The 1153433-nt window shown below is 42.3% G+C and overlaps 13 protein-coding genes and 2 pseudogenes across 22 annotated transcripts; 8 read left to right on the top strand and 7 right to left on the bottom strand.

Moving 5' to 3' along the window:
• Positions 1-177565: 177565 nt before the first annotated feature.
• Positions 177566-181341, bottom strand: HINT1 (histidine triad nucleotide binding protein 1). Its single transcript, XM_054568510.1, has 3 exons — positions 181147-181341; positions 179129-179233; positions 177566-177878 (listed from the first exon to the last, which is right to left on the bottom strand). The coding sequence occupies exons 1-3, from the start codon at positions 181255-181257 to the stop codon at positions 177714-177716; spliced, it is 381 nt and encodes a 126-aa protein (XP_054424485.1). The 5' UTR covers positions 181258-181341; the 3' UTR covers positions 177566-177713.
• Positions 181342-185126: 3785 nt separating this feature from the next.
• Positions 185127-212796, top strand: LYRM7 (LYR motif containing 7). The gene is made up of 5 exons (XM_054568509.1): positions 185127-185376; positions 194160-194232; positions 195681-195751; positions 198350-198431; positions 211451-212796. Exons 1-5 carry the CDS (start codon positions 185359-185361, stop codon positions 211519-211521), a joined length of 315 nt encoding a protein of 104 aa, XP_054424484.1. The 5' UTR covers positions 185127-185358; the 3' UTR covers positions 211522-212796.
• LOC129066704 (heat shock protein HSP 90-alpha-like) lies at positions 189073-191218 on the top strand (annotated as a pseudogene).
• A 43907-nt stretch (positions 212797-256703) lies between the features above and the next one.
• On the top strand, positions 256704-344060 carry CDC42SE2 (CDC42 small effector 2). 4 transcript variants are annotated; one of them, XM_054568508.1, is made up of 6 exons: positions 256704-256802; positions 286967-287048; positions 311377-311701; positions 337975-338076; positions 340778-340887; positions 341661-344060. In XM_054568508.1, exons 3-5 carry the CDS (start codon positions 311648-311650, stop codon positions 340874-340876), a joined length of 255 nt encoding a protein of 84 aa, XP_054424483.1. In that variant the 5' UTR covers positions 256704-256802; positions 286967-287048; positions 311377-311647; the 3' UTR covers positions 340877-340887; positions 341661-344060. The 4 variants fall into 4 exon arrangements, with proteins under 4 accessions (XP_054424483.1, XP_054424480.1, XP_054424482.1 ...); XM_054568505.1 differs by having other exon boundaries at positions 341658-344060; XM_054568507.1 differs by having other exon boundaries at positions 341581-344060.
• An 18573-nt stretch (positions 344061-362633) lies between these two features.
• Positions 362634-546173, bottom strand: RAPGEF6 (Rap guanine nucleotide exchange factor 6). 2 transcript variants are annotated; one of them, XM_054568500.1, is made up of 30 exons: positions 545924-546173; positions 520109-520179; positions 518810-518866; positions 514093-514176; positions 490325-490394; positions 473123-473266; positions 445361-445492; positions 435080-435257; positions 432864-433000; positions 430594-430752; positions 429882-430034; positions 427383-427547; positions 425370-425477; positions 423100-423303; positions 420124-420232; positions 415437-415677; positions 408780-408937; positions 406035-406049; positions 403267-403507; positions 402342-402725; positions 395217-395428; positions 388819-388942; positions 386414-386437; positions 382805-383025; positions 377089-377280; positions 374562-374696; positions 369052-369280; positions 367043-367545; positions 364449-364763; positions 362634-363764 (listed from the first exon to the last, which is right to left on the bottom strand). In XM_054568500.1, exons 1-30 carry the CDS (start codon positions 545990-545992, stop codon positions 363739-363741), a joined length of 4860 nt encoding a protein of 1619 aa, XP_054424475.1. In that variant the 5' UTR covers positions 545993-546173; the 3' UTR covers positions 362634-363738. The 2 variants fall into 2 exon arrangements, with proteins under 2 accessions (XP_054424475.1, XP_054424477.1); XM_054568502.1 differs by lacking the exon at positions 406035-406049.
• Positions 546174-551652: 5479 nt separating this feature from the next.
• Positions 551653-665422, bottom strand: FNIP1 (folliculin interacting protein 1). Of its 2 annotated transcripts, XM_054568503.1 has the most exons (18): positions 665241-665422; positions 626780-626906; positions 612621-612755; positions 608338-608438; positions 607988-608062; positions 602331-602422; positions 593930-594013; positions 592692-592763; positions 589970-590105; positions 587896-588097; positions 584172-584257; positions 580024-580170; positions 579093-579262; positions 574526-575945; positions 573539-573707; positions 561276-561473; positions 557125-557240; positions 551653-554397 (listed from the first exon to the last, which is right to left on the bottom strand). In XM_054568503.1, the coding sequence occupies exons 1-18, from the start codon at positions 665330-665332 to the stop codon at positions 554319-554321; spliced, it is 3501 nt and encodes a 1166-aa protein (XP_054424478.1). In that variant the 5' UTR covers positions 665333-665422; the 3' UTR covers positions 551653-554318. The 2 variants fall into 2 exon arrangements, with proteins under 2 accessions (XP_054424478.1, XP_054424479.1); XM_054568504.1 differs by lacking the exon at positions 593930-594013.
• A 12406-nt stretch (positions 665423-677828) lies between these two features.
• On the bottom strand, positions 677829-733185 carry MEIKIN (meiotic kinetochore factor). Its single transcript, XM_054567864.1, has 14 exons — positions 733053-733185; positions 732800-732893; positions 732308-732398; positions 730485-730542; positions 722917-723051; positions 716631-716750; positions 714479-714518; positions 709733-709797; positions 707854-707921; positions 693331-693492; positions 690679-690759; positions 689929-690048; positions 686983-687106; positions 677829-677860 (listed from the first exon to the last, which is right to left on the bottom strand). The coding sequence occupies exons 1-14, from the start codon at positions 733183-733185 to the stop codon at positions 677829-677831; spliced, it is 1323 nt and encodes a 440-aa protein (XP_054423839.1).
• Positions 733186-737173: 3988 nt separating this feature from the next.
• Positions 737174-796227, bottom strand: ACSL6 (acyl-CoA synthetase long chain family member 6). The gene is made up of 21 exons (XM_054568499.1): positions 796122-796227; positions 777495-777715; positions 774437-774551; positions 773692-773756; positions 773330-773431; positions 772746-772845; positions 772039-772217; positions 771045-771077; positions 769780-769831; positions 766396-766469; positions 764798-764875; positions 763209-763343; positions 762696-762830; positions 761533-761628; positions 760489-760561; positions 757871-757959; positions 757040-757156; positions 754092-754235; positions 752518-752619; positions 751497-751568; positions 737174-740621 (listed from the first exon to the last, which is right to left on the bottom strand). Exons 1-21 carry the CDS (start codon positions 796168-796170, stop codon positions 740484-740486), a joined length of 2169 nt encoding a protein of 722 aa, XP_054424474.1. The 5' UTR covers positions 796171-796227; the 3' UTR covers positions 737174-740483.
• A 60464-nt stretch (positions 796228-856691) lies between these two features.
• On the top strand, positions 856692-858380 carry LOC129066330 (interleukin-3-like). The gene is made up of 5 exons (XM_054567863.1): positions 856692-856835; positions 856934-856969; positions 857886-857978; positions 858089-858124; positions 858243-858380. The coding sequence occupies exons 1-5, from the start codon at positions 856692-856694 to the stop codon at positions 858378-858380; spliced, it is 447 nt and encodes a 148-aa protein (XP_054423838.1).
• Positions 858381-868804: 10424 nt separating this feature from the next.
• On the top strand, positions 868805-870791 carry CSF2 (colony stimulating factor 2). Its single transcript, XM_054567999.1, has 4 exons — positions 868805-868960; positions 869074-869115; positions 869770-869895; positions 870684-870791. The coding sequence occupies exons 1-4, from the start codon at positions 868805-868807 to the stop codon at positions 870789-870791; spliced, it is 432 nt and encodes a 143-aa protein (XP_054423974.1).
• Positions 870792-977384: 106593 nt separating this feature from the next.
• On the bottom strand, positions 977385-1009168 carry P4HA2 (prolyl 4-hydroxylase subunit alpha 2). 4 transcript variants are annotated; one of them, XM_054568497.1, is made up of 17 exons: positions 1009110-1009168; positions 1008409-1008582; positions 1005572-1005737; positions 1000433-1000532; positions 999642-999738; positions 999112-999263; positions 996417-996554; positions 992466-992705; positions 991102-991295; positions 990126-990302; positions 986942-987012; positions 986601-986700; positions 982769-982822; positions 982138-982203; positions 980082-980150; positions 979603-979699; positions 977385-977826 (listed from the first exon to the last, which is right to left on the bottom strand). In XM_054568497.1, the coding sequence occupies exons 4-17, from the start codon at positions 1000530-1000532 to the stop codon at positions 977756-977758; spliced, it is 1626 nt and encodes a 541-aa protein (XP_054424472.1). In that variant the 5' UTR covers positions 1005572-1005737; positions 1008409-1008582; positions 1009110-1009168; the 3' UTR covers positions 977385-977755. The 4 variants fall into 4 exon arrangements, with proteins under 4 accessions (XP_054424472.1, XP_054424471.1, XP_054424473.1 ...); XM_054568496.1 differs by lacking the exon at positions 1005572-1005737 and adding an exon at positions 1002095-1002213; XM_054568498.1 differs by lacking the exons at positions 982138-982203; positions 1005572-1005737 and adding an exon at positions 982252-982311.
• A 36576-nt stretch (positions 1009169-1045744) lies between these two features.
• PDLIM4 (PDZ and LIM domain 4) lies at positions 1045745-1059929 on the top strand. 2 transcript variants are annotated; one of them, XM_054567997.1, is made up of 7 exons: positions 1045745-1045905; positions 1050593-1050744; positions 1054386-1054467; positions 1058518-1058699; positions 1058913-1059079; positions 1059412-1059529; positions 1059653-1059929. In XM_054567997.1, exons 1-7 carry the CDS (start codon positions 1045813-1045815, stop codon positions 1059855-1059857), a joined length of 999 nt encoding a protein of 332 aa, XP_054423972.1. In that variant the 5' UTR covers positions 1045745-1045812; the 3' UTR covers positions 1059858-1059929. The 2 variants fall into 2 exon arrangements, with proteins under 2 accessions (XP_054423972.1, XP_054423973.1); XM_054567998.1 differs by lacking the exon at positions 1059412-1059529 and having other exon boundaries at positions 1059653-1059723.
• Positions 1059930-1075690: 15761 nt separating this feature from the next.
• SLC22A4 (solute carrier family 22 member 4) lies at positions 1075691-1114965 on the top strand. Its single transcript, XM_054568494.1, has 10 exons — positions 1075691-1076118; positions 1089387-1089490; positions 1090755-1090909; positions 1097143-1097314; positions 1101044-1101170; positions 1104253-1104353; positions 1106447-1106661; positions 1107529-1107711; positions 1110081-1110216; positions 1112401-1114965. Exons 1-10 carry the CDS (start codon positions 1075726-1075728, stop codon positions 1112474-1112476), a joined length of 1662 nt encoding a protein of 553 aa, XP_054424469.1. The 5' UTR covers positions 1075691-1075725; the 3' UTR covers positions 1112477-1114965.
• Positions 1114966-1126056: 11091 nt separating this feature from the next.
• On the bottom strand, positions 1126057-1126748 carry LOC129066329 (E2F-associated phosphoprotein-like; annotated as a pseudogene).
• Positions 1126749-1127390: 642 nt separating this feature from the next.
• On the top strand, positions 1127391-1150618 carry SLC22A5 (solute carrier family 22 member 5). Its single transcript, XM_054568493.1, has 10 exons — positions 1127391-1128021; positions 1134159-1134262; positions 1139949-1140103; positions 1141093-1141264; positions 1142410-1142536; positions 1144219-1144319; positions 1145933-1146147; positions 1147584-1147766; positions 1148772-1148907; positions 1149260-1150618. The coding sequence occupies exons 1-10, from the start codon at positions 1127629-1127631 to the stop codon at positions 1149345-1149347; spliced, it is 1674 nt and encodes a 557-aa protein (XP_054424468.1). The 5' UTR covers positions 1127391-1127628; the 3' UTR covers positions 1149348-1150618.
• Positions 1150619-1153433: the final 2815 nt, after the last annotated feature.

Here is a 1153433-nt window from a genome sequence, read left to right as displayed (position 1 = left end):
AGATTCCAGGCATCAAAAAGAAAAGAGACCCCCAAAAAGTAGAAAAATGGGGAAAAGGCGAGAGCATGGTACTTAGGGGGTAGAGTAGCGGTTGTTTCTTAGGACGAAACCGTTTTTGGAGTGATAATAAAAGAAATTTAGTTTTGTTTATATGTTTGGGTATTGTATGTTTGTCTTTATATATGGAGCAAATAATTTTTTTAGCCATACTTTCCATTGAGGGCAATTAATTTCCAAATGAATATCCTTTATATATCTCCTTAAGAATATGAGGGAGGCCCTGGCTGGTGTGGCTCAGTGGATTGAGTACCAACCTGTGAACCAAAGGGTTGCCAGTTTCATTCCCATTCAGGGCACATGCCTGGCTTATGGGACAGGTCCCCAGTGGGGGGCGCTCAAGAGGCAACCACACATTGATGTTTCTTTCCCTCTCTTTCTCCCTCCTTTCCCCTCTATCTAAAAAGAAATTTTAAAAAATAAAAAATGCAAAAATTTTTTAAAAAGAAGAAAAAAAAGAATATGAGGGAGAGTCTTCCTTAAGGTAAATTCTGAAAGTAGAATTGCTGGCTCATAGCATACCCTCATGGGTTGACTTTAGCAGGTGCAACCGAATTGCTTTCTAAAATGTCTGTGACAATTTAACATCAATGCATGTCCTAGTTTTTCTACACTCTTGCCAACAATTGATGTACTCCTTCAAAATAAGAAATATGACAGCTCAATAGGAATAGAAATATAGGCAAAAGGAAGAGATTGAGATTTTAAATGTTATAATTCCCAGGAGGGCTGCTGAGACAAGGTCCCTCTGGGCTGTCTAAAACATCTGATCACCTGCGAGGCTCCAGGGCCCTTGACCCTGACAGTGGGAGCTCTTTCCTACTCCCACTTGGGTATATTTACCATAAAATCAGCTAGACCAGCCAGCTGACAGCTTCTACAGGAGGCCGAGAGGAGTGGGGTTTTGGGAGCAGAGAGAAGCAGGGGGAGAATTACCCTGTGGGAAGCATTTGTTTCTCGGGGTGCTATCAAAGACCTGGGTGCTCCTGTGCAAGCTTCCGAGCCGGGTCTGAGGGACTCGGCCTCACCGGAGGGCCTGAATCTGGGTTGAACAGCTTAAGGAGTCCCGCTGCACACCTGCGATGCCAGTGTGGTTTGGGAGAACGTTTAAGATATGCTGAAACCTGAATTCAAGAACTCTTTTGTAAATTCTTATGTGTACTCGGGGTGAATACACAGTTGTTTTATAGGTTATCTGTTATGGATATCTCACTCCTTTCCCGTTTAAGCCTATGGATCTGGGGCTTTCTTCGTATGAGCAATACTATTTGGTATTGACTGAGAACTGGGAGCTCTTCTAAAGACTTCACATACTTTATCTCATATAAGTCCCACTCCATAGTAGCCCAGCTTCTACAAAGAAAACTAAAACTCCACCTCAGAGGAGTAAGTAACGGATTAATCCAAGGTCACACACAATGCGAGTGAAAAACAGAGTTTTAGTTGCCGCTCTGCCTGCCCCACAGTTCCATGTTCTTCCCGCACTGTCTCTTCTGAACCAAGTGCAAGCGCGGCGGCTCGCGCCGCTCACTGGCAGGACCCTCCTCCTCCAGCAGGGGCTGTAAGTGCCTTGGCATGGAGCGGAGTGCCCAGGTGCACCGGGTTTGCGGCAGAGCTCACAACAGTGCCCTCTTTGTTCTGCAGCATTACATTTCCGAGGCTAACGTGAGTGTCTCAGGAAATCCTTCCCAAGAAGCTATTTCCAGCCGGCAGCCAGTGATTTATTCCAAATGTCTGAACGAGCTGCAGAGAGTTTCCCCTGGTCTGAAGTTGCTTGTCCTGGCAGACAGATGTCTGCTCTGCTTCTCGCTTTTTAACAACACCTGCCTCTGCTGCACAAGCTTAAGAGTCTCCCTCACCTTTGTGCTGTTTACCTGGAGACAGCAAAATAAAGCATTTGAATAGGGAGCAGTCCTATCACAACTAGTTTACTACGTATTTTTCCTGACACAGCGATTTTCTCTTCCTCTGTGTCCCGCACTGTGGATGGTTCTTTTATTTCATGCACAGCTTTTGCCCTTGGCAGCGCCCCCCCTACTGTTTGAAAAGCTCCTGGAATTTGAAGCAAAACCATGGAGTTGACATTGGCAGCCGTGTGTCTCAGACAGGCAGGTGTCTCCAGTTTCCTACAAGGTGTCTAGGGCTCTGAGGTGAGACCGCGCCCGGACAGCACAAAGACCTCTCGATGGGTGGGAGGCACGCTCACTGCAGTCTAACACGACTTTTTTGAAGGGAAGAAAGTGAAGGATCTAAAGTGGTTTTCTAATAACTAGTCATTGCCTCCCAGCTTCTGGGATTTGCCAAGCAAAACTGCAGTGCCTGTCTGGAACAGGGCATGTTGGCACACTCTGGTAATTTCTCATGCTTCTGAGATAGAATGGCGCCGTTATTTCATCAGGAAAGATTCCAGGCTTTTATTGGGATGCTCTAGAAGGGGACTTACCGGGCGAGTATTATTGAATACACTGGGTTACTAATTAGCATTTGAATGTCCTCCAATCAAATTTCTTTTTAAACTGTGTGTTTCTGTCCCTGATTTATGCTTTTCTTTCTTTCTTTTTTTTCCTTTTCAAACCTGACAGCACAAAGTCTAACTGAGTCTTTCCGAAAGGTCTCTTGGCAGGGTTACAGGTGACCTGAGGCTGCTGTAGGTCCCGTAGGTCCCGTAGGTCCCGTTTGTCCTATATGTCCCGCGGGGTCACGTAGGTCCTGCGGGGTCCTTCAGAGAACTGCTCATGGACACCACTGCTCAGGGCCCTTCCCAACCCCTGTGCTTCTCCCCCACAGGGCTTTCCAGGGGCCCCCGGTGCTTTTCTCCACAGTAAGGACTTCCTACTACACGCCTCCCGCGTCCCAGGACAATGAATGGCCTGTTACCACTTCTTTAACTGAGGCCTGGTTCCCCCTGAGAGCCTGGCCTCTTGCATCTTTTTCAAGTGAGCGCCGCTCGCCTCCCCCAGCCGCCTGCCTGGACACTCACTGGGTGCTGAAGCTCACACCTCCTGCTCCCCAGTGTCACTGCTGAGCTCCCCTTTGTCCTGAAAAAAGCACCCCAGCTCACGGATACTCAGACTGCTCTCCCACGTGATCATTGCTGACTGCCTGGTCCCTCCCTGTTGGCCAAGACAGGGTGGGGCAAAAGTAGGTTTACAGTTTGTATGAAAAATATAATCATTAATAAATAATAATGCAAGAATAAACTCTGTTTCGTGTACTCACAGCTGTAAACCTACCTTAGCCCCGCCCTGTGTGCACTTTGGCACCCAGCTCTCAGCATTTCTCTCCGCCCTGGGGCATGCCACCGTGCGGTGTGACCTCCGAGCTTAATTACCTGAACTCCCACCCAGCACAGCATTCTTGACCTCCTCAGGGCCAACGTCTTAAGGCGCCCTCCCTCCTCCGCCACACACGCCCTGGTCCACACTGTGGGCGCGGTGTCACTTTGAATCTCATGACAGTAATTACTTCACCAGTTATAATAGCTACCACAGGTTAAGCACTTACCACTTGCTGGGGCACTGAGCTCTCGCCATTCGATTTATTGTTTCATTTAATTCTGAATTCAACACTGTGAGGTGTTATATTGACCTCGCTTTTCTGAGAGGGAAGCCAGGGCTCCGAATAGTTAATTGCTCAAAGTCATACAGTGAGTACGTGGTAGATCTTGGGTTGAAAGCGAAGGTGTCTGCCCCAAGCTCAAGCTTTTAACTCGCGCAGTATGAACGTCCTGCTGCACCGCCTCCTTGCGCCCCAGCTCAGCGCGTCACTCCGGGCCCGCGGCGAGCTCTGCCGGCTCCCGGGCCGCCTGCCTCTTCCAGCCGGGCTGGCCTCTCTCTGTCCGGCTTTCCCTCCTATGAAGTCTAGAGTCCAGGGACTGTCATCAAACGGGACTCTTTGCTAGGTCCTCCCACTTTCTTTCCTGCTGTCCTTCCTTCGCTCCTGCCTAGAGAATCTCTACCCCGCTCTACAAATGGGTTGCCAAACAATTTGCAGAAAAACTATTCAAATTGTAGAAGATGCAAGTCTTACTCCCCTAACTCTGTATGCAGGACAAGCAGCTCCTTGTTCTGCCCTAATGAATCAGCTTCTAATTTAAACTTCCAGTCCACGGGGTCACAGACCTGCATCTCAATTGAGACACTCTCCTCTTTTCCTGAAGTTGTATCTAATTTTCAAGGGATTTGCACTTGTGAAAGTTTAAGTCAGTGGGGTGGGGGTAGGGGGTGTGCGGGGGTGGGGCAGGGAAAGAGGCCCTTTCCTCGGAATTGTCAGAAAGCTGCACCGGAATCCACTGAGATGTCCTCTTTCAGGGGGTCTTTGGCTGATGAGGGAGGTACCTGCTCCATCCACCTCATTGTGATCTCGGAAAGCGTCTGCCTCTCTGCCACCATCTGGACCATTTGTCCATGCCAGGCTGTCGCATCTGGGGAACCAGCAGTATCCATGTGACGTGGCTGCAGAAACGATGGGTAGGTGACATGTCTGTGCACACAAGCGTTGAGCAGTCTTACAAAGTGTCTCCCACGGTGCTGCCAACAATATCGCCACATCTCCAGGACGTGTGATCTTAGCTACACTTCCAATGCCCCAAGGCTCCATCTTCTTTATTTCACTTATGACAGCCCCTCGGGGGTGGGGGGGCGGTGGTGACAATATGCCTTTTTATTATACAAGCAGTTACCTTTGCTTTTAATTCCCTGATCCCCACTTGTTCATCTGTCTAGAGCTTACTCACCCTTTTTGTCTAAGCTCAGCGCTCCATTCCCAGAGACCCTGGAACGGGATCGGTGCCACCTCTCCTGCTTCCTCACCACGCCACGGCCTTATTCACCTGTCTCCAGGTTCCCCAGCCTGGGCGGGATGAGGCCCAGGCAGCGTGCAGGGCTCGGTTATGATTAAATCCATACAGAGAGCAGCACAGGGAAACCAGTAGTTAACATTTCTTTTTTATTTTTTAATTACAAAAAAATGTAAGAAAGAAGTCATCTTAATTTTTACATAGGCATCCATATATTTAATGAAAAATTTGTCTATGATAGTTATTTGAAGTTGAAACATGGTTTTCAGGAAATTGGTATATTAGCTTCTTTCACAGAACTTATATACAAAATATTCTTAAAATAGCAACAAGATACCAAAGAATACCTAAAAATAAAATTGACAATACTAAGTACTATCAAGGATTGCTAAGGACATGAACCGTTGTAACTCTCACACGTTGCTGGCGGTCACAGAAATTGGTACAACTTTAGAAAACTGTTTGACCTCATCTACTGAAATCAAGTGTTTGCATATTGATTAATTAGCAGGATGACAATGTTACAGGAACATTATTTGTAATGGCCCCAAACTGGAATAAGTCCAGTCGTACAGCCACAGTAGAATGCATAAATAAAATGTGGCGTAGCAAACAATAGTGCTGCACTGCATTGACAATGAATGGGCTGTAGCTACCCACATAAACCAGGCTGAATCCTATAGCTGTTTTTATTTATATAAAATTCACTAACAGGCAAAACTAACTTATGGTTTTGGAAGTCAAGAGTATGGAGCAGTTTAGTGATTGGGAAGCAACAAGAAGGGAAATTCTGGGGTGCGAGAATTTCCGTTCGGTTCTATTTCTTCACCTGGATGGAAGTGAAATGGCACGTTCACTTTGTGATCATTTATACTCACGATGTGTGCCCATGTCTGTGTGTGTGTTATGCTGCAGTGAGAAGGTTCTTCAACCATCATCTACACGCAGGCCGACAATCGGGCACCTGCGTGCCACAGACATGGGTATGTAGGAGAAGGGGCGCCTTCGCCACATTCTTTACACAAGCCTGCAGGTGTCGCAGTACGCAGCTGCTGCCCTCCTCTGGAAGCTCTGGAAGGGCTCCATCCCGCGTCACAGATGCAATGTAACCAGGAGAGCATTACGCTAACACGGGATTCTTATCCTTTTTTATTTCTTGGCCACTTTGGTATGACCTATATATTCCTCATACAAATGTTCTTAAATGCACAAAATAAGAATAATACACCTAGTATTACAAAAGAAACCCATTATAGTATACTTATCAAAATGTTAAAAATGAATTTATATTAACCTATTAAATAACCAGACAGTACATTTAAAAAGTAGACAAGTTAAAATTTATTTTCAAAAGATGTATCAGCATGAAGGCTCTTTGCACACTCTATGCCGTATTACAAATAGATATGAGGCTTGGCGGGGGTTAAGAAATCTCGTTCGAACGACCCAGTTTTGTAAAACCCTAACAAACAGTGAGGATGACTTAGCTCTGTCTGTGTGTTAAGGAATAAACAATTGTAGATACAGGCCTCCAGGAGTCAGCCTGGTGCCTGGGTCACTGGAACAGGAACCTGCCGCCGCAGGGGCTGCGGCTGCTGGTGGGTGCGGGGCAGGGGCCCCGAGTCGCTTCACGAGCCGCTGCAGGGAGGAAAGTCACCGTCACGTGACCTAGTGGTTGGCCTAAGAGCCACTGTAATTTCTAATTAGTGGTAAAAAAAAGAAAACCCATATTTGAAGTATATGTAACAACTATAAAAGTGTGTGTATATATATAAAGATATAAAAATATCTCTGGTTTCTGTTGCTCTGTAAAGTCACAGCGATGCCAATACTTCCATGGCCTGTTGCCTATAATGGAGATGCTACATTTCAGTTAGAGGTTAGGAAAGTAAAATAAAGATTAACATAAAAATGTCATTTTTTCCATCCAAATTTTGAGTTCCCTGAATTGCATTCTGGGTTAAGATGTGCTGTCCCCTAGTGAAGGCATGAATTTCCGGGTTGACTTCACTTATTGAAGAGAGAGGTAGTAGGAGAGAGGTGATACAAAAAGTTCTCAATAATCACAAGTGATGCTGGAGGTTTTGGGGAGACAGAGTGAAGAGCGGAGGTTGAGCTGGAAGGGAAAACAAGTATTTCAAGTGCCCCCCGCCGTCGGGAGAGCTAAACCTCTGAGGAAACCGCTGACCTGTTCCTTTGTTGTTTGTGCTAAGGCCCCTTTGTGGGTTGGGGCACTTGGAAGCGTGAATTGGCAAATAGGAACATTTAATTTTTTTCCTAGATAAGTTCTCTTCTCAGAAACGCAGACTGTTGGATAAGGCAATTTAATTGTGTTTGCTTACCCTGCAGGTTCCTGCTGGGCCCCCCCTCGGCCTCCAGGGAGCCCTGCCGGCCCCCAGAGCCTGGCCCTTTCTCTGAGCGGTGCTCGCTGCCCTCGAAGTGCGGGGCTGAGGGTTCGTCCTCCTGCGTTACTAGATTCTAAGCTCCATGCAGACAAAGACAAATCTCCGTCTATTGTCGTTTCATCCCCAGCAAATAGCACAGTGTCTCATAATAGCAGGTATTCACCAAATATCTGTGGAACAGACAATAAACAAGCAAGTTTCCAAAAGCTTTCTGAAACTATTTTGTCCCTGTTTGTTAGTCAGATGGAAAGAATCGTGGGGGAAGGAATGCACCCAGGCCTGAGCTCAGAGCACAGGGGGAGTTCTGGTTCACATGGAATCCTGCCTTCCAAAAAAAATTAGACGCCGGAATATCAACATAGCAACAGAGACAGCAACTTCGCTGACCGATGGGAACTCCACAAAGCTGAAGGAGAGCGTGCCTCCATTTTTATGTGAGCAAACCTCTTACATCCTGTGTGTTTCCTCCATTTTATCTAACAGATCATTTTTATTATCCTTTTAAGTTAAGTAACTAAGTTAATAAAATATAGAACTGCATTTTGATGAAAATGGCTATTTTCAAAGGGTTACTAAGAATTACATTGCTGAGTAAATTAAATTCACTGTAGAGAGAAAGCAACTGTGACTAATTTAGGTCTTTTTTTTCCCCCACATTATTCTTTGATTTATTTTTCCCAAGTCCACCAAAGTCAGCTTTCCTTTTGAGTGATTGTGATGATCTATGTTTTAAAGCAAAATGATTTCTTTATATTACAAATGAGTAGCTCATGTAAATAATAGGTTAATTTTTTCACCCACTTTAGCTGTGCTGGTATTAACTACAAAAGGGATAAGATTTGTAGCCTTAATTATATCCTTGATTATTGTTGCATGTTGTAAAATATGTATTTTTATAACACCACAAGAAGTAAGGTAGAGAAGAATAACCCTCAACACTATTCTCGCCCTTTTATTTTATAGCTTTATTATTTGGTACTCCTTTTAGATGAACTACACCTTTACCCTCAATCCATAAAGAAGAGAAGACATTCACTGCTATGGACTAGCAATGTTATTCACTATCATGAGCCAGAATTAAAGTCAAAAGATCATTGGCCTTGCCATCCAATTACTGCCACAAAGAATTCACAACATGAATTAAGCATTTTCTGTCGTGGGTATTCTTCAAAATATGAAGAGCCAATAATGAATAACTCTACCATGTAAGGAAACTAGTTTTCTGATCAGAGAACACATTTATAGCTAATATATTCCGACGTGCACAACCACAAGTCACAGAGATTAGAAATATGTACCAAAGGCGAGGAACAACTGAAGTTTGCCCTGTCTATGGGCTGTGACTACTGGCACTCCACATCAAATCATTTCTTGGTTTAAGCCAAGAATAAATGAAGTAGACACAAAGACAGGGAACAGAAAACTAGAACACTGAGTGAAGCATGTTCGTTACCAGTGACATGTATCGCGTACCTAGCTGCCTTCCCAGGATCACAGAGCAGTGAAACGGAAAACAGTGGTCCCTGAGGAGGAGTATCAGCCAATTTTGAGTGGCGGAGAACAGGACAACAGACTGGATATGGAGGGGTATGTGTGCAATTGCATGTTCTCATACAAGTGCATGTTTTCAGAAGATAAGAGGCCATTCAGAGAAAAAGCAAGCATGTAAAATACAACCGTTTTATGATCTCTATTAAGAGTGAAGGATTACAAAAACCCCTACCCCTGCCACATAAGAATTTGACTCCCTGTTAAATTTTGGTTTTTACTCACTGGAAACCTGATAAAAATAAAATGTCAACTGAGTATTGGGAAGCATTGTCCATTGTAAAAATGACCCTTGATTGGTAAATTGTTTCTGGACTGGGAGAATTAGTGTACAGAGCAAGAGCAGAGCGGACTTTGTGGTCACCTTTGATAACCCAATATGGAGTCACTGTCAGCCACGACATTATGTCAAGTGCTGTGTCGAAACTGAGGAAAGGGGTGTAATAGGAACACCCTTGGGAGGGGCCCTGAAGACCCAAACCACAAGCCTGAGCACTGGGACAAGGACTCCATCCGGACACGGGTAGAAGTGGGAACTCCTGCCCCATGGACTCGAAGGACTCAGGGCTCCGGCCACCCAGCACTCAAGCTGTGCTGCACCCCAGCTCATGCTGGGAGCCCTGCCGTGGATGCATGACACCACTGCAGCCACCTGGCTTGAGACTGTCGCCTACCGTCTACCTGCGGGGACACCGCCGTGACCGGGACTTCGCGCCCACCGCTTGCTCTACTTGCTTCTATCGCATAAGCTCCCTCTGTTTGTGTCGCCTGTGTGTGACACCGCTGGCTCACTCGGGGAGGTCTCCCCTCACAAACCTGGCATTGTGGAAAGACACAGATACGTGTGAGCGACTCCTGTCCGGGAAGTTCCCTTGTTCATGACAATGATAAGGATCCAATAGGGAGCTGTAGCTCTGGGCCTTCCTGAATGCGGGGGCTTTTGCAGTTGGGTATGCCGCTTGTGGGGACTTACATCTCTAGAAACCCAGGATCCTGCAGAGCAGAAAGCTTTCAAGCCCATGTAGTTAACTCCCTTGCACTTGAATTCTCACCTGGGAGTGACTAAGGTGGCCTTAACACTCCCTCAGCTTGACGAAATTTTGGACAGATTTCTTCCTGACTATGGGTCCCTGACCTCCCTTTTCTTTAGGTGTTAACTTGAGAAAACTCACAATTGTACATTCCTTTTTGCCCCCTTTGAAATGTAAATTTCTACAACCTGAGAATGCCTTTCTTAAGGAACCAAGAGCCCTCCTTTTGAAATGTAATCATCCATAAAGATAGGATGGCTGTCCCCAGTCCTGTGGGAAGGGAGGAGCCTAACTTCAATAAGCCCTAAGTGACAGAAGTCAGCCAACAGAGAGATGGCCTGGTCACATGGACTAACCTCCCCACTCACGTCCTTCAGTATTTCCCGTTAGCTCACTTTGGTGCTCAAAAGTCTTACTGTTTTTGCAGGGGAATTAACTTTAATCTTTGTCCCATATTGCAACAGTCTTAGAGAAAGTCTTCCTTGTTGTTTTTAACAAGTGACCAGTGCAATTTTTTGCAGGGGTGAGGTGAGGGGGCAACGAGAAGAGCTGCTGGGAGACCAGGTGGGTGGCTGGCAGGACCCCTCATGGAGAAGGCGCCGGAGGCTTCTGTTCCCTGCTCACCCACCAGCCGGGGCTCGGTCCTCGTCCTTCAGAGCTGAAGGAGCCAGAGGGCCTCAGCAGGCCATGTGAGCCTGAATGTTCCATGGAACGCGGGCAGATTCCTCTGGCGGACGTGGCATTACGATGGCCCTGTTCTACTACCTCACTACCGTTTTTCTTTTTACCTTCTAGTGGAACTACACTCAACCAAAAAGGCAAGTAAAACCAGAAAGGGAAACGATGAGTCCTTCTTAACGTGCTTCCTAGCTCTCAGCAACCCATTTTGTTTTGTCATCTGAGATCCTGAGTTTCTGTTCCATGGCTTTTGAGAAAATCCTCACCAAGTTACCTGCTTCCTTGCGTTGGGACTTTGGGAGAATTACCCAGGCCCTGACTGGTGTGGCGCAGTGGGTCGGGTGTCCTTCCACAAACCCAAAGGTCTCTGGTTTGATTCCCCATCCGGGCACGCGCCCGGGTGGCAGGCCAGGTCCGGGCTGATTGATGTTTCTGTCCCTCTCTTCCTCCCTCCCTTCCCCTCTCAGTAAAATAAATTAAAACTTTTAAAAGAAAAAGCACTCGGGCATTTTAGTTAGTTTGCTACAAGCAAAATAGCAGCTTATTCATATGTAAAAGAGATCACCATCTTACTGTCTTGAAAGAACAGGGATTTATAAGAAAGCAAGCTGAGCGGGGAAGAAAATCTCCAGACATTCTAGGATCGGTGAGGCTTGTGTCTGCATCTGAAGACACGGGGACAGGAATAAAACTGGCCGCCTGATGGCCAGTGAGGACGCTGCCCTGGACACCCTGCTCTTGAGCAGGATGGCTGGGTCCTCTCATTTAAAAAAAAAAAAAAAGTGCCAACTGAGCTGTTTATGAATTGGAAACTTTCGGGGATTAACATGGAGAATGCAGGACAGACCGGCTGTCCGCTGGCTCTCCGGGGTGCTTTCACTGGCACTGAGCCCTCGGTTATTAGCCCAGGTCTGCACCATCTCCTCAGAATTCCTCAGCACCTCCAAACGGCCTGGGCTGGGGCAGGAGGATGTAGACGATTCTTCCTGAGCGCCGAAGGAACGTAATTTTTCAAAACAATTACGGAGATTCGACTGATCATGCCAGAAACACTGTTCAAAGACCTATTAGAGAGAATGGAGAAGAACCTGGACAGGAAAAGAGAAACTTTTTGACTCATTTTAATCCTTTTAATGATCCTTAAATGTAGGTCATATATTTGAAGGGAAGTATATTTAGAACTTGGGAAAATTATTTCAAACATACTCTAAAATTAAAGTGCACACAGGCAGATAATGGATTGCTACACAATTATTATACACACTTTATCTAAAGAGCTGTCAAGAATTGATAAATGAGTACCACATTGTCTGAAGTACTTAGAGAATATAGACAGCTTCCTTGGACTCATGCTAGCTGTCGGCTGTTAATGCATAATAATTATGTCTTCACTGATAATTCTTCCAAGAACTTGTTTTCTGTATCTCATTGTAATTCTCTTCCTCTTCCACCCCTCCTGCTTTTAACTTTTGCATTTTGATTTTTATTATTTAGTCTATGCAAAGATAGATTCTCTAGAATGTGAAAGGATTTAATAGCTGATACGATTTGTAGAGACATAGACGGTACATTTAAATCTAGTAAAATGGCATTAGCTGAAATGAGAATAATCAGAAAAGTAACTCTGGAATTATCCCAGACATCTTTGCATGTCACACATGAAGGATTGTGTGATATTGTAAAAACATTTGGACTTAAGCTCTGGGGACATGAGACCCTGAAATTCAATTTAATTCAGTAACACTCCCAGACTTGGCAGGTGTTGTGCCAAGTGCCAGAGGAGTTGCCAGGGCGAGGAAGACGCACGGGTCTTACGTGGTTTACGATCAGACCGAGTTCCTAACTACCCAGCAGTCCTCTGCTTGAGAGCAGGGCTTGACTTCTAGCCATTTTAAATTCATAGAACTTAGTACAGGGCCAGTCAATGTTCAGGAAATAGTTATTGACCTGAGGCACACAGAATAAACAGTTTACGGGAATAAGCTGTGAATTAGCCTAACGCAATGAGTGATTCATAAGAAAACTGTCACATTCATTAATCAAGAAATCCTTCTCTGCAGCATGAATAGCCCTTTAAAAGTGTATCTCAGCTCCTTCCCTTTGGGTTAATGGAAGCTTCATCTTGATCTGGCAGATGAGGAAAGCAAACAGAAATAACAACCTCTTATCAAATTGAGTCCTTGCATTGCGCTGAGTACTGCAGGGTATGTTGTATGTTTTATGGGACTTTTTTCTTACATCACTCTGTGAGGATACAATAAAGCAACTGAAGCCTGGAGGGGTAAATGGTGTTTTAAGAAGATAAACTAGGGTTGCAACTCTGTGGGTTTTTTGTGTTTTTTTTTAATTCCAAAGCCCATGCTTCTTCCATTGGTTTCCAGTATTTCTGAATCATGAGAAAATTACCTGTAGCCACTAGATAAGGTATATGCCTCCAATAAGCCAGAAATTGTGACAAGTGCTCTTAATCAAAGTTTAATGCATCCAAGACTTACTGGGAATGAATAGCTAAGGAGAGGTGAGATAAACTTTGATTTTCCTAAGTGCATGACCTGAAGCTGATCATTAAGACAGCTTCTTCTCTCATTTCTAAGTTCCATTTGCAGTGTATGTTATGGCAAAGATATATGTGAATTTTGACTATGCCTTCCAAATAACACATGAATTTTTATTCTTCATCTCTTTCTTTGTTTATACTCTAACACAGATAGGAGGAATGGAAGACAGAAGGGAAATTAATGTTTTAGGTGTTTACCGTATACCAGATAGTAGTAGGAACAGCAGGATTTAATCCCCAAAAGGCCATTTTCTGACCCCAAAGCCATTTTCCCCAGTCCACCACCCCAGTTCCCCAGAAGTTACTAATAGATGTGACAATTCTTGACGTGTGCTGGCCCTGCCAGAACCTAGCTGCAAATCTGGGGGTAAATCTATGTAAGCATCCATTTGCTCATCTATAAAATGGGGATAGTGAGGCTGATTATCTCAAATAATTCAATTTGCTGAGCACTAATCTGACAAATAGAAAGTCAGCCAATCTTTTCACGACACGGGAGGTACAAGGTATGTCACCCTTTACATTTGTCTGAATGAAATTAAATCTTGATTTCACAGCTACAGGCAAAGGTCCGCTATCTGCAATAGCGGTACCATTTGTGGCATCAGTCCTCCAATACAGGGAAATAAGTTCCAGTGTTTATTCAGTTTATAATAATAATTTTTAAAAAAAAACCCTCGGGGGCACGGTGTTCAGCTTCTGGGGCCACGACCTGGCCTCCGCGCTTGGCAATGCCCTGCACCGCTCAGGCGGCACAAGCCAGTTCTCAGCCTCCAGTGTGGGGATGTCACTGCAGCGGGCAGTCCCTCCCGAGACCATCCCTGTCGGAGTTCCTGAGAGCTCCGGGCTCCCGGAGCCAGAGGGCCCGACGTGATGGAGGGGGTCCTCGAAGGGGCAGGAGCGCCGGCTGACCTGAGAGCTGGACCCGGGCCAATCAGAGGGCCCTGACCCTCCCGGTCCTTGGAATGTGCACGCCGCCCACCCTTCCCGCAGTGGGAGCCGTTTCAAAGGTGCATCCCTGAGAGAGCAACGCGATGTTGAGACCATCTGCTCTGCCCACCACGGGGGCCCCAACCTCCGCAACGCCCTCTAACCCCCCTAACCCCCCGCGCCCGCGGACCTGTAACGGTTGGTGGCCTGTTAGGAACGAGCCACCGCGAGGCAAGCTCCCCTGAGCTCCGCCACCAGTGGAAAACCGGTCCCTGGGCCCAAAAAGGCTGGGGGCCGCAGGTGTACAGGACTGAAGCAAGTCGCGGCCTCTGCACTGTAAACGTTCAAGATTCTAACAGGAGAGGCCACCTACTCACCTTGTGGCCACCCAAGACAAGCCTTGCCTGTGAGTTCCTTTGGCTATTAAACCTGCCCCCTACCCATCCGGGTGGTCCGCGTTGCTCTCCGGTGTCTCCTCGCCTCCCAGGTTCAGGGTTCAGATTTCACCCGAGCAGCTCCCAAGTTTAAGAGCCAGCACCAGGCCGCAGCCTTCCCGTCCCTGCCTCCCAGCTCCCGGGCCGAGGCCCTGCGGCTCCGGCGCGGCCTCCGCGCCCTCCGCGCCCTCCGCGCCCTCCGCGGCCTCCGCGCCCTCCGCCCTCAGCCGAACTGGCTGCTGCTCCCACAGCCCAGACGTGGTCAAACGGACGGGGCGGGGGCGGCGCGGGGGCGACGTAGTTCTCTGCAGGGCCGTTTAATATGGATCTTTCATTTCAGGCTTGAAACCCTGAGAGATTGTTCATAAACTTCCCTCCTTCCAACCGCCCACTCAAGTCCGCACGTACCCCATCGCGGACGAGTAATGGTGGCCGACAGCCACAGCGGCGTTATCTATGCTTCTTCGTCACGCACATCTGCCCTCTCTATATTTTGGGTCTTTGTCCATTTAACATTATATCTTGGAGATCGAAGTCTGACTTGGAGCAATCTGTAGATCACATGAAACAGTAAAAAAAAAAAAAGGAAATTACTGAATGGAAACAACTGTATTTGAACAATAAAAAATACATTTTAAAAAAGTAAAATAAATTACTGAGATGTTTGGAGTTCTTTTAACACAGTAAAAGATGATGGATACACATATTTCTTCTTGTGTTTTGCTGTCATCATCTAGAATTAATCAGTGTCGATTATTTTTTTCTTAAAACAAGAGAATTAACACTCTTGCTATTTTACTGCTTTATTGGTTCAGCATTGTTTCTTATATCCCAATTTTTCCTGCTAACTTCTCTTCTTATGAAACACATCGTGAGGGAATTCTTGAAGAGGAAGTGCCCTTCTCCTGTGGGTAGCGAACTGGGTTTTTACGTATCTCAGATTGCCAAGATTTTGCCTCAGAGACGTGGTAGTTCCTTTGCGCACAGGTGTCTGGGTTCAGAGTTACTGCTCCCCTGAGCTTCGGAGCTATGTCTCTGCCTTCTTGCGTCTGGCAATGTCAGTGAGAAATCTGATGTCAGTCTTATTATGTGCATTCCTTATCCCTGTATTTTGATTCAGTACTTACATGGATGGATTTCATTTGCAGGTATTTGTTTATTCCCCTGAGGATTTTATGGAGGTTGCATTCTTGTACGTTTGGTTAACATATGTCAGTTGCTGTTACATTTGAAGGATTAACTTGGCTGTTTTAAATAATTAAGAGGTACTTTATTTTCTTTTAATCTTATAGATATGTCTTCTTTAACTCCTGGCTTGAGGACCAGCTACAGAGAAGACAGAGTCACCTGACTTTTCCCTCTGAACAGGGCTTCTTTTTTCTATGTGGATGACAATGTACTTCTTTCTTCAGGTAAATTCTTCCTCAGCTAAGTTCACAAACTGGTTACTGCTTAATGTCTGTCATTTTTCAAACAATTTTCTTCTGAGACATCTGGGAAAGAGAGTGTTCTTTAGAGATACACATTAAAATTTTTCTGTAATTTGAAATTTAAAAAGAGCTTTTTGGTCCTTGCGTGGATTTTCAGTCACATTCACTTTAATAAATTAGTACCTCACAAGCACTAATTATTCATGTGATGGATCTCTATGTGGCCTTCGGTCTACTACCTTCTCCATAAGTATGCCTATGTATTTATTCTTTCCCAGTATTCTTTATTTATCATTTCATCCAGACTGTCAAACATGTACCTGAATGTGATTTCAGTCATCTTTATCCTATTTAGTTGTTCTTAATGTCTTTTTTACTTTCTCTTTATTTTTTCATCTTATTGCTATATTCACCCAGCTCACCATTTTTCTTCTGCTCTCTTAGAAAATCATTTGTTTCTTTTGTGAGCTTTTCTTTCATGAACAGGTAATGTCTGAAATGTATTTGGGACCATGGAGGATTATCTAGCTGAACTCCTGATCTGTTGGGCAGTTGTTCTTGCAATGTATTTTCTTCACCTGCCTGCTTTTCACTTTCCATCACAATCTTTTTGTGTCTATACATATTTTTAAATTTCTTTGTTCTTTTAATGGATCAAATCATTTGAAGAACATAGTTGGAGAACTGCTTAACTATGTGCCTGTTGTTGCTGTCCTCCCTGTTTTGGTGTAGATTGCCCAGCATGGCAAACATACCTCATATTTTATCATTTAATTGAAAATGAAGATTTTTTCAATTGCGTGGAGGTGAGGTGATATGAGTTGGAACACTGAGATTTAGGTTTCCCTTCTTAAAGTCCCTCTTTGCAAACCTGAGCTTCCTCTGCCTGGGACACGTCTGACCTCAGCTCTCAGGGCCCTCCAGCCTGCAGGCCACGCCCAGTTCTTTACGTCACAGCTCGGTGGCCGCGATCTGATGGGCCGGATAATGGTCTCCCCCTTGCCTTCACCCCGTGTTATTCATCTATGAACAGTCCAGGCTGTAGACCAGAAAAATGAAATATCAGTGTGGTCACTCATTCTGTGTCCCTGTCAAGTTTCTAGCCCTGTTACCTTGTTGACCTTCTCCTTCCAGATCTTGTTGCTCGTTGAAGGCCGAATCATTTGCTTTTAAGCAAGCATTTCTTAGTTCACCACTTAACTATGTGCCTGTTGTTGCTGTCCTCCCTGTTTTGGTGTAGATTGCCCAACATGGCAAACATACCTCATATTTTATCATTTAATTGAAAATGAAGATTTTTTTTTCTTTTTGTATTCTTTGGTTGTGTTTAGTGGATTTCATGGGGCTGGGAGTACAATACGAAGAGCCTTTTCTCCATCATCTTTAACTGAAAAACCAAAACAGCTTTTAGAAGATTGAATTAACATGGTGAAGCTCTCTTCTAATAATTTTCATTGATATGAATTACAAAAATGTTTAAGAGAGAGAATCAACAGAACTTGCGGATACACGAAATATAGGAGCCAAGGAAAAGAAAGAAGCAAAAGGCAACCATCGCATGTCCATGGCTTGAGATGCTAGGATGACCGTGGGGAAGACAGGAAGAGGAGGCGGCCGTGGAGGGGGGTGAAAGGTTTCACCTCAGACTTGCAAACACGGAGGAAGAATCTCAGAGATGTCCCAGCGGGGATTTCACATATGCTCTTGCATTTGAGTCTGCAGCCCGGGGAAGAGGTCTAGGCTAATGAGAATTGGAGATGATTAGCCTAAACACAGTTATTAGATTCCTGGGTGTGGGCAAAATGGTCTTGGTGGTTGTAGAGACAGAAAAGAGTGAAAGGCGTATCTTTTGCTGGCACAAGAGGGAGGATGAGAATATGCGTGCTAATGAAGGAAGGTGGTTGAGTTTAGGGGTGGGGAGAGAATGGAATTTCCTTCTGATGGCCTCTATTTCTTCTGTGAAATTTGAGGGGAAGTTGTCCGGCCGCTGAGGGGGGACTGTTCTTTGGAGCACGAAATGATAAAGATATTAGAAACCCTCTCATTGTTGTGAAGAACTAAAAATATCTGCCATTATGTACTTGATATATTTAAGTTATTATTTTATATTCAAGGATTCTTTCTCTAGAAAATAGTTAATGAAACTATAAACCAAGGCTAACTGTCAACAGGCACATTACTATATGAGTTAGTGCCTATTGTATATCCATTCTACATATTTAAAAACTTGAGCTCTGAAGATGTTAAATAATTTGCTCTATGTAACACAGCTGGGAGATGAAGGAATTGGAATTCAGTCCAAACTGTCTGTCTGGTCTTAAAGACTGTGCTGTTTATCACTACACTATATTCCCTCTACTCACCATAACATTTAAATCTCTCTCTCTCTCTCTCTCTCTCTCTCTCTCACACACACACACACACACACACACACACACACACACACTGAAAGGGTGTTCTCATTACTATATCGCTGTTTCAAAATTTCTGTAATGGACCCAACAGTATTTTTTTAGGATTCTTGATAAAATAAACACCTCATTTCAACATTACTGAAGTTAAGAGTAAGAAATAAAACTATATATTCTCACTTTAGTCTTTTCTGTACACATCAAGGGTTTTTAATCTTTAATAAAAAAGTAGTGATAAAATAATGAGAAATTTGACAGAACTCTGTAACTTACAGTATGTGTGTGTCTTCATAACTAATCTTTTCTCCAACCTGCTGTTAACATTTGCTTTTATGAACATGCTAATTTTCCTCACAATGATTTCCTTTTGCTTTTCTTTTTTAATAAGACAAAAACAAGAATTCAGAGATTTGACAGAGTATCTATGTAAAGCGGAGAAGAACAAAAAGATGCTGTCTTGGCACTGAGTTAATGAATTATATTTAAAAGAACCATAAAAGATGATGAAGTAATGTGGGTGTGTTATTCATGAATCCTGTTTTTTTTTTCTCTTGTTTTTCTTGGCTTGAGGGGGGCTATGTGCAATTTTGATGCAAAGGGTTGACTTGACACTTCAATTATTAAAGGTAATTTGAATGGAGAGCAGATCCTTAGCTAGAAAGGAGAAATGCAATAAAAAGAATGAAATCATTAACATGGGAAGGATATGAAAAGGAAACACAAAAATTTCTATGATTCCTGAATTTTCTAACATATTTTTCATTTATTACAAAAGCCTGTAAGAAAAGCTCGAATTATTACCATATTTTATGGAAGAAGAAAGTGAGACATCGTAAATATGTATAAATCATTTGGGGGTAAATGGTATAAATAATGAATAGCACATAAAATTTATGTCCCTCTCTTTTTGTGAGATTCTTCTTGCTCAGCATACTGTTGACTAAAATTAATACTTGAAATTCATACCTATTTGGAAAAAATTGAAAGATAATAATTAAAATGCAAATGCAACTGGAACAAGTTAACCATGGAATTAAATTCATCCTGAGATTTCAATGGTATTTTGCTGTATTGCCCAATTTTTGAGACCACCTTTTTTATTTCAGAGAGGAGAGAGTGAGCATTGAGTCAGACAATTTGGAGGAAAGAACACAAGATGGAATGCTTGGCTAAAGGTCAAAGTGCCAAATAGGCTTATTTTGTTTTTCTTCTGGGTAGAATGGCTCTGCCTTAGAGCCTAGACACCAAGACCCAATACAAATGGCTTCAGAACAAAGCGCCTGGACAAACAGAAGAGCACCACACAGCTCATATTTCCTGGAATGAGGCGAGAGTCCCAAGCAGCTATGCCCTTGCTGAACGGGACCTCCTGAGACTGCAGTAGGGAATTCTTTTTTCTTTCAATGGAGAAAACCACATCTTAATCACATAATTTCGCTTGATATTATAGGCATTCTTAAAGACAAACTAAGGGTTATATTACTTATATTTTTAAAAAGCCCTCATGCTGTGTGCTATGTTGTAAGGTCAGTTAATTAATTAGCTCTTGCAACTTAGTAAAATGAGATTGGAATTTGCTTCCCAACCATAATTTCAAAAACAAGAGGAAAATTCTAATAACATACCTAGAACTATATACAAATCTTTATTTTATGGAGTTTGGCCTCACCGAAATGTCAAGCATGGCAGGCATGTGCTTTGCTTCAGTCTTGTAGTCATGGAAACACCTTATCAAGAGAAATGTTTTTAAAAAAAACTGTGTTTTTCCCTTTTAAAGAATGGATACCAGAAAAATCAAAAGATTAAAGTTTTAGTTATTTTACCCTTAACCCTTAACACTATTTTTGAACTTGAAATGTGCTGCTTAAAGCTGAATGCTGCTTCTAAGAGTCAAAATTTTAGGCAATCACCTAGCCAACAGAATGAAGAAGACTTCTTCACGTTGTGAACGAAAGTAATTTTCCTGAATCAATAATGTATATTTCTAACAGATCCTTCAGGTTAGGGAAGTTGATGACCCAGAATATAGGAAACTCTTTAGAATGTGATATAAATTAAGAGAATTACAAATATTCTCTAGAATTCCTGCATATTCTAGAAGTAGGATTGGCTCCTGCCTCTTGTAGACAAATATTATTAGGAAAAAAGACTATTGTTTTCATTTGGGTTCATACTCTAATATTTGAAAATTCTTTCAATTTAAACTATTTCACTTTTTTCATAACAATTCAGTAAAATAAATATGAATTGACATAATCACAGATAAAGAAATCAAATTCCTCCAAAACGTACTGTTCTGAGGTAAATCGCCCTGAGGAGGCAGTAGGAATTAGAGGGAAGCTCTAGAACATCAAAGGTTTGATGCGCTTTCCACGGCCTCAGTTCACATACTTCCTTACCTCTGATTTATTTAGGAATAAACTGAAGATCAAACAAGCAGCACTGAAAATGAAGGGTCCTGAAGAACTGATACATCCTAGAAGGTAAGCCCTGGGAGGAAATGGATTGATTAGATTTCATTTTCCACCCCTGGATTGGGCCCCTGCTTCTTTGGTGATTAAACTGCAGGTTAAGAAAGTGGGTGTGGAGGAGGGGAAAAAAACACCCACATAGTAGCATCTGTGATTTTAAATATTAACTTAAAGCAATTGTTTAAAAAAAAAAAAGTGTTAGCTTTAGGTAACAAATCAGCTTTCTCCAGGAAAGGGCGCCGGCTTCCTGTGCCTGGGCAGATGATAATCAAGCTGGCACGCTGGCGACCCCAAATTCATTACACAGCACAGGAAGTAAACAGGTGTCTTCAAAATTCTACCTCTATTCATAAATACTTTGAATATGAAATAGTTTCAATGTTGAAATTGATAAACAAATAAATGAAACAAGGCAAGCAAACAAATGGAAAAGTCCTGAAGGAAATAATCAGGTTTTCCACCAGGGTGTACTTTGTCCTCTAAAATGATTCTGCCTCTCCAAGATAGATTGAACTCCTCTTAGCTAGTGCCATTCTTTAAACATGTCCATGTGCTACTTTTCTCTTGATTGCAAAATAAACATGCTGAGTGCAGAAAAATGGAAAAAATACAGAAATATTTGAAACCTATTTATATTCTCTCCTCTCAGATATAACCAACCTTGGTATTATGTTTTGTAGGATATTCTTCTGTGTTTTTACCTGGTTATTTGTTTTCCCAAATTGCAATGAAATGCAATATCTTCGTGTGTACATTTTCATGAGTATACACACAGAAACACACATAAAAGCAAAAATATATTTCAAGGGTTTTTTTTTTCATTTTACATACAATACAATGATATCATGCTTTTGTTTCTGTGACAGCAGTATATTGTGTTAATATGGGTTGATTATTATTCTTTTGTACAGTTTGCAGCAACTGTTAGAAGCCTACTTAATACCCAAAAGCCTTTTCTAAAAGAATCCCAGTTAATGGAGAGCAGCAATGTGCCCCATTAAAGAGTAAAAGCAACCAAATTTATCAGCATTCTTTGTTGCTTTCAAGGTAGCCATTTAACACAATCCTGGCCTACGAGGCAGATAGGGATCGCAGAGAAAGTTTTGCCTGCTTAGTACGGATGCTACCCCTACTTTCTTTGTCCTTTTCCTTCTTCCTGTTGCCTGGAATGAGGATACAGTAGTGACTGGAGCTGCACAACCCGCAACTGCCCCGTGAGGGGAAGCCTCGGTGAGCTGCCAGCACCTCGCCCCTGACCCCCTGGACCACGCCTGCGACCTGCTCCCTGTAGACCCAAACCCTTAGTCTGCCGAGAATAAACCCGGGCTCTTATCTCACACCATACCCAAGAGTCAATTCAAAATGGACTCATTACTTAAGTATAAGACCTGAGCCCATAAAACAACTAGGAAAAAAGCGTAAGATAAAAGCTCCTTAACATTGGTCTTGGCAGTGAGTTTCTGGAATTAACACCAAAAGCAAAGGCACCAAAGCAAAAATAAACAAGCAGGTCTACATAAAACTAAAAAGCTTCTGCACTGTAAAGGAAGCCATCAACAGATGAAAAGGCAACCTATGAAAGGGGAGGAAATATTTGCAAATCATATATATCTGGTAAGGGGTTACTATCCAAAATATATAAAGAACCCTCATAACTCAATAGCAAAAAATAAAAATCTCACTAAAAAGTAGACAAAGAACCTTAAGAGACATTTTCCCAAAGAAGACATGCAAACACAGTGCGATAGCGCATCAGGCTTGTTAGGATGACTATAATTAAAAAGTTAAGGGACAGCAAGTGTTGATGAGAAGGTGGAGGAGAAAAGGCAACCCTTGTGCACTGTTGGTGGGAATGTCAATTGATGCAGCCACTGTGGAAAACAGTATGGAGGCTGCTCAAAAATATAAAAATGGAACTACCATATGATATAGCAGTCCCACTCCTGGGATTTCATCCAAAAGGAACAAAATCACTGTCTTGAAGAGGTATTTGCATTCTCATGTTAGTTGCAGTGTTATTCACAATAGCCAAGATGTGGAAACAGATAGGTGTCCGTCGATGGTTGAATGGATAAAAAATACACACACAAGCACACACGCCCCACAACGGAGCATTATTAAGCCATGAAAAATGAAATCCTGCCATTTGCACCCCATGAATGAACCTGGAGATCATTATGATAAGTGAAATAAGCCAGACACCGAAAGGCAAATACTGCATGATCTCGCTTCTGTGTGAAATCTAAAAAAGTTGAACTTAAAGTAACAGAAAGTAGAATGGAAGTTACCAGAAGTTGGGGTGGGAGAAAAGGGGAGATGTTGGTCAAAGGGTACAAATATGAAGTTATGAGGAAGTTCTAGACACCTATAGTATATCATGGTGACTATAATTAAGGTATTGAACACTTGAAATTTGTTGAGAGTCAATCTCAAGTGTTCTCACACATAGAAAAAGGTAACTTTGGAGATGATGGATGTTCTAATGAGCTTGATTTTGGTAATCATTTCACAACATATGTGTATGTCAAAATGTCACAATGTACACCTTAAATACATACAACTTCTATTTTTCAGTTATACCTCAATAAAGGAAACAACAACAAAACCGTAATTTTCTTAAGCTACTGCTTACTTATAATTGTTACAACTGAAATGAAACTCTTGTGATATATGTAATAGTTAATAAAAATGGAAGCACCATATTTTAACATAAGGTGCAATGTATGTAATGTTTAATAGATATTAGGATGCCCTATTTCATAAATATGAATGCATCATAAATTACTTAACCATTCAACAAGTAAAGGACATTTAGAATTTTTTTTTTATCTTTCATTATTACAACAATGATAACATGGGCATATTTGTACATATTCATGCCAGTCAACTTTTATACATATGTTTCATTTCTTTGACATTTTGTGCTGTTTGGTTTTGGGGTTTGGGGTTTTTTATTGTTTATGCTATTGCAGTCTTTCCCACTTTCCCTTTCTCCACCTCCACCACCACCCTCTCCCCTCCCGAAATGCTTTCTCCTAGTAACCATTTTGTTCAATCTACCATCTCACTAATTCATATTTTCTTTAGGTTTCTTCTTACATTTAGCTCATTATCATGTGTTTTTAAATGTTAGCATTTACTTATGAACCTGTATGTATGTGTGCATCTGCATACATCATATATTTTATATATTACATAAATATTGAAATAGATAATACACTAAATGTGTATTTCTAAAAATTACATATGTATATTTAATATGTAATTTACATATTTATATTTATATAAATTAAAATTTATTAATATAAAATAAAAATCACATATTTATATTAAATGTATTTATAATACATTAAATGTGTATTACTAAAAATTACATATTTATATCTAAGCACCAAAGTAGTTATTTTACAGAAGCATCTTTCTTTTACTGTGGATAGGACTCCTTGAAGATATTAATTATATTTATTTAAAGTTTATTCTATTTTTCTCTATTTAATCACAATGCTAACATTCTTATAGGCTTGGCCGTTTTAACCCCTGACTCCCAGCAGGCTTTGTCTTTTTCTTTTCCTAAACGTCTGAAAATTCTCAGGAGACCCTAGACTGCAGTTTGGAAGGCAGGGAGCGCTCGTTTGGGGTGTGGGAAGGTCTCGGATGGCTTGGCAGCGAAGGCAGGCTCTGAGCCCTGTCGGCGGTCGCCGCCGCCGCGGGTCTGCGGTCAGGGCTCCCGGGCCCGCCGGGCCCCTGCGGCGCTTGTCTTCAGGATATGGGCTCCACGGAGCTTCTCTGTGGATCTAAGGTGCCTGGGACAATATCCAGATTCATTGGCCCAGTCCAGTGTGAAACCGTCCCCCTCATAGAGTGGAGCTTGTTAGTTTATAGGGGAGAGGAGTGGAGGCGGGGGGTGGGGGAGGGGTGTCCCACAGTCCAGCGGTCATACAGTGGAGAAATCAGTTCGGCCTAAACGTGCATTTCCCTCATTGTCCCTGGGCTCTCTCGCTTTGTAATCCTTTTTACATGTTATTTTTCCCTGCCTTCCTTAACGAACTGGGACTGCCGGTGCCGCGACAGCCACGAAAGCACCGGGCTTCCTTCTCTCATTCCCAGCCTCGGAGGGGAAGCTTTCGACATCTGCTATTTTGAATGGAGTTTTCTATAGATCTATTAGTGGATATCTTTTATCTGACCAAAGAACTGTCTCTCTTTTTTAGTTTACTGAATATATATATTTGAATGGATATTGAGAAAATGTTTTTTTCTGCATCTACTGAGATAACGTGATATATTTCCTTGATTCTGGTAACGCGTGAATATACCGATTGACCTTAGGGCAGTGAGTCAACCTTGCGTTCTTTGAATGATCCCGACTTTGTCATTGGGTCTTGGCAGGAAAGCAATGACCCCATGAAACTGGTATCTTGAAGTTAGTTTAGCAAAAGGACCGTTTAAACGGCTGTGGACTAGAAAATAAAGAAACCGTAAGAGAGGAAGTAGGGGGCCTCTCGGTGCCCGCATCGTGCAGGCGCGGGAGTCGGTCGTGGCTGGCAGACCTGGAACAGAGCTGGGCGAAGACGGCTGCCTCGTGGGAGCCGCAGGAGCTGACAGCAGCTTCGCGTCCTCCGTTCTCCGGGTCCCTGCCTGGGGCTTCCCCTTGGCCAAGCCCCGGTGAGAGCCTGGGGAAGAGAAATTCACAGACGCAGTCCCTGCAGATTATTCTCTCGTTGTACCAAGCAGGTGCAGTCACATATTGACCTTGTCATTTATTTCTAGATTCAGTTCTTGCCTTTACATTCAGGAGTGAAACTGGTTTTGAGATTTCCTTTCTTTTAATTGCCTTCATGCTGACCTTATAAAGTAGGTTGAGATTTTAAATATTTTCCATTCTCTCCAAAAGTGTTTTTAAGATTGGCATGATTTTTCCCTTAAAGAATTCGTTAGAATTGACTGGTAGAGACATCTGATATCAGTTGTACCTTTTTTTCATATTAGTCTAAAGGAGGACTTGCCATTTTTATTAGTCTATCAAAGAACCAACTTTAACCTTAGCTAACTCTATTTTTACTTACTTTTGTATTTTATTAATCTCTGCTCATTATATTGTGTACTTTATCAAGATTTAATATTCTGTTCATTTTCCGTTGTGTTGAAATAGATGCTTCGCTCACTGAGTCTGAGTTTTATTCCTTTTCTAATTTGCATATCAGTATGTAAGTTTCCTGCTCTACCTGTATCCTCTAGTTTTGATATATAAGATTGTTATTACATGCTCCATACCATTTGGTTTGAAATATTTTTTATTTTAGTTTTTTAACTTACATGTTATTTAAGTCAATTTCTTCTTAGTTTCCAAACATATGGACTTTTCATTTTCTTTCTCTTAAATACCTTTTCTGGGGTTTTTTTTTTTTTCATTCCTAGCTTAACTGCACTTTGGTCAGAGAGCATATGTATAAAATTTGTATGATTTCAGTCTCTTGAAATTTGTTGAGCTATGCATTCTAATCTGGCATACAACAGTTTTTTCTAAATATTCTATGTATGCTTGGGGAAATAGCCTTATTGTACAATTTCTGTTTGCAAGATCCTATATATATCCACTCAGTCAATTTTGTTTGATATTCATGTTTTCTGTGTTGTTAATTTTTTTAATCCATCAGTGACTGAGAAAAGTATGCTTTATTTTCAGGAATGAGAAATATCCCATTGTGACTGGGTTTATTTCTTCTTAGAGTGAGGGCAAAAAAAAATGTGTGATTTTCTTTAGTTTTTCTTAACTTATTAGTATAAAGTTGTATATATTCTATCATTTCCATGAATTAAATGGAACAGCTAAGATATAGTTTTATTTAAAAACCCAAGACCAAAATTGCATGTGCTCGTAACTGCTTTTCTTTCGGTGCTTTTAAGATTCTCTCTTTATCTTTAACCTTTGGCATTTTAATGATGTGTCTTGGAGTTGGCCTCTTTGCATCCATTTTGTTTGGGACTCTCTCTGCTTCTTGAATTTGCATGTCTATTTCATTCACCAAATTAGGGAAGTTTTCTTTCATTATTTTTTCAAGTGGATTTCCAATCTATTGCTCTTTCTCTTCTCCTTCTGGCACCCTTATGATGCAAATGTTGGATCTCTTGAAGTTTTCCCAGAGGCTCCTTACACTACCCTTGATTTTGGATTCTCTTTTCTTCTGGTTGTTCTAGTTATTTGTTTTTTGCTTCGTTATGTTCCAGATCATTGATATGAATCTTAGCTTCATCTACTCTACTGTTGATTCCTTGCATATTGTTCTTTATTTCAGTTAGTGTATATTTCATTTCTACTGGATTTATTTTATGCTGTTGAAGTCCTCACTAAGTGCCCTGAGCATCCTTATAACCAGTGTTTCGAACTCTGCATCTGATAGATTGCTTATCTCCATTTTTTTTTTTTTTTTTAGTTCTTTTCCTTTCATTTGGGCCCTGTTTCTTTTTCTCCTGATTTTGGCAGCCTCTCTGCATTTGTTTCCATGTATTAGGTAGCACTGCTATGACTCCCTTTCTTGGTAGCATGGCCTAATATAGCAAGTATACTGTAGGGTCCAGTGGCACAGCCTCCCCTGTCACCCAAGCTGGGTACTTGAGGTGTGCCCTTCATGTGGGCTGTGTACAACCTCCTCTTGTAGTTGAGCCTTGATTGCTGTTGGAAGGTCAATGGGGAGGATTTATCAAGTCCAGTCAGCTGCAAGGACTGGCTGTGACCCCTGACCACCAACTTCCACACTCCATGGAGGATCAGCTGTGCAGGGACCCACTCTATACAGCAGGACTTACTTCAGCAGGGCTTGGAGTCTGCTGAGTCTGCCCCTTGAGTGTCTCCCTTGTGGAGGTGGTTGGGTGGTGGTGCTCTGACATGGTCTGTAGCTGTCCACTGGGTGCGCAGGCTCTGGAGTTTCCTGGGTGGTGCAGGCCAAGGTAGCCATCACCTATGTTCTACCCAGGGATACCCTGCCTGAGCTACAAAGCGACCTGCAGATGGCTGCTGCTCGTGCTGGGCGTGGAGGTTCCCAAGCGAAGCCAAGCTGTGAACCAAGGCCGGCTGCTGCTATTGCCAGGCCTGGGGTCACTAGCAAGAGGTACAGAGGCCTGGGGGCTCACTGAGGCTGGCTGTTGCTTGTTTGAGAGGATTTTGGAAGATCTGAAACATGAGCCCAGATAGTCCTCTCTTATGGAAAAGCCTCTGCTAGCAGCTTGGGTGGGCCTGTAAGTTGGGTGGGGCAAAGCCTCAGAGAATCACGAACGCAGGGCAAACTGTGTGAACCAGGTTGATGGAGTTTCAGATATGGCACACACCTGCCAGCTCTGTGGCTGTGTCGGGGAGGGCTCAGAAGAGGAGCAGTGGCCTCTGCTAGCAGTTCTGTCTTGGAGAAAGCTGTCCCCTGGCTCTCGCCTTGATGACAGACACTTCATCTCCTCCCTCTATGCTACTGGTGCCTTTCAAGCTGCTTCCTCAGTGCTGGAGCTCAGAGGGAGTGAGTCTGAGTAAGTCCGTGTGTGGATTCTTTAAGAGGAACTGCTTGGAAATCTAGCAGTTTGTCCTACTGACTCACTTCCCAATGGTTTTTGCAGCCAGGAATTACGGGGGCTTATCTTCCTTTCATTGGAACCCTGGGCTTGGGGGCCTGGTGTGGGGCGGGGTCTCCTCACTTCCGAGATATCCCTCCCATTTTTATCCACCACACGTGGCTGAGGGGCCAGCCTGTTTCATGTCTGCTCCGCTCCTATCAGTCTTGATGGATGCGGTTTCTTTAATTCCATAGTCATTGGACTTCCATTCAACTGGATGTCTGATGGTTCTGAGTGATGGTTGTTCTATAGTTTAGTTGTAATTTTGAGGTGGCTGTGCGAGGAGGCGAGCTGTGTTTACCTGCGCCTCCATCTTAACCAGATGTTGACACCTAAAATGGCAGCCTTGTTCTTTTAAAGGAAGAGGAATTGATATAGTCATTATTAGTGTGACTTTTACTGAAATGTTGCCAGAATTGTTCCATCCCACTACATATCCTGTGGCAAATGATTAAACAATTAATTAGTCTCCCTTAACTTCTCTGCTAAGCTACATCGATTGAAAGGCTTTGAATTGGTTTATGCTACTTTCTCCATCAGATCCTATGTGGTTCTTAAAAAACAGTACAATATGTTCCTCTTGGCTTTATACTCACCAATTAGAAATGTCCTAAAGGTGGAAACAAATGGTGGGGTTTGAGGCTTCTTGGTTCATTGTATCTTTGCTTTTCATGGAACTAGAGCATGATTAATGTTGCCTGTGACTTATGATTTCCACTGCTAGGACCTACAAGAAGCTATTTGTACCCTAGCCCTCTCTTTTCTCTGTCTGTAGATATGTTGTAAAGGAAATGAAGCTTTTGTTCATAAATTTTGTCTTTTGAGATTGCAGTGTTTCAGTTGCTGCATAACAAAACACGTTACACTCCTGAGACTGTACCAGTTTGACACTAAAGCTAAATTTGAACACCTGCTGTCTCGCACATTTGGTGGGGCATCAAAATGGGACAGTTCCACCTTTCAAAAAGAGACCTTCATGAAAATAGCCTTGAGAGGACCTGGGCTCATCACAGTGAAGCAAGAGACCAAGAAGCCAAAAATAGAGGGCGCTCGGACATACCAACCTAAAAGAGATGGCTTTGGCATTGAGAGGACATTGCCGAGCATGGGAATGACAGATCAAGGGGAAAGCCATTGATAAAGCCATAATCATCATCTTTGAACTATGTAATCCACCAGAACAATTTTATGGTTTTTCAGTCCTTAATCATTTTAAATGACTCATAAACCTGTTGAATAGAAGTAAGATCATCTGGCTGTTATAAACTTATATAAAAATACTTTACTCAAAGGCAACCGACCAGATTGCATATCAAACAGGACTATGTGATAATGCCATTCAAAAACCTTCTGTGAGAGTACAGTGTAATATTTAGGTGCCCTTCAGGAAATGAATAATGAACATATTGTCATTAGGGAAATTTAGCCTCCCATGAGAGAACTTTTAAGAAATTCTTCATCCTGGATATTGCCATCAGAATTATCTTCCTAATGTATTAGGTTATAACATATTCCTACAGATGCATTCAGTTGCCTAAAAATTAAAGTCAAAGCTTTTAACTCGGCGTTCAAGGCTCTTTATGACATGGCTGCAAACTACCTCTCCAGTCCGATTTCTCATTTCTCCACTGTGTACTCCGAGCCAGGCTTCCGTTGTGTTTTCTGCTTCCCAATGGTGTCAGATAAGTCCACATCTTATGTTGGCTGCACCGATCTCTCACTCTGCGGTGCTTTTGCCCTGTTCCCATACAGTGAAAAGTGAAGGCGTTGCTCAGCTGAAACACTTCCTCTTAAACCTTCCTGGATTCTCCCAATTAGAATATATACATTTTTTTGTGCTCTAGCTTCTCACAGCACAATGCTTGTGTTTCACTGGTACTTATTTCACGGTCTCTCCCAAAGGTTTGCAGATCTTGTGCTCCCAAAGTTCAGTAACAACTAGCTTTTTTGGCCATTCTGTGCAAGACGCTATTTGCTTCAGATACAAATGTGAAAAGACACTGTCCTTTGCATGTGTCAGATGATTACTAAGTATATGTTAAGTGACTGAATGGCAAGGAGCGTTCTTAGTTTTCTGTTGTTGATAATGAGTTGCCATAATCTGAAACGGTATGTGGTTCTAGACAATCTGATAAACAGAATGAGGGAAGATATTGTAAGAAATCCCATTTGGGAGTTCTTGTGAACAAACTAAGTACAGTTGGGATATTTCAAGATGAAAGAGCCTTGGGTCACTAATTTAGAGATTCTCTATGGCTGCTTTAGAACATAATTTAAATAGTAAAATCATCTCCTCATCTGGCAAGGACAGAACCTTCAAGACTTCGTGGGTGGCTGGGTCCTACCAGTCCCCTGCATAGTGTGCGGGAGGATTTATAGATAGCAGCATTTACAGAATTTTTTTTTTAAAAAACTGAGATTGTGGTCGCTATTCACATTTTCCTGAAAACTGAATCCTCCACTGAAAGAGCTGCCTGAAATGTGTGACATTATAAATCTGAGTACTAAATACGACTGAGAAGTTAGTTATTGTGTTGGCCACAAAATTCATTTGTTTTTTTCCATATAATAGCTCTAGTAGTTCTTAGTTGTGTTTGACATCATTCAAAATAATTTTGTTAGATTGTATTTGACAGCTGTCATCAGCGTGCATTAAAAAAACTTATCTTTATCAAAATTTGGAAATTTTTGTGTTTCCATTTTAATATTGAGGATGGAAGAAAATATGCAACATTTCAGCACATTATGCTTTAGTATTTCAAGAAAGGTAAAAATGCAACTGAAACACAAAAAAGATTTGTGCAATGTATGGGGAAGGTGCTGTGACTGATCAAACATGTGAAAAGTGGTTTGCAAATTTTCCTGCTGAAGATTTCTTGCTGCGCAATGCTCCACAGCCAGGTAAACCAGGTTAAGTTGTCAGTGATCAAATCGAGACATTACTTGAGAACAATGAACATTAAACAAGCAGAAGATAGCAGACATACTCAAAATATCCAAATCAATAAAGTTATTGGTGAAAATGAAAAATGTGTCTTTTATTTTATGGAAAACTAAACAGACTTTTTGGCCAACCCAATATTTGGGTGCTATAGTATTGAAAGCTTCACTTCCAATAAGGAATTTGGATTTTTAATCAGTTGTAGAAAAATACTAGAAGTTCCAAGTAGTTGAATGACTTAATGTCCGTTTGTGCAGGGCGTGTTAATGTGCCAAAAGAAAACTTAGCTGCACAAGTAAGTGAATGGAGGGTCAGAAGCCAGATATGAATATCATTCTATAGGTGACAGTAGATGGAATAAAAAATGACAGTGAGAGCTGCTTAGAGATGAAAAAGACAACACAGAGTTATTGGGACTGTTCTGGATGATAAATCAGTAGAACCTGTAATTGGTGAGAGACGTGAGGGAAGGAATATAATCAAAGTCACAGGCAGGGAGCGGAACAAGGGAGGAGGAAGGTAATTAGAGAATAGGAGCTTCTCAGTGAGGATGACCTATGTTATGTCACGTTGATGTTAACCTTCAAATCTCAGTGGATTAAAATAGCAAAGGTTTATTTCTTGCTATTGCTGCAGGCCCACGTTGGCCTGGCTGGGATATTCTGCCGCTTAAAGTAACTCCAGTTCTTGAGAGGACCTGCAAGTGACCTTCCGGGCCTGTCTGACTTTAAGAACAGGGTAAGAACTAGCCCCACTGAACAAATTTTACACTAACGTTGAGACACAAAACTAAACTTGTCTTCTAATTACATCTTATTAGTTCTGCTTATTTTATAAATCTGTTAAATAAGACCTGCTGATTCTGGCAGCCATGATTGAAATTGTCTTAATTTTACAAGAAGGCAAAGTGTCTCAAATGCTTATTTCCAAGCAAGGAGATAGTGAGCATAGGTGATTTTTTTTTCCAGATTAAATAGTTGACTGTTACCATATGTTATTGTTTAAGTGGAAGGTTTTTCTTAATTGAATTTCATGAACTCTAGACCAGTGATCTTCAACGTATTTCATCTCATAGCACACATAAACTAATTACTAACATTCTGTGGCACACCAAAAAATGTCATTATTGCTGATCTGACAAAAAATAGGTATGATTTTGACTCATTCACAGCAAACAGCTATTGTTGTATTGGCTGTTGTCATTTTTTTACTAGACACTCAAAGGAAAGGAGTCAGTGCCCCCGACTAAATTGCCAGGGGTTGCACATTTTAAAAATTCTTGCAGCGCACAGGTGGGAAATCGCTGCTCTGGACCATGCCCATACTGACCTGTATTCTGATGAAGCTGAAACGAAGAGCCCCATCTCCCTTCCTTTTGTCAGAAGTCACTGACTCGGCTATAGCCTTTGGCTGAAAAGAATAACCAGATACTGAGAATATAATTGTGCCTGAGCGGATCAGTTAAGCACTGGATTTGGCTGGTTTTTTGTTTGTTTGTTTGTTTGTTTGTTTTTAAGTTAGAGCCTGTTTTGCCATTGTGGGGAATTTTTTGTGTTTTACTAACTCTTTAGAATCCTCCAAAAAATCACACATATTACAAACTGATGTAACCGAATCTAAGGTCTACAGCTCGAAAAGAACAGCGACTCACGCCAGAGGTTGGCCTCAGCATCAGCTCTCGGAGGGATTTCTGGTTCTGTCCCGTCATCCGGGGCTCCTCTGGCTGAAGCGGAGCAGTGTAAGCGTTTAGGCTGATAAACTACACTGAACAACAAGATTGCAAATAACTCGAGATAAAAATAGAACAGAGACTAAATTGTCAGCATTAGTTCCTAAGTAGCTCTGGAATTGATTTAATTAATGTGCAGTTCTAGGACAAGTCAGTGTTTTCTGAGAGCAAAATTTATACTGTTCAACTGTGGTCCAAAGGGGATGAACAAATGGTTTTACGAAAGTGAGCGTACACAATTTTATTTATTTTTCTATTTTTAATTTTTGTTGAATTTATTGGGGTGACATTAGTTAATAAAATTATATAGGTTTCAAGTGTACAACTCTATATAATGCGTCATCTGTATATTGTATTGTGTGTTCACCACCCAAAGTCAAATCTCCTTCCATCACCATTTCGTCCCCTTTACCCGCTTCTACCTCCCCCCAACCCCTTTTCCTCTGGTGGTCATCGTGCTGTCGTCTGTGTCTACGAGGGTTTTTTGGGGGGCGGGGGAGGGGGCTTAATTTATTCACCTTTTTCACCCAGCCCCACCACCACCCTCCCCTCTGACAGCTGTTGGTCTGTTCTCTGTGTCTGAGTCTGTTTCTATTCTGTCTGTTAGTTTATTTTGTTCATTAAATTCCACATATGGTAATTGTCTTTCTCTGACTGGCTTATTTCACATAATGTAATAATTTTCATATCCGTCCATGCTGTCACAAAAGGTTAAACATTTCTTTTTTAGGGCCAGGTAGTGTTCCATTGTGTAAATGTACCACGGCTTTTTTATCCACTCATCTGCTGATGGACACGGGCTGTTTCCAGATCTTGGCTATTGCAAATAACACTGCAGTGAACATAGAGGTGCATATATTCTTCTGAATTAGTGGTTCAGGTTTCTTCAGATATATTCCCAGAGGTGGAGCCACTGGGGCATAGGGCAGTTCCATTTTTATTTTTTGAAGAAACTCCATACTGTTTTCCAAAGTGGCTGCACCAGTTTGCATGCCCAACAGTGCACTAGGGTTCCCTTTTCTCCACATTCTGGCCAACACTTTTTGTTCATTGATTTCTTGATGATAGCCGTCCTAACAGGTATGAGGTGATATTGTGGTGTTAATTTGCATTTCTCTGATGATTAGCAATGTGGAGCATCTTTTCATATGTCCATCGGCCATCTGTACATCCTCTTTGGAGAAGTGTCTATTCAGAACTTTGCCCATTTTTGAATTGGATTGTTAAGTTTGTTTGTTTGTTTGTTTGTTTTGGTGTTGAGTTTTATAAGTTCTTTATATATTTTGACTATTAACCCCCTATCAGATGTATCATTGGTGAATATGTTCTCCCATTCAGTAGGTTGTCTTTTCATTTTTTTGATGGTTTTCTTGTCTGTACCAAAACTTTTTAGTTTGATGTAGTCTCATTTGTTTATTTTTTTCTTTTGTTTCTTTTTCAAAGAGATATATCAGAAAAAAAAATATTGCTGCAAAACTGTCCAAAATATTACTGCCTATGTTTTCTTCTAGAATTTTTATGGTTTTGAGTCTTACATTTAAGTCTGTAATCCATTTAGTGTTTACTGTCATGTATGGTATAAGAAGATGGCCTAGTTTCATTTTTTGCATGTATCTGTCCAATATTCCCAAAACCACTTATTGAATAGACTATCTTTACCCCATTGTATGTTCTTGCCACCTTTGCCAAATATTAATTGATTGTAAAGGCATGGGTTTATTTCTGAGCTCTCTATTCTGTTCCATTGAACTGTATGTTTGTTTTCATGCCAGTACCATTTTTTAGGTTACTTTAGGCTTGCAGTATAGTTTGATATCAGGTAGAGTGATTACTCCAGCTTTGTCATTCTTTCTCAAGATTGCTGTGGCTATTTGGGGTCTTTGTGATTCCACATAAACTTTTGGAATATTGTTCTAGTTCTGTGAAATATGCCATTGGTCTTGTTAGGAATTGCATTGGATCTGTAGATCGCTTTAGGTAATATGGACATTTAATGGTGTTCATTCTTCCTGTCCATGAACAGGGTATACGCTTCCACTTATTTGGATCTTCTTCAATTTCTTTCTTCAGCATCTTATAATTTTTTGACTACGTCTTTTACATCCTTGGTTACATTTATCCCAAGGTATTTTTTTGATGCAATTGTAAGTGGGATTTTTTTTATTAGTTTTCCTTTCTGGTAGTTCATTGCTGGTATATAAAAATGCAACTGGTTTCTGGGTGTTTATTTTGTATTCCGCTACTTAACTGAATTCACTTATTCATTCTAGTAGTTTTTTGGTGGAATCCTTAGGGTTCTCCATATACAATATCATGTCATCTACAAATAATGGCTGTTTTACTCCTTCCTTTCCAATTTAGATATTTATTTCTTCTTCTTGTTTTATCATTGTGGCTAGGACTTCCAGTACTGTCTTGAATAAGAGAGGTGAAAGCAGACATCCCTGTCTTCTTCCTGGAAGTGCTTTCAGTTTCTGCCCATTGAGTATGATGTTGGTTGTGTGTCTGTCATATATGGCCTTTATTATGGTAAAGTATGTTCTCTTTATTCCCACTTTGCTGAGAGTTTTTATTAAATTCTTTTTCTGCATCTGTTGATATGATCATGTGGTTTCATCTTTCATTTTGTTTATATGGTATATCACATTTATTGATTTGAGGATATTGTAGCTCTTGCACCCCCGGAATATCTCACTGATCATGGTGTATGATTGTATTACTATATTGCTGGATCCAGTTTCCTAATATTTTGTTAAGGATTTTAGCATTTATCTTCATCAGAGATATCAGCCTATAATTTTCTTTTTCTGTAGTGTCTTTTTCGGGTTTTAAAATTAGAATAATGCTGGCCTTGTAAAATGAGACTGGAAGTCTTCTCTCCTCTTGAAATTTTTGGAATAGTTTGAGAAAGACAGGTATTAGTTCTTTGAATGTTTGGTAAAATTCACCTGTGAAGCTATCTAGTCCAAGACTTCTGTTTGCTGGGAGTTTTTCAATTATTGTTTCAATTTCATTAGTTGTAATCAGTCTATGCAGATTTTCTGACTCTTCCTGATTCAGTCTTGGATGATAGTATGTTTCCAAGAATTTATCCAGTTCTTCCAGATTGTCCATTTTGTTGGCATACAGTTTTTCATAATATTTTCCTACAATCTTTTGTATTTCTTTGGTGTCAGTTTTTACTCCTTTCAGGTCTGATTTTGTTTATTTGGGCTCTCTCTTTATCTTGATGAGTCTTGTTAAAAGTTTGTCAATTTTGTTTATCTTTTCAAATAACAAATTCTTGGTTTCAGTAGTCTTTATATTTTTTAGACTCTATTTCATTTACTTCTGCTCTGATATTTTTTGTTTTATTCCTTCTACTTACTTTGGGCTTTGTTTGTTGTTCTTTTTCAAATTCATTTAAGTATAAAGTTAGACTTTATTTGGGATTTTTCTTGTTTCTTGATGTATGACTATGCTATAAATTTTCTTCTTTGGACTGCTTTAACTGTCCCATAGGTCTTGGGTTGTTGTGTTCTCATTTTCATATGTTCCAAGGCATCTTTTGATTTCTTTCTTGATTTCATTGTTAACCCATTCATTGTTTAGTAACATGTTGTTTAGCCTCCATGCCTTTGTGTGTTTTTCAAGTTTTTTTTCCTCGTGATTTATTTCTAGCTTCATAGGACTATGGTCAGAGATGATGCTTTATATTATTTCAGTCTTCTTAAATTTACTGAGACTTATATTGTGTCGTAGCGTGTGGTCCATCCTAGAAAAAATTCCACGTGCTCTTGAAAGAATGTATAATCTTCCACTTTGGGACAAAAATGCTCTGAATATTAATTAAATCCATCTGATCTGCTGCATCATTTACAGCCTCTGTTTCCTTGTTGATTTTTTGTCTGGAAGATCTACCCACTGATGTCAATGGGATGTTAAAGTCCCCAACTATGACTGTATCAATGTGAGTCTATCTCATTATGTCCATCAAGATTTGCTCTATATGTTTAGATGTTCCTGTGTTGGCTACATAAATGTTTACAAGGGTTTTATCCTCTAGTTGAAATGATCCCTTTATCCCTATCTAGTGTCCTTAATTGTCTCTGGCTGACTCCTGTCTCTCCCTGGTAGACAGAAGCCCCACAGATTTTCACAGCCAGATGTTATGGGGAGCCTCTTCCCAGCTTTGGGGCTCCAGGGCTCCGGGGCTGAGATCCCAGGCTGAGAGTAGACAACGTTAGTAGACTCTTGGTCTCCTCCCTGGAGGGGCATGTTCCCGTCCATGGTTATGCAAAGGCTCATTGGTTAAGCCTAAAATGTAAAGAAGAAAGAAAAGATTATTCCCCATTCCTGAGGTCACTTGATGTGGAAGGACATCCTTCCCCTTTGTGCCCCTTGCTTCTCCTCATGAGAAGAGAATGGACTATCCTTACTGGTGAGTTTGGACCAAGGAAAAAGGGATACTTGGCCTATCTTTTTCCTCCTTGGGACGTGTCCCTCTGTAGGGAGATCAGGTGTGCTCTTGGTTGTGTGGAGGAAGGGCTGTCGTTGTTCAGTGCCATTCGTGGCTGGTTGGTAAGTATCTAATTCTGGACAAGGATGTTTCAGGAAACTCTTTGTGTTCCAAAGCCATCTTCTCCAATCCAGTTTCATCTACACTAAACTCTGCCTAATACTTGGGATCTTGATTAGCTTATATCTGCCAGGAAAGAGGAGTATCATTTGTTAGCCTCCTTCAAACCTCAGCCAAATTATTCTGAATAGTGATACAATTAATTTCTAAGCAAACTGGTCAGTCAGTGCTGTGATGCTTAGGTTAAATTGATTAGCAAATGTTTAATTCTGGAACTTTTTCAGATACTGTTTACTATTTTCAGAGGTTTCTAAAGGCATTCAAATTCTTTGGTTGGACAAATCATAACTAACCTCTAGAGAAAATGAAGTCAGAAAGCAGTGGAGTTCTCCTGGATCTGTTTCTCAGGCAGGAGGATGTTTCTGGAGAGAGCAGCTTGTTAGAAAGGAAACATGTTCTATGAAGAGTTTGGCTTGTGATGGTGCAGTGTCTGTGAGTAGGAGGAGGAATCTGTGGCTACAGGAAGAATTTGTATGAGGCTATGTGTATGTTTGTGGATATTCTTATAGGAGTGGGGGGAACATATGTGGGGGAGGCTAGGAATGTGGGTGACTTTGTATGGGTGTGAGCAAGTGTGGTATAATTTGGGATGCATGTGGTTATCTGTGTGCCTGGGTAAGTGTGTGTTTGTATGCATGTCTGTGCATGCACGTGTGTGTGTGGCTATGGCTACACATACGGGTGTGAGTGTGACTAAGTGTGTGTGCATGTGTTGGTATGAGAGTTATAAAGTGTGCAGCAGAAAGCAGATGAAACCAAAGTCATTTACAGAATAATAAAAAACATCCATTTTCTCATTGAATTTCAACATACCTTATAGGGAAATTTTATACATTAACTTTTTAGAAATTTGCACTTAGAATTTTTTAAAGCATGTATGTGTGTTTTAAAGATTTTATTCATTTTTAGAGAAAAGGGATGAAAGGAAAGAAACATCTATGTGTGAGAGAAACATTAATTGTTGCCTCTCCCACATCCTTAACTGAGGACCTGGCGCACAACCCAGGCATTTGCCCTGACTGGGAATCGAACCAGCAACCTTTTGGTTCACAGGCCAGCGCTCAACCCACGAGCCACACCAGCCAGGGTTGCACTTAGAATTTAACCAGAAAGATTAGAATTTTAGTTAATGACTAGAGCTAGACAAAGCCCAGTCAGAGCCTGGGAAGCTTTTTGTAAACTGAGAGCAGCAGCCCTCACCTATGGCTGTGCCGTTCCCATGTGTACAACGCAGTTGCTCCTGGCCAGCTATTGCCCTGTTTGCTAATACCTGCACCCTCGGTCCAGAAAGGGTGCCTTTTTCTAATTCGCACACGACTGCCCCGAGATCCTAAGTGGAACAGCAGGATGCGTTTCTCACAATTCATTTTCCCATGTGTTTCTTCTGTGCATCCCTACCTCCCTCTGGAGCAGTTCCTGTCGGTGGGCACCATTTCTTCCAGCCTGGAGGAGCAAGTCCATTCTCAAGAAAACGAAAGTCTTACCCGGGATCTGAGGTAGCCGGAAAACTACTGACAAGGACCCTAGAAGCCTGAGAGGACATTTATCGTGGGACCAGGAAAGGTACAGGTTAACCTTTGAATTCCTTTTACAGAGCCTTTCGCTTCTTTGCCTTTCCCTCGCTTCTCCCAGATACATTTTGTTTAATAACAGTTCGGGATATTTGCATTTTAGGAAGCATCTCTTGAAAAATGAGAACTCTAAGAATATAGAAACGAACTTCTGGTGTTGCCAAGGAGTTTCCGGGAGCTTGATGCTGGGGGGCGGGCTCGGGGGGTGGGCTGGGCTCCCGGGCTGGCGAGCCCCGGGGGCAGCCTGGGAGGGAGAAAACAGGTGCCTCCCCATCTGCCGAAGCCCGCGCCCGCCACCTGGGTGTGTGCCTCTCAGGAGAGCTGACTGAGCTGAGGGACGAGTGGAGGGTTTGTGGGGTGGATAAATGAGCATGATAACTTATCTGAGTATTTTGATATGTGTCAAAGTGAGACTAAGCATTTTGAAACTGAGAACATGGAGCATTAATACCTGTAGGAAATCTCAAGGGAAGATTACATCTGAAAAACTTAGCAGGAGGTGCAGGGGATCATCCCGCAGAGCTGAGTCTAGGGCGAAGGAAGTCTCTCAAGCTTCACCTACCCCCCTCCAGCACATTAATAAAGTGGTTTACCTGTTTGTCAGCGCTTTTTACTCTGTAAAGCCTCAAACTGGCATCCATCACACATGCTGAGGTTTGTCAGCACTTTTTACACTGTAAAGCCTCGAACTGACATCCATCACACATGCGAAGGTGTTCAGAATAATAAACGCGCCTTCCTCCAAATCGAACTGCTCTTGACTCATCCAGCCTTTTTAAATGATCCAAAACTGCTTCTTTCACCTGCCTCCGTCTTTCAGCCTTTCTTTCACTGGTATGTCACTTGGGCATTAACTTCTGTCATGAGTGTGTGTTCGTCGGGGCTGAGGAGCTGCAGGCAGCTATGTGACGGAGTATAAAAAGGCAAAGACACGGGATATACACAGGCCAGGCCTGAGGCCTCCCTCTGCCAATTGTCAGCTGTTTATTAACCTTGAGCAACTGACGTAAATCCACTGAACCTCACTTTCCTCATCTTTAAGGGTGTTACAGTGATTCCTAGCTTTCAGGGTCATTGTGACGATCAGCTCATATATCAGAATTAAATTTACTATCTAGCTCAGTATCTGACACTATGGTAGGAGCATTCATGTAATTAAATTTGTAGACACTTTACCCCTTTTTGTAAATCTGAAAATTATAAAGCCATCTTATAACGAACTTTCAGTTGTGATGTGTATAATAGAAGTGGCCCATTCTTGTAAAAGTATATTTTTTCCCCTGAAATTTCATTTAAAGTTGAGAATGCTGGTTAAAGTCCTCTGTTCTGCGTTCGCTGTTGATTTTACTAATCCTGTCACTTTAACCGCTCCCCTTCATCGTAAACACGAAAACAGCCTTGCTTTAAAGGTTAACATTTTTGGAATCTACTGTGTTCAAATACTGTGATAAATGCTTTCCTATTTAAAAAAAAAAAAAAAAAAAGGTTTAGTCCCAAGGTTTTAGGAGTCATTTACTGGTAACCTAAAAAATTAGAATAGATGGCCTATTTGTCACCAGCAAATAGTTCATTAGTATATGGTAGCATGAGATTCATGCATACTTACGAATTGAAACTTGGTAAAAGGCCTTTTTACTAGCTTAGAAGTTGCTAAGAACTCTAACTAAAATTTCTTCTAAATGAAAATTGATTACATGTAATATTGGCACTATCTGATTTTAATGATTATTAATGGTTAGTAAGCAGGTGTCTTTTATGTAGGATAAATAACGTTAATTCAAGTGTTAAATTTGTTACTTTCAAATAAATTACCTTTTTGAATGATGCTGGTTTATAAAAAATACTCAAGCATTTTTTACAGTTTACTTCCATTGTATTTTTTCCATCACCATTTTCCTCTTTATAAAGTATCTGCTTTAAAAGAACTATATAATGTTTGTTGATGTTTACTAGCCAAAGGTTTTTAACTGATTATTATAAGCAAATGTTAGTACCAACATATGTTATTAAGATACTTGACCTAACCTTTTCTCTAAATTATCTCCTTCTAATATCTAAGTGCTACTTTTCAAACAAGGAACTGCACGGGTAATTTTAGGAGTGTGTCTAGAACTTGTCTACTTTCTAAGGGCTTAGTCCAGCTTAATCTGTCCAGTTGTCTCTGTCTCCTTAGTGACTGAGTCAGTCTACTGGGAATGGCAGGAGGCCACATTCCTTGGATAACTCTTCAGGTGTTGTCTCTTATTCTTCTTTCCACTGACAGCATCTAAAATATTCCCTTTTGTAAATTCTGGCCCCTACTTTTCCTCTTGTTTTGAAATAAATTGAGCACGCCTACTCTGAGGTAACGTTGTGATCAAAAGTCAGTCCTGACACCCATTTTTTGAAAGAAAGAATTTCACTCACACACACACACTTTTTCCCTCAAGACACTCTCACGAACTCCTTATTCCAAATAGGTACACTGTGGAGATAATTTTTTTCTTTTTAGTGATGCTTTTATATGTTAAACCTGTCCCTATACGTGTTCTATGGATAACACATGCCATGTTGATGGGGATTCGTTGGTGTTTGCATGGGAACATGAATGTTGGGGCTGGAATTTCCTCATCTGTAAAACCAGGATGTTGAATTAGATTAAATACAAGGACACTTCTAGTGCTGACCGTGACCCTGTGGTTCCTTCTTTGTACATACACCCATCTATATGAAAACAATACACTTCTTATAAGATAGTGCTTTACAAATTATAGAAGTGACGTATTATCTAGTTTTCTCCTCCTTTGTGATGTGAAACCTTTTTTAAAGTTTTTTTCCCTTGTAATGACATATAGCAAGGATAGCAAAAATAATGACAACTTTTCTGTATGTAAGAAAAAACAAACAACTTCTAGACTGAAGTATATCACTTAGAAAACCTAATTTTAGTGCTGAAATTTAGAGGACAGTTTCAAAGTATGTAAAATACATTATTTTCTGCTTAATTTAAAAGATTCTCTAAAGATTCTGCTCTGTATTTTTGCCACCATGGCAATTTAATCAAGTAATTACTTTGATAATTTTTAAACTGATATTGAGCCATGGCCGTATATTTAACTTAAGTAGTTTGAGGTGCAAGGTATGTTTCTTAAATCATTAATAACCAAAATCTGAGGTTTAATTTTAAAGCTATGCAATCTACAGTTCCCCAGTACAGTAATCCCAAGCCTGAGAAACCAAAGACTTTTTAAATTTACTTTCTTATTATTTCTGAAATATAACTGGCCTACCTTAAACCTTATCTCATTAGGGATATACAGAGGATTAGTTTTCACAGTTTACTTTGGTTTCCCCACAGTAAGTGATTGAAAACCTTTTTAGTCTCTTGCAACCTTCGCATGGATCTACTCAGTTGAGTGGAATGTCAAAGAATAATTAAACAAAATGGAAGCTTAAACCTACAAGCTAAACAAATCCATCCCAATCAAGTTATATATAACAAGGTTACATTTTGTATGGGATCTGCCAGAATGCTGGCACCTTCCGGCGTTCGTCTTCATTTAGTAACACAGACATATGGACACTTCCAGAAATGCCTGATTCACTCTTTTCTGCATTTAATTTGCACGGTCAGCTCTCCTGGCCCTGTGCACACCGATGACGCGTGTGCCTCCCTTTCCTGCCAGAGCAGGGCTAAGTGTGGGCCGCGGGGCGGGCTGAGAGCCACTGCCCCCACAGCCGGGCAGCTGGTGGTGTCCGTCCGGGGGGCGCTCTCTTCCCTCGGAGCTTCCCGGTGGGATGGGCCTCAGCTGCCCGCCCTGGTCACCTGTACACTGGTCTTACTCCATACTAGTTACCTTTCCTTTCCCTGTTTCCCTTCACCACTCCTCTACAGCCCTGCTGAGTTCCGCTCCCTAGTAAACCACGTACACTCCAATCCTTATCTCAGGGTCTGTTTTGGGGGGGGAATCTCAACTTAAGTCACTGGTTTTAAAAGGTTACTTTTGAGATTCTCTGCACATTTTAGTCAAGATCTACTGGATTGAAAGCAAATGCTCATTTTAGGTGAATAGTGTTGGGTTTGAAACAGGTCCATGTTTTGGCTGTGCCAGCCTGAGTGACTTTAAGGACCCTGTTGCTGGAGCGCCCGCAATGTGGAATATAAAGTAGCCCTGCCCTGCCGTGCTGTTTTGGGGCTGTCGATGTCAGGCTGATTATGTTTAGGGTTTCTGCATGTTCATGCCTCTAGGCTCTGTTGGACAAAATGAGTGATGAATTCGATTTGACCCCTCTACTAATTGAAGCCCCAAAACACAGGAGTCACACTATACATACACACAGACTCATTTTAAATGAATCCATAGAGCCATACTCAGCAGCATTTAATAAAGTTAACTGAAGAAGCTGAAGACTGTTTACTGTTTTTAAAAATTCTGATGCTCTGTATAATCGTGTAGTGTGAGGCAAATGATGTTTCCAATTGCTAATTCATACAGTTCAAAATCCAGAGCTTTGGGCAAACCAGAAATTTTTAATTGAATTTAGTGGGGTGACATTGGTTCCCAAAACATACATAATTTCTGGATTGGCCCTCCAAAGGACAGCAGAAAGATACAACTCAGACGAAGACAATTAATGAGTTCACATGACTTATCTCATCTTGCTCGTTAGCTCCCATTTCCTTTCAGTAGCAAACACTAAACACCCTCCACCACAGAATAGCTCTGCGAAGATTCCTCAGTTTTTTAAATGTAAAGTACTTTTATTTGTGGAGGGTGGTTAGTTTTTCAGGACATCTCGACAACCTCCTCTTTCCCCTTGTCTCTGAGAAGCTTCTTGACACAAGGTCAAGGTCAGCGAACACTGTGATGCCAGGAGGGGAAATGTCTAGTCTCACGTGGCTCTCCCACTGTGGATGGCGTGTGGCCGAGTGGTGTGTGCTTCTTGCTGTTCACCTGAGCCTGGTGCATTTGGTCACCTGCCCTCCAGCTGCTCTCAAATGACTCCCTCTCCCCTTCTTGCCCTGTGGAAGGCAAGTTGCTTCTGAATCCTCAGCTACTGTCAAATTCCCCATCTCTCGCCAAGTGCCCCCACCTGCCCAGAGAGCCTTTTAGGTCCGAATCCCTCCTGTGCCGCACAGAAGCAGGGGTGTAGGGGCCACCTCTGTCTAAATACATTACATCTGTGTCTGCTCTGCTGTGGCCAATCCAGTGGCTACAGAACACCTCTGAGGTATCCTCTAGCTCCAGGCAAAATGGGAAAGAGGCGTGGGCTTCCACTGCTTTTCACTCCCTGCTCTCCTGCTCCCTCCCTCCCCACAGGTCCAGTGAGGTGGGAGCATCTGGCTCCCCTGGGGACCCAGGCAATGTTACCCTAATTTCGTTTCTTCAAGAGCACTCAACGTCTTCTCCACCGGAAGTGTTTCCTCCTCCTGGAGGTCAGAGCCTCCCTTCAGATCCTTCTCTGTGCCCTGAGGCTGAGAGAAAATAATGAAAATTAAAAAAAAAAAAAAAATTCCAGGCGCTGCCCCCCATGTTTGGCTTGCTCAAGGTAACAAGAAGATTTGAGAATTCAGAAAACACATTCCTTCCTGCAAAGCTTGGTTCTCAGCACTTTCATCTAACTGTGAACTCAGGAATAATTTAATTTTGAAACTCAAAGTTGAATAATGACTTATTTGTCCTGGGAAATATCCAACAACGCCCTGAAGTAATGAATATTACTCCTTTAATGGGTGGGGAGTTGTAGAAAAGTAGATTTATGATAAACAAAAAATACATTGGTTTAATATTTTCAAAAGTATTATTTCCTTTAAAACATTATTTCAAGCAGTGTGTCTTAAAATAGACTCTTACTCACATAGCCATTGATGAGTAAACCCAAATAAAGCCGAGTATGTGAGGCTGGTGATGCTTAAATTTACACAGCATATAAATTTTCTGAATAAGAGATGAAAAATTACATTCCTTTCTGCTAATCTAAGCTTTATTACCGCCGAAAGTGCAATACTCAGATTCATTCAAGTACGGCCTTGAAAAATTAAAAGAACATCATTTTTTATGAGCCCGACCTTCACCCACAGTTATATTGGTGACTCTCTAGTTTTGTCTCAAGTGAGAGGCTTAACAAAAAACAAGAGGGCACACATTCTAAAATGTCATCCTTTCTAATATAGATATATCCGTATCCATTCTTTCCTGTTCATCTACCCCAGACACGGGTGTTGTTTAAAGCAGATTTCCACATGTTCATGCACCCCACTGTTTATTTCAGCCTGACTCCCTGCTGCTGGCATGAGGAATGGGGAGATGGGACTGGTCTGCTTCACGGTGGCCGTGCGGGCGTAGTCCGGTGATGTAGGAGAGGGGTCATGTCCCAGCGGTGCCTGCAGTCTGGTGAGGGCCTCAAAAATGTGACAGGGAGTGCCTGTTCACGGAGCCCCTCCTAGCTTCCAAATGCCTTCAGACAAGAGGGAGAAACATTGCTCCTGTCCTAAACGACCAAGTGTCATTTTCATCTGTGGGTTGAACGTTTAATGGAATGGAAGGTGAGAGCTATCGCTTCTCAAGCATCTACTACACAGGTGCTGTGCATACCTTGTCTTATTTGTTCCTGAAAGCAATGCCACAACTATCTCATTTCTCAGATGAGAAAACCGAGACCCGTAGGAGTTCACAGACTTTCTCAGGACCACGTTGCTAGTAACTGACGGAGATGGGAGTGGAACCACATCCGTTTGGTTCTAGATCTCAGGCCTTTTATACTACAACAAAATGAGTATAAACACGCATTTGCCTTTTCTCACCTTGGCTATGTTGGGATTTTTTTTCCCCAAGAGGTCAGTTAATCAAGATGATTCCCAAGTTCAAGAAGAGGCCAAGATGGTTTGTTGACACAATGTGTAGAAACTCCCTGAGAATAGGAACTTAATATCCCAGAATAAAGTCCTGGAAAATTGCTTCTAAAAACTAATTGGGAAACCTTAGAGGCTTTAACAGCAGTACATGGATTTACTTTTTACCCCAGATTATCATGGCACATCTTAAAATTTTGATATTTTACTTGGCGCATTATCTATTTTTTGTTAATTAATAGCTATATCCAAAGCTTATTATGCCTGGACCATTACTAGCACAAACTTGGTTTATTTTATATGGCCTGGCAGTGCCAAAATTATGGACATGGCTTAAAGGTACTCATAGAAATGATCATTTCCACATTTCAATATTATTTTCAATTTCTAATAGGTTATAAAATATTCATAACCCATTAATTAAAAAAGCACTTAATAAACCATTCATCCATAAATGGTACATTATCTGATTAGAGCAGAGAGATGCCATATGCCTTAGGAAGTAAGATCTGAGTCTTCTCTGTAACTCTTCTATGAGCTAATTTAGAAATGTAAACGGAAGAGGGTTTTAAAAAAGATTTTTCCTAATCATTTTACATTTAGTTGGAAATGGTGTATTTAGGCAGATAGGCTTCACGTCAGATGATGGGAGCAAAAATAGTAAGTAGATTGCCCTAGCCGGGTGGCTCAGTTGGAGCATTGTCACATACACTGAAAGTTTATGGGTTCCATCCCGGTCAGGGCACACACCTAGGTTGTGGGTTCGATCCCTGATTGGGCACCTACAAGAGGCACCCAATTGATGTTTCCTTCTCACATTTATGTCTCTCTCTCTCTCTCTCCCCTCCTACCCTCCCCCCCTCTCTCCCTCTTTCCCCTCCCTCCCTCTCTTCCTTCCTCTCTAAAATCTATAAAAATCAATAAAAATATCCTTCTCAGGTGAGAGTTTAAAGAAAAGAATAGAAAGTAGAGAAAGGAAATGAGAAGAGTAATATAAAAACGGAAAACACCTCACAATCAATCCTACCACAGACTAAGTAAAAACACTTTACATGGAACCGACATTATCGGACTTCCCTCCACCTCCTTCACCCCAGTAAAAAAAAGAGAGAGAGAGAGAGAGAGAAATCCAGAAAAAATTATAATGCACTCCACTTTTCCTTGCCCTTCAAAAGGGCTGTTTTAGGATAGTTGATTACACCTGCAGCTGTGTGATTTGCCCCTCAGCCAATCACATCAGCAGACCCTGAAAGGCCATGCTTCCCTCTGAAAACGTCCCTGTGTGGATGGCATCTGGAAGGCGAATTACACTTCAGATTTATAGCTTCACTTGGCATCTTTTCTGGGAAGTAACTGAGCTTTATTTACACCTGCCTTCAAAAATAAACACTCAAGCACCCATGATGGCAGTAAACCAGATGGAATCAATAATTTACATATCTCCAGGGAGTCTATCAAGTAGCAAAAGCAGAAGAAACGATTGACTGTTTTACAGAGATTACCTTATTTTAACATGTATGAGACACCTATACTTTGAATTTAACGGATTCTCTATTTGTCTTCAATTGCGTTTTACTAAGGACCAGTATAGTATTTCTTAAACAGGGAGAGGAGAGAACAAAGAAAGAGAGAAAGTGGGAGAGGGGTGAAAAAAAGGAAAGGAAAAAGAAATCTGAAAGAAAAACTTAACAGAGTGAAAGGAATTCACTCATGCTGAGTCCTTTTCTTGCCAGAAATTTTCCAATGCCTGTCACTTACTTTCTCTGTTCTATTCCCTATAAACAGCCAGATAAAGTAACAATTTCCCACCCTATAAGAGTATCAATATGGCCACTTAACTTCTCCCGGTTGTTCTCTAAATAATGGACTATATTATAAACATGCCTGCAACTGAGCTATTTAGATAAGTAGCTGTAGACGTGCTATGGTCAGTGTTGGGAAAATAGTGCCTGCTTTGCAGCCCTGGTCCTTCAGCAGACTCGCCGTTTCCTTTTTTCCTTTTCTCATTTCCTAGGTTTCACCGGGTTCACTTTCAAACCTTAATTACTATTTCCCCAACCGGAAAGCGGCCCGTCTCAGCCTGAGAGGCCGTGTCTCCGCCCACCGCCGTCTGCCTCCCCCTGCACGTGGGCGTTCCCGCTGCGGGGCCGGGTGCGGCTCCGCGGGCCTAGCTCCCTGCTCCGTGGTGCTCTGCCCTTGATGCCTGACTCTCGCCGTATTTTACGAAGACTTGGGACCCCATTCTCTGTATCTAGGTGTTTTATTCTATTTAAATATTGTTTCCTTTTGCCAACTCTTAATATAATTTATCACGTCAGTGGAGAATATACTTGAAAATAATATTCATTTTTTTCTTTCCTTTTCCTGCCTAATTGGTTTTCGGAAAGGGAGACAGCTTGAAGACTGTGCAAGTGGTGGCAGGAAAATGGAGACAACTGTACTTGAACAATAATTTTAAAAAAACAAACAGCTGAATTTTCAGGAGCTTTGTTTGCACATCTGTGCTCCCCCCACCCTGCTCCACTGGTCCTTACTCTCTCTAATCGAATTCCAGCCTCTCCTCTTTAAATTCTCAGGTCCGTGCACGTTAGGACGGTGAGTCGTGAAATAATCCGAGTTCCCACTGACTGAATCAAGTCTCTAGAGTCAAAAGCCATTGGCCTTGACCAGAGGTAATTTGAGAGATATCACAAACAATAATCAATAAAGTCAAGAGAAGGCAGAAACAGAGGGGAAAGGGAACAGAAAAACTGGGACAAATAAAGAGCGAATAGTAAGATGGTAGGTGCAAACCCACAGTGAGATGCCACTGCACACCCACTGGAATGCTTAACATTGAAAGGACTGACAACACCAAACAGCGACAGGGACGTGGGACAATTACAACTCATACGTTGCCGTAGACGTGTAAAATGGTACAGCCGCTCGGAGCAGTTTGACAGTTTGAAACTCTAAATCCAGCCAACATGCTTTGAGATTAACAGTTCTCCTCCTAGGGAAAGAGCAAAGGAAAGTAAGAAAGACCTTATTAAGCAGCAGAAAAAACCCACACTAGCTATTCTCAGACTCTAGTTGTTCTTTCTTAAATAAAACTATATACCCAAGGTCATTGGCAAATAAGGAGAAGGAACACCAACTCTCTGAGTTTAAAAACTAACCACAGGAAAAACAAGAATACTTTAGGGAACAGAGAAAAAAATAACTTTTTAAAGCACTCTCTAAAAGAGATCTGAGACGAACCCAGGAAGGGGAGGGGAGAAGAGAACAGAAGGAAGAACCAAAGAAAAAGGAGGAGATCTTAGAAATTAGAATAATATTGCTGAAATAAAACATCAAGGAGCTGGAAAACAAAGTTAAGAGAACTTTCAAGAATATAGAATAAAATGAACCAAACCTATATAGCAATGTGTGAGTTTACCATATTAAAGTTTGAAAATCCTCACTGGGCATAAAAAAAAATGGAAATTAGTTTGTACCTCATGATTAATGAATGCCCACATTCTTTTTAAATGGAACCATTTTTGGATGCCAAGGTAAGGCTCACAGCACTTTCTCTGATTAGTGGAAAGATACTGCCTAGTTCCACAGGGCATATCCCCTGGGAACGTGGCTATTGCTTTTGGACTTAAAATGAAGTGAGCTTTGAAATAATTTTGAAACATATGCTTCATGCTGCCAGAAACATGTTAGGCTGCATATAACTGGAAACCTAACCAATGAGGTCTTCAACAAATAGGGGTTTGTTTTGTTCCCTAAGCCAGAAGTCAGCTGTAGGTGTTCGAAGGTATTGATTCAACTGCTAAAAGATACCACCAAGACGCCCAGGCCATTGTTGGCCTTTCATTCTTCCATCCTTGGTTGTTGCCTTCAGCGCCTGCTCTTGCCATAATGAAGACACCCTCACACCCGTATTCTAAGAGAGAGGACAGCCAATGCTTCCGGTCCAGGGCCCAGAGTCTGCAGGCCGTTAGCTTAAAGTGGCCTCTCATGGTGCATGACAACAAAGCAAAACATGGCCCCAGTTTTAGGTTTGTTCTTTCCCTGCCCATTCATATATCAGTTTACTCTGAGCTTCTTGAGGCCAGAACCAATGTCTCACTCTGTTTTCCACCGTGTCTGCTAGAGTCCCTGGCACATGGTAGATAATACATATTGACTGGGTAGCCTACCCTCCATGAGCTCCTTCTGTTGTCTCCATTGATGCTGGATCGGCACTCTCAAAACATTTCTGTTTAAGGCAATTCCACCAACAAAACTCTTTAAGTTCCAATTTGAAAGACTATCTCAAATACAGGGTGTCTTTGGCTCCATGGATCCCTTTATACTTTCTCAAGTTTTGGGACAAGTGATCGCTGTTGTGGTTGAAGGAAAACAAAACACAACTATTAAGAAATTGTTTGAGTGTAGATAAAAACAATGATCTTAGTTCCAAAAGTAATGGCACTTGAATATCCAGACTGTTTTATCAGGTATAATGAAAAGTAATAATTTAAGCTCTTAAATTTCTAGTAACTTTACTTAACATTTTTTATTTATATATTCACTGACATTTATTAAATTCTTTCCAGGTGAGCTATTCCTCCCATATCCCACTGTGGCACCGGATAAGCGCTCTAGTGTGGCACGTACCACACATTACTGAAAAATTTTTTCATGTCTATTTCTCATAGTAGTCATGCAGGCCCCTCGTATATCCCCAGGGAATGTCTGTCTACATTAGGCTGGGCATCAAAAATATTAAACAAATAAGCATCACAGAGCCATTGCCTTAAAATACTTTCTAGTTGAGAAGATGAGGCAAGAGTTCACATTCATGTACTCATTTAGAACCACAAAATGTGTAAATTCTATCTATGGTACTTCACTAGAAATCTCAAAATATTTGGGAAAAAAAGATCCTAGCCATCTTGAGAGCAAGAACAGAGTATCTCATGCAATCTTGTAAAATATTCTATTGCTAGTAAATGCTAAATGAGTCAGTGTTGAATTTAATGATACAGTTTATTAGGCACACAGAAGTTTTAAGAGGGCAAACACCATATGACACATACGTAACATCTTCTGCATCTTGCACAATGCCTTGCGTATAGTTAGGCAATTGCTATACCTGGAAGTTCCCAGGAGCATTAATTTAGTCAAATCCAAAATATTTCAGCTCTATAAATGATTTATTACTCTAAGAAAAGGAAACTCCTGGCTAATAATCTTTAAATCAAAAACCTTGCCCTGAAGTCCGAAAATCGTGCAGTGCATCATTTAAAACAGCAACAAATAAATGAAATAGGGAGAGTCCAGTCTAAGCTGGCATTAAAATAGGATGTGTTAAGTTAAAATTATAGCTGGATAAAGGCACAAGAGTTTTAGCAGGTCAAGTTTTGTTTTCATGAATTATAGATGCTTTTGCCAGGTAAAAGGATCCCATGAGTCTGCCGAGCACCATGCTAAATCAGGTCCTTCACTGAAAAAAATTGGTCTCGTGTGCAGGCAAGGAATAGAATGATTGAAAGGAAATTAGAGTCAACAGGGACATATTTCTGACCACCACCACACCCCCCAACAAAAAAAAACCCGGGGGACTTGTGGATGCTTAACATAACTACTGAAACGCTCGCCGGCTAACGTTGCAGCAGATTTATGCTCTATGGTCATGGTTCATTAGCTTCGGCAGCGTCCTTTTTTAAGTTCAGAACAGACTGGTGTGCAAAGAATGATGATACTGAGGAATGTTTTTTAAAAATTCTGCCTCAAATTGCCAGCTAGCGGGGGAAAAAGATATTTCATAGACACATCTAACTAAAAATGTGCTGACGTGCTAACGCAAAAACTCCTAGAATATATATGAAGAAATGTGTTATATTCTTCATCTTAGCACAAAGAGCCTAGATCATATAAATTTTGATATTTACAAGTCATGGCCCTGAAAGAAGGTTCAACCCTCCATATTGACTAATTTGCGTTATTTCTGGAACTTCCTGGGGGAGAGGCCGATGCACTTGGTAACAAAGCATCATTCGCTAGGTCAGCATTTGGGGGCTCGTTTGGCCTGTGCCTCGGATTCTGTGTGATTTTATACAGTGCACCCATCCACTTCCTGAAAGTCTGGTCTTGCAGTATCAACGCTTCCAGGGCATGAACACCTCCCACTAAATGGGAAGGAGCCATTTACATGTTTGTGAGAAGGAGGAAAGTAGGAACTGTAGATACTTACTTAGGCTTTGCTAACAGAGATACAACTGCCAGGGATGTCGGTTCTGTCCATTTTCTATCACATGAGATCAACCTTATTTTGAAACAAACTGGAAACATAATATCATTCAATGAATAAGTTCGCATACCTATATCCTATATAACAACCATTGTAATGCTATGGACTCTTTTTATAACCTCATTTTATTTTTATCTATCAAAAATCCACAATTATTTTAACTTTAAAAAATATTGCACAGAAGACCTGTTGTGACATATGTTATAAAAACCCAATCTTCTGGTCATCCTATGTTTTGCTATTTAATGAACAAAGTACAACTTTTCGATCATGTGGGAGCTTGAAAACATTTTTTCACACTAAGAGGGTTTCTCATGTGGGAATGCTCTATTACCGTCAGGGTGGGGCAGAACACGCCAGGTGTGTGACCGTCCCGCCTCCCACACCCAAAGCGGGTGTCGCTTCTTCTTTTGGTGAGTCCGGAATCAGCCTCAGAGTCCTCTCCTATGCATGCTGCAGGCCGTCACTGTCGACTGAATGATGGTGGCATTTAAAGCAAAACTTTTTGCACGTTTGTTCAAGATTTCATTCTCTCTCAGAGATCAAACCCAGCATCTGAGTTCCAGGGATGTACCCATAAACTCAGACCCACCCCCAAGCAAAACTGATAAAATTTTAAAGCTCACAGATTTCCCTTTTCCTAAAAATTCAAAACCTACTTGGAAAAAAGTGCAATAAAAGGAAACAAATTGGGGATAGTTTTACATTTTTTTATCCAACTTGTGATTATGAGTTTAATTGCCACTTATCCTGGATAATAAATTGATATTTAGGTAATAATTTTCAACAGCAGCAAGGTCAGCATGTTTATCTGGAATGGGAAGGAAGGAAAGTAACATTAAATATCATTTATTTGTCAAGAAACTATATATTTAAAAATCTCATATTTTTCCTCACCACAGTTCTTCTAGGGAGAAATAATAAATCTCATGTTTACTGTTGAGGAAATGGAGACCAGGAAAGATTAAATTACTTGCTCAAGTCATGCAGCCCTTAGGTGGCAGAGACAAAATCCAAACAAATTTACAACTGTCTACAAGGACTATGGTTGTTTTATGAAACCTTAAAGATTTTATTTGTTTATACTCTATGCTTCCTGAACTGAGTTAGCAGACTCTGAGTAAGTAGACCCATAGACTTGGACCTGTGGACCGGTCCTAGCAGCTCCTTGCAACTTAGTTATGCCTGTGTTCCTGCATCAGAGTCAGAAGGCAAGGAATTAACCCCTCCGTTGTCATTTAAAAAAAAAAAAAGTCATGCAAACATGCAAAAAGGAATACTCAACACAGAGCATTTTCCTTTTAAATATTGGGCATTTTTGTTTTATACATTTCTATTTAAATCTTAGAATAGTTGTATAAATGTATATAAAATTATGTCCTGGGATTTGGTTTGAAATTGCATTGACTCTATAGATCAGTTATGGACAATTGACATATATGTCATATCAAGGTTTCTAATACTTGGTCATACATAGTCTTCTATTTATTTAGGTCTTCATTGATTTCTCTCAGTAGCATCTTATGGTTTTCTGGGCAGAAGTTTTGACCACCTTTTGTTAAATTCATATTTAAGGATTTTTAATATGATTATAAATAGAATATCTTATAGTTTTATTTTCTATTTTTAATTATAAAAATTAATATTTTATATTACTCTTGTATCCAGCATACTTGCAGAGCTCACCTATTAATTTAAGATAGTAACACCTGAATTTTTACTTTTTCTAGCTCATGTCATTCCTTAGAACCTCCAGCACAATTTTTAATAGAAGCGGTGACATTAAGCATCTTTATCCTCACTTCATGCAGTGAGTTAGGAAATATTTGTTTCTTTTCTGCTCCGTGGAGAGCTTCTTTAAGATGAGCACTTTTATTTCTAAATGTTTGGAAATTTTTACCAATGAAACAATGAACCTCCATCGGCTGAGGTTTCATTGTGGAAAGGTTATTTTTCATTGCAGATTCAACTTTTAAAATAAATATAGTACAATTTAGGTTTTTCTATCTCTTCTCTAGGGTTTGGTGAGTTATACTTTTTTATTTAAAGATTTTATTTACTTATTTTTAGGGAGAATGGGAGGGAGGGAGAAAAGGAGAGAAACATCAGTGTGAGAGAGAAACATCAATCAGTTGCCCCGCGCACACGCCCCACCAGCAACCAAACCCGCAGCCCAGACATGTGCCCTGATCCGGAATGGAACCGGCGGTCCCTCACTTCATGGAACACTACCCAACCTACTGAGTCACACTGGTCAGCGTGATAACTTGTGCTTTTTAAGCAATGTCACACGAAAGTGAATTTTTAAATCTAGTGGATAAAGTTAAAGATAAATGGGTTTTTTTATGATCTTTTTAATGTTTGCAGGATCTGTCTTGGTGCCCTTTTGTTAATTCCTGGTTTTGGTAATATGTATGTTCTCTCATTCTCTTTTAAAGATCTTACTAGTAACATCAATTTATTAGCCTTTTCAAAAAAAAAAAAAAAAATAACCAAGCCCAACTTCTGGCTTTGCTTATTTTTTCTGTTGTAATTTTTTGTATTTTATTCATTTCTGCTCTTATTATCTTCTTTTTAATTTCTTTGAGTAAAATTTTATTTCCTTTCAAATTTCTTCAGATAGGATACTAAAATCATTGATTTTCAGGCTTTTTCTCCTTATATATTTGGTGTTACAGTATTTTGCCTAAGCATAAACTCACCCCCAAAAGTTATATGACATTTTCATCATTATTCCATTTAAACTATTTTCTAATTTCTATTCTGTTTTCCCTTTGACCTAATAATAATTTTAAAGTGTGACTTAAAAGTATTTTGAAGGATGCTTGTGGAAGTATTTAGAAGATTTCTAGGGTTTTTTAAAAATCAATATTAATTTTACAGTGGTCAAAAAACATACCCTGAATTATTTCAGTTATTTAAAATCATTGTGACTTTTTTTCCTGTGGCCCGGCATATTGTTGATATTGGCAAGCTTTCCAAATACACCTGGAAAGAAGGCACATTTTGTCATTGTAAAGTGTAGTGTTCCATCTATGTCAATTAGGCCAAGTTTGTTAATCCTATTTTTCAGACTGAGTGCATCTTTACTGATATGTGTCTTCTTCTATCACTTTGTGCGAGAGGTGTGTTAAAATTTCCTACTAAGTTTGTGTGTTTGTCTATTTCTGCTTTTAGTTCTATAGGTTTTACTATTGTATACTTTAACTGTATGTTTTGAAATTTAGAATTATTACCTCTTCCTGATATTTTGACCATTTTATCATTAGAAAATGACTTTTTATTTCTAGAAGCTCTTTTCACTGCTGTAATTTTACAAATGCTACAATAGCTTATTTTTAGATTTTTAAGTCAATGCTTGTTTTGTATATGTTTCCCCTTTTTTTGTTTTTAGGTTTTTTGTTGTTGTTCACCTTTTAAACAACACACAGTCGTTTTTCATCTGGTCTGAAAAATCTTTGTCTTTTAATCAGAGCATTTAGACCATTTACAATTGATATAATTACTACCATATCTGGGAATGAGTCTCCTGCCTAGAACCTGAGCCAACGCAAAGCTCTTTTGTAAACTTTGCATGGGTCCCCTTGTTTCTTCCCGGATTCCCAGGGCAGAGCCCTTTAAGGTTCCAGTTAAGAGCCTTGAGTGCTTCCCAGTCCTTGTCTTCAATAAGCCATTAACTCCAATTTTTATATCTCTAATACCTTGAGACTGTCAAAACCTCCTGAAGTTTTTAACTGCTTTGGCTCTGCTTGTTAGCCTTTTGCCTTGCATGGCTGAGCCAGCAAATGCCCTGAGGAAGCATGTAGGGCTTGGGGCGGCTGCCCCCTTCTGCAGGGCCCAGGGACACTGGCTGCCTCGCCTCCTGGCGCACGTCCTGCCTCTAACCTCACACTCTGCCTCTGTAATCCTGAGTTTGCCTAAAACGCAGATGCCTTCTGGGCCACGGTTTGTTTTGTAAGCCTTATGCATGTTTCTGAGAACTGTCAAGTCCCCCAGAAAAAAAGAATCACATGAAGGAAATTATGCTTATCTCAACTTGCTTTTCATATTTCTGCAGTCTGGACGCTCCTGTCTTGGCTGAGTCATTATCTCATCGGTTCTTTCAAGTAGTTTGTTTGTACATTTTGTCCAGATTTTCTAATTGTTCTCAGTGGGAGCGGCTTCTGCAAGCCACTCTACTGAGCCAAAAACAGATGTTTGTGGAGCTATTTTTTTTTTCCATACATGTTTCACTTAACCATTGAGATCTGAAGATTTTAGTGTTGCTTAAACACTCTGGACCCCAGGACTCCTAAATGTTCTTCTAGAGGTAACAGGCGATAATCCTTCGTGGAACTGAGCCCGTAATTGCAGACGCTCCTCACAAGTGCCCTTACAGATTTGAGACGGGGTGGAGGGAAGAGCCATGTTGCCTGTGACAGGGAAGTTTGCCTTTGCAACCTCCTCATATTTTTCAGTTCTATGCTTCCCTTTACCAAACTAATTAGCACAATGTCATGCTTTGCAAATTTACCTTTTAGGGCACGGCCCCAGTGTTGTGTGTCAGGAGACATGCTGACATTTTTATTTATATAAGGTGTTTTCCAACAGATACAAGTTACATAGATGACAAGTTAAATGACGGTTCCTGTAGTCAGGTTCCAGGGCTGCGAGCTCCTTGCTGAGGTCTTCCTAGCACAGCGTTCCACACTGCAGGCTGTGGTTCTGCATGTCGGCCCTTCCCCTGCCCCCGCCCCCGCCCCCCGGCTCCTGTCTGTCCTTTGAATCTTGTTTGCCGATGACTAGATGGTTTAATTCTATGGCTAATACATAGTGTCATCTTAATAGGTTAATGTGTTCTTCTTCCCAATTCAGTTTTCATTTTTAAAGAGCTCCACTTATTGTCTGATTTTTTTTCCTGCAGATTAGTGGGGGAAATAGAGGCTTTGGATTGAATTTAGTTGGTCAGTGTTTAATCACATTGGCAGTCATTCACATCACATATGTCTGAAAACCAGCAAGAAGATGGGTAATTATGTGTTTCCTGGCTTAGCATATTTTATTTCTTTCTCTTTAGTTTCCATATGGTCCAAGCCCTGTGTTCAGTTGGATTTAACAGAATTTGAATTTGGGAATTTTTGAGTGGGTATGGTAATATTTGGATTAAGTGATTTTTAACATTTTGCCCCACATTTTTAATATTTGTGATACTTTAAATCGCACTAGTCAACTTTTGAATCACTTGTCCTTCCATATCCTATTACTTAATTATTCACAGTGTTAGAAATTCAATTTAATTACTGGACAAGGTAAAATTGAATTGCATACCTTATGAAGAGCATATTATGAATACCTTATTGCATTAAAAAAAAGGAATGACCTTGTAATAAATTTTTATAGCCTCCATAAAGAACTATTTCCAACAATTTAAAAAGAGACAGTTGCACACCATTAGAATACTTTATCTAGTTCTTTATGTGAAGATCAAAGGAGAGACAGAGTCACCAGAAGGGTGTAAACACGTCTTTTGGTCAGTCTGGAAATGTATGTGCCTTTTTGCGGTGGCAGGAGATGGTATTGAATATCAGGAGTAAAGATGCTGAGATCAACCCCACTTTTCTGAAGGTCAGTTTATTGCAGAAAAGAAATGGGGATATTTACCTTTTGATGCATAATTTTTATAAATATATATTAATTGTAAATAAAAACATAAAAAAACTACTAATGGCATAATGACTATAATACATGAGTGATTGTATATAGCATAAAGAATTATTGTAGCGCAGTGAATTATCCAACGGTGAACTGTCACAAAGGTCAAGAAATAGCACTTCCTTTGCCGGTCACTCCAGAAGCTCCCCTCAGTCCCTACTTCAATCGAAGCCCCTTGTTTCCTTTGTAAAAGTGACCCCTCTTCTGGTTTACATTTCCACCAAAGTCTGTATTGCAAGTGTATCTCTCAACACCATAATTAATTTTGCCCACCTTTAAAAAGCATTTTTAAAGCCTTTTATAATCTGTCCCTCACATCTCTTTTTATGTCCTTACTCTTCATTCATTGAATAACCTGGTTTGTTTGACCTGTAGAGATCCTACACTCTGGATTTTGCTGATTGCACTGATGTGTACTCCTCTGGGTATGTTAATTACTTCCCTGGGAGCTGTTAGGCAATTTGGAAATGCTATAAACCTTGGGCTAGTAAGAAAGGCTATTCATCATTCACTAGTATCTGCTCATGTTGATTTCCAAGCTGAGGAAAACCTTTTGTTCTGTCACTAAAGGGGGGGGGGGGGGGAGAGAGAGAGAGAGAGAGTTGTTTCAGGTGTGCAGTCCATGGGCCGCTTTTCAGTAATTCTGTTGAGAGGTAATCATAAGTGAATACACGCAGTGAAGTTTTTATTTAATAAAAGGCTAAGGTGTATGCACTATGCACATGGACTTCTTTTTCTGATTCCCTCTCTTTCTGACTGACTGTCTCACTGTGTTACCCAGGGACATAAGAGGAGGGAGACTAGCAGAGTGGATTAATGTTCCTTAGAACAGCATTTCTCAAAATGTGTATTAGAGGACACTAATAGCCCTTGACATGCTGATGCATAGCAAAAAAAAAAAAGAAAGAAAGAAAAAGGCGTGTGAGGTTAAATAAGACAGGAAAATGCCAAGTGCTCATAAGCATGTTTGAGTTAACTTATTTTTCAAAATCTATTTAACAAGAGAAGGGTTTGTTTATTTATTTGTTTCCACTGAATATCTAACAATATCTTGTGGTACACGTGTTTACCACGGATACAATTAGAACATCCTGATCAGGACTGCACTGAATCTATAGATTGAGTGGAGGAGCGAAGCCATCCTAACAATATTAAGTCTTCTGATCCATGAATATGGGATGCCTTTCTGTTTATTTAGATCTGTAACTTCTTTCAACACTGGTTTGCCATTTTCAGAGTATAAGTTTTGCACTTCTTTTGTTAAATTTATTCCTACATATTCTTTCGATGCTATTGTAAATAGAATTATTTTCATAACTTTCATTTTAATTGTAAATAGTAACTGTAGAGAATTATAGTAATTTTTTTACATGTTGAGATTCTGTATTGCAGCCTTGTTGAATTTATTGGTTGTAATAACTCTTAGAAGATTCTTCAGGTTTTTCTATACATAAGATTATATCACCTGCTAATAGCATTTTGCTTCTTCTTTCCAGTCTGGTTGCTATTCATTTTCTTGCCTAGTTGACATCACTAGCACCTTCAGTGCAACGTTGGAAAGAAGAGGTAAAAGCAGACATCCTTGTCTTGTCCCTGGTCTGAAGGAAAAGGCGTTCAGTTTTCACCACTAAGTGTGATATTAGCTGGGATATATCCAGCTTGGTCATAGTATATAATTTTTATATGTTGTTGGTTTTGGTTTGCTAGCATTTTGTTGAGGAGTTTTGCATTTATATTCTTAAGACATATTGATCCGTAGGGGTTTTTTCCTTGTGATGTCTTTGTTGGGTTTCAGTAATGAGAGCATCATAGTATGAGTTAGGAAGTGTTCCTTTTATTGTTGTGAAGAATTGGCATTAATTATTTAAATATTTGGCAGAATTCAACAGTGAAGCCACCTGGGCATGGGCTTTTCTTTGTGGATATATTTTTTATTACTAATTCAGCCTCTTATTATAGATCTATCCAATTTGCTTATTTCTTCTTGGGTCAGTTTGGATTATTTTGTCTGTACAGTAATTTGTCCATTTCATCTAAGTTATATAATTTAGTAATGTGTATTGTTCAGAGTATTTTTTAATAATCACTTTTACTTCTGTAAGTTGGTAATGATGTCCCCTCTTTCATCCTTGATTTTAGTAATTGAGTCTTGTCTCTTCCTTCATTGGTAAGTCTAGCTAAAGGTTTGCCAGTTTTTTCCCTCTTTATTGAGATATAATTGACATATAACATTTTGTAAGTTTAAGTGTACAATATGTTGATTTGATATACTATATATTGCAAAATAATTATCATATAGTATTAGCTAATATCTCCATCACATCACATACTTATCATTTCTTTACTATGGTGAAAACATTTAAGATCTACTCTCTTAGCAACTTTCACATGTATAATAAATAAAATATTATTAACTATAATCACTATGCTCTATATTAGATCCCCAGGATCTATTCACCTTATAGCTGGAAGTTTATACTTTTTTAAAGGTTTAAAGATTTTATTGATCTTTTAAAAAACCAACTTTTGGTTTTTCTATCCTTTTTTTTTGTCTCTACTTTAATATTTATTATTTCCTTTCTTCTGTTTGCTTTGGGTTTAGTTCATAAGTTTTGATATTCTGTGTCTTCATTTTCATTTATCTCAAAGTATTTTTCTAATTCACTTGTAATTTTTACTTTGAGCCATTGATTATTTAGGAGTGTGTTGTTAATTTCCATGTATTTTTGAGTTTCCCCAAATTTTTCCTATCCTTGATTTTTAATCTTATTTCAAATTTCAGATTTTTAATCTTATTTGTTTTGGTTAGAGGATATTTGAGGTTTGTTTTATGGCTTAGCATGTGGCCTACCCTGGAGAATGACCCGTGTGCACTGGGAAAGAATGTATGTTCTGCTGCTGTTGGGTGGAATGTTCTATAGGTGTCTGTCAGATCTACCTGCTTCGTTGTGTTGTTGAAGTCTTCATTTCTTTGTTCATCTTCTGGCAGTTATTCTCACTATTATTTAAAGTGAAGTATGAAGGTCTCCCACTACTATTGTTGAATTGTTTAATTCTCCCTTTATTGCTGTAAGATTTTGCTTCATGTAATTTTAGTGCATAATTATTATGTACATATAAGTGCCGGGGTCCAGCCTCGGCGGGTCTCAGGGTCCCCAAAGGAGAGATGGCTCAGTGAAGAAACAGAGGGAGACAGTAGGGTGAGGTGTGGAAGGACAGGCAGACTTGTGAGTCTGGACTGACAGCCTTTAAGCCCAGAAACTTTATTTTTATAGGGATAAAACAAGGAACTGATACATGGCGTGATTACATAAAAGGTTATTATAAAAAAAATAGCACAGCATAGTACAGGGAAACTTAAATACAATCATTTTTAGTAAAAGTTACTTTGATTGGAAAAGTACCATTGTTTGCAGATATAATAGTACTAGGCAAAGGTTATTCTGATCAGGAGGGCTATTCAGGCATTCAAATAGAGTGAGAAGTACAGAATATTACCTCCTACTAAATGTCTATGAATAATTCTCAAAAATTAACAAAGGTTAAGAAAAATTCGGTAGATAGAGCAGTTATTCTATAAAGGTTATTTTTAAGCCTTCAGTGGCTAGCTGTCTGGGGAGAGAGCTGACATCTTGTCTGTATTGTTTAAGTGCAGCCCCTGTGTCGTGTGCAGTCTTTAGAACCAACCAAGGTCATAGAAGGTTCAGCAGCCCTAGTGGTTGTCCTGTGGAGGTTTAGCTTTAAGCCATACACAAAGAGGAGGATTTCTATGTATTTGTTCCCAAGTACCTAAATCATAATACCTAACTAACTTCCCTGGCTTTTTCATCCACATGTCTCCATTAATCCATGCTCCCACCCAGGGTATAGGAAGGGTAGTGGTCTCCATAATTCTGGGAGGTGGCATCCCACCAGGGGGAATTCTCAATAGAACTTTTCTCCACTTTTTCTGGCAGCTAGTCTACCCAATGTCTAATATTAACTTTCCTGACAGGGGAAGTGGGAAGCAACGGGGTGTGTCATAGACTTTTGCTTTGCAATTAATAATTCTTTCTGGGCAGTATTAGGGGAATTGTGGAAGTTTCCAGAAGTAAAATACAAGTGCCATAAAACCCCACCACCAACCACCAGTAATAGCAGGCACGCAAGGCGGGATGACCGAGAGACCCAGCCGCGGCTGCTGCTGCTGTGCAGTCATGCCTCATCCGTCCCGACTGTGTCAAGGGTTGGCTGTTGGTTGGCTCCCAACATATAAACTTACAACTTGTTATATATTCCTGATGGACTTACCCTTTAATTAAAATTTAGTGGTCTATAAATTGCCTGTTTTTATCTCTTTTATGTACTCTTTTATAAAATGCCTGACTTTATCTCTAGGAATATTTTTTGTTTTAAAGTTTATTTTGTCTAATATTAGTACAGCCACAATAACTTTGTTATGGTTATACTATATCATTTTTCATACTTTTCATCTATTTGTACCTTTAAATCTAAAGTGTGTCTCTTGTATACAGCACATGGTAGGATCTTATTTTTTTCATCCAGTTGATAATCTCTTCCTTTTGCTTGGTTTATCTAATCCATGCACGTTTAATGTTAGTATCGATAGAGTTGCATTTGCAATTTTACCTTTTGTTTTCTATATGTATTATGTCTTTTTATTTCACTATCCCCCTTTTACTGCTTTCTTTTGCTTAAACATTATCTAATATTACATTTTAATTTCTATAAATTTTCACAATTTTGTTGAGTTTTTATCCATTGCTGTGGGGCTCAACATATACATCCTAACTTATCAAAATTTACATCAGATTTATACTAACTTAATTCCAGTGAGGTATAGAAATATTAATTCTATGTATCTATTCTATTTTTCTCCATTTTGTTCTGTTGTTATACATATTGCATGCATTCAATATATATGTCACAACTTGACAATGCATTGTTATAATTATTACTTTATATAATGTGTCTTCTAAGGAAGCTAATGGAAGAAAGGAAAGCAAGTGAGTATTTATAGCATTTGTTATACTAATCATCTTACTTATCATTTCTGGCTCTCTTCATTTGTGCCTGTGGACTCATGTTACTATCTGGTATCACTTCCTAAAACAACTTTGTTCTCATCTTCTCCTTTTTACTGTTACTGGCAAATAGATTCCAGGTCTATATATCATAGGCCAAACAATATGGATATATATGTAATTATATATGTATATGGATATATATAATTTTATATATATGTGTGTGTGTGTGTATATATATATATAATTTTGTACAATTACTTTTTAAGTCAATTGAGAGAAGAAAGGAGAATAAAGCTGCATTTATACTGTCTTTTACAATTATGCGTTTACCTTTACTGGTGTTCTTTGGTTTTTCCTGTGTGTTTGAATTACTCTCTTGGAATATTTGCTTTCAGCCCCATAAACTTCCTTTAGTATCCTGTGTAAGACAAGTCTGCTAACAATATAATTCTCTTAGTTTTTGCTTATCTGGAATGCTTTTATTTTCCTTTATTTTTATAATAGATTTTCATGGATATATGATTCTGGGTTGACAGTGTTTGCGGGGGTTTTTAGCACTTTTAACATATTACTCCCACTATCCTCTTGTTTCTAATGAGAAACCAGCTATTAATTTTACTGAAATTCTTTTCTAATTGGCAAGGCATTTTTTTCTCTCACAGCTTTCAAGATTTTCTTGTCATTGGTTTTCTACATTTTTATTATGACTTGTCTATATGTTGATCTCTTTGTGTTTATTCTACTTTTATTTCACTGAACTCAGATATGTATAGTATTTTTCATTAAATTTGTGATATATAAACTATTATTTCTTCAAATAATTTTTCTTCTTTCCCCCTCTTATCTATTTATCGCTCTCTCTCCTTGAGGAGTTTAATGGTGTCCCATAATTCTCTGAGACTGTTTATTTTTCTTCATTCTTTTTTCTTTCTTTGCGTTGCCTAATCTCCATCAGTTCATCTTCAATTTGGCTCATTCTGTCCTCTGCTGGTTCAAACCTACTGATGAGCCCCTCTGGTGAATTTTTCACTTTGGTTATTGTGCTTTTCATCTCCAGAATTTTTATTTGATTCCTTTTTATAATTTCTCTCTCTGTACCGATATGCTCTGTTTGATGACACATTGTCTTCATCTTTACTTCTTTAATCCTAGTTTCTTTTAGTCCTTTGAAAATATTTATAATGGTTACAACAAAGACTTTGTCAATTGAATCCAGCATCGGGTTCCTCTCACAGGCTGTTTGCAATGCTTGCTTTGTTTTCCTGTGTATGTGTCACATTTTCCTGTTTCCTTGAATATCTCATATTTTTTGTTAAAAATGGGATGTGTTAGATAACATATTGTAGCTACTCTGGGTACTAGGCCCCCTTATCCTTCTCTAGAGAGACTGTTGTTATTTGCTTGTTGTTCAGCAACTGGTTGTATTATCTTAGTCTGCTTCCTTCCTCTGGTGTGAAGTCTCAACTGCTGCTCCTCAGACACTCTGGTTTTGGGAGGGCGGGGCTCACACCAATTTGTTAATCTCCACTAATTGCTGGTTGGCTATTCCATTGTTCTCAGCAGTGCTCTGGAGTATAAACTGCACCACTGACTGATCTAATTAAATTTGAGGTCCCTGGCAGGGATATTGTTTGAGGCCAGGTTTTGAGATTCCTTCTGACTGCAGGAGGGCTCCTCTCAGTGTTTTTTTCCCCTCCTGGTTTCCACTGGGAAACTCTCTGGTCTGTGGATTAGTTTATATCCGTAATAAAGCTACTAGCCTGCTTTTAATTGCTTTCTGCCAACACCTCCACTATTTTTGAGTGCACCGTTTGGCTTGAACTTACTCAAATTCTGTTTCAAATAAAGCCTCTCCTCATGGTTAGAGTTTCAAGGCTCTCTAGTTTATGGCCTGCTTCTTCCCCTGGGCAAAGTCTCTGAGCTCTGGCTCTAGAGCTGGGTTGGCAGCAATGGTATGCTTTTCTCCGAGTCACACCCCTGCTTTAGTTACTGGGTACAGAATGAGGTGGGAAAATAGCCTTTGGTCTTCTTTGCCTGCCTCTTCTAGTCTGGCCCCTCAAACCTGTGAATGAGCTGGGGCAGAGGCCTCAGGATTCTTAGTATACCATGCATATGAAACATAGGGCCTCTTCCCAAAAGTGGGCCTGGGCAGAAAAATGGAACCCCGCCCCCCACCAAGTTCTTGGTGGCACTTACTGGGAACTTAGCTATGTAACAAGTAGCTATGGGGTAGGATAAGAAGTGTGTATGTTCTGCCCCCTTTGAGAGGACATTGTAGCTCTTGATGGGGAGCTGGAGCAGGAGAGGGCCCTGTGCTCCCAGCTGCCTGGAGTGGGACTCAGTCGCCCTGAGCAGGGAGGCTGGGAGGCCGGGAAGCAGGGAGGCAGGGAAGCAGGGAGGCAGGGAGGCGGGGAGGCGGGGAGGCAGGGAGGCGGGGAGGCAGGGAGAAGGGAGTGGGTTCAAATGGCACAGGTGATTGCTGCTCTACTAAGTTTTAGTAGATTTTCTTGAGTAGGTGTTCCTTCATTTGCTGTACATCTAAGATCATTTCCAGATCATTTAAGTATTTATTAAGTGATTTCAGTAATATATTGAACACCTGTGTATTCACCAAGAATCTAAGAAATAAAATATTATAGAAGCAATCTTAGCCCTCTATATTCTTCCCTCTAATCCCACCTCCCTCTCTTTCTCCAGAAATAACCACTATCTTGAATTTAGAGTTTCACATTCCTATCATATGTTTATATTTTATTATACATGTATATAGTCTGAAAGAAGAAACATGATTCCTTAGGATATATAATCAGATATATATTAAGGTAATGAGCATGTTTCATTAATAAAAGAAATGTAGCTCTTGCTTGGGAAAAAAACACAAATAAACACAAGAATGTTAGCTAAAAATATCACCAGAAATAGACTGAGCCCTAACGTTCATCATTTGTAACTTAAAAATATCATCTCGTTGTTATGAAATGACAAGAATTCCACTGTCATTGATTGGTAATCCGATTTGGATTGTAAAGTGGTACCTGGAAGGCCGATTCTGGTTTCCTGGAGTGACAGGGCCCTGATAGGACACTGTAGAGGGTTAATGTGCACCTCTCTCAATCCCCACCCAGCAAGTTCCACTCTGTATGAACACACGAGGCCTGGACAGAGACGTACTAACCTGGGAAAGTGATGGTGATAATAATCTAGAATGGAGGATGATTCAGGGGAGCTAGTTTGTTATTTTAAGAGGTGACTGAAACAACGAAAGAGTATATGGAAGTTCAGAGTCAGGAAATTTGAAGGATTTTGTTAGGAACTAGAGAAAGCAGAGGGTAGAAAAAGGACTTATAGCCTTTCTGTGATGGATTAACCTGGCTGGAAAGATGGACGAGGGCTAGAGAAAAAGGAAATACACAGCAGGTCCAAGTATTGTGTTTGCGAAAGGGGATAGAGGGCAATAGCAAGTTCATTGGAAAGGGCCTGTTGTAGACTTAAGATAGCCCCAGTGGCCCATGTCCTGGACGGTCCCTTTTCTTTGCATAGGAATGGAATCTGTACATATGATGGGCTATCACTGCTGTGGTTGTGTTATATTCCATGAAAAAGAGGAAGGGATGTTGCAAATGGGCCTGACTTTATCAGGTGATCCCTTAAAAAGTGAGAAGCTTGCCTGCTGGCCTTGAAGTATCGAAGGGCCATGCCATGAGCAACCTGGGGAAATGGGCAGACTGCAGGAGCTGAGGCCCCCGCCCTACAGCTGGAGGAACCAAATTCTATCTACAACCTGAGTAGCCTTGCAAGAGGACTCCGAGCGCGGGATGGCAATGCATCCCAGCCAGCGCCTTGATTGTAGGCCCACGGGACCTGGAAGGAGGCCCAGTTAGGCTGTGCCCAGATTCCTAACCCATGGAAACTGTAAGATAATAAATTTGTGTTGGTTTAAGTCACTTAATTTGTGGTAATTTGTTACACAGCAAACAAAAACTAATACAAGACCTCTTTCAAAATGTTTCCTGGGGCCATCAAAATATCCAGCCAGGTTTCTAGAGAAAAAAAACATTTCAATGACTTAGATCATTCTGGAATATTTGACCTAGGTGATTATTCCATGTGCCTGTTTCTATTCTATCAAAGGCATGAGAAGAGCCATTCTTGAGCTACTTTTTAAGATAATTTCCTTATTGCTTAGTTTTGCAATGTTTTGTCTATGGCTATTGACTAGAAGATTCCAAAATCATATAGATATCTTCTACTTATTAATAATGGCACATTATTAATGAAACAATAACTTTATGCCAGATTGGTTCTTCTTTTATCAAGACTGAAGTTCTCATTCCTGTAACTACATTTCCAGTGGTTTCACATGGTTTTTCCAATCACCTAATGGGTCCTGACATATAATCATTCTTACTGAAGGAAACAAAAATAAATGTCTTAATAATTTTTTTAATTAGCACTTCAGAAAATTCTAAGATGGATGTTGGAGAGCTTGAATATAGACACAAATTCTTGCTGCCGATGAAGAAAAAGGAATTATGTGCATTGGAAAGAACCCTTCAAAAAATTTTATTACCCCATTCTTTTATTTATAATCTGGGCTCTTCTACTCACAACCATTGGAAGATTAGCAATCTCTGTAATATTATATATTTAATTTAAAGAAATACTTGTTTTTGGTTTTTAATTCATTTTGTATTTGAAAGAAAAGTTTTTTCATTAAGGAATAAAGGAGTCCAAAGGAATCAGTTTTGCACTGCCTAAACTTCTGAAGATACAAGGTTGAACAAATCTCTAGACTTGGAGAAAATGGTATATTTAGATTAGGCAGTAGGGATAGTATGTTTTATTTTCAAAATTTACGATAATTCCATGGAGTTGAGAAGAATCTTCTCCATCTGTTCTGAGGTTGCTCATGAGAGAAGCCAGCAAATGGAGTGGCCATACCTATATAGTTTGAGCATAGATGTCTGCTCTTCCTTCCTCCCCATTCCTTACCAAGAAATAAAAGTGGTGAAAATCTTCCAAAGGGTAGAATGCCGACAAGCAGTGCATGACAACAGCTTCTCAGAAAATCTTTGCAAGGGAGAGGGGAAATGCTTAAGAATGATGCCAGATTGCAAGCACAAGAATTTGAAGCAGTCACTTGCAACAACTGAGGATGAAGCAATGGCCTGTCTCTAACTGCAAGGGTTTTTCAAGCTGTACTCACGTGTTAAAACCTGTGAGGACACTTAGGGAGACACGCTTCACATTCAGTAATTGTGAGGACCTTGAAAGAAGCTGTTGGTCTGAGCACACCTAACGCTCTCATTAGATGAACAGCAACTCAGCGATCCTGTGACACAGACTTTCTCTCTGAATAAGGGGAAGAAAAATATAGCATTTCCCAAAGCATGGCATCCGGCGATACATTATACTCGCCAGAAATTAAGCTGCACCAAGAAGAGCTAATGGAGTAGAACAAAATCTTTAGAAACAAGTCCCCTTTTGTTATTGTGGAGCTTTTAACAATTCCTAGTTTGTGGTGCCTTAGCAGAGACAAAGAACTGTGCCTCTATAGTAACCTATGGAGGAATGAGGTCCGATGGTGTCTAAATCCAACACCATTTGCAGCAGGTGAAGTTCTTTGCCGACCTGTCCACGTGGCAGGCTTCCCTGTAGTCCTTCAGCCAGCGGGAATTAGTGCACCGGCACATACCATGTCAAACCATTTGGAAAGCAATAGTATCATCGTCTGGGTAAAAATAAAATTAGATGGATGAATCCAAGTACCTACATGTTAACGTTTATTATACACAAAGATCAAATTAGAAATAGCATGATGTCAGTCAACATAGGAAGACAATGCTCATGCAAATGCTTCATTTTAAAATTTGCAGAGCAAGTAAGAAGACTCCACCCTCCCACCACAATTCTAATGCCCCCTTTCCCGCCTCTCAGGATTGTAAAGATGCCTTTTAAAACATCGCACGCCTTACCTTGGGTAGCTGTTTCAGATCGCCTCCCAGACGGCGCCTCTTGAATCCCAGTGGGACAATGCACTGGCTTTTCCACTCCTGATTCCACGTAGGCTGTTCCCCTGTTGGCATCCTTGGTGGGTTCCATGAGCTACCCGGTCGGCAATGACCTTGTTCAGTTATGGACTTGCTGTCACTGCTGATGCTTAATACGAAAATCGAATTATGAAATAAACTTCAATCTTTACTCTGGACTATAACTACAAAGTACATATATTTATACTGGGCCCAAATAATTGTCTTTCTTTAATAATATTAATGAAATTCTTCTTCCTTCATAAACACTGAATAAAGGGAACAAGCCCAACGATGAGTTCCAAACCAACCTGCTATTTAAACCTCCACCTCTCTCATTACATTATATCATATCGGCTTTTTTTCCTGAGAATTCTTTCCCATTTTTCTCCCCATCTCCAACCCTGCTCAATTTATTCAATGCAATTTAAAAAATAAGAAGTGGGCTTTTTTAGAACAGTTTTAGGTTTATAGAAAAATGAACAAAAAGTAGAGAGAGTTCCCATATACTCTCTCATCAGCCCTCAGTTTCCCCTATTATTACCATCTGGCATCAATATTGTTGCAATCGATGCAGCAATGCTAAGACACTATTATTAACCAAAGTCTATAGTTTAGGGTTCACTTTTGTATTATACATTACATGAACCTTGACGTATATATGAGAGTATAGTGACATGTATCCACCATTACAGTATCATAAAAAGAATCCAGGTACCACTTTGAATGTCTGTTTTCTGGTTCTGCAAACACTATAAAACTGAACAAGAAAAAAACCCTGTATGTGCTGCGGTCAGGAGGAGTCAATCCATTGTCAAGTCACCTCCAATGGACCCAGCACTGTGTGTGGAACTGAGTGGCCGTTGATTTGAAAGAAGTGGTTTTCCTCTCGCTTTTTCTGTGTTGGAGATGAAAACTATCTTGTATACATGAAGTCGGCAGGTGTGACAAAAATTGAGAGGGACATCCAGGTGAGATATTTCACCCATTCTGCTCTGCTACTTTGTGACTCCCTCCATGGCCCACCAGTGTGTCTATAGTTTGAATCTCACATTTGAGGTAGATGACGGTGGGAACTTCACCGCGCTGGAGAGCTGGCGACACTGGGAAAGCCTCAGCAAACCTTTCCCCTTAGTCATTTTCCTGCTCTTTTTTAAGAAATTTGTGTACTTGATCTTTTTCCCTTTTTCATCTGGATTAGATTATATTTTATTTATGCATAAGGTCCATTGTTTTAAAAACAACTTTAATGAAAATAAATTATTTTTCCCCTATCATGCTCTTATATTAATTAGACCAGAATAAAGAACCTAGAAGAGTAGAGGAAAATTTTTTCCTATCCAACAGGAATGACATTTCCAAAAGGACAAATTTTATTTTATTTTTTTCCCAAGTTTTATTTTTAAAAATTTCATTTTTTCAAACAAATATACCATTTTGACGAATACCATTACATAACATTTGGGTTAAATTCCCATGTTTTATTATTTGGAACAGTGTTTCTATGGGCATTCTTGGACATGTCTCTGCATAAGTCCAAGAGTTTTCATTTTTGATTTTTGTTTTATAGTCAGTGATGGGATTGTTATGGTATACATGTTCAATAATTACGTGCTTAATACTAAACTATTTGACAAAGTGGAAGAACAAGTTTACATTTCTGCAACTATTAAGAGTTTCTGTTGGTTCCCAGAAGCAAATAAGCACACTTAATAATTGTGTTAAATCTTAATTTTTTCCAATTGGTACATGTGAAATGGAATAAAGTTGGTGATAGTATCTCTTAATGTCAGTTTGACCTCTGTAGCATCTGTGGTCACATTCTTTTTTTTATCACGAAATTTGTATTTGTGCTTTCTTTATTTTTTTATTATCAATGTGGCTAGATGTTTATTTGCCTTTTTAAAAAAGCAACCTTTATCTTCTGTGTTTTGTTGGATTCCTCTCTCAAGTGTATTTTATCTTCTTCCTTCTACTTTATTTGGTTTATTTTTTTTATTTTTAATTTCTTTTAAGATTTTATTTATTTATTTTTTAGAGAGGGGGGAAGGGAGGGAGAAAGAGAGGGAGAGAAACATCAGTGTATGGCTGCCTCTCACATGCCCCCTACTGGGGACCTGGCCCATAACCCAGACATGTGCCCTGACTGGGAATCAAACCGGCGACCCTTTGGTTTGCAGGCAGGCACTCAATCCACTGAGCCACACCAACCAGGGCTATTTCTAATTTCTTAAGTTAGTAATGATTTTACTAATGTTGAGAATTTATTCTTTAATAACAAGCACTTAAGGACATGTTTCATTCTAAGTGTTTAGCTCTTTCCGGCAGTTTAAAATTCACTGTCATTCAATTTTAAATACTTTTACTTCCTTTTATGACTTCTTTTTAACTCATGAGTTACTTAGAAGAGTTTTAAATTTTTTTAATGTTTGGGTTTTTCTAGTTGCCATTTTGTTACTGATATCTAAGTTAATTATGTGAAGCCAGAAAATCTGTTCTGTTTCACCATTCTATTCCTAATTGTCCCTGGAACCACCCAACCCAGTTTAGGGCTGTACCTGCCTTTAGTATTGTGTCACGCCTGAGCCAGTGGGGCGGCAGAGCCACCAAGAGATAAGGAGACTCCTTTCAGATAGAATGAGGGCTCCAGCCATGTCCAAGCCCAGCCAAGGAGTGCGGGCCTTTTTGCCCTTTCTCCATGTCTCCCAAGTCCTTGTCTGCTGCCCATACTGGCCGATGTCTGTCTTAGGTCGTCTCTCCTCCTGAGAGAACTTACCTGTCATCAACAACCAACCATCACAGGGCCAAGCAGGGTGATGTGAGGGAGGCAGGGGCGTCCCTGCCAGGGGGACAGGTTTCGTCTCTTCAGTGGCCTGTTTTCCCAAGGCCTCCTTGATTACTTCCAGCCTTGGGGCCCTCTTGCCTGTGGGCGGGGCTACAGTCCCTGAAATGAGACAGGGTGTTTCCCAACATTGTGGTCTTAATGTTTCAGTCATGTAACTTTTAAATCACAGGTATTTTATAAACAATCCAATCTAACACTCTTTGCGTTTTAGATGGGCAGTTATATTCAAAGTGATTGATATATTTTGAGGTATTTCTACTTTATTTTGTTTCACATTTTTACTCACTTTTTTGTTGTTTGATTCAATGTCAAGGTTATAGAGGAAATTTTTCCTGTCGTTCACATCTCAGAATAGAGCTGATTTTTCATTCAATATTTAACAAAGGACATAGCCCTCTTGGGGTTCCAGGGTCATATGGGGGCACCCATTATAATACCAACTTGGATAGATTTTGAAGTTAGCTTATATCCCTAATTATAGTTTTTAAACCAAACATAATTTGTAAAATTTTTTCTATAGAATTGTGGTAAATGCTTTTGGGTTTGTTTTTTTCTTTTTATCCTTTCATGTTTATTCCTACTGATTTTAAAGAGTTTGGATTTTCCTTTGAGCACTCTACTGGTATTTCAGAGAATCTGACTGTATTGTGCTTAATCATTTTCTAAATTGAAATTAATCTTTGCTAAAAGAGCATTTTAAAACAGGGTTTTCAAAATTCTGTGGATGGGTTTTGGAGTTGCATATTTTATTTTTAGCTTTATTTCCTTATACCAGGTTTTTAGTGTTTTCTTCTAGAAAGCTGGCTTGCCAGTACTACTCAAAGTTAATGTATATCAGAACCACTTAGATATCTTGTTAAAATGCAGATATGTTTCAGTAGATCTAGATACATTTCTAGCAAGTTCTTACATAATGCTGATATTTTCGGTCCAAGGACCATAACTTGAAGTAGCAATGTCCTATTCCCTTATTTTAACAGTTTTTGGAGTAAATCCTGACTGTCAACCTAAGAAACATCCAAACCTGTAAGAATTTTTGTGAGTTTATTTGAGCCAAACTGACAATTGTCAGGAAGCAAAATCTCAACCAATTGAGAAAATGCTCCGGAAAAATGGGAGTTTTGCCCCTTATTTTTATACATTACACTCAAAAGAGAAGACGGAAGTGGGTTACATGGAATTCATTGGTGGTAGATCAAGAAGGCAGGAAAAAGCAAAGAGGGAAAGCTCTGGGATTGGATAAAAAGTAAAATGATAGTCACATACTTCTCTTACCTTGTTGAATATGGAATAGTCGACAGTCACAATGAACATGATAACAAGAGCAATGCGGGATTTGTGACCTCTGCTCCGAGCAGGGCTTGTGCTTTGAGGGGGCCTGAAAAAGGAAGCCTGACTTTCCAAAGGCGTGTCTTCATAGCTGCATAGAGGCAATAGACAGGCGCAGTCAAGGTAAAGGCTGACTTATGCCAAGGAGGAGTCTAGTCAGGACACGACTGCCCTCTATTCTGGCTTCTAGTTTTCATTTCGGGCCGTCCTGTGTGGTTACTTTAGGTCTGAGTTTGTAAGGCCTTCACGCAGGCCATCCCGAGCTTGTCAGGTTTAACACGTGGCCCCTTTTCGTCCACGTGACCTTATTCACCTGTTTGTTGAGAAGTGGTTCTCAGCTCACATTCAATATAACAAAGTGTCATAGTTCGGTATTTTAAAAAAAGACTGCGCCTTACCCAGTCACCACAGCAGCATCGCCCGCAGGCCTGGACGGCGGGCTCCCTCCGTGACCGCAGTGAGCCCCTCGTGGAGCCCACGCCCTTCAGTCTGGCTTCCCTGTCCCAGAGCCTGTACCTGCTGTTTTCCAAAAGCATTTGTGGGGGGAAGGGGGTGCTGGTGACTAGGTGACAACTTAAATTTAGGTAATTGGCCCTAGAACGCTTTTCCTCTAAATCTGCCATATCACTTTCTCATAGGCTTGTTCTGCTTGCCTTTGGTGTCTTTTCTTCCAGGTTGAGGTGGAAATTCGCCTGGCCACCATGGAAGCCCTCAACACAACAGCTTTTCTGAGTGCTGTTTTAGCATTGGGGTGTCTGTAGCTGAAATTGGCGTCTATGAAGCTCCTTTTGTTTTTTTCATCACAGTTTTCTCTAGTATTGGTTCCCAACACATATTAGCATGATACAAATTTAGGGAAATCTTTAGTAAAAGAATCTGTTTCACTTTGCTTTAACCTGTATTTCCCAAACTCACCTGGCCAGGAAATTCTTAGTTTTGGTAGCAAGGACATCCTTCTTCATTTTGCCGATGTTTCTTGATCTTATATAGGGATACAAATACTTAACAACCAACTGTGTTCTAAATTCATACGAAGTAACAAGCATTATAATAAGCACTTTAAAGACCTCATCTCACTTTATACTCACAATCACCCTTGTGGTATTATAAGCTCCATTAGATAGGAGGGAATTAAGTAAGTACAAGGCTTAGTAACTTATTTACTATATATTTAGCTAATTCAGGACAGAGCTCAAACTGCCTAGCTCAGAAGCAGGTGTGAACAAAAAAGGGACCCCGTGCTGAACCTGGCAAGCTCAGGGGGGCCTGCACAACAGGCCTCACAAACTCAGAGACCTCAAGTAACCACAGAGGATGGTCGGAAACTAAAGCTCTTCAACTAAAAGCGAGGCATGTTGGGTAGTCATGTCCTAGGTCGGTATCTCTCTTGACAAAGGGCAATCTTTTCTTTAACTGATTCTGTCCATTTTCCTCTTGCATCTCCAATAGCATTCCTTCCTACCTTTGGAATATCAGGGTAATTTCCTTTGTCCAGGCCCCTCAGGCACGACCTCCTGCCTGGACATGAGACCACGGAGCCCCTCGTTGCTGTCATTGCATTCGTTGTTGACTCTTGACTATCTTGTACCTGCCAATGTAAAAGAAGTCTGTGTCCATTTGTTGTAGTTTTTATCCAATCCCAGAGTTTCCCGCTTTGCTTTCTCCCACCTCCTTAATCTACCTATAAATTTCATGTATAATCCCCTTGCATCTCCTCCTTTGATTATAACGTATAAAATAAGTGGTAAAACAGCCATTACCTGGGGCATTTTCTCAATCTGTCAAGATTTTGCTTCATGGCAATTACCAGTTTGGTTCAAATAAACTCATACAAATTCTCTACAGGTTTGAACGTTTCTCATGTTGACACAGGTCACACATCTCTTAAGGATGACACACTGGTTTTCAGGTACCCAGTGATGGGCCTTTCCTTAGCACAAGGACCACTCAGCGAATTCTGACATTATCAGCTTAAAAAAAAATGACTGCGGCTTGGCAGGGGTGGAAGACCATTGTGAAATCAAGCAGACTTGACCAATAACACGGATGCCCAGAAGGGTGTGTTTGTCACCTAGGAAATGTGGCTCATTCCCAGGGAAACATTATTCTCAGAAGAGATTTTGATGCATTTTCCAGGTGTTCTCTGCTTGCCATGTCCTTTCCTCTGGGCAGCTTTGCGAGGCTGATGAGCAAGAGGTGACAGGGCAGGGGACAGACAGCTGATTGGCACGCCATCCGGGAAAGGAGGGCGAGCCCTGCCTTAGCCGCTAAGTTAAATCTAATTTCCAAAACTAAGTGAGAATAATAATGACAATAAGAGACCCAGAACACCTCCACTTTATTACATCCCATTGTGTTTATAGTTCTTGGCAACAACTGGGGAAAAAAAGTCCTGCAATCAAATTAGGGCAATCTGCATGACAAAAGAATTAGCAAGAGACAGTGAGGCAGGAAATTGTTGATGATTTTCATTATCTGTGATGCTGCTGAGAGCTTCATTTGTCTTCACCTTGAAACTTTAGAGAAAATCTGACTCTTCTTGGCAGCATTAGCTTTTTTTTTTTTTTAACTGAAACATCTTGGTATTTAAATAATCATCAAGCCCTTGAGGTTATTTTGGAATGCTTTTCTTTCTTAGGTGCCTGGGGTTTTTGTTCTGAAAAGAGACCCACTTGAGAAAACCTAAGGAGCTCTAGGTGCTATTTATTACTTAGATAAACATTTCATCATATTTAAAATTACAAGATTACAAGGAGCTTGAATGGAATGAGGAGTGTTGGCTTCAAACACCGGCTCTCCCTCTTGAGGTTGGACAGCTAATTCAGTCTCAGATTCCCCCTGTGCTGAGGGATCCTAGCACCTATCTCCTCAGGTTGTGGCAAGGATTTGAAGAAACGTTGGTAAAGTCTCTAATCCCATTAGGCATTCCCTAATTAGTGGCTAGCATTTTATACCGTGTCTTGGGAAAATCTGCTAGGGGGAGATATTAGCCATGGATTGGAGATGAACTTGAATGGTTCTTTTCCATTAGTATTTATGTTTTTCCAGAGGTCAGAGACATTTATACCTGCCAGTTCTGGGACAAAGTTGAATACAAGACAAATAAGCAATTATCAAGATTGGCTGGATTTTTCCACTTTTTCCAATTGAACTGGGTTTTTCCAGTTGAGCTGGAATTAGAGGATGACAATTAGTTCTTGGACTCACACTTTCCTCCATTTTGGTTTTTTTGGGGGGAGGGGGGTTTGTTTGGTTTTTTGGTAATAAGATTATCTTCACAAGTGCCTTTTTACATATGTTGACCTTAAACAAAATGTCAGCCAGATATTTCTCCAGCAAAAAAAAAAAAAAAAAAATTGTATTCGAGAACAAGAAGGAATTGCAATCCAGTACATGCAACCGTGGCAAGCCATGTGCAAGTCGCTAAAACAAAAATGAGGAAGGTGTTTTACAGCGAGGAAAGGGAAGTTGGGAAGAGCCATTACTAGCTTCCCTTGCTGTGTTTTATTTATGTAGGGTGTGAGAGCTCCCCCTCCTGGCCTCCCTACTTCATTTTAAATAGATTTTTGTTTTATTACTTTTTACACATACATAAGGCAGATATTCAGATTGCTTTTGACATCATGTGTTGGATTATAAAGCTTTACAACTCAGGTACTAACAAATTAGTACAAAAAACAGTTTCTTCATGATATTTCACTAAGTTTGAGTCATCACTATTAAAACATCCACTTAGATGTAATTCTAAAGAAGTGGTCTTTAGCTCCTCTCTGCTGTATCTGATTGAGTTATATTTTAATTGAATGGTTCTAGTTAAGATACTCAGGTAGGGTAATTGAGCTTCTTTCAACAATTTGCCTTTTTTTCCTGTTCTATTTTCTGACCTTTCTCGCAGCTCCTTTCTTGAAATATAATTTCAAGTTTCTATTGGTGTTTAAATGATTTATTCTCATTAATCTGTAATTTGGAAAACTGATAAAGTCATTCTAGCTTAGAGTGGTCCTATCACGAGAGACGTTAGTTTCTCCCAGACCCCCATCTATGGCCTCAGGCCAACCCGACACCCAGCCACCTGCAGCGGAAGCGCTCACACTCTCCATTGCTTGAAAGTATCAGATGATAAGCTTGACTGTCACTTGAAACCAGTTTTCAGTTAGCAACTAAAATTATTCACATAGATCACAAATACCAAGGCTAAGGGAAATGTCCTAGGGCAGATGCTTACAATTATAAAGGGAAATTTTTTAAAAAAGAAAGTAAGATTCTGAGAGAATCTGAAATAAGATCCTGCTTTTATTTATAGGCATGGAAATTTTTTCCCTTGGAAATCCAGATGTTAAGTACCTGAGCGAATGTGTGTGTACGTACGTGTCCCTGTGTGCGTAAGCGTATGAAGGTGTGCATGCGTGGATGTGGGTGTCTCAGCATGCATGTGTGCCCGCATTATGAATCCATTATCGGGAAAGCTTGTTTTTATCTCAGAAGTGTCATAAGCAATCCAACTGTTCTTGCGATTCCTTTCTCTTCCTGATCACATTCATTAAATTAGAAGTCTTCCTGTGTTCACTTACTTAAGGTTTAAAGCTGACTTTAGGAAGGCAGAGTCCTTTGTCCTCCACAGCTCTACTTAGTAGCCTCTCCTGCCCCAAGATGACCATTCAGACTCTCTCTACACAGGAAACTGCCATCAGGATTGTCTCCTCGGGAGGCTGCAGAGAGCAACTGTGGGTGGTGGGTGCCTCAGGCAGCTCTGTGGGACAGGTGCTGCTCCTGAATGGTCGATAATTTGGGGCAGATTACTTAGCCTCCTTAAAATTTGTTTTCCTAATTTGCAAAATAGGAGACATGCAACTGACAAGCTGGTTGTACTACATGGAAGTTGCAAACTAATGCCTAATCAATGTTCACTATTGTTGTTTTTGCCTTACTTATTATTACTAGGACTTGATTATTACTACTGCCATCACTGCTTGTATAACCGTCAGTACCTATACTCCACATGGTCGCTGTTGTTCCTGGGAGATTCTGTGGCTAATAATGTCCAAACATGTTACAAATTTAGCTGTCAAGAAGGGAATATTTTGATGTTGGACATTTTAAATAAAAGCAAAAATTTTATTAACTTCTAAGAATGACCTTTCTGTATGCCAGGCTTCTATTAGGAAATAAAAACTCAATTTTTAATATAAACAATTGCTCCTAATTTATCTGTGTTTCAGATACAGCCATATGACTGTTAGACTTTATTAATATGAGACTCACCTATACACATAACACTGAGATTCCGACTGGGGGAAAAAAAACTAACTACACATCTTGGATGAGTTCCTGTGATTGAAAGAAATTTTAGAGTCAGTCTGGAAAAAAAAAAAAGATATTTATTATGTATTTACCATATGGCAGGTATTCTTTTAGATAACTTGTATTTTGTGAACTTTTAAAAATATCCGTATTTGTTGACATTATCCTGAATACATACATGAAATTTCTGGAATAGAATTTATTATTATTATTATTATTATTATTATTATTATTATTTATGTACAACAAACAACAACCGCATGGTTCCCTTGTGTCCCAATTACAGTTATTACAGTTACAATTAGGGTGACGTGATGAGGACCAGATGTAGTAAAACTATACATAAGGAGTCTGTATTTTAGGTGATGAGTCCGGGAGAAATAATTGTGGGTTCTTACATACAGGGGTGGGCAAAAGTAGCTATACATTTGTGAGTATACAAAACACAAAGTTTATCCTTGTAGTATTACTTATTTATTATTTAACAAAACAACTGTAAACCCACTTTTGCCCACCCCTGAGCAAGGAGCCTGAATTCTCACTCTGACCCTTTGGAATATAAATAAATCTCCCTGTGGAAAACATACGAGTAGGGTCCGCCGCTTCACAACCCAGGCATGTCTCTAGTCTCTTTCTGCAATTCTCTCACTATGTAAATCAGTGGTAAATTAACCGCCAAGAGTTGCTTTTAAGAAGGGCCAAGTCTGAGTAAAATTTGCTCAAAAAACCCGTCTGTTGTGAAAATTAATAAAGCAAACTTCAACCACGCTTAGAGTCAGGAGCGCCTGTAGGGGGAGCTCTCGGGCCCTGCCAGTCATCCATGTCCCCAAACCCGGGGAAAGTGTTTTCTACCCCACTGGAGCTGAGGAAGACTTTCTCCTCCCCTGGCAATAGCCCAGCCAATGAAAAGCCTCCACACTTCAAAGTCTTAGTTTCCTCCCGTGGACTCTGTGTTTATCGCGGCTCCTCCCAATTTCCCCTTTCCTCCATAAAAGAACATTCTTCTCCTTTGGCAGGAGTGTCCAACCTTTTGGTGTCTCTGGGCCATACTGGAAGAAGACTTGTCTTGGGTCACACATTAAATACGCAAACACTAACAAAAACGATAAGCGCAAAAAAGGTTTTAAGTAAATTTACAGTTTTGTGTCAGGTCACATTCATAGCCATCCTGGGCCACAGGTTGGACACCCTGTCTGTGGTCTTGCCTATGGTTTCGCCATAGCTCACAAGTCCCGAACTGCAGTTCTTCGCTATCCCTGAAGAAACCTATTTTTGCTGGCAAAATAGCTTTTTTAACTTTAAGGTCAACATTATACTGAAACATAAAAATATGTTCTCCACAGCCCCACATAACACTATTTTTCCCATATCTCTTTTCCAGAAAGGGAGTTGAGAGTTAGAAAGTTTAAGTAAAATTTTCCAAATTTTACACAACTAGTAAGGGGGAGATTTATGACTAAAACTGGAGCTTGTCCAAGGTAAAAGCTTTTTGGTGGCTAAAATGCTTGTCTGAAACACAAACTAAACGAGTTTTATATCTTGGTTATCAGCAGGCCTACACCTACGTAACACTGAACACATTAGCATCTTACCTCTTCTAAGGTTTTTCTAAGGTTTTTCAGGAATTACACACAGTTAACCACTTATTGGAAGAGGAAGAAAAAACAGTTTGACAAAAACAGGAAAGGGACTCTGGAATTTAGGAAGATACATTTTGTTTTGTTTTTGTCTTTGTTTTGATTTTCTACAGTCTCATACTATTAATTCATTTCTGAAGAGTTTCCTCAAAAATTGGGAGAGTTACTTCTCTCTTCACAGAACTTGCTCTCTCCCCACTCCAATAAAGAAGGATTTTCTTCTATTTGTATTATTTTGATGTAAGCTTAGAATACGGGTGCCACCGATATGATAGCAGATACAGCTCACGATTGTTCCAAAGACACAAAGAAACCTAGGGCTGAGTTTTCTTTTAAGTTCTGGCCCAAAGTGAGGAACTAGCATAGGATGTGAATTTAATAGACTGTGTTTTGTTATCAATTTCCATGAAAAGAAAGAAAGCATGCCTTCTGTCAGTTCTGTGCCATCTGTGGGTGACAGTACCTTTGACAAAGGCATCATGGTTCCAGTCACCTAAATTTAATCTCTTTTTTGTCAAAAGGATATGAAGTACCAAAATGTTAAAATATTCTTTATCTTTGGTTACACAATTCTGCCGCAGTAAAATAATGAAAGCTGGTGACAATGTCAAAACACTGTGGCACAAGTGTTTCAAACCAGCTTTTGTCAAGACATTCGCAAGTCCCATGTGTACGTGGAGCCTACGGAATCACGCCAGGACGCAGCTGTTCATTCCCAGCTGGCTCTCTGTCTCTAATGGTCCCATGGGACCGGGAATACTCCTGTGATTTTAAGTTTGGTAATGAGGCATAAGTCCTCTGTGAATGCACTTTTTAGGTAAAGATCCTTTGGATTATCACCCTTGAGAATGACCAGGGAAGGGAAGCCGGGAGCTGGGAGTTGACCACTGCCAGCTTTTTACCAGGCCCTACCAGCAAAATCACAGCCTCACCCCTGGTCACTGCACAAGCCTGAGTGGGCCTTGGTGTGGTTGGGGGCGGGATCCAAGCCTGCGGTCAGCGGGGGCCGATTGCTAGTGACCAGGGCCGGCTGACCTCTGAGGAAGCCTCTGGCAGCAGCTGTGCCCAAAACTGTGCTTGCTACTTCTGTGTGGGGAGATACTTAAGGAGGAAAGGGAACATATCTTTTAATTCCCCTTCACTACCTCTTCTCTTCCCACTTCCCTCAATTGCCTGTTCTTTATGACCTGAAATAAGTAGAGATCTGCCTTGAATAATTTTCTTCTTTTATCTTGATCTGTTAAAGAGCAAGAGAAAGGTTGCAGTGGTGGGTGGTAGGAGGTGTGGAATGGGAAAGCAATCAAGCTCTGTTGTACCCCTACCAGTTGTCAGGCATGTGGCGTATCCCTTATTTATGTCTTTATAACCCACGCTCGGTAAGCATTCGTTCAATCATTCATTCATCCACATTTATTGAGTGCCTATTATGTTCCAGGCACCATTCTAGGGGCTGATTATTGATATCTTTAACTTAAAGAAGAGGAGAAAGGACCTGGGAGAGGCTAAGTAACTTGCTCAAAATTGTACAAATAATAAGTGGAGAAACAGAATTCAAATCGAGCACATGACCCCTGAGGATTTGCTCTCTCTAGATGAGAGCCATGACTCCTCCCAGTCCCTTTGTTGTTGCCAGATGTTGCCGGTGGAAGTGGGGTTCTTGCCGTGTCATGAGGGAAGCATTCCAGGAGCCCCGCATGGGGGAGCTTGTGGCATGGTGAGATTTATTGTGGCACCAGGTGCAAAGTCAAAGGAGTGCCCCTGGGTTTCCAACGTTTCATCTCCATCGGACCCACCATGGAGAAAGTCCAGTCGTTCCTTCATCAGGTCCAGAAATAGGGCCATTGTCAGAGATGCTGAGCCACACCCTGCTTGTTCGTTCAGCCTTTCTCCCCATCCGTGTTCCTGGCTGCGCTTTGGCCGGCGCTGTGTCCAGGCCCACATTTGGAGCCCACACCTCTGCCATGGGCCACAAGTGGCTGCTACAGAGGGACAATGTGCAAACCAATGGAGTGAGTGTGTGTTACACAGAGAGAGAGAGAGAGAGAGAGAAAACCCTTTAGCTCTTTTTTAGTTGGAATTATATTTTCTTAGGCTTGGGAAGGACCAGGTGCTTCTTCCAATTCACCAATCAACACCCAAGCTTTTGTGCCTTCTGATGAATTTACTCCCTAGCCAATCTATTTCCTAGATCTTCCAGGGTTTTATGTGCCTTATCCAATCAAATCCTTTTCCCAGGCTAGACAGACAGGCCTCTATAGTTGCCATTTTGGCTCCCACTGTGCGTGTTGCTTGCCTCCCCCTTTACTGTTCTTTCCCAGTGGTCTGCAGAGGAAGGACCTGTGGTTCCCTGGGGAGTGTGTGACGCTGTAGCTTCCTGGTAAAGCAAGCAGGCTTATGCCTCCCAGTTGATTATGCTTAACAATGTCTGATTTCCTTTGCTCCCTTCCTTTATTAATATCTAGCTACCTACACTAACAGTACTTGTTGAGAAATTCAATAAGGAATTTAATTCATATAAAGAGCCCCATTAACTGGACCAGCTTCTGCTGAATGATTAAAGCTGAAAGGATATCTTGACATGGTTTGTGGGGGCCAAAGCTGAACTGTGCAGATACCATAATTGATTCATTTTCCTTCTTGGTTTTTAGTTTTCTTCCACATCACCTCCATTCTCTGGACCTCAGGTTCCGATCATCCATCTCCTCTTCTTTGGTGTGGACAGGTCATGAATTCCTAAAGGAGCGCAGAGTACCTTGCAAGCTCAGCTTCAAGGACCCCTTCCAACCACGTTCTAAACCCCTAATCCCTTCTTAGGTAGAAATTTAGAGTTTCCAGGATCAGTTCTTTCTGGATGCTTTACTAAGCCATGTTTCACATCAAAGATTTCTCTTAGAACCAAAATAATTGTAATTTTTTTAAAATCATTTGTAACTTGTTCTGCAAGTAATTTGTAAGTCAAAACTTGCTATACATTTGACTGGTCCTTCTACTGGCACTTTTTGTCTGTAAAAATAATACTTGTTATGATTTGTGACATGATGTGTAGAGACATTTGAGATCATTTTTCCTGCTTATTTATAAAAGAAAGCATGAAATGTTTTGGTTAGTGTTTTTAAGTATTTAAATTTAAACTTTTCATGCATTCAGTCAGATTTTTTTATATTGTGTAATGGCTACTCACTCTTTGTACTTTAAAACATTTTTCCATGATTTTTTTTAATAGGTTATTTATTCAGAATTTAGAAGAATCGGCCTATTGCTTAGACATATTGCATGCCAATAATAAAAGTCAGTCTTTCAAAATGGTAACTTTTAAAAATTCTTTTTATGATTTAATGGGAGTTTCTCAACTATTCTGTTTTATTTTAATGGACAGGCATATGAAGAGCAGCCCTGATAATGTAATTCACAAGCAGTTCTTTCATTATGAAACAAATAAATTTTTCATAGCTTTCAGGAATGAATCTCCACCCATGAGACACTTAGAATGGCAAGAGAATGAATGGAAATTCACCCTTTTTAAAGTAATGAAGCAATGCAGGAGTGGAACAAAACAATATTATAATGAAGTTGGAAAAGTTCCTTAACTTCTAACATACAAATGTCCAATTTGTATCGCTGTTAGATATGAGAAAATGCTTCTGAAAAAAATCACTGATTCATTAAGCAGTAAAAGGCAGCTACTCTACGGATGCTCTTAAATGTGTGATTACCTGTGGGACTTTTTTTTCTATTCAGTATCATATTTAGGGAAGTTAGGAGAGAACAAAGACTCTATGGCACTCAGGCGCTATGCATCCCATGAAGAAATCATAAAAGGACTATTTTTCTTCCTCTCTGAATTGAATGGGCTGACCCTTCAGTGAGCACCACCTCTGCTGGGCTTTGAATAAGAACCTGCCACCTCTGTCTTTGAGGAGCTATCAAGTAAAATAGTTTTGGTGCTTCCCAAAATGCACACTTCCTGCCTGTGTTCTTTTGTTTTATCCATACTCTAAACAAGCAATCACTACACGTTGCTGGATTTAGTTTTTCCAATTTCAGTAAAATAAAATTTTTTTCAGTATTCTTGACTTCTCTACAGCCTTGACATAGCTCCCTTTATTTTGACAAGATAATGGATTTTTAGTAAGTAACAGCTAACAATCACAGCTCATTACTGACCTCCCTTTAGGCATTTGTGACATAAACCACTCTGAGGGTAAATTTTTTGGTCACCAGGGGGATTTCTTTTTGTTCCTTCTGTCCATGAGGACAGGCAGATCTCCCTAGCGATGTGCCTTCACGTGCAGTTCACCCTTGCACCGAGGGTGACGCACTCAGTCCTGGCCTCAGGTAAGGTGTCCTCCTTAATTCCCATCTTGTAGGAACTAGGATTAGTCTTTGGTCCACTCTTCCCATGACAGCACCAAAGCACAGGTTCAGGGTCACCAGGGGTCAGCATCGCTTGTAGGTGAAAGCCAGTTAGCGAGCACTCACTTATCTATTCATAAATTTTTCACTTCGCTCTTTGGCCCCTGACTATTGGGAGGAGGGTGAATCAAGCCATTTTATTGAGGGATTTGGGGGAAGGGTCAAAGGGTTGGGAGGACAATGAGGTCTGATGTCCTCTGCCCGGCCAGGATGTCCCCAGCTTCACAGTCACAGGAAGCCCCTATTTCTTAGTTTCTTGTGAGATCAGGGAAGAATTTACATGGATCAATATTTATTTTTCATAAATTTTATTTGTTTTCAGTGGGTATGATGTGTGGAGTATCTACATACAGACAGAAAAGCCTAGGCTCATTTGCATAGTGCATTACTTCAGCTCATTTCTATAGGTGACTTCAGTGGGGGTCCACCTACCTTCTTGGGATGGAGGAGAGAAAAATACTGAAAAAAAAAGTATTTATATTCCAATGATTTATTTAGTCCTGATAATAATTGTAAAAGGAATGAGAAAATGGTACAAGAATGCAACATTTTAGAAATTTGAGAATAAGCATACTTCAACCAAAGACATTAAATAATTAAAGGTTAAGGAGAAGAATCTCCATTATGTGTGGGATTAGGTCCTTCTTTGGTGTTCCTTTGGCATTTCTATCAAAATGTGGGTTGACTTTGTTCTATACATGAATTGCTATAATTGTTTTCTTATCTCTTTTCACACTTACCAGACTTTCTCTTTTTGGTGTCATTTTCTTATTTTTTTCAAATCTTCTACTTCCCTTTATTGATTCTGCTTAAATTAGTTTCTCAATCTGTTTCCTTCTCTCTACCTATAGTTCTTCCAATTATCTCCTTCCCACTCGAAGACAACACTAGACAAGACATCTTGCTCATCGACTTCTCATTTTTTCCTCACCGTATCTCCAACATTTTTTGTACTAATCCTTTTCTTGATGAAAAGAAAAAAAATTGTAAAGATGTTTCTCTTCTTTCTTCTCAATTGACCAAAAAACTGGCAGCATATGAAGAATCTTGAAAACCTGAAAAAAAAAGAATTATTAAAAGTGTGCTGAAGGATAGTTACTTTTGAAATGAAGGATGACTAGGCACAGACTGATGGTTGCCAGAGGGAAGAGGGTTGAGGGACCGGGTGAAAAATGTGAAGGGATTTGGTGGTCACAAAATAGTCATGGGGATGTAAAGTACAACACAGGAAATATAATCAATAACACTCATATTGTGGTAACAATGTATGGTAACAGGTGAGTACTGGAAATATCAAGAAGGAACACTTTGTAAAATATATGATTATCTATCTGAAACTAATCCATAATATTATCGAATGTATACTCATTGAAAAAATAAAATATGAAGGATACCTAATAAAAGCAAAGATCTATCTGGTTCCACCAAATGGGTGAAGTCAATAGTATTCCCCATGTTATTTTCAATAACATGTGACAAAACCAAAGATCTCAAGCAACAGCAGTGATAAAAATTCCATGGAATAGAATCAATTTTTGCTGCTAACAGCTTGTAAACTGAAATGATTACAGGCTTCTAAAAGAATCTGAAAGGATTTGGACCCACACTGAAGGTGGAAACCGCTGGGCCGGTGCCTGTGGTCTCTAAGAGTAAAATGTAATTTTAAAAAATTGTGCAATGTTCTGTACGACCATTTACATATTCATAGCACTTTGCAAGTCTTCACCTGGATTAACATATTTAATCCTTGTGTTACAATGACGGCTATAGGATAAATTCCTTTCCTCTCCATTTCTCAGGTGGAGAAACTAAGGCTTGGAGCTGTTAGAGAAGTTTCCCAGGATCATGCAGCTGCTGATAGGTGAGAGTACCAATATTTAAACACATATATGCCTGACTCAGATCTGATCTCTTAACCAAAATGCTGCCTTAACCTTAAACCAAAGGTAGAAAAGAAAACGGCATTGCATGTGATTACAGTGATCTTCTGTGTATTTCTAAAGGAAGACTCCTCAGATGCCACATTCAAACTTAAATGGATCTAAGAGAAAATTTTGTCAATCCTCATTTCATAGACAAGGACCGTGATTCTCCGAGAATAAAAGCGTTAGTTCAAAGATGTCATTTGCTTTTGTGGGGTTATGACCCTAAATCTCTCTGATGGCAAGACCTTAAGTCCTATGCTCTGTTCCTTCCCACAGATCATCTTCCCCATCGATTTCTCACCACTCTAGAAAGTCCAACACTGATGATATTTTGAATAAAGGTCTTGTGTGTTCAGAAATTTCAACTAACACATGGGTGTGCTTCCCCGAGGAAAGAGCACCCTAGCTCTCGCTTTTCTCTGGGTTTGTATTTCTATCAGAGGGCTGCTTCTGTATCTTCCAGGAGGAAAAAGCAGAGGTATATGCTCCCGCTAGCCCATTCTATCCCCTTCACTCACAGATTTCCTGTCTTGGGGAGAAAATACAGCCGTAGTTGCTCTATCAGTGAATAGGTTATTTGTATTACAAAAATGTTCTTGAGCGTTCAGAACATCATGCTTTAGAGAATGGTAGCCTCTTAAGTGCAGTTATTGTAAAATTTGGTGTTGTTTACGTCAGAGGTTTTGTTGTTCTTTTCAGCAACTATGCAGGTGAAGGAATAGCCTATTCAGTCTCTCTTCTTGACACCATGGGGAGCTGGAGCATTCGTGTTCCGAGAAAACTCGTTGACATGAATCCACAAATACCTCCCTCCGACACAAAGCCCTGTACATTGAAGGTGGGCACAGGAAGCTGTGAAGTGATATATTCCAATGATTTTCTCTGGCACCCTCACGCTTTCCAAACCCTGCTGCACCTCTAAAGTTATCTTTCATTTTTCCACGGTGTCTGAGCATTGCTGCCATATCCCTAATACCAACCAATACTGTCAGGAGAACTGCTCACTGTGGATTTCAGGCCTTTTTGTTAGACTTTTTGGATAGGCAAAGGCATGTCCTGATCAACGAAACATCTTTACAAACAGACCTGACATGTACAAAGGAAACTTCCGTCACGGTCAAGACCACAGTGGGGAGATGTCACTTTATTAGAATTAAAGCATTAAAGAATCTTCCATGTAGCATCCCATGCTCATTTTTCTTGAACCATTGAGGTGAAATAATTTACATGGTAAACAAAAGACTTGCTTAAATAATGCTTTTTCTTTTCTTTCTTTCTTTCTTTTTTTTTTTTTTTTTTTTGCAGATTTCAGCAGGGTAAGATTCTTTCATAATCAAAATGTGATTGAATATTTAATGCTTACTCCATCTCACAGGTGAATGTGAATTATTTTCTGCTAAAAGAATCTAAGTTCCTGTAATGTGACACCCATCTCTCACAGTCATTCTTCAGGGATCCAGGGACAAGAAGGGGCGTTGGCTTCCTTTGGAGAGTAGCATGGGAGGAGGCAGCAAGGCTCAGGCCCCTTCTCTGTGTCTGCCACTCTCTTGACAGCTGCCTCTGAGTCTGAGAAATTATCCTCAACTCTCTGCAAGTTAAAGAGAAATGCTTCCTATTAAATCTGCCACGTTGTTGATTTCAATTTTCCATCATCTAGGACACGGTTTTTCTCCTAAGTGTGCTCTGTTTTTCCCTATGTTGGACTAGTGGGATAGGAGAGAGGATTCCAGGAAAATAATTCCACAAGAAATTGCACTGATACTATATAATATATGTATAATTTTTCTAATAGTTTCAAATCACTTACTTTAGTTTCTTTTCTTTTAGGTACAAATCTACAGTTTAGTCTTCCTCTTATAGCAGGCATGTTTAGGGTGATCAAAGGAATCAATCCAAAAGCGAAGAGTGCAAATATATACTTAGATAAGAAATGTATCATTCATGTGTACGAGAGAGAGAGAGAGATGGGTAGATTAGGGTAAAGATGAAGTTTGCCTTTGACATGATCACATTCTTCACTGTAGAGTGTACTTAATGTATACTTTTTCTTCCTTCTATTATTCCTTTGTTTTTCTTCATTTAAAAAATGTTCAGTTTCCCCCTTCGTGATGAGTCATTAGCTATAAACTACTACTTTATTGTGAGTTAGTAGACATGTTACTTAAATCTCAATAGGTTTAAAAACCCTATGTATATAATTAAAATAATAAACCAAGATTCTGAAGACTTTTATTTCCAATGTAAGGGAAATAGAGAAGAGTTGAAAATTCCTCATCTAAAATTCATATACTTTTGGGCTCACACTCCCTGCTTTTAGAAACTTTTTGCGCTGCTCTGCTTTTCATGATCTTTTGCCATTTCCTTCTCCATCAAACTGACCTTTTATTTTAATGGGTTTTCCAGAAGGAACTTGCTGTAACAGAGGCAATCTATTGTTAGACATGATTTCAGATGACAACATCGCAGTATTGGTGAAATTTATGTTGTTACTTAACTGAACAAGAATAGCCAGTTTAACGAGGAAATTTTTTTTATTATTATTCTATTTAATCTGGCAAAACCAGGATAACTCATCACCAAGGTTTTAGGTAAATATTAAACTCAGGAGACAGAAAAAAGTTGAAGGTGGTGTGGATTCTAGTTTGCCAAGATGATGAAATAACAAAAGTTTCAGGCTCCTTTCTTCAAAATGAACCCTGGGGAAATTATAGAAGCAAAAAGGAACTATGGGTTTACAGAACTAACAAAGGGGATACCCCTCCCTACCCTTCGTCCCAGACGGAAGACCGTGGAGAACAAGAGGGTTTGGGAGTTGCAGTCCGCGGTACAGGGAAGCCAGAGGCAGAAGGTGGGAGAATGGGTTAGAATAGCGGTGGTCGAATGAGGTCCTCAGACCAGTAACATCAGTTTCATTTCAGAACTCATTCGAAATGCAAATTATTGGCTAACCCCCGACCTACTGAATCTGAAATTGAGGGTGGGGCCTAGCAGTCTAGGTGTAAACAAGCCATTCTGACAATTCTGATATAAGCTCAACTTTGAGAAGAGGAAGGTTTTTTTAAGGCTCTCTTGCCTTTTCTTTGCTTTGCCTGGAGACCGTCGTGGCCTGCAAGCTTTAGGCAGACACCTGCGTCTCCGCAGCCGCTGAGGGGCCGCGTCACTGTCAGGGCGGGGCGCGTCCCAGCGGTGCAGAAAGGTCCTGCGCCGGCGTGGACTGACCAGCTCTTCTCCAACTTTCTTTCTTCACTAAAGTCCTCCAGTTACAGCCCAGGGTGTACCTGCCACGTTGATTCACCTCAGGCTTCAAAGAAACCTGATTGGAGTGGCTGCCCACAGGACAGTCAGCAGAAAGGTCCCCACCTCCTTCTGAGGACCTTTCTGAGGATTCTGAGGGCTCACCTCCGCCTGCTCCACGCACCCGGACGGATCCACATCCGTGATTAACCTTGTCTTGTGCCATTCTCCACTGACCACACGGAAGAGCTGCTGCAACCAGGGAAAGTGGGGCCGCCGGTCGCCGAGGTGATGTCACCGAGAGGGCGCCCTGAGTCCTTCCTGAGCTCACTCCCACGCACAGACTGGACACCCAGCAGCCGCGTGGGAACAGGATCCAAACTCACAAGGGTGAAGCCAAGCACCCTCGCACCACCAAGACCCAGACAGAACACCCGATAAGGGTAAGAGAAGCGCCTGTACACGCACTGCCTGCGCGCCCCCAGGCCAGGGCGTACCGCCCGGAAAGGCCCCTGTGGGAAAAGAGGATGGGGGGCTCCCCTAGCACCGCGGGTCGTTACGTGGGGGCCACTGCTCGGGTCTCACTGCACAGAGGGGTTGCAGGGGCATCTAAGGGGCTCCACCCGGGCTTTCTGACTGCGGTGGAGAAAGAGACCGCTGAGAAGCGTTGGATCCAGGAGAGGAGGCCTGCAAATGATATAATTTTAAATCTAATAAAAAAAGAAAGATGAAATCACAAAACAAAATCAACTGTGAAAATGAATATTGGTTTAGGATTAAACAAGAAATCACAATGCAATGCACATTTTTAAAACCTGGCAGATGTCACAAACATCACTGAATGTAAAAAAAAAAAAAAAAGGTACTTTTTAAAATGTATTTATTTTTATTGTCCAAGTTCAGTTATTCAATCTTTATTGTATGTACTTTTTTTACATTACCATTTAGTCCCCTTATACCCTCTGACGCCCAAAATCACCACACTGTTGTCCATGTCCACGAGTCATTTTTCCTTCTTGCTCCATCCCTCCACTGCCTCACCTCCCCCCACCCACAGCTGGCAGCCTGCTCTCCATCTGTGAGTCTGTCCCCATTTTCCTTGTTAGCTCCATTTATTCATTAGATTCCACATATGAGAAAGGTAAGTGTGCAAAGAGCTGACAAATGTGTGTCTCTGGCAAGTAAGAGAAGCAGGGATTTAAGTGCACAGTTTCCAGAAGGAAGCTTCACTCATCGCATTATAACCAATTGAAATTGTATGAAATTTTATTTAATGAAAATATGTCTTAAAGTTCTGAATAAGTATGGGGCGAAATATTACATGTATATCAATTTTGACTAAGTTCAACTTTTAGGGGAGAAGGAAAGGTTTGATACTTAGTCAATCTATTGTTAATTGTTTTTAGTAAACAAAACCATATGCCTTTTATTACTTTTATGTAAATGCAGAGTTACATATGCATTAACATTTTGAGATTCAAAATTATATTCCAAAAAATACATAGCAAGAAAAAAAAAAAAAACATTAAATGTGTTTTTTCCTGGATTGGTATTATTCTGTGTTTTTTCCTTTTTAATTATCTCTATGCCTTTATATATTCTCCAGATTCATAGTCTAATAATAAGTATGCATAATGACTATAATTTTATATAGAATATTTTAAAGATTTTTTTATTTATTTATTGTTAGCCAGGGGAAAGAAAAAGAGGCAGAGAGGGAGAGAAATGTAACTGTCTGGTTGCCTCTTACACACCACCAAATTGGGACCTGACCCCAAACCCAGGCATATGCCCTGACCGGAAGCTGAACCAGCGACCTTTTCCTTCACAGGCCAGCACTCAATCCACTGAGCCACACCAGCCAGGAATATATTAAAAAATTTTTTAAATGTGGACCCTCAAGTAGACTCAAAAACAAACTGGGAATCATCTGATCCGGTTTCCCAACCTTCTCACTCATTTATACAAATTCAGGCTTTCTTTTTTTTGACAAAATCTGTGTATGACTTTTATCATGTATATTTTGAATCATACTTTTCTATTTCAAAAGATTAATTGAAAATGAAATTTTATATCCCAGTTCCACCTCAAAAATGATCATAATTATCAGAGGAAGGAAAAGCATAAAATAAATACAATTAACATACTATTAACTTCCAGCCAAGTATCATTGCTTATTCAAAGATTCTGATCCCGAGGTTTCTTTACTTTTTGTTCTAAAAGGAAGAATAGCAGACATTTAAGGGGGTTAAGGACAACCTAGCACCAAACTTAGAGTTTCTCTGTGTAATAATTAAAAATGCTGAGGTAGAATTGGGACAGGAATTACAGGAAGACAGTGTGAACCTGTATCAATCTTGACGCCCTGGCTACTCACAAACATTTCCTGTGTTTTCATGGTCTCCCAGGCTTTGAGGACTGCTGGGCTCAGCCAGCTCGGGCCAACGAGTGAGGACCAGGGCTACTCAAAGACTCCAGAGCTGCAGAGCCCACCACTCTGTTCACGATGCTTCCCAGGGAGCGCAGAGGGGACCGGACGTCCCAGTCCATCCCAGCCCAACTTCACACTCTTGTCCCAACACGACCATTATCACACTCCCTTTGACACGCCCATGTGTCCTGACTTGGAACAATCCAGTGTAGAGTCACCAAGGTGAGGTTCGCCTGTCCATCATTTTCTGAGCAGCTACTCTGCACCTGGCTCCGGGGTAATGACTGGAATGCCAAGGTGAGTGAGACGGTTCCCAGCCCCCAAGAACTCGGGAGCGGAGCACCAGGGCAAGGAGGACAAGGGAGCCACTTAACACCAAGCGATGTGCTGTTTGGGTCACAGGACAAGACGACAGGAGAACCAAAGGAACGCGAGAACACAGCGGCTTCCCCGGTGCACGGGGCACGCAGACCGGCTACTCAGCGATGTAAGAACGACGCATCAGCTCCTCACAAGCAGGTAGGTCTTTCCCGTTTAAAACAGTGTATGACTTGCATTTCTGCCTGTTCAGGGGACTGGGGTGAAAAGGATCAAAGTGAAAAGACAGTTTCTGGCTTCCATTTCTTCAGCGGTTATAAGAAAACCTGCCCTGCCTGGTGAACCTAATAATGTGTAGAGCTAGAGAAAAATGTTTGCGGAGGAAGGAGAGTCTCCCCAATTGACTAGCTTTAAAACTTAAATCGGATCATATGACTTGGTTGCTGGAAACCCTTCCCGGGTCGATCCTCGTTCTCTGAGTAAAAGCCCCGCCCCGTCCCGCGGCCGGGAGCTCTGCCCTTGGCCGCAGCCCCCTCTCCTGCCGCCCTCACTCCAGCTCCCAGAGCTCAGGCCCAGGCCGGCCCGGGCTGCCTGCAGCTCGGCTGCCCCTCTGCCTGGAGCGCGCTTCCTCCGGAGCTTTCCACGTCTGACCTGTGTAAAGGGAGAGCCCGCCTGACCCTGACAGCAGCCGAGAGGGCAGCAAGCCAAGCCAAGAGGTCAGGACAGGGGGTTCCTGCTGCTGTCACAGAGCGGCCAGGCTATGGGGCTGCTTGACGAGAGAGACTCTGCCTGCTCCACCCCTGCTGTGCCCTGGTGTCTGGTACAGGCCAGGCATGCCGGGTGCCGGCCTCTGCCCCGCAAAACCACATCTGTGACCGCCGGGAATTCCCCTGATAAAGCCCAAGTGCCACACCGCGACACGCCTCTCAAACTGCAGGACGCCCAGCCCCGATTCTGTGCAGAGAGGGTAAAAGCAGAGTATCCAGTACCTCTTTCTGGAGCGTCAAGTTTATTACCAAATTTGGAAAAGCCAAGTAGTTCAATAGCTACTTGGGAGCACAGGAGAGCAGGGGAGGGAAGAAGGGTCCCAGGAGAAAGAGTCCAGCCTCTGAGGTTTCCTTAGGTGGGGGCTGAGGGGGGTGGACCCGCAGCGAGGGCGGCCTCTCTTCCTGACCCCCAGGGGGCTCCAGGCCATCCTCCGAGCTCAGCAGAGATTGTGGGTGAGGTGCTTCAGAAGGCCACGCAGATGTCCCGCACCCTCCCAATGTGAACCCCGTGCGGGATCACCGCGGCACTTCGCACTGGCCCACCTTCCGCTGGGCCGAGCCCTCTGAGCTGCGCGCACAGCGTGCGATTCTGGCACCGCTCTCACCCGCAGCTGTCGGAGCACCGCCTCTGGCTCATCGCCCGCACTAGTGACCCACTGACCTCCCCGACGCCGTCAGGGTCAGCGTTTAAAATGCAGGTCCCGCTGGTATGGCTGACTTAGTGGGTCGGATGTTGAGTCCTACAAGCCACAGGGTCCCTGGTACGATTCCTGGTCAGAGCACATGCCTGGCCAGGCCCCTGGTTAGGTCCCAGGGTCCTCAGGCTTTTCTTAAACTGTATCTGCCTCAGCCATCCACAATTTTGAAAACTTACACAGGTGTTACTCTTGCTCGTCTGTGATGGTGCTTCTTCGTGGACAGCCTACAACACATGCATTTTAAGAAAAACCTGAGGACACTCCTAGCCACACACTGCCAGCAGTGGCTGGGGCCAGAGGGAGAGCCTGGGGCTCCTCTATCCAGCTGTTTGGCTTGAGGCAGGAGCTGCCGCCGCCGCAACTGTCACTGCTGCTGCTGTCCCTGCTGCTGCTGCTGCTGCTGTTGCTGCTGCTGCTGCTGCTGCTGCTGCCGCTGCTGCTGGCGGTGAGGGCGCCCCCAGGGTCACAGTGGAGGCCTGGGCTAGGGGTGGCGGTCCTGGAGTCTGGGCCCGGTGCGGGAGAGCTGGATATCACGCTAGGTGTGGGTGCGGGCATGCTTTGCTCTACGATGGAGGTGAGAGCGGAGGAGCTGGGCTGCGGCCTGGGCGGAGGGGCGGGCATGGTCTCTTCCAGGCTGCCCGGGGGCCCGAGGGAACCGGATTCCAGGCTGGGGGGGAGGAGGAGTGGCACACAGCCTCACTTCGACTGCGGCACGAGGGCCTTTCTCCCTGGCTCCCAGCCCGCCTGGGGAAGGGGTGGCGCTGTATTGGAGGCCGGATGCCGCCTCATGAGGGACCCTCAGCCTCAACCTCTTGGCTTGAGGAAGCGCTGCTGTCGGGGGCAGGGGAGGGGCAGGGCCTCATCCTCACGGTGCAGCCTGGCATCTTGGTGGTCTTTGCTCTGTAGAGTATCACGTATGTTCCCATCACCCTGTCATATTTCCTTTGTGCTAATGACTCCTGTATTTCTTTCTTCTTAAACCCCATGTCCGTCATTGGTTTTGCCACTTGAGGTCAATGTCAGCCCAGGGCAGCTAGCAGTAGGGACTCATTTCCCTCCCCTGCCTCTTGTTCACCCAGGGGTCTTTCATGATGTCTTCTAGGGTTGGCCTTTGCCTGGGGTCACAGTAATTTTGTTAACAGGTCTTGAACTTCCACTGATGTAAAATCTGATAACTGCAGCTTTTTCCTGTGTATTTCTTTGGTCACTTCCCCAGCGGTGTCCCCCTCGAACAGCTCATCCCCCGTCAGCATCCTGTAGAGGATGATCCCCAGGCTCCAGACGTCGGCATTTCGGCCAGCGTACACTTGGCGCTGCAAAACCATGTAGGAGAAGGTGCCACAGAAGGTTGTAAGCTTGTAGTTGGTACAGTCTCGGCTGAAGCCAAAGTCCACCACCTTGATATTAAGCTGCCGGTCTAGAAGGATGTTCTCCAGCCTCAAGTTGAGATGCACGATGCCCTTCTGGTAACAATACTGAAGGGCTGAAATCATCTGTCGGAACATGGCCCAGGATCCCTCCTCACGTTAGCAGCTGCAGTCCTCCCGGCGACCGGACACGTCCCCTCCACTCACATGCTCCATGAAAAGAGTGTCCCAGGCAGTAATCACCTCAAAGAGCTGAATGATGTTGGGGTGATTTGGGGGTAAGCTCTGAAGGGATTTCAGTTCCTCAAACTGTCCACCCAAGACCGACCAGTTGTTTTCACGGCCACCTCCACCCCTGTGAGCCAGTGCTGGGCCAGTTTAACCTTAGCAAAGGCTCCCTTGACAATTGATTTCAGCCGTCTGTAATCACCAATATGGTGCTTCTTGTTGCCAAAGGTAGCTAAAAAGTAATTAGACATGGTGACTTCAAAATAAAACCAAATGAAATAAAGTAGAATAAAATAATTTAAAAAACAAAAAAGTTGAGGGAAAAAAACAAAATAAAAATAATGAAATAAAACCCAAAATAGAAAACACAAATTAAAAACTTCTTAAATAAAAATACTAAAAAAATTTTATAAACAAATTCTAAATTATATTTGTTTTACAAATATACATATATACATTTAATTTACATATATACATTATACATATATACATATAATTTATAAATTATATATGTAAAACCATAATTAAGGAAATATGAAATAAATATAAACATCAATAAATATAAAATAAATATATATTTAAAACAAAAATGTAAAAAAGTAAAATAAAATGAAACCCAAAATATATAAAAAATGAAAGTGAAGTAAATATAAATATAAAATTAATATAATTTTTTAAAATGTAAGATAGTTAAATAAAATAAAAAAGACAAAATATATAACAAAATAAATGTGAAATAAATATAAATATAAAATGAATATACATTTAAAAATAAAAATGGAAGAAAGTAAAATAAAGTGAAAAAAGAAACCTAAAACGGGGGAAAAAGTAAAAACAAAAAAAATGAGAAAAATAAAAACAAAATAAAAAAAATTAAAAAGATCAAAAAGAAAATAAAAACAACAAAATAAAACCCAAAATGGAAGAAAAAAACAAAATTAAAAAAACAAAAAAAAGAGAAAGCAAGCAAATTTGTCCAAATGCACAGGTCACCTAAATCAGTTCCCTGGGCTCTCACAGATGAAGACCACCGCCCAGCCAGGAGCGGTTGTAGGAGCTGTTGGTGACCCATCACAATGGCGCCTTAACTCCATTAGAGTAGGACGTGGGCCCACCCTGGCCGGGGATAAACTACAGTGGTCTTCTCACTTTTTGGTCTCATGACAGTTTTGCTCTGGATAAAAATTAAAAAGGGTCCCCAAAAAGCTTTTTTATTTTCATATGGAATGGTAAAGATTGATATTTACTGTATTATAAATGACAGTCTGTAAAGTGCAAAATAAGAAAATAAAATATAAATGAAAACCCTGGCTTATTCTCACATTCCAGGTCTCAGTTCCAATACCACCTGCTTGGAGAGGGCTTCCCTGACCCGCCCGTCCCTACGCAACTCACCCAGCCCATCACATTTGTCATCTGCACAGCACTGACCACAGGGCACCTGATTCTTGGTCACCGTCCTTCCCATGAAGGGAGGGTCATAACCTCAGGGGTCCTTATGTCTGGTACAGTGAGTGGCAACGAAACAAATGTTTAATAAATATTTGGCCACAGGATTAATAGAAGAGTTTAGGGGAACAAAAGAAAATATGGCCAACTATTAATTTAGTTAAAGAAAGTCATAAAGTATCTTTAAAATTTCATTTCTGCCCTTACTCAGCTTTTGGGGCTGACAAGACAGGAAGGAGGGGGCTGAAACTGGGTTTCCAGGTATGTGGGCGCTTGGCGAGCCTGAGGAAAAGCCCCCTGGTAGGGGCCTTGCTGTGAAGATTAAAGAAGATGATCCGTCCCTCCAGCGGCACTTGCCAAAGGGGACGACGAGTTTGGATCTGCAGGGAGGCTGCAAGGTCCACTTTGACACTTTGAACATCCATTCGCAGGCTCCGCAAGGACCTCTCAGGGGACCTTGAGTGGACGTTTAAGTAAGTGTCTGAGCTACTGCAGTGAACCGTCTCTGGGGAGAGAAGTGATGACGAGGCTGGTGAATTCACCTGTGTAGAGACCCTTGGAAACCTCTGGGTCAAAGGGCTTCTGCAGAGGTACCAAGGGTGAGGTGACATGTTGGGTCCAATTGTACCCTTCTGTGGCGGCACAGAGGGAGCAGGCAGGCTTGAGGACGCCCAGAGGGGGCCTCTGGCGCGTTACATGCAGACGAATCCTTGAAAAAAGGACCCTACCTCAGTATGTCGAATGTTTTAATCACGCATGTAAGTTATTATTCTTGTAATTACTTTCCTTGAATATTCCTCTCCTCCAGTCTCAACTTTGCGTGAAGGGTGCCTTTAAAGAGATCTGCCTGTGAGGTTGTCCCTCCACTACACTTGACTGTGTTTTTACCTCCCATCTGTGATACTCAGTTCCTGAGCATAATGGTCTCTGCTGCTGAGATGATTGGGACCAAGTGGGGTCATTTCATCAAAAAAGTAAACACTTTTGTTTACAAGTTACAGTCAGGCATTAGAATAAGCACAGGAAAGAGCTTTTGGCATCCATGTTCATCAAGGATGTTGGCCTGTAGTTTTCTTTCTTTGTAGCGTCCTTATCTGGTTTTGGAAACAGGGTAATACTGGCCTCGTAAAATGAGTTTGGGAGTCTTTCCCTCATCTTGTGTTTTATGAAATAGTTTGAGGAGGAGAGGTGTTAGTTCTTCCCGGAATGCTTGGTAAAATTTACCTGCAAAGCCATCCAGTCTAGGGCTTTTGTTTGTTGAGAATGTTTTGATTAGTGCTTCCATTTCACTAGGTGTAAGCCGCCTACTCAGATTCTCTGGTTCTTCTTAATATAGTTTTGGAGATTGTATGTTTCCAGGAATTTATCCATTATGTCCCCTTGGCTGGCATATGGTTGTTCACCATGTTTTCATTTTAACCTGTTATGTGTCAGTGTAGGCCTCTCTGGGCCCAACCTGTTCGGGACTCTCTGAGTTTGCTGGATGTGTGTGTCCTTTTCCTTCACCCAATTCGGGAACTTTTTGGTCACTCTTTCTTCAGATAGGTTCTCAACCTCGTGCTCGCTCTCTTCTCCTCCTGGTATTCCCATGATGCACATGCTGTTACACTTCATGTTGTCCAAAAAGTTTCTTAAGCGCTCCTTATTTTTTAAAAATTCTTTTTCCCTTTTTGCTGCTCTGCCTGAGTATTTTTTCCTACCTTGTCTTCCAAATCACTGATTTGATCCTATGCTTCATCTAACCGTTCATTCCTTCCAGCATATTATTTATTTCCTTCCAGCATATTATTTATTTCAAATATAGCACTGTTTATTTATGACTGGTCCTTTTTTATGGTTCCTATGCCTTTGTCCATGCTATTGAGTATCCTATAGTCATTCCTCCAAACTGTCTCTCTTTTAAATTGCTGGCCTCCATTTCATGTAACTCTTCTCCTGGAGAATTCTCTCGTTTTTTCATTTGGGGTCTGTTCCTTTATCTTCCCATTTGACTGCTTCTTTGTACTTATTTCTATGTGTTAGGTAGATCTGCAAAGACTCTGGTGTAGGCCTTTGTCAGACACTGCTTGTGACTGGCCCTGGTCAACCTGTCGGGAGCTGTCAGCGATCCACAGAGTGTGACTCCCTCTGCTGGGCCTGTTTTTGTGCAGAAATAACCAGGCTGCTCACCAAGAGCAGCTTTGGTCAGCACAGGACCCTGGGCTGGGTCAGCTGAAGCCTCACAGAGTTCCCTGAGATCCCCCTTAGTTGTTAAGCCAGTCACTGAGATGGCCTCACACTAGAATCAGCAGCCCAGGCTAAGCTCCACAGGGTGGAGCAAGTGATTCCTATCTCCTATCTGCGAGGCTGATGCCAGGTGGAGAGGAGTGCTCTGCCTGAGAGGGATGGACTCTGCAGTATGGGGCGTGACTCAGCACAGGGATCCTGGTGGCTGTTCTTTCAGCTCTCTGCCAGGGCCGCTCACCTCAGCCTGTCCTCAAGCATCTCCAGTCCACTCCGCCACCCTCTGCCAGGGCCCAGGGTAGGTGGCTGCAAACGAAATTCTGTGCGTTGGCCCCTGAGGAGGCTCTCTGTGTCTCCAGCCATGTCGCCCTGCCAGGCAGAAACCCTGCTGCTTTTCACAGCTGGATGTTACTTGGATTCCTTTCCAGCTCTGGTGCTGTAGGCTGGGGAGCCCAGCTTGGGGTTTAGACCCCAGGCTTCTCAGCGGGAACACCCCGGCTGCTGAAATATCCCTCCAAACCTCAGCTACCACCCATGGGAGCCCAGCCAGCCCTGTCATGGCTCCTCCACACTCCCTGCCAGCCTGGTAGCGGTGATGCTGATTCTCCTGTCTGTACGTGGTTATAAGGCTTCTCTCAGCAAGTGTTCACTGGGCTGTTCAGGATGATTTCTCTACAATTTAGCTGTAATTCAAGATAGGTCCTGGGAGGAATAGCTTTCACGTATTCCACCACCATCTTGGAGCCTCTCTGGTATCTTTAATTAACAGCTAACAGAGTTCTATAAGACTGTTGTTCTTTTTCTTTTCCCTTTATTCTGTTAAGCACGTCTTCATTTGTCAGCAGTCGTGTTATTGAAGACCAGTACTATGTAAAACAGAGATATTTTAGTCTTTCCCATCATATGGGAATTCGAAATCTGTTTTTATGATTGATGCTTGGCTACATGAAACATACCATTTTACATACTGACATGATTGCGATGCTGCTCTAGTTTTGTGCTTTATAATCATAGGGCATCTGATCAATCCCATTTTGCGTGACTCGTATCCAAGAAAGTTTGTGTGACCCATTCAAAATTACTTATTTTTTAATTTTGGAGTACATAAGAACTTCCATTTTGGCCAGGGGTCAATGAGGAACAAAATCTCCTCTTACAGATTTCCATCTCTGATGACTGAAATCGTTTTTTCATATTCTGTGTCTGTGCATTCCAAAGCACTCCCTTCATATTCTCAGGGCTGGGCTGGGCACTAGAACACTTTCCTATGGCAATATGACCTTTTGATATCATGATGCAGGATGAGCCAGCCCAGTTCCCTCCCCGGAAGCTGTTCCTACATTAGGTGCACCTAGTTGTAACTGAACTATACTGAGAAGTGTCTCTAAATCATGTAGACGAGAATGGAAATGGAAATAGAGTAGAAGGAGACCTCATTCTCAACTGATTGCCTTTAAGTATTTTACTTAAACATATGTAGAAAAATATATGACCATTTGCTAATGAAAATCCATGACTCTCAGGCTTTATTAGTGTTATTGGCCAAGGTTCTACAAAGAACCAAAACCAATAGAATAGATAGATAGATAGATAGATAGATAGATAGATAGATAGAGATATAGACCTAGATACAGATATAGATATATAGATATAGATGTAAATATGGTCTGTTCAGAAGGTATCCAGCCATGTAATATTAAAAATAGAGACATTTATTGAAAAAGATACAAGATAGAAAAACAGTGTACCTAGGACAAGGACATCTCAGTCCCCTTCAAAGGTAGACACCTTGGGACCTCTCTCAGTTCTCCCAATCGCCATCACCTGCCCTGTCATGTTTTCCTGAATCTCATTGACATCCTGAAACCTCTTCCCCTTCAAAGGTGGTTTAATTCTGAAAAAAGCCAGAGGTTGCAGGGCACCAAATCTCAGCTGTAGGGAAGCTGAGTCACCTGAGTGATTTGATGTTTCACCAAAAAACTCTGTATAAAACATGATACAAGAGTGGGCACATTGTCATGATAAACCTGCCAGTCACCAGCTGTCCATAACTGCGGCCTTCAAAATCATCCCAATAGTTTCCATGAGGAATGTTCAAGCTTAAGGCAAAATTTGATGCAGATTTGTTGTTTTATTTGGTCACTTTGAATGCAACAGCCACACAATACATGTGATCACTCAACTGCATCTACTGCCCCCGCTGACTAGTACAGTAAAGTCGTCATTGTTCACGCATGCACATTCCAGTCCACTGTCCCTGGCTGCCAGGTTACATTGATGTTGCACAAACCATTCATTATATTAATAATGGCTGGATTTTTTTCCAGACGGACATTTTATATAAATGTGGATGTATGTGTGTGTATGGAAAAAATAGAAATTAATTTCCCAGAATTAAAAAAGAAGACTTCAGATTCAGTGGAGTAATAGAGCATCAAATGATGATATAAGGGAAAAATCTATACATAGAAACATTGTAGAAAAATTTAAGAATACCATAAATAAAAAGAATACTACCTAATTTTAAAGTGAGGATTTCTTACAAAGGAAAGAACTTTCAGTTAACTTTGAACTTCTCACAAGTTATATGAGAAGTAAGAAGATAACAGAGTAACACTTTTAAAGTATACCAGGGAATGAACTTAGATATATAATTTTATATGCAGCCACACTGCCCTTCTGATGAGGGCATACAACAGCAGCATTCTTGGGCTTTAAAAAATTAAAACCTTAGAAGGGTTGTCACACAAAGATTCACATTAAGAGTACTTTTGAGAAACAATTTTAGGAAATGAGGCAAGGTAGATATGAAGTGAGGATGATCAAATACCTTTGTAAAGGTTATTTTTGTTTATTTTTTTAAAAAAATCTATGACTAATGAAAAGGAAATTAAAACTTGTCCAACATGAGCTCAGAACTAGAATTCTAACCATCCTCAACAGGAAGAGGGAAAGGAGATGACCAGGGGCCAAAAGGACGTGGAGTGCCAAAGTACTGTACTTGCTGGGGGTCATGTATAAATACTGATACATGTAAGTAACCAAAAGAATTAATATTAAGTTAGGATATTGTCAGTGTTTCTTTCCTGGGTCAATGTGAGTGTCTTGTTGAAATGCAAAACTAGGGAGAGGATTACCTGTCAACTTTTTTGAAAAGTGATTTGGGAATTTGAACAAAAAATTTTCAACCTTTCCCTATTATTTGGCCCAATGATTTCACCTATGAGATCTTGCCTAAGCAAATAATCTGAAATGGCTGAGACCATAATGTATGTACATGTGTACATCACAGTATTATAAATAATGATTTAAAGTCAAGTAGCCTAGTAAACTTAATAATTGGGGAGTGCATATATAGAATTTAGTAAATATATCCAATTGGCTAGTATGTACTACTAAAATATTATTTTAAAAAGTTTTTAATAGTATAGGGAAATATTTACATTCTAAACTTAAATTTCAAAAGCAATGATAGTTCATTTGTGTACACATATGTCTACTTCATAAAGACATGTGTAGATAAAAGACTAGAAGCAATTGTACTAAAACCATAAATAAAGAGGATAAAAATTAAATTCAGTCTTGTAGTTGGTCATCAGTGAGGCAGTTGGGGGTAATTAAGTCTGTGTTTTCCACTGTTGAGATTGTGGATTTTTGTGAAGGACAAAAAATGGGTGCATTGTTGAACATTTAAGCCACATTAAGCAATAAGAATAATTTCCCATTGGTTAAAGTGGAATGATGTATGAGAAATTAATGGAATTTAACTGATCACTTTTATTGCCTATTTTGTCACAAAGAAAATGGATCTCATTGATATCATAAATAAAAGGCTATAATTTATTTTTATTCATATTATACCACCATTAAGACCGTTTGTGAAAATCCATTTCAAAATACTATTTAAAAATTAGAGACAAGCTGCTGTCTTTAGTTCTGTTTTCATTACTTTATTCATCAAATCTTTATAGAGCACATATGATATTTCAGGGATTGTATTTACGTACCTGTGACACAACAGGATATAAAAAAGAAATGGTCTACATGTGTTAGCATTCTGTAGAATTGATGTACCAAATGTAAACCTTCCTAATAAGCTCTGTAATCATATTCAATGATTCCTCAAAAAGTGCTTAGGTGTCCTATTTTGTGACAACAAAAAATAATGAAGTGAAAAGCACTGACGCATCATGGGGACCACAGAGAGGTTGTTTTGGCTGCCTTATGCTAGGGCAGCGGTTTCAATGGCCAGGAACTGAGCTTCAGAGAGATTGCTTTATGAGGGTGATGGACTGGCTACTGAAGAAGACAGAAAACTGATTCACTGAAGCGTTTGTAAGAGGCCTTCTTTAGCCTATTGGAGTATCTCCATAAGTCAAATATGAGAGAGTGATAATTTCTCATTGAGTTAATTCTTAAAATTCAGTGTAAGCTCTGTGGAAAAGGCTAAATGAGCCTGCAGATATATTCTCCACCCTGATCAAAAGTTCTAAGACATTGGCCCTGGCTGGGGTGGCTCAGTGATTTGAGTGCTGGCCTGAGAACCAAGGGTTGCCAGTTTGATTCCCAGTCAGGAAACATGACTAGGTTGTAGGCCAGGTCCCCAGTAGGGGGTACATGAGAGGCAGCCACACATTGATGTTTCTTTCCTTATCTTTCTCCCTCCCTTCTTCTGGTCTAAAAATAAACCTTCTGATCTAAAAACAAACCTTTTTCACAAAGCACTACGAAATTAATACAATTGAGGCATCGAAATGAACAATTTAACATTATTTCTTTAATATGTTACTTCACCTAGCAGTAAAGAAGAGAGCAAACCTGGCATTTGTTTTTTAATTTAAAAAATTTCTGGCCTCCAGCCCTGGCTGGTGTGGCTCAGTGGATTGGGAGCCAGCCTGCAAACCAAAGAGTCACCTGTTGGATTCCCCATCAGAACACACGCCTGGGTTGCGGGCCAGGTCCCCAGTAGGGGGCGCTTGAAAGGAAACCACACACTGATGTTTCTTTCCCTCTCTTTCTCCTTCCTTTCCCCTCTCTCTACAAATAAAATCTTTTAAAAAAAGAGAGAGAAAAAGAGAGAGAATGTGAATTCTGCTGTTTAAAAAAAACAGTTATGGCCTCCAGGTAAAAAGAACACCCTGGACTACCAGCCCCAGCAAGAGCAAGAGGCCTTCAGCTACTGGGGAGTCTTTGCCCTAAGTTGATCTGACCTCCACTATTCCCATCCCAGACACCCGGGGAAGGGGAGGGGCTGAGGGAGGCCTGCCTTGTCATGTACCACCAATAAAGTTGACTGTGCCTAGCCAAAAAAAACAAAAAATTTATCAAATGATGAAAACATACTTTACATTTTTTCTGGTATTAACATGTTCTGAACAGTGGTTATAAATCAAGTACCAGTTGACTTCAGTGGAAAATCAAGTACCAGTTGACTTCAATGGAAACCCACAGATTTTTTTCCCAGCAAGACGGAACAATAAATTAAATTCAGATTTTTGATAGTTTGATGGTAAATATATTTACTAAGCAAAAGTACATCATGCAAGTGTGACTATAGAAACAGATACACCACTTGTCAATCTAAAGTGGATGTTATTTAGAAAAATCTCTACATTATGAAATTTGAGTGTCACAAAACAGAATAGTTGACTTCGAAATAAAAGGTAAGTTTCATCACTGAAGTACCTCGGTGAGTGCAAAAGTATTGACAAAGAAGAGAGATCTCTGCTTTTTCCCTATTGACTTCTTAAGCTATCAAGGAGGAGTATTTTTTGGGTGTGGTATCTTATAACAATTTCTTAGGTAAAGAGTCATAAGACTTTATTAAAACCTACACAGAACAAAAGGAAAAGAAAAATACTCATTACACACATACACAGACAGCTTAAAGATGAACATATTTTATTAAAGTTCTTCTTGAAACAACATTTTAAAACTTGTTTTTCATCCAACTTCACCCATTTCATCCTTTTTTTTAAAGTAATAAACATTTATCTGCTTCACTAAATGAAATCCTTTTAAAAATATTGTTGGCAGTCAATTTTCATCAGTCAAGTACTTTGTCTTCTTTATCAATCCTCTCCTAAAAAAAAACATTTCTGTTTTGGATTACATTTGGCTCCTCTAGGAAATGTAATCACTTAAATGAATTTTAAAGACTATGAGACAATTTGTTGTGATGCAAATAGGCATTGATTGCAAATAATATACCTTCATAAAAACTCATTTTTACCGGTACGTGACAGTAGACTGAGTAGTTACTCCGACTCTTCCCCTCCCGGTCCCCAGCCCTGCTCAGTCTGCTGCCGCTTCCCAAGAGCAGGACACTCTGCGTCCTCAGGTTACTCTGCAGCAAGCCCTCCACCTGGGGACAGAGTGTATTTTTACCATCCTAGCGATGTTGGTGTTGACCTTGTAACTTGTTTTGTCCAATGGACGCATTAGGCAGGCATCACATGTTTCTACTTGCCCTCTTGTGCCTCAGTCAGTTCTCCAGTCGGTTCGTGGGTCCCGGAAGAAAGATGAGAGGGGAAGCAGAGCCGCCGTCTGTTCAAACCAGCAGAGCCTTACGCAGAGCCATCCCAACTGATCTGCAGATCCGCAAGGGTCCATGACTTGTTTTAAACCACTGAATTTTGGGTAGTTTGTTATACAACTTCACCTATGACCCCTTGCTGATAAGGAACACAAAAGAAATTTCTGCACTATATTTTTTTCCCTTGCTAAGAAGAGTTTTAAGTGACTCCCATGTAATATAGAGAAGACTAATTTTTAGGAAATGAGACCCGGGTTCTGGTTTTCTCTGGGTGAACAAGTCAAGTGACCTTGGACAAGTCCCTTAATCTCGCTGTGCTTCACCTAAAGAGCCCCTTTCTGTTCTCTGGATATGTTTCTCTTATTTCCTGACCTGATCGTGGCCACCACATCCTTGTTCACACTTGGGCGGACACCAGTAAGGACCGTCCCCCTTTACGGTTCTTCTCCCGTGCAGTCATTTGTTTAAAAGCGGACTGAGCCCTGACTGGTGTGGCTCAGTGGCCTGAGCACCAAGCTGTGAACCAAAAGGTCGCTGGTTTGATTCCCAGCCAGGGCACATGCCTGGGTTGTGGGCCAGGTCCCCTGTTGGGCGCCTGTGAGAAGCAGTCAATCAGTGTATCTCTCACACATCAATGTTTCTCTCCCTCCCTCTCTCCCTCCCTTCTCTCTCTAAAAATAATTATTTAATAAATAAACATAAAAGCTGATTGAGATCTCTGAGTATGGGAATGGAGCGTGCAGCTTTGTAGTTTCACAGTAAGGGGGTCTTGACAGACCATTAGCTGCCAAGCTCCAGATGTCATTATCTCTCTATCTTTCCTTTGGGGCTGATCGGGTGTCCCAGAGAAGGGCTTCAAAGGCGCCAGCCCAGAGGGTAGAGAGGGTAGAGATGTGGCTGCCAGAGTTCCGGGAGGTGAAGGAGTGGGGTGCAGGGTTCCGGGGGCACCAGCATTCAGCAGTACCTATTTACACTCAACTCAGTGCCCATGTTTTTAGTAAGATGCCCAGGCTCACAACTGCGCTTAGTGTGTCCAGCCCAGAGAGTCTCCATTTAAAACTTTCTGAAGAAAACAAGCTTCCATATCTCTGTTGGGGTAGAAGATGTACAGGACCTCCATGGAGTGTAGTCTGGGGGAGCATCTAGGGTTTTACAAGATTCCCAAACAACTTGTACTATGGTCACTTCATTTTATTCTTTCATGCACCCAGTGTTCCCTTCACTCCCTTTTCCAAAAAATACCGGAAGTCCCTGGTGCTGCCAGCTTCTGAGCCTTCGGAGGATGTTTCCATGTCAGGAAACATCCTCCTGATATGGAACACCCAAAACAGCCATCCGCCGCCCCAGGCACAGGAGCGTGGCTGCCCTATAGCCACTTAATCGGTGGCCATTCACGTATTTTGTTCTAGTCTCAAAAATTAGTACCTGTTTTCCTCCCATATTTGAGAGTATGTTTTTTGGGGGGAGAAGGTGGGGAATAAGGGTATTTGTTTGTTTATTTAAACATCCCATTTGGTTCTACTTCTGGAAAGAGTGGATTTAGATATGTGTTTTCAATCTACCATCTTAATCTGGAACGCTGGTGAATGCTTTTATTAGTCATTTATTTTTCTCTTAAACTAGAAGAGATGGTTTAAAATGATTTACATTCCCTTACATACATTATTGTATGAAGATAAAAAGGTAATTTTAATATGAAAGCTGATGGAGAACATCTAGAAATAGTTATAGCCTCTGGTTTAAAGAATTTATGTAGCCTCAGAAGAATGCTATGAATGGGAAAGATAAAATCTTAATGAATCCTCAGTTAGGCTCGGAATCTATAGTTTAATATTCTATTTATTTAAAAAGATAAGACTTCTTCAAACATGTAGTTGGAATTAAAAAAGTAAAAGCCTGGCAATACAGTGGCCCAATACAGAAACTTAGTTACATAAAAATGATGTAAAGCATGTTAATCAAATGGATAAAAACGCAGAAAATGTGTCTGTTTGTAGGCATTAGTACTCCTAAGGGTGACAAAATTTTAGTAGCTCTAAAGATACTGAGAAGTCTCTGAACAGAGAAAGATTGATTACTAATCAGTCTTCTAGAAGGAGTCTTCCTGTATGTGTCGCAGTGAGAGAACCTAATCTATTTCTGCCACTACTTTCGTCTAAATTTTGTGTCTGCATTAGTATAAAAGTGCTCTTTTTTAATCCCACGTTGAGTTCAATGGATCACTGACCCATGGAAATAAATCTTCCCTATCCCCCTGTAGCTTTCACAGGCGAAGTCTCTATGGCATTCAGAATAATCTGACTTTCTAAACCCATTAAAATGCCTGAGAGGTAGAGACGCTGTAATTGTTATCACTCAGATCCAATATAATCAGCTGTCCAACCACTCGCCAGCTCGACAGCAGCTTCGCCCCGCTGCCTCCTGGCTTCTGAGGTGCGTCTCTGAGAATCAGTCACACCTGCCGGCGCAGATGGGGAGAGCGAATGAACTATTGGGTTGTCCTGAAAGTTCATTTTGTTTTCTCCATACGATGGCTCTAGTAGCTCTCAGTGGTCTTTAACTTCTTTCAAAACAATTTTGTTAGATTGTATTGTGACAGCTGTCATCAGTGTGCATTTTTAAAAAGTTATCAAAATTGGTGAATTTTTCTGCATCCATTTTTATATTGAAGATGGAAGAAATACACAATATTTTTGGCATATTATGCTTCATTACTTCTAGAAAGGTAAAAAACTCAACAAAAATGAAAAAAAAATTGCGCAGTGTATGGAGATCGCGCTGTGACTGTTCAAAGGTGTCAAAAGTGGTTTGCAAAGTTTCTTGGTACTATTTGACATTTTGGACAAACCATGCTTTGCCGTGGGGCTGTCGTATGCACTGGAAAACATTTAGCAGCACCTCTGGCCTCTACCCACTAGAAGCCACTCGCAGGAGACAGCCGACACACTCAAAATATCCAAACCAGTAAAGTTATTGGTGAAAATGTAAAACGTGTCTTTTATCTTATGGAAAAACCTAAATGGGCTTTCTGGCCAACCCGATAGATTCTCATTCATAAGCCAACTCCTGCACAACCCCGCATCATGTGTAACAGGAGCCGACGGCGCTTCTGACATTTGCAGGGCGTTAGTTGTTGGCATATTGGATGTGTGCTCGGGGGGGCTTGTACTCTGCGCAGAGACGCCTAATGTGGGATCCACTTAAAGTTTCATAGGGCTCATGAAGCATCGATGAAGTGCTGTTCATCATGATGAAACTCTGTAAAGCTATATTGATGATTCACATGGTCAATTAATAGGACCCGCTAGAGCCCACACTGTGCCTGTCAGAGACCCTTTTCTGGGAGTGCTGCTCCGGAAGATCTGGCTGCTTGGCCACAGATGGACCATTTGCCCTCAGGAGCCCAATACATTCTGATTGGTATTTAGAATATTTAGAGCACAGAGAGAGAGAGTATGCCACATGGAGACATTTTAATTCAGATGCACCAGCGATTTTCAACCGGTGCGCTGCAAGAATTTTTAAAACATGCAATACCTAACTGCTTAGGGGCACTGATCTCCTTTCTCTTCGACTGTCAAATTAAAAAATGACAGCAGCCAACACGACAATAGCCATCTTGTGTGAACAAATCAAATTTATACCTATTTTTTATCAGATAGGCAAAAAAGTATATTTTGTGCGTGCCGCAGAATTTTAAGAATTGGTGTATGTATGCCATGAGATGAAGAAAGTTGAAAATCGCTGAGATTCACCATAGTACTTTGTGCTTTTAAGTACTTTGAGGTTATTCGTGATAGGTGGAGTTTATTTCTAAGTCTTAGGACAGTGTTTACTAATCCCAGGCTGGTGCCACCTGGAATGAAAAATAGAAACGACCTATACCTTTCATCAGAGTAATCTGCTCCTTTAGGTTGTCCAGGGAAGCACCTCGTTTTGTCTGTATTCAGACTGGCTTTTCTCCCAGGTATGTCAGGATTTTATGCGCTTGGGAGAAGGCATGAGACAGCTGTGAGTGACGGGTTCGTCTACACTGCCTCTTAGCACCTGGCTGGGCTGCTTCTCCCTTCTCTCATTCATCGCAACATCCCCAGATGCCCTCAGACTCTACCTCCTCACCCTGGGTTGCTTAAGAAATGGCCTCTTAAATTAGTGTTACTGATGATTAAACTGATAAAGAGTCACACTATAAGGGGAGACCCCCGAAAAACAGAGTTTATTTACAAAAAAAATATGTAGTAATCCTTCAGGTTTAAACATCAGTCACCTTCCAAGCACTCTCCATTTAATGCAGTACACCTATCGAGATGTTTTTTTCCACTGCTCCAAACAGTTTTTGAACTCGTCGATTTTGCTGCCTTTTAGTACTTCTGTTGTTTTTTGTTTCACCCCTTCCACATCAGCAAAATGTTTCCCATTTAGGACTTTTTTCATCTGAGGAAACAAAAAAGTCACTCAGAGCAAGATCGGGTAAATCGAGAGGGTAGGGCACGGGGGTCGTGCTGTTTTTTGTCGAGAACTGCTGAACACTCAGCACTGTGTGGGCAGGTGCACTCATCAATTACCCATCATGAAACGGGCAAACACGTTGAAAGAGTCTCCCAAAATAATTCACTGAAAGCAGAACGCAGCCTCTCACAACAACGCCAGCTGGCACAGATACAGATGGGTTCCTAGAACACTCACCTAACAAAGGGAGCCTGTACTACAAGGAGCCCCCCTCCAGAAGATGATTTCATTTTCAGGGGGTTCCCCCCTCATATATTTCCTCTTAATATCAGCACTCTGTCAAGAGTAAAAAGTAAGAAAAAAAGCAAAGCCAAAGGAAATCTCTTGTTGTGGGCTTTCAGATGTCAGGAAAAAGTCAGAGGAATATCCTGAGGCTGGGTGGGTGGAGAGGACAGAGGATATTCCTGGTCCCCTTGACGTTACCTGGAAGTTTCTGCCCTGCCCTCCCACAGCAACGTAGCGTGATATCACTGAGGTTTCCAGATAGAACACCCGAAGATGAGATGGTCACGTCATGGAAGTGCTAAATGTGAACTTTTTTCCCTCCCAGCAATTTTTTGCCTTGAAAAGCAACTCTAGATTTTGCAGAATAAATTAAATTGATAGAATAAGTGAACCAGATAGCTGCACTGCAAATTAAATAAAAATCATAAGCCAATATATTCTGCATTCACTCTGACACTGAAAACACTTCTCCCTTTGTATTAATCACTTAGCAATTCTTAGGAGCCAGCATTATACAGACAAAATGCTGCTATTAACCAACTCTTACACAGATAATGTATGGGAACTGATTTCCTGCAAAATACAAGAGTGTTATTGGGACTTGAAGATCCTCTGCTACATTAAGATCTGGATTGAAGAGTATTTGAGAATACAACTTGGAAAACTCCACTGCACAGACAGGGCCAGGGAGTCTCAGAGAAGGGAAGTGATTGGTCTAAACTCATGAAGCAGGTTTGCAGCAGAGCCTGGATTAGCTTCTCCCTCCCGGCCAGTGTTCCCCTTTGCGCTGCGCTGCCATTGCACCCACCAGCAACACCCTGTACACAAGCCGGCTTAGTTCAATGTGAACGAGCACAAGATAAAGAGAGACAAAGAACCTAAGAATCATTAACTAAGCCAGTCATGAGATTCAAGATCTGAAAGCATTGGAAAAACCTATATCCTGCAACATTCTATCTTGAATAACTTCAGCCTGTAGACAGGTCGAAGGAGAAGCATATTGGTTTCTTGTCTTACTGGCTTTCTCTTTCTATATACAGATACACATTTAATGGACTATTTGAAAAGACATTGCAAACATCTTGACCCTTCACTACTAAATGCTTTCCAAGAACAAGGAGTTTTCTTATATTCAAAATATGGGGTTAGCCAAAAAGTCCCTATGGTATTTTCTGCAAAAGACATTTTTCATTTTTACCAATAACTTCATTGATTTGGATATTTTGAGTATGTTGGCTATCTCCTGTGTGGTATAATGTTGATTGTTTTTAAGGTCTTGATTTGATCACTATCAACTTCAACTGGTCTGCCTGACTGTGGAGCATCATCCAGTGAGAAATCTCCAGCGTGAAACTTCACAAACCCCTTTTGACATGTTCCATCAATCAAAACACCTTCTCCATGCTCTGCACTAATCTTTTTTTCTGCATTTCAGTTGCACTTTTACATTTCTTGAAATAATAAAGCATAACAAGCCAAAAAATGTTACATATTTTCTTCCATCTTCAGTATTAAAATGGCTACACAAAAATTCACCAATTTTGATAACTTTTTTAAAATGCGTGCTGACATGACAGCTGTCACAATGAAATCTAACACAATGGTTTCGAGAGAAGTTAAAGACAACTAAGTGCTACTAGAGCCATCTTTAAGAAAAAGCAAACTTTTTGGCCAGCCCAATGCATTAATGAAGTTGAACATTGATACAATAATATTTATTAATAACATATTTTGCATCAAAATTAACCCACTGTAGTTCCCCTGCTTTTGTTTTATTTTCATGACATTGACTATTGTAAAGAGGCCAGATTAGTGCCTTTAAACAAAAAAAAGAAAAAAAAAACTTCCCATAATTTGGATTTATCTGATTGTTTCCTTATGATTAGATTCAGGTTATAATTTTCTGGCAAGTCTATCAAATAGAAGATATTACGTCCTTCACAGCGCACCAGCTTTCTAAGGGTCAGTTTCCTAATTAATAAATAATCTGTGCAGTGATAATTTGAGGCTGCGTGAATCCTCCATAAAGAACTTGCCATGGATTCATGTTTATTCAATGTGTCATAATCTATTATTACTTTTTAAATATTCAAATTGTCAAGTGAAGGCTCTTACAAGAGAGTACCTGTGTCCTTTTGACATCTCTATGTCAGGTTTTTCTGCACTTCCTTAGTTTCTGGCACAACACATTATTCTAGGCTCACATTCAACAGTTCTTACCTTATTGGCTTCAAGGGTCCTAACACTCTTGGTGAGGAATTGTATTCCGTATGTATGTATGTATGTGTGTATGTGTGTATGTATGTGTGTGTGTGTGTGTGTAGTCTTTCTTACACAAGAGATAGATTTAAAAATCTGATCTTTTTACTTTCTATATTTTGTTTTAAATATATATCCTAGTAATTACTTCATATCTGTTCTCAGAGATCTCCTTATTGTTTCATACAGCTGAATAGTATTCCAGGTACCATCGTTTTTCTCCTGTGGTTGAGCTTTTTAGGTTGTTTCCAATATTTTTCTTTTGCAAATAACAGTAAAATTAACAAATGTGTGCATATGTGTTTGTTTATTATTAGAGGTGCATATTCAGAGTAAAGTCATAAAAGTGGGATTTCTAGGTAAAAAAGGTAAGTGCTTTTGTAGTCCGCTAGGTATTGCCACCTTCGCCTTCATAGCTGCGGTTGCACAGTCCAGCACTCCCCCTAGCAGTGGAAGGGGGTATTGTTTCTTCACAACCTAAACAACATGTTTAGTCAAGCTTTTGAATTTTCGCTAATTTCATTAAGTGAGACATGGTGTTAGTGTGGCATAAGTGTGCCTTTCTTTCTATATGGGTGAAGTTCAGCAGTTTTTCGTATATCTAAGGTCTGTGTATGTACATTTATAATTAGCTCTTAATCTCTTTTTCCTATTTTCCTTTCAAGTTTTTGTCTTTCTATATTTTTAAGAGTTCTGTATATATTAGAGATGTCAAGCACTTTACAGGTGATATATTTTTAAATATTTTTTCTGGCTTGTCAATTTCTTTTGGCTTTCCTTGTGATTTTTTTCACTCAATGTGTTGTTTTAAAGTTGCATTTATCAATCTTTTAAAACTGCATCTGGGTTTTTCACACCCACATAATGAAATTGAAATCACATGTATTTTCTTCCAAGACTTTCATACTTTCAGTTTTTACCAAAAGCTGAAGTTTATTGTGGTATTTGGTGTGAAGTATGTATCCAATTTTCTCTTCCAAACAGCTATCCAGTATTTCCTACATCATTTATTAAAAAGTGTTTTTTTCTGTAGTGATTTGAAATAACATCTTTATCATATGTTAGGCTTCTATATGTTTCTGGGTCCATTTCTGGATTTTTCACTAGTCTGTCAGTCTATGAGTGTATGAGTATTATAGTCTTTTAATTGTTTATAATGTCTAGTACATTTTAATATCGCATAAGCTCAGTCCTAGAGTTTGCCTATCTAGTCTTACATGTTTATTTTTATACGTGAAATTACAATAAACCAGTCCAGTTCCAGGAAAAAAAATACAGTATTTTTATTCAGATCACATTAATTCATATAAAAACTTAGGGAGCATTGCCATTTTTCTGTTGTTCAATCTTTCTGTCCAAGAACAAGGTATTTATTTTTATATTTTTCAGAAATGTTAGCGTTGCATATTTCTTGTTAAATTCATTCCTGAAGTTTTTTTGTTATATTGTAAATGGGATTTTTCTCTTCTACTATAACTTTTAACTGACTATTGTATAAGTGAAGGCAAATCTTGTATGTTAATATTACATGCTTCCAAGTTAGTGAATTTACTGAATAATGTTTACCATTGATTCTTTGAGTTCTCTCATTTTATCATATCACCATCAGAGAAATCAGCTTACTTCTTCACTTCCAATCCTTTTTTCTCTAATTTTTTTCTTTTATTTCTCCTCTCCTTTATTCCCCTCTGCCTTGCATCCCGCCTCCCACCAGCATTCTCCCCCTCTTAGTTCTTGTCAGTGAGTTGTACATATAAGTTCTTTGGCTTCTCCATTTCCTATACTATTCTTTTCTTTTTCTTTTACATTTTATTTATTTATTTTTAGAGAGAGGAAGGGAGGGAGAAAGAGGGAGAGAAATACCAATGTGCGGTTGCCTCTTGTGTGTCCCCTAGCAGGGACCTGGTCTGCAACCCAGGCATGGGCCTTGACCAGGAATCAATCAAAGTGACCCTTTGGTTCATAGGCTGGCACTCATTCCACTGAGCCACACCAGCCAGGGCATTTCCTATACTATTCTTAACCTCCCCATGTCTATTTTGTACCTACTATCTATGCTTCTTATTCCCTATACCCTTCCCCCATTCACCCCCTCCACCTCCCCTCTGATCTCCATTTCTGTGATTCTGTTCCTGTTCTAGTTGTGTGCTTAATTTTCTTTTTTAGCTTTAGTTGTTGATAGTTGTGAGTTTGTTGTCATTTTAATATTCATAGTTTATGATCTTTTTCTTAGTTAAGTCCCTTTAACATTTCATATAATAAGGGCTTGGTGATGATGAACTCTTTTAACTTTACCTTATCTGGGAAGCACTTAATCTGCCTTTCTATTCTACATGATAGCTTTGCTGGATAGAGGAATCTTGGATATAGATCCTTGCCTTTCATGAATCTGAATACTTCTTTCCAGCCCCTTCTTGCCTACAAGGTTTCTGTTGAGAAATCAGCTGATAGTCTTATGGGACCTCCTTTGTATGAAACTGTCTCCTTTTCTCTTCCTGCTTTTAAGATTCTCTCCTTAACTTTAATCTTAGGTGATGTAATTATGATGTGCCTTGGTGTGTGCTTCCTTCAGACCAACTTCTTTGGGACTCTGATTCTTGGACTTCCTGGAAGTCTGTTTCCTTGCCAAATTGGGGAAGTTTTTCTTCATTATTTTTTTTTATTTTCATTTTTTTTCATTGTTGACATGCATTTGTCTCCATTTTCCCGCCACCACTTTCCCCTGCCCCACCTGCCCCCACCTCCCACCCTCAGTCCTTCTCCACTTTGGCTTTGTCCATGGGTCCTTTACACATGTTCCTTGATTTGACCCTTTCCCTTCTTTTCCCCATTACCCACCTCCCTCCTTCCCTCTCTTTACTGTCAGTATCTTTTTTATTTCAATGTTGTTGGTTATATTTTTCTTGCATGTTTGTTTCATTGATTAGGTTCCACTTATAGGTGAGATCATATGGTATTTGTCTTTCACCCCCTACCTTATTTCACTTAGCATAATGTTCTCCGGTTCCATCCATGCTATTGCGAAGAGTAGTAGCTCTTTCTTTCTTTCTGCTGTGAAGTATTCCATTGTGTAAATGTACCACAGTTTTTTGATCTGCTCACTTATTGATGGGCACTTAAATTGCTTCCAGCTCTTGGCTATTGTAAATTGTGCTGCTGTGAACATTGGGATGCATAAGTTCTTTTGAATTGGTGTTTTGGGATTCTTAGGGTATAATCCCAGCAGTGGAATCACTGGGTCAAAAGGCAGTTCCATTTTTACCTTTTTGAGGAAACTCCATACTGTTTTCCACAGTGGCTGCACTGGTCTGCATTCCCAACAACAGTGTACTTGGGTTCTCTTTTCTCCACAACCTCACCAGCACCTGTTGTTTGTTGATTTGTTTATGATGGCCATCTGACCGGTGTGAAGTGGTATCTCATTGTGGTTTTAATTTGCATCTCTCTGATGGCTAGTGATGCTGAGCATCCTTTCATATGTCTCCGGGCCCTGTGTATATCCTCCTTGGAGAAGTGTCTGTTCAGGTCCTTTGCCCATTTTTTTATTGGATTGTTTGTCTTCCTGGAGTGGAGTCATTTATTTATTTAGGAGATCAAACCCTTGTCTGAGATATCATTGGCAAATATATTTTCCCATATGTTTGGTTCCCTTTTCATTTTGCTGATGTTTTCTTTAGCCGTGCAGAAGCTTCTTGTTTTGGTGAGTTCCATGTGTTTATTTTTTCCTTTATGTCCCTTGCGCTCGGGGACATATCAGTAACAATATTGCTGCATGGAATATCTGAGAGTTTCCTGCCTATGTTCCCCTCTAGGACTTTTATGGTGTCACGACTTATATTTAAGTCTTTTATCCATCTTGAGTTTATTTTCATGTGTGGTGTGAGTTGGTCGAATTTCAATTTTTTTCTGATATTATTTATCTGGGTCCTCTCGTTTTCTTGATGAGTCTGCTTAAAGTCTTGTCGATTTTGTTTATCTTTTCAAAGAATCAGCTCCTGGATTGGTTGATCCTTTTGAATTGTTCTTTTAGTCTTTATGTCATTCAGTTCTGCTCTGATCTTGATTATTTCCTTCCTTCTGCTTGCTCTGGGCTTTGTTTGTTGTTGCTTCTCCAGTTCTTGAAGGTGTATGGTTAGGTTGTTTATTGGAACTGTTTCTATCTTTTTTAGATAAGCTTGTATTGCTGTGAACTTCACTCTCAGTACTGCCTTCGCTGTGTCCCATAGGTTTGGGACTGTTGTGCCTTCATTCTCATTTTCCAGAAACTTTTTGATTTCTTCTTTGATCTCACTATTGACCCACTCATTGTTTAATAGCATACTATTCAGTCTCCATGAGTTTGATTGGTTTTGAGTTTTTTCCCTGAGGTTGGTTTCTAGTTTCAAGCCCTTGTAGTCCAAGAAAATGCTTGTTATGTTTCTACCTTATCGAACTTACTGAGGCTATCTTTGACTTAACACTGGGTCAGTGGAGGTTCATTTTCCATTTCTGTTGGAGAGACTGGACACTCCCCACGCTGGGGTTATCAAGTACAATACACACGGTGATGCTGATCTTATTGGTGATGTTGTACAGGTCTCATATCTTTATCTACTTTTTGTCCACTTGATCTGTTTTGGACTAAGATTGTTATGGCAACATCTACTCTTTTAGTGGATTCCTCTTTTTTTTCCCCCTTATAATTTTTGTTTTGTAAAAGGGATTACTATGTTTCTGAGAATGGACTTTCACAAATATTGTATCTTCTTTGTGCATTGTGGCTTTAGTATGTCAGAAGAAAATTCAGAAAACTTCACTTGATGTGAATATCTTATTGAGTGAGAAACAAACTATTCATCAATAAGGAGACTTAAAACTGGAAACTGGTCTGAAGTTCAGAGGCATGTCATTACCGAGTGGCATATGAAGTGGGAGAGAAGAAGTGGTTTAAACTTAGTGATTGGTTGTTACAACTGCAGTTTCTAGAATGAAGGAGATTGGTTAAAAGTGATTTTCTTGTATCATTTTAGGAAGATGACTTAACTTGTTTATGATTATCAGAGATATTTACAAGAAATCAGTTAGGTTTTGCTTACATTCATGAAATAAACTGGATTAAGTTTTGCACATGTGGCTAGACTAATTTTGTCTGCTTGGGGGATCTTCAAGCCTGGTTTCCACTTTATTTTAAAAAGTATTATAAACTGTATTTTTTTTTTTACATTCAATGCTGTTTGGTCTGATATCTGTTTGATATCAGGTAATAACCCTTCTTTTCTTATTCACTTAATTTATCTGTTACACCTTTGCCCATCTCTTGATTTTTAGGCTTTGTGAATTACTTTATTTGAGGTGATATTTCTTATATACAACATAGAGTTAGGTTTTGCTTTGCAAAAGTCCCATCTTTAATTAAATAGACATCTAAGCCATTGTTATTTTGTCTTAAGGCAATGAGGTATGAGAATTTATGGGAGTCAGGGGATTATCTGTTATGTACAGTAGAAAGAACACTTTATCCTACCACATTGCACTGTTTCTATCCCTAGACAGATGTTATGTGGTTGGTTTTAATTGAATCACTTTAAAGACACAGTGAATTTTTTTAAGTTTGTGTTTTGCAGGAAAATAAGTGCCAAAAAAAGGATACAAAAAAGGATTTGGACTATGTTGCACTAACTTTTATATGAATATTTTAAGGGCTTGGAATAAGGGTAAACCTCAAAGGATATAAAGTACATAAAATTTAGGAGATTGAGTTCTACTTCCATATTCCCTATTTACTATCAGTAAATCTTTGGCCATTCACTTAAACTCTCTAAGCCTCGATTTCCTCGCAGAGAAATTGGGGATAAAATTAGCCCTGCACCTTCCTTTCAAAATTTTTTTACCCATCAAAGTGTTTGTCTCCATAATCCGTCTCTCACAAGGCCTCATTGCCAAGCAAAGTGGTGATCATGCTACTTGTCTTACATATCTCCTATAATGACTTGCCTATATGTTTTTAAACAATGAAACATTCTTATAAAATAATAAATCTACATACCTTATACTTGCAATATTCTACTCTAGTCCTCTTCTGAGCTCAAGTTCCCTGGAGGTGACCACATTCTGATTTTTCTGTTTTTATTTTTTTTTATTTTATTTATTTTTAGAGAGGGGAAAGGAATAATCTGGAACATTTGCTGAGTGGCCTCAGACCCAGCACAGGCACTGAGTTTGAATCTGTATCAGTCTGGTGAACACCACTCACCCCCACCTGGTGACTTACTGAGAACCTACCTCACGCAACTCGAATACTGCCAGAGGCTCTCTCAGGGAATGAGCCCAACAGGCAGCCAGCAGGCAGAGGCAGAACTCAGGGTGCCTTGGGACTTTTGATACCTGCCCCTCACCTGGCAAAAGCCAGACTTTCTGTGCAGCTTGGTCCTTCCTATGCACATTTATGTATGCGTTTATTGGTTGATTCCTGTATGTGCCATGACTGGTGATTGAACTTGCAGCCTTGGTGTATCAGGACAATGCTTTAACCAGCCAAACTACCCAGCCGGGGAAGAAGGAAAACATTTTAATAGTATCCCTAATAAGTGATAAAATTAATTTGTAATATAATTTTACATATAAACGCATTAATTGATATGTTGTCATAGAATGTGTGACAATTGATAACGGACCTTCATGAGCAGCTACCTGTCAGTTAGGCCAGCAAGGCAGCATAGCATTATTTACAATAAACTCTGTGATTTAGGCTAATTAGTAATTAGTTCATATTATTCTCTAAATAATTTTTAATACATTTTTTGATGTGCCACAGAATTTTTAAAAAATATTTTGAAGATTTTTATTTATTTTATTTTTGGACGGAGGGGAAGGGAGGGAGAAAGACAGGGAGAGAAACATCGATGTGTAGTTGCCTCTCACATGCCTCCTACTGGGGACCTGGCCCACAACCCAGGCATGCGCCCTGACTGGGAATCGAACCAGCGACCCTTTGGTTCACAGGCTGGCGCTCAATCCACTGAGCCACACCAGCCAGGGCTATACTCTACATAATTTATACCTTGTGTGTTAATATCATAATCCTTTCACAGAGTTGTTAGTGAATTGTTTTCATGTTTGTAAAATAAAGAATTAATAATGAAATATTAAAACAATCACTTTCTTTGCTTTTAGGGTTTAGTGTCACCATTTATTACACAGTCTGATTTTCCTCTCAGTTTCATAGAGCAAACTTCAAGTTTCTTCTTCATTAAAAAAAAAAAAATGCATAGTTGACAAAATCCGAGTCCTTACATTTCTGTAAATAAATTTATTGGACACTCACACTTAATTGAGAGTTGGGCTGGACATAGAATTATAGATCAAAAATCTTTTTCCTCACTCTCTGAAGGTATCACTTCATCATTTTTTAGCATCCTGTTTAGCTGATCCACTTAACAGATATGGATTGTGTATCTACTATATTTTAGTTGCTGATGCTAATCTGATACTGATTGTTTTGTGTGGGTACTTTCAAGATACATATTTTTACTCTAAGATATTATCTTATATTGTTTTTTTGATAATTTTCTCTCTTGTATTTTCTCACTTGTGTCTTCTAGAGTTTCTAATAGTTGAATGATGAAGTGATACTGTGTTTCTCATGATACTCTATTTCTCAATATTTTTGCTTTTTTTCCAATTTTTCTTTCACATACTGAGAAATGTCTTCCATACAGTCTTCTCTGTTTGCTATTGAATTTTTCATTTTGGAAATTATTACTTCTAATTGGTAGGAATTTTTCATTTTCTCACTGTTCCCTTTCCTCTGCATAATATGATTCTTGACTTTGAAACGAGGCAACAAGTCAGGTAAATTAGAAGTATCCATGTGTTACCGGACAGGAGCCTGGCCTCGAGCAGGTCTGTAGCATGTAGGTTCTTGACTTCATGTAGGAAACATTTCACAACACGGGTCCAGGCGACTATGAGGATACATTTATTAAAGCTGCAGACAGTGAAACAAGGAAGGACTTCATGTAGAAGAAGCAACAGGAGAGCCTAGGCTGGACTGCCTTAGCTCACTGGGAAGTCAGAGAAAAGGGGCCTTGAAGACAGGTTCAGGGGATCAGCCCAGGACAAGCTGCCACTGCCCATTGCTCCCCTGGTTGTAAGTCACAGGATCCCTTAGAGTTTAGGAGGTGTGTGCCTATGGAGGGAACAAGATGGGGGAAAGGAATGCTCCCTGGAGGGAGAGCGCACACTGGGTCCTTTGTCTTGAGGCTTTTACCTCTCTCTCGCCTGCAGGAAGCTTAGGGGAGGTCTCAGGGGAGGGTTTCAGCAGAATATGCACCAGTTCTCCGGGTGGCCCTTTCAGGGTCCTGGTCTCCTCTGATTGGCCCGTCACAGGGCAGAGGGTCATTAGGCATTGCAGCTGGTCCTGGTATCACCCACCCAGATTTGCTGCTATTGGGCCCGGAGCTGAAACACAACTGAGGCCTAGATGGTATCTCTAGGGAGGTGACCTTCTGTATCTGACTTTAAATTGCTGGGCCAGTTTGTTCAGCTCTGTCTCAGTTTCACTATTCAGCTTGCCAAGGAATTTTCCTAGCTTTTCACTACCCTGCCTCGCATGGAAGAATATTTAAAACGGCTTTCTTATGTGTTATCTGCTTTTCTCTTCCTTTTTGGCTTGTTCCTTCATTTACATTCTTATTCTTTTAATTTTGATTTTATTCTCCCTCTAAGATCTTTAGTTTCCTTCCTGTTCTCTATAGGAGTCCCTCATGCACGTTTGTTTCTTTCATGTTGTCACATAGAAGAATAATATCATGAAATTTGGAATAGTGGCTCTTAAAATGATAGTTTCTTTTGTTTTTAATAACTTGACACAACCTCTTCCTTTCTCTTCTTCCTCCTTTCAGTTTGAGTGTGAGTGAATCTTTGTGTGAAAATTCAGGCTTCTGGGATCTCATGGTTGTTTTGCAAAAGCTAGCTAAAGTTTTGTAAAAGATGGCTATGAAAAGCATGGTAATAGTTATACATAATTTAGGAAACCTCATGGAAACTTGGAAGCACTGCAAAATGAGTACTGCTAATTTTAGATTAATAGTGGATCAAGAAGGGCATTTTCTATTGAAATAAAATTTAATTTCAACAGCTTAAAACATGTTTAACTCTGTCATGAGAGCTCTGAAAAATCTCAAGGAAACTGTAGGAAGTGACTTTAATATACTGTGTTTAATAATTCTACATAACTTTTTGTTTATCCCAGAAAAGTCATAATATTCTATTAATAGGATGATCATCAGTTAAGAGCAATTTATCTTTACCTAAGTTTTTTTTCCAGTTCTGTTTACATTAATCTGCATCACTATTTTGCAATAAAGTAAAATCAGAGAACCACTTGGGGAGAATAATAACCTTTTCTAATATATGTTGGTTGAAATTGCTGTAATTAAATCCAAATTCCATATTGAATACAAAATGACAGGTACCACAGCAGGCCTACCTGAAGGCTGGCGCAGCCCACATCATAATATTCTTATCAAATTTGAGCATTCCAACAACCCTCTCCTTTTTTCCCACAAAAGTCATTGTTCTTTTGGTGGTCCGATACAGTAGGTGAAATAAGTACCCACAAAAAAAATCTGTTAGATAAGACACCAAACTTTTGACTCCTCTGATTCACAGGGAATGTTAACAGGAAAATTCACAAGGAAGCAATACCATCCATCTGGGCCTCAGAAGCCTCAGGGCCCACCGTTGCCTGCCATGGGCCATCCTAAAGCGCATTTGTCACAATACCTCTGATATCTGTTTATAGCCTGTTAAATAGAAGAGGTTACCTATTTCAGCAGAGCCGCAGATTGAATTCCCTGCAGTAATTTGAGATAAATTTCTGTAGTGCTCCCGTGTGGTCCCGCACCCAGCCTACCCCCTCGATCTGCCATTTAGGGCCTAGTGAAGAAGAATGGTCTATGCACCTGAGTGCCCAGAGAGATTTAAAAGGAGGCAATGTTTGTGATGATTCCTCTCCTAATTGTGACGTTTTCTGGCCTACAAAAGATAAAGCCTGGTACAAAATGTGCTCACCATGCCAGCACCAGCCAGTGGACTGACCGTCTCAATTTAGGGAGTGGCGGAAACACATTTCACCCCCAAGGTCTTTAAAATTCAGTAGAGACCCTTGCTGAAGACTGAGGTTCCACTGCATTGTTTCGAGAACGAGGGTGTCTTTCTCGAGGGCAAGGGCAGGGCAGGTCTGTCTGGGGCTCTGTGCTCTTTGCCACAGCGACTGAAGAACTTCAAGTCCAAGGTGGGGTTGGGGACAAGTAGAAGAAACCCTGGCAAGGACCAGTGTCTGGGTTTTGTAACTCTAAAAACAAAGTGCAATTATCTTTCATTAAATAATCAAGTGAGAGATAAACTGCTGCTGTTCCTTTTTTCTCTCTTCATCTGGGTTCGAGAGAATTATGGTTTTAGGTCAGATCTGCGGTATGATGAACTCAGAATCCCTTTGTCTCCACAGTTAGACACCCAGGTGTGGTAAAGGATGCTTATCACGTTAGACACTTACAGCTGCCTTTAAAATGATCTGTATACATTCCAACCTTAGAGATCCCCTCCAAGATTTTGCTGGTCATGATTTACAGGTAAAACTTCAGCCAGTTGTTACCTGAGCATCCATTAATCATATGAAAACCTGGACACAGGAACTGTTCACACTGATGATCTGGACACATTGTCAGTAGACACACTGACCACATCGAGTGTTTCTGCCGCATCTGCATTAACCAGTCGAGCACAGCACCAGGCCCCATCCCACTAGCTCATACTGAGTGTCCCATCTCAGTGGGCCCTTCATCCCATTGACCATCTGAGCTGGGCCTACCTGCACTGAGGTTAGGGAAGAAGTTGACCCTGAGATTGCTCAAAATTTCCAGCTGACCATCTTCTCTCCCCTTGTACTTTATATAAAAAAGTGTCTTTCTCATTTAATCACTGCAGGCTCTCAGTACAAATGCATTCAGGAATCACATAAAAGCAATGTCTGTTTTCTTTCACTTTTCTTTTCTGTTATAAAGACTATTGCATTCGGAATTCTGGCCAGTGGTGACTGGCTGGAGACATGAACACAATTCGGAGTATTTATTAGCTCGGTCTTTTACAAATCAACCTTGAAAGTTCTACAACATAAAGCATCGCAAAGATGTCTCCTGTTTTAAACTTAATAGCGCCTAACATATAGGAACTGTATATTTTGATGGAATCTCCTTCTATAACTTGTGTTTTTTATGGAAAAGTAGATGGAACTATATCAAATTTTAATCATTAGACTTGCATAATATTTTGGAGGAATTATCTTGTCAATTGTGTTTATACTGAAATATATTAATCAACTCATATGATTAATAACTGAAATGACCTCTAATATGGAATAGTTTCTGTTCTGTACTGGTGGCCCAGCTGAACCGACCTGAGCAATGCTTCCTTCCCGTGTGCTGTAGCATCTCCTCGAGTCTGTGCTGCAGACGGACTCACAGGACACCTGGCACGCCATTGTCAGCCTCATCCGTGGGACACCGCCCTCTTTGCATGTGTCAGGTTTGAATGTTACCGATGACATGCTTGACACATTTTAGCTGTGACAATTATGGGTTTATGTTCCTATAAAATGGAAGGTCATTTATGTCAACTGTAATTTTCAATTTTTTTTATTTTTAAAAACAAGAAAAAAAGAATATTTCATATAAATGCAAGGCATAAAATGCATTTTTAATTTAAAGCACTTTAATTCCTAAAACATTTCATTCATCCAGAAAACATTTCATTTTTCTCAGATACTTCAGTAGTTTCCCTGATTCTCCAATGGCAGGATACGGGCTTAAATACAATACAGAGTCTACTCCCTCATACAAACAGGGACCTTTGCTTCACCAAACAAGTAGAATGATTCAACAACAAGAAGAAATGGAAAGTCATTTTAAAAGGAATGTAATTTGCTCTATTTGAAAAAGAACAGATGAAATGTTTACATAAGGCCTTCTTTTTCTTTTTCCTTTCTGAGGGGGATGAAAAAGAAGCCACCTACGCAGGTGCTGTTCAAAAATCGCTGCCACCATTAATCTGCTTGCTCTCAAACTTGCATGCGCCCGCACATATTCTTTGAATATAAAAGCCAATATCACTCAGTTGAGTACTGTTTTTCAAAATTACAATTTTAAAATGACTTGTCTCCATTACTTATTTCCTAGACAAAAGCATAAACATATACAATAATCATCTAGAATTGACCATCATGAAAAAATTCTATGAATCAGTGCCTCGCACAGGTGCTCTGAATTTAAAAATTGGTTGATTTATGGTGACAAAAATACTAGACTCTTGCTAAACATTAAAAAGTCATTTAGCAATTCTATTATACTAATTTTTCTTTCCCATCCTAAGAAAAAATAATTTATTATCATATCCTTTTTCCCACTTCTTCTCTGCAATAGGATTTCTAGGATATCTAGTTTTATTTCTACATGTAGCAAGACCTCTAATGAGACTTAAGCGCATCAAAAAGTATTTTCTATGAAGGTTTTTTGACAAACACTGTAATAGAAATCCTGTTAACAATAATAAGGATAGCAGACACCTCCTAGTTGACAACTCTGATATATTAATGGGAAATGAATTGTGATTTGGAATACATTGACTTAAATCAGCTGTAGATTTGACTTCTAGTTGCTATGTCACTGCATATTATTTTCAAACAGTGTAAATTGCTAAGGAAAACCAAAATTTTAAAAGGATTTAATATCATGCAGTGTCAGGAAAAAAAAGAGAACATGCTTAATGGCACGTTAATTAATGCTGAATTCAAATTGAATTCCATGAGTGTTTACAAATGCATCAGGGAGCTGGCTTTAATCTTTGCAACCACAGTGAATAAAATGAATTGATGATAGGGCCCAGGGAATGCTGTCAAACGTGTTACTCCATCTTATAGAAAAGCAACTGCTTGTGAAAAAATTTCTCTGCAGGCAACATGAAACTCATAATTGACAGCAAAGGAGTAGAAATCAAAGGCAGTGTCATAAATTTCATGGAAGCTTTACACAGAACTCTAAATTAGAACATCTTCCCTTTCATACTTTGACCCCAAGGAACGTACTGAATCCCTATTTTTGTATCTGAAGTTCACTAACGGAAGGGTACTGAACAAAAAATGGAAACCTGAACAGCCAGTGATTTCTTTGAGGGAGACCCCACGTGCGTGCGCAGAGACCAACGGCAGCCGCGGGGAGGCGCACCTCCCAGCGCACACACGGTGTTGCTGGAGAGCGGTGGGCAGAAGGCCTCGCCCTTGGGACTCCTTCTAATGTCAGGCCCCCTCGCCAGGGGCACACTCATCTCATCGACCCCAAAAGTCACGCCATTCATCTCATCCCATCAACCCCTAAAACCTGATGAAAAACTGGCAAGCCATCTCTCTGTGCTCAGATTCCTGGGTTGTAGTTCATCGTCCTGTTCTCTTTTCTCCCCTTTCTCTGTTTTCTCCCGAAAAGCCTCCCTGCCCTTGACCTGACCGAAGCTCATCCCCTCAGATTCCTCATTACCTGTAGCTCTGGCCAGGTATCCACCTCCCTGCTTGTGGCTGGAGAGATTGGATGGGGACTTCCTGTCCCGCTCTGGGTCTCAACAAACTCTTCAGGCTTAGTTTGGAATTAACCCCAATTACACAATGGTATGTCTGGGAATGAGAAGCAACTAATTTGAAAACAAATGCTTGTGGGAAAGATATGCAAATTCACTTGAAAATGTTAGGCAAATGTCAGTTTATTCTAAGCCAAAATGCAAATATATCTCATCTTGATATCATCTTAACCAGTTACTAAAACTTAGTGAAACTATTGGCATGTTAATGGATTTTCTGGGAGGCATTTCCCTCCTTCCATGAAATAATTTAAATCAGTAGATCTTTCAATAAATGATTTTGAGTCACACAAGTTTAACTATGGAGAATTATAGGCTTTTCTTCTATTACATGAATTGCATGGAGATACAGGTATAATTGGCAGTTTAGATAGTCCCTGAATGGCTCTCTCATGAAACAGAACAATAATAGGCATTTGAACTTTGAAAAGGAAAAGAGCAGCCCTGGCCAGGTGGCTCGGTTGGCTGTAGCATCCTTCCATACACGAAAAGGTTACGGGTTCAATTCCCAGTCAGGGCACATACCCGGGTTGCAGGTTTGATCTCTAGCCGGGATGTTTTTCTCTCTCTTTTCCTCTCTCTCTCTCAAGTCAATAAATCTATCCTCATGTGAGGATTAAGAAAAGGAAAGGAGCAAACCTCACATTTAACTGTTGTTTTTCACTAGTTTAAGTTTATGGATTCATATGCTTAGCATTTTGTAAAAATGAAAATATAAGAAAAAGGCTTAACAGAGAGGATAATGTATATTTAATCTTAAAGAAATATTTGCTCCGAGTAAGTCAGCTTATTTTCTATAACAAATGTGTGTAGTTTAAGGAGCTTTTTCAATTTAAACTCACCATACAAAATTTGGAAAATAACATGGAAACCGATCATTCCTGGAACGTATCCCAGGATATTACTTACTAAAGATTTCCTAGGAAAATTCATTTTGATTTAAGCCTACACTCTGGATCGGGTATTTCTGAAGGCTATGAATATATGCATTATTTACCAGAGTAGGGCTTTTTAGAAGTCGTTCACACATAAAATGCCTCATTCTTAACACATAAACTGGAACTAAAGCTGAACCTGACAATTCATGCAAAGTCAGAAATACGGAAAAAACTGCACCTTGCACACTAAAATGGAAAACACTCTCCCTACCCAAGTCCTCACTCACTTACAAAATCAGCCTGCAGTAATAAAATCTTTTCTTCAAGCAACTCCGCACGCATGCTTATTAAGCACCTGCACCCGTGGCCCCGAAGGAAAGCTTACCTCCCTGGTCTACCTCTCCCTTCCTTTCAAATTCTTCACTTCATTACTTTCCCTCATTTCCCTGGGAATGTGCCAGTTTCTTCTTCCTCTGCAGTTCTCTCAGACCATACGGAGTGTTTCTTCATTAATGGGCCTGCTTACGTTTTCCCTGAGCAGTGGAGCTGTGCGGCTCGCCTGGAGCTCCCTGTCAGCTCTGCGCACTGGTTTTCCTGGTCTACATCACTTCCTGGGCCTTCATCCCCAATGCCTAAGTATTGTTCGTCGTCTTTTTGCAGCGGTTTTTCTCTCCATTTAGATGGGAAACTTCCTAAAGCAGGCAAAGACTCTGATTTTTAAATCCTCCCCACCCTCTGTTATAGTGCCTTGCTCAGTATGTAGTCTAATTCGAGACTAGCTTTTTGATTGATTGAAAAAAGGGATTAAAGATTCCTTGAACACTTCACACAAATGTTCAACTCTTTTTTTATTGAATTTGTTGGAGTGACATTGGTTAATAAAATTATGTGGGTTTCAAGCGTACGATTCTATAACACATCACCTGTATACTGCACGTGTGTTCACCTCCCCAAGTCCAGTGTCCTTCCATCACCATTTACCCGCCCTTGGTCCTCGTCTGCCTTCCTCCACCCCTCTTTCTCTCTGGTAATCTCCATGCTGTTGTCTATGTCTACGAGTTTTTGTTGCTGTTGCTTGTTTGGTTTGTTTAATCCCATCACCTTTTCACCCAGCAACACTCATAGCCTTTTGTGTCCCGCTTGGACTCTGCTTAGCCTGAAGTGTTAGGTATTTGTTCAAACCCCACAGGTACAATGCCACTCAAAGAGTGGCCTGCAGACCCCTGCCGGGACATGGCCTGCTGGTGGTCCCTGCACAGGGTAGTAGCTGCACCAGGATGTAAGTACTGTAGTCTGCTCACTAAGCACATTGTAGAGTTCAGCTGATGTTTCTTTTCTTAGGCAAGGCTTTCTTGATGAAGAAAGGCACTTACAAACACTGAGAGAGAAATTCTGTTGTTGTAACGAGGATAACAGGCGCTGTCTAGTTGACGATTCTGATATATTCATGGGAAAATGAATTGTGAGTCATCTGATTTACATTCTAACACAAACTTCTTATCTCATGTTGGACCCACGGCAAAAAGTTCCGACCTGCTGCTTGAACAGCACTGGCCTTCCCTGATGAGTAAGTACATTAGAGTAAGAACACATCTCATATATTTTGTACAACGCCAATCGAACCTCTTGGATTTTAAAATCTATTCAGATGAAATTACTAAGAAATAATATCTGGGGATAAATATTTCTATCTCCATTTTACAATTTGGAAAATTACACACATGGATACACAAATACATACTGAGTGTCTCCCTTTATGCATGTTAGATTCTAGCCCAGAACTATTGCAAAGTTTATTTTACAACTGTCAATCAAACGCTAGGATTCAAGAACCTTTTAATTATGTGGTTTCTATTTGTTTTTAATATTTAAAAATATACTTTTTAAATACATGTAAATAAATTTCCAAAATGATTTTGTTTTTCTTTATAACAGAAAAGTTTTGACTTGGGTAGATATCATCTTGACTAGTTTCCTTTTCTATACTTATTGGAACATAGGTCATACATTCAGATTAGAATCTTCTCAAAAAAGGTGTCTAAGTGTCTATAGTTTGCATAAAAGAGTGTATTAAGCCCTGGCTGGGTGACCCAGTTGGTTGAAGCATCAGCTCATACACCAAAATGTTGTGGGTTCAATTCCAGGTGCAGGCACATGCCTAGGTTGTGGGTTCCAATCCTAGTCCAGGAGGCACGATGTTTCTCTCTCACATGGATCTCTTTCTCTCTCAAATCAATAAACCCAATAAACATATCCTTGTGTGAGAAATTTTTTAAGTGTATTAACTACAAAATTAATATTAATGGACATCTTTGATGACAGTTCAGGAAAAAAACATAAGTAGAATATTGTCAGATAAGGTAGTACGGTAGTAATGAATAATGATATTTACTTTCAGAATCATGTGATACCAGATTAAATGTTGTAAGGAGGATAGCAAGGGGATAACAAAGAATGAATTCTCTACTTTTTCACTGGTAATTAGATAAAATCAAATTTATTGCGGTCTCAGATGGGGAATAGTAAGCCAGAGGCACTAAGGACTAGGTTAAAGGATCGGGCCGATTAGAACTTCAAAAATACACCTACCGGTCCCTTTTCTACACCACTAACAATTCACATCCACTATTTTAATGTTTCTTTACTATTCAACAAAACATAAAAGAAATAAGAGGTTGTTTAAAACTAGATGCCTAGAGACAGACCCTAAGCCAGATGCCAGGCCCCTCGCCAGTGCACCCGGTAACCGCACCCGTTGGAGAAGCCCTGCACAGGGGTGTGTTCCAGCATCGCTCTAGAAACATGTCACTCAAGGAAATCATGACACGCATGGAAATGGCTGCTGTCTGATCTGCTTAAAAGCACAACAGGGGTAGCGTGAGTCAGGCCTGGATGGTGAGTGACTAAGAGGCCCCTCGGAGGACGGAGTGAGAGTATGAGTCACCTGTGGGTGTCTTGGAAAAGGCACAACAGGGCGCACGAGATTCTAATTTTGTGACCTGGAATCTGCCCGCTGCAGAGGGCGGCGTCTTTTAGCACTCACAGTGCACCCTGCCGGCTGCCGGAAGTCAAGATTGATTTTCCTCACCAGTTCTGAATCCTGAGACTCGTATTTCAACGTCCAGCCTTTAAAACCAGCCCTGCGGCGGGGTCCTTTTTCCCACTTGTAGAAAGGGCAGAGGAAAGCCCGAGAACTGTTGAAGTGCTGCTGGGAGGGTCGCAGCAAACCTGAGTGATCAGGGACCCTTAAACGTGATGTTACACCATACTGGTCCAGCCACATCAATGGCAGAGCCTATCACAAAATGTCACTACTGCTAAAGGTCTCAGTGATCCCACTTGAGCGTGCAAAAGCCACGTTATTATCCCGGTTTCGCTGGTCTGTGCCCCATATCCCATTCCCAGCTCCAGGCCCAGCTATACAATATTGATCTCTATGTCTGGGCTACCTGACAGCCACAGGACCTCCTCTGTGGCTCCTGGGGTCTCTGAAGTGTCTCACGTGTCCCCTCAAAACCAACAGCCTCACACATCCCCCTCAGTGACCGCCCTCCGCCTGCCTCAGGAACTTGCTCTCAGCTCTCCCACTCCCCCCGCCCCGAGCGGAGTCAGGGGCTGCCCTATTGCTGGCCTTCTGCCCCTGGAGCTGTCTTGCATTTGATTCAGAAATGGGAGATGACCTGCTCCCACGTTGCAGTGAAGCTCAGTCCCCAGAGGCCCAGAGCAGCAGGGCTTGGGACCTAGGTGTCTGCTTGCTACCATTTCTGAGGGAATTGGGCCTAGCGTCTGGGACCAGGACAGCCCACTGGTTCTCTCCACGGGCCTGTCTCGCTTACCTGGCATCTCCACACTAATAACAGATTGTCCCCAGAGGCCCTCTTACCCCATGCTTCTCAAATGAGGTCACACTGGGTCTAGGTGATACCCAACTGTCCAACCTAGAGCAGTGGTGCCACTGGGTTCCCACCAAGGTGTAAACATCCTCCAAGCCATGCAAACCAGTGCACTTGGTGTGGCTACGGTCAGGCAAGTGTGGAACGAGTGAGGAAAGAGAAATGAAACACGAGGCTTAAGGAACTGGGGGCAAAAGCATTAAGGTCTCTGAACATCATGCTGTGTTTGAATATTATTTGGTAGATAAATGGAAATCATTACAAGTTTCTAATACAGGTAAGTAACATGGTTAGTTCTGTTTTTTAAAACATGTTCTTGGCAGCAGTACAAGATCGACTAACATGGGGACACGCAATGAGACAATGTAAAGACTAATGCGATAGTACAAGTAAGAAATGGTGAAAGCGTGATGAAAGTCACACACTTGTATTAATAAGAGTGCTAATATTTACTGTTTACGAAACTGTAACCTAGGAGCAAAAAGAATGAAGTGGTTAAAAGCAGGAACTCTTGCCTTAGCCAGGTGGCGCAGCATTGTCCCATACGCCAAAAGGTTGTGGGTTCCATTCCTGGTCAGGGACCGAGGTTGCAGGTCGGAGCTCTAGCCGGGGAGCATGTGGGAGGCAACCTATCGCTGTGTCTCTCTCACATCTATGTCTGTCTGTCTCTCCCTCCCTCTCTCCCTCTCTCTCTCTCTCTCTTCCCGCCCCCCGCCCACACACCCACACACTCACACACACATCTCTCTCTATAAGTCAATACACATTTCCTTGGTTTTTTTAAAGCATGAGGATTTTTTTAAAAGCATCAACTCTTCAGTCAGACTCTTTGGGCTTGAATCCTTGTTGAACATTTATTATCTACGTGACCTTTAGGGAATTATTTTATCTCTGCTTTTCAGTTTTCTCATCTATAAAATGAGAATAATAAGACCTATCTCATAAGCTGTGATAATTAAATAGGTTGAAACATTTAAAGTGTTTAGAATAGTGCCTGTCACATAGTCTTATTCATATTTTTATTATGATCATTATTTCCCAAGATCATAAAGGTGTAATGATGCAATAAACAGTGGAACTGGAATTTAAATTTGGTTACCTGACTTCAAGTCCCCACTCTTAAATATTCTGCTACACAGAAGGGCATATTATCAGAGTGAGAATGAGAGAGGTAATGTAAACAAAATATAAAAGATAAGAGGCAGGGAAGTGTCAAAAATGACTCCAGGTTTCTTATTTGGGCAGCTCTCCAGGAGGGAAGGGAAAATAGAAAAGCAAGGAAAGAAAAGCTTCTGGAAGAAGGAGTTGATTAACACTGTTGTGCACAGCGGCATATGGCAAGCTCAATTAATGTTAACGAATGGCTGAATTTCCAGAAGGGATAGATGGAGCAGTAGGTATCCTTGATCAGAGAATTATACTCATCTAACTCAGAGGTTGAAACTTACTGGCAGAGCATCGCTTTGGTTAGGGAAGAAGGGAAATCTTACCGAGTGAGTGGAATAAACTGAGATCCAAATGGCGATGGGAGGGATCATTAACTGCTGTCCTCTGTTTTTGGAGGAAATGCCTATCTTCAATTCCGTGAATTCCAATTTTTTGGTTTTCATTTTTATATGTAATTCCAGCATTTGAGTATGCTTGTGATACACCTAGCTGATAAGTGGACGTGCGACAAAATATTGAGCAAGCCAGACCTGACGGATTACTTCTAAGGTTTTTAAAAATGGGTTTAGTATCAATTACATACTAACATAAAACTGGAGTTTGATTTTTTTCTCTTTTTTAAAATGAAAAAGTTTGCTTGGATTATTGGGCTACTCTTATTAAGAGGTTGTAAAAGGTTTTTCTTTACCTTTTGAGAAATTTGCTTACAAGACACAACAGATTCTATGTCTTAACAGAATTATTTCCTGTCCCTTTTGTTGAAATTATTATATCCTTGGTTATTGAAAAGAAGCAAGTCTTCTCATTTTTTGAATTAAAATTTTTCTTTTACAGTCACGTTACCTCTTATATTTACTTTTTAAATCTTTTTTTGGCACTTGGATTAAAGAAGTAGCTAAATATTATTTTCAAAGATTCATGAGCCCATTGAACACTTGTTTAAATAACAAGTGTTCAAACTTGACAACTTTTGATATTTTTTCCCTCACAAATTCCCAAATGAAATTTTCTTTTTTAAAAACCCATTTTATTGAGGTATGATTGACATACAAAAATCTGTACATACATAGGTATACAATGAAGTTTGGAGGTAAGTATATATCTGTGAAACTATCACCAGAATCTATGCCATAAACATACCCATCACCCCCAAAAGTCCCCTCCAGCCCTCTTTATTACTATTATTATTATTATTGTAACAGTTAAGTCAACCCTCTTAAAACTTTTTAGAGTACACAATAAAGCATTAACTATGGGCGCTATGCTGTATAGCAGATCTCTAGGACTTATTCCTTTCACATAACTGAAACTTAGTGCGCTTGAAGTACACCTCCCTTTCTCCCTCCCCGCCGCCCCGCCCAGCCCCTGGCAGCCACCAGGCTACTTCCTACTTCTATGAATTTGACTCTTTTAGATTCCTCATATGAATGTAGTCATGTAGTATTTGTTTTTCCGAGTCTGGCTTATTTCACTTGGCATAATGTCCGCCCCTTCATCTGGGTTGTTGCAAAAGGCAGGATTTCCTTTTTGATGGCTGAATAACATTCCATTGTATTTATATACTGCATTTTCTTAATCCAGTCATCTGCTGACAGGAGCTTAGCTTGCTTCCACATCTTGGCTGTTGTGAATAATGCTGCAGTGAACACAATAGGGCAGGTATCTCTTTGAGATCCTGATTTCAGTTCCTTTGAGTATGTGCTCACTAGGGGATTACTGAATCAGGTGGCAGTTCTAATTTTAATTTTTTAGGGAACCCCCACATTATTTCCCATAGTGGCTGCACCAAGTTACACTCCCACCAACCAAATTTCCTTGCCAATTGCCTAATTTTTGTAGTGAACTCTCATCTGATTTTTAACCACGGCCATTTTAAGTCTTTTGTCATCCACAGTTTTTTGTTTTTTTTATTTTTAACTCTGATGAGTCCCTGCAAGCATTTACAAATATCCATAGGTCAGAATGCTTTGTCTTCAACAAAAAGAAGACTGTTTATGAGACCCAAGGGAAGGACTAAGCCAGGTAGGCTGAGGCATACACTCCTGATGACATTGTAGAAATAACTTGGAGTCCATACCACGGGCTGAGCCAGCCTTTCTGTAACTCTAGTGGACGTGCTGGGTCATCCTGTTGGAGGAGGATGTGCTTACACCCAGATATGGCCGGAGAGCTTGACGGAACTAAGGTTGACTTTACAGAGCCAATGCATACAGAGCTCTCCGGGGAAAACTGGCCCGGTGTCTGGGTCAGAGGGTCCCCAGCCTTACAAGTGAGGAGGGAAGATCACTTCCTGGCAGACACGGGAATTGAGGGTATTTGGGGACCTCAAGCTGAGGTCCCCCCAAATCCACCTAAATCTATAAGTACTACAGGTAAAATCTGGTGCTGAGTTCTTGTCTTGGCTTTCTAGCCTGTAGAGGCTTTTGAAAGTCCAACCTGAGATTCCTCATGAAAACTTCCAGTAGTATAAATTTTTAAGTAAGTAAATTTCCTATACAGTCAATTACCATTTTTGCTTCACCTACACAAATAATCAAACCAAACCTAATGAAACCAGACTTATTTTGTGATTGAGAATAATCTTACTTTGATTATCTTTGATCAAAAGAACATAAGCTGTAGAAAGAATTCTTATGTTTCAATAGAAAATTATAGCTCATTCTTGCGGGTTATAAGATTCTAGTCTTGTTTATTGTCTCTGAGTGTCTTTGTGGCTCTTCTGTGTAAACTACGTGGTTTTGTTACCAACCTGTAAATTACACTCACTCCTGTCATCTGGCACAAATTGTCAACACCTACCAAAATTAAAATTTTTGCAGTTTTCCTCAGTATCTGACTACAGCTCTGCAAACTAATGTTTCCCATTTTTTCCCTGTCTCCTGACTTGGCATCACTGAGAACTAAAATCTACCCGCCCAGAACCTGTCTGGGACTCTAGGTGGCTTTACAGCTTATTTTCCCCAGCACCTGAACAAGTCCTGCGACCTGAAGCTGGACGACTTGAAAGTGATACCAGGGCAGGTCATGTACGGGCAAACTTTGTGCCTGGAGCTGCTGCTGTGTGGGTCACTCCGGAGGTCACTGGGACTGTCACGTCCTTCATTCTGTGCTGTGGGAAATAACCACAACTGTGACCAATCTTACCAAAACCTCTCAGGTCTATGTCACCACCCAAACAGACTACAAATTGGGAAATCCATCAAGTTCCACTGCAATCCTCACTCCACCATCTAAACACACCCAATGTCTAAGGATCTTCCTGACTGGCCGAGCTCAGATCTCAGGAACTGAGTTTACAGTCTGCTCCAACCACTAGGCTTCATTTTCCTTTTTATTTCTATAGGAATCCCTTCATGAAATGCCCAATTGCTTGCACCGTCCGACAAATATTCTCTACTTGGCAAGGCTCAGCAGGTGGTTTAGCCAGTCCTTCAACAACTGAAATGTGCTGAAACAAATTACGTAGGCGCACTTTCCTAAGTTGTTCAAAGGAGACTTGGCTTCCCTTGAACAGAAGGGACTGACCAAGATGATTTCAATGTTCCCCTCAGCTGGATGCAAGAGGGAGCAGCCAGCAAACACACACCCTCCAGAGCAGAGTGTTTGCTTCAGGTCAGTTCAATTTATGATTCTTTTTCACTCTCCAGTCAAAGTTTTATGCTCCTTTCCCTTGATACCCAGACATAATTTACTTTCCTTAGGTGGTGAAGCCTTGACTGTGTAGAATGTGTCATGAGTACTATTTGAACTATTTTCCATGAGGAACTACTTCTGAAACTTCCCTAATAATAACATTCATTGCCTGTTTGTAGTGTTTTATACTGTTCTTTAATGCTTGATTTTCCACCCTAATTTATACCCTCTTAGATTTTTTGCTTACAATAGTCCATCGTTTGAGTGCAAGATTTTTTACTTTTCTGTAGTTATATTAATTGAATTCTAAAATGTCAAATGCACTTCTATTAAATGTTATCCAGCATAAATGTGCATTTAGCTTCCTACAGTTTTCAAAGGAAAAACCACACGATCAATGCTTTATGAAAGCATTTAAGCACAACCACACTGTATGTAACTGCCAATCTAACAAGACAATGGTTCCTTCCCTGAGGCTGGGACTTATCACAGAGCGCAAGAGCTGCAGGAGATTCCTGGGAGGGCTGGTTTTGTTTTTCCTTGGAGCTTTATTTCTTTTTTTTAAATGTCAACTTTTAAAGTCTCAATTTTTTCCCCTTTGTCCCCTTCTACCCACCCCCCCCCACACACACACACACAAACTGTTTAAGCAATTATTCATTGCTTCTTTGCAGCCATTTCCTTCTTCAGGAAAAATTTGATAATTTCCTGATTTCCTTTGATAATTGCATTAGTCAATGCATTTTAATGATTTTTCATAGCTTACATATACTAACAAGTAAAACTGTGTTTTCACCTTGAAATAATAAATGTGCTTTGAAAAACACTTAAAGGATAAAGCAAAACCAAATGATTTTTCATCAATGGGCACAGTGCTTTTTCCTAAACCTGTTTGATCTCAATCTCTCCCTACTTCTTCTCACATTTTTTTTTGTAACACCTATTTACACCCTGCAGTGATAGTATTCTTAAGAGCACACTCCTGGGAACAGTAAATTAGATAGATTCAGTCAAAGAATGGAGTGGCTTCAGCCACCTTTTTTTCATTAAAATTCTTTTAAAAATATACAATTTAAGTTCAACATCATATGCCACATGACTCATTACAGCAAAGGGAGTAAAGAGAGAGAAATGCATATTGCATTTGTTCTTAACCTTAGCGACTGCTGTGCACACCATCCATCCCCAGGTTCCAATGAGGGCAAACGAGACCACAGGAAATTACAGCTGGTGCATGGCCACATGCACCTACATGGAAAACGACCTTAAAAATCAACCTGTGAATCCGATGGTTCCCCATGTCCTTGAATAAGAATTAATGACAGGTATCCTCTGCTTTTTCGAAAGTTTGTGTTATGCCACTTTGCTTTTATAAAAGAACTACCCTTAGTACCTGTTTTCACTCACCCGACAAAATCCAAAGAAGATTTTCAGTCTAATGGAAAATGGTGAAAAGTGAAATAGAATGTTCAGCTTTGCTGCAGCCATTACAGACATGGTGGGCACATACCAGGGAGAGCAGCCCCCACCTATGGAGCTCCTTCCCTGGGAACCACACTCAGCATCTCAGCTTGGGACCCAAGGCTTTGAAATGTGTCTGTGAGTGTCTGTGTTCTATCTCAATTTATTTTGTGCATCATTAGCAAGAGGTGATCCAAAGCATCAGAAGAGCCTAAGAGAGCTCATAAGGATGATTATGCTTAGGATAAAACTGAATGTAATTTGGCATTCTAATCATGGGAGATGAAACAAAGACATTGTGTGTGCATTGAACTTGCCTGTGTCTATCATTTGTACTGTTTACACACAGACAGAAAGAATCATGAGACTTCCAGCCAAGACAGAGGCATAGGTAGATACATTTTGTCTCCTCACACAACCAAAAGAAGGATAACAACCAATTTAAAAACACAAAACAACCAGAACTGCCAGAAAGTCAAACTGTATGGAAGTCTGACAACCAAGGAGTTAAAGGAGAAACATTCATCCAGACTGGTAAAAGGGACGGAGACAGACAGCTGGTGGGGTGAGGATGTCCAGCAAGTCTGTAGTTGGTGGACAGGCAGTCCCGTATTCAGGTGCGGGTAAGCCAAGAGGAACAACGGGAGAGTGAAACAAACCACGCAACCCAGGGTTCCAATTCAGGGAAAATAAAGCCTCAATACCTCTGGCTGTAAAAACCTGTGGGGGTTGAAGCAGTGGGAGAAACTCCTAGTCTCACAGGAGAGTCTGCCAGAGGGGCCCACAGGATCCTAGAATGTACAGAAGCCCACCCACCTTGGAATGAGCACCTGAAAGGGCACAATCCACTTGTGAGTAGCAGAGGAAGTGACAGAAAGTGGGACAAGAGCCAAGCAAGCTGCATTGTTCCCTCTTGGGCCCCTCCCCCATATACAGCATCACAACGCAGTGACATGGGTTGTCCTGCCCTGGTGAATACCTAAGGCTTCACCCCTTACAATGTAACAGGTGCACTGAGACAGAGAAATATGGCCCAAATGAAAGGACGAATCAAAATTCCAAGAAAAGAACTAAGCTACAAGGAAATAGCCAACCTATCAGATGCAAAGTTTAAAACACTGGTGACCAGGATGCTCACAGAAATGATTGAGCATCCTGAAAAATGGAGGAAATAGTGAAGGCTATGCAAACTGAAATAAAAGAAAATATACAGGGAGACATCAGTGAAGGGAAGGAAACCAGGACTCAAATCAAAGATTTGGAATAGAAGGTAAATATCCAACTGGAACAGAATGAAGAAACAAGAATTCAAAAAAATGAGGCGAGGCTGATGAACTCTGAGACAACTTTGAATGTTCCAATATGTGAATCAAAGGGGTTCCAAAAGGAGAAGAGAAAGAGCAACAAATTGAAAACTTATTTGAACAAATAATGAAGAAAACTCCCCCAATCTGGCAAAGGAAATAGATATGCAAGTCCAGGGCTCTCAGAGAGTCCCAAAAAAGTTGGATCCAAGAAGAAACACACCAAGACACATCATAATTAAATTACTCAAGATTAAAGATAAGTAGAGAATCTTAAAAGCAGAAAGAGAAAGGGAGGCAGTTACCTACAAAGGAGTTCCCATAAGACTACCAGCTGATTTCTCAAAAGAAACCTTACAAGCAATAAGGGGCTGGAAAGAAGTATTCAAAGACATGAAAAGCAAAGACCTACATCCAAGATCATTTAGAATGGAAGGGTAGATAAAGTGCTTCCCAGATAAGATCAAGTTAAAGGAGTTCATCATCACCTAGTTTTTATTATATGAAATGTTAAAGGGACTTATCTAAGAAGGAGAAGAAAATCAAAACTATGAATAGTAAAATGACCACAAATTCACAACTATCCACAACTGAACCTTAAAAAAAACAAAAACTAAGCAAACAACTAGAACAAGAATGGAATCACAGAAAGGGAGATCACATGGAGGGTCATCAGCTGGGAGTGGCGGGGCGGGGGGAATGGGGGAAAGGGAACAGGGAATAAGAAGCATAATTGGTAGGCACAAAATAGGAGGAGGTTAAGAATGGTATAGGAAATGGAGAAGCCAAAGAACTTATATGTACAACCCATGGACATAAACTAAGAGTTGGGAAGAATGCTGGAGCGAGTCAGGGTGCAGGGCAGAGGGGGATAAAGGGGAGAAAAAATGGGACAACTGGAATTGCATAACCAATAAAATATACTTTGAAAAAAAGAAAGAATCATGAAAGCTGCTGAAATTACTGTTGGTTCTGCTAGTAGCAATGTGGCATCCAATAATGAACAACATGGAAAGTGTTGTTTGAGTGGATCACTGGGTGTACAAAACATAGGCTTCCATTATTTTTTATGTAAGAACTCAGTCTTTTTAGTAAGTGAAACTACACTGTACATACATTATTTATACTTTATACAGGCTGTGTATTTATATCATTCCTACTTTTACTCTGTGTCAGTGTTATTTTAGGATTTATGTGTTATTTGGTCTAATTTAGTAGCTTATTTTGGGGGTCTGGGAATGCTCAAAAATTTTTCCATATAAATTAATGATAATGGCTTCTTCACTTCATGCCATTTTGGCTTATGAAAGACTTCATAAGAACACTCTGTTTTTGGATAGCGTGGGAAAACTGTATTGCACTGGTCAATTAAAGGTCACTTTAAATCTGAATTTAACAAACTTCATTGGATAATGGGCCAAGATATTGTCACTTTGAGGAGACTTCTAGAGATCCATATATAAACAAGCTAACGTAAGGCTTGGTTCTGATCTCACGTTTTGAGTAACTCTTTTTGTTTCCTATGCTACTACCATCAACTACCTTTACAACCAGACATCTGGCTCAGTTTGCCTCAGGCTAACATCTCCTGTGCTTTAGGAATAGTATTCTGAAATGTAATTCTATAAAAACCATGGCAAGAAATTTCAGTTTAGATGTGACCTCCAAAATCCAGCTACTCTTGATTATTCAGACACTCTACTGGGCAAAACTATTGACTCAGTGTTTACACAGTCAGAGCAGTTGTTCCCAAGGTGAGAATCTTCACAAATAGAAGAGACTGAAAGAAATTTATCACTAGCTTTGATGGAAGTTATAATGATACCACCTCTTCCTTATGTGGACTACAGGTCATTCTCAACTCAGTGGCATGAGTGGCTCTAGGCTTCTTGTTGGCTAGTCATGGTGACGTCTATGCCATTGCTTATATTTCTTTGAGGTGTGATCTGCTGGAGCACATGCTGCCAAGCCAAAGGAGGTGCCTGGGATGGGTATGATAAAGAGTAGAGAGATCTGGATTTACCATTTCTCCATACGGTTGTCAATTATACTCATATATCTGAACTTTGGGGAAAGACCATTCTTTCCACACTCCATTGGAATGACCCTGCATGTGGAATAACTCTATATTTGTCTGTATCTCAGTTTTCATTCAACTCCTTATTTTGTCCCATTGTTTTTGTTTAATATCACACTGTCATAGTTACTGCATCTTTGCACTGAGTCTGAAGGATAATATCTCAAGTCTAATTCTCCTTTTCAGGAATGTCTTTGTTATTTTGGGCCCTTTGCATTTCCATATGCATTTTAGAATGAGCTTGTTAACTTCTACTCCAAAAAACTCAGCCTGGATTTTTATGTAGATTACATTGAATCTATGGATTAATTGGGAGATTATTGACATTTTTCATGATTGAATCTCTCAGTTTATGTAGTGGTATATTCATCTAAGTTTTCTGTAATTTTTGTTTTCGTTTTTGTTTTTACTACATAGCTCTGTCTCCAACAAGTAGCCTTCATTTTCCTTTCCGTTTACTTATTTCTATATGTCTTCCACCTAGAGTTTAAAAAGGTGATTGAGAGTTCTGAACAAATAAATTGACTCACTGAGTTTAACCTTCTCTAGTAAATTGATCATGTAAGTTGGTGATAAACTCTGATACACAGTACTTTTACATATTTTCTCTCGGACTCATCAGAGTTCCCAAATATCTTCTTTTATGGAGAGTAAAATTCTGTGCAGCAGAGTTCTGGGAAGGGAGTGAGGGAGGTTGAGGATTTCAGCATGCAATCTGTGTAAGATTACTTAACTCACCTAAATTTGTTATTGTACAAATGCCCTTATTTCTGCCCATGTTCCCCAGCCTAGACAACCTGTGTTTTACTCTCTTCAGTCCTGAATTATCATGGGTAGAATAGAACCAGTTGCCCAGAAATGTATGATGTTGATTGTTTTAGAAATATCATTTTCATACAATTTTCATCAAATCAGTTTTAGTTAGCCTTTTTTTTACCTCCATTCCAGAAGTATTTGGGTTTTTTAAACAACTGATAAACTAGACTATATTAAAATTAAGAAATTCATCAAAAGACACCATTAAGAAAGTAAAAAGGTGAGTTGTGACTGGGGGAAATAGTCACAATCCATGCGTCCAGTAATAAACTCAAATCCAAAATACCTTTTTAAAAAATACTTTTACAAGTAACTAAGTAAAAGACAGGCAACCCAACAGTTAATGGGCACAAAACTTGAACAGGCACTTTACAAAAGAGGATATCCAAAATTTCCAAAAAGTTTACATACCTTTAATTTTCTTGTTGCCAATTAAAACCTACCAATGAGATACAGACTCATTAGAATGGCCAAAAAAGAAAACCAAACCCACACATTTTAATGGCAATACCAAATATTAGCCAGGTGTAAAACTAGAACTCATATATTTCTGGTAGGAATAAGTTGGTACAATCAGTTTGAAAACGGTTTGCTCTACCTATTTAAGTTCCACCCATGCCTACCCTCTGGTCTGACACTTTCTCTCCTAGGACCATACCTGAGGGAAGTGAGGGCTATGTTCACCAATAGAAACATACGGGGTCCGGCAGAAGTAAGACCTGCTGGAGTGTGATTGGTAGGATAATAACATGGGTGTAATAGTTTATAGTTTTAATTTGAACATTTCACCTAAAATGTTATATGGTGTGCCTGAGTGTGATATTGTCATGTTTCAGAAATACATGCTTATGATTTTGTAATAAAAGATTTTGTAATAAAAAAGGAGCATTAGTTGTGCTGGACCCTGTATAAGGATGTCCATAGCAGTGCTATTCATCATCATCCAAAACTGGAACAGTCTAATACAAATGAATAGTAGGGAGGATAAAGTGTGGTCTTATCCACAACGGATACTAAGAGCAACTATAGGCCCCCTGTTTTATGCAACATCATGGGGGATCTACACAGACATTGGATGAGGGAGCATGTGCAAAACAGCACATTCTGTGGGATTCCATTTGTAAGACTGGCAAAACTAGCCTCTGTTGATAGAGGTGGGGCTGTGGGCTGTCTGGGGAGGTGGGGAGGGAGGGCGATAGCCGTTGACTGGGTGCGAGCAGGAGAGGGCCTTCGAGGCAAATGTGTTTGGCACTGCCCCTTCCCAAGCCTTTATTCCACAGAGAGAACCTTTCTCAGTCTCTGTCCTTATTGACTTAGCATTCAGCTCTGTACTCTGCTAAGTTGCTTGTATCTATCATCTCTCTTCCAGCTTCCAAAAATGTGTACGTTTTCTCTTTTCCTGTCCTTACTGTCCTTGTGAGTTAATTTTTAAAATCCCTTTTTAAAAACTCTTACGGTATTTTTAGTTGCATTTAGGAAGGAGTAATATTTGATACCTTTTTTCAATTAGCCATCTTAACTTGGAATGTGATCTCCATTCTCAAGGATGTTCCGCAACTTCTTCCTGAGATGCATTTAACCCCCTAGTCATACACGCATCATGCTTATAAATACACATTTACATTAGCTATGTTCTTTTAAAAAATGGTTAAGATTCATCCATATTATAATAATCCTTATGCTATTTTAAAGGGGAAAGTCTCTGAGCATTTTCTAAAATTTGAGATAGGTAATGAAATTAGATCCTATATCTCCCATGGCACTGCCTACACACACACACACACACACACACACACACACACACACAGATTGTCATTTTTGGCTTGCATTTACTTTTTAGTTTTTATTATATTGTTAGCAGTATTTGGGAGTAAGTAATAAATCATTCCAGAAGTCACTTACACTTCAGTAGTATTAAAAACAGATTATTTTTAAGTAAATAGGCAATGGATCAAACTCTGGTTATTTATATTATTTGTACCTAACAAGAGTATATTTATCACATTGAGCTATAATTGTCCAATAGCGCTATTGTCTTATTTTTTTTTAAGATTTTATTTACTTATTTTTAGAGAAGGGAAGGGAGGGAGAAAAAGACGGAGAGAAACATCAATGTGTGGTTGCCTCTCGTGCGCCTCCCACTGGGGACCCGGCCCGCAACCCAGGCATGTGCCCTGTCTGGGACTTGAACCAACGACCCTTTGGTTCACAGACTGGCACTCAGTCCACTGAGCCACACCAGCCAGGGCGATACTGTCTTATTTAATAGGGCAATTTTATTTTTCTTTTACATACAGAACTGATATATTTACATAAGTAGAATCCTCTCACCTTTTAATCAGTAGCTCTCTGTTCATATTCCCCTTGCCTTCTGCTAAGAATGATCAAATATCAGCATTATAGAAGCTCTTTTAAAATGATAACATGGAGGTCCAAATAGGTGATATAACCGAAGCCAGGTTAAACGTTTATTTGCTGAGTAACAGGGAGCCTTCCTTGACTTTCATATCTTATGGCTCAGGACTTCTACCCGTTGCACCAAAATCACTTCCTCTAAATCAGTTCTGTGAGTGCTTTATGCACATAATTCTGGGTTCCCATTTCTGTGGGGAAGGATATATGTAGTATATAAAAAGCTTTTGCTTACCTGAACTGACTCGCTCAAGAAATTACTCATTCACATCTACCACATGCATGCCAGACTCTTCTGTGTCTCGTGGCAATAGCAGTGAACAAGACCGCCAAGGTCCCTGTTTTCCTGAAGTACACATGCTCTTTGTATAGTCACAACGCGTCTAAATAACAAATAGATACGGTAATTTTCAATGGGGAAAACAAAATGTAGGTGGCCACGGGCGGCCTCTCTGAGAAGGGGAAGGAAGCCTTGAACGGGGCACTGTTGGCTGCGGAGCACCACCCAGGCCGGCCCTCCTATCCGGACTGAGGCGCTCACCTCCCAGCTTCTGCCAGCCCTGTCTGCTGAGGGCCCTCCTCTGAAAAGGACTCTCTGCCCTAAGATCACCCGTTTTCCCAGGGCAGCTCTCACCCAATGGCTGATGGGAGAGTATAGAGATTCAATGACCTTGTCCCAGGTCAGGGCCATCCCACATCCAAAGCCCTTTCTGATTGGCTGAGGCCTTTTCGGCAACTACAAGGCAGTTCAGTTTCTCCTGCTACCTAATCCTGCCTCTGTTACTCCCCTCCCAGGTATCGATCCCAAGTATTCCCAGTATACTTTGTGCACATAAATCTCCACTCCGAGTCAGCTTCTCAGGACAGCAAAATCATATGGGCAAATAAACAACATACACATAAGGGGTTTGGCAATAATATATGGCAAATCAAAGTTAAGAAAAGAAAAACAGTCCAGCACACGTTTATTATTTACCCAAAACTGGTTTTCTGTATTCTTTAGTACAGAATCAATACAGAGTTATATGAAAACTCGAGCAGCAAATATCATAGTGGGTTTCAAGCAAATCCTGCATCATGAGATCTGGACTGATACTATGAGACTCATTTTTCCTGGGGGGGAAAAAATGAAAAGTCCCCCAAATCTGCATGTATCAGATAAGTTTAGAATTGGTCTTTGCCTTTTTTCTTTCTTCCTTCATAACAGCTTTAAGTTGAAAGCAACTGCTTGTGATTAAGACTTATATCACGACTGCTAGAACTTAAGCCATTAAAATAAATCCCAGTCTACAGCATGAGAGTGCATCTATTCCTTCCTTCTAGCTAAAGAATACAGACGAGTATAGTGCCTGTCCCTGCCCTTTTATGTCTTGCTGTCTAGGAGTTTACTGCCTCCGGACATCCAGACTTTATGGTCATTCACTCCAGGCGTTGGCAGAGATGGAGAGTTAAGCACAGTTCCCTGAACAGTAGTTGTAACCCAAGCCCTTCCTCAAGCCTGATTCCAACATATTCGTGGGCTTAGAGTATTTCAGTGGAGGACAACTGATGTTAGGTGTAAGAGACAAGCAAATATACAATTACAATAGAGATTAAAAGTTCAAGGATGCTGTGACCAAAACCAGTAGACTCTGCCAGCCCAGCCCACTAAGAAAATTCTGGCACATCCCTTCCCTTCTGCCTACCCCAGCCCGATTATGCAGAAACAAGTACTTAATGAGGACAAGGAACTAAGAAATCTGGACAAACTATTCCATGGAAGCCCCTGTGGAGGTAGGACAGAGAGAGAGAATGAAAAGAAGGGGAAAGTTGGAAAAGTGGTCTTGTGAATTTTGAACTGGGTCACCTTAATGTTCTTTGAGAAACATAGTCAAGGCTCACATTAGTTTTAATCACTTATGACGGATCAGTTCTTTGACTGTGACAGCCTGCTGACACTGGGCAACCTGGCGCCTTTGGATTCACCCAGGTTACAACAGAACTACAAATGGAAGGTGCATAGGGCGCAATGGGGAGGGAGGATTGAGAGGAAAAGTCAAGAGGTGCAAGTCAGGCGTGCAAGCGTGAGCAGGGGCCGAGGCAAAGAGTGTAAGGATATGACTCAGCTTCATGGTCGTGTCTCAGGCCAGATAGAGAGAAAGAAGGATAACAGCAAGTAAAACAGCCCAGCAATGACCAAAGATTGTTTTATTCCCACCTTCTCTTTGGAAAACTGCATATTTGAATGTATGTGTTCTAGGGACACTCCAGGCTTAGCAAGAAGCAAAGCCACCTATGGATAGGGGCGCCGTTAAGTGCAGGTGAGACTAATATATGTATAGGCGACTGCTAAATCAAAGGTGTTCACTAAAGCATTTATAAGCCTGACATAATAAAGTCAGATTTTGTTCTTGCATTGGAGAAATAACCACTCTCTGTAAATACCAAAAATTTTTCTTTTTCTCACTAGAGAAGTAAGAAGAAGCAAGGCTCCTGTCTCTAGAGGAAGCTAAAGCTGCTAAAATAGGACCCTGGGCTTCCATCCCAGCTGTAGTTAATGACATCAGGAAGCTAAGATAATCCTCTTCCTCCTCCCTTTGGCTTATTTCACCAGCCCTGGGACTTTCCGAAAGCCAGCCCTTTCTACTTCTGTTCAGTAACATGTGCTTATGCTCAACTGACAAATTCAGACCATATTTTTTCCCCTCCTTGGGATTTTTGGCTCTAGGTCCCTGTTGTTTTTAAACTATATTCTTCTGATGCACATTTATCTTTCGTTTTCATAAGTCAAACTTTATTCACACTTTAATCTACATCTAGTCACCCAAGCAAGAAACCAAGGGGTACTTCTTGCCTTGCCTCTCTCTTTTATAGGACTTTTTGGTCATGGGATTTAGTCTAAATCTCTCAGATTCGTCCCCCTGTACCCTTGGGTCTAGGCCTTCATCACTCCTGCCTGCGTAGATACTACACCACCCTGCATGCTTGTTCTTGTCGCCTCAGTCACATCACAGCCCGTGTGGAAATCCTGTGATGCCCTGCAGGGGAGCATCTCTCTCAAAGCATGGCGCACAGGTCTTTGGGGCCTGGCCCCTGTTGGCTGTCCCTGTATTGTCCTCTCTTTTTTCTACACATGCCCCTCTGCAAGTCGGTAATACTGAACCTCTGGAAATTCTCCAAATGCACCAAGCTCCCGCCTGAGCTCCATGCTATTGCACAAGTTCTTCCCGCAGCCCGAGATGCTGGACCTCAACTGCTGCCTTCAGGTAGCACCTTAAAACTGCCCCCAGTGGCCTAGGTAGACTTGGGAGTTTCTTTCTGAACACCTCTTGCCCCTTGTTCACTCTTCCCCTGCAGCAGTTGTCACCCAACATTATCATGACCTGGTTGTGAACCAGCGTTCTTACTTGTGACCTCCTTAAGGGGAGAGGGAGCATGTCCCGGGAATAGCTGTAGAATGAGTAAACAAACAAAGCAGTAGGGGGGTCACTTAGAGCACAAAGAAGTGGTTTTATCGCAGACCCAAAGCCTCAGGTTAGAGTCCCCCAGAGATGATCAGTGACACATCTAATGATGGCTTAAAGCTGTCCTTCTGTCTCTCAGGAACAAAATCTAGGCAGACATTCTCTGACATGAACTTCTGTTTGGCTTTGTTCAAGTCCATTAGATCATTTTTATGGTCTTGTATTGCTTGTTCATATTTTCAAATTATCCTTTTTTTTAAAAAAACTTATAATAAAAACTTATCTTCTCGCTTATACTGGATGAAGCAATCAAAATAGCTCTCAGTCACCATGGTTGCATGGATTCTTTCAGGATAAATCACTCCCCAGGATTTCTTTTTTCACTTTTTTTTTTTTTTTTTTTTTTTTTTGGCACCTCTATAGATTTCTCCATTCTTGCCATCTCAGCAACTCATTTAACATAGTGGTTGTTATATATTATTTACTTGTGTACCCACTGCATTGGGAGCAAACTTAAGATAGCTAATCAATAAGCTTGCCCTCCATTCATTCTAGCAGCAGACCCAGAATATCCTGGTCACAGGATAGACACATGACACAGGCTGAGATAATCTTAGCCTCCAGTTTCTCTGGGCCCAAATAGTCAAAACAATCTTGAGGGGGGAAAAGAAAAAGCTGGAGGCATCACCCTTACTGGTTTCAAACTATATTGCAAAACTATAGTCATCAAAACAGTATGGTATTTGCATGAAAACAGAGACAAAGCTCAAAGGAGAGAAATAGAGGGCCCAGAAATAAACTCGTGCATATATCTTCATGTAACTTACAACAAAAAACAGCCCAGAATTTGCAATTATTCTTCTCAACAAATGATACTGAGAAAACTGGAACGCCACATGCAAAAGAATGAAACTGGCCACTGTCTTACAGAACACACAAAAATCAATTCAAAATGGATTAAAGATTTAAACTTAAGACCTGAAACCATAAAACTGCTGAAGAAAACACAGGGGAGCACCTAAAACTAAAAAGCTTCTGAACGGCAAAAGAAAGAATCAACAAGATGAAAAAGCAACCTCTACGGAATGGGAGAAAATATTTGCAAATCATATATCTGATCAGGGGTTAATATCTGAGATACATAAAGAGCTTAGACAGTTCAATAGGAAAAAAACAAAACATCCAATGGGAAGAATTAAAAAGGGGTAAAGGACCTGAATAGATATTTTTACCAAGAAGACATACAAATGTCTAACAGGTACATGAAAAGGTGTTCGACATTGCTAATCATTAGGGAAATGCAGATCAAAACCACAATGATATATCACTTCATACCTGTTAGAATGGCTATTATCAAAAAGACGAGAGACAACAAGTGTTGGTGAAGATGTGGAAAAAGGGGACCCTTGTGCACTGTTGGTGGGGGCATAAATTGGAGCAGCCACTGTGGAAAACTGTATGGAGGTTCCTCAAAAAGTTAAAAATAAAACTCCACACGATCCAGCAATTCCACTTCTGTGTACATATCTGAAAGGAATCACTATCTTGAAGCGATGTCTGCACCCCCAAACTCATTGCAGCTTTATTTACAACAGCCAAGACATGGAAACAACCTAAGTGTCTCTCTATCAACAGATGAATGGATTTTAAAAATGTGAATATATACCAGAATATTATTCAGCCATATGAAAGAAAGAAATCCTGCCATTTGCAACAATATGGATGGACCTTTAAGGCCTTATGATAAGTGAAATAAGTCCGGCAGAGAAAGACAAATACTATATGATATCACTTATATGTGGAATATGAAAAAAAATTAACTCAGATAAAGCAGTCAGATTTGTGGTTACCAGAGGTGGGAGGGAGGAGAGAAGAAGGGAGGATTGGAGGAAGGTGGCCAAAAGATACGAACTTCCAGTTATAAATAAGTATTAGTGATGTAGTGTACAACATGATGACTATAGTTAACACTGCTCTATGGTATATATAAAGGTTGTTAAGAAAGTAAGTGCAAGGAGTTCTCATCTCAAAGAAGCTAACATTTTTCCTTTTTCTTTTTTTTTATAGCTGTATGAGATAACAGATGTTAATTAAACTTCCTTTGGTAATCATATCAAAAAAGTTGCTAAAAGTGTAGATCTGAAAAGTTTGCATCATGAGAAAAAAAGTATAGCTAATGTGAGGCGTTGGATGTTAACTAAACCTCTTGTGATAATCATTTCACAATATACATATATCAAATCATGATGTTGTGCACCTGAAACTACTATGTTATATGTCAATTATATCTCAATAAAACTTACAGCAGCAGGAGATAAGGAGGTGTAGAATAGTTTGAAAGTTCTTTTTTTAAGGATCAGGGGCACTTAAGACTATGTCAAAACATTTTTTTTTGCAATCTCAGGATAGAGAGATATATATATATATATCAAGGGTAAAAAATACACAGATGTTTAAAAAATACCCAATCAACTATAATAAAGCACTGAACTACAACATGGTATATGTGCAAAAAGTATCTCTCTTGGATTTGTCTGGAGAAACCCAAAACACTAATTTGAAAGAATATATGCACTCCTATGTTAATTGCAATACTATTTACAATAGCCAAGATATGGAAGCCACCAAGTGACCATCAATAGATGGGTGGATTAAAAAAGTGGTGCTACATATATACAGTGGAACATTATTCAGCTTTAAAAAAAAAGTGAATGAAATCTTACCACTTGCGACAGCATGGAGAGACCTAGAGGATATTACGCTAAGTGAAATAAGTCAGTCAGAGCAAAACATATACCATATTATTTCACTTACATGGAATCTAAAGGAAAACAAGGAAACAAAACTGAAACAGACTCACAGACACAGAGAGCAGACTGGTGGTTGTCAGATGAGGAGGGTAGGAGCCTGGGTGACAGAGGTGAAGGGATAAGAAGAACAAGTGGTGATTACAAAATAGTTGCAGCGATGTCAAGTGTAGCACAGGGAATATAGTCAATAATACTGTGATAACTTTTTATGGTGCCCTGTGTGTACAAGAAATATCGAGGGGAACACTAAGTGTATGAATGTACAGCCAGTAAGCTGCACACCTGAAAATGTCACAAAATATAATTGAAAGCAAATAAATAAAAATTTTAAAATAGTATCTATCGCAAAAATGTATTACTGATTTGAGAGGAAAGGGGAAGGCCCACACAATAAGGCAAGCAAGGCAGGGCTGGCCCAAGGGATGACAGCAGGTGTGATTTGCAAGGGATGCCCAGGGTTCTCAATGAAAAAAAAGGAAAGAACCACTGAACAATTTGGGAGTGAAGATATTCGACCAACAGTCTAGAAGGTGTTTGCCTCATGTAACTGCCTCTGGGTGAGGAACAGAGCATTATATAAGGCTAAGATCCTGTTTTGCACAAATGATCATATTTAAAATAAACTACAACAAAATGCACTTCAATTCACCTACAGTAAGAAAGAGGAGCAGAAGAGTTGATAAGTCTAAACAAGAATCCAAAATTTCCATTACTACCACTCAGTGGTTCTGAGCTAGGGATGATTTTGCTCGTCCGGGAACTTACGGCAATGTCGAGGGCATTTTGGGGGTGTTACACCCCGAAGAGGGCTGACCTTGGCATCTCGTGGGAGGCATCTAGACCAGGAATGCTGCTAAATGTCCTACGATGCACAGGACAGCCTGACAATAGAACATTATCTGGACCCAAATGTCAATAGCATTCATCTTGAGAAACCCTGCTTTGGGTAGCCTGTTTGAGGAACTGATTATTTGCCTTTCCTGATACTTTATGGCTTAGGCTAATTGCATTTGATCCCAACTATGTCAGCTTGGGAGATACAGAATTATATATATCTCATACTGCCCTTCAAATCTGTGGGAGAACAAGGTGTCCCACAGTAGGAATTTACTGCGTTAAGCTTTGTTGCAATCCATAAAGACTAACCAGTAATACTGTGTGTGTGTGTGTGTGTGTGTGTGTGTGTGTGTGTGTGTGTGTGTGAGAGAGAGAGAGAGAGAGAGAGAGAGAGAGAGTTTTAGAGGGAACTGCATAAAAATGCTGCAGAAGAAATTTGATGTCCCACAAATTTTTTTGTGGATAAATTAAGGCTTGGATGATAAACCTACTGATAATTTTGGCTTGATTTTCTCAACATGTCCTAGGGCCCATGAGAGATCAGGATAAACTAACTATGGAAGCCTGAAATTAATAAAATGTATTTATGGAATTACAGGGTCTTTGGTTTTGTTTTTCTTCTTTTTTTTTCCAAGTATGGAACTAGGATATAATTTTTTTTTTCTGGCACATATGCTTAACTCTTCTTTGATGGGTAATTTTTCACCTCAAATACATCAAAGGATTTTCCTACCTCATCTAAAACTAGAAAATTTGTAACCCGTATTTTCAAAGACTTTGAAATACGAATGACATCCAGCTGTAGGAGCAGAGTGGGAATGGATTGATCACAGTTTGAAAAATCAAGCTAGACTGACAGTCTCCAGCCAAGATACATAGTTGACTGAACCACCCCGTTGGTATCATGAACTATTAAAGATGAAGTGTCTCCCTGGCTGCAGAGTAAGTGTTCCGATTCTCCACTTCCTCCCACTTCTGGAGACTTCTCAGAAATGGAAATGCACAAGGGGAGAAAATGTAATGCATGCGCTCCCTTGGTGAGAGGGAAGGAAAAGTTTGGCAGTAAGTAACTATGTGAGTTCATTTAAATGCTTCAAACCACTCTTCCCAGTATCATCATATTCTTTTAAATGCAAACTCAAAGCAAAAAAAAAAAGAAAAAGAAAAGCAAACTTGTCTCAGGTTTGTCTTTTACAACAGCAGTGTGGGAGGATTAATAAGCGTTATGAGATTTCCTGAAGAATAAATGCACTTTTCAGAATGAATAAAAGTAGTTTGAGGGGATACAAACACCATTCCATCAACGCGGGTGTTGAGCTTCCCCTCCGCGAGCCGTGAGCGGAGACTAGGGAGGCAGCCTGGGAGCTGCTTAGCTGTTGCCCTGGGACACACCCCAACGTGAGCGGCAGTTCAAGGGCTCAGTTTTCAGGAATAAGTGACGCTGTACCTTCTCCAGCTCCGCATTCCCTATTTCTAATATCTTCTCCCGTCTAACCAAGTTGATGTTTAAGAAGTGAAGCCGGAAAAGCTTGCTGCAGACAGCCACATACAGCATTCCATGCATAGATTTTGGAGCTATGTAGCTGCGGGAAGCTTTCTGAACCTCCGGTCCACCTCGAGGTTACCTCTGTGCCCCGCGGATCCTTGGACCTACATTTCTATCTCTCCTGAGGCTCTGTCGTCAGACAGACCATGGCTTACTAGCCGATTCCAGGTGCTTTGAGCCTGTGGTCTCAGAGGAAGGATGCCTGGAGCTCTTTTTTTCTTTTATCTTCATGATTTGGTGTCATTAAAACCTACCTGAGATGTTTCCAGCCTACATGGGCCTTCCATTTGCTTATTCTGGTGTGTAGCTGCAGACAATCTGAGATTGTCCAAATTTCCTCCTGCACACTATTTAGTAGCCTGCACCATTCAAACTTCTGCACGTACCTTCCCAGGACTTTTTCAAGTGCACACTTCACCAACCTGGGGATTATTCCAAGTTTCGTACAGCCCAGTAAGATCTGTCGGGATGTGACTGAGGCTGGTCTTGGGCTAAAAGCCTCAGTCATCTAAAGCATCTGTGAAGCTCCAGTACATCCTGTTCTATTGCTCATTTGTCTCTTCTTTAATCGTTCTTGAAATTGAGACGTCTGGATTCATTAATTTGTTTCCTCCATTCAGGAGAAAATTGAATTGGATGAAGCTGAGGAAGACGTGACTGTGAGTGGTGTCTCCTGCTTCTGTGTAAGTAAAGCCACAGGTAAAGTAGCAGAGTGGACAGAACCCATATAATCACCTTAGATTTTTTTTTGTATATTTTCTATTATGATATAATCCATATGCCATTAAATCCACCATTTTAAAGTGTACGATTAAGTAGTTATCTAGCATATTGATGAGGTTGTGCAACCATCACCACTATTTAATTCCAGAACCTTTTCATCATCCTAGACTTATTTTGACCTTAAAAAAGTACTTTTGCTTTGTAATGGCTCAAGAGGGACCTGGTACCACAGATGGAATAACGCTCCCCTTCCCTGCCACGTATACGCCTAGTCCCCAGAGCCTGCAAACACGTTAGGCTAGGTTACATGAGAAGGGGAGATTAAGACTGCAGATGAAATTAAGGTTGCTAATGAACTGAATTTGAGGTGGGGAGATTATCCCATGCTGTCTGCATGGGCCCAGTGTAATCACAGGGTCCTTAACAGTAAAAGAGGGCTTCAGAAGGGTGGGGTCAGAGCCGGAGAAGGAGACGCGATGCTGGAAGCAGAGGTCAGAATGCTGTGATCGCTGAGCGGAAGGCGGCTGGAGAGGCCAGGAGCCAAGCAATGCGAGTGGCCTCTAGAAGCTGGGACAGGCAAGGAGAGAGACTCTCCCCTAGGGCCTCTGGGAGGGATGCAGCCTTGCCAACATGTTGACGTTAATCCAGTGAAACTCGTTTCCAACATCTGAGCTGTGAGATAATACGTTTGTCTTGTTTTAAGTCACAAAGTCTGTGGTAACTTGTCATAGCAGCCACAGGAGACTAGTACAGACTGGGAAGGATGGTAGCGGGGTCGAGCAAGGGAAGGAGGAGGAGAGAGAAGGGAGACACCATCAGGAACTCTGTGCATGGCCAGCCCCTCTGGTGATGTCCCAGACCCAGAGCTGGCTTTGTCCTTTTACTTGGTCCCATCGGTCTTTGAAGAGTGGTTGAGTAGAAGCACTTTGCTCCTACGTAGGTCATTTGTTTTGCCTCGTTGGAGTTCAGGAACTGCGCTAATGGTGACGTAAGTGGACTCAAATTTTGACTGGCCTTCAAAGTTAACCGAGCTTCTCAGGAAGTTGCTGAGGAGTGGAGCTTGTGAATCAGGGAGACAAGGCGCTGCACACCTGCACCCCCACCTGCTAACCCCACTTCCGGTGAAGTTTCCTGCACAAGGAAACCGCTTGACATCAAGGGGATAGTAAGGAACTTGATTTTAGCCCTGGACCTGTTTTGCTTATCAACTGTCTGAAACCTCAAGTCTGCAAGCTTGAAAAAGGGAAGGAACATGAACACTAATGTAATGTGCTTCTCATTTCTTTTTGGGGAACTGTTTGTAAAATTTGGTTAGTTTTTTCCTAAAAGCAAAAAATGAAATTAATCTTGAAATTAGTTCTTCATATTCACTTTCTAAAATGTGTTAACTATTCAGTCATGCTTCAAGATACCTTATCCGCTAGTATTTTGGCAACAGCTGGAAATGCAACAGAGAAGAAAAGAAAGCTAATTTCTCCTAAATGTTGATTTGACTGCAGCTTTAATTTTCTCTTTGAGGATGTGGTAAAGACTGCCTCGTCGCAGCCACCTTTGATAGGGCTGCTGAATTGGAAGCTCAGTGCAGAACTCAAAGCTCGTCTTTACGATCCAGAAATCCTTAGCGAAGGGCTAGGCTGTTGCATCATCTTCCTTTGGGACTGGAGGGGATAAAACATCGTTATTTTTACAAGCTGCCAGTCTGCGAGAGGGTCGTACTGGTGAGATTACGACCTTAGGCTGTCTCCTGAGAGGCCCTCAGTGCCGGGGCTCTGGGGCCCGATGGGTGGCCCGCCATACTGACTTAGGCCCTTTAGTGGAAGGATATTGGGATTTGACACAAATGAAAGGAAAAGCTGCAGGGACTCATGCAGCTTCGAGAACTTCAGCAATTGGAACTGGAAACCACATTCCTCCAAAGTCCTCTCATTTCTTTTTTGTTGCTTTTTCTCAGCCTGTCTCTAATCTTCGCTGGTCTCTGTTTGGTTTCCACCTCTCCAATAGCAAACAGGTTTTTGCCCCATGGAAGAGGGAAAACGAGTTTCAGGAATTCTGGTGTCATATCATCATAGTTCAAAGCCAAGCAGGGGGAGAAATCCCCTTCCTCTATTGGCTCCAGTTAGAAGGATCCTGGGGAGGGTCTCTGATTGCCCCCATTCAGAGCAGATGCTCAGCCTGGACCAGCCATGGGCCCGGGGAGGTTGGAATCTAAAACTATCCCAGCCTGTGTTATGTCCATCCCGTGATCAGAATATTCTGGGTCTGTTACAAGGATACGTGGAGGGCAAGCTTGTTGATTTGATAACTGAATGACACTCCCAACGTAGTGAGTACAAAAGCTAAATAATACATAACGGCCGCCATGGTAAGTGAGTTGCTGAGATGGCAAGGAAGGAAGGAATCTACGGAAGCCAGAATCAAAGTGGGAGAAGGAATCCTGGGAGGTAACTTAGCCTGAAAGAATCTCTCCAACCCTGGTGACCGAGAGCTTCATGGCATATCTTCAAACAAGCACACAGGGTCAAGGGACAAAGACCTGCAGGTACGCGGGCTAATAGCCTCAGAGCTGTACAAGCTCAGACGCAGGAGCAGAGGAAAAGGTTTCCAGAACGAGAAAGGAGAAAGAATCATAAAGAGTCGAACCGGTGACCCTTTGGTTCTCAGGCCAGCGCTCAATCTACTGAGCCACACCAGCCAGGGTCTAAAATACTTGATGATTGAATTAAAATGGAAGCAGGTTTTAAGATAATTAATATACCTTTAAATGGCACTGGAAAGGGTTTACAATGCTCAATTTTTATCCTAAGCACCTTTTGTTGAGAGTATAGTAAAAAGTTCACAGAAGTTGGAAAAACTCGGGTTATGTTTTTTTTTAACAAAAGCAATGAAAAAGATAAGAATTCTTCCTTTTGTACCTTAATTATCATTAGTAACAGTTTTTGAGTTGTAACCCTTTTTCTTTTTCCTCTAAATCATAGAACCAGATTTTTAGAACTGGGAAAACCTTAATGCCTTATCCATTTTCAAAGGTAAAAACTTAGAATGCTAAAAGCTGTTCGACATCCACAGGTCTTATCTCCCATGTCTTATCACTCAACTGCAAACTGTGCATCATAAAGTCTACATTCTTTGCTTGTTTGAAATCCCCCATGTTAGCAAAATGTTCAATACATGGTATTTAACAAGTACGTGTTGACTTAAACGTGAGTCTGCCAAATAATCCCTACACACACACACACACACACAACATGCTTTATAACTTGCTCAAAATAGAGGTTAGAAAGTCTGTTTTGTTCTGAATTAACTAAAGCATAGAAAAATACTGGCGTCAGTGACGGCCCTACGCCTTATGGGGAGCAAGGCAGCGGAGTAAAATGCTACGGTCGCTCCGCCTGCTGCAGCTCCGTGGGTTGGGCATCATCCCACAAAGCGAAAGGCGGCAGGTCGACTCCCCAGTCCCACTGGGGCAGGACATGCTAGAGGCAGCCAGTCGGTGTTTCTCTCTCACACGGATATTTTTCTCCCTCTCTTTTTCCCTCCCTTCCCCTCTCTCTAAAAATAAAGAAATAAAATCTTTAAAATAAAAAATGGGAACTTGTCTGAAAACATTGCCAGGATTGAAAAGAGAAGTTAATAGTAAGTGATTAGGTTTACATTAAACAGTCACGGGAATATTTTGCCCATATATGCCATTTACTATTTTTATATTTTAATCTACCAGTGTGTACACAGAGGCCTACTGAAAGATTAATGTAGAAGTCAGGATGTAGGGAGAGCCTCAACAAAATGTCTAGATCCCTGTGTAACTGTCAGACAGGCTGTGAAAACAACATGTGAGCCTTGGATACGTCCTTTTGTAGTTTTGCTCCTACACGCAGGAATGAAAGACCCGCAGGAGCATCAGGTGGATAGCTTCTCAAAGGGATGCTCAGTCACAACAGCAAAACCAGTGGTTGTCCCCAGCACAAGACCAGGTTTCCCTTACCTCCCACAAAGGACTGCATCAGAAAAAATGAAAGCCAGTTTTACAGAATAAACATGATGCCGTTGTCCTTTGGATTATACAGAACACACAGACACACACAATGTTCAGAGGGCATGGAAGTCCTTGAGGAATGATCTTAAATTTCATAAGCACACCCTCAGACAAAGCCTTCACAGGGCTTCCTGTTAGACTGCAGAGCCCAGCGCTGCGATGACGGCAGCTGGGCCGGACGCGTGCTCATTTCACGGCGCTGCTCTGCCCTGCTGTGGGAGCACCGGGAAGTGCAGGAGAACGGGGTGCTCCTGCCCAGAATGGGCTGATGCAGGTGCCTTTACTCAGAGAAACCGGCAAAGCGCACACACAAATGGAGGCTTCTCTTTTAATAGGAAATCCACATTAAATATTCATATTTTCTGAGTACAGTGTAACTGGATGCAAAAGAATAAGGTAAAAATGACTTAAAGGGCAAGTGATTTGTGAATGTCACAGGGTTTTATTTTTTATCATTTATTTATTGTTATTTTAGAGAGAGGGGAAGGGAGGGAGAGAAACATCAATTCGTGGCCTTCTGTACGCACCTCAACCAGGGAATGAACCCACAACTCAGGAGCGTGCTCTGACCGGGAATGGAACTGGGAACCTTTCGGTCTGAGGGATTATACCCAACCAACTGAGCCACATAGGCCGGGGCTGTCAGTTGGCTTTTATTTCATCCACTTGTAAAGTTGAATTTAATGTTCCTATACATTTATCTTCTCATTTTTCCGAGGTGTAATATTGTTGGCCAGTGTAGAAAACACGGTATGGGTTTAAATGAGAAAAAGCAGGGATAACAATAATAATAACACTCATTGAGTGATTGATTACCCTACGTCAGGCACCAGGCAAATACATTTTTTTTAAAGATTTCATTTATTTATTATTTTAGAGAGGGGAAGGGAGGGAGAAAGAGAGGAAGAGAAACATTAATGTGTGGTCGCCTCTCAAGCACTCCCACTGGGGGTCCAGCCCTCAACTCAGGCTGCGCCCTGACTGGGAATCAAACTGGTGACCCTTTGGTTCACAGGCCGGCACTCAATCCACTGAGCCACCTCAGCCAGGGCAAATAAATATTAATTCATTTACTCTTCACAGCAAAGCCCTGAGATGAGTGCTAGCTCTTTATGCTTCTCAAAGCGGTTTCAGAGAAGGGCTTTCTGTTGCTCCCTGCACCGTGCTCTGGCGGAGCAGGGCGCCCCAGGGCACACAAGAGCCCTGGAAGGCTCAAGGTGAAGGGCCCAGACCACTCCTCAACGAAGGGTCGCAGTCCTGGTCCAGGTATCCTAACTCCCGAAGCAGCGTTTATTTCACTTACACAGAGATGCCGGTTTACATTGCTAAAGAAAAACCACTTACCAGACTAACCTTAAGAAACACCCATCAAAATAGAGTGAGCAAAATAGAAGGTATCAGGACTACCTCTGACAATTGACATGTTTTCCTCTACTATTTTTAACACTGGAAGAAAAAGGATGCTAACTAAATTACAAAAACAATAAAGCAGAATTATTTCTTGCATTATATATTAAGCAGACTTGGTTTAAGGTAAGGCAATTATTAGCAGTAAGTCCCATCTGAAAGCCCAAAATGAACTCGAAATTTCCTAAAGTTTCTTTCCCCCATTGCTCTGACCTACTCAATTAAATCCTGTTCCTAAAATCTATACATCTGTGTGAGGCTTCCCCTTGGGCTTGGCGAGCTATCCGCTTTCTGCCTGGTTTTTGTTTGTCTCTGTTTCCTTGTTTTGGTTTGGTTTGTTTTGGTTTGGTTTGGTTTTTTATTGTTCTGGGGCTATCAGTGACCATCCTGTAGATTTACTGCCTTTAATCTTGTGGTGAATTGTATTTAAAACCTGCATTCTAAATTTAGCTTGATTTCCCCAGCAAGCTCCTCAAGATCAAGATATTTTTATATGTTCAAATATTGAATTCCCAACTTCAGACTGACTCTGCTCATAAGACAGCAGACAGGCACAGCCAGGTATGAACAAATGCAAGGACTAGGATCAAATTAACCTGGACCTGTCGGAACAGGGCTCCAAACTCATGAGTGGGTTAGGAAGGTTGATTTGGCCGTTAATTGTATGGACATTGTGATGAAGAGTTTTCCCTTTTTAAAGTTAATACTAATAGCATTTACTCTGAGTATCGCAATTTTTGTTACCAAGTTGTTTATCATTAGACCCCCCTGCCAGACGGGCCCTTGTGCCACCTCTGAACCTGCACTGTCCCACGTGTCCCACGTGGGGCACGGAGCCTGGGGGCTGCGGGGCACGGGCGTGCCCACCAGCATCTGCCGCCTTCTGCCGGGACTTGAGCTCCCAGGGTCACCAGGGATGGGGTGGCGGGGGCCTTTGCAGGCAGTGGAGGAGTGTGGATATGAGAGTCACAGCACAGGTGCCCTGTGCACTGCCTCAGGGACAAAAAGAAGGAAGGGGGGGGCCCACGGACCTGGCGCTGGGTTGGGACGCCCGCCCCCTGCAGAGCTACGTTCTAGGAAATCCTCTCAGAGCAGGGGCGTCCTACCTCCTGGCGTCGCCAGGCCTCAATTGGAAGAAGGAGAGTGGTCTTGGGCCACACATGAAATACACTGTGACATGTAATCACAAAAAAAATCTCAAAATGTTTTTAAGTAAATTTACAAGTTTGTGTTGGGTCGCATTCATAGGCATCCTGAGCCGCAGGTGGTCCTCAGGCCGCAGGTTGGATGCCCTGCCTTATGGCCTGAAAAATTGGATCCTAGCCTTCCGGATCCTACGAGGGTGTATCAGCCAGAAAGGAGGACAGAACAGAATATTGTATGCAAATGTTTGTTAGCTAGATTTTTTTTTTAAACTAAAGGAACAAACAAAGCTTGGCAAAACACAGAACCAGGCAACATATACTAGAAGCACCAATAAGAGTTAATGGTGTACAAAAATGTGTTCAACCTGGGGAAAATACAATACAAATCAGCCAATGAGATAAATTTTCTGTCTATCAGATTCACAATAATTAAAAGAGTGACAAAATGCAATGTTGGAGTGAAAATGCCACACCAGTAAAAAGTATTTGCCAACCATATATCTGAGAAGGAGGGCTACAACAATGGGTTTTTGTAGTTAGGGAGGGAGACTGGGCTCAACTATGAATACAATAAGAAAAAGTGGGAATTAATAGCCCCGATGGGTGTGCGTGGTGCGGGGGTAGCCAGCTAATAGAAAATTACCTCAAGAGGAAACATCAGGCATAAAAGGGAATTCTGGCTAAACGGACCTACCAGGATTCTTTCCGAAGGCAGTGCAGGTGGATCAGACATCACCCAGGGGATGGTGGCGAATTCCCTCAAATATTAAAGGTGAACAGATAGGGATGGAGGAGGAGTCTGGCTAGACCCCGACTTAACAGGATTCTTGCTGGAGTCAGGGCCTGGTTGCGAAGAGAGTTCCAATGAGTATGGTCAAGGAGCTGCTCTTCCTCTTAGTCTGCCTTGCAAGGTGAGCAATGAATAACAGGCACATCTGGGCTTCCTTTACCAAAACACAGAAACTTTTTTTTTTTAATTAAAAGTGACCTAAATGTAATCTAATTAGACTTGTTGACTGCCATATATTGAGCTGCTGGTAGTTTGTTCTCTCTGTTTAGTGAGTCTGCACTTCTGAAAGCTCAGACTCCCTCACAAACAATGCAAGAGAAACCAAAAACAAATAAACAAAAACAAAAAAAAAAACCTTGCTAAAATTCACCTCTGAGGGTCCCCCCCTCCATATCTCTAACTAATATTGTGGAATGTGGGACATCTTGTCCAAGAGCTTCTCAGTGCTTGTTCAACAGGAAGCAATGCCTATTCCCTATGGAGAAGTAAGGGGGGGATGGTTCCCAAGGGAAAGGGGGGGGGGGGGGGGGGGGAAAAAAAAAAAAAAAAAAAAAACATACTGTTGGTAGACTGAAGCGGTAGGAATCTCAAGATAAATTTATTCATTAAGTAAATGGTCAAATGTCACTGGGTGGTACATGTTCTGTAATCAGCAGGAGAAGCGCAAGAACATACACACTATCAAGTCCTACTAAAATGACAAGCAAACGTACCAAATCAGAAGCAATACATAGGGAGGAAGTGACATTCTCTCGTCCCCAAACTGTCACAAAGCCCCTAAGAAAAGGAGGGAAAACGTGTGCATGGCCAGCTGGCTGCGTGTGTGGCCGCCCATGAACTTCAGGGACTCGGGCTGACCAGGTGGCATGCCCCACTGATGTCCTGGTCCTGCAGGCTGGCCGGCTGGCCTTGCACTCCTGCCTTCCGGAGCCTTTGCGCTACTTAGTCTCTCACTTACACCTCACAGATGCTACATTTCTCAGCTTCTTCCCCGCAGAAAAATAGATTAATTACAGCTTCCTGTCAGATCTATGAATGTTTAAATGTGTTGCCTAAATGAAATTGAATGAATCCCCAAAGTGCATGACTGACGTTTCAGAATAGCATTCATCAAAAGTATAATGGTACTATGTAAGTTGCCTACCAGAACTTCTAATTATATCCTGCACTTGAAAAAGAAATACACCCCTGGATAATTAACCCTCCACTACCAGCCATGAGTGGAATAAGGCCATCTTTGTTCTTTTTGAGAAACATCATTATTATTTCCTAAGGCAGCACCATGCTCCCCATTCACAATGGAAGCAGGAATTCTCAGGCCTGTTGGGCGTTCAGGGAAACCCCCGCAGTCCACAAAGCCTCGGGGAATGGTTCCTTCCCTGCGGAGACTGGCAGTAGCCTAGAGCGGAGAACATTGTGGATGGAGGAGAGAAGGCAGCCTATCCCCACCAGCAAGGCGTCCAAGATTACGAGGAAGACGTGCTGTCCGGGAACAGACGCACCCCCTCCTTCATAAGGCTGGAGTGAGCTTGGAGCACAGCGCTAGCAAGCCTGATCCCTACAAAAGGGGATAAGAATTCTGTTGTGCACTTCACTATTGAAAACATTGCAAAAATTTCAGATAACATAGGATGAGATACTGAACTGTCAGGAATCCCTTCTGGCTCCTTCTCCCGGGATTGACCCCAAATAGGTAGAGAAGGAAAACTCTGAGAAATCCGTGATGGGGATGTGCCTTGAATAGTATGCCCAGGGTATGGTGGCTTCAGCCTGGAACAGGAAGCGGACCAGCAGGAGAGGACAAAACCAACGGGAAATAGTGGTTTTGCTTCTCCTCTGCTCTATCTTGGCACAAATAGTGCCCATTGCTATGCCTGACATGCCCCCGATCCACGGTATGCTGGAACTGGTCCAGTAGCCAATTATTAAATTTTCAGGAATTTTGTCAGCCATATAGCTATTATTAAAAATTAAATTATACCAACTTAACAATTAATAAGTCAACACTCATGTTTATTCACAACAGCCAAAATGTGGAAGCAACCCATATGTCCATCAGCAGATGAATGGCTAAACAAAGTTCGGTATAGACACACAATGGAATATTATTCAGCCTTAAAAAGGAAGGAAATTCTGACACATGCTACAACATGAATAATCTTGAGGAAATTATGCTAAGTGAAATAAGTCAGACAGAGAAAAACAAATGCTGTAGGATTCTATTTACATGAGGTACCTAGTTAAACTTATAGACACAGGAAGTAGAATGGCGGTTGCCATGGGTTGGTGGTAGGAGAAATGGAGAGGTGTTCAATAGGTACAGTTTCAGTTTTGCAAGAAAAAATTCTGGGGGTTGTTTACGTGACAGTGTGAATATACTTAGCCATGCTGAACTGTAACCACTAAAACTGGTTAAGATGGTAAACTGTATGCCAAGTACACTTCACCACAATTAAAAGTGGAAAAAAAAAGTGTGTGTTTTTTGTTGCTGTTTTTAGAGCAACGGCGATACAATCTGTTTCCTGGCTTTGACAATATATGATGATAGCTATGTAAGATGCTACCGTTGGGGTCACCAGGTGATGGTCACACACAACCTCCCTGTGCTATTTGGGAGCTTCTTGGGAGTTTATAATTATTTCAAAATAGAAAGGTTTTTTTAAACTATCCTCAAAGTCATCGCTTTCTAAGTGTTCTACTACAGTTCGCCATTATCTGTGTTGCTGAGATTGTTTGTATGCTGTACTTGCATGGAGGAAACACTATGGAATGCTGCGCTGCACATCACCCCTCAAAAAATCGACGTGCCGTTGACAGCTTGAAATGAGCCTTGGCGGGAGTGTTTATCCTACGAAAATCAGCAAATGCCACAAACACGGGCTCCCCGCTCACAACCCCCGCAGCCGGCTGGTAAGCCTTTGCCGGCAGCCTGCGGCCCCGGCGTCCTCAGGGTTAGCCCTGACTGCTGCGCTTGCGAGAGGACGGGGCTAACCGACCGCGAGCAGGGACTTAGAAACTTCAAAGGTGGGAACTAGGACCGGGAGAGGCCTCCTGCGCTGTTCCTCCCTAGAGGGTGGGATGGTTCCTGTGTACACGTGTCCGCTCGGCCTAGCCAGGGAGGCCCGGAGGGCGGGTAAAACAGTATTTCTGGGTGCAGACGGGAGGCTGTTGCTAGAAGAGATTAGCATCTGAATAAGCAGACTGTGTTGAAAGGGTCTCCCCTCTCCAAAGTGCACAGGTATCAGCCAATCCATTTTGACGCCGGAATGGAACAAAGAGGTGGAGGAAGGGAAATTGTCCACCTTCTCTTTGAATAGCAGACATGGGGGCTCCGGGTTCCCCTGCCCTCGGGCTCTGGGACTCACAGCGGCGGCCCTGGTTCTCAGGCCTTCGCACTGGGACTGAGTTTTACAACCGGCTTCCCTGGTTCCGGAGCTCACAGGCGGCAGATCGCGGGACGGCGGCTCGGCCTCCGTCCCACGGTGAGTCAGTTCCCAGAGAAAATGGAACTTTCTCACTCATTTCCTAGCCTTCTGGGGCCAAAATCCAAACTCCCCCCAGCAAGCCATTGTTGAACGATGCCTAGAAGAGAAACGGTTGGTTTGAGAGGAGCAGTTTCTTGAGTGGGGACAAAACGGAGAGCAGCCCATGGCTGACCATAGGCTTAGCCGCCAAATCAATGGATTAAAAAACCAAGCGCTGGGGCCTGGAGGAAGGGAATTCCTTTCTTCTACTCCTGGCTTCCACCAGAAGGGCTTTTTCCTATGCACACTCTTCCCTTTTTCTCCCTCTACCCAAGGCAGGTAGGATGGTTTAGCTGATTAGTAAATGTATAAAGAATAACCACTAATGCAAATTTTCAGCTCAGCCATTCTTTCACATGCCTTACTCTTCCCCATCTCTCCACCCCTGAGTTAAAACACCCTCATCCTGGTTTATTAGCAAGAACACATGGCTACAGACTAAGGGCCGCATCCTCCAACTTCCTCTCTACCAACTATAAAGATAATCATCACAATGCTGGCCTCTATGCTTACTCTTGGTGTTATTTTCTCAATTTGTCCAAAACTCAAAGAAGAGGGGTGCTATACATTGGGGGTCATTTTGGAGACCTCAGTAAAAGGCAATTCATATTTTCCCAAGAGACATGCTATTCACTAAGATTTCAGAAGAGTAACAAAAGCTATATAGAATCCTAACCACACCAAAGGACTGAATCTTGAAGACATGTAATGTCTTAATTTTTAGAAGGATTATAGACTCCACTTAGTAAACACGGGCTTACTCTGATATCCATCTTCTTTCCCTGAATTCATTTGTAGACACATTCAATGGTCATATAAATTGCAAAACATATGTAGTTGACCCTTGAACAAAACAAGCTTGAACTGTGCAGGTCTGCTTATTATATGTAGATTTTTTTCAATAAACACTGTAAATATTTTTATGATTTCCTTAATATTTTCTTTTCTCTAGCTTACTTCATTGTAAGAATATAGTATATGATACAAATAACACACAAAATATACGTTAAATGACTGTTTATGTTATCAGGAAGGCTTCCAGTTAACAATAGGCTATTTGTAATTAAGTTTTGAGGAGTCAAAAGTTATACACAGATTTTTGACTGGGTAGAGGTAGGGGGTGCCCCTAATACCTCTGCCCCACCTTCACATTGTTCAAGGGTCAACTGTACTACATGCAGAACTTGCTCAATTATTTCCAACAAGAAGAAAATTCATGTCTTCTGCCTAATGGTAATCAATAGCAAACAAATAATTGAATGAGGCATTTCCTAAACTTTTGAAGGGAAAAATCAATGCAATTCCCTTTTTTATTATAGTAGATATAAAAATAAAATTCAAAGCAGTAACAAAAATCCAGAGAAAGACTTCTTGAAATGAAACCTAATTTATTTTCTTTAACAACAAAACTGTGTTCCATAAAAATGTTTTATTGAATAACAAAATGCAGTGTAGCAAAAGCCTAATGCTATGTGGCCAAAAATAAGTGTCTAAAGTGATGTGACAAAAATACACTTTAAAAAGGATAAATTGTTGCTCTCAAGGGTAAGATTCTTATCAATCTTATAGCTAGTGATGTTCTTAGGGCTGTTTTATTTTCAGGAACTGCTGAAGCTGTTTACAGCAGGGCAGATGCGCCCTATAAGGAGGAAATAAGAGAAACGATAGTGACAGTACGTTTTGTAATATGCCATCACAAATAGCAGGAGGGATTGCATACAATTTACCAGTTATTTCTGTTTTAAAATGGGAACAGTAAAAAAAACAAGTGGTTGCCAGGAGTAGTGGGGAGGGAGGGGTGAAAAGGCAGAACACAAAGTATTTGTGAAACTATCCTGTACGGTATTATAATGGTAGGTAAATGTCATGATACATTTGTCCAATCCCATTGAATGTTCAGCACCAACAGTGAACCCTAATGTAAACTATGGACTTTGGATGATAATGATGTGTCAAAGTAGGGTCACTGACAAATTGTACCACTCTATTCCAGATGTTCATAATGGGGGCAGGAGGTATATAGGACTCTCACTTTTCATTCAATTTTGCTGTGAACCTAAAACTTCTCTACAAAATAAAGTATATTTTAAAATATTATGTAGAAATGCAAGGGACCAGAATAGCCAAAACAATCTTGAAAAAGAACATTGGGGGACTCACACTTCCCAGTTTTAAAACTTATTACAAAGCTGCAGTAATAAAGACAGTGTTGTACCAGCATGAGGATAGACATATAGATTAATGGACTATAACTGAGTCTAGAAATAAATCCTCACAGTTACAGTCAGTTTATTTTTGAGGAGGGTGCCAAGTTAATTAACTGGGGAAAGAATAGTCTTTTCAACAAATGGTACTGGAACAACTGGGTAGATGTATGCAAAACAAGTTGAACTTCACACCATATGCAAAGCTTTAAATGGATCAAAGACCTAAATGTAAGAGCAAAAATCTAAAACACAGAAGAAAACACAGGTTTAAAACATGACCTTGATTAGGCAATGATTTCTTAGACATGACACCAAAAATACAGAGAAGCAAGAAAAGAAAAAAGAAAATTGGATATTATTAAAATTAAAATTTTTGTGCAACAAAGGGCATCATACAGAAAGGGAAAGATGATTCATAGAATGAAAGTAAATGTTTATAGTTCGTATATCTAATAAGGGTTTAGTATCCACAACACACAAAGAACTCTTGCAACTCAATAATTAAAAGACAATTCAATTTTTGAAATGATCTGAATAGAGACTTCTTCAAAGAAGATATATAGGTGGTCAATAAGCACATGAAAGGATGCCCAGCTTCAGGGAAATAGGAATCCACACCATGAGATGCCACATCATGACTACAGTCAAATAGGCAGTGTTGGCAAGAAGATAGAGAAACTGGAACCCTAACACAGTGCTGACTGGAAAATCATTCAGCCACTTTGAAAAACAGTTTGGCAGTTTCTAAAAAGGTTACACCTAGACCAACCATAGGACCAATTGAATGACCATATCGGCAATTCCACTTCCAAATATACACCTAAAAATTAAAACATATATCTACCCAAAAACTTGTCCACAAATGTTCATAGCAACGTTATTTGTAATAGCCAAATGCGAAACAGCCCAAATGTATATCAGCTGATGAATGGGTAAACAAAATATGGCCTATGAAGTATTATAGATCAATAAAAAGGAATGAAGTATTGATACAAGCTACAACTTATATGCTAAATTAAAGAAGCCAGTCACAAAAGACTATACTGTATGATTCTATTTATTTGAAATGTCCATAATAGGTAAACCCATAAAGAGGGAAAACAGATTAGTGGTTGCCAGCTTGCTTGGGGAATCAGTAAGTTTGGGGCAAATAGGGAGTGGCTGTTAATGGGTAAATCACAGATATCCTTACACTTCACTTTATCCATAAGTACTTCAGCATGTATCTCCTAAGAATAAGAATATCCTCCCATAAAACCACAACATAGTTACCCAGCTAGAGAAATTAACACTATAATAATGTCATATGCTATGTCCCAGAAATGTATTTTATAGCTGTTTTTGAACCCAAGACCCAATCATTATAAATAGATTGTGTTAAGTTTCTTTCTCATCTTTTAATCTAGAATAGTTGTCATATCTTTTTGTGGTGGCCATTTGTGATATCGGTGTAGTGGTGGTATTGATATTTTTCATGACATTGACTTTTTTAAAGAGTTCAGCCCAATTTTTTATAAAATGCCCACCTCATGGATTGGAGGATTTATCTGATTGTTTCCTTACTATTAGATTCAGATTAAGCATTTGTGGCAATAATAATACCCAGATGGTGTTTTGTACTTCTTTATAGCAACCCTATAGGTGATGCTATTGTTTATTCATATATTTAATATGCCGACTATCAGATCGCTTCATTGTAGAAATACACTTACTACTTTTGTAATTAGCAAGTGATTTGAAAGTGATATTTTGAAGCCAGGTCCCCCAAAACTTTTAACTCAGTGGTGTTAGCATGCATTGATGATCCTTGCCTGAGTCACTTATTGTGAGTTGCAAGATGGTGGATGTTTTTCATTTGATTATTCCTTCTACATTCATTAGTTGTTACTTCTGTTTTAAACAAACAAGAAAATATCTTCTCTCCCCTTCTCTCCTTCTTTTATCTTCTCTCTTCTCTCTCCTTCCTTCCCCTTGTCCCTCCCTCTCTCTCATCCCCCATCAACATAGATGCACAGGTTTATTTGTCGATGTCTAATGACCATTGTTAATTATTATTGTGTTCACATTGTCCCAAATTTGGCCACATGGAGCCCCTTCAGTCCAGTTTCCGTGTCCTCTTGACACGACCTTGTCGGTCCCTGAGCACTCCCACTGCCTGGCTTCCAGGCACAACGAGATATTCCATGCTCGCCGTCTAGTTCCCTGCCCACACCTAGAATCAGCTGTTTCTTCAAGGACCCTATTAGTTGGAGATGTATTTAAAAACTAAAGCTGAGTGTTATGTAATGTTTACTGTCACTAGGACTTTACAGTGGACAAAGCCAGGATGTTTTCTTAATCCTCAGTGTATACTGATGATTCTTAACTTCACGGGGTTCTTTCCCATCTTTCCCTGTTCCATGTCTTTATCTCCTTCCTCCCCACAATGAAAACTTAGATTATCATTTGCACTAATATCTTTATTCATTTGTTCTATCCTACAATAGCCCTCAAAAACAGTTAAACAATTATATACCAACAAGCACAGGAGATAATGTTCAGGATTTCTTTGCAGTTGTCCTGGTCCTTACAATTTATCGTAAGGACTATATGAGTCCCTGTGCTGTGTTCAAAAGTAACTTGAATTATATTTTCTTTGTGTTTATGTTTTTATTATTTACACATAGTTGTTTTCATTTGATTCTCTTTGCATTTGATTGTAGCTTCTACTTTTTAATCTTTTTTGTTTACTTTTAGCTCATTAACTCTTGGGTGTCTCCAGCCTTTCTCCTGTCAATAGTGGAAAGCCCTAGTTTCCATGGAAACTTCTCTTTCTACATTTCCGAGAACGGTCCCAATACACCATTTGGGATCTCTTGGGATATTTTCGCATGTTATTGCAGAGAAAGAAATGCATGAGGTGCATGGAAGGGAGAGAACTGGGCATGAGAGAGTTCCCTTTTCTTTTGAATATACCGGAAGCATGTGAGGAGTCATCGGGACAGGCCTTTGAGCAATCAAGAATCCAGAGGAGCAACTGCCTCCGCTGACAGGGCAGGCTCAGTCAGTTGGGAATTGGGGTGGTCTGCATCAGCCAAATTCTCCAATATAGTTCAATCCAAATATTCAGATACCGCTCTTTCCTGATCAATATCCCCACTTCCTTATAAAAGGCTAGACAGGCTATGAATTGAACTAATAAAACATGGTAACCTGAGAATCAAATGTTGTGTTAGGCTTATGACTTTGAATTCTTCAGCTGCAAGAGCTTATGTCTTGAAAAAAATCTCATTAATTTTTATAGCATAGTCATGGAGAGCCCTTAAGTTTCGATTGATAACTTAAGCCAATAATTCAGAAGTCTTAGCTTGTTGTTCTTTCTTTAGAATACTCAGCAATATTAGAAGCAACAACAACACCTCCACAGTCCTTGAGTCCTGCCTACTCTTCATACCAATGGCAGTAGCACTTGGAAGCTCAGAGGCATGACTTCAGTTGGACTATGAGTAAACATGATCCATGCAATGATCTAATTAGATGTTTTGCTACTATTTACTATGGGCCGTGAAAATTCAGTTTCTCAGCGTCAGCTGGATTCTCCTGACCATTATCCCAAGTCAGGCCAAATAACTGATCTCAGCTTCACAGCCACCCTGCCCACCTCCTCCTTGCCCTGAGGATCTGCTGCCTACAGCTATGTCTGGTAAAAATTTCTCCAGCAGTTAATTTCTTGGAACAGTATTTAATAGGTAGCTCACAGATGAACTGAGAAAACAGTCAAGAATCAAGAGAAGCTATGCAAATAATAGCCAAAATTAGAACGAGAGAGCTGGCTGTGGGGCTCCCCCGCCGCTGCCACTGAGCAGAGGGCCCGCAGCGTGCCCTGTTGTCATCCCTGGCACTCAACACTGGATCCAAGGGCTGGCAACACAGACGCTGTTGTGCCTGCCAACTGGATGCCGCTGTCACTGACACCAGAAAGAAATCTCCACTGTCCTTGTTTCTTTGTGTCATTAGTTTCAAATTCAAAATCCCAGATGGGTGCATCTGATTGGCAGAGCCTAAGACAAGGGCCCACATCCCAGCTGGCAGAGGAGGTAGAATATTAGGTGTCTGTTCATTTCAGCTACTCTTTGGGGAGGCAGGGAATCCCTCAGATTCCAAGGGGGTTGAAATGCTGACCATCAGTCATTACCAGTAGCCGTTACACATGCACCGTTCTGGGCAAATGCCACAGGCGGTAATAAGTGTACACTGTGCTGCTTGGTTTTTAGTCATACTCTAACCCATACAGCGCAGTGCCCCTCTCAGAGCAAGCCTAAAGAGATAGCAATTGCTATTCGTACCGTGATAAAGCTATTACCATTACTGTCATAATCATGGTGATGATTATTACAAAATGTCAACCTACAGGGATCCATGGATATGGATTAAGTGAGACAACAAAAGTCCCAGGTAGACTGTAGGGACCAATGACAAAGAGACCTCCATGGCCCGTCCTGATGCCATAACACTATATAGACTCTCCAGAAAGGAAGTACAACCCCTGGGGTGGGAGGGGAAACTCTAACCTGGCTAAAATTAACAACCTTCACCGTGGTGGATCAGAGACTCAAAACAGAAAATGAGTTGTTACAGGAAATCAAGGAGGTATATTTCTTGCAACTATAGTCTGGGGTGTGTGTGTGTGTGTGTGTGTGTGTGTGTGTGTGACAACTTTTTTCAGGTGCACTGAACCAGGCAAGCCAGGTGCCTTCAGAGGACCCGCCACTCCCACTGTCCTTTCTATGAGAGCCTGTTGTGTTCACACGCATCAGCTGCCATGGATACAGGGTTGCCTCACTACAGTGAGAACTGACCGGCCCTTCATAGGCTCTTCTGCAGTTTATGAGATCCGGCCCCAAGTCTATGCCTTAGGAGTCCTTGTCTTCTCTTGGAGAACAGAAGTCACACAGAGGTACAGAAGCGACTAGTCTCAAATGGCAGGAGGAGAGAAAGTGGCTGAGTCAGCGGGACAGGGGCGGGGTAAACTGGTTCACAGCTGCATCTTCCTCCCATTCTAGCATGTGTGCCGCTTTGCAATGGGATTGTTCCGCTTCTCCCATGCATGAGTGAAGTCTGTTTCTCCAAACCCTTGAGTGTAAATCAGCCTTTTAACTTTCTTGGACCATCAGCATGTGGTGGAAGCGATGTTATTTGAGTTCTGAAGCCTGGACCTGCGGGAACCTTGCAACATCTGCCTTACCCGCTTGAAATGCTGCCCTGAGAGCTTTAAGCTATTAAGAAGCTCGGAGTTAAAGGCAACATGGAAAGAGGCCAAGGCCTCCCAGTTGTCCCAGCTAAATCCATTCCATCCAGCCTGTGTGAGGGCATCCAGGGGAGATAAGCAGAACTGCCCAGTCAGCACACAAAATCATTAAGAAATAACACATTGTTAATTGTTGAAAACTAAGTGTGGGATTGTTTGTTACTGTGTGACCACCACGTAAGCTGATCTAGTCTGAAGCAGAGTCAGGGGTCATACAGAGGAGAGTCAAAGGACCCCGCTGACTGCCAGTGCCAATCGGGAGACATCTGAGTGGAGTCCTCGTGGACCCTCCAGCCTTCGACAGAACACGGCAACAGGACTACGCTCAGGCAAAAGCGACAGAGACTGCCCGGTCAGGCCACAGAATCCTGAGGAATAATAAATCCTTGACTCCTCTCTTTTCTCTTACCCCATATTTTACCCATTAGCAAATCCTGCCAGCTTTACCTTGCTGAATACATGCTGAATCTGATCACGTATCAGCTCCATCACTCATACTGGTCCAAGTTACCATCATCACTTGCACAGATTATAAAATAGCCACCTAACAAGTCTTTTTGGAAAGACTAAAATAAGGTATATCTTGATTAGTGTTGAATACATGACTATGTACACTTGTCTAAACTTATTGAGCTATACGACTTTAAAAGGTGGATTTTACTCTAAGTTATAAATCAATACTCTTAACTATTTTTTAAAGTAACTACTGAAGCTTTCAGGGCATATTCAAACAAAGTACAATGAATCCATGTTAAACCAATGCATTTTTTCTAGGACAAGTGCAAAAAATTCTTCAGTATGAAACAAAGAGAAGAAACCAGCTATAGAAACATCCACATTTACTCTAAATAAACAAATGAATATGCAAATCACACTATTTTTGAGAAGCTTATAGAACTGACTATAATTATAATAAATATATTCAGGGAGAAAACTTAATGAGTTATTATAGGCAAAAATCTCTTTATTAAAGGATCCTGTATAGCAATGAAAGCAATTCAAGAAGAAATTATCATCAGCAGGTGCTTTCTTTTTTGTTATTTAATTATATTTTATTGATTATGCTATTACAGTTGTCCCAAATTTGTCCTCTTGACCCCCTCCATTCAGCATGCCCCATTCTCTCAGACATCCTTACACCTTTGTTCATGTCCATGGGTCATGTGTATAAGTTCTTTGGCTACTCCATTTCCTACACTGTGCTTTACATCCCCATGGCTATTCTGTAACTACCTATTTGTGCTTCTTAATCCCCTCACCTCTTCACCTGTTCCTCCACACCTCCCCCAACCTGGCGACCCTCAAAACACTTCCTCTATCCATGATTCCGTCTCTGTTCTTTTTGTTTGCTTAATTTGTTTTTTAGATTCAATTGTTGACAGATATGTATTTATTTCCATTTTATTATTCATAGTTTTGATCTTCTTTTTCTTAAATAAGTCCCTCTAACATTTTATATAATAATGGTTTGGTGATTGTGAACTCCTTTAGTTTTTTCTTGTCTAGGAAACTCTGTCTGCCTTTTGATTCTAAATGATATCTTTGTGAGTAGAGCAATCTTGAATGAAGGTTCCTGCTTTCCATGACTTTGAATATTTCTTGCCAATCCCTTCTAGCCTGCAAATTTTCTTTTGAGAAATCAGCTGACAGTCTTATGAGAACTCCCCTGTAGGTAACTAACTTCTTTTCTCTTGCTGCTTTTAAGATTCTCTCTTTATCTCTAACCTTTGCCATTTTAATTATGATGTGTCTTAGAGTGGGCCTCTTTGCATCCATCTTGTTTGATACTCTGTGCTTCTTAGATTTGCTTGTCTACTTCCTTCACCAAATTAGGGAAGTTTCCTTTCATTATTTTTCCAAATAGATTTCCAATGTTTTGCTCTTGCTCTTCTCCTTCTGGTGTCCCTATGATGCAAACGTTGGAATGCTTGATGTTGACCCAGAGATTACTTACACTATTGTCATTTTTTTTAATTCTTTTTTCTTCTTATTGTTCTGGTTGTTTTTTTTGCTTCCTTATGTTCCAAATCATTGATTTGATTCTCAGCTTCATCCACTCTACTGTGGTTTCCCTGTAAATTGTTCTTTATTTCGATTAGTTCATCCTTTGTATCTGACTGGATGCTTTTATGCTGCTGAGGTCCTCACTAAGTTCCTTGAGCATCCTTATAATGAGTGTTTCGAAATCTGCATCTGATAGATTGCGTACCTCCCTTTTGTTTAGTTCTTTTTCTGGAGTTTTGATTTGTTCTTTCATTTGGGCCATGATTCTTTGTCTCCTCATTTTGGCAGCCTCCCTATGTTTGTTTCCACGTATTAGGTAGATCTGCTATGACTCCCTGTCTTGTTAGCTTGGCCTAATGCAGTAGGTATCCTGTAGGGTTCAGTGACACAGCCTCTGCTATCACCTAAACTGGGTGCTTGAGGTGTGTCCTTCATATGTACTGAGTACACCCTTCTCTTGTAGTTTAGCCTTTGATGCTGTTGGCAGGTCAATGGGAGAGATTTACCCAGGCTAGTCAGCTACAAGTACTGGCTGTGGCCACTGCCCACAATCTCCACCCTCCACGGAAGATGAGCTGTGCAGGGGCAGGGCGGTGGTGGTGCTCTGACATGGTCTGTAGCTGTGCACTAGGTGCACTGGGGTTTGTGCAGGCCAAGATCAGCCCCGACCTGTGTTTTGTCCAGGGCCACCCTGCCTGATCTATAAAGCAAACTGAGCTGGCTGCTACTTGTGCTGGGCTGGGAGATTCACAGGAAAAGCCAAGCTGTGAATCTAGGGCGACTACTGCTAGTGCCAGGCCTGGGGCCACTCAGCAAGAGGTACGGCACCCAGGGGCTCACTAAGGCTGGCTATTGCTTCTTTGAGAGGATTTAGGAAGCTGTGAAGCATGAGCTAAGACCAGCCATTCACATGGAAGTCACTGCTAACAGCTGGGGTGGACCTGTAAGTTGGGTGTGACTGAGTCTCAGGAAATCTCCAGGGTGGGGCAAACTGTATTAGCCAGGTTGATGGGGTCTCATAAATGGCACCCACCTGCCAGCTCTGTGGCTCTGTGGGGGGAGGATTTAGAAAAGGGACAATGGCCTTGCCTACCTTTCTGTCGGGGAGAAAGCTCTTCCCTACTTCTTGCCTTGATGCCATGCACTTCAGTTCCTCTCTGTGCCATGGTGCTTTTCAAGCTGCTACCCCAGTGCTGAAACTCAGAAGGAGCAAATCTGAGTAAGTCCATGTGTGGCTTCTTTAAGAGGAACAGCATGGGCCTCCAGAAGTTTCTTCTACCAACTCAATCCCCGCTGATTATTGCAGCCAGAAGTTATGGGGACTTAACTTCCTGGCACTGGAACCCTGGGATGGGGGGCCTGATGTGGAACTCGGAATACTCACTTGTGAAACATCCCTCCTGAATTTTTACCCACCACACACGGATGTGGGGCCAGCCCATTCTGCAACTCCATCCCTCCCACCACTTGGATGGATTTTTTTTTTTTTTTAATTCTGTAGTTGTCAGACTTCCATTCAACTTGATTTCTCATGGTACTGAGTTATAGTCGTTCTGTAGGTTAGTTGTAATACTGAACTGGTTGTGCAAGGAAATAAGCCATGTTTACCTATGCCACCGTCCTGACCGGAAGTACTCAGCAGGTGCTTTCATACTATTTGCTTTACAAATGAATAGACTGACTGATAGGCAGAGGACTGGTATCAACTCTTGGCATACTTGCAGTACATATTTGGGAAAGACTTAACCACTTTTTTGTTCTCTTTAACTAAAACCCATGCCATAAGAAAAAAGGCTTCTTAAAATTTAGTCACTTATTATTTTGTATGGCATAATGAGTAGAAAAAAGTATAATGTAATCAGTATGATAGAGCACCAGAATACAGTAAGGAAGGACCTTTACTTGGAATTAAAGTTTCATCCACTATTATCCACTGAAAATAGTGGCCAACAAAGTGCCTCCTGGTCTTGAGGCAATGTTGGAGGAGTGAATACAAATTACGGTGACTTGGAGCAATCTTTTTCAGAGTTAGGTGAAGTCCAAGAATGCCTGGCTGCTTTTCCGGACTCATGAATACCTCCAAGCAGTGACAGAGCAGATTGCAACTTGTCTCTCAGTATCTACTCTGCTTTCATTCCCTTTTCGATGGCAAGGTAACCAGCTTTTCTTACAGCTTGAGGTGGCCAATGATATATAAATAGGTGGCGTGGCACCTCGGGAAAAGCTCCCTCAAAGAGGGACCTTTTCTGGCACGTAACTCTTTTTGGCATTTTCCTTTCCACTTTCTTTTTGATGGGAGGAACAGTCTCCCCGTTCTGTGAGCTCCTCTAGCAAATTATTCATACTAGACGAGGGGGTTTTTAGGATCCTCTTGATTTATAGCCCTTTGGTCAAAAGCACCAGTAACAACCTGGACTCTTACCTGGCAAGGGGGGGCCACGAGTCTCATAGGACTGAACCCCTTAACCCCTGGAATCTGATGCCATCTCTGGGCAAACAGTGTCAGAACTGAGTTGAACTGTAAGATACCCAGCTGCTGTCTGGAAAGTAACTTGGTGCTCCATAGAAACCCTAGCCCCTTCACACATTGAAAATTTTGTCTCTGAACCATTTTAGACAGAAAAGTCAGATACAACCAGCAAGACAAATTAGCAGTTGTCTACCTGATTTATTAGCAGTGGTTTGATTACTGGGAAATATGCCTAAAGAAAGCTGACTCAACCCTCTTACACATAATACAAATGGTTCTCTCATTACATTCTTTACAGTGGCACAAACTCCTCCAAAACTTTTCTCAGGACTTCCCCCACTTAAAAAAAGGCATAAAGATACATAAAGCCATACAAGTATTAGGGAGGAAAATAATAATTTTTAAAAATCCTCATGGGGTGGAAAAGTCTTTTTAAAATATGAAATAAAAACCGATACATTAATTATACAAATACTTTAAACACCCTAACAAAAAAATAACTAGGAAAAAATTATTTGAAAGATATAAATGGCAATTTTCCTAATCCCCCCAAAAGATTTAAAAATCACTAACAAAATTAAAAATTAAGAAAAACAATTTTCAATTAAACGTGTCAAACCCTACTCCAGTGGCCTTCAGAAAGGTAGGGTACATGGCAAGACTAAAAACAAAGTTTGGCTGTCAGTCTACGTAACAAGAACCCAGACCCTGGGATTCCCTCCATAATTCCACACAGCCAGATTCATGCACAATCAAATACTTCTGTTGGTGTGAGCATGGCATATTCGAAACAGTGAGTTAACTTAGAATTCCAAGTTAATTCTAATAGGCTTTCAAGTCTTCCTTATAAATACTCAGCCAGAATTTAGATAATAAGGAAATAGCAATGTATGGCTTCACATGATCGTCGAAATTCTGTGACTAATCTACTTTCACCCTTTCCAAATTATCCCAACAGTCCACGGGAAACATGTAGGCCAGACAATAAACATTGTTTCTAACCCCAAACTGTCACTTTCTGGTTCAATCACATCACATATCCCTTTGTTCTTAGACAATAAGAGAACTGGATTAGAAAATTTTCTCCAGAATTAAAAGGATATTTCAAGGCTAAAGCTAAATTTATGAAATCTTGTAATTTGTCTTCAAATTATACCATACCATTATAACAATGTATGTATGTTGTTGAGTCCTCCTTGGGAAGAAAAAAATAAAAAACCTGCCCAGTTATGATCACCACCTTCATACATCCCAACATATACATTTTTAAAATAATAAATCAAATACAGAATTCAGAACATGCAAAGTGTCTTTTATTATGTATGGATTTTAGAAATTATTTCCTCAATTTCTCCATACACAGGCAGAAATAAAGTGTACTATTTAACCTGCAAAACTGATCGTTGCCTAGAGTAGGAAAAATTATCCCTAGAACATGCTTAACCAGGAGGCCAATTCATCTGCCGACCTCCAAGAACATGAAGATGAACGTGATAGACAGACTGTCCCCCATCTGAGCCTTCATTCACTACCATTCGATAGCCCTTCTTCAGACCCAGATCAGCAGCACATTTCTTGCCAACAATCATTAAATGTCCAAGAAGCTGAAAAAGAGAAAAAAAAAAAGTGTCTTAAGCACAGGCAGTTTCCAACTTCTGGACACTAAATAACTACCAAGGTAAAACATTAAATTAAAAAACTGCCAGGTTAAAACTCCTTTGTGGTGATGGTCGGGGGGACGGAGGGTGGTGGTGGAAGAGGGTATGGGGGGATAAATGGTAATGGAAAACATAGAGTGAAAAATTAATAAAAAGGAAATTTTTAAAACTCCTCCGTTAGGCAAATATTTAGAAACTTTTTCAATCCTAATGCAACATAACTTACAATTAAAAACTCAGTAAGATTAGATATTTATTCATTGCTAATTCCAATCAAAAGATTAGAAACATGTATCTATTTCTCAATTACAATAATTTTTAAGTGTTCTTAATAAAGCAAGACAACTTGCTTTCTTGTTATGGGACAGTATAGCAATCAGGATAGGTTTGGTTATGCGGTGGTAACAAATCACCCCAAAATCTGGTTTAAAACAAAGAAACATGTCTTGTGTTCACTACATATTCATCACAAGTTAACCAGGCTCTATTTCTACATCTTTTTCACTTTGAAACCCAGGAAGATAGATCATAGTGGCAGAGGGAAGAGAGAACATGGCAAAGCAGGTGCTAGCTCTTAAAAGTTTCCACTCAAAAAACACATCTCATTTGTTTCTATTCATTGGCCAAATCAAGTCCTATCACCAGTCCCGACATCAATGATACAGTAAGGATAACGCACCCCAAAGAATAGTGAATTTTTACAAGCAATTAATCTACCACAAAGAGCATTCGGAAAAAATTTTAATTAAGGCTTGTACCTCCTGGTAAATCCAAATAATTGTGGGGGTTTTTTTTCCTTTAACAGTATTAACAGAAGAGCCCATTGAGCCCTCTGCTATATGATACGCTGTTTCTTTGTTGAGGAAAAATGAGTCTCATCAACTAATCCTCAGGTGGAACCCTTTCTGCATAAGAATGTGTGATGATGGATGTTAACTGGAATTATTATAATGATCATTTCATAGTATCTATATATATTCAATGATTATATTGTATACCTAAAACTAATATGTCAATTATATCTCCCTTTAAAAGAAAATCAAACGAGTTATAATTAGTTTTGAAACCCTAATGATTTTTGCTTTCCTTAGTAATGCCTCTGGTAAAATGAATATGTAACATCAGTTTAAGGTAAAAATTTAGTCTCTCAATTTAAAAGGCAAGAAAATAAAATTTGTGCTAGTAAATTTACTTACACTTTCGTCATCATCTTCTGCTACAGAAATCTGGGATATATGCTTCTTGGGTATCACCAGAAAATGTGTTGGTGCTTGAGGGGAAATGTCATGAAAAGCAAGACACTAAAGAGGAGGAGGGGGAAAAAAATCAAAGTTTAGTGAATGTGTCATCTTGTAAGACAAACTTACTCTTTTCACACCAACCCCACGGGAGACACAGTAGTAAATGCTAGGATATCAGTAAGGTACCCAAATGCATGTCGTTTCCTGGTCCTTTTCATGAACTTACAGTCTAATGGAAGATTGACTTCAGATCCTCCGAGTTACAAAGCAAAAGTAAAAGTGAAATAAATGACTACCAGGAAACAACCTGATTTAGGTTGGGTGTAGCAACTTCGAGGTAGCAACATTTATACAGATCCAAAGGATGAGTTCAAATTAATGTAGACTAACCCTTGCCTGCCTTTTCCTTTGATCTCACACGGCTCTTCCTGCTCAAGCCACACTGTCCACTCTACCCTCAGGGCTTTTTCAAGCGGCTTCCTCTACGGCAGCGACCCTCTCCCCTCAGCCCCGACTTCGTCCCGACTTAAACAGCCACTCATGTCCCAAAGGATACCTTCGCCGATTCCCCTCCCCACCTCCCCGAGGTCAGGGGCCCTTGGTTGCGTAAGAGCCGGGTTTTCTTTACTTCAATAATCAGTTTTGTAATTACATAAATACCTATTTCTTCCAATTTCGCTCAATGATTGAAGAAATATACCTATTCTCTTCTGTGGAAACGAAGGTAGTTCGCGTGTAGACAAATGACATACCACACGACTGTGTTTGTATCTCTCGTTCCCTCCGGAACGTGGGAACTACCCAGAACCCATCCTGCCTACCTGTCTCAGGAGTCATTCGATCGGGTATTCCATCCAAAATGCTGTCTCATGTAGATTGCTTCATGCTGTTAACACTGTGGGGACTACGGTGGCCCGCAAGTCAGTGTTTTTAACGGTCATTTATAAAAAGCAACTGGAATTATTTCAAAAGAAACGTGCACTCTCCACAACAAAAGAACACCTCGAAGTATTGACAAAATAGTTAAAGTTCTCCTCGAGGAATTAACGTTTTGAATCTAAGAACGCTAATAGCTTAAAATTAATGTTTCTCTTACTTTCCATTTTTCTTAACAAAGCTTCCAGAATGTTTTCCATGTTAGTCAGCCAACCTCCTGCCAACGCTTTAACTGAGACCCAAACCCATAAATACAACGGCTCATTAAAAATTTTACACGAGATGTCTGAAAGTCACATCAAGTCGGCCTTTCTAAAACTGAATTTCACCTACGGTGAGGTCAACAAGAACTACACTCTCAGTCCCTTGGCACAAAATTGCTTCCTGCCAAATATAAAAGGAACCATTCTTCCCAGGAGGGGGCCAAAGGAAAGCAAATCCCCAAAGCAGGCGCATTTAATTCGAACTCCGCGGCCGAGGTCGAGGGGTGCGGGTGACCAGCCGCCCCGCGCGTCTGCACGCCCCGCGCCGCCCCTGAGGCTCGTGCCCTCGGCCCTCCAGCGCCACGCGGCGAGGAGAGGCTCCGGGGATCGCCGGGCAGGCCGGCTGTGCGCGGGAGATCGCGGAGATTGGGCCTGAGTCAGGGACGCGATCGGGTTTCACCCTGTCAGGCAGAGCGCTGGCGAGATTGTGAGATTCCTGACAGACGCGAGGTCCGAGGCAGCCGCGCAGCAGCTTGGCGCCCACGCCGCGGACCCGGCGCGCCCTTCACAAGCGCACAGACCCCGCGAAGCAGGCCCCGCGGGCGCCCGGCGGCCTGGCCCGCGACCGGGCTGATAACGCGTAACCGGAGCGCCGGCACGCGCCGGCAGGCCGCTGGCTGGGGGCCCGAGGCAGAGGCCGCACAGGTCGGCCGGGTCCGGTCCCTTCCCTTCGCCACGGCGCCGCCCGACCCTTCTCTTCCCCGGCGGGGAACGGGCGTTCCCACGCGCGGCCACCCCGCCTGAGCCCACGAGCGAGGTGGAGTCGGTGCCTACCTGGTCATCCTCAAAAATGATTTTGGCTGGGATTTCCTTGCGAATGATCTTCCCGAAGATCGTGTCGCCACCAGGCCGAGCGGCCTGAGCTTTGGCGATCTCATCTGCCATCGCGGCCTCCCTTCCGCAAGGCTGCCGGGGGAGAAGCTCGCGAGGAGGGGTGGGGCGGGGGGAGCGGGCAGAGGGCGGGAGCGCGCGACCAAGCCTGCGCTGGGACCGCTGCTCGCTTGGCGGAGCTGGTCCTGCGCGTGCGCACTGGCAACCGGAGCGGCGGCTGCGGCGGGCGCGGCGGGCGCAACAGGCGCTAGGAAGACCGCGGGGGCAGCCAGGGTCCGGAGGGGAGCTTCTTGACTCAAGGCTCCAAGGAGCCGTACTGAGGTCGTTTTTCTTTATTCCTTTCTTGCCTCTCGGCGAGTGGAGTTAATGGTAGAAGCCGACCCTCGCTTGCTTTAGGGACCCTTGTAGGAAAAGTTAGGTATTGTAGCTGAAAAGATTTGATAGTTCAAGCCGGGCTGGCCATGTTTGCAGGGTGAGACACCGTGACACTCATTTCTCAGGTCTTGGCGCCAGCACGTAAGCCTTCCTTGCATTTTTTTTTTTCCCCTCCCTCTAGCAGTGGTTCTCAACCTGGACTCAATGTTAAAATCACGTGGGGAGCTTTTTAAAAATCCAGCAAACCTGGACACACGCCAAATCAATCAGAATCTAGGGGTGAGCCCCAGGCATCAGTAGTGTGTGAATCCTCCTAGATTGTTCTACAAGGAATTTTTCCTAGTAGTAATGAACATAATGTCAAATGTCCTACCTTAAAGGACCAAAGCATTTCTTAACCACAAATCCTCCATATCTTTGCTCCTTTTTAAGATTTTTTTCAATATATTGGGAACACTTTCTCATCTTTCTTTTTTGAACCCATTTCCTTTTTGTCAAAATCACTGAGGACCTCCACTTACAAAATCCTATAGGTGATTCTAGTTCTCCTCATACTATACCTCTGGGCATCATTGGCCACTGTTGACCATCCTCTCCTCTCGGCAGTATTCCACTCTCCAACCTCTCTCGGTGCTATTTCTAGTTCACAGTGAGCCTCCTATTCCAGGCCTCTCAGAGGATTCTGTTCTTAGTCCTTTTCTCTAGCTAACAATCTGCAAGTGTCCTTAATAAGTCAAATTAACTATATTTCCCTGAGTACCCTCATATGATTGTTTTAATACTTTGTCTTGGCAAAATTACTGATAGTGGCCCTCTTTGATATCAAAAGTGTCCCATGCGTTATTTTTTCTATCAAAGGCATTACTGGGACAATTGGTGAAATTTAAATAATGCTTGTAAATTATATAATAGTTTTTAAATCATGTTAATTTCCTCACATATCCATAACAAAATTATCAAAATCAGTTGACTTATGATGGGGCTGTGTAACTTAGGTTTCTATATACTGTCACAAAGGGTAAGAGTTACTTCTTTTTTACAGCCATGTAGTATTCTATTGTGTAATGTACGAAATCTTTTTTATCCACTTACCTACTGTTAGGCACTTAGGCTGTCTCCAGATCTTGGCTATTGTAAATAGCGCTGCTATGAACTTAGGGGTGCATATATTCTTTCTGGTTGGTGTTTTGGGATTCTTTAGACATATTCCCAGAAGTGGGGTCAATGGGCTCAAATTTATTTTTACTTTCTCTTCAAAAAAATCAAACGTCCTCCTGCAGCATTCTGTATCTACTATAACACTATTCATTGAATTGCTCAAGCCAAAAGCCTTGAAATAATCCTTAACTCTTTTGCCTGTGCTTTCAGTACATTTCATGAATCTAAACACTTCTTACCTCTACTCCACCACCCTAATCCAAGCTACTATCATTATTGATGATCATGTTGTAATCTCTGGAACCTATGAGTATGTTACTTTACATGGTAAAGGGGATTTGCTGATGTAATTAAGTTAAGGATCTTGAGGTGAGGAGATGCCTACATGTTCCAGGTGGGGCCAATAAAATCACAGGGGCCCTTATAAGTGAAAGAGGAGCACCACAGAGTGAAAGTCAGAGAAGGAGCTATGATAATAGAAGCAGCGGTGAAAGTCTAAGATTGAAGGGTTTTGAAGGCCACAAGAAGATGGCATTCTGAAAGGCAGGAGTCCAAATTCGGTTTTACTGAGCTAAAATTATGGTGTCAGCAGGGGTGCGTTCCTTCCAGAGGCTCTAGTGCAGAATGGTTCCCTTATTCTAGAGGCCACATTCATTCCTTGGCTTGTGGCCCCTTCCTCCATCTTCAAAGCGAGAAACAGCATCTTCTAGCCTCTCACTAACTCTGCTTCCTTCTTCTACTTACAAGGATCCTTGTATCTTGGGCCCACCAGACAATCCAGGATAATCTTTACATCTCAAAATCCTTAATTTAATCACATCTTGAAAGTTTATTGTTTTGTTTTTGTTTTTTGTTTTGCCATATAAGGAACATAGTCAAAAGGATTTTGGTGACCATTATTTTGCCTACCATGTAGCTCCATGAACTTACATGATGAACATCTTGGAATTTCCCGTTCAGTTCTGGGTCCTACCTTCTGAGCTGCCAACAGACCAGAACATATTCCCAGGACAACCAGAATAGTCACTCCATTTATGGAAAGGCTGAATGAACCATAGAGATTTATCTAAGAGAAGAGAAGCTTCAGGACTGAACTGATTTGGGCACTATGGGAACTGTATTTTCAAACATTGGCTGATGATGTTTTTTGGTTAATTGGATACAGGATCCCAGCTAGCCAGAAATCATAACAATAAATTATAAACTTTCAGGAAGATGGGCTATGATCCTGAACTGAAATGAAGTAAGCATCTTTTAATCATTAATTAGCAATCAGAGTACTACAATGCAATATCACAAAATCATCTAATTTACAGTTTTCTGGATAAAAGAAAGTACTCAGTATATTTGGTTTAATTGCTTATGTTAAACATTCTTCTGCAAATCTAATATATTTTATAAAAAAGCAAAGTTGACTCAGAATTGTTATGGGATGTAAAGTACAACATAGGGAATATAGTCAATAGTATTGTTAAACTATGTATGGTGCTTGATGCTACTAGAGCTATTGAGAAGATCACTTGGTAAATTATGTGTCTACCACTACCCTGTACTCCTGAAATTAATATAAAATAATACTGAATGTCCACTGTATTGACAATTTTTTTTATTTAAAAAAAGGTAAAGTAGACAATTACCTTGCTATTTTCACGATGACTTTAAAATGATGTAAATCACAGAGAAGGAAAAGGGTCTTGGAGACGCATTGGTCAAAATCTCTTCATTTCTAATAAAAAGTCAGTTTTACCTAAGAGTTAAATGAAAGGCTATGCGGGGTACAAAAGGCAAACGATTATGCAGTGGGAACAAGGTTGAGGTTTTTTCTGATCCTTACAAGGTCATAAGTTAAAATGTACTTAAATACATGCTTTATGATTGTTTATGATCTATAAACTATTTCTGGCCGATTGACTAGCAAAACCAAGGAGTAAGACAAGTTGAGCAGGCTGTGTGTGTAAAGGGTAAGACTAGGCTTTCAGGTCAGGAATAGGGATTTGTATCCCAGACTTCCATTTACAAGCCCTGTGATCTTAAGCAAGTCTCATCCTCACCTTATGAGGTAATTAAATGAGAGAATGTACACATAGCACTTTCGGGAGTCACCGATCCAATCATGTCCACTACAGTTATGGCTTGGCTCTTAGGCAATTCTGCAAGAAGGCAGTCACAGGTGGAAAACGTTATAATAAGGGTTCTTTAATAGATAAGCCTAAATCCGAAGCAGGAGGTAATGAATTGTGTATATATTGTAGATGCTGAAGCCACCCATTAAATGTCAATCCACTCTCCGCCACCAGAGGTTGCCTCAGAGGGGGGGGAAAAAAACCCGGAAGTGACCCTGCCCCTAACTAACATGGCGTCCAGGTGATTTCCGTTCTCTTCTCGCCTGTAATTGACTTCGCCGGTTTCTCGCGGCTTTTCCAGACGTTCTGGTTCATCAAACTCCTTTCTCACGTTCCTCCGCGGAAGGCGGGGCTATGATGAAGATGCTTCCTGGTGATTGGTTGTGATGCGTTAGGAACGTAGTTACCGGAGTTGGCCCGCGCACGCCAGGCCGTGATTGGTTGCTGGAGGCGGGGCGACTAGGCCGCTGGAGAGGTAGCCGCCGCTGTGAGGAGAGACATGGGTCAGGCAGCCAAGGTGACAGGGCTTGGGGAGGTGTTGGGTGCGATGCCGACTAGGGGGTTTAAGAGCGCGGCCTGACTTGTTTTCTGGAGTCCCGTAGCTGGGGTTCAGGCCCTCCACGGAGGATGTGGCCGATGCCCCTGACGAGTGCTCGAGGGTTTGTGCAGGTGCGGAGGAGGGAGGGAGGCACCAGTGCCTCCTAGTTCTTAGCCTACCGCGGTACCGAGTGTGTTCCGTGATGCAAGACTTGAGTCCTGCCCGCGTTTCATCTCCCCGCCGAGTATTTGAGGGGCCCATTTCCCATCCTTGGGAAGCAAGTGTACTAGGGGCTAAAGGCAGCCATGCGCTCCAACCATCCCGTGAGGTCAAAGGTGTAGTCGTAAAACTGGAAGGTACACGGTTTTCTAGGAACCAAGGAAACCGAGCCCCGGTAAATTCACTTACCAAAAATAACAGCGACGCAGAACAGAGACCCGAGTGCTCTGAATGAGCTCGGGAAGCGATGGCCCCGCCGGGGTCACATTCCTGAGGACTTGGTCTCGGGACCATTTTTCATCAAACTAATGGACATTCCCGCCGGTGCACAATTCTCAGAGACGAGCCATTCTTAACCTTAAATATCAGCATGGCTGTTTGGGATTTGTCCCTGTCACTGGCTGAAACACAGGCATGGAAAGAGGAAAATCGCCCGCTAGGATATAGTGAGGAAAAGCAATGCTTATCGCCATAGCCGCTGAGCAATGCCTCATGTACTACTGCAGTTGGTGTCCTCAGGACGTTGTAATATATGTCACAGCACCAATAGAGACAGAATTGTAAAGGATTATTCATTCAAAAAACTTACTGAGTGGCCGTAATAGCTATTAGTAATACCTAATAGCCAACATTTAGCCTATATTGTCTAGGCATAGTGTATGCAACAATAAACAGGCCACCTTTGCCTTCCTACAGAAGTCTAGCAGGTCGGGAGAGTTTTAAGTAACTTAATTAGAATTGTGTTAAGTGCTTTGAGTTGAACGTACAGTGTATTTTGTGTGCATATAATTAGGATTTAACCTATCTGGAGAGATTAAAAAAAAAAAAGTGCCTGTAATAAAAGTTAAATTAGGTTGTGACCTCAAGTTTAGAAAAAAGACCATTCCAGAAAGAGGAATTAGAATATGGAAAGTCTTGAAATGGGAAATTGCTTGGAAAACTTGAATACAAATTAAAGGATTCATTCCAAAAAAGCGTTTTAGCCAGGTCTACAATGTATAGAAAACAGCTATGCTAAGCATGGAGGACTCAAAGGTAATCAAGAAGCCTTTGAGGAAGTATGGTACAAGTAAGCAGTTAACATATAGTGCAGTAAGTGTCCAATGTTGGGGATGTACTCAGGAGGAGTATATAACCCCGACTTAGAAGGAATAGGTAAGTAATGACTATCTGCAGTGAAACCTAATACAGAAATTATACCAAACACCCTTAAAATTACCTCATTATTAAAAAAAAAAAGGCTAAAAATCTGAGTAACCCATCCAAACTTGCAATAAGTACCAAAGTCAGAGTCAAACTCATCTGACTGAAGAATACATTCTCTACATATACTGCCTAAATTTGTTCAATCAGTATAAGTAAACGGGGAAGAGAAGACAACCTGTAACTTAACTTTCTGCTTTTTAATATAAGTATATTAACTCCAAGGTGATATTAGCGCTGATAACTTCAAGGCAGTAATGATAACCTCATCTTAACTTGATTATATCTACAAAGACTGTTTGCAACTAGGGTCACATTTTGCAAGTACTGGGGATTAGGACTTCAGCATGTCTTAGGAGGATACAAGTCAAACCATAACAATATGGATATACCACATTTTATTTACCCATTCATGAGTTTATGAACATTTGGGTTGTTTATATTTTTTGACACTATTACAAATAATACTAACATGGACATTCATATATAAGTTTTTATGTGAATACATGTTATTTTTCTTGGGTATATATCTAAGCATGGAATTGCTGAGTCATGTGATAACTGTTTAGCTTTTTGAGCAACTGCTAAACTGTTTTCTGAAGCAACTGCACCATTTTACATTCCTACCAACAATGTGTAAGTTCCAATATTTCCACATCCTTGCTAACATTTGTTTTTTACTATCTTTTTTACTATAGTCCTCCTAATGGAGAGAAGTAGTATCACTGAGATTTAAATTTGTATAACTCAAATGGCAAGTTATGTTCAGCATTTTTTATGGCCTTAATAGCCATTTATCTCTTGTCTCTGGAGAAATGTCTATTCAGATCCTTTGGGGGAAAAAAAGAGAGAGAAATTAAGAAAAATAAGAATCAAATCCTTTGCCTATTAATTTTTTTATTATCGAATTGTAAAAGTTATTTTTTTAAACTTTATTTTTATTGTTAACACTATTACAGATGCCTCCATTTTCCTTCCCTTTGCCCACCTCCACCCAGCCCCTGCCCCTCCTTTCCTCTGGCCATCACCACACTGTTAGTGTCTATGGGTTATGCATGTAGTTCTTTGGCTGATTCCCTTCACCTTCTTTCTTACAGTCCCTTCACCTCCCTTTGGACAGCTGTCAGTCTGTTCCCTGTATCCATGCCTCTGTTTCTGTTTTGTTTATTAGATTTCACATATAAGTGAGATCATATGGTATTTGTTTTTCTCTGACTGGCTTATTTCACTTAGCATAATGATCTCCAGGTCAATCCATGCTGTTGCAAAAGGTAAGATTTCCTTCTTTAGGGCCATGTAGTATTCCATTGCATATATGTACCAAATCTTTTTTATCCACTGATCTACTGATGGGCACTTGGGCTGTTTCCAGATCTTGGCTATTGCAAATAACACTGCTGTGAACATAGGGGTGCGTATATTATTTTCAATTGGTATTTTGGAATTTGAGGGTATATTCCCAAAAGTGGGATTGCTGGGTCAAAAGGCAGTTTCATTTTTAATTTTTTGAGGAAACTCCATACTGTTTTACACAGTAGCTGCATCAGTCTGCATTCCCACCAACAATGCACAAAGGTCCCCTCTCCTCCACAGCCTCGCCAGCACTTGTTGTTTGTTGATTTATTCATTCACGATAGCCATTCTGACAGGTGTGAGGTGTGATACCTTGTTGTGGTTTTAATTTGCATCTCTCTGATGATTGGTGATGTTGAGCTTTTTCTTATATATCTATTGGCCATCTGTACGTCCTGTTTGGAGAAGTGTCTGTTCAGATCCTTCGGCCATTTTTTTGATTGGGTTGTTTGTCTTCCATTTGTTGAATTGTGTAAGTTCTTTATATGCTTTGCACATTAACCCCTTATCAGATGTCTCACTGGCAAATATGTTCTCCTGTACAGTGGGTTCCCTTTTCATTTCATTGGTGATTTTTTGTTTTTTGTTTTGTTTTTTGCTGCATAGAAGCTTTTTAGTTTAATATAGTCCCATTTGTTTATTTTCTCCTTTGTTACTCTTGCCCTAGGAGATATAGTAGCAAAAATAACTAGCACCTTATCAGATATATGATTTGTGAATATTTTGTCCCATTCTGTGGGATGTCTTTTTCTTATAGTGTCCTTTCCCTTTCTTTTTCTGAATAAAATTTTTATAGTTTTTCTAAAGGTGAGAAGTATGTAAAGATTAAGAAATATTGGCCAGTTGGTTCTGCATCCTGGTGCTGCATTACTACAGAGCCCTCACAGTCCTTCAGCTGAGATGCCTGAGGAAACCCAGAATCACGACCAGCTGATGGAGGAGGAGGAGGTTGAGATGTTTGCCTTTCAGGCAGAAGTCGCCCAGTTGCTGTCACTGATCATCAGTATTTTCTATTTGAATAAAGATCTTTCTGAGGGAGCTTATTTCAAATTTATCAGATGCTCTGCACAAGATCAGGTATGAAATCTTGACAGATTCCTGTTAATTGGACTCTGGGAAAGAGCAACACCTTAATCTCATTTCAAACAAACAGGACCAAATCCTCACTGTTGTGGATACTGGAATTGGAATGACCAAGGCCAATTTGATCAATAACCATGATAATATTGCTAAGTCTGGGACCAAAGTGTTCATGGAAGTTTTGCAGGCTGGTGCAGATATCTCTCTGATTGGCCAATTTGGTGTTAGATTGGCCTATTTGGTTGCTGAAAAAATGACTGTGATCACAAAACATAATGATGATGAACAGCATGTGTGGCAGACTTCTGCAGGAGGATTGTTCACAGTTCTGATTGACACAGGGGAACCCATGGGTCATAGAACAAAGGTTATCCTGCATCTGAAAGAAGGCCAGCCTGAGTACTTGGAGGAGAGAAAGATAAAGGAGATGATGAAAAAACATTCTCAATTTATTGGCTACCCCATTAATCTTTTTGTGGAGAAAGAATGTGATAAAGAAGTCAGTGATGATGATACTGAAGAAAAGGAAGAGAAAGAAAAAGAAGCTCAATGACAAACCTGAAATTGAAGATGTTGGTTATGACAAAGAGGAAGAAGAAAAGAAGGATGGTGACAACAAGAAGAAGAAGAGCACAGAGAAGTACAGTGATCAAGAAAAACTGAACAAACCAAAGACAGTTTAGACAAGAAGTCCTGACAACATTACTGATGAAGAATACAGGGAATTCTACAAAAGCTTGACTACTGACTAGGAGGCTTACTTGACAGTGAAGCATTTTTCAGTTGAAAGATAATTGGAATTTGGAGGCCCTCTTTTTGTTCCAAGATATGCTCCCTTTGACCTATTTGCAAACAGGAAAACAGAATTTAAGTTTTACTTCCACAATGTTTTCATAATGGATAACTGAGGAGCTAATCCTTGAATATCTGAGATTCATTAGAGCTGTGGTGGATTCTTAGGATATCCCTTTAAATATTTCCCAGGAGATGCTGCAACAAAACAACATTTTGAAAGTTATCAGAAAGAATTTGGTCATAAATGCTTAGAACTCTTTACTGAACTGGCGGAAGAGAAAGAGAACTACAAAAAAATTTATGAGCAATTCTCTAAAAATATTAAGCTTGGAATACATGAAGACTCAAAATCAGGAGAAGCTTTCAGAGCTGTAAATATACTGTACCTCTTCTTCTGATGATGGGATGGTTTCCCTAAAATACTATTGCACAAGAAGGAAGGACAACCAGAAACACACCTTTTACATCACAGGTGAGACCAGGAAACTAACTTTGGCCTTCATAGAACATCTTCAGAAGCATGGTCTAGAAGTTATTTGTATGATCAAGTCTATTGATGAGTACTTCGTCCAGCAACTGAAGGAATTTGAGGGGAAAGCTTCAGTGTCAGTCACCAAAGAGGGCTTGGAACTTCCAGAAGATGAAGAGAAAAACAAATAGGAAGAGGAGGAAAAAACCCACAAGTTTGAAAACCTCTGCAAAATCATGGATATCTTGGAGAAAAAAAGTAGAAACGGTGGTCATGTTAAACTGGTGACATCACCATGCTGCATTGTCACAAGCATCTATGGCTGGACTGCAAACATGGAAAGAATCATGAAGGCTAAAGCCCTGAGAAACAACAATGGGTTACATGGCAGCAAAAAAACACCTGGAGACAAACCCAGACCATTGCATCACCAAGACCTGAAGGCAGAGGGCAGAGGCTGACGAGAATGACAAGCTGTGAAGGACCTGGTCATGCTACACTGTGAGATGGCGTTCCTGTCGTCTGGCTTCAGTCTGAAAAATCCCCCAGACACATGCTAACGGGATATACAGGATGATCAAACTTGGTCTAGGTATTGATGAAGATGACCCCACTGCTGATGACAACAATGCTGCTGTAACTGAAGAGATGCTGCCCCTCAAAGGAGATGGTGACATGTCATATACAGAGGAAGTAGACTAAGCTCACCTGAAGAATAACTTGTACATGTATTCAATACTTTACCTTCATTCCCTCTGGTAATATATTTTCAAGGATTTTTTTCTTTATTTTTAATTAACATTTAAAAATCTATATGGCATGACAGTAACTACTAAAAGAAAAGAAAATATTTCTTTCTACTTCTAAGTGTATGATACTGTGATACTTTAGGCACTAAAGCAGAACTAGTTTTGTTTTTTTTCTTTCTTGTTTCATGTTGGCTGCTTTTAACAGAATTATGTTGTTTGTTGCAAGATGTGTATAACCTAATGTTAGTTAGCTTTGTGGTTTAAAGTGTTTAGTTCTCAAGCTGATTCCATAGTAGACCAAATCTTTTGTCACTGAAGTGTTCTGAGATATGCATGTTTAAAATAACTTTCATCACCTAGGATCTACTTTTTAAATCTTCTATCCCCTCTAGATATCAACTGTATGTATGGCCTCTAGAAATTAGTATGCTAAGCTGAACCAACTCGATGGGAGTAACTATCTGTAAGGCTTGTTTTCCAAAGAAAAGTATTGTTTAAAGTAGCAAAATTATAAGCCTACTTAGGCATGTTCTAAAGCCTTTTAGAAGTAACTCAGAGCAAGTTTTGTGAATGGAAATGTAGTGCTCAAGTCACATTCTGCTTTAAAAAGGTTGTGACAAATACAGATAAATTAAAAAGGAAAAAAGAAATAGTGTTACAGAAATACCAGTAGGTGTCTACTTCCTTCTACATCTAATTCCTTCTCCCTGGAATAAGAGCTTTTAATCATTTTAGCTATTTGTTGTGATATTTATCTCTATGTTTCTAAAATGTTTAAACTGCTATTTATTTATTTTTCTCTTTGGAGATATTTTTCTTGACTTTTAACTATGGAGGTTGAGGACTAAGATTCCCCTTATACCTTATTCCTCTCAATATACAAGTTATGGTTAATCGGTCTCGTCTCTGATATTATTTGACTATATAAAACTTATCCACACCCCAGCTCTTTAATATAAATATAATTACATTGTCTTTAATTTCTAATTCTTAGTTTTTCTTGAAATTAATAACTGTCTTGTTTTTATTATTAGTTAGTGTCCTACATATCCCCAAACGGAACAAAACCAAAAGTCTACCATTTTTATTTCTTCCCTAGTAACATCTTTTCTGGAACAGTTCAGCCTTTTCCTGACGAGTTGCTTTTTTGGCTGGTTGCACAAATGCTGACCTATATTTGTTCTTTACTATCATCTCTGCCTCTCTGGTATTGGATCACCTGTCTACCTGATTCTTATGCTTTTTTCTTTTGTGGTTCATCCCTTGTTTTGGTGGAACACATTTGGTGTTCTAAGAAAAGGTATATGGCATATAAGAGACTTTGTATTCCTGAAAATCCCTATTTGCCCTTGTACAATAAGTGATAATTTGTCTATGTAGGGTATTCTAAACTGGACGTTTTCTTTTCAAAACTTGCAGATAATACACTATTGTCTTCTCACAGTGATGCTATTTAGAAGTCAGGTACCATTCTACTTTTCTACCGTTTATATGTGAACTGTTTTTTCTCTCAGAGTTTTCTTTTTAATAGCATTGTGCTGAACTTACGGACGATGAGCTGTGGTATAGGTTTTGTGTTGGGCACTTGGTGGAGCCCTTTCAATCTAGTAGCTCATGTATCTTACTTGGTGAAATTTTGATTTATTCCTCTTTTTAATTTCTGTTTTCTCTGTTCTCTGTTGTTGGAGCCATCTAGCCCACTCCCTTAATTTTCTTATGTTTTCTCTCCTCAATTTCTCTCCCAATTTTTATTCTACTTTCTGGACAGTTTTTCTCTACTTAATCTTTGCTCTCACTCATTTGATATCCAAGAGCTTTTGGGAGTTTTCTGATTGTTCTTTTTTAATTTAACTTTTTTGTTGTTTTTGTTATTCCATGTTTGCAGTAATTTAGGAGTTAATTGTTTTTGTTTTGTTTAGTTTTTATGTTTTCTGCTCATTTCCTGTTTCTGTTTTGGTGTCTGTCTTTGAAGTGACAGGTTTTCTAAAATACTTAAAACAGTGCCTAGCACACAGGATATTCTCAGTAAACGTTAGATATCACTATCTGGTGAATAGCCTGGAGGAAAGAAGAGAAGGGTGGCAGAGTGACAAATCTCTTTAAGTCATCTAAGAAAGAGATGGGGAGCATCTGATCTTAAATAGTTCGGAAGTATGGTGAATGTACAAAAAATTAGACATCCTAGCATTTTTCACATGAAGAGTAAGGTAGATTTAAAGTTGACCTTGAGATTTTTGGCTTGAGAAATTCTGTGTCTTCTGTAACTGAAATTGGGAAGACAGGAGAAACAGCTATATTGGAGGAATAATATTGAGGACCTTTTTGGACTTGAGAAGTATGAGGTGGCCTCAGCCACTGTCGGTCTCCTACCAAAGTGCCAGGCTCTTTTCTCTCCATTTTTTAGCACAGTCGTAGAATCTCAGCATTTTACTTATCTTTCGAGAAATCACAGTAGAACTTGCCTAAGTTACCTGAAATATCTTCCTTCTGGGCTCTCTTAAGGTATAATAAGATCATGACTTTGTGTTTATGTGTATCTCACTTTAAGAACAGATGAAGGCCTCACCATGTTAAGAAAAATGATAACAATACATACCAGACTGGTCAAGTTGTTTACCTTAGCAGACTGGTTTTCGCAGGGGGATTATTAACTTTTTAATTATCCTTGAATTGTTTTGTTTCAAAAAACTTTGTATATTTTTGTAAATAAAGTTTTTTTTTTTTATTTAAGGATAAATAATGTAAAGGCATTTTGGCAAACTCTGGTTTTAATCAGCTACTTTGAAAAATAGTCCAAGAAACAAACAGAAAAGAAATACTGTTTATATTTTGTAATTATGTTAAATGTGACTTTTTTTTTTCTTTTGAGGTCTGAGTTCTAATTTCCTTGATAGGTTTTACAGCTTTTTAAAACATTGCACAGGACCAGACAACAAGTTTTTAAAAATGATACCAGAGCATTAGAAGGTAAGTTTATTTTATTCCCTTTGGAACAGGTCCATTCTTAAGATGGCTGCCAATATATCCAAGAGACCTTGTATACAGTCAAAACTCATCTTAGGGAATGACCTCTACTATCTCTTCTCTAATGTTGTTTTGTGTTATAAAGATTAGTTTACATTACACTTTCCTGAAGAGTGTATCTTTAAGGAAAATTAAAATCACTTCTGTATTTTATAATCAAATTTTTATGCTCTCTACTACCAGAAACTACCATATTGTTAATGCCTTGTGTCATTCTAGAAGTGACAGTAGCTATGAAAGAGAATTCAGAATCTATCCCAAACAATTCCAAATTCATTATTTCACTGTTCTATGTGGTTTCTATCTTACCTGAGAGTCAGAGCTCTAAAGCTTAGGTTCTTTGTCGGTCATGTCCAGTTTCAATTCTCATACATTTCTAAACCTCTTTAACCTACGTAAAGTGTCCCCACTGTCCCTAGGAATTCAAGCTTTTATAATTCACCAAAAACAATTTCTTGACTATTAAAGTATATGCCTTATATTGTACTTTACACAACTTCCTCATTTAATTCTTATAACAGCCCAATGATGTAGTTGCTATTATAATTTCTATTTTTTTCAGATAAGAAACTAACAAAATGTGAAAGGAATTGCCCTACATTGTACTTAGTAAGAGAGAGAACTAGTATTCAGCCTATGCAGTCTTACTCCAAAGCCCAAACTTCTAACCACCTTACATATTGAAATTATGAAGCATAGAAGGAAGGTTTTATGACTATTCTCCATCAAAAGAGCGTATTTTTGTTACTTTAAATGTTTTTAGGTAAAATAATTGTAAGAACAGCTAACATTGTATGTTCACTAACCACTTTACCCGGATCATTCCATTAAATGCTCACAGCAATACAGTAAGACAGTTTGTCGTATTAAACTAAATTATGCTGCCGTAATGTTGCGAAAGTCTCAGTGGTATACATGAACAAAAGTGTTATTTATCACTCACTTTACATGTCAGCCAAGGCTCTAAAGACTGCTATATCTTTATTTCAATTTGTGTATGTATGTGTGGTTTAATGTGCTTGTATGTATTGAGTTTGCCATCTTAAAAAACATTTTAATTTAAATCCTTAGATTTATAGGAACAAAACATTGGATTTATTAGAATATAATAGCTAGAGGTACACAAATGAAATTGGAAGTAAAAAGCAGGAAACAAAAGTATTAGAGTGGTAAATGTTTATATTAGGTTTAATAACAAATTTGCCAGCCTGTCAGAAGCTCTCCAAGAGACTTCTTTAATAAATTTCTGTTTTGTATACTTTGTTTTACATGGGGCAAAACTATTTCCTCTGCTAGAGAAGTAGTCATTCGTAATGAATAACATGTAAATTATTGGGACAGGATGTAAATTAGAAAAGCAAATAACTGTATATATATTTTTCTTTCTGTAGCAGCCAGAATAAAGATAAATGAAGAATTCAAAAGTAATAAAAGTGAAACTTCTCCTAAGAAAATAGAAGAGGTACAGTAATCTTTTCAATTACAATAAAACTCTTATAAATTGTATCAGCAGCTAGAGGAAATGATGAAAATAGAGAGGTTATATGAAATGAAAACCCTGATATTTAAAGCAACTGTGTGTAACCTTAACTTGTTTGGCATGGCTCACTTCCTCTGGGTCATCTGCCTACACTCATATGACAGCGAGTTGCATGGTGAAAAGAACATGAATGTTGCCGTGGTCAAAACAAGAGCAGCTGAATCAACCTAGGCACCCACAGAAATGCTATCTTCACTCAAGGCAAGTGACTGAAACTAAGGAGAAGGAGTGCTGTGGTAACTCAGAACTACAGAGGGAACATCTCATTGAACTCAACTCGACAGATTTTTTAAAAAATTCCTGTTGGCAGTAGAAGTTAACCAGCCACAGTTTATTACCTACGCTTGGTTTGCCTTCTATATTTGCATTTTAGTTGCTTGTTCTAGTTGAAGACAGTCTACTGACATTAGTCTGTGAGTTCCCTAGTACTCCCAATACATATTCATTGCAAAAAGTACACAATGATTTATTTTCTGTATAAAACCATGCTGTGTATATATACACTGTCTCAGTCTTGAGCTTTCCAAGTATCCCTGTATCTAACCTTGTATAAAATAGGGAGAAAAAACCCATAGGAAGAAAATGAAAAATGGACAATTCCAAGAACTGGTTTGATAAAAAAAATGTACAAATTAGAGAAATGTTTGCATATTTAATAAAATTTCAGCATATTAAAAATTTTTTCATAAATATGTGTTTATATTTCAAAAATGGCATTTTTTGAAGTAGTAAATATCTATAACAGTCAAGCTAATGATAAAAATGACATAGCTAAAGTATTTCCCTATAAGATAAAGAAAAAAGGGAAAGATTTCTCTTAAGCATATGACAGCACAAACAGGGACTATGTAATGACATAGACCATCCGTCCTCAAGCTTTTTGTTCTCAAGACCCCTTTATCTTCTTAAAAATTGAGGACCCTAAAAAGTGCTGTTTATATGTCATACCTATCAATATTTACCATATTAGAATTTAAAACTGAGAAATTTTAAAAATATATATTGACTATATCACTTAAAAACAAGTGTATTATATGTTAACAAATACATTGTTTATGAAAAATAACTATATCTTCAAAATACTTTAGTGAGAAGAGTGACATGCTTTACATTTTTGCAAATATCATTCACGTCTGGCTTAGAAGTCAGCTAAATTTTATCTGCTTCCTCATTCAATGCGTTTTTTAGATTGAAGTATTTGAAGAAAATTCAGCCTCACACAGATAAGTAATTGTAAAGGTGTAGGAGTACATAACAGTCTTTTCAAATAATGGTGAACATTCTTTGATAGTATATGTCAATAAGTGATCGATTTCCTTAAAGATTAGTTGCAACGTGGAACTCTGTTCCTATTAGACCAATGGATGTATATATCCATTTTGGCGGTTGGGGGTGGGGGGCTCCAGGGTTCATACACACCATGTCCTGTCCATTCCCTCTTGTCTCCCCTAATCCCTTGTTCCTCATCTGACCTTGTTCCCAGCCTTAGACCTAGGACTCCACTTGGTTTAGCACCTGCAGTGGGTGAGGAGATCCCTTTGTTCCCCCTTTCTCTCCCCTGCTGATCCCCTTCTCAGTCTGTCAGGATGGGAGGCTTTGGGCCCCTGCAGCCTTCTCCATGTCAGTTAGTGGCAGCTCCCTCCTTTTGACTCTCAGACCAAAAACCCAAGTGCTCCCTTTCTTGTCAATACTTTAAAAGGCAGAGTGAGCCTCTTTTTTAAAGACATACTCTGTCTCTCCTCCGCTCACAACCTCCATGACTCCTCATCCCATTCAAAGCAAAATCTAAAGTCCTTACCTACCATGACCTGTAAGACTATCATCTGACCCCTGTTAACTTCCCGCCTCACTTAACTCATTTTCAAGAAAAAGTCTACCAAATAGCCAAACCTGAATAATCATAGTTTGCCTGCCTGTCAGTGGTTTATTCAAATGCAAATGGTATTTCATAGAGAAAGTTCTACTTCTCACAAGTCAAACAATGCAAAAGGCTCTAGTATTATGAAAATAATTTTGATGTCATGGGTCCCCTGAAAGGGTCTCAAGGTCCTCCAAGGTGACCACACGATTGAGAATTTCTGTTCTAGTCCAGTTCTTCATTTTGTGAATGACGAGGTCTGAAACTTCAGAGTAGGTTATTAACCCCAAGCCATGAATTAATGACGGAACCAGAGTTGGAATCCAAGTATTGTGACTCCTCACCCAACACTTTCTAGTTCTCAGAACATCCAACTCTATAAAAGAAAGATTCACACCCCCCCCCCAAAAAAAAACAGAACTGTATTTTAAACACACTGTAAAATATAATTACAACAAAAAAATGCTCTAAGTCTGTTTTGGAAAAGTTAAAAGTTTACACCTATCTGAGCTTTCTGTATACTTGCAATGGTTACAAAAAGTTAAGGGCAGGATTACCTAAAAAAATTGTAGTAAACCTGTAGTTTTCAAAAATAGTACATTCATATGAACCTTGAAAAAACACTTGAAGGATTTATTTTATGTGTTTGGTTTTCTTAACAGCTAATAAAAATAGGTTCCGATGTGGAATTGTTACTCAGAACGTCTGTTATACAAGGTATTCACACAGACCATAATACACTGAGTAAGTAAAATTAAAGAAAAATATTTTCTGATTGCAGTGTGTTTTAAAATATTGAGCAATTAACGGTGCTTTTAATGCTAATCAGTAAAACAGCTTGATTTTGCCAGGCAATGCAGTATATGTTATATTGTATCTACTATTGTAAGGCTATCATTTAAAAATGCTGAATTATGAAACTTTGTTTTACCAGATTTTATTCTTTCTCTTTTTTAATTTATTTTTTCTCTTTAACCTTCACTACTGGTTGTATTACAAAACTGCAGTTACAAAGACAGTATGACTATTTTTATTATATTTATTTGGGGTTATTAATATTTCTAGTATCATTTATCACTGACCTAGATTAAATCATTCCTTAGATTTAAAGAAAAGATTACTTTTTCTTTACTTTTTATTCTATGATTAGAGTTATTTTAATTCAGAAAAACTGGGATTATAGAAAATAAAAATAGAATAGAGGATCCTTCATCATAGCTCAAGACTCCTGGTGGGGCTTTGGCAGAATCTCATTTCACATTATATTTTATTTTTATTCCCTAAAGTTTCTTTGGGGACAACAATAACAATGAAAAAGATGGCATTAGCATTTTTGAAAGGCTTTTTTTCACATTTAAAGTAAGTGATTGAAGTATAACATGCAAATAGGAAAGTGTCCAGTTTGTAGCTGTATAATCCAGAGAATTTTCACTAAGTGAAATATGCATGCAACCAACATCCACATCAAGGTATATAACACACTACCAGTATCCCAGAAGCCCCCTCATGACCTTATGTCCCTCCTATATACTCCCTCCCCACAAGCATAACCACTGTCCTGACTTTTAGCACTGTCAATTTTTAACTTAATAAAGTGTTTTGACTTTATATAAATGGCATGATACATGATTACTGTTTTTGTCTGACTTCTTTCTCTCAACATTACATTTGTGAAAATCATCTATATTGTTTTGCATAGCAACGTTTCTTTGAATATTGTTTGACTATACCAAATTTATTCATTCTACTATTGTTCATTTGGGTTGTTCCTAATTTTGGATTATAATAAGTAATGATTCTGTGAGCATTCTTCTATGTGCCTTTTGGTTTAAAAAACATATGTACATGTGCATATATACTGCAGATATATAATGCATTTTCTTGTGTATATATACATTTAGCAGTGAATTTTCCAGGTCAAAGGGACTGTGTGTTTATTTAGCTTTAAGTAGATACTGCTAACTAGCTTTCCAAAATGCTTAGACTGATTTACACTTCCAGCAGCGGTGTCTCAGAGCTCCAGTTGCTTTATATCCTCACCAGCACTTGGTATTGTGTGTCTCTTTTTTATTTTATTTATTTTTTTATTGTTCCGTGTGTCTCTTTAATTTTAGTCTTTCTGGGGGTTGTATAATGGTATCACATTGTGATTTTAATTTGCATTTCTCTGGTAAGTAATGAAGTATTAGTACCTTTTCAGTTGTTTAATGGCCAGCTGTTTAATGAAGTGGCTGTTCAAGTCTTTTGCCCATTTTTCTTAGCAATTATCTACATTTTTACTATTGATTTGAAAGAATTCTTTATATGTTCTGAGTACACATTCATTGTTGGATTAATTCCAACAATGTTCATTGTTGGATATATGAATGACAGGAATCTTCTACTTTGTGGCTTGCTTTTTCATTTTTATCTTTGATGAGTTCTTAATTTTAATATAGTCCAGTTTACGCATATTTTTCCTTTAGTTTAGTAAGTCCTCAATGGCACCAATAGGTTCTGCAGCTTTTAGTGAAGTGACATATAATGAAACCAGTTTTTCTGTAGGCTAATTGATATAAATAAGAGTTAAATTCCTAAGGCATCTTACCATCATTGCATTGATACAAGGTTGAACACAGTGGCATTACTGCAGGACCTGTTGTACTTTTGAGTCCTGTTTAAAAAGTATTAGAGCAAGGTCATGAAGAGATTTTCCTGTTTTCTTCCAAAAGCTTTATTGTTTGATCTTTCCATTTGGTTGTTTATATCAACTAGAGTTGATTTTTGTATGTGGTGTGAGGTGGGGTCAGGATTTACTTTTTACATGTGAATGGTCAGTTGATCCAGCATTTATTGAAAACAGCACTCTCTCTCCACTGCATTGCCGGGTCACCTTTGTCATAAAGTCTAATAACTATGTATGTGTGTACATCTGTTTCTGGACTTCATAATATCATCAATTAGTTTGTTTTTCTGTTCTTGCATCATATACCATAATGTCTTGATTTACTGTAGCCTTATAATAAATCATGATATCTAGTGAACTAAGTCCTATATGGCTTTTAAGGTTATTTTTAGTTCATGAGGACTTATCAGAAATTATTAGGTCTGAGTTATAAGGGCAGTAAACATAAGTAATCCTAAATTGAAAATGTGGTCATTAGCTTTAATTGCCTTCCTTAGAGCTCTGTGTAGTATAGCCAACATTTTATACAGGTGATCACAAGTAAATATTATTTTTGTTATATGAATAAAAATGTAAGTTATTTTAAATAATTAAATTTGATATCCATGTTTCAAATACCTGGTTTTAAATAGGACAGTGTTGGTTTAAATTTCTTTTTATCTCTTGATTTTCTGTATAACTTAATTTTCCCCCAGGATTGAAAATTTTGACTCTGATGTATTAGTTTATAATACTTTATTGCTTTAATAATGACCTTATTCTTTCTATTAAGATATAAATGGGTCTCTTTTTCCTATAACAAATTTAATTCTTTAATCTCTGTTTTTAGAAGTTACTTTAAGCATAATTCCTACACATACTTTAGCAGTGTTCATACTGGCATACATAACTGAGAGGAATTAAAATGCTCCTTCTTAGCTATAAAATAGAGCATTGTGATTGTGTGCTTCTAGAAAATACCACATCATATCCCAATGTGAAAAAAATAATTGAAAATGAAATTCCATCTGCAAGAGCAATCACCTTGTACGCAAAAACCCTGAATCCATCTTTCTTTTCCTTCTCTTCCAAATAATATTCACCATGGAAATTAAGTATTGACTCCCAGAGAGAACTCTTTATCCTAAATAATTTCTTGGTGTTTTTTCCTTAAAAAATCACTTTCCTTATTCTTGTAGATAATTTCAACATTCTTTATTAAAGACATAAGAATTTTACCACTTGGGAAAACTTATTTTTAAAATCATTTCATAATTGGGGAACATATTTTTCTTTCCAAATACTCCCTACTTTTCTGTATTTTGGGGGTTATGATATAAGGTGCCTGAATAATAATTTTTGATTCATACCATTCTCATCATTGGTGCAGCCTAACCTTTTTAGGTATTCTATAGAAAAATAACAACTATGACTTAGAAAAATACCAAAATTAACTCATTGTTCTATACTTGCTTTCTCATTGATTTTTGACAGTTGTCAAAGACGTTTTTATTTTTTATTGAATTTACTGGGCTGACATTGGTTAATAAAATTATATAGGATTCAGGGGTACAATTCTGTACAATATATCATCTGTATATTGTATTGTGTGTTCCCCATTCCAAGTCAAGTTTCCTTCCATCACCATTTATCCTCCCCTTACCTTCTCCTTCCTCTCCCCACCCCCATTCCCCTCTGGTAATCACCATACTATTGTCTGTCTGTGAGGTTTTGTTGTGGTTTTTGCTTAATCCCTTCATCTTTTTCACCCAGCTCCCTACCTCCTCCCTTCTGACAGCTGCCAGTCAGTTCTCTGTACCTACGAGCTTGTTTCTATTTTGTTAAGTTTGTTTTGTTAATTAGATGCCACATAGAAGTGAAATCATATGGTGTTCAAAGCCTTTTTTCTTAATACGGACGTTGATCAGCTGGTTTCATTGTTGGCCTTTATCAAACATACATTCTATAGACAGTAACCAAGTTTATGAATAAAGATGGTACCAGGAAAACCTGGGACTTCTGGTGGCTATATATTAATAGTACTTTAGTACTTAACTTTTGAATAGCGTTATCCACATTTTTTAACTTTCTCTGTGGCATATATGTAAGACAAACAAAATAGGGATGTGCTTCTGAACATGTGTGATACATTAAAAAAATTGAAGCTCTTAGGAGCTATTCTTTATTTCAGATACGGTTTTAAACTTACATCCTTTGGTTTTTATAGTCTTTGCCTAAAACTCTCTTAAGGTTTGTATTCTACAGCATTAATGTGAGTCAACATTTATTGAATATCTGTTGCGCTAAGCAGTGAGAATAGAACAATGGACTAGACTGATTTGGTTCCTGTCCTTGTGGAAGTTAGAGTACTATGTAGAAGACAGACAACTAAGTGTTCAGACACAGTCTTTTGGGTGCCATGATAAGGTAGGCAGTGTTGTGGAGGGATAGAATAGAACTCCAAATCCAAAACTTGGTGGGTCAAGAACAGGCTTTTCAAAGAAAACAATTTTGTGTTCAAGTTTTCTAATTTGAACTTATATATATTTGTGTGCTCGATATATTTAGAGATGTCTTCTGTAACTGCAGAGTTAAGTATTTTAATGTCTTATAAATTATATCCTAGATGCCTCTTTGATTGCTATGCTGTTATAAACCATGCCATCAATAAATTCTGAAAAATTGAGATAAAATCGACATTTAATATTGTATTAATTTTAGGTGTACATAATGATTTTATATATGTGTATATGGCAAAACGATTACCACAATAAGTGTTTAGTTACTATCCATGATCATACTGTTACTTTTATTATGTGTGATGAGAACTTATAAGAGTTACTCTCTAAGAATCTTTCAAATATGCAATACAGTATTGTTAACTATAGTCACCAGTGCTGTATGTTACATTCCCAGGGCTTATTTATCTTATAACTAGAAGTTTGCATCTTTTGACGACCCTCACCCATTTTATCCATCCACATATATCCTCTGCCTTGGCAGCCACCAATCTCTTCTTTATATTTATGTGCTCAGTTATTGTTTTGTTTTGTTTTTAGATTCCACATATAAGTGAGATTATATAATATTTGTCTTTCTCTGGCTTATTTCACTTAGCAAAATATCCTCAAGGTCCACACAGATTTCTTTCTTTTTTATGACTGAATAATATTCCATTTTGTGTATATGTGCATGTGCACATAAAATACACAGCATTTTCTTTATTTAATTTTTGATGGACACTTAGGTTGTTTCCATGTGTTGGCTGTTATAAATAATGCTGCTGCAGTGACTATGGGAGTGCAAATATTTTTTCGAGATAGTTATTTCATTTTTTTTGGATAAATACCCAAAAAATGAAATTGCTAGATCATATGGTAGTTCTATTTTATTTTTTGAGGAAACTCTATACTGTTTTCCATAGTGCCTTCACCAATTTACATTCCCACCAGTGGTTACCTAAGGGTTTCCTTTTTCCACATCCTGGCAAATACTTGTTATTTCTTGTCTTTTTTTCTTATCTTTTTGATAATACCCACACTGACAGGTATGAAGTGATATGGTTTTGATTTGCATTTCCTTCATGATTAGTTATGTTAAGCACCTTTTCATGTACCTAGTAGCTATCTGTATGTCTTCCTTGAAAAAATGTCTTCAGATTCTTTGCCCATTTTTATGTAAGATTGTTTTGTTTTCTTTTGTTTTGCTATTGAGTTGATCTGAATTCTTTATATATGAGGCCTGTCCATAAAGTATCCAGCAATGTTATATGAAATATAGAGGTATTTATTGAAGAAAATACAAGAAACATTATACATAGGACAATGACACCTCAGCTCCCTTCAAAGTAGGCACCTTGGGACCTCACACAGTTCTCCCAGTGTCTCTTCCACTGTTTGAAACACTCTGCAAAATCCTTTGTTGGAATCACCATCAACTGCCCCTTTCTATTTTCCTGAATTTCATTGACGGTCTGAAATCTCTTCCTTTTCAAAGGTGACTTTAGTTTTGAGAACTAAAGCCAGAAATCGCAGGGTGCCAAATTTGGGCTTTAGGGGGTTAGGGTTAGTCACCTGGGCAATTTGATGTTTCACAAAAAAACTCTGCATGAGGTGGGATGCATAAGTGGGAGCATTGTTGCGATGAAGCTGCCAATCACCAGTTGCCCCTAGCTGTGGCTATTTTCATATTATCGCATCTCTCAACCCACGAAGAACATTGAGACAGTACTCCTTATTAATTTTTTGGCCTGGAGGAATGTACTTGTGATGAACAACACCTTCCCGTTCAAAAAACACAGTTTAACATGGTCTTGATCTTGCTGCAACTCTGCCACACCTTCTTTGGGCATGGAGAACCAGGTGTCTTCCATTGGGATGACTGGGCCTTCATTTCTGGATCATAGCCGTAGACCCCGCAATTCATCTCTGGTTATGACCTTGAGGAAATCTAGTTCATTAGTAGTGGGTTTGAATCAAGTCATTAGCAACTGCAGCACCATGGTCTTTCTGCTCTGGTAGCAGAAGCTGTGGAATGAATTTTGCCATACGTGTTTCATGCCAAGATCCTGCATCAAAATCTGGAATCCCCAGATGAGCTAGTTTTCGCACTGTCAGTCACCAGTCTTTGTTGATTGCAGCCCATACGCATTCAACATTCTCAGGGGTTCTGCTTGTTGCAGGCCTTCCAGTTTTTGGTGGAGTCTTTAGAACTTTCTGTGTATAATGTCATGTCATCTACAAATAGAGACAGTTTTACTTCTCCTGTCCTATTTGGACGACTTTTAGTTCTTGTCTAATTGCTCTGGCTAGGACTTCCAGTACTATGTTGAATAGATGTAGTGAGAGTGGGCATCTTGCCTTGTTTCTGGTCTTAAAGGAAAAGCTTTCACTTTCTCACCATTGAGTATAATCCTAGCTTGGGCTTGTCATATATGGCCTTTATTATGTTGAGGTATGTTCCTTTTATACCCAGTTGGTTGAGAGTTTTTATCGTAAATGGATTTAAATTTTGTCAGATGTTCTTTCTGCATCTATTGAGTTGATCCAATGATTTTTATCCTTCATTGTGTTAATGTGGTGTACCACATTGATTGATATGTGGATGTTGAACCATCCTTGCATTCCTGGAGTAAATCCAACTTGATTATGGTGTGTGTTTCTTTTAATGTATTGTTGAATTTGGTTTGCTAATATTTTTTTGAGAACACTTTACATCTATGGTCATCGTGGAATTGGCCTATAATTTTCTTTTTAATACATTTTATGCATTTGTTTATATATTTACAACATAATTTATTTTTATTTTTTCAATTTTTTTATTGTTCTATTATAGTTGTCTCAGTTATCCTGATTAATCCCTCATTGCTTCCCCTGCCCTGCCCACCACCTCCACCTGCCCCCTCCACAGTCAGTCCCCACCCTGTTGTCCATGGCCATGGGTCATTTACAAGGAAAATTACATTCCTTGTAATTTTCTTTTATAGTAGCGTACTTGCCTGGTTTTAATATCAGTATGACACTGGCCATGTAAAATGAGTTTGGAAGTGTTCCCTCATGTTTGTTTTTATTTATTTACTTACTTATTTACTTATTCAAAACCTTGAACTAAATTTTGATTTGGGGCCATAATTGAGTTTAAGGCTTTTTAACTTTAAGAAATTACTTTTTAAACTTTACTTCTAAGTTGCAGTTTATATTCAGTATTATTTTATATTAGTTTCAGATGTGCAGTGTAGTGGTCAGATAATTACATACTTCACAAAGTGATCCCCCAGTATTTCAAGTACCCATTTGGCACCATACATAGTTGTTACAATATTATTGATTATACTCCCTATGCTGTACTTTACATCCTATGACTTTTTTGTAATTACCAATTTGTACTTAATCCCTTCACCTTTTTCACCTCGTCCCCCAGTTCCCTCTGCCAACCATCAATTTGCTCTCTGTATCTATGAGTCTGTTTCTATTTTTTTGTTCATTTATTTTATTCTTTGTATTCCACAGTTAGTGAAATCACATGGTATTTGTCTTTCTCTGACAGACTTATTTCACTTAGCACAATACCCTATAGGTCCATCCATGTTGCCTCAGTTCCTTGTCAAGATCTGGCAACTTAAATAAATTAATATTGTTACGGTACTTTGATATATAATATATAGAGCAAAGTCAGGGGTTTTATAATCCATAAAACAAACTTACAGTGAAAAATAGTATATTGCATATATATATATAACTGATTTATTTGTCCTAATTAAAGCATTAGCAATTAATGAATACAGAAAAATTCAATTGTAGGGTATCTTTTGATTCCAAAGATTACCTAATAAGATGAGTTGTATGAAGGGATGAAGTAGTGAAGTTTGGCAGGCTTTCTGATTATTTACCACTCTTTGAATGTCCTTGCTTTGTCTAAGGGAGGAGTTCTAAATCCCCAGGATAGAACCTAGAAAATTCAGTTCCTCAGTTTCCTGTGCAGCTCAAACATGAGTGTTTGACATGGGTACAGCACACTTACCCATATTCAGAAATGAACTTGAAAAAAGAGGCTTGGCACAGAATCTGTTTTGCTGGCAGGAAGAGCATGCAGAGTCAAGTGACTGACCCAATGTGGCATTGGTGTGGCGGCAGGAGCAGATGTCGTAAGGAGTGTCTGAAGTGTGCCATCGTGTGCTCCATGGGGGTAGAAATGGGAGTTTCTTCTCATGCCCCATAGTCAGCAGTGGTTTTTATCATCAGGCCAGTTCTGTGGCATGGCTTTGGACATTGTTCCTAGTAGCTTAGCTGCAAGCCTGCCTAATTTTTAACCCCTCACAACAATTCCATGTGTTACACCAACTACCCATTAATAAGTGCTCTGTGCGTCATCTGTCCGAGTCAACTTCTGTTACTTTTAACTAAGAACAATAGAAGTTACTACCACAAGTGTGTGAAAATTACACAACCCAAAATGTGAATTTAGTTGAATCGAAGGCGCAGGGATAGGGGAATGGGGTATGACTGTCATAGGCCTGACCATTACAAGCTTCAAGCTGATGGCCCTTGTCATGTAGCGGTGAAATGTAAGGTAAGTCTCTCCCCCTGTTTCTTGGAACACGGACCAAGTACTGGCTGAGACTACTGCAGTAGGGGAAATAATCAGAATGTCAGTGTGTGCTGATTATTTCTTCCTGCTTTCAGCAAAATATTGAATCAAGAGGATGAATGCAGATTAAGCTAGTTGGTCTGCAAAGAAGAGATAGAAGGAAGTTTTCCTTTGCCAGGCTGCACTCTCCTGTCCACATTCTGATGTCTAACTGATTGAGAATCCTATAATTTAGAGCAGCGATTTTCTGCCCATGTGCAGCAAGAATTTTTAAAACATGCAAAACCTGACTATTTAGTCGGGCACTGACCTCTTTTCCCTTAGATTGTCAAATAAAAAACTGACAAGAGACAACACAACCATAGCTGTCCATGTGAATGAATCAAAGTTATACCTATATTTTTTGTCAGGTTGGCAAAAAATATATTTTTTGTTGTGCTGCATACTTTTCGTAATTAGTTTATGTGTTGCATGAGATGAAAAAGGTTGAAAATCACTGATTTACAGCATTGAAAATGTCAATTTCTCCTATCCACTAAAACTAAAGCCAAAACAAGAAGGGGGCTTCTGGGCTCAAACATGAAATAAGATCGATGCCCTAAGCCTTCTCATTTGCCAAACAAAGATCAGATGCAGGATGCACCTACTCAGTGGAGCCTATAGTTTTTCATTACTTCAAGTGTCCATTAGATTGACTGTGGGAGCAGGGGTTCCCTAGGCAGAGGAAGACAAAGAGGGAAAAATTGGCACAACTGTAATAGCATAACAATAAAAAGAAGGGGAAGGAAGAAGTGTCCATTAGCTCTGGCTGGACATCTCAGTGGATTAGAGTGTCATCCTGATATGCCAAGGTTACAGGTTCAGCCTCTGATCAGGGCCCATACAAGAATCAACCAATGAATACATTAGTAAGTGGAACAACAAATCAATCAATTTCTCTCTCTCTCTCTCTCTCTCAAATGAATTAAAAAAAAAAAAAAAAGAACAAGTGTCCCTTAGCTAGGGTTAGTGGATAGGCAGAACAGAGGCTATTAGCAAAGAATGAACATGTTCATGCTTAGAAGCTGTGTCAAGATGTTTGTGTCTGGCTACTTGTATATGACAATGCCTGAGAAAAAACAGATTTAAAGTTTATAAAGTTTTTGAATGAATTGTGTTTCCAAGAAACCCCAAGCCTGGCTATCGCTGTTCAACTTTCAAGCCTGTCCTTGTGCCCTTGAATGCATATCAACAGGAAGTGGACTCTGAAAGCTTCAGAGACTCAAAAAAGGGCATCTTCCCCAATATCCCTACCTCCAGATAAGGAGGATCCCCCAGAGGGCAGAACCAGGAGCTCTGGAGGACAGTGGACAAGAGAGGGTCTTTGGGTCTCCCAGAAAACAGGGTGAGTAGCTGCCAGGTTGGCTGACTACAGAATGTATTGCTTTGCCAGGAGTGAGCCTTGCTCCTCCTGTCCACCAGGATTTAGGATTTGCCATGTGTTTCCCTTCCCAGGCCTTTGTTGCTGGATCCAGTTCTTTACTGTGGTCTAATAGATGGCTGCCATGTTGCCACAGCTGGACCTAAGGGAAAAGCGAGCACATCAGCCAGAGATCCTTGCTTTGAATCTGGTTGAGCCAGGCCTTAGGGGTCGGTAGCAAATGGGTATATTCGATAGACAGGAAGAGGGGCACATGTTCATGTGTAGCTAAAAGAGAGGGCTGCTTGTGCCACTCCAGTGTTCACTCTCTTTTTATTAACTGAAATATTGTGTTCAGGGTTTAGTGTGCCAAGCCAAAACAAAAAGTGATTTCACAGACAAGACACCTTTCTGGTCATTGTAAGCAGCTGTGTAGTAGGTGTTACTTCCAGGAAGGGGATTGTTTTCCTATCAAAAAGGCCTAGGCCAAACTATCACTCTCCTTTTGCCCCTTTTCCTTCTCTCTTCCTGTCTGGAATGCAAATGTGATGCGACAGCAACAATGAAGACAAAACCATGCGTGAAGGAGAGCAGAACAGGAAGAACAAAGTCTGGGTCCTGAGTGTGTTAAGCATCAGCAGTAGCCTCGGACTACTTACTCTGTATTTCTTGATATGTGACAAAATGAAATCTCTTACTCATTTAAACCCTCATTTGTTGGACTTTTGGTTAGTCAGTCTGTCTTTTCTACTAGATTGTGAACTCTCTGAAGCTGAAGCGACTTTTTTTTTTGAGGCAAAGAAAAACATTGACATGTAATGTTATATTAGTTTCAGGTATACAATATATTGATTTGATATTTATATATATTATGAAATGTTCACCACAATAAGTCTAGGTTTAGTCCCTCTACAAAGTTACTATTTTTTTCTTAGAATAAGGACCTCTAAGACCTATTCTCTTAGCATCTTTTAATGTGCAACGTGTATTATGAACTATAGTCACCATGTCCTACTGAAGAGGCTAATATTCACCTCCCAATCTTTATTTTTTCATGTAATGTCCAGCATAAAATAGGCACATATATGTTTGATAAGTGGAACAATGTACTGCCTTTTTTAATAAGTTAAAACCTAAACTATAATCTGGTGAAATCTCCAAAGATTTTGTGAAGTAGTTGAGATACAAACAATGGTTAAATAATAGTTATTTAACTGGTTTTTATTTTAGTAAATCAGATATACCATCTGGGTAATAAGAGCATTATTTTTAGTCAGATGAGTTATTTGTTTGACAAGTGAGAATTTCTATGCCCTTCTAAATTGAATTCGTTTTAGTGATGTCTTTTTAAAAACTTTTTTGAAATGATTCAAATTTACAGGAAAGAATCAAGAAATGTTGAAGGATATGGGAATTTCTTTTACCCAGATTCCACAAAGGCTGACATTTTACATTTGCTTCATCAGCCTTTCTCATTTTTTTTTTCCTGAACTTTCTTGCGGATAATGCTCTTTGCCTGCAAATGAGCATTTAAAAAAAAATCATGGTAGCCCACTTGGATTTACATCTGGAGAAATACTTTAGGGTGTATTTCTTAAAAATACTTCAGTGTGTGTTTCCTAAGTTTACAAAGACTTTTTTTTGTTTTTACTGTAACCACAGTATAACTATCAAAATTGAGATAGTAACATAGATACAGTTCTGTTATTCAAATTTTTCCATTTGTCCTAACTGTACTTTATAGCAGCAGAAAAGAGAATTTTCCTCTGGTCTACTTCCTAACTGCGGATTATACAAATGGCATGTAGTCATTACGTTTTTTTAGTCTTTCCTAATCTGGAGGAGTTCCTCAGTCTTTCTAAATCTTTCATGATCACATTGTTTTTGAAGAATTTAGGCAAGTTCAGAGAATGTGGTGTGAACATTTTTTTGAACTTGACAGTTCACCTGACTTCAGCTTTTTTGGAGTTAAAAAGGAGAAATCATGTATCTTCTCAAAATTTTATATCTTAAGAGCTTTACTCAATTGACTCCAGCATGTCTTGCATAGAAATCAGTATTTATTGTTGTGTCGTTGTTTATGTTTCTCAACTGGGCACTCATAGCCTTGTGACCAGGATAGCTCTCCACAGCACAGACTATCCCACACATCCCTGGCTCCTGCCCCCTAAATTCCAGCAGCATTCTTCAGTTGGTGTGACCACTCAAAATACCCCCACTTGAGAACCACTGTTCTGTAAAATTTGGAAACTTTAAATTAAGAAAGCAGTCTTTCTTTTTATAGTAAGTAATATAAAAACATTTTCCAATTGATGGTTTTAATTATCAGTAATCTGTAATCAGACAGCTGATAATATTCTTTAGCTGAATTCTGTTCATTTATTTAATTAGTTATATTTAATGAATAAGTGATAAAGGGTTTAGCTGGTCATACATGTTTTTATATACTCTGAAATGAGAATCCTACTGTCTACACGTAAAATCAAAGACTCCACCTTAGGTGTTAACTGAAATAAAATATCTCTGGAAGATTTGCCTAAAACTCTATATGTGTTGTTGTGAATTTTAGGGCAAATGAATGTATTTACTTTAATTTTAAAAATGTTAATTATTCCCTTTCTGTTTTTCTTTCAGAACTGGTCCCTAGGAAAGATCTCCTTATAGATAATGTGCCATATTGTGATGCACCAACTCAGAAGCAATGAATTTTCTAGGATAAAATCAAGTGTTTAATTTTTAATTTTAAAATGTATAACTGTGACAAAAGCCCTGGAAATGCAGATATTCTGAACTGGCATGTTGAAAATAAGTGAAATAAAGTATAGTTTTATAATTAAATCTCACATTAAAAGGACATTGCTGAAAACTGCAGGCCGTAGCTAAGTACCTTCTAAAGAACATTAGATAAGACATTTCATTCTCATTGGAAAATCACACTTTATAAAGTGAAATAAATACTTGGGGAGGTATATCATATTTTACTTCTCTTTGACTTTGATGAGTATTTTGGTCTTACCATAATTGAGAATGCAGTGTTTTAACAAGTCGATGGGTTTTCCTCCCATGTGAAATGAAACCATTAGATTAAAATTATTAGATTAAATCGATGGTTCGTCCCAAACACATTAAATTGTTTGAAATATCACAGTGTGTGCCAGCTCTCCAGAGAAGGTAGCCTTTGTTTCCTAAAGCACTGAGATGATTTTTGTAGCTAACAAATAATACAGTTTCTTTTTATATAGAGAGAGTATCTCTTTGTTCCTACAAAGACAACTTTCTAATCAGTTTTCTGAAGATAGATGATAAAATCTATCAAAATCACCCAGAATCACTGTGGAATAAAGAAATCCTAATTTTTAAAAGAAATAGTGGCCCTTAGTCAAACTATATAATATAACTTTAGTAGAATGAGCTGTACTTAGACCACACTAGACTTTACTGTGAAAATGAAATATATTGGCTGCATCCTCTTCATTTAAATCAATAAAACTTAAATGGCCTCTGTTCTGCCACATGTCCCATCCCTGAAGAGACTGGAAGTATTGCAAAGCAGCTTGGCATTCTGCCATCTAATGGTAGGAACTGTAAGATTGTATTTAATATTCTTGTTTCTCTTTTATAAGTATCTTTACCATTCTTTTTCTCTCAATGAACAGTATGTTTTTTCCCATTTTCTAATCAGTTCTCCCATTCAGTGATGATGACACAGGGTTTTTAGTTTTTATAAGAATCTCAATGCATTGTTTTTTTGCAAAACATATTGGTATATCCATTCTGGGTATCAAATTTCATACTTAAAAATAATTTTAGGAGATCAAAACATTATCAAGATTATTTAAATGTAGTACATTTAACATTGAACCAGACACTACGCTTAATGCTTCCTAATATTTTCAAACAGATTAGTTAGTAGTTTATGAAATTGATTATATGTCAAAAGATTTGATATATAACTTTTCACCTCCCTTATATATTTCATCTTATGCATATGGAAATTATACATACATAAAAATTAAATGTATATGCATTTCTGTATACTAATGCTGTGTTGGTTATTTGTGATGCAAACGTGTTCTTCCAGTATGTGATCGTCTTTTAACTCTGTTTATGATAACAGCGTGATGGGAGTTTATTTTAATGTATCCATTTTTTTAAATCTTTTTTATTAATTTTGCTTTTGTATCGTTTTAAGAAATTTTCTACTCCCAAGTCATAAAAATGTTCTAATACATTTTCCTTTGAACATTGAAGTTTTGCTTTTTATATTCCAGGCTTTATACCACCTAGAATTTACTTTTGTTTATGATATGAGGGAGGAATCTACATCTTTTATTATGGCAAAACAATTGGCCTCAGATCATTTATGGAATGAACCACCCTTCTCCTGATTACATATAAAGCAATTTTGATCATATACCAAGTTACAATACAGTTGACCCTTGAACACAGATTAAGACAGCACAGGTCACACATGATTTTTTTCAGTAAATACCTATACGGTTTCTTTTTAAATTTTTATTTATTTATTTCGAGAGAGAGAGAGAAACATCAATTTGTTGTTCCGCTTATTTATGCATTCATTTTTTTTGATTCTTGTATGTGCCCTGACCAGGGATCAAACCCGCAACCTTGGCATATCAGGACCCTATAACCAACTGAGCTACCTGTCCAGGGCCAACACCTGTGGAGTTGTTGATACATGGCTGGTCAGGAGTTGTGGTTGTGGAGGGTTGACTGTCTGCATTGATCTATGCCATTTTACATAGGGGACTTAAGCATTGTGGGTCTTGGTATCTGTGGGGGTGGGGGTGGGACCCAGACCCAATCCCCTGCAGTACCAAGGGACAAGTTAAGTTTTTGAGGAGTCAGAAATTATACGTGGATTTTTTACTGCAGAGGGGGTTGACATCTTTTACCCATTTTGTTCAACCTTCAGGTATATTGGCATTAGTCTAACGCTCTTAACTTGTCAAGGACTTTGCTCCTGCAGTATTCCTCTCTTCTGCCAAATGTTTTTCACCTCTTTCCACTAGACTGTTTAGATTGTTTTCAACAGCATTCAACATTTTGGAATATTTCCCATCTTTAAAAAAAAAAAAACTTACTTGAAACCCCTCCTGCCCTCAAGCTTCAGCACCATTTCTTTGTTCTTTGTTCTAAGGAGCCCCCACTCCTCTCCCAGTTCTCTCTTACAGCCTCCAGTCAAGATTTAACCCCTGTCACTCCTCTGAAACCCTTCTCATCCCAGTTACTTGTCCTTCAACTTATTAAGTGCAGAGGTCAGTTCTCAGTCCTTACTTTATTCACCCTCAGTAGCAGGTGGAATCAGTGATCATTCCTTCATTTTTAAATGGAGAGCTAGACCCTGATTGTAAACCGACACAAGTAGGATGCAGCCATGAACCAAAGTAACAAAGGTGTCCACCTCATCTTCTGTTTGTCATTTTAGATCCCCTCTCATTCCTCCTTGACCCTGTTCTCAGCCTGCCCCAGAAAGACTGGCCTGTGTGAACCAGCCCCAGTGCCTCCTGTACCCCCTGACTTTCAGTTGGTTCAGCCAGTGGGGGACCCTGGCGGAGATTAAAAAGGAGGAGGAGAGTGAAGGCAGGTATTTCTTTTTCTGGCTCTACCCTGAGAGGGTGCCTAGTTGGCAGTGTCCCTCAAAGTTCCTCTTAAGGTGACTTCTGTACAGTTTTTTCTTTCCACGTTGGGGAAGAGCTTCCCTCTACTCCTTAGGTCTGGGGTAGCAACAGTTCATTTGCTACTACCCATGCAGATTCTCCTATACCCAGTTTTGTAAATAATCCCTTCATAAATCTTTCTCAAACTGTCATAGTTTAAATGCATCATCTATTTTGGGTCTCTCACGAATTCACCACCCCAGGGGAACTTAATTCCTTGAAGTGAGAGACAAACAATAAACATAATTAGACTTGTTCAGGATGGGATGGCCATCGTAATTGAAAAGTAAATTAGAAAGTGATAAGTAATATGGAGAAAGATAAGGCAGGAGAAGGAGATAAGGTAGGAAGAAAGTGTTATAATTTTAAATGCTATGATCAGGGAAGAGCTCATTAAGAAAGTGGCCATGGAACAAAGACAAATGATGTCAGGGGTCCAGCAACACACATATGTAAGCGAAGAGCTTTCGAAGTAGAGCAAACTGTAGTACAGTATCCGGAGACAGGTTCACGCCTGCTACGTTTGAGGAGAGCCAGTGACAGGAGCAAAGTGATTTAGGGGGAGAGTAATAGGAGATGAAGTCATAGAAATACAGAGAGAGGTGAAGAGTAAATGCCAGGTTACACAGGCTCTTAAAAAGACTGTGGTTTTTACTTTTAATAAAATGCTGAGCCAGGCACTGGCTGGGTAGCTCAGTTAGTTAGAGTGCCGTCCCTACACACCAAGGTTGCGGATTCTATCTCCATATAGGAAGCCGCCAATGAGTGCATAAATAATCACAGTGACAAGTCAATGTCTCTCTCTGTCTCTCTCTGTTTCTGTCTCTCCCCCTCCTCCCCTCCTTTAGTTCCTCCTTTTCTCTCTCTCTAAAATCAATTTTTATATATTTTTAAATCAAAGTCCAGGGTTTATTGGCCTGTTCTTTTAACTTGTTTTAAATTTTATATTAGATGTTTTATTGTTATTCTGTTCAGTTGTTCCAGTTTTTCTGCCTTTGCTTTCCTCTGCCCAGCCCCCCTCCTTGCTCCCACAGTCATTCCCCTCCCTGTTGTCCATGTCCTGGGCCATTCAAACGTGTTCCCTGCCTAGTCCCTTCCCCTTCCTTCCCCCCTTATCCCCCTCCCGCCTCCCCTCTGGTCACTGTCCGTCTGTTCTTTGTTTCCATGCCTCTGGTTCTGTTTTGTTCTCTAGTTTATTTTGTTCATTAGGTTCCTCTTATAGGTGAGGTCATATGATATTTGCCTATCACCAACTGGCTTATTTCACTTACCATAATATTCTCCAGTTCCATCCATGCTGTCACGGAGTGTAGGAATTCTTTCTTTCTGCTGCATAGTATTCCATTGTGTAAATATACTACAGTTTTCTGATCCATTCATTTACTGACGGGAACTTAGGCTGTTTCCAGCACTTGGTTATTGTAAATAGTGCTGCTCTGAACATTGGGGTGCATAAGTTCTTTTGAATTGGTGTTTCAGGATTCTTAGGGTATATTCCCAGCAGTGGAATCACTGGGTTAAAAGGCAGTTCCATTTTTAGTTTTTTGAGAAAATTCCATACTATTGTCCACAGTGGCCGCAGCAGTCTGCATTCCCACCAGAAATATACTAGGATTCCCTTTTCTCTACAACCTCGCCAGCACTTGTTCATTGATTTATTGGTAGCCATTCTGACTGGTGTGAGGTGGTATCTCATTGTGGTTTTAATTTGCATCTCTGATGGCTAGTGAGGTTGAGCATCTTTTCATATGTCTCTGAGCCATCTGTATGTCCTCCTTGGAGAAATGTCTATTCAGGTCCTTTGCCCATTTTTTAATTGGATTCTTTGACTTCCTGATGTTGAATCATATGAGTTCTTTATATATTTTGGAGATCAAACCCTTATCCGAGGTATCATTGGCAAATATGTTCTCCCATACGGTCAGTTCCCTTTTCATTTTGATGATGTTTTCTTTACCTGTGCAGAGCTTTTTAATTTGATGTGATCCCATTTATTTTTTTGTTTGTTTATTTCCCTTACCCTAGGAGATGTATTGGTAAAAATATTGCTATGTGGGATATCTGAATTTTTCCTGCCTATATTGTCCTCTAGGGTTTTTATGGTGTCATGACTTATAATTGTCTTTTATCCAGTTTGAGTTTATTCTGACGTATGGTGTAGGTTGCTGGCCTAGTTTCATTGTTTTGCATGTACCAGTCCAGTTTTCCCAATACCATTTATTGAAGAGGCTATTTTTATTGCACTGTATGCTCCTGCCCCCTGTGTCAAATATTAATTGACTAGAGAGACATGGGTTTATTTCTGGGCTCTCTATTCTGTTCCATTGATCTATGTGTCTGTTCTTATGCCAGTACCAGACTGTTTTGATTATAGTGACCTTGTAATATAATTTAACATCAGGTATTGTGATCCCTCCTACTTTGTTCTTCTTTCTCAAGATTACTGATTTGGGGAAGAAGAGTGATATAATCTGATTTTAAGTTTTTAAAGAGACCACTCAGGCAATTGTACTGAGAATGGACTCTGGGAACAAGGGTGAAAGCAGAGATACCAATTAGAAGTCTTGCGTTATTCTAGGTAAGAGATGATGGTGGCTTAGACAGTGGTGGGAAGTGGCAAGATTCTGGATTTACTGAGTGGGGTAAATGTGAGGTAAGACAAAAACAATGGAGTCAGGGATGATTATTCCCAAGGGTTTTGACCTGAGCAAATGGAAGGATATTGTTGCCATTAATTGTGATTGTCAAAACAGACTAGGTTCATGAAGAAGAACAGGAAGTTAGTTTTGGGCATGTGTTGATTGAAAGACCTGTTAGATATCCAGTGTGGATGTTAATAAGACATTGGGTATAACATCTGTAGTTCAGAAAGTAGTCTGAGCTGGAGACATAAATTTGGGAGCCATTGATACATATAAAGTACATAAAATCATGACATTGGATGAAATCAGCAAGAAACTGATTATATAGCAAGAAGAAAAATGATCGAGTCCTGGGACACACCAGTGTTAAGAAATTAAGTACCTAAGGAACAACAAGAACAAGAGACAGAAGTTTCTGGTAAGGTAGGATGAAAATGAGGAAAATGTAGAGCAGATGTTGGCAAGCAATGCCTCACCAGGGTCAAATCTGACCAATTACCTTTTTCTGTAAATAAATTTTTATTGGAACACAACCACACTTAATTCATTTACATACTGCCTATGATTGCTTTCATACTACAATGGCATAGTTGAGTAATGACAGCAGAAACTAATCCACAAAGCCTAAAATTGCTATCTGGCTTCCTTACAGAAAAAGTTTACTGACCCCTGGTATGTACAGTCCTAGAAGCCAAGTCAAGAAAGTGTTTCATTGAAGAGGAAGTAATTGTATTACAGTTGCAGTAGAAGTTCCAGTATTGCCATTGCAGTTAAAATTCCAGTAGGCTTAGCAAAATGGAGGTAACTTTGGTGATTCTGTCAGGAGTTTCAGTGAAATAATTGGATCAACATATGCTCTTGTCGGTTCTCCCGAAATGATCTCTAAATTCATTGTAATTACAGTTAATACTGTTGTAGGATTTTTTGAAGAACTAGTAAAACTTACTCAAAAATATGTGAGGAATAATAAAGGTCTATAAATAGCTATATCAACTATGACAAAAGAATAAAATTGATTGTCCAATACAAAAAAATAAAATGGAACTCTGATTCATACCTTACACCATATATACAGATTAACTCAATGTTGATCATAGACCTCCAAGTAAAACTTAAAACTATAAAGCATCTTGAAGTAACAGGAGAAAATCTTTGTGACTTTAGGTTAGGCAAAGATTTCTTAGATATGGCACCAAAAACCCAATACATAAAAGAAAAAAAATAAACTAGACTTTATAAAAATTAAAAACCTTTGCTTTGCAAAAGGTAACTGCTAATGAAAAGACAAGGTATAGACTGGGAGAAAATATTTACAAATCATAAACTGATAAAGAACTTTAGAATATATAAAGAACTTTTAATAATAATAAAATAATCAAATTTTTTAAATAGATAAATATTTGAACACTTTATCAAAAAAGATATACAAATGGAAAATAAGAAGTCAACATAATGATGTTGACTAGTGACTAATGAATCACTAGAAAATTAAAAGGTATGAAATGCTACTACATGCCTAAAATTAGAGTGACTGACCATACAAAGTGTTGGCAAGCGTGAAGAAATGGCAGAACAACTTTGGAAAACTGTTCAGCAGTTTCTTTAAAAGTTAAACATATACTTCCCATGTACCAGACTTGCCACTCCTAGGTATTTACCTAAGAGAAAGTAAGGCATTTATCCATACAAAGACTTATTTACATTACACAGCAAAGGAAACTATCAACAAAATGAAAAGGCAACTTACAGAATGGGAGGAAATATTTGCAAATCACCTATCTGATAAGGTGTTAATAACCAAAATATTTAAGGAAGTCACGCAACTCAATGATTAAAAACAATAATAATAAACAATATACTTTAAAAGTGGGCTGAGAATCGGAATACACTTTTCCAAAGAGGACATACAGGTGGCCAAAAGACATGAAAAGGTGCTGAGCATCAGTAATAACCAGGGAAATGCAAATCAAAACCACAAAGAGAGATCATTTCACTCCTGTTAGAATGTCTGTTATCAAAAAAGATAAGAAATTAGTGTTAGCGAGGATGTGGAGAAATGGGAATCCTGTGTACTGTTGGTGGGAATGTAAATTGGTTCAGCCACTATGGAAGACAGTGTGAAGGCCCCTTTAAAAATGAAAAATAGGGTTACCATATTACCCAGCTATTCTACTTCTGGATATTTATCAAAAGGCAATGAAAACACTAATTGGAAAAGTCATATGCACCCCCATGTTCACTGCAGCATTTACAATAGCCAAGATATGGAAGCAACCCAAGTGTCCATCAGTGGATGAGTGGATAAAGAAAATGTGATACACACACAGAAATGTACATACAGTGGAATGTTATTTGGCCATAAAAAAGGAGGAAATCTTGCCATTTGGGACAACGTGTGGACCTCGAGGGCATTATGCTAAATGAAATAAGTAAGAGTGAAAGACAAATATTGAATGAGCTCATGTGGAATCTAGAAAGGAAACAAAACAAACAAGAAAAGAACAGATATCAGTTCTACTTTCTGCTACACCCAAGTCCAGGGACTCACACCTGTTGATATGTGAGAACTATCTAAATCCCTCGCTATATAAATGGTCTATTTTCAGGTTCCTCGGAACCTCCAGGACTGTCTCGGTGTCAGCCAATAGCTCCACTCTGCTTTGGCTTTCACATCTCTTCATTCTTGTGTATGGGATTTTGCCTTCCTTTCTTGTGAGCTCAGCCTTGTAGGACCAGGCAGAATGCAAAGCAGTGCTGAAAGACAGAGGGGGCGTGCTGAAAGGACCCAGGAGCCGGCCAAGGGACCCTCACGGATCAAATCTGGGGCAACGTACGCATCAACAATAGTAACTATAATGAACTAACACATTAAAAAATAAAATAACCTGTAAGTTCATGAAGATAAAGAAAGGGAAAAAAGTTGTTGCTGCTTTTTTTCTTTTACAGACTTTCAACTTTTCCTTAGTTTTGAAATTTTTCAGAATCAAAGTTGGAGGAAATTAAAATGGAATCTTACTCAGCATTTTGTTGGGGAAATGGTTCTACATTAGCTTAGTCCATGTGTTGCCAGACTCCAAATTCCAGAAACTGATACTCCTAAGGGAAAAAAAGAATACACAAGATTTTAAAGTCTTTTTGGCAATTCATTGTTAATATCTGAAGGCTTCTAAGTATAAGGAATCTTAATAAAATGTGATTCAGGCCTTCAGTTTAGTTTTTCTTTTTTTTTTTCCTGTTCTCTTTTTCCTAATGTCAGCTGAATGCAATCTCTCCATTTACTCATCTGACCTTAACTGAATTGTTCAGGGTCCATCACAAAGAAGTGCTCAAGATTCAAAGACAAGACAGTCTAGCAGGGAAGACCAGCTAGAAAGTAGACAATTTTGATGTAATTAGTGCTATTTTAGGGATTAAATAGTTTTAAGAATATGAGAGTAATTTATTAGAGAGTGGTTTATAAACTATAATAGAAAGATGATGTGTTTTTTTTTTAATCTCTTAGAGAAGTAAACAGATATGAAATAACTCACACCTAGCACCATTTTAAAAATATAAATAGGAAAGAAAAAATAAGACTTTGTGACTCAGGAGAACTGGGGGATGGAGCTTTCTGCTACAAACTGTTCTATGTAGCTTTTCTTCCTCTTTTTCTCTGGCCACAAAGTGAAAGAGCTACTGCCTTAGGTAAGATTTGCAGAAAAGCAGACTTGGAGATAGAGATTTGCATGCAGGAGGTTAAGTTAGGGAGTGAGCTCCAGAACAAGCCCTGTGAGGGAGGGAGCGCCACAGCAAAGGGAGTGTTTGAGCTGTGATACAGCCACAAAGGAGGCCTTGGAGCTAAATGACCTTCAGGGTTGTGCAGAGCTGAGGCGAGGGGGCTGGCTTTTGTTCCACGGAGGGCAGGCTGAACCCACGGAAGAGGCTTGATAACCTCAGTGAGGCAGTTCCCTTCAGGGGACAATTCCAGAAAGAGCAGTAACCATGGCCCTCCAGCAGCCAGCACCCCCAGGAGCTAGGGCACCTGGGCAATACACAAATCCACTTCTCAAGTACGCTTTTCCTGGTCAGCTCAGACTGCTTCAGCAGAAGTACAGCCGAAGTTGGGTGTTCCTCTTCTGGAAAGTTCCCCAGGGCTAGTTTGTTACGCATTCAGACCAAACAAAGAGGGCAAGCCCATTAAAAAAGAGCTCATTATAAGCTGAGATTTGAAGTGAGTTAACGAATGGAGTCATTCACTCATTTAATAAATGTCTATTTAGCATCAACTGGTGAAAAGTCCCCCAAAGATGGAGACCGGATCCTAACCAGAGCTCTGTCACTGAAAACGGGGTCTTTGAGCAAATCATGTGTCATCCCCAGACTTCTGTTTCTTTTCCTGTAAAATGAGAAGTGTGAACTAGATAATGTATTAGTTAGAAATGGTTTACTAATATATACTAGAAATCCCCTTTGGCTGGCTTGAGAGAAAGGGAATTGGTTTACAGAGTAAGTTTGTGTCTCCCAGACTCGGACTGGTGGGAAGGGAGCTGCAGGGCCAGACTGGAGGGCCAGACGCAGCCCACGGTGCCCTCGCCCCCGCCGCCCCCCCCTCCCCCGCCCCCGCCCTGCACCGGCTTCGTCCCTCACTATTGCTGCAGTCCCGTTCGCTCTGTTATTCAGTTCACAGGGGGAAATAACTACAAATAGCAGCTCCTGCGTTTTCATCTCTATCCAAGAGAGCAGCCACTCCAGGCTAAAATCCTTTGGTCCAAATTCCAGATAGTCTGAGAACAGTTTGTTGGCCTTGTTCGCATGAAGGGAACAACCTTTGATTCAAACAGCCATGTGTACGTGAGGAACTCAGAAAAGATTGAGGAGAATGCTCAGAAGTAGCCAACATGTACACTGCTGTTATCTCTAAAATCCTATGGTTTGATTAAGCAACTACCTAAGTAAAATTTGATTCACTTCTCATGATCCTTACGTGATGCTTTAACCCATTATTTAAAAATTATGGTGGTTAGCACTGGCTGGTGTGGCTCAGTGGATTGAGTGCTGGCCTGCAAACCAAAGGGTCGCTGGTTCGATTCCCAGCCAAGGCACATGCCTGGGTTGTGGGCCAGGTCCCAGTGCAGGGTGCTTGAGAGGCAACCACATATTGATGTTTCTCTCCTTCTTTTCCCTCTCTTCTCTCTCTCTAAAAATAAATAAATGAAATATTTTAAAATTAAAAAAATTATGATGGTTAATTAAAATACATAAATTACAAATGGAAATTTGACTATTACATGAGGGAAGCTGAAGCCTAAAGCCCTCAGCAAAATGCATTGAGAACTCCACTTTTCTATTTAGACCCATAACAAAACTGACAGTGTTTACCTGGTAACAACATATCAAGGAGTGCACAAAGAATGTTTTCAGAAGGGGAGAATGTTGAGTGTTTAACTGCTTGGACTACAAGTGGTTTTTCCTTGCGATTGGTGTGTGGCTTAGACCAGTCTCTGATGTTCACTTACAGTGAAGGTCATAGCCTATAACCAGAAGTATAGCTGTCCTAAGAGCTTGAAAAGTGATTGACAGAAACAGGCCATTGGCAGAGGGTGAGGATAGTCTTTTTTAATTTAAGTGGAGGACACAGTTCATCTGCACTAGAGCGGGGGACACAGTGGTGTTTCCAGGCCTATGTGCAAGTTTTTCTGATCTCCAGGTCCCCCCAGGCATGTCAAACTGCCCATGCAAGGACCTGACTGGGGCAGTGGTTCCAATCAGGTCCTTCAAGAAGTCCATTCCCTCTCATCTCAGGGAGCTTCATAATTGGTCCTTCCACATCTTTCCGGAGACTCTTACTACATGACTGTGCAGGGGTAATTCACTGGAGCAGTTCTTGATGATTCAGTCAGTCTTGATGTAGATGCTCGGGAAAGAGCTGAGGTAGCTTAGACTGGGCGAATCTGTATCAAGTCCTGTGAATGATCCCCACGCAGGATCAGGCCCCGGTCTGCCTGCAGCCTATTCCTACATCAGTCTTTCACTGATGCAAGAAAATAGAGAAACATGTAATTATTTGGTAACCTGGAGACAATTCTAGAGCATGAGTTAACAAACTATGGCCATCAGGCCTAATCCAGCCTTCCACCTGTTTGTAGAAGTAAAGTTTGGTTGGACTACAATGATGGCCATTCATTTAGGTGTCATCTATGGCTACTTCCTTGATACAGCAGCATATTGTAGTTGTGATAGGGACTATGTGAGCCTAAACTATTTACTGTCTCATGTTTTACATTAAAAGTTTACCAACCTCTAGTCTAAACACAAATTAATCTTCTTACACTATCTGACAATCTACAGCATTCCAAATTTGCCACATAATTATATACAATTCTACTTTTAAAGGCTTATGTTTTCTGAATGTGCCTTCTCATATAAGCATGTCTTTAGAAAAGATGTTCTTTTCACGAAATGGAGTGGGCAAATAGGATAGCAATATGAAAAAACATCTTGGCCCATATCTCACACCATACTAAAAAATTTATTTCAAATGTCATGTAGATCTAAACATAAAAGAGAAAACAACAAAGCTCTTAAACGCAAACATAAAAGAATACCTTTATGACTTTGGGGCAGGCAAATATTTCTTAACTAGGACACAAAAAAGCATTAACCATAGAAGAACATTAATGATTAGTTGGGCTGCATTAAACTAAAGAATACGTTGCCAAAAACAGATTAAGAAAATGATCAGAAACTACAAAGTGGAAGAAGACATCTGATATATATCACGGATATGTAAAGAATTCCTCCAAATCAATACACGAAAGTCTTACCTTAGAAAAATGGACAGAGGACTTGAATAAACATCTCCAAAAGGGGATATCTGATTAGCCAATAAGCTTTGAAAAAGATGTTCAACTGTATTATTCACCATGGAAAGTGCGAGACAATATGACTACATGGCCACTAGAATGACTAAAATGTAAATGACAGGTAATTCCAGGAGCTGACAAGGGTGTGAAGCATCAAGAATGCAGAGTGGTACAACTCTGGAAACCCTTTCACCAGTATCTACTCAAGGCAGACACATGCTTATCCTATGCACCAGCATTTGTATTCTAGGGGGTATGGAACTATGTTTTCCAAAGGACGTGTACAAAAATGGTGGCAGCATTTCCATTTCTATTTGCCCAAACTGGAAACAAACTACAAGGGTATTAGTAATGTTCTATATTTTGATCCAGGTGGGTGTTGTACCGTGTTCACTTTGTGAAAATTTATTGAGCTTACATACTCGCAATTTGTGTTCCTTTATGTGTGTATGTATATTACACTACAATAAAAATTTTTGTTTAAGAAGGGTGCAATTTATATTTTGAGCTCCTGTGATCTTGGCATAGTGACTTGAACACAACATTACATCAGTAAGGGGTAAGCCCACAATCCTGTTATATTTTAAGATTTAAAAATCATCAATTACCATTTAATTAACTTAATTAAGTTTGGTACTAGGAAGCTACTTGATAGCAGTCTATATTTAAATGCACATTTGATGCTTATTCTGAGTGTACCTTAGCACCCTTTTCAGAAGAATACAATTCTGACCCTTTACACTAAAAATAAAGTCTGGCCATTTTTTCCAGGAACTGTAGTGCTTTATTATTTCCCTCCACAATAGTGAACAAATATGACTGGAAATACAATTCAGTGGATGGGTTATTAACTATTGTACTTAGGCCTGAGGCTGCTATAACATCATTTGCAAAAATGGTTTGTGGCTTTGATACACACACAATGCAGGAAAAGGAAAGTTGTGGGTTGCCACAGCAACTGTAATATAAGTATCTATTGGAATAAGGGTTTGACTATTTCTGCTTATGATCACTCTAATTCCTCTATATTTTATATCAATACGGTTGAGTAATGGTTGATACAGGAATTACTTAGAAGTATTGAATTTCTACAAATGTAAGCTGTCAGCACTTTATGCTCTGATCATACACTTACATTTAATTATATCATTTGTTTTCGGAGCAATCCTGTTTTTCTCAGAAAATATATTTCCAAGCAAGCAGCACGTAACACTTATTTCCATCTACAACAGCACATTTAGCTAATGTGACACTATGGCACCTTGATAAGATATCCTGCTACAGATGTCGAAAATGAGGTAGAATGACCAAAGACAATTATTTTAGATCACAAAGCAAATCAGGGCAGAACAACTGGAATTTTACCAAGACGAGTTGTTGCCGGGGTGGAATTTCCAGGGAATGTTGGCACCGGCCTGCTCGCCAGGGCCGGTTCTGCGCTGCCTGCGCCTGTGTGCAGTGACTCTAGTCCCCAGTCACACACACGTGTTCGTGTGTCTCCAAGGCCAGAGTGATTTCGCGGGCACCTCGCCTGAGACTAAATGTTCTGCTTGTCCATTCTCTCACTCAGAGTGTTCATTAGGGTTCTCCAGAAAAACAACAAATAGATATGAATATTTATACTGATTATAGGAATTGGTTCATGCTGTTTACGAGGCCAGGAAATTCCACAATGTGCCCACTCCAAGTTGGAGAGCAAGGGGAGCCGGGGGTGTAATTCAGCCCCAGTTTTGAAAGCCTTGGGGTGGGGGGGTGAGGGAGGTGACGAGTGGCAGAGCGTGATGATGTCAGTCCTGGTCTGAGTCTGAAAGGCCAAGGACCAAAAGCACTAACGTCTGAGGGCAAAAGATGGATATGTCAGCTCAAACAGAAAGAAAGCTCGCATTTCTTCTACCTTTTTGTTGTTGTCAGGCCCTCAATGGATTAGATGCTACGTAAGTGGTAAGAGAGATGAACATGAGTCATTCTTCTATGATAATAACCCAGTTGGGGGTAGTTTTTGTTTTATCTAGACAACTGCGTTTTAAAATATGGTTTACAATAGACGTAATAGATCACATAAACAAAGAAAAAGACAAAAACCACATGATCATCTCGAGAGATGCAGAAAAAGCATTTGATAAGGTACAGCACCCATTTATGATCAAAACACTCAGCAAAATGAGAATTAAGGGGGCATTCCTCAACGTAATAAAGGCCATATATGAAAAACCTACAGCCAACATCATACTCAACGGGCAAAAGCTAAAAGCTTTCCCACTAAGATGAGGAACACAGCAAGGATGTCCGCTTTTACCACTTATATTCAACATAGTATTGGAAGTCCTAGCCACAGTGGTCGGACAAGAAAAAGAAATAAAAGGCATCCAAATTGGAAAGGAGAAAGTAAAACTATCATTGTTTGCAGATGACATGATAGTATATATAGAAAACCCTGTAGACTCCACCAAAAAACTACTCAACCTAATAAGTGAATTTGGCAAACCAGTGGGATACAAAGTCAATATTCAGAAATCAAAGGCATTTTTGTACACCAGCAATGAAATAGAAGAAGAAATCAGAAAAAAAATACTGTTCAATATAGCAACAAGAAAAATAAAGTACCTAGGAATAAATTTAACCAAGGAGGTAAAAGACCTGTACACAGAAAACTATACAACATTGAAGAAGAAATTAAGGAAGACACAAGTAAATGGAAGCATGTACCGTGTTCATGGATTGGAAGAATTAATATCATCAAAATACCCATACTACCCAAAGCAATTTATAGATTTAACACAATCCCTATTAAAATACCAATGACGTATTTCACAGAAATAGAACAGACATTTCAAAAATTTATGTGGAACCATAAACAACTCCAAATAGCTGCAGTCATTTTGGGAAAGAAAAACAAAGTAGGAGGGATCACAATACCAGGTATCATACTATATTACAAAGCCTCTATAATCAAAACAATCTGGTACTGGCACAAGAACAGACCCATAGACCAGTGGAGCAGAATAGAAAGCCCAGAAATAAGCCCAGGTCTATATGGGCAACTAATATTTGACAAAGGGGGCAGAAGCATAAAGTGGAATAAAAATAGCCTCTTCAACAAATGGTGTTGGGAGAGCTGAACAGCTACATGCAAAAAATTGAAATTGGATCATCAGCTGACACCATACACAAAAAGAAACTCAAGATGGATAAAAGACTTAAATATAAGTCACAACACCATAAAAGTCCTAGAGGAGAACATTGGCAGGAAACTCTCAGATATCCCACGCAGCAATATTTTCACCAATATGTCTTCTAAAGCAAGGGACATAAAGGAAAGAATAAACAAGTAGAACCTCATCAAAATAAGAAGTTTATGCACGGCTAAAGAAAACATCAGCAAAATGAAAAGGGAGCCAACCGTATGGAAAAATATATTTGCTAATGATACATCAGATGGAGGTTTGATCTCCAAAATATATAAAGAACTCACACGATTCCACTCCAAGAAGACAAACGATCCAATCAAAAAATGGGCAAAGGACTTGGGCTGATGCTTTTCCAAGGAAGAGATACAGAGGGTCCAGAGACATTTGAAAGAATGCTCAGCATCACTAGCCATCAGAGAAGTGCAAATTAAAACCACAATGAAATACCACCTCACACCGATCAGAATGGCCATCATAAACAGATCAACAAACAACAGATGCTGGCAAGGCTGTGGAGAAAAGGAACACTAGTACACTGTTGGTGGGAATGCAGACTGGTGCAGCTATTGTGGAAAACAGTGTGGAATTTCCTCAAAAAGCTGAAAATGGAACTGCCTTTTGATCCAGTGATTCCCCTGCTGGGACTATACCCTAAGAATCCCAAAATGTCAATTCAAAAGAACCTATGCACCCCATTGTTCATAGCAGCACAATTTACAATAGCCAAGTGTTGGAAGCAACCTAAATGCCCATCAGTAGATGATTGGATCAAAAAATTATGGTACATTTATATAATGGAATACTACGCAGCAGAAAGAAAAAAAGAACTACTGAACTTCGCGACAGCATGGATGGAACTCGAGAGCATCATGCTAAGCGAAATAAGCCAGGGGGCGAAAGACAAATACCATATGATCTCACCTATAAGCGGAACCTAACCAACGATACAAAGATGCAAGGAAAATAAGACCAGCAACACTGAAAGAAAAAAGAAACCAACAGACTCAAGAGGGAAGGAGGGAGGGGTGGGCACGGAAAAGGAAAGGAAGGGTCAAGTCAAGAAACATATTGCAAGGACTCATGGACAAAGCCAAAGTGGGGAAGGATTGAGAGAGGGATATGAAGGGGGGCAGGGGAAAGTGGTGGGGGGAAGGCGGAGACAAATGTATTTGAACAAAAAAAATTTTTAAAAAGGAAAAAAAATAAAATTTGATTTATAACATTGATCACAAGAGAGCAGACTGTCAGATCAATGGAAAGGCAGCTTTCCAGTTCGGCGTCTCTGCCTCCCCCACCCCCATACCCTGCCCCAGGACTCAACCTGCAGTCACCTGCCCAATCTCAAGAGGGGGGGCCCATGCAGCAGGTGTATTTAGGGAAGGCAAAGAAAGGAGTGATCTTTCTGATGGTCGCTGACATTCAATTCTGGCTTGAAGATGCTCCAGGTTAAATGGGCATAGAGGAAAGAAAGAGTCATGCTTTACAAGTGAGTGCCATTTAGAAGGAGAAAAGAAGAAGAAAGAATTTCCTATTTTAAGTAAAGGGATAGGGTGACAATGAGTCAATTAAATCACCTAAGAAGCAGTGCTAGGAAGGTGAGAAAATAATCTGCTATTTTAAGAAAATGGGTGGGGTGACAATGATTTAATTCCGTTAGCTGAGAAACCAGTCAGTGCTTACCGTACCTTTCGGGGGGAGGCCTGAAGACTTGAATCTAGGACAAATCTGGAAGCTTGGCAGCAAGCAGATAGGAAACAAAAACTGGGTAAGTGGCAGGACGAAGGGAGGGAAGGATGCTGGCCCTGTAGCTCTCTTCTGGGGGCATCTCTGGAAGTGGCATTGAGAAGGTAAGGGCGCCTCGTCCGTGCCAGTGCACAAAGCACACGTCACTGTGTTCAAGAAGCCTGCTCAGATAGGACAGCTGCCGAGAAGCGGAGAGTGTGTCACCTGAGGCCACACAGGATTGCAGGGTGCTCCTCTGCAGCAGACACGCACTAGACATGTAAAGACGCGGCAGTGGTGTGTGCGAGTCTGCGCCGCCATTCATTTTGTTTGTTTTAAATTTCACGTATCAATAACTGGTTTCTCGGATTCAGTGTCATTATCAAATCATGCAAATAATAACTAACGTATAAAGAACTTATGATGTGCCAGGCACTATTGTTAAGTGGTTAAAATGTAGCAATTTCAAGTCCGGACAATTATTCTTCCTTTACAGATGAGGAAACCGAAGCACAGAGTGGTTAGATAGCCTGACCCTGCACACAAAGCTGGTAGGTAAAGGCTGGGTGACAACCCAGCCGTCTAGAGGCAAAAGCCTATGTTCTCACCTCTGGAATCCTCTCTCAGGACTCAGGGACTTTTGGATTGCTAAGGACCGAGCGCCTCCCTGATTTTGTTTGTGTGTGTTTATGAAAAGTCTGTTTTATTTTTGCACTGTAAGGTTCTATCCCAGTTCTGAAATGTAAGTGGGAATTTCTTGGCTACATAGAGATATTAAGTAGAAAAACGTAACTACTCTTTCTTATGAATTTAAACAGTTTCCAGGAGAACCCATCGTGTGAGCATTATGTAATGATGAGTCAGAGCTGTTTGAAAGGTTTGGCGAGTGACATACTATTAATACTGCTGACTGTCTTATCCCTAAAAGTATAGCTTTACACAATGTTTATTGTAAATACTCTTCAGATAGAGATTAGTTACTTAAGTGATTTCTGACTTTATATATACATTAAAATCCATGGTAATTTACCATGTTCTTTTCCATACTAATAACTAACAATAAATATTGAATTTACACAATTCACCTATGGAAAACCACGGATGGGAACTAGGAAAAAAAGGGCTGAAATAGAGGGAGAAAACGCAAAGGAAGAATTCATTTTTGCAAGTAACTAGAAACATTTTCCGCTCTGCTTCAGAAACTGTTTGTAGAAGTCAGAGGGTTCTGTGTTAGGCATGAAGCTTCTCTATTCTGTAACAGAAGCGGTCCATGCGAGCTTCATCCTCTGGAGAGAGAGTGGCTATTCTAGGGTTGCTTGTCGTTGTTTGTGGGGGGTTTTCTCACTTATTTTGTGTTCGGCATATCTGATGCTGTGCTGTGCTTTGCACAGTGGAAGATGTAAACACGTATCAGTTTGGCTGGGTGCGATGGTTAATTTTTATGTGTCACCTTGACTGGGCCTAAGGATGCCCAGATAGCTGGTTAAACATTGTTTCTGGGTGTGACCGTGAGGGCAGCACCAGGGGAGATTAGCGTTCGAATCAGTAGACAGTAGCTGCTCCAATGGTTCCTGCTCTCCAGCCCACGGTATCAATTTTTCACTTTCCGCAGGCTATTATTTCTACTGTCTTTAATAAAATGAACAAAAACTCTTTTTGACCTGCATTCCCCTCCATGTACTGCACAATTTCTTTACAGTCAAACTCCTTAATAGCCACCTGTAAATACTGTCTCCACTTTCTCCCTCCCCACTCTCTCCTGAGCCCACTCCAGTAAGGCTGTTGCCCACACCACTCCAAAAAATTGTGCTTGTCAAGGCCATCGAGTGACCTCATATTGATCGTTCCGATGGTCAGTTCTCAGATCTCATCTTACCTGACCGGCAACATTTTATGACATTGATCAATTGCTCCTCCTTAATGCACTTTCTTCACTTGGCTTCCAGGGCACTGCCCTCCTGATTTTCCTCCACCCTCCCAGTCTCTGGCTGACATGGTCTCCTCTCTCCAGCCTCTCGGTGTTGGGAGTGCCCCAGGCTCAGTCTCCGGCCCTCCCTCCTTTTCTACCCGCATTGCCTGCCTTGATGATCTCATCTGTTCTCTGGGCTATAAATGTTCCTTCCAGTGTGACAACTCCCAAAGTTATCTCTGCAGCTCAGATATCTCTTTTGAATTCCAGAGAGACTGTTCAACATCTCCACTTGACTATCAAATAGGAATCTCAAAATCTACAGATCTAAACAGAGCTTCAGCTCTTACTCTTCCACCTGCACCTGGGAAGTTTGTGACAACTCCGTTTTTCCGTCTGCTCAGTCACTCTCTTCGTGTGAGCTTTGACTCCCCTCTCTCACATCCAGTTTATCGGGACATCTTACTTGGCACTCCCTTCAAATATTACAGGAATCTAGCGACTCCGCACTTCCTCTGTCACTACCCTGGTCTGAGATACCATCTTCTCTCACCTTGACTAACCCAATAACCTCTTCACTATCTTTCTTCCTCTAACCTAAACCCCATAGTTAGTAGCCAGAGAGAAGTATAAAAATGTAAGACAGATCATGTCATTTGTCTACTCAAAATCCCCCAATAATGTCATTTTATGCAGAGTAAAAGCCAAAACTCTTGCAGTAGGCTCAAGGTCCTGCTTCACGTGGCACCCCATCCTGTCTCCGACCTTAGTGTCTGCTCTCTTCTTCACTCGCTGGCCTCCTTGCTGTTCCGCTACTACCCAGACCCATGCTGGGCTAAGGACTCTCCTCTGGCTGTGCTCTCTGCCTGAAACATCCTTTTCCTCAGCCAACTCCCTCTCCTTCTTCATGTCTCCCCTCAGCGAGGCGACCTTCTCAACAAGACTTCATCTAGCCACTTGTTTTCCTACTACGGCTGTACCCATGCAAGCATGCATGCACACCTGCACACACACGCACCTGCACGCTCACCTGTGTGCATGGCTGCACCACTGGCACTTCTGATTATCTTTACCCTTTTTCTACAATTCCCTTTTTGCTGTAGTCATCCCCTGCTGATACATATATTTTTCAATTTATAATATGTTATTTATTATCCATCTCCCCACTAAGATGTAAGGTCCTGAGGGCAAAGAGCTTTGTTTCCTTCACAGATGTGTGTGTATGCATATCTGTATGTACATGTGAGTGTGGTACTTGCCTCGGATAAAGCCAAACGTGAGTTTAAATCCTGCGGTGGAGGGGCTGTCCTCTGTGTTCCAGTGCGAACGAGGCCCACACGCACCACTGGATCTGTTGATGTTCTTCATTGAGCCGCAAGGTCAGGCATCTTTTTTTTTTTAATTTTTAAAAGATTTCATTTATTTATTTTTAGAGAGAAGGGAAGGAAGAGAGAGAGAGGGAGAGAGACATCGATGTACGAGAGAAACATAGATTGGTTGCCTCTTGTACATGCCCCTACTGGGGGTTGAACCCGCAACCCAGGCATATGCCCTGATCAGGAATTGAACCAGCAACCTTTGGGTTTGGGAAACAATGCCCAACCCACTGAGCCACACCAGTCAGGGCAAGTTCAGGCATCTTTTGGGACAAGTATTTGAACAATTTTCATGATAGGAATTCAATCTGATCGGAAACTGGGTAAAAGGAAAGTGGATGATGAAGCTGCTAGAGGAAGTTTGTTGCCGTCTCAGGGAAAGAAGCCACACACGATAAACTAAACTCAGCTCTGAGGCTGCGACTTCGGAGGATCCAGGTCCAGTATGCTGCCTCCGGCTCAGCCTCCCCTCGAGTTCGGACTCCAGCCTCGATGTGTCTGGTCAGGAAAGCATGTGCTTAATACCAAACAACTCCTTAGACTCTGTAACATCTCAGGCCTCGGGCAGCCCCGAAGTGGGATTCCACAGGACGACAGAAGACAAGGAAGAGGAAATGATTCCTCTGCCCATTTTAGAAAAGAAAGGTGAGCACTGGCAGCCTGGGGCAGACTGGTGGTGACAGTGACGTGGGCTGACTGGGCGCAGAGGATAGGGTGACTGCAGCAGGGGCAGGAGCCAGGTGGCCCAGAGCCAGACGGAGCCCAGATCCAAGTGACAGCGGTGCCGCGCACAGTGGCGTCGCATGGTTTGTGAGACTACGTGATAACCTCCAAAATCCCCAGAGATGTGTCTGTAAGAGGAAACCTCAGAAGAGGTCCAAGGTTTTAGTTATGTGTGTGAGAGCTTTTGAACAGATGGAACTTGGTCCTTAGTATGAAGGTGACTTTTTTGTAACCCGCAAGCCAGGGAGTTCCAGGGACGTTCAGAATTACTAATTTATGGGTGTCCTAAAAGAAATTCTATCTCACGCAGAAGCATAGTTTCTGAAAGATTTCTAAGAAACGAAAGTGAATTCTTTAGTTGATTGAATTACAAGGCAAATTGATTTTACAATTCCACTGGGTGTTTTTTTTGTTGTTGTTCAAGTTAGGGCTTTGATTGGGAAGGAGACAGACTTTGAAATCTGGCATGTGGTCCCTGGCTGGGTAGCTCAGTTGGTTAGAGTGTTGTCCTGATATGCCAAGGCTGCAAGTTCTCTCTCTTGTCAGGGCACATACAAGAATTAGCCGATGAAAGCATAAATAAGTGGAACAACAATCCAATGTTTCTCTCTGTCTCTCTTTCTCCCTCTCTCACTCTCTAAAATCAACTGGTGTGTGGACTCTATGGGCAGACTTAGACGAACCTTGGTCCTTGACCTTTAAGTTCTACCCAGCCTTCTCTGCTGCAGAAGCAGCGTTTCCTCCTATCTGAAAAGGTCAGTGTCCCCTCTCCTGAAAAACCTGAGAGGAGACAGAGCCCCCACAGGGCCTACCCTCATCACCTCCCATTGTTTCTTGACCTGTAACCAGACTTAAACCCTGGCAGGCTTCAGGAGGTCAGTTATAGAATGACTTATGAGAAGGAACCAAAAGCACTGAAAGAATGGCAAAAATTTTTGTCAATTTCAATTGATAAAAGCATGCTGAGTGCTTCAGGTTTTAAGAGTGTTGGAGTAGGGTGGAAAGAGTATCAAGTAAGATCAGGCCAAATTTATGGATATCGGGGCACGAAGCAGAAATTCTGGATCCCATATGTTAGGTCAAGAAACCGAGATGGGCTTTACCAGTTTACTTGGTTGTTTGCTGAAACCTAGACCAAAAAGAGATAAGTTCCTGAGGTGGCAAGGACCAAGGGGCAGTGCTTCATTGCCATAGACAAGGTGGGCGTGGTTCACAAAGAGCAAGGCCAAAGTAGCTCTCAGAACAAGTTGGTCTGTGGAGATCTGTGGTGTTCGCTATTTGCATGTGGAGTCCCTAGGTCAGAATTAGACAGTCTGCCCAAGTCTGGAAACTCTAGTTCTGATGAGCAGAAATCTGACCTGAATCACGCAACAGAGGGTCTTGGCCCATGAAACAATTCTAGGCTTGAGCCAATTCACAGACCCAGAGCCCCCAGAATTAAGGGAGACCGGGTTCCCCTGAAGGACAACCCTGATACAGAGCCAAAAATATATTCTGTAAGTCTTCCTCATAACCATCCCCAAAGGGACCTGTGGTCATTTGCCAGGGTGATGTGCACTGGGGAAGGCAGAATAACCAAAATTCGTGGGATTGTAGGACTCTGGAACTAATTCCTAGAGACCAAAGTGCAATCATGGTCCACCAATGAGAGGAGGAGCTTATGAAGGTCTGGGTCTTGAATTCATACCCTGTAGTCATTTCTCCAGCCCTGGCATGCATGGTTGGAACAGAGATACTCAGCAGCTGGCAGTGGCCCTACCTTGGTCCCCTGACTCTTGGAGTAAAGGTTATTATAGTAGAAAATACCAACCAGAAGTCACCACAAACTCTCCTCTACTTACCAAATAAACACTCTTCCTCCTGCTTTGCTTCTCCCATCAAATCCTGACTGATACAGTTACCCAGAGCGTTTTAAAGCTTACCTGCGGGCAATACTATGGTTCTGTCTGCATGTAGATAAGAGAGAAATATGAAATAAAGAAGACCGATGACTTGGGTAGTTCAGCGGCTGACCAACCGAGAGTGGCACCATCACCATCGGCAGTGTTCACGGTATTTTTAAAGAAGGTCCCTTTAGAAGATGTGGTCTTATAAAGAAGCAGGACTTTATAGTGATGAAATCCAACTCCTAGATTTGGTAGCTCATGGCTCCATGTTGGGTAAAATACGCTCGTTTTATAAAACTAAAATTGAACATTAATGTATAGGATTTAATTTTATTTTGGACTATTGTATTTCAGTCTACATTGGTAACGTTCCTTACCAAGTATAAAAGGAGAAAGGTCTGTTCATTTGGGTAACTGAAATGTAGTGGCTTTCAAAAATGGTATAGATTAGCAGTTTCTGGAATCCTAGAATTAAAGGTGATACAAAGAAGTTTAGAAAAGGTAATTTTAGGATTCACAGTAGCAACTACTATTCTACTGATATTACAGTAGAGGAATGGATGAGTGGGCTATTTGTTAGAGGTACCTAACCAACTCCATGATTAACAAACATATTTGTCATGTCTTTCGCTGTCTGTCCATCCTCCGGCACCATGTAAAGAATCTACCCCGTAGCCTATAAACATAGAGCGGCCCTGGTGCCAGGAGGCTTTCTCATTTCCATGGGATTTTGGCTCGGTCTTTGGCGTCTGTGTGACTGACGTCCTTTATCTGAGTTCTGTGTCCCCTTCTCCCTTCCTCCCCTCTGTGGGCATGCACTGAGGAAACAAGTTCATGAAATAATGTTGGGAAGAAGGTGGTACATATACTATCAAATTATCATGATTGGTCTCAAAAATATTTTTCTTTCATTTAATACTTACTATGCATTAATAGCCTATAGAATTCCCCCCGTATCCTATATTTAATTTACTGTGTCATTGGTTTTTCGTAATGTAGAAAACTTTGAGCTCTGACCGAAAGTAGTTTTTTTCTTAAAGGAAAGAGAGGAAACTATAAGAGACAACTATGCACACAGCACCCAGGGTTAACACATTATCATTTTACCCTATTTCCTTTGACTATCCCTTCTTCTCTTTTAAGAAATAAAACCTTTCACACAGCATTTATAAGCATGCAATTGATTTTTGTTTAATGATATAGTCCCAGAAGTGGTGCCAAACATCCAGTTTATCCTCATGACAATTCTGTTGCCTTATTTTAATTCCTTAAAATCAATTTCCTTTGCTTATTGCCCAGAGAGTATTCATTGGAAAGAAGTCAGGGCAGGCATCTTGCCCTATTCTTGCCTTCACAGGAAAACGGCTTAACGTCTCGCCGCTACTGTCGAGATTTCTCGCAGAGTCTGGCAGATTCCTGTATCCGCCCAGTTATTACCCAGTTCGAAAAACAGGAACTACTTCAGGTCTCTCCGAGGGAAGTTAACACAGGGAATTAATTACAAAATTTTTGAAAAGACCAAGGAACAAAAAGTTGAAAGTAGTTTCTCCCACGAGTAGGAAATCCTGCACTGGACTATTTCATGCACAAAAAGTACACTTCTTTTATGTTACGTAAATGAAATTGCGGAGTTGAACTGAAGCAGCAGCTAGCACTTCCCTATATCCAATCACTTTCAGGCTCATCGAATACATTTTTATCAGTAATATACTTTTTAAAAAAATTCTCCATACCCTTGTTGAGTGTGTTCGAAAATCTTGGTTGTTTACCAAATCAGATACCTGAGAACTTCACTTTACTGTGCTATTGAGCTGTATTTCTTTTATTATGACTCAAGTCCAAAGTCTTTTTTTTATATTCATACGTTAAGAACCATTGGTCTCCCCCTCTCTGTGAACTGTCAGTTTACGCCCTGTGACCATTTTCCCCTAGAATTGTTGGCGTTTTTCTCTTTCTGCTTACGAGTGCAAGAATTTTCCCCCCCGGGCTATCATTTGTCTTTTAACTTTTTAATTTTTTTGGTCTTCAGGAAATTCTGGTTTTATATGTAATAAGTGTATCAATATTTTCTTTGACGGTTTCTGAGTTTTGGGGTCACACTTAGAAAAATCTTCCCCACTTCAAGATTTTTAATAAATAGTCTTCCATATTTTCTTATAGTATTTTTATAGTTTACTTTTTTACATTTAAGACTTTCACCCACTTAGATTTTACTTTGGGTAAGGTTTTAGGTAGGTAGAGATTAAACGCCCCCGCCCCGCCATAGCTGCCAGTTATTGTAACGCACTAATTGCTTAGTCCACAGATTTGTGCTACCTTTGTAATGTACTAAATTCCAACATGTTGCAATAAAATGGCTGCGCTTTCTATTCTGTTCCACTAATTGTCTGTGTGTTCAGATACCAATACCACATTATTCTTATTACTATCTTTACAAAAATGTTTGTCTTGTAGAGAAAAGTCACACTCATTATTCTTCTATTTCACAATTTTCTCAACTATCCTTATTTTCCCATATAAACTTTGAAATAAGCTTATCTAGTTCCCCCTCAAATAAAATGTTTTTGGTCTTTTGTGGGGGGCAGGGAGTCAGCTTATTTCAAACAACCAACTTCATCATTTTTGTTGCTCTTTTAGTTATTTTCCAGTCCTTTGTTCACCATTGTTTCTTGCATCTCACTTTTTTTTTAGTTCAATTTTCTTTTTGTGAAGGAAGTTACATGAGGGTCTGTGAGAGGCAGACTCCGCTCCTCTGAAATGTCTTCATTTCTTTCACTGGTGAGTAGTAGTTTCACTTGTTAAAGAATTCTATTCTGACAGTTCTTTTTCTTCAGCACATTGAAAGTATTATCTTTTGCTTTCTGGTTTCTATGTTGCTATTGATATATCTGTTGTCAGTGAAATTGTACTTCCAAGTTGCATTTCAGCTTTTCTTTTTTATCTGAGGTATTTTGTCGTGTCCATTTTTTTCTCAAACTCATCATAAGAGTTTTAACTTCTATATTTTGTAGTATCACTGCCTGGATTTGGATTTATTTTTATTCATTCTTTAGTCTCTCTCTAATCTTCTCTGATTTGGGAATTTATTTCATTCATCATTTCTGGAAAATTCTCAAGCATTATGCTTTCACATTGAGCCTCTCCTGTATTCTCTCTATTAGTTCCACAGCTTCTGTAGACAACATTGGGCTTTTCAGTCTATCCTTCATGTCTCTTAACCTCGCAACACGATTTTCCTGTCTTTTAATTACTTCATGATATATTCTGAATAATTTTCTCTGTGCCATCATCCCCTTCACTATTTTATTCAGCTGTGTATAATCTGTACTTTAGTAACAACAATAAGTTCATTGAATTTCTCAAGTCAAATGACCGTTTTTCATTTTTAGAAGTTACATATATTTTAAAATCAAAATTACCTGTTCTCTTTCATGTAGTATCCTGTAATTTTGGTTCCTGTTTTTTCTTAAATTGTTTTCTTTAAAATTTCTTTATCATTATTAATTTTTTAAAATAAATTTTCTGGACTTTTAAAGTAACTTGAAAGATTATTTTGCAGACATATTTTTAATAAGTTTTTGAGTTTGTTTATCTTCCTCTTTATTGAGTTTGTATAAACTGTAATCTAATCTCATATGTTCTGTCATGTTTATGGTGTATCTTGAGTGAGTTTGTCATTTTGTATTGTGAACCAGGAGTGTAAAGTCACGTGACCATTGTTGATGAAGTGTCCCTGTAGAGCAGTTTTGGGTTAGCTACTGGCAGGCACCCTGATGTTTTTCACTGGGGTCCAGTACCAGTTTTAATATTAATGTCTTGGCTGGGAGTTCCCTCACTGTAGGGGTAGAATAAATTTAGATTCCACATCTGAGAGAGGCTTAACTTTAGATTTTGTTTCTCAGCGGGGGAGTGGGGATCTCTATGCCAGAGTCCTGCCCAGGGCAAATGTCCTGGACTCCTCAGTGACTTGACGGAGATTTTCCAGCCAGAGAAGAAATCCATTCACAGTCATTGCCTTTTATGGGAAGTATCAGTTCCATATCTCTGCTTCAAAAGGCCCAAGGCTGTATGTTGTGTTCTCCTATGCTTATTAAACTCCAGTCTCCAGCTATTAGAGTCAACATTTGTATTTAGTAATCTACCTTTGTATCAGCTGAGATCACAAAACAAGTGGCCTAGATTCTTGTTTATCATTCCCACTTTAGAATAATTTATCTTTTATTTCTGGCACCTGGGGGACTTTCCTCTCTTTCTTATAGGTAGAAATCTTAGTTACAGATTTTATATATTTCTATATGTTTTAAGCAACATTTTTCTGAATTTCAAAATTCATGTTATGGATTTTTATTATGTTCTTTCTTAGCTCAGAATCTAAACTATTTTTTCATTCTATTCTTTTATTCATAAACATAGCAGTATCACATTTCTCTACTCCTAACATTCCTTTGTGTATTTATTTTTGCCTGGTTACCTTTAAAGCTGTACATCTAATTTCTATCAACCATTTATTTTAAGACTTTGTAAAAGCTATGCGGAAAGTGCATTTATATGTTGAGGTGCAATCAAGCATAACTCAACCTTCTATAGATAATTTTAACTCTGGCCATATCTTACTCGGAACCTGAGTGAGAATCTTTAAGAGTAGACACCCCTGCCCCAACTGCTGTAGCTCAGTGGTTTGGTCATCATCCTACAAACCCAAAGGTCTCTGGTTCCATTTCCAGTGGAAGCACGTGCCTGGGTTGTGGGCCAGTCTCCGGCTGGGGGTGTCCTATGGCCCCAGTTGGTGTTCCTCTTGCACCTGGAGGATTCTCTCCCTCTCTTTCTCCTTCCCTTTCCCTCCTCTTTTCTCTGTCTCTGTCTCTCTTTCCCCCTACCAAAATAAATAAATAAAATCTTAAAAAAAAAAGAGTAAACATCCCCATATCATGAGATCATCCCAAAACAAGTGACCTAGACTCTTGGTTACCTGTGATCTCACATTTTGCCTTCTGGTTTATAAAATTTTGAATAGCAATTCCCTGGTTTTAATAAAATCATGGTAAAAATATCTATTATGCTATCTGGTTTCCCTTAAACATGAAAGAGCTTATGGTAAATTTGTCCTAAAATTAGTTTTAGAAAAGTAGATGCCCTTACCAATGCTTTTGTTTGCATTTTTATGTCAGAAATAAATAATATATGCCATAATGTAGTTCATTTTTGCCTATATAGTCAGGGAACACAAAATCTAAACCAGTGATTACTGTCAATAAAAAAATTTCTGGTGCATGCTAGATCATTTCTACCCCCTGAATTTCCTTCATTTATTTTATGTTTGTCTCAGGATTATACAATTATGGTCTAATTTTGCATAGTGCTTTGTTTATAAGCTGTGATATTAATAACCCATTAAACACTGTCTTGTCATGTATTATCCTAAATAAGTTTGTTTTTCCTTATTTTATACTTAAGCTCTCAATTTATATATTCTCCTATGCACTTTCTTTTCTCTACTAGTATCACCACTATTTCTTTAGATTTTGTCATGTGCCATACGACAAAGGTCTAAGGTTGCGAATATCACCTTCACTTTGCGTAAAAGTCAACAATTTGCAGAAGGCTTTTACTCTGAATTCATTTCTAAATCATTTTCTCTGATCTCAGAAAACAAATTGCCTTTTCCCTTTATGGGGTCAGCCCCTTTGCATATGCCCCTGGATCTACTCCCTTGTCACCTTCCAGACCATCTTCTGTCATTTATCTCTTCTCTTTTATCTTCAATCCCTTCATATCCACAAACACTGAAAACACTCATGATACCTGCATCTTCTTCAAGCATTTCCTCAAATGTCATCTCAATGAAATCTACTTTGACCGCCATCCCTTCCAAATTTCGACGCCTCTCTGCTTCCTATTCTTGTTATTCACTTTTTTCTGTCGCTCTTATCTTTGATATACTATCTCTCTACTTGATATGTAGTAGGTACTCAATAAACATTTGTTGACTGAATAAATAATATTATTGCTTTACATTTTTCCGAAGTAATGAGAGCATGGTATCTTGTTAGATATCAACTTTTAATTTGGCTCGATACTCTTTCATTTATACATCATGCAGCTACTCTTTACTTCTTGGCATGCGTTTATTTCATTTAAGTTATTGTTTCAACAGTGAAACCTAAAGGATGGGTGGTGGCTGTGGGAAAGTGTTCAGAAAACAGAACTGAATTCTGGATTTTTCCTTCTACCTCAGTTCTACCTTCTTCTAAGTGGTAATAGTTGTGGTAAATGAGCAAAAGTGAGTCTCTTTATACTTCTTGCTTATTACAATGCAGGTAATTTGTCTTCTGAAATTAATAGCTGAGAATTGTAAAGTCATTATATAGTCTTCCTAGAAAAAGCCTGTATATATTTGCAGAAGGTTATCAATTTTCTTCTAAAGTTTTATGACTCATTTTTTGCTATTAGCTTCTTCTCCTTTGAGTTTCACTGAAGTTCTCATGGAGAAAATGGCTCCCTTTGTGCAGAAAAGTAATAGATTAGATCAGAAAGCTGAGTCTATCTCAGACAGACACAGTTTCATCGGTGTGCAGCATTTGTTGGTTGACTCTTGCATGTGCTCTGACCGGATTTCAAACCTGCAACCTTGGAACATTGGATATGGTGCTCCAATCAACTGAGTCACCCGGCCAGGGCTTCATAATGTTTTTTTTTTAACAAGAAGCTCCACATTTTCATTTTGCACAGGGCAGCACAAATTATGTAGCCAATCCTGGTCTCAGAACCAGGTCATTTCTAAAGCAAAGATCCTTGGTGAAATAGAGAGGTTTTGATGTCAATAAAAGTTAAAGCTCCTTCGAAATTAAGTTTGTGTTTCGGGTTTAGCCCAGGAGGCCGATAGCCTCAGTCCATGAGAAAGAGGACTTTGATCCAGCAGCAGTTGTCCTGAATCGCCTGAGCTGGAGTTCCTGCTGCCCTGCCTCATATCTGCAGCGTGTACCTTTAAAGGAGCCACAGATCCAGCAACAACAATAGAAGCCGGAAAACAATGGAGTTATTCAATGTGCAGGCCTAAATGGTTTTCTCATTAGAATTCAGTAAACTCCTATTGTTTTGAGTGGAGATCTTGAAATTGAAAGCAAAAGAATGGAAAAAGTTATACCATACAAACACTAGCAAAAAGAAAGCTGGTGTAGCTTTAATAATATCAGGCTTTAGTACTACTAGAGATAAACACTTCATAATGATAAAAGATCCCATTCTGATTCACTAGGGAGATATACAATTTCAAATTTGTATGGATTTAACATGGCCCCCACATTTAAAAGGCAAAAATTGACATAACTACAGTAGAATTAGACAAAAATCACAATCATATTGGTTAAATGAAGTCACGTCTTTCAATATTGGTATAATAGACTCAAGAAAGCAGAAGAAGGTAAAGAAGATCTAAACAATATGATCAGCAAGCTTGACTTAATGGCTGCATGGAGAAAACTGTACTCACACCTACAGAAAATACATTCATTTCAAGCACACAAAGAACATTTCCAAATAGTATTGGAAAAGGGATGAGCCAGCTGTCTAAAGCCCCCGAGGGGTAAGGCCAAGGCGTCTGCTAACCCAGAAGTAAGTGGGATGGCAGCAGATTCCCATGATCCCAAGGGGAAGAGAGGCTGCTGAGGAATCTGCTTCCAGCTTTGAGAGGGTAGGTCACAGCAGCAAGATCTACTCGTCCTCAAAACCTGAAAATAGGCAGGTCACTGAAGAGCGGTGGATTCACTGGAAAAAGGAAACTCTGGGTTGTTTTCCTGCCAGAGAAACAATCAAACAAAGTGAATGTGTGTTTTCTTTATGGTTAAAGCTAGGGACTCCACATTATGGGAGCTGGTCCTGTAAGTATACAGAGAAAAATGTGAAAGGAAAGCCGAGGTATTGGCCCCCAGTGGCTCAGAATTACAGCCTGACTGATAGGCCTGTATGAAGCTCTGAAATGTATTTTGCTGCTTCTTCGGAGCAAAAGTACAGACAAGTACTTAGGCTGATGGAAAAGCTCAGAGTGAAATAAGAAAATTATGGGAACAAGAAAGAAAGGACAAGGATTATGTCAGTTCCCAGCTCCTCTTCTCCCAAGGAAGAGACCCCAAGCATTCTTGAGTTTGCTGGCTACCAGAGCTTGCAGTAGTTATTTCTGAGAGTTTTCGTAGGTTTGTTTGTTTTCTAATTTACTTATTTTTGGTCTGTACTGTGCTTACTACTCTTTTGTCAGTCTCTGTGATGATAGGGATGTTCCGGGTACAGGGCATGCTGATTGCATTTATTCACTGTAACCCTCGTGGGTGACTTCTGTAACAGTTGGCTAGGTTCATGGTCAAGAACAATCTGTCCTTGCCAAAATTGTACATTAAAACAATGTGTTATACCAAGAAGAAAAAAATACTTGGTTTTCTCATACAAGATTTAGTATGCGGATTCTTGCACACTGCCCTCTCCTTGTTCCGCAGTCCTGAGCCTGGGAGAAATCAACAATGGTGGTGTACTTATGATGAATATTTGAGGCTTGAACAAGAGAGTGACTATTATTATTCTCATAATGCAGTAGTTCCCAGATTTTGCTGCATATTTGAGTCACCTGAAGGGATTTTTAAACATCCCAATACCAAGTGAATCTTCTTATATGTATTATTTGAGTCTTTATTTTTTTCTTCCTGTCCCAACTTTTGTTAAAAGTAACATTTCTTTAACATCAGAACTTATGACATTTACATTTTAACCACAGCCTGACTTTTATTTTGTTCAGTTCTCCCAGTTACATGAATTCAATATTGCATACATTGTCCTTTTGCCATAGTTTCCCCATTTATCCCTCAGTTGACTGAAAGTGAATCCTCAAGTAGTTAGTTCAAGAACTCACGGGTTTTCTATTCCCTGGATTCTTCTATATTCAGAATTATACTTATATTACTTTTATACCTGAAAAGAAATTCACTGGGTATAAAATTCTTCAGTCACACTTTTTATCCTTGAGGACTTTGAATTCTTTTGAGGAAATTATTTTACTGATTTCTAACTGGGACTATGGAGAAATATGAAACTCAAATTTTGACAAACTTTTGCCTGGCAAACCAAAGTTTTCTTTCTTTGTTTTGATGCTCAGTAAAGTCCTTGCTAGGAGATGTTTCATGTTGGTTGGTTCATAGTAGAGTCAAGTTACTTTTTATGTGGAGAAAAAGTTTTCTTGATTTATGTCTTTAAATGCTTAAGATGGTCATTTCAGGGGGGAAGGGCTCATATCTTTGAGGATACTAATTATATATATGTTGAATCTACTTTCTTGTCTTTCTTAATGTGATTAAGAGTTATCTGTAAATACCCTAAAGCAAACATCATTTTAAGTGGGAAAATATTAGAAGCATGCCCTTTAAAGATAGGAATGAGACAAAGATTCCTCCATCACCTTTTCTATTAAATCTTACATTGTAGGTCCTAACCAGCGTACAGATATAAAGGTTGGCAAGAAAGAAATAAAAGTCATTATTTGTAGTTGACATTGTTTACAAAGAAAACCCAATGTAATCTACAAGTTAACAAAATGTCTAATGTAGGACAAACATCAGTTGCATTTCTATATACCAGCACCAAACAACTAGAAAACATAATTAAAAAGAAGAAACTATTTATAGTAATATTAGAGAATATCAAGCCTGTAGGAATAAATCTAACAGAAGATATTCAAGACTTCTTTAGAAGAAAGTTTAAAACTTTGTTTCAAATATTAATTATAAAAAATGTACCACACTAATGCAAGATGTTAATATTGGGGGACTTCAGGGTGGGAGATGAAGGCCACATGGTAACTGTCTGTACTTTCCACCCAATTTTTCTGTAAACCTGAAACTACTAAAAAAATTCCATTAACTTAAGAAATGTACTTTTAAAAAGGTGGCCCGGAGAAAGTGATCCGGGAGCTAAGCCTTTAAGGACAGGTGGGGGGTGAGCAGGCGCATGTCGGGGGCGCGGGGCAGGTCCCCGGCTGAGGCACTCGCAGCAGGAAAGGCACACAAGGCAGGAGCGACCGAGGAAAAGTGTGCCTTAAGGATGGGTGCAGATGTGATAAAACTATGAAAAACAAAGTGAAGAGATAGGGAATAACAGTGTAGCTTTTAATCAGAATTCTTTTATTTTTAAAGATTTTATTTATTTATTTTTAGAGAGAAGGGAGGGAGGAAGGATGAGAGGGAGAGAAATACCCATATGCGAGAGAAACACGGATGGGCTGCCTCTCTCTGGCCCCCAGTGGGAACCCTGCCGTGACCCAGGCTGTGCCCCGACTGGCAATCAACGGGTGACCCTTCGGTCCCCAGGCTGGCATTCAATCCACTGAGCCACACCAGCCAGGGCTGTTCATCAGAATTTTTAACAGATACATGGCTTATTTTAATAGTTTGTGGATCTGTCTTATTGATTTACAATTTACCAGTTAATGGAATATGAAATTAAAATTGAAATTATTTCTTGGTAGGCAAAAGAGTATGTTGGGAAGGTCTTGTTGGAACAAGAAACTGTAATAAGCACCTTTAGTCCTTTTCACTTGTCTAAACCAATAATTCATTGTAGAGATCATTCTTTTACTAAAGGTAATTACTTAAAAAAATACTTTCATCCTTTCCCCATTTAAGAAAATCTCATGAACTTGTCAAGCGGTCCAAATGTTAACTTCCTCCTCCCCCAAATAAGTTAATTTTCTTTCTCTTTTAAGACATCAGCCTCTTCTAAGAGTTTTTCATATTCTCTTTACATTTAATCTAGAGTAGAATATGCAGTTCTATATGTGAGAACAAGAGAAAAATGAAAAAAGAAAAAAATTGTCTAGGAAACAATACATGAATAGCAGAGTAAGTCATGAAATTGACTTTGCCCATCGAATCTCACGTGTGTACAATTACTGTTCAGAAGAAGATAGCCTTTGTTAATGAAAGAAAAAAAAAACCACGTCAGACTAATAAAGAATTAACTAGGGAGAAATCAACCTCTACAATACTGGTGATTTATTAAATGCAAACAGATGAGCATGTAATAATCATGTAGGTACTATAATTCCATTTCAGGTTTTCACGTACTGCCCTTTATGAATGAATGCTACTGGAGCTTCTCGAGAAATTAAAGGAAGAATATTTTGAAGTTCAAAGGTTATGTATGATACATTAATGATATGTCTATAGAGCTTTTTGTCTTTCTGTCTACGTATTGTCATTTTCTAAACAGAGCCAAACTCCTTAGCATGACCTTGTCTCCTTCTGCAGGTTCAGCCTCATTTCCTCTCCACGCCCACGGCTCCCCTTCCCCAGCCCTGCACTTACTGTCTCATTCCCCAAGGGCACACTCCCATCTCTCCCTCGTTTCTCACTTGTTCTTCAATGCCAAGAAAAGTCTCATCCTTCCTTTAATTTTTGGGTAATTCCTCTCAAGCACCTGCTCTTTTAGGAATCCTTCCTGGATCCCCACAGGCTGAGCTAAATATCCTCCACGAGAACTATCTCTTTGATAATACTTAGCAAACTGCTCGACTTCCTCTTCACACTGGAGTAGCGCTGCCGGAAGCTGTGGTGGCAGCTTCTTGATTCAGCAGCTTCCTGGCTAGAGCTGGAGCCAGAGCAGGGGCTGGGCAGAGCCTTGTGGCTGCAGGCCAGAGGCCAGAGAGAGCAATATTCATCCCAAGGCCGGGCTGACCTGAGAACAAGGTAAGACAGAGACTGGCGTTCTAAATGGGGGTCAGGCACAGGGAAGTTGGGGTGGGTACGAGAGGCAGAGCCTGGGGAGACTTGCGAGGCAGAGGGATGTCCGAGGAGCCCGGAGCTTCTGGAGCCCAGAGCAGTCCTGCCTTGCTGGTTTTACTTCTCTTTTGCTGATTCTCTATCCTTATCCCAGCGGCTTATGCGCCTGTTTCCCTACCAGCGAGTCTCCACGGCCCACTTTGGGGCCTGCCACGCAGCAGTAGGTAGCCAGCATCTGCTGAACTGAATTGAGCCCCGTTCACCATACTTTAAGACCATTCTTTAAAACCTCTCACAAAGGACGCTTTTCTAGGAAACCTTCCCTCATCCCCACTAAACAGGATTCTGTTCTTGCAGATATTCATTGTGTGCTTTTTTGTCTCTTTGGTATCTCTTGATCTTTTCAACATTCTGCTCTTGTATTATGCACGCTTGGGTGTGTCCTGTTTTTTTCTGTGAGTGTAGCCACCCTAGGTGCAAGGTCACCGTCTGAACCACCTTTGAAGCCCCCGGGAGAAGTGTCACAGGTTTCGTGAGAGTCTCTCCGGGGCTGCTGTGCACTGCTCCTGCTTCCCACCAGTTCGGGTTTGCTCGGCCCTTATCCTCTCAGATGGAGACATCGACGCAGAAAGGGAAAACAAGCTTATGTGGCGTCCACCAATCTAGTGCAATGTCTGCAAAGGAGAAGCAAAGGAAATAAACATATAATCCTCTAATGAAGTTAGTGTAAAAATTAATGTGTATTCTTTTGGGCAGAATAGGTTTTTGTTTTAAGATAGCTATCATGGTTCCTAGTATTGCTTTACTTTGGCTATGTAGCTCTGATTTGTGGTATGTTGTGGAATTTGAAATTGGAAACCTATGTACCACTTATGCCCTGATCCCCTTACCGAAGTGTGACTCATTGTAACTAAATAATGGTAAACAAAACAGAACAAGAGAAAACCATCTGGGGTTGGGATGTGCCAGAGGGTGATGTATATGCACGTGTGTTCTCAAACATCTATAATTATCTATTTATCACCTATTTATATTTATTTTATAATTAACAAAGAGTAAAGGAGAATTTATTGAAATATTTATCTGAAGGTCTATTTTGAGCTGTCCAATATCATAGCCACTAGCTATATGTTGCTATTGAGCTCTCGAAAGGTGGTTATATTGAATTGAGATGTGCTATATGTAGAAGAAATATAAGCAGTTTTGAAGGCTTAGTAAAAAAAAGTAAAATATATCAATATATTTTGATATTGATTGCATGTTGAAATGATATTTTGATATATTGGGTTAAGTAAAATATGTTATTAAAATTAGTTTCATATTTTTATTTTTACTTTTTTTCAAGTAGCTATTAGAAATTTTAAGTTTTATGTGTGGCATGCATTATAGTGCTGTAAGGTAGCACTGGTCTAGTGCGTGCCATATGTTAGTTACTTTTGCTTTAAAAACATTGCAAGGAAGTTGTGAAACAATTCTGCATTAATAAGGGAGAATTACAAACTTACTAACAAACTATTGATAGTCTGCTGTGCTGCAGGCACTGAGTTTTTACTTTTCATTTCATTCTCCCCAAATTTATTAGATAGGTGTTATTACTCTTTTAAGATAAGTTGACCAGGGCTCAAGGAAGTTAAGGAATTTCCTATGAGCCCATAATTAGACAACAAGCAATCTGCAAAACATACTCATATCCACCTGACCCTAGAGATCTTTTTCTTTTTACTAGAGCACCCTGCCTGTCCTTTTCAGAGACTGGCACCATATGCCACCAGAAATTCCACCACCCACGATGGTGAGGTCTCATCAGCCAGTTACTTCAAAATACGGTCATGTTTCCTTTTTCACCCAAAAGACAATTCCCTACCTATCAGGAATTCCAACCTTTTCCCATGGTTACCCTCCCCATAAAATCGTAAGTGATGCGGGCTTCTTTACTAATGCCTGAGAATTGATGTATCTGTCTTTCTGGAGGCACAAGAGTGGGAACTCAGACACAGCCTTGAGGCTGGAGGGCCAGCCTACCTAGAAAAGGGTTAATTCGGTGACCGTGGTTGTGTTAGGTTTCTATTGCTGTGTAACAAATGACTATTAGTGGCTTAAAGCAACACCCATTTATTAGATTATATTATCTCTAGTTCAGAAGTCCAGTATGGGGAGGCCGAAATCTAGGTGCCTGGAAGTCTGAGTTCTCATCTGGAGAGGGGAAGAAAATCTGCTTCCAAGTGCATTTTTGTTGCTGGCAGAATTCAGTTCCTTGTGGGTACAGGACTTAGGTCCCTGTTTCCTTGCTGGCTCTCAGCCAGGGGCCAGCCAGCTGGATTCCTTGTCATGTGCTCTGCCTGCCATCCTCAAGCCAGCAATAGCACACCAAATCCTCTTCATGCTTTGAATTTCTCTGACTTTCCTTCTGCCATCCAGCAGAGAAGACTCAGCTTTTAAGGGCTCAGGCAATGAGACCAGGCCCACCCAGATAACCTTATCTTAAGGTCAACTATGACACATAATGTAATGTAACCATGGGGATGATAACCCATCCTAGTCACAGGCTTCAGGGACTAGGGCACGGGTTACTGTGGGAAGTGGGTGGTGCAGTTCAGCAACGTGCCCACCACAGTCCTAGGGATTATACAGGGCACAAACACCGCCACAGTGACAGTGGCGGGGGAGTGAGCTGTCAGAACCCTTCCAGCTACTTAGCTCAGCTGGTCCTGGAGACGAACGCAGGAGCTGAATCACTGGGGAGGAGTGGAGGGCGGGATGTGAAGAATCCTGCTTTGCCATCTTCCATCTCTTCCAACTTTACCTCCAGACTTGACTTTTCACAAGCTTTCTTTATGAAATCAACAGGTAGCTAGCTCTCTGTGCCAAGAGGAAGTGCAACATCTCTGTCCCAGCTCCTTTAGGGCACCAACGTACGGGCACTGTGAGGTACGTAGGAGCCCCATGTTTTCTCTGGCTGGTAAAGTGCGAAGATGGAGGGCCTGCTGATGCCTGCTACGTGGCTCCCTAACAGGGCCCTCGGGCCGTTCCACTGCTTCCTCTGGGCCAGGGAGCTTCCTCAAGGGGCCCGGAGGAGCAAGCCCCTTCCCCTGGCCCGTGGCCCAGTGCAGACCCCACTCCTCACACTCACCTGCCTTTTGGACCCTTTCGGTCCCCACTCTGTCTGCCAGTTGGCCAATACCAAGCTCAAATCCGCGGTGGCTCTTGCTCCTCCTGGGAACTCACCTTCCAGGTGCCATTTCCTGAGCCTTTGCCTGCCAGGCCTGGTGCTCCCTAAAGTGCCACATCCCTTCTCTCTTTATTGCCGCTGTTGTTTACTTGAGAAGTTCCTTTTAGCTGACTCACATCTTTAACTTTTATAAATGTCTGAAGGAAACTTTCATCACTATCCCCTGTGGAAAATACAAATTACCTGCCACATACAGGAGTTAACCGTTTTAAAAAATGAAATTGTTAGTCACTGGTAGTCTCTAACCTGACATCGAGTGATTCTCAAAAGGCTCCTGGTTGTCCCCAGAAGCCTTTTTTATTGTAGTTCCTCTTTGTCTGTTTTGTGTTGTTGTTTGTTCATTTTTTAGCTGAGGGGCTACAATGCAGTTGCGTCACAGGCTGTGTCGGAGCTCGGCGGGCTGCGTGCCCCCCGAACTGCTTCTCCCCATCCTTGCCCCGCCTCGGCTCCTCTTCGGTGCAGCGTTACCTGTTACCGGAGATCATCTCTCATACCGCCAGACATGTGAGGTCCACGGTTTGGAAAACACTGCCCTGACTCCCTTCTTCCCAGAGACTCATTTCAAATTCTTCCCCAAGAAACTTTTTCTGACCAAAACAGATCCCCTCAACTGCATTCATAAGGCTACTGTTTCTAATTACTCAAATGCTGTTGTGTGACATTTCATTAAGGACAAAGAGCATGCTTTATATGAAGTTTTCCCTCAGCACCTGGTATGCTACCTGGCAAACAGCAGGCATTCAATGAATAGTTGTGGTCTCATGAGCAGCAAGGGTCAACTCTGAGGAAAAGTGTAAAGCAAAGTTTGGCTTTGGTTCCTCCTCCTGCCTTTGGCCGCTTCACCCCCAGAAAGGGCCATGGACTGTAATTCTCTGAGTTGGTCATTTTCTCTTTTCTTCATAAGCTCCACATGTTTCTTGACTTTTCTCAATCTCCCCAAATCATATGTCATGTGCTACGAGTCTCATTATCTCATTGGATAATTAGCTAAGATACTTGGTTTTGCCACTAGATTTTATGGTGCTTTGCTGTGTCTTGTAAATTTTTTTGTATATTCTGTCACACTGAAGACAGGCCATGCAAACATAATAGATATTCAACAGATATCTGCTGTAGAAGTAAATGAATACATGCTGTGTTGTTTGTGTCTTGGACTATCGCTGCTACATCTTCAGGAAAAAATATGAAATCCCCAGGCTATTCATAAAACGTTGGTCGAGGGGATTTACTAAATTCATTAAGTATAGAAAGCTTCGGTTTTGACTGAGAATAATAAAAAATGACATTGTCTGCCCTGGCTGGTGTGGCTCAGAGGGTGGAGTGTGGGCCTGTGAACCAAAGGGTCGCCGGTTCGATTCCCATTCAGGGCACATGCCTAGGTTGTGGGCCAGGTCCCCAGTGGGCATGTGAGAGGCAACTACACATTGGTGTTTCTCTCCCTCTCTTTCTCCTTCCCTCCCTGTCTCTCTAAAAATAAATAAATAAAATCTTTAAAAGAAAAGTGAAATCTTCAGCCTTTCTTCCTTCTCTTTGTCCACTTGGCCGATCTATTTATTTATTTATTTGATTTTTAAAAAAATTTCCCAGTTACAGTTGACATAGAATATTGTATTGGTTTCAGGTGTAAAACAGAGCGATTAGACATTTATATAACGTAGGAAGTAATCACCCCAATAGCCCTAGTACCCATCTGACACCACACATAGTTATTTCAACCATGTTGACTACATTCCCTATGCTGTACTTAACGTCCCTGTGACTGCATGTATAACTGGCAATTTGCACATATTAATTCCTTCCCCTTTTCACCCATCCCCCAAGCCCCTCCCACCTGGCAACCATTACAGTTTGTTTTCTGTATCTATGTGTTTTTGTTTGCTCATTTAGTTTTTTTTTTAGATTCCACATTCAAGTGAAATCATATGGTATTTATCTTTCTCTGACTTATTTCATTTAGCATAATAACTTTACGTTCATCCATGTTGTCCCAGGTGGCAAGGTTTCACTCTTTTTACAGCTGAATAATATTCTATTCTACCACGTCTTCTTTACCCAATTGCCTATTGATGGACATACGTTGCTTCCATATCTTGGCTATTGTAAATAATGCTACAGTGAACATAGGGATGCCTATGTCTTTTCCAGTTAGTGTTTTGGTTTTCTTCAGGTAAATACCCAAAAGTGGAATTGCTGGGTCCCTTTTTGTCTCTCGTTATAGCCTTTGTTTTGAAGTCTATTTTGTCTGGTATAAGTATTATTACCCCAGCTTTTTTTCTTTTTTTCATTTCTATTTGCATGAAATATCTGTTCCTATCCCTTTATTTTTGGTCCGTGTGTGCCTTTCAATCTATAGTTGGTCTCTTGTAGGCAGCATATGTAGGAGCCTTGTCCTTTCTTATCCACTCAGCCACACTCTGTCTTTTAAATTGGAGCATTTAATCTGTTTACAGTTAAAGTAATTATTGATAGGTATGTAGTTATTGCCATTTTATTATTCAGAGTTTTGGTCTCCTTGTCCTTTTAACATTGCTGTAATACTGGTTTGGTAGCAATGAACTCCTTTAGCCTTTTTTTTGGTCTGGGAAGCTATTTATTTGTTCTTTGATTCTAAATGATAATCTTGCTTGGTAGAGTAATCTTGGTTGTAGGTCCTTGTTTTTCATCATTTTGAGTATTTCATGTCACTCCCTTCTGGCCTGAAAAGTTTCTGCTGAGAAATCAGCTGACAGCCTTACCTACCTCTCTTGTAGGTAACTAATTGCTTTTGTCTTGCTTCTTTTAAGATTCTCTTCAACATTAGGCATTTTACTTATGATGTGTCTTGGTTTGGACCTCTTTGGGTTCATCCTGTCTGGGACCCTCTGCACTTCCTGGATCTGTTTATCTATTTCCTTCACCAGGTTAAGGAAGTTTTCCATCATTATTTCTTTGAGCAGTTTTTCAATTCTTTTCTTTCTCTCTTCTTTTAGTACTCTGACATGAATGTTGGTGTGCTTGATGTTGTCTTGGAGGTCCCTTAAACTATCCTCAATTGTTTTCATTCTTTTTTCTTTTTGTTTTTCTAACTGGGTGTTTTTGCTACTTTGTCTCCCAAATCATTGATTTGATCCTCTGCTTCATCTAATCTACTATTGATTCTGCTACGGTATTCTCCATTTCAGTTATTCTATTCCTCATTCTGACCAATCCTTTTTTATATTTTCTATCCCCATTTTTATGTTTCCTTTCTCTTTATGGACTTCTCACTAAGTTCATGTACTCTCCCCCCAAGTTCATTGAGCATCCTTATAACTAGTGTTTTTAACTCTGCATCTGGTAGATTGCTTGTCTCCATTTTGTTTAGTTCTTTTTCTGGAGTTTTATTCTGTTCTTTCATTTGGGACATGCCTGTCTCCTCATTTTGGCTGCCTCTCTGTGTTTGTTTCTATATATTAGGTCTACGTTGCCAGGTCTTGGAGAGTGGCACTTAGCAAATTTAGATGTTCCTATCGAGAAGCAATTTAAGGCTGAATAGCCTTTTGCAGAACTGATGGTTCTTTCTGCACCCCAAGCAATTTACACATACTTCTCGTTAGGTGTGACCATATTTATTATCCAAACCTGGACTCATTGAGAATGAAAGGGGACACAAATAACCATTAAGCCAGGACAAGAGGTGTTCTTGACAAAACAGGAAGTATTGTCATACTACTGTGAAAGCAATTATTTAGCAACTGTATGTCTCTTCTCATTCAACTGTGAAGCTATTCTAAGTCTGGGCCTTACTTTTCTTAGCTTCCTTTGTGGCCTAGAATTGTGCCTGGCGCATAGTGGTGGTAGAAGAAATGTTAGTGCCACTTTAAAAATATGTAGTTAATTGCGTATTATACTATCTTGCTATAGAACTGAAACTATCCCATTTGTGGCCTATTATGAACCATTTTCTCAGTATTACAAATATAGGGCAATGAGCTTAATTATATGCTTGTGTAATGATAATAACTGGTATTTACCAGCACTTACCATGTGCCAGGCCCAGGACTAAGAACTTTGCTAGAGTTGTCTCATTGATTTCTCCCGACAATTCTTGGAAGTAAGTACTATTATGATCTCATTAAATTAAAAAAAAAAAAAAAGAAAGAAAGGTTTGGAGACATTCAGAACCTTGCTCAGGGTCACCCAGATAATTATCCAGTAGAGTCTGAAGTCCAGACTTGAAGACTCCATACACCATTTCTCCTATATGTGAGAAATAGCTAGTATCAAATTTTAGAAAGTGGTTTTTAAAAATGTTTATAGCATACACTCAGGAAAAAAAATTCATTTGCTTTAACTCTTTTGAAGGAAAATTGATTTAAGTGAAAGATTGGAAAATCAGGCCAGTGTGGCAGCTACATGAGCTCAAGCGTAGTGATAGCAGTTGGTCAGACCAGCGCATTGCTTGCTGCTGTCCTTGATGCTAATGTTTCCATTATTTGTTCTGATACAAATATACCATGCTATTTTTGTTGATATAACTTTCTCGTTTATGGACTAGTGTGTGAAACACTTCCTTTTGTACTGTAACAGTTGCCATTTTCTGTTAGCAGTATTTTCAATGTATATTTTGTGAACATTGTCTATTTTTCTACCCTGTCCTTTTGGAATAAGATTTTATTTGGTAACAATTTTTAGGACAGTACAGACATATAATATTGACTCTGAAAAATTGTTTGATATTATTGTTATTACAAATGATATTTTGACATTGATGAAACACACTGTCAATGGTTTTTAAAAGTTGTTTATTTAATTTTATTTAAAAAATCCCAATTGTAAGGGATAATCTGTAGCCTTACATTGTTTTAAATCATAAAGGAGAACTTAAATATGTAAAGAGACTATGCTATAAATATAATATGGAGCAAATAATTATAAACACAGACTTTCATACAAAATATATCCTACCATTGAATGAAATCATCTTCTTAATTGACTTTTATTCCTACTAATAGGAAGGGTGTATGAATAGCAACCGAAATTAGATATTATCAAGGTATTCAATCACATATGATGTTATAAACAAAATATGAAAAATCTGAAAATAAATGTTTACATAATGACTATTATCCTTTATGATAAAATGATAGGAAATGCTACTATTTAAGGCATCACACAAGATGACTACATTTATAATTCAAAGGAAGGATTACAAACACATATATCAAGTTCAGAATTTTGCTTTGTTTGTCTTAGGTAACTTTTATAATTAATATGACTTTGAGTTTCACATCAGAAGGTTTCCTCTAGTTTATCACATTATTCTCACTTAGTGAGGTAGAATACCAGAATATCATTGATTAGAAAAATTGCATTAAATGTTAAGATATTACTGTACTCGGGATAAGTAGAAATAACTACAAAATGCTTATGCTATGATGTAGATGAGGCTCTTATGGTAAACTGATAGAAACTGAAACCAAGAGGAAATTTAAAATTAAAAAAAGGTCTTTTTTTATTGAACTTTTCATTATCTCGAGGGACTTAAAATTTTTTCATTTACTCTAGGCACTTGGGATACATCAGTTAAAACACACACAAAAATCCATCTAAGATTGAAGGTAGACACTAAAAGATAAACATACAAAATAAATAAAGATTGTTACAAGGTTTTAAGAGTCATGGGAAGAAAAGAAAAAGCAAGAATTGAGAGTTGGCTTTTGGACAATTGGGTTTTAGAGAGCATAGTCGGGCCAAGTAAGCATCGCTGTTAAAGTGAGGTGTGTACCAGAAGTAAAAGAGATGAAGGTGGGCATTGCGAAGAATGTTCCGGGCAGAGAGAACGGCTTTGTAGGTCACTGTAAAGACCTTAGCTTTTACAAAGAATGAAATGGGGAGCTATTGGAGGATTTTGACCAGATGAGACAGGATCTGACTTTTCTTGTAAGAGGATAGTCTTTTTTTTTTTTTTTTTTGACAGTAGACTGAGTTAATGGTGGGGCAGACAGAGCATTTATAGGCTTTTGAAGGCCGGAGAAGGTGGAAGTAATGCAGATGAGAAGTGGTGTGATTCTGATTTATTTTGAAGGTGCAACCAACAGCAGGTTTGCTTGAGAGATTGAAGGCGAAGGTGAGAGAATGGAAGAAGCCAGGATGACTGCAAAGTTTTTGGCCTGAACAACCAAGGACTGTGGCACGGTCTTGAGTTGCAGTCATACGAGCTGCTAAGATGGGGAAGATGTATGTTACTATATTCTAAGTATTATAGGCATTTTAGTAAAATGTTGGCTGCTAGATAGGGGCACTCAAGTGTGTTTCAGATTTCTGGGATATATAAAATGTACAGCTAAAGGAGTCTCAGAGATACAGACAACTAATTTCGCACATTTCAAGTGCCAGGTGGATGTTCTCGGCTGTAAGCCAGTTAATGAAGGATTCAACGACTCTGATGTTTACATTAAAAAAAAAAAAGCAGTGGTCCGATGATATCAGGGCACCTCTTTCTCAACTGCCACCACTGACTAGTCGGAAGGCTCAGCACCACCCTCGCTCGCCCGGGGAGAGTCCGCGGCTCCACTTCGTGTGCGGGCACTGCCCCTCCGCGCGGTTCGGGGAGGGGGCGCGAGGCGCCGCGGTCCGCCCGTGGGTGGGACGGGCTCCCGCCCGCTCCCACCAGCCCTGGTCGCCATCTTCTGGCGCGCTCTTCCCCGCGCGCACTCCTGCCCGGCTCTCGGCCCTCCGCTCGCCTCGGAAGGGAATCTCTAGTCCGCGCAGCTCGAGGGTACAGCGTGTCGCCGGGTCCGGGCAGAGTCCACGCCCCGGGTTGGCAGGGGGCGGGGCCGGGCCCGGGGCGGGGCCAGCTGGCGGCGCGGCCCTCCCGCGGCTCCCGGAGCGCGCCCCGCCTCTCGCCCCGCCTCTCGCCCCGCCTGCGCGCGAGCCTGGGCGGGGAGGGAGGGGCCAGGAAGCGGCGAGTGCGCCGGGGAGCGCAGCTGCGGGCGTGGGGGTGGTAGGAGCCGCGGAGCCGGCGCTGAGAGCGGCTGCGGCCGGAGCGGGCGGCCGAGACAAAGACGACGGGTAAGTGAAGCGCCGGCCCCGGCTGCGCACCGGCCCCCAGTCCTAGCGGTCGCGGCCCTTTGGGCTTGGGTCCGAAGCCCCGAATCCCTGCCGCTGAGGGCTCCGGGGGTAGCGCGGCCCGGCCCTGCCCGCCGCGCGCTGCGGGCTGTGTGGGCTGAGCCTCCGGCTCCATTTTCAGGTCTGGGTGAGGTCCTCACACGGACCCTGCCTTGGGGTTTTCTTCTGTTCGTTCTGAGAAACGGTTCCATGCTCCGTTCCAAATTCACGGCAGGCGGGCGAGTGAGGAAGCTAGCCGCCAGTCGCTGTGAAATGGCAGTGAAGACCCCCTCCCCCCAACTTTGCAGGTCTGGAAGTCGGGAGGGCGGTGCAGGGGGAGGGCGGAGAGGGCCCGAGCCCTCCAGGTGAGGGCTGGCGCGGGCGGGGACCCCCGCCGCGGATCCGGGACGCTCGCCCGCAGCGTCCGGCGTGATCCGCCCGCGGCTCTTGCCGCGGTTCTCCTTCGCCCTGGAGAGAAAGCCCCGACCACCTCCCCGGAGGGGCTGGTGCTACTCTTACAGGTTGTTTTACCCAGCGCTTGCTGCTTCAGTGACGATTTTTGGTAACGGGTGTGGTAGGTGAGCGGCTCTCTGATGCTGCATTAACAGTGAAAAGAAGCCCCAATGGGCTGACTTCTTGTATTGAAGGAACAACGCTGGGATTCCTCTTGAGCTGCAGTTATTTTAAAGGCTAAGCTTTTGTAGGGGAATTAGGTGCTGATTGTCAGTTCACAGAATTTACGCGTTTTGTTACAGGGCCTGGCATGTAGTAGGTGCCAGGTAAAATATGAGAATGAAGGATGGATATTGAAACATCAGAGCAGATAGCACATCCCGTAAAATTGAGACACATACCCTCTTGACTCTAAGGAAAGAGATATCGCAAACAACATGTAGTTTGTTTATATGCTTGTTATTTTGGGTGTGTTTACTCAAAATTTGTGTTGATGAGTAATCAGTTATTACCAATGTTACGGGTGTAGAAAATGAATAAATGTGGAATTTTTCATCTTGATGGTAGACCTGTTATGTTTCCTGAAAACGAGCCTTCTAATTTTCTTCAAAAAGAATGGAGAAGATCAAAGGTGCTTGGGTTTGTTTTTTTTTTTTCGTCTTTTGAGGACCAGCTTTCAATTTCACTATGAATAAAGAAGTTCATGTGCTTTTAAAGGACTGTGGTATGATCTCGATTTGCTTTTCGATAAAGGGAGAACTTTATAAACTTCGGGGGAAAAGAAAACTAATCTTGCACCAATATAATTAAACCTCACCATTTACTCAACAGATATTCATTAAGCACCTATTATGCACTGACACCTGTGCTGGATGCTGAGTTTGTACGGGCAAACAAAACTCACAATTATTCTTTTAAACTGGAGTGGGAAGGTCTTTCCTCATTATTGGTATTGCAGGTGGGGACTGTCTTGTCCCCCTGGTGCCTGCTTAAAGTTGGGAAAGGTGGCAGGTGAAGCTGCAGGAAGTGGAGATGCGTAACAGTCTGTTGAAAGGTAACCTCATAGGGCTAAGATCATTGGGTTAGATTTTCATATTGTCAGTTGAATAAAATCTCTGTACAATTTAAAATGAGGAGGGGAAGAGTCTTAACTATTATTTTTATTCTCTCCCTCTCCCATATTAGATGATTTTGGTATGGTGTATTTATTGAAAGAGTTATGCACTTCTGGTTCTGTTTTCTGTAAATAATCTTTGCTATGGAACATTTTCTATTTTTAAAAATCTCCAAGGAGAAACAGTGGATTCTTTTTCTATAAGAAATGCTTTTAAATAAAGCACCTTTTTAGAAATTTTATTTTGACTTTTTATTCACCATGTGCAAATAATATAGTATGGACTTGATAGTGTCAGAAAGGGAAGGACTGAGTAATAATTTGTGGTTCTCCATTTGGATTTTTTCTCTAGGGTTAACAAGTGTGATAAAAAGAGGATGGGATTTGTAGTGTATTAATTCTGAACATAGATGATTACAAAACTATTTGGACTCTTTATAAAGTCCAAATTAATGTGCTCCAAAGTCAATCCTGATCATGACAAAATAGTGTAGATTATAATTTTTTTACAGATAAGTTTGGTATTTAGAGGGGACCCTTTTGACCTACCAATATTCATAAGGTAATGTGTACATTCAAGTAGAACTTTCAGATCTTTAGACTTACTGGCTGTTAGCTTTTTATGGTTGTTCCTGGGAATAGTAATAAAGGAAGTCATCTGTCCAATTTTAGTGGTAGAGAGTTGTGATAGTTTTTTCTTTAAGCGTATACTTTTTATAGAAAGAGTTATTTGACAGTATACTCCTGATAGTCTGTTGCTCATGAGAAATCTTAACAGTAGTGATGATGAAGAATGTAGCAAGCTGTGATATGTTGAATAAAAAATGCTTGGCATATTTTATTTGGATAAGAACTGCATCAGGCATCTCGACAGTCAACAGCATTGGCACATGTTAAAATATTTTTCCAAGAAATTAGAACCCTTTATGACTAATTTTTTTGTACCTTAAAAGAATACTAAAAATATTTTCAGAGTATTCCTGCCTTGGAGTAGTTCATAATATTTTGAGGCTAAATAAATTCCAGGATCTTCCCACATCATAATTGCTTGAATATTTGAAATATCGGTTCTTTCTTCAGCAGGGGGTGTGTGTGTATTTGGAGAGAGGGATTCTTTTTTTGTAAGACCCTTTAATATGACTTGGAAAGTGTTTCTTTTATCAGGTGTAATTAATAAAGTGATTAAGAATGATGCTGATGTGGCACAGTGCAGCTGTGCCCGTATTTGCCTGTATAGATTGTGAGAATATCAGTTAGCATTTGTGTAAACATTTTCAACGTACTTTATAACTAATTTCTCATTTATTCTCTAGGATAGGTTGCTATTGAGTTTTTAGATCCTGGTTGCCTTTTTATTTTTTTAATTTAATCATGAAAATTTAGGTTTCTCATCTGCTTTAGGATGAGTCTGAGATATTTTGGTAAGGCTTCATAAGATTTTTTCACAATTGCAAATGCATATTGATTTTGATCTGTTAAAGTGTTCTTAATCTCAGTTCTCATGAAAGAAATATTTTCACATTTTGTTGAACGTTAAATGTCAGTAATGTTTTAGATCTGTCTCAGGGAGACATTCTGCATTCTTGAGCGGAAATGAGTGAAACATAAGTTTATCCTTAATACTTACTAATGAGATGAGGGCATTTATTGTTTTTTTTCCCCCCATGCTACCTGGAAAAACTTGGAATTTAGCTTATTAATAATTAACTTTATGTATCCTGCTTTCTCATTTCAAAGCTTAAGTCTACTTCAACCTTTCTGCAATACTAGCAAATAATGAACAGCAGGATTTAGCTGAAACTGCCCTGGGGCCCGTCCAAAAGGAAATTCTGAAGTGGAACCCAAAGACTTGCAAATAAGGATTGTCTTCATTGTCTTCATCCTGACGGTGTAACACACTTCCAAGTGTACCTTAGTCAAAATGGGTTATGGTCAAACAAACCTCCTCTCTTTCCAAGAAAGCATTAGAAAACTCCAGGTTAAATTTAGGCATCTTTGAAAACAACTGAAGGATGAGCACTGATTATTTCCACTTTGTAGCTTACCCATGTAGAAATTCATGCTAAGGTTTCTTATTAAATCTTATGATTAAATTTTAGTGAGCACTTCCTGGTAAAACAAAATCATTCTACTGCATTTGATTTAATCTAATTTCACATTTTGTTTAATAAAGCAAAAATAATTTTTTTCATGTATTCAGCATTGTATTATATATATATTTTGCATCTGATACATAGTGGGAACCCGTGGATGTTTTTTTGTAGAACTGGTATGTTCAGTGGATGGGATTTGATAGAAGTTTAAGCAGAAATGACTGACTGTGACTGCACCCTGGAACCCTCCCTGAAGATTAAGCCTTTCCCTGCCGCTCTACCTCTTACGAAGATTAGATAGCTCTTCTAGTTACTTTTAGGTAGTAAAAAGTGTTCTGTTCACTTGACAGTATTAGTCTTATTTTAGGCATTAGAAGATACAGTTTAGTATAATAGCCAGTGTTGAAACTCTTGCACAGTTAAGAACTTTCCTTCCCTAGCTCAGAACTGATTCAGACCTAGAAACCTGCGTTGGAGGAAGAGTCTCTTTTTACAGTAGTTTGGCATCCTCACCTGTCCGGGGTCCAGCTCAGTGGGGAAAGGAGGTTGAGGGGAATGTATGGTTTGAATGTGGCTTGTGCTGTTGTGACCTGGCGTTGGTGCCTCAGTTGGTCAGCTTGTTCAGAGCTGTGTTTCTCCAGGAGCGCTGGAAATGGTTTTCTCAGGGACTCCATGTCTGGGGACCTCCAGCTGCGGTTCCTGTGACGTCATTCTTCTGCTCTGATTCCTGAGCCTTCCAGTTTCCCTCCTCTGCAGGCTCTCTTTGCCCAGGGAGTGGTTTTACTTTAGTCTTTAACGGAGTTCCATAGCGTTTAACCAGACCTGCCTGTACTTAATTAAGGTTATTTCATACGACGCAGTTTCAAGCATTTCACCGGGGCCTCATCCAATTTTCCAGCTCATTCTGTCAAGTGCCCCCACTTGAATAGTACTTTCGTGTCTGGGACCTGCGCTCCATTGCTGCCAGCATCTTTTTTTTTGTTTTTTTAAAGATATTATTTATTTTAGAGGGGAAAGGAGGGAGAAAAGGAGGGAGAAAAAGAGGGAGAGAAACATCAATAGGTTGCCTCTCGCATGCCCCGAACTGGAGACCTGGCCTGAAACCCAGGCATGTGCCCTGAGTGGGAATTGGACCCGCAACCTTCCGGTTCGCAGGCTGGCGCTCAGTCCGCTCAGCCACACCAGGCAGGGCACGACCACCTTTTTATTGTCCCGTGGTCCACTGTTAGGATTTCTCCCATTTTCACACCTCAGTTCCCTGGTAGCTCTCCTGGTACTCGCCTGGCAGCCTCCAGTTTACCATCTAGTCGGGCCTGTACCTGGCAGTTGTGTGTGCTTGAGGAAAACACACCCATGCTGACCTGCTCTTCTTTTAAACTGATGACACTGACCTCAGGAGGGCCCTCCCTGCTGCCACAGTCACTCTGCCACTCCCCTGAATGGCTGCGTTACGCCAGTCTCCTCAGGCTTCTAGTACCTCTTTTCTCCTCTTGATTTTCACCTGATGACCTTGCTTCCTCTGTATTAAAAATGAAAGCAATGAGAAGAAAACCTTTGCGTGTCTCTGTATCTGTGCCTGTCCTGCGCCCATACCCTGTGTTTCCTGGTGTGCCGCGACCATTGCCTCCGCTCTTAGGCTGGTTCTCTTGTTACTGCAGGGCCGTTGCATTGCTTCAGTACTCACCCCATTCGACCGCCCGCCAGTGCGCTGCAGCGTCACTGTTTCCCGTCTGTACTGAATATTCTTTTCAGCATATAGATGTGCTGAAATAGTGCCCATCTATAAAAACAGCAACAAAACCTCCCCAACACCCGTCTTTATTCAGCTGCTGCTCTCCAAAAGAGTTATTTGCGGTGCCCAGCTCTCTTTTGGATCCCTTGCCATCAGGTTTTTTCTTTTCTACTCCACTGTAACTGCTCTTGTTGAGGTAACTGGTGACCTCCTTGGTGATAAATCCCCATCAGTTCTCAGTCCTGATCTCACTGGAAGTAGCAGCAGCAGCATTTGATGTGCTTGATAATTTCTCTTCTTTGAAAGCTTTCTTCCCTTTGCTTCTGAGGTACTGTTGCTTATTTTGTTTCTTCTGCTGGTTCCTTTTTGTTGCCCCAAAGTCTAAAACACAAGGCTACAACCCAGAGCTCCGTGTTTAGATCTCTTTGCTATTTATACACATACGTGATCTCTTGTGGACTCATCTTGTCTTCTGTAGCTGGAGTTATATATTTCTAACAAAAAACGTTGTTTTTAGACTGAATCTCTTTCCTACCTCCAGGTTTATATACCCAACTGCCTAGTCAGCATTTCCAGTTAGGCGTCCGAAATTTAACCTGTCACAACTGCACTGCTCATCCTCCTTCTCCCGCCCCCTCCTTCCTCCCTCCCCATCCCAGTGATGGTTCCTTTTCCAGTCTTCCTCCTCTTACTAAATGCTGGCTGCATCTTTTACTTTCTCTGGCTGAAACCTCGTAAACATTCTTGGCTACTCTCTTTCTCATACTCCATATCTGTAATGGAGCATGAAAGTATTGGCCAAAAAGGCAGTTATTTTTTTTCCCGTTAGGCTGGCTCTAGTAATGCTTAGTTTGTCTTTAACTTCATTTGAAACAATTTTGTTAGATTGTATTGCGACAGTTGTCATATCAGTGTGCATTTAAAAAAATTATCAAAATTGGTGAATTTTTGTGCAGCCATTTTAATATTTAAGGTGGAAGAAAATAAGCAACATTTTCAGCATATTATGCTTTATTATTTCAAGAAAGGTAAAAACACAACTGAAATGCAAAATAAATTTGTGCAGTATATGGAGAAGGCGCTGTGACTGATTGAATGTGTCAAAAGTGGTTTGCGAAGTTTCTTGGTACTGTTGACATTTTGGCCAAATGCTGATTCTTTGCTGTGGGGCTGTCATATGCACTGGAAGGTGGTTAGCACCCCTGGCCTCTACCCACTAGAAGCCAGTAGCAGGGCATAGTTGACATACTCGGAGTAATCCAAATCAATAAACTTATTGGTGAGAATGAAAAATGTATTTTATTTTATGGAAAAAGAAGGTAACGGACTTTTCGGCTAACCCCGTATGTCTTTTATTTACCTTGAAATCTACCTTGAGAATAACCATAACCGCAGCTTGCTATCTTCCTGCAGCTGCTGCCACCGCTTGTGGCAGCCGCCCTCGCCTGCCGGTGCTCGGTTCATAGTCTCCTTTCTCGTCTCCCTGCGGCCCGGCTCCGGTCTCTTCTCCGCACAGCAACCCTTTGAAATGAAAGCCCGACTATTTTATTCCTCTGTTGAAAATCCTTTGGTTGCTGACCGTGTCTTGTAGAGTAAAAGCCAGAGTACAGCAAACAGTGCATACGAGGCCCTCCATCATCATCTTTGTCCTCTGATCTCTCACTGCATGTCCACTGGTTCCTCCTTGGCTTACCCCACGCCAGGCACATAGGTTTCCTTGACAGTTTCTTGAAGCTGCCAAACACCTTCTGTGTGTGTGACCTTAGGGAAAGAACTTTGTTTTGTTCACTGCGGAATCCTCAGTATTCATAACAGCGGCTAGTACAGTGGGCAATCAGCCAAATGAATGGCTGCTCACCTGGTCATTCATGTCTTTGGTAACAGTGTGTGTACTTTTCTGTAACTAAAAGTATTTCACCTGAAACCATGAATCCCATAAGAATTCTGTAAAAACAAATTTAGATACAAGAGGATAAGTTAAGTTTCAGATCCATTTTTGTGTATGGAAAGTGAAAATACACAGGGAAATGGTAAGGATCGAGGAGGTAGGAAAGGAATGAGGCAAGTAAGGTAAATGGAATAAAGAAAAAGAAAGCCTTATTTGGAAGTAGAGTGACACTATATATTTTTTAACCCTATTTTTGGCTTGCTCCGTATTTTTTTTAAAATACGCTGTTTCTTGAATTCTGAGTGTTGCTGATTTACATGGACTTAGACACTTCAAGCTGGACTATAGTTTACATTTCTCTTATCAGGGATATGGACTCCAATGAGATTGGAAGCAAAAACTTAGATGTTTTTCCATTGCTAAATTCCTTTTGTTAAAGAAAAGCAATTACTAAGAAAGTGATTTACCTGACTATATTCTGTCATTTCTTATTTTTTGGTAGAAAGCCCCGCCCTCCCCGCCCCCAAAGTCTCATCGTTTTTAGGGAGGTATTTTCAGTATACAAAAATTTGTTAGTATGTCGTATCCTCTCAGTACTGCACTGTTTACTCCCCCCTCAAAGAACAGGGGTCATTTATTGTATTTCTGTGGTAAGGTAGCAGCTAGCTCTATTAGGGTACACAACTCTGTGGGGAATAACATTCATATAAATATTTGTGTACTTAAATGAAAAATCTTTGAATATATTTAAGTGCTGCTTAAAACTGCAATTTAGCCGATATTTAGGTGATAAATGAGAGTGCAAGGGAAATTAATGATATAGGAACTTTTAGTATTTCATTCTGCTGAGATAAGACCTTTTAAAACTTTTTCTGAGCTATAGGTCTCATTTCCTGTTGGATGATATAGAAATTTATTTTTCTATAATTGTTGAAATAGGTGGCTTAGTAGAAGTTCCTGAATGAATAGATAATTGTTTCTATGTGAGCATAAATTATTCTCCATGAACCAGCCTAAGCATTTCCCTGTTTTTGTGCAGTGCGCAATAATTATGTCTTCATTGACTTGTCTTAGGGACTTTCATGGGGCCAGAACGTGGACTTAGTTTCCGTGGTGCCGTATATGGTTATATGTATCTGTATAGTCTTTTGGTATGCAAATAAAACTAAAGTTGCCTATGCTTGCTATTTTAACTCCTAAGCAATAATATTTATAAATAAATTTGGCATTTTATCTTTTACATTAAAATATGAAATTGAAGTATAAATATTTTCATATTAAAACATGACAATTAAAATTTTAAAGTTTATTTACATACCATGTAAAGTCATTTTTGGGTGACACATTACAAGTGTTTGCCTAGGTTTTGGATTAATCTGTTTTGTATTAATCTGTTTTGTAGACTAATTGGGTCTCTTCATTAGAATTTGACATTGATCTATACCTGAATTAATGTTAGCATTTCACATTTGAAATACCTGGCTTGCGTTAATAAGATCCTTACTTCTGAGCTGATGTGCAGCCTTACTACTAAGTTTATTTCAGCTGTACCCATAGTTTGAGGCCTGCCATACTATACCAACTTAACTTCATAATGTTCTAGATAGATTGTGAAGCAACCAAAATTGTCATATTGAGAAAAGTGAATACAATTAATAGGCTGTGATCTAAGACTCATAAGGGCTCATTAAAATAATGCATTATAGTATGTATTCATTCAGTACATTTATCAAACTACTCTTCCCAATCCCCTCAGAATAAAATACAAACTATACTCACCCAGAAAGTACAAGCTCACACTCTGTTTCTGTGATGGGGCCTGCCAGCCTCTCTGAGTGCCTCACCTTTGCTCCCGGCCACACCAGCTGGTCAGTTTCTCAGACACACCCTGCTTGTTCTTGCATTAGGGCTTTTAAACAAGTTGTTTTTCTTCCTCTAAATCTTTGCAAGCTTGGCCCCTTATCTTTAAGATCTCAGCTTAAATATTGCTTCATTTCCTGACCACTTAGTTTAAGATAGTCCCCATCACTGTTTTGCTTTCTTCATAACGTATGGCAGTCCTTGAAATTACGTTTTTTTTAAAAATTTTTTTATTGTGTCCCCAGATAGATTATAAGCTTTAGGAGATCAGGGAGCTCCTTTGTCATGTTCCTTGCTGTTCACAACGCCCAGAACAATACCTGGCAACAAATAGGCAACCAAAATTAAAGAAGTGTCGAATGAATGAAAAATGGTACCAATCTCATCTAGTCTTTCTTGTAAGTGAATTTTAGTGCAACTGATGTATTAAAGTCTCAAAAGTGTATTCCTTCTGACCCAAGAAAGCAGGAAACTGAATGATTCAGACAAAAGCCTTTTTGGAAAAAGATGAGAAAATTGGGGAACCTCTCTGATCCTTAGGTTAGAGTATTGAGTGGAACAAGAGGTGTTGGAGCTGCTGAGCTGATTGTGGGCATCGCTCACTGGCTGTGGTGGGCCTCTTTACAGCACGGGAATCAGCAAAAGCTAAAATCAGGGCCTTTGTTACAGGGAGGTGGGTAAATATTTGTCAGCAGACCCCTGGGTGGGACCATATGAAATTACAGTTTTTATAGGCAGAATATCTTTGAATGTTGGCAGTTTCTTCTGATTTAAGCTAGTAGAGTTAGTTACTTTGGTTTAATGATAAATTTCTTCATGGGAGTAGGTGAAATTACCTCAGTGCTTTCTTTATCTTATTTTGTCAAAGTTGCATTCACTTCACATCTGATGATTACTTCTAGATTCATTTAATGTGTAAAAATCGGCTATTTATAGGTTTGTGTAGTAATTGTTAACTGTATACCTAATTGTTTAACTAGTTCGTTCCCAAGCGGGCACGGGAGACCTTGAGAGGCCTCTTTAGGCATTGTGGGTTTTGCTGCTGGCTGCTGAGCCTATCGAAAGGTGTTCCTTTTCTAGTGATGAAAGCAGAGCTGATTCAATTTGAGTCATATAATTAGATAACTTTTTAAATTTTTTTATCAGAATGACTTATAAATATATCTGAGCTCAGTTTTTTCTGGCGTTTTTCTTTTCCCCATTATTAGTGTTTACCTACTCTCTCTGATAATTTACTTTCTGCTATTCTGTGATGTCTTCGATTTAATGTGTCTCAGAGTCAGTGAAATAATTTTGTCGTCTTTTCTCAAGTTGTGGTAGTTTTCCCCGTTTATTGTCTTTCTTGTGATTGCCTGGACATTCCAAGACATTTCCCATATCTCCTTCCCCCCAATTCTGTCAAGACACATGAAGTTACTTTCTTATAGGTACCATTTTTCTACCTGAGGAAATTGTTTAAAAATTGAACTTTGTTGGCTCAGGTGATTTCACTAACACTTTTTGAGCAACATTTGTATTTGTTAACTCTTAAATAAGTGGATGTGAATTGATGATCTTGAATTAAAATATAGCACCAAGATTTCTTTAACTCAAATTGTTCTCTCATACACAAGCACTAAAATATTGCTTGTGTTTAATGCAGAAAATCAGAAAAAATATATATGCCAAAGAAAAAAGCATCCTCCCTGGCTGGTGTGGCTCAGTTGGTTGGACTGTCATCCCAGAGACCAAAGGGTCATGAGTTCAATTCCTGGTCAGGACACATGACTAGGTTGTAGGTTCAGGCCCCAGTTAGGACTGGGAAGGTCGATGTTTCCCTCTCTCTCCCTCCCTTTTCCTCTCTCTCAAATCAGTGAGCACCTTCGGTGAGGATCAAAACAGAAAAAGGGAGGGAGGAGAGGGGAGGGAGGGAGCAGGATCCGTAATCCTACCACCCTAAGAAATCATGGTAATGTTTTGATGAATTGTCCTTCCAGACAAATCAATGAATCAATATTTTCCACAAAAGTAAGATCTTAGTATACATATTGCTCTATAGTATCTCATTTTGGCAAATATTGTAATCATAAGAGCATTACTTTTTATTACTTCAGTTTGAAAGGATTTTATTGGGAAGTGAAAATTTTGTTTGACAGAGGGTTACGTGAAGTTGTGATTAAAAACAATGGTGTTTTTGGAGAGGAGAATGTGGTAAGTCACCTCGAGACAAGAATTACTTCAGTAATTTTTTTTTAAGGGCCCTCTTAACGTTGCACAATAGCCTTATTGTAGTATACCAGCTAAGGAAAACAAGTACATGATTCTGTGTACAGTAGAATTATTTTAATACTAGCTCCAGGGTAAAATATGCAGCTGTAGATAACTTTGTATTTTTTGATCTGCCCCAAGTCCTACTGTTGCCTTCATGTTAAAATAATTTTAGGAAAAAAATGTATTTTATTGAAGGCCTTCATCTACCCATATTATGACACTATTACATATTGCTGTCTTTTTTATATGTCCGAATGAGGAGTGAGGGTGTTCTTGGAAAAAGAAAATTTTAGTGTAAGAATTCTCGTAATGATGTTTGAGTTGATTTTTGTTTCATGACTGTGAAAATTCATGTGGAATTATATATGTTGGTGTATAGCATCCTTTGGAAATCGGTCCCAATATTTTCAAGAAGTTGTTTCGCCTTAAAACTAATCAGAGGTCCTTTAAGGCAGAGGTCTCCAGTCTCTGGTTGGGGCCTTTTAGGAACTGGGCCACCCAGCAAGAGGTGAGCCTGAATGTAATGCCCTTGAATCACCCTGAAACCATCCCAGGTCCCTGCCCCAGGTCTGTGGAAAAATTGTCTTCCATGAAACCGGTCCCTTGTGCCGAGAAGGTTGGGGACTGCTTGCTTTAAGGGTTGTGTAATTTAGATGACTTTTCTTTTCCCACAGTGGTGTCCATTACCTAAGGTAGAGTAAACTGCTGATTTCTTGCTGTGTTTTGATTGTTCTTGACCTCGTCTTTTGCTGTGGTGTTTACTGCTTGCTCACAAGCCTCTGTGGTCTTCACCTGTTCCTAAGTTGCTGAAGTAGTCATTTCTCTTACCCTTTGTTGCTACTTTCTGGGTGGTGCATGTATCACTGAAAACATTTCTCATGTGGTAAAGAAGAACAAAAGCGATGTAGTTGATGTGGTCTTTTCTACTGAGAAATGACACAGTTGTTGTCTAAAGTGGGGGCTAGCAGTCAGTACCTAAATGTTTCTCACCTAGTGATTCCTCACTTGTTTGTAAATGAATATGCACGTGGCTCTGCTTGTTGGAAGGTAAAGCGAATTTTGATACAAATTCAAGAAAAGTATTTAGAATTATTTTGCCCTGGCTGGTGTGTCTCAGCGGATTGAACACTAGCCTGCGATCCAAAAGGTCGCTGGTTGGATGCCCAGTCAGGGCACATGCCTGGGATGTGGGCCAAGTCCCCAGTTGGGGGTGTGCGAGAGGCAGCTGATCAGTGTACGTCTCAGACATTGATGTTTTGTTTCCCTCCCTTCCCCTCTCTCTAAATAAATAAAATCTTTTTAAAAAATTGGAATTATTTCATACATTTTGCTGTTACAAATAATAGATATCTAAGAAAATTTCATTTCACAGTAACTTTTCAGTCTCCTGTTTGTATATTTATTTTGTGAATAATGGCTTTGTTTTTGCAGATGGTACATAGACACAAAGAAGTTTAGAAATTAGTCACACAGTAAGTGGAAGAACTAATATTCAGAGTATTCCCTGATTTTTTTTCTTTTTTCTTTTAAGAGTCATTGAGCTTGGGAAGTGGCAGAACGAGTCAGGTACACTTCAGTTTGATCCCTAGCTCTTACTTTTGGTGGTTTTTATTTTCTTTTTCTGTTGCGTGAGGGTAACAGGCTTGTTAGGAATAAATGAGGTACACCTGAAGCACTTGGTTTGTAGAAAGTGTTCATAAATGCCTCTCTTTCTTTCTATCCTGTATTTTAAAATATCTCAGGACTCACTTGGACATTGCATGTGAAAGTGAATTGCAGTCAGGAAACTGCAAGTATATGTAACCCTGTTGTACACATATTTGTAGTCCTTTAACTCTGTTTGAGAAGGAGAATAGTTCTTGCAACTATGTACTTAATAAAGTATTTTTACTTCAAGGAAAGTTTTAAAGCTGAAGTAGAACTGAAGATAAGTTAATAATTGCTGACCAGAATTGAAGAACGTAGCATCTGTGTTTCCTAGGAAACTGAAGCACTTATGTATAGTATAACAATTGTATGTATAAAGATGTCTAAGTTTTAACGGCTAAGAACGGACCCTTTCCAAAAGAAAAAAAATGACTACAATATGAGAAAAAGTGTTCAACTTAAATAATAATAAGTTTCTCTTATCAGATTTAAGATTCAATAAATGGTACTAAATCACTTGAGTACCGAAACACAGGTACTACATAAATTGCTGTGGGGAGCATCAATCTGTAGGACCCTTTTGAAAAGCAGTGTGGCATATGTCAGAGAGTAGTGAGTAGTATTTTTGCCTTGAGAGTGAGAATAACTGTCCCCTAAGGAAATAACCCCAACCCTCCTTTTTTTGAGGGAGATTATGTTCTTTTTTTACAGACAGCTTTATTGAGATAATTCATGTGGTGTTGTGATTAACAGTAAGAAATACCTATTTGGTCATCTTCAGTGTTTCTGGTATAGATCTCTTTAAAACCATTGAGTGAGAGAAAAAACTCTCTCGTTATGTGAATAAGGCGATTTTTTGGACCACACGTGTGGGTGGGGGCTGGTTGCCGTGGAACCAACCTTGTGATTAGCGGGTTGGAACACAGTCTTCCCCCTCAGGCCTCCAAGGGGAAAGGGGCTGGAGCGTGCTTTATCTTGCCAGTGGCCGGGCTGCTTGAATAAGTCACACCTTTGCCACGAGGCCTCGGTAAGAACCCATGAGGATGCGTTTGGGGAGCGAGGTCAGGATGCTGGGAAAGCATGTAAGCTCCCTGTCTCTGTCCCCATTTCTTGCTCTGTGCATCTCTTTACCTAGCTCTACCTGAGTTGTATCATTTTATAATAAACGGAAAATCTAGTAAGTAAAGTTTTTCTTAAAGTTTTCTTACCAGCTTTAGCCAAGTAATCTAACCTGAGGGGTGGGGGTTGGTCATGGGAACTCAAGAATCACAGGTGAGAACCTGGATGTGTGACTGGCCTCCGTAGGGGAAGAGCTGTAGTGTTGTAGCACTGAGCCCTTAACCTGTGGGATTCAGTGTTATCTAAGTAGATAATGTCAGAATTGAGATGAATTATTGGACACCCAGCTGGTGTCAGAGACTTGCTTAATGTTGGTCTGCCCTGCACTTAGGAGTTAGTGTCAACATCTTAATTTATATATCATAATTCACCTTTTTAGAGTATATAAGTCAGTTGTGCAACAATCACTGTTATCTAATTTTAGAATATTTTCATCATCCCAAAAATAAATTAGTAGTCATTCCACATTTCCTCCCCCCCGGCCCCAGGCAACCACTAATCTATTTTCCATCTCTCTTGGTTTGCCTCTTTTAGATATTTTATATAAATCGGGTCATATAATAACCTTTTGTGAGTGTTTTTTTTTCCCCCACTTTGCATAATGTTTCAAGGTTCATCTTTGTTGTAGCATGTATCAGCACTTCATTCTCTGTTGAAGCTGAATATTATTCACTTGTATGAATATACTACATTTTATTTACGCAATCATCAGTTTATGGATATTTGTTTTGTTTCCAAATTTTGGCAATTAAGAATAGCACTGCTGTGACTTTTCATGTACAACTTTGTGTGGATGTATGTTTCAATTTATCTCAGGTATATACCTGTTAAATGTGGAACTGCTGTACTGTCTTCCAAAGCGATTATACAGTTTAACATTCCTACGAGCAGTAAAGGAAATATGTAGTCTTTGTCACTGGCTTCTTTCACTTAGCGTGCTTTTCAGGGTTCATCCACGTCATAGCATGTATTAGTATTCTTTCCTTTTAATAGCTGAATAATCATTTGGTTGTATGAATAAAACATATTTTGTTTGTCTTTAAAAAAAGCTTTCTATCCAAAAATGTTCATTGAAGCATTACTTGTATTAAAGAACAATTGAAAATTCCTCAAATTTTCAGTAAAGAGGAATGGTTAAATTAGGTACTTCAGCATGCATCACGCACTAGTAATTTGTTATGGGGCGTTTCCAGCGGAAAAATGGTCAGAGTGCTAACGTATGTGTACTGACTGGGGATAGAACCCACAACCTAGGTATGTGCCCACAACCTTTTGTTGTATGGGATGATGCTCCATTGGACTAAGGCACCTGGCCAGGGCTAATTTTTTAAAAATAACCACAGATATATAGCATTATATGTTACTGACATAAACTTAAAGCAAGATTATTAGGGATATTACTACTTCATGTTGATCCAGTAATTATCATAGAAGTCCAGCCATTGTTAATATAATGAGAACGGTTTGCGTGACATGATATAACCTGGGAGCCCAGGAGGGGAGACTGGAATGCGCATGCCTGAGCAATGACGACTTCACTGTACTGGTCAGTGGGGATGGTAGACACTGTTGAGTGAGCATGTGCACTGTGTGGCCATTGCATTCAAAATGACTGAGTGAGTAGAGCAATGAATCTGCATCAGCTTTTGTGTAAAGTTTGAACACTTCTCCACGGAAACTATTCAGATGATTCAGAAAGCTGCAGTTATGGGCAGCTGGTGATTGGCAGCTTCATCGTGGCAATGCGCCCGCTCATGCATCACGTCTCATGCAGAGCCTTGGTGAAGCATGAAGTCACCCAGGTGACTTAGCTTCCTTTACAACCCAGATTGGGTGCCCTGTGACTTCTGGCTTTTCCAGAAACGAAAATCACCTTTGAAAGGGAAAAGATTTCAGACCATCGATGAAGTTCAGGAGAATACAAAGGGGCAGCTGATGGTGACTGGGAGAACTGTGTTAGGTCCCAAGGCGCCTGGTTTGAGGGGGACTGAGGCGTCATTATCCTATGTACATTTCTTGTATCTTTTTCAATAAAGATCTATATTTTTCATAGTACATGGCTGGATACTTTCTGGACAGACCTTGTATCTTAAATAAAATCATTTCAGACTATAACTAAGAGAACTTTTAATTCTTTATATTTATCTCAACTTTTCAAATTATATAATAATTATGGTATAGAATAATAATTCTTAATGTATTTGACTTCTGAAGTATGAAGGATAAATATAGGTAATGCATATATATTTTTTAAGACTATTTATTTTAGGGAGAGGGGAAGGGAGGGAGAAAGAGAGGGAGGGAAACATCAGTGTGTGGTTGCTTCTTCCACATCCACTACTGGGGGACCTGACCAGGACCACAACCCAGGCGTGTGCCCTGACTGGAAATTGAACTGGTGACCCTTTGGTTTTAGGCTGGCGCTCAATCCACTGAGCCACGTTAGCCAGGGCAGGTAATGAATATTTTAAACTTAGTGAACAATACTGTATCTGTCAGAGTTTATTAAAAGAAAAAAATTAGGAGAATTTTCAGACAGAAGGATACTTCATATAGGGAATTTGGTGCTCATAACATCAGTGGATGGCCTGGGAGAGCCAGAGGACCATCGCTGGACTAATATGTCTATTCAAGAACAGTAAGACCATAGCTGGGAGGGCCGGAAGCCAAAACTGAAACTGGAAACCAGTCATTGGAATACTGAATCTGGTGCCCTGTTTCCAGGTACCTTTAAATCTGGCGAGTAGAGTTTAGCTACTATAACAGCTTCTAATCAGTTGTTTCTTTGTGTCATTGATTACCACTTAAATCAGCAGTAGAAGGAGTTTCTAGCTCATTTTTCTATCCAAACCTCATAGCAGGCTTTTTTACTGGCAGAACCTGCTTTACATTCCAAATGCTAACTATAAGGAAAAGTCTGGGAAATGTAGTTTTTTTGTTTTGTTTTGTTTTGTTTTGTTTTGTTTTAGCTTTCCTGTCCCTGCAGTACAGGAAGGCATGTATAGGGAGCGGTGGGGAAAAATGAATGCCAGGTGCCACCTGACTAACCCAACATATCCAACATTCAGCCGAAGCCACCTGTTTATTAGGTGATAAGGCTTTATATGCAGTATATTTTAAAGGTGGTAAGATTAAAAAAAAAATCTTAGACTTGATTTGTTCGGGAATTTTTTGTTTCCTTTAATGTGAGCTATTACTTTGTGTTATTATCATAAAGCAGCAAGTCAATTCTAGTATTTTCTATTATTTTACAATTCTGTTATATTTTATTTTGTTATTTTCATAAAGCAGCATGTAATTCTTACACTGTCAATTGGAAATAAACTAATGTTTGTAGAAACTGCTTTTACAATTGTGTTTCTCTCTGGATTGAATAGGTGAAATATTGCCAAAGGCTGTAACTGTAAAGTATTCTTCCTTTTTCTCCTAGTTGCTGAGTTCCTGTAGAATTGAATTAATATATATAATTTAAGTGTTTCCTGCATCCTGCCTCAGTTTGTTATTTTGTTAACATTGGAGAAGCTGCGGCAATCTTTAAAAAGATGTGTGAGCTCTGACCCATGTAGCTCAGTTGGTTGAGCATCGTCCAGCAAAGCGACAGGCTACTGGTTCGACCTGTGGTCAGGGCACATGCCTGGGTTGTGTCTTGTGAGACAGGCAACTGGTCAGTGTTTCTCTCCTCCTCTTCCTCCCTCCCTTCCCCTCTCTCTAAGAATAAATAAAGTCTTTAAAAAATAAAAAGGATGTATGAGCTGGTAATTACAGCTTTCCCTTTATAATATAGAATGAAAAGTTGTATGCTTTTTTGATATTAAACTTTATAAACATTTTGTTAGTTTCCTCAAAGTTTTGAGAGTACAAGTTAGTGTGCTTTTTTTAAGTTGGAAAATACATATACCTCTTATATTTCATGTTAGATTGTTGAGTGCTTTCAGTATGGTGAGCATCTTATTAAAAAGCCTCATGCTAAATAACTTCCAAATACTGTAACATAGCTTCTTTACTAGTAAGCATTTGAGAGTAAGTTGGGGATACAGGTTCAGTTGGCTCTTGTTTGCAAGATAAAGTGTTAGCATGACCTGGAAATTTAACTCGGGTTTAGGGATACCTGTTGACTACTTGGAGCAAGGAATTAGGTTTGGTATAAGCATTTTTGGGCACTATAAAGTGTGGGTCCCCATTTCCCCACCCCCTCCCCCAGCTGCTCTCCAGATTGATTCCTTTTAAAGAGCTGATGATACTCTGTTGGTCTTCCATTAGTTCTAGGGCTCTGCTGTTTCATGTCAGCAAGTTAATGTAATCTTTAAACTTTTTTGTGCATGTACCCTCTAAAATTTGAGAAACTATGTACTTTTATATATTTTAGAACTGACGCCTAAATTTTTGCATCTTAAGTTAAAAAAGTTGCGTAAAATAGAACTTCTGGAGTATTATATATTGCATATGTTTTTAAAGAATATATTGCCAAAACCTTGACCCTGTGTGTTCTGCTTATTCACCTTAATGGAAAATATTGCTGTAAAACTTTTTAGTCCTCATTGTCACACCAATCAAGTTGGGTATATTTTCTTGTCAGAAATGGTCTTTTTCAATTCTAACAAACATGGCCGCACCTGCACTGGACACTACTGGACAGTTAGTTTCACTTCTGCATTCAAGTCTCACACTGATTGATTGATCAAGTGATTGATTAGACAAGGAGTCTTGCCATGGGTTTGTTTGGTGTTTCTTGCTTTGCTCACATGAGACTCTTCCTCGTGTCTCCCAGTTGTCCCTTTGGCGCCCGGATGGTTTCTTGAAGCAAAGTGCCACATTAAGGTTTGAGATGAGTGAGCAGTATGACTGCTTCCATAATGTAGAAGAGCCGTTGTGGAGGGGAAGGTAGAAAAAGAGAGTGAATGATGCCCAGGCACATCAGTGTTAGAAAAGAGTAGTTGGAGATCTGGAAATTGATTTTCTTAAAACTGTTCAGATCTGTGTACCCTCTGGAAAGTATCAGACCTTACAGAAGACTCTTGAGTTTAGGGGAACAGCTTATCTTCTGCTTTAATTGGTATTGTATATTTATTATTTCAGGTAAATTATCTTATTTACATTTTTATCTTGCCTTGAAAGATTTGTTTTGACAAACTGTATAACTGACTTTTATGATGAAACCAGTATGGTTTTTATAAAAAGTACGCTACAGACCAGTGAATATAGTAATCAGAATTTAAGGAAGTGATTGCCAGTTGCCAAAATACAAAAAGTAGAAAAAAAGAAAACTTGATCTCTACCTCATACTCTATACCAAGATAAATACTGAATTCTCCAGAGTGGAATATAAAAAAGAAACCCTTAAAAGTAATGGAATAAAAGATGGGTCAATGTAAAGTCTCTCAGGTGTGGGGCAAGCTTTCACAAGCAGCCTACACAGGCTCCTTTTTTTCATTAAAAAGGGAAATCTCCAAATTATTGTTTTATGGCTATAACTTTTTTAAAATTATATAAATTCTTACCTTGTTTAGAAATACAATTTTCAAGATACATTTAAGCTCAAAATTGTGATTTACATCTAAGTTATCTTGCAAATTTTATATATTTCCCTTTCTACCCTTGAGCACAAAGAACCCTTCAAAGTGCTATTTTTGTTCCCATGAACTTTCCTAATCGCTCCTTTGCTAAGTTTAGGGGTTACTTGGCTCTTGGTAACAGATAAGATTGTACATATGCAGAAGTGTGTGGAATTAAATTCAGTGGAGAACCATTCTGTTGTGTTCTCTTGGAATAAACTATTGATTTCTAAGCTTCTTTAAAAATAGAGATCTTCATACTGAATAGTGTATATATACTTGTTAATTTGAACATTGAACCGTTGAACATAAAGATATTTTTACAGTATAATTTGCAGATTTGCCAGATTTTAACTATAAAAAATGAGTAAGAACTTATTTCTCTAAAATACTCATCTCTGCCCTTCCCAGTGGATGGTTTGTCAACAACCACTTTACTGTGAGGCCTAGTGTGCCAGGGCCTGATTGAAATGCAGACGGATCCTGCTGCAGGAGAATGACCCCACTTACCCTGTTTCACCTCCTTATAAAGGCAGTTGGGACAAATGAAACATATGTTGGCTTTCTCAAAAAACTGTATTTTGCCATGTATAATGCGCAATTTTTTTTGCCCCAATTTTTGAGGTAAAAATAAGGATGCACATTATACATGGGTATAATGATTGCATGCCACAGGTGTAGTAATCCCATGTATAATGCACACAAAACATGGGTGTGTGTTATACACAGGATGCATTACACACGGCAAAATACAGTAAGTTGAGATTTCCGTACCGTCTGCATTTACCAAAAATGATACCACACTGAGTCATTCTTCTGCTCACTGAAAATGCACAGCTGATAGAAGAAATTGCACGTTAAGATAGTGTCATTTCAGGACGGATACTACATACAGGGGTTCAGAGACTCAATTAAGTACCCACTATTTGTGTTAATATTCAAAAAGTCTAGGAAACAACCTTGTAGGCTGGATTAAATTGAGACACTCCGGGGTTCACAGACTATATATTGAATCTGAATCAAACTAAACTGCAACAGTCTTATTTAACATGAAAATACAACACAAAGGGGACAGTTGCTCCTCAGTTTGGGAACTGTGGTTTATTTTGCCTTGAAGGGAAGATATGTTGTATCTTTTAGTTATGTATGTTTTTCTTTTGTAGGAGTAAATAAAAACATTTAGTTATTCAGTAAAAACTGAGCATTAGCTGTGTGTCAGGTGCTTTGGTACTAGGGGGGTTCAGGTGCAAACTAAAGAGACAAAAATCTGTGTTTTCATAGAGCCTACCATCTAGGTGGTGAAGACAAACAATAAAGAAGTAAAATATATGTAAGAAAGCCAGGTAACTCAAAGTGGTGTGAGGACAAGTAAAGCATGGGAGCAAGATGGGGACCACTCGCGTAGGGAACAGGATGTTGCTGTTGCAAATAGGATGACAAAGAAAGGACTCAGTGAAAAGATAATACAAAGGTAGCATTTGTGATAAAGATAAATATGGGCAGCAACCTAAACATCTGTAGGGGACTAGTTAAATGTATTATGATGCATCGATATAGTGGAATACTGTAACACTAACAAGATATGTTCTACATTTACAGAGTGATCTCTCAAAATACATGAAGTGATAAAACAAGGTGCAGCATGATAATAGAATATGCTACCATTTATTTCTATAACACACAGGAGATATATATATATATAGTATTTTTTTATAAATGCATAGAATCTCAGTGGAAAGATACATAACTGTTGACAGTGGTTATCTTTGGAGTAGAGAACAGGATGATTCATGGACAGGAGAGTGAAAGTGAAATACTATTTCATTTTACTGTGTATATGTATTAGTCAAATAAGTAAATAAGCTGTAGCCCTGGCTGGTGTTGCTCAGTGGATTGAGTGATGGTCTGTGAACCAAAGGGTTGCTGGTTCAGTTCCCAGTCCGGGCACACGCCTGGGGTGCAGGGCCAGGTCCTCAGGAGGGGGTGCATGAGTGGCAACCATACACTGATGTTTCTCTCTCTCACTCCCTTCTCCTCTTTAAAAATAAATAAATATTTAAAAAAAATAAGATGTAAAGTAAAAATATGGAGACTGACTGCACAATTAGAAAATGATGGGAAAACACGCATTTATAAAACCTACTGGCCTAGATAGTGAATGAAGTGTGAATTCACTTCTGGAGAACTTGTTGATAATGACCATTTCAACGCAAGGCCAAATCCCCTTTTGACTCGGTAGCGGATTGTAGTGATCATGATTGTAACATTTCGATTCGTATGACTTTTTTCATTCTTCTAATTAAATGGAAGCTGTATTAACTTCCTAGGGCTGCCACAAAGAAGTGTCGCAAACAGAAAAGTGTTGTCTCACAGTTCTGGAGGCCAGAAGTCCACAATCGGGGTGTCGGCAGGGCTGTGCTCCCGGAGTCTCTGCCTCTCCCAGCCCCCGAGGTTCGCTGGCAGGTGGTACCACGCCCAGTCGTGTAGGTGCTTAACTCCAGGCTCCGCCTCCTTTGTCACTGGGCGTTCTTCTGTTGTCTTTGTGTCTTCACACAGCTGGCTTTTCATAAGGACACCCATTTTATTGGATTAGAGGCTCACCCTACTCCAGTATAACCTCTTTAACTAATTACATTTGTGACAACCCTATTTCCAAACAAGGTTACTTTCAGAGGTACTTGGAGTTAGGGCTTTAACATATCCTTTTAGGGAGTAGGAGCACAATTCAACCCACAACAGGAGCTTTCTAGTTTAAGTTGCTTCCCTGTTACAGTCTTCCATTCATGCAGTAGTATTTTGGAAAGTTGTGTGGAAAGGTGAGTAATGTTTTACAAGTTTATTTTTAAAGATTCTTATTATAAAATTTTTCCTTTGGTGTGTAAAGATTATTCCATCTCTCTGAATAAAATCAAATGAATACAGCATACTTATTAAAGCTAAGGTTTTAATGAAAATAAAATATTTTTTCTCTAAGTGTCATAAAATAAAAATGCAGAGATTTTAAATAGTACTGAGTTAAAGGCAACAGTGGCTGCCCTGACCGGTGTGGCTCACTCGGGTGGGGGGCCTCCTGCAAATCCAGGGCTCACTGGTTTGCCTCCCAGTCAGGGACATGCCTGCGCTGCTGGTGCGGTCCCCGGTCTGGACACATACAAGAGGCAACCAGGCAGTGTATCTCCCTCTTTCTCCCCCGCCCCTCCCATCTCAAAGAACCCCCAAAACAGATGACAATGAGTAGACATTTTTATGTGCTTCTTTAAAAAGCTGTGCAGTGAGGATAGGTACCTTATATTCTCTTTTTGCATTTTTGTTGTCACTCATGCAGAATGGCTTCTTTCCAGATCAATTTACCTTCAAGATGAAATCAAATAATGATAGTGGAGAGGACAGAATTTTTATTTAGCCCCGTTGTTCTCAGTGGTTTTTTTGGTACACATTGCCTTTCCAATTCTGTAAAACATTGGGAAACCTTTTAAAATTCTTCCTTGCTTTCCCTTCTTCCTTAAGTATAAATCAGAAGCCAAATATTTATTAGTTTACAAAGTCTTTTTAAAAGTTACTACATCCTCAATAAGTTTTTTTGATGTCATTTTACCCTTTGGGAAATCAGCATTCTATCTGAATAAATTGACAAGTTGGCATCTAGTTTTCTTTCTGGCTTTTCATACAGGATCAGTTAAAAAATTAGGACACTCTTGTTACTTTGAATCTTATTGAAAATAATTCCTTTTTTTTGAAAGTTCATTAATGTAGGAAAATGTAATATATTTAGCTGCCTTTATATTGAGTAATTCCTCTGATTTCTTTGTAGAACAGGTAGTTAACTCTCATCTTAGGATGGGCTGGGGTAACGTGCTTTAATTGAGCTGCTACCTAGTCATGTTTAAAATATTTAATGAATGTAAGTGTCATAGCAGTCCAAGGTCTGTGTACTTCAAAAGACCAAAACTCAAAACATCAGAATTTGGAGTGAGAAAAGGCTTTTTGATCAAGAAGGTGCCAACTGAGAAGATGAAGGACCTAATCCTCAAATCCACCCTAAGAAAGTATAGAGTTCAGGCTAGTTTTAAGTTGAGAAGGGGAAAATAGAAGGCGCTGTTTGGAGAACTCAAGCCACAAGCCGGATTCCTGTAATGATTCCTCTAATAAATTAGCCTGTCTATATGCAAGACAAATCAGGTGCTACTAGCCTGAAGGGCGTGGGAAGAACACAGGCTTGAAGAAGGTGGAGTCAGAGAGGCTGTGCATTGCACTCTGTTATAGCAGAATCTTACGATTGAGTTGGACTATAGATGTCTAGTTTGACATTTTCCCAAATGTAATAATCTGTTTGGTGTTCCTGGTCTTAAAACGTCTAGTGACTATGAAATCACCACTTTTTTAGACAACTCATTATGTTTTCAGGGGCAGTTATACTTTTAGAAAGTTTTTCTCTTTTTTAAACAAAATACTGCTTTCCTGAAACTTCTGCCTAGTGCCTTTGGTTTTACCCTCTTTGACAGCCCACAGTAAGCCTGCTTCCGCTTTCACATTCTCTATGCAGGGCCTGCACGTGTTTGAAGTCTGTCATATCTACCCCCTGTGCTTTTTGCTGGGCTAAATCTGTAGTTTCCTTAGCTCTCACTTATGTGACATAATTTTAAGACATACTTTTCCTCTTTTTCCTTCTAGTTTATTAATGTCATTTAAGATACAGCACTCAAAACAGGTTACCATTTTCCTGAATTTTTGAATCTGAAATTCTGAGTCCGAGTTTCCCCCTCTGGGAGGTGCAGCAATTTGGAGGCTTGATAACCTTGGCAATGTAAGTGCTGTGAAGGGAAACACATTGATAGGGCAACTCAGAAGTTAAAGATTTTAGCCTTAGTTGATAGGCTGAAGGGATTGATGCTCATGGAAGGCTGTTACTCCAAGAACTGGAGTGCAGGATGTCAATGGGCAGTTCAGCGCTCTGCTCCCAGTGGAGATGGTCTCTGAGCCATTGTGTTCAGATAAAGCATCGTTATCCAGCAGAAAAAGAAGTACTAGGAAAACACTGCTGGATTGCAACTCTTACCCAATTAACCTTTTTTTCTAAATGCCTTATCTACCCTCTCTTTTCCTTACAAAAATGTTGGCCTAAAGTGAGATGCTAAGGTGGTTTTGAGGGTACTTAACCCACTGCCTTCTCAGATCGCTGGTCATCTGAATAAAGGGCCCATAAAGATTTAATCCTTGTCTCTACTTACTGGTTCTGGAAGTGACAGGCAGCATGAACACCGACTTTTCCGATTTCAACACAATGCGTTGGAAGAGTGCCTCACTTAGGAATGAAGTGATGGCCGCATTAAGTGCTGACGACTGTGCCAGGCGGAGAGAACAGCAAGTGCGATGCCCTGTGAATGAGAGAGAGAGAAAGGAACAGGAGAGCAATTGAGTGGGTGGGTGGCACAATTATTGACATTCAGTAGAAGTTGCAATAAATGAGGTTAATGAGAAAAGTGGGGACTGAATCCTAAGGGCTCTTAGAAGTTGTATTAAAGAACTGAACTCCTCCTGAGGATAATGGTGGGTCATTAAAGGGGAGTTTTAAGTTAGAAAAAGAGAACAAGAGCAGACATAGATTTTAGAAGGATCACTTTAGCCCAAATGGGAATGAATGGGAGGTGCTGAGACTGGTGATTAGTAGATCAGTTAGCAGCAGTTAGACTATTTTTTAGCTATAATGGTGGTGCCCAGACCTCAACTAGTGTGACTCTAGTATTGGGAAGAAAGAGACAGATTGGAAAAATAGTGGAGAGAATTTGATTGTTATTTCGCTATGGGGGAAGAGATGGTAAGGTAGGAATCAAGGACAATACTCTTGTTTTTGGTTTGGAGAACTGGATGGATAAGAGAATTTAATGTAAATGAAGTGATTGGGATTGGAGTAGAAGAGCGTGGGGAGGAAGTGGCCTCCAGTCAGGGGTGGAGCAGAGGCAGCACATCCAGGTGGAGATGTACTGCTGGTGTGCGAGGGAAGCTGGGGAGCTTTGGCCGGAAATGAGACTTGGCTATCACCACTATACGTATGATAATTGAACTCAGGGGAGTGATAAAAATAGCAGAGGGGAGCATTTATAGAGTGAAAGGGGGGCAAGGACAAAACCCTAAGAGCTGCTATCTGATGTTTGAGCTGCCAGCCATTGTTTTGACTGGATTATTGGGAACCAGCAAAGAGGAAGGAAATCAAAGTTGATCTGATACACTCATTTAGTGGAAACCCACCTAAGTTGTTTGATTTAGACGTGAAAATGGTCATCTAATGATCTGTCCTAATCAGCTGTCACAGTATCTGACAGTTATGTTGTTAGAGACTCTTTGCTTTGAGTGAAGGCATTGTCTGGCCCAGATATCCCATAAAGAGAGCTAGAACTTTAATCCATTATCTGGAATTCAGAGGAAGTAGGTTTGGGAGACCTGACATTGCTGAGTGGGGCCACGGAGGAAGCTGGTTTGAAGCTTCGAGGTCACGGGTTACCTGGATAAGGAGGCTCGGCTCGGTGTGTGTTTGGAGAAGGGGGATCGTGAGTTGGAGAGCAAAGGGGCAGAGCCACTAAAAAGGAAATAAAAGACCTTTTAAGAGCATGGAGAACTATGTAGATGGAAAATCTTGAAAGTATTTCAGTTATAAATTAGTGTGACTATAGAATTTATCATCTAAACTGGGACATACTGACCCAGAAAGGGAAATGGCTATAATTAGTAATTGCATTGTGAAAACCTTCATACCTGGGACCATAACAAGCAAATAAGGGCGAATGGTCATTCTAGTTACAATATTCTTATTTCACTAATAATGTAATAAAATAGTATTAGTTTTTAGTTACCATGTGCCAAGCATTGTACTAAGTAAACACTTTATACATCTTATTACATTCTTACAGTAATCCTCTGAGATAAGTAGCATTATCTTTATTTACTTTTGATGAGAGAAACCAAATCTCAGGAAGGTAAAATACCTTGTCTGCATTTTTCCATGGCAGTCAGAATCCGAATGAATGAAATAGCCTGATACGGACCATAAACAAAATCCAAGCAAATTCTTATACACTACATTGTACTGCAGTTGCTGTGGGTGTGTATATGTATTTAAATTTTTTTCTGAATATTCTTTAAGGAAATTACTATCATAATGTTACATCATGTATTAAACACAATTCCCCTTCAGATAGCCATACCTCTGAGGGGTTACTTTGTGTCAGACCACGTTCTAGGCCTTTTACCTGTAGTAACCTAATTTAACCGTACAATGGCCTTATTAATTATTTCCATTTTACAGTAAGTGGCAGAACCAGAATTCAGGCTTTCACCATTTGACTCCTGAGCCTGTTTTCTTAACTGCTTCCCTGTACTGCTGCCTCTCGCCCATTTTCTTTGTGGAGACATAGGTTTCATTGATCTTGGGAGTGGGTTTGTTTGGGTCCAAACAAGTCCAGAGTTTGTGTACCTGACTTTTCAAAGGCCAAAACTCAAAACATCAGAATTTAGGGTGAGGAAGGTTTACTGATCAAGAACGCACCACCTGAGGAGATAGGAGCCCTCATAGTTTAGTTTCTCAGATCCATCTCAAGAAAATAATGGAGTTCAGGCTTCTTTTAGGTCAGGGGAAGGGAAGAATTGGAAGGGCAATCAGCAGAATTGTGTGTTACTAGAGAGTAGAGTTTTATATAAATGGATTCTATAGTATATACTTGGTATGGCTTCTTAGCATAATTATTTTGAGATTTAACCATGTTGATGAGTATATAATAGTTTATTATTTTTTATTGCTAGTAGCAGCACACTGAACAGCTATAGTAATCCTCCTCATTGTGGTCTTGCTGTTTGTGTCTTCAGTTACCCATGAACAGTCATGGTCCAGAAATATTAAATGGAAAATTCCAGCAATAAATAATTCATAAGTTTAAAATTGAGTTCCATTTGAGCATGATGAAATCTCATGCTGTTTCACTTCTTCCTGCCTGACACATTATTCATCCCTTTGTCTTCAGTATTCACATTAGTTACTATTTTAATCTCTTACTGTGCCTAACTTAGAAATTAAACTTTATTAAAGGTATGTATGTATAGGAAAAAGCACAGGCTGTATAGGGATCAGTGTTGTCTGTGGTTTCAGGCATCCATGGGCGGGTCTTGAAAGATTTTCCATGTGGGTAGGAGAAGACTACTGTACCACCCTTTATCAAGTCACCTGTTGAGGGACAGTGGAGTTGGATCCAGTCTTTGACGATTACAGATAAAGCTGCTTTACACAGTCTTTCGTGGGCATACACTTTCATCTCTCTTACATAAATTCCTGGGAATGGAATGGTTGGGTTGTTTGGTATGTGTGTGTTCAATATTTTAAGAAACTTCCAGACTGTGTTCAGAAGTGGTTTTACCATTTCACAATCTCACCAACAACGTAAGAGAGTTCCAGTTGCTGCGTACCCTCGCTATCACTTGGATTTTCCTCAGGAACAGTGTTGGTGGGCTTGTTTCCCTGTCCTTATTTGCTGTGTGTATATCATTGGTGAAGAGTGCCTTCTAGTATGTGGCCTACGCTCTGTTAACAATAGTAGACATTAGTAATTTTCATAAAGTCCCAGTTTTCACTTTTGTCTTTTATGTATCATGCTTTTTGTAATGTAGCTAAGAAATCTTTGTCTAAGTGAAGGCCACAGAAATCTTCCCGTTTTCTTCACGAAGTTTCATAGTTTTAGGTTTTACTTTTTAGGTCTGTGATCCATTTTGAGTTAATTTTTTGTATATTATGAGGTATGGATATCCAGTCCTGACAGCTGCACTTGTTGGAAATGCTGTCCTTTCCCCACCGACTTCTCTTTGCACCTCTGTGGAAAGGTAACTGACCTGATATGTATAGATACATTGAATCTGCCGATTTTTTTTTAACATAACATGTATCTTTATTTGTCGTCTTTGCACATGAATTGGTAACTTATTCGTAATTATGTTTTCTGATGACGCTGTAAATAATATTATAAATTTCACTTTTGATTGTTCTTTGAACAGTTGTATACAAACAGTTGTTTCTGAGTATTAATCTTGTAAATCTGGTAACCTTCCTAAAGTCACTTACTAGTTCTCATTGTGTTTCAGATTAAGCATAGTGCCCTGGTTCATTTTCAATTTAGATTCGAAGAAATGGGTGAGCTTACAGATGCAGTCAGTGCCTTGCCAGGAGCGACGTGTGGCATCCCCAACATTTTGTCTTCATTTTCTTTTAATGAAACACTATATTCCTCATAATATGGAACTTTGAAATTTCAAGCTACCATTACTTAAAATAGTTGAATATATAAGTAATTTCAGGAAAATGATTCTGAGGCAGGAATTGCTGTTTGTTGTTAAGGTTTTTTTTTTGTTTTTTTTTTTAAATGGGATTCTAAGAATATACTTAAATGATAAATTTTAGAGAAAAAATTAACTGCCTTGGTGATGGTTTTTGGGAGAATGAGGAAGAGTATTTGATACGGACTTTTGAGATTTGAGGCTTGAGAACTAACTGCGTGTATCACTGATTTGGTGAGATGAGAAATTCTTAGGAAGCAGTGGATTTGGGATTATCAATTTGGTTTGGACATACTAGATTTTAGACCTGTTTTTTTGTGTTAAGTACTTATAAATTTATGTGGAGGTTTGTAAATGAAGAGATACATTTTAGAGAGGTTAAAAACAGGCCTGAGGTCCCACAACTAGTCCTCTGTAGAACTTGATCCCAAACCCAGGGCCCTCCAACCCTGGAGTCAGTGTGGTTATCCCTGTGCCGTGCTCTGCCCTCAAGGTGAAAACCGCGCTTGGCTTGGCTCTGATAGTAATCGGTGTCCCTGTGAGCTGTTATAAATAAGTAGCAGAGTTTGCGAGCTCAAATGCCAGCAGGGCCACAGGTAACTGAGCGGGGCTAGGTACTTGATGAGAGAGGACGGCACCTGTGGGGCCCTGCAGACCCTGTCCCAGCTGAAGGATCAGCTGCGAATCAGCTCCTGCGGAGTGTTGCCCAGTCTTCTGTTTTTTTCAAGAGACGTCAGAAATCATGACTTTTGTGTCATCTTCTGATACATAAATGTAGGCAGCTATCTTTTAACATGCTGGGTAGGCCAGCCTTGTGTGGGTCCACTAAACAAATGTGTTGGATTCTGCCCAGTGGGCAAAGCTTTTGTAAGAGTTGCACCTCTGGTATACTGTGGACACTATGATAAACATATATGTGATGGGAAAGGGTGGTAACTATAATAAGTATATTACAGCCTTTGAAATGCAGGTTGCTTAGTTTGAACATGGTGCTTAGTGAATCTGGTGTTTAAGTTCAGTTTTCATATGAATTAGTTGATTATAGATGGGGGAGGGGGAATTGCTCCTTGCTACTTTTTTCTTCCTGATTGTACGCTTTCATTTGCAGATAAGGGCCAGTTGTGAGTGTGTGGATTTTTAAGTGAAACCTCACCCCAAGTGAGAGGACCTTCAAGGAACAAATACTGACAGTGAGTCTGCAGTCATTTCTATGCATAATATGGAATGTTTTCAACCCAGAGACAGCTGAGTGGGTGACTATTGATAAGGAGCGGTGAGTCGGAATATCCCCACTGATAACTTAAATCCTTTAGTGAGCAAGAGGACTAGCCTCCTACATTCTTAGTATTTACTGACTGTTGAATAGTAAGTTAACTTTTGTGTGAGAATGACAACGGTCCAGTTTGTCCCTGACAGCGTGTTTCATGTGTGTTTGCAGTTTCTCTTTCTTCCTCGGTTAGGCATATCTCTTCTTTTGTCTCTGTTTTTTTGTTTTTTTCCTGCCAGTCCAAATCATACCATTCTTCAAGGCCTGTCTTCCTTGAAATATTCAGACAACACTGAAGTGAAGGTCTTACTAGTTACCAGCATCTCTTCTGATCTTGGTTGTGGTAGGTTTCATTGCCTTTGGAAGTGATTGTTTTAGGAATGGGCATGAGACCCAGGTTTGGCCAATGGGGAGTGAAAGGGAAGTCTTCAAGAGGCTTCTGGGAAAGGATTTTTTACTTTTGAGAAAGAAGAGATGGTCCATCTTCTTCCTAGAGCTTGTTTTAGCTGGATGCAACAGCTGTACCTTGCGTATTCACCTTCGCCGCTAGCCTGGAGGTGATGCCCTTCCGTAAAGGAGGGCAGAGGCAGGAGACTCGCAGAGACGAGAACTGGAACCCCATTTAGTAGAAAGAACCTCCCTAATTGTGAGTTAGGTCCTTGTTAGGTGAGATAATAAGTTTCCTTATTTTAAGTAATTTTGCCCTTAGATGCTGTTACTTGCTGTGGAAATCATCCTGATTCATGTGATTTCTCCCTGTTCCAATTACCTACCACCTTTTCATCTCATGCATTTCTACTTGTGATGTTCTGTGCTGTCTTGTCATATGTTTGTGTATGTTGCCTTTGTAGCACATTACACACTTTGTGAAATCAAGGCCTGTTTCTATCTTTACTGTGTCTAACACTAGTACTGTCTTCTCAATAAAGCCACCAGTGTATATTTATTGAATTGAATTATTTGAACAGTATTTGAAAAACTAGTCCACATAATTGAATAATTATAGAGATTTTCTTTTAATTCTCATTCTTTTTTTTAACCACACTGCTTCCTTCTGGGATTGTGAATGAAGTTTGGCTTTTGACTTAAGATGACTGGTGTGTCACGTATTTTCAAGTGGTTAATTCTCCCCCAAAAATGTTGCTTGGATTCAGCCTTTTGTGTTTGACTTTACCATGAAAATCAACTCCTGTCTTACATATTGCATATTGGCTTTTAGTCTAGTAAATTTTTCATTCTTCTGTGTTGCAAAAAACTGAAGTTTACCTTCTCTTTTCTGTGTTAATTGTAGGAATGAAGGACAGGGATAGTAAGAACCACAATCATTTTGTTTGTTTGGCTTTGGAATATGCATCACAAAAACCTCTCTAAAGAACGCCTCAGCTCTGTTCTTTGGATCTAATTGTGTGTGTGGGGGGCGGGCAGGGTGGGGGGGTGGGAGCCTCGGGGCAGAAGGAGGTTTGGTGGAGATCTAGTATCTCCTGAGAGCAGTCCTGAGTTACGGGATGGATTATATATAGTTACTTGTATTTTAAAGCTCTACGAAATAAAATAATGTTTTCCCCTAAGTCAAGATATCCATGTATTCTTTTATCTTTCCTTTAAATTCTGCTATTATAATCTTTAAAAAGAGGGATAAGAGCCTCTTTTTTTCTTCCTGGAAAATCTATGTTGTTGCTTTCTGTTCCGTTAAGGAGACATTCTGAACCCTTCGAAGAGTGATTCAGGCCTGGTCGTTAGCTCCGTTGGGTAGAGCTTCGTCCTGATACACCAAGGTTGTGGGTTTGATTCACAGTCAGGGCAAATAAAAGAATCAGCATAAATAAGTTGAACAAATCGATGTGCTTCTCGCTCGCTCGCGCTCTCGCGCGCTCTCTCTCTCTCTCTCTCTCTCTCTCTCTCTCTCGCTCTCAAATCAATCAATTAAAAACAGTGATTCACATTCAGGGAAGGATTTACTCTTTCTTTCTTTTCTTGATGGGTTGTGCTTAAAATATGGGGGGATAGCTTGAAGAAGATGGAAAGTTGTATGATGTGCTTGACCTATCAACTTTAATTTGGTAATGCCATTATTTAGTAATACAAAAGGTTTAAATCACTAAGGTCAGCTCTCGTGTGTTTTCTTTAATATATGTTATGAAGAGATTGTAGCAGTGGAACATGTGTCTTAACCTAAGGCCATCATGGCAAGCGTGCTGTCTAAGCTGGACCAACCAGAAGGACCTTAGGGCATTGGCTAGAAATGCTGGGATAAAGGCACTTATTTTTTTCTGCTGAATGTCAGCCTGAAAATGTACAGTCCTTAAGTTCCTGGCAGCTGTCTTCTGACTATAAAAGGAAAGTCAGCTGAATTAGAAGCCAACACAGGAGGGGGAGTGCAGAGGAAAACGACGCCTCTAGTCAAGTCTTCCCCCAGGATAGTATACCTCCAGACTTTTCAGTTACCTGAGACAATAAATTCTTTATTTAATTCAGCTGGCTTTGGATTTTATGTTACGTGTATATGAAAACATCCTAACTGATATATCCTTGTTACCACCCATTCAACACTATATAATAACTCAAGAGATTTACAAAAACTTGAATTGTGAATTAAACAAGTAGATCTCTTGATACAGGTGTGCAAGGGGCAGGTAATACAGTTCATTGATTTAAGAATTCAGGTATAAGTACAGGAGTTAAGGTGGTAAACAAATGCATAGTTCATGCTGTTGCGAGTGGAGCTTATTATCTGGAAGACGCTGATATCACATGAACAATCTTACTAATGACAAGGTTCTTATTAACTGAGTTTAGGGTTCTAGAAGAAAAGGAGTGTCTGTCATCTGTAGTGATGAGCTCTTTGGGGGAGACTCCTGTTGAACGCTTGGCATCTCTGGAACTGTAAAACACAGTTGTGGGGGACCTAGAATCGGGCTGACTTAGAAAAAAATAATGAAAATTTTTATTCATCTCTTTTTTTCCCTAAGAAGGCATTAGAAATTTGCAGGACTGCAATCTTTTATTCAGAATTTTGGGGCCAGATGTGTGTTGCAGTTTCAAGATTCTTTGGATTTTGGAAAGGGTAATATAGTATATATGCCGTATATTTAATGTGGTATCTTTTTACTTAAGGGAGAGACTTGTGACTTTTTGTTATTAATAATATAAATAACACTGCCTCACACTAGTTGAACTACTAAATGCCAGGCTCTGTGTACTTTTCAACAATTATATTAACATTTTTATACTTGAAAATTTAGAGACATTAGGTGACTCTATCAAGGTTTATGCAGCTAAGCAGTAGGAGAGTTGAAGTTCAAACCCATGCCTGCTTGGTCCTGCCTGTGCCCGTGTCCGCTGCTGTGCGCCTCCTCATGTGCTGAACTGCTCAAACTCATCTGTGTGTAGTTCACATTAGGAAGATTGTTTCTCTTAAGTCTAATTAGCTACCCTGACTAAATTTACTTAATATTTCTAATAGTCTTACATTCATTTCACTTAGCTCTTCTGGGAATGCTGTCCTTTTTGTAACTAAATATAATTTTGCTTTATCCTTTGCAGATTTTATGTCTCGCTCTGGTTCACTTACTAATTGTGATGGTTAGAACTTCTAGAACATTGTGATTCTAATGAACATCTTGCTTGTTTATGAATTTAATGCATCTAGTATTCTAAATGCTGACATTAACTGGAATGTTTATCATGTTTCACTACTGAGCATGAAGCCAGCCTTTCAGTATTCTTTGAAAATAAAATGTGAGACTAATTTACCTCTGTTTTATTAAGAATTTAAAAAAAATTTATTTTGATCTCTACTTAGACCAGGTTTTAAAGTGTTAATTGTTTCTGTGTCATAATTGCTACAAACTAAACATTGTTTAATTATTTCTACCGACTTAGATCGCACTTCCCTTTCAGTCTTGGTGCTCTGTAAACTTCTTCCCTCTTTGGTGGATTCATTTTTATGCATTTAAAAATGTGTTTATTGTGCTTTATAATTTGTTGACTTATGTTTATTTTATATATATGTTATTTAAATTTCTTTTTTATTTATATGGGCCTACTATGTAATAGGAGCTTAATGAGTATATATTGAATAAGTAAATTTTTACAACTATCTGATTAGTGAGGCATCTTGATAGCCTGTGTTTTAGCTGGTGATAAGACAGTGTTGTATCAATTTTAGAGATGGAAAAACCCCAGGAAAAAAACATATTTAGGATTAAAAGTTGTAGTTCCCCGGTTTTGTGGTCATGTGGCTGATTTCTGATCCTGTCACTTTTCCATTCTGATGTGGTAGCATCTTGTAGTTCCCAACTAGAAATTATCTAGAGGTTTAGGTTAGGTATTTCTCTCTCTCTCTCTCTCTCTCTCTCTCTCTCTCTCTCTCTCTCACACACACACACACACACACACACTAATATGTTCACCAAATGCGAGGGAATGAGGAAATGTGCATGTTATAGAAAATGAGATACAAATGGCCTGTTTAAACTCACACTGCTGACTTTCCTAAAATCTCAGACATGCAGCATCTGGCCTCTGCATACCCCATACCTCTTGCTAAGGGTCCCCAGGCCTGGCACTGGCAACATCGGGTCTTGGTTGGCAGCTTGGCCTCCCCCCGGCACTTCCAAGCCCATAAAACAGCCATCTTCAGGTTGCTTCGTAGCTCATGCCAGTTGGCCCTGGGAAGGGCACAGGCAGCGGCTGACCTTAGCCTGCACTTCCTGAGAGGCCCAGAGCCAGAACACCCAGTGGACAGCTTCAGCACCACCCATCCACCTTCATAGGCAACACACTCAAGGAGTGGACTCAGCAGGCACCAGAGCCCTGATGACACAAGTCCTATTCTGTGGGGTCGGCCCCTGCGCAGCAAATCCTCCCTGGTGATGGCGGGCCAGTCTTCTCAGCCGATCAGCCTGGGGGTAGATACCCCACAGTGAGATGCCAACAGCAATCAAGGCTCAACTATAACAGGAGGGTATACACAGCTCACATGGGGTGTGGGGGGCACACCTGGGGAGCCTAGCTCAGGTGACCAGGGAGGCTCTGCCACCAGGCCCTACAGGACGTGCACTACGTAAAGCCACTCCGCCAAGACTGGAGACATAGCAGCTCTACCAAATACACAGAAACAAACACAGGGAGGCAGCCAAAATGAGGAGACAGGCATGTCCCAAATAAAAGAAGAGAACAAAACTCCAGAAAAAGAATTAAACAAAATGGAGACAAGCAAGCTACCAGATGCAGAGTTCAAGACATTGGTTGTAAGGATGCTCAGTGAACTTGGGGGGAAGAGCAGATGAACTTAGTGAGAATTTCAGCCAAGAGGTAGAAAACATAAAAAAGAACCAGTCTGAAATGAAGAATAAAATACATGAAATGAAGGATACATTACAGGAAATCAACGGAGTAGATGAAGCAGAAGTTCGGAGCAGAGACTTGGAAGATAAGGAAGTGGAAAACACCCAATTATACCCAATTAGAACAGCAAAAAGAAAAATCCCCCCCTCCCCCAATAAGGATAGTTTTAGTCTCTGAGACAACATCAAGCGTGCCAGCGTTTTCATAATGGGGATGCTGGAAGGAGAAGAGAGAGTAAGGAATTGAAAACCTATTTGAAAAAATGATAGAAAACTTTTCTAACCCGATGAAGGAAGTAGTTATGTAAGCCCAGGAAACACAGAGGGTCCCAAACAAGATGAACCAAGCGATCCACACCAGGACACATCATAATTAAAATACCAAAATTTAAAAACAGAGAATCTTAAAGCAGCAAGAGAAGAGCAGTTAGCAGGCTACAGTAGAGCTCCCATAAGACTGTCAGTTGATTACTCAACAGAAACTTTGTAGGGAAACAGAAGGGATTGGCACAGAATATTCCAAGTGATGAAAAGCAAGGACCTACAACCGAGATTACTCAATCCAGCAAGACTGTCATTTAGAATAGAAAGACAGCTTCCCAGACAAGAAAAAGCTAAAGGAGTTCATTGTCACCACACCAGTATTACAAGAAATGCTAAAGAAGAAAAAAATATATAAATAACAAAATGTCAAGAACTGCATATCTATCTGTAATTACTTTAAATGCAAATGGATTAAGTGCTCCAATCAAAAAACATCGAGCATCTGAATGGAATAACAAGATGAACCCTATGTATGCTGTCTATAAGAGACTCGCTTCAGATCAAAAGACACACACAGAGTGAAAGTAAGTAAAGGGATGGAGAAAGACATTGCATGAAAATAGAAATGAAAAAATAAGAAAACTTGGGTAGCAATATCACACAAGATAGGCTTTAAAACAAAGGCCATATAACAAGAGAAAAAGAAGGACCCAGCAATTTCACTTTCGGGTGTTTATCTGAAGAAACTCAAAACATTAAGTTGAAGAGACATCCCTGTGTTCATTGCAGCATTATTTACAGTAACCAAAATATGGAAGCAACTTAAGTGTCCATAGATAGATAATTGGATAAAGAAGATATGGTACATATGTGCAGTGCAATATTACTGAGCTGTAGGAAGAGTGAAATCTTGCCATTTGCAACAACATGGATGGACCTAAAGATAGTATGCTAAGTGAAGTAAGCCAGAGAGAAAGATAAATACCATATGATTTCACTTACATGTAGAATCTAAAAAACAAAATAAACTGACAAATAAACTCATAGATACAGATAACAAACTGATGGTTGCCAGATGGGAGGGGGCACTGTGGACTTGTGTGAAAAAAGGGTGGGGATTAAGATGTGCAAATTGCCAGTTATAAAAAGTCAGAAGGGTGTAAAGTAGAGCATAGGGAATGTAGTCAGTATTATTCTAGTAACTGTGTATGGTGTCAGATGGGTTAGAACCTACCTAGACTTGTAGCATCATAAGTCTAGTACTTAGGAGGTGATCCCTTTGTATGTTATATAAATGTCTAATCACTATGTCATACACCTGAAACTAATGTAACATTTTACGTCACTTGTAATTGAAAGATAATTAAAAAGAAAATTAAAATGCAAAGTTAGAATGGGATATTCATTCAAACATTGCCCCTGAGTGGCTCTGAGTTTCTTGTGTCCTAACTTGTAGATATCTATAAAGAAGGAGCTTGGGAGATTTTCAGGGAATAGAGTAACAGACATTAGCTCTTCAGTTTGGCAATATGACCTCAAATTTATCTGTCTTTATCTATAGTTAGAAAATATTTTTAAAGTCTGATAATAGTTTCATAGTGTAAGGGAATGGAAACTAATTTGGTTAATAGTCCAGGGTAAAAGTGTCTGGAAATAATTGCCACAGCGAGGGGCTCTATGATACTTACGTAAATAGAATTGGTGGCCTTAATGTTGGTCCCAGTCAGCAACTAATCATAGAACGTGTAATAAGCTTTACCACAGCGACTGCAATTTATTGTAGCAGTTGCTGTATGTCCTCCCTATAAAGGCCATGATTTCCATGAAGAAATCATAAAACAGCCCTTTCGTGGTTTTGATTAAGGACTGTTTTTCTGGGCAGCATGAGAAAATGCTCTGCTTGTTTTGTGCTATATGGGCTGATGACATGCTTTTATAAAAGACTCCATTCTTTTTTGAAAGAAGTAGTCACGTTTAAGATAGCTATTTTTATTTATTAACATTAAGTAATATTTGTGAATGCCTTTAATATACAGTAAGCCCTCACTTAACATTGTAGATAGGTTCTTGGAAATTACCACTTTAGGAGAATGATCTATAATGAAACAAATTTTACCACAGGCTAATTGATAAAAAACAAGAGTTGGCATATGTACCATGACAAAAGTGTCACCAAACTTCTGAATAAAGAACCAAAACACTTTAAGAAGTCAGTATTGAACTAAGTGTGACCTATACATACAATTTAGAAAGATTAATAAAAAGAAGATCATTATTTTCCAACCTGCTTCTTCCAGTTCAAGGTTCTTGGGTGGCCAGAGCCTCCCCTGAAAGCTCAGGGCTCAAGGCAGGAACCCAGCCTGGGTGGGAGGCCTGCCCACCGCTGGGTGCCTCGCACACAGACACTGACTCGCTCGCTGAGGCCGCAGCACTGCGGACATGCCGGTTCGCCTCACAGGCACATCTTTTGGATGTGGGAGGAAACCGGAGGACCTGAGAAAACCCACGCAGATCTGGGGAGACCATGCCAACTGCACAGACAGCAGTCTCGGCCGGGAATCAGTTTTTTCCCCCTTATCCATAAGATAATGAAATGACATTGAATGAAACTACATTATTCGAGGAGCTACAGTACATATTCACTAAAGAATGCTGTATTACAGGGAATGAAATTAGAATGAAATGTCTTGATTTTAGGGTCGATGTAGAAATTTCCCCCCAGGACCACATTCCTATGGTTACCTCTCTTTTTCTGTAGTTCTCTTTAAAAATGGTTAACCCATAAAACTCACAGTTCAGTGCTGTATGTATTGTCTTTGGGTTTTAATGCTGCATAGGAAGGCGTAAATATTGTTAAATATTGACCAATACTTTTGTTCATAATTACTTTCATTTTTAGACATTCTACTGGGTAAGTTATAGTTATATTTCTCTGATTCCCTCAAATACTTCAAGCAGTTAGCAAAGAAGATTTTCCAGTAAAGCAAATAAATCTCCTGTAAAACTTAAATAATTCTTAAAAGTCTAATAAATTAAACTTACAAATTTAGCACATCACATTTTCTTGTCTTTCACATATCTTAAGTTAGAGCCTATAATACCATTTAATTAAGTTGTTACAAATATATTTGATAGCATGAAAGTATTAATAATATGGTATTTTTTGGTTCACTTCATCATTTCTATATTGATTTCTGTATTTCCCCCAAGTTAGAAATTTATCTACGCAAAAAAACCCCAACAATTACTGTCTTAGGCCAGCTGAGGTAATTTGGTTAAAATCATGACTAGTGCTGATCTGAGCAAAGCTATTTCAGTCAAAAACTGTAGAATAAGAATGGATTTCTGGGTAGAGAAATTTTAGACTGATGGAGGCCTTGGGCCGAGATGGCCTGCTCAGGCCGAGCTGGCCATGTTAGGGTGGGCTGTTCTTGAGTCACGTGGTCGCCTCTCACTTAACAGGACTTTGAGCCCTTTCCTTTTGGCTGGCACAGTATCTTAGGAGAGGATTTGGGAAAATCTGTCAATTTAAAATGTCAACCAAAACTTAAATATACAAACCCTTTAATCCATCAGTTTTACTTTTTGGAATTTATCCTACAGATAAATTCTGTGGTTTTGGATTCACGTCTCCATATTTCGCATATGTGAGTATGCAAGATTCTTTGCAGCATGTTTGTAGTAGTAAAGATTAGGAATAATTCAACTGTCCATCTGTTGAGAACTAGTTATATCCATATATCCTTACGATAAATTGAGGGAGGCATTTTTTAAAAGTTACTGCTATTACCGATTCCTGAGATAAAATGTTAAGTGAAAAAGCGTGCAAGTGTTGGAGTGGTTTGAGTTTTGAGACAAGATAATGAAATCCTTTATATCCCCTGCCATAGACCTTCTTTCAAAGACTTACATTTTAATTAGAATTGGTTGCGCAGCTGCAGCCGTGGCAGTCAGCCCTGGGAGAAAAGAATCGGGGCAGCATTCCAGGGCTCAAGGCAGGCGGTGGCCTCCTGTGAGCTGAGCTAATAAAACTGATAAAAATATAAAGCACTTAGTAGAAATAAGACCAGTACTTTCTTTGGCAAGAATGGGTGTTGAAATTTTCCACGTCATAATTTATTATTTGAAAAGTCCAAAGGCTGTCATAAGCTGCTCACTCAGTAAGAGTAGCTACATTATATTCTCCTTTAGTGTAAAAATACTCTTAAATACTCTCAGAAGCTATTATTTCTGTGAATTATATCTAAAACACAATTGTCATTGGCCCGTTCTTGGTGAAGTCTAGACATTTTCAAAACACAAGCTACCAAGTTTGTCAAATTTTTAAAAAGTTTTAAAGTTTTAATAATTTAAGAAATGCTGAATATAGTTTTAATGTAAATTTCTCTTGGTTATTGGATTCTTTAATTACCCTCAAATAATAAAATTTGTTTAATATATTCTCTTTTCAACACTACGTAATTCATCATTAAATCATAATTTAATTACCTGATTGTTAGCTATTTAGGTTGTGTTTGGGGTTTTCCCTTCTTTCATAAGTATTGCAACAAACCCTTTTTGTCCATGTAGGATTTCGCCTTCTCCTGGGTTACTCAGGGTTACTTGTAGATACTTTGGATGCTTTCTAGAAGTCCTACCAATTCACACAGTATTCTTAATTTTTCTAGAATGCATTTTATTCTTATATCTTATTTGGCTCTTTGAGCCCTTAAATCTGGATTACTTTTATCTTTAGTTCTGGGGAAGTTATTCTCTGTTTCTTGAAATGTTTATTTTTGTCTTGAAATGTTTTACTCCACCCCCTCCTCCCTTTTGGAACTCCTGTTATCATCTGGATGTTTATTTTTCATTCTTAGTATTTTTACTTGATTGATTCTCACGGTTTCTGTGTGATTTCATAGTGCTGAGCTCGCCCCTTTGTCCCAGGTGTGCATTCAGATGGTCCAGTCCAGTAATTCTGCTTCAGATGCTGTGAGTTGCTTCGTGTGTTGTCTGTCTTTTATAGCAGTGTTGTGTAACAGATGTCTCTTTATTGCGGCTACTAAGCTACTGATCCCTTGGGATACAGTATTATTCACTTAATCTAATAATGTGTGTTAGGGAATGGCCAACAGCCAAATTTTAGTTCGTGTCCATCCAGGTGAGTTTAAGGAGGGATGGCCTGGTTGAGTCTCAGGTCAGCTGGCCACCTGGCACTACTGAATGGCTGTGTCTTCTCCTGTTGGCTGCTGCTGATGAGGCAACTTCTGATCAAGGTTTTTGGGTTGTAAACTCTTAGAAAGAAGTAATACTTATTTTAAGAGGTAGTTTTCTTAGATTGTAATTCACTGCCAGCTCTGGAGGGATTTTTGCAGGGGGATGGGTTGGGATGCCAACAGGGTAGTTACTCAGTTTGTACCTGTTTTTCCGAGCTCCCACTTCAGGCTTTTAGGCTCTCCTGCTTGGTCCTGCTGACAACAGCTGGGCCGTCAAGGGAGAGGAAAGCGCACAGTCTAAAAATGCTTTTAGCTAATCTGCCTTTTGCTCCTGCTATACTTTCTCCTCAGACAAGTATAGTACAGTTTTTGTTTTTTTAATCCCCCATCAGTTTTTCTTTTGTTGTTGTTCCTGATGTTATTCCTGGGATCCAAATTTACTTTCTTTTTTCCCCCAGCCTTTATGTTGGAGGAAGGGACCAGAAAAGCCTGTGATAGTTTGTCATCTTGATAGGAATTGGATTACCTCATTTAAGCCAATATAATGAATTATACAAAGATTTCCTTTAAAACACATTGAATTTTTAATTGAAAAGTATAGTCACACAAAATATATACAGAAGGTATGGAAACAAACTACCTCAAACATTAGTGGTTTAAAACAACTGTTTTATTATGTGTCTCAATTTTGAGTGTCAGGAGTTTGAGCAGGTCTTGGCAGTTCCCTCTTACATGTGGCATCAACAGAGGTTGTTGGAGAGTATGCAGGGGGCAGGTGGGCGGGACCGGAGGATCCGAGGCACCTTTATTCACACGCCTGGTGCTCAGGTGCTCTGGATAAGACGGCCACCCGGAGGCCGGGTTGAGCTGTGACTGTGGGCTGTGTGCCTGCACATGTGGCGGGACTTCGGAGCAGAAAGTACAAGGCCTGTGACGCCTTCGTCAGTTCCACAGCATGACATCAGCCTCATTCTGTGGGGCAACGGAGTCAGTCACTAAGGTCATCTGAGCTCAGTGTAGGAATTTCTCTCTCATTTGGAGGAATAACTAAGAATTTGTAGCCATCTTTAATATATTAAAATTTTGTGTTGCGGATAGTTGCTTTTAGGAGTGTCGTTAGAGGCTTGGCTCAGGGAATCTCTTTGTTTTCTCCCATCTAAAGGGGATTCTCTGGAATAGAGGAAAATAATATACTTTTCAGTTTAACAATGTTTTTGCCTTCAGCAGTGGTTCCCAGCTGGGGGACATTTGACAAGTGATGGGAGACATTTTTAGTTGGCACAACTTGTGGGGAGGGTGCTGCTTGAGCTCACTAGGTGGGGGTGGGATGCTGTTAAATATCCTACAGTGAGCAGGATGTTCTCCCCACAAGAATTTCTTGACCCAAAACATCAGTAGCTTGCAGAGAAACTGACCCTGCCTTAACAGTAGTTCTGCAAAATCGGTATAATCGTTGTAACAGAAAACGTAGGTGGTAGAATCTAGTTTTGAACACAGGCCTTCCAGTGCTAAATTCTACTTTATGTTTTAGTTCATTGAAACGTGTGCGTGCACAAATACTGGCATGTCAGGTGCTGTAAGAGATAAAACAACTCAGCGTCTACCTTATGGAATTTACAAAAATCAGTATGTCCTAAATAATTGTAATTTAAAGTAGCATTGAACTAGATGTTAAAAAAAATGAATATAGAGAAAATGGCCTGTCTTCAGGTTACTTAAGGTATCTGAGCTGTGGTTTCCTCATTTCCAAAGAAAGGGTAATACTTAACCTGTTGGACTGTGAAAATTAAGAGACAGTTTTTGTGAGAGTATGTTGCATATAATATGTGGCCCTCCCTTTCCATATTGGGATTTACAATTTAGTTGGACCTTTCTTTATAATCTAGGGAATTTTTTACCACTGATTTTATGCGTGCGCACACCCCCCGCCCCCAAATAGAATTGAGAATCCAAGAGTATTGAATATCTCATTTGACCCACTATGATTTGTTTATGAATCAGAAATAGTTCATGTTGTAAGATAACTGACTGGTATTCCCTGTTTCTGAAATCATTGTGTCATCGCTCTTAGAGCTTTTCATTATTCAAGCTTTAATTTGAATATGAAAACGAAGATCCTGTTTTAAACTACATCAAACAAATCCACCCCTTCTGACCTTCCTAGCATATCCTCCTTGGTGGTCGGAATGGCAGCCAGATTGATCTCCTTCACTTCCTCAAGGAACAGGTTGTCCTGACTCTGGTTTTCTTTTATGTACGAAGCCTAGATAGAAACAGGGTGATGGCTGGGAACTTGGGTGGCTGCTAGTTAAGTGGCAGGATTCAAATTTTTTAGTAGAATGCCCTGTCTGGCACCATGATAAGTATTCATTAAAGGACATCTGGACTGTGTAAGAGACATGAGGCAGAGCCCCATCCTGTTGGAAAATGAAACTGTGGAGACTTCATAGTTGTAGGAAAAATCATCCTATCAGCATGTACAAAAAGGAGATTCTTGTGACTGTGTTCTTCTCTGCAAAAGGGAAAAAAAAAAGAATGATTGAAAACTCAATGTATCTTATGGCACAGAAGCGTTCACTTCTGTTGACTTTTTATTTTTATGTGTTTAATTGCAATATATTAGCCTTCTATTGTGACATATGCAAACATTCTGGTGACTCACTTTCCACCTTCTCATTGAGCCTTAAGCAACCTGCAGTCACTGTCCATTTAATTGAAATTTTATGCCTTGTTTGCCTCCATCAGGGCCTGAAGCAAGTGCAGGCAGGAAGGTTCCCTCTGCAGTGGCTGAATGAAAATGCCCCAGACTGAGGCCGGCTCGGATGCCCAGCTCCCCTTCTCAGGGTCCTGGGCGTGCTGAGTGGGACTCAGGCAGGGGTTACCGCTTACGTAGGCGAATGAATGGTAGGTGGCCCTGCAGAAGGTGCCTACTACATATTTATATTAACATAGTGACTAATACATTTTTTCTGTTGTCTTTGAGATTATCATACTCTAATGTAACCTATTTTAAAACATTGTTTTTATGTTTACATGTAAACAGCGAACACTATTGATAGAACTATATTACATTTTCTTTTGGGCTAGAAGATAAAAGATGATAGTGAAGTTTTTTCTCCTGAGGTTATTTTCTCCAGGTCACCAAAAAGGGCAGTAGCTTTTAACCACGAACTGGAATTCCACTTACATATATTTTTACCTTTTTCTGTAACAGTAGTCATAGCCCGGACTGGTCCTTAGTCAAATCTATTAATGCTTTCAAGAGCCTTTTAACTCTTTTTTATAGTGTCTGGATATTGTGTGTTGTTCTGCAGTGCAGAATATGTATCATTTCATATAAGTTCCAGGTTAATTTTTCTTAATTTTAGTAAAACATCTTACTCTTACAGAGTTCCTGTGTGGGCTATGCAAGGAGTATAGCAGATTTATTTGAATAATTTTATAGAAGATGTTTTGAAAGTCATTTAAAATACACAAATATCTTATTTTAATTTTGGGGAATGTCATTTTACCAAGTTTTTAGAAATAATTATATAAATACACTTACAGTGTTGATAAAACTTTTTAAGTATAAAGGTAACAGCAAGCTTTTCCCTTTGACAGTTGGATTTTTGTATTACTTTAGCATACAGAGATGACGAGTTTGGAGAGGGCCCATGAGTTTAATTTCCTTGTAGTATGTTTTAATAAAGAGTTTACCGATTCTTTTTTTGGAAAAATACAAACTCATTCTGACTAAAGGCAGCATATACTTCTATGTCCTGCTAAGGGCACAACTTGGTATAAGATATCATGTACCTATTTGCAATTGATGACAATGATTTAATTTTGTTCCTTCTCACTTCCTCTGTAAAATTCTCACAGGGTTTCAGTATGATATTTTCTAGGATTTTTAATTTTAATTTATTTAGTTTTAGAGAGAGGGCAAGGGAAGGAGAAAGAGAGGAGAAACATCTTAATGTGCAAGAGGAGTATCTATTGGTTGCCTCTTGCATGACCCCGAGACCTGGCCTGCAGCCCCATGTGTGTGCCCTGACCAGAAACCGAACCAGCAGCCTTTTGGTTCGCAGGCCAGTGCTCAGTCCACTGAGCCATACCATCCAGGGCTCTAGGATTTTTAAAAATGCAAACAGTAGCGTAGATTTGTAGATTTAAAAGACAAGACCTTTTTGGGTGAGAAAGATCAGCTTTTTTGTCCAAAGCTTAAAATGTAAATTTGATCTTCTTAGTACCAGAAATCCAATTAAACATTATTTATTTTATGAGGGTCCTAGTTTTCTTACTTGTAAAAATGGATTTATTTTGATTGTTTTTATTTGTAAAACTTATAGCACTATATTGGTTGAAAATTAAAAAAAAGATTTTTGCCACATCCCACTCTATCCCCGTATTACTTTATATAGGGCTTATTTTTTATACATAATTTTTTTCTTTTCACTGTATACCCTAAGAATAAGAACACTCATTTAACCTTAGAGTCAACCATATGAAAACCTAAGCAAGTGTTGAAAAAATAGTTTATAAATTTGACCAAGAACTCCAAAACTGTACGTAAATTGTATCATCTGGTTAATCTTTAGCACTGGGCAAACATTTGTCACAGGTGTTGTCATTGTTTAACTTGCTAATGATGAGAAATATATAAGGGAAACACAAGCTTTTTTGTTTATGCTCATCACTTCCATCTGGAACTTAAAAGATACTGTTTACGTATGTCATTCTTTGAGCTAAAGTTTTCCTCTCTGGATACCATTAGTTCTCTTTTACAAGAAAATCTTCAAAATATTTTAAACTTAGATGGCATTTTTGTGTCAGGTGCTAGAGACTCAGTATTGTTTCATGTTTGCCTTGAGAGAAAACTTGAAAACCTATTGACGTAAGCCATCCCTTACCTTCTGCCAGGTATGATGTTAAGGCACTTCGATAATACAGTTTGATGTTAATTTTTGCAGCAGTGTTGGGGTGGAGAAATTTACTACAACTAAGAGACCTCTTTAAAAAAACATGACATACTTATGTTGTCATAGCAAATTAATCCTGTAAAAGTTTCTCCCAGCCAAGAAAGTCAGTGGCAGTTGAAAAATACCTCATTTATTCAGGGGAAATATCAAGTTAACAAAAGTCCTAAAGCAGTTGTCTCAAAGCAGGTAGGACTGAAAGGTCAATCGCTGTGATCTTTTTCCTCTCTGGGGATGCAGCTGAAACACAGTATCAAAGCCTGGTATCTACCTGGTTCACACCCAGGTAAGTGACTGCAGTTTGTAACCAGTTGACTTTCACATCCCTGTGAGATTGATAGGGGATTCCAGTCAGGATCAGGAAACTTGAGTTACTCGTACTTCTCATTCTTAAGCCTTTTAATTACCTCTCCTCATCCTTTCTTTTGCAAAACAGACCTGGCAGGCAGTTCAGGCGGTAACTAGGTATTGAGCAAGGACTCCCTTCTAAAAGTTTAACCCTTTGGTATCCAGGGTCTTAGACTAAGTAGAGAAAACCTGACTCAATACAATTTATTATATATATGATTAAAAAAATTTACAGTTAATAACTGATAGCTGAATTAGAATTATTTATTCAACTATCCATTGAAAATCATATATAGTTAATCTTATTGTATGCATAGACATATAAATTATATGGACATTTAAATTTGCTTTGGAGGAAAATATGCCATTGCTGTCAAAAGGATTAATTTAATTGGCTTAAATATTTTTCTTTGCTGTACCTTAATACTTCTCCTGTTTCACTTACCCTTTTAATACAAATTATAATAAACAGGCTCATGTATTTTTATACATGTGCTACTCCATCGAAGAAAGGGAGACTGACTATAACATTTTCTTGTCCACTTGCCTAGGTAAGCATCAAGGAAACTTGTCTCTGCTCAGTTCTCTGGGTAGAGAGGAAAATATGATATGATGATGATAATAGTAGCAAAGTACTAACATTTATTTAAACTTGTGTGCCAAGTACTATTCTAAGCAATTTAAGTTTATTCATTTAGTCTTCACATAAACCTTTGAGGTAGATACAACTGTAAACTCCATTTTGTACAGCACAGTGAGACATACAGAGGTGAAATAATTTGCTAAAGATCATATAACTAGTGAGTGGAGGAAACCAGGATTCAAACTTACGCTGACTAGTTCAGCCTATGTTCTAAACCACTACACCATACTGTCTTTGTAAGCTTGTACCTACACACCAGTGTGCAGTATAACTGTGTACTATCCATGCGGCATGAGAATCTAAGACAAGGAATTAAGTTAAAACATGTACTTGAATTTGTGTATCTGAGCACTAGCAAATGAAATTGTTGTTTGGGGAGTCTTCCTCAATGAGGAAGCACTGGACTTCCCAGGAAAACAACCTCTCAATCAAGGTGAAGGTACAGTAAGCTAATTACAAGGAAACATTTCAACATGAGGGAGAGTTAGCAGACAATCCAATAACACTCATTAGAAGACTAAGAATTGATTTAGAATAATCAGAAAAATACTATAAATTAAGTCTATTTAAAGTGTCTAAATGAAAGACTTGAGACACCAAAGTAAGTGAATTTGTAAAAGATACAAATAAAATTTATTAAAATGAAAAGAATGAATATTGAAGAGATGAAAATATTAATAGCAAAAGTTAAAAAGCAGAGTAGAAACAAGTGAAAGAATACTAAATAAATAGAAATAAATCTGAAACTGGGCATTCTGTGAAATTGGAATCAAATTCAAAGACAGTCTTCAAAGCATCAGTACATAAAAAAGAAGGTTGCAGTCAAATAACAAAACTTAGATTGACAGTTGATTTCTCATCAGCAGAAGTAGAGGTCAGAATAACATCTGCAAAGGATTAGAAGGAAAGCACTGTCAACCAGGAATTCCATACTTAGCTAAACTGCCACGCAAGAATAAGGACAAAATATCGACATTGTGGTAACTAGCAGTTGGTGTGTCTGAATGAAGGATACATGGGAGATTCCTGTCCTATTTTAGCAACTCTTCTATAAGTAAATTATTTCAAAATTAAAAAAACTCCACAGTTTTAGAGAAATAACTGAAAACTTACTCCTGGGAGATGACTATTAAAAAAGTGTTCATGCTATTGAAAAAAACTCTTAAAGAACATACTTTATAAAGAACGGAGTTGAACTTTAAAGGGAGGAGGGAGTGAGAGGCAAGAAACAGTGGTGATCAAAGAAATTGGTAAATGTGGATAAATATTAATCAATGTCATTGTGCACTTACATGTATTAAGTATAAATATTTTGTTTTAACTCTCACAAAAACAGTGACATAGGTACTAATATTTTTCTGAACTAAAGGACATCATTTTTTAGTTTGAAAGAGTTCATCCAGTCTTCAGCACAATGAATGAAAAAGGCCCAGAACAAGTTACACCTCATGAAATTTGAGAATTTCAAGAGTAAAGAGAAAGCCTTTAAACCTTTCAGAGAAGGGAAAAACACATTACCTACAATGGACAGAAAGTCAGAATGCCACCAGCTCTGGGAGGTAGTAGACAGTGAGACAGTGCCTTTAACTCCTGAGGGAAAGGTCTTTCACTTGGTCTCCTGCAGTCAACCAAGTGATCGATCAGATGGTGAATGCAGGGATTTACAATTTTTCCTTCCAGGTGCCCTTTCTTAAGAAGCCACTAGAGCCACTTAAGAAATAACAATAAGCTTTATTAACAGTAGCCAAGATATGAAAACAACCCAACTGCCCTTGATGGATGATTGGATAAAGAAGATTTGGTACATATAGACTGAAATATTACTCAGCCATAAAAACATGAAATATTGCCATTTGTCATAACAGGCGGGTAGATCTCAGGAGTATTATGTTAAGTGAAGTCAGACAGAAAAGGACAAGAACTGTATGAGTTCCTTCATATTTGGGATACAAAACAAAAATCAGCAAATGAACAAAACACAAAAAACCCCAACTCATAGATACAGACAACAGATGGGTGGTTACCAGAGGGAAAAGAAGTTTGGAGGGGAGGATGAAGAGGGTGAAAGGGGCCACATACAAGGTGACGGGAAGAATACATTTCTGGTGGTGAGCACATAATAGCGTGTACAGATGTATTATAAAGTTGTACACCTGAAATTTATATGTTGTTGACCAGTGTTACCCTAATTCATTTAGTTAAAAGGGGCGGGGGTGTCAAAATTGGGTCATAAAACTAGGGGGAAAAAAGGCAGCACACATTTACTTACAAATACCAGAAGAAACACCTTGGTAAATTAATCACCACTAAGAGATGAAGAGGGACTTGGGTCAGAGATTTGCCATTTTAGTAGCTTTTTATTACTAATTGATTTTAAAAATTCTATCTGCTTGTATAATTTTGAATAACAGTAAGGATTTGTTTAAAAGGATTTGTAAGAAAGCATTTTATAGGGTGGTTTTATTCAGAGGACTGCAGGTAATGGGATTGAATTTGAAAGGTGAATAGAAACATGTAGGAAAAAGACAGTGAATTCAATTCTACAAATACTGTGTTTGGGGCAGCTGGGAGACCACAGGAGATATTCATTAGCAGGTGGTTAAAAATGTCTACCTAGACTCAGGAGAAAAGTTTAGAGTGGTAATACAGATTTCTGCCCATCAACTAATACATTGAGAACCTACTGTGTGTCAGTTACATCATCGTTATTTCTAACTAGGCAGATAAAGAAGGATTTAAGGAGAGCAAATAAAGAGATGAAAAAGGGAGACAAAGGGAGAGAGAAACTGAGATAAAGAAAGAAGGAAAGCGGGAAAGGAAAAGAAGGCAGATTATTAAAGAAAGGGAAAGATAAACATGGCAGTCAGTCCCATGCACGGGGGAGAAGAAACGTGAATATCAGAGTGGGAGAGTAGTTTTCATGTAATTACTTTTTCTCTGTGCCGCTTATATTGCAAACTCAAGTTTGAGCAAGTAAAATATCCTCTCTCATATCCCCACCATAATGATATGTGTATGACTTGTTTTTAAATACTTGAGTTTTAATAAAGAAGGAAAAGGAAGACGTCAGAAAAAGCCTGAGTAGACTTTGAAAACGTTTCCTAACTACACCTATAAACTAATAGCTGAGTTAGTTTATAAAAGTAAACCTAAAGGAACTGGGATTATCGGTTTGTAATCCTGGGACAGGGAGAGCCTGACGTAAGAGAAATCCCTGCTCTGTGATCAAAGGGGACGTTTGACTACATAAGACTTTAAAGCTTCCATAGGTAAGCTATGAACAGTTGAAAAACAAAAGTGATGCAACAGAATGCATGCAGAACCTGTACACTGAAAACCACTAAATACTGAATATGCCATGTTAATGGATTGGAACACTCAATATTGATAAAGTTTAATTTTCCTCCAAACAATTGTTAGAGAAAATTCAGTCCCAATTAGAATCGCTGAATTTTTCATAGAAATTGGCAAAATGATTCCGAAATGTATATGGAAGTACAAAGGACCCAAACAATCCTAAACACTCCTGAGTAATTTGGAAGACTTATCACTACCAGACTCCAAGTCTTCGTTCCACAGTCCAGGCAGCGTCGTAGACACAGGGGCAACAGATGGACCAACACGACCCAACAGCCCAGAAACGGACCCAAAGTGCGCAGTCATTGATTTTTAATAAAAGTCCCAAATAACCCAGTAGGCAAGGGAACTTCAGCACAGTGACTGGGACTACTGGATATTCATGTCAGTAAGGTAATCTTTGACCTTTACAAGGGTAGGCCCCTTGTAGTACAGGCGTCCCCTGCTTGGTGAGTGTTCTAGAAGCCCATCTGTATCAGTGGACCAGCTGGCATTGTCCCGAGAGGCTGCCTTGGGCTTTAGTGAAGTTTTTTGGATGACTCTTTGGGGTATGTTTGCCAATTTCATGGTGGGTGATACAGGAGCGCATCTGCCCACTGCACTGAGTATTGTGCAGTTTTTGACCAAAAACAGCAAGACCCCACTGCCTCCACCCTTTCTATTGACCCAGTCTCACCCCTAGCGATGTGTTTTTGTTTCCCTGGATGAAAAAAGTCCTCAACGGGAAACATTTTGCTGATGTGGAAGAGGTGAAACAAAAAATGGCAGGAGTACTAGAAGGCATCAAATCAACAAGTTCAAAAACTGTGTTGAGCAGTGGGAAAAAAGTCTCAGCTGGTGTACTGCATCAAAGGGAGAGTGCTTGGAAGGTAACTGAAGTTTAAACATGTAAGAATACATACACAATTTTTTATAAATAAAAAATACTCTCTGATGCAGAAGACCAGCCTGAGCCCTTATTTATGTGTGGAATGTGCTGAGCTGTGTTTAAAGTCAAGTTCAGATGTTGATGTTGTTGCAGAGTAACACTCCTTTTGTTATCTTAAGATTTAAAAAAGTATAACATTTTCAAAATGGACATGTTTTAAGCAACTTTCAGCCAAAGAAGTGAAAGTAACTATTAGTATATTATTAGTGCCAATGTTAAAATGTTTGTGATGAATTCAATACATCTCTGAAGGTGTTTATGAATAAATGTTTTAAGTATATACCCTTTTGAGAAAATTCTAAAAAGGAAGTTTGTTTAGAAAAGCAAGAAGATGGAAAATGTATTGGTGTGACATCCTAAGCGTATCTGAAACATTTTAAGATTTATATATTTACTTAATAAAAACCTGTGGAGTTGCAAACATCCCTTTGGTTTGAATATGCATTTCAGCAGGTCTATTTTCTAGGTGAAAATATTTCAGTAAAGCTGTATATTCTTTCTGTCTCGTCTATGAAAATAGAAGTACAAACTCTTGTGTTGTAAGCCATCGTTCTTACACAAAGAGGAAATATTGTGAACTTCATTTTCATAGCATATGGGGTAGGAAAATACATATTTTAAAATTCTCAAAATGAGGCATAGCTTTAATTAAGAAGGAAATCTGAATTTGGGAAAATGTGGGGTGATAAAGTATTATGGTTTATAAATTAGGAAGCTGTTGACTAATTTTAAGTATTAAACAGATGGAATATATATTTAAAAGAAGAAGAAAACTCATCTCCCAACATAATATTTGAAGGTGGAGATAATTTATAAATAAAAAGGAAATTGCCTAGCTTTATGTGTAGATGGGAAAATGTGATGATGGAATGAGTCAGACACCACCACTGGATTTCAAATACAGTAGATTTGAAAACATCAGAGTAGCTCCATGTCTGTATGTGCTGCAACAACAGTGATGAGTATAATTTTCAGTTTCAAACAAAGGCATATTTGTTCTCATAGAATTGGTTAAAGGAGATTTCATTTCACAGTGAATTCTTACTAGCCAAGGGCTTTGATTCAGGATGAAGTTAAACTTGTCTTGTAGCAACACTGATATAATGTTCATGATATTGAGAATTTAGCCTTTCACTTTTATGTTCTATCTAGGAAGGAAATACATGAAACGTACTGTTCTTTGCTTATAAACTTTCGCAAGATTTACCCAGTTCAGTGGACAAAAACAGTTTCAATACTGCAGCGTCCTTGTTTTGGAGTTTGGGTGAGATGAGGAATGTTCTTTCTGCTTAAAAATAAGTGTTCCAGGGCCTGTTTTTTAACTGTGGAGAGAATGTGAATTTTCTTCCTTTTGATTTTCCTCCTCCAACATATTCTTAAAACCGAATATGTCATTTTCATGTAGTCAGAGCACTTGTCCTCTGGACTTTGTTGAATCAGTGTCCCAGATTCATGCTTTATTACTGCCCACATTGGTGGTGTTGAGCACATATGCATTTATCTTCACTGAAGATCTTCATCTGTACAAGCTGTCATTCCTCTCTTACCAAGTTTTGCCACGGCTTTGGGGATAGTAAAAGGGAGGGATTTTATTTCACTTAATGCTCAGGGTTTTATGATCCTGTCCTATATCTGTTACTGATTTATAGATGGCATAGCTTATAAATAAATGTCATCTTTTTCAAAAATGTGTATAAATAACGTGAGTTATATTTTACCACTTGAGGTAAAAATGTTAACTTCGAATGATAAAATTAATACATCTTTGGTCTTTGATCTTTTCATTTCAAGAATGGCTTTTTTCCCTTCCTCTACCTACTACCTTATCCTTGAAAATGTAACATCCAGTATTCTTACAGACGTTTTCTATGCGTGTGAAACTCTGCATCTCTCCCTTCACTCACTTCTCGACCCGCTCTCACCTGATTTCTGCTCACACTCCTTCGCTGAAACTGCTGTAGCCAGGCCACCAGGTGTCTGCAGCCCGTTACAGTGGACGGCGCTAGTCTTCGCTGTCCCCGAGGTGGTCAATACTGTTACCCACTTCGTTCTTAAACAGGCACCAGTGGCACTATATTAGCTGGTTTGCCCCCCTCTCTCTCTGATAACACCCCGTCCTCCTCTATAGACTTATCTTTCTCTGCCCTCTTTTAAGTGCTGCTACCCCTTAGAGTCTCTTTGCGTCTCATGATACTGCTTTACCTAGAATTTGGCATTCATTGCCTCAGCTATACTCTGCTGAGGATTCCAAGACTCCTTGGCCTCAGAGCTGTATATCCACCTGTGTTCTGGACATCTTCCCATGATGCTTGTAGCCTGCAGGTGATACAAACCTGCTTCAGGCTTAAGAGGGAAAACTGTTGCTTCACAAAACCAAACATCAGGTGTCCAGGTTGAACTGGCCTTAGGGGTAACTGGAGCCAGGTGGCGTCCTCTCTCGCTGCTGCTTGTCAGCAGCGTGATCTCAGCACCACCTTCGGCATGAAATGTGGAACATGGCTCGCTACGGTCAACCTTCAAGTCTGTAGCTTGTCAGTCAGGAAGAAAAGATAGGCTTGCTCGCCTACTCCAGATTAAGATTGCCTGGCGTGGATTCTGACTGACACAGCATGGCTGGCCACCTTGGGGTGTACATTCATTCTGGTGGCGGCGGGGGGAGGGACCTAATGTCTCAATTCAGAATGAAGCCTCACTGAACCATCATTCGTCTTTCTTGTACAGTTCTAACTTCAGTGGAGAAGGTGACAATTTGGTTTATAATTATTGATGAGTATAGCTGCTTGAATATTTAAAAAGAGTTGATTGCTATGCCAGTTACTGTCTAGGTTGTCTATGAGAGCAAAGGACTCATGAAACCTATATGAAAATGATCATTATTTCTTTTTTGGAATTAGAAACTATTTGATAATCATAATGTTTGAATTAGTGATTTAAAGATATTAGAGTAATTTATGCTTTTATGGTCATAAAATAAATGCTCTTTGAAGGTAAGGATTTCAGTTGTCTTTCACTGCTGTATCCTCAACACCTGATACCCAAAAAAGGCTTGAAAAAATTTGTTCAATGAGTATCAGTTTATTAAAAATCACAATTTTTTTCAGTGTTTACTTTTTGAGGGAAATTTATTCATTTTATCACAGGTTTAAGAAATAAAAGCTTCTGAGGATGAGTAAAGTAACTTATTTTCTTTTACTCTTTTTCTTTCCCTAGACCTGAGTCAAGACAACATTTATACCTTCCTGGTGGTTCAGAAACGAGTCTCTGTAGAACCATAAGCAGAGAAAGGAAACATTTTGCCTTTTTCTTAATGAAATTGACTGTGTAAGATACTTGACTTAAGGAACAAAAACACAGAGAAGTAATAAAATTATTATTTTGACATCATTGGACATCCATCATACTGAGGAGTGTGCTTTGGGAAGCTGCCCGAGTGGAGATTTGGAAACTACCTTGGTGCTCATTTATACTTTGGACTATAAGCATGAGTGAATTCTGGTTGTGTTTCAACTGCTGTATTGCAGAGCAACCTCAGCCTGTAAGTATGAAGGAACGCGCGCACAGACCGGGTGGGGTGCTCAGGCTGAGAGTCCGGACCCTGGCAGTAAGGGCAGGGCAGTTCTGAGGACTGTCACAGAGGTTAAGTAGTTCAGTGGAACTCTGAGCATCGGGTTTTAAAAAAAGGAAGAAAAAAAGTCATGTCTTTTGAGTAAATACTACGTGTCAAGAGCTGGGCTAGACCATTGTACACAGCTGAGGAGGTGGTGCTTGTCTCCCGTGTAGATGCCTCCGGAGGAGTGGGAGGGCGAGCCCGCGCCTGAGGTCCGGGCGCCTGAGGTCCGGCAGCACAGCCGCAAGGCCAGCCCGACCTCGGGGGTGGGGAGCGTGACGGCCAGACCCGGCCGTGCTCGCACTCTTCCACTCACCGTCTCGTGTTCCTCACACCAGCCGATGAAGATTTCATGATCCTTATTTCTCAGTTGGAAGAGATGCAGTTTTTTGCCCTAAGTCAAATTAGAGAGTAAATGGTCTTGGCTGACTTCCTTTTGGTACGTCACTTTTTTTGTGCCTTCTAAATGATGCATATTGTTACCACTATCAAAATCCTGCCCTCCAACCTCTGGTTTTCTGTTTGTCCAGATCAAAAGTCACCTCTACAAACTCTTTCCCAGCTATCTCCTGATTTAGCCAATACACATCTGTATTTCCACCTGCTCTTCACTTCCTTTTTCTATTCTATTGATAGCACAGAACTTCTTGCATAGGAAACAATTGTCCTCCAGTCTCTCCCACCCTGTTTTTTAATCCTTTAGGGGCTCTGACCATATTTACTTTGTATCTAAAGGATCAAATCTAATACCTTGGAGAATCTTTTATATGCTGGCTGGCTGAATAAGTGAGTTCACATTTTATTGTTTTGTTTGTAACAACATGAAAGGGTGAGTGAGGTATAATCTTAAGATCTTTTGCTTTTCCATGGGCATGTACGGTCACTTTCTGATTTTCTGCATATATGCAGTTGTTTTTGAATGTCCTACTCTGTTATGTCTACCTCCCAAAAGGGGAGAAAAGGAAGGGTTGGGGGGGGGAGGAGGAGAATGGTGCTGATTTTTAAACGCCCCGGAAGTCGCTGCAGCCAGGTGCTTGTGGCATCATGGGAAGGTGTACCAGCAGTGGCCAGTGGCTGCCTGTCTCTCTGCCCCTCTGTGATCAGAAACAGAGTTATATGGAGGACGGGGTCCTTTCTGCCCACTCTGGCTCCCGTAATTGGTGTGCAGGCTGCTCTAGGAACCCAGCAAGGGGTGGCCGACGGGGGACTGCTGCTGTGCGAAGGGGCCGGCGTGGGCTGACATCCGCCGCGGTCTGCAGTCTGCCTGCCCGGCCACCCCTGGAAGCCGGCAGCCTTGAGCAGACCCAGGAGTTCTAAAAGCAGTTCCGCCAGGATGACTCTGCCGCTGCAGTTCTTGGGGAGCAGACACATGTGCCTGGTGCTACTTTTCCACCATCTTTCCATTTACCACTCTTACAGTTTTGGTTTTTACATTTAACTCTGATGCATGAAGTATGGAAGATTGGTTGATTTGTGTGGTGTGAGGTAGGGGTTTCTCTATACTTTCATGCTAATCAGCTATTTAAAGACAGTTCATTACATAGCCAGTCTTTATTAGTGATATGAAATGTCGCTTTTTATTATATACAATGCTTTCACATATTTAAGTCCATTTCTGAAATCTATTTTATTCTTTTTGTATGTGTGTTTACATCTTTGCCACTACTATTCTATTTTAATTGCTGCCATTACTTAGTGTATTTTGCTGTTTCATAGGAAAAAAATCTCTTTCATAGATCTTCTTTTTCAACTCTTGGTAATGTCTTATTTTTTAAACTGGATTGTTATATGGGTCCTTATTATTTAAGGTTTTCTTTGTAGGAGATCCTTCATAATGCATATTTTTATGGGTGTTTATTTTAGGATTGCTTAAATTTAGAGTGTAATTGGATGAGAATTTGACATCTTTGAAATTCAGTAACTCATTGAGAAACATAGAATATGCCTTCATTTATATAAACCTTTTTGTATTGTTTTAGTGAAGCTTAAAAATTTCATTATGTAATTTTTGCACAATTCTTGTTAGGTTCTGGATATTTTATGGATTTATATTACTATTCTGCATGAAATTGTTACATTTCCTAATTGGATTTTACTAATGTATAGGAAACTAATAATTGCATACACTAATTTTTTTAACCAGACATCTTACCGAACACTGCATATTTTCTAAATATGTGCATATAGTAACTTTTAACTTTTTTCAGCTTTTTTCTGATCTGTAAACCTTTTGTTTTGTTGGCACCTCAAGCGAAGCATTGATGAAGATGCCCAGGGTAGCGTGGATGGTCTCAGCGAGCGCTGAGCACCCTTGCTTCTCCTGTCTTTAAAGGGATAGGTTATAATTTACTTAAGCATAAAATGAACGTATATTTTAGTGATTGTATGTTCACCTCTGCATTTAAGTTATTATGTATAATTTATCTATGACATTACCAGGGATTACATTCTCAACATTTTTTAAAGATTATGGAATACTTGAGTCCTGTTGCCATGTTGCCTTGTAATTTTTTGTTGAAAATCGGACGCGATAATACTGGGTAAAAGGAACCGAGGTGAGTGGGCCTTTATTATGAGGTTTTCTGTTTATCTGGTTAGGGGTAGGCCACACTGTTTGCTGTAGCTATAGGTGTCAGAGGGTAAAATGCCTTCAGTGTCTTTTTTTTTGGTCTTTGGGTTTCCCCAGAAACTTCTTAAGTATTCCCCCAGTGCATGTGGATGTAGGTGGTGGGGGTCGGGGGAGGGGACGCGCTGTGTGTGCTGTGGTTGGTTTCGGTCTTAGTGAGCCAGTGTCCCAGGGCTCTGATGGATGCAAGTACTTCCCAGTTTTGTTTTGGTTTTTACTCTTTAGTTTAGGGGAAAAAGGCTCTAGGGGCTGGAGTTGGGTAGTTCTCTTTCCCTGTGTGGAAGTGTAGCGTGGGCCAGGGTTGGATAATTCTCTTCCCCGGTGCTGGCTCATTTCAGGGAGAACCCCAGTCCATCAGGCTCTGGTGAAACGGTTTCTCTTGGGAGTAGCCTTTATTAAGAAGAACAGAAGGCCCTGGCTTATTTAAAAAATGGCTACCAGTCCCCGCTCTTAGCTGAAAAACACAAGGAGATTTTTCTCTGACCTGCACTTGGAGAACACGATAGAGTTGCTGGAGGCCAGACTCAGGGAAGTGTGGGGTCCCGCCAAGACTGGGCCCCCCGGAGTCGTTAACTCTCAAACTTACCTGCACGAACACTCTGGCAGTCCATCGGTTACAGGTTGGGCTTTCCTCCTCTGGCCCTGGGTATGCTGCAGGCTTCTCCTCCTGGTAATTTGTGCCTTTCTGTATTTGCCTCTCTCTCCAGTTGTGGGGGCAGTGGCTCTCTTTGTGATCTTAGTTCTCCTGTGGAGCTGAGAGTTGTTGGTTTTCACTTTGGTCAACTTTTTCTTCTTATGTGGACAAAAGTGGCACATTCCAAGCTCTTACATGCCAATCAATCTGAAAAAAATGTGGCAAACCAAAAATCATATTGCCACATTTTTAAAAGATTGATTTCTTTTTTATTTATTTACTTTTAGAGAGGAAGGAAGGGAGAAAAAGAGGGAGAGAAACATCAATGTGTGTTTGTCTCTTGCACACGCCCAACTGCGGACCTGAGCCACAGCCTAGGCATGTGCCCAGACTGAGAATCGAACCAGTGACCCTTTGATTCGCAGGCCAGCACTCAGTCCACTGAGCCACACCAGCCAGAGTTAGAAGATTGATTTCTTTACTGTTGGTATTCATAATGTATATAACAAAGTGAATCCTGTTCCAGGATGTGATGTAGGTATACTCATGAATAGCTAAAATAGACAGACATAGATTAGAAATTGAAATATCAGGAGCCTATACATTCTTGGAATTATAAACATGTGACATTGGAAATATGTTTGCTGCTGCACAAAGGATATGCAACTTGAGGTTTTTGCACACATACAATGTGTCAGTATTGTGTTATTGTTCAGTAATGCATATTTGTGTGAAATATTCTGCAGGAATTCCATGGGCATCAGATTTCCTAGTCTCTTGGACTTGCTGAGAAGTATGACACAAAACTTCACAGGGCAGTGTGTTACTGCAGTGGGAGAACAGCTTGTTGTTGGCATATAATGGCCACACTAACAATTATATGCGTGTTTACAGTCTACAGAAACATAGCCTCGCTGTTCCAGTAGGCAGTGTCAGGAGCGCCTTATCTGAAAGCTGCTTGGTCATCTCTAGAGCTTTCGGAAGCATTGACTGGAACCCAGTGCTGCATGCCATCTCTCCCACTCGCTCCTCACCACCCCTGCTCTCGCACATTCCGTGTGTGAAAACGGAACAGCCCAATATTGGGAAGAACCAGACTGCATTTTTTTTTGTGTGTAGTAGCATATAAGAATTAAACTTCTTTTTTCTATTCCTCCATCTTAGCACAGTACAGTATAGAATATAATACAGTTCCAATTCTTCTGCCCTTGGTAGTCCAAACCTTTTTAGTTTTTAGTGTAGTGTAAATGCTATAGTTGTTCTTGTTACGCGTAGCTAAGGTTGTCAGTTTAAAATTGGATGGCACCTTGCAACTTAATTTTTTTTTTAAATGGAAAGATTTGTAAGGTGTTTACAGGACTGAAGTGAATTCTTGACCTGTAGCACTTACTGTTGTGCTTTGGAATACTGGTGGGCTTCTCCCCTCCCCCCAAGCTTTATTGAGGTATAGTTGGTATAGAAAAAAACCCTGCACATAATTAATATATACACTCTGGTGAGTTTGGGCGTATATATGCATACTCATGTTACCATCACTACAGTCAGGGTAAAAAACTTCTGCAGTATCCTCAAAGCCATTGAATATTAATGTACAGCCCCCCTTTTTCAATTCATTTTACATGTCCCCATTTAATGTTTTGCCCTATGGCACCGATAATTTGTAATGCTATTTGTCTCTGAAATGTGTTATTTTAATTAGGTATATACATACAGTCACCATTGTTAGTGCCCACAACAGCACTGGCATTTCTCCAACAGGGGCCAGATACTGATGAAATAACAGTGGGCAAACAGGCATTGCTTCTGCCGTCGTGGCTCTCAGCCCCATGGCAGAGATGCGCAGTGAATAGGTAGGTGTATGGCACATCCAAGTCATGTAACTGATGTGGAGAAAGAAAGCAGGAAAAGAAAACAGACGGAGAAATGGTGGCATTAAGGGTGTTCAGGGAAGGCCTCTCTGATGAAGTGATACTTCTGTCAAGGTTTAATTTAAGGGATTAAAGCACACAGCTACCTGTGGGAAGAGCATTTTGTCAGAGGGACTAGAGTATGTGAGGGCTCTGGAAGTACAGAGGTTGTATGTGCGAGAGGAGCCTCAAGGCAGAGCAGCTGTGAGCCAGGGGACAGTGGCTGGAAGAGCGTCAGAGAGGTAGCTGAGAGCCAGACGGTGTGTGGCCTTCCAGGCCCTGAAAAGACTCGGGGAACTCATGGACTGGTACTGAGCAAAAACCCAAGCGGAAGCACATTTCCCTGTTCCAGTGGTTTGACCGTTACTGTGCGCCCCGGCTGAGAGTGCGCGCTGTCTGCCCACGCCGGCCACGGCAGGCCAGCGAGCCGCCGTCTCGCCCTCTGCGTCGAGCCAGCCCGTCCCGGTCGGTCAGCCTGCCGTGTGTTCAGTAGACAGTTGGGGATTGCTAGAAGGCCTTCCAGATCCTTAAAAGCGTTGAAGCCATTACTGCACCCTGGGAGAGCGAACCAACAACTCTCTGAACGACGGCCAGAGCAAACTAGAGGCGAGGGCATTGTGGGATTTTAGAGAGTTTATATGAAATGGAAGAGAGTTCGCATGAGAGTGGGGCATCTCTGCAGGAACTGTCACGGTAACCTCAGAAGGCAAAGGCTCTATTTAGAATTTGTTTTCCGGAATCACATTCCATATACCTTAAATGAGGGGTGAATATAATAGAAATGTCATCTTTTTTCCTTTTTCTAAAAACACAAATATACATGGTCTAGATTTGTGAAATTTCACACAAAATCACATTATTATAACTTCAGTGATCTCAAAACATGTAATGGATGAATTTACTTAAAAATAGAAATTATCCTTACCAGTTTAGAAATGAAAGATAACCCCTACTTTTAAAAAAGGCATTGTGGAGGACTGATTCAGATGTTTTAACTCTATGGCTAAACCTGGAAATCCCTAAGGCTGTTAATACACTGGAACTGCCCGCCCTGTCTCAGGAGTGGCCATATGTTTCCTCGTGGTAGTCAGTTGCTTTGTGGGGGGGGGGGGGGGGGGGGGGTTGGTATCTCCTGTGTATTTAGTATCTTGTGGAGAAAGCTGGAATTTGTCTGTATGTGCTTGAAAACAAACTAGAAAGGCTCTTGGCACAAGGGTGGAGTGGAAGGGTCTTGGTGCTCCTAGCCCATTGTTTTGTGCAGTTGAACAGTCAGAAAGGGTTGGTGGGTGAGTGCCCGGAGCATTACGGATGAGTTCAAGTTGAGAAAGGGGGTAAGAAGGAAGGAGAAAGCCATATATTTTCAGAAACGAGAATGTTTTTGCAAGTTTATAAATGTCAGTGAGGAAATACTGGCTTTAGTGCTTTTCTTAAATTGATCCTTACTCAGTTTGGATTGGTATATTCCTATATACCTCAAGATGAAGCAGACCATTTCTTAGCAAGCCATGTGGTTGCTGCCATTTTTAGTTACATAAAATGTTAACATAAGCACAACTAATCATTGATAATTCACAAGTGGATAATAGTATGATGAATCCCGTGCACTCATCTCTGAGCTGCTGGTTTCATTTTTTTCTGATCTTGGTCATCTCGTTCTATCCCTTTCCCCCTTTCCTGTATTAATTTGAAGTCAAATCCCAAGCATTGTGTCATTTTATTCATAAATATGTCAAAATTTATCCCTAAAAGATGACTCATTTAACATAACCACAATGCCATTATCATACCAAAAATACTATAATTTATGTTTGTTTTACATGTAAGTTACAATAAAAAATTATGAAGCAAATATTACTCAAATTAAGAAATGGGGCATTGTGTGCCCTGGCTGGATGGCTCGGCTGGAGAGTCCCATACACCAAAAGGTTGCGGGTTTGATTCCCGGTCGAGGTGTGTACGGGAGGCAACTAATCGATGTCTCACTCTCACATTGATCTTAGAAAATCAATAAACATGTCCTTGGGTGAGAGTTAAGAAAAAATAAATGGGGCATCCCCTCAAAAGCCTCCTGGTGTGTACCCCTGCTCCAACACTTGGAGGAACTGCTACCCTGCTTCCTGTGCGAGTCATTTCCCTGGTATGTTTTATGATTTTGTCAACTATATGTGTATCCCTGAACAGTACAGTTTCGTTGACCTGTTTTAAGTTTAAGTGAACGGAGATCTACTGGATGTAATCTCTTACGTTTTCTTCTTTAATTCAACATTAAATTTATAAGGATGATCCAGGTATCTGAACTTCATTTTTTTATTTTCATTTTTCTCGAACATGTTGTATGGCTGTACCGTGGTAGCTTTGGTGTCTGTGACAGTTTTGAAAGTCTGGGCTGCTAACAGCACGGCACTGTCATGCGTGGTGCTCTTTTGTGCCTTGGTGTGTATGTGTTGCCTGGAGAGCACAGGCTTGGGTTTCTCTAGCGTATGTACTGAGGAGTGAAATGACTGGCTTTAAAGGCTTAAGGACATTCGCTCTTACCATGTGACAGCGTGGTGTTTTAAATGTGCTGTTACCAACTTACATTCCCACCAGCAGTTTGAGTGTCCCAGTCATTGTTCCCTATCTTCATCAACACATGGCATTTTCAGACTTGTAGATTTAAAAAAATTTTTCACTTACTGATTTTTAGAGTGAGAGAAGCATTGGTTTGTCGTTCTACTTATTTATGGATTCATTGGTTGATTCTTGCATGTGCCCTGACTGAGGATTGAATTTGCAACCTTGGTGTATTGGGCTGACGCTTTGACTGGCTGAACTACCCCGCCAGGGCCCAGACCTTTAGATTTTTATCAACCTGGGAGGAAAGTATGGGCACTCTTTGAGGTTTGACCTTGCATTACCTTGCATTTTAATATAATGAGAGTGAAAAGTAACCTGACTTTTTGGACTGTTAGGTTGTGAGTCTCAGGATTATACACAAATCAGAGATTTCTTGAAATAAAATTTCCCAGTTCAACTCTGCCGCACTTTTGTTCATCAGCATTTCCATTTATATACTACCATGAGATCATTTCTTTCAGAGTACAGAAAAAGACACATTTAGATAAATTGAAACAGATTAAGTTAGGACATTATACTGTAGCAGCTTTCATTTTTTAGCTTCAAGTATGGTTAAGCATTAATCTACTATTTACTGTTTCTAGTAATTGTTGTAGAAATAAATGTAGTAAGTAGCCACTAGGCATTCATGTCAGCCTGTATAAAAAATATAGGGGGGCTTAATTGAAAAAAGGATGAAAAATAAAAACAGAAGTTCCAGTATTTTCCTTCACGTCCCAGCAGATCATTTTCAGCACCCGCAAGCTCAGCGTACCCCACATTACTGACCATTGACCACAGGACAAGTCAGCGCAGCACTGTGGAGTCCAGAAACAGCATTATTTTTGTTGTGATACAAATTATTACCACTAAAAGGAAAAGAAACCCAGGGTTTTTTTTTGTTTTGTTTTTTTTTTTAAATAAAAAACACGAAAAAACCCAATGTTATCAAGTAACTAAAAAAATGTGTGTGGTAAATAAGCCCCAATTAAAATTTTTCTGTATGATCATTAAAAATACTGTCTGACCTTACATTCATGAAGAAAATCTTCCTGATCTGGGAGGTCATGTCAAGTGGTCAGTGTGATCTCCTGTTAACTGGCTGCTGTTTTGCACACTGAAACATTTCTTAAAAAGGTCTATTGTTTGCCAGTCATCTGACCCCATCTGGGAGATTGTTATGTTTATTTAGAAAACATAGTCTTCAATTACAAGTTCTGTCATTTGTGTAAATGGTATGAAAGTCAGCATCTTTTAATGAGGTAGTGGATTCTTAAAATGACTAAAATAAAGGTGCTTCTAATACACCAATAGCATTAAGTTTTGTGGTGTTCTCCTGATTCTTGGGTTTTATAAACCTAGAAGCAGCAAGAATGAAGGGGAGTAATCCTTCCTTTGTCCAGAATTAGTGTTGGGAAGGCTTCTGATCTCACATGGTGTGTAGTATACGTACCAAGTAGGAAAGAGAGGAATATTATTTTTAAAAATCAGAAGAAAAGGAAAAAATCGGTACTAGGGAGGTAAAGTTTAGGTAATAGGCTATTCATTGTTGTAGGAAAATACAGTGGTTATGCAGATTTTATGTAATCTTTGAGTAAAGAGAAATTAGAGTTTAAATAATTTCTGGGACCTAATAGTGTAGTGGTATTTTAATAATTTCTTAGGACTGAATTTTATGATGCCAGTGGTATAGTGAACATTTTCAGAAACACTTCTTAAGAATCTGTTCATCTGTGATGTAAACACCTGGTGAATACCATTCTGTTTTCATCTTTCTCTGCCTTGAACTTGTACAGAATGGATAGATGATATTACAGATAGAATTTTTAAAAAATCTTTAAAATTATTTTTAAAGATTTTATTTATTTTTAGAAGGAGGAGGAGGAGGGAGGGAGGAAAAGGAGAGAAACATCAAAGTGTGGTTGCCTCTCTTGAGCCTCCTATGGGGACTTGGCCTGCAACCCAGGCACGTTCTGGGAATCGATCTGGTGACCCTTCGGTTCGCAGGCTGGCACTCAGTTCTCTGAGCCACACCAGCCAGGGCTATATTACAGATAAAATTATTAAGAAACATAAGACGCATGCTTTCAGTAGGGTTTAGCAGTAGGAAACATCTCATTTTTAGGAGCCCCAAACTTAATGGTAGTTATGAAAACCAAAAAAGTTTTTCCCTCTTTTTTCCTCCTCTTCATATGAGATTTGATTTTCTAGATTATTTAGATACGGATTTGAATTTTAGTGCCAATACTTATTTACTGTTTGACCTTGAGTGGCTTTATTAAACCTTTGCAAATAGGAATAATGATAAAAAAATTGAAATAACAATCCTGTTTCATAGGATTCATTGTATTAAAGTAGATAACAGATGAAGTACATTAGATGAAGTAATTATGGAAAGTACTTAGCTAGTACCTGGCTTATAGTAAGTGCTCTGATTCTGGATGTTGAGTTGATAAGTTTCCTCTCTTTTTAAATAATGTTTTTTGGGGGGTGGGGACTTCCTTTTGTTTTTATTTCAATTGATTATTTTTATTTATTGATTATGGAGAGAATTTGTTATGCACTCGTTGGTTGTTTCTTGTGTGTGGTTTCTTGTGCGCGCCCTGACTAGAGATTGAACCTGCAGTCTTGGCTTATCATCACGAGGCTGTCAGCAGCTAAGCTACCTGACCAGGGCTTCTTTGATTGTTTATTTTCAAGTAAATTCTATTTGAAATGAACAGGACCTTCAAAGCTTGAAGAGTAGGTTTCTCACCATAGGTGGTTTTGTTTTGTTTTATTTTCAGTTACCAGGAAGAGAGATCCAGTTGCCTAATGTGAGAGAGGATGTTGTACTGAGCTCACATATAACCCCTTCCCTCCCTCCTGAAACCCCACTTCACATGACATTAAATGGGTTTAAAAAACAAAACGTGTATAAAAGATAAAACCCACAAAGAAAAAAGAATGGAGAGAAGCAGTAACCCTGGATGAGAGATAATTTTAAAAAATGAATAATAGAAAATTCGCTCAATGCAGCCACAACCTCATTGCCTGAAGAGGGGATCCGGACAAGGAGGAAGCCAGCGTCGCTCGTGAATGCCCGCATTGAGGCTGGAATCCCTCAGGCCGGCCTGCAGCAGACGCTTCTCCGGAGAACGGTCTGGCTCTACAGAAGAGACCTGGTGGTGTCGGCAGTTGTGGGCTCCCCAAGGAAAAAGTCAGCTTGTCATTTTAACACCTTTCACTGAACCCACCATTCAGCATGCCTGGTGAACAGATGGGGCCTCATTTGGACATTCCATAGTCACCATATTACCAGTCCAAGTCTCTGTCCGATGCTTTAAAAGGCCAAAACTCAAAACATCAATAGTGTGAAGTAAGGGAAAGTTTATTGATGGAGAAGACCCCAACTGAGAAGATGAGACCCTAGTGGTGCCTCAAACCTGTCTTAACACAGTATGGAGTTTAGTCTTCTATGTCGCGGGAAGGGGAAATGGGAGGAGCTGTTTGCAGCAGAATTCCTCCAATGATTGGCGTGTCACTGTGGAAGACAAAGCCGGAGCTGCCAGCCTGAAGGCCGTGGGAGGGACGAGGCTTGAACAAGATAGAGTCAGAGAGACGGAGCATTTCACGGTTACAAGCAGATTTGAAGAAAACTAAAAGAAATTAACTGAATAAAAGAACTTGGAGGAAATAGATGATGACAGAGAATGGGAAAAAACTAAAACAAAACAACATGACTTCCTTAGGTGATTAAGATGTTGGACTCATTAAATGAGAACAGTGTACATACAAAGGAAAGGATAGAAAGAACAAATCAGGAAGACAGTGTTTGGAAATGATGAAACAGCTGAAATAAAGAAGTGTAATAGAAGGGCTGGAAGATAAAGAAATCTTCCAGTAAGTAAAACAAAGAAACAGAGATACGGAAAGTACAAGGGAGGAGTTAAGAACATCAGGCTGTCAACCCCAGGAGTTCAGAATTTGCCTGATTAGAATTCCAGAAAGGAGAGCATAGTGGTGTTGGAGGAAAATAAATGATCAGGGTCACAATACAGCAACATTTTCCTGAACAAAACAAAACACGTAAGTTTCTTGGTTAAAGGCCTCTGATGAATGAAAAAAAAATCCATCAATAACATTTAGTGAAAATTCAGACTATATGTATTAGTCATTTAGCTATTTAACTTGTACTGCAAGGTATTTTTGTTTAGTGTTGAAACAGTATTTCATATTAAGTTAAGCAAACAAAAAGAGGCAATTCAACACCAACCTTAGCACAAGAAAGGAAGTTATAGAACACTGCTTAGATCAATTAGGAACAGTTTGATTTTTCTTTCTGTTTTACATAGTAAATGTTTTGGGGGAATTACGACTTCTTTTGACATACAGAGGTGTTTATTTTAGAGGAACTGTCAGCATAGTGGTGTGGAGGAGATTACAGCGGACAGGGCAGAAGCCTAGACACACGCTAGTCACTGTGGGACCTTGGCAGGTAATGTGACCTCCCTAGGTCCATTGGCTTCCTACTGCTGCGTAACAGGCGATCACACATTTAGTAGCTTTAAAACAAAACAAAATCATTATTTTACAGTGCTAGAGGTCAGAAGTCCACTATAGGTCTCTTGCACGAAAATAAATTCAGGCCATCGTATTACATCAGATTTTCCTTGTCCAACGTGCGTGGCTCTCTGCCAGTCACTCAGTGGAGTTAGCTGTAGCACGCGCACACATACCACGCACAGAAACAAGGCCAGGGGCCCCACGGTGGCAGAAACCTCGAGTGTCATAGAAGCTTTAACGCTCAAAAGCATTGAGACCTGTATTGTTAGTTCCTAGAAAAGCTATTGCAGATTCTTCTTTTCAAACTTATTTTGTATTTCAGTTTTCATATTTGTGATCTGCAACTTAAACCAGATGCTAACTTTAAATAGAAGAATATAAAGAGCCCCCTGTGTTCACGTCAGGTGTCTCACTGGAATGAAAACAGGTAGTGCCTTCAGTTTTGCTTCTAGCAATTTTCTCCTTGAAAAGGTCACTATAAAACTTTTAGCTGTTTCTTTTAAAAACAAATTTTAGGGCCTCCTGCAAACTTCTCATCTGTCACCAGCTGCAAAATTCATACCACCTGGGCAGAGGTTAGTCACCTACTGAACTCTAAAGGGTAAAATACAGACAACACTACACTTAGAATTAAATTTTTAAATGCATCACCGGCAGCCCACCTAGTTGTAAGTATTTCCATTAGGAAGTATCTTGTCTTTTGTACTTTGACTTGGATAATTCCCTCCTTGTAACTCTGGTTGGCTGTTTTGGTTTCTCTGTGGTGCCCGGAGGTGTGGCTCGTACCTCTCATAGCTGTGGCTCCTCCTGGGAGCCCCTTTCCCTGAGGACCACCGCTGGCCCCCCAGGGAGGGCCCCGGGCTCTGGAAGCCAGAGACGGAACATGATCATCCTTGTTCCCAGAGGTAGGTCATATGAGAGAATGATGGGGCTGAAGTTTACTTCACTACAGCCCGTCTGCAAGGTAGGAGTAGACTCTTCTCTCCCTGCTCCCACCAGTTTTACTGAGATATAATTGACATGTAATATTGTATTAGTTTCAGGTATACAACGTGATGATCTGATATTTGTATAGCTTGTGAAATGATTAGCACAGTAAGTTTAGTTAGCATCTGTCACCTCACATAGTTAAATCTTTTTCTTGTGATGAGGACTTTTAAGACTGACTTAGCAACATTCGAATATACAATACAGTGTTGTCAACTAGTCATCATGCTGTACATTACATCCCCATTGCAGCTGTGACAGGAGCATCATACCTTTTGACCACCTTCCCCCTATTCCCACCCCCAGCCTCTGGTACACCAATCTGGTCTCTGTTTCTGTGAGTTCAGTTTTTTTAGAGTTCACACATAAGTGAAATCATACAGTATTTGTCTTTCTCTAACTTTTCAGTTAGCATAATGCCATTCAGGTGCATTCATGTTGTCATGAATGGCAGGATTTTCTTACGTTTTTATGGCTGAATAATAGATATGGCACTATTTTGTTACCTATTTTTCCATCAGCGGACACTGGGTTGTTTCCACATGTTGGCTATTGTATATGCGCTGCATGAATGTGAAGGTGCATGTATCTTCAAGGTAGTGATTTTGTTTCCTTTGGATATGTACCCAGAGGTGCAATTGCTGGATCATATGGTAGTTCTTTTAGTTTTTGGGAAACCTCCTTACTGTTTTCCACAGTGGCTGTACCAATTTACATTCCCATCAGCAGTGTACAGGGCTTTCCTTTTCTCCTCTTCCTTGCCAGCAGTTGCTTGTCTTCTCTTTTTAGTAAAGTCTTCCCCTTTTTAGTAAAAGGCGAAAGATTTATAGGATCTGAAGAGAAATCAGAGTATCTGTCTTATCTTTCTGATGATAAACATTCTACCAGTTTTGAGGTGATATCTCATTGTGGTTTTGATTTGCATTTCCCTGATGATTAGTGATGTTGAGCACATTTCATGTGCCTTTTGGTCATCTGATGTCTTCTTTGAAAAAGATCTCTTTAGTCCCTCTGCACATTTTGCAGTTGGGTTGGTTTTTTTTTGCTTCTGAGTTCTATGAATTCTTTATATATGTTGGATGTCAACTGCTTACCACATATTTTCTCCATTCCGTAGGTTGCCTTTTCATTTTGTTGATAATTTTCTTGGCTGTGCAAAAGTTTTTCAGCCTCATGTAGTCCCACTTGTTTAGTTTTGCTTTTGCTTTTGGTACCAAATGACAAAAATTACTACCAAGACTGATGTCAAGGAGCTTACCGCCTGCTTTCTTCTAAGAGTTTATAGTGTCAGGTTTTACATTCATTTCTTTAATCAATTTTGAGTTGATTTTTGAGTATGCTGTGAGATAGTGGTCCAATTTCATTCTTTTGTATATGATTGTCTAGTTTTCCCCAAGCTGTTTACTGAAGAGACTCATTTCCCCATGTGTGTTGGCTCATTTGTCATAAATTAATTGATCATATATTATGGGATATACATGGGATTATTTCCGGGCTCTATGTTTTCATTGGTCTGTGTCTGTTTTTATGCCACTCTGATGCTCTTTTGATTACTGTAGCTTTGTAACATACTGTGAAATCAGGAAGTGTGATGCCAGCTTTATTCTTCTTTCTCATTGCTTTAGCTGTTGGGGTCTTTTGTGGTTCTGTAGAAATTTTAAAACTTTCTTTTCTATTTCTGACAAAAAATATTACTGGAATTTTGGTAGGGTTTGCATAGAATCTGTAGATTGCTTTGGGTAGTATGGACATTTTAACAATATTAAGTATTTCCATCCATGAACAGGGGATATCTTTCCATTTCATATGTGTGTTCTTTGGTTTTACTCTTCAATTTCAATTAGTTTATTCTAAATTTTTTGTTGGAGTCTTTATGGTTTTGTGTATACAAGATCATGTCATCTACAAATAGTTTTACTTCTTCCTTTTCAATTTGGATACTTTGTATTTCTTTTTCTTACATTTTTAATTACTCTGGCTAGGACTTCAGTAATATATTGAACAAAAATGGTGAGAGTGGGCACCCTGGTTTCTGATCCCAGGAGGAAAAGCGTTAAGCTTTTTTCCTATTGAGTATGGTTTTGTCATAGATGGCTTTCATGATGTTGAAGTACAGTTCATCTATACCCAGTTTGTTGAGTTTTTATCATGAGTGGATGTTGAATTTTTATGAAGTGCTTTTTATACATTTATTGAGACGAGCACCCATGTTTTATCATTCATTTTGTTAAGGTGATGGACCATATTTTGTGATTTGTGGATGTTGAACCATCCTTGCATCCCTGGAATAAATTCCACTTTATCATGGTGTATGATCCTTTTAATGTATTGTTGAATTTGGTTTTCTAATACTTTGTTGAGATTTTATACATCTGCATTCAAGGTTTATTGGCCTATAGCCGTGGCTGGTGTGGCTCAGTGGATTGAGTGCCGGCCTGCAAACTCTAGGGTCCCTGGTTCAATTCCCAGTCAGGGCACATGCCTGGATTGTGGGCCAGGTTCTCCAGTAGAGGGTGCGTGAGAGGCAACCGCACATTGATGTTTCTCTCCCTTTCTTTCTCCCTCCCTTCTCCTCTGTCTGAAAATAAATAAAATCTTAAAAAAAAAAAAAACCGGTTTATTGGCCTATACGTTTTAATGGGGTCCTTGTCTGGTTTTTGTATCAGGGTAATGCTGGCCTTGTAAAATGAGTTTGGGAGTGTTTTCTTTTATATTTTGGAAGAGTTTGAGAAGGATTAGTATTTCTTTTTAGAATATTAGAATTCAGCAGTAAACCCGTCTGGTTCTGTGTTTCTGTTGGAGGGGTTTTGATTACTGATTAAATCTGCTTACTTGCTATTTGTACAGATTTTTTATTTTTTCATGATTCAGTGTTGGTTGCTGTGTGTTTACTAGGAATTTACCCATTTCTTACATGTTGTCCAATTCTTGGTGTATAATTGTTCATAATAGTTTCTTATCCATCATGTTTCTGTGGTATTATTTGTAATGCCTCTTTCATTTCTAATTTTACTTATTTGAGCCCTTTTTTAGTAAGTCTAGCTTAAGGTTTATTTTGTTTATAACTCAAAAAGTAGCTCTTAGTTTCACTGATTTTTTAAAAATTTTCTTTTTGACATTTTTGCCTATTTCATTTATTTTTATTTTGTTATTTCCTTCTTTCCTACTAACTTTATCTTTTTTTTTTTTTCCTTAGTTCTTGAGGTATAGTTATGTTGGGGTTTTTTTAGTTCTTTTCTATTAATATAGGCATTTTTCACTATTTTTTAAAAACTGCTTTTGTTGCATCCCATAAATTTTGGTATGTTTTATATCCATTTATTTATTTAAAAATGTGTATTTATTATTACATGTTTAAATTTCAGTCACCTTCAAAGTACTCCCCACTTGATGCAGGGCACTTACAAGACATTTTTTCCACTGCTCAAAACAATTGTCGAACTCGTCGATGTAGATGCCTTTTAGTGTTGCTGCTGTTTTTTTTCATTTCACCTCTTCTGCATCAGCAAAATGTTTCCCTTTGAGAACTTTTTCATTGGGGGAGAAAAAACATTGCTGGGGTGAAATCAGGTGAATAGGGAGGGTGGTACCTGGGGGTCATGCAGTTTTTGGTCAGAAATCTCATTGCAATGTGGGCGGGTGCACTCATAAATCACCCATCATGGAAATGGGCAAAGGTGTTGAGTCTTCAGAAGAAAGAGTCTTCAGAAAAATTTACTGAAGCCAAATGCAGCCTCTCAGAACAATAGCAGCTGGTGCACTGATATGGATGGGCTCCCAGGCACTCACCTAGCAGGAGAAGCCTGTGCTACAAGGGGGCCACCCACCAGAAGATAATTTCAGGGTGTTGGTGTTTTTTTTTGGTCCCCCCCCCTTGTATTATTTACACTCCGCATATTTGTGAATTTTTTAGTTTTCTTCTTTCAATTGATTTCTTATTTCATAGTATTGTGGTCAGAAAAGGTGCTTGATGTGATTTTAGTCTTCTTAAATTTATTAAGACTTATTTGTGGCCTAAAATATGATCTATCCTGGAGAATGTTCCATTTGCCCATGAGGAGAATATATCTTCTGCTGCTGTTGGATGGAATGTTCTATAAATGTCAAATTTATCTGATCTAACACGTCATTTAAGTCCAAAGTTTTCTTACTGATTCTCTGCCTGGATGACCTGTTAGTTTTTGAAAGTGCAGTATTGAAGTCCCCTCTTCTTATTGTTTTGCCATTTCTCCCTTTAGGTCTGTTAATATTTACTTTTCTATTTAGGTACTTCATGTTGGGTGCATAAATATTTACAAACGTTATATCCTCTTGTTGGATTGACCTCTTTATTATTATATAATGACCTAATTTGTCTGTTATTACACCCTACATCTTACAGTCTGTTTTGTCTAATATAAGCATAGCTTCCCGTTTTTTTTTGGGGGGGGGGTTCTGTTTGCATACACTATCTTTTTTCCTTCCTTCATTTATAGCCTGTATATATCCTCAAAGTTGAAATGAGTCTATTTTAGGCAGCATATAGTTGGGTCTTGTTTTTTTTTTTAATCCTCAAACGAACACAATCGTATTGATTTTAGAGATAGGGGAAGGAAGCGAGAAAAACATTGATTGGTTGCCTCTTCTGCCCCTGACCTGGGGTGGAACCCACAACCTAGGTATGCACTCTGAAAAGCATCAAACCTACAACCCTTTGGGCTATGGGATGAGGCTCCAACCAGCTGAGCCACACTGGCCAGGGCAGGCCTTGTTTTCTTTATCTGTTTAGTCATTTCGCGTCTTTGATTGCAGAATGTAGTCTCTTTACATTTAAAGAAATAATATATTGATAGGTATGGACTTAACTGTTGCCATTTTGTTCATTGCTTTCTGGTTGGTTTATAATTCCTTTGTTCCTTTTTTTTGTGATTTAATTATTTTCTGCAGTAGTGTGCTTAGATTCCTTTCTATCTTTTGTCTCAGTGGTTACCATGAGGCTTACATAAAACTTATTTATAATAGTCTGTTTTAAGCTGGTGATAAGTTTGAATGCATACTGAAGCTTTATATTTTTACCCCTCCTGCACGTTTTTTGTTTTTAATGTTGCAGCTTATGTCTATTTACCTTGTGTATCCATTAACAAATTATCATAGTTTTAACTACTCTTGTCTTTTATCCTTCATAGTAGATTTATAAATTTATAAGTATAGATTTATTGATTTAGGCACCACCCTTACAGCATTAGAGTATTCTGAAATTATCTCTATTTATATTTACTAGTGAGATTCATATGTTCATGGATTTCTGTTACTAATTAGCATCTGTGCAGTTCAGCTTGAACAATTCCCTTTAACATTTTTATGTGACTTACTGAGTAGTGGTGAGTTCCTTCAGCTTTTGCTTGCCCGTAAGAGTCTCCCAATTCTGAAGGACAGCCTTTTCCAGCACATGGTTGGCAGGTCCCCCCCCAGTCCTCACCCCAGTTTAGCACCTAGGATATATCCTGCTACTCCCTTCTGGCCTGTGATGTTTCTGCTGAAACATCTGCTGATAGTCTTATGGGTGGAGTCTCTTACGTGTTTTTCTCCATCCTGTCCTTGTCAGTTATGTGGGCCCTGGTGTGGGCTCCTGGGCGCCCTGGAGCTCTCAGCCAGCGTTCCCTTAAATGCCTTCCTGCCCTGGTCTGTCTTCTCTTTCTGACACGCCTGCACTGTGATATTGGTGAGGTTGTGGTAGTCCCACGAGTCCCTTAAGCCAACCTCCTCATTGCTTAAGAGCCAACAGTATTATTTTAGCTTTTGTTAGTCTTTTTTCCCCCCGTCATATGAACTGGATGGATAATACGGCAACTTGAAAGCAGCTTCAGCACTTGGAATCACTGTTACTGGTATCAGAGAAAAATTGCTCTTTGTTTTAGGAATGCCTGGTACATAGACTGCCAGTATTTTTTTAAAAATTGACTTTATTTTGGAGGTTCCCAGACTTTCTGGTTTCGGTGTCCTTAAATACGTCAGTAATTTTTTCATAGCACCCCAGGCTGAGAGAAATACTCTACAGATTTATTTAACTAGTTTGGTGTAAGCAACTTTGTCCTAACAACTTAGCCTTAAAATAGTAGTGCACAAAAAAAATAACAGTTTATTTCATTCTTAAAATAGCTCTGATCACTGACGGGCAGCTCGTGCCTGTTGGGCGTTGCACACTCTTCATTCACGCAGTGGCTCTGACGGCCGCCGCCCTCTTTGCGGGTGCTGTGCTGACTTTTGTACGGTTCTCGGGCTTTTCCACAGCAGCCACTGAAAATGCTGCTTCACAAAGATAAGTTGTGGAGGAGAGTGTGCACTCCTGTTGAAACCTGGAATCACCTCAGGTTGGTGGGTCACGGAGCACACGTGCCGAGTGTCATTGTGTTTCCCTCACACTAAAAATACCCTGTGGGACACCGGGACGTAGCCCGGGGACTGTGGGCCTGTTGGTGTAACTCGCAGGAGGGGAGTCAGTGTGACAGCTCAGCAGACTTTCCGCAGGTCACAGAGGTGAGCCAGTAGTGTGTCTTTCTCTTCAGCCTTCAGGGCAGAGGCCACATTGGAATAAGGGGCTACTGACTTAGAGCCTCAAGGTCCCAGCCTTCTGGGGCCCCCCCCCCGCCCCCCGCCCCCAACAGTGGCCCTTTCATTCACTCCCTTTCATTCACTCCCTGTCCGCTTCTGGAACCGCCTCAGGCAGCGTCACCGGTCACCCTGTGGAGCCTGGTCCGAGTTTGCCCTCCGCGGTGTGTGTGCACTAAGCGGCCCACAGCATCGTCATAGAGGAGATTTAACTTGTAAGTGAGTAGGGGCTGTTTTTACAGAACCTACACTTGATCATGATTGTAAAAATGTGAGGGAGGAGGACTATTTATGTTGCTACAAAAAACTCTGTTGAAAAATGAAGCCCTAAAAACTGTGAATGTAATGTTGATACATTCATAAATGGAGTCATTCTGAAAGCTGGTTGATGACTTGCTCTGGGCCGTGGATGGCGCTGACCCCGGTGGATCCCCGTGGCGCACTTCCTCCCTCTCGAGGAGTGTCCTTGCATGCAGTGGACAGTCTAGACTTGGCGAGAGATGGGACGTGCCTTTGGTGGAGGTGAACGCAGGCCCCAGCCCCCGGCCAGAGGGTGGAGAGGAGGGAGGCCTGAGTCCGCGAGGAGCAGGAGGGAGGATGATGGCAGACCGCGGGCCAGGAGTGAGGGAAGTGAGGGAAGTGAGGGCCGGTTCAGGAACTGCCGGCTGGGTCGGGAGCCTCCGTCAGGGAAGGAAGTAGTAGCAGCAGAGGAGGGAGCGGAAAGAGGCCTTCATAGGTTGCGGTGCTTTGAATTTATCCCCAAAGTTTTGGAAAGCCATCGACTGTTTCTAAAGGGATGAGGGACGTGTCAACAGTACTGTCCTTTAGAAAGGCACACTTCGGGAACAGGGTGGGGAATACTGGGAGGAGGCAGGCAGCTGTCAGAGTGGGAGCGGTTATGGGGGCTGGGGGAGGGGCTGGGGCAGCGATGGTGGGGCAGGAGGGGGGAGGGCGTGGTCCGCGGGATGTGATGCTGATTTGCTGTGGATGTGCTCCTCCTGTGAGGAAGGAGGAGGAGGGAGGGACAGCCAGCCCTCAAATGTGGCTTGAGATACTGAGAAGTGTTTACCAAAATAGGGAATGGAGAGGAGGAAGGGTTGCAGAAGTAAGATTATGCACTCAGTTTTGGCTATAGGAAGCTGGCGTGTCCTCTCAGCAGTCACATGGTGGGACGCAGCTGAATTTGTAGTCTAAAGCCCAGAAAAGAGAACATAGATTCACTAGTCATGAGCGTAGTACTAATAAAGTGAAGACATGGGAGAGGGAAGAAAAGGGACCTAGGCCATCTCAGGGAAGGCTGGCTTATGCCAGATAAGCAAAAGCAGAGAAATCAGTGGGACACCAGGGAAGGATCTGTTGGAAGAATAACCACAGAATAATATTTTATCTGCATTTTACATTCCAAGTTTTAAAAATACTTCCTAGGAATTTTTGAGTTTCATAATAGTTGCCTTGATGGACATTGCTGTAACCGCAGCATCCATTGTACCCGCCCAACTGCTGTAAGAGAGCATAGGTTTGAGCAGGGAACCCCCGGGCTCGCGGGGATCCCTGATTGGGAGCCTCCTCTCCTTGTGCGCTGATTGGGTGCAGGAGCTCAGCCCCAGGGGACATTCAGTGGGTGAGGGGCCCAGATGCCTGAGGAAGTTCTGTGGAGACCTCGGGAAACTTGCCTTGTTTTCAATGAAGAGCCATTCCTCTGTGTGTCGTTGCACACAGACAGAAGGCCTAGACTAGAGGCAGCTCCATTGCTACCAGCCCGAGACTAAAGCTCCCACAAGGAGGGAGGAGGGAGGAAGGCAGAGCTGAAAACGGGAGGAATGGAGTGGGGCTTCTGGACCTGGAGCACCTGCCACTGGACCTTGCTGTTTAAGCCATTTTTATTATTGTATTTGAGTTGTTTCATTTTCAAAGAAGGAACTTGTAATGGGAGTGAATGAATGAATACATAAACCAAATTGATACTGTAACTAGCTATATGTTATTTGGTAGCTCTGCAGTATAATATTTTTTAAAAACTTCCAGCATATCTTCTAGCCCTGCTGGGGGAAGCTCAGTTGGTTAGAGCCTTGTCTGGCACGCAAGGGTTGCAGGTTTGATCCCCAGTCAGGGCATGTGCAGGAGCTGACCGATGAGTGCAAAAGTAAGTGGAACAAATCGATGTCTGTCTCCCTTGCTCCCTCCCGCCCCCGTCCTCTAAAATCAATCAATAAAAAAATTTAAAAACCTTAAAGTGTATCTTCTAATGTTTTGCGAGGAGGACAGGAAATGGGTAGGAAACGATTTTAGGATTGTAAGGCATTAGGAGGAGTGAGGACAAGATTAGTTCTGATGGAGATCGGACATGAAATTAAATGTTTATTTTTTATACTTCTGTGAGAGCATTTTTACTAGTGACACAATACATAAGTTTTTGTGTAAAATTGTAAGACTAGGAGGAAACTAAATGAATTAACAAGTGTGTTAAGAAACTCCTTACTAGGAAAATTACCCACTGTTCTCAAACACAGAGGGAAGAGAACTGCCCGCCCACCCCCCATGTGTGCGGTGCCGGCTGCGGTAGCTGTCCGCGGGCCCTGCTGTTCCGCCGTGCCCCTCACCGCTGGAGAACTTAGAGCGCGTCCGGGCATCACATTTTACCCAAAAATATCTCAGTGTGCATCACTAAGATTTAAATGGCTTTAATGAGGCATCGCTGGCATACAATAAATGGCACATATTTAAAGTATACAGTTTGATAAGTTTGGACATAGTTCCATGAAACCAGCACCATAGTCAAGATAGTGGGCATATCCACCCACCCCCAAAAGTTTTCAGGTCTCTTCATAATGCTGCTGCTTCTCACCCCTCACCCACTTGCCCCAGGCAGCCGCCGAAGTGCTTTCTGCCCTGGGTGCCTGTTTGCATTTTCTGTAAATGGAATTATGTGTGGTATGGGCCTCTTTGTGTGGTTTCTTTCACTCAGCGTAATTATTTTGAGGTTCATCCATGTTGTAGTATATATATCAATAGTTCATTTATTTTTATTGCTGAGCAAGAACTTTTAAAAAAGATAACTGCAATATTATTACCATACCCCAAAGTAAATTAAAAATGGTTCCTATTATCATCTAACATCAAGTCAGGTCTTAAATGTCCCCATTGTCCCATAAGTAAGCGTGCTTTTATTATTGATCCGTCTGCATGAGGACACAAACATGCTCACAGAGTGGCACTTAGCTCTTCACACCTCTCCTGCTTGCATCTGCTCTAAGGGTTAGTTCATCACCTTTAATACTGATTTTACTCTGATGGCGGGTAATTGTGTAGAAAGGTCACGGGAGGAGACATTTTCCCTGCCTACCGCATCCTAACATAGCTGTTCCTTTTTGTGTGCCCTTAGTTCTTGACCTTATGCAGAATGAGAGTTAATGTTTTAAGGATGGCGAGAATTATCAGACGTTGGCAGTCTTAATCCAGTTCCCTACAAGGAGTGCCTGTGTCTCCAGGAAGGCCGGCGGTGCTGCTGCTGACCCCGGCGCAGATCCGGGCAGAGCGTGGCGCTTCCTGTTTTCCTCTGCGGAGGCCAGCTCTGGAATTCCCCTCCCTTGCCCACGATTTCAGTCTCGCCTCTCTGCCCTAGTCCTCACGCAGCACACCAGAGAGTGTGCTGGTCTAACTGTCTGCGTGTGCCTGGAAAAGAGCACCATTTTGTATTTTAAAATATGTAATCGTACTTAGCGTCTAGGCTTTGGGTTTGCTAAAAGAATGTTACAACACGTCTGGGGAACACAGCCTGTCTGGATCCCATCCTTTTGACCTTCTCTCTCACCTTATAACACTGTCCTTTATCTTTCTTTACCTTCAGTGTCACCTCTCTTACTGGATCTGCCTTGTCAGAAATCAGGCATAATCAAGTCTTCCTCACCTCCAAGGGAACAAATTCAGTCTGACCTCATTTCCTCTTGTCCCTTCAGCCCCGCTGTCTGTCTTCCCCTGGCCAGAAAGTCAGGCCTTCCTCTGGGCTCTCTGTCTGCTCTCTCCAGTTCCACACCCACTGGACACTCCTCAGCCGTCTGCTGTCTGCGCACCTGTCGCTCCCCCGACAGACGCTGCGCTCGCCGCAGTGTTTGCGGTGCGTGGCTGCATCCAGTGGGCACGTCTCAGTGTGCGGTTGCGCTCACCAGCTGTGTTGCCTTGTTTCTCCTTCACACTTTGAAGGAGACACACCTGAGTCTCCTCCTGACTTCAGGGTGTTTCTTTTGGCCTCCTTTAATGGTTCATTTTCCTCCACTGGACCTCGAATGGGTTCCTCTCTGCACTTCCTAGGAAGCCTCCTGCACTAACAGCTGTGTTGTGCCAGTGGCACTCAGTTTCCAGCCCCCAGGTTGGCCTCCTTCGGAGCCCCATTTCCATATGTCCAGCTGGCCCTCATGTCAGCTTCCCTTGGCCACCTCACAGACTCCTCAGTTCAGGGTCTCAGACCAAGTCCTGTGCCTCCTGAGTCTCGTCCTCTTCCGGGATTACCTGACCCAGTGAATTGTACACATGCTCCTCAGATCTGAAATCTATGCCCCTCTCTCAACTTCTCTTTCCCTTAACTCCCAAATCCAGCCTGCAATCCAGTGCTGTTGGTTTCAACCACTGAAGGACTGTTGAATCTCTCCACTTCTCCCCATCTCTACTGTTAGTTGAACCTAGTCTCCTTCCCCCAGCATTGTACGAAACCCCTGCTTTGGCCCTGCCACCCTGCTTGCTGCCTGGCGCTACCCGAGTAGCTTCTGAAAGCATCCCTGCTCTAGGGGCTGCGCTCCGTTGCCTTCTGGAAGGAAGGACCGAAGCCTTCCACTTCTGTACCTTAAATCAAGGTGAGACTAGAGGGCGCAAAAAACCCCCCAATGCGAAAGGGAAAATGTGACTGCCAACTCAGTGAAGTTCAAGTTTAAAAATATTTTCAGATTTAGAAATTAATTACCTAACAACCATTATGATACAAGTTGAGGTCTTTCTGTCCTTTGCTTTTCAGTGTGAGCAGTCTGTTTTGAATCAGTTTAGTCATCTGCCCTTGAACATCCTCAGTGCTGAGAATGTTACCTTATTTATGAATGTGTATTAATACCCCTGTTTCACAAGCATATTGGCTCACAATCGTGTCCATTCATTCAAACAGTTTGGGGCGAGGCAGGTGGTGGCTGGCGTACGCCACGGTGGCTCTTCTTTGCACGCACTTCCTGCGGGAGCTCAGCGGTCAGGACAGACCACTTAGCATGGAGATGTGGGCTGAGTGGAGCCTTCCGCTTAGCCCGACACCCTCTTCCAGAGGGAATGATGCTCGTGTGTCTTCACAGGGCAGGGGGTGATCGGGCTCCCAGTGGCCTGGGAGTAGACCTTACTCTTTGAAATATGCCCTTGCCCGCTGGCGAGGGGCCTCGGCCTCGGCCTTGGCCTGAGCCAGGTGGCCGCCTCGGCATGTCAGGAAGGCTTTGGGCAGAGTGCAGCCTGGCAATCACCAGTGTGGGATTGGGATTCTGCAGCAATCAAGGCTACAGGGCAATAAACAGTGCATACAGGCTTCTGAAATGAGTGCGTGAACGGTTTGCTTTTGCGGCTTTGAAGAAAATCACATGCTAATCCTCAGAAGCTGTCACTTGGGTCTGTCTTGATAAGTTTTTAGGGTTTATCAGGATCATACCAACATTTCAAGAGATACAGACATAAAATATTATGTTGAAAGGCAGCCTAATCCAACAAGTCCATACATAACTTGCCTTAGCTTTGAGGCAAACTGCGGTTTCAGGAGGATGCTGATGCAAGGGAAGTGAACAGGCTGAGCGAGCTGCTAGAGCCCTGAGCTGCGGGCCAGGGGCCCCTCCGTCAGATCACAGCGTCTGAGGCATCCTCTGAGGTGTCCTGGAGAACTGGGGCTGCCTTGCTGTCCCTGAACAGCTGTACCCAGCACGAGTACAGAACGGGTGTGCTCACCTCACGATGCATTCTTTCCTGATAATAATGGTTAATAACTGGACATTTGTCTTGTTTTTTAAAAAAATAAATAAAACTGAAATGGTTATTATACTAATATGATAATGGCCAAAGCTAGACCAAATCATCTATTTTAAGTTCTAAAGAACCTGTTATTTTGCTTTGCCATTTTTTGTGCATATATCCTTTTGGGGATTTTGTCACAGGAAGTACTGCAGCAGTCCAAGATTCAGGTATTTTTGTGTCCTAGGAAAATTTATTTTATTATTGAACAAAGTCATCTATAGTATGTACATCCATCAGAAGAAGTTTTTTGTTAACAACATCATTTTCTCAACACATTGTTCTCATGTTTTAGAAACGACGTCGTCGGATTGACCGAAGTATGATTGGAGAGCCAACAAACTTTGTACACACAGCGCATGTAGGATCGGGAGACCTGTTCAGCGGAATGAATTCAGTAAGTGTGTCGGCAAGACCTGCAGAGGGCCTCGGGCATAGTTACATGGAACCCGTGTCACAGCTGTGTGCGTGTTTGATGCTATGCAATGTTAGATGAGTCTACACATCGTATATAAATACGAGGGGACCTTGAAATATTGATCACCCATCTAATTGGCTGAGTTACGTATGTGTTTCTATTTCTGGTACTAAACTCGCCATAGCTACCTTTCTCCTGAATACATAACTTCAAACTTTAAGGGATTTGGCAGTAAACTAGGCAGAACCAGAGTGTAAAAGATCTCTTGGCTATCTTTTACAGAAATTTCAGTGAATTTCAGAATAGACTTTAGATTTAATCAGCTGAAGTCTTTTATTCCTTGATTTTACCTAAGAATGGAGTTCAGTCTAATAGAAGTGCCACAAGGGGAGGGTGTTCCCTGAAATAAGCCATGAAGTACAGAGGGCCTCTTTCCCCTGTATCTTCAGTGGCCAGATGTCTAAATGGTTGCTCAGTGTTGGGAACCAGAAAGTCAGTGAGCTTTAATAAACACAAAATTATGATTCATCGTATATGCTCACTTACTGGGCACCGTTAACAAAAGATTTAACAAGAGAACGGACTTCTCAAATAGGCGAGTATCCTGGATACAGCAAACAGTTTGTCAGTTCAGTTATTGGGTAAGCAAAGGAATGACATCTGCATCTTCTGTGAAAGGAAACAGCTTGTTTGTTTTAAATCTGTAGGAAAAGTACTTTGTTTCACTCAGCTGCTTTCTGTGGAAATGTAGGTTGCTAAGTATGATGCAGTAGCTTTGTTTCTTAGATCAACATGGTCAGAAAAGGCTAAGTGTGACCCTATGACTTGTTAGTATAGTTATTAACACAGTTTCAAACTTACTAGAAATGATAAATTTTAATACCTTCTCAACCAATGTCTTCTTCCTCACTTAAGGTTTTTGAAAACTCTTTATAGTACAAACTGTTTAGTTCATGGTATTTGCTTTTCAAGTCCTGTTAATGCACAGTTCAGAATTTCCTTTGAGTTTCTCACCTGGCATTTCGTGTCCGTGGAAAGCCTGCCACCGCCGTGCGGAGCTCTGTCCCTTGCCGCCTGTGTCAGTAGGACTCGGTCTGTCCCTTGCGGGGCTCCCTGTCCAGCTGAGGCAGAGGCTGGTCAGTGGGCCCTCTGCGGGCTGCACCTGCAGTCTCCACACAGCATTCTCTGCCTACTGAGGTAGAATTTTTATGCTGTTTAGAACTAAATAAGCTTTTCGTAGTCATTGCTTACAGTAGTTGGTCTATCAGTCGCCTGCCGTCTGTAAAGCCACAGGCATCGCGCCCCTTGGCCCCGGCTCTGAGTTCTTGTTAGGCTGGGTGTTGTGAAATCTCGTCTCCTGAACTCTCACTGATAGTTCTAATGTGCAAAAGCCTGATTGGGTGAGAAAATTCTCTTCTCATGAGCAGTAATAGTGCAAGTAAGACAAAACCACAGACATGCTGTTTCTTTAAGGAGATATTTAAGAACGGAGCAGCCAGACTTAGGACCAGGCTTGATGCCTGTGAAGCAGCCATACGGGTTACTGGGCGGGTGGGTGACTTGTAGTTTCTTTTTCTCCTGTATACACTGTTCTTCCCAAGACTGCCTTTCACACCAACTTCTTGCCAGAAAGGGTTCTGCAACCCTTTTTATAATACAACCCTAGTGTGTTAGAACACTTCGTGTCCATAGGCACCCTGATACATTCAGTCCACGATCCTGTAGTTTGAAATTGAAAAATCCCACTTTTGGAGGGGGAAAAATGTACATGGCATCATGGAAAAATATAAAAATTGTTTTGAAATAGACCTAAAATGTCTGTGAAGGCTGACTTGTAGCAGGTGCCCTGACCCTTCACTGCTCCCACCTGAGTCGGGGAGACCGACTCTCCTCCGCTTCTGAGCTCGCGCCTGACTGATCTGAGTAAACGACACACTGGGAGCGCAGCAGTTTGCATGTGGCTTTGTGCCTTTATTTCAGCAAAGAAAGTATCCCAGCACTGAACTTACCAGAAAACAGTGCAGTAATATAGTTAGGAGAGATTATCATGTTAGCCATTTTACTGATAAGAAGCAAGAAGCCAGAGAGGATGGAGTTCACTCAGTTACACTCCAGTAACAAACCAACCTGGACCAGAGTCCAAGTCTCCAGATTCTTAGACTCTTCTTAGTTTATCAGACCATATTAAGACTGTATCAAGTATGTAAATGTTACTGCATGGACTTTTAAAATTTATCTTTGGCTGGCCCAATTTTATTTATACTTGTTTTTGATTCTATTAATAAGTAACTGAAGTGATCATATATGTGAAGTGTATGTAAATTAAGATACTTAAGGTTGAGGAACTGAAAGTTGAGTTGATTTATGTACTTTTGACTGACTTTGAAATGTTACCAAGTGCCTTCTGAATGACCAAAATGACTTTTTGTGTTTGGTAAACAAAGAAGGGAAGGTGGTGGCAAAAAAGGTTTTAATTACTTGCCTCAGTATTTGCTGTCGTAATTAGAAAGATTCATATCTTTAAAAATTTCACTTTTATTCTAAAATTTTGTCTTTAAAAAAATCTATATTTATAGATTTTTCCTATAAATAAGTAGCCTTTTGAAAAACGTAGCCAAAATATTGAGACAAGAATTGCTTTGTTGCATTGGCCTTAATTCCTGACTTTGTCTCGTTCTAGGTCAGCTCCATTCAGAACCAAATGCAGTCCAAGGGGGGCTACGGGGGCGGGATGTCCGCCGGCGTGCAGATGCAGCTCGTGGACACGAAGGCCGGATAGCGCCCCCTCCAGTGAGTACCTAGGGCTCCGAGGTGGCCGACAGCAAGGCAGGGCGGGGAAGAGGCACGGCCGACGGACCCTTGAACGCAGGTTTGAACTGCAGAGGTCCACTTGTGCACGGATGTTTTTCCGCAAATACTATAAATGTATCTTCTCTTCTCTGGCTAACTGTTGGAAGAATACAGTATATAATTATACGTACACAGGGTACCGTCAACCAGCTGTTACTGCTAAGGCTTCTGGTCAACGGTGGGCTGTTAGCAGTTACGTTTTGGGGGCGTCAGGAGGCACAGAGTTTTCACTCTGCTGAGGGAAGGGCATCAGTACCCCAACCCCAGCGTGGTTCAAGGGTCAGCTGTATTTTGTTCTCTTACAAAAATGGTGAACAAATGGCAGAAGTACTTTCACTTGGCCGAGTGTTTCAGGTGACGGCCACAGGCGTGGCTGCCGGTCGGCGTGGGCATCAGCGTGTGGCGGCCCCGCCCCTCACGGGGAGGCCCGGACTGAGGTTCCAGTGACAAGTTCCCATTTTTGTGTCCTTTGAACAAGAGTAAATTATTATTTGAGTGTTGATACGGCACAGAATCCTGTGTAGTGATTTTATATTTAACACCCTGCTCTTGATAAACCTTTCATAATCAGCTTTTTAAAAGGATGAACCCTTGAAGTATAAAATAATTTGGATTCTTCTTTTGGTTTTATAGGTCATTGTGAATGTTCCCTCTATTTTCTTTAATTCTTTTTTTTGTTGTTGTGATTGCTTTTTTCAAATACAAAAAAGAAGTGTGATGGCGTCGTGTCCCTCCTGTTGTGGTTCCTCCAGCGAGACGCCACTGTTCCGCCGGAGCGGCCGCCGTCAGTGTCCCCCGCCTTCCCCAGCGGGCACGCGTGCCCTTGGACTCATGGATGTAGTTCCTTACATCGTGGCTTCAGTTTTTATCAACATGGATCTGACCTTAGCATGATCTTTGTTTGTGTGAATGCTAGCACTATTTTGCATCTTTCTTTTTAAATATTTCTCTTTCCACCTGCCTTATGATTTTATTGGTAAGCAAGGACCTGCTATTATTTGTTAATTTGTCACCATTTATGTATATTTTGGAAGGTATGAGACCCACAAGCACAATGCTCATTTTTATTCATTTGAAACTTCAGCAGAATAGGTATCTGCATGCTTTATGAAGTTGCTACATGTGGGGAGCCCGTGGGCTGGTGATGCTGCTGCTGCTGCTATTAGAGAAAGGTTAGCCAAGCCACACCTGTGCACACAAGAGGGAACGTGTAGCTTGTTAGAAATGACTTTTTGGTCTATTTAGTTAGACTTACAGTAAAAGGAGAGCTTGCATTCATAAGGCCTGGCCTTCCTTCTGTTGTAAATGTTCACTCTATTTATTTTGTGAGCGAGGACCTGGGAGTGTGAGCAGGCGTGGCTGCGTCATCGGACAGACAGCCTCGCCGTTGTCTGAGCAGCAGCAGCTCAGGCGAGGTTCTTTTCCTTGTGTGCTCAGTCTATGCCTACTTGTCTTGATTGTGTGATTAATGTTATGGTATCCAGTGGCAGTTTGTTGACCTTCTGGCCTTTCCATACTCTGCATATTTTGGGGCAGGGGGGGTGGCCCAGAGCAGCACACTGACCTGAGTCATTGCCCCGGAAAACAGTCTGTCTGGTGACTGTGGAATTTGTGAGAAAAACCTTTGCTTCCAAAATCTGTTTATTCTTCAACCAGGTAGTGTTTTGCATTTGTGCTAACTGTAAATCCTATGTCCACTTCTGACTTGATGTGGCCGGGTTGACATTTCACGAAGTGAATGGGGCTTCGCTGAAAAACTTACAGAGTGCTAAGGAATGGAAAGTGATCATTTTTTTTCTTTTCTTTTTATTTCTTCCCCTTAGTCCCAAGTTCTTGTGAAAAGGTAACTGAATAAATACTAGGTTTGTGTAGGCAAAACACAGAAGCATTACTCCCCGGTTCTTCGGCATCTGGCTGGCGCAGTACAGGTGGCACTGGGTCCCTCAGTCCTTGTGCTTCTGCAGGTTAGAGCCTTCACGGTGGGGGCGGGGGTCTCCAACGAGAGAGAAGCTGTCAAGGAAAAACATTTATGCTTAGTAGTAAAAACTGGCATTTTGCAGCTTAATAACTTCTGAACTTTAATTCCTCTGGTGTCATTAATTCACTGTGTGGGTGCTGTGCTCTGGCATTCACTGGAGAGCGGGTTTGCACCATCCCCCTGCTCAGCCAGAGCCCTCCTGCCAGGGACGCTGCTGTGCGCCAGCCCTTCAACCGACAGGCTGGACTTTCTTGACGTGCTCAGCACTGGTGCCACGTAGCCTACTTCTACTTTGACTTTTAAAAATTAGTACAATTTTTATATTCGTCATTTAACCCCTGGAACAACCACCCAGGGCACCATGGTCCCTTTCTTGATTTGATTGTATTTTCCAGTTGCTTTTTTTTCTGCCTTTCCAAGGACCAAACGCTCAGCGAGCGCTGGAGCGTGTCTCCATGTGACCCAGAGGCTGCGCTGTGCAGCTCTGCCGACTTCACAGGCACGAGTGGGCACACGCTAAGGTGCCAGGAAATTCAAGAAGAAAAATTCTTCAACCCAAAATTCTAAGATACAAACTTTGGACACAGATCTTTCCGAGTGTGGAGGAGCAGCTTTTCCATACTCACAGGTGGGATTGTGAATCTTGGGAAGTCATTTGGTCCCTGTGGCAATGCATCTCTTCTTAAAATTGAAGCTAATTAAATAAATAGGATAGACTGTTAATACTTTTTTGAAATACATGCTAATAACTGTTAGGCAAGGGAAAAATGAATGAAGGTTTAGCTAACGACAGGGAGTCTGTCATCAGTGACCTGCATTCCGACAACAGGTGCTTCCCGTGGTCCGGGCCCGGGACGGTGCCTGTGAGCAGAGGCGGAAACGGTAACTCTGGCGATTGGTCAGCGTTTCCAATGCAGCACTATCCGTGGGCCTTTAAAGATACTTTGAGAGTATATTAGCTTTCATTTTGTTATTAAATTATAGCAGTTTCATTACAGAGAGCAAGTTTGCCTTGATTTTGTTTAAAATGACCTGCTCAGCACCCAAAAGATAAAATTGACATATTTTTATAATATAAGCATACTTTTTTTTTTGTACATTGTGTTCATTCTTGAATAAAGTGAGTTCAGTGTTGGCTTGTAGATATTAAAAAGAAAGTATTGATTCAATAAATGTTTTCTTTCAACCCTGGTTTGGTTTTTCTTTTGGTTTAGCTTTTTTCTTTCAAGTTTATGTACCAGAATTCACTTAGAGCAATTTTTTAGCATTCTTATATCTTCCATTAAGACTAATGCCATGCAGAAATAATTGATCATTTTTCCCTTTTAAAGACAATTTAAATTTCTAAATTTGTAATCTTTAACTTCAACTTACTAAAACACATTTCTAGTCAAAATGAACCTTAAATGTTTGGAAATAGGACTTGTTGAAACATCCCTTTTCTTCAAATTTTCATTGCCTGGCAACATCACAGATGATTTTTAACAAAGGAAGCAAATGCCTATTCAGTTTTCCATGCTGAAGCAGTTTGTCCTCACAATATATGTAGGATTTAAGTAAGTTAAAGTTAAGAATTCTTAGCCATACTGGCCACATTTCAAGTGTTTAATAGCTTCATGGAACTGTCAGCTGCCACAGGTGACAGCTAGGGAACCTTTCTGTCATCATGGTTTGGGCAGGTTCGAGTTTGTTTCTAAAATAGTTTGGGGCAAATCTGCCCCCAAGGACCATTTGGCAGTGTCGGGAGATCTGTTGGTCCTCACAATCTGAGGATGAGGATGGGGGTGCAGACACTGATTGGACGTCAGGACCGGGGAGCCTGCTCACTGCCCGTGCGTGGGGCACAAGACGACCCCCGACCGAGGCGCATCCGGCGCCAGCCTCTCAGGGGCCACAGCTGAGAAGCCCTGGTTGTAGAACAAGGAAGCGCCCCGTGCTCACTGAGTGCATCCCGTTAGGCTGGCGGGTAGGTTTTTCTCCTGTATCATGAGAATTGCTACACACTATTCTAAAACAGAAAAATTGATGAGAAAAATATTAGAAACGGTAAGACATCCTAATTAAGAAAGTACCTGAAGGAGCTCGTGTTTATGTATCACAAAATTGATTCTGGGCATGTTTTCCGAGGGCATGCCCAAAAAGTAGGACCAATCTATAAAAATAGTGTCAGAGTTTGGACTTTGCTAAAACTTAATGAAAATGCAAAAACCTACAAAACAGACAAGGAGGAAATTACATCCTCTTGTTAAAATAGGATTTTAGCTGACTGAAAGAAAACAATTGAAATTTTACCTTCAGTTTATCGTCTCCATCCAGAATGGTCCAGCAAGAGAACTTAAACCATTAAATGACTCACGTTAACCTGACTTTTTATATTTTGGCACCTTAACATTTAGTTTTTATGATGTTTCCAGGACAATGCAGTTTTGTTTTTTAAGTGCTTTCTGCCAGATACATGCAACTTCTGGGCTCCCGTTCATCTTGAGCCACATCCTTCTAATAGCACCTTAAAGTTTTCTATCTGGCCTGCCTTTGATGCCTAGGAAAAAGTTACTTCCTGAATAAGAAGATCCCACTGTTTGAAGGGACCCCACAGCGGTTGCTGAGGGTAGTGGTCTTGCTATCGAAGACAGGAGATTTCAGTCTCATCGGAAGGTCAGAGCAGGAGAGTCAGGATAAAGTCTGATTCTGACCCCCAATTTTGTCTTGTAAACCCAAGCTCCAGAGTTCCCCAGAGCTTTGTGGCAAACACTAAAACTCAGTGTTCAGTAGCTTTAGACAAGTAAGGGCACTGATGGCCTGCCTCAGGGGCCCAGAGAATGTTCCTAGGTTATTTTTGCTCCTTGAGGGGAGGAGCAAATGAGATACATCTTCAGAGCTTCACCCTTAATACTTACTCTTAACGCACGGCACGTTCTGCCGGTGCGCTGTGCCTGGGCAGTGTTGGGAAACACTTTGGTTGCTGTTTGAGTTTCTTTAAAAATCAGTATTTTACTTTTCAGAAACAGCCCAAAAGAGGAGGTAAAAAACAAACAAAAAAAAATCTCTATTGCTTTTTGGCACAGCCACCCAGATTCAGAACTCCAAATGGAGTGATTTTTGCATTGAACGTCTTTCCAGTTGCCTGCAACGTCAATTTTTTCTATAGGTTTTGTTTCAGTTTTTGCTGCTTGGAAAGTGTTTTAGTCCATTTGAGCTGTTAGAACAAAATACCCCAGACTGGGTAGCTTAAAACCACAGACAAAGTTACCCTTCATGGTTCTGGGAGGCCAAAGTTCAAAATGAGAGTGCGGCTGGTCGGGCTGGGCCGCAGACCTGCCCCTCCCCCCTGCCCCCGCACACGGACCGGTGCTGTGGAGCTGTCTCACGAGGCACTAGTCTCACGCCTGAGGGGTACATGCATGACTCAAGTGCTCCCTCATGCCATCACCTCTGGGAATTAGGGCTGCAACCCGAACTTTGCGGGGAACAGAAGCATTCACACCATAGCCTTAAGGGGTAGGAAATGAGAGGACGACCCCTTGTAGATGCAGCCACACTGGGTGCAATGGAGCTGAGGCCACAGAGCGTCCAGACCCACAGCCTGTCAGGATCCGCCACTGTCGCAACCCCAGGAGCGAGCAGTCCGTTCTCCCTCCCCTCCTTTCCAGCCTGAGATTCCTGAAGGAAACCAACATGACATACAAACATTTTAGAAGAAAAATCACTCTGGTAAGTCCTATGTGAGATGGGAAGTTAAAGGAAATGGAGGATTCTAGGGGTACAATTTGCTAAAACTTGTAAAAAATTTTCTTTGACAAAAACAAAGCAAGGAAATGCCCTGAAAAAAATAACAAAAAAGTAATCTCTTCATTGTGTTCTGAAATTTTCAAAATTAGTTTTTGCATTTATACTTTCACACTTCACAGCCTTCAGCTGTCCTTTTGTTGTGAAGAGTATTCAGCTACAGGACAATTACATTATTGCTCTGATTATCCCTCCTCCTACTCCTCCTGAGGATTCCCAGGTTTCTCAGGCAGCAGCAGTGACAGCGAGGTCTAGAATATTGAGAGTGCGCCCCCCCCCCCTTGAACTTCTGAGAGAATATTATTTTGAACTAGTATTCTATCTACAACCAAACTCAGGTGGGATGGCAGAAGATGAACCAACCAGCAAGAAACCACTTTTCCACCCATGCTACTGGAAACACACACTTCAGAGTACGCTTTGCAAGAAAAAGTAGTCTAGTTGTATAATTAAAAGAAATCTCAGGATTTCTAGCTCTGACGCAGACCTGGAAAGCAGTCTACCCAAATTAGAGCAAATGATGAGAAGATTTTAAGGAAATTGGTTACAAGCAGCATAATTAAATGGGTACCATTTAATAGCTGGAGATTCATGCCCTCACAAAATGTTTATTGAGTGCTGCGCCCAGCCAGATACAGCGGCGAACACAGCCCCTCTATCCACCTTAGTGCTTTCCGCCTAGTGCTGTGGGTGCAGAGACAGACAGCAAGTCAAAGCAGAAAGTAATGGTAGGAAAGATCAGACGATGCTGAGGGCTCTGGGCAGACTGCTGGGGACCTGGGGGAGGAGTAACAGCTGAAGCTATGACGTGGCTTTGAGTCATTGGGATGTACCCCAAGTTCCTAGAACAGGGTCAGCCATGCAAATGTTTTGAATGAAATTTAGTAAAATAAAAAATTGCCATTTAAAAGGCCGTCTTAGTGACAAATTATTATTTAGGAGCTCATAACATTTTGGTTGTAGAGTGTATTATAGGTACATAGTTACAATAGAGCTTTAAAAAAAGCATGGAAGATTTATAGTTGCAAAACAATGTGAATTTTAGAGAAGTTGACAAAACTCAGAAGATAGTATAGCAGAAAAGAAATGGTGGAGAGTAAGTGCTAATCTCTCTATGAACTGGGAGTTCATAAAGTGCTGTGAAGGCGCATGTTAAAAATTACCCTTTACCCCTGGCCAGGTGGCTCAGTGGGTCAGAGCATCTCCCCAATATGCCAAGGCTACCAGTGTAATCCCTGGTCAGCGCACGTACAAGAATCAACCAATGAATGAGTGGAACAACAAATTGATGTCTCAAAAAATAAAAAATTAAAACCTATCTTTTAAAGTTATGAAAATAATGGAAATGAAAATGTAAAAATTTAACCATAACTGCTTTGAAGGAAAGACAAGTCTATTAGAAGCTTCACTTTTATGGTATATATAAAATCATTTGTGCAATTCAAAGTTGGTAAACCAAGAAATGAAAGTATGCCTACAGTATTTAAAATTAAGGAGATAACACTATTTGCGAATTTAAAATACAAATAACTCTAAGCAGTTATCCTTAGAAGTAGGAATGGAGTGTGTGGGAAGTGGATGAGAGACATTTTTCATATGATGCCAGTGTGTCCTGTTTGGATTTCATTTTCTTCATAATACTGTAATTTCATAGTAATAATATAAAAAAATAACATTTTAAATAAATACCAGGTGATGGCAGCAAGATAGCTGACTAAGGAGCCCCAGGCCCTTGTTTGCCCACAGAAACACCCAAGAAACCAAAAAGCTTTGTGAGAACTCCAGAAACTAGTTAAGAAGCGGCGCCAACCAAGCGAATGCACAAAGAAAAAGGCCCCCTCGAGCCGGCGGGTGGAATGGTTAGTCTTGCTGACTCAGCAGCAGTGGGATGGTGGCTCACGTGGAAGCCAGGTGTAGGCTGCTGAACACAAGCGGGCACAGGCGGTCTGCAGCCCGAGGAATACAACAGAAACTCATTCTGAGAACAAACAGGAATGAGACTCTTAACATAAATACAAACATTTAACAGCAGCTGAATTCATGGGAACTGGTCTAAAAGCACACACGCAGCCCCGGGGAAGATGCAGGCTCAGATGGGGTTGGAGGGGACTGGAGCCTTGTGGTTGGGTTCATCGGTGAAGGTCTCCCCTGTGTGACGCTGCTCAGTCAAGGCTGGGAGAGGAGCTTTTTCAAATACTTAAATCCCAACAAAAGATCGTAAGACACACACAGAGACAAACCACAGCTCATTCAAGGGCACAAACTAAATCACCAGAAACCAAGCTTAACAAAACCTCTGACTTGAGACAGAATTTAAAACTGTCTTAAATATGTGCAGTGAGCTAAATGAGAACACAGGCAGATGATTAAACAAAGTCAAGGAAAAAGGATTTTCTAAAAAGAATATCAACAGGGATAGAAATTCCAAAACAGAAATACTGAAAGTCCTAGCCGGTTCAGTTAGTCAAGAAAAAAGAGATAAAAAGACATCCAAATTGAAAAGGAAGTAAAATTATTTCTGTTCACAGACTTGACCTGATACATGGAAGCGCTAGCAGTGAGCCGCGTCCACACCCACAGCTGGAACAAATGGACTCAGCAGAGCTGCAGGGCACCATCAGCACACACAAATCAGGCGTCTCGCTACACTAACAATGAACAGTCTGGAAGTGAAATCAAGAAAACAATTCCATTTACAATAGCACCAGAAAGAATACTTAGGAATAATTTAAGGAGGCAAAAGACTTGTCCACTGAAAACTGTAAATAATTAAAGAAATGAAAGACATAAGTAAATGGAAAGATACTGTGTGTTGATGGACTGAAAGACTTATTAAAATGTCAGAACCATCCAAGGCAATCCAGATTTGATGCAGTCCCTACAAAGTCCCAATGGCACTTTCTTTGCACATATAGAAAAATACATCCTATCATTCACATGGAATATCAAAGAATCTTGAAGAGCCAAAATAATCCTGAAAAAGAACAAAGTTGGAGGTACCATACTTGATTTCAAAACATTACGATCTATAGTAATTAAAACAGTGTGGTACTGGCATAAACAAGTACAGACAGACAGATGGAACAGAATAGAATAGAGAGCCCAGAAATAAACTCTGTGCATGGCTGAGTGATTTTCAGCAAGGATGCCAAAAGCACTCAGTGGGGCAAGGCCAGTCTTTTCAACAAATGGTGCTGGGACAAGTAGGTATCCATATGTAAAAGAATAAAGATGGATCATGTCTTAGTCTGTTTAGGCTGCTATAACAAAACAGTCCATTCTTGGTAGCTTATAAATGGCAGAAATCTATTCTCACAGTCCAGAGGCTGGCAGTCCAAGGTCAAGATGCCAGCATGGCTGCCTCCTAGGCTGGTGCCACCTTGCTGGAAGGCTCGTGGCCTCTCAACCAAAGCACGTCCCGAAGGCCCTGCCTACGCAAACAATCCTATAGGCATTGGGATTTCAACATACCCATCTGGGGATGAGGACACAAACGTTGAGACCCTAGCATGCCTTTATCTTACAACATATAAAAATTAAAATGAATCAGATGTAAACATAAGACCTAAAACTGTAAAACTCTTGGAAGAAACACTGGGGAGAAGCTTTATGCCAATAGATTTGGCAATGATTTTTTTGGACCTGACACCAAAAGCACAGGCAACAAGAGAAAAAATAGACAAACTGGGCTCCATCAAACTAAACACTGCATCAGAGGACAAAACAGTGTGAAAAGGCAGCTTACAGAATGGGAGAATGTATTTGCAAATTACATATCTGATAAGGGGTTATATCCAGGATACATAAAGAATTCCTACAACTCGACAACAAAAAACAACCCCATTAAAATATGGGCAAAGGACTAGAATAGACATTTCAACAAAGATGACACACAAATGGCCAATAAGCACATGAGTAATGCTCAACATCACTAATTATGAGGGAAATGCAAATCAAAACCATAATGAAGTATCACCTCACATCCGTTAAACTAAACAGAAAAAAGTGTTGGCGAAGATGTGGAGAATTTTGAACTCTGCACTGTTAGTGGAAATTTAAAAATGGTGCAACTGCCATGGGAAACCATATGGAGATTCCTCAAAAAATTAAAAAATACCACCACTATATGATCCAGCAATCCCACTTCTGGATGTATCTCCAAAGGGACTGAGAGCAGAGTCTCAAAAGACACATTTGTACACCGTGTTCCCTGCAGCACTATTCACAATAGTTAAGAGCTACAAGCAACCCAAGAGTCCACCAAGAGCTGAATGAAAAAATAAGACATGGTATGCAATTGAATACTATCCTGTCTTTAAAAAGAAGAAAATTCTGACATGTGCTACATTGATGAACCTTAAGGACAGATATAATGCCGAGTGAAACAAGTCAGTTACAAAATGACAGATACTGTATGATTCCCTTATATGATGAATTTAATATAGTCAAATTCATAGAGACAAACTCAAAGGACAGGTCAGATGAACTCATTCAAAGACGACAGCAGCAGAGTGGGAAAATAAAGAGAAGGGAAATGTTAAGAGAAGTGTGACATTCACAGTCTGACCAACTGCATCTGCCTCAGACTGGACTCGGGTACCAGCTGAGAAATGTGCGTCTGGCCCGCGGCTGCGGCCCGGGCGCTGGCCTTCCTCCTGTCTAAGTGCCTGCGGGAGACACTAACCGAGACCATCAGCGGCGCCCAGCACAATGCCAGCAGAAACGGTGCCTTCAGGATCCAGATCTTGTTAAAAAGCACATGGGAACATGACCGTCCCTAGAACCAGAAGCCCCAGGAGGCCGGGTTCAAAGCTCAGTTGATTCCACACACGACTGCACCTTGGGACGGAGGTGGGCGGAGGTGTGCTCGCTCCTCTGGCTGCAGGGGCCCCTGCACAGGCTGGAAGCACTGTCACGCCAGGTCCCTGCCTGCTGGCAGCCCTTATGAGGTGATGCTGATGCTGTACACAAGCATCTTCACCAAGCCTGGTGTGTGTCAGGGACTTAAGGGACAAGCAAATCCTGAGAGGCACGGGAAAACCATGTGGTGGTCTCACTTGAAGCCTCAGACATCACACACATGGCCAAGAAACAGGTCTTGACACAGCATTCCCTCTGCAAACCACCACATGCAGAAGCGACACAGACACGGGGCTTTCCTGGCGAGCCGGCCCCGAGCGAGGGGAAAACCCAGTGCAGCCCAGCCAGCCGTTCCAGGAAACCAATGCATGGCACGCAGCCCGTCCTGCTGGGACTGAGCACACCGAGGGTGTTCCTGACCTGGATTTTCAGGGGCGGGCAGCTGTCCTTCCCTGTGTTGGCTCCGCTTTCTGTGCTTGGCAGTTAGTGAGCTGGGGGTAGAGGGGGACAAGGGGGTGGGGCAGGGCTCCTCCGGTCTCTCACGGAGGCCACGCCCAACCAGAGAGCAGTTGGGGGTTCCTGTCTAGTTCAAGGCTGCTTGCGGGCAAGTCCCTCAGATCCTTGGTGTTTCATAAAATGAAGGGCTTGCAAGGACTAGTAAGAGAAAAGCGGCAGCACAGGCTTCTGGTGAAGCAAGTGGGAAAAATACTAACAAATTAATCCTGAGCTCTATTTTCTTTCCCGTCTTAATAAACACGGAAAGTAGAACTTCTGGTATAGGTTCAATTATTGGTTCATTCACTAGACATTTTAGTTCCAGACAGGCAAGGCGCTTCACAGACCCGGGCAGGGGGTGGGGGCAGGGCAGGAGGGGTTGGTGGGAAGGGCAGCTTGGGGCGTCCCTGGCTGGGCTGCAGAAGCTGGGACGATGGGACGTGGGAGGGAGGGGTGAAGGCGCGGTTGGTAAATCCCAGTCATTTCTGTTCACTCTCACAGCTGTGCTAGTTAACAAGCTTTTACTCTCCCAGTTTCACAGGCGACAGGGCAAACAACTTGCTCAAGGTCAAATGGCCGACAGCTGGGCACATTCATCTCGAAGTGTGTAAGAAATACCGTGTCACACAGCGTTGGACCCCGACCTAAGCCTGGGAAGGCCTCCTGTGGCCCTGGCTGTCGGCTGGCCCCCCGTGTGGGGGTCAGGTGACTGTGACTCACAGTCCCACCAGGATCCTGTGGGCTGGGAAGGACTAGCTTGCCTGAGGAAAGGGAGCAGGGCAGTTGCTTTAAGACAAGGGTGTGCGGGCAGAATGCAGAGCAGGGGCAAAGATGGATGGCGCTGGTTTGCGGCCGGCCCATGCTCATCTCGAAGACCAGCTTCACAAATGCAGCAACAGCACGCAGGACAGAGGTGTCTCAGACACTCGGCTGAGCTTGTGGCCTGCCCTCCCTGGCACGGGGCAGGGGCGAGCTCTGGAGCCTCGAGCTTCCCGCCAGTCGGGAGCCCTGGCCCAACACTGTAGTCCAAGCCCTGGAAGGACGCTCTGCTCTTCAAACTGAAAGGTGCAGGCAGGATGGACCAATGCAAACTATTTTTTAGTTATAAAAAGTGAAGAGAAGATAAGCAGTAACCCAGAATGCCTGGAATAGTCTGGCAGCCGGACCCAGCCCGAGGCCCAGCCCCGCAGGCGGGCTTCGGGAGGTCAGGGGCCAGAGGGGATGGCCTGTGCTCCGCTCCCAGCTGTGTGTCCCTACGGGATCCCAGGACTGCTGCCACCTCAGGGATGCAGAGCTCTGGACTGTGAGCCAACACCTGTCCCTGCCAGTGCTTCCTGCAACAGAAAGAGCCCGGTGGCCTGCCTCCTCTATTACTCTGCCTCTCAAAGGAAGCCGTGAGCTCAGAGAGGAGGTAAATGTCTACCCTTGTGAAGATAGAAAAATAACTACTTTTTAAAGCTTGTCAGCCCTTAGCATGACGGAGTGCTTGACAAGCTGGGTAAATACCTGAGGTCAGGTTACCCGGTGAAGCTTTTTGCCCGGTGCAGTCTCGGTGCCAGTCTGACCTCTCGTGCCCCAGGGCATTTCACAGAGGCGGGGCAGGAGAGGTCTGGAGTGCGGGCTTCCCTCAGGCGTGTGCAGCTGCCCGGGACGCGCCCGCTCTCAGGAGCCGAAGCCTTGCCTCGCTGCCGCTGGCCTCCCGCTCTGCCCCTCCAGTGGCAGCTCGCCCCTGACAGCTCATCTGTTAACCTTTCCTGGAGTGGTTTTTGGCATTAGAAAAACTGTGGTAAATACAAACATAAAATTTACCAACTTAGCCATTTTTAAGTGTACACTTATCTCATCAGCGTCACACACATTTCCACTGCCATGCAACCAACTTCCAGAACCTTTTCATCTCACAGAACTGAAACTCTAATACTCATTCAGCGGCTCCCCATCCCCCCCTCCGCCCCCCACACTTCTTCCTGTGTACGTGTGTGGCTTCTCCAAGCACCTCACGTAACCAACATCAGCAGTTACTGGCTCATTTCACTTAGCTTGCCTGTTTTCAAGGTTCGTCTATGTAGCAAATGTCAGAATGTCTGTCCTCACTAAGGCGAACAGTTCTCTTTTTATGCATATATCCCAGTTTATTTATCTAGGTCCCTGCGGACAGGCATCTGAGCTGCTCCCACCTAGACTCTCGTGAATGTGGGTGTGCAGGCACCCCTTGGAGACTCCGCTCTCAGTTCCTCAGGGGCTACACCCGGAAGTGGGATTGCTGGGTCAAATGGCGGCGGTGGTGGTGGTTTGAGGAGCTTCTACATTGTTTTCCACGGCCATTGCACCATCTTACATCCCCTCTAGTGTTACAGGATTCAGTTTCTCTGCGCCCTTGCCAATTTTTTTTTTTTGATAGTAGGCATCTTAATGGATATGAGGGATAACTCACTGTGGTTTTTGATTTGCATCTCCCTCACGCTTACTGATGGGGAGCATCTTTTTATGTGCTTGCTAGCCATCTCTGTCTTGTTTGAGGAAATGTCTATTCATGTTTTTGGCCACTTTTTTAAGTTGTGGATTTTTGTTACTCTATAACTTAAAAAAATGTTTTTGAAATATATTTCTAATATTCTATAATACATATTTAAAGTATGAAAATATAAACTACACACTCCGTTCTCCCAATTAGAGAATGGGCTTTCTCAGAGGCCCTCTTGAGGACAATATTGCCATTATAAGCAAATCTGGAAACTGAAACTGTAGAGGATGTGCCTAGGTCCCCCGACACAGCCTTTGTTCAGCCACACCTCCAGAGACGTCTGCAGCACAGCCTGGCGCTGCCCTGTGCTGCTCTGTGAGCTGCTCTTGCCTTTCAGTCTTCAGTTCCTTCTGTCTCAGGCTGTCTTCGTCACACTGTTACTTTGAATATGCTTCCCTCTAGTTGTCCGCTCAACCGTTTTAAATTTTGACTTCTGGTGCGCTTTAACGTGGACAACAAGGAAGCTCTGAGTCTCATCAACAAGCCAAGAATGTAACTTCAGTGCATTGTCTATACGGAATCAGTTTTAGATTTTGGAACATCTTGATTGTATTTCAAAAAGATGAGGTCGTCAGGTTAATGACCAGTAGATAAAGGAGGTTTGGCCAGCCAAGAATAAACAGGGCAAAGAAAAATTCTAGAAAAGGAGAGGATATGGAAGACTTGAGGAAGGAAACTACAGAGGTGTGAAGAGGGAGCGAGAGAAAGGAGCAGCAGCATGTAGCCCCTAAGGCAGAGACAACAGAGCTCCCGGCGAGCGAGCGCCACCTGGGCTGCTGGGTGATTGCCCAAGGACTCCACACGAATGAACTGGCTTCACCCTCCCAGCAACAGCAAAGGCAAGACAGGTTCCTGTGGTGAAGATGGGGGATGAAGGCGCAGGGAATAGACACAGCTGCTCCCAGGTCATGCTGTTAACCAATGACCTTAGTTATCTGTCGCTGCAGTGACACCGCAGCTTCAGTGGCTCAGGGGTCTGGCCCTCACAAGGCTGTAGTCAAGGAGTCGCCTGGGTTCCCGTCTTCTCCGGAGGCTCAGCAACGGAAGCAGCTCGCTCAGGTTGGGGGCAAAAGTCAGTTCCTCGCAAAACTGAGGCTGAGGAGGTACAACTGAGGGTTCCAGCTTCTTGCTGATTGTTGGCTGAAAAAACACCTGCATCTACATGTTCACTCAGCATTATTCACAGTCGCCAAGATTTGGCAACAGCCTAAGTGTCTGTTAGTAGGTGAATGGATAAAGAAAATGTGGTGCACACATGGAGGAATAGGATTCAACCTCGAAAAAGAAGGCAGTTCTGTCACTTGAAACAGCATGGAGGAACCTGGAGGACATCATGCTGCATGAAATAAGCCAGGCACAACAGGACACACTGCATGTCGTCACTATATGGGGGATCTGCTGGCTGCCAGGGGTGGAGGGTGGGGGAAATGGGACATGTTGGTTGAAAGGTACATTCAGTTATATGGGATGAGTAAGTTCTAGAGTGACTATGCCATGGTGACTCTAGTTAATACCATATTGTTTACTTTAAATTTGCTAAGAGAGTTGATACTAAGTGTTCTCACCAGACAAAGATTGTAACTGTAAGGTATTGGCTATGTTAATTACCTTAACTGTGGTCCTCATTTGACAGTTGCACCGTGCCACACAGTGAGTGTTTTGTTCTCTCCACCCCAATTTCCTGTGTTCAAGTCCTAATCCCGAGGGTGATGGTATGAGGCGGCAGGACCTCTGGAGGTTACAGGTCATGAGGGTGGCGCCCCCAGCGACAGCATTAGTGCCCTAATGAAAGGGATCAGAGTGCGTGAGAAGGCACCGCTATGAACCAGGAACACAGGCCCTCACCAGACTGACCAAATCTGCTGACATCATGATCTTGGACTTTCCCAGCCTTCAGAACTGTGACAAGTAAATTTCTGTTGCTTATAAAACACTCAGTCTATGCTATTTTGTTAAAGTGGTCCAAACGGACTAAGATATACACCTTAAAAATACAATTTTATTTGTCAGCTCTACCTCAATAAAGCAGGAAAAAACAAAAACACCAAACACTTACAAAAAAATCTTATGTGAAAAATATAAAAGCCCTTAAATCAAAACAATAAAACAGTGAGAGCAATAGAAAATCTAAGTAAGCTGAAAAATACATTGGGTTCACAAATCAGAAAAACTCACTTTATGAAGACTTAATTTCCTTCAAACTGTTACATAATTTCAAGAGAATCCCATTCAAAACTGTAATTGTGTGTGTGTGTGTGTGTGTGTGTGTGAGTTGATAAGCTGGTTGTAAAATTGATTTGGAAATGCAATGAGACAAGAATAGTTAACCTATTCTTGAAAAAGAACAAGGTTAAGAGGACTTTCTCTAGTAGACATCAGTATGTGTTCTAATACTGGAGTAATGATGACAATGCAGTACACTGAGGAATGGAAGAAGGGGCCGATATGCAGACCCCAGAATAAACACAAACATACAAGGGCAGCTAATTTCCTGGAGAGATGGCACTGAGGTGCAGAAAAACAAAAGACTTAGCTTTTCAGTAAATGGTGCAGGGACAATCTGCAGGTAGCAGAATGAAACTCAACCTCTGCCTCACACTACACACAAAAATCGTAACTATTACAGAGACATTTTAAAGCTAAACTTAAAAGGTAAGACAGTTAAGTATTTAAAAGATAGCACAAATATATTAATGAACTTGGAGTAAGAAAAGACTCCTTCAAGAGATCACACAGAAGCACTAACCACAAAGGAAAAGTGGTGCATTTGCCTAATTAACAACTGAGAAGTCTCTTCAGTAGGCGACACCTTGGGGCATGAGAGAGGGTCTGCCCTGATGTCTCGGACTAAGGAATCATATCCAGGATATAAAAAGAATGCCTACAAATCGGTAAGAAAAAAAGTAGATTCAAAAGAGTATTTTGTAAAAGAAATCAGATGGACCATATGAATATGAAAAGGAGCTCAACACCACTCATAATCAGAGAGTGAAAATGAAAACCACAATAAAAAAACAACATACCCACGAAAACGGCAAAGTTAAAAAGACCAAAAATACCAGTGGTCCGAGCAGATAAGCCAGGAGTCTGATTGGTTCTTACATATGTTACCTGCTTTTCACTGCCGTCCAGCTGGGCCATTTGTATTTTCCAGAACACATCCCTTAGCAGCCCTGGAAAAAACCAACCCTCATTAAGTATCCCAGATTCTATGTCCAAAGGTACAAACACTATTAGGAAATAGCTTCATTCATACTGGCCATTCATAAATGTCCAAAGGTTATCCGAATAGAATCTGTTCAAAATTCTGTATTTTCTGGTTGGAAATGCTTTGGTTTTGTTACCTCTGTGAAGGAGTCTCCTGAAAAATTTCACTACCTGCTCAGACTGTCTGGAAAAATGGCTAAGAAATTACCTTGCTCTCACTTTTTTAAGGCAGTTACACTGTAGCACAGCGCCACCTGGCGGCTCCAGTGTAATTCTACCACCCTTTTAGCCCCAGTTGTTTCTTCAGAGAAGTTCTGCTCAGAGCATCTGCCACCACTCCCAGTGGAGGGCAGCATGCGAACACTTCCCAGTCATCAGTTCCAAGCCCATGCAGTTAGTTGTTCATAGCGAGATGACGCACCTTTTCATGTTTACTGAACAGTTTCCTCCCTCCCATGATTGTTTACATCTTTTGCACACTTTTTCTAACGGGCGCTTTTTGGGGCATATACAAGTATTTCATATTTTCTGGCTGTCTTTCGGAGGGAATACAAATTTCATATATGGACTTCTGCTTTGGGTCAAGATGGAGAAACTTTATGCTCCTGCCTGAACTAAAGCCCTAGACAAAATATATAAAACAATGCCACTGAAGACACTGCACATCAGGCGCTGAAGGGCAGTAATCCGTGAGAGCACAAGAAACAGAGGTGAGACCTCCTGCTGCTTCTGCTTATGGCCTGGAGAAAACGTCCTGGCCATGTGCTGGGGTGGCACAGTGAGGAGGAGGCTGAGGCGGACTCCAGGGAGGCGGAAGTGACCAGAGTGCAATCCTCCATACACTTCCCGAGAACAGAGGTAACAATTTCCAGCTCTTCCTATGAGTTCCGTGTTACACTAATACAAAACCTAACAAGGGTATTACAAAAAGGGGAATCTATAGACCATCTCTCTTGAACATGATGTAGAAATCCTAAACAAAACATAAAATGAATCCAGAGATATATAAAAAATGACATGTTACCAAGTGGGGTCTATTCCAGCAGAGTGGACAGCGAAGTGGGGGACAGCAGTGGATCGGGGAGTGCGAGTTTAGAAAGATACCAATTCATTTACCACAGTAGCAGACCAAAAAAAACAAAAAACAAAACAAAAACAAACAAAAAAAAAACCACCACCCCAGAAAAAGAAAGAAAAACAGTATCATCTCAGTAGATTCAAGAAAAGCATCTGACAAAAATCAACACCATAAATTCACTTAGTAAACATTAGTAAAAAAGATTACCTACAAAACCTACAAAAATCCTGTAACACTCATCACACTCCATGGTGAAATCTGAGAGCTTTCCCTGAGACCAGGAACAAGGACAGGAATGCCACCCTGACCGTGCAGGTCAGCACCGTACTGGCCTGCTGATCTGTGCAGTAACGCAAGAAACAAAGTGCAAACTGACTAGAAATAAATGATAAATTATCATCATGAGCAGGTAATATATAGAAAAATCCAACAAAAATCTACAAACTGCTAGAATACATGAATTGAGCAAGATTGTCAAATGCAGGTCATTATAAAACAATCATATTTCAATATCCTAGTGACAGATGAAGATCTAAAAAAAGCCACTTCGCAAGAGGGTATCCAAATGGCCAATATTTGAAAAGATGCTTAGTAGCATCATTAGTCATCATGGAAATTAAAATTAAAGTCACAGTAAGACATCAGTGCATACTCACCAGAAGTCTGAAATCAGAAAAATGAAAAGCAAGTTTGGCAAAGACGACAGGGTGCCCCTTCTGTGCACATTTGGAGGAACAACAGGCTGGCCTCTGGGATGACCAGTCCCTCTCCCATTTTTGTTTACTCAAACGCTTCCTGCGAGTAGTCCGAGGGGGCTTCCCGAGGTGTACTTGAGGACCACCGCATCCTTCCACATTAAATACAGTGATGTGTATTAGTTTCCCAGTGATGCTGTAACAAATTACCCAAAACTGCGTGGCTTAACAGAACAAGCTGGAAATCCACAGTCCCAGTGTCAGCGGGGACTTAGCTTCCCTGGAGGCTCTGAGGCGGGCTCTCCTCTCACCTCTCCCAGTCCCCAGTGGCGGTGGCGCTCCCTCGGCTGTGGCGGCAGCTTGTGGGCTGCACGTCTTCTCGCGATCTCCTCCTCCGTGTCAGTCCCCTGTGAGAACACTTGTGCTGGGTGAGGGCCCACGCACGTAACCCAAAGGCATCGCATCTCAGGATGCTCAACTACACCAGAAAGACCCTTTTTTCCAAATAGAGTAACACTTCCAAGTTCCAGGGAAGAGGCCCTGGTGGTGAGATGTAAGGAGAAATATTCAAGTGCAGTTCTGGAAAAACCTGTTTTGCTAATAGACATTTGCGCCTCTTCCCCTTCTCCCTTCCTTCCTGGAACACTGGGGATGCCCCAGCTGTGAATGACAGACCCCTGAGAGGGACCCTGACAGCATGTGGTGTCACAGTGGCAGTCGCTGGACGGCTTGCCCGAGACAGTTCTGAGAGAAAAACACACCCAGCAGGGTTTAAGCCAGTGTTACTGCATTTGTAATCAAAAGCAGTTTAAGAACTAAACAGTATCTTGGTATTTTACAGAGACAATAGTCAACTATAACTGGACCATTCAAATTTCTCTGAAGACTTAAAAATAGGGCCTTCTCTAGTGACTGGGTGTAATTAGTTTATCTGCTGCCATAACATTTTCAATAAAATGCAGAGAAGGTTAACATAGATTCTTTATTGATTTCACCAAGTATTAGTAGGTAGGGTGATAATAAATGGCATTTTTACATTCTCTTAACCAAAAATATAACAAATATTTACACTCAGTGAAAATACAAAAAGCATACAGAGGCACCGTCTTTCTAAAAGACATAAGTTTAAGAGGTATCAAAAAATAGGAGACAACATTGCTTGTTACAGGATACTTAACAATCACTGAATTGTGCATGATCATTGCGACCAGATCATTAGGACTGTGCAGTTTTGTTTTTCTCTTGTTGAAATTCACGTTTCATTTTAAAAGAGCAAATACAACTGCACTGTATCAAAAATTAAAAAAAAGCCTTAAAAAAGAAAAATGGAAGCTGCAGGTGGACTGGGGCTCAAGTTTAAATTTGGAAATGTCCTGTGACACTTTTCTGAAGATTTCTCTCTCCCTTTGCTCTGGCCTTAAGGTAATTCTAAAGGGATACATCTACTTTAGTATCACATGTTTTAGAAGTTTAGGATGTATGAGAATAACAATCATTGTTCTAAATATACAAGGCAGCTTCCTCCCCTTCTAGGGGAGAATGCACTTCATAAAATCAGGCTTGTTTTTGGAGACCCCATGATTGTTCCCACAGTCCGGCCTGGGGAGACCGTGAACGTTGGGCAGATGATGACTCTGTGACTTGTCACCCTCATGAAGAACCATTTAAGGCCTTTTCTCCCCAAAGATCATATTGAAAGTAATCATTTGGAGAAGAATCTGTTCATTACAACAAATTTTATGGAAGCAGGCACTGAGCTCACAGATTCTGCAAACCTTTCATCAGAAAGAGACGCGCACCCAGGACGCGCTGCTGCGACAGTCCTGGCAGGTGCAGAGCTGTGGGGGACTGAGAGCACGAGTCTCTTTATTAAAGTAATAAATTTATAAAATAAAAACAAAAACAAGTGATTTAGAATTGGATTAAAAAAAAAAAAGTTAAGGCTTCTCTTTTTCTTGCCATGTGACAGAGAAGGCAGGCACGTGCCCTAACATATAACAATCAAAACTCCATGATTTTTAAGGGATACATATGTAACACACGAAAAGCATCTGGCTTTATTTCCTGATCAATGTGATCGGCTGATGCAAGTACTCACAGTCCGAGCTAGATGAGCCAGGGGCAGCTCCGAGGCGCGCGTCCACACCCACGGGCCTCCGACTCCGCAGGAAGTTCCTGACTCGAGGGAGCACCCGGGTAAACCTCCCGGTTGGTTTGAAAGACCTGCTAAATAAACAGACACTGGGCAAAGAGCACTGTTGCTGGGGTAATGCGTATAAAAATGGGTAGAATAAATACCCAAACTTGATGAAAAGATAGTTATAGCAAAAGTATCTTTCACTTTAGACATGAAAACAATATTGTGTAAATCAGTGAAGGAAAAATCTGTAGCCAGACGATGGCTGTTTACAGGCCAAATCACTATGGTGTGACTTTCAAACCAGGATTTTTGGTCTGGGCGACTTTCCATTTCAATGGACCCAGAAATGGAAGTCAACTGGCCTCATTCTAGCGCACTGGGGGTTCATTTCTAAGGCTTAAGCTTCAGATTAAGATTACTGTGCCCAGGGCAATTTTCCAGACATGCTACTTTTCCTAAAGTAAAGAGACAACCACTTCGGTGGAAACGATGGTACTGCCACTTACCACTTGGAACTTTTGATTTTAGAAGGAAGAGAAGAGGCAGGACAAGGGTCAGGGACGAGGCCACCAGGAAAGGAAGTCAAGGCCTACTAAATCCTACACACTCACACGTGGACAGCCACTCAGAAGCAAACCCATTTTGGCTCCGAGTTGATCTGGGCAGTGCACAGTAACTGCTTTGGTTTGGTTTTTTTTTGTTTTGTTTTGTTTTTTGTGTTTTTTTTTTTTTTTTTTTTGGTAGTCAGACAAGTTTATTAGGCTCTCACTTGCCTTTACACTAAAAAACAAATTAAAAAAAATTTAAACTTAAGATACAGAATACATTATATTTCATTTGTAAAAATGTGGAAAGTCTAGCTTGTCCACTAAACAATGGAATTTAAAATAAATACCTAAGAGTGCCATGCCCAACAGGCTGTTAAAAAATATACTTCCTCTCAGGGGTGAGATTGGAACCAAGAGAGAACCATTTCCATGATCCTCGCTCCTCCTCTCCCACACAATTTGAACTGACTTTTGACCCTGATGAGCAATGAGCTTTTCCGCAGCAGCCTGGTGGGCAGGGACTGGACGGCAGGACACCGCCCAAAGCTAAAATCACCTTCATGATAACACCAGAGATGACCACACTTCCTTTAAAAAAAGAACTCCATATCTGAGTTGAGAACATTTTAGTTCTGGGTTTCTACAGAGTAGAATGCTCTAGAACCCATTCTCTATTGACTGGGTTTATACTTGTAGCTAGTTAGATGCAGTGTGACTTTCAGTTCAAAAGAATTGGGATACATGTTATTTAACATGAAAATTTCATTTTTTGGAACTCATAATTGCCACCTCCCTGCCCCAAAGGCTGACAAGAAACCCTGTGGCAGCTTCACCTGGCCTTCCAAATAGGGCCCAGCAGGTGGGAATCTTTTCCTTCCCAACACCTCAGCCGCGAAGGGCCTCCTCTCCCCCTCACACTGAGGCACAGCCCTACTGGTGCAGCGGGTCGCTCACGGTCTGCGGGGACCAAGCATATCGTTCTGTAAAGCTGACTTCTGTTTGGCCTCAAGCATAAACACCAGCTAATGAGAGCTCCTAAATACAAACAAAACCTCCAAATTTCAAATAATAAGTTACTTTTCAAATACATACAAACATCCCCGGTATTGGCAGACAATTTTGAATTTGTCCGTTAGCCCAAGCTATGGCTTGGAAATACTACTACTATCTTAAAAATAACATGTTAAAGAAAAAATCTATAGCGGCATATTACACATGTAGAGGACTCTGTGTTTGGATTTGTTCTAGTAACTATGGTCCCAAGGCAGGTCTGGTGTGCACAGTGAAGACATGTCCAGGCACAGCATCCATAGCGGAGGCGGCTGCGTGGCAGGATCAATGCGCAGAGGCATGACCCAAAGCTCAGCGTTGCTCAGGGCACAGGGCGTGAAACCTGTGGGTGCGCAGAGCAGCCAGCTGTTTGCTGAACGGCCTGGGGAGCGTGGGTGGCTCTGCCAGCTCCTTCCTCCATGACTTCCAGCTAGACTGCTGAAACCTGTTCATTTTCTGAAAATAGGAAAAACACACTTAAGTAGCAGGTAAGCATATTCATGGAGATCAACAATCTAGTTATCTGTTACAAAATTAGTTCCTACAAAGAAATCCTCTCAAAGATCTGGCCAAGGTCCAGGTTTTCTTGTAATGACATTTATGGGTTTTGATCGCATTGATAGCTGACAACGAAGTGGAATTTCATAACATCTTTTTACCTTATTATTCTATTGTTTAAAAGAATAAAAATTTCACTTATTTTTTAACAAAGCAAACCACAGCTGCAAAGTCAATGAAGGGTTTTGTTAGTAAGAGGAAATACATCAACAGCATGATTTCAGGTAATTTTGCACTCGACACTCCCCATCCGTCTCAAGTTCTCACGCATTAGTGGGAAACACGACTCCATCAATGTCACGCATTAGTGGGAAACACGACTCCATCAATGTCCTTTCACAGTTGCCCCATTACGCTGACTGCTGTCCATCACAGACAGGTCACACAATTGAGGAGGTTACCCTCTTCCATTAAAAAAAAACAAAACAAAACCCAAACCACCATATTTAGAGTTTTGTTTTTAACATTTTTTAAACAAATTTCTGAGGCATTTGAGAAAACATTACCAATATACCAGAGTAAAGACCATTACAGGCCTTCAGTAATCCATTTAAGAGCCATTAGGGTAGTTTGTCAACATACCATCTGCTTCACTATCTGCGTCAGCCACGTCTGCTAGTGTCGGACGGGACGGCTGCAAGTCATGCTTCTGAGGCTGTGCTACAATCCTTGACGGAACACAGGCCGTGGGCCTGCTGCTGAGGGAAGCTGGTGGCAGTCTAGACAGGCTGTTGTGCATCATCCTTGACCTCTGCACTGCCACACTGTAATCGGGAGGTTTGAGGTGTAGGTGGGGTCCTTCCTTTAGGTCCGCTAAAGAAATCCCCATGTATCCCGGAGGAGTGGGAGGTGGCTCCCTAAACCTATCCTCCTTCTTGGGGGAGGTGACACAGTACACTGGCGTGAAAAATAAGCAATGGACATGTTAATGAGAAGTAGAAGAAATTAAAAAAACATACTGGAACTTATTACAACAACAAAATAGAACTTAAACACAGACAAATGAATATGCATTATTTCAATACAATGACATTACAAGTATTTTTTAAAAGATTAATAAACTTAATATTTGAACCTGTTTTTAAAATATATAAATTACAGTAGTTTTTATAAACATTAAATAGAATAGAAAGAGCTGAAGGAGATGACAGATGACAAGATTCCTTCCACAGGTCAGCCCTCACATCACAGACTGTGACAAACTCCTCAAGGACTACCGGCCCCAAAGATACTGAGTCAGAAACGTTTTAAGAGTCCACCCTAAATATCTATTGTCTTTTGATTGGATTTTTTCCTTTTTAAAAGCTTTCTTTTTTATTTAATCCTCACCCGAAAACATGTTTTTATTCATTTTAGAGAGAGAGAAACGGAGGAAGGGAAACAGAGAGACAAACACACACAAAAACATCGAATGCGAGAAAGAAACATCTAACAGTGGCCTCCTTTAGGTACCCCAACCAGGGACTGAACCTACAACCTAGGTATGTGCTCTGACTGAACCCGCAACCTTCTCTGGCGCACAGGACAACACTCCAATCAACTGAGCCCCCGTCCAGGGCTGTTGTCTGAATTTTCACAGGAGCAACTGCGGGGCCCTGCGACAGGCACCGCTAGTTTTACACCCACTCTGGGTAGACTAAGTTGTCTGTTCTGGCACGTGAACGACTGTAACTTTCCTGGTATAGAGGAGCTGATTCGAGCCGATTCCTTTAGGGGTCTTACTTCTAACTTTTGCTCTGTGATTAAATGAAGAATAAATCCCCCCCTAATTTTAGGAAATCCATCTTAAATTTCTCTGATTTTCAGTGGATATTAAAAACAATGGTGACTTAAAAATCATTTCTCTAAGTTTATAAACACTGGGACAAAGGCAAAGCTCCAGAACATAAGAAAGAGGCTGAAGTGGAAGTTCCATGAATTTAAGACCAGTCTACAAAACCCACAGAACAAACAGCTTTGAATTTCTGGATCACAGAAGTGACTTTCAGAACACAAACAATACTGATGCCTGTATATGGGTAGAATAAATTAAAAAGGATCATTAAAAATTCTATTAGTTCTCCCTTTAGAGGATCAAATTTGTCCATAATGAAATTCCTAGAACTCTTATCAGTAAAATTAGCATGTATATTAAGGTCCCAAAGAAGTTCGACCCCCGCCTGCGGGGGACGGAACGGGGCGGGGGACGGAACGGGGCGGGGATGCAGAGGATGCCAAGAGAAGGAAGACGAGAATGAAGAGCCTAAGTGATGTGCCCAGCCATCGGAAATGAAAGAAACGGAAGATTTTTAGGAATCTGTTATCCCAAATGGACGAGAGGAGGATTTTACATCCGTGAACACTCCTGCTCATCTATCCACATCGTGGCTCTCTACAAGGCTTTAATAAAAAAAAAAAAAAATTCCTTGAGAAATAATGAACGAGCTAAAAACTCACTCTAAAATGCAATTTATAAGTGTGCTATAGATGTTCTATAAAAGTCAGCATCTCTGCCTTTCCCATTTTTAGTATTTCAATTGATATGAATATACTATAGAATAAAGAATTGATTATGACATTAGTGATTCAAAGTAGAGTCACTCCACAAATAGAAAAACAGGGGCAATTCTATTAGAATATTTACATAATTCAAGGAAGAAATGAAAAATGGTATTCAATGGCTTAAACACCAAAAGGACACAGCCCGAGAGCTGGGGGAGGGAGTTAAGACGGGACCCACAAACAGGAGCTGGCGCTCCCAGCACGTGCTCCAGGAGGGTGTCCCGAAAGCGCGTTGCGCTTCCTCATCACCTGTCTTCTCACGTGCACTCCCTACGCATAGCAACGGCGGTCCAAATGTTTATGATGTGCCTGAGGATCATCCCTTTATTACATACTCTCATAGTAATGCAGTATTTTCTCAAAGAACAAAAGGATACTCAAATGAAACAAGACAAATAAACCTGTCCCCTTAATTAAATACTTTCAAACCAGCCTTTTTATTTTAACAGGCTTAAATACCTGTCCCAAACCCTTGAGAAATCATGAACATTTAAAAAATAATTTGAAGAGGGAAAAGGAGTTGATGTGAGAGAAGGGATTTTTTTCAATAACATTCTAGACTAAGATGTTCCAATGCCTTTTTTTACCATTTTATCTCTAAATGCCACAGATACAACAAAGAACACAGAACTCACCAATCAAGCCCTTTTCTGTACTGGAAGTAACAGTTTTATATACTGCGTCCGTGCCATCCTTCAGGTCTAAGCCTTCGGATGGCTCAGCGGGGGCATTCTCCAGCGCTCTCCGCTTCACTGTCCCATAGTTTGGTTCGTGCGTGTCAGACAGAGAACTGGAGGAGGCCCAACTCGGTCTCATCTGATTGGTCTCTAGGCTTCCTTTACACTGGCCACAAGTTCTGGGGCAGCCTTTAGGACAGGAATAGGGCTCACAGTCAGTGGTTTCAACTTCAGCAATGGGGCCGTCCAAATGGGTATGTCGATAGGAGTTCAAAAAGTCCCAGCCTTTTGGGTTTGGAAGGCTTTGGAAGTTGTCATGGGAACTGCTTGAACAGGAAGTCCAACTTCCACGACCACTATCTGCTGCTTCTATAATGATGTGCTCATGAGAAATCTCTTCGCTGCTCACAGAAGAAGAGACAGCTAAGCTCTTGATTAGAGATGGCTTTGACAGTGTCCACCTAAATTGAAGATACACCATTAAAAGTAATTTACTGGCTTACTGGAAAAACTTTCGTCCATAGCAAGTACTAAATGCATACAAGAGACTATAGGACATGGGTCACAACAAGTGTTCATGCCAAAGTAACCCTGTGGAGAAAAATGGCCCTATCGTCAGTCATCACTAAACTTCCGTTAGCATTAACGTTAATACTTGGCTAGAAACATACACTGAAGAAATGGAAATACTTAACGCGGTTTCCTCCAGAATTTTTCTTAAATTGACTGCAAATGAGAATGAAAAATGATGTTGGAAATGAATAAAATTAAGTATACATTTTTATGCTGGGTCAACATAGTGCAGATTGTCCCCGTGCATGCAGACTTAAGACTTTCCAACCAAAGGGATGCACCTCTGAGGTTCTCCTGGTACAGCGCCAAGCAGGTAGCAACCTTCCCAACTCCCTATTCCTGAGTGAGTTCTACCGCTGACAGCAGGGGTCCCCACACTGACGCTCCGGGCCAAATCCAGCCAACGGCCTCATTTTGTACGGTCTGGAGCAAAGCATGGCTTTTAGGTTTTAAAAGAAAATAAAATTCTCCAAAGAATTAGAGATCGAGACTTTATACAGCCTGCAAAGCCCAAAATATTTAACATCTAGTCCTTTGCCCTGCCCCCCAAAGTTTGTGAACCCTTGATTTACAATACAAAGCCTTCACCAAAGCCAGCAAATTTAGGCCCATGGCCAAGTCCAGTCCTCTCCCAGTTTTTGTAAATAAAGTTTTATTGGGACACAACATTCTCATTTGTTTACATATTGTCTAAGGCTGTTTTGGTGAAACGGGGTTGAGCAGTTGCAATAGACCTTATGGCCTGTAAAGCCTAAAATATTTACTAAGTTTCACAGAAGGCTGGACCCCTGGTCTAGAAAATCATAGTTTAGAAGCCTTTACAAATATAATACTTGACTATATCTTACATTTTTCATATTAAATATTTCAGCTAATAATATTTATCAGTTTAGAATCAACTTTCTTAATGCTTTCTCAAAGACTTCCATTTTGCTTGACTCTAAATAGAAATTTAGAGTGTAACTCCCGCTAGCTGACAATTCCCTAAACATACTTTCGGAGAATAAGGATCAAGGACACCCTACTCCCCCAACCATCTACAGGGCGTACAGCACTGAGGGCACTTCCCACTACACAATCTTTTTAAACAATTTCTAACTGAATAGCCAGAATGCAAAACCCACCTCCTATATCAATGACTTCACTTTGAGTTCTTACTGGTTGAAAAGGTACCTGTGATAGAAAGTTACTTGAATTCAGTACCACTTAAAAAATGATCACCCATACATCTTTCAAAATAGCCCTTATTTGCCTATTCAGTATAGCAAATGCACGCCTGGCCTTCACATTCTAAGGTCCCCCTTGCCAGCGCCCCACAGGGCAGTGAGGGGGCACTGCGTGCGGCGGCCACTTGGCTCACGCTCCGTGACATGAACACAAGTGAGGGTGTTTACCCGGGGCCAGGGTGGCTGTGGTCTCCTGTCCCTGAGGAGTGCTCTGTCTTGTCCAACACCCCAGTGGACTCAGGAACCGCGACCGCTTGGGAGGGACACCGTTCATCCTGCAGAGCTGCAGACATGGAGTCGACGGAACAATTGCTCACAATACTGGACCGGGAAGAAATCTCACTGTGGCTGGAGTCAGACAGGTTGTCAGATTTAGCTGATGGTACAAGTGTATAACCTGAATGAGAGAAGGCAGAGATCAAACTACGAAACAGGAAACCAGGTGGGGGGATGTGGTCGGGGAGAGGACCCGCCCTTACCTGCCCACACCGTCCCAATTCAACAAGTTCAAAATACAGACGAGTCAATGCCCAGTGTTACTGAGAAAACTAGCCCAAAGGTCTCTCTGCCCCTGGTTCTCACAGTGACGAGCACTTAGTGAAACAAGAAGGCAAAAAGGTACTGAAAAACATTAAAAAGTAGACATCTGGAGTTTCTCAACTTATTTTTAAACTTACGCCCCCAGTTTTAATTAACACAGGCTTTCATGGCCTGACCCGAGCGTCCAAAATACCACATTCAGGGTGGAGTGGGGAGGGAAATCAGGACTCTAGGGAAAGAATATTTTTGCTTTTTCAAACTACATATACTTACCCCAGATATTCTGCTTATGTTATTAAGAAGTCTTGTCCCAAGTTGAAAGCCATTTAATATTTTTAAATAAATGGCTTTAGATTTGGATTTAATCTTACATCTAGTTTTTTCTTCACCAACTTTAGAGAATATTACATTCAACAGCTGAATTATGAGAAAAACAGCATCTACCTGTTTCAAGTTGTCCTATGACTTACTGCACAGCAGCTATAGCTAGGGAGAGTTTCTTTTGCATCCCCTGGAATAAAGGGCCAGAGATGAAGTGAGGCAGAAGGGTCCCAAAACAAATTTGCACCTGACAGTAACATGTACATAGGAGCTGGTTTTGATAAGGGTTAGAAAAGTAACCAAACTTCTTTTGCCTAGAAATAAGAGAAAATGCTGTAGTAATGCCAGCAAGGAGTAGGCTCAAGGAAGTAAACAATTACTTTCTTGTTCACTGAGAGAATGTGGCTCAATAGGTATATAACCTTTGGTTCAATCCCTAAAAATCTCCAGAACAAGAGGCTTTATACTCACATATAACTCAAGTCATTAAAGAAAAAGAATATGTTGAACGATAACCTTATTAAGCAGTTTCAGTAACTATTTCAAAGAAAAATTAAGATCCAGGAAACATGTGATTTATATTTAGCTTATGGGGCTGGACCCAAGGCAAGCCAGTCCTGACCCCTCCCCCAGTTCTCTGACTGGGTCACTACTCCTCCTCAGGGCCCCTCAGGAATTAATTGGTCAGTTTTCAAGAGGACCAAGAAAATGGATGTGATAAATTAAAAATAAATTCTATTTAAACAACATATAATGAGACTCATAGATACAGAAAATAGACTGATGGTAGGCAAATGGCAGGGGGTTTGAGGGACTGGGTGAAAAAGGTGAAGAAATTAAAAACTACCAGCTGGTGGTCCCCGGGGTGTAGAGGGCGGCACAGGGAACACAGTCGCCAATATTGTAACAACTGTGTGTGGCACTAGGTGGGAACAGGTAATACTGGGGGGAGCACTTCGTAAAGTGTGAGGCTGACCGCTGCACTGCACACCTGAAACTAATACAAATAATACTGAACGTAAACTGTAATAAAAAAAAATTTACCAATTCTCAAAAGAAAAAAAATTATTGCTCTTTTATTCTAGGGGATAGCCTTGCTTTATTGTTCAAAAATTTCATCCCTATGTATGTCGGATCAGTATTTCAGAAATATAATCAATTTTAACGACCACCTGGAAAGCTTTTTAAGACAACATCTTGGGCCCACTTCTGGCCATTCAAGTTTACGAGGTCTGTGGTGAAAAGGGTAACTGTAATTTTTAACAAGTTTCCTGGATGATTTTCAACGTGCTGTTAGACCATCTCTTCCTCCTCCTCTGATAAGAGACACATGAAGAATGGGCAATAAAGTACATGTGGAAAGATGTAGTTTGTTGCCTCCCAAACACTTCTTTCTCCATTAGCTTGTTTTAAAGTAGCTGCAGTAGAAAGCAATAAAATTCTCTGAGGCTAAGGTAGATCGTTACTGGGGGGGGGGTCTTAGTGTGAACGTAAATAGTGGTTCTGAAAAAGCCTCCTCTACTTTTTTTCACTCACAGACCTAGCTGCTGCTGATAGGAAATAAAGGCAACTACAGAACACAAGAATATAAAGTTTACTGACATTAATTAAATAACATATATAAAAATAAGGCACTTCAATAGGAGTTTGTTGCTAGAGGACCCTGTAACACTAATAAAATACTTATAAGTAGTATTTTACTAAATTGTTTGCCTAAGCTTTATTTAACAAATGACTAAATTTAAGCTACATTTACATTAATAAATGAAACAAATTTAACACTAAAATGAGTAAGGAACTTCAGAGTGTCTTCCTCCTTTTAGACTTGAAGCGCGTATAGAAGCAGTTTAAAGCGTTACTGTGGCCTCGGCTATTGGAACAGAAGATGCCACTCCCTTTCTCATCTTTGATGTTGCTCCCAACATCCTCCACTGCCTCACAGCTCTCTGTAGCTTCATGGTGATCTGCGTCCTCTTTTGTGCTGTTGGCTAGTCTCTCCCTTGAAAGAGTTCTTTCCCTAAATCTTCTAAACGGGGAGGTCATTCTTTTTCTGGCTGTGTTCTCACAACTTGTCCTGTCTCTATTCTCCTCAGTGGCCTTCTTGGTCCTGTCTGTTCTTTTGGCTGTGCTTCTGGTAATCTGAAGTATTTTCTTTTGCAAGTAAACCCCACCTATGCCGGGGTAGCTGTGGCCACCGATCTCGGTGCTGGACTCCCTGGGAGGGGAGGAGGTAGACCCTGAGGGCTGCGGCAGGCTGCTGGGATCAGATAGGACACTGCCAACTGGAGGGAGAAATGCAAAAACCCTGTCATGGTCAATTAATTCTTTCCAAATAATCACAATTAATCTGGCTTATATAAGATTTCACTGTTAAAAATTCTAACATCTTGATAATATCTGAAAAATTGAAACCTGGCAACATGCATTTTAACACACAGAGAGCTAGTACATAGCATTATACGACAGTCATTGCAAGACGGACCACAGGATAAAGGTTTCCTGGTACAGAACGGGCTAAGCCACGCTGGTAAAATCATAAGCAAAAAAATGACCAAAGTATTTCTCAAAAGAAATTATTTCTAGAATTTTCACGCAGATTCTACTTAAAAAAAGCTTAGCAAAAATCAGATAGGACATCTAAATAGCGTATACGATAAATGTACTCATGAAGCACAATTTCTGATCCTGTTTATCTCCAAGGTGGAAGACTGCCTTCTTTAAGCCCTACGGAAGTGAAAGGTTAAGGCATGTTGACTTCTCATTTTTTACAAGTTCTTGTTTATGGTGAGAGGATGGGCGAGGAAGGTGAAGTCAGGAGGGTGACATGTTTGAATGGCAAGAGACAACTACCAAAATTAGAAGGTTGATCACACTGAAAAGTATGTAAATGTTGCATCACTGTAGTGTACACCTGAAACTAATGTAATTTTTGTATACCTATTATACTTAAATAAAATATAAAAAAAGAAAAAAGTTCTAATTTGTTTCAACACTCCACATGGAAAATACAAAGAATGTCTTATTTTCTTAATCGTTACAAAACAAAGAACTAATTCCAAAGGTCAGCAAGAACTAGGAACTGATCCTAGTTTAATGGCATTTTTTTTTCAATCATAGACTACAGGCCAAAAAAAACTTGTCTGTGGAAATATACGAAAATATTCAGTTGGGATTTTGAAAGAACATACGTAAAAACAATTGGAAATGGTTTTGAAGAAAAGCATTTCTCCAGGTTCCTAAGGATTCCCAACACGACAGGCTCACAATAAACATCACAGCCGCCGGCTGATCACACACAGAAAGACACAACAGAGGAAACACTTCTGTGCTCCAGCCGTGAGAGTGAATGTTCTGTTGGGAAATTCTGATCCTAACATTTCTTCCCACAGTCGCACTGGTTAGAGACGTGACTGCAGTGGGACCTCTGAACAGCTTCTGCAGGTGGCGGTGGCAGCGGGGTGGAGGTGCTCCCGACAGCGCGGGGGAGCACCAGGCTGGCTCCTCGGGACCGTCTGCCTGCCGCCGGGGCGCCGGGCCCACCAGCTGCTCCAATCTGACAGGGCCACGGAGACAGGGGAGAGATGAAGCAGGCCTGTGTGACCCACAAAGTCATGTCCTATTTGATTTTTACAAAGCCTTTCTTAGTAACACCTGAATGAGAAGTCTAGCCAGGCTCAGGTAGGGGAGGCAGGAGGGCAGCTGAGGTGCAGAGCTCTGCTGCCCAGGGGCTGAAAGAGGGAAAGAGAAGAGACACTCCAGTTCATCGAACACTTACCATGTACCAGCCTTTATACACATTGTTTCATTCAATCCTTATACAAGTCCCCTAAAATAGGTGGTTTTCCTCCTATTTTACAGACAGGAAACCTGGCCTGTGGACCAGTTGCTTGTAGTGACACAGCAATAGAAGGGGACAGAGTCAGTATCCAAATCAGATCTTACATCACTGGACTACACTGCTGCCACATAGGGGGCAAAGATAAGAAAAAGCCCTCCAAAACGGAGATGAAATTTAGGACATGGGAGCTGAGGAACGCTCTGGAAGCTTGTCCTTTCTGCTAGAATTCATAAGCTGCTCCCGCTGACCATGTACTATCCTGTACTGTGATTATTTAAAGGCGCAATTCTTCAGCATCTATGAAGATGATGCCAGGACCCAGGACTCTTCCGCCACAGGGCGCACCCAGAGCGTGGAAGGGCGAGTGGAAACATGAGTTAGAACGCTACATGTGTAGCTGACGTAAAGCAGTACCTACTCGCATAAGGCCAAGGCCAGGCCAGAGAAGCTTAGTCTGAATTATAAAAACATATAAATGAGTAAGAGTGATTTCAGATTTTTTTTTTACCTTAAAAATATAAATGTAAGTATAAATGTAAAAATCCATTAGGGTATAGGTTATTTTAAGTCCTGATTAATAAAAAGGTTGATACTCCATCACTAAAGAAGAGAATGCAGTAACCTAAATATTTCTTTTCCTAAATCTTGCTGTCGGTTAAAAACAATTTCTTGTAGAAATTCTTATTTTCAAATACCCCACAACAATTTTAAGTGAAGGGAAATTTGAAGAGCAACATCATGAAGCTACTCAGAACAAACAGCTGTGACTCCTGCCTTCGCTCTCCCCTGAGCCTGTCCTCTGTCAGACCAGGACCACACTGAGCACAGGGATCCTGCATTATAATACCTGGAAGTTCAAAACTTACGAGGGGCAATGCTGTTCTTCAGACTTTGTTATTACTATAGATTGAAAAACAAAATATTTGTTTCAAAGTGTTGTTTGGTGAAATACGATCTCGCTTGAACTGCCCTGACTTACCTTTGCGTGGGGAGCCGTGAGGGGACCCAGGAGGACTCGAATGTAAGGATGATGCCACAGACATAGTGTCTTCGGTATGTTTCTTACCACTTATTTCTTCAGCTGTTCCTAAAACTTTCTGAGGTAAACCAATACCTAAAAATGAAACCAAAGAAACAAGTAAGCATCGCTTCACCATTAATATGTCTGTAGTTGCCTAAATTACTACATAACTAAAGCCACGATGCACGATGGCTAGTGTATTCAATTGAAATGTGTACATGACAAACGGGGACTAAATGACTGGGGAATGGCATACAGAGATTCTCACCTCTAGGTTATTTGTTCAAACTCAGCCAGTCAGCACAGACCAAATTAGAATAGTTCTCGTTGGTTTTGTGACATAAGGGAAAAAGGTTTAACAGTCTGCGTCCCACCCGTCACAATCGGCACACTGGTTGGAAATCTTAATAGAGAAGGCATGGATTCAACCTCCCCCCTCCCCTCTAGAGGTGGCCTCTCCAAGTCAGGGCGAGGCATGGGGCGGGCGACGTGGGATGCTGGCACTGTCACTACCTGGGCTGCGTCTGTGCTGTGGGCATACAGAGGAGGCTGCAGGGCTGCCAGGCTAGCCCTTTTCATGAGCACTAAATTCACACTACAGGAGAGAAGTAGACAACAGAAAGAGTCATAAATTCATAGAAAAATAGTATGGAGCCCACTGGAAACATTCCTGCAAAGCTCTATCATTGCTCCTGTCCAACAGCTGGTCCTGTTTAGCGTAGATCAAACTTAGCAATGACTTCAAAATACTGACATTTTTATGTGCGTCTCTAAGAAATGTCAAAGAGCTGTTGCCACAGTTCTCAACCAGTAAAGCAAGGCCAGCTCTGATGAGGACTCGGCATAGTGACAAATAGCCCTTTGATGCTGGGACAGTTCAAATCACAGCATACTCACACTACTTTTTAAGTGCCATTTTGATATAAATGTAATTGTCAATATAGATAACAGCTGTACTACAACAAGAGGGAAGAGGGCTGGCTGGTAATGTGATACTGCATCTCCGTGATATTCAAGAAACCAGAGCTAGACTTGTCCTATTTCTTACTTCTACAAGCAAATTTATCAACTTCATCAATTTTGCATCTAATGATTGTGACATCAGCTTTCCATTGGGCCTCTGTCCCAGTCTCATTGCATTCCCTACTGTTGTTCTCCAACATGAACTGGACCAAACTTCCCTTGCTCAAGTTGCTTTGAAAGCTGACCACTGACAACTTTCCTTCAGCATGCCATTTTATAATTTCGGCATGCTTGTGACTTCACTTCATCCTGTGTGGTGCTTTGCACAGAGGTTAAATGCAAGGACTCTGGGCCAGATGGCCTGGGCTCCACTCCCAGCTCCATCACTTACTGGGAGGATGTAAGCTATTTAGACCCTCTATGCCTTCCCCTGTCGAGTGAGAGTAGCTTCTCTTATAAAGATTAAACGAATATAAGACTATAACACATAAAGTTAGCAAAGCACTTTGAACTGTTGTCTGATGCTCCGTAAGCTCTCTGTTAGCTTTAATGATTACTGTCTCAACACTCTTCCTGCTGGCTTTGTACTCAGAGGCAGCAAACTGCCTGTTGCTCCCTGCAGGTATCGAGCTTTCCCTGCACCTGAGGCAACTGCTCTGGAATCTTTGCCTGCTTACCTCCTTCCTGATCAGCCTTGAAGACTCTGCTTAGGTGTCACCTCCAAAAAACCCTCTGGGAAACCCTCCCTTACCTCTGCTGCTCTCAGCAGCTCTCCCTCTTCTGTCCTTTTGCATGATCGGTACATACCCCTGGCATAACAGCAAACTCCTTCTACGGAGGTTATCTGTCTGTGTGTTATCGCCAGACCGAAAATTTGGCAAAGACGAGGCATTTCTTTTCAACTTTGGATCTCAAAACGAAATCAAATTAAATTCACATTTCACAAAGTCTACTGAGTATGTCCTATGTAATACTTAAACTAGGTAATAACACAAGGAACCAAATCTAACCTGGCCTCCCCTCTGAAAGCTAAAATTGCGATACAGTATAAATAACAAGTAAAAGTAATTTTGGTAGTGTCTACAAAGCCTAACAGAAAGGGCAAAAAATATGACCTATGCTTTATGTACAATCTCTTCCTGTCTCCTAACTAGGTTTTTTGGAGTAATCATTAATGAAAAACCAACATGCAGCCACTTTCAGAATAAGCAACTTCATTCATACAAGTTGCATGCGCATTGATTAAAATGCACCTCTGACTATAGTAAGCCCGTGGTACCCAAGTGCATTGCTATTAGATTTTCAGTTGATATGATTATAGGAATTCCAATGTTGGCATTTAAAATATGTATGTTGTTATCAAATACCTATAGGTAAAATGAAACATATTTTATTCATGAGTGATGATTACATAAAATACAACAGCTGATCTCCTAAGCACTCACATTGGTAATTATTTTTCATTCTAACTCCCCTGGAAGTTTCAATTAAACGAATGCAGTATTAATTGTTGAGTACTTACTCAGTGTGGCAGCGTCTTTTGATTGTCCCTTCTTCCTGGTGGGGTGCAAATTAACAGCTGGCACTTGAAGCACCTGGCTTACTCTGTGGGGCTGATGCAAATGGGCTTTGGCTGTTTGTCCAGCTGACCTCAGTGGCACTGGAGACATTTCTGCTGATTTGGCCAATCTTTTCTCAGTCAAATTTTTGGTCACTAAATGAAGAGAATAAGAAACATGTAATTTTGCGCTCTCTTAGACAAGGTTATTACCACTGACAATGGCTGTATTAAAACCACTTTTTTAAATGCAAAAATAGATTTTTCTAAAAATAACTTCATGTATTATAAAATTTTATCTCTAAAATTTTGTAGCATTGTTATTTTTACTTCCTAAATACTTTTTGCACCCATTAACTTCATTAGCTCCATTTGTACCATCACTCTATAGGCTAAGTTAATATCCTCTTATCTTTACTATATATATAGAGTGTGTGTGTGTGTGTGTGTGTGTGTGTGTGTGATAGAGAGAGAGAGGGAGAGGGGGAGGGGGGGAGAGAGAGAGCGAGAGCGAGAGAGCGAGAGCGAGCGAGCGAGCGCACGCTCCTGTCTCAGGTTTATCTGTACAACTAGCACAGGAGGACACCGAGCCCTGCAGAGCGCAGCCCAGGGGCCACACCAGTCCTTTCATCTTCACACCAGCAGAAACCTTGGCACTGAAGCTTCCCTGGGGGCCTGGGCACCTTTGGGAACCTCAGCTGTAGCTGCAGCCACAGCCTGGGCCTTGGTTTGAGCCTTGGCCTTGGACTTTGACTGGCAGAGACCAAGACACTTGGTGACACGGGCACCAGCATGACTCCTAAGCTAGGGGTGAGTGATGGAGGCAAGTCCCACTTGTGGCTGCCGCCTTTTGGGATCTTGGGCGTGACCTCCCTGGGCTTTATGAAGGCCTGATGGCCTCGGCACCTGCACTCATGGCCTTGGTGTTGTTGGCTTCTGTTTTCTTTAGGCCCTTTTTGTTGCACTTCTTGGCAAAGCACACGTTCCTCAGGGATGTGTTCCACCCCCTTAAGACATCCGTAACTCTGTGGTTGGGGTTTCTTGATGCCATTTCTGTACCTTTTTTGGACTGGTTATGTGTGATGTGGTTCTTGGACTTGGCCATGCACCAAAGCCTGCAGCTCTCAAAGCACCTGGGACCGGAAGAGCTAACATCCTCTCACCTCTAACCACTGAAATATTCCCCTCGCTGCATCCGATCTGGTGCCTTCCAGCTTCTCCATAAAACAGGAGGGTGACTTTTCCAGCGTGAAAACGTGACCATATGACTCTCCTTCTCCAAATGCCCAGGACAAACCTTTATGACTTGCCACTACTCTCAGGATCAAGATCCAAATCCTGCAAGCAAGGCCTAAGAGGCCTGCAGGGTCTAGCATCACCCAGTATTAGCTCCCCTAATACTGATAATTGCAGGGGTGGACAACAGTAGGTTTACAGTTGTTCATATGGAAAATAATCAATTAATAGTAATACAAGAATAAACTTTGTTTTGTGTTCTCACAACTGTAAACCTACTTTTGCCCCACCTGTGTCAGACTGTAACTAACGTGAGAGTAAAGATTGTACATCTTGCTCACTGTGTGTCCAGTGACCAACAGAAAACAGATACTTAAATGGTATTTGTTGAATGAATTATTGCAAAAGTTATACAGAGGAATACCAGAGATATGGTTAGACTATATGAAAATGAATGTCAAAATTAAAAACTGAGAACTCTCAAATTCAGTTGCTTCTTTTGTATAAAATCAATACTGTAGTCCAAAGGAAAAAGCTCTTCCTTCAGGTAACACTTTTAATTCTTCAGTTATTCAGAGTGGTTTCCACTCAGGTCCAACCTCAGCACTCTATGAGGTATTTGTTTTAAACACCAATATAAAAGCAAATTTACCCTGTCTCAGCACAACTATAATTGTTAGCTGCTATTCTTTTACTTTGAGAGCCTCGAGAATATTTTGAGTGGTAAGAATTAGGGGACACAGTCCTGGCTGCTGTGGCTCAATCAGTGGCCTGTGAAGCCCACTCCACAGCCTGTGAAGCAAGGGGTCACCAGTTTGATTCCCAGTCAGGGCACATGCAGGCCGGGTTCCTAGTGAGGGGTGTGTGAGACGCAACCACACATTGATGTTTCTCTCCCTCTCTTTCTTCTTCCCTTCTCCTCTAAAAATAAATAAATAAATCTTTAAAAAAAATTAGGGAACATCTCAAAGAGTCAAAACAGAGGGAATCCTGGGGGATAATATGCAGTGTCTCATGCACTAATTGAGTCTAAGATGTTATCATCTTTTGGTCAGAGCCATAAAACACATTTTCCCCCTCCTCTCAATACTAACCAATTCTCTACTGACATTTTATTAATTGCTACAGTACAAAGAAAAATATCACAGGACTATTTTAAATACAAAAGAGTTTAGAGATGAGTTGCAAAGCCCATATATACAGACTTAATAGGAAAAAACAAATTCCACAATGCTCAACAATGAACTATTGTTTGGATTTGGGATGTCATTATTTAAACATTTAAACATCAATTTTGCAATAGAAATCAAATAAAGACCTTCAAACCAGTTTAAAGCAATAGGTTCTGGATAAATTTTCACAAAACTTAGTTTAACAAAGTCCACAGATTTTCTCATTTTTAATCAATATTAGATATGTAGTGAAGGGCAGCCTTTAGTATTATGAGAAAAGACAGAGGCACATCTAGGGGAGTGTGAGAAGACAACGGTACGTGTCGGCGGGCGGAGGCGGGGAGAGGTCGGGGAGAACAGGATGGACGCAGAGACAAGTATGTGGAACCTTTCTGGGCCTTACAATTTTAACAATGAGCAAAGCATAAAAGATATTTTTATGCTCTTGAATATCCCAAGTCAGATTTGAGGAACAAAGAAAAGGTGATAGCGAAACAAAAGACAAAATAAATATCCTTTTATCAGATGAAAGCAGGAATAATAAATTGGGCTTCATAATCATAAGATGATAAAGTCTATATTAAGTTATTCGGGAAAAAATAATTTTGATGATCATTCAAAGCAGTGTCAGAGTGCTTTAATAAATTAAATATGTATATACTTTTGAACATTAAAACATGAATAAATTTTAAGGATTCTATACACTTTTTCAGTCTTTGAACATGTACCATTTTCTCATTGCTGACACTATTCTTAACAGCTCAAGTGTGGTAAGAAATTTTCCCACATACTTTCCAAGTCTATATATATTTATTATTTTTAATGACCATTCCTCATACTGAAAAGGAAACAGATTACTTAAGTATTCTCCATTTTAATAGCTGTGTAACTCCTTACACTGCATTATTTCACTGGAATACGATCCCAATACCAGACACCCTACAGGTTGCTGTGGGGGGTAAATGACATGGTTTATAAAGTACTTATTAGCATGGTTGCCGGCATGTAGCAAGCTCTCATTGTTAGTTTTTATTATTTCTTTCTTGTAATTTAATAGGTTTGATGTAGAACAACTTACAGAGATAAAACATACTCCCAACCCTTGTTTGATGAAGAGAACCTTGCTAAAATGGTAATAAATGACACTCAAACTCTGTCTCCATCCTTCATAAGTGTTCCTTCCAACATACTCCTTTCCCTTTCCTATCAGTAGAAGTGTCCAAGATATTATTTTTACAACTTTTACTGAATGAATCGTTACCCTATATTTTTAAGTCATTGTCATACCTTGTTGGGAAATGCCCGGCCTGGTTTCAGGAGCTGTAACCCTGCCAACAGGCTGGAGGGCCCCAAGGCTGGAAATAATCGGGAGGCCTTGGAGAAACAGGCTCCTGAGGAGACTTGGCCTGTCTCCACCTGGCAGGGGCATAGCCACTGCCTCTCTGCTCTGCCATGGAGGACTGGTGGCCAATGACAGGTAAGTTACCTCGCAATGAGGTAAACAACCTAAGACAGGTCCTAGTCGGTATTGGCAGCGGACAAGAAATCGGGGGACATGGAGAAGGGGCAAAAAGGCCCCTGCACCTCTCAGCTTGGCTTGGACATGGCCGGAGTCCTCATTACAGCCGAGAAGCAGTCTCCTTATGGTGGTTCCCTCCTCGCGCCTGGTTCAGGCTTGAAACAGTGCAGGAAAAAAAGCCCTAAGTCAGATCTGGTGGGTCCTGGGGTGATCAGGCCTAAAAGTAAATTCTTTAGAGTGCGCTCTGTTCCTCCCTCAGATCTCTGGTCAGCTCCTGCTGCGAACGACTTTTATTTTATTTACACCCCTTACCCTATATCGTTAGACATTTACCTTATTTACATCCTTTACCCTGTATCTTTAAGGCGCCTTTAAGTCTACTTTCCCCTTACCTATTGTCTCTACTGTTGATCCTAGACTCCTCTCGGACCCATGTAAATCAGTATATTCCTGTCACTTGTCTCCTTAAAAGCTTCACATATTCTCTGTGAAACTTACCATACTGATGTAATGAGATAACGTATGCATTCCTGTTACTTAGCCCCAATGATAAGATTTTCAATAAAAGCCTTGGAACAGAGGGCAATAGGGCCTTCCCCATTAGAGGGATGCGCGACGGCCTTCTCCAGTGAGAGGGAAGTGGCCCCGTCTGCTCTCCCGGCAAACACAGAAGTGTTTGCGACATTTTGTGTTTATCCCCCTCATCTGCGACAACCCCGGGATAGGCTCTGCGGGTTTCAGAGCCCTGTTCCCACCTCAGCGGGCCCCCGCCAGTTTCCCTCAGGTTCAGGGGGTGCCGCGCTCTATGCGGTGCTCCCCTGCGGTGGGGTGCCCTGTCGAGCCGCTGCGCAATGCGACAATACCTGAAAATTTTAAATTAATATTTGGTTGTATTTCTACTTTCTCTTCTCTACTGCTGACATGCTATTTCTACTACTATGCAAATATCATATCATTTATCAATCTCAAGGTCCACCTATGATGGCTACCATTTCCCCCAATAAATCAGAAACAGAAATAAAAAATCTGAACCTTCCCCCTCCAATATTTTGTCAACATTTAACAAGTTCCACGCTTCCTATTGGGGTGCGCACACATACTCACACACCATTCACTTATAATTTAAGATCATCCTTATTTTGTTGTTACAACAAACATGGTATATTGTATCATCTCTGATTTCTGCTCTTACGACTCATGATTGCCTTGGCCCAGACACACGTACATTGTTTTGTACTTAAAAAACAAAACAAAACAATCCCCCTGCCCCCGGTACTGAGGCCAATCATATTTTTTATATATTAACACCATCAGAATGTGTCTTATTTTTCTTGTTTTACCTTACTTTCTGATATCTATTATCTAACAGTGTTTTAACTCAATTTCTTGTATTTTCTAGTTGGTAAATATTATCCACAAAATTTTTTAAAAAGTTAACATTTCACTTACTTTTACTCTTAATTTAGGGGTGAAGATAAAAATTCAGAGGCCTTTGGCATACTGTTCCAGTTTTTACAAGATGACTTTATAATGCTTTTTAAAGATGAACTACTTATCCCTCTATTTCTTGCATAAGGTAATCACTGGGAACGGATGGGCTGCTCTGATTAACAGGATAACACGATGCTTTGGTTATGTCGGTAACCTTTTGTAATTGAAAATTAGTTTTCTTGGGACTCAGCATGACTCTAGAGAAATAGATTTCTATTTTATTGCGCTATCTAGTGCCACATAAGAGAAAGCTTGTACTCACAGGTACCATATGCAGGCTCCAACTGCAATGACATCATCTGAAACTTCTCCTCGTCTGTCTCCACATCCAGACCAGAGAGGTACTGCTTCACTTTCCTCGCCATCTGGGCATCCTCATAGAGCTTCTTAGCATTAAGCAGAGAACTCCGGCGTGCTCTTTTCTTGTGAGCACCTCCCTGAACATCCAGCATGTTTGAGTTTGTGCTACCTTGACTCAGCGACCTGTAAGATGATGGAGACCACAATAAGGGGCTGCAAAGATGAGAATTAAGCATGGCAGACTGCAGATTAAGAGAATTTTGTTCTGTTAATGCTATTGCATGCTGATGTAAATGAGTTAAAAGATGAAGAGCATTAATGCAAAGTAATATGGCACATATGACAATGTTCTAAGTTCTAAAATTTGGCAAAGTGCAGAATTCAAAAGAATAATCCCTCGAGAAATGAATTTCATCGGACTTGTTTATGCCTACACAGCGCATGGCACAATGGTGACAAGGAACAACGCTCCCATGCTCGGGATATACAGCGAGGGCCTGAGTCAGGACGAGCCCATCCTCGGCCACCAGGGTTCTTCAGCTCACAGGCTTCCAGAGCAGCTGTGCTGTCTCTGTGCTTTGGATGTGCTATCGCCACCACCACACCGGTCCACAGAAGGCCCACTCTCAGCGTGTCGGCCAATGTACCAGTCAACAGATTTGGCCAAAATTCAGAGACCACCACCAAGAAAAATATGCTCAATTCAATATAGTCAGAGATCAGAAGTACAATAAAAAGCTACCTGGTGCTTCCCCTCCCATATGGAACAGCTGGGCAGTGTGTGGGTGTAGGGCTGGGGATCTAGGGCTGGGGATCTAGGGCTGGGACCTCCCTTCTGCAATGTCCCTGGATGGAGCTGGAAGCTGGGCAGAGATAACCACAATTGAAACTAGCTTTAGTGTCACCCATTCTACTCGTTTTGGCAAATGCCCTTGTACAGTGACTACATCTAGAACCAGAGGAAAAAGAGAAACACAACGCTATCTGTCCTTTCTAACAGGCAAGTCAACACAAGGTTCTACAATGAATTTTATTTTAAAGGCAGTTGCCATTCCAAAATAATAAATGTAATTAAGGGTTTTCTAAATAAGCCTAATATTTACACAAAAATATTCTAAATACATAGACTACAAACATAAAATAATTTGTTTTTGAATGATCTTATACCCAGTTTAAAACAGATACTAAAATCCTATGTTTTCATTGTAAACTAAATAAAACAAAGTTGCACAAATGTTATGGTAGTTTTTTCTTTCACAATTTTAAGACCTTTGAAATAGGGTGTGTCTTACATTTGATGGCAACTTTCGATTGCTATTTGGTCAGGCAGAAACTGTGACATGGTTGTCACTGGTTATACTTGCAGAAAACTTCAACACTTGCCAAATAGTTTGGAAAGAAATCCAATGATATTAGTGATATAATTTTTTTATAATAAATATTTACTTATTTTTAGAGGGAGGGGAAAGGAGGGAGAAAGATGGAGAAAAACATCGATCAGTTGCCGCTCGCATGCCCCACCTGGGGACCAGGCCTGCAACCTAGGCATGCGCCCTGAGTGGGAATCGAACTGGCGACCTTTCAGTCCATAGTCTGGCGCTCAGTCCACTGAGCCGCACCAGCCAGGGCATGAACTACTATTTTAATTCAGGAACCAAATGATTTTAAGGAGGTAGTGAATCAGACAAGTTCAACAACATTCCCAAAGCAGCAGGCATTAAAAGGGGGCCAGCTGCACAGATATGCACAGCCAGCCTAAGAGCACAGCACCAGCAGCTCTGAAATTTTCTATGGGTTGTTTTACAAAACGCAGCGTTACCAACACACCTAATGGTACATATGGTAATACTGTCCAGGGAAAGAACTTGAACACTGACAACTCTAAAAGTGATTTAGAAGATGCATATTCTTAATACAAAGAAGATTCAGAAAAGACCTCACCAATTTAATGTGCTTATATTTTCTTCTTTATGAATGCAAAAGGGTGTTATGTGATAAAAATACATACTTCAGTTTATATAAGAGCTCTTTTATTAAGTTCAGTGGTACCTAAAATAATTGTATATCCAACAACTCATGTCTTAGATTGAAAGAAATGCAGTAAAATCAAGCCCCCAAATTTAGGATCAAATTTCAATACAAATGTTTAGTAATTTTATCTTAGTTGATATTCAGGGAGACAGAGACCACAAATCAAAAATACATACAAAATTTCTAATAAATGAAAACACTGTGATAATTGACAACAAAATGTCTTCTCCTTCCAAAATAGAAAACACTCTAATACAAAAATGAAAATACCTAGTGTCTGCTAGTATCATACAATCCAACCTTAAAGCTGAATAATCAGTGAATGTGATACCTAAGTCATTCAAACACCTCAAATTCCCACTAACATGTAATCACCAAGTACTCTCATAACAGTAATGCCAGGATTCAACTTCTATTTTCAGTGAGAAGAACCAGAAGAGACCAAAACATAAATGTATAATACAGAAGAAAATACATAAGAAACACATAAAGAAGGGAGGGAAAGGCAGAAGGAAATTCAAGTTTACCACACGTCAACTGAAAACAAGACCACAAATAAGACAGGACTCAAAGTGGCTCACAAAAAAAATCCTTCTTACACAGAATAAAAGCATCTAACTTCATGATTCACTATAGTCTTAAAGTAACAAAATTCTTTTTATGCAATCCCTTCATCTACAAAAACCATCTTTCTTCATCAAAAAATGAAAGGACTACATAGATGATTTATAAGATCCTACAAATTCTGATTCAAAATAGATATCTAGCTATGTATAAGCAGAGATTTGAACCTACCAGAACAAAAGGTGGCAGTTTCTGATTTTATTACAGTTTTAAGAGAGATAAGGGATTTTTTAAATTAAAAACGAGAAATATAAAATTCAATCAATGCTGTAAGTCCTGTGGTATTAGAAGACTTAAGGAATTAAAATCATCTTCTATTTCAATTATTTATTAAATAGCTCAGATAAGGGCTGCTTCTTTTTTGAAAACTGATGTAAAAATGTAAACTTTATATATAAATCTATCTATTTTTATACTTATGAATTTAATTTTATAAAAGAAAATGGTGTGGACTCTGGAATCACACTACCTATGTTTGGCTCCACCATTAGTGAATTGCAAGAATTTGGACAACTCTGTCTTCCCTATCTGTACCATGGTATTGAATAAGAGTATGTATTTCATTGGATAGTTTGGGGAAATAAATAATTCATATAAAGTGCTTAAAACAGTGTATGGCACATTGCAAGCACACAACAAATATTTCCTATCATCATCATCATTGAACTGACCTTGCTAAATTAAAACCTAAAAGGGACTTTTGGAACATTAATAATAAAAAAGTAAAGAAAAAAAAAAAAAACAACTAGTTCTATCACTACTTTCACCTTGTTAGCAAAAGGCATTTGTCAGGAATGTAGGCTGACAGGGTTAATAGAACGCATGCTATATTATGTGCGTGCATTAATGAAAAGGATGCAGTATATGTTAAGAGTTGCACAACCTTCATTCCAGTTGCATTCATATCTACACTTACCCCAGACTCCGCCACCTCTTCTTCCTGTAAGCAAGAGCCACAAACATTGAAGCATGTGTTTGAATAGGAAAGCACAGAAAAAAGACAACAGTTGAGAGCCAGAAAAACTCTGAAGACAGAATAGAACAGAAAAATTTTACTAGGGAAAAATGGTAGCTTAACAGTAAAATGACTTTAATGGAATGCAGAGGAATAAAATGAATTATAGGTATTGAAGGCCAAAAACCTCTAAAATGTTTAAAAAATATTCTTTTGATCAATTATATTTTTAATATCTAATTCAAGGTTTATATTAATAAGAAGCTTAAGGGAAAACATTTATTTATTAAAAATTGTGAACTCAAGATTTTTAGGGAAGGAAACCTTAAAATTAAGGAATAGAATCTTCAAAGATTTTTTGGGAAGGATTTTTGAGGCACTTATTTAAGTGTTAGGATGAAATTACACAAAAAAAGACATAATTTCACTTTTAAGTGCAAAAATTTCTTTGAACAGTGTTTTATAAGAAATTTTAACCAGAAAATTCAACTTAAAAAGTATAAATACATCACAAATTTTATAATACTGTATATCCTTATTATACAGTTGGATTAAATAAAAAATCTTTTTTATTTTTAATTGTTTATTCAGATTTTTGCACTGCCTTCAATTGCCACTGGCCTCAGTGCGCCCCGGGCTTGTACCCAGTGAGCCCAGTGTGGGCAGTCCAAGATTCTGTTTTTCAGCCAGTAAAATGACCACTGTTAAAATAAAAGGGGTTACACTTTGTCCATACTACATAACATGCACCACCAAAACGGGCACTTATTTGCTTAAGAAAATTAGTACATTTCAGTACTGGATGACAAATGAAACTAATTCAAGTTCAGTCCAATCTAATTATAAATGTTTTATTTTCTTCTTTACTGTGTTCTACTTAGCCAGGGCCATTCCCACAAAAACAGCCAAATTTATTTTCTTCTTCAGTCTTTTTTCATTCTTTGCTCGTTTCTGAAGCATAGCAGGTACTTAGTATAATACTATTAATTGGTCTGGCATACTCACAAATCCCCTATGTCTTTAGGAGCCAGAGTGCTAACACATGTGGGTAAATGAAGGTCCGTGTAAGAAGACATGCAGTGGCGAGGCCACTGTACGGGGACATGGGACAACAACAACAAAAAACTTAAAAAACAAAGAAACAAACAAACTCTCCTCTAGGGTTGCTTCAGTCCCTGGTCCTTAGTGATTTGCACTTCCACACTGTTGGTCAGTGACACCTCTCATCACAGAGAGTGACGCTCAGGGGCAGACATGAGGTGGGCAGGGAGGAGACCTGACCCCCTCTCCTCCATACGAGATTTCCAAACTAGGGCAACCATGAGAACAACTGCTTACAAAAAACAAAGGCCCCTGAATAGTCATTTAAATAAAACAAAACAAAACCAAAAAAACCAATCCAGACACACACCAATTGTTTAGTTACAGTAACTCCATCTCCGATTTTTGAAGAACCAAGTATTTTTGTTTCCTTAGTAAACTGTATTTTTTAAGCCAGACGAATTGTGTCTGCCTTTGTAAATACCTCATTTTTAAAGCTCTGTGTGAACTGAAACTATACACATAGGCCCAGAAGAAAATCAGGTCAAACATTAAAGCTCTAATGTTTACTCTGAAAATTATAAAAATTACTGGGAACAGCTTGACAATGTATTTTATGTTTAAATTTCATAGAATTTGAGGAAGCCTTTGTTATTACATTAAAAATGAATTTTAAAAAGCATTCTTAGAAGGTCAGGTTAATATGGAATACAAATAGTATTTTCCATTTTTATTAAAGAAGGAACATGTTCAAATTTGCACTTTCTAAATTATGTTTAAAGAACTTGCACACAAATAAACAGCAGTATAATGACTCGAGGAAAAAAATACATTTTAGAAGAATAAAGTTTGACTTAGATGGAAACAGAACTAAAAAATATTCAGTAAAAATAAAAGACATATGCACATTAATACTTTACAAATTAAGTTAGAAACCAGCTGAAAGTATTTGTCCTTTGTGGTAACTTCAGTAAAGATAAGCAACTTACACTGAAGTTAGCTAATATTTTAAGTAACACTAACCATACAGAACTACCCACTTACTCAAAAAAGTAATGCAGAACTAGGGTTCAAATCTCAGTAAACTATGTAATCCTGGGCACCTTACCCAACTGCTCTGAACTTCAGTTTCTTCACAGGTAAAAGGAAGGTCAGTATCACCTACCGTTAAGGGGTATTGTGATGAATTACTAATTTGAGATTGTGTAAAGCACTTTGTATAGCACATAACAAATGGGAAATGGTCAAAAAATGACATGTATCATTACTGTAACTGATCACTCCAAATGCCACTCTGCAATACTCTTACGCACTTCATGCCATACCTCTGTCGGAACATCATAGCTGGGTCCATGTTAGCAGAAGTCATTCGAACAACTTGACGGATTTCCTTGGCAATCATTCTTAGCTTCTCAAAATTTACTAAACCATCTACCTTGGAGTCATTTCCTAAGGAATAAAAGGAAAAGTTTATAATTTTCTAAATTAAAGTATCCATATAAAGGTAGCAGAAGTCAGTTTATTATTCTTGGGGGGTATAAATATTAACTTTCTCACACTGCCTCTCTTATTTGTAAGACCTGATAAACCACAGATGGTTCAACGCTGTTCCCAGGAATGAGCTGTTGGGAGGAATTCTACTCTAAGGGGGTAAAGATTATGAATGCTGGGAAGCGATACACAGCATGACTTCTCAACCGCCCTTCACTATGCTGTAGGCGCACTTCTAAGGTGTGCGGCTCCCCACTCTCAGGCACGGGCGCGCACCTGTCACTTTGGGCCGTGAAAACTCAGGTTTCATCAAAGGTCACAAAGAGTAAGCCTTGGGCTTAATTAACCCAGTACGTTTTCTTTGCTTTGGAATACTGAAAAATTGTTAAGTGAGTTGTCAACATTCAAGAAGAGGAAGATATCCCATGAAAACAATAATTTCTGACTTCACTTGAAGAAAGAAAGAGAGAGATGTTCAGTGGGAGATTAAACAATAGTTGGTCCATTTTCCCAAATGGCAATAATTAGTTAAAACTAAGAGGTAGCTGGCTCATACGGATAGACATTTTCGAATCTGCCATTCACTTCCTCTTTCCCAGAATCTGAATTTACAATCATGACTTTAATCATTTAACACAAATTTGCTTGTTTATAAGTTTCATAATTTTTGTTTCTGTTCTGCTAAGTGGTTCTCTGAGAAAAATTCACGTAACTTTCAAAAATGGCCTACTTGTCTTTGAAGAGCATGAGTAGGGGACCAGATTAAGTCCATTTGTTGCTTACGCAGTTCAAACCATAAGGCAAAAAATATGTTGAAAAGGCAATCCAACTGTCTAGAGCAATGTTTTGTTTCCCCTTCACACCTGTCTTTTAGTCAGCATAACCCCATTTATTTCTCACGGCAGCCCTTACGGAGCCTCTGCGTAACTTCAAGTCCTTGAAGACAAGTTTGAGAACTGTGTAGGTCTGGGACACGTGGTGGCCCCCTTCTCATGGTAAACAACAACTATACATTGGACATATGAATCATTCAGGTTGCAACATGAGTAAGAAACAAAATAATCACCAAAAATACTTTCAAGTCACATACACATGTTTTGTGGAACCATGTCAGAGCGTCATAATATCTTCTTATGAAAAAGGAGTGATAATGAAGAAGGAGGTGGTAGTAAAAGCAGGTATCTGAACAAGATTACTGAGAAATATCAGAAAATTTGGACAAAAATTAAAAAAAATATTTTAAGTCATCAAAAAGGTATCAAGGCAGTGAAGAGCTGAAAGAAGAATAAAGATCTGGGGCGGGTTTAGCATTTCCCAGCACCAGACTCAAGGGACACCGGCTGACTTCAGAAAAGGCGGACACTGAGCTGAAACACTGAGTAGTGTTGCCCTGACTTTTGAGGTTAGACGACAGAGCTCAAGTCCACTAAACCTCCGATGCTTTGGGTTGGGATCCTGACATGCTATATCCTGGGACTAAGAATGAACTGAATGTAGCCTGGGATGAAAGTTCAAGTTAAGCTATCTCAAAATGTGAAAATGTAATAAAGTAATTTTGGATGCTAGCGCCCCTAGCTGAATGGCAGAAGGAATCTTTAATTCTCCCTGGAGGAATGGAACATCATCTGAAACCTCAGATTATCTCTATAATTTTTTAATACACAACATTCATTTGGTCAAAAATAACCAGGGCCAGGAGAAGAGATAACATGATTAAAATGCAAAGGACAAAAAAGACAGCAGAAAGGAACCCACAAAGGACCTAGATTATGCAGTTATTAGAGACAAACTTTCAAATAATGTTAGCCCTGGCTGGTGTGGCACAATGGATTGAGTGCTGGCCTGCAAACCAAAGCATCGCCGGTTTGATTCCCACTCCGGGCACATGACTTGGGTTGCAGGCCAGGTCCCCAGGAGGGGGCGGGTGAGAGGCAGCCACACATCGATGTTTCCCTCTCTCCCTCCCTTCCCCTCTCTCTAAAAATAAATAAATAAAAACTATGTTAAATATGTGCAAAGATGTATAAACAATACAGAGAATTTAGGCAGAGAACAAGCTGATAAAAAGATAAACAAATGTAAACTGTAACACTGAAGAAACAGAAAAACTGGAATTGGAAACACACTAATAAACGTAACAGTAAATTAGTCATAGTTGAAGAGAGAATTATAAATTGGACAATAGGTTGGAAGAAAATATCCAGAATAAAGCATGGTGAGACAGAAAAGTTAGAAATACACAAAACAGTGTTTGAGACAATAGAGGCATTAATCAGGTCTAACAGAAGTGAAATCAAAATCACTACAGAAAAGCTCCAGGAAGGGCAGATAAAAAACTTATAGACAGAATAACAGGATTTTTCCAAAACAGATCGCAAGATGTTTTATAAACAAGTCAAAATTAAAATGCCACACCTGATCGCATTATAGCAAAACTAGAGAAAAACACAAAGAGAAGAAAATTATAAAGAAGCTACGGGAAAAAGAACAGACTACAGACTTCTGTCCAAGATGGAGGTGTAGGTAGATACACTGCCTCCTAGCACAACCAAAATAAGGACAATAACAAATTTAAAGACTAAAAATAACCAGAACTGACAGAAAATCAAACTGTATGGAAGTTCGACAACCAAGGAGCCAACGAAGACACATTCATCCAGACTGGTAGGAAGGGCAGAGACAGGCAGCCGGGGCGGAGAGGATGTGTGGCAAGGTAGCAGCTGGTGGACCTGGCAGGTGAGGCGGCAGCTGGTGGTCTGGGCGGCCCCACGTTTGTGTGTGGATAAAGCCAAGGAACAGATGGGGAGTGAGACAGACCGCACAACCCAGGGTTCCAGAGCAGGAAAAGAAAGCCTCAAACCCTCTGGCTCTAAAAACCTGTGGGGGCTGTGGCAGCAGGAGAAACTCCCAGCCTCACAGGAGAATCCGTTGGAGAGATCCACAGGGTCCTAGAACATACACAAACCCACTCACCTGGGAATCAGAACCAAAAGGGCCCAATTTGCTTGTTGGGAGCTGGGGGAGTGACTGAAAGCCAACCTAGAGCCCAGCAAGTGGCACTGTTCCCTCTGGGACCCCTCCCCCACACAGAGCCACAACGCAGCAACCTGGGTTGCCCCGCCCTGGTGAATACCTAAGGCTCTGTCCCTCCTAATGTGACAAGTGTGCTGAGACAAAGAAATATGGCCCAAATGAAAGAACAGGTCAAAGCTTCAAAAACAGAACTAAACAATGAACAGATAGCCAGTCTATCAGATGCACAGTTCAAAACACTGGTAATCTGGATGCTTGTTGAATTGGTTGAGTGTGGTCGCAAATTGGAGGAAAAAGCAAAGGCTACGCAGAAAAATATACAGGGAAACAACAGTAAAGGAAGGAAACTGGGACACAAATCAATGATTGGGAGCAGAAGAAGAGATAAACATTCAACCAGAACTGAATGAAGAAACAAGAATTCAGAAAAATGAGGAGAGGCTCAGGAACCTCTGGGACAACTTTAAATGTTCCGACATCTGAATCTTAGTGGTGTGAGGAGGAGAAGAGAAAGAGCAAGAAACTGAATACTTATTTGAAAAAATAATGAAGAACTTTCCCAATCTGGCCAAGGAAACAGACTTCCAGGAGATCCAGGAAGCTCAGAGAGTCCCAAACAAGTTGGATCCAAAGGAAGCACACACCAAGGCACACCATAATTACACTATCCAATATTAAAGATAAGGAGAGTCTTAAAAGCAGCAAGAGAAAAGGAGAGAGTTGCCTGTAAAGGAGTTCCCATAAGACTATCAGCTGATTTCTCAAAAGAAACCTTATAGGCAAGAAGGGGCTGGCAAGAAGTACTCAAAGTCATGAAAGACAAGTACCTACATCCACGATTACTCTATCCAGCAAAGCTTTCATTTAGAATAGAAGGGCAGATAAAATGCTTCCCAGATAAGGTCAAGTTAAAGGAGTTCATGATCACCAAGCCTTTACTGTATGAAATGTTAAAGGGACTTACCTAAGAAAAAGATCAAAAACTATGAATAGTAAAATGACTACAAACTCACAACTAACGGTAACTGAACCTAAAAACACAAAAGAAAAACAAACAAAGCAAGCAACTAGAACAGGAACAGAATCCCAGAACTGGAGATCAGAGGGGAGGGGGAAGGGGAGGGAGAATAGTGGGGAAGGTACAGGGAATAAGCAGCATAAACAATAGGTACAAAATAGGCAGGGGGATGTTAAGAATAGTATAGGAAGTGGAGAAGCCAAAGAACTTATATGTACAACCCATGGCCATGAACTAAGGTTGGAAGGGGGAGGGGTAATGCTTGGTGGAGAGGGGGGAATGCTGGGGGCGGGGAGTGGTGTTGCAGGGTGGAGGGGAATAAAAGAAAGATAAAAAGAAAAAGAAAAACAAAGAGAAAAAAAAGGAATAGACTACAGTCAAAAGAACAGCAAATGAGACAGTTGATTTCTTAACATTAACAATGAAGCCTGGTGATGATATAATGTTATCTCAAAATGCTGAAAGAGAACTGCCAACCGAACTTATGCCTTGAGAATGAATATGAAGTAAAGATATTTTCAGGAGAAACAAAAACTAAGGTATTTCATCAAAAACTATTTCATCACCATCCGACTTGCACTTAAGGGAATAATGAACAATTTTCTATAGGAAAAAAAACCCTATCAGTATGGAAACTTTGCAATGCATAAAAGAATAAAAAAAACAGTAACATCAGCATCAAGTGGGTAAAGCTAAATAAAAACTGATTTTATTAAACAATGGTGGTATCGCATGGAATTCAAAGGCATGGCAATAAATACGTACAAGTCAGAGATGGATAAATAAAATTTAAAATGATCTAAGTTCTTTGCATTGCCTGACATGCAGAAAAGTACTAATGAATATTAAACTAGTATCAACGAGTATAAATACTATAATGCCTAGTGCAACACTAGAAAAATAATAAAACAGTGTAGAGTTAGCTAGTTTATGGAGTAAGACAAATACCGTACAAAAAAATGCAGGAGATTATAGATAAAGCATATGGTGAAAGATCTTTGAAAACTAGAAACTTAACGTTTGTTAAAGTAAACCTTAACAGAGTCCAAAGGCAAGTTGTTTATATGCTGAAATTATAAAAAATTCTTAAAAGTTCATTAAACAGGCAACAACCTAATTAAAAATTGGCAAGAAACCTGAACTGATCACTGACAAGAGGACAAATAAATATATAGGTGTTCTTCCTCATTAGTAACATGGGAAATGCAAATTAAACCACACAACTGTTGGAATAGGTAAAAATTAAAAAAAAATTTATCACGTGTTGGTAAGGATGAGGAACAAGAACTCTAACAACACTGCCAATGCTCCACTTTACTAGGTAACGCCCAACGTTTTCTAAAGTTGATTATACAAATACCAGGACTCAAAAATTCCATCCTAAATTATATCAAAAATGCATGTGCACTGAGGGATATGTGCAAGGATATATGCAATAATAGCACCATTATACGTAACCGATGAACTGTGGAAACCATTAAACACTCACCAACAAAATGGATAAAACCATTGCATTGCATTCATGTAAGGGAATACTAGTTTTGAAAATGAAGTAAGACCACACTCGGAAACATGGAAAAATCTCCCAAATCTATAATGTTGAGCTAAATAAAATAGAAAACAAACCAAACCAAAATGTAGTATGACAAAACATACCCTATGGTTCTATCTGTATAGAGTTCAAGGACAAGTTAAACTAAACCGCAGTATTAGAGTCAGAACAGCAGTTACCTTTGGAAAAGATGATGTGGATGGTAATGGGGAAGGGGCATGCACGGGGCTGTTGGGGAGCTGGCGATGTTTTATTTTTGACCTGGATGTTGGTTACATCGGTGTTTTTATAAATGTATTAGGTTTTTCTCTTCTTTTGGGCACTTTTTTGTATGTGTCAAGTAATTTTTAAAACAGCTGGAAAAACATTACTAAACAAAACAACAAATATGATCACACCGTCTGATCTTGGTGTGAGTGAAGTTTATGTTTAAATAAAGAGGGTAAACATCTAAATTTGTTCTTGTCAATAATGTAGGTTCTGGATTCTTAAAATTTGTTGCATTTAACTGGGTAAAACTTTAATGATATATAACCGTTAGGCTAAAAAGATATATCAATATAATAAATGACAATTCTCTAGAATTAGTGGAAGCTAAACATGCTAATTTTCAAATAACTTTTAAATACCTTCATGTAGAAATGTCATATCTTTCTTGACAACAGGGAAGAGTGGAATAATTGGAGGCTGCATGCTTTGACTACTAAGAATATTTCTATACTTTGCCATGTTTCTAGATGGATCAAAAAGGTCTTGGAGATCTTGCAGGTGTTTCTCATACTTGCTCGGTAACTTTTCCCAAGTACCTCTGAGTCGTGCTACAGACGCCAGGTTCAAGCCACTGCCAAAGATGAAAAGAACAATATTAAAGAGGGACTTGCATAAAAGAGAGGACTCAGGTCAGCAGAGTGCAAACACCGAGTTTCTCTAATAAAGCTAAAATACACAGGGGCACATTTCAATGTGTTGAAACAAACAAAATAAACCATGAAAAAATAAATAAGTAGGACTCCTTGACCTTCAAACAAGGAAATCCTCTTTCAGAGGAATTACATTGCTTGCCTGTAGTTGTATACCTATAACCTTTATTTTATAGTTTGCATGTAAGTGACAAATAATAATTCTATAAAACAGACACATCACTTTTTAAAAACTCCAAGTATCACAATGTTTTTGTTTTACTTAGAAATAACTTTATAGAGATATTATCTATTTGTGAGTGGTTTAAGTCATGCAGAGCACAACTGATACATACATAAATGAGGCAATTTCTGGGGCTGAGGCAATGTTCCTTCGCTGAGGTTTAGTCCCACACCATCCCTGCTGGCAACGCTTCCATATCTCTAGGTCCTAGTCTTGTCCCCTAGGCCTCCATACATTCAGTGTCTCCCTTCTGCAGGATTTTAAACACACTCAGATAGCCCTATCTTGAAAAATAATTCATGCCAATTAGGCCGCAACTCTTGCCTATCCCTTGACTTCTATTTTAACATTTCACAGGTAGGCTGCCATATGAATAGTACATAAAAAATGCCTCAACTTTCTTACTGGTAATCCTACTTTTACGCTAAGCCACCTGATTTTCAACCACACCATTGTATTTAAAATATGCTCTTGTGTTCTGATTTTAAGGTGTGAAGTTGATATCTTTGCTCCTTTTGCTTCTCAGAAATTATCCCAAACAACTACAAGGAGTAACAAACACAAATTTCATTTCCACTGACACTAACAGATTCTGTACCTCCTAAGCCCATTAGGATGAATGTCACAAAATAGTCAAGGTCAAATAGGAGTATGTGAAATACTGCCAAACATTACCTACAGCTGAAGATTTCAATGGAAGCTGGGAAAGCACAACGTTCTACAGCATGTAATGCCACTGAAGGCAAACACACAATCCCGTGTGATACAACACAACAGAGCCCGCAGGCGGACAGAATTAGGCAGGGGCTAGACTCTGTCCTTCACAACTAGGGAGTGTCAGGGAAAGACTGTAACAGGGCACAACAACAGAACATGTTGGTGACAAGAAGCTTAACACTGAGACACGACAGAAAGAATAAGTGTCTCAAACGTGCCAGTCTCCCTTCGCTGAAAAGTAGAGAGTAAAACAACTCACATGCAGGCTCAGTCCCTACTGGCCCGCGACGCTCCCCTGACCCCACTCCCACATGAACCTTCTGCAAACAGCTGGTACAGGAAAATGCATGTCATTTAAAAAGGAGGAATGAACACAGGTCCTATAACAAATAGTTAAACATAAAGCAGAAAAATGTTCCAAGCAATTAAATAAAAACTGGGATTAATCAACAACCTAGCCATGATTTCAAATGAATTAATGAAGTAAATAAAGAGCTTAATACAGTGATATAAAAACTCAGTGATATAAAAATACAGTGATATAAAACTCAGGAAAAATATGATGAGAGACAGTGATTTAAAAATAGTGAATTACAGGGGAAAAAATGGAAGAAAAAATAAAACCAACAGAGAAATGAAGCCCGCACTGGAACCAGCATTAACAAAAAATGACAATGCTAAAAACCTGTGCAAGTGACATGGAGGAAAGGATTAATAAAAGTAATCACTAGACATGGACAGGTGAAAAGAAAGAGAGAAAGTAATAGATACGGAAGACAAATGAGATCTAAAATCTATGTAAGTGGTATCCTTGAGAAAGGAGACAAAAGTGATGGAACTGAAAAAAATATTCAAAGGTACAATTTTGGAAAACTTTCCAGAAACAAAAGGAGAATTGAATCTACAGGTTGAATAGACACCACAGTTCCAGAGAACCTAATACAGAACTAAAAAAGGTGCAGAAACATTCATGTAAAGTAAATGACCTCAGAGATAAGGAACAGACCTAGGAAGTAATCGCAGAAACTTAAACAGCTACGTAAAACGCTAATTGTGGAGCCAATGTATATTAAGTGTCCAAGAAATAACATATGAAAAAAGAACTCTGAAGCCAGACAAACTGTCAATGAAGTTCAAAGGCAACAGAAAGGTGCTTTGAATACACTTAGGAAATATAATTCCCACAAACTTCAACCAAGACATGACTGGACAGAGGGATGTCAGTATCATGGCAGCACTGACATGCTCGTTTTATCCCCCTGCCTCAACAACAAAACTCTGGCAACTGTCCGTGAACAGGAGTGCCCCCCATGGAGTTGTGGGACCCAGCACCACACTCCAAGGGACTTGGGAGGAGCCTCGCTCCCAGGTGTGTCAGGTAATAGGCTGCTAAGCTTCCATACTGGCTGTGGAACCTAAAGGAGACTGGGATTAATTCTGGCCCCTCTCAGCTGTGGCCCAGAAACACGTGCAGAACACTGCCTTGGGAAGTCACCTACAGACAACAGAGCCTTGTGGAAGGCCAGGCTTCCAGAGAAGTTCCAACATTCTGCTGGAATAAAGTAAGACAAAACAAAAAGTTTGGATGCTCTGAGGTAGGTAAAAAAACAAACAAACAATTTGACTTGGCTGGCATCACCCCGCCTGGCATGGCTTAGGGCTATACGAGGCGGCTGGGACTCCTGCCACGGGGGAGAGGAATCTGATGAGCAAGGCTTGGTTTCCTTAGCCATGTGGGACACTTCCAACACACAAAAGGGAGCCAAATGAATACCTGGAACTGAAGGGAAAAAAAACCACACACACACACACACCATCTGAACCACTGGAGTTCCAGAAGGAGGTGAAAGGGAAAGAGGGGCAGAAAGTCTATTTAAAGAAATACGGCAGATCACATTCCAAACCAGGGTAGAGATCTGGACAGCCTAGTCCGGAAAGCTGGTAGATCGCTCCAAAACACATTATAATAGAACTGTCAAAAATCAAAGACAGAATTGTAAAGGCAGAAACAGAAAAAAGGATTGTAGCCTACTAGGCTATCAGCAGATTTTCTTAGCAGAAATCATTTACGCCAGGAGAGAGTGGGGTGATATAGTCAAAGTGCTTGAAGAAAAAAATAATTGCCAACCAAGAATTATCTGGTAAAACAATACTAGAGAAATGAAGGACTTTCCAGGAAGACCTTACGAATGAATGGTGTCCACAATGTCCTGTCCGCAAGAGCCGTGCTCAGCTCCTGCAGACTCATGCCTACGGCTTCTTTTATGGAGTCAATCTCTCCCATGTTTGGCTGTCTTCTTTTCCTGTTGCCTTCTATTTTTGTCTTTACCAGCATTATTGTCTTTACCAAAGAATCCTGCCTTGTCATTTGTGTCTCCAAAATATAACAACAAAAAAATCAACAATTCACAACAAAACCCAGCAAGAGAGTAAGAAAGGAACAAGTGAATTACAAAATAGCCAGAAAATAAGAAAGACGGAAGTAGTAAGCCCTTATATATCAATAATTATAATAAATGTAAATGGACTGAATTTTCCAATCAAAAGGCAGAGAGTGGTTGGATGGGTGAAAGAACAGGACTCAACTACATGCTGCTTATAAGAGACTTGCTCAGTTTAAAGGACACTTAGAGGCTCAAAGTGAAGAGGTGGAAAAAATGTATGCCACACAAGTGGAAACGAAAAGAGAGCTGGACTAGCTTTATTTGTCAGACAAAATAGACTTTAAGTCAAAAGTGGTAACAAGAGACAAAAGGTCATTTATAATGATAAAAGGGTCAATTCTTCCTGAATACATAACAATCATATATATGCATGTACCCAACACCGGAGTACCTAAATATATTAAGTGAATACTAATAGATCTAAAGGAAGGAGTAGAAAACAATACAATAGTAGGGGACTTCAATACCCCATTTTCAGCAACGAATAGATCATCCAGACAGAAAACCAGTAAGGAAACATTGGACTTGAACCCTACTTTACCAGGGGTGTCCAAGCTGCAGCCTGCAGGCTGCATGTAGCTCAGGATGGCTATGAATGTGGCCCAACACAAAACTGTAAAGTTACTTAAAACAGTACAAGATTTTTTTGTGATTACATGTCACAATGTATTAATATGTGGCCCAACACCACTGTTCTTCTTCCAGCGTGGCCCAGAGACGCCAGAAGGTAGAACACCCCTGCTTTAGACCAAATGGACCTAATGCGCATATATGACATTCCATCCAACAACAGCAGAAAACACATTCTTCTCAGGCTTGAACACAATTCTTCAGGAGACATCATTAGAAAAACCACAAAACAAATCTTAGCAAATTTAAGAAGACTGAAATCATACCAGTATCTCCCAACCACAATGGTGTGAAACTAGAAAGTAGCTAAGGAGGAGAACTGGAAAATCTAGAAATATGTGGAAATTCAACAATATACCAATGAGCTACCAATGTGTCAAAGAAGAAAAAAGGGACATTTTTAAAAATTCCTAAACAAAGGAAAATAAATATGCAACGTAACAAAATTTATGGGATGCTGCAAAAACAGTTCTGAAACTGAAGTTTATAGTAATAAATACTTGTATTACCAACCCCCCCAAGAAACCCTCAATAAATTACCTAACTTTATGCATCAAAGAACTGTAAAAAGAAGCAACTTAGCCCAAAGTTAGGAGAAGTAAAGAAATATCTGAACAGAAATAAAACAGAGGCCAGGAAAACACTGAAAAAGAGCACTGAAACTAAGAACTGGTTTTTTGAAATGATATACAAAACTGACAAATGTTTAGCTAGACCAGCAATTTTCAACTGCTGTGCCTCCATAATTTTTAATATGTGCAATACCTGTCTATGTAGTCACAAGCACCAACCTCTTTTCCCTTCGATTGGGGAAAAAAAAAATGACAACAGCCAACACAATAATAGCTGGTATGAATGAATCAAAATTATACCTATTTTTTTTGTCAGATCAGCAAAAAATATACTCTTTGGTGCGCTGCAGAACTGCAGTAATGTGTGCCAAGAGATGAAAAAGGTTGAAAGTCACTGAGCTAAACTAAGAAAAAAAGAGAATTTAAACTATTTAATTCCAATAGGAATGGACTGATTCACCTGTATCATCTGTGCTAAAAAGTTTTGTTTTTCATATTTTTTGATATACTTTCAAATATAGAGCAAATAACTTCACATAAATTATTGAAAATGTGTGTAATAAAATGTTCTTCGTAAGAATAGAAACCTCTTGACCACAGCAAAGCCTCTTCACCAAAGCTTCTCTCACACTTACCTTGGGGCTCCCATCTCTCCTTTGCTTTAGTGACGGACACTATCATCACTGCGCTGCCCTGCTATTTCTTGTACTCAATCCCTGCCTTTGGATGGACTCTCCTCTTTACCCCCCAGTGAGGATGGTCTCTTAGGAATGGTTTTTAGCCCACTACCATTTTCTTTCTTACTCTTTTTACACAAAGCTCTTAGTGTCAATCCATCTTCTTCATGGTGAACTCCAAAACTGAGCCTGTACACTCGAATTCTTTGTTTGTTTCCTGTACAAAGAGTTCAAATTTCTAGCCTTCCAAGGGTTTATCAATGGCTCCTTTGTTCCCGTTTTAGACTCAGCTGTTAAAAACTGTGAAGTAGGGAGTGTAATTCCTGTATTTTATAGAGAAAACTGGTCTTCAGTTTTCCATTGACCCACAGCTACTACATGGGAGAGGCAAGATTCAAATAAAAGTCACTCTGTAATCTCTATTCAATACTCTTATAGTGTCTAGTTCAATTGCAGGCACTGGGTAACTTCATAAAGGTGCTTCCTATTGTCATGACAGACATGATTAAAAAGTCTATATAAAGATTCTCACATATGAGGAACAAATCATAATTAAATTCTGGGAGGACTGTAAACAGATGGAATTGGTTAAGGTGGAATTTTGCTGTTGTATGGCCTTATTAAGTGGCCCGAACTGCAGCTGTTTCCCGTCCCACCCCCCATCTTTAAAATCAGACTTGCTGGAAGAGGGATCCCTCTAACGAGGGTCAGAAAACAAATTAACAAGATTGGCTTCTCATTGTGAGTAGGGATAAGGAAGAAGGTTCTTAGGAGTTCATGCAACCATCCACCATCCCTGGGCTTACAAACACCGAAGGGCTTTTATAATTCTAACACTCTCCCTTGCTCGAGCAGCAACACATCCAGTGACGCCTCACGCAGTGCCTTGGAAACAGGAAGAGCTCACCAAACAGCTGTCATTATTATTGCTGCTGTTGTTATTTTAGGTTAGAGCAGCGATTTTCAACTGGTGAGCTGCAGCGCACTAGTATGCTGCAAGAACTATTAGATCACACAATACCTGCCTTCTTTTTGCTCACGCTGTCAAATAAAAAAGTGACAGCCAATAACAGCTGTCCAGTGTGAATGAATCAAAATTATACCTATTTTTTGTCAGATGGGCAAAAAATATCTATTTTGGTGTGCCACAGAATTTTAGTGATTAAGTTTATGTGTGCCATTAGACGAAAAAGGCTGAAAATTGCTGGGTTAGAGCACTGATCCCACGCTGACTTTTCAGTGCGAAGTCACAGTGAGGCAGGTACTGCAAGAGGCACAGCACAGAAAGGTCTGACGGTAAAGACTAAATGTTGGGCACATGCAGAAAGGAGGGAAAATGGGAAGGCAATCACCCATATTCACACACACATGAAAAGAAAGTTTAGGTAATAGAAAGATGAAGAAACAAAAAGACAGTATCACCAGAATGAAAAATATAGTAAATCTAACAATTCTTTAGTAAAAACCTATTAATTAAAATTTCCTCTCCTCGCTACTGAATACCTAAGCAGAATATCGGATTATGTCTAGTATCATGATGAAATTGCACACTAATTTTTGCGCTAACTTACCTTATTATTGCAAACATGGAATTGAAGTTCTTACACTCACGACAGTGAAGTGCAATTTTAATAAAATGCTTAATAATCTTCATTCGTTTAAGCTGATTTGACTCAGTTAAAACTTCTGAGGCAACCCAGAATGTCTCTTGGTTTACAATGTCCTCAAACTCTTTCAAGTGAGTATTTCCTGATTTGGACTCTAACTTAAAAAGGTCATCAATGTATTCAGTAGGCTCAATATTACGAAACAAATCAAAGTCCCTCATTGAGAGCTGGGCAGCCAGCTCAATGGTACTGAGCTGCAGCATGGAGAGCTGGCTCTCCTTAACAAGTTCCTGCGCATCTTCATCCGAACACAAGGTTTCTGTTTCCATGTTGTTTTTTAAATAATACCTAAAAGGAAAGAAATTGTGTTTATAAGTGATTTTATATTTGTAAGACCACTTTCCCTCTTTATTACTGTAAAAATGTTTTTAAAAATTAAAAAATTCCCACATATTCACAAAAGGATAACCGAATTGTGAAAATTATGGCTTCGTCTACCCAAACTACATATGGTCATATTAAAAACAATAAACACATACACACTCAGAGGTCAGATATATGTAAAGATATGTATCACTCAGTCTCCTCCTCTGTATAAAACAGAGATTGGACTACAGCAGTGGTTCTAATACTTTATTTTAGAAAGAAGGCTAAAAATATTTGAGCACCCTGCCCTCCCTTCCCTTTCCCCACTTTAGGGTAGCTGTTATGAGTGCATTTCTAAAATTATGGAGAGAAGAAAAGCTGAAAAAAATAAAAAGAGAAATCCCACTTCGATTTTAGAGAGAACTCAGTGGCCCTAATGTTTCTATTTAAAATGTCTGTTTTAACATGGAATCTTCAGAAACACATATAGAAATAAGTATAATTTACTAATAAGCACATTCACCTTCCATTTAGCTGAATTCTATCAGCTAATTTGGAAAATTGGTCCGGAAGTCTCCTCTGTTTTATGACACCCTCAGGAGTAACAGACACTTCACAGAGAGAATATGTGTCGGATGCACCGGTCAAACCAAATTCATGAACAGCGTGACAAACAACTTCTTTAGCTGTAGTGTCTTTACTGATGATAATATAGCAACTTTGTTGATCTGCTTTGAAAACTCGTATAACTTGATCAGGAATATCTATATATAATACAAAAATGTGCTATGTTATTTTAGGAAAATTACTTTCAACTCTTTGAAAAGCAACTTGGGACACAATGATCCCTCTAAACAGAGAAATATACATTTCTATTTCAGGTTAACAGAAATTATTTCTGCATTTATTGATAAATAAATGTATCTTTTCAGATGACAAAATCTTAACACAGAAAAACACAAAGAAAAACATAATAATGTTACACTATGCATACAGTTTTGATGTCATTTTTATATATTTTAATTATCCAAATGATAGGCACACATTTCACTTTCTCTTCTCTTACTGCTAACATACTATAACATCATCTGGGAAGGAAGAGAGTTGTGTATCTTGCTAAACAGTGTAAAAAGGTCATACTCTGTTTAAAACCATTTCCTCCCCCAAAACAACAGACAAACTGCTACACAGTCATGTGAAAGGGATATGGGCATGAAAAAGGGGTACCTCCAGAACAGGCCCACAAATGGGATTATCCAAAGCATTAAGCCAAACCCTGACAAATTTGCCAAAGTGATAAAAATATCAACTTGGAAAACATTTGAGAGAGAAAAAACATCTCTGCACTAATATCAGCATCAGTGTAATAAACCTTTTATTGTATTTTAGAATTGTTACATGTATAATACATATATATTCTTTACAAACATGTTTGTCAGAAGAAAATCATCCATGTCAAATATAATATTTGGCATGTGGCAGACCCTCAAATATTAATTGATTAGATAAATGGTTACTATGAGGTTAAATTTCAATCAGCACGAAAAATGATTAAATCAGTTTGAATTTTAGGTTCAAAACAAGACTACACTTACAAACATAATCCTGTAAAGGCAGAACAGACATTTAAAAAGAATCTTTGAGGAGTACAGCATTTATTAGTCTTATGGTTCCTATTAATAAAATTCTTCTAAGTAAATGAATTCAAGAAAAGGAATCTCAGATATCTGGACTTTCAACCCAAAGGTAAAATTTCTATAGTGCTAACTATAATCTTGTATGAGTAACAAAAGACAATGAGAAATGTGAAGAATGCATGTACTGACACTGAGGTTACACTAAAAATGGGAGAACTTTTTACATATTTAAGATGAGATGATCATTAAAAATATAAACCACCAAAAAACTGACTCTTTGTTCTGCTTTAAGTTGTTAATTGCTGAATGTATATTTAGGGGGTTTCTGTTTTGGGCCAGGAGTGTTCAGGTAGTAAAGACACAATAATGAGAAAGGCAAAGTCCCTTCTCTTAGGGACTTGCTTGTATTTGAGAGTAAGTGGTGGTTCAAGGAATGGCAGACAGTAAGTAAGGAAATTAAGAAACTCCACAAAGCAAAAAACATCACAAAGAAAACAGGCTGGTGGTACAATGGTATAGATCAAGGACTGGAAACTTGTTTTGCAAGCCAAGAAAATATAAATTTCCACAAGACTTTTTTAAACAAAATTCAAAATATAATGTAAATATAAAACATGTGAAGATACATGAACACAAAAATTTAGGCAACACTGTAAATGTACACTAAAAGAAGACTGGTTAAATGGAATACTAACAGCTGTTTAAAAAAAATTGGTAGAATGATACATTCTGATACAAAAAGCATCCAAGTTGTATTGCCAAGTGAAATGGGCTAAGTGGAGGAAAAGTATAGTGTATCATTTAGGGTGAAGGGAATTAGACATACATTTTATGTGCACTGGAATTTCTGAAAGGATATGTAAGTAAATGAACAATTGCTAATTCTGGGGATAAAAACATTTATAGTCTACCCTTTATCTACAGTTTGATTTTTTAAAAACTAATTATATGTTCCTTTATAACTAAATATTAGTTAAAATAACAGATTTGAAATGTTGAAAGAACATGAAACACACTAAATATTACAGAACATTTTTTTGAAAGGTGTGCTATTAAAAAGAAAAAAACCAAGTAAAAGTTCCACATGCAGTTCTGGCCAGTGTGGCTCAGATGGTTAGAGCAATCATGCTGTAAACTGAAAGGTCAAGAGTTCAATTCCCAGTCAGGGCACATACACAGTTTGTTAGTTTGGTCCTAGGCAGGGCACATAAAAGAGGCAACCCATCAATGTTCCTCTCTCACATCGATGTTTCTCTCCCTTTCTCTCTTTCCAAAATCAATAAGCATGTCCTCCGATAAGGATTAAAAAAAATTCCACATGCAGACTCAGGAAAAAAAAATTCTGAAGTTTCAAAATCCTTTTAGCCACACTGTGAATTCTTTTAGTCCTCATCTTGTATTAGGCCATAAACTCTAAAAAACACATTTCACAAGTTATAGAATAGCATGTATCCTCTGATGCTATGAATATAAAACTGTAAGAGTCAAAGGAAGTGATTAAAAGGATACATGCCAGTTTACAGTAGCAACCTTGTCATGGATAGAAAAGTTCTGCTTTCCGCTTCGTTCAGTTCTTTATCATTTCATTTTTAAAAAATGAAATACTACATATAAGCATAAGCAATGCAAACCACAGACACTTCAAGATACTTACAGTAAAACCCAGAAGCTGTAGGCAGCAAAAACAAAGCAAAACCACAAAAAGGTCAGCAAACTATTCAACAATCCTGCAGCTCTGTGCCACTTCCTATAACTTTATACATGCAGCGTAAACATGGCTGAGATCAAGACAGAGAACAATTAAATGTGGCTGACAGAGAATTCAGTGTTGTCATACATACTTCAAGGAGCTGAATTTAAAATTGACAAATGAGTATTCACCATAATTATAAACAGTGCCATAAAAAGCCTTTCATAAAGCTGTATACTTTGGGGTTTAAAAATATAATTTGTAAGTTAAATACCTATTTTATACGTATTCACTTATATTGCTGGTATGGACACAGGCTGCAACTAAGCTTTGCAGACAGATCTTCTCTGAATAGAGTTTAAAAAGACATCTTCCGCCCTTTCACTATGTTTTCAATGAGAGAACCGTGAAATCAATCTGAAATCAAACTGAGTAGCAGCTCCTCTTCAGAGACCCAAATTTCAGCACCATGAGGCTTACAGTTTCTAAATTTTCATAATTCCAGCCTCTTCCCTTTGCTCCTCCAGCCAAATCCCCAGCTTTCCTTTTCTCTCTCCTCCCCCTACAGCCATCCCTTGCTCCCCCTCAGCCCCTCTTCTACATGTTCTGGTGGCAAAAATATAGCCATAAGAATCATTCAATCTGTAAATCTTATATCCCTAAATACTTGTCTTATGGAAGCACAGGCAGATCCCATTTAACTGCACGTCACTTTACTGAGCTTCACAGATGTTGGGCTTTTACAAACTGAAGGCAAGATCCTCCAATAGCAAAAAGGTAACACTTGCTTCACTGTGGAGGTCTGGAAACAAGCTCGCTGTATATCTGTATGCACGCTGTATTTGTTTGGTGCTTTGGTAACATGAAAATACTTTATTCGTGAATACAGAGCAGGAAGTACTGCTGTGGAACACACCCGACATGGAAATAAATTCTCATGACAAGCAATTGAGAGACAATGAAATGTGCTAGAAATTTCTGGAAACGGAGGGACTGACTGTAGCGAAGGGACCCAGGTGTCTCCAGTGAGGTCCCACTGGAGTTCCGCACTGAGGAAGACGACAAAGCCCCCAGGGTGTGCAGGCAGAGGCCACTGCAGGTGAAACTGCACGGGCACAGGGCGTTTGAAGGCGCGTGCCATGCTCGGAAAAGACGGATGAGGTGACAGTGGAGAGAAGGGGGGGGCCAGGAGGCTAGAAAAAGTTTATAACTATGCTATGAAAACTGGACCCTACAGTTATGAAGTTATTGTCCCCAGACTCCAACCACCACCCCCGCCCCTCACCCGGCACGACAGGACTGAGGCTCTGCAGCCCTGCTTCTTGGCCAGCTGGCTCCTTCGTAGGCTCGGCCCAAAAGGCGCCGGCGGGGGCTGCAAGGCTGGAGGAAGTGCCTGCTTTCGGTTTTTTTCTTGCGGGCTTTTGTTCCTGTGTCACCCCAGAGACATTTCTTAACCCTAGCAGGGGCATTCCTTTCCTATATCAGACGCTGAATCCAGTTTGCAACTTTTCTACCTCTGGGATACCTCAGTGCTTGCTTTTTTCCCCTTTCAGGTAAATAGTTTACTTTATACCTTGATAACAATTCCTTACATTCACTTCTATCATGTGTCTCCAACGGTTTCTATTTCATGACTGCATCTTGGCTAATACAGAAGTCACCAGAAACATCTAAGATAAGTAGTGACTCATTCCGAAATCTGTTTGGGAAAGGCCACGGGTAGCCATTTGGAGAGCACGCCGTGCCTCGGTCAGTGACCTCTGAGCGGTAAGAGCGTGGGAAACAACAAGGAAAAACCGTGCAGGACGCCTCTCACTGAACTGCACTCTTATGTCACGCCCCACAGTTTTAAAGTTACTGCCCAACACTGGTCTCACTGCGACTCACACATCCTCCTTTTAATGCCGAGATGTATGTGACTGAGCTTCTTCCCTTCTTACACCTGCTGCTAGGAACATTCACATCAAAACTGATGCTGAATCACAACCACGCCAGTTTTAGTCTTTGTAGAGGTATTTTTTTCTCTTCTCCTTAAACCCGATTATTTCAGTTTTTAACTGTTGGGTGTCTTTTACTGAAAGCCACCTCATATCTTTTCAAGTGATGAATATAAAATTAATCCTTCAAAGCCAAAGTATTTCTTCCTCAAAATTAAAATTTAAATTATGTAGTTAAATGACTTTCTACCTCTGTGGATCAACAGATGCAGAAAAGTTAACTTAATGCCTGACCTGGAAATTTTAAATATCAATAAAAAGATGCTATATTACTTTAATTAATAGCATACGATGAGAACAGCTTTAGCTTCATGTGTTAGGAGTGAATCAGTGTTTCTAGAAAATTACTAAACCGTTTATATATATCAAAGAGAAAAATAAGTGAGGCCACTTAGATTAAAGTGATCTGCCTTATTTTCTTCCACAGCCTGGATAACATGGCTGTTGGCTAAGAAGAAGGATTTCTGCTCTCATTCCATTGTTGTGATTGGGGTTACCAAAGATACCCGAATGTAATCTCTTTCTTATGCACTTCAATTTCATACTGAAGAAGTATCACTCCTGCTAGACATGAAGGCATAATATTCTGTTTAATTTTTGGAGGTGGGGAAAAGAAGGCTGCAAGCAAATCTAGCATTTGCTGCACAAGGCCTAACCAGGTATGTGTGCATTTGGTACAATACTGCTATATAAAATGACAAACAGAAGTCACCTGAAGGATTGGAAAAATCCAGCATGCTGGTGGTTGGCTGCAGGAGGTCCGGGCTGCTGGATGACAGTGTGCCAGGGATGGGCATGATGGCCAGACTGTGTCTACAGTGCCTCGTTCCCACAATGCTGTCGTCTTGGGACTGGCTCAGGCCTCCATCACTTCAAAAAAATGTGATATCACTTTAAAGTATTTGAGGGCTCTTAGCAGTAAACAGCACTGTTCTCTGTGCACTAAAGCATATAGAACCAATTCAAAGTGATGACTTTCAACAATTAAAATATTATACCAATTTTTTTTATAAAGGACATCTGTAATAATGAAAATAGCAGGAAAATATTTTTAACAATGACAGAAATAAAACTTAACTTATATACATCTAAGTAATTCTATTTCACAAAAGAGAAATAGTTAGTTTCTGCTAGTTTTGTACAAAAATTGAATCTGAGCGCTCAGGGAGCCTTTGAGATCTGCCCATAGCAGTGGACACCAATGTATGCATCCGACACTGCATAGCTAACACCAAAGCAAGGTTCTCTCTCTCAACAGAAAAGCCTGGCAACCTCCTGGGCAAAGGATGGAGTTGCGTCTATACCCGAACGAAAAATAGGGGAGGTTGTAAAAAACAATGGAGCCAAGTTTAAGTGACAAAATAAAGGTCTTTAAAAATATGAACCCGAGGAATGCCCGAACCAAGAAGGGAGACAACAGGAAGATGGCATAGAGAAGAGCAACAAGCAAGAATGAAAACACGTGACAAATAGAAAGGAGAAGGAAAAAGAGGACCCAAAACGAAAATGGAAGAAAAGAATTTGATAGTCTCTAGTCTTTATTCTAAGGGCACATTATTTCCTGTGTGATTTCTTAATTCGGTTTGGCTGTTTCCTGGATGAGAACATCAAAACCAGAACAGAAAGCAAGTCATCTAAAGTTAATTCTCTTCAAAGTTTTTAAAAACGAGGAGAGGTTAAATGGCCATAGTTAAGCAAAATAAAATACTTTTTCTTTAAAATATTTAAAAGTGCTACATTTATAATTCTATAACTAAGAGAAAAATAAAAACAAAGAAACGTAACTGTCACTTAACTTTTACATAAACATAAAAGTCCTATAAAACACAGAAAGAGAAAAACAGTCCTACACACAGAATAGCAATGAAAAGAAATAATTTCCATCAGCATCAACAATCAAAATACCACTTGTATCTAAGGGTTATACTTGTGTTAAAACAAATGCTTTAGGTTAAGATTACCTCTCACCTAAATTTTATTAAATGCAGTATTCTACCCTGTACTTGCCATACATACAAACAGAGGTATCAGAGAACACTTACCTATTAGCATGGAATGGATTACAGTCTGTCTTAAAGATGAGTGATACGGGATAGAGGGAGAATAAGTTAGGGGTAAAAAAATAGGGTTTAAGCAGATTAGGAAACTGCAAGATCGAGTGAAGACGACTGTTAAAAAAAAACAGCTAAAGGACTGTTAACAGCCAGACAAGGAAGAGAGAGCCAGGACAAGTCAGAGAGCAGGGGAGTCAGGAAGCAGCATCAGGACACGGATGACAGCAACGGTAAGTGTCTCAAAAGCAAGCTATGCCAGACGGACCTGGGGTATTAGCTGTGTGACCTCAGGGAATTTTGTTTCTAGATCTTGATTTCTTCACCTAAAAATGGGACTAACACTATCAGCACTACTGTAAGGATTAAATTAAGACAACGTAGGCAAACATTTGGCACACAGGAAAATAGGATTCTTATTTTTAAGAAGGTGGTGGAGTATTTTTAGCAAGATTAAAATAGAATGGTAAAAACAAGAAGAGATTTTAAGTAGTTCATACTGAAACACAGTGGTGTGCACAGTGGGTACGACAGGTAAAAGCATTAACAGAAAGTGTTTTCCTGGGAGAGAAGGCACTCTATTTGGATAGATAAGGCAAAGATATTAAGTATCTTATTTAATAAGTAATTTGTGCTTATGCTAGACTGGCTCCTTATCATTGGGTGTGTACTCCTGAAGATCAGGAATCTTAATGTCTTAAGATTAGGTTAGAGGAAGAGGAGGAGTGGCGCAGGGTTTCACAGCTATAATATTTCTAGTTTAATAAGTAACTTAGTAGCAAGTTAAATTATGTTGAAAATAAAAGGTTGTGTGTGTGTTTTGAAAAATATAACTGCCTGTCTTTTACATATTTTTGAAGACAAATGTGCCAATTTTGGGACAGAGAGGGTCAGGTAACTGAATCCAAGGAAACAGTTAAAGCGATTAGCTGGTTGTACTAATGAAGTAAAAATAATTTTAACAATGTTAAAATGTTACACTTTTCTATTTATTAATGGGAATTGGCTACATTAGCTGCAGCAGACTGAAATTTAGAGACTAAGAGAAGTGTATGAAGTACACAAAGTTCTTACCTCTCTTACTGATCCTACTTAACATTACTTCTGCTTCATAATAAGCAATAGATAAGACACTGTACAGTTATAATGCAAAGCTGGTTGCAAATTCATGTTAATTAAGGTGTGAGCATGTGTAAATGAAAGCTATACTAATGTTAAATATAACCCATGCTGTTACATGAATGAAATAGTATCTAATTGGCAAAATATCCATGCTTGCTTGGAAGCTGAATTAATAAAGCCTATTTGCAAACAATTATGTCATTTCTTACCAAAATAGTCTCCTGTGGTGATGCAGTAACAGAAACAAGACAGTTTTGAAAAATTCCTCAATAATTTCCTGACACTAAATTTACTTAAAAGTATATTTTTAGTTTTATATTATGAAACTACAAGGGCTGCATAAATATCAATATGCAAATAAAAAATAATCCCAATATTAAAGACAAATAAAAAAAAGTATGCTGACAAGAAATGAGAAGAAAAACTAATTTCTGATAAGCAAACAAGACAGTCTACTTCTGGGACTGTTACAATGAATAATAGAAAGATGTTACTTAGGCAATCTAAGATTAAAGATAACAAAATAAAAGCTGAGTTATTAAAAAAATAGGAGATCAGATTTCATGAATTGTGAAGTAGTTTCAGGCCAGTAAAAACCACACTGCTACGTCTTAATTTATCGATGCCATTCAAAATCAGAAAATTTTTTTCCCTTTTAATATTCAGGAACATTCTTTCCTTTTAAAACGATGTCACGGTTAGGGATTTTGAGAATCACTGTTCCTATTGCGACTATTTGTTCCTCCCTCACGTTCACTTTCTGTAGACATGCTCCCTTACAGAGCTTCCATGACAACTGATCTCCTGCTCCTAGAGAAGTGAGTGTCCCTTCGCAAGGGCCCTGCAACGTAGGAGATGTTCATAAACTGTGGGATTAAACTCACTAAAGAGATGAATATTCAAAGTCTTAAACTTTAAAAATACAGAAAACAAGAAGGAAGAAAAAACTACCTATAAAACTGTACCTTAGTGGAAACCACAATCAACATTTGTCTTCTAGTCATTTTGCAGCATCTATAGCATTATTATTTAACTAATTCCTTGTAGTTAAACATTTAGGGTATTTCCAATTTTGTTTTATTGTATTACAGATAACATTCCTAAGAACATCCATATATAAACCTTCATCTAATTATTACTAGAAATGGAATTACTGAGTCAAAGGTATGAACACTTTTAAAGCTCTTAAAAAACTCCCCGAATGCTCTATAGAAAGGCTGCATCATTTTATACTTCCACAGCAGTTTGAGATTATCTATCTTATGCTATCAGTTCTGGCCCTAAAGATTCTCTTTACCAATCTTAAACAGTTTCCTGTTCTAAACAGTACATCCGTGATTATTATTGATACAGAACATCTGATCCATATACTGTTTTTCTGTTGATGTTTTCTGTCTGGTGATTCTTTTGTGTGTGTGGCAGAAGGGATTGTCTGAATTCATTTTTAATGACTAAGTGCCTAAAACTATGACTTACATTCTCAAAAATGAAAAGTGGGCATGATGAAAGGTAAAATGCCAAATTAATTCTCTCTGCAAAATAGACTCCAGTAGAAAACCTTTATTTTTACTAAAACAATCTATTTTTTGGTATATATATATATATGGCTGAACTTAATATGTCTTACTTAATAATGAAAACATGTTTAGAAGAGATGGCAGTTTAATTCTAACCCCTGAAGGGCAGCACTTTATTCATGTCTGTGTCCACAGCCATCAGCCTCCTAGCTGCACAGAGCAAGAGACCCAATAAATATTTGTTGACTAATAAGTGAAAAAAACTTTTCTGAGTTTAAGTAAAACTATTCCTACTAGATCTTTCATCTTTTTGGTACCAATATAAAGAAATAATACTTGAAAATACTCCAATGACAGATCCTAGACACTGCAATTTCCATGCCTCTGCTGTAATCAAAGGCAGAACCCAAGGACTGGAGGGCGGGTGGTCCTGTCCAAACGCCCACAGAGACATGTGGTCCATGCCAAAATGGTCCTTGGTATTCAAATCCAGTCCGAATCCTGACCCACCTAGGCTACTGAGGCAGGAAGGATTACTATTGGCAATACAGCCACAACAGTTCTTAGATCAACAAAACACAATAGCATTTCTTGTGGATTAATCCTGTAAACCAAAAGTGATAATAAACGTTACAGGCTATGTGACCTCAGGGACATTTTTTGAGTTTGGACATCTCCAGATAGGACTGAATGTCTGGCAAAATGCCCCAGTGGAGTAACTGAGTCCTGCACCTTGAAGAGGTTCTGTGGACACAAGTGACGGACTGCCCTGCCTGAAGCCTGAGCAGAGCTGGGTGGAATGTCACAGTAACAAGCTAAAGTCGGTTACAATCAGTGCCCTCTTGTTTTTGATGACACATGTCACAACTGTGCCACTGTTCAAAATGAGAACCACTTAAAGGACATCCATGGATTCCAGAGCAAACCCACGAGGGTTTCTGGAACCCAGGGCCCTGCCCTCTGAGGAACTCCCCTTGTGCCCTCTTTCCTGCCTCCCCGCCCTCCATTCTCTCTTCTTTCCCCTCGTGTCTTCATACAGCCACTTCCGGTCATCCTAAACTGTCCCCATCTCTTCAGTGGGGGCTGGCCCTCTCACACTGTCCTTACTCATTGCTCACTTGTGAGAACAAGCTTCCCCTTAACAGTGTTTGCTGTGCTGCTACATGTGCTCAGTAAGTAAGAACTTTGCTATTTTAAAGTAACGGTTTTTATAGACCACTCACCTCAAGGAGAGGAGTCATTCAGAAAGGAATGAGTAATAACCCTTCTAAAATGAGTGACATTAAGAACAGAGCTCAGGATGTTTTCAATCCTCTGTGAGCCCCAAATTAAATGAACAGTAAATATGTTTCCCTGGCCGGAAATAACATCTCAAAAAGGAGAACGCTTTCCCATCAGGAAATCTTTTGAGATCTTGATGTAACTGATGATAGCTGACATTTACCTATTTCAGAGTGGCCTCCTCATTAGTCTCTTTGCTACTACTGCTAATTGTGCTGCACCTTCAACCCCAAACTCCAAGCACACTAACAGAGAAGCTCCTAAAAGCACGAATCTTATCACATCATCCATCCTCTCTGGCTCCCTACTATGCCATGAAGAAGTCCTTGTCTTTGGCACAGTACTCAGAGTCCTTCATAACCTAGCACTTGCCTCTCTCTTGTGCCCCGCCTTTGGGTGTGCATGCACCAAAGGGCTACTCAGACCAACCAGGCTGGTGGCTGCCTTTGTACCTGTCAAAACATTTACCATCGACTAAAGCACCACTGGCCTGCTTTCTCTTTTAGATAATCAACTCTTAAAGGACAAGAAACTTGTCCTACTTATCTCTCTGCATTTCTATCTCTGGACATTGTGCTAAAATATAATAAATATGAGAAGAATAAAGAGTTGCTATGAACTGCTTAGAGGTAGGAACTACCTCTTTTCTATAATTATCATCTGTCATAGTGCCAGGAATATCAGAAGCCAAATAAGGGTTTTCTTTGAGCATGCTTTGTTTGAATACGCTTGCTTTCTTTCACTGATTAATTGTGCCGGCCTGCTGTGTGCTAAGTACCATATTTGATTAGAACTTTCGCTATTAAGGAAGTGATGTAAAACATACACAGATATAATATATACTAGAATCATTTCCAGTCATCACACATCAGTGGACTGATTTCATCTGTATGTTACAGATCTTAATTTACATGGAGAATCTTGAAATTTTACTCAGTTTTAGTGACATCTCATTTTGGAAATGGAAATAGATTTGATTAATAGGTCAGCTTTAGAATTCAAGAGGGAATAAATAGTGCAATAAGAAAAAGATAATTTAAAAGGCAAAAAAGTACAATTAGTGAATGTGTCCTAAGATTTAGGGTGTCCAAATCTGTAGGTCAAGAGACCGAAACTGTAGCAAAAGTATACAAAAAAAGATGTTATAAAATAAAACAGGCAGTTTATTCTAAAACTCAAAACAAAGCTAATGGAAGACTATATAATCTAACAGCGGTAACTTCCATGGAAAAGATGGAGAGACACTCAGAATTTATTCTGTCTTATTTACAGATTGCCTGTAGATTTTAAGATGCAGTACTGTATTAAAATAGAAATGGACCCAAACTTCCCTCCCCCAAAATATAAATTTTACAGTCGACAGGAAAAGCCCATGTGACTGAGAATGGCATTACATACCTAAAGAGTTTGGGAGGCAAGATACTAAATCGTGTTTTATCCAAAATTTTCCTGATTTTGTTTCTTCCACCTGAAACAGTATTTGCTTTTACTTTCTTATGTCCCTTCTCCTGTGGCATCTGCTCAATATCTCCTGGTACATCCTGGATTGAATGGCGATTACTTCTTTTTTCAGCAATTTTGGGAATATGAGGAACACCAGATTTTTCTTGTTCAGTCCTACTAAGCAGCTCTTTGAATACTGTGGAAATAAACAAACAGTCATTTCTTCAGATTAGAGAGTTTTTATATAAACAAATTTTAAGGAAAATAAGTCACATACTCTCACTTGGCCGTTCACAGCCTTATTAATGAAATTTATAGCCATCCTTGATCAGTTCTACCCACCTTTCTTTTCAATTTTTATACCTGACTATACTCCTGATATTGTCCAGAAGTGATTAAAAAGATAAAAGCAGCTGAGGAAAACGGAAAGGAAGTAGACAGACTACCAGCATGTTTGAGAAGTTCAGGGGTGCCTATTTAGGAAATAAGCAAAATAACTGCTAATCAACTCAGATTTTATTAAAACATGTACTTAGATTCTATTATTTAGCTTATTTCTAATGATAAGATGAGATGAAATGAGATATACTCTTATCAGGCTCAGTTTTGCAAAATTTAGCCATTTAAAAAATGGGAAGAGCTTTGCTTGACCTGTTTTTACCAGAAATAAATAGTACTATATTTACTAACATATGACAATTTCCTCCATGTCACGTGCATAAGACTTATGTCACTCAGTAAAAATAAAGCAACTAATAAACATTCACTACAGTGGTCTGAAGTATAAAAAAACAAAATATCCTTAGAGAACTTTCTATCAACCCTAAGTCTGTGAGTTATTTCATCCTTAAGGAGGATGCAAGTGCATTACTGGACTTGCCTGCCTAGCAACCTGTTTGCCTAGAAGCAATTTTTCCCCTTGTGAGAGGAGCTGTATCTCCCTGGAATCAGGCAAAAGAAAGATATATCTGTATAAGGCTAAATATCTAGAAGCTGTTACTCATTTTCCAGTTAGAAAAGCCTACCACGTTTTTACATTAAAGCAATGACGTGGAAAAGATGTTTTAGTTGCCATTGTTTTAAATGTCTGTTCTTAAATAAGACAGATAACGACTAGAGAAAAAAAACACTAAAAAGAGAAATGCTAAGTAGAAGGCAATTTTCTAAACACCGGCGGTGGTGCCTGCAGGGTCTTCAGGAGAGGAGGGCGCTGGTGGCGTGCTTGTGAACGGCTGGCCGCAGCCCCACGAGATGCGGCACCTCAGCTCATGAGCAGGCGCGGCCTGAGCAGCAGTGTGTGTAAACGTGCCCACTGAAACCCCAGCCACAGAGAACTGCAATCCTCTGTTATTTGGGGGGGGACCAGTCAGTTTTCCACAACATCAAGGACTAACAAGTAAGATTCAAATGGACAATGCCTTAAGAATTGACACATTATAACCATATACAGTTTGGTTTTCAGTTGTAAAACTGGGCCATTTTGAAAGTTCCAACCAGAATGATTTCACATTACCAAAGCATGTTGCAAGCTCATGAAAAGCACATTTTCTGCTTTCAAAATAATGGAAACCTTTAGGAGTCACCTTTCAAAGATCCTCTGCTTGATTAAAATACAAGAAATTCCTTTCAGTTTCTATTTCTAAATTTCACTTTATTTTAAGCCATGTGGTAAAGAGAGAAATGCTTTTTTGAGCTAAAATCAAGATATCCATCCATTTAAGAAACACTTACTGGCCTACAAACACATGTCAGGCACTGTACCAGGTGCCGGCTGAGGGCTGCTGTTGTGGCACACAGTCAGACTGAGGTAGAGAGAGCACGCCGGGGCAGAGAACACATGGGAGGGACTAAAGCAGCAGGGAAGGGAAAATCTTCCCTAATTAAGTCACTCTGTAAGAAGAGGTCAAGAAGGTGAGTACCTTTAAACTAGGCAACGGAAGGGAGGGAGGAACTATTCTAGGTAGAGGAAATCTCTAGTCCAAAGGCCATGTGGTAAAAGGAAATGTTCAAGAAATGAAGACAACTAGAGACCAAGGTAGAAAAGTGGCCTGATAATGCTTTGGTGAGGTGTTTGAATTTTCTGTTAAGAGCAGCAGATCTCCGGAAGAGCAGCAGTTATCCCTGGCTGTGCTGTGTATTAAGGCGACTCCAATAGTGTACAAAGTAGTTTATATCTTCGCTGGACTTGAGTATATAATTATAAGTAAAAATCTGTGGAGCTTCTGATTTGTAGATAAAGAAGAGAAATGACTGTGTTGAATTAAAAAATATTAGTTAAGGACAAACATGAACAGATGGTGAGTAAATGTAACTATAATACAACACCATTAAAGAGTAATATTAGATATAACATGCAGGTCAGAAACGAGAATCAATAAAAGTTTAACACATTTGGGGGTGGGGGTGGGGGTGGGTGTGTGTGTGTGTGTGTGTGTGTGTGTACGTACACGTACGTACACACAAATAAAAAAGTCAAAGGACAAATAACTTGGGGAAAATATTTATAACCTTAAGATAACAGGACATTCAAATGAATCGAGATGAATAGCTCAATATAAAAATGGACAAATAAAAAGACCATTTGTAAATAGGAAAGATTCAGAGATGTATAAAGGAGCTCAGCCACGCTCATTGTTCAGAGCACGCCGCAGCAGCAGCAGCATCCACGAAGCCGATCCCGCCCACTGTGGAGGCCGTCTCACACACTGATGGAGGGCGGGCAGCGGGCAGACAGGGGCAAACGTTTGGAAAGTAAAATTCTCTAGCAATTGTCAGAGTAATTTCACTTTGAGAAATGTATAGGTGTCGATATAAGCATGAAACATTAAGTACAAAGAATTTTCATTACATCACTATCAAAAGCAAAACTGATAATAAGCTAAAACATCCATCTGCATGACATCAGCTCAAGAGATAACGGCAATGCAATGACATTCTATGCATTCTATACAAGAGGTCAACCTGTATGAAGTGATGTGGGAAGGTGCAGGAAGGACACTTCACATTGTGTGCTTCCATGGTGTATCTTTCTTCAGTGTTTTAATTATCAAAACATATCCCCATATTACTTGCATGCAAAAAATTTAAATGCTAATAATAAATTAACGGGGGTGGGGGGGTGGTTTAAAAGATGCTAGAAAGTTGTGAAAACCAAGAGGAAGCGAAGAACTAAAAAGTCCCAGAGCAGGAAGCGGGTGACTGGGAATCTGGGAGGGCTGTGAGCAGTGCCCTAGAAACAGGAACCGAGCCCAGCCCAAAAGCAGAGTCACTTTTTGCCATGGGCATCTCTATTAGTAGTAGGGTTGCATCCATCAGATCAATTTTACTGTCTCCCAAGGTCCATGTTGTTAAACACTGTATTATACTATTTTTGTATTTTTATACATAATACTTCATACCAGTTAGTAATTATTATGTGTCAGGTTCAAAAGTTAAAGTTATAAGAACCCTATGAAATAGAGACTAAATAATTTGGTCGTGGTGCCAGAGCAAGCTCTGCTGTTATATTTTTCAAAATCAGAATCCTCTTAGTTTAACCCAGAAGTTGATGGCTCTAGATACAAGTTCTAAGGTCCAGGAAATCCAAAATCTGGCAAAGCTTATTTATTTGTTGCTTAATATAATATTAGAAATTGTGAATAGACAGTTGTTTACCAGACTTCACATGATATAATTCAGTAAAAGGAACTCAAGTGAAATGAGGAAAAATAACACGTTTCATTTTTCATTATGACTAAGCGCAGCATTAAGAGGGGCCAAAGAGGGAAAAACAGAACACACTTCCTTTTCCATAGGCAGAGCTTTTGAATTTAATTCTTATTTCTTAAATTTCAACCTAAATGACTTAGAGGAATTTTCCCCCCTACTTTGTAAGGACTCAAATTTTCTTTGATAGGTTTCTATTGTTATACCATTGCCATCCTCAGAATTTCAAGACAAATCTAATGTTATTCAATTAAACCGAACTACAAGAAGTTGTTCCTAAGTGTTTTGTTGTTTTTTTTTTAAAGTAGATTAAGTTAAAAGTACAGGCTTAGTCCTTCGCTCAAATATAAACAGGATCAAGACACACTTCAGGCACAATAACCAGTATTTTTACATAAAAGTAGAGTATGTTATTATTAAAAATGTGTAATTTACCGCTTAATTATGTCAATGTTTTACTCAATTTATATCCATGAAACAGTCGATTTGGCATTCGTGTTATTATTTCAGAAAACCAGCTAAAACAGTAGAAGCAGACTGATTTGTTGATTGGCACATTGTGGTGGGTGGGTGGGGGAGCCTAATTCTGACTTGGAAGTTTCATTCAGGTCATTTTAAGTCTCACTCAGTATCTTCCACAAGTAAGCACAGTACATGATAGCTACTCAGTGGGCATTTTATAAATGACTGACTGAATATAGTTGTACATGTGTTTTAAAATGTACTAAGATATCAAAATAATAATTAAATACAAATAATAAAAATTAAAATTCTAGAATATATAATATTATATATCAACACCAAAGATCCTAAAAATGTTCAAGCAGCTTACATATAAACATGTTTACATTTTACTTGTTTTCATTGTAATGACTCTTCTGTTTTCCATTACAAAAAATAAAGCAAGCAGGCTTAGAGTTTTTTCAGCAAAACTTACCAAAAATGTTGGTCTTTACAGTAAGTGCAAGGTGAGTATTATTCCTTAAAATTTCAAGGGCCTTCACAAATGTAATATTCTCAAAGTTTTGTCCATTTACTTCCATTATCTTCAGAAAAGTATTTAAAAAATACAAATTAAGACAAAAACAATATGGTTACCTCTAAAACTTTAAATATTAAAAAAAAAAAAAAAAGAATGAAACTTGAATAAAATGTACCTCTAAGTGAACAATGATTATCTCTGTGAGAAGTGGGATTACTGTTTAACTTTATCTACATAGTATTTCTATAAATCTCTACTATAAACATTTTTTTAAAAGTTCATTCCCTCTGAGATCATCGTAGGGAAATTTAAAAATAACACAGGTTATAGGAAGAAAAAATTTTAATCATGTCATCAGCTCATAAAAATTATTGCCTGTGTGCATACAAATTTTAAACTTTCTGAGTGCAAATTTATTGCTTTTTTGTACTCGAAATACTTTTAATAACATTTCCTGCCATTGACTGAATCTGGCAGTCCAAAAGCAACCAGCACCAAGTGCAGTTTGGTTCTTCTTCCATGTGACACCGCTGACCCTTCAAAGAAGGGCTTCCCAAACTTGCAGTACCTCAAAATCGCACAGGAAGCTTACTTTAAAAGTACTATTAATAATTCCAATGAAAAAGAATAAAGAGATAAACACAATGAGTAAAAAAGCAGCAGCACAGAGGACAGATCTACGGGGCTGACTGAGATTCCAAAAAGATTTAAAAGAAAAAGTGTGAGAAACAAAATTTAGGAAAAGAAAAAAAATAACAGAGATAAAATTCCCAGAGTTGAAAAAGTCTTGTCTACATACTGAACTGGATTATCTGGTACATTTAAAAAAAGAAAAAGAAGAAGAAGAAGAATAAATACAGAGATTTTTAAACATATCATGAAAATTTTGAATTCCAAGGACAGAAAACAAGAAACTACAAGCATCATTGCAAGGGGGTGGGGTGGGGACCAAAGGTGCCTAGAAAAGAAAAATAAAGATTGGTCTGGACTTATCTTGAGCAACAAACACCAAGATGATGTGATATTTATTCATGTTTAAAAGTTCTAGGGGAAAAATAACTGTGATCAAGAGTTTTATACTCCAGTGAACAAAAGCATTATCAGTCATACAATGACACATAAAACTAACAGCACCCACTTGTCCTTTTTGAAAAAAGTACCAGAAGGCACTGTGAGAAGAATCAAAATAATGGAAACATGGCATAGATGAAATGCAGGTGATCGATGCAATCCTTGAATTAGGTGTATGTCTAAATAACTACGTAATAAATTTGTAAAACTTTTTATAAAAAATGTTAAAAATGACAATATTCTAGATCTAAAATCTCAGATAATTTCAACAATAATTGGGAGGGCTGAAGGAAGAAGTAAAAGCATGATAAATCTCCTTCTTCTTTCAAGAATGAAATCATTGAATTTCAGTGTTTTTCTATAAAGAATGAGATTCTTTAATGTGTTTACAATAAAATCCTGGAACAATAAATATACTGATTTCATGATCCTAAGCACTAGATATTCTTAGTAAGTAAGGCCCAGAAACTTTTTTAAAAAAGCTTCCTAAAGGAAAAGAGGGGATCATAACTTGATACCAGAGTTTCCTAACCCCCTGCATTACTGACTGGGCTGGATGACTCTGTTGTGGGGGCTGCCCTGCTGGGGGTGCTGCAGGCTGCATAGCAGCAATCCTGGCCTCTGTCCACTAGATGCTAGTATTAATCCCCAAGTCACGGCAACTGAAAATGTCTCCAGGCATTGCCAAACGTCCCCTGGGGGGCAAAGTCACCCCTGGCTGAGATCCACTGTTCTGAGGTATAGAACAACTTCTAATGTGACTGCCTCACCATTTTTAAAAATAATAGTATGATTCAGTTAAAAGTAAAATAAAGCCACATTCTAAATTAGTGAGTGAACTAACAAAAATTTCAAATGAGAAAAAGCAAGCTTCCCAGGTATTTCAGCTAGATTTGGGAAACCGTGCTTTGCCGTACAGGAGAATTGTCTAGAGAGCTTTGTTAAAAATCACATTCCCAGGCTTCATCTCTGGAGAATGCGATTAGTATGATTAATAGGACTGGTGAGAGCCTAGGAATTGCATTTCTTAGTAATAAGGTTGTGGGTAATCACATTTTAATACATTACTCTACAGTTTCCTAATGCCTATAGGGAGAGAATAAATACCTACCAACTTTCTTCCAGTCTCTTCTTTTTCCTAGTCTCCTACCTGGCTCCCTGCTTATGAATGTAGTTGTTAACGTAGGAACATTATTTAAGCTGAAACCATCGTTTATGGTCATCTCAGGGTACTTACATTAGAGGCTGCTATGAGTGGAAGGGTGCTAACTCACAGTGGCCAGGCACAGAGCTTCCTAACCCCTGGAGGACGGGCAGGACCCTTCCAAAAGGTGTCGTGCTGCCAGTGCCCAGACGGCCACCCTGTTTCTGGCCATGTTCTAGCAAACTTCACATTAAAAGTTACAGATAAATGGCAAATAATATTGTAAAAATAAGCCATTTAAAATACTATATCTAAAAAAGAAGCTCTAACAGTATTTCCTTCAATTGATCATGCTTATGTAAAGAACTCCCAGGTGAGAAAAAAGCAGCAGGCATATCACTTAGAGGAAGACTCTAACTTAAGTGGTTGGTCATTCACTTACCTCAGAGATTTTCAACCTGTGTGCTGCAAGAATGTTTAAAACATGCCATATCTGACTATTTAGTCAGGGGCAATGACCTCTTTTCTCTTAGATTGTCAAATAAAAAAATGACAAAAGTCACACAAAAATAGTCACCCAGTGTGAAGAAATCTAAGTTACACCTACTTTCTTTTTGTCAGACTGACAAAAACTGTATTTTTCTGGTGTGCTGCAGAATTTTAGTAATTAATTTACGTGTGCCATGAGATGGAGCAGCTGAAAATCGCTGACTTACCTGATCCCCACGTTTCAGTCCGGCGTCAGCAGCTTTGCTACCAGGTTCTACTCCTTCGACAAAAATACCAAATCCCTTCTCACTCCCTCCATTAAGGCTGAAATGCAGAGGGGACTCCCGGGAGGCCTTCTGCAGCACAACCTGTCTCCACTTGGCCTTTGCAGCACACGCGATATTCAATAACCGGAGATGACCATTCATTTTCTAGAAAGCAGAAAAGAGGAAAGTGTATACAGATGCTTGTATCTACTCTTACAGGCTTTTAAAAAATCACCTAGAATTATTAGAATTAGAGCTATATTTGAAATACAGAGTTAAGAACATGTAAGCTGGGTAAATAAAACTGAAGGGAGAGAACTTCCACCCCAGAGCACTCCCAAGAATCTCTCATTATGAAAACTTCTAGATAATCACAGGCTAGAAAAGATTTCAAAGTGATGTCTCATTTAGAGGGGAATGACAAGAAAATTACTCCTCATTTCCTTAACTTTCCCTAATATATACTGTTTTATCTTTTGTATCTCCTGGCTGTTATATAAAATCCAAATCTTCTTTAAACCTTTATTTAAAGCCTTCAAGGACATGAACCACCTTTCCAAATATTGTTTATTATTCAAAGATGCATTAATGTCTCCAACTCTTCAAGGAATGCTATTCCTGTATTATTTTAGATCTTCCTTAAACTTAGTAATATTCTAATTTCCAAGTTCTAACACACTTTAATGTTCAACTACTCTAAAATAGTGTAATATGTATAAACCTTATGTCCATAACAAGAAGTTAAAGGTTAAAGTAGAATTCCATAAATGATTGATGACTAGCTGATTACTTAAAAAAAAATTCCCGTGACTTCAGGGCTGCTTCTACTTCCCATGAGCCCTGTGCGTATCTACACAGCCAGCGCTAGAAGACTGGCTGATGGCGGCCTCTGCGACCTCCAATCAAGTTCCCAGTTCCGTTCCTTCTCCCCACTTTGCATACAACAAATGTGATGCTCAAAAGGCTGCAGGAACCAAGCAGTAGGAAAAGGGACAAAAATCTGCCATTTTCCCCATCTTTATACAACTCAATTCACTTATACTTTATGAATAATATCAGTAATTCTTGAGCATTTGCTATGTGCCAGGTTTTGTTCTCAGACTGTTACATTCATTAGCTCATTATAATCCTCCTGACATTCCCAAGAAACTAGCAACTACTATCTATAAAATAAGACAACTGAAGCACAGAAGTTTAGGCAACTTGTCCAAATTCACATATATCAAGTGATGGGTTTGGGGTGTTAATTCAGGCAGTGATTCCTTAGCTGTATTAGTCTTTACTTGCTATAATTGCACTTGCTTGAAGCAGACCACCCAGCTGCAGTTCAAACTTTTATATCTAGCAGGGAGAATAAAATGGATTTATAAACAGCTGCTGTTAAAGTTAAGAGGACCTTGACATGACTATCTTAGGTGATGGATATTTAGAATAAGTGAAATCATATGCAAAAGGGAGACCTAGAAAGTCCAATGTAGATATGATGTGTAAGATAGGCTTTGAAGTTTCAAATAGCAAGACTGGAAGAAGACAATTCTATCCTGAGAGAACTGGGAGAGAACACGAAGTAACCTGGTTGGCTACGACGACGGGTGCACATGAAAAGGTCAACCATACAGCTGAGGGACCTGAATACGGGTGATGAATTATTTTGGTAAAAAATACTTTGGTTTACTGACGGAGAGAGTAATATTCACCTCACTTGTGATTTAAAAACAATCTGTTGGCCACAAAGGATGGACTAGAAGGAAGAAAAGACTAGAACTAAAATTAGGAGGCTGTTATAACAGATTGGGCATAAGGAAATGAAGCCCTAAACTGGGAAGTGGTGAAGAAGCAATGGCTGAGCAAGAGACCATGGGAAACAGGTGTATGCCTAAACCAGTATCCAGGGGACTTTAGCAGCTGACCAGACATCCTGGCCAGGGAATTCAAGTAAGAGAGGGACCGCACATTCACCACAGTGCATAAGTCTGGGTGGCTGGGAGAAAACATTATCACTGATCTTGGAGCAGAAACAGAAGAGTCAGGAGGAAGCATGATGTTTATTTGGGCTGGAGGGGCAGAGGATGAGAGGAGGAATAAAACATGGATTTGGAAGTTCTCAGAACAGACATTCAAAACAGAGGGGAAGATGAAACCTGTTCTGAATTGCTGTTCTTGGAGAGAGTGGGGGAGGAATCCCTAAACTCTAAAAAAAGAAAAAAAAGGTTAGTTATTTTGAGCCTTACTGTATCTTCCAGGTTTTTTTCAAATTCCTCCAGAAATCGAGTCATAGCAGGATCACCTTCAAAATCATTAAAGTGGTTATTTACCCATAATAATACAATCCGTGTTACCTGTGGGAACATGAAGGAGGCAGTGTACAGCTATGAGAGGCACTCATTTTCAAAAGTAGATTCCAAAAGCATGTCTAAAACTGAGTTTCATGGCTCACCTCCTACCCCCCTTCCCGTACACATAAGGTTCACTCTAACAGAAAGACAAGGTTTAGTTTGAGCTTTTGTCTCCTTGGGTACACAAGTAACAGAGGGCCAAGGCTCTTTGTCCCCAGTGAGGATACACAAGCCTGGAGGTTAAGATGCGAGTAAGTACATGGGATGTATATTTCATCAGACATTATCTTAAAATGCAAGCTTCTAAGGGCAGGTAACCATTATCAAAAGTGTCTCTATAGCCAAGAACATATTTAACCAAAATTATAACAAAAACAAATCAGAATTTTCACTTACAAATACTGTGAGTTTTCAAAGTTGTGAAATGATTTTACAGAATTATTTTAAATTCGAATGAAAGTTGAACTGAATAATGTGCCTAGATAATAACACATTTTAAGTTACACATTTAAGAAACTGTGGTGGAACACACATTAAATCCGCCATTTACCCGCTTTTCGTGCTGGTGCTGGGCACACCCACGGTGGCACGGCCCTCACCATGCCCTGTCCCACAGCGTTTCCACCTCCCAGGCCCAGGACGCAGGCAACACTCATTAGGCCTCTCTCCAGCCACTAATTTGCTTTTCTGTCCCTCTGTATTTGCCGATTTTCAATATTCATATAATATGTAAACTTTTGTATCTGGCTTTTCACTTAGCATCATATTGTTTTCAAAGACCATACATGTATTTTATTCCTTTTAAAGACTAAATAATATTTCATTATATGGCTTCACCACATTCTAATTTTGATGAAATTCAATTTACCAATTTTTTTTTCCTTTGTTGCTTATTCTTTGGGTATCACATCTAAAAAAACCTTATCAAATTTAAAGTTATGACTTTTTTACCCTTTCTTTTCTAAGAGTTTTATAGTTTTAGCTCTTATATTCAGGTCTCTCATTCCTTTTGAGTTAATGTTATATATGGTGTAAAGTAAGGATCCTACTTTATTCTTTTGCATGTGGATATCTATTTGTCTTCAAATCATTTTTGTTTATTTTTAGCATGCTTTATTTACTCAGCCATTTGTAATTCTAAAGAGTGTGTGAGGGGGTAAGCCTGTAGTTTTGGATACTCTAGCTTCCTAAACGATAGAATTCCATAGTCCAGCTATGTCTAACATATTTCCTTAAAATATAACAGACACATTAGACAATTATGGCCCGACTTTTATGTTTCTTAAAATAATTGAATTTCTCCTATTTGCAAGGTATTACTAGTCTTTTCATTACATGTATAAATCTCCCATGAAAGAAGATAATCTATTTCAAATAGCAAACAATGTTTAATGCAAAAAATACTCAAAAGTAGATTTAAATAAGCAGATTTAAATACTCAAAAGTAGATATAAATTAAGGTAAAAAAGATGAACTGTTTCAAATGATTATATAAATAAGAAAAATCAACATATTCTATTTTGGGGCTTACACACAATCTAAGTCCTCTTGAAAAAATTTATTTGGTGACTATTCCTTCTAAACTATTAATCAGCCTTTAAATCTCCTTCAGAAACAACTAAATATTTTGAAAAAGTTCAAAACTCTCATGTGTCTATCACGTTTTCTGAATTTACAGCTCCACTGTAACCTTATTTCAGCCTTTGTCTTTTAGAGCTCACATCCAATTTTAACATGTTATTTTGTCATAAAGGTAACTAACTACACAGTGATACATTAATATTGGTTCAAGGGAATGGAATCTTATCAAAATAAAATAAACATTTAATTGATTAACTGCAAAAGGTTATATGAGTAAAATTTAAAGGTCTAAATCACTTTCATGCTTTTTATATTTATAAAACCCACCTTATCCCTTAAGCTGTCAATTTTAAACCATTCCAAAAGTTTGATCCCAACATCCAAAGGGCTTTCAAGAAATGTCCTATAAGTTAATAGAAAATCTTCTATGTAAGTTGGGTCCACAATGGAATGCTCTTCTATCAAATGCATGATGAGACGCTCAGGCGTTGCCTAAAAATCCAAGGATAGAAAAGATCAGAAAATAAACAAATAGCTCAAAAATGAAAGGATTCCTATTAATCACGTTCCTTTGTAGCTACTCTACTAGACAAGTCCTCAAAGAGTTTCACCTTTAAAACACTTGGCACTGGAATTAGGTAGTCTCTATAGGTTGTAATGCATCAGTGCCCAGAGGTTTAAAGAGAAGAAAGGCAGGGGAATAAAAATTTACTCAGCTGAATCTGGTTTTATTGGCATTTCTTTACAGCAGGGCTTTTGAACTTCACTGATCTACCCTGGTGTGGACTGCTACTGCCTATTATACTGCAGTGGAGGGATGCAATGATGACTTGCCTCGGGGGAGTGGAAGGAAGATGTGAGAGTTAAAGAAAAACAAAAACAAAACAACAAAAAACCTTCCTCCAAATTTAATCTTATTCCAAATTTTCTTTTGCCTGCCTATGACCAGAGGAAAAACACATCAGTTCAGAACAGCATGTTTTACTGGTGTTACTTCCCAGAATAGAAGTTTCCTCTTCTATAGTTTATCCATGCTAGCGCACCATCCTCAGAGAAACCAGAAGTTCTAAAGAGTTTTTACATTAATTCAGAGTTTTAACTGCTTGCCTGCCTCCAAATTTATGAAAAGGAATATAAACAACATTTACCTACTGTTCATCTTCGAGCTTCTAAATTGAAGTTCAAATTTATTACCTTAGCAAGCCTTTTCAAAAGTGGGTACACTGAACAAATTTAGAAATAAACCAAATGTTAAGCCAAGTATAAAAACCGACTGCTGCCCATAACCTCAAATTTCAATTTGCTTCATTCATCCAAACAGTTCATGGGTCAGAAAAGCCGTACAGAAAACAAAGGCTAATTAACTGACAATGTTCGTATCTAAGAATTTACTTTTTAAAAAAGGTAGGTACGCTGTATATAAAGCATTCCTCTAGCAGGAAGTCCGAAGTAAGGCTCTTCATATAATCTAGTCAATATATAAGGGACAAGGCAACCACACACCATTCCTAATATTCTCCACCCGAAATACTCTTAAAAGTACCAAACTGGGTTTATCATTTAGGGTCTTTTAGACCAATCATAATTTGAAGTCACTTAAATCTGGTTCTTAAGATCATGTAGCTAAGTCAGGTGGAAATGATCAACATGTTAAAGGCCATTATTCTGACTGGCTAAATCAGCAATTTTCAAATGGTGAGCCACAAGGATTTTTAAAGCATGCAATACCTGAAATTTAAGTCAGGGGCACTGACCTCTTTTCCCTCAGATTGTCAAATTAAAAAAACTGATAACAGTCAACCTAACAACAGCCAACCAATGTGAATAAATCAAAATTATACCTTTTTTTGTGTCAGATCGGCAAAAAATACCAAATATATATACATACACATACACACACACACACATATATATATATATATTTTTTTTTTTTTGATGTGCTGCAGAATTTTAAGCAGTTTACATGTACCATGAGATGAAAAAGACTGAAGGCTGCTGGGCTACCCCCTTGAGGCAGGACACACGTGGAGGCTAGGCCACATATTTAAAACTTTAGGTAAAGATGAGTCGCAGAGTCATGTAAAGGCACATCACTGGGGTGCACGTTAGCATCCAATAAGGAGGGATGCTGGGAGACAGGGGGTCCAGAGTTGGCAGGAGAAGGGCATGGCTGGCATGCAGAGATTGCTTACAAAAAGCAAATAAGTAACTGCACAGAATATAAAAAGAGTCATTGTTGGGGAAGGTATTTACAGACATGGAAAGGAAAGGCTTGGGAACTGTAGTGTAACAATGAAACTGGGAGCACTGGCATGAGCTCGGGAATGTGACCGTTTGATGGACAGAGACATGAACGTTACAGATGTGCGTGCATTTACAGTTAGCACGGACACGTTTGCTGGCTCCGTCCGAGCAGAGGCTCTAGAGGCCCACTAAGCGCTGCCTGCACCTCCACCTACGCTTCATTACGCCTTTATGGCTGGTCCTTTCGTTTTGTTTTGTTTCAGAAATATAGCTGTCTTTGATGAAATTAACTCTCATTATCAATGGATCATAAAATGAATTTAAGAAGAAAAACTTTGACTTGTATATGCTAAAATAAAATCCTATCCATACTGATTTTAAACAGCAATGTCACTCTTCTTCATTAAAATGTGTAAAAACCAGCTTAGGAAAAGGCAAAAAGAACCAATACAGTTATTTAAATTAGATTTCAAAGTTAGTCAATTATCTTGCACTACTCAAAAAGTATTTCAAAAGCCTTCTAGTCAAGATGAAAGCCTTATTCTATCAGTGACTAGAATAATAATAAGTAAAAACACCCACCTTGATTACAATGTGTCCTTTCCTGGTTCCGCTCCGGTCTAGTTCACGGTGTTCATGCACCATAACAATTTCTCCCTCTTCCTCAACTTTATGGGTATTTTTTTCCACATGATTTAAAATTCTCCAATAATCCTGCTGGGCTATGCAGACAAACTGTCCGAGAACAACATGGGGACAACTAATAAATCTATAGTACATAAATACATCACTACGCACTAAGGCAGAGCACAAAGGCAAGAAATCCAGTGGCATTGGTTTTTTTATGCAAGCCTTTCAATCCTTAACAAAAATCAAGATAAAAATAAATAATTCATGCACGAAGAGACCAAGAACTTTTTGAATTTGAATTCTGCTCTAAAAGGAGAAGTGAAAAACTACTCTCAAAACTTACACTATGCAAAGAAAACATGAAGCAGGAATTAGAAACAACTCAGAAGTTCCTATTTCTTTCTTTTATTTAACTAAAAAAAGGAATAAGCTGGCTAATATCAGAAAATTTAACAAACCAACGTTTATTTGTTATGTGCTCTTTTAAAAGTTTACAACTTATTCAGTTTCACAAACATGTGACATATAAAACTTCATTTCCTTTATTAACTGTGAGCTTTTGAAACATGTACTTTTCAAAGCTATTTTATTTTAAGGAAGGAAAAACAGGCTCAGCCATTTTAAGTCAACAAACGAGAGTGCATGACCAAAGGGATAAGCTTACCTGACAGTCATCTACTTTGGTCCTAACAATTCCATTCATGTACTGCTTATCCAGAGTAGGAGTAATTCCAAAACTATTTCCCATAAAGAGATTTTCAACTTTTCCATCTGAATGGCTGATTTCTACAGTGCCATTTAAAATAACATACCATGAGTCAAGCTATAGAGAAAAAGACAGGTTTTAAGAATCTTTTTTGGAAAACAGATAGTTATGTTACTTTGAAAATAATGAATCAATATATAGAACATGTGTAATTAAAAACAAGAGATACTCTCATCGTATCACTAAATACTGTCCTTGATAACACCCAATGCCTGTCTCTGCAAACCACTGAAGCTTAGTTCACTCTTTCTTCTTTTAGTCACCAAATGAATTCAGGGACTTCCATAACTGACTAACTAATGTAATGGTTAAGACCACAAGCTCTCAGACTCTGAGCCCAGACCCTAGCAGTGACTACTTGAGTGAACCTAGACAAGTTATTTAACCTCTAGGGGCCTCAATTTCTATGTTGCTAAAATGGCCCTAACAGTACCTATTACAGACCTTTCCTGTTAATTGAGGTTGTACAAGTAAAGTGCTATAGTGATGCCTGGCACATTGCGAGCACTCAATGGGGAAAAAAGGCAGCTAGTGATTATCAGAAAGACTACCGAAAGCCTAAATTTTAAGGCATAGGTAGCTAATAAAATAGTATTCAAAGTTTTTCCTGACGTTAATAAAAATACTGTCCTCATTGCTATTAGCAGCATTTAATGCTTGAAGGAGATACATTCTAAAGGTCTACTCTATCAACAAAAGAACCCTTGTTCTCATTTAGTATCCCTCTTAGCAGCCTAAACTTTCAACAGTTTTAATGTGATTTCAGGGAAATCTGAATGATCAGTTCTGAAGGAGAGTAAATGGTGGTAAGATATACTTTTTCCAAAGTGTGCTTTTTTTTTTTTCCATTTTGAATATAAAATATATTCATGTGGACTACATACATTGAGGACAAGGACTGTGTCTGGTTTTCCCACCACTACATACTCCCTGTGTCTAAATTAGCACCTGGCACAAAGGAGGCATGCAACAAATTTTTGCTGACAGAACTGTAGAAAATGGAGAGAATATAGAAATTTGTGAAAAATAAAAATTAAATCCTACTGTTTACATAATTGTTAAAAGTTTAGTTTACTTCTCTCTTATATTTATATAAATATTTATATTTATATTATTTTATATTGTTGATATATTAAGACTATCCTGCCTTTTAAAAAATTTAATACTATATTCATGTGTTCATCAAAGGTTTTTTTTTGGTTTTTATTTTTGGGCACATCCTATGCACCAGATGAATTCAAGGATATGGGGAGAAACCGTGTAAACAAAACTAGAGATAAGACCTGCTGTCAAAGACTTTCTGTCAAACTTTAAAATGACTTGAATTAACTCCATAATAATATATGTTGTGGCTGTATAATTTAGTTAACCACTATTTATAGTTAGATTATTTTTTGTCATTTCCAATTTCCATAAGCTGCAATGATCATCTTTTGGCATTAAGTCTTTGAGTTTTATATTATGTCCAAGGAAAGACATAGGAAATAATAGGTTAGAAACTGTTAATACTTTGATGTCCATGTTAAAATTCCCCAAATGACTTTCCAGAAACACTACTGAGAGTACATAATGTTCACTAATATCTCAGCATTAATTTTTATCAGTTTGATAAGAAAATTAGTAAAGGACTTCCTAACAGCAATAATACCTTTCGGTTTCTCTGCATTCTCCCTCCACCTACCCACAAGGTGCCATTGAGCATTTCTGAATTTAAAATTGCCACTAGTCAACTGACAGTCCACTAGGAGGCATAGGTATCAATACATTTCCCTCAGTCTCCTTTTTTTAAATATATACTAGGGATAAGAAAACTTGAGTATATATCTAATAGACATTTTAAACAATAACACGGATATAAATATACAAGTAGAATAATTTTTTAAAAGTCTTACAACTTACTTTGATAAGTAAAAACAAATGTGGTTCAATGACTATTATCTATTAAACATTTATTTTGTGCAAGATCCATTGATGGAAAATCAAAATTAAGACAAAGTACATACAGCAAAAACAAAACTAAACTTATCTCAAGGAACTGTAACTATCCCAAGCTCGGCATTCATTTAAAAAAATTGTGTAAATTTAAAATCAGCATTTACACAAGTTTATGGAAATTCTAAAAATTACCTGCATACTGCATAATGTGTAACATTTATTTGCTAACCTACCTCTTGTCCATCTTCAAGAATAACAGCTCCAGCCTGCTCTACCACTTCAAAAATCATCACCGAGCAGAGTTCTCTCCTCACGCTCATGGTCATGTTGGCAAAAGCAGGGAGCTGATGCATGAACTCCAGTAACTGCTCTATTAAAAAAAAGAAATTGTAGCACGGAGACCATCAAGGACTACACTTTAAAGATACAATAATATCTAGAATTCAGTGCCTAACTTCCCCACCAACTTATAAATTTATGCTGCTAAAAAGTAGAGAAACCAAGACACAAGATGACTGCTGGTCAAACAAAATCAGTTACTTGGTTAACAGATGTACTCAGAACAAACGAAAATACAGGTACATTGGAAGCTACCAGAACTCACAACCCCCAGACAGAACCAGGAAAATAAACAGATTTAGATGAGGCTGGAGAGTCTGTCTAATTTTCCTAGCCTGAGATGCCACTCCATGGTGACTGATGTCCTTTGATCTAACAGATCAGTGAAAAAGCTGTCATCTAGTTCTTATTGGGCCAGAGTTTTTAAGAAAAGATATTACTAATAAGTGGCAATGATTAATTAAATTAGAGATAACAAATGTGAATTCTAGTTCAAGATTTCTCAAAGTAACACAAGGCAATTCTCTTTAACCAACAAATGCTGATGCCTGCCTGCCTTAGACCGTTCCCTGGTATAAAAACTACGTGAGTAGTTAGATATGTATCAGGGAGAGGCACACACATGCAGTCAGCTAAGGGATGAAACAAAAACATCTATAAGGTGCTATCCACCTGCAGATAACTGGGCATTAGCTATATTCCAAGTTTTTAAAAGTTTTGTGAAAAAAGCACAGTATATAATTCTTTAGCATAAAAAAATGCACTTTCAGTTTCTGGCCAGATAATGTTCACATGAATCTAAATCGCAGATTACTTAACTATATGTTGTTAAGAGTGACAAGGAATGTTCAACTGTACTGATTTCTACTCACACAGATCATGATTATTATTAGTACCAGCATTTTCTGATTTGAACAGCAGCAATATGACTACTATAACAGGGAAATCTAGGGCAAAATCTGAATTGGATCATAATATATAATGACACTAAGTAATATTTGTCTTTCAAGATAACATTAGCATCTTTAGTAGTATACAATCACCTTAAGTATATTAAATTATATAAAAGCAAATTTATAAAGTTTTAACCAAAAATTATATGCATATTTTTTCTAAGTCAGAACATAATATGATTTTGATAACATAAAAATTGTTTTAAAAAGCTAATTCATAAACATTAGACAACATTGTACTGTTTTAAATGTCTTATGTACGCGAAGGGGAAAATCACTTTAATGGAATCAGAGCTTTTGTTTTACAAATTTGGGCGGCCAGGATGTGAGTTTTATAAATTTGGGCAACCAGGGGGATCTGGCTGCGAAGTCTGTCACCCTACTGATCGCCAGGGTTGATTCAGTTGATCTGGCAGGCTGGGCGGGTGTCCCCTTCCTCCCTCGCAGCTCCATGAACGTTGCTCCCACAGCTTTGTGCTTGGCCAAAGAGGACAGCCTTCCACAACAGCGGAGGGCCACTCTCTGGTCAAGGGCACAGGAAAGCCTGGGCTCCCCACTGCATGCTCTAAACAAGCCCTCAGGCTGGGGCAGCCAGCCTCAGAGACGCTCAGAATGATACTCCCTCTTGATGTTTATGTCCCTGTGCATTCCCCTCCCATCTGATATGAGGGCTGTTTTGTGTGACAAACAGGACCTGGGAGATGTAATGATATATCACTCTTGAAGCCAGATCCTAAAGGACATTGTGTCACTGGCCTTACTCTCCCTTGGAGTACTTTGGGAGAAGCTGACTGCCATGCTGCGGGGACATTTAGGTAGCCTCTGGAGAGGTCCACACAGTGAGAAACTTAAGTCTTGTGCCAAAAGCCATGTAAGCACTCATGTTGGAAACAGGACCTCTGGCTCAGCCCAGCAAAGCCTCAGAGGACTGCCAACACCCTGACTGTGACATCGGGACACCGAGCCAGAACCACTCAGCTATGCTGCTCCTGAATTCCTGACCCACAACAAGCATGAGAAAACAAACATGTGTTCTTTTTAAGTCACCAAGTTTTGGGGTAACTTGTTATGCAGCGATATCTAAATTAAATAATAAAATTCTTCTTGTTAATACATGTAAACACACACACACACATATATATATATTTTTTTTTTACCAATGTCATCATCAGTTTTGTCTGCAGGTTCTTTTTCAAGACATTCACGAACAAGATCTCGCCCGTGCAGTGGATCTGTTCGGTCAATTTCTTCATCTTCCTCCTCTTCATCTTCTGAATCAACAGGTCCTTCAGGAAGACGTGTTAAATCTACATCTCCTACCTCACTTTCTGTAGCCTACAGAAAGAAATACTGATCACTTATCCTTTCATGTTATAAAAATTATATGCCACAGTCTGAATTAATCAAAAGTACCCCTCAATACCAAATATTATAGAGAATTAGGCAATACTGTTGCCTAACAAAATGATACTTATTTATAAACGGTTTCTCCCTGCCTAAAATACAGTCTCATCATTCCACGCCATGACATCTTGGTGGTAGACCTGATGTGGGAAAAATGGTTAGGAGACTCAAACATCACTCCATGTTTTAATACCTGTTTTCCAAAAAACACTTGTGTTTCTTAAAAGTACATTTCCTAAAACATTAAGTGCAAGAAAGATACATTTTACCAACAATCACTTTACCAGTACTTATTAGTCTACATTGGGTGTTGTAAATAAAATATCATTATTTTATCACTGAGATTTACACTCTGGTAGGGCAAACAACCATGTAAATTAAGAACAGAAGTATAAAACAAGAAAATAGTAGTACTGAAAAGTGCTAAAACAGACCAATTGTGACTGACTGAACAAATACTTGTCATCTCCCAATACCTTACTTGAATCTAATACTGTGTCAAGAAGAGTAGAGAGTATTGCAACCAATCTGTAATGTAAGCTTATTTTTACGACTTCAGCTCTGGAAACATTAGTCTCAGATACTTGTAAAGGAACTAGGAGGTTTTAAAATAACTGTAAAAAAAAAAAAAAAAAAGGAAGAAAATTTTACCCTTTGCAAACAGTATGGATGGATGGACCTGGAGAACATTATGCTACGTGAAATAAGCCAGTCAGAGGAAGACAAATACTGTATGATTTCACTCATATGTGGAATGTAATTAACAAACTGAACTAACAAAGAAAATGGGGACAGACTCATAGAGAGCAGGGTGACAGCTAGTGGCGGGGGCAGGGGGAGGTTAGGAGAAGGAGGGATGGAGCAAAAAGGAAAAAGGACTCATGGACATGGACAACGGTATGGTGAATGCTGGAGGGAGGGAGGTGTAAGGGGCTTAAATGGTAATGGAAAAAATACAATAAAGATTAAAGAACTGTAAATATAAATACTGGGTTGGCCAAAACGTTCATTTAGTTTTTTCCCATAAAATAAAAAACATTTTTTCATTTTTAACAATATCTTTATTGATTTGGATGTTTTGAGTATGTTGGCTATCTCCCATATGATATAATGTTGAGTGTTCTCAATTGATGTCTCGATTTGATCGCTATCAACTTCAACTGGTCCACCCACCATGAAGCATTGTCCAGTGAGAAATCTCCAGCATGGAGCTTTGTAAACCACTTTTGACATGTTCAACCAGTAACTGCACCTTCTCCATTTACTGCACGAGGTTTTTTTTTGTTTTGTTTTTTGAGTTTGTTGTGTTTTTACCTTTCTTGAAATAATAAAGCGTAGTATGTAAAAAATGTTGCATATTTTCTTCCATCTTCAATATTAAAATGTCTACACAAAAATTCACCAACTTTGGTTAAGTTTTTTTTTTAAATGCATGCTGATATGACAGCTGTGATAATACAATCTAACAAAAACTGTTACAACTAAGCGTTACTAGAGCCATCTTACTGAAAAAAACCAAATGAACTTTTTGGTGAACCCAGTATCATTCACTGAAAATAATGAAGATGTCTTTTAGGAAATATGTCTTGAAGTGATTAGTTGGCAATATTTCCAAACATTATACTCATTTGATACATATTAATAAAAAGCATGAATACTGAAGCAGTTGCAGAAAAAAAATAAATTGAACACACTCTTCAAATATTTAAGCCTTATCTCCTTCCTATACTGAATATTTACTGTTCTGTCTGATCGGAAGAGGATATTTCCTTAAGGAATTCCCATTCTCCTCCAACTTAACTCCGAGATCACAGTGGGGAACAACGCGCTGTCCCTGGCTATGTAAACTAAGACAGAAAGGCCTTTTGGCAGGATTTTTATAGTTGGAGGTGGAGGGCAGAGTGTCCTTTTTCCTTTGGTCCCTGAATTTGAAGACTGTGACACAGAGCTGCCCATAGCCACACGGGAAAGCCTTTCTGTGGCGGAAGAAAATGGAACTAATAGGCAGAGAAAGGAGCAGGGGAATCGGAAGTACACTGAAAGAGAGGCAGACGTAGCAGAGACAGATCAACAAAGCAACAGAAATAGAGCATGCAGGACAGAGACAGAAAGGGCATCAGCACAGTGTCTGTGACAGAAAGCATCACAGGAGAGAGGAGGAGCAAGCAAGCCACACACCTGCAAGCATCCCAGTTTCCTGAGGCCAGAACCACCTCCTCTTTCTCTGTGGGTCAATCAATTACCCTTTCTGGCTATTGTTATTTCAAGTTAAGACTGACACCTGCAAGAGTCCTAATTTGTTTTCTAAGATCCCGTTTTATACTTCCTTTGGATTTCTGCACAGCTTTAAGTAACAACGAGTATAAACCAGATTAAATACACAATTTGAGATTTACAAGATTAGACAGCATAGGATAATACAGGAGCAACCCTGCCTCAGGACTAATACACTCTCCTGAGTTATTTTTTGGGTATGAAACATTAGGGTTTCAGTGGAGTATATTTCTGAGTAATATATTTTCAGAACCACAAACTTGCTAGCAGATTATAATCTTTTTTCAAAGACAGTAGTTTTAATTTAAACATGTATACATGCTAAAATGACTTTTCCAAAAACCTAATTTATTTACATACACGGATTTTGAATCTAAGAAACTAGTGTTAAAAACAACAACAACACTAAAGCAATTATTCTACACAATTTAATTTTTTAAAATATACAAGTTCATCCCTGCAATAGCCTTTTTCTACTTTATCAATTCTTAAGGACAATCTACCATATAAATCTGGGTTCTTAAACCACCCTGTCCTCACCTCAGTCCCAGGTTTTCATTCCCTGACCCAGGCTATTTCACCCTAGTCTCATTTCCCACCTTTTAGATTAAGTCTAATAAAAAGACAGACGGCTCATAACAGAAGGGCAAATGCAATTCAGTCATGTGGACAACAGGGAAGACTTATCGTCATCTGCCTAGGAAGTGAAGATATGTAAGAAAATAGTTCTTTAGAAGTCACAGGTAGGCACTGGCAGAAGGTTACTAAAAGAACTCTTTTAAGAAACTTTTCAGGCCATGTGCAAAGAATCTATCCTTACAATTGTCTTCTCTTACCTGTATTTTTTCAAAGTAGAATACAAAGGAAAAAAAGACGAATAAAAGTTCTGAGAACATACTAAACTGTTAAAATGTTAAGAGCATACAAAAGAAATATGGTGCCAAAAAATAATTAAAAATAAAAAAATAACAGTTGCCAAAAACATGCTAGGAAATTCTAAAAATTGGTAATTTAAAAATAAGTACATAAAGTGGTTTATGTAGTTAGACGCCAAGGTCTAATTCTCTGGCTAAGCAAGGGCAAGCCAGGTCTTTAGGTAAAGGGAGATATGACAACCCCCCGGGAATGGAGGTCACTGAATGGTGCCTCTGAGGATGCAGTTCCTGGGCAGAAAGTTTAATTCTCTAATAACTAGACAAGGATTTTTTAAAAAATGTATCCACAATGTCCAGCATACAATAAAAACTTACTAGATACTTGAAAAAGCAGAGAAATGTGCTCCATAACCAGTAGAAAAATCTATCAACCAATATAAATAGGCCCAGGAATGACAGAGATGATGGAATTAGGAGAACTTCTCACATGTATTATCAAGAAGTTCAAGTATTTAAAAGAAAATGTAAACATAATTAGGGAGGAAATGGGACATCTCAAAGAAATGTAAACAGTACAAAGTGTGAACCTGAAGAAGAGCAATCAAAAATACCAAAATGAAACAAAGAAAAAAAGCCAAAAAGAAAATTCAACCTAGCCTCAGAAATTTGTTATGACAGTATCATAAGTTGTTACAAAAAAGGCAGGTCAAAAGGTAAGCCATATTCCTTAAGGTAGGGAACATATAGGATCAGAAGCCTAGCCTTTCAACTACTTTATCCTACTACCTGGAATACAGCAGACCATCAAGGAGATTATACTAAATGAATTAAGTCCGGAAAAAGAAAAGTATATTGGTGAAAGGAATAAGACAAATGTTAAATATCTTGTGTTTTTCCCTTCCCACAGTACGAATATGTCTCTATGTATACGTATAAATATAATTTGGTGAGGCAGACGGTAAGAGATTTTCTGATGACTTGGCAGTCCCCAACTAAACCAACAGAGGATTTCCTTTTCCTGTTTGCATCCAGATAAACATGAAGCTACAATAAGGGGAACTACAGGTTAGAATGAAAAGTTACACAAAAAAAATCACATTTCCAAATTTACAGCACATATTAAGCCAGAACCTTGGTCTTTCAGTGCTTCTATCCTCTGCATTCCTATTTGCAATATTTCACTCAACCTTTTTCATGGACCACTTAGTCCTTATGTTTCTTCTTTGTCTTTCTGGTCAGGGCAAGAATTCTGTGAAATGAATCCCTTACAACAGTGTTGTCCAGGCTCGACCACTCCAAAATGTCTACAACAGGAGAGGCAGGCAAAATAAAGCCTCCTTTGCCCAGAATAATCAAGCTGTAGTTATTAGTGAGCCTTGAAAACAATATTGGTTTCTGCCTACAAATGTAATCCAACTAAAAAAAAAATATCTAGATTACTTCCTAAGTGCCAAAACTGTGCTCGATTCAGCATGGGATATACAAATAAGAAAAAAACTCTGCCCTCCACAAATTTACTATGATGATAAGAAATGTCAAGTGTGCATGTAATGTAACTACACTATAAACAACAGAATGGAGACATGGCGCACAGAGAACTGGCTGTGGGGTTCCAAGATGTATGAGACAGTGTAAAGATGTCATCTAGGTCAGTGGTCCCCAATCTTTCTGGCACCAGGGACTGGTTCCGTGGACAATTTTTCCACAGACCAGGGTGGGGGAAACAGGAGTGGGGCTCAGGCAGTAAGGCGAAGCCGTCCAGGGAGGGGGGGGGGGAGGGGGGCTGGGGGCCCCTGATCTAGGTGGAGCTGCTGGCAGAGCAGCACTACCAAAACACCTTCCTAGAGAAGGGTGAACACGGTTGGGAACAGCCATTATATGTTAGTCACGGAACATAATCTATAATGTGCAAGTGGAGAACTGTGGAATATAAAACCAAATTTGTAGATTGTATTTAGAAGGGAAAGGCTTCGAACTTGAACACAAATTTGAAATGAAGAGTGTGAATTAGGTAACAGTGAAGCAATGACGCTTTTAAAATAAAGGAGTAGAGTCCCGTTTTTTTGCAATTTATTTCAAGCAAAAGTTTAAGAAAGGTAACAAAGATAACTGGTTTTAACGAGGACACAAAGGATATCCTTAACAGAAACACTCAAGACAAATGGAAGAAAACATGTGGTAGACAAAGCAAGATGAGGTGTCAAAAGCACACCCCAGGGGAAACGTGGCACCAGCGCCCTGGAGAGACTGGGCAGCAGAGCTCTGAACCGAGGAATCACGCTGCGAGGTAGTAACTGAATCCAAAGTTGGGATTTTTAGCAATGTGCTTACGTCTTATATAGAGGATAAAAATTATAGATGGGGGATAAATATGTGCCTCAGGTTAATTAAAAGTACAGTCATGTGTCACTAAAAGACAGGGGCATGCTCTGAGGAAAGTGAGGCAACGCTGTCCTCGTGCGGTTGTAGAGTGACTTACACAGACCTAGAGGGCAGAGCTCACCACACACTGGGTCTACATGGGACAGCCTAGTGTTCCTAGGTTTCAAGCCTGCACAACATGTTACTGCACTGAAACTGAAGGGAACTGTAAGGTGATGCTAAATACTGTTATTTGTGTGTCTAAACATATATAAAAGTAGAAAAGGTAAAGTAAAAATACGATATAAAAGTGTGTGTGCATATGCACATAAATGCACAGCTGTAAGGGCAGTACATGGGGGAGGTACTGGGAGGAGGGCCATGGGAGGAAGCACCATTGGAAGGAGAGTAGTTTTCGCGGGGGGGGGGGGGGGGGGAGATGGAGAAGGGGAAGGAAGTGAAGGAACAGAAAGGGCCATCGGAGACAGAAAGAGATCCAGGAGATAAAGCTTGAAAGGAGAAATAATAGAAGGGATGAGGAAGCAGAGAGAGAGGGGAAAGAAAAAGGGAGGAATTGAACTAGGGGGAAAGATGAACAGAAATGGAGAGTGGAGAAGCAAGTTAGTGCCCAGGAGCATGGGTGCATGTGCCCATGTGCAGGGGTGGGCTCCAGCGCTCCCCTCCTCCCCAGCCCTCTCCCCTCGCTCCCTTGCCGACTCTGGGTGGGCACAGTGTGAGTAGAGAGCATGCTGGGCCTTCTCCTTAATTTAAACCACCTAGATCTGGCCTTTTCTTTCAACATCGCAAATGAGCTCTTTGCTTATAATGTATAAAAATGTTATGGGACCACTGCTGCATGTGTTGTCCATTGCTGATCAAAATGTTATGTGGTGTAAGACTGCAAGTTAATGAAAAGGCAAGTTAATGAAAAGGCAAGAGCTTTAGCTCAAGAATCAACATTTCACAATGTCCCGGCTCTTGAACACGACTGAAATAGAAAAAGGAACCTAGAAAGAAGCACTCCTATTTCATCCACGCATTCTTTGAGAATACATAAAATACCTTACTCAAGAACATTCTAACATATAAATGCATACTTTTAGCTAAATTTTAAGCTGACCTGATTAAAAACATATTCACAACAAAGCCATTACTTGCATTTTTTTCCTAGACTCTTGTAACTGCTTTATTTGAAGTTTCTCTGAGAATGAAGGGCTTTTATTTTTAAATCAGAAAACAGGAAAACTCCCAAGGAGGAAATGCATAGGAGCACAGCCACATGTTTGGCCATATAAAATGGTGCAAATAATTTTCCTATTAAGAATTGCTGTTAAGATTACTGTTTTTTTTCCACCCTCAACCCTCCAAATTAAAAATTAAAAATACTTGCATTACTTCACAAGGCTTTGCTTTTACTGTTGCAAGCCATGACTGGGTTAGATGTCCCCTTCTGAAATCTCCCAAACGCTGAGAAATTCGAATAACCAGACAAATCACTTTAACTGTTGCTGGCCAAGGTATATAAAATGGGAATGTACACCTGTAACTAAAGGTTTAATGGGTACCCAAAGAAGGGCTGGAGTCAGGAAAAGACTAAGAATACAGCACTGATTTTGAAGCCTTCTTTTCTTCCCTTTGCTTTAGTCCTGAGGATCTGATTGCATATATATGATAATGGTTGGTGTCATTTTGCTCATCTATTTTCTTTTTTTATAGTAGCCTAGATTTTTTGCATTGTGGAGGATTTTATCAACCTATTATTCTTGTTCTTATTCCTTTTAACCCCTACTAATTATTCTTTGATATTTTCCTACAATTTTATTCGTTTTATTTTTAACTGTATACCCTATTTACATCCTCTTTTAAATCTGTTAAATACAGAAATAATAATGTTCATTGAGAAAAACATGACAAACGCTTAAGGAACACAATAAAAAGTACCCACAAACCTACCACCAGAAGATAAACATGGTTCCCATTTGTTCCTCTTGAATTCAGATTTGCATTCCATGTATTCAAATACCAAGTACGTATACGTATGAGTGCATATATATTTATTTAAAGATTCTGGTTTATTTTCCTTCTGTTTTCATCTGTGTTTATTTGCTTGTTTTTTTTAATCTTTAAACTGTTTCTATCCTTTGGCTATTGTCCTAAGCTCAACTAAAGCCTCATTTTGAAAATGTTTTACCTGTTTTGGCTACTCTTAAAATATTTTACCTCATATTTTTGCATATTTGACTTTGGTATTATGACACTTTTCTCTTTTAAATGTCTGAATTCCTGTTTTGGTTCTAGAATTTCATTATTTTTGCTCCTTTTATCTATCCATTCTCCCTAAATTCATTAAGGCTTACTGGTTACTTTATCGTATTGGTTACTATATAAGTTTCACTGTGTTATAATTTAAATATATGATTCCACTTACATGACATTCTGGAAAATGCACAGCTGTAAGGACAGAAGACACTGGTGGTTGCCAGGGGCTCAGGGTTAGGAGAAAGGAGAAGGGACTGTCTACAAAAGGGCATAAAATATTTTTTGAAGTGATGGAAATGCTCTGTCTTTATGGAGACTATACTAAAGAGCATGAATTTTATTAGATGTAAATTACATCCCAGTTAACATTAAACATATATATACCAACACACAAACATAATGAATGGTGCAGGATGCAGAACTGGTGTGACTTGATGCTGAATGTGATGATCAAGGGAGGACAGCCAATGGTGACTCCCAGGTTTCTGGGATATGGAAAGGTGTCTTCTTCACTATGTGATGGAGGTACTCCTTTGACATGCAGGACAGCTGGCAACGATACCTGTCCACAGTTTATCCAATATTAAAATGAAACTCTTAAAAGCTGGAGTGATGTGCACAGAGTGCTACTGAGGAAGGAAAACAAATGGGCGGTTGGGGCAGGTCGGGCACCTACACGGCTATGGTCCTGCAGCAAAGGACCTCCAGCCACACTGGTAGGGGTACTTCAGCCCGAGCCTCAGCGGGGCGAGCCAGTAGGTGAACATCCTGTAGATGTTAAGGTAAGTGCGACGCTCCAGAATCCCCGCTATGGCCTTGCCAAAGATAACTGTGCGCATCCCATCTCTAGTTCAGAGTAAAGGAGGGAGACCTTGAATATCAGTCTGTGCGCTATCCTCTTACCCTTTTCTCAGTCATCTAGGGCTCTGTTCCTTGTTCCAAAAAGGTGACCGCATCTGGCTTAGAAACAGATATACTAGCGAGACTAGGTCATCTGTAGTCTGTTAACACCACATCCCTGTGTAGAGTCTCTTCTAGCAAGGTCTAGCCGTTCCCACTTATCCTGGGAGAAACCTACAGCCACACCCCTAACTGCACTAATCCAGGGTCGATCTCCCTCAAAGTTCTTCTCTAGAAAAAACACAGAGCCCAGAGAAGACATGACTCTACTTGGACTTTGAGATGTGCAACACCTGTTACTTCTTACCTAAGGTGCTTCTTTTGGTGAAGGGCAGAATGCATGGAGTCCAACAACTAAACAAAAACAGTAAGTGCTCCCAGAGCCATGGATTGTTTTTAACTTTACTTTTAAAAACCTTCCTGTTCTGTCTACTATAAAATAGTTAACAGGGAGAATTCCTTACGCTGTCGATCATAAAATGTCAGGATGGGCGGTGCTGGTTGCCAGGCTCTGTGCAGAAGACTATGCGTGACCCCAGCACAGGGGCCTCCTCCACCTGCATCCACCTACGCACCTCCCCTAAGATGAAGGAACGCTGACCTTCCTAAAATACTTGAATGTGGGTAACTCAGCAGAGCCCCCGTCTGAAATGTTTCCTCAGACAACGATTCAATTTCAACAGATCAGTCCTATATGGTCACCACTAACCACATGCGAATGCCACGCGCTTGAGCTGTGGCTAGTCTGAATCGAGATGTTGCTGTCAGTTTAAATAAACTCCGACTATTGGCAACTTAGTACAAAAAATAAAGTAACTCATTCATAATTTTAAAATACTGATTACATGTTAAAGTGATAGTGTTTGGATAGATCGTAGTAAATAAAATATATTACTAAAATACACTTTACCTATTTCCTTTTTGTAATGTGGCTACTAGAAAATTTAATAGGCCCTTTTCAATACTTTTCATTTTAGTGAAAAGTATTTGCCTTTTCAAAAGCAACTCTAATTTTCTTCACAACTTTACTTATAGAAGACTAATACAGTCATAATAAAAATGTCTTTTTATATGTTTAAGCTCAGTTGTTTCATTTTTTACCAAAGCAAGCATTACATGGATTTCCCCAGATACAAGAAATTAAAATGAACACTAGATTCATACACTGTTGGACCATATTTAAAGACCCTCAAAAGAGAGATCATCTCTTTAATTAGGCTTACAAATTTGACAGTTAAGTAAAGCACATTTTCCCAAAAACCTTATACCTGAATTTCAGACCTTACTTAAAAGACATGTGACTACCTAAGGCACAAGCACAGGACACTTGGCAGAATACCCAACACACAAACCCCAAGCTGTTACCTGATAGATATCGGATAAACTGCTGCTCCCAGAGTCACTAGCGATGCTACAACCAGACTGACTAGAAGACACATGAGTCACCTGTGGATGAGGGCTGTCTGTAATGTGCATCTTCGTAAGATCGGCTGGAAGCTGAAGAAGAAAAATAATTTAAGATATTCAAAATATCGAACTTCACCTTTATAAGAGTTCATGACACAATGTTAACTTCTGCAGCAAATTTCTGTTTTATGTATGTTACTGTACAAGTTCATTTCTAACCTAAATTCTCCATCCTTAGGAAAACTCCTAGGAAATGATAACCAAATTAGTACTCTGATACTATCAGGCAACTCTACCATGAAAACCCACTGTATAGTTTTCAAAAAAGACCACCATTCGTAATGGCATTTCAGAGGAAAAAGCCTGCCCTCCCCACAAATTCAGCCATTCCCCCGTAAAGGGGAGGAACGTCACTGTACACATATGTGTGCACACTCACCAACACAAAACAGTGGCTGACACCAAAAACAAACAGCCATGGCTTGGACTAAATTACAATATCCCCTGGTCACAGTAAAAATGAGCTAGAACTAAGTTTAAAAAAAAAAAAACAAGAAAATTATTAAATACTGGGAAATTATAAAACCGACTTCTTAATAGCCCACAGACCAATTAAGTCACAACTGGAAGTCAGCAAATACTTAACCAGAATAAAAATTAAAATGCTATATTATCAGGACCTATGGAATAAGCTAAAGCCATAGTTAGAGGTCATTTTATAGCTCTATTATGTATATTCAAAAAGGCAGCAGAAAATCAATGTGCTCTGTTTACAGTAACTGTAACTGGTTACAATTAAAAAGAAATATTGATGGAGTATGTGTCAGCTCAAAGAACTTCCTCCCACTTTGTTTCTACTGTTTAGATACAAAGAAAAAAATGTCATGTAGGAATGAAGTAGATGGAAAGGCAAAGACTGAAAATATGTTTGGTTGTAATGTCAGAGGTGGGAGATATTCTATAGATACTCTTTCTTCAAGAGGCCTACAGAGAGAAGACCAAGCAGAAGGTCATCCATAAAAGTAACACAATGAACCAAAGCCCATAGAGCAAGTCTGCAAACTGGCTTGGAAACGATACTTACAATATATTTGATACTTACAGGCCACCCTCACTAGACCCTAAAAGGTAGGTGTTACTACTCTCCCTAGTTTACTGATGAAGAACTGAGGCAGTAGGATTGGCAACTTGCCCCAGATCTCAACACTCAAGTAAGAAGTGGAGCTGAAATTCAAACTCAGCTCTATCTGATTTCAGTGCTCTCTGTTACCCCAGATTTGTGCCAGGAATTCTGCTGGCAACATGATGATGAAAACAGGTCCTGTCTTCAAGGAGCTCGGTACAAGTGGAAAGTACACACAGATTTATAAGTATATAGCATCTAGTGGAAATAAGGATGGTGATTACACAGCTAGCGTTTGAGTACTCACTACGTGTCCCAAGTATGTCAACTATAGAAAACATACTTCTGGTTGAAGGAGAAAAATTGAGACTGGTGGTCCAAAAGGAGTTTTAGCTTTATATACAGTATCTAGTTGAAACGCTGAATTTTCATATCAAGAAAGCATTTCCTCTCTTATACAAATAATTTGAAATATTTTTAAAACTGAAAACAAATATATACATATGTATGTGACAAAAATTTTCTTTTACTTTCTCTTTTAAAAATGGCCACAGAAACTGGAATGTGTTGCTATTCTGTAACTCTTAGCAACTATACAGGTAGTACGCATTCTATGAAATATACGAAGTCTGTCCCCCAAAAAGTCCAACTATTCTTAATATGGATTCACAACTATTTGTTTAGCATTTAACTACTGAGGGACATTAAGACTGTTTCCTGTTTTTAACTATTTTCTACTAGTGTTGCTATGAACATTTGTGTACAAGTATTTAAATGACCACTTTCATTTCTCTGGAGTAAATATGTATGAATAGAATGGCTTAGGGTAGACACTAAACTTTCATTTAATTTAGATATACAAGCTCTGTCCAGAAAAAGTCCAGCCACTGTTAATATAACGAGAACGGTTTGTGTCACACTGACGTAACCTGGAAGCTAAGGAGAGTAGACTGGAATGCGCATGAGTGAACACTGATGACTTCACTGTACTAGTCAGTGGGGGTGGCAGATGCCGTTGAGTGAGCATGTGCACTATGCTATCATTGCATTCAAAATGACTGAATGAGTAGAGCAAGGAATATGCATCAAATTTTGTGTTAAACTTGAACATTCCTCTGCGGAAACTGTTCAGATGATTCAGAAGGCCACAGTTATGGGTAACTAGTGATTGGTAGCCTCATCACGACAACCCACCCATTCATGCATCACATCTTGTGCAGAGTTTTTCGGGAAACATCAAATCGCCCAGGTGATTCAGCCCCACTAAAGCCCAGATTTGGCACCCTACAACTTCTGGCTTTTCCCAAACTAAAATCACCTCTGGAAGGGAAGAGATTTCAGACCATCAATGACAAGGAAAGTACGATGGGGCAGCCGATGATGATTGGGAAAACTGTGTGACGTCCCAAGGTGCCTACTCTGAAGGGGACTGAGGCGTCACTGTCCTATGTACAATGCCTCTTGTATCTTGTATCTTCTTTAATAAATGTCACTATTTTTCACATTACATGGCTGGATACCTTCTGGACAGACTTGGTACATACATACTTTGGAACAAAACTCATGGATATAGTGGGGGAAAAATGGGGATGGGAGTTCAGAAGCTGAATAATTAGATGCTATACTGTATGTCCCTTAAGCTCTTTACAACAAACATAAGCTTTTTACATAAGATTATCTACCCTAGTCATCAAACAACCATGAGGTAGATACTATTATACTCAATTTACAGATTAAGACATCAAGAACCAGAGAAGTTATAAAGGTTGTCCATGGTGATACAGTTAGGAAGAAGGGCAACTGAAATCTGAAACCCTTAGGCAGCTTGACTATAAATCTTGCTTTTTCCTCCTAAGTTGTTTTTTGATATTAAGCTGGGAGTTTTTAATGCCCAATTGTTTGGGAAGTAAATGCAAGTTTTATTATATTTTAAAAATATGTATCTTATGACTCAATTCTTCTTCTTTGGGTACCTACTCTAAAGAAGCATACAGGTGCACAAAAAATGTATAAGAACATTAATTAAAAACAGTATCTGTAATAGTTTAAAGAAAAAGGAAGTAATCATCACAAGCAGAACAGCTTAACTGTTATATTGTCTATCACGGACTGCTAGGCAACAGTTCAAGGTATGGCGTAGATCTGAGAGGTCCCCAGATGTACTGACTGAAAAAGCAAATTTCAAGACAAATACAAGATGTGACTCATTTTTTAAAAGCATAAGAACAATTTATGTGTTTTTGGGTAGACATTTATCTAGGTCTGGGGGTAAAGAATTGGAAGAATATAGTGTATCAGACAATCAATAGTAGTAGTGAAGAAGAAAAATCAATCCAAAGGAATTTTTGCTTTATGTGCAATATCTCACTGAATTGTTTTATTTTCATATGGTGAAAGCATTACTCTATTACTTCTATAAATAATTTGAATGTTTTCAAAACTAAAAATATATACATGTGTATCTGAAATTTTTTTGTTACCTTCTCTTTTAAAAATGGTCACAGACACTAGAATGTTTAAAATTCCGTAACCCTTAGCAACTAAGGGTTGCTATGTACATAGTATACATTCCAAGTTTTTATGAAGAAAAAATTAAATCAGCAAGATTCAAAGATGAATGTTAACAGACTGCTTGTGATAAATACTAGTATACTTGATATATAATGTAAAGCTGAGAATAAACATTTATAAGCATTGAAAACAGTAGACAGGGATGTAACTTAGATAACAAAAAAACTCCCAACAGAAGGACCTGTATGGGAAGCTGAGGAATCAATGGAAAGTGAAATGCCTGTGTTTTCACTCTGTTTATCTGAGTGCAGCACTCGCGCTCTCTATCATCCCTGTCACACCGGGATAAGGTGCTGCCTCTAGATCCACATCCTGTTACACATACACGCAGGTCCAGGCAGCTCAACAGTGATCTATTTATACTTTATCACTGCTGCCTAATGAAGGCCTAGCATGATGATGCCTAGTCCACACATGACACCTACTCAATAAGTATCTGCAGAATAAATGTGCGAATACATCTGACTTCTGAACAACATCACTGTTGCTCAGACTTCCATGGATACCTGAAAACATGAAGTTTCATCACAGGTACATTCAGAATTTCAGGAGGGCAACACTTCCTCAATGATATACTTTGGAATAAAATTCATGGATACGGTGCAAAAAAGCAGGGGTTCAACAGCTGAATACAATAGAAAATAATGTTACACTACATGCCCCTTAGCTCTTCACAACAAACATAAGCATATTTGTGGAAGTCCAGTCCCAAAATAAAGATATGATTCACAAAGCAGTCTCCAAACTTTCCCAATATTCTTTTATTCCCCCAATATTCTTATTAACATCTTTACAGTGCAAGACATAACGCTTTGGGACAAACCCATGTATCTATTCAAGACATATTCATAGGGCAATTAATTTTGGGGGGTGGTGGCAAAGACCTACATGAATCTAGACTGTCACAAATAGCACATATAGCATAAGAATAGTATTAGATGAATGTTTAAGATGCCACATCACGTATAAAAACTTGGTCTTCAAGAATAACCTACCACAGCTAAGAATTATGGTAGGGAAATTCATTCATTATAACAGACTTTACTATCTGAAACTTTTTGCCTCTTACAACCCATACCCCAGCATTATTTCATTTCTGCGAAGGGCTCTGTAGGTATAAAGTAATATTTACTACTAACCCTGAACACAGTGTTTAAAAATTGCACAATTCCCCAACATTCCTCAAAGACCCACTGTTAAATTTCGAACTGCATTATTAGAACTTGCTTTGTAGAGCACAGCTACCTGACACAGAAGCACTGCGCCGCCCAGGAATCACTTACCCATTAACCTTACTTAAAAGATCAAGAAATAAAGATGATTCTTGTGCGTATCACAATGTCTGTAAGTTCTCGAATGCTACTCATAGAATTCATTTCAGAACTCTACTAAATACTCATTTTCTGTAAATATAAATACATTTCTAACAAGCTTGCTTGTCTAATTTCCCATTTACTGAATAAGAATACTAGTCATAAAAGCAATAATAAAACATCATGGGGTTTGGGAGAGAAAAGACGACAATTTAAAACACTAAAATAACAAATATAGCTTAGAAAGACCTCATTCTCACTGGGGCTAGAGAGCAGGGAGAACGATGTCTGAGATGAGCCCCAGAATGGCAACTGAGCCTACATGTTGTGCTGACCGGCACTGACACAGCCCCAGAACCACTGGGCCCAATGCCACGCTGAGCCCCTGAAGTACTGCTAGTCAAACTGAGACATGCTATGAGTATGCAATACAAACTGGATGTAGTAAAACAAACAAATCTCACTCATCATTACTACATTTTTATTACATGGTTAAAAAATTTACTTGATATATTATTGCGTTAATTCCACCTTAAAACTTCTTTAAATGTGGCTACCAAAAAGTTTAAGATTACGTATGTGGTCACAGAACAGTATTAGGCCAGAGACTTGACTATTAAGCATGACTCATTCAGGAAACAGTATGCAAACCAGTGCAGCGCATGTAGAGATGTGCACAGGAAGATAAAGAAGATGAAGCACTCTTGGGTGCTTAGATTTCCTGTACAAAAAAACAAAACAAAAACACCACTACTGAAAGGTTTTAAGCAAATAAATGAAAGAAATTTCATTTTTAAAAAGATTACTCTGAAAGCACAGAAGATGAAATGGCGGAAAATTATGCACATGGGAAACAGGAAACATTAGTCAAGGCACAAGAAGATGGAGGCCTTATGAAATTAAAAGCAAGCTACCAGAATTATAAAAAAGCTTCTTCCACTAGAGAGTGACATATCATAGAACTGTCAGTTAAAGAAAGAAAGAGAGAGAGAGAGAGAGAGAGAGAGAGAAAAGAAAAGAAAGAAAGAAAGAAAGAAAGAAAGAAAGAAAGAAAGAAAGAAAGAAAGAAAGAAAGAAAGAAAGAAAGAAAGAAAGAAAGAGACTCCAAAACCCTAAAAGCAGTCTGGAGCCTCTTTTATGGAAACAGTCTAATATTTCTCAAAAGCCCCAGAGGAACAGCTGTATCTAATCAAAGCAGCCTTGGGTACACACCAGCACTGTGCCAGAGGCATGTGCAACTAGAAGAACCCCATTCCTAACTCATTAATTTTACTAAAAGATAAGCGTTGAGGGGACACTGTTAAATAACTCAGTAAGTATTAGAATTTTAATATTCTAAGACATATTTCTCTCCATTTTAACTTTTAAAAAAAACCTCAGAGCAGCTTTCTATCAATATTAGCTCTTAACAGTGAGGTTTATTAAAAGTGCAGAGAGACCTGAGGATGTGGTGCAAGGCAACCAGAGAGGCCGTGAAGTGCTGCAGTGGAATATCATGCAGGGGGGCAGGGGGGAGCGGGGGGTGGCGCGCTCACACACTGCCCAGTGGGCCACGGTGAAGACTGACTTGGAGGAAGGAGTGACCCACTATGTCAAACGTTGCAGACAGGTAAAGAGAGATAAAGGACAAGACCCGACCTGGAGGGTTGGCTGTGCATAAAAATGAGAACGTGAGCACCTCCAGATGGAAAGGAGAAGCCGCAGCGGTGATGCCTCCTTCCCACCGTGCACAGCCACTCCGGACGAGCAACCTTACACAGACCGGGAAAGTGAGCCCTCAGCTAAGAATCAATCACTCAAGGGAAGTCAATCCCCTGAAGGAAATGCAGAAACACTCAATTAAGAATTTAAATGTGAAGAAAGAGTTAATAAGACGAGGGAAAAGAACAGTATTATAAAATAAAAACAAGTTATTAAACAAGGGTAATTATGAAAAAGTATCACTTAGTTTTCAGAAGTTAATGATACAATGATTAAATTATATACCTTTAAAAGATAAATAGCAGAACAGCAATAGGTCATAAAGGGAGAGAGAGGTACTGAGCCGGAAGGCCCAGCTGGAAATGCACAGTGGGAACAAAGGGGGAAACAAGTGTTTAGAGATCTTATGGACAGATCCGGGGTCCCAACATCTGGCGCGATAAGAGAAAAAACAGTTGCCATTTAAAAAAAAAAAAACAAAAAACAATTTCCCACACCTGAAGACAAATGGAAATCTTCAGCTTGAGAGGGTTCCAAGTGCCAAGAAGGGGAAACAAAATAAAACAAAATTTAGACAATCCATAATAATACTTCATGGCATCAAGGATGAAAAATAAAACAGAAACAAAGCAAAACACAACTAATCATTACTGAGAAGAAAAACAGATTATTTAACAATGGAGACAAGAATTATAAGCCCAGACTTCTCATCACCAATGCTGGATGCCAGAGGATAGTGTGTTAACTTTTTCAAAGTGCCAAAGGGAAAAGACTTTCGATGGATTACTTTATATACAAACAGATAATCTAAGGGTTAATATAAAGCATTTTGAACATACAAGGACTTATGTTCCAGACTCTTGCTGCTAGACATACTTATTTTATCAAGAATACAAGTGAATTCAGAGTAATAAAATCCAAGAAGTAGCATGGGAAAAACACATGATTAATAAACAAAACCAGTAAAATGTACTGGAAAGCCGACAGCAGCAAATATAAAAAAATGAATAACAAGTTTAATGTGTTCACTCACAATCCAGAGTTAAAATTCCATCGGTCATAACACGAGAGATGGGGAGCAGGGAAGAGGACGTGTGCTCTATTACAGATACTTAAACAGTTAAGTACCAATCACAAAATCACACCCAGATAACATTTGCTGGCATTTAATGAAACCTTAGAATCTGGTCTTTAAAATCCTCTTTGGCTTGTCTATATGTGATAAATCTTAAGTCAAAAGTTGGTTACCAGCACCCCCAAAAGCTATTATTTGTTGTTATTCTAAGAAACAACCACTATATCTCATTCTTCATTTTCTTTAAAGATTTTTCACCTGGTCTCATCCACTTCCCTTCTACATGTCATTTGAAACCTTAGCAGTGCCACTATCGAGCATCAGCAACGTGTGGGCCTACAGGTGGCTTTTGTACTAAAGAGGCCATCCATGTCTTACCAGCTAATAGCACAAGTGAAGTGTGTATCTAGGCTTCATTCCATCTCTTTACGTTTCAGTCAGCTGTATGCCAAATGGACAGTGAATTTAAATGTTCTTCTAAAAGCTGCTTTTAAGAACGATATGCAGAGAGCTGTCTTTCGGATAGAACAGCACACCATGATGCTATCAGAGTGTTTCTCCCTTAGTCACCATCAACAGGACATTTAAACAAAGACACGATTTCAGATCATGCCAAAAAAAAATGTCTATATCATGCCCGTCTCTATTCAACAGAACTATTAAGAAATCTGAATATAGTAAATGTCACAATTACAGTGTTTACTAAAACACTTAATTTTATAAACAAAACTAAAAATTCCTATTTCTCTGTCCTCCTGTTTTTGAAATTTATGTAACAGGAAAGATAACCTGAGTGGCATCAAATTCAGATCTACATAAGGAGCCACTAAGAACAACGCGACTTATTAAATTACACTTTATTTTTTTCTAAAACCTAGCATGTCCTGTTGTGTAGCATTTTGCTTTTTTCTGAGTTAATATGTTTGCTTTAAAATGACAAGTATAATATATGGTCTTAAATAGTCTCAAGCTAGTAATTGTTCACTTACTACTACTTTGTAAATAATTAAGATTAAAATATTTTCATATAATTACTTTTCATGAGTATTTTCTCTGTATTATTTCACTGCTTAAGAATTACTCAGTTTTTATAAAATACAATTTATTTGATAACACCATTATCAGTGAAATATGTATAAGTAAACATAACTCAATACATCAACCCTTTAAGGAAATAAGGCAACACAAAACATTCAAGAGTGCACTGAAGAGTATGATCTCAGAAAAGTACAGCAGTAGCTATAGCCAAATGATGATTCAGTCTTAAGACAGTACACTTCAAATACATTGCATTTAAAGTCTATAGATTATTATGAAAGTATTTTTCAAACCCTCTTAGAGGCATATTAGAATATTTTAGAGATTCCTTTAATTGAAAAACAAAATGGCCATGAGATTGAGCTTTACAGATTGCTTTGTAGTCTTATTTTTGAAGTTAAGAAAATAAAACAGAATAATAAAGCTCACTTACAATTCAGAAGTTAAATATAAATAACTAGATTACATCAATCTCAAAGAAAATAACAACAATGACTTACTTTGGAGGCCCATGGCTGCAGACAATTGGCATAACAGCGAACAAGAAAAGCCATTTCCTGGGCTGGAAAGGGTAGTTTCCTTTTCAAACCAGAGCCACACCGATGAGTATGTTGACAAAATTCTGTTAAGTTTCTTTTTGCAAATCATACACCATTTGCAGCATTTATATATATATCTATATAAAGGCAGCTTCTCCAAATTCCTTTCAAACTGAAATCAGGAGCTTTCAGCAGCTTATAGTATTGTTCTAAAAACTGCAACACTTTTCATGAAAATGTTCACTTTTAACAAGCAAATCACAGCAAATCAAGATGTTTCTATTTCTGGCTCAGAACATACACACACACACATGCTTCCTCAGGCACCTGGCACAGACATGCAGTGGTAACACAACAGATAATAATGAATCAGTGAAAGCACATAAGGCAACATGCACCAAATCTGCATTCCTGGATTCTGAGAAACCTTTCCTCCGCAACACAGCTTGGTCTTCTCTTCAACTTATTTCATTCTGTAGAGCAAGCATTGCAGTCGTTCTGCATCAGAAGAAAACCAGAACACTGTATCCTTAAGATGAAAGTTTCTTCTTTTTATTCTTAACCACCAGAGGTTTAAAAAAAAAAAAATCAACCATTGAGCAAACGGTAGTTAGAAGACATATGCTCTAACAGGTCTGTCCTGTAGCATGCCTGAGAATCCCCAAAATAAAATTTTCCTCTTCATGTGCACTATTCACAGCTCTGCAGTACTACTTCTTGTTCTAATGCATCACTAAGACAGTATTGTTGATCTAAGCCTGGCTTTCTGGTTCAAAATTTATATATAATATGGTACAAAAACACTACATCTTCTGCTAAAGCAAGACTATATGTTAGTGTCTTAATTCCTACTGCCCTTGCCTGTTTCACAGCAGCTCCCTAAGGAGAAGCTCCTATTGATTCTATGCTCTGCAGTAAGATGAAATATCTAATAAGAAGGAAAGAGAGTGGGAGGAGAATAGAGCTAAAAGGATGACATCACCTGTATAGAAAGCCTTCAGAAACTGCATTAGATCAATTGGCTACTGTATCTGCAGATGTAGCCCAAAGAGCAATTTATTAAAAAAACACACACTCACACCCTTCCGTGAGACATGTCAGCAAGCTAAATTCTATAAGGAAAAAAACTGGCTTAAGCACCTCTCTTTTTCACAGTTTTAAAAATCCATTTTGATTTTTAATTCTGTGCATTGATACACAGCTCTACTTGGGAAGCCATATTTCCTAATATTATTATTCAAATTTTACACAGTATCGTCCCCCTAAGGGGAAAGAATTAGCTCTAGTAAGGTACTCCTGCATCGCAAATACATAAGGCAGCCTAGTTCTCAGATGTCACATACATATTTGAAACACTACTAATCCAGGGCTTTCTGCTTACAAAACTTCCTCTTTATCAAAGAGCTGTTCTGAAAGGTATAACCTTTAGGACCACTCTAAATTAACATTAAAAATATCAAAACCAGAACTAAGATTTGTATGTAAATATTAAATTTAAATGGAAACAAGAGAATTTCATTTTGCAAAGGACAGCGGGAAAAAAAAATCGCAGGCACAACAGCCCACTTACAGCATGCACCAATCCTCTGAGAAAGAATAATCTATGCAATATAGTACTTTGCTACAGCCCAATGCTCAGTTCTTAGAAAGAGATGGGAAGCCACAAAAACTCCGAAGGAATCAGAGAAGAAAATGATAAAGCCTGCCTCTAAATTGAGCTTGGACTATAAGGAAATCTCATTTTTTTCTATAAAGTTAAATTAAAAATGCTTTAATTTTGCCACACCCTCTCCCATCTGAAAACAGAATTCCTCTAGTACCCACCCTCATTCTTCATGCTTCTGCCACAAGGCATCTACTCCCATAAAGAGTTTGCACTTACGGCTGCAATGGTGCCTCCCAATGGTCAGAGGAAGACATAATTCCAATGGTAAAATACAGTTAGTACACCTTCAGGCAGCAAAATTATGAGAACAATCGATGAACAGAGCAAAGTAATAAAACTATTTTGCTTTATTAACCTAACACTACTTTGGGGGGAAATGGTTTGCAACATAAGAGGAGAAATTATTAACTGATTATTACAAAGGACTCCACTGACTGTCATAGAAAGAAACATCTTGTTATTTGTGGGGTGGGGGGGAAAGAGTTCTTCAATACCCTTGGGCAAAGTATGAGTCACTTTCTGAACAACACTATGGTAACAATCTGAATTATGCTGCTACTTACAAGACCATAATTTACTTTAGTAAAACTAAGTATTACTCTGAACAAAGACAAGTTGTGCTTTCAAAATGTGATCATTTATGAATTTAAGTTTCCATAAAACTTAAGAATTATGTTTTCTGCAAAAATTTCAAGACTACTCCAAATTTGCCTTTATGCATAAAACTAAATCTCACAAACACAAATAAGCATGACTCCAGTTTGTAAATGTAAAAATCCATGGAAAATATATACAGGTTGATTTTCAAGTACCAATGTATTCTTTTTTCCAACTTACTTAATTTATATTAATTACAATGGGTAAGGATTTCAAAAATGTTAAGCATTCCAAAATACATTAACTAAAATCTAATTTTAATTACTCATCTTTTTAAAATAGAAAAATGATAAGCAGGCACTTCGTAAGTAATGAAGCCAAACATTTCCTAAAGATAAATTTCTAAAAGACAAGCATTTTGTACATAAACATTAATGATATGACTCAAAAACATTACCATTTCAATGCCAGACAATAATTATATTCATGTATAGTACCAAGAGGATAAATTACAACGGAATCAAAAAGCAAAATCCTAATGGGCACCTTTCCCCCTTTTTATAAATCACGCTGACAGCACACAAAGGAGGACCTCAAGCTGAGCAAGGAAGACGGCCTTCTCTCAGCTGCTTTGAAAGCTGCTCCCCGGGTGATGAAATGCAATCCACTGAGGCCATGTTAGAGTCAGTAGTAAACACCAACTCAATAAAGGAACAACTCTCTTTTCCTTTATTTTGGCCTGTAAGTGAGGATGACATCATCCTTTTCCTTGTTCTACCAATCATCTCATAGTATCTGCCATTCTAGGGAACTGTAAGGTGAACCTAGCATGCCAAATCTCCCTGTGCAACAGGGCTGTGAGAGAAAGAAACAGGCTAAATTCTATATTCAACACATGAATCTACTACCACTCCGATAATACACTACCACACTGTTCCTCCAGAAATGATGACTTAACCTTTTAATTACTGACGGAAGAAATAAAACATCTTTGGAAAAGAGCAGTCAATAATTTATCAAATAACTAAAAATATATGATTTGGTGAATAAGCAGTTTTCACTCCCATCACTTTTAGAATTTTATCGTGATCTCATTCATTATCTTACCAATTCAAAAAAAGTGACTGCAGCACCGGGAATGATGTCCAGGCACCATCGCCATAGGGCGACCATTTAAGACTACATGCCCTCAATCCCAAAGGAATACATCTTTCCTGCGTGTGAAATGCCTGATGCTAAGCCACATCAATGAAATATTTAACTTTCAAAAGGTTTTTCACACTACCACAAAATAAAGCAATCTATGCATGTTGGCTTTGCAAAGTTTCACACCATTACAAAATATTTTTATAGAAAAGTAAATGCTATATCACTAGTGAATAATAAAAATGTATGTTAACTGTATAAATTATTTCTAAATGAAAATGCAGAGTAAAACATTTGAAATCATACTACAGAGGAAGCCAAAAATGAGGTTCTGACAGTTACTAAACAGTAAATATTCCTTTTATTTCAGTAAATAGGCACACTGAAAAGAAGGGGAAAATGGTCATCACAGATAAAAGCTACCAGAAAATATACAATCTAAGGATTATGAAAACCAAAACCCAACAATAACAAAAACTAGGTTTATAGTAATCTCAGGCATAGTCACAGTTTTATACAGCCCAGTGAAATATAATCACAATTTAGAGAAGCCAAACCAAAGGAGATGAGGAACAAAAGAAAAATTACAGTTTTACGAAACAGGCCACTCATTTGTGTATTTTCTTGTATTTGGTCTTTCAAGTATAAACTGTTAAATGAACTGATTGGTACAGTAAAAATCCTTGAATCCTTTTGGAAAAATGAACAAATAACACTTTACCATAATGTCAGAGATAAATACAAGCTCTTACAAAGGATTATAGTTAAGCTTTCCACCCCTCCCCACCCCACCACCTCCCTTGGTTAACTTGAACATAAGAAATGAATCTTTGTACTTATCAGAATATGGTTAACTCTCATTACGGGTGCCCCCTAGGAATTCCTGCTTTTAAACTGCATCCTATCTATTCCTTAGCCTCTCTGAAGGAGGGAAGCCAGAGGACTAGCACTCTCCCTCCCATTCTTCTGTAAAGAACAGTGCGCTTCATTCAGCACACTGTCATCTCTGTCCACTAAATGATGAGCACCATGCGGTGGAGAACCCTGTCAAAGCCACCAGCAGGACACATGTGCAATATGAAATATGATCCATCCTTAGGGAGTGGTCGAGCAAGAAAAAGCAAAGAGGGAGAGGGAAGCCTTCATCATCCACTAAGGTGATGTAAGCTTCTATAATTAGAACCGGTGAAACTGAAGGAACAATACAAAGGCACCGCCATGCTTCTTTTTCCCCCAACAGTGTGCAGTTATATCAAGCACTTTTCATTCACTCACATACACACACAAACACACAGTATAGGCAACCCCAATGCAAAGTTTTAACAAAGTGTATGATTTTCTTCAATAAGTAAGATCTATCCAATAATTAAAATAGAGCTACATATAAATATGACTGGAAAAAGAAATCTCATTTAAAAAATTAAATAACTGAAAATATTCCTTTTGTCTGTAAATTCTGAATATATTAGAGATTACCTTTACATCACTTCTCTAATTTTAAATACTGCATTTTCTAGTACTATGAAAGCCAAATGCAGAACATAGCTTAGTTATGGAACAGATAACAAATCAAACTAAAAGACAATCACAATCAGCATTAATATGTTTGCTATGTCTGAGCAGTTATTCCCCTTTTAACTGGAGCGCTCTTGCAAACTGTTACCTTAGACCACTGGTATACATTAGTATCTGAGTTGCTGCAAACAATTTTCAGAAGAGCCTTCTTTAGTAATTATTGTGTGAAGTATTTCAAGTATGATAAAAAATCTTCCTGATTCTGGTTCCCTGGGCAGATCCACATGAATCGGTGTCACCTTTAAGGGAGGGAGAACTAACCCAAACAATCGGAGAGGCACAGTCAGCCCTCCACCTCCTAACACTCCTATAATTCCTATAGAGTGAGTGATGAAATGATTTTAAATAACGATTGCTCAGAAGTTAGCAATACTTACATAGCCCTTAAAAATAATTTTCATATCCTTAATTGAGTAACTTAACTTCTATGAATCAATCCTAAGGGAAAAAACCAATCATACACAGATTTATTCATATAAGTTGTTTGTAACAGGAGAAAAGTAGAAGCTGCATGAGAATACTTTGCTACACTAATACAACACTACAATTAAAAAATAATATTTAGGGAAAAATTTAATTGTATGAGAAGTAGAAGGTCAGGACATACAGCCAATTCTTCAACATTATCTAGTTAAAAGATCTGAATTAATCAAGATACATTTAAAAATCATTAGCAACACTAGCTATCTCTGGTTTTGAGAGTCACAGCAAATTTATTTCCTTCCCAATATTCTTCTGCATGTTTTTACATTTCTACAACGAGCATTTTGTTTCACAACTAAAAATAAATCTGCTGTAGGCTGGCATTTGTCCCACTTAGTCTGATTACAGTATCACCCCCTTGCTTATTCTCTGTCCATTTGAACTAGGTAAATGAACCTCCTGTCTACATTCTACATATTTCCCAGGAGACTAAGGAGGAACAGAATTTCCTAGATGTTAGACACGCATAAATAAAAAAAAAAGAAAAGCCCTCACTGGGTTGAAGGCTGGAAGCACCACACAGAACACGCCAGTCCAGAGCACTCTGGGTGCTCAACAGGGTGAGGGGAGAAACGGCCGACCGCAGAGCTGCAGGCTCTCGGAGGCGGGACTCCCAACTTCTCGGTAGCTGTCCGGTCAGCACTCTGCGTCTTACACACGAGAAAGGGTAGTAAAGGCTCCACACACACACTTCCTTACTTTAGAAGTGATAGAAGATTGTTTATTCACTCATTCTTTCATTCTACAAATATTTACCAAACATGAAATACAACCGAAAACAATCAGGACCCATCAAGTCCACAAATACAAAAGAAAAGTTCACAGTGTTGAGTTTCTTCATCACTCTGACTCACACACTCCAAACTTAAAATTCTGGTAACAGATGTAATAGGAGTGTCTGTACCGCCTTCCTTCTGACTTGCTAACTGCTCAACTCATTCGCTCCTGGGTCCTCTGCTACAGTCCAAACGTTTGTGCTCCCACACATGCCTCGGTTGAAATTCTCTTCTTCAGAGTGAGGGTGGGGCCTCGGGAAGGGGATTAGTCACAAGGGCTCTGAGATGGGATTAGTGCTCTTACGGACAGGATCCGCAGAGAGCTGCTGAGCCCTTCTACCATGTGGACACAGTAAGGTGGCAGTCTGTACATAAAAACAAACACCCCCCAACTTATTATCTAGTTCAATTCCCACACATAATGCAAGAACTGAGGGCCTGACACGTTCCTTAAAATGGCAAGTTAATGCTTGAGAAAGAAAACCCCATTTCATCTGATTCCTAAACATCTGTTCTATCACATCAAACTGAGGCTCTGACTCTTATTAACCTGCCCGTTTCAAAGATCTTACTTATCTGCACCCAGCTTCTTTGGGAGTCTGAATGGATTGTTCTGAGACAAATGCTGGGATGCTGCTATGGTCTGAAGCTTTGTGTCCCACCAAAGTCCTATCTGTAAATACTGATTCCCAAGGTGACGGTATCAGGAGGTGTGATCTTTGGAAAGCAGTCAGGTCACGGGGAAGAAGCCTTCGTGATCAGGGGTAGTGTCCTTATACAGGAAAGCCTACAGAGCTCCCTAGCCTTTTCCACCTCATGAGGAGACAGCGAGAGGTCAGGAATCTACCTCCAGGATTGTGAGAAATAAATCTGTGTTGTTTATAAGCCACTGAGCCTATGGTATTTTGTTATAGCAGCCTCAACAGAATTAAGATGTTCTGCAGGAGGAGATCTTAGCAATCATACGTTTGAAACAAAATCCTCTATTTTCTCATGATGAGGTTGGGGAGCAGAGGATTCTATTTCTTATTGCAGGAATGGCTTGATTAATAAGACACACACCAAATCCATGAAAGCAAAAACACATTTTGCTAAAACATCATGATGTCACATCCATAGTCAAGTGAAGTATCTAGCCACTACTCAGTGTGCCAACATGAAGACGGTTAAACGGTCTGGCCCTCGTAATCGCCTCTTACTTCAGCTGCACTGACAAATGTTATCTTAGTCTCTCTAAGTATGCTTCGAACCCAAACAAAACACAGAACACTGCAGGAGAGCAGGGAACATAAGGTACAAGCAAAGAAGTAGTAAACGAGAAACAGCTTCTTGGGGCATTAGTAACTTGTGAGCCTGAAATGAAACAGTAGAATTTAGAGTGTCACACTATGCTTATTACCTGCTGTACTGTCCCAGAACAATAAACTAGAGCAGTGATTTTAAACATTCTCATCTCATGTCACACAAGAATTACCAAAATTCTGTGGGACACCAAAAAATATATAGTTTTTAATCTGACCGAAAATAATTCATTCACAACAGATGGCTATTGTAGTGTTGGCTGTTGTCAATTTTTTTGAATCCTCACCGGAGGACATATTTTCCCATTGCTTTTTTAGAGAGAGAGGAAGGTGTTGGGAGAAGGGAGGAGGAGGGAGAGAGGAGGAGGGAGAGACGGGGAGAAAGAAAGAAGCCTGGTATCAAACCCACAACCTTTCAGTCCTCAGGATGACGTTCTAACTGAAACACAATGGCCAGAGCTGCTGTCATTTTTTTGATAATTTGAGGGGAAAACAGGTCGGTACTTCTGAGTAAATATTCAGGTATTGCATATTTTAAAAATTCTTGCAGCACACTGGCTGAAAAATCACTGAACTAGAGAGAAACAAATTATGTAAAGAAGAATGAGAAAAAGGAAGTCCTCCAAATTTCCTGTGACAGTGTCATGGAAATCCTTCTTTCCAGGGGTCCTTTGGGAAGGGCTGGCTGGCTCCACTTCTGTGCAGGGGCTATGATGGAGAAAGAGAGGGAGATGGCCAGTAGCTTATCCTGTGATTTAGTCTACGGAGGAACTTGGGATATAGCTAAGAGAAGACAACAAACACATCAAATACCCATACTGCTTGTTATTTAAAAACAGAGCAGAAGAAGAAAGGAAAAATCAATAAAAAGGATCGTAACTTCATAATGAAAGTTGTCAAACACCAACAAATTTTTTTTTAACCTTTGAAGAACGTCAAGATTTGTATTTGGGACAATAATGTTTCTATAAAAATGACTAAACATGAATGTTGTCTGATAGTCTAGAGACTCGTTTAAAATTAAATAAAGGTGTACTTGCTGTTTGACCTTGGCAAACTAAGATATATCCCCTTACTGGTCCTGGCTTAATTTTACCATCGAATTTTACAAATATACCAACATTAAAAATTTAATTCATTACATGTGAAAAACATTCGCCATTGTAGGACATAAGATATTTAAAACACAATCAACTTTACATAAAAATGGACATTTAAGAAATTATTAAATAAGTTATCTTGCTTCCTAGTATCCTTAGAGCAGAACTGTAAGAGCATACTTCAGTAAATAATATGTATAACACCCTATGGGCCCAATGAGAAGTGTGCTCTGTGGATAAGAAATGTCAGGGAAGGCTTCTCCAAAGAGGCCGTGGCTGAATGGAGTCTTGGAAGCTGAGCAGGACTCTGGCAGGAGGACCATTACGGAGTAAAGGAGCAAATGGCAAGTTAAGATTCAAACTGATTTCATCAAAGAACAGAATCACATTAAGTAAAGAAGCCTGTAAGGACCTTTCAGGAAGCAAGAACAGGACCACAGGAAGGGACCTCCAACAAAATAATGGGGCCGGAAGGCTAAAAAGGTAGAGGGGGGTGGGGGCAAAATGAAGAAGAGTTTTATGTATCATATAATCTCAAAACTTTCCAAAATAAAAAATTTTATATTTCTACTTATTTATAAATCAATACACGTATTACCCAGAGAAAAATTCTGTGTTCTTTATGAAATTCTATTACAGAAATCCTCAGAAATTTAAAATGATAACAATATATATAAACTCTACTATTTTTTTCCCCATGTCCTGGAGACTGTTTTGTAATCTACAATTTAAGACACTGGGCTAAACTACTGGCCTTGCTAACTGCTATAAAAAAGAAGGTCTTCCAATCAGTAATTCCAAATCCAGTCATTAGTTTTTGGCAGACATCCCCTATCATCTAATTGGCTTCTAGCCACCCATTGTATATAATAAAGCAACTCATTCAGTGACTTTCATACACATTTTGCAACCACGTTATCTTGTAAGGCTGGGCAAAAAAATTACCTTCTTCAAAGTGAGTTATTGTGATTGTATACTACAAAAACATGGAGAGGGGGTTGTAGCTGGCTGTTCTAACACCTTGATTTTATATTTTTCCTACCTTTATTCTCCTTTTGTTCTGATTCTTTAGCTTGTTTTCAGTTATCTTAATTTACTTATTTTGGTAAACACATTTTATATCCAGGTGTAGTAGAATAATAGAGAAATAATAAAATTATTTTTTTAAGCAACACAAAAAAAGATTTCTTTTTGAGTATTTACAATAGCAACAACAGGAACAGAAGCTGCTGACATTACTGCATGTTTTTTAGGGCATCAAACACAAGGCAGAGCCTTTTATATGTATTCTCTCATTTAATCCTTTCACAAATCTATAGATTGTAATTTGTTAAAACAGACATAGAAAGGTTATACAACTTGCTCAAAGTTATACAGGAAACTAAAAAAGCTAATACAAGAACAGGCATTCATGTTCTCTTAGACAGGCAATATTCTCTGAGGATACAATGATGGTTCACATATTCAAGACATGACACTCTAAGGGAAGAGACAAACATTTGAATAAACAATTACAATATAGTGTAATGAATGGTCACAGATACATACATGGGATATTACAGGAATGCAGAGATAGGTACCTAATCTTTCCTAAGGGAAAGTCATAGAGTCCTCCCACACTATGATGTATAATTGAGTCTTGACAATGCTTAGGATTTTGCCAAGAACACAAAGAATAAAATGGTATTTAAAAAAAAATATATAGTATATATAAAAAAGTGTATATAAAAATGTTTTATCACCACGCGCGCACAGACGAATGTTGACTATCTGTGGAGATGGATGTATTAACTAACTTCACTGTGATAACCATTTTGTAATACATATGTATATCAAATCACCATGTTGGATTCTTGAAACCTACACAATGTTATATGTCAATAACGCTGAAACAAATAAATCAAAAACATGATTTCTTTAAAGGTCAGTATGGCTGAAAGGTAGGGAATATGTACAAAAAGAGAAAAAGATAAAGCTGCAGAGGCTGAAAAAGTCCAGACCTGTGCAGTCCAATACAGTAGCTACTAGCCACATGTGGTTACTTACATGTAAATTATTTTATATTAAAGTTCTAAATTTTAAATTAAAATCTTGTCATACAAGCCACATATTAAGTGCCTGATAAGCATGTGTGACTAATTACTACTGATTTGTAAAGCACAGTTGGAAAACATTTTCCTCATTGCACAAAGTTCTGTAAAACAGAACTGGCCCACACTATGGAGGTCCTTCTATGCTAGATTATTTTCTCTAATAGATGGTGATACGAAGGCAATGAAAGATTTGAGTTTAAAAGAAGTGATATGTTAGAACTTCATTTAGGACTGATAGAAGTAAAATGAATGGACTGGGCGGTGCCAGAAGATAGGGGGAAGGTGTGTGGGACAGGGCGAGCTGTAGGGAAAAGAGAGGAGAGGAAAACAAATCATGAAGTCAAATAAACAAAATGTTAAGCACATATCTTTTAATGAAAAGATTATGCAACACTTTTCAATTAAAAATAAATCCAAATCTCTTAAAATGAAAAAATACTGCTGCTACAATGAAAGTTGGCTAGGGGAGTGAGTGTAAAAAATTGCTATCACAACTGTTATCAAAAGAACAGCAGTGAACACTAAGGCAATGAATGACATGAGGAAACTGAAGGAGGGCACACATACTGAAGAGGAAGAGTCTAAGCATTACTGAGTGATTAGACTGTGTGTACGCATACGAAGCGGAACACCCCAAAAACCCATCACTTATTTATGAAAAATTGTATATTTATTCTTACATGTTTAAATGTCAGTCACCTCAAAATATTGTCCTTTGATGCAACACACCTATTGAGATGTTTTGTCCACTGCTCAGTTTTTGAACTCACCAATTTAGATGACTTTTAGTGCTTCTGACATTTTTTGTTTTACCTCTTCCATGTTGGCAAAATGTTTCCCTTTGAGGACTTTTTTCGCCCAGGATAACAAAAAAATGTTGCTAACGGTAGATCAGGGCATGGGGGTCATGCCATTTATGGCCAAAAAATGCTGAACTATCAGCACAGTGTGGGCAGGTGTGCTTGTAAATCACCCATCATGAAATTGGCAGACAGGACAAAAAGAGTCTTCAAAAAAAAATTAATGGGGACTTCCAGTCAAGATGGTGGCATGGGCAGAAATGGCTCGCCTCTTCACACGACCACATCAAAATTACAAACAAAATAAAGAGCAACCATCACTCAGAACCGTCAAAAATCAAGTAGAATGGAAGTCTGGAAACTATGGAATTAAAGAAACCACATCCATCCAGACAGGTATGAGGAGTGCAGATGCTGAATGGGCTGATGCCTCATCCACATGTAGTAGATAAAAATTTGGGAGGGATATATCAGGAGCTAGGAGTCCCAGCCCCACATAAGGCGCCCCTGCCCAGGGTTCCAGTGCCAGGAAGGTAAGTCCCCACAACTTCTGCCTGCAAAAACCAGTGGCGATTGAGTTGGTGGAAGAAAACAGCTGGAACCCCAAGCAGTTCCTTTTAAAGAATCCACACACAGGTTCACCTACTCAGACTCACTCCCTCTGAGCTCCAGCACTGGGGTAGCAGCTTGAAAGGCACCGATGGCATACTGGGAGAAACTGAAGTGTCTGCCATCAAGGCAAGCAATGGCCACTGTCCCTTTTCTAAACCCTTCCCCACAGAGCCAGCAAGCTGGTGCCATATCTGAGACTCCATCAACCTGGCTAACACCGTTTGACCCGCTTTGGAAATCCCCAGCGACTCTGCCCCACCCAACTTATGTGTCTCAACCAAGGTGCTTTTCCATAAGAACAGCAGGTCTTGGCTCGCACTTTACAACTTCCCAAAGCCTCTCTAACAAGCAATAGTTGGCCTCAGTGAGTCCCAGCCCCAGCATAACCAGCAGCCAGCTTGGATTCACAGCTTGGCTTCCCCTGGGAATCTCCAAGCCCAGCACAAGTAGCAGCCATATCAGATTGCTTTATCGCTCAGCCAGGGTGGCCTCAGGCAAAACACAGGTGGGGACTGAACTTGGCCTGCACCACCTGGGAAACTCCAGAGCCAGTGTACCCAGTGGATGGCTACACAACACATTAGATACTACCACCCTGCCCCTCCACAGCTGATCCTCCATGGAGGGCAGAGATTGGTGGTCAGCGGTCACAGCCAGTCCTTGCAGCTGACTGGCCCGGGTAAATCCCTCCCACTGATCTGCCAATAGCAACCAAGGCTCAATTACAAGAGTAGTGTATTCAGCCCACACAAAGAGCACACCTTGAGTACCCACCTTGGGTGATAGGGGAGGCTGTGCCACTGGACCCTACAGGACACCTACTACATTAGGCCACAGTACCAAGACATGGATGGAGTCAAAGCAGCTCTACCTAATACACAGAAACAAACACAGGGAGGCTGCCAAAATGAGGAGACAAAGAAACATGGCACAAATGAAAGAACAGATAAAAACTCTAGTAAAAGAGCTAAACGAAATGGAGATAAGCAGTCTGTCAGATGCAGAGTTCAAAACACTGGTTACAAGGATGCTTAAGGAACTTAGTGAGGACCTCAGAAGCATAAAAAAGATCCAATCAGACATGAAGGATACACTAACTGAAATAAAGAACAAGTTACAGGGTAACAAGAATAGAGTTGATGAAGCTGAGAATCAAATTAGTGATTTGGAACATACGGAAGCAAAAAACCACCAATCAGAACAACAATAAGGAAAAAGAATCCAAAAAATGAGGACAGTATAAGCAGCCTTTGGGACAACTTCAAGAGGTCCAATATTCACATCATAGGGGTGCCAGAAGAAGAGAAAGAACAAAAAATTGGAGATCTGAAAAAATAATAAAAGAAAACTTCCCTAATTTGGTGAAGGAAATAGATGTGCAAGTCCTGGAAGCAGAGAGTCCCAAAAAGATGGATGCAAAGAGGCCCACTCCAAGACACATCATAATTAAAATGCCAAAGGTTAAAGATAAAGAGAAAATCTTAAAAGCAGTGAGAAAAAAGAAGTCAGTTACCTACAGGGGAGCTCCCATAAGACTGTCAGCTGATTTCTCAAAAGAAACTTTGCGGCCCTGAAGGGACTGGCAAGAAATATTCAAAGTGATTAAAAGTAGGCATATACAGCCAAGACTGCTATACCCAGCAAAGATATCATTTAGAACCAGAGGGCAGATAAAGAGCTTCCCAGATGACAAAACTAAAAGAGTTCATCATCACCAAGCCATTACATGAAATGTTCAAGGGATTTATTTAAGAAAAAGATCGTCAAAACTATAAACAACAGAATGGTAGAAATACATTATCAACAATTGAATGTGGGGGAAAAAAAACAAAAAAACAAAAAACTAAGCCAATAGGAAGAACAGGGACAGAATCATGGACACAGAAAGCATTTTGATGGTTGCCAGGTGGGGGTTCGTGGAGCAATGGATGAAGAAGTAAGGGGATTAAGAAGTACAATAGATAATTACAGAATAGCTATGGGGATGTTAAGTACAGTATAGGAAATGGAGTAGCCAAAGAACTTATATACATGACCCACTGACGTGGACAATGGAGAGGGGATTACCTGAGAGAGTGGGGGGTACTGGGTGGGGGAGCTGCAAAGGGGAAAAAAATCAGGACAATTGTAATAGCATAATTAATAAAGTATAATAAAAAATTCACTGAAGCTGGATGCAGCCTCTCACAACACCACCAGCTGGTACACTGATATAAATCAGTTCATACGACACTCACCTAGGTGGGAAGCCTGTACTGTAAGGGCCCACCCTCCAAAAGATAATTCTAGTTTTTTTTGGTTCCCTCTTGTATGTTCCAAGTACTTCAATAAGACAGGCAGACCCAATCCTACCATCCTCATTTTTAGATGTAAAGCAACCAAAGCACAAAAGGTTTGGATGAAAAACACCAATCATGTAGTTAGTAGAAAGAAGGATTCAAGAAAGATAGCTTATCTAATACCAAAGGTTATGCAGACCAGCAATTTTCAACCAGTTCACACAAAGTTTTTTTTATGACTATTTTATTTTTTTAATTGTCATGCAAGGACATGCTTATTGATTTTTAGGGAGTGGCAAAGGGAAGGAGAAAAACATCAATCGGTAGCCTCTTGTACATGCTCCAACTGGAGTCCAAACCCACAACCCAGGCATGTGCCCTTACTGGGAATCGAACTCACAGCCTTTTGCTTTGTGGGAAAACACTCCAACCAACCAAGCCACACCGGCCAGGGCATGCAAGAATTTGTAAAACAAGACTATTTAGTCAGATGCACTGATCTCTCTACACTTAGAGTTTCAAATCAAAAATATGACAACAGAAAAAACAACAATTAGCTGTTCAGTGTGAATGCCCTGTCTTGAACCATAAATATATAGGCCATATAAGAGAGTTGCATCTTACTGGTCACATTCATAATAAGGTTGTGTCTGGCTGATTAATTCTTGGTGCCAGAAATCCTTATATACAAATATAGGCACTTGATTTTTTAAAAAAGTCACTTTGGAGCAAAAAGTGTAAGTACTGTATTTTACTGTGTATAATGCACACTTTTTTGGCCCACACTTTTGAGGGAAAAATAACGATGTGCATTATACATGGGTAGTACCTGAAATACCTTGTTCTTGTTTTTTGCAATTATTTGTTATATACAATTTCTTGTGCCATAATATGTTCAAAAATAACACTAAAGTTCCTTTATAATACAAAAAAACAAGTATCTAAATATAAATAATTGGATTAAAAAATTAAAACCAAAGACTTTTTTCCTGAAAGTTTGGGCCAAAAACATGCACATTATACACAGGAGCGCATTATACTCAGCAAAATACTGTGATTACTAGTATTTTCTTGTAAATCAATCAAAATTATACCTGTTTTTTTGGGTCAAATCAACAAACAATAGTATTTTTTGGTGTGCCACAGAATTTCTGTAATTACTTTATGTGTGCCATGAAATGAAAAAGGCTGAAAATCACTGTATTAGACTATTTCCACTTGGCCTAATCATCCATCCTCGTCATCAAATATTGCTTCCAATAACCTTTTTGCTTTTTCTGAATATCAAATACACCCTTGCAAAAGATCGAAGCTCTGAAATCCCCAGGAAATCTGGAGGCATTTAAATTTGTTGCAAGTTCTGATAGCAATAGCCAAAGGAGTTTCAAAATGTAACAGAGATGCTCTTTTTAACATTAAAAAAAAAAAACTTTCACATTAAACTTATGGTTCTCTTACCCTGCGTGGGTGGCTTAGTTGGTTGGAGAGTTGTCCCATGCACCAAAAAGTTCTGGGCTTGATTCCCAGACAGGGCACATACCTGGTGGCGGGTTTGATCCCCAGTTTGGGTGTATGCAGGAGGCAACTGATTACTGTTTCTCTCTCACATCCGTTTCTCTCTTCCCCAGCCTCCCTTCCTCTCTCTTTAAGATCAATAAACATATCCTCAGGTGCAAATTTAAATAAAAATATGGTTCTCATCTTTATGCAAAGCAATGCATCACAAAACTATGAAAGTATTTTATAAGAATAAACTATCTTTTTCAATCATTACAAGCATTCAGTTAGAAAACACATGCAAAACCCTTCATATTTACAAAACCTTGATGTATAGGTAATGAACTAATAATTATGATGGAGAAAACAGCAGCAACAAAGGCTTCTGGTACAGCTCTAAGAATTTTGACCCTCAGCACTCTAGCAAGAAAAAGTTGATTATGGTTTGCAAATGAGAAAAGAAACTCTGAAATGATTCCTCCTGATTTTTCTCTCTGAACTGCTGCCAGTAAAACAAAAGAAAGAAAAAACCTCTAAGTAGCCATAACACCAATTCTCTACTGGATGCTTGATTACTGGATGCTTAATTATTACTAATTAAGATTTTTTGCTACACAGTATTCTTACCCAGACCACTTACCTAGGAATCAGCCAGATGCAAAGATTTTACATAATTGGTGAAATGAAGAATAACTAATATAAGTAAGTGAAAACCTCTTAATACATTTCTAAGGTACCTGATATATGTCTTGTTTAGACAAAAAAATCCTATTACTTCTAGAAATACCAAATGCAAGTAACATGACCCAAAATCCTTCTCTAACCTAGTCTCATGATTAATAAATCAGTTTTATCTAAATCTGAATCAACTAGTTCTCCCCCTTCCATTATCTGCCAAATTCCTGATGGTACTTAGTAGGATAACCACCCAAAACTCTTTATATAAACCTTCACATGCAAAAATGCCAGTCTTTATTTAAAGTCATCCGACGGACAGGATCCCAAGCAGTGTGACTACTGCTCCTCCTGGCTACTCAGGAAGCCAGCATATCCCTGAGAGGACAACTTTCAGACACTAGAAAACATGGGAAGAGAACACTAAAGTGGAGAAGACAATAAGCCAGTAATCAAAACACAAAAGCTACACACTCTAACTCATACAAGGAGAACAAAATAGCAACAAAGATATTTTAATTTAGCAATTCTACTCAAGATTTTTCCTAAAGAAATCAAGATATGAGCATATATGACCACAAAGAAATCTAAATGACCTAATATTCAGAACTGAATTATAGCAATTTTTATAGTGGAGTATCAAGACATTATTAAGACAATGGGTATATATGTAAGACTGATCAACTTTTAAATTTAGACATATTTAAAGTAGACACGTATTACTTATGTAATAAGGAAAAACATGTTGGCTTAAATTAGTGATGGGGAAATTTATTATAAAAAATAAATTACTAAATCATCAGAACAGGAAAAGAACTTTGTATGATCTGGATGCATTTTAAAAAATGTAGTACAGTTAGTTATTGTTTGCTGTTAAAAATAGAATGTACTGAATCAGTGAAATTAGGGAAATGTGACTAAATCCTTAGAGCTGCCTTAAATTTAACACATATTCCAGGATAAACTACTCCCTTTATAAATATTTCTCTCTGTTCCTGACATGGAATAAGTAAATTTCTATTTCTGACAACAAAAGGAACTAAACATACCCTCAATAATTTTGCTGTGATCAATCTCTAGACTGCTTTTATATTTTGGAGGATGACCCCTTCGAAAACTGATAAAATACACCTGGATTTATTCTTTTTCAGATTATCCTTACTTCTTGATTCAACTACTTTTCAGTCTAAAATGAAGTTATCTACATTTAAAAAACTGAAGACTTCTGAAGAGAGAGCTGATGTTCCTTCTGATGTTATACAAGTTAATTATCTCATCTGCTTCTTTTTCAATATTTGCATGTGAAATATACCTTTAACAACTGCATGTGTCTCTGGAATAACATGCATTATGCCTATCTGTCCCACACCTGAAGGGCAGAACCGACATATTTTTCTGTTGTGTGTCTTACAGCGCTACCAGGAAAAGCTCCCAATGAGTCCATTACCTGAGTTTTCAGGACTCTAATCCACATTCCAATTCAGGCAAGAAAATCCACAAACAGGTCTTAAAAAATACATTAAGAATTTTTTTTTTACATTATTTAAAAGGAAAATAAAAACAAAACTCTCACTGGTAAGAATATTTCTATCCAACTCAACTAAGCAGAAATATTTTAAAAAATTACGTAGATATATTTCCTGGCCTCAAACTTTTACACGTAGAGTTCAAAGTGTTGATATCACCAAAATATATGTAAAACTAAGACACTGTATATGAAAATTAAGAAAGGTCCACGAAATGTTCCTAAATATACTCACAGAAAGGTAGCTGTTAATGTCCACATCATCAGTAATGGTTTGGCGCTCTCCTTTATGGTTAATTTTCCGGAACCTTCGTCGAGATTGTCTGGCCGGAATTTCTCTTTGGAGAATATTATCTTCATTATCTTTGGAATTCTCTACCTGAAACACATGTTCACATTCCTGATTGAATATCCAATTTTTCCATATTACTGACAGTCTATGGAGTCTTAACAAGCTCATAAGGAGGCTTCATTTACTCCTAGCAAGAAACTGCCTCAAGAAAACTGTATAATGCTCATAAGCTCAAAAAGATTAAAAGTGACATTTTTTCTAAAGATCTGAAAACCAGTTTCCTTCCAGGAAATAGTCAGCCTTGCTTACATAAACATATATCCTCTAAGTAAAGTCACTTACCAGAAATGAAGGCTGTTAACTACACCTACATATTCAGTAATTTTAACTTCTTTGCTAGTCTAATTACAAACTGCCTGATTATGTGCTTATTTTATTTAGCAAACAATCAAGGATTAGATTTCCATCAGTTTACAAACATTAATGTATTAGTGTTTGGTGTCCATCTCAATGTATGACAATAGCGAAGAGTAAGGCTAGCCTCTTTTAAGGAAGAAGGGAAAATATTTACTGAAGGCTTGAAATGGGCCAGCATGCATATACACCATACTATTTAGTTGACACAGCCGCCCTGTAAGCAGGTATTGGTATCTCCAGTTTAGAGATGAACAAAGTAAAATCCAAAGAGATTTATGACTTTCCAGTCTCAGAACAATGATACGTATTAAAGGTGATATGGAATACAGTCTTGTCTTCAAAACTTATGCTGCCGACACAAGACCACACTGCCTAACCACAGACTAACCGCAATTTTAAAAACTTACTTTTTCAAAGGATATGTCCTAAAGTGTACCTTATAATTCACTTCACATCCAATAAATAACAAATAATGTTTTCCCCCACAACTATTTTTTCTACTAATGTGTTATCTTTTGCTAATATAAAAAAAATGTCCGCCCTAGCTGGTGTGGCTCAGTGGATTGAGCGCTGGCCTGCAAAGCAAAGAGTCACCAGTTCAATTCCCAGTGTAGGGCACATGCCTAGGTTGCAGGCCAGGTTCTCAGGAAGGGGCACGTGAAATGCAACCAGACACTGATGTTTCCCTCTCTTTCTCTCTTCCGCTCTCTAAAAATAATTTAATTTTAAAAAATCTTTTAAAAAAATAAACAAAAAATGTCCTAGTCACCCAAGTATGAAATTTCATCAACATTTCCAAGTCCTGCTTGTCTTCCAAATCCTATCTTCGGTCATTTCTCTTTTTCAGAATTTTTTAAAAATTGATTTTTAGAGAAAGGGTAAAGGAGAGAGTGAGAGGGAGAGAAACATCTATCAATCGCCTCTCATACGCATGCCAACTGGACACTGGGCACGTGCCCTGACAGAATTAAACCCACAACATTTTGGTGTATGAGACGACGCTCCAACCAACTGAACCGCTCTGGCCAGGGCCTTATCTTCAATCATTTCTTAGAACTTGTCAATTCTTTTTATAAATCAACCTCACAATGTCCTTTCTTTTACTGTTATTGTTACTACCAGTTATTCAAATGTTAGTCACTTCAGTCCTGAAATACAGTAGGAGGTGATCCTGCTGCTTCAGACCTGTTCCCCTCTAATTCCACCTGGCATGGTGAGATAAATCACCTAGATAAATCATCACTACGTCAGGTCTCTGATTCAAAATGCTACAATGGATCACTGATAGTTACCAAATAAAATTTAAACTATTGTACTGGATATCCAAAGTCACAAACACTCCCTCCCCAAAATATTTTTTATCACTTTTTATGAGTAAGCCTAGAAAATCCACTCTCTTTCTTCCTCCCCAACAACAACAAAAACCCCTCTCACATAAAAGCTCTAACGAGATACGCAAAATTCCCTGATGATTTCTCAGAAAGAACTGATGTCTAAGCTGCTCTGTTTTAGGTGTGAGAGTTTAAGAGCAAGTGGCCAAGTCAATGTGACTACACTGCTAAGTAAATGATTTCCTCAATTTGCTTTTATTCTACCCATTCTATCTTTACATGCTGAAACACGACCAATCATTTAAGACACATCTCAACTGCCTTCTCATCCATAACCACCAGAGACATTCCTTTTCTCAGACCATGACTGGTTAATTGGGTGTACACAGCCTAGATGTCTCATAAACAGGACATGCTCCTGACAGCCTTCAGACCTCTGCACGGGCTGCTGTTACGTCTGCCTAAAAGCGCATTCCTCCTCTGCCCACATCCTGGCATCTTACACTTACTTCATGATCCTGTTTCCCACAATCCCTCCTGTCTCAGGGAGATGCTTCTTCTGTAACACTAAGCACAGTGACCATAATTATTAGCTAAGCCTACTTCACTACCAAGCTCTCTAAGACAGGAACTGTATTATAGTACAAATCTTTGTTCACTTAACATTCAATAAATCTGCCATAATGGGTATTACATTAAATTCTATTAAATTCTCTCTCCCCAAATATGTTAGCTCCTTGGAAATATGTATGAAGTATTCAAGAAATATACAGACAGGCAGAATAAGTTACCGAACACTGCTTTTCTGAAAGGTAAAATCTGGAAAGGACAGGGAATTGATTTTCAGCTCAACAATTACAAAATCTGGTGTAGGTAGCAAATACATACTTCCTCATTGTAATTCAATTCCCTCTTCTAAAAATTAAAAGGACAACCATAGTATTTCCTGAACCACTACACTAGGCCGTCTACCAGAAACTCTAAGTTCTATCATTTAAGGCGCACAATGACCCTACTCCAAGCTAGTGTTAAAAGATGTTACAGAGTCTCACAAAACTTAATTCACACAGGTGGGTAAGTGAGGTCTTAAAACCCAAGAGTGACCAAAAAAAAAAGTTCATCTCCTTCATACTGCCCTATCCCAAAAGAGGAACTACATTATCTACTTCAGGTGAAATTCCAATATCACAGGATTCTTAAATCTTTCAATACCTACCATTTATTAGCAAAAGCAGAGATTTAAACAATAAAGGCTTTTCAAAGTAAGTATAGTAGTAAGTTGAATTTAGGAAAGGAGTTCCTGAGCCTCAATTTAGGGAAAAGTATTGAATGAAAAAACTGAATAATGTATAAAGGTTTAAGAGCCCTTAACAAAGCTCCCTCTAAATACAAGCAAAATGTGAGACTTTGAGAAAATAAAACTTTGCAAATGCATACTGAAATGGCACAAAAGTAACAAAGCCGAAGACCAAGAATGCAGTGAAAGCAAGAATACCAGGAGGCGGGCTACCAACAAAGCCTCTGACCTACCGTTTTCTCTATTCTATGAGATGAGACCTTCCACTCTGAGAGCTGTAGGGAGCAAGAGAGACGGGAAATAAAATAGAAGATCCACCAAAGACAGGGAATCCAATAGGAGACTCACTCGGGAAACTCATCCCCACTAGCCTCACTGTAAAGGGCGAGCACTGTGTAAGGTCACCCTGCAGGGACAGGAAGAAAACTTGCTTGGCACTGAGAGGAGAGAGTGGGAAAAAGTAACGAAACAAAACCCATTTCCCGAGAATTCAAAAAATAAGCAAGCCCTCATGCAGGCCTGTTGGGGACCTTAAGGACATAAGTAAGTTTAAAGTAGTTTAGGACTGGTATGTGCATATATAACTGACAAAAACAAATCTAAAACCTCTTTGCAAGAATGCAACTTCAACACACCTCAAAAAATTCCCACACCTAAAGTTCAAGACATAAAAATTCATGTACAAACATACCAAAAAGCCCCACCTAAGTACAAAAAAGTCCAATCACATAGGCAAATAAGACATTTTGAGCAATAATAAACAGAAAAAGGACAGCAGAATATTTGCAAGCATTCCAACACACTGAAAGTATCAGAAAATATAAAGTGTAATTTTAAAAACTTTCAAACAAAAAGAAACTTGAAAATGAGCCAGAGATTATAAATAGCAGCCAAGCAGGCAAGGACAGGCCAGGACAGGCAAAAAAACCTCTTTCCCATATGCCCTTATCACCCTGCCAGGCTAGCAAGCAAGCGGGACAAGAATTCAAAGAGGTAGCTTGTCTGAAACAGAAGAACACAGTTTGCAGCCCAAAGTCAGGGAGAGAATAAAATAAGAAATCATAAGATACAGAGGTTGAGTGAAAAGATTAAACATATATCTAAACAAATTGCAAGGTGATAACTGCTCTGGCTGGTATGGCTCAGTGGATTGAGTGCTGGCCTGCGAGGCAAAGGGTCACCAATTCGATTCCCAGCTTCCTGGGTTGTAGGCCAGGTCCCCAGCAGGGGGCATGTGAGAAGCAACCACACACTGATGTTTCTCTCCCTCCCTTCCCTTCTCTTCTCTCTAAAATCAATCAATCAATCAATCAACCTTTAAAGAAGGTGATACAGAAAGAGAAATGAGACATATTCCACAGAGAAAAATGACTTTTTAAAAATTAAACAAAAAGAAAGCCCAGAGCAACCCAACAAATCCAAAGCAGGACAGTTAGAAACTACAATTATAAATTCACACAATAAAGATAAACAGAAAGCTTTTAATGAGGCCAGAGAGAAAATACAGGTCAGCTATAAAGGAAGGGCAATTACATTAATCACTGACACCGCAACAAAAATGGATTCCAGCAAACAGAATATATTGAATGTGCTGAAGAAAAAAGATTCTCCTCCTAAAATTGCATTGATGGCAAAACAATCCTCAAGAAGGATGCAAAATAAAGGTATTTTTCAGGAACACACACAAAAAATGCACCCAGCTGAGATGTTTACCAGCAAAACACCTTTATAAAAAAAAATTTTTTTTGAAAGGTCTACCTCAGATGTAACACGTGCACATAAAGTAAGGTCTTAGATACAAGAAAGAACTGAAAGGAAAAATAAAATGCTAAATATATGATTAAATATTTGCATAAATATTTTATGCAACTAATGATTGTATAAAACAATACGGTAAGGCAAAAAATAACTAGAACTAAAATACTACACAACTGCAATTACATTTGGATACAGGCACCAGCAGTAAACTTTTACAAGTTCACTACTTATTAACTTTGGTTATTTTTAAGTAGGCATATAATAGCTAGAATTAGCACAGAAAGAAGAGACCAAACACAATATCTAAGGGAATGTTGTGTGGGGGAAAGGGTACTTACTACAGAAGAAAGCAAGAACAAGAGGCAAATGAAAGACCAAACACACACAAAGCATATGTGATGAAAGTTAATCCAACCTGTCAGCATTCACAAAGAGCCTAAATGGAAGGCATTCCAGGTTAAAAATAACAAAACCAATCTTACACAAACCCAGAAGAAAGGTAACAGTCCCCAATATATACGACAAAAGACTACTAGAAATTAAAAAATGTATAAAAAATACGACAAAAGACTACTAGAAATTAAAATCACAGGTACATCTCAGTAAGAAATAATTAATGTGAAAATCCTAAACTTGATTATCAAAGCGGGTCCAGAAATGCAGGGAAAAAAAAGATAATATCTCACATCAAAGTTTTACTGGGAATGCAAGAGTAGTAGTTTAATATTATTACATCTATTAAGGTAAACTGTATTAACCCTGTGGAGGTCATGTCTGATCTGAGATACAAACTCTCTTCTTAGTTACATATACCAGGTGCATAGTTTCCAGGTCATAACTAGCCGCATGTCTGTACATGACTAAATGTTAAGCCATAATGTTTAAGCCTTCAGTTTGGTTATAGCACGTGTTTCACAAGTGTGTGACATTTGACAATAAACTGTATCTGAGAAATACCACAAACTCCAAAGTTGGTATGGCTGGGTTTTTCTTTTCCCTTGCAAACTTCAAAGTCAATGTTGTGGGGGGTTTTTTCACTTACCATTGAAAATGGCTGGAAAATACATCAGTCTGATAATCCAAGAGATGTCAAAGAAATTCAGCAAATGCTACTCGAGTGGCTTACTAAATATTTTTGCAAGAGTTGTGAAAATTGTTTATGCTGTGAGCACAGCAGTATTTTTTGTGATGACTTTACAAATGTTTTGCAAAGCCTATTACTGACCGATAAGTGTTAAAGACATTTTTTGGTTGTGTTTTTTAGCAATATCCACATTTCTATTATTTGAAAAGAACATTTTTTATTCTTTATGCTTAATATTTCTCTGTTTAATAACTTCTACATTGTAACTGGAAATAAAATTTAAAACCTATTTTATTATATAAATATAATAAATGCAAATTTTCAGTGTTTTTAATGTTTTTTCCGTGTTGCAGCACATACTAGTAATGAATGTATTTTTTGGATACACAATCTATGATGTAATTTTTTGACTACGACCTCCACAAGGTTAAGAGATTAAAGAGAAAAAGGCACAGATCAATGTAATAAATACAGAAAAAAGTTTCTGATAAAATTTAGCAATATTTTTTTGATACACAAGATACCCCTTTTTAAGTAACTATGAACTTCTGACAGAATCCCAATAGTTTTTGGTATTTCTTTGCTTCCTGACACAGGAAATCCCAGTCAAATAATTACCTACTCCGCATGTGATGTAAGCCATTATTTCACAGAGACTTGTTCCCTTTTAGTGGGGGAATGGTATTTACTCACCATAACCTGGGTTTTTTAACCACTAAAAATAATTAAAACCTCTTAGTTGTCACTTCCACGTTCTTGCAATAAAAAGCCCAGGGGACACATTTTTTCAGAGAGTGAACCAACTTGGGAAATATTTTTAAGGAAAAGTCGTATGCAGATGCTGACATTTCCCATTCAAATTTTCAACTGGAATTTTACTTAATATCTTTAAATTTGTATAACTCTTACGTTAGAAATAATTTGATTCCTAATGACAATAACATTTTCCTTATAATAGGTGGACAATGCCTACTCACATTTATTACTATGACTAATATTTATCTCAATTTTGTGATAACACTTTATAATTATGTGTACTTTGCTTTCTCTTTGAAATGTGTATTCTTTGCTTTTAAATAAAAGGGTTTTTTCTGTACTTAGGAAGAACCACCTGCATTCTTGTTTTGCACTTCAACCTTTTCAAATGCCCTTTGTCTCTGTATTCTTTTCGTCAGGCAAATTTTTATTGATGTATAATTCATATACAATTTATGCTTTTAAAAAAATATTGTATTTATTTTTCGAGAGAGAGGAAAGGAGGGAGGGGAGGGACAGAAACATCAATGTGTGGTTGCCTCTTGTGCACACCCTCCTGGGGACCCAGCTCACATCCCAGGCACATGCCCTGACTGGGAATTGAACCAGCAACCCTTGGGTTCATAGGCCAGCACTCAGTCCACTAAGCCACAGCAGCCAGGGCTAATTTACCCTTTTAAAGTGTACAATTCAGTGGTTTTTGATGTAAAGCTGTGCAACCATTACCATTATCTAATTTCAGAACATCTTCATCATGCTCCACCAAAAAAACCCCATACCCATTAGCATGTACTTTTTGTCTTATGGATTTCCCTCTTCTTGATATTTCATATTACTATAAATGGGATCATACCATATGTGGTTTTTTGTGTCTGGCTTCTTTTATTTAGAGTGATGTATTCAAAGTTCATCCACATTATAGTATGTATTGATACTTGATCCCTTTTTATTGCAGACAATTTTCCATCATATGGACATAGATATTTTGTTTACTCATTTATCAAGATATGGACATTTGATTTGTTTCCACTTTTCAGCTATTATAAATATTATGAACGGTAGTGAGCGAGATTTTATGTGGACATGTTTTCAATTCTCTTGGGTATACATTTACGAGTGAAACTGATGGGTCACATGGAAACTCTGTTTAACTCTTTGAGGAACTATCAAACTGTTTGCCAAAGTAGCTGTACCATTTTATATTTCCACTGGCAGTGTCTGAGGGCTTTAATTTCTCTATACCAGTGAATTTCAGCTTTTTTCATCTCATGGCACACATAAACTAATTATTAAAGTTCTGCAGCACACACAAAATATATTTTTTGCTAAGCTGACAGAAAATAGGTATAATTTTGATTGAATTACAAAAAATAATAATAGTAATTATCTACCATTTTTGCTCCAAAGTGACTTTTTAAAATATCTGGTAACTATACTTGTATATAAGGATTTCTGGTACGCAGAATTATCAATTAGACAAAATTTTATTATGTGACATGAAGAATAAGATGCAACTCCATTATCAATATATAACCTATATATTTATGGTTCAAGACAGAGTATTTACACAGAACAGCTAATGTTGTGTGGGCTACTGTTACATTTTTGACACTCTAAGGGAAAATAGGTCAGTGCACCTGACTAAATAATCTGATGCTGCATGTTTTAAAAATCCCTGTGGCATGCTGGCTGAAAATCACTACTCTATACCATTGTCAATACCTGTTATTATCAGACTGTTCTCTTATTACCCTTTTACTATCTGTTGGGAAAGGCAGTCTTCCTTGGGCCTCTTGTGCTTCTATACGTTTTGCTGAGTTTGCCAATAATACGAAGTCCTAACCATTCAGTCACTTGGCCATTTCTCACAGTTGTGTTTGTAGTGAGCAATCCTGAAGGAAGAGAGAATGCTCCTGCTGGAACAAGAGCAGGCTTTCTTACTATAAAACCAGTATATTCCCCAAGTCCACTGTTTCTTAGTTGCAATGCAAACCTTCTATGTGCTTGGTATCTACCTAGGCCATCCAGCACTGCCTCCAAGCGACCTGGGAGGAAAGGAGAAGCTAACAAAATATGCTAATCATTATTCTGCTTGTTACATGATGAGTCGTAAAGTTTTTTGTTTCTGGTCAAAGTGTCTTTCAAAGTGTGCCAGCATCCATGGAATAATAAACAGTTTGTAAATACATCTGCATCATAGGGGTACCAGAAAGAAAAGAGAAAGAAGGTACTGAGTACCTTTTTGAAGGAAGAATTACTGAAAACTTCCCTAACTTGGTGAAGGAAAAAGACACATTAAGTCCAGGACTCTCGAAGAGTCCCAAACAAGATGAACTCAAAGAGGCCTACACCAAGACACAGCATAGTTAAAAATGGCAAAGGTTAAAGACAGAGAATGTTAAAAGCAGCAAGAGAAGGACAGTTCATTTTACATACAAGGGAGCTCCGAATAGACTGTCATCTGATTTCTGAACAGAAACAAATCAGGCCAGAAAGGACTGGCATAAAATATTCAAAGTAATGAAAAGCAAGGACCTCAATTAAGACTACTTTACCCATCAAGGCTATCACTTAAATTTAAAGGAGAAATAAAGAGTTTCCAAGACAAGAAAAAGTTAAAGGAGTTTGCTATCACCAAACCAGTATCACAAGAAATGTTAAAGGGTCTTCATTAAGGAGAAGCACCTCCAAAAAGAAACATAGTTATAAAAAATAAAAAGGCAGTAAGTACCTACTTATCAACAATCACTTTAAATGTAGATGGTTTAGCCCTAGCTGGTGTGGCTCAATGGACTGAGTGTCAGCCTGTGAACCAAAGGGTTTCCCAGTCTAGGGCACAGGCCTGAGTTGCAGGAAGGGTTCCCAGTGTGGGTCATGTGAAAGGCAACCACACATTGATGTTTCTTCCCCTCTGTTTCTCTCCCCCTTCTCCTCTCTAAAAATAAATAAATAAAATCTTTTAAATGAATGAATGAAAGAATGAATGAATGTAGATGGTTTAAATGCTCCAACCAAAAAAAGCACAGGGTAGCAGAATGGATAAGAAAAGAAGACCAATATATATGCTGTCCACAAGAGACCCATCTTAGAACAAAAGATACACACAGACTAAAAGGATGAAAAAAGATATTTCATACAAATGGAAATGAAAAAAGAAAGCTGGTGTAACAATACTTCTATCTGACAAAACAGACTTTAAGGAAAAGGTTATAATGAGAGACAAAGACAAATACCACATAAAGATAATGGGAACAATCCAACAAGAGGATATAACCATTGTAAACATTTATGTATCCAACATAGGAGCACCCAAATATATAAAGCAAATACTGATGGACATAAAGGGAGAGATCAACAGTAATACAGTCATCATAGGGAACTTTAACACTTCAGTGACATAAATGGATAGATCAGAAAATCAACAAGGAAACAGCGGCCTTAAATGACACACAGAACAGGTGGATTTAACTAATCTCTTCAAAGTATTCCATGCCAATACAGCAGAATATATTCTTTTCAACTGCACATGGAACATTTTCTAAAATAGACCACATGTTAGGTCAAAGAACAAGTCTCAGTAAATTTAAGAACACAGAAATCATATCAAGCATCTTCTCTGACCATGATGGTATGAAACTAGTAACCAAACACAAGAAAAGAAATGAAAAACACACATTAGGTTAATGATGAGATCAAAGAATAAAGCAAGATACCTTGAAACAAATGAAAATGAGAGCATAGCAACTCAAAATGTGTGGAACACAGCAAATGTGGTTCTAAGAGGAAAATTATTAAGAAACAAGAAAACAAGACACAAGAAAAATCTCAAACAATCTAACTTTACACTTAAAGGAATGAGAAAAAGAACAGCTAACAAAGCCCAAAGGGAGCAGAAAGAAGAAAATAATAAAGATTAAAACAGAAATAAACAAAATAGAGGCTAAAAAAATTACAAAGATCAATAAGAACAAGAGCTGGATCGGTGACAACATAAACAAGCTTTACAAACCTTTAACCAGCCTGGGGCAGGGGAGTGGGGGGAGAGCGAGAGAGAGAGAGAGAACCCAAATAGAGAAAATCAAAAATGAAAACAGGAGAAGTAAAAACTGACTCCACAGAAATACAAGGGATTGTAAGAAAATATTACAAACAATTATATGCCAACAGACTGGACATTCCAGATGAAACAGATAAATTTCCAGAAACATAAAATCTTCCAAAATGGAATCAGCAAGAATCTGAAAATCTAAATGGACAGATTACAATTAGTGAAATTGAAGTAGCAATCAAGAAACTCTCACAGGCGAATTTTACAAAATATTCAAAAAAGAACTAACACCTATCCTTCTCAAACTATTCCAAAAAATTTGAGGAAAGAAAATTCCCACACTCATTTTATAAGACCAGCACTATCCTAATTGCAAAACTAGCTAAAGATACTACAAAGAAAGAAAATTATAGCCAATATCCCTGATGGAAATAGATGCTAAAATCCTCAACAAAATATTAGCAAACCAAATCCAGCAATACATTAAAAAGATCATACATCATGATAAGGTGGGATTTACTCCTGGGGATGCAAGGTTGATACAATATCCTTAAATCAATAAATGCAATATACCACATAAACAAAATGAAGGATTAAAAAAACCCATGATTGTACCAATAGATGCAGAAAAATCACTTGATAAAATCAAGCACTCATTTATGATAAAACCTCTCAGTAAAGTGGATATAGAGAGAACATTTCTCAACATAATAAAGACCATATGGGACAAACCCAGAACCAACAGCATACTCAATGGACAAAAACTAAAAGCATTTCCCTTAAGATCAGGAACAAGAGAGTGATGTCTGCTTTCACCTCTCTTATTCAACATAGTACTGGAAGTCCTAGCCACAGCAACCAGACAAGAAGAAATAAAAAGCATCCAAACTGGAAGAGAAGAAACACTGTCATTATTGGCAGATGACATGATACTCCATATAGAGAACTCTAAAGATTCCATGAAAAAAAAATGACTAGAACTGATAAATACTGTATTTTGCTGTGTAATGTACTCCCATATATAATGCACACCCATGTTTTTGGCTCAAACTTTTAGGGAAAAAAATCTTTTGTTTTAATTTTTTAATTGAATTTTAATTTATTTATATTTAGATATGTTTTTTGTATTATAAAGGAAATTTAGCATTTGTTTTTTAACATATTATAGTACAGGAAATTTTATGTAACAAATAATTACAAAACACAAGAACAGATACAAGGTACAAGAAATTTTATGTATCAGTAACAAATTAGTACTACCCATGTATAAAGGCACTCCTTATTTTTCCCTCAAAAATTTGGGCAAAAAAAGTGTGCCTTATACATGGCAAAATATGGTAAATTCAGTAAAGTTGCAAGATAAAAACAAATATTGAGAAATCAGTTCCATTTTTTATTTTTTAAAAGATTTTTCTTTATTTTTAGGAAGGGAGAAAGAGAATGAAAGAAATATCAATGTGCGAGAGAAACATCAAGTGGTTGTCTATCGCATGCCCCCAAATGGGGACCTGGCCCACAACCCTGGCATGTGTCCTGATCGGGAATTGAACCAGTGACCTCTCAGTTCTAAGGACAATGCCCAACCCACTGAACCACACCAGGTAGAGCTCCGTTGCCTTTTTATACACCAATAATGAACTATCAGAAAGGAAAACTGAGAAACCACTCCTATTACAATTGCATCAAAAAATAAACTACCTAGGGATGAATTTAACCATGAATATAAAAGATGGGCACTTGGAAAATTGTAAGACATTGAAAAAGAAATTAAAGATGATACAAATAAGTGGAAGTATTTACCATGTTCATGAATAGGAAGAATTAGCATCATTAATATATCCATACTACCCAAAACAATCTACTGATTCAATGCAATTCCTATCAAGATACCAAGAGCATATTTCACAGAATTAGAACAAATATTTTTTAAAAATTATGTGGAACCACAAAGGACCACAAATAGCTACAGAAATCTTGAGAAAGAAGAACAAAGTTGGAGAAATCATGCTATCTGATCTCAAACTATACAACAAAGCCACAGTAATCAAAATAGTATGGTACTGGCCTAAGAACAGACACATAGATCAACGGAAGAAAATAGAAAGCCCAGGAAAAAACCCCATTCCTTTATGATCAACTGATATTTGACAAAGAAGGCAAGAACATACAATGGAGTAAAGACAGTCTATTCAATAAATGATGTTGGAAAATTAGACAGGAACATGCAAAAAAAAAACAAAACAAACAACAAACAAAACACAACACACAAAACAGACCACCTCCTTAAACCGCACACACAAATATATTCAAAATGGATCGAAGACTTAAATGTACCACAAAAGAACCATAAAAATCCAAGAAGAAAACATGAGCAATAAAATCTTGGGCATTTCTCATAGTAATATATTTTTTCCTGTTATCTCCTTAAGCAAGGGAAACAGAAGAAAAAATATAAATAGATGGAACTACATCAAACTAAAGTTTTGTAGAGCAAAGGAAACCATGAACAAAATAAAAGGAGAACCCACTGAATGAGGGAAGACATTTGCCAATGATACAGCTGATGAGGACTTAATATCCAAAATTTACAAAGAACTTAGAAAACACGCCAGCAAGAAAAACAAACAATCTAATTAAAAAATAGGCAAAAGACCTGAATAGACACTTCTCCACAGAGGATATATAGATGGCCAATAGAATATGAAAAGATGCTTAATATCACTAACGGTCAGAGAAATGCAAATTAAACTGCAATGAGATATCACCTCACATTTGTCAGAATGGCTACCATCAATAAATCAACAAACAACAAGTGCTGGCGAGGATGTAGAGAAAAGGGAACCCTCAAGCACTGCTGGTGGGAACGCAGACTGGTGCAGCCACCGCACAACACAGTATGGAGATACCTCAAAACATTAAAAATGGATCTGACTTTTGACCCAGGGATTCCACTTCTGGTATGTATCAGAAGAAACCCAAAACAATGATTCAAAGAATATATGCATCCCTATCTTCACTGCAGCATTGTTTATAATAGCCAAGATTTGGAAGCAGCCCAAGGGTCCAGATGAATGGATAAAAAAGCTGTGGTGCACGTACACAATGGAACACTACTTGGCGGTAAAATAAACAAACAAACAAACAAATAAAAGAAAAAGAAGAAGAAAATCTTACCCTTTGTGACAGCATGGATAAACCTGGAGAGTGTTATGGTGATATAAGCCAGTCAGAGAAAAACAAATACCATATGATTTCACTTATACGTGGAATCTAATGAACAAAATAAACCAACAAACAAAATAGTAACACTCATAGTCAGAGAGGAAGGCATTAGGGGACTGGGTGAAAAAGGTGAAGGGATTCAGAAATTAAAAAAAAAAAAAAAAGGAATCCTATAGACAGACAACAGTATGGTCATTACCAGAGGGAAATGGGGTCAGGGGAGGCAGGAGGGTCAAGGACGGACAAATGGTGATGGAAAGAGACCTGACTTCGGTGGTGAACACACAATGCAATATAAAAAAGATGTATTACAGAACTGTATGCCTTAAACTTACACAATTTTATTAATCAATATCACCCCAATAAGTTCAATAAAAGAAAATCTTAGTCATTTCAAATTATTTTCTCCTATAATTCATAAAGCATTTTAAACTATGCTGATCATCAATAAAATGTGGTTTTGAAATTTCAAAATTACCAACCATCAATATATATACCAAGTACATATAACTGATGTCATTTTTTGGTGATTTTGAAATATTTATGTATAGACATGCATATTTTTTCCTGAAACACTTGAGCATAAATTGAGTAAGAGAGTGCTTGCTGGCCCCAAATATGTCAACATACATTTCCTAAGAACAAAGACTTTGTCTTACAAACCTCAGTAATCAAAATCAGGAAATATCACCTAGTAATGTTCAGTCATTATTCAAATTTGACCAAATGTACCAACAACATTTACACCTAAACCCCGCCCTTGCTTCAATATTTAGTATAAAATCAAGCATTGTATTTAGCTATGTCTCTTTTTTCTCCTGTAATCTCGAAAAGTTCCTTCATCTGTTTCTTGACAATGGGATGTTTTAAGAGTATAGACCAGTCAATCTGTAGAATGTCTTAAATTTGGTTTGTCTGATATTTCCTAATAATTAGACTCAGGTACCCATTTCTGGCAGGAATATAACAAAAATGATATTTTGTTCTTCTCACTGATTCATACCAGGAGTGGTATGATATCAATTTGCATGTATATTGATGGTGGTAGAGATGATTTTTGTTACAGTGGTATCCTTTATGTTTACCCATCAGAGATTTGGTAATTTTCCCTTTGTGGAGAGATGACTCTGAGACTATGTAAGTATTTTGTTTCTAACTAAATATCAGTCACAAGTTTTACCGTTCATTAATGATTTTCTAGATTAATTATTTGCTCCATATTTTTTAGTTGGCCTTGGACTATTAGGAAAAACTTCTTTCCTCCCTCCCTCTCTTTTCCTTCCTTCTTTCCTTCCCTCCTTTCTTCCTTCTGTAGGACTTAGAAGTTGTTATATTATACATAGGGGCACTACCAATTACTCTGATTTTTTATTCGGATTACCAAGTTATCCCAAATCTGGCCAATGTAAGTCCCTTCAATCAGGCTCCTCTGTCCTTTTGCCTGTTCCCTCTAATTCTTGGAATAGTTCCTTACACTATGGAGTGGGTGATGGAAATACTTTGTATTTTAATAGGGAGGTAGATTATAAGGGATATGTTTTTTTAAAATCTCAACGAAGTGTACATTTAAAATATATGTATATGTGTATGTTCATATTCTAGCTAATAGTGCTACTTTCTACAATGTTCTGGGCAAGCGATTCTAAAACTACTTTATGTGAAAGTACATAGAAGATAATAGAAAGCAAGTTTCTCATTTATTAGAGAAAGGAGGTACGAATAAGCAAAAAGCAAAAACAAAAATAATCTCTGGGTTTTAAACATACCTATGTAGCTATAAAAAACACTGACGTGTACACTCACACTTTCGAGCTCTCTCCACTGAGAGGCCCTGATAGCAGGGAGTCACCTGGAACAATGAAAACAACCGGCGCCTGGGTCTCGGTTTCTAAACAGTACCATCTCCTCCACTGAAACCGAGCAGGTCTGCTCAGAGAAAAGGCTAATTCCAGGGTTGGGGTGAGGAAAGCGTAAGCTTCCCTCTAATTTCAAAAGAAAAGTAATTTAATAAGTAAATACACTGAACTGTACACAGAAAAATGGGTAAGATGGTAAATTTTATGTTAAGTGTATTTACCACAATAAAACAATGTGAACACTGCAGTAAAAGTGTTCTCCTTGTCCCATAAAGTATGGGAAATGCAAAGCCATCAACTAACAAATAAGTGAGAAAACCAGTAGTGCCTGATGTAGTTTCCTTGCCATGTTCCTCACTATATTTATTTTTAAAATGTAGCACTGAGGCCTGAATAAATATACCATCTATACCCAACACTTACAAACAAGGTGCAGAGTTCAAGCCTTGAACAAACTTCAATTCAAGCACTACTGACTGAATACTGACTATCCAGGCAGCACTTTGAATAAGATACAATCTTTGCCTTTTAGAAGCTTAAAATCCAGTTGCTTTTAATATAGAACACTGAATTCATGATAATGTAGATGATACAGTTTGGGGAAAAGAAAACAAACTATGTGAAGATGTCAATCTGACTACAGCACCATAAAATGGAAACGTGGTTTAGATTTTTCAGTGCCCTGGCATTAAAATGCTTCATTAAGAATTCACTTCTCAATAGTTTAAATCAAATCAGATGACACGATCATCTACATGAGATGCTAGTAGGACAATGAACCCATTCAGTATAAGCTATTTTTTAGTGAGGTCATCTCAGAACAAGGTAAAAGGGAGCTGTGTTCTGGATTCTTCTAATGCTAAAAAAGAAAAAAAAAGTAAGATTTTTCTCAAGTTACATCAACTACCTAGCTTTCTTAGGAAAAAGTAAAGAATTATTCCTAACTACACTCAAAGGAAAAAATTAAGATCTAAACCATTTCTTACTGGAATGAAATTTTCTTTCATTTTTTTCTATCTCTTTACCCCAAGTCAAATATGGATGTTCAAAGATTATTAATTACATTGAAGAGAAAAGCAAAAACACTTGAAAAATCAGGATCACTTTTTAAAACTACTATTTAAAATTTCTGGTAGAAGTGGTAAAAGAAATTTGGAATATGTTATATATAATTGTATCATGTTTCAAATTCTCTCAAGAGTCAAAAAATATTTAAGTAGATGAAAATGTATCAACCTTCTTAGATGGTTCTGATGCTACTTAATAAAATATTTAAAGTCATCATAATGGAACCTCAAGTGTTTAAAAGCCTACTACATTTAAAGTTGAAACTGAAGCACATCAAAAAACAATTCAGCATTCTTTAAAGTTCTTACCACAATCATTTCTGAAGGCTCTAATACAAGACAATCACATCCTCTTTTTCCTCCAAACTGCTTACCAAAACTATAAAAACAGAAAAACAATTTCTTTAGCAAAGGTTATCAATGAAATATATCAATATAGGAAAAAAACAAACAGGCCAAAAATCCTAGATGTTAACCAAGAAGTTCTGATCCTATCACTTTTATTAATAAAACTTTCTTAAAAACAAAACAGATATAACTGATCTCAATACGGTTGTGTGTGAAAACTCTTTTAAAATCTCTACCTTCATCTAGTCAATAAAACTGATTATATAAGACCCTCGCTAACTGCAAATGTTAAACATCTATTAATATGAGCTACCTAAAACTAATAACACACCTAATATAGACTAAAGCCACAATTATGGAATATTTTATAAAAGTAAATTGTTATAGCATTTTGGGAGCAGTATTAGACAACAGCTAAAAACAACTTTAAAAATATTCACATTTGAATATATAAAGAAATGCAGTAAGAAACAGGTGATTCATTTAAAAATAGTGTTAGGGCCACTGACTAGCTCTTTGGGAAAAAACTAAAAGAATTAGTACTAAAAAAAAAAACTGTATTTTTATATTCTTTATCTGGCAGAAAGATTTCTAAGCAAATAAAAAAAGAAAGCATAAATAAAGGAATAGACTCATGTTTTCATTTAAAAATATGAAACTAAATTTTAAAAAGGTGGGGGAGGGGAGGACATGCCGGTTAAGATGGAAGTGTAGGAAAACATGGCTCACCTCCTCGCACAGCCACAGCAAACGTTACAACTAGACTACAAAACCCAGAATCATAAGAAAATCAAGCTATATGAAAGCCTAGCAACCAAGAAAATAAAGAAGCCACATTCATCCCGACAGGTAGAAGTGGCGAACAACCAGGGCAAGAGGCGCAAAGGCAAAGACACACTAAATGGGCAGTCCCACACGCGTGTGGTGGATAAAAATTGGTGGGGATATCTTGGAGCGAAGCATCCCAGCCCCACACCAGACCACCCAGCCCTGGGTTCCAGTGTCAGGAAGATAAGTCCCCATAACTTCTGGCTGTAAAAACCAGCAGGGATTGGGGCGGTGGAGGCAACTGCAGGATTCTCAGGAGTCTCCTCTTAGAGAGCCCACAACAGACTTAGGTCTTACACAGACTCACAGAGCAGCAGCTGGAAGGGCACCAGTGGCAAATGGGGAGAAAAATGAAGTGTCTGACATCAGGGCGAGTGCTGGGGGACAATTCCGTCCAGATAAAACTCCAGAGCCCAGGCAGCAGGCACTGTCCCCTTTCTGAGCCCTCCCCACACAGAGCCACAGAGGCGCAACACCATAATGGAGACTCCATCAACCTGGTTCACACAGGCTGCCCCGCCCTGGCGACTACCTAGGGCTCCACCCCCATCCAACTAACCAGTGTGTTTTTCTACAATAGGCCATGCTGCTAAGACAGGGAGTCAAAGGAGTTCCACCTAATACATAGAGACAAATGCAGGGGGGCTGCCACAATGAGGAGACAAAGAAACACGGCCCAAATGAAAGGACAGAACAAAACACCAGAAAAAAATCAAACAAAATGGAGATAAGCAATCTATCAGATTCAGAGTCCAAAACACTGGTTATTAGGATGCTCAAGGAACTTGTTGGGTACTTCAACAGCATAAAAAAGACCCAGATAGAAATGAAGGTTACATTTGTGAAATAAAGAAAACTTTACAGAGAACCAATAGTGGAATGAATAAAGCTGAGAATCAAATCAGTGATTTGGAACATAAGGAAGGAAAAAAGTATTCGATCAGAACAGCAAGAAGAAAAAAAGAATTCAACAAAACGACGACAGGCTAAGGAGCCTCTGGGACAACTTCAAACATACAAACATCTGAATCATAGGGTGCCAGAGGAGAAGAGGAGGAGCAAGAAATTAAAAACTTATTTGAAAAAATAATGAAAGAAAAATTCCCTAATTTGGTGAAGGAAGTAGATATAAAAGTGAAGGAAGCTCAGAGAGTACTGAACAAGAGGGACCCAAAGAGGACCACACCAAGACACATCATAATTAAAATGCCAAAGGTTAAAGATAAAGAGAGAATCTTAAAAGCAGCAGAGAAAAGCGGACAGTTACCTACAAAGGAGCTCCCACAGGACTGTCAGCTGACTTCTCATAAGAAACTTTACAGGCTAGAAGGGTCTGGCAAGAAGTATTAAAAGTGATGAAAACCAAAGACCTACAACCTAGATTACTCTATTCAGCAAGCTGTCATTTAAAATGGAAGGGCAGATGAAGTGCTTCCCAGACAAGGTAAAGCTAAAGGAGTTCATCTCTCCCAAGCCATTATTACATGAAATGTTAAAGGGACTTTCTTAAAAAGAAGATCAAAATTATGAATATTAAAATGGCAATAAATTCACAACTATCAACAATTGACTCTAATCAAACTAAGAAACAAGCAGAACAGAAAGAGAATCATAGATATGCAGATCATTTGGAGGGTTTTCAGTTGGGGAGCAGGGAAAGGAGAGAATGGAGGAAAAGGTACAGGGATCAAGAAGTACAAATTGGTAGGTATAGAATAGTCAGAGAGATGTTAAGAAGAGTCTAGGAAATGGAGAAGCCAAAGAAATTATTAGCATGATCCATGGACATGAACTAAGTTGGGGTACTGCTGGAGAGAATGGGCCATGCTGGACATAGGGGGGCAAAGGGGGAAAAACTGAGACAACTGTAATAGCATAAACAATAAAATATATTTTTGAAGAATGATGCAGAGAAATAGAAAAAATACTTGCTAATTATGTGATATAAAAGGTTAACATAATATGCAGAGTGCATTTAAAAATTATAAAAGGAATCTAAAGTATTATATAAATAAAAATATAATAATTTATGTAAAAATGACCAAATGAGAAGAAATCGCCATTAATAACACAAATAAAATATAAAATACCAAAAACTTATAGAAATATAGAAATCATTAATAAAAATCTATACAATTTTATCGATGGACTAAAAACAGGGCTTGAATGAAAGAAGCAACAGCATGTCAATTCTCCACAATATAAGGTTATATGCAAATATTAGTTTATAACAAAATTCTAATCAAAATCCAAATGCAATTTTGAATATAACAGGAAAAATGACTTGTTTTCCATAAGCAGTAGAACTGTATGTTTTTTGTATTTCCCCAACTTTTACAACATCTAATACATAAAGCAAAATCAAATTTATAAAAGTTTGCTCTCAAATAAGATGGAATAGTGGGTATTAGATTTACACTCCAACATGAAAAAAACAAAATGTATCAAAAAATTTCAAGACACTGGAAAACAGGTAGGATAAGGCTGTCCTCCCTGAGAGATTTAAAAAACAAAACAAACAAACAAATAAAAAACTGCTTTAAGATGACCTCTACAATAGCCAATTTTACTACTTTCTGGCAATCTCTAGACCCTAATGCAAAGGAAAAGCCTAACAGAGCCTGACAACTTCAATGAGCTGAAGAGACAGAGATAGTTTTGGGGTGTGGGTAACAGGGAAAAGATCACTGAAATTTACAGGGCAGAGAATAGGAAAAAAAGGGAGCAGGAGAGCGAGAAAAGTGAGACAGAGAACAAGAATGTGCATGAGAGGGCACATGTGAGCACACATATGTTATTTGGTGACATTCAGAGAGGTTTCCTTGAGTCTTTGGGTAAATACTATGAATATGAGAACAAACCAACTAAAAACCAGAATGCAAAGACAACACAAATACACAGAGCATTGGGTAGGGTCCTAGGAAATGTATTTCCTTAGTAATTTATAAATTAGTCTTAAACTAAAAAAATGCTGGACTTACACAAATATAAAATGTAAGTCTCAAAATAATCCAACAAATTTCAATTAGCTAAACTGAATGTCAGAAGAAAGCCCAATACTATCCTAAAGAAATATAGCAACAGCTGGAACCCAGCAAAATAAAACTTACAATGTCCAACATCCAATGAAACAACACAAAAAAAATAGGCATACCAAGAAATAGGAAAATACGATCCATAACCAAGAGAAAACCCATCAATAACAACGGACCCAGAACTGTTAGCAATGCAGAAATCAATAGACAATATTAAAACAGCTATTTCTAAGTATGCTCCATATGTTGAAAAAAAAGTAGAGATAAATATGAACATGATAAAAACAAATTATAAAAAAAAGTCGAGTGAAAGATTCTGTCACATCATACATGCATATACATAATGTCTAGTCATCCCATTTTGTTTTACTGTTAAAACTGCTGTGACGTTTCACACAGTATCAACTTGATATACCCAATATAAAATTTCCTCTCAATTTTTCATCTGTTTTAGCATCCATTTTTGACCAGTGCCTACATCTATTAGGCCTACTGAAATAGAGATTTTACAATTCTATCATTTCTACTGAATTTGTAGGTAAAGTACTGATATAAAGAAATATACTCCCTTATCAACTCTTTGAGTTCTTGCAATAATACTTTATACAAGAAAGACAGAATAAATGCTTCAACTGTCAATAACATTATTGTATAAAGTAAATTGTATGAGTTCTATTTGTTAAAAAGCTACCAGAAATAAGTGAACTTAGCAAGACTGAAGGATACAAGTTCAATATCTAAAAATTAATCATTTTACTGTATATTAGCAACAATCTGAAAAATCTTTTAATTCCATTTAAAATGAAATAAAACCAAATATTTAAGATACAAATATATCAAAATATGTACAAGACCCCTAACAAAACTACAAGTTAAAAAACACTGCAGAGAGAAATTAAAGATGACTGAAATAAGATACCTTCTTTATGGGTTGTTCTACATATTCAATGCAATCAGAAAGATGCCTAAGGGAAATAACATAATAATTCCAAAATTTACATGAAAATATAAAGACCCTAAGATAACTAAAACAATTTTGGAAAACAAGAACAAATTTGAAATATTTGTATTATCAGATTTCAAGACATAAGGTAAAGCTAGGATACTCAAGATGGTATGCCATCAAATCAACTTATACAATGAAATGGGATAGAACAAAATCTGACCCACACATACATGTTCAATTGAATTTTGACAAAGTGTAAAAGAATTCAATGGGGGAAAACATAGTATTTTCTATAAATGGTGATAAAACACCAGATATCACAACAGAAAAAAAAGAAAAGAAAAACCTTACTATAACACCATAAAAAATTAAAAATGGATTAGATATAAATAAAAAATGAAAACTATAAAATTCTTACAGCAATAAAATTTTTGTACATGCCCTAGATGACAATTAGGAACTTTCCTTGGGTATATCTAACAGGTTCAAAAAATTTTATCATAAACAAGTTTTAAATTTTGTCAAATTTTTTGTGTTTACTGAAAAGATCATGTGGTTATTGTCCACTTTTCACTAGCAGAGTAATTGTATTGATTTACAGATGTTAAACTTCCTTGCATTTCTAAAATAACCCCAACTTGTTCACACTGTCCAATACTTTTAATATATTACTGGATTTTTGATTTTTTGCTGTTATTTTGTTGATATTTCTCCATGTATGTTCACAAGAGATAATTTGTAGGTTTCATTTCTTGTGATGTCTTTGGCATTGGTATCAGGGTAATAGTGGCCTCAGAAAATAAACTAAAAGTGTTCCCTCTTCCCTTATTTTCCAAAAGAGTTTGTGCAAGATATGTAATAATGCTTTCTCAAATATTTGAAAACGTAGCAATAAAGCCATCTGGGCCTAGACTTTTCTTTGCAGGAATATACTTATTAATATGCGATTTTTTTTCACTGTAAATGTATTTTTTCTTATGATTTTCTTACATTTTCTATTATGTAGCTTACTTTATTATAAGAATACAGTATATAATGCATATAACATATAAATGTGTGTTAACTGTTTTATGTTATCAGTAAGGCTTCCAGTCAAAAAACGAGGCTATTAGTAGGTAAGTTACCAAGCAGCCAAAGGTGACAGTTGGCTTTTCACCTGCACAGGGGGGTCATTACCCCCTGCATTGTTCAAGGGTCACCCGCACTTTTCATTTCTGCAGGATAGCAATAACCTCTCTTTCATGCCTAATTTTGCTAAGTTGTGGCCTCTTTTTCAAATGGTCAGTCTTAAGGTTTATCACTGTTGATCTGTTCAAAGAACCAACTTTTCCTTTCACTGGTTTCTCTCTATTTTTCTGGTTTGTGTTTCATTAAGTTCTACTTGAACTTTACTTCTGTTTGCTTTGAGTTTAGTTTTCTATTTTTACTAAGATGGAAACTTAGGATGACTGAATTGAGACCATTATTCTTTTCTCATAAACCTCCCTAGATGCTTTAGTTGAGTCCTATAAAGTTTGATGTGTTCACTTTTATTCATTTCAAAAAACATTTTCTTTTTTTAAAGCTTAAATGCTACTTCAATTGCAACTCTTTTTTAAAGATTTTATTTCTTTATTCTTAGAAAGAGAGAGAGGAAGGGAGAAAGAGAAGGAGAGAAACATTAGTTGCTGGTCTCTTGCACGTGCACCCCAAGCAGGGACCAGTCGGCAACCCAGACATGGGCCCTGACTGGGAATCAAACCAGAGACTTTTCACTTTGCAGGACAATGCACAACCCACTGAATTACACTGGTCAGGACTATAAACAATTTCTAATTTCTGTTGTCAACTGTTCCTTGAGCTATGGGTCATTTACAAACATGTTATTTAAATTCCCATATATCATTCTAGTATTGATTTATGATTTAATTTCAGTATACTTACTCAGAGGACAAACTATGGATGATTTCAATCCTTGTAAAATTTATTGAAACTTGTGTTTTTGGCCTAGAATACGCTTTAGAATAATGATCTATAAATTTGAAAAACAGTATGTATCAAATCAAAGTGTTTGCTAGTACTTTTCAAGCTTTATTTTTCTAATTTTTCAGTCTAGTGGCTCTAGCAATTATTGAGTAGAGTCCTGAAATCTCCAGCTGAATTTCTACTGATTCTTTCAATTCTGCCATCTTTTATTTTTCATATCTTGTGGCTCTATTATTAAATGTATATACAATAAAACTGTCATGTGTTACTAAAATAATGATCTTTTCAGCACTGTGAAATTTTGCATTTAGTACCCAGTAATATTTCCTGTTTTAAGTCTGTTTTGACTGATAGCAAGGTGACCAACTTCAGTTTTCTTACGAATACAATTTGCCTCGTATATCCTTTTCCGTCCTTTAACTTTCAACATCCCTGTGCTTAAAACTAAAGTATTTCCTGTAGGCAGCATATAATTACACAATCTGATAATCTCTATATTTTGATTGGAATGTCAACACTACGCACTCGTAATGAAATTACTGATGGTGGTTGGGTTATGTGTCCCATTTTTCTATTCATTTTGTAAATGCCCCATCTTTTTTGTTCCTCTATTCCTCCTTTATTGCCATCATTTCTATTAAATGAATATTTTTAGTGTACCAGTTTAATTCCTTTGATGATTTTTAAATGTGATGTTTTGTTACATTTATTAATGGTTCATCTAGAGATAACAATATGCATCCTGAATAAAGCAAGGCTGTCCACTCTCACTACTTCAAACTAGAGATTCTAGCCAGTGTAATAAAGGAAGAAAAGACATTAAAAAAAGTCATACAGATGGGGAAAAAAGACATGAAGCAGCCTTTACCAAAGACAACTGATTTTGTATGTAGAAAACACTTAAGGACCTATAAATTAAACTACTAGAACTTAAGAGTATGTCAAGGTCAACATATAAAAACCAACTGTACTTATCTACAGAAGCAATAAGTAGAACAATGCCATTTAGAACACTATCAAAAAGAAAAATATTTGTAAATAACAAGTGTAAGGATTATACACTGAAAAATGCAAAATACTGAGAGAAGTTAAAGAAGATGTAAATATACATAGAAACAATCCATGTCCATTGATTGGAAGATGAAATACAGTTAAGACTGCAAGCCTCCCCAAATGAGTCTATAGATTTCTAAGTATTTCTGGACACCCAGTTTCCAGTCTGACATAGAAGAATATTGGAAATTGTACTCTGTGCTAATTACAAGTAAAAAGTTGAACAAAGTAGAAAATCAATGACCTTTTAGATCTGTAAAATAAGTGAGGTAACAAGGGCAATAGTGCTGTCCCCAAATTGGAGAGAACAACAGATGAATACAAAGAATCACAACTCAGAGCAGCAATCTCCAAGGAAACTAGTGCCAGGACTGGGGAAATCCAGCTGGGAAGCTCAGAGTGACAGCTTGAGTTAAAAACTCCAGTAAGATTCAGGTCACTGAAGGGGCCTCAACTAAAACTTATTTGAGGTTTACCTTATGGATTTCTACCAGGTTCTTACAATGAATAGAGAAAAAGCCCCTTGAGCTCCTGGCAAAGGAACTAGTTGGAAACACACCACAGCAAGGTCTGCCCTTAGGAGGAACTATGCTATCAGAGACTAACAGACCTGCAGAAAGGGAAATAACCAACCCAAGTTGGCTCTAGCCTTGTATCTCACACATGTGAAGTCCACAGTCCAAAGACTAAGACCTAATCACAGGACTATAAAACGCTTCCCCTCCCTGCTACACCCTACCAGCACATTACTGAAGACCTATTTACAGCAATTCCTTTTACCCTGTACTTTATGTGTAGCTATCCAGGAAAAAAAAAATTACAAGGCATACTAAAAGGCAAAACAGAAAACACAGAGCAAGCTTAAGAATCAGATTCAGATATGGCAGGGGTGTATAAAAAGAATTCTACAAGACGACCAAGTGAGATTTCCCCAGGTATGTGAGGCTGGTTCAACATTCAAAAATCAATTAATGTAATCCATCACATCAACAGATTAAAAAAGAAAAATCATATAATTGTATCAATAGATCCAGAAAAAGCATCTGACAAAAAAGAACATCCATTCATAATATTCTCAGTAAACAAGAAACAGAGGGAAGCTTTCTCAGATTTATAAAGACTATGTACAAAAAACAACATCTAATCTCATACTAAATGGTGAGAAACTCAAAGCTTTACCACTAAGATCAGGAATTAAAAAAGGATGCTCCCCCGCTCAATCAGTGCTTTTCAAGATCATACTGGAAGTCCTAGCTAATATAAAAGGCATAATATTGAGAAGTAAATCTTAACACCATCCTCATTTGCAGATGACATGATCATCTATAAATAAAATGTGAAAAAAATGACCAAAATGACTCCTGTATCTAATAAGCAATTATAGCAAGGTTACAGGATACAAAGTTAATACACAAAGGTTAATCAATTTCTATAAACCAGCAATAAACAAGTGGAATTTGAAATTAAAAATTAAATGCCATTTACACTAAAATTAAATAATATGGTAAAAGAGCTAAGAAAATATGTACAAAATCTACTTATGAGGAAAATTACAAAACTCTGATGAGAAATATCAAAGCAGAACTAAATAAATCAAGATAATCCACGTTCATGGATAGAAAGATTCAATGTTGCAATGTTAGTTCTCTCCAAATGATTTATAGACTCAATGTAATCCACACCAAAATGCAGAAAGTGATTTCATAGATACCGAAAAACTTATTCTGAAGTTTCTATTGAGAGGCAAAAGGCCCATAATAACTGAGAAAACAGCGAAGGAGAAGAACAAAGTGAGAGAATCAACGCACCCCGACTTCAAACTTACCATAAAGCTACAGTAATCAATACAGTGTGGTAGTGGAGAATGAACAAACAGATCAATGGAACAGAAATAGAACCCCAAATACAGTCAACTGATCTTTGACATAGAAGGAAAGACAGCACAATACAGAAATGTTAGTCTTTTCAACAAATGGTGCTGGAACAACTGGACATTCACATGTTGGGGGGGCAAGAATCTAGATACACATTTTATACTCTTCACAAAAATTAACTCAAAATGGATCACAGACATAAACATAACATGCAAAACAATAAAACTCCTGGTAGATAGCACAGAAGAAAACCTGGGTGACTGGGACTAGCAATAAATTTTTTTTTTTTTTTTTTTTTTTAAGCTACAACACCAAAGGTACAATACATAAAGCTAGTAACTGATAAGATGACCTTCATTAAAATTACAAACTTTGGCCCTGGCTGACATGGCTCAGTGGATTGAGAGCAGGCCAGCAAGCCGAAAGGTGGCCGTTCGATTCCTGGTCTGGGCACATGCCCGGGTTGAGGCCAGGTCCGCAGTTGGGGGCATGCTGGAGGCAACCAACCAATGTTTCTCTCACACATCAATGTTTCTCTCCCTTTCTTTCTCCCTCTCTTCCCCTCTCTCTAAAAATAAATAACATATAAAAAAGTTAAAAACTTCTGCTATAAGAAAAACAAAGTCAAGAGAATGGGAAGACAAGCCACAGATGAAGAGAAAATATTTGCAAAAGGTGTATCCAATAAAGGACTGTTACCCAGAATATACATATAACTCTTATTACTCAACAATAAAAACAAACATGATTTAAAAATAACCAGATACCTTAACAGACACCTCACCAAAGATGATATACAGATGGCAAGAAAGCACATGAAAAGATGTTCCACATCGTATGTCATCAGGAAAATGTAACTTAAAACAAAAATAAGATACCACCATACCCTATTAGAATGGCCCAAATCTGAAACACTAACAATATCAAAATGTGCTGGTGAGAATGTAGAGCAACAGGAATGCTCATTCACTGCTGGTTGGAACACAAAACAGTAGAGCCACTTTGGAAGACAGTTTGGCAATATCTTACAAAGCTAAAAACACTCTTACCATGTGATCCAGTAATCGTGTTTCTTGGTATTTACCCAAAGGAGTTCAATGCTTACATCCACACAAAACTTGCATATGGATGTTTATAGCAACTTTATTCATAACTGCCAAAACTTGGAAGCAACAAAGATATCTTTCAGTAGGTGAATGGATAAATAAACGGATATAATCAGATGACATTATTATTCAGCACTAAAAGAAATGAACTATTAAATCATGAAAAGACATGAAGGAAATTTAAATGCATATTTATTGTAAGTGAAAGAAGCCAATCTGAAAAGGCTACATATTGTATGATTTCAATTATATGACGTTGTGGAAAATGCAAAACTATTAAGATAAAGAGAATGGTTGCCAGGGGTTGGGAGAAGGGAGAAATGAATAGGTGAAACTCAGAGGAATTTTATAGCCATAAAACTACTCTGTATGATACTATAATAGTGGACACATGTCATATATTTGTCCAAAACCATAGGATGTACAACACCAAGAATGAACCCTAATGTATAAACCATGGAGTTTAGGCAATAATGATGTGGCAGTGCAGGCTCATCGAAAGTGACTAACGTACCACTCTGGTGAGGGAAGCTGACAATGGTGGAGGCTGTGTGTGAGGAGGGGCAGTAGGCATATGGAAAAACTTTATACCTTTCACTTCTTTTGATATAAACCTAAAATTGCTCTAAAATAGAAAGGCTTTTTAAAAAATATATATTTATTTATTATTTTTAGAGAGAGGAAAAAGGAAAGAGGAGGAAACATCGATGTGAGACGGAAACATCAATCAGTTCCCGCTTATATGTGCCCTGACCAGGGACTGGACCCATAAACCTAGGCATGTGCCCTGACAGGGAATTGAAACAGGGACTTTGGCTTTGTGGGACGATGATCCAACCAACTGAGCCATACAAGTCAGGACAAAAATAAAGCCTTTTTTGAAATAAAACAATATTTCCTATAAAAATCCCAATAGGCTTTATTGTATAAATTGACATGCAGATCCTTAAATTTATATGAAATACAAGGACCTCAAATGAAAAAAAACTGTTCTAAAACTGAACAAAGGTGTGTGACTTATAACACCAATTTGGAAACTTAAAACAAAGTCACAATAATCAAGACAGAGTGCTGGTACCAAGATAAAAAAATAATTAAATGGAACAGAATAAAGTTTAGAATAAACGAACATCGTAAGTATAGTCAATTGATTTTAAACAAATATACTAAGGCAATCCAATGCCTTTTCATCATATGGCACTGGGTCAATTGTAAATCCTTATGCAAAATAGTAATATTAATAAAAATAAAGAAACAAATATTAAGTAACAATAGACAAAGACCAAAATATAACAGTGAAATATAAAAAATTTCTAGAGAAAATCACAAGAAAAAAAATTGTGATGTTAGATCAAAGATTTCTTAGCTATGACACCAAAACCTCAATCTTCAAAAACAAAAAAAACCCAATAAATTGAATTTCATCAAAATTTAAAATGTCTGTGCTTCAACAGACACTGAAGAAGAGGAAAAGACAAACCAGAAACCAAGAGGAAATATATGCAAATCATACATGTGATAAAGAACTTATATCTAAAACACAGATCCTTCCAACTTGAATATAAAACAAACAATACAATTGAAAAAAATGAAAAAAGTTTTGTAGACATTTCAACAAACAACATATAGGGATGCTTAACAGTGCATGAATAGATTATCAGGTAACATACTAATTCCACTCCTGGATATCTACATAAGAAAACACATGGCCCACATAGGCGGACTGTAAAAGCCCCTAAACTAAAACAAAAAAATTTTTCCAAGTTTTCATCTTTTCATGAACAGCTAAACAAAATGTATCATCACTGAATGAAAAACAAGCAGTTTTAAAAAATACACATGTGCTAAAACATGGATACACCTCAGAAACATTATGCTAAATGACAGAAGCCAAAAAACAAACTTTTAAATATCTGAAATATCTGAAGGTACACAGACAGAAAGAAGATCAGTTAACTGCAAAAGCGCATTACTTTTTCAAGTAATGAAAGTCTTCTAAAATTGTAGTGCACCAAGGTATGTATTTACTAAACTTAAGATGGGTGAATTTTATGGTATATAAACTATATTCCAATAAAGTAACTAGATAAGGGCATCTATGAAAAATTTAGAGCTCTGATAATACTTGGTGAAAAACTGAGTGCTTCCAACTTCCCCATCTCCAACTTCCCCTTTAGATAGAGGACAAGGAAAGGATGCCTGCTCTCACTATGGCTCTTCAGCATCGTAAGGCAGTTTCTTCCCAGTTCAGCAATGCAGGAAAGCAAGGGGTGCGAGTGGGGCTGGGGGTGAGGGTGTGAGGGCAATCAGAGTAGGATTTCTTAAAAAGCAAAGTGTCTATTCACGGATGACGTGATCATTTACACAGAATTGATAAAAGGACCATTAGAACTAATATGTGAATTTAGTAAAGTTGAAAGATACAACATTAATATATGCAGCACCTCAACATTGAAAACTACAAAACACTGCTGAGAGAAATTAAAGATGACCTAAATAAAAAGAATGATGCACCTTGTTCATGGTTCAACAGAATCAACTGTTAAGAAAGATGTCAGTATTGCCCAAATTGGTCCACAGATTCGGTGCATTCCCAATCAAAATCCTAGGCACTTTTTTTTTTTAAAATTAACAAACTGATTCCAAAATTTATATGTAACTGCAAAGAACCTCTAATAATCAAAACAATTTGGCAAAGTTGGAGGACTCATACTCTCTATATTGTGATTCATTATAAAACTACAGTCATCAGGATAATGTGGTACACTGGCACCAGATACAAAAATAAATCAATGAAAATAAGCAAAGAATTGGAAAATAGACCTACAAATACATGGTCAATTAAAGGTCAACAAAGATACAAAGGTACTTCAGAGAAGGGAAAGTTAGGTCAACAGATTCTGGAACAATTGAATATGCATAGGTAAAAGATCAAATGTATCATACATACTATGTGGGAAAAAATTAGTTCAAATTAGATACCAGACTTAAATAAATCACAGTAAAATCTAATACTATTGTGGACAAAAAGGGACTCTGTAACAAACCTGATCATAAATTTATGATCTGATCATAAATACCTAACTGGGCAGGTCATCACACTCTCCAGGCTGATGAGAAGGTTCACCTTTGCACTAATAAGCCCTGTCCATTATTCTTTTCATCTTGGTTAATTCACCTTTGTAATGCCTCTTTTTCAGACCCACAAGAGGCATAACCACTCTCAAGAGAGCACAAAATCTGGTTAACTATTCAGTAATATAATCATTGAGATGTTCCCTGCCTTGTTTTCTCCCAGTTTACGTAATCTTCCTCAGCTCTCTCCTTAATTCCTAATGTATAAAACAAACTGCAAGCTGTCATTCCGGGAAGCATTTTTCTCAGTCTATTGAGATCTTGCTTCTAGGCGTGTCCCCTGGCTCAAATAAACCCTTATAAAAATTTTCTACTTGTTTGGACGTTCTTACATCAACACTTAAAACCATCAGAAGGAATTACAGAAAAAAAGTATGCATGACCTTGGGTTAATGAAAGACTTCTTACATACAACAACAAAATCACAGTCCATTAAAGAAAAAAAAAACCCTGACAAAATTGAACTTCAAAATTCTTTCAACTGTTCAAATAACAAATGACAGATGGAAAACACAATCCACAGCCTTGGCCAGTGTGTCTCAGGTGGTTGGAGCATCATCAAGTATACCAAGCCTGGGGGTTCAATTCCCAGTCAGGGCTCATATCTACATTGTGGGTTCGATCCTGAGTCAGGGCACGTATGGAAGGTAACCAATTAATGTCTCCCTCTCAAATCAACGTTTCTGTCTGTCTGTCTGTCTGTCTGTCTGTCTCTCTCTCTCTCTCTCTGCCCCTTCCTAATATCAATAAACATATTTTTAAAAATTTAAAAAAAATTCACAATCCACAGACTGGGAGAAAATATCTGCAAGTCAGACATCTGTTACAGGACTGTATACAGCATACATAAAGAATTTCTGAAACTTAATAAGTTAAACAACTCCCCCAGTCATCCAACAAATGGGCCAAAGATTCAAAGAGACACTACACAAAAACTATACAACTGACAAACATATGAAATGATGATTACCATCATCAGTCTTTAGGGAAAAGTAAATTTAAACTGCCATAGATACTACCACACAGCAATTAGTGTATGTAACTTAAAAAGACTGAGCTTACCAGGTGTTGGTTAAGGCTGTGATACAAAACAATTAGAACTCTCAGACACTGCTGGTGGGAATATGAAATGGCACAACTTTGAAAAAGAGTGCGACACTTTCTTAAAAGGTTAAAACATGCACTTACTACATAACCTAGCCTTACCTAGGTATATAAGGTCTGTCCAGAAGGTATCCAGCCATGTACTGTGAAAACTAGAGATATTTACTGAAGAGGATACAAGATCCAATAAACAGGGTACAAAGGACAATGACACCTCAGTCCCCTTCAAAGTAAGCACCTTGGGACCTCGCAGAGTTCTCCCAGTCGCCATCAGCTGCTCTGTTGTATTTTCCTGAATCTCACTGATGGTCTGAAATCTCTTCCCTTTCAAAGATGATTTTAGTTTTGGGAAAAGCCAGAAGTGGCAGGACACCAAATCTGGACTACAGGGGAGCTTAGTCACCTGGGTGATTTGATGCTTCACCAAAAAACTCTGCACAAGATGTGATGCATGAGCAGGTGCATTATGGTGATGAGGCTGCCAATCATCAGCTGCCCATAGCTACAGCGTTCTGAATCATCCCAATAGTTTCCGTGGAGGAATGCTCAAGCTTAGCACAAAATCTGATGCAGGTTCGTTGCTCTACTCACTCATTCGTTTTGAATGCAATGGCCACACAGTACACATGCTCACTCAAAGGCACCTACTGCCCCCACTGACTGGTACAGTGAAGTTGTCATTATTCATGTATGCTCATTCCAGTTCACTTTCCTTGGCTGCCAGGTTACACTGATGTTATGCAAAACATTATTACATTAACAATGGCTGGACTTTTTCCAAGCAGACCTCATATATCCAAATTAAATATAAATATATTATCCACCTTAAGACTTATAAAGCCATTCTACTCATACAAATTTACTCCAGAGAAATGAAAGTGTATGTCCATATAAAGATTTGTACACAAAAGTTCATAGCAATGCTAGTCAAAAATAATCAAAAACCAAAAACAACCTTAATGTCCCTCAGTAGCGGAATGCTAAACAAACAGTGGTGTATCCATACAAGAGAATACTGTAATAGAAAGGAATAAAATTTTATACACAGAACAACGTAAGTCTCAAAATAACTTTACTGTGAGAAGCCAGACCCCCCCCCAAAAGAGTATCTTATGTTTCTCTTTATGTATAAAATTCTAGAAAATGTAAAATAACTTACAGTGACCCCCCCCAAAAACACAGTAGTCCTTGGGTCCAAGGGAGGAAACAAGGAAGGATGAGAGCAAAGGTTTACAAAGGAGCATGAGGACATTTTTTCGGGGCGATGAGTATGTTCGTTAATTTTATTACAGTGGTGGTTTTATGGGTATATATACATATGCCAAACTTGCTAGATTGTATACTTTAAATATGTGCAGTTTCATTTACATCAGTTAGATAAAGAAAATAAAAATGCAAGATAAACAGTGAGATAAAATGTGTGCAACCTGTCCTGTCAGCTTGCATCATTAATGCATTAAGCAGTCCTATAAAATAGTAAAGAAAAAAACTCTACTTTGAAGCAGGCAAAAAGAGAACATAAACATATACTTTGCAAAGAATATAGAGGAAGCAACAGTCAGTAAGCACAAGGAAAAGTGCTCAGAATCACTGAGCACTATTCGGCAGGAAAGTGGAAATTAAAACCACGCCACAGCAACTAGAATAGTTAAACAGACTGACACCTGAACATGATGGCAACTACATAGAAAAAGGACTCTTACGTATTCCTGGTGGGTGCTTACGATGGCACAACCACTGTGGGTTAGCAATTTTTCGTAGTTTTTCTCTTAAACTTCAAGATACGTTTTTGAAGGGGTTCAGAATGAGTCTCAGAAATGTGCCGCTTCAGCATGTGAATTATTCTGACGTCAAGGCAATGAAGACCCAGCAGACTCAAAAAAACCAAAGAAAAAAAAAAACTTTTACCCTTACTTAATTTCCTAAAAGAATTTAATAGGGGGCCTAGCCCAGAAAAAAGAGCTATTACCAGAAATAAGTTTATATCTAAATGACCTATCTGTATGGCAGGAGAAACATCTAGTAATTAAACACCTGTTTTTTATCCTGTGAACTACTCTCCTCTCCTTTGAAGCCCCAGGTCTCGCCCCCACTCAGCTCAGCTGGCACACTACCTTCCACTGTCCTGATTGTCCTCAGATCTCATTGTCTTCGTGCGGCCCCTGTACATATGTAATTAAATTTGTTTTTCTCCTGTTAATCTGGTTTATATTAATTTGGTTATTAAACCAGCAAAAAAACCTATAAGGGTAGAAAATTTTCCCTCTCTTACATTATAGAGGCACAGTAATTACAACAATGTAGTATTCAAGAAAGGATAAACAAAATCTAATAGATATATTAGGAGACCCCCCCAAAAGGTACAGAAATATATGGATATTTGATTTATGAAAATGGTGGCACTGAATGAAAGTTAAAAAAGGATATATAAAAATCCATATGGAAAAGATTGCAACATTATATCGTACTCAAAATTTAATAATCTAAGTAGACTATAGATGTAAATGGAAAAGAAAAACAAGTTGTAGAAAGTAATTAATAAAGGAAAGTATCCTCAGGTATACAAATATTTCTTAAGCAAAAACAAAAAATCAAAAAAAAAAACTGAATTGCTCTACATTAGAATTGAGAACCTGTGTTCATGAGAATGAATAACATAAGGCACAGGGTGGGGAAAAGATATCTGCAATAAAAATAACCAATCAAGCATTCTTATTCAGAATACATACAAAGAATTTCTGTATCTCAATAACAAAAGACGATGCATTAGAAAAATGGAGAAGAGACTTTAAGAAGCAATTTACAAAAGGTTATTCAAATGTACTCACTCATCAGCAATCAATAATATGCAAATCAAAACTATGAGATATATATTCTCAACAGTAACTGAAATTAAGCTGTCAAAAATATTAAAAATATATAGAGACGTTACTACGTATTAGAGAGGATGTGAAACAATAGGAATTTTCACATACTGCTGATGGGTATGTAAATTGCTACATCCACTTTGGAATATGACTTGCAAATGAACAATTAAAGCTGAATATAGGCACATCCTATGAGCCAATAATCCTCTGCTATGTATACTGTACGAAATGCATGCACATGTGGATCAAAAATACAAGAATGTTCACAGCTACTTTGCTTGTAATAGCCCTCAAGAGCGCAAACAATAAAATGCTAATGAATGAGAATGAATTGACTATAACTACCTGCAACAATGCAGGCAAATCTCATAAACATAGCGTGGGGCCAAAGAAGCCACCCACAAAAGAATACTGTATGATAACATTCCTATTAACTTCAGAAGTGAACGAAACCAAACTACATGTTAGTTGGGGGGTAGAAGGAGAGCTGATTTGAGAAAAGACATGCAGGGTGCTTCTATGGTGCTGCCAATGTTCAATTTCTTGATCTCAGTGGTGATTAGGCAAATGTTCAATTTACAGTAACTCACCGTAACTCATTAACATGTACTTTTAGGTTACTGACACTTCCCCCATATATCTCACAATAAAAAGTTAAACCATGGAGCAATTTTCCTATTTGGGTCAGAAATAGGAAAGATACGTATATGTATTGGTTTTTGTCCAATGTATTAGACACTACTAAAATGTGCAAGATAATAAAAAAGGTTATCTATGCAAATAAGTTGAATGGTGTGGGTGACAATAAAAGTGGGAATACCTCTTGAAGTACTTGTTATATACTGTTTTGACTTCTGAACAGTACAAATGTATTACTTTGTCAAAAAAAAAGGTCTTTAGAAAATGGACAAAGCTATTTAAAGGTGAAAACCTTTCCCAACCCCAATGACTGGCGGAGACACACATGCAGGCAGGCACTCAATAAATCTTCTCTAAGTGAATTAACGCCCCTGTGCTTGAGAAATTTGACTGAAATGCTGGCTCCCTCCTACTTTGCCTACCCTATCCTGCCTATCTGTAGAATCCATTACCAAAATGCCTCCCCAAGAAAGTTTTTCTTTCCACGTCCACAATATGTAGGGTTCAATCCAAGGTCTTTTTTTTCTTTTTTCTTTTTGTCATTATGCTTGTGTCTTAATAGAATGACAATCAATGCTTACGTCCTGCATAAATAAATGCATGCATTCATCCAAACTGGGTAGCTCAGCTGGTTAAAGCATCGTCCAGATACATCATCACTACAGGTTCAATCCCTTGTCAGGACACATACAGCAATCAACCAATGAATGCACTAGTAAGTGGAATGACAAATCAATGTGTGTCTCTTTCTTCCTCTCTCTCTCTCTCTCAAATCAATTTCTAAAATATTAAACAATTTATTAATACATATGTTCAGTTTATTTAAAGATCACATGTAATGCAATCCTTGCTTTCTTTTTTCTAAATTATATATTGACTATGCTATTATAGTTGTCCTGATTTTTTCCCTTTTGCCCCTTCTCTCTCAGGCAGTACCCCCACCATTGTTCATGTCCATGGGTCATACATACGTAGGTTCTTTGGCTATGCCATTTCCTATACTGTACTTTACATTCCCATGACTATTCTGTAAATACCTATTTGTACTTCTTAATCCCCTCACCTCTTCACCCCTTCCCCTACACCACTCTCCCATCTGGCAACCATCAAAACACTCTCTGTATCCATGATTCTCTCTGTTCTTCCTGTTTGCTTAGTTTGTTTTTTAGGTTCAATTGTTGGTACACTTGTATTTTTTTCCCATTTTATTGTTCATATTTTTTATCTTTTCTTAAGTCCCTTTAACATTTCATATAATAATGATCTAGTGATGATGAATTCCTTTAGCTTTTCCTTGTCTGGGAAGCTTTTTATCTGCCCTTCCATTCTAAATGGTAGCTTTGCTGGGTAGAGCCATCTTGCCTATAGGTAGGTCCCTGCTTTTCATGACTTTGAGTATGTCTTCCAATCCCTCTAGCCTGCAAAGTTTATTTAAGAAATCAATTGACAGTCTTTATGGGAACTACCCTGTAGGTAATTGACTTTTTTCTCTTGCTGCTTTTAAGATTCTCTCTTTATCTTTAACCTTTGACATTTTAATTATCATGTATCTTAGAGTGGGCCTCTTTGCATCCATCTTGTTTGGGACTCTCTGTGCTGCCTGGACTTGCATGTTTATTTCCTTCACCAAATTAGGGAAATTTCCTTTCATTATTTTTTCAAACAGATTTCCAATTTTTTGCTCTTCTCCTTCTGGCGCTCCTATGATGTAAATGTTCTACCTCTTGAAGTGGTCCTAGAGGCTGCTTATACTATCCTTATTTTTTTTTGGATTCTTTTTTCTTCTTCTTGTTCTGATTGGTTGTTTTTTGCTTCCTTTATGTTCCAAATCACTAATTTGATTCTCAGCTTCATCCACTCTACTGTTGTTTCCCTGTAAACTGTTTTTTATTTCAATTAGTGTATCCTTCATGTCTGACTTGATCTTTTTTATGTTGCTGAGGTCCTCACTAAGTTCCCTGAGCATCCTTATAACCAGTATTTTGAACTCTGCATCTGAAAGAATGCTTATCTCTACTTTGTTTAGCAATTTTTCTGGAGTTTTTATCTGTTCTTTCATTTGTGCCATGTTTCTTTGTCTCTTCATTTTGACAGCCTCCCTGTGTTTGTTTCTATGTATTAGGTAGAGCTTCTTTGACTGTGTCTTGGTAGTGTGGCTTAATGCAGTAGGTGTCCTGTAGGGTCCAGTGGCACTGTCAAAATGAGTGTGTGCGTGTGTGGGGAAGGGGGATTCGGAAGGGGAATGTGCCCTGCAATGGAAGGGTAGGTTACCACAGTGCCCTGAGCTACTCGGGTAGTCTCTGGCCACCTATTACCCTGAACTGGTATAAACAGGTAGAAAATAATTATCTTACTTGTTTTCACTCATCTTTCTAAGTGCATACCTCACATACATTTCAATGTTTAATATTAGAAGTGTTTTCGGTTTTTATTTAGAAGTTTGGTGATGGTTTTGTTACCAGAAATATGCCAGAGGAACCGAACTAAACTCCAGTTAATATCAATTAGTTTATAGTAAAATTGGTTTTAAGTCATTTCACTTAAAGTCGCAGTTTCCAAAAACTTATCTATGATGTTAGTGAGTGCTTACTGCATTCTACTTTGAAGAAATAACGTCTGGCTTGCTACTGGGCTTTGGTAGACTGAATGCTTAACCATGCATGGGGCATCAGGTTATTTTGTAGCCTAAAACTTCCCATAAGGAACTGCATAGCTAGCCATGAGGGTTGGGCATGAGCAACAGCTACTAATCTATTACCAAATAAATATGGTATATAAGAGGCTGAGTTTACCCAGGTCCACAATAGGTCTGGCTCAGACTCCTTCAACACCAACTCCTGCTGCATTGTCTCTTCCACCTCAATCTGTGCCTATGCCCGCCTGGGGAGTTGCAGTTGAATGAGGAAGATAAAACTCGAGCTTGTTTTACAGATGAGTCTGTACAACATGCTGGTGCCACCCAAAAGTGGACAGCCTCACTCAGAGGTAATCCTAAAGGAAGGTAGTGAAAGAACATCCTCCTAGGGAACAGAACTTCAAGCAGTACATCTGGTTGTCCATTTTGTCTCAATTGAGAGATAGTCAAAATTATCAATCTAAATAGATTCACGGGCAGTCACTAATGGTTTGGTTGAGTGGTCAGGGACTTCAGAAGGAACAGGATTAGAAGACTGATAACAAAGAAGTCGAGGAGGAGGTATGTAGAAGGATCTTTTTAAGAATGGGCACAGACTCTGAAGATATCTGCATCCCATATGAATGCCCAAAGGGTCTCCACTGTAAGAAGCGACTTTTAACAATCAGGTAAACAAAATGACAAGCTCTTTGGGTGTCAAACTCCTTCCCGTGCCACTCCACATGCTTATTCAATGAGCCCATGAATGGAGTGGCGGCAGTGGCAGAAATGGAGAATACACAGCCTCAATGCTAATGCTACTGCTGGTACCTAATCTGCCAACAGCAGAGACCAACACTGAGCCTCTGACATGGCATCATTCCTTAAGTAAACAAAACCTACTATGTTTTATCTGTAAAATCAGTCAACAATGTTTTATTCTACTAGTCAAGAAGCACAGATTTCATTTCACCAAAGGCCAATGATGAAGCATTTCAGGTCTCAAGAAATGACTTTAAAGGTGGCATCAAAACTAAGTCCCATACCATCTATCTAGTAGACTGTATCTTGATAATTGAATTTAAGTTATTGAACTAAACCAATTTAGCTGCAATTAGAAGTCTTACTCTTTTAAATGACCAAAAGTCTCTTTGCAACATTAGAAAAAGTCACTAAAAATTTACATTTTTTGTCATCAAATTATAATTTGAGGCCCCACAATATTAAGAATTGCTAACAGAGCAAATTCACCAATACAACTGACCATCTTTCTAACCACCCTTCTCTTCTTTTACCTAGTAACCATGGTGGTGACAATTAACAATTACTTATTAGTAGGCAATATTCTGAGAACGTTATTAAATATTAATTCATTTATTCCTCAAAACTAACCTATGAAATAGGTTGTATTATTGCCTGCATTTTACAACTGAGAAAACTGAGGTATAAAGAGCGCACACACAGGAACTCAGGCAGTCTGGCTCTAGAGTGCCAACTTCTACAGACTTCTGTTGAGAGTTCTGAGTAGGAGCCTGCCAAAATCTCATAAAGACACTGAAGTAGGTGTTATTGTTATCCTCATTTCATAGTCAAGAAACTCAAATTCGTCCAAAGTAAGATAACTAATAACTGATAATAATAAATTATACCTAGCTTGACTTTCTCTAAAAACCAATTTCTTAACTATTAAAATATAGTACCTCTCTCTACAATCATTAACATCAACAAATCCAGAAACCATCGGATAAATCGGATCAACTTTCACATAAAACTAAAGATCAAACAGGACTAAGATATTATGTCATGGTGTATATTTTAAGATTACACCCTTAGAAAATATGAAATATCAGCTGATTCCTGTCAAGTATTTCCAATTTACAAGCAAAGACATTTATAAAATGAGAGAAAACATACAATCTACATAAAATAGTTTAACATAAGAAATAAAATAAATATTGGGTTGGCCAAGAAGTTCATTTGTTTTTTTCTGAAAGATGGCTCTAATAGCACTTAGCTCTCTTTTACTTCATTCGAAACAATCTTGTTAGGCTGCGTTGTGACAGCTATCATATCAGAGAGCATTTTAAAAAAAAGCTTATGAAAATTGGTGACTTTTCTGTAGCCACTTTAATATTGAAGATGGAAGAAAATAAACATTTTTGGCATATTATGCTTTATTATTTCAAGAAAGGTAAAAACAAAACTGGAACACAAAAGAAAAGATTGGTGCAGTGCATGGAAAAGATGCTGTGACTGATTAAACGTGTCAAATGTCGTTTGTGAAGTTTTGTGCTGGAGATTTCTGGCTGGACAATGCTCCCTGGTCAGGTAGATGAGCTGCAGTTCATAGTGATCAATCAATACATTAAGTGAAAACAACCAACATTCCACCACATGGGAGATGGCCGACGTACTCAAAATATCCACATCAACAGTTATTTGGAGAAAATGAAAAATGTGTCTTTTATTTTACAGTAAAAACCAAATGGACTTCTTGGTCAACCGCACAGACATGATGTTACCCTTGCCTGCCACATGCACAAAGCAGCAAATAGGAACGTACCTGCATGGAGGCAAGACCATGGAGTCTTTCATGAGCACAGATCCAGAAAGCAGGATATACCAACATCTGGCAATAGTTTCTGAGCTGTTTAAATAAGTAAATGATTGAGTAAATAAATACACACATTTACATGTATATGAAGTCAACAGAAAATACGTAACATGAAATACAGTCTGATACAGAAAATCATTAAAAATTAAGGAACACAGACCATGTTCACATAGGGAAAATCTATAATCATTACTTTATGATAGACTTCAGAACTGCATGTTTTGTGGTGATTTCTGGGTGGAGGATGGTTTAAAGGGACTAAAGGGTAATAAAAAATTTCAATAAAGATTAAATCAAAGTCTAAAATAAAACTATGTTTATTAGTGTTATCCTACTAATTTTATCATTAAATTCACGTTCTTCATTTATGTGTACAAGACCATCACATGTGATGAAGATTACCTTAAATATTGTACTGCATGTGTGCATTAGAAATTCTATTTCTGGTAACTTTTATGTATATGAAGACTATTATTTGAAATTCACAAATTTATCAATGTTATGTCTTCACTTCCAACTAAATTTAGATCATAATGATCTACTTATTGCTTTACAATGTTATTCTGAAAGACATAAAAATATGCCTACCGAGATTTCTTATTTTATATATTTGAAGGATAAAATAAGAGTATCAGATGACTTAAGTCCATCAACATTTTAGTTCAATTAAATCTCCAGTGAAACCCAGAATTTTGTTAGATGTTAGTTTACAGTCTAAACTAATCTTTCAATCAAATATCTTTATTTACCATACCTAAGTCTTCAACCAATTTTAACATAAAGGAGATTCTAATATCTATAAAACAAATCTGTCCTCTGAGATTAAGACCTGTACAAGGTCTGTCTGGAAAAAGTCCAACCATTGTTAATATAACGAGAACAGTCTGAGCAACATCAATGCAACCTGGCAGTCAAGGAGAGTGGACTGGAATGCACAAACATGAACAATGACAACTTCACTGTACTAGTCAGTGGAGGCAGTAGATGCCTTTGAGTGAGCATGTGTACTGTGTGGCCATTGTACTCAGAATGACTTGAGCAAGTAGAGCAATGAATCTGCACCAAATTTTGTGTTAAGCCTGAATATTCCTCTACGGGAACTATCTGGATGATTCAGAAGACCGCAGCTATGGCAACTGGTAACTAGCACCTTCATCAGACAATGCCCCTGTTCATGTATCTCATCTCGTGCAGTTTTTTGGCGAAGCATTAAATCACCCAGGTGACTCAGTGCCTCTACAACCCAGATGTGGTGCCCTGCCACTTCTGGCTTTTCCCAAACTAAAATCACTGTTGAAAGAAGAGAGATTTCAGACTGTCGATGAGATTCAGGAAAATATAATGGGACAGCTGATGGCTATTCAGAGAACTGTGTGAGGTCCCAAAGTGCCTACTACTTTGAAGGGGACTGAGGTGTCATTGTTCTATGTGCAATGTTTCTTTTATCTTCTTCAATAAGTGTCTATTTTTCATATTACATAGCTGGATACTTTCCAGCCAGATCTTGTGTATCTATCATGCTGTCTACTTGACAAGTCATCTTATATATCTGACAGACAACTCAAACTCAAAATATTCAAAATCTACCTCATTGTAATTTTCTTCAAGCTTGGATCTTTCCTAGTATTTTATGTCCTCAGTGAATATAGTACCATCATCTCTCCAGAAACCCAGGTCTCTGAACCATTCCACGCAGCACCCAACGTAAGCTTTCTGGGTCAATCCTAATTGCTTACCATGAGAAGGAAAAATTACTGTCAACTTTCCAATGGGTATTTTAAAGTTTGTTTTATCTCTTCCATTCTTCGCCAAGGGGAAGATGTAAAGGGCTGCAAAATTCCTACTTAAGGTTCTTTATTTAGAAATTCCATTTTGGTGTGGCCCAGTGGATTGAGCGCTGGCCTACAAACCAAAAGGTTGCTGGTTCGATTCCCTGTCAGGGCACAAGTCTGGTTTGTGGGCCAGGTCCCCATTTGGGGGTGGACAAGAGGTAACTAATTGATGTTTTCCTCCCTCTTTTTCTCCCTCCCTTCTCCTCTCTCTGAAAATAAATAAAATCTTTTTAAAAATAAAAAGAAACCTTTATTCCTTAAAAAAAGAAACTCCACTTCCACAGTCTTCTGAAATAAGAGTTTTACGAAATCAAGAAGGAAAAAAAATCAACACAGGAAAAATTTGTCCAAAATTAAGACAGAAGAAAGTTATGAATAGATGCCATGACAAGCATCCAATTTTTATCTCACTTGGCTGAAGCAGTTAACAGTTATCAGTAAATTCCACTACAAATGCAGGACAAATCCTGAAGTTCACTCCTACCAAGAGAGCCAAGCCAGCTTATGAATCAGAAGCTGTTTCAATCTTGCAAAGAATTCCTATGGTGACTGGGTGTCACCGTATCAGCACCAACACGACGCGTCACTGTTTACCCCTCTCACTGCAGCTATTCTAATGGGTATAAAGTGATACCTCATTCATTATTGTACATGGTAGAAGGGTCTAAATTAGCTTTCCGCATGTAAAAACTCAATCAACCCAGCACCATTTATTGGGGAAGAAAAAAACCTATGTTTTCTCCACTGAAATGCTTTAGCACCTTCATCAAAAATAAACTGTTCGTTGCTGGTTCCTTTTTAATCCTCAATCATGTTATATTCACACTGTGCACAGATCTTACCTACAGCCCATTTCTAAAAAAACAGAACTGTTCACAAATATAAGGGTTTATTTCTGGGCTCTCACTTCTGTTCCAATGATCACTATAGCTATACTTTTTCCTGATAGCACTTAAATGTGTGTAACTACTCTAAATAACTCTCTTCCATTACAAGATAAGGGCAAATACTTTGTCTTCCCACCATTCTATACTAAGATAAGCACAGCACATAGTGGACAAACATTTATTAATAAATGAATCAATAAATAAGTGTAGCTATTAAAACCCATATGAATCATTTAAACAGTTGAAAAATAATAAATACAATGTGCAGGTAATGAAACATGGAAGTCAATACCATTCCTATATATCAGTTGAATTTTTATGTAATAAGAGGTCACTGTTGCCAAAACTTTTAGGGGGGGAAAAAAAAAGAACACCTTTGTAATCTTGAGGAAGGGATAGGTTTTGCTTTTTACCTAAACATGGAAAGCACTAATGACAAAGGGAAAAACTGAGAAAGTTGGGAATTTCTTTTCCTCAAAAGATGCCAATAGAGTGAAAAGGAAAGCCGCACTGTGGGAGAAAACATGCAACGTAAGTATCCAACAAAGGGCTTGGATACACAATGCAGAAAAAACTTCTACAAACTGATAGCAATAAGACATACAACTCAATTTTTAAAAATGGTCAAACTTGAATTGGGATTTCATGAAAGAGCTATCCAAATAGCCTATAAAATACGAAAATCATTCATCATCATTAGTAAACAGGAAAATGTAAAATAAAATCAGAATGAGATAACAAAATGTGCATGTTAGATTCTAGTGTTAGAATCTCCTAAATTTGAGCATGTTTGGTTCCAATAACTCTATTCCTAAGAATACAACCAACAGGAATGAGTAAGGGCACAAAAAGATACAAACAAAATGTCCTAAGAAACTATCCACAATAGTAAAAAACTGAAAACAACCTACATATTAATAGGATACTAAATATTAATGGGATAAACAAATTGTTATTTTCACACAATTGTATACTGTAAAGCAGTGAAAAAGAATGAATGCAAAACCAGGGAAGAATTTCAGACACTTGCGAAGTAAAAACAAAACAAAACCATGACTAAAGATTTTTATCTATATGACATTTAAAAACAGGCAAGACTAATCTATTATGATAGAAGTCAGAACTGGATTAGCTTTCCAAGAAAAGCGACTAGAGCCTTCTAGGACAGCTGACATGTTTCTGTATGTTGAGCTACACAGGTGTATATATTTATTAAGCTTTGTTGTACTGTACACATTTTGTATGCTCTATGCCTGATATATTTCACAGCTTGTGAATATATTCCAATCAGCTCTACAGAAATTGTTCAAGAATCAAATGAATTTCAATTCTTTTGGACAGGCCAAAAAGTTCGTTTGGTTTTTCCTGAATGATGACTCTAGTATCACTTAGTTGTCTTTAACTTCATCTGAAACAATTTTGTTAGATTGTATTGTGACAGCTGTCATATCAGCATGCACTTATTAAAAACTTATCAAAATTGGTGAATTTTTGTGTAGTCATTTTAATATTGAAGATACGAGAAAACATGCAACATTCTCGGCATATTATGCTTTATTATTTCAAGAAAGGTAAAAACGTCAACTGAAAAGCAAAAGAAAGGATTTGTGCAGTGCATGGAAAAGGTGCTGTGACTGATCAAACTTGTCAAAAGCAGTTTGTACAAGTTTTGTGCTGGAGATTTTGCTCTGGATGATGCTCCACAGTCAGGTAGACCAGCTGAAATTGACAGCGGTCAAATTAAGACACTGAAAATAATCAACATTATATACCACCTGGGAAATAGCCAACATAGTCAAAATACCCAAATCAATGAAGTTATTAGTGAAAATGAAAAACCTGTCTTTTAACAGAAAAAAAATCATACAGGCTTTTTTAATCAATCCAACAAAAGTCGAAACTTAAACATCAAAGAAATTAATTTAAGCTAATTCTGAAAATACTCACCAAAAAAGAATCTGATTGCCACTGTATCTCTCATAGCGTGCTCTTGCAGACATTAATCTAAAATGTTTTAGAAAGTAAAAATTTTAAACATTTGTATCTTAAATTGTTTCAAAAATTCTGTTATAATCATCTCAACAAAAAATGATCAGATCTATTGTACTAACTTTTTCAGTAAACTGGAGTTTAGATATATACACATTAAATGCAAAATTTTCAAAAACAAACATTAAGAGGCAACAAGTATAACACTCTTATGTACATTCTATAACCTGTCAATTCACACTAAATAATGTTCTTTTCATTGTGAAAAAATATGTATTTGTCTGCTTCACACTGATTCCTTGTGTGAAGAAGAGTTATGGCAGAGGCAAATACACACATGTACACAAATCTGTTGAATATATAAATTTTTTTGCATTTAAAAATACTCGGCATTATTAAATCCTCTATTTTCAGCTTAATTTTTTATTTGACACAAACTAACACGTGAATTATGTATGTTATACAAAAATCAGAAAATAATAAATGCAAAAAATTAATTATCAATCTGGTCCATAACCCAAAACTTAAAGAATAACCAGGAAAAGGGATGGATTGACTGGTCGTAGGAGGAAGATACATTTTAATTCAAATATTATGCAGAGTTACAATAGTTAGCACTTTACAGCACTCAAAAGTGTTCTTACTAATAGTATAATCATGATGCTATATAGTAGGAAAAAACACTTTTACAAGAATAGGAAAATGAGATTCAGAAATTTATGGATCTTGTACACAAGAGCTTATATCAAATCAAGAATCCTGCTTCTTCCACTCTGATACAACACTACATCATACCATGCCCATCTTAAGCATTTACATAGTAAATATCAATACAAACTACAAAAGGAGAAGAGTGCTGCTGTCACTGGCTAGCACAGACTGGGCGCCGTGCTTTGCTTTACATAGTTACAGCTGAGCCTCAAACAACACAGGTTGAACTGAGCATGGCCACATATATGTGGATTTCTTTCATTAAGTACTGTAAATGTGTTCCTCTTCCTTATGATTTTCTTAATATGTGTTAATAGACTGCTTATATTACTGGTAAGGCTTCCAATCAACAGTAGGCTATTAGCCATCACGTTTTAGGGGGAGTTATATGGAATTCCAACAGCTAAGAAAAACTGGGATGATAAACACAAATTCCTTATGCTTATCCTACAAAAAGCCCCTCAAGATTTGGGCCCTGCAACTATCCACCTAAACTCAGTTGGGTAACTTCATAGTATATATTTTTAAACATAGCATCACACTTACCTAAGCTGATGTTCCCTGAGGTTTGATAATATTTCCATTCCATGAAGATAAGAATAAATGGTGTTTAAGTCCTGAAGAATAGAAAATATTTTAGATTACTTCAAATATACTTTTTAAAATAGGACAACCCACAATTCTGATTTTAAGCAATTAATCCCTTATGACAGAGCTGTGACTATGAAAAGTCATAAAATCTCTGAATTATAAGAGAACTAAAAAAGTAGAGAACTCCCTCAACCCCTCCTCCATATGAGTGATGGCCTGTACTCAAACAATGCCAGAAATTAAAAACTCACTATTTCAAATGAAAGTCTAATTCACTTCTAGACAGATGTAACCCTCCTTCTTCAGTGACCTCCAAGTATTTGGAAAGTTACCATAAAATCTTTTACATCTTATTTCCCCCACCTCCAGATTACAGTCTCAGACCTTTAAGCATCTTGGCTGACCTCCTCTGGAAATGACCCAGTTTGTCAATATTCCTCTTAAAATATGACTTTCTAAAAAACCTTTTTCTAAAGGATCTCAAAGTGATACTAATGTACGAGACAATCCTATTGCCCACTGTGAAAGAGGTCGAGAAGCCCTCCACAGCCCTCATTCAGATAACGAGGTACTAAAAACCCCAAGATGACACAGTACGACCTCAGCCCAAAGCAGTGGCACAGCAAAAGGAGAATGTGGGAGCAGTCCACATTACTGACAGAAAGAGGTATTTTGCCACTGATGCTACATAGAATGTTGCTGCACTGTGATTATAACCAGTGTAAATTATCTACATAAAATGCACCTTCTTATTCTTCTATAAGGAATAATGCCATACTATCAGGACAGCCCAAACACTGCTATCCTGCTTTGATATGCAACTAGACAAAGGGATTATCAGATGATGGAGAGAAAAGATAAGACACCTAAGACAACTTGTTTTCCACTAGGTTCATAAAACAACACAGAACCACTAAGAAAAACAGAAATAACCTTTGATTCCAAAAATTACAACTGCTATTTAACCATAATGGAGTCAATGACCACACATATCTCTGCTAAATCCTTACTAAAATGAGAGTGAAAAAAGTTTTTAAGTAATTTTTTTAAATGAATATATTCAAGAAGGAAACCACAGCAAACAAGGAAGGTCTATAAAATTCTGAAAGACAGTAGTCGGAGTAGCTGATATGGTAAACGGTATCTCCCAGGATGGTTACAATGAGGACATTTCTTATCCCATAAGCTCTTCTGCAGTTAGACTTTATCACCAGCCCCCCCCCCATCAGAAATTGGAATTTATGTGCCCTCCTCATAGATCTGGGTAGTTCTGTGATTTGTTCAGACCAAAAGAATGTGGCAGAAGGCTGTATAACTTCTAAGATTTAAGTACCCTGAGACCACCAATGTGAGGAAGCCCATGTTGGCCTCACTGACAGTGAAAGGCCATATGGAATAGCAGCAAGGCACCTGATATGTAAGTGAACCCCTTCTTCTTAGATGAATCCAGCTACCAGCTAAATGGAATCAAGAAAATAATCCCAGTCCAGGTTCTGTGGGGCAAAAGAACCAAACTCCCGGGCAAAATTTTCTAAATTGGGGTAATAAATAGAGTCCTGGCAAAAGTCTGACTCATAGCGAGCTCACTAGCCTGCAAACCCACCTAATAGTCTCTTTCCACTCCCCCCAAGTATATAATGAGAATGTGTATCAACCCCCACAAGTCAGAGAATCCCCCACAATGGGTCCATGACCTATGCGGTAAAAGCTGTCAGAGTGGAAAAAGCCAAGTGAAAACCTCTGAAATTTCCCCACTCCCCAGAACAAGATCGTAAATAAAAGACAATACTGTTTCCAAAACGGCAAAGGAGAGCAGCCTAGTGCCACCAATAAAGACTTAAATGATGTAGGGGTGCTGCAGAAAGCAGATGGACCCTAAAAGTGACTGGAGACAGCCACAGACTTAACCAAATTTTAGCCCTGGTCACAGCTGCAGTCCCAGATTTAATACTGTTGCCAGAACTGTTTAGTTGCACTTCAGATACATATATTTTTAGACTTTATTTACTTTCAGAGGGATGGGAAGAGAGGAAGAATGAGAGGGAAAGAACCATCTGTGGGAGAGAAACATCAATCAGTTGCCTCTCGAATGTCCCCGACTGGGGAACTGGCCTGCAACCCAGGCACATACCCTGACCAGGAACTAAACTGCCCACCTGTCAGCTCGCAGGCCAGGGCTCAATCCACTGAGCCACACCAGCCAGGGCGGCTTCAGATATTGATTTGGTGAATGTACATTTTTCCATTCCAGTTACAAAAGAGGATCAGAAACAGTATGCATTCATGTGGGACAATATCAACAATTTTTCATATGGGAAAATATTAACTTACATTAAGTTACAAATTTGCCTTTCAGGCTATTTTAACTCTCTTACTGTCATAATATAATCTGAAGACAGCTAGACCTCCTGAACAATTACACAGATGACCTCTTGCTGACTGGACAGAAGGAATAAGAGAATGAGCAAAAGGTGGCTGATACCCTTAAGTCGTTGGTAACACGTTCAGAAAGTGGGAGGTAAACTCTGTGTGGACTAAAAGGCACACCACTTTTAGTGTTTTCAGGGGTGCAGTGGTCTGGGGCATTTCAGGACATCCCTCTGAAGTGAAAGACAAAGTGTTGGGACTTTAGCTTCAGGTCAAGATGGAATAAGAGGACCTGAAACTATCCTCCACCTAAAACAACTACAAATTGAAACAAACATATGAAACATTTTTCAAGAAATGTCCCCACCAGTGCTCAGTTGGTTGGGCATCGTGCCAAAAAGCAAAACGTTGCCGGTTTGATTCCAGGTCAGCGCACATTACTGGGTTGTGGGGCCTGATCCCCGGATGGGGTACATGTAAGAGGCACCTGATCAATGTTCCCCCCCCCCTCTTTCCTTTACCCTCACTCTATAAACAAATGTATAAATCTTTTTAAAAAAATAAAAAGAAGTAAGATCTCAGGAAACAAAAGACAGTGACATCAGAGATGGGGGAAACAAATGAGGTGATTTACATAATTATCGCACCTTAGTGGTGGTACTCTGAGCTGAGGAGAGGGGATGGCAGTCTGGGGAGCAGAAGGCAGCTAGAGTTTGCAGAGAAGGAGAGAAAGAGAGCGAGAGTGCACTACACAGAAAGTATGTTCTAGAAACCTACAAAGGGTCTCCTTTGAGTCTTAAGTTGAGTACTGATCATCTCATGTACGTGAGGGAATACTTTTTGAAGTCAGGGAAAGAACCATCAAAAGGGGTTAGAGTAGTGGTCCCCAATCAGGGCTGATTTTGCCCCTGGGTGACAGAGCAATGTCTGTTACATTTTGGAATGTCACAATTTGGGGGAGAGAGGTGCTACAAGCAGCAAGTGACTAGAAGCCAGAGATGCTACTAAATATCCTACAATGTGCAGGACAGGGCCCTGACTAAAGGATTATGTGGGCCAAAATGCCTACAGTGTTGAGGTTTAAACACCCTGGACTAGAGGGAAGAGTACCCCAAGCTCACTGTCCCCATGAGGGACAGTGGAAAATCGCATAATGCATAGTGCATTTGGGCGAGTACTCAGAAGGCTCTAGACTTGGAACTGAGCGAAAGTTAACCCTAGACTAACTGCTTCACTGGTGTTAGAGGGCATAGCCTAAAAAAAAAAAAAAAAAAAAAAGGGATCAAATGACTTCCAAATTACTTAATTGAATCCAGAACAAAGCTGAACAATATTTACAGGAAATACAAAAAATATTCAGTACAAAAAGGTAAAATCCATAATCTCTGGTATTCGATCAAAACATACAGAGCAAGTAAAGAAGAAGGGAAAAATGACCCATAATGAGAAGAAAAATCAATCAAAACCAACTCAAGTAATTTTACAGATAATAAAACTAGTAGAAAAAGACATTTAAAAAACTTATTAAAAATATATTCCATACATTCACATGGAATATACTCCATATGCTCTGGAAGATACAGAAAAGAATATAGAATAAACAATAAAAAAAATCCAGAGATGAAAACAATATCTGAGAAGTAAAACACACTGAGGGATGAAAAGCACATTAAACATTGCAGAATAAAAGGTTAATAATCCTTAAGACACAAGACTAGAAAGCAAAAATAAAACACAGATCCCTGGCCTGGTGTGGTTCTGTTGGTTAGGGTGCCATCCCACACACCAAAAGGTTGAGGGTTCGTTGAGCGTTCAATTCCTGGTCAGGGCATATACCTGGGTTGCAGGTTCAATCCTCACTTGGGGCTCATATAGGAGGCAACCATTCAGTGTTTCTCTCTCACCTCAATGTTCCTCCCAGTCTCTCCCCCCCCACCCTTCCTCTCTCTCTAAAATTAATAAACATATTTTTAAAAAACAGAGGAAAAAAGATGAAAAAAAAATGAACCCAGCACCAGTGAGCTATTTGACAACTTCAAGCAACCTAATAAAAGTCACTATGGCCCTGACTGGTGTGATTCAGTGGGGTGGGCATCATCCTGCAAAGCAAGCGGTCACAGGCTCGATTCCCAGTCAGGGCATGTGCCTGGGCTGTGGATTGGTGTCTGGTAGGGGTGTGTGAGAGAGGCAACCGACTGATGCTTCTCTCACACATCAATGCTTCTCTCCCTCTCTTTCTTCCTCCTTTCCCCTCTCTCTTAGTATACACACATAAAATCTCTAAAATTATAGTAATAAAAAAGCCATTATTTAAAAAGAAAAAAGGCACTATGGGGGAGAGAGAACAAAACACTGTTGGAAGAATGGTGGAAAATCTTCCATATTTGATGAAAACTATAAACTCACATATCCAACAGCTCGACAAACCTCAAGCACAAAAAATATGAAGAAAACAACACCAAAGCACATGATAATCAAACTACTGTAAAAATGACAAAATTGTAAAAACAACTAGAGAACACAAATTACAAAGACAAAAGATTAGAATTACAACAAACTTCTATTCAGAAACAATGCAATCCAGACAACTCTGTAGTAATATCTTTAAAGTCACAAAAGAAAAAAATACTATAAACTTAGAATTCTATTCCCAGACAAAATACCTTTCAAAAAAAGGAAAAAAATACGAGGAAAAAAAGGCAACATATTTTTCATATACAAAGGCTGAGTAAGTTAATCAGCAGCAGATATGCCCTTCAAGTGTGTGTGTGTTAAAAGTACTTCATAAAGGAGGAGAACAGTACCAGGGGGAAATCTGGATCTACACAAAGGAATGAAGATAACTGAAAATGGTAATTTTGCCTAATTATTTAAAAGATAATTGTTGAAAAGCGACAACGACAAAGAAAAGTTATTGTGGGTTTTACAAAATACGTATCACAACATAAGTACACAATAGTATGTATCACAACATACGCATCATAACAATAGCACAAAGGCCAAGAGGTGAAAATGGGAGAATACTGTTGTAAGGTCCTTATACTTTATGTGAAGTAGTATATCATCTGAGGATAGATTATGATGTTTAAAATGCATATAGCAAACCTTAATAAATCTCACAGTTTGTAGATTCTTTGGATTTCCTACATATACAACATCTTTTATGAATAAGAACAGTATTATTTCTTCCTTTCCAGTCCATGTATGTTTTTTTTCCCCTTTCTTGCCTCACTGCATGAGCTAGGACTTCCAAAACAATGGCTACAGTAGGTGTGACCACATACTGCAAACGCAGCCACTGGGGCCCAACCCTGTGAGTTAAAGAGTCATCACCACTTGGCCGGTCACAAAATGCCTATTCCATAGAAAGTGCTTGTTACTTTTTACCTCAAGACAATTTTTTTTTTAGTGGCAAATGAGCTCTGAAAACTGTAACACATACAGGTTATGTTATGGCAAACAGAACTCTAGTAACCTGACCTGCCAGATGAGGTTAGGCTAGTGTCAAGGAACCGCAGGATTTTTTGAGATTCCTGACTGAATTTATGTCATATAATTTACTCTGTTCTCAAGTCAGAGGACATCTTTGGTACATCATTGAGGATGCCATGATTAGCTGACAAAGAATTAGGAATTTACTTTTCAATTTTAAAGTCTAAGTGAAAATATAATTCTCAAGTTTTAAAATCGTTATGTAATTCTTCACTTCTGTCTAAAGAGAGACTGACAAAGTTTATCAACTTTAGATTCTAACAGCCCTTAGTCAAATATCTGAAAGTCTGTCCCATTGTTTGCCTTCAATCTCCTTATTTCAGAGAACAACCAGGCCATATAAAAGAACATGATTCTCCAACAACATCTATAAATGGTAACTGCATGAGCTTGAATAGAAGTATTAGCATTATTCCTACTAGGGTTGGCAAACTTTTTCTATAAAGGGTTGAATTGTATATATTCTAGGTTATTTGGGGCCACATAGTTTTTGCAACAACTACTTAATTTGCTTCTCTCTGTTGCATGAAAACCATAAAAACATGGGTAAATGAATGGATATGACTGTATTCCAATAAAACTATATGGATATGACTGTACTCCAATAAAACTATATACAAAATAGCTGGTAGGCTAATTTGGCCCCCAGACTATACTCTACCAACTCCTAATGCAATACGGTAAGAAATATCTGGTAAGAAATATCTACCAAGAAAGTCAAGCCATGAATTAATTCTTCTCTGGAGAATAGCTGAAAACACGAGATTTTCATTTTTCCTACTTTCTATAAAACTAGGGCTTAGGCAAATGGTCCAAGTACTACCAATCAGACACACCTATTCCAGACTTGAAATCGAGTGACTCCAAGACCCAAGAACTGCACAGAATCCACTCTGGCTGCTAGTGGTAGCAACAGGGTCTGTCAGCCTATGCAGCATATAGTACCGGTGGTCAGCAGAACCAGCTGTGGTACCACTATGCTCAGTGCTAGCAGCGGTAATATCATCAGCAAATCTGGAATCACGGCTGCCTAGCCCAAGACTGCAGCTCTAGTACCCCCATCAATTCTGTAGCTACCCAGTATCCTTTCAATACCTTTAAAAAACAATGGCCAGAATTGGGTTCTGTTGTATCTGAGTAACAACCCTGAAAGACCCTTAGACTAGGCATCATCACTATCACCATCACTGGGGAACTTGGTAAAAATGCACATTCTCAGACCATATCCCAGATCTAGTGAGTCGGAAACTCTGAGAGACCCAGCACAGCAGTCTGTGGTTTAATAAACCCAGCAGGTGGTTCTGACGCTCAATGAAGTTTGAGAACCACTGGTTTATAGGCAGGATCTACGTCACTCTGGGTTATTTGGCTGATAACCTACTAATGAGGAAGGGAAACAAGCACTGAGATGTTTAGTAAATCCTGGTCTTTTCAATGCACCATGTTTGAAGATCACAACATGCTAAGCATTCACAAAAGGACAAAAAAGAACCTCCCAGAACAAAGGATGGTGGTAGCAGCAAGCTGATTAATTCTCTCATATGATGTGGATGGTTATGGTATTTTGTTTATATAGGGCAGCAACTAGTTGCTGACTGTGGAATGCTGGGTTTAGAAAGGGGTTTCTTGTAGTTCCTGTACCAATTATTTCTGAGACAGGCTTAGAATACTATATTATCTATTAGGTTCTTAGCGTGTCGAAGACCAATAAAAGCTATTACAGAAAGCCAAACAAACATGAAACCCCTGACAGAGGCACACTGGAGGTCTTACAGATATTTCTTGGTAGTTAAAAAACTTAAATGCTAGATTCAAGGAAGTGTTAATTATTTACATCGTGTGCACGTGAAAGCTGCTCCATGGAAAGTGGGAAGTCATAAGGAAGACGGAAAAACTAGGAAGTCATGATATTCCAGATCAGTAACACCTGAATCAGCCACTGGTTCTGTAACTACAACAAAATACTACAGAAAATATCCAGGGGGATTAGAAGAACAAATACCAACTAGGATTGCGGAATAAAATAATGGGTTTTACTTGGGCAAAAACAGGTGAGGAAGTGGTGATGACTCAGTACTCCTAACACAGATGCGCCCTGCCCTCCCAGCCAGCCGGCTGCGTGAGCCGTGAGCCGTGAGCCGTGAGCCGCAGGGACCAGGCTGAGAGGGGTGGGACCCGCTGCTATCCCACAACAAAGCAGCTTTCCTCTCATACCCTTCAAACCACCCTTACCTAAAGAATTCATTGTATCTATGCTGCATGGGTTTTTCAATTCAAATGTCAAAATATTAAATTCATATTCGTGATTCTGTGAGAAATTAATGGTTCTTTTAAGTATACACTTCTAATTTAAGAAGACTGGGATTTGCATTCCTCTCCCCAGTGTGCCAGGCAGTGCGCTGCTCTCTCTCCGAGTGGCTCCACCTCTCAATCCTGCTGACTGCCACCCCACACAGGCTTAGCGAGCCCACTGTAACACTTGGGAAACTCAGACTGGAATACTTAGAGCAAATCTTCATTTTTCTGTTTCTTAAAACCTAAAACTAGTAAATTTCTTATCTAGGACACGCCTAATTTGTCACATATAGTTTTCAATAGAACAATTATCTAAAACACTCATTAACTGAGATATTTCACTCATTAGTTTTTGAACAGGAAAACAAGTCCATTTCAGGAATTTTAACACTAAAAAATCTCTCCAATGGATCCTAAGGTCAGTACAGGCTTAATCTCAAGATACATACTCTGCAGCTACAATTCTATAATGAAAACTTATTCCAAAGATGCTTTTCCAAATCACTGTTAGGCTAAAGAGAGCCTAACAATGTGGTTAAAAACTTGGAATGTGGAGAAAGCCCTGGGCTCACATGCTGCCTCTATGAGTTACTAAATATACAGTCTTGAATAATTTGCTTAACATTTATTATCAGTACAACAAAAAATACTTTGCTTTAAACATAAAATAATGCTTATTAAGTGTGCAATAGAGACAATCACAGAGACTAACAGTTAAATGTTAGAATGATATGTTTATATGTTATAAAACTACACACAACAAAGATTAAGTTACATTCAGCACACTATTAAAGCTAATTTAAAGATTTTGAACAATATAGTTAACAAGACGATACATTAAACATAGAATCCTATTCCTTGGTTTTCTCATCCATGAAGGTGTAAATATATTCTGCAAAATTGGAGTGAAGAGCTAGAAAATGCTTATTTACCACACCTGAAGCCAGACCTTGGTTTCTAAGTACAATATCCTTAAGTGGAACAAGGGTTCCTTGGATAAATGGCTGATTTCAATATTAGGCCAAGGAAAGAACAAGCCTGAAACATCTTTTGTGCCAGAAAGAAGGTATTACTTCAAGACCAATGGGGTCATGTCAAAAGGACATAAAAGGACATGACTCTGAAATAGCTCTCACTGGTTAAATTTGAGGTAATCTAACAATCAAAAAAGAATGATGACAATATAAAAAATACAAAAATAGGGTGGTGACTGCTGGGGGGAGGGCGATATAAGGGGACTAAATGGTAATGGGAAAAAATATAATAAAGGTTATTTTTTTTAAATAAAAAAATAATCCTTGAATGACAGTGATGTTTTTTAAAAAAGGAGTAAGAGTCTTGGCCATTGTGGCTCAGCTGGTTGGAGCGTCATCCTGTAAGCTGAAAGGCTGCGGGTTTGGTTCTCAGTCAGCACATGCCTAGGTTGAGGATTCAGCCCCTAGTTGGGGGCGGGGGGCATGTATGATAGGCAACCAATCGGTATTTCTTTCCCTCCTTCTGCCTCTCTCTAAAATCAGTAAGCGTGTCCTTGAGTGAGGATTAAAAAAATAACAAAACTAAAAAGGACGAGAAGGGAAAGTGGGGAAAGTTCTTTTATACAGAACACCAACTAATAAATGTATAATGAATACACAATTAGAAAACTATGACTTTGTAACAGCAAAGTAGTAATTTAGGCAAGGATTACCAATGAGTGCTAAAGCCACTAGGTGAAACACTGTTGGAAATCAGGATATCCACACATTCTCAAATCATCACCTTATGGCTCACTTACAGCTTACAGCACTGCCCCTTCATACCAGATAGAGGTGATAAAATTTAGCACCTCTAATAATGGAAAGAGCTGATAATAGGTGTCTTCTGATGAGACAATACAGGAAATACAGAACATCTCCATGTAGTTTCTCAAGAAAATGATTTAACCTGAATGTGATCATGAGAAACCAGATGAATCCAAATAATGGTATGTTGCTCTGGAAGACAACGGGCCAGACTCTTCAAAAAGTCATGTTTGTGAAAGCAAAAAAAAAGACAGGTGGACTGTTCTAGAATAAGAGGAACTAAAGAGTCATGACAACCAAATGTAATGTACCTTGACTGGATCCTGGAATGGGGGAAAAATATACGAGACATCCTAGAGATAACAGTAGGGGGGTGAAATGTCATTAGATCTGCAACTTACTTTCAAATGGTTTAGCAAAATAAAGTATATGCTAGAGAGGAGGAGATGAGGTAAATATGGCAAAATTCTTGCAATGTTTCTGTAGTTTTAAATTTTTTAAAATAGGAAGACGGAGGATGGGGAACACATGACTATTTCCTGCTTTCTCCATGCGGGGACACACATTTCTACCTTTACTTAAATTTTAAGCCTTCAGTTACTGATCTGTATTCTTTTCTTCACTGTCCTTCCCATGCATCCGCAGTCATCTTTGCCCGTGACACACTGCCCCGGACGATGTTCTCTGGAAAAGTGCACCTAGTTCCATCGCTAGATTAGACTCTCATCTTATCTTGCTATCGATTTTAGTATACATTTCACAGAATAAACAAATGTTTTATTTGTAGATTAAAATATACTACCTAATTAAATTATTTGAACATTGTATTTTATTAATAAAAACTCAAACATTAAAAAATTATACCCTGGCTCTGGCCAGTGTGGTTCAGTTGGTTGGACTCACTGAGAACCTACCACATGCAACGTGAGTATGAACAAAGGCTCTTTCAGTGACCGAGTCTAACAGGCAGCGAACAGATGGACGCAGACAAAGGCAAATCTCGGGCTGCTTTGGGACTTTTGCTGTTCTGCCCCCAGGCTTGGTTCTGGTAAAGACAGCCTTGGTGCACAGCCTGGCCCTTCCGACACACACACAAGACTAGCATAGGCAGCCACACACTGCGGATCACTTAGTAGTTCCTAACAGGTTGTGCAGGGACAGTCACAGTCAGCGTCTAACACTGGCCAGCACCAGCGACCCTCCCAAGACACCCCAGAACCAACACATGCAGTAACCAGTTTCAGATGACTTCAGAGGAGGGTCCAATTAGCTTCACAAGCAGCATATTGCAAGGGATACCCTGGCAGGCACAGAACCTGCTGAGGCAAATTCTGCTTCCTGTCGTTAGCAACTGCACAGCAGCTCAAACACTGTAGTCAAGGTTGCCACTCATAGCCAGCCAGCCTGAGGATCAACCCCATGCCAAACAGACTAATAGCAATCAGGATTCAACTGCAACAGGAGGACCCACATAACCCACACGAGAAACATTCCTGGAGCACCCAGCTTAGGTAAATAAAGGAGAGTGCATCACTGGGTCCCACAAGACACCTACTACATGAGGCCACCCTACCAAGACTGAGAGACATAGCAGATCTACCTAATACAGAGAAACAAACACAAAGAGGCAGCCAAAATGGAGAGACAAAGAAGCATGCCCAAATGAAAGAACAGGAGAAATCTACAGAAAAAGAGTTAAATGAAATGGAGACAAGCAATTTATCAGATATAGTTAAAAAAAAAATGATTATAAGGATGCTCAAGGAACTTAGAACTTCAATAGCATGAAGAAGGATATAGAAATCATTTTTAAAAAACATTCAAAATCTGAAATGAAGAATACACCAGAAGAAATAAACACTAGGTTGGATGAAGCAAAGGATTAAATCTGCAATTTGGAAGAAAAGGTAGCAGAAAATACCCAATCAAAACAGGAAAAAAAAAAAGTAAGAAAATAAGGAGAGCTTATGGGACCTTTGGGACAACATGAGGTGTAACAGCATTTGCATCATAGGAGGAGAAGGGAGAGGGGAGAGGGGAAGGTAAAGGGGAAGTGGGAGAGGAGCAATAAATAGACAGCCTATTTGAAGAAATATGATGGAAAGCATCCCTAACCCAGTAAAGGAAACACACACACAAGTCCCGGAAGGTCAAAGAGTCCCAAACAAGATGAACCCAGAGAGACACACACCAATACACATCATAATTGAAATGACAAAGCTTAAAGGCAAAGAAAGAATTTTAAAAGCATCAAGAAAAGAGTTACCTACAAGGAAGCTCCCATTAGACTGTCAGCTGATTTCTCTATGAAAGCATTTTGTCCAGAAAAAACTGGCATTAAATATTCAAAGTGATGAAAAGCAAGGACCTACAACCAAGAATACTTTACCCAGCAAGGCTATCATTTAAAATTGAAGGACAAATAAAGAGCTTCCCAGAAAAGAAAAAGCTAAAAGCATTCATTATCACCAAACCTGTATTTTAAGAAATGTTAAAGGGTCTATTTCAAAAGAAGGGAAAGAAGAAAAACAGAGGAACATAGTTAAATGAATAAAATGGCAACAACTACATACCTATCAATAATCACACTGAATGTAAATAACTTAAATGCTCCAATCAAGAGACATAAGGTGGTTAAACAGGCAAGAAAACAAGAGCCATAAACATGCTGTTTACAAAAGACCCAAGTCAGAATGAAAGATACACACAGGCTAAAAATAAAAAGATGGAAAAAGATTATTTCACACAAATGGAAACAAGAAAAAAAGCTGGGGTAGCTATACTTATATCTGACAAAATACACTTTAAAACAAAGACAATAGTAAGAGACAAAGAAAAACACTACATGACGATAAAGAGAGCAAACAAGAGGATATAACCCTTTTAAACATTTATGCACCCAAAATAGGAGCAACTAATTATATGAAGCAAATCTTGATGAGCATAGAAGGAGACTGACAGTAATACAGTCATAGTAGGGGATCGACAGATAGATCTTTCAGGCAGAAAAATCAACAAGGAAACAGCAGTCTTAAATGACACACCAGATCAGATGGATTTAATTGGTATCATCAGAGTGTTTCATTCCAAAGCAACAGAATATACATTCTTTCCAAGTGCACATGAAATATTTTCTAGGATAGACCACATGTTAGGACACAAAACAAGTCTGAGTACATTAAAGAAGATTGCAATCATATCAAACATCTTCTCCAACCATAGAAATCAACCACAAGAAAAAAAACTGAAAACACACACACACAGGCATGAAGGCTAAATACCATGGTGCTAAACAATGAATGGGTTAACAATGAAACCAAGGAAGAAATTAAAAGATACCTTGAAACAAGTAAAAAAGAGAACACAACCCAGAACTTATGGGACACAGAAAGTCCAAAGAGGGAAATTCACATTATTACATGCCTACCTCAAGATGCAAGAAAAATCTCAAATACTCAATCTAACTTTACACTTATAAAGAACTAGAAAATGAACAACAAAGCCCAAAGTGAGTAGAAGGAAGTCAATAATAAAGATCAAATGGGAAAGAGTTAAAAAAAATACAAACTATCAATGAAACCAAGAGTTGTTCTTTGAAATGATAAACAAGATTGACAAAACTTTAACCAGACTCATCAAGAATAAAGATAAAGCTCAAATAAATAAAATCTGAAATGAAAGAGGAGAAATAACTGGCACCACAGAAATACAAATTATTGTAAGAAAATATTACAAACTATATGCCAACAAATTGGAAAATCTGGATGAACTGAATAAATTCCCAGAAACATACAACCTTCAAAAACTTACTTGGAAAGTATCAGAAAATCTAAATAGAGCAAATACAACTAATGAAATTGAAGCAGTAATTAAAAAAAAAAAAACCCTCCCAACAAACAAAAGTCCTGGACTGGATGGCTTCACAGGTGAATTTTACCAAACATTCAGAGAACTAACATCTATCTTTCCCAAACTATTCCAAAAAATTCAAGAGAAGGGAAAACTCCCAATCTCATTTTAAGAGGCCAGCATTATCCTCATTCCAAAACCAGGTAAAGAGACACTACAAAGAAAGAAAATTATTGGCCAACATCCCAGATGAATATAGATACTAAAATCCTCAACAAAGTATTAGCAAACCAGATCCAGCAACGCATTAAAAAGATAATACACAATCATCAAGTGAGAATTATTCCAGGTGCAAGATTGGTACAATATTGACAGATAAAGATGATATACCACATAAACAAAATAAAGGATAAAAATAACATGATGATGTCAATGGGTACAGAAAAAGGCATCTCATAAAAACTCAGCAAATTGTGAATAGAGAAAGCATACCTCAACATCATACACACCATATATGACAAACCCACAGCTACCATACTCAATGGGCAAAAATTAAAAGCATTTCCCTTAAGACACAGAACAAGACAAGGATGTCCACTTTCACCACTTTTACTCAACATAGTACTGAAAGTCCTATCCACAGCAATCAGACAAGAAATAAAAGATATTCAAATTGGAAAATAAGTAAAACTGTCCTTATTTGCTTATGTCATGATACTGTATACATCATGACGTAAAGATTCCACCAAAAAAAAAAAATCCTAGAAATGATAAATTCAGTAAAGTTGCAGGACACAAAACAAATACTGAGAAATCAATAGCATTTTTATATACCAATAATGAAGCATAAGAAAGGGAAACTAAGAAAATAGTCCCATTTACAACTGCACCAAAAATATACCTAGGAATAAATTTAACCAAAGATGTAAAAGACCTGTACTTGGAAAATTACAAAACACTGAAGAAACTGAAGGCGATACAAACAAGTGGATACAAACAGAGCATATATTGTGCTCTGAACAGGAATAATTAACATCATTAAAATATCCATAAAGGCCAAAGCAAACTACAGATTCAATGCAATTCCTATCAATATTCAAATGGCGTATTTCACAGAACTCGAACGAACATTCCAAAAATTTATATGGAACCACAAAACACTCTGAACAGCCACAGCAATTCTGAGAAAGAATAACAAAGTTGGAGGAATCATGTTTCTTGATATCAAACTAACACAACAATAGCTGTATGGTGTGAATGAATCAAAATTACACCCAATTTTTTTTTTTTTTGGTCAGGTTGCACAAAAATATATTTTTTGGTGTGCCACGGGATTTTGGTAAAATTTGGGATTTTAGTTTGTGCCATGAGATGAAAAAGGTTGAAAAATCACTTAACTATACAAGGCCACAGTAATCAAAAGAGCCTGTTACTAGCATAAAAACAGACATGTAGATCAATGGAACAGAACAGAGAGCCCAAAAATAAACCCAAGCCTTTATGGTCAATTAATATTTGACAAAGGAGGCAAGAACATGTAACAGGGTAAAGATATTTTCTTCAAGGAATGGTGCTGGAAAAATTGGACACATACATGCAAAAAAATGAAAACTAGACCACCTTCTTAATCCATACAGAAGAATAAACTCAAAGTGGATTAAAGACCTAAATGTTAGACTCGAAATCATAAAAATCCTAGAAGAAAAACTAGACAGTAAAATCTGAGACATTTCTTGTTGCAACATTTTTTCTGGTAAGTCTCCTTGGGCAAGGAAAACAATGGAAAAAAACCATATTGTACTACATTAAACTCAAGAAAACCATCAACAAAATGAAAGACAACCCACTGAACAGGATAACACATTTGCCAGTAATACATTTGATAAGGGGCTGATATCCAAAATTTATAAAGAACTCAGACAACTCAACACCAAAAACCCCAAACAATCCAATTAAAAAATAGGCAAAAGGACCCGAATAGACACTTCTCCAAAGAGAACAAACAGATGGCCACTAGTCATAAGAAAAGATGCTCAGTGTCAGTGATCATCAGAGAAATGCAAATTAAAACCACAATGAAAGATAACCTCACACCTGTCAGAATGGCTATCATCAATAAATCAACAAACAGCAAGTACTGACCAGGATGTGGAGAAAAGGGAACCTGCATGCACTGTTGGTGGAGATGCAGATCAGTGCAGCCACCATGAAAAACAGTTTCCTCAAAAAATTAAAAATGGAACTGCCTTATGACCCAGCGATTCTACTTCTGGGAATATATCCAAAGAAACCCAAAGCAGAGATCAAAAGAGTATAAGCACCCCTATGTTCATTGTAGCATTATTTATAATAACCAAACTATGAAAGCTACCCAAGTTCCCATCAATACACTAGTGGATTAAAAAAAAAAAAAAAAAAAAGCTGTAGTTCATATACACAATGGTATATTACTGGTCCATAAAAAGAAAACGAAAGTTTAACATTTGCAACAGCATAGATGGACCTAGAGGGTATTATGCCAAGTAAAAAAAACTTAAGAGAAAAACAAACACATGATTTTGCTCATCTGTAGAATCTAAAGAACAATATAAACGAAAAAAACAAAACAGCGACAGACACAGAGGAGAGACTAACTGATGGTTGCCAGAGGGGAGGAGGATTTGGGGGACCTGGTGAAAAAGGTGAAGGGACTGAGAAGTGCAGATTGGTAGGCAGTTACAAAGTAGTCATGGAAACGTAGAGTACAGCATAGGAAACAGAACCAGCAATACTGTAATTACGTATGGTGCCAGTTTGGTACTGGAAATATCAGGGGGAACACTTGTAAAGTACATGACTGTCTAACCACTATACCATACACCAGAATTAATATTAGGTAATATTAAATATAAACTGTAATTGAAAAAAATTTTAATTAAAAAAATACAAATAAAATTGTCAGGGGAAAAAAGTCACTGATGAATCATGTAACCTTGAGCAAGACATTTTACCTCTTTAATGTTGAGTTCCTCTGTATGTAGGCAACCCATTTCCCTAGCTCTCAGCCCACCAAATGAAGTGTTTTGGGAAGTTCTATGTACCATGTGTTCACAAATACGATCTAGGCTATGCCACTATTTCTGCTATGTACTAAGTGTGCTGTCCAATGAAGATCCTGTCTCTGCTATTTGCCAAAGCCTGAAGGCCTCCAGCTGCCAAAGTATCAGTTTATGGCAAAGTAGTAAAGAAGCATCAAATAAGGGCTACTTATGCCTCCACAGCCTCAAGTTCTTAATAAGGTGGCTCCTTCAGTTTTTATTTACAGCCAGACTTCAGTTTACACAGGCTGGTCCAAGAGAAAGCCAAATGATAGCCACAATGTTGTATAGCTCACAATCACTCCATCCTTCCAAAAACACAGGTCACATAGTAAAGCTCATCATGCCTGCTGCTCCTCCTCTTTGCAGAATTCTCTTTTAAGGAAGCTCCTCATCTCTCAGAAACAAATCTTAACGGTGTCTAAACTCCTGGATGGCCAGTTTTTTCTCAAGTTGGGAATCTCCAATACATGTCAAATGAGACGCCTAGCAGAGATGCTGTCTAACAGATGTCCCATCCAGACCTAACATTCCCTTTCCATCAAGCTGAGTTTACAAATAAAGGTCAAAGGGCCCCCAAAGCATAAACATGTTCTTTTACTTCCCAAGGACGTGTGTGTGCTGTAGAAAAGAACAACAAAATCTTTGTGCTGCCACCCTCAGATGTATATGCAGTGACTCACTCAAAAAAAGTCTCAACACAAGGTTCTCTTTTGACCATTCTTTAAAAACCTCTACAAGGATAATAAGTAATTACAAGAACACTATATTTTATATTCTTTCAATTCAAGCTCTGTCTTCAACTTTTGGTAACAAAAATTAGCTAGCTTCCCCCCCACCCAACCTTCCTCTGATTGTAAATAGACAATTACATGAACACCTAGCTGAGCAAGAAATTTTTGCCCAACAAAAGTTTTAAGTCATCTGATTAAAAATATGAAAAGTCACCCTGGCTGGTGTGGCTCAGTGGATTGAGCATCGGCCTGCAATCCAAAAGGCTGTCAGTTTGATTCCCGGCCAGAGCATGTGCCTGGGGTGCTGGCCAGGTCCTTGGTTCAGGTTTTATGAGGCAACCAAGAGATGGTTCTCTTGCACACTGATGTCTCTCTCTCTTTCTCTTAAAAGAGATAAATAAAATATTTTTTTAAAAAATTTAAAAAAAAAAAGAAAGAAAGAAAATTCACCCTGACCTGTGTGGTTCAGTTGGTTGGGCATTGTCTCACAAAACACAAAAGAAGGTCGCCAGTTCGATTCTGGGTCAGGGCATCTGCCTGGATTGTGGGTTTGGTCCCCAGCTGGAGCATGTGAGAGAGGCAACCCACTGATGGGTTTTCACATCGATGTTTCTCTCCTCATTTCTCCCTCTTTGTCCCCCTCTCTAAAAATAAAGTCTTAAGAAAAAAAAAACAGGAAAAGTAAAAAATGGCATTTATTTATTTTGTTCTGTGAAGTTTCTGGCAAACATGTGTTAAAGCCATAGAAGAAAAAAAGAGTTCCTCTTTCAAGGTATGACTAAGTTTCCTCTATCTGTATTGTCTCTAAAGAACTGCCAGGTAAAACCAAGTTCCTGGTAATTGTACCTTGTTTGTATTTTAATGAGAATATTAATAGTAAATGTTGCCATTGGGCCAAACTTCATCAGTCTTTTCACCCTACCACTTCAAATAGTAGATCAATAGACATCACTATTAGGAAAGTAGAACAGTACTTTGCACATTCCTTTTCTTTTTATTTTCTCTACAAGTATTTAGATGCCTACTATGTACCAAGTATTGCACGATGGGAACTGGGACAGAGTCACTATCCTCAAGGGGTTTACAGTCCAGCCAGAGACAAACATGCACGTGACCACAGCACAACCTAGTAACCACCATGGCAGAGGAAGGTGAAAGTATCCTGGGAACACAAGGTGTGGAGTAGAGATGTGAGTCAGGAAGGATGCACAATTTTGCAGATGAGCACTGAGATTTCAGTGAGGAATCTGAATTTCCCAAGCCAGAAGAAATAGCAAGCTAATATGTATGTCTACCACTTACTGAACGTTCATTATGACAGGCACTCTGCTAAATATTTTATCTATATTATCTCATTTAGTCCACACGACAATCCCCAAAGTTACTCTGCCTCAGAGAAGTTAGGTAACTTGCTTAGCATCACTCAAATTCTCAGTGCTAAAGCCCAGATTTATGGTCCAAATGCAAAATTCAAGGGCTGTAAACATACTTTCTCATCCTATGTACAGCACAGAGACAGGAAAATATGGCACAATGGACAATGCGTCTCACCTCTCTCTATATATTGGACTTACGGAAATTTCTATAAATACCAGTGCTTAGGACTTCATTTCAGAGTGTTCTAATTCAAAAACAAAAAAAACAAAAAACAAACAAAGGGTAAGCCTGGGCATTAAAAAAAAAATCACCTAGGTTGAGAAATACATATAGCTTAGACTGAGAAATACTGGGTTAGAATATAAGCAGTTAAAATGCATGGGTTTGGGGGGTAGGGGATAAGTCTCAAGTACCAGGCAGAAGACCACAGAGGACTTATCTTTCCCCTTTTCCCATCAGAGATAAACTGATAAACAGCACAGCACACTTGCTGTCTTCACTTTCCTGGGTCTTATTCTCTCTTCAATCCACTGTAATTTGGCTCCTTATTTATCAGCCCACTGAAACCATTCTGACGGAAGCAATCCAAATAATTTATCAGTTCTCATTTTTCTTGAACTCTTAAGAGTGTCTGACATTAATGATCAGGGACTTCTCTTTGAAAAGTGCTCCTATAACAGCACTTTTCTGTTTTCCTCCTACCTCTATAACAATTTCTTTTAATTCTCTTTTGCACTGTTCTTTTCCTTCCCCCATCCCTTGAGTGTTAAAGCACACAAAGGGACTTTCCTATTCTCACTCTGCTTTTCACCCTGGGCATTCCTACCAACCCCATGACATCACCTATAACCCATATGCTGTAGACTCTAGGACCAACTCAGATCCATAACCTGGTTTGATCTGAAGCTCCAAATGCTTACGGAACATCTCTCTGTGTCCCCTGCAGGAAGTTTCAACTCCCTTCCAAAACTGAATTCTCACCCTAATTCTGCTCCTCTGCTCCTTAATAATGTACTCTTACACGTACAATGACCCAAATCACAAATCTAAACTGTTTGTGCCCAGTCCAAGCCTGATCCCAAGCAAAAGATGGGAAGGTTTTGCAAGACTTGTCCCAATGCTATTGCACAGGCTTGGAGGAGCATAAGGACAGGGTTTTATCTTGGCCGAACTGCAGCATCTCTGGGGCTGAGAGGCAGGTACCCAAGAGTAGGCTTCAACAGAGTGAGGGAGACAATCCAAAAGCTCAGTTGAAAGGGTGAGTCAGGATATAAAGCAGATTCAAAGTCCACTAGGAAAGAAAGAAAGAAGGAAGGGAGGGAGGGAGGGAGGGAGGGGGAGGGAGGGAGGGAAGAAGCTTCATGGTCCTCCTGGTTGCCAGTAACATATACACTGTGATTCCACTCAAATGATGTTCAAAAGCAGGCAGAACATATTTATGGTGTAACATGTCAGAATAATAGTTTCTTTTGGGAAAAGGTATTGATTGGGAGGAAATAAGCAGGTAGTTTTTGGAGTGCTGGCAATATATATTATATATCTCTATCATGATTTGGATGGTAGTTGAATATATCTGAGAAAATTCATAGGGTATGTGTAACACAATTTCAGAGTTAAAAAAAAAAAAAAAAGTCTGGTGGAAAGCAGATACCCCCATTCCTGTCAGTCCCTCTCACTATCTCATATGCTGTGACCTCATATGGTACCTGAACTACTGCATTTGTCTTCTATAACCAGGACCGTATCTCCTGGTTCCCCTCTTATCCTGATGTAATCATTAATAGTGTTACCTTTCACACAGAGGAGTATCCCAGTTTAGACAAAATGTTCTATGTTCAACTTGCCTATAAAGTCTCCCTGCCTCTAGTATAGTCCATATATTTTTAACAATGTCCATAGAGCAATCTTTGTAAAACTGCTCTTATCTCTAGGCTTTAACCCCTCCAAAGGAGCTCCTTTATTTACAAAATCGAGTCCAAATCCCTGAAATGATGGAACTGTGCAAGTACATCCAGCTTCAACATCTAACATCCAATACCATACTCCGCCCACCACCACCTCGTACATGAGCCGGTGTTTTGCAACCTTTTGTCATTATCACAACCCTTATGAAGAGCATTTTTAGATATTTCCCCCCAGTTGTTGCCCACCCCCAATCAAATATAAGGAATAAGATTTTGTCAGGTAGAGGTTAGTTTTAGAGGGCCACAAACCACAGGAATATCTAAGATTTTTTTTCACTCACCTCCCAAAAAACCCAGTTTTTGTCCCTTTGGGGATGACATCACCCCCACTGCCTTTTCTTTCTACAAACGTCCCTGGCTTGTCACCATTAGTGCCTTTGCGCCTGCTGCTTCCTGCACTCTGGGTATCATCCAGCTCTTCAGGATATTTACAGATCAATGTAAAGCTTCTCCAAGACACCTTTCCTCTCTCCACTTGCAGTTGCAAAGTGCACTATCCACACCTTCCTTACTGGTAACCTTAACATTTTACTGATGTTTTATGCCTGTCTCCTAAAGTTACTGAAGAACAGGGACCATGTCCAATTTCTTTCTATAACCTTGGCTTTTATTTTGTGTGACATAACATTTGTTAAACGAATAGATAACAATGTTATCATCTGGGTGAGGTAAGCTTTTCCCTTTTACAAGTCCCTTTTTAACTTGTTATTCTATCAATGGCATAAATATTAATAGTACCTCTTTTATTCCCCAAAATGATTTATATGATAACTTATATTGCTAACTTATTAGGCAGCGGGGAATAATTAAATTCTGAGCAAGAGTAGAACATAAGTATTAGAAAGGCCACTTTAGCAATGACAATAAATGACTCAAGCAAAAAATTCAGGGGTAAAGTGATAAAAGAGCCTGATCTAGGGTAGTAGAGCTGGGAAAACAGAGGTAGAAAGAGATTTGCGATATTAAATCAACCAAGTTTAGTGGCCAGTTGGACAGAGTGAGGAAGATAGCATGAGGAATCCAGAGTAAAAACACAGTTTTTTTGATTGAGCAACTGGGGCAGTCACCAGCAGAATGTTGAGGGGGAATAATGATGACTTCTATTTAGAACTAGTGATGGAAGAATCTAGAGACAATTTAATGGTGAGGTATGTGGATCTGAAACACATGAGCAGGGGTAAGAGGAACTATATAGTCCCAGGTGTCAGCCTATAAAAATTAACTGAAGCCAAGTGGCTGAGTGAGACTACCCAGATGTACAAAATCAGCAGTTCTAATGAACAGTAAATAGCATCTTTTTTAACATCAGTAGTTTACAAAATTAATTCTAAATTTTGTTTTGCTTAATATATTCATTGGTCATTGAATATGTCCAAAACATGGTATTAAGCACTCAGAAAGGGAACTAAACCATGAGAGAGAGAGAAGGAGCTCACTCTGAAGGACAACCGTGTTGACTACTGATTGAGTTGAGAAACAGTGAAATTCAAGGTCTCAATTTTGAAAATGAATACCTTAACAGCTTTTGTTGTTTTAGAGCCTTAGGCTTCCCACAAAGTATTTAAGTCTAAAATTGTTCACTAAAAAAAATCTTTGCGAAGAGAAAGGAAATCAAAGAACTAACTCAAGAAAGGCAATGTACTGTGGAGGCTGAAGCTACAAAGCAGGAGAAATGCCCAGAAAAATAAAGACTGTGTTAGAACGCAGTTCTAAATGGCATACTTTAGAACACGTTTCCACGTTCAGTGTCTGGCTTGCAAGGATTATGCTTGAGCTGATAGTTTCACATAAGGACAACAGATGGTTCAAAATAAAAGAACCATTCATTTTGTCCTAGAAACAAACAGAAGAGTCTTTACTCATTTAATGATATGATACAAACATCTGATTTCAAGATTTTATGACACTGATTCTTATTTGTATTTTTTCCCCTAGAATTCTTTGCACCTGGTAGGTATTCAAGGAACAACAGGCTGAAGGAATGAATCGCGTCCCCTTCTATCACGCACTGATTTGCTTGGTCTCCAGGACACCACCTCTCTCCTTGTTTTTCTTCTACTGTGCTGTTTGCTTCCATTGTCGTTCTTTGCTCAAGTGCCACAGAGCAGTGTCTTTGGCCCCCTTCTATTTTCTATGTACACTCACTACCTTAGTAATTTTATCTGGCTTCCTGTCTTTAAATAATATCTATATGCTAATGACTATAAAACATCTATCCTCGGTCAAGTCTTCTCTCTAGAAATATAAATTTGTATGTGAAGCTTCTTCCTCAACATTTCTAATAGACATTTCTGACATGACATGTTCACAACTGAATTTCTGAAAACCCCCCAAAAACCTACTCTTTCTGCAGCTTTCCCCATCTATCTGACGGCAGTTCAAACTCTCTTTGATGGTAATTCCAATACACTGGTTATTTCAGGCCAAAAACCTTGAAACCTTGCTTAATTCTTCTCTTTCCCTCAAAGTGCATATCTAACTCGTGAGCAAATTACACTGGCTAAACCGTCAAAATACTTCCTCAACTGATTACTTCTCACCACCTGCATTACTATCACCTTCATCTGAGTTACTATAATCATCTCTTCCTGCTTTAATGTGATAGGCTCTTCGCTGATGTTCCTGCTTCTTTCTACCCCTGGTCGAGAGAGTACAAGCAGCGGGGGTACTCTCTGAAAGGTATAACATCTCTTTTCTGCTTCAAACCTTTTGGCAGTTCCCTCTTTCATGCAAAATAAAAGTCAAAGAATTTACAATGATTCAGAAAGTCCTACATGATATGCCTCATCCTATACCACCCACCACCATCGCCTCTTGCTATCCTCACCCTTGTTCACTCTCCTACACTCAGAGCTTCTTGCTATGCCTCCAAAGCACCAGACATGTTCTCATCTTAGGGCCTCGGCAATGACTATTCTCTCTACTTAGAAAGCTCTTTCCCCATACTGCCCCATGGCTAACCCCATATACATCAAGCCTTTAATTAAAAGTCTTTTCTACCAGAATACTGACCATCTTATTTAAACTGCAACCCAGCCGTTGCCCCTTGCTTCCAATCCCTTTATCCTGCTTTTTTTAATTAGCAATTATCAGCTAACATATTATGTAACTTGTTTACTGTATTAATCTGCCTTCTCCCCTCCCCCTTCTATTAAAATATAAGCACCACTAGGGCAGATGTGTTTTGTTTACTGGTACATCCTAGTCCACAGAAGAGTGCCTTAAACTGGTAAGCTTTCAATAAATAATTATGTAGTGAATTTATTAATGTTCGACCCTTAAGAGTACACTAAATAAGGATTTTGTGAAAATAGAAATGAACTACTGAGAATTTCATCAAATTACTTATCACATATAAATTATCACTAGGATTCAGGTTACCTCTTTATTCATATTTCTGTGTCCCAAATTCTACATTCATTCAAAAGTACTTCCAATGAATTAAGCAGTTAACAGGCTATGCAGCAAGATGTCAAGGCTCTAGTCTCTGCACTGTGGACAGTTGTTTAGTATTCCCTTGAACCGTGCTGCTGTTCCAGTAAAACAAAAAATATTTAACAGGCCAACATTGTGAACAGTTTAGAAAGGCTCAAAAATAGGCAATTTCAAACTAGATTAACTCTGTTTTAAAGGAAAAGTAGGATTTCCCCATTAAAATGTCAATGTACCATAAATAATATTTAAAAGTAAACTAACATATATTGCAAGCCTTGCATGACTTTCTAATGATGTAAAAGCTATGGCAGGTTCACCTGTTCAAGGTGAACGCTTTCAATTAGCTCACAGTTACTTCAAGAATCATCACAGGGAAATTAAAACACTTGGGAGTATTAAAAGCAGGTCTCAAAAAAAGGACTCTACACAGTGACAATATTTGCCTGTTTCCATGCAAAGATCACGATCTTGAGCTATGAAGTTTTAACCATCAAAGTGACAATTATGGCTTGAATAATGTTACAAAACATGAGCCCAAAGTTACTGAGACCTACGAGGCAAAAAGCTAAAAATCTGAAAAATTCAAAAAGTGATTTAGGAAGAATTAACCAAAGCTTTTAATTTCACTTACTGCAACTATACATAGGACATCCAACAATCCACTCACATTGTTTTTTGTTTTTGCATTCTGATGTAGGAAACATGCAATTTATTATAGGATTCTCCAAATCAAGGAAAACCTGTCCCCCAAAACTTAGCACTCCGTAAGACTATACAAGGTTAACAGGTTTTAATGATGTACCTGAAAACGAGCCTTTTGGTCAAATGAAAATCATTTAAGCTGATGCCATTACTGCTAACCCAATACAGCAAGTTTTGGATTCAAGCACAAAGTACTGAAGAATTTCCCAATGACAGTGTGAAAAAGTACTTCCAGAACTGATCTTTAAATATGCATCATCCTCCATCAGAATTCATCATTTGACTGGATGCAAAGTTTGAAACCGATTTTGAAAGTTATATTTTTTAAGCCCTTGCACAGTATTTCAGAGACCTTTAAAGAGAAGTTATTTCTTAACATGGCTGTTACATACACTTCACTTAGAATTTCTACCTCATTTTTCATTCTACTTACAGGTAATCTAACTCAAAGACCCACCTTTTATCCTGAAAAATCAAGGATTTGGTAAATGGTGCTTTCTTACTGAAAACACTAGGAAGTCACCGGCAAGGACCGGAGTTCGGGTAAGGCGGTCGTCGCCCGCCCGAGAGAAGGGCCCGGGTGCGGGGACCCAGAGTCTCGCAGCAGGTGTGAATCTCCGGCAAGGGGACAGTCACCGCAGTTTCCAGCCCGACAAGGTAAGCCGTTCGCAGGACAGCGGGAAGCGCCCGACCTTACCTCAGGGGTCCGCTCCGGCGGTTTCTTCTTCAGCGCTTGCCTAGCGCCGGGGTCCACGGGTGAGTTCATGGTCGCGGCCCCCGGCCCCGAGCTCCCCAGCCTACCCTCAGAAGCACATGCGACAGTGCATTCACCCTAGGTAGAGGGTCTGCACCTCCTTGTCCCCGAGGAAGGGAACTCCGGCCCGCGGCGGGTACCGGACTGAAGGAAGCGAGCCTTCGCAACGCCCGCCCAGGGCCTCAGCCCACGCGCGACTGGTCAGAGAGAAGCCAGTCGAGGGGCGGGGGGGGTGAGGGCGAGTGCGCATGCGCAGCACGGGCGTGCTCACGCAAACGAACGCCCAAGGGCGTGGCTCCGCGGTGACGTAAGACTTGGGGAGGTATAGTTAGGCCTCTTCGAACCCTTCGTGAGATTTAAAAACACTTCGCGAGACCTCTCCTTAAACCCTCTCACTAGATTGGTTTCAGAAGTGAGGTTTCGGCCGCTTCAGCTTCCGGTGGAGGGCCAGGAAACGCGCCGTGAAGGACTGAGCAAAAACAGCAAGTTGGGGCAGACCCGTGGGGAAGTCGTTTTAGGTGGAGGTTTGTTTTGTACCCAAATCCGGAAGCTCGGGGCGTGGTCAAGCCCGGCGCCAGCGCCCCGCCCTTGGAGAAATTGCGGAAGTCGAAGTCGCCGTTTGGCTAGCAAGTTCATGCAGGCTCTTCTCTGTGTTTCAATAAAATGAAACTTGTAGAATAGAGTCCTGCCAAGAAGTACTTGCCCTATCAAAGACAGACGTCCTGAGGTTAGGGCAGAGAAATCATAGCTTGGTGGCCTAGGATGGATGGGCAGCCGCCGTGCCTGCTGCCAGCCATTACCGCTGGTTCGCGAAGCCAGTCTGCGTTCACGGAACCAGGGCCCAGGGCAGCCCACCCTCCGTCCTACCCTTACAGCCAGGGTTGCTGGGTTAGGGCTGCCTGGACTCAAGAATGACTGCTTTTGCACATTTTACATGTTTCTTAACAGACTGGTCCATTGGTAAGAAAAACGGGCCGCTCTGGGGCCGCCAGATACCTGCAAGAGGCTGTTTCCAACCTAAGCTCATTGACGTAATTCCAGAATCCATCCTTCTGGAAGTTATCTCATTAATGCACAGACAGGCCGCATTAGTTACACTAACATTTACTTTGGAGCATAGGCATGACCTTCCCACTGAATTTTAATCTCCCCACGGGCTGTGTACTACATGTAGGTACATCTTACATCAATTACCATAACTCACTAAATTGATTTATCATATTATTGTTTTAGTAAGATAGTAAAAATTAAAATATTTCATATAGCAACAAAAGGGGGAAAAGAGGGTCCAAGCTGTAACGCGTATCGTTTCTGAGACCTGGTAATGATGTCGTTAAGGGTTTTGTTTTCCGTTGGTCGTTAGGCTTGCTCAAGTGAAGTTTACAACATAATCTTAGCACATTTCTTTTTCGAGTATTGGACAAAAACCTTACCAGAGCAGTTTGTGGCCCAGCCATTGTAGAAAGTTATTGTGGAGAGATCACGAGGAATTGCAAGACCCATTTTCATCATTTTGTGTGCACAAAAACACCCTCAAAGATCTGCCTAAAATCATAAAGGTTATCCCTTCCATTCTTCATGGATCAGTTTCCAGAGCTATATCAATAGTTGAAAAAGGGAAAAGGAAATAAAGCACGGCCGTTACGGTGGACTTTGGGGACAAAACCTGAATTTGTCTTCAATAGGTCGTGTCTAGTTGAATACCTGTTATTTAATACCTCTGAACTTTTTTTTTTAAACTGTAAAATAGGAATAGTGAAGGACCTATGGCTTTTCGATTCCCTGAAGATTTTGTGAGATAATTCACATGAAGTACTTACGATGCCTGCACAATCCCAACAACTGTATTATTTCTATTACTTTACCTCTGAGAAGTGACTTCTCTAAAGCAATTTTCAAGTTTGAAGCATTGGATAGTTTTTAACACCAATTTTTTTTTCACTAGTTACTATTCAGAAATACATTTAAGTATTCATGAAGATGTGGAGCAACAGGAACTCTCACAAACTGCCAGTTATGTATAAATTGGGAAACCACTTTGAAAAACGTGTCTCGTAAAGCTGAAACTTGACATATCCTATGACAACAAGTCCCCTTCTTGATACATATTCTAAAGAATACCCTCCTGACAGGTGTGGCTCAGTGGGCTGGGTGACTTCCCACAAACGAAAAGGTCGCCATTTGAATCCAGGATAGGGCACATGTCTGGTCGCTGGCCAGGTCCCTGGTTGGGGGCAAGGGAGAAGCAACTGATCAATGGTTCTCTTACACATGGATGTTTCCCTCCCTCTTTTTCTCCCTCCATGCCCCCCTCTCTAAAAAGTCTTTAAAAAAATACCCATGTACACTACAAAAGTTGAACAAAAATGCTCTTTTGTTCATGTTAGCCAAAAACTGGAAATAACCCAAATGTCCATCAATAACAGGACTGATAAACTGTAGTATATCTATTCAGTAGCTGATAGGGATATCCATAGCACATGGATGATTCGCCAACATGAGAAAAAGCAGCAAAATAAAATACGGAGTATAATTACACATACAAAGTTCAAATACAAGCAATATTAAAGTATATCACTTAGTGATACAAACAGGTGAACTATGAAGGGGAAGCAAGGAAATGATGCTCAAGAAAGGTTGGTAGTTATAAAAATGAGAAGCGGAGGATTTTGATCAGGATAGGACACATGGAAGAGGGAGTTTCTGGGTTACTAAAAATAACTTCTTGACATAAATGATGGTCACATTAGTGTGTATTTGTTCACTTTGCTGTATGTAATATTTCACAAGGGAAAATGCAGTATACAAGTATAACTTTATTAGGCTTTATCATTAAGACAGCAACAGTAAAAACTTAAATATACATGGTAACTATACACATGTGAATTTATGCACATTTTCAAAACCTAAGTTGTCCTTTACCATCTTATACTGTATTATGCTCTGATAAGCAGAAGAAAGTGAGGAGACAGTGAACATTCTAATAGCTATTTCCAGGGAAAAGGCAACCTCCAAGACAGGATTCACCCAGCATTAACTTGTATCTGAAAGGAAAAAAAACGATGGTTCTGATTGCAAGTAATTTATTACATTCTGGTGAAATAAAAACATGGTTTAATATTTTTTAAAAGTGGCTTAACTCCTTACCATACCTTATTTTTCATTATACTTACCACAAATCAAGAGCATATTTCTTGCCTACCTTCTCCACCAGCAGGAAATACATAAACTCCGTGATAATATAAAACAAAGTTTATGTTATTTACTGGCATATCCCTGGCACCCAGACCTGTGCCTAGCCACACAACAGGTCTTCAGTCAGTATTGCTAAATGAACAAATGAACTACCCAAGGACTCATTAAGAGGGATTTGCAGTTAGAGAGACAGGCACTTGACTGCTCTTCAATGGCAAAGCAAGATGTCTGAATGAACAACTGTTGTATTATGCAAAACTGAATGCTCATTAAAAACACACAATCATGTGGCCATCTTTCCGGAATAACAGCAAAACAACAAAAACATGGGGTTAAAAAGCACTGGATTTAATAGCACCTGGAATGAAGTTAAGAATTTGAGATTTGGAGTATGTTGGGAGACTGAGTCACTAATTCGTGCAAACATGAGCATTTCCTGGTCCAATCCAGATCAGCTTTTTCAGTGAATAAGAATCTCTGAGGGTGAGGTCTAGGAATTTGTATTTTTCAAAAGCTACCTCAGTGTTTCTAACATGCAATCAGGTGTGAAAACTAAGTTAACTCAGGTTCTGCATTAGTCTGACTCATCTTAATTCCAGCCCCTGCAACACAGTGAAGGATACTGACTTGTGAGTGCTGGACCAAATGTGATAAAGTGGCGTCGCAATTTTTTTAATTTTATTTTTATTGTGTATTGTCCATTATCATTTATCTCCCTTTTACCCTCTTCCACCTCTCCCCTCACCCGCAATCACCACACTGTTGTTCATGTCCCTGAGTCCTTTTTCTTTTTTGCTTGATCCCTCACAAACTTCTTATGGAAATAGAATCTTCCTTATATTTACACATCTCAACAAAGTTATTCCTCTTGAGACAATTTAGCTAACACTGCCTTTTAAAATCAGTAATCTTAATTTAAACACCGAGGTGAATAGAAAGACATGTATTGGGCTCTCCTTGTTAAGAATCAGTCACATGGAAAGGCAGGAGGCTCAAGCCTTTTCAACTTAATACTCTCCTTAGAGTAAATACAGGTTTACAGGAGGTCTCATCAGACAGGGTTAACCCAGACAAGCTGTCTGCAATCTGATGAAGACCAAAAGCCCCACCAAAGTTCTCACATATTCTTTAAAAATCTTTTTTGGACTGCTTATATTTTCTTTAGGGAAGTCTCAAATCTTAAATCTAGAGTAAACGTGGCCAAGTCCACAGGATGCACTACAAAGCATGGATAGGAAGCACTATACTCTCCCACCTCTCACTATCTACCTGCCTAAGTCCTTCCCACTCAGAGTTACAATTCTCCAGCCCCCAGTGCTCAGGTTTGGTCCCACTTGCCATTCCACCCCTACCTTCCACATTGGCAAAGACACAAGAAGAAACCCCAGATATTTTTTACATTTATCACCACACACTAGTTAGAAACCATTCTGGTCTGAGAGAGAAAATAGACCCAGATAGGAAAGACTATCACCTCAGACTAAGTTTATCTACGTTTCTCATCAGCAAAAATCATTCCTCTATTCTTCTCAGAAACGTTCAAGATTTCTCAAATTTGTAAGGAAACAGCACTTATAAACCCAGGTACCTATTATAAACCTCTGCAATATCTAATGGATACTTGCCAAATATTTGACACTTTCTCCCTGCTTTAAAACAGTGTACTTACTCTCTTTGGTCAAATATAAAAGTGGTAACATGTAAAATGATATGAGAACAGGCGCCACAAAAAGCCCCTGGTCTAACCCTTCCTCCTGGCATCTCTGCCCACATCAACCTACCCTGACTAAGGCAGCTTCCCAACAGCCTACTCAGGGCTGAATCACTGCTGCAAAGCAGGCACTAAGGGTTGATGGAAGAGCTGACCTCCTACAGTGTAGATGAAGACAACAGACTTGCTCAGAGGCACATGCAAACCAATAAACCAACCAGGATTAGAACCAAAATCAAATGGCCAATTTTTGTTTACTTGTAAAGTCAATAGTAGTTTGTATTGGATACAATGTTTATAACCCATTTACATGTTTTTTTCTAGGTTTTAAGTGATTTTGTTCATTTTTATAAAAGCATTTAAAAAAATTTTTCAGTTTGTCATCATAAGCATTAGGTCGAATGTCTAAGAATATACTAGTATTTTTATATTACATTTTCATTCATAAGAATGTATGTTAAATTCTAACAGCTGAGGGCCATAATGAAGAGGCTGAACAGATTACATAGTAATAGTACCAGCCAAAAATTATTAAACATTTAGGATGTGCCACACATTAAGATAAATTCTTGACAGTCACTATTTCACTTGATTCTCACAACCACCTCATAAACCTCATAAAGTAGATTCTACCAAATTACCAAAAGAGAAATTTAGGATTAGAAAAGGACATTATAAACAAGATGATAATATCACTAGAAGTATCACATTTGGAAAAAGAATCTAGACATCAGTCTCTGTTACTGTACCTTATTATTAATTCATGAAAGAAAGACCAACATCACCCATCAAATTGACATGTGTATTTATTGCACAAATTTCCCCTAGAACTGGGAGGTTATTATAATACAGGTGTACATTTGAGAAATGTATACAGAAGAAACAGTATGTACATTTATACCACCATCTAAATAACTTAGAGAAAGCAGAACAATCTCATAAGACATCTACCAGAAACAGGCAATGCATGAAATCTTTTTTTTTTTAAGTGATCATCCCCAGTGTATGCCAATTAGAACAAAATTATTCTGTGCTGGTATGTTTATTGCACTTAACAGTTTCAGACTCAAAATTAAGACATTAATAAAAGCCAGGAATATTTAAAATCAAACCAATTAGTTTATATACAAGGAAAAATTAGGTTTAAATCTATAATGTAAAAGATCCCTTTTTTACTTCCTATTGCAACAAACAGGTTTTTAAAAATATGTAACACTTATCTGTACCGTAAGAAGGTGGAAAATTATTTTGAAGGCCAAACACTTTTCACATTCATCACAATGGCCACCCTTTAAAAAAAGCAGCAACTTACTCCATGGGCTTTGTGTAAGAAAAAAATGACTATGATGAAGGTAGTAGAAATTACAGAAGTGCTGGGAATTAAAAACTCAGGAATCCTATAAGGATTAATGATTCTATAAGGAACTACAGGCCCTTCCCTTCTGAGCAAAGCTTAGTTTTAAGAATAACAGTAGCATGAGCGATCCATTTTTTGAAGACTAGATTTTCTAAATGTTAATTTCTTAGAGATTTCAAATAGATAGGACTGTGAATTGTTTGATGATTAAAAAGAAAACATGCAAAACAGACTTTATCTACCTGCTACATATCATTCTGAACTATAATAAAAAATAATGTACAATGACGCACAAACTTTTCTATATTCTGAATTCTGCCGAAAAGATGGATCCATAGAATTCCAAACAATAGAATAGTGAAGAATTTCATTAATGAATAGAACAAAAATATCAAGCCAAAGAAAATATATCCATAAACACTCTTTGGCAGCAAGTCATCCATGGGAGACTCCGGTGCTAACTGGGACCAGCAGATAGAACACAGAGGCCAAAATGATTGCAGGCACACCAATTTCAGGTTTACATTCCATAAAACCACCATTTCTTCTTAGTCTAGGTTGGAGAACTCTTAAGTACAGAGAGCAAGGCAAAATGTGACCCAATACTATAAATTAAAGGTCAAAGAGTTAAACCACAGAAGTCTTTAATTACTGAAAACTGAAACATCAAAAATGAATGTATTATACAGGAAATATATTTAGTAACAGAATAAGCAAGTGGTGTTTTAACTAATCAAGTAATTATGATAAAAATAGTCCATGAAAGAAAAACGAACTTCACTTCTAGAATTAAAGTATCTTAGACCAGATAAGTAGAGAATAAACTATTATGTAGTATTCAAGTAAACTGAGGTAGTAGAGCATATTGAAAACTTTACCTACCCACCTATTTACATTACTTACAAAAGTTTGGTTCCGTATTAGCTTTTCTCACAAGCAACACTGTACAATATATACAAAACAACAATTCAAAAGTGGAAATCTTTAAAACAAAATTAGCTTTTGGAAGATGGGAATTTCAACAGAATAATTTTAAGAGTTAATGAGTTCTATTAGTGTAAATTGAATATTTTGAAGCAGTGAAACAAATATTTACTTTCTGTGGGTTCAAGGATGGCTGATACCAAAATCAAGGGCCTCAGCTACCTGAGCACTATTGAAGAAGTATTATTTTTGCCAATCCTTTGGTGCAATTTTAAATCCTAATTTTAATTTATTAAATTAGGTGCAAACAGGTAAATATTAACATTTATAAGAATTAGCTTATACTTATAAACAAAACAAAGAGTATAAAGTAGTATTCTTATTTGGAGGTCTGCACTCCTCAGCCTTTAAAAAACAACTGGCTTTACTTATATTTAAGGGTGTGTGAAACAGAAAAATCACCAGAAAGTAACATTTCAACATTATATACAATTAATACTAGTTGAAAATATATATATATATATGTGTGTGTATATATATATTTAAAAAGGCATGTTTACCAATCTTGTATTTTGACCTCTTCTTTTTAAAAAACTAGATACATATGTACACTTGGGTAGATAACACAGATTTACACTCATTCTTCTAAGTCTCTTATAATTAACAGGCTGTTTAAAATATTGAGAAATATCTAGAAATTAGTTATTTTAATTGACAAAACAAAAAAAATAATCAAGGTTTTGTAAACCTATGTACCTTAGAAATAAAGAATTTAAAAAAATGAACTATTTCTGAGCTATTTAATCATGAGAATCTGTTGCTATTTGTGAGTTGTGGCAACACTGTAGTGATCATATAAGATTCCTCAATGTTATTCATTTTATAGAAATTTCCAAGTTATACTTCGGCTTTTTCAAATGCTTTCCTCCAAAACTACTTATGTTTTAGTTTCACTTGGTTAAAAATCTACCACCACCCAAAAAGTTCAGTCAAAAAGAAAAAGCCATCCAATGATCACACAAAATGTACTGCAATGCAGCATACCCGGGTGACTGACATTCAGATGGGAATCTAACGGGGGAAAAAATGCCATACATGTATGTTGTATCTGCTTCCTTGGTTTCTACTTCACATACCAAACAACCTTTAGGTTAAAGGAGTATCTGAGCAACATATGGAGAGTGAGTGCTTGCTACAGCAGCCAGGAGAGGAAGATCACTGGATTCAATCCTGAAATTAAGAAAAAAAAATCTCAGTCAGGCTTCCTGTACCCAAGATATGAGTCCTACAGGCAATGACTGCTATCTGTGAAGTCACTATCCCTCAGCAATCAAGGACCTAGGCCACTCTGGTCAAAAGAAAAATGTAAGAGAGCTGAAGATAATGACAGTTGGAAATGTTTCAGTAAGTAAAAACCAGAACCAATTTTTTTTTTTTTTAAAAAAAGAAAGCCATCTGGAACCCAATGGTAAAGCCATGGATGTAGGAAAGCATCTCACTGACCTGCTGATGGACCATGACTGATAGTGGGAAATACAATATACTACATTGTCTACAATATCCCACTATTGTCTAGGAAATACAGTGTAGTATAATAATAGGTTAATAGTGTGCACCCACATGGTTTTGAATGCAAATGTTTCTATACTCGGAAGAAATAATGGAAGCATCTTAAAAATGTATCCTACCACAAATAATTTATAGGAAAAGAAAAATGGCCAATAAATGTAGAACACTCACTCATGGAAACTCATTAATGGTTAGAGAATAAATAAATCTAAGTAAATAAAGTAAAATAAGTTTTCATTTTTCAGATAATAGCCTGACAGAGATTAAAAAGTTGGTAAAAACAGTGTGCTTCCCACTGTCTGTGAGAATTTATTCAGGTACTTACTTAGGTAGTATTTACTTTTACATGTCAAAATAACTATCACTATCTATCAAAAATTTAATACACATGCCCTTTAACCAAAAATTCTACTTCAAATAATTTATCCTACAAATTTCAAAGATTTGCATTCATTCTAGCACTAGTTTGTATTAGCAAAAATCAGAAAATACAATGGGTCCTCAAATAACGTCCTTTTGTTCTACATCGTTTAACATCAATGACACGCCAAAGGAACTCAATTCTTGTTTATATCAATTAGCACATGGAAAACCTGGTTTCACTATATGTTGTTTCACTTAAATTTGCAGACTCTATTAAAGATGTTAAATGAGAACTTACTGTTATATAAATTTCACCATAAAATGGAATGCTATATAACCATTAAAAATAATGAGGTAGGTCAGTATGTGCTCATATAAACATTTAAGATATATTAAAAGGCAAGCTGCCTGATGATATATAAATCAATTTCTATTTTTTTATTTATTGATTTTAGAGGGAGGGAGGGAAAGAGGGAAGAGAGAGAGGGAAGGAAGGGAGAGAGAGAGAGAGTGATATCAATTTGTCATCCCACTTATTTATGCATTCATTGGTCAATTTTTATATGTGCCTTGACTGTGGATCAAACCCACAAACTTGGCATATCAGGATGATGCTCTAACCAACTAAGCTACCTGGCAAGGGCCTCAATTTCTATTTTTTATCATATGCATTAAAAAAATTCTGTCAAAGAAACAATCCTTTACCGGTGTTTGGATGAAGGTGGCAAGTTGGGGAAAAGCTTTTCATTTTTCATGCCATGATGAAATATAAACTTCAGTTAAATTCACATTACTTTAAAAGCTAGTTTAAATTTAAATAAATAAATAAATAAATAAATAAATAAATAAAGGCAGTATGCAAAGGGAATCTACTTCCAATCTGGATGGTAAGGAATAACATTAACCAAAGAATTTAATTTGGTTTCTGACATACACTAGCCATTTGTTGATGCTGGCTCTTTCTCCCTTCACAGAAAGTGAATTATCCCCTGGCTGGTGTGACTCAGTGGAATCAGTGCCAGCCTGCAAACTGAAAGGGCACTGGTTCAATTCCCAGTCAGGGCACATGCCTGGATTGCAGGCCAGATCCCAAGTACGGGGCATGTAAGAGGCAACCACACATTGATGTTTCTCTCTCCCCCTCCCCTTTGCTCTAAAAATAAATATTTTTTTTAAAAACTGAATTGTACAAAGTTCTAGCTTGTTGTAATTTATTCAAATAGCATTTCATGAAATAATTTACACACACAGACACACACCACACAAACACAATGGCCACAAAAAATAAGGAAAGTGGCCATAGGATAGAGAAAAGGGCTATACTATACCTTCCATCAATTATCTGTTCCACCTTCAATTAGCATTTTAGAGAACTGTCTTTTCCCTAAGAGTAACTGCAGAGTAGACAAACATATGGATAATGGGGAAGGAGGAATAATATGTAGATAATGTACTATCATCCAGTGTTTTTAATCAGCTCATGAGGGTAGCGGGGAGGAAGCTGAGAATGAGCTTTCTACATATTTGTAAGAAAAAAATGAATACTACGTATTTTTTTCTAAGACAAAAATTTAAATTCATTTTGTTAATCCTTACCTGAGGATGTATTTATTCGTTTTGGGAGGGGTGGTAAGGGGGGGAAGGGATAAAGAGAAACCTCAATCAGTTTTGCCTCTCATATGCACCCTAACCAGGGATGGAACTGCCAACCTAGGTATGTGCCCTGACCGGGAATCAAACTCCAACCTTTTTGGTGTATGGGACAATGCTCCAACCGGCTGAGACACCCAGTCAGGGCTAGATTTAATTCACTGTTATCTGACTATATTCTCAACTTACCGTAATGGCACAGGGGACAATGAGTTGCAGATAGCGTAAGATGGGGCTCTGCTCTTATATGGTACAGGGCAACCCAGATGGTAACAGTGTCCAGCTTCTAACAGTAAAAGGCACTTTAAAAGGCCTTTCTATTCTGAGGAATAGAACAATGTGAGAGCAAAGCCAGAAAAGAAACCATGAACATACCCTAAAACCACTCCCAGTTCCTTGACATGAACACGCATCTGCCCCCTCAGGTACTCAGACAGCATTTTGCTCTTGAAGTACAGCTCCTGTAACCGGTCTTCAAGATGCATTACACACTGCAGTTGGGGGAACCAAGAGCCAGGTCAGAAAATGGTATCCAATTCTAAGTGATGGCAGTTTCCATAACATCATGTTTCTGACAATTCTATTTAGATATTCCAGCTTAAACTACAATTTGGAGCACATTTTTAAAGCAGCTAATTTAGCTAAATGAGTGTAAACCTTTTCTAGCTCATATCAAAGGATTTGAATTTACAGAGTTTTGTTTTTAAGTGGTAAATTACACATAATATAAAATTTACCATATTAACCATTTTAAAGCAGCTAATTTAGCTAAATGAGTGTAAACCTTTTCTAGCTCATATCAAAGGATTTGAATTTACAGTTTTGTTTTTAAGTGGTAAATTACACATAATATAAAATTTACTATATTAACCATTTTTAGTGTACAATTGAGAGGCATTAAGTACATTCAAAATGCTGTGCCACTATCACCACTATCCATTTCCAAACTTCAAAAAATGTTTTTAATTCAAATTTGATAAATATAACACTTATAAATTAATATATTTCAAATGTATTTACATAGGATAGGCTGCATTCTCCTATAGAGAATAAAAGAAAAAAAGTTTGCAATAGCTCGCAGAGAATGACCCGTACTAGAAGAGAGGTATTTCTAAGCTCAACATTAAAACCTAAAATGCATTTCATGTATTATCAATTAACTTGTTCAATTTCCTAACATAGATGATTTTTCACGTGAACTAACACTATCAGGGGTGTCCAACCTGCAGCCCACAGGCCACATGCAGCCCAGGATGGCTGTGAATGTGGCTCAACACAAAATCATAAATTTACTGAAAACATTATGAGATTTTTTGTGTGTGTGATTATATGCCATAATGTATTTAATGTGTGGCCTAAGACAACTCTTCTTCTTTCAATGTGGTGCAGAGACACCAAAAGGTTGGACACCCCTGCATATGTTTGAGGAAAAACCACGATGTGCAAGTGCTGAAATTCTAAATCCTTGCAGAGTATTCCTTTCCAATGAAAATCAATTATTAAAGCTCCTAATAAAAACTCATTTCCTTAGAAAAATAAAACTAAATGGATTTCTTCACACACTTGTTATTTTGTGGTACATGTTTTTCCCATAATGCTCACTTAGGCTGAAAATGCCTTAAGTGAAAAAGAAATGTTCATAGAATATATATATATTTAATAAAATTCATATGTGTATATATACATATGTAATGCAATTTACCATACTACCCATTTTTAAGTATATAATTCAGTGATATTAAGTACATTTATAATGTTGTGCTACACCCATCAACACCCATTTCTAGTTTATTTCATTATCCCTAACAGAAAATCCATGCCCATCTTACAGTAACTCATTTCCTCCTACACCCCCCCACCCCTAGTAATCTCTATCTGCTTTACATCTCTATAAATTTGCTTGTTTAAGATACCTCATATAAGTGGAAGCATACAGTATTTGTCCTTCTGTATTTTGCTTACTTCACTTACGATATTTTCAAGGGTCATCCATGCTGTAGCATGAATCACATTTCCATTCCTTTTCACGGCTGAATAATATTCCATTCTATGCATTATATCACATTTTGCTTATCCATTCATTTGTGGATTTGTTGATTAAAGTTTAGATTTAACATGAGTTGTTTCCAACTGCTATTATAAGTAATTTTGGGGTATTATAAATAATTATGAACATTATGGCACAATTGTTTGAGTCCACCGTTTCTACTGCTTTGAGTACAAACCTGAAGACAGAATTTCTGGATCATATGACTTTTTGTCACGTGGATCAATTTTTTGAGAAAGTGCCAAACTCTTTTGCACAGCAGCTGCACCACTTTACATTCCACTGGCAATGTACAAGAGTTCCAATTTCTCCACATTCTGGCCAATACTATTTTTTTAAGTCATAGCCATCCTAATGGGTGTGAAGTGGTACCTCATTGTGGTTTTCCTGTGCCTAATGGCCATTTGTATAGGTTCTTCAGGGAAATGTTTATTCAGTTGTTCCTTTGTCATTGTTGAGTTGTTGGCATTCCCTATATGTTCTGTATATCAATCTCTTCTCAGATATATGATTTGCAAATATTTTCTCTCATTCTGTGGGTTGTTTTTTTCACTTTGTTGACAGTATCCTTTGATACAAAGCAGTTTTGAATTTGATGAAGCCCAATTTATCTGTTTGTTTACATCTGCTGCCTGTGCTTTTGGTGTCAAATCCCAGAAATCACTGCCAAATCAAATGTCATGAAGATTATCCCCCATGCTTTATTTAGTTTTATAGTTTTAGCATTTAAGGTTTGTTCAAGTTCAGTTCTGAGTTCATTTTTGTATATGGTATAAGGTAAAGATTCAACTTCATTCTTTTGCATATGGATATCCAGTTATTTCAGTATGAGGTATTGAAAAAGACTCCTTTGTCTTTGTGGTTTGAAAAGGAACCCTTGTCTCATATCAATTAACCATATATGTGACGGTTTATTTTTGGGCTATTATATTCTACTGGTCTATATGTCTAGTATCGCATTGTTTTGATTTACCGTTACTTTGTACTAGATCTTGCCACCAGGAGGGGTGTTTTCCTACTTTGTTCTTCTTTTTCAAGATTACTTTGTTTTTTCAGGGTCCCTTGAGATGCCACACACATTTAGGATAGGTCCATTTCTTTAAAAAAAAGTCATTGGAATTTTTGACAGGGATTACTTTGAAACACAGATCATTTTGGGGAGTGCTATCATCTTTATAACACTAAGTCTTCCCATCCATGAACACAAGCTGTCTTCTCATTTATGTCTTTAATTTCTTTCAGCAGTATTTTATAGTTTTCAGTGTACACGTCTCTTGCCTCCTTAACTCATACTTAAGTATTTTAGACTTTTGATGTGCTTTCTTCATTTAGTCTTTTGTAAATGCTTTGTTCGTTTCCTTTTCAGATTGCTCATTGCTAGTGTAATGAAATGCAACTATGTTTGCGTGCCGATTTTGTACCTTGCAACTTTGCTGAACTCATTTAGCAGGTCTATCAGCTTTGTTGTGGAATCTTTGTTTTTGACATGTAAGATCATGTGATCTGCAAACAGATAATTTTACTTCTTCCTTTCCAATTTTGATGCCTCTTTTTTCTTTTTCTTGCCTAACTGCTCTCTAGGACTTACAAACACTATGTTGAATAGAAGTGGTGAAAGTGAGCAACCATGTCTTATCCCTCATTTTAGGGATAAATCTTACAGTCTTTTACCATTTGAATATAATATTAGTTGTGGGTTTGTCATATATGGCCTTTACCATGTTCATCTACAGAGGTTTTTAACTATTCTGTATTATAGTTCTCCTAAGTAGGAAAAGAACCTTGAAAATTGAAAATGGTGCCTCTGATAAGACATTACCAGTATTATGAAAAAAGAGTCATCCAAAGTCCTAATATGACAACAAGGGTAAAAAATGCAGTGGCATTCTCACAAAGCTCAGGGACATTGCATGTCCATCCCTTAGGTGACACTAGTCAGGCACTGAATTCTGGCTGCTGAAATCATAGAATATACTATACATACCTGCACACATCCCCTTCTTTCCTAATCTGCTTGGGCCGCCATAACAAAATACCATAGAATTAGTGTCTTAAACAATAGAAAATTATTTTTTCACTACTCTGGAGGCTGGAAGTCTGAGATCAGGTTGCTAGCATGGTCAGGGTCTAGTGAGAACTCTTTTCCTGGCTGGCAGACAACTGCCTTCCCCCTGTGTCCTCTCACGGTGGAGAGAGTTAAATTTCTGTCCTCTTCTTATAAGGCCACTAATCCCATCATGAGGACCTCACCCTCAGGACCTAGTTAACCCTTATCAGCTCCAACAGGTCTATCTCTAAATACCCTGGCACTGGAGGTTAGGGGTCCTACACACGAATTTTAGAGGAACACAAACATTCCGTTGATAACACCTTCTTTCAGGAAAACAATGGAGAAGCTAATAGTGTTCAATGTAGGCACGTTCAAAATAGTTTAGTCATCCCATTAGAAGGCTCAAATTCAGACCTCACACATACTTACAAAATTTGGAGACAAGTTATGTTTATAAAGCTGAAGAGTAGAATGAAGCAGATTAGAAACAAGACTGGAAACCAATACTTCCTTTCCCAGTTTATTATCTGTCACTCGTCTCTGGCTACTGGCCACTTGCACAGTCCACTTATCCATATCTGCTATAATACAGACAGCTTCTGCTATTGGTTCATCTAACACTGGATGCTGGAAAGAAAAGAAGAATTCACGTTTTAATGAGCAAATACAGTTTTTATAGATAATGCTACTAGAATGAGGCAAAGAAGATATATAAAACACAAAGAGAATAAAAGAATATTAAATTATGACAGCTACTGCCAATCTTTGTAAGTAGAGATTCATTACCAGAACTTTGCATTCTTGAATCCAGAACTTAACTTTCACTGGTGTTTTGCTAATTCATTCATTTAACAAATTTACTGAGTACCAACCATGTGCCAGGCAACTGAAAGAAAATGTCTTTTACCTTGAAAGAGCTAAACATTTTTAAAATAGATAGAACAGGGAGTCACATGAACAAGTCTGTGGTAAAGTTCTATACTACCATCCCACCCTGTGCCAGGCACTAATTTGCTTGAGCACCTCAAAGGCTATTCCTAGATTACATGAATATATATGCGCACTACATGCGCAAGGTTTTTCTCCTTTACCAAGTTGTATATCCAGAGTATAGCTACAGAAGTTAAACGGAGACAAATCAACAGGTACTAATATGGTTAAATGGAAAAAAAAGTCACTCCACCCACACACACACACACACACACACACACACACACACACACAAAATACCCCAATTACACTTTTTAAAAAATTAAGGTTTATATCTGAATGAAAATTTATAAAAAAAAAAATGAAAATACACTGAACTACTTATCATAAAGATCTCTGTGAATATGGAATATTAAGAGTGTAAAGATAATTTCTTCTTTTTGCTTTGTTTTATTTTTATATTGTTTGAATTTCTATCACAAGCATTTACCTAGGTAACACTTTTACATTTAGAAAATTTAGCATATAGTAAAAACTATTTTTTAACTCATGTGTACTGACAAAAGGACCACATGCACAGGGCTGTGCTCTTGGCTTTCTATGGTTTATACATAAAGACCAAAAATGACAAAAGACCAAAATGACAACTACACAGCACCACTACCACGAAGAGATAAGAGCCCTACAGTGCTCAATACTTCAACATCATTCTGTCTTTGGAAAGGTAGGGATTTCTTCAACACTGGAAATACAGATTATCAGCGATAAGACTGAAATAAAAAAACTACAATGTGACATATTTGAAACCAATGGCCTTTTTTCTTTCAAGCTTTTACATTATTACAATTTTATAGATAATGTAAGTTTGCTCCTGGATAAACCCACCCTGGGCATCCTCAAAGGATATACTTTTGCCCAGTTAATGAACAACCACTTTGAATAAAGCTTTTTCTTTGATGCTAAGGGAAATAAGATAATGGAGCTCACAGGCATGTGAGAAAGATGAAAATAAATACACCTGGCTATAAAAAGACATTTGTAAGAGATGAACTAGGAATCGGTCTTGTGGGTAGCATAAGACGCCAACAGTGGGTTCTGTGTGACTGGGAGTTACACAGTGGAAGGGACATAAGAATATGACACTGAGATAGTATACATAAGATTGATGTTGATAAGTGGGAAAGGAATACAGATAATTCTGTAAGAGGAAATACAATGGGAAGACTCAAAGACAGAATTAGATACAAGTAACCAAATTTGTGAAAATGCTATTGAGAATGCAGGAAGAGAATGGCAAAGAAAAAGAGTGGAAAGATACTTTGTGAACACTTTCCACGGAGGTGTACACTTTATATTTAATTTTTTTTATAAAATGGTACTCAAATATTTTTTTAACTCTTATGAAGGATATAACATTTTTCTATTCATCAACTTAATTACTGAAATATAATTTTAAAAACAGTATATACATCTAAAGATGTAAGGCATATCTTACATTTTTAAAAACCAAGATGATAGTGAACATGTACTTTAATGTAGTATCTCTGTGGTTATAAAAGAAAAATAAGAGGAATGTGAAGTGGAATAACGAACTATTCAAGGCAGATACTACTTTCAAAAGCAGTGGACATCTGTGGGAGATGAGAATTATGAAAGGGGTCCATCCATTCATTATCCTCACAAGGAAATGCCTAATCAGATAATGGAGAAACTACTACAAAATATACTTTGTTTTAAGGGCTATACATAAACCACTTCAGAAATAAACTTCATAGCTCCTTGTAACTTTATAGCACACTTATCACATGGCTAGGATTTAAAAGATTTAGCAATCAAAATATTCCCAAATATACTCCCCTCATCTTTGATAAGAAAAAGAAAATGGTCCTAAGTCAGCAGTCCCCCCAGAGAAAGGGGCCTAAATTCCAAGTTTAAGATCAGAAATAATTCAAGTTAAACACACTTTAGGAGCTGTTAATAAATAATAATAAGGTTGCAAGGAAGCACAATGCCAGTCATTCATTCTGAAATTGCTTGATTTTACTTAGTGGGTTGTCATATGCAATGTTCTAATCTGACAAAATTTCAGTTTAACCAATCTCGGTCCTTATCCTCACCAACTTCTGGAAAGAACAGCCTACACCGATGGCAGCATATTCTTAAGTGAGACTTTGCAGTGGCCTCCTTCACAATCTCTAAAGCTTGTATTCAGCTTGAGATACTTCCAAGTCACAAAATGGAAAGTGTACGTATGTGAGAGAGAAGCAGTGAATCGAGAGCTTTATTTTTCTTAAGCCCTCTTCTCTGAGTTCCATGATTTCTGCAATACAAATTCATCCAAAATCTTAACATTTTTCTCTCCCAAACATTTCTAGACTCACAATACATAAACTCCAAAATCCTCAAGTATCTCCTCTCTAGTGGATATTCCCCTATCTCCACCCTGTTACAAAATCTAATTTTTCAGTTGCTTGCTAGGCATTCACACATGGGCTTGTAAATTGTACTTTAAACTCAAAACATACCAAATCAACCTCACTGTACTTTCTTCAAAATTGGTCGCTTTTTTTCAGTTATCCTTTTAAAAAATGAAAAATGAGACCCCCAAATGTTACAGAAGTGACAGGTCTTAGGCATATTGTATATTGCTGTTCAAACTGGCATTGTCTTTTGGAAATTAACCAGCATGTATCAAGAATATGAAAAGAGTCCTAACCTTAAAAACTGTCCAGTAACTTCATTTCTGAGAATCTAGCCTAAAGAAAGAGTTTTAAATCCATAAAAATATCAATAGTATCAATGTTATTTATAACGGTAAAATGACAAGTTCTCTTAAAAGTCAAGCAACAGAGAACAGAGAACTCAGAAATAAACCCAGGCATATATGCTCAATAAATTTATATCAAAGGAGCCAAGGATATACAATGGAAAAAGGATAATCTCTTCAATAAATGGTTTTGGGAAAACTGGACAGCCACGTGCAAAAGAATGAAACTGGATCCCTACCTTATACCATAGACAAACAACTCAAAATGGATTAAAGACTTGAACCTAAGGCCTAAAACCATAAACTCCTAAAGAAAATTAGAGAAGAGCCTTTCACATCAGTCTTAGAAATGATGTTTTGGATTGGGCACCAAAGGCAAAGGCTATAAAAATAAACTAAACTAACAGGCCTCTGCACAGCAAAGGAAACCATCAGCAAAATGAAAGGGAAAAAGTATTTGTGAACCATGTATCTGATTAGGTGTTAATAACCTCTCCCCACCCCCCAAAGATTAAAAATTTAGTACAACAACTGAATACTCATTTTTCCAAAGACATACAAATTATCCACAGGTACATGAAAAGATGATCAACACCCCTAGTTATCAAGGAAATGCAAAGCAAAATCGCAATGAGAAACTACCTCATACGTCTTAGAATGGTTATTACCAAAAAAACAAGAGGTAAGTGTTGGTGAGGGTGTGGAGAAAAGGGAATCCTTGTGCACTGTTGGTGGGATTGTAAACTGGTTTTGGCCACTGTGAAAAACAGTATGGAGGTTCCTCAAAAAATTAAAAACAGCCCTGGCTCGTGTGGCCAGATCAATTCCCAGTCAGGGCACATGCCTGGGTTGTGAGCCCGTCCCCAGTGGGGCATGCACGAAAGGCAACCACACATTGATGTCTCTATCTCTTTCTCCTTCTCTTCCCCTCTAAAAATAAATAAATAAATCTTTAAAAAAATTAAAAACAGAACTATGATAATGCTCCAGCAATTCCACTATTCCACTTCTGAGTATATATCCAAAGAAAATGAAAACAGGATATCAAAGAGATATCTGCACTCCCATTTACCTGCAGCATTATTCACAATTGTCAAGATATAAAAACAACCTGTCAGCAAATGAATGGATAAAGAAGATGTGATACACACACACCCACACACACAATGAAATATTATTCAGCCATGAGAAAGAAAATCCTGCCATTTGCAACAACATGGATAAACCCTGATGGCATTATGCTAAGTAGAATAAGTTTGAGAGAGAAAGACAAATACTGTATGATGTCACATATATGTAGAATCTAAAAAATACAAACTCATAAAAACAGTGGAACACATTAGTGGTTGACAGTGGTGAGGGCAGTGGTACAGAAAAATGGCTGAATGTGGTCAAAAGGTACAAACATCCACTGATAAGTTCTGGAGATGTACAGCATGGAAAATATACTTAACAATACTATATTGTATAGTCAAAAGTTACTAGGAGAGTAGATCTTAAAACTCTGCATCACAAGGAAAAAAATGGTAACTATGGGAGATGATGGACATTAACTTACTGTTGTAATCATTTTGCAATATATACATATATCAAGTCAGTATGTTCTGCATCTTAAACTAATACAATGTTATATATCACTTATATATCAATACAACTGGAAAAAAATAAACTTGAACAATAGAAGAATAATGAGAAAAACGATATGATAAAACCAAGAAATAATGAACACTAATATGTTTATAAAGTACATTAATGATATGAACAAATTCTTACATCAACTGTTAAATGACAAAAGCAAAATTCAAAACAGTAAATATAATACCATATTCATGTATATATGTATATAAATATCATACACAGTATGTATATACACACATAGGCATGCATATATTTTATCTATATTGGCATATATTTGTATGCATTAATATATACATACACAAATGGCCTCAATTTTATATACATACATGGTGTGCATAAGCACATATATACACAAACATGCATACATACAGAATAGGAATGATGACAAAAAGATACTAGTCACAAGGTACCTAATACATACAAAACACCACACAGTATAACTCTGGCATATAAACAGTAGTACCATCTTCTTTAGCCAAAGAAACTGAGGCTCTATTAGATTAATGATCTTGTCTTAGGATATATATAGGTAGTAAGTGGCCAAGGCTGTCTTTTGCAATGCCATGTATTGCATAATGTCTGAGAGAAGTTTTTATACTAAGAATGGCTGCCACTGCTTAGTAGACTTAGAAAAACTTGTGTCTAACTTTCTATACATTTCAACATTTTATGAAGTAAATATGTATTTATTTGGTGGTAAGAAAAATGCCACTTTCTCAGAAACTTAGGAAAAGAAAAAACACTTCACTAATAAAGTTCAGAAGAATAAGACTGTATCTTTTTTCAAAAGTACTATCCTCATTATTTATGTATCAAGAGGTTCTTACACGTTTTTCCATGTAAGCAAATTAAAAATAATTCTCATGTTATATGCAGTGATGATAAATTTTAATTACACAGTAACTAAAACTATTAAAAATAAACCGTGTAACAACCAAACAAAATTGAAACAGGTTTATATATACAGAGAACAAACTGATGGAGACCAGAAGGGAGGGATGTTGGGAAGGTGGGGTAAAATAAAGCAATGGGATTAAGAACTACTAATTGGTAGTTACAAAATAGTCACGGGGATGTAAGGTAAAGCATAGGGAATACAGTTAACAATATTGTAATAACTATCTATGGTGTCAGGTAGGCACCTGAATTAGCAGAGGAAAGACCCCTATGGATGCCTATCTGCTATGCTATACGCCTGAAAACTAATACAAAATAGTGCTGGATGCAAACTGTATTAAAAATAAAAGTTATTCTCTACTAAAAAAAAAAGGTAAACTTTATATGTGAATAGGAAAAAAATGACTGATAAATTCAACAACCTGTTAGTGCTAAGGTAAGATTGGTATTTCACTTTTCACTTTTTTCTGTAACACTGCTAATAAATATCTTAATTATTATAAATAAAAATGTCAAAGGAAAAGACTAAAAATTCAGTTACTAAAATGAAACACAGAAGATAGAAACTCATCCTTTTTACCATAGTGGAAAGACTCCCAAGAACAAGAGAATGGGACCACTAATAAAGTCTTGCAAGCTTTGTAATGCTGATTTTACTATTTGTATCTACAGTAACCTTTGCTCATCTATTTTAGAGACAGTATGATACAGGAGGCTAAAATCACAGCTTAAGAACAGGCTTAATTAAGAACGAGACTGATTCTTAGCTCTGCCATTCCCTATCATGTAACTTAAAAACCTTTCCATGCCATACCTGAAATACAGAGATGGTCATAAGTACCAAAAGGGATTATTTATTATAAGATTAAGTGAGGTGTTACATTTCAGTGTCTAATACATACTAAGGTCACCATGAGTACTACTAAATGCTTATTATTATTATTACTATTCCTCATCTAGTAATTAGCAGGTAGAAACCCTTAACACCAAAATGCTTTGTCTTAAATAGGAGACAAGAATCCAATGCCAGGCTTTCAGAGAGAACACCAAAGAACACTGTGTGTGGTAACAGGTACAGGTGGAAGAAGAAGAGAGACTGGGTGACTAACATCAGACATAAGAAAAGACAGGAGGACACAGAAAGCATGACAAGGACCCACATGGGATTTCTTAACCCAGTATTTACTAAGCACTATGATAGGCAGTGAGAGGACAAAATTGAAAAATAGCAATAGTTCCTTCACCCTGAAGGACAAATACCATCAACTGATACAAATTCTTTCCTCTGAAGTGTTAAATGACGTATTGTATCTTCTTCATTTATTTTTTATCTGTGTACTACACTTATTCATGTACTTACCTTATTTTCTCCAACACTAAGTAATTAATGAGGTCGGAACTATTTATTTTTCATCTATATATCCCTTGAAGTGCTAGCACTATATTCAGAACAGAGTATGTCAGTAAATATTTGACTGAGGTGAAGAGGTTGAGCAACTTATCTTTTAGATACAAAGACCATGAGTTTGACTAATTTTTCCTGGATTTACCATAATTTCCCTACTATACAATAAAACACCAAAATTTATAACTCTAAGTAATTTTTTACAGGCACAAAAGGTTTAAATCTTTTTGACTGACAAGTCACTGCTTACTCACTGAGCCATACTGTTTCACCCATGATATCCCATTTGGCTTCCTTCATTTCCTTTTTAATGTTTTTTTTGGGGGGGTAGAGCGCAGGGGAGTGAAAAGTTCTGTTAAAATAAAATTTATTAAACTGACAGATGAATTAAAGGGAGAAATAGAAAATTCAAAACCAGCTGGAAACTTCAATATTCCACTCTCAATAACTGATGGAACTAGAAAGAAAATCAACAAGGACATGGGCTATTAGGCAACATGACCTGGCATCTGTAGAACACTCTGCTCAACAACGGCCAACTACTCTTTTCAAGTACACATGGAACACTCTCCAGGATAGACCACATGGTGGGCCATAAAACAAGTCTTAATAAGTTTAAAAAGACTGAATCAAAGTATGTTGTCTGACCACAATGGAACTAATTTAGAAATGAACAATAAAAGGAAATTTAAGAATTTCACAAATATTTGACAACTAAACATCACACTTCTAAATAACCCATGGATCTAGGTAATGACAACAGAAATTAGAAATTAGTTTGAACTGAATGAAAATGAAAACACAACAGATCAAATTTATGAGACTCAGTTAAAACAGTGTTTAGAGAAAAATTTATGGCTTTATATATGCCTATAGTAGAAAAGAAAACCCGTGTCTGCTGTGGCTCAGTGGATTGAGTGCTGGCCTGTGAACTGAAAGGTCAAAGGTTCGATTCCCAGTCAGGGCACATGGCTGGGTTGTGGGCATGAAAGAGGCAATGGATCTACATATCTCTTGCACATAGATGTTTCTCTCTTTGCCTTTCTCCCTCTCTTCCCCTCTCCCTAAAAATAAATAAATAAAAACTTTTGAAATGAAAAGAAAAAAATGTTTCAAATCAATAAACTAAGCTTCTACCTTAAGAAGCTAGAAAAAGACTTCTGGTAAAGACGGAGGTGTGGGCGGACACACTTCGTCTCCTCGCGCAACCACAAAAAGAATTACAACTAAATCTCAAAACAAGTAACACCCAGAACTGTCAAAAGAAATTGAACTGTATGGAAGTCCAACAACCAAGGATTTAAAGTACCCACATTCATCCAGACGGGTACCTTTTACAGGGAGTCAAAGCAGCTCTACCTAATACACAGAAGAAAAAAAAAAACACAGAGAATCTGTCAAATTGAAGAGACAAAGAAATATGGTCCAAATGAAAGAACAGAACAAAACCCCAGAAAAGGAACTAAACGAAATGGAGGCAGCCAACCTATCAGATGCAGAGTTCAAAATACTAGTGATCAGAATGCTCAAAGAAATCATTGAGTAAGACAATAAAAAGAGGAAGAAATGACGGTTACACTAAGTGAAATAAAGGAAAGTCTACAGGGAACCAACAGTGAAGGGAAGGAAGCCGGGATTCAAATCAACAATTTGGAACATAAGGAAGAAATGAAGAATCAACCAGAACAGAGAGAAGAAACAAGAATTCAAAAATATGGATAGTATAAGATGACTCTGGGACATCTCCACAAGTGCCAACATCCAAATATAGGGATGCCAGAAGGAGAAGAGGAAAAGCAAGAAATTGAAAACTTATTTGAAAAAATAATGAAAGAAAACTTCTCTAATTTGGTGAAGGAAATAGACATACAAATCCAGGAAGCAAAGAGAGTACCAAACAAGCTAGACCCAAGAGGACCACACCAAGACACGTCATAATTAAAATGCCAAAGGTTAAAGATAAAGAATCTCAAAAGCTGCAAGAGAAAAGCAGTTACCTACAAAGGAGTTCCCATAAGACAATCAGCTGATTTCTCAAAAAAAATCTTGGAGGCTAGAAGGGACTGGCAAGAAGTATTCAAAGTGATGAAAAGCAAGAACCTACAACCTAGATTACACTATCTAGCAAAGCTGTCACTTAGAATCAGAGGGCAGATAAAATGATTCCCATACAAGGTAAAGCTAAATGAGTTCATCATCACCAAGCCATTACTACATGAAATGTGAAAGGGATTTATTTAAGAAAAAGAAGATCAAAACTATGAACATTAAGAAGGCAACAAATTCATAACTCTCAATTGAATCTAAAAAACAAAAAAATAAGCAAACAACCAGAACAGGAAGAGAATCATAAGCATAGAGATCATTTGGAGAGTTATCAACTTGAAGGGAAAAAGGGAAGAATGGGGGAGAAGGTACAGAATTAAAAAGTGTAATTCATAGGTACAAAATAGACAAAGGGATTTTAAGAATAGTACAGGAAATGGAGAAGCCAAAGAACTTATATGCATGACCCATGGACATGGACTACCAGGGGTAACTGCTGGAGGGAAGTGGACGGGGACAAGGGGAGAAAAATTGGGACAACTGCAGTAACATAATCAATAAAATGTACTTTAAAAAAAAAGAAGCTAGAAAAAGAGCAAACTAAACCCAAAACAAGCAAAAGGAAAGAAACAGTGGGTTGGCCAAAAAGTCCATTTAGTTTTTTCTGTACAATTAAAGACACATTTTTCATTTTCACCAATAACTTTATTGATTTGAATACTCTGTCAACCATCTGTTAGAGTCATCTCTAAGATACCATCTCTAGAGTTATTGTCTCTAGTGGGTAGAGGCCAAGGGTGCTCCTAAACATCTTCCAATGCGTAAGACAGCCCACAGCAAGTAATTATTTCGCCAAAATGTCAGTAATACCTAAGAAACTTTGCAAACCACTTTTGACATGTTTGGTCAGACACAGCACCTTCCCCATACACTGGACCAATCTTTTTTTGTGTTTCAGTTGTTTTTTAGCTTTCTTGAATTAATAAAGCATAATGTGCTGAAAATGTTCGGTACAGTCTTCCATCTTCAATATTAAAATGGCTGCACAAAAATTCACCAATTTAGATAAGTTTTTTTAAATGCACGTTGATATGCAAGCTGTCACAACACAATCTAACAACTGTTTTGAATGAAGTTAAAGACAACTAACAGCCATCGTATGGAAAAAAACTAAATTTTTTGGTCAACCCAATAATAAAATTAGGATAGAAAACAATGAAATGTAAGACAGGTAATAAGAGAAAACCAACTGAGACTAAAGTTGTTTCCTTGAAAAGATCAACAAATAAACTTTAAGCTAGAATAGCAATCAGGAAAGGGGCTATACGCTCACTATCTCAATGACTTCAGTTTTGCTGTTGAGGCAGGAAAACAGTCCTAGAGAATATAAATAAATGGGTGTGCTCATTTTCAATAAACCTTTATTTACAAAAAGCAGACATATTTGTCTTCTTTTGCCATATATGTCTGCTTTTTGGGCCATAGCTTGCTGATGTTTGATGCATATAGGCCAACAATATCTACTAATGGAATCAAGGCATGAATGACCTCTTCTTTGGAAAATCTCTTACCTTTATGGGGGGGCGGGGGGAACACAGATTACAGAAATCAGGAATGAAAGAGGGAATATGATGAGAGACCTTATAGAATTAAAAAAATCAGTATATGCTATAAGCAACTTTATTTCAATAAATTAGATGACTTAAATGAAACTAATTTCTAGAAAGACAAAAATTAGCAAAATTGAATCAGGAAGGAAAAGAAAATCAGAATAGATCTATAACAAGAAACTGAATTAGCAATTTAAAATATTCTCATTTTTAAAAGCCTGGACTCAGATGACTTCACTGGTAAATTCTATCAAACATTTAAAGAAGAAAATAACACCAATCTTCCAGAAAATCTTGAGAGAAGGAGGAGGGTATACTTCCCAGCTCATTCTATAAGGCAAGTATTATTCTGATATTAAAGCTAGACAAAGACATCACAAGAAAACTACAGACTAATACCCTCATAAATATAGACTCCAAAATCCACAACAAAATATTTGTAAATCAAATCCAGCAATGTATAAAAAGTACTATATACCATGACTAAATGGGATTTTTGCCCCTAGGAATACAAAGAGGTGTTTTAACATCTAAAAAGTAATATATGTAATTTATCACATTAACAGTTAAAGGGGAAAAAAAAACACGATCATTTCAATAAACACAAAAAAAAGTATCTGACAAAATCCCCTACCCATTCATGATGGGGGGAGGGGGGAGCAGCAAAAAAGAAAAAAAAAAGAAAAAAAGAAAGAAAGACTAGGAAGAGAAGGGAATCTTCTCCACCCAATAAAGGGCATCTGTAAGAATCCTACAACTAACATCATTAACAATGAAAGACTCAATGTTTTCTAAGATAGAAGCAGGACAAGAATAGAAGCATTCTCAGCACTTCTATGCAGCATTGTACTAAGGTTTTGGACCATACGTTCAGGCAAGAAAAAGAAACAAAAGAAAATTAGAATAGAAAGGAAGACATCAAACTGTCTATTTATTGATGATATAAGGCTGTATGTAGAAAAATCCTATGGAATCCACAGAGAAAGTTCAAAAACTAATAAAAGAATTCAGCAAGGTGTCAGAATACAAGCTCAATATACACAAACCAACTGTACTCCCACAGTCTAGCAAAGAATAATCTGAAGAAAAAATTAAGAAAAAAATTCCATTTACATTTAAGCAGTTGCAATTGTACTGATATTGCAAATAATCTAAGTTATAAACATCCAAGAATACATACAGGACTTTCTGTATTTCAGATTTCCATTTGGATATTAGAATACTCTCTACCTGTTTTCATGGTAACAAATACAAACATGCGGGTATTAGAGAAAGTGATTGATTCAGAGAACAATGATTGAATTACACAGTGAAGTGTGACCAAAATATTAAGGCAATTCTGGATTCTAGTGGTTAAAAGAGTTCATTCTAAATAAACTCAAGAGCAGTGGTCACTCACCTGCACAGCATGGGACAAATCTGATAGCAGACACTGACGGAGTCTCTCATCACTCCCAATTCCTTGAAGAACAAAGTCAGGCACATAAGATGAACAGTAACCACCTAACAAGGATCTCCCAAAGTTGGCAATGTTAGGCTGAACAGCACTAACTTCAATTAACTTTGACCTAGAAGAAAGGTCCCACAAGAAGGTATACGTAATTAGTAATAAACATTTTTTACAATAAAAAAGAATTTTGGACTCTACCAGTCCATATTTAATACCATCACTTTTTACAAAATATAGAGTACAATTATTCTTATACAAAAAGGGGCTCAAGTATTCAATCAGACCACAAAATACTCCTCCTTATCCAGAGAATAGGGTCTGATGAACAACTTTGTAATGAGGTAAGCATATATTTTCCGTAATAGACTTTAGGAATACTTTCCCTTGTGTATATAACAAATTCTTTATATAATCAGATTATGAAAACCATCATCCCAAACAGTGTAGCTTAATATCTCATTAACCTAAAGTTTGGTTTCTAACTTTTCTCAAGTATGAATCTTCTCTTCATATACCTGACACAGAATACTCATATACATTGCTTGTTTTCCTCTTAGTCTTGGCCAAATTTATTTATAACAACCATTTCCCACCATTTTCAGTGATTCTCTCTCCCTAGTTTCCAAGCTCAGTATAGTTCCTTTATGGGGGCACAATTCACCCATAAATGGCCTGCAAACTCCTAAGGAGTAGTAAGTCTCCTACATACCAGCATAACTTTACTGCCTTCACAAAGCCTTTCTGGGGGTGCCTCAGGGGCTTTAGCCCTTAATCTTTCCTATGAGTAACAGAACATGACAATGAAAGAGAATTTGTGTAGGAAAATAACCTCTTCTTTCATGTTAATTAGCTGCTACCAACCTTCAGAGACCAGCTAAACAAAAGAACAGTACATATTTATAGAAGGCCTACTATAAGCAGAAACTTTCTACTTACCCAGGAAAAGGTATCTCATCTTCTTCTGCCCAATCTTCTTGCTCTCCTCCATAATAACTGCTTGCTTGTCTAGTCATATCGTGACCTGTATCTTCACTTTCACTGTCCCCAAGAGCACTATCTGAACTTTCATTTCTTGGAATGTCCCATTCAGTTCCTACAGCTATTTTTTTCTCTGAATTCTCTTTATCCCCATGGGGGACAAGAATGGAGAGTGTATCTCTTTGGTCCTGCTGAGGGTAGCAGGTTTTACATGAATCTTGGTGAACTGTTTCTACACATTTACAAAATTCATTGTTCTGCTTGCTGTTTTTTGTACACAATCTTTTTGAAAACTCTAACATACAGCAGTGTTCTTTATTGTCTGTACTTGTTTTAATTGGAATATCATCTATAGTCCTGGTTTCAATCGACTCATCATTAAAATATTCATCAAATAAGCTCATGCTTTCTGGGTCTGAATGATTCCAACAGGGAAGTTCACAGGGCTCTCCAGAAACCATGTTTGGTATATCGGACTCTTTAGATTGGTCCTTCATTGTTTGTTTAGTTTCTTGGTGCTGATCAATAGCCCCTCTTTCTTCCTTCAGTGGTTTGGTGTGATGCCTACTAATCTGATCCACCACAGCCTGACTCCGGAGTTCAGTATCTGAGTCAGGCGACATAGAATCCCCAATCAAGAAAGTAACCTTTGTCTGAGTTGCCTCACAAGAAAATGCGGCAGTCACAAGCTTATCTGGAGGTTTTTTTTCCACAATCATTCCTGTGGATCTCAGCACTTTGCCTGTGTGATTTCCAGAATCCAGCAATTCATCACTCTGCCATGTTTCTTCTGCTGGCTCTAAGCTTGACTTCGACAAAGGACATTTGTCAACTGGAGCAGATCCCGTGCAAACAACTGTCTCTAACTTGGTGTCAAAGCAAGTTCTTAATTTATCTCTGCACTGTTTAACATCAAGAGCATTTTCTTCTTGGTGGTCAGGAGAAGAAATCATTCCGCACTCATCTGCAATTCCTAGCAGCTCCTTAGATCTGTTTTGAACATCTTCACTCTCTTGTTGTGAAACATTCTCTGTATTTTGCCCAAGAAGTGGACCACTGCAATATTTACAGTTACAATTAGGAGTCCTTGTTTCTTCTGACTCTTTAAAGAGCAAACTGCTCTTATTTCTATGCATTGTAATAAGCACATATTCAGATTCTTCTATTTCACCTTTCTCTAATGTGGTAGTAATTACTGTGCCTGGCATAACGATGGCTTCATCTTCTCCGTTTTCTAAAAGATGGGTTTCTTGAAGTTCAGAGCATCGTATGAAATAGGTGAGAAAATAAAGCAGCCTCTGAACCATGTCTTGTCGTTTGCCAACTACCACAGTCCTTGCTAACCTTACGGGAGATCCAATAGCGCCGTACAAGTCCCCTGCAACAGAAAAATCAGTTAATGGGCACATCCTCTACTCATGCAGCTAAGCAGGCTATTTTCAATTACTGGAAACCTACTCTTACTCTATGAGGGTTCTGGTTTTATTCTTAGTTCTTTAATGGGTGAGTGACTATTCAGGAGAGTAGGATGAGATAAACAATCTAAGCCAAAGAGAAAGGTGAATGGAGGGGTTTTATACCTTCCTCCTTAAGAAGGCACTACAGTTCTAAAAAACTCAAGCAAAAAGTCAGCTGAATCTTCTCTGTGCCAGACCCCAAACAGGGCATACCATCTGGGTGGAGAAGTACTGCCTGAAATACTATGTGCAAAAAGATTCTGTAGCTGCATCCAATAGAGAGAAGAGAAAAAAGGCCAATTATCTTCTGGTGGACAAGGAGAGGGAGGGAGTGGTGGTGGAACGGACCAGAGCTAGAGCAGTCATATGACACTTAACCTTCCTTGATTTAAATTATAACACCAAACATTAACTTTTGCTATCCTACCCAAAACACCACAATGCCCATGGTTTTAAAAGCCCACTTTCTCTTCCATTCCCCTTGAGGGCAAGGGTTGGGTCCTCAGGATAGACCAGAAAGGTCATGAAGAGTGAGACCTATCCTAAGAGGGAAAAACAGGGCAACACATTTAGCCATGTGGTTCATTTTCACTTTTGTATCCATACTAGACATGAGCAGCCACTACATTAAAAAAACGTGGACAGGGATAAGAAAGAATTATCAATGTCATTTCTATATTTAGGCTATAGCTCAAATTAAACCAACAAAGGTGCCAAAACACTTTAAAATGGAGACTTCAAAGTCATTAAACTGAATTAAATTTTGCATGTTGTCAGTATACACATTTAAAAACCTCTATTTATACTTTATTAAACCCTCACTTTTTAAAGAAACACATATAGATCTCAAATAAAGGTATGCTATGGACAGTACTATGATAAATTTTCTTTTTTGGCTAGCACACTGGCCCTAACACCATCATGCCACTGTTCAAAACTATTCCCAAGGTTCCTGCTATTTACTAAATAAATTGAAACTGTATTGGCATAGCAAGTGAGTCTTTCATGAATAGTTCCACTTTATTTCTCCAGGGTACCTTCTTATAGTTACCCTTTTACATCTTTATTTACCCAAAGTCCCACCTTAAAAGTGGACTACTTAAACCAGACCATTGAATATGCTCAGTACTTTTAACAGCTAGACCCCCTTACTCATGTTACATACATTCCCTTTCCTCTGTATTTTTTTTTAATTCCTAATCCAAGGACATGTTTTCTTTTTTTCTTGGGGAGTGGAGGAGGGAGAGAAACATCAATGTGAGAAACACTGACCTGTTGCATCCTGCATGTGCCCCAACCAGGGACTGATGAACCCACAACCTAGGCATGTGCTCTGACTGGGAATTGAACCTGCTACCTTTTGGTGTAAGGGACAATTTTCTCTGACCATCTGATCCACCCAGTCAGGGCTTCCCTCTGTATTTCTGTCAGTCCAAAGCTTCCACTCAATCATCTTCCTTTGGGCAAAAGTAAGTTTCTGAAGTTGAACTACCACTGAACTTTTTATTTCTCTCATAGATCCTTTTTGAATTATCATTATTGTTGACATACGTATTGCCCACGGTATGACACTGTCAACTTCTTGAGCTCAAGGACTAGATATCATTCATTTTAATACCCTCCAATGCTCTTTGCACAGAGCCTTACATATAACATGTACTGAATAACTATAGAATTAAAGATAGGTTTGAAATGTCCAAAATTATACTAATGAATTACATGATTTAAAAAAAGAACATGATTAACCATACAATGGAATACTGCATCTCATTAAAAAGGAATGAACTATTAATACATACAAAATAGGTGAATCTTAAAATAATTATGTTAAACAGAAGAAGTCAGACAAAATAAAAAGAATGTACTGCTGATTCCATTTATATAAAACTCTAGAAATTGCAAACTCATCTATAGTGACAGAAAGCAGGCCAGTGGCTCCCTGGGTATATGGAATGGTGACCAGGGAGAGTTGGGAAGAACAGAAGGGAGGACTTGAGATAACTTTGAATGAGATGGATAGGTTCACCAACCTGATGTTGGTGATGGTTTCAGAGGCATTATTTTGACATATACATCCAAAATTATAAAATTGCATACTTTATATATGTGTTTGCTGTGTATCCATTATTCTGTAATTCGGTAGAAAAAAGAAGAGGAGGAAGAGAGGGAGGGAAGGAAAAAGGGAAGAGGGTGGTAGGGAGGAAGGAAAGAGGGAAGGAGGAAGGGAGGTTGGTTACCTGAATTAATATGCCACATGACAATCTGCCTGGCAAGCTCACTCACCAGCACAACCTAAGGTAAGTTTCTACCAGGACACTAAAATGTTCTCATATGCCCCTCCCATTACTTAATAGTAATAGAGTAAGGGTAGGACTAACAGCAGGCACATTTACCAACACTGTCCTAAGCACTTTACATGTATTCTCTCATTTAATTTTCACAATGAAGTATGTACTACCTATCATTATCCCCACTTTGCAAATAAGGGAACTGTGATTCAAATGTGGTATGCCTGATTCCACAGTCTGTGCTTTTAAGCACCATTCAACACCGTCTTCGTAATGACTGTCTACTCATCAACTATCCCCTTGTCTCTCTATTAACTATTTATTCACAGGGGCCTAGCACGAAGGTAAACATTTTCCAAAATTACTCAACAAACAAATAAAGTGGAACAACATAAATCTCAATGACTGCTTTTTCAGTTAACCAGATTTACTCTAGCTCTCACGGGTGACTTTACTGATTCATTCCTGCTAGGCAAAGGACCTAACACAAACCGCCCCCCCACCCCCGAAGACTCTGAAACTGCTAGTGAACCAGCCATTATCCTGTTCTTTCTGCTCCAGCTGCAGCTCTCTATCTCCAAGGAGTATCACACATAAGATGGGCAGGGGGAGGATAAGACAACTTAGCAGACGTAACAGAACAAGTCATGACTAGGTGTTTTAGAATGAAGGAGGTAAAAGAGTATTTACTACTACTTCTTGTTTTTTTGTGTTTTTTGTTTTTTTTTGCTATAAAAGTCTAAATATAATGCATAATGCAGGGGTTATCAGACTACATACCCAGTTGTGCCCAAAGTGGGTTATATGGATGAGTCTTCGCCAACATGTCCACACTCTGAGAGGAATGTTTTTCTAAAAATATTTTTATAGGCGGTTGTCCATTTGGCATGACTGTTGGAACCCACGCAAGATGATTGGTCAAAACTGCAGTAATGAGTGCTGGCAAGAATCTAAAAACAAAATGCATCCTGTCATATTCCAGTTTGCCTTTGTGAAACCTCAGGTAAAATACAGTGACAGAATAAAGAAAAGAGAGCACATATTCTCATGTGGCCAATCAGGATAAGAAAAAAAAAGAGCGGAGAAGGATAGGCATTATCACCAGAATGAAGATGGAAGTTAATTTTTCGGTTGTGTAGGAGTCAAAGAAAATCCTTAAGATAAAGACAGCATTCACCAGGAGCTATTTCCAATCGTAATTACAGAACAAATACGTGGTTTTACTTGAAAAATTATGGATCCTTTCCCTTGTTTAATTTGCACAGTTTATTAACTAAGCAACCAAGAGGTGCATACTTTTCCAAATTCCTAAATGAGAAAATGAAGTCTTAAGCAATATACCATTAAAGAGAATAAAAATATCTGAACTACTCACCTAAATTCTACAAATTTGATGAGAAAAGCAATAGCATAAAGTATATTAAAAATGGATCACATTAAAAAAAATGATCTTTTTAAATTTCTATGGAATGAAATGCAAAAGTGGATACAATTCGCAAAAAAATGGGAGGCCTCAGAGTTCTGTAAGAGTCAGGAATTTTAATTTCACACATAGACATTCTTACTGTTTCTTGTTCATAAAGTTTTCTGGCCTTCTTTTCTAATTCTTTTACTTTTGTAATTGATTTTGCCCACAATTTGTATCTAGTTACAGTAAATAATAGCTAAGATATTTAAGATAGCTCCAACAGATAAATAAAGTAAGTCATACTGATTCTTTGAAGCATTTTCCATTAGAAAAGTGAACTCCTTCATGAATCGATGGCAAAGGTGGTTCTTTTCTGGGATCCCCGACATCATTGTAAGCCAGACAGGCTCTCCAATTCGTGGCATTGTGTAAAGATTACAAATTGTTGTCCTAAAAAGAGCAAAACACATTATGAAATTCATAGTTCATAGAATCACATACCTTAAAGTTATCTCGTTATCTTACTATCCTGGGCCTTACACCTAGATGATAAAAGCTTTTGAGAGGAGACAATGAATCAAGTTTTTTCCTCTTTGTCTATAAAGAAGCACTATAAAACATAAAGAAGAATGTTAACTGAAGCAGCAGGGTAGAGGAAGAAATGGGTTATAGAGGAAGAAATGGGTTACAGTGCTCAAACAGATGGGCATGGACAAAAAGGAATGACTTTGCCTCACTGAAAAACAAGAAGAGCCTCAGGACCTACAAATGCCTGGTAGAGGACAGCAGTTACAGAACTGTAAACTAGGAGACTAATTCAAAGTCCGTAAGTGGTTGGTGACCCTCATCTCTACCCCACTTTCCTCATAGAATAATTACAGACAGGAGAGCAGATGTATCAATTGCCTAGCTCAGAGAACTGACATCCCCAAAACCCTTCCTGACATTGAATATTTCACAGTATATACATAGACAGTAAATCTTGTGGTGTTAAAATTTCACTGGGCTGGGGAAGTTAGAGGGGAAAAATGTCTAAATATGCTCCTTAAGGGAGTGTTAATAAAAAAATGACTAAACAACACTGCCCTGAAGTGAAGTTATCCCATCCGTGCCTGATTCATGCATGGAGCTCCAACTTGTATTTTGGTGCTTCACCCTCAACTATGAATGGGTGACAAAGATACTGACATATAGAGGAAACCTCCAAGGAAAGAAAGTCACAAACAGAACATACACACACTCACACAAAATGACTCCAGAGGAAACAGAAAACAATACATTCAAAAAAAAGAAAAGGAAAACATGAAAGAAGAGACATAAAAGATCGATCCAGGAGTGCCAGTTTCTAACAAAAAGAATTTGAGAGAGAGAAAACAAGAGAAAAATAAATTACCAAGTAAGTAGAATACTTACAAAGCTGAAAAGACAAGCTAGTGCTAAAACTAAACTGAGAGGGTAGAGGACTGAGGGGAGGTAAAAACTCATGCAGAGAGTAAATGTGCTTTAAAATTGATAAATCAAGATATAGCTGCATTTAGGGTACTGTTTAATAATATGGAGGTAACAAAAAATAGTTAACGGGATAGGAGAGGTTGAATAGGGTTAATTTGTTTTTCATTATTAGACCTTTCAATGTATGTATTTTTGGTTCTTAACCATGTGAATATACTTTTTTGATTAAAAGAAAAACTGTATAAATAAATGAATGAGCTGGTCAATTTATTTTCCATGATTTATTCAGCATATTAATGTCTACTACAAGCCTATGTGTCATAGGCCAGGGTCAGATCACTAATATTAGTGTAGTAGTCCAGTGAGAACACTAATTAGCTTTAGTGTTTTGGTGTTTAAGAGTATGTACTATGACCTCAGAGTGTATCAGGTGCAAAGAAGGCAAAGAAATTAATTATGAGTAGTGCTTCTCACTATATACAACTCTGTGTTGTCTTCAGTGATCTTGAAGTAATGGTCCTTTCTTCCCCATTAATGACTATGCCCTACCCACCCTTCAGTAGTAAGAAGGGCAAGTCAAATATTTTCAGTCATCTGACTCCTTTTTCCGCCCCCTGCTCTGTCGTTATAGAATGAAAGACTCCTTTAGTTGTAAGGGAAACTTGTACATGATTTTGTTTTCTCTGTTACGCATTAAGCTAGGTAAAAATCCAAGGACCTCGTCTTTGGGAGCAAGCTATGATAACTAAAACATACTTCCTGCTTCTCTAGGTTTCAGGACTTCTGTATACATGTGAATCATTTCCTTCCTCTTCTCGACTACCCAAAATTCATTCATCATCTTGTCTCAAACAATTACTTACTTTAAAAATTATCTGATCACTAATTTTTAATAACCACTTAGTTTTAAAATTAAGTATAATATGCCCTGGCTGGTGTGGTTCAGTGGACTGAGTGCTGGCCTGCAAACCAAATGGTCACCGGTTCAATTCCCAGTCAGGGGGGCACATGAGAGGCAACCACATGTTGATGTTTCTCTCCCTCTCTTTCTCACTCCGTTCCCCTCTCTCTAAAAATAATAAAACCTTCTTAAAAATTTATTAAAAAATAAAATTATATTAAGTATAATAGTTCCATTATTTGCAGTAATGTTCTATAAAGTTGATGTGAACACTGAATCAACTGAGTCACTGTTCCTAGGGGAAATGCAGGGTTAAGGTTCCCGTGAGCCTCCGGTCACATCTTTGTCAACCCATCAATACATACTCTTGTTCTATGTGGGTTTCTACATATAAACTGCTTAAGATTTAATATACTATTGATTCATTAACACTGAATTTACAGCCAACAGCTCTATGACTCATGCCTGAATGAAGCTTACCTAACACATTTATTTTTCTCTGTACGGTACATCAGAGCCTTCTTGCACTTAGGAACATTGGTCATCATTTCAGCACTATTCTTGAAGGCCATTTTTAACAGCAAAATCACTAACAAAAAGCGCAAAATGCAAAAACAAACTGACAATATACAGATGTCTAAAAGGACACTTGTTTAAAAATGAGAGTTGAAATAAGAAGGCAGAGTACTGTCTTGTTCAACCTCATCTGGGAATGAGTGTGTAAGACCACTTGAATTTTTCAATGCTCTGTGCATGTCTGCAAATGATCGTAAAAGCACTGAGAGCATATTGTGGGGTTATCAACTTTAGCAAGTAGGTAAATTCACGAACACCAAATCTGTAAATAATGAGGATCAACTGTACATATTAAAATGATTCTACAGAGAACCTTCTTAATAAAAATTATGTGTGTAAAGTATTTTTAAGATTTTTTAAGAATGATAAAACTGACATCACCTTTCAAAATTTCACGCTATTACACAAGGTAAGGTACACAATTATGATATATATTTTTGATGATTTTATAACTCATACATGTTGTAAATTCTAAGAAATCTTAAAATTCTAAGACTAGGCCATTCATACTACCTTATTACCAAAGCAAGTATTTAATTCTATTGTTTTAAATAAAAATATTGTTTATAAACTAAGAGTAAGATCAATATTCTACTAGGAATGAATCTTGTGACAATATTTACTATTCTGGTAACCTCAGCTGGATCTATTATGACAGTGTTTCCTCAGAGCTCAAGTAGGGACTCTTGGCATTCTGCCACAAAGCTTGTGACTACAGAAAAGAAGCTGTAATTCAATAATGTAAGTAATAACTCCAAGTTCAAGGGCAAAGATTCATTACCTTGTAATACAGCGAAATGTAAGACTCAGAAATAACACTGGATTCTTTTAGGCAAATAAGCAAAAAGTCTCTACTATCTCTCCAGTCTAAAGGAGGAAAAATCAAGAGGATGAAATACATCTGAAATGACTCTCAGAAAGAGACACACATCAGTCATTTTGTGTGATTCCCATCCTAAGTTCATATGCTGTATGTCTGCTTGCCATACCAAGAGCACAGTTATAAGCAGTTGTGGGAGCTTTAGGCACAAACCTTGTTGTGCAAGGAAACACTGGCAGAAGAAAAACTATTTGCTTTGTCATATCTAGAGAAAGGATTAAGCAATAGTTATTTACAACATCAAGTTCATATTCCCTATATCCATGTGTCCTTGTATTCCATGTATCCAAGAACATCTGATTACTATAACTAGTTAATTAACACTTAACTATTCCCTACATCTAGGAGACCAAGAGAGAAAAAACAACAACAAATTTCTGCTGGAAAAGTGTCTCTTCAAATGCTTGTCTAATGGTCCAATGCTAAAAATCACACAACTGATGGCTCCCAAATGTGTCTGAATCCCAAGCACATTTAATATTTAGTAACACAGGAAATGGCCTACTGAATTATACATTATTTGATCATGGAACAAAGAAATTCAAAGATTTTAATTTTGTCAGAATAAATTAAAGAAAAAAAAATCTTTCTGGGTGCACTGCAAAACAAATGTATTTTATGAAAAGATGAGAGAATAGGTACCTGAATTCATTTAGGGCATCAACTATTCGATTATAAGCCAAACTCCTCTGACTGGCATCAGCTGACCTCCGGCTCATTTTCATAGCCTTGAAAGCAATCAAAGAGTTAATTTTTATACTGATAATGGGAAAAATATGAAAAGAAAAATGAAATACAGAGTTACACAGTTTCACATCACTTGACCACCATTCTTATCTAGAAAGACATAAAGAATATACACATATTTGTAGTGGCTTTCTTTTATGCACTATGATTATTAATGATTACAACAAAATTCAAATTTTTCAAGTGTTAAATCTTTTATTGTAGCTGTCAAACTACAGAATGTCAACACATGAAGAAAACTGATGTTGACAGCTTCAGGGTTACAGAAAAGTTTTTTTCTCCTAGATTGAACAAGACACAATGATAACTCAATCAATAACTCATGGTTTCCTCTAATATTTCATAAATAATGGTTCTGTTCAGGAAATCTTTTATTTAAGATCTGAAATATAAAGATTCTACTGAAGGAAATCAAGTTTAGTAATGCCTGTTTTTTAAAACATATTTTGCCAAGGTTGAAAAGCCTTATTTTAAGTAGAAAAAAGGGGATCAGGATTAGGCTATGGATGTCAAGAAAAACTTCGTAATTTTTTAGATTTTTAAGAGAGAATGTAATTCTGCACTATTTATGTAATTACTAATTAATTTTTTAAATATTTTAAACATGTAATTATGAGAAGGTCAGGATATGTTACACCAGAAATCATGTTCATGTACATTAAAAAGCTTTACAAGGTAAAAGTGAAACTTACTTTATGTTTTTACAAACTGTTGATAAGACTCCTAATTTATAAAGAAGTAAATTTTTTAGCTAGAATTGAGCAGTATTCTTCAACTTTACCAGCAATAACAACGTTTAATTAAGTTAACAGATCTGAAAAGGTAGCACATACTTCAAACAAAATCCCAAGGTGCCCAGAAATAAACCCATAGCTCTTCACTTAAAAAAAAAAAAAAAAGGGTGATAGTTTGTAAAATTGCTCAAAGATAACTTCTTTGGTCTAGTATTATATTCTACCATTAATTAACAACTGTATAACTTTTATAATTATGTTCTATATACTTATGTAAAAGTATTCTTTCATTCAGCTTTATCTTTGAGGTTTGATAAGAAATGAGGTATTAAACTTGAACAAATATTTATCCAGACATCTGTAATTATGTACCCTTTAGGTTACAGGTGGTCAAAGCATTAAAAACATTTGAAAAATCATGTTTAATGATTTCTATAATCCCTAGATATTGTATTTCAAGTTTTATATAAAGCCTGAAACATTTGTCCCACAGCTAAATACTAATGTGTACTGACTCTGGCAATAACAGATTACAAAAAGGGACAGTGGCCAACTGAAGAAAGTGTCACCAGTGTCTAATTTCTGAAAAAGTGAAAATGGCATTTACTCATATGTTCTGTTAAAAAAAAAAAAAAGAAGAAAGAAATATTGCTAATGATCTACTTGTTTTCTGACTTATTTAATGTGAATAACTAACATCATTATCTTCACTAAAGGCAGACGATTCTTAGTCACTACTAAGTTCCTGAAATGTCTCCTCTGCTTTCTAGACCATTCTAATTGGTCTTCCCATCTTAGCCTCTTACTCTATAGACACTTTTAAACATGATGTCAAATTAATCTTCCTAATCACAATTTGGAGACAGCCTTAAAAACAAAGTTGTAACTTCTCACAAGCATTCTGTATTCTTTGAGAATCATGCCCATTAATTCTTCCATCAATCTCCTCTTTGCATATTGTCACAGAGGTTAAGGACTTTAGTTATACCCACTGACTCACTGGTTCAACTTCTGGAAATTTCTTCTAAAAAATAATCTGGAAAACTCACCAATATGTTAACTACATCATAGCTATAATTGTGAAAAAGTTGAAATGGCCTAACAGAAAAATCGTCACTTAACCTAAGGAAAGTAACTAAAATATAACTGAGAAATATTTATAATGTCATGTGTTTGTTATAATGATGACTTTTTAAAAAAATGCTTATAATTAAAGCAATACAGACACAATAGAATCCCAATCAAGTGAAGGTACAATACGCATAGAAAATGCTTGGACAAGACTCCCAGCAAAATGTTAAATGAGTTATCTTTGGGTGGCAAGAACATCAATTTTTCTTGCTCTTCTGCTATATCTAATTTTCAAAGTTTTATGTTTAAAAAATCGTACACATCCTTTATCATTCAGTCCAAATGAAACAACTTCCCATTAGGAAGTCACTTTTCTTCCTTAGGAGCACCTAAAAAAAAACTTGGCTTGTTCTCTTTTTTTAGTTATCCTTATGTTCTATCTTGTATTCACAATTTTCCTATTTTATGTAAATTTATTATATACACTATCAGCAGCAATTGATCAGTAATACCTTCTTAAAACACCTTCTTCACTTGGACCTCCCCCTCAAAAGTACTCTCTTTTTCCCCCACCTCCTTGAATGGCCAATTCTAAGGCTTCTCTCCTCAAATTTTAACTGCTGAAATGCTCCACAAATCAGGCCTATGATCTCCACTCCTCTCTTCTCTCCCTCATTCAGTTTCATGGCTTTAAATACCATCTATACACTGGTGACTTCCCAGCCTGGAAATTTTCCCTAAACTCTAGACTCATAAAAATCACTTGGATGTCCAGGAGGCATCTCAAGCAAATCCCTGATCTTGATCTCCCAAACCTGGTCCACCTGCAGTTTCCCCATTTTAGTACTGGCAAGTCCATCCTTCACACTGCTCAAAGAAAAATTCTTCAGTCAACCTGTACTGTTCTTTCACTTACACCCCAAGTCAGCCCATCAGCTAATCTCATTAGTTCTATTTTCAAAATATACCCAGAATCCAACCACTTCTCACCAATTCCACCACTAAACTGGTTTGGGTATCCATCACCTCTCACCCAGATTATCCCAACAGCCTTGTATCGTAACTGGTCCTGAACACCCACCTTTACTCCTAGAAATCGATTCTCCACCAGCATCAAGAAAAATCCTTATAAATAATGTCATCCCTTCACTCAAAGCCTTCCAATGGTCTCCAATCTTTCTTAAGAGTAAATACCAGTGCTGTTACAGTGCTATCCTATAAGGCCCTATATTGTCTTCTCTCACTTCTAACCCAGCTACTTTGGCTTCCTTCTCGCTGCTCAAGCATCAGGCTTACTCCTGACACGGGACCTTTGCCCTTGCCTGGAACATTCTTCTCTCAGGTAGTTGTAGTAGCTCAGTTCCTTCATATTTATAAACCACATGTCCTTTTCTCAGGAGCCTCCCAGACCAGCCTATAAAAATTGCCAATGCTTCCATCCATCATTCCATAAACCTGTCTCCGTTTTATTTTTCTCCACAGCACTTATGTCCATCTAAGACTTTATATATTCATTTGGTTATTTGTTGTCCCATGAGGTCAAGCATGTTACTTTTTTCACATCTTATCTTTAGTTTCTAGAATACTGCCCGCCACATTATGGGCCCTCAAATATTTATTTATTGCTCTTTTACTAGGCAGTAAACTGGTTAAAGGGTTGAGGTTTATTCTCCATCTCCCAGAGCACTCTGCAGGGTACCTGCACAGTACCTGTTAATTTCTGTGTCAAATAAATAAACATAATGCTTAAACAGGAAAGTAAGTTTCAAAGAAGAATAACAGATATAAAACTAACCACCAATGACTATGCTTACCTGTTCTATTGCACTCTTTAATTTGTTCATGTGGCTTTCAAAAAGAGGAAAATGTGAAAAAAAGAATTCATGAAATTTGTTATTTTCATCTTCATCTTTGGATAATGAAAAGATTACCCCAATTGCAATCTTCTTTTTTCTCATAATTCCTGGGTTAGGGCCACAGCTTTCATCTGACAGATTAAAGCTTTCTTCTATAGACCTTAAAAACAAATTTTTTTATTAAAAAAAATATACAAATAAGTGTATTTGCAATTCCATCTCCTTGCTAATTAAATGTAGGCAAGATAAAGGTCTCCCACTGTTTTTATCAATTAAATGTAAAAATTCCTATCAATTGTTCATTTCTTTTAGAAGTCCACTGGCTATTCCTTCACAGTCAAGTTTTTATAAGAAATTTTATTAGAGTCAGATTAGGAACACTTTGGTCAATTAAAAGTCACAAGTAGATAACCCCAATTCATAACCACCTTAAAGATAACTGAATTTTAAGGTTTACAGATGAGCCTGATAAAATCTCTTCGCTGTTCTACAAGTACTTGTCTCTTCTTTTGATTCCAGGAGTAAAATCAAAGATGAAGGAATAAAAAAGGAGTAAAGGAGAAGCTTAATTAGCTATAATCATACTTAACATAGAATAGAAAAAAATCTTTCAAGAATGAATTAAATTGCCAAAATAGAAACAGGAAAAACTGAAATATCAAAACATGCATGCAGTACATGGATCAAAGTCCTAACAGAAGAGTTAAAATTACAAAAACTCTTAGAAGATGAAAACAACTGTACTTGAACAATAAAAAATATAACTCTTATAAGAAAACATTGGGTAAAAGCTTTATGACATTGGATTTGACAATAATTTCTTGGATGATACAAAAGCACAGACAACAACAAAAAAAACATACAAATTGAACTACATAAAAATTAAAAATTGCTGTGCATCAAAGGATACTATCAACAGAGTGAAAAGCAACCCATGAAAAGGGAGAAAATATTTGCAAAGCATTTGTCTCATAAGGGATTAATATCCAGAATATATAAATAATTCCTACAACTCAACAACGAGAACAAAAAACCAACAAATAACCTGATTTAAAAATCGGCAAAGCACTTGAATAGGCATTTCTCAAAGAAAGACACCCACTTGGCCAATAGGCACATGATAACATGCTCAACACCACTAGCCATTACTGAAATGCAAATCAAAACCACAATGAGATACCACCATTTCACACCCATTAGGATGGCTGCCATCTAAAAACAGAAAATAACAATTGGCAATGATGTGAAGAAATTAGAACTCTTGTGCATTTCTAGTGGAAATGTAAAAAAATGGTGCAGCCACTGTGGAAAATATGGTAATTCCTCAAAAACTTAAACATAGAATTACTATGTAATTCCCCAATTCCAGTTCTGGATATAAACCCAGAAGAACTGAAAGCAGGGACTCAAGCTGGTATTTGCACATTCATGTACATCAGCATCATTCACAAAAGCCAAAAGGTGGAAACAACCCACATGTCCATCAACAGATGAATATGAATAAATAAAATGTGGTATATACATACAATGGACTATTATTTAGCCATAAAACAGAATGAAATTTTGATTCATACTACAACATGGATGAACCCTGAAAACATGCTAAGTGAAATAAGCCAGACATAAAAGGACAAATACTTTGTGATTCCACTTATAGGAGATGTTTGGAGTAATCAAATTTATACAGACAAAAAAATAGAATGGTGATTGCCAGAGGCTAAGGGGAAGGAGGTACGGGGCCGGGGGGAGTTACTGTTTAATGGGTACAGAGTTTCAGTTTGGGGAGGTAAATTCTGGACATGAATAGTTGCACAGCAATGTGAAAGTACTTAATGCCACTGAACTATATACCTGCTGATGGTTAAAATGGTAAATTTTATGTTACGCATATTTTACCACAATAAAAAACAATGCAATACATTTTAAAAAGTTTTAAGTTCCAAATTTAAAATACATAAAATGCAAAACCATACACAATTGTGTTTAAGGAGCTATTCAGTCTTGTTTATGTATGTTGAAGTTTCTAACTTACCATCTAGGAAAGACCCCATTCTCCAAACTTGTTGTTTGGCTGCGTCGCCAACGTCGCTGGTAGCTGCTGGCACAACTTCGGGTAAGTGAGGAGTTTGGGGAGGGAAACGGTGTAATAAGCAAGCTGCTGAGAGATGCTGTCAAGTCAAAATAAGAACAAGTATAATGTATAAGTCAATTATCACTAAACAAAAGGACAAATTTCTTTTTTAACAAATTTAAGAATGGTGACTCAAATTTTCCATTTTGTTTCAAGAGCCTCTAAAATTTCCATTTAATAACGTTATTGTTGAAACAAGAATAGAAAAGAAGAAAAATCATATATTAACATTGTGTTGGCAAGAGACTCTGAGACAACACCCTCTGACATCCTTACTTCGAACCCCACCCCAGAAAAAAAATGCTACTTTGAAACAAAACATTATTCCTTTGGCCATGGGACTGTCCCCTAGCTTAGCTGAACCCTTAGCCCTTAAAGGAAATATGATGTGATTCAATTTTAATGCAGTAATTGTATCTTAAAGAACAAAAGCTATATTTGAAAACAAGTATCTAAATGTCATTTAAAGATGCCATTTAAAAGATAATGCTTGGCCACTTTCAATAAGAGTCTTGACTATACCTACTAAGCTCCAAAAAAGGTTAAATCCTATAAACTGCTCTCTGGAGCATTCTAATGGTTGCGATACACATTCCAATAGAGTCCACTCTGATAACTGCTGCGATCCCATCCCCTAGGGGTACTAGCCTCTTCCCAAAACCCTTCTCTGCAATCCAAAAGCTGTTTCTTGCCTAGGGTGTAAAAAGCTGTAACTCTTTATTTTTCCTTGGAATACGAATGCTCTCCTTCTTCCCACTGGAGCTACAGAGGAAAAGACATTAAGGGCTTGTTTTTGTTTGCAATATTTTTAGATTCCCATCTTCATGATTATAACTACATATAATCTGAAAATGTATCAAGTAATCTAAAAGAGGGATGCATCATTATCATGTATGGAAAGGTACAAGCCACATGACATATCGTTTTGGACACCAGGACTGAAAACTAAGAGAGCAACATTACAAAGATTTGTTCATCTCAATTCTCTCTGACAAATTCAATGATAAAGGGCAGAGCACTTTAAGTACCATGCAAACGTCTGAACCATCAATGAATTAATTCTAAACTACATTCTTGAAAAGATCACATTTTATCAATTAGTGTTGTAAAATTCTATAGACTAGGGTAAAACTGGCTTCAATGAAAAATCAAATGCTACTCTAAATTTGGAAAAGCTATGTTTTACTAAATTCTGAAATTAAAAATAACTCTATTAGGAAAAAAAAAAATACACAATTAACTTAAATGGCCTATGTTGAATTTAAAGGCTTGACAAAGCCTACAGATCAACCTAGCCAGGCCCTTCAGTTTATATCTGAAGAAAATGAAGTATAGAGACATGAATTATTCACCTCTAAAATGATGGATAAAATAATGAGAATTATGTTCCAACCACAGAAGAAAAAACTAAATGTCTGTATTATATAGAAGCAAAGGTATTAAGAGAAATATACTCTAGATTACCACCAAAGAACAAAAACAACAAACTTAATTAGAAAAGAAGGGTGAGATTATCTGAAAGATTCAGACTTTTCATGTTAGACTAGTGGTTCTCAACTCTAGCTGTCCATCAGAATCAGGTGCTGAAGTTTTTCATTTTGTTTTGTTTCTCAAATATGGATACCTAAGACTTTCTCTATGCTAAATCAGATTCTTTGGGAGTAATTTTTTTGAAATGGCTTGTTATTCTAATGTAAACCTAGGGATTACAATATATGTTAAATATGCACTTCCATCTATACTTAAATTGAATTGTAATTAATTTGGACAGAAGAGCCATATAATGTGACAACACACATGGAAAACCACAGTGAATAAAGTTTCTCAACCTAACAATAACTCAAGCCTGAGATTATTCTGCCTTTCACTTACGCTGATCTCTGGGCCCTGTCAAACACTCTTCCTTTTCAATGGAATGTCCTTCTTCCATGCCTTTTTGCCCGGATAATGCCTATTTATTTTTCAAGACACAACTCAAGCATTATCCCTCTGTAAAGCATTATTGGCACCCTGGCCTTTGCCCTGGCTGTTAGCTTCCCTTTCCCTGAATCTCTTCGCACATGCCTATCATAGAATGACTCACACAATGAACTACGCAGATGATTTTCCTGACTGCTCTCTCAGTAGATTCTGCTCCTTAAGGTAGAATATGGGCTTTACTTTTTCCCTCCTGTAATCTGTTTCAACAAAAGTTTGTCAGATAAATTTTGGGAGAGTCTGTATTTGAAAAAAGTTATGTATAACATTAGTTCAAAATGCCTAAGTCTTTCCAGGTAAGAGAGAGTTTGACAATTTACACTCTAGTTAGTAGTAAACAGTTATAAGCAAATGTGTTTTTTCTACTATGCTATCTAAGCAGTCTCTTGAGCAATACTTTTTTTCTTGTACTGCCTAAGCCCAAGCCAATATGCATTCATCAAGGCCAGGCACATTTAATAGTAAATATACAATATTTTAAATTTAAAAACATTTCTCTCTGCTGTTTCTACAATTATCTTATAATATCAATACTAACATGCTGTATTCATAAAATTGAATGATGAAGGCAAAGATACAAAGAAAACCAATGTCAGTTAACAGTTATCTCATAAAAAACTAAATTAATACATGAACCTGGCATTACCAGAGCGTGCTATGCCACTGTCTCTGTCCTCATTCAGCTCTCTTCCAGGCATGTCCATTGGGTTGCTGTGAACTGTGAATCAAGACAAAACTGTCAGTTATAAAACATATTGCTATTCAGATTGATGTTGTCCCTTTCAAACCGCAAACTCAATCATGCTTCATCTCATTGCATTCCTTTATTTCTTCAATAGCATGGCACAAACCCAACACCAAGAGCTATTACTCAGGTGAACAAGCTTTGAGATCTATCTAATGATCTGACATATAATATGTAAATAATCTTTAATATCAAAGAAGTGTTATTACTAAAATAAATATTTTAGAAGCATATTCAATGACATGGCAAGACAGTCACAATATACTAATAAATTTTAAAAAAAGCAAGCTACTGAACAGTAAGAATGTTACTGGGGCTAAGTAATGGGGGTATATGATAGTTCACTGTATTATTCTGCATATATCAATGTTTACTTAAAGATTCTATGTAATAAAAAATTTAAGAAAACTATTTGAATAGTATGATCCCAATTTTGTTTTTTTAAAAAAAGAAAGAGGTGGTTATTCCTGGCTGACAGAAGGCTTACATGTATTTGTTGCCTATTTTCACATTTCCCAAACTGTCTATAATGAATATATAGTTTATACCTGATATTTATAAGGAAAATAAATATTAAAAGAAGTTGAATACTGAAGCATGGACAGACTCTACAATGATATAAACAAATATATTCATATTTGCCTTTTATAGCGCAATCATAATGGTGCTTGTTCATCTAAATCTTAGCTCCAAAAGAAATCATTCTTATGAAATAGTTTAGATCAGAAATTTTACATTAATAGTATGATAGGATATTTTCTGCAATTGGTGAACTATGGTAACAAAAGCTACTCAGCCATGGAAACAAGATAGTGCCACATCAAAAATTCCAACTGGATTATAATATTTATACTAAAATTTGGTTTGGAATTCTGAGGTTTAAATCATTACTACATGATGAGATAAGAAATGACAAACACTGAAACTTCATGAAAATGTTAATTCTACTGATAAAGAGTCCAGAAACTTCAAGAACATACTCAGTAGAAATGAATTTAATTCTTGCACTTCCTAAGCAATGTTTTCTTAACCAAACTTTCCCCAACTGCATTTATTTACTCTCTTGTTTCCACAGCTTAACTACAGATTCTAGCCACTGGGGCACACCAACTAGTCTACCCACACAGCACATCGCAAACCTGCAAAGAAAGAGGCGCTCCTGATCAGGCGGAGCGGACCCTGTTCAGAGAATGCCCGCCTGGGGCTGCAGAACTGTGAAAGACCTACATGGCAAAAACGTAAAATACATGTGAAAGAGAGCTGTTAGAGAAGCTGCAGTGCGTCAGGAATAAAAGGTGAGCTAAGGTAGCACAAAAGCAGACCAACAGATATGAACGGTCACTTTTAAACTAAGAAAGAATAATTCCAGCGTGCTTGCCTTTTTTGAAACAGGATGGTTTCCCTCTGGTTATGACAAACATAACAATTTCATATCTATTTACTAATAAATTTCTATGTAATAATAAAAATAAGCTTCTACTACATAAGGTAAAAATTATTTTAAATAGTCAATCCTTTCTAAAACAATCTTTTTAAAGAGCCAAAAGAAGCACAGTAATGTAATCTATATAATTTGACATTTGCCAAATAAACTTATCTTTTAAAAAGTCAATCTTAAAATGACAGTACTCTCCTGCAATGGCTGCAAGGAGAAAACCACCTAAATGCCTGGCTGAGTAAACAGAACACAACATACAACAAAGAGCAAATACAGAAAAGAAATCTATTGACAAATATAAATTTTTTTTCCAACCTAGTGATAAAGTTACAACATTATGGAAAAAAAGAAACTTCTTAGGCCAACAGTCAGCCACTAGGGAAGCAGGCCACCAGCACAATCTGTCAGGGCCAGACTCCTGGATGTTCAAGAAAAGGGGTTACTGTAGACTTGACTAAGAGAAGATAATAGAGTCTGAAAGACCCAAAAAGGCAGTATTACAGCCTGGAAGCAAGCAGCTGGGTTACCTGTTAGTAACTCTTAACAAATATGGCCTGAATAGCCACCTAGGAGGTTTACCTAGGATAGAACAGGGAACTTCCTGTTTTAAAAAGTGACACATGTACACGGTCTGGCACGTATTAATGCCCCTGCTTTATTACAAAATCATAAGCATATAATTCTATAACATAACAATACCACACTCAAGTACACTATATGACATCTTAGGTGAAATGTTCAAATCAAAACTATAATTACACCCATATTATTACCCTACCAACCACACTCAAGCAAGCGTTATTTCTGCTGGATCCTGTATTTTTCAAATTGCCAGTAGATATTTTTCTCCAACAAGAATTTCTATAATTACAGTACATATGCAACAATTCTTCCATGTTTCATTGTCTAAATCTTTAATTCTCCCTTCAAAACTTCCATGCTCTTTTTAAACTCCTCCCCTGCCTGCCTCTCCCTTAGTCTCAGCACGTGACTTTGCCCCCTGCAGTCCATATGCAAATGCACGTGTATGTGCGCACCTGCAGGATTCACCAAATGAGTATCCAACCTTGGTAGATCTACCTATCAACCTACCAACCTATCTGCAAGCGTAATCAAATTCTCACCTATCCTTGCTTCCTGCCTGCCTGAGCAGTAATAACAAGTAACATTCAAGCCTTACTATGTGCTAGGGACTTATTCAGTGAAAAACCCTGAGAGGCCCCCCTCTCCCTCTATTCCAGAACAAATTCTTCTACATCAGACAGGACCTACAAAAATCTCACTTGGCCAAGTATCACCTCTATCTCTAACCTCATCCTCCTTAGAACCTCCTTTTCCATCCACATTTAACCACAGTCAAAACTCTTCTACATTCTCACTATATATCTAATTCTATAGTTCCATAGTTCTTAAGATGCGATCTGAAGATCTCTGGGAAGTAAGACCCCGCAGCCCTTTCAGGGAGTCCATGAGGGTCTTCCCATTCCAACTACCTATCTGTGTGAGACTGATTTTCTTAATACACTTCAACCAAAACAACCTCTGACAAGAGACTGAATACAGAAGCAGATATGAGAATCTAGCTATCTTCTAGTAAGCCAGACATTTAGGAGATTTGCAAATAGGTAAAACAATGCCACTCTTCTAACTAAATTATTTTGTCTTGGAAAACAGTTATTTAAAAACATGTTACATACATTAACTTGAAAGGGGCTGTGTTATTTTTTAATGAATTTCTAAATATTTTGAAATTTTCTGTTTTAGTTTCTAATACAGTATATATCAGTAAAAGTAACCAATATAAACAAACGTTCTCTGTGCTCTTCAATAATTTCTAAGTGTTTAAGTTTGAGAACCACTACTTACATCTTGGAAAAAAGACTTAACTTCTGAGTCTCTCTTCAACTCTGAAACTGTTCACACAGGTCAACAAAAGCCTTAACTGTTGCTTAATGCAATCCACACTATCTAATATTACCTTACAACATATTTAATGCTGACATGACTTTGAACTCCCTGACCTCAGTTTCCATAACAACACACTCAAGTTTTTTTTCCCTGTATCTCCTTTAGGTGCTTCTCCTCCCCTGCTTCTTCTTTAAAGCCAGCGTTCCCTAGGTTACATCCTCAACAACCTTTCCTTATCTTTACATGTCCTAGGTTGTCTCATTTGTTCTTGCTTTCAATTATCTTTTATAAGCCAATAATTCTCAAATCCATGGTAAACACAGCTAACAAAGAATTGTGTTCTCCCTTCCGTAATATCAAGTAGTCTCTGGGAAGCAGCTGCCCAACTGGGGGCCACAATTCTCAAATCTTCTTATAGATAAGAAAAGCCATCATATGATTAGTTACCACCAATGGAATGTGAACAGAAGTGATGCAGGTCACTTTCAGGCTGTGGTGGTTATAAAATGGACATGCCTTCTCCATACTTAATCCCTTCACTGGCTTGACGCAGCTGAGCACAACCTTGCAGCTTACGTGTTGAAGAAGGCAGGACTCCAAGGAAGGAAAGAGACTGGACCTCTAAAACACTACAGGTAAAATACTTACCAATGAGATTATATGAATATTATATGAATAATACAATGATCTGAATATTACATGAATAATACAATGGTTTTTTTAAAACTTTTACTGACTTTGAAAGAGAAAGAGAGAAACATCAATATGTTGTTCTGCCTATTTATGCATTTGTTAGTTGCTACTTGTAGGTGCCTAGACGAGGGATGGAACCACAACCTTGGCATATTGGAACAACACTGACCAACTGAACTACCTGGGCAGGGGAGTAATGTAATATTTTAAAGTTATTATGCATTCATTAGTTTTTATGTTACAGCACCTACTACTGCAATACATCTATCTAACCAGGTATAATGGATATCTTTACTTGGCTATGCCACCAGTACTTCTAATCCCACATGCCTACACCTAAGATCATCAATTACCAATTTCTTCTGTTCCTCCCAGTGAATGACACCAATATCCATGTAATTAGAAAACCAGATGTCAGAATGCCACACTTGACTTATTCCTCTTTTTCCCCTCGTCTCTTCTATCTAATTACCAAGTCCTGTTCACTCTATTTCCCTAAGTGAACCTCTCAATAACTCTATCCTCACTGACACAGTCTTACTTTAGGTCCCCATTATCTGTCACTTAGCTGATCACAAACAGCCATCTAATATAGGTCTTTCTTCAATCCCACTGGCTTATTTGAATCCATTCCCACTGCAATTAAAATATTCTTTTGCAGAAATAAATCTCAACTAAATACAGGCAATACCTCATTTTATTACACTTGGCAGATACTGTGTTTTTTACATATTAAAGATTTGTGGCAACCCTACATCAAGGAAGTCTATCAGCTTTTTCCAACAGCATTTGCTCACTTTTTGTCTCTGTCATATTTTGGTAATTTTTGCAATATTTCAAACTTTCTCAATATTATTATATTTGTCATGGTGACCTGTTATCAGCTCATGATCTTTGATATTTTTAATTGTAATTGTTTCAAAGTGCCATGAACCACACCCATATAATGCAACAAATTTACTCAATAAATGTGTGTGTTCTGACTGTTCCACCAACAGGCCGTTCCCCATCCCTCTTCCTCTCCTTGGGCCTCCCTATCCCCTACATACAATAATATTTAAATTAGGCCAATTAATAACCTCAAAGTGGCCTCTAAGTGTTCAAGTGAAAGAAAGAGTCACATGTCTCTCATTTTAAATCAAAAGCTAGAAATGATTAAGCTGAGCCAGGAAGGCATGTTGAAAGCCAAAAAAGGCCGAAAGCCAGGCCTCTTGCACCAGTTAGCCAAGTTGTGAATGCAAAGGGAAAGTTTCTAAATGAAGTTAAAAGTGCTACTCCAGGTACACGCAAATGATAACAACTCAAAACAGCCTACTGCTGATGTGGAGAAAGTTTTAGTGGTCTGGAGAAAAGATTGAACCAGCCACAATATTTCTGTAAGCCAAAGCCTAATCCAGAGCAAGGCTCTAACTCTCTTCAATTTTAGGAAGGTTGAGAGTGTGAGGAAGCTGCAGAAGAAAAGTTTGAAGTTAGCCGAGGTTGGTTCATGAGGTTTAAGAAAAGAGGCTGTCTCCATAATATAAAAGTGCACGGCAAAGCAGCAAGTACTGATGTAGAAACCACAGCAAGTTATCCAGATGATCTAGCTGAAATAAGTTATGAAGGTGGCTACACTAAGAAACAGATTTTCAGTGTAGATGAAACAACCTTAAATTTGAAAAACATGCCATCTAGGGCTCTCATAGCTAGAGAGAAGTCAATGCCTGGCTTCAAAGCTTCAAAGGACAAGCTGACTTTCTTGTTAGAAGCTAATGCAGCTGGTGACAAAGTTAAATCTCATGCTCATTTGCCATTGCAAAAATCTTGGAGTCCTTAAAAATTATATTAAACCTACTCTGCCTGTGCTCTATAAATAAAACAACAAAGCCTAGATGACAGCACACCTATTTACAACATGATTTACTGAATATTTTAAGCCCACTGTTAATACATTGCGTACCGCATAGAAATCTCTAAGACATATTCCAGAGTCAAATGACCAAAATACAATGTAACTGCAATGCTTTATGGGTTCGTGCAATTATATTGTTTTTTGTAGATTGACCTGCACGGTTTCCACCAATGAGATCACTTCATTCGATGTAGACAAGACAGTGTGTTGACATCTAAAGTCCATAACAGATGGCGCGCAAAACGAGAAAACCCGTGAGCAGTACGCAATGTGTTAAGACTTACTGTTCAGAAAAAGATTTCTTTCAAAATGTTACTGCTCGTTGACAATGAAGCAAGGCACCAAAGAGCTCTAATGCAAATGTACAGTACGATTAATGGTGTTCTCATGCCTGCTACACAACAATTCTGCAGCCCATGGCCCATCACGGAGTAATTTCAGCTTTCAAGTCTTATTTAAAAAATACATTTCATAATGCCATGGTTAGTGATTCCTAAGATGGACCTGGGAAAAATAAATTGAAAACCTTCTAAAAAGGATCTGCTGTTCTAGATGTCAGTAAGAACATTCATGATTCATGGGATGAGATCAAAATATCAACATTAACAGGAGTTTGAAGATGCTGACTCCAACCTTCATGGATGACTTTGAGGAGTTCAAGGCTTCAGTGGAAGAAGTAACTGAAGATGTGATGGAAACAGAAAGAAAATTAGAATTAGAGGTGGAGCCTGAAGCTGTAACTGAATTGCTGCAATCTCATGATAATATTCTAATGGACAAGGAGCTGCTTCTTGTGGATGAGCAAACAAAGTGGTTTCTTCTTGAAATGGAATCTATTCCTGATGAAGATGCTATGAAGGTTGTTGAAATTACAACAAAGGATTTAGAATAGTAAAGTTAGTTGATAAAGCCACAGCATGGTTGGAGAGGAATGACTTCAATAGAAAGAAGTTTTACTGTGGGTAAAATGCTATCAAATAGCATTGCATGCTACAAAGAAATCGTTCATGAATGGAAGAATCAACTAATGCAGGAAACTTCACTGGTGTCTTATTTTAAGAATGTGCCACAACCACCCCACCCTCCAGCAACCACCATCCTAATCAGTCAGCAGCCATCAACAGTGAGGCAAGACCTTCCACCCACAAAAAGATGATGATTTACTGAGAGCTCAGCTGATGGTTTGCATTTTTTAGCAATAAACTATTTTTTAAATTAAGGTATATACATTGTTTTATTAGACATAAAGCTATTGCACACTTAACAGGCTTTAGTATAGTGTAAACATAACTTTTATATGCAGTGGGAAACAAAAAAAATTGTGTCACTCATATTATTGAGGTATTTGCTTTATTGTGGTGGTCTGGAGCCAAATCCACAGTATCTCAGAGGTATGCCTGTCCTCTGAAAACTCCTCCATGGTGGCCTTAAGAATGCACCACAAAGATCTCGGGCTACAAGGACTGTAATTGACAAAGTATGCCAGCTGCTGTATTCTGAAACCCACTGCCACATTTGTGCAAGTTCACATGTCCCATAGACTGCTCCTAGCCAATAACTGACCAGAGCAGGTATAGTAAGGCAGGCTCATTTTGACAAGAACTGGATCTGCTCTGACAACAAACTTTGACTTGAAGACTTGTCAATGGCTTCACCAAAGCTTCCTTAAACTGTATGGCAGGCTGGACACTTCCACACAACCTTCTATTCCTCTCTTTTACTTGGATTCAGACTTGTATCACAATCCAAGGGCTCTCTTGACCTTTTCCAGCTCTCTTCTCATTTTCTCTCACATAGTCATTTCCCCTAATAAAATCCTTGCATGTTTAATCCTCTCTTGGCACTTGTTAAAAAACAGGTGGGGGATCCAAACTAACCCTCACTGGTACCCAAGGCTCAAAGCCTAAGTCCAAATTCCTCAGCATGACCCACAGTGCCCTTTGTGATTTGGCTCTTGCTCACTTCTGTCTTTTCACTTCCTTTACTCCTATTGTGTACTCCATCCATGTTGATTTATTCACATTCTTCCTGTGCTCTATGGTCTGTTGACCTTAGGTCTGTGCACAATGCTATTGCTTTTCCTAAGAACATTTTGAAATTTCCCCAACTAATCAGACTAATCCTTCAAACTTATGCTTCACTTCTTCAAGGAAGCCTTCCCTGACTCTTCATAGTTGAATTAGTTAATCCTCATTTTTATCACACCATGCTCTTAAACCTGTCCAAGAATTAACTACAGGATACTATAATTATTGTATGACTTGCCTGACTCCCACTAACTATAAATCCACTAAGGTAGAAACTGTGTCTGCTTGACTACTGTAAGCTCAGGGCCTAGCAGAGTGCTTAGCATATAGTAGGTGCTTGATAAGTATTTGTTGATTAATTGGAAATTTAAAAGAAATAAGAAACAATGTTCAAGTATTCTAGGTTAACAAAAGAATGTACAAATAAAAGCTGTTCATTAAAGTCTGTACTCTGTTAAAGAAGTTAATTTCTAATTTATATTAAAACAAAGAAGATAAGTATATTTAGGATCTATAGTGTAATTATCTTTGTAAGTGAATTTGTACTAGTAAAATAAATAGCTTTTAAAAAGCACCTTGAGCTTTGAAAAGTGTCAAATTGTAAAGGAAAAAGATTCATTTATTTCCTGTCATATCTTTGCTTTTGTTAAAGCCAATGGAAAAATTAATCAAGAAAAAAGCAGAACTTCTATTTTTCTACGAAATAGACACATGGTCTAAAGTACATGCTTGACACTGTAACTAGCCCAAAGTGGGTGCTCAATAAATGGTTGCTCATTTGAATGAACATGAATTATAAAAAAAATAAGAGATTGTTACACTGTTCAAATTGTAAGAAAAAACTGTTTTCTACTGATTCATATAACTATTTACCCAATACATATTTATTTAAGTTAATTACAAGTAAAAACTCCCACTAACCTGGGAATGAAAGAAATACTCATACTAACTGATGTCTGCTCTGGAAGTATAGTAAGTACAATTTAGTTAAGGTTTCTAGAATAAAACAAATGACTAAAAATGTTAGAAACAGCCTGTCACTTTAAAATATTGAACTTACTTGATTACAACAATCAACTAACTGAATCAACTGACTAAGTAAGTTGTTACTCTAATAAGTCTTCTAAGGAGTATCATATTTGAATATCTTCTCATCTGAATTACAGGTCAAAAATGAGCACAATTTCAAAATTACTTTTATTATTGGGGAAGAGAGAAGGGAGAAAGTATAATTAATACCAGTATTCTTCAGCTGAAATATTCAAGTGAGCTACTAAGGGCTTTTTATATCAGTAATAGTGCCTTTTAAAGATTCATCAAAGCTTAAAACAAAAACTAATTTGATACATCTTCAGCAATTCTCTCTTTTCATATACTGAATAAACATTATGCTTAAATATATGACAATTATGTTTTTCAAATAATACAAATGTTACATATATTTAGAATACAAAAACCTTTTTCACTTCTAATATTTGAAACTCTTTGGTCTCATAAAAGATCTACATTATTAAGAAAGAACTGCAAATCCCTGTTATACTGTTAACATTTGTAAAACTTACAAAACCAAAGAAACCATTTACCTATATTTCCAAGTAGTCCATTAATAACTGTGTTATTATCAGCTTTTAATGTACTGTTGTCCTGATTGATGAATTCAAGACTGTCTTGCAGCCTAAAAGGGAGAAGAAAAAATAAATTCCAAATTCATTTTATGCTCTTAATGGTCATTCTTTGCACACCCAATAAAAGTTTAAGTTCATAACAGCTTTTTTAAATTTTCCTAATACTACTGTAAACTAATAATTTAAACCAGTCTGAGCGCTAAATCCAGCCTGCTGATGGTTTTGTAAAGTTTTATTAGGAACACAGCTACACCCACTCATTTATGCATTGTATATGGCTATTTCAATGCTACAACTGCAGAGCTGAGAAACTACAATACACTGCCTGACTCACAAAAACCAAAAATATTTCCTATCTGAACTTTTACAGGAAAAAATTACTGACCCTAATTTAAATTATAAATTTTCCTCTCATATTTTGCCCCTGAAAATATTTTCTAAACTTCTGGCAGAAGAAAAGGAGAGATAAAAAAGAATCAACTAAATATCTAAAAAGTATCTCTAGTCCACACAGTACAAATGGCCTATATTTTGTTAGTAAAGTATTCAAATAACAAAAATAAAATCACTGTATGCATTTAGCCCAAGGATCCCTCCTTGAGATTTTAAGACATATCAATCAGAACTTAGAAAAGATAAAGAGGCTGAGCGGATTTCTTTAGTTTAATTTCTTTAGTTGAATAAACATCAGTCATTCCAATGAAGAACATCTAATTTCTACTTTTAGTATTAAACTCTTAAAAATGAGTACTTTTGGTATCATAGTGTAAATAGTACTTTTGTCTATTATAGTGTAAAAACCATCACTCCCTTTCCTTCCTTCCTAAAAGAAAGAGCTACAGGTATTAGAACTTTCACTAATAAAATCCTTCAAAAGTCTTTTTAAAACACTGACAATAAATAGAAGCACTTGAGAATTTCCCTAGTTCAGAGTTCTATCTGTTGCTGCTTTTGACTTTCAATGCCCCCATGGTGTCTGATTTGGAACCTGCAGAATCCCTCCCTGGGGTCCACTACCACCTCATCTCAGCCCCAGTCCTTCATTTACTAGGCTCTGGCATGTAGTCCATTATCCTGACATCAGGCCTGACCTTGTTTCAGCTTCCCTATTCTAATCTTGGCAATAACAGCTTATAACATTCCTATGCCCTACTATATGGCTGACCTAGGCCACTTCTAATTGCAGGGTTAATTCTGCAGGGAATCTAAAAATTGAAGAGCACAACCTACAGGAGCTAACTCAGTATGGCACTTCAAAATGGAAATCAGCATGTCAACTTAACATGAAAATGTATTCACCATGTTACTTCCAGGTACAGCCTCAAGCAAATTAGAGAAAGAGAAACCACATCTCCTTTTCTTCAACTAAACTTAAATGAGGCAGCAATCTGGCCTTAATACACACAATGGCTGGATGGATTAAAAAAAAACAAAAACTCAACCTACAAGAAATTTCTTGCTGCCTACAAGAAATTCACTTTAGCTTTAAGGACATACATAGGCTCAAAATGATGGAAAAACATATTCCATGCAAGTGGAAACCCAAGGAGAGAGAGAGTAGCTATATTTATATCAGACAAAATAGACCTTATGCCAAAAATGGTAACAAGAGACAAAGACAGTCTTTCAAGAAGAGGTCACTCCATCATGAAGATACAGTAATCATAAATATATATATACACCCAACATCAGAGTACTAAACAAATTAAACAAATACTACCACATCCAAAGGAAGAAATTGCAACAATGCAATAGTAGAGGACTTTAATATCTTACTTTCAATGACAGACAAATCATCCAGACAGAAAACCAACAAAGAAATGTAGGACTTAAACCATGCTTTAAACCAGATGTTACTAAAAGATATATACAGAATATTCCATCCAACAGCAGCAGGAAATATTCTTTGCAAGCAGACACGAAACATTCTCCAGGATAGATCACATGACCGTTCACATGACGGTTCACAAAACAAGTCTCAGTAAATTTAAGAAGACTGAAATCATACCAAATATCTTTTCTACCACAATGATATGAAAACTAGAAATCATTAACAGTAGAAAGGCTGGAAAATTCACAAATATGTGGAGATTAAAAAACACTCTCCTAAACAACCGACGTGTCAAAAAGACTATCAAGTATCCTGAAACAAATGAATATGGAAGCATAGCATGGCAAAACATATGGGATGATCAAAAAGCAGCTCTCAGAGGAAAGTTGACAGCAAAAAATGTTTACATTAAAAAGCAAGAAAGATCTCAAATAAGCAACCTCACTGTGTAACTCAAGGAACTAGAAAAAGAACAAACTAAGTCCAAAGTTTTCAATATAGAAAGGAAATACAGTTAAGTACTCACTTAACACTGATAAGTTCTGCAACTTTAAGCAACATGATGTTGAATGAAACAAATTTTACTACAGGCTGATTGATATAAACAAGAGTAAGGTTCCTACAGCATCTCATCAGTGTTATAATAAAACACTGAACAAAACGATGTTATTTGAGGACCTCCTATTAACAAAAATCAGAGAAGAAATAAAATAAGAGACCAGAAAAATAATAGAAAAGATCAAATAAAACTAAGAGCTGGATTTCTGAAGATACACACAAAGTTGACAAATTTTTAGCTAGACTAACTCAGAAAAAAAGATAAGAGATAGCAAATAAAGGTAATCAGAAATGACAGAGAAGACATTACAACTGATCCCACAGAAATAAAAAGGATCATGAGAGACTACTATGAACAATCAGATACCAACAAACTGGGTAACCAAGAAGAAACAAATAAAGTCCTAGAAATATACAATCACTAAGACTCAAAAATGAAGAAATAGAGAATCCCAACAGACCAATAATGAAGAAGGAGATAAAATGGTAATCAAAAACCTCCCAACACAGAAAAGCCCAGATGCAGATGGTTTCATTGGTAAGTTCTACCAAACATTTCAAGAAGAATTAATGTCAATCCTCAAACTCTTCCTAAAACTGAAGAGGAGGAAACACTCCCAAACTCAGGAGGCCAGAATACCCTGACATCAAAGCCAGATAAGGACACTACAAGGAAAAACCAATTTCCCTGATGAATACAGATGTGAAAATTCTAAACAATATATTAGCAAACTGAATTCAACAGTACATTAAAGGATCATTCAATATGATCAAGTGAAATTTGTCCCAGGGATTCAAGAAAGGTTCAAGAAATGCAAAGCAATAAATAGGATACACCACATTAATAGAATGAAAGATAAAAATCATATGATTGTCCCAATTGGGGCAGAAAAAACATTTGACAAAATACATCTTTTCATTAAAAAAAAACAAAAAACAAAAACAACCCTCAACAAAGAGAGTATAGGAGAAAATTTCAACATGATAAAGTCCTATGTGACAAACTCAAAGCCAACATCATACTCAATGGTGAACGGCTGAAACCTTTTCAACCCCAAGATTATGAACAAGGCAAAGATGCCTACTCTCACCAGTCCTATTCACTATAGTACTGGAAGTACTAGCCAGAACAATCAGGCAAGGGGGAAAAAAAAGGGCAACCAAAGAGGAAAAAAAATAAAACTGTTTGAAGATAATATGATCTTACATACAGAAAATCACAGACTTAACCAAAAAACTACTGGAACTAATGAACACAATCAGTAAAGCTGCAAGATACAGAATCAGCATACAGAAAACAACTGCGTTTCTAATACACTAACAACAAAACATATGAAAAAGAGATAAAGAAAACATTCTGCATCAAAAACAACCAAAGTCCTAGAAATTTAACCAAGGATGTGAAACATCTCTACACTGAAAACTACAAGCTTTTGATGAAAGAAACTGAGGAAAATACAAACAAACCTGCAGGCAGAGCACTTCCTCATTTCAAAATAGACTATAAAGCTACAGTAATTAAAACAGTATGGTACTGGCATAAAAAATAGACCCATAGAACAATGGAACAGAATCAAGAGCCTTAAAAAAAACCCACATATACAGGGAGGGGCAAAAGTAGGTTTGCAGTTGAGTATGTAGTTTATTCTTGAACTACATTTATAAATTATTGCATTATTTTCCAAAGGAGCAACTGTAAATCTACCTTTGCCTCACCCTGTGTGGTCAACTAATATTTGATTAGGGAGCCAAGAATACTCAGTGAGGAAAGAAGAGTTTGGACAACCATATACTAAGGAATGAAACTGAAACCCTATCTTATTCCACTCAAAAAAATGAACTAGAAATAGATAAAAGGCTTTAAAATAATATCACGAAACTGTGAAACACCTAGAAGAGATCACAGTTGCTTGGCACAGGTCTCAGCAGCAACTTTTTGGATATGACACCAAAAGCACAAGCAACAAAAACAAACATAAAGTGGGAAAACATCAAACTGAAAAGCTTCTATATAGCAAAAGGAGGAGTCAGCCAAATGAAAAGGCAACCTATGGAAGAGAAAAAATATCTGCAAACCATGTATCTGACAAGGGGTTAACACTCAAAATATATAAAGAACTCAAAGACATCAACAGAAAAATATTCAATTAAAAAATAGTTCCTCTGAATATTCAGGGCAACTGAATAGACAATTTTCCAAAGACATAGAAATGGCCAAAAAGTACATGCAAAAGTGCTCAAAATCACTAATCATCAGGGAAATGCAAATCAAGCTACAATAAGGTATCAATTCATGTCTGTTAGACTGGCATCATTTAAACAAGAGATTCCAGCTACTGGCAAGGATGTGGAGAAAAGGGAACTCTTATGCACTGCTGGTAGGAATGTAAATTGATATCACCACTATGGAAATGGTATGAAGGTTCCTAAAAAATTAAATTTATAACTAGCATGATACAGTAATCCCACTCTGGATATATAGCAAAAATAAATGAAAACAGGATACCAAATAGATACCTGCAACTCCCATATTCATTGCAGCATTATTTTCTAATTGAATTTGTTGACGTAACATTGGTTAATAATATTATATAATTTTCAGGTGTACAATTCTGTAATACATCATCTATATATTGTGTATTCACCACCCAAATTCAAGTCTCCTTCTGTCACTGTATCTTTGACCCCCTTTACCTTCTGCATCCTCCCCGTACTCCCCCTTTGTCTCTGGCAACCACCATACTACTCTCTGTGCCTATGAGTTTTTGTTTGTTGCTTTCTGTTTTATATCCCACATGTGGATGAAATCATATGGTTTTTGCCCTTTTCCATATGATTTATTTCACTTAGTATGATACTCTCGAGATCCATCCATGTTGCCACAAATGACAATATTTCTCAATTTTTTATGGTTAAGTAGTATTGAATTGTACAGGGTGGAGCAAAAGTAGGTTTACAGTTTTGAGTACACAAAACACAATTTATTCCTGTGTTATTTATTTTATTATTTTCCATTTGAGCAGTCTACCTTAAATTTACACAATGTTGTATGTCCATTATGGCTCAATAGAGCTTTGGGGGAGGAATCTTATTTCCATAAACTTTCAAACTTAAGGGGTTGGAAAAAAAAATCTGAATTTAAGTTGCAATCCTGAGTGGTCTGTTAGTTTTCATATTTTGCACATCTTAAAATAATTCATTTCTTCCTGCTTCCATAACCACTTACGTATTCAGACTCCCACAGATGCTGCTGCCAGTCCGTGCAGTAAAAACTTTGCTAAGCATAAGTTGTGGAGGGGAACTATGGAAAAAAAAAAAAGAGAGAGAGAGACACAGAAAGATCAAAACTAAAACACAAGAACTTTTCCGATTTATTATGAATAAAAATGTATAATTCACAGAGATTTCACAGCGGAGTCACAACAGCCATAAAGCAGCCTTAAACCCACACAGCATCATAAACTGAGTAATCTGACATGCTTAATCTGAGTAAAGACTACATGAAATTATCTTTATCTTCAAAAATATTCACTATTCTAAATGGATTTATTAGGAAAAAATCAGAAAATCCCTTACCGGATTTGATGAATTTTTAGGGTGGACCCTTTGTAGCTCATTGCTACTGAACCAAACATCATCTCTCCAAGCATATTGGCATCAGAAGAGCACCGAGAACCCTAAGCAATAACCGTAACATTAATAAGATTGTAGAATTTAAAACCTTATTACTATTTCAAATACTGATTTTTATTAAAAACTCCTTTGCTGTCGTTACTGTACATAACGGTTTTTAAAAGTGATTCTACACTGTTCTGCAGCTGGAGTTTCTTCATTTCACAATGTCTTACAGATCTAACCATATTGTTATCATGGATTTCTTTTAAGAGCTGCACAGTATTTTACTCTATGAAAATACCAGTTTATCAAGCCAGCTCCCTTTACAGATGGGTACTTAGGTCATTTCCAGGCTTTTCCTATTAAAAATAATGTTCAAATAAGCATTAGTTAACCACCTCTTATGCATATGCAATGTTTCTCTAGGACAGATAACAAGAAACAGAATTCACAGAATTTGTAGAATAATTTCTACCACTCCTACTGTGTAAAATAGGAGTAATTTGTATCTATTTTGTATTTTTTTTTAAAAAAGGCTTATTAGAAACATTAGAACATCTTGTACAAAGAACTGATCAAGGAGTGGTACAGGGAGACAAAAAAAGGTAAAAGGGCAGATAAATGGTGATGGAAAGAGACTTGACTTAGGGTGGTAAATATACAATTCAATATACACATGATACACTGCAGAACTGTATATGTGAAACCTGCATATTAACAAATGTCACCCCAATAAATTCAATAAAATGCTAAAAAAAAGGAAAGAAAAACAGAAACAAAGAACTGACCAAAAGTTATTCCTTTCTATTATCTTTAACCGTCTTTACAGGAGTCAGAAAAAGGTTAAAATTGAACTCATCCATTTGGTTACTGTTTAGGTACTGTGGTAAATATCACTAATAGTCTACCAAAAATCTTATTCCTTATATTTTGAAGTCCTATTTCCTTCAGGGCAGCAATGTGTCCAACTGAAAAAAACTATGCTGCAGAGCCACCTTTATAAATAGGATTGGTTTCTATATTCAAAGGGTTAAATTAATGGCAGGAATAGCAACTTTCAGTACTATCTGCTTATATTCATACAACACAGGCCTAGTCAATGAAGTATGAATCAAAGTCACTGGAGACTATGACACCAGATTAAGACCACAAGGCCACAAGTACACATTAATTCTGTCTAGGCAGAAAAATAAGGGAGCCCTGGTTATCTTGAAACCAATATACCATACCTAGATGTCTACCTCCACACTTCTTGTCATGTGAGAAAAATAATTCTTAATTTGCTTACACCACTGCTTTAGAGGGTATCCCAAAACAATGCTTAACTGATACAATTATACTTACACAGTTGGTGAGGAATATGGCATTAATAACTAAGATAGTAAATGATGATTATTCACAAACTTCATTAAAACCACTCCAATGTGGGAAATCAAGAATTTGAAATTTTTAAAAAATAGTTAAAGGACTCTACTGATGGTAACAATAAAGTGATAAAGACCCCCATTCTATAAGTGGAGACCATGGACTACCACCGTATTTTGCCAAGTGTAATACACTCCCCATGTGTAATATATGCAACCATGTTTTTGACCCAAACTTTCAGGAAAAAAACATTTGTTTTATTTTTTTAATTATTAATATTTAGATACTTGTTTTTTGTATTATAAAGGGTATTATTTTGCATACAGATATCATTATTACTTTCTAGAGCTATATTTTTAATGCATAAGGATAAATAAAAGAATTAAAAACATTTATATAGATACAGAATTAGTACTACCCATGTATAATGTGCATCCTTATTTTTCCCTCAAAAATTTGGGCAAAAAAGTGCATATTATACATGGCAAAATACAGTGTACCTGCACACTATTTTTCCTTTATAATGTAACTCTTTTGCTTACTTACTGATTAGACACCCTCAAACAATAATCCATATCATACGTACTATTTTTAGTTTCTTATATATACTCATTTATATATTATTCCTTTCTTTCTCAGTGCTGCAGTTTTAATCTTGCTTTAATAAAAGCACAAAGCTAGTTTTTAAAAAGATTTTATTTAACTATTTTTAAAGAGAGGGGAATTCGGTGGGGAGAGAGAGGGAGAGGGAGAGAAACATCAATGAGCCCCACACTGGGGACCTGGCCCGCAACCTGGGCATGTACCCTGGCCAGGAAGAAAGTTGGCCACCTTTTTGGTTTGTGGGACGACACCCAACCAACTGAGCCAACTGATCAGAGCACAAAGCTAATTTTTTGAAGAAAAAATTACTTCTGATATGCCTAGGTTAAGATAAAATCTCTATTTAAAAGCACAGAGGTTTGGGCCTTAGAACATTTTAGAAACAGAGCAGAATCATTTTTTTTTTTTTTTAATTATCAAGTAGTTTGATTTAAAAAAAAAAAAAAATCAATGCCACTCTTAGTGTCAACCTAAATTGCTTCTCACTAATGACAGAAATGAAAGCCTTGCCCTGGCTGGTGTGGTTCAGTGTGATGAGCAATGGCCTGCGAACCTAATGGTGGCCGTTCTGATTCCTGGTCAGAGCACATGCCTGGGTTACAGGCCAGGTCCCCGGCCGGGGGTGTGCGAGAGGCAACCAACTGATGTTCCTCTCACACAAGGATGTTTTTCTCCCTCTCTTCTCCCTCTCTAAAAACGAATGAAATCTTAAAAAAAAAAAAAAAAAAAAAAAAGAAATGAGAGCCTTCTTTTTCCAAGCTTTTTTGCTATCATGTGTCTAACTCCACTCTTATTTTGATTAAAATTATTTCTTATATGAAGAATTTAAATATCAAGGCATTTAAAAATTTTTAATATAAATAGAAAAATTCTCAGAAAGAAAAAGACAATAAAAATGGATTAATGTTTCCCTGGCCTGTTGTTTCCCTCAGCTGGTTGGAGCGTCATCCCACAGACCAAAGAGTCACAGGTTTGATTCCTGTTCAGTATGCCAGTCCAATCCCTGGTTGGGGCATGTATGGGAAGGCAACCAATCGGTATTTCTCTCTCACATGTCTCTGTCTCTGTCTCTCCACCGCCTCCCCGCCCCACCCACACATACTCTCTCTAGAAGCAATGAAAAAAATGTCCACGGGAGAGGATAAAAATATTTTTCAAATGAAAAGTAAAAATACATTTCTGTTTACAACTTTTATGAGACAATACAGTTTGCTATTAAAGGTTCACTTTGCCTGATCTAATATATACCAAATAATTATCATGAATGCCACTGGGCATGTCATGTATTTTAATGTGATATAATCTATTACATAATAAAGGTCATAATGAAGAAAGTGCTATTATCTTTAATGCTTTATTTTTTAAAGGCTCTTATTTGAAAGGTCAATTCTTTGCAAGTACTCACTACCAAAAGCTAATCTATAATAATCTGTGTATATCAAAGATAAGTAAGGTTTATTTACCTGAAATCACACTTTATCAAGTGTAATAAACTATATGCTATAATAATTAAATGCTTCTTGCTAAAAAAGCAGATTTCCGGGACCATACTGAACCTTTCAGAATATATGGGTGCATGACCTGGGAATCTGTACCTTAAAAAAGAAAATCTAGGGATTCTGATGCAAAAGGATATTACAACCCCTCACTGTTCACAGTACCTAAAATCTGAATCTATTTGCTAATACTCATTTTTAACTGCATAATATTTGACAGAAAGGCAAGTCTGCACAGTTGGTCAAATTAGAAAACATCCAAACTGGCCTATTAGGAACTTGTTAATGTATCATGCTAAAGGTGAAGAAGGAACAGAGGAGGGCAGGAGGAATATGTAGTACCTCCTAATATGTGGATTTCAGTCACTTCAGAGTTCTTTCAGATACTGATGTCCCACTGATGTGCTATGAGGGCCAATTTCTATCGAAACACAATTACCTAATTACAAATATTTATCTTCATATTTCAATAATTAAAAAGTATTTATGTAGAATAAGGGACTACTCCAGGAGCCAAAAAAAGCTGAAGTGGGAAATAAAAGGTGGAGAAAATACCCCTGTTGCTTATGCTCATAGTTCTCTATTCCTCCCCTATCCTACGATTTATTAAAGTGCACAAACTTGCTTAATTATCTGCCTCCCCAGCTACAATGTAAGCTCCAGGAGAGTAAAAACTAGCCCATGTTATATCCCCAGTCCTTAGAATAGTGCACAACATACTGTAGGTACTGAAAAACATTTATCAATAAATGAATAAATAAATGACATCAGTGTTCTTACCTGGTACTTAGGACACTGTTCTTTTACATCAGAAGATGAAGTAATGGAACTATCTAAAGAGGAAGAACTGTCTCCTCCAGGTTTCAGTTGGCAGCATTTCCCAAAGACTTTAACTTGAGCATCACTACAGAGTTTCTGAAATAGAGATATTATCCCCATTTATATTTTAACTGATATTTAACCATACACAAATTTAATTATAGCATAAAAACCTCTGAAAAATCAAGAATGAAATAATTCAAAATACTACAACCTTAATAAAATGACTATTTGCATTTTACCATATTCTCTCTAATACTGTTTTCTGTTTATCTCATAACTATAGTACTTGTGCAGACTATATGGTACTTTTCTCACCAACATTATTAAGTCATGAGGATTTTTCTATATATTACTATGGATGTTCATTACTAGTGACTTAACAAATACACTGCAGCACTTTTCAAATTATCTGGTCTCTGAACTTATTTATGCCATTAAAAGTTATTGAAGACCATAAAGACCTTTTGTTTATGTGAGCTGTAACTACCAATGTTTTCCCATATTAGAAATTAAAACCAAGAAATTTAAAAATGTGTATTAATTCATCTAAACATAATTCCCCCACTACAAGTGAACATTTTATGGAAACATTTTATGGAAAACAACTTCTGTGGAGAGATGCAGGAATGGAAGAAGAAACGCAAATGAGAGTTTTACTATACAAGGTCTGCCCGGAAAAAGTTAAACCATTGTTAATATAACGAGAGCAGTCTTTGCAACATCAACGTAAACTGGCAGCCAAGGGAGTGGACTGGAATACACATGCATGAACAATGACAACTTCACTGTACTAATCAGTGGGGGCGATAGATGCCATTAAGTGAGCATGTGTACGGTGTGGCTGTTGCATTCAAAATGACTGGGCAAGTAGAGCAACGAATCTGCATCAAGTTTTGCATTAAGCTTGAGCATTCCTCCACAGAAACTATTGGGATTATTCAGAAGGCCACAGCTATGAGCAACTGGTGATTGGCAGCCTCATCACCACAACACGCCTGCTCATGCATCATGTCCAGTGTAGAGTTTTTTGGTGAAACCTCAAATCACCGAGGTGACTCAGCTCCCCTACAATCCTAATTTGGCAGCCTGCAACTTCTGGCTTTTCTCAAAACTAAAATCACCTTGAAAGGAAAGAGATTTTAGACCATCCATGAGATTCAGGAAAATACAACAGGACAGCTGATGGTGACTGGGAAAAGTAAGTGAGGTTCCAAGGTGCCAACTTGGAAAGGGACTGAGGAGGCATCACTGTCCTTTGCACACTGTTTCTTGTATTTTGTATCTTCTTCAATAAATGTCTCTATTATTCACATTACGTGGCTGGATACCTCCTGGACAGACCTTGTATGTACATAACATAATCAATTTAATCTTTTGAAATGAAAATGTATTAAACAATTATCTTTTTAATAAGAGCTAACCTTAGGACCAGAAGGTTGTGCTCTAGTATAAAAGAACATATTTCTTTTTCTTTATTCCTCTTGCTCTATTCTCCCTCCCTAACAGATTCTTGAGCTTTCACTGCTCACAACTATCAAAGGTGCAGTCCACTAAGGTCTGTGATAATCCTCCTGAAAGCATTCCAGTGCTTTATTGCTCTTCCATGAAACAAACCTCAGATTTTCAGAAGTAGTAATCTGACTGACATTACAATTTATAGAATACCAAAGGCAATGTAAAAGAGGGCATCTAGTAATTCCAGATCATCTCTAATCAAAAACGTGAGAGAGAGTGTGGTAAAGTAACCACGGGCTTTAAAATGAAATAGACTGAATTTAAACCCTGGCTTCTTGGGCAAGTTACTTAACCTCTTTAAAGTCTTATCTGTTTAATGGGTAGGTTATTTTTAACACTTTAAGGGGTATGAATGTGTTTGTGTGTGTCTCTCATTATATACTGAGAAAGAATGGGGAAAAAGGGAAGAGAGGGAAGGAAGGAGGAAGGAAGGAATGACGGACGGACAGAATGACGAGCCCTACAGAGTGTCTAGAACTAGCATATGCTTACTGATTTGTAGTTATAAACATTGTTAGAAAAAAGTTAAAGCAAGGGCTAACATAACTGAATGCTTACTCCCAGGATCAGGAACTTCACTAGATATATTTCTTTAATAATATTTCATTTAAACACTCACTAAAAATATTGGTATTTTATGTAATGATATTGTTGGCAACATCTGAATAACTTTACAACTTATTGACTGCCAACAAAATGCTAGGCCTTTAAGTATATTTTCTACAATACTCAGTGTGGTAGGTATTACAACACAATTTTACTGATGAGAAACCTGAAGTCCAGAGAAGTCAAGTCACTTCACCAAGTTTACAAGACCTACTAAGTATTTACTACACACAGAATCAAAATCCAATTGGCCTGAAAGAGCCACTACTGCAAACTACCAATTTATTTGTTAACAAAAGCATTTGGGTACCATGTGTACCGAGCATTAGGGAACTGGGTGAATGAAACAGACACAGTCCTTTTCCTCATGGAACTAACACTTTAATTGGGAAGAGAGACATTTAACAAATAATTAAGAGAAATATATAAAATGAGATATATATTTCAAATTTGTTTTTAAAAAGTAATAATACTGATATCAACTCAGCTAACTCATAGGCACTTTCTGGTCAGGTACTATTTATTCTGTTTTACATATATTTTACTCTTTTATTTCTCACAACTCTACAAAGTAGGTCCTATTATCATCCCCATTTTACAAATGAGAGGTCAAAGAACAATGATGTTTAAATCAATTATCCAAGAGAAGACTTAACTTAATGAAGGGAGATCAAAGAAGTCAAAAAAAAAACCAAAAAAAGAAAGCAAGCCATACAAGTTAAGGTGAAAGAGAAAGATGGGGAGTGCTACAAAGACAGTCAAGCTGAAGGAACTATGTACGTCCAATCTCTGAAACAAGAAGTAACTTGATAGAGGAAGAAAAGAAACAAACATACACCAGTTCCAGGACTGAAGCATAAAAAGCCTGCACAGAGGGGTACATAAAAGTGCGCGCTTGCATGCTTTTTATGTATACACACACACACACCCCCTTCTCCTACCAACTTAACAGCTAATGTCTTTTCTCTTTGCTATTTTGAAGTTATGGCTTTTTTGGAAACCAAACAACTCTAGTGGAAGATGGTCTAGTGAGTGGACAAGTTACAGTCAGCAACCCTCAGGTAGACAATAGGCCTTCAAAGAGCACAACTATAGGGCATAAAGGGTTTGGTTTTCTTGTCTTTCTTTCTTACTTTTATTCCTAAAGGAAATGATACAGTATTTTTAATCCACAAAAATCTAACAACACCCTACTTAAGCATAAGAAATGTTATAAACATCACTTTCTTTAAAAAAAAAAAGGCTTTTTATAAATGGATTATAATTTTTATTCTTTAAGTTTTCACACAATTACTAACAAGGTGCAAGTTCAATTCAAATGATTTTTTTCACTGCCTGACACAACGTTCAATACTTTGATGTTTATGTCATACAAATAAGGACACTCCCCTATGTAACTACAATACTGCAAAAAATTCAGCAATCATGGATACATTCTAACCATCTAATCCTCAGACTCCATTAAAATTTGGCCAGTTGTTTAGTAAGGGTCCTACAGAAAGCAGAAAGATCTAGTTTACAATCCTGCATTGCATTCATTTGTCATATCTTTTTGGCCTCCTTCAGTGTGAAAAATTTTCTCAGTCTCTCTTTAACTTTCTTGACCGTGACACTTTTGAGGCTAGATTACAATGCAGTTATTTTGCAGACTGAATTTTTTAGATGTTTCCTTCTAAGATTCAGGCTATACATCCTGGAATGTAATAACACAGGAGTAACAATGTTCTTCTCTCACTGAATCTTACTATGAAGCACAAGATTTTAATTTGTTCAACAGTGATGACAGTCTTAATATTGATGATGATATGATTATGCCTACTAAACATCTTCATTGCAAAGAAACATTTTTCTCCTGTGTAATTAATATTTTGGTCATGGGATTATACAACTACTTGCTGTTCATATGCGACAAATATGCTGTTTCTCATGAAACTTTCAATTTATTCATTTACATCACTTCCAGTTTCCTATCCTAATCAACAACTTATAATCTATCATTATTTGTTTTGATGCTAAAGTATTCCTGGCTTTACCCCGTCAAGTGAGGGCTCCTCTAAGCTGGTTTCTATGTCCTTCTGACCCATTCCCACCATTCTTTAAACTTTTAAAACAAGTTCCAGCCGTATCTTTTTTTCCCTGCCCCAGCCCAGCCCCAGTCACTTCTCCAAGGGGCCCTGGTTCCTTTCAGTGGAGTATGGACTTTCAGACAAGATTTAGATGCTAGGTATGCCTATTATATTGGGGCCTTGTTCCTAGGCCCTCTCAGTGGACAGAACTAGAGAGTATATGTGTGTCTACACACACACACACGCTTACCTCTACATTTATTGTGTTGTGTATATATGTGTGTACATATATATAAAAACAAAAGTGCACACCAATATCTTCAATTCCAATACACAGGGTTCTTCTAGTTTTCTCCCCTTATTTATAACTCCCTTCTCTAACATTGAGAAAAACATGCCTCTCATTGTCCTTAACATACATTTATTTTATCAACTCCCTGCTATGAAACCACTATCTCAATTCCCCTGTTATTCCCTCACCTGTATGATGGTACCCAGAGTGGATGTTCTCCTCATCCCACTTAGGCACTGGTAACCTGTCTTAATCAAAATCTTATGCAGATGCCCTCCTCAATCTATCTGGGCTCTGGGATTCTGCTCTGGTCCACCAAGCCTCCACCAAGCCTCCACCAACTGACATCAGTGTTCAGCCCTATCTAATGGTTTCAGGACTGAAATATTTAGAAGGGGGCGGGGGGAAGGCAGGCATGGGGGATTAAAATTTTTAACCTGGACACATAACCATATCATATTCCATGTTCCAGATTCGGTCTCACACTGAAATTCAAATAAATAATCGGAACTTAATACAGTATTTCTCAGTTTATAAGTCTTTCACATGAATTTTCAACTTTTTTCTTCTGTCAACTTTTCAAAAACTTAAGTTGTATATAACTAATGTGTTACATGATTCAAAAGTCAAAACAATATTAAAAAGTATACACAAAGAACTCAAGGTCCCACCTTCTTCAACTTATCTATTTCCCACCCCACACATTCTCATTAAATATAAAGTATAAAAAAAAACAACTATACCTATTTAACCAGTCATCTGTTAATGAATGACACTGCAGGTGGAACTACTATGTCAAGACATAAACACAGATAACTTTGTAATATCGCCAGATTACCTTCCATGGAGGTTGTACTGTTTCACTCACTCACTCTAATAGCAAAGTGCTGTCATTCAATGTTTGGGTTTTCACCACTTTAAAACGAAAGAATTAAAATCGCAGTATAGTTTATTACAACTGAGAGTTACAATTGTATTACATGTGTAATGAACCTTTATTATGTGAACTCTCTTTGCACTTATCTTTTACTCAATTTTGTACTATATGATTTTCCTGTCCTGATTTCTAGGAATTCTTTCTATAGAAAGATTGACACTTTATATATATTGGAAAAGTGTTTTCCCCGGGGTATCATTTGTCTTTTTCACTTTCCTTTTCATGGTGTTTTCTTTTTTGTTTGCTTTTGCTTTATCTTGTTTACTACAAGGGTTTTTTGCTGTTGGTTTTTTTTTTTTAATTTGGTTGTCAAATATATTGGTCTTTTGCTTTATGTCCTCTAGATTTTAAGTCATGTTTTCATTTGTAATGGTCTACTTTTATTTTACATTTAAATGTTCGTTACACTTTAGATATGAATCCAAATTTATCTTCTCAATGGCTATCTAATTGTCTCAATACCACTTACTACCCTTAACCTTATTGATTTAAGATAACACCCATTTGTTGAATACTAAAATCCTCCATGTATTTGGATCTATTTCTGACCCTCTGTTTTGTTCCATTAGTGTAACTGTCTATGTGACACAGTGTTTTAATTATTTAGACTTTACTGTATATTTTCAAACCTGGTAAGGCTAGCTCATCCTCATTGGCCGCCTTTTTCTGTTTTCTAACCAGTTAATGTTTTCCATCTGAACTTTAAAATCTGCTATCAAGTTCCATACACCACCTCCACCAATTAAATAAATAAATTTGGAGTTTTTATTTAAATAACAATATTTTACAAAGCTATTTAAATAGAAGACTTTATGATAGTATTACTCAAGAAGATATTTTGCCTTTCCATTTGCTCAAGTAAGCTTTTATGTACTTCAGAAGACTTTTAAAGTTCTAAACATTTAGGTTTTGTTAAGATTATATATAAACATTTTTAAATGGCTATTTTAAGTCAAGTCTTGGCTTCGTCCATAGCTTTTCATTGGAATTTATTTGTATATTTTGACTTATTAATTTCTGTGTATTAACTTGTATATAGAAGCCCTTGTAGAAGTCGATAAAAGCTTAGCTTTCCATTTATAATTCATGATGATATTTTCTCAACATTAAGACAGAACTTTTTCTCGCCCTGCCAGGTGTGGCTCAGTGGAATGAGTGCCAACTTGCGAATCAAACGGTCGCCAGTTTGATTCCCAGTCTAGTGTACATGCCTGGGTTGCGGGCCAGGTCCCCAGTACTGGGCAGAAGAGTGACAACCACACATTGATATTTCTCTCCCTCTCTTTTTCCCTTCTCTTCCCCTCTCTAAAAATAAATAAAATCTTTTTTAAAAAGAAATTTAAAAAAAGATAAACCTTTTTCTCAATAAAATTTATGGTAAATTATATGGCCAAATTAGCATTTATGATCTTTACTCTCTCTTGCAGATTGTTTTAAACTAAGAAATAGGAAGGACATGAGATGTGATTTCAATATTTATCATTTCTAAGTAGAATGTTGCTGCGGAAAGACAAAGCTTAACAACAGCAAATTGCTAATGTCTGAACTATCTCAGCATTACTTATGGACCTGAAATTTTGTGTAAGATGTTTAAAATTTTCATTTATATCACACAATCATTCTCTTCCTATACAGAACCCACATGATTTGATGTTCCAAAGGTACAGGTAGGGTAAAGATGAAAAAAAAAAATCAACGGAATCAAGATGATGGAGAAGTTAAGTGGAAGTCACACTGACCTCCTCCCAGGACCAACCTGGAATTACAACTAAATTGTGGAGAAATCACCTGGAACGAAGAACCAAACAATAGTGAGAGAGAAGCCTTTTAATCTCAGACAGAAGAATCAGCTTTAGCACAACCTAACTGGTAAGGAGTGAGGTAGAGACTCCAGAAGGAGGGCAGGGCATCCATGGGAAGCAGCACCAGAAGGATACTGAAATAGCCAGTTGGATCCCCCTGAGAAGAGCAGGATCTAAACTATAAGCGGGGATCTCTAGCCTGCAGCATCAGAGCCCAAAAAGTACACGGAAAACAGCCAGCTGCGAAAAGCGGCAGGGTTGCCCTCTGCCAGAGACAGACAGATGGAGACCCTAAGAGCCATTTAAAGAGCCAACACATAAATGTTTATTTGTAGCCACGTACCCTGGGCTCCAGCAAAAGCGGGGGCAGAGTGGGCTGGAGGTGCCTGAGGAGAGACTTGGGGAGGAGGCTTTGGGGAGAGAACTGAGAGAGTTGCCAATGGGATCTCAGTGCAGGTACATCCCCCATAGGGCAGCAGCCATCTTGCTCAAACAGATCACTCCCCTGAGCCACAAGAGACTAAGAGAACCCAAAGCCCAGCCCCCGGGAGGCTCTGCCTAGGCTCGGCAGTGCTAAAACTTGATGGCTGGCTGAGTACAAAGTGGCAGCCACAGATAGTAGATCCCTGGGTAAAGGGCACAAAGAGGAGAGACTGCAGACAGGCTTTAGGGAGAGAAGGGAGAGAGTAGCTGGCGGGATCCCGGTGCTTACTCTTCCCCGATATGGCAGCAGCCATCTGGCTCAGGCAGACCACTCCCCTGAGCGGAAGCAGCATGAGAGGACCCAATAACCTTGCCCCCAGCAGGGACTCTGCCCTTCCCTGTGGTTGCCTCTACATTGGCCTCCTGAGTGCAGAGTGACTAGATTAACAGCTGAAGGAGACAGCCACAAACAGTAGATTCCTGGAAGTCTCAAACAGACTGCCTAAGGTCAGACAGGGTCAACATCTGACATCTTCTGAGGCAGATCCAGGATGGAAAAAAACAGCAGTCTCCTACCATAGAAGTTCACACCACAAAGTCAGGAAATCAAGACACATCAACTTAAGCAGCAGAAGCAAAAAAGAAAGACCCTCACAAATAATGGGAAGACAAAGAAATACGTCCCACTCAAAGGGAAAGGAGGAATCCCCACAAAGAGAAATAAATGAAATAGAGGCAAGCAAACTATCAGACACTGAGTTCAAAACAACAGTTCTAAGGAAGCTCAATGAGCTCAGTAGCTCAGAGAGGATTACCAAAAACTACAGGGAAACTATGAGGAACTTACTGAAAATTATATCAGCATGAAAAAGGACTAGAAACTTGTTTCCTATCAATAGGAAACAAGAGGGAATGAAGAATACAATTTCTGAATTGAAGAACACAGTAGAAAGAATCAAAAGCAGGCTAGATGAAGCTGAGGACCGAATCAGCGAGCTGGAGGACAAGGTAGCAAAAAGCTCCGAGAAAGAGCAAGAAAATGTGAAAAAACACTCAAAAAGAATGAAGAGGAGTTGAGGGAAATGCAGGACAACCTCAAACGTAGTAATATCCATATAATAGGGATACCAGAAGGATAAGAGTATGAGGAAGGGATAGAGAACCTGTTTGAAAAAGTCATGATGGAAAACTTCCCTAATTGGAGGAGAGAAAAAGTCGCACAAGTCCAGGATGCACAGAGGGTCCCGTTCAAGAGGAAACCAGTGAGGCCCACTCAAAGACACATCATCATTAAAATGGCAAATACCAAAAACAAACAGAGATTCCTAAAGAAAGCAAGAGAGATACGCCTAGCATCTGACTTGTCAACAGAAACACTGCTAGTCAGAAGGGAACGGCATGAAATATTCCAAGTAATGAAAAGCCAAGGCCTGCAACTAAGACTGCTCTACCCAGCAAGGCTCTCGATTAAAATGGAAGGTGAAATAAAGCACTTCTCAGACAAAAGAAGACTAAAAGAATGCACCACCACCAAACCAGAATTGCAAAACACGCTAAAGGGACTGTTTTAAGAAGATGAAGAAAAAGAATCTATGAATACCCAGTTCCTTTCACAATCACTTACACTTGATATTACCAATATTTTTAATACTTATTAATCTGATTTTGACAATGATGTTATTTTAATTCTTTATTATTTGTGAATCTAAACCTGTTTTTGTATATTTCTTGCCTATTTCTATTTTTTTTTAAAAAAGCTTTAAGTGACTTTTTGGTATTCTTTAACCATTTTTTGATTAAATGTAGAACTTTGTCCCTTAAAAAAAAAACCAAAAAAACCCCAACTATTAACCTTTTTATAGATGTGTTGCAAATACTTTTCTATTCTGCTACTTGTCCTTTAAGTTTTTTTACATGAATATTATAGTCTTAAATGTTTAATATAGTCATATTGTCAATATTTTACTTTATAGCTTCTGGGTTTGAATATGTTATTTGAAGGGTAAAAAAATATTATTTTGTATTTTCTCCTAAAACCTCTTACATTTTACATACTGATTTTTAACTCACCTGAATATTTGTTGTATAATGTGTGAGATAGGGCTCTATATTTGTTTTATTTCAAGTAATAGTGATCCATGCACCTTATATGTTGAATAAGCTTTACTTTCCCCATTGATTTGAAATATCAATTTAATCATATATGACATTGTTAAACAGATATATGTTTGTTTCTAGAATGCTCATTTTATTTCATTGATCTACTTCATTATTTCTGTGCAGGTGTCATGATTGCTGAGACTTTGTAATGAATTTAAATTTTTTAATATTTTATAATAGATTTTGACATTTAAAAACATAAATGAATAAAATCGATCTGCATTTAGAAAGAAAGAAAGAAAAGAACTTCTACCTTTTGCGACAACATGGATGAAACTGGAGAATATTATGCTAAGTGAAAGAAGCCAGTCGATGAACAACAAATACCATATGGTCTTACCTGTAAGGGGAATCCATTCAACAAAATAAACTAACGAACAAAATAAACCACAGGCATGGAAACATGGACAGAATGAAACTGACCAGAGAGAATGGGGAAGGAGGACAATGGAGGAAAGGAGAAGGAACTAAAAGAACATGTAAGAAATGACCCATGGACATGGACAACAGAGTGCAAATTGACTGTGGGAGAGGGGGATGGGGTGGGATGAGTGGAGGAGGGAAAAAGGGGAAAAACTGAGACAACTGTAATAGAATAAACATGATTTAAAAATAAAATTTATAAAAAAGATTAAAAAATCACTTAAAGATCAAAGAACTTGCAATTTTGGGGAAAGAACATGTATTTCAAATGTATTCTGTAGTGTTCAAAAGAAACATAGGAAATCTTCACAAAATATTTATAGGATTTTGATAATACACTTCCTAACTGTAATTAAAACTGATCAAAGTATGTCCTGAAAACTTAACACATGAGAGACAGTGTGCAGCTTAGGACACAAAGGTGGGTAACAGGGAAACATTTTACTTTGTTTCCCCTGCCCCCCGCCAGTCTAAAATCACATACTCAAGCCCTGGCAAGGTTGCTCCGTAGAGCATTGCCCCGATACACCACGGTTGTAGGCTCGATACCCAGTCAGGGCACGTACAAGAATCAACCAACGAATGCAAAAATTAGTAGAACAACAAATCAAATGTTTCTCTCTTTCTCTCTCCCTTCTTTAAAAAAAAAATTCAATCAATAAAAGTAAAAACAAATACACAACAATAGTTATAATATAGAAGTCTATGAAAGACTATTAGCAAAAGATTATGAGAATTCTGATGGAGGAAAAAAGAAATATGCCTAAAGGAAATCTGAGAGAATTCATAAAGTTCTGATTAGATGAACCTGAAAGAGGATATTCATCTAGGAAGATGGCATATAGAATGGGGACACACAAAACGAGTGAGCTCAGAGTGATTTCTAGTCACTGATGAAGGAGTCTAGAGAAATGTTTAAAGAAGTAAGCTTATAGGAAAATCTCAGAGGACTGAGGAATGAGTAGCTGGTATAAAATTAGAACCAGTAGACAGATTACTATTGAGGCACAGACAGAGAGAAGACTAAGAGAAATGGAGGAAGACAACAAGAGATAGACTGGGAAGCTACATTGAGGAGAGCATGAGAAATACTGAGACAGTCTGGGTGACACCAACAGACATTAAAAAGGAAGACTGACAGTAACAAAGAGAGAAAGAGACAAATAGAAAATGACGGAAGAACACGTATGTGAAGGAGAAAGAAAGAGCGTATTTTGCTGGTGTTGGGTAAAGAGGCTCTAAGAATGCTTGCAAGCAAAGAAAAAAACCTAACAGGAAAAAGAAAATATCAGCAGAAAAAACTAATGAGACTAATGAAGCCCCATCCGAAAAAGTATAGACAGAGTGGGTTCAAAAACCAGCATGAGCCAACACTCACAGGCTGCTTAAGATAAGGTGAAAAGGAAGAATGCTTAAGAAACAGACTTAATGAATGAATGGTATTAAGATAAAGAGTACAGGTCACATGCTGCAATGCAGTGGAACATTATCAAGCACAAAGAAAAACCTCAATAAATATTTGCTAAAAAGTAACCCAAAGAGCCCTAGCCAGAATGGCTCTGCTGGTTGGAGTATCATCCCATCCACCAAAAAACTGCGGGTTCAATCCCTAGTCGGGACACATACCTAGGTCTGGGGTTCAATCCCCAGTAGGGGCACCTATGGGAGGCTATGAATCAATGTTTCTCTCTCTCTCTGCCTCCACTTCCTCTCTCTCTCTAAAATCAATAAAACATATCCTCGAGTGAAGATTAAAAAAATAAAGGATTTGAAAAAGTATTAATCAATCAATCAATGCCCACCTATCAGTTCAGTAGTATAAATACAAAGATATGCATATCAGTTTTGCAACTACCCTTAGATTTCAACTGTTTGACCATCTGTTGGGTCTGCCAAAAAGTTCATTTAGTTTTTTTTTCCATAAAATAAGATACACCTTTCATTTTCACCAATAACCTTATTGATCTGGATATTTTGAATCTGTTGGCTATCTCCCGTGTGATATAACGTTGATTGTTCTCAATTAGTGTCTCAATTGGATCGCTATCAACTTCAACTGATCCACCTGACCATGAAGTATCGTCCAGCAAGAAATCTCCAGCAACTTCACAAACCACTTTTGACGCAATTAGTCACAATACCTTTTCCGTAACACTGCACAAATCTTGTTTTGCGTTTCAGTTGCATTTTTACCTTTCTCGAAATAATAAAGCATTATACACCAAAAATGTTGCTTATTTTTTTCCATCTTCAATATTAAAGTGGCTGCACAAAAACCGTATTTCATAAGGTTTTTTTTTAAATGCACACTGATAGGACAGCTGTCACAATACAATCTAACAAAATTGTTTCAAATGAAGTTAAAGGCAACTAAGCACTACTAGAGCCATTTTATGGAAAAAACCAAATGGACTTTTTGGCCAACCCAATACTTAAATCACAGTGTAGAATTATTAATCTGTGTATTTCTTTGTTCAATGTCCACCTTTCCTAAAGGTGCCTAATTACAGGCTCCAAGACAGAGACTACTAAATCTCCAAGTGCCTAGTACTCTGAATATAGGTATTTGAACAAATAAATAATACTTCAGGAACATTTTGCAGTGCTTATTTTTTTATCAGATTGAAAAAAAGTGTCCATATAATGGCAAAGAAATCTGAGAAAAGAACAATCTCCAGAAAATTGAAAAATACATTAGTTTACAAGAACATAGGCAAAGTAATTAAAAAATGTACCTATTATATGCCACTACAGCATAGTCAAACCTGGCAAAGTAATTAAAAAATGTACCTATTATATGCCACTACAGTAGATGCTGTGGAAGCAGCTGTAGATAAGACAGCAACTGTAGCCAATATATAATTTTTTTTTCTAAGAACACAAAACCTCAATTACAAACTCCCAAGTCTCAAAAAAATAAATATTTGTTTGCTTTAACAGACAATTCTACTGGTAGTAAAGGCTTTCCTAAAGTATTTTGTTTTTAGTTATTTACTAAAATGTTAGTGAAAATTGTCAGTTTAGGAAGGGCAAGAAAACACAATTCCAGGATTCCATTTCCAGACTTCAGGACTGATTCTTTTCTTCCTCCCCACCCCCTGAATTTTGTTTAGAGAGAGGAGAAGGGAGGGAGAAAAAGGAGAGTAACATTAATGTGCAAGAGATACATGGATCAACTACCTCTCACACGCCCCCAACAGGGGACCCTGGCCTGCAACCCAGGCATGTGCCCTGACTGTGAATCCAACCAGCGACCTTTCACAGGCCAGCACTCAATCCACTGAGTCATACCAGCCAAGGCAAAACTGATTCTTTATACCAGAAAGTATAATGGCAATAGTAGCAGCAAAGATAACCACAATCACCTAGGTTTTCTTGGCTGAACCAAGTGAATATCCACACACTACTGCTAAACTAGCCATAAAATGTTTCAAAGTATGATACTGAAAGTGAACAAAATAGATGCTCTTGCTACCGCTGTAGAGTAGGGAAAATAAGATAGACTAAGGGCTACAAATTTAACTTGCTTTGTGCCTTCAGACCAATAATTTTAGACAAGTAATTTCATGTCTCTAGGTCATACTTCCCACAACTGTTACAGTGAGAGGTCTGGACGAGATCCTCTGTAAGTAGCCCTACAGCTCTATTTATATTTCTCAATACAATTACATAAGGAAATAAATATCAAACTAAAATGTTCTGTGGGATTAGACTGATGACAAATAAGGTGTGTTTTCCTTCAAAAAAAATCTAAAAATCAGGGCTCTGAATTATAAAAGCATGACAAAGATATTTTACACTGACAAACCAACCAGGACAATTAAAATTTTACTCACTTTCTTGAGTTAAAATATCTGACATTAAATTTCAACCAAGGCAATAATGATGCTCACCGATACTGATATGTCCTCATTTTTTCTCTTAACACTGGAGTCAAATAAGACATTTCTCCCTCGTCTTTCACAGTCTTGATATACAATCAGTCGAATCTGGCTTGGATCAAACTCTGGCAAAGGCCAACTTTAAAGAAAAGTAAAAATCCATTAGAGGTTTTAAATAAATATTCCACGTAACTTTTTACAAATAAAGCCTATATAACAAAACTCAAAGTTGTATTATTGCTAAAAAAAATACATGGTAGATCTTTTTATAAAAGACAACCACTTAGTTTAGGGCTAAAAACTTATACAGCTATGACACTTTAGATTAAAAAGTAATAATAAAAGTTATGGCAAGTATCACTCAGTGTATATAAAATATATGTATCATCCCATATTAACCTAAAAACAGCTAACTTAAAAATATGTAAGTACATTTAACAAAAATACATATGGATTTCACAGCATGGACCCTCATGACATAAAAGCAAGCCATTATTTTTAAATAGTTTTGTTACTGTTTCTGTAATATGGAAATGCAAAAACAAAAACAGTTTTCAGTTTAAATAACAGCAGTTAATCATAAAACTAAAAAAAGTGATGAACGAATCACGAATGTGCAAATTCTCCTATATAGCTGGTGTAAGTAAACATTGCCACAATCTCTTTAAAGACAGTCTTTTAAATTATATGCTAAACAAATAAAATCTAGTAAAATTGCAGTTGACCCCAGCAATTCCATTCCAGAAAAGTTTAACACTATACAAGAATGTTCACAGCAGCACTTTTCGTAAGAGTTGAAAACTGCAAACAGTTTAAATGGTCATCAATAAAAGAATAAGTAAATATATTATGGTATATTCAGGCTATGAAATACTATACAATAAGCATCAGCTATAAGTGAAAACAAACATACACACACAGAGCTACTGTATTTTTTCCTTTATACAAAGATTTAAATCAGTTAAGTTTTATCTAGGGTTGCATAATTTTTAAAACTGGAAGGAAAATGAAGTGATGGCTTCAGAGTTTGGAGAGTGGTTACCTACTGCAGTAAGGTGGGGGGAGTGGGAGGGACTCGAAGTATAACCAGAAAGGGACATACCAGGTGAACTGGGGCACTATGTTCTATATTGTGACTACATAGCGCTTAAGAGATATTCACTTTACAATAAGAAAAAAAAAAAAAGAAACGCCACTGCATTTGTTTTATGTATTATAATGCATTTATTTCAAAATTTAAAAGATTAATATTGAGAGAGAGAGAGAGAGAGGAGAGGGAAAGAGAGAAAACAATAAGCTATGAATACTAGTCTGGTAAACTGAACATGCTACAACTGAAGGGGCAGTTGCTAAGAAATGGGAGAAGTGCCATTCCAGGAGCTGTTTGTCATTAGTTATATTATGCTGAATGGTCAGCTCCTCACAATCCATCAGTCACAGCTCTTGGTTTAGATTCTTCACTTCCTTTAGAAAACCTGAAACTTAAAACTCCATCAGTGCAAGTTAAACATCTTGTACCTGGCAACATAAAACATCTCCATCCCTGCCCTTGCCAGGTGGCTCAGTTGGTTGGAGTGCTGTCTGTACACCAAAAGGCTGCAGGTTCAATTAATGGTCAGAGCACGTACCTAGGTTGCGGGTTCGATCCCCAGTCGGGGGGCACATGGGAGGCAACTCATCAATGTTCCTTCCTTCCTCTCCCCCGCCCTTCCTCTCTCTCTAAAATCAATTAAAAAAAAAAAAAAATCCTGGGGTGAGGATTAAAAAAAAAAGCAAAAACAAACAAAAAAAAAATCTTTACCCCAAACTCTAGTAAACATAATCTTAATTTTCCTCATGTATAATCCTAAGCAAATGTCCACGTGTTAGAATTAATGAAAGACCCTCCCAGACATTCAAGTTAAACCACAGAGATTCATCCCTATACCACACTAATTTGCATCCCATTGAACTGTTTTTTACTAAACTATGCTTTGATTTATGCAAAGGAAACTAAAAGAAGTCACCAACAAAAAAATGAAAATCAGGAAAGTGGTCTTGTGGAAAACAAGACAGAGCATTTTAGAGGAAGAAATGTCACGGCAGTCACTGAAAGCCATCCACCAAAACTTTAGATGCAAAGAAGTCATTGATGATCGTGACAAGGACAGTTCTAAAGAGTAAAGAGTACAGGGGTCAGAATGCAGGGGACGGAGTGAACAGGAATGTAAATACAGTTTTAAACAACTATCAAGAGAGAAAGAAAAGGCATCATGAAGTAGAATGACAGCTATTTTGTTATTTAAAAGGACATATCTGAACATGTTTACATACTGATGACAGAATGTGAAGTGGAAGGGAGATGGTGACTGATAAAGCGAAGCTTCTGATGGAGTGGAGGAGGACAGCATATAAAGCACAGGTGAATGGTTTAGCCTCAAACAGAAGGAAGGAAAGCCCCTACACTAGGATGGGGGGAAAGGAGGTAAAGATGGACATGAGTACAGAAAGATCTGTAGACAGGAAGACTGGGTGAATTCATGTCCAAGAGCCCTATTTCCTTTGTAAAGTAGAAAGGAAAGAAATAAAGAAAAGGCTGTCCAGACTGGTGTGGCTCAGTTGGTTGGGCACTGTCAAAGGTCATGGGTTCGATTCCCAGTCAGAGCATGTTGCCTGGGTTGTGGGTCAGTCCTGGGTGGGGAACATGTGAGAGGCAACCAATGTTTCTCTCAGACATCAATGCTTCTCTTTCTCCTTCCCTTCCCCTCTAAGAATAAATAAATAAAATCTTAAAAAAAGAAAGAAAGAAAGAAAAGGTTGTAAAATATGAGAATAATAGAGTGTAAACAGTGTTTGTTGTGAGAAAGAAAATGTGTTAACTAAGAAACCTAAGATATCTGGGCAATGCTGGAAGTCTACATGAGGTTGAAAACTGTGACTATGTACTAGCCACAAACTAAACAGGTCATTTTCTCCAGCAAACACTCACGCACTTGAATTTGGATCAGACTGAGCCCAGGTAAGGATTTGGACAGGAAGATGGAACAAAAGGAAAGGGGTGGGGATGGGGTATAGAGAAGATAGACTAGAATAGAGCTGGAATGATGGAGAGTGGAATCTAAGCTAGGTAGGGAAGATAGTGAAGGCTGAGGCCACCTGAGTTGAAGAAAATGGAGGCCGTGTGGTCAAAGTGCTGAAATAACATGAAAACTGCGGGGAGGGAGAGAGATAAGGAATAGGAGAGTATTATCACAGGGCAGAACACTAGAGTTTAAGATACAAGAGGTAGAACAGTTCATTCATTCATTTAATACAGATATGTGCCAAACATTGGTTAGGGTGAGATGAGAAAAAACCTGCTCTGGAAGCAGAGACAGCAGTAGCTAAGTAAATAAACAAACATGATAATTTCAGGTAAGTGGCAAATAAAGTAAATCAAAACAGGCAATCAGCAGACTGTGACAGAGGTGGTAGTAAGAGGACAGTGTGGAAGTGGGCATGGTGTATTCACTTTTTTAAGTGCCTATATGGACAAACTTCTAGAGAGAATAAAAAGTTGGATTTTGCTGTACATGAGGTCCTCCAACAGACCTTGAATAAGCAGACTCCGATTTCATTCATCCAAATCCCAAGACACCCTAAGAATAAAATCCAAATTCCTTTGCTTAGATATAAAGATGTTCAAAATCTGGCCCTGATCTGCCTTATATTACCCGTGATATAGCACTGGTGATGATCATCTCAAAGGTGTCAGGACATAACAGACTACGCCCAGTTCCAGGCCTTGGTATAAACTTCTACCTGAAATATCCTCAATCATCCTGGCAAACTCCTATTTGTTCCGAAATATCTAGCTCAAATGTCACCTCCTCCGAAGCCTCCACTAATTCCTCCAGTAGAGCTACTTGCTGACTTCTGAGATTACATTTACGTTAGATTATAATGCTAATCCTATTTTCCACATTGTAGTATAATTTGTCTGTTTACATGCTTGTTTATTACTTTAGAAAGAAAGCTCCTTGAGGGCAAAGTTTATTCATCTCTGAAACCCTGGTCCCAAACACATTAAATAAGTAAAACTACATATCCCCAAGTAAAGTCAACTAAATAAAGTTAACTACGTGTAACCAAATAAACATTTCATGAGTACACGGAGTGAACTATAATATGCCACAGAGGTTGGGGACTGCTGCCATAAGTGAAAGAAGCCAAACAGAAAAGGCTACATATTGTCTGGTTCCATTTATATGACCTTCCCAAGAGAGCCAGATCCACTGTAACAAAAGGTAAATTAGTGGTTGTCCAAGATGGGAGGAGAGTGGGAATGAGAGGGGGGATGACTGCAATGTGTACAGGGTTTCTTTTCTTTATGAGGTGATAAAATGTTCTGCAATTAGGAAGCGGTGAGGGATGCACAACTTTGTGACCATTCTAAAAAACAAAACAAAACACTGAATTAATTGTACACACTTTAAAAGAGTTAATTCTATAGTATGTGAAATTTATCACAACAAAAAAGTTAGAATGCTTTTCTTCCAAGTTTACACATTTCCAAGTAACACAATATGTAAAAGCTAAAATTATAAAGCTTTTAGAAAGAAACACAGGAAAGTATCTATGCAACTTAGGACACACAAAGATTTCTTAAATGAGACATCTAAGTTACTAAGTATAAAAGAAAAAAATTGATAAACTAGACCTTCAAAATTTAAAACGTGCACATGAAAAGACAGAGGTTTTTTTTTAAAGGCCAGCCATAAACTGGAAGAATATTTGTAATGTATATAACTGACAAAGGACTTATAAAAAGAACTCTTACAAAGCAGTAAGATAAACAATTCCTTTTTTAAATGGGCAGAAGACTTGGTCATTTCACATAAGAAGATATATGAGTGATGAATGAACAAAGAACATGGAAAAGATGCTAACGGTATTAATCATCAGAGAAACGCAAATTAAAACCCTTCCACAACCATTAAATTGGTTAAAATTAAAAGGACTAATAGCACAAGCTGTTGGTAAGAATATAAAGCACTTGGAACTCCCATACATTGTTGGTATGAGTGTAAAGGGGTACCACCATATTGGAAAACTATTTGGTAGCCATGACCCAACAATTTTTCACATAGGTACATATTCAAAAGAAATGAAAATGTATATTTACAAAGACGTGCACAAAAATGTTCTTTGCAGCTTTATTCATAGTAGCAAAAATTAAGAATACCCCAAATGATCACCAATGGGAGAATAAATAAATAAACCATGACACATCCTACATTGAAATACTACTCAGAAATAACAAGGAATGAACTACTGTTCACACAAAATCACAAGTGATCTCCAAAACATTGTTGAGTAAAAACATCCAAACACAAAGCATTCAGATTGGTAATTCCATTTTTATGCAGTTCTAGAACAGGTACAACTAATCTATGGTGATAGAAATCAAAACAATGGTTGGCCAGGGCAGATGTGTGAGGTGAATGGACTAGAAAGGTATGTGAAGGAACTTTGTGAAGGGACTGAACTGTTCTACATCTTTATTGGTTTGTAGTTAAATAGGTATATATGTTTTCCAAAGTTAATCAAATTATACACTTAAAACATCTGCATTTTATGTATATTGTACCTCATGTTTTACACTGAGAGTAATATAGGGGAAAAAAATAACATGCTATATAACCAAATCATGTATTTATATTATAGACATCTCATTAAAACAGAGATTAATTAAACATTTACCATGCTCAAAGCACAATGCCAAATGCTGGGAATGTATCTGTTGTCACATTCTTTATCTATGTATTCGTTCACTGACTTGAAAGCATTCATTAAGCATGAAAAGAAAAATATGACTATACCATGAGAAGGCTCACAGTCTAACAGGAAGACAGATAAATAATTTTATCAATGCGACATAGTCTGTGAGGAATATTTAACAACCTTGACAAGAAGTCTGCACAGGTTAAGATGTTCACAGAACATCAAAAATACTACCATAAAAATTCAGGTCTATGTCAGTATAATTATAAACATCAACTATAAAAAACTGGATCATGATCAATAACCTAATTCATAAATGTCGTTTTTAATTTAAATTGTACTTATAAATGTGTTTATTAGGTTTAAAAAAGCACATGCTTTCCAAATATCTAGTGTTCCTATGTAAACATGAGAAAGAAGAGCAGTGAATGACAGAAAGAGAATAAGACATACATATACCAGGGGGAGGGGAATATAAACAGACTAAATGGTAATGGCAAAAAAATACAATAAAAAATTTTTTAAAATTAAAAAAACTAATTATAAATCAACTAATAAGAATGATTAGGTCAACTTTACAAATAGTTGCATTATATAACTAACATGGTTCATCAGGTGATAAATGAGATCAATTTAATTAAAAAAAGACACATATATCAAGGACTAATATATACTATTCATAAATCAGGTATTTTAAAATATTAATTACCACCTGCTTAAAACATTCTCAAGACAACCAAAATTTATCACCATAATTTTAATGACCTTTTCATAAAAATAAGTATACCTAAAACCTCAGCAACTTTTATTTCGGATATTATAAAGCAAACATCACCAAATTTATAACTAGATTTGAGTTGATTTTGATGCTAATGGCATTTGAAAATAACATCTTGAGTTGAACACTACACGTTAATGTTATCTCTATTTCTCTTAAGCAATTCCACTTTTCAAAGTCCCTAAAAACTCCAGTTATGCACAACTGCCAACCCAGGTTAAGAATAGCAATGAACTATATTCATCTGAAACCACAAGACTGTCAGGTGACATACCAAGAAGTCTGACTTAACGCAAATAAAAGCCTCTCCATGCTGCAATGCAAAAAGACTTACTTTTAGCTACAGGGCCATGGGGAAATGAGAACCTTAAGAGATCTATTGACCATGACAAAATCTGTTTTTGCAAAAGACTCCCTCTATCCATCCAGTCTTAACATTTCACAAGTAACATCCTGTAAAAAAAAAAAAAAAAATCCCAGAAGTAAATTATGATTACTTTTAAATTCCTTTATCTCTTCTACTATAAACATATTATTAAAGAAAACCAATCCAAGTGTTCTGTAAACTAGGTGCTGTCCTGGCAGCTGGTACAGACTAGGAATGCCAATTATTTTTAAAAGTGCTTTAACTCCGCAAGGGCTGGTCCTGTGCAGTGCTTGGGCAACCATGGCTAGTACCCAACTCTAACAAGCCCATCAATAAGGAACTCAGGCTTACCTAATAAACAGTAGTATACCTATTTTTCTCAATTTCCCTGTGATCCAACTCTGCCTTTTTAGACACATTCTTGGAAGCCACAGAAAGTTTGTCTTCTACTCAGATGACAAGCAACTGGAAAAAGCAATCCCTAACAATCACAGGACCTAGAGTAGTTGATATGTAAACTGGCTCACTAGTCTTAACTCTTACGTTGAATTCATAGGGACATGCCTAACATAAAACATTATTTTTTAATTTATAAATTTCAGTTAAACTACCAAGTTATATTACTTGGTTGGTTCATGAAATAGACCTTTCAGCTTGCTTCTAAAATACTTTCACTGGGCTTGTATTTTCACATATTATCAGCATGTTCTTCCAGAAAAACCAAAGAGTACATCTATGTATTATGCTGCTAGAAATAACTACAGTAACACAAGTGCCTTAATACAATGTGCTATTAGTTTATAACCTAACAGAGAATACATTAAGACCAAAAATCATTCCCCACATTCAACATGAGAGAAATAAAACAACCTCTGAATCAGCCAAACTTGGATCCCAACTCAGCCACACACTGACTAGGCTGTGTTAGGAAAGTGCCTTAACTTCTCTAGTTCTGATTCTTCAACTCTAAAATAGGACTATCACTATGATTAGTACAGGGACAGTGTTTCATCTCTATAACACTTTAAAAAGTGTGCTACAGCTCTGGACAGGTACCTCAGTTGGTTAAAGCATCATCCCAATATGCTAAGGTTGTGGGCTTGATCACTGGTCAGGTCACGTACAGGAATCAACCAATGAATCCATAAGTGGAACAACATGTCACTGTTGTATTTCTGTTTCTGTCCATCTGTCTGTCTGTCTTTCTCTCTCTCCCTTCCTCTCTCTCACTCTAAAATTTAAAAAAAAAAAAAAAAAAAAAAAAAACCTTTAAAAGCCCTGGCCAGGTGGCTCAGTTGGTTGGAGCACCATTCCATACACCAAAACAGCTGTGGGTTTGATCCCCAGTCAGGGCTCATACCTAGGTTGAGGGTTCAATCTCTGCTCAGGGTGCACATGGGAGGCAACCGATTGATATTTCTCTCTCACATCGATGTTTCTTTTTCTTTCCCCCTTCCTCTCTCTCTAAAATCAATAAATATATCCTTGTGTGAGAATTTTTTTTAATTTAAATAAAACAGTGGCTACACATATCAAGAGTTCAATAAACATTTTCTGAATTACTTACATGCTACTGGAGTTACCTGTCTCATCCCAGTGCAATGCCTTCTTGTCTCATTTATAAAAACTTTCTCTTAATTATACTACTTTTAAATTATCTCTAATAATCCTGGTACTTGTTGCGATATACAAATATTGTACAAATATGTGCCATAATAGTTTAAGCAGTTTCTCCACAATTCATTAGGCAGAAATTTTTAAAATCCATCCTCATGTATGGAGAAGTATATGGAAAATCTCTGTACCTTCTATTCAATTTTTGGAGGAACTGAAAACTGCTCTAAAAACTAAAGTCTTTTTTATTTTAAATCCATTTTTGATTGTGTACATTACAAGCCTACATACAAACACAAAAGTAAACTGATTGATTTTACAAGGTCTAACAGATCTAAGATTGCACAGATCATTCATGATAGACCTGTAATGCAAATCTAGGTTTAATATGATCATGTATAATATAAGCATGCTTACTGCAGCAATAAATGTATTAAAGGGGGAAAAACTAGAAATAACAAAATGCCTACCAACAGAAGACCTGAAAGATAACTTGCAGCATAGTTGGCCCACCATATCCACGTGTTTTGCATCCAGCTGGCCCTCCGTATCCACATATTTTGCATCCACAGCTGGGAATTCATGGCTGAGACTCTGTAGAAGGGCCAACTGTACGCAATTTTATATTAGGCTTTTAGGCATCCACATATTTTTGGTTTCCATCCTAAAGTCAATCCCCCATGGATATCAAGGGATAGTTTGTTCATTCATTGAGTGGAATCCTGTGCAAGCCTTTGAAAAGATGAGATAGGGCTGTATATGAAGAGCTCTAAGGTAACTATTACTTTAAGAAGAGTAAGGTTCAAAACAGTATGTACACCACCAGAGAGGAGGCAAACAAACATCAATATGCCTGTATGTGCATTACATACAGGCATTTTTGAGAAAGATAGATAAGAAACAATATACACAGTTAACTGTTAAAAGAAGTGGCCCCTGGGAAATGAAACTGATAACTGGAAAATGGGAGACATGTGCTTCGATAGCTCTAGTCTGGTAGCAAAACTTCACATTCATTTCAATAAGCACTTCTTTGAGTCCCCCAGATTTCGGACACCCCCTCCTTTAAGGAATTAACCCCCCCCGAAAAAAAACCCCACCTAGATACTCACCATATTCTTACAGCAGAACATGACTTGTTTTCCAGTGAACATTTCAGGACAGAAAACTAGCCAGAGGAATGTTTGATGGACACTAGCTCAAAAAGCAGCCAAGTACCGTAAAACTAAAAAACAGAAGGAAGTGTTCCAAAACAGGAAAACTAGTGGTTGAATTTCTTAGACATTTATTTCTCTAATGTCAACCTACTAAAGCCTCTATTCACCTAGATGCTCATATCAAAAATCTAAGTCACTGAGTCCTGTTTATGTTATCTCCTCAATGTCTTGAGTTAGACCACTATCCTAGTCTGAGCTACTATAGTGTCTCACTGCTTAGTCTCCCTGCCTCTCCTGCTTTCTTCCAACGTATTCTCCACATGCAGCCAAAGTGGGGGAAATTGCAACATGTCACTCACCTACTAAAAATCCCTAGTTAATGCCCCACTGCTCTCAGGATAAAGGTCTAACTTTTTAATAGACTTGGCTTTTGCCTATTCTCTTCTCCCACCCCATGCTCATACCACTTCAATCAGTTCTTTAAGTACAAAATTTTCACTTCAAACCTTCATTGTGTTTTTTCTTTGGTCTGGCATACTTTTTTTTCTTTTCTCCCCTTATTAGCCTGATTTATTTTTCAGGTCTCAGTTTACATGTTACTATCCACCAGAAGCCTTCCTTATCACTCTGATCCCCCACACTACACCTGGAATAGGTTCCCCCTTCCATGTGCCTCCACAGCATCTCTCCCCCCCACAAGAGAACCCTAAACTGACATTCTCCACCGTGGTGCTTAACAGATTATTGTTGTAATTGCCTATTTACTTTTTCCATTTTTTATTGGACCATAAGCCCTGTGAGGACAGGACCATACTTTGCTTGTGTACAGCTGTCAACCGCAGTACTAGACACTAGAATACATTTTGTCAATAACCCGAAACTAACTTTTTAATGAACTCTGACAAAATTTCTTGAGATCAGATTAATGTTAACAAAACACTATATAAAATTTTAGTGGGGTTTTTAATGAGAATGCAGTAAAAAGTATTTCTTTCAGTACCTACTTGCTCATATTTATTCTGAGGTACACTAAAGGGGGTACTGCATTTAGTATTCCCAATTCTTAATCCTCAAAAAAATAATCATTCTAAAGATAATATAAACTGACTATACAATCCTCTTTTCTCTCTTCCCCAAGATTTTGAAGGAGGGGCCCAAGTCTTAAGAATTAGGGAGATTTTATGGGAAACTACCAGAACATTTAACTTTAAATGCCTCCCTTTCCTTTAACTGTCATTCTCAGTGCTGATCAAATTTAAAGAAATAAATCTTTTTAGAAGAGTATTTAAAATACATGAAGTTCACAGAATCTGGCTGCCAACTTTTTTTTTAATGATTATATTTTTTAAATTACAGTTTGGCCTCCAACCTTTATTAAGCTTTGGACATCATTTAAGCTCCTTCCTCAAAAGTCTATTTGCTCACCCATAAAATGGTTAATAAAATTTCTCTCCTCTACCAACCTCAATCACAGGTTGTTGGGAGAATCAGATAATATACATGCAAGCCATCTATAAACTATTACTTCTGGCTTTGCCTACTTGGGGACAAGGCACTTATTCTACAAGAAACCTAGAAAAACAGCACGAATAAAGCCAAAGAGTAGTGTGCAGACCTAAAGCTGCTAGCCTTAGAAAGGTCTGCTTACAAGACTGGCCTCTGGCTGGCATCTGGGAACCTGACTGGTAAACAGTTCCCTACACTGATATGAAACTTTTCCTAAGTAACTGAGGGCAGCTTACTATGACTGAACTATAAATAATGTGTTTTATGCTGAATACCTGCTCTTCTTCTGGAAGTTAGGATTTAGGTACATGCTAGTCAGAGTGACCAATCCCAAGTAAAAATTTAGAGACTACTTGACAATCCCTTATAATAGCACATCACTGCTGGAGAATTTAAATGCATCCTGTGTGAATCCACCAGGAAAGGACACTTGGAAGTTGGCACCTGGTATCCTCAACATTGCTCTATGTGCCTCTCCTTTGCTGATTTGTACAAACTTTGTATCCCTTCACAGTAATAAATTTTAGCTCTGGATATGACTATATCCTGAGTCCTATGAGTTATTCCACTGAATCACCAAACCTGGGAGTGGTCTTGGGCACCCCTACTCAATGCAATAAAGAAAATGTATTCACAGAATAAGTACTACATCTGCCTGTCTGGCATGGGAATAGAGCTTGCAGTACAAAAACAAAAGTGGTCCCCTATGCCCAGTGTCATTAAAAAAAAACAAAAGCAAAAAAATCTTTCTGTTCAGTTGTGGAATAAAAGTTCCCACACTCCCCTGTCCCTTCAGTTACTCAAGCCCTCTGGTTGATGAGTTTTAGTTGCAAATGCCTTCTGGCTGAGCTGGATTCCCTGCAGCCTGACACAGCAATGCTTCCTTTACCACCACCCACATTTTTCCAGATCCCATACCTTCTAGATTTACTCTTGGACATTTCCCAATCCTGAATCCCCAGCCCACCACATCCCCCCACCATAATCTTGTTTTGTCAACTAAAGAGCCTTACTATAGGAAAACAGAAACATTGTACAGTGGCCTAATGAACCACTCCTGTTGCTTGGCACATCTGTAATTTATCTCTTACTCATTATCTAGCATATGCTCTACATTTAGCCCTATCGTTATCAAACACCATTTAAGGCTTCATCACTGTATCCTAAAATCTCTACAGCTGTGCATATGGAAAACCAAACTAAGACTGGCTAAGACTGCAAACTATTCCCTAGAGAGTCCTTTTCCCTTCCTTCCTTTTAATTAACAGAACTGCCAGTGTGTCCAGCGGTATACACCTAGCCAAAGAATATATTTCCCAGCTTCCTTTGCATCCAAGTGTGGCCATATCACAAAGTTCAAGTTAAAGGAATATAAGAGGAATTGGTGTGTGCAAAGTCTATGTAGCTCATCTTGTTAAGTACAAGTAGTATTTCCTTCTTCTCTCATTACTCCTTCACTGATACCTGAGAAACATCAATAACTACTGCAGCCTCTTTGACCCCAGAAAGGGAAGCCAGACGGCAGAGCTGTCCTAGAGGACCTACCAGTTTGGATCACGAGATGACTTCGTGCAACTGCACTGTCTGCCTGACAAAAACTACCTACCTACCTTTTTTAAAAAAATATTATATAAGAGAGAAATAGCTTTATCTTATTTTACTGTACCTTGAAGATTCTGTTACAAAGCTGAGCCTGGACCCTGATAGTTACGTTGGTCTGGGTTTGAGTCTTATTTCTTAGGCAAGTTGTTTTCGCTTTCTGGCGTCAAAGTCCCTAGAACACCACTTCCAACTCTGGGTTTATGACTGGTATACACTGCTCTCTGATTTTTGCCAAACCAGACCTTTTATTAGCAGTGCAATGCATAGGGTAAACCACCTTGCTATTATTACAGAAGTATAAATTTACAGATAAGCTTCATTCACATTTATAACCATGCAGTTAAATATGAGATGGTCTTAAGATGTTTAATACAAACTTAAACTTTTTAAACATGCAAATTCACATAATCATACTTTATGGGAAGGAGTATAGCACAGTAATTAAGTAGTTTTAAAAGTAGAAACCAAGGTACAAGCCCCAGTTCTGTTATTTATTAGTGTATTGGCATATACTACAACTATTAAGGTAAATAATACTTATTTCATAAAATTGTAAGGATTTAGAGAAGCTTAATATGTATAAGGCATTTAGCACAATGCCTGCCATGGTGTAAATATGCAATAAAGATGGTTATTATCAACTAATTGGATTTTAAAAGATTTAGTGAATAATTAAATTTAGTATTGAGGCAGTGCTAAATATTCCTCAAAATATCCTAGTGGTAGAAATAAGAAGCCTCAACAATTTGATTTTATAATTATCCTAAGGTACTGGAAGGATATCAAAATTAAGATGTCTCAAAGGAAGTTAAAATGTGTGTCTAGATGTACCTCTGCTGAAAAGTCAGGGACTGAGATGTAATTTTAAAAATCAGCAGCAGAGAAATAGCAGTTTCTACAGTAAAATCTTTTTTTCTTTATTTGTTTCTCTCCACTTCTAAAATGATTTCCACATCAACAGATGTTTACCTGTTTTACATTGAGAAACTTTCAGCATTCTTGAGGACATGAAAAGCTGAACAAAATATGTAGGTAACCTAGTAGTATTCCTTTTTTTAGCTAGTAGCTTGCTAATAAATTTAACTTCCAGGTTATAAAAGAAATATAAGCAAAGTTTCAAAACCAACCTGCTGCTATTTTATATATTTAATGATAATCAACCTGAAGGCCACTGTTTTTAATGTTCTTTTAATTCACAAAATGCTTATGAACTTATGAGAACCAAGCGGTTATCTGGAAGAAAGCAAACATCATTCAATCATATTAAAGTACTTTGAATTCCCAAACAAGAAAAATTGAAATGTTTTATTTTTCAGTATCAGTCTAAAGCTGATGCTTGAAAGTTGTGATGTTGTCTAAAATATAGAAATAGGCTTTAGGGGAGTCATTGTCCTATGGGTTATTCAGAGGAAGCTTCACAAATAAGAACTAAAATAAGTGAATTTGGAACTACAGTGGTGATTCTAAGGGCACATATATAATAAAAGCAAAAGCTTGGAAAATTAAGCATCGCCTCAATGACACTAGTTTCATTAGATTATTCAATTTTTCGGATAATTTTTTAGCTAATAGTTTAAATTGTTAACAATTCTCAAAATAACCTCTAAACCACACACACACACAAATCTCTTACTATCTGCCCTGGCTGGTATGGTTCAGTTGGTTGGAGTGTCATCCTGTAGACAGAAGGGTGACGGGTTCAATTCGCAGTCAGTGCATATGAGAAGACGATTGATGGATGTTTCTCTCTCGCACTGATGTATGTTTCTCTCTCTCTCTCTTTCCCCCCCCCCCCACTCAGGCCCTCCAAAAGCAATGAAAAATGTCCTTGATGAGAATAAAAAAAATACAAAACTCTAGTATCTATCCGTTCCATTTCACATGACAACCTTAAAGTCCAGGCCCTCAGGCTCTCCTGTTCCTACTCACTGCAGTCTCCCCTTCTGGGATACAAAACTTCATCAGGTATTTCTATTATTGGAAAACTACCAATGACTCCTTATGTCCTTTCATATTGACATTCACACATTTTCTAAGATAACCTCTCCTCCCTCATCCTTAGATTCAATTCTAACAGCACCTAATCATATCACCTCCTCCGCCTTCCCTTAACGGGAAAGGTGTTCCTCTCACTCTCAGAGTCTACAAAGTTGATCCCATCCCTTCTGGTCTCTTGTTCAATCTTGCCTTTTTCTTGTAACTCTGACTTGTTTCTTCTACCCACTTATTTCTAAAAAGCTCCATGTTATTGCCACATTTCCTTTCCTTCTAAGCCAAACTTGAAAAAGATACTAAGCACAGCCTCTTAATATCCCATTTAATCTGTGCACATCTGACACTGTCAGCTCTTTGAACTCCACTCCCTGATAACCTCATCTCATCCAGGTTCCAACACATTACCATTTCCTGGATATTGTTCTGAATCCAGATACAGTAGGGTCTAGAGCTGAGGTATGTGTTTTCAGAAACCTTCACACATACAATGGACTACTACTCAACAACAAAAACGAACTGCTCATATGGGCCATAACATAACTCAATCTCAAAAGCATTTATATTAACACCAAAGGCTATACAATGTATGATTTCATTTATATGACATTCTGGAAAAGCCAAAAAACTACAGGAAGAAAAATCAGATCAGTGGTTGTCAGGGACTACATGTGGAGGAAAGGGAAGAATTACTAAAAAGGGGTAAAAGGGAACTTTTGGGGATGATGGAAATGTTCTACAGAATGTTCTACATATCAGCTGTGGTGACAATTATATGTACATTTGTCAAAGTCATCAAAAACTGCATATATTGAAACTCTCAGTAATCACTAAACCTGCCAAACCCTTTCCTCAGGCTACGTCTATGAGCATGTCTCAATTATGTAAATACCTCCTCCTTACTCTGTTCAACCTGAAAATTCCAATACATCAATGCCACCTCTTCGAACAGAGGTAACCACTGAACATAGGTAATCTCTTACACACCATCAGAAGTATTTATATAGCTTTAACATGGCATAATTTTTATGGGTCATTGTGAAATTATGAAAATGCAAACATGAATAGGACAAAATCCTTGCTGTGATTACATATTCAAGCATCAGTTTCACAGCCTAAACTAAGAGCTCCTGCAGGAGCAGTTCAGTGTGGAAAATGAACTTAGGGAAAATGACAGTATCTACTTTTACTAACTTCAAATCACAATTTAACATTTCTGTCCATTAAAATGTAGGCAATAAACCACACTGGAATTAGCACTTCCCATAACTTAGATCACCAATAGGAATTACAAATAGTTTCATCACACTACAGTTGAGGCAAATAACTAGAAAAGTTATTTATGCTTATTGTTACTTCAAAATGACTATCAGATTCACTGCTAGCTTGTAATATTTAATGAGTTAATATGTAGTACATACTCCTATATCACAAATATAACACTTTGACAACTATTTCGCCATGAGTTTCCTTTATAATTCTATATATTTTATTTTATGTGTTCATAAACATCTTTCTGAGAAGAGATCTATGAGCTTTACCAGGCTACTAAAGGGACATTTGCCAGGAAAAATAATGAAGAACCCCTGACCTAGAGGACCTCATTTACCTCCACAGGCACAATACAGTATCTGGCATTTAAAAAAAAAAAAAAAAAAGTAAGTACCCAAAAATGTGCTCACCAAATACATGAACCAACTTATGTCTGAGGTCAATCATTTAACTCCTATGTATTTTAAAACAAAGTCAAGCCCTAGCCAGTGTGGCTCATTTGGTTGGGAGTCATCCTGCAAACCAAAATTCGATTCCCACTCAGGGCACATGCCTGGGCTGTAAGCCTGGTCCCCAGTTGGGGTGTACGCAAGAGGTAAACAATCGATACTTCTCTCTCACATCAATGTTTGCCATCCTCTCGTCCCCTCTCTCTAGAATCAATGAAAGAAAAAAAAGGAAAAATAGTCCAAACAGTCTTTATTTTCCAAATAGGATAAAGGCAACATATGAGACATATTTTATGTTACCTGTAAAAGAGAATATTGAATAAGTCTTCACTTAGATTTTTAAGAGCTCTAAGATCAACTTTTGAAAGCCACACACCTGATGTCTTTTTTTCCTCATTTCATCCTTTTCCATCATTTTCTGTAAGACTTTGCAAAATTCATTCACAAAGCCTCTTTGTTATTATGAAGGAGTAATCAGGTCAACTAATAAAGGTCACTCTCAGTATAAAACAAGCCATCCCTATGCGTGGGTCTGGATGTTGAGGGAGGTAAGCAAGGTTAGACAATGGCTAAATGCCAAGAAAAGAAACACAAATAAAATTATTTACTTATGTAATATGACTTTATTCTTGGAGCCCTAGAATATTTAGTATATATCTCATATATTTTAAGAAACACAGTAATAGGATTTGAAACTCCTGCTAACAAAAGCTCACTTCCTGAAAGAAGACTGGGAAGCTTCTGCAGCAAGACAGGCAATATTGATTGTTTCCTCAACCTTTCTCTCAGTTACTACTAAGGATCATTAAATATCTTCCATTAATTTGTAACTTATTAATAATGTTACAAAACTTTTATAAGTATCTAAACAAATGAATACTTTTATATGTGCTACATACTGCTTCTGTGTAGAGAAATGAACTGAACTCAAGCCAAGCTGCTAGTTTCTCAGAAGTTCCTAGTTTCATAGAGGTATATACCCAAGTAAAAATAATTATGATCAAAGAAAGACTCTAATGCATAGTTAAGCTACAGTGGAACATTAGTGTTTGTTTAGTATCTTGTTTCCAGTTCCAAACTACTATAAATAAGATATGAGACACCAAACAAACCTACGTAATACCAACTGGTACCAGAAGACAACAGGGCTTTTTCCCCCCTGGCAAACAGTTATTTTATTGTGCATGCTACGTTTTCAGAACACTGAATAATCTTCACTCTAAGATTTTAAAATTAACATGTAAACATAACAGTATATATTTAACTGAAAAAATGTAAAATCCCAAAGCACAATTAAACAAAAGAAGATAAAACACAGTTCATTAAAAAAGTACCTATCTAATCTAATAATTTCACATGGAATTATTAAATGGAATTCACATGGAATTATTCACATGGAATAAAATATTTTAAGATAACATTCTTTTTTTCCCATTTTTAAAAAACTTTATTTTTCAATTATAGTTGACATGAAATATTGTGTTAGTTTCACATGGACAGCCCAGTAATTAGACATTTATATAACTTATGAAGTGATCATCCTGATCAATCAAGTACCCATTTGAAAGACAGCATTCTTGACAGTTTGCTCTCTAGGTAAAGTGCAGAATTATATGCCAATAATTTTAATTCAGTTCTTCTTATCATAATTAGCATGTTGGAAAAACTGAATTTAGAATGCATATGAAGTGTTTCTATTCCCTGGCTTCTAAAACATTGTCTCTAATCCTAAAAATTTAACTCCTGAGGAATCCATTACATCCCCTTAAGGAAAGCCAGACTACATAGTTGAGTTACTACTTGAATTTCTTACTGCCATAAAGCCAGGCAAGGGTCTGATTGCAAAGGGATCCCATGAGGGACTTCTTTGGGGCATTGGGATTGTTCCATATGGGTGGTAGCTGCTGCAATAATCTAGCCCTGTGTTAGGACTGAAAATAAGTACAAGTATATGCATGTCCCTAGCAGTTACTCACAATAGCGAAAAGGTGGAAACAGCCCAAACGTCCAACAGCAAATGAATGGATAAACTGTGGTATATACATACAATGAAATATTATTCAGCCATAAAAAGGAATAAAATGTAGAAACATGTTATAATGTGGGTGAACCTTGAAAACATTATGCTAGTAAAAGAAGCTAGACACTAAAGGTCATATATTATACAGTTCTATTTACATGGAATTATCTAAAACAGAAAAATCCAAAGAGACAGAATACAAATTGGTAGTTGCCAGGGGCTGAGGGGAAAGGGAGGGAGAATGGCTTTGAAGACATGGAAATATTTTGGACCTAGTTATAAATAGGTGGAAGTACTGGTTGTATAACAGTATGAATGTACTAAATCCCACTGAATTACTCACTTTAAAATAGTTAATTTTATGCTATGTGAGTTTCACCTGAATAAATTATACACATATATGCATATATACATTATATGGAACTTCAAACATAAGCAATATGGTTATAATGATTATGGCGGTGGTGATACATTTATAATGATATATGATTTTTAAAAACAAGGAAGATCCTGCAAACCAAAATGTCACTGGTTTGATTCCCCAGTCAGGACACGTGTCTGGGTTGTGGGCCAGGTCCCTGGTTGTGAGCCTGTGAGAGGCACCTGATCGATGCTTCTCTCTCTCTCATCCTCCTGCTCTTCCCCTCTCTCTAAAAATAAACAAACAAATCTTAAAAAAAAAAAAAAAAAAAAAAAACTAGGAAAAGCATAGCATCTGCCTTTAACATGCTTAACATTTAGGGAATATGCAGAATACCTGGAGAGGTTAAATATACTCATTTAAAAAAAGATATCCCCCTGTAAAAATAGTCACAGCATAAAAGGAAAAAGAGATTCTCATTTCACTGGCAAGTCTTGTTTGAATGACAAAGCTTAAAAACAATTTCAGTAAACCTTTAAAATCACAGTTACTGATATCTGGCTTTGACAGTTGTGTCAAGATATGAAACTCACCAAGAAAGTGAAAACATGGCCTTATCTACAGAGCCCAGAAGCTGCTACTGTTAGCAGGGAGGGAGACCTACTCACCAACTTAGAAAAAAGCAACCCATCTAATTGCTTCCCAATTGCAAGAGTTGAGCTACAGGACTGCAGGACATTAAAAGCCAGGATTCATGAGTTTCTTCACTCAGCAACTGGCATTTTCTGTATGTCATTTACTGTGCCAGACTACAGCAAAAAATAGTAACTCAAGCCTTAAACTTCAAGGATTCATAGTTCAAATTCAAGCTTCATTAGAATGCGAAGCAAATGAAATTCTGATACATGACTGGTAGAGTAAAAATTGGTACAACCAACTTGGAAAATAATGTGGCAAAATCTAATAAAGGTAAATATATGCTTATCAGATGACTTATGAATTCAATCCAAGGTACATATTGAACAGAAATGTGTACAAATCTTTCCCAAAATAATTTATACAAAAAAGTTCCTAACAGCATTCTTCATTTTAAGCTGAAACTATAAATGATCCAAATACCCATCAACACAATAGCCTGGGTAAATAAACTGTGGGCTACTCACACAACAGAATACTGCACTGCAGTAGTTCTCAACCAGGGATGATTTTGCCCCCTAGGGACATCTGGCAATGTCTGGATGCATTTCTAGGTTGTCACAACTTGGGGGGTCCTACTGGCATCTAGTGGGCAGAGGTCAGGGATGCTGGTAAATATCCTTCAATGCACAGGAGAGCCCCCATAACAAAGAATTATCCCATCCAAAATGCCAAAGGGCTGTTGAGAAATCCTGTCTTACGGCAATGAGAATGAACTATTATCAAAAAGATTATATGAATAAATTCAAACATAATATTGAGCAAAAAAAAGAAGCCAAAGAATGTGTATCTATAATTCCACTTATATACAGCTCAAGTTCAGGCAAAACAAATCCCTGGAGTTAGAAGTCAGGACAGTGAGGGTCAAGAGGGTAATGAGGAAGACTTTAGGGATACAAGCAATGTTTTGTTTCTTGAGCTGAGTACTAATTATCTGGCACTATGTGTAAACTTGTTGGGCTGAATAGTTAAAATGTCTACATTTTTCTTAAGTATGTTATTCTGCAATAAGAAGTTTATTTAAAAAAACTCAGAACAAAAGGGAATTTTACTGTATGTATATTTTAAAAATAAAAAAATTAAATGTTTTTCTACTGCAAATTGGTTAAAATTCACTGGTAAATATGCTTCCGAAAATTTCTCCCTTGGAGCCTGATAATTAAGTCCTAGCTCTCAACACTTAACAATTGTGTTAATCTTGAGCAAGTTATATATTTTTCATGTTTATATATTTTTTTAAATTACAGAAGCAACACAGTGCCAAGGGATTATAAACAAGTGTAAAATGTGAAAAACACTCTTACCAATCTTTTTCCACTCCCAACATATGTACAAATAAACATGTTAATAGAATTAACAGGCACCCTGGCACCCTGGTAAGTGTGGCTCAGTTGGTTGGAGCGTCATCCCTTAACCGTAAGACTGCAGGTTCAATTCCCAATCAGGGAACATACCTAGGTTGTGGGTTCGGTCTGGTCCCCAGTCAGGGTGTCTCTCTCTTTTCCTTCTCCTCTCTCTAAAATCAATAAGCGTGTTCTTGGGTGAGGGCGAAAAAAATAGTTAACATGTATATATTTATAAAAGCAAAATCATATTGCATTCTACCCTGCAACTTTTTTAATTCATTAATGTACATGGAAATCTTTACCAGGAAATAGTGTTGCTATATTCTACTTAATAGCTACACTGTATTCTAATGTATATGGAGGTCTGCACCTTTAAGTGAAATAATGTATCAAACCAATATTTACCATAGACTAATTGATATACAAAGAAGTTAAGTTCCTGGGCATCTCATCAACATTATGATGAAATGACACTGAACAAAATGACATTCAAGGACTCGCTGTATCATAATTTATTAAATGAACCTCCTACTTATGGATGCAGTAATAAATTGGAAACATCAAATAATGCTTCAATGAATATTCAAATAACACTTATATGATTACCTTTGTACAGCTGAGGCTCTCCAAAATAGCTGCACCCACACACATGCACACAATCATCAAATAGGGCTTGCTTCGCCACTCTTTTGTCATGAAGAAGATACTATTCTTTCTAATATTTGTCAGACTGACAGCTTAGTAAATTATAGACAATGAAATTATAGATAATAAAATTATCTTTATTTGTATTTTTTAATTATTGAGGTTAATCATCATTCAAAATGTTTAAAAGCCGCTTAAAAATGTCTTCTGGGAATGTCCTTGTTTTATTACTTGTGGAAAAAGGTGTTTAATGACATTAAGTTTTATCTTCCTTATATGCAAAACTGAGCTAACAATACTTTCTTACAGGGTGACTGAGGTCAAAGGAGAAAAGTAGGAAAGTATAATCAGTGATTAGTAACTAGGGCTATACATCAAAATAATGTTGGAGAGGTTAAAAAAAAAAAAATCACCTGCCCAAAAACCTACCCTAAAAGACAATTAATTCCAGGAACAGCAATCTGAAGGCTATATTAAAGAGGTCCACAGTTGATTCTGATGCATGCACCAGTTTGAGAACCAATGGCAAATGAGAAAAAAAGGCCATCCCCTTTCTCACATATTACCTGTTATTTGTTCTCTTTTTAGATATTTACAGAATTTCTGCCACTGGAGTTTAAATTTCTTAGGGTTGAAAATTCCATTAAAAGCAGTCTTCTATTGTTTTTTCATCCCCTAGCTTAGACTAGCTGAAAAAAAATATTTTCAATTTTTAAATGCAGCTAAGGCTCAGTCCCAAAGAAAACATTCTTACATACTAAGTATATTATGTACAGGGCATTGTGCTTTGGCTAATTATTAGAACAAATCTCAATTTCTCTTTCTACATTTCAAAAACAAACATAATTTTACACTATACCACTTCAAGAATATGATGGATGGCACTTATTACTGTTCATTGGGAAACCCCCTCTGAACTAGAATGTATCGATACAAGAAAGACATATGTTAACACATTCTAATTAAGCAAAAAATAAACAGGTAACATCTCAGCAAATGGATAAACTAGACAGTCTTGTGGAAAAAAAATAACCTCAACCCTATTTCATTATATATATAAAAATTAATGCAAAATGAGTCAGACCTAAACATAAAAGCTCAATATAAAACCTCTAAAACAGCAGGAATACTGATCTAGAGCAAAATTTCTTACAGAACAAAAAACTGTAAAATTTAAAAAATAAACTAGACTTCATAAAATTGAAGGACACCAATAAAAAAAGAGGCAAACCAGGGACTGGAGAAAATCAGCAATACATATGATCTAACAAAGAACTTTTATCCAAAATACACTTTAAGTCTTGCAACTCATAAAAAGAAGAAAATAATCCAATTTTTAAATGGCAAAATATTTGGATACAAAAGAAGATATATGAATAACCAATAAGCATAAAAAAATATGCTCAACATCACTAGACATGATGGAAAGTCAAATTCAACCACAATGAAATGCCACCCTACACCCACTAGAATTTCTAAAATTAAAAAAGATGTCACCAAGTGTTGGTAATAACTGGAATTAACATACATTCCAGTAAGAAAGTACAATCACTATGGAAAACAGTTTGGCAGATTCTCATAAAGTTAAACATAGATTTGCTTACAACCCTGCAATTCCATCCTTAAGTATCATACCCAACAGAAACGAAAACATGTTCATACAAAGACATACACATGACTGTTTATAGAGGCTTTATATGTAATTCTTCCCCCACCCCCACAGCAGGAATAATCCAAATATCTATCAACTGGTGTACAGATAAACAAACTTTAATATACCAATACAATGAAATACTAGTCTTCCATAAAAAGCAATCAGCTACTGAAACAATCAGAAACATGAATGAATCTCAGAAACATTCTGCTCAGGGGAAAAAAAACATATAAAAGAGTAAATATTGTAAGGGTTTCACTTACATGGAATTTTAGAACAGGCAAAATTAATCTACAGTGACAAAAAGAGTTCTGTATCTTGATTTTAGTGGTTGCAACACAGGTGAACACATTTTTCAAAACACACAGAAAGATACTGTTTTAAAATGAACCCAGGATTTGTATTAGGTATGTGGTAAGACACAGATACGTATATGACTGTCATGAAGGACAGAGTTTATGCTCACAGTTACCTAGAAACAGAAGGCAAGCCACACTACAGCAGGCCACAAAGGACAAGCACCAGAGTGGGTAAGGAGTTAGACGAAATGAGAGAAAAATGTATCAATAAAGTGTGGTTTTCACAGGAAAGAATGGGCAAGGCAGGGTAAGCAAGTTAAGAAGGTTTGGGATTGGCTGGTTTGAATAATCTCAGGTGGTTTCCAAAGTATAAGAACTGCCCCCCTTGGCTGGCAGCTGGCCTTGAGGTGATTAGTGCAGGGGGAAGTTGGCCAGGAGTGTAAGAGGCCGGATAAAGGAAGTAGCTGGAGGGAGGCTAGACTCTGGATTGGCTGGTCTGCACATGAAGGGCATACTCCTCCAAAAAGAGTCCATCCTATCCCCTCTCTAGGAATTAGCTGAGAGGGGCAGTGTTTCCAGGATTAAGAAAGCCTCAAACATCAAAACACCAAAAAATAAAGAGGCATGATAATACATATATACTTAAAATGGTGCATTTCATTGAATGTATACTTGAATAAATTTGAAAAAAAAGTAATTTTAAGAATAAATATAACATCAAAGCAGCTAATTCACTAAAAGTGTTGCCAGCACCAAAAACACTTACTTGAAAAAACAATCCTAATTTTCAACAATGGTAGCACAACTTAAATCTAGAATTACTCTACTCTAGAATATGGATTTCATCAATTAAATAACTCAGAAATAACTGTAGTAAGGGGGGTTTGGGAGATAGGTGAAAGGGGAAAAGGGATTAAGATGTACAAATTGCCAGTTATAAAAAGTCACGGCAACATAAAGTACAGCATAGAGAATATAGTCAATAATACTACAATAATTATGTATGGTCTCAGATGGGTATTAGGCTTAGTCAGGGTGATCACTTCGTAAGTTATATAAATGCCTGATCACTATGTTGTACACCTGAAAGTAATATAATATTGTATGTCAACTATAATTGAAAATTTTTTCAAAATTAAAGAAAAAAGCAGCTGTAGAGACATAATCAATTAGGATTTTTCTTTTTGGTTGGTTGTTTTTCTAAGATGGCCCCTATCGATCCTAAGGCACTCGTCTTTCCTCTTCATTCTTTTTTCTTGTCCAGTGATTCTCAACCCCATATGCATACTAGAATCTGATAAAATCTGCCTGAAAGAGGGCTCAAATATCAGAATATTTTTAAAGCTTCCTTGATGGTTTTAATGCATAGCTAGAGAATTACTTCCCTAGTGTATATCAAATTTAGCTGGAACAAAATATCTTAATGCCAGCATATCAAGGCAAAGTACAAAAAACATGATAAACATTTATAATGGAAAACTACTGGTACAGCATTATATTACTTTATGTACCTTCTCTGTATTTTCAAGCATGTTGGCTCATTATTAATCCAATATAAAGGTAAAACAAACAGAAAAGCTATAGGTCAAAAAATTAGAAAATAAATTTCCATTTCTCACAAAAATAGAAAAGTACATAATTCAAAACATAAATGATAAGCTCTCAATCTGGAAAAAAATTACTTTTTGCTTAAATCATTTCCATGGCCACTTAACTGATCTATGACTCTAAAAACAATGACTCTCTGACACTGCAGACTCTATAGTATAGCCCAGAAATTATATCATTCCAGTTCCTATTAATAATTTTGTATACATCTGGTAACACATGCATGGGTTTCCCCACTAGAACACATACAAGGGACTGTATATTAGTCAAGATAGGCTGGATATACTACAGAGATGGAAAAGAGAAAAAAGAGAGGAGAGGAAAGAGGAAAAAAAGAGGGGAGAGGAGGAGAAGAGGAGAGAAAAGAAGCAAAGCAAAGCACCTCAAAGAAACCTTAAACTGTACTCAACAGTATTATAGCTAGTAATAATATTGATAGTGCTATTTTGAAACTAATATATATGTTATAAAATTAACCAATTGAGTAATTATAACAATGTTGTTAGGAAACAGGACTTTCACCATAAGGGATAAAAATATAAAATCAAAAATGTTAAATAAAAATACTGAAATTTAACTTGAATTAGAAATAGTATTAACATTTATTGTTGTTCTCTGAAATGACCTAGAAATAATGACAAGCTCTGGCAATGAAGACCTCCAGGATAGAGAGAGGTCACAAAATATTTTTCCTACCAAAGGAACTGTGATCATTAGAGAAAATAGCTAATTTCAGGCATGGATCAGAATATGCCTGCAATTGCATATTGTCATGCCAGAAACACTACTAAGCTCAAGTCAAAAAAAACACTGGAGCCAATCTGAAAAGGCTCCCACTGGCCAAAGATAGGTCACCAAAAAATACAGTGGCTGCAGTGCACTGAATCAAATACTAAGAAAACAAACAACAAAAACAAACATCAAGCAAAACCACCTCATTGGTCTCCTGTGAAGCTGCTACAACACCAAATCGTAATTTTGAATATTGATAAACAAAACATTTATAATTTGTTTTCCTATATAGACCAATTTCAGAAAAAAATGATAATTATTCTCCAACCCCTAATGAAATAATACAATAGTTTAGTAGTAACTAGAAAATTGTTACAGATATAAATTCTTGGGGGTAGAGCCCAGAAATCTGCATTTTTACTGGCCCTCAAGGAAATAATCCAGTAATCATCAACAGATGCTAAAACCATTACGTAAAAGGTTGATGAACAACTTTAAACTGCAGAGACCAGGCTGATACCACTTGAACCCTCTGATCAATCTTAGCATTACTAAAAGTGGGACAACCAAATATGTGCTTCCCAGTAAAATGCATTAAGAAATATACTGTACACCTACGAAGTAGTCGTCAACCCTCCACACACACAAACCTGTACCAGAATACAATCAAGTCTCTAAGTCTAATTACCAACTTAAAGGAAATGAAGTGGATAAAGAAATAAAAGACACAGTGAGGAAGAAATCAGATCCAAATCCAAAATATGGAACATTCTACAGACAAATTAATATGTGAACTTATTAGGATCCTAATTCAAACTTCTAACTCTAAAGAGGTATTTCTGAGACAATTATGGAAAACTGAACATGAATTCAGTGTTAAATATTAAAGAATCATTGTTCATTCTTAGAGATAATAGTAAATCTTTTAGAGAGTCACATTTTAGTATTGCCAGTGAAGTAACAGGATGTTTACCATTTCCTTTAAAATACTCCAACACCACAAATTAGAAAATTAGTATTTAAAATAATGTGGGGGGAGGGACAAGAGTCAAAACAGTGATTAACTGTTGATGATGGGTATTGTAGTATGCTCTTTACTTTTTTGTTGGAAGTTTTTCATAAAAAGCTTTAAAATTTCTCAGTTTAAGGAAAGTGCACTGATACAATCAAATCTCATTAAAAATGATAGTAAATGAAATGTATACACACACATACATGTCTTTATGACAAAGTGAATATGAGAGGAGAATTTTCAAGGATAGAGAGATTTCAATAAACACAGTGGAACTTCAGTTCTCAAACTTAATTTGTTCCAGAAAGCTGTCCTAAGAAGCAATTTGTTCAAAAACCAAATCTTCTTTTTCACCCAAGAGACGTGTGACTGATTATACTAGGTATCAGCATGAAAGGTTTGTCAAATAGAGAATTGAGACCTAAAGTTTTGTTAGACAACTGAGACATTTTTTCCATGAATGACTTGGTCAAGAACCAAATTATTTGAGAACCAAGATGTTCAAGGTCCAAGGTTTGACTGCATTTGAAAGATGAAAAGCAGCAGCTGACTTTTTGAAAACAGAAGCAGCTACAACCTAAGTGTTAGTATATGGGGGTGTCAACGAGCAACCAAAAGATTTGTCTCCTCAGAGTCCCTTAGAAACATAAGACACTTTGGAGGGTGGAGGAGAGGCACTTGAACAAAAAAGCATGTCCTTCATAGGATATGAAGTTGGCCTTCTCTATCCTCTCTCTTAGTCACACTCTTATGTAGATCAGATTTTTATTCTCTTGGGAAGCTGTCAAAGAAGCACCAACCTCAAGGTTATTAGGGACTTCGGTGAGAGGTTCAGACATGAGACTGAAAAACAGGAGACACAAAAATTCACCCCAAGTAATGATGAAATCTCCCAGAATTAGGATAGAAAAAGACAGAAATTAGGAGAGAGGGAAAAAAAACAAATAAATAAGAAACTTGAAGGATCAATACAGGAAGCTTCCCCTGGAGCTTCCTACTAAAAGTTTCAGAAAAGGAATTCCAGTCAAGATGGCAGCATAGGTAAATACAGTACTCAAAGACTCCCACAACCACATCAAAATTACAACTAAACTACAGAACTGTCATTCGGAACCACCTGAAATCTAGCTGAATAGATGTCCTACAACTATGGAATTAAAGAAGCCTCATGGAGACGGGTAGGATGGAGAGACACTGCAGAACAGGCTGGTCCAATAAATAGCCAAGATGTCTGTGGAAGTGCCCCCTGAGCAGCAACGGGTCTCAGCCCCACTCCAGACTTCCCAGCCCAGGGATCTAGTGCCAGAAGAAAAAATCCCCATAGCTTCTGGCTGTAAAAAATAAGTGGGGACTGAGGCTGAATGAGATAGAGGGCTTCTGAGTCCCAGGCAGTTCCCTTAAAGGGCCCCTATACACACTTGTAGGACTCAATCCCTCTGAGCTTCAGCACTGGGGCACCAGCTTGAAAGGAACCAGGGCCACACGGGGAGGAAATGAATTGTCTGGCAGCAGGGTGAGAGTTGGGGTCATAGCGGGGGGCAGCCTTCTGTCAAACAAAAGTGCTGGCAAAGACCATTGTTCCTTTTCTGAGATGCCTCCACACACCCAGTGCTGGCAGGCAAGTGCCATATCTGAGTCACATCAACCTGGCTCACAGTTTCTGCCCCCCCCCCCCCAGGTGATTCCCTGAGACCCTGACCCACCTAATTTGCAAGCCCACCAAAGCCACTTCCAGTGGCATTTTCCATTTGGCCTCTCTTACCTCATGCTTCAAACTTCCCTGAACTCTCTCAAAGAAACAACACGTGGCTTCTGCATGCCCAGTACCTCTTGCTAAGTGGCACCAGGCCTGGCACTAGAGGCAGCCAGCCTTGGTTTGCAGCTGGGCCTTACTGGGCACCTCCAAGCCCAGCACAAGTAGCAGCCATCTGAAGATCACTCTGTAGCTCATGCCGGGTGACCACGCACCTGTTTGGAGGCCGCCAGAGCCCGTATACCTGGTGACCAATCTGGATTACAACCCTACCACTTCCACAAGGAACACACTCAAGGGCAGAACTCAGTGAGCACTAAAGCCCCACTGAAGCAAGTCCTGCTCTGCAGGATCTACTCCAGCACAGCAGCTCCTCAGCTGCAGTCACAGCCAGTCCTTGCAGCTGATTGTCCTGGGGGGGTCAATCCCTCCCAGTGACGCCAATAGCAATCAAAGTTCAACAAAGACAGTCCCCTATTTGTAGGAGTCGTATCACAGCTCTATTTTATTCACATTCTTACAAACTTCACAATGTAGTTTATGTATGTAAATGTAAATTTTTAAAAATTATATAACAGGCCACATCAGGGTGGAAAGAACACAGACTGAAAAGCTGCAAAGAGCCTGCCAGCTGAATCCTACAAATGAGATTATAACTGTATAAAATGAAATAGCTCAGCCCTGGCTGGTGTGGCTCAGTGGATCGAGTGCCAGCCTGCGAACCATAAGGTCGCAGGTTCAATTCTCAGTCAGGGCACATGCCTGGGTTGCTGGTCAGGTCCTCAGTTGGGGGCATGCGAGAGGCAACTGATCGATGTATCTCTCACACACTGATGTTTCTCTACCTTTCTTTCTCCCTCCCCCCCCCAAAAAGTAAATAAATAAAATTAAAAAATAAATAAATTAAATGGCTGATCCCACATGCTCTTGAAACCAACTCTGCCACTCTAACCATTAGGATTTGATTAGGAGGAACTAAAAGTATGTGACAGTGGCAAACCACCTTTGGGTGACTATAAAAAAAGGCTGGTTGTATCAAGGGATACTCTACATTGGGAAGTGTGAGTACAAGGAAGTGTCCCCAAAGAGATAGGTTAAACTGTTATTCCAGTTCCCCATAAGGTCTGTTTACCCTCATTGGGTCTAAAGACCCCGAATGCTCAAATGGAAAAAAGAATCCCATGGTACTCCAAAACCTCTTGTATTCTCGAAATAAACTCCCACTACCAAAAAAGAGTACATTAGTTCATTTATTCATCCTTTTATCCATTCAGCAAATACTGAATTTGTCAGGGAAGACAAATGCACCCAAGGAAGGCATCTGGATATATACACACATGTACACACAAATTCTGAAAGTGCTAAGTGATAGGAAGGGAAAGTATGAGGTGTTACAAGGAATACAAATAGAGGATTTAACCTATATCTGGAAAATGAGACCATCCTTGCTATCTAAAGAAAAAAAAAATAACAATGAAATTTTCCTTTAAACTGGTAAACACTGACATCAAATAAATACCTGTTTGATTTACTGAACAAATAATTACTTTAATAACCCAAAACAGAAACACCTCTGTTAAATGAATTAAAATGTTTTCCATTCAGTGACTGTTTTTATTAATTCATTTATTCATCAAATACTTATAGAATGCCTCCTGTGAACCAAGTACCAGGAATACAGCACTAGACAAGTTAGACAAAGATTGTGCCCTTATGGAACTTACGATCTACTGAAGGATACAGATTTCATACATAAGTACAACACAAGAAAATAACTGCCATGATGGGAAATACAAGGAAAACATGAGGTCTATTGAGATTTTAAAGGAAGATGTGGCCCTGGCTGGTGTGGCTCAGTGGACTGAGTGCCAGCCTGAGAACCAGACAGGCTCACCAGTTGATTCCCAATCAGGAAACATGCCTGGGTTGCAGTACAGGTCCCCAGTAGGGGACACAGAAGAGGCAACCACACAATGATGTGTCTCTGTCTGTCTGTCTCTCTCCCTCCTCCTCTTCCCCTCTAAAAATAAACAAAATCTTAAAAAAAAAAAAAAAGGAAGTGTTGTAGCCACATTATTCCAAGTAGTGTGCAAACACATGAACCAGATTATTCTAAAAAAACATTAATTATTCTGATTCAGAATCCACAGCTAGAGGAAAAATTGTAAGAGTAAAAAAAATAAACCAAGGGGTGAATGGGTCTGAGAAGGAATTCTAACATTTGAGTACCTCCCATGCCATTTAATTCTCAAAACAAGTCTAGGACAATAGGTGCAGCAAACACTTGGGGCTGCGTCTCCAGCATCCACTCCCCGACTCAGACATGCACAGAAAATCCCAACCTTTAGTGATACATACTGCTTCCCAAGATTATATGTATGGAAACCACTAGGGCAAGGATCTGAACTCTGGTCCATCACACCAAGCTTCAACTCCAGAAGAGAATAACATGCCAAGTTGAGGAGTTTGGACTTTGTTAAAAACAAAGGATTTGGAACTCAAATGTCAGTTTACACCTTAATTTCATCACTTACCGTCTGACCTGATGCAAGGTTCTTAATTTCTCCATGCCTCCATTATCTCATTTATAAAATAGGAATAATCACACCTACTTTATTAAGCTGATGTGAGATTTAAATAAATATGTGTAGAGCACTTAAAATAGTGCTTGGCACAAAGTAATCCCCTATAAAGCAACAGAGTGTCAAAGGAGATTTCTGAGTGATTTGATCAGAATTATAGCTTAGGAAAGTCAATTCACTAGAGTAGTGTAGAGGGGAACACACAAAAAGTGGGAAAGCTATGGCAAAATTTTTATGAAAAGCACTGAAGGTCTTAGCAAAGATGGTGACAGTGAAAAATGGAAAAGAACTACGATAGTGCAGAATCTGAATGAACAGGACTTAACAAATGACCAAATGTGGCAATCAGAGAGAAGTAAAAAATGATCCTCTGATTTTCCAACTTGATAGACTAAGAATATGGAATGGTGGTGCCAAGAACAGGGACAGGGAGATTGGTTTAGGGCTCCTTTAAATAAAGAGGTTTCTGTTACATTTTATACAGGTAGTTTTTATTTAAAGTAAGTCTTTCCTAAAAGATATTTAAACTCAGCAGGATTTGAAGGCAATAATTATTATATTAGTAAGAAACGAGGTCCAAGTTTATAAACTATTAAAGTTATATTTTTTTACTAACCTGTTTTCTAAAATAAAATGTGGTTCTAAAAAATTTAATATCACTACACAAAAGATGGAAAGGCAAATAAAATTAATAAACTATATTTGCACTTTTAACTGCAAAATTAAGACTCAGGAATAAGCATTGATACCACAGATTATTAACATGTATTTGCTCATAATTCTCAATTTTCCACTTTAATATAATCACACAGAATTTTCTAAGAAGAATATTAGCACCATTATCTCTAATATAAAATTAAAAGGTACAATTTATGGAGAGATATTTTATTTATTTATTTAAATCCTCCCTCAAGAATACGTTTCTTATTGATTTACAGAGAGAGGGAAGGTAGCGAGGAGGGAGGAGGAGGGAGAGGGGGTGAGGAGGAGATGGAGAGAAACATGTAAGAGAGAAACATCCACAGGTTGCCTCCTGCACTCACCCTGACCAGGGATCAAGCCGGCCACCGAGGTATGTGCCCTGACCAGGGATGGAACCCACAACCTTTTGGTGTACAGATGACACTCCAACCAACTGGGCCACCCAGCCAGGGCTGGGGGGGGTAGTCCTTTTAAAATAATAAAAACCCTTGTGAAAGCAGCAGATCTTTATAAAAATTACATTGAAAAAACAAAACTTTTAAAATATGATTCTTATAGGTTATTGACAACGTTAAGAAGCTAGCTTTTAAGAACTTCAGAGGCTCAAAATGTGAGATAAAATCAGAACACTGACAGTGAAAAAATAACAGAACTACAGACGGTTTCTCCTACAGAAATAAAATGCTTTAGGAGTGAAGCCATTGCCTTACCTCTCATTTACTCCACATCTATCTCACTTCCCCCTCCTCAAACACCCCTCCTCAAAAACAAAGATTAACATCACAAATTATCTCCAACTTGACAAATCCCACAGCTACTTTTCTGTTTCTCATCTTACAAGACCTGTCAGCAATCAGCATACAAAACAGCTCATCATTCCATCATTTTTGAAACACTTCCCTTTCTCAGTTGCCCTAACACCACACACCCCTGGCTCTCGCCACGTCTCTCGGTCATTTCCTTCTTTGTAGACTTTCCTCTCCCACATCTGCACATTTTTTTATTTTTCAGGGCAAAGCCCTGTTCATTCCATTTCTCTATCTACAGCCTCTTCCTATATGATTTCACCCATTCCCTTAGTCTTAATATTGACAGTAAGTTCCAATTTTTATCCCCAGTCCCAACCTCTACTGTGAACTCCAGATTTACTTTATTATCTTTCAACTGGACATCTCTAAGTGGGTATTTCATTGGCAACTAAAACCAGACCAATTGTCCAAAATAGAACTTTTGATTCTCTCCCTCAGCCCTCAAACCTGTTTCATATATTCATTCTTCAGATACTTACTAAGCATATGCTCAGGCATTCTCACAACAACATGAGCTTGGGGAAAACAGGAAAATTGTTAACAAGGGCTCTTAAGAATATAAATAGTGTGTTCCGATAAAAAATAGGGAAAGAAGGCTGCTATTTTTGTTAGGGTGTTCAAGATAGGCCTCCACAGAATTATATTCTCCTTCACAAAATGGTGTCCACCTAACTGCGCCAGCCAGAAACCTAGGTATCTGTTCCCCACAAACAATTCATCAAGTGCTTCTACAGCGTTCTAACTCCAAAATGCATTTTTAAGTTGAAAAGAGCTCTCAAGCAAAGAAGAGAGATGTGAATAAGTAATGACAACTGTGAGAAATGTTACAGAAGGAAATGCAATAATCTATAGAAGAAATTACAGTGAAACATAATTCGGGGTAGGAGAAATCAGAAAAGGCTTCCTGGGGGAAGGATAATTACGGTAAGCTCAGATGATCACAACAAAAAGCTAAAGATAAAGGTATAGAAGACTATGCCAAGAACAGGGAAAGCAAAGCATGGCACATTCCAGAAGCTAAAACAAGTCCAAGGTAAAAAAAATCATAGGAAAGGGAGACGGGAATAAAGGCCAAAAGGAAGTGAGAGGTTTACCAAGACTAATGAGTTCGCATCAAAAGAGCACATAAATTTGAGAAGTCTTCCAATGGCCAAATATGGGACAATTTGACTATAATTAATACATTAAAATCCAAGAACTCATGATGTAGTAAAATGATAAAATGAAAATCTTCACTGAACTCATTATAAACTATTCTGAAAAAATGATAAAGGGAAACAATCAAATTTTCATGCTGCTTCTCCTGTGGCAAAGAGTAACCAAATAGGGAGTAAGACGAAGTTCTTCCAGGAAATAAATACAGAAAGAATTAGGATTTGGGTATCACAACCCCTAACAAGATAATGAATTCAGTCAATAATCAATAAAAGATGGTAAAATCATCACTGAAAGAAGAATTTTATAATGAAGAATAAGGCTGATACCACCTGAAATCACTAATCTTAGCATCACTGAAAGTGAAACCACCAGATATTACATAGCTCTGATAGGCAGGAAATACACATCTATGGAATATTTTTTTTAAAGGAATCTAAATCTAATAAAGTTTCTAACTACCAGTTTGCAGGAAATAGAGAATAGGTTATAAGAGTGGTTCTCAAATTTGAGCATCAGAATCACCTGGAGTGGGCTTGCTAAAACACAAATTGCTGGGAACCAGTGAATTAAAGGAAACTGTAATGAAGCAAACAGCCAAATAGAGAATGTGGGAAGTTTTACAAGAAAAATAACCCAGTTTCAACAACAAATCACATTTAAATGGGAGAGAGGGCTGTTACAGAATAAAATGTATTTAAGCAACGCAACTGCAAATGCAGTATGTAGACTCAAGATTCTGATTCAAACAAACTATGAAAAGATATTTTGAGACAGTTGAGAAAATCTGAATATAGACTAAAAATAGATGATATTTAAGATTTCTGTTAAGTCTGTTAAGTAGACTAATGTCTATGTGTTAAAAAATGACTTTATGGAAATTTTTTTAAAGGTCAAGACTACAGTCTTTGCAAACGCCACACACCACACAGCACCACTTTAAGGGAGTTTGGGCCTAGACTGAATGGTTTCACACATAAGCATGAGATCATTATAGTAAAAACTTCTGGTTCCTGAAAACCATGTGGTAAGTACGGCATTAAGTACTTTATATAAGTTATCTAATTCTTAAAATAACTGAAATGAAGAAATTAAATCCTATACCATTTAGCCTGCTAATCAAGATCAACTTGCATTTTTTTTTTAAAGGATAAAGTATTGGGAATGGTTTGGAGAAAGGCAAGAGTGATGGCAAAAGACCAATTAAGATATTTCAACAGGTTAAGAATTCCTGCTGCAGACAATACGAGCAAATGTTCATGTATTAGAAATAAAACAAAAATACAGAAATTGTTTTCGAACAAAACATGAATTATGTCCTACAGACATTTAACTATGAATCAAATCATTCTTTCAAGATTACTTTTTTCCCAAGATTACTTTTAAAGCAATCATTTTATATGTACTACAGTTACTGGGTTTAGACTTCATTCTCTCTTCCACTGGAAAGCGGCCTGATGGAGAAAACATAAAGCAGTATCTTCTTAAATGCACCTTCCTTCCGAAATTCTTTAAGGGATAAAAACAAACTATTGCTTTAATTCTATAAATGAATAAAATAATATCCTCCCTGTGATACCCTTCACACTCATCTCCAGCTCAAGACGCTTAGAAAAGACAAGCGCACAGAAATCTGTAAGGATCTTAAGAGTGAAGACTGATGGGAATGGGATGATGCCTAATCATCTTTTTCAACGGGGTAGCCATGAAAGACAATATTAAAGGCTCCGAAGGCTTCTTTATCAAAAGTTTCTCCTATCACAGTCCTACTGCAGCTTATCACCACTGGGTCCTGTGCATTGCTTACTCTAGGAACTGACTCTCAGGGGCTGAGCTTAGTTATTAATGGCTAAATGTCTCCAAGCCTGATTTAACTACTTATACTAAAACAAAGCAAAAAAAAAAAAAAAAAAAAAAAAAAAAAAAAAAGGTTCTAGAATGGAAAACATGGTATACCGGCACAAACACTAGACTAAAATTTAGTCAAAAACCCAAGTTACATGAGAAGATGCTGAACATCATTTGTTGTTCAGAAATTAAAACCACAGCAAGATATCGCTACACCCTCTAGAATGGCTATAATAAAAAATGACTCAAAAATGGATAATATAGTAAATTTTGTTAGAATTTTTTACAATACAAAAGATTTAATTGCAAAATAGACCAACAATATCAGGTACTGGAGAGGATGTGGAGTAACTGTAACCTTCGCTTTAAGTGGTGAAAATACAAAATGATACAACTTTGAAAAAGCCTGGCAATTTTTTAAGTTAGGCATATGATCACCTATCTCACTGCTAGGTATCCGTATCCACCCAAGAGAAATGAAAACACATGTCCACATAAAGATTTGTGCACAAATGTCTGCCAACTGGTGAATGAACAAATTATGGTATACTCATGCAATGTAATACTACTCAGCAATAAAACGTGAGGAACTAGTAATAAACACTACAACATGAATGAATCTCAAAATCATCACTGAGTTAAATTAGGCCAGACACAAGAAACTATTACCAGTGTGATTACATTTATATGAAATTCTAAAAAAGTCAAAACTTCTGTCATTGGACAAGAAGCAGATCAGGGACTGCCCTGGGTGAGACAGGGTTCAGGACTGACAGCAGAGAGGCAAGTGTTCCAAACCTCCTTTGGTGTGGTGGGTATTTAAATGTATACATATAACAAAAGACATAATGTACTTGAAATGGCTGGGTTTTCCTACACATAAATTATAGCTCCATGAAGTTGTTTTAAAAAGGAAAATTTTTTTAAAAAGATGTGGGTTAATTAGACCTGCAGGTTTACTAAGTGTGACATTAACCAGTTTTCATTTTCTCACATGTACACTCATACACATTTTATTTTGAAAGTAATCACTTCTTTATTGTACTGCAGTTATTAGGTTTACACATGATTCTTATTTTCACTAAAAAAGTTTTATGCAGTTATCTATACTGCTACTTGTCCTATCTCACAAGGTTGTTGTGAAACACCGCACAAGATAACCACTGAGAAAGTGTTTTGGCAACTCTAAAGCAGTATTACACAACCATGATAGTAGACTTCACGTTTTTAAAAAACAGGCATGAAAATGTTTTTTCATATGAATGACCTGAGACCTCTGAAAACTTCAGTGTCCCAAAGCCAATCTTTGCCTAGAAAGAGAGAGCCTATACAATGGTCACCTTTTTAATATCCTTCCTAAACCTGCTTCCTACCAACTCTTGATTTAATGGATGGCTCAGTGTAGCATGATGTAGACTACGCTTTCATTTTTCAAAAGGAAAACACTAAAAAAAAAAGTCTAAAGAAAGTCATTAGAAGAGGACGGCCAAACATTTATTTCCCAGTGGAAAAAACCAAAACCTAGAAAACTGTCTTTGAGCACTTTTTCAAGAGAATCACAATTGGGATTTTTCTTCCTTTAAAGTCAGTTAAATTTCTTTTCATTTACTACTTCAATTTCACGTCTTGCTGAATATTTACTAATGTGACCTGCGTTAACAAGAGTGGGTAAGTTTAACACCAAAACTTTTTAAACCACTGTAGTAGTCATTTCACACTTTCGCCTGTTACAAAATTTAACTGATTCTCATTTTTTCCTACAACCACTGCACGACTGGGTTCTCGGCTATCCTAGCAGGTATGAGTGATATTTGACATTTAGCCTAGCTATATATACAAGTTTCCACACCACACCAAGTATGAAGGCTGTTTTGAAATACACAGTCTCTTTTTCAAATGCAGCCTGACAACTAAATTCTACCTTGAATTCAGTTTTCTATTACATCAAGTCTGATAATTTTAAAGTTTTTCTACCAGCAACAGGTACCGCAACCAAAAATGAACGAAGCCTGTAGTATCACAAAATATTTTGAGGTCGTTTTCCATTTTTAAAGAATCCTTTGAGTAACAGTTCTACGGGGATGATTCTATGGTCATTTCTACCGCCATCCTTCATCTGATTCGGTCCTGCTTCAGTCTGGTCAGTAGTAACCATAATCTCTTAGGTTTCACATTTTTCCTTTGATAACATTGAGGCCGCTGGGTCCGGTAACCGCATACCTCCAATTTTAGCTTCCAAGAAACCTGCAAGAATGGCATCTTGCCCACTCGCTCCTCCAGCTTTCCCTACACTCAGAAGGCTGGCCAAAACGTGCAGCTCTCTCCACATCACCAACCAAGCTGGAATGGAGCACTCAGAGGGCGACTGGTCACGGGGAGGAGGGGAGAACTTCTCCGCCTGGAGGACGGCGGCTGAGGTCCAACCCAGCCCGCGCCCAACTCTCCTTGCCGCCAGAAAAGCCTGTGGACCTTACGCTTAGGCAGCGGTGCTCGGTCCTGAGCGGCAAAGCTGCGAGCTGCTGCCGAGCAGGGCGTAAACAAACCGACCCCGAGGAAGAGGAAGGGGCGACCCGGGTGGGGGGTGGGGAAAAGGGACCTCGCTCCGACCCTCCAGCGCAGGTCCGCAGCAGCTTGGCCCCTCCGACCGCGGCCTGGGTCCCAGTCCCAGCGCCGCGCTGCAGCGCGGGCTTGGACACCGAAGGCCCCCAGCGCGTCTGGAGTCCACAGCCACAAGGCCGTCGGCTCCGCGCCCCCAGCCCCGCAGCGCCCTACCTGAACACGCAATCCGGGTCCCGTGCGTCCCTACCGGGTACGCCTGACCCATTCCTCTTGCTGAAGAGCTTCTGGAACAGCGTAGGGGCCATGCTGGCCACAGCCAAGCCGGGGTCGCTACTCCGGGAGCTCGCTAGGCCCCCGCTCCTAGAGCCGCCCTGCCACCCCCATGGGCGCCTCAGTCATATGACAGAAATTAGTCACTTCAAACGGCCACGGCGCGCGGGGCGGGGCGCGAGGCAAAGCTGCTGTTCATTGGCTGGCGGTGTGCCGCGTCACGTGGCGGCGCGCGGAGCAGGGGGCAGGGTGGGGGCGTGGGGCGGAGCTGCCGCCCATAGGCTGGCGACTGGAGTCCCTCACGTGGCAGCTCACGGGGCGGGGCGTGCGCGGAAGCTAGAGGAGGGGAGAGGAAGGGCGCGACGGGGAGAGGGTGAGGAGCTGAGGAAAGGGGAGGAGAAGGGAGGGGAGGGCTGAGGCGCGAGAGGTGACTGGGGAAACCTAGCGGGGACGCGCTCCGGTCCGGATCTTCCGTGACGCTGTCAGTTGCTATCTGAGGCTACGGCGGGGTGGCGTGGGGACAACAGCAGGGACTTTGGAGTGCAAAAGCCTTCGGTTCCTTGCACTCTCAACAAAGAGAGATGTTTGGAGTAACGTGGGCAGCCAACCCGCCCTCGTGGTCCCCATCTCAGCCTCTGTGGCTTTGCACCTCTACCCGGAGCGTGGAGGAGTCCATGGAGAGCGGGGCAGAGAAGCCGCGCGAGCGTTACCCATGGGGCCGCGGCCACTGGCCTGCCCGCGCCCGGTCACAGAAGTGTCGGCTTAGAGCTTAACAGCGTGGGACTGACTCATGGGGTCTGACAGAGGACCCTGCCAGGACACCCGCCCCGCGAAGGCTCCCAGCAGAGACGGCCTCCCCCGGGGACTGCGGGCAGCCAGGCTCGAAGACACCGGGGATTACGTAGTCCCTTGGAAGAGCTAGCAATAGGAGTCTGAGGATTTAGGCTCAATATTAATATCTAGGTATGAGGAACTGTGAGACTGTAAAATGGATTTGACAGGATGAAAGCTTGTTTCCAAAGAAGAACACTATTGCTCATAAATGACTTTACCGTCTTATTAAATAAACCCAGGGAGCCAATATTTAGCAGGGTTTGGATCAAACTGGTATTAAAAATTTTCAGCATCCCCACTCATTCACCCACTCCCACTCCAAGAGGAGGAATGTTGTGCTATGGGATGCAATTCTCTGACAAATACCATGTCAGGAAATGACTGGTATGTGGTTGGAAGTTTAGATTAAAACACTTTGATAATTTCATTTAATTAGGCATACAAATCAAGTTGTCTTTTAAGTGACTTCCATATCCTACTGTTTTGCAACTACAGCTTAACCTAGAAAATAAGTGATCTACTATAGAAAAAAAGAAAGTAATGGGCAGAATATACAGGGTGGGAGGAAAGCAGGTTTACAGTTGTTTGTATGGAACATAATATAATAATAAATAATACAAGAATAAGACATTTCATGTACTTAAAACTGTAAACCACCTTTTGTCCCACCCTGTATGTCTGAGAATATCAGTGATCAACATGTTGTTTCAATAGTACAATATTTTAAAGCACTATTTATATATGATTGACAAATTTATTCATTCCATAAATGTTTGCATGCCCTTGGTCTAAGCACTAACAAACACACACACAAAAAAAAGACTATGATGGAGCTAGTTTTCTATATGAAGAGACAGTAACTAAGTAAACAAGGTAATTTCAGATTTGTGCTCTGAATGAAACTAGCAATGAAATGAAGGAGTGGGAATGGTCTCTCTGAGATCACATTTGAGATGCTCAGGCTAAAATTCATTCAAAGTTCCTCTGTACATTGCCCAAGTTCCAGAAGTTACTGGACAATACAGGAGCAAAACAGCAGGAGTGTATCATTTACACATTGAAGATAATCCTCTGGACTCAAGAGCCAAACACTAACAAAGTTATAAGGCAAAATGAACTAGGCATATTTTTCTCACAAAATGTGAACATGAAATGAAATTTTTGTAAACAAAAAATAAGTCAATGCAATTTTTAGGAAGTGAGAAAATGGCCCTGACTGATGTGACTCAGTGAGTTCACATTGTACTGCAAATCAAAAGGTCGCCAGTTCAATTCCTGGTCCTGGTACATGCCTGGGTTGCAGGCCAGGTCCCCAGTTGGGGGCTTGCAAGAAGCAGCCCACATTTCCCTCACACATTCATGTTTCTCTCCCTCTCTTTTTTCCTCCCTTCCTCTCGCTCTAAAAATAAAATATTTTTTTAAAAAGTGATAACATGCACATCCTATAAGTCAATTAATCAATCAGTTGGGGAAGTTTGGGGTTTTCTTTTATACTAGCAAGTGACAGTAAATGAGTGTAAATGTGGAAACAGTCTAAACCCTGTCTGTATAAGGGCAAAGGCCAAAGACGTAGTCCCAGGTCCCTTCAGAAGGAAGTTTCTAAATACAATAACCTTATGCGCTTTCATCTTGGAAAACAGTTACTTCATGGATAATTATAGATATTACTAGTCAGCGAAAGAACATTACTGCATGCATAAGAGATACTTTTAGTATTCTCTAATCATGTAATGACTTCATTGCTGTAGTCTTAATCTTACACTTGAAAGGTACAGAAAAAACTAAGTTTACTTGCTGTCATTCATTACATTCCCTTTACATTGAAACATAATACTCAAATTACAGAATGGAGAGCACTGATATGATACATGCTGGTCATTAAAGACATATAACTATACTTAATTATGCAGATAAAATTGGAAATATTTTAAAGTTCAACAATAGTGTGTATTTTTTTCTTTTTTCTTAACACTACCTCTTCACCCAAAGAGGCTGAGGTATTTTAAAGCTGCCTCTTTAATTTAGGGAAGTCAACTTGGAGGAAATGTGAGAAAGAAAATAATTATCTATTCATTAATGTTATATGGATATGGAACTTAGGGTTAGAAAAATGACATAAGGCCTACACTTTTACACAGGGACTCCCCCCAAACTCCAAGGGCCTATGGGTTTCCATCCACCTGCTTTCAATAACATAAAAGACTGGGCAGTCTCTTATGTTTACCAGATACAGGAAAAGGTGGCAATAAAACTGGAATTTTGCTCCCTTAACCACCATGCAAATAAGCATGATATTAATTGTGCTAAATTTTCCAGAAATAAAATTTTCATTAATGACATCTCAAAATAAGACATTCAGAATCAAGATGATAATGTAAAACTGCCTAAAACACTTAGATAAACCCAGGGTACCTCAGTTTCAAAATTTCTCACTCTGGCCAATTAGTTCAGTTGGTTGGAGCATCATCCCATAAACCAAAGGTTGCAGGTTCGATTCCAGGTCAGAGTACATATGTACATTGCAGGCTCAAACCCTAGTGGAGGCCATATGGAAGGCAACTGATGTTTCTCTCTCACATCGATGTTTCTTTCTCTCCCTGCCTTCGCCTCTAAGGTTAGTGAACATATCCTCGAGTGAGGATAAAAATAAAAATTTTTTAAAACTCTTAAACCAACAAATAACTTACTGCTATCTAATACAGGAATGGCAGTGGTTTGAGGCACCAGAAAACATTCATTTACTCAACAAATATTTCTTAAGTCACTCCAAGGTCTCAGACTCTCTTCTAGATACTGAGGATACCATGCTGAACAAGAGTCCCTACTCTCAAGAAATTATTTCTTAGTGGGAAGAAGCAAAATAAATAAGATGTTTGGAAGTTGTACTTAAAACGAGGAAAAAATAGTTGATAGTAAGCAACTGTAGGGTGCCAAACTTAGATAGGATGGTCAGGAAAGCCCACATTAAAGATGTGGAATCTGAACAGAGGTATAAAAAAAGGAATGAAAAGGAACTAACATGGGAAGAAGATAGTCAAGAACATTCTGGCAGAGAGAAGAAAAAGTATAAAGTCTCTAAGGCAAGAATGGGTTTATCCTGTTTAAAGAAGAAAAAGGAGGCCAGAGTTGCTAAGTATACTCCATAAGAGAGATGTTTGAGATATGGTTAGAAAACTGTAAGGGGCCAGATGAAAGTTATTGCACCATCTAGGAAGCTACTGCATATTTTAGGCAAGAGCTCATGGTGGCTAACAAGGATTACTTTAGAGATATAGCTAACAGGACTTGTAATAGGAGTGAAGGAAAGAAAATCAAGGACTGCCCGCTAGGTTTTTGCCTTAAGCAACTAAATGGAAGTCATTTCCTGATTTAAAAAAATAAAAAGATCAAGAGAAGCACAGGTTTTAAGAAGAAAGTTGAGCATATTAAATTTGGATGTATTAAGTTTGAATTGTCTATTAGACATCAACATGGAAATTCTGAGAATATACAAGGTCTGTCTGGAAAAAATTTCAATCATTGTTAATATACCAAGAATGGTTTCTGCAATGTTGATGTAAGCTGGCAGCCAAGGAGACTGGATTGGAATGCACATGTGTGAACAATGATGACTTCACTGTACTAGTCAGGGGGGGCAGTAGACACTGTTGAGCGAGCATGTGTACTGTGTGGTCATTGCAATCAAAATGACTAAGCAAGTAGAGCAACAAATCTGCATCAAATTTTGTATTAAGCTTGAACATTCCTACATGGCAACTATTCAGGTAATTCAGAAGGCCACAGCTATGGGCAACTAGTGACTGGCAGCTTCATCACAACAATGTGCCCACTCACAAATTGTGTCTTGTATAGAGTTTTTTGGTGAAACATCAAATCACCCAGGTGGCTCAGGCCCTCTACAGAACCAGATTTGGCATCCTGCAATTTCTGGCTTTTCCCAAAACTAAAATCACCTTTAAAAGGGAAGAGATTTCAGACCATTGAGATTCAGGAAAACATGATGGGGCAGCTGATGGCAACTGGGAGAACTGTGTGAGGTCCCAAGGTGCCTACTTTGAAGGGGACTGAGGTGTCATTGTCCTGTATAATGTTTTCTTGCATCTTGTATCTTCTTCAGTAAATGTCTCTATTTTTCATAGTACATAACTGGATACTTTCTGGATACACCTTGTATGTACAGAAGCCAACATTAAAAGGAGATTAGGGAGTCATCATCTCATACGCAGAATTTAAAATAATAGAATAAATGAGTTTGTATGGCAAGAAAGTGTACATATAGAAGAGGGTCCAGAACTAAGACTCAAAAATGGTAACACAGGTTTTGAAGACAAGGACACAGCAAAGAAGAAAGAGAAGGAGCAGTAGTGAGACAAAGATAAGAAAATGTCCCCCAAATAAAGGAGTGGTCGACTGTGTTGAATGTTGCTGAAAATTTAAGATTTGTCAAAATGCTTATCTTGACAAGAACAGTTTTAATGGAGTCATATGAGCAAAAGCCTGAATGAAATGGGTTAAAAAAAAGAAAGGGCAGAGAGGAAATAGTAAAGCAAGTATAGACACTTCCTCTTTTTGCCAAGATAGGAAGCACAGAAATGCGGATTGAAAGGAGATGAGTCGAGGGGAAATTGGGTTTCCTCTTTCTTTCTTAAGATGGAAGATTATTAGAAAATTTTGTATGCTACTGGCAATAATCTAATAGAGATGGTGGAATCAAGCACCTACTATGTTCCAGGTGCTAAGAATACATTAACCTGTACAATCTTTGCCCTTAAGAAACTAACAAGTAAACAAGCTATTACAGATTGTGATCAGTGTTTTTAAGGAATCAAAATTTTACCTTCAATATAAAATAAATAGGCTTCAATTCCTCACCTGGAATTCTATTAGATGTATACAAGACTTCTGGTCAAGACGGAGGTGTAGGTAAATAGAGTCTCACCTTCTCACACAACCACAGCAAAAATCACAGCTAAACTACAAAACAACTATCACCAAGAACTGTCAGAAAATCAAGTTGTATGGAAGTCTAACAACCAAGGAATTAAAGAAGTCACATTCATCCTGATGGGTAGGAAAGGGAGACATATGGACACGCACCAAGACACATGGAATGGGCAGTCCCACACCCATGTGTGGTGGATAAAAATCAGGATAAAAACCCCTCACTCCCAAGGCATCCAGTCCCACCCCAGACCACCCAGCTCAGAGCTCAAATACCAGGAAGTCCCCATTAACTTCTGGCTATAAAAATCAGTGGGGGTTGGTGCAGCAGAAGAAACTGCAGGATTCTCAGGAGTCTCCTCTTAAAGGGCCTGCAACAAACTTAGGACTTATACAGACACTCTCCCTGTAGGCTCCAGCATCGGAGCAGCAGCTGGAAGGGCACTGGTAACATACAGGGAGAAAATTAAGGAAACATGCAGAACAGAAACTGAATCATAGCTACAGAGATCATTAGGAGGGTTATCAGCTAGGAGGAGAAAGAAGGAGAATGGAGACAAAGGTGCAGGGATTAAGAAGTATAAATTGATAGGTACAGAATAGACATGGAGATGTGAAGAATATAGGAAATGGAGTAGCCAAAGAACTTACATGCATGACCCATGGACATGAACTAAGGGGGGAAATTGCTGGGGAAAATAGGGGGTGCTGAATATAGGGGGGCAAAGGAGGAAAAATTGGGACAACTGTAATAGCATAATCAATATTTTTTTTAAAGTATACAAAAGAAGGTCCTTTATATAATGACATACTTCCATGACAAACATTCTTTCAACAAATATTTTTCAAACACTTAATGTGTTTAATGTCTGGCAGCGCTAGAATCTGGAAATAAAATGAAGAACAAGATGCAGTACCTACACTCAAGGAGCTTACAGTCTGGGGAGAAAAAAACAGAATTTGACAGGCAATTGTAGTACATTGTGACAAATGTTGATGTGGGCAAGTATAGGACACTACAAGAAAACAAGAAAACTACCGTTTTGGCAGAATTAAGGAGAATTTTCTGAAAAAAGGAATAAATAAGGATTGAAAATAATAGGAGATGCTAAAGAGGATGTGGGCAAGCAAAGTATGTTTAGGCAGATGGGACAGCACATGCAAGGCCTGGAGGGAGGAGAGAATATAAAAATTCAGTGACCTATATAACGTAGGGGTAAAATTGAACTGTATTGAGAGAAGTATGTGAAATACACTTAAAGTATTCCACTTCATTCAGAAAACATTGGAGAGCTATTGAGAGATTTTAAGCAGCAAACAACATGGTCAGATTAGCATTTTAGAAAACTCCCTCTGGGTGCATTGTGGAAAATTGACTATAGGGTAAAGAATAAAGGCTGAGAAACTAGTGAGGAGGCTGTTACACTAAATCAGGCAAGAAAGTACTGGCATGAACTCAGAGAATAGCCATAGGAAAGGAGGACAGTGGAAAATATGGAGGGTTATTTAGGATTTAAAAATCAACAGAATTTCATGACTGACTGACTGTGAGAAGGTAACAGAGGGGAGGAGTCATGGGTGATGGCCAAACTTCTAGCTCAGGTAACCTGGATGGATGAAGCTATCTAGCACTGCAACAGATAATAGGAGAAAGAATGGCTTCAAAGAGGAAGATCAATTCAGTTTGGGGTATGTTAAACAAGATACTATGAGAACCCACATAGTGATAACAAGTACATATTTGGCTATATAGATCTAGAACCTTTAGAAAGGTCTTGGTTGAAGTCCATCAGTCAGGATATTCTATGTTGCACATGATAGAAAACCACAAAAAGGAAGGAAGGAAGGTAGGAAGGAAGGGAGTGAGGGAGGGTGAGAGGGAGGAAGTGAGTTGACTAGTTCTCATAACTAGACCTAAAGTAGATGAACAGTTCAGGCACAACTGCACCCAGGGACTGCAACAATGATATCAAGAATCTAGTTTCTCCAATGGACAGTAACTGTTTCCCTTAAGATCAGGAACAAGGCAGATGCCCACCTTCACCACTTTTATTCAACACAAAACTGGAAGTCCTAGCCACAGCAATCAAACAAGAAGAAATAAAAGGCATTCAAATTGGAAAGGAAAAAGTAAACTGTCATTATTTGCAGATGACATGATACTGTACCTAGAGAACCCTAACGATTCCACCAAAAAACTACTAAAACTGATAAATGGATTCAGTAAAGTAGGATACAAAATAAACACCCAGAAATCAGTTTCATTTTTATACAACAATAATGAACCATCAGAAAGGAAACTAAGAAAACAATACTTGCAAGTAAAAATCCAAGTCTGTATATCTCAGCATTCCCCCAAAAAGCTGAGATTTTCTTTAATACTTATCCAAGGATATGTTTATTGATTTGAGAGAGAAAAACATCAATCGATTGCCTCTCATACACATCCCATCCAGTGATCAAACTCGCAACCTAGGTCTGTGCCTCTGACCAGAATCGAACCCACAGCCTTTTGGTGTATCGGACAACACTCCAACCAACTGAGCCACGCCACTAGGACAAAAGCTCTGAGATTTAATCCAATAGTATCATTTTAGGTCTTGGACCCTCTCCTGAATCAATCACTGTAACAGAGTTGGGAGGGCTATGTTAATTGACTTAAGCCATTAAGGGCCCACCCTTGGAACTATGAGTGGGATCACTCACCTAAACCATGTGGCTTAAAAGTTCAAAGTACAATTAGGATGGAGGTAGAGAGAAACAAATACAATGAAGAACAAGATGTAGTGCCTGCACTCAAATAGCTTGTAGTCTAGGACGAAAAACCAGAATTTGGCAAGCAATTCTGATAAATGCTATGATGTGGGCAAGTATAGGATGCTGTAGGAATACAGGGAAACACACATCTTTAGGGGGAGAGATGCAGAGTCAGTAACCACACCGTATCTACTATCACTATCCATGACATGAGGCAAAGCCATGAGGAAAAGATTGAGGTCAATTGTACAGAGATGGTAACTGAAGCCAGTGGTAGATAAAATCACCCAGGGAGACTGTGTAACACAAAGGAGAACCCCAGGAAGTATGAAAATTTAAAGACAGAAAACCAAGCCTTCCGAAGCAATGGAAGAGAAGGAGCTAGAAATGAGATGAAAGCCTGGAGAGTAATGTTTTGTAGAGGTCATTCCTTACAGGAGGGTTTCAAGAAGAGAATGCTAGTCTGCAACATCATTAGCTGGGAGTGGTTGGGTAAGATGAGAAATGAAAAAAAACCCTTAGGTTAGCCTCAAGGAGGTTGCTGGTACCCCTGAGGGGACCCGTGTCATTGGAAAGCCAGAGCTGACGCCAGCCAGAATTTGTGTGTTGGGGGTAGGGAGTGGAGGAGAAAGGGCTGAGGACATTAAATAATGAAAAATGTTTGGGTAGGTAGAAGGATATATGAAATAAAGGGAGTATTTAAGATGTAAAATGATTCAACATTTGAAAATGCCGATTACAAAGTAACAGTAGAGCAGGAGAGGATGAAGATAAGTTTTACCTAGAATATCTGCACATCACATCCTTCATATGAAGATGTATGTATGCTATATACACAACATGAGATGAAGAGGCTCTTCATAACTGAACAAACCATGGTGAATTAATCATACTTTGGAGAGGTAAAAAAACAAAAACACGTTACAAATTTTAAAATGGATTTCACAAATAAGTGAAATCATAAGATATTTGTCTTTCTCCTTCTTATTTCACTTAGCATAATGCCCTCTAGGTTCATCCATGTTGTTGCAGATGGCAAGATTTCATCCTGTTTTATGGCTTAGTAGCATTCCATTGTATATACATACCACTTCTTCAGCCATTCATCTACTGATGGATACTTAGGTCGCTTCTATATCTTGGCTATTGTAAATGATGCTCCAATGAACATCTAGAGGCATGTCTCTTTTAATTTAGTGTTTTGAGTTTCTTCAGATAAATACCCAGTAGTGAAATTGCTGGGTCCTTCTTTGTCTCTTGTTATAGCCTTTGTTTTAACGTCTATTTTGTCTGGTGTAAGTATCGCTACCCCAGCTTTTTTTCCCCCTTCATTTCCATTTTCATGAAATACCTTTTCCCAACCCTTTACTTTCAGCTTGTGTGTGTCTTTCTACCTGAAGTGAATTTCTTGTAGGCAGCATATGTAAGCATCTTGTTTTCTTATCCATTCAGCCACATTATGTCTTTTGTTGAAGCATTTAATCCATTTACATTTAAAGTAATTGTTGATAGATATGTAGTTATTCACACCTTTTATCTTTTCTCATTCTTCTTAAAGAAGTCCCTTTAATATTTCTTGTAATACTGGTTTGGTGGTAATGAACTCCTTCAGCTTTTCTTAACAAAATAAATGAACAAAAAAACAGAAACAAACTCATAGATACAGAGAACATTCTGATGGTTGCTAGATGGGAGGGAGTTGGGAGGATGGGTGAAAAAGAGGAAAGGATTACAAAGCACAAATCGGTAATTATAAAATAGTCATGAGGATGTAAAGTACAGCATAGGGAATATAGTCAATAATATTGTAATAACTATGTCTGGTGTCAGATAGGGATTAGATTTATGGCGGTGATAACCTTTTAAGTTATAGAAATGTCTAACAACTATGCTGTACACTTGAAACTAATATAATATTGTATGTGAATTATAATTAACAATATTTTTTAAAATGTAATGGGAATTACATCATGCCTGGCCTTTCATGCATTTTTAACTGAATTTTCTGAGTAATTATGACCCAATTTTTTTCATGAAGTATAATTTGAAAATATAATTTTAAATGTTTAAAAATTAAATTTAATTAGTTATAACTGCTGAAGTAAAGGGGCCCAGTCCTATTGTTGACCTGTTTTGTATCACAGACCATTTTGAAAATATGATGAGAACTATCCACAGAAGCAGATGAACTGCTTTTTTTGATACTCTTCCAGGAAGGCTCACTGGAAGACCTCTGAGACCTCCCCACAGGTATGAGGTAAGAGTATACCTTCTCCTAGGACTTGTCAACAGGAATCCTCTTTAGACCTCTCATGTCTGCCAGACAGCAAGCAGGTTTATTCTACTTTCCTTCCTTTTAATCATAATCAAAGTTATATCCCCTAAGCCCTGAACACCAATTGCAGAATTCCTTTCCTCTTCCTACCTTTCCCTACATTCTAGCTGATAATACAGGAACAAATAAACAAAAAAATTTTGGACTCAAATAGTCTTGAAATCCTGGCTCTGTCACTTTCTAAATTACATGATCCTGGCCAAGTATGTATCTCTGAGCTATATTTTACTTACCAGCAATATGAAACTATCAAATCTTTATTTCCTCCAGCCCCAACTGTGCTCAGTCTGAGAACTGGGTATCATTCGTATAGGAACATACCACCTCATTAAACTATCAAATAATCTATTCTATTTCTCTCCTCCTACCCTTGGATTATAAACTCCTTGAAGGCAGGGAACAGACCTTCTATTTAACTTCTCCTTCCCCTTCTGCTTATCATATTTTTGCTTTTAAAACTACCATAAGACTTAATGACTTAGTTCAGTAGTGATTTAGAATTCAGGTCTAAATTTGGTTCTAACCACCCTCATTAATGATCTTTTCTGCATTCCTAACAGGTTTCCCATGTTTCACCTGCAGATGAAAATGTAAAACAAAAATCACACATAGTTTTGTTAGTGGCTTAAGGTCTTGTCAAATCGTTTACAAGATTATCTTTATGGAACTCTTTTAAAAGTAATTACTATATAGGTTACCTAACCTCAAATTAATCAATTTTAAAATTCTCTTATGGAAACAGCTTCAAAAATTTGACTCTCATTTACTTTTATGTATTGATGTAATAACTAGTAAAATCATCAAAGTTAAAATCTCACTAACAGTTATACAACTGTACTACGTTAACTGCCAAGAGAATCACTGCTTTGTAAGAAGGGCATTGTTGAGATGTGAGAAGTTATAGTACCAAAAAAATAAATAAATCCTACAGATAGCATTAGCTAAAGAAGGTTGTTTGGGCATAAGGTGATATATGAAATATTTAGTGTATAATTTATTTTTTTCTTTATTGTTATTGTTGACACCACTGCAGATGTCCTTATTTCCCCCGCCTTTGAGCCCCTCCTCCCAGCCCTGACTCCCCCTTCCCTCTGGCCATCACCACACTGTTGTCTGCATGATTTATTGTACATATTATACATTCCCTGCTTCAGCAAACCAGGAGTGTAGAGTTTCTTTCAGTCAGACCTGAAATTAGTTCTCTCACTCATGTGGCTTCAATTAAGTTCTGTTAAAAATAGTTTGTAATATAAGCATTTTCATTTTTAGTGCTTCAACAACTTTACTAATTTCAATCGATACAGAGGATAAACTTTGGGAAAAAAAAACAATCAAAGGAAGTTACACAGAGTTCTGGTGTTGGCTCTTTATAAATAGTTTAAATCATATATTTAGTGCACTAATAAAGTCCTCTAATAAAGCTATTTTTTCTTATTTTATAATACAAATACATATATTTAAGAAGCATACAGAAAAATATTTCTCTCTTATCTGATTAAACGTAATTCATAAGAATCTCAGTAGAATTTTAACACTAGGATATATCACAAATAATTAGAGAAGTCTGATTTTTGAATTTCATATAATTTCAGGCAGACATTCTGCTTTATGGACTCTGACTTCACATTCATGTCTTCAATGTAGTGAAAATTCAGCCACAGCTGCTATATCCTGCCACTTGTTTTTATTATAATATCTGGAGAAAAAAATATAACAATCAATTACTTCATATATATCACAAGCAGGTGCCCAACAGTTATTAATAACCAGACTTTGGGCAGAGGGCTCTTGATGCCCAGCCCACACCCCATCAAGCTTTAGGAAACAACCCCAGAGTCCCTTAGAAAAAAAGGGTGGGGGAATAGGTGGCCCACTCCTTCCTGGACAGGCTGAGGACAGTCTTTTTGGAGACACAAAAAGACGTGATCAATAACATTCTAGTGGGAAAAAAGCCCAGCAAAGACGGCTGTCAGTGGCCATCACAAGGCCTCTAACCCCAGCCTTGTAACTTGCAGTAAATCATCCTTGTCCTCCTCAGCCACCACCTAAGCTGGAGTCCCTCACATTTTCCCATCCACCCTTCCTCTACATTCTCCTACTCTTTGTTTTATCTGAGCCCAGATTCTTCCCAATACAGGATTCTGAGGTCTTCCCCTCTGTGCCTCTGCCCACCAATTTTGTTCCAAGAGATCCAGAGTGGAGCCAGCTTTACTTATTCCTATTGTCACTTTCATATGATACACCTCACCCCCTGACCTATCCAGCCTATTTATATCAATGGTTCTCAAACTTTGTTATACCTTAGAATTACCTGAACTTTTTATATGTCCTGACATCCAGGCCATACTCCATAGAAATTTAATCAGAATCTCTGGGTCAAGGGACTCAAATATCCAGGGAAGTCTGATGTGCAGCTAAGTTTGAACACCAGAGACCTATACCTTTGCCATTCAAAGTACGGTCCATGGACCAGTAACTTCATCATCATCCAGGAGTTTATTAGAAATGTAGAATCTTGGTCTTCATTTCAGACCCACTGAATCAAAATCTCCATTTTTAACAAAATCCTCAAGCAATTCTCATAAGTACATTAACATTTGAGAAGCACTGGCTATTCTACCCTCTGTTCCTCCTTATTGTTCTTTACTGACCTTAGACACTGTCTGCTCATTTATTAAAGAATTTGGAAACAGTCATCCTCTCCACTCCAAATTTGGAGTAACTTCCCAAATGGGCAACCCCCCACCCAACTACAGTCTTACCTACCCCTCCTCAGCCTTAATATATACATCCAAAGCCATGCCCTGTATTTCCCCGACGTCACCTAGAATGTGTCATTTCTGAAACTTTCCAATGCTAGAAACCGGGAAGTCATCCTCTGTCTTCTCTCACTACCCTGTACCACTATCTGATCAGTCACGAAGCGCTGGGTATTATACCAATAAACATTTTCAGTTTAAACTGGTTCTCAAGTCCCAGAACTCCTGACCAGATTGCTGAAGCAGTGACAAGGAATAAGCATTATTTATAAATTCCGCAGGTGGTCTGAGTGCTACACTTTGAGATACACTAGTTCAGATGTTTATTTTCTCAACTTTGCTCGTCATGACTTGTAAAACACCCGCCTGATCTTTCTGCTCCCAGGCTCCCTTCTTTCTAAGACACCTCCATATTTATAGCCAGAATGATCTAATTAAAGAACAATTTAACCAGGATAAAGTCAAAATCAGTATGGCTTAGGAGGTTCTCCACAATCTGACCTCTGATTACTACACACAACTCAGTTCTCAGAGAGTCCAGCCTCCACTCCAGCTGAGCATAACTATGTTCAGTTCCTAAGTACCCGAGGGCGCTGTAGGCCTCTGTGTGTTTATTTACACTAGTGCTCTGCCTAGAGGCCTATGTCAGGATGCCCCAGGGACTTTAGATGATCCTCCAGAGCATTTCCCACCTTCCCCATTTACCCGAAAGGGTCCTACATAGAGCTCCATAAAAGCATCTGAGGCAAAACAAGCCTCCACCTGGACTTGTTTTGTATACCTGACTGCCTCTATGAGATTTTACAAACTTCAAAAGACAACTGTCTTTATTTCAATATTACCAGCAACTAACGGTCTAGCACATGACATCGACTCAATAAATGTTGCTGAATGAATGCAACAATAAACTGAAGAACTTTTTCTTTTTAGTCTATAGCTGTATGACACCAAATCAACAGTCTTAAAAGGTCTCCATGATGTCAACTAGTTAGATTTCTTTTTTTCCCCAAGGAACTGACTGGTATACTTCACCTTAGGTCAATGGGTCTGTGTCGAAGACTACATACCCTTACCTGGTACCTTCTTTATATGAGACGGCATAACCAAATTTAGCATCAAATACCACATAATATATTTTAGGCTTTCTGGAACTTAATGAAAGCAAAGGAATCAAAGTTTTCAAAGGGAAATATAGTGAGCTAGACTTCAGGAATTAACCTAACCTATAGAAGCAAACAATAGTTATTCCAAATGAGTGATTATTGTATGTCAGACACTATACATAGGTTCTCTCTAATCCTTGCAACAATTCTTTAAGGCAAAGCTACTATTAGTGACAATTTTACAGACAGGAGGGTAAAATTCAGTGGATTTAAGGAATTTGCTCATGTGACAGGGCTAGATGTGGATTCAGGGATGTCCTACTTTTTTTTTTTTTTTTTTTTTTTTTTTTGAGAGAGAGAGAGAGGCAGAGGGGAGGGAGGGAGAGAAAAATCAATGGGTGAGAGATACATGGTTGCCTCTCACACACCCCCAACTGGGGACCTGGCCCACAACCCAGGCATGTGCCCTGACTGGCAAACGAACAGGTGACCTTTCAGTTCACAGGCCAGTGTTCAATCACTGAGCCACACCAGCCAGTGTTTTTTAGGGGGTGGGGTGTTGATGTCCTACTCTTAACTGACCTCTACTACCATCCCTCAGACACTCAAATCTTTTTCCATCTCATTTCTGTTAGATATTTCTGGTAGATACTTCTGGTAGATACAGGTAGAAATCTGGTAGATTTCTGGTAGATACTTCTACCTGCTATTATTATGTAAAAACTCAAACTTTTCACTATTACATATATTTATATATATGTATAAAATAAAGACTGTTATCCTATTTCTAGCTTGAGATAGATATTTATAACACACCATTTATCATCTCTTTTGAAGATAAAAATAAAATAGAAATCTTAAAATCTTACTCTAAGAATAGCCAGTTTTTGTCTAATTTTCCAAAAGGTATTGTTAGCTTGGAAGTCTTCTCTGACACTTCAAAGCAAAGTTCTGGGTTCCGACAGTGCCTAGTTTCACTTCTAGTTTGTCACCTTACAGCGAAGACTGTGGGGTTTATCTTATCACGAGTCTGCAAGCCCTGGAGGGCTAATGCTGTACTATATCCCCAGGTAATACTGTAGTGCCTGATACATGCTTGTTGTCAAATGAAAGTGCCAATATTTTAGACATTCATTGCTAGTGACTCTAAGAAGTACTAAGCAATGATTGCCCCAGCCTCTTCTTGGCAAAAAACAAAAACAGAAAAACAACAACAAAAACCAACTCTGTTTAAATAGAATACAGAAGCTCAATGTATAAAGCAAAGAGAGGCAAAACTGCTCTGCCTGGATGAACTAGGAAACTCAGCCCTATTTACTCTACCTCCTCCAATCCCTATTTGACAGCCACCCAGTTAAACTACTGAGAATCAAAAAAGCTAAGTTGTAGTTCTTATTCTACCAGTAAATAGTTGTGCGAACTTGGGCAAGTCACTTACTGATCTGGCTAGGTCACTTCTGTTATGTAAAATGAGCAAAGGAGATGAGATCATTACATAGTTCTCAAATTTCAGTAGTTATTGGAGTCATTTTGAGAACTCATCAAATTGCAGGCTCCTGTGCCTTATCTCTAGAGAGTGTTGTTTACTAGGTCTGCAGTGATTCTGGTGTAAGTGGTCAGAGAAATCTTGGACTAGATGTTTTCCAAGGCCTCTTCTATCTGGCTGTCACCATTCTTGGAGCTCTGCTTACCCACACACCTCCTCTATCACATCTCATTTGGACTCCTCCAGTGGTTCACTTTCACCAAAGTTTTTCTGTATCAGCATAGTGCCTGTCATTAATGAACATGCAGCATACTGAACAGGGTTCCTAGTCCATCAAAAGTGAGCTTCACCCTGTAGTGCTGATTAGATTACTGCCAAACTAGCTAAAACGTTAAATGCCAGCACTAAAAATAGGTTGCTGCATGTTTAAAATAACATGATCACTAGTTAGCTTGGGGCTTTGCTATTTTTACTAAAGGAAAGGCAGGGACGAATGGCCAGAGGTTGAAAGGGAATTAATTACCTAATTGGTAAATGACGCAAGAGCCTAGAAAGAAGCCAGAAGGTGGCACAATTGGCTCAACATGCATCAGTGGGTCTCTGAGAATTACACTAAAAACTTCAGTCTGCACACTCAAAAGAACTTCTCAGGCACATTTGTTTTGATTTGTTACATACTTAAACCCCAAACTGTGACATTACCTGATGTCAGAAACCAATATGAAGGCCAACAAGATCAAATTAAGAGAAATTTCTCTATTTTTATTTTTTAACTTTTTATTGAAGGATAGCATAAACACGTAAGTGTACACATGTGTACTGTTTAACTTTATGGGTTTTCATAAACAACATACCAACATAAATAGCATCAAGGTAATAAAACATAACACTACCAGCACCCTAGAATTCCCTCATGACCCTCTCCAGTTACTACTCGGTCTCCAACAAGGATATCCACCATAGTGATTTCCATCATAATTTAGTTTTGCCTAGTTTTATACTAAATATAAGTAATATTAAATGTACTTTATTGTGTCTGGCTCCTTATGTAAGATTCCTCAATACTGTTGCATGTAACTGTACATTGTTGATTTTCACTGCTATATAGCACTTCAGTGAATGAATATACCACAGTTTACTTATTTATTATACTGTTTATGGGCATTTGAATAGTTTACAGTATGAGACTACTATCAACAGTGCTGCTAGGAACATTCTATATAGATCTTTTGATGAACATATGTATTATAGTTGGATATGTTCCTATAAGTGGAAGTGCTGGGTACCTAGGTTCCAGGGAAATGGAATTGCTGGATCTTTTTCTACCTCAGTGAAATTTCTAGGAGTCCAGTGAAATGAGAGATGTGCCTCCTAAAATAAAGGGTAAGTAGTTGCATCTGGCCCCTCCTACAACCACAAAAGAGGCACAACACCTACGGGTCCTTTTTAGATTTTGGAGCTAACATATTCCTCCTTTTAGTATACTTCTCCAGCACATTTACCAAGTGACCTAAAGGGTTTCTGGTTTTGAGAGGGTCTCAGAATAAGAGAAGGCTCTGCTACAGGTCCAGGCTACTGTGCAAGATGCTGTGCTACTTGTACCATATGATCCAGCTGATCCAATGGTACTTAAAGTGTCAGTTGCTGACAGAAGTGCTGTTTGGAGCCCATTGATGAATCACAGCACAGATCATTTGGATTTTGGGGCAAAGCCCTGACATTCTCTGTGGATAATTATGCTCTCTTATCAACAAAGTGTGTTTGGCCTCCTACTGGGCCTTAGTGGAGACTGAATACAGAACCATGGGCCATGAACTTTTAACAAGAGTTGAGCTGCCCATCATGAATTGTGTGTTGTCTGACGCACCATGCCATAACGTTGGCTGTGAAGAGCAGCACTCCATTATCAAATGGGAATGGTATATATGAGATTGGGCTCAAGCAGGTCCTGAGAGCCTAAGTAAGTTATAAGAGGAAGTGACCCAATTGTCCAAGGGCCCCACTCCTGCTACATTAACTTCTCTTTTCCAGCCTGCACTCATGGCATCACGGGGAGTTCTTTTCAATCAGCTGACTGAGGAAAAGAAAACTCAGGGTTGGTTTACAGATGGTTCTGCATGATATGCAGGCAGCTCATGAAGGCAGACAGCTACAGTACCTGTAGCCCCTTCTTGGAGCAACCCTGAAGGAAACGGCTGAAGGGATATCCTTCCAGTGGGACAGGACTTGGTGCAGTGCACCTCTCTGTTCACTTTGTTAGAAGGACAAAGTCCCAGATGTACAATCAGATACTGATTCAGGGACTGTGGCCAAACTTGGAAGGGGCATGACTAGAGAATTGGTGACAATGAAATGTAGGAAAGAGGCTTGTGGATAGACCTCTCTGAATGGGGGCGCGGGGTAAACCAACCCTGAAGATATCTGTCTCATGTGAATGCTCAACAAAGGGTGCATTCAGCAGAGGAGGACTGAAATAATCAAGCTGGTGACTGGTTCTGTGGATGCCAGTTAACCTTTTCCCCCAGCCTCTCCTGTCATTGCCCAGTGGAGGTTATGCTTGTGCTCCGCAACATGGACTTCCGCTCCCCAAAGTCAGCCTGGCTATAGCCACTGCAGAGTACCCAATCTGTCAGCAGCAGCGTCCAACATCTCATCCGCAATGGCACCATTCCTTGGAGGGATCAGCCAACTACATGGCGGCAGGTTAATTACACTTCCATCACAGAAGAGGCAACATATTATTCTTACTGGAATAGATACTTAACTCTAGATATTAATTTGCTTTCCCTGCACAAAATGCTTCTGCCAAAACCACCATTCAAGGACTTATAGAATGCCTTATCTACCATCATGGTATGCCACACAGCATGGCTTCTGATCAAGGAACCCGCTTCACAGCAAAAGAAGTGCAGCAATAGGGCCACACTCATGGAATTCCTGGTCTTACCATGTTCCTCACTATCTTGAGGCAGCTGGCTTAACAGAACAGTGGAATGGCCTTTTGAAGACTCAGTTACAGCACCAGCCAGGTGGCAATACCTTGCAGGGCTGGGGCAAGGTTCTCCAGAGGTTGTATGTGCTCTGGACTAGCATCTAATATAGAGTGCTATTTATCCCATAGCCAGAATTGAAAGGTCCAAAAATTTAGGGGTTAGAAATGGAAATGGGACCACTCAACATTACCCTTGGTGACCCACTAGTTAAATTTTTGCTTCTTGTTCCCATGACTGTATGCTCTATTGGTCTAGAGGCCTTAGTTCCAAAGGGAGGAATGCTTCTGCCAGGAGATACAACAGTAATTCCATTGAACTGGAAGTAAAGACTGCTCCCTGGCCACTTAAGTCTCCTCCTGTATGAGTCAACAAGCAAAGAAAGGAGTTACTGACTGGTTGGGGTCACTGATCTTGACTAACAAGGGAAGACTCGACTACCACTCCACAATGGAAGAGTATATCTGGAATACAGGAGGTCACTTAGGGCATTACTTAGTATTACCATGCCCTATGATTAAGGTCAATGGAAAACTACAACAACCCAAACCAAGCAGGACTAGTAATGTCACAGACCCTTAATAAATGAGGGTCTGCGTCACCCCACCACTTAAAGAACCATGACCAGCTGAAGTACTTATTGAGGGCAGAGAGAGTATGGAATGGGTAGTAAAGAATAGTAGTTATAAATACCAGTTATGACCACGGGACTAATTAAGAAAATATCTTGGTTTTCCTCCCTCTCTTATGCTCATATTATCCAACATAAGATATAATAAGAGTTAGCATTATATCACAGTACTTGAGTTGCAGAATAACAAGGAGAAGAGTAAATATCTCCCAAAGATTTTGAACCTTCTTCTGGGGAAGTAGTTAGCACATTTTTTGTTATATATAGGACAGTTGTATTATGTTGGGCAGGGGTATGATTTTGTTACTGTCTTTATTTGGAGATTAAATATAGTTTAAGGAGACGTATATGAATGCACAATTGACATAGAGTGGCCTGTGATGGCTAGTTACATGTGTCAACTTGACTAGGTTATATTACCAATTATATTAAAGACTAATCTTGGTGTTGCTGTGAAGGCATTTTGTGCATGTGGTTAACATCTGTAATAACTGATTTTACATAAAGGAGATTACCCTTGATTATGTGTGTGGGCCTCTTCCAAATAGCTGAAAAGCCTTAAAACAAAGCTGAGGTTTCTCTGAGGAAGAAGAAATTCCTCCTGAGGACTGCATGAACATCAGCTCCTGTTCAAGAGTCTCCAGCCTGCCCTACAGTTTTTAGCCAGACCTTACAATTGCTCTACATCAATTCCTTGAAGTATGTATTTATATCCTACTAGTTCTATTTCTTTGGTAGAACCTGGACTGTTACAGCATCTACTATTCCCCACCACTATGCTAATGTTATCAGAGACAGAAATAGAAGCTTACTATGTGGCCTCTGTCCTTAAATACTTCATAACCTGCCCTGGCTGGTGTGGCTCCGTGGACTGAGTGCCAGCCTGAGAACCAAAGGGTCGCTGGTTCGATTCCCAATCAGGGCATGTTCCAGGGTTGCAGGCCAGGTCCCCAGTGGGGGGCGCGAGGTGCATGAAAAGCAACAACACATTAAAGTTTCTCTTCCTCCCTTTCTCCCTCCCTTCCTATCTCTCTAAAAATAAATAAATACACCCAAATAAATAAAATCTTTAAAAAAAAACTTCACAACCTAAAGAATATAAAAAGTAAGCATTATAATTTATGTCAGGTAGTAATATATTATTAAATGTCAGATGAGTAGCACTGACTTAAGAATTCAAGGAACTTAGAAAAGAAAAAGATCTCTGTGGATTTAAGGAATTCTCAGAACAGGCTCTGTGGAAAAAACAGGGACATGGATCAATGGGGTCTGATATGCAGTGAGGGAAGTAGAGAAAAACCTATACTTGGAGTTTAATAGTAAGATTGAACTCCTCTCTACCATATGATCTTGGACAAATTGCATACTATTTTAAGCCTCAGATTCTTAATATATAAAATGAGGATAACAGTACAAATCTTGTCTATCATAAAGTCATAGTGAGAAATAAATGAGATATAATAAGGTGCTTAGCTGAATGCCTTTCACAGAGAAAGGACTCAATCAATGTTAAGTAAATGCAAAAATGTCTCCATACTGTTTAAAAGAATGCTACTAAAAATAAAACCTGACAACATTAAATTTCTGATAGTTGTAACAGGAATTGTCTTAAATACATTTTAAATCAATGGCATTAGCTAACTTTTCAAAAGATGAAGTGTTTGATTTTCAAAAAAAAATTATTTTAATGAGGTTTTGAAACCTGACCAAACTTTTAATTTTACTATTTCCACTTGTACAGGAACTCTCAAAATACAATTTATAACTGAACTCTCTGTGTACATAGGAATTTATATCAAAACATGTTTATAGCTTTTTAAAAGTAGACTCTGCATTCATACTACGGTACCTTGAGGAATATCTTTAGGAAAAGAAAATTTCTTCTTCTTTAAAATAACGCTTTTACTTTTCACTTGTCTAGTTCCTGGTGATGCTTTAATAATACAACATATTTCTGATGTATTTGAAAGAACCTGAAAAAGAAGAAAAAAGGCATTGTATAATTCCTTCAGGTACGATATTTGTATGTTACTTTATTTCAAAGGCAAATAATCTTAGTATCCATATTTCATAAATATTCATAAAAGCACTTATGAAATACTTATCCACTCTGGACACTAACTAGTTGGCTTTAAAACATTTACTATTTAATACTCAGAAGAACCAGACAAGGCAGATTACATTATCCCCATTCATAAAATTAGAAAACTTAGATTTTGAGAGATTGGATAGCTTATTTAAGGACAGAGAGAAAATAATGGTAGAGTTGAGATTCAAGCATTCCAAAGTGGGAGGCTATTTACACGATTTACTGAATTAAAAAAAAATTAAATTTAATTCTCAAACACTAGATTTCCCTAATTTTCCAACTCATGTAATTTTGACACTTTCTCATTAAGCAGAGAGTCTCTAGAATAAAGAAATATCTTATCTTTCAAAAGTGATATATTTGTTTCTTAGAACACAAAAGTAGGGATGTATTTATCAAGGGATCCTCTCTCTCTCTCTCTCTCTCTCTCTTTCTTTTTTTTTTTTTTGATTCTAGAGAGAGGGAAAGGGAGAGAGAAAGAAAGGGAAAGAAACATCAGTGTGAGAGGGGAATGAACCTGCAAACCAGGTATGTACCCTATCCCAGAATCAAACCTGCAATCTTTCAGTTTTCAGGATAATGCCCAATCAACTTAGCCACACAGCCAGGGCTCCTCTCATTTTAAAGATATTATTTTTACTTATTTTTAGAGAGAGAGGAAGTGAGGGAGAGAAACACTGATTTGATTGCCTCTCACATGTACCCCAATCGAGGACCTGGCCTGCAACCCAAGCATATGCCCTGACTGGGAATCAAACCAGCGACCTTTTGCTTTGTGGCACAATGTCCAACCATCTGAGCCATGCCTGTCAGGCCAGGGCTCCTCTCATTTTACATACAGCCTATATAGAAACCTTTTCTGCTACAAAATTCCGTATCATCCTCAGTAGAGAACATTTGCAATTTTCCTGCCAGCATTCAGCTTCAATCCTTTTGGTGCTTCTAGTTGTCCTGGGAGAACCTACTCATTCTACCAGCCTGCATACCACCCCCTCCATGTAGATGAGGTGGAGCTGATGATACTTCTGAGCCCCAAGATGGCCATGACACCCAGCGTAGCCAGTCAACGTATTCCATGGCCCTGAACATAGTGACTAACTCAGACAAGAACACTATTAATGGGCCAGTAGGAAAAAGGGAGTGCTTGAGCCTGAGATTCCCACACTAAGTCAAAATCTTTAAATGAGGAACAGTGGCCCCGGATTGATACCCAACCCTGGCTATAGCTGTTGTAGTAGAAACAGACACAAACACTCTTAGGATGATAGGATCTTTAATTTATGTCTACAGGATTCTTATCAAATAAGGGCAAGAAAATAAATGATCAGGGTCAAGAGTAGGGCCAGAATTGTCATTCAAGGCTCAGCCCAGAATAGTTCCAAGCAGAAATGATGGACAAAATACATTTTACTTCCTCCTATAAATTCATTATAACACTAAAGGAAGCACCAGACTCATTAGAAATCAAGCCACTATGTATAAGACTATGTAAGAACATCAAACAGTGGATTTAAACCCTCAGAACAGAAGATATTAGATTGCCAAATTGGAATAGAATAACAATGTGTGGAATGATTAAAGGATTAACAATTCAAATCTTACAGAGAAGCAAGCAGGACACTATGAGGAATAAAAAGCAAACTTGAAAAAGAAACAACTAGAACTTCTCGAAATGAAAAACAAAATTGTCGAAATAAAAATTTGATGCAAGGTTTAAGCAGCAGAGTAGACACAGCTAGAGAGAGAATTACTGAAGAAATTACCCAGAATACAACAAATAAGTGATAAATATTAAAGAGCGGTTGGAAGATATAAAGGATAGGAAGGGGCCTCACATAAACTAATTACCATTACAGAGAGAATAAAACAGATAATAGCTGAGAAATTTCCCAAACTGATGAGAGACAAGAATCCATAGATTCAGAAAGCCTAATACCCCAAGCAAAATTAAAATAAAAAAGAATAAATGAAAATACTAATTCATTTATGTAAATATTCTAGTGAAATTATAGCATACCCAACATAAGGAGAACCTTAAAAAAGCTAGAAAGAAAAAAAATATATTAGTCCCCATGGCCTCCCTCAGGCTCAATGATTTGCTAGACAGGCTCACAGGATTCACGAAATGTATTATACTCATAGTTATAGTTTATTATAGCAAAAGGATACAGATTAAAATCTGCAAAGGGAAGGGGTACATACAGTAGAGTCCAGGAGAAAGGGCCTATAGAGCGGAATCCAGATGGACAAGCTTTGAGTTATCCTCTCTTAGCTGAGTCACATGAACAACAATTAATTCCCTCACGTGCAGTGCTGCCAACATGGGAAACTCAGAGAGCTCTGACTCAGACCCCATTCCCTCAGAGGTCAAACTTATACAAAGTGGCCCAAGGACTTAGGTATCAAAAGGAGGCTTTTACCATAAATTGCATTCTTAGTATTAACTATCTGGATGGTTCAGGACATAAAAGACATTCTTACAAGGCAGGATACTCCAAGGTAATCTCTCAGGAGCCTTGCCACAGGACAGTTCAAATATATGTGACAGCCTAATATCCTTTATTGGGGATTGTAACTGATGGCAGACTCCACACGTACATGATATTAAGCTTAAATGAGTTACAGATTTTTAAAGACATCTCATCTACAAAGAATCTAACAGTAATTATGTCTTTTGGTGATGGAAAGAAAAATTGAAAATACTACCTCATTTGAAAAATTTTCTTGCAAACTTGAGACAGGAACAATTTCATCTGAATTAACACAGTTGCTGACATTTGGAAATAGTTCTTCCAAAGATGCTTTTTGTACTGAGGACAGATCAATCTATAAAAGAATATATTACTCTTTTGTTGAAGTTAAGTATTGCAAAACTAATTATTTTTAAGTAATGAAAGGAAAGTTGAAACATACTATTTCATTAGAAGCATTTTCTTGTGAACTTGACAGATGAACAATTTTATCTGAATTAATATTAATTGCTGACATTTTGGAAATAAGTTCTTCAAAAGATGGATGTTTAACCGGGGACAAATCAATCTATAAAGATTATAATATTCTTTAGCTTTAAAGTTATTATTTAAATAGGTATTTTTATTAGCTACAGCATACTATTCTTCATTCAACTTATATTTAAAAGGGGTTTATTAACTGAAATCCATCCACCCTTTCTGTCGGCCAAAAGCCTGTGGTTGAGTGTCAAAGAAACAGAGTAATAGACAGAAAAGGACAGATAGACATCAAGACAGGCTGGTGCTGCAGTATTCTAGTCTTTTTTTTCTTTCTTTTATGTATAAAAATATACATAAAAGAAAGAACTTCTAGTGAAAAATAAAAAATAAAAATAAAAATATTATTCTCTATGTGCAATACTCCCCTGGTATTACAGAAACAGAACAACAGGGAGGAAGGGGAGCCAGAAAATAGATGTTACGAAGTACAAATACTAATTCTTACCTCTAAACTAGCAGTCTGTGCAGTTGGAGTACTTGTTAACAGGCCTCTGCTTTTCTTATCAGGAGCAGCAAGATTTGCATCCTATCAATGTTTTGTGAAATACAGGATTGAACAACATAAAGAAATAAACTACTTTAATACCATAAAAACACAATTTAAAATTTGTAGACTAAATAATAATGTCTCATACTAATAGAATTTTAACTTGTTAATTAAATTTTAAACCATTAGGTAGCTAAAGAATTCTCTGACTTGAGCTAGGTCAAACAACTTTCAAGAGAACTTTATGTGGTGTAACAACTATTTGAGAATATTTTGGTTGAAATCACTATTAATTTAGGAAGAAAAGCTAATTAAACATTTGAATTAGGAAATGGTGCTTTGATTATCTTTGTTAACTGCTAAGAAAAGTATTTTACTTATAGCATTTGTTTAATTCCTAGTATATACTGTACTTTTTATGGAAAGGGAATATGAATTTTTTCTGAAGCTGTTCAAACATGTAGCAAGGATAGTTAAAGTACATACACTTTCATTTACAGAACATCAAAGTTAAAGAAAGTACAAAGTAGGATACAGACTTATTTTCTATTTCTTGAAGATGTAAAGGGCCAAAGACAGACAAATCAAGAGTGAGAGACAGAGAATAGAAAGTGGCAGGATCAGAGAGCTAAAGAATTTAAGAGAGAGAGAGGGAGAGAAAGAGAGGGAAGGAGTGGGGAGGGAGAGGAGAGAAAAGGGATAAAGAGGAAGAAAGAAAGAAGTGGAGGGGGCGAATGGGAAGAGAGGGAGGATGGGGAGACAAAAGACAGAGAGGAAGAAAAAAGGAAGATTAAGAGGAGAGAGGGAGGAAGAAGAGAAATGGAGAAAATAGAGACCAACAGAGAGAGAGCAGAAAGACTGAGATTGATGTAAAAGAAACAGACAAAAAAGGACAGATAGAGATCAAAACAGAGACAAGGAGAAGAGAGACAGAGCTTGAGACTAAACGACAAAACCAGAGAGAGCAAAGAGAGAGAAACAGGTGGAGAGTGAGAGAGCAGAAAGAAAGTGATAGAGTCAAAAAAAGAGAAGACAGGCAGTGTCCTTTCCAGCCATCAGCTTCCTTTTCAACTCCTGGATTCCATGGAATAACCATGTCCCTGGGACAAATCTCTTTGAGAGGTGTCAATTATGTGCTGCCATGTCTGGAACCCAAACACTGAGTTAAAACTTGAACAGCATAGTAAAGTTTGTGTTGGGTTTCTTTTTTCTTTCTTTCCTCTTTTCTTTCTGGCTTAAAAATCTCTGAAACTAGTTGTTTGTTCAGGATGTAATCTGAAATAGTTCATTAGAAAAAAATTTATCAAAATAATAAGAACAAAAATTTTATGGGCATACATACCTGGTACATTGACTATGTCAGCTCTCTAATTTATTAGCTATATAATGTTTTAATTCCTTCATCTGAACCTTGGGGATTATTTCTACCCCTAGGGACTGCTAAGCAAAGGTTACAAATAACACCTGTAAAAGAGAACCTCTGGTGTGCCAAGAATAGGAGATGCTCAATGACAGCTGTTCTGTTATCACTGTAGCGAGCCATGGAGGTGCTCTGCTCAGACTTGAACAAAGAACCTGCTGTTCCACCACAAGGAGAGCAGTTAGCTGACAGTCTCCAGCGGCACCATCTTTAGAACCTGCTTCAGCTCTCGGGCTGAGGCCATCGTCTTCTCCGGCAAACTTCAGCCAACACCTAAGCACAGTAGCCCAACATAGGATTCCTGTAATGGACAATCTTTGCTCTAGACTTCCCTACAGGGAGAGCTTCTGTCAGATCCACATTGAAGACTGAGGCTCTCTTCCTCAGTGCTGCCTATGGAAATGGTGGCTGTCCCCTACTAAGCAGCATGGCTGCTATCAGACCCTCGTGAAACCCGAGATTGTCAAAAAGAGGACAAGAAGTTCATCCGGCACCAGTCAGACCGATATGTCAGAACTAAGCGTGCCTGGCGGAGACCCAGAGGCACTGACAAAAGGGTGCGCAGAAGAGTCAAGGGCCAGATCTTGAGCCCAACGCTGGGTAGGGAGCAACAAGAAAATGAAATCCATGCTGCCCAGTGGCTTTCGGAAGTTCCTGGTCCACAATGTCAAGGAGCTTGAAGTGCTGCTGATGTGCAGCAAGTGTCGCTGTGCTGAGACTGTTCACAACATCTCCTCCTAGCCAACATGCACAGAGCAGCCCAGCGGGCCATCAGGGCCACCAATCCCAATGCCAGGCTGCACAGTGAAGAAAATGAATAGACAACCTGTGTGCACATTGTATTTGCGTTAATAAAACCATAAAATCCTGCCTTCTGGGATATCAAAAAGAAAAAGAAAAAAAAAAAGACTGAGGCTATTCCTGCCCATCCTGCTTCCTCTCTGCTGTCCTTTCTCAGGTATTACCTGCCAATAGGCCGTTTGAATTCTTAATTCTGTCTGAATATCTGTGCCCCAATTGGCAACTCTCAGTCAATTTACCAACATCTGCCTTTACAGAGCTATAAATACAGCGTCTCTGCACTTTTCCCTAGATTTGTTAAGAAATTGTGCATATCTAAATCTTCTCAATAAGTACATTTTCTTTCCACAGTCCTTCCAAGAAGCGGTTAGTAAAAGACCAGTGCTTACCAATGCAGGTTCCAGGGGCTGAGGCAGCAGAATTTTGGTAACTGATTTACCTGCATTGCTTTCAAGATCAGACCTCTGGTGAGATGACTGAACCTTGATTTTTAGATGGGAGCTTAACTTTGTTTGAAAATTTGTATCTCTAGGTTCAGGATCTTTTCCAGGCTGAAAACAAATTCATAATCATGAAATACTATTCACAGGCTATAAAAAAATATGTAGTGCTTCTCAGGTGTCCTATTTTTATTGTAATATGTTATAATTGTTGTAATTAAAATAGAATATAAATCCTTTCTTTTTCCTTCTTTCTTTCCATCATTCCCTCAACTTGAAAAAAGTTTTAAACTTAAAGATAATTCTTTTTCTTAAAAAAGTAAAGTTCTCTATAAAGGGTGGGCAAAGTAGGTTTACAGTTGTTCACATGAGAATTAATACAATAATTAATATATAATAATGCAAGAATAAACTCTGGCCCTGGTCAGTGTGGCTCAGTAGGTTGGAACATAGTCCCATATACCAAAAGGTTGCAGGCTCAGTCCCTAGTCAGGGCACATATGGGGAAACAACCAACCAATCGATGTTTCTCTCTCTCTCTTCCTTCCTCCTTCTCTCTCTCCCTCCCTCTCTTTCACCCTCCCTTTCTCTCTCCCTGCTCCTTCCTCACCCTCTGAAATAAAAAAAATAATTGAAAAAAAAGAATAAACACTGTGTTTCACATACTCACAACTATAAACTTACTTCTGCCCCACTCCTGTATATTTAAAGAAAAAATATGTTGAAAGACAAAATGGTTTGCAATATACTTAGCTCAAAAAATTTCTCTACCACATTTAAGGCAACATCTCCCAGAGAGTGTTCTTTTAAAACAAATGATAAATTAGATTTATGTATTAATCAATATTTAAAATTAAATTTTAGAGAAAAAATTAACTATGTCTTTGTTATGCAATAATCTTCATTTAAAAAACCAAATGTCCTCTCTAAGATATCAGAAAGCTGCAACTACAAGAAAATGTTGCTTTACCAACTAATTCCTGCATTGAAAACTGTAGATTGTTCAGTGACTATTTCTTTGTCCTAAATTGTGTAACTTGGCTAATGCTTTCAAGATGTATTTAAAATAGTATTCAAAGTTTAAATAAATTCAACATCACTGAGGAGGGGTTATTTGAACTGGGTCCTGAAAGAATGGCAGGATTTTGAGTTGGGACTAAGGGGAATGAAGAGGATGGTAGAGCCCTGGCTGGGTGGCTCAGTTGGTTGGAGCATCGTCCTGTACACCAAAAGGATGCGGTTTCCTTCCCCAGTCAGGACACATCCTGTGGGTTGTGGGTTGAATCCCTGGTTGGGGCACATACAGAAGGCAACCAATCGATGTTTCTCTCTCACACTGATGTTTCTCTCTCTCTTTCTCCTTCTCTCCCTCTCTTTCTCAAATCAATGAAAAAACATATCGTCAGGTGAGGATTAAAAAAAGAGAGAGAATGGTAGAGAGAGAGGAGAAGGAAGTAGAAGAGGCATATTCCAAGCAAAGGAAACAAGGGTATAAAGCAAAGAGTCGGGTACCTATTGGCAATGAAGATTTCACACCTTGCACACAGCTTTTCCTCTTACTCCTGTCATTATTCTCAGCAATTTTAGCATCCAAGTGGGTTCCCATGCAACCAACTGGTCTCTGAGTTGCTTGACTTCTGTATTTCTAATAACCTTTTCCCCTCATGCTATTTCAGTCATTCCATGACCAAACTTAGGTAGTCCTTACCATCAACAGAAACTACAGAATCACCAATTCAAATAGTTTCTCATATCTTTCCAATCCCTGTTCAATTTTCTTCATGAAATAAACTTTCTCCTCACTGAAATCTCATTTATTGATCTTACCATTTTATTTTCATCCATGATCCTTCTCCTATCTTATTCCATCCTTATCTACCACCATCCATCATTGTAAGTACCTTCTTATCCTTTTCTCTGTCTAATCACAGATGCTTGACAAATCCCTAGCTCTTGATGAACCCTGACATCAATATCCTCTGGACCTCTAGTACAAGTGAGTGATGGGGAAAACTGCACAGTCTGACATATCAAAGACACCACAAACTCAAAAGGAGCAGCCACAGACTGGCAACTCGTCCATACTTCTCTAGCTTCTCATGACTGTTTCATGCTCACCCTATTTTCCTTACACTTCTAGTCCCTTTTCTCTACTGACAGCCTTACTTTACACTTCCCTCCAACTACAGAAGATATCAAACAGGATGCAACCACTCAGGACTCATAATTTTTAGGACCCAGTACAAAATGAAAATGTCAGGCCCCTTGTTAAAAAAAAAAAACAACTATTAAAAATGTCAAGATGGTAACAGCAGAAGATCAAATGAAGTAGGGTCTTTCTAAGCACAAAGCCTGCTCTGGTACCACTACATCTACAAATGTCCCACAATAGAAATAGCTCTCTTCTTTTAACGGCCAGTTCCTCCACTTACATTCTGGATTCTATCCCTTCCCTTTTTTTCAAGGATTTCCCTCTTCCAAATGATAGTATAGGGGAGTTTTGGGGTTTTTTAAAACACTTTATTGAGACATAATTCACATACCATACAATTCACCCATTTAAAGAACAAAATTCATTGGTTTTAGTATATTCACAGGGTTGTTAAATCATCACCAAAACCTAATTTTAGAACATTTTTGTCCCCTCCAAAGACACCCATGCTCATTAGCAGTCAATCTACATTCCATCTCCACCAGCCCCAAGTAAGCACCAATCTATGTCTGTTGTTATAGATTTGCCTATCTTGGACACTTCTTATAGATGGAATCATAATAAGCAGTTTTCTGTAACTGGTTTCTTTCATGTTGCATAATACTTTCAAGATTCAACCAAGCTGCAGCATGATTCAGTGCTTCATTTGTTTTTATTGCCAAATAATATTTAATTATATGGATACACCACACTTTATTTATCTATTCATCATAGATGGACAATGAAGTAGTTTCTACTTTTTGGCTATTATGAATAAATGTTGCTATGAACATTCATGTATAAATTTTCATGAGGATGTGTGTTTTTATTTTTCCTGGGTATAAACCTGAGAGTAGAACTCCTGGGTCCTATGGTAAGTCCATGCTTAAAATTTTGAAGAACTGCCAAATTATTTTCCAAAATGGCTAGACTATTTTACGTGCCCACCAGAATGTTTGAATGTTCCAGTTTCTCCACATCATCACCAACATTTGTTATCTGTCTTTTTTATTATAGTCATTGTGGTGGATATGAAGTAATAATCTGTGGTTTTGAATTGCATTTCTCTAATGACTAATGATATTGAAAGCATCTTTTCACGTGCTTACTGACCACTTGTACATCGTCTTTAGAGAAATACAGGGAAATTTTTGTGCACCAGCTTCCCAGGGATGGTAAAGCAATAATCAGGAAAAGATATCTACTAGGAGCAGAGCTTTTGAGAAGAGAGAGATGATACAAGAGCATAAGAAATGACACTTAATGCAAGATATGACACACTTAAATTACAAGATGCTTGACAAGTACAGGTGTGTGTGTGTGAATTGGTGGAGCAGAAACCAAGACAGTATGCATAAAAGCAGGAAAGGGAAACGTAACCATGAGGAAGCAAAGAAGCATAGAAAAGAAAACATAGAAGTATGAAGAAGATTTTTTATTGCTTAGGTTAAAGTGAGATTCAGGCCAACTTCAATTAAATATTTAGGTCACAGGGAGCTCCAGGAGCCTACTGGGTTACATTAATCTATCCTCTCTTCGTTCCTTCCATAATTCCCATCAGCCCTCAAAAATGATCTGGTATATACCACCTTTAAAACAAAACAAACATCCTCCAACCCCGCCTCTCCCTCCTGTTACTGTTCTTTTTCTCTATTTCTCTTCAGAGTCTAGCTCTATACATAATTGTTACTTCCTCACTTTCTTTTCCCCCCACTGTTATCAAGGAATACTTGACAAATATAATTGTATATAATCGAAATGTACAGGTGATGATTTGATACACATTACATTGTGGAATAATTACTAAGATCCGGACAATTAACACATCTATCACCTCCCATAGGTAACTGTGTGTGTGAGCATGGTGAGAAAGCTGAAGATCTACTCTCACCAATTTTCAGGTATACAGTACCACGTTATTAACTATCGTCACTGTGCTGCACATTACATCCTCAGAGCTTATTCTTCTAAATAAAAGTCTGTACCCTTTCACCTAGATCTCCTCATTTCCTCATCCCTTCAGACCCTGACAACCATCATTCTATTCTGTTTCTATGAAATTGACCTTTTCTTTTTTTAGGATTTCACATATAAGTGAAATCATATAGTATCTGTTTCTTTGGTTTATTTCACTTAGCATAATGTCTAGAAACATTGTCACAAATGATGAGATCTTTTTTGTGGCTGAATAGTATCAATATCTATATCACATTTTCTTTATCCATTCATCCACCAAAGAATTTTAGGTTGGTTCCTTATCTTGGTTACTGTGAATAATGCTGCAGTGACCACAGGAGAGCACACATCTCCTCAAGATACTGATTTCATTTCCTTTGGATATATACCCAGGAGCGAGATTGCTGGATTACATGGTACTTTTTAGTTTTGTTTGAGGAACCGCCATACAGTTTTCCACGATGGGAGTTCCAAGTTACATTCTCATCAACAGTGTATAAGGTTTCCCTTTTCTCCACATTCTTGCCTACATTTGTTATCTGTCTTTTTGATAATAGCCATCCTAACAAGTGTGAGGTAATATCTCGTGCTTTTGATTTGCATTTCCCTGATGATAAGTGATATTGAGCACCTTTTCATGTGTCTACTAGCCACTTATATCTCTTTTTTCAAAAAATGTCTATTCAAGTACTTTGCCCATTTTTAACTGGATTATTTGTTTTTTTTTGCTATTGAGTTGTACAGGTTCTTTATATATTTTGGATATCAATCCCTTATAACACATGTGATTTGCAAATATCTTCTCCCATTCTGTACATTGCCTTTTCAATTTATTATTTCTTTGCTATGCAAGAAGCTTCTTAGCTTGATATGTCACTTCTTTATTTTAGCTTTTGTAGCATGTCTCTTTGGTATCTTATCAAAGAAATCTCTGTCAAGACCAATGTCGAGAAGCTTTTCTCCTACATTTTCTTCTAGGAGTCTTACAGTTTCAGGTCTTTTATTTAAGTCTTTTATCAAATTTCTAGTTATTTTTTGTTAGTGGTATAAGATAGGGGTGCAGGTGCATTCCTTTGCATGTATCAATAAAAATCCAATTTTCCCAGGACCCTTTATTGAAGAGACTAGCCTGTCCCATTTTGCATTCTTAGCACCCCTGTCAAAAATCAGTTGGATGTAAATGTGTGGGTTTATTTCTGGGTTCTCTGTTCTTTTCCACTGGTCTATATGCCTGTTTTTATGCCAGCACCATACTGTTTTCATTTCTACAGCTTTGTAATATAGATTGAAATCAGAAAATATGATTTCTCTAGCTTGGTTCCTTCCCAAGATTGCTTTGGCAATTTGGGGAATTTGTAGCTCCATACAAATTTTAGGAAAATTTTTCTATTTCTGAGGGGGAAAAATGGCACTGGAATTTTGACAGAGATTGCACTGACTCTTAAATCACTTTGGGTAGTATGGAAATTTTCATAATTTAATTCTTCTAATCCAAGAACATGGAATATCTTTCCATTTATTTGTGTCTTCAATTTCTTTCCTCAATGTCTTACAGTTTTCAGTGTACAGGTCTTTTACCTCCTCATTTAAATTTATCTCTAAGTATGTTATTGTTTTTGATGCTACTGTAAATGAGTTTTTAAAAGAAAAATAAACCTTAGCTTTTCCTATGAGCCTTTCTCCTGTGAGTCTCCTTTACCTTACACAAAACACTCATACTTCCGGCCACCAAGTATGTGGAAATTTTCCCCCACAATAACAGTCCTCTGTGACACCAGCTAGGTGTCCTAGAATTCAACTCAATTCTAACACTATCTACTATCTAAAGATAGTGTCAGGTCCCACAGTTGAGGGCTCAGTCCCGTAAGACTGCTCCCACCCTACTTCAGAGGCCAACTGCAAGTAGTAGGTTCCACGGTTACCCACAACTTCTGTCCGATTTGGCTAAAAATTGGAATTTCCGAGCACCTTGCCTTAGGTTCAATTAATTTGCTAGAGTTTCTCACAAAACTCAGGGAAACATTTATACTTACATATACCAATTTATTAAAGGATATAATAAAGAATAAATATGAATAGCTAGTAAAGAGATATATAGGATGATATGGGGGACTCTGGCCTGTAAAGTCCCCTGTTTCGCTGTGGATGCAGTATTGAGTTGTTTCAGATATCATCTGCCTGTAAAGGAAAGAGGAAGGCAATTCTCTCTAAAGGAGAATGACCCTAGCCCCATGCTCAGTGGCTTCATTAAGAGGGTTGCAAGCAGAGGATAGACAGCAGAAATGTTTAGGTAATCTAATTACATCAGTAACTAAGCTTACAGAGAATAGGTGTTGTCTAAAGAAGACAATTGCAGGAATACACTGAACTGCTTTGGGTCCAAGTTGAGCAAACTTCATGGCACCAGATGGGATTTGGGTCAGGGTCCAGGAGTTTTGTAACTTTCTTTCCCAGCCTAGAGCTGGTTATCTGGTATAAGATTAACAGAGTTTAAGGGAGAAACAAAGTATGCTTCAAGGAGTGTAATTTACTCCTAGGCCTGATTTCCCCCAGAGGCCCTCGGAGTTATTATCGGGTCTTGCCTATCAACGGCATTGCCAGTGTTCCGGCCATGTCTTACAGGTCCTCTCCCAGGCCCCAGCTTGTGCAGGACTGCAGTTCCCGATATCACTCACAGCACCCCCTACAGGGTGAGGTCTAGGAGGATCCTGTGGAGTTGGCGTGTGTTACCCTTCCAGTGTGGATGTGTTCACCAACCTAGAAGTTCTCTGAACTCCCTATTATGGGATTTTTATGGAGGTTTCTTCATGTAGGCATACTCAGATATTAACTTCATTTCCAGCCCCTCCCCTCTCTCTGGAAAAGAGGTGAGTGGGGGTAGATGGCTAAAAATTCCAAGCTTCTAATTATGGCTTGGTATTTTTGGTGACCAGCCCATATCTAGGAGCCACCCAGGAGCCCACCCAAAGTGCCTCATTGGAACAAAGGATCCTCTAGTGCTACAACTGCTTAGGAATTTACAAGGGTTTTAGGAGACCTGTGTCAGGAATGGGGCCAAAGATCAAATAATAAAACCAGAGTTACTCCTACAGTTCTTATCACTTAGGAAATTACAAGGGTCTAGGAGCTCTGTACCAGGAATATCTGGGGGCAGATATTTTTTTCTAATTTCTAATATCTTTTTCAGATAGTTTGTTGTTAGTATATAGAAATGCAGCAGATTTTTGTATGTTGTCTTGTATCCTGCAACTTTACTGGATTTGTTTATTAATTCTAACAGGGTTTGGGTTTGTTTGTTTGTTTTTTGGCAGAGTCTTTAGAATTTTCAACGTGTAAGATCATGTTATCTGCAAACAGAGATAATTTCACTTATTTCTGATCTGGACGACTTTTTTCTTTTCATTGCCTAATTGCTCTGGCTAGGACTTCTAGTGCTATGTTGAATAAAAGTGGCAAGACAGCCTTGTCTTATTCCTGATCTTAAAAGAAAGGTTTTTTAACTTTTCACCTTTGAGTATAATGTTGGCTGTGGGATTGTCATATACAGTCTTTAATTATTTTGAGGTACAAATCCTATATCTAATTTGTTAAGAATTTTATCATGAAAGGATGTTGAATTTTGTCTACTGCCTTTTCCTGCATCTATTGAAAATCAGATGACCATTTTTGTCCTTCATTCTGTTAATGTGGTAAATGTATCACATTAATTAATTTTTATACATTAACTATGCTTACATACCAGGGATAAATCCCACTTGATCATGGTGCTCTTGAATCTGGTTCACTAGTATTTTGTTGAGGATTTTTATTCTATGTTCACCTGGAATAATGACCCATAATTTTCTTTTCTTTCGGTGTCAATGTCTGAATTTGTTATCACAGTAATACTGGCCTTGTAGGAGGAGTTTGGAAGCAATCCTTCCTCTTCAAATTTCTGGAAGACTTTGAGAAGAACTGGTATTAATTTTTCTTTAAATGTTTGGTAGAATTCACCAGTGAAGCCATCTGGTACCTTTAATTTGCTGGGAGATTTTTGATTACCAATTCAATCTCCTTGCTTGTTATCAGTCTGTTCAGATTTTTCTGTTACTTAATGATTCAATTTGGTAAGTTGTATGTTTCTAGAAATTTGTCCGTATCTTCTAAGTTATCTCATTTGTCAGCATATAATTTTCATAGCAGTTTGTTATGATCCCTTGTATATCTGTGTTATCAGTTGGAATGTCTCCTCTTTCATATACAATTTTGTTAATTTGAGTCATTTCTTTTTTCTTAGTCTGGATAAAAGTTGATCAATTGCTTTGTTGATCATTTCTATTGTCTTTCTAGTCTCTGTTTCATTTATTTCTGCTCTAATCTTTTATTTCCTTCCTCCTGCTAACTTATGACTTAGTTTGTTCTTTTTCTAGTTCCTTGAGGTATAAGGTTAGGTTGATTATTTGATATCTTAACTTTTCTTAATGTAGGCATTTATCACTATAAACTCCCCTCTTCAAACTGCTTTTGCTGTATCCCATAAGCTTTGGTATGTTTTGTTTCCAAATTCATTTGTCTCCAGGTATTTTTTGATTTTTTTTTTTTTGTTTCTTATTTTACTCATTGGTTGTTCACTAGTGTGTTGTTTTAATTTCCACGTATTTTTTAACTTTCTAGCTTTCTTCCTCTTACTGATGTCTAGTTTCATACCACTGTGGTAGGAAAAGATACTTAATAAGATTAATCTTCTTATATTTGTTAAGACTTATTTTGTGACCTAATGTGATCTCTCCTGGAGCATGTTCAGTGTGCTATTGAGAAGAATGTGGATTCTATTGTTGTTAGTTGAAATGTTCTGTGTATATCCGTTAGGTTCATTTGGTCTAAAGTATAGTTGAAACCCATTATTTCCTATTGATTTTCTGTCTGGATGATCTATCCATTGTTGAAAGTGGCGTACTGAAGTATCCAATATTATTGCATTGCTGTCTACTTCTGCCTTTAGATCTATTAAAAATTGTTTATATATATATATATAGAGAGAGAGAGAGAGAGAGAGAGGCACGTCAATATTGGGTATATGGGGTCTGTCCAGAAAAAGTCAAGCCATTGTTAATACAACGTGAACCATTATATTTTGTGTGATATGGATGTATAAACTGGCAGCCAAGGACAGTGTACTGTAATGCACATGCATGAACAACGACGACTTCACTGTACTAGTCAGTGGGGGGTGGTAGATGCTGCTGAGTGAGCATGTGTACTGTGTGGCTTTCACATTCAAAAAGATAGAAATAGTTTCCTCCATGGAAACTATTTGGATGATTCAGAAGGCTTTTGGGGACAATGCAATGAGTGCAGCACAAATAAAAGTATGGCACAAACACTTCAAAAATGGTCGAGAATCCATTTAAAATGATCCACATTCTGGAAGGCCTGCAAGAAGCAGAACACCTGAGAATGCTGAATGTGTATGGGCTGCAATCAACAAAGGTCAGCAACTGACAGTGTGAGGACTAGAAGCTGATTTGGGGATTACAAAAACTACTGTGTCCATGATTTTTTGATGCAGGATCTTAGCATGAAAAGTGTCATGGTGAAATTTGTTCTGTGGCTTCTGCTACAAGAGCAGAAGGAACATTGTACTGCAGTTGCTAATGATTTGATTCAAACTGCTACCAATGACTGAGATTTCCTCAAGGTCATAACTGGAGATGAATTGTGGGTCTACTGCTTTGATCCAGAAACAAAGGCCCAATCATCCCAAAGGAAGTCCCCGTTCTCCACGTCTGAAGGATGGAAAAGTTGCAGAAAGATCAGGATCACGTTAGCTGTGTTTTTTGATTAGGAAGGTGTTGTCCACCACAAGTATGCCCCTACAGGCCAAACAATAAAAAATAGTACCTCAATGTCCTTCACTGGTTGAAAGATACAATACAAAGAAAATGGTTGCAGCTATGGGAAACTGGTGATTGGCAACATCATCATGACAATGTGCCTGCTTAGGCATCACTTCTCAATGCAGAGTTTTTTGGTAAAACATCAAATCACCCCAGCTCCCACTACAGCCCAGATTTGGTGCCCTGCAACTTCTGGCTTTTCCTAAAACTAAAATCACCTTTGAAAGGGACAAAATTTCAGACTATCAATGAGATTCAGGAAAATATGATGGGACAGCTGGTGGCGATTACAACAAAGGATTTTGCAGAGTGGTTTGCACTGTAGAAAAGATGCTGGGAGAATTGTGTGAGGTCCTAAGGTGCCTACTTTGATGGGAAGTGAGGTGTCATTGTCCTATGTACATGTTTCTTGTATCTTCTCTTCTTCAATAAATGTCTCTATTTTTCATATTGTGTGGCTGGATACTTTCTGGACAGACTATATTTATATTTATATTTACAACTGTTATATCCTCTTGATGAACTGACCCCTTTATCATTATATAGTGGCCTTATTTGTCTCTTATTACAGCTTTTGACTTAAAATCTATTTTGTATGATTTAAATATAGCTCTTTTTTTGACTTCTATTTGCGTGGAATAACTTTTATCCATCCCTTCACTTTCAGCCTAAGTGTCCTGAAAGCTTAAGCAATTTTACTGTAGGCAGCATATACTTGGGTTATGTATATTTTTTCATTCAGTTACTCTGTGTCTTTTAAATGGAGAATCTAAACCACTTATATGTAGATTAATTATTAATAAGGACTTTTTTATAGTAAGGACCACTACCATTTTGTTAATTGCTTTCTTATTGTTTTGTAGTTCTTTCTTCCTCTCTTGCTGTCTTTCTGAATTGATAATTTTTGTAGTATTATGCTGTGTTTCTTTTCTCTTTATCATTTCTGTATCTCTTACAGATTTTTGCTTTGTGATTACTATGAGGCTTTCATTATACATCTTATAATATTCTATTTTAGGCTGATAAATTAACTTCATTGCATAAAAAGTTCTACACATTTATTTCCCCACACACAGACATTTTACATTACTGGTGTTCCAATATACTTCTTTTTCTATTTTTAGACTTCTACAGTTTTCTATATCTCTTCAACCTATTCCAATTTATCTTGCTTCTCATTAGTCCACTAAAATTATTTGTGCTAAAGTCATCAGTTTCCTTCTTGATTCTAAATGAAATTGACTTTAAAAAATTAGCAAACTTTATTTTTTAGAGCAGTTTGAGGTTCACATCAAAACTGAGTAGAACATACAAAAATTCCCATAAACTCCTGTCCTCACTCATGCACAACGTCCCCTACTGCATCATTTGTTAGGAGAGATAAACCTATACTGACGCACTATTTTGCTTCTCCCTGAAAAACCCCCATTAATATTTCTTACAAGGCAGGCCTACTTACAACAAATTTCCTCAGTTTTTGTTTGTCTGAGAAAGTAGTTATTTCTCCTTCACTTTAAATGATAATTTCGCAGGGTACAAAATTCTAGGTTAGTGGTTTTGCTCTCAACACTTAAATATTTCACTTTAGTCTATTGTTGTTTGGATAGTTTCTGAGGAGAGGTCTGTAATTCTTATCTTTGCTCTTTTATAGGTAAGGCATTTTCCCACTCTGGATTCTTTTAAGATTTTTTTAATTTCTGTTTGACTTTTCCAGTGGTCAAATATGATATGCTCAGGTATAGTTTTCTGGGCACGTATCCTTCTCGGTGTTCTCTGAGCATCCTAGATCTGTAGTTTGGTGTCTGACATTAATTTTAGGAAACTGTCAGTCATATTGCTTCAAATGTTGCTTCTGTTCCTTTCACAGTTTCTTCTCTCTCTGGAATTTCAATTATGTATATGTCACATCTTTTGTACTTTTTCCATAGTTCTTGAATATCCTGGGAGGGGGTTCAGTTTTTTTTTATCTTTGTTTTTGAGTTTCAGAAGTTTCTATTGTCATATCCTCAAACGCAAACATTCTTTCCTCAGCTGTGTTTAGTGTACCAATAAGTCAGTCCATCAAGGACATTCTTCATCCCTACTACAGTGCTTTTAATCTCTAGAATTTCTCTTTTTGTTCTTTCTGTTTCTGATCTCTAGAATTTATTTTTCCTTTCCTAGAATTTCCATTTCTCTGCTTATACTATCCATCTGTTCATGATATTGTTTACTTTCTCCCTGAGCATATTAATCATAGTTATTTTAAATTTCTGGCCTGATAATTCTAACATTACTTATAACTCTGGATCTGATACGATTCAGTGTCTTCAAACTGTTTTTTCTTTTTGCCTTTTAGTATGCCTTGTATTTTATTGCTAAAAAGTGGACATTATGTACTGGGTAACAGGAACTGTGGTGAATAGGTCTTTAGTAGTGTCAGGTGCTCGGGGGACGGGACGGGAAGCAGTCTATAGTTTTCTGATTATGTCTCAGCTTTTTGTCTAGCCTTTACCCCTGGTCTGTGAACTTCTCAGTGAACCAGCGCTTCTCAGTTTCCATCTGCTCGCCCCCAGGTGGGAGAGCATGGCTAGAGGAGGCTGTAGTTATGTATTTCCATTCCCCCAGTGTAGAAGGCTAGAGGGAGAGAGAGTTGAGTATTTTCTTTCCCCTACTTGGAAGGATAGAACTGGCTGGAGTTGCTTACTTCCTTTCCCCTTGATGAGTCTGGCTCTGGTAAAATACCTTCTCCTGAGGGAAGGATTTCTTAAGAAAAAAGAGAATACTGTGGTCTATTTCAAAATGGTCCCTTTTCCATCCTCACTAATGGGAGCATGAGGGGATTTTTCTGATACACACCATCAGGATCTTGTAGAGCTCTTGGAGATAAAATTCAGTAGAGACAAAAGTATGAAGGTCCCCTGATGTCGGAAGTCCCCTTAATCTTTTAACTTTCAGAGTCATCCACACTAAACTTCCAGTAATTTATCAATCACACTTTTGTTTTTCACACCCCAGTACGGGTTCTCAGGGAGGTTTCTTTTCATGTGTTTTTGCTCCAGTAAGTTGTAATTCTCTTTACCCACCTGTCTTTTCAAGTTTGGGTGCAGCAGTATGCCCTGTGACCTTACTTCTCTGGTGGGTCAAAAGAAGAGTTGCCGCTTTTTCAGTTTGTTTAGCTTTTTACTATTGTTAGGACAGAGTGGTAACTTCTAAGTTCCTTATGTACTGGACTGGAGGTCCCTTTATAACACTGGACCTGCAGGTAGCATTCAATATCACTGACCACTCGCACTTTCAGGAATAAACACTCTCTTTTCTTGGATTCTATGATAGCATATTCTATTTGTTTTCCTCTCTCTCTGGTCACTCTCCCTTTTCTACCTGAATGTATAATTTTCCAAGGATTGACCTAGACCTCCTTTTCTTCTGCACTCTACAGATATTATTTTTCAGGTGATTTTATCCATTTCTATTAATTTAAAAATATCTATAGTATTATATACTCTTCTTCTGTTTCCCTGACCTAAAGATTTACAGCCAATGGCTTCTTCAACATTTTCATTTTTGTATGTCCTCAGACCTCCTGCTTTTCCTATCACATTAAATAGAGCACCTTTATCCACCAAAGCTGCTTAACACAAAAACCTAGAGGTCTTTCTTAACACCTCTCACTCCTTCATCCTCTATTTTCAATCCATTAACTCTAAAGGCAAAATTTTCTTAAATCCACGATATTTCTCCAATCTTCCTACATCCTAGTCAAAGCCACCACAAACTCATACCAAAAATCTTTGTAACTTCACACTAATGAGTCTTCCTGCTGACAGACACTCATGCTCTCTTTCAATTGGCTCCCCCATGTACACAATAATATGATGGTGTAGTAGAAGGAGTACAGGTTTTAGATCCAGAAAGACCTGCCACAGGCTCCTTAACCACATTGGTTAACATCTTAACCTCATTTTTTCTCAGCAATAAAAAGGTAAAAACAAGACCAAGGAAACAAAAAACAACAACAAAAAACCTTACCTGATAGGAATGCCAAAAAGATATAATTAATGAAAAGTGCTTGGAATAATGCTGTGCATCTAGTAGCCATCTAGGCAGTATCTCCTGCTAAATTAAGTCTAAAGATCTCTAAATTCTAGACCTAAGGTAATAATTCATAGATTCTTCAGCATAAAACACTGCTCTGCCTACACAGCAAATGTCTTAGTTTTGCCTTAATGATCAACAGTCATCCAATTATCCAAAATGAAGTTGGAAAAATAATAAATTTTAATTCTCTCCCATTAAACCTATGTAGGCTATATACTCATGTAACAATAATGTAATACAATTGCTAAACTCCAAAATATTTTGAATTATTCATTTAAATAACTGAAAAATAATTCCTATAAAAGTGTTGGTTAAAAGTATGTCCTATATTAATTATGTTTTATGCAGTTATTCTGCTTCAATACTTGCTTTTTTCTTTGTTTTCTCAGGGGTTAAAGGATAAGTTTTCTCAGCAAGTAATTCACAAGCTGCATTATCTGTAAATAAAGATACACTTTAGTATTTTAATTACTTAAATTAAGTAAATTAATTACTTAAGTAATTAATTTAATTACTTAATTATCTGTAAATAAAGATACACTTTAGTATTTTAATTACTTAACTGTATTTTAAGTACAGAAAACTCAAATGTGAAAAAAACAAATTTAATAACTGCAATTTTGTAACAGTTTTAGAAGAAAAATAATATAGGTTGGATAATCTGACAGACAGAATAAAGTATTCTTTAAAATATCTTTATCTCAAGAGCTCCAGGCTTCATAGGAGTAAATAAACTCTATATAAAGATTTACATTTTGATTAGTAGAGAAAGTGTATGTGATAAAATTCTCCATTAATTATCCTTCTATTTCCACTGTCTTGTATTTTCAGGCTCTTTCTTTCTACTGTACCTTTTCTATCAGCATTTAAAACATACTCAGGTCTTTTTCATCTCACCAAAAATATTACCTGCCCTCCACCCCCTAAACACACACTTTATCCCCTCTCCTCTTATTCATGGACAAGCTTCTTTAAAGACCTATCCACAAATACTAGCATAGCTTCCTTTCCTCCTATTTACTCCCAAGCCCACACAATCCAGTTTCAACTCCCACCAAAATGAGCAGACACCTTGCCTGTCCTACCTTACTGGACCTCAGTATAATAAGAATGAACATCTTTCCCCTCTGGCCCCTTTAATATCTATTGCTTCAGTCTTGACTCTTCCCTTTTCCTCACTTTCCAAGCTCAATTCAAAGTAACAAGTATTTACTGAGAGTCTGCTATGTACTAATTTTACCTGTTATATGTACTTAATGTTGCAAATGTGGCTCTTCTTTATTTTTAACACCAGTACCTTGAGTTAAAGCACTAAAAAATTTTCCTTTAGGCTATTCCAATAGCTTTTTGATTGACCCTCTGTAGTCCATTGTTCACAGTGCATTCCTAAAATAAAAATCTAACATAATCTGCTTAAAACTCTTCAAAAGCTTCCCATTGCCCTCAAGTTAAAACTCAAACTCCTTACCTTGGCATGCAAATCCTGGCTTTTATGATCACTATATTACTTACATATCCCCAGATTCACTGTGGGGGCTAGTAGGTGACTAGGTAAAATACAGAATGCACACTTAAAGTTCAGATAAACAATGAATATTTTTAGTATAAGTATTTCCCCTACAGTGGTACAAGCATGTGCAATAGTTGTGATATAATTGTATTAAAAATGATTTACTGCTTAGCTGAATTCAAATTTGACTGGGCATTCTGTATTTTTATTTGCTAAAACTGGCAACCTTTGAGAAAAAATTTGGGAGCCCTGCTTTTTTCAGAGCCCCTATACATATCAGATGGTAGATTGAAGAGAGATTAAAATTTGGGAACCAGTCTTGAAGCACTCCCACATTTAATGGCTAATAGCAGTAGATAAGATTGCAAAGGAGACTGAGCAGGAGTTGCCTGAGAAGAAATTTATGGTTTATTTGTTGTTTCTGTTATTAGACTATTGGCTCCTAGAGGACAGGAATAGAGGTTATCTCTCAGTTTTCTAACACTTGGTAAAGAGCCTGACACACAACTGGAACACTGGCATATATAGCAAGTGCATACACAGTACACATTTATTAAATGAACTAATGATGGGTGCTATGTTGATAGTTCAGACCCAGTCTAACCTCACATATCTCCACTTCTTAATCAAGCTAAAAAGCACTCAGTCTCCTGGGCTACTAATTTTCTCAAAATATACTGCTTTGTGACAAAAATAACAAAATGCAGAATTACAAAAATTAGTTTCACTATTTATTACCTGATTCTGAATTTGAAGTAATCTTGGGTTTTGAAGAAATATTTTCATCTGCTAATGTCATCACTCTATAATAAGAACAAATTAATGGTACACTCTTAATCTTTCAGTAACTTTCAAGAATCCTCAAATAATACTTAAAATAAGGACATTTATATGCAACCAATTATCCTGTAGAACTCAGGGACTAGACGTCCATGCAGGTTGGAAACTCAACATAAAAATAAGAGCTTGGAATATTCCAGCAGAGACGGAGCCTTCGGTGACCCTCCTGAGAGTCCCTTAATTCCTGAACGTTGTAAACAAGTTCTCAAGGCTCCACATACTAACGGCAATGGGGAAGTTGGTCAGATTTAGAACCAAAACACCTGGCATAGGGCTACTGTGGTGAGGTGACTCTACCGCAAAGAGGACAGAAAGGCAACAAGGTCGAAGTCTGGATGGAGGACTTCATTAAGACTCAGGGAGTTTGGGGTAGCAACAAAAAAAAAAGGGGAGGGAAAAATCAGCAAAGGAAGACCTCAAGCTCTAAGTCAGGTCTTAAGTTCACCAATGACTTTATTGGTGAACTCCAGCCCAGGTGTAGAATGAGTCTTGAAACCTGCAGCAAAAATTAGTAAAAAATCCAGAGACAACTTGTGGATATCAGACACTTCAAGCTCCAACTTCACCCCTCCCCCACGTCTGGCCTGCCACTATGCCTACTTAGGGTGACTATTTGTCCAAACTGGGACCTTTCTGAGAATAAGAGTGAGCTCTATTAAAAATTATGTCAGAACAAAAAGCACATACTGGGACTGTTCCAGGCAAATCAAGAGATATGATTGCCTGCCTATATGGCATCCTCAGGAATATGGAATGGGGAGAAAAATCTAAAAGTCTCAGCATTCACCCAAAAGGGGCTTTAAAATTTTTATTATTTTTCAATTAGTTTACATTAACTATTATTTTGTATTAGTTTCATGTGTACGGAATAGCATTTAGACAATCATATATTTACAAAGTGTTACCGCTGATATTTCCAGTACCTTCCTGGCACCATACATAGTTATTACAATATTTTTTACTATATTTCCTATGCTGTACTTTATATCCCTGTAAAAGAAACTTTTAAATTGAAGTAACTGGCATTAATCACTAAGTTTATTCATGATTCCCCAGCTAAATAAAGAAGAAGGGTGATGAGAGCCCATGAGAAGTTTAGATTAGTTATTTAAAAATAAAGATATATTTTCTTTGCACATCTAAGTGATAGGTTTTGTTTTTTAAAGATAGGCCAGTATTTAAGGGGGATAGGAAATAGGATGACATACACATAATCAAGCATTATATTACATCTGCTCCATTTCAGTACCCAGGCAACAGTCATTGAAGTGAGTCTATACAGATTTTACAGCAATATAAACAAAACTTCTGTTCTCCATTAGGTCCTATGTCAAAGTTGCAGGGTTTTAATTTTATGAATATGTTACCTAATTAAGAGAATGCCCAAATATCTAGTAGATAACAGGTGCCCAAATGTGGTATCATTATTATCCAAACGTCATTCCTTCCATCTTTAAGAAAACATCATGCTGCAAATTCTGAAGTCCATCATCACTTCTCTCTGGTGACCTTAATAGCTCACCTTTAGGATTTTCACTGTAGTTTACCAAAGAAGAACAATTCACTCAGCAATAACAGTAATAGATTTTCTTTCCTTCAGAAATTTCTAACCATTCTGATACAAGCATATTCCTAAGGAGACTATCACCCTAATACAACTTTCTTCCCACTTTACACACTTTTTCCAAGAGGACAACTATGCCTTCAGCCCAGAACTTTTCCCTTGCTCCTCAGGCTGGGATATCCAACTGCTTGCTGGATATCTTCAATTTAAAATAATGTAGGTATTTCAGTGTTTTCCAAACTAAAATCGTCTTTGTCTGTCACCCCAGCTTACCGTTGCTTTTCTATTTGTGTTCCTTCACCAAGTGAATCATTCATTCAGTTTTCTAAGTCAGAGGACTGGGGGCCAATTTGGACACCATCTCCTCCCCTAACAAACCAATCATTAAAAACTATTGATTATCCCTTGTGAATTGTTCCCAAATTTTTCTTTTACACTATCCTTGCTGCTAAAGTTCAGATCCTACAATAGTCATCCTTTCAATCTAATCACTCTTAATCCATCTTTTCCTTGCTGCAAGAATACCTGCTCAAAGACAGAACTATGATCTTGCATATCTCTCAGAAGAGGTGGAATAACAGGCAAGAATTTTGGTTGGGTAATATAAAAGTTCCACAGATATCTGCATTCAGAAGTATATCAATCCTTACCCCCACACACTCATCAGCATGGAATATCTATACAATACAGATCCCCACCAAAAAAGACAACACTGTACTGTCTAACATTTAATTCTGTGGGGAAAAATCTAGGTAAAAGATAGTAAGAGTTGTACATGATTATGTGAAGGACATGAAATCTATCAAATAGCTATAGACTTTCTCCTTGCATGTCAAGAAGCTTAGAGCCATATATGGCTCAAGTCAACTGACTCTTAACTTTTATGGCTTATTTATTTTTGTTCTAGTCCCTTCCTTATCTGTATCTCCTATTAAAAATAATATTTCCTTGATCCTAACTTTGTTTTTTACAGCTTTATTGATATAATTCACATGTCAGACAATTCACCCATTTAATGTGTATAATTCACAGAGTTGTGAAACCATTATCACAATTTTACATTATAGAAGTCAATCCCCATTTTTTCCTGAACCTCTCAGTCTTAGATAACCACTAATCTGCTTTCTGCCTCTGTAGATTTGTCTTTTCTGGATACGTCATATGAATGCAACCAGTAAATATGTGGCTTAATATCTAGCATAATATTGCAGGGTTCCTTTATGCTGTAGCATATATCAGGTTTTCATTTCTTTTTATTGTTGAATAATATTCCATTATGAATATACCACATTTTATTTATCCATTCATTGGCTATTATGAATAAAGTTGCTGTGAAGTTTTCATGTACAAGTTCTTGGTGTGGACATATGTTTTAATTTCTTTTAGATATGCATAGCTAGGAGTGGATTACTCGATCATATGGAGCATTTTGAGGAACTGCCCAACTAATTTTCAAAGCACCTTCACCATTTCAAATTCCCACAATGTATGAAAGTCCAAACTTCTCCACATCTAAGACAAATTTGTTATTTTCTGTCTTTTTGGATATAGCCATCCTAGTGGCTATGAGGTGCTATGTCATATAAGTTGTGCATTTTCTTAATGGATAATGATGTTGAACATCTTTTCATGTGCTTATTTCCATTTGCATATCTTCTTTGGAGATATGCCAGATCCTTTGCCTATTTTTAAATTGGGTTATTTGTCCTTTTATTGTTGAGTTGTAAGAGTTCTTTATGTATTCTGGATACAAGTTCCTTATCAGATACATGATTTACAAATATTTTCTTCCATTCTGTGGATTTTCTTTTCACTTTCTATATGGCATCTACTGACTTTGTTTTTAAACTTGTATGAATTTTTTTCAGTTCCTTCAACCTTTTAAGATTAAGGTATGAAAAAATTTCATTAAATTTTACAGAACTACTGAAAATATTTCAGGGTTCCCATCACATTCAGGATAAAATTAAGATCCCAGCCCGTATGGCCATTCATGGCCCAGACTATGACCATTTCCTTGAAATGTGTCTCACATACAACTTACACTTTTGTCTATGTGACCCAAATCAAACTCTTGATCTTCCCCCAGTAATATGTTTCTCCTCAGTCTTCCTCATCTCAATAAATAGCAGCTCCATCCTTCCAGCTGCTCAAGACAAAGCTGTGGAGTCTGCCTTGACTACTTTCATATGCCACCATTCAATCCATCAACAGTCCACCCTGTTGGTTCTGCTTTCAAATTATATCTGAAATCTCACCTCTCACTAATTCTACTCTTACCACTATGGTTCAGAGTTCAGTATCTCTAGCATAGATTGTGGCAAAATTCTCCTAACTATAATCTCCCCAATTCTTTGCCTTCTCATAGTCTAGTCTCAACACAGAAGCCACGGTGGGTGTGTTGTTGTTGTTGTTGTTGTTGTTAAAACTTAAGTCATATCATGTCATCCTTCTAAACCCTCCAAAGGCTTTCCAATGCATTTATACTCACCCACAGTGCTTTATATTACCTTGCCTCCTGCTTTTCTCTCAGTTCATCTCCTACTTCTCCTTGCTCACCCCACTCCAGAAGCCTAGACCTTCTTGCCTCAGAGCCTTGCTCCAACTATTCCTTCTACCCCAAATGCTCTTTTCTCCAGAAAGTCACCCACAGTGAGTCTGTCCCCTTCTTTAGCTCTCTGCTCAAACGCTACTTCCTCAGTGATGATTTTTCTGATCACACTGTTAAAATAGCAAACCTCCATTCCAAGGCTCCTTAGCCCCCTATCTTGCTTTATTTTTCTCCATAGAATTCATTATCATATAGCACAGTACAAATGTATTTGCTTGTCTTTAGTGCCCATATCTTCCAACTAGAATGTGGACACAAGGAAGGCAGAGATTTTGTTTTTAATCAATTTCATTCACTACTATGTATCTCTAGTGATTAGAACAGTACAGGCACACAGTGAGTCCTCAAAAAATACTTAATAAATGAACACCTAAATTTGGGGGCTAACAATCATACCTTCTATATAACTATTAGAACATGAAGTTTTGAAAAGCACATTAATTTTTAAAATGTTAGTTCCAGTTCTTACATTTTTCTATGGCATTTCTGATAGTCTTCTGAAGAGGTAACTAGGAAAGGGAAAAAACCAATCTATTAGAAATATATTTCAAACACAGGCCAGAGGCTCAAATTAATCTAGATAAAAATAAATATTTCCTCTAAAACTCATGGTGATAGTGCTGTTTTTCAATTTTTGTTTTATATTGCTCTTATGTCTAACACTTAAATTAATAAAAGTATTTTCAAAATACCAAAATAAAACAAAATTATTTTAACATCTTATGAGATGCAGGAATCTATCACCTTATATTTGGATAGTTCTTTATAACTTTTGAGGTCCTTTTATATTTATTATCTTACTTGATTCTTACAGCAACCCTGTGAGGAAAACATGCCATTTTACTATCTCCATTTTACATATAAGAAAATAAATAACTGGTCAAGTTATAAAACTAATAGCTGTATACCTGAAACTTAAACTCAGGCCTCATGGTTCTTAATCCAGGACCAACTGTATAGGTATACGTATTGATGGATTCATTAGTCAAGAGAATGCCTATCAATCAACATTTTACAGCCTGGATACACCAGAATATTTCTAGGAATATGAAGAGCCATGGGTGTGGTCTTCTGAGTTATAACCCTCAGCAGCTGCAGAGCTCTGCTTACATTAAATTAGAGTATAAAAATCCCAAGTTAGGTGAAAGTGAAGTGAACGGTGCTTTCCAATCATTGCAAACCATTTCCCTGAAAGGAGGTTCCCCAAACACAAAGGACCACAGTGGACACGTATCATCCAGCATCCACTCTCTGCTTTTGCTGACAACAGTTTCCTGCTTTTTTCTTCTGATGGTACAGACATAGCTTGTGACTCAATGCAGTTAGAGCCCTGCATATCTCCCTGGCCAAAGAAACTGTTCAGGGATAGGCATATGAACTAATTTAAGGCAATGAGTAAGGCCCAGGACTTCTGTTCAAATTACTGGGAAAGAAAAGCACTTAGTTCATTGGATGTGAGGCTACGAGTATCTAAGTCTGGAGCTAAAAAGTGTTGCTATATAAGGGAGCCTGGCTTAGAGTATAAATGATACAGAAGGATCCTGAGTTGAGAGATAGAAAGGAATTGGGTATCTGCATCTGACTTACTGCTGGATTTTTTCAGGTACATGTGGTAATAAATTCCCTTTTTAATCTAATACAGTTTGAGGTAGAGTTTCTTTTGGGGGGAGGGCGAGGGTGTTTGTCATTTGCAGTGGACAAATAACCTAACTGAAATAGTTGCTAAAAAGGCAGACTATTTATTTGGGTGCTTTCCATCAGCAAAGGTGTTGCCAAACTAAACATAACATAGAAAACAAGGCCTTCAAATACTGATGGAAATACTGCCATCCAGACAGGGAGAAGGAGGAAGTGACACTTTTCTGAGAAGATTTTTTTTGTATAGTTATGACTCTTAGAACCATAGTAATGTTTCACATACTGTCACATAGCTCCCTCTCCCTAAATATATAAACAAAACAAAACAGGATGGGGGAACCAAAACCTGAATACAACACTAATAAATGAATCTAACTATATTACAAGTGAATAACAACTGCACTGAAATAAGGGAAGAGAAAGAAAAGAACAACTTTGGAAAATAGTATTTTGATTGGATACTGTAATGCTAAAAACAAAAAGAACTATAATAAATGCTTTAATCAATTTAGTAAATGTGTTCCTCACAGGGGTCTGGCATAACAATTCTAAAACTTCTTTACATATACACTAGAATTAAATAATTAAATAATAAATGTATTGGACTTTAACCCATAAAATAAAGCAAATATCCATAAGCCCATACTGATAAGAACTGAATAAATAAATGGTAGAAAGGAAACAGTTGTTTTACAGTAAAATTCAATTAATTAATATAGCAGGAAAGAATGAAGTAGAAAATTACCATTAGACAAGCACCACAACGATAACTGTTGTTGTCAATTTCCTCTGATGTATGATTAAATCAGTGAAAGTTTGAGGAGATAGAGGATTTCCAGAATTTCAAACTATCTTTTACTAGATATTTATTAATTACAATGAGAAACTAGTAACTTTACAGTGGTGAAAACCAACAGAGACTGCTCTTAACATGTGATAAGGGTTTTTCCTGTGATATGAGAAAAAAGAATGTGAAAACTCACCTAAAATTGAAGAGAGGTTTGAAAACTGTGGTGCCTTCTCTATTGCTACTGCTTTACTGGTATCCAGAAGAGTGGAATTCTTGCATTGTATGTATTCTTCCAACTTGGGACACTCCCAATCTAAGAAAGCAGGAAGAAATGGCAATAAAGCTTTGAACAACATCATACAAGTGGCAGGTTACCTTCCCCCCTTCACCTTAGGTGCCCAGACCATACTCATATGGTAATTAAAGTTTTGGGTGAGAAAGAGAAAAAAGACAAGGCTTGATGGCATCGGGATAGTAAATAATCTTTGGCCTATGCCCATGCTCTAAGCCAACTCCTGTCAAACTTTTGCTCCACAAAGATTATTGATTTAAGGGGCAGACAGCATATATGGGAGCTACCTCTCATATTTATGTATGTTATACCTGTGTTCCATTATCTTTGTCACTGAATAACTTGCTGCTATTACTCGGTCAGTTTTAAGCTTTCCATTGACTTTCCACTATAGAAAAATGAAGCTTTTCTCTCTTACATTCCCTTGTTCCCACAGTTCCTACCCTTCCCATGTCCTCATTATTATATCACATATTTAATTAGAACAATATTCAATGTAGACATTGTGATGGTAACTTGTTATAAAAATGTCTTGTGGCATACCATAACCACCTTTTGCTTTTCTTGGGTCAATAAAAGTCTTTTTTGATGTTTAGTTTTCTCTGTATTTTCATCTATTTAATCCAAAACTCTACCAAATTATATAAATCCATTCTATTTATTTCATTCTCTGGTGTTCTGAAGTTTCATAATGCTCTATCTTGATGTTTTCATCTATTGTAATAGACACACCATGGCCCCTTTAACCAAGAAATCATATTCTTTATCTCTAGAAAATGTTCTTGAATTACTTCTTTCATAATCTGTTTCTCTATGTTGATTTCACTGTATTTTTTTCTGGAACTCCTATTATTTAATACTGGATTTCATATACTGCTTCTCTAATTTATTTTCTCCAAATTGCAATCCTTTTCTCTTTCATTTTTCTGATAAATTTCCTCAACCTTATCTTCTAATACTTCTACAGAGTTTTCCATTCTGCTACTGCATTTATTCTGTTCTCTTGAGTAGTACCTTTTCTTACAGCATTCTATTCCTATTTAGTGGATACACTATATTTTTATCTCAATGAAACTTTTTGGAGTTATTTTCCTCTCCTTGTGTTTCTATTTCTACTAGATTCTTTTTCTTACTTTTTAAAACTTTCTATTGTGGTAGGAACACTTCACATGAGACCTACCCTCCTAAATTTGTAAGAATAATAGAGCATCATTAACTATAGTTACAAAGTTGTAAGGCAGATCTCCAGAACCTATCCATCTTGCGTAACTGAAACTTTATAGCTGTTGAGTATCACCTCCCCAAATCCCACTCTCCCTACACCCTGGCAACCAACACTCTAACTGATACTTCTGTGAATTTGACTACTTTATATATCTCATATAAGTGGAATCATAAGTTTCTGTCTTTCTGTGGCTGGCTTATTTCACTTAACACAATGTCTTCAAGGTTTGTCCATGTTGTCACATATGACAGGATTTCCTACTTTCTTGAGGAAATTCCATTGAATATATATACCATATTTTCTTTATCCATTTATCCATCCATGTACATTAATGTTGATTCTATACTTGGCTATTGTGAGTAGTGCTCCAATGGACATGGGAATGCAAGTATGTCTTTGAGATCCTGGTTGCAATTATTACGAATACCCAAAAGTGGGGTTGCTGGATCACGTACTTCTATTTTCAATATTTTTAGGAACCTCCATACTGGTTTCCATAATAGTTGCAACATTTTAAATTCCCATCAGAAGTATTTAAGGGTTCCAATTTCTTCACATTCTTGCCAACACATCTTTTTAAGATAACCATACTAATAGGTATGAGGTAACATCTCATTGTGGTTTTGATTTGCATTTCCCTGATTAGTGATGTTGAACATTTTTTTTATGTACCTGTTGGCTATTTGTATCATCTTTGGGAAAACATCTATTCGAGTTCTTTGTTCATTTTTAAATCATGTTATTTGTGGTTTTTCCCTGAGTTGTAGAGGTTTCTTAATATAATTTGAATATTAATCCCTTATGATACAAAGTTTGCAAATCTTTTCTTCCATCTTGTAGGTTGCCTTTACACTTTGCTCATTGTTCCTTTTGCTGTGCAAAAGTTTTTAGTTGCATGTAGTTCCAGTTGTATACTTTTGCTTTTGTAACCTGTGCTTATGGTGTCATATCCAACAAATCATTGGCAGGAGCAATGTCATGAAATGGTCCTCTATGTTTCCTTCTAGGAGTCTTATAGATCCTGGTCTTGTTTAAGTTTTTAACCCATACTGAGTTGATTTTTGTATGGTGTATGGTAAGGGTCCAGTTTCATTTTTTGTATGTGGGTATCCAGCTTTCCAAATATCACTTGTTTAAGAGACAATTCTTTCCTCATTGTGTGTTTTTGGCATCCTTGTCAAAGATCAGCTGATATATTATATGCACATGGATTTATTTCTGGGCTCTCCGTCCTGTTCTGCTGGTCTATGTCTGTCTTTATGCCAGTACAATATTGTTATAATTACTCTAAAATATAATTTGCAATATATTTTGAAATCAAGAAATGTTGATTTTCTATCTAGATGTTCTATCCATTATTGAAAGGGGGGTATTGAATTCTCCTATTCTTGTATTGCTGCCTGTTTCTGCCTTCAGTTATGTCAGTGTCTGCTTTATGTGTTAGATACTCTGATGTTGGGTATATATTTATTTATAATTGTTATCCGTTCCTGGTGAATTGACCCTTTATTATATCATTATATAATGTTCTTTTGTCTTTTGTGATAATTCTTGACTTAGTCTATTTTATCTGATATAAGTAGAGCCATTTCTGTTCTCTTTTGTCACCATTTGCATGAAATGTCTTTTTCCATTCCTTCACTTTCAGCATGTACTTCCTTAAATCTAAAGTGAGTCAGTCTTTTTAAATCCACTAAATCACTGTCTTTTGATTGGGAGTTTAATAGACATGTTTAAAGCAATTACTGATAGGAAAAGACTTATCACCACTTTGTTCATTGTTTTCTGTTTTTGCGGTTCTTTTGCCCCCTCTTGCCTCTCTTTTCCTCTCTTCCCATCATCCTTTGTGTTTTATTGATTTTTAAATTGATATGTTTTGATGTCTTTATATGTTTCTCTTTTTAATTTTATTTTTATTTATTTTTTTTATCCTCACCTGAGGATATTTTTTTCATTGCTTTTAGATAAAGAGGAAGTGAGAGAGAGAAGCATCAAAGCAAGACAGAAGCATCAACTGGTTGGCTCCCATAGGTGCCCAGACCAGGGATTGAACCTGCAACCTAGGCATGCGCTCTGACCAGGTACTGAACCCACAATCTTTTGGTTACATGACGACACTGCAACCAACTGAGCCATACTAGCCAGAGCTCTGTTTTTATTTCGTGTATCTTTTATAGGTATTTCTTTTGAGGTTACCATGGGGCTTAGACACAAAACATAGTTTTAACAGTCTATTTTAAGCTTTAATAAAAACTTCAATCATACACACAAACTCTACATTTTTGCTTCACCCGTCACACACACAGTTATTGATATTACAATTCACATCTCTTTATATTGTGTATCCTTTAACATATTTTTATAGATATAGCTATTTTAAATACTGTCTTTTAACTTTTTTACTACAATTAAAAGTGATTTTTATGCCACTGATACAGTATTAAATATTCTGTATTTATATACTTACCAGCAAGTTTTATGTTTTCATATGCTTTTATGTTGCCTTTTTAGAGTCTTTTAACTTGAAGAACTCCCTTTAGCATTTTTTATCAAGTATGTCAAGAAATTATTAACCCCTTCAGCTTTTGTCTGTCTGGAAAGGTCCTTATCATTTCATTTTTTTAAAGAATAGTTTTGCTGGTTATGATCTTGGTTGACATTTTTTTCTTTCTGCACTTTGACTATGTCATTTCATTACCTTCTGTCCTGTAAGGTTTCTGCTGAGAAATATATTGAAAGTCTAATGGAGGTTCCCATGTACATATCAAGTCACTTTTCTATTGCTGCTTTCAAAATTTTCTTTGACTTTTGACAATGTAATTATGTGTCCTGGTGTAGATTTCTTTGGGTCAACTTATTTGAGGTTCTTTGAACTTCCTGGGACTGAATGTATATCTCCTTCCCCATATTTGGGTTGTTTTTAGCCATTGTTTCTGTAATAAGCTTCTCTCTCTTATATTCTCAAAATCTCTCTCTTCTCCCTCTGGAAAAAATATTTTGATCTGTTTATGCCCCTTAAGTCTCTTAAGCTTTCTTCACTCTCTGAGTTTGCCAATTCTTTCTTCTGCTTGATCTAGTCTGCTGTTGAATCCCTTTATTGGGGTTTTTTCCCGTTTATTTATTATATTCCTTAGCTCTTAAGATTTGTTTGGTTCTTTTAAAAGTTTTCTATACATTTCTTGAAATTCTTGCTTCTTTCATGCATTGATCTCCTGAGCTCATTGAACATTTTTATGACAATTATTTTAAATTCTCTGTCAGGTAATTTGTATATCTCCAGTTAACCATGATCAGTTTCTGGAGCTTTATCTTATTCCTTTCTTTGGACCATATTTCCTTCTTTCTTCTTTTTCTTTGATTCTTTGTGCTGATATCTTCACATTGGAAAAACAGCCACCTCTCAGTCTTCATGACTAGCTTCAAACAGAAGTCTCTCACCAATCAGCCCAACCAGAAATTCTGGGATCCTCTCAAACCTTTTTCCTAGTCAAAACTACCATCTTTGTTCTTAGTATCCACAAGGTGTCTAGAGTATACCAGGTCCCATCAATGCTCAGAAATAGGTGAGATAGAAGGCATTTCTTTGGGCAGCCCCCAACTCTTTCCCTTCCCAGAGAGAAGCCGGAATCTAGTGAATACTTACATGTTAGACCAAAGAGCTATCTTTGTTCTCTGTATCCATCAGGCTTCTAGAGTATGTCAGGTCCCATCAGAACTCTGGAACAGGCATGAGAGTATCCAATCCTTTGAGTACCTCCCAGAAAATTTAGAATGTTTGATTCATGGTTCAGTCCTTTCCTCCCCTCCCCAGGGAAAAGCTGGGAGCTGGAGATTTCCTGCCAATAATATGGCACAGTGCTGGAGGCAGGGTTTATGGTGAGAGGTTGTTTTGATTTTTCCTCCTGGCTTTGATGTAGCTGGTTGCATGCTTTTCTGGGTTTCAGGAGCCCCTCAACTAGTTTCTAGATTTCTCACAAATGGAATCAGTCCATGTATTGCTATTGAATTGATGTGCCGATGAGGGAGGGAGGGTCCAGGGCTTCCTATTCCAACACGTTTCTGATGTCACTCCCATATTTTGCTTTGTTTTTATCTCTACGTTTTATGTTAGAGGCTTTCCTCAGAAGTCTGGTGATCCTTTCCCCTCTGCTCATATTTAAGAGGGGGGCCCTAAAAGGCTAAGTAGAATGTCTTGTGGCTTGTCACATAGTTGGATTCACTGTAGGGTATTCTTGTCAGTTTCATCAAAGGACTACTGAGGTCATTATCATTAGATACTTTCTTTAGGGTTGCTCAGATTCCTCAGGAAAGTGTCTTCCATTCTCCTGTCTGAAAGGCTCATGTGTAGGTGCTAGTATTCTGGAAACTGAGCACAGAAACAAGCTGTTGGGTTGGGATGGAGACAGGCACTGAGTGAGCAGGTCCCGTAATTGAGAATGTACAGTTTCATTTAAATTTCCTCTCTTCTGTGTTCAGTACAATATCTGAAGAAGTTGACTTTTTCTGTATAATAAATAACCCCGAAATCTCAGTGGCATAAAATGAAAGCATTAATTTATTATCCCCGTATGTACTGGTTGGTTCAGGCAGCTCTGCTTCAGGTTTAGGTCTGCTAAACAACTGGGCAGCACCTCTGTACTCTGCAGGTTGCCTGGCTATTCTGTTCTGTACCTGTTTTTCTGGGATCCCACAGAAGTGGCAGAAGCTAATTAGGATATATTCTTCTTATGATGGCAAAAGTGAATACCATTTAAGCATATTTCAAAGGTTTGCATGTTTTATTCACTAATATCTTATTGCCAGATCAAGTCATATCACAACTTCACAGCCAAAGTATGAAAAGGAGGTTTTGGTGAGGAACACAAGTATGCCTCTCAAAAAGATCGTTATTCATTGGAGGATTTTTGGACAAAAGAACAATTTCTATAGTGGAACAACTTAAGATTGAAATTATTTTCTCACCTAAATAGTCTGATCCTCTGAAGAGTTCAGGTGATGGGAAGCTACTTAAATTCTCTTCAAAACTCTCACATTCTGTATAAGAGCCTGTGATTGAATAGCTCAGAAGAGAACTAGAAATATGCTGTGAACTTAGTCCTGTAGAATAAACAAACAAACAAAAAAGGTAAAATGTTTCAATAGTAAACTCAAAATCCTAAAAATTCAGTTTATGTTGAGAATATAAAATTACTTCCACATACAACCGAAAAACATACTATTGGTAAACCATTTTAATTTCATCTTAGGAAATAATTTTGTTTCTGATGTAGAAGAAATGCATTATAACTCTTTTCCATTGTTTTTCAAAGTTTTATAACTTATTCCTTCCGTACTTTTGTTCAGGTATGATTCTTGACTGAAAAATCCAAGTTTTATATATAAGTAACCCATTAAATAGCTAAAGAGAAGAAAAGGTAATTCTAGTTATTCCATTAAAAAAACAATGGACCTAAACATAGACAAATAGATTGAATAAACTGAATAGAGAGCCTGGAAATAGACTCACACATACATGAGCAACTGATTTTTGACCAAGATGCAAAGGAAATTCAGCTGAGAAAAGATATCCTTTAAAAAAAAAATTATGTTGGAACAACTGGATATCTACATGCAAAAGCAAAACAAAAACTTGCACTCTTACTTTCAATTATATAAAAAAAATGCTAAATGAATCATAAACCTAAATATAAATCCTAAAAGTATAAAACTTACTGGAAAAAAAAGGAGAAAATTTTCATGATAGTGGGATAGTTAGATTTCTTTGCTATAACACTAAAATGATGAGTCTCAAAACGATAGCAGTGATAAGCTGAACGTCCTCAAATTTAAAAAATTCTCTTCAAAAGAGACTATTAAGATGAAAAAATGAGCCACAGGTTAAGAGAAAACATTTGCAAATGTTATGGAATCCAGAATTAAAGAACTCTGAAACCTCAATAATAAGAAGAAAATAGCTCAGTAAGAAAATGGGTAAAATACTTTAACACAGAACCTCCCGGACTCAGAGTCTTACAGTTATCTTTGTGAGACTGGACTGGAATAAATTTTCCAATGAATTACTGCGATAGAACTTAGTACTAAAAGTTAAGAACCAGAAAGTTTAGAAAGAAAAGGGAAATTCTGTTTTCGTCAGCAAGCATTTATTAAACACTTCCAACATAACAAAATAGAGATCAACACTAATAGAAATTGATGGGCTGGGGATTAAGGGATGAAAGAGGAGCATTGCTCTGAAAACCTATTATCCCCTCTCCCTGCCCTGGGGCTGATTTACGCTTATCTCTGCTCATCTCCTGCCTACCTGAGAGAACTAACTCTGTCCTTCCTACTTGGAACTCATCCCACCTTTCTCTCCTCTCCAACCCTCCCCTTAAAGCTGACAATTATTTCCTACCTGGCCACTTCCTCCTGCCATTACTGACTCAATCTACCATCCTTCTTCACCTACTCAGATGTCAGAAGTAGGTTATTCTTCTGAGTATCTTTTGCTTCCCCTACTTGAAGTGCTCTAGAGTATCCTGTCCCTGTGCCTGCTACTTTTTACTCTTCTCATTCTGCCTTCATCTTTTCCACTCACATGTTGTTGTATCTCTCTTGCCTTCCATCTCTCAAAATTCATGAATCTCACTCACAAGAGAACTATCCCTTCCACCAAATCCCAGAACTCAACTCAAACTAGGAAAGCCCCGCACTCACCATCTGGGTTCTTGGGTACAGAAAATAAATGTTCATGACTGTATTAGAGGGAGATTTTTTGTGTTGTCACAAGTTAGAAATGTAAATGCATTTAAAATTACATTTATATTAGATTATACTATACAGTTTTAAAAAGTCACAGTTCTACAATGCTTATTACAAAAATTACAATCTCTTGTCTCATACCTCCCCATTAGAATTCCCTGCTCTCTAGAGACAACTAGTTTCAACTCTATTAAACTGTTTCTTTTAAGGATACCTTTATATTTATAAATTAAACATATTCAACAATTCTATTATGACTGCTCAAATAAATTTACAGTTGAGCCATGAACTATGAGCTATATTCATCACCTTTTTGCTACAAGTATTTGTTTTTTCTTGCAGCTGATTAGCTAATTTTTAAATTAATTTTCTAAGTAACTATCACTATTTTATCCCAACTTTCTTGCAAAATGTAAACATTTCCTCTCAATATTTTAAAATACAGGTACCCTGGCTGGTGTGGCTCAGTGGATTGAGTTCCAGCCTGCAAAACAAAGGGTCCCCTGTTCGATTCCCAGGCTAGGGCACATTCCTGGGTTTTGGGCCAAGTCCCCAATAGGGGGTGCATGAGAGGCCCCTCTCCCTTTTTTTCTCCCTCCTTTCCCCTCTCTAGAAATAAATACATAAATAAAATCTTTAAAAAACCAAAAACAAAAAACAACACGTTATCTATCAGTTCCTTTTTTTAAAAATCCTCACCAGAGGATGTGCTTATTGATTTTAGAGAGAGGGTGGGCAGGGAGGAGAGAGACATTAATCAGTTGCCTCTCATATGCACCCCAATCAGGGACCAAACCCACAGCTCAGGCACGTGCCCCAACTGGCCATCAAACCCATGACTTGACTTTTCAATTAACAGGATGTCACTCCAACCAAGTGGGCCACACCAGCCAGGCTCTATTGGTTCCTTTTTCTTTTCTTTCCATTCTTCTTCCCTTCTTTTCTCCTTTTCCTCCTCTCTTTCCTTCCTTCTCCCCCACCCCTTTGTTTAAAAAGAAGTATTAAAATTGGAGATCGTGATACCCTTGCTCAAATTTGGACTGGCTGTCCTCTAGATATGCTGCACAGATGTCTTCTTGGGAGTTCCCTTTATTTACCATTGTCCAAAGGAATTCTTTCACATATTTAGAATCTTTGGTTTCTGGATCCATGATCTCTGGTTTTGTTGGAATAACTCCTTAATTTCCTCAGAAAAAGGTGCATAAAAGACCTGTCTAAAAATTTCTTTATGCTATCTTCACACTTGAGTGATTGTTTGGCGGGGTACTGATTTCTACACTAATATATTAAAAAGACTGATTCCAGTTTTTGATGTTTGACAGATTAAACCCCTATCTGGGCAAGCTGGTAAGAAAGCCCTGGTGCTCCTCCATCCTTTGACAATGGCAGCAAGTTAAAAACATGCATGGGCAAACTCATTCCAGGCTCATCCTCTAACCACATAAATAACCCATCCAGTCTCCCTTCCCTGCCCTCTACAGGCAATTTCAGCCCTGCTTGGGAGATGCCCTCTTCTCCAGAGAGCCTCATTATATGAATAATAAACCTTTCCATTCTCTCTTGGTACGTGGATCGCACTGGCAGTCTGGAAATCTGAATGAAATTTTGGGTGGGGACCCACCTAGTCTCTACAAAATTAGTTCTCTTTAGAGTTTTAAATGCATTTTTTTTTTCCTACCACATTCTAGCTTCTGGAGTTGCTCTTGAGAAATTCAATGCTATTCAGATTCTTGATGGTTTATTTGCAATCAACAATTTTTTTCCCCTGGAAGACTGAATGATTTCTTTGTCCTGAGGATTTTTAAACTACATAATGTTGTGCCCTGGTGTGGGTCTTTCATTCATTGTGATGGGCATTTGGTGGTTTTTTTCAGCATATGCACTCATGACCATATTTAATTCTAGAAAAATTTCTATTTTTATGTGTTTAATAATTTCCTGTTTACAATGTCTGGAACTACTATTTTTCAAGATGTTAGAATACTTGGACTCATCTTATAATTATTTTTCTTTTTAAAATAGCATCTTTATTGAAATAAATTCATATTCCACAAACCTCATCTTTTTAAAGTGTACAGTTTGGTGGTTTTCATTATACTCACAGAGTTGTGTCGCCAATGCCACTGTTTTTATCTTCTATTTTCTCTTTAATTTTCTTCAACTTTTGGAATATTTCCTTAAGTTCATCATCTAATCCTTCATAGAATATTTTATTTCTGATTTCATAGTTTTAAAAAATGCTTTTTGATCTCTGAATGTTCCTTTTTATATAAGACTGCACTTCTTTCAGGCATTTTTCATCATCACAAGGACAATAATAAAGATACAGCTTTTCATAGTTTTCTTCTCCTTGCATTGTCTGTGTCCTTCAAGTTTCTTTGTATTTGTTTTTTTTTTTTAATTTTAAATGCTTTCTTTGAATATTTCTTTAAACATTAAAGAGCATTAATTCTTGAATGTTCAAGAATGAGACACTAAAATAGCATTTGGAAACTGAATTCATCAGTGGAGTTTAGGAATTAGTGAGTATTTAGACAGAGGCCCAAGTCATTACTTCCAGAATATATCAGTTTTCTCCTGGGTAGAGAAGTTTCCAAAAGAGAAATCCTCCACTCTAATAGCGTCGGTGTATTTTTCTTAGTAGGACAAGGGGTACTGGGGATTTACTACCAAGTATACAGACTTTACTAATTCCCTTCCCCCACGGAGTTTTGAAAGTAGCACCCCAACCCGGAGCAGTATCTAGCATCCCTGAGTCCAGACCCTCTGCTTCAATGTCTCCCAACTGCCAAGGTGGGAAAAAGAGTAGGTGCCTGGCCATACAGTATTGGCAAAGGAATCAATTCACCTAACTGCTGTTTTTGAAGATTTTCAAAAAAACTCCTTTTTCAACACTACACCCATTCCTTCAGAAATATGTGATGCATCTAATTCCTAAATCTAATATAGCCTAAGTCAGTTTACTTTTTGGTTTGTTCTTACTCCAGGCCCATTTTTCCCCCCAGCATTTTTTTCTGTCTGTTAGTCCAATTTTAATTTATTCATTTGCCTCCCAGATTCCAAACTTGTTGATTATCTATTGTCAGCTGAGTTCTCTCTTTTTCTCCACCTTGTGGTTTCATGCCTTCTTTATGCCTTTATTGATGTTTCAGTAAGGTTTCAGCCAGGAAAATTAAATGTGTATGTTCTCTCTTCCACATTAAATATAAAGTCCTGAGTTAATTTTCATCGTATTTCCAAATTATTAGATTCCAAGGAAGAATTAAAACAATTACATGTTAAAAAGAATTCTGGGGGCTGCTCAAAACCTAACCATTTACATTTTTGAGAAAAGGCATTCCAAGTTGCAAATATAAACCAATGAATAAAATCTTAGAAATATGACCAGTGAGTGAATTAGAGATAGACTACTTTCTACTTCCTTGTATCTTTCACACATCAACTTGATAACCAAGTTGGTAACCAAGGACATTTATCATATATTTAAACTACATTTTTAGAAAATACTGGTTAGGTTAAAGGGTTTATTTTCTCTAAATAGAGTACAAAACTCATTCAATAACATTTGAAACTATATTATGTCCCAAGCATGGGATAAGATAATAAAAGGCAGTGCTTATTCTCAATGGCTTTAGAGCCAAGAGGAAGAAAAACAATTATACTACTGTTTTAAGTCCTGCGAGAGAGCGTGCCACAGAACTACCAGAATAGAACAACTCCTCTCTGAAGAGAAAAGAACAGCACGAAAGACTTCCCAGAAGAGATGGCACCTGAATTATTTTGCAGAACAGAAGTTAACCGGGAGAAGAAGGAGAAAAAAACATTTGTTGAGCACCTGCCATGTTCTTTTGCACTATACTCTAGGAAATATTCCTCTACCCTATCTTCTAACTTGTTAATTTGATATTCAGCTGAATAATTTAATATTAGGCTCTTTTATTGAGTCTTTAAATTTGATATTTTTAGTTTCCAGGGACTTTAATTTTTTATAGTAGCCTATTATATTATGGATTCAATGGCCTCCTGTCTCTAAAGAGATCTTTACTTGAAAGTTTTCTCCTGTTTATACAGGTGTTAGTCCTTCTGTTTGTTGCACTTTTTGTATCTCTTCAAAAGTTTAGTAGTTCCTGGTTAGTTGTCCAGATTTCTACTTGAGAATCTCTGCATAGAAGTGACTATAAATTCTGTAGCCTACCTCTAGAGACTTTAGAAGAGTGATGAGAAATTCCAAGAACTTGTGTCCTAAGTGGGGATGTCCCCCTGTGTGTTTTCTTGGTATTTTAAGTTATGTGGGGCACTGTCCTAATTGTCTGGCTAGTGTACATACTGAAAATCTCCAGTATCAGAATTCCCATTCCAGACAGCCATACCATATCTTTATCCTGGGATTAATAAGCATAATCTATCTTTATTTTTTGCTCCCTCTGCGATCCTTGCAGCAATTTGAATTTACTTCAGACTCTCCTCTGCTTCTCACTCCAGCCCCAACATTGACCCTTGGGAGCCAACCCCTTACTTAGTTCAGTTTCCCAGGGTTTTATCCTGGCAGCAGGTACTGGTAGTTGCCAGTGTTTTCTATATAAGAAGGGAATGAGGAGAGGAGGCCAGGCCATGTGATGCAGATTGCAATGCTTGACACTTCCATTAAGGTCTCTTCTATAATAGTTTTTTTGCATTTGTTGACCAAGCATTTCGAGCACCTCTAGAACTATTCTTATCTCTGCAGTGGTTTTTCTCTGCTCTTGATATATTAATTAATCTGATCTCATCTGCTTTTAAGAATTCTTCAGTATTTCTGGTGTGCTGATGACATTCTTTCTTGTTTTCAAAATAACTTCAATTACATCAATATGTATGTGGCTCACCAGCAGCCCTCCATATCCAACTGCCTATTTGACATTGCTAGTCATCTTAAAGCACCCATAAATTAATACATTAAAAATGAAATTTATAATCTTCTCCTGAAACAAGATTTTTTTCAGTGAATGTCACCATCTTATATATCCAATTATCCAAGCCAAAAATGGGTGTCATCATTGATACTTCCATCTCCTTCATTCCTCATTTGCCAAATTCTGTCAATTTCAATTCCTAAACTAGCCAGCAGATACACCCACCTCTTTCCATTTCCAATGCCATCTCTTAGCACAGAGTTTCTCCTCTGAATGACCGCAATAGCCTCCTAACTGGTCTATTTACATCTGCTTCTTTCCATACTGTACCTAAAGTGATCATATCAATCTCTATTTTAAAAGACTTCAGTGGCTTCCTGATGCTCCAAATATAATCACCAATAGCTTTGACATGGCCTGTAAGGCCTCTGTCTGTCCAACCTTGCCTTATTGTCACATTTCCTTCTTTTCTCTGTACTACAGCCACATTGGCCTTCTTTCAGTTCACTGAACACATAATGTTCAATCCCATGTTAGGGTCTTTGCACATGCTGTTCCCCTTGCCTGGATTGCTTTTCACTCATCTCCCTGCATAGTTAATTTCTACACTTCTTTAGATCTCAATTAAATTGATATTCTCTGATGAAAGCCCTCCCTAACCTCTCCAACTAAAACTCAATCAGTTACACTAAAGTCAATCTCATTTTTATAGCACTTAACACAGGTGTAATTCACTGGTCTGTCAGAGGATGTGGGCCAGAGCACAAGCTGAAGGATTTACCTTAAGAGTAAGAGAAAAACACTCCTTTCACTGAGATAGGAAGATGGCAGAGACACAAATGGATGCTTATGCTTGTAAAAAAGAAAACTAAGAAAGTTCACATCTGACAGTCCTACCTGATACTAGTTTACCAGCTGATAAACTTTCAACCTGGAGATCATCAGTCACTGACTCCTATGTGAAATAAGAATTAAAGATAGCATAAGTTATGAGATTGAATGTTTTTATACTGTATCACAATGATTTGGTCATTATGAAGATGAAAAACTAATGTCAACTTTGTATGTTAGTTTCATATGTACAGTAGATTCTTTCAATTTATTGATCACAGGTATAATCAGATATTTAATATTAAATCTGAAAATAAATATTAAAAAATAATATAGACATATCTAGGGAGTCAACAAAATACTAGTCGATTAAATATTGTGGGGTTACCCAGTGACCAAAAAACAAAGGTATTTTTCTGACTCCCTAGGTAGGAAGGGCTTTTTTCCCTCCAAATATGAAAGCAAAATAGATCAAAATAAAAGACTGACAGATAAGTCTAAAATAGTTGAAATAAAGTTAAAGGCAAACAAATATGAAAATATTTATTTTATATATATGTGTGTAAAAGCATAACTATCTTCAGTATCTAATGAAATATCTCACAAAAAAGAAATACAAATGGCCAATGAAATGAGAAAAGAAGGTGTTAACTTCACTAGCATTTGAAGAAATGGAAAATTAAAGAATATCCTACTTTTCATCTATCAAATATATATGTATATATATTTTTTCAGTTTCAGGTAAGATGGTGCTGATTTACTAACAACATTAACCAAAAAATTTAAACATGATCCACCCTATCACTGACTGCAATGTATGTGTATTAGGATAACAATTTGAGGAACACACAAAAAAACTTCTGCAGTAAGATGTCCAGCTGATAACTATAACAGCAAAATCTTGAAAACAATTTCAATCTTCCAACCACAGGAAAATAGTTATACAAATTACAGCATATATATATATATATCTATATCTACAGATATAGATATATAGATATATCTCTATATGTATAGATATAGATATATATCTGTAAGACAGAGCATTAGGTAGACACTAAAAATCATATTTTTGAAGACTATTTAATGTTAGAGAAATATACAATATGATAATTTGTAAAATGAAAAAACGGCACAAAAAAGAATGGAAAGAAATATATAAAAATGAGAAGAAACTGCTTAAGCACTTTTTTTTTGAGTAGTCTGAATCATCTACAAGGAAGACTTAATAGTTATAATCTAGGGTAAAAGTCTTTTTAAAAAATGCTTTTTGTTGAAACTGTCCTCAAAAAAAACATGTTATAGAGAAATATGTAAACTAAAACACTGGAACATAACGATCAACTTTAATGTTAATGTCAGATGAGTCACAATTTTTAAAATCTGAGTTTCTCCAAAATATTGCTAGTCATCTTTAAAATATTGAAGAGTCCATATTAAATACAGTAGGTCAAGTAATTAGATAATATTCTAATGGTAATGAATCCTCTGCTTCTAGTTGTTAATGGGAAGACATGAAAATGGCTTTAAAATGTTTAAGAGCTACCAAACATAAGGAAGCTAGAAACATAAGAAACAATTTAAAAGTTTTATATCTGTCACATAGGAAATTAGCCAGTGACAGACTTTTCTCGAATTTTTGTCAAGGGACAGAAAAAATGAAATGCAAGAGAAAGAAAAACCGAAAATACATGGCTATGAATCTACCAGACTCCGAAATTCCAGGCCCTGTCTGAAGACACAGCATCAATATTCATAAAAACATTAGAAAGCTATTACTCACTGTGGTATTCAACAAATACCAGAAAATACTTTCGCCTGAAAGTACATTAGATACCACTGGTCTGTACACCAAGTGCATCCAAGGATCATAGGAGAAACATACATACGCTCAATGGCGCCATCTTCTCATCCTCGGTCTCTTCTTCACTAGCGCTATTTTCTTGCAGGCTTTCCTCTCCTGCAACTCCTAGCTGAGAGCTAACGAACAAACACCACAATTAGTTGGCACTGTCTGGACTTAGTTCTCTCCATGCCTCTGTTCACTGTTGACACTATTCATAATTGGAAAGGCTCTTTTGGGGACATTAGAAAAAAGTAAGGAGCAGCGTGGGTGAATTGTACCAACACTCAATTGATGCTACGAATGCTTTCCTGGGTGTTGTATCCCACTTGCTTGTAAGTATGTTGGCAAAATTTCCTTTTAAAAAATTATTTCTGAAGTCAAATGTCTGGGTCTATGTTCTGAGAAGAGCGAAATCAGAGTTTGTATTTGTTTTCTTCGCTGACTCAGAATGAGAGGCTGTTAGCTGTTAGAACATGGGGACTGAAGGTTTGAGGAGGTGGCCAGAGGCACAGGTCTGTCACTCGGGGCTACGCACCTGGGCGGCCCAGAGCCGCGGCGGCTCTGCCCAGTCCACTCGGTTTTCTCCGCGATCTTCTGCAAACCGTGCGCTTTGCCATTTCCTGTCAGGCCTGAAGGAGGGCGGCACGTTTCTGGGCAAATGCCTTTACGGCCAGGCCTCTGGCTTCAGGGGTCCCTGGGGCCAAGGCCCAGCCCCGGCCCAGCCCCCACCCCCGTGCCCCCCCCTCCTAGCTCTCGCATCGCAGGCACGCCAGTCCCACCGAGCTTACAGTGCACAGCGAGCCTTCGGCCCAGACCCGCGGGGGCCTCTGCCGGCGCGGACTGGCCGAGGTCGGGCGTCGGGGTCAGGTTGAGCCTCTGGCCTGCCCTCTTCTTGCGGGTATAGACCCGGAGCGGCCACATTGCCACCCACCCCCAGGCCTCAGAGGCCACTTGGCCGTCGACTGCCTGTCTTGTCGCCTTCCTGAGGAACTGAGCTACCGTCTGAGCCAGTCAACGTCCAGGGGCGGCCTAGGAGTAGACGGAGAGGAGTGGGGAGAGAAACAAAAGGCCAGCGGCACCCACCCCGGCGCTGGGCTGCAGCCGCCTGCCTCGCTCTCGATTTTTCACCGGGGCTGAGCCGCGCTGAGGCTTCTGGGAAGACGCAGTAAGATGGCGGCCGCCGTGTCGTCTGAGAGACGCAGAGCCCGGATATCTGCCAGTGGCCTGTGTGGCTCTGGGTCCCTCGGCCTCGTAGCTGACAGGAGGCTTACAGGAGGCAGCCTTTTTCTTCCCGTGGGAGTTTGCGCCATGTGACACTGGCGCGGCGGCTGCTCTCCCTACTGAGGCCTTGGCAATGGAGGTTTAGATCTCTGAGCACAAGGGGTCAGCCTGACTCATTGCAGGAAGGTCAGAGAGGCACGAAGGCACATTAAATCAACAGAAGTATCCTCTTCATGAATCAACCGGGGGGGGGGGGGGCTATGGTGCTTGAGTCTATCCAAGCATTTGAAAGTCTCTCATTCCAGAAGTTTCTTTTCAAGAACAAGCACAATCCCTTAGCCTCTGCCCCGGAACTACCTCCTGGACATCTGGGCAGCCTTGTGTCGAGGTGGAGAATCCCATAGGGGCAGCCCTCCTAGTGCCCCAGGGCTCTCAGCTCCTTTGCTTGGCTTAATCTGGGGGACATAGGAACAAACTCCCTCTCTCCCCATACAGCCGTGCTGAACCATCTGGCTGCATCTGATTAAGCATATTATGCACATAATAACCACCTTTTTTAAAAAAAGGACATTTCACAAGATTAAAAATGTCATTTGTAGAGATGAAATTACAAAAACTCAAGACTTTTCTGTGATGCTCCAATATTGTGTGTTTGACTATACACACATATAGCCACTATCTTTTTATATTTCAAACCTCATACAAAGTCATTTATGATCATCGGTTTCATAATTAATCCATTAGAACTTAACTTCATAAAGAACAGAGGGTAGCCCTTCTTACCTGATTAGATACAGTGCCTTGAGACACTGAATCGATGCTTACTCAGCACCTTACTCTGTGTTAGGCATTATGGTAGGTCCTGGGGATAGAGGTGAATTAGAAACGGTCCTTCAGTCAAGGATCTCACAGTTTTGTTTCAGTGTAAAGCAATGATCATATTTCAGTATCTTCTTTAGTCACATCTATAATAGGCTGACAGTCAATCTATAGTTTATAAGCCAAGTTTCTGAGCGCCCCCCTCTCCCTCTCTGAAATGACCTTTAGGAGGGCTGGGTCCTGGGATGCCCTAGGCCTGGAAATGGAAGAAACATTGAAAGAGGGAAACAGCTTAAAGCAAAGGCTGATCTGCCCTTTGGTGATCCAATTCCCTAGAACTCTGTCTGACTATATGGAATTGCTCACTGGTGTGCCATCAAGTAAAGATTTAAGGGGGTTCATGGATAGGGTTCCAACGCTGAAAATAACCTTTGGAATGATTTCTTCAGCCAAAAAGGACCTTAGAGATAATCTAGTTGTCCCCTCTTTATGCAGCTGAAGAAACCACAATCTGGGGAGGCTCATTACGACAGATGGTTGGAATAGGAGGCACGAATCCTCTAACACTTGGCGAGTGTGCCTGTCATGCTCCCATTCTTCCTAACACATGGCTGTGAAAGGGATGAGGGAGCAACGAAAGGAGCAGAAGTCTTTTGGTAGCAAGGGGAGGGGAAGGAACTACAGATAGACTTGACTTGTTTAAAACTTCACCTAGAGCCAGCCTATAAAAGAGAAAGGAAATGAGTCCCCTACAAAAGGATGTGAAGTAGAGCAGAGACACCTCAGCTCACTCATCTATGTCCCCTCGCTCCATCCCTAAATACACAAATGCTAGTACAAGTATTCAGTCATGAGTTTGATTGAACTTCTTCCATTTCCCTGTTGTACTGTTCATATATCTAGACTCAGAATTCTGTTATCAGTGTTTCATTTCAATCATGTGACAGGTTTGACTGGGCTTGGGTCAGTCATGGAGATGCTAACTTCCATGGAAAAACAAATTCCAAATTTTGAAGAGATTTCTGAAGAAAGCTTTTTGGAAAACAGCCAGTTCATAGCTTTAGGATTCCCTGGAGCCCAGAGGAAATCTTTATGAATATTATTTTGGTTTTTTTTTTGGAGTGACCCATTGAGCAGTTCCAATTGTGGGACCATCCACAGGCTTCAGGGTCCAACTGAATACCATTTATTTATGCTTAGTTGTCAAGAATGGAAAAAAAGTCAGTGACAGATGAAATGCACCTTCAGGCATGGCAGTCTTAATGCTATGCAACATATGGGGGAAAAAGGCAAGGGGATTTCCATTCAATAGACTTTTCTCAAACATCCACTATGTGCCAGACCTACACTGGGGCTACAGCCTCAAGCAACTCACAGTCTGAGTGGGAGTGAGGCAAAGGGATAATAGTCAATCATGTGGGAAGCTTCTCAGAGAAAATACTTGAGCTGAGTTTTAAGAGATGAATGGTAGGAGCAAGGATTAAAGGAAAGGGCATGGATGTACAGAAAAATATGTTTATAGGACACTACAAAAAGTATTTGGTATGATTGGAGCCAAGGCTCCATGGGGGAAGGCCAGGAGAAGAGGTGCTGGGCCTTGTGTGCTGAACCAGCATGTCTGAACTTTGTCCTCGAAACTATGGGAAGTCATTGAAGGAATATTAAGCAGGAGAGTGGCATGACCAGATTTTCAATTTAGAAAGGTCTCCGTGACTGAAATGTGGATGGTGAAATTTTGGAAGCTGGGGTGGAAACAGAAGACTATTAAGAAAAAACCATTAAAAAGCCCTGGCCAGCTGGCTAGGTTGGAGTGTTGGAGCATCATCCTGTACACCAAGTCTGCGGGTTTGATTCCCAGTCAGGGCACATAGCGGGGTTGTGGGTTTGATCCCTGGTGCGTGAATGGGAGGCAACTGATTGATGTTTCTCTCTCTTCCCCCTTCTTCTCTCTCTAAAATCAATATATCCTTGGGTGAGGATTTAAAAAAAAAAAAAAAAGCACTATAACCAGAAAAATGTTGAGAGTGGAACCAATTACACTAAAAGCTGTGAGAATAGAGAAGAGTGGAGGCTAGTAAATATAGAGAAAGCAGAATCTGCATAATTTAGACATGGCAGAATGTACCATTTTAAGAAAGTGTACCTGTTAACTTGTATGTAGGTAAAAGACATTATGGAAATACTGTTTACAGGCCATGATGATGGAAAATTTGAATACAGTTATTTGTTCTTTTTTTTCTCCCCCAGGGATATATTTATTGATTTCAGGGAGAGAGAGATACATCAATCAGTTGCTTCCCGTACACATCCCGACCACAGACCGAACCCAAAACCTGGGCATGTGCCCTGACTGGGAATGGAACCAGTGACCTTTTGGCATACGGGACAATGGTCCAACCGAGAGCCACCAGCCAGGGCTGTTCTTTTATTTTTCTTTTATTTATTTTTATTTTTTTGGTACCGAAACCTGGGAGTGAACCATAGTTGTTCTTTTAAAAGTATAACAATGATTTAAATCCAGGACAAATTCAGTAATAGCAAATGTGCAAAGCAAAGGAGAGCCTCTTGGGGGACCGGACCCTTATAGAGGATGTAGGGTATGCAGACTAGTGACGTGGTTTTATACCGTGTTTACCATAAGCACTATGATTGATGATTACCAAATATACAAGCATCATGGGATTATGTGATATAAATATATAAAATAGTAATTATAAGCAACTTTGAGAAACAAAAAAAATCTTTATTTTTTACAAAAGTTTTCATAAATGCATTTTATACTTGATATGCATGCTACTATAAGCAACTAAAATAGAGTTAAGATACTTTTATGCATGTTTAAAAAGTAATATTTTAATCTCCTTTTAAAAAATTGAAAGTAGAATAAGCAATTCTTCAAAAAATATTCATTTCTCCCCCCGCCCCCCCATGCACTTGTTGCAATGATTTAACAAGGAAAATTAAAATACCAGTCAAATGAATGTTTAAAAGCCATTGTCACTTCATGAAAACGTTTTAACTTGGGACCAGGTTTAGAAATGCTTGTATTTCAGATATTTATCTGTACCCTCTGGGTGATAACCATTCATGTATTCTAACTGAAGTTCCTCATTTGGGGCTTTGTCCTCTCTTGAATGCTAATCCCATTCTTACTGCAGTTAATTGTAGATTCACAGACAGGCCTGTGCAGCATACTTGAGAGTAAACTCAGACTACCAGGGTTGCTTTGTCTTTTCTGTATATGCTTCCGTAAAATAAAAACAGGCAAGAATATGCAGCAATGTAGCTCAACATATAGTTTATCCATTTTGTATATGATTATTCATTCTTTTTTCCTGAGATAATTACGCAATTCTGTAAGTAGTAGTCTGTTTTCATGCAAAAATACATTTTTTTCATTCTTTACATTCATTTCATAGTATTTTGTATTCTAAATCACTAGATGACATTTGTGCTTTATACATTTGAAAAATAAAGAATAATTCATTTTCTTTACGCAGAAAAATAAGATTATTGGCTCTTCAGTGGGTAATACAATCAAGTTCAGTGCCAACTTCAAGTAGCTAAAACATCACCTGACTATAAAAATAGCATTTTTTTTCTCATGCTTGCTGTTTTACCTAAATTAGGAATGAAAGATTGACTTGCTTATGTAAGTGAGACATGGTAGATCCATTCCTTGGCCTCCTGAGTTCCTAATAATTGGACCTAGGCCTACACATGACACCTGTCAGAGTTTCCTCTCTCACCTAGGGGTTATCACAGTACAATACAGAGATGTCTTTTTTAGCAAAATGAAAAAAAAAAATCGTGTAATTCTATTTTATAATATACACAAGAGTAACTTGTAAAATGTGAGAATTACGAACACATTTGAATGAGAAACAGGTAAAAGGTCATATGTTTAAGAATGTGTTTATGCTAAAGGAACTGATCTTGGTTCTACCTCTAGACTTAACTTGCATCTGGCCTCCACTATGACGGTGAGTGTTATAAGTACGTAGCCTTTCTCTGCATTGGTTTAAGAGAAATACAAACTTTTTTCCCCCTGAATAAAGTTGGGAAATCTGAAGCAAAAGGATTTTTCCATTAATACATATTGTTTCATTCTCCTTTATTAAAAAAATTCAGTGGAGTTAAACAGAGGAATAGATAAATGTATATGCGATATATTTAGGGTTCCCTGTTCACTTTTCTCAGCACATCTGCAGTAACTAATTTATTGGCCCAAGTGTGATGATTTCACACAGATCAGGACGGCTGGTAGAAATATAAGAGCTTTAAAATCAGAAAAAGAAGAAATCTTAAGGTGTCCATAATCAACCTTATCTAACCTCTATGAGGTATAAATAGAACCAAAATACATTTTAAATCATTTGCTTATATGACATTGTCAAAATCCTTTTGGAAACAAAGCCAACTTTGGTTCCAAAGTTTCATTTTCTTCAAGATGTGAAGCTATTTGCCTTCAAAATAGTATAAATGTCCAATTCAGGTAATGATTTTCATTTTTAATTAGTCAAATATATGTTAAATATAAAAAATTAATGCTATACAGATGTGGCCTTAGGCATTTTCTAGTGTTTGTTTATTCAGAAATGCCTTTGAATTAATGTGCATAGAACTAGCTCATTTACAAAAAATCAACTTGTAAGTGCAAGGCAAGTAATGGGTCTGCAAAGAGAATATGCCAAAGCAATATATATATTAAAAAAACTGGATAAATACATCCAACGATGCTGTGGTTCACTTTTGCCAAGACCGGCGTTTAAGTGTATAATCACTGATGCACGCCCATCCAGAAGGCCTGCATGATTATGCACTTTTAACTCAGTCTGGGTTTGTTCCGGGGGAAGGGGCTTCTGGACTATGAGCCCCGCCTCCATCTCTGCTCGCAGGGTCCCATCTCTAAATAAAATGCTTTCCGAGGGAGGTTTCCTTCTGCAGGTGGACAGTCTGTAGCTTGGACCTTAATTGCTGTTCATACTGGGCTTTAATTACATGAAATTGTTGACACCCAGGTGCAAGAAGTGTCTAAATACATAATGCAAGAGAGGTTTTTGTGGTAGAGCTTAGAAGCACTTAAAGATTCTATGAATGGAATTATACCCCGAGGAGATATTTATATTCTTCAAAATTGTTGTGGAAAAATTACTTTATTTGGAAGTAACATTCCTTCCTCCCCACATTGTGCCTTGATAGTCTTGCTGAAAAAAAGTAAAATTGTTCAGAATGATAGCCATTTTGGGTTTCCCAGGCTTGGAGCAGACACATTGAGAATGGAAGCCTGGAGGAACCTAGCAAGGAACATAGGTGCTTTAATTGCTGCCCACCCTGAGGAATAATTCTGGGTTTTTTTCCCCAAGTCTTCCCCAAAGATCCATTCATTGTAGAGACAACAGACAGCTTTTAGAATTCATGTGGTAAGAAGTCCAAGAATATACACACACTATTCTTGAAGTAGTTAATACATTATATTTTTTTCTAGGTAGTTACTGAATATTTTAATAAGCTTATGAGAAAATGTATTTAAAGATTTTTGTAACATGTTATATAAATATAACATTTGTTTTAAGAATATCTGAATTTGTATTTTTCATGAATAAAAGTAAAAATTAGAGAGAAAACTTTTTTCACATCAACAAGGACTGTCATGTTTGAAGAATCTGAAGTTGTGTAAAATGTGAGTTATGTTTTGTTTAGTGTGATTCTGTACACTCAGTTCTAATTTTTAAGTCTGATTTAATTGTGATTTTGACAATTAGTTATTGAATGAGGTAGTCCACACTGCCTAGATATTTGCTCTATCTGGTTACTATTCCACAGGTAATTAAGTACAATATATCAGTTATGTTTTTCCTTTATGTTTAATAGGAGTGCTGAGAACATTGAGAATATATTTCTTTTAGTGGTACACAGTTCTTGAGAAAAGTCTTGATTTTTACATTGCCATTTGCAATATTTTTAGCAGCTTGCTACAATATCATTTTAATAAAAATAAAGTGTATTCGGTGATGATAGAGAAAATATTGTTAAAGATCTCTCAGGACAAGAAAAGGCTCAATTGTAAGGTCACGTGCTTGTTCATTTTCAGCTGCATCATTCTGACTCATTACTTTCAATAACAACTATAATATTGCTACACAGTCCATTGCACTGAGAAGAACTTCCCTTGAACTTCACATGGAGACTGAGTAAAGCTCTTGTATTTGTTTTCTGAAGTACTCTCTCAGCTCCCGTCTCTTAGCCTTTAGGGTTGGTGTCAGCAAGCCATTTTGAACTGAGAACATGTCAGAATGGATGTGAATGGCTTTAACCTAAAAACCAAATGCAGAATACATCTTTATCAGGAATACAACACAGCATTTATAGCATACATGATCAAAATAGGCATATGGGGATATACTGGTACACAAAAACTCTGCCCCTATTTAAAAGTCAAAGTTACATTACTAACATTTCAGCCTACTTGACACATCGGAAAGCTGCCTTCTCTGCCTTCCCACTCCCTCACTGAGCCAGTTGGCCGAAGCGAATGGGTTGCTCAGTCTGGGCCGGGCACCGAGGGCCCAGAGTGGAACGGGGCCCTGCGCCCCGAGAGTGCCCGGTCACACCCGGCAGCGCGGACACCCCGGGCGGCCGTCAGACAACCTGCCCCGCTCAGGGTGGAGGCGCGAACCCGGTTACGCGGGGAAGGGGCGCTGCCGGGCAGCCCATCCAAATCGGCGAGCGTTGAGGACCGACCAAGTCAGCCCGCGAAGCGGGGCGGGGGAGGCGGGTGGCGCTTTCTAGGCAGAGGCGACCCCAAGGACAAAGCTATGGGAGTGCGAAATGGCTGCGTGGAGAAAGGAAGCCGATGGTTCCTGGGAGTTACACGCAGTAGGAGGTAAAGGGGCTGAGAGATGACGCTGAAGCAGGAGATGGGACAGTTTATGGAGGCGCTAGAACGTGATGCTGGAGGCAACGCGCGGGACTGGAGATTAATATGCGGAGCAATGACAGGGCCGAACGCACATTGGAGAAAGGTCTCTCCGAGAGAAATGTGAAAATGGTTTTTAAGAGCGTTAAGACTGGAAGCAGGGAGCCCAACCCGCAGAATCTGGCCGGTCCACGGGAGAGCAGATGCGGGCCTGCACTGCGAGTAGCGGCAGAGGCGAGGAAGCCGTTCTGAGGACAACTCAAGAGATAAACGGGGAGAGCGCAGGAAGGAGGGAGGCAGCCCCGAGGACTCCCCGGCTTCGACTTGGGTGGCTGCGGAGCGTGTGCCGCTCGCAGGAATAAAAAGTCCGGGGAGGACCTGAGGCGTCCACGGCATTGACTCCCCTCTGTTGGCGGGAGGCGCGGACGGATCGGATTTGGTGTTCACACGGTCTGTTTCCATGGACACGTCCCAGGTCTCGGGAAACAGCGTCTCCGCAAGGCTGCCTGCGCGGCCAGCAAGGTGGGAGCTGACCTAGGAGGGCCTCCCTGGGCTCCTCCCGCGGGGCCTCCGCAGAAAGCGCCACCGTCCGTTCTATGAGAATTTTATAATCAGGGCTTGAACTGAACCCTGGAATGTCACTCTCTCTAAGAGAGTGTATCCTGACTGATAATTAGGTCCGAATTCCATGCTTTTGTTGAGATAATAGATCCGTATCATTAAATGGCAAACAAGGTTATGAATTTATAATATAAGCTTTTGAAAATTAATTCAAAACATATTTGTTAAATACATACATTCATTTTGTTGTTTTCTATAATTGATACTTAATGAGAAACTACTGTGTCAGGGACGGTGTTAGGTACTAGAGAGGCAAAGAAGACACGGTCCCTGCCCGCGTGGAGCTTGCCATCTGATGAGAGATGCTGCCGCGGGACACCGCTATGATAGGGGCCAGCGCAGAGGGGCGCCTTTGGCAGCAGAGTGAGTTGCTTTCCCCGGGCCGACTCCCTACTTATCCCATGCTAATCAAACCCGGATTTGATTTGGGGCCCAAACAGTCTATGCCAATTATGACGATCCTTTCCCCTGATTTCCCAGTCTCCTTTGCAGCGAGGGGCTAGCCATGAGGTCCATTTTTGGCTAACAAGAAGGGAAAGTTTAGCTTTCATAACGAAAGGTTCAAAGACAGCCGTCTTCACCCACTCTCCTTTTTGTCCTTCCTTGAATGTGAACCGTGTCCAAAGTAGTAGCAGCCGCCTTGTGGCCACTAGATGATGAGCCAATAAACTAAGAATGGAAAGCAGAAAGACTGGCAGAGCGTAGGTCTTTGAAGACCTTCACCTACCCCGGACAGCCTATCTTTGGGCTTCTTAGTGAGAGAAAAAAGAAAACACAAAAACACACCCTGTGTGTTTAAGACACTGTGGGTTTTCTGCTAGAGCCGAATGCGTTTCTGATCTAGCACCTAACCCAGGCTAGGGCAGGATGCCTTGCAAAGGGACGCCCGAGTTGAACTCCGAAGGATAAGTAGGCTTTAGCCAGGCGAGCGCTGCACGAGAAAGGGGGCTGGTTGCTGCTATAGGGCCTGAGGAGAGGACGGTGCCCTCGGCAGAGGCAACATGTGCCAAAGCATGTCTGGGGCATTGCAAGTGCAGGCCGAAGCACATAGTACACATGAAGGAGGAAGAGAAGAGCCTGGAGGGACAGACCAAATTATAAAGGACTAATATGCTAAGGTAGGGAGTTTCAAAGTAAGTTTTAACATAATCTTTAAGCAGTGAGACACAGAACCGGAATGGCTCTTTAGATTGATTAATCTGTTACGAATGGATTGGAGTGAGGTCACAGTGGAAGCTGGAAGACTAGTCGAGAAGCACGACTGATGGGGATTGCGGCTATAAAGTTGGCTGTGAAGATGGAAATAAATTTTGGCGGTAGAAAGGATGCGACTTACAATCGGCTTGGTTAAGTGGTAAAGAAAAAGAGAGTAATCGTTCTAGGTTTCTGCTTGAGCAGAAAAACTGGAGGAGCAGCAGAAAGGTTCTTTGGAGGTGGAAAGATCAAGTATTCATGTACAATATGAAATGCTTGTGAGACACCAAGTGGCCTTTGGACACTGGATGTGTAAGTGCGCAGGACGTTAGCGGCAGCCTAGGCTTGAGGCATAGAAGGAGTGATTTGAGAAGTAGAAAGAACTGGAATGTGGGTTACAAAAGCTAGGAGAACAAGAGAGAGAGGTCGCTGCATCAGCTGCTGCTGTCGTAGAACTCTTAGTAAAATCAATGGAGAATTAATGGAGACTTTGGGTCAAGATGGCAGCATAGGCCGAAGTGGCTCACCTCTTCACACAACCATCAGAATTACAACTGAAATATAGAACAACCATCACTCAGAACTGTCAGAAATCGAGTTGAATGGAAGTCTGACAAGTGTGGAATTAAAGAAACCACATCCATCCAGACTGGTAGGAGGGGCATAGACGCAGAACAGGCTGGTCCCACACCCAAGTGCCATGGAAAAAATTCGAGAGGGATATTTCAGGAGCTAGGAGTCCCAGTCCCACACCAGGGACCGAAGCCCAGGGTTCCAGTGCTAGGAAGGTGAGTCCCCACAACTTCTGGCTGCAAAAACCAGTGGATACTGAGTTGGCGGAAAAAACTTCTGGAGCCCCAAGCAGTTCCTCCTAAAGAACCCACACATGGACTCGCCTACTCAGACTCACTCCCTTTGAGCTCCAGCATCAGGGTAGTGGCTTGAAAGGCTCCAGTGACATACAGGGAGGACCTGAAGTGTCTGGCATCAAGGTGAGCAGAGGCCATTGTTCCTTTTCTAAACCCTCCCCCGATACGGCCACAGAGCTGACAAGATGGTGCCATATCTGAGACTCCATCAGCCTGGCCAGCACTGTTTGACCCATTGTGCAGATCCCCAGAGGCTCTGCCACACCCAAACTATGGGCCCAATGGCTGCTTTTCCATATAAATGGCTGGTCTTGGCTCATGCTGCACAACTTCCTAAATCCTCTCAAACAAGCCACAGTTGGCCTCAGTGAGTCCCAGGCCCAGCAAGACCAGCAGCCAGCCTAGATTCACAGCTTGGCTTCACTTGGGAATCTCCAAGCCCAGCACAAGTAGCAGCCATCTCAGATCGCTTTATAGCTCAGGTAAGGTGGCCCCAGGCAAAACACAGGTGCGGGCTGACCTTGGCCTGCACCACTTGGGAAATCCCAGGGCCAGCGCACCCAGTGGACGGCTACAGACAACATCGGAGCACCACCACCCTGCCCTGCACAGCTGATGATCCACAGAGGGTGGAGGTTGGTGGTCAGTGGTCACAGCCAGTCCCTGCAGCTTACTGGCCTGGGTAAATCCCTCCCATTGATCTGCCTACAGCAATCAAGGCTCTACAAAAAGAGGGAGTACTCAGCCCACACAAAGGGAGCACTTCCCCTATCACCAGATTGGGTCATAGGGGAGGTTGTGCCATTGGATCCTATAGGACACCTACTGCATTAGGTCACATTACCAAGACAAAGAGTCAAAGGAGCGCTACCTAATACATAGAAACAAACACAGGAAGGCTGCCAAAATGAGGAGACAAAGAAATGTGGCCCAAACAAAAGAACAGATTAAAACTCCAGAAAAAGACCTGAATGAAATGGAGATAAGCAATCTATCATATGCAGAGTTAAAAATACTGGTTATAAGGATGCCCAGGGAACTTAGAACATCAACAGCATTAAAAAGATCCAGTCAGACATGAAGGATACATGAAATAAAGAACAATTTACAGGGAAACAACAGTAGAGTAGATGAAGCTGAGAAGTAAATTGATGATTTGGAACATAAAGAAGCAAAAATCAACCAATCAGAACAAGAGGAAAAAAGAATCCCCCCCCCCAAAAAAAAGAGGATATAAGCCTCTGGGACAACTTCAAGAGGTCCAACATCCACATCATAGAGGTGCCAGAAGAAGAAAAAGAGCAAGAAATTGGAAATCCATTTGAAAAAATAATGAAAGAAAACTTCCTTAATTTGGTGAAGGAAATAGACATGCAAATCCAGGAAGCACAGAGAGTCCCAACAAGATGGGTGCAAAGAGGCCACCCCAAGACACATCATAATTAGAAGGCCAAAGGTTAGAGATAAAAAGAGAATCTTAAAAGCATCAAGAGAAAAGAAGTCAGTTACCTACAGGGCAGTTTCCATAAGACTGTCAGCTGATTTCTCAAATGAAACTTTGCAGGCTAGAAGGGACTGGCAATACATATTCAAAGTCATGAAAAGCAGGAACCTACAGCCAAGATTGCTCTACCCAGCAGAGCCATCATTTAGAATTGAAGGGCAGATAAAGAGCTTCCCAGGCAAGAAAAAACTAAAGGAGTTCATCATCACCAAATCATTATTATATGAAATGTTAAAGGGACTTATTTAAGAGGAAGAAGATCCAAACTATGAACAATAAAGTGGCAAAAATACATATCTATCAATAATTAAATCTAAAAAACAAACTAAGCAAACAAAAACAGAGACAGAATCTTGGAGCAATAGTTGCCAGATGGGAGGAGGGCGTGGGGAAATGGACAAAGAGGTGAAGGGATTAAGAAGCACAAGCAGGTAGCTACAGAATAGCCATGGGGATGTAAAGTACGGTATAGGAAATGGAGTAGCCAAAGAACTTGTATGCATGACCCATGGACATGGACAATATAGAAGGGGGACTGCCTGAGGGAGTGGGGGGAGCTGGGTGGAGGGGCATAAAAGGGGGGAAAATCAGGACAACTGTAATAGCACAATCAGTAAAATATAACTAAAAAATAAAAAACATCAAGGATACGGTTAGGAAATGACTTGCTCCAAAAATCAATGCATACACCACCTCATACCCAGTAGGATGGCTATCATCCAAAAAACAGAAAATAAAAAGTGAAGATATAGAGAAATTGAAAACCTTTTACATTGTTGGCAGGAATGTAAAGTGGTGCAGCCTCTGTGGAAAACAGTATGGCGTTCCTCAAAAAATTAAAAATAGAATTACCATATGACCCAGTAATCCACTTCTGGCTATATCCCAGAAATGGAATTGAAAGCAGCGTTTCCAAAAGATAATTGCACAGCCATGTTCATAGAAGCATTATTCACAATAGCTAAAATGTGGAAAGAAGCCAAATGTCCACCAGTGAATGAATGAATAAGCTGAATGTGTTATATACATACAATGGAACATTATTCACTTTAAAAAGGAAGACGATTCTAACATAGACTATAATATGGATGAATCTTGAGGACATTAAGCTGAGTGAAATAAGCCAGTCACCAAAAGACAAATACTGTATGATTCCACTTACATGAGTACTGGTAGTGGTCAAAGTCACAGAGACAGAAAGTAAAATGGTGGCTGCCAGTGGCTGGGAGGGGGCGGTGCGGAACTGGGAGTTATTGTTTAATGACACTACATGGTTTCAGTTTTACAAGATGAAAAGAATTATGGAGACAGATGATTGTACAATATTACAAATGCATCTAACACCACTCAACTGTACACTTAAAGCTGGTCAAAATGATAAATTTTATCTTACTTGTATTTTACCACAATAAAAAATTGGAAAAAACCCAATGTATGCAAATGGTTGCAAAAATTCAGAATATTGTTGATAGTTTTCAAAATCTCTGATGCTAATAGTCTAGTGCCCTGACAGGTGGGTATTCTGAGATGACAAAGAATTCTTTGCTCAGAAAACTATTGCATTCACCGATTTTTCAGATCAAAAACTCAATATACAAAGATCACCTCTAAAACAGCTATACTTCCAACTTCTTAAAAAGCTTTAATTTTTAACAAATCTTGGCTTTTTTACCCATGCTTGTAATTTAAAAATGTGAAAGTTTTCCAATGAACACAGCATTAATAAATCAGATTCATCTTTCTCTCTTATAAATTTGTTCAAATGGAGGATTCACTTTTTCTACAAAGAATAGCGTTTTCAGGGTTTCATGCGCAGGGGGTTGCAGGAGAGGACTTCGGCTAAAACGAGAGCTAGCCTTCCAGGCAGCTGCCTCAACTTGACTTCACACAGTAAAATGGTTTCTATTTGGATACCCAACATAAATAGCTGGAAATCTGGGCTAAAAGGGGTTATTATCAAATGTTTCAAAATGAGTCAAGGTTCAGAGAGGCAAGGTGTTGATAGGGAATAGGTGTTTTCTGGACTCTCTGGAGTACTTTTTTCCTAATTTGTTTTTATCAAACACAAACCACCCTAGGGGACCCCAAATTCACTGGAAGCAGGTTGCGAGGAAGCTGTTTCCAGACTACAGTGCACTGAGAAGTAGGGGTTCTGATGAGGCCAGTGCTGAGGTGGGTGGAGGTAGGCAGGGGTGGGGTGAGGTGGGGGAGAGGCAGAGGTGTGGGAGCAGGTGGGGGAGGGATGAAATGAGGGGCTTGGCAGGAAGGAGCGGGGAAGAGAGGCTCCGGCTCAAGCCCAGAACCCCCGGAACACCGTGGCTCTTAGGTTTGGCACATGCTTCACTTTCATGCGAGGTGTCATCTGAGTTCTGCCATTTAAACAAGTTTGGGGATCACCATTTGATGACAAAACCAGTTAGCCTGAAGAAAACATGCACACGATTTAACTTAAACTTAATCCTACATGCACTGATTTAACTTCCTAACTCGAGCTCATCATCGTGAAATGAAAAATTGAAAAACTGACAGTGCAAATGTCCTCAACTTTTAACAAAGTGCCCTTCTGATAGAAACAGTATCACATAAAGGCGCTTGGCAAGTGCAAACCAGCTAACCACCTCCTTTTGTAAGTGGAATTAATTATATAATTTTAGAAGGAGATGCGAATGCCAAGATGTGATCTCCACGGTGCCCCGGCAGCCTGGCTCCAGCCCCTCTGCCTCCCAGCAGCACGTGGAGAACGCCGTGTAACTGGGACAAGAGTCTGTATTCAGTACGCGCTGGGGGCCGGCAGCCTTGAAACTCCAGCAGTGAGAAGCAGAAGCTGAAAGCAATACAGTTCAGGGAAGAGAGGTTTCATAGGGAGAGCTACACGGCGCTATTTAGATGGTATGCAGCAGGTGAAAGAAAACAGCGTGACCTTAGGAAGAACGGACGGCATCCGCGGGTAGATTCTGAATGTCCAGCAGACCTGCTCCCTGCAGCAAGCGCAAAGGGGTGGTGGGGCGTCTGCAGTTCAGGCTGACTCCCCAAGGAGGCCCTGTGTGAGCGTCACCAGGCCGCACGGCCCTCCGCTCAGCTCTCAGCCCCTCAGGGAGCGATCAGAGGGGCGCCCCTGCTCCAGTCCGACTACAGCCCTGGGTCTATGCGAATTCTCCCATGAAAACACCTAGACAAGCTGCTCCAACAACTAAAGCCTAGTCAATAAGTGGGAAAGAGATGGGTCGCACAAGCTGTCCAGCACTGTCTTTAGCTGTGGGTCACCAAGCTATAGTTTTTGAAGAAGTAAACCAATGGTAAAACCAATTTTCATTTTTTATAAATAATTATATATTTTCTAATACAACTAAACTGTCAAGTGTGAAAAAGGAGTATAATCTCCCTTTATGCCTGATACAGAAATGAAACGCAGTGAATGTAATAAGCATGTGTTTTGTTCAGGAAAGAGAGGATACACATCGTTAGCCTTTGCTCTGAAACTATACTCTTGTCACTGAAAAGTGGTTCTACAGGCATTTTAAAATTTAGAAGTAATGTACCATTTAAATATTGTATTGGAATAAGATACCTGAAAAGTGTCAATTTATGCTAACTCATTAGAACACACTTTTCTTAATTTTGAAGAAACACAGTATTTAAAATTTTTCAATGGTATTACTTAATGAAATACTTTTAACATGCAATATTGCTTGTAGGTAATAAACATGGTGATTAGGACAGAAGAATAAAGTGGAAAACAACATTTAAATTAATTAGGAAAATGTTCAATTCATTTCTAACTTAAAGGCTTATTGATTAGGTAAGTATTCATTTCAATGAACAGGAAATACAATAAAATATTTTTAATGAAGGCTTCCCAGTCAGAATTTGAAAAATCTATTAAGTGTCCAAGTTCACTTTGAATTGCTTATGCCAACTAGTAAAGCATATAAAAGTCAAGAAAATGGTAAAATCACAGTTAAGTATGCTCAAATACTCCCCAGGTACCTAAGTTTTAAAGTTATTGGTATTTACTTTAAATGCTTTCTTTCTACTCATTAAAATATATCTTCCAAAGATCTCCATAAATTAATAATTGTTGGCTTGGTTCCAGGAATTGTCTGTTTCTATAAATTAAATTACATTAATTTTTAAAAATCTAATTCAAAGTTTAATTCATATCAACCTTGCCCAATAAACCTGTACTCTTGAAGCTTTTGTTGAATGATTTATGCTTTGGGCTTGGGTATCTATGTGTGTGTGTTTCTTCAAAAGCTAGTGTTAAGCCTTAATTGCTCCTGCGTATTTGAGGAATAAGGAAAAGGATGGGATGGCGATGGGTTATGGATTCACTCAGTTTCTGTTGACCTTTGCAACAGCAGCGGACCCTCCTCAGGCGTGAGGCCTGGTTTGTGTTCTCCTGTGGTCGGCCGAGGGCACACGCTGGCTGTGGCAGGGAGGATGCCACGGACCAACAGGGGGGTGACAGTCTTGGCAGTAACAGGCCTTAGGGACGTCACATGGCTTCTCTGTGTTTGACGTTACCATGGCGAGGGCAGATCATTAGAGCAGGAACTCTGCTTAAGGCTTATGGAAAGTCAAGAACACAATTCCTCTCAGCGAAAGCTCTAGCTCGCCCAATGGTTAAAACGAAACGTAGCCAAAGGTACGTTTTAAGCCTAATCCTAAGAGTTGGTGGTCTTTTTCCAGGAGGGCGATTCTAGATGTTATCTTTCTCCATGGGCCCTGGGGCAAGTCATACATCCCAAGCCCAGCAGGGGGCGTGCCGGCTTTAGGAATCACAGAAACTCATCACTTCAGCAAACCTGGGCCCAGGCCCGGAGCACGCCCAGTGCCCTCAGAGCCTTCGATGAGCACGCAGGGAGGACCAGCCAGGCCGTCCACCCACCTGCGGCCCCTGCTTAATGTGATCGTATCATCCGGTCAACAGCTTCCCTTATGGAAGGGCAATGATGTCAGTTGTACCGAATTTAGAAATTTAAGTAACTATTATGCCAGAATTGACTCATTCAGAAAGATAAATATAACTTGCCTGAGTGCCTCAGATTTTACAATTTCTACTTTTATAATTTTATGGAGACTTACTCATCCAGGCCTTATTTGCCCTAAAACATGCTGTCAGATGAGAGCAAAGCAGTGTTTCTTAAAGTAGGTTAATGTAAAGATCTATTTCAAAAGAAAAACAATTTTCTCACACCCTGAAACTATGTTTAGATTTCCTCAGTTTGAAACTTAAAAAAAAAAATTCTTAAACTGTGGAAATGTTTCTTAGTTTCAAGTAACTGATCTAAGAGCTTTATATTTAAAACTGGTTTAAAAATGTTTTAGGTTATCATCAAAATGAACATACAGATTCCTCATATTGTATTTGGCGACCCTATTGGAGAAAGAAAATTTTATGAAAAACAGTCATATTAATTACATAGTAGAAAAATTTAAAAAATCAATGTATTTTCCTGCTTGATGAATTTTTCTTCTTGTATTTTTGACTAAAGAGGATGTATAAATGGTACATGTAAGTAGGATCGAGCATGCTTTTGAATTCAGCTACGGTAGGAACCGCAAGCTCGCACAGACAAAGGCCTGAGAGAACTGCCGGTCCCCTCCCAGCCTACTCCTTGTCCCTCCCTCCTTGCAGAAGGCGTGCTGTGCTAACACGTCATTGGCCCGTGGAGCCCAGTTTTTCCCAGGTCCTACCAAGTAAGCTTGCCTGCTGCAGCCAAGAAGAGTGTCCCCATGAAAATAAAAATAAGACCAGGCCCTGGTCTGGACGGGGCAGGCAGCTTGGGGACAGACCGTGCCCACGTGACCCAGCAGGGACGGCTGAGGTCGTGTTTCAGCTTTCTGCATGACTGTGACTCTGAGGACAGCGGGCAGCCTCGCTCGATCTATGACCCATTTTAGTCCAGGACATAGGCTGTGGCGGTGAGCCTGGAACAGGCCTTCGGGGCTGCACGGGTGCAAAGCCTGCCTGCCGGCCACAGCACTGGGGCGGGGGGCGGTCGAGGTCGGGGTCACTGTGGCTTAGCTTAATTTTCATCTCTTTTCAAAGGGCTGTAACAACTGTAGGGAAGGCTATAGTTACCTGTTCAAAAGAATGGAGTCCGCTTTCTTTTCCTAACCTCACCATATCTTCCAAAATGGCTTTCTTCAGCTCCTGAATTGAACCATATAGGCAAAATTACAAAACCAAAAACACACTTCACAGCAACACACTACCCCCTCCACCCCCCAACGGGGGCGGACACTCCCTGGGAGCATACCTCTCATCTGGCAAGCTCAGTAATGGGCATGCCCGAAGGAGTGACAGGCTAAGGGACCACTTGATTTTATTTTATATTGAATTTATTGGGATGACATTGGTTAATAAAATTATAAAGGTTTCAGGTATATATTGTATGGTGTGTTCATCACCCCAAGCCAACCACCTGATGTTTGTAAGTGGCCCTCTGGTCAGCCTGGCGAGTCCCAGGGGCCCTGTCACCCCCAGAAGAGCCCAGGGCCTAGAGGAAGCGAGAGGCTCTGTGGTCGCAGCTGAGAAACAGGCGTGCGACTGGAGGGGCCGATGCTGAGCCAGCACGCAGAGACCCTCTTCCACGGCGCCCTCGCTGTAGCATGAGGCTCCTGCAAGGTGTGAGGGCCTAACGCTCTAAGCAGGAAGAAATGTGCTACTTTTTCAATTCCACGACCATCTCTCTAAGCCCAGGAGATAGATACAAAATCCACCTCACACTTGGGGAGAGCAGGCCAGCGAGCCAGAGGGCCTATGCGCACATCTGACCCCTCTGCCAGCCGGCTGTGTGGCCGTGGGCAGGCTGCCACCCTCTCTGGACCCTGCTGTGAGGTGCAGAACGAGAGGGCTGGACAAGCTTCCTGTGACGGCTCCTGGCTCTAAAATTCAATCATTCACCCAACTTTCTAAGAAGAAGAGTGAGTTCCTTCAACAACAAAGAGAGACGAGCTTCTGATTTAGGACTCCCACCATTTATGAAGTTAGAAATTTCCCTGCATGCTCCGGTTTTGCCCGTCTACTGCTTCTCTCTCTTTCCATTACGCAGCATCATAAAAGATCCAGCAACCTTCAGAAACAGCCCCGCGGTACAGACCTTGTTTGCACAGAGCTCTGCATATGTGCCTTCGATTCCCCTCTTCTGTGCCCAGGAGGGGATGACTTCCGGGTCGGGCACAACGATGCCCACCAGAAAGGTCTGCAATCCCACCAAAGAAAAGCAAGTCATGAAAACGCAGTCGTTCCTACTCTGCCATATTTATTTCAATATTTTTCCTAAGGACATTATAAAAATTTTGATATAGATACAGAATTAAGATACTAGTATTACAAGATACATCAACCAGCAAGATAAAACAATTTTACCAAAATTGACAAAAGCTTTTTTTAAGTCACAAAAGCCCTCATATTTTTTCCTTAAATTTATTGAAGTATAGTTGGCATACAATATTATATTACTGACAAAAGCTTTTAAAGTGGTTATTTGTGGTCTAGCTCCAAAAATAATCTCTCGGTATTTCTCAGATGCCACCCTTTTCTAAAAATAAGTGTATGTCTTCTGTTATGAAACATTTCCATCAATACATCACACATTCTTGATGGTTTATTTTCTGATCTATTTTTCCTAACTTTGTAAAAAAATTCGTAAGGAATAAACTTAAGGAGATGAAGAATCAGTGAAGTTAGACCTACATGCATCTTTGATTCTCACGCTAACCTCAAATGTGTACCTCGTCAGGATGCTAACCATCAACTCTCTGAACCAAAATATGTATTTCTCAGGACTTCCTGACCATTTTAAAACTGTTAATTAATATGGTCCTCCATTTCCTTAATATGGTTCATTAAGTTATGAAAGATAATGCCATAATATTTAATTATAGAAATCCAATGAATGCAAAGACTGTATTCACAGTGATATTTCTGACTTCAAATCTAAATGATGTTGAAAGCAGAATAAAAATAAACCCTCTCCAAATAATTTAATCCTAAACCATATAAATTAACCTATTAGTTTAATATATTAAGCTATATCATCATCAGTGCCATTACTTGCAATATTATACCTATTTATCTGTAAAGGTTATTTGCATATTTCAAAGTCTAAACAGTAGAAACCCTGAATCTTGCCTCAGCATCTTACTTCAATATTCCTCTTGGAAGTAGGTAGAGCATTAGTTCAAGTAGCATCCATAAGGAGCGGGGACAGCATAGGGAATACAGTCAATAATACTGTAGTAACTATGTATGACAACAGATGGACACTAGACTTACTGGGGTAATCACTTTGTAAGTTATGTAAATATCAAATCAGTGGGTGGTACACCTGAAACTAATTAATATTATATGTCAACTCTAGTTGAAAATTTGAAAAATTATTAAACGCAGAAAGTTAAAAGTAGTGCTAGTGTCTCTTACTACTACTTCAAGCAACTTACTACTTAAATGCATTTTATCAAACCCTAAGCAATTAAGATTTCTCCCTTAAAAAGGAATTTTCTCTCATAGTCTAATATATAGGGGAATACTGGTGTCTGATACGAAATTAATGTTTATCGCTTTAATCAATTACTGAATACGTAGGAAGCCATCCTGAGATAACTACACTCTCCAGCAGGCCACATGGGGGGAGGGGGGCGGAGGGGGGTGGGCTGAAGGCAGGGCACTCACCTGTAAGCTGTCCCCGTGCACAAAAGTCTGTGCCACGGGCTCACTCCGGATGTAGATGTTCTCAATCTTCTCAGGAGCAATATATTCTCCCTGAGCAAGTTTAAATATGTGCTTCTTCCGATCAATAATTTTAAGAGTCCCCGCCTGCAGAGTTGGACAGCTTCATCAAAGTCGCATCCCCTGAGCCCGAACCCCTCACTCCTTCGTGCCACAGCCACTCGCTCCTGTCCTGCCCCACCCTGCAGGCTCCACCCAGCCCCGCTCCTGCGTCTGATATCTCTGCTCTGCCACGGCCACCGAGCACTGCAGGTCAATGGCTCCCCAACTTTGCTGGGCCTTGAGTGCCCACTGTCCCTTCTTCTCAGAATTTCTCCTTCCCTTGTCCCTCCCACTCCTGCCACCCTCCTCCTCAGAAGCCCACCTGCCTTCCCACCAGGCCTCCCCCTTGCTCGGCCCTCGTTCCAGCTGCCCTTCGCTCACAGCATCCCTCAGAGCCGCTGCCTTAAGCCTTGCTTAGCTCTCCCGTCCCAGCTACTGCCCCGTTCCCAGGGTGCGGCCTCCCCACCTGCAGCTCGCTGTGCGGCTCTGGCACAGGCCCCAGGGCCTGCTACCTGACGGGCCAGGTGGCCAGCACCTCCGAGGCAGGCGCGCCACCCCTTGGGCAGCGCATGCTCACACTCCTGGCCTCCGGGGCCACCCCTCACCTCCCTGCCTCCTTTTCTGCGTTTCCTAAGCGGGCCTCTCCTTCGGCTCAACCCTTGAATGGGGCACATGCCTCACCTCCGCTGACGATGCTCCTCGAGGTGACTGCTGTTAGCCACTGCCACGTCTGCCTAAGCGTCCAGCCAGGCCTCTTGACCGAGTGTAGCCCCAGAACTCAGCTATCCCCAGGACACTTCAGAACTAGGCAGCTCGCAGATGCAGCGTCCCCAACGGGACGCTCCTCCCTGCCCCGCACATGCCCGACCAGTCCCCAGGTCCCGAAACTGGAGATGGCCTTGCTCTTGCCTCCCTGGGACTTCAACTGGTCAGGCCCTCGCTCACAAGCTTCTATGAAAACCTGACCGGACCTCTGCATACACTCCGTCCCCGCTCCATCTGTTTGGGCCACCAGAACCAGAGCCCTCTCTTCGGAAGGGGAAACAAGCAGGCCCTGTTCTGCTCCAAACCCAGACTGGACGCCGTGCTTTCCCCACACGGGCTCATTTGGTACTCAGGGCACCCACCATCTGGGCGTCATCACCTCCGCTGCACAGACGAGGGAAAGGAGGACCAGAGAGGTTACTTAACTCCTCCAAAGCCACACAGCTAGGAGGTAGCAGAATCAGGATTTGAATTAGGTCTTTCTGGATCAGAAACTTATACCTTTTCCTTGATCTCTCTACATAATACTATTTCAAAACAATAATTTCAAATAATTGACTCCCACAGACCGCCTGCCTAAGGTCTTGGGCTCTGAGTTCAGGCACAACACTACGTGCTTCACATGAATGAATTTACTTGCTTCTCCCAACACCCTGCAAGGTAGGTGGTTTCTCCCAGTCACGGGGCAGCAGTGGCAGGGCCAAGATTTTGTGCGGCTTTAAGTGTTTCCCAGTTTTGAGGGTCTTCTTTGAGAAAAATAATAGGAAATGAAGTACAGGACCTTGGAGAGGGCCCATGCAAGTGAGGGGCCCCGAAGCCTAAGCTTCCTTAGCTGATGGGACAATCCACCCTGTCAGCGCCCAGGGCCCGCGGCCTCCTCCATACCTGTGGGTCTGCGGGCAGACCGGCTCGCCTCACACGTCTCGTGTCTCTTCCCCGAGCACGGGCTACTACCGCTGCCCCGCGCGTCCTTCCCACTCTCTCCTCTCACTCAGAGCAGGACTAGTCCCTGGGACGCAGGCCCAGTAGGCCCCTGTCCCCCTCTGCCACCCCCAGGTGGGTGTGGCCTTCAGTCCCAGCCCACCACACTGGGTTGGGAACTGTCTAAAGACGTGTCTCCTCCCACCCCCCACCCCCCGAGAGAGTCCCTGGCCCAGGGCACACACCAAGGACACACCGTGGCTGCTGCAGGAATGAGCCTTCCTCCAAGGGAGGCATGCAAACCCGGGCAGCGGCACACAGCTCGCTGGCCCAGGAGACAGTTCAGCGCCTCTCACGTGACCAGGAACACAGCATCTCAGAACAACCCCCCAAACCTTAGCTCCTTCCTGGAGACACAGGACAGGCTCCTGGGGCAAGCTGAGTCCTGCAAGGGCTCTCGCTTCCAGTGACAGAGACCTCTCCTGCTCACAGCTTCTCCTGTGTGCCAGGATTGTGCCAAGTGCTTTACAGGTATAACCTCACTTATCCCTCACACTAATAACTGTACAGGTAAACCATGGCATTATCCCCATTTTACAGATGACAGAATAAGGCACAATAACTGATTTGGGCTCAAAGTGGAGGCCACAGCCAAAGAAGTTCATGCATCCTCACTCTTATTCTGCAAGTGAGTCAACACAGAGGCCCGCGGAGGGACGAGGCTTTGCCCACAGTCAGGAGAGCCACCGCTGCCAGAGCCAAAGGGACTCAGCCGTCTTCCGGCCCTGCTCCAAGCTCTTCGTACCACCCAGCGCCACCTCTCAGCGGGGGCCAGCGCCTGTGGGCTCCCAGCCCCGGCCTGTCTCAGATCTCCCACAGCTATGAGCTCCTGTGCTTGTAGCCCACCCATCAGATTGCACAGGGCTCTTTCTGGAAGCCACAAAGGGTAGGGAGTGGGTCCCCTACCCCAGCTCCGCCCTCCCACAAAGACCGCGACCCCTGCCTCCCTACCGCAGCTGTGGAGCGAGGCAAAGAAGAACGTCCCAGCCCCTGGAGTGCTCCTGAAAGGTCGGGGGTCACACGGAAAGGGCCCCCGCCTCGGAGGACTCAGACTTACACCCACCGCCTGAACGCTGGCACCCCAGGGCTGCAAACATACGCACCGGCAGCCACCGCCCAATGTCTCCTGTGTGGAGCCAGCCGTCGCTGTCCAGGGCCTCCTTCGTCTTGTCTGGATCTTTCAAGTAACCCTTGAACACATTTGGTCCTCTCACACATATCTGTGGGGACAAACACCGTTTCCCTCAGCCCGTGGCACACGGATTCCTGAGTGAGGCTGTCACAAGGCCAGTGCCGAACACTGCGCTGTCCCTCAGGAAACCCTCTGTGGAGACGGCTGCGGTGACAACAGAGGACAAGAACAGCCAGCAGAGGCCTGCGCTGTCGCCTGCCTTCGCTCAGGCAGCGCCCTCTCCATCCCCCCCCTCCGCCCTGGCCACCGCAGGCCTCCCTCCACCGCCTCTCCTTCCTCGGGAACCCCCGCCTTCGTCCTGTGCTCCTCTGTGGCGCTGATGCGGCCATATCATATCTTGACAGCTGGCTGACTCTGCCAGATGCCTCGGCCCCAGCTCACGACCAAGGGGCCACCCACTCCCAGGGACTGAATGAGGACAGCCAGCTGCCCCTGCCCTGCCAGGCCTATCCGCAATCGGTCATGTTTCTGTGGGGACAGAGCCGCAGCAGCAGGCCATGCCACTGAGGGGAAAAACAGAATTTTTTTTTTTAAGTTTGGAAATTCCAGTTCTCAGTTTAGACCAGTTCAGCCCCAGCCTTGTCTCATAAACAGGGGAGGAAATACTGAATTCAGTTGAGTCAAACTAATCAGGAGTTTAAAGTGACTTTACACAAAGGGTAAAAGGAGGATAATTTCATTTTTTTGTTTTACTCACTACATGTAGCACCCACAGGCGTGAACAGCTAATGCTGAAGCCTACCTCTCCTTCTCCCTTGCTGGCCCAATAGTTCAGCTCCTCGACGTCGATGAGCTTGATGTGATTGCAGGGCAGAGGCGCCCCTACGTGCCCTGGAACACGGAGCAACATGGCATCGGTCAGTGTTCCGGCCGGTTTCAGCACTGAAGATGCTCCATGCCACGTCAAAGCCCCCAAGTGGTCCAAGTTGGGAATTATGGATGAGAAGCAAGACACCTTTAGGTGGACATTTATTATAGGCAAGTGCTGACGATAAAGTTCTGGAGAACGGAGAGGCCAGCCTCTGTGGGCCTTTGTTTTACGTCAGATTGTTAAAGAGCTGCACAGGCACACCTGGCCTCGCACCAACCCGCACAGGGTCTGCATGGGGTTCATACCCGCACCAGCCGCACGGTCAGGATATTTTTTTACCTCACCCGAACACACGCCTATTGATTTTAGGGAGAAGGGAAGGGAGGGAAAGAGAGAGGGAAAGAAACATCAAAGTGAGAGAGAAAGAGCAATTGGCTGCCTCTCATATGCACGCCTGCCAGGGACCGAACTGACAACCTAGGCATGTGCTCTGACTGGGAATTGAACCCACAACCTTTCAGTTTATGCGATGACACTCCAAACAACTAAGCCACACTGGCCAAGGTATATGATCGTTTTTTATTTTTCATTTTATGTTTAAGGATTTATTTATTTTAGAGAGAGGGCAAGGGAGGGGGAGAGAGAGAGGGTGAGGAATGTCGATGTGACTGAGAAACAGCGATTAGTTGCCTCTCGTATGCGCCCTGACCAGAGACCACATCTATAACCCAGGCATGTGCCTTGACTGGGAATCAAACCCACAACCTTTGATTTACTGGACAACATCCAACCAACTGAGCCATGCCTGTCAGGGAAGGTCTTTATTTATTTATTTATTTATTTTTACAATTGTGCCCATATTAAGAGATTTTCCCCATTGTCAGATCACATGCCTTGGTTTGGGGTTCATAAAATATAGTCATCGTTGCTTTTGCTCCAGTCACCAGACTGTTGATGAATGTACACGTGATCACCTAGAACGCTTGTCAAAATGCAGACTCTGATTCGGTAGGTCTGGGGTGGGCCCTAAGCGTCTGCATTTTTTTTACAGGCACCAGGGGTTAGCGTTTCTGGTCCACCCACCACACTTCGAGTAATGAAGGAATGGAAAACAGAATGAGGTAACTCGCCCTGCAAAACAAGACTTCAAATGTTCTGGGTCTTATACCCTCCAACCACAAAATTACACTCAAGTCATTTTCTAGTAATTTTTTTGTGGTTGTTACAGAATTCACTGGCAAGATGGTGGAGTTTTAACCTGGTGCTGGCCAAGGTCCTGAAAGAAAAGTGAGGGACAGAGGCAAGGAGATTAAAAAAAAAAATAGCGGTGACACTTTGGTTTCTATTTTAAACGAGAGGTTGAAAAATCTTCCACAACTCATACAAAGATACCTATCTTCACATACTCAATAGCCTTTGCAAGTTTTTATGGTAAGGCAAAGCCTCAAAAGTCTTACACAGGAAGATGTACAGAATTACATGAGAGGGATAAAAGTGTCCAAAAGGAGGAGGGTACGCTGGAGTGGTGGGTAACCATGGCAGCAGGAAGGAGAGACAAGTTAGCGACCCAGGACCTCAGGAGACAGTCCTCATAGTGTGCTTGCCAGCATAAGAAAGGCCCAAGAATTTACGTATACACCAGAGGCTTTATAACATAAAACTCAGGAAAAAAAAAAGGCTTCTGTACTTGACTTGGCCAAATGTGATTTCGAATGGAATCTGCCTTTCATGTTTCTGCCAACCACCTCAGGGCGCCTGGCCGATAGGACTGCATTCCTGGGCACATGTCCTGTGCACACACGCTCTCCCAGGCCTCCTGGTTTGCAGCTGAGCAACCCAGAAGCATGAGAGGGTCCTGGGCTCACAGGGGAGGTGGGTGCCCTAAAGGGTTCTTTTGCTGAATGGTTTTCAGATTCTCCCAGTCTCTGGTCTACATTTGTAATGGACAACACAGGGGCTACCTGCTGCCTCCTCCTTGCCCTGAAAGACGGGTCTCCTCAGAAGGAGGGCGTGGGTGGGAGCTGCTCCTTCCCGAGGCTGCCACTGCCTTCTAGACACTGACGTCACAGGACACTGTAACTCCCAAAGGGCCTTAGCAATGGCCCCTTAAGAAATAGTGCTCTGGCCACTAGGAAGTTGCCTCCCCTTCCTGAATAACCTCCAGTTTGTAGCCTGATCCCTTCGTTCTAAAATGACAACAAGCAAGGCTGCGTTGGTGTTCAGAATCTGTGAAATCTAGTAGCTGATACTTACTGATAGAATCATTTTCTACCTGCAGCTATATTGTCCATTACTTCTTTTTTTAAAATATGATGACTATTTATCTAGAAAAGAAATGGGGACATGCAAAAAAAGGTAGGAAAATACAAAAATATATAACAAAGAGAACAACAGATCCATAATGCTACGACCTAGTATAACCGCCATCAGTGTTTTTCTACTCTGTTGTTTTTCTGAAGCGCCCTCGTAACGTTCCTTTCCGCGAGGAGTTTGGCAGCTGTTACCTCGGCAGTGCCTGGTGAACCACCGACATCCCCTGTCCATCCTACCTGAGGTCCAGTCCCCAGGCGTGGTGAAGGTGCATCCAGCTGTGCACTCCGTTTGGCCATATCCTTCATAAACCTTCGAGCAAAACACGGAAACCACACTGTTGGCTCGCCTGCCCCGGCAGCGAGCCGGCTGCCCCTCAGCCAGCTCAGCTCTCGCCCAGCATGCCGGGCACAGAGGGAAGGGGGTGCCGCGGAGGTAGGGAGCTCCAGCTGAAGCCCAACACAGGTAACAGGTGTTGTTACTTTGCTTGGAAGAAGTGCCACTTTTGCCCCACTTAGTAGATGAGGTTGTGTGGTTTGGGGTAAAGAATTCTGACCTATTTTCAACTACAGCCTCTATCTTTCATTCAGATAATATGTATTAAAGACAAACACTTCAACATCTACTGCATGGTTTGTTTTGTCCCTGTAAGAAACTCCCCTCCCCCGCCTCATGTGCTTGCAGGGATATGCCACGTGGGAGAGTCTGCCCTTAGCAGTGGCCGGGCGGTGTGGGGGTAGAAGAGACCACTGACTTGGTAAGTATGAAAATTTAAGCATGAATATTGATGAAACAGTTGTGTCTGCTTTACTTATTATCCATCAGCCACAGCTGTGTTACTGTACCCCGCATATGCAGAAACTTAATAAATAGTAATTGAATGGGTAATGAAGGAATGGATTTTTTAGATCAAATGACAAAATTCAAATGGGCTTTTGTCATCCCCTCCCTTGGGCTCCTTTGCCGGGCTGGGCGGTGTTTTGCAGGCGGAGGCTGCAGAGGAGCTGTTACGGGTGTGGCACGGATTCCCCAGCACGGCAGTGACCCTCACGCAGTCTGTCGGACCCCTTTCCCGAGGTGGGTGCCCCTGGCCCTCCCCGAACGTCGGAAGGTCATCTTGGCTTTCGATGGCACCGGGGCTTTTCCATCCCCAGAGGAAGTGAGCTTCACCCCGCTAAAACCGTGGCCCCGGACCTCTCTCTCTGCAGTGGCGGCCGTAAGATGTTTCCGCCCCGTCCTAACACACATTGCGCTGCCCCAGGGAAGGCTGCGGGAAGTAATACCTGGCATCCCAGAGCCGCCCGGAGGAATCCCAGGACTGTGGGTGACGCGGGGGCTGCTCCAGTCACAATCATCCGCACACACCCCCCCAGGCTGGCCTGTGGGGAGAGAGAAGCACCTGCCCCAGTCTGTGCTGCTGGGGGTGGCGTCCAGCCCATCTGGGCCTTGGCCACAGTCACCACCCAACAGTCGGACTCCACCTGGACCCTAAGGCAGGGGTCAGAGAGAGGCCTGAGGCTGCACAGCCCGGTGGAGGAAGTCCCTTCCCCTTCAAAGGAACAAGCCCAATCAACTGTGAGACTCAACCCAGCATTGGCCAGCTCTTTTACCTCTTTGGAGGTAAGTGCCATTAACCTACATGGCCTTCTATAACTTTAGTTATGCTTTCCTTAACACGCACAGCTGTTCCCTCACCTTCCCATCATTTGCAAGCATCCAAAAACAATTACTTAGGACAATTCCGTCCCACTTCCACTCTAATGGCCTAGGCTTTTTTCATTTACAAATCAATACCCTATCTGCTCTATTTACTATGCACTGCAGAGGACAAAGAATTCTTTAAATATGTTGTTTCTGTAAGTTGAGCCAAGAGAGTTTAAATATTAATTTTCATAGCTAAAAGTAGAGTAACAAAAAACGAGTATGATACTAATTAACTACACATTCCTTGGGTGACGCAGACCTTGAAAGCTTTAGTGGGGATCCAGAGGTGAGTAATTCACCATCAGCCTGGTTTGGGAGAGGCTGAAGGGAGAAGACACAGGAAGGCAAAGGAGGACTCCTGGCCATCTGTCTGGAGCCCAATGCTGCTGGGAAGCCACCGTGGCCAGGGCTACAGAAAGGGGCAAGGGAGCCCTCAGGCCCAGGCGCTCCTTGCTGGGCCTGACCCCGCAGGCACGGTGCCCCGCGGCCCACGGAGGGCGGCGGGCCCCCTTTCCAGAAGTCCTTCTTGCTGGTTGCCTTTTGGTAAATATAACCCCCCCTCCAAATAACAAAAAGGGGTCCTTTAAGATTTCAGCAGTAGTTTACAGCGTTGATTTCATGACCAAATGAGTTATTATTTTATAAGATTACTGGCCACTGGGATGAACTTCTCTACTTCTTCTGTCAGGTGACCCATTGGACACTTGGGTGTCACTCTATAACCACTTGTTCCTTCTCTTACCTGAACCTTATTAAAGAAGAATTCATCCCAGATACTGTCATTCCTGATGATTCCACTCCGGACCTCAGCCTGTTTACGCCTTGCTGCAAACTCCAGAAGCCAGCGCTTTAATGGTGTGTCCGCCTGGCTGAAGATCTGAGGAGCAGAAGGTGGAAGGAGCTATGGGCCTGCATGTCCCACTTTTAGACAGAAAGAAGGCCCAGTCGGGCCCACAGGGAAGCCACACTCCACTGTGCCGCTGTGGGAGATCAGTGAACGTGTGACATCAACCAAAGGTCAACACCACCGAGCTGGGGGCATGTTGTGGGGCTAGAAATGCCTGGAAGAAAATCTCCCCAACGAGAGTTTTGGAAGCTAGGAAGAAAACAGGTAAGAGTCAGACAATGTACGAGAAGAAGCCTTTCGCAGGACCTGGGGACGGAGGCGTGGAAACCTGCCTGGGGCTCCAGGCCCCGTCCACACAAGCAGATATCGAGCCCCTCAGCCTGGCCAGGGACTCCCTGAGGGGCTCACCTTGTCGTACATCCGGTTCAGCAGCCGTGGGACCACCGGGAAGATGGTGGGGCACAGAGCCTTCATGTCATCCGAGAGGAGACGGATGTCTCCCTGGAAGAAGCCGACGCGCCCTCCGTGGCAGTAGACGACAGACTAGAGGGGAGGACAGGAAGGAGGAGGCTCTGAGGACGGTCACCCCTGGCTCTGAGAGCCGTCCACAGTTCCCCTCTACGTGGAGGGCGCCCATGACCCCTACCCCAGCTCTGGCTGCTGCCATGAGACACTGAACGCCATCTGAGGTGACACCCGTGCCACCCCGCAACCCCGCCACCTCACCGCATCCCGGTAAGGCGCACTGAGGCACGGGGAGGAGCAGCAGGAGCCGGACAGACTCAGAGCCTTTGGGAGGTGCCGGAGCAGCTGGCCCCCTGTGCTGCCCTCCTGCTCACTCCCAAACCCCGGACAGGAGCCTCCCTGGGGACTCCAGTCTCTGAGCTGCACTTCAGCCTAGGAGTGGGTCTGCGGCAGGTCTCCAAGAGCCTGTGGACCCCCCGGGACACCTCGGCAACTCTGGAGGGTGTGCAGTGCCCATGGTACCGGACCTGCGGCTAACGTTGGGTGGGAGGCCGGGACGAGCCTGCTGCTGCTAATGGCCTAGCAGGGACCTGGGGCCTAATGCATGCGCCCGCCTTTAATGCTCACAGCCGCCCTACAAGCGGGGCAGCACTCTACGTCTCCATTTTATGGGTGAGGAATGCAATGCTCAGACAGGTGAAGGGACCTGCCCAGTCACAAAACTAGTTCACGGTGTTGACGACATTCTAATCTAGGTCTGGAAAGCTGGGCAGCGTTACCTGATATGCCACATCTCCCCCAAGGCAAGAGGGGAGAGGCTTAGGAGACAACTGATTCACAGGCTGGCCCCTCCAGAGACACACGGATGGAAACTTCTTTGTTCCCACAGTATCACGCAGGCGCCCCCACTCCATCTGCGCCCCCTCAGGCCTGTCTCAGAGCCAGTTAAAACGCCAGTCCATCTATGTATAGCCTTAGGGGTTGTGACAGCTCACTGCCCAAATTTACTGTCTTGTTCTCCTTTTGAGGAGTTCACGAGCAATGGAAGTTATCGAATGTAAGTGTTTTGGCCATAAGCGGAGTCACACTGCAGAGAGCTTGGGCGGTAAGCACTTCTGCCAGGCCGCGATGCCCCCCGCGCCGATGCCGCCAGCTGGAGCTTCTCTCGGCCCAGGTGAGTCCGCAGTAAGGCAGGGCGGGCCTGGGGTCTTCGCTGGAGCCACGCTCCCAGGAGGGACAGGTGGGTTGGCCAAGGTCCTCTGACCCCTCAGACCCCTGTGGTACGTTCTGAGGACAGGGCACTTTAGTTCTACTTCCTGGCACCAGTGACAAGTGACACCCTGCTAGGGTTCTGGGTTCTGGGCACAGATTGTGCCTCCCTGAAGCCAGGGCCTTACCTGCACCATTCGCTCAAACATGTGTGCTAAAGGCAAATAGGAAATGTGCACATCCGCACAAGTGGGAGCCCACTGACTCTGCAAGAAAAGAGAAGGAGCCCAGGCAAGGCCCGGTCAGTCAGGTGGGCGTCTTACCTGGATCACTCTCTCAAACATGTGAGCCAGAGGCAGGAAGGAGATGAGCACATCGTCCTGTCTCGGAAAGATCACTTTCTGCAGGTGACGGGCATGGGAGACAGAAAGGAAAGAAACACTGACAGGAAGACAACAAGAAAGTCATAAAACAATAAAGAGAAAATGGTCCTGGAGGGGCAAACAGGAAGAGGGGGAGGGGGACGGGGGGCACAGAGAGAGGTGAGATGAGAGGAAAAAATGAGTGGAAGATGAGAGAGAGAATGAGAGAGAAAAGGCAAAGTGAAAAAGAGAGGGAGAGAGCAGTGAGGGAAAGAGAAAAAGCGATGGAGAGAGAGAGAGAGAGACAGGGCAGCATGGAAGCGGAGTGTTAGGTCGCAGCGCCAGCGGGTCTAGTTATCTGCAGAAGCAAAGAGCCAAATGAAGCACACATAAACCAGCAGAGCGCAGCTCCGCAGCGAAGTCTCCTTTGGGGAAGGGCCCGCACCTCACTTGCAGTTGGTCGGCGCCGGACAGCCCCTCCCCCGCCCTCCCTGCTGCAGGATCTGCCCAGGCCCCATCTCACCAGTCTCCCGGGGCCACCTGGGCAGCTTTCACAGGTCTCAGCTTGTCAGCACTTTCTAGTCCTTCCAAAAAAGGGGCCCAGAAAACCCTAGACCTGTACCAGCTGTGGCTGGGTGCATGCCCTGGACAGAGGAGACAATGCCAAGCCAAAGACAGCTGAGTCGGCCTCTGGCTACCCACGGCCTAGAGACAGGGCCTTAAAGGGGAAGGCTGGGAGGGAGTGCCGCCGTGTCCCCGAGCCCGCGTCTCACAGAGGGACTGAGCTCAGGGACGGGGCTGGGCCGTGCCTCCGGGAGCTTTCCTTGGCTGGACTTCCCTGCTCCCTGTCCTTCTGTGGACAGCTGACTTCTCCTGGGCTGGTTTTTGGACAACTTTGGACAAGATGCGGGACCTGGCTCATGACTTCTGATCAGGGCTCTGCCAGTGCACAGAATGTCTGGGGGTGCACTCCGTGACGCCACATGCCGTGGAAAGGCCTCCCTTACGTGAAAAGTCTCGTCCCTTGCTCTTTAAGGAAACTGTAGGATATTTAGATACTCACCACGTGTGGAAAAAAAGTCCTTCTTTCTTGGCCAGTTATAAAATGCTAACATGTTTTTGTCAGGCCTTTTACTTTTAGATTTACCTTTTTAAGCACAGTATTACATATTAGCAGTTACTGTTGTTTTTCAGACTCTAGCAAATGACTGAATTAAACCCTGACCTACTTGAAAAACAACTTACTAAAGATTCTTTTCTAAATAAAGGCGTACACAAACCACAGGTATACCAGTTTTTAAAGTTCAAAATACAAAAAACATTTACATGTTTTTTTCCCTTCTGGGAACTTAGCACTGTTAGAAATCAACTAGAAGATCATTTCAGTGTTTGGGATTAAAAGCGTCTATAAAAGTGGGGGTTGCTCTCATGAGAATAGAAACTCCTGCCTAGGAAAGGCAGCCTGGTTATCAGGGAGGAAAAAAAGAAAACAAACACAAAACAACCTGAGGTTTGAGGATGTCAAGAGACACCTGCATTAATGAGTCTACTTTATTCACCTCTGTCACTTTCAGAAAGCCCGAGAAGTCAGCTACCACGTTCCCATGAGTTAGCATCGCACCCTTCGGGTTCCCTGAAAGAGAAGGCAAGAGGGCAAATTGGTTGGAAGCTCAAGGGCCACGCTCCTTTAGGAGCAGCGCCCGAGTCCGCAGTGCACCGCACCCGTGCTGCCCACCCAAGTCTCTGGCCTGAGTCCACAGCCACAGGCCAAGGCAGGTGAGTGCTGCTTCAGGGACCTTTATCCCATAGACACTTGAAGCCCATCTGGAGGCTCCCAGCAGCCTAGGACAAGAAGGCAAGGGACGCCATTGCTCAGGTGGGGCGCCGCAAGGGACTGGCGACTCGTGGCCTCACCCTCTCCTGCCTCCCTCAGGCCTCCTCACAGACACCCAGTGCCCTGCACTGCCCCCTAAAACCAGCAGTCAACTCTGCTGGCGGGAGACTTCCTTGTTGCATCCTCTGCTGGGGAAAGCCCAGCTCAGGCCGGGAGGGAGGTCTGGGGGGCTGAAGCAGTCCCTCCTGCCTGCTCATTGCAGGGAGGGGACATGGATGGTCCTGCTTTGTCATGACATGACCTTTCATTACTGCTTGTGAGGACGCCCGGGGCTGCCAGGATGGCTCAGAGGAGCAGAGGCCTGGTGGGGACCCAGGGCAGCTGTGTTGTGCTGCCACGCGGATGTGACTGGGCTCAAATCCTGGCCTTGCCTCTTGCTGCCAGCAGGCTGTTCCCCTCACTTTCCTTACCTGCAAAATGGGGGCAGGTACCCACCTCATAGGCCTTCTATATGCTCTAAGGACATAATCCATACACAAAAGATGTTAAATTAGAAGTTTCCACCAACTCAGCAGATACAACAACTGTAAAACTCCAAAAGAGATGGGCCAGGCCACGTGCAGAATTTACCCCCAAAATATCAAGTAAACCAATAAGGTAGCTTGGCAACCCTCACCGAGAAAGCAGTAATCAAAGGGTTGAGTGAACAAAGATGGAGAATTTCACACTAAGTCAGCAAGCAACCATGGAACAGAGACAGAGTGTTAACCGTCTGCCCCAAACCATCTCCCAGCTTCCCTTTCTCACTTATTCTCCCTCCCCATGTACATCTGGTGGGAGAAGGTAGGGGCCTTCAGTAGCAAGGGAGGAGGACACCAGAGAGGCCCTGGCTGGGTGACTCAGTTGGTGGAGCATTGTCCTGTACACCCAAAGGTTGTGGGTTTGAATCCCAGTCAGGGCACATGCCTAGGTTGCAGGTTCAATCCCTGGGAGGCAACTGATCGATGTTTCTCTCTCAGTCAGTTTCTCCTTCTCTCACTTCCTCCCTTCCTCTCTCTCTCTAAAATCAATAAATATATATACCCTTAGTGAAGATTTAAGAAAAAAAAAAAAGAAGATGAAGGAAGACAGACCAGAGAGGAAGGGTGGACCACGCCTGCAGCCAGCCCAGCTGGAAGGGCGGAAGACCCAGTGAGGCAGATGGATTCACTTTGAACTGATACTTGTGACTCTGAACCAAGCCCCATCATGGCCAAGGAGAAAATCTTCCCAGAATCCTAAGCTACACGTCAGGGTCAGACCATCTTTCCCACCTTTCTCCACTGAAAGACCAACGTAGCTCTTGACGAAGCTGGGAGATGGGACACAGCAGGGAAGGGAAACTATGTCCCGGGCTGTGATGCCAAGGACACGCATGGCTCATGTGCTCGGCGAGACGATGACGACCAGAGGCGCAGCACAGGCTTAGAGTGACGCCAAGGAAATGCAAGTGTGCCGCCAGGCAGGGTGACATCAGCTGGAGGCCTGCTCACTGCCCAGCTCTGCCCTGGCACCAGCCGCACCTCTGCAGGGGGAGGCCTGGCACCAACCGCCACCTGCTCTCAGGCTCCGTGCCTGCCACTCGCACATCCCACCCTGCCCCCGCACTGAGACGTAGCCTGAGCAGGAGGGCTCAGCATCCAGGAAAGCGCTGGGTGTGCGGCCTGCCCTCTCCATGTGGGCACGCATCCTAAGTCCTTTTCCCAATACGGGGTCACCATCTGTGACCAAGTGACCTGTTAAAAGCCCGAGGGTGCTCTGGGGTGGCAAAGGTCCAAAGCTAAAAGCCACCACAGTGACCTGCTCCTCAACCCAGGGCAGAGACACATCACAATTTTACATTGTGAAATTTGTGACACAAAGCGACATAAACCCGAAGAGCATTTTTGAACTCTGGGTGGGCTCTGGTGTCAGCTGCTGGAGAGCGAGGGCTGTGTCAGCTTTTCTCTAACAGGGTTAGCAGTGTGTTGGAAATTCTCAGAGCCGCTTGAGTTCATGGCAAAAATCCATCTCAAGTCAATAAAGTCAAGTGGATCACGATCCACCCACGTGGACAGTTCTGCCTGCGGGGCTGGTCAAGGGTCTGCCAGACGCCTTCGAGGCTGTGTCTGTAGAAGGCGTGGGAAGCCCCAGTTCGCTGCCCACCGAGAGCTATCATCAAGGTGGGCCAGTCTTCACCCTGGAGAAAGATCGCTGGAAACTTCTTGCCCATTCAGGGCAGGACAAGTGACTTCCCAAGTCGTCAGATGAGGGAGAGGCAGCCAGGGGAAGAGCCTTGAGCTGGCAGCTGGCAGACCAGGGCACGAGTCCAACGCCTCCATTTGCTGGTGGTGTCTGCTGGGACAGTCCCCACCCCGCTCACCTCCCAGGCCACAGTGAAGCCCCAGTGGCGCCGTGAGAGGGTGAACGGGGCACTGCAGGCTGCGAGGCGCTGTGCCTGTGGCCATGGTCCTCGTGTGCACACCTGGCCTCCCCCAGGAAAGCACCAGGACGTGTGCCCCTGTTGGCAGCAGGCACGCCATGCATCACTCCTGCTTGTCCTCATCCTGACAGCCTTGACCGTGCGCACCAGCTCAGCCCGCAGCGCACCTGCCCTGCCCTTCCATGCACCTTCCCATCTTCTACTGGGTGCCTCTAACCAGCCTCATCACAGATGAGAAATCGGGGACAGTGGTGGCAGGAGGGTTCAGTGACTGGCCTGTGGCCCCCGGGAAGACGGCTCTCAGACACCACCCCCCACACTCCTTCCACGGCCCCTGACAGGAAGCCCAGGCAGGGGCTGGAAGCTGAGAGGGGTGGGAGCTGCTTCTCCTGGAGGCATGGCGCGGCCCTGTGGCCCAGCCCCCGCCCGGGACCTCCCAGCCTACACCTGTCCCCCCGCGTCCAGCCACCCTGTGCTGCACTGCGCTGAGCACTGGGGGTACCGGGAGGGACCCAACATCTGGAGTCAGGCACAGGACAAGGCTCCGCCCATCCCAGAAGGCACTGGAGAACCCCGCAGTCACCCTGAGCAGGTTGCCAGGGAAGGGCACAGGTGGGCCTGGCTGGTGACCTGGGTGCCTCTACTTACCTGTGGTGCCGCTTGTAAAACACACAATGGAGAGGTCACTGGGCTGAGGGGGCTGCAGAGGTGAGAAGAGGTGTGTGTCAGAGGCCTGGCGGGGCAACCAGGGCGTAAGGCCCATGGGCCCCTCCACCAACCAGCCCTTCTGTGCACTGCCCCGTGTGGGCTGTGTCGGCACCCGTGTGCGCCTGTGGGCTGCAGTCCGGGAGGTGGAAAGGCAAGGCCCCAGGACAGGAGGAAAGAAGCTGAGGAACCCTAATGAGAGCACAGACATCCCCCCGTGCCATCGACCTCACGCCTGGTCCACCGCCTCCCTTCTACCCCTCGGGTCTGAGCTGAATTCCAGGTGGGATGGGGCTGCCGTGGCCACATCTGGGCCTCAACCAAAGATCTGCCCTTTGTAGCGAGTGTGACCCAGTTCCCTCCTTCCTGCCCATGTTCTCCCCAGGCCTGCGGTCAGGCTCAGGGACAGAACATGTAGCCCAAGGAACTGAGCCGCCTGCTGTGTCACTGAGACGGCTCTGCATCAGGCCCGTGCCCTGGCACTGGGCGTAGAGCTGTGGGGTCACCAGAAGGAGCCCACCACGACTGCTTGCCCATGAAGGATGGCTCCCCAGAGGAAGTGACATGATTTGAGAATGAAGGACAAGCGAGATGAAATGAGAGTAAGGAACTAGCCCGAACAAAGGCCAGGGCGTGCTGGGTGTCGGAGAGCAGTCCTCTAAGGCTGGGGCATGGTGCGTGCAAGGCGGGTACACACCCCGGGCTCCCCGTGAGGGGCCCTGTTTAGGCCTGTGTATGAGAAAGCTCATGGGGGTGGGAGGGCCAAGCTGGGGGAGGGCTGGAGGCAAGAGGCCCTGTTAGAAAGCCAAACACCCCCAAATGGTCCCTCCCGGGGAGCAGCAAGCGTCACCGGTGACTTGGCCCTAGGCAGTGTCACTGGGGGTGAGACAGAAAAGATGAACAAAGCAGGCAGACGCCACCGGGCCTCAAGGCCTGAGGTTCCCTGTTGGCTCTGTTGCTGTTTCTGTCCACCCCCTCCTCTGGGGAGTCTGCTGCATTGATTCCTGCTCCAGGTCCCTCTTGAGACCCTCACCCACAGAAGCCTGGACACCCGCGTGGGCATTTCCTGTGTCGCTCAGAGGAGCTGCTTATTGGCATGGGGGTGCTGCTCTGGCCTGTCCGCTGAGCCCCACACAGAGTGAGGGCTCCGTAAGGACGCATCCTCACGCCGCCCATCTCAACAAAGACCTGCTGGTGGGCGACCTTACCACTGGGACGTGATGATTCTCTTGGCCACAGTCCTAGAAGAAGAAAATACTGATTTTAAGTCCTCAAAAGTTCTTATTAATTAAAAAAAAATTGAAATAAACTCTGCATCGTGTGCCCTGTTCCTGCGCCAGGCCCAGAGTGCAGGGTTCTCTGCCCAGACGTGGTCCACGCGGAGACACCACCGCAGTGGCCTCTCCTCAGACACACATCCAGGCCGAGGCCACCGCCCACGCTGAGGCCGGAGCCTGGGGCCCAGGGAGAGGCCAGGCACTGTGCACACGCACCGTGGGGGAGGCAGCCCGAGGTGCTGTGGTACATCTGCACATGTGCTTGGGACAGAGTGGCCGGATGGCCTGGGCTTCCAGATTAGGGCTGGAGGGGCAGAGAAGCCACTCGCATGGCTGTGTCCCCGAAAGCCGTGGCAGGTGCAAGCGCACCGGAGTTGTACGTGCAGTTAGGAGCAGATCGGGAGGCAGGAGGGGACTGGAGGGCCCAGGGGCCTAGATCCCATAAGGCAGAAGTGGGGTCAGCTGGTACTGAGCAGGGCCTGAGGCCCTGGAGGCCAGAATGTCCTGTGTTACTCCAGCAGGTCACCAGCTGCCGCCAAGCTGACATCTTTGGGGAGGCCATGCACAGAAAAATCAGTTCTGCTGGCTGCTGGGGTCTGGGACACATTTGCAAGAACGTCTCCATGACGCCTAGGCTTCGTGTCTCCCTCCTCAGGCTCAGACCGGCTGCTGCCACTGGAAATGAGGCTGCGAGAGCAGCTCTGGGGCAACCAGGGGCCACCACGCACCCTGGCCGGACTGTGCCAGCCAACTGAGCCTGTTACCCACCACCAGCCCTGTGAAGCCTGCTCTGTCTCAACCCTCATGGGGCCTGACAGCCCATGACACCCATCCGAGGGCACGAGGGGCAGAGAAGCGGCAGCCCCAGCGTGGCGGCTAGCCAGCTGCGGCCCGGCAGACCACCCAGGCAGAAGCAGCCCCTCACCTCCACAGCCTGCATGGACTTCAGGACCACCCCACACTCCTGCCCTCTGTCCTTCAGAGCTTCCTCGAATGGCTCCATGAGGATAATCAGCTTGAGTCCTGGAGTCTCCTTCCTCTCCACGTGCTCCAGCAGAAGCTGGGCCTTCTGAGGCTTGTCCACAATCACGGTGCTGATGTCAGCTGCAGGGACCGTCAGAAAGTCAGGCAGTGGCTGCAGGCAGCACACGCCAGGCAGCAGAACCATGGCTGTGTGTGCCACAGCTGGTGTGGAAGTCAGCAGGTAAGACAGGCAGCCGGGTTAGGTGCTGCGTACAGAGCAGAGTGCATGGAGGCTGGAAACCCCAAAGGCAGGAGGCCACTGCCTCTCCTGGAAAGGTTTCCAGGCACCCTGTGCTGTGGGCTCAACCCCTATTGTCCCTGGTCGGCTGAGACAGTCACCACCGCCGGCACCTGCCCCAAGCTGCAGTGACCCATAGAGGGTGGGTGGGCAGCCCGTGTGGGGGCAGGTGCAGAGACCCCTTCTTGGTAGCCAGGCCTGTGCAAGGAGCCTTGTGGTGACTCAGGAAGCCAATGCAGGGGCCAGAGCGGAAGCCCCCAGTATTCTCTGAGAGCAGAAGCAAAGTGCTTCCGATTAGTGTGAGGCAACTGGCACACCCTGAGAGGCCGTGGGGGGCGGGGGCTCGCTGCCAGTGGCAGGGGCAAGCTCACCTGTGTTGATGATGTAGCGGATGGCCCCAGGGCCCAGGGTGTCATAGAGTGGGACCACCACCATAGAATACGTGTAGCAGGCAAGCTCCGCGATGATCCACTGTGGAGACACGCGGGTCGGGGTGGGGGAACACAGCAGGTGGCGGGGCTGCATTGCCCTGAGGCCCAGGCCACCAGATCCTTGCTCTAGGTTCTGTGACGACAGGGCTCGGTCTGGCCCTCCAAGTGCGGCAAGGAATCCGTGAGGCTGATGGCGTGTGCCTGCTCACGCCCCCTACACCATGCTGGCCCCAGGGAATTCTGGGACTCTAAACAGCCCCATGCCAACATCCAGGGCCAGCATGGGCTTCTTCCCCAGGTCCTCCCCTCCCCCAGCTCAGGGAGGCACTGTGTGTTGGGCTGGGTGGGTTGGGGGGTGGAGGGAGCTGGGTTGGGATGTACAATCCCAATTAGGGCCAAAGCCCCGGGAGCAGGAGGCTGTGGCATGGACCAAGGGTCTCTGTTTTTCCCCTTGTCCCAGGCCCAGCGGGAGCCTGCCCCCCACTCCACTAATATTTCTAAAACCAGTCACAGCAGGTGCTCACCTCTGGTCGATTTTGTGCAAAAACGCCAATAAACTGGTCCGTACATGCTTTGCAGTTGTGCTGGAGAAGTCCGGACCCTAGAAATTCAGCCCTGTCGGCCACCTGCATGGGGACGTGGGAAAGTGATGGGGAAGGAAGGAGTCTTCTGCAGGGGAGGGGCACCCCGGGGGCACTCCCGCAGGTCTGAGGCGGCCCGACGCCCCACCCAGGGGTCTGGCAGCCCGGTGAGGCTGCTGCCGGCAGTTTGGCAGGCAGGCCAGGCGAGGCCGATAGGACCCCGAGAAACAGCAGGATGCCCACCCGCTCCCCAAGTGCCAGGCCTGCACGGGCGGGCAGAGTGGAGCCTGTCCTCTGTCGCTCACCTCCTGGTAGGACAGCCACTGATAAGGCTGCTTGGGCTTCCTGAAGCCAAGACACGGGCCATTCCCTGCAGAGAGATAAGCAGGCCTTGTGCAAGGGAGGAGGGCAGGGTGGGGGCGCTGGCAGACGCCTGATGGACACCATATGCCGCGGGGTGGTCCATGGGCCGAGGGCACTGCCCCGCCCCCAGCTGCCTGTCTGACCTGCCGAGGCCCCGGAAGGCCTAAAGCACACAAGCAGGGCATCGGCCCAGGGGCCCGGGAGGTCCCGGAACAGGGGCTCACGCAGTGCGGGTTCCGCCTGTGGCCTGCGTGATGCAGCCCTGAGAGAACAGAGACCTGGGGCCACTGGACAGGGGTAGCAGGCTGCCTCCCTGCACCCACCTGCCTTTGCCTCATACCCCGGGTCACACAGGCATCTCAGGGGCTCAGGGGTCAGAACAATGCCAGCCAGTGGCCTGGTGGTTCAAGTCCCACCAGGGGCGGCCCATCGGAGATACAGGGTCTGGGCTAAGAGATGGCTTAAGGCCAGTTAGTCCCAGAGACAGAACACTGCCGAGGCCAGGCTTCTGGCCACATAGTGCAGCTACCTCTCTGACTGGGTGCAGGGAGGCCCCGAGTGTCTCCTCTCCTCCTCACCTGGGCACCATTCACGTGCCACGCCCCTGGTACCACACTGGCTCACCCCTACCCTTGAACCTGCTCAACCCCGGCCACCGCCCCTCCACACCCTCACCGTCCCTGTCACCTGAGATGCTGAGCCCGCGACGGAACACCTCATACATGGTCCTGGCATCGTCGTAGTAGTGGGCGAGCAGCTGAGGGCCATCCCCAATCACGGACCGCCGGGCCCCCCCGCTGTCCTGCAGGCCAAGCACAGGCCAAGGAGCTGGCTGAGGCAGGCAGGGCTGTCGCAGGAGGGCACCGCACGCACCGCGCTGCACGCCACTCGGATACACACCCCCGTGGGGCCGGGACCTGCTCTGTGCACTCACACACGGCCTGTACACACATGACCTGTACACAGGTTCACATACATGTGGCTTGTACACACTTGACTGTGTGCCTCCACACACACAGCTGGCTCGTGCACACAGGCCCAGTACACCGGCCTCCCACACACACACAGCACCCACGCACCACGTCAGCATATACAAAATGGCCAGAATTTCATTGGCTGTTCATACCACCGACACAGGTCACACATACAATGGAGTGGAGAGTGTTGGCTGGAGTTAGGCTGCCCCTGGCTTCGTGATCAACCTGCCAAGCTGGCCCCCTCATGCCATCATCTGCTGCTCCTATGACCCTAGGTTAAGAATCATTTGGGTGCCATCCATCATTCACATGACAGTGAGGAGTCTGAGGACTAGCTGGAGGTTCTTTCCCAGGAACAGTGGGGCCTCGAAGGCCATGGGGGCAGCAGGGCACCGGCTCCCGGGCCCTCGGTGGTGTGGGTCCGGAGTGGGAAGGCAGCAAACGCCCCCGATGCCGTGAGGGAGGGAGAGGAGCTGGGCGTCCTGGGCCTCCTTCCCCGTCACCATGCCACCCCTCCTCAGGCAGCCCCAGGCCCAGGACGCTCCGGAACCACGGCTCGACCTCTTCTCTGAGCACGATTCAGGCTGCACTGGGCTGGCCCTCGACCTGCCATCTCTTGAAACACCAGTTCTGAGGAAAAACGTCGGTGTGAGCCATCAGACAGCCAGGCTGAAAACCACAGGCGGCTCTCAACTGTTTATGCAAAGTTTGCAACCTTGCATAAACTTTTGCAACTGTTTGGCCAGTGAGTGCTCCCTGAGCCCCAGGCCCATGTACATATACCGTCAGACCTGGATAGTGTTCAGGGTGACAGAAATGACAGAGCAAGAGACGGCATGCCAGGAGCAAAGGAGTTCAAGTCACGTGTGCGCCAGGGAGTGGTGCCGGGCTGGGTTTGGAAGGATGCACAGGAGGCAGGAGGAGGAGGAGGTAACGGCAGTCTCGCTGGAACCAGGACAAGTGCAAGAGCACAGGCAGGAGACACCGGTGCACTCAGGAAACTGAGGGCCACGTGTGGAGCGCCAGGCGGTAAACCGAGGAGGCCAGAGAGCCCGCAGGTCCAGGCAAGGGGTCTGGCCTTAGGGTTGAGTGCGACGGGAACCAGGGGAGGATTCTAAGCTGGGGTGCGTGACCTGATCCGAGTCATGTTTCTCAGGGCGCACACAGTGAGTGCCACCAGGCCCCGCGTGGCCGGGGCCCCTCTTCCCTCATTTCCTACTCTCTCCTCTGCCTGCTCCGCTGCTGCCGCTCTGGCGTCCTGTGCCCCAGGGGCGAGGCAGGGCTCAGTCTTCCCAGGAAGGGAGGCCTCAGCTGTGTCCATGGCCTGTCCTCGCAGCCAGACCCACAAGGTGACTCTCGGGCCCCCACACACTGGACCAGGGCCACTCCCACACAGGCCTTATCCAGATCACTGTCACCTCCAGCCCAGGCACCCCCGTTGCCTCCTCACCCCTGTCCCGCCACAGCCACCCTCCTACAGCACAAACTGGCTCTGTCCCTACTCCTGAAGACCCCACAGAAATCCATGCTGCCCACCCCTGCGCAGGTCCTGTGACTCTGGCCTCGCCGACCTCTCCGGGCAAGTTGCCATTATGAGCTCACCCAAACGACGGGTTTAGAGCTCTCTGTGTCACCTCAGCGAACCCTGCCGCAGCCCTAGGAAGCAGTGCTCTTGTCATCACTCTCTTGACTGTTGAGGAAACCGAAGCTCAGAGAGTTAAGAAACTGCCAAGGACCATATGCCAGTAGGAGGCACAGTCAGCCACTAACCCGGGGTCACCAAAGGCCATTCTCGTCACCGCTCTGCAGTCCCTCTGCACCACACAACCTCCCCACACAAATCACCACTTGCCAAAGCCACCAGGTGCCTCAGGACACGCCTGTACTTGGGCACGTGTCGTTCTCTGATGGAAAATGGCCTGAGGGACCAGCCCTATCTCCACCTGCACCCTCTCCTGCCTGGCAAAATTCATGTTTATGCTCAGCAAGATGCACCATCAAGAGCAAAAAGCGAGGTGCTGCATGGTGTACACAGCAGATACTGTTAAAAGGGGAGTGGAGATCTACACATTTGCTCAGGGACAATCATTGACACAGTTCTCAGGGGGGCAGAGCTGGGAGGCGAGAGGAAGGCGGTGGCAGCTCCCCCGTGTGTGTCCCTTTGTTCCTCTGACACTGGGTGAATATCTTATCTATTCAAAATGAACAGAATTTCAGTTCAGGAAAAGACAGTTTTTAAATGGCAAAATAAGTTCCATAAGCTTAATAGAAAAATAAGTGTCACTAGCCCTTCTAGACTTAGCTCAGAACACCCTTGTCCAGGCTGGGCCACTGCGCCTCCCTCCTGTCGTGTGCCCCGGGAGGGTAGTCGCTGGGGTGGGTTCAGCTCTGGGTCCCAGCAGAAGACCAGGGCTGGGCAGAGGGCGAGTCTGGAAGGAATTGACCCAGCAGTCCCTTGAGAACCTGCTCAGGCCTCCTGCTGAGGCACCAGTGAGCTAATGCCCCCACCCAAGACGTAGGCAAACTGCAAGCCCAGATCAAGGCCCAGGTCAGGCTCTGCCCAGGGCTCAGCTGCTGGGAGAGGCAGAAGGAGCATCTGGTAGGAGATGCTACCCAAGGCCAATGGGGCTTGCTGGTCGGCGTCCAGGGGAAACTAAGGCTCTCTGGGCCGTCTCAGGTCAAAGAAGCCACAATTCTGGCTTCTACATTCGTAATGACTGTCATCTGCCCACTGCTTCCCGTAGCTCCACTGCTCGAACCCCACTCACCTCCACTTCCTCTGACTGCATCAGGAGGTTGCACGGAGGCCGCAAGGCCTTTGGCCGGTGAGTGAACCAGTAGGCGAGGATGGCGGCCAGCGCACCCATACTCATGAGGGTGGTGGCGGAAAGACTGCGGAAGAACTGACCCAAGTCGCCCAGCTCGGGCAGCCGCAGCATCCTCAGAATCTCCTGTGTCTGCATCTTCTCCAGAAGCGAGAGAATGAACTCTGCAGGAAACAAGAGGCAGGTGAGGGAGGAGACCTGCTGGCAGGTGAGGGAAGGGTCCTGGGTGTGCCCTCCCACCTGTCTTGGATCATATGACACAGTGCCCTTGGCCAACCACACCGCAGGTCAGGTGCTGGACTAGCGGGGTGTGTGGTCTCCTGTTACACCGCAGTGCACCCCCGAAGCAGGCCGTCTGGAAGGTGACAGCCCAGGGCCCTTAGCGGTCCCACCTGACAGCCCGCCATCCAGCTAGTTCTGAGAACCATGTGTGCAGGCCCAGGGCCGTGGTGGACAGCTGCTTCCCTATCCTCCAGGGGCGCTGGCAGCTCTAGAGGCAGTGCTGCTGCCTGAGCGCAAGGCCCCGTGCCCTGCCTCTGCTGTGTGGTCGCAGCTCTGTGCTTACCTCTGCTCCTGGGGCACGGAGAGGACAGATGGCCTGGGCCTGCCAGGCACTGTGCCCAGACTGAGCGGGGGAGGGGCGCAGGCTCCTCCCACTCCATTTCAGAGCTCCTGCCCCGCAGCCCGGGCCCAAGGAAGACAGAGGAGGCAAGAGGCCGGAGCCCACAGAGCAGCCCTGACAGACACCTCCAGCCCTCATGGTGTGAGGGCAAGGGCCTACCTGCCAGGGGCTTGTGGGTGACACCCAGGGTCCCCCCAGGCCCACATCCTGACCCACCACGGACTCCTCTTGAAGAAAAGTTGGATCCAAAGATGGACCAGGGCCTGAGGTGATGCTGGCAGGCGCCCACTTTCTGAGGAAGCGCAGAGCTCCCGTTAGCCGCGGGGGTGGGGCCCCGTCGCTGCTCTGCTGGTCCCAGACTGTTCGCCGCCGTGCAGTGTGGTTCTGGCCCACCACAGGCCAGGCGCCAGCCGGCACGGCCGTTCTCGCCCGCGCTGCCCTCCCTGGGATCCCATCAGCTAACGTCCAGCTAATGGCAGAGAGGGGCAGGCGTTGAGCCAATGGAGGGGAAAGGGTCCAAGGCTCAGAAAGAAAGGGCCTGGAAAAGTGCCTATGTGCCCCTGGGGTAACCAGTGTCTCTTGGGATGGTGCCTATGGTGGTCAGGGTGCCACACTCAACTCACTGCAGTGCCAGAGGACGCAGGGGGCTCACACGGGACATGGAGGATGCCCTGGGGAGGCGCTGGAGCGCTTCTGTGAGAAGCACAGGTGACCGACTTTGGTTCAAAGAGGGCAGGCCCCAGGGGCTCCAACCCCCACCCGCTAGCGGATGAGGGAGGCAGCGTGGGCAGGGCAGCCTGTGGCCCAGGGGGCTTCGGGGTCAGCGCTCTGCCCAGGACCGAGGAAGGTAGCCAGGCTTTCATCCTTGGTGTCACTGCCCGATAGGACCTGAGGCTACAAGTGCTGCCTCACCCCTACAGATCCACCAGCCCTGCAAGGCTCGGGGCTCCAGGCCACCCACGGGCACCCACCTCGCCGGCCCGCAGCCTTTAGGACCGTGGCTGTGGTTTCCCTTCCCGGGAAACAGTAAGAAATCCAATGGCAGCCATTCCGCAGCCATGGGATACAAGCCAAACAGCCATTGCTTGACCCCTGAGAGAGCAGAGATCTGCTGAAATGCCAATAAATGGTTTCTGTGCTAAATTGTAACATCACCACACCAGAGATGAAGTCAGCGATGTGCAAAGTCACCGCAGAGGAGGTGAATAAAGCTCCTCAATAAGTCCCTCCTCCTTCACTTAGAAGCTACGTAAAATTGAGCATATTCCACTTCTCAGGACCTCGCCTTCCCTTCTTTAAAATGGGGAAAGGATCACTCAGGCACCTGAAGTTCCTTGTACTATGTCTGGCACAGTTGGAGGCATGCCGGGACCAAAGGGATGGCTAAAGGGGTGCTTGTCAGAGCAAGGAGGAGGCTGGGCCCAGGCGGGTCCCCAGAGGGCAGAGGCACCCGTGCCCAGGCACTGCAGCCCCACAGGAGTTCGTGCTGCAGACGCGGCACGACGGGCTCGCTGAGTCCTGGGAACACTCACCAGCTCCCCGGAGGCCCTGGCTGCTCCCCAAGGAGCAAAGGAAGTGAGCCCCAGCCAGCGAGAGCGTTCTCGCTGAGTTCCTGAGCCAGAAGCTGTTTTACCAGCAGCCGCCAGGAGCTGGATCAGTTCATGGTCATCCCACAGGAAGGAGCCACTCCTGGCAGAGGTTCCAGTCACGGTTCTCCATCGGCAAAGCAGAGGCCCAGCTACACACTGTAGGGAGCCCACCAAGGAAAACCACTCTGGGGAGGGTCCTGTCCAGTTGGCCAGCTTGCTTCCTTGGTCCCATCAGATAACTGACTTAGCACATAGCGGACAATTCAGATAGGCCACAAGCACCTGGGCTGGTTCTCTGAGCTGACTGACGTTTCCTCTAATGGGCACAACTGACTCAACAGGCTGGGAGGCCAAGCCCCAAGAAATCCCTGCCGAGCCCTTAAAAGCTCATCTATATGGTCCCAGAAGCTGTAGAGAAAATCCTGGAACTTCATTACACCAGTTCCCGGTCCTTGACAGTTGCTCACAAGCCCTAAGCTGTAGAACACAGGCATGGGTGGCTTCTGCAGCCGTGCTGGGTTTCCACAGGGCACAGCCCACAACGGCCGAAGCTACCCATCTACCTATCATCAGCCCACCCACCCACCTATCCACCAAACCATCCACCCAATCTTCCACCTGCCCACTTACCTACCCACCCACCCACCCACCCATGCATTCATCTCGATGCCCCGCTCTCAGCCAGCCCAGGGTTAGGCCCTGGGTAACCAGATGGGGGCTGCCCTCAGTCCCATGGGGTAGACACACAAGGAGGCAGCAGTGCCGTGCGGTATGGTTTGGGCTGCGGTCAGGCAGGGAGAGCCCGAGGGGGCGCCCAACGCAGGGACGGAGGCTCCTGGCAGAGGCTGAAGATCGAGAGGAAAGGGCATGCCGAGCAGAGGGAAGCAAATATACAATGGCTGGAGTTGAGAGAGGTCATTGAGCACTTAGCAAATTAATATTCTACTGAGGGAAAAGTCCTGAGCCCGTGAAACCTTCTACAAGAGTCAGCGCCACAAGTCTGAGGATGGTCGCCCAGATGTGCCGAGCTTTCAGAAGTCACCAAAGTGCCACAGTCCCCAGGTAAGGGAAGAAGATAACTTGCCTAAACTTCCTGAATTCCTGGCGCCTGGGAAGCCCTTGACTGTACACAGCACTGTTGGATCCTCACAGCAGCTCCCTAGACTCATTATAAGGTGGGAAACAGAGACTCTACTGAAGAAATGACCTGCCATTTGCAGGTACACAGTCAGTGAGTGAGGGAGCCAGGACTCAAGCCCCAGACGACAGCCTCCGAACCTCTGCCTTGCGTGGTGCCGCCACCCCACCCCGGCCCACGTCGCACTGCCCACAGCCGTGGCCCTTGCCCTCCTTTGCAGCCGTGCTGAACCACCAGCAGACCGGCTCCAGAGCCGCTCAGCAGAGCCCGGCCCAGGCTGTGGGGGTTGGGGCTGCGCTGAGCCACCAGGGCCTGTAAGCAGGAAAGAGCCATTCAGACTGTCCCTGTTCTTTGCCAGGTGCACTCCTAGACTCACATCACAAACTCTCCGCCTTCTCGTGGCCGGGTCCTTCTTCCCCAGGAGGCGCACTCACCTGGGGGGACGGAGGTAGTGGGAAAGGGCCTGGCCGCCCACTGCCTGCCCCCCAGCTCCTCCTTGGTGCCCACCACAACAGAGATCTCAGGAGTGGCAGCAGCTCCTCTGCCCTGGGGCTGGGACCGCACCCTCCCCCTTGGCTAGGCAGTGGCCAGAGGGTGTCATTCTTCCAGGCTCACTGGCTTCTCGGGGTCAAGACTGTTTGCCTTTCCCCCGAGAGTCCCTTCAGACCTGGGAGCCATTGTAGGCCAGGACTAAAAATTCAGGTCCTCTGAGGACACGGGCCTTGGCGCCAGCCCGAACCACCCAGCTGGTGGCAAGGGGCGGGGCAAAGCCTCGGCCTGAGAGGCCGGTCTCGTCTCATCATTCCACAGGGCCTTGGCTTCCTCTGACCTCCACGCCCTCTCTGTCCATCTGGGGTGGGGCTCGGTGGTCCCTGGGGTCCCAGCCATGGCCACCTCCTTCTATCCCGGGAGGCTCTCCTGGTTGCAGCAGCCTGGGCGCAGGGGTGGGGAGTGGCACCCAAGGGACTCAGCGGTGCTGGTGTTGTCCTGTTGTCAAGTGAGCGCTGTGAACGTTTGTAAACGTTCACCCAGTAGGAGGACCCAGCCTCAGGTGGGAACTAGCCTCCTCTTCTCCGGCACGGGCCAGACCAGGGTACCAAGTGGAACATTCCTCACCTCACCACATCCTCTGCTGACCTGAGGTGCGTGAAAGGTGGGTAGAGAGAGTCATAGCTCTCAAAGTCCAGGGAAGGAGGGGATGGGAAGAAGGGGGCCTGGCGGGAAGCATGGTGACAGAGCGGCAGAGGCCAAGTCCCACCCAGGGCACAGGCCCTGTGGAGATGGCCCTGGGGCCCACAGCTGGGCTTCAGGAGCATCCTGCTGGTCTAGCCTCCTGAGCTCAACACTCTAGACCTTCACAGTCTAGCCCAGGGTCTCTGTCAGCACCGCCCCCTAAACGGCTTTCAAGCCTGACCGCCCCGCTCCACCCCCACCGCCCGGGCCTGCTGCAGCCTCCCCCCGCCAACCAGTGCAGCCCCGAAGCCCACAGCAGCCTCCTCACATGTCTTCTGGCTCAGATCGGTCCTTACACTGAAACCAAAGTCACTTTCCTGAGACCCAGATGTGACCATACCATGCCCCTGCTCAAAAATCCCATGTGGCTCCCTACTACCTCAGGACAGAAGTGCAAACTGCTCACACTGGTGCGAGACCCTCCGCGACCCTCAGGTTCTCACCCGCACCCCACCAGCTGCCTCCCGTGTCAGTCAGCCGGGGGCTGGAAGCAGGTTCTTGCAATAGGGTTCTGGGTCTCTGGAAACGTCTGAGGCCTTCAGAAAGGGTGGGGAAGCACGAGGCAAGCCACCCGGTGGTCAAAGAACCTACTCAAAGCCCAGTGAGTAGCTGGCGGGGGGAGCGGGGAGCAGAAATAATCACAATCTCTGCCAGGGCCCAGGGCCCCCAGGAAAAGGGCCTGAAAGGGAGTTCTGGTGCTGGACTGACCTGGGTCCAAATCCTGGCTCAGGCTCTTGATAGCTGTATGACCTTGGACAAGTCACTTCACACCTCTAGGCCTCATCTCGAACAAGTTCAAGGACAGAGAGTGCGGTGCAAGGCACGTAGAAAGGGAAACACTCAGTAGATGGTAGTGAGCTGAAGCGGTTCCTCCATCTCTTTGCCAGACATTAGCGCGCAAAGACGACTTGCAGAAGTACTTGCAGTCACACCCTACCGTTCCCGCGGGCTCCTGGCACTGTGGAGGTGGCTGAGCTGGTCCCACTAGCGCCAGCCTCCATTTATAAAGGATGTGTGGGGCTCAGGCAGAGAGCTTACCACATCTTGATCAACGCGCACAAGTGACGAAGGCCCTGCCCCAAGTCTGCCCTCCTGGGGACAGAGGATGACAACAGCCGCCTGCTCTGAGAAGCCAGTGGTTTTGCAGGCATTAGCAACGGTGGCAGAGGCTCCCTGGCAGCCGCGGGAGCAGATCTGGCAGGGACTGGGCACAGAACAGCCCTATGAGAAGCTGCTGGCCCCTCAAGGGCCCGGCCACCCCGCTCCTCTGCACACTGGGCGGGGCTGGCTCACATCAGCTCAGAGCCGAGCAGCCCAGCCTTAACCCCGACTCTGCCAGGTTGCAGGAGCCTCAGTTCATACCTTTCTGCAGGTGGCTGCACCCCCTTCACTCCTGGAGGGGAGCTTGCCAGATGCTTAAGGACATAGTCTCCTTACACATCTGTCGGTGGCACTGACCAGGGGCCAGGGCCTCAGCCATGGGCTGGGGACCTGCAGCCAGCAGGGCGTGAGGGGATGGGAGGCAGTGGGAGTGGGCAGGAACACCGGGTCTCTGGGGCTGAAGGAGGCCTGCACGGCACCTGAGACACACCTCCATCCAGCCCCTCCCGGGGCTGCCTCCTCTCCCCCCTCCCCCTCACAAGGTCACAACCAGTCTACTTGGGGAGAAGGAAACTGGTCACTGTTGCAGATGAAACATCTGCTCAGAGAGGCTCTGAGGAGTGGGGACACTCCGGACCAAGGGTTGGGGCTGCAGGTGGAAGATGCCAGCTCATCTCCCCCGCCACACGCCAGGCAGCACAGCGGCCCCCTCGGTGACGCCTGCCGGGAGCGCCATCTTCCTGGCATGCCAGGCGCGTGGCCAGCCTGCAGCTGGGCCCACTGGAACCAAACCTGAGCTCTGAACTCCCTCGGCACTTCTGGCGGACAGCCTGGGACGCTGAGGTCCCGGGGACTCCCAGGGCCCCACTCCTGCAAGGGCTGTCTCCACAGGGTGAGCGACAGGGTGGGGATCAGGTACGGCCTATTTTCTATGGCCAGCATGTGGCTGGGCAAACAGGAGGCACCAGATGGCTACTGCTACAGAGGGAAAGAAGAGTCCAGCTCACCCCTCGCCCCCAGGTCCTACCCGCAGTGGGCGTTTCTGAGCCTTCCAGGTCGGGCTGCTGCTGTCTACCCAAATCCAGCTCACTTCCTCTAGAGCAAGACCCTCCCAGGCATGGCCCGGTGCTCTGAGCTCCCTCTGGAGAGCTGTTTGCACAACCCAACTGGCAACTCTAGAGCCCACAGGCCTTGCAACACCTTCCCTGGAGCTTGTATAGTTTCTATTGCTTGCTCCACCACCTGAGGACAGCTTCCTGTGCCAGCAGCCCTCACTGGGAACTTGGCACGAGCCCATCTGGGCCTCCAGGCCCCAGCCTCCCTCAGCCCATGTGGATGAAGCTTTAAAATTCACAAACGCCAGAGGCTCCACCTTTGGCCCACGAAGCCCTTTCCCCTGCCTTCTCAGCAGGTCCCCTATGGCTCTCTAGGCATCTTCAGAGGTATCTTTAAATAAGACAAAAGCTGCCCTTAATGCTGCTCAGGGTTGCTTCTGGGGCAGAAAAATCCAGTGGTCACAACCAAGGTCCTGGCTGAGAGAGACCTGCACAGGGCGCTGGGGCATGGAGCCACAGCAGCTCTGCCCGGGCAAGCGTGGCCCAGTCGCTGGGTTAAAAAGAGCAGACATTTCAGCATCACACCTGTGCGACCCTGACCCTCAGAGGCGCCGACAGGGCAGCCCACATGGGCCCAGCACGCACCCTGTCCACACAGGGACTCACGCGGACCTCCGCTGCGACAGAGGGGCTTTCCCTCCACCTTCTCCTGGGTTTTCATTAGAGTCACAGAACCACAAGTGACGGGGCAGAGCTGGGGCTGAGGGCACCCTCGCGGCCCCTGCTGCGGGGCTGCACATTCGCCAGGAGAGATGGGCCCGGTCAGGGCAGCTGGATTGCCTGGCGGCCCACTCACCGAGCCTCCCCGAGCAGCCTGCTTATAGCTCAGCATGTTCAACTAAGCCTCTTGAACATGGAAAGGCCCAGCTGTGCCTGCCCACTGCCCAGGGCCACATGTCCCAACTAGCTTGAACCTGCTGGGAACATGCCTCCTCCTAACAATTCACCCGGTGTGGGAAGCGACCTCCACTGCCGTCTGCCCCCAGACCCCCATCCTCATGCCAGCACCTCTCAAGAACCCCACTCACCCTAAGACCGGGTCAGGGACCGTGGGCCCAAACGACGATAGTACTGGGAAGCCAGGCTCAAACAACACTTTCAGAAACTGAGAAATATAAATAGCCTTGAGAACAGAGGAGCAAAGAGAAACACAGTATCTTTTACCAGCTCTGAGATAAATGTCATTCTTGCTACAGATCAGGCCCAATGAAAGTCTCAGAGCAAAGAGGAGCAGAAGAGGCTACCACAGAGTTCCCTTTGGAAATGTTTCTGGGTACAATGACCAGGACCGATGGTACGGAAGAACCCCGGCCCCAGCATCCCTCCGTCCACACCAGGCCCTGGGACAGCAGGCACAGCGCCGGGACGCCGGCGAGGCCCATGGCGCCACATGAGCAGAGGGAAACCCCCTGGCCAGGCCCCACTGTGCAGACAGCCAAGCCCTGGGTCTGCAACATGACCCTCTTCTCCGCTGGCCAGCCCCGTTAGGGCTGCCAGGACCCTGCCCTCAGGAGCAACTATCTGTTCCCACCACCGGCCCAGGCTGAGGACACACTGCAAACTCCAGGTCCCAGCTCAGTCAGGGAACGTGGGCTGCTCCTGGCAGGGCCACACTCTCAGAGCAAATGCAGGTGGCCAGGCTTCGGGTACAGGATGTGACCTCCTCCAGCTGGTGGGAAGCTCCTTAAAGCAGGGAGGGTCCTGCTCAGTTCTGGCTGGGGCCCTTGAGCTGGGTGGGGGCGGGGGGGAGGGGTGGATGGGCAGGAGAGGGATCTGCTTGCTCGCTTTTTCACTCCGGAGCATCTGGGGACACCCTGCCCAGGGAAGAACACACAAAGGACAGCGCCTGAGGCCCATCCTCCATCAGGGGCGGGAGAAAGGAGAGGGTTAGGAGCACAGTAGGAAGGAGGGATCTGAGAAAGGGACAGAATGGCAGAAGTGGGTTGTTAAGTCACAGGAAGAGCCTGTAAGAGGCAGGGCTCCTGGGCAGAGGCGGTGGGGGGCCTGGCTGCACTGAGAGCAGGGGCAGGAAGCTGAGGCTGGGAGGATACACCGTTTTGCTACAGAAGGAGAAAGGTTGTGGTTGGCTCTGTCTGTGTGCCTCACGCCTTTGAAGTCACAGACACAAGCTCACGGAGCCCACCAGCTCACGTGACCTTGTACCCTGGGGTTTCAGGATGTAAAAGTGCCCTAGGCATGCTCTGCTCCTAGGTCCCAGCCAAAGGGACGGCTGAGGCAGCCAGGAGCCAATATGGGTCCCTCACCCACCAGACCAGGTGTCATTATTTTTTTTTTTCCCACAGAATAGACAATGAGCAGAGAAAAAGGAGTTTTGCTTTTGGTTAAAGGTAAATTTTCTGGCCAATTTGATACAACTTAACTTTCTGGCTTCCCCATACTTTGACAAAGTTCCTCTTCTGAAAGCCACAAGAAGAAACAAACCCGAATTTCGGCTCAGCGGAAGGCTGTCCTGGTCAGTGGGACCCTGCCACCTCCTGAATCACCCTCTGGGGGCCAGGGCCGCACAGCAGCTGCTGCTGCCTCTCACTGCCCCCTGGCCAGGTCCTGCTGTTGGCCAGTACGGCCCCATGGCGCCTGCAGGGTTAATGCCAGGCTCAAATAGCTCAGCCCTCAGCTGGGCAGGGGGCAGGGAGACCTCAGGCCTCCTTTTCAAGGCCAGGGTGAATGGGAAATATGCAAATGACCCCTCTGCGGCAGGAAGGGCCAGGAGGGCCTGCTGCTGGAGGGCCTGCTGCTGGCTGCCTGCATCTCTCCGCTCAGGGCCCGACACAGGGAAGGGTTTGTATTCCTGCCCTGGCTTGGGCCGGGCCAGGCTGGGGGTTTTTCTCACCGGAAAACAAAAATCTCTTTCAGACCAAAGCAAAATGAGGCCCTGGCTGGCCCGGGAAGGCTGGTAGACATTGTTCACGCTGACCCACCGAGCACACCTACCACCTGGATTCTCTCTGAACCCACCACCTTTCCAGGGGGAGCTGGAAGCTCCGGGGCCCGAGGACAGCACTGCCTCAGGTCAGTGGTGGGCCCAGAAAGGCAATGGCCCTTTCTGATGCTCTGTTGGTTTTGTCCTTCTCAAAAGTAATATTTAGATAGGTCTGAGGTAGCAACCTTTTTCTTGAATGAGGAAACTTCAGTAATTCTCATGGTGTTGATGGTAAACATGGAATAAGAAATGGGGCCCTGGCCGGGGAGCTCAGCTGGTTAGAGCATCGTCCCAGTACTTCAGGGTTATGGGTTCGATCCTGGTCAGAGTGCATACAAGAAGCAACCAATGAGTGCATAAGGAAGTGGAACAACAAATCAATGTTTCTCTCTCTCCCCTCTGTTCTCTCTCTAAAATCAATCAATTAATCAATCAGAATTAAAATAAAATATTATTTTAAAAAGAAAAAGAAGCAGGAAGGAAAATGTGATGGTAAACAACAGAGCTTGCAGCGCACACCTTCAGGAGCGGGGGCCACATGTGTCCTCTGCCCACCCCCCAGTGCCACTGCCACCAGTGCCCCTGAGCCGGCCGTGGGCCGTGCGGTAGCCCAAAGCCTGGCGTGCACCATCACTAGCTCTGGGACACTCCAGGGCTTGGGCTCCATCCTCAACAGAGGCATCATGGCAAAGTCAGACTTCAGCCTTGTTCAGACTTTCAGAGGCAGAAACGCTGCTTTGCTGACACCCTGGGGCCACCAGGGGCTGCCCATGAACCACAGCACAAGCCTCGCACCCTGCAGATCGTGGGTGCTACTCAAGACTCCCATCACCAGGAGACAATGGCACAGCACGATGGGTTAGCCCGAGAGGCAGGCCAGGACCAAACCACTCTAGGAGCGGCTCTGAACCCACAGGAGGGCCAGTGGACTCTGCAGACCTCCTGCAGCCCACGGGAAGTGGGCTGCCTCAGCCTCTCGGCCCAAAGAAAGCGCCCACCCCTGATGACTGTCCTGCTGCCTCTCCTCAGGGCCACGCGGTGTGTGCGGAGCTCACGGAGCTGCCCCAGGGAGGAGGGGGAGAAGCGGGGCTTCACAGGTGCCAGCCTTGCCTGCGGTCCGACTTGCAGCAGGGATGTCAGAGGCACGCATGCCCAATTCTTCCTCTAGCCACTGGCCAGGGTAGGCCCACCCTTCCTCCCTTTCCCCCCACCACCCCTGACAGAGCCAGGCTTCTGGAAGAGCCGGCAGGCGGGGGGGGGGGGCGCTAATTGTGGGTGAATTGAAGGTATCCCCCCAGGGAACCACATCTAACCCATCTGCTGAAAGGTACTGTCACCGTTAACAGTGAAGTTCTCTAGCCACTAAGCAGGGTCCTGGGATTTAGGTGGCTCTAGGGGACCAGAAGTACTGCCCCTTCCAAAGCCACGGGGTCCCTGCAGGCCTGGATGGGTTCCAGCTGAGTGTCCTTTCTCCATGCTGATAATTGCCTTCCTCTCTTTGGCTGCTGGGGCCTTGCTGTCCAGACTCAGGCCAACCTCCCTGTCCAGCCTCAATGGCTGGCCCACATTCCATCTTGCTGCCCTCTTTCTCAGCTCTGACGACCTTCTCATCCCTATCTCTGACTGTCCTTGCTGTGTGGCCTCTAGCTGGCCTTGCTGTCCTATCTCTGGTTGACTTCACGTTCCCTCCCAGTGGCCCTTCTGCCTATTTGGCAGGATCTGTAGTCAGTGCCCAGATGGTTTATTGCCCCAGCTGGGGTAGCAGTTGGTGGCCAGGACAAGCCCTACAGGGGAGTCTTAGCCCCAACAATCCTGGAGGCAAAAATAGGACTCAGTAGCAGGGCTGAATGCTGCTCAGCCCCTCGGGATCCCCCCGGGGCCGCGGGGCCTGGCCGCGGTGCACTGGGAGTAAGGCAGCGCCCCTGCCAGGCTCGGTCGGTGGGATCTGTCCCAGAGCTGCCTGCTCAACCTGTCCTCTCTCTCGTGCCTCCAATAGCCATCAATCACTAGGTCTGTTCCTGGCCCAACAGGTGCCAACCCAGATTGGCTTATCCCAGGGTTTGAAACTGGGGTGGCCACTGTTCCCTCACTGGCACCACCCTGGCCTGGCCTCCTGCTCCGAAGCCCCAGGAAACAGCTATCTCAGAGTGCCTGACACCCGAATGGGCAGGTGGCAAATCGGAAGCTAGCCACCCTCGAGTCTCCAAGGTGCCTCCCAGCAAAATGCCTGGAGTAGCTGCAAAAAAAAAGGAAAAAAAAAATGTCTCCAAGAAGAGCAGGTGGGACTTCTTGGGATGTGAAATCCTTCGGGCTCTGAGGGTACAGGTGGGGCCTCAGCACGGCTGGCTCAGCTCGCCTCCGAGTTTGACCCTCCGCTTCCCATCTTCCCACCTCCGCATGTCACGGACCCCAAGCCTCCTATGAATCAGAAGCCACACAAAGGAACTAGGTCTGAGAATGACCATATCGACCATGGACTCCGAGAATGGCTAGGTGACAACGGGGACCACCACTGGGCATGACAACCCCCAGGGCCCAAAGTGGCATCTTGCCCACAGCGCTCCCCTCCTGCGGCCCAGTGGGTGGCTAGCGGGGGCGCTGGCCAGGCCAAGGCTGGGAATGGGGCCATCACACCTGGCCATCGAGGGAGCTGCAGGCTTTGACTGGGGCTTCCTTTCAGCTCTGCTTGGCCAGGGCTCCCAGCGCACTGGGAGATGGGGAGCTTGGAGCCCTAAGGAAATGAGAGGATCTCATCCTCAGAGAAGACTATATTCCACAAAACCAGTCACCAGGCAGCTGCAGGTTCCATTCGTTCATTCATTCGTTCATCCATCAAACACTTCTGGGGGTCCTCTGAGGGTTGCTCACTGAAGGCTGGCCTGGGCCCTGCCTGCAGGGAGTTCACACCTGCCTTCCCCTGATGCCTCTAGCATATTGGCATAGGTGCTCATCTGGGCATACAGCCTGGTACTTAGGAGGTGCACACTCAAGATCTGTTGTTTGTTTATCGACTTGTGGTGAGAAAACAGCTTATGAAACACATTAGTATTAAAATAAACTCTTCTTAAAACTCCTATATGAAAACATAGGCAGTTAAATTTCAGCTATCCCACACAGCAATATTTTTGCCAATACATCCTCTAGGGCAAGGGAAATAAAGGAAAGAATAAACAAATGGGACTACATCAGATTTAAAGGCTTTTGCACAGCTAAAGAATACATCACAGAATGGAAAGGGAACCAACTGTATGGGGATATATATTTGCCAGTGATTCCTCAGACAAGGGCTTGATCTTTAAAATATATAAAGAACTCATATGACTCAAGGAATACAATCCAATTAAAAAATGGGCAGAGGACCTGAACAGACACTTCTCCAAGGAGGACATACATTGGGCCTATAGGCATATGAAAAGATGCTCAACATCACTAGCCGTAAGAGAGGTGCAGATTAACACCACAATGAGATATCTCCTCACACCAGTGAGAATGGCTATCATTAATAAATCAACAAACAAGTATTGGGAAGGATGTGGAAAAAAGAGGACCCCAGTACATTGTTGGTGGGAATGCAGACTGGTGCAGCCACTATGGAAAACAGCATGAAATTTCCTTAAAAAACTAAAAATGGAACTGCCTTTTGGCCCAGCAATTCCACTGCTCGGATTATACACTAAGAATCCTGAAACACCAATTCAAAAGAACCTATGTACCCCAAAGTTCATAGCAGTGTTATTTATAATAGCCAAGTGCTAGAAACAGCCTAAGTGCCCATCAGTAAATGAGTGGATCAAAAAACTGCCCTGGCTGGTGTGGCTCAGTGGATTGAGCACCAGCCTGTGAAACAAAGGGTCACTGGTTCCATTCCCAGTCAGGGCTCATGTCTGGGTTGCGGGCCAAGTCCCTAATAGGGGGCATGCGAGAGGCAACCACACATTGATGTTTCTCTCTCTCTCTTTCTCACTCCCTTCCCTTCTGTCTAAAAATAAAAAATAAATAAAATCTAAAAAAAGACCCTAACAAACTGGTACTACAGAACGATTCCATCAGAAAGAAAGAAGGAACTCCGACCCTTCGGCACAGCATGCATGGAATTGGAGAACATTACTCTAAGTGAAATAAGCCAGGCATCAAAAGGCAAATACCATATGATCTCACCTGTAAGTGAAACCTAATGAACAACAACAACAAAGAAAACCAAATGAGCAAAATAGAACCAGAGGCATGGAAACAAGGAACAAACAGACAGTGACCAGAGGGGAAGGGAGGAGGATAATGGGGGAAAGAAGGGAAAGGGCCAAGTTAGAGAACATTGGCATGGGCAACAGGGTGGGGACTGACTGTGGGAGTGGGTGGTGGGTGGGGCAGGGGTGAGCAATGGGGGAAAACTGGGACAACCATAATTTCAGCATCTACCAAAAAAGTAAATAACTAAAACAACACGAACTTTTCTCAAGGAACGGTTCGTATCACTCACGTATGCAGTAACGCTGACTCACACTGTGTGCCTGGCCTTGGGTTGAGATACAGAGAGGAGATACCTTGGCCCTGCCCTCAAGAAGGTCAAAGGGCTAGCGGGGGAGGCCAGAGACTGTAGTTCAGTGGAAGGTGTGCCACCAGCGTATACACGTGGCTTGTGGGGTGCAGGGAGAGGGTTACCTTGGCCGCCCACATCCCCACTTTGGGCTGTAGTCACTGATGCAAGCACGACACAGAACAAAGCCCATGTGGCCGGGCCTGGCATTCCGGGGCCTAGAGCCCAGGTCTGGCGACCTCACTGGCCAAGCAGAGTATGTCCCTAATCTCTTTCCTCACACGGTCCGTCTGCCGGGAATGCCTTTTCTTTCCTTACTTTCTTCCTGCAGGTCAGAACCCGACTCCGCCTTCCAAGAAGGCCCAGCTCACGTTGTTATAACTTGAGCTAACACTTAATGAGTCCTTTCCTGTGTGCCAGCCCCTGCTCTTGGCACATTATACCCATCCTCTCTTAAATGCTCCCCTGTCTGTGCCCACTGGCAGCCTGCTAGAGGGGCTCGGGCACTGCCTGGTCGCGGACTGGGAGCCTGAGAACGGGTCTGGCTCACGGCTCCTAGGAGTTGCTTCACCATTGAACCTCCCCATGTCTTAGTGCTTCATCTATTCAACGGCACTACAGCGTTGGGGGAAGACTGAAGGAAAGCTTGGGGGATTGTAGAACACAGTGCTTCACACATGGTGGGTGCTCAGGGAAGGAGCAGCTGAGTCAGCAAGTCTGTAACACTTCCCCCATAAAGAAAACTTTCCTGCACCCACAGTACCATATTCAGTGACTATCTGAGTGCCTTCCAGGCACTGGCTAGTTACACAGTGCAGTTTCTACTATACAAACACCTACCACTTTTGCCTCTTTTTGCAAATAAGCCAGAGCTTCATGCTCACCTATCCTGCTTGCTGTGTGTAGGGGGCGGCCCTGGGTCCCAACCAGGGCTGTAGCTGAGCCAAATTCTGCCTTTGAAGGTCAACCTAGTGCCCTCACAATCACAAGGAACAGAAAACCCGCCTGAGAGCAGAACGGCCTGGCTCTGCTGCCCCCTGGTGTCCGTGTGCTCTCACTGGGAGCGCAGGCGGGGACGGTGAGAAGGCGCTGAGGCCAGGATTCTCCCACAGGGTGTTGTGCCCTGTGCAAATTCAGCCTTTCTTTGGTGAGACATATCCTCAGCTGTTCTGCTTGGAGCTCCACCATCCGTCAATGTCCTAGCTGCTTTCCTGGGACCCCTGACGCGGTCCCAGACCTCACACCAGTCCCCCAGCCTTGTGGGGTCCAGGGTCGGGGGGAAGATCTGATAGGGCTGAGCTGAGCCAGGCTGTGCAAGTCTGCATCTGCTCTGGACATCTACAGCCAGACAGCTGCCACCAGGGCCGCCCCCAGGATCACACCAGGCCTCCTACCTTCCCCTTCCTAGGGCTCAGCTTCAAATGGGCCACCCTTGGGCCACATCTATTCTCATATACATCACAACAGCCTCCCGCTGCTCTCCCAGGCTGCGCCCTCCTCCTGCTGGCTTGGCCGGCCACCACAGCCACAACGAGGGCTTCTCTGCCCCTAGACGAAGGCCTCTCCTCCAGGACCCCCTTCTATCCAGACTCCATCTTCCACCCACAATTTAGGCTCCCCAGTCACAAGACCCTGAAGACCCACCCCTGGTTCTTCTTGCATACCTTCACTGGCCTGACTTTCTCTACCTGGAGATCGGCCTCCCTGCCTTTGACAAACACCCCTCTATGATGCAAAAGTCCACTCAGTTGCCACTGCGGGCCAGGTATTTGGCTGGGCAGACTGGACCCTGTACAAGAGCCTGGGGCTGCATCCGCTGGAGGAAGGGGTGCCCTGTTAGAAATTCATCTACTTTGCCCAGTGGTGCCATGTATGTAGGCAAAAGTGTCGGCCCATCGCGGCCATAGTCCTCTGGGTGCTGAGGGCCCTGAGACCAGGCCCTGCGTCTGACTCAGGCTGGATCTGCATTATCTTCTTCCTTATTGGTCAACATACAGGTGGACTGCGGGCTGGCCCCCCAAGTGGGGGCAGGACAGATGCAGCCCTTGTGCTCGAGGGCTCAGAGCACATGGCCGCCTCTCCCAGGCGGTCAGTTCCTCCCCCAGGCAGCGCTCATCTGTCATTCTCTCCCTGCGGCCCCTTGTATGCCGTTCTTGTCTCCCTAGGGCCAGATTAGGTGGCCAAAAGCACATAACTCTACTAAAGGGCGACATCACCTTAAAGGTCTTCTGTTTCTGGATGAGCCAAAGGGTTGTGACAGCTGCAAGGTAGAATGTGTTCTCAGTTTTAGCTTAGGGGTCCCTCTGCCCCCAGGGAACGGCTGGGGTCCAGGTAAAGTCCTGAGCAAAGTGGACATGTGATCTGGGAATGCCCCAATGTGTGTCTGGGGTGTTCCATCCAAAGAATGCCACACACCAGCCTCAGTGTCTTCAGCCAAGTGTGGCATCTTTGAGGAAATTCCTGTCTGTGTCGAGAAGCATGGCCCCTATGGAGACAGCTGCCACGTGCACAAGAGCCGACCACCCAAGGCCTCTGCACAGTCCCCCAGTGAGGCGGCTTCCGCATTCGGAAACGCTCCACAACGAAGCGGCACAGATGGCCAGTTTGAGTCAGCGCCTGCTGCAGCTCTTGCAGGCGGGGACCCTGCACTTGAGGGGCTCTTTTTCACGGGCTATTGATGACTCCTGGCACAGGTGGCCAGGTAGACCTCAGATACCCCCCTGCAGCCACAAGACGACTGAGGCTTTGGAGAGCTGCCCTTCAACCCACAGCTGGGTGGGGCCCCCCCAAGGGCAGGGCGAAGGGGTCCCCGCTCTGGAGAAAGGCCCTGAGACCATCACCCAGGCAATAAACGGAGGCTGTTATATCACTGTTGTCTGTGTGATGGCTCCTGCCCCGTCCCCCTGGCCCCAGCTCTGGCCGCGACCTTGCCTGTGGGATGAGCACATCAGACTCAGGGTGGCCCGGCTTGGGCACTGGCCAAGGGAAGGAGCTTAGGGAGAGAAGGGGATTAGAGAGGCCTCGCCCACCCCTGCTCAGGGGAGGTGTCCCTGGGGCCCAACTCAGGGCACTGGGCAGTAGGTGGGAGGAATGAAGGGCTCGCCCCCGAGCTTTCTAGTTTCAGGCCTAATACCGCCAAGCACTTAGCAATGATAGACCAGTTAAAACCTCAGATGGAACCCCTGTCTGCCGGGTATTATCCTGGTGACCCTGGACAAGTCAGTTAACCTCTGAACCTCAGTAAAACCGGGAAAGCACCAACAATAACCGCTTAGGATTTGCTGTGAATATTAAGTGACAGGCCAAGTTTCAGGTAGGATTCCAAAGGGTTGACTCTCCCTATTCTTCGCCTCAAAAAGAATCGTATTACCTCCTCTGATGCTGCTCTTTTAATGTAAAATAGTAAACACTAACATTCATAGAGCTTTTGCTCTGGGCAGGTCCAGTTTAAGACCAGGCTGAGGTTCTTAACCTGGTCATAAGGTTATTTCACATACAGTATCAGGCTGACTCTGCCCGTGGGGGTGGGGGTGGGGGTGGGAAGGAGGCCCCTCAGTGGAGTAACGCAGGGCTCAAAGCGCGTGGAGGTGGGCGCAGGCGGAAGGCTCCGCGCGTGAGGGGCCTGCGGTAGGGCCCGGGGTGTGCGGGGAGGGGAAGGGCAGGGAGCAGTGGACCTCACAGCCTCTTGAGAGGTGGCGGGGTGAGGGCTGACTCCTGGAGGGGGATGCAGACACGAGCTCTGGGCGAGGCTGAGAAGCCAAGGGACCCCGCTCTGCAGAAACCTTGTACGGTGGCTGAGGGGTGAGGGGTACGCTGGCTGGGGGAGGGTCTTGAGGAGATCCCTCACCGAGATCAGGAAGCCCAGGTCACTCCTGGTTACGCTGCGGACCTGCTGCGGGACCTATGAGACCAGTACCCTCAGTTTCTGGACACCAGAGAAGGACAAGGATGTACTAAGTCTGTCCCTGAACTTGGCCTTGGGGGAATGTAAGGGCTCAGGGCCTAGTCTGATGAGCGAATAGTCCTCGCCATGGGGGGTGGGGGCGCGAGAACTGGGGGGAGGTTGCTGTGGGGTCGCGGAGAGCGAGGCCTCTCATTTCTGCAGACCCACCCAGCGGCTTCCCAAGCCCGCCCGGAGTCCGCCAGAATCTGGGGAGTGGTCACCTGGGCGGCATGGGGGAAGAGGGCTTGAGGGACGGCTTGGCAGCTGGGGCTGGGGGTTCACCCCAACTGGAGACCAAGACCCCCACAGCGAGCCGGGCTGGGGCTAAGAGACGCGGACAGGGTGGGGACTTACCCGCTAACAGCCAGAGAGAGCCCCCCGAGACGAGGAAGAAGGTCAGCATGACCGGCAGCAGGGCCCGGCCCGGCCCGGCACTGCCTCCCCGGCCCACAGCCCCGCGGCTCCGCAGCCCCAGCAGTCGCCGCGCTGCCGCCGGGTATTTTTAGCCCCCGCCCCCTGCTCCGCAGCGCCCCCTCCCCGCGCCGCGGCGAGTCTCAGCGGGAGGGGCAGGGCGCGGCGCGCGCTCCCCGCGGGCGCCCCCGCCGGTCCTCGGCCTGCCCGGGTTGGGGGCTGCCCGAGTTCGCAGGCGCCGCCGAACCGCCAGGTCCCGGAGGGGGAGGGGCCCGGCCGCCGAGCGGACCAGCCGTCTCCGCGCCCGCCCCCAACGTCAGGATCCGTCGTTCTGGGGAAACCGGCAGAAGAGGGGCGCACGGGCGGCCAGAGCTGGAGCGTGACGCCGCGTCCACCCCACCAATGCGCGACTCTTACCTCGCGCGACCCTGGCTTTTATAGCTGGGCAGGATCAGGTGACAGAGGGGTCACGGTCACCTGTCCTAGGAGACACACGCCTGTGGGCTGCCGCCGGCTGGCACAGACCTGAGGACCTTAATTTGCAGACACCGGGATCCTCTGGATGTCAACTCTGCAAGGCAGTGAGGAAAGAGGGGTTGAGGTTCTTTCTAGTTTCTAGCAAAGGGGTTAGCTAGGCCGATAGTGCCCAGGCCCTCTGGGGACTCCAGTCCTTCTAGTTCCCCTGTGGGAAGATTGGATCTGAGGCCACCCAAGGTCAGATGGGGTTCCCTGTAATCACAGGCTGCCCATTGAGGTCACATGAGGTCACAGGAAGCCACATGGAATCACAGGTGTCTCAGAGGACACAGACAATCATGATCTTTATACACAACCATATGTGGCACCTCATTGCTACAGTGGATGGCCACGCGGCCACCCAGTGCCACGAATGGACACACTGCTGGCTGGAGGGTTGGACATCTTCTGTTTCCGTGTCTGTGACCTAAAGGAGGAAGCCCAGGTGCACATTCCTGGAAAGAAGTGTAGATACACCTGGATTTCAAGGTCACCTCCTCTCAACACTGTTGCCTGTGCTCAAAACACAAGCATCCCTCTAGTCCTCCAGCACCAAGGACAGTGCTCCAGCAGCCCAAGCCTTTGCAAACACGAAACCTGCACTAGCTGACTCGGGAAGAGGAGGATAGGAAACTGCAGGGGAGACGTCAGGCAGCAGGTGGTGGAAGAGCCAGAGGTCTCTTCAAGCCCACCAGAGACCACCTCCCCTGAGTGATGTGCACTCCCAGTTCTGCAGCGGGGGTGCAAGTTCCTGTGGGGACTAGTGCCTGCAGTGCCAGTGTATGGCATGTGTGCGCCCAGGGCTGCCTGTGTACACCTTGTAGGGGCAAGTGTGCAGATGCACATCTCTGAGACGCTCCCTGTGTTTACAATGGGACCCTCTGCCTCCTTCTCCAACACAGGATCTGGATGCACGGGAAGTTTCTCCTGCTGGAACTCAGGCACAACCCGGTTGGTTCTTGGGTGGAATCTCTCACACACTAGGGTTGTCAGGGCTCCTCCAAGAGGGTGTCACATGGCTGTCAGAACCCACTCCCCACACCCACTGGCAGCAGGTTAACTGAAGACCTACTGCTGCTCAGGAGGAGACCTGCAGGGAACCAGAAGGCTGGTTAGAAGAGCATCTCCCCAGACTAGACTGGCACAGAGAGGTGGGCAGGCAGTATCTCCATAGGCCAGGAGCCAGCAAAGCGTTTCATCTCAGAGCAGGGGGCCCAGGAGCCAAGCGGCCAACCCCGGCCCAGTGCTCCTCTGCAGCGCTGCTCCAGGCCCTCGCGCGGCTCCTGGCAGCCTCCTCTCCAGAGTGATGTCATGGGACACATTTAGTCTAGCCTCCTGCAGAATGTTGCATCTAGTTATTCTTCCTACAGATGTCTCTGCTACTTGTGAATATTTTAATTCAAAAACCTGTGCTGGAGCTGTGACAGATCCCAGCTTAACTGAGTATTTCTCTGTTTTCCTCTGAGCGTGGGCTGGGCCCGCCTGAAGGATGGGGACAGGAAGGCCCTAGGTCTGGCTGTGGGATCAGGGCCAGGTATCTCCCTCCTCTCTTGGCCTGTTCCCACCTCTGTGGAAGGAGGCTGGTTCTTGCCTGTCCTGGGCTCCCGAGGTATCCTTCCTCCCTGTGGTTCTCCATCTATGGACCATCTGTGGACCCAGGTAGTTGTGGCTCTGAGGCCTCCAGACTGTGCGTATGACAGCCATGGAACCCCCAGGAGGGGACAAGGGCCCAGAGACTTGGAGGCTGGGCTGGAGGGTCCTTGAACATCTCTCTTTGTCAGCGGGGTCAGCCCCAGTGGTCTCTGTTCACACTTTCCTTCTCCCAGATCAGCACCTCTGAGAGAAGAGGGCAGGTGGGCTAATCCTGGCCATGTTTTCAGCCCTAGCACAGGGCCCAGAGAGTGCAGAGAACATTATCCACTCAGCAGAGCAGGAGAATGAAGTTTAGAGAGAAGAGTATCTGCCTCAGGTCACAGAGAAGTTCCGGCCTCCGAATTCCCATTCACTCACTCGCTCATTCAGTTGAAGGGGTTTGGAACAGACTTCCTCAAGAGGTGCCACCTCGGCACGTGAATTATGCGGAGCAGAAGGCATTCAAGACCCTGTCGGCCAAGAAACTTTTACCTCTCCCTTAAAGAATTTAAATTAAGGGCCTTTCCCTATAATAAGAGTTCTCACTAGAAATATTTCTTCTGACCTATCTATTGGGCAGGGAAAACTTCTAACAACGGAACATCGGCTGCTCTCATTACTGTCCTGCCTATGACCCTCCTCTCTGCTGGAGCCCCAGGGCACCCTACCTCCTCCTCGGCTCAGAACATCACAGGTGTCTCATTTTAACTTCTTGTTTCTGAACCTCTTGTGTTCGTGGAGACTCTGACTCTCTCATGTATGTGGGGTTCTATGCATATGTATAGAATTAAATTTGGTCATTTTGTCTTGTTAATCTGTCTTATATTTTTTTAATTATTAGAGCACCTGGGAGAACTTAGAAAGACAGAAAAAAAGTGTCTTCCTCCCCCACACACTCCATCAGCTCATGTTCGCTAATATATGTCCTGCCCCTGCTGGGTGGTGGGGGGCGGGGAGACAGAAAGAGGGCAGTCCAGGGCGATGAATGTGATGCCACACATTTGAGCCTGGCCTAAACCGAAGAAGACCTCCTGGAGGAGGAAGTCTTTGAGTTGGGCCCTAAATCTGGCCAGCTATCGAAGTGGGCCAAAGGACACTGGAGGAGCCGGCGTTCATGCTGCCTGTCAAATTGTTCATGGCAGAAGACCTCCAGAACAAATAAGCAGAGAGAGGGATTGAATATTTATGGGCCCTTTATTCCGACGGCCGGCAATCTGAGAAGATGGTGGGTTATGTGCCCTAACAGACATCTTACATTCCATTTCAAACTGGCCCTTTTTGTGAGGAGAAGAAAAGTGGAATTCAGGCAGAAGGTTAATCAGATAAAAAGCTGCAACATTCTTCCATCTGTGTCCTGGGCAGGGATTCTTTATCTGTGTCCTGGGCGGTGGACATCTCTCCCTGGGGTACGATGGCTCAGAACCATCCTGATGGCTTGCAGTCACCCTGGGGCACAAAGGTGGAACTGCTCGTGGACTCCTGGAGTCAGGGTGGACCATACTTCCTGTTTCTAAAACAATAGCTTTTTACACACATTAATTACTAAGCTTATTGACTATCACCTAAAACTAAAATTTTCCAATTCTTAAGTCCCCCACCAACACCACTCCTAGTCCCAGCTCTGATTCTGTTACACTGTGCAGCCCTGGGCAAGCCGCTGTCCCTCTCTGTGTTCTATGGTACAAGTTGGGGCTGATCTAGAGGCCGCTGGGCATGAGGACCAACTAGCCATGACTCTGCCGCCTCTTTTTCATCACAAATGACCATCCTCTGGTCTGTGAGGTCCAGAGTCCACTCTGTGTCCAGCCTGCGAGTGGCCCCACAAGCCAGCCAAGGATGGCCTTCGCCCCCTGGGCTCCGGTCTCCTGTGGCGAGGGCATCTGGGCCACGCTGCTCTGACGGTGGAGGACCTCCGTTATTTGGGCTTGTCAACCTTTTTTTAACATTCTCCTATATTTTGATAGTTCCCCACATTCTAAGTAGCTTCTTCCCAAGTAAAACCTAGAAAACTCTCTCTTCCAGCCTGCCTTGCAGGAAGAGGCAGGGAAGTGGCTCGGACCATGCCAGTGGGGCACAACCTCACGGGCCTTTGCTTCCAGTGTCAGCAATGAGTGCAACAGAGTCCAGCCAGCAGCCTCCATCTTGCTGGCAGAAGGCTGGGAGCAGAAGCTACAAATATGGGATGGTTTGGAGAAGCTACAAATATGGGAGGTGGGCTCTGGCTGTCCAGCCTGGGTGAGCCGAGCCAGACCTTTGCTTCTCTTTCCTCGGACAACCACCCACCTGGAGAGCCAAGCCAGGACCTTGAAAAACGTATCAGAGCAAAGTCTTTGAATATATGATGAAATGGTTGAGGAGCTGTAAATAATGTTCAGCCCATATCTTTTATTAAAGCTTAGTGTCTCCTACCCTCAATTAATAAAATTGCTCAATGTAGAAATGTTGGAAAATATAGAAAAATGTAAACTAAAATCACTTGTATTTCATTCCCCAGGGATAATGACCAATGTAATTTCGAGCACTTCCTAATAACAATATCCAACATTTCTATAGTGCTTAGTGTGTGCCAGGCATTGTTTCTAAGCATTTTGCCTATGTGTTATGGACTGAATTGTGTCTCTCCTTATTGAAGACCTAACTCCCAATGTGACTGTATTTGGAGATAGAGCCTAGAGCCTTTTTAAAACATTTTTTTTAAAACGTATTTTTAGAGAGAAGGGAAGGGAGGGAGAAAGAGAGCCTCTCACATGCCCCCATCTGGGAACCTGGCCCACAGCCCCATGTGCCCTGACTGGGAAATGACCTTTGGGTTCACAGGCTGGCACTCAAGCCACTGAGCCATGCCAGCCAGGGCTGAAGAGAGGGTCTTTAAGGAGTAGGATCTCAGTCCAGTTGGACTGTTGTCATCATAAGAAGAGGCAGAGGCACTAGGAAGTGTGCACACAGAGCAAAGGCCATGAGAGGGCAGAGAGGAAGGAGGCCACCCACAAGCCACAGAGAGAAGCCTCAGCAGAATCCAACCTGCTAAGACGACTTTCAAATGGTGAGAAAGTACGCTTCAGTTGTTTAAGCCACTCAACCTGTGGTTATGGCAGTTTGAGAACACTAATACACTATGCTAATTAATTTAAACCTTACATTAACCCTGGCTTCCCCCACCCATGCATAACAGTTAAGTACATATTTGTTAAATGAATGAATGATGGATACAGTTTATTCAGTATCATACCTACTTTTTAAAACCTGACCACATGAGTATTTTCCAGATGTTATTGCCTCTTTAAATAAAAAGAAAAAAAAAAGATACATGGCCAACGTTCATGCATTCACTCAGTCAACGAGTATATGTTGAGCGCCCGCTGTGTTGGAGGCTTTGTGTAGGTACTGGGGATGTAGCAGTGAACCAACAAACAAAAAGTCCCTGCCCACATGGAGTGCACTTGCTCTCTGGAAATGCCATTGCCCAGGTGTCAGGCACAAATGAGCCCACTTATGTGGGAAGATTTCTTTTAACTAAAACTTATCTGAGGAGCCAACCAGATAGACACAAGCAACCAGATTCTTTTCTTTGAAAAAGGCCAATGAAACAACTAGTGGGCTCCCAGGATTTCCCCAGAGCCACAGAAGGACACAGATGAAGCCCTCGGAATTTGTCCTGCGTCCACAGGGGTGGGAGTTAGGGCGGATGAAACCACCAGCGCTAGTCCCCAAGGACACACCTGTGCATGTCTCCCACTGGCACAAGGTCAGTGTTTGGTAGGAAATAAGCCACATTTTCAAAGCTTTGCAGATGAAGCAAAAAATTTTTTGAAGAATATATATATATAAATTTTATACCATCTGGGGTAGGGAAAATCTTTTTAAGCACAACAAAGAGGGTAGAAACTACAAAGGAAAAGAGAGGTAGACTTGAAGATCTGACTATTTAAATGTCTTCATGTTAAAAAACACCATTAAAAACTTTAAAGGATAGACAACTTACAAAAAATATGTATAGTACAGGCCACAGAAAAAGGCTTTGACATGTAACCCAAATAAAGAAGAAGACAAATAAGTAAAGGACATGAATTGGCAATTCAAAAAAAAGAAACGCTGCCCTGCTCTGCCTTGCTGCCCACCTTGGGGAACTGTGCAGCCACTGCTTGAATGTCACCAACTCGTTATGGTGTCTCCTTCCTCCAGAGACTGAGGTGGGGTCCCCCGTCCCAGGCACGTCCTGGGGTGCTGACCCCTGTTAGAAGAGGGTCAGCATTCCAGGAGCCCCCCCCCCAGCTCACCTGGAGGCCCCTGTCCCCACCATGCCTGTGTCCATGTACTCGGAACGCAGGCCAGTGTTCCTGTGGCTGCCTAGGCACTCAGACCGGGGCCAGGCCCAATGATGCCAATAATAAAAGCCAGGTGAGGATGAGGAGACAGCGTGGGCATCTGAGGGCCGGACAGCCTGTGATCCCTTTTTGAAGGGCAGCTCAGCAAGGTGTGCCATCACCCCAACAAATTCATAACCTTTGGTCACCACCGGCAGGTGTGCATAGGAATTAACACAAAGGAGAAAAAGAAATCAGGACTTATTTGTTCACCAGATTGTCATTGCAATGTTATTTACAATAGCGCCAAATTGGAAGCTACTCAAATCACAGAGCTGAACTCACTTTTGTACCTCCATAGGAGAGCGTATACTCTGCTACGCATAAAAATGCTGATGCAGAAGACTGCACAGTGACACAGAGAGATATTCGTGGCATATGGCCAACTGGAAAATACAGGTTATAAAAGAGTACATTCAGGATGATGCCAATTATGTTTAAAAGCATTACATATTCATGGAAAAATAGAAAAGGTTAAAAGTGGTTATCATTGAGTGGTGGGTGGGAGCATATTTTTTTCCTTTGGATTTATTTGTATTTTTCAAATTTTCTACATGAATAGACACTTAACAAGCAGAAGTTTATTATAAGAAGAGGCCATTTCTCTTGTTTCAGAAAGAGCTGGGTGCAGGGCAGGGAGAAGCAGGCCATGAGGAGGTCATAGGAACCAGAATGATGTCCCCTCCCATGTGGCACGAACTAGGGTGTGAGCAGAGAGTCAGTGCCACCGGACTCCTCAGCTCCTGGGTCTCTGACCATCTGCCCCAGGCTCCCACTTCTCTGGTGGCCACGGGAAGTCCACACTGAGCTAGGGGTGAGGAGAGAGGTCAGGGCTGGAGGTGGCCCTGAGGACCTTCAGAGCGGCTCCTGTCATCCCAGGAAGGTATCAGAGAGGGAGGGGAGCAGGGCACAGGCAGACCATTTGGAGGTGGTGGAGGGAGGCGCTCATGAGGAGGGCCAGGCGCCTGGGAAGTTAAAGGAGACAATTTCTGGAAGAGGGCGGGGCATCCCCTGGAGGCAGGAGGGTTGCCTCACATTCTCAGAGCTCATCACAGGGAACCAACAATCAGCGCCTAAGCCATTGCACCCAAGCAGTACTTTGGGAGAGCACCTTCAGGGCGAGGAGAGAAAGCGAGCACAACCCAAAGCATTTCAAAGGCAGGGGAAAGGCTGTCTAGAAATCTGCTGGCGGCACCAAAAAGGTGTGGAGGGGCCTCTGCCCAAAGAAATGATCCCAAGGCCCAGAGGCGGATCACCGGGAAAGGCCAGCTGGGCCAACTGTCCTCTCCTCCCTAACCCTGCAGGCCCAGGAAGGGCCATGGACCTGTTCAAGGTCTCCTAGCAAATTAAGGGAAAGACCAAACCCAAACTCAGGCATTTTAACTCCCAGCCTACATACCACCCATTACCCCTAGGGGAAACTTTTTCAAATTTGAAAAGATAAAAATAATCCCTGTATTATACCAATTATTTAAAACTATGTAAAAACATTCTTGGTCATCCAATTCAACTTATCTATGATGCAAATATAGAGAGAACTCCAAAGCTTGATGTGATGTCAGATTTTAAACAACTGAAAATATAAGCCAATATCAGATATAAATGCAGGCACAACAATTTTAAATGAAATTTTAACTGATGGATTAAATGTGGAAGTTGAATTCCACAAAAATAAAACAGAAGCCATCTCCAGGGTGCCTGGATGATACAGAACAAGCAGCTGGGGCAATACCTAAAGATTTGCTGATCGAGGTGCAATTGTATGGTGAGCTCATACTCTACCACCAGCAACTCTAAGATATAAGAATTATTTATTGGCCTGGCTGGTGTGGCTCAGTGGATTGAGTGCCAGCCTGTGAACCAAAGAGTCACCCGTTTGATTCCCAGTCAGGGCGCTTGCCTGGGTTGCTGGCTCGGTCCCTAGTAGAGGGCGTTGAAGAGGCAACGACACATTGATGTTCCTCTCCCTCTCTCCCTCCCTTCTCCTCTCTCTCAAAGTAAATAAATAAATAAATAAATCCTTTTTAAAAAAGAATTATTTATTATTTATTATTATCTAAGATAACAAGGATCCTCTCTGCAGCAGCTTCTTTGGAAAAAGTTGCCATCACTATGCCCTTCACTCCACTCCACTGGAAGAGAAACAGACACTTTCCTCTACCTACCTAGGTTCTTTCAGCTAGGAAATAATTAAATCAACACAAGACAGATTAATAAAAGAAAATGACCAAATTTAATTACCTACATGTGCATGAAATCCCACATACGTGACAGAGTCAGAGACCCCACATATACAAGAGGTTCAGAGCCAGGAAGGTGAGAAGGAGATACTTGTGACCCTCTGAGCTGAGGAGGAGGTGAGGTGCTTTGGGGGTTTCAGAGAGGGAGAGGGTCACGGCAGGATGAGAGGGAGAGCAGGTGCGCAGTCAGAAGCTTTGCCTGCCCAGTGGATGGGTCAGGAGATGTGTTGCTGGTGATAACTCTTATTTTGGGCAAGGCCCTCAATTCAAGTTCTTTAGAAAGAGAGAGAGGACACTTTCTCGTGAGCCCATAGAGTCTCAAATGCCTTCAGTTCAAAATAAGCCACATGCACATTTTGGGAAGGCCTGTTCTGAATCTCTTCACCATCCCTAACATCACACAATGTGACTCTGTCCCCTGGTCACTGGTGATTTATTTATCCAGGTGACCAATAACTGACCTAAGAGCTGGACCCATCGTGGTTCTTCTCTAGGAATTTGGAGCTGCAATTCTAGTCTTTTTATGCAGAGAGTACATAAGTGCAGAGAACATGAAAAAGGTGAGAAATAGAGGAATTTATGGTTAAGTTTTCTATAGGGTCAGTGGGGGGGGGGTGGTAGAAGTCAGTAAAAAATCACCAGACTAGAAGAGGGCTGAGGCCCAGCTATGCTGCATCTCAAAACCAATCCCAGGTAAAGATTTTCAGCCCGTCCACGATGAAATCGGAAGCTGTGATGGCTCTCGTTTCTGACTGCGCCCACATCCCTGAGTCAAGAGGCCGCCCTGCATTCCTGCATTTGGAACAGGTGAGGCACTCCCCAGGGACCCTCTGGTCACTCTTTAACTGGCTTGAGGTTACTATTGCTTGTGGCCACTTGTATTGATACACATAATTTTGCAGGTGAGGGAATCAAGGCTTGGGGCACTGAAGTAACTTGCCTGAGATCCTACAGCTGGCCTGAGATTTGAACCCAAAGCCATCCGAAACCCAAACGTGTGTTCTTTCCATTCTACCTATTAATAGAAAAATTGGCAATAATCATACAAAGAGGAATCCACAGAAATTCAGCATTGTCCCTCATTAAAATCTCTTAAAATTAGGAATCAAGGACTTCTTTTGTTAAAGAAGGAAAGCAAGAGTTTATTTCTTGGGAAGAGAAAATGTGAATTCAGGAGCTGGTCTGTTTTGAAGTGGGAAAAGGTGGCCAGGGGCAAGCCCCGCAACCAGTCATTCCCCTCCTCCCTCAAGGCAGTACAGCCTCTGCGGTCCACAGAGGGCAAGCCCCGACCACAGGGAAGGGAAGGAAACAGAGTTAACACCGACCACAAGCTCTTGGCGATGACAGCAGCAGGGAATCCACCCAAAATACCAGTGGGTCCCACGTATGTGTGCGGTGCAACTCCAATCCCATTAGAAGAATATTTTTAAAAATCGTTTTTAACCTGTAGAATGAAAGCTTTCAACAAGGAAAAGGTAATGGAACATAAAACACACAAGACTGACAGGCTGGGCCGAGCGTCCAATGAAGAGAGGACAGTTTCACAAGGTGGATTCCCAGAGACGTGAAGTAAGTGTGAGGGGGTGACTCAACCAGCAGCACCTGTGAAGAGTCAGACCAACACCCACAGGGACCCCCTCTCTGCGTAGGGGAGTCCTGAACTTTGTCACCTCTTCCACTCGGTGCTCATGCTGGTTATCTGCTCAGCCATCAGGCTTCTCTGAAACTCTCAGTGAAAGTTAGGTGTTATAGATTTTAGAATGAAAGACAAATCATTAAACAAATGTAAATACCAGCAGGTCCTGTTCTGGTAGAGAATTCTGGACAATTGCCCCCCAGGACAGCACTTTTTAAGTCGGCATGGGCCATTCAGGGGTGGCGAGGATGGGTCTCTGAACTATGCCCTTAGGAAGCCCAAGGAGGGTTCCCTCAGGGAGGCGCAGACGATGGCACTTGCGACAAGAAGGAGCACTGGGCAGACAGGCTGTCCGTCCGGGCATCTCTGTTCCCTTGGCACCACCCTTCCATGGATTGCGCCTCGCAGCGCGCACATTCAGCCCCTTGTCTTCCTTGGGCCCTTCCATTTCCACCACCTCACAGGCGGGTCTTCCCTGCCGGGGCAGGAAGTTTGGTGCCTCCAGGCAGCCCCAAGAGACCAAGGCCTGCTTTTGCCGAATCTCCAGCCATATAACCACAACTCCCTCCACGTGGTCTGTACTCCACCTGGTGTTTCTCCCCCACGAGACCTGTTTCCCTGGTCCAGTTGGCTGGGAGGGCTGTGTCCTTCCTGTCTCATCCTGTGGTCCAGCTCAGACTCATTCATCTTTCCAAGGCAAGCACAGGTGATCCCCCAGGCAGAAGACCACTCACACTCCCCTGAGGACAGGAACGTGTGCTGGTCAGTCCTCTTGTTGCAGGTACTCAGGCTCAGTTCTGCCTCTATCTGGGGGTGGAAGAGAGAAAGAGGAAAGACCCCAAGAGAGCAGTTAGATGGGTAGGAACTTCAAGAGAAGCAACTAAAAACTTTCATACTAAACAGGACTGTTGGCAAGGTGATGGAATACTTATTGAGTGGGAGAATAAGTATAACAAAATATACAGGAAAACGTTTCATTCACGAAAGCAGCAAAAAAATCAGAAAAATAATTGGAATTAACAAGATGTGTGCAGGACCTAGATGAAGAATACTCTAAAACTTTACAGAAGATGTAAAAGAAGATTCTAGGGAATGAAGAGATGAACTATAGTGCTGGATTAGGTTAAAATACTAATTATTACAAAAATGTCGTCTCCCCAAAGTTATGTTTCTCTTTAATGAAATCTCAGTTTTAAACTTAATAAAATGGATTTGAATTTAATTTGAAGAACATACATTTACAATAGCGGCTAACAGACATTTTTAAAAGGAGAATAATATTAAAAGTTAAAATGCCACAATAAATAATTAATAAATAACACAAAAATGAAGTCTGTGGTACCAGCACAAAAACAAATAGACCAGCTCAAATACTGAATGAAAATACTACATGAACTTTCAAAATTTCGCAACCCCAAAGTATTTGTTATATGAGGAATCAATTGGGGAGGCGGGGGGAAGAATAAGGGGCAAGAAGATAATTAAGCAATACAAAAAATAAAAAAATACAGCTAATAAACATAAAAATTAATCAATATGACAAGTATTCAAAGAAAAATTCAATAAAAATAAGGTACATTTTTTTCCATCAATTTTCAAAGTTTAAAATGATAATAGATTTCCATTGGAAAGGACTGAGGGCACGGGTTTTGATCAGCTCTTTGGGGGTAGGAGTGCAATTGGAAAAATGTATAGAATTTTTTAGAGGTTTTATCTATTTTATTTTTAGAGGGGAAAGGAGGGAGAGAGAGGCAGAGAAACTTCAATGTGTGGTTGCTTCTCGCACGCCCCCTACTGGGGACCTGGCCAGCAACCCAGGCATGTGTCCTTCCTGGGAATGAACCCGCAACCCTTTGGCTCGCAGGCCAGCACTCAATCCACTGAGCCACACCAGCCAGGGCAAAAATGTACAGAATTTTAAGTGGGCACATTCAATCCAGCAACTCCATTTCTAGGAATTTATCTTTAGGAAATAATGTGCAGAAATAGCTACATATGAATATTCAAAGATGTTCTGAAATCTTTATACTTTAGGAAGTATAAAGAGGCAAAAAAATCAGAAAAAGTATAAAGTCTAAAGTATAAAGAATTCAAGGCAACTTCATTATCAACAATAGTGGGTTAGAGATAGATAAAGACACAACAAAGAAAACCACAGGCCAATATTGCTGATGAACATAGACGCTAAAATCCTCAACAAAATATTGGCAATCCGGATCCAGCAATACATTAAAAAGATCATACACCATGATTAAGAGGGATTCATCCCAGGGAAGGCAAGGATGGTATAATATTTACAAATCAATAAATGTAATACATCATACAAACAAAATGAAAGACAAAAATCACATGATCATATCAATAGATGCTGAAAAAGTATTTGATAAAATACAGCACTCATTTGTGATAAAAACACTCTGCAAAGTGGGAGTAGAGAGAGCATACTTTAGCATTATAAAGGCCATATATGAGACACCTACAGCCAACATCATACTCAACAGGTAAAAACTAAAAGCTTTCCCCATAAGATCAGGAACAAGACAAGGGTTTCCATTTTCACCACTTCTATTCAACATAGAATTGGAAGTTCTAGCCACAGCGATCAGACAAGAAAAAGAAATAAAAGGCATCCATACTGGAAAGGAGGAAGTAAAGCTGTCATTGTTTGCAGATGACATGATAGTGTACATAGAAAACCCCAAAGATTCCTCCAAGAAACTACTTGACCTAATAAATGAATTTGGCAAAACAGCGGGATACAAAGTCAATATGCAGAAATCAAAGGCATTTTTGTACACCAACAATGACATATCAGAAACAAAAATAGGGGGGAAAATCCCATTTACTAGAGCAACAAGAAAAATAAAGTACCTAGGAATAAACTTAACCAAGGAGGTAAAAGACCCATACCCAGAAAACTACAGAACACTGAAGAAAGAAATTAAGGAAGACACCAATAAACAGAAGCATATACCGTGTTCATGGGTTGGAAGAATTAATATCATTAAAATGTCCATACTTCCCAAAGCAATCTATAGATTCAGCACAATCCTTATCAAAATACCAATGACATATTCAGCAAATATAGAACAAATATTTCAAAAATTTATATGGAAGCATAAATGACCCTGAATAGCCTCAGCAATTTTGAGAAAGAAGAACAAAATAAGAGGGATCCCAATACCTGATATCAAACTATATTACAAGGCCACTGTAATCAAAACAGCCTGGTATTGGCATAAGGAGAGACACATAGATCAATGGAACAGAATAGAGAGCCTAAAAATAAACCCATGTTTCTATGGTCAATTAATATTTGACAAAGCAGGCAGGAGCATAAAATGGAGCAAAAATAGCCTCTTCAATAAATGGTGCCGGGAGATCTGGACAGGTACATGCAAAAAAAATGAAACTATACCACCAACTTACACCATACACCAAAATAAACTCAAAATGGATAAAAGACTTATTAAGTAGTGACACCATAAAAGTCTTAGAGGAAAACACAGTCAGTGAAATGTCAGATATCCCATGCAGCAATATCTTCACTGATATATCCTCTAGGGCAAGGGAAATAAAGGAAAGAATAAACAAACAGGACTACATCAAATTAAAAAGTTTCTGCATGGCTAAAGAAAACAGCAGTGAAATGAAAAGGGAACCAACAGTATGGGAAAACATATTTGCCAACGATTCCTCAGACAAGGGTTTGATCTCCAAAATATATAAAGAAGTCATATGACTCAACACCAGGAAGGCAAACAATCCAATTAAAAATGGGCAAAGGACCTGAACAGACACTTCCCCAAGGAGGATATACAGAGAGAGGACCCATAGGCATATGAAAGGACGTTCAGCATCACTAGCCATCAGAGAGATGCAGATTAAAATCACAATGAGATACCAACTCACACCGGTCAGAATGACCATCATCATTAATAAATCAACAAATGACAAGTGCTGGCGAGGATGTGGGCAAAAGGGAACCCTAGTGCACTGTTGATGGGAATGTAGACTGGTGAAGCCACTGGGGAAAACAGTATGGAATTTCCTCAAAAAACTAAAAATGGAACTGCTTTTTGATCCAGCAATTCCACTGCTGGGATTATATCCTAAGAACCCCGAAACACCAATTCAAAAGAACCTATGCACCCCAATGTTCATAGCAACATTATTTACAATAGCCAAGTGCTGGAAATAGCCTAAGTGCCCGTAAGTAAATGAGTGGATCAAAAAAAGTGGTATATTCACACAATGGAATACTGTGCAGCAAAAAAGAAAGAAGGAATTCCTACCCTTTGTGACAGCATGGATGGAACTGGAAACATTACTCTAAGTGAAATAAGCCAGGTAGTGAAAGGCAAATACCATATGATCTCACCTGTAAGTGGAACCTAATGAACAAAACAAAACAAATGAGCAAAACAGAACCAGAGACACGGAAATAAAGAACAAACAGACAGTAACCAGAGGGGAGTGGGGAAGGGGATAATGGGAGGAAGAAGGGGAAGGGTCTAGTCAGGGAACATGTATAAAGGAACATGTATAAAGACAACAGGGTGGGGATTGACTGGGGGAACTGGAGAGGGAAGGGCAGGGGAGAGCAACAGGGGAAAAATTGGGCAGCTGTCATTGAACAATTCAAAAAAAACAATAGTGGGTTAGACACACATAGGACAAAATACTATGTGGCCACTAAAATGATCACATTAAGACAATACACATGATGTCAGAAACTGGTTAGTTATATTGCATTAAGTGAAAACAATTATGAAATCCATTCTTTTAACAAATATTTATTGAGCGACTACCCTATACTAGTAAATAGCAGTGAACAAACTAAATAAAATTCCTGTTCTTATGGAAGGTAATATTCCATTACAAATTTTATAAACTGGAATGTAAGGTGTGGTTCCAATTGGAAAAAAAAAAAAGAGGCGGTTGGAAGAGCATCAGGAAAGACACAAACTGATGTGTCGAAAGTGAGTGATTGCTTCTGAGTTTGGTTATTGTACTTTTTGGGGGCTTTTCTGAGCTTTCCAAACTTTTTGTAATAAGTGTATATTACACTTGTGGCCAGAATGACAGCCCCTCCCCAAAATCATCTTTTTTTTTTAAAGAATGCAAGTACAGACATATGTATTAGGTGGCTTTTCGAAAAAAGGGATTTTAGGGGGCAAATGTAGTGTTCACTGCTGTGGAGAAGACAGGCTGGGTGAGGGTGGGCTGGCTGGTGCAGGCACAGGGCCTCCCCCCGCAGAAGTGTGTGTGGGATCCAGATAACAGAGCATGAGCAGTGGGAGGAGGGCAAAAGGAACATCTTAAAGATCTTTCTTGGATACCCTCTGCCACAAAATCATGGTGACCCTCATTACGGCATTTTTCCCATGAGTCAGAGCTGCCTCATCCCCAGGCATGGCTGAGGCCCTGAACAGCAGGACAGACACCCCCTGTTGCCTTCTTGGAAACTGGGTTTCAGAACTGGTCACTCATCAAATGTTGTCACTTTTGGCTCCTTCCTTTCTCACACCCTGAGCTGTTACAGAAGCTGCCCGCAACCCATCATAACAATCAACCCAGCCAGGCCCAGCTAAGTCTTTCCTCCATGGAGACTTGAGGTCCTGGGTCAGCCATGCATGGGACTTGCCCCTGGGCATCAGAGTGGTCGTCTGTGCATGCCAGCTACCCCACATGTGGCTTCTCTCATGAATGTGGGTGGAGCTCTGGGGTGGACTTGGGTGTCTTCTCTTTGTAATGTGGGCTAAGTACAGCTCAGAAGGAGGTTAATACTTAAGACATTGTGACACCTACAGTCGTTCGGCACCAGCTCATTGGGCTTCCCCAGCTCAGGCACCGCCATCATCCTAGGACAGCCTCCAAGGACGACCAGGATCGTTATGATCATGTTCCTGCCCTTTCCTTCCCAGTCCTTCTGTTATCCCCGTTCTCCCCTTCCATCACCCTTACCCTTCCACATCCCACACAAACACAGCCGCATGCCTTCCCAGGGTTCATGCTGTGCTTCCTGCCATGCCGGGCCATTGGACCTCTCCTGTCCCTCATCCTTCACTTCCATTCTGGACTAGTCCCCAAACCACTGCTGCCCACCCCCACGTCCCTATCAACCACTTCAGTCAGTTCCCAGGACTTTCCCCTGTGCCGATGCCACAGTGAATGGGCTCAGTGCTCTACTCCACCCTGCGCCCGTCCCTGGGCCAGCCTGGGCACCTGCGGGGAGGTGGGTGTGGCCAGGCCGGGCGCGGCAGGCTGCGCACTCTGACAGAGGGACACCAAGGGGCAGAGGGGCAAGGAGGGGCCCCCGGCCCAGGGATGCTCTGAGTCCAAGCACATCCCAGAACAGAGAAGAAAATGACTCCTGTGGTCTGGCTGCTCCTCTCGGACCACAGCTGTGGACCCCACGGGCACCGGTTCCCGGCTGGATGAACTTTTACCTGACTCCATGTCCCTTGCAGATGCCTCACCTTCTTTTCTCCCCCACTCACAACTCCGTGAAAGAGTCATCTGTACTCACTATTCCCATTCCCTCACCTCCTAGTCTGTCCACTGAGGTATCACTCAACAAAATCACTAAGGACCACCATGTTGCCAAATCCAGGACCCACGTCTTTGTTCTCATCTTGCTTTTTTTGCTCAGCAGCTTTCAGCTCAGCTGAAGGGAATTCTTTTCCTAGACGTTTTCCTCTCTCACCTCCATGACACACACTCCCTGGACTTTCCTTCCACCTCACTGGCCACTCCTTTGTCCTCTCCTTTGCTTGTCCTCAGGAGTGACTAGTCCTACCTCAGAGCCTCAGGGTGCTCCAGAGACGGGTCTGCAGATTGCCATCTACGCTCGCTGCTCGGGTGCCCTCCTCCTGCCTCACATTGTCAGTGCTGTCTACACACCAATGACAAGAAAGTGTTCACTCCCAGTCTGACCCCCCCGCTCCTGAGCTGCTCCTCTCACATCTAGCTTTCTCCTTGGCAGCTCCCACTGCACATCCAAGTCATCATCACCAGCACACGTGACCGTGGGGATATCAGGGCTGCTTTCCCAGCATGCAACGCATTCCTCCCGCTTTGGCAAACAGCTGCTCCTACCCACAGAGCAAGGGTTGGTCTCTGCTTGGTGAAGACAATTAGTATAGCCTCATCCCTATTGGCCACAGTGATTAGTTATATAAATTGGTCCAATCAAATTGAACAAAAGCCCAGGACTTTTGTTTAATGTTGGGGCAGTAGAAGCTCCTTTTTCTGTTGAGCATTGGGGCTGAAATGAATGCAGCCCCTCAGGGAAGCCAGGCTGAGGACAGAGCCAGATTAAGGGCCCCGGAGAAACCTGATGGAATCATGCCTGCATTATGGACTTTTCAGTTGTCAGAGTCAACACTTTCCCCTTGATGTTTCAGCCAGTTTACTTGTACGTTCTGTTACTCACCAGTTGGAGCAGCATGATCCATGGAATAGCAAACAGAACTCATACCCACCACTCCACTCTGCTCTTCTGGGCCCTTCCCCAGTTTGGTTCACCCCGAACCGAACTGGCTCAGCCAAAGTCCTTCAACTTATGGCTGACTCTTTCCATACTCTCACATGCCATATTCCAACTGTCAGCAACTTCTTTCAGCTCTGTCAAAGCATATGGAGAGCCCATCCATTCCTACCTTTGTCTTCCTGCTGTCTGTCACAGCAGCTCGATGAATCTTTGAAAAACCTAAAATAGATCATGGCATTAGCCTGCTTTAAACCCCTCCAATTTGGAATAGGGCTTAGAGTCCTTACCAAGCCCACAGGCTCTCTGTAATGCAGCCCAGCCTGCCTTACTAGCCCTTCCCCATTTCCTCCCCAACTACACTGGCCTCCTCTCCCCTGAGGCCTCCCTGTCCTCCCGTGGAAAGCCTTGACACTGCCCTTCCATGTCCCATTCTTCCTACAGCTGCCTCTCTCTTGTCATTCTGGGGCGAGCTCAGGCGGCCCACCCTCAGCATGGCCTTGCCTGAGGACCCAAGTTCAGGGTGTCCAACGAGTCAATTCATCTTTTTCGAAACACTTATCACTGCCCGGAATCATCTTGTCTGTGTGGATGCCGTCTTGTTATCGCTGTATCTCAAGACCTAAGTCACTGTGTTGGATGGAGTGTGAATTCTAGTAATTCTGGTTGAGGCCTCGCTGCCGTGGGACGCGCTGTCCGCAGCAAGGGAGGCTCGGGGAGCTCGGTCAGGATTCCGGGCAGAGAGAGGGTGTGGAGGCAGAGGAGAGGGTGCAGGTGGGAGCCTGTGAGGCTTTCGGGGACTGTGGCTCCAGATCGGGTTCACATCACTTTCCAGATGTTCTATGGAAAAAAGCGTCAGAGAAAACGGGTGCGAGCAACCTCTGCGGCTGCACTCAATGGGAAGCCCCAGCTCAGAGAGGCCCCGGGGCGGGGTGTGTGTGGGCAGGTCTCAAATCATCCTGAGGCTTTTGGTCACAGATTCCACATATGCCTGGAGCCCCAGGGACCAGTGACCGCCTTGACCACAGCAGCTCTGATGACAGGCAATACCATCTGGGAGGAGTTGGTCACTGCTGCCATGGTAAGCCTCTGGTCAGACCTGGAACTGTGCTGGAATGAGGCCATTCAGGCCAGGGAGTGGCTGCCACACACATTTCCTGGCACATGTTTCCTGGCACACACTTCCTTTCTCCTTTAGAAGAACAAATATTGTTGCTGGGGCCTTGGCCACAGTTTCCTGCTTTCTTCTGAGATCAGAAGCCACAGCCAGAGTCTCAGCGATCGCCCTGCCAGACTAGTCTTGGCTTCAGAAACACATGAGCCACACCGGCCCCACTCCCAGCCTTTCTCAAGGTGGGTGCTCTGTGACTCAGGGGGAGGCCGAGTGGCAGCCAGATGATGTCTTGAGGAGGGGCAGTCAGGCCCTGGATGGGCAAGACAGCTCCGGGCAGAGCTGCCCTGAGCAGAGGTGGGGCAGGGCACCCCGTCGCTCCAGCTCCATGCTCCGGAGCACCCTGCTGATCCACCGGGCAAGGGGGCAGGTGCAGGTACTGAGCTGTGAGCTCTACCCGAGCTCTCACTGGCCTCAGGACGGACACTTCTCACTCAGACCTCCCTGCTCTCCCACCAGAGTGACCTGTCTGTGGTGCTCCATGCAGCCACTCGCTCCGTCACCTCTGGGCCGTTGCCCATGTCTGGAGGAGACACTGTGCCATGGTGTGACCTCTGCAGGAGCTTCTGGCTAGATGCAGCTAGGCCTGGGCCAGAACAGAGATGGTGCCCTGTAAATCGCCCCAGAGACTGATGGCTCTGAATCCTATGTCCCGGGCCTGCTGATTCCTAGAACGGGACCCCTGTCAATCCTTCTGTTCTATAGAACCCTTTAGCACCTGTCACGTGCTCTTTTGCTGCTGAGATGTGCCTTGCATGGAAATTTCCCTAATAAACTCTTGATGTAACAATGGAGTTGTCAGCTTTTTCCTTTGATCTCTTGGCCCTGGGAAATTTTATGTAAGACTCTGCTGCTTCCTCTGGAAGATCTTCTCTGCTGTCTTCAGTCAGCTGATCCCTCATCCTTCAAGAGTCAGTGCGCAAGGCCCTCTCCTGGAAGCCTTCAGTAAACCCTCCCCCGCTGGGTAGAGGCTGCTGCTCTCTGCCCCACGGCCCTTGCTACATTGCGGCTCTCCAGGAGGCTGGCTCCGAGACACACCCTGACCACTGTATTTAGAAGTCACTCTCCCTGTCTTCTCTTATCGACTTTCTTGGTTCCCTTATTCTGCTCTACTCTTCCCAATGCATTTTTATTACCCCCCTAACATACCACGTACTGTTTCATGAGGACCTTACCGTCACGTTGTCTCTCCCTGCTGAGCTTCTCAAGGACAGGGATCTGTGGCTATTTTGTTCACTTATATCTCCTAAGCCCTTAAAACAGTGCCCAGCAATTAGTGGGTGATCAATAAATATGAGTGGAATGAATGAATAAATAAAGGAAGCACAGCTGTCTGTTTACTTTTTGGTGAACTGCTTGAGGGAAAAGCCTGAGCTCTCTCTGTATGGGCAGTGTTCCACACAAGATTGCACAGCACAGGCATCAGGAAATGAAAGCCCTTGGTCTGGCGTGCAAGGCCCCTGTCACCTACAGCCATGCGTCGAGACCACCTCACTCAGCAAAGCATAGTGGGAAGAGGGCCCGGGTCAGCTCCGCTCTCTTCCCCCCTGGCCGGGGAGCGGGGGGGCGGGGCATGCTTGCTGCCACTCTCTCAAGGCGTGGATCGCTGCCCCAACGGGACAGCCGCTGCCCTAATCTCCTGCCCACCGTCAGCAGTCAGCGGAACTTGGGTGTGAGTGATTTCAACATCTGAGCAAGTGTGTGAGCTGTGCGTGACCACAGGACACTCAGAAATCATTGAGGGATATCGTAGGGACCTGGGTGTGGCAGGGGGTCAAAGGCAATTCCAGCAATTGTCCCAATTCCTCAAATAACAATGGGAGAGGGGGATTATAAATTACAAATCCATGAGGAATGGGCCAATTCTTCATTAAATGGTGATGAGGAACATATCTATTTGGGAGCAAAAAGCCAGTGAAAAATCCCTAACCTCAAGCTACACAACAAAATTCCAGCTAATTAAAAATGAAGGGAGAAAGATGGACAAATGGCAATTAGAAGAGGAAGGTAACATCTTCCATCCACTGGGGAGCACGGGCTGTCTGAGCCCAGAGCAGGAGTGTGACCCAGCAGTCGAGTCGCCTGGAGGAAGAAGCCTCTGAGCTGAATGGAAGCCTGAAGAGCGAGAAGGGCGGGAGGGAGTGGAGGGGAGGACGCCAGCCTTCCTGGGTGAAAGAACAACTTGAGCGAAGGCCTGGGCAGGAGGGAAAGAAGCCTTTTCCGCCTGGGTGAGCCCGGGGGATGGGCACAGGGAGTGATGGGAGAAGAGGCTGGAGGGACGGGGGGCCAGACAACAGAGAAACTCTGAAGGATTTTGAGGAGCAGGGGAGTGAAATGACTAGACTTCAATTTAAGAAAGGTCCCTCGTGGCTTCTGGGTGAAGGGGTGATGGGCAGGGCAGGAACGGAGGATGGGACTGTAGTGAAAAGGCTGCGGCAGATACCAGGTGAGAGGCCAAGGGGATGGGATTAGGGCACAGAGCCAGGAAAAGCTTCTCTTACAGACTGAGGGAGTTCTTAGAGGGAGTGAGGCAGGGGCGCAGTATGGGGGTGAGGGTGCCCCCGGCTGGGGTGTCCAGTGAGTGGTGGTGCCACGCACCGGGATGAGGAAGGCCGTGGGAAGAGAGGGCTCAGTCAGAGGAGGGCGATCCAGTCCCCAGTGATGTAAGTGTGAGGTGTTCACAAAGCATCCAAGGGGAGAAAGCTAGAGGGTGTCAAGGAGCTGGGGGATGGTGCTCTCCTGGCTCCAGTCGCAGAGTCCAAGGCTAAGGCCAAGGAAGGCTGCTGGGGAGATGGCGGAGGCAGAGGAATGCATTAGGGAGACCAGAAGGGGCTGGCAGGCGGTCAGCCAGAAGGCCTGGCCCTGGGAGGCTGATGAGCACCGATGTGGCTACTGCAACCAGCTAAGGATTCTGGAACCATTCAGTGAGATCCCTGGAGCAGATGCCCCCAAATTAAGTGTTCATGTGCTCCAACTAGAGCAAGGCCTGGAGCAGTGCTCCCTCAGGGCAGCCTCCTTGCAGGGTGAGCTCAGCGCCCCTGCTGGAGCAGAGAAAAAGAAGAGCTGAGCTTACGGGGAGGACAGAACGGCTACCAAGACCTTATTCCCTCTCCTCCTCACTTGTGGTCCCTGGGCCCTTACTTTCCTTATTAACTTTTGTTATTTCCCAAGAAGCCACGGAAAGAAGGCCTGATGACAATTATATAAAAGAATAAAACTGGGAAGTAATAACCCAGTTGTGTTTTCCTGGTAAATTCTGTAGCACCACTGGGCTTCCCTCCCCCATTCCTGTGGAATGTGAAGTATAGGAAGAATACGAAGTATGCAGGACTTCCGAGGAGGATGTTACCTCAGAGACAGAAAAAACAAGACAGAAAAAACAAGGCTTCTGACTTTCAAAAGCCTAGACTCTTAAGGATGCATGACACAAGGGATGAATGCAAGATGCTTTGGGGCCAGGTCTCTTGCCCAACCCAGGAAAGGTTCTGGACTGCGGGAGGGAGTGTCTGGGGTAGGGACAGCCAAAGAGGGAGTGAAGATGCCTGGGAAATGGAGCCAGAGTCCTGTCCCCTCCCTCAGTTTAGCCAAAAAGACTTGGGAGATCTCAGTGCAGAAGGATCCCCTCTTGTCTGGTTTAGCTGGAGATCTTCCAAACTAGTAGAGAGGGAAAACGACTTAAAAAAAAAAAAACAAAAAACAAATCCAAAAGAACAGAAGAAAGAAAAAAATTAGAGCTGGTAGTAAAAAATGACAGTCACTGTATAAAATGATAAATTTATCCAAAATATAATAGTAATATTACATTCAAATTAAAAATGACTGAACATTCCACATAAAAGATAAAGACTGTCAGAGTGTATTAAAAAGCAAAACAAGCCCTGGCCGGGTGGCTCAGTTGGAGCGTCGTCCCACACACCAAAAATTTGCAGGTTCTATCTTCAGGCCCGGCATGTGCAAGAGGCAACTGATGAATGTTTCTCTCTTGCATCAATGTTTTGTTTCTCTCCTTCTCTCCCTCCCTCCCTTCCTGTCTCTCTAAAAGTAAATAAATAAAATCTTTAAAAAAAGTAAAAGGCTGGAGAAAGACATACTTGTACTATGCGAGCAATAACCAAAAGAGTATGAAGGAAGACAAAAAAAAAATGTTAAAGCAAATATCCTTTATGAAACAAAACTTTCTAACATACTATTGTCACTTTATAACCATGAACCGTTTGATTCAAGATACAATTTAAAATTTATATTCATAACCTCAAAACATGCAATGGAGATCTGATAGAACTACAAAAATAATTAGACAAATTCACAATCATGGTGAAAATTTTTCATACACTGCCCTGTGACTGACAGGATAGCATACCAAAAACGCACCCTGGCCAGCGCGGCTCAGTTGGTCGGAGCACTGTCCCATAACAAAAAGGCTGGAGTTTCGATTCCCAGTCAGGGCGCATGCCTCGCTTGAGCATTCAGTCTTCCATCCAGGCACCAGTGTGTGTGACCCCCATTCCAGATGCAGGAGACCCCCACTCCCAGCGTGGATCCTGGTCCAGGCAGCTTGGGGTAGGCAACCAAGCAATGCTTCTCTCTCACCCTTCATCTCTCCCTTCCTCCCTCTCTAAAAGCAATGAAAAAAAAGTCCTCATGTGAAGATTTAAAAAAATTCCAAAAATTTAATAAAGTTACAAAGATTTAAACAGTGAGAAAACCTAATCTAATGAAATTTTTGATAAATGCATTTTGCATAAAAGGCTGTGTCCCATAACGTAAAAATACAGATTCTCTTCAAATATACATAGAACATTTATAAAAAATGGCCAAATACTAGACGATAAGTAAGTCTCAACAAATTTCAAAGATGACAACACCTAGATGTACACAGCCCAATATGGTAGCTATAGACACACGCTAAGCATGTGGAATGTGGCTAGTCCTATTAAGATGTGTTGTATATGTATAAGATATGTTGTAGTTGAATACCTACTATAAAAAACGTAAAATATGGCATTAATAATTTTTCTATTGGTTCTACATTGAAATAATACTACTTTGGATATATGAGGTTAAAAAAAAAACCATTATGAACATTAACTTCGACCTGCTTCTTTTTACTTTTTAAAATGTGGTTATTAGAAAATTTTAAATTACATACATGGCTTGCATTATATTTCTATTGAATTGCACCGACAGAGCACATTCTATGACCATGACACAATTAAGAGGAAATTAGGAGTCCCCCAAAAAGAAAGAAAACTAGAAACCCCTGAACACTTAAATATTAACAAACACACTTCAAAAATAACTCACATGTCAAAAAAGAATTCAAAATGGAAATTAGAAAATATTCGAATTGAATAACAAAATGCTATGTATCAAATTTGTGACCTGTTGCTAATGCTGTGCATAGGGCAAAGTTTAGAGCAAGGGTTGGCAAAATCCAGTCCACAAGCCAAGTCTAACCCATAACCTAATTCTGTAAATAAAGTTTTATTGGAACACAGCACACTTTCATTTGTTTATTTGTCACCTATTTCTTCTTTTGTGCTACAATGGCAGAACTGAGTAGTTGTGAGATATCTGCCAACCCAAATATATTTAGTATCTGGACTTTTACAGGAAAAAAATTGGAAAAATTGGTTGAGAGCGTTAAGCACATATATTAGAAAATAATCAAGAATGAAAAGTAAGAAGTTAAGCATTCATGGCTAGAAGTTTGACAAAAGAGCAAAATAAACCCAAAGAAAATGTATGAAAGGAAATAACAGCAAACAGTAATGACACAGAAAATGAGCATACAATAAAAGGATCAACAAAGCTCAAAGTTGTCTTTTTGAAAAGACTAAAATCATTAACAAACCTCTATAAAATAATACAGAAGAAGTAATAACCAATATCAGAACTACTACTACTGATGCTGTGGCCATTCAACAGATAAGAGCATATTTTGGAAAGCCATATGTATGCTAACAAAATTTAGGAAAAAAACAAAAATTAGCATAAAATTATGTCAAAAATTGATTTAGGGAGAAATAGAAAACATGAATAATCCTATAACCTATAAAATAATGGATATGTAAGGAAACTCTGACTCTACATGCTTCCACAGTGAATTCTACTAAACATTCAAGGAAGACATAGTTCCAATTTTATACAAATGCTTCCAGAAAATATAAAATGAGAAAACACAGCTGCGATACTAAAACTACACAGACACTATGAGAAGCCAATATCACAGCCATTCTCACTAGAGTGATCATACACTTCATCACCCAACCCAGGGCACTGTTGCGATTTAGGGGGCATGCTGGAAATGATGATGCCAGGGTGGCAAGTAAAAACTGGGGTTGTCTCAAGCAAATCAAGACCTGTGTTGCCCTAACTCTCACTCATAAACATAGATCTAAACATCTTTTTTAAAAAAAATTAGGATAAACAAAATAGCAATACAAAAAATGGAAATAATATATGATGACCCTGTTGTGTTTACCTGCAATACAGATATTTTAACATTAGAAAATAAATGAATGTGATTCACCACACTAACTGAATGAAGAAGCAGACACACGCCTTAACCATTGTGGCTCACCTGGTTGCAGCATTGTCTCCTAACTGAAAAGTTGCAGATTTGATTCCCAGTCAGGACACGAGCCTATGTTGCAGGTTTGGTCCCAGTTTCAGGTGTGTACAACCCCCAGTCTGGGTGCATACAGGAGGCAACCGATTGATGCTTCTCTCTCGCATCAGTGTTTCTCTCTCTCCCCTCCTCTAAAAAGCAATGAAAAAATGTCCTTGGGAGAGGATAAAAGGGGGGAAAAAAGGCAGTTATACATGATCTTCTCAATTTATGTGGAAAAGAATATTTGATAAAATCAACATCCATTTATGATTTTAAAAAAAGCTAAGCGCTGTCCTGGCTGGTGTGGCTCAGTGGATTGAGTGCCAGCCTACAAACCAAAGGGTCGCCAGTTTGATTCCCAGTTAGGGCACATGCCTGGGTTGCTGGCCAGGCTCCCTGCACAGGGCATGTGAGAAGCAACGACACATTGATGTATCTCTCCCTCTCTGTAGTGCGGTGGGGGGGGGGGGTGGGAAAGCTGGGCAAACCTAGGAACAGAAGGGAACTTCCTTAATCTGATAAAGGATATCTGCAATATAGGTACTTAGGGTACTTAGAAGAAACATCACACTTAATGGTAAAGTGATGAAATTTTTCCCTTTGAGATCTGGAACAAGACAAGCATGCCTGATATCACTATTTCTCTCTGACAATGTACAGGATGTTTTAACCTACGTAGTGAAGAAAGAAAAGGAAATAAAATATGAAGATAAGTAAAAGACGGTAAAAGCAAATGGTCACTATTCACAGATGATGTACTTGTATATGCATAAAATCCAAAAAAAAATCTGTAGGTAGTTTTTTAAATTATATTTTATTGATTATGCTACTACTGTTGTCCTGATTTTCCTTCCCTTGCCACCCCTCCACCCAGCACCCCACACTCCCTCAGACCATCCCCCCACCATTGTTCATGTCCACAGGTCAAGTTATTTGGCTATTCCCTTTCACATACTGTACTTTACATCCCCATGGCTAGTCTGTAACTACCTATTTGTACTTTTTAATCCCTTCACCTCTCCCCCTCCCATCTCTTTATCTTTAACCTTTGGCATTTTAACTATGATGTGTCATGGAATGGGCCTCTTTGCATAAATCTTGTTTGGGACTCTCTGTGCTTCCTGGACTTGCATGTCTATTTCTTTCACCAAATTACAGAAGTTTTCTTTCATTACTTTTTCAAATAGATTTCCAATTACTTGCTCTTTCTCTTCTTCTGGCACCCCTAAGATGTGAATGTTGTATTCCTTAAACTTGTCCCACAGGCTGCTTACACTATCCTCAGTTTTTTGGATTCTCTTTTCTTTTTTATTTTTTTTTAAGATTTTATTTATTTATTTTTAGAGAGAGGGGAAAGGAGGGAGAAAGAGGGAGAGAAGCATCAATGTGTGGTTGCCTCTTGCATGCCCCCAACTGTGGACCTGGCTCACAACCCAGACATCTCGGTTGTGATTTAACTGGCAATTTAACTGGAGACCATTTGGTTCACAGGCTGGTACTCAATCCACTGAGTCACACCAGCCAGGGCTTGGATTGTCTTTTCTTCTTGTTGTTCTGATTGGTTGTTTTTTGCTTCCTTACATTCCAAATCATTGATTGGATTCTCACCTTCATTTACTCTACTATTGTTTCTCTGTAAATTGTTCTTTATTTCAATTACTGTATCCTTCATGTCTGACTGGATCTTTTTTTATGCTGTTGAGGTTCTCACTTAGTTCCTTGAGCATCCTTATAAACAGTGTTTTGAACTCTGCATCTAATAGATTGTTTATCCCCAATTCATTTAGCTCTTTTTCTGGAGTTTAGATCTGTCCTTTCATTTGGGCCATGTTTCCCTGTCTCTTCGTTTCAGCAGCCTCCCTGTGTTTGTTTCTATGTATTAGGTAGAGCTGCTTTGACTCCATGTCCTGGTAGTGTGCCTTAATGTAGTAGGTTCCCTGCAGCATCCAGTGGCACAGCCTCCCCTATCACCCAATTTGGGTAGTCGAGGTTCACCCTTTGTGTGGACGAGTTCACCCTCCTATTCTGGTTGAGCCTTGGTTGCTGTTGGCAGATCAATGGGAGGGATTTATCCAGGCCAGTTGGCTACAAGGACTATGGGCTATGACCACGTACCACCAACCTCCATCCTCCGTGGAGGATGAGCAGTGCAGGGGCACGGTCGCGGTGCTCCAATGTGGTCTATAGCTGTCCACTGGGTGCACTGGCCCTGGGTGGTGCAGGCTAAGATCAGCCCCTACCTGTGTTTTATGTGGGGCCACCTTGCCTGAGCTGTAATGTAATCTGAGATGGTTGCTACTTATGCTGGGCCTGGAGATTTCCAGGTGAAGCCAAGCTGTAAATTTAGGCTGCTACTTCCAGGCAGGGGGAGCTCACTGAGGTCAGCTGCTGCTTGTTTGAGAGGATTTAGGAAGTTGTGCAGTATGAGCCAGGACAAGCCATTCATATGGAGGTGCAGCTTGGATGGGCCATAAGTTGGGTGGGGTGGAGTATCTGGGGATCTCCAAGGTGAGTCAAACAGTGTTAGCCAGGTTGATGGAATCTTAGACACAGCACCAGTCTGCCAGCTCTGGGGGAGGAGGGCCCAGAAAAGGGACAATGGCCTCTGCTGGCCTTGATGCCAGACACCTCAGCCTTCCCCTGCAGGCCACTGGTGCCCCTCAACTCACCTCCCTGACACGGGAGCCCAGGGGAGTGAGTCTGAGTAGGAGAGTCTGTGTGTGAGTTCTTTAAGAGGAACTGCTTGGGACTCCACAAGTTTCTTCCACCAACTCAATGAATCCCTGCTGGTTTTGGTAGCAAGAAACTGTGAGGATTTTCTTCCTGGCAATGAATTCCTGGGTTGGGAGGCCTGGTTTGGGGCTGGGACTCCTCACTCCCAAGATATCCCTCCCGAATATTTATCCACCACACATGGATGCGGGACCAGCCCATTTTGTGTCTGTGCCCCTCCTACAAGTCTGGATGTATGTGGTTTCTTTAATTATATAGTTGTCAGACTTCCATTCAACTCAATTTATGTTGGTTCTGAGTGATGGCTGTTCTAGATTTTAGTTGTAATTTTGATGTTGTCATGCGGAGAGGCGAGCCATGTCTGCCTATGCTGCCATCTTGACCGCAAGTCTCTGTATGTCAAGTTTTTATATTGGTTAGAGAATTTACAAGTTTGCTGGATACAAAATCACCTCCATACAAATCCATTGCATTTCTCTATACCAGAAAAACACTTTTATTAATATGAAATTTTTAAAAATATTTTTTAAAAAACCCAGAAAGAGACCCATGCCCACATATATATGAACCCTGAAAATATGATAGAGGTAGTGATGCAAATTAACAGGAAGAGGACAGCTTTCTCAAAAAACAGGTGTTGGAAAAAAGGAGTGTTAATATGGTAACAATTAAAGCAGAGCCCTACTTCACACATTCCCAGATCAATTAAAGATATCAATGTGAAAAGCTAAACTATAAAGTTGTTACATAGTATACAAAAAAAAAGAAAGAAAATCTCATGGCCTCAAGGAATTTCTAAACAAAATACAAAAGCACTAGCCAACAAGAATAGATATGATTACATTAAATCAAGAACTTTGGTTCCTCAAAAGATATCGCAGCATACCCTTACCAGTGTGACTCAGTTGGTTAGGTATCAGCCCACAAGGCAAAAGGGTCCTGGTTAGATTCCCAGTCAGGGTACATGCCTGGTTGCTTGCTCAGTCCTTGGTCACTGTGTGTAGAAGAAGCAACCAATGTTTCTCTCACACATCAATGTTTCTGTCCCTCTCTTTATTCCTCCCCTCCCCTCTCTCTAAAAATTAAAGAAAAATACTGTGGGGTGACAAGATAAGAAATAATGTAGGAAAAGATATTTGCAACATAACCCACAGAGCATTAGTATCCATAATATTTTTTAAAATTCCTACAAATAAGAAAATTGCAGACAATCTGAGAAAACAGTGCAAAAAGTTGAACAGGTACTTCACAACAAAGGAAACTGAAATGGTCAATAAACACACAGAAGGCTCTTAACTTGATTAATAATCAAGACAAGGCAAATTTAAACCACAATGAGATTAATTTATGTCTAACAGATTGGTATAAATAAAAAAACAAAAGACTGACAATTTCAGATGATTTCATATGTTGGCAAGGATGTGGAACAACAGGAATGCTCAAATATTCCTGGTGGGAATATAAGTTGTACAACATTGTGATGTCATTAAACTTCATCTAGTAAAATTGAATATATTCCATGACCCAGAATTCCACTTCTAGGTGTGTGTTTATACATCACATATAATCACAAACTTAGTGACATCACATAACACAAATTCATTTTCTTTCAGTTCTAGAAGGGAGAAGTCCTAAAATCAAGGTATTTCTTGGGCTGCGTTCCTTTTGGAAGAATCTGTTTCTTTGACTTTTTTGGCTTCTAGAGGCCTCCTGCATGCCTTGGCTCATGGCTGCTTCCTCCATCTTCAATGCTCTGTGTAGCATTTTCAAATCTCTCTCAATCTTTCTCCGACCTCCACTTCTGTTGTTCCACATCCTTCTCTGGACCTGACCCTTATGACTCCCTTTTATATGGACCCTTGTGATTCATGATAATCTTCCCATCTCAAAATCTTTAATCACCCATGTAAAAAGTAAGATAATATCCACTGGTTCCAGAGATTAGGATATGGACATCTTGTGGGGTTGGGGAGTAGGGGGTATTTATTCTGCTAATAAATATATGCACCAGATTAAAGTTTATAGCAGATTTTTTTGCAATACAGACAAGAAAAAACAGAAATTCATTCATTTAACCTTTAAAAACAGGCAAAGTTAAATTATATTGTTTAGGAGTACATATGTTGGTGGTATTTCTAAAAGAAAACCAAGAATAACCATCATGAAATACAGGCCAGACTTCTAGTCAAAATGAAGGTGTAGGCAAGCATCTCTTGCCTCCTCACACAACCACATCAAAATTACAACTAAAATATAGACCATCAGAACCATCAGAAACTGAGTTAAATGGAAGTGCAACAATCACAAAATTAAAGAAACCACATGCATCCAGACTTGTAGGAGGGGCAGATATGGGCTGGTCCCATATCCACGTGTGGTGGATAAAAATTCGGGAGCGAGGAGTCCCCGTCCTAAGCCAGGCCCTCTGGCCCAGGGATCCAGTGCCAGGAAGATAAATCTTCACAATGTCTGGCTGCCAAATCCACCGGGGATTGATTAAGTCAGTGGAAGAAACTTCTGGAGCCCCAAGCAGTTCCTTTTAAAGAACCCACATATTGACTTACTCAGACTCACTCCTTCTGAGATCCAACACCAGGATAGCAGTGTGAAAGGCACCAGTGGCATGCAGGGAAGATCTGAAGTGTCTGGCATCAAGGCAAGAGCTGGGGGACAGCTTCCTCCAAGACAGAAAGGCAGGCAGAGGTCATTGTCCCTTTTTGAACTCTTTACCCACAGATATACTGAGCCTGCAAGTGGGTCCCATATCTGAGACTCCATCAGTCTTGCTAACACTATTTGCCTCACCCTGGAGAGCCCCTGAGGCTCCATACCACCCAATTTACAGGCCCATCCAAGCTGTTAACAAGGCCATTTCCATATGAATGGCTGGTCTTGGCTCGTGGTTCACAATTTCCAAAATCCTCTCAAACATGCAACAGTGGGCATCAGTGAGACCCCAGCCCCCATCTCTTATTAAGTGCTCCAGACCCCAGAACTAGCAGCAGCCAGCTTTGGATCACAGTTTGGCTTCACAAGGGAACCTCCAAGCCCAGCACAAGTATCAGACATCTACAGATGGCTTTATAGCTCATGCAGGGTGGCCTTGGGCAGAACACAGGTGGAGGCTGAACTTGACCCCCACCACCAAGGAAACTGCAGAGCCAGTGCACCCAGTGGACAGACAGTGCACTATCACCCTGATCCTGTACAGCTGATCCTCCACAGAGGGTGGAGATTGGTGGTCAGTGGTCACAGCCAGTTCTTGCAGCTGACTGGCCTGGGTAAATCCCTCCCATTGACCTGTCAACAGCAACCAAGGCTCAACTACAATGGAGGGTGTACAGAGCACACAAGAAGGGTGCAGCTCGAGTACCCAGCTTCTGTAATAGGGGAGGCTGTACCACAGGACCCTACAGGACACCTACTACAGTAGGCTATGCTACCAAGACAGGGAGTCATAACAACTCTACCTAATACACAAAAACAAAAACACAGAAAAACACAAAAAAACACAGGAAGGCTGCCAAAATGAGGAGTCAAAGAATCACGGCCCAAATTAAAAACCAGATCAAAACTCCAGAAAAAGAACTAAGCAAAATAGAGATAAGCAATCTATCAGATGCATAGTTCAAAACACTGGTTATAAAGATGCTCAAGGAACTTAGTGAGGACCTCAGCAGCATAAAAAGGATCCAGTCAGACATGAAGGAAACACTAATTGAAATAAAGAACAATGTACAGGGAAACAACAGTAGAGTGGATGAAGCCGGGAATCAAATCAATGATTTGGAATATAAGGAAGCAAAAAACAACCAATTAGAACAAGAAGAAAAAAGAATCCAAAAAAATGAGAATAGTATAAGGACCATCTGGGACAACTTCAGGCATTCCAACATTTGCATCATAGGGGTGCCGGAAAGAGAAGAGAGAGAACAAGAAATTGAAAATATATTTGAAAATAATGAAACAAAATTTTCCAATTTTGGTGAAGGAAACAGACATGCAAATCTAGGAAGCACAGACTCCAAAACAAGATAGATCAAAGATGACCACACCAAGACACATCATAATTAAAATGCCAAAAATTAAAGATAGAAAATCTTAAAAGCAGCAAGAGAAAAACAGAGAGTTACTTACAGTGGAGTCCCCATAAGACTGTCAGCTGATTTCTCAAAAGAAACTTTACAGGCTAGAAGGGATTGGCAAGGAATGTTCAAAGTCATGAAATGTAGAAACCTACAGCAAATAGTGCTCTACTTAGCAAGGTTATCATTTAGAAATGGGGAGCAAATAAAGAACTTCCCACACAAGAGAAAAGTAAAGGATTTCATCATCACCAAACCATCATTATATGAAATGTTAAAGGGACTTATATAAGAAGAACATCAAAACTATGAACAATAAAATGACAAAAATACGTATCTATCAACAATCTAATCAAAAAAACAAACTAAGCAAACAAGAACAGAGACAGAATCATAGATACGGAGAGCATGTTGATGATTGCCAGATGGGTTGGGGGTATGGAGGAATGGGTGAAGAGGTGAAGGGATTAAGAAATACAAATAGGTAGTTAGAGAATAGCCATGGAGATGTAAAGTACAATATAGGAAATAGAGTTACCAAAGAACTTATACACAAGATGCACGGACATGAACAATAGTGTGGAGTTTGCCTGAGAGAGTAGGGGTTGCGGGTGGAGGGGCATAAAGGGGTAAAAATTGGGACAGCTGTAATAGCATAATCAATAAAATATAATTTTTAAAAAGGAGTAAATTTTTAATGCAACTGAAAAAGTATTAAAAAATACAGGCTAACTATAATAGCATAAACAATAAAATATTTAAAAAGAAATACAGACTAATACGTTACCTCCTATGGGAAGGTGGTCATGATCAGAATGCAAATGTGGGGAGAACTCTGGAGCTTTGGCAATGTTCTATATGTTTTTAAATATATTTTATTGATTATGCTATTACAGTTGTCCCAATTTTGTCCTCTTAGCGCCCCTCTTCCTGGTACCCCTTTTCCCTCCAGCAATCCTCTTGTTCATGTCCATGGGTAGTGCATATAAGTTCTTTGGATTCTCCATTTCCTATACTGTTCTTAACATTCCCCTATCTATTTTGTGCCGGCCAATTATGCTTCTTAATCTCTGCACCTTTTCCCACATTCTTTCCCTTCCCCCTCCCAGCTGATAGCTCTCCAAATGATCTCTATATCTGCGATTCTGTTCCTATTCTGGTTGTTTGATTAGTTTGTTTCTTTTAGATTCAGTTGTTGATAGTTGTTAATTTGTTGCCATTTTAATGTTCACAGTTTTAATCTTCTTTTTCTTAAACAAGTCCCTATAACATTTCATGTAATAATGGCTTGGTGATGATGAACTCCTTCCTTTAGCTTTACCTTGTCTGGGAAGCACTTTATCTGCCCTTCCATTCTAAACAATAGCTTTGCTGGATAGAGTAATCTAGGTTGTAGGTCCTAGCTTTCCATCACTTTGAATATGTGTTGCCTGCAAAGTTTCTTTTGAAAAATCAGCTGGTAGTCTCATGGGAAATTCTTTGTATGTAACTCTCTGCTTTCCTCTTGCTGTTTTTAAGATTCTCTATCTTTAACATTTGGCATTTTAATTGTAATGTGTCTTGGTGTGGTCCTCTTTGGGTCCAACTTGTTTGGGATTCTCTGTGCTTCCTGGAATTGTATGTTTATTTCCTTCACCAAAATTGGAAAGTTTTCTTTCATTATTTTTTCAAATAAGTTTTCAATTTCTTGATCTTCCTCTTTTCCTTCTGGCATCCCTATGATTTGGATGTTGGTACTTTTGGAAATGTCCCAGAGGGTCCTTATACAATCCTCATTTTTTAAAAAAATTCTTTTCCTTCTTTCTGTTCTGGTTCTATGCTAATTTCTTCCTTATGTTCCAAATTATTGATTTGAATCCTGGCTTTCTCCCCTCCACTGATGGCTCCGTGTAGGTTTTTCTTTATTTCACTTATTGTAACCTTCATTTCTTCATGTTTTTGCCATACTCAATGAGTTCTCTTAGCATCCTAATCACCAGTGTTTTGAACTCTACATCTGATAGGTTGGCTACCTCCATTCATTTCATTCTGTTTCTGGTGTTTTGTTCTGTTCTTTCATTTGGACCATATTTCTTTGTCTCCTTAATTTGGCTGCCTCCCTTTGTTTCCATGTATTAGGTAGAGCTGCTTTGACTCCCTGTCTTAGTAGTGTGGATTACTGTAGAAAAGGCATCTGCAAATTGTGTGGGGTGGAGACTTAGGTAATCACCAGGGTGGGGCAACCCACTTCACTGCTTTGTGACTTTGTGTGGGGCCAGGGCTCAGAGAGGGGACAATGCCACTGCTGGGCTTCTGGAGGTTTGTCTGGCACTCACCCCATTTCTAATCACTTCACCCACTTCCTGCATGCAGCTGATGACCTTCCAGCTGTTGCCGTAGCGGTGAATCCAAGCAGGTGGGTCTGCATATATTGTAAGTCCACGTAGGCCTTTTAAGCTTAGTCTGCTGAAAATCTGGCAGTTTCTTCTGCCACCCCAACACCCACTAGTTTGTACAACCAGAAGTTACGAGGATTTATCTTCCTGGCTCTGGAACCTTGGGCTGTGTGGTCTGGCCTGGGGCTGTGACTGCTTGCTCCCAAGTTATCCCTGCCAATTTTTATCCATCATACATGAATGTGGGATTGTCTGTTCCACTGCCATGGTTGTCTCTCTGCACCACACAACATCTCTGTGCCTCTCCAACCATCTCCATGACTGTCCATTCAGATGAGTGTAGCTTCTTTAAATCTTTGGTTGTTGGATTTCCATACAGCTAGATTTTCTGATGGTCTTGGGTGTTATTTCTTTTGAGATCTAATTGTAATTCTTTCCATGGTTTCATGAGGAGGCAAAGAATGTCTACCTCCATCTTGATTGGAAGTGGTAATGTTCTATTTTGATGAGCTTTGGTTACATGGGTGATTGCTTTATAATTATTTGTTAACCTGTGCATACATGTTTTATACCCTTTTCTGTATGTGTGATCTATTTTCCATTTTTATTTTTTAGATTAAAAAATGTACTTATTGATTTGAGAGAGAGAGAGAGATCAATTTCTTGTTCCATTTATTTATGCATTCATTGGTTGACTCCTGTATGTGCCCTGACCAGGATTGAACCCACAGCCCTGGTGTATTGGGACAACCCTCTAACCAACTGAGCTACCTGCTCAGGGCCTATTTTCTATTTTTAAATGTAAAAAATAAACAAAATAAAATTTATTGCATTTAAAATACTGAAAAACCAAAGAGAGAATTAGAAAAACTTTTAGAATATAGAGGGTTTGGCAAGACAGCAGAACCAATGCATTTTCCACCAGCCTCCCTTCCTCCCATCCTAAGAGCATTCCATGGGAAGACATAAATCTATTTATCTGACATTACCAAATGTCAAATGTATAGACAACGAATTTGCAAGGAGAGCCTGAGGTTGTGCCAGATCCTGCTATGAACAATGGGTTTACAGCTACTAGAGCATCTCCTCATGGTGTTTCCACCTGATTACTACCCTATTTCCTGGTGTCTGAGCCCAGAATGTTTATTTCTCTAGGACTACCGACCCATCAGTCCCCTATCTGCTGCCCAGGACTCCTAGAGCACATGAGGAAAGCTGCCATGGCTTCAGTATGGAAACTCCTGGGTCTGGTATATATAGTCTCCTAAACAGAGAAGGTTACAGGCATAGTCGGGATATGCAGGAAGGCAGGCACTGCTTCTGGTAAGTGAGGAGGCTGGGAAGGCTACACAGAGAAGTGACATGAAAACGAGCCTCCATAGGAAGAGGCATTCACCAGGTGGGTAGGGGGTGAAAGTCCCTCAGGCTGAGGAAGGACCAGGGATCAGGGTGAAGAGAACCCTTGCACTGGTGCTATGAAGACCCTGTGGTCACATTGAGAGATGGGAAAACTCAGAAAAGTCTCAGGCACTACTGAGAAAACATCTAGGCTAGAATTTTTAAAGCTATTTTAACCCTTTTTTAAAGTTTTTTTTTAATTTTTAAACTTAAAAAATTTTTTCAATTGCAGTTTACATTTGCTATTATTTTGTAATAGTTTCAGGTATACAGCATACTAACTAGACAATCATATACTTTACAAAGTGATTCCCCCAATATTTCCTGTACCCACCTGGTACCAACGAAGTTATTACAATATTGTTGAAGGTATTTCCTATGTTGCACTTTACTTCCCCATGAATATTTTGTAACTACAAATCTGTACTTCCCAATCCCTTTACTTTTTTTTACCCAGTCTCCTGAACCCCCTCCCCTCTGGCAACCCTCAGTCTCTTCTCTGTATCTATGAGTCTGTTTCAATTTTATTTGTTTGTTTATTTTGTTCTTTAGATTCCACACATAAATTAAATTATATGCTATTTGTCTTTCTTTCACTTATTTCATCGAGCATAATACCTTTTAGGACCATCCACGTTGTTGCAAATGGTAAGATTTCATTCTTTTTATGGCCAAGTAATATTCCATTATATATATGTACCACTGTTTTTAAAAAATGTTTTATTGAGTTTATTGAGATGCCATTGGTTAATAAAATTATGTAAGTTTCAAGTGTATAATTACATAATGCATCATCTCTATATTGTATTGTGAGTTTACCACCCAAAGTCAAGTCTCCTTTCATCACCATTTATTCCTCCTTTATCCTCTTCTATCTTCCACCTCGCCCCCTTTCCCTTCGGTAATTATTATACTGCTGTCTGTGTCTGTGAGGTGTTTTGTTTTTTTGGGGTTTTTTTGCTTAAACACTTCACTTTTTTACCCATTCCCTTCAACCCTCTCCTCTCTGACAGCTATCAGCCTGTTCTCTATCTATGGGCCTGCTTCAATTTTGTTTGTTAGTTTATTTTGTTCATTAGAGTCCAAACAGAAGTGAAACCATATGGAATTTGTCTTCTCTGACTGTCTTATTTCACTTAGCATAATCTTATTTGGGTCTATTCATGCTGACACAAAAGGTAAGATTTCCTTCTTTTTTATGGCCAAGTAGTATTCCCTTATGTACATGTACCACAGCTTTTTTATCCACTCATCTGCTGATGGGCCTTGGGCAGCTCCCAAAGCTTAGCTATTGTAAATAACATTGCAGTGAACACAGGAGCGCATATCTTTTTTCAAATTAGTGTTTTGGGTTTCTTTGGATATATTTCCAGAGGTGGAATTGCTGGGTCATAAGGCAGTTCTATTTTTAATTTTTTGAGGAAATTTCACACTGTTTTCAACAGTGGCTGCACCAGTCTGCATTCCCACCAATAGCACAGGAGGGTTCCCCTTTCTCAGCATCCTCACTAGTATTTGTTGTTTGTTCATTTATTGATGATAGCCATTCTGACAGGTGTGAGGTCATATCTCATCATGGTTTTAATCTGCATTTCTCTGATGATTACTGATACTGAACGTTTTATGTTTATTGGCCATCTGTATGTCCTCTTTGGAAAAGCATCTATTCAGGTCCTTTGCGCATTTTTAACTGGATTATTTGTGTGTGTGCGCGTGCGCGCGCATGCACGTGTGTGTGTATGTGTGTGTGTTGAGTTGGGTGAGTTCTTTATAAATTTTGGCTATTAACCCCTTATCAGAATGTATTGGCAAATACATTCTGCCATTGAGTGTTTTGTGTTTTCAGTTGTTGATGGTTTCCTTTGCTGTGCAAAACCTCTTTAGTTTGATGTAGTCCCCCTAGTTTATTTTTCCTTTTGTCACTTGCCTGAGGAGATATATCAGGAAAAAATATTACTAAGAGACATGCCCAAGACTTCACTGCCTATGTTGTCTTCTAGGAGTTTTATGGTTTCTAGTCTCACATTTAAGTCTTTAATCCATGTTGAGTTTATTCTTGTTTATGATATTCGTGGTCCAGTTTCATTTTTTGCATATATCTGTCTAATTTTCTCAATGCCATTTATTGAATAGACTGTCTTTACCCCATTGTATGTTCTTGCCTCCTTTGTCAAATATTGACTACATAGGTGTGCATTTATTTGTTGGCTCTCTATTCTGTTCCATTAATCTATATGTTTGTTTTTATGTTAACACCATGCTGCTTTTACTATAGACTTTTAGTATAGCTTGATATCAGGTAACCTGGTACCACCAATTTTGTTCTTTTTCTCAAAACTGCTGTGGTGATTTGGGATCTTTCATGGTCCCATATAAACTTGGAATATTTGTCCTAATTCTGTGAAATATTCCATTGTTATCTTGATACGAATCACATTGAACCTATAGATTGTCGATTTTTCCTATCAATGAACATGGTATATGTTCCCATTTATTTGTATTTTCTTCATTTCTTTCTCCAGTGTCCTATAATTTTCCGAGTACAGGTATTTTACCTCCTTAAATTTATTCCTAGGTATTTTTTGATGCAATTGTAAATGGGATTGTTTTCTTAGTGTCTCTCTCTGATAGTTTATTATTGGTGTATAAAAAACTGAGCCTTGGCTAAGTGGCTTAGTTGGTTGGAGCACTGTCCTGTACATGAAAAAGATTGTGAGTTTGATTCCGGTCACAATACATAGCTAGGTTGTGGGTTCAATACGGATCTGGTGAACCAATGCTGTCCTGACATGTGTGGGTCAGTGGTTGGGCATCATCCCACAAACCAAAATGTCATCAGTTTGATTCCCTGGTCAGGGCACATGCCCAGGTAGCAGGCCAGGTCTGAGGTGAGGGTGTAGGAGAGGCAACCCATCAATATTGCTCTTGCACATTGACATTTTTCTACCTCTCTTCCTCTCTCCTTTCCCCCTTCTCTAAGAATAAATAAATAAAATGTTTAAAAATCAATGAACATATCCTTAGGTGAGGATTAAAAAATAATAAAATTTTAAAAATAAATAAAAATGCAACCAATTTCTGGGATTTACTTTGTATTCTGCTACTTTACAAACTTTATCTATTAGTTCTAATAGTTTTTTGGTGTAATCTTTAGGATTCTCTACATACAAAAATACTACATCATCTGCAAATAATGACACTTTTACCTCTTCCTTTCCAATATGGATGCCTTTTATTTCTTCTTGTCTGATTGCTGTGGCTAGGACTTCAATACTATGTTAAATAAGAGTGGTGAAGGTACCCTTGGCTGGTATGGATCAGTGGATTCGGTGCCAGAGAGCAAAGCAAAGAGTCACCAGTTCAATTCCCAGTCAGGGCACATGCCTGGATTGCAGGCAGGCTGCTGGGGGGCATGCTAGAAGCAACAACACATTGATGTTTCTTTCCCCCTTTCTTCCTCCCTTTCCCTCTCTCTAAAAAAGAAATAAACAAAATATATTTTTTTAAAGAGTGGTGAAGGTGGACATTCCTGTCTTTTACCTGGCCAGGAGGGAAATGCTTTTAGTTTTTCCCCATTGAGTATGATGTTGACTGTGAGTTTGTCATATATGGCTTTTATTTTATTGAGATATATTCCTTATATTCCCACTTTGTGGAGGGTGTCTACCATAACTGGGTCCTAGATTTTGTCAAATGCTTTCTCTGCATGTATTGATAAGATAGTATGATTTTTATCCTTCATTTTGTTTATGTGGTGTAAAATGTTAATTGATTTGCAGATACTGTACCAACCTTGTATCCCAGGAATAAATACCACTTCCTCATGGCATATGTTCTTTTTAATGTACTACTGGATTCAGTTTGCTAAGACTTTATTGAAGATTTTTTTCAACTATGTTCATCAGGGATATTGGCCTATAATTTTCTTTCTTTGTAATGTCTTTATCTCGTTTTGGAATTAGAATATTGCTTGCTTTGTAAAATGAACTTGAAAGTTTTCCCCCCTCTTGAATTTTTTGGAATAGTTTGAGAAGAACAGGTGTTAGTTCTTCTTTAAATGTTTGATAAAATTCACCTGTGCAGCCACCTGGTCCAAGGTTTTTATTTGTTGGAAGGTTTTGTGTTTTTTTTTTAAATCACTGCTTCTATTTTGTTAGTTGTAATCACTATGTTCAAATTTTCTGTTACTTTTTGATTAATATTTCAAAGATTGCAAGTTTCTAAGAATTTATCCATTTCTTCCAGGTTGTACAATTCCTGGGCATATAGATGTTGGTAATATTTTCTTATAATCCTTTGAATTTCTGTGATGTCAGTTCTTCCTTCTTCATTTCTGATTCTATTTATTTGGGCCCTCCACTTCTTGATGAGCCTGGTTAAAGGTTTATCAATTTTGTTTATCTTTCCAAAGAACCAGTTCTCGATTTCACTGATCTTTTGTGTTGTGTTTTTAGACTTTATTTTATTTATTTCCACTCTTATTGTTATTATTTCCTTTCTTCTACTTACTTTGGGCTTTGCTCATTGTTGTTTTTCTGGTTCCTTTAAGTTTAAGGTTGGACTGTTTGAGATTATTCTTGTTTCTTTTTTCTTTTCTTTTTTCTTTTTTTGGTTACAGGGTATTTATTTTATTTTATATTTTTGGCATTATAATATTTTAATGGAAGTTTTATTTTTATTTTATTTTTTAAAATTTATTAATTTTTCAAATACATTTGTCTCTGCCTTCCCCCCACCACTTTCCCTTGCCCCTTCCTCTCTTCCTCCTTGAATCTTTCCCCTTTGGTTTTGTCCATGAGTTCTTGCTATATGTTCCTTGACTTTCCTCTTCCCTTCCTTTTCCCCCTCCCACCCCTCCCTCCTTCCCTCTTGTCTCTGTTGGTTTCTTTTCCTTTCAGTAACAGCAGGATACAAAGTCAATATTCAGAAATCAAAGGCATTTTTGTACACCAGCAATGAAATAGGAGAAAAAGAAATCAGAAAAAAAATACCATTCAATATAGCAACAAGAAAAATAAAGTACCTAGGAATAAATTTAACCAAGGAGGTAAAAGACTGGTATGTAGAAAACTATACAACATTGAAGAAAGAAATTAAGGAAGACACAAATAAATGGAAGCATATACTGTGCTCATGGATTGGAAGAATTAATACCATCAAAATGTCCATACTACCCAAAGCAATTTATAGATTCAATGCAATCCCTATTAAGATACCAATGACATATTTCACAGAAATAGAACAGACATTTCAAAAATTTATATGGAACTATAAACGACCCCAAATAGCCACAACAATTCTGAGGAAGAAAAACAAAGTAGGAGGGATCACAATACCAGACATCAAACTATATTACAAAGCCACTATACTCAAAACAATCTGGTACTGGCACAAGAACAGATCCGTACACCAGTGGAACAGAATAGAAAGCCCAGAAATAAGCCCAGGTCTATATGGGCAACTAAAATTTGACAAAGAGGGCAGAAGCATAAAATGGAGGAATAACAGCCTTTCAACAAACGGTGCTGGGAGAGCTGGACGGCTACATGCAAAAAATTGAAATTGGATCATCAGCTGACACCATACACAAAAATAAACTCAAGATGGATAAAAGACTTAAATATAAGTCGGAACACCATCAAAGTCCTAGAGGAGAACACTGGCAGGAAACTCTCAGATATCCCACGCAGCATTTTTTTCACTGATATGTCTCCTAAAGCAAGGGACGTAAAGGAAACAATAAACAAGTGGGACCTCATCAAAATAAGAAGCTTCTCTGCACGGCTAAAGAAAACATCAGCAAAATGAAAAGGGAGCCAATATATGGGAAAGTATATTTGCTAATGATACATCAGATAGAGGTTTGATCTCCAAAATATATGAAGAACTCACTTAACTCCACTCCAAGAACACAAATGATCCAATCAAAAAATGGGCAAAGGACCTGGGCAGACGCTTTTCGAAGGAGGAGATACAGAGGGCCCAGAGGCATTTGAAAGGATGCTCAGCATCACTAGCCATCAGAGAAATTCAGATCAAAACCACCATGAGGTACCACATCACACCGGTCAGAATGGCCATCATAAACAGAGCAACAAACAACAGGTGCTGGTGAGGCTGTGGAGAAAAGGGAACACTAGTCCACTGTTGGTGGGAATGCAGACTGGTGCAGCCATTGTGGAAAGCAGTGTGGAATTTCCTTAAAAAGCTGAAAATGGGACTGCCTTTTGATCCAGTGATTCCCCTGCTGGGACTATACCCTAAGAATCCCAAAATGTCAATTCAAAAGAACCTATGCACCCCATTGTTCATAGCAGCACAATTTACAATAGCCAAGTGTTGGAAGCAACCTAAATGCCCATCAGTAGATGACTGGATCAAAAAATCATGGTACATTTACACAATGGAATACTATGCAGCAGAAAGAAAAAAAGAATTACTGAACCTCGCGACAGCATGGATGGAACTCAAGAGCATCATGCTAAGCGAAATAAGCCAGGGGGCGAAAGACAAATACCAATATGATCTCACCTATAAGCAGAACCTAACCAACAATACAAAGATGCAAGGAAAATAAGACCAGCAATATTCTTGTTTCTTAAGTAGGCCTGTAATGCTATGAACTTCCCTCTAGGACTGCTTCCACTGTGTCCCATAGATTTTGAATTGTTGTGTTCCCATTCTTATTAGTCTCAAAGTATATTTAATTTATTTTTTAAAAATGTATGTTATGTTTATGCTATTAAAGTTATCCCAGTTTTACCCCTCTGCCCCCTCTGCACAGTTCCCCCAATCCCTTAGGTCCCACACAGTTGTCCATGCCCATGGGTCATGCATATATGTTCTTTGGCTACTCTATTCCCTATGTTGTACATTGTATCCCCACGACGGTTCTGTAACTACTAATTTGTACTTCTTAATCCCTTCATCATTTTTGCCCATCCTCATGATCCCCCCTGCTTCCATCTGGCTATCAACAAAATGTTCTATCTATGATTCCATTTCTGCTCTGCTTGTTTGTTTTTTAGAGTCAATTGTCGATATGTATTTATTGCCACTTTTTGTTCATATTTTTTACCTTATTTTTCTTCTTAAAGAGGACCCTTTGACATTTCATATAATACTCGTGATGAACTCCTTTAATGTGTTCTTGTCTGGGAAGCTCTTCATCTGTCCTTCAATTCTAAATGATAGCTCTGCTAAGTAGAGTAATCTTGGTTGTAGGTCCTTGCTTCTCATCACTTTGAATATTTCTTGCCAATCCCTTCTAGCCTGCAAAGTTTATCTTCAGAAATCAGCTGACTGTCTTATGTGAACTCTCTTGTAGGTAAATAACTGGTTTTCTTTGCTGCTTTTTAAGATTCTCTCTTTATCTTTAACCTTTGGCATTTTAATTATATGTCTTGGTGTGGTCCTCTTTCCAACCATCTTGTTTGAGACTCTGTGCCTCCTGGATATGTATGTCTATTTCCTTCACCAGGTTAGGGTAGTTTTCTTTCATTATTTTTTCAAATAGGTTTTCAATTTACTGTTTTTTCTCTTCTCCTTCTGGCAGGTGCTACATCTGAGACTTTATCTACCTGACTATCACTGTTTCCCCTGCCCTAGTAATTTCCTGAGGCTTATGGAAGCCTCATAATGAGAATGAAAGTTTTCTTGAAGTTGTCCCACAGGCTCCTTACACTATCCTCTTTTTTGGATTTTTTTTCTTGCTGTTCTCATTGGTCATTTTTTTCTTCCATGTATTCCAAATCACTGATTTGATTTTCTGCTTCATCCACTCTACTGTTGATTCACTGTAAATTGTTCTTTATTTCAATTAGTGTATCCTTCATTTTTGACTGGATATTTTTATGCTGTTGAGGTCCTCACTAAGTTCCTTGAACATCCTTATAACCAGTGTTTTGAATTCTGCATCTAGTAGATTGCTTGTCTCCATTTTATTTCATTCTTTTTCTGGAGTTTTGATCTGTTATTTAATTTGGGCCATGATTCTTTGACTCCTCATTTTGGCAGCCTCCCTGTGTTTGTTTTTATGTATTATGTAGAGCTGCTACATCTCCCAGGCTTGGTAGGGTGGCCTAATATAGTAGGTGTTCTGCAGGGTGAAGTGGTATAGCCTCCCTTATTACCCAAGCTGGGCAATCAGTGTTTGCCCATCATGTGGGTTGTGTACACCCTCCTGCTGTAGTTGAGCCATGATTGCTGTTGGCATGGCCAAGGTCAGTGGGGCACATTGCCTTTGTTCTGTCCAGGCTCACACAGCATAAGCTATAAAGCTATCTGCAGATGGCTGCTACTTGTGCTGGGCTTGGCGGTATCCAGGGGAGGTCAAGCTGTGAACCAAGGCTGACTGCTGCTAGTGCTGGGCCTGGGGCAACTTAGCAACAGGTGTGGGGCTCACTGAAGCCAGATGCTATTTGTTTGAGAGAATTTAGGAAAATCTGAAACATGAGCCAAGAAAAGCCATTTGCATGGAAAAGCCACTGGAAACAACTTGGGTGTGCCTAAAAGTTGGGTAGGCCAGGACATCAGGAAATTACTGGGGCAGGGGAAACAGTGATAGTCAGGTAGATAAAGTCTCAGATGTGGCACCTTCCAGCCAGCTCAGGGAGGAGCACTTCTGTTGGGGAGAAAGTTGCCCGGCAGCTCTCTCCCTGATGCTGGACAATTCAGTTCCTCCCTGTATGTCTCTGATGTCTTTCAATCTGGTGCCCCAGCACTAGAGCTCAGAGGAAATGAGTCCAAGTTATGTCTGTACATGGGTCCTTTAAGAGGAACTGCCTGGGATTTTAGCAGTTTTTGTCTTCCAGAGCCTCAATCCCCACTGATTTTTAGAGCCCGAAGTTATGGAGACATATTCCTGGCACTGGAACCCTGGGCCGGATGGCCTGGTATGGGGCTGGGACCCGTTCTCCTGGTATTTCTCTCCTGAATTTTATCTACCATATGTGGATGTGGGACCAACTCATTCCATGTCTCAGCGCCTCCTACCCACTTCAATGTGGTTCCTTCTTTAATTCTTCAGTTGTAAAACTTCCACTCAGCTTGATCTGATGGTTCTGAATGATGTGTTCTATAGTTTAGTAGTAATTTTGATGTGGTTGTGCAAGGAGGCCCACTGTGTTTACCAAAACCGCACATTAACCAGGAGCTCCTGATTTCTTTCTTGATCTCACCATTATCCATTGTGTGGTTACATGTTATTCAGCCTCCATGTGTTTGTGTTTTTCAGTTTTCTTGGAATTGAATTCTAGTTTGATAACATTGTGGTCAGAGAAGATGCTTGATATAGTTCAATCGTTTTAAATTTGTTGAGACCTGTTTTGTGTCCTAACGTGGTTTATCCTAGGAAATGTTTCATGTGCACTGGAAAAAGAATGTATATTCTACCACTTTGGGGTGAAATGCTCTGAAGATATCAATTGAATCCAACTGGTCTCATTTGTCATTTAAGGTTACTGCTTCCTTGTTTTGTTTTGTTTTGTTCCCGATTGAAAATTTATTTATTTATTTATTTATTTAATATTTCCACATACATTTTATTTTTTACATTTTTTATTTTTATTTTTTAAATTTATAAATCATGTTTATTCTATTACAGTTGTCTCAGTTTTTACCCCTTTACCCCCCTCCACCTACCCCACCCTCATCCCCACTCCCACAGTCAATTCCCACTCTGTTGTCCATGTCCATGCATCATTCACACATGTTCTCTGTCTAGTCCCTTCCCCTTCTTTCCACCATTGTTCTCTTTCCCCATCTCCTCTGGTCACTTTCAGTCTGCTCCATGTTTCCGTGCCTGTGGTTTATTTTGTTCGTTAGTTTATTTTGTTGAATAGAGTCCACTTACAGGTGAGATCATATGGTATTTGTCTTTCATCAACTGGCTTATTTCACTTAGCTTAATATTCTCCAGTTCCATCCATGTTGTCGCAAAAGGTAGGAGTTCCATCTCTCTTTCTTTATTTCCTTCATTCTTTCTTTCTTTCTTAAATGCAGACAGATTTTATTTATTTTTTTAAATGTCAAAGTTAATTATAAAATATTCAAAAAATTTAAAACCATTATAAAGTCTCAGCAATTAAACCAACATGACACCAGCACAGAAATAATCAATTAGATCAATGAAATATAATGAGCATTCTAGAGACAAATGTATATATCTGTCTAACAATATAATATATGATTAAGTTGATATTTCAAATCAATGGGGGAAAATTAGGCTTATTCAACAAGTAAGGTGCATAGACCACTATTACTTAAAACAAATATAGAGCCCTATTTCACACATTATACAGGAAATATTCAGGTGAGTTAAAAATCAATATTTCAGCTGTAGAATCTAAGGATTTTTAGAATAAAACAGAACTAATATTTTTCATGACCTGAAGGAAAATATTCAACCCCAGAAGCTATAAAGTAAATATTGACAATATGACTATATTAAACATTTAAGACTATATAGTAACATACATATAAAAAAAGTTAAAGGACAAGGAATAGAAAAGGAAAGTATTTGCAACACATCTAAAACATGGTTAATAGGGTTTTTTGTTTGTTTGTTTGTTTTTAGGGAATAAAAGTTCTACAAACCTTTAATCAATAAATGGATAAAGAATACCAAAAAGTTATTTAAATATTTAAAAAAAATAGAAATAGGCAAGAAATATACAAAAACAGGTTTATTTTCAACAAATAGTAAAAGAACAATTAAAATAACACCATTGTCACAATCAGATTAATGAGTATTAAAAATATTAGTAATATTAAGTATTGGAAACTCTGAAAGGAACTAAGTATTCATAGAAACTTTTTCTTCATCTTAAAGCACTCTCTTTAGCATATTTTGCAGTGCTGGTTTGGTGGAGGTGTATTCTTTCAGCCTTCTTTTGTCTGGGAAACTCTTTATTTCGCCTTCCATTTTAATTGAGAGCCTTGCTGGGTAAAGCAGACTTGGTTGCGGGCCTTTGCTTTTCATGACTTGGAATATTTCTTGCCATTCCCTTCTGGCTTGCAGTGTTTCTGTTGAGAAGTCAGCTGCTAGCCATATCGGGGCTCCCTTATATGTTACTACCTCTTTCTCCTTTGTTTGCTTTAGGATTCACTGTTTGTCTTTGATATTTGCCATTTTAATGATGATGTGTCTTGGAGTGGGCCTCATTGGGTTCCTCTTGAGTGGGACCCTCTGTGCTTCCTGGACCTTGTGTGACTTTTTCTCTCTTCAAACTAGGGAAGTTTTCAATCATTGCTTTTTCAAATAGGTTCTCTGTCCCTTCCTCATCCTCTTCTCTTTCTGGTATCTCTCTTATATGGATATTATTACGTTTCAGGTTGTCCTGCATTTCCCTCAACGCCTCTTCATTCTTTTTGAGTCTTTTTTCATTTTCTTGCTCTTTCTGGGAGCTTTTTGCTACCTTGTCCTCCAGCTCGCTGATTCAGTCCTCAGCTTCATTTAGCCTACTTGTGATTCCTTCTACTGTGTTCTTCAATTCAGAAATTGGATTCTTCATTTCCTCTTGTCTCTTATTGATAGTTTCTACGTCCTTTTTCATGCTGATATAATTTGCAGAAAGTTCCTCATAGTTTCCCTGTAGTTTTTGGTAATCCTCTCTGAGCTCACTGAGCTCATTGAGCTTCCTTAGAACCATTGTTTTGAACTCAATATCTGATAAGTTTATTTGTCTCTATTTCATTTAGTTCTCTTTGTGGGGATTCCTCCTTTCCCTCTGAGTGGGGCGTATTTCTTTGTCTTCTCATTATTCGTGCGACTCTTCTCTTTTGCTTCTGCTTCTTAAGTTGATCTGTCTTGATTTCCTGACTTTGTGGTGTGAACTTCTATGGTTGGAGACCATGTTTTTACTTTCTGGATCTGCCTCTGATGATGTCAGATGCTGTCCCTGTCTGACCTTAGGCAGTCTGTTTGAGACTTCCAGTAATCTACTGTTTGTGTCTGTCTCCTTCATCTGTTAATCTACTCACTCTGCACTCAGCAGGCTGCCTTAAACAGCGCAGGGTAGGGTGGAGTCCCTCCTTTGGGCAGGGTTATTGGGTCCTCTCTTACTGCCGCTGTATGGGGGTTCTGCACTGGGATCCAACCGGCTACTCTCTCCGTTCTCTCCCCAAAGCCTCCATCCCCAGTCTCTCCTCAAGTGTCTCCAGACCTCTCTGTGCCCCCTTTAGCCAGGGACCTACTCTCTGTGGCTGCCACTCTGCACTCAGTGGGTGGCTCAGACAGCACAGGGCGGGGTGGAATCCCACCTGGGGGCAGTGCTTTTGGGTCCTTTGACGCTGGTGCCATTGAGGGGGAGTGGTCTCTGCCTGAGCAAGACGGCTGCTGCCACAGCGGGGATGAATCAGCACCAAGATCCCACTGGCTATTCTCTCAGTTCTCTCTCCAAAGCCTCCTTCCCCAGTCTCTCCTCAGGGTCTCTAGCCCACTCTGCTCCTGCCTTTGCTGGAGACCAGGGTAAGTGGCTGCAAATAAAAATTTATGCATTGGTCCTTTGAACAGTTCTTTGTGTCTCTAGCTGCCTGTCTCTGGCAGAGAGTAACCCTGCCACTTTTCACAGGTAGCTGTTTTCTGTGTACTTTTTGGGTGTTGTGGGATAGAGATCACTGCTTTTGGTCTAGACCCTGCTATCCTCAGGGGGATCCAACTGGCCATTTCAATATCCTTCTGGTGCTGCTGCCCATGGGTGCCCCGCCTGCCTTCTTGAGTCTCTACCACACTCCTTACCAGTTAGATTGCACTAAAGCCAATTATTCTGTCTTCGAGGTTACAAGGTTCCTCTCTCACTATTGTTCAGTTGTTTGTTCCGGGTGATTTCTCCACAACTTAGTTGTAATTCCAGGTTGGTCCTGGGAGGTCAGTGTGACTTCCACTTTTTCTTCCGCCATCTTGAAATCCTGTCTGTTTCCTTGTTGATTTTCTCTCTGCAAGGTGTATTGATGTCAGTGGGGTACATACTGTTAAAGTCCCCTACTATGTGTTGTTTCTGGGGTCCTTTAGGAAGAACTCCAGTGAAGATCAACATCAAATGCTGCCTATCTGCCTATCGCTGGCCCTGGGCAACCTGTTTGGAGGTACAAAGCAATCCACAGTTTGTGACTGCCTCTCCTGGGCTGAGTGTTTGTGGAAAAGGCCAAGCTGTGCACCAAGGCTGGCTTCCACCAGCACCAAGCCCAAAGGCAGGTCAGCAAAAGGCCCAAGGTACTCCAAGACCCACCTCTGCCTACCTTTGCCTGACAGCTGCCCGTTAGGCTCAGTCACTGAAAGAACCTCTGGTAGTACGTTAGTTGCATGAGGTAGGTTCTCAGTGAGTCACCAGGTAGAGGCTTATGGTTTCACCAGATTGATAATGATTCATCCTCTGTGCCACTTCTAGATCTGAGGCCACTCAGCAAAAATCCCAGGGTAAACCAAGGCCAGCTGCCTCCCGCCAGGTACCACCCGACGTTTGTGGCAGGGCAGGGTCTCAGGGAATCCTCAGGGGGAGGCCAGCAGAGTTCATCAGGCTCAAACAGACCAAGATTTGGCCTTGTGAAGGGAGGGCTCTGCCTGGGTGGTGTGCAGGGATAAATGGCCCCTGTCCCAGAGCCACACAAGTCAGTCTGTCCAAGTTTCTGTCTGAACCTCTGGGGGAGCCTGAGCTCAGCAGGGAGGGCTTCTGGAAGCTGGGAGGGTGGGGCTAGTGGATCTCTCAGGGAGGGTGGTATCAGTCAGGCTCATGGGAAGGTGGGGGAAATGGCCCTCACCCCTGAGCCACAGAACTCAGTCTCTGTCACCCCTTGCATCTGCCTGAACCTCTACACCAGGAACCCAGACAGCTGAGTTCTCTGCAGGGAGGAGCTCGGCCAGGTGGGGCCACAGGGAGTCAGGAAGATAGGGCTAGTGTGTTCCCCGGGCTGAGGCCAAACAGAGGGGATGCTCCACCTGAGAAAGATGGAATCTGTGGGTGGTGTAGGAGAGAGACTCAGCACAGGGACCTTAGTGGCTGCCCCTTCAGCTCTCTCCCCAGAGCCATACAACCCAGTCTCTCCTCACAAGACTCATCTGCTATGAGCTACCCCTCCTCCAAAGGAGCCCTGGGTGAGTGGTTGTGAAAGAGATTCTGTGCATTGGCCCTTTAAGAGGGTGTCTAGGTTTCTAGCTGACTCCTGTCTCTCTCTGGTAGACAGACTCCCCACTGATTTTCACAGCCAGATGTTACATGGGCTCCTCTTCCTGGCTCTGGTGCTCTGGGTGGGAACCCCGCATAGGGCTGAGACCCCATGCTCCTCGGCGGGGGGAACCTTTGCAGCTGAGATATGCCTCCAGATTCTCGATATTGCTTCTTCTGTAAATCCTTGGTTATAAGACATTTATTCATATAGTTTTCAGTTGGTTATTCAAGTTGATCGTTCTATATTTTAGTTGTAGTTCCAGGTTAGTCCTGGGTGGAGGTGGGTGTACCTTCCACCTACTGTACTGCCATCTTGGATCTCAAGTCTTATTTTACCATTTTTAAGTATTTTGTTCAGTGGCATTAAGTACATAAATACTGTGTAACCATCACCACCATTCATCTCCAGACTTTTCCATCTTCTCAAAGTGAAACTCTGTTTTCATTCTCCCCACCCACCAGCTTCTGTTAACTACCATTTTACTTTCTGTTTCTATGAATTTCATTATTCAAAGTACCTCATGTAAGTGGAGTGCAGTATCTGCCTTTTTGTGACTGGCTTATGTCACTCAGTACAATGTTTTCAGGGTTCATCCATGTTGCAGCATGTGTCTGAGTTTCATACCTTTTTAAGGCTGAATGATATTCCATTGTATGTATATACCATATTTTGTTACCGGTTCATCTGTTGATGGGCACTTGAGTTGTTTCTACCTTTTGGCTGTTGTGAATAATGTTACTGCTATAGACTGTTTCTGTCCTTCCAAGATTCACATGACATTTGGAGTCGGGGCCTTTGGAAGGTGATTAGATCAGGAGGACAGAGACTTCACACATGAGATTAGTGTCCTTATAAAAAAGACCTCAGAGAGCTCTTTAGCCTCTTCTTCCATGTAAGGTTATAGCAAAAAGACAGCCACCCATGAGACAGGAAACTGACTCCTCGTCAAACATCAAACCTGCCAGTCAAACACCAAATCTGCCAGCACCTTGATCCACAATTTCCCAGCCTCTAGAACTGTGAGAAATAAACTTTTTTGTTGTTTATTTGCCACCTGGTCTATGGTATTTTGTAAAAGCATCTCAAACAGACTAAGATAACTGCTAGAAACATTGGTGTACAAACACAGACTAGATGTTTCAAGTGAGGAACTAGGGCAATTTCAGTTAAGAAAATGACTGTGAGAGAGGTCAGTACAATGACAACCACTAAGACCAGAGAGACCCACAGGCTTCAAATCCACTTTCTCCCCGTTGTCGGGGACCTCATGGCTCTGCTGACACAGACATCTAGGTAGAAATGAAGTGTGGCATTCCTGCCATGGGCCTCCTAAATCACCCCAGCCTCATGGACTACTGGACAGTGTAATGGCAGGAATATGACTTGTAGTTAAATCTGAAGACATCTGAGTTGAAAATGTCTCCTGTAAACCTGTGGGTCCAGTACACAAGGAAATGTTTGGAAACTGTCAGTGCTCAACAATCAAGCAAATGTTTCAACCTGAACTCTTGCAAATTTAACCAATAAGTTACACAGGAAGCCAAATGCAGGGTCCTGGGTGCAGAGAGGAGGACAACAGAAGGTGTAGGACCCACCGATTGGGCACAGCACAGAGAGTGTGGCCATCCGGGAGCTAGTGCTAAGCCCCCAAGAGGAGTGCCCCCGAGGAAGATCTGTGTGAGTCAGAGAAGGCATGAAAATGTATCCAGACTCTCCCTTCCTCTCGGGGAATTGCATCCACACCTGACAGATCTGCAGAAGAGGGTAGTCAGGGCAGCTGAAGTGAAGGCAAATGCATGGAAATCAGTGACTCTGAGTGAAGGGCATGAAGAGAGCCTCAGCAGTGGCGGGTTAAGCAGGGCTCACGGTGCAACTCTGCTGTAGGTGTCCATGGAACGATTGGGCCGTGGTGGGGACACTGCACAAAATACCACTTTTATTTTTTCCAGTCACTGCATTCAACTGTGTCCCTTCCCACCACTCATTCCTGACTCTGGTCAACTTCTTGGGCAGATTCCCAACTCTTGAGTCACTTGCAACATAAATGACAATCTAGTACAGCTCAGGGCCAATTTTATACCATATCTTCCCCTCCCCAGGGCTGGCCAGCTCTGGCCACACGGAGCTGACAGGTAGTGGCTCTCTTCTTTCTCTCCTCTCCTCCCTCCTCAGAGTCCTCTCCACCCTGCGAAGAGGTGCCTCCTACCTGACGGGCTCTATTATCATCCTCTTACCTGTTGCTGATGTTCAGGCTGGGCTTGTCTGGCTGTGAGGCTCTCTGTGGCGGGTGCATCCCATAGTGCATGTGCCCACATTCTTCAGGACTCCCTGTAGGAAGAGTCAGGAACCCTTTGACTTCATAGTTCCCCGTCAAGGGAAAAAACCCTGGCACGGTCTCTTCTGAGGCCCGTCTCAGTGATCACCCTATAATCCATTTCCCCACAGGCCCCTTGCCTGGCAGGTCACCTTCTTCATTGTGTGTTGAAGACTTTCTGACTCCCCGGTGTCCACTTAGGCCATAGGTACCACAGGAAGCAGATGTGGGCGATGGGGAGAGGGATGAGAGGAGATGGGGCTGATGGTGGTGACTGAGCTGGGGAGAAGGCGCTCACTCAGGGGACAGGATAGGGAAATACCAAGGAAACACTCAAAGACAGAATCCCAAATGGAATTAAAACCACGGCATTAAAGAGATTAACTGCAGAGCCGGGAACTCTGACCCAGACCCAGGTCTGATGTAGAAAGCCTCTGGAAGAGAAGAACATGACTATTAAGCGTTCATTTTTCCCAGAGGAGAAGGAACACTTTTGAAATGAATTATACATGAGGATTTCACATTCCCTCTGAGCTCTGCTCAGGGGCTCCTGAGAGGGCTCCAGCGTTAAAACAAATGGTACCACAACAGGGCAGATGATAAATAAGCAAGCTGGAACCAGTCCTGAGCAGCCCGGTGCGGGGGCGACATTCCGCAGCTGAGACCTGTGACAGGGAGGCGTTAACTGGAGGTGGACTCGTGACCAGACTGTCCAGCTTGGGGCTCTGCGCATATGCTGCCTGGGTGAAGGGTCTCTACACAGGGTTTTGAGAGCCTGTGAGCAATTCAGTGAGGACTTTGGGACATACCCCCCGATTGTCAGGAAGATTCTCAACTTCCTTGAGAACTCGTTAAAATCTCTTGTTAGGATGTGCTCCTCTCCTATTGAGGACGTCAGAGGTTTGGGTCAGGGGTGGGGGGAGACAGAAAGGGAAGACGGAGACGGAAAACCTGAGGCGCCACGCTCAGTGTGGTGGTGGGGACGCCAGCCCCGCTGGCGGCTGCCTGGGATGTGGGCATGGGTATGGGCAAGGTGTGTGGGAGCTCCTGTGGAGCAGGGGCAGGCCAAGCCAGTCAGCCTTCTGGGGAAGCTGGGAAGGCAATGGGGTCTCCCTAGGAGTCATGGGCCCTTTGCAGCTAAGGGGCTGGGTGGTACCTCACCACCCCGCCACCCGCCCACGCCCTGCCCCAGTTCTGGAGGGGTTGTTGGCAGAAGAGGGGTAGGGACGGGGAGATGGGGGTGGAAATGCTGCTTCTGTTAGAAATGAGCAAGACAAGGTCATGCGCTCTGACCTAGAGTGGGCTCTTCTGGGGACGTGGAGACCCCAGTGCCAGAGGGACCCTCCCAGGCCTCACATACCTCAAGTTTCTTCAAACTTTTACTGATGGTTAAAGATGTGTTAGAGGTATTGGTGAACTTCTCTAAGATGTTCCCAAACGCAGCAGGTTCTGCGGGGACAGAGTGTGTGAGGTAGGGCTGGGGAGGGGCTGTCCTCCCTGGGTCTTGTCTGCTGTCCCTTCTGGGGAGGCTTTTGCAGCGCCCCCCCCCCCCGCCCGACCTCCAGTCCTTGGCTTCACCAGCTCTGGCCTGCCCTCGACCCCAGGAAGCACTGAGCTGCCCCACGGGCGCAGCACCTGAAGTGGGCACAGCTCATTTTGGCAAAACCTGGTCAAAGCAGGGCCCGTCCCAGCTTCAGCTTCTGGCTCCAAGTGGGCTGGGGAAGGGGCCTGGGTGAATGGGGAACTTCTTTAAAAAAAACAAAAAAGTTTACCACACCACACCCACATGAGGCAAAGAACAGACGGATGGAAGTATTTGCAGTTAAGACCCTATGGAAACCTGCAGTGGCCCGGCCTGCACCCCCTCCTACAGGCCCAGTGGCAGGGCAAGGTAGGAAATGGGGTGATTGTGGGGAGAATTTTTGCTAGTGTTTATTTGAGCCAAAACTGAGTACAATTGCCAGAAAGCAAGACCTCAAATGCTACTGAGGACAGGATTATGCAACTGAAGTGAGAAAGGGAGCATAAGCAGATTAGGTGGAGGTGGGAGAAAGCAAGGCAGAGACTGGATTACAGGATAGTTAACAAAGTTATGTGCTCCCTTGAGGGTGGTCACACTTATTTCAAAGTTGTGTTAACCTAGATGCACAAGAAAAATGGGCAGAGCTGCTTAAGGCAAAGATAGACATTTTACTGGGGGAGTTATAGGCCTGGGGTATGACCACTCACCTGACCTGCCCGGTTAGTTTATGGTCAGACCACTCTGTGAGGTTACTTCGTGTAGAATTTCTTTTTTGTCCACATAACCTGCATGACAAACACATAAACTTATTCATCATTCTCTGGAACTCATGCTCAGTAAAACCTGAGAACATTCTCAAATGATTTCACCTCCCTTAGCAGGGAAGACAAGAGCCTCTGCCCACCAGGAGGAGCGAGCCCGACTCTGAGCTCAGAGGGGCCTGCCCGAGCCTCCGCCCCTGCAGGGTCCGTCCTGCCACCCCCTGCACAGCCCTGACCTCCGCCACTCCCGCGGGCGCCTCCCTCGCCCAGCCTGAGAGGCAGGCACGATTTTACCTGGCAACATCATCTACATGGCTAATACTCTGTGTGCCGTCTCACCACTTAGAAGAGGACTTCTTAAGAGCCTGGAACATTGTGTTACTAGCACTTAAGTCCCAAAACTGTCACCTGATAGTTTTCAGGCGGCTTCTTTGCCAGTCCATCCCCTGGCTCTTGGTTTTGTTTGAGATAAATACAATGAACACAATAGGAATGCATGTCCCAAATCACTGTGTTCCAGGTGGGCAAGAAGAGAGTGACGGGCACCGTATGCCCATACATTTATTAATGACAATAAGAGTGACGTGGTCACACCCAGTTACCCAAGTATCAGAGCTGTGGTCAGTAGGCTGGAGGTCAAATGACAACATTTTTGCATCCCCAAACCCAACTCTGCTTGGGAGCTCTTCCTTGGTGGCATTCCTGGCTCCAGACCACTTTCAGGTCCTAGCTGTCCCTTCTAGCTGTCCCCGGTAGTCCCGGCTGGGTGAGGCTGCCCCATTTCCGGGCTCCTCCTCCCCCAGGCTTGTTCTAAACGGTAATCTCCCTCTGTTTCCTCTTTTAGACTGGACCCCACTCCACACACGAGAGCTCCCGAAGGCCACGGCCCAGCAGCATGGGACAGAAAGCGAGCGTGCACGGGTTGACGCTGTACAGGCCCTAGGAGGGAGGACAGAGCCGGAGGGAACAGGAGGCCAGGCCTCCTCACCTGTGCCCACACAGGTGCCTTTTTTCTGAGTGCTCTGCCTAGGTGTGTGTGTGAAACTGGGTGACGCTGTTTGGCCAGCCAGGAGCCCCGGGCTGCCTCTGTGCTGACAGAACCAGGCAGTGTGGTCAGGGCCACCGGCGGAAGCATGACTGAGATCATGGGCGGAACGAATCTGACACATGACACCATGGAAAGGGTGGCAGGGGAAGTCGTCATGAGGACTGAGGCCTGGGCACCCCAGCAAATTCTGCTAGGCCTGTGATGGAGAGCAGACACAGGCCTCCGGTTGGAGGGGCCCCAAAGGCCTGACCCTTGGATCCTTGTGTCCCACTCTGAGTGAACACAGGCCACAGGTGGGGCAGAGCCAGGCCCACAGGGATTCCTCGGATGGGGTCCAGAGACCCACCCCGAAACAGTCCCTGCGGCTCTCCTGCCCCAGCCCTCGCAGGGCCTCTCTCAGCGCCAGGGAGTTGGGCCCTCAGCTCATTTCCCTTCCTGATTGCGATCAGCCAGCCTGCCCAGGAGGCGGGGCTGAGAAGACTGACAAAACGCCCCAAGGTGAAATCACTTTCCTAAGGGCTGGGCAGTCTGTGGCCTGTAGGGGAGAGGTGGGAGAGAGTTCCTGTGGTTTCACTTGATCCAGCTTCTTTATTATTATTATTATTATTAAAGATTTTACTTATTTTTAGAGAGAGGGGGAGGGAGGGAGAAAAACATCGACATGTGAGAGACCTGGAATTGAACCGGCAACCTTTCTGTTTCAGGCTGGCACTCAATCCACCAAGCCACACCAGCCAGGACAGACACATCTTTAGAGTCAAGGCCAACCTCCAAGGAGACTTCGGGGGGAGGCTGAGGCTCCCCTGGTCCCCTGAGAGGTCGCAGGAGAGCTGTGGAGGATACCCAGTTTTCCTCCACAGAGGCAGCCGCAGCTCCGTCTAAATGACATTTGCTTGGTGGGATGGGACTCTGTTCCTCACACGGGAACAGGTGCCGGGTTGCACTCAGGAGGCCTCTCCAGTGTGGCTGCGCCCACCATCTCCTGCCTCCCTTGCTCTGGCCCTCCTTGCTCTCTTCCCTGCCCATGAGGGCTTCTCCCATAACTCCCCGCCCAACCTTAGGGACCTTGCATTCTACACTCTGGCCCAGCGAAGAGCCCAGGATTCTCCCAGCCTCCTTGTGCTCTGACCCCAGGCTGCCAGCCCTGCAAGGTCATCCCCAGGCAGTCAGCTCACAGACTCCCAACCACGCCACCCAAATGCGCCTCTAAGCCCACCTCCCCAAACCCTCAGGGGCTGACTTTGGCTATTTCACTGGGAACACAGAAGCCACTGTCCCCTCCTGCCACCAAACCTGTGGACCCAACCCACTGCACCTTCCCCTCCAGGTGGACTGGGCCCACTCAGGCAGCCTTTGCCTGAGCTTTGCTCAGGTGAGCAGGCAACAGCTGATGGCAGGAACCCCCCCTGTGCATGTGCCCCTCAGGCCCCACTGTGCTGGCCCCCTTTCCAGCTATCTCACGCATTCCCAGCTCTCCTCCATCAGAGAGATACTCAAGCTCCCTCTTTCTGGCTCCCGAATCCTCTAGTGGCCCTGCCTCTCTCCTTCCCTTCAAAATAAAACTTCTTCAAAGAGCCTTCTACCTTCTCTGTCCCCCTCACTCACTGCTCAGTCCACTGCCAGGGCTTCTGCCTGCGCCACACACTAACACTGCTCCCTGGGAGGCTCCAGTGGCCTTCTGTCAATAACCCCAGGGCCCGTATCGGAACCTCACCCTCCTGCTTCCCTGCATCGCTCCCACTCCCACTTCCAAGGTGCTGTGGAGGTGGGTGCTCAGGCAGACCTGCTTGCAGTCAGTCCTGGTGGCATTGCTGCCTGGCTGCATGAACTCAGCCTCCCTGAGTCTCAGTTTTCTCATCTTTAAAATGGGGATAATAATAGTACCTGCCTCGTAGACTCATTAGGAGGATTAAATGGGTTAACCCATGAAAAGAACTTAGTGCCTGGCATTTACTAAGTGCTGCTTGGTAGAAGTTATCTGTTAAGAGTCTTAACTTTCATCCAGATCGTTCCATCCCCATGAGAATCAACTTAGTTCAGCCTTCTTATCATCTGTGGTCCAGAGAACTCCATCGTCCATCACTGGCCGCCCTGCTGCCTTGCCTTTTCCCAGCCTTTCTCCCACAGTAGCCAGACTCACCTGTGGGCCTCCTGGACTCAAACCTTTAAGGGACTAAACCCCTCCCTGGCTGAAAACTCCACAGTGCTCACAAGGCTCCTAGCCTGAAGCCTAAACTTCCTTCTCCTACAAATGTTAAGATCTACAATAGCACTACGCAGGATTTTGCTTTGCAAATATACAACTGAAGTCAGGGCTTGTAAAGAAACATTTGCAGGAATGTTCGGCTTTAATCATTTTAATATTCACTGTGCTCTAGGAATTCCCTCAAAGAGCCCATTTACACACACACACACAAAAGATGTTTTTTCTCTATAAGAAATCACATTTTGGGGTGCACAGCTGCCCCAAACTTTTATATAGAAGATAACATCAAGCCACGGGTGAGTAGTCAAGAAGCCCCGTGTCTCCGGGGCTCGGACCCCCACCGCCCGAGCTGAGCTTTTCAATCAGGATGTCTTCAGTGTCACGCGAACCACCTGAGGACCCTGCTGAAATGCACTTTTTGATTCAGAAAGCCTGGGGTGTGCCCTGAGGGTCTTCACTTATAACCAGCCCCCAGGCGATGCTGAAACTGCTGTCCAAGGTCCCAGCTGAGGGCAGCATGGCTTTCGGTCTGTCTCTCCTCACAGGGCTGTGAGTTTCTTAAGTAGGCAGGCCTGTCTGTTTCGCTCACAGTGCCTGCACACAACAAGTGCTTAATAAAAGTGTGTTCAGTGACTTGTGCCTTCAAGGGGACCCAGTCCTAAGGTTCCCCACGTGTGACGTCATTTCACTCGTGCCTTTTAGACACCACACTTACACCGTGAGGATGCTCTGGGCCCAGACTGTGGAGCCCAGGGTCTGGCCCATGGCTGAGTTGAGCCAGAAGCTGGGTGCTTGGCCATAGGCATTATCCTCACAGACCTTCCCTGTGTCACGGCCTCTTCACTTGGCTCTTCTGCAGCCACATCCTGACCCTTGTCTTAACCAGATCAGCTGCTGCGCAGAAGCCTAAAACAGCCACGTTCTCCTGCCTCAGTTTACCCTGCCCTCATCTCCCCACGCTGGTCGTGTCATGACCCTGGCTTTATCATCCCACCTCTCTTCTTCCCCCTCCCAGGCCCAGTCACCTCTGAGAACTTTCCCACACCCTGCCACACTCATTCCTTTACCAAAACCTCTGCCCTGGGCCTGGGTCAGGGCCTGACAGCCCCAAGTGACAAGGGCCCTCACCCACCTGCTTTTCCTGCTTCCTCTCTGGCTGCAGCTTCTCTGGTCCTTGGTAGCCTCCTGCAGGATCGGTCCCTGCTCTCACCCCTGCTCTGCAAACCCCTCCCACCAGGCCTGCACCTGCCAAATCCAGGCTCCAGCACAGACCGGGATCCAGACCCCGGGGATACCACTCTCTCCTCTGTTCCCCCGCTCCCAACACCGAGGCGCTGCCCTCCCCTCTTCCCTTCCCTCACCCTCAGACCTTGCCAATCCTACCATCTAAACCTCCCCCGCCAGCCCCTTCCTCCTGTGACAGTTTCTTCAAGAATCCCTACCCTCAGGTCCCTGAGCCCGGCTCCTGTGTGCCACCCGAGGGGCTGCCCGGCACCTGCAGCCAGCCCGCCACCAGGGGCTAAGACCCCAACCACGCAGGGCAGAGTTGGCCTGTGCTGTTATCAGGCCAAAAAAAGAATGGCATCTGGTGCCTTGGTTCCATCTGCCACCCACTAAGAACAGAAAGTATCGAGGAGAAGCTTCCCAACACCCACGAGGCAAACCACTGAGACCTTTAACCCCAGTTCCTCAGTGTTGGGAGGGGTGACAAGAGGCATGCTTCTCAGCGGATGCGCTCACATGGGGACGCTTAGCCATGGGCCCAGCTGCATGGACCCCGTCTGTTCCAGCGGGCCTTCACCTGGCCCCCCAGGCAGGACCAGGCCGTGCCCGGTGGCGTGGACAACAGCGGGTCAGGGCTGTCCAGGGCATGGCGGGGCCAGGTCTCACTGAGCAGGAGGCCTGAGGGAGCCGAGAGTCAGATGGCCCCTCACCTGTTAGAAAAGTCCTCTCCACTGGCCCCACTCTGCCCAGTGGCCAGCCAACCTCTCAGCCCTTTTGGAAGATGAGGTGGAACATGTTCAGTAATTTTTTCCCAAGTTTCGTTGATCTCGGGTACTACAAAGTGATGAATAAGTCTGTGGTTTGCTCTGGAGGTTCCGTGTGAGATAAGGATTCTTCTGACGCCCGCCCCCTTCACCATCGTTGGCGCACTGTCACTGTGCATAAAAGCCTGCCTCGAACACTGCAGAACACCACAGAGGACCCGCCCGAGAGAGAACGCGTCCTGCCAGCCCAAAGATGAGCAGTCTCCCTGTCCTGGCCTTTCTGCTCCTGCTTGCACACTGCACGTCTCCAGCTCAGGGGCAGCCTTTACCCATCGACTTCCAAACACTGCTCAAGGAAATAAAGGACCTCCTCAACCAGCCAGCTGTGCTTCCCGAAGTGAGTAGCTGGCATAAGGCTGGCACGGGGCAGGGGCGGGCTGGCCAGTGCTCGGGCCGACAGGACTCATAGGCTCTCTCTCTCTCTGTCCCTCACAGGGCGACTTGGACTTCGATGACAAATTCATCCTGTTGGTAAGAACACAGCCTTGCACTTGGGCGCACCTCCCTGCACTGGGCCCCAATCCACCTCCTGCCTGGGTGACCTCAGACATGTCAACACTTTGCCTAACCTGTAAATAGGGTGAAGAGCACCTACCTCAGGGGTCGTTATGCGAATTAAATGGCACAATGCATATGAAATTCCAAGAACAGTGTCTAGTGCTTCACAGGTGTTCAATCATTCCCCAGCTATGGCTATAATATGAAAATGTTGTTTTAATTCCAAAGTTAAAAGGTAGCTCAAGGTAGGCAGTATCGAAGGGCTTCAGCTCAGTTTTCAGGGGGCAGCCTCTAGATGGACAGACTGAGATTTCCCCCATGAACATGCCTGCTTCCCTCCTTTCCCTTAAAAAGCTTAATATGTTTTCCACCCTGACCAGTCCTGGGCATGATCATTTTGTTATTTTTCCTGTTCCTGTCAGCTTCAGGGATGTTCTCATCTTTGTGTGTGTGGCATTTCTTGGGTCAAACAAAAGGCTGAATCTCTGCCGAGGGTGTTGGCTCTTTGTATTTCCCCTCTTTCAGGCACCCACAGTTCACATCACTTTCCTCCGCATTCCCGGGAGCCCTAATTCAGTCAAGGCATTACCCTTGCTGGCTCCAAGAAATTCCTTTGGCCAGCCCTTTGTCTTTTGTAGTTTCTTTTGAAAAATGTTTTTTTTTCCAAGTGCACAAAGATCTGCCTGGGCCCTTTCTGCAGCTGGCACGGAGCCAGGGGCACTGTGGGAGGGACGTAGGGCTCCCTGAGCTGTGCCCTCTGAGGGCATAACCTGAGCAAGAAGGGGGCAAGGGGGGATTGTCCAAGGATGTCCCTGAAAGAAGTCTTGGAAAACTGTGAGGAAGGACATTCCCCAACGTTCCCCCTCACGTGGATTCTTTGTCCCCTTAGAATAAAACCTTTCTGAAGGCAAACCTGGAGGAATTCCTGAATGCTGCCAAGAACTTTAAGGACAGGGCAGAGAAAATCAAGAAAATTCTTGTGGTATGTGAAGCTGTCGCGGGTTTGGGGACCCCTGCCTTGGCCCTGCCCTTCCTCTGGGGAAGACGACGGCAGGGCTTGCTCTAAGTGTCTGCTCTGGTCTCTCCCCGCAGGCATTCCGGCCAGTCATGCCCACCTCCACTTCCACGGTAAGCTGCCCCCAAGATGCCTCTGCAGGCAGTGCCATCAGCCATGACCTGACCCCCAGCCTGCCCTCTGCCTTGCAGCCCAGCTTCATCTGACACCACCTTTCTCGTTTTTTCACAGGAAGACCCAATCTCTATCAACACGAATGACTGGGACGATTTCAGGAGGAAGTTAAAGAAATTTGTGGATTCCCTTGAGAAGTTTATCAATGCCAAAAATGTCAGTTCGACACCCAGCCCCATCTCCGTGCCTTTCTAACCATAGGGACTTGGGGGGTCTGCAGCAGCAACTCTGAGCTCTGAGGCACCTCTCACACCATCCAGGACTGGGAGGACTTTAGTTTCTCCTGTGAAGTCAGATGAATTGTTAATTACCTAATTTCTGAAATGTGCGGCCCCCATTTGGCCTTTTGTGATTATCTTCTCATTTTTATCCTATTGACGCTATTTATTTATGTATTTATTTATTATTTTGTGAAGTGTATTTATTTATCACCTTGTGAAATGTATTTATTTTAGCAGAGGAGCTCTGTTCTTTCCTTCTGAACAAGACTAAAGAAAGGGACTTGGGGGCATGTTCATTTGTACCTAGTGTTCGAAACCAGTTTCTATTCATCTGTGAAAATAAACCACACTGTGAACAACTGCTTTGTTGCTTGCGTCTCAGTTTGACTGAGGTCTTAGCGACTCTCTTACCTGACCATTTAGCCACCTCCCGCATCCTCTCCCCATCCCATCCCACCTTCAGGCTTTACTGCTACCAGATGGGGCCCGAGGCCCGGGGCCCACACCATGCTAATCTGTGTTTTCCTGGGGAGCCAGTTTTAGAAAACGCAGATCTGACCAGGTTGGTCTCATTCTTAATTTTCCAGTCCTCAGAGCCTGTGGACTTGGTCCTTATCCACTAGGAAAATATAAAAAGGCCTGCTTCCACATGTGCATCTCTTTCTTTACTCCCCCAGCTACCGATTCCCTCCATGCTCCAGGCGCTGTGGCTTCCTAAATGAACCGCACACCTGTTTCCTATCTCGAACCCTTTACCCACAATGTCACCTCCACTGCTCACACCCTGATCCTGACTGGCACAGCGAGTTCCTACCTCAGAGACCAACTCAAACCCTGCCCAAACTACTCCAGCCTGGATGGCCCCACATTCCTTTCATGACTTCAAGCTCACACATTCGGCAACCATTGGCTGAGCACTTGTATGCCAGGTCCTGCACTGAATGCTGGGGATAAGGCAGTGAACTAGATGGATGGAAGCGGTCCGGTGAGGTTGCTCTAGGTTGAGTGGTCTGGGAAGGGCTTCCTGAGGAGGTGACTTATAGGGTGAAACCTGAATGACAAGAAAGTGCCAACCATGTGGCAATCAGGGAGGACAGAGCTCTGGACAGAGGGAACAACAGTTAGTGCAAAGACCCAGAGAGTGAAATGGGCCGAGAGCCTTCATGGAACAAAGGAAGACCTGTGGTGGGAGGGGATGCCCGCAGGTAGCCCGCAGCCCTCCTTCAGCCTCTCCCTTCCCCACTCAGACCCAAGCGCTGTGTTAGTGACTGATGACGGCAGGAGGTGGGGGTCAGTGGTCAGGTCAGACACACAGCTGGTATGGGAAGAGCAGAGAGCGTGCGAGAATCAGCAAAGCCAGGACCCAAGGCGGGAGTGGGGATGACAGTGGAGGTGATGTGCTTGAGAGGGGACTGGGCCTCTTCACATGTCCTGGGGGCTCTCGCTGCCCTTCTTACAAAGCAGTCCGGTCTACTCCAGGTTGGACTGGGATGAAGGTGGGCCTTGTCCACTCACTGCAAAGCTCAGAAGCTGCCCGGGGCCAGCACAGCCCTGGGCCAGGGCCCAGAACCAAGTGGTGCTCAGTCCCCAGTCAGGCTGGGGAAAGTCTACATCTTGGTCAGCCACCTGTAGGGAGAGGCCTAACGACTCCCTGACCCAGTGGGTGCTCGCATCTCCCCTGCAGGTCTGTCAGTTTTCTGTCTTCGAGCCTGCCCACAGTCCTTAGCGCCTGGTTCGTAAGCCCGGTTGCCACACGGGGGCAGCAAAGCCCCGTGGTAAGTCTGGCCATCCCAAGGCCAAAGTTCCCTCCGCCCGAATCAATCTTTAGCAGAAAAGCAGACCGCCTCAACTAGGCATTTTATTTTTTACTTTAGTTGTAAAAATATTCTAGTTTCATTGAGAAGGGAGTAGGAAAGAACATATATGCTCTTTTATTGAAAAACTTGGAAAAATGAAAAACAGAGCAAAGAGAAATTGCCAGGAAGGCAAGTGCCCACGGAGAGGAGAACGGAGAGGAGAACGGAGAGGCAACGCCCACCTCGCACCACCGTGCGGGCCCTCCTACTCCTGGAAAGGCTCTGCTCCCCCGACCCTGTCCTCGAATCCACATGTGATTCGGTTCAGCAAACACGCTGAGGACCCTCCGTGGCTTACCCAGGCTGGGGACGGGGGCCCCTTGGCCTGTCCAGTGGCCCAGCACACGGTGTGTGTGGGTCGGGGGTGGTTATTACAGACAAAGGAGGCTGCGTGGCCGTGGATCTTGTCAGAGGTGCTTCCCACAGGAGGTGGAGCCCAGGAGCAGAGTTCCTTGGGCAGAGAGAGAGGTGCAGGGAAGGATGTGAACACCAGATGGCACTGGGGGCAAGGGAGTGGAGGTCTAAGAGTTGCGCGTAAGCGGGTGGGGAGGGGGGACACTAGCAGAGAGATGCTGGAGGAAAGAGGGGCCAGTAGAGCAGAACAGGACCTCTGGGCCCATGGCGGGAGCGCGGGAGGCAGAGGTGGCGTGGCCGAGTGCAGGGTGGAGTGAGTTGTCACAGGGGCAGGGGCAGGGGCCTCCGTCTCCCCCTTGGAAACCTCAGGCCAGGCAAAGATGGATCAGGCAAAGGTGCTGCTGCTCTGCTGGACTGGGGAGGGACTCCAGGAATCCCCTCAATGACTCGATGAAGTCCACTGTTACCCCCATTTCACATACAAAGAAACTGAGGCACAAAGAAATTAAGGGAGTCTAACTCTAGAGACTGAATCCTCAAGCCACAGTGCTTTGGCCAGTGCCCGCTGAGGCACTGGAGCCTTTTAAGTCTGGCCCAGGGCCCACCTGGCGTCTCCCCCTTGATTAGATCCAGGCCTCTGAGGTACCTGCTGGCTCCACAGACTCCTGGCTCCAGCCCCAGGGACAAGCAGCCCAGCCACGGTGCCTCAGCTCCGTCCTCCACTCACCAAACCCCACACATTTACGGTCAAACTCCTCTACATGCCATCCATGCTCCTGCCCAGCATCGTCCCTGTGCACACACTGGGGCTTAGATCCGCCCTTGGCTGCCGTGTGTGCCTCCATGCCCACACTTCATGGAGCTTCTGAGAAAGGGGCCAGGGCGCAGAGCCATCACCTGCCTTGCCTCCCTCCTATGTAGCTCCTCAAAGACCCCAGGCTCAACTTCCCCCTCCAGCCTCAGCTCCCACTGTGCTGCACCTCCCCCTGACCCCATTCCTGCACTCCCTGCTCCTCGGGGTCTATGGAATCCTAGCCTGAGGCCTCTCACCTCTTTAGACAGGCACCCCCCACGCTGGCTGCTCCAGGGACTTCTTTCTGGAGACACTGGTGCAGCATCTTTGCTCAGCCCTGCCCTGGAGGGCACGTGGTCTGTGCGGGGGAGCAACCAGGGGCAGCCAGGGATGGAACCATCAGTGAAGATGTGCGCTCTGAGGGGGTACTCGGGGATGCCCCCTTCCATGGGAGGGCAGGCACGGCTCCCATCAGGGCAGGCTCACAGGGCATAGCCACACAGCACAGAGCTGTAGGAGCACCCAGCAGTGGGCTGGTGGGCTATGGGCTCAGAGCTCCAGGAGTGAGGGCCCACACAGGTGACGGGGATGGGTGTTCTTCCCTCCTCCTGCCACAGACTCTGACCTGAACCTGTGGGCCAGGCCGGGCCTTCCTGAGCACCGGTAATAACACAATGGACTGCCGCTGCTGCCCCTCAGGGGGGCTGTGAGCCTTGGGCCAGGGCCCACCCCGCATCAGTGGGTGACTCCTTGCTCTCCTCAGGCTGAGGGCTGGACTCGCTGGCTACTGGTTCCTACAAACCTGGGCCTGCCTCTTTCTAGTCAGGATAGGAGTCCCCACTCCTGGTATTCTCAGCTCTTTCCAGGAAAAGCCACGCACGTGACTGAGTCATATCCCAGTCAGCCAGCCCCTGACCTTGCACATCCAGGCTGCTTGGCAGGGCTCTCTTCCTGGGGCTGGCTGTGGGGAGGTGTGGGGCACTGGGGAAGGATCTGCACAGGGAGCCCCATCAGGGAAGCCTAATCCACCCCCCACCTCCAGGCCCCAGAGAGTGGTCCAGGCTCCAGCAATCACTCCCCTCTCTTCTAGGCAGGGAAACTGAGGCTGGGGATGGGGGGTGTGGAATACAGCACCCTGTCAGCCAAAGCGGAAAGCATCCTCCCCTGTGGCCCAGAGCTCCCTAACCTGCAAAGCCACTTCCTTAGGGAGACGAGCCAACAGAGGCTCGCAGGTGGGAGTCTCAGCCCAGGTGTGAGAGGAATAGCCAAGCTTGAAGGTAGACCTAGCACCCCCAATACTGCATTCATCACAAAGGGCCACACAGGAGCACACCCCTGCTGGGACGTGGCTGAGAGCGTGGAATAGGGAGCACGTGTTAGGGGGAGAGAGTTATGAGTTGGTTGTACTAGGGCTGGAAGGAGACCTCTCAAGGACCCCCTCCAGCTGCCCCAGAGACACTTTGTGGGTCACCTCCCTGCCCAAACCCCTAATTCATTGTCATCTTTATCACTCCTGCTAGCCCTCAGCCTGAGTGGTAGAGGGAGACTGTTACCCCCGGAAGGGCTGGGAGCCTCCGGGGGCGGTGCAGGAAGGTGGTGGGAGCTCTGCCCAGGAACAGAGGTACCGTAAATAACAGGGCACAGAGGTGGCCTCAGGGCTCAAGGCCAGGGCCCTCTGGGACCTGAAGAACCAGAAGCCAGAGACGTGCCTACCAACGGTGCCCCAGGGAGAGTTCCAGGGAGCTTGGCACCTCAGGAAGGCCTGAAGGAAGCTTGTTCCAGAACCACCCTTCCTGCCCACAGTGGAAAACCCACATCTGCAACCTTAATTCTGGTCCATCAGGTCCAGAAGGAGGCAGGGGTGGCCACTGAGCACCCCAGGCTCCCATCCAGCAGCTTGGCCTGTACCCCAGTCCGACAGAGAGGGCAGGGAGGAGCACCCTTAGCACTCCAGGCTATAAAGTCTCCTGGTCTGATGATTTCTCCCCCTCTTAATTTTTAATGCGGCCCTCAATAGCAGATAAAGGCAGTGGCCCATTCTTGGTGCCCGATGACACTCCTAGCTGGGGATGAGGCTGGAGGACAGAGACTCTAAGATGAGGGGTATGTGTCCAGCCCTGGAGAGAGTCCCCAAGTAGGCAGGTGGGGGGCCCAAGTCAGGGGAGGGCCTGGGGTTAGGAAGGCCTGCACCCACCCGTGGGCTGTTGTTGGCCTGAGCAGTTGCTAGACCCTGGGGAAACAGCAAGGAAGCCCTGAGAAATGGAAGGAAGTGAAAAAGGATGCCTCATCATCCTTGGCTCAACCTAGAAACCTGGCATCCCTGGGCACTACCTAAGGCCTAAATTGTGTCCAGCCGTCTGTTGTTGGGAACTTCCTAATGACTTCCAAATGTGTGGGCCTTGACTTTTCCCTGACTTCTGGGCGCATGTCCCAGAGCTGACGCGTCCAGTCTAGTCTGGACTGACTGTCCCATCCTCTCAGTCACCATGGGCCGCCCCCATCGCAGCCCCACTGTCGGACACACCTTACTCCCCTTCGGCCTCAAGCCCACGCAGCCAGGGCGCTCCCTCGCAGCCTGCTCTCCGCTCTGTTCACTCTCTGTTCCTCACCGCCCCTCCTGGCTGTCCATTCTAGGCGCACACCTTGGTTGGTGCCCTTAACAGGGTGCATATGAGTCGGGGCCTTGTCCTCCCTGCCCCCTGCCTAAAGTGACCACCAAATGTGAGCTCTGAATGCAGGGGGCTGCGAGGTGAGACACATATGGCGGGCCTTCCTGGAGCCTTCGCAGTATGGATGCAGAGTCCACATGTGGCTGGGAGCCAGCCACTTTCAGATCCTCCCAGACCAGTCAGGACTCACTGGTACCAGGATCTGGGGACACTCAGTGAGCAGGACCAGAACTGGGGTTTGGCCTGACAGCCTGGTCTTTTGGAGATGCACCTCTAGGGACCTAGACAGCGGAGATGTGAGAGGAGTCTGGAGCTGCTAGCATGGAGGCCAAAGATGTCACTTCATGTGTCTCAGGTAGCCCGGAGTGACCCCCTCCCAGAGAAGGATGAGCCACTGATGGTACAGTCCCTGCCCTGGGATCTCAGAAGGGGATGCAGGAACCCATGAGACTGAAATCTGTCTGGAGGCTGGGCCCTCCACCTCACCACATCTGTCCGGGAAGATGCTATCTGGGGCTGCGCAAGTGGCAGGTATCCCAGAAATGTTCAGCAAGGCTGAATCCTCTGCCCAGTTGGGGCTTCAGACACCCCCCAGAGTGGTGGGGAAAGGAGAGGAAAGGCTGAAGCACTGCCTCCTCCCTGGGAGGATTCCCCTCAAAGTTTCCTGGGACAGGCCACGATTTCCTCTAGGAGACAGTGATAATTAAACCCATTACACAGATGAGGAAGCAGAGGCTCAGAGAGGAGGGACCTCTGTGGGCTACCCAGGGATCAGTGGCGGAGAGCCCAGGCCTGAGACAGGTGGCAGGCTCTGCTGCGGAGGTTTTGCCTTTGGCCCCCAGGGCCTCCCTGGGACAGCCACAGGCCACTGTGGCTTCCCTGCAAACACCTGGAGAAGTCTCCCTTCAGAGTTATACTGAGGGGGACATCCCTCTGCTAGTCTAGCCAGGTGACCAGCACTTCCTGGCTCTCTGATCCCTGACATGGAAGATATCGGGGGACAGAGATGGATATGGGCTCAAACGCTGCTTCTGTCGTCATGACTGTGTGGACTGGGTGGGCCACCCGCACAAGGGTCCCCACCATAGGGTGACAGACCCAGGAAGAGTGAAAGTAGCCGAGTTGCCCATATATAGAGGTCCCATGGGATGCGAGGCCACTTGGAGGCCCATTTCCTTCCCCTTATGGTAAGGATCCCAGGGTGCCCATGAGTTCCTGTTTCTTTCAGAGCCTGTGGGAGACACAGGGAACCCCTTGCAGAGGGTCTTCTCCTGGCCCTGGGGGAGGGAGCCAAAGAGGAGTCACACTCCCCATCACGGTCCTGCCCCCACCCTCCCACAGTCCCTTTGGGGCTCCTGAGTCAGTGCACTGCTAGATGATATCAGTGCCACTTTCCATGCAATCTAGGAATGCCTGTCCATGTCACGGCCTCAGCCCTGATGTCATCTTTCCAGAAGAAAGATGTGTGGCTACCCACGAACCTCTTCGCCAAGCCCATAGACTCCGCCCTTCACACGCTGACTGCGGCAGTGGTAGAGCACGCTGGGCCTCCGCCGCGGCTCCTGCTTTCCCCATCCCCTGCCCTCCCAGGGCCTTGGCCATGGTCAGCCTTTTGGCAGCTATCAGGCACCCACCCTGTCTGGCCTTCAGTCAGCCTGCCTTCCTGAATAACCTGCTATGGTCTTATTGTTCACTTGGACACAGACCACTCCCAGGTCTGTCCCTGAATGAACATGTGGCCTCTCAACTGCTGAACCTTTCCGTGGGCCCTCAGATCCTGCAGACCTGCTCCTTCATCCTCTGGGGCCCCACCTTAGACACCTGGACAGCAGTTCTAGACTCTTCTTACTTATATCCAAAAGCAGCCTTTGGGGAGGGGGGTGAGTAGATTAATCTTGCTCCTCCATCGAAAGGGCTACAAAGTGCATAAAGGCGGGACGGGGTCTGTTTTCCACCATTCTTGTAGCGCCCTCTCCTGCTGAGAACCTAGTAGATGCTCAAAAAATACTGAATGAATGAGTCCATTACATCACCAAGTCCTACCATGACTCAATCTGCTAAATTTCCCTGGAGCCTGCTCCGTCTTAACCATACCCGCTCCTAAAACCCTCTGCCTCCCTGTGCCCTAAGCACTCTCCCTTCCTCCCGCAAGCTGACTTGCCCACCTATTCTTTGTGCCCTTTCTGGGTGCACTGGAAGGTAGCATCTCCTGGGACGCTCTCTGGTCCCCTTGAACCTCAAAACTGGGAGAAATGGTTCCTCAGGATCCCTCAGCTCTGAACTTTACCCATTCCAGCCTGCACCACACCACGGGAGTGTCCACTAGTGTCTGCCCCCCACTACTCGCCCAGACTAGGAGTCCCCCAGGGCCAGATGTGAGGGCCAGTGGGAAAGTCCCATCCACCTCCTCCCCAGAACAGGGCCTGGTGCTGATTGGAGAAGTTTGTTGACTAACTGTCAACTCATTTCCTGGAAAAAGTGACCTTCTATCTCAGAGGGGCCACACCAGCGCTCTCCCTCCCTGGCCACTAGCTTAGTGGCTGACTGTGGCCCCCAGTCCCTAGCACGCAGCCCCCAGAGCACTGACTGACACAGGTCTCCATTTTACATTGCACCTAGTGTCCTTGACTCCCCTTGTGCCCCCTGAGAGCACCCTGGAAGGGGCTCTCTGGAGGAAGGGCCAGGGCCTCGGCATGTCATACTCTCACCCCCGCCTGGCCTCTAGGAATGTTTCCCAGGTTCAGGAGGGCAGGGCTGGCCTCACGGTAGACCCCAGAGCCTGGCCAAAACCCCAGTGGGGTTGGGAGGACTCAGGTCTGGCCTTCCTGTGCAAGGGCAGCAGCCCTCCCTCCACGCAGTGAAGCTTGCCAGGGCTGCAGGCTTGGGCCACAGCACTCACACCAGGAGTTCTACCTGCTGGCAAGGGCTGTCCATTGAGCCCCGCAGAATGCCCCAGTTTGTGTGTGACCCCATCAGTCTAGGCCGAATCAGCCTCTGGGGCTCAGAAACATCGCACTCTGTGTGGAAAGCTTCTCCCATAGTAGTGGCACCTGCAGAGGCGGGGAGACTCACATATGACCTCATATAAAATATGCACACCCCAATGCACCTGTATGTACAGACACACCCAAGCACATGGGCACACACTCAGAATCGTACACATTGGACCCACACCCCTGAGGCCATGGAGCTCAGCATGGGCAGCAAACACAAACGCATGCTGTCCTGGTGGTTGGTTGGGGGATGGGGGATAGAATGGATGAAAAAGATGAAGGGCAATAAGCCATACAAACTTCCAGTTATAAAATAAGTCATGGGGATATAATGTACCGCATAGAGAATATAGTCGCTAATGTAATCATTTTATATGGTGCCAGATGGGTTACTAGACTTAGTGTGGCGATCGCATCACAGGGCATATAAATGTCAAATCACTACACTGGACATCTGAAACTAATGCAATATTATATGCCAACTATATTTTAATTGAAAAAAAATGAAAAACACACACCAAAAAACCCCTAACCTCGTGCTCTCCTCTCCAAACTCCATTGTGAAAATCAAACACTTGTCTGCTCCTCAAGAGCCTGTGGCCTTTCCAGAAGCAGTTCCTGTCCCATAGAGAGGCCTCCGGAGCTGGAGGTGGGCTGGGCAGGGGCCATGGAGGAAAGGAGGCCAGGAAGACCTTGTTAGAGAGGACACTGTCCCCTGTGCCTATGCGGATGCAGCCACAACTCCGCAGCCATCCCTGGAAACTCCTGGTGTCTGACAGGCCAATAGGTAGGACAGTGCTGCCCCCCTTCAGGTGGCACTCTGACCTGCAGAGGGGGGTGAGGCTCACACAGCTCAGAGGGAAGCCACTCAGTCAGGCGATGCTGGAACCAGGATTTGTCCTCAGGGTCCCACCCTGGCTGAGAGCCCCGACTCACCAAGGTAGTGTGGGGGTTGGGTATGGGCTGCGTAAACCAGCACTGGCTTTCAGATGGGATCTCACTATGGAGGAGCACTCGGCAACCTTGCTAGCTGGATAGGCACATGGTTGTCATTCCCTCTGCTCACAGGGGCTGTAGGGAAGAGAACCCTGGCTGAGCAGAGCTTGTCAACTGCTCTGGGTCTTGGAGCTGAGGTGAGCTATTGTAGGACTATGCCATTTGGCCAGAATCTGCCTGGTGGACAGTGGGCCAATGAAATCCTTCTTACGCTCAAGTCTCTCACTGTGGCCAGAGGAGAAGGCTCTAGGGCGAGAAAGGAAGGCTGGGGTTGGAATGGATGCCAGGGTGAGCACAGCCAGCCCAAAGTCCTCCTGGGATAACAGGCAGAATGGGAAGCCCGGGAGTAGGAGCTTGATCCTGTGTCTCCCAGATACTGCTCTGGCCACTCCAGGCCAGGAAGTGCAAGCTGTGACCAGAGGCCCCTCAGAGGGCGGGGGAGCCACAGCGGGCTGTCCAAGTGCCCGGGGAAGGCTAGCTCAAGGAGGCAGGCGGGTGGGGTGCTGATTCTTGGAAGGGGTCATTAAATGAAAACCCCCGATGGTGACCACCTGGCGGAAAGGCTCACCTTTCCCATGTGTAGCTGATAAGGACCAGGAGATTCCACAGTTCAGGTAGTTCCCCCACCTCCCTGGTGTTTTGTGGTCACCATTAATCATTTCCTCTAACTGTGTATATAAGAGCTTTTTTGCCAGTGAGCCCAGTATTCAGAGAGAAAGGCTAAAGTCCTCAGAAGGATGTGGCTGAGGAACCTGCTTCTCCTGGGCACTGTGGTTTGTAGCATCTCCGCACCAACCAGCCCACCCAGCCCTGTCACACGGGCCTTCATACATGTGGACACCATTAAGGAGGCCCTGATCCTCCTTAACAACACTAATATTACTGACGTGATGGTAAGTGAGGGAGGGAGCGAGGGTTGTGCCTGGGCCACCTTGCTGGCCCACCCCCCTGGATTGGACTCGCCCTGCCTGGCAGCTGGATAACACTACATTTTCCTTTTCTGTAGGATGAAACAGTAGAAGTCGTCTCTGAAATGTTTGACCCCAAGGTAAGACGCTTTCCTCTGACACACCTTCCCAGAGGCCTCTGCCTTTGTGGGGGGTGGGGGTGGCCCCATTTTAGAAAGATCCGCACAAGGTTGTCCACTTCCTCTCCACTCGGCTGGCTGCCAGAGGTGTGCTCAGAAGGCCGTTGGCCTTGCCACTGTGACAGTCACATCAGCTTCTTTATTATCCGAGCAGCCACTGGCAGACCTAGTATTCAAGGGGCCAGGGGTCACCAGGGACAGGTGGATTAACAGGGGTCAGTCCATGAGACGGGGGCTGTGGGCCTGGGGCACTCGTTGTGACAGCTACAGAGGGGCACGGAGGAGTCCAGGCAATGCCCTGCCCCCTCTCCCTGAATGGCCGGGGGATGGTGATCTACCTTCCTAGGCTCTGGGACCCTCTTGAGAGGCCAGGCAAAGGGAATATGGCTGTGCTGGCTGGGGGTGGCCCAAGCTGAGTAAGGAGGGAGTGTCAGATTTGTGCCGGTGTGTCCAGGGGGACAGGGCAGTATTTATGACCGGATCTGCCTGAGACTAGTTGGTTATCATCCTGTGCCCCTCCCAGGCTCCACTCCTGGGGGCCAGGGATGAGAACATGAAGAAGTACTGGGGAGGGCCCCTGGCCACTGCTTACTGAGGAATGGACATTTCCCACAGGAGCCAACATGCCTGCAGACCCGCCTGGAGCTGTACAAGCAGGGCCTTCGGGGCAACCTCACCAGACTCAACGGCTCCCTGGCCTTGATGGCCAACCACTACGGGCTGTACTGTCCCCCTACCCCGGTGAGTGGCCGCGCCAGGGCCCTAGGAGGGAAGGTCCTGGTCTAGGAGGGTGGAGGACTGGGTAGAGAAAGACTAGGTGAGGCTGGTCCAGACTCCAAAGGGATTTATGTTAACAGATTTGCAATGATCAGACCCTCCAGAGAGGGAGCAGTCCAGCCCATTTCTGGCTCAAAGAGTTAAAGCCTGGAGCTCTGGGGCTGACAGCGCTCCCTGGTGGGAGCTGCTCTGTTCTTGTTCTTGTTGTCATTAATGATGTCAGAGGTGAGGCAAACCCAAAGATACTCAGGGTTGACTTAAGATATGGAGGAAGTCCCAGGGCCCCAGTGCCACCTCCCAACAGGACTTTCCCCGGGCCCCTCCTGTGGCTCCTGGATTGCATGGGAACAAGGAGGGAAGCATACCTGGAACGTGCAAAGTCCCCAACACTTCTTTCCTGTGTCAGTGGCCTTGACTCCTGCCCTTTTTGGGCTTTTGGAGCCAGCCCTAGCAAAACTTCTCTGTCCTGGCCTAAGACCAAAGAGCCAGGGGTCCAACTGCCTAGCACACCAGCCTCAAGCAATTTGTCAGGTCCCTGGCCCCAGCTGCCACTGGCAGAGCTGCATATCCTTTGGGTGACACAGGGGTGGCAATATGTCACCTGACCAAAGTCAGCAGGGGGCCCCAGACAGGTCCTCTGACCTCTGAGTTCCAAGAGGCACATGAACACACTGCTGCCCCCTCGCCCAATTACCCACTCACACCTGGACTCAAGATTCCTTTTTTTTTTTTTTTCTTTCTATTTCTTTCAGGAAACTTCCTGTGAAACTCTGATTACCACCTTCAAAGATTTCAAAAAGAATCTGAATGACTTTCTACTTACCATCCCCTTTGACTGCTGGAGTCCAGTCCAGAAGTGAGGCAGGCCAACCCAGGAGCCAGCCCTGGGAGTCTACCTCACAGACTGCTGCCCGCCACCCACGAAGAGCCCAGCCTCAGGGTCTTCACCTCGGAGGGACCAAGAGCAGGGCCAGGGCCCCGGCGGCCGTGGACTTGCTCTGAGCCATGTTGACCCTGACTTGGGTGTGGTAGGGGAATGGGGACTTTTACACTGGCAGGGACCATTAATATTTATTTATGTATTTATGTATTTTAATATTTATTTATTTATTTAAGCTCCTATTTCTTATTTATTCAAGATATTTTACCATAATAATAAATTATTAAAAGTCTGTTCTTATTTGTGTAGTTTTGCAGTTTGTTTCCACCACGAGCAAATGCTAGTGGCGCTCCCCTCCCCACAGGGCAGAAGGCGGGGGGAGGGGCGGGCCTGCAGCAGGTCCTGCACTGTCTGAGGGCAGCGCTGTCAGAGCCGCGGGAGGGGCGGCAGGCCTTAGGGTGCTTCCCGGCATGCTCATGGGCTCCGATCCCAGAGAGAGGTTCCCAGGTTCACTTGGGAATCCAAGGGACCCAGCCTGGGGGAAACTTGCCCCAGGGAAGGGGCATCATCCTTCCAGCCCTGAGGGTCGACTAGGCCTAGCTGGTCACTGACAGAACAGGCACCCCCTGGCACCAGGCAAACCCCCTGTGACCCTCAGAGGCCACACCCTGCCCCTCCCATTCAGGGCTTCAACCACTCCTAAGGTGAACCAGCAAGTAGTCTAGCTGTTCTAGGAAAAAAACAAAACAAAACAAAAAACCACAGGGGTCAAAGCTCAGCATATTTACCTAACATTCCCCAAAATGGGTGATCTTAATCTTTGAGAGTCAGAATGTAAGTTCATAATTTGTTGGTATATGGCTTTAGTGTGGCATTTTTCTGAGCTGGTTTCTGTTTTTACATGAAGTTTTGTATCCAATCAGGCAGTTTCTCCTAAAATTCATGGCCTTCAGGATGAGAACATAGCAGCTCTGTTCTCTTCCCTTGCTTTGTCAGCAGGGCTGGAGGATGTGCACCTGAAGTCCCGTGTCCCTCCTGGGGACTATGAGAAAGCAGATGTGTCCCCAGGTGTCCGGTGGGGGTGGGCCAGCCTCCTCCCTGGCAGAAGGGCCTGGGAAGCTGTTTGGTGCGGCTTTAGCCCCAGCTGGCTCTCTCTCCACCCACCTGCTCCCTCTGCTCTGGCCAGCACCTGAAGACTGCGCGAGTCCCAGCCAAAGTCCTGCCCCCTACACAGGCAGAAAAGTCATGACTCATGGTGTAAATATGAATAAAATTTCTTGGACCAAACCTCAATTTCAACAAAGACAAGCATCCATGAAGTGTGTTGTGGTCATATAAAATGCATGAAAAGCACATCTTGCCCAGCGATAAGGTCCTCTCTATCTTCCACTTAAGTCAGTGATGACTGATAAGAGATTTAGCATTTCCTTAGACTCACATATATAGGTACCCCTCCCCACAGACATGCTGCCATGCCACGGCACGGATCGGCTTGGAGCCACTCTTGAGCCATACCATGTACCTGTATGTGCTCCTGGCTTGCGTGCTCTGGGGCTTGGAAAGCCATTCCAACCCCATGAAGATAACTGGCATGTCTCTCTACGACAATCACACAGCAATCTGTGCTGAGATTCAGCATGACCTTTCAGCTGACAACACTACATACAACGTAAGTCTGGGTCTTCATCAAACATCACTTGGCTCTCAGTGGCCCTTTGTGTTTCTGACCAACTTTTCCTGCTTCCAGGGTTACTTCGAAAGTCCCCAGAACACCAGCAAGGTAAGGAGCAGTTACCACAGGGACCTTTCTGACCACTTGTCAAAAGGATCACCCCCCTCGGCAGAGATAAAAACAAAAGATGCTGGAGAGAGAATCTGGGGAGAAAGCTGAGAGTCTGAGGATGGCGCCTCCAGCCAGTCAACAGATGAAGTGATGGCCAGGTTGTGGGCTGTGCTGGGCTCTCTGATCACTGTCCCAGACCAGCCTGGGGCTGGGGAGAGACCAGGCGCTGTGCACAGCTCACAGTGCTCATGGGTCTCCTGTGGAAGAACCAGAGTAGGGCCTGCATTTGAGCCAGGGCTCCTTCTGGCCAGGGCAGCCAGGATGCATGAGGCTGGGGGTCAGCTGGTGCTCTGTGGTGCACCGCCACCATCCCAGTCCCCCACCCCTGTTCCAGGAGTGCTGCTATGGGAAGTTTATAAAGGACTTCATCTCCACCCTGAAGAATCTCACTGAGAAACATAAGAATGATCACCTAGAAAAGGTTTATAAGAACATGAGAGAACTTATCCGAATCTGCACAAAGCTTCAAGTAAGTCACTATTTGCTCCTAGGAGGACCAGAGACATTATTTTTCTTGCTACCACAGCCAGGGGCACAGCAGGGCAAAGGGCTTCTTATGGCCCCCACTTGCCACATGTGATGCCTCAGGTACTACTTTCCAATCCCAAGAAGCCCCCTCACTGACAGGGGCTGGGGCTTTGGGGAGTCGGGGCTCAGGAGTCGTTCCGGAGGTTTCTGTCATGCACTCTGCCAAGCCCCTGCACACAGAGGTCAGTGTGGAGCAGGTCTGAGACAGGCCTGGTCATGGACTCAACCTGGGGGGAGGGAAGAGCCACTCAGTGCCAAGCCCAGTGGGGCAGCGGTTTTGTGAGGGGGGGCGGTGTTGTGGGGAAATGACTGAGATGCTCACTCTCTTTATCCACTGCTTACACAGTCCCCTGCTTGTCCTTGTGTCCCTGTCCTAGGCAACCATGGGACCTGCTCACGCCCTGCTTACGCTTTCCCCACGGCCCTGGGCTCTGCCATTACCAAACAGGCCCCAGTGTCCTCCCTAAGACAGGAAGGGAGGACCCGCTCAGTTACCTCCTAGGGGATGGAGGGCTTATCATGTGACCCTTTTGGTTGGGAGAACAGAGCTGGCTTTTATTTTTTTCTGCTTAGATGACTTAAATGTATATTTCTTATTTAGCCAACAGAATCACCCAAGAACTGTACTACTGAGTTAACTGATTTCTCACAGTTCAAGGAAGCCTTAAAGACTGTTGTCATGTACATAGAATTATGGAAGTCATGTAAAAGGACTGAGGACAGCCTCTGAGGCCCTGTCCTCTCACAGTAGCCTGGTCCACGCGGTGAGAGCTGCAGAAAACGGGATTGGAGGAGTGTCAGGAACAACTTACATCCAGGTGGGGTGGGTGAGAGTTTACTGGCCCTGGCCCGGCAGGTGGGGCCAACGGTCGGCAATGGAGGGGGTGTGCTCGAAGAATTTCTGTAACTGATGCATCAGCACTGGCTGCTTCAATAAAGCTGGGGAACAGAAATGCTGGTGAGTGAGAGTCGTGACAGAACCATCTCCTCAGGGCCTTGACAGACTGGAAGTGGGAGGGGGCTGGGGCGGGCGGCCCTGTGATCAGGGCTCCTGACCTGAGGGCCCAGAGGCCTCTCAGGAGGAAAGCCCAGGAGAGCAAGTGGGAACCCTGCCTCATCGCCCTGTGCTTCACTCCAGTGCCAGTGGTCACACAGTAGAGGCTCCGCCCCTCCTCTCTGTGTCCTTCAGAACTCAAATCAGATCTTCGCCCAGACGCCCTCCCCAGACCCTCCTTCCAGCCTCAGTCAGCACCCATCACCCTCAGATCCAAGGGCCAAGACTCAAGACTTCAGGTCTCCCCTCCTTTGGCCTCCCAACAGCTCCTGGAGAGCTCTGAGTTTAATTCACCCACCCCGCACCCTGAGGGCTCAGTGTGGCGCAGAAGGGTCAGCCCTGGTGATCGCCTCAGGGGAGCTCAGGCCTTCTGGCTCCTCAGAGAGGACTGAGCACAGTGGGGGACCTGGACCAGGTAGGGGGCCCACAAGGGCCAGGACATCTTCAACCCCCCAGCTTCTTCTAAACCAGTAAAGAACTACCTGACTTCAAAGTAAAGCCCCTCACCTGGCCTGCAAAGTCCCTCACAACATGCTCCAGTGTCTCCTTGGCATAACAGCCTCCTCCCCGACTACTAATCCCCTGATTCCCCCCAAACACAAGCGTTTGTCTGTGGTGGACCCACCAGGTGCTTGGGGCCTGAAGTACTTCCAGATCAGGCTACCACGCACTGTGCCTCTACCATCAATTCTAACCCCAGTGATAATCACTTGAACAGTTTATTGGAGATGAGTGAGATTACCCCACAATCGAACAGCTTCCTACAATTTAAACCTCTCTGACTCTGTTCTCCTTTACCAAACTAGGAAAGATAAAGATTGATTGTTCTGAAACAAAATTAGGTATCAGAGAGTCGGCAACATCTCCCCACCAGCAGGCCTTAACCAGCTGTGAAGCTTCAGACTGTGCCTGCAGCCAGCACACAGGCCACTACAGCCCTCCCGACCCTCACCCCTCACCCTAGGACACCGGGGCCTCTCCACCTCTAGGGGCTACATCAGGCTGAAGGTCAGCAAGTGTGGCTGAGCAAAGTTTCCAAATCATCTCAGAACATGGAGGGTGGCCTTGTGCTCAGGTCTGGTGTCCGGGCTGGTATAGGGCTAGGGGTCAAGGGTGGTTTCAGCCCTGAGAAAGCCCACAGTCCTGTCCCCAGGGGCTGTGAGCTCCTGTCCCTTGGGCACACCACATAGGTGCTCAGGGATCTAAGGCCACTCCTTGGTGACAGGCAGCAGAACCTGCGGGGTGCATGGCAGGATGCCTGCTAAGACACACTAGCAAGAAGACCCGTCACTTCACTGACCCAGCCTCCCCTTGGCCTGAGGCACCTAATGGTAGAGAGCTGGAGGCATGCATGTACATCCTTGTCATCTCACTACTCTGTTTGGGACAGCAGGGTGTGCACGAGCCTGGCCTGCCACTAGCTTGCTGTGTGACCTTGGACAGGTGCCTCCGTCTCTCAGCCAGAGTCCACAATAGTTGGGGGAACTCTAGCTCCAGAGGCCAGACCACAGCCCAGGTTCAGGGTCTTCATCAAGCTAGAGGGCCTCCAGGCAGCTGGCCCAGCCCTGGGGAGACTGTAGTTGACAGTCTCTGACGCCTCTCCTGGGGAGCAACAGGGTTGGGAGGGCACAGGAAGGAAGGTGGCCATACCACACAGAGAAACTGCCTTCATCTCCTTGACAACCTTAAGCCCTAGCCAAGACCACCAAACAGCTACCCCTGAAAAGGCCCTGCAGCGATGTGCCCTGGTTTACCCTCCAACCAGGCTCAGGCCTGGACAGTGGTAGTGGGGAACCTGCCACAGGCCGGAACCAGGTGGGAGGGCCACACAGGTAAAGCTCCGGACACCCAGGCAGGCCCGAGCTCTCGATTTCCTTGGATCCCACTGGTACTGCTGCCTTAGGATCTCAGGGGAGGCTGGTGTGTCAGAAGGCCAGAGCTCTGGGCTGAATACCTGGCACAAGAGGTGTGGCCCTGACCCCCAGTTGGCTGGGATTGGCTCTGGGCAGCCCATTTTCCTAGGATGCCAAGAAGCAGGTCCAAATTATATCCCTCCATGGGAGACAACCACGAACAGGCCTGGGGAAGGCCCACACTAGCCCTGAGGAAATGCTCTTGATGTTGCTAGGCCCATCTCTAGACCAAGGGGAGGGCAGGGCCGGGTGGCCTGAGGAGACAGGCTCATTTACACACCAAGATTTCCCAGGACAGTGGAATGGTCGCCTTGACTCCCTTCGCAGGAGTCTCCCCAGGAACCACGTCAGCTATCACCTCTGCCTGCTAGGGGCCCTGTTGCCCCTCAGAAATCAGTAGTATTGCGGGAAGCAGCAGGGATCAAAGGCATGTACTAAAGCAGCAGTGCAGCCTTTAAAAGTGGCACATTCCCTTGTCAGCCACACGGCAGTCTCTGCCATGGGCCATGATGTGGCCACATCCTTTGACTCAACATTCACATTCAGGGGGATCACAGAGAAGGAGAAAAGCTCCATCTACAGAAATAGACAATGTGTCAGTTCATGAAATGAAAGGATGGACATGAAGCTAATGTGGCAACATGACAAGGAACCTGTGAAAGGTCCAGAATGGCGCGGATGCTGGGATGACCCTGTGTTACCCTAGAGTTGGAAGACAATGGGGATAATGACTTGGGTAGTAGGATGGCAAGTGACTTTTCTCCTGGATTTTCTACACGGTGATGGCTGTAAATGTGGCCACGGCATGATCTGAGAGGCTGAATGCCAAGGTTACTGGGCACCATGTGATTGGTCCCCTTGTTTATAGAAAATTTGCATCTTCAGTGTCCCCCGCTAAGTGAGGGTCCTCATGGCGGCTCACATTGTACCGAGGGATTCCCCAAGTTGTTTATTCAGCCATGATGCTGGCAATTAACTAACAATGGGGGCTGTTTACCTCAAAGCCCAGAGCACTGGGCTTTCCCTCTTTCTTTCTTTCTTTTTTTTTTTAAGATTTTATTTATTTATTTTTAGAGAGGGGAAAGGGAAGGAGAAAGAGAGGGAGAGAAACATCAATGTGTGGTTGCCTTTCACTCACCCCCTACTAAGGACCTGGCCAGCAACCCAGGCATGTGCCCTAGACTGGGAATTGAACCAGCAACTATTTAATTCGCAGGTTGGCACTCAAATCCACTGAGCCACACCAGCCAGGGCCAGTCCCCTCTTTCTGAGGACAGCATAGACAGCAGAAGCAGCTGTCTGCTCTCCCTAGGCAGACATGACAGCTCTCAGTGTGGGCCTGGAGGTTGCAAGGTGCTATCCAGGCATCCTCAACTTGCATTACAACTGTCTTTGTCTGTGGAGTCACAGGTGGAGGCTGCATGTCTGGCCTGCACCACACAGCCCTGAGTGGGCAGGCGTGGTCCTGAAACCCACTTGTGCCATGTTCCCGAGCCCTCACTTCTCTTGCTTCCCGTCTGTCTGCACACGTACATGCTTGGGATCTTGAGTCTGTATGACTGGAAGTGGAGGGCGGGGCTGCATGGACCAGGCACAGACTGTGCCAACCTGGCTTCTGAGCATATGCTGCTGCTGGTGCTGAGGGCACACAGCTGCTCGCTCTGGATCCAACCGCTCCCGCCCTGGACCCTCTGAGCTTGTTACACGTGCTTCACAGATAACAAATCTGGCATGCAGGTCTCTTCCTGGCCTCGGTTTTTTTTTTTAATCTGTGAAGTAGGGTTGTGGCAGGAACAAAGAGGGCCCAGCCCCAGGTCAGTGGGCCCCGGCACAGGAGGTCTAGCCAGACACAGAGCCCTGTCTCTGCTGAGAGTGTCCAATGCCTGTTCCTCTGAGCAGAGGGGAGGCCAGAGTGCTCCTGGGATTTAGGTGTTCAGGGCAGATCGGAGCAGAGCCAGCCCCAAGATGGAGCTCAGCTGGGAAGGACCATCTCACCTACTCAGAGTGCTGGAAGCTCCCCATCCCCAGGCCCAGTGTGTGCCGGGGCTCCCTCTGGACCACTCAGGCTAGTCAGAATCTTCAGGTCTGGCCCCACAGGAGCCACCTTTCTGGGCCCCTGGAAGGGCTGCTGGGCCCAGTCCTTCCTCTTGGAAGGGGCTGACCAATTTCCCTGCTGTAAGGAGAGCCGGAGCTATGGCTGCCGGGAAAGATTCAGCTTCACAAATTATGTTCACTGTGGTTTGAGACTAGGGCAGCCCAACAGTTTCGTGTTGTTGCCACTGATGTTATCTCTGGTCTAGACCTGCTCTTTCAACCTGAGAGATGATTAACTGAAAAGCTCTCTCTTTTTCCTTTTTTCAACTTCAAGGGAAGATCAGCACAAACTCCCCAGGTTCTGCCCTCAAACACACCTCCTGGGCCCTCACCCAAGGGGAAGATCAGCATTTCCTTCAAGATCCTGCAGTTCTTCGAGAGGTGGGAGAGAGCCTTCTTAAAAACTGTTATTTTTAATAGAATTATTATCCATTAGAGTATGTAAATCTTAAGGGTACAGTTCAGTGAGTTGTTACATTTGTTTAAACTGATATAACCAGTACCCAGTGCAAAATATAGAATGTATTCCAGCACCCCAAAGGCTTCCTGTGCTTTCTCCTGCCCAGCTGGTAGTCTTCCCCTTAAGTGCAGCCACCACTCCATAATTTCGTCTTTCCCTTTCTTGAGCTTCACTTAAGTGGAGTCTTAAGCTGTGCTGTCTTTCACTTTTGACCCCTTCGTTCTGAATCACGCCTGTGCGACTCTCTCTGGCCGCCCTGCGTAGCTGTCCCACGCAGCTGTGACTACCCCGTGTGTCCCGCAGTGCACTGCCCCCGTCTGCAGCCAATACTTCGGCTGTTTCTAATTTTTGGCTGAGATAATAAAGTTACTATAAACATTATTTTTTTTAAAGAACTCCTCAGTTATTTTAAATCCTCGCCTGAGGATATATTTATTGATTTTTAGAGAAAGAGAAAAGGAGAGAGAGAAACATCAATGTGAAAAACAACAGTTACCTCCTGCACGTGCTCCAACCGGGAATTGAACCTGCAGCCCAGGTATGTGCTTTGACTGGGAACCAAATCTGCAACTTTTTGGTGCGGGGGATGATGCCCCAACCAACAGAACCACCAGCCAGGTCTATAAACATTTTTGTACTCATATTTTGTGAGCATGTGTATGCATTTCTGTTCAAAATGCTGGGAATAGTGTGGAATTACTGGGTCATAGGATATACATATTTCAGCTTTAGTAAGCACTGCCAAACATTTTGAAAAGTCTTTTATAAACAACATTGCTATTGGTTTCTCTGCCCTTTGTAGACACTGTTTGGCCAAGCTCCCCAAGGGCCGGGCCCTCTGCCCAGGCTTAGCTGGATTTGGGTTTTGTTTCCCAGTCCGTGGCTTGTCAGAATGTGGACAGTTGGGGAAAACTAAACAATGTAAAGGAGAATTTCCAATAATGATGAGGATATTTGGGAAGCAGCTTCAGGTCATGTGAAGGGAAATGAGAGACCTAGTGTCTGATGGACTAACAGTGTGTTCACTGGTTCAGTGAATGAAGCTCGCTCACCGATAAGAAATTAGCCAGTTGCTCACTCAGCACTTCCCTGAGCTAGCGAGGGTGTGGAGGGGCTGCAGCACTTCCAGTGTCTCCCTTCTGGGGGAGTTCGCTCAGGAAGGGCCCAGTCTGACAGATGCGGGTGGTGTCTTGCAAACGCACTGTGGACTGCAGCCCTTGTCCACAAGTCTCTGGCCCCTGAAAATCTTGGAGGCCCTGAGGAACCTGTGCTGTGCCACCATCCTCAGGAGGGACAGGTCAACAGGCTCAGCTCTGGGTGGTGATCTGGATTCCTCTTGGGGTTTCAGTCCCCAAATCAGTGCCCTACTCTATGCTGGCCCATTCATCTCCCTGACCCCTGTCAAATCTGCCCACTTCTCTCCATCCAACAGCCTTGTCCTGGCCCAGCCCATCTCTCCCACACAGATGATCACCTCAAACACCCCACAGGCACTTACCCCTACACAGACCCCCCTGCTTCTCTCCCCATGGCAGCCATGTGGATTCAGGCATCCATTCATTCATTCAACAAATACTTACTGAGAGCCTGTGAGGTAGCAAGGACAGTGCCAAGCTCAGTGGGGAACCCTAGAAGCGCTTACATTTTAGGGAATTAGTCTGGCTGTGTCCTGTATGGGCTACCTGCTGGCTCCATGCGAACTCCAAGCTCTTTGGTCTAGCCTAAGACTCTGTCCTGTCCCTCTGGCCCCCATGGCCCCTGCATACCCCTCAGCTCCATTGCTCACAGCCGTTCAGGCCCAGCCACACAAGCCAGCCACAGCTCTCCTGACAGCCCCCGTCCCGTGCCTGAATGGCATCCCAGCCATGTTGTTGATATCTGACCCCAATGGGGTGCACCCGTGTCCCGTGGGAGGTGGAACTGTCTTCTGCAGGGGCATCCTCCTCCAGAGCACTTCTTCTGGGGCTTGCCTGCCCATGCCCCAGACCTCTGGGGTGCACTATCATCTGCCCATTAGGAAACTGCGAGGTGTCTGCTCTGAACTACTGCTCTGTCCCCCAGGTCCGGGAGAGCCCCTCAGTGCATAGGTGCCAGCAATGGTGAGGTCCAGGGTCTGGTGAAAGTGAGCATCTTCTCACCTCTGATTAAAAGAAAAGCACACAGGTTTTATGGAAGTCAGGATGGAAAGGCAGCATGGATTTCCCGAAGTTTAGAAAATGTTCTATGGAACCTTTGACAAACACGAGGCTGGAAGATAATCACTATAGAACCAAGAATGTGATCCTTACTCTTCTTGACAACAGCATTGGAGAGGTGAGCCAAGAATGTAACCTTGGGCCACCCAGGAGCCAGGACAGCTGGGAACCCACCATCAGCACAGTTGCCTGCTCACTTTCCCACTTAACTAACTCTATCTCAAAGGAAGCAGAGGGAAGGAAGTCCAACTCCTGGCAATGTGTCACACTTCCTGTAGCCCACATCCTGGGGCAGCCCCACACTCTCCTGGTAGAGGCCCTGGCTCCTGCCCAGGCCTCTTCTGCCAGCAGGGCTGGACAAGGGGAGGGCCATTTCATGTGCTGGCAAACAGCAACCGCTGCTGGAGCCACAGCTTTGAGTCAGAAGCTACTCAATAATTCAGTCTCCCCTCTCCCCCCATGCTCCGGAGGCTCTCCTTGACTGACCCACTGCCTCTGAACCCACACTCCTTGGACCCCTTCTCCCACCAGGATCTCTCTGAGGCAGTTGCTAAGAGCTCCTCCCAGGTCCTCAACTGAAACAGAAGCTCCAGCCTTCCTCAGGGCTGGGGACAGGGCTATACCGAGGCCAGAGTCACGGAAGGGCTATGACTCAGGTAGACCCTAACACCCTCTCTCACCAGCCCATTCCCTGGAAATGTATACCAACCAGTGTCAGAACCCAAGCAGAAATCAAAGGAAGGTGCAAGAGTCTCAGGCTGTGCCCCTGGGCCACAGCCACACCAAAGGCTCCTGTTCATATGAAGCTCAAGGATAGATACAGCCTTGGGCTTGATGACCAGATAAAAGCACCAGCCATGGCCATCGGCCTGGGTCCCCCAGTTATCATGTACCCCCACAGTAGGAAGGAACATCTTTTCTTAAGAGTTGCCCAGTCCAAAGGTCCACAAGTCACAGGCAGACAGAGCTGGCCCTTGACCATGACAAACAGATACAGCTCAGGGCTCCTGATTATAACAGACAAATGATGACAGTCCCTGGTACTGAGAGATTCAGCCAGAGCTTGGAAAGGACAGATGGAGAGACCAGCTGGGGAGAGTGGCAGTGTTAGACTGAGAGCCACAGAGGCAGATGGACAGGCTTGGAGCCCCTGGCAGGGACCAAGACACAGCTGCTGCTGAGGTCAGGGTAAAAGGTGGCAGTTCCGTCCAGAGCTCAGCCCCAGAGGCTTCTGGAGCTTCTCCCTGTTGGCACTGTGATCAGAGACTTGAGAGGTAGTCTTTCTAGGGTAACAAGTCTCCCTACTCCATGGTCTCCAGGAAGGGAGCAGCCTCTCCCTGTCCCTAAAGCCAGACTCAAGAATCAATCCACTGCACAGTGCTCACTTCCCCTTCCCAAATTCGTGGGGCAGGGAAAGACTGCCCCATACTCCTCCTGGGGCCACCTACTCACAGCATGGTGGGCCTGCTTGTCCTGCGAATGGTCTTCTTAGGGACCACTGTGAGTGTCGACTCTGTAGACACAGTGTGAACGGTGCCAGGTGGAGACTGCAATCCTGAGTTCCCGTGGTTATTGGAGGGTGCTTAGGTCCAATTGGCCAGCTTTCCTCATAACCCACATGACTTCTGTGGCCCAGAGACCTGAGGGTTTATAAGGTCCTGGCCAAGGGGAGAGACTCCAGGCCAAGGAGAGAATGGGTGACTAGCCCTTTTCATAGGTAAGGAGACCGAGGCCAACTTGGACACACACATTTGGCTCTGAGTCCAAGAACCCCTTGGGAAGGGGTGAGATTTTTCCTACATTGAAGGGACCTTTGTGCGGAAATCATGACTACAATGCCTTCCTCATGTTGGGCTCCTGGGACAAAGACTCCAAGATGGAGATCAGCGAGCAGGGTTGCTTGTAGAAAGGAAGGAAAGGCAGCAATACTGACCAAATGAAAAGCTGGATTCAATGCAGTCACAACAAAACCTCAGATGACCCAAAGGAGAGTTCTAGAGCTGAGATAGTCCTTCAGAATCTTCCTAATTGGGGCAAGGAGGAGGTCAAGCCTTTATTCCTTTATGTTGATCAGTAATTGGATGTAAGCTGTCCCTGGGAGGAGCCATGACAAATATTATCAGCATGGAAAATATTTTCAGGCAGGAAAATCCCCAGAGAGAGGGATGGCCCCCTGAGAGTTGTCTCCCAGCAGCCCCCGCTAAGCTGCTTAAAAGAGAAGAGTTAGTGAGATGAGCTGCAGCCCCTGCTGGTTGTAGCAGATCTCAGGACCAAGACCGGTACTCACTTTCTTCTCTACTTTCCATCCAGATTTCCCCTTCCCATTGGTTATATGCTCATCCTGGTGGCTTTCCTGAGGGGTTTTCTGGTCTCATTTCATTTTCGCTTGAGGTTGCTGCACTTGTCTCTTTACTCTCAAAATTGGGGGAGGGAGTACTAAAGAGGCACCCAAGTGGATTTCACTGTGGAGCACCGTGTAGCGGGAGCCTTACCTCCTTCTGATGTTCAGGCTCAGGTGCCGCTGCTAAGATGGTGACTACCCTTCTTTTCTGCTGGTCCCTGGCCACGAGGACATCAGAGTGCCCAGGCAGAAGTCTTTGTCTGTAGTTTAACAGAACTCTGGCTGTGGCCCCTGGTGGAGGTGTTTCCTCTTAAGGAGCCACAGAATCCAGAACTGCAGAGATGGGAAGCACAAATTCCCCAAGTGGGTCACTGGTAAAGGGAGCCATTTCTGCTTCTACCCCTTGATTCTCAGACCTTTGTATTACACCTATTGGGACATAGTTCCATATAAGGGTCTTTGACTTATAGTGAGAATTGTGTTCTGGGTGATGGCTCATTATCCTTGTAAAGTACCATCCCCAAGATGACACTTCAACTACACCTTCGACAAGCTGTGGAAGGCTGGCAGCTGCTGGGTGGTGCAGTATGTGATGTGACCAGTCATGGACCTGCTCCTCCACATCCCTTCGTTTGACAAGATATTCTATGAAATCTCAGACTGGTGAATCAAAAACTCCGAAAGCCCTTAGATGGTGGTTTGGTCAAAGCCGTGCAGATACAAAAGGCAACTCCATACCTGGAATGTATATTTATTTTTGTCAAGAAGAATCATTGGCCCTTACAGGGTGTAAGAGGGCCAATGTAGTCAACGGGCAACCAAGTGGTCTGTTGATCTTGAGGCACAGTATTGTTTCTGGAGCTCAGGGTTGGCCTCTGTTGCTGGGAGTCTAGACATTTGAGTGGAAGTAGCTAGGTCAACTGTGGTAGGCCTCCATCTCTGGCCTCATAGCTACTACATTCATATACCCATTGAGCCAGCACTGGAGTACAATGACAGAAGCAGGATAGTATCAACTCGAGGAGTCATTATGTCTACCCAGTTATTGTACCTCTTTACTTGAGGTATGCTTCCTGATGGGCACTAACATGCAACATGAAGCTTTACAAACTTCATACCACTACCATTTTTCCATCACATGCTTCCATCCTAGACTTCCTTGTCTCAGGTTTTCTAGTCTTTCTCCTTCCAGGTCCCTGACCAGCCAAGCCATTTGCCACAGCTCACGAGTCCATATGTATTTTAACTTCAGTCTACCCCTCCATTTAAAGTTAATGGCCAGGTATATCACCTGAAGCTCTAGCCTACTGGATTTTTCCTTTTTCTAGGTCACTCCTGAGTGGAGCTGTAGTACAGTCACTAACCATTTTTGGTTTGACTCACATATTGATTTGACCTATTAGTGAACCAAGTCTGGGTTTTCAACTCCTGCACTTGCTGGTCCCCAGGGACTACCCACGTAGCCTTAGGTGTGAGTTGGGGGAGAGGTTCTGGTGCCATGGAAGTAATGACATAGGTTCTGGGTTACCTGTTTGTGTAACTTACTTGTGCCCTCCAATCTTGCACATACTTGATTCCAGATGTACAACTTCCTATTTGTAATAGGTGGCTCTAAGCCCACTTGACCTGATGACTTAGTAGGTCTGACAGAAGCCAACCCATCACAGGTAGTTCTAGCAGCATGGTCAATAAATCAGGCCCTCCAGCTCCACTAGCATTGAGTAGTGTAACAGAAGCTGCTTTCAAAAGGAATGCATAATCCCCAAACACAGATGCTATTGCTTTGCTCCAGAACCCTAGGTACATAATGTACTCTACTCCTAGTGATACCTTTAAAAACCACAGGGTCTGACGATTCCTGGATCTCAAATGGCAGGGCTACCTGTACCAGAGCCTGATCTACAAAGGACAGCCACAACTTTACTTCTTAGTGATGTTGGTGCTTTTCTTTCCAGCACATTGCTTATTTTGGTATCATCTGGGTACTTGGGTGTGTTTTCCAACCTTGCTTAATATATCCACTTTTGTACACCTGCTTCCTCCACAGTCTGCCATTGCGATGCTGGCACATCTCATTTATTTTTCCATGCATCTAGGAACCATTCTAATGGTGTATTTTCACCATATCCTGGGGTTCTTGCCAAAGTTTTAAATACTAATTTCTTGGCAAGTGGCCCCACAGCCATGAACTCCTTTATCCAAATTTCTGTTCTATCCTCTGGATCCAGAATCCAGTCCCATATTTATTCTCCCAACTCCTACTCATACTTGCTAGGTAGCTCCTGCATTCATTTTGAGGTATAGATCTTTTTCTCCCTTAGCAAGTCCAGCACACCCTGTAGCCAGGTTATGTTGTGACTTAATCATTGGCCTAGTGGCCAAGAATGGAAGTGGCAGTAGATTGTGGAAGGATGAGAGAATATGTTTTGCAGGACAGAGGACTCTGCATCATCTTCACTTAGGCAAGAGTTAGACTTCCTAACTCTTAATGGGAGTAAATGGGCCACTTATGTAGATTCAGAGGGTTCGGGGAAACCTGAAGATTCAATATTTTCAGATGTAACAAAGACTGTAGTGTCAGGGTCTCATTTTTTCCCAGCCAGAGCTCTGACCTTGGTATAAAAGACCTGCCTTGGCTGGGAGTTTAACCTTCTTTGGAGTCTCACTACTTTGACAAATAAGTTCTGGTTCTCAGCTTTTTCCTTCTCTTCCTAGGGCTTTCACACTTAGCTTTTAATTGCCAACTGATCACTCTAACCTTTCATTATCTTTTTCTAAGAGTCAGTCAAGCTTAGCAATGATTACCCAGTTCCATTGTTCTTAGAGTACTAATTCCTCCGTATTTCTTAAACACCTGATAAACTGCACCAGCTAATACATTTTTTCCCCAACAGGAATGCAAGTTTTAACTGCACTACTACCTTGTGGCTCTCTGTGCTTCACCTGTCAGCTGGGAAAGGCTGGGAAGCAATGGCAGCCAGATGGGTAATCCAGCTTGAGAATCTTAGCATCTCCCTTTCTAAAAAAAGTCACTCCTGGAACTAAACCCCCTAAGTTAGGTGTCATGAGAAGCAGACTCTGAGTCAAAGATTATTATGCAGGACCTTTATTAGGGAGAGCTCTTGGGATCAGTACTAGTGGAAAAGAGAGGCTGGAAGCAGGATTAGAGAGGGAGGTTGAGCTGCCAACAAAGGTTCCAGAAAAGGTTCCAGCGGAGCCCAGGGAACTCTCCTGTGATAGTCTTCAGAGTTTCACCAAGACAAGAGGGGAGTCATGCCTTTTAGGCCCTCACACTTATCAGTCACTAGGTATGAACTCCCAAGATAGAAGCAGGTGTGACCTTACACGAGGCAGTTTTCTTTAGCAGAGGCAAGTCCCTAAGAGTGTAGATAGCTGACACTGTCTTCTGGTAGCCCTCCCAGCAGCTACTGGAATAAATCTTTCATTCATAAATGGGGGTCTGGGATGTATATCAGAGCATCCACCACACTAACTTCAAAGTGCCATATGCAAAACTGGCTCCTGGGCACATGGGTCATAAGCCTGATGTTTAGAAATCTCCCATCAAGATTTTATTGCTTTAGCTAAGCCTCTTTCCTGTTGGGACATAGTAGCTCAGGAAAGGGCCTCACTCTACTGTTCTCAAGTACCTAACTCAGGATAAACAGCTTCAGGGTCCCCTTACCCTCCCTAATACTGAGTACTCACTGTGCCTCAGCCACCAGGTATGAGGGATACCCATCAGGCAATGAGCAGATTCAGCCCCATCTTGATCAGGAGGTTGAGGAGTTAGGTAGTTCCAGGGAAGCTCTTTAAAGAGAAGGGGACACATTTGCCGGGTGGCAAAGGGCCAGAGAGAACATGCTTGTGCCAGGATGCCTTACAAAGAGCCCTTCATTCATGGCAGGAAGCCTCGGGAGGGGTATGGCATCCTGGCCAGGGATACTGGAGTGGAAACTAAAGCCAGATGGGAGAATACTGGGCCCAAGAGCTCATAATTAGGGTGTCTCCATAGTGCTGGAATTTCTTCCCAGAGAAGGGCATGCAGAAGCATATCTGGGGAATACCATGAGTCTGAGGTGCTACGTATGGGATGGCCTGCTTGGTGGTGGTCCCTGATTTCACCCTTAGACCAAATTTGAGACATCTAGGATAGCCAAGGAGAAAAAGAACCAAGTGCTAAGACACTTGCAAACAGAGAAGGAAGCAGCTGAAGAAGAGGCCAGTAAGGATGAGTCACAGAGGAGAAAGCCGGAAGTGGTGGCATCATTCACTCAGGATTCAGAGACCAGAAAATACCTCTGGTCCTGGAGAGAGCAGTCAAGGTGAGTTGGCATCCGCTGGCAGGTGGGGTTAAGGGGCGATAGGGAATGAGGAGATGGCGTGTGTGGAGGAGGCCTGGTAACTTTGAACAGGCTGGATGTGGAGCAGGACTCATGTGAGAGAGAGTTGCCCTTGGCCTGCAGATCACCCCAGCCTCCCTTTCCATGCTCTCCCCAGATTCTTGCTGGGGTAGGACGGGCAGAAACTGTGGTCAGGTCCAGGTGCCAGCTCATGCCTGGGTTTCCCCAGGGGGCAGGTCCAACTGCTCCAGCCCTCAGCTCTTGCAGTTCTGAGCTCTTCTCCAGCTGGCCTGCATTGAGCTGTTTTGAAGGCTTGACAGAGAGCTATAGTACTTCTGTCCCATGGGACCTGCAGGAAAACCCCAGCTTTGACCCCAACCCCTTGACTAAGGCCTCCAGAATCTGGGCCAGAGGCCAGGGTGGGGCAAGCCACTGAATCAGGACAATAGTTTTCTGGCTTCCTTAGTTTGTGTGCACTGATCCTCTACGATCCGCACCCCAGAAGATGGCCCTGGTAGGAGTAGGAGGGTGAAGCCCACAGGGTCAGTAGAATGGCTTCACTTTCATCCTCGCCACAATCATGTGAGACAAAGGCCACAGCGCTCTCTTTCACAGGTGGTAAAACTGCTTGTCCACAGTCACATAGCCAGAGTGGCAGGGATGAGATCTGAACCCTCCTCTCAGAGACTCCTTGCCAGGTGCTCTTCCACAGGAGAAGCTTCCCTGCCATTTGTTGCAAACCAGTCAGGATAAGATACTGAGAGGGATGCCAGGCCTCTGTTATTCAGAATCCGGAGGAGAGCTAGGGCTGGGTGGGGCCTCGAAGTGGCCATCCCATGCCTGTCTCTGGACCCTCAGCTTGAGTCTTGCCTGGCCCATCCTTCACCCCGGCTGCCTCTCATACCTCTTATCTCAGCCTTCCAGAGCCTCGCTCCTCCTCGAGCCACCAGCCCCCACTTTCCACTGAGTCCCTCCTCTCAGGTGTCCCAGACTCTTCACAACCACCAGTGTGGTGGAGCCATTTTACCAACAGAGAGACTAAAACACAGTGAAGCACGGGAAACTAGGGCAGAGAGCACATGGATCCAATTCCTGCCCTAGGACAGGGCCCAAGTGTCCACGAATGGCAGCTAGAGACTGCAGCCACCCGGGTGAGGACACGGGTGAGGTCATGGGTGAGGTACCGGGGCAGCCCCATCTCCTGGGCCTTCACAGAGGGGATCTCCTCTCCTTGTTCCCCACAGGAAGCATGTGGTGCTGCCCGGCCAGACACAGGGGCCTGGGCATCCCCATAGAAGAGCCGTACCCTCTGGCCCTCTCCCCGTGCATGCAGCACTGACAGTCATGCTTATCTCAGAGCCCGGCTTCCTGCTGCTTTTAAAGAGACATGGCCTGATAGCTGGCTACCACCCTGCCAAGAGGCCCCTGACCCGTCTCCCCTGGTCACAGTGTGCTCGTACCTTGCTCAGGACCAAGGAGAGGCTCTCTCTCCTCCACTCATTACCCAGGTGACCCGAAGGACTGCCAAGCAGCCCAGTGGGCTCTTGTGAAAGGCAGATTGATGCATGAATGGATTGTTTCAAGACAGATTCTCTGCCTACTTGGTGCTTATGTTCTAGTGGGGGAAATAGTAAAGCAGAGCCCAAAAGGATTCCCCAGACAACATCAGAGATAAGGGCAATGGAGATCATAAACAGATCACGGCACAGAGACTTTGGAGTGATCAATGGGAGCCTGTCTGAGGAGGTGGCGTTCAGCTGAGACCTGACTGACAAGAAGGAGCTGCATTTACATTTTTAAAGGGTCACTTAGGCTACTGTGCCAGACAAAAGCATCAGCAGGGGGATCAGAGAGAAGGTTGTTATAACCGTCCTGCCAGGATGATCTATGAACTGGGCATTGGGCTACAGGAACAAGGGACAGAGGATGGAGCACAGGAGAAAGACAGGGCAGTGCTCAAGGCCGTGGCAGGTGGAGGCTCCTTGCCTCAACTTTCCCACGCTCTGCTTGTCGCTGACTGAGCTCTTGGAGGTTTCTGCCAAATGCCCCCGAAGAGAGTTGGAAGCAACCAGAAGAAAGTGAGGACAGACAGAGAAGGAACCCTGGGGATTGATTCAGCCGGGCTCTGTCTGAGTCACTCTGAAGGCCCCCTGATTCTGGTCACATGAGGAATTAGACACAGCAAGTACCCTTTTCCTGATATTCCTGTACTTGGAAGTGCTACAACTTTGAGGTGTGAATGCCACAGCTGCTTGCCCATCACATGCCTGCCACTTAGCTCCTTCACCTCACCTGACCATGACTCAGGCTGACACCCAGAGGGTAAAGCCCGGTGAGGCTGTAGCATGTTGGTCATCAGGTGCCCAAACTAGCACCCCCTCCATCCTCAGAAGGAGCAGCTTCTGAGCTCCTGGCCAGGCAGACCAGGGAAGAGAATTAGACAGAGGTTAGCAACACAGGGCTGGGGTCGGAGGGATGGCTGCCAGGAAGAGGAATAGTCAGTGGTAAGCAGAGGCTCCCTGCTCGCCACCTACTCACACCGTTGCTGCTCTCCACCAAGGAGAGCTCTCCTCTCTACTCAGCATGCGAGCCCCCAAGATACCAAAGCAGGAGGGCTGAGGTGTCAAGCTGAAAGGGACATAAACAGAGCCAAGGACAGTTGCAGCATAACTGGCAATATGCAGTGCTATGGGGGAATTCAGTGTGGGGGCAAAAATGATCCATTGCCAAAAGTCACTCCCATCAGCACACCTCAGTGGCTGTAGGCAGCAGGGGGCCTCTGTGACCCATCCAGTGATACTCTCCCTGGCCAGCTTAGCACCCTGCAGTGGGACTCCAAGGGTAAGACAGTACGAGATTGTATCATTTTTCAAGAATTGGAGTGTTTTGGGCTCTTAAGAATGAGCGCAGAGAAACATTGTTGGATCAGGACAATACTAGGGCTTCAAATCTAGAGGACCCCAAGGCTCAAATGCTCTGCTTCTGCACAATTTGATAGCTTTCTTGAGAGACGTGGAAACTTAAGCCAGTCTCGTGAACTATTTCATAGTCTGTGCATTTGGGATTTATTTGCTAATGCCCACACTGGCAAGTGCCCAAGAGCCATATCTCCAGAATTGAAACAGACTAAGGATGAGATCACTGTTCTCACATATGCCACTCCCATAGGCGACCCTTAAGTAGACTTTCTGGACATAAAGACTTTGTTATCCTGGAGCTGTCAAAGATGTCCCATACTTACCCTAAGCCTTTACACCATCAACCAATTTATAGATGCAGCATAAAAAAGAAAGCTTTTCCTACATTTCTGCCTGGACCAAAGGCGCTCTCTGAGAGTGAGTACCCGTATAGCAGGTGAGTGAGAACGAGCTCTGCTCTGCATCAGGGCAGCCAGCAACTTCAACGAAGATGGAAGTTTGGGCACTTCTGAGGAAGGTTATCTATTTTCCTAAGCTGTCGCCCTCTCACTGTGATTACAGCAGGGCCAGGCCGTCCCTCAGATAAAGCAATGTAACCATTGAAAACCTCACAAGAAAACCGATCTGTCACATGGGCCCTACACAAACCTTACTCCAACATTTCAGTGTCTGCTTAACAGTTAATCTATTGTCTTAAGAATGCTACTGATTGTTAAAAATCCAAACAAGCCCATGCTGGTGTGGCAGAGTTGGTTAGAACATCCTCCGGTAAACTGAAAGTTCACAGGTCTGATTCCTGGTCAGGGCACATGCCTAGGTTGTGGGTTTATTCCCCAGCTGGGACATGTACAAGAGGCAACGGATCAATGTTTCTCTCTCACATTGATGTCTCTCTCCCTCCCTCCCTACCCCTTTCTCTAAGATCAATGAACATGTCCTCAGGTGAGGATAAAAAACAAAAAAATCTAAACAAGTAAAGTACAAAGCATCCCATATATAGAGATGGCACTTACGTTTGCAATCCTTCAGGCACCTCTCTTTCTCTGTCCAGAGTCAAGTATACATTTATATCCCTTGAGAAAAATTTTCTTACTATACCTGTTATGACCTTTTTTGTTTTGTTCACTCAGTAATCGTAACGTGCCACATGCCGGCAATTTTATCGGGTCAAATGAGTCAAGGAGTTAAGAGGAAGTTGTGACCTTTGGTGTATCAGCTATTTTTAAAAAAATTTTCTTTAACAAACATTTATTGAGCTATTCTTGTGTACCAGGTGCTGCTGTGGGCACTGGGAATACAGCTTCCCCATAGAGTTTACGTCCTAGTGGAGGTGACCTCATGCGGATTCCCATGAGTTATTCCTTTTAATCCCCAAGCAATGCTATGATGTACATCCTGTTATAAGCTCCATCCAGTGCAGGAATCAGAAAGGTTAAGTAACTTACCTAATGTGTCAAGCTAGAAAGTGGTGTGGAGCCAGGGCTGGAGATCCCTGGAATTGCATGACTAGTCCAGTTCATTAGATGCCCCTACCGTAAATGTGCATTGTTGAGGGATCGGCTAACCACCTTTAGATAACAAACACTGTAGCTCCAGGAGAAACTCCTTCCCTAAATCTCTGTTCACTCTTATTGGCAGGTTTTGCTTCCTGCTCCTCTGACACCCGTAGAGTGACTTAACGTGAAAGGGCGATGCACAGAGAGGCTGCCTGGGCCTGAGGTGCCACTAAAGCAGGAACTCATTGGCACACAGAGAGTTTCAACATCACAGAGGAACCTTTGACAAATCGAAAGACCCTTTTAGTAACAGTGAAAGTTTTCTGAAGGGTGAGAAAACCTCTTGGGAGGAGGCTGTTTTGGCATCTGATTGGCTTATAAGTTCTACAGAAAGGCAATTAGTCAAATTGGCTTGGATGATTCCCAGTTGCTCATGCTTCACCTACCTGTATGAGACAGCAAAAGGGAAGGTGACACATAGAGCACTAGCTACATGCCAGGGAGAAGCACTTTCATATACCACCTTATTTAATTCTCACTTCAGCCCTGGGAAGTGGATATTACTATCTCATTTTACAGGTGAACTCCTCATCTTCCCCTTCAAACCTGCCCCATCTGTAACCTTCCTTATCTCAAGTCCCGTTAAGTCCTTCATTCCAGCTGCTCAGAGCAAAACCCTGGGAGTTGTCAGCGACACTGCTCCTTTTTCACGCCCCACATCTAATCCATCAGCGAATCCTGATGGCTCTCCTTTTGAAATACATCCAGAATCCTACATTTCTCACCACCTCTACTGCACTCACGATGAGTCAGGCCATTCTGATCTGCTGTCTAGAATATATGTCAGTGGACATCTAGCTAATTTCCCTGTTTCTACCTGTGCCTTGCTCTATGGCCTGTTCTCAACACAGCAGCCAAAGAGATCCTGTTACAGTCTAGGTTGGATCATGCTACTCTACTCAAAACTTGTCAGTGGCTCTGCATTTTACCAGAGCAAAATGGACTATGATGGCCCGCAAGGCTCAATGTCATCTGCCCCTTCATCTTTCCTCATCTCTGTCTTCTTCCCCTGTGTCCCCTCCCACTCACTCATGCGCTCCAGCCATGCCAACCCCCTGGCTCTGCCTTGAATGTTCCAGCCTCAGGAACTTTGCACTGGCTCTTCCCTCTGCCTGGAACAGCCTAAGTCTTTGACCACTTCCAAGTTTCTGCTCAGATGTTATTTCCTCATAGAGGTTAGCCCTGTCCACCCTATTTAAGACTGCAGTCCCTTCTGCTACCACTCCCAGCACCCCACATCCTCCTTATCTTGCTCTATTTTTTTTCTACAGTACCGATCACCTTCTAACACTTTACCAGGATTGCTGTCTATTTTGTGCCTCCCATGCTATGATACACATTTCTGAAGGCGGGAATACTTCTGTTTCCTCTACTGATGACTCCCAAGTACCTAAACTAGTATCTGTTACATAGAAAATGCTCAAGCAATATATGTTCAGTAAATGAATAAGTTAATGAATGACTGAACTAATGAGCAAATAAAGAGGGGCAAAACAAGCAGTTAGGAAACTGTCTAAGGTCTTAGAACTGGCAGGTGGCAGAGTCAGGAATTGGAGCCAGCTCTCTTGGACTCCAAAGATCAGTCTATTCCTACTAAATACTCCTCAGAAAGAATGAGGCAAAGGATCTGAAAGCAATTAACTTGTGGGACTTTTGCCTAAATGACAATCTGGTGCCCACTCAAGGCTGGTCCTGCCTCTAGCGGCACCTGCATCCTCGCCTAGATTCAATGCACAATTGCCTCAAAACCTGAGCAGTGGGCCTGAGTCACCTCAAAAGGTATCGACTGTGGTCAGCACCATTAGTTAGTGAGGGGAAAGTATAAGAAACAGTGTGAAAAGAAATCTGTGAAAGGTTACAGCAATGCCTGGGGTTTGCCCACCTGTGTTATTTAAAAGAGCCACTTCCCTGTGAACTTGTACTCTTGTTTTTCTAAGGGCAGAGTGGCCACCTCATTCCTACGTAGTTGTCCTCTCGATTTCTTTTCTGTAGTTTGGCTGTGCACCATCATTCGCCTGACAAGCCTCCCTCTAAACCTGCCCTGGGTGCAGTGTCTGCTCATTTGTCACTCCAGCCCCCCTACATGTGGCATGCCACACTCCTCCTGACTTCTACCACAAGAGGCTATACACTCCGCGAAGACAGTCCAAGGCTTGGAGGCTAAGTTATTTCTCGGATCCATCCTCTGACCCACAATCAGCACCAGAGGCCTGAGTAGAGTGGATGAGTGGGTTGTGTCACTTCATAGGCATAGCAAGGGCCCTTGGAGGCTCTGAAACATCTGGGACATTGGACCAATCTTTGGCCCCTCCAGAATCAAGGTAGTGTCCAGGACTTCACAAAAAGAGGGGTTACTTTCAAACCACCAACAAACTCACCTACCCAGTGGCCACATTAAGGCTGATTCTGATGGGAATAAGATGAGGAAAAGTCCAGTTCCTCCAGGCCCATCCCTTCCCCCCTGCCTCAAAGGCTGCAGCTCCTGCTTCCCCGTGTTCTTGTCTGCCACACACATGCCCCAACTGGGAGAGATCATCACAGAGGCCAAGCCAGATACAGCTGTAGGCTCGGGAAGAGAGGCCGGCTTAGAGGCCAGAGGAGACCCCTACTCTGGCCCTTTCCATTTAGGTAAATGCCACCAGCTGGCAACTGAGATGCACGACTGTTCCCATGGCTTTGGGGGCAGGGCTCCACCAGCTCCAGGAGTAGGAATGCCCCTTAGAGGCACCCTGTTGGGCCCAGGAGCTGGGAGGAGACAACCCAGGAGTGGGAAGAAGGGCTAACTAGGTAAAATCCCCACGGAGGGGTGGGCTGCACCTAATTCTGTCTCCCCAAGTGATGGCTGCCGTGGGGTTCCAGGTGTGAACACTACACAGCCCCATCTTTCTAATGAGTGAGGAGCTCTGGGCCCTGAGTGGTTTCCTGGAAGTTCTTTATGAAATACCTCTATTAATGTATTCCTTTGGCTTAAGACTCTCTCTTATTTTAAAATAAAAATACCCAGAAAGGCCATAGACTGGGCCCTCGGAGTTACTGATACCATAGAGTACAGGTGTCTACTTTGAGCGGACTTTGCGGGGAGCTACTCTCTATCTACATCCCTTCATTGTAACCTTAAGAGATTTCTTTCCCAAATGAAATCTCCCAGGGAGGACAAAGTGCTAAATCTCAGAATGGGGCTCTGAGGCTCCTCCACACACACTGCAGGCACACAGAGGGCCCGGCCTTTGCGCTGCAGTCCCGCTGCCAAGGCCTGACCTGAGGAGGCCGGGCTGCCGCGCTGACAACCTCTGTCAGCCTGCTGCAGCACAGGAACCAGGAGCTGGGGGTAGGGATCATTTTGGTGACTAATAACCTAATTGTGGAAAATTACAACTTCCTGAGCTGGGTCTATCAGAGGTGGCCACAAAACTCTTTATGATGTGGCCAAAAATTCCTCTTGCCACCACAGCCCTTGAAAATAGGTCAAAGACACCTTCTATGGAACCCTCAAAGCAGGACTTAGCGTACACCATCTAACTCTCTGTCATTAGGTGGCAAACACTGGGGCTTTTGCAAAAACACTCTCCTCCCCTCTGGGCATGAGTCCAGGCTTGGCTTCCGGCTGGCCATCAGTCTTGCCCTGATCAGTCCTCCTCAGGGCACTGACTGGCCAGAGAGAGAGCTGCCTGCTGTTTGCCCCGGAAATGTCTGTCTACAGCCTCTCTGGGGCAGAGTGTCTCCTCTTAAGTAGCAACCAAGATCTAGAGGCCTAACCTCATCTCCCAGGCTCACTCTAAAGCAGGGCAAGAGATAGGCAAGGCACTGACAGAAACCTCAGATATGTTTTCCCCATCTTTCCAGAGGCCCCATGTTTATGGCAGGGGCTCATGGCTGGCTGCTGCCTGGATCAGACAGAGAGCTCCTTCCTTGCATGCTGGCATCCATGAGTAGTATGCTGCAGAAACCAGCACCTAGCTGAGCTCTGACACTGCTGTACTAACTGTAACCCTGGGCCATCTCTCTTAGTGGGACAAGGCCTGGCCGCTTCTCTGAGAATGGGGGTGGCATTCTCAGCTGCAGGGGTTGCTATGGAACCCCTAGGGAATAGGTCAGCAGAAGAAAATGGGCTTTGTAGGCCCTTGTGGGGGTGGGCAGGGAGCCCCAGTCTTCTATTTCCTGTGTTCTGGCCTTGGCAGAGATAGAACCCGTTCAGCTTTAAGGGTGCCAACCTCCAGCTTCAGGAGGACAGGACTCTCTGAAAGTTCTGTGCCTATTCCTCTGCTTCTTTTGTGTCTGCTGCTCCCAGCAGGAGCCCCAACACCCAGGGCTGAAGCAGTGATGGGACCTCTGGCACTCATAGTGGGTCTGAATGCCTTTCCTTCTAAGAGGCTTGGAAAGGGGCTGACCTGGAGAAGCACCCTACCTAAGTGCCTGCCATCTAAGATAACACTTCTCTTGGCCCAGAAGCCTCATCTCGTCTCTGGCCCAGGCATCAGCCTGAGTTGGGGCGGATGGGTCTGTCCTGAGGACCACTTGAGCCCCCAGGCAGTCCTCGCCAGGGATAAGAGGCCCTGTGTCAGCCTGGTCTTCAGCCAGCCTGTGCTGAGTCACAAGAGTCTGCCTGGAACTCAAGGCCAAAAACAGTGACTTAGGTAGCCTGGAATCCAGGGAAAACCAGCCCTGGCTTTCCACCCGAGAACCCTGCCCAGCTCAGCATGAGCTCACCCAGCTAGACAGTGACAATGACAATGGGAAATTGCCAGTCTCTTGTATTGAGAGAAGCAGGGGGCTGAGCCTTAAGCCTGAAACCACCCCTGAAACATTCTTTGAAAACCCCATATCAACTCATCTAAAATTAGCTTTCAGCATCTAAATCACTTCCTGTTAAGGAAACCGCAGATCTGATGCATCACCTAGAGTGCCTCTAGAGGGTGGGAGCAGGTGATATAGGGGTGCTGCACACAGAAAACCATGACACTCCAAAAGAGACACAGCAGTCACGGACCCTTCTCCCCCAAATGCACAAAGTACAGCTAAGCAGGGCCCCATAAGGCTGCTGCTTCAGGGACAGGGCCAGCCCAAGCATGCATGCACACACACACGTACACACACGTGACACACCCCCACATGCGCGCTTGTGCAGGCAGGCCAGAGACCTCTCCACTGCTGCAGAGACTAGCACATGCACAGCCCAAGCAGATCTCTGCATGCCCCTTCCAAGCAGGGAACTCACCAGGGAGAAGGGCGGTGTCTGGCCTGCTGGAGTCCTACAGCCCTGTCTCTGCTTCTCTGTGGCCCTGCCTCTTTATGCCTAATGAACTGTGAGCAAGGCTGTCCTAGTGCTTAGTGCTTAGCTTTCACTCATTGTTTCAGTCAGCTTTGTATACTAGGACTACCAGGAAACATCCTTAATAAAATCAAGGATTATGCCAAAAGTCTACAGCAAATATACTTTAACAGTGAAACATCAGAAGAAACTCCATTAAAGTCAGAAGCAAGATGACAATACCTGTTAACCATGCTTCTATTCAATACTGTATTTAAGTCCTAATAGCTATGTGGATTGAAAAAAAATACACTTGAAATTTGTAAATTGATGATAATGATTGTTATTGCTTGCTTTATGAAATGATTTATCTATCTACCTTTTGAGGTAGATATTAGTATCAAACCCATTTTTACAGATGAGGGAACTAAATAATAGAGATGATAAGGTACTTGACTAGTAAATGGGAGAGCCAGAATTTATACCCAGCCAGTCCAACTTCAGACTCTGTGCTTTAGTCACTGTATTACCTCTTGATGATGTGAGACTCTACACAGAAAACCCAGGAGATAAATGACATGGCTGGATAAAAGACCAACAAAAAATCAGCAGCTTTCTCCCATACACAAAAGTCAATTTTCCTCCAATTAGTTGATAAATTCTATCCCAAACCTATCAAAATCAAAATCCCTACAGAACTCCTCATGGATCCTGAAAGATTGATTGTAAAATTCATATGAAAGAATATTCAAGAATATTTTGAAAAAGAACTATAGTGGCAGATTTTCCCTATATGATATCAAAATGTGTTATAAAGCAACAGGAATTAAAACAGTATGGTAGTAGTACATAAATAAACAAATAAACCAATAAGCTAGACAAAGGGTTCAGAAACAGACCAATATATTTAGGGATTTATGGAATGAAATAAAGTCTAGATTCAGGGATGGGTGATAACGCTGACTTGGACTCTCTTTAAGGTTGCTTTTTTTTGGTTTATTCCTGAGGTAATAATAATAAGGATACAAAGGATATTTGTGAGATGAGAATGAACATGGGGTTGTGGCTTCCCATTGCCTTTCTTGCTTTTTCACAAAGGCATCCCCCAAAGTTCAATGCTCTTGGTTGGCAGTCTGCACAGAATGAGATGTCTACCAGGTCAGAAAAGCCCAGAAAAGCACTCCTTGCTTTTTATAATCCCACCCACGTCAGCACCAGAAACAGCTTACACTACCAAATAAAACACTAATTCTGCTCTTCAGAAAGCTGCATCACACATGCCTAGTAAGTATATTTTAGCCACTGAAATTTCTTGTTGCCAGTGTTCTGGGCTACCTGTCCTTCCTTCCCTAGCTGTAGAGTCTTGGAGTCTTCTTTTTACGTTTACTCTGGGTCTTTCAGTGAGCAGGTCTGAACCTACCACAAGTGGTGTTTCATATCAGTGTGAAACAGATGTCTCCTTCAATAAACAGTATTGAGACAACTGTTATTTAATTGGTTAGGAATACTTTTAGTTTTAAGTAAAAGGAAACTCAACAATAGAGTAAATAGAAATGTAGGTTGGATTTCAGAACAGGATCGATACCTTAGATTGATGATGTTAGCAAGAATTTGATTTCTTCTGCTCTCTCTACACTAGTTCATGCTAAGACCAAGTTCCCCTATGGGAGTAAGATGATTGTCAGTGGCAACTGATGCAGCAGTTTAAAAGAAAACAAAAAAAGTTTTTTTCTCAGAAGCTCCCAGCAAACATTATTTCATGCATCATTGGCCTCAAAGGGTCATTCACCATCTGAACCATGCATGCCCTGTAGCCAACGAGATGAATGGACTGTCTTAAGCCAAGTAGGATCCAGTTTAAGAGGTGAGAGTGAGAGCAATTCAACAAAGCTTCCACACAACTACCAATTAAGGAGAAAAGTAAAGCAAGGTCCTTCCTTATACCATTCACAAAAATAAAATCAGATACATTAAAACCCTTAATATAAAAAGTAAATATATTAGAAAATATAGAGTAATATGTTTCTGACCTTGGGGGAGACTGGAAGTCTCTATAAATAATATATTAAAAACAAAGTCATTAGAAAATTTATTTTATTTCATCAAAATAAAACATTTTGGTACAATAAAAGATACTATGAAAGACAAGTGAGACACTGGGAGAAAACATTTGTAACATTTGTAATAGACAAAGAATTACTATCTAGAGTATAAGGAGTATCAAAAAGTTAAGTAAAATCTTAACTTAAAGGACATGAGGAGATAATTAACAGAAGAAAACAAAAATGCTCAATGACTGTGCCAAAAATGTCTAGCATCACTAAGGAACTTGAGAAATGCAATAGTCAGAATTTCTTTACACAACATTTGATAATATCAAGACAATGGTTTCAACAGGCTGTTTGTGGGTGTATAATAATGTTAGTGCATCCAACTTCTCTCTGTAGATCAAGTTGACAGACTCCACTAAATGTAAATATATATACTCAATGAATCTTTAATTTCTTATGTTGTACCTACCCAAGAAAGATCCTTGCTCATCTGCTTAAGTATATGTAAGAATATTCATTGCAGCCTATTTACAACAATGAAATTTGGGAGATAAAATGTTCATCAACCAGAGATGAATAAATAAACTGATGTGTATGCATGCTAGAGAATATTGTGTAGCAATTTCAAAATGTACATGATCCCTCTGAACCAAGATGGAGTGATCTCTAAGAGGTGTCATTAGTTGATAACTGCAAAGTGATTAAAGTATCTTTATGAAAAAGAAAGACAGGGTCACTAAGTAAATGTATAGAAAAAGGTCTGGAAGTTAGAGTCCTAACTGAGAACTACGGTTTACTTGTGGGGACTGGGAGAGGAGACTGGGATCAGGAGAGGCAGTCAAAGGACACTTCATTTAGTTTTATGATTTTACGATCTTAAGACTAAATAACTTTCTTTTTTTATTTTATAGGAGGAGCATATTCTTGTAAGACATTACAAGAAAATGTAAGATGTTACAAGGGAATGTATTCATGTGTAATTTGGGTAATTTAAAAATTTTTTAAAAATAAAATCATTAGGAGTTGGCTAAGTAAAGACTAGAGTTTGGAGCCTGCTCCCTCTGCAAGGAGCCCTGTGGACAGGGGTGACTTGACTCCAGATGTCTCTGCTCACCTGCCAGGTCTCTGCCTAGATCGTGCCGCCATACTCATGCACCTCTCTGGCCCCTGATGCTGGGTGCATAGGCCATCTCTCTCCTGTATCACAGCTCAATGCCCACACGTAAGGGATGGAGGACAGGCAGAAGGTACTGGATAGCCAGGAGCCAGATGATAAGGCTCTCCTGTTGAAAGAAGTTCAAAAACAGAAAGAAAGAAAGGCCATGCATGGAAGGTCTAGTCCTGGCAGGCAGGTACTTGCATTCAGAGAGCATGTGTACTTTTCCCCATGTCCTCACCTTGCCTCTCAGCAGTCCCTCTACCCGCTGGGCTCTGTGTGCAGACTTTGAGAGATTGACTTCCTCAGAAAACCATGAGTCTGTGACAGTGACTAGAAAAAGGGATGAGTAGAAATCAAAACAGAACAGGAGCTGGAAAAGGACCAGGGGTAGGGGGAAAGGCCTACATCAGGAGCAGAGGTTCTATTCACATCCGTGGGTAGGAAAGGCAGATAAAGCCATTACCTACCTCCTTCTCCAACATGGAGCAAAATGTATGTATGTATTTATGTATTTATTCTTGACACTGTTACAGATGTTCTCCATTTCCCCCATCTCTGCCACCCTCCACCCATCCCCTACCCTCTAGAGCAAAAGGTCTTTTACCCACAGGGCTAATAATCCTAATTCCCGCTTCAGTTAACCAAGTAAGAGAGGAAAGAGCCTGCCCACCAGGCCAGGGCAAAGAAGGTCACTGTTTCCACTGGTGAGGCTCAAAAGGAGTTCAAGGCAGAGGGCAGGGCCCTCCCAAGGCATGGTCCGAAGGCCTAGGCTGAGATGGCTAGAGATGCTGATGCCACATCTGCAGGAAATGGAATCCTGGGGGTGGTGTGGTAAAGAAAAAAAAAACCCTCTGGTTTTAATAGATCCACTCCTAAGGTTACCCGAAAAGTTCAGACTAAAGTTATCACCCTCGCCTCCCTCCACCCACTCTACAATGACTTCAGAATTGTGGGAACCAAAGTGCTGCATCCAGGGAAAAAGAAGGACTTCCTTTGAGGTTAAGGTGTGAAATGACAAAGACTACAGTGTCTAAGAAGGCCTTCCCAATGCGGAGACTTCCTGCCTTTACCTCCAGAGCCTCCGCAGAGCCCGGGGAGGTGAGCTCTTCATCATGCTCTTAAAAGGAATAGATATGAAAAGTTTCTATTGTATCCTTTTAGAGCTGAGTGAGCTGCCATTAAATGAGAGATGGTCAGAAATGGGCTTATGTTCTTATTTATGACAGGCCCAAAGGGGCACAATATAAAAGAAAGGGACTTCTTTGTATAATAATGTGTTGTGTGTGTTTGCTAATCGTTACCAGATGGACACAACTGGAATAATAAAGAGGCATATCTGCTTCACACAGTGACAACGAAGAACTTACACTTGCCTTGGAGTACTTACATTCACACACCTGGACAGTCCTGCTGGAATTATTCTAGACCAGCATTTCAAATGCAAATTTCTGTGATGATGAGAATGTTCTATATCTGTGATATCCAATATAGGAAACACTAGCCACATGTGGCTAGTGAAAATTTGAAATATTAAGGCAATTAAAATTTTTAAATTTTATTTAATTAGTCACATTTAATTAAATTGCCATATATTGTTAGTGGTTATTGCATTGGACAGCTTAATTCTAGGTTGAATCTGTCCTGTTTGTTTGGATCAGAGTTTGCCAAAGAGTAGGAGAAGATGCACGGGAAGAGGCTGTTGGCAGAAACCACTACCAAAAACATGAGACAGAGCCCTCATGACAGATAAAGAGAGGAGCAAGCACCATGGAGGCATAAAGCACCTTCAGCACCTCAAATCTTCTCAAGCATCTGCTGCACACACAAAAACTTTGTACAAGTGATGTTTTCATAAAAGTCCAAGGAAAGGGGTGTATTAGCAAAACAGAGTGATGCAGAACAGGTATTGCAAATTCGTAATAGAACAGTCAGGGTAATCCTGATGACGTCTGGGTGAGACTTTCATGTCCACCCCCATTACTGAGAAGCCCCACTTTGGCAAGTGGTCAAAAGAAGCACCAGATTGGACACTATGTTAGTATAGGACTTCTCTGCCTTCCGTAGGCAAAAGAAGTTGAGCACGTCATCAGGCTCTTAAAAGGAATAGACAAGAAAAGGAGGCAGAGTGATGGGTTGAGGGAGCCCTCGACTTCCTAACCTTTAGACTATATGAAGATCTCTTGGGCCCTTTAGGCAAGGTGGTTCTTTAGAAGGTGCAAAAAATCTTAGAAATTTAGGCAGTGAGCCTAATAGTCACTCCTCACCATCTATCTCCACGGCATGAAGTGATAATATAATATTCCTTCCATTTATAATTTCTTAAGGCCAATTTTCACAAGCCATATGACAAGAATATTACATCCACCTTGTATACCCCAGGTCAGAGTTCAAGATGCAGAACTCCCCTTTCGGAAAAGTCATTATCTAAATAATTGTGGTCAAAGAGAATCAAAACTGCAAGTAAACAAAAAGAAACATCAATTGCCATGCTACACATTAAACACATATGAGATAGATTATGGAAAACTTCCTTAAAACACAAAGAAGAATTAATTCCAGAATGTAGAAATCTGGGAAGAGTATTACTCACATCTAGCAACAACAACAACAGCAGCAGCCAGATAAACTACATAACTGTATCTTTTTCTGTACCCATCAGAGATCTGAGGGCAATCAAAAAGCATAAAATCTAAGGAAAGACAGGTGTTACCAATGAGAGGTGGAACTTGAGCACAGGTTCAGCTGTGGCAGAGCACACATGTAAAGAAACTGGGTGACCCAGAAGTGGATTAAAAAACGCACATAAAAATTTTAAACAAATTGCTAAAGGTGAACTATCAGCTATGTGAGAGTATGGGACCCTGGGAGTTACAGACTCGAAGGAAACTCACACCTCTCGCACGCTTTTCTCCATAGAACTTCGCCGAGTTCTCACAAGAGAGGCTGGCCCTCTAACCCGGGAGCTCTCTCAGTGATCCTGTCCCTCCTCCTCTCTGGGACACCCATACTTGTCCTTATACCTTTGGTGGGTCTTGGGCAGAAGAGAGTATTATGTCCCTCCCACAGTGGTAGAATACTTCTAAAGATCTGGGACAAGATTATTTCCTGACCCTCCCAAAGGGCAACAGAGTTTTCAGCCTGTCCAAGACTGAGGCCGTACCAGGACAACACAGGATCCTCTCTGGCATCCACCAGGAGGTCATGGTGTGTGAGTTCCAGGCAGCAGCAGATTACTGCTGGGGCAGGGCGAGAGTGAATCGAGAAAAGCCTTCTGAGGTGCAAGTGCCCTGGGCAGTCTCAAAGCTGCAGATGGAGCGGGAATATTTTTAAAAACTTCTTGAAACTCAGCCTCTACCCTAAGCAAAATGTTTTGAAGCTGGACGTACACCAAAGGCAAACATAAAAATAAAATGTAATGCAGGTGCCCCAAGCCAAAGAGTTGCACCTGCATTTGTGATATTTTAGAAGAAAACCACCAGGAGGACCAGCAGATGTGGACATGCCATTTATAACTCATGTTACAGGGCAGTGCTTGTCGGGGGTGGGTCTGGCAAGAGAGACCACACCCACCTCCAGCCTTGATGCTACTTATTGAGGGAGGGAGAAGCAGCTGCATGTGAACATTCTACACTTTTGTGATAAACACAGGAGTCTTGAGATACAAGGGCCTCGAGGGGGCTAGGACATCCAAGTACAGACTGTTTTCCTCATTCCTTATGGCTGCTAACAAGGCAGCCATCTGTTCTCTGAGGTTGTGGAGGGGCCATGTCCTGAGTTACCCCATGCAAAACAAAACAAAAAAACCCTCAAACCTAAATTTTAACTAAATTGACTCAATTCTCTACAGTAATGGCTTAGGAGAAGAAAAACTGTGTACACTTCCAGAAAAAAAAATCCTAGTTACATCATGATCTAACACACTATATTACACATAAGGTAAGTATGCAATAAAAATTGCAATACACACCAAAAATGGCAAGAAAAAACACTGTTAAGAGACAAAGCAATTATCTGAAAAAAAATCAGGGAAAACCCAGATATTGGAATGATCCAATATGGAATTTAACATATTTATGATAAACAAGTTAAAGACAAGTGAAAAAAATAAATGACATGTATGAATATATGGGAAGTTTCAGCAGAAATATAGAAACCTAATAAAGCACCAAACAGAAATTCTAGAAATTAAAAAAAAATACAATAAGAGAGCTGAAGAGTGTCTTTGATAGGATCATTGCAGATTCAACACAGCCAAGAAAAGAATTAGGAACTTGAAGGTAGGGTAATATAAATTACTCAAAGTAAAACACAAAGATAAAAAGTGTGTACAACAACCAAGAACAGAGTATATAGCAACTGTGAGACAATATCAAATGGTCTAAGATATGTGTAATAAATAGATTCCCAGAAGGAGGAAATACAGTTAAAGAAACAGAAGAAACACTTATAGATAGGTTAAAAAAATAAATGTTAGCCAAGAATTGTCAGAAAATAATGAAAGACATAAATTAGAGATAAAAAAGCTCAGAAATCACACACAGGGTAAATACCTCCCCCACCAATCATGCTTACATGCATCATAGTCATATTGCTGAAAACCAAAGACAAAATCTTGAAGGCAAAAAAAGAAAAATGAAACACATTACACACAGAGAAGCAAGGACAAGAAATATGGCAAATTCAGAAACTATGTAACCCAGAAGACAATAGTGTGAGGTTGTGAAAGACTTGAAATAAAAAAAAAACAAAACTGTCAACAAAAATTTAAGATTCAGTGAAACAATCTTTTAAAACTGAAAGAAAAATAGACAGCTTTCCAAAAGAATTATTTTTTAGAACAGTTTTAGGTTCACTGAAAATCTGAGCAGAAAAGTCCAGAGAATTCCCAGATCCCCCTGCCCCTACCCATGTACAACCTCTCCTACTACTGACATCTTGCCCCACAGTAGTACCTGTGCTACAATTGAATCTAATTAGATACACTGTTATCATCCAAACTCTACCTTCTGCATTAGGGTTCACTCTTGGTGGTGTACATTTTATGCACTTGGACAAATATATAATGACATATATCCACCAGTATCATAGTGACTAGTTTCACTGCTCTAAAGATTCTCTGTGCTCAGCACCTTTCCTTCCCCCAACCCCTTATCTTTTTTACTGTCTCCATAGTTTTGACTTTCCCAAAATTTCATGTGGTTGGAGTCACATATTATGTAGCCTTTTAAGATTAAATTCTTCCATTTACAAATATGCTTTTTAAGGTTCACTCCTCCATGTCTTTTCGTGGCTTGACAGCTCATTTCTTTTTAGTGCTAAATTACAGTCCATTGTTTGGATGCACCACAGTTTATCTGATTTACCTACTGAAAGATAATCTCAATTGCTTTCAAGTGTCAGTAATTACAAATTAAGTTGCTATAAACATTTGTGTGCAGGTTTTTATGTGGACTTGTTTCAACTCATTTGGGAAAATACCAAAGAGTGTGGTTGCTGGATAATATGGTAAGACTATTTAGGTTTATAAGAAATTGCTGATCTTCCAAAGTGACTGTAAAGTCATTATTTTTATAGTTTGATTAATATTTACTATATTTTTTACTATTTTCCAAATTTTGCTTGTGTCCTTTGTTCTTATTTTTGTCTTCTACTCTTTTTCTGCCTTTTGTGATTTAAAGAATTTTATATAATTACATTTTCTCTCCTTAGCATACTAATTATACTTTTGTTTAGAGCTGTACTGAGGTATGAGTGATATATTACCTTTATAAAAACTTTTTCAGTGGTTGCCCTAGAGTTTGCAAAATATGTTTGTAACTAATAAAGTCCACTTTCAAATAACACTATGCCATGTCACAATAAGGTATTTTTTCCACTCTGGCTTCTTTCAAGATTTTTTCTTTACCTTTGATTTTCTGTGTTTGAGTATGATATGACTAGTTATAGTTTTGGGTATTTATCCTGTTTGTCATTCTCTGAGCTTCATGGGTCTGTGGTTTGGTGTTTGACATTAATTTGATGAAATTCTCAGTTATCAACCTTTAATATCTATCTTTTGCTCCTTTCTCTCTTTCTTGTCCTGGAATTCTGATTTTGTGTATTTTATATCTTTTGTAGTTGCTCCATAATTCTTTGATATTCTGGGATATTTTTAAGTTTTTTTCTCTTTGCCTTTCATTTTGGTTAGTTTCTATTGAAATATTTTCAAGCTCTCTGTTTCTCTCCTTGTCTGTATCCAGTAATCTGATAAGCCTATCAAAGGTATTCATTTGTATTATAGCATTTTTAATTTACAGCATTTTCTTTTGATTCTTGGAGTTTCCATCTCTCTGCTTACATGACGCACTTATCTTCCATGTTGTCCATTTTTTGCATTAGGGTCCTTTACAGTATTGACCATAGTTGTTTTAAATCTATGTTCTGGTAATTCCAACATCCCTGCCATATCTGGGGTCTAATTCGGATATTTGCTGTGTCTATTCAAATTGTTTTTTCCTTTTTGTATGCCTGTTGAAAAGAGGACATAATGTACTAAGTAAAAGGAACTCTGGTGAGTAGGCATTTAGTAAAGTAGTAGCAAGACATGGAGAGAGAGGAAGCATGTTAGAGTCCCATGACTGGTCTCAGCTCTTCTGGTGAGCCTGTGCCTCTTGACCATCAACTTCACCAAACTTTTCAGCTTCCCCCATGGGCGGAAGGGGCTGGGGGGCTGGAGTTTGGTATCTCCCCCCCGCCAGGCTGGTTAGGAGAAACTATTTTTATCAGAGCAAAACATGCTAAGGGCAGGCCTTGCTAAGGACAGAATCCTCTGGCCTAATTCAAAATGGTTTCCTTTCCTCTATACTTGCTGGATTCATGAGACGATTTTTCTATGATCTTCACTGTGGGAATTGGTAGAGTTCCTGAAGGTAAAACTCACAGAAGTTTGGGAGCCTTCTGGTGAGTAGGGGGATCGTCCCCTGGAGATTTTCTCTCTCAAGCTTGTTCTCCCTGAGTCTCCAGCAATTCGATGGTTGCAGTTTACCATTTCCACGGAGGTGGGTTTCTGCTCCAGTAAGCTGTAACTCTGTCTACCTGCCTCTCCAATTAATGGGCAAGAATTTTGCCCTGTAACTTCACTTCTCTGATGGATCAAAAAATGACTTGTTGATTTCTCAGTTTGTTCAGCCTTTTTTAGCTTGTTGTTGGGATGGAATGACAACTTCTAAGCTCTTTATATGCGTGACTGGAAACCAAATGTCTGAAATATGTTTTCATATTAAATAAAAGCTGATCACTCACCATATGCAGATCTGCCCCACAAAAATTTGGACCTACAGAAAGAAATAAAGGTGTCTGGAAAAGGAAAAGTGAAGATAAATATAAGATTTCTTTTCATATTTTTAATCACCTAAAAGATAATTGTCTAAAGCAAACATAGTAGCCAAGTATTATAAAATTGTAGTATATGGTAAAGTAAAATTCATAACTATAGCACAAAGTTGGGAGGAAGAAACAAAATATTATTATAAAGTTCTTAAACTACACATGAGGTAATAATACAGTTTTATTTAAAGAGTGATAGTGATTAATTAAAGGAGTAGATTGAAACCTCTAGGACAACCACTAAAGTTTGTTTAAAAGGGGTCAAAGTAATAAATTAATAGTGGAGATAAAATGGAATAATAAAAAATTGCCAATCCAAAAGCAAGCAGAAAAAGAGAAAAAAGAAAAAGGAGCAGGGGGAACAAATAGTGTCAAGTAAAAAAAAAAGGTAGATTTTAAAACAACTATATCATAATTATATTAAATATAAATTGTCTAAACACACTAATTAAAGATAGAGATTGTCAAATTGGATGAAAAAGCAAGACAATTATACACTGTCTACAAGAAACCCACTTTAAGTGTAATGATAGGTTAAAAGTAAAATGATGTCAAGAGAATGGAAGATAAGCCACAGACTGGGAAAAAAAATTTGCAAAATACATATCTGATAAAAGACTGTTATCCAAAATATACAAACAACTCAGTTAAAAAATGAGCAAAGTATTTGAATAGACCTTATCAAAGATATATAGAAGGCAAGTAAGCATATGATTCAGCTGGTTAGAGCATTGTCCAGATATGCCAAGGTTGCCAGTTCAATTCCTGGTCAGGGCACATACAAGAATCAACCAATGAATGCATAAATAAGTGAAACAACAAATCAGTCAATCTCTCTCTCTCCTCCCCCAAAATCAATAAATAAAAAAATTTTAAAAAGCATATGAAAAGATGCTCAACATCATATGTCATTAGGGAATCGCAAATTTAAACAATGAGATATAGTTCACATCTCTTGGAATGCTGAAAAACCAAAACACCAACACTACCAAATGTTAGAGCACAGTGCAACAGAAACTCCCATTCACCAATGGTGGAAATAAAAAATGGGACAGTTACTCTGGAAGATTGTTCGGTAGTTTCTTATAAAGCAAAAACACAGCTTTGCCATATGATCCAGATATGCTTCTTGGTATCTACCCAAATGAATGGAAGACTTCTGTCCACAAAAAACCCTGTGGGCAGATGCTGATAGCAGCTTTATTCATAATTGCCGAAACCTGAAAGCAACCAAGATGTCCTTCAGTAGGTAAATGGGAAAACAAACTATAATATGTCCATATAATGAAATATTATTCATTGATATAAAGAAATGAACTATGTGACCATGAAAATACAGAGCAGAATAAATCTTAGATGCATATTGCTAAATGAAAGAAGTCAATTTGAAAAGACTACATAATGAATGACTCTCAACTACATGACATTCGGGGAAAGGCAGAACTACGGAGAGTAAAAAGATCAGTGGTGGCCAGGAGTTCAGGAAGTGGGGAGGAATAAATAGGTGGAGCACAGAGAATTTTTAGAGCTGTGAAACTATTTGGTAGTTTACCATTACTTAGTAAAGTAATGGTGGATACATGTCATTATATATTTGTCAAAACCTATAGAACTATATAAAATAAAAAGTGAACCTTTGTAAACTGTGGATAGTAGTTAATAATAAAGTACCAATATTCGTTCATGGCCTGCAACAAAAGTATCACACTAACACAAGATGTTAATAGCAGAAACTGTGTGTGGGGTGGGGGGGCAGGACAAATGGTAAAACACTGTATTTCCTGCTTAGATTTTCTGTAAATCTAAAATTTCTCTTGTAAAAAGTCTACTAATTTTTAAAAAGTAAAATAATGGAAAATGATATACCATTAACCACAAATCAAAAGAAAGCTGGAGTGGCTACATTAATATCAGACACAATAGAATTTAGAACAAGAAATATTACCAGGTATAAGAGGGACATTACATGATAATAAAGGGGCAAATTAACCAAGAATATATAACAATCCAATTGTATATTCACCTAACAAAAGTTTTGAAACACATGAAACAAAATTGACAAAACTGAGTAGAAACAGAAAGATCCACAATTACAGTTAGACTTCAACATTCCTCAATAATTGATAGAACAAATAGAAAATAAAGATATAGAAACCTAAACAATTGGCCTGGTTGACATTTATAGTACATCCAACATGACAACAAAAAAATATGTTCTTTTCAAGTGTACATAAAACATTTACCAGGTATGCCACATTCTTTGCCAAAAAGGAATCATCAAGCAAATTTAAAACCAAAATCATAAAAACTATGTTCTCTGACCACACACAATAAAATTAGAAGTAAAAAATAATGGAAAGATATCTGGAAACCCCCTGAACATTTGGTAATTAAGCAACATGCTCCTAAGTAACTCATGCGTCAAAGTGGAAGTCATAAAGGAAATCAGAAAATATTTTGAATTGAATTTAAATGAACACATAACATATCCAGAGTTATGATGACCTTGACCAATGCATCAAGGTTTATACCACCAGCAACAAGTCACGTTGATGTCATGTGCCTCTAAAATTGTGCAACAAGAAGGGCACATTCCTTTCTAAAACCAGTAACTTTAGTCTTACCATAGGAAAACATCAGAAAAACCTAAGTGGGTGGCCCTTACATAAAATGTATGACCAGTACTCTTTAATAAAAATTGTTAATGCCATTGAAAACAGGAAATAATACATGAAAAATATGTGATGACTAAATGCACTATATATTCTGGGTTGGATCCTGGAACAGAAAAAGGACATTAGTAGAAAAGTTGCTGAAATCTGAATAAAGTCTGGGTCTTAAGGTAATACTATATCAATGTTAATTACTTAGTTTTAAAAAATATAGCATAATTGTATAAGTTGTTACCATTAGCAGGTGGCTGAGATATATATGCAGAAACTCTCTGTATTATCTTTGCAACTGTTATATAAATCTAAAATTATCCCAATACAAAAAGTCTTGTTAAATTTTTTGCATGATACAAGCAGAGCTAGCAAGGAAATGTATATAACTAAATGCTTATATTAGAATAGAAAAAAAGTGTCCAGTTAATAAACTTATCTTCCACCCTAAGAATATAGAAAAATACCAAATTAAATGCAAAGTAAGCAGAAGGAAATTTTTTGGTACAGGCAGAAATCAACAAAACTAGACACAGAGAAACAACACAGAAAACCCCATAAAAGCAAAAGTTAATTATTAGAAAAGATAAATAAAACACAAATTTCCAGTTAGACAATAATTACCTATATCAAAGGCAAAAGAAAGGCTATCACTACAGACCACTATGAAATTAATACATTCAACTTGAAAAAAAATGGAAATACTCCTTGAAAGACAAAAACTATCAAAAGTACATTCAAGAAGTAAATAACCTAAATAATCCTACTTATTAAAGTATATACCAACAAAGAAAACTCAGGGCACAAATAGGTTCATTGGTGGATTCTATCAAAATTTAAGAAAGAAATACAAGCAATTTTATACAAACTGTTCTGGAAAACAGGAGAGATGGAACACTTTCCAACTCATTTTATGAGGTCAGCATTGCCCTGATAACAAAAACAGAAATATATTATAGGAAAATAAAACTACGAGCCATCATTCTCTGTGAACATGGACACAAAAATTTACAATAGACATGAAAATCTATAATAAAATATTAGCAAATCAAGTGCATCAATATATCAAATAAATAACATCATGACTACGTGGGGTTTATCCCAGGAATGCAAGGTGAGTTCAACATTTAAAACTCCAAGTGAGGTTCCAGCTGAGATGGCAGCATAGGTGAATGTGGTACTTGGAACCTCCCGCAATGTATCAAAATTACAACTAAATTACAGAACAAGTATCATTCATAATCTCATGAAATCTAGTAAACAGCAGTCCTATATAATGATATACAGAAGTCACAATGAGATCTGTAGGAGGGATGGAGACATGGAACAAGCTGGTCCCACACCTATGTGTGGTGGGTGTCACATCTGAGTCTCCATCAACCTGGCTAACACTGATGGCCCCATCCTGGTGATTCTGAGACCCCACCCCATGCAACTTGTGGGCCCACCCAAGCTGTTTCCACTGGCTTGTCTATACAAATGGCTTCTCTTGCCTCATGCTTCAGACTTCCCTAAAATCTCTCCAACAAGCAGCGTCTGGCCTCTACATGCCATGTACTGATTGCTAAGCTGCCTCAGGCATTGCACTAGCAGCAGCTGGCCTTGGTTCAAAGCTTGGCCCTCTCCTGGGCATTTTCAAGCCCAGCACAAGCAGCAACATCTGCGGATCGCTCTATAGCTCATGCCAGGTGGCCCCAGGCAGGGCACAAGTGGTGGCTGACCTCCAGGGAGGCCCCAGAGCCAGTGCACCCAGTGGACAGCTTCAGGCCACACTGGATTACAATCCCTCACACCTCCATGGGTGACACACTCAAGGAGCAGACTTGGCTCCATACATTGGCCCCCGCACAGTATCCCCTCTGCTGCAGTTGCAACCAGTCCTCACAGCTGATCAGCTTGTGGGTCAATCCCTCCCAGTCAAATGCCAACAACCATCAAGGCTCAACTACAACAAGGCAGTGCACACAGCTCTCACAGAGGACCACTACTACATAAGGCCACTCTATCAAGACCGGGAGGCAGCAGCTCTAATACACAAACTAACATGGGGAAGCGGCCAAAATGGAGACAGAGAAACATGGCCCAAATGAAAGAAAATGAGAAATCTCTAGAAAAAGGAGTAAATGAAATGATGACAAGCAAACTACCAGATACAAAGTTCAAAACAATGGTGGTAAGAATGCTCAATGAACTTAGTGAGAAATTCAACAGCAAGAAAAAGGACATGAAAACCATAAAAAAGAACCAGCCAGAAATGAAGAATACACTAACTGAAATGAAAAATAAATTACAAGGAATCAACAGTGTAGTAGATGAAGCAGAAAATCAAATCAGTGATTTGGAATGTAAGAAAACAGAAAGCATGCAATCAAAACAGTAAAAAGACACCCTGGCCAGTGTGGTTCAGTTGGTTAGAGAATCATCCTGTATACCAAAAGGTCACAGGCTTGATTTCAGGTCAGGGCACATCCCTAAGTTGCGGATTCAGTCCCAGGTGGGGCACATATGAGAGGCAACCAATTGGTGTTTCTCCTTCACATCGATGTTTCTCTCCCTCCTTTTTCCTTCTGTCTAAAAATCAATAATAAGCATGTCCTTGTATGAGGATTTAAAAAAAAAACAAGCAAAAAGAAAAAAAGAATCCAAAAAATGAAGATAGTATAAGGTCCCCCTGAGACAACTTCAAGTGTATCAACACTCACATCATAGGAGTGTCAAGAAGAGAGGAGAGAGCAAGAAATTGAAAAATTAACAACAGAAAATTTCCCTAACCTGGTGAAGGAAATACACACACAAGTCCAGGAAGCACAGATGAATCCAAAAAGGCCCATGCCAAGACAAATCATAATTAAAATGCCAAGCAGTTAGTTACCAACAAGGGAGCTCCCATAAGACTGTCAGCTGATTATTCAACAGAAAGTTTGCAGGCCAGGAGGAACAGGTATAAAAATATTCCAAGTCATGAAAACCAAGGACCTATAACCCAGATTACTCTATCCAGCAAAGCTATCATTTAGAATCAAAGGGCAGATAAAGAGCTTCCAAGACAAGAAAAAGCTAAAGGAATTCATCATCACCGAACTGGTATTACAAGAAATGTTAAAAGGTCTTCTCTGAGAAGAATTTTTTTAAATAATCAAAAATATAAATAATAAATGGCCTTAAAAATGAAAAAAACTGAGAATGGATTAAGAAGTACACATTGGCCCTGGCTAGGTGAATCAGCTGGTTGGCACATTGTCCTATACACCAGATGGTTGTGGGTTTGTTTCCCAGTTAGGGCACATACATAGGTTGAAAGTTTAATCCCTGATAGGGGTGCATATGGAAGGCAACCGATATGTCTTTCTCTCACATCAGTGTTTCTCTCTCTCTCCTCCCCCTTATCTCTCTCTAAAATCAATAAGCATAACCTTGGGCGAGGATTTTTTTTAAAGTACAGATTGCTACAGAACAGTCATGGGGATGTAAAATACAGGGTAGGGAATATAGTCAGTAATTTCTAATAACTATGTATGGTGTCATATGGGTACATGATTTATCAGGATAACTAGTTATGTAATGTCTAATCAGTGGTGTGTACATCTGAAACTAATATAATAATGTATGCCAACTATAATTGAAAAATTAAAAAAAGAACAAAATTTTCCATTTGTGACAGCATGGATAGACCTAGAGGATAATATACTAAGTGAAATAAGTCAGTCAGAGAAAGAAAAACACCACATGATTATATTATTTCACTCATGTGAAATCTAAAGAACATATAAACAAACAAAAGAAAGAGATTCTGGTTGGCAGGAGGGGTTGGGGGACTGGGTGAAAAAGGTGAAGGGACTGAGTAGTACATATTGGTAGCTGCAAAATAGTCATGGTGATATAAAATGCAGCACAGGAAATATAGTCAGTAATATTGTAATAACTATGTATGGTGCCATTTGGGTAGTGGAAATATCAGGGAAAAACTCTGTAAAGTATATGAGTGTCTAACCACTATGCTGTATACCTGAAACTAATATGAAATAATATTGAATGTAAAGTGTAATTTAAAATAATTTTTTAAACTTCAGTAAATGTGTTCTAGTCAGGATGGTGGCATAGACAGACATGGATCACCTCTTCACACATCAAAATTACAACTAAAATACAGAACAACCATCACTCAGAACCATCAGAAACCGAGTTGAATGGGGGTCTGAAAACTACAGAATTAAAGAAACCACATCCATCCAGATAGGTAGGAGGGGCGTAGACAAGGAACTGGCTGGTCCCACACCCACATGTGGCGGATAAAAATTTGGGAGGGATATCTCAGGAGCAAGGAGTCCCAGCCCCACACCAGGCCCTTCAGCACCGGGTTCCAATGGCAGGAAAATAAGTCCCCACAACTTCTGGCTGCAAAACTCAGTGGGGACTGAGTCAATGGAAGAAACTTTTGAAGCCCTGAGCAGTTCCTCTTAAAGAACCCACCAAAGGACTAACCTACTCAGACTCACTCCCTCTGAGCTCCGGCACCAGGCGAGCAGCTTGAAAGCACCAGCATACTGGGAGAAACTAAAGTGAGGACCAAAGCGAGCAGAAGCCATTGTCCCTTTTCTAAACCCTGCCCTCACAGAGTCACCGAGCCACAGGGCCAGCATGCTGTTGCCATATCTGAGATTCCATTAACCTTGCTAACACAGTTTGACCCACCACGGAGATCCCCAGAGACTCCACCCAACCCTACTTATGGACCCATCCAAGCTGCTTTTCCATATGAATGGCTGGTCTTGGTTCATGCTGCACAACTTCTTAAATCCTCTCAAACAAGCCACAGCTGGCCTCAGTGAGTCCCAGGTCCCAGACTAGCAGCAGACAGCTTGGCCTCACTTGGGAATCTCCAAGTCCAGCACAAGTAGCATCCATTGCAGATGGCTTTATAGCTCAGGCAGGGTGGCCTGAGGCAAAATACAGGTGCAGGCTTATTTTGGCTCCACCACCCAGGAAGCCCAAGGGCCAGCACACCCAGCGGACAGTAGCAGACCACATGTGAGCATCACCACCCCACCCTACCCCTGCACAGCTGATCCTCCATGGAGGGCAGAGGTTGGTGGTGAGTGGTCACAGCCAATCCTTGCAGTTGACTGGCCTGGGTAAATCCCTGCCATTGATCCGCCAACAGCAACCAAGGCTCTACAAAAGGAGGGAGTACTCAGCCCACACAAAGGGTGCACTTCGAGTACCCAGCCTGGGTCATAGGGGAGGTTGTGCCACTGGACCATACAGGACACCTACTACGTTAGACCACACTACCAAGGCAGGGAGTCATAGCAGCTCACCTAATACATAGAAACAAACACAGGGAGGCTGCCAAAACAAGGAGACAAAGAAACATGGCCCAAATGAAAGAAGAGACCAAAACTCCGGAAAAAGAACTAAACAAAATGGAGATAAGTGATCTATCAGGTGCAGAGTTCAAAACACTGTTTAAAAGGATGCTCAAGAAAGTGAGAGCCTCAGCAGCATAAAAAAAGATCCAGCCAGAAACGAAGGATGCACTAACTGAAATTAAAAGGAAAAACAAAAACAATTTACAGGGAAACAACAGTAGAGTGGATGAAGCCGAGAAGCAAATCAATGGTTTGGAACATAAGGAAGCAAAAGACAACCAATCAGAACAAGAAGAAGAAAAAAAGAATTAAAAAAAAAACAAAAAACGAGGATAGTAGAAGGAGACTCTGGGACAACTTCAAGAGATCCAGCATTCACATCATAGGGGTGCCAGAAGGAGAAGAGCAAGAGCAAGAAATTGGACACCTACCTGAAAAAATAATGAAAGATAACTTCCCTAATTTGGTGAAGGAAATAGGCATACACATTCAGGAAGCACAGAGTCCCAAACAAGATGGATGCAAAGAGGCCCATGCCAAGACACATCATAATCAAAAGGCCAAAAGTTAAAGATAAAGAGAGGATCTTAAAAGCAGCAAGAGAAAAGAGGTCAGTTATCTACAGGGGCGCTCCCATATGACTGTCAGCTGATTTCTCAAAAGAAACTTTGCAGGCCAGCAGGGACTGGCAAGAAGTATTCAAAGTCATCAAAAGCAGGGACCTACAGCCAAGATTGCTCTACTCAGCAGAGCTATCATTTAGAATGGAAGGGCAGATAAAGAGCTTCCCAGACAAGGAAAAGCTAAAGGAGTTCATCATCACCAAACCATTATTACATGAAGTGTTAAAGGGACTTATTTAAGAAAGAGAAGATGATCAAAACTGTGAACAATAAAATGGCAGAAATATATATCTATCAACAACTGAACCTAAAAAACAAACTAAGCAAACAAGAACAGAAACAGAATCAGAGATATGGAGAACGAGTTGATGGCAGCCAGATGGGAGCGGAGATTGGGGGAATAGGTGAAAGGGTGAAGGGATTAAAAAGCACAAGTTGGTAGTTACAGAATAGTCATGGGTATGTACAGTACAGTCAAGGGAGAAGCCAAAGAACTTATATGTATGACCCATGGACATAAACAATGGTGCGGGGGGAGCTGGGTGAAGGAGGCAAAGGGGTAAAAATCAGGACAACTGTAGTAGCATAATCAATAAAATATAATTAAAAAAACATTCTGCATGCTTACTGATTTTTTTGTCTGCTCTTTTAGTAAGTTACTGAGAGGTCTGTTAGGCTTTCCCACTATGCTTGTGGTTTTCTCTGGTTATCTAGTTAATTTTGGATATATAATGTGGTATGGTACTAGGTACATACATATTTAGAATTGTTAAGTCTTCTACATGAATTTAACTTGTATCATTATGATACATTTATCACTTTTATCTTTAGTAGTAGTTTTTCTCTCAAAGCTTATTTGGTATTTTTGTGGTTTCATTTGATTTCTTTAGCCTAGTGTTTGCATGGTAGACAGAATGTTTACATTATACATTGTTTTACTTTAAAATCTTCTGTTCTAGGAGGAATCAAGATGGTGGAAAATAAGTGGAAGTCACGCTGACCTCATCCCAGGACCAACCTGGAATTGCAACTAAATTGTGGAGAAATAACCTGGAACAAACAACTGAACAACAGCGAGAGAGGAGCCTTGTAACCTCGGAGACAGAAGAATCGGCTTCAGTGCAGTCTAACTGGTAAGGAGTGCGGTAGAGACCTGAGAGGGCGGGAGGGGCACCCATGGCTGCAGCACCAGAAGGATATTGAAACAGCCAGTTAGATCCCCCTGAGGAAAGCGGGGTCTAAATCAAAAGCGAGGATCTCTAGCCCACAGCACCAGAGCCCAAAAAGTGCACGGAAAACAGCCAGCTGCGAAAAGTGGCAGGGTTGCTCTCTACCAGAGACAGGCAGCTGGAGACACAAAGAACTGTTTAAAGGGATAACGCATAAATTTTTAGTTGCAGCCACTTATCCTGGTCTCTGGCAAAGTTGGTGGCAGGGTGGGCTAGCGATGCTTGAGGAGAGATTGGGGAAGGAGGCTTTGAGGAGAGAAGCTGGTGGGATCTCGGTGCCAACTCATCCCCCACGGGGCAGCAGCCATCTTGCTCAGGAAGAGACCACACCCCCTTGAGTGGTGCTAGCATCAAAGGACCCAATAGCCCCGCCCCCAGGTGGGATTCCACCCCACCATGTGCTGTCTAAGTGTCTGCTGAGTGTAGAGTGGTAGCCACAGACAGTAGATCCCTCAATAAAGGGGACACAGAGATGTCTGACGACACTTGAGGAGAGACAGGGGACAGAGGCTTTGGGGAGAGAATGGAGAGAGTAGTCAGCGGGATCCCAGTGCAGAACCCTTCCCCATACGCACCAGCGTGAGAGGACCCAATAACCCTGCCCCCAGGAGGGACTCCGCCCCACCCTTAGCTGTCTAAGGTGGCCTGGTGAGTGCAGAGTGAATAGATTAACAGCTGAAGGAAACAGCCACAGACAATAGATTACCGAAGTCTTGAACAGACTGCCTACGGTCAGACAGGGACAGCATCTGACATCATCAGAGGCAGATCCGGAAAGTGAAAAAAACAGCGGTCTCCAACCATAGAAGTTCACACCACAAAGTCAGGAAATCAAGACAGATCAACTTAAGAAGCAGAAGCAAAAAAGAAGAGTCTCACAAATAATGGGAAGGCAAAGAAATACGCCCCACTCAAAGGGAAAGTAGGAATGCCCACAAAGAGAACTAAATGAAATAGAGGCAAGTAAACTTATCAGATATTGAGTTCAAAACAATGGTTCTAAGGAAGCTCAATGAGCTCAGTGAGCTCAGAGAGGATTACCAAAAACTACAGGGAAACTATGAGGAACTTTCTGCAAATTATATCAGCATGAAAAAGGACATAGAAACTATCAATAAGAGACAAGAGGAAATGAAGAATCCAATTTCTGAATTGAAGAACACAGTAGAAGGAATCAAAAGCAAGCTAAATGAAGCTGAGGACTGAATCAGTGAGCTGGAGGACAAGGTAGCAAAAAGCTCCCAGAAAGAGCAAGAAAATGAAAAAAGACTCAAAAAGAATGAAGAGGCGTTGAGGGAACTGCAGGACAACCTGAAACGTAATAATATCCATATAAGAGGGATACCAGAAGGAGAAGAGGATGAGGAAGGGACAGAGAACCTGTTTGAAAAAGTAATGATTGAAAACTTCCCTTATTGGAGGAGAGAAAAAGTCGCACAAGTCCAGGAAGCACAGAGGGTCCCACTCAAGAGGAACCCAATGAGGCCCACTCCAAGACACATCATCATTAAAATGGCAAATATCAAAGACAAACAGGGAATCCTAAAGCAAATAAGGGAGAAAGAGGTAGTGACATATAAGGGAGCCCCGATATGGCTAGCAGCTGACTTCTCAACAGAAACACTGCAAGCCAGAAGGGAATGGCAAGAAATATTCCAAGACATGAAAAGCAAAGGCCCGCAACCAAGTCTGCTCTACCCAGCAAGGCTCTCAATTAAAATGGAAGGCGAAATAAAGAGTTTCCCAGACAAAAGAAGGCTGAAAGAATACACCTCCACCAAACCAGCACTGCAAAATATGCTAAAGGGACTGCTTTAAGATGACAAAAGAGTTTCTGTGAATACTCAGTTCCTTTCAGAGTTGCCAATACTTGGTATTACCAATATTTTTAATACTCATTAATCTGATTGTGACTGATGTTATTTCAATTGTTCCTTTACTATTTGTTGAAACTAGGCCTGTTTTTGGTATATTTCTTGCCTATTTCTTTTTTTTTTTTTTAAAGCTTTAAATGACTTTTTGGTATTCTTTATCCATTTATTGATTAAAGGTTTGTAGAACTTTTTCCAAAAAAACCCCCAAAACCTATTAACCATGTTTTAGATGTGTTGCAAATACTTTTCTATTCTATTCCTTGTCTTTTAACTTTTTTATATGTATATTACTATATAGTTAAACGTTTAATATAGTCACATTGTCAATATTTACTTTGTAGCTCCTGAGTTTGAATATTTTACCTCAAGTCATGAAAAGTATTAGTTCTATTTTCTTCTAAAACTCCTTAGATTCTACACATTGATTTTTATCTCACCTGAATATTTCTTGTATAATGTGTGAAATAGGGCTCTATATTTGTTTTATTTAAGTAATAGTTGTCTATGCACCTTATTTGTTGAATAAGCCTTATTTTACCCATTCATTTGATATATCAACTTAATCATATATTGTTAGACAGATATATACATTTGCCTCTAGAATACTATTATATTTCATTGATCTAATTGATTATTTCTGTGCTGGTGTCATGTTGGTTTAATTGCTGAGACTTTATAATGGTTTTAAATTTTTTGAATATTTTATAATTAACTTTGACATTTAAAAAAATAAAATCTGTCTGCATTTAAGAAAGAAAGAAAGAATGAAGGAAAGAAAGAGAGATGGAACTCCTACCTTTTGCGACAACATGGATGGAACTGGAGAATATTAAGCTAAGTGAAATAAGCCAGTTGATGAAAGACAAATACCATATGATCTCACCTGTAAGTGGACTCTATTCAACAAAATAAACTAACGAACAAAATAAACCACAGGCACGGAAACATGGAGCAGACTGAAAGTGACCAGAGGGGATGGGGAAAGAGCACAATGGTGGAAAGAAGGGGAAGGGACTAGACAGAGAACATGTATGAATGACGCATGGACATGGACAATAGAGTGGGAATTGACTGTGGGAGTGGGGATGAGGGTGGGGTGGGTGGAGGGGGGTAAAGGGGTAAAAACTGAGACAACTGTAATAGAATAAACATGATTTATAAATTAAAAAAATTAAAATTAAAAAAACTTCTGTTCTTGTCTTTAATATAGATCTTATTAAGAATATATAGTTGGATATTTTAATTCAGTGTTACATTTTTTTGCATTTAGTCCACTTTTAATTAATGTAATTATTCATATATATATATATATATGGATTTTAATTACTATATTTTGCCATGTATAATGTGCTCCCATGTATTATGCACACCCACATTTTGTCCCAAACTTTAAGGAAAAAACATCTTTCATTTTAATTTTTTAATTTAATTATTTATATTTAGATACCTGTTTTTGTATTATAAAGGAATTTTAGCATTTATTTTTAATATATTTTGGAAGAAGAAATTTTATGTAACAAGTAATTACAAAACACAAGAATAGATACAAGGTATTTCAGGTACTACCCATGTATAATACACATCCTTATTTTTCCCTCAAAAATTTGGGCAAAAAGTATGCATTATACACAGTATAGTTTTTTCCTAAGTGCTGTTTTCCCAAGTGCTTTCTTTTTTTTCCATATGTTCATAGTTTTTACTTCTTCTCTTCTTTTAACTTTCATTTTATTATTCATATTCTCATTCTAGTAACTTGGAAGCTGTATATTCTCACAGGACTTTGAGTGGTTATTCTAAAGAAGCATGGCTTCCGTTTTTGATATATCTCTTCTAATATTATTGATATTACTGTCTCTTCCTAAATAATGCAAGGATTATAGAATGCTTTTAATTTATGCATTCCTCTTTCAATGTATGTTCCATTAATCTTATTTTTTACTAAATATTTGAAGATAACTTTGAGACTGTGCAAATATTGTTTTGTTTAAACTTTTTTGTAGTGACTTATTATTTTATTCTTGTTTATTTTATTACACTGGTCCCAATTTTTTCCACTTAGCCCTCCTCTATCCAGCCCAATCCCTGTTCCCACAGTCTATCCCCAAACCTGTTGTCCATGTCCATGGGTCACTCATACACGTTCTTAGACTAATCCCTTCCCATTCTTTCCCCTATTCCCGTCTCCTGCCCCTTCCTCTGGCAGCTATCAGTCTGTTCCCTGTTTCCATGTCTCCGGTTCTGTTTTGCTCATTAGTTTATTTTCTTTAAACTTTCACCCACTGATTTAAACATCCATTGGCAGGTCTTCCCTACAAGAGTAATTACTGTGGTGGTCTATTGGTGATTTTCTGTTTCCTTCATTTCTTCTACATTTATTTTTTAAATTATATTTTACTGATTATGCTATTACAGTTGTCCCAATTTTGGCCCCTTTGCCCCCCTCCACCCAGCACCCCCATCTCCCTCAGGCTACCTGCACATCTTTTGTTCATGTCCATGGGTCATACATATAAGTTCTTTGGCTACTCCATTTCCTATACTGTCCTTCAATCCCATGGCTATTCTGTAACTACCAATTTTTACTTCTTAATCCCTTCGCTTCTTCACCCTCTCCTCCACACACCTCTCATCTAGCAACCCTCAGAATGCTGTGTCCATGATTCTGTCTCTGTTGTTCTTGTTTGCTTAGTTTGTTTTTTAGGTTCAGTTGTTGATAGATATATATTTCTGCCATTTTATTGTTCACAGTTTTGATCATCTTCTCTTTCTTAAATAAGTCCCTTTAACACTTCATGTAATAATGGTTTGGTGATGATGAACTCCTTTAGCTTTTCCTTGTCTGGGAAGCTCTTTATCTGCCCTTCCATTCTAAATGATAGCTCTGCTGAGTAGAGCAATCTTGGCTGTAGGTCCCTGCTTTTGATGACTTTGAATACTTCTTGCCAGTCCCTGCTGGCCTGCAAAGTTTCTTTTGAGAAATCAGCTGACAGTCATATGGGAGCGCCCCTGTAGATAACTGACCTCTTTTCTCTTGCTGCTTTTAAGATCCTCTCTTTATCTTTAACTTTTGGCCTTTTGATTATGATGTGTCTTGGCATGGGCCTCTTTGCATCCATCTTGTTTGGGACTCTGTGCTTCCTGAATGTGTATGCCTATTTCCTTCACCAAATTAGGGAAGTTATCTTTCATTATTTTTTCAAGTAGGTGTCCAATTTCTTGCTCTTGCTCTTCTCCTTCTGGCACCCCTATGATGTGAATGCTGGATCTCTTGAAGTTGTCCCAGAGTCTCCTTCTACTATCCTCGTTTTTTTTTTTTTTTTTTTTAATTCTTTTTTTCTTCTTCTTGTTCTGATTGGTTGTCTTTTGCTTCCTTATGTTCCAAACCATTGATTTGCTTCTCGGCTTCATCCACTCTACTGTTGTTTCCCTGTAAATTGTTTTTGTTTTTCCTTTTAATTTCAGTTAGTGCATCCTTCGTTTCTGGCTGGATCTTTTTTTATGCTGCTGAGGCTCTCACTTTCTTGAGCATCCTTTTAAACAGTGTTTTGAACTCTGCACCTGATAGATCACTTATCTCCATTTTGTTTAGTTCTTTTTCCGGAGTTTTGGTCTCTTCTTTCATTTGGGCCATGTTTCTTTGTCTCCTTGTTTTGGCAGCCTCCCTGTGTTTGTTTCTATGTATTAGGTGAGCTGCTATGACTCCCTGCCTTGGTAGTGTGGTCTAACGTAGTAGGTGTCCTGTATGGTCCAGTGGCACAACCTCCCCTATGACCCAGGCTGGGTACTCGAAGTGCACCCTTTGTGTGGGCTGAGTACTCCCTCCTTTTGTAGAGCCTTGGTTGCTGTTGGCGGATCAATGGCAGGGATTTACCCAGGCCAGTCAACTGCAAGGATTGGCTGTGACCACTCACCACCAACCTCTGCCCTCCATGGAGGATCAGCTGTGCAGGGGACCACTCCACAGAGCTAGGCTTACTTCAGCAGGGCTCTGGTGCCTGCTTGTGTTCTGTCTGGGGCCTCTTGGCATAAGCTATAACGCAATTTGCAGCTGGCTGCTTCTTGTGCTAAGCTTGGAGGTACCCTAGCAAGGCTAGGCTGTGAACCAAGGCCAGCTGAGGCTAGTGCCAGGCCTAGGGCCACTTAGCAAATTACCGGGGCTTGCTGAGGCCAGCTGCTGCTGGGTTGAGAGAATTTAGGTAGATCAGAAGCAGGTGCTAAGACCAGTCATTCATATGGAAAAGCCACTGTTAACTGCTTGGGTGGGGCAGGGTCTCAGGGAATCATCAGGGCGGGGCAAACAGTGTGAGCCAGGTAGACAGAGTTTCATGTATGGTGCCTGCTATGCTTTGCGGCTCTCTGTGGGGAGGATTCAGAAGAGGAGCAATGGCCTCTGCCAGCAGTTCTGTCTTATAGAAAGGTGTCCCCCAGTTCCCACCCAGAGGTCCTCCATGTACCACTGGAGCCTTTCAAGCTGCTGCCCAAGTGCTGGAGCTCAGCAGGAGTTGAGTCTGAGTATGTCTGTGTGCATGCCCTTTAACAGGAACTGCCTGGGAATCCAACAGTTTCTTCCAACGGCTCAATCTCCACTGGTTTTTATAGCCAGAAGCCAGAGGGACTTATCTTTCCAGCACTGGAACCCTGGGATGGGGGGCCTGGTGTGGGGCTGAGACCCCTCATTCCACAGATACCCCTTCTGCTTTTTATCCACCACACACGGATGTGGGGCCAGCATGTTCTGTGTCTCTGCATTTCATTCCCTCCTACCAGTCTGGATGGACATTTCTTTTTTAACTCCACGGTTGCAGGACCTCCATTCAATTTGATTTTTGCTGGTTCTGAGTGATGGTTGTTCTATAGTTGAGTTGTAATTTTGATGTGGTTGTGCAAGGAGGTGAGCTGTGTTTACCTATGCTGCCATCTTAGAGGTACCTCAGGATATAGAATATTTGAACATGATTTACAAATATAATCTAATTGACATGTTAGAACATTACTCCCAATACTACACAGTATACAGGGTGGTACAAAAGTAGGTTTATGGTTGTGAGTGTACGAAACACAGAGTTTATTCTTGTATTATTATTTATTAATTATCGTATTATTTTCCATATGAACAACTATAAGCCTACTTTTGCTCCATCCTATACAGTCTAAGTTTGCTTTGAATATTTTCAAAATTTAACCATTTCTGGATCATTAAATAAAACAGACTATATTTTCTGGTCACAATATAATTAAATTAGAAATTAATAACAAAAGATCAGAAAAATCTCACAAATTTGGAAATTAAGAACTATGCTTCTATAATAAACCTATGGGTTAAAGAATAAAACACATGGTAAATAAGTATCTTGGACTAAGTAGCTATAACAATATCACATTAAATTGTGGGATGCAATTAAAACAGCATATTAATTAGAGGCAAATGTATTCATAGTTTAGGTGTTACTGTCACAAAGTTTTCTATTTGGGGTAGGGGGGGTGCCTCTTTTCCAGTCCTCTTAATGAAAGGAAGCAGGCTTTTCTTTCGGTCTTTTTTGTTGGTGCCTGTGGGCATTCCCAGGTTGCAGACTTTGCTAGCATCAAGCCTGATCTGTATGAGGCAAAGTGAAAACCCAGGGAACTCACTGCTGTGTGATTCCTTGTGTTCCAAGGTTCCTAGCTGGCCTGTCTTCTTCTTTCCACCCTTCAGAGTATTCTTATGTTTATTTTAAATGTAATGTCCAGACATTATAAATGCATTTAGTGAGAGGAACAGGAAAAAATTACTTCTACTCCATCTTTCCAGAAGCAGAAATCTCTCACAAGGGGCTTTTAAGGTACTGATTACATTGTCCTCTTTTTTTAACTTGGGTGGTGGTTACATGGGTGCTCACCTTATTAGTCTTTAAACTGTATGATTTATGCATACATCTGTGTATACACTTCACAATTTAAAAAATAAGCATCATTGTGAACTGTAATAGCATCACAGTTCTCATAACTCTCTATGAGGCAAGAGGAAACATCTCTTCCACTTTGCAGCAGGGACACTCAAGCTTGGAAAACACAAGAGAATATTTATTGGGCCTGTGTCACGACCCAAGGCCAGAGCTCTCTCCACTAATGTATTCACTACTTAACCTCCTTAGTTTGTCTTCCACAAAGGTGATGCTTAAGAAATGACGCACTTTGTGAAACTTCTCCACTCTTAAAACACAACCAAAATAAGGCTCTTCAAGGCTTTTTGCAGAGATACTTTATTTTTTAGGTTAAAGCTGCAACCAATGGAAACGCCATACAAATAAATGTGTAAACGAGGTATCAGAACTTGGCTTCACTAAAATATATTACAAATACAGCAATAGGCACAAGACAGCTTGATTCTATTGTAGCCATTCTGACCTTCTTCTCTGGGTACAGAGATGGCACCAACTAACAAGAGGCTGTCAGATCAGCTTGAATCCAGCTTGCCTGGGACCTGCCCTAGTCTGCACTCCCTCTGCTCCAGATGTTTACTTCTCCAAATTCTCACCTGATTGGGGCTAGGACACAGAAAGGTGTCTGTCACACTGTACTCAAAAATGTGGGCTTACAGCCAGGAAGGGGAAGAGGAAAAAAGGATGTCAACTTCTATTGACCCACGTGGCCTTAGGAACTCCTGTCCTTGCACACAGAACAACCTATTAGAAACTGAACAAGAACAAAGCGTGTTACAGTCCCATCTCTTCGTTCAGTAGCCAAAATTAATGACCCCATGTCCTGTGCTGACTTGAGACACAGCCTCAGGATTCAAGTTGTTCATGAGCTGGTGAGGAAGACAGATGTATAAACAGACAATTTCACATAATTCTGACAGTAACACAAGACAGGTAAGCCTACATTACCATGGGAGTGAAATCAGGAGCACCTAACTAGGTAACAGAGGAAAAAGAGACCCCAGAGCTGGAATATGAAGGTGCATAATTGTCCAGGGGAGAAGATGAACAGGCTATGACGGTTCCTATACTAAGGAGGTCCAGGCAGTGGGAACAGTATGAGAAACACAGAAAGGCATGATTCACCCTCATGTGTGTTAAGGACTCCAAGAAGCCTTATACTACTGAAAAGTGGAGGGTGCTAAGATAAGGATGAGGCAGCCTGTCACGATTGTGGAGGTGTGGGCCAGCAGAACAAATCTGTGTGCTGTGTGGATAGCAAAGCAGCACAGCTGGTGTTAGTGCTGTCTGTCACCCAAAGCTCTGTCTCAAACGCATATGAACCACTATTGCATTTCTCAACACAGACTCTTCCACAATGAATTTAAAAAAAAATCCATGTAATGCACTAATGAAGTCACAGTACTTTAAAAATATAATTTAACACAATTTTTAAAAATAATACCTGTACTGCCCTGGCTAGGTACCACAGTTGGTTGGAACATCATCCCGTACACCAAAAAGGTTGCAAGTTCGATCCCCGGTCGGGGCACGTACAGCAGGCAACCAATCAATGCTCTCTCACATCCATGTTTTTCTCTTCCTCACTCTCCTATCTCTCTAAAATCAATAAACATATCCTCAGGTGAGGATCTTTTTAAAAAAGCAGTATCTGTACTTAGTTGATAAAAAATCAAGTTGCTACAAGGCTTATATGATAAACAGCAATCTCCTACCTGTATTTTCCCACTGCCAATCCCAAAAGGATCACTTCTTTAATTGTTTCTTCTGATATTTATCTTCATTTTTCTAAGTAACATCCTTTTAATGCTGTTTACTGACTTTCAATTTTAGATCTTACATACTGATGGCCTACCATGGAAGACAGAAATGTGGAACTTTTCACACGACTCCTAAAATACATTTCCTCCCTCTAATCCCCCAATATAATTTAACTGCAGGTTTTAGTTAAATTAATATGTCATGTAAATATTGCTCACATATGAGCTACCTAACATTTCCTTTCTTGTACTTTTTCTTTTCCCTGGTCAGTAACTGCCTCATTTTCTTTCTCATTTGCTCAGTTTTCTGCGACCCTATCACTATCCCCAGAACTCTGTAGAAGGACTGACTCTAAACTCATCTCTCTGCCATCACTTCCTGTCACACGCTGGCCCAAGCCTCTCCGTGGTGCACCACAGCTGCCTCCAGATGCAGCTCAAGCTTCAGCTTCTGCGGTTTGGACCCAGCCTCATGTCTTGGTCCACAGGCCTCCCCTTAGCCAAGTGACAGAGGCAGCCAGTCCGCACAGCTGTGGGGCTGGTTTCACCCTGTGTGTGCCTTGTTCCTTGTGGGCCTTGCTTGCCTGAGGTACCCCTGCCTCTCTCTGACCCCAGTTCTCCCTCAGGGCTCCCTCAGAACCCTTGCCAGGGTCCACTGCTCTTTAGAGTCTAGTTAATAAGCCTCCCATAGTATTCTCAGAATGCTCAAGGGGCACTCAATGAATTGTCTTGGTACTCTCAATCAACTGAATAGGTAGAGAGCTGGATGGCTGAAAGAGCATTCTAAAATGTGTAGTGTAGAAAAATCCTTGTGTACAAGGAGGCTGTCTTGGATTTTTAAGAAGCTGGCAACAGTTCACTCCCAACTCAGAATCTAGGACTGATCACTAAAGCTCAACCTGAGGCCACATGGCTAATCACACATCTGAGATCACTCACCCTACTTGGCGGCCACAAGAACAGGACAAGCAGTGTGTCTCATTGGGTGGTCACCTTTGCCACTCTGCAAAAAGCAATACCAGAACAAGCTGTCCCCTGAAAAGAGATGGTCTATCAAAACACACCTTGGAGCCGTTTTGAGGGAACAAATCAGAGAGGGTCCCAGGAGAACACAATTTCTACACTCCAAAAGAGATGCCGCATGTGATAAAAAAGGATTGTTTTTGTTCAGAAAAATGTCCTCATCTATGTATTGCATATACCCACACCCCAGCTTCATGGAGGACTCCTGAAACTGCAACCTGAAAAGAAACACTCACTTCCTTGTGTACAAAGGGAGAGAACTCTGAAACTCCAGGGACAGTCCTCAGGCAGCCTCTACCCCTCACTATGTGGTGAATACCTGGAAACACACCTGTCCTTGCAGGGATTTCATGCTCCTTCTCCCAAAGTTAAGGGCCAAAAGATTGGAGTTAGGCAAGAAGCTCTGGAGGCCATCACAGTCAGTCAAGCAAGCCGAGGAATGGGGCAGGGAAACGGACAAGGCCAGAGCCCGAAGCAACCAGTGGCCTACAAAGAACAGAACATACCTTCTTGGGTGAAATCACAGTCCCCAGGTCTGAGAAGACAGTGGCACCACCAGCTTCTATGTCATTCATCTGGGAAAGCAAAGCACAGTTGTTGGCTCTTGTCACTCAAGGCAGTCAGAGTCTACATCCTGCTTGATGCAAGAGGGACTGGTGTGCACCAAGCTGTTTTTTCCCCACCATACATGGCCAGGCCTCACTGAGGATCAAGTTGGGCAAGAGATTTCTGGTCATTGGCTCTGAGGCCTTTCTGTTCCAAAAAGTGGGAACTGTTTCCTAGAACAAGATACTGGTTTCTATCACCACTTTTCCTGTGAGTCCTTCTCTTCTTCCTTGGACTCCTCAACCTGGTAGAGGTGCCCATCCTTCATTCCCCAAGGATTCACAAGCACCTGCGATGCAGTACAACAGTTCCCAACCCTGGACCACAGTGACAAATACAACAGATACAGCCTTCTCTGCCTCATAGCTGGAGCTCTCAGGTGTGCACTGTGGCTCTCAGCTTTGCTTCTGCCCTGATACACCGCATCAGTCAGAAAGGCTAACCACAGCAACCATATGCAGAGGACTCATGAGACCTCGAGAGTAGATGAGAAGGGGTCCTGAGACCTCCAGATATCTCTACTGGAGTCTGATCTCTGAAGGAGTTAGTGCAAAGTCCAAGTGGAGGATATTTAAGCCAGAGATCATTCCATACTTCTCAGCCAGCTAATCTATTTCTTTAAAGGGACATCTCTCTGGACAAACCCCACACAGTCCCCACAAACCTACCATTCTCAGAATTCATGTAATACCTATGGGCTTCAGTAGTCTCTGGCCCCCAGCTAGTAAAGCCCTGCTGCTTTCCCTTCCTTATGCTGGTATCTCTGCTCCACTACTCATCTCTGTAGGCCTCAAGGATAGGCTTCTAGCTTTCTTCCAACCTTCTCTTCCTTGGGATCCATGAGAAATGTTCTATGGACACTCATCCTTCCCTGAGCCTGGGTAGCAGGGAACAGCATCAGGAGAGTCACTGAGCCTGGTTCTGTCTGCAGTTGTCCCAGGAACTGACCCCTTGCCTTGCCAGGAGCACTAGAAAAGTAGTAGTATTCTGACATATATTAAGTCATGTTCTTCTGTCCCTTGCAATCTAGTTACTTCTCCCTTTCTCAGCCTCTTTTCATCCAATTAGCCCAGGTATCACACCGCAAAGCCTATGACGTAGGTAGTGTGGTGAGCCATCCAGATGATGTCCTTTTTTAGACTGAGGTACACATTCCTGAAGCAGCTGCAAGTGTTAGGTGTTAATGGCTTTCAGCTACGTTCCTCTCCAGATATTGCCCTCATCTGAGAAGAACTGCCTCACCTACAGTTATCCAGCACCCTGGGGACAGCCTGCTTTCAATGTTTGGCTGATGCCAGAGTATGAAGGCCTAGGCATCTTGCCTCAGTTCAGGGCAAATGCAAAAGAGCTCCCCATGCAAATGACTAATGTCTGTGTTGTAACTACATCATAGTTCACCTTATTGTACTGCCCAACCCTGTTTCCCCTAATGCCTTACAGGTGATGTTTCTGAATGCAAATCTCCATTCAGAGTCTGTATCTAGGAAAACCTACCTGAGTGATCCTAAGACAGATTCTAAACTGGGATTTTGGCACTGGATCATCTGCCTGGTGACTGGCAGTGAGGACCCTATCACTGCCACTGGTGGTAGGTAGAATGTTTGCAGTCCCTGTTACAGTGCAATCATACGTATGTTCAAAATTTCACTAATGGTGAATTGGGATGGGATCCCAGTGGAAAAAAAATGGACCAGCTGGTGCAAATCTCAGGTGACTGAGAGATACAGGGGTGCAGCAGGTAAATTAATGTCTTCCCAAAGATGTCCCTGTCCTAATCTCTGGAATCCATAAACATGTCCTATTATACAGAAAAGAGGAGTTAAAGTTTCAGGTAAAATTAATGTTGCCAGTAAGATGACTTTATAAATTAAAGAGATTATTCTGGATTACTCAAGTGTGTCCAGTATAATCACAATGATTCTTTTAATGTGGAAGAGGGAGGCAAAAGGTCAGAATCAAGAGATATTTGATATTAATATACTGCTAGTTTTGAAAATAAAGAAGGGGTCTACAAGCTAAGGCATGCTGGCAGACTCTACAAGCTGTTAAAAGTAAAGAAAATGTTGCACAACAATCTGAATATACTCAATGCTACTGAACTTCACTCTTAAACTGGTTAAGATAGTAAATTTTATGTTATATGCACTTTACCACAATTTTTAAAAGGTAAGAAATGAAGCCTCCAGAGACAACAAAGAATACAGATATTACAGATTTAATTTAGAAAAGCCACTTAACAAGAAAACAATAATATCTAGAATAAATAACCATAACAACAAACCCAGGGGATAGGGAAAGTCTGATTTGCAGAGCAGACACATTACTTAAAATGCCCAATTTTCAAAAAATTACTAGATATGCAAAGAAATATGAGGTTGGCCTATACACAGGCAGAGTAGCAAAGAATGAAAACTGTCTCTGAGGACTAGGAAAAGACTTTAAATCAGCTACTTTAAACATGCTCAGAGAACTATAGGAAACCATGTCTAAAGAATTAAAATTATGACAATGATGTCTCACCAAAAACAGAATATCAATAAAGAGAAAGAAATTATTTTAAAAGGACCAAATAGAAATCTTACAGTTAAGTTCAATGATTGAAATTAAAATAAAATTAGAAGGTTGCTACAATAAAATTGAGCTTTCAGAAGAAAAAAATACCAAACATGAAGATAGAACAGTTGAGATTATCCTGTCTGAGAAACAGAAAGAAAAAGAATTTTAAAAATTAAGAGTGCCTGCCCTGACCAATATGACTCAGTTCATTGGGCATCGTCCTGCGAAGTCAAAGGTCACCAGTTCAATTCCTGGTCAGGGCACACGCCTGGGTTCAGGTTCAGTCCCTGGTTGGGGCATGTACAAGAGGCAACAGATCAATGTTTCTCTCTTGCATTGAGGTTTCTCTCCCTCTCTTTCTCCCTCCTTTACTCCTCTCTAAAAATAAATAAATAAAATCTTTTTTAAAAAAATTAAAGAGTGCCTTAGACACTTGTGTGAAACCACCCAGCATACCAACAGATACATAATGGGAGTATTAGAAGGAACGGAAGAGAGAAAGAGATAGAGAGAATATTTGAAAAATAATAACCAAAAACTTTTAAAGTTTTATGAAAGAACATTATTCTATACCTCCAAGAATCTCAAAAAATTCCAAATAGGATCAACTCAAAGAGATTCACATCTAGACACATTATAATAAAACTGCCCAAAGACAAAGAGAGAATCTTGAAAGTAACCAGAGATGAGTGACTCTTCATAAGCAAGGAATATTCAATAAAATTAACAATTTCTCATCAGAAAAATGGGAAGCCATAAGGCAGTGAGATGATATGTTCAAAGTGTTTGAAATATCTAACTAAGAAAAAAAAAAAAATCTGCCCTGGCTGGTGTGGCTCAGTGGATTGAGTACCGGCCTGCAAACCAAAGGGTCACTGGTTCAATTCCGAGTCAGGGCACATGCCTCGGTTGCAGGCCAGGTCCCCAGGAGAAGGCATGTGAGAGACAGCCACACATCGATGTTTCTCTCCCTCTCTCCCTCCCTTCCCCTCTAAGAATTAATAAATAAAATATTTTTTTAAAAAAGAAAAAATTTATTAACCAAAAATTCTACATTCAGAAAAACTGTCTGTAAAAAATGAGAAATACAAAATATTCCTAGGTAAACAAAAAGAATTTGTCACTAGCAAAACCTGCTATACAAGAAACATTAAAGAGAATCCTTCAGGTTGAACTGAAAGTACACTAGACCGTAACTCAAATTTACATAAAGAAATAAAGAGCACCAGTAAGGTGAACTACACAGTTAAATAAAAAAATAGTATATATGTATTTTTTAAAAGATTTTATTTATTTTTAGAGAGGGAGATGGTAGGAAGAAAAAGAGGGAGAGAAACATTAATGAACGAGAAAAATATCGATCTGTTGCCTCTTGCACACCCCCATACAGGGACATGGCCTGCAACCCAGGCATATTCCCTGACCAGGAATTGAACTGGCAACATTTCAGTTTGCAGAACGATGTCCCGCTCACTGAGCCACACCAATCAGGGCATAAATGTATTTCTAACACTTTTTTCCCCTCTGACTTAAAAGACAGCTGCATAAAGCAATAATTACAAATCTGTATCAATGGGCATCAAATATATAAAGATATGATATATGACAATAAAGCATACAGGAATAAGAGAACACAGCTAAAATTTTAAATACTATTGAAATTAAGATGGTATTAATTCAAACAAGATTGTTATAAGTTAGGATGTTAAATGTAATTCCTATGGTAACCACTCAGAAAATAACTAAAAAATATATACTAAAATCATCAAGAAAATAAAAATGTTACTCAAGAAGATATCTAATTAACAAAAACAAGATAGTAATGAAAGAACAATGGGAAAAAAAGACGTGACTATGTAAAATAAATAGAAAATGGCAAATGTAAATACTACCTTATCAATAATACATTATATGTAAATGGATTAAACTCTCCAATTAAGAGGTAAGAATGGCAGGATAGATCATATAACATGATCCAATTTATATGTATTTTTTTATAAAAGACACACCTAAAATTCAGAGACACAATTAAGTTGAAAATAAATGGGTTAAAATAGATAGAACATGCAAACAGTACCCAAAAGAGAGCTGTGAAAGCAGACATAACAGGTTTTAAGACAAAAATTGTAAAGAAGGATGTGTTACATTGATGCAAGAGTCAATCATCCTCCAAAAAGACAGAACAATTATAATCATATATGCACCTAAAAATAGAGTCCAAATACATATAGCAAAAACTGCTGTAACAGAAGAGAGGGAGAATCAAAAAATAATGAAAAATAAATATTAGAAAAAGGTGGAAACAACCCAAATGTCCATCAGCTGATGAATGGATAAACAAAATGTGGCATATCCGTACAATAGAATAGTATATTACTCAGCTATAAAAACTAATGAAATACTGATGCATGCTACAACACGAATGAACACTGAAAACATTAAGTGAATGAAGCCAGACACAAAGACCACATACTGTATGTTCTGTTTGAATGAAATGTCCAGAATAAACAAATCCACAGAGGCAGAAAATAGACTGGTGCTTGTCAGGGACTCGGAGAGGTTGAGGTGGCGGTGGCAGGGAGAATGGGGAATGACTGCTAATAGATGCAGGGCTTATTTTGGGGTAATGGAAACATTCTGGAATTAGTGGTGATGGCTGCACAAACCTATTTGTGTAATATACAAAAAACCACTGAATTGTACGCTTTAAAAGGGTGAATTCTATAGTATGTCGATCATCTCTTAATAAAAAAATAAATAAAAATTTTAAAAGGTTAGATCTACCCCATTTTTTAGGATGATGGAGAAGTCTCAATTTTGCAAACCATACCCCCCAGTATTTACTTCCACCTCCCTTCTGGTCACTATACCAATAACTATGTTGAGTTACAATACCCAGCTGAAAAGTTTATAAGGTTAAAAAAGAGAGTATACACTGAAGAAGCTACAGGACCTAGCCAACATGTTCCATCAAGATCTAATTATGGGATCTGGATCCTAAGGATGCTGGTTCAAGGAAGCAAGGTTGGCAGTGGCGGCCGGGGTGGGGTTTCTCTTGACATGTCAAATTGGCATGAATCTGTGTTTATTCTTATCTTGGGCCACATCTCTTTTGCACAATGTGAACCACTCAGAGCTCTGACCATTAGAAGGGTTACCGAAAACATTGCTTTTTAGGTCCACTTCCAATAGCAACAGCAATACATTTTTAGTTTGCACCCACATTTTGGGCTAACCCATCCATGAATCAATCTTAGACACTTTCCACTTTTGTCTTATGAGGACTACCACTGGGCCTGCCCCATCTTATGACTTGGCAGATATGATAGACTTGAACTCATGATGGGCAGCTCTGTTGCATAGTCACTTGATGTCCCATGGTTAAACACTCCATTTCTCCCAGGGTCCAGTAGCATACACAGAGCTGATTTTGAATGGTGTATAGTTTTTCCATGACTCTGCTGCAAAGCAAATGACCCTCATTCAGAGCTCAAGGGGTGATTTTTCTATTTTAGTTTGCCCTATACTCCACATAGCTTTGTTTGCCACCACACATACCTTTAGTGCAGTGGGGTACTTCTGGTTGTATGGAAGAATGACTTGTATCACAGCCTCAACCTACTGTGAAGCCCTTTCCTTCTAGGGGACCCACTTTAAAGCTGGCCAATTCTGTTTAGCTGGTAAACAAGCAGGAACAGTATTCTGAATTACAGCACATGCTACTATGGACCAACTACAGGATTCCCAACAGGACCCTGAATTTTCACAGGGTTTAGGACTCACCCGTGAAGATTATGACTTGCCAAGACTAATCTAGCTATGATTCCATTGGTTCCATCACACAGTCTACCACCCAGAAACTGGTAGCCCAACATAGTAGAGGAATGGTCTCTTGAAGATTCAGGGAAAGTGTCAGCTTAAACATTATACTCTTCACAGGCAGGGTCATCTTGCAGGATGCGCTATACACCCCAAATCAACAACTGTAATATGTAAAATACATGGGCCTGGGAACCTAGGGGTGGAGGGAGGAATAGCTCCACTTACTGCTACTCAGATTGACCCACTAGGAGAATTTGTTCTCTAACTCTACATGTTTAGGCTCTGTGAATCTAAAGCTACATTGCCCAATAAGCTAGCCACTGGCCACATGTGGCTGTTCAGATTTAAATATAATTAAGTTAAATTAAAATCTCAGTTCCTCAGTCATACCAGTTACATTTCAAGTGCTCAACAGCCACATGAGAAAATGGCTACATTAAATAGCACAAACACAGAACATTTCCAATACTGCAAAATGTTCTATTGGACAGCACTGTTCTACAGGACCTCGTTCCCAGAATGGACCACTTTTACTAGGGGATACTAGTCCTATTGAAATTTAAGCTATGACTGCTGCAATGTCACTCTGAACCCTTCATGCCAAGAGACCACAAGGCAATGAAAGGAGTCACTTTACTGGCAAGGGCCACTGATCCTGATCATCAAAACAGTGTAGCTGGTACACATAATGGAGATAAGGAAGATATGAAAATAATGGAGCTACTGCACTCAGGTGATCCACTGGAGGATTTCTTAGAACTCTAATTTTAAATTTTAATGGTAAATAGACAAGTGTATAATCCATGGCCTCAAAAGATAATAGTAAATAGGGGCTCAGACTCCTCAAGGATGAGGGTCTGGGTTAGGCTAACAGGTATGCCACCTACTCCAGCAGAAGGGCAAGCCTTACACATGAATCTGGGACACCTTAGCAATTTCCTGTGAGTAACCTGACAATGACTCAAGGTCCAAATGAGTATGCCCCAAATGCCTTGTTACTGTGCAAGTCTCCTTGTAGCACTGAAACAACTGCCACACCTAAGGGTTGGGAGACTAGGGCTGTCTGAGATTAGATTCCTCCAATTGTGGGAAAATAATGGCTAAAACTATTTTTTTAGTTTTAGCAACTGGCTGGTGTGGCTCTGTGGGCTTAGCATCATCCCATAAACCGAAAGGTCACTGGTTAGATTCCCAGTCAGGGCACATGCCTGGGTTGCTGGCCAGGCCCCTGGTTGGGGTTGGGGGAATGTGTGAGAGGCAACCGATCAATGTCATTCTCCCTCTCTCTAAAAATAAATAAATAAAGTATTATTTTTAAAAAAGAAAAATAGTGGCTAAAACAGAAAGGACTATCTACAAAAAATTCTTTGCCAAGTTTCCCCATCTCAGAGCCTTTGCACTTGCTATTTTTTATTTTATTTTATTTTTTTGCCTAGAATACTCAACTCGCAGAGTTTTCATACAGCTGGCTCATTATCATTCTAATGTCACATCTTTAAAAGAGGTTCTCCCTGATCAACAAACTCTTCCATCATAGATATGTTTCTTTTAAAAAAAAAATTGCATTTATTTTTAGAGAGAGGGGAGGGGAGGGAGAAAGAGAGGGAGAGAAACATGGATGTGAGAGAGACTTTGATCAGTTGCCCCCATACCCCTGTATGCACTCTGATGGGGGACTGAACCCACAACCCAGGCATGGGCCCCAACCAGGAATCAAACTGGTGACCTGCTTTGTGGGATGACACCCAATCAACTGACCCACACAGGTCAGGGCACAGATATATTTCTGCACATCAGTGATTCCTTTACATCTAATTAATTCTTTCATTAGATTTTTACAACATATACTGATATACTTACTGGTTTTTAATTTTTATAACTTATTGTTCAATTCCACCACTGGAATTTAACCTTCACAAGGGCAGAAACTGGTTTTATTCATTGCAATAGCCTCAGCACCTAGAACATCTGGCACATTGTAAGTGCCAGGTAAATATCTGCAAAATAACTGTTACAGAGGCTAACAAAACTAGATTGTAAGTTATGGACAGGTTATTTCAGTGCCTTCAAATGACCAGTAAGTCAGTGGGGACAAAAAGAAAAAACCTAAGGAAAATAACATGCCAAAAACATGTAGCCAGTTTCTAGCAGACTCAACATCAGAATCATGGTTTGGGGGTACTAAATGTCCTGCTCTTTTCACTGAATCACTGATAGAAAAGTGAATGACAGATACTGTAACTATTCTAAGAATGTAACCAGCAGCAATGAAGGTACATGCAGCAAGCAAAGAAAGTAAACTGTAATTAGTGTCAACTTTAATTACTATATGAGGTCTGTCTGGAAAAATCCGACCATTGTTAATATAACAAGAACAGTTTGTGTGACATCGATATAACCTGGCAGCCAAGGAGAGTGGACTGGAATGTGTATATGTGAACAATGACGACTTCACGGTATTAGTCAGTGCGGGCGGCAGACTCCGTTGAGTGAGCACATGTACTGTGTGGCCGTCGCCTTCAAAATAACTGAGTACAGGTGGTGGATCCTTGGCCAAAGGGGTCACAGAACTGCCCAGAGATCCCTGAGGAGAGACTGGAAACGGAGGCATTGGGGAAAGAACGGGAGGAGGAACCGGGGAGTCCCGACTCCTTCTCCTTTCCCTAGTCTCCATTGTGCAGGAAGAGGACACACCCCCAAAGAGCCAAAAGCTGAAAAACACACAATAGAGAGCCCAAAACCACCCAGTGCAGGCGTGCACACTTGCGCCAAGTGGCCGGCGAGGGTTGGCGAGTGTGTGTGTGGACCCATGCAGGCTGGCGAGGGCTCGCGGGGGCTGGCAAGGCCTCCCACAGGTTGGCACTGATGGGGCTTGCGAGGGAGTGTGCAGATCGGCGAGGGCAGGTGTAAATCGACCTGCGCGGGCACACAAATGCAGAGCAGTCCGCAGAAATAGTGGCTCCCAGGCCAAAGGGGTCACAGAGCTGCCCAGAGTCCCTGGAGGACAGACTGGAGACAGGATTAACCAGAGAGTCCTGGAGCTGACTTCCTCCCATTTCCATAGTCTCCATTTGGCGAGGGCAGGCAACGCATCCAAAGAGCCAAAAGCGGTGAAAGCACACAATAGAAGGCCCTAAACTGACCAGTGCCGGGGTGCCTGCCAGCCTTGGGGGCCAGACGAGTGCACGAGGTCTCAAAGAAGCCCCCTGGGCTGGGGCAAGCACAAGCGAGCCCAGGCAGGCGAGGGATCCTGCCGGGCCAGGAACGCATCAAGGAGCCGGTGAGAGAGTGTAGAGCGATCCACAGAAATAGTGGATCCCTGGCCAAAGGGGTCACAGAGCTGCCCAGAGCAGGAGTCAGACGCAGTAGACTCCTGGATGGCTCAAACAAATGACCCAAGGTCATATAGGGTCAACAACTGACATCATCAGAGGCAGGCCCAAAAGAAAAGTAAAGGAAAAAAATATATATATATATAAATAAATAAAAAGACCTGCCTACTACCATAGAAGTTTAATCCACAAAGTCAGGAAATCTAGACGGCCCAATTGAAGCAGAAGCAAAAATAAATAAATAAATAAATAAATAACTTAACAGACTCTCACGAAAATGGGAAGAAAAAGAAGTTCCCCCCAAATGAGTGGAAAAGGGGACTCCCCACAGAGAGAGCTAAATGAAATAGAGGCAAGGGAACTATCAGATACTGAATTCAAAACAATGGTTCTAAGGAAGCTCAATGAGCTCAGCCAGCTCAAAGAGAACTATGAGAAACTGCAGAGAAACTAGCAGGATCTTACAATAAACTATATCAACCTGGAAAAGGACACAGAAACTATCAAGAAGACACAAGAGGATATGAAGAATACCATTTCTGAACTGAAGAATGCAGTAGAAGGAATCAAAAGCAGGCTGGATGAAGCCGATGATCGAATCAGTGAGATGGAGGATAAGGTAGAAAAAAGCTCCCAGAAAGAACAAGAAATGGAGAAAAGACTCAAAAAGAATGAAGAGGCATTTAGGGAAGTGCAGGACAATCTGAAACACAATAATATCCTTATAATAGGGATACCAGAGGGAGGAGAAGAGGAGCAAGGGATAGAGAACCTCCTCAAAAAACTAATGATGGAAAATTTCCCTAATTTGAGGAGAGAAAGGGTCTCATGGATCCAGGAGGCACAGAGGACCCCACTCAAGAGGGACCCAAGGAGGTCCACTCCAAGACACATCATCATTAAAATGGCAACTATCAAAGACAAAGAGAGAATCCTCAAGGCAGCAAGGGAGAAGGAGAAAGTAACATACAAGGGGGCCCCTATATGCCTAGGAGCTGACTTCTCAACAGAAACACTACAAGCCAGAAGGGAATGGCAACAAATATTCCAAGTCATGAAAAGCAAGGGCCTACAGCCAAGGCTGCTCTACCCAGCAAGGCTCTCCATTAAAATAGAAGGAGAAATAAGGAGTTTCCCAGACAAAAGAAGGCTAAAAGAATACATCTCTACCAAACCAGCACTCCAAGATATGCTAAAGGGACTGGTTTAAGAAAATGAAGGAAAAGAGTGAGAAAGAGAAAAACACAGGTACAAAGAGAAAAAATGAATAAGTTTCTATCAGTAATAACTCTCAATATAAACGGACTAAATGCCCCAATCAAAAGACACAGGGTAGCTGAATGGATAAGGAAACATGACCCACACATATGCTGCCTACAAGAGACCCACCCCAAAGCAAAAGACCTACACAGACTGAAAGTAAAGGGATGGAAAAAAATATTCCAAGAAAATGGGCATGAGAAAAAGGCCAGGGTTGCCATACTTGTATCAGACAAAGTAGATTTCAAAACAAAGGCCATAAAAAGAGACCCAGAGGGGCACTTTATAATACTTAAAGGAAGAATCTATCAAGAAGACATAAACATTGTAAATTTATATGCTCCCAATATAGGAGCCCCAAGTATATAAGGAAATTGTTGGACGACTTCAAAAAAGATATAGACAGCAACACATTGATAGTAGGGGATTTCAACACCCCACTGTCAAAAATGGACAGATCTTCCAAACAAAACATTAATAAAGATATTGTGGAGCTGAATGACGCACTGAATCAAATAGACTTAACTGACATATATAGAACCTTACATCCCAAAGAAGAAAAATACACATTCTTTTCAAATGCTCATGTAACTTTTTCAAAGATAGACCACATGATAGGACACAAAGCAAACCTCAGCAAATTCAGGAAAACTGAAATAATACCAAACTTTTTCTCGGACCACAAGGGCTTGAAACTGGAAATCAACCTCAAAGAGAAACTTCAAAAACTTGCAAACTCAAGGAGACTGAACAGTAGACTATTAAACAATGAATGGGTCAATAATGAGATAAGAGAAGAAATCAAAAAGTTTCTGGAAACAAATGAAAGTGAACAGACAACAGTCCAAAACCTACGGGACACAGCAAAGGCAGTCCTGAGAGGGAAGTTCATAGCAATACAGGCTTAACTAAAAAAGATAGAAACATTTCAAATAAAAGACCTAACACTACAACTTCAGGAATTGGAGAAACAACAACAAATAAATCCCAGAGCAAGTAGAAGGAAGGAAATAGTCAAGATTAGAGCAAAACTGAATGACATAGAGACGAAAAGAACAATTCAAAGGATCAACCAATCCAGAAGCTGGTTCTTTGAAAAGATAAATAAAATGGACAAGCCTTTAAGCAGACTCATCAAGAAAAAAAGGGAGAGGACCCAAATTAATAATATCAGAAATGAAAGAGGAGAAATAACAACTGATACCACAGAAATACAAAGGATTGTCAGAAACTACTATGAACAATTATATGCCAAGAAATTTGAAAACCTTGATGAAATGGGCAAATTTTTAGAAAAGTATAATCTTCCAACACTGAAGAAAGAAGAAACAGAAAGCTTGAACAGACCGATAACAGCTGGGGAAATTGAAGCAGTAATCAAGAAACTCCCGGCACACAAAAGCCCAGGACCGGACTATTTCACAGGAGAATTTTACATAACACTTTAGGAAGAGCTAACCCCTGTTCTTCTCAGACTATTCCAAAAAATTCCAAGAGGAGGGAAGTCTCCCAGACTCTTTTTATGAGGCCAGCATCACCCTAATCCCAAAACCTGATAAAGACCCTACAAAGAAAGAAAACTACAGGCCAATTTTGCTGATGAACATAGATGCTAAAATCCTCAACAAAATATTGGCAAACCGCATCCAGCAATACATTCAAGAGATTATCCACCATGATCAAGTGGGATTCATCCCAGGGATGCAGGGATGGTTCAATATACGCAAGTCAATAAACGTAATACATCACATAAATAAAAGAAAAGACAAAAACCACATGATCATCTCGATAGACGCAGAAAAAGCATTCGATAAGGTACAGCACCCATTTATGATCAAAACACTCAGCAAAAGGGGAATAAATGGGGCATTCCTGAACATAATAGAGGCCATATATGAAAAACCTACAGCCAACATCATACTCAATGGGCAAAAACTAAAAGCTTTCCCACTAAGATCGGGAACACGACAAGGATGTCCGCTTTCACCACTTCTTTTCAACATCGTATTGGAAGTCCTAGCCACAGCGGTCAGCCAAGAAAAAGAACTAAAAGGCATCTAAATAGGAAAGGAAGAAGTAAAGCTATCATTGTTTGCAGATGACATGATAGTGTACATAGAGAACCCTGTAGACTCTACCAAAAAACTCCTCAACCTAATAAGTGAATTTGGCAAAACAGCAGGATACAAAGTCAATATTCAGAAATCAAAGGCATTTTTGTACACCAGCAATGAAATAGAAGAAGAAATCAGAAAAAAAATACCATTCAATATAGCAAGAAGAAAAATAAAGTACCTAGGAATAAATTTAACCAAAGAGGTAAAAGACCTGTACGTAGAAAACTATACAACATTGAAAAAAGAAATTAAGGAAGACACAAATAAATGGAAGCATATACCGTGCTCATGGATTGGAAGAATTAATATCATCAAAATGTCCATACTACCCAAAGCAATTTATGGATTCAACACAATCCCTATTAAGATACCAATGACATATTTCACAGAAATGGAACAGACATTTCAAAAATTTATATGGAACCATAAATGACCCCAGATAGCCGCAGCAATTTTGAGAAAGAAAAACAAAGTAGGAGGGATCACAATACCGGATGTCAAACTATACTACAAAGCCACCATACTCAAAACAATCTGGTACTGGCACAAGAACAGATCCATACACCAGTGGAACAGAATAGAAAGCCCAGAAATAAGCCCAGGTCTATATGGGCATCTAATATTTGACAAAGGGGCAGAAGCATAAAATGGAGGAATAATAGCCTTTCAACAAACGGTGTTGGGAGAGCTGGATGGCTACATGCAAAAAATTGAAATTGGATCATCAGCTGACACCATACACAAAAATAAACTCAAGATGGATAAAAGACTTAAATATAAGTCGCAACACCATCAAAGTCCTAGAGGAGAACACTGGCAGGAAACTCTCAGATATCCCACGCAGCAATATTTTCACTGATGTCTCCTAAAGCAAGGGACATAAAGGAAAGAATAAACAAGTGGGACCTCATCAAAATAAGAAGCTTCTGCACGGCTAAAGAAAACATCAGCAAAATGAAAAGGGAGCCAATATATGGGAAAATATATTCACTAATGATACATCAGATAGAGGTTTGATCTCCAAAATATATAAAGAACTCACTCGACTCCACTCCAAGAACACAAATGATCCAATCAAAAAATGGGCAAAGGACCTGGGCAGACGCTTTTCCAAGGAGGAGATACAGAGGGCCCAGAGACATTTGAAAGGATGCTCAGCATCACTAGCCATCAGAGAAATGCAGATCAAAACCACCATGAGGTACCACATCACACCGGTCAGAATGGCCATCATAAACAGATCAACAAACAACTGGTGCTGGCGAGGCTGTGGAGAAAAGGGAACACTAGTACACTGTTGGTGGGAATGCAGACTGGTGCAGCCATTGTGGAAAGCAGTGTGGAATTTCCTCAAAAAGCTGAAAGTGGAACTGCCTTTTGATCCAGTGATTCCCCTGCTGGGACTATACCCTAAGAATCCCAAAATGCCAATTCAAAAGAACCTATGCACCCCATTGTTCATAGCAGCACAATTTACAATAGCCAAGTGTTGGAAGCAACCTAAATGCCCATCAGCAGATGACTGGATCAAAAAATCATGGTACATTTACACAATGGAATACTACGCAGCAGAAAGAAAAAAAGAATTAATGAACTTTGCGACAGCATGGATGGAACTCGAGAGCATTATGCTAAGCGAAATAAGCCAGGAGACAAAAGACAAATACCATATGATCTCACCTATAAGTGGAACCTAACCAACAATACAAAGATGCAAGGAAAATAAGACCAGCAACACTGAAAAGAAAAGAAACCAACAGAGACAAGAGGGAAGGAGGGAGTGGGGGCAGGGGAAAAGGAAGGGAAGGAGAAAGTCAAGGAACATATAGCAAGGACTCATGGACAAAGCCAAAGTGGAAGAGTTGAGGGAGGGAGGGGGAAAGGGAAAGTGGTGGGGGGTAGGCAGAGACAAATGTATTTGAAAAAATTAATTAATTTAAAAAAAACAAAATAACTGAGTACAGCAACAACTCTGCATCAAATTTTGTGTTAAGCTTGAACATTCCTCTGCAGAAACTATTCAGATGATTCAGAAGGCCACAGCTATGGGCAACTGGTGATTGGCAGCTTCATCACACTAATATGTCTGTTCATGTATCACATCTCGTGCAGAGTTTTTGACAAAACATCAAATCACCCAGGTGACTCAGCCCCCCTACAGCCCAGATTTGGCTCCCTGTGACTTACAGCTTTTCTCTAAACTAAAATAACCTTTGAAAGGGAAGTGATTTCAGACCATCAATGAGATTCAGAAAAATATGATAGGGTGGGAGAACTGTATGAGGTCCCAAGATGCCTACTTTGAAGGGGACTGAGGCATCATTGTCCTTTGTACAATGTCTCTTGTATCTTCTTCAATAAATATCTCTATTTTTCATAGTATGTGGCTGGATACTTTCTGGACAGGCCCATACCTACCACCTCTTATCTTTGTAATTTGGGAGAAGACAACAAAACAACTCTCAAACATCCATGACAGCAGCAAAGACTGGGAGAGTTAGGAACATTAATTCACAAGAGAACCCAAACTATATTTCTTTTTTTAACTGATGTTTTCATTTTTATTGTTATTTATTTTACATTTTTTACTGTACTTTTTTCATTACCACTTATACCCCATACCCTCTTCCACCTCCACCCCATTCCACAATCACAAGCCTGTTGTCTGTGTCAAAACTAAACTATATTTCCATGTCACCATTACTCTTCTAAATTCTTCTTGTGGTACCATAAAGACAGTGCTCCAATGTCCATGCCAGAGAAAAGATGCAGGGTTTTGCTGTGAATAATCTGTACCTAGAACAATAGTGTTCTGGAAGCAGAACACTTCAAGAGGCCTAAAATGCCCTCTTTTTTAAATTAATTATTTTTTCTACTTTATCTTGGTGGAAACAGCAAATTTACACATTGTGACTATTAGTAATTGTGCTAAAGTAGACCACCCGTGTCAATTTCCCAAATTTTAATTATGCATTGTAACAAATATAACAAGTCATGCTCCAAAAAAAATCCTAAAAGAAAACTGGTTGTCCAAATCAAGCTCTTTTTTCCTCATCAATGATGCTATCATTAAAACAAACAAACATAAAAACAGAGAAGAATCAACAAAGAAACAATGACCTAAAGTGACAGACCAGATTGGATGGATTTAATTGATATTTACAAGACATTTCATCCCAGAGCAGCAGAATATACATTCTTCTCTAGTGCACGTGGAAAAGACTCTCAAAGACAGATCACATGGTAGGACACAAAATAAGTCTTAACAAATTCAAGAAGACTGAAATCTTATCAAGCATCTTCTTGGATCACAATGGCATGAAACTAGAAATCAACTACAATTTAAAAAAACCCTCAAGAACATTCAAACACATTGAGGCTAAATAGCATGTTATGAAACAGTAAGTGGGTTATCTATGAGATCCAGGAAGAAATAAAAAATTACCTGGAAACAAATGAAAATGAACACACAACTACTCCAAATCTGTGGAATCAGTGAGAGCAGTTCTGAGAGAGAAGTTCAGAGCATTAGAGGCCTACCTCAAGAAGAAAAAAATTCTTAAGTAAACAATCTAACCCTACATCTAAAAGAACTAGAGCCCTGGCTGGTGTGGCTCAGTGGGCTGAATGCTGGCCTGTGAACCAAAAAGTCGCTGGTTCAATTCCCAGTCAGGGCACATGCCTGGGTTGTTGGTCCAGGTCCTCAGTTGGGGTGTGTGAGAGGCGACCAATCAATGTGTCTCTCACACATTAATGTTTTTCCCTCTTTTTCTCCCTACCTTCCCCTCTCTTAAAAGTAAATAAATAAAATCTTAAAAGAACAGCCAACAGCTAACAAAGCCCAGAGTAAGTAGAAAGGAGGAAATAATAAAGATCAAAACAGAAATAAATGACAGAGAGACTAAAAAAAAAAAAAGATCAATAAAACCAAGAGTTGATTCTTTAAAAAGATAAACAAGATTGATGAACTTTTAACTAGACACATCAGGGAAAAAAAGAGAGAAGACTCAAAAAAAATAAAATCAGAAATGAAAAGGGTGCCCTGGTGGGTGTAGCTCAGTGGACTGACTGACAGCTTGTGAACTGAAAGGTCACTGGTTTGGTTCCTGGTCAGGGCACATGTCTGGGTTGCAGGCCAGGTCCCCAGATGGGGGAGTGCAAGAGGCAACTGATAGATGTTTCTCTTGTACATCAATGTAAAAATAAAATAAATAAATCCCTCTAAAAATAAATAAATCTTTTAAAAAATGAAAAAGGAGAAGTAACAACTGATGTCACAGAATAACAAAGGATTATAAGAAAATAACTATGAACAATTATATGCCAACATATTAGACAACCTGGGTGAAATGAACAAATTCCTACATACAATCTCCTAAACCTGAATCAGGAAACTTCAGAAAACTCAAATACATCTATTACAACTAATGAAACTGAAGCAGTAATCAAGAAACTCTCAGCAAACAAAAATCCTGGAACGGATGACTTCACAGATGAATTTTACTTAACATTCAAAGAAGAACGAACACCTGTCCTTCTCAAACTATTCCCAAAAATTCAAGAAAAGGAAGACTCCTGAGCTCATTTTATGAGGTAAGCAGTATCCTGATTCCAAAAGTGGACAAAGACATTGCAAAGAAAGAAAATTACAGGCCAATATCCCCAATGAACATAGATGCAAAAATCCTCAACAAAATATTGACAAACCAAACCCAACAATATATTAAAAAGATCATACACCATAATCAAGTGTGATTTATTCCTGGGAGGCAAGGTTGGTTCGATATCAACAAATCAATTCACATGATACACCTCATAAAGAAAATAAAGGGTAAGAATCATATAATCATACCAATAAATGCAGAAATGCATTTGGAAAATCCACACTCATTTATAATAAAAGTTCTCAGCAGAGTGGGAATAGAGAAAATGTACCTCAACATAATAAAGTCCATATATGACAAAACCACAGCTAACATCATATTCAATAGGAAAAAACTAAAAGTGTTTCCCTTAAGATTAGGAGCAAGGCAGGAATGTCTATTTTCACCATTCTAATTAAGCACTGTACTGGAAGCCCTATCCACAGCAATCAAAAAGGAGGAAGAAATAAAAGGCAACCAAATTGAAAAAAAAAGAAGTAAAACTGTCATTATTTTCAGAGGACATATACTATATATAGAAAATCCAAAAGATTCCACCAAACAACCTCAAGAACTGATAAATGACTTCAGTAAAGCATCAGGTTACAAAATAAATACACAGAAATCTGTTGCATTTTTATACAACAAAAACAAATATCACAAAAGGAAGCTAAGAAAGGAATCCTAGGTACAATTGCATTTAAAAAAAAACAAAACCTAGCAATGAATTTAACCAAGAAGGTAAAAGACTGTACTCAGAAAGTTATAAAACACTGAGGAAATAAACTGAAGAGGATACAACTAAATGGAAGCATATATTGTTCTCATAGATAGGAAAAATTTACATAATTAAAATGTCTGTATTACCCCAAGCAATCTACAGACTCAATGCCATTCCTACTAAAATACCAATGGCACTTTCCGTAGAACTAGAATAATCCAAAAACCTACATGGGACCATAAAAGATCCCAAATAGGCACAGCAGTCTTAAATAAGAAGAAAAAAGTTGGTGGTACCATGCTACTTAATATCAAAGTGTACTACAAGACTATAGTAATAAAACATAGTACTGGCATAAAAACAGATACATGGATCAATGGAAAAGAATAGAATGCCAAGAAATAAACCTGCACCGATATGGTCGATTAAAATATGACAATAGAGGCCAGAACATACAATAAGGTAAAGACAGTCTAGTCAATAAATAGCATTGGGAAAATTGGACAGATACATGTAAAAAATAAAACTAGACCACCTTTTCTGCACCATATGTAAGAACAAACTCACAATGGATAAAGGACTTAAATATAAGACTTGAAACTATAGAATTCCTCGAAGAAATACAGGCAGTGAACTCTCTGACATTTTTCTCAGTGATTTTTTTTTCTGATATATCTCCTTGAGCAAAAGAAACAAAAGAAAAAATAAACAAATGGGACTATACCAAACTAAAATGGTTTTGCACAGCGGAGGAAACCATCAACAAAACATACAACCTACTGAATGAGAGATATTCATCAATGATACATCCAATAGTGAGTTAACAACCAAAATTTATAAAGAGCTCATACAACTTAACACGAAAAAAAAAAAACACCCTTAAACAATCCGATTTAAAAATGGACAAAAAGCCTGAATAGAGCCTTCTTCAAAGAAAACATGTAAATGGCCAATAGACATATAAAAGATGTTCAATATCACTAATCATCAGAGAGAAAGCAAATTAAAACCACAATAAGATATAACCTCACAGCTGTCAGAATGGCTATTGTCAACAAATCAACAAACAAGTGTGGTAAAGATGTGGAGAAAAGGAAACCCCTGTGCCGTGTTGGTGGGAACGCAGACTGGTGCAGTCACTGTGGAAAACAGTAGGGAGGGTCCTCAAACAATTAAAAATAAAACTGCCTTGTGACAAAGCAATTCCACTTCTGGGAATATATACAAAGAAACCCAAAACACTAATTCAAAAGAATAAAAGCACCCCTATGTTCATTGCTGCATTATTTATAGTAGCTAAGATACAGAAGCAAAACAAGTACCCATCAATAGATGAGTGACTAAAAAAGCTGTGGTACATATATACAATGGAATACTACTCAGCCATAAAAAGAATGAAATCTTACTTTTTGTGACAACATGGATGGACCTAGGGAGTATTATGCTAAGTGAAATAAGCTAGCCAGAGAAAGACAAACATAATAGATTTCACTTATATGTAGAAACTAAGGAATAAAGTAAATGAACAAAAATGAAACAGACTCTTAGATACAGAGAACAGACTAGTGGTTGCCAGAGGGCATGGAAGTTGTGAAGGTGGATGAAAAAGGTGAAGGAATCAAGCAGTACAAACTGGTAGTTACAAAATAGTCATGAGGATGTAAAGAACAACACAGGGAATAGAGTTGATAATATTGTAATAACTAAGTATGGTGTCAGATGGATATTTAAAATATCAGGGATCATTTCATAAATCAGATGATTGTTAAACCACTATGCTGTATACCTGAATCAAGTATAAAATAATACTGAATGTCTACTGTAGTTGAAAAATAAAACTTAAAAATACTCTCTTTAAGATGCTTAAAGAGCTAAAGAAAGGCATGAACAAAGACAGGAAAAAATTATATCAACAAAATGAGAATATTAATAAAGAGGTAGAGAGTAAAAAAACAGCCTGAAAGGAACTATGTAGTTGAAAAGTACAACAGCTGAAATGAAAAAAAATTATTTTGAGGTGTTTAAAAGCAGATCTGAACAAGCAGGAAAAAAAACAGACTTTAACTCCAAAGAGGTTTGAAGACTAAGAAGGACATTATGTATTAATAAAAGGTTCATTTTCAAGGAGCAACAGCTTGAGACAAATATTCTAACCCATTTACCAAAAAGCATAGTGAATTAAATACTTCATATAATTTACTTTGAAAGGGATTTCTTTCCAGGTTATATTTCCAGTTTTGTCTAATTAAGAAATTTGATGGGTAAGAGGATACAAAAACTGTTGAAGTAATAATGATTGTTATGTTATCTAATTGACCTCTATAAGTGCCTGCTTTCAAAATAAACTGACAATGAAGATTGTATATGTCTATAAACATTTTCTAGTTTTTGGATTAGTGGATTTTTATTTATTGTTTTATTTTTTTTACAACAAAATTCTGGATATTTATTTTGTATCCTGCTACTTTACTTAATTTATCAGTTCCAGTAGTTTTTTGTTGGAATCTTTTTTTTTAATTTATTTACTTTTTAAATACATTTGTCTCTGCCTCTCGCCCACCTCTTTCCCTTGCCCCCTCCCTCCTTCCCTCCCTCAGCTCTTCCCCTTTGGTTTTGTCCATGAGTCCTTGCTATATGTTCCTTGACTTTCCCCTTCCCTTCCCTTTTCCTGCCCGCCCCCTTCCCTCTTGTCTCTGTTGATTTCTTTTCCTTTCAGTGTTGCTGGTCATATTTTCCTTGCATCTTTGCATTGTTGGTTAGGTTCCACTTATAGGTGAGATCATATGGTATTTGTCTTTCGCCTCCTGGCTTACTTCTTTGAAAATGTACTTGTCCTAAACAAGGTTGCTGATGTCATGGATAGAAGTTCACATCCTGGGAGAGGTTTACAGCTGAAGCCAAGACAAGGTGTATCTGATTCAGTCCTGAGGCAGAAAAACTGGATGAAGCAGTTTTTTTTTTCCCTTCCCCTTTACAGTGGTGTGTGATTTGTGCAACAGCTTTGGCTTTGCAAATAGGGAAGTGTCAGCACTAAATCAGCTTTACTCTAAAGGCACAGTGTGCCTGTGTTTCTCAGCTCTGATACCCAAGTCCAAGACCATTTTACTTCAAGTGGAACACACACACAGAGCAAACATGCTCAAGGTCTGGCATACATATTCTTTATTTTCTATTGCAAGAACCATTTTCCTTGTTCAGAATGAGGCATAGTACCCATTCATGTTTCAGAACAGTAAACTCCATGAAAAAAAATGTTCAAAGAACCATTATTTTTAAAAGAGAAGATGTTATGTAATCAGTATTTATGGGATGGATAATCAAATATGTGTGTGTGGGGGGACGGGGGGGAAGGGTGGCCGCCTAGGTTTACCTTCCTGTACAGTTTTTTTTTTGTGTAATGGCCAGATTTCTATGGCATAAGGTAGTGAACAGTTAACCCAAGTAACCATATTCCATAAATTTTCTTCAATTACAGTATTTCAAGCAGCAATAAAGTTGGGGGACTGATAGTAATTTAGATTATTCCTTCTTTTTTTGTTTTATTTTGGTGGAATAAGTAGCAAACAATTTCATATATGTCATTGTTATTATTTCGCAGTTCAACACAGCTTATTTTTGTTGAAACAAGATTCAATAATTTAATAAGGAATACCTGAATTGCCCAGGTGCCTGTAGTGAAATGAAGTGTGGATTTTTCTTTCCCTCTATCTTATGCTATTAAAGACAGATTCACAATTATAAAAAAATAAATAAATAAAATAGAATAAAAGGTTCAATACAGCAAGAAGATATAACAATTATAAACATTAACAGATCCTCAAAATACAGGAAGCAAAAATTGACAAAACAGAAGGTAAAATAGATAGTTCTAAAAAAGTAGCTGAATATTTCAAAACTCCATCTTTAGTAATGGATAGATCAACCCAACAGGAGATAACTTGAACAGCACAATAAGCCAGATACATTTAAGAGACATGTACAAAACAATCCACCATCAATAGCAGAACACTCTTCTCAAGTGCACATTCTTCTCCAGCATACATGGGACATTCTCCAGGACAGATCATATGTTAGGTCAAAAGTAAGCCACATCATATTTGAAAAAATATGTTATCATACAAAGTATCTTCTCTGATTAGAAGAGGATGAGGTTAGAGATCAATAACAGAAGGTAAACAGGATAAGTAAACAATATGGAGAAATTAACAGTATACTCTTAAACAACCAATTGGTAAAAGAAAAATTACAACATGTTAAAATGAATAAAAATGAAAACACAACATATCAAAAGTTAATGGGATGAATTAAAAGCACTGGTAAGTGGGAAATTTATAGCTGTAAATGTTTACATAATAAATCTCAAAATCAACAGCCTAACTTTACAACTTAAAGAACTAAAAAAGAGAAACTAAACCCAAAGATAGCAGAAAGAGGGAAATAATAAAGATTAGACCAGAGATAAACAAAATAGAGAATAGAAAACAATAGAGAAAATCAATAAAACCAAAAATTGTTTCTTTGAAAAGTAACAAAATTGACACATCTTGGGGGGGGCGGGAAGGGGAGGAAAGAGGATATAAATAGACAAAATCAGAACTGAATGTTGGCTATTATTACCAACCTTCAGCAATAAAAAGGAGCATGAGCAAATTCTATGAACAATTGTACACTACCAAATTAAATAATAGAATAAAAGGATAAATTCCTTGAAACATACAAATTACCTAAACCAGTACAAAAAGAAATACAAAAAATTTCAAGTAACAAAAAGATTGAAGCAGTAATAAAGAAACCTCACAATGAAGTAAAGTCTCAGACCGGGTAACTTCACTGGTGAATTTTACTAAACACTTAAAGAATTAATACCAATCCTCCTCAAACTTTTTCAAAGAAGGGAAGAGAAGGAAACACTCCCTAACTCATTTTATGAAGCCAGTATTACCCTGATACCAAAGCCAAATAAAAACATTACAAGAAAAAAATTGAAGACCAATATCCCTTACGAACATAGATGCAAAAATCCTCAACAAAATATTAGCAGGTCAAATCCCATAGCATCTCAAAAGAATTATTCACCATAGCCAAGCAGAGAATTGATCAATGCAATATATCACATTAATAGAACAAAGGAGAAAAACCACATGACCATATCAGTAGATGCATCTATGGTATTAGACATACAAAAAAATTAGACCAAAAAAAATCCTGTCATAAAACTAGGAAGGCTGGGAAAATTCTTCAACACAATAAAGGGTATTTATGAAAAACTCACTGATTGGAGAAAGTCTGAAAGCTTTCCCCCTAAAAGCTGCAACAAGAAAAGGGTGACCACTTTCACCACTACTATTCAACACTGTACTAGAACTTCTAGACAGAGCTATTATACAACAAAAAGAAATAAAAGCCATCCATATTGGAAAAGAAGAAGTGAAACAATCTCTTTGCACAGATGAATAGATCCTGCATATAGAAAATCTCAGAAATTCTACAAGAAAGCTACTGTATTTTGTCGTTTATAATGCACTCCCATGTATAATGCACACCCAAGTTTTTGTATGCATTATACATGGCAAAATATGGCACTCATGCTAATGAACTAATTCAGCAAAGTGGCTGGGTACAAGATACACACAGAAATCTGTTGTTTCTGTACAGCAGCAATGAACAATCTGAAATGGATATTAAGAAAACAGTTCCTTTTATAATAGCACCTAAAAGAATTAAATCATTAGAAATAAATTTAACCAAGAAGGTTAAAGACTTGTATACTAAAAACTACAAAGCACTGCAAAAGAAGGATTTTAAAAGACATAATAAATTCCAAGTTCCTGGATAAGAAGATGCAAGTCATTGTTTATACGTCAATATTACCCAAAGTAATCTGCAGGTTCAATGCAATCCCTATCAAAATCCTAAACCTTTTATGCAGAGATGGAAAAGCTAACCCTCAGATGTGTCTAGAATTGCAAGGGATCTTGAATAACCAAAACAGTTGAAAAGAAAAATACAGTTGGAGGATTCACACATACTGACTTCCAAACTTAATACAAAGCTACTACAGTAATTAAAACAGAATGACTGAACAGCAGCAACAACAAAAAAAAAATGATTAAAAACTGGACAAAGTTTTTAATCAAATGCCAAATGAATAGGCATTTCTCCAAAGAACATATATACAAATGGTCAATACGCACATTAAAAGATGCTCAACACCAATAATCATTAGGAAAATACAAATCAAAATGCTAAGTGAAATAAGCCAGTCACAAAAAGACTTATATGACTCCATGTATATGAAGTACCTAGAGTAATTAAATTCATAGAGACCTAAAGTGTAACAGTGGTTGCTCCAGGGAGAGGGGAATCGGGTATCAGTTTCACTTTTGCAATATAAAAAGATTTCTGGAGATTGGTTCTACAAATGTGAATGCACTACTTAACTATATGTTTAAAAATTATTATGATGGTAAATTTCATGTTATATGCATTTTACCACAAGTAAAATTTTTTTAAAAATTATGTAACTGGCCTACGAACACACATTTAACCAATGTAATAGTACAGAAAGTGCAGAAATAAACCCTCAAATACATGGTCAACTGATTTCATTTAATGAGGAAAAGATAGTCTTAAGAATGAATGGTGCTCGGAAAACTGGATAGTCACATGTAAAAGAATGAAACTGGACCTTACATCCTATACAAAAATGAACTCAAAATCCATTAAGTTTAGTTAAAGATCTAACTAAGAGAGCTATAAAGCTCTTAGGAGAAAACACTGAGGAAAATCTTCATGTAATTGGGTTTGGCAATGATTTCAGATATGACCAAAGGACAGGCAACCAAAAAACCTCCAACTTATTAAAATTAAGAAATTTTGTGCATAAAAGGATACTATTAAGAAAGGACAAGACAACCTACTGACTAAAAGAAAAAAATTGAAAATCATACATCTGATAAGAGAAGAATATTCAAAAATATAAAGAACACCTGAAACTCAGCAACAAAACAAAGAACCCAATTTCAAAATGGCAAGGGGGCCTGGCTGGTGTGGCTCAGTGGATTGAAAGACAGCCTGCAAACCAAACAGTCAGTGGTTTGATTCTCAGTCAGGGCGCATGCTTAAGTTGCGGGCCAGGTCCCCACTTGGGGGCCTATGAGAGGAAAACACACACTTCCATTTCTTTTCCTCCTTTTATTGCTCCTTTCCCCTCTCACTAAAAATAAATAAAATGTTTTAAAAAATAAATAAAAATGGACAAGTAACTTAAATAGACATTTCTCCAAGAAGATATACAAATAGCCAATAAGCACATGAAAAGGTGCTCAATATCATCCGTCATTAGGAAAATACAAATGAAAACCACAGAGAGATATCATTTCATACCTACTAGGATGGCTATAATTTTTAAAAAATGAAAAATAGGAAGTGTTGATGAGGATGCAGAGAAATTGGAACCCTAACAAATTGCTGGTGGGAAACTAAAATGGTACAGTCACTGTGGAAAACAATTTGTCAGCTCCTCAAAAATTAAACATATATCTACTGTATGACCCAGCAGTATAACTCCTGAGTATACATCCAAAGAAACTGAAAGCAGATAACCATAAACCAGTGTTCATAGTAGCATTATTCACAAGAGTCAAAATATGGAAACAGCCCAAGTGTCCATCAAAAGATGAATGGATAAACAAAATGGGATTTATACACACAATAGAATACTAAGGCATAAAAAAAATCATGCTTACTGAAATAAGTCTGACACAGGAGGTCAAATACTGTACTATTCCATTTACACAGGGTAGGGCAAAAGTAGGTTTACTATGTGCTTCATATACTCACAAATATAAACAAACTTTTGCCCCACCCTGTATATGGTACCTAGAATAGGCAAATTTACAGAGACAGAAGGCAGAATAGCAGTTACCAGGGGCTAGTGGAAGGGGATAAAGGAGAGTTATTGTTTAATGGTTACACAGTGTACATTGCGAATGACTTTAGAAAGTGATTTGGGATAGTCAGTGATAATGAGTACACCATTATTTTGTGAATGTATTTAATGCCACTGATATGTACAACCACAAATGGTTAAAATGATATTATGTTATGCATATTTTGTGACAATATAGAGAAAAATAAAATCAAAAGCTGATTCTTTCAAAAACATAGTCAAAATGGTCAAAAAATAATCAACAGTTAAGAATAAAAATTATAATACAAAGGATATTTAATATGTAAAGGAATAATTATGAGCAAGTACAGGCCAATAAATTTTAAAACCTAAATGTCTGGCCATGATGGAGGTGTAGGTAGGCACGCTTTGCCTCCTCACACAACCATAAGGATCACAACTAACCTCGAAACAAAAAACAACCAGCACTGTCAGAAAATTGAACGGTATGGAAGTCCAACAACCAAGGATTAAAGAAATATTCATCCAAACCAGTAGGAGGGGCAAAGACGGGAAGCTGGGGCAGAGAGGGACGGGGGTCGTGGTGGTGGCTGCGGCGTCGGCAAGGCAGTAGTGGAGGTGGCTGGCGGAATGGGCAGTCCCACATTCACATGTGGCAGATAAAAACCAGGAGGGACACCTGGGAAGCAAGCCATCCCAGCACCAAGCCAGACTGCACAGCCCAGGGTTCCAGTGCAGGGAAGACAAAGCCTCATAACTTCTGCCTGTAAAAACCAGCGGGGGTTAAGGTGGCAGAAGAAACTTCTGGTCTCTCAAGAGCATCCATTTAAAGGACCTGCACAGTCCTAGAATATACGCAAACCCACCCACTCTTGGATTCAGCACCAGAGCAGCAGTTAGAAGGGCACCAGTCTTATATAGGAAGTGGGGAACGTGACTGGAAATGGGCAAGAGCCAAGCAGGCAGAATTGTTCCCTCTCTGACCTCTCCCTCACATACAGTGCCATGAAGAGGCAAATCGGGTTGCCCCAAATGGCAAATATCTAAGGCCCCAGCCCTTACAATGTAACAGGTGTGCCAAGACAGGGAGTCAAAGCAGCTCTACCTAATACACAGAAATAAACAAAGGGTGGCTGCCAAATTGAGGAGACAAAGAAATATGGCCCAAATGGAAGAACAGAAAAAAGTGCCAGGAAAAGAAATAAACAAAATGAAGATAGCCAACCTATCAGATGCAGAGTTCAAAACACTGATGATCAGGATGCTGAAAGAACTCACTGAGTACAGCAACAACATAAAGGAAGAAACAAAGGTTACACTAAGCAAAATAAAGAAAAATCTACAGGGGACCAAAAGTGAAGCAAACCTGGGATTCAAATCAACACTTTGGAACATAAGGAAGAAATAATCATTCAACCAGAACCGGAAGAAGAAACAAGAATTCAAAAGAAAAGAGGAGAGTATAAGACTCTGTGTGGGACATCTCCAAATGTGCCAACATCCAAATCATAGGGGTGCCAGAAGGAGAAGCGGAAGATCAAGAAATTGAAAACTTATTTGTAAAAATAGTGAAAGGGAACTTCCCGAATTTGGCAAAGGGAATAGACATACAAGCCCAGGAAGCTCAGAGAGTCACAAACAAGTTGGACCCAGAGAGGAACACTACAAGACACATCATAATTGCCAAAGATTAAAGATAAAGAGAGAATCTTAAAAGCAGCAAGAGAAAGGGAGAGTTATCTACAAAGGAGTAACCGTAAGACTAAAAACTGATTTCTCAAAAGAAACCTTGCAGGCAAGAAGGGGCTGGCAAGAAGTATTCAAAATCATGAAAAGCAAGGACCTACATCCAAGATTACTCTATCCAGCAAAGCTATCATTTAGAATGGAAGGGCAGATAAAATGCTTCCCAGACAAGGTAAAGCTAAAGGAGTTCATCATCACCAAGCCCTTATTATATGAAATTTTAAAGGGACTTATTTAAGAAAAAGAAGATCAAAACTATGAATATTAAAATGACAAAAAACTCATAACTATCAACAACTGAATCTAAAACAACAAAAACTAGCAATAAACTAGACAGGAACAGAATCATAGAAATGGAGATCACATGGAGGGTTATCAGTGGGATGGGGGAAGGAAGAGAGTGGGGGAAAAGGTACAGCGATTAAGAAGCATAATTGATGGGTATAAAATAGGGAGAAATTAAGAATAGTACAGGAGTGGAGAGGCCAACGAATTTATATCCATGACCCATTGACATGAACTAAGTGAGGGGACTGCTGGAGGGAAGAGGGGTAACTGAGCAGAAGGGGGTGAAGGGGAAAAATTGGGACAACTGTAGTAGCATAATCAATAAAATCCACTTTAAAAAATTTAAGGCCTAGAAAAAAACAAAATGACAAAAGTTGGTACAACAAGATATAGAAAGCTTAAATAGACCAATAAACATTTAAAAAGTGAAAATATATCAAATTGCTGTCTCTAAAAAGTCCCCAGGTCTTGAGAGGTTTATTTGTGAGACCTAACAGTTTCAAAGAACACGTTCTCAAATACCCCCAACAAGCTTAGATTCAGAAATATGAGGGAAAGCTCGCATACACATGTGTGGTACTCTCATATGTGGATATGCACACATGCATGAGTGCACACACACACGGCCCATCTTACCAATGGATGGACAAAGCCCTGCACTAATGGCCAATTCTTATTTAGATGCTTCGGTACCTTGTACACATCCATTAATTTCCCCAACTCTTCAGAATCTTTAGGGATTACAAGGTTCAGTGCATCTCTTTTCTCAGCCCAGTTACAGGATTTGTTGGAGGAAAAGATGAGATTAATACAGTTAAATCAAAATCAGGAGATTTTAACAAATTTTAAAGCACCTTCAAATATTGTGATTTTACTTTGTACCAGGACCTATAATAATGAATTAAAAACATTAAGCTTCCCAACATCCCCCCTCACAAACTGTACAGATAAAATCAGCTCAGAGAAGTTAAGTCATATGACCTTCCAAAGTCATACAATTAATAAATAACAGTCAGGATATAAGCCCAGGAAGATGTAACCCCAAAACAGCTTTTACCTAAATTTTTTAAATTTTTAAAAATTTATTTTTCAAGTATAGTTGACATATAGTATTACATTAGTTTCAGGTGTACAACAATGATTAGACATTTGCATACCTTATGAAATGATCACCTGATAAGTCTAGTACTTATCAGGATCAGGATAAGTCTGGATCCATAGCAAATCCAATGCTTTTAACCACTAACCTATAACTGCCTCACAGATCAGCAAACCTATCAGCAATATCTGACTGAACAGGTTAGGAAAGTAGACAAGTGTATCTACACAGTAAGCTAGATATAATCTTGCTGAAGGACAACCTTGCAAGTCTAGAATCAAGCAATTTCATTTCTATGATTTTTCCAGATTTTTCCAGAAAAAAAAATCAAAAAGTGTGCAAAGATAGAAATATGACAAACATTGTTCACTGAACCATTTTTCCAAATAATTAAAATGTTCAACAAGAAAGAATCCATACACTATGATATAGCTACAATAAAATATGGCACCATTAAAAGGATAATGAAATCCACATTTACTAATAGAAAGGCATTATTAGCTAGCAAGCCATGTTATAAAATAGTAAATATTATGACCCAAATTTTGGTTAAAATTTAACTAAATTTGGTTAAAATATGCATCTATATTTTTGTGTCAGTGTATTTTTTTTAAAAAGTCCATATACATACAAACACTGGGTAGATTATGATAGTTTTTACTTGCCTCTTTATTCCTAAAACTGTCATGTTGGCAATTCCCTTCCAGCTTCTTATGAAAATAACTCTGCCCAATCCTTCCCATGTGTGTGTGTGTGTGTAAAAAATGTAGGACAATTTTTATTGCTTATTGACTATAAAGAAAACATAATTTTGTGTAATTTATTCCTTTGACTACATATTGAAAATCAAATCAATTCTTAAAGTCCCTTTAAAGCCTGAAGATTTTCCTGTGAAATTTGACATACTTTGCATTAAAGTGAAGAGACAGCTCACAGGTTTGAGTGATATAATAGAAACACCTCATAGAACTTTGGGGCATTTTATTGTTGACCAATGCTACTTTTATGAGGAATCAGACATCCACAGTTGAACATCATAAATTAATTCCACACAGAAGTTCAATATTCCATTGTAGATTGCAATGTACAAGAAAGGAAAATTCAGATGGTTCTGATGAAAGTCAATCTAGTGGAATAAAGGCTTTCTTTTGATATTTCTTTGATGTTTATGTCTAACATCCACACAGCATTCATCTGAACGCTTCCACTGGCACATTTTTCTTTCTTTTTTTTTGTTTTCACCCAAGGACATTTTTTTCATTGCTTCTTTTTTAGAGAGAGAGGAAGGGAGAAAGAGGGAGGGAGGGTAGGAAGTGGAGGGGGGAAAGGGAGGGAAGATAAGGGGGAGAGGGGAAGAGAGAAAGAGAGAAACATCAGTTGGTTGCCTTCTTGTATGCACTGCAACCAGGGATGGAACTCGCAATCTGGGTATGTGCCCTGACCAGGAACTGAACCCATAACCTTTCAGTTTACAGGGTGATGCTCCAACCAACTGAGCCACACCAGCCAGGGTTCACTGGCACATTTTTCTTCCTGAGTTCCTTCAAAAAGTGTGTCCTTCTACTTCCATCTGCCATCTCAGTTTTCCAGGGTGTCAAGTTGTTCTAAGTGTGAAGGCCTGAGGTCAGTACTTTAAGGTTCACTGAAACAAGGCAAGTGCTCCATGGAAGATAGGTGTGGTTTGAAACAGATGTGAGTTTTCATGGCACATGGTACCTGCACCAGCCACAGACAGGTAAAGCTTCCCATAGGGACACACACAAATTTCATACAGTCTTTCTGAGTCCCCTGTGTTCAACCCTTTCCACATAGCTATTGACTATAAGGAAAGCTAAGACTATCCACTAATCCTACACTGAATAATCTAAGGCTCTAAACTAATCATGGTACCTGTTCCCCTTGGCAGTAATTTGTTTTGGCATGGGCAAAAGATAATTGCAAGTAATTTAGGCCAATAAGATGTAAGTTTAGTGAGAGATGTCAGAAAATGTTTCTTCAGTGTTATGAATAAAAGTAAGAAATGGCTCTTTAGCTGAATATTGTGCTGTGTCTAAATATGAGACCTAAAACCATTAAAGACATCTTGGTAGAAGAGAGCTAATCTAAGAAGAAACAGATATGTTAACAACAGCAGAAAGAAAATATGAAAAGAACCTGAATTCATAATATTGTTGTGACTCTCAACTAGCCCTATGATTGTCTGTTCTTGGCATTTCTTTTTATATGTGAATCTAACTCACAATTCCTATTCAACTACCAATGACCTATTTCACAGGTCAAGAACAAATGAACCAAAAATTTACATGGAACCAAAAAAGATCCCGAAAAACCTCAGCAATCTTGAGAAAGAACAAACTTGAAGGTATCACAATACCTGATGTCAAACTATATTACAAGGCCATTGTAATCAAAACAACCTGGTACTGGCATAAGAACAAGCATATAGATCAATGAACACAACAGAAAACCTAGAAATAAACCCACATCTTCATGGTCAATTTAATATTGTATTTTGTCATGTGTACTGTGCACCCACATTTTTGTGCACATTATACACAGGATTATTATGCCCCATGATATGCAATCATTATACCCATGTATAATGCGCATCCTTATTTTTCCCTCAAAAATCTGGCCAAACAAGTGCACATTGTATACGGCAAAATATGGTAATTGACAAAGGAGGTAAGAGCATCTTTACCGTGGAGTAAAGACAGTCTCTTCAATGTATGATCGTGGGAAAATTGGACAGATACATGCAAAATAAAACACAAAAAAACAAACCAAAACCACCAACTTACACCATACACAATAAACTCAAAATGGATAAGATTTCAATGTAAGTGGCAAAACCATAACAATCCTAGAAGAAAATATAGGCAGTAAAATCTCAGACATCTCTTTGAGTGATATTTTTGCCAATATATCTCCCAGCGCAAGAAAAACAGGAAAAAAACAAATGAAACTATATCAAACTAAAAAGCCCCTTGTACTGGCAGGTGTGGCTCAGTGGATTGAGTGCAGGCCTGTGAACCAAAGGGTTGCCAGTTCGATTCCCAGCCAGGGCACACACCTGGGTTGTGGGCCAGGTCCCCAGTAGGGGGTGCACAAGAGCCAACCACACACTGATGTTTCTCTCTCTCTCTTTCTCCCTCCTTTCCCCTTTCTCCAAAAATAAATAAATTTTTAAAATCTTTAGAAAGCTTCTGCACAGCAGAAGAAACCATCAAAATGAAAAGAGAACCCACCTTATGGGAAGAATGTATTTGCCAATGATACATCTGATAAGGGGTTAATTTTCACAATATATAAAGTTATACAACTCAACACCAGGAAGACAAACAGTCCAATTAAAAAGTGGGCAAAAGACTTGAACAGACACTTTCTCAAAGTAGATATACAGGTGGCCAACAGATATGAAAAGATGTTCAACATCACTAGTCATCAGAGAGATGTAAATTAAAACCAGAATGAGATATCCCCTCACAGCCACCAAATGGCTACCATCAATAAATCAACAAACAACAAGTGCTGGCAAGGACATGGAGAAAAGGGAACCCTTGTGCTCCGTTGGTGGGAATGCAGACTGCTGCAGCCACTGTGGGATACAGTATGGCCAAACAAGTTAAAAAAAAAAATTTAAAAATGAACTGCCTTTTGACCCAGTGATACCAGTTCTGGGTATATATCCTAAGAATCCCAAAATACAGATTTGAAAGAATATATGCACTCCTAGGATCACAGCAGTGTTATTTATAATAGCCAAGATCAGGAAACAGCCCAAGTGTCCATCAATAGATGAGTGGACAAAACAGTTATGGTACATTTACACAATAGAATACTATGTGGCTCTAAAAAAGAAGGAAATCTTATCTTTTGAGATAGCATGGATGGACCTGGAGATTATTATGCAAAGTGAAATAAGCCAGTCAGAGAAAGACAAGTACCATATGATCTCACTTATATGTGAAATCTAATGAACAAAAGAAACTGGTGAAAAAAATAGAAAGAGACATGGAACAGACCAACAGCTGTCTGAGGAAAGAGGGGGCTGGACGGGAAATGGTGAAAGGATTAGCCAAAGAAGAGATATTTGCCACAGACACAGACAACAGTGTGGTGGAGGTGGGCAAAGGGGGGGATGGGGACATCTATAATAGTGTCAACAATAAAAAATAAAGTTAAAAAATAAATTAAAAAACCAAACAACTCAACAAACTAGAAATAGAAGAGAACCTCCTCAACTGGATAAAGGACATGTATGAAAGTCTCACAACTAACATCATATCTAATTGAGAAAGATGTAATGCTTTCCTGCTAAGATCAGGAACAAGGTAAGGATGTATATTCTTTCCACTTGTGTTCAAAACTGTACTGAAAGTTCTAGCCAGAGCAATAAAATAATTTTTAAAAATTGGAAAAGGAAGGCATAAAACTGTCATTTGCAAATTACATGTAGAAAAATCCAAGGAACACACAAGAAAACTACTAGGACTAATTAAAAAGTTTAACAAGCTCATAGGAGACCAATACACAAAAATCAATTATATTTATATATATAAGCTATGAACATTACAAAAATGAAACTAAAAAACAATTCTATTAACAATAGCATCAAAAAGAGTACAACACATAGAAACAATGTTAACAAAAGTATAAAACTTATACTTTTCAAAACAACAAAACACTGCTTAAAGAAATTTTTAAAAGCTTTAAATAAATGAAAAACATTTTTAGTTTGCAGCTTATAACACAATCCCTTCCCAAATTGATTTACAGATTCAATGCAATCAAAATCTCAGCTGCTGTTTTTGCAAAAACTGTTTTAAACTGATTCTAAAATTCATATGGAATTGCAAGGAAACCAGAATAACCAAAACAGCTTTGAAAAAGAACACAGTTAAATTACCTGAAGGACCAGAGAAGTCTTCCCTAAAGGGCATCACTCTTAGCTCACTGAAATAAATGGGCATTACACTCATTTCCCTATTAGTAAACTTGAGGTCAAGTTCATGACTGAATTCTCACCTCCTCAGACACCCCAAAGAAATACTTCAAGAAGAACACCTGACCGGGGGTAAGTGATTGCCTCTGAGGTAAGGCTATAATTTCATCCAGAACTTTATAGTCCTTATAATTCTGTCTTGAACTGACCAATTAGAGAAAGTAAAATCATCTGCTTCATTTTTTTGTTTAAAAATTCTTTCAACTGTTCTATCTAAGTAATAGGCTATTTGCTGTCAACAACCAAGTTATGAAATGATATAACATCCAATTTTTATAGCTAAAGAAATTAATGCACACTCTCATTAAGTTAACTTGCCCTAGGTCACACAATAAGTGGTCGAGTCAGGTACCTTACTATGCGATCAGGATAGAAGGAGCTTAAAAAGTGAATAATCATGTTCTGCCTGGCCGGGTGGCTCAGTTGGTTGGAGCATCGCCCCATATACCAAATGGTTGTAGGTTCAATCCTCAGTCAGGGCAAATGTCCAGCTTTCAGGTTTGATCTCCTTTTGAAGCACATGCAGGAGGCAACCTAATCGATGTTTCTCTCACAGTGATGTTTCTCTTACATTGATGTTTCTTTCTCTGTCTCTCTTTCTCTCTCAAATCAATAAACATATCCTCGGGTGAGGATTTAAAAAGTGTTTTTAAGTGAATAATCACGTTCTAAGTTAGTATCAACTAGTACTTATATAGCATTCAAACTATATACGGTAGAAAACACAAGTATTTTCCTACTATTTGAAAGAAACCAATGCTCTAAATATTAAAGTGATACGTCCAAGTATAGACATTTGCTGATCTACTGAAGACTATATTCAAAACTGGAATATACTATGAGAAAATAAAGAAGGTTAATGAATTTTTACAAAGACCACGATTTATAGAAATATTTTTCTTCTTCTCGGGTTATACTGAAGTCATTATAAGCCTTGGAACTGAGGAACTAAGGAACAAAACCCACTTACACTGAGAGCACTTTCTCTGTTAGTTTATTGTTGCTGAGCAATCTTAGGGAAAAAAGGATGGTATTTATCGTCCAAAAAACAAAAAGTCACCATTAAGAGGGAGAAAGGGGAAGCCACTAAAGCAGGAGAATGTCTTTGCAACATACATAGTCGATAAAAAGCTTGTACCCAGAATATACGCAGTATTCCTACAAATAAGAAAAACAACTCAATAGGAAAATGAACTAGAGACTCAAAAGGAACTCATAAAAGATATCCAAATGACCAATAAATATCTGAAAGGTGTTCAATATCATTCATAATCAGAAAAATGCAAAATAAAATAAGACATAACTGTACACAACCAGATAGTATGAAATTTAAGTATGTGACAAATACAAAATGTTACTAAGAATGCAATGCAATGGGATCTCTCACATATAGTGGGTGAGAGCAAAAATACAACTGTTTTGAGAAAGTGGCATCACCTAGTAAATTTCAATGACCCAGTAATTCCATTTTCACATATGAACTGAATAGAAATATGTATACAGGAACAAATACAAGAATAGTCACACTAAAGTTCATGATATCTCCAAAAGTGGAAGAAACTCAAATTTCCAGCAATAGTAGAATGGATAATTAAACTATGATACAGTCATCCAATGGACAACCACAGAGTACTTAAAAGGAATGAACTACAGATATACAAAAATAACATGGGTATATCTTAAAAACATAACACTCAGTAAAATAGACAAATAGAATATATACTGTATGAGTTCACGTACATAAATGTTTTAAAAGGTAAAATTAAAGTATAGTACTAAATTATAAAATTGAGTTATCACATAAGACCACTAAATTTAACTATTTATTATATATACTAAGAACAGAAAAAAATCTTCAAGACATTAACAAAAGTAAACTGCAGAACAATATGTGTAATATGAGTCTATTTGTGTAAAACAGACAACTGTTGGCCTGATATATTCCTGAGGCAATATTCAATAAACCTTATTACAATAACGGAAATGTTCTATAATCTACTGTTAAATTCAGTAGCCACAAATGGCTGTTGCACACTTAAAATTAATGTTTAATTTGATTTCAATTTGAACAGACTCATGTAGCTAGTGCCTCAGTATTGGACAGTACAGTTATAAATAAATATAGGACAGAGTTTTTCAGCCTTGGCACTATTGACATTTATTTGGGACATTGTTGTGGGGACCTGTCCTGGGTACTGTACATATTTGGCAGCATCCTTAGCCTCATGACAATTAAAATTATCTTCAGACCTTGCCAAATGTTCCTTGCAGGACAAACTGCACTCAGTTAAGAACTGCTTTAGAGATAGGAGGGAAATCGGGGGAGGGAGTACACTATAACATTTTTGCTGTTTCTTTTTGCCTATATTGTTTAGAGGAAACATACGCATACATGTTTTTGATGTGATTAATAATTTTAAAAGTAAGCCTATTTTCTCATGGGTAAAATGGGAAATATATACTTAAACTCCAAAGTTGCTTTAAACATTAAAAACAAAATAGAAAGAAATCATTGTTTTTCTGGTACAGTAAAAAAATGTTAGAAAGTTCACATGAATAACAGTGGCGAGAAAAGATGGAACCTGGGATGACACACAAATTTGTAGCTAGGAGAAAGGATCAGTCATATTTGCCAGGCACAAAGACAGGCAAAACAGAAATATGAACTATTTAAGCGAAGTTTAATGAGCCTGGCATGGATATATGAACATGGAAGAACTTGTGGGCCATGTAAGTAGAGATGGAAAGTGATAAAAGCTAGAATTAAAGATTCAAGAGTTATCAATACATAGGTAGTATTTGGAAATCATGAGCCTTCAGAGAAAGCAAAATGGCTGCAAAGAAACTGGAGGCCATAACTGAGTACTAAAACAGGAGGGCTAGGGGAGAGTTGAGCACTAGTAGTCAGAAAGAGACAAGAAAAACCAGAAGGCAGATCATGGAAGCCCAGAGAAGGGTTTAAAGAGTGGCTAATATTTCCTTAGATTTCATCTCTATTAAAAAAAGATATATTAAGTAGCCCATTGGAGTAAGAACAAAAGAAATAAAATAGATTTATTTCAGGAGAGAGTGTGGTCAATCTCAAAGTAGCACTCACTGACCATCAAGGGAGTAACTCTGGAACTAAGGAATCACTGGCCCTACAAATCATCAAAGAAGGTCCTGCTAGAAGAAAACCCCTAAAACCTCATGAGCCTCTATCATTCTTGCCAGCTCAGTCAGTGCTCTCGCAAGGCACCCGGCATCAGAATCTCAGCTGTACTCTGGTCCTCAGGAGAGGAACAGGCTATACTCTCACTGCCCGCACTTTCTGAAAGGTCTGCAACGGACCTTGGTTTCTGACCAGACTAGGGTAGATCCCATTTGGACTGTGAAACACACAATCCACAGTTAGTCAGAAAACTCTCTTCCTTGGGTTCCAGACTTTTCATTCTTGATGCTATTTCTAAAGACCAAGTTTCCATTAACCTAAATTAATATAGGTCTCATAAATTAATCTATGCGACCTATATTAATTTAGGTTAATGATCCATGGAGGCTGGAATACAATGTATTCTCATTTTAAGGTTCTATATATGATGTATATCTGTAAAAACATATGTTTTCATTTCATCTCAGGAAGCCTTAGCCCAAGATTTGAGTTCTTGAACTACAACAGATCTGGGGAGCTCTTAAACTATAGGCAAAAGATTAGTGTGCGCCTTTTTTAAGCGAGTATCTTTGATTTTCATGATTCTCAAGCGGGCCTGTCACCCCAAAGGGTAACATTCACTGACTATATTTTCTTCTACCTCCAGCCCTAACTATGATCACTCATTCAATAATTTGCAATATCCACTCTAGACTTATGTGAAGTCCAGGTAGATATACACATTAGGAAGTTAGATATAAGGGCCATTAGAACCAAAATGAAAGGTTTTAGTGCAAAATTACAGTTGAATAAACCATAAGCACATAAATGGTTGTTAAAGCAGTGGGAATGGATAAGATCCTTCCTCCTACAGTATAGTATTATGAAAAGTAAACAGAAACTAGGCTAAGCAACATAAACAGGAGAAAGGTGGGTCAATGAAGAGGAGCCAGCAAGGGAGGCTGGGAAAGAAAGGAGAACCAAGAAGTGCTTCACTGAAGGAAACAGAAAAATTACAAGTGTCTACTGAGTTTGGCCACTGGGGGGAACCTGAGCCCTTCATCAGACAATTCTAGGCAATCACATTTGTCTTAGACTTACCGCGTCCAAAGAGGAAGGCTGGGAGATGAGAGGACAGCAAAAAGAGAGTATAGTTTTAAATAGCTCGCCAATGAAATCAAGAAGAGCCCACCAGCCAGGTCCCCAGTAGGGGGCGCGCCAGAGGCAACCACACTGATGTTTCCCTCTCCTTCTCCCTCCCTCTCTGTCTAAAAACAAACAAACAAACAAACAAACAAACGAAATGTAAAGAAAAAAAGAAAGTAGAGTCCATCAGGTACAAGAGGGGTTTTGTTCTTAACTTTAGAGGTTTTGTTGGCTACACACTAAAAAAATAAGGTAAAGAAAGAGACTGATTTTTCAAAGCGAGTACTGTCTGGGTTGACAGGCCTCCTGGGGGCTGGCTGGTCTGCCACATCATAAAAACTCTTTCAGAAAAGTACTTAACAGTTCCTTTAGTGTATGTGCTGCCGAAGCGAGCACCTGAACAGATCCTTTAAAACACAAGGCCACATATCTGTGGCCTTTTCCTACTACTTACTTCTCTTAACCTCCAAATGCTTTACCAAAACAAATTATTTTCCCTGAGAAATAGAAGACTAAAGAGTCTTCACAAAGGTTAAATAAACCTCTTTAAAGTAGCCTCAACTTTGAAAATGATGCCCAAGACGTCACTGGGCACCACCCACCCTTCCCTCGGGGAGCATCCTCGACCTGCCCTGCGAGCAACGCCCCCTGTCAAGAGCAGAGCCCCACAGGCCCCACGCCATCTTGCCCAGCTGGGCCTCAGGATCTGCTCCGACCGGCCTGGTCTCAATGGTGGGGCCAGCCACTGCGACAGTCGCACGCGTGCCACCCGAAGCCCCAGACAGTCTCACTGCCTCACCTTCGGTAACACGCGGCACAAGCCCAAGGCTTTTCCAGAAACCTCTGGCCCCGCCCCGCGAATCTGTCACAAAAGCCCCGCCCCTTCCCAAAGCTTCCGATAAGGCCTCTAGCCGGGTTCTAAGCGCCCTCCGGACTGGACCCCCTGAGGTGCCTCTTGAGGCAGAAGCTGTTGGTAGGGTGCCACCGCCATTTTGGGCGCTGGGGATAGAAACGTGGAAAGACAAAGCTCCTCCCCTCGAGGAGTTTCCATTCCAGTGCGGGAGACAGACCATAAACGAACACACAAATATTTAATGGGTGGCAGTAAGCCCTAGGAAGAAAAATAAAGCAGGGTTAGGGAGGGGGTGATGAGGACACAGATCTTTCACGGTGGTCGGTCTGAAGGGCATGAGGGCTGGAACCCTGTGCCTACCTGAGGAGAGGATATTCCAGGAAGAGGAACCGACAAACAAAATGGTCCTGGGAAGGCAAGTGCGATGCACGGTTGGGTGTTCTCCTCGACTCCCCAGCCTCCCTTGCTCCGGGAGGGTGAACACGCGGGGTTTCCCATACCCGGTGCGGATTGGACGTGCCCGTGCCGCTCGACGTGCGTCAGAAGCAGAAGCCGCGCGATTGCCCGCCTGGACGCCCGGCGTGGACGTCTAGAGTGATGGCCAGAGCGCCGGGGCTGCGTTGGCGGGACAGTAAAATTGGTCCAAGAAGCAGGCAGCTTTCTCTACTACATAGGATAATTATCTTTATAGTTGCTGGACAGTGTACAGGATGCTCAGTAAAATACGCAGTGGGATAAGCAGTAAAAGTTTTTTTTAATATATCTCATGTGAAATTATTTGCTGTGTATCCGAAATTGAAGTTTAACTAGGTGTCCTGTATTTTTATTTGCTAAATCTGGCAACTCTAATGTTAGAGTTTAGGCGCCAAGTTTCGAAACCTAAGGACAATGCTGTGCCAAGCCACATTGCAGCCTGAGGCAAAAAGAAACATGTGCCCCTTATATACATATTTTTGTGTGCTTTTAAAATATTCCCAAGATAGTAAATTAGTTGAACATATTTTAAAATTGAAGTTAGCGTACTGAAAATGACTTTTAAAGTTGAAATATTATACCAAAAATTACTACAAATTTTATTTTCCTGGCTTTAATGGAAGCACACTCATCAAAATTTTTAAAATTTACTTCTCTCAATCAGGTGAGATTTTAAACATTTTTAAATTAACTTCAGTTTACTGAAACTTCTTTTGTAGGATGCCACTGTGGCTGGTATTGATTTTAAAAAGTTGCCTACACTACTTCTGTTACCAAACTCAAGATGTTTGCTGCTTTGTGTGTTCTCTTCAAAAACAAGGTGTGATTGTCATTAGGTAGTTTCATATTCTTGGAGCCAGTAAAGTGGATGGAATTCATATCCAAAGCTCTGTCTCCTTGATTGCTTACATACATTATTTGGTTAATTATATGTGGATTTCTTCTTTGCAGTTGGCTAAACTTATTAGTTGTGGTTAGGGTCAGAGTCAAGCTCATCTGCAAAATACTGTGCTATATTTTAGCATCTAGCAAGAGTAGGATTTAGGAAAAATCACCCAGCCCTTGAGACGTTGTACTACCTAACAATTCCAAATTTGGGTAAGACTGTGTTTAGCAAAATCTGTGAATCAGTTTTAGAGGATCCACACATAATGCTGGTTTTATATTATAAATTATTGATACTGTATGCTGCTTAAAACTACTTCAAATGAAATATCCACAGGATTTAAATCAAACTATTATTGATACTGTATGCTGCTTAAAACTACTTCAAATGAAATATCCACAGGATTTAAATCAAACTATTGAGAAGGCTGCTTTTTGTCATCAGATGTATCCACAGAAAGTAACTTCTCCAGCCCTGACTGGTGTGGCTCAGTGGGTTGGGCGCTGGTCTTGTGAACCTGGGTTTCGGGCCAGGTCCTGGCTAGAGGCCTCGGGGAGGCAACCGGTTGATGTTTCTCTCCTCTCCTCCCTCCCTTCCCCTCTTTCTAAAAACAGACAAATAAAACTCTTAAAAAAAAAATAACATCTCTAGGCAAAAATTCAAAGTAACTGAGGACACATTTTTCATATCTCTATTTCTAGGACATCTATTACCTCTTTATATTTGATAAATACTTATAATTGATATATTCATCCAGTGATTTTTACATTTCCAATTTCTTATCATTTTCAAATCAGGAAATATTGATATATTCATATTTTTGCTCCAGTTTTACCTTAAACATTCTTTCATTAGTTATGAGCAGAGTTAGGCCTTCTGTTAAGCACATAGCTTTGTATAGTCAATTTTTCATTGTAAACCTTTAAATATATTCTACTTAGTTCAAAACAACATCCCATACAGATAAGTTGCATAAAAAATTTGTAATCTATTTTTGCTACTTCAGCATACTGTATTTTGGCATTTGACATTTTATCTTTTTATGTTTGACAAACATCTTTGTCTGAAGTGCCTTAATTGCATTTGATCTTGATACCCCTCATGATTTGTATATGTTTTAATGTACTTTTTAGAACAGGTATAATATTCTGTCTGCTCATTGAATTTACCAAAAAAAAATCCTTCAAACAATATAAAATGGCTGTATTTAAATTCATTGAAAGTAGCATTTTTTGCACATTAAATAATATGAACTGAGCAAGGCATAAACTTGGCATAATCACTTTGAGGGGGAATAATGGCTTGTACTTCCTTCTATACATACCTGCTATATTTGTTCCATTATTATAATGCTGACTTCAAAGGTTTATGTCAATATCATCTTTGTCCAATTGATTAAGAATTTCATAATATCACCATATCCCTTTATCTCATCAATAAAATCAACAAAACTTTCTTGTATTGTTACGACATTCTCTTTTTAATTTTTATTGATTTTAGAGAGAGGGGAAGAGAGGGAGAGAAGAAGGGAGGGAGAGAGACATCGATTTGTTGTTCCACTTATTTATGCATTCATTGGTTGCTTCTTGTATATGCCCTGACTGGGGATTGAACCTGTAACCTTGGCATATGAGGACAATGCTCTAACCAACGGAGCTACCTGGCCAGGACCTATTGTTAGGACATCTTTAATGCAAACACACTTGTTAATGATGGGCTATGTCTGGTGTACAAAGAACAAGGAAAGGTCTTTTGCTGCTTTTATTCCCCGTAGTGTGTCAGATCTAACATGATTTCCTAGGAGCACTACATGTTCCCCCCAAATTCTCATGTTGAAGCCCTAACTACCAGTACACTGGATTTGGAATTAGGGCCTTAAAGAGGCAATTAAGGTAAAATGAGGTCATATGGGTGGGCCCTAATCCAGTATGGTGTTCTTGTAAGAGATTAGGACTCAGATAACACACAGATCAAGGGGTCATCATGTGAGGACACAGTAAGAAAGTCACCATCTGCAAGCTAAAGGGAGAGGCATCAGAAGAAAGCAAACTTCTATCACCTTTATCTTGGACTTCTAGCCTCCAAAACTGTGAAAAATAAATTTCTGTTGTTTAAACCATCCAGTCCATGGCATTTTATCAACAGCCTTAGCAAACTAATACACATTGTAAATTTGTTTTAAATTTTATTAGACAAATGAGACACAGGTTCCTTTTTATGACAGCCACATTGACATTAAATTAAGAAACACAGCATTTGGTTTTTCAACTTTTAGAATTAATTTATCTTGTCCAGATTATAACTGACAGAGGTTGGGAGGTAAAAGGGCATGCGATAATTTTCTATGTCAATTTGGCTAGATTATGGTGACCAGTTGTTTGGTCAAACACTAGTCTAGACCTTCATCTCACATAGTAGATGCCAGAGATACTACCTTAGGCTTACAGAAAAACCAGGCAACCAAGGGAGAACTACAAATAATGTAACTATCAAAAAGTGGCAAATAGAGGGGGAAGTGTATTGAAGGGTAGTGACTAGAGCTAGATGATCGTTTTTCAGATTTCTAAAGTGAAAAAAATCAAGAGACAGCATTATATGATTTATAGCCAGAAAAATTAAAAACAAAGTATTAAAGGAGGTTCCTCTAGGAAGAGGGACTAGAGGAAGAGACCAGTAGGTTGGGAAGCATTATTTATGGTAAACTCTTCTGTTCCTTATTTCTTAAGCCATGTGCATGTATTTTAAACTGGGATAGCAGAGGAAGCAAACTTCTGCTTATGCTTCAAGACCCAGATCTAACATTGCCTACTGTAGTGTAAAATTCCAGACCCCGCTCTCCTACTGGAGCACTAGGTCCCCCAGGACCAGACCTCTCACGTTTCACACATCTATTTATGAATCTCTTCCATCACTCTGAATTATTTAAAGTAATGGCAGTACTTTATCATCATTGTGTCCACATCTGACTTTAATAACTATTGAATGAAAATGTAAATTACTTTTTTAGAGCAAAGGCTTTGGGAAACTGCCAGATCAGGGTTTGATTCCTAGGCCTTTCACTAAACAGCAATGAGACCTTATGTGACCTCAGGTACATTACCTAAGCTTTCTGATCTTCAGCTTCATTAAAGAGTTGTGGATTTGAAACAGACTGTAACATCCCTACCACACTACCAAAAGCATCCTGGCAGGCTTAACTCTTTGGTGCCATGGGGAACATGTCAATGCTAAGTAGGTTAATCAACATTACTGAAAACAGTACCCTGTTCCTAAGGTTACCCTGTGTTTGTTTCCAGGATCACACTGGATTGGCAGGCAGGCACCAACGCCTAACGGACTGCTTAGTGGTTGTTTCCACACTGAATGCAGGAAATGTCCAAGACGAGTGAGGAACACATTATACCAGATAACTAAGGAAGATATCAAACACAGTTTTTCTGTATCTATTTTGCATATGAAAATGAATTTTAAAAACTCAAATGGACGCGATTCCCAGCTAAAATGGAATTGCTTAGGGTAGAACAACTTTCATTTCAAAAACAATGATGAAAGCTGGATAAAATCTCCCAGAAATCTGGATCAAAAATGGGTTGTATATCAAGATCCTGGGGAAGATGAATCTTGGGTTGGTGAGTCAAAGTCTGGAGCCTCTTTTATCCTTAGATCATTTACTGGGTCTAGGCATGGGGTAAGAGACTGAGGACCCTGAATAAGGGCCCAAGCAATGGGCTACTGCCAAGAGGCATAGAAACCCTGGCAGTCTCAAGGGGCACTGAAAGGCAAAAATTAAGACTGTAGTTCGTTAGAAAGTTAAATAGGAGGGAAGGGTAAAGAGCTTACTCAACCACTCAGCCTGTTTACTCACTAAGATATTTTCTGAATTCTGAAGCTGTGCAGAATGGGAGGTCAAGAAGCTAAGCAGAAAATGTCTGAATTTTAAAAAAATGAATCTGGGGGACAGTGTCTAGATACTGAGGACACAAGGATTAGAGCTGTGTAACTGCCAGGGGTGGGAGATGGGGCGGGGAAAAAGATCCAGTTAACATTTTAGGCTCTCAAATGGAAACCCCCTGGGGAACTCTATCCTGTAAGGGAAAAAATGAGGGCAAACCAGGGGCAGAGTCTTAAGAAAACTGCAACCCAGCCTTCATTAAGTTGACTCAGGCTCTGATTTGGATTAAAGTGATCAATCCCCACTCTACCTAGTAGAGGAAATGGTGAACCCTTTGTGTAGGTTATCAACATCCAATTTGTCATACACAGTGCCCAGCATTTGATCAAAAATTCCCAGGCATACCAACAGAGTGGACCAAATGACCAGAAACCAAGGGGGAAAAACGACGACAGGAAAAAGATCCACAGATAATCTAAATCATGGAGCTTTCAGACAAGAACTTCATTAGTTCAAGAAAAATGTGGAGAAAATGAGAGATGAATTCCCTGGAGAATTAGGACCTAATAAAAATAACTGAATGAATATTCTAGAACTGAAAAATACAAGAACTGAAATTAAAAACTCAATAGATGGGTTTAGCAGCAGAAGAGATAAATTAGAAGGCAGATCAATAGAAGCATTAGGGAGAAAAAGGATAGGAGACTGAAAAGAAAGGGGACACGTGAAATACAATGAAAATTTCTAACATTCAGGTTATTGGAGTCCTAGAAAGAGAGGAGAGACAGAAAATGGAACAGAAACAATATTTAAATAATGTCTGAGAAATTTCCAAAACTGATCAAAGACATTAACTAACAAATTAAAGAAGCTCTATAACCCCCAAGCTGAAAAGAGAAAGAAACCCATCCTAGGTATTATCATAGTAAAACCACTGAAAATAAAAATAAAAATTTTAGAAAGCAGAATAGAGAATGGGTGGGGGGAAAATTACTTTCAAAGGAACAAAAGAACAAGACAGTTGAATTTTCAAAAAAAATGGTGTAAGACAGAAAATAATGGAATTACATCTTTAAAGTGTTTAAATAAAAACTCTTATGCATAGTTAATAAAAGAAAAAATTAGTAAACTAGGAGATAGTTGTAATATTACCTAAAAATATAGCAGAGATATAAAAAATGTACAAGAGATAAGAATAGTATGATATAGTCTAATTTATGTTAAAACAGAATCAGAAAGAAAACAGAAGATATTGAAAGAGCAAATAATTTAATAATTTTCTAATTTAATATATTATGGACACAGCTGATTAAACTTATACTTGGTGGTACACTTGGCAGTATATTTAATACATTATACTATATTACACAATTAACTACAATAATATATGATTAAAATATTATACAAATCCAAGAAGCCCAAAGAACTTCAAATAAGAAAAAAAAAGGAAAAAACCACCTAGCATGGCAGTAATTTTTCTGTTGTTTCTCAGCTCCAAGCTCATTCTTCTATACTCAGCTATTGCATTACAGTCTTGACTACATAAACTCTATTTCCCAGATTTCCCTACCAGTTGCTTCCTTTTAGGTTCTGCCAATGGAAGGTACGAGAGGAAAATCTGATGGTAGTACGTAGGTAGCAATTGCCCTAGACCCAGTGATTTTTTTTAACATAAGATACAGTTTTATAGATTAAGCCACTGAGATTTAGGGGTTATTTTATTACTGTACCATAAGCCTATCCTATCCTAATAAAATATGCAAAAAGAATTTTTTTAGGTAGGCCCTTGTACTTCATATCATACACAAAAATAAAGCCCAGGTGTAGTAAAAACATAAATGAAAAAGACAAGATCATAATGCTTTTAGAAAGTAATACAGGAAATATTTTCATGATCTTGGGGTAAGAAAGATCTGTTCACAGTCCAGCGCTCAACCCCGTGTGCCACACTAGCCAGGGTGGAAGATTTTCTTAAGACATAAAAAGCATAAATCAAAAAGGAGAAAACTTGATAATTTGAAATAAAACTTAAGAACTGTTCATCAAAAGACAGAACTAAGAATGAAAAGACAAACAAGAAAAAAGATATAATTTGCAAAATATATAACCAACAAAGAGCTGTGTCCATAATACATTAAAAATGTCTATGAATCAGTAAGAAAAAAACCTGAATAGGCATTTTAAAAAAATCTAAAGACCAATAAACATACAAAAAGGTGTTCAATGTTATTAACAATCATGTTAAAATTAATACTATACATATAACAAGCTAGTTGAAATTCAAAAGTATGACAATACCAGGTATTAGAGAAGGTTGGGTAACAAGAACTCTCATTTACTCCTGGTGTGAATGTGCATAACCACCTGGAATACATTATATGGTAAAGTTGAAGACTCATCTATAAGACCCAGCATTTCCACTTCTAAATATATATGCTACAGAAATATGTGTTTATGCACACCAGGAATCATATATAAAACTGCAAAGATGGCAACATTATATATAACATACAAAGACTGAAACCACCTCTAATGTCCATCAACAGTATGTTGGCAATATTATGATACTGTTCTGAATATACATTAACAAAACTGAATGAACTATAGAGAATCAAACTACAGCTACAGAATATAGATGAATCTTAAAAACAACCATAGAGCCCTGACTGGTGTGGCTCCGTGGGATGAGTGCCAGCCTGCGAACCAAAGGGTCACCAGTTTGATTCCCAGTCAGGGCACATGTCTGGGTTGTGGGCCAGGTCCCCAGTGGGGGGTGTGTGAGAGGCAACCACACATTGATGTTTCTCATTCTCCCTCCCTTTCCGTCTCTCTAAAAATAAATGGATAAAATCTTAAAAAAAAATTGAATAAAGGAAGCCAAACACACACACACACACGCGCGCGCGCGCACCCACGCACGCACGCACATGCACATATTCATTTCCTCTCCCTCCCTCCCTCTCTCTTTCCATTTAAAAAAGTTCAAAATCTGGGAAAACAACATGACTACTTATTTAAGAATGCATACACACTACAAAGAAAAGCAAACTACCACAAATCATTAGAAAATGGTCACCACCAAGGTACTGGGTGAGGTGGGAAGCAGGAGGCATGATCTAGATGATCCAGGAGGGGCTCACAAGGGGCTCCGAGGCGTGGATCTGCAAATTATCCAGGTCTTGGTGACACGGGTGCTCGCGCTTACCTTTGTATTCTTTAAACTGCACATCTGTGTATCACAAACAATTCTGTGTGTGTATCTCAAAATTTTAAAATAAGTTTCAATTTGTAACAGCATCACAGTCCTGAACATAAACAATCTCTATGCTCTCTGGGAGACAAGGAGAGACTATTTGCCTCACTTTCGAGAAAGAATGCTGAAGCTTCAAGGAGATGAAGGTGCTGAAACCGGATCTAGTACCCAAGGTCTGGGCTTTGTCCCTAAAGTACTCACTGCCCAGATTCTGCCTCCACAGAGGCAGGATAGGAAATGGTGAAGTTGGTAAATGCTCCCATCTTAAAAAATACTCCAAATAAGGCTCTTTAAGGCTTCTGGCAGGAACATTTTATTTTTTGGTTAAAGCCACATTAACAGAAATGCCATAAAAACAAACATGTAAACAAGGTATCAGAACTTTGGTTCACTGAAACATCTCACACCCGAAGCATCTGAGGTACAAAAGGCACCTTGCTAGGTGCTAGATGACCTGACTCTGCAGCAGCTGCTCTGACCCGAGATGGCACAGGCTCACCAGAAAGCCTGGGACCAGGGCCACCCAGGACCCTCCCCTGTCTGCTTGGTCTGCGCCAGACAAACATCCACTACTCCAAGGCCGGCCTGACAGGGGCTAGAACACAAAGGTGTTTGCCACGTTGAACCTGAAGACAAAGGGCTGTGGAGCCAGGAAGAGGAAGGGCAGAAAAGGATGTCAGTCAACTTCTGTTGATCCGCACGGCCTCAAGAACTCCTGTCCTCGTTCATGGAACCACTTATTGGAGACTGTGAAGAGATAAAAAGTATGTTATAGGCCTGCTGGTTAGATCAGCCTGGCCAAGTAATGACTCCAATCCTGCACTGGGCCCTCGGATTCAGATAAGAGTACGGACTGGTCTCAGGTCTCCAGCTCAGGAGCTAGTGAGGAAGACCTATGTATAAACAGATAGTTGTACAAATGCATGCAAGGTTGCCATAGAAACAGAGCCAAAGGGCATCTAACCATGTGGAGGAAGAGGAGACCTCAGGCTGGACATGGAGTTGAATAGGAGTTGTCCAGGGAAGATGGACAGACCATCACAGTGTCTATACGAACGGGGCCCAGGAAGTGGGAACAGGATGTGAGAGACACCCAGGCATGAACTCCCGCCATGTGTGTTAAGAACCCTAGCCAAGCTGCTATTACTGGCAAGTGGCAGGTGGGAAGTGAGAGGCAGGAGAGGAGGATGAGGAAGCCTGTCGAGACAGTGGAGGGCCTGGACATCACCTCAGGGGCTTTGGGTCAGGAGACCCAGCCTGTGTGCTGTGGGCAACCAAGTAGTCACCTAAAACTGTGTCTCAAATTTCCATGAACCCTTATTTCATTCTTCAACACAGACTCTTTCACAATGAATAAAACAAATTTATTCCAATGGTCTACAGAAGTCATAGATCTTTTTCAACATAAGTCAACTTGCAGTAATACAGATACTTAGCTGGCAAAAATCAAATTGTCTAAGAAGGCTTGAATGATAAATACCAATCTCCTACCTACCCCTTCCCACCGCTAATCCCTACTTTCAGAGGACATTCTACTTCTTTAATTGGTTTTTCTGATATTTATCCACTTTTTCCCTAAATAACATACTTATAGGGCTATTTCTTGACTTTCACTTTTGGAATTCTTTTATACTACCCCTAAAACATATCTATTACCTCCTGGCTTCCTAATACAATTAAATCACAGGGCTTAGTTAAATTAATATTCAGTGTTTACATTGCTATGTCATGTAAACATTGCTAACACGACATAACAATATGGGTCACCTAATAGATTATACTTTTATTCTCTTTCTTGTACAACTTTTTCTTTTCCTTGGTCAGCAACTGCCTCATTTTCTTTCTCATTTGCTCAGTTTTCTGCGACCCTATCACTATCCCCAGAACTCTGTAGAAGGACTGACTCTAAACTCATCTCTCTGCCATCACTTCCTGTCACACGCTGGTCCAAGCCTCTCCGCGGTGCACCACAGCTGTCTCCAGACGCAGCTCAAGCTTCAGCTTCTGCGGTTTGGACCCAGCCTCATGTCTTGGTCCACAGGCCTCCCCTTAGCCAAGTGACAGAGGCAGCCAGTCCGCACAGCTGTGGGGCTGGTTTCACCCTGTGTGTGCCTTGTTCCTTGTGGGCCTCGCCTGCCTGAGGTATCCCTGCCTCTCTCTGACCCCAGTGCTCCCTCAGGACCCTTGCCAGGGTCGACCGCTCTGGGGAGCCATCCTGGACCTCCAATGCACATCCAGCTGTTCTTCCTTGGCACTTCCTTGGCTTGCCTGGCATCTCTGAAAGTGACCTCAAATGCTTGTCCTGACACATATGCAGCTGAGTGGACTGCTACATGGCTGGATAGAACTATCAGTTGGCAGGAGTAAAAATTTAAAAAAAAAACAACAAACTTCAAAAAGGGAGACAGTCTTGGCTTTGTGAAAACCTAGCAGCAGCTGTCTCCCAGCTCAGAGTCTCAGGACGAGCATTAGTGCCCAGGCCGAGGGCCCCCCAAGCCCAATCCCAATCCTTCAGCCACTCACCCCACTTGCAGCCCACGAGCACGGGGCAGGCGGCGTGCCTCGTTCTGTAGTCGCCTTCCCCACTCCGCAAGAGGTTGTACCAGAACACTGCTGTGCCCTGGGAAAAAGAGGCACCTGTCAGACAGCATCATTAGAGACTGGGCCCGGGGACCGAACCCTGAACACCAGGGTCCCTCCCTGGCAGAAACTCCCTCACTTTCTTGTGCACAGGGGACAGGACCCCGGGACTCCAGCAACAGAAAAGTTTCCCAGAAAGCACCTACCCTTCCTGGTTGGGTGGATATCTGAAAACCCACCTGCCCCTAAGGGACCTCTCTCCCCATCCCTTCTCCCTTCAGATGAAAGCTGAGGCCATGAGGTCAGAGTTCAGGCAAGAAGGGGCTAAGGCTCCTCCCAGTGAGAGGCAAGTAGGCCAGCGAACGGGACTGGGGGCCGTAACGCCCTACTTCAACATCTGCGCCATGCAAACCGGAACTTACCTTCTTGGGCCAAATTGCAGCCCCGAGATCAGGAAAGACGGTGGCACCCCCGGCTTCTACATCGCTCATCTGGGAATACAAGGCACAGAGCTTGGACCTTCTCCCCAAGGCTTTCAGAGCAATGGAGCCATAAGGGACAATGACGAGGTGCGCAGATGAGCCTCCCCCAAAGCACGAGCAGCACAGCTTGGAGGCTCTGCTCCTCGGCCAGCCCATCGGGGAAGGAAGGCTCTTCCCACGCCCTGCCCCCCGCACCCTGCTTAATCTGTGTGGTTCATCAGCACAGTCTCCGTGCCACGGGTGCTTGAGACCTGTAGGCCTGCAGGAGACCCGCGTCCTGGCCATCCTCAGATGGGAACAATCCAAGTCTGTACTCGGAAAATGCCTGCCGGGCCTCCACTCCTAGGATCCCCATTCGGCCTCGGCCCTGCCTAGGCCACTGCATCCCGAGAGCTGCCAGGCCGGCAGCTCCCTGACGCCGCCAGCACCATCTGCGGCCCACGGTGGCCTCTGTTTCTCTGGCTCTAAAAACTAGTTGCTTTAGTCAGCTCTTCGCCTCCCCAGAACGGCACCTTGGCCAGGGCCATCTGGGTGGGCAGGCAGGGCACTGTCCCTGCAGAGGCCCTGCTTCCTGCCATGGCGAGGCCTCAAACTAAACAGAACACAGACTGCCTGGCAGTGAGGCTGCGCTTGCGCCCAGAGGGTGCCTCGACGCGCGCCCACAGCACCAACTGCTCTCTCGTCTGGCTCTCCGCTTCAAGTTTTTTCCTATAATGCAGTAACATTTGCAGCTATAAATACTTCCACAGGACACATACCAGACAGACTGATGGGCCCTTGACAGACATGGAAAATGAGTAAGATAAAAACCCCTGTTGGCTACAGACCTGGGGGTCAAATCCAGACTCTCTTCTAGAACCCGAAGGCCCTGTTGGGCTCCCCAGCCTCTCCCTCCAGCCGCCCTCAATTCGTGCCTCTGAGCCACCAGCCTTCTGCTATTTTTCCAACATCCCACACCCCTTCCCTCTTCCAGGTCTCCACAACACTCTCTCCTGCCAGAAACTAAGTTCCACCAACTAATTTCCACTCAACCCTCAAGTCTCAATATTGACATGTTCTTCCCAAGGGAGGCCTTCTCTGAATGCCAACCCTGAGCTACTGGCTTCAAAGCACTTGTCACCATGGTAACGAAACAATTACCTCTCCTATGTTTAGTGTAAGCCTCTCATCTTAGACCATCAGCCTCACAAGACAGACCACACGTCCTCCTCACCCAGTGTGTCCATGGCAGTCCCCAACACATAAAAGCCACACAATGAAAATTTAAATGAGCCCTGGCCGGGTGACTCAGTTGGTTGGAGCACTATCCCATATACCAGAAGGTTGCGGGTTTGATCCCCGGTCAGGGTGTGTACGGGAGGCAACAGATCCATGTCTCTCTCTCTCTCTCTCTCTCTTCTCTCCTCTCCTCCCTCTCTCTCTCCCTCTCTCTCTCCATCCCTCTGCCCAAAACCAATGAACATATCCTTGGGTAAGGATTTTTAGAAAAACTTAAATGAGAAACTAGAGGAAAAAATGGACACAGGCATCTGTCTCTAAGATTCCTGACAGCTTCTGGGTCTCTCTGGGGCTGGTTCTCTCGGCAGGGGAGAGAGGAGACTGCTGCCTACATGACAGAAAAATGCAACAGCCTGTGACTGGAGCGCAAGCAGCCGGGGGGCAGTGGCGGGGACGGGACGGGGGAGAGACAGGACACCAAATCTGGTGGGAAAAAAGGCAGCTTGCATCTGAGAGCACCTCGCGGCTGCTTCCTCGCTCTGCTACCAAGGATGGAACCTTCCAGGGCACCTGACTAAAAACTCCAGACCAGCACCAGGCCCGTCAGTAAGGAAAATGTGAGGGTCCTGAGGGTCTGGGGAGCCCCCAGATGGGAAAAAAGGCCAAGAAGGGCCCGGCCTTTGAGCAACGCTGGTGGGGTCAGACTGGAGAGGAGAGAAGAGCGCTTTCTGGACCCAGGCTCCCCTTAAGGTGTGCGCACCTCACACATCATACTCACGTAGTTTAAGAATGTGGCCACACGGTTCCCCGTCCCTAAATGCTTGAAAACATCTTGTTCATCGTTCTATAAAATTAAGTGAGAGTGAACAGGGGGCCTGGACCCAATACTTACATAGTTAAGAAACGTCGCTAACCTATTCCCCTCTGTTTTGAGTCCGCTGTCAAAAGGTCGCTGCAACAAACAATAACTTTCACCCACATTTGCAACTGACATCACCCACCATCCCACACCTCTGGACTGGGGCCAAAAGGGTAGGGGATGATAATATGTGTGCGTTTCATCCATCAGCCTGGACTGTGGGTCAAGGCTGCCAAGTAAACCCAGGCAAGACACGGGGAGAGGGCGGGAACAGCTTTTGCAGAGACCCAGCGGGTCCTCAGCTGTAGAGCCAAAGGCGAGAACAACAGGGCTGGGCAGGAAGACCACTCCCCACATCCCAGGGGAAGCAGCCAGCTGCACGGGGCTCTGCAGGGCCCATGGTTCCAGGTTTGGGCTTCTCCAGTAATAAAGAGTAGCCCGGTGAGCTGAGGGGAGACTGATATGGAGGCTGAAGTGCTTCTAGAAACCCCTGCCTTCTCAAACCAGCTGGAACAGGGCCCTTCGCAAGCACCGGTGATTTGGACCTTACCCGGGAGAAGTCAAAATGCGGCTCGTACTGTCCTCCCATCCCGTAGTTAGCCACCTGGTGGTAAACAACAGCATCGACCTTGTCAGCGGCAGGAGCAACCCTGAAGCAGCCCTTCTCCCCAGTGGTGCTGTCCTCCCAGGCAACAACTAGAGCAACCTGCACCCCCACACAACCAGAACCCCAAAGGCCAACCTCTAAGGTGGAAGGTGACTACGCCCGGCCAGCACAGGCAGGGCAAACACTGCCGATGTGTCTACAGCTACAGGAAGTCAGGCTGCAGCACAAACGTGGTTTCCCAACAGAATGAGATGGGCCACCTGCATGTGGCCACTGCGAAGCTCCAGCCCTTCAGGGACACTCGGATGGCAGCAGAGGGAGCCCTTGAGACAGGCCCTGGCCTGAGCCCGTTTGGGAGATAATGAGAAGATAGGGAATCCAGAGGAAAGCCAACAGCAAACTCAAGATTGGGACTTTTTTTTAATGCTAGTTAGGGAGCTTCTCAGTGCCTGGTGCTGCTCCTGCCACATCTGTCGGCAGAGCTGTCCTGGTCAGGCTGGGCGGCTGACAGAACCCTCTGCCTGCAGTGGCCCATTGCCTGGAGGACTTCTGTCTCCAAGCAAAGCTACAGGACCTGGGTGGCGCTGCAGGGTGGCAGAGCTGCTGCCCTACCTTCGTGCCTCCAGTGGGAGCCTGGACCCAGAACAGGGCCTGAGCCACCTCAGCTGCAGCAATTACCTGGTGTCAATAGTTGGATTCAAATTTGTAAATGCCTTTGTGAACAGTTTATCAGCACAAGGTAAGCCCTAAGTCACAATGGTTATTTTAGCTTCAGTAGATAGAGAGATGAAGTTCAAGATGAAGTTCAGAATCTGATATGAAAGCTGGTCAATCAAGTGGCACCACCGAAGTTCATCTGGGAACACTGACTGAAACCCTAAAAACGTGGGGCTCAGCCCTTAGTCCTCAGAAAATTGGTCCTTTCAGAGTATCCTTCTGAGCAATTCCTACCATCAGGTGAGAAATACCACAAAGCTGGCAACAAGGGCGCCTCTGGGGGAGGCGGACTTTATAAGAGGGAGCCTCCTGTAGGGGCACAAATATTATTTGTCTGATGCGACAAAGTGCAGAAACTGGGCAGCACAACTTTGTCCTCACAAAAATTAAAATTCTGATATGAGGAACAAGGGGATTAAAAAAATGCCATCATCCACAGCTTCCATCTTCAAAACCGCCACACCAAACGCACCCGGGCCCCTGTCAATGCGCAGGAGGCCTGGTTCGGCAGGCGGCCCGCAGGCTGCAGGCGCCTCTAAGGAGGGAAATGCTAGAGTGGTTGATGAAATGACTATACAAGTGGTTTCTCTGTGGCTCCACTCTAGTCAAGAACTGAAAGAAATGCTAAGCATGACCATGCATACCGTGCGTGCCACTGCGCTGGGGGAAATACCAGCGCTGCCCACTGCTGGGGCGCAGCTGGATCCCCGATCCTCCTGCTTACACATTCAAATCCCAGGTAGTGAAAGAAGCTGCATTGCTCCAGCTGGTTTATCTTTTAAGAGCTGGAGAACCACATGTGATCATGGTGCTGAATACTAATTCTTACACTAATACTGTCTCCAAGTAGTGCCAGTGTCATGGAAACTTCTGGATTTGCAGGGATCTGATGCCCTGTCTGGGCAAACTCCAGTCCCCAGGTTCACACCTTTAATAACAAGCAACTGCACATCAGAACTGATTCCTGTGAGGAGGTTTTCATTTGAATCTATAGATTTGTTGTTACAAAAGTAGAAGAGTCAGTCTTCTGAGAAATAAGGGTATTTATGATGCTGAGATACAAGTGGAGGCAAGAAAGAAAGTTAGAATTCATTTTTTTGGTGAGTCTGAGACATGGAGTCAGAAGTGTCTTCCATCTTAGAGAATTCTAGCAGTGGCCCTTATCCAATTCACAAGAAAACCTCAATTACCCCTTTTTCTTCTAAGTGACCTTGAGAAAGCCCATCAACTACAGCTGAAGGAGTGTCAACAGGTAGCAGAAGGACCGGTTCCTTCCCGAAGCCTGCAGCGCTCCCACAGCCTCTGGGCTACCTTTATCACCCTGCAAGCAGCCCATGTGGAGCGAGCACTTAGAGACAGGTGCTGAAGCCCAAGTCCCTGTCCCCCACACAATGTAGGGTCAAAGCCTTCAACACTGCTGGCTGGCAATGGAAATGCCAAGACAGCTCCTAGAAGTAACGCAAATAAAAGCAGGGTCTCAGCCCCCCTGGCTGTGGACTGGATCATCCTCCAGAAGAGACTTGGCTACAACTGGCACTCAGATCCCATCATCCCCTGAGCTACCACACGATGAGAGGCCGGGTAGGACGAAGCCAGAGAAGCCAGTCCGAGCACAAAGATGCCGTCTTCTGGGGCTGTGTGGGGACGGAGTCCAGGTACCGCCAGGAGGCCAGCCAGGAGGGCAACAGGGGCACAAGTCCTGGCCACTCTTCTCAGCAACCTCAGTCCAGGGTATGGAATCAGCCAATCAAGCAAAATGCTGTGCTTGCTCAGGACCATGAGAGCCCTACCATCTGATGCACAAGACGCAGTGGCAAATGTCCTAACAGCAGCAACAGCAACAAAAACCCTGCTCCAGACGATAGGAATCACAACAAAGCCAACCGGGATGCACCTAGTACATCAAGAGCCCTTCTTCTCTTCAAATAGCGGTGTTCTCACACCTAAAAAGGAAGTGAGAAATGTGGCAAATTCCTCTATCTAAGAGTGTCTGCAAAATTAAAAATTAGTTGAGAACTGAGTTGAGCTAAACTGAAAAGATCACATAAAGTTTTCACAAGACTGTTTGTAAGGTAATCAGCATTTTTTAAAAAACTGTGGTAGACTTCACACAAATCCATAAAGATGACATTCAAATTTGGTTTTCTGATTGCTGACACAGCTATAGGCCAAAGCGGGGGATGAGGCGGGAGAGACAGAAAGGGAGAGAGCGTGGGCAAGCGCCAGTTCGCTTGGGTGTGTCCAGGCACAAGTCCAGAGACTCTTCTCCAAGTGACCTTCAGTTCAATGTCCTAGTTAGATCTGTGGTTGATCAGACCCAAAGGCCACACCTCCAGGTGAAGAGTGGGATCCTCAAACACATAGAAACTCTGGCCAAACAGATCCAGGAGGCTCTACAAAAATGCTGGGCAGCTTCTCCAACAGTGTCTCAGGCCATCGCTTTAAAACAGAAACCAGAGGCTCCGAGGCTCAAGGGATGGCCAGTGCTGACTTGAACTCAACAGGCTGAGGATCATTATTAGGAGCTTCATCCAAAACTTTTCAGCAGGGTTGCCATGTGTCTTCATAGTCACCACTGAAACACACTGGAAGCCAAGGGTCCACAGCGGGGACTTTGGGACGAGCACTCCACCATTCCCAGCCAGCTGGTCCAGGGCTCCCCTTCAACCAACACATTCCATAATACTTTCCCTCGGAGTGCACTTGGCTGGACTCAGCACCACGCCCCCTGAAGATGTTTATAGTTCTCGTAGAGCTGTCCCTGGAACAGCTCAGGATTTCAGCTTCCGTAGTCAAGAAGATACGAATGGGCCTGCCATGCCCAGCTCCTGGTATGACACTTGGGCACGTAGAGAATAATGGGTATTTGCTAAATGTTAATTGTTGAATTGGGCAAACCTAATTCTGGCTTCACAAAGTAAGTCACTCCATAGTCACAAGATTATGCAGTCATATAGTTTACTGGACAAGCCTCCCTAAGCCTGTCCCTGGGCCCCAAGGGAGACCATCTAGCCAGAAACACCCACTCCTAACCCAAGGTCCCAGGGACCAGCCATACCTGCAACAGCTCTGCAGTCTTTACTGTCAGCCCTGTGATGTGCTGCATCCGACGATTCACTCGAGCCACAACAGGGTCATCGTCCTCCTCCAGCCAGGAGCTAAGCAAACGAGGAGGGAAAGAGAGAGAGGTAGGGGAGACAGGCTTAGGTGAGGCCCTGCACTCTCTCCTCAGAGTCAGGGCCAGCACTAACTGGCAGCACGGGCGGCTGCTCTAAGTGGGGGACGTGCCAGCGGGTAGGACAGACCAAGCCACTCTCCCCTGGGAGCCCTCGGGTGGGGACTGGGAGGCCATGGGGTTGGGGCTTGAGCAGCTGCCCCGCCACCATCACCGTTGCTAACCTTTTGGAAACCCTGTAGCTGGCAACAGTGAGGGCACCTGTCTTGGGATCACGAACGGTGGCTCGTGCAAGCTGGAAGGCAGAGAGAGAGGGCAGACTTATCCTTTTTGCCTTGAGTGTTTTCCTGGAGAGGCTGGGACCACATCTGCCAGTCAGGCCAGTGGGGGAAGACACTTTGCAGGTGATGCTCCAGCCAAGGCCCCATGATCCCGCAGGCCAGGCCAGCACAGTAGTCTGAGGCTTCGCCACTCCTGCTCAGCTGTGACGCCCTGGCCACTGACCTGCTCAGTCTCCACCCGCCCCTGCTTTCACCCAGATCTGTGCCGGCTGCAGGATTATGCCTATGGAGTCTGCTTGTCCATCCAGCCATCTGCCCAGATGGCCCCCTTCCTTGCCAGACGCACACACCACCCCCCTTCCTGCTCCCCGAGCACAGCCTGCGCGTGGCTGCTCCGCCCTGTGCAGACAGTGCCGCCATCCCTGAGTCTCAACTCTGCATGCTCCTCTCAGCCTGGTCAAGTCCAGTCCTCAGCCTCAGTGGCCGCCTCTGCTGAGACACCGACATGAATGCGCTCCCGCTGCCCCCAGCTTACACTGGGCTCCCGCTGCACAGGAGCAAAGACAGGAGGCCCCGGGGCCACGCCCTTTGGTAAAGCCTCCAAGGCCAGGCGACAGACTCAGGAAAGGATTCTACAAGCAGACATGAACGAACTGCTGCTTGGGAGCCAGCCACTGTACACGTACACTTCACACACACACACGCCCCTCACCTACCTCTCCCCCGCAGGCTCCGCAGACAGGTGCAGTGACATACTCCCCGGGGCACCTGCTGCCCACAGCCAGCCCCCACTGCTTCAGCTGTGGGCTGCCCTAGTGAACTCACATGGGTGGGGCCACAGGCTCAGGTACCCCCACCTGCACAGCACTTCCCCTTAACTTCAGTAAACACTTAATGAACACCTACTGCATGCCTGGCACTATGCTAGGTGACCAAAGTGTGGCACCTGCCCTCATACAACTCAGTCAGGTGAGGAGGGCAGCGAACTAGCTGGGTAATTGCAGCACAGCACGGATTTGGGTGTGACCTCGTGGCTGATGAGAGACAGGGGAGGCTTTACACACGGGAGGCACACTCACAATCTGAATGTAAGCAGGGGCCACATGGGAAGTTGACCAAGGAGGGACCAGAGTGGGAACAAGGAGGCCAGTGAGGCGGTCAAGGGCAAGGGAGGGAGGTAGCCTGGGCGGGGCTGGCAGAGGGATAGTGAGGAGTAGGTGGGCCAGACGCTGGTCAGGAGATGAGACCAAGCTGGACACCATGTTCTGCTGGGATGGCCAGGTGTGCCTGGGACAGAGGGCTCCCCCCGATGGCAGCCAGAGCCACAGCAAGACCCCATCCACGCATCAGGGCCCCGCTGCTGGCTGGATGCCCAAAGGAGGCTCTGGGCAGCTGTGCTCTGCTCCTGGGGACAGACAGAGCTATTCTGAAAACAGACTGGGGACTCAAAGGCAGCTGCCAAGCACTCCCACAGGCCAAGTCAAGCTCATCGGCTTCAAAGCCAGCATAGCATCTGTCCCTCACAGGCTCCGGAAGAGGAGAGGTCAGCGTGTTTGGCTCTTCACATGGCTTCTGTTCAAAAACAAGTTTTCCCAGCATCGCCCTCCCCCACCGTTTCTGCCACACACATGCATGCATACACCACCCCCGCCCCTTCCCCTCTTTCTCTCTTCTGTGTGCGCACGCGCGCGCACATACACACACACACACACACTCACACACCCTGAGAAATGTTTCACTGCCTGGGTCTAAGGGACTTGTGAGAAATTTCACAGAAGATTCTGACATACAATACCTCTCTCACCTGGCAACCAGGAAAGTGGTTTTCTCCCCTGGAGGGCTTTGGAGCTGATCCAAGGAGTGAGCAGGGGAAGGTTCTGGTCCCCATTCTCCATACACACTGGCCAGAACCTCCCTTGACCACATCAAGTGATACAACTGACCCCAGCACCTCAAATCAAGGTTGTCCCAAGATGAGATCCAGGGGCCAGGACAGGAGCCTGTTCAGGTCTCCCCACAGGCACTTGGCTTCCTGGCCACCACAGTTCTGTTAGGGGCACAACCCTCCCTGCTAATCACCAGTGACAGAGGAGGGGAGGGAGGTGGCAGCAAGCGGTTCTCATTGAAAGATGTCAGTTCTTTCAAATCTTTTATGCACTAGAAATAGAATAACAACTTTATACCATGATGAAACATATGCAATAAACCAACAGCCAGCTGCATATTCAGCAGTGAAATACCAGAGGAATTTTCAGTTAATTCCAGAAGAAGACAGCGATGCCTCTTGCATCAGTGTGCCAGAAGTTCCAGGCAGTGCAAAAAGGCACTAAAAACAAAGGAACTATAACTATGAAGAAGGAGAAGGCAAAATTTTTTCTTATTTGCAGGTGACACTACTATCCGAACAACTCAAGAGAATCAGCGAAAACCAAAAGAGGACTAAATTCAACAAGTGTGAGCGGCACAAGTCTCAGTCTCCTCATGTTAGAATGAACATAAGGACACGGCTTGCTTAATATTATTAATGTACGTTAAGCACTTAGAACAGGGCTTAAGAACTTGAAACTTAAGAACTCTGTATTACTAGGAAATACACTTTTACCATCAACAATTTAGCCTATGTTATAATAATGTAACCAGTAAACTATAGTGATGGGGAGATAAAGTGAAGTTAGAGTAACAAAAGAAACACCTAGGAATAAATGCAACAAGACATGTGCAGGGCTTCGTGAAGAGACATGATTCAATGAGGACACCCAATGTGGATGAGAAGACTCAACATTTTAAGGATGTTCATTCTCTTCCTTTGCAGGCCGCATGAGGAGCTCCACAGGACCCAGCAGGGCGGCGCCCTGTGGCATGCCTCTTAAAAACCCGCCAGCCCCCGGCCAGGTGGGCCGGCACTCCTCACGGTGGGCCTGCCCTGCGCCCAGCGCGCCCTGGCCGTCCACATCACTTCCTCAGTTTTCTTCCCCACTGGCCCCACAAGGCCAAACTGAGTCCACAGCACCTCAGTACCCACACAGCAGACTCACGCTAGGCCCTGGCCACGGCCAGCTGGGTAAGGACACAGTGCCGCACAGAACCAGGGATGAGTGACCCAAGAAGGACCTGCAGAGACACCTACTTTGGGTTTTGCGATCTCCTTGATCCTCTGGATCTCTTCGTCAGACATGACGTCGTAGTACCTGACGATGTGCGGGCTGTCCCACTCGTCCTCCTCTTTGAAGGGGGCGATGAGCAGCTGGGGCGTCCCGTTGCCATGGTGATACCTACAGAAAAGCCTCTTCTGCCTCTGGGGTGTCTGTGGAGCACAGAGCAACAGGCCCCAAGCTGAGTGAGTCCTAACCTTCTGCCCGAGGCTGGCCGGCTGCAGACGCTGGGCTCACACCCAGCGTCAGACAGCTGCTCCCTCCTGCCCCACCCAGAAGAAATCAAAAGCCCCTCTGCTTGTCAGGCATGACACACCACACATCAGGTGACAGTCCTTGTTCCCCAGAGTACCTCACGCCCGCAAGTTCTGTGGCAGACGGTAACCCCTGACCTTTCTCACAGAGACGTGAGTAGGTTTAAAGGGCTGGGCTGGGAGCGGGGAGCCTTTCCAGGAGGCCAGGAGGAAGGGCCAGTGAGAGCCCTGCAGTCGGCCTGGAGGCAAGACTGCCTCACACCTGAGCCTCCTTGAGGAAGCACCTGGACTCCAGGGCTCTCAAAGGCCCATGGCACCTGATACACAACTCCACTCCCAGCTGCCACTGTCGTGTCTTTACTGCAGATACCATGATTTCCCCTGGGGTCTGAGGAATGGCCACAATCCAGAGTTTCCTTCCCAAGAGAGACTCAGGCGGAAGCTGGGCATGTTGTGGGGGCTGGGAGGGAGCTCAGGAATAACGCAGAGAATTAAAAATCCACCCGGGACATGAGGGGACAAAGTCTCCTGTCCTACACCCCACAGGACATCCACACGTCAGCCTCTGCAGACACTACAAAGCACTAGAGAAGATGCTGAAAAATAACCTACAATGAAACGTCCTCCCCAAATCTGCCTATCCAGAGCCGAAGCCTCTGTCCGCCGCCTGGGCTCCCGACCCACCCACGGGTCTCACCAGTTTGACACCCTCCCCACGACAGAGGCTCTCGTAGACATCCCTCTCAGGCAGGTAGTCCACAGGCCTCTCATAGATGCTGTCTTGGTTGGCTTCCTCAGCTTTGGTCTGATTTGATACCATTTTTTCTCTTTCTTCCTCCAACAACTGCTCAAAGTATCGCAGATTCCCTCCAGCTCGTTCATGGCTCGGGTCTAGAAAAAGCAAAGAACAAGAAGGAAAAGGAAACCACAAACATCTGTTAGGTCATTTAAAGAAATTATTCTATAAGCGGTTTTCTCTCCCAGCAGCTTGCTCACACGCAGCATCTGCCTTCCACAGCACCTAACCAGGTTCAAGAGTCGAAGCAGAAAAGGCAACAGATGTTCTCCCCACTCTGGTCACCAATGAGAAAGAAGCAATGAAGGCACACAGGGGCGGGGAAGGCTGGGAAGGGACACTTAGCTGGCCACCGAGGCAGGGGGGTCCTCTCAGGCTTCCCTGGAGGTCCCAAGGACACAGGTCCAGAGTCCTACCTCCTGCCCCTGACTTGGCTGTGTGCCAGCTCCATAGGTGCCCTAGGGTACATCCATCCTTGGTGACCACATCACATGCTGGCCACAGCTAGAAGGCAGGCTGCAATAGTGGCCAAAAAGAATAGCTACGTGACACTGTCCCAGCCTCACCACGTGGGCCGCACAACACGAGAGAGCCAGATTGGCAGGAGGACTGTGTCCCTCCTCAGCTAAAAATACTGAGGCCCAAAGGATTCCTGAGCCCCTGTCCAAGGCACTTACTAACACGACAGGATCCATAAAGCTCTCTTCCCACATCGGTCTTGCAGGACACGCATATGCTAGCTGACATCAGACTCACGAAAAGCATTTCCAGACTCTGATGTTCCATCTATTATTAAAGGCGGAACAGATGGCTTTAAAAACACAGTGCTTTTTGCCTCCTTAGCCCCACAGCATGAAACACATTACACACAAATGCCAGGGCAAGTCCACCAGGCAGACCGCAGGCCCCCAGCTAAGGGCCAGGTCACTATCGCTGCAGCAACCCTGGAGCACAGCTTTCTCTGAGCTGCAGGGGAGCCTCCATCCTGCAGAATAGCAGATGCACTGCAGCACCGATTCCTAAAAAACAGCTGCAGGTGTCACAGGCCTCAGTGTACCCGTTGTGACAGGCCAGGTCTGAGTTGGTTAAGGAGCAACTGGCAACTGGACTGGGTCTAAAAGCAGTACGGCGTCCGTCACAGGCCAGAGGACAGGTCAGGCTGGCTCAGTCCCAGGAGAATGGCTAGATGGTAGCCAGCAGAGCGACTGGTTCTCCTGCCAGCTGCCCATCCCCATCTGACCTTCCCCTAGGACCTAAGTCCTTACCAAGGGAGAGCAGGCGGCGGGTGAGCTCCAAGGCACGGTGCAGGTCACCCAACTGGAAGACGGCATAGCTCAGGTAGTCCAGCACCTGCGCCTTGGTGGCCACGGCCTCTTCCCCAGCATCCAGCTGCTTCAGCACCTGTTCCATCCATAGCACCGTGTGGTAATAGTCCCCTTCGTTGTAGGCCGAGCGGCCCATCCCAAAGCAGTCGTCCGCACTCATCACCGCCTGGTACTTGGTTCCTGCAGCAGGAGAGGCAAACAGTCAGGCTCCAAGGAGCCTCTGCATTGAGGAAAGAGACCTCACATCGAGGAAGCCTGGGCCACTGGAAGGGGGTGTCCTTCCAGCAGAGCCTTACCAGGACCTCAGACCACACACCTCAAGAGGCCGTTGGTACAGCAAGCACAGCCAGGCTGGCCCTACCACGGGCGTGGCTCACAGCCAATCTCCGAGCCTCAGGCTCCCCTCTCCCAAGGGGGAAGGGGCTGTCGCTACAGAGAAGCCCAGGAAATCCACCAAGAATCAGTTTTCAGGGGAATATGAAGGTCCTGTGGGCCACACAGAAGGTGTCTGCTGGGCAGCTAGACGTGTGAGACTGGAAGGTAAAAAAATTAGTTGAATAGGAAAAGCAGAACTTATGGGCATCTAAAGCCAGAGATTCTCCAGAAGTCTGAGGAAAGAGTAGGGAAGGTAGCTGAGACCAGAGTCCCAGAGAACACCTACACAGAAATGACAGAGGAAGGAAAACACTGAGAGGACCTCAGAGGTAGAAGAAACAGGAGCCGGAGCCTTGGGACAGACACCGAGGGAGGCCAAAAGCCAAGGCTGCAGAGCCCGCTTTGGCCATTAGGTGGCAGGGACGTTGCTGAGCATCATCGGGTGTAGGCTGAACCCTGGAAAATGACCAGGGAGAGAGTTTCAGGTCAAGACAACGATGTGGTGTGTCAGCTACGGGGAGATGCAGGGTTTAAGGCAATGGCAAGGTGGGCGGGGCCGTGAGCGTGTTCCTGAGAGAACGCTGGAAGCAGGTCCTGTGGAGAGCAAGGAGGAGCTGTGACCCCTGCCCCGGGAAACAAGGGGGTCCCCCGACAACCCTGCTAACAGTAACTGGGCCTGGCTGACGTGGAGGAGCTGCCTCTGAGTGGGCTCATCCTGCCTGATGTCCGAGATGGGGCTCGGCACGGAACACAACTCCTGCTGCAATGGGCTGGCTGCTTCAGAGACCGGAGTCTGCTCGCCCTGGTGGCTCTGGGACAACGTGGAACAGGGAGTCGAGGACAGGTGGAGTTAGCAGGCAGGCCAGAGGTCACGGGGTTCCTGGAGCCCCTATCCACGCTCCATGGGCCTCCAGAGAGTTCTTCTGGCTCTGCAGGCCCAGGAACGTGCGTTGACAGAGCCAGTGTAACACAGCTGAGCAAGCTGCAGCTCTGGGTCTGGGTCAGGGCGGGTTTCACTATGGCACCCACCAGCTGTGTGACTGTGAACAAATTGCTTAGCCTCTCTGAGTCTTAGTCCCCTTATCCCTAGAGACAATGCAATCAACTTTGCATTGCAGAGGACTGGTGGCCAGAATTCAAAAAGATGATGTATGAAGAGATCTCCTATGATCCCCAGGATGCTAATAATGCACAGCTATTATCAACATGTCTCACAGACACAAGAATGTCATGAATGGCTCTCAGACACTCAGCATCCTCCCAAGAAGCCAACTCAAATATCTACCCCCCGGAGAGCATCAGAGGAGCTGGCTGCATGCTGGAGGGCAACCAGACCCGGGGCCTGCTGACATGGGTAAACGTATTCCTGCAGGGGGCACGGGGTGAACAAAGGAGCTCAGTGGTGAGGGAGGTGAATACAATCAATGGACAAGAGGCCGGGGAAACAGGGTCACACAGGACCCAAAGAGTGTGCGTAAGAGGAATTTAGGTGTAGCCCTGAAAGTTAGGCATTGTGATCAGAAGCTCACATGAAAAGATGAGTGCTTAAGAACACACGGTGGGTCCTGCTAGGGTGGCTCACTAGCGTTGTCCCATATACCATAATGTTGTGGGTTCGATTCTCAGTCAGGACACATACAGGAGACAGCCAATGTTTTTTTCTTTCTTTTTTTCCTCTTCTCTTCCTTCTGTCTCTCTCCCTCGCTCTCTAAGATCAATAAACGTATACTCAGGTGAGGATTAAAAAAAAAGAACACATGGTGGATGATTTTTAGGATGAGCTAAAAGTACACAAGTCACCATGGTATTTCAATAATGCAACTGGGAAAGACGTGACCATGAAGCTGGGGTCAGGGCCTCTGAGCACAGAAGACACTAGGGAGGGGGAGTCTCCAGGCCTTAGGATTTTGGCTTGGGCAGCCAATGAACAGAGGTGCTGTTTCATGAGATAAGGGGTGAAGGAGATGGGCAGTCAGCTCAGAAAGGGACAAAAATTTCAGTTTGAGATACGTGACTTCTGAGGAGCCCAATGGAACATCCAAGCAGAGTCGTCCCAAAGGCCTTTGTCTGCACTGGCTGCAAGCTCAGGTGACCAAGCTTGACAGAGAGCTCAGATCTGGATGTCATCCATGCACAGGTGACACCTCAAGCGGTGGAATCCTAGGAAGTGACTCCCTTCCACCTCTGGCTCCTCCAGGACGCACATGGGGTCTGTTAACTGAATGGAGAAGGTCAACCTGGGCATGGCTCCCTCTGCCACCAATCTTCTCACAGCTCCTGGGTGACCTGATCTGGCAGGTGCCCTGACCTGTCTTCTCCCTCTGGCCTCAGGGCCTGGTTGTTCTAAGACCTGAGGGAGGCAGGAATGAGGAGAAGTCGACACCCATCGTGCTGGTTCACAGGCTCCTCAGTACCAGGGCTCAAGGCCTTGACCAGCCAGCCACAGCCAGCCTCCTTCTCCCACGCACTGTGATTCCTTCGCTTGTACCTCCTCCAGGGTCTCCCTCGGGGCGGTGGCACCCAAGGTCTAACAGGGTCTAACTGAATCCTTGGGTTTATGGGCCTCTAACAGCTGCCCCTCAAACCCAACATATCTTCTTATAAATACACTGGAGCAGTCAGTGGGAAAGGGGTCTGTGGGGGGAAAAATGAGAGAGAGAGAGTGAAAGAGATTTAAAATGACAAAATATGACCACAGATGCCAAAAGAGAAACAGCCAGGATCAGTGTCCCAGAATTGAAAGGAAGGAGAATATCAGGAAGAAAAGGGCAATCAGTGTGCCAAATGCTGCAGAAAGTTAAAGAACATCATGCTGGAAACCTGTCCTTGGTTTTAGCAGCTGCCTGGCCAGGGGCAACCTTCCAGCAGGTTGCTGGACGGGAGGCAGGGGGAGGGGCAGACTTTGCGCATTCAGAAGGGCCTGGGAATCAAGGAAGTGGAGGGAGACTGCACTGGACTGTTCAGCGGCCCTACCAGGAGGAGGAAGAGTTTTATGAGCACTAGGCTCTCAAAAGGGCCTTTCACCCTGGGGGTGAGTTTGTAAGATGAGCGAGAACAGAGCCTGCATGTGAGCTCAGGCATGGAGCCCAGAGAGGTACACATGGAAGGAATGGGGCAGGGACTGCAAGTGAGGGCAGACAGGACACGGGCTGTGATCAAGAGATCAGCCTTGGGTAAGAAGAAATCAAAGGGAGGGGGAGAGGGGAGTGTCTGGGCAAATCTGAGTGGTGCCCAGGGGGCAAAAGCCAAGGAGGGTCCTGAGCAGTAGCCTCGGCTTCCCACGAGGCAAAAGGGGAGAGGAACGCTAATACGAGGAGGGAGGCTGCGGGGACAAGGTTCTGAGGAGGTGGCTGTCGTGGGAAGGGGACTGGCGCCAACCATAAACCCAAGACAGGCTCACCGCCAGGTGACGGTGCACCTGGGGGCAGAGGCCACAGCAGGCAGTGGCTCCAAGCCTGCCCAGACCCTGCAGCAGAGTCAGAGGCTGGACAGGCAAGGCCCAGAGTGGCGAGTTACCTGGAAGTTCCCCTTTGGAAATCGTGTCTGGATCCAGCTTGTACGTGTCCTGAAGCCTCATCAGGGCCTTGGCGGCTCCCACTTCGTCCTCATCAGTGGGGAAGAACTGTCGCTGTACTGAGAGGTTGGCAATAAAACCTTCCAAATGAGAGAGTGAGAACAAGAGGTTACCCTTGACCCAGGGGAAGAATTCTACCTGGGACCAGAGAGGTCCTCCCTGCAGGGTGGCAGGCTAGTCCACGTTCCCTGCCACCAGGAAGCTCTCCCGATGGCTCCAGTCCATGGAGACCTCTTCTTTCTTACTCCTCACCATACCAACTGCCTGTGTGGCTCATCTGGAACTGAACAGAACTGGCCCCACACATGGGTTAGCCTGTGCGAGCCTTGCTCCAAAGCAGTCAGACCACTGGAGATAAAGGGGACAGAGAGGGTAACTGAGAGGGGCACAAGAGAGGCCTCAGGGAGGACTTGGTGAGCACTCAGTGCAAAATAAATCACGTGGGAAACCTTGATCCAGGATTACTGGGTGGACAGGTAAACACGGACTTCCAGCCCACATCTCAGGCCAAGGAGCCCAAGCGACAGAGGTAGTTAGCTCAGGGAGCCCCGCACGCCACTCATCGCTGACCACTGGCCCTAACCATCCAGAACAGTGATGACGACAGTCCTGGGGCCACCTGGTACTGCCTGCACCCCCCAGATTAGGGCCGGGGCACCATGTGGCCAGGCCAGGCCGGCGGGGCTGCACCGGCCCAGCAGGGCCCCCTGAGGCCGCACCGGGCCTTGCTCTGCTCTCTAGGGTACCCGCCACGCAGGCCTGCTGTGACCTCAGCGTAGGAGCTCCCCAGTTGTGGTGCTCAAGGCCATAGCCTGGAGGGTGGAAGAACCCCTAAGAAAGCTCTTCTGGGACTCTAGGCCCTCGCCGTAAAGCAAGACATGCACCTCTTGCAATTTCGGGACTCCCGGAGGGGACCCGGCCCCTCCATGCTGACTCAGGAGCTGCAATCCTGCCCGTGAGCTGAGAAGTGGGAGGGACGCTCCAAAGCCATCTCCGCCCAGCCTCTTCCCCGAGGCGGCAGCACCCACAGCCACCTACTCCCACAGTCCCAGCTCAAACACCAGCTCCTCGTCATGCCGGGGGACCCAGGGACCAAGAAGCTGCAATGCTATCTTCCTCATGACTGCACGGTCAGGGACTCTAAAAAGTTTATAGTCCAGGAAAAGGAAAACATACCCCAGGAAAAGCCACACCTTTCATGTGTCCCCTCATTTCAGGAACGAGAACTCTGAAAGTCAGAGGTGAAGAAAAACCTCTCTCTCTATGGGCCTATCCTGTCTCCTCCAGATAATTGTCTCCCAAAGAAAGGAGATGTTGATGGTGGAAGTGGGTGTGGAAAACAGGAGGGGAGAGCAGGCGGTCCCAAGCAGCCTTGTTCTCCGGCCACGGCCAGGCAGAACAGTCAGTTCCTAGCCGCGGCCCAAGCTGGGAGGCAGGGGCCTGGGAAAGGCAGCCACGGCTTCTGGAGGCGGTGAGCTCAGCTGGGCACAGCTCCAGCCCAGCTGAGCTCACCAATCCCTCCCCAGAGGCTACCCTGCCCCCAGCCAAGCCCAGCCCAGTCTGGCCACATGGGCTGAACCGCCTCGGCCAGAGAAACAACCAGTCTGAAGTTAAACAGCACTCCCAACCCAGGGACAAGAGGCAGGGAGTCCTGGAGGCCGAGCCCAGGGCTGGGAGGCAGGAAGGCCCACCCCAGCATCTCCTGCTGAGAGGAAAATGTTAGAGCCTACAAGTTCTATCACAGGGAAAGCACCAAGCACAGTTAAAGCTTTATAAAGGTCTGTGCAGTGACCTTCAAATACCACTTGCAGGAATGTATCCTAAGAAAATAACCAAAGATGTATGTGCAAGATTGCTGATGATTTGGAAACAATGCCACGTCCACTGACTCGACCAAGTTTACACAACATCTGTATGATGTATCTATCCAGCCATTAAAATGATGTTACAGAAGAACATTTAATAGACATAGAAGCTGCAAAATTTAGGAAAACAATATTTCTTATGTCACAAATCTGCTAGTAGTTCTATTTTATATCTAAAAGACATGAATGGGAAACATTTTTTTTAGGAAGACATGAATGAGAATGAATTCAGATGAGGCCCCTGCTCCCCAGCTTGTGCGGGCCCCACCACCCGGCCCACCTAACTCACTTTTGTTAGTTCATTCGGTCCCTCAGAGCAAGTGAGTGTGCATCCCTGGTATATATGTATGGTTCCTTTTTTTTTTTTTTTAATGTATATGCATGTGTAAAAAACCTAGAATTTGAGTCATTCTTATTATCACTTGGGAACTGGATTAAGAACCGTCATTTCCTTATGTGAATGTTTTTCTATTTTCCAACTTTTCCATAAAAACGTATTGTTAAAGTATAATTAGAAAAAGTCACTGCCAAAAAAGAGAAGTGAAAACACTAGGAAAAGGCAAGAACTGACTGCTAATTTATATTACAAAACAAAGCCAGCCACTGGCCGGGTCCCCACAGAGAAGGGAGAGGACGTGAGATGACAGGGTCCCTGTTCCACTTCGCACCCGCCCACCTAAGCGCACACCCAGCACAGGCTCAGCCACGTACTCCCCCGGCACGAGCCCACGAGCACGCCCGCTCACCCATGCACCTGCTCGCCGTCCCTCACCTGCGGCCGAGTCCTGCAGGACAAGGTCCTCCAGTGAGGGCCACTCTGTATTTAGGCGCTTCACCAGTTTGTAGGCATTTACAGGGTGGGACAGGTAGCCCTCGGGGTCAGCAGCCGATTTGCTGGTCAAAGCTTCCATTTTGTCAGCCCAGCTGTGGAACCAGAGGAGAAGGGAGACTGACATGCCCACCCACAAGGGTCTTGACCTGTGGTAACTTCCCTGGTGAGATTTAGGATGCTTTTCATCAAGAGACAACAAAAAATGAAGACAGTAAGACCCCACGGATCCTTCCTGCCCCTTAATCTAGATAAGAGCAGGGAAGCCCAATGTACACAGAAAGGTTCTTAAACAGAAAGGAAAAGGCAGTGAGTCATCAGTCCACATGGATCCACTCTGGGGACAGGAATGAAGTAACCTCCCTCCCAGCTGCACAGAGCTCTCTCAGTGGCTTCCTCTTACACATGAGTTCCTGGGGGTCGGTCAGGGGGGCTGACTCAGGGTGGATGTTGGGACTTGGGACATTGGGCACCTCTTTATCTTGGAGAGCTTGGCTTCCTCCACAAGGATGTACTCCTTCAGAGACTGCACCAGGTCCTTCTCTGCATAAATCAGGTCCGTCATTTGCCCTACAGGGGACAGGAGAAAGGGCTGGAGAGAAGCGGATGAGACATGTTCCGCCCCCTTCCTTGCAGCACAGCATACCAGGACAGAGGCCAGCCCCCTGGGCCACAGGCCTGTCGGCTCTCTTGGGATCGTGGGGACTTGGAGTTAAAGGGGACCTAGGCGCTCACATGGCCCGGCCCCCTGTTTCAGGAAGAGAGAGGCAGAGGCCCCCCAAGAGGATGTTGAGGTAAGTACACTGGGGCGCCTTAAGGAAGAAGCCCCAAATCTCATTCCTCCTCCGGCACCCAGATGAGTCACGTCAATGGGGCAGGGACATCCTGGAGGCTTCATCACAGGGAAACAAGCTGAGTCTTTAGAACAGAAGGAGAGCAGCCAGACCCACCAGCCACAGATGCTGTCTGCTCAAGCTCTCTCTCCAGTCCGGGAGAAAGACAGGCAGGAAGGCCAGGCAGCCCAGCGGCAGCCTGCACTTCCCAGGGACAGGGACCTGGCGGAGACAGCTGGCTCTCAGGATATCCAAGTCACGGGGGCTTCAGAGGGGGAAAGGGCAACTCTGCAAGTCCCACTGTCCCTAGAACTGGTCAAAACCAGTGGGTAAGGCCACTGCTCTCTGAATGAGAACAGGACTCAGCCAGGGACATCGGGGCACTTGAGCCAAAGACTGCTCAGGCAGGTGACAGTCCTGTGGGCACATACCGATAGAGGTGAAGAATTCAGCCCGCACGCAGCCTAGGACACCAATCCAGGCCACCAGCAATGGAGACGCCCAAAGTTTCACGGTCACAGAAGGCAGCATCTGCAAGGTATTCAGTGACAGTCACTGGGTCAACAGTAGGTGAGGAGACACATACGCACACACGCATACACACACGTTCAAACGTGCCAAAACCCTGACCTAGCACACAGAAGCTAAGGTGATTTGGGGTCAGCAGGGGGTAAGCCTGAGATGTGGGCTCAATTCTGGCCCCTGCTCTAGGAGGCCACAGGCCCCTGGGAGAGACTCTGCCCTCTTGGCTCCTGGTAACCACCGGCAACATGGGAAGGCCGGACTGCATGGGGGACAGTCACCTCTGGTTCTAACCGTCTATACGCCCGAGATCCTGGCCCACCCCTCTGGTTTCACAGATTGCGTGTCCATGTCTGTCTCTCCTTCCACACGTGCCAGGACAGAGCCAGGTGCTGGGGACCCACGTGTAACACGCAGCCCCGTCCACAAATAGATCGATGGTACAGAGACAATGACAGAAAAAGAAACCTACACAAGATGTTCCAGGGGACCCACAGTCACAACGAAGTGTACAGCAGCGGGTCAGCCCTATGGGGAATAAAAACTGCCCCTGCCAGTCTGCCCCCGGCCCCAGCGACAGCAGCCTGGGAGCAGGCACTCTGGGCAGACGCTGCTCTTCCTGCAGGGGCCTGCTCGGCACACGCTGTCCGCACTGGCGAGGCCCCATTCACGAACGTTTACTAAGGACTCACGTATGCCAGGCACTGAGCTAGGCACTCCGGACACAGAAACGAATCAGCCACACAGGGCCAACGCCCCAGGCTGGGCCGAGCTGCGCTGCTGACATGGCGACAGGCCGGCTGCCACCCTCTCATCAGCCTAGACCTAGCCCTGAAGGCAGCAGGCAGACCTGCGACAAGCCCCACGGGCACTGGACCCGAGTGCACGGCGGAAGCTTCAGGCACCGTTTTGGCTCAGCCTTGCGCCTCGGGGCGAACTGAAGGACCGGCACCCGTCAGAGCTCAGCTGCCAGTCCTTCCTCTTCTGGCTCCACTCCGGCCAAGCCCCACAGGAAATTTACAAAAACAAGGAAAAGAAAGGAAATACAAATGCTTCCCCCTGAAACTGTGAGCCTTATCTAACAACTCTGAGTTGACTAATGACAGTTTTTTTTTTGTTTGTCTCTTGTGTTTTTCTTTTTGCCTGCCATGGTCGATTAGACGCAGTCACACGCACCTTTCCTCACCTCACCTTTTCAGAAGAAATTTCAATCCACTGCGGTTCCAGGTTAGGCTCCGAGAAGCCCAACCACAACCCCCACCCCGAAACAGGTTCTTGATCCAGAAGAGGGAGTAAGTGAATCCCTTCATCCCCTCACGCCCCTGCCCAGTGTCTACAGGGCCAGCAGCATGCCCATCGTGCCCAGGTGTTGGAGGCCCAGACGCACACAAGGCAAGGTCTTTCAGCCCAGAATCTGCTGCAGAGTAGGGAGGGTTGTGCTAAGGGATGCATCCTGGAGTGAGGGCAGCAGGGGAAAGCAAGTCACGGAAAGAGGAGGAGCGGGGCTGGCTAGCTCTGAGGTGGGGTCCAGGCCCCCGCCCCCGATGCAGCCCATCTGCTTCCTGGCTCACCATGCTGCATCTCCGCCCCAGGATTCCACAAGGCCTTCCTTGTTGCTTACGCAAGGCATGGTATCTGCTCCTTATCTCTCAAGAGGCTAGACTTGCTCAGGAGACCACGTTCTGTGTGTCTGCAGGGAAAGGACAGTAAAAGCCCAGGCCAGAAGACTCTATCTGTGGACAGTGAGGGGCCAGCTGATGGGGCACAGGCTGGTGGGAGAGCGGGCCACAGGCAGGAGACCAGACCAGACATGGCTGGACGTGGGGGGCCCCGGGGCTCCTCCCCTGTGTGTCGCCAGCTGCAGTGGCACACCTCTTCAGAGAACAGGTGACAAGTGCAAGGCAGGGGGAAACCTCTTCACTGCTTTCAAACCACCCTGGTGACACTGTCCCCAGTTCATGCCTTACAGCACACAGGAGAAAGCACCCAGGTTCCTTCGCTACGTGAACACCAGCTGTCATTTCCCTGGAACGTGTCCCTGGCTCAGGCTGAGCCCATCCATGAATCCCGCCAGAGGGTCTCAGGTGCGGTTCTGGGAGAGTGCCTCCCAAGGGCCTGCAAAGTCCTGCTCTGAGGGAGGAGGGGGGCAGTGGTTCTGCTGGCCCAGAGCGCCAGACACACCCAAGGAGCCCCCAGACGGCCACTATCAACGCTGCCGCCGCAGGCAGGGGTGCCCTGGAGCCCCACCCCATTTCTGCTGATCTTGGGCCCCTGAACACTAAGGGCTTTGTACAAAAAGGGTCAGGTTGGGAGGGGGCAGCATCCAAGAAGGACGGTGTCCCCCAGTGTGGAGCCCACACGCCGGCCCATCCCATCTCATACCTCTACTCAGAGCTGGCTTGGGACGGAACAGGTGGGAGTCTGTGTGCTTGCCCCGCGCCCCCACAGTGTCCGGGGCTGCCGAAGCCCTCCCAGGTACACTCAGAAATCCACGCTGAGCAGTCCTGGAAACGGGCGATGTCAAACCTCTTTTTATGAAAAACAAAGTGGCACTGAGCCTGGGCAGAAAACCAATACTGAGTTTTATTTGAGCTGCTCCTGAGTTTAGAGCCACGTCTGGCCCATATCAGGTACCCAACAAATAATACTTCACCACAGACTCGTTCAAGTTAGGAAATCACCGCAACAGAGGAGTGTACATTTCTTCCCTGCAAAGAATTGCTGTGGATTGTGTAAGAACAGATGCCACACGCATATTAACAAGGAGTGAAGACCAAAGCATGCTGTGAAGTGAGAAGAGCAGGTTCCCAAACAATATGCACTCTATGATTTCATTTTTGCAAGGAAAAATGTGTATATATGTCCATGCATATAGATGCAAGTTTACACACACACACACACACACACACACACACACACAATGCAAGAAGAGAATCATAAATCTAGTTGTATCTTGGTGAAATGATTTTATTTTCCTCTTCATGTTTATTTGTATTTCCTAAACATTCTTCTACAAGGAGCTCCATGGGGAATTTGAAACATATTTTCTAATATGCTTAAAGTGGAAAAAAAAAAAACAAAGTACACCTCTCAAATGGACTCCAAAGCGGACCTGGCAGTCCGAGTTTGGACCCCCAAGGGCAGGTCTTCCAAATCCTGCCAACACCACAGTGACAGTGATTCACCCACCGGGTGATCGGCACTGTTTCTAAGCACGGGGCAATTCCAAGACATACAATCAGAGTCCCCAACAAGCCTTCTCTTTGGAAAGGACATTTACAATCTGGCCAAATGGGCATGAAAAGATGCTTCCAGCTGCAAACCAGCAGCGTTCTTAGCTTTTCCCCTTACCTCATCCATCAGGCAGGAACCTCTGCCAAGCTCCCAGCTGCAGCCCAAATGCAACAGCTTGCCTTTTAACAATGTATTTAACAGCCTGGAGACAGAACATGGGTTTTCTGAGAACAGGTCTTGCTTGGCACTGAACAAGAGGCTGCCCGCCTTCTCTGTAGGAGTCAAACCTTCCTGAACAGGGCTCCCCACAGTGACCCTGCCTCCCAGTGGTGTGGCCAACTCCAGGACGGCAAAGCCAAGAGGACAGGCACGGTCGAACCTGGCAGCTGTGCAGAGGTTCCAGCAGGCCCTGCCACCTAGGCACACGGACGTCCACTGAGGCCCACGAGCTGCTGCCACCGGTACCCCAGGGAAGGAGGGGAGGCACCCTGCTCTCCTCACCCAATATCACGCACCATCACCCTGGCCTGAGCCACCCCTCCCCCACTGCGGCAGCCACACTGGCCCAGCCTGCATGGCTCTCTCATCTCACTGGCCTCCCACCCACCTCCGCTCTACAGAGCTGCCAGCAAGGCTTACTATAGCCCCTCCTTTGGTCTCTCTCCCCCTAAGAACCTTCCAAAGGCTCTCCACCTAAGTCCAAACTCCTTATCCCTCAGGCACTTTTGGACTCCGCGTGACTTGGACCCTGCGTGACTTGGACCTACTGCCTTCCCTAGCCCCATCTTACGACTCCAGGTTTCATCCGTTCAACTACTACCTCACATGAAAGATACTCTCCTTCACTGAGAACATAACGGAGCCCAGGAGTTCACCTGTGTTTATTCTTACGCTTTCTCTCTCAGGTCCACAAACATGTAGGTCTGTATTGCCCACTTGGGCACCATCAAAACCACAGTCTCCTGCTCCAGGAAACAGGCAATGAAGCAACAGAGAAGGCTGTAAAAATCGACCTGCGAAAGCCCCACTGGTTACTCAGTCACCATCCTGGCAGATACTTGGCAGTCTAGGCGAGACTAACTCAGTAGAAGGAAATCTAGCGAGGACAAAAATCCACATGCCAGTGTATCGGATACATCAGACAGACATACCTCAAACTCTCTTGGCCTCGTCTATCTCCCGGGCTGCTGGCTTGCCTCAGACCCAGTGGAGGACACTGTCAGGCCCCAACCTCTGGCTCCTCCCACTACTTCAGGACTCAAAAGGATGTGCCCCATCCCCTCCCAAGAGGCTGCTGGAAGGCCCTGGTAGTGCACCCCGGGGGGCCGGGGAGTTAACGCCTCATGAGGCAGCTCTGACCAGAGAAGAGCAGAGGAGGTCGACTGAGAAACTGTCCTGCAACAGGGACTTTCTGTCGAGCTCGCCCAGAGGTGGCCCACGTGGCTGAAAAACTGGTGCAGCTGTGTGCAGACTGGCGGGCTCGCAAAAGCAGCTCCCTGCATTTGCTTCCCGTCCTCCTCCACCTCACCAGCCCCTCCCTCACTCTTCCCGCCCCTCAAGTGCACCTTCCTGTGGAGCTTTTGGCACTTAAGCTCCGCCTCTGGCTCTGTGCTCTGAAGACTTGGCTGAGGTAACTACTATTTATGCTTCCAAAAATCTTTCATTTCTACCTTTTAATCCTCACCCAAATCTTGTAAACAAGATAATCATCTCCATTTCAGCTATGCAGAGATAACTCAGGCTGAGAGTTTCCTGCACACCTGACATGCTAGAGCAAATCACTGGCAGAGCGGAGATTCAGACCCCAAACCTACCTTCCACCAGGTACTTCTGTCATTCAGTCCTTCTCAGCAACATCTGCTGGGCTCAAGGGCCTCCCAACAAGGGGCAGGCGCACTCTGCCCTGGCACAGCAGGCCTGTCCAGACCAAGGACTTCATTGTGACTCACAAAGCAACTTCATGACACCCCTGGCTGGATCCTACGGGAAGGCAGACAGCAACATGGAGCCAAGGACAGGAACATGGTGCCCGAGTTCAGGTGACAGTGGTCCCGGCCTCAGACAGCCATCACAGCCCTCAGAAATGACCAACCAGCCCAGCTCACGGCAGAAGAGTCCAGTAGGCCGGGCGCGCCCACCCTGGCGTTAGACAGTCCCAGAGTTAAATCTCAGCTCCACCACCGCGGCCTGGCTTTGTGACCTTTAGCGAAGTTTCAGGTCTCCGGAACCTCAGTTTTCCCATCTATATAATGGTGATAACATTCGGAGCTACATCTCACAGGGCTGTTGTGAGGACTGAATGAGACGACAGACGTCAGTGGGCTGCCCAGCAGCGCCAGGCACCATTTATACCCCTGGAAGGGAGGAAGGTCAGTCGAGGGGACAGTGAAGATGAAAACAAGGCAGAAATTGGGCCGTCTCTCCAGTCTCAAGAGTGCTAGAAGACATGACACATTAGCTCCTGAGAGACGTCAGGGGTAATGCAGCACACTGGCCAATAGGGAACAGCCCTGGAAGTGGTGGATTACTGGTTCTAAATCTCACCATGAAGGGAAGTTCTCTGGCAAAAGGCAGGGCACTAGGCCAATCCTCCAGGAGCTCATGAATGTCTATGCCTCCTACAAATACAAGGCTTCGGGACCTTGGTCACACCCTGGCCCTCAGGAGTTCCAGGTACAAAACAGACTGTGTTCTCATAAGCACTTGTTAAAGGTCTGGAGCAGATGCTGGTCTGTGAACAGGCTCAGACAGATCCCCCCTGAACTGGAATACTCCCTGCCCAAACACTTAATCCTCTGCCTCACAATAACACCGCTTAAACAAAAACTCTCTTGCGTACTCCAAGAAGTCGAGTCCATACTTTTCATTCCCCTCTGCTGAGATAAAAGCTCGATCCCTCATCCCATATCCCCAGCACAACCCAAGGACCCAGGAGCCACCAGCCCTCTCTGTTCTAGGTCAGGCATTGATATTCCACCCTGAGACACTTTAAAGGTCCCAATTACTAGATCTGATATGCTGGTTTCTCTTCAGATCATATAAATCTTTCGCCTTTTACCGAATTACTGGCTGCGAGCGACTTTTTCAGTGTAAGGCTCGCTGCAGCACTCTGGGCCTGCACGTGCCTGCATTACAGCGTTTCCTGCCAACCCCATCTGCATAAAATTAACTCAGGACAGATCCCAGCAGTCAGGGACACACCCACCAGCCCAGTGTGCACTATCAGCCAGTGTGGCCACACATGGGCAGGCAACAAGTGAGGCTCTCTCAGGAAATGAGCAGACCCCAGACTCCCTCACCCCGCTCATTCGGCAGGGCTGCACCCTTGCAGTCTCTCCTTTCAACACTCCCATTCCGGGCTCCTCCCCCGGAACATGGCCAGCTGCCAGCACGAAGCAGCAATCTCAGGGAGATTATGAGCTACCCATAGGCAAGAACAGTGCTGCCACCTCCTCCTCCTCCTTCCTCATTCCGGTCTCAGGCATGTTCTAAGCAGAGGGCAGGCACACAGGAGGTACTCAAGGAATAAACAGAGGTCAGCTGTGACCAGATGAAACCAGCAAAGTAAGCACTCTCCTGAGCGCCCCATTTCAGAGCCTGCAACTGGGCTGAGGGGCCTATTTCACGCCCCAGACTAGTCATCACCACGCCTGCCTGCTGAGCTCTCAGAGAACTACAGTGACCCAGTATGAGAGCATCTCTGGGATGAGGCCCCCAGCCAACTCTCTCCATCCTTGCTACGTGGCTTCCTTGGCAGGGCCGCACAGTGGACACGCTTGGCCATCTGAGCATAAGAAGGCACCAGAAGAAAACGATTCACAGCCCAAAGATCTCATGAGTACAAGTGAACAAGGAGGCTGAGCCCTGAGGCCCAGAACCACAGAGTGAGAGAACTGCACCCTGGACACTTCAGCACAAGCCAAAGGAAAGCTTGGTTCATTTAAGAGAGAACTAAACCATGGAATCTCTTGCCCCAGATGTGGCGGTGCTCAGAAGCAGCAGCAGCTTGCAAAAACATTCTGCAACTTCTCGGGTGGAGTGGATCTCTGCAAAATCTGAGACATTTAAGAATGCCCTAGGCTACAAAGTGACACTCCCCAGTCCTTGTTCTCAGGGCCAGGATTTCCCGCAGGAGGGCTGCTGCTGTCAGGTTTCCGTCAAGAAGCACAAGCCTTGGGCATCACTCTACAGCAGAGGACACAAATCTCAGTCTTGGAAGGGACTCTAATGTTCTAAGCCATCTTAAAGGTGTCACATGCAGAAGCCAGGGGCCCACCTCTGCTGTCCTGATCACTCTCCTGCTGCAAGGGTTCACTGAGCACCCTCCACACACAGGGCGCAGTACTAAGCACAGTCCTCTCACTTGAAGCTCTTGTGGACAGGGTCTAGGGGCAACTACCCACTAAACTGTCCCTTCCCCCGTCACCTTGCTTCTACTAGAATGCCCAGGTCTGCGCCCTCTCACGCAGACGGTTCCTCTCTCCAGGTTAACCTTTTTTCAGACTTCACCTGACCACTCCAGCTAATAAGTCACCATCACCTGACCACTCTAGCTAATGAGTCACCTCCTCTAGGAAGTCCTCTGGCCTGAAGCATCCTGTCCTCTACTAGCTACCCGCAGCCTGGAGGTCCCTCCCAGCACAGCACTCACCATGCTGCTCTGAGTCTGGACTGTCCCGTCTTCCAGTCCAGTGCGTCTGCCCCGCTGGGTAGCAACTCCTTACAGTTTCTGATACACAGAAGGGTCCGTTTGTTGAATTAGCTAGCTAGTTATCACAGTCTTCGCAGACGTTGAGGGAAAACAACGCAGATTCCAAAGGGGTGCCTGGAACCGAGATGGGGGGAAAAAACACCTTTCTAATAAAACAGCCCGTCTTTTAATGAGCACCAAGGTGAACCTCGGGGGCTCAGGACACAGACTCCCAGCCCTTTGCCCTTTGGAGGGACCGAGGCGGGCTTCACTAACACGAAGCGGCCCCTCATGGTCCAGCCAACGCCCCCGCCCCCTCCCCCCCACCCTCCACCCCCGCCCCCGCCGGTCTCCAACTTCGGGCAGGCTCGGGGCCAGGCCGCCCCTTCCCGGAGCCTGACAGGGCCGACCGGCCAAATTCCCCGCCTGGCGCAGCCGCCAAGGGGACCGGCAGGAAGGGCGCCGCTGACCTCACCACCCTGAGCCCGGGGAGGGGACGCGGACGGCGGGACAGGAACCCAGACGGGTGTAGAACCAGGGCGGCGGGCTGCGCTGCGGTGACGGGACCCCCGGCCCCACAGGGGCAGGACGCACGGCCCGGCGCCCCGGCGTGCGCCCGAGCCCCACGGCAGACCCGGCAGCCGAGCAGGCACTGCGCTCACCTGGACACGCGCCGCTCCCGGCGTTTCCAGAACCTCCCGCGGCGGCGCCCGGCCCGCTCGGCGCCTCCTCCATCCGCGGCTCCGCCTCCCGCCGCGGCCGGGCTCCGCCCGCTTGAGCCGCTGCCACGTCCCCACCTCCCGCCCCCTAGCCGGCCCGGCTCCTGGCTCCACGCCGAAGAGCCTCGGCCAAGGGTCGCCACCGCCTGCGACCTCGCGGGCAGGCCCGTGCCGCCGGGCCGCCGGGCCGCTGGGCCGCGCGGGAGACGGGCGCGGGCCCCGGGTCAGGGGGGAGCCCGCCGCGCGCCTTCATGCCGCCCGCCGCTGGACGCACGTACGGCGCGCCCGCCACCCCTCGCCCGGCTCCCACCTGTGGGATTCGGCCCGCCCTCCGTCCCAGGCCCCCGGGGGCTGCAGAGGGGCCCGCGACCTGATCCTGGACCCCGTGCTGAGCGGGAGCGGCCCTTGGATGCTGGCTGACTCCCCTGGCCTCCGCTTGTGCTCATTTCCTTGGCGTCCTGTTGGGGACAGGCTCCACTACTGCCCCCTCCCATCATCACCACCGGCAGGTCCGATATGTGTAGGGGGTGTAGTGGGAGGCAGGCGGAAAATGTCACCTGGGGCAGGAGCCCAGTTATCAGGGGAGAGGACAGACTAGTGGAGAAGGCCCTGAAGAGGACTAGGGACCTGGTGATCACCCGAGGGCCAAGCTCCCAAAGAGGTTCAGACTGTCCCCAGCTCCTGGGTCAGGCAACTCCTCCTGATTTATGTGTAGGCGACGGGTTGATGGGGGAGGGAAGAGGATGTGGGCACACTATGCCCAGACCCTTCCATACTACACGGGCCAAATACGGCAGAGGCCACCTTCAGCCGGTCCCGTCTGGGAGAAAATGAAGCCTGAGCTGGCTGAGGCCCTGGTGGCCAAGCAGGTTCCCACGCCTGTTCTGTGAACCTTCCTGGATATGAATGAGGGGAAATTCATCTGAGAATCTCATCAGGGAGCTCGCCCGGAGTGGGAGGTTCCCAACCTCTGCCCAGGCACTGTGGAGATGTTCCTCATGATATACTGCCCAAGCTGGCAGCCCAGATCCGGCAAAGGCACGAGCAGAAGAAATACACACAGCAAGTAAAACACCGGAGGAGCCGCTGTTCCGGCCCGCGTCAGCCACTCGCCAGAGCTCAGCTAAAGGCAAACAGAAACCTTCCTGCATCGGGACATCCTGCTACGCCACCCTCCGTCTGCCCAAATCCTCTCACTCTCTTCCCCTTCTCAGGAGCGTGCCTTGTGGTCTCCTGAATGGTCAACCCCCCTCTCACAACTGGATCCTTCCCTTGACCTGCAAATATGTTCACTCCTGTACTATAGAAACCCTCATTCAACCCCACCAACTACTGCAGTGTCTCTCTCTTCAATCACAGCAAATTTCCCTGAAAGAGCCCTCTGTCTCCTCGTCCTCCCTCCCTCCCATCCCTCAGCCCCCTCCCACACCAAACCAGGTCTCAATAAACTCTCTGTAACCTCCAAGTCCCTAAATTCAAGTCATTCTTCAGCCCTCATCTGCCGAAGCCGCCAGTGGTGGTGTTTGACAGGCCAGCAGCGTCTGGCCACTGCCTCCCTGGAACACTCATGTCCCTTGGTTTCCACCATCCCCTCGGGCCACCTATGCCCAGGCTTCTCCCCACCCCGCCCCCCAGCACATTCTCCTCTCCCCTTCTCCCCATTAGTCAGTAAAGGCGGGGGTTCCTCAAAACTCAGGCCCAGAGGCTCTCTTTTCCTCTTCCCTCTCTGTAATTTCTTCCTCCACACAGATGACTCACAAATGTCTCTCTCTGCGCTTGCCCTACTCCTGAGCTGCAGACTCTTAGAACTGACTGCGGAGCCTAGTCTCCACTTGAGTGTCTGCAAGCACCTCCATCACAACGGGTGGAGCACTGGCTGAGTTCATGCTCTCCCCCCTTCCCACCCCCATGGCTCTGATTCTCCCCGCTGCACTGAGGAGCCACACCCCCCACAATGGGTTACCTGACCAGAAGTCTGCAAGTCATGCCTTCTGCCTCACGCCCAGACCTTATCCTTCCATATCCCACATCCAGTCAATCCTACCCCCTACATCTCCCTCTAATCCATCCATTTCTGTCCCTCCTCTTTTACCTGAATGATTGTAACAGTTTCCTAGCTGGCCACCCCCTCCATTCTTGTTTCTTCCAATGCCCCTCCACAGTGCAGCAACACTGAGTCCTCACAATGCAGGTCCAAACCCACCACTCTCTGCTTAGTAAACTGCACTGTTTGGAACACCCCTGGACGTGGTCTGTAAGGGCCTGTATGGTCTGGCCCATGCTCACTCTAGCTACACCGACCTTCCTCCAGTCACTCTAACTGGCTACCCTCCTTCTGCACCCCACTCCCAGGCCTTGGCTCTGCTCTTCTGCCTGTCCAGAAAAATTTCCCTCCTCCCCAATTAAATCCTTCTGATCCCCTCAGAGGCATTTTCCTCACTTCCCTGACCAGGTAAGAACCTTCTCGAACAGTCTCTTGGGCCCTGTGTGCTTTGTAAGATTTATCACAGTTGATGCAATCGAATGATTGTTTGATTACTACCTACGCCTCACCCCCACTGGCCTGGGAGTCCAGGAGTATGGAAGTTTTATGTGGTTTTGTCCATCATCACCTCCTCACCCCCTTCCACAAATAGGACTTGCTGCCTACATGAAGGGATGGCTGTCTCCTCAATGCTTCGTTCCACGCAGCAGTTGCCAAAGGCCTAAGGCCTCAACAGGGCCTCACAGTCCTGGATCCCACTCATTCCTCAGTGTTGGCATCTTCTCTTATGAAGATACTTTTCATTGGATTTAGGGACCACATGGAGTAATAAGAAGAGTGTCATCACATGATCCTTAACTTAGTTATATATGCTAAGTCCCTTTTTTTCAAATAAAGTCACATTCACAGGGGCCAGGTACTAGGGCACAGACACAGCTTTTTAGGGGACATCATTCAGCTCATTACACTTGACATTCCTTCATGCTGTGTGTGGGCTACAGGGTCCCTGTAACTCTCTGACTCCCGGTTCTGAATGTGCAGCCCAGGCCCACTGCAGACCCACATGGCCTTTTTTTTTTTTTTTTTTTTGGGGGGCTACCACTCAATAGGCGAACTCATTAGCTCTCCACATATCCTACCCCACATCTCCCAGTGAGCTTCTGCTCCAGCACTTCCCTCACCTCAGGATGTGGATCCGACCCCTCCCACACACACCCATGCTCTCCCTGCCCCGCCTGAAGATCTTACCTGGAGGACCGCCATCCATCCACTCCCTGTGTCTGCAGCCACAGCCCAGATTCAGGGCCCCACCGTGGGCCACCCAGACAACACGCCCCGGCCCCTGGTTTCTGCTCAGCTCCCTCCACCCGTCCTGCATGCCACAGGCAGAATGATATTTTAACTATGTGATTCTGTCCCCGTCGGTTACATACAGGAGCCCCTCGAAGGTGTCCCTGCCCCCAGGAGAGACGCAGGTCCCACGGAGGCTACCAGTCCCCTCACCCAGCCCCAACGGGCTCGCTCCCCATGCACAGACTCAGGCTCCAGGCTCCAGCACCCTGGGCACCTGGCAGCTCCTTGGCCTTTGACGGTGTCATCCTTCCCACCTAGAACCCTCCCTTCCAAAAGGGGCTCATCTGGAAGCCTGGGGCCCGGCCTGAGCCAGGACCCCACACAGACCCCACGGCTCCTCGTGGGTGAACGTCAGGCACGCAGCCTGACCTCGTCCATGTCTACATCCTCCACGCCGCCTGCCCGCGGAGGGAGCTGCCTCCATCTGTTCCTGTTCTCCGCTGTGTCTCCAGCTCCAGCTGGGGCTGCATCTGGGCAGGAGGTGGGGAACGAAAATACAGGGAGGGAGGGAGGAGGGATGTGCACCCATCACTACTGTGGCCTCACTAAGCACACACAGACTTAACGAATAAACAGCCTCCTCGAACAGCCAGGCCAGAGTCCTTTCCCCAGATCCATTGTGTAAGCGAAGCCACACTGCCCTGCTGGTCCTCACCCTATTGTGTCCATTCTGCACTCACTCCACAAGCATTTGCTGGGGGCAGTTGGGGCCCTGGCAGGGACTCGGGGACCAGGAATGTCACAGGAGCTCTGTGTAGTGGGGTCAGTAGCAGGAGAACAGAGGCCCACGGCACCCTTGTCCAGGGAGGGAAGGCCCAGCCCTTGCCAGCCAGGGATGCTGCTGCAGGAGGCGCTGCCTGCTGAGCCCCAGTGCTAGAGACCCTCCGCAGGCCCAGGCCCGGGGACGGGCTGCCACCTTCACCGTAGCCTGGACAAGAGCATTGCCAAATGACGCCCTGCCCCCATGCTGTCCCTAAGTGACATCGCTGGCCAATGGCCTCTCCAAGGAGGCTAGACTTGTCTCCCTACCACCTCCATCCTAAGAGAAGGGCCAGGTGTCTCTCTGGAAATGATGGCAAAAAGATACCTATGCTGGGTGGACAGGTCACTGGGCGCGTGGGAGGCCCAGCGGGCTGCAGGCCTTCCTTCTAGACGGACGCTTCCTTGGCCTGCCCTGTCCCTGCCTGACCTACTCACCTGGGGCCCCTCCCTGGGGTGGGGGGACGGACAGGCTCTGCTGCTCTGCGCTGAGGCTGGCCCAACGGCTGGTGCCTCCTGTCGGCCCTGGCCACCACCACAGCAGCCAGAGGTCCGCCAGGGTCTATGAGCACCTGGCCCCTCCACGGAGCTCCCCAGAGCAGAGTCCCCAGGGTTGCCCAGTGCCCCACAGAGGGAGCTGTGTTTGTTGACACCATCTAGGCCCATCAGCAGCACTCTCAGCATGTAGCTGTTCACTGGACTATGGGACCACCCTTCCTGTCCAGGTCCCTCCCATTAGGAACTGAAGAAAAGCTGGGTGTGTTGCAATTGACCCAGCACTTTAACTTAAGACCAAGCACAAAGGGCAGGAGGTGCAGCTTGAGCAGAGCCACCTAGTGGTAGCCCTACTGCTTCAGAATTAGAGCCTCCCAGCAAGTCTGGCCTTGGAGCCTTGGGCAGGACCCTGGGGACGGCAGCAAATCTGGCGGCATCCCCAGGAGCCTGTGGGCCAGCCCTGAACATGGACAACTGTGTCCCCAGAGACTGAACCCCCCTCACAAATGCTTGGGCCCATTTGGTGAATGCAAAAGATAAGCCTGGCCCCACAGAATGGCTACAAGTCCCCTCCCAGCTGCCTCCATCGGGGACCCTGCAGCTGAGACAGCAGAGCCAGCACTCGCTGGGCTGTCATTACAGGGTGGAGACAGCTGGTCCTGGGCCTGGGGAGCTGTAATTACCCAGCAGGGCCAGACAGGCCCTGGGGGCAGAGACCTGCTCAAGGGCGGGTCCCTCCTTGCCCTGCCCCCCTGCCTTCTGTCCTGGCAAGAAGCTTCTAGGCTAGTACAAGTGCCCCGAGGACCAGGGGTTAGGTATGCATGGTGCTTACAAATCCTGATATTTTGATGCATAGAGTGTAAGGCATCCTTTTAAAAATTACTATCACTACAGTACAGAAGCTCCCTTCTCCCCTGGCCCATCCCTCCTTGTCCAGCCTTGAGCCCAAACGGGGCTGAGGGGCATGAGGAATGGATGAGGATGAGGTGAGTTTAGGGATAGCTACTGGACATCTGCTTAGCTACTGTTTCAAAGGCTGCGAGTTCAGTGGTTTGACTTTTTGCAGGGGCGGAGGGAGCCTTGTCAAAATGTCCAGAAGCCCAAAGAGGCCGAGGACAGGGGAGAAATAGGGGTGAGGCAGCCGAGGTCCCAGCAGAAGATGGCTGAGACCTCCCGAGCTACATCAAAGGGCTCAGATGTGAGGCTGAGGGTGCTAGCGGCACCCCAGCATTGGACCAGGGAGGAGCAGGATCCACTGGGGGGTTTAGGAAGAGCCCCGTGCCTGCTACGGTGGGGGGAGGGGGAGAAGGAGGAGCAGAGCCTGGAGGCGAGTGTGGAGGGGCTGCTGCCCAGTCTAGATGAAAGCTGGTGGGGACCCGACCTAGGGAGTGACAGTGCATGTAGAGAGAAGTGGGGAGACTTCAGAGCCAATAAGGAGGAAGAGCCATCGGTCCATTCCCTCACATTCCCTCACTCAGTCATTCCTTCAACGAAGACTGAGCTCTCTGCTCCCCGTCCTGAGCCCCCTCCTGGAGATGAGGTCCCCTTCTCCCCTTTGGCTCCCTCTGCACTGTCGCCCCTGAGCAGACCCTGCGGAAGGCTCTCCCTCAGTGGCACCCCCACAGTACAAGCTGGCTACCAGCAGAGAATGGCCCACCACGCTGCAGGGGTCCAGGCAGACATGGAATCCGACCCATGGAGTCTGGTTGCCTCAGCTGCCCCTCTCTTTCCACTGCAAGGTAACCACCAATGTAATGAAGGTCTGGGCACCAGCTCACTACCCCCACCATGGCCCCACCCCCCGCCCCGGGCTTCATTTCCCACTTCCTCTTGCTACAGTGATACGTGTTTGCAAGTCCCCCTCTGTCCTTGTTGGAGTGAGGTGGGGAGTCAGTCCATCCGTGAGTGGCCCTAGCCCAGGCGAGTTGTGCGAATTCTGCCCTGCACGGGCCTGGGGCTCCACGGCCACCACAGTGTAGAATTCCATTCTCATCACAAGCACTTGCCACTGGGAGAACATGAAGTGCCTGTAAAAGGGAAACCCTTTGCTCACTTGTGCTAAACCACTGCCACCACAGAATCACAGGAGCTTGTTGACTGGGGGGCCGCAAGGCCCCCGGCCTCTCCTGTGGCCTCTCTCCTGCCTGTATCAGCTCTGGTTGTGGCTCTGACTCTGCCGTCCCTTGAGTAGAACTGTCATCGATCTTGCTGGGGATCCCTGTCTCCTACCCTGTGGGGCACAGCCCAGGACTCTGACCCACCCGGGGAGGCCAGGGTGCTCCTGCCCCCAGGGGTTCTGGGAACCTCACCCACACTGATGAGGCCAACACGCCACCCCCCACTTAAGTACGTCATATATTCGCCCAGGAAGGTGCGGCTGAGCCACAGTTGACTGGTTTCCATGATGAGGTTACATCTGCTGGCATTTAGTATGGGATTTTCTTTTGTGTGTTTTCTCCGTTTTCCTGTCTCCAACATGTGCAGAGACCTGTGAGAAGGTTAACGGTCACTGTGCCTCTAGTGCCTGACAGAAGAAGGACATGGCCAGCCTCTATCAGCGGGGTCTTAACGCACTCGACACTCAGGCGCACACACATGTGTACACAGGGCTGTGTGGGCATGTGGAGCTGGTGGGACGAGGCTCCGCCCATGAGAAGAGGAGGTTTGTGCTCTATCCTGTTGCTCTGTCCTTCACCACCAGTCTGAGTCAGAACCTGGTGCCATTTAAACCAGAATCTGACCTTGTCCCTGACCTGAACCAGTCAGCTGAGGTTTGGAATCAGGAAAGTGTCCACCTCCGCCATCTGGAGGAGTCAGAGGCCCGAGGGGAGCAGGGATGGCCGGGACGGGGCATCTCCCTGGCCGAAGCGGGAATGACGCAGATGGTTGAGGGTACAGGTCTCCGCTTTCCCGTAATGTCTGAGACATCACAGTTGGGCGTCAGCCCCCTTGGATGTGAGCAGTGCCCTTGACCCCGTCAGTCACCCAACAGCTCCAGGCCAGCCTGACCTGCCCTCATCAAGACTGGGGATGTTTTTTCTGCACTCCACTACAGGACACCGCAGGGATGTGTGTCCCAGGAAAAGACTGAGGACCGTTGAGGGGAATTCTGCTGCGGCCCCTGTCCTGCCCGGCTGCGTCTGCAAAGACGAGGGTGGCCAGCAGAGGGCGAACAGAGCCCAGCGTGGGGCACCGTCTGTGGCCCAGTCCCAGCCTCGCTGGCAGGGCCCTGGCCTGATCCTGTGCCCGGCTCTCCAACGTGCCAAGGTGTGGCCGAGGTCTTTGCCTGGAGTTCCTAAGCGTGAGACCGAGGCAGGTGGAGGTGTTTACCGGGCCGCAGGGAATGGCGTCAAGTGGGGACCTGTGGTGGTGGGGAAGGCAGCTAGGTGGCTGGGAGGGACCTGGGAGGGATTCCAGCCCCTCACTCAGCCGGGGGTGACTTGCAAGCTAGACGCACCGCGGGCTACATGCAGCGAGGTAAGTGAGGTGCAGGGGTGGGAGAGGCACCGACCGGGATCGGGACGCCTGGCTCCCCGGCGCCTGTTGAGGTGCGCCCCCTTCAGAAGGGAGGCTGAGGGGCAGGAGCGAGCGGCCCTCGCTGGCATCTCTGATGCTCGGAGCTGCTCCCGGGATCGGCGGTGGAGCGCGGAGCCTTCGCCCTGTCCCGGGTGGGACCTGGCCCCCGAACGACGTCCTCGATGTGGGATGGCCTCTGCTCGCCCTTCGGGTCCCCTGGCCGCGGACCTGCACAGCCGACGTCAACAGGGTCCCCTGCCCTCGGGTTGGGGCCGACCGAGGAGCAGCGCCGAGGAAAGGTCAACCGAGGGAGGGGTCGGAGCGAGGACGCTGCCCGCCCGCGCCCCGCGGAGCCCGGCTGCGCGGCCTGTCGGCCTCTGGGCGGCTGGGGCCGCCCGGCCACGCTGAGGACTGCGGGCCCGTTGCTCTGCGGGCACTTCCGCTCTGGGTCGCTCAGCGCGGGTTCGGGAACCGCTGCGCCCTCGCGGGCTCCCGTCAGTCAGTCAGTCCGGGAGCCCTGGCGACACCGCCTCTACTTAGGCCTGGAGGCCCGGGACGCGGACCAGGAGGATCGGACCAGGACTCGCCCCCACCGGGCGTGCGGAAGGAACCCTTGGAGGGCGGGGCGAGAAAGGGGAGCAGGGGCCCAGGTGAGGAAACAGGCTGAGGGAGGGAGGCTGCGGGAGGGCTTCTCCCTTGCTGAGTGGTCAGTGAGGGGGGCCGGTTGCGGGTCTCCCTCAGGGATTGGCCAGGGGGACCCTGGGGGGCCTGGGAGGCGAGAGGAGCAGAGCCTGGGGGCGCGAATGGCTACTTCACGGGGAGGCCTGAGCAGCCAGGCCGGGCCTCGCTGCGCCGGCGTCAGCCACGACCTCCTCCTGCGTGAACTTCCAGTCCCCGCCAGCAGGGGCGGGATGGCGGGAGCGCCGGTGCCCTCCGTCGTGAACTTTCTGTTCCACGTTTCCTTATTAAGAGGCAATTGGCGTACAGCAAACTGCACATGTCAATATACAGCTCAGTGTGTTCTGCACACATGCAAATTCACTTCGCCACCACCCGCATCTACATACAGGCTCATCCACACCAGAAGGCTCCCTTGTACCCACCGTTGTCCGCGGACCCTCCCAAGACGACCGCTCCTCCTCCTTTCATCCTTGGCTATGTTTGTCAGGTTTTGGGCTTTACAGAAGTGAAATTATACCATACATACGTTTGTTTGTTTGTTTCCTGCTGACAATATATACTTTTGTGTCTGCTTCTTATACTCAACACTATGGTTGTGATACCGTTGGTGATAGTACCTCATTCTAGTTCATCGCTGTTAGAATTCCATGGTGTGCCCATACCGCAATTTATCCATTCTATTGTTGGTGGACATTTGAACTGTCTCTGGTTTTCAGCTATTTTAAATTAAACTGCTTCGTGTATGTTTGTACATGTCTTTCAGTGGAAATAAGCATTCATTTATGTACAGTAAAAACCCAGGTCATGGGATACACATGTATTTAGCTAGAGTAGTTACTTCCAACCAATTTTCTGATGGTTGCACAAAATCACACCCCCAGCAGCAATGTATGAAAGTTCCAGTTGCTCCATATCTTTGCCAATGTTTGCTATCGTTACCCTTTTCAATTTCAGTCATTCTGGTGGCAGTAGGGTAGTAGCTCATTACATTTTAAATAATATTTCCTGGTGACTATTTTGAACACCTTTCATATGTTTATTGGTTATTTCTTGTGACATGTCTGTTCAAGTGTTTGTCTATTTTTCTATGGGGTTTTCTGCATTTTTTTTTACTGGTTTGTAGTCTATGTAGTTTCTGGATATAAATATTTTGTTGGAGAGAGAGATATATATATATATATATATACACACACACATATATATACACATACACATATACACACACATATATATATAATTCCCTCAGTGTGTGACTGGACTTTTCATTTCCTCAGTAATGTCTTTTGATAAATGTTATACATTTTTATAAATCCAATATATCAATATTTTCTTTTTTGGATAGTGCTTTCTATGGCCCATTTAAGAAAGCTTTGCCTCTCCAAATGTCATTAAAATATTCTCCCATGGTTTCTTTAGAAGTTTTATTCTTTTAGCTTTCATACTTCGGCCTATCATCCACCTTGCACTAATTTTTGTGCACAATTTAATGAGCAGTCCTGGTTCAAATGGATATCCCATGGATCCAGAGCTACTTCTTGAAAAGACCATCCTCACCTCACTGAAATGTGGTAGTGCCTTTGCTTTAAATCATTTAAATGCTTTAAAGGAGAATGAATATATGTGTGTTTGTTGTGCATTTTTCTCATATCAATTTTTACTTAGGATTCTTTTTTATTTATTTAGAAGTTTCCTAGAGATCTCAATATGTAAACCCAACTTCCTAGAGTCTGTAGATTAAATTAGAACTTTCATAATGCAGTAATAAAAGAAACAACAGATGAATCCCATTTAATCACTTCCACCCTTTATGCTATCATCATTGTATATTTTAAATTCTACATATGTTATAAACTCTACAATGTATTACTGTAAAATGATACATTGTCATTTTATAGTCAACAATTATTTTGCCCGCATATTTACCCTTTCTGATGTTACTCAATTCTTGTAATTCCACGTTTTTATATGGGATTATTTTCCTTTACTATTTTTAATAGTGAAGTTCTACTGGTAACAAATTCAGCCTTGGTTTGTCAGAAACATCTTTATTTTGCCTTCATTTTTGAAGGATATTTTTACTGAATAGGGCATTCTATGTTGGTAGGTTTCTTCTTTCTATAATTTAAAAATGGCATTCCATTGTCTACAAATTCCATCATTTCTTTTGAAAAGAGAGTTGACAGTCTTATAATGGCTCCATCAAAGGCAGTAAGCCTGTTAATCCCCCCTCTGACTACTTTTAATATTTTTTAATTTGTTTTTCAGAAGTTTGACGACAATATGCCTATGTGTAATTCTTTTTGTATTTATCTTACTTGGATTTTGTGGGGTTTTTTTTTCCTTTTTGAACCTGTAGGTTGATATCTTTCATTGGTTTTGGAAAATGCTTTGCTATAACCTCTTATAATATTGCTGTTTTTTAAAAAAAATCATCGCTTTCTGGGATGCCAATTATACATTAGTATATCTGACAATGCCTCACATGTCACTTATTCTCTATTTTTATTCTTTTATTTTTATTTCACCTGTGTGTTGCATTTTAGATAGTTTATAGTTAACTTATCCCATCCTCTGCTATAAACCTATATTATGAGTTATTCATCTCAGACATTATATTTTGTTTCAGTTGTATATGTCAATTTCATTCTTTTTTTAATATATTGCAATTTTATTTTTAAGTTCTCCAGCTTTTCACCTATTTAGTCGTTTCCTTCTAATTTCTTATGTATTTTAAATCTAATCATATGAAGTCCCTCAATTCTGAAAAACATGCGGGTATATTTTCATTATTTGTCTTTTTTCTTGATTGTCAGTCATTTGGTCCTACTTTTTAGCATGTCTCATAATTTTACATTGAATAAAACAGATTTTGGTGACAATTGGAAAGGCTCTGGGTGATGTTATTTTCTTCCAGAAGAGGATTAAGTTGTCTTCTGGCAGGTGGGACACTGACCGACAGATCTCCTCACTCCTACCAAGGCTTGGTTTCATGCTGTGTTTTAGCTGGCGAAGTTCACTCTTTCTGTCCTCATGTATAACTCATTTCCAAGATGTGGCCCTGTCTCCTAGGGTGTGACCCTTCTGGGACTCAGCTGAAAACCTGGGTGTTTATCGAGGCCTCTCCACCTTAGCACGACTTGAATTATAATTTGTCTCCCATGCACTTTGTAACTGCTAATATCTCTGCTCAGTCCTTTAGTCTCCAAGCTGCTGTTTATAATTAGGCCAATAAATCTAGAGGAATGTGTATACAATCACTGGCCTCCCTCTTTGTGGTTTTTCTGTCTGTAATCACCCTCCTCCCAAAGTTCCAGCCTCTTCAGCATCCCTGAACTCCAAGCCCTCCAGCCTCAGTCTGGGCAGATGGTTGCTTTCTTCTTAGTCCTCATTCCCCCATAACAATGTAGGAGAGGACCCCAGGGAAAAAGGCAGGATAAACATGGACCTCACTACAGATTATTCCCTTCTCTCAAGGATCATAATCCTTCCATTCTTAGCTGTATCAGATGTTCTCCAATACCTTCAAATTGTTGTTTTATATATTTTGTCCAGTTTTTACAGTTCTTTCTTTAGCGAGAGGATTAGTCTGATAGAACCTAATATCATAATCAGAACTGGAAGGTGTTTTTCAGTCCAATTCTAATGGTAGGTTAGAAAGAACTGCAGAGACGCAGCCCCACTGGGCCAGCTACTTTTAGCTAAAGCTGAGATTCTTAGAGATCTGTAGCATTAGATCCACATCCTGAGTCAGGGGCTCCTTGTTTTCCTTTCCGGTCCTTTTTTCTTAGAAACTTTTATTGTATTTCAATCATGACTGAGTAATTGGTCATAAACTTACATCCCCAACATAAACAACTGTAAAACTAGATAAAAGATTTATAGCAATCAATTATAGGCATTGGACATAAAATAGCCTTGCTCCTTGACAGAAAGGAAATACACAAGGTGAATTCCACATTCGGTCAAGTTCTTTGCCTGGTGCACTTGCCAAATTATGGCAGAGGGAAGTGGATGCAAACTGAGCACTGGCCACACTGAGTGGAGGAAACAGAGATCAGAGAAAGAGGATGTGAGGACGCTGAGACTGTTGGGCAGGGTATCGCAGATGAGAGAGCTGAGTGGAGAGGGAGCTGTGTGTGGAGGAGGAGCTCTGGGACTCTGCCTAGGGGTCCCCTTGAGGCTTCATGTAAGTTGCACATGTGCAGCACAGGAAAACACAAGGCCAGGTGGATTAAAAACTCTGGGTCTGTGAACTGGTGGGATTCCAGAGGCCATGCAGTGCTGAGACCCCATCTGGCCAGCGAGCATGGAAAGACCTTACTGAAAACCCAGAGCATTTCATTACAATCTTAGTGCGTCCACACCTTAGGAACAGAGACACTGCAGCCATACAGTATGTGATGCTTTACACCTGCCCTAATGAAGCCTACAGTCAAGCTCAACAGAACCAAATTAAACATCAAGTAAACTTACTGCCTAAGGAAACAAGCTGAGCACTCTGTACACAAGACAGCTCAGCCTAGACTCTCAACCATGTATTCTTCCCAGCATGCAATCGAATGTCCCCAGACATATTAGGAAGCAGGAAAGTATGACCCACAGTCAGAAGAAGAAATAATGAATATGAACAGATCCAGAGATAACACAGGTATTGGAATTAGCAGATGAGAACTTTAAAAAGTTATCATAAATATGTGCAAGAATTTAAATGGTAACATGGACATAATAAATAAATAGGCAAGCCTTTTTGGCAGAGAAATGGAAACTATAAAAAGAGGAATAAGTGGAAATTATAGAAATGGAAAATATAATATGCAAAATGAAAATTTTAGTATGGGGGCTTAACAGCAGGCTGGACACTGCAGAAGAAAAGGTCAGTGAGCTTGAAGTCCAGGCAATAGAAACTATCTGAATGAAAACATAGGAAGAAGCGTAACTAGGAAAAAATGAACAAAGCCTCAGTGAAATGATCTTGAAACAATATCAAGCAATCTAATATACAAAAAATTTGAGTCCCAGAAGGATAGGGGAGAAGGAGATCGAGGTAAATTAAAAAAAAAAAAAAGAGGACGACTGATATTCTAAATTTGATTTTAAAAATTAACTCACCTCCCCAAGAAATTTATGATTACAATATATATTCCAATCAGAATAGATACAAAGGAAACCACATCCGTGCATATCGTAGTCAAATACCTTAAAACCAAAGAGAACATATTAAAAACAATGAAAGAACACATACACACATTACATTAAGAGGAACAATGATAAGAAGTACCCTCTGCCTCTCATCAGAAGTAATGCAAGTCATCTCTGGCCAGGTTGCTCAGTTGGTTGGAGCATCATCCTATACACCAAAAGGTTGCAGGTCTGATCCCAGTTAGGGAACATACCCAAGTTGCAAGTTTGATCCCCAGTTAGGTGCTATGTAAGGCAACCAATCAATGATTCTCTCTCTGCCTTCCCCTCTAAGATCAATAAACATGTCCCTGGTGAGGATTTTTTTTTAAAAAGTAATGCAAGCCAGGAAACACAGAAACATGAAATGATATATTGAATGTGCTTTGACAAAATATATCAGCCTAGTATTAGCCTATCTAGAGAAATGATCTTTCAAAAGAGAATGAGAAATAAAGATATTTTGGAATTAAAAATTTAAAAGCTGAGACAGTTCATCGCCAATGGACCCACACTACTGGAAATGTTAAAGGAAGTTCTTAAGGCTAAAGGGAAATAGTATCCAATGGAAATTTAGCTCTACACAAACATTATCAGTAAATATAAGTAAATATAACATGTGGTTTTTTGTTTCTTAAATTATTTACAAGATCACTGACTGTTTAAAAGCAAAAATAAGGACAACTTATTATGGAGTTCCCACCCTGTGTAGGAGTAAATGTATGACAATACTAGTACAAAGGACAAGTGGAAGGATGTCACAGTAAGGTGTTTACGTTCTCTAAGAAGTAGTGTTTATCCTTTCTTCTTGTCTTTGTTTTCCATTTTTTAATCTTCACTTTTCTAGTTTCAAATACAACACAAATTTATTTACATAAAATTAAAACAACATAGAAATCATAACCTAGCAAAGGTAAATGTTCCAATATATTATCTCCAGCAAAAACAACTGTCAACAGTTTTCAGAATATTTCTCTGAGATTTTTAAATCTATATGTAACAGGAAAACAAATTTAAAGTATTTATTGATGAAAAAGATATTTACTATAGAATTATTTACCTATATTTTTACCAGCCTTTTTTTGAGTTTAAGTATATGTATAATTGAAAACATGTTGCAAAATTGAAACATAGATCTTAAATAACTTGAAATTCATTTTATAATGTGGAGAATACACTATGTAGGATTACAACCATATTTTTGTATAGATGATAAATAGCTCCAACATGATTTATTGAATAGACTATTCTTTATCCCCTGAATTAAGATGTTTTCTTTATCACATGCTATGAACTCTCTTTTGTTCAATTGATAAATTTGTCTTTTCCTAGCTCCCAACACACTCTTAATTACTTTAGCGTTATCGCATACCTTGATGCCTAGAGGGTAAATCTCACTTTATTATTCTGTCAATCCAATTTTTGTTTTTGTATTCATATTTACTCTTTCAATCCCACACATTATGCAAAGTTAGAATTATCTTGCCAATTCCACACATACATCCAAAAGCATTTTGATTGGAATTGCATTGAATTTATAAATTAGTACATTTAAAACATTGAGTTTTCTAGGAACATGACATATGCCTCTATTTATTTTGTCTCTCTTTATATCTGCCCTAGGACAGTTTTTATGCCTTCCATGTGACCTGAGTTTCTAGATATTTCTCCTGCGCCATTATTATTGGGAACGGTAAATTGTTTTCATCACATTTCCTATTTAGTTGTGACTTATGCTTTTAAAAGCTATTGAAGTCTTTCTATATATATGAATTTATCTTATTCTGCTCCATCTGACTGAATCCTTATGTAGTTATAATAGTTTTCCAGTGGAATGTCCTGAGTTTATGGAGGCACAATTACAATACCATCTGCCAATAATAATCATTTTGACCCTTTCTATTACTTACTATACTTGTTTTGTTTATTTATCCATTCTGTGTGTTTTTCACCTTATTGTCACATTAGAACATCCCGAGCAACACTGCACAGGAGCAGAAGGAGGGACGTTGTTTGGACCCTGACATGAATGGGAATTTTAGAGTGGTAAATCTGACATTGGCTTTTGGCTAACAGGATGTTTTTAAAAATGTTAAGGATGTTTTCTTCTCTTCGTGGTTTTCCAGCATTTTACTGCGAATGGAGGTGAGTTTTATCAAATGTCTTCTGCAGTGATGAGTCTCCTTTTTTTCTTTTTAATCTATTTGCTTGGTGCACTTGCCAAATTATGGCAGAGGGAAGTGGATGCAAACTGAGCACTGGTCACACTGAGTGGAGGAACAGAGATCAGAGACAGAGGATGTGAGGAGGCTGAGACTGTTGGGCAGGGTATCGCAGATGAGAGAGCTGAGCGGAGAGGGAGCTGTGTGGACTTTATAATATTAAATCAAGTTTGTGATCCTAGAAAAACACCTAAGTCAGTAACTATTTCAACATGCTATGGTGGCCAATTTATTACATTTATAAGTCAGACGGGCCCTGCTGTTGCCTGTGCGGGCTGTCTGGGCGTTAGGAGAGAGAACAGACCTTTACAGGACTGGCGCACCTGGCTCTCCCGGCACCGCTCTAACCCTTGCCCTCACCCCTTGCAGTTCTCTCTCAGAGGGAGAAGGCTGTGCTCTGCCTCTGAGCCCACAGCACTTGCTATTCAAACGCCCGCAGCCCAGCTCTCTGTGGCCGGCTTGTCTTACACCCAGCCCCTTCGCAGGGCCTGCCTGTCTGAGGGAGCTGGGCAAGGCCCCTTCCCATGCATCTCAGACCCTCCGTTTGCCCGTCCTCTTCCCTGAGCTCACGGAAATTATCATTACACATTCTTCTAGAGCAATCCTGGCTTCTCTCCTGGCTCCTTGTGGGAGAGGCATGTCCCCTCCTGCTCCTCAGGCAAGTCTACCTTGTCACCAATAGGGTGATGTCACAGGCAGCAAACAATTGGACCAGGCACCCTCTCTGTGGGGCTCAAGTCACATCTGTGTTACTGCCACTGTGGGTGGGTGTGAGGAGCTCAGCCCCATCGCCGGGTCTGCACAGCCATAGTCCTGGCCTGGGAGGAAGTATATATGGCAAAGAATTTTGAAGATCCTGGGGAGCCAAGAAAAGAGCCACCCAGGACACGAGGCTGACTCGTGGGCCCTGCTCCAGCCCATTCTTGCCATGGGCCTGTCTCTGGCTCTTTCTGCTCTAATCCCTGTGGCCCCTGCACCTGGGCTCCCGGGCCCAGGGCCAGCTGGCAGCTGCTACCCTGTGGTGGCAGAGCTCTACCCATTCTCCCAGCCATACCGGGTGGCCACAGCTGGGTGTTCCACAGCCAGGCCTGGAGGTGAGGTCAGCCTAACAGTCCCTGCCAACCCGTGACTCAGCCATGAGAGGCCCCCCTGGGCTGTGCTGGGCACCACTGGGCAGGACACTGCACCGAGAGCCATCAATGACACCGCGATCAGCACTGCAGGGGAGAGGGTGGACGGAGAGATAGGAAGGATGGGGCCAGGGGACAGGCTGGAGACAGGCCTATGCCAGTGGGGCTCCTGGGGGAGCCTCCCCCGCCTCACTGTGGTCCCTGGGATCCCTCAGGAGAAGCGGACAGAGGCCTGTCCCACACCAGTGAGGAAAGCAGGGAGGGTGGGGTCTGTGGGTATCCATCCAGGGAGCCTGGACCTGAATCATTGAAGTTGTCTCCACGTGAGACTATTGAAACATGGTTTAATACTCAGGACTAAAGCAGTGTCTGACACATAAGAGGCTCTAAAACACATTTGTTGAATAATTGAATAAAGCATAAATAGCATATGACATACTTCTTTCATTTATTTTCATTTTTTAATTGTTCATCAGTGCTACCACACACCCCCAAGCTGAAAGAACTCCATGAGACCTAGATTGCCTCAGTGGTTCAGGTCGTCTGTGGCCATATTTTTCCCCGACTGTCCGTGCATCCACTGAACTCATGGAGCTATACACAAGTGTTTCTTTCCCACCAACAATCATGCTACTTATTCTTTTACGCATCAAATGTACATAGAGTATTTTCGTGTGCAAGAGGACACAGCGCTCCACCTAGGAGTGCTAAAACGAGTATGGTCGCACCACTGCGGCCAATGAGACTGGGAGGACTGCTGAGTAAAGACAGAGCCCCGCGGACATGGGACCTTCAGCTGGGACCTGTGCATGGCAGCGCCTGCCTTCAACAGACTTGCAAATGAGCGGGGAGATGTCATGGTTTGTTCACAGGCATTTAGCATGTTTTCAAGTTAATGATTAGAAAACTATATAGTGAACACTGTAAGTATACCCTAAAAGTGTATGTAGAGAAGATTTGAAAAAGTCTTGTGCTCAAGGACCTTTCTTGCAGCTGGGGAGACAGGATCTAGTTTGATTAAATGTATGACCAATGTGTTGTAACTAAGGCATTTCCCAACACAAGAAATATATGTGATTGTATACACTTGCCATGAAACTAACATGAACTTTAAGTGCAATATGCACGATTCGTAGGTGAAAGATCACACTTGCTAAAAGTCCTTGCATCTTTCATTCACTGAAACATATACTTTAATTCAAAGGGAAAGGAATAGGAAACTTACTCATGTTTCTTGAATGCTTATTCCTTTCAGGCTTTCTACAGATTTTTTTTACCCTTGATCTCATTTCCCCTGTACAACTATATGAACTCAATACCATTATTTTCATTTTAGAGATAAGGAAATGGAAGTAAGATTCAGTTGTTTATCTGCAGAGAGAGGACTATGAGCAAGTGGTGAAGCTGGACTCAAATCCAAGTCCATCTGTCTCATTCCCTGCTCCTACACCAGACCACACTGATCCCTGGAAACTTTTGGTGAGTCGTAGAAGAAGGTACTAAGCATATCTTAATGAGAATAGTCAATGGGTTAACAGGTTAGACAAGAACATAGGTGCAGCCTGATCAGTATCAAATTGAGATACTCTTCTAAACAAATGGTGCGACCTATTTCCTTTCTACACTCCCTGAAAAATTTGGATGCCATTTTTATATGCAGTGGACTCGAGACAATTTACAGAACCAGTACCTGGATGGAAAGATGTGCCTATTTGTAGACCCTGTAATGGGCTGCCTCCATATGCCCCCAATCTGTCTATTTGCATTGTGCTCATATAAGTGATTGAAAAATGAGTATTTCCATTTGTTTGAGTTTATCCTTTAAAGTATGCTTTCCCTTGAAAACAAAGATGTTTTTCTTAGCCTGTATAGTGTAACATACTTCACACTTGGTGGTTGCTCAGTAAATATTTGATGGTACCCTGAGTTACTTTCTTTCTTTTCATTTTTTTAAATGTTTATGTTTATTCTCATTTGAAGGAGAGGTAGAGGGAGAGAGAGAGAAACATCGATGCAAGAGAGAAACACTCATCAGCTACCTCCTGCACACACCTTAACTAGGGATCGAGCCTACAACCACGCCCTGACCGGGAACCAAACCAAACCGGTGACCCTTCAGTCAATGGATGACTGAGCCACACCAGCCAGGGCTGAGTAGCTTTCTTTCAAAGGGCTCTTTGCCAGTCAAACAGAACACAGAGGTATCCTATCAAAAGCTAGAGAAAACCCTGCTGACATCCACTCATTTTGAAATAGCAAGCAACTTCTTTGTAGTACCTTAGCCTCTGTTTAGAACGCCTTGCCCAGCGTAATGTAGTGGTTCTGAGGGAGGGTAGTGAGAAGCAGAGGAAAACTCCTTGGTGGGTGGAACAGGGACACTGAGACAGAGAGCTGAACGCCAAGGCTGACGTTCAATTTGCAGCCACCTGGGTGGAAGGAGCAGGTGGACACCTGGGTGGAAGGCCCCCAGTGCCTGGCCGGGGGCAAAACTGGGAAAACAAGGACCCACCCCCAGGGTAACCTCTCCTGATCTTGCCCTTCCTCCCTGGAGATAACACATACAATGTCTAGACTTCAGTTTTGTTTCTGCTCCAGGCTCGTGAAAGCAGCAAAACCAGGTGGGTGACGCCAGAACCAACTGTAATGACTAAAGACCCCCTACCCTGCCACTGACCAATCAGTGGAGACCAGGGCCCTGAAAGGGCGCACCCGGAGGACTGATGAATAGTCTCCTGAAGCCCTCCCCCGAGACTTCCCCTAAGATTCCTGCCTGCAAGACGGAGGTAAAAGCCTCAAGTCAAAGGCCCCAGTGTGCTCGCTCTCTTTCTGGGGAGCAGCCTGCACCATTGGCTTTCCCTTCTTCTCCCCCTACTCCTTTCTTCACAGGTACGTGTCTCCTAAAATCTAAAGCAATGGGCAGCTGCCAGCTTGTCTGAAGCTGATCCCCTGAACCTGACCCCTAAGGCCACTTCTACACTGACTTCCCAGTGAGCTAAGGCAGCCCAGCTTTCATGAGTGTAGGTTCATGATATAGTCTTTCCTATAAGTCATCCAGGCAACTGCACAGCTAGCTGCCTGCTGAGCAGCCTGGCACCAAGGAATAGACAAGAGTCACACACAGTAACTATGCTGTTCACTCAGCTCTTACTGAATGCAGGTTCACTCAAAGTAGAACATCAACATACATTAACATCCTACTCACACTCTAACAATCCTAGATTAATGTGATGTATACAACAGCAATCAATGGAGAATAATGAACCCAAGTCCCAGAGTTTCAGTCTGCAGTCCAGGAGACAGCATGATGGGCAAGGGAGTTGTCAGTGTCTTGAAAGGAAGGACCACTGGTTCCAGGTGGGCAACAGGGCAGACAAAGCCCTCAGTCCAGCAGGGCAGAGCCTCCGGCAGCCGATGCCAAGGGAGATCAGCATGGCATGGAACAGCACTTTGGTGTGTGGAGCTCCGCTGCCCCAGCAGTGGCCTGGAGCCTGCCTCAGTTACACCTTGAAAGTGGTTACTCCACCCTTCTGGGTCTCTTGATAAGTATCTTGGCACCCCTGATGGTGAGTGAGGAATTCGCCCACAAGCCTATGTGTTGTACATGGCTGTTCTGCTTGGCATTCCTGATGGCAAGTGGGGAATTTCCCCAGAAGCCTATCTGTGGCTGATCCCACTCTGCAGACATGGCTATTCTGATCACATGTACAGATATCTTAGGTGTGACCCCTTGCCAGATGTGTCTGATTTGACTTAGGTACTTTCCCTCTTGAACCAGAGTGTCATGGCTGACTGGCAGCCATCTTGGTTGACATGAGTGACTCCACTTTGTTTTGTATACTTTATGCTATCTTGACCAGACCAATGCTATTCTGTTGGCCTGCTTTCCACACCAGTATAGGCTCTTCTCTTGTTTCTTCTATGCTAAGCCCTTCCTGTTTCACTGTCCACAACTTTAATAAATGTATCCTTGTAGTCACCTGGACTCATGTTGTAAAATCTTTTCTACACGAAGTCAAGAACCCACACACTACCGCTAGCCCCTAGGCAGACCCACTCAGGACCAGGCCCCTGTCTGGTAACAGTTCAACTGTCTTCTGTTATGATATAATGTTAGTAATGTTCAATACTATATTGTCAAGGTGATAAACGAAAGGGACAGGAGTTTACACATCAGTCCCTAGGAACTTTGCATTTTATCTTTCCAGCCAGCGTGAAGTGATAGGCATCTCTTAAGATACCCAGTTCAAAAGCTGAGAAAACTTTGGCACAAAAAGGGGAACTATGAGCGAGGGCACTCGGTGGGTGGTGAGTGGGTCAGCCCATTGCATTCACACAGCTCATGTATCAGGAGACCAGAAGCACCCGGAGCCCCAAGGCTAGATGCTGGCACCCTCTCCTGGGGCTCCATGTGCAGCGTCCGTCCAACCAGGACCTTGGCGGTGGTCTGGGAGGCACCAGGAATGACCTGGTGTGCGCTCGTGGACAGCGTGCAGGGCTGGACCTGGAGAGAACTCGACTGAGCATGGCCTCTGAGCCGCGAGAGGGGTCCTGCTGTCTCCTGAGGAAGAAGAGGTTCCGGAGCTGAAGCGGTTAAAGAAAATCCCAAGGGGTATGATGAACAGAGATAGAGCATCGGACCTGAAGGAGCGGCTCCCGGGACTTGTCTGGATCCACTGAAAGGGTCCAAAAGCTCAGCCCTCTCCTCAGGAAGGGCCAGGCACAGCAAAGCAAACAAATCCTTCCTCCTCCCGAAAACAAGTAATAGAATTATTTACTGCCCACCTCCCTCCTCAAGTAAGCAAATTAAAAGGTCAAGAAAAACATAAAGAAGCTATATGCTCATGGAGACACAATCACAAATATATAATTGATGTAGCATTTTGAAAAAGATGACTGCCTGTTTCTTTCTTTCTTTTTTTTTTAAGCTTGGCTTTTGCCTTGACAGTTTTATGTTAAAAGTCTAATCTTTGAGTCTGTACTTACTTTGCTGAGATCATTATCCTGAGAAAATGTTCTATTCTATTGATATTATTTCTTAAGTAACTATCAATACTATTTTTATAAATGGATATAATTAACTGATAGATTGACAGTTTTGGTTAAAATCCTCTCTCTTTTCTCCTTCCTTAATTCATTCTAATCTCCAGCTATAACTTATAAATATCTGTCTAGAAGCGATGAAATGACCCCACCTGGTCCCAATCAGCTCAGCAGCAGAGATCGTCATGCTCAGGAACTGAGCCACAGATGGAAGGTAAAAGGTAACACACTCAAGTGTTGTGGAGGGACAACCTCACTGGCAGATCCCTCTAACGGAACCCTTCATTCAAAGTTGAGACTGGAGGAGAGAAATATTCAAGGAAAGTAATTACAAGAACAACTTACATGCGTGATTAAAACATTCGACGTACTGAGGTAGGGTGCTTTTTTCAAGGATTCGTCTGCATGTAACGCACCAGAGGCCCCCTCTGGGTGTCCTCAAGCCTGCCTGCTCCCTCTGTGCTGCCACAAAAGGGTAGAATTGGACACAACATGTCACCTCACCCTTGGTACCTCTGCAGAAGCCCTTTGACCCAGAGGTTTCCAAGTGCCTGTACACACATGAATTTGCCAGCCTCATCATCACCTCTCTCTCCAGAGGCGGTTCGCTTCAGTAGCACAGACACTTACCTAAACAACCACTCAAGGACCGCCGAGAGGTCCTTGCGGAGCCTGCCCTGCAAATGGATGTTCAAAGTGTCAAAGCACCTTGCAGCCTCCCTGCAGATCTAAACTCGTCGTCCCCTTTGGCAAGTGCTGCTGGAGGGACGAATCATCTTTAATCTTCACAGCAAGGCCCCTGCCAGGGGGTTGTTCCTCAGGCTCGCCAAGCGCCCACATACCTGGAAACCCAGTTTCGGCCCCCTCCTTCCTGTCTTGTCGGCCCCAAAAGCTGAGTGAGGGCGGAACAGGAAGTTTTGAAGATACTTTATGACTCCCTTTGACCATGTTTTTCCTTTGTTGGCCACGTTTTCCTTTGTTCCCCTAAACTCTTCGATTAATCCAGTGGCCAAATGTTCATTAAACATTTGCTTCATTGTCACTCACAGTGCTAGACACAGGGATCCCTGCAGTCATGACCCTCCCTTCATGGGAAGGGCGGACGGTGACCGAGAATCAGGTGCCCTATGGACAGTGCTGTGCAGATGACAAATGTAATGGGCTGGGTGAGGCAGGCAGGGACGGGAGGGTCAGGGAAGCCCTCTCCAAGCAGGTGGTATTGGAACTGAGACCTGGAACGTGAGCACAAGCCAGATTTTCCTCACTTTTTTTTTTTTGCACAGTACAGATTATCATTTCTGATAAAGTAAATATCATCTTTAATTTCCCACATTACAAAAAAAGCTTTTGGGGGACCCTTTTGATTTTTCTCCAGAGGAAAACTGTCACGTGACCAGAAAGTGAGATCACTGTAGTTTATCCTCAGCCGGTGTTGGCCCACTTGCTGCTCTGACCAAATTAGGCGCCATTGTGATGGGTCACCAACAGCTCCTATAACAGCTCCTGGCTGGGCGGCGGAGGTCTCTGTCCGTGAGAGCCCAGGGAGCTGGTTGTAGTGACCTGTGCAGTTGGACAGCTTGGCTTGCCTTCTCCTTTCTGTTCTTTTCATTTGTTTCTTTTGGTTTCTTTTTTTCCATTTGTGGTTTATTTTGCTGTTTTTGTTTTCTTTCTGATCTCTTTTGTTCTTTTTCTTTTTCTTTTCTTTCTTTCTTTTTTGTTTCTTTTCCCCATTTGGGGTTTTCTTTCTTCATTTTATTTTGCTCTCTTCCCTTTTTATTTCTAAATATATATAAACTTTATATATATTTATATTTATATTATATTCACATTTATTTTTTTACATATTTTGGGTTTTATTTTTTCATTGAAGTTTACTTTTCTACATTTTTATTTTTAAATTGATATTAGTTTTATATTTATACTTATATCTATTCCATTTATTTTTGTATATATTTGGGTTTATATTTTCATTTTATTTTACTTTTTTATTTTTATATATATATTAATTTTATATTTATACTTATATTCAGTCCACATTTATTTTTTTATATATTTTGTGTTGTAATTTTTCATTCTATTTTACTTTTTCACATATTTTTATTTTAAAATATATATTTTATATTTATTTATATTTATCTCTTTCATATTTCTCTATTTTTAATATATATTTATTTTATAATTTGTTTATACATTCTTTTGAGTATTTTTATTTAAAAAGTTTTTTATTTGTATTTTCTATTTTGGGTTTATTTTGTTATTTTAATTTTGATTTTATTTTTCGTTTCTTAAATTATTTTATTTTATTTTATTTTATTTTATTTTATTTTATTTTATTTTATTTTATTTGGAGGCCGCCATGTCTCGTGACTTTTTACCCACCTTGGGCAACAAGAAACACTACCTCGGCGACTATCTACCCCTGAAGTCAATCGGCAAGGGAGCCTTCGCCGAGGTGAAGCTGGCCCGGCACTGGCTCACAGGGACCGACGTGGCCGTCAAAACGATCAGCCGGTGGGGCACGGACACCCAATTTGAGGAGGTCCAGTCCCTGAAGAGCCTGCATCACCCGAACATCACGCAGCTCTTCCAGGTACTGACCACCCGGGACAAAGAGACCCTCTTCATGGAGTTTGTCAGCGGAGGGGACCTGTTCCGGCACCTGGAGGACTGCGGCCGCCTCAGCGAGGAGGAAGCCCGGGCCATGTTCCGCCAGATGGTCTCGGCCCTCCACTACTGCCACGGCAAGGGCATTGCGCACCGCGACCTGAAGCCGCAGAACATGCTCCTCGACCGCCACCTCAACATCAAGGTGGCGGACTTCGGCTTCAGCCGCAACTTCCGGGACTACCGGCTCTCCACCTTCTGCGGCACCTTGTCGTACATGGCCCCCGGAGGTGCTGCGGCGCCAGATCTACGACGGCCCCAAGGCGGACGTCTGGAGCCTGGGGGTCATCCTCCATGAGATGGTGACGGGGAAGGCGCCCTTCCAGGGGGACACCGCTGCAGATATGGTCAAGGCGGTCAAGGAGGTGGGGACGAAGCCGCTGCAGCTCCCGGAGTTCACCTCGGAGGAAGTCCGGGGCCTCCTGAGAAAACTCCTGACCATCGACCCCCACCTCAGGCCCACCCTCGAGCACGTAATGAGGGACCCCTGGGTGAACAAGGGGCAGGGGGGGCCCATGAGCCCCTACCGTGAGCCGCCCTGGGCTGAAATCGACCCCCACCTCGCCAAAATCATGAGGGACCTGGGGTTCACGAGGCGCGAACTGGAGGACTCCGTAGCCCATAAGAAATACGATCGTGTCATGGCTACCTACCTCATCCTGAGGGCCCAGACCGCCAGGATGCCGGGCCGCACCGTGAGAGTGAGGCCCGGCCCCTCCCCTGCCCCAGACAGCAGCGGCGCCTCCTCGGGCCCAGACCTCGAGGCTGCGGGGCCCTCAGCCACGGCGGCGGCACCCAGCCTCGAAGACGGCGCCGCCCCTTCCCCAGGCGGGCTGGGAGCCAGGAAGAAAGGCCCCCGCGCCACCTTCGAGGTGAGGCTGTGTGCCGCCCCGCCCAGCCTGGAATCCGGTTCCCTCGGACCCCCGGGCAGCCTGGAAGACACCGTGGGCGCCCCTCCGCCCAGGCCGCAGCCCAGCTCCTCCGCCCCCGCCTCCACCCGGGAAGACACGGTGCGCGCCCCTCCGCCCAGGCCGCAGCCCAGCTCCTCCGCTTCCAGCTCCACTGAGGAAGAGACCGTGCCCGCCCCTCCGCCCAGCGCACAGTCCAGCGCCTCCGCTTGCACCTGCACTGTGGAGGAAGACACGCTCGCGCCCATGCCCAGCCTGAAATCCAGATCTCCGGAACCGGGCGCAGACTCCAGGACCGCCACCCCCAGCCTAGACCTCCAGCGCATCCCTGGGGGCGCCCTCGCCAGCAGCAGCAGCGGCAGCGGCAGCAGTAGCGGCAGCAGTAGCAGCAGCAGCAGCTCCGACCTCCCAGCCGAAGAGCTGGATGGGGGAGCCCCAGGCTCTCCCTCTGGCCCCAGCCAAGGCCGACAGGGCGTGGCCAGGAGGGTCCTCAAGTTTTTTTTGAAGTGCCTGTGCTGCAGGCCATCCAGGGAGAAGCGCCATCAGAGAGGGGCGAGAGTAACACCTTTAAACATCCTAGACGGCCGAGGACCACGCATTTTAAGAAAAACTTGAGGACCCTGGAGTCCAACCAGCGGCCTGGTCAGGCATGTGATCTGGCCACCAATCGAACCAGGCACGCTGTGGCTTCCAGGGGTGACTCCCCGAGAAGGAGAGTGGACTCTTGTCTCACAGAGTGTGCTCCAGGTCCTCACTGATGGGGAAATAAAATAAATCGTCCTAGACACTTGTCTCAGTCTGCCAGGGAAAGAGGTGGCGATTCCCTATAGCGGAGCAAGCCCCGAGCCCTTCTCTTGCAGTGGCTTTTGCTGAGAACCATATATGCAGGGGTATACAGCATGGATGCAGAGCTCATCAGTCAATGTCAAAAGGCTATGTTTACAGAAAACAAATAGAGATCATAGGGAACAACTGTAGGAGCACAAGAGATCTGCCTCAGGTCGGGGTGGCGCCCATTCATCCCTGAAACCTGGGAAAGGGACCACAGTCTGGGCTCAACCCCACACACCAGTACTCATTCACTCAAGGGCATTCTGAGCAAAGTTAAGTTTCATAAGATTTAATGCATCCCTTTTCCAGACCTAATTGTCCCCGGGAACAACCCAATCCAGTTTAAGGCTGTACCTGCCTTTAGTATTGTTTCACTGACTCGGTCAGGCAGGGGGCAGAGCAGCCAAGAGATAAGGAGACTTCTTTCAGGTAGAATGAGGACTCCAGCCACGACAAAGCCGAGGGGTGAGGGTCTTTTGCCCCTTCTCCGTGTCCCCCAAGTCCTTCCTGATGGCCCCTGTGCCACTGTGCCTGACTTAGGTTGCCCCTGCCATTGCGAGGTCTTACCTGCCATCAACTAACCAGCCATCCTCTGGGGTCAAGCAGGGTGATGTGAGGGACGCAGGGGCTGCGCCCCTGCCAGAGGACAGGTTTTGTCTCCTCAGTGGCCTATTTGCCCAAGGCCTCCTTGCTCAGCTCCAGCCTTGGGGCCCTCTCGCCTGCCAGCGAGGCTACAGTCCCTGAACCCAGGCGGGACGGTTCCCAACACACCCAACCCACTGAGTCACACCAGTGGGGCTGCACTGCCTGCATTTTAAACACTTACCCTGACGGCGTTGGGGAGGCCAGTGGGTCACTGCTGAGGGCGGTGCCTTTTACTCTGAGAACAATGATCCACCCAGGATGGGTTTTAAGCGACCAAGTCGTAAAATCCTATTTAAATTTTAAAACTAGTAAATTGTAGAGCATATTCTTCCCCTGCAAACATTTTTATCTATCTCTACGTATTACAAGGTTCACCAGGTAGGGCAGGTTTTCTTATAACTACAGAAGAAACAGAAGCCAGAAACTCTTTGTGGTGTTTCATTTTGATCCTTTTCACCCCGGTTCCCTGAACAGGTAGAAATGCAAGTTAATACATTGTTTTAAACAGGAAAGACTAACCTGCCTCTGCGGAGCTAATTTGTTGTTCTTACATCACTGAGTAGTTGGTTTGCTTGCCCTCTGCACTGAGGAAGCTACTGTGTCCCTTTGGTTCACCTGTCCTCCTGCCCTGAGATCCCATCAGTGTACGGCATAAACCTATGTGTGACTCTCATCATATGGTATTGTCATTAAGTGGTTCCCTTGTCCTCCTTGCCCTGATCCTCCGCTCCCGAGTTCTTGGGCGCTGGGAACCGTCTCACTCACCTTGGCATTCTGGTCATTACCCCGGAGCCAGGTGCAGAGTAGCTCCTCAGAAAATGATGGACAGGCCACCCTCACCCTGGTGACTCTACACTGGATTGTCCGAAGTCAGGACACATGGGCGTGTCAAAGGGAGTGTGATAATGATAGTGTTAGGACAAGAGTGTGAAGTTGGGCTGGGATGGACTGGGACGTACGGTCCCCTCGATCCTCCCTGGGAGGCATCGTGAACAGAGTGGTGGGCTCCGCGGCTCTGGAGCCTTTGAGAAGTCCTGGTCCTCACTTGTTTGCCCGAGCTCGCTGAGCCCAGCAGCCCTCAAAGCCTGGGAGACCATCAAACCACAGATAATGTTTGTGAGTAGCCAGGGCATCAGGATTCATATAGATTCACACTGTCTTCATGTAATTCCTGTCCCAATTCTACCTTAGCATTTTCAATTATTACACACAGAAACTCTCAGTTTGGTACTAGGTTCTATTTATCCCCTGCAAACTCCTGGTAGTCTTCCTTTTAGAAAAAATAAAGTAAACAAATCTCAGAATCAGAATCTTTTAATAAGCAATGATATTTGGCTGGAATTTAATATTATGTTAATTATATATGTTTTTCTTTCCTCCTTGAAAATTATGATTATTTTTGAGGTGGAATGGGGATATAAATTTTCATTTTCAATTAATCTTTTGAAGTAAAAGATAAGATTTAAAATATACATGATAAAGGTCATACACAGATTTAGCCAAAAAAAAAAAGCATGAAATTGTACAAATGAGTAAAGTTTGGGAAACTAGATTAGATGATTCCCAGCCTGTTTCTGAGTCTACTTGAGGGTCCACATTTTTTGGAAAATATTAATATAAAATTAATTAAAATTATAAAATTGTATAAAATAATTTATAAAAATAAGTGTGTCATGTATCTGTCTATTTTTTATTTTTACAATCTTTTCATCATAATAGAAAGTATGCATGCTTACTATTGTTGGAATATGACCCTGGAAAATACATAAAGGCATAAAGATACTTAAAAAGTAAAAAAGCACAGTAACACCATTCAGGGAAAAACACATATAGTATGTGAGTTGTTTTTTTCTTATTGAGTATTTTTAGATCTATAATTCTGAATCTCAAATATGTTAATATATGTGTAACTCTGAATTTACATAAAAGAAAATAAGGGATATGGTTTTCTTTATTAAAAACAATAGCATGACTTTAAGTATCAAATTGTCCCTTGTGTACTTAAAAGTATAATTTACTCAAAATTTATACACGTAATATTTAGCCCCATACTTACCCAGTAATGTAAGACACATCTTCACTAAATAAAATTTCATACAATTTCAATCTGTTACAATGCAATGAGTGAAGCTTCCTTCTGGAAACTGTGCACTTAAATCCCTGCTTCTCTTACTTGCCAGAGGCACACGCTTGCCAGCTCTTTGCACACTTACCTTTCTACTGTGGAAGAATAAAAACATGGCTGATTGAGCTGTGTTCTAATTTTCAGTGAGCAGAAATGGCTTTAGCTCTATTGTCCTACCGAGCCAACAGGTGTAGGGAGATAATGATTTATTTATAAAAATGGTACAGCTGTTGAAAATGTCTCCACCTTTTCCAAAGCAGAATGTCAGCATGGTGTAACATTATTACCTTAATCACAAAGGGACAAGATAGTTAGAAAACAGCAACTACAACAGCAGCAGCAAGAACCACCTCTCCTCACCAAGACAGGACCTGCTGTCCCACTGACAGCTGCGTGGTCCTCTCCCGCCCTTAGGACGTCCCCAGTCAGGAGGCTGGCCGCACCTGCACTCAGCTTTAACGTTACCAGGTGAGAGAGGCGGGGGTCGTACGATCCATTGGAGCGCTCTGTCAGGAAACGTGAGGAAGCCAAGGGGGTAACCACGCTCTTGAAACGAGCTCCAGTCCGTTCCCACCAGCTCCACTCGGCCTGAATACCGACAACGGAGAAGACTAGTCTCCACGAAGACTAGGGTTCCCTGAGGTTGGCTGTATTCTCCGTGCCTTGCCCAGTGCTCGGCTCTTACAAGACTCTCCCATGCTGTTCAGCGCATGAGCCACTATCACAATAGCTACTGTTTCTAAATAACCAAGATGTTGTCCGTGCTGTGACTCACTATTCCAGTTCCAGTAGTTAGTATTATCTGTCTTGTCTCACTGAGGAAAAAGGCTCAGAAATGTTAAGTAATGCATCAGGTTCACAGGGTGATGGAGCCAGGATTCCAAGCTGGAGGTGTCTCAGGCCAGCACCTCGGTGTTTTCTCCTACAGAATGGAAACCAGCTCTATGACTCCAGTCGGGCTTCGTATATGAAAAAGGAAAACTCCAATAGTGCAGATGTAGATTCTTTTATTTAGAATATCTTTATTTTTTAATACTGTTTGCGTTCAATATTATCTTGTATTAGTTTGTGATGTACAGCACGGTGGTCAGACAGCCATGCGCTCCACCATGTGCTCCCCTGATGTTCCCCGCACCCACCGGGCACCATCGATAGTTGTTACAACATTATCGACTATATTTTTTAAGCTCCACGTTACATCTCCATGAATATTTTGTAACTCCTGATCTGTGTACTTCTTAATCCCTTCACCTTTTTCACCCAGTCCCTCAACCCTGCCCCGTTCTGGCAACCACCAGTCTGTTCTCCACGTCTGAGTCTGTTTTTCATTTATTTTGTTCTTTAGATTCCGCATATAAGTGGAATCCTATAGTATTTGTCTATCTCTGACTGACTTGCTTCACTTAGCCTAATACCCTCTCGGTCCATCCATGTTGTCACAAACGGCAGGATTTCATTCCTTTTTAGGGCCAAGTAATAGTCCATGGTGCATATGTACCACTGCTTTTTGTATCCACTCATGTATTGATGGGCACTGGGGCGCTTCCATATCCTGGCTATTGTTATGCCAGCTATAAACATGGCTATTGCAATGAACAGAGGGGTGCATACATTCTTTCGAACTAGTGTTTTGGGTTTCTTTGGACACATACCCTGAAGTGGAATTGTTGAGTCATAAGACAGTTCCATTTTTAATTTTTTGAGGAATCTGTCCACAGTGGCCGTACCACTCCGCATTCCCACCAGCAGGGCACGAGGGTTCCCTTTTCTCCACATCCTCACCAACACATTCGTTGGTTTATTGATGGTAGCCATTCTGACAGGTGTGAGATCTCTCTCTGTGGTTTTAATTTGCATCATTTCTCTGATGATCATTGATGCTGAGTGTCTCTTCATATGTCTATTAGCCATCTGTGTGTCCTCTCTGGAAAAGCGTTAAATCAGGACCTCTGCCCATTTTAAAAATGGATTATTTGAGGTTTTTTGTTTCTGGGGGGTTTTTTGGTGCAGTGCCATAATTCTTAAAATTCTATTTTCACATTTCTTCCATTTGCATTGCACTGAGAGCCTTGAAGTACGAAATGGCCTAGGTTTCCCCAGCCCTCTGAGCGGCCCTGGATGTCAGCTGTAGTGTCAGGGAGAGGAAAAGGTTCCTCAGCGAGGAGACCAGGGTGTCCCTGCCAGGCCCCCGCTGAATGTAGGCGTCTGTGTGCAGGGGGACTGGGGGCGGGGGGCTGAGCTGGGCCAGGGGTCCAGGCGCACACAGCGAGTCCCACGCTGACCGATGGCGGCGGCCTGAGTCTGAGGAGCCCCAGGAACTGGACTCCGGTGCCGCCTCCTGTGCTTGTTTCCTCTTTGTCACCTGCGCGCTTGTGGCAGAGCCGCACCTGCACCTGCAGCCGTGTGTCGCTCCCTGCGTTGAGGAGAGGGGGTCCTGCACCCCGCCTGACCCAGGCCCTGGCGACGGGCAGCCGGGACCGGAGAGTCCAGGGCGCAGGGTGGGCATGGAGTGCAGTCGCTGCCCACCCCTTGGCTCCTCTACTTGGAGGAGCTGATTTGTGGAAGGAGGCACCTTCTCTGCAAGAAAAGCCTTTGACGATCAGGGGAAGCTGGGAACCTGAGGACCCCAGGGTCGGGCTTCTACTGGGGGCTACAGGCGGCCGAGGGACCTAAAGCAGGCTGCCCACACCCTGCGGCCTGAAGGAGAGGTGGGAGGGGGAGGGTAAGGATGCAGGTATCCCTGAGATGGGGGGGCAGGGGGGGGACACCGTGGTGCCTGGCAGGCTGCCTTCCTGAGCCCCCAGGCGCGCAGCCCTCAGTTACGTGCGTCTCATCGCCACCGTCTGTTCTGTCACTTCCCTGCCTGGACTGGGATGCGCGGCCTCTGGCTGTCCCACCTGCCTGCTGCCTCCCCCTGTATGAGATGCCACTGCCCCCACCCTCTGCTCCCAGGGTCAGGGCCAGGGCCTCCCCGGGCCCCACGGAGTAAACCAACCCCCTCCCGGCTGCCTGGCAGCTCCTCTGTTGAGCCCCTGAGCAGACAGGTTTACTCTGTGAAAACAGAGACAAAGCAGGTCTGACAGGGTGCTGCTGGGGGTTGCAGGTAGGACTGAGACACGCCTGGTCCCTGGTGCAAGGGGCAGGGCATAAGGCCGCCAACCCGGGGTCTAAGCCTGTTTAGGAGCTTAGACTCACCGCCTAGAAGCTATGGGAGTTCAGGGTGGTCACTCCTCCGCTCCAAGGTCCAGTTTCCTGGGGAGAATCGGTTCTGCTTTTGTGTCAGATCTGGAATTTGGCTCAGGGCCAGTGATTAGGTTCCACTTGTCAGAGTCAGCTTCCTCCCTGTCGGGACCCTCAGAAACTGGCTCCCCCTAGAGCCTCTAGCCACTCAGCCTCAGAGGCGGCAAGGCCGCAGGAGCATCCCCCTGCCCCACAATTCCAAGACCAGTTAATCAGGTCTAGGCTAGACCCATAGCCCGCACTCAATAAATGCTTGTCGAGGGATCAAATGGAATGAAACCAGAGCTGGGAAACTCCCTTGTCACAGGCACGCCCTCCCTCATGTGCTCTGTTGCACCCAGCACAGCTCAGAGGCCAGCTCTGTTGCCTCCTGGGCTGAGTCCTATGGTCCCAGCGTATGTGGGGCATCGGCCCTCAACCTGTCTCACGGGCTACACCACCCCAGACCTTCCACTTGGACATGGCCTGGTATTCACGCCCCTGGCTGCCTCCACTCCTTTCGGAGTCCCTCGAACCCTGCCTAGCTCCTGCCGGGTCTCCTCGTCACTGCAGGGCCACGTCCTAGCGCTGCAGAAGGCCCACGCAGCTCCGCCCCACCCAGCCCTGCCCCCAGCTGCAGTTCTCTCCATCGCACAGACTCACAGGCTCCTACCCTTGACCAGCAGGCCTCTGGGGAGCAGACCCCTGGGTGGCCAGATCCCTGAAACTGAGTCAGAGAGGCCGCAACACAGTGGGGGCATCTCAGATGCCTCCTTGGCTGCCCTCGGGGACCCTGGAGTGGACCGGGCAGCCCATGAAGAGGGGACGCCCAGGAAGGATCCCAATCTCCTGGGAATGCAGGCCGTTGTCAGGGAGGAGGGTGCTGGGCCGTCAAGGAGGACCCCAGCAGCGGAGCCTGAATGGGGCAGACTCCACCCAGAGGCTTCTGGCCCCTGGGCTGCGGTGGGCAGGGCAGGGTTTGAGCTCTCCGGCCAGCCCCTGGCATCTCACAGGAAGGTGTCCTCAAGGGCTCTCCGCCAGCTTCACCCCACCCCCTGCGCAAGGCTGCGTCCACGTCCGGGCGGTCCACCGAGTCGGCCTTACCCTCCACCTCAGATGGTTCCTGCCCCGGCCCTTCCCTCTGCTCCCCTGGGGCTCTGCCTCGAGGCCACCACTCAAGGGCACCTGCTCCCGCCAGTACCTGCCAACCCACTGAGGAAAAAGCACTGTGGTTCTTCTGACCTTGGACAGACTTGGCCGGGCACAGAGTCCCTGGGCATGGTGCCCTGACTGCCTTGGGGCTCTCCTGAATGACAGGGCCCCTGGGCGGGGTCTCCACAGCAGCAGGAGCTAAAGGCCCCTCATGCCCTCCCTGCCTGTCTCTGGGCTGTGGCCAAGGGCTGAGCTGACATCATAATTCCCATAGCCGTGATAATATTGTTAATGGCAAGTATTTTTTTAATAGCGCCTCTGTGCCAGGCTCTCTGTTGGGTGCTGGGGAAACAAAGAATCAGAGAGATACTGCCCCTGCCCCCATGGATCTCTGGGTCCCAGTCCGGGGCAGGCACAGGCCGTGCTGTGGGGAAAGTACTCAATATAGATATGTCCGGTGGCTAAATATGCCCAAAATGAGCGGTTCAGTGATGCCTAGCAGCGTGGATGCCGGGGGCGGTGGAGTGAGCGGTGAGGCCATTAGCGCAGAGTGCGGCTCATAGCTTCCACCACCCCACCTGGGAGAGGGCGCCCAGGCCCTGTACCTGCCTGTGACGTGGTGCCCCAAGATGCTAAGGATTCAGCAACACAGCAACCCCCTAGGGACAAGGCCATTAAGAGTGAAATGGAACTTCTGAGGACTTCCTGGAGGAGGTACTCGGACGGGTTGGACGTAGGGTGCCTCAGCGCTGAGCTCACAATATGGCCTCTGAGAAGGGCTACCTCCAGTCTCCAGGAATCCCACCCAGCCCTGGACTATCAGAGGTGGGCCTCTGATGTCCTCTTAAGTACAGATGTCATCAAGAACCTACTGTGGAGGCCCTGATCCCTGTGGCTTAGTTGTTGGGCGTCGTCCCACAAAGCGAAAGCTTGCTGGTTCAGTTCCCAGTCAGGACATATGCCTGGGTTGCTCATTTCATCCCCCAGGGCGCGTACAGGAGGCAACCGATCAAGATGTTTCTCTTCCTCTCTTTCTCCCTCCTTTCCTCTCTTTCTAAAAATAAATAAAATCTTTAAAACAAAAAAGAGAGAGAGAGCGAGCCTACTGTGGGGGGTGACTAGTACGGACCCTGGAACTGCCCCAGAGACTGTACAACAAAAAGGACAAGTTCATGTACCAGATTCTGGAGGAGCCACTCCCTCCCCAGGCCACCCCATACAGTCAGTGACTGGGGATGGTTGCCCTACTCCCCAGGTCACTCAGTGACGTCCACGTCCTTGGGAGCCTCTGGCCTAGGGTCTCTGAGAGACCATCCGGAGACCCCCTCTCCTACTGGCCCTTCCCATGTGCCCACATGGGCCCCAGAAACCTGTGCTGCCTCACAGCACTGAGAGCCCGATGGCTGATGCTCTGTGGGTACGGACACCCCGCCCCCTCCACACATGCACACCCCTGCTACACATACCACTCACATTTCTCTGCAAGCTCAACAGACCTCAGCACCCCGCCTCCCAGAGAGGCCTCCAAGTCCCACCCCAATGGGTGCCCCCACCCTTGGCCTGCCCTAGGTTGGTGCACCTCAAGCAGCCGTTCTCCTCGGGGGTGTCAGAGACTTAGGGACACATCTCACCGCACAGCCCGTTAGGCCCCTGAGGGCAGAGCCCTAACCTGAACTCGGCCAAGAGGCGACACAGAGTTGTCAAGCATGGCTAAATTAGGGACGCAAACACTGCTGCCCTGATGGAGCCAGACCCGTGTCCGGGAAAGCCAGAGGGTGGTAGGCAGCGCCCTGGCCAAGCCGCCGCACCTGCCAAGGCTGTCCAAGGCCGGGAGTGGAGAGGAGACCAGGAAGGGCCCCAAGTGAAGGGATGCCTACAAGTCCACTCTCCTCAGGCACTTCACACCCCTCCTGGTGGCACAGCCACTGGCCCAGGCAGCCTAGCGGCTCCTTTCCCAGGAAGCTGTGGGGAACAAAGCTCCTTACAAAGGAGGAGGAGAGAGGACTGTGCAGGGGGCAGCCAAAATGTCCTGGGGAAGCAGTGATACCTGGAAGGACGAGACAAGCACCTTGCTTCTACACTCGTCAGGGGCCACCTCTTCCAGAGCCTTCCTGTCCTGTTCCCATCCCCATACTTGGCAGTGCGGGCTGTCATGCTGGGTCTGTGCGTCCCTAACCCAGGCCTGTTCAGGCCCCGGGCTCCCCAACAGTGTTCGTTGCTGGGAGGACTCGCCTGCACGGAGGGATGGAGGCGCAGGTTTGTCTGCCAGGACTTTGAGGAGGCTTTTGAGCAAGTCACGGTCCCATCCCCCATCTGGCCGCCAACCCTCAACCCTCCCACCCTATCCCTCCCCGGGCCGGGCGCCGCCCCGCAGGAGCTACTTCAAAGGCCTGTGCTCGAGCTTCCGCAGCCGGCACAGGTCCACGGCCCGCACCGCGCAAGCCGGGGCAGGATCGCGGTCGTCGGGGCCGTCCCAGCCCGGAGGTCTCCGAGAACCGGAGGGGGTGCGAGGCGGGAGGCGCCGGGGCTGAGGGGCGGGTCTTCAGAGCCCCTTGAAGTGGGAGGGTCGGGACCGCCGCGGGGCCAATCCGGGAGCGCGGGGAGCGGGGGCGGGGGCCGGGCGGAGGGGGGTCCGGGGCCGGGCGGGCCGGGGGCGGGGCGCGGCGTCCAGGAGGCGGCGGCGGCGGCGGTGGCGGCGGCTCCTTAGTGTCCGGCTCCGGCTCCCGCTGCGGCTTCGGCCAGCGATGCCCCACTCCGTGACCCTGCGGGGCCCTTCGCCCTGGGGCTTCCGCCTGGTGGGCGGCCGGGACTTCAGTGCTCCTCTCACCATCTCGCGGGTGAGTCCGGTAGCCACGGGGCGGCGGGGAGGTCCTGGATCGGAGACCCGGTCCTCGCGATCCACCCGGGACCCGTATCCCCGATGTTTCGGAGGCTCGAAGGCTAAGGGGTTTACCTGGGTGATTCGCAGAATGTAGAGGAGGCTTCCAGACCGGGCAGTGTCGCCCCAACCCCCTTTCCTCCCTCCCACTGGGCCTGTCTGCCCTATCCCTTGGAGGAGCACCCCAGGGATTCACACCCCAGCCTCTCTGCTGGCATTATTTTGGGGAAGTCACTGCAGGCCAGGGAAGGACCGCAATCATGGGACGAGGGGTCTGGACAGATCAACAGAAGCTAAGAAACACTGCTTAGACTGAACCCAACCTGAAGATTTGGGGCAAAATGATGGAGACATTCCTCCCCTTTATCAAGGGTCACTCCCAGAAGACCTGGGGTCCTCCCTGAATCTGAAAAGAGGAAGATCCATTCACTTGCCCATTCTGGTTTCAGTCGGTCTCTCATCAATGACCTCAGCTGACCTAAGGGCAAGTAACCAGGATGAATCTGGTTTCCAGGGGAAAGAGAAGGTTGACTATAAGCTTGTGAGACCTCTCCCCACAAGGCCAGGGGCCAGGAGAGCCTCATCCCAGTTCCTCAAGATCCCAGGACCATACACTGCCCCGGGCTTAAGACAGAGGAGGCAGGGAAGGGGGCCCAACGCTGGGTCGCTGGGTCGAGGCTGAGCTGAGGATAGAGAGGCAGAAGAAAGGACTCGGGCCCTGTCAGAGGGGGTGCCCATTCTGGGGGAGATGGGATCCTGGCCCAGCCTTGGGGTCCCATAGTTTGAAGGGCCAGAACAGGGGACTCTGATTTGGCCCCTGGGGGGTCCCAGCCTAGAGGAGAAAACCCAGGCCCCCTCTGGAAGGAAGTGAGGAGGGGACCTGGGAACATCTGAGAGCCATTCCTTGCTCCTGCACACCTGCTCTGCCTTTCGGGGGCCTGTGTTAGGAGAACTGAGGACCACCCTCCCTCACCCTACTGCCGCCTCTCGCCATGGGGGCTGGACAAAGCTAGCTGGACTTTCCGACAACTTTCCAGTTCTTGGGAGGGGGTGGTCACCCGGTGGAGCGTGGAACCATGGAATCCCATTTCTGGGGGCCAGGGTGACAGGCAGGCCCAGCTGTCCTGGGAGGCTGCCCACATCTGCCCTCACCCCACCCCGCCGGGTTCCCAGGGCTGAGGGAGGTAGGCCCTTAACACACCCGGGAGCCTCTCATCTCCCATTTTCCTTAGGGAGCCCTGCTGGGGGTGTGCGTGTGAGCATCTGCGTCTGCCTGGGTGTGTCATGCCGTGTGTCTGCAGAGGCAGGCTGGGGAGGGCGCTAGGCCAACCGGTGGGCCAGGCACCCTGGGCGTGAGGCCGCTGACAGGCTCAGTGGCGGTGGCTGATGGCCACAGGCGGCAGGGAGCAGAGACATCTGTTGCCCACGCGGCTGCCTGCCCGCAGAGGAAAGGCCTCCACACGTCACAGCGGCAGCAGCGGCAGCAGCGGCAGCAGCGGCGGCCTTGTTTGGAGCTGATAGTGATGCAGGCCGCTGGCCAGCAGGCAGACTGGGAGATGGTTTGCCTGGAAGAACCGCCCCACCTTGTCCCTCAAAGTCACACAGCAGCAGTTCAGGCCCAAGGAGCCAGAATGGCTGAGCCTGGGTTTGGGTGGGATCTGAGGAGATTTACAGGGCTGGGGAGCCAGAGGCCCCAGCTTGTCCCGCAGATACCTCAAGGGCAGGTCTGCAGACCCTGAGGATAAGTGGGAGTCCCCACACCCAGGGGTTTGAGGCCCAACTCTCCTGTTCTTCCAGGGCTTCCCTTACTCAGTAGGGACAGCCACACTCAGACAGGAAGGAGGCTGGCTGCCTGGCAGAGCTGGGACCATGCAACCTTAGCCCACACAACCTCCAAGAAAATTGTCCAGGGCTCCTTCCCCACACACTATAGTGATTGCTGGCTTCAGCGCATCCACAGCATTCCAGGCCACACCCTAAAGGGTGTTGGTCCCAGCTCCCCAGCAACCAGTGCCTGGAATGAGCACCACTGTGTGCCCAGCCCCCCATGGAAGCTTTTTGCCCTGATTATCTCAGATAGTCCTCACAGCGGCCCTTAGAAGTAAGAACTCCCTCTGGCCTTACATTATAGATGGGGACACTGAGGCTCAGAGAAGCTAAGAGGATATAGCCAGAGAAGCAGAGCAGGGACAGGAATCCTGGCCTGTCTCGAGCTCACTGGGACTGTATGGAATAATATGGCACCGACTCTCTGGCCCCAACCCATCACAGCCTCTAGGCTGGGCAGAGTGGAGCAGGGGCTGGGGGTGTAATAGCGGCTACAGGTGAAGGGGCTAGTTCATGCCACAGCCTCCCAGCTGACTCACCGCTCCCCATCTCCCTTCCTTCTGCCTGCTCATCCTGCACTCAGCAGCAGAGGGATGGGCTTGACTTCAACTCTGTCCTGAGCCTTCCCTGCTTAGAACCCTCCGTGGTTCCCCCCCGCCCCGAACCTAGGAGAAATGCCTGCTTTGTATCTCGGCCCACAGGGCCCACAGGTCTGGCCCCAGCTCCTTCTCGGATTTTATCTTCCACCCTCTCCTCCCTAACGATGCTTCAGTCGCAAGCCTGCTTTTACCCTCTCTCCCAGATGAGCTGTTATACATGATGACCCTTCTACCTGGGACACTCTCTCCCTCCCTCCCTTTTTGCAGAAAAGCGCACAGTAGTTATGAGCATAGGACTTGGAGCCAGCTGGCCTGGATTGAAATCCCAACTCCCGTTTATCAGTAGGGTGTCCTCCTGCATGTCTCTGGACCTCAGTTATCTCATCTAGCAAATGGGCCTGCCTTCAGCATTAATGAGACAATGCGCGGAAAGTCAGTTGGGAGAGTCACCATTTCCTGGCCTCGCGCCTTGTCTGACCAGAACTCTCCAGGCTAGTGGAGCTGGCGGGAGTTTCAGCCACCTCTGCTTTCAAGAACTTCCCCACCCACAGGGGCCTGAATGAACCCTTGTGCTGGCTGAGTCATCCTGCAGCTATTGGCCCCCCTGAGGAAGAGGACTCCTCTCCAGGGTGGGGACTGGGGTGGGGACTGGGGTGGGGTGCCCCTCCCCCTAAGCCTTTCTTTCTTTGTCTGTAATTAGGGAGGACAATGCCTCTGTCTCACCAGGTTCTTGAGAAGTGGCCATGAGCTAGTTTTGGGCAGAGCACTGAGCCCAGGCCCTGTCGTGGAGCACGTATCCATGGAGATGGAGGAGAGGGGCCTGGAGCAGAGCCTGGAGGGGAGGGTGGGGTGGAGTCCAATAGGGCAGTACCCAGGCCCTATGAGTGCACATTCATGGCGGCAGGTGGTTGCAGGTGTCATGCTCCAGAATATTCCTTGGGGCAGCCGATGTCAGGTAAGGTCAGCTCAGGCAGTGCCCACACCAGGACTATGGCCAAGGAGCTGCCAGCGCTTCAGTTTTATGCGCTCACTACTGGGCACTAGCTAAGCTGCCCCTGGCCTGGTTTCCAGAAGCTCCGCGCCGCCCCCCACCCCTGCAGGAACAGGTGACTGGCTGCTCTTTAGCCACAGCTGGGCACTGCTGGAGAGCCTGGGCAAGGATGAGGGTGCCTAGTGTCCATTTCCAAAGGCTGTGCCAGATGGGGTGAAGGGTGCCCATAGGCCTCCCCATGAGCCTAGTCCCAGCCTCAAAGGGGCCCACATCTGGGGACCAGCATTGTAAGAGGCTCCAGCTATGGGCGCTGCTCGACTCCCTGGGGTCAGTAGTGACCCTGGGGTGGTCTGAGTGCCTGTCCTGCAGAGGAAGTGGAGGTGAAGTTGTGACCCAGGAATGCAGGCTGGCACCGGAAGTAGATGGCCCTGGACCGGCCTGGGGAGGCGATGCCCCAGACCTAGGGCGGGGTGCTTACAGCATTCAGGGAACAAAGTGGTACGGGGGCTGTGCAGGGCACCGTGAGAAGCCAGTGTGGAGGCTCCCAGGGGAAACGGGCTCTCTCCTGAGACCTAAAGGATGAGGGGGAGTAAGCTGGTAATGAGGATTTGGGGTCAAAGGAAAGAATGAATGTTCCAGGGAGAGAACAGCATCTGCAGAAGCGTGGAGGTGAGAGAGACTTGGTGCCCCTGAGTACCCTCTGGACGTTCAGGTAGTTTAGATAGAGTGTGCATGGGTCGCGGTGAATGTGGGGTGGGGGTGAGAGGAAACAAGTAAGAAGCCAAGGGCACTAAGGGTTTGAATGTCAGTCAAGGGGCTACTATGTGACCTGGCTGGGTGGGGCACTGTCTGTGTAGGGTATCTGTGAAATGTCCATGCTTTGTATGTATTGCGGAGCACGTGCATCCCTGCATGTCCCTTGCATATCCGTGGGCACACAGGCAGGCTGCAGGAGGAATATCCCACTTGCCCAGCTCAAAGGAAGACGCTCTCATATATCCCCACAACCCACCAGGCTTCAGGCGCTGGAGTCAGGGTATTTAGAGCAGATGCCCCTGCAGCAAGGCCATGTGGGAACTCAGCCGGCCTCTTGGCCTGCCCACCCACAGGTCATGTGGGCAGCAGGGCCACACTGACTAGTTTCCAGTGGTCGGAGGGGGTCAAGAGCAAAGCCTGCAATGAGGCCACACAGTGACCAGTGTCCAGCCATCTGGCTTGTCCACCCCCAGGTCCATGCTGGCAGCAAGGCTGCCCTGGCGGCCCTGTGCCCCGGAGACCTGATCCAGGCCATCAATGGTGAGAGCACAGAGCTCATGACGCACCTGGAGGCGCAGAACCGCATCAAGGGCTGCCACGACCACCTCACGCTCTCCGTAAGCAGGTACGAATAGGGCCGGCTGGGCCAGGATCGCTGGGAAGGGGGGCGATGGACGGGGAGGACAGGTTACGGCCGGGCAGCATCCCGAGTGAGCTGGGCCTCCTAGCCGCTCCGCCTCAGCTGCCGGGCACCCGTCCTAAGGAGCAGTGCTTTCATGGGGGCCTGGCATGGCGCTGGGTGTGGGGGTGGCTTAAGAAGGGAAGAAGCCCCCCTTTAACTCAGGGCTGGAAGTGTGTTGGGGGACTATGGCAGTGGGTCAGCAGTCCAAAGTCAGGGCTGAAATTAAGACCTGGGATAGCCTCTGTGAGGTGACTTCAGTCCTTTCCCCACCCCTGTGTGACCGGCTTGATGACCATTTCAAAGAAGTTTCTCATTTGTTGAACCCACAAACCAACTTGATAAAGTAAAGCCTAATACAGCCCTCACTCTACAGATGGGACAACTGAGGCTCAGAAAGACTGCAGGACGCTTAAAGTCACACAGCGAGGGAGCTGGGAAGCAAGATTTGACCTCCCGTCTTTCTTGCGCCCAGAGGCGCTGCTGCTTCTGCTTAGCCACACAGCACCCCTGCCAGCCCCTGGCTGCAGTGCCCCAGCTGTCCCCACTGTGGCCCATGCCTCTGCTCGGGTTACATCTGGATGCCACGGACGGTGTAATGTTCCACAGCCCATCCTGAGGGTGAGGGTTGGGGGTCACCAAGCCCCGTATGTGCCATACGGATAGTCTAGGATGGGAAGGTCCACCTGGGTCGTCCCCAGCCTTGCTCAGGCCCTGGGTCTTTGCTCAGCTCTGATGGCAGTCGGCTGAGTCGTGGCTGAGTGGGCTCTTTCTGCCCCCGTCTCGCCTGGATCCAGAGAAGTCAGACGTAACTGCTGAGCTCTGCCACATTCACTGTTAACAGGGACTTTCCACAGCCCTCTCTGGACATGCGTGGGAGAAGCCTCCCAAACCACAGTACAGCTCACCATGCCTTAGAAATGGCGGGGGGCAGGGGGATGATCCATCGGCTTGGAGCCATGGAACATGGTGGGAAGGCTTCTGAAGTAGCCCCCGATTGTGTCTGGCCCCGGTCCGTGTCCAGACTGGGGTCAGTGCCCCTGGCGCTGCTCTCTGTGCTAAGTGGCTCCAGCTGTAAGTCCAGGCCTTGTGCGCTCCACCTGGCCCACAGCCAGAGGCCCCGGCGTGGGACTTCAGCAGAGCTGGTCCTCCTCCAGACTCTGGGATCTTAGGTTCCCCAGATGACCCCTGTGCGCCTGGGCTTCCCTCTCCATAAAGCATCATCACATTCATCACTCTCTCCCAGACTGAGGCCCGCGGAAGCCTCCACACTGCTCCGGCCATGAGTGGCCTCCGGGGCCGCCCCTCTTGGCTGGGTTCCTGGGCCCTGACTCACCTCTAGCCTTGACTCTCCTGGCTGCGTAAGGGAAGCCCCGGCGGTTTGGGGGCTGGGGATGGCAGCCGGGGGAGCGGGGGCAGCTCACAGAGGGCGTGAGTCAGGAGGTTCCCAGAGGCAATGATGTCAGGGAAGGGTGGTGGGGTGGGGGCAGGGTGGAGGGCCCCTTTCCTTCCTTCCTTCCGTGGTCATTTGTTCCAAGCCCGGCGTGGATGGAGCCAGGGGTCCTCTGACCTGTTCCGCTCTGGGTGTTCAGCCCCCAGTGTTGCCTGGCCACGAAGCAGGTGCGAGCAAATTCTCTGCTACCACAATTCCTGTCCCAGCTCTGCACTTGGGAACTGCTGCCCTCCAGCAAGTGATTTAATTTCAGAGCCCTTAGCTCTCTCAGCTCCAAAATGGGCACTGTCCCGTGATCTGGGGATTGAGTGATGATGACGTACAAACTGCGCGGTCAGGGTGAAAACCTGAGGTCCAGTCCCCGAGCCCCTTACCCCCAATTATCACAGATTCTGGTGGATCAAGACAAAAGGGGCCACGTTGATCCTCTGGGCCAGCGTCTCTGCTCCTGGGCACCTTCTCACCTGCAAGGCCACTGGCCCTTCTCCATCCCGCCAGGACCTATGCTGTGCCTGCGCCCCGAGGATCTCCAGCATGGGCTCTTTCCAGACCAGCTTCCCTCCCTGGCCTCTTGTGTACAGGGAGCTTTTATCCCCACAGGCTTTTCCTTAGGATGAGAAATGAAGTAGAGGCCCAGGTTTCCTGCTACGCTTATTTTGTCTGGAACTCAAAGCCAGGTGTCCAGCAGTCCAAGCTAATCCACACTTTCCGGGCATGTTCTGTAGGGTCGGGACTGTCCTGGCCTCAGCTCCACCCCTGGGGCCTGTGGTGGGGCCTCTGTCACCATTAATTGTGGTTCAGATGCTTTCGCACAGCTCACCTTTTGGCTGTCATTCTGCTTAACGATGGCAGGTGGAGCCACCCGCCCACCCTTAAGTGAAGGCCCGGTTGTGCGGGCCCACACGCAAACATGCAGGTTGATACAGGAATAAGCGCTTCATTCTGATCTGATGCCTGGAGCCACCCTCATGGCTCTGGGGACTTTGTGCCCTCTGACCTTCAGACCTCAGACTTGTACTTCCCTTCTGGGCAGAACTTCAGGGAAGCATGAGCCAGATATCCCCACGAGCTGCCCCAGGGTTACCCCAGTGGAGCTCTCTGTGGGTGGAGGCCACAGTGAGAGCTGTGAGTTGGGCGGTCCCCCCAGTAGCCTGGCTGAGAGTCTGGAGCCAGATGCCAGGAGTGTGGTGTTGCCCCAGGGCAACAGAGGTTGCCGCCACAGACCCCCAGAAGGTTGCGGGGGGAGAGCAACGGGCAAAGGTGAGGAAGTGCAGGATGGGTGTGGACTACACGTGCAGAGAGAGTGTTAAAAATGCTCTGCGGCGTGGGGGAGAGAGGTGGGGTTGAGCTGCTGGCCCCATGGCGAGGTGTCAAGAAACCCCAGGAGGCCTTTTGGGGTAAAGTAGGGACATTATTCCCCTTTGGTCTGGCCAGCCTCACTTCACACTGACCGGCCAGTACACAGTCCACACACCCTACTGGCCTGCCTTCCCCCTGGGCTACTGAGGGCAGGCCTGGGCCCCAGGCCTGTAGCCTCTCGGCCGGTCTGCCCTGCTTATGGCAGGTTTATGATGTTTTTCTCGCTCCTGAGTGGTGTTTGGCTTTTGGTTTCTATGGTGAAGCAGGAATTTCCTAATGGCCTGTTTCCCATATGGGCTGGGCAGACATGGGTGATGACTCTGCCGGCATCAGCAGGAGGCGGGCGCGCCCCTCAGAGCCTCCCCCACCTCCCCCAGAGCCCACGGGTGCCTGACCCCCAGGCCCGGCCTGGCTGCGGGGCTGCGGACAGGAGAGGGATGAGGGGCTGAGCTCCTGCTGATGGATGTGTGGGGCCTGGCTCTCTATGCTGGGAGGGGCGCCCTTGGGCTGAGCTTATTTAGGTAGACCACAGAGAGGGTAGATGTGGGTAGAAGATTCCGCCCTCTCTAGGAATCAGGCCAGAGAGGGCTGGAGCAGCTGGTAGGGAAGGGACACACAGCCCCATCACCGGGGAAAGCACTGGGGCAGTGTCCTTCTCTGTACAGGGGAACCAGGCCTGGTCCTGGTTGGCCTAGACCCAGAACCCAGCCCCTCTTGGTCTTAGTTCCCAGGCATAGTAAGCAGGTATATCTGACCATTCTAATTCCTGCCACAGGCCTGAAGGCAGGAGCTGGCCCAGTGCCCCAGAGGACAGCAAGGCTCAGGCACACAGGATCCACATCGATCCCGAGGCGCAGGTATGTAAGGCTCAGCGCACACCCAGGGGAGAGTGGCCAGGCCCGGACCACAGGCTTGCCTGCGCTGGATGTCCTCACCGAGATGCTCGTGTGCCCGGGCTAGACTGAAGCAGGAGGCTTCTCTGGGCCATGCATGTGCCCCATCCCGTGTTACCCCGGTGACGGGCACTCACTGGGGCCTCATCTGTACTCCAGGCAGCCCTGGATTCTGGCACTAAGGTGTCTGTGGTGGGGAGGGGCTGGGCCAGGTCTTGGCTCAGGGCTACCCCCCACCCAGCTGGGGTTCACTCAGGTGCCCAGTGATGCCAGGCCAGAAGGATGTCACCAGGCTGTGGGATGGCCTCAGGCAGTGGGGCGCTCTTCTGTTTCACCCTAGCCTTGGGCACACACCTGGCTGGAGCCAACCTCAGGCCACAGGGCTGGCCTTAGATCGTCAGGCACTTCTTGCCCTGTCCTAGGGTGAAGTTTTCTCTGGCCATCCTGGGACTGCGCCTAGCAGTGCCACTTAGCCAGGGTAAGGTAGAGTTCGGACTGGTGTGTGGTGGAGCCAGGACTGAGAACCCCAGCGCGCGGGGCCGTCGCCTCCTGGGCCTGCTGCGTCCACTCTTGCCGTGGAGGCTTCGCCCTGCCAGAGCAGAGGCTCTGCTGTGGCCTGTCTCTCACCACCTATCCCAATCCCCAACTTGCTCTGACACTTGTTCCCTACCTTTCCCTTGCTGGTAAGGTCAGATGCTTATCACATGCCAGGGAGTACCTGTTCTGGAAGGGGAGAGGCGCTTAGAGGTTCCAGAGTGGCAGAAGCCAGGTGTCTAGGGAGTCCCCTGGCTCTATCAAGGGATCAGAGAGGGCTTCCTGGAGGAGGGGGTATCCAAGCCAAGACCTGAGAGGAAGAACAAGACAGGGAAAAGCATGTGTGCCAGGAAGCATATACCAAGGCCCAAAGGTGAGTCTGTACACCATAGGTCAGAGGAAAGAAAAGTCCCCAGGGGTAGGAGGGGAGGTGAGGGGTGAGGTGAGGAGGCAGGGTCACAAAGAGGCTTTTGGTTTGCTCTATCCAGGACCTCAGCTATTCTTGCAGAAATTCATGGCCATACCTGTGTCTAAAAAGCTTTCTTTGGTACACCAGTGAACTCAGGGCCTGTAGGAGCAGGGGTTGAGGGGGGCGAGGGGGACGCGTGACAAATCAGCCCTACCTGACATGGGCCAGGCAGAGGGGAGCAGCACAGCACAGGCCCCATGCGTGAGGCTCGTACCAGGGCGGGTAGGACAAAGGGGCCTCAGCTTGCTCTGTTTGCTCTCCAGGAGACACTCAGGGCCAGCGGGCCGGGGGGCCGAGGGCTGCAGAGCACTCCCCACACCCTCCGTCTCTGACCTCTTCTAGAACTAGGCTACTGAGGCTGAAGCAAAGGGATTTTCCATAAGCAACAGGGCTGCTGCCTGTCTTTTGTACTTAAAAGGTCATGAGCTCCATGGGTGGCGAAAGAAACACCCCCCCACCCATCCCCCACAAAGCTGTATCCTCAGTAACACAGACACAGGGCCCATTGTCCCACACTGTTCCCACCCTCTGCCCTCTGCAGGGGGGAGGGGTGGCCCCAGCTGGAGCCATCAGAGGAGCAGAAAACCACAGTTGGCCCTAAAACCAGCACAAGATGCCCTGGCACCAACCCCGCATGGGATGCGACAGGGCCAACAGGAGCTTCAGGCCCACCTTCTGCTTAGAGTCATAGGAGATGCTCCTCTCAGGCCTCACATGGGAACACAGGAGGCACTTGGTATAGTCCAGAGTGGAGAAAGGATAGGGATAAGGAACGTTTTCCTGGAGAGGGCGGCGTTTCAGCTGAGAATCAGGTGATGGGTTAAGGCAAGCCAGGTGGAGCAGGCAGCCCTTGCGCACTCAGCCTGTTCTCTCCAGACTAGCAGAAGGCTGGAGCTTGGCTTCTGGAAGGTGCCATCGACTCACACCCACCTCCGTCCAAGCTGAGTGTCCCACATTCTGGCCCAGTCACGTGGGAGCTGATGAGCAAGGAGGCAGCTTACTGCCATTCTGCTCACTAACCCAACTGAGGCTTCAACAACCAAATTAGCAGCTGGCAGGTCCTGAGAGAATGCGAGCATGTGGGACCAGGTGCACCACCACACAGGGTGGGGCAGTCCAGGAACGGGGCTCAGGAATGCCCACAACAGCTGTTTATCCAACGAGCATTGCCGTGTGGCAGGCACTATGCTAAGTGCTTTGTATGCAACTGCCTCATTTTATCCCCACGAGGAACTTATGACATAGAGATCATCACATGCTTCATTTCATAGATGAAGAAACAGAGGTTCGAAGGTGAAGTGACTTGCTCAGTTAATGAGTGATGGAGCTGGGACTCATATCAAGACTGAGGTCACCATGCCCTAACCACTGGGTTCAGACCTAGAGAGGCTGCTGCGTGGGTGGCCCTGCTGTAGACTCACACCCTGCTGGGTGGGCGTGAGTGAGGGCCTCGTCCCTCCAGGTCCCCCTGACGTCCCCTTCCTGTTGAAGCCTCCTCTGGACCAGGCCCAGCCCTGCCCCCATGGCTCACGGCCCATCTGGTCCCCATTAACGGCCAGGCCAGCCTTGTTTGCCTGCTTGCCCCCCAGACACACGGGCTCGAGTGCTCAGGTTTCTCAGTGGCTCTTCTTGGGCCCAGTGGGGACAAGAGTTTTCCTGCTGCTGTTGCCTCTTTAATGGGGGCCCACCTGGGCAGTGAGAGACCCTCTCCTTTGTCTGCTGGGGTGGGGATGGGGTGGTATCACCCCCATTCAGCTGCTGGCCCACCATTCGTTAGCCAGACTCCTGCCCCGCTCGGAGCCTGCAGAAAGCTGGGCCGTCGGGCAAAGCTTCAGCTGGGCCCCTGGGCTGGAGGCAGCTTGAGCTCGAGTCAGGCTCATTTCCCCGAGGTCAGGCATCCTCTCCTCCCTGCCTAGTATCCCTGTCCACACCGTAGAGCAAAGGGGAAATTTATATGTCACCTTCCGGGCTGAGGCTGAGACCACCTTCATGGCCCAGTCGGGTTTCTCTGGCCACCAATCTTGTTCCAGCCATGGAGGCCACCGTGGTCATCTCCAGGGTGACCAGCACTGGCTCCGAGTATGCCTGACTAGCTTATATAGGTGGATTGGCTGGTGCGTGTTGTCCTCATGTGTGTGTATGTCTGTAAACACACCTCTGAGAGTGTGTGTGCCTCCCCAGCCCCAGACTCTGCAGGCGCAGAGGTCCCCAGTCCCCATGCAGACCTGCACCCACAGACACCCTCTGCTCCTCATGGGCTGAGGAGGCATGTTCAGGGCACTCCTCCCCAAGACGTTTCCTCCATGGCAGCAGACTGGCCGTACGGCAGTGGGCTGGGAGCCTTGAACCCTGGCCCTGCCTCTGCCCTGCATCTGCTGTGCCCATAGGCGGCTACCATGTTGGCTTGGGAAGCAGGAAAACAGGGGCAGAGGTACAAGCCTAGAGGGGACTGACCTCACAATGGCACATTCTGAACCTCAGCCTTCCCTCACTAGAGGCCCTTGGGCGCACGATGCTTGATGACCTTTCCTGGCTTCAGGACAGGAGTTGCTTTTCCATTTCTAGCTGTGGGTCCATCCAGTATCCAGGCCAGCTCTGGCAGGTGGAAGGTTTGGCATCAGGATAACCTCTACAAGGAAGCCATACTCTGCCTCAGCCACACCGGCTTTAAAAAGCTACTTGGACGCCCCTGCTGGTCAGAACCGTGCAGGGCTCATGAGCCAAGGCTGAGTCCCAGGCACTCGGGTTTTGTGTCTGGCTTTCCATGGGCATTTCTCATTTTGGAGGGAGGGGGAGGGGGTGAGCCAGGCCCAAGGCTCAGCCCTCCTCCATAGGTCTCCTCCCTGGCTAGGCACCATCGCCCAGAGATGCCAGCACAGGGGTGGTGAGCCAGCATCCAAGAAGGCCCAGCATAGCGGTGGGGTGGAGGGTGGGGGGGGAGGTGCGAGGAATGGCCAGAGGCCCTAACCCAGAGGGTCTCCCAGTGTCTCAGGCCTCTCTCTCTCTCATAGGATGGTAGTCCCACAACCAGCAGGCGGCCCTCAGCCACGGGGATTGGCCCAGAAAATGGCAGGCCAGGCCTGGGATCTCCTTATGGGCAATCACCTCGCCTCCCAGTCCCTCACAATGGCAGCAGCAGTGAGGCCACCCTACTGGCCCAGATGAGCAACCTGCACGTGTCTCCACCCCACAGGTAGTACCAGAAATGTGGCTTATGCGGCCACACCTAGAGCCCTTGTTAAGCCGTGGTCCCTCACATCTCGCCAGGTCCCATCCTGACCCTGATACTTGATCCTTGGGTCTCAGCTGCTTGCATTCTGATCCCTGAAACTTGCACCAGACCCCTGAGCAGGCAGAGTGAAGACTGGCGCTGCAACCCGTCCCTTCGTGCATCTCTTTCGCCCAGCACTGACGCAGCCAGAGGCCTCCCGCGGAGCCGAGACTGCGGAGTCGATTTGGGCTCCGAGGTGTACCGGATGCTGCGGGAGCCCGCCGAACCCCCGGCCGCTGCGGAGCCCAAGCAGTCAGGCTCCTTCCGCTACTTGCAGGGCATGCTGGAGGCCGGCGAGGGCGGTAAGACGCCTTCCCCCTTCCCCACCGGTCTTCCCACTCCTTGAGGGCTCTGGGACCGTCCGCCTTCCGCCCCTCAGCGGCGCCTTCGACCCCGCGTCCTGCTTCCCAGCCATCCGCCCCTCTCTTGTCTCTTCGGCGTGGTCCCACACCCCTCGCGGCGCCACCCCTGGCGCGGCCTCTTGCCCCACGCCCTCCAACCCCCGTCCCCGGTCTGTGTGCCGATGTTCCCGGAAGCCGGGCGCAGCCCCACATCCCGCAGAGGTGAGGTTTTTGCCTTTTCCGATCTCCGCCCGTCCCCACCTGGCTCATGCCACCCGCGTTCCGGCTTTCAGGGGAGCGGCCCGGGCCCGGCGGCCCCCGGAACCTCAAGCCCACGGCCGGCAAGCTGGGAGCCCCGCTGAGTGGCTTGCAGGGGCTGCCCGAGTGCACACGCTGCGGCCACGGCATTGTGTGAGTACCCATCCCTGCCTTCCCCGCCCAAGCACGCTTACCCCTTGACGTGCCCCGAAGCCCTGCACCGGGCGTGCCCGCGAACCTGCCATCCAACGCTGTTCTCTGCTGGTGTCCCATCAGGGGCACCATCGTCAAGGCGCGGGACAAGCTGTACCACCCCGAGTGCTTCATGTGCAGCGACTGCGGCCTGAACCTCAAGCAGCGCGGCTACTTCTTTCTGGACGAGCGGCTGTACTGCGAGAGCCACGCCAAGGCGCGCGTCAAACCGCCAGAGGGCTATGACGTGGTGGCGGTGTACCCCAATGCCAAGGTGGAACTCGTCTGAGCGGCTCCCAGAACACCCCCTCCCCATCTCTGCTTCTTTTAATGGCCCACGCGGCTCGTGTAAATATGTTTGCCCCCTGCCTCTCTAATAAACTCCCTCTACTAGGCTTCGACCATGTCAGTGCCTTGGCCTGCCACCCTCCAGCGCAGGCCATGGCTTCCAAGGGCTACCTCTCTTCAGATTCCAGGTATGTCCTGGGCACTGGGAGCAACAAACAAGCAAGGCAGGCACTGTGCTGTTCAGAGAGTCCACAGCCTAGGTGGATGGCAGACTTGAATCACAAGGAGCAGTTTATTCAAAGAGGCAAGGTCTGTGCTGCTGTTATGGGGTCTGACCTCGGTGGAATCTGGGAAGGTGTCAGCTGAGAACTAAGAAATAAGGGGAGAAGCCCTGGCTGGTGTGGCTCAGTGGATGGAGCACGGAGCCTGTGAATAAAAGGATCGCCTGTTGGATTCCCAGCCAGGGCACATGCCTGGGTTTCAGTCCACGTCCCCAGTAGGGGGCGTGCGAGAGGCAACCACTCATTGATGTTTCTTTCCCCTTCTCCCTTCCTCTCTAAAAATAAAGGAGGGAAGGTGAGGAACCGTGTGCGCAAAGGTGTGGCAAGGGTGAGCAGAGACAGGAGAGGCCCCGTCTGGCCACCAGCACAAGCACGGGCAGCCCCTTGCAGCCACAGGAGGGATTTCCCCGAGGTGTGTATAACTGGGAGACAGGTCAGGACTCTGGGCGGCATCAGTCTCCCTGCATTCTCTGAATTCTGGTGTTTCTCCCTTTCTCCCCTTTTTCTTTCCTTTTCCCCTCTCTCACCGCCAGGGAGCGCGCCTAGTGTGGGGGGCGGGGCGGGGCCGGAGGTTAGAGAAGATTTTCGAACACTCGCCTAGAGCCGCACCCTTCAAGATTCTCTGTCTTCATAGCTCAGGGTAAACACCCAGCTACGAGGCTGGTTTGTTACAGCGTGTGCGGCACCCTCGAGATTCTCCCGGCTCGGTAGCAAGCATGCCGGTACAGGCTCGCGCTTTTTAAAAACGTTAATGCTGCCAGAGCTTGTGAAAAGCGGCTGCTCACGCCCGAGGATGCTCCTGGACTCGGGGCCATGTGCAGGTCCGCTCCGGGCTGGAAGCAGTCTGGTTTATTTTGGTCCTGGTTTACTTAGTGATCCCAAAAATGCACGTTTGTGCTTTTGCCAATTTTGTGCTATCACAAACCGAAAAGGACTGTTATCAGTTCACACTCTCACCATCAGCACATAGCAGTACTCATTTCCTCGTGCTCTTGCCAACACAGGACATTTTTTTTTCCTTTCCTTTTTGGCCAGTCTAACTAAAAGCGATTGTAGTTGCTTGAAGTTGCATTTCTCTAATTACACGTGATGAACATTCACTCAAATACAGTGTTTGCTGCTGGACGCCGAGGGAGCAGCGGGGAAGGGTGGTCTGCCCCAAGAGTTCTCGTTTGAAATGCTCTAAACCCTTCACTATTTTTTCTGAGGGTTACTAAAACAGGGGAAAAATAGCAACTTTTCATATTTTTGTAAGAATCTTTGTTACCCCACTGATCTATTTTCCTATTCCTGTGACAATATCACATTGATTTAATTACCACCGCTTAAGAAAGAACTTGTTGTGTTTACAAACGTGTCAAGGCTATTATACATTTTCAGTTGTCAGAGGTTTAGATAGTATGTCACGCTGAGGGAAAACCAGCAAACCAACGTCTGAACCAGAACTGGAGTTGCCCTGAATCTAGAGATTCTCTGAGAACTGGCGTAGAGTCCTTTCCTCCCGGGGAATACTGTGATCTGGGATAACTGTCCCATTTATTCAGGTGCCGAGAACGCATTCTTATCAATGTTTATTTCCATTTTCTTCTTGTATAGCTTTGTGTTCCTGCATTAATTTGCTCCTAGGATTACTTCCAAAAGCTGCTCGCGCTGCTCCCGCCCCTCCCGCCCCTCCCTGAGGGAGCACAGCCCAGGGTATCGCGCAGGGGCCCCGTGTGAGAAGTGAGGCGGGAAGCGGGGCCGGTTCTGCGGCTGAGCCCGCCCCAACCTTGTACCCTTCCGCTCCTCCCGGGGTAACAAATGTGCGGCGAGACCGTGCTTGTAGCGGACGGAAGGCCCGCCCCGGCCGGCAACGCGCGTGCAAGCACGCACGCACGCACGGACGCACGCATGCGTACTCACGATCTCCCGCCACCCGTGCCCCGGGGCTGCGTCCGACTGGGAATGGACGGTGGGGCGTCTGCCCTTCCTTCGCCACCCTGCCTTTCCCTGCGGGAAGGGTCCAGGCTCCACCCTGTCGGCGCGAATGGAGGAGAGGATGGGCAGCCGGGGAAGCCATTAGGCCCGGGAACCGGGTGGAAATATAATGGAGCTACGCGCACAGGCCTCCAACCAGCTCTCAGACCCAAAGCCTCAGGGGCTCGGCTCCCGGCTCCCCGCTCCCCACTTCCACCCACCGCCCTATTCTCTCCCGCCGCTGTAGAGCCACCAGCCGCGGGAGCTCCCCGTAATGCCGGGATGCGCAGTCACTCCCTCCCTCCTCCCACGGGGACTGCCATCCAGGTTGAGGGGTCCTTGAGTTCCCGTGGCACCGTTCGACACCCCCAAGACCAACAGCTCGACTCTCTCAGGGCTGCGGCCAGCAGAGCAGCCTTTGCTTAGGCAGGCATCCCGGTGCGGGGTCGCGGGCATCGCGGGCAGGGTCGGTCGGGAGACGAGCTGCAGGACGGGCGCGAGATGACAGGCTAGTGTGTCCTCCCCCTGGTTCACTACCCAGCCTCTGCTCAGTGCCCCAAACACGTTTTGTCCAGGGTTCCTAATCGAGCGCAAATGTGATGGACTTGAAAATCTTAGGACAGGGTCCCTGTAGGATGTTATCTCTGTTGACCCAGGGTTCTGGTCCTGAGACGGGGCAAGAGAAAAGACAGTTTGGGTTCCCCAACTCAGAGTGCCTCAGCCTACCTGGGCCAGGCCAAACTCTAATTATTGTCCCCAAAACTGCCTCTCTCTCTCAGGTCCTCACCTCTGGGAGCCTTTGCCAGAGACTTGGACACCATCCTCTAAACCCTCACCTCAACCACCCCACCCTACCCATCACTCTGGGCTTCTGCCTCCTAAGCGTTTCCGGGGCCCATTTCAGGGCAGCTGGAGGATTCTCTCACTCCCTTGTTTCATGGACCCCTCCGTGGCTCCCAGAGCCCTGGGGATGGAGGCCCAGACTGATCAGTTACAGGTCTAGCATTTGAAACTTCTCTGACCTCAGGCTGCTGACCCCTTGGTCTCATTTCCCCTGCAGCATCAGGCGGTTCCCCATTCTTTGAGCCATCCTACCTTTTCATATGCCTCATACCTTCTCTCAAGCTCCAAATGCCTTTATTCTTCTCCATCTGGCAAACTCCTACTCACTCCTCAAGGCCCAGCTCCACTGTCCCCTTGGTCTGCCCCTCCCCAGGCGGAGGTAGTAGTTCCCAGCCACATGCCCTCCACTCCATCCCCTCCACAACCTGTTAGCAGCTTGGTCAGAGCCTGGCCCAGACCTGCTTCCGTCCTGCGCAGGCGCCAGGCCAGGCACTGAGAGTACAGGAGCTCTGAGACCAGCGCGCCCGCATGCAGCTGGGGCTTCCTTGCCTCCCACCACCTTCTTCCTTGAGAGCAACTGCCTCCCTTCAGCAACCTCAACTCACTCATTCAACTGACTTATGTACTAAGATTTTACTGTGTTTCAGGCATGGTGCTACGTACTAGGAAAACATTTTGAACAAACATAAGTACCGATTATAGGCAGTGCCATAAAGGAAATAAATAAGCCATCACAGTAGAGAATAAGTGGTCCCTTCCTGTGAGGAACCTCACAAATACAGTGACATCTGAGCAGAAACCTGAGGTGGTGATGGAGCCTCTGTGCAGGTATCTGAGGAAAGAGCGGTCCAGGCAGAGGGAGCAGGAACTGCCAAGGCCTGGGTGGAGCAGGAAGAGGAGACATGTGCTTGTCTGTCCTAAGACAGTGAAGACATGGTCAGAGTGGTGTAAGTGAGGTGGCTAGGAGTCGTAGATGAGGTCAGAGAGATGTGGGGACAGGAAGGCGGACCCATGTTGGCCTTGTAGGCCACAGGAAGGACTTTGGATTTTACTCTGAGATGAGAAGCCAAGGGAGTGGCATGACCTGGACTTTCACGTTTTAACCAGAAGCACCAGGGCTGCTGAATGAAAAACAGACTGTAAGGGGCAAAGGTGGAAGCAGGGAGACCAGTTAGCAGGCATGACTGCACTCCTCACTCATCCCTCACTAGCCCACTCCCCTCCGCCTCCAGGGCTCCAGCCCCATTCCAGGCCCCCGCATCCTTCTGCCCGGCCTTCCTGTCTCCTCTCTGGCCCCTCAGTCCCCTCTCCACCCAACAGCAAAGGGAGTTTTTAAAATGCGGTTCTGATCATGTCGCTCCTGTCTATTAAAACTCCTGGCTCCTCATCCCTCTCAGGATAAAGTCCAAACTCCCAGTCCCCGCCCACAGGCCCCAGGACATGCAGCCCCTGCTGACCTCTGCTGACAACCCTGTCCCATGTCCCCACAATTCCAGTCACACTGATCTGGAGGTTCCGCTTTACTGAGCTCTCTTCCAGACTCTTGTGGCTTCCCTGGACCTTCCAAGGAGCTTGGAACGAAAGCCAAGCCTTTTCTTTTAGTGCTCTTGTGATGCCTTTATTGCCCCCCCCCCTCCTCCTTGAGAACCAAGGGAAAGGGTGAGGGCAGGAGAGAGCTAGAGGCTGCGTCATACCAGCCCTCCTCCCTTCCTGGCCCAAGACCCAGCCTCTCTGGGGTTCGCAGTAGCCTGGCCCTAGGCTGTGAGCTGCACTGTGAACTCGGATGACTAGGCTATGGGCCCAGAGAGTCACTCAGCCCACCTGGGAGCCCCCTGCCGGCTCCTCTACCTTTGGGTCTCCCTGCCCAGCTCACCTACACTCCGGCTCCATTCCAGACAGCTCATTCTTACCCAAGGTCACCGCTTCTTATCCTTGGGTCCCAGACTCTTTGCAACTCTGGGTAACTTCATCATTTACCATTTTCCCACACAATATTCCTCAGCGCCCCTACAGGGAGGTGGAAGTTTGAAAAGGATCGAGGGTAGTAAAGTGGCCTCTCTAATAAGCAATGGCTGTCCTCCCACGTCCCCACTGCCACAAGTGGGAAACTCTATGTGGGTCCCTACAGACACCAACTTTCATCTTTGCTCTGACACGGACCATTGTGGCTGAAAGCAGAGGCTAAAAATCCCAGGAGAGGCTGCAGAGGCCTTACCTATTCCCTGTTTGGCCTCAGCCATGAGGGCTTAGACGCCCAGCTGACCGGCTGCCCTGTGAGCAGGCCTGTCTCCCCAGTCGGGCTCGGTTAGCCAAGTTCAGAGCTGAAGCACCACCCAGCAGCTTGCTTGCTGACGAAAGCTGCAGAGGAAGGACACTTGGTGGTTCTCCAGGGCCGAAGGCACATTTACCTGGGAAGACAGGGCACGGCCATGGACTCAGAGGAAGAGACTCAGGTTGGATAATAACTGTAATGGGAACTAATGTGTCCCAGGCATTCATCTCCAAGTCCTTGGTGAACTGATACTACTCTTCTTTAATCCTCACATCAACCTGAAAGGAAAGACAGTTATTCTCTCCATTTCATGGAGGAGCTCAGAAAGGTTGAGAAATTTGCCAAGGTTGCACACTGGTCAGCTAATCTCAAAGAGCACCCAGGGCAACCTCAAGTGCTCACCTTCCCTGGAGAACACTGCCTGCCCTCCCAGCGGTCTGGTGACTCTGACCAGGCCACTTCTGAAGGCCACTAACCTGTCTCTGTCCCACAGGGGGCTGGGCTCCCAGTCCTCTATGGGAGATGGAGTGGTGGAAGCTGGGCTGGGTCAAGATGACCCCTGAAGCTTTGGGTCTGAGTGTAAACAAGGCTGGTCCCCACAATACTTGATAAACTGGCATGCACGACCCCACCCCCAAGCCTGCTTGGCTTGTTCCCAAGGACAGATCATAATCTCAGCCAAATGGCTCTCCTGGCTGCTCTCCAGCTCCTCAGTGGTTCCTAGAGCTGCTGAGGCAATGGAGATGGAGGGTGTGTGGGGGGGGGGAGAGAGAGAGAGAGAGAGAAGAGACAAAGATGGAGACAGGGATGAGGATGGGGGCCGGGATGGAGATAGAGGAGATAAAGAGATAACTAGAGATAAAACTGGGAAGGACCTGCGTGGTGTGGCCCCCTCCCCACCCCCGGAGCTCTCTGCCCTCTGCCTCTGGTCACCATGGCTGGTGTAGTCCGTTCCCCCTCAGCCCTGTCCTCCTACATCACACTGTGGCTTCTCAGCCTGTGTTCCTGTCCACTCTCCTGACTGTCCCCGAGGCTTCAGCCTCCTCAAGGCTCTGGCCCAACTCCTTCTTCCTCTTCAACTGCTCCTCCAGAGCGGCTGGGGTTGTTTGGGCTGCTTTCTAAACAGCTCCTGCCCTCCTTTTGTCGTCTCGCCCAGTCCTACTGGACTTGGTCTGGAAGAACAGAGATCGGAGGCCACCCTGGCCCAGCCAAGGGGTGGATCTTGTCCTACAGGTTCTATCCTAAACAGACTTCCCTGCTAGGACTCCACTTCGGTTTGTCAACTACCCAGTACCCAGAGCCACCTCTGCGGCAGATTGCTGCTAATCCCTACAGATTGTCCAGCTTTCCCGTCAATTTATGGAGCCTGCTTACAATCAGAAACCCTGACTGGCTCTCCTCTCTGGTGACCTCAGCCTCAGAAAACTCTGCCCAAGTCCTCAGGAACTCTGCAGTCCTGACTACTCCCAAAGATGCGTCTCCAGCGCAGACCCCTGACTGACTGGGCCTCCCCATGTGGTTATCCCAAATACATCCCAAACTCAAGACATCCCAAACCCACCTCCTCATCTCCTCTCCAACCTACTCTTACTCCTACATGTCATCTCAGATAAAAACACTGGCAACCACTCATCCATCCACTTCCCCTGCTCCCCACTGCCCCTCCCCGCCCCATCCCGCAGCTCACATCTAGCTGGTCATCAAGACCTGCCCTTGCCACGTCCTTACCAGCTCCAGGATTCATCTCTCTCGGCCACTACCACTACCATCATCACCCTCTCGGATGCTCCAAGTCTCCTCATTGGTGTCTCTGCTTCCACCCTCTTTCCTGCTTTGCATTCTCAGCTTGGCCACCAGAGGGATCTTTCTAAAAACAGAAATCGCCTCAGGTTTTCCCTCTGACTACCGTTGCTTCAGAACGAAATCTAAAGCCATGTACAATTAAGACTTCGTAAGGTCAGGGATATTTTTGCCTCTGCCAGCCTTTCCAACCTCATCCCTCCGCTTTTCCCCACCCCTGATTCAGGGCTCACGTGGGCAAGTGTCAGGATTGGATGGGATTGTCCCAGGCCAGGCAGAGGCCTGTGGCCTGGCCTGCTCCTCGGCATGGACTCTAGGCTCTCTTGGCTAGAACAAGCATGCAACAGTGGGAAATCTTAATGGTGGGAAACTGTAAGCCACCCCGCCATGCTGTTGACGTTGTTTCTGTAAGTGCTGACTCTGACTAATATGTAGCTGGTGAACAGCATGTTTGTGTAAGAATCCTAGGAACTAACTTGAAGAGATACAGAACCTGACCTTCAAGCATCCCAGCTCCAGGAGATTTGCTGACCTTCATCTATGGAACCAGGATGACACACACCAGACCGTCACTTGTCTTATCAGAATGGACTGTGCTCGTCCAAACGTAGAGAACTCTGCAGGCCCCTCCCTGATCTCTTTGTTCTGTTCCCCTCTCCCTCCTTAGAAGAACCTCTGACTCCACGGAGAGGTCGAGACGGGCTTTGTGACACGAATCCCCATTTTCCCACAAATATGGGCTTTGTGACACAAGTCCCCCATCTTCCAGGCGGCCAGCACGAAAAGAAACCACTTTCCTTTCCATCAGCTCCTGCCTCTCGAGAACTGGCTTTGGCAGCACCGGGCAGGCAGCCCCGCGGCCCCGTTACAAGCGGAGGCAGGAGTTGAATGTACGAATGAGGCTGCCAGGGCCCTGCCTTCCCGTCTCCTGGGCAGCACCCAGGGAGGGCAGCCCAGGCTGTGTCCTCCCTGGTCCTGGCTGACCCGGTCTTGGCTGACCTGGTCCTGTCTGAGTACCATGACAGACATGTGACTCATGGCCTCAGAGTCTCTGGGCACACTGTTTACTCCGGCCACTGCTGCGGCAGCCAGTTCCTTCAACGTGTCCCAGTCTCACCTGCACTGTTTGTCTCACTTTCTGCTCCCAGACTCATCAGACGCTGAGGTGTGGGACACCTCCAGACACTTGCTCAACAATGATGCCTGTTGGGGAGTCAACACCCAATGGGGTACACCTGAACGAGTGAAGGATAGACACCCCTGGGACTTGTGGATAAATGCTGCCTATTTCTGAACCTTAGACAGACATTTCTGAGACACATTCCCCCAGATCCCCACCGCTGTGAACAACCCTACACTGTACCCTTGTATAGTCCTTTACTCTTGTTCCCTTAGATCCATTCCCTAGCAGAAGCAGTCTAGAAGGCAGACGTACAAGGAAGGGATTCTTTTTTTTTTTAAATTATATTTACTTTAAGAGAGAGGGGAAGCGAGGGAGGAAGAGAGGAGAGAAACATCCATTGGTTTCCTCTCATACACGCCCCAATGGGGGACGGAGTCTGCAACCCAGGCATGCGCCCTGACTGGGAATTGAACCGGGGATCTTTCACTTTGCTGCATGATGCCACTCAGCCAACTGAGCCACTTTGGTCAGGGCACAAGGAAGGGATTCCAGAATGGGAACATGGCTTTCCCAATAGAGACAAGGTCCCCACTGCTGTTGGTAAATAGGGTAGAAATAATCTCCTCATGCAGTTATCAAAACTCTCACCCATGGCAGGTTCGAATGTGACTCAAGCAGAAATGAGTGTTGCCACCGTGTCAGCGTTTCTTAACTGGGGGAGATTTTACCTCCCAGGGGACATTTATCAGTGACGGGAGACATTTTTGTTACAACTCGGGGAGAGCACTACTGGTGTCTGGTAGACAGGGCCAGAGGTACTGCTCAAACACGCAGGACGACCCCCACGGCAAAGAATTATCTGGCATAAAACTTCAAAAGTGCCAAGGATGAGAAACCCCAGTTATGGCTCCTAGAACAGGGTGATTGTAAGGCTCATGAGGACAACAGTGATTGTAAGGATTGTGGAGTTGACTAGCTTTTGTTAAGTGCTTTAAAAGCCTTAAAAAAAGAAGTGACACGCCCAGGTCAGCCCACTGTAAACTCCAGGCATGCTGTGTGTGTAAGATGGGAGGCCTCCATGCCCCAACTCCTGCAGCCACGGGGCAGATTATGCTAGAAATCAAGCCCAGGATTCAACTGATTTAACTGGAAGGGGAGCAGAGCCACCAGAAAAGGCTGCACCCACAGCTTTGATGGTTCTCCTACCACAAAGTCATGGCCCTGAATGGAAATGCATAGAACCCTGGAACACAAAATAGGGACATTTGGTAGGTTGCGAGAATTCCCCTAAACCTTCAAGGCTAGCAGCAGCAGATCTCTCCCCCTTGCTACAGGAGAGAAGCTTCTCTTTGCCTGGAATCCCTGCCAAGACTTCTGGGGCACATGGCTCCAAAGATGATGCTTATCCTCCTTAAGATCCTCCCCTGCCTCCCCTCATTGCCTCCAGCCCCATACCTAAGGTTGGTTCTCAGCACAGCCTAAGTCGCTTGAAATACAGTTCCCGAACCACAGGGAAATAGCACGCACACTGGAAAAATGACAAGACCTATGTTCTAGTAGGAACAGGGGTAACATGTGGAAATATATTAGCCTGGGAGCACTTGTTATTCTAGGCTTTAGATTCAAACAAAGATACATAAAACCACCTTCATATGCTTCTAAGATGACTCTGAGAAACTTGGATACAGTATGGCCTAGAGAAATGAGATGGTGATGCCAGAATCTTCTTGCCAGAGTATCAAATGAGTCAGAAGGTGAAGGGGAGTGAGCATGTTAGATTGTATTTATCATCCTGGACCAGAGAACCTATCACCAGCTTATATTGCCAAGGCAAGTCCAGAGAAGGACACTCCCTTCTCTGTGCCAACACAAAACCCACAGGAAAAGGATGCTTAGTGTCAGCGCGGATGGTAGGACTCTAGAATAGCAGGGGCTGGGTGGTGACGCTGAATCAACAGAGGTAGAGCGTGTATAATTATAAGACCAGAGTGGCAACCAGACTGCTCCCCCCCATGGGGTCAGTAGTGATGGCTGAGAGACAATGGTGTCCCCAGGGGTTAAATAAGTGGGCAGATGACTGGGCGTTACGTGTATGTATAGCAGCCTCACCCCCAAAGTCAAGAGCCAGGGAGCAGAAGCCTGATGTCAGCTGCCGCAGTGGAAAGGAGTTTCTCTTCATAAACTTCCCGGATTGAGGCCACTTCACAGGCTCTGAGCCTACTGATTGAAAAAGAGGCCAAGTCTCCGTGAGGAAGAACCATCCCTGACTGTCCAAAGTATGATAATTATTTCCCCACAAGGTATCGGTGGCTGTCTTAGTCTGCTCAGGCTTCCATAGCAAAATACCTCAGACTGGGTGGCTTTGACAAGAGAACTTTATTTCTCACAATTTTGGAGGCCAGATAGTCCAAAGTCAAGTTGCTGGTTGATTCAGTTCCTGGAGGGGGTCTTCTTCTTGGCTTACAGATGGCCACCTTCTTGCAAGCTCTCTGGTGTCTCTTCGTAAGGGCATTAATGCCATCATGAGGGTCCCACTGTCATGACCTCATCTAACCCTAATTATTTCCCAAAGGCTCCATCTGCAAATACCAGTGCATTGAGGGTTAGGGCTTCAACACATGGATTTGAGGGGACGCAACTCAGTCCATAGCAGTGGCCTTTTTCCAGAGCATGTCCTGAAGAAAAAGGGAAAGACCCAGACCTTTCAAAGGCTGCTGGGTTCAGGGTGTGGGCCAGCATTGCTGCCAGAGGCCAGGAGACACCCGGGTAGAGTGGAGGCTCATGAAAGCCAGGTGGTGAATGGGTTCTCATGCAAGCACGGCTAACGGGCCCGAAGGCTCACACTGTGGTTCCTGGTCCCTACGTGCCTAAGCGGGATGCATGCACTCAGAGCTGGCAAGACCCTGTCCCATTAAATAAGAGCCATTATGGTAGGAAAGGCCAAATGGAAGCCTGTAACCACCCCACCCCCACCCCACACACACATATTTGACCAATTTATTCACTCAGAAGTAAAACCACATCCTGGGAGATGAGCACCAACATCAGTAGCTATTTGCTTCCATGTGGGGTAAATAGCAGAAATTCTTTCTTGTCCCTGGGCCATGTGAATGCTCCTGCTCTCTTTCACAGCATAGTATTTGGTGACTTTGATTATCTTAATATTCCGTCGAACCATGATGGTTCACTGTGTCGATGGCATAATGCTAATCTGATGGAGTCCTCTGGCTGTCCTGGTAAGGTGCCAGCACGCCAGAAGGTGGGCGGTAACAAATATGAAGATTCAGGGCCTGCTGCACTGTGAACGTTTTTCTTTCTTCCCTTTTTTTTTTTTTTAAAGATTTTATTTATTTATTTTTAGAGAGAGGGTATGGGAGGGAGAAAGAGAGGGAGAGAAACATCAATGTGTGGTTGCCTCTCACACGCCATCTACTGGGGACCTGGCTCACATTCAAGGCATGTGCCCTGGCTGGGAATCGAACCGGCGACCCTCTGGTTTGCAGGCCAGCACTCAATCCACTGAGCCACACCACCCAGGGCTGGTGAACTTATTTCTTACCTTTTGTTCTGCAATGACTTAAATGTATATAAAAGTACACAAACTAATAAAATTAACCCCTAAAACTACCATCATAGCCAATCTTATTTGATCTATATCCTCACTCACTTCATCCATTTCACATTAGTTTGGAGTGAATCGGTCGAGTTTCTAGGGATCCAGTAGTCTGAAGCATGCCAGGTCATCCCCTGTAAAGTAAAGACGAGTCTTTGTACCCCGTACCCTCCATCACTAATAAAGAGACATAACACTTGGTGGAAATATTACTCTGACCCACCTGTTGGGTGCCAGTGAAGCCCAGAGCAAGAGAGCTCTACAGTGAGTCCAAGTATACTACAAGGTTTCCTGCCGTTTGGTCTGTATGACCCAGCAGCAAGATGGTGCTAGAGGTTTGTGGTGACAAGGATGCTGAGCAGGGTCTCTGATAAACCCTAAAAAAGACTTTCAGTACAGATCTCTACGGTTCCAGAACAAGGTTGTGCCTTCTGCAGCAGAGAGCTTTTTGCCTTTTCTGAAAAGCAGCTGTGGCAATGGAACATCAAGTGTCTGGGAAACTAGAGTTGTCCAGTATGAGTTGGGTATTGTCAGATTCTATCAAGTCTAAAGATTAAGCAGGAGCACCCACAATCCATCTTACAATAGAAGTGACAGAGGCAGGACCAAGGCTGGGCAGGTCCACAAGGGTCGTGTAAGTCAATGAACAGGGTGCTCAGACCCCTATGACACGTGTCTTAGCTACAGCAACACTTCTCCCTTAACCCAAAACTATGGTCTTGTGAGATGGCTCTCTATAGCCAACTGGTGGAGGAAAAAAATTCCCAGGCCTGACTCACAGATAGGTTACTTTGATACTAGCCAAAAAGGGGATTGTTACTGCAACACAGCCCCACTTAGGGGTAACCCTAAAGGACAATGGTCATGGGAAATTTTCCCAGTGGGCCCAGCTATAAGTAGTACAGTTGGGTGTTCATTTTGTATGGAGGGCAAAATGGTTTGAGATATGGACTTATATATACTCATGGGCAATGACAAATAGTTTACTTGAATGATATTGTTTGGCTTTCACACACATGTGCAACCTGGAAGTCCAGGCAAGTTGACCAATGGAGCTGGAACTAGGAAGCAAATAACTCCTCATTCTCTGTAGCTCTTGTAAGGTCCCAGTGGAATCAAATCCCTGTCACTCATAGCAATGAGGATTGGGACAAGGCTCAGGCAAGTGAAGTGAGTGGGACACTTGTCCCAGGTGCAAAATTTAAGGGGGCACAGAGAAATTCAATAACCAAGATTAATAGCATTTAATATCGTTTAAAAATTCAAACTCAGTATAAAAATCCATATGAACAAAATATAAACATTTTACGGAAAGACAGGGTCAGTATTGCTCATTTTTTCCTGTGGCCTCCAGCTGCACCGTGTCTCAGCTCAGCATTGTCACTGGTCCCGCCCATGGCCAGGGGCCAGCTCACGACACAGCGAGTGTTGGCCTTACCTCCTCCCCTCTTGACTCCCCCTAGTCCCTCACCCCTTGCACTAGGATTACTACTCAGAACAAACTACCTCCACATAAGTTCTTGACTCAGGCTTTGCCTTTTTACTGCGGAAGAGAGGAGTTGAAATCCTCTCTAGGTTGAAATCCAAGCTAAGGAAAGTAGTGGCCACATTACAGTAAGTCCTCACTTAACGTTATTGATAGGTTCTTGGAAACTTTGACTTTAAGCAAAACATCATATAAAGAAACCCGTTTTACCATAGGCTAATAATGCATATAAACAAGAGTTAACTTCCCACAACATATTTCTGGCAAAAACAAAACAAAACAAAACAAAACAAAACACCAAACTTCTAAATAAAGACCCAACACTTCTAATAGTAAACATTGAAGTGAATGTGAGCTATACAGACACTTAAGAAAAATGAACAAAAACAAGCCAGCATTATTTTCCAACTCGCTTCTTCCAGGTCAGGGTCACAGGTGGCCAGAGGCTATCCCAGAAGCTCAAGATAAAAGGCCAGAATGCACACTGGACAGGACACCCTTCCATCGCAGGGCCACTCAGCCACGTACACACACACACACACACACACACACACTCTCATACTGGGATGACTAAGACAGGTGTATTCACCTTACGTGCCCATTTTGGGGATGTGGGAAGAAGCCAGAGGACCTGGAGAAAACTCACGCAGAGACGTGAAAACACCACACAGACAGTGGCCCAGGCTGGGGATCGACTTTTTTCCCTCATCTACGTTAAAGCAAAACAACATGATATTGAATGAAATGTTATTCGAGGACCTGAGATAGATAGATACATAGATAGATAGATACAGATCTGAAAGATCTATGGAAAGATAGATATATGTTTCTATCTTTCTATAGATCTTTCAGCTCTATCTTTCCATAGATCTTTCAGATCTATCTTTATCTATATATCTATATCTATATATATATGAGAAGGATATTTTTAAAAGTAAAGGGAAGGGCTATTCACAATTTCTCTGGACTACTAGGCATAAATCAGAGCTGTCCTGGCACATCAGGATGTATGGTTTTATTACATACGAGGACATTGAGGTGCCAAGGAGATGGGAAGCCAGGCTGGGAAGAGGCTACAAAAAATGAGGCAGAAATGTTCCTCAGCCTCTTACCCAAGGCCTAGAGAAGCAAACACACCCGTACAAAATCTCCAGCAAGGTGCCCCCTTCAGCCCGACAAGTTCACCGGCCTCAGGACTCTGTGGGCAGCCCCAGACAGGCTCACACAACAGCAGAGGGACCTTAGGCATGGACACTGAGCAGCTGTAGTCCCTGCTCTGGTTACCCCGCTCGATCTGGGCGCCAGACTGGACCTTCGCCTCCCTCCTCCCGCCAGTCCCTGGACTGGGGGCAGTCCGTCCTGCCAACGGGAGGCCTTCCATCCCCAGAAGGCTCTGGCAGCTGCCCCATAAAGAGTCCTGGGGACGTGGAGGGAGCCAAGGGATCAAAAGCAGAATCGAGGAGTTGTGGCTTGAGCGTTTCCATTAAGAGCTGTCACAGTGGGCCAGGCTCCGTGCCGAATTCTCTAAGGCGTACGCAGGACACTGGGATGGCCCCTGCCCCCGACCCCCTTCGTCCCAGCCAATCTCTGACGCAGTGTGACCTTGCCCACCTCTTCCGGGCTCTGAGCTTGTTTTCCCTGGTTTAAGGTGAGGCTCCCGGCGGCCCCTTAGGCGCTTCCCTGGGTGCTGCCGGCTGGTGGCCGAACCCAGCCCTCCTGGGACTGTTGGGGGTGGGGTGGCGCCCTGTCAGCTGACGCCCGACAATAGCGCGGCGCGCGTGCGAGAGGGAAGGGCGCGCTGTCACCGCGGCGCTGTCCCCGCGGCGCTGTCCCCGCACAGGTTTCTCCGGAGCACCGTTCCACTGACTCCGGTCCGTGCCCCGCCCGCCCGAGGCCGGCGGAGATCCGACTCCGGATTGGACGGGACTGCGGAGAGACCCGTGCCCGGGGCAGGGGACAGAGGCCGACGGAGAGGGCCCGGAGCCGACCTTTCAAAGACTTTGCTCTCCAGCCTCGGCCCCTCCCTTTCGTCCGAGGCCCGGGTCGCGTTGCTCAGCTATCAGGATCGCCGGGGACGCGGAGGGCTCTGGAGCCTAGCTTCTTCCCCCATGCTCAGGTCGCCTCGCTGTGCTCCAAGCCCCTGAAGAGTCCGCAGCGGGGTCTCAAGCAGCGGGGAGCTGGGACCCGAGGCGGAGACGGCCCGGGAGTCCCACCCCAGGGGGCCGGGCCGCCCTCCCCTCCCCTCCCCTCCCCTCCCCAGCCCGAGCCGGGATGGGGGTGTGGTCCCGAGTTCCTGTGGTGGCTTCCAGCTCTGCGTCCAGATCCCGCGTTAGGTTTCCCGGGAACCGGCCCCGGCGGCGAGTCCCGGTTTCCGCAGCCTGCCTCCCCGCGAGCGCTCTGACGCCCTCGCGTAACGCCCTCGGCCGCGCAACGTGCTCCAGGGAACGCTCCCATCGTCGCCCCCTGCCGCAAGCTGCCGAGCCGTGGCGGGAAGCATGCGGGACTACGACGAGATGATCGCCTTCCTGGGCGAGTGGGGGCCCTTCCAGCGCCTTGTCTTCTTTCTGCTCAGCGCCAGCATCATCCCCAACGGCTTCAACGGCATGTCAGTCGTGTTCCTGGCGGGGACCCCGGAGCACCGCTGCCGGGTGCCGGACAGCGCGAACCTGAGCAGCGCCTGGCGCAACCACAGTGTCCCGCTGCGGCTGCAGGACGGCCGCCAGGTGCCTCATAGCTGCCGGCGCTACCGGCTCGCGGTGATCGCCAACTTCTCCGCGCTCGGGCTGGAGCCGGGGCGCGACGTGGACCTGGAGCAGCTGGAGCAGGAGAGCTGCCTGGATGGCTGGGAGTTCAGCCAGGACGTCTACCTGACCACGATCGTGACCGAGGTGGGTGTGTGAGCAGCCCTCCGTCTGTGTCAGTCCCCTCGAGACTCCCCGCTCTGACTGGCCCGCCACTGCGTTATGCTTCTAACACAGGTGTATAGCCCAAGAGAGCAGGACTCCCATTAAGCTCCTTCCTGATCTCTCTGTCCAGTATGGAGAGGATGGAGAAGGCAGGATTATCTCCAACAGTCTTTTCCTTTTAGGGTTTCACAACAGACAAGGTTGTTTCTCAAGATGCTGTCCTAGGGAGGCCCAGCCCCAGGCTTCCCAGATGTGCAGGCTGAGTCAAGTTCTGCGGGCGGCAGGAGGGGGGTGTAGGGGACGCTGCTGAGCCCAAGTGCAGACACGAAGGGCAGGTCTGCCTGCCTTCGACCGCAGGCTTCTGAATGCATCAGGGGGCCTCCTGCTCTGCCACAGACCTATGGCGAGGCTTGGGTCCCTGTCTGGAGTCTCCAATTTCTCTGGGAAAGAGCGTAGGTCCTGCTGTTGCTGGCTGAGTGCAGGGAGCCAGACAGGAGTAACCATGGCACCAAGGCACACATGAAGACACAGACGCACAGAGACCCCCTGAGCACAGGACCCAGTGGTGGACAGGGGCTTCAGCTCATGCCATTGGCTCCCTAGCATCCTAAGGGATCTGGTGGCAGGTTTTCCAAGTTCCAGAAGTCCAGAAACACACATACTTCACCCCCTTTATTTCCTGCCTCTCCTCTGGTAAGAGCCAGGAGATGCTGGGTCGGGGCACAGTTCCTTCTGCGGAGAACATCCTCACAGTCTAGTTTCCTGCTACTAATCCGGCAGGTAGGATTCTCTGGCTTCTGCACCCCCCCACCTTCTCTGTGTTCCTCCCAAGAAAAACCTCAGGGTGGCCTCTGCTATGCCCTTCCTTCAGCACAATCTGGCAATCATCAGACGTGGCTGGCTTTTTGCTGGGCACCAGGCTTAGGCATCTCAAAGCTCAGATGCCCATGGGGGACACTGGTCATGTTACAGAGAGGGCTGACACTAGCCCTGGGGAGTAACAGGGTTCTGGAGCCTGAATTCAAACTCTGACTGGCTTGCTGTGTGACCTGGGACAAATATATTACCCTCTCTGTGGGGATAACAAGGTGAGGAAATATGCCAAGAACGGGTGGTGGGTTTAGGGGGGGATAAAATGTGAACTGAGTCTGGAAATAGAAACAGGGCTCATCCAGGCAATGAGCATGCCAGATTCTGGGAGTGGAATTCCTTAGATCAGGGTGGCTAGGGCTCAGAGGCTGACAGCTGAAGCTAGAAATGCCTACAGAGGCCCGTTCACAGTGGGCCTTGTAGGAATGGAGAGGAGTTGACTTTATTCTGAGGACAATAAGGGTTCTAAGCAAGGGGTAACATGTCCAGATTTGTGTTTTTGGAAAGAGCTTACTGTAGCTACTATGGAAAGCAAGAAGGTTAGTGAAGAAGCTGTGGGAGTTGCATTGGTAGGGGCTGGTAGCCAAGCAGGAGCGGTGGCTGCGGAATCTGCAGGACCTGGGCAAAGTGGGCTCAGCCTGCAGACCACCGCAGGCTCCTGCGGGCATTGATGCCATGCCTAGCCTGGGCCCTGAGCTGGCCTTGCTCCTCCGGCTCTGATCCCTTAGGAGGGCCTCCTAGTGCTTGCCCACCCCCTGCCCACAGCCTGGCCCAGGGGCACCTAAGCCTGGGGGCCAGCTCATCCCACCTCGGTTCCTGGAAGTGTCATCAGCAGCTAAGCTGGAGCTGGTCCTGCTGACCGCACCCCTCCCTGACAGCTATGCTGACCTGCCTCTTTGCCCTCTTTTCCCTTCCTTGTTGGTTTTGTTTACCTCAGGTATCAGGGGTGGGTAGCTGCCAGCGTCCAAGTCCGTAGCTGCCCTGTTGTGCCCTGCTGTGGGGATGCGCTTTGCCACACATACCAGGATTTGGTGGGGTTTTTTTCATCAACCTTTCCCTTCCTTGTTTCCTTTTTGAGTGGTGGGAGGAAAGTAAAATGCAGGTGGGCACTGGTGTTTGGGAGGATAGCGCGAGAGGCCCAGGGTGACTAGGGCGGGGCGGCTCTCCCCAGAGGGCAGGGGGAGTTCTGGAACATCAGCTCTGGCTCCAGCGCTAAGCACCCGGCTGACTTTGGCGTGTGCGTCACTGCTCAAGGCCTCACCTTCCTCAGGTGAAGGGGTGCTCAGCATCACTGATCAATAGGGAAATACAAAGGCAAATCGAAACCACAATGAGCTACCACTTCACGCCCATTAGGATAGCTGGTTGTTATGTAAAACAAAACAAAACAAAACAAAACAAAACAAAGCCCAAAACAGAAAATAAGTGTTGGCCAGGATGTGGAGAAACTGGAGCCCATGTGCACTGTCACTGAGAATGTAAAATGGCGCAGGCACTATGAAAAACAGTATAGCAGTTCCTCAAAAATTAAAAATAGGATTACCATATAATCCAGCAATTCCACTTTTTGGTATAGATACAAAAGAATTGAAAGCCCGGTCTTGAAGAGATCCGTGCACACCCATGCTCATTGCAACATTATCCACAATAGCCAAAAAGTGGAAGTAACCCAAGTATCCATCAAAGGACGATGGGTAAATGAAAGGCGGCGAATATGTACAACAGACTCATCGGTCTCTGTGTGCCTCTGTGCCTGTGGTAGTGTCCTTCCTTAGGGGCTGTTTGAGAAGTTCAATTTCCTTGTCTGTGCAGTAACTAAGAATTGTGTTCTATTAAACTTTATTTTGAAATAATCTTTGATTTAGAGAAAAGTTGTGAAAAAAGCATAGAGAATTCACATAGACCCTCCACCTGGGTTCCTGTAATAGTCCCCGTTTACATAACCATAATTCATGTGTTCAAACCAGGACCTTAACGTTGTTGGTTACAACACGTTATAACGGTTATGATGGCTAATGGCGTTGTTGGTTGTAATATTGGTTACGATATTGTTAACTAGATTTTAGACCTTGTTTGAATTTCAGCAGTTTTTCCACAAAGGTCCTTTTTCTGTGTTAGGGTTGTAATGTCCCTTCAGTCTCCTCCGATCTCGGATTGTTCCTCTGTCCTTCCTCATGTCTCATGACCTTGACTCTTTTTATGAACCTATCAGTTACTCTGGTGAGTGTCCCTCAATTTGGATTCATGTGATTTGTCTCACAATAAGATTGAGTCTGTGAGTTTTTTTGTAAGAATACCGTAGAAGGGGTGTGTCCCAGCACAGCACAGCCTCAGGTACGTGGGGTCAGCATGGCTTATTCCTGGTGACGTTGACACAGACCACTTGTTTAAGCTGGTGTCTGCTGGGCTTCTCCACTGGAAAGCTACAGCTTTTCCTCTTTATCATTAACATATCTCAGGGGAGATACTTCGAGACTATACAAATACCCTGTTTCTTCTCAGACTTTTACCCACTGATTACAGCATCCGTCACAGGACCAGCTGTTTCTGCGGCACTTGCCTTGTGGTGGTTTTTGGATTTTCTACATTCTTTACAATTTATCAACTGGGATCTGCAAAGAAGAGCTTCCTATTCACTCCTATGTATTTCTTTATACAATTATTACTTTATATCAGTATAGACTCACACATATTTATTTCGTTCCATGAGTTGTCATCTAATACCACCCTTATTCGTTCTTATTGCCTCGGTTTTGCCAGCCTGAACCAAATGATTCTTCACTTTCAAGATAAAGAATGTGAAAGGCAGGATAAGGCCCTGTCATGTCTTTGGAGCCAGGGCTAGAGACAGACATCAGGACTGTGCTCGGTCGCAGGGAGGGGGTGTGCCAGTCGCCACAGGAGCAGAAAGAACAGGGGCTGGTGGGATCTGGCCCAACAGACTGAGACTGAAACTTCTGTTGGGGGAAGCAAGGGACCTCGAGCATCTCAGGCTGTGGGATGATGGAGTCCTTCTCACTGGGACCTAGCGCAGTGGTGAGAGCCGTCTCTACGGGGAGGCAGGCACTCGACATAGTGCTTCAGTGCTATGGGCCCTGAGAGCCAAGGCCCTGTGCGCAGGGAAGCTCAGAGGCCTCGGCCCCGAGGCTGGAGGAGCAGGGAGGCAGCACGTGCCCTGCTCCACTGGAGGACTAGATGCACCGGAAGGGCCACAGGCGGAGCAGCAGGGGTGAGCCGAGCGCCCGGCCAGGGTCGAAGCATGGGCCGGCCTCTGCCTCACACACACCCTCTCTCCGCCGTGGGCCCCCCTCAGTCCCCCCTCAGTCCCCCCTCAGTGGGCCGGGAGAACGAGGCAGCCACCTTGAGGCAGGCGCCATGCTCCAGAGGCCCTGAGAGAGCCAGCTTGGTAAGAACCGGCCTTCAGGGGCAAAAGCCACCAGTGGCCTGAGGCAGGGCTTCTTCCTCACCCAACAGACACGTAACCTCTCCAGCAGCCGGGTGCTTCCTCTAGAAACCTGTGGGTGGGGCTGCTGGTGGCTATGCCTTTAAGCGTGATAGTCTCCAGCAAAGGGCCTGGATCTTTGGAGGCACTCGCTTCATGTGTCTTCCCTGGGACCTGGGGTCAGGGCATGGACAGAGCAGGACATGCTGATTTCCACCCATGGTCCAAAGTTGGGAGGTAGGAGGAACGTGGGGGTGCCATCTCTGCTAACAGAACCCTTATGGAAGGCATTGGGAGCAGCAAAGGAGGGGACAGTGAGGCAGACTGAGCCTGGCATTTGGCTGGCCCCTGCATGGGAGTGCATTCAGCAGCACACAGGGAGGTCCCTCCCCTGGGGCCTGGCTGGGCTCCTGCAAAGAGGAAGACTTTGAGTGGTAAGCAGATTTAGGAGGTTTTGTTTCCATCATGCAAGCGGACTGCCTTGAGATGGTGTGGCGGCCCTGACAGTTTGGTTATCAAGATAGCTTGAATATTAACCAAGCTCGCACTCAGACCTGCCCTCTGGCAGATTCCAAAGCGGGTGAGGTGTGCAGAACTCTGTCTCCAGCCAATACCAGCAAGACTTTTATTTCCAGTCCACGCTTCAGAAAAAGCTTGCCAGGGAACAAGGAAAGGAGACTCAGGGGCACGCCCTAGCTCTGGCCTGAATGCTCTTCCCTGTTTGTTCATCAGCTGTCTCACCCCGAACAATTTGCCGTGGCCTCTCAGCTATGTTCCCCTGACAATGGCCACCAGGATCTCAGAATGTGCTTTTGTCCAGAGGCTGTTTCATCTACACCTCCTGCCAAGTTTCAGGATAAACAGACTTTGTCCACCCCTCCTGGTGGGCAGCTGAAACCTTATCCAGAGTCTAAGAGATAGGGTGGCATGTTGTCAAAAACAAGGCTTTGGCGGGGCTGATCAGAGGGCTGCAAGTGCCTCAGGCCTCTGAAAGGACTACAGTCTCTCCCCTGTGATAGCCCAAATTCAAGGCTAATGCAGGCCTGCCTTGCTGTCTGAAAACTTGGTGTAGCAGTAAGCGTGTTTCTGGAGCCCCAGATAAAGGCACCGATCCCCGTTTGGAACAGAGATGGAACACTGAGAATAGAGGTTCTGGGCAGAGGCTGGGATGACTCACGCACCCTCACACTTGGCATAGGCAGACCAAGGCTAGCGGTTCCCACTCTGCGTTCGCCAGACTGTAGGGATGGCTCACAGTGGCGCAGACCCCATTCTACTTGCCCACATTCGCAGAGTGGAGTCAGGTAGAGCTGTGATGTATTCCATGTTGGGGTGCAAGAGGGGAGCCAGATACCTGAGTGCCCAGTCTCCGTCCCTCAGGTTCTCCACTCCCATCCCTACCGTCCCACTCCAACCTCCTGGGCCTTTTGCTTTGGTTAAGACTCCAATGACCACTGAGGTCTCTCCACCTACGGTTGCTTTTTATTTACCTCTAGTAGGAAGAAAGATACTGAGAACATTTTAAGGTTTAGCCGGCCTCAGTCTCCTGAGCTCTAAGTTGCAGAGGCTCAATTCTTGGTGAGTGCAGCCAGGAGATCAAAGTATTAGATTAGAGTAGATCAGCTGTCTCCATTTCATTTAGTTCTTGTTCTGTGGTTTTATTCTGTTCTTTCATTTGGACCATATTTCTTTGTCCCTTCAATTTGGCAGCCTCTCTGTGTTTGTTTCTGTGCAATAGGTTGAGCTGTTTCCACTCCCTGTCTTAGTGGCGTGACCCACTGTAAAAGAGGCACCTGTAAATTGTGTGGGGAGGAGCCTTAGTTAATTGCCAGGGCAGGGCAACCTGCTTGACTGCTTGGTGGCTTTGTTTGTGTGGGGGCAGGGGAGTGGCGCTCAGAGAGGGGACAGTGTTGCTGCCTGACTTCTGAAGGTTTGCCCAACACTCGCCCCATTTCCAGTCACTTCACCCGCTTCCCGTATGTGACTGGTGCCCTTTCAGCTGCTGCTCTGGGGTTTGCGTACGTTCTAAGTTTGTGCAGGCCCTTTAAGCACGAAAACCTGGCAGTTTGTTCCACCAGCTCAACCCCCACTGTTTTTTACAGCCAGAAGTTATGGGGATTTATTTTCCTGGTGCTAGAACCCTGGGCTGTGTAGTCTGGGTGGGGGCTGGGATCACTCACTCCCAAGGTGTCCCTCCTGATTTTTATCCACCACGCGTGAATGTGCGCTGCCCCGTTCCACGGCCACCCCCGCCGCCTCTCTGCACCACACTGCCTCTCAGCCCCTTCTGTGCAATTCCGACCCTCTTACCTCTCTAGATGAGCGTGGCTTCCTTAAATCCTTGGTTGTCACACTTCCATGCAGCTCGATTTTTCTGACAGTTCTATGGGTTATTTGTTTTTAAGATATGGTTTTAATTCTTTCTATGGCTGCATGAGGAGACGAAGCGTGTCTGCCCATGCCTCCATCTTGACCATAAGTCTGGGAAACTTTTTTAAGCCGCAAGAAGAATACGATTTGTCACATACAAGAAAACCCCAGTAATATTTACATTTGACTTATCGTCAGGAACAATGGAGGCCAGAAGGCAGTGAGATAAGATAGCATATTCACAATGCTGGAAGGAAAATGATGTTAACCAAGAATCTCATCTCTAGCAACACAATCTTTTGAAAATGAAATAAAGATATTTCCAGGTAAACAAAAATGGAGAGAAATTTTTGCTTGCAGCCCTTCCTTACAAAAATGCTAGAGGAAGTTCTTCCTTTAATATATGTTTTTAAAAACATAAAACATGTTCTGAAAAAAATACTCTGAAAGCATGTTTGAAAAGAGTCAAGCCCTGGCTGGCGTGGCTCAGTGGACTGAGTGCCAGCCTGCAAACCAAAGGGTTGCTGGTTTGATTCCCAGTCAGGGCACATGCCTGGGCTGTGGGCCAGGTCCCCAGTAGTGGGAGTGTGAGAGGCAACCACACACTGATGTTTCTCTCCCTCCCTTTCTCCCTCCCATACCCTCTCTAAAAATAAAAATAAATTTCAAGAAAAATTAAAAAGAAAAAAAGACCAAAATAAATGGAAAGAGATCGCATGTTCTGTTCATGAAGCAGAAGATTTAATATTGTTAAGGTAGCAACACTCTCCAAGCTGACCTACAGATTCAACACAAAAGATGCTCAATAGTATTAGTCATTAGGGAAATGCAAATCAAAACCACAATGAGATACTTCTTAACACCCACTGGGATGGTTGCAATTAAAGACATACAGTACAATAACAAATGTTGGTAGGAGTGGGGAGAAATTGAAACCTTCATTCATTGTTATTGAGACTGTAAAATGGTGCGCCCACTTTAGGAAAAAGTCTGGGAGTTCCTGAAAAGGTTAATCATAGACTTATCACATGACTCAGCAATTCTACCACGTATATACAAAAAAAAAATAAAAACATATGTCCATGCAAAATCTTGTGCACAAACGTTCATAGCAGCATTATTCGTAGTAGCCAAAAGGTAAATACAACCCGAAGTCTCTCAGCCTTTGAAGGACTGAATAAGATGTGGTATTTCCATTCAATGGAATATTATTCAACCATAAAAAGGGATGATACACTGGCTCATCCTGCGACAACATGGATGGATCTTGAAAACATTATACTCAGTGAAAAAAACCAGTCACAAAAGACCCCATATTGTATGATTCCATGTACATTAAATGTCCAGAATAGGAAAATCCATAGAGACGGACAGTATATTGGTGGTTGTCAGGTGCTGGAGGGGGACAAGGGGAACTGACTCTTAATAGGTGGAGGGTTTCTTTGGGGGCAGTGAAGCATTCTACAATTAGATAGTGCTCGCGGTTGCCCAGCTCTGTGGATATACTAAAAGCCACTGAAATGTACACATTAAAAGAGTGAATTTATGGCATGTAAATTATATCTCAATATGCGTGTTATAAACAAAAAGAATGAAATAGGCCCCAATGGTCAAGAAATTTCCAGCCTTAAATCACAATCAAGTTATAAAGAAGAAATTGGGGTGGTATATATTCTGTTATTAACTAACTACTACTTCCTATTCCCTGCCCCAACCCCTTAGAATGAGAAAACTATAAGAGGAAGTGATCAAAGTCCATTTTTCATTCTTAAATGGATTAATGTGAATTTTTCATTTACACTCCCCTCTGAGATTGAAGTCTATTTAAAAAGGGATTTTATGCCTTGTTGTAAAAGCTTTTTGGTCATTGAATACGAAGTTCTTGTTTCTAAAGATGTCTTTTGCTCAATCAAGTTTGAGTGTAACTGCTGTGCTTATTCATTCATGCTGCTTGTTCCAAGCCATCGCTTTGCTCAGGACAAGGGTGTGATGTTAGTAGAGAGGGAACTGCCATAAATGGGACCTGTATGTGTCAGACACTCTACTTACATTTCCTGTCCAGTGCTTACAACATCCCCACAAAGGAGTATTGCTGTCGCTTCTTTGAAGATGAAAAAGCAGACTGACAGGGTGAGTAAAGGATCCTGAGTCACATGGCCATAAGTAGCAGAACCCACGACAGCCTGTGCTCTTTGCTCAACACCAAGCTGCCTTCCAGAGCTCTCAGTTCTGTGCAGTTCATTACGGTCCTTTATGGCTTTGGTAGAGGCTGAAACTTTGGCTACTTGGAGAGTACAAGGTTGAGGGCGATTTTCAAAGGACAGTGTGTGATACCACACATTTTCCAAACTTCTTTTCCATTACTCCTAATTGCTCAACATTCGTTCATCAACAATTTGTTAAGCATGTGTCATGTGCAAGCATTAGTTATCTCAGATAGTTATGTGAGTAGGTTCAGGTTTTAGCACTCTGTCCATCTGGAGGAGAAGGGGGAAGGGGCGCCTCTTTTCTGCTCTAGCCAGAGAGCAAGGGCACAGTGGCCCAGGGCAGAGCCTGCTCCGCCCAGGACTGGGGGCCCATGCATGCTCAGGCGCGTACCTGATCTGTCCTATGAAGTATGCTTGACCTTGAGTTTTGTGGAGGCAGCAACCATGTCTGTTTTGTGCCCCACACAGAGTCAGGCCCAGAGCAGGTATTCAATGACGGTTGGATGAATGATTAAGCAATTCCTTTACCAATCCACAAGACCGTGGGCCGATTACTTCAATGCTCTGTGCCTTAATTTCCTCATGTGTAAATGGGGATAAAGAGAGTACCCATTCCACATGGCAACTCTGAGATCCCATGAGACCATACAATGCACACAGCGAGCACTCAATACTCAGGAGTCGCCATTCCCATTATTACTGTTGGGAGGGATGAGAAGCACATCCTTCTATGGCAAGAGTGGCCTCCTGTCCCCTTTCACCCGGTGACCTGGGGTTTTATTCCTTAAAGCAGAGCTGAAGGCTAGATGATCCAGCCGCATGGAGCTCACTCTTCTCTGTTGGGAAATCTTGGTCTGAGCCCCTGAGGAGGAGGAGGACACAGTCACCCTGGGAGGACATACACCCAGAGCCTCCACCCCGCACAGAGTGAGCCCATTGGTTCCCACAGTCCACTCTGTCCAGGGGGTGGGGGTTATGTTTCAGAAATGTTAGGGTATGACCCGAGATCACAGGTTCAGAGGAGCGCCAGCTCTCTGCTCGCCAGGCCGTCCATTAGCCTCGGCGCGGCTGAGCAGATGTATGTCAGCGTGTGCGTGTGTGCGCACACATGCGCCGAGACCCAAGGCACAGAGCTGTCCCATCACGAAAAAGACTATCTCCCGCTGAGTCTGTCATGTCACTGTCAGACACAGAGAGTTCCTTGGGGCCCTGGATAGCGGGGCCCCAAGATACACCCTTCAAACCCCCAAGGGCTGGGGGCAGGCAGGACCTGGATCAAGAATAGCCCTGTGGAGAAGGGGCCTGTCTTCAGGCTGACAGCTGACTTACTAGGGCTGCAGCTCTATGAGCCGCAACAGGAACTCTGTCTGCCAAGCCCGTGTCCTCTGCAGGCCCTTTGCAGCTTCCTAAAAAGACTTATTGGGCACAGCAACTCCCCAGGGGAGGGCCCAGCCCTGGAGCCAATCACAGGGAGCCGTGAGGTCCAGCTGCTTTCCTCTGCGGGCAGGAGCGGGACCTCCAAAGGGAGAGAGCAGCCTGCAGGGGCCCCCGGCAGACGGCTGCCATACACACGTGGACACCTCCCATGAAGCACGCTATTGACAGGGCTTTCTTGAGCCCTTCTTCATGGAAGCAAGGGGACCTAGAGCTGGGGCTGCACAGCCTCCAATGAGAGAATGGTGGCCTGTTGGCCCTTGCCTCGCCCTTCCCAGCACCCCAGTTCAGAGCACCTTTCCCTGCTCCAGCCCCTAAAGAGACCAAGCTCGACCCACTACTTGAGCCGGCTTCCTAGGCAAGCAACCTGTGCAGTCACACAGGGCCCACGCCTGCTTTTAATGTTCTGATATTGATGTCTTGAAATTCTTAATTTTTGAACACAGGGGCTCCTGCTTTTTCAGTTTTGCATGGCGCCTGCAAATTAGGCGGCCAGTCCTGCCCATGACCTTTGCTTGTGCGATGTCTAGTTCCACACCTGACAGCTTCCTCTTTTCATTCTGTCATTACGTGTCATCTATCCTCCTCTAACGCAGAGTCCTGACAGAAAAGTTCAAAAAGCCACGAAGGAGAGAAACCGCATTATCTTTGGAGGAGCTTTCCTGCTCCGCTGCGGGCGGAACAGTGATGATCGATAACGGACACTTTGATCCCCCTACCGAGCTTGAGATCTTCTGGGAGCCGCCCGAGGTGGAAGGCTGTGACAGAGGCCTCCTACCCCAAGTCCTAGTGTCACACTCCTTGATGACGTGCAGGGGATGGAATTTAATAAGTTCATTTTGTCCGGCCTTTGGAGTTCACATTCAAAGCGGGACATGTCTACAAGTTTGAGTTCAAAGACCTGAACTGATAACTCGCATGCCCTTTTACTTGCTATGACTTCAGACAAACCCCAGTCTCAGAGCCTCAGTTTACTCTCCTGCAAAATGGGTCACAGTCCACATTATGAGGCTTTGGAGTTTCTATTGCCCATCTTGCTGTGTGTTGGAACAGATCCCAAGCCTTTTCCGGCACTTTGGCCAGTGAGTTTGTTTGGGAAGTGGGTGGCCATTAATTCAGGCTCATGTCCTATTTACCTTTTCCAACCCCTGGGCTGGCCAGGCCCATGAATCGTGCTGTACAGTTCTGGACAGTTTGCGACCTTTCCCCTGAAGCCCAATCAGGGACCCCAGGTGAAGCAGCCCTACTCTGGGTGGTCTTAGATTTCTCCTTGGATTGTGCCTGAAGGGCGGAGAGCCAGGTTCCTGCCCAAACTGGTTTTCTTCTGCCGAGCTGTGCTTGGACGTCCCGCCTGCGGCCAACCCCAGAGGCGCCAGGAGAGGCCGCCTCACTGCCGTCTTTAGGACAAGGTGTTCTCACGCACTTTGTCTTCGACATCATGGAGTGACTCTGTTGTGGAAGAAAGTGTCTAGGAGGGGCTTCTCTCAGGTCTCAGTACTCAGGAACACTGAGCTTCTGCAGAATAAATTTGTCACTCTGCACTGTGGCCCTGAGTGCTGAGCGGCTGGGACACTCAGAGCCGGATGTCAGGGCCTCCCTGGCACGAGGCAGAACCCTGGGCAGGACCGTCGGCGGCCAGCCGCCCCTCAGCTTGGTCATCGCGCAGGCCCTCCTCCCCGTGCTTTCTGCTTGCCTCAGTTCCCTTGTCTTCTCGTTCCACACTTGTTTATGTATCCTTATACACACCTCTCTCTGGTGCGGAATAGGGTGTGATAGAAATATGTGAATTCATTTTTAAATCTATTTCAGCCCTGGCTGGGTGGCTCAGCTGGTTAGAGCATCATCCCACGCACCAAAAGGTTGTGGGTTTGATCCCCAGCTGGGGTGCGTACAGGAGCCAAGCAATTGATGTTTCTCTGTCTCAAATCAATAAAGATATCCTCAGGTAGGGATTTAAAAAATCTATTTCAGGGAAGTTGTGAGGATTAGGAACTGAATTGCTTTGCAGACATCATGGAAGTAGCACCATCCTTGAGTAGAGCTGGGATGGGGCGGTGGAGGTGGGAGGCAGGGGGTCTTTCCTCTGGACCCATTGTCTGGCCACACGCAGCCTCCTGACCCAGACTCATTGGCACCTGTTTATGTTTTTAAATAAATAAAAGCTCATCAAACATGTTGAAATGTTTGCAGCCTCCCTTGAGATTTTGCTGAGTTGGTTTAAGAGCTGGGAGGAGCTGGAAGTCTGGTAGAAGGCCTGATTTTATGTGGCAACCAACAGATTCTTGTTAGAGCTGCAGCAGCCCATGGGCCTTGGGCAGTGGGAGGGCCCCACTCTCCTGGGAAGGGGGGCGGAGGAGTGTAGATGAGAGATAAGGCACCTCTGCTCAGGGAAGTCCTGGATGGGGCCCCAGATGGGGCCTCAAGCTTGGCTTCTGTTGTGAATGGACCAGGGACCACCGGGTTTCCGGAGGAGTTTGCTCAGAGTATATAACCACAGACTCCCTGGGACCACTTGCCCTTTCTGACAAAGCAGAGGAAACTTCTACACCGGGACCCAGTGACCGTGCCCCCTGTCCTGCCCCTCGGGAGTTTATAACACCTTCTGACGCCTTCTGAAGTAGACATGCCACCTCTGCTTCACACTACTTTGCAGCTGAGGGCCACCAGTCGCAGCCCTAGTCTCAGCTCACTTCCCGCTGGGTGATGTGAGCGGAGCCAAAGGCATCGCCGTCCCTCTCAGAAGGCGAAGGGGTGTCTCTGGGAGGACAGTGACTTGCCCCACTAGGAGGTAGTCAGGAGTCAACCCTGGGGCTGGGAGGCGCGTGCCCTTTGTGCAGAGGTGGGCCTCTGCTGGCTGCTGCTCATACTCCCTGGGGCCGGGCCTGCTGGGGAGCTGGGCTCACATGTCTCTCTGTGTCCTCTGGCAGTGGAACCTGGTGTGTGAGGAAGACTGGAAGACGCCCCTTACCTCCTCCCTGTTTTTCGTGGGCGTGCTCCTTGGCTCCTTCGTGTCCGGGCAGCTGTCAGACAGGTAAGGAGGTAACAGGGAGGAAAGGTGGGATAAAGCCCCTTGTCACTTCGTTGCCTGAGTCAGAGTTGGACTGACTTCAGGGTATTTCTACCCAGAGAAAGGGCGGCCCCTCAGGCCAACAAGTCAGTGATGGGAGGAGCCATGATGTCTCCTGTTCTTCCTGCTCTCGGCCCCTTTGCGGAACCACTGGAAAGTGGGGTCCTCCTATCACCAAACCCCTCAGAAAAGGCACGCTGCCATCGCCACTGCCTCCACCCCACCCCTGACTCTCGGGCGGTGTGTGATCCGCCCGCAAGCAGCCATCAGCCCAAGCCAGGGCCCGACAGTGGGCATCGCTTGCTCACTGTGCACCCATCTCTGCTGTGGGTCGGGCCCTGGAGCCCACAGCCTGGAGGGGACGGTGGCACAGCTCGGGGAGAAGTGCCCCGCTGGCCCCTGAATGTTCTGTGGGGACCAGAGCCAGGGGGCAGGAGAGCTGAATGCCAGTGCTGGCGGAGACTCCCCAAGAGGCGGCGCTCCCTCCCCTAGTTACAAAGCCCAATGGGACCCCAAACTCAACAGCCTGAGGCCTCAGTTTGGAAAATGGGGTGGGAGGTGCTCACACGTGTGCTCCGTTCCTCCCATCAGCCACTGTCAGAATGTGAAATTGAGACTTAAGCCAACTACGGGGTCACTGATGGATATCGCTGGAAGGTACACATCCATACACAAACAGTGGTTTGTGATATTGGTTGCACATTAGACTCACCTGGAAAAACTGTTTAGATCCCAACGTCCAAACTGCACCTCAGACAATAAGGGCCTCAGGAGGCAGGTGCGAGCAGCAGTGATTTTTGAAGGTGATTCCAAGCGCAGCTGGGGTTGAGGGCCACTGCCGGGGAGGGAATCTTGGTGCTGGATTGGCAGAATTCCCACGTTGCTGGTAGCAAAGGGGCCTGCAATCTGTACTGCATCCACCTTCTAGAACTGTGGTGAGAACTTCTACCTGTGGCCTGTTCTAAAGACATTTCTACGTGGCCCCTGCTTGGTGCTTTTGCGATATGGTGCTTCCGCAGGAGGCCTAGAGTCTCAAAGGGTGACTCTGGGCACATGGAGGCCTGAGGCCTCCCAAGAAGACCTGCGCGGACGTGAATGGCAGGGGGAAAAGTCTGTCTGAGCCCCGAAAAAATCAAAGCCTGCAGTGCTGCCTGACTGTGACCGGCCTGTGCCACGCATTGTACTGTGACTGCCATGTGCCATGCTTTGTCTTGTGTGTGCTCTGCAGGTTTGGCAGGAAGAACGTCCTCTTCGCCACCATGGCTGTGCAGACTGGCTTCAGCTTCCTGCAGATTTTCTCCATCAACTGGGAGATGTTCACTGTGTTATTTGTCATCGTTGGCATGGGCCAGATCTCCAACTATGTGGTGGCCTTCATACTAGGTAGGCATGGCTTCCAGCCCTTGGGACTTCTCTTCCAGCCCTCTGAGAGGCCCAGGAAAAAGGGGCCACTGAAGGGAAAACAGGGAGTGCTTTACTCAGCACAGAAAGGAGCACCTCAACCCATGAACTGTGCTTCCAACATGTGATCAGCCTCGGTCACATGGGGGTGAGGGTAACTGCAGCCACGGGCTCGTTGATCCGGCCATGGGCAAGGCAGGCACTCACGGACACTGGCTCTGTGCTGGGTCCTGAAGAATGGTGGTGGGGACCAGCCACGTAATAACCGAGACGCGTTGCAGGAACACAGGGCTGGAGAGACACGGAGAGTGGGGGTCTTGAGGGGGCACAGCCCAGGCACGTGTGTGATCTGAGCTGTGAAAGCTGGTAGATAGATGGCAGACATCTATCTGGGACAGGGCCAAAGAGTGTTCCTGGCGGCTGTGCACAGCCCGTGGAGGAACTTAGGATAGCTGGTGTGGCCGGTCCACAGGCGAAAGAGGCACGTGCCAGGCAGGAGCTCAGCGCCAGCCCGCCGTCGCTGGGCAGACCTGCTCTCACTCCGAGTCAGAGCCCACCCCGAGAGCCTATCGGCTGCGTGCAGGGCCAGCCTCGTTGCTGATAGGAGTCTTGTCTCCTGGCAGCAGCCTTGCTTTTGGAACAGCAGGCTGCGTGAGGGGGACCCGCCAGCTAAAGGCCATGAGGAGGCCCCCTGGGCCCTCACCCACTTTTCCTGGGAGGGAGTGAGGTGAACTCCGGGCAGGCGGGTCAGGGAGTCCACAGAAGGGGGAGTCCCCAGCATGCCCTCTGAGCCCGCCTGCTCTCTCTGAACAGGTGAGAGAAGGAAAGTTGAAGGGCATCTCTGGGACAATAAACCAAATCCCATAATGTCTAGTGTGATAATGTATTCTTGAGGGTTCAGTGCTATCCCAGTTTATCCATATTGTCACAGTGTAATTATTAGTAGTGCCCTGTTAATGAAAGTCTAACGATTCATCTTGCCTCAGAAGTCTGGATCTGGTAGGATGATGCTGATCACCCTAGAAGTCTAGATGACTCATTGGCTTTGGAGATACTGTGTTTTCTTAGCCGAGGATGTGTACACCCTTTGTCTGGTTGCCAGGATGGAATTATCCAAATTCCACTCCTTTAATCATTTGTGAAGAACCCCTTGCCATGGGCCCAGCCTCAGCGTTTGAAGAGAGGGGGAGGGGAGAGCATGTTGAAGCCACATGGACCTGGCAGATAGCACCCTCCTCGCAGGCTCCCGGGGGCGGGGCCTCTCTCCTCCCTCAGGGGGAGGACAGGGGCAAGTTCTTTGTGAAGAAGGCTGTTTGTGTAGAGGACACAAGAGCTTCAGGACAGTGGTGCTGGAAACGGGAGATTGGAGGGATTTGGGACAGAAACTGCAACCTCCTAAAGCCTGACGGCCCCAAGGACACAGGATTTGGGGGCACAGCAGAGCCTATCATTCCCATGGTCTAAATCCCCCAGAATCTGTCTTCCTTGTGGGGACCCTCCCGATACCCGAAACACCCTGTGTATGGCTCTGCTTGGGCCAGAGACACGCTGGAGACTAAAAAGGCCTCCTCGAAACAGAGGGCTCTGTCAGAGGCCAACACGCCCTTTTGGGGGGTGGCAAGGACCTTCCCAAGCAGAAGGCAGGGAATCGCGGTGAAGCTGGAAAGTCCAGTGGGAGGGACCGCAGCCAGGGGGGTCGGTGCCAGGCGCAGAATCCCTCAGCTTCTGCTGAGTGGTGGCGTTGACATGGGCCTTTCCAGCAGCACAGGGTGCTTCTGGGGCCATGGGGCTCCCCCCGCCCAAAGAGTGGATGAGGACGAGACGGCCCACCCTAGAGCTCCTGCAGGCAAGTCCTGCCCTGCTGGCCCCGACACTGCAGCCTGCTGCTGGCCGGCTGCCCGTGCTGAGGACAGGGGAGGGCCCAGAGGAAAGTAAGATCGTGGAAGGTCAGTCACCAGTCACCGGTCAGGGCCAGGGTGGGGCGCGGGGTGCAGCAGGCCGCCGTCGGCCGTCGGCCGGACGCAGCCGTTGTAGGTGCTCTGCGAGCCTCACTGGCGGCAGCTTTACTCCACCGTGCTCTGAGGAAGCTGCTGACTCGGTGTCCTCGTGTGGGACGCTTTGTGTTGGGTTCTCAGGTCTGAACCTTTGTAAGAGAGTCACTAAAAGCCGCGTGCTCCCCAGAAGGCGGAGCCCCCTCTTCAGGGCCGGGAGCACCCAGCAGCAGGGACAGCTATGGCTGATCCCCTGCAGCGCAGCAGCTCCCTCTGGTGTTTCAGGGCTAAACAGTGAATTCCTGGTTCTGACTGAAACCAACCAAAGCCTCGGGTCTGGGCTGACAAGCTCTGTCCAGGCCTTCACCTTACCTTGCCCTCTGACTCTAGGGAAGAGCTGGCGAGCCTGCACAGTGACGATCTCCGGGTTTAAGAGTCTTTGCGTACATTCAGGAAGCTGACTTGCTCCCGTTCTCTAAGTGGTGCAGAAGTGGGTCCTCTCCTCATTCTGCTTTTTAAAAAGCCTGCCAGAGTCACAGGGGACCAGGAGGGGGGCGGGAGGGGACTGCTGCCCAAGGGAGCAGAGAGGCGCTGCACCTGCAAGTGAGGGGGCTGCCTGAGTGCCGCTGGGTTAGGAGGGAGTGACACTCAGGAGCAGGGACGCCCCCCCCCGCCTCCCCCCGGCCCCCGCCGCCACGCCAGCTGCCAGCACAGTCTCCTACTGTGTCCCAGCAATACCTCCCACTTGTCCATAGGCTTTTGGGTAAAACGCCAGCAGCATCCCTGATAACTCGCTGCTTACATTTATTTCACACACTTAATGGCCTCCCGTCTTGACTGCTTGATTAATTTGGTGTTTTCCCAGTGCTCCTAACGACCTCCCATGCAGCACTTGTTCCAGCTTGCTGAACTGTTCAAAGCCCTGCTCCCCCTGGTGTCGAGATGTGTCCTTCCTTTTGATAAGCATGTGACGGATTGCATCTTCCTTTATTTAGCTACCAGGATGCCCAGGCAAAATTAAAATTTAACTATCTTCATTACACAGACTTTATCAACCACATATTTTTAAAAATGTTTTTAAATTGAGACACAATTTCCACATCATAATACTCTTTTACAGTTTAAAACTCAGTGATTATTGGTACACTCACAAAGTTGTACAACTATCAACTCTTATTTAACTCCAAAATGCTTTCATCACTCCCAAAAGACACCCTGGACCCAGTAGCAGGGTCCCCCTCTCCCTGTTTCCCCAGCCCCTGCAATCACTAACGTACTTTCTGTCTATATTCTGGACATTCCTGATAAATGGCATCATACCACGTGAGGCCTTTGTGACTGACTTCCTTCACTGAATGTTTTCAAGGTGTGTCCATGTCGTAGCCCGAATCAATATTCCATTGTATGGACGTACCACACTGCGTTCGTCCATTCATCAGTGGATGGATATCTGGGTTGTTTCCACGCCGCGTGGAATGGATTCAGAGGCTCCCGACCGCACCCATGACGGACCACCGCGGAAGGGCCATGCTCAGTGCAGCAATGAGCCTGGCCCTGTCTGAGTCACTCCCTCCTGGGGGCAATGCTCGGATTCAGCTGGTGGTGACAGGCAGCGGCCAACACCCTGGCCAGGACTTGCTCCTTTGGCTTAAATGTCAGAGTTTTACTCCCCAGAGACAATCAGAGGCCCAACTGGACCAAGACCAACTGAGCTTTACCCCGGGAACAAAAGCCTAGGGCGTAGAAGAGGCCGGGACAGGAACCCCCGCCAGCGGCGCCTGAAGCCCCCCGTCCCCCGTCGGGTGGCCTGCCAAACGCACGGACAGCTTGCGGCAGCTGCAGGCTGTGAAAGGCCTGCAGGATTCGGGCTCCTCTCCTGGGGCTCCTCAGGCTGGTTGGCCTCCAGCTGGTTCCAAGACCAGCCCAGGCAAAGAAAGCGCGAATCCTCATGTCTGAAGAGGGGATGTGTTTGGCCTCACCCATCTCTCACGTGTGTCTCCACCGGAACCTCAGTTGCAGGACTGCTTGATAGGGCCAAGGCTTTGTCCCCAGATGACTTTTTTAGATGTTTGCCATAGGTCACACGCATCAGACTTCAGTCCTGGCCGTCCCATTTATTATGTGTGAATTTAGGCAATTGGTTCTAGCTCTTTAAGTCTCAGCGGATTACATATAAAATAGAAGTAATCTTCTATAACTGTTGTGAAGATTCAAAGAGCTAATACAGGTAAACACTTAGTCTGGGACTGACATGAAGTGTCTACTCAAAAAAAAAAAATGCTAGCTATGAAGATGATGATGACGATGATGACGGCGATGGCGATGATGGTGATGGTGATGGTGCTGGTGACGGTGAAGGAAGGCGATCATCCGAAAGTCAGGGAGCAGGAAGGCGTGCTAGCACGAACTATTTAGGCTCATGCCATCCGCGTTGCTCCACACACAGAAAGGCGGAGGGCTGGGTTTACGCAGCTTCTGTCCCACGTGATTACTCAGCAAAGTGAGGACAGCTCTGTTCTGGCCTGGGACCTGCACTTAGAGAGGGAGGTTATCCGGGAACCCAGTGGCGTAACTGTTCTCTCTTATCAGGGTCACAGGGCCAGGAGGGAACCCCCTTGGCCTCCGGATTCGACCAGAGTTTCACATGGTCCTGTGCGCTCGCTGTTTTCCACAACCCCTTCCTCCGCCGTGTCACTTCCGAGCCCCCGCTTAGGAATAAAGCTCCCCTTGTTCAACCCCATATCACAACTCCCACAGGCAGCGCGTCTAGAAACCAGGGCATGGGCAGCCTCCCTGTAGGAAGGTCACTCACGGGGTAAGAAAAGACCTGGAAATGACGTTCACGATCCTCAGAGAGGTCAGGCCCGATCCTTGGAAATGCACTTAGTGGCTGGGAGATGCCCTGGGGGTCGGGGCTCTTGTCTGCAGTCTAGGATGGGAGAGGCGCGCAGGACTGGCCACTGCCATTGGTCTGGCTGCAGAAGTGGCCATTGCAGAGGGGGCCACTGAGGCCCATGGCTCAGCCAGGCTGAGTAAGGAAGGTGGGGGAGGGGATAGGAACAGGTAGGCGGTGAGCATGGGAGACCAGCCAAAATGGTCATTTGACTGCTTCTCTGGTTTTAGACCTTTATTCCTTAGCCTGTGCTCAGGACACGGAAACACGATTGAGAAAATCTCTCCCAAGAGCCAAGCCGGAATGGTGCTTGAATGGTCTGCTTTGTATTTCCTGGGCTACTCCTCTGTAGTGGAGGAAAGACCTCAAACAAAAGGCGGAGTGGTTGCCATAGCCCGGGTCCCTGCCCCTGGATACCACGAGTGGACTCTGTGGAAAGGGCCTGGCGCTCAGTGGCAACAGAAGGAGCTTGTTCTTGGATTCTGAAGGGCAGGCACGTCTCCGGAAGAACGGTGCCAAGCCAGCCATTGTGGCGCTGGGCAGAGCAGGACCCATGGCCACCTGCGTGTCCTCTCCCAAAACAAGCCACGCACTGGGCAGCCTTGGGCCTTTGTGGTGTTCTGGGAAAGCTCTGCGGAGTCCCCTGGGGGTGTGGCTGGCTCCAGGGCTGCCACTGGCGGGCCAGCAGCACAGTGCCTTCTTTTCTTGGCCTGAATGGCTGAGGCCTGCCTGGGGCGGATCCCTGGGCATGATGTGGCTTCAGGGGCGCTCAGCCCCTGGGCGCCAGGGCCTACTCTGTGCACCTGCAGAGACAGCTGGATCCCAGGGCTCAAGGGTGGCGAAGAGTGTCCTAGCCCCACTCAGTTACTGTGAATGCTCCACTGTTTCCCCATGGGCCAGGGGCTGGGGCTCTACAGCGGAGAATTGTGGGAAAGCTAATGTGCTGTGACCCCACAGAGCCCCTCAGAAGAGCCCCCACTGACTCCTAGGACACCTCTCTGTCCCCCACCCTGGGACTCGGATTTTGGGAATGTGGCATTCCCCAAAGAGATTACCTCTTGGGGCTGGCTGCTATTTCTATGGCATAAAATGATCTTAAATAAAAACAACTATGGCTCCTTTAAAATCTCATGAAAACTTACCTTCTATAAGGCCTTAAGTCTTGAGTCCCTTCCCACCTTCCTCCACCCTGAACATACCTGTCCCGGGCCACGAGGCAAATGCCTTTTCCTCTTGTAAGTGACTATAGCTTGAACTCTGCCGGGTAATGATATAAAAAGCAAATATTAAAGTGAGTTAAAATGCTAATATTCCTCCCTTGTTTTGAACAGGCACAGAAATTCTTGGCAAGTCAGTGCGTATTATATTCTCTACATTAGGAGTGTGCACATTTTTTGCACTTGGCTACATGCTGTTGCCACTGTTTGCTTACTTCATCAGAGACTGGCGGATGCTGCTGCTGGCGCTGACGGTGCCGGGGGTGCTGTGCGTCCCGCTGTGGTGGTGAGTGTGGCTCGGCCCCAGACAGCCCCCTGCTGCAGACCAGCACAGCCTGGGACCCAGAGCCCAGCGCCATCTCCCTGGAGCTGGCAGAGGTGGCCCGGAAGCCCAGAGGCTGTACGCCTGGCTGCGTGGGCCGGCGCGCTGGGTTTAACTCTCCGCTGTCCCACAAAGCACTTTTCTCGGGAAATCCAGACCCCTCTCACCGAGGCTCTCCCCACTCTTGCCCACTCTTGGTGGTTGTTTTTATTTGAGGAGCTGGTCCTGTTGAGCTTTGTTGTTTTGAACTCTATCCCCCTTCTCTTTTGACACTTCCCTCTCTCTAGGAAATCTCTTTCTCCTTATCGACTCAGGTAACGTAGTTCCTTTCCTCAGGCATCCAAGGTGTGCCTGTTTATCTGCTTGTCGGGAAGGGTGAGAGACTTACTCTTGTTTAATGAGCTGTTAGAGAAATGCTCTCTTCTCCTCTCCCTCAACCCTCCGACCCAATCTTGACACATCAGCACGTCAGCACGGGAATCCCACAGGCTGCTGATAGCAGCCCCGGTTTCACCCAGTACGGTTCTGTGGGAGATTTTAGAAAAAGGCAATAAGGTACCAGCTATACCCTCTTTTTGGGATTCCCCATTTCTTTGGTTTTTCACATTTAAGCAAGAAGAAAGGGGATTTCTTCCATCACTGGCTCTGGCTTTCTCTCTCTCTCTCACTAATTCTTTTTGGTTTGGCTTCATGATATCAAAATCAAATCTCCCAGCAGTGAATGGTTTTACTCAACTGTTTGACCTCTACCTGCTTACACACAATGAACGTTTCTTCAGTCCTTTTTTGGAATTCACAGTTTAGCCCTCATGATTGCCCTGTCCTTTGGACACACTGCCTGGGAAGTTGCCTAGAAGGTTCTTTATGTTACTGTAAGTGTTAGGCGGCCATAGAGGCTGACAGGTAGCACACCTTGGCCTTGTTGGACCAGGTGGCTGAGGTTGGACCCACTCCAAACTACCGTATTTCAATGACCTCTGAGACCACTAGGGTTTCCCAGTGTACGTTTTTGGCATGGGCGTGTATAGGGGGCAGGAACTTTTTTTTTTTTCTTACTTCCCTGGAATTTGAGAGACGGTATGTTAAAGATTAACTGCTATTCAGACTTGGAGGTTTCCTCTGGAACCCGGTCCGAAGGTCAGGAAAGCTTGTGGTGAATGAGGCAGGCCATTATCGACACGGCTCTGCCTCTGAGGAAAGCAGGCGCTCAAGATCTGTGAGATGAGGGCAGCTTTCTAGTATGAGAGTCACCATCATCATCATCGTCGTTGTCATCGTCACACCCTCCCCACAACCTCCTTGCTAACTGAATCTAGTGTAAATGGTGCTGGTGACCCAAGAGCCTCTCAAAACACAAGACAAGATTATTCATAGGCTATTTTCTGCTGCTTCAGGTGAATGATTTTAATAATTGACATTCCCTGGCTCTAGTTGTCCTTTTGGCATAAGAGATCACCACTTTTAAAATGTGTTCTAATCAAACATAACAGTATAATTCTATCAGAGAGAGAGAGAGAGAGAGAGAAGGAGAGAGTGAGAGAAAGAGAGAGAATGAAAATAGAAGGGTTCTGACTGACTGTAAGAGATGAGTAGGGGTTTTCGCTTGTGGGGCTCAGACCTTGCCTTGGGGCCAAATAGCACAGCAAGAATAACTCTGCTGGGTCGGCCCCTGAGTTTCCAACCAAGAAGGCCCATCCCCTGAGGAGCGGCCTCTCTCGCGCCCTGAGGAGAGTTCTTGCTCGACTGTCTGCCGCTGGCCGGGGAGCGCTCCAGGGCTGGCACCGCCCCAGAGAGAGGCAGCCCAGGGCCAGCACTAACAAGCTGCCTGCTCTCCCCAAAAGGTTAAAACAACAATCTTATCATTTTCCTCTAGGAACAAAATCGCTTTGTTCTGAACATCTCCTCCTTACGGGCGGGCCTTCCTGAAGCGATGCTCCTCTGTCCCCTGGGCTGGGGTGATGCAGGGGTGTCTGGGCTGCTGGGCCCCCGCCGCCTGCTCAGCGTGCGACGCAGGCTCTCCTCCAACTCCCTCCCCTGCTCACTTGGGAATGAAACTACAGGGAGGCTATTGTGCACAACCTCGTTTGGTGCTCCATAGCCTTTTCAAATGATCACTACACTTGATTCTTCATGAACCAAAAAGCCGTGGCAGTTCTAGAGCTGAGCTTGCAGCCGGCCTGAGTAGGCGGGCTAGGGATGGGAGGGGAACCTACCCACTTCTGAGTCAATGCAAGAGGCTTGGAATATTTTACATGCCAAGTTCCTTTTAAAAGGCTTGGCAGTAAATGGTTACAGGTACGAATGGGGTATGGGTTTGGGATGGGGAAGGAGGCGGTAGATGCAACGTGGGGACAGCTGTGCAGTATCGAGCTGCCTAAACGTTAGGAACCTGAGGCCGGAGATGGCCCTCAGGGCCTGTAGTAAGGAAGGTAGGGTGTTTTAAAAGAACAACCTGGTTTGGGAAAAATACTGCTCAGAAGCAGAAGTGCGCAGGACAGACATGGTGACCTCTAATTCTGCACTATGGCCATAGTCATGAGCCACATGCTGCCTTTTAAATTAAAATTAAAGCAAATTAAATTGGAAATTCATTTCTTCAGTCACCTTAGTCACACTAACTCAAAGCCACGTGTGGTTAGCGGCTACTGTATTGGACCCCCCAGCCCTAATTCCGGGAGGTCAGCAACCTCACATCATCACAGTTGCTATGGGGGCCAAGTAAGCACATATTCTAAAAACTGTAAACCGGGTTCAGTTTTCAAGCATGGTGCTAGCAGGCCGGGGCAGGGAGCTGGGGTTTGGCCAGTTTATGGGCTGTGTTTTGCTCTGAGATTATTCCTTGAGGCTTTGGAGGGGCCCGTTTAATTACAGGAGGCCTCTGTATCTGCTACATGTGGTTTACTTTCCAGGACAACTAAGTACTGACAAATAGGTAAGGAAAACAAGAACTGGCAGAAGGATGGCTAAGAGAGTCTAGAAACTAAAAATTAGGGAAGAATTAAAAAATGTAAACACATATGTGTGTGATAAAAATGAATAGAAATAGGGGGGAAAAGAAAAATTAGGAAAGAAGTCAACTCTATTTGACCATCAGTTAAAATGTAGAAAGAGTGTATGGTTTAAAAAATTAACTTTCTAGACATAAAAAAAAAAAAAAGACAACATTTGCTGTCTTCCGAAAACTGGTTTGGGCGCTCGCGGGCCTGGGAATCTGCGTACGTCCACCAGGACAGCCCACGGGAGGGCGTCCGCGCACCCACCTCCTCCTCGGACTGCAGGAGAAGCTGCCCTCGCACAGGAACCGTGGGCGCGTCGCCCCGGGATGGGCACAATGGGCACACCAGGCTGTGTTCCTTTCACGGGCCCCCCTGGCCGGCTAAGTTTCGGGCGGTCCTCTCCAACCGCCCTGGCTTAGCCGCACGCACCGTGAATGTTACCCCTTACGGTCCGCTCCTGGCTTCAAGCACAACTGATGATCGGTCTTGGGATTTGACCAAAACTTGAAACTTGAAGGTGCTTTTATTTACTCCTATAAGCAACAGAAACCTTAGGGGGACTCTGCTCCCCTGATTTTCTTTAAAAAGACAAACTAGAATTTTACAACATGAAAATTCTTTCGGGGGTCAACTTACGGTTAATAGCATCAAACCCTGTCATTGTGGAAAATTATAAACCATTAAAAATGAATTCTAGGTTTATTCCTGAATCTCCCCGGTGGCTGATATCCCAGAGAAGATTTAGAGAGGCTGAAGCTATCATCCAAAAAGCTGCGAAAATGAACAACATAGCTGCCCCGGGGGCGATTTTCAACCCTGTGGAGGTAAGCATTTGCAGATGTTTTGCCTTGAGGTCAGCCACGCATTCTCGATTTTATGGCATTTAACTTAATTCAATATGTTTTGAGTGCCCACCACATACCAGGCTCCGTCCACAACAACGATTAAATTCTGAGATAAAACCCACCTCAAAGGGCTGTGTGTGAACTATGTGCAATGATATATGTTAACTGCTTAGCATAGAGCGCATATTAACTAAATATTAGTTCTCTTCCCTTTTGCAAGTTCCTTTCCAGCTTTTTATTGGTATTGCTCTATACCAAGGGTGCAGCTATATACCGGTGATTTTTGAATGTCCAGATTTAGTGGAGAAAATGTGTTTGAGAGGCATTCCACCATGCACTCCCCAATGACCCTGACTCTTCCCAAAGCCTGCTGCGGAAGTTACACATGACTTTTGTCTTGCTGTGTCGTGCCTGGAACCTTAAGTCCTGACGATTCGCCCCGAAGGCGGGAGGCCACGAGGAAAAGCTGATGCGCGTGGAAGCAGCAGCCCTTTCTGACAGTCTGTGAGGACTTGCCGTGTTCTCAGCCATGCCCTGTGCTGGCCACTAAAGAAAACAAAAAGTAGGCACATTTCCTATGATTAAGGAGAGTGGAATATAACTAAGAGCATCAAGAGGACTGGAGGAAAGGTACACAGTGACAAGAGGGAGAAATGCTAAGTACCCAAGGAGCGGACACTGTGTGACTGCAGAGAGAGAAAGCTGAGTGACTCAGGGCAAAAGAGGCAGGTCCCAGCCAGGGAGAGGGCAGGGCGGGGCATTCCCGGCTCGGAGAAGGGTAGGGGGCCGCCCGGGACAGAGAAGACCAGGGCGGCTACGGGCGACAGTATGCAGGTCTGCAGGGCTCCGTGGGGGGGCGGCAGGCATGCCAATGCTCCCTGCCAAGGCCTCCTCCATCCCTGGCCTCCAGGACCTTTGACGGACGCAGATACTGTCTCAATGGCTGGAGGATTAATTATGGCGGCCGTGAACCTAAGCTCTCAGGGGCTGCCAGGACAAACATCTCTTAATCCTTCACTCTTCAGACTAAGAATTCCATTTCTGACTTCAGTCAGTTTAACTGGATGCAAAAATAACATTGGGCGTATCTAATGCTTCTGCATCTCAGGGCTGTGCTGGATGTTTCTGGTGTTTATTGGATATGTAGTCAGATTCCTGTCTTTGAGCAACTTACAGTCTAGTAGCAGAGATCAGAACTACGTAATAAACACGATCTCAAACCATATGAGGGATGTAGAGTTATGAATGTATAAGAATCGAGTCCAGTGTTAAAGCACACGCCCTGACGGAGCCTGCCGTCCTGCCACGAGGCACAGCGCGGCTGAACTGGACACGCCCATGGCGGGGAAGGGAACCTGTGCTTTCCCAAGGCCGGTCACCTCCCCTGCTCACCTCCCAGGTGGGGTCCTCTTTCGGAGGATCTGCAGAGCCGCGGGCAGGCAAATGCAGCCTGCTCAGGATGCAGACGGAGAGAGAGCCTACCGGACGCCAGGCACCGCGTTCAGCTCGTTTCATGTCCACGCGGGCCGTGGGCCCATTTCTCAGGAGAGGAAACCGAGGTACAGGGAGGTTAAGTAACGTGCCCAGGATCGAGCAGCTAGAAGTTTCACTCGGCCTCTCCAGTGCCAAAGGGCGTGCACTTACCTGGGCCTTCTTCCCTGATGGGATGGGCAGCGTGTTAACTTGGACAGGAAAGAATATATAACAGCATCCTGACCAGGAGGCCCCAGCTCCTCTGACTTCCCTTCTGAAGCACCGTCCACCTGCTTGTGGTGCCCGGTCCAAAGGCATTTTGCTGGCTCCATAAAGGCACAGCATGAGCACTGGATACAAGAATGACCTTGTCCTGAGGTTTCCAGATGTGGCTGCTTATCACAATCACCCAGGGGGCCTAAAATACAGATTCCCAGGTCTCCGAGTCCCAGGAAAGAGTCTGATGCAGCAGGTACAGGGTGGAACCTGGCAAGCTGCATTTTCACAAAGGCCCCGCGGAAGCACCGGCTGGACCCGCAGGTCCCGGCTGTGCATGGTGGTGGCTCCCAGAGCCCTGCAGCTTCCCTCCAGCGAAGCAGGGCCTTCGCTTTGTTGTCATCACGGAGAGCAGCACGCTCCAACCAGTGCAGAAGAAACAAGGTAGAGTGCCTGTCTGACTGTCCCTGGAAGAAGGTGCCGCGGCCTGGCGAACACCCTCTGCACAGGCAGGGCCGCGCGCTACCCACCTGCCTCGTGGAGTCTCCTTCCCAGCACCACCGCACGCGCAGCCCAGGCCACGGAGTCCTGGCACTTCATCCCAAGGAGATGAGATTCCCCACCTCAGAGCCTCGCAACTTTCTCATTTTAGTGTGCATAAGCCTGGTTAGCTAGGTTCCTACCACATGGCACGTTAACCCAGTAAGTCAAAAGTAAAGGAGGGGAGCCCATTGCCAGCAGGAAGAAACTACCAGTCCCCACTGGACAGCCAGCACCTCCGCCTCGATGGTGGGGGAATAATGTCAACAGTTAAAATGCGTGGGGCATTTACCTTGCTCAAGTACTATGCTAAGGTTTATGTATATGATCTCATTTAATCTGCCAGTTATTTTACAGAGAAGTAAGTGGGGGCTCAGAGAGGGTACAGAGTAACTTTCCCAAGGCCCCACAATTAACCTGTCTGTTCTAATGTGGAGACATCAACAGAAAAACTACAGAAAGCAGAGAGGGACCACAAGGCCGTTTGGGTCCATCTGGCGCTGCCCCTGAACGGGCACCAGTGGGTGTGATTCGGGGACCCAGAGCAATGAGCGCGAGCAAAGGCAAGGCCATGTCAGCAGCCTTTCCAGAAAGAGACCGCGGAGCCCATGTTATACACTTGAAAGGCTTCTGTCTAAAACAGGCTGCAAACATTTTAAAGTGTCAGAATAAAGCATCACATAAGTAGATGCTCTCATTCCCCACGAATTCCAGGCTTGTAAGCACATTCAAAGTAAAGTGAGAGTTACACGCGTAGGTTATGCCCACATTGTCATGGCCAAAGATGCTTCCTCACTTCCTCTCAGTCTCATGGTTCTTTCCATTATTTTAGCTACAGGAGCTAAAACCTCTGAAGCAGCAGAAAGTCCTCATTCTGGACCTGTTCAGGACTAGGAATATCGCCACAATAACCGTCATGTCTTTGCTGCTATGGTAAGTGCCAAGTGATCTGAAGTGTGGTATCCAGCGCATACATATTCGTCCTACTGTCTTTAATTCAAGGGAACATCAGGACAAGGCCTCGGTCTTCCTGAGACAAAATAAAAGTTATAAAATTCTAAGTTAATTGGAGATGGCTCAATTCAATTCATGGAACTGGGTACTGAAAAAGAAAAGTCACAGGGAACAACATTTAAGTCTGCAGTAAGCCCACAAGGCAAGGGTCCCTCCCCTCCTAAAGTCGTTGGGATTAAGACTAATTAATGATGTGCCCTGGTGGGGTGGCTCAGTTGGTTGGAGTGTCAGCCTGTCTAAGGGTTGCAGGTTTGATCCCTGGTTAGGGCTCATATGGGAGAGAACGGATCATGGTTCTTTCTCACATAGATGATATTCTCCCTCCCCCGCTTCCCGCACCCCACTTCCTCTTTCTCTAGTCCTTGAGCGAGGAATTTAAAAAAAAAAAAAAAAAAAGACTACTGACGTCCCTGGTGCCTGAAGCGGATATGCTAGTTCAGCTCCTGCTTCCCGAAGCTGGTCTGGCAATCAACAGTGAAGGCAGAATAACCTGACCCTCTACTGCCTGTATGAGAGTTTTGACAAGCTTTTCATACTTGCCAGTTGCAAACTAACAAGGCATCAAAATAATGAACCGACTCCCAATTATTTTACAGAGAAGTTAATAGGGGCTCAGAGAGGGTACAGAGTCACTTCCCCAAGTCCCACGGTGAACCCAAGTCTGTTCTGTGGCGGAGACATCAACAGGAAAAGTATAGAAAGCAGAGAGGGACCACAAGGCCGTTTGGGTCCGTATGGTGCTGCCCGTCCAACAGGCACAAGTGGGTGTGATTCGGGGACCCAGAGCCATGAGCACGAGTACGATCTAATACTGGATCTGCCAAGAAATGAGAAAGAAGAGAAAAAGAATGTGCCTATCCCATGACGGCAACAGCAAAGATGATCATCGGAACTAGTCGGTTCAGACTGCAACTAGTCTACTTGTAGGGTCATCCTGCTCTGCAGTTCGAGGAAATCAGTGACAGAGCTTACGACGAACTTAAGCAAACGTGTCCAGGCACCCGGCGCCCTGCCGCCCTGCAGGCCTCCCTAGCTCTCACCCGTCAGCCGAGCTGCTGGGTTGTTATCGGAGCCGCTCTTATTCCCAAATGTGAAAATCACTATGATTCCTAGAGCAATGAAGTTTAATTTTTGGTTGTGTTTCGGATTCGCCCTTGTGCTACCCAACCTAATGAAGCGCATATAAAAATATCCAACAGGGTCCTGAAACGATTTTTGAGCAGGCATTGTTAACATGACTTCTTTTCAGTCATGTTGATAATAAGCAAACTTCTGCACAGGGGAGTCTGCATAGGGCAGGAATTTATCCACAGAGAAGCTTTTATGTGGACATTAACTATAATGACAGGACTTGTGGTATGTACTCTGTGATATTTCGAAGCACTATGGGACTTTCATTCTTTTCCCTAAGTGAGTTTTACTAAATCCATTGGAATTTACTGTAAGTGGCTCTCACAGTATTACCTCCTCCTTCTCTTCCTCCTCCTCCTCCTCTTCTTCCCCTCCTTCTCCTTCTTGTTTTTTTTGATAAGAATGAAGTCTATATTTTACGGTCACTAGCATAACTGACATACATTCTTTCTTCAAATAATAGCTCTAATGGAATGAAGATGTACAAACTGTTCAGGAAGTATTGAAATGTAAAATTAACTGGACCAGGATCGGTATTGCTGCAGATTGGTATAGCTAGAGCCGCGCTGTCCTTTGGCAGGTTCTGCATCGATGAAAATGTTTTTCTCTGTGGTGTCAATTATAGTAGCCACTAGCCACATGTGGCTACTAAGTGACTGAAGTGTAGCTAGTACACCAGAGGAGCTGACTCTTTGCTGTTACTTAATTTTATTTAAATAAAAGTAAATAAATTTATTTACTTTTAAATAGCCATGTGTAGTTAGTGACTACTTGTAGAAAAACAGAATCTAGACAGTTTCTTGACCATTCCTTGCTTCTTGAAAGTGCAAAGTAATTCAGACCGTCATTTTGTCATTTTTGTTTTTTCTTCTATCTTTTAGGATGCTAACCTCAGTGGGTTACTTCGCCCTGTCTCTCGACTCTCCTAATTTACACGGAAATGTCTACCTGAACTGCTTCCTCTCTGCCTTGATTGAAGTTCCAGCTTACATCACAGCCTGGCTGCTCCTGAGAACCCTGCCCAGGCGTTACATCATATCTGGAGTGTTGTTCTTCGGAGGAGGCGTGCTTCTCTTAATTCAACTGGTACCTGCAGGTAAGAAGTTACCCAATATTAACAGCTTAATGGAAAAGACTTATACCTTGACTCAGGCTACTTACTGGTCACCGTTCCCTATTTATGTAGCCTTTATATCATACACCATTCATAAGTCAATTAGACAAATCGTTGCTAACTATGTGATTTTCTGAGTTCAAACACGCCTCAAACAGATGAGCCAGGCTTGGAGACTTGGAAATCAATACCTGCAGAAGAACATTCACCTAAACCTTCAAACCTCTTTCTGGAAGTCTCAGCCCTAGTTCCCAGTTTCTCGATACTTTCAAACCTTTTTTTGAGGCATATACTTGAGTTGGTAGTACAAGCCAGTTCCCACATAAATTCAGTGATTTAGGGGGTCTGCAGTGTTCCAGTTAAAGAGCACACAAAGGGACAGCTTCCCACTTCCCTAACTCTCATATTATTAAAATATTAAGGCAATAGATTATTGATGCATAGTATTATACATAGAAATATGTACTTCTTAATAATAATAAACAGGATAGAAAGGAGGGGTCCTTCTCTTTGAAAATTAAACTTAACTATGTTAACACGCTAACAATTTACCATGAAAGTGTTGTAACAAACAAAAGTGCACAAAGGTCACTGAATGTGTAAATTTTCTAGAATAACAGTAGAGTGAAGGGCAAAGCGGCCCTCCTCTCCATCTTTGTCTGCGTCAATTAAGACATTTGAAGAGAAAGTGTTATTTGGGGAACAGCTTTACATTGTAAAACAAAACAAAACAAAACAAAGAACAACAACAAAACATGCTCATTCAAGCAAAGAGGACAATAAAAGCAGCCGAGTTGAGACCGTATCATTTCTAAAAGCACCTCTGTTAACACGGGGCCTTTTTTCCAGATTACAACTTCTTGTCCATCAGCCTGGCGATGTTAGGGAAATTCGGGGTCACCTCTGCCTTCTCCATGCTCTATGTCTTCACTGCAGAGCTCTACCCAACGCTGGTCAGGAACATGGCCGTGGGGGTCACGTCCATGGCCTCCAGGGTGGGCAGCATCATCGCTCCCTACTTCGTGTACCTTGGTGAGAGACGTCTTAGCCATATGTTCTTTTTTTTAAAAAAAATCAAAGTAATATATTTTCATTGTGAAAAACTCAAACAGCACAGATAGTACTGGAAAAAGTACTCCCTTCTCTCAGCTCCCTACATCACAGCCCTAGAAGTAATTAATATGAACAGTTTGGTGAGTAGCCCTTCAGACATTTTGTTTTAATATATATATTTTTTAAAACACAGAAAAAAAATTATATGTATATTGTTTCACAACTTTTTCTAACTTAACATAGTATCAGACTATCTTTATTGGTGTAGGTAGTTCTCAGACCTTCTTTTTAGTTAGTACCTAGTCTTTCACTGTATGTATATACATAATTTCTTTAACTAGGTTCAATGGATTGACATTTAGGCCCTGTCCAGGCTTTTGTTATTACAAAAAGTACTACAATGAACATTTCCTTATGCCCTTACACCCTTTGTTTGAGTGTGTATATTTGCGTTCATAGATTTCTGTAGCAATTTAAAAATTGTATAGGTATTGCCAAATTGACCTCTAAATATTGAGCCAATTTATAATCCAACTGTCAATGCATGAACATGCCTGTTTCTCTGTATCTTCACCAACAATGGGGATTATCCAATTTTTTAATCATTGATAATCTGTTACGTAAAAAATGGGTATCGTTGTGTCATTTCCATTTCTTTAATTATAATGAGGTAGAACATTTTTTATACATTTATTGACATTCTATTATTTTTCAATGACCTATTCATGTCTTCTGCCCATCTTTCTAATTTTTTTTTCAACTTCTTATTTTTGATTTGTGAGAGGTGTTTGTAATTGAAAAAAAAAGTTAGCCCTTTTTATATATGTTGTAAATATTTTTCCTAGTTGCCCTTGCCGGGTGGCTCAGTTGGTTACAGTGTCATCCCAATACACCAATGTTGTGTGTTCAGTCCCTGGTCAGGGCATATACAAGAATCGACCAATGAATGCATGGATGAGTGGAACAGCAAATTGATGTTTCTCTCTCTCCCTCTCTCTCTCCCCCCCATTCTCTCTCAAAAAATCAATTTAAAAAATTAATATTTTTTCATAGTTGATCATTTAAATTTTGACTTTGATATTTTTTGCAATGCAGGAAATTTTAATTTTTTATAATCAAATTTATCAAGCTGAAATAACACCCCAGAGAGACCTAAGGGGGATATTCAATGGACGCAAGATCTGGCACTTGAAACCTAATCCTCATGAAGGGCTCCACTGATAGCAGATGTAGACGTACCTCCTTATTCTTCCTGGTCCTCCACTGGTTACCTACCAGTTCAAACACACATACACACACATGCACGCATGCACACACGCACACACAAAGAATCCATGAATTCTCAGAAAAGGTATACGCAGTCCTTAGAGAAACATTTCCTGTCTTAAACATCCTCTGAACAGCCCTTGGGTGCCCTGAGCAGCACCCAAGAAAACACATTATTGGTGTCATTTCCCCTTTGTTCTTCCCTGTACTTCTGAATTATGCTCCTATAGTCTCACAGTGGACCATTGGTACATAAAAAATGGAGGAGTCTGAGAAAGAGCTTCCTATTTCACAATCGCTGCACCTGTTTGTGACATGGAGGCCTCAGAAAAGTTTCAAGATCAATGTTTTTTTGGCAGACAAAATTCTTGGGTGTGTTGCTCCTCTGGAATCTCTGTATGCAGATGGGAAAGCAAAATGGGGATCTATTAATTCTGCTGAGTGACACCATATAAAGAAGAGGCGGAGGGGTCTTCCAATTATGTAGAAAACCAAGACTTACAAATGCTGCAAAAAGTAACCAAAGCACTGCTTTCAAAGTGTCTGACATTTATTAATTTAAATTGGGTTGAACATATTACTTAGAATTTTTTTTTTTGAGTGTGATGACCCTGTGGACGGAACTTTTCACCGCAGCCTACTGGTTTGGGTCACGCCAGTCATGCTGGCCGTACCTGTCCCTGCAGCATCCTGGTCAACCTCTTCCTCCTTGATGTTCTCCCATCCCCCCATCTCCAGTTACCTCCACCTTCAGAGGAGAACTTTGGTAGAACTTTGATTTCTATCAAAGAAACATCTGTCACACATGGTTAAATAGTAGCTTAACGAATACCAGTTGACATGAAAAACCTTCTGATCGTGCAAAATTAAGTAGGCAAAGCATTATGGAAATGCCGGGGCAATGGCGAGTTAAAGTTGATGTTGAAATGGCTGCAAAAACAAATGGTGTATCTTGCATACTTTTTAACTCCTGAAAACTTTCCAATTCAAAACTGCTGTCGAACACTGTTTGCCACCATTACATGATGCTTCTCGAGACACCTAGGGAATCCCTGTATCTAAGCGATGTCCGTCCCTTGCAGGGGCTTACAACAGACTCCTGCCCTACATCCTCATGGGCAGCCTGACCGTCCTGATCGGAATCGTCACCCTGTTTTTCCCTGAAAGTTTTGGAGTGGCTCTACCAGAGACCTTAGAGGAGATGCAGAAAGTGAAATGGTAAGTGGAACTTTAAAAAATGATATCAAAATTCCTCAGAAAGAACAAACATGCAAGAGTGGCTAGGAAGTTTCTTGAAAAGAAGAGTAATAAGTGGAGAGTAGCTCTATCATATAATGAAGCATATTATTGAGCAATGGTAGTGAGAACAGTGCGCTACTGGTGTAGGAATAGCAATCACTGGAATAGGGTTCAGAATTCAACCCAAGGAAGTATGAGAATTCAACCCAAGGAAGTATGAGAATTCAGTATATGATGAAAAGGAGCGACTCAAAAGCAGTGGGGGAGAGTTAGAGGGTTCGGTGCCAGGCGTTGGAACATTCGGCCAGCTCTTTTGGAGAACCAAAAACTTGACTCCTACTTCAAAGTGCATCCCTATAAAGTCCAGAAATATTAAAAGTTGAGGCCTAAAAGAATGTACAATCATAAACACCCCAAAAGAAAACATAAATATTTTTATAACTTTTGAGAAGGCCTTTCTGAGCATGATATGAAAAGCAAAGAGCCATAAAGGAAAAGATTGATATATCTGATTATGTAATTTTAGAAATTGTTGGCACAGCAAAAAAGAAACCATAAATGAAGACAAAGATCAGCGAGCCAGGAGGAAAATGTTTGCAACATTTAAATGTTTGCAATGTAAACCCAGGGCTGCTTATACCTAATATACCTAAAGCTCTTAGTGATTAGTAGGGAAAAAAGACAACTCAGTAGGAAAGCTAGCAAAGGTCATGAACGTGCAGTTTACAGAAATACATTTCAGTGGCAGATATAACACTTCGGTTTTATTTTGTGGGGGGAGGGGGAATGAGATTGTAAGGGTTTTTCTTCGTGATACCAACCAATTCTGACACCAACTGGTCTATAATTCAATTCAATTCTAACACTAGCTACCTCGAGTTTGCATCAGATTCCACAGGTTTGAGGGTTCAGCCCCCCGAGACTGCCCTCACTTCAGATGCCAGTCCCAAGTACCAGATCCCCAGGCAATCCACACTTCTCTCCCACTTGGCTAGAGTCGGTGCTTCCGCATCCCCACGCCCGAACAACGTTTGGCGATTTCCTAGAACGACTCAAAGAATTCAGGAAAATACTTTCCTTACCAGCACTGGTTTATCATAAAGGATACAAATGAACAGCCAGATGAAGAGGTGCACCCGGCAAGGTCCGGAAGGGTCCAGGGTGCGGGAGCTTCTGTCCCATGGAGTTGGGGAATGCCCATCAGCCCAGCACATGGACGAATTCCCCAATTCAGAGGCTCTCGAACCCCAGTGTTTGAGGTTTTCATGGAGGTTCATCACATAGCCTCCTAATTGGCACGGCCAATTATTCATTCAATCCCCAGTCCTCTGTTCCCGCCACAGAGGCTGGGGGGTGGGGTGAAAGTTCCAGGCTTCCAATCAGGGCTCAGTTTTGCTGGCGACCTGCTGCCGTCCTGAAGTTATCCAGGAAGGCCCAGCCAAGAGCTGCCTCAGTTGAACAAAGGCAAGGTGTTTCCACTACCTCCGTCTCTCAGGAAATTACAAGAGATTCATGAGCTCTCTATTGGGAATGGGGACAAAAACCAAATATCTTTCTACGGCACCATAGGTTGACAAAGATTAAAAAGACAGGTGGTATGGTAGAAGTTGAGATTCTACAATGAAACTGCCTGGCTTCAAATCCCACATCTGCAAAAATCTGGGGAAATTTAATTTTGGGCAAACTTAATTTTCACTAAACTTCAGTGTTCCCATCTGTTATATGGGGAATGGTTCCTATGGCTATTGCCAGGTCATAAAAGATAACATGTTTTTAGTGCGTGGCCATGACAAAGATGAGTCTTTTTCATGTGGATGGATTCTGATCCCCAACAGAATGTGAGGAAAGATAGGTTGTTTTCTTGTAATGATACAACCATTTCAACATCAACTTCAACTCACCAAGACCTTTACTCTTACCAACCTATACTTTCCTCTGGGAAACGAAAGGAATGTAAATTCCAGGTTTTGTTTATATTTAATTAAGAAAATGACTTCCAAATATTCAAAATAGTAAAATATTAGTTCTAGACTTCTGAGGTTCTAACTACAGTTACAGTAATTACTTGTTCATTGACTAGAAATGTTTTTCAGTATCAGGTTAGCATTTTGAGGAAGAGAGTCTTGAATATTTAATTTTCTTTAGCACCTGTCTTATTTTCAGGTTCAGGTTTGAGAAAAAAACAAGAGATTCAATGGACAATGAAGAAAATCCCAAAATTCAAATAACTTCGTTCTGATAAAATGTCTACCCCATGTGATGAACTGAAAAACAGATACATGGGACTGAAGAAGCCAGAGCCTTTCCTGGTGACATGGACTGACTCTAACCGTGAATGGACGCTGCGGTCGAGACATGCTTGTCATATAGAAAGTTCTGGATGGCTCTTCCAGATAATCTCTTTATTTTTTAAAACTAACATTTGTAGACAGTCCTCCTTACTAATTAATTTGATGAAATGGGTTTATGAGATTGTTTGAAAATGTGTCGGTTAAGGACTGGTCAATGCATATAAAGATTAACACTCAGCTCCAAACATACAACTGCTACCCAAATAAATAGAATGTCATTGTACCGGCACAACTATCAGGTGACAGTAGTGCACGAGTGCGTGTGTATGTGTGTAAGTGAACCAGCACATTTAAAATTATAGTCGTTTCTGAAGTGAACTGGATACTTTTATAATCAGATGACTATATGCAGCATTCCTAGCCAGAAAATTTTATACACTCCTTTGAGAGGAATTGATGACAGGCGTTAACAGTGTTTTGCAAGAGATCAAGTAGCCTGGCTCCTGTGGCCTGTGGGCCTTTAAGAAGGGAACCGATGCAGGTCGTAGCTACAATGTCAGGGGCTATAGCTCACAGACTATTAAATAAGCCACCTTTGCTGTGCTCTTTTTGAGCACGTGACTAAGCCTTCTGTTTCCTCAGACTGGCTTAAGAGCTATTTTCCTGGTCAACAGAGAATCAGCATAACCAAAGAACAGACTGGCGGAGATGGTTTGTGTACCCCACAGCCAAGCAGGGTCAGCACCCAGGAAGAAGGCTGTCCCCGCCAACCATCTAGGGAGCCTTTTAAAACACTTCTTTCTGTTAACACACCTTCCTAAGCACGGTCCGCAGCTGTATCCTCTCCAACCAGGGCTGCATCTGGCCAGCAATAGCGGAACCTCTGTTCCATGAATGAGAGGCGTAAAAGGTAAAAGCCACTGTAAGCTCGGAAAATAAATGTCAGCTCGGTGTCGCACCATGTTGTAGGCAGGCCGAATGGTAACACAGCAAGAAGTTACTCAGGGAGACTTGCGGGCAGCGTGCTTTCATAGGCAGTGGCGTCTTTGAGAACAGCTTGGAGACAAGCTACTGATGACCCTTCAACTTACCCAGGGCTATGGTGTCTTCATGGAAATAGGCAACCACTGGTTTTTAATATACTGCATGGTGGTATCCTCTCCTCAAAATAATTACCCCTGCATGTTAACTTTCACTGTCTAAAACACTTTTCAAATGAACCTTTGACGTAACATCCTGACACACTCATTGTTCCACTTATTGATGGATTCATGGGTGACCCCCTGACCCGGGATCAAACCTGCGATCTTGGTGTTTGACGCTCTAACCAACTGAGCTACCTGGCCAGGGCAACACTCATTTTGAAATTCTTATCTTAAAGTTTTCTGATTAGCTCAGAACTTTTTCTCTGTACTGCCATATTTCTATTATGCATTTTATATCCTACTGACACACTGATCCTACATTTTGGTTGTTACTTAAAATCCACTAGAATATCTTATAATAATAGTCTGTGCTTTGTCACTGGGGACACAGGCGACAGTTTTATCCGGCTAGCGCTTTTATCTCCCCAATCCCTGCAGCTTGTCTGATCGCCATTCCACCTACCCCGCCGGCACCAGGCTGGCTGCCCAAAGAAAGGACGCCATTCCGACCCCAAGAGGCTCTCCTTGAACTCCATTCCCACCAGCAGTGACTGCGAGCTCCGCTGTGCTCTCTGGTTGTGTTAGCCTCACTCGGGTGGGCTCATTTCTTGTTACCCCCATCCCCACCTCCACATGGCTGTCAGCCTTTTGGAGGCTGGGCGCCTTGCCCTGCTTATCTTTGGATAAATATTTATTTTAATTAAATTACCCTATAACCCTAGCTTGATAAAATGTTATTTTTGATACATAGATATTTGCATATTTAAACACCTGAATAAGAAAGTGCTCTTTTTCTAAATATAAAAAGGATGTGATAACTACCTTTTATTGCTGTTTGTATGGGTGCTTTATATTATTTAATAGGAAGAGATGACTTTTTTAGTATGTTTCTAAAAAGGCAACAAGTACCCAACTGATTATCTCTTTGATAGTTCAAAGACCAAACTGATCAATACATGCCAAAATAGTATTGTTTAATTCAAAATATATTCCTGATTTTTAGAAACTACTTTTAAAGTTGGTCTACAAAGCAAGTTCCTAAACTTGCTTGTGAACATCAGTCTCGGACTGACAGCCAACATCACGCCGCACCTTAGAGTGACGTGCTAGAGGCATCCCGTCAACAGAAACTTGATGGATATGTGTTTTTAGCACTCGTTCTTTTCAACAGTTTTGAGTAGGTTTTATTGTAGTCATGCCATTCTATTTTTTAAATTCAAGAGAATTAACTAAAAATCTTAAACTTAATAGGTTCAGTTCAAGTGGAGGCACATAAGAAGTACTTACTTTTTATGGACTAGAAATACCCAGCTAGAAAATGTACTGGAAAAAAACTAGGTTCCATTCATAATAACCATAAAAATATAAAATACCTAGAAATAATGTTAATAAGAAATAGATAAAAACTAAGTGGAGAAGTTACTCCGTTTTATTAAGCCTTGAATAGAGACGTACCGTGGTCCTGAAAGGGTAGCGTGAGCGTTCCCCTAGCTAATGGGGCCTCCTCTACCTGCCCCCACCATTTAGCTCCTCGACCTCACCTCCTATTACTCTCTCTGTTGCTTTATTCCAGCTTCCCAGGTCTTGCTCCTCTTTGAACATGCCTCACGTGCTTCTGTAAGTTCCCCCTACTGGAATCCTTTTCCCAGGTATCTCCTTAGCTTACTCCCTTGCTCCCTTTATGTCTTTGCTCAAATGTTGCCTGCTTAATAAATCCTTACCTGACTCTATTTTAAATGGTATCCTGTTCTCCCTCTATCCTAACCTTATCCATCCCTGCTTCATTGTCCTCCATAGTTCTTATTTCCCTCTGACATCCTAACTAGTTTACGTCTTCATTTTGTTTACGTCCTTCTCCTTCCTCACCGAAGTGCTTCCTTACATGCCATGAGGACCACTTCTGTATCCCCAGTAGTTAAAACAGTACTTGGCACATAGTAGGTGCTCAATAAATATTTGTTAAAACAATGAATAAGTATTATTATTATTATTATTATAGTTAAAGGGGCAAAAGTAATTATGAGTTTTCAAACAAGAAAACATTGCTCAATAAACACAGAAAAAAGTGTTCTGCTTCACCAGTAACTAAAAGAATATAATCAATGTGACAATGTGATGCCATTTTTCAGCTCACACATTGCAAAGATCACAAAATGACCATATTTGATATTGATGAGTGTGTGATTGAATGCACCCTCATATTCTTCTGGTGGGAATGTAATTTATTTTATTTTTTCAGAAAACAGATTGGCAAAGTGTTTCAGAGCCTTAAAATGCTTGGATTTTTTTTTTTTTGATGTGTTAGCTCTACAACTAGGAAATAATCAGAGATATATGTAATATTTATGCACATAGATGTTTCTCACAGAATTATTTGCAATTTAAAAAAAGTAGGTATGGCCTAGACCTGGCCAGTGTGGCTCAGTTGTTTGGAGTGTTGTCTCATTATCAAAAGTTTGCATGTTCAATTCCCCGTCAGGGCACATGCCTCCGTTGCAGATTTGATCCTCGGTTTGGGGGCGTAAGATCTCCTGTCTGGGTGCATGCAGGAGGCAACCGATTGATGCTTCTCTCTCACATCGATGTTTCTCTCTCTCCCTCACTCTCCAAAAGCAATGAAAAAATGTCCTCAGGTGGGGATTAAAAAAAAAAAGTATGGCCTAAAAAAGGAGGTGAAAAACTTGTACACTAAAAATACAAAACATTGCTAAAAGAAATCAAAGAAGATACAAATAATTGGAAGGACCTCCATGGATTGGAAGACTCAAATGTCATGAAAATGCCCATGCTAACTGAAGTGATCTAGAGACTCGATGCACTCTCTATCAAAATCCCAATGGAATTTTTGCAGAAGTAGGGAAAAAAACATCCTAAAATTCATATGGGATCCCAAGGGACCCCAAATAGCCAAAACAATCTTAAAAAAGAAGAACAGAGTTCGAGGCCTCGTAGTTTATGATTTCAAAACATACTGCAAAGCAACAGTAATCAAGACAGTGTGGTACTAGCATAAAGAAAGGCATGGAGACCAATGGAACAGAATAAAGAACCGGAAGTAAACCTGTGCATATATGACCTAATGATTTTCAACAACGATGCCAAGACTACACAGTTTCAACAAATGGTTTTGTTAAAACTGCATATGCACATGCAAAAGAATGAATTTAGACTCATACCTTATACCATATATAAAAACTAACTAAAAAATTAAAGACCTAGCCCTGGCTGGTGTGGTTCAGTGGATTGAGCACAGGCCTGTGAACCAAAGGGTCACAAGTTCAATTCCCAGTGTAGGGCACATGCCTGGGTTGCAGGCCAGGTCCCCTGCAGGGGGTGAGTGAGATGCAACCACACACTGATGTTTCTCTCTCTCTCTTTCTCCCCCCTTCCCCTCTCTAAAAATAAGTAAAAAATCTTTAAAAAAAAATTAAAGACCTAAAACTATAAAACTCTGAGAAGAAACACTTCAGGACATTGAGTTTGACAATGACTTCCTGGGTATGACACCAAAAGCACTGGTAACAGAAGCAAAAATAGACAAATAGGACCACATCAAACTTAAAAACTTCTGAGTGTCAGAGAAAGCATCAGAATGAAAAAACGACATATGGAATGAGAGAAAATGTTTGCAAATTATATATCTGACATAGGATTATTATCCAGAATGTAAAAGGAACGTTTACAACTCAACAACAAACAACTTGGTTTTAAATGGGCAAAAGAGCTGAACAGACAATTCTCCAAAGAAGACGTGCAAATGGCCAGCAAGTATATGAAACCTTGCTCAACATCGCTACTCATGAGAGAAATGCAATCAAAGCCACCATGAGATATCATCTCAAACTTATTAGAATGGCTGCTATCAGAAGAACAGAAAACAGAATGTTGGCAAGGACGTGGATAAATTGGAAACTTTGTGCATTGTTGGTGGGAATGTAAAGTGGTGCAGCTACTATGGAAAATAGTATGGAGGTTCCCCCAAAAATTAAAAATAGAATTACTATATCATCAGCAACTCCACTCCTGGGTTTATATAAAAATATAATTGAAAGCAGGATCTCAGAAAGCTATTTGCATTTGAGTCTTCACTCTCATTCGAAGCTGCTGAATTAAGATACAGGAGAGAAAGGAGATCATTATGCGTTGGAGAAATACATGTGTTGTCCAAGAGCCAAGTGGGTTGAGGGTCCAACTATGGTTGGAAATGTAAATTTGTTGAGACACCAAATCACGTGGTTGTGTAATATTCTCCAGGGTCCCAGGGTAGGAATGACATGCAGTAATGGTTGGATCTGGGGTTTTGCCATCCAGGTGAGCAGAATGACAAGATAATGGAGGAAGTGAGATTGACTGAAGCAAAAAACCATGGGATCCAGACTGAAGAGAAAGGGGAATCAAAAGTGTGATAACTTCTGTTGATCCTAGTATGCTATGCCCATCTACCTTCTTTTCCTTTATGTGTGGTATAGGAGAACTTGGCACAATGTGGAGATCCAGAGTGTTCAAAAAGGGAGATTGCAGGTCAGCCTCACTAAGGTGACCGGAGCAGTGCCACCTGTCTCGGACCGTTCCCCCCCTTAAAGACATGACTGTGCTGGTATGAAACCCAAGGAGGCCGAACGTAGGCAGTTGGTAAGGGTTGAGGGCTAGACTTCATTTTTCAGGATAATGAGATATAGATTAATAATTAAGAGTGTAGGCTGGAGGTAGACCAGCCAGAGTTCTAATTTAGACCTGCCATATACTAACTATAGCAACTGGGTAGATTACTTACTTCTTTTAGGTTTCTTGGTCTGTAAAGCAAAGACAATACAAATATACATTTCATAACACTGTTGGGAGGACTCAGTCATGCCATGGGCTATTTTTAGCGTTATTGTTGCAATAATAACAATAGCAAGCAGGTTTACTACTTGCCCAGGGCCTTCTAATTTCCACCTTAACCTAGCATCTAGCTCAGAAGAGCGAATTAAGATCATCAATAACTTAAATTATCCAAATTTAACTCATTTGAAACTTCTTGATATCTTCCAATGGAATCTTACTCTAAGATGGCTTGCCCATAGGGAGACCTACTTCTGACGTATCTTCTCTCTTGGGTGATTTTGTCTACACTGCGGCTTTAAATACCGTCCGCATGTGTGTCAACGTAAGAAACATCCAAACCTATAGAGAATTTTTGTGAGTTTCTTTGAGCCAAACCGACAACTGCTGGGAAGCAAAAAATCTCAGTGGATTGAGAAAATGCCCTGGAGAATGGCAGCTTTGCAGCTTATTTTATACATTAGAATGAGAGGAGGGGACGTAAATGGGGGTTAGTATGAGATACATTGGGGGTAGGTTAGGAACGGGGAGAAAGCAAAGCGGGGAAACCTCTGGAACTGGACAAAATGTAAACCGGAGAGACACATACCCCTTCCACATCGCGGGTGCAGGACAGCGACCGTTCTCGGCACACAGAGGTGGTGCTCGGGGAGCGCGGGAACAGTGAGGGCTCTGTGGTCTCGTGCTCCGGCAGTGGGAGGTCATGCCCCGAGGCGTCTGGAAGGAAGACGGCTCTGACCTCTCGCAGGCAGTCTGTCTTAGATACAAAAAGACAGTAGACAGGTTCCCACAGGGAAGATTGACCTTTGCCAAGGAAGCTACCGGCCTATGACCTGCTTTCAGTTGGGAATTTTTATGTTCAGACCATCCTATGTTGTTACTTTAGGTCTGACTTTAAGGCCCACCATGCAGGCCTCCCCCGAGCTTGTCGGGTTTCGAATGTAGCCCCTTTTTCACCTGGCGAACTCCCTAATTTATATTTTATGTGGCCCTCCCCTATGACCTTCAATCGCATATGTCCAGCTGTCTCCAAATTTATATTTTAAAATAAGTTTAAGATATTAATATATTTAAATATAAGTTTATTTTTATGCTTTAAATGAAAACTCTTGCACAGGCAACACAAGAAAAAAAATAGATAAATTGAACTACATGAAAACTTAAAACTTTTGCACGCAAAGGGACACAGTCAATAGAGTGAAAAGGCAACCCATGGAATGCGAGGAAATATTTGCAGTTTGTACAGCTGCTGAGGTTAATATCCGGAACAAAGAACTCCTACAACTCAACAACGAACAAACAACCTGAGTTTAAAATGAGCAAAGGACTTGAATAGACATTTCTCAAAAAAAAAAAAAAAAAAAAAAAATGCCCATTGCCAACGAGCTCATGAAATGATCTTCAATGTAACTACTGTTAGGGAAATCGAAATCAAAACTACAATGAGATAGCACCTTACACTCATTAGGATGGCTGCTATAAAAAGAGAAAATAACAAGTGTTAGTGAAGATGTGGAGAAACAGGAAGCTTTGTGCACTATCATTGGAAGTATAAAATGGTAGTATCCCAACAGAAAATACCATGGCAGTTCCTCAAAAAATTAAACATAGAATTACCATATGATCCAGCAATTCTTCTGGGTATACACCCAAACAAATTGAAAGCAGGGTCTTAAAGAGATATCTGTATACTCACGTTGAGAGCAACATCATTCACAACAGCCGGGAGGTGAAAACAACCTAGTGTTCATCAACAGATGAACGGAAAAACAAGCTGTGGCATACAGACACGGTGGAATATTACTCAGGGCTAAAAGGAAGGGAATTCTGACAGAGGCTACCCCCCAAAGGAGCCTCGGGGACATTATGCCGAGTGAAATAAACCAGTCACAAAAGAACAGAGACTGTTTAATCCCACTTATAGAAGGTGCCTAGAGTGGGCACATTCCTCAAGAGAGCAGAAGGGTGATTGCCAGGGACTGGGAGAGCGTGGAAAACGCAGAGTCGTTGTCCAACGGGGACAGAGTTTCAGGTTGGCAGGAGGAAGGGTTCTAGGGGTGGGTGGTGGTGATGCTTGTACAACAGCGTGAATGTACTTCATGCCACTGCACTGTGCGCTTAAAAATGGTTAAGATGACAAATTTTATGTTATGCATCTTCTATCATAAAAAGAATTTTTAATTAAAGGACAAATTTAATATCCCAAACCGCCACCGCACCCAATTTCCTCCTTTCAAATGCTGGCACCAAAGCCGCCAAGTTGTTTCGTCCCAAAATCCGGGAGTTATCCTTAATTTCCTTCCCTTATGCCCATGCCCAACAGAACATCGTGCTACCTTTTGCTTTTCAAATGTGTTCTCAGTTCGTCCATTTATCTCTTCCTCAGATGCTGCTCTAGCTCAGGCTGCTGTACACTCTTGCCTATGATGGCCCATCGACCGTTTCTGTGCTTTTCAGTTAATTCTCCACGTAGCAGCCGAATGCTCCTTTTATGGTAGAAATCACACCTTAGCGTTCCTCTGCTTAAACACACTCTGATGGTTTCTCATTGCACCTGGCATCAAGTTCACACTCCTTGCCACTTGTAATTCAAATATAAATGAACACGAAACAAACCAACCAACCTTTCCGCTGTCTGCAAGGCACTGGAAGATCTGGTCTGCCAATGCCTCTGCCCTCAGGTCCCATTGCTGTCCTTTTTGATCACTGTGCTCCAGTCACACTGGTCTTCCCTCTGCAGCTCGACCACCCCAAGCACTTGCTCTGACTTCACAGCCTTCGCACTTGTCGCCCCTCTGCTTGGTATACTCTTTTCCCAGATTTTCAAGTGACAGGTTCCTTATCAACCCTTGCATCTCAGCTCAGACACTGCCTTCTTAGGAAGGTGACCACTCGTCATTCCATCTAAAGTAGCCTCCCACTGTCGCTCTTTACACCATCCTCTTCCGTCTCCTGCTGGCCCTTAGCACCGCACGCGCGCCTCGTGTTACTGCATTTTGCTCTAGGGCTCTTCACAGATGTTGCATTTTTTTTTTTTTTTTTTTACAAATGGAAGGCAGGACCCTCCACCAGCAAAAAAATGACAAATCGCTCTATTTCACGTCCTGCTTTATGGCAGTGGTCTGGAACTGAAAGTGCAGTCTCTCCAAGGTATGCCTATATTTAGAATTTGTATTTATTTTTTTCAAGTTTATTGTCAGCTTCTCCATCCCCCAACTAAAATGTTAGCTTCAAGGGAACAAATATCTTGTCTCTTTCCTCAATTCCTAGTACCCAGAACAGTGTTGGGCAGATAACACTCTGCAAATATTTGCTGAATGAATGAAAAGTAAATAACATTAGCAATCCAACTTTTTTCTATGTCACAAATATACATAAAACCCTTTTGGGAAGACTTGTATTTCTTACATTAGCCATGAGCACTAACGTTAGTCTTTTCATCTATTCTAGAATGTGATAACCAGACTTTAAAATGCAAGCAGCATATTGTATTTCACATTTCGTTGTGTGTAGGTATATCTTGAAAGGAGCGAGTTTGCATTCCTACTGCCACTCAAGTTAGTAGCAACGTGTAATTATTTATATGGAATTTTAAGACTAAACTCTCCTATATCTCTTGAAGCCAAGCTGTGGGTTTCCACATTGGAAATGACACATATTCAAAGTAAAAGTCTGAACATCTAAATTCTTAAAAAATTATTCAAAGTACTTGATTACCTAACTTTCGTAGTCTGCAGGAAGTTTCAAAATCCGTTCTCTTCATGTGTCCAGGCTAAAATAGTCCGGGGCTCAAATGCAGGATCATATGACAGTTACGAACGTGATTCCTCCGGCCTTTCTTTCTGTGCACCCCCAATCTCTCTCCAAGTCAAACCTGCCACCACGGTTGGCTCATGAATGCAGACCTTTCTGTCCATTTTTTTTGAGATGTGCCTGCAGCAGACACGGAAGGGCTGCACAGCCCCTTCGGTGGAGTCCGCCGTGCCCCAACTGCTGACAGGCACGGGCGATGACATGCCACTAGAAATGTTGGACGAGGTGGATAAACCCCGGTTACTCTACTCTTGGGTCCCCCCCGGTTGTTCTGGGGCCAAGGTGTGGAGGATGGTGAAGGCTGATGTGAAAAGCCGGGTTAAGCCAAGGCCACGCTTGCCTGCTTGCATTTGCGAGGCAGAGCAAGTTGGCAGCTGATGGTAGCCCACGCCCGCAGGGGTTAGGAAGGAAATAGTTAACTGCAAGCTTCAGCTGAAGGCCACTGCAGCCCTGGCACAAGAAAGTTTTACCATTTAGGCAGCCTGGGAAACGAATAATCTTTGCCCGCAGCTGCAGAAACATTCTTGAGCTTCATCTAACCAACCCCCATAAAATACACACGGAGACCGCGGTCATTGTCATTGTCTCCATCCGGGGACAATGCCCCACCTGGCCCTCGCTTTGCTCTAAACTGTCTTGTGTTGTGTCTTTGTGCTGTGTTGTCCTCTTCTCAATCTCCCGTCGCCCCCACTCAGGGACCTCCACTCCGCGCGGGTCGCGGCACCAAGGTAAATAATGTCTCACAGAGATCCTAGCAAAAAGAGCTATTTCAGGTGATACTCAAGGTTTCCAGAAAATCTGAGCTCAACGGCAGGGACTGGGCAGGCCGGACTCTCTGCATTGTCCTCCACTCTGATGCTGAAGCTACAGTACTGGACTTGGTCTGGACCCTCTGTGCTTCCTTTGCAAGTTTTCTCTCCCTCAGGCAAGTAGGCGCTGACTGCTCCAGACCACACAATCTACAGGCATGTCCAAATCTATGGAGAACATTTAGTTTATACGGTGCTCCTTTAGGGCCAATAATCAAAATAAGCCCTGGCTGGTGTGGCTCAGTGGATTGAGCGCCAGCCTGCGAACCAAAAGGCTGCTGGTTCGATTCCCAGTCAGGATACAGGCCTGGGTGGCGGGCCCGGTCCCTTCTAGGGGGCACTTCAGAGACAACCACACACTGATGTTTCTCTCCTTCTCTTTCTTCCTCCCTTCTCCTTCCTAAAAATAACTAAATAAAATCTTTAAAATAAGAAAAAAAGAGCCAAAGTAAAACTAATAATTATGGCTAATATTAATTCAACATACTGGTTAATAATCTGTATATTAGTGATTGTTGCATAAAAAAATCAGCCCCAAATTTAGCAGCTTAGAACAACAAACATTTATTATCCCCACAATTTCTGAGGGTCAGGGATGGAGGGGAGACTCTTAGTTGGTGGCTCTGGCTCAGGGCCTCTCATGAGGTTGCAGTCAAGCTGCTGGCTGGGGCTGCGGCCACTTAAGGTCTCAGCTGATGCTGAAGTGGCCACTGACAGTCTCGCTCACTTGATGGCCAACTCAGTTCCTCATTGGCTGTTGTTGGCAGGGTTCATTTCTTGCCACCTCCTGGGCCTCTTACGACACAGGAGCTTGCTTCTCCCAAAGAAACAGAAAGAGAAAAAGGGGGGTGGGGCACTCAAGATGGAAAGCTTTTAAAATATAATTACTAAAGTGACAAAACATCCCTTCTGCTATACACTGTTGGTTACCAATCCTGGGACAAAGTAGGAGGAATGGACAACGGTATGAATTCCAGGGGGCAGGGATCATTGGGTGCTGTCCTGAAAACCGGCTACTACATCTGTTGGAGTTTTACTCCATTTAATCTACAGTTCTAACCCTGAATCTGCTCTCTGCCATATATAAGTTTTATTTTCTCTTATGTATGAAGTAAGAACATCAAGAACATCTTGGAGGTTAAAGGGCCTCAGGTAGCAGATTCTCTCAGGTTCAGAGTTCAATCACTTTTTTAAGAGATGGAATTTAAATAATAACATTGAGATACATAGTAATTACTGCCCCACCAAGAAGTGGAAAGCACCTTCCCAGGTTGCTCTGTTTTGTGCATGTGGACAAGGCATCTATGATCACTTTTTTTTTTTCCCTTAAGATCCGCTTCTTTTCTGGCAGACTATTGAATTATTTTCAAACCCTTTCAGGAGTGTTTTCTGATGCCCAACTGATATTTCTTAAAATAAGGTTTTACAGCTTGTTTGGTTCTGTCAAAGGAGCTCACAAAGAATCTGGAGGCTTTGGTTAGAAATAAATGATGTTTGTTCAAAAGCCTTAGGGTTTGCAAATGGAAACACAGCTAGGCAGAAACCCAGAGGTGTTCCAAAGAAAGGCAAATTAACAATTCTTATAGTAAAAACTACATTATTGAGAATTATTGGTTGATCCAGGATGGTTATCAGTCAGATGTCAGGTGGTCAGGACAGAGGATGTTGGACGGCCTGGCCAGGAGTCCTTCAGAGGGTTATCTGAAGGGCTGTTAGACGTCCATGTGTATATCCAGGCATGGAAATGGGCCTGGAAAGTTAAAAAAGTTTAAGTCCTCAGCCTGTGAGAACAAGAAAAGAATCATTGCCTCACACCTCAACCAAACCGATTTTAGTAATTTAGCAGATTGACTATATGTCTTCACTTTATTCCTTGGTCACTTTATTCCCAGGCCAGCAGTCTTCTCGCAGAAGCTTTCATTCATTTTGAAATATTATAACAATTTTGAGAGTTGATGTGAAATGCAGGTTTATGTTTAAGAAGCTTGGTTTTCCTTTTCAGTTAGTTGCAGAAAAGGACTGTTACTTAAGATGTTAGAAAGAATTAAGTACATTTCTGAGGAATAGCACACCATTTTTGGGAAGCAGGGATACTGAACAGTGAGTATAAATGAAATGACCAATACCTATGTAACGTTTTTATCCCAATTTTTTAAAATTTTACTATGCTTCATGGAAATGTTAATATGTCCTTGTGTAAAACATGCTGGCGAAGTTAGCTTCCCATTCTCTTTTTATTTTCAATTTAGAATATAATCACCATGGAAGTACTTATCCAACAGATTACATTCTAAAATGTATATTAAGTTCTCTTTCTGTAACTAAGCTCCCATTATTGAAAGGAGTATGCTGCAATGTTAAATTTAGCAGCCTTAATTCTTAAAGGCCTTAGAATAGTGTTGTCCAAGAAGAAAGCTACCTGTGGCTACTGAGCACTTAAAATGTGGCTGACCCAAATTAAAACGTGCTATAAAATCACACACTGGCTTCTTAAGGGTCTCTCTATATAAAAGATATAATTTAAATATTTATCAATGATTTTTTTTAAATATAGGAGTGTAAAATGTCTCAATAGTTTTTATATTGATTACACAATGAAATAAAAATGTTCTGCACATAGAGAATTAAAGAAATACATTATTAAAATTAATTTCACCATTTTTAACTTGGTTTAAGTTCTAAAGAGCTTTAATTAATAAAAAGCCCAAGTTTCCCAAATCCATCAAAAAGGGAATGAATGATCAGTCCCAAGAGAGCTAGGGGAAATTTTTTTTAAAGAACGGAGAGGGATGAAAGTTGGTAACCACTCTCTTTCAAAAAGAATGAAACACTGCTTCCTCAACCAACCACTCAGAGTGTCACTGGACATGAACAGGCAGGAGGAAAATAACTGTCCATATTTGGCTTATATACAGTAGTGGGCAATTAAATGCCAACTTAGCTCTTTAGGAATGGCTTGCTAAAACACTGAAAAAAATGCAAGACTTTGTCCCTGCCACAGCCTGCCACTTCAGCGGAACATTCGTGGCACCTAACAGGGTGACAGGTTTCTTCTACTTCTGCCTCTGCCTGTTGTGGCGTCATCTGCTTAGTTAGACCTCATCGTCCCATGGCCTCGCTTCTTCTTCCTGCTTTCTGGGGTTTTGTATCTTAGAACCTCCTCTTTGTTGACGACACCAATTCATCACAAATATTGCTCTACGTTGGGTTTTGTATGCTCCATGCCTTGGACAATCAAAACACAGGGTGGCCATGCAGACAGGGCAATTCAAGACAGCATCTCTGTTTGGAACAGGTGTCACTGGCGTGGCCTCTGGAATCCAAAACCAGGGTGAGCCTCTTCTCTGTGCATCAACCCAAGCCCGATCTCTGTTATCTTTTTCAGGATCATAGAGTAATTCATCATTTGTTGGAATCCTGTGTCGTTTCTTTTTTTTCTTGGTCACCTGTGATGCTTCGTCTTCATCCTCAGAATCAAAAGATGTATCATCTCAGTACTTTGTCAGAGCTTCCTCATTTCCTGAGGAAGACCGTTTCCAGGGAAGGATAAATTTGTCCTCCATTGTTGTTATGGTGGAATTACAAAGGTAGCTACTTACTCTATTGCAGAGTGAAGCTTTAGAATCACCTAGTTGCTTTTTAAAAAATTATTTATTGCCAGTCAGCTTCTGAGTTAAGGCCTGTGCAGAAACAACTAACCTGAGAACATTCAATCCTGGGCTAGGATCATCAATAATCTTGAAGTTAAAAATTTACAAATTTACATTTGTTCTCACACGTTAAAGGACAACAAAAGGGCTTGTTTACAGAGCAAAACATGGAAAGGGCACTTGAATTAGAATTCAAAGTCACTGCTCTCAGCCTCTTCATTGGGGTAGTTAATGGTTTCGGTTTGAAAATAATCCCTGTCACTTACACGGTTGGACCGTGACGGGGCCCTGATCACAGTGAGACCCCGGTCCTGTCCCAGCACCCTTGTCGGCCTAGTTGTGAAATGGAGGCGTTGTTATTAATACCGTAATTGAGCCTCACTGCCCGCTCGCCAACACGTCCCCTCCCCCCGGCTCCGCGCTAGGGCAGCGCATTTGGCTCAGACACGGAGACCACGAGCGTCGCTGCCTTCGGAGCCCGAGCCAAAGCTCCGACTGGAACCTCCGCGCTGAGCCCCAGGTGCGCCGGGAGGCCGGGCCCGCCCACCTGCCATCACGTGCGGCCCCGGCTCCGCCCCCGTCAGCGGCGCACTGCGGGATGCGGGGGCGGGCCTTGGCGCCCCAGCCCCCAACCCTCCTCGGCCTCACCCTCTATGTAAGGCCCGAGGCTGCGGCCCTGCCGCTACGGCGGCGGGAGTTTGCGATCCTGCTAGTTCGGCTGACAGTCACCCGGTCAGTCTCTCTCCCGGTCGCACAGTGGAGGCCCGACGCGCACGCGCACACGGTTTCTGCGCCCCGCGTCTGCGCGCCGCCGCGTACCCCAACTCCGCGCCGCGCGCCGCGGGTTGCTGAGGGTGGAATGCAGGAGTACGACGAGGTGACCGCCTTCCTGGGCGAGTGGGGGCCCTTCCAGCGCCTCGTCTTCTTTCTGCTCAGCGCCAGCATCATCCCCAACGGCTTCACCGGCATGTCAGTCGTGTTCCTGGCGGGGACCCCGGAGCACCGCTGCCGGGTGCCGGACAGCGCGAACCTGAGCAGCGCCTGGCGCAACCACAGTGTCCCGCTGCGGCTGCAGGACGGCCGCCAGGTGCCTCACAGCTGCCGGCGCTACCGGCTCGCGGTGATCGCCAACTTCTCCGCGCTCGGGCTGGAACCGGGGCGCGACGTGGACCTGGAGCAGCTGGAGCAGGAGAGCTGCCTGGATGGCTGGGAGTTCAGCCAGGACGTCTACCTGACCACGATCGTGACCGAGGTGGGTACCAGCCCCGCGCCGGGGCCGGAGACTCGGGTGTGGGGAGGACTTTGGCAGTCTTTGAGGTCACGCACGCTACCCTGGGCAAGGTGCGTGCTGATGTTGCCACTCCCATTCCCCCAACACACTACACACTGGTGATGGTTATCCATCCTCCAGCCAGGTGGCTCAGAACGCTTTGTGCTTCGACATCCAGCCAGAGGTGCCCGCTGAAAGCAGGGTGTCATCCAGGCCATCTATCCTGATGGCCATCGTGGAGAGGGAGGCAAGAAGGCCCTGGCGACCCCTGCGAGGTGCTCTAAGGCCCTGGGTTGTTAAAGACTTCCTCTAGTTGAGGTGAGAATGTTGAGCAGAGGCAGAGCTTGGACCGAGGGACTGTCGCAGTTTTTCTTCCAGGCTTTTGGCATCAGTTCAGAGAGAAAGGAAGTACACCGTTTCTTTCCTGAGCCTTTAAAGTTAAGGGAAGCATGTGTATGAAACTTTCTTGCTCCTTTTTCCAGTTACTTCTTCCCCACCCACCCTCACCCCAAGGTGACAGTCTGCTCATGCCCTCTAAGGAATCGTGTACTTTTTTGCTCAGCATGGGTTACCAACCTGTCAGGATCCGTGCACCTGAAGATCTGTTTGGGGTGACTTGTTGACCTGAAATGTTATAGCTAAAGCATACAACCTTAGTTCACAGGAAGCGGGGAGAACCCGAATTTTTCATTCCCCAGCCCCTCAGATTTTTGTTTTGGGTGGCTTTGTCTGTCCCCTGGTGATAGTCATTGGAGCTGGATGTACGACATGATTTTAATGGGGGAGTGTGGATGTCCTTTGTGTCTTACTCAGACACTGACTCAGCAGAACTAAGCAAGCAGGGCAGTGAGAGAGCCCTCCTTGGTGGGCACCAGGCCGCACAGCTTCCCTGCACATGGATAAGGGAAGACTAGGGAAGGCGTCCAGGAAGAGGAGGCCTCTCCACAAGTCTGGGGTGTGCAGCTCAGCAGACGCAAAGCCTGGAACAGCAAGAAACAACCTAGAGGGAGGTCAGAGTTCAGAGGGAGCGGGGTGAAGAAGGAGTCACTGGGATCTCGCCACTGTCACAGGTAGTGACATCATTCTCGTGCCCTGACATGTTGACAAAAGAGGCACTGAGTGTAGCCCACAGACAATCAAAACTTCCTGTCATCACAAATCCTGAGACCTGGGCTCAAGCAAGTCTGTCACCTTCTTGAAAGGCAGTGAGAGTTGTGCAAGCAGAGACTGTCCCTCTGGTGGCAGGCAGAGGCCACAGAGGGAAGCCATACTCCATGACACAGGAGTCCCTACAAAGTCTGCTTCTAGCTGCTCATGGAAGGGGGAAATCAGAAGAAGCGCATGGCATCTCTGCGTTTTACCCTGCCCTTAGGATTCCTTGCCTGGCTGAGGGCAGCGGCCGCGCGGATGAGTTCCCGAAGGCTGGCCGTGCCAGAGGGTCCTTGAGCTGTGTTGCTACCGATGTCAGCTTTTCCATTTTTATATTTAGCCTATTTGTTTCACTGTCTTAGCAGTTTCGTAAGAGCTGTGTGCCCTTTCACCTACTGACAGGTTGTCAGTCTTTACTGGGAGGCCAGATTAATACCTTACTTAGCCCTTTGTCTGAAGATGCTGGAATGCCTGACTTGACATTCAGGGCTGCTTATTCCTCTCAGGTAAACAGTCACTGTTGGAAGCTCTTGTATGAACATTCGGACTCCATTTTCCTAAGGCTCACTTTCTTCACGCCTGCTCAATGTCCCCAGGCCAGCCCTCTGCCCAGCAGCATGTGTAGAAGAGTTAAAAGTACACTGGCATTGAACCCCTAGTTACATTTCTCAATGGGAGACAAAAACCTCACGTCCCCTGTGTGATTTTTGCCTTCGTTGAAATGAAAGTGTGTGCCAGTGGGTGCTAAAGCTGTTGGTAGATTTACATCTTGCATCTCCCGCAGCTCCTGTCCTGATGCTGGATTCAGAGGGTGGGCACGCAGGACAATTTTTGTTGAATAGATTAATGAATAACTTAAGAAATCTTTTCTAAAGTTTGAGAACTGAAGAAGAAAAGGACAGTTTCACTTACAGAAGGGAAGCTCGAGGGTGGTTTAAAAACACTGACTGAAACATTTTAAAGGAAACGCAATCTCCCATCCCGTGGACTGGGGCTTGCCCCTGTGTGGCTATGTGACAAGGCACTGGGATTGGCAGAAAGAAGGGGACACTATTCAGGAAATGAAAGAGGTTGTCCTCTCACATTTCAGAACAGTTTGGTAGCCCACGTGCTGCTAGGCTGGCCCCTTTCCTGGCTTCTGCGTCGCCCCTGGGGTGGGGGAATCAGCCACCCCGCCTCGCTCTGCTGCTCCCGCCATGCGGGCTTCCTGACCCGCGGCTGCCGCTCCTCTAGGAACCTGGCTGACTTCTCAGCCTGCCTGGCCCACCTGCGTTTTGGTGTCTCCATAGCCCAGCCTGCAGAAAAGTGAAATTCCTTTGCGTCCATGAGCTGGGCTCTGTCCAGCTAAGGCCTGGCTGTCCTCTTTGGCCCCTTACTCCCTGCCTGTCTTTGCTTCCCAGAAGCCCCCGCCCCAGCCCTTGGCAGGACTCTGACTGATGTCCTGCTGTCCTAGAAAGCCGCTTTCCCTGGACTACCTTTTCTGTCGGCCTTATATCATAGAGAGAGAGTCTCGTGAGGTGGGAGAGCCCCTGCTGGGGTCCACAGCCCCTATCACCTGAAGGAGAGGCCGTGTGAGCGGGGAGGTGGGGCGGAGCTGACCCTGGGGAGGAGGGGCGGAGCAGCCCTGCAGCTTGCGCCGCTGTGCCCCTGCGAACTCACGGGGAGCACAGACCCTTTGCAGCTCATGGCGAGCCAGAGATGCCCCTCGCTGGGTACACGCAGTCCTAACAGGCCCGTCTGGCCACAAGGGATCAGAGTGAGCCCCTCTCTGGGCGGCTGAGAACCCCAATCCTGGGTCAAAGTCCTAACAGCTGACACAGGGACAGGGCTGAGGAAGCAAAGAAAAGCTGTTCTAGAGATCAAAGTTCAGGATTCACCTTAGCTTTGGGCAACCAAGCCCAGAGGGTACTGCAGTGTTGAAGGTTCACAGCCCTTTGTTTTTTCTGTCCACTACATTCCAAACAGCTACTGAGCCCCACTCTGCTGGGCACTGCCAGGCACTGGGGAGGTTATGGTAGCAGGTACCTCTTCTTATCGTCCTGACAGCCTTGGGGCAAGGGTTGGCCATTCATTGCAGCAGGAAGCAGAATGAAATGTGGGAAGGAATAGATGGCATCTAGTAACAGCTGGTGCCAACCAGTGTATTTGACTAGTGAAGCGGTCAGGCTGGGTACATCTCAGGGAAGAGCTTCTGCCCTATGGCACAGAACCTCTCTCTCCTCCCTTCTGGCCAGCTCACCGGTAAGAACATTTAGTACCACAAAACAACATCATCACTCTACTTCCCATAACCAAGAAGTGTCACTGATTATACACTACTTACACACTACACGCTTCTCTCTCTTTCCCTTAAACATTTTAACAACTGTGTGGAGGTATAAATGACATAAAATAATCTGCACATAACTCAAGTGCAATATGAAAAGCTTTCATGGATATGAAAGGGACATTTCTTGCCAAGAAGGATAGCAAGTCTAGGCCCCTTGCCAGAAGCTCTCCCAGCTCTCAGCTGGACCCTCACGTTCCACCCAGCTGAGCAGTCACAATGCTAGACTCACAGCCTGAATCTTAATCCCAGAGACTTAGTTCTAACACTGATACCTGTAGTCATCAACCAGCATAGCTCATCCAGTGCACCGGGTGGAGGCATCGTGAGCTGGTCTGGAGCTGCTTTAGTCACGGCTGGGGAGCCAGGAGCTCAGTGTAGGAACACGGGATTCCTTTGTAAACACAACAAGCCCAGGGTAAATAGCCTGCACTCTGTGGGCTTTTCATCCCACCCCTCCTAGGGAGGATTCCGGCCAAGCCCTGGAGCCCACTGCAGTCTGCCTGGTGGCTGACAGGTAAGGCTGGCGGGGCAGGACCTAGTTGGTGCCTGCCCCTGTTCAGTTTTGAGACCTATGGCCTTTCTTGACCCTACACACAGGTGCGCCCCCCGGTGGCTAGGAGGAAGTGTTAGCCCGTGTTTGCTTTTGGAAGGCCCAAAACCAGGCCCTGAGAACTGTCAAGAATTGTCAGTGGTGGACGGGGAGACCAGTTACACCAGGGAGTTAACACACTTGCCCAGAATAAGGGCAGGTTGGGCCAAGTGGCAGGACTAAAGCTGTGGGAGCTGGAGAAATGATCTGGGGACCTGTCCCAAGATGGACACTAGTCACCTGGTCTCCTTAGCCCAGATTTCTCTAAAAGCCTGTGTCGGGACGTGGGTTTGGTGGGCTGTCACCCCAGAACTCCCTGCAGAAGCCCCTGTGGATTTCCAGCCCAGCCCGGCTATGTTATTCCCCAACCCTCACGAGAGACCTATTGAGAAACAGCTACTGAGTCTTCACTTTTTTAAAAAAGCCTCTGTTGCTACAACGGTAGTGTGTGCCAGCTGGGAATAGATCCCTCGCTTTCAGGAGCAGCAGTAGCCACGGTCTGGCCCGTGAAGCTCTGCCCAACACCCAGCAGCCAGCACCGCCCCGCCCCCCCGCCCACCCCTTTCCCGCCAGCCCTCAGCTCTGACTCCCCGCCGCTCCCGTCCTGACTTTAGCGGCCGTGTCCGGGCTCTCTGGGCGCTGGCAGCACTGAGGCTGCAGAGGAAGCAAGGCTGCCATTGCCCGGGCATTCAGGCCTTAGTGCTCTGAGAGCCTGGCCTCCTGCTAGTCTGGACTTCCCTAGATGGAGGCCTTGGGGCCCTCTATTCCTCCCTGGGGTGGGGGCCACCCCCCTTCCCAGCCCAGGCGACCCTTATCTGCTGCAGGGATTTTCACGTCCAGCCTGAGGGCTGCCCCCACCCCTCCGAGGTGCCCGGGGGCTCCATGCACACGTTGCCCAGCAGGGCAGAGAAGCAGACTTGTTTTCCCTCTGTCACTTAGCCAGGGAGAGATGCCTTGTTCTTGGAAGCCACACACTCCCCCGCTCCTCTGCGTTACCGGGGCGCCTGCAGGCTCCGTGCAGGGCAGGCCTGCAGCCTGGCGCCAAGCAAGCAAGGGTCTGAATTCCCTGGCGGGCGGCCTTGCTTACTGCTGAGCACCAGCTCTCTGTTCTGAGAAACATTTTTCTGGGAACCACCAAGCTTCCTGTTTTGGCTTTTCTGCCGCTTGGCCCCTCGTTCGGCCGGAGCGCCCTCACAGTTGAGTTGTTCAGCTGCTTGCCCAAGCCCGCAGACCTCTTTATGGTAACTGTAGATGAAACTGCATATTGGGTGCTGGGAAACTCAAGGTGCGTAGCCTGTTCCCTGCCTCAGTCCCCGTTTTACAAATGAGGAGATTGAGGCACACTGGGAGGGAGTCTTGTCCAAGGGTGGGTAACCAGTTAACAGAACAGAGGCCAACACCCAGTTTCTTGACTCCCAGCTCAGACCTCTTGGCTGAAGTCAAGCCTAGTGTAACGCAGCATCAGGGATCCCAGCTCTGCATGTCTGGGTCCCAGGAGGACCCAGAAGTCATTGGCCCGGGGTGGGGATCCGAGCACAGCTGAAGGAACAGCTGCGGATGGTGCGTCTCAGGCCCTCTGGCCTCGGTTCCTTGCTGGACACCTTGACCCTGGGAGCCCCAGAGCCCTGCACCCAAACCACTCCTGCGCCGTCCTGGCAATGACCCGACCCCACCCGAGGGGCGCCATACCCGTCCACAGCCCTGCGCCCACCCAGGTTCTTCAGAGTGACCACGAGAGGCCTCGCCTTCTCCTGGACTGGAACGTGGGCAGAGTACTTGCTCCCTGCCTCTCCCTTCCTCAGATTGGAAGCAGAGCAGGGGAGCCCAAAGCTGTGAAAAGCCAGGCGTGGGGGGAGCCCAGTCCCGGGAAGGGGCTGCCTGCCCCGCCCCGCTGCCCACACCAGCCAGGTCCGCCTAAACAGGCTCACACACCCACGTGGTCGTGTAAACAGCGCAGGGATGCAGGATGTTCCAAATTCGTTTTCCAAGAAAGCTTGAATTTAAAACATTTTTAAAAGAAGTGAGTGAAACATCCCTTTGCTCCTCTTACAGTGGAACCTGGTGTGTGAGGACGACTGGAAGGCCCCGCTCACGACCTCCTTGTTTTTCGGGGGCGTGCTGCTGGGCTCCTTCATTTCGGGGCAGCTCTCGGACAGGTAAGGTGGGTGTCAGTCTGCTGCAGTGGCAGGGGACCCCGGCACTGAGCAAGGAGTATGCGTGTGCCTGGCGCCTGACTTCACATGGTAGTGCCCTTCCAGCCCAGGGCCTGTGTTTTAAAGGAAGGGAAACCCTTCTACAGTCCAGATGCCACTCCAAGTAAAAAGAAGCAACATCCTCCTCTCCCTGATTCTTGCCGAACAGAACAACCCGAGCTGGGTGTATACACGCCGGATCAGCTGGATCTGACCAGGGGATAGGCCGTGATTCACTTCGGCACCAGCCTGGCCGGCCCTCCCCAGGCGAGCGCGACTCTTTCGTGTCCCCGAGTGTGGGAGAGGTGGACTCCACACACGCATGTGCACACACTGTCCTCTGGACCTTCAGGCGTACCACGACAGCCGTCGCCATGTTCCGAGAGCCGCTGTTCTCTCTGTGAGGGGAGAGGGGACGTCAGTCAGTAGCCAGTAGTGGCAGGATGGGCAGGCCTGGTGTCCCAGTGCTGGCGCCCCTTTCGCCCGGCCTGCGGTTGTGGCACTTACCTCACAGCAAGCAGGAGATGGGCTGCTTCCACCCATAAGCAGGTTATTTACGGAATTCCAAGGCTGTTAACTCACGATCCATTCACGACTTAGGGAGTTCATGTGCTCTTGGAATCGTAGGCAAAATTTTAGAGGCTGTACATGAGCATTATTTGGAGAGAGGTACATAGTTTCTGTGATGTTCTCAGAGGCCTCTGCTGCCTTGTTATCTCTCTACCCCAGAGCTGCGGGGTCTGTCGGAAAAGCCCGTGGTGAGAAGAGTGATCTCCAGCAAGGTCCTTGGCCACATTGTCACCCAGTGGAGAGGAGTCCCAGCATCGGCCTAGCTGGTTAGGGTCCCTACTGGAGAAGTGCAGGATGAGGTCATCGTCCTGCATGAGAACAAAGCCATTTTATCGTGCAGCACATAGATTCAGGGCGATGCTTTGGCATGTTTCCATCTGCGGATTATTGTCCTCACCTGAGAAGTCTTTCCTCATGAGAAATACGTGCACTTCTCACTAGATTGCTTTTTTCCAGAGTATCATCCAGCAGTTTAAAAAAAGGGGGCAAATTCCTGTAGTCACCAGTAAGCATTGGGTTAAGTAGGCCGTGACCACTGACCGGTAAGTCTGGATGGGCCATAGACACTTGCCGCTTCCGGGGAAAGGCCTGTGCTTCCCCAGAGCCTTACTTGAGCAGAGTGTTACCAGCTGATCACCGATACTTATTTAACAAACACATGGTACCTGATATGTGCCAGGCACTCTGAGAAGCACTGTACAAATGAATGATAATTTAATCTTCATCACCCTGTGAGGAAAGAAGTGTTCGTATTCTCACTGTGTAGGTGGGGAAGGTGAGGCCTGGTGGAGTTCAGTGTCTTGCCCGGCGTCACAGAGGCAGCAGGGCCAGAGCTGGGATTTGGGCCCAAAGAGCCGGATCCCCTGTTTTGGGTGGGCTGCTGTTCCAGGGCCCCCGCCTTCTAGCAAGGCAGGATGGATGCATTAAACAGCTCATCAAGAGGAGCACTGGTTACCCGCAGTGGCAGTGAGTGACACAGCAAGGTGCAGATGCTAAGAGAGAGTCTGACAGAGGAGGCCGGCAGAGCTGCCCCCAGACGGGGAAGCACGTGCCAGGAGCTGGAAGATGAGGGCAAGGTCGCCAGCTCCTGGGGTGGAGAGAGGAAAGCATGCTGGGCGCAGAGAGCAGCGCGGACTTAAGCCTCGACTCAAGAAGAGGCACAGCGCATGTCAGGATGGCAAAAGCGTCACCATGACAGCGTGGGAAGCGGTGAGGCGGGCAGAGGCCCGCATGTACCAGCAGGCGGGCGCAGCCGGTGGGAGTGAGGAGCCTGCGATTCAGTCATGGAACCTTGGGGAGGGTTTTTTAAGCAGGAGTGTGATGTAATCAGGTTTGCGATTTCTGAAAGATTACTTGACAACTTTGTGAAAAGAGGATTGACAGGAAGCAAGGATTGTGGAGAGACTAATTAAGAGGCTGCCACAGTCATTGTGCAGGAAACGGTGGTGGCTCGGACTGGCCTGCAGGTGGTAGCAGCATAGCCCGGTGGTGGCAGGCAAAACCAGCCGGACGGCGCTGTGGTCTGGAAGCGGGGAGTGAGGAGAGGAAGGTTTCTGGCCTGTACCACTGGGCAGATGACAGTTCCCTTCTCTAGGCAAAGAACTCTGAAGAGGGCCGTGTTTGTAGGAGAAGAGGGTGAGTTAAGTGTGAACATACTGAGGTTGGGGCGACCGTGAGACTCCTAAGTGGAGGGGTTGGTATGCAATTGGATGTGTGGATAGGGTGCTCCATGCGAGGTCTGGGCTGGACAAGCACGTTTGGGAATCACCAGCTCACAGAACCCCCATCACAGCCTCAGACAGGGATGGCATTGCCTGGGGAGAACGAAGAAGGAGAAGCGGGGTGCCCACCCACGCGGGACAGTGGGAAATCCCCTTGCTCGGGGTGGAGTGGCAGCTGAGACCCAGAGGAGTTACTTTGAGATGAAAAACAAGGAGGGGCTACCCCAAGATCAGAGTTGAATCTCAGCACATTTTGCAGGGTCAGCTGGGTCATAGGCCAGGTGGTCTTTGAGGGCTCGCCGAAGGCCCTGACCAGCTCGGGAAAGTGGTCCGGAAATCGCCCAAGGAGACAGAAACAAAATTCATGAGTGTGTTAGGGACCACACTCGTCTCCAGAAGTGCTAGCACAATGTTATTTCCGAACTTTAAAAACATTCTGTCAGTAGACGTCTTTTCATTAGGATCATTTGAGCCCAGTAAGTGAAATAGCTGTAAGGACAGTGTCTCTGGCTGCAGCCCCTGCCGTCGGCTCCCAGCGCCACCCCTCAAGCTTGTCCACCCCCCACGGGAGGCCCAGGGGTCCGTGGGGTGGGCAGTTTCTCTTCTCATTACCTTTAAGTAAGCCGGTGCAAAGCCTAAGCCAAACAAATTACCTAAGCACAATAGATTCATTACCTTAACCTGTTGTCTAGGATACCATAGTAACTTTTTATATGGGACAAAGGTTTCACCTTTGTTCTGACACATGAATTAGGCTGAAATTCAAGAGCAATAAAATAATCCTGGGTTGTCAAAGCCATTTATATGATACCAAGTTACCTTTATGTGCATGAATTATAAGAGGCACAGCCCTGGGAAGAAATAAGATATTTCCTGGGTTTGTAGGCATGCATAGGTTTGACGTTTGTTGACATACTTTGAGTGTTTCTTGCCCCTCCCCCAGCTGCCAAGAGGCTGGTGCTATCTTGGCCGCTGTCCTGGGAGCCGCTGGGTGGGGGAGGCAGGGGTAGAGGTTACTGCGCTCTGCCCGCAGAGAGGGACTGCCCTTGGATGGCACCTGGGGGCTCCTGTACAAGCAAATGCCAGCGGGGGCAGGGGCAACACAGTCTCCTTCTAGACCAGGGTTCACCCACCTTGAAGTGCCTGACATTTTGAGCCAGGGAATTGTTTGTTGTGGGGGGCTATCCTGGGCATGTTAGGGTGTCTAGAACATCTCTGGCCTCTGCCTAGTAAATGCCAAAACAACAAACACCCAAAGAAACAAAACAACCCCATTACAGTGAGTCTAAGCACCAAACTCTTTAACGTGGCTGCACGGCCCGTGCGACGTGGCTCCTGCCCACCTCTGCAGTCCCCCGGTGGCCAGCCGACGCCAGCCACACCGGCCCCTGGTGTTTGTTGTGCCCCTGCCGGCCACCCTTGTGTGCGCCCCTATCAGCCTGAAGCATTCCCCACCCCGGCCCTGGCCTTCCTTGACCCTGCAGGCGGACTGAGAGTCCCTGGTTTACATCACACCAGTTCCTTGTGCCTTTCCTTTAGAGCACCCATCAGAAATTGGGGTGTGATTAGTGTGGGTCTCCCCGCTGTACTGTGAATGTCATTGAGAGTTTGGTAGCCGACCGCCCCTTATCAGCAGGTTCTTTTCTTTTGGACCTCACTTCAGTGTCCCATCATCAGGGAGACCTTCCCTGAACACCCTCGCCACTACCCCAGTCGGGGGTGGGGTTCTTTGTCATGTCCCTGTGGGCCTGGGCGCTGACCTTCAGTGCCCTTGCCCTCACGTGTACCTGAGCGTTCAGTAAGTGGGCTGTTTGATTAAAATGTGTTTGATCCCTGTCTGTCTCACCACCGATAGACTGTAGCTCCTTGAGGGCATAAACAGCGTCTTGTTTTATTCAGACTTATCCCCAGTGCCTAGTATGTAATAGATGTTCAAATGAACATTCATTGAATGAAAATGGGTGTCAGCTGGCCTGGCCAGACTCAAGCCGAATCTGATGGGCTGGATGAACTAGTCTGGCTTGTTCTTCCCCATTTGTGGCACTGTCTTTTTTCTTCTTTTTTTTTTAAAGATTTTATTTATTTATTTTAGACAGAGGGGAAGGGAGGGGAAAAGATAGGGAGAAAAACATCAGTGTGTGGTTGCCTCTCACGCACCCCCTATTGGGGACCTGGCCTGCAACCCTAGCATGCGCCCTGCCCTGGGAACCGAACTGGCAACCCTTTGGTGCACAGGCCAGCGCTCAATCCAGGGAGCCACACCAGCCAGGGCTGTTGGCACTGTCTTCACAACAAAAAATAACAACAACAACAAAAACCCTCTAAAAAAGACCTAAAACTTAAAAAAAATTTAAATTGAAAACAGATACAGAAAACCACATAGAACAATAATGTGGCTTGATGAATTATTCCAGGGGAATAACCTTGTTTCTTCCACCAAATTAAGAAATAGACCTTTGCTGGCCACCACGAAGCCCTGTCCACATGTCCTCCCCCCGCCACGTAACCGCTAGCCTGACTTTCATAGCAATCACTTCCTTGTGGGTTTTTAGCCTGCTTTAAGCTAGGGACTCTCCTGCCTTCCCTTCCTCTGCCTCCCAGTTGATTTTTGAAGAACACTGGGCTGGTCCACCTCTGGAAGTCCCCAGGCTGGACTCAGCAGTGCAGTTCAGTAGATTCCTCTTTTCTCTGTATTTCTTACACATTGCCGGCTAGATCTAGAGACTTGATCAGTCAGGCTCAGTCCTTTTGGCAGGACTGTAGGAGTAACGCAGTGTTCGATTGTCTCTCTATGGTGTGATCAGTCATTAGAATAGAATGCCCATATCTGCTCATTGATTGAAGGTTGTAAAATGGGGATGTTCTGATTTGATCACTTCTTCTTCATTTAATAGTTGGAGTACTTTTATAAAATGACCCTTCCCCTCATTTATGATTGGTTATTCACGTAGTTTACACAGGAAAGTCAGGATAAATGTTTCTTTCCCTTTATTTACCAGTTTTCATGTATCATGAATTGTTTCTCCATCACTCTCCAAAGTAAACCAGTTCTTTTAAAAAAAAATGCATTATAAATATATGGATTTCAGCAGAATAAGTGTGTTGCCATCCTTTGCAATCACCAGCATAACTGTGGCACTGCCCTCGGGCCACCGTCGTGCCCGGGCCCCATACTGGTCCTGAGAAGGATGGAGGGGGTGGATACCATCGCAGGAACCCGGAGACTGGGGCTGTCTCCCTGACTCCTGGTCCCAGATGCCCCGCCCCACCCTGGACAGTCCCTGGGGAAGCCCCGCGGGGTGGAGCCCGTTCCTGCCCCCTTCTCCCAGCCAGTTCTGTCACTCCCCTTTCCTTCCCAGGTTCGGTCGGAAGAACGTGCTGTTTGTGACCATGGGCATGCAGACGGGCTTCAGCTTCCTGCAGATCTTCTCCAAGAACTTCGAGATGTTTTCCGTGCTGTTTATCCTCGTAGGCATGGGCCAGATCTCCAACTACGTGGCCGCGTTTGTCCTGGGTATGGCCACCAGGTTGGAGCTGAGTACTTGACCCTGCGTTTGACCAGCGTCTCACCACCCACTTCCTGGAGACAGCTGTGCTGCCCCTCAGGAGGGAGTGGCGTCTAGCAACACCGGCCAGGGCTTCTTGGAGAACCCAGTTTGTGGGCAGAGAAACTGAGTCCGCCAGTTACCCAGCCTTGGGTCCCCAGCAGCACAGCAGCCTAACTGCTGCATTCCAGTTCTTTCCTGGCCTCTGAGCTGTGGCACTTTGGTCTCATTAGGACTTGATGGCCATTTTACTAGAACTCACCCAAGGTTCTCCATCAGAAAAGGGCCTGTGACTGCCCGGGGGAGGGGGAGGCGTGCAGGAGGAGCAAGGGCCGAGGAGGAAAACACTGCGCAGACACTGTGTCCCTTCTGCAAGACCCCGGGGACCAGTGAAGTTCACTGGCAAGAACGAATCGATGGGAGTGGGCTTTACGCGTGTAGCCTCTGGGCTTTAACTCTGCGCTCAGGCTGCCAGGCTCTCAGCTGTTCTCATGGGAAAACGCTTGGTCTTACTGTTTGCAAGGTTCTAACTCCAGCTTATTGGCCTTTGGGTTCCTTGGGTTTTACTTTTGAAAGGATTATTTCTTTCTCTTCACATTTAACAGAATGTTTTTTCCTTCAAGGATGGCAGTAGTCAGCATTGTGCTGCCTTGGTAAAGACTTCCCCTTTGATGAATTCTTCCTCATGTGAGGATTAAATTTTGAGGCCTAATGAGGCATTTTTAGCATATAGCTTCAGGAAGTGATGACATGTTCATAAGCAAAATGTCACTGAGAGGCCACAGTGAGGCACCGCAAGCAGATGGTCACACTGGTCTGGGTTCCATATCCCGCCCCTCCCAACGGCTTAGAAACTTAGAGAAAATTCTGGCTGCTTTCTTTTCTTTATATAAGAGAAGATTATTGAGGAAAGAACCTAAATTAAATACTAACGTGACACCTCCCTTGTTTTGAACAGGCACAGAAATTCTTGGCAAGTCAGTGCGTATCATATTCTCTACGTTAGGAGTGTGCATATTTTATGCCTTTGGCTACATGCTGCTGCCACTGTTTGCTTACTTCATCAGAGACTGGCGGCTGCTGCTGCTGGCGCTGACGGTGCCGGGGGTGCTGTGCGCGGTGCTGTGGTGGTGAGTGTGGCCCTGTGCCGGGGGGCGACCACCAGCAGGACAGCTCTGTCGGCCTTCACTAGGGGGCAGCAGCAACCCACAAATCCCTATTTGGGCTCTCAGAGACGGGAAATGTAAATTATTTATGTTGTTTCAGAATGTTTTCTCCACACTCAGAAAAGCCAAAGACAAAACAAAATCCCAAGACATCAACAGACTTGAGTTCGGCCCTGTGCTGGGCTGACAAGAGTCCAGGGGGAGGAAGAAGCAGTAGCTGCGTGATGAGGGGGTCCTTCGTGGCCGCCAGGAAGTTAATCAGATCGCAGGACGAGGCAGCCACAGCCCCGCTGCTGGCTGTGTGCTGCCACCAGGGCTTCCTGGCACAGGCACTGAGGGGAGAGGAAGAGCAATGGAAGCGAGAGTACCCGGGGTGGCTACACAGGGAAGCCAGGCTCCATCCGAGCCTCTGACACAGAGGCGCTGGATAGGCAGAAGGAAGCCATTCCTTACCAGGGAGGGACCGCGGCAGAGGGGCCGAGGGGGGAGTGGCCCGGTCGGCGGGGTGGTGGGGAATGCGTCAGAGCGCGGTGTGGGCCCTGGTCGTGACTGAAGGGCAGGGGCTCCCTGGTGAGGTAGGAGATAAGCTCCACATAGTCCCCAAAGCACCCAAGTGCCTTGTGAACATAAATAGAGAGTCTGACAAGTCAGTTGGATGAATCTGGTGGGAATGAGGGAAAACTGGAGGCTAAGAAGCCAGTGCGGAGACTTCTGTGGATGCCAGGGACAGGCAGGGAGTGCAGGCAGGCAAGGGCCTGAGCTGGGAGGCCCCACAGCCAGAGCCAGGCTTCAGGGCCCATCTTGTCTGGTCTCCTTAGTGTCCAGCAGGTGGCACCACTACTCCTCAGAGACAGAGGTGGCCAGGCTGGGCTGCATCCCGTCAGGCTGAGCAGGCGCCTCCGGATTCTGTGCACCCCCGTGTACTCAGAAGCTCACCCTTTGGGTCGTTACTGAGTGTGGCAGGGAGCATCTTGTTGCTTCTGGCTGGGAAACACCAGATCTTCCCCAGACGTAGCTCTGGTTCTGAGCCCCCGTCTCCCACCTCCACTTGGGCCACGCCTGCTCTGTTGGGCAGGAATGCCTCAGTGAGCTTGCTCCTTGTACTTCAGGTTCATCCCTGAGTCCCCCCGATGGCTCATCTCTCAGGGACGATTTCAAGAGGCCGAGGTGATCCTCCACAGGGCGGCCAGAATCAACGGGATCGTGGCACCCACCACCATCTTTGAACCGAGTGAGGTAAACACTGCCGGGAGCGGGGAGGCGGGGGGGGGGTCTCGGTGACCGTGGTCTGAGGGCAGCACTACAAAGGCCGGAAGCCCTCCCTTCACAGGGGCCCAGCCGCCGCTGCCCCAGGCAGGCCCTGTGACATCCCAGAAGCCGAGAAGGAGTTGCCAGCTGCCTAAATCTCTTCACCTTTCCTGTGCATTTTAGGTTTTCATACTTCTGCACTTCTTTTCCAGGCAATCACAGAGTCTTACCATTACTTTTAATAATAAGCACTCTTTATGAGTAATAGTCCTTCCACAAAGTTGGCACTTTGGGAAATTGTTGTTTCTCATACCTAAGGTAGCTTCTCATCGTAAAAAGATAATGCAGTACATAAAATATGGAGCAAACCCAGGTTTGGAGTTAGAAGTGTCCGTCTCCTCCCGCCCAGCTGTGGTTAGTTGTTGCACGATCGCGGAGCCAGGCCTCTTTGCTGTCCGACCCTTTGCCCTCCCCACCCCTCCCTGCGAACCCTGTTCTCACGCCATGAGTAACCTCCAGGCCGCCTGCTGCCTGGGCCCTGCTTCCCCTATTGTCTCCCACCCTCTCTGCGCAGGCAGCGCTCTCCAGTCTCGTGACAGTGGGAAGAGGTCAGACGCCGTGACTGCTGGCTGATACGGCTCTGCAGTGTGTGTCTGGTCTGGCAGGAAGACAGGACTGGCTGCGAGCACAGCCACCAGCAGTCCTGCTGGAGTGTGCGCAAAAGGCATGTTAGAGACACGCGAGACTCCAGATGCCGACCTGGGGCTTGGGAAAAGAGGGGCTAGTTACACGTAGCAGGGAAGCCACTGGCCACCTCCAGGCCCTCCCGCCTCGCAGCGAGGTGGCGTTGGAGCAGCCACCTCCCGGCCTGGATGGGAAAGGGCTCCGAGGCGCAAGGGCCTGGGCAGGAGAGGATGGCAGAGAGGGCTCTTAAGTGAGGTAGCTTTGGTGGCCTTTCAGCGAAGGGTCAGTCTGGGTGAGCACGTAAGTCCCACTGGCACCCTTGAGGAAATGAGGCTATTTCAAGGGATCCATTAAGTCTAAAGCTGACCTTTCGTTGAACTGCTAACTCGGGAAAAACAAGCTCCAAAGCTGGGTTTGCTTAAGAAAGAAACATCAGTGTGTTTAGACGTGCGGTTTATTAATGTCCTTGGCTGTGCTGAATTTCATAGGAAGTTACTCCGGGTGAAGCTGAGGTCAATTTTCCTGTTTTTCTATCTGAGATGTTTTTGCTTTTGGAAGCAGACCAGTAGCTACATGGTATGAAGACTGAGAACATTAATTATTTTATTATAGCAGATCAATATACTCCATAGGTGGTGCCTGTCTCTGACCCAGAGGGCAGGGATCCAGCCGCGGGAAGGGACTCTCAAGGCCTCCCTGGAACGCGGCCGCTGTTGGGTGCTGCCTGACGGAGCTGTCAGCTTGGGCCTCACCTTGGCTGTGTCCCCTGAGCGGACTGGTCACCTGTTTTTCCTCCTCACCCTTGATCACTAATTTGTTACTGACAAGGCCAGGGGAAGCCTTCCGCTGCCCGAGATTCAGATACTTACTCTTCTTTTCAAGAAAGAAACAAAACACTCCCCAACTCAGAGGTGCAGAAAGCTAAGCTGCCAGGGTTTTGGGTATGTCATTGGATCTCTGAGTCTCCAACCTTCTCCCTCCTGCAGCTACAAGACCTAAGTTCCAAGAAGCAGCATTCGCACAGCATCCTGGATCTGCTGCGAACCCGGAACATCCGGATGGTCACCATCATGTCCATAATCCTGTGGTGCGTAAGTGAGGCCTTCCACGCAAAGCCTCTGGCAGTGGCTGGCATGCCTCTCGTCGGCAGGTGTGTCTTAGACCAAAACTAAAAGCCTGTGTCATCAGCAAGTGAAAGGATGTGACTTGCCATCAAAGGGGCGGCATGACACAAATTCTGGATAGAATTTCAGGGAAGCAGAATGAAAACTGCGGCGGGGGCTTTGGGGCGGCGGGGGGGGGGGGGGAGATATGGGACCGTTGGGGATCCTTCCGGGTCCTGAGGCGGACCCTTGCTCACTCTGGGTCCTTGCTGAGCCAGACCTGTCCTGTGTGCCTCGGACAGTGGCTGAGGAAGACAGGCGAGGCCTCCAAGAAGGCTCTAAGACACCATGTTATTTCAGTTACAGAGGCTGCCAGGTGCTGTCTGGGAATGTATGTGGAAGCAGGGTCCCTCCTTCTGGGGTGTCTGGAGATTGTCCTGGAAGCGGGGCCATGGCCTGGATGTCCTTGTCAAGCTCCTTCTAACAAGCGAGGCATTTCACCAAGTGTGTCAGAAAGGGAGCTGAGGTGGCAGAGAGGGAACACAGCCAAGCATTGGGAGAGCGTTTGCTCAGCAGCCAGAATCCTTGGGATTAGAGGCCACTACCTGATCCCTCTCTGCGAGGAAGGCAGACCTCACTCCAGAGTCCATTTTACTAGTCAACCAGTCTTTGGGCAGCCAGCCATCTGGCCCCTGGGGACGGTGAGTCACCTATTTCCAAGGAACGGCCCAGGATCCCACAGGGCAGTGCCCCACCCAGGAGCAGCGTTCAGCCCACACCAGCCTCACCAGTCCCCGCTCTGCGGCTGCCCACACGCTCCCTGGGCTCTGATTCTCAGGGACTCCTGCACGTGCCCTTCCCCCTGACCGTACAGCTCTGGTTCCGGCCTGCAGATGAATCCAGCGTAACCCGTAAAGGTCCAGTCTGCCAGAGAGAATGCCCACTGGGCACAGGGACCAGGCCGGGGACCCCGGGGTGGAGCACGCGGATGAGAGACCAGGCAGCCCTGCCATGGGGCGCCTCCCTTCTCCCCTGAAGGCTGGCGGTGCTGGCGGCTGCTGCCTCTGGCCAGCCTCCCCCAGGCTGGGGGCCCCGGAGGGCCAGCCCTGGCTCTTTCTCCAAGGGTTTTACCGCATGATTGTTCCTTGTTTGATCCTATCCCTCCAATCCTATCCCCCCACCCCACTTGCTGTCTGTTTCCTGACTCACCCCCCAGCTCCTCTGCGGCGGCTGGGTTTGGGGATGTCTGGAGAGTCCGGAAGTGGGTCTCGTGAGAGCTTCAGCTTAGGATTTCTAGAGCCGATAGGCAGGTTGGAGTTGGATTTTGTTGTTGTTTGTTTTGTACTTTCCCAACAAAGTGCCTCTGTCTGACTTGTGTGTCTTTTGCTGTTTGGAATGCTCTGAAAGCGCCCTGGCCCCGGGGTTTACACTGGGCTGGGGGAGTGATCTTTTGTTCTAAGAAGTAAGACTCGGTTCAATCTGCTGCCCTCACGAAGGATCGTTTTGAATTTCCTGCGATGATTGTATCTGAAAAGTTGCCCCAGTTGGGAGGTACCCAGGGGGACGCGGCTCCTCCAGCTTCTGCACTCTGTTTCAGGATGACCATATCGGTGGGCTATTTCGGGCTCTCCCTGGACACACCGAACTTGCACGGTGACGTCTATGTGAACTGCTTCCTGTCGGCAGTGGTGGAAGTCCCGGCGTATGTGCTGGCCTGGCTGCTGCTGCAGCACCTGCCGCGGCGCTACTCCATGGCCACTGCCCTCTTCCTGGGCGGCAGCGTGCTCCTCTTCGTGCAGCTCGTACCCCAAGGTAGGCCCGCGCACGCCCGCGGTCTTCGCTCTGTCACTCAGCCTCCAGCAGGCTGACTCCCCCCGTCCATGAAAGGAATAAGATCATGCCATCATCGCTCACCTGGATATCTTCATTTCTGCCAAAAAATCAAGAGAAACTGTGTCCTGAGACCATACAGCCCCCCTGGCCTGGGCTGGGTGGAGGCGGGCAGAGCAGCCAGATGGGGCTGGTGATTAGTTTTGCTGTTTACCCAAGTTAACGTGGGCATATTTGTTTTTCTCTGCAGGGTGAGGGGGAACAAAGACAGCCATCCCCATTACTTATTAACCTGGCCCTTAATCACTCATTTATCCAGTGAGGAGCCAGGGAATGCGCAGCCGGGCACTGTGCCAGGGGCGCAGGCGTGAAAAGTCCTGCGGGGCCCGGGGCCCTCCTGCAGCTCCCACGCTGGCCGAGGACACGGGCAACAAACGAGTAACTCGAGGCTTCATGTAGTGCAGAATGTGTTACTTTTATAACAACAAGGACTGTGGAGGGCGGTCCCGGACAGTGTCCGCAGAGAAGGCTGGGGAGTGGAAACGTGGATGAACAATGGAGAACGCTGCGGAGAAGTCTAGCCGCAGAGCCCTGCAGGCTGAGGAGACAGCAAAGGCAGCCCCCCTGAGGAGGCAGCGAGCCTGGCACGTTCCAAGACAGAGAAAGAGCTGGGAAGAGATGAAGAGTGGGGAGAAAGGAGGGCCGGTCACAGAGTGGGTTGCCTAGGCCGTTCACAGGATTCGATTCTTAGAACTGCCTCGGTATCCCGCAGGCGAGGGAGCAAGCCCTTCTGACTCTCTATGGAACAGTTCATGGACTCCCTATGGCACCTAGAGTTGCCCCTGTCCTCATGCCTTCGGTGGCCTCTGAGGATCATTTGTGGGTCCCCGAGGCTGGCAACACAGCCCAGGAACAGCCCCGCTGGGGCATGGCAGGGGACCCCAGGCCTGTGTACAGTTCACGCCTGCGCTCAGGGCGACCCATAGGCACCTCCCAGCCAGCAGGATAGATCGTTTCCAGGGGTCTGCGGGTCTGTGACTTGTCAGGTCTCAGCAGAGTGAAAGTGTGAAACAAGTGAGAATTGAGTCCCCCATTCGGACACAAGCCACCGGCTAAGCTACAGTGCCTGCCGCATGAGGCCCCTGCTAGAGGCGTGTGGTGACTTCTGGCCTGGGAGGCAGGTTTGCTGGGGCCTGAGGGGCTCACTCGGTGGTCTTCAGGCGGAGAGGAAGCTCATGTCCTCACAGCTGCAGGTCCCGGCCTCCTCTCAGGAGTAACCACCTGGAGGGACGTCTTGGCTGTAGCCCCTAACCCACAATAGGAAGTTAGAGAAACCGCCCGCCCCAGAAATCGCAGCTGTCATTGCAGCGTGCCTTGGGTTGGTGCCTTCTCCTACTTTCTTCCCTTTGCCTCCCCAGACTTGAATTATTTGTCAACCATCCTGGTGATGGTGGGCAAGTTTGGAATCACTGCAGCCTTCTCCATGGTCTACGTGTACACAGCCGAGCTGTACCCCACTGTGGTCAGAAACATGGGCGTGGGAGTCAGCTCCACGGCGTCCCGCCTGGGCAGCATCCTGTCTCCCTACTTCATTTACCTCGGTACGTCCCCGGGGCGAGGGCACGGGGGCGGGATGGGGTGGAAGCACTGACGGGCTTTACTCTGGGCTGGAAATGGCTTGGTAACAGGACAACAGGCACGTGCGGCAGATGGGATCCAGCTGATACTGGACCTGTGCCTGGGGAAGGTTCTTGTCTAGGTGCAGGGGCTGCAGGGCAGGCACTCGCTTGTGCGTGGAAAACAACCCATAGACTAGCTAGGAGCTGATGAGAGAAGTAGGGAGTTTTGCTCCTGGTTTAGCCGCCCCAGGCCCTCCCTCGGAGGGTAGGATTCCCCTGTCCTGAGAGGCTCCAGCGCGGCTTAGGGAGCCCGTGCACTCCGCTGGAGAATTCTCTTCTTGGAATCAGAGTTTAAAAGGAACAGGAAGAGGGAAAGAGGCCCATTCAAGGTTCCTGATGAACTGAGACTTCTTGTGACTTGGAGCGTGTGACACAATGGTTCAGTCCTGTGTGGTGATGTGCCTTGTGCCATTTTCTGTAGCAGGGCACCGTTTCCTCTTCCTCAGAGTTCTTTTCTCCTGGCAGCTGCCGCTCCCCGCCCACCCCTCCCTGGCACATCTCTGGGGAGGGGTGCGCGCACCCTGAGAGTACCCAGCGTGCTTGGCGAACATCCTCCATCCATCTGACAAGCAGAAACATCTTGTTTGGCCTCTAGGCAAATCGAATGGGTTGAAACACACCTGGAAAGGTTGGGGAGCTATTTCTGTCCCTGGACGACTATCTGAAGTTCTTTGGAAGCCCAGCATTGGGAAATAGGAATAGTAATCATCATGGCTCCGCGCCCCTCGCCTGCCCCGTGAGGCACTGCTGGACCTCTGGGCGTGCCGGTGCCAACCCTGGTGCTGAGACCTGCTTAGGTGCCAGATTCCGGTTTGGCAGCTCAGACTGTGGGACATGCTGAGGCTGAGAGGGCAGATGCGCAAAGGGCTAGAGAGAGACCGGGCCTAACCACACCCCTGGCTTCGGGCTGTGTCTGCTTCACCCTAGGTGCCTACGACCGCTTCCTGCCCTACATTCTCATGGGCAGCCTGACCATCCTGACAGCCATCCTCACGCTGTTCCTCCCGGAGAGCTTCGGCACCCCGCTGCCAGACACCATTGACCAGATGCTAAGGGTCAAGGGGTAAGGAGGCTCGCTCTGCACCACGTTGATGCTCTGGGCCTGGGCCTGGCAGAGAGTCCGCCACAGACCTCCGAAGTGCCGTGGACTGGTTTAGCCGTCAGAGGTTTAGAAATGGCAAGGAGACTGCACTCTGCGCCCTGTGGTCTGACCCGGACCACCACGTCCCCGCATGCAGGCCCACAGCCGCGGCAGCTCCGGGACAGCGCAGAGGCCGGGAGAAGCCTTGGGGGTCTGCTGTCCGATTTTTTTCCCCTTTAGCGAGATGTCCTCAGGTCTAGGTTTGGTTTGTTTTGAGACTGGAGGATATCTCTTTAAGGTTTGTTACTAACATTTGTTTTGCTTGTTTTAATAGAATAAAATACAGGCAAACCCCAAGCCACACAAGGATATTAAAAGATGGTGAAGAAAGCCCGACAGTCCTTAAAAGCACAGCCTTCTAACACCCTCCAGGGAGTGAGACAGTGAAGAGGAAAGACTGCGTCCCATCAGAAATGGTTTGTGTCGATGCGGAGTCCTTCAGTGACAAAGGCCTTTGCTGTTCATTCTGTTGACCCTGTGTCTGACTTGCTCGCAGATGGGCACCTGGACTTGGAGGCTGCGTGTGGCCTCCAGCGACGCGTGGCTGTCAACAGAGAACTTCAGAGAAGTCCTAATACAGTGACGGACAGGCCATTTCCTAAGCAGTTAACTAGAACCAGTGGGATTTGGAAGAATATGAGAGGCATCTGCTAAATTTACATTTTAATTTCAGACTTCCTGAAAAAGGACCCCCCATAAAAATGGAGGTCTAAATCCCACGCCCACTCCCGAAATCTTTCCCTCTAAAGGTTCGCTTTAGAGGAAAAGAAATCATTTCACAGGGAGTTTGAGTTCTCACACTTTCTCAATTACAAAGGTTATTCACTGGGAGTTGCTGCCCTAACGCGGAAGCGCCCAGGTCTGGGGAAACCTGCTGATGCCTCACAGGCACAGAACACAGGCCGGCGCGTTGGCTTGTGAGCCCTTGGACCACTCAGTGGGACTACTCGGTAGACTTGTTTACATCTGATCAAAGCACTGGGCTTGTCCAGGCCCGTAACAGATCCATCACGAACCTACTGTTCTCGTTTTTCTGTCGGGTGAATCAAAGCTCCTAGCCATCACAGTTTCGATGCATGGTTTGAAGGAAGTGCATCAGTAAGAAAGAGAGAGACAAGCAAAGTTGTCTCTTCTCTCAAAACTATAATGTAGAGTTGGTTTGTGCATTGTCTGTTTGTTGTTTATTTGGGTTTTTTTTTTCTCCTTAAATTATTTACCCTTCAGAATAGTCTTACAGAAGACTGGTTCCTTAGTCTCCTGGTTTGTGTCTTGTCTTGTCAGCCCCGAATCACCCTGGTAATGGTGTGCAGCTGCCACCTGCGCAAGGCCTTAGCACTTTTAGCCACCAGCACTTCTCAGATCCCCAAAACTGATGTCCTTGTGTGGTTTCCTCGTGTGATACCTAATCATGGGAAAAAATTACAAAGAAGAAAATTCAGTCACGTTCAGTTGTTCAGAGTTGCTCGCTTCAGTCATGTGCCATTGGGAGACGTTTGTGTTCGGTGTACCCGGCTCCCCTTTTCTGACGGTCGCCGTGGTTACCATGGTACTCCTGCCGCATATCCTTCACCTGGTTGAAACCCACATGTTTGGGAAAGCTACTGAAGTGCCTTGGGAAATGAACATGTTTTAATAAATAAAATGATTTTTTTTTAAATAATAGCAACTGCCCACAACTTTTTTTCCCCACAATTTGGTGACCCATGCCACACTGTCACCTGAATTTTCTCTGTGTCACCTTGGGCTAATTCTGGCAGTGGTTTGGGATTAGCCGCTGAGGCCAAGAGTAATCCCTGCGTGCTAGAAGCCTTCCTCTGTCCACGGGCTGAGCCAGCCCTCTCACGCGCGCCTCAGCCTGGGCTCCCCCGGGAGCAGAGCCTGGGACCAGCGCTCTGTGCAGCGACTTGGGAACAAGATTCTGGGGAGCGGGAGTAAAGGCCGGGGACAGGAAACGGGGAAGGAGCGAGACCCAGCACTGGGATGCATTCCTGGCTGCAGCCAGCCAGGATGCCTGAAGAGCCTGAGGAAGTCTACTCAAAACCACGTGCATGTAGATAAAAAGGGGAAGCATTTCTACACGGGCGCCCCTCCCCCACCCATCACAGGCATCCCCGCAGGTGTCAGCTCCCTGAGTGCCCGGGTTGCACGTGCCTAAGTCCCGCACAGGTTCCGTCCCCTGGGTAGAAAGCAAGAGGTGAGACCGCAGGCCGAGCTGAGGCCCTGTCAGGCCACGTACGGTGGTCAGAGCTGCCGTGAACGGGTCTGCAGCAGTGGCCGGAGCGAGTGGTGGGGCTGGGAGGGTTGGGATTGGCTTTGGGGCTCGCGCACCTGCACACAGTGTCACAGGGCAATTTGAGCTGGAATGAGTTGGCAGATCTGCGCAAAAAGCGCCAATGTTGGGCAGAGCTCAGACGGCACGATGCGTAACAACAAGCAGCATCACCCTCGGGGGAGGACGGGTGCTGGTCCTCCCTAACCCTGGGCTTCTCCACTCTCAGTCCCGGGCTGTGCTGGCCTCCTGTTCACTGACTCCACAGCGGCCCCGCCTGCCGTTTCTCCTGTTGCAGGAATGGTTTCTGATTCTCAGTGTCACCGATTCCGGTTAGTTGTGGCCTTCTGGGATCAAAAGTCATACTTACCTGAATGCTTAGAGCTCTTATTAAGGGAATGACAGCCCCAGGCTGAGCCAAGTATCTGGAAAAGCAAGACCTCTGCCCCGGCCTCCTGGACTCGTGTGGCTTGTTTCCATCCAAGCCATGACTTCAGGATGACTGACCAGGGCTCTCCCCTCAGGCAGAGAGGCGTGCGTAGCCTGGAGTCACGGGAATGGTGGGTGAGCAGTGAGGGGCGCAGTTAATACCTGTAAGAATTAGAAGCCAGGGCACCCACAGAAATACCAAGGATAAAACAAGGTAGAGGAACAATTCAGATTAAAAACAACAAAAAATGTTCCACCACAGATCAAAGTGAAAAGGGTTCACCTCATCATCTCTTCCCCTGCTTCGGAGCTAGCTCCTGCCTCCATCAGAGTTCTCTGAACACTCCCATAAATTCCGGAAGAGCTGATGTTCGCCAAAGAGGGTTATTCTGCCCACCACCTAGTCTAAGTGATGTGACTGAGTTGGGCAGAGGGCCCTGTGTTCTCGGGTAGTAAGCACAACTACCTTTCCCTGGGAGTTTTATGTAATTCATTTTCCTAAAGGGCTTTTATGCTGATACGAAGAGGCTTGATGCAATACAGAGACAACATTTCTATTGCTATAGAAAAAACACTTTGGAAAACACACCTATTTTCTCATTTAATCTCCATAAAAATTGAGTGAGATTGATAGAGGCGGCCCAGGATGACCAAATCCTAGGTTTCTCAGCAGAAATCCCACCTTCCTGGAGTCTCGGGCAGACCCGCCCCAGAAGGTCTCACCTTGGGGAGAAGGGGCCTGATCTAAAGGACAGTTGTGCAGGAAGCTGCCAGGGACATTGGAACATCACGCCTCCGTCAGGCCAGCCAGAGGGCAGCAGCCAGGCACCTGACTGACACTTTTCCCCCGAAGTCTCACATGAGAAGCTCTCCATGGCCATGTGGATAATGTGGAGATACACAGAGCACACCGTAGAGCCGGCTACATGCATGCAGTGGTATCAGGGTTGGCAAATATCTAATAAGGGGTTCATATTAAAAATAGATAAAGAATTCCTACAATTCAACAATAAAAGAAATTTAAAAGGAGCCAAAGACTTGAGTAGACGTTTCTCCAAAAAGATACACAAGCACATGAAAAGATATGTTAATCATTAGGAAAATGCAAAGTCAAAACCACAATAAGATACCACTTCATACCGATTAAGGTGGCTATTATTAAATATATATACACACACATATTTAAAACAAATAACATTCATTAGCCAGAATGTGGGGAAATTGGTTCCCTCATGCATTGTTCGTGGGAATGTAAAATGGTACAATGGCTATGGAAAACACTATGGCATTGTCTCAAAAAAAAAATCAAACAGAACTACCATATGATCCAGCAATTCCACTTCTAGGTATGTACTCGACAAACCGAAAGCAGGGACTCAAGCATACTTGAACACCTACGTTCATAGCATTATTTACAACAGACTAAAGGTGGAAACAGCCCAATCAGTGGGTGAGTAGATAAAGAAACTGGTATATAAAAAAGGAATGAAATTCTGATACATGCCCCAACATGGATGAACCTTAAAAACATGCTAACGGAAGCCAGACACAAAAGGGAAAATACTGTGTGCTTCCATTCATATGAGGTACAAATTAATAGAAATAGAAAGTAGAATAATGGTTTTCAGGGGCTGAGGGGAAGAAGTAACGGGAGTTAGTGTTTAATGGGTTCTGAGTTTCAGTCTGAGATGACGCAAAAGCTCTAGAGATGGACAGCAGTACTGGCTGCACAGCAACTTGAATGTACTTC

This window comes from Pteronotus mesoamericanus, unplaced genomic scaffold (genome assembly GCF_021234165.1).
Source record: "Pteronotus mesoamericanus isolate MK-2021 breed Mesoamerican mustached bat unplaced genomic scaffold, CSHL_Meso_final contig_2, whole genome shotgun sequence".
Taxonomy (NCBI): Eukaryota; Metazoa; Chordata; class Mammalia; order Chiroptera; family Mormoopidae; genus Pteronotus; species Pteronotus mesoamericanus.
The sequence above is the reverse complement of the archived record's forward strand: the minus strand, read 5'-3'. Positions and strand labels throughout refer to the sequence as shown.

Bases quoted from the DNA above. Each gene is read 5' to 3' on its own strand.
- ACSL6 (XM_054568499.1), bottom strand. From the start codon at position 796,170: ATGCTGACCTTCTTCCTCGTCTCGGGGGGCTCTCTCTGGCTGTTAGCG. The intron at 772,846-773,329 runs GTGAGCACCTGC...GTGTCTCCACAG, and splicing joins TTGCACAAAATCGACCAGAG to TGGATCATCGCGGAGCTTGC. The intron at 762,831-763,208 runs GTGAGCCCCTCA...TCTGCTCCTCAG, and splicing joins TGAACCGGATGTACGACAAG to ATCTTCAGCCAGGCGGACAC.
- MEIKIN (XM_054567864.1), bottom strand. From the start codon at position 733,185: ATGTGGCCGCTCCGGGTCTATACCCGCAAGAAGAGGGCAGGCCAGAGG. The intron at 687,107-689,928 runs GTAGTATTTTCA...CTTCTTTTTCAG, and splicing joins AAGAAAATTTTTCAAATGAG to GTTCTTTCAAATACATCAGA. The intron at 677,861-686,982 runs GTACCGTAGTAT...TTTTTTCTCCAG, and splicing joins TCCTAAAGATATTCCTCAAG to ATATTATAATAAAAACAAGT.
- SLC22A4 (XM_054568494.1), top strand. From the start codon at position 1,075,726: ATGCGGGACTACGACGAGATGATCGCCTTCCTGGGCGAGTGGGGGCCC. The intron at 1,107,712-1,110,080 runs GTGAGAGACGTC...CGTCCCTTGCAG, and splicing joins TCCCTACTTCGTGTACCTTG to GGGCTTACAACAGACTCCTG. The intron at 1,110,217-1,112,400 runs GTAAGTGGAACT...TCTTATTTTCAG, and splicing joins GAGATGCAGAAAGTGAAATG to GTTCAGGTTTGAGAAAAAAA.
- CDC42SE2 (XM_054568506.1), top strand. From the start codon at position 311,648: ATGAGTGAATTCTGGTTGTGTTTCAACTGCTGTATTGCAGAGCAACCT. The intron at 311,702-337,974 runs GTAAGTATGAAG...CTCATGTTTTAG, and splicing joins TTGCAGAGCAACCTCAGCCT to AAACGACGTCGTCGGATTGA. The intron at 338,077-340,777 runs GTAAGTGTGTCG...GTCTCGTTCTAG, and splicing joins TGTTCAGCGGAATGAATTCA to GTCAGCTCCATTCAGAACCA.
- PDLIM4 (XM_054567997.1), top strand. From the start codon at position 1,045,813: ATGCCCCACTCCGTGACCCTGCGGGGCCCTTCGCCCTGGGGCTTCCGC. The intron at 1,054,468-1,058,517 runs GTATGTAAGGCT...TCTCTCTCATAG, and splicing joins ACATCGATCCCGAGGCGCAG to GATGGTAGTCCCACAACCAG. The intron at 1,059,530-1,059,652 runs GTGAGTACCCAT...GTGTCCCATCAG, and splicing joins CGCTGCGGCCACGGCATTGT to GGGCACCATCGTCAAGGCGC.
- P4HA2 (XM_054568496.1), bottom strand. The intron at 999,264-999,641 runs GTGCCCAATGTC...CTGGTTCCACAG, and splicing joins AAGCTCTCCAAGATAAAGAG to CTGGGCTGACAAAATGGAAG. The intron at 980,151-982,137 runs GTGAGTATGATG...TTGTATTCCCAG, and splicing joins TGGCCACATTCTTAAACTAC to ATGAGCGATGTAGAAGCCGG.
- LOC129066330 (XM_054567863.1), top strand. From the start codon at position 856,692: ATGAGCAGTCTCCCTGTCCTGGCCTTTCTGCTCCTGCTTGCACACTGC. The intron at 857,979-858,088 runs GTATGTGAAGCT...CTCTCCCCGCAG, and splicing joins AAATCAAGAAAATTCTTGTG to GCATTCCGGCCAGTCATGCC. The intron at 858,125-858,242 runs GTAAGCTGCCCC...GTTTTTTCACAG, and splicing joins TGCCCACCTCCACTTCCACG to GAAGACCCAATCTCTATCAA.
- LYRM7 (XM_054568509.1), top strand. The intron at 195,752-198,349 runs GTACAGTAATCT...TTTTCTTAACAG, and splicing joins CTCCTAAGAAAATAGAAGAG to CTAATAAAAATAGGTTCCGA. The intron at 198,432-211,450 runs GTAAGTAAAATT...TTTTTCTTTCAG, and splicing joins CACAGACCATAATACACTGA to AACTGGTCCCTAGGAAAGAT.
- FNIP1 (XM_054568503.1), bottom strand. From the start codon at position 665,332: ATGGCCCCTACGCTGTTCCAGAAGCTCTTCAGCAAGAGGAATGGGTCA. The intron at 594,014-602,330 runs GTAAATGGTTTC...TTTGCCATGTAG, and splicing joins TGGACTACTTGGAAATATAG to GTCTTTCACAGTTCTGCAGC. The intron at 579,263-580,023 runs GTATGACTTACT...TTTTGTTTTTAG, and splicing joins GAAAATGCTTCAAAGAATCA to ATTCTTGCCAGCACTCATTA.
- RAPGEF6 (XM_054568500.1), bottom strand. From the start codon at position 545,992: ATGAACTCACCCGTGGACCCCGGCGCTAGGCAAGCGCTGAAGAAGAAA. The intron at 435,258-445,360 runs GTAACAGCTTGG...TTCTTTCTGTAG, and splicing joins GTTTATCCGATATCTATCAG to GCTACAGAAAGTGAGGTAGG. The intron at 388,943-395,216 runs GTATTTAAAAGT...TTTATTCCTTAG, and splicing joins TATGACATTTCTACATGAAG to GAAATGACTCCAAGGTAGAT.
- HINT1 (XM_054568510.1), bottom strand. From the start codon at position 181,257: ATGGCAGATGAGATCGCCAAAGCTCAGGCCGCTCGGCCTGGTGGCGAC. The intron at 179,234-181,146 runs GTAGGCACCGAC...CCTCCTCTTTAG, and splicing joins TCATTTTTGAGGATGACCAG to TGTCTTGCTTTTCATGACAT. The intron at 177,879-179,128 runs GTAAGTAAATTT...TCTCTTTTTCAG, and splicing joins CAGAAGATGATGACGAAAGT to CTTCTTGGACATTTAATGAT.
- CSF2 (XM_054567999.1), top strand. From the start codon at position 868,805: ATGTGGCTGAGGAACCTGCTTCTCCTGGGCACTGTGGTTTGTAGCATC. The intron at 868,961-869,073 runs GTAAGTGAGGGA...CCTTTTCTGTAG, and splicing joins CTAATATTACTGACGTGATG to GATGAAACAGTAGAAGTCGT. The intron at 869,896-870,683 runs GTGAGTGGCCGC...TATTTCTTTCAG, and splicing joins TGTACTGTCCCCCTACCCCG to GAAACTTCCTGTGAAACTCT.
- SLC22A5 (XM_054568493.1), top strand. From the start codon at position 1,127,629: ATGCAGGAGTACGACGAGGTGACCGCCTTCCTGGGCGAGTGGGGGCCC. The intron at 1,141,265-1,142,409 runs GTGAGTGTGGCC...CTTGTACTTCAG, and splicing joins CTGTGCGCGGTGCTGTGGTG to GTTCATCCCTGAGTCCCCCC. The intron at 1,142,537-1,144,218 runs GTAAACACTGCC...TCCCTCCTGCAG, and splicing joins CCATCTTTGAACCGAGTGAG to CTACAAGACCTAAGTTCCAA.